The 1004755-nt window shown below is 38.8% G+C and overlaps 8 protein-coding genes and 2 long non-coding RNA genes across 70 annotated transcripts in view; 5 read left to right on the top strand and 5 right to left on the bottom strand.

The window, feature by feature from the left end:
- LOC308185124 (potassium voltage-gated channel subfamily KQT member 1-like) overlaps nucleotides 1-192492 on the bottom strand; it is a 524663-nt gene extending 332171 nt beyond the window's left edge. The window contains exons 1-12 of the mRNA XM_080572865.1: nucleotides 192368-192492; nucleotides 190159-190728; nucleotides 154290-154380; nucleotides 136031-136157; nucleotides 130028-130106; nucleotides 127034-127130; nucleotides 124387-124527; nucleotides 114729-114839; nucleotides 113662-113757; nucleotides 112674-112802; nucleotides 110772-110934; nucleotides 83492-83606 (exon numbers count right to left, since the gene is read on the bottom strand). Of these exons, the coding sequence (XP_080428991.1) occupies nucleotides 83492-83606; nucleotides 110772-110934; nucleotides 112674-112802; nucleotides 113662-113757; nucleotides 114729-114839; nucleotides 124387-124527; nucleotides 127034-127130; nucleotides 130028-130106; nucleotides 136031-136157; nucleotides 154290-154380; nucleotides 190159-190541 (1532 nt within the window). The 5' untranslated portion in view covers nucleotides 190542-190728; nucleotides 192368-192492. The remainder of the gene's footprint in view (nucleotides 1-83491; nucleotides 83607-110771; nucleotides 110935-112673; nucleotides 112803-113661; nucleotides 113758-114728; nucleotides 114840-124386; nucleotides 124528-127033; nucleotides 127131-130027; nucleotides 130107-136030; nucleotides 136158-154289; nucleotides 154381-190158; nucleotides 190729-192367) is intronic.
- Nucleotides 192493-200226: 7734 nt separating this feature from the next.
- MRPS35 (mitochondrial ribosomal protein S35) lies at nucleotides 200227-232575 on the top strand. 3 transcript variants are annotated; one of them, XR_013943075.1, is made up of 10 exons: nucleotides 200227-200449; nucleotides 202370-202413; nucleotides 203047-203214; nucleotides 203602-203662; nucleotides 206028-206167; nucleotides 208702-208811; nucleotides 211634-211703; nucleotides 227759-227878; nucleotides 228905-229079; nucleotides 229510-232575. XR_013943075.1 is itself a non-coding variant. In XM_080572607.1 (9 exons), the coding sequence occupies exons 1-9, from the start codon at nucleotides 200323-200325 to the stop codon at nucleotides 228923-228925; spliced, it is 861 nt and encodes a 286-aa protein (XP_080428733.1). In that variant the 5' UTR covers nucleotides 200227-200322; the 3' UTR covers nucleotides 228926-232575. The 3 variants fall into 3 exon arrangements, 2 of the variants coding, with proteins under 2 accessions (XP_080428733.1, XP_080428732.1); XM_080572607.1 differs by having other exon boundaries at nucleotides 228905-232575; XM_080572606.1 differs by lacking the exons at nucleotides 228905-229079; nucleotides 229510-232575 and having other exon boundaries at nucleotides 200228-200449; nucleotides 227759-228274.
- On the bottom strand, nucleotides 213322-227751 carry LOC308185103. The gene is made up of 2 exons (XR_013943110.1): nucleotides 221172-227751; nucleotides 213322-215032 (listed from the first exon to the last, which is right to left on the bottom strand). It is a non-coding gene; the product is annotated as an uncharacterized lncRNA (long non-coding RNA).
- Nucleotides 232576-233473: 898 nt separating the features above from the next.
- On the bottom strand, nucleotides 233474-254745 carry MANSC4 (MANSC domain containing 4). 12 transcript variants are annotated; one of them, XM_080572638.1, is made up of 6 exons: nucleotides 253185-254745; nucleotides 249177-249282; nucleotides 245302-245529; nucleotides 242170-243188; nucleotides 237471-237605; nucleotides 233474-236650 (listed from the first exon to the last, which is right to left on the bottom strand). In XM_080572638.1, exons 4-6 carry the CDS (start codon nucleotides 242396-242398, stop codon nucleotides 236022-236024), a joined length of 993 nt encoding a protein of 330 aa, XP_080428764.1. In that variant the 5' UTR covers nucleotides 242399-243188; nucleotides 245302-245529; nucleotides 249177-249282; nucleotides 253185-254745; the 3' UTR covers nucleotides 233474-236021. The 12 variants fall into 12 exon arrangements, with proteins under 12 accessions (XP_080428764.1, XP_080428768.1, XP_080428766.1 ...); XM_080572642.1 differs by having other exon boundaries at nucleotides 253305-253326; XM_080572640.1 differs by lacking the exon at nucleotides 253185-254745 and adding an exon at nucleotides 252814-252909.
- Nucleotides 254746-255758: 1013 nt separating this feature from the next.
- Nucleotides 255759-347405, top strand: KLHL42 (kelch like family member 42). 9 transcript variants are annotated; one of them, XM_080572425.1, is made up of 9 exons: nucleotides 255777-258194; nucleotides 265022-265215; nucleotides 268918-271647; nucleotides 273441-288796; nucleotides 291275-291377; nucleotides 295493-295559; nucleotides 316139-319255; nucleotides 327889-327969; nucleotides 344227-347405. In XM_080572425.1, the coding sequence occupies exons 1-3, from the start codon at nucleotides 256981-256983 to the stop codon at nucleotides 269367-269369; spliced, it is 1860 nt and encodes a 619-aa protein (XP_080428551.1). In that variant the 5' UTR covers nucleotides 255777-256980; the 3' UTR covers nucleotides 269370-271647; nucleotides 273441-288796; nucleotides 291275-291377; nucleotides 295493-295559; nucleotides 316139-319255; nucleotides 327889-327969; nucleotides 344227-347405. The 9 variants fall into 9 exon arrangements, with proteins under 9 accessions (XP_080428555.1, XP_080428556.1, XP_080428554.1 ...); XM_080572429.1 differs by lacking the exons at nucleotides 268918-271647; nucleotides 291275-291377; nucleotides 316139-319255; nucleotides 327889-327969; nucleotides 344227-347405 and adding an exon at nucleotides 307901-313263 and having other exon boundaries at nucleotides 255759-258194; nucleotides 273441-273598; XM_080572430.1 differs by lacking the exons at nucleotides 268918-271647; nucleotides 295493-295559; nucleotides 316139-319255; nucleotides 327889-327969; nucleotides 344227-347405 and having other exon boundaries at nucleotides 255759-258194; nucleotides 273441-273511; nucleotides 288644-288796.
- PTHLH (parathyroid hormone like hormone) lies at nucleotides 337355-365378 on the bottom strand (the record flags this gene model as incomplete). 9 transcript variants are annotated; one of them, XM_080572744.1, is made up of 4 exons in its annotated part: nucleotides 349117-349499; nucleotides 347883-348005; nucleotides 341891-342313; nucleotides 337355-337839 (listed from the first exon to the last, which is right to left on the bottom strand). In XM_080572744.1, exons 2-4 carry the CDS (start codon nucleotides 347981-347983, stop codon nucleotides 337830-337832), a joined length of 534 nt encoding a protein of 177 aa, XP_080428870.1. In that variant the 5' UTR covers nucleotides 347984-348005; nucleotides 349117-349499. The 9 variants fall into 9 exon arrangements, with proteins under 9 accessions (XP_080428870.1, XP_080428868.1, XP_080428871.1 ...); XM_080572742.1 differs by lacking the exon at nucleotides 349117-349499 and adding an exon at nucleotides 348511-349108; XM_080572745.1 differs by lacking the exon at nucleotides 349117-349499 and adding an exon at nucleotides 348919-349108.
- CCDC91 (coiled-coil domain containing 91) lies at nucleotides 351588-687502 on the top strand. 21 transcript variants are annotated; one of them, XM_080572471.1, is made up of 16 exons: nucleotides 351588-351606; nucleotides 442413-442530; nucleotides 445699-445802; nucleotides 472694-472756; nucleotides 480106-480148; nucleotides 480785-480863; nucleotides 500860-501026; nucleotides 505718-505906; nucleotides 507363-507467; nucleotides 541466-541543; nucleotides 560564-560671; nucleotides 579651-579743; nucleotides 579917-579985; nucleotides 581616-581792; nucleotides 594264-594377; nucleotides 668919-678362. In XM_080572471.1, exons 5-16 carry the CDS (start codon nucleotides 480119-480121, stop codon nucleotides 669198-669200), a joined length of 1491 nt encoding a protein of 496 aa, XP_080428597.1. In that variant the 5' UTR covers nucleotides 351588-351606; nucleotides 442413-442530; nucleotides 445699-445802; nucleotides 472694-472756; nucleotides 480106-480118; the 3' UTR covers nucleotides 669201-678362. The 21 variants fall into 21 exon arrangements, with proteins under 21 accessions (XP_080428597.1, XP_080428590.1, XP_080428584.1 ...); XM_080572465.1 differs by lacking the exons at nucleotides 351588-351606; nucleotides 442413-442530; nucleotides 445699-445802 and adding exons at nucleotides 453334-453375; nucleotides 455120-455233; nucleotides 460331-460378; XM_080572468.1 differs by lacking the exons at nucleotides 351588-351606; nucleotides 442413-442530; nucleotides 445699-445802 and adding exons at nucleotides 453858-455233; nucleotides 460331-460378; nucleotides 468001-468062.
- On the top strand, nucleotides 661719-667551 carry LOC308185100. The gene is made up of 2 exons (XR_013943106.1): nucleotides 661719-664761; nucleotides 667473-667551. It is a non-coding gene; the product is annotated as an uncharacterized lncRNA (long non-coding RNA).
- Nucleotides 687503-736735: 49233 nt separating the features above from the next.
- On the bottom strand, nucleotides 736736-785165 carry LOC308185096 (uncharacterized protein). 2 transcript variants are annotated; one of them, XM_080572833.1, is made up of 4 exons: nucleotides 776865-785165; nucleotides 774801-775039; nucleotides 741327-741639; nucleotides 736736-736927 (listed from the first exon to the last, which is right to left on the bottom strand). In XM_080572833.1, exons 2-4 carry the CDS (start codon nucleotides 774902-774904, stop codon nucleotides 736871-736873), a joined length of 474 nt encoding a protein of 157 aa, XP_080428959.1. In that variant the 5' UTR covers nucleotides 774905-775039; nucleotides 776865-785165; the 3' UTR covers nucleotides 736736-736870. The 2 variants fall into 2 exon arrangements, 1 of the variants encoding a protein (XP_080428959.1); XR_013943104.1 differs by lacking the exons at nucleotides 741327-741639; nucleotides 774801-775039; nucleotides 776865-785165 and adding an exon at nucleotides 739309-741248.
- Nucleotides 785166-825611: 40446 nt separating this feature from the next.
- Nucleotides 825612-982425, top strand: FAR2 (fatty acyl-CoA reductase 2). Of its 11 annotated transcripts, XM_080599320.1 has the most exons (15): nucleotides 825612-825738; nucleotides 825854-826204; nucleotides 863403-863461; nucleotides 868177-868294; nucleotides 891167-891406; nucleotides 942583-942758; nucleotides 945969-946148; nucleotides 951737-951914; nucleotides 953280-953324; nucleotides 957254-957372; nucleotides 959229-959296; nucleotides 966611-966782; nucleotides 970678-970807; nucleotides 974418-974545; nucleotides 976973-982425. In XM_080599320.1, the coding sequence occupies exons 5-15, from the start codon at nucleotides 891218-891220 to the stop codon at nucleotides 977133-977135; spliced, it is 1548 nt and encodes a 515-aa protein (XP_080455446.1). In that variant the 5' UTR covers nucleotides 825612-825738; nucleotides 825854-826204; nucleotides 863403-863461; nucleotides 868177-868294; nucleotides 891167-891217; the 3' UTR covers nucleotides 977136-982425. The 11 variants fall into 11 exon arrangements, with proteins under 11 accessions (XP_080455446.1, XP_080455445.1, XP_080455450.1 ...); XM_080599319.1 differs by lacking the exon at nucleotides 868177-868294; XM_080599324.1 differs by lacking the exons at nucleotides 863403-863461; nucleotides 868177-868294 and adding an exon at nucleotides 845543-845614.
- Nucleotides 982426-1004755: the final 22330 nt, after the last annotated feature.

Below are 1004755 nucleotides of genomic sequence, written 5' to 3'. Positions count from 1 at the left end.
AACAAATTAAAAAGAATGAAAAATCTTTGAGTAGTCTTATACTGACATAGAATAAGTGCTCTGCATTCCTTTGTGCATTTTCAACAGTCAGAAGCTTTTAGAATTAAAAATTTGTGAAAGTAAAAGTCTGTATTTTAAAAGCCAGATGTTCTAGTGTAGAGAAATTGCAACTCTTGGAATATATTTCTGCACTCCATACTTAAATAAAACATTCTCTACCCAGGAAACATTACCACTTCCCTAATTGAATAAAGGAGCATGGATATGAAAGGTAAACCCATCATTCACTATGGCCATGTAATCATGCTTGGAAAAAAAACCTTCACTGTATCATGAAAACTGTAATAAAATGATCACCTTTGATGATAAAACTTGAATTCTAGCAGCCAGTTTCATTTCTGAAGACAGAAATCCACATCTCCATACATAATATGAGTAATCTCTGGACAGTGATCCTAACTAGTATTTGACGATAAAGCTTCAGTTTCAAAACAATTTTCCCCTTTGCTACCTCTCCAGGTTTATTCCATGTTATTGATATAGTTGTCACTTGTGTATAACTGGTCACAAAGACCTTTCATTTTGGTGAAAGTGAGAAAGAAATCATAGCATATTTTTGTTAGGAAAGACATACTTTTGTTTTGAGGAACCTGATATTTTTGCAAGGCAGCAAACTACAGCGTACCACAGCCAAATTGAAGAAAACTCATTGCTAATGCATGTCCAGGAGCTAGACAAAAGATACAAGTAACAGAAAGAAACTAAGCAAGCTGAAGAAAAAGATGGGTTAATGTTTCTCAGCATTCCTCCCATAAGAAAAAAAATAATTGTATTAATCAGCATTTTGTACATCAAAAGTACAAAGAAAAATAGATATTAAAACTGAAAGTATCAGTATTGAAAATAATTTAAATTTCAAATCACGATCACATGATTAGGAAAATTTATATTGCATAGTATATTGTTTTAAAAAATGAATTAAATTAAATTAAAGAAACAAAACTTAAATACAAATACAAAAGCCAAAATGGACTCAACAAGTGGGGCACAAGGGTATTGGGGAGCAAGCTCTCTGAACTTATTACCTGGGCTTTAAACTAGGTTTGATGGGGGAGGGGAGTTAGAAGTGACAGAGAAGGGCTGGGGGATGTTGTCACTGCTGACACTGATGAAGATAGTAAGGAAAAACCTCTGAGTTGTCCCATAGGATTGTCTGAGTGCTCCTCAGAGAAGGTAATGATCCTGACACCAGGTCTGGAATCTTCAGTTACCCCTAGAGAGTCTTCATCCCTCTAGTGGTAACTACGCCTGCTGCTTCCCTAAAATGCCTGTATACCAATGCGCAAAGCATGGGAAAGAAACAGGATGAGCTCGAGATTCATATACGGTCACGGTGCCACAATCTCATTACAATCACAGAGATGTGGTGGGACAGCTCCCATGACTGGAATGCTATCATAGAGAGCTATGTCCTCTTTAGGAAAGACAGGCTGGGAAGGTGAGGGGGAGGAGTTGCCCTTTATGAGGGGAGCAATTACAGTGTACCCAGCTCCACCTGGGGGAGGGTGAAGGATGGCTGGAGAGCTTGTGGGTGAGAATTAAGGGGTGGGCTGGTATGGGGGACACTGTTGTGGTGGTGTACTACAGGTCACCAGATCAGGAGGAGGAGGAGGTCGATGAGGCCTTCTACAAGCAGCTGGAAGTAGCCTTGCGATCCCAGGTGCTGGTTCTCACAGGGGACTGCAATTATCCAGACATCTGTTGGGGTAAGCAACTCGGCCAGGCACGTGCAGTCCAAACAGTTTCTACAGTGCGTTGAAGACAATTTTCTGATGCAGATGGTGGAGGAGGTGATGAGGCGAGGGGTGCTTCTGGACCTTGTCCTTACCAACAGGGATGGGCTTGTTAGGGATGTGAAGGTTGGGGGCAGCTTGGGATGCAGCGACCATGAGATGGTAGAGTTCAAGATGGAACTTGGTGGAAGAAATAAGGCAAAAAGTACGATTGTTATCCTGGACTTCTGGAGAGCCAACTTTGACCTCTTCCGGGACCTGCTTGGGGGTATCTCATGGGCTAGACTGCTAGAAGGCAAGGGTACTTGTGAGAGCTGGGCAACATTTAAACAGCACTTCTTCCAAGCTTAGGATCGGTGCATCTCTAAGAGTAGGAAATCGGGGAAGGGGGGCAGGAAACCTGCGTGGATGAGCGAGGAGCTCATCGACAAGATCAAAAGGAAGAGGAAGGTCTATAAAATGTGGGAAAAGGGCTTGTCCTCTTGGGAGGAGTATAGGAGTGTTGTCAGGGCCTGCAGGGACACAACGAGGAAGGCTAAAGCCCATCTGGAAATTAAGTTTTCAAAAGAGATAAAGAATAATATGAAGGGTTTTTTTAAGTATGTAAACAGTAAAAGGAAGACTAGGGATAATGTAGGTCCCTTGCTGAATGAAGGAGGTATCCTCTTAATGGGGGACACTGAGAAGATGGAGATACTGAGTGCCTTCTTTGCTTTGGTCTTTGCTCCAGAGACTCTCCCTTGGGACTCCTGGACCCTGGAGGGAGGAGAAAGAGTCTGGGAAGTGGAGATCTCCCCCCTGGTTGATGAGGGAGTGGTTCGGGAGAATCTGAGTGGGCTCAGTGCACACAAATCCTTGGGCCCCGATGGGATGCATCCACGTGTGCTGAGGGAGCTAGCAGAGGTGATCACCAAACTGCTCTCTATCATCTTTGAAAGGTTCTGGAGAACAGGAGAGGTGCCTGAAGACTGGAGGATAGCCAATGTCACTCCGGTCTTCAAGAAGGGCAAGAAGGAGGATCTGGGAAACTACAGGCCAGTCAGTCTCACCTCTGTCCCTGGAAAGGTGTTGGAATAGCTTGTTCTGCATTCCATCTCCAAGCAATTGGAAGAGAAGAAGGTTATGAGGAGTAGTCAGCATGGATTCACCAAGGGGAAATCGTGTTCAACCAACCTTGTTGCCTTTTATGATGGCATCACCAGCTGGGTAGATGAGGGGAGAGCAGTGGATATCATCTGCCTTGACTTTAGCAAGGCTTTTGATACTGATACGGGGCTTGGAGCGTATTTCCTATGAGGAAAGGCTGAGACACCTGGGTCTGTTCAACCTTGAGAAAAGAAGACTGAGAGGGGATCTTATTAATGTTTACAAATATCTTAAGTGTGGGAGATGGAGGGATTTGGCCAACCTCTTTTCAGTGGTTTGTGGGGACAGAACAAGTGGGCAATGACCGCAAAATGGATCACAGGAAGTTCCGCACCAACATGCGAAAGAACTTCACACTGAGGGTGATGGAGCACTGGAACAGGCTGCCCAGAGAGGTTGTGGAGTTTCCTTCTGTGGAGATATCCAAGGCACGTCTGGACACCTACTTGGGCAACCTGCTCTAGGAATCCTACTTTGGCAGGGGGGTTGGACCCGATGATCTCTTGAGGTCCCTTCCAACCCCTGCAATTCTGTGATTCTGTGAAAATAAAAACATTTATGCTGTTATTTGCAAGCTTAAATACCAAGTTATAGATCTTCCAAGTGCATCAACTTAGTGTACCAATTGGTAAAAACTTAGACATCTGTTTGAATCATCTTTAAATGCAAAGGAAGCTTCAATTTGTCCTTTTCAAAAAAAAAAAAAAGGTATCTGCAAAATTTAAACAGAAATAGAAGTAAAATTAAACCACTGCTTTCCTCTTAACACATAGGTCCCTCTTTCATCCAGTTAGGATGCCAACTACATATCATATGTTGATATCTGACTTAACTGCACCACATAATAATTGGACACCAAACTGCTACAGCTGAATTCACAACTAGATTCCACACAAATGCAATTTTAAAAACTCAATTCAACACTTTCTCGACTGTGAATTTAATTCTCTGTCCTATTTTCACTTGAACAGAAGACGTTTGAAATTAACAAACTAGTATAAAAATAGGCTTAACTGAAGGAGCAGTACATGGCCTCAATCTTTAGGAATTAATTTCATTTGCATACTCAATTTTCAAACTTCCAAATGGCAACAGCACTTTGAAGGTATAGGTCAGATTCCTTCTTCAGATTCTTACTCATTCCTCCTTTTTGTAAACATTTAATTCTACTACAGAATTATGCACTAAAAACTCAGAAAACTTCACATTTCAATTCATCATCTTATCCTAACTCTTTCTCTTTGTGTATATGGAGTATGAGGCAGTCTTAATTTCACCATCATACCTCTCAAATGCAATATGTAGGATTTATTTTTTGTAACCATAATTGCATAGCTGGAGAATCTTGAATGACTGTTTTTCCTTTTCCTTTCTTGACTTTCGTGTTTTTTTTTTTTGTTTGTTTTGTTTGTTTGTTTAGTGTTTTTTTTTTTTTCTCCTAAAGGATTTAGGACTGCTAACTATGATAGATGCTAAATTATAAACTTAAGCCAAGCAGAAGATGGATGGAGCATGAAATAAAGATAAGAAAAAAAAAAAGTGCATTACATGACTGATGGTGTTATACTGATACTGGACAGTGGTGAAAGGAAGCAATGTGCTTGCGTGTTATGGGGAACAAGTAAGTTGTTGTGTGCGTATACAGCAACTTTAAGAACATCTGATAGCCAAATTCTAGTACAACGAAGTTTCTTGTAGTTAACAGAACAAGTTATCTGAACTAATCTTCAGATATACAAATATCCACAAGGAATTTAATGCTGAAAATAAATGTATAATCAACTTGGAGCATATTCACCTCAGGAAATGTACAATACAGTTATAATATATAAATATTATATATTTATACAGTTATAATATATAAATATACAGTTATATTGCTCTCTTTCCACGTAGCGGTAAAGATCAGCTTTCTGTGCATTTTGAGATTCTTTCCCAATTTACATATTCGACTTGTCAGACCCACACATAAAATTTAGTAATAATTAGTCAGAATTTGTATGGAAGGGACTGTAATATTTGGCTTGGGCAGAATATCTATCTATCTATCTTGTCTTGTATGCCATGTGTTTAATTTAGCTCAAAGAAGGCTTACAGGACTACCAACTTGTAACAAAGAACACAGTTTACTTGCCTAAATTCCTGCAATACCAAACCTGGGGGCAGCCCAGAGAAACAGGCAGAAAATTATTTTCAAAGAAATTTAAAAAATCATCCTTACAAGAGGAAGATGAACTTCTGAAACTTGTTACAATTTGAGGCTCTGGAGGCATAAATTATTAGCAGGATTAAGTATACCAAGTATCCTATTCAGCAATTCAAAAGCATTTATTTGTGAACAGATGATCTCTTTTCTGCCATGCACACATTCACTCACTGTTCTCTGACTCTAGTAGGTCATTATTTACTCCTGGAGTTCAGGCAAACATTTTTCTGCTTTGAGCTGGATATGGGAATAGGGTATGGCTAAACAATAAAAAATGTCTGCAGAAGAAGCCAAGAAAATAGCAACTCTCTAACTACTGTAAGAATGTGCAATCTTATTTGCAATAAAATGAAGAAAGAATAATGGGAGGGAACTGTACTGTATGATTACCAGCTGGGAGAGTCAACCTAGACGGTCTGTTGGAAAGCAGCATCCAACAAAAGTGCTGCATTGAATTTAAAGATATGTATTCAAGGCCCACTTAACGCTAGGAAATTATTGTAGTAACATCAATGAAGGTCTCCTTTGGGAAAATCCTTACAGTACCAAATACATTAAATCAGATCACAAACTTTTATAAGAAGTGACACAAATAAGTAATTGAAGAAAGTTTCAAATATTGTTTTTGGAATGACCTGTATAAATTGAATGCAATTTCACTCTTGTTTTGCAATATGCTCACAGCCCTCATTAGTGCTTTCTGAGTGACCTGACATGCTTCAGCATTCATGCAACTTCTAGTATAATGAGTCGCTTCTGAATGCTTCTGCCTTAGTTTTACTGTGCATTTAGCTCAAAAATACATCTGTCATTTGTGAGCAAATCCTACAATAATTTGCTCTCCCCATACATAGATTATGAAACTTCTCAAAAAGAAAAAGCCTCCTCTCCTGACTCCTCACTATTCTTTTTTCTTATGATGGATTTTAAGTATTTATTAATTTATTTATTTTTTAGGGTGCCCTCCCAGCAGGTGGAAATTCTGGCTTTCAACCTCACGTGTCTGATAAAGGAATTGAAACCAGGCCTCCCACTTCAGGAATGTTTTAATCAGCAGTCTGTCATAGAAAAGGTGGGCACTGTTTTTTCTCTTCCAGTAGAAAAATGTGTAAGCTGGCTATCCTTCTGAAAACTCATCTTTTAGCACTTGATTATAAAAGATGATTCCAGACTGTGTCTGAAAATAAATGTATTCTTGTATTTCAGCATTAGGTCCAACATGGCTTGGGGACACAACCTTGCTTAGTTGCATGTTCATTGAAGTTATTTATGTTATAAGTCTTATCCTGAGGCACTTGTTCTTCCTGCGCTTTAGGAAGGGAGATCAGGCACCTAATACACAGTTCCCCTGTGGTGGTGGAGGTGGCCATTAGACCAAGAGCACCAGCTCTTCTAGTAGCCTAAGCTTGGATAGTTTGCCATATGGGACTTCTGTGGCAGAGGCTCATGCCCACACCACCACCACTGTTTTCCCTCCCAACCGTTTCAAAGGAGAATTCATTCAAAACCCACTTATGTATTCAAAGTAAAAAGAGATTTCTCCTTTGCATTGTTCAAAACCAAGCACCAGTTTTCAAAACACCAGTTTTCTCCACAAGGAAAAAACGGCACTTCTTTCACAAACAACGCAATGATATTGTCCTCCATTCTCTATTTGCAATATAGTCTGTTCTCCATTGTTTTAAAAGTAACGTTTACTTGGTTCACTGGAAACTGTCTTTCTGCATTATATAATGTCATTACTTCTACATTTTTCACTTACATTAGACAAATTTTGCATTTAATTTTCCTGTATCTAAAGGTATTTAAAATTCTCATCTTGCAAAATACAAAAAAGGAATGTATATAGTTGATGGAAGACATGATATTCCACATATGAGAGCCCCCATTAATTATTCAGTAGATAAAAGAGAAGAAAGGAGAACCTGGAAAAGGATAGTGAAAAATATTATTTCTGCACTGCTTTGTAAAATTAACTATTTCAAGCTGCTTAACCTTAGCTGGGAACACTCCATGTTGGACTGGAGCTCTTAAGAAAAGGAATCTGTTGCAAATTAAAATCTTGTCTGCTGCTTTTGAAAAGGAAAAAATTAACAATACTTATGAAGTGGAGCCACCTTCTTTCTCCTTTTATTGATTTGAAAATAGTCACATTTCAAATGTGTCATCCAGAGAGGACCACCCAATGTCATTACATTTTAAGCAAACTTTAGGTTCTTCAAACCTTCAGTAGTCCTCTGCACTCATACCCTCCTGACCTATTCTATTTGTTTCTCAAACACAAGTATTAAACCAGACAAAGAGCAACATGCCCTGGCTTCTTTAAAAACACAGAAGGAGAGGGAAAAAAAGCACTTACAATCTCAAGGTGCATTTATTCAAAAAGATTGGGAAAAAAAGATATTTCCTCCTTTTGGTTAAAAAATAAATTAAAAATCCATAATCCATCATCATAAACGCTGCTACAATTACAGAGGCCATAGGCTTCAGCTTTAACTAATCTCAACAGGAGGTATAACTGCTGCAGTAACATATTCAAATAACAGCAATCATCAGGTGATGTGGGAATAAAATCTTAATGTTTATGAACTTACAAAGTACGGTTAGGTCTAATTCCTGGATCATTACTGATTTGGAAATCTACACATGACAACCAGGTTGTCAGAAACAGTTAGAATTTGGAACATACAAGAAAAACTAACAAGTTACATTCCACTATATTGTGTGTTTGTTTCCTATAAATGCCTGCATTTTATTCCAAAACCTGCTCAGACCAAGTGAAAGGTTTACTTATCAGCAAATTTTGTCCTGCTTTCCTCTAGGACATACATGGAACTGCCACTAAATTCATCAAAAGCCACTTCCTCTTTTTGTTGAGTTTTCTTCTCGTTTGACTCAGGTTCTCCCATTTGCTTGCATTAGGGATAGCAATTTAAAATAGATTCTGTACTTGAGAACTGTGGCACAAGGGAAACCTCTCAACACACAGAAGGAATTACTGGTTAATAACTCCTGAAGTGGAAGCAAGTTGATTTGTTTAAGAATACTCCTCTTTCATCTAATACATGTTTCATGTTTCACTGGCTTTTCAGTTCTAAATGCTGCTTGTTATAAGAAAAGAAACAAAGCTGTGTCCAATTTATTCATTTAGAATCAAAGAATTCAGCAGATGTAAATTATAATCTTTTTTTGATCTGGTACATTCTGTGTTCCCAAAGTGAAATTGCTAAGATTGCTTTCTCTGTACTTCCTTCACATGATGTAGCAAAAATCAAAAAGAACCTCTATATCAGAAAAACAAATGTTAGAAATCAAAAAGTGCTTCTGTGAAATTCAGGCCACAACACTGAAAATGAAGCATTGCTCAGGATTGAGAACAAGTACGCTTGTTATACAGATCCCCTTAGAAAATCACAAAGTTTAGATGGGCTCTCATCATCCGAGGTCTTTTGTTTCAAGATAAGAGAAACATTTACAAAATGAAATTCAAACATAAAGCAATTTTCCACTCACTTGGCAGAAATCAATTATTTTAATGCTAATATTCACTCCAAGATCATGTATTGCTCTTTAAATCTTCTCACAACAATGTATTTTGACATATACATACATAATATACATATATTTCGTCATGGATTGACATAAAATACCGTATATGACACATAAGAAAGAAGCGTGTCCCCCCCTCACTGAATTCACCTGACAGCTCCTTGCTTCACTCACAGAAATCTGATTTGAATTATCTCTGTTACAAAGCACAAATAATGATGGCAACAAGCACTATAATTTTTCAGTGAGAGAATTTTCAACACTTAATGGGAATATGATGCAGGAGTGCACACCACGTCTCACTTTCAACTGATTGTGCATCACACAAAAACCTACGCTTTGTACATACAAAGAGAGAAGGATCATTGAATGCTGTAGTGGAAGCATAGTCATCTACCTGGATTTTTATTTCATAGAATCATAGAACCATTTAGGTTGGAAATGACCTCTAAGATCATCAAGTCCAACTGTTAATCTAGCACTCCCAAATCCACCACTAAACTATGTCCCTAAACACCACATCTACACTTCTTTTGAATAGCTCCACGGATGGTGACTCAACTACTTCCATAGGCAGCCTATTCCAATGCCTCACAACCCTTTCAGTGAAGAAATTTTTCCTAATATCCAACATAAACCTCCCCTGGCACACTTTGTGGATATTTGCTCTTGTCCTATCATTTGTTGCTTGGGAGAAAAGATCAATCCCCACCCTGCTGTAGCCTCCTTTGAAGTAGTTGGAGGGAGCAATAAGGTCTCCCCTGAGCCTCCTTTTCTCCAGGCTAAATAACCCCAGCTCCCTCAGCTGGTGCTCATAAGACTTGTTCACCAGATCCTTTACCAGCTTTGTAGCCCTTCTCTGGACATGCTCCAGCACCTCCATGTCTTTCCTGTCCTTCAGGGGCACACAACTGAACACAGTATTTAGGTGTGCTCTCACCAGAGCCAAGTACATGGGGATAATCTCTTCCCTAGTCTTGCTGGCCATGCTGTTTCTGATAGAAGCCAGGATGCTGCTGGCCTCCTTGGAATTCCTCTTTCTCCAGAGGAATGTGGGAAACAGCGTCAAAAGCTTTACTAAAGTCTAGGTAGACCACATCCACAGCCTTTCCCTCATCCACTAAGTGCATCACCTTGTCATAGAAGAGTAGGTTTTTCAAGCAGAAACAACTTCTCATAAAATCCTATTATAAAGTTATAAGGGATTCACAAGGATCATCTAGTCTACTTCCTGGCTCCACACAAGTCTACTCAAAAATTCAGACAATGCGACTGAGAGCACAGTGCAAACACTTCTTAAACTCTGACAGGGCTGGTGCCGTGACTTCGTCCCCGGGGAGCCTGTTCCAGTATGTGACTATCCTCTTGGTGAAGAACCTCTTCCTGATATCCAGCGTAAACCTCCACTGTCGCAGCTTGACTCCATTCCCTCGGGTCCTATTGCTGGTCACCAGACAGAACAGATTGGCGCCTGTCCCTCTGCTCCCCCTTGTGAGAAAGCTGTTGACCACGATGAGGTCTCCCCTCAGCCTCCTCTTTTCCAGGCTGAACAGGCCAAGTTACCTCAGCCGCTCATCAAACGTCTTCCCCTCTAGGCCCTTCACCATCTTTGTAGCCCTAAACACATGCTGACTGGGCCTGATCACTTGGTTGTCCTGTACACGCTGCATGATGGTGCTCAAGATGATCTGCTCTATAACCTTCCCTGGCACCGAGGTCAGACTGACAGGCTGTAGTTCCCTAGATCCCCCTTCCATTCCTTCTTGTAGATGGGTGTCACATTTGCTAGCTGCCAGTCAACTGGGACGTACCCTGATAGCCAGGGCTGCTGATAAATAATATAATGATGGAAAGCAGCTTGTTGAGCACTTCTGACAGAGCCTTCATTTCTTAATTAAAAATACAGGAAGTACAGATGCTAAAGGAAATAAGCACTGATTATCTCAAGATAATATTTCAACAACTGACCTTGTGATCATGTCTTTCTTATTGTTCATAGACCACCAATGTAATGGAAGATTTTGTCTTTCTTCTTTGATATAACTAGCATAGCTTAGTGTTATTTTGGAGGTGTCCATATGGCCTTCCCTTGTTGCTAGTAGACTGTCAAAGGCAAATGTATAAACTGTAGCTTCAAGGGGATGGGTTGCAATGAATGGTAGAGAGAGGCCTAATCTGCCAGAGACTGACAACTGTAAAATATCACACCAGGATGAATGAGGAGCCATCCAACTGGATGATTTATATGATGCCTAGATCAGAGACCACCAATATAAGCACATGCAGTAGCAGGGCAGGGTTGAGGAAGCTCCTTCAAAAACTGTGATGGGAGATCCCTCAGCAGACCTGAACATCAAAGGAAGAGAAAGAGAGATCCCGGCCTTGTTGCAAGTCAGGTGAGTTATCTGGTCCAGATTGGTAAAAGGTTCCGCCCCCAAGACAGAGACCCCTGCCCAAACCCATCACCATGACTTCCTGCCTCAGTTACAAGTGAGGTTGTGTCTGGGAACACAGCTGCCCTGATGTGGCCATACTGATGGCTGGAAAAGGTGATTCTGTAGAAACAGCTCTGTCAGTGTGTGAATGAGGCAGTATAGTTTGCATTCATGTGACTGTGTATGGTGTCATTGTGTTAGGCTAGATATTGAGGATAATCAAAGCAATAGCAGTAAGATTAGCCATTAAAGCAGTTGAAACGTGGTTTTATGTAATGAAGGACTGTATAACTCAACATATGCTGCGTTAAACTTCATCCAGTTCAACCATAAGTCTCTCTGTGCAAACTGATCTTTACTCAGAACTTAGTGGTCTGCAACAATTATAGTCAAAATTTCAAAATGCTTATGTACTGAAAAGCCCTTCAGTTTGCCAAGACACAAGCAGTTGACTGAATTGTTTTTCTGTCTCCAACTGATTGTTCAATACAAACAGCCACCTCAGAGAAAGTTTTGAACAAAGGAAAAGAATTAAGGGAAACGAAATTACATATTTTCTCACTAGCTGAACAGAATTATTTGAACAGAGAAATTAAAGGATTTTTTTTTTTAATTCGCAAAGTACATAACTAAATGTAACTGTTGTAGACCCTTATTGAACAGAGAAATGAAAGTATTTTTTTTAAATTCATAAAGTATATAGCTAAATGTAACTGTTGTAGACCCTTATTCTCTGCATGAAAAAAAAATCTCATTAATATTTATAGCAGAAAATATATTCAACAGTTAATATTCTGTTTGTATTTATTAAATTGACATTTATTTGTAAATAACATCAGAATGATGTTAAAACTAGAAAAATAATTGTCACAAGACGATGGATAACAGGTAAAGGAAATTGTTTATAAAAAGAAAAAACAAACAAACAAAACAAACAAACAAACAAACAAAAAAGAACAAACAAACAAAAAAATACAGACCAGAAAACCCTGAACTCCCTTATTGGGGAAAAAATAAAAAAATAAAAAGAATAAAAGATTCTGAGTGGGATATAATAAGTATATATAAAATCTCAACAGGACTGCGGAAGTCATTGCCATGAATGCTTTGGAGGAGGCTAAAATAGAAATGGGATGAAAAAGATGAACTCAAGAAAACAGCTCCATTATTAACATCAAACATTATAACCCAGATACAAACTCTGACTCAGGCAGTGATCCATAAATTGCTGATGTGAGAGGGAGTACGGTGAAAGGAGTGAAAGGATAAGTTATACTCTCCCTGTTTCTTTTGTGTTTTTTAAGGGTCTATTCCTGGTCATATCTGGAGATTGGCCTACTAGGGCCTTTGGTCCAATCCATCAGTTTCTTATTAAGTTTAAGCTGCCAACAAAAGGCTATTTTGAAACTCAAGGAAGAGGAATATCCTTTAACATTTCATATATCAGCCACTGGCAAATCACATGTACACCCTTAATAGAGAGAACCCACGCTATGAGTGACACAGATGAGCCTTCACAATGTGGTCTTCCTGTAAAATGGTAGTCTTTTGAACATGTCACTAGCAGAAACAGCAATTTAGCTTAAGCATGTGGAGCAAAGATCAATGTAACTTTCATTGTAAATTTCAATCAACTGACAACCTACTGAAACATGTTAATAGTTCATTAGACATATTTGGAAGGCTTGACCCTCTAATGAATTATTTAATCTACCCCCACATAACACATTTAACCCAGACTAATGCTACTGTATTCTTATAAACCATTCTTCCCTAGTATGTTTCATTTGTTGTTTCACACACACACACCTTCACTGTTGATGGTTCCTCCCGTGGGCACAGCTGATGTACCTGTTGCCTAAGTGTTTTTAGAACTATTTTTAGTTTTTCTCAATCTAATCTAAAATATGCCTGGTACTATGGGGGGGGAGGGGGGGGGGGAGGGAGAGATACTTTCTCTATCTACATTTGTTATAACATTTAATTTATGAGTTTCACAGAATCATTGAACAGCTTGGGTTTGAAGGGACCTTAAAGATCATCTGGTTCCAAACCCCCTGCCATGGGCAGGGACACCGCCCACCAGATCAGGCTGCTCAGAGCCCCATCCAACCTGGCCTTCAACACCTCCAGGGATGGGGCATCCGCAGCTTCTCTGGGCAACCTGTGCCAGTGCCTCACCACCCCCTGAGTAAAGAATTTCTTCATAATACTAATCTAAATCTTCCCTCTCTTAGTTTAAAGCTATTACTCCTTGTCCTATTACAACTCCTTGACAAAAAGTGCCTCCCTATAAGGTCTCCCGGAGCCTTCTCTTCTCTAGGTTGAACCACCCCAACTCTCTCAGCCTGTCTTCCCAGTAGAGGTGCTGCAGTCCCCCAATCATCTCTGTGGCCCTCTCTGAAGTCATAATACTTCTGTGCCCTTCTTGTCCTGGGGGCTCCAGAGCTGAAAGCAGGGCTCCAGGAGGGGTCTCAAGAGACCAGAGTAGAGGGGGAGAAATCACTTCCCTCGACCTTCTGGCCACACTCCTTTTGATGCAGCCCAGGATATGGTTGGCTTTCTGGGCTACAAGCACACTTTGCCGACTCATGTTGAGCTTCTCATCAACCAGCACCACCAGATCCTTCTCATCAGGACTGCTCTCAATCTGTTTTCCTCCCAGACTTCATTTGTGCTTGGGATTGCCCTGGCCCAGATGCAGGACCTTGCACTTCGCCTTGTTGAACTCCATGAGGTTTGCACAGACCCACCTCTCAAGCTTATCAAGGTACCTTTGGATGGCATCCCTTCCCTCCAGCATGTCAACTGCACCACACAGCTTGGTGTCATTGGAAAACTTGCTAAGGGTGCACTCAATTTCACTGTCCATGTCACCAACAAAGACGTTAAATAGTGCCAGTCTGAATGCTAACCTGGACATTGAGCCATTGACTGCAACTCTTTGAGTGTGACTATCTAGCCAGTAGGAGATCACTTTCCTAAGAGATCGCTTGAAAAACATGAGAATCAACTTCACAGTCTATTATCACCATTAAAAATCATAATATTAAAGAAGCACTTATTACATTGTACTTCAAGTATAAAGAAAATCAGGTACATTTCAATCATTGCTTACAAATACTATCATTACTCATATAGATAGGATCCCTGGAAAACAGCTTGGTAGTTATCCCAATGAAAATTCAATGCAAAAAATACTAAATCTAAATTTTACTTTCTAGATATTGCTATTTTGTGCTCTTGAAAATAAAATCGGATTCATATAATTACACTTCTGTGCTTGTCCCCACTGGCAAATATCAGAATACCAATAAATATAGTAAATTCTTCAAGTTACATTATTTAGCATGTCATTTAAAACAATCTGAGATACAGCTTTGAAAAATTACTGTGAACAAGTTTCTTAGATGGATATGCTTTCAGAGAGAACACTTATCCACTTCAAGCTTTTCTTCCCAACTCCCTAGTGTAGGCTTGAAGAAAGTTTCTCTCATTTGCCCTCCTACTCTGTATGACAATCTTTCTGTGTCATGGCAACAGTTCTGCATTTATGGGGCTGTCTGCAGCTCTGCCTGCAGGAGCAGTGCCCTTTGACCCTATGGAACAGAGGCAGATTTGTAGGTCTTGGTCTTCATGGGCTTGAAACTCATTTCTACAGCTGCTTTACTGTAGGGCTAGATTTACTTGAAAAAAAATAAAGATAAAAAAAAATTCTCTGAAGTCCTCTGCATGATTAATGGCTCTTAGCTTCAGCTCCTTGCCCCATACTCTCCTCCCCTCCACCATACGACACATTATATGTTGTAGTTTAATTTTAAAATATTCCAGGAGCTCTGTTTTTCCTGTACAACACAACACACTCAACAGCAAACTTTAATGCCCTCGGTTAAAGTGATAGGAGAAGACGCTCATCAAAACATGCTTATCAATTTTTTTTTTTTTTAACTTAAGCATTCTGCATTCAGCTTCAAAGCATGAGAAGAATAGCTTTGTCTGACTAGTGATTCACATTCAAATAGAATGACAAAGTGTGAGGTACATTTCGCACTTTCCAAAAACATTTTATAACTCTGTCTTTTTAAAAATACATCAGAAATGTCAAGGATTTACCAAACAATGTAACGCCAAGAATACCATATCAAATTTGTGGTCTCACAAACTTAATATAAGCTCTTTTTTAAATGGGCAGCACTATACATTGATGAAGTCATAAAATCTACTCAAAATACAAAGTACTGAAAATCCACTAGACAGCATTTTCCACACTTGTTTATCCTGAATCACTTCTATTGTTTTCTGAGGAGGTCACACATAACCATGACCTCAGACTTCAGTGTAAAACTGACATTTTAATATAGACTGAATGGGGTAAATTAACTATACAAGAAATGTAAGGGCCTAAAAGCACTCCAGAAAGGACAATGATTGAATTGTTTAACAACTTAGCTGTCTATATTTTAACCTTTTATTAAGGTTACCATAGACAAATGCCTTGTCAACAGATACTATATTTTCTAACAGGCAGCATTTTCCTCTTACTGTTACGATAAGAAGTTTATTAAAATAAAATATGTTTGGCAACTAATTTCTAGATGCTAAATTTAGACTAAATCAAAGAAGTAACAAATTTCTTAGAGAAATTGAAACCTGACATTAAGTTTTTAAAATATTATCATTAAAATAAAAGTGAAAGTAATACAAAACCAAGACATTTCATTTCAAGTTGATGTTAATATTTTTTTAATATATATATATATTTTTGAGACTGCTAGATGAATCTTTGCTTTGGCAAATCTGCCAGTGATAGGAATAGAGAATTTATTGGCACTACTATAAAGTTTAAGTATCCTACCAAAAAGCAACTGGAAGCAGGGCTTGCAAGGAAATGTATTCTTATACATGCATGAAAGTTCAAAACTCTAACATTTCTATTTAGAAAGCATATCTGTCATAGTGAAACACGCAGATTTCAAGATTGAACATATTTAATGTGGAAGTTCAAGCAAATATTCAACTCACAGGATTGGTTGAAAATGGTGATAATGTTTTGTTGACACATTTATACCTTGAATGTTTGTGTGTTTTGCTGTTTTCCTTGTTCTTTTCCTTGTTCTTTCCTTGTTCCTTTCCTTGTTCTTTCCTTGTTCTTTTCCTTGTTCTTTCCTTTCCTTTCCTTTCCTTTCCTTTCCTTTCCTCTTCTCTTTCCTCTTTTCTCTTCTCTTCTCTTCTCTTTTCTTTTTTCTTTTCTTTTCTCTTCTTTTCTTTTTTCTCTTTTTTCTCTTTTTTCTCTTTTTTCTCTTTTTTCTCTTTTTTCTCTTTTCTTTTCTTTTCTTTTCTTTTTCTTTTTCTTTTTCTTTTAAATTGCTGCATTTTTATGAGAAGGTAAAAGTACAAACCCCTTGTAAAATTACCAAGCTTTGGTTATACAAAAAGACAACAGAAAAACACTCAGTAGAAATTAAGGAAGAGCTGCACACCAAAAGAGAAGTTGCTTATGCCTATTTTTTCATCTCTAACTTACTAATATGTCAGTCATAAAATAACATTTACGGTTTGTTGGGTTTTTTTTTGCTGAGTCACTGAATATTATTTTTTATCTATTTAATAGTGTGCAAAAAATTGTAATTATAGTAATACAAGAAATAACAATGAAAAGATCCATCCATATGTTACTGGAGTGTAACATTAAAAAAAATAATAAATTGATTTTTCTGTTTTTTGAAAGAGTTGTAACATATGGAAAGCCTAACTCTAGGAAGCAGCTTGAAGGGTTGCAGGAGTAATCTTTAAAATAAGCTATCAAAACTGAGAAATTTTAGTACACGCATGAACTGAAGTTGTGATCTGACACAGCAGCATAGTGGAAGTCCAGGAAGGATAGCAAGAACAGTCTATAACAACATTTTATAATACTGCATGTGTGTGTATTCACATGTACTTCTATGTATCTGAAAATTACCACTTATGTAAAAACAAAATGTTCACAACACTTCTCAGGAATTGAAGAGGAATTAACACAACTAATCTAGCAGAAGAACAGGCAAATTTTGATGAAATGCATAAGTGGAAATTTGGAAGTTTTTGAAAAAATTAAAAAATTCTAAAGCAGACCTAGTTTAAGATGGGGGAAAAAAAAGGTGGGGAGAGGGCAGTCTATAACTCCACCACCAATCTCAACCTAAAAGAGAGACTGCTTTAGACTCAACAATTCAAAGCATGAGGTGCATTGTAAACACAGATGATGGGTTGAACGGTTCAAAATACATTCTTTCTCAAAACTGTATGCTCTGTAGCATACTAATGACAACTTTTACAATAGCATGTGATCATTCTGGATTTTCATGTCATTTCTGGCATATTAATTTGGAAAAAAACTTGTAATTGTCAAAGCATGGACACCCCCAACTTTCCAAAAGCAAGGTTCCTCTAGCAGGCACTTCAATTTAAAATCCTGTAAGTAAAGCAATCAAAACAATATTTTTTTCTGTCTTGGCTAAAACACACAGATATTTTAATTACTCTAAATTTTTGACACTTCATTTGAATAAAACAAAACAGTGTAGAGTTCAACACTTCAACCACACAGAGTGCACCAAAACCAATAATACAGGACATTTAAATTAAACCAGATATCACATCTTGCTATTATTGTAAACTCTCAATAAACTATTTCAAGCTTGTCTTGTTGGTTTCTGAAATGTTTTCTGCAACAATTGCTCTGTTGCTACTTCAAAAAATCTATTACTTGAAATTAGATGAGGAAGAAGAAGGAGGAAACAGATCACCTCTGAAGGAAAAATTCCAGAGTTTCCTAGCATTTCCAAATTCCTTCTCACCTAGCTGTTTCAAAAAATTGGAAGAGGTTTTTGCTATGTAAAACCCTAAGTGTGTGACCTTCAGTAAGAAGAATATGTTAGATCACGTGTACATTAGTGGGTCATTCATGAAAATAATTTGACCATTTGAGAAAACTCAACTCAGGAAAACATCTTTCCTTACTATAACTCAAACAGAGGCTAACATTTAAATGCATAAATCCAACTTAATTGGGTCCTAATCAGGATAAAGATCTAAACTGTATTCTCTAAACAAATTCTTAAGAATAACCATATTAAAACTTAAGCAAAAATGAGTTTCTGGTGTAATGGAGAGCAGATTCTATGAGATTAAAAAAAAAAAAAAAGATTCTGCGCAACCACTTCTCTAGTAAAACACACTGAAGTTATCTGTTTCTGTTGGCTTTAGTTTATTTACCTTTGCTTCAGGAAAAGTAAACACATTTTACTTCGAGAATCTTATATCTTAATCGTTGTACAACTACTATGAAAATGGATTCAAAAACTGATTTCTTTATAATATACTTACTCTTAATAATATTAATATGTTTTTTTTTCTGGATCTTTTCCTGTAAGTTCCAAAAAAATGTTCTGTTGATATCTAAAAGTCTGTGAGTCACACATGGAAACACTTCCACAGTTCATGTTGCAAAATGATTTTCACGTTAAACAAGTACATTAAAAATCTAGTTCAGTCTTTCACATTGTGGAACTGTAGGATATTGTCTGAGTGAGAAGTGAAATATCAAATCATTACATACATTATGGAATGCTACATTTAGCACAGAGGAATCTGCACTTCAATTTTGCACTTCAATACATTTCTAATTTTATAGTAAAATGGCCAAAACTTTCTGAATTTATTCACAGAAGAGAAGCAGTAGTAAGTTGAAAATAAGAGTCTCTGCAAAGAATCTGTTTTGCACTTCAGTATATTTTTAATTTATAGAAAGATGGCCAAGACTTCCTGAATTCACTCAAAGAAGAAAAACAGTAGTAAGCTGAAAATAAGAGTGCCTGCAAAGGGATCTATTCAGGAATAGTTTACTGAAAAGAATTCCATGCACAGGTAGGAATCCCCAGTATAATTCATGTAGGTTGTCCTGCTATTATATGAAATACAAAGAGCTATGGAATTTGACTGAAGTTTCTTTTGGAAAATGCTGAGAATTGAACTCTATCCTGAGGTGGCAATCAAAAGACATTGAAAATTGATGTCAAGCATGAGTATGATTCTGTAGGCATTATTTGAGTCTCAGAGTATGAAAAAAAATGAGAATGTTCAGAAATGATTCTGTGTTTCAAGGAGAACGTCAGTATTATCATTAGTTAACATCAATACAATTAACTTCGCATGCAGGCATGATCCAGGACAGATGCTTGAGGAGTTAGGAGCAAGGAAGAAATGTACCAATGCAGTTGTGACCAATTTTGGTTGAGACAGCTGACCAATATTGCAGAATAAACTACATTGACAGTGGCTATGCGTAAAATTCTGTGCAATCTACATTATAAAATATGAACAGTGGTTTTAAGGGTTATCTTTTACACTAAATTAAACATTGTGTCAGTCTTTCCAGCTTTTAGTACTCAACCTTTGGAAACGTAAAATGGAAGAACTGAATATTTGTTATCTGAAAGAAAAATCCCACTTTAACATGAACACTGATTTCTACAATCCCTTATCTTCTCTTCATATACTCCTTATACCACACCAGCTACTGGAAAGAACAACCATACAAAGTTCAATTAACTTTCACAAATCCACTCAAAATTTTCATAAAGGTTTCAGTATATGTTCTAACACGTATTTTAGGCTTTCATAATCACAAGTATGACAGCCTGATTGCTAATACATGTGGATGATACCCTAGAGACACATGCTTTTGTCAAACACTGCAATCCAACCCTGCCAACACACATACACTTTCTATCTAGTTTCATATACATTAGACAACTGCACAGTAAACTACGAAATTTTCTTCCAATTCGCTATATACATCCCCAAATCACCAGTCAGCCTCCGTGAATACAATATGAAAATTCTTTTCTTCTCAAACTTTCTTTCTTTTCCTCAGGAAGTACAACTAAATATCCTATCAGAGGATTACTGTATATCCACTTCAAACAATAGTGATCCGTAGAGATTGATTCATAGCTTAAAGACAGTTCTAGCTCCTTTTACTCACAACTGCCACACCCAGAGGAGAACAAAATCTAATGCTATAAACATTCCTACTTGTGGGCCAGTATATATAGAGAGGGCAGAAAACAAAATCTTCATAAAGAATGTATTAAGATCAGAGTAAAAAAAAATCTCATTAATTCAAAAATGCAACTATATAAGATAATTAACAGTGGAAAAAAAAAAAAAGAGAAAATGCAGGAGCATAACAGAGGTAAGAATAAAAATTCCTCAGAAAAAAATCTTCAGTAAAGTCATGGCTTTTCTTCCTCACCATCTTCCTATCTTCCTTTCCAACAGGGAAGTATCTATGCAGCCAGTCCTAGAATCATACAGAATAAAAGGCGCTTTTTTTTTTTTTTTTTTTTTTTTTGGCAACAGCACTTCTGCAGCTTCAGAACACAGCTAGGGTTTGGGTATAATACTGATATAAGAGGCAGCTTGGAGAGGGATAAGTCCTCATCAATCTGCTCTGTTTTAAGCATCCATACATTAGATCTCATGATGAAGGCCTGTTCCCAAGATGGGGACATGACAGCATAACTCATCATTTACATGCAGCCTGATTGCATCTCTTCTCTGCAGCCCTTCCCTGCTTTGGAAAGAGCCAGAAAGAAACTGTAGAGCTCTGCAGCAGCTGGGAGGCTGAATTCTGCCAGTACCTCAGGAAATGAGGCCTAAAAAACCCTCTCTCTGTCCATCCTGTGTTAGAATAATCTGAATTTAGACAGAATGGCAAATGGGGGACATCTGCTTTGATGTAGTTTCAGCAACCCAGACCAAAGGGAAATAACTATTTATGTTGGTGAGCTCTGTTATTGATAGGAAAGTTATCAAGTTTAGAAACTAAAAATATGCCTTAGGGGAAATAAAAAAAGGTTTGTAGTGCAATATAGGGGAACATGTAAGATTCATTTTGAAATACATACACACACACTCATATAAGTAAGCATCATATATTAAATACAACATAGGAATCACATGTCATAACAATATTCTGTTACATTTTTCTTAGTTACCAAACTAGCACAAGGAGGAAGAGTTTCAGACAGCTATTTTTTGCTGCATTTCAGAATTAGTGTTAATACCCACTGGAAATCTAATACCTACTAAGAGGTCTAGTTGCAGTAGTGATGGAATGTACTATAAACCACAAGACATCATTAAACTTGGAGACAATTGGGTGTACTGAATCAAAACAGAATTTCCATCCATGCAACAACACTGATCATTAGACTGTCATCAACCATGTAAAAACAGTGACCATTCAGGATGCAAAGTATATAGATTAGCATACACAGACCTTTCCCAAGCTTAATTAACCCCTGCTAAAATAATATAGTAGGCATTGAATAACATTTCTGAGGGAATATAAACTTTTACCTTAATGCTCTGCATCTGGCACAGTGTCCCATTTTGTGTTCCAAGCAGCATTAATGTCCTGAGAAATGCTGAGGTAAACATTTCTATAGGCTTTATAATGCCTTCAGCATTATAAATGTTCAGCTAAGATTTTGCCCACAAATGATTGAAACAGAAACCTGAATCGCTTTGTCTGATGAATACTTAAGGAAAAGTATTCTACCCTGCTACACTTGGCTATAGTTACATTAGCAAGTAGGGCACCAAATAGGATTAGATCTGTAAAGAGATTTTCTTCTAGGGAACTGAAATCTGTACTACATCCATGTCAGATTTTTACCTCTGTCTAAATGTAGTCTAGACTTCTGGACTAAAGGTCTATTCATGGCTAGGATGCACCTTCTTGTTTAGCTTCATGAGAATGAATCCACTTGCTTGCTTGGACGCTACTAGATGCGTACTAAAATGCAGTACATGTGTACAGTTCATATATACACTCCTAAACTGAACTGAAATGATAATGCAGAAACACCTTCTCTTACAAGCAGAGGATCCCACACCTGCAAGATATGGGACTAGTTAAATCTGCAATATTATTGACTGCACTCCCTGGGTTAGCATGTTTATTCGGCCTCCAAAAAATGAAGTGATTTTCTAAGAATTATCATTCTCAAGCACTTGCTGACTAGTAGCTAATTCATGAATCTCATTCTGTAGATCACTTCAGTGTACACTAACTGGATTGTTCTCATAAGATGAACAGGAAATAGCAGCTAAGCCATATGCCAACGAGCTTTAGATTCACTTACTCCATGTGATAGACAAGGAAAGTTGCAAAATGGCAAAGAAGTACCAGACATGAAGTAGTGTTCTTTCTCCTAGACTTTCATGTCTCCTTGAAATGAAAGGGTAATGTACCATGGACATTCCCAAAAGAGCCTAATAGTTTTTCTGATGGTGGATGGTAATTTCAGTAACTGAGCAGCCAGCTAAGGAGCCAGTCCACTTAGCTATGAAGACAGAGACTACAATACTTGTGATTATGCAATGGGAAACAAATGATTAAATTTAACCTGTCATATTATAATGTACCTATGAGCAAGTAGAAACTCTGAAGGGAAGAGTATAAACTTCTGGGAAACAACTGCATGCAAAAAATGTCAGGGAATTGCCCCACAGTAAAAAGTAGCGATTATTCAGTTAGTCCAAAGTTTTGAATTGTTTGAAGAACTGAGAACAAAATCTGTGATTGTCAAAAAATGAGTACATCCCACCTACTGATGCTGGAGAAATAGTTAACATGCGAACAGGTGAGAAAAAGGCAGTATCACCTTGAAATATCGAGACAAACATGCCAGCTGTTGTTTATTTATCTTATGAACTGACAAGGGCAGAGAGAAGAAAAGAAGGCCTCATTGTCATAATCCTGTCTTTATTGAAACAGCCAGTCACAGCATGCCATTATCCCCCAGTCTCATGATACTCATTTTCAACAAAAAGACCATGAAATTACAGAAAGAAGTTTGCAGCTCTTTGGGGCTAGTAGCAGAAAAGATAAACCTACAAGCCTTTCATCTGCAGAAGATTCTATTTTAATCTGGTTCAGGTCATGAAAGATATGAGATTAGTGGTTTCAATCCAATGCTCTTATGAATGAGGTACCACACAGCTCAACATAAGAGGCACAGACCAGGAAAGAAAACACTGAAGTTCTCAAGAAAATAACCAAAATGTGTTTATCAAGCTACCTGGTAAACTCGTGTAGTGCTTTTGCATTCTACTCTACGCTTTTGACAGTACTTTCAGATCCAGGCATACCACTGATGCCTGCTGACTTAATGTCCAACACGTGCTCAGCCATGCAAGTCACATTGTATCTCCATGGGAAGTAACCAATAATATTAATTTGGAAGTTTATCAGAAAAAAAGTCAGAATTCTGATTCTACAAATGCCACCCTACAAGACAACATAATCATGGAACCTCTGTAATTTTAATCATTTTTTGCAGGTTCAGGATTTTATCCATCTGATCACAAATGAACTGCACAGGGAATTTTCTAAATTTGGAAGAGGTTTTCCCAAAGTTGTTTTGTTGTGTTTTGTTTTTTTTTTCCTTCCCCTTCCTTCCCCCACCCCACCCCTTTTTTTTTTTTTTTTTTTTTTTTTTGAAGTCTACATATACTTCTTTGGAGTATTTTTCTTGCTTGCTCAATTTAGTGAAAATTGCTTATAGAAGTAAGAATCTCTCTGAACAGCTTTTCAGAATTTTATTTCATGGTGGAAAGGATGATACTAAAAGACACTTTGTAATTTTGAAAAATTATGTCAATAGAAAATTAATGTATATTCACCTGAATTAACAAATAGAGTCAAACAGAAAAAGCAGCTCTGTTTTTTTTTGTGTTTTTCATTTTTTTCCCTATATTCTAACTCTAAATAAACACAAATGTTGATGTAATAATGCTACATCAAACACTGTGATGAATTTACACTGGCAAAAGTCTGCTTGTACGATGACAGCACTCCCCCAGTGAATAAGTGCACAGTGCATTGTCCCTTCTAGAGCTCAACTTCAAAGCCCTTTAAAATCTCCTTTGAGTTTTGAACCTTCCAGATCAAAGCTTTGGAGTTCATTTATACTTTTAGGATCAGATGAAGGCAGTCAGTAAGACAGCTGTGATTTAAAGGATAAATCACTTCAGAACAATGTCTATGAACATTCTCTATAGCATTACACCTGAAATTAGGTTTAAAAATCAATACTGCACATGCTCATATTCTGTTTCAGGTAATCTGAGGCAAAATAACATTTTATTTTTAACTGTCCCAATGAAACTTACCGTTCTATTTTGCACCTTTATTTACAAAATAATTCCCCACATAGGCTAAGCCCAATTTCTTGATTGTTCATACCTATCCCAATCTATACGTAGGCTAGGATATAATGTATTTTTGTTCACTGCTTAGGACAAAAATAAAGATTCCGGTGTTTCAAAAATAATGTACACAGAAATCTAAAAGAGTAAACCTTCCCCCATCAAACAAACAAACAAAAACCCTCTGGACCAAGACTGTGGTTTGATGTGAATGCAAACTAAATCAAAAGATCAAAGCATGCTTTGTCCATTCCTGCCACATGCATGTTTGAAAAGGACAAAAATAAGCCCCACAGTAATTCTGTTCACACTAAACAATGAAATCATAACATGACATGAGATACATTACACATATTAATTTCAATATTTATAGACTCTTCTGGTGTGTTTAAACATAGGAAAGCAATAATCAACTCAGTGTCCTATCCAGACTCAGAAGCACTTACATGGTTGATAAAAAGGAGTGGTCTAAGGCCTTGATTTCTTCTCCTGATTGACTACCTAAAGCATTCAAGCCTATGGCAGCTGATGAACTGTGGCCTTGAAGAGATATACTCTATAGTCCCAGCACAGTTCTAAGTGACCTGGTATTACGAAGCTGAGAATGCAGCCGCAGCACCAATCACAACACTGTCCTTTTTTCTTCTCTAATACACGTGCACATTTACAATCTTGTGCAAAAATAGACCACTTCCGCCTTTCTGTTCCTGCAATGTATTAGCTTTCTGGCCCCAGAATGCAGATTACGCAGTGGTTTGGCTAATCCTTGACACATCATTTCTCTTTCACAACTAGCAATATTTTTCCTTTTCTGAGTGCACCGAGCAATGTAGCCTAATGGACACTGATTTGCAAGGAATAGCAACTGCCCAGTAAGAAAACTGTACTGAGACTTGACTATGTAGAATTCATATTATGGTAATTTTATAGGACTACTAGATCAAAGCACTTAATATTTCCAACTGTATACACAATTACAAAAGGAATGGAAAAGAATTTGAAAACTGCATTATTTTGGAGACTTTCCTAGTCTCCCCAGGACATTTTGTGAACCATCTGCAGATGGCTGTTTGCGAAAAATTTCACAGGGCAACTTTTTAAAATCTAAAAAAAAAAACCATCAACAGGGCTTTCTGAATTTGGATAAGAGTTTGATCTTGAGCCATTTACAAAAGTTTGCGTGAAAAAGATTTGGTCAGGGTGGGGTTGGGCAACAACTATATGAGAGTGGGCGCGGATCTGGAAGGATTTCTGAAGAGATGGTTTTAACCATTAATGGTTTTAACCGATTAATCTTCTAGACTAAAAAAATAATTAACAATGTCAAACCATTACATTCAACTAATTAACAATGTCCAAGCATTACATTCAACTAAGACTTTTTTCTTTCTTCTGTTGCTCAGGCCAAATACAACCAACTGATGCACACTTCCCTCCTGGTATTAAGAATAAAATGCTTTTAATGTGCCCCATGAAAAATAAGTCAGTTTGCTCAGACAAGTTTTAATTAACTGTTCAATACAGAGGAGAACTGCTGTACTCAAAAAAAATATTGTTTCTGACTTGCTTCCTGCTGAGTAAAAACAAAACTTGAAAGAAGCCCAGGAGCAGCTGAATAGAGAAATTTAATTTTCCTTACTACTCACCTATTCAGTATTGCAAGCTGTTGGATGAAATAGTACCTACAATTTGCTTCCATAAAAAAAAAAAAAAAAAAAAAAAAGATTAACAGAGATTCTACCTTTTGATTTGACCAATGAAAATACTGGAAACAGATGATGCTGTTGCACTAGTTTTGAGGGCTTTTTATTTTATTTATTTATTTTATTTTTTTCTAGAATCTGCAAGGATTCTATAAGGAAGCAGAACACTTTATAAAACAAAAACAGAACAGAAAACAAGGTACTCACAAGCCAGCAGATAGGTTGTATGGCTAAGAGAAAATAATTTTTACACATTCCTTGCGATTCCTAATGATGACCTTGAGAACTGTTCACTCTCCAAAGTCTCCCATTTCCAGAACACACTGTAGTTATCTAGGCCAGAAGATTACAAACACACAGCTAACAAGCTGCAGTTGTGACACAACATTTTAACTTTCAGCTAGTCACTAAGATTAAATAAATGAAAACTGGAAGTCAGTAATGTAGATACGAGGAGTACAAGACATAGCACAGACCAAGCAACATCTAAAATCAAATATTTTCCTAACAAAGTAGATGCAAATCTCAAATTTCATAACGTCTTCTTTTCCTACCCCTATCATTCCTGCACAGAGCAACAATCTCTGTTGCATAGTACTGAAGCAAAAACTGAATCATCTAGCCACAATTCTGGTTTTGTTCAAACTTCCATAATTGCACAATCTAGAAGTTAAAACCACTTTGGAGAATCCCACTTCTCAACAACATTAAATGAGGAGAAAGGAAAGAAGAGGAACAGGCAAGGGGAAGAGCCATCTCTACTGTCGCCTACTTGGATTTCTTTGCATGGAAGCTACATATTCATTCCTGTGGAAAAAAACTGAAATATTTTCCTACCACATATTTAGATCTTAACTAATTGTTTTCAATTAAAATTGTGTTTTAGTTACATAACTATATTTTTTTGGAAGTCATCTAAATGTATAATAAAATCCATATAAAATTTATTGGGTCGGAATTTCATAGACATAGCAAACAAAAAGAAGAACTAATGACTATTTGATTACTAAATATTGTGGTATGCTCAGGGAAACTGTTCTAAAATGTAATGGGAAAAAATACACACTGACCTTTTGTTGATAATTATTTAACAGGGAAATCTAAAGTAACCAAATAAATTGTATGCTGGATCTGGCAACAAGCCATAAAAGGAGCTTTCTTTTTCTTCTACACTTGCCCCCCAAAAACCTTTTCTCTTCTCTGTTGTACAGTTATGCACATACCTATACTTTCTGTTGCCCTTTGCCCACCCCCATGATAGGTCTGAGAGTTAGAAATCCTTTGAGATGAGTGCCAGTATTTAAAAATAATACAATACTATGTATCAGGAAAACGTATACCAATAATTTGAGATGAATGCAAAAACAACAACAACAACAACACTCTACTTTATGAAAGGCCTTATATTTTATTGGAAGAATTAAGGAAAATATGGGAACTTTACTTAGATGATGGAAAATGTCAATATAAGCCCTGAACCTACAGCAGCAAATACTAATTAGAAGCAAATGCTGGATTATAAAAGAGCAAAGTTTGAAAGCATCGTATTTTTTCATATTTTTCAAAGCATCAAGAAGAAGATCAACAATTCAAAGCCAGGAACTCTGAAGGAAAAAATATTCTCAAGAGAATATGGTTCTAGTAGAAAAAAGACTACTACTTGACTCTGAAAACACAGCCTTTGCATTAACCTGTAGTTGATTCAGAATGAAGAGGAAATAAGGTTTAGTGTAACTGTACCTATGCAGAGGCCTTTATTACTCAGAATGTCAAGAGAGAGCAGAAGAGGCTACTACTTCAGTACAAATTATAGTCCAAGAGTAATTTTAAACTTTGATAATAATAAGCAGTTTTTCAAAAGATTCATAGAAACTTCAGTATGTTTTGTCTGTGTTGTGTAAAAAAACAAGGATTTAATCACATGTTAAAACAAGATTGTATTTGTTGATCGTTTGCTATCTACTTGAATTTGTGAAGGCTAACTAGTTGAAAATAGATAGAGACCTCCTGTGTTTTTCCTTCTCATATGTCAACAAGGATGGAGAAAAAGGGACACATTATGTAGAATATTTTAAGGAGAAAACATCTGAAGCAGGCAAAACTCTATCTGCTAATAGGTAACATAAAAACAGTACCTAAATTAACAAGTATGGAATCCCCATCCCATGTATTTTCTTCTGCAGAAACCTGTACGTGGTTCATGATCCCTGTTTTATTGTGTTTTGTTTTGTTTTTAATTTCCCTCTGGGCACAAAAAATATCATGTATGAGCTTCATGGATTATCCATCTTCCTCTTTACAGGCATTGACTTTGGCAATTTTATTTTTCTTTTAATTCTTATTTAACGACCTGCAGTGTGGCTGCAAAATATCGGTTTTATTGAACCATAACACGATGTCAAACCTACTTAGATGGGTTCCTACCCATTCTGTATGTTTTCTCTGCTGTTGAATGTATTTCAAAGTATGGTAACTAATTAGATGAACTACCCTGTTTAGTAACTCAGTTTCAGACCAGCACGCACAGACATCTGTAACTAATGGCCAAGAAGACAGGGGTGTGTAACTAGCTAGCTTAGAGCAACTTGTCCCTGCAGAGAATACAAAAGTCTGTAGCCAGTAATGAAGTTTTCCATGCCTTGACCTCAGCACTGCATGCTACTGCTGCTGCAGTAATGACTTCAAAGGGGCCATGACTTTTTAAATAAATCCAACATAATGCTTGCGAGCTTCCAAAGGTCTGCCGCCTGCTCCAATCTGATTAGTCACCTCCCAAAGTCCAGTGGTTTAAAAAAATAAAAAGTTTAAAGATCAAGGAACAACATAACAGACCTCACAGAAACCTTGGCCAGTAAGATGAAGGTGATGAAGAACTGGTGTAAAACTGTCATGTCTCAAATATCAGACAGGAAACTTAGAGATGCTACTATTCCTTGCCTTCAAATTCGAAGAGTAGCCCTGAGAGGAATACAAACATGCAAACTCAACTCATCATTTATCCAACAGGTTAATAATTATGATTCACAGATTTCAAGAAAATCTTTGGGTATAACCTCTGCAATAAATACATCGTGTGTAGTAACACACCAAGGAATGTATTCTGACATACCCAAGAATCAGAGATTTTGAGGTACCATTTTCTGTCATTGCTTGGGCAAAAAATGGTTACTGGATGCAGAAAAAAAAAAAAAAAAAGATTGTAAATAAAGCCTGTTGCAATCTTTTTACAGCTTTTTAAGGAGAATTTGCCTTTCACCAAAAAGTATTGGGTGTAATGTTGACAAATTAGACTAGTTCTATGGCTGATGGTAAACAGTGAAATACTGTTCCAAAAGTTTTTAAGAAATTATTCTGAATTCTTTCTACATCCATATTCAAAAGGTGAAACCAGAAATGTGAATAATATTTTGTTATCATCCTGACAGATTCACTAGTAAATCCAGGGTGCCTATATATTTGATTGCAAAGTAGATAACAGGGTGAGTAAATTGAATAGTGATTTAAAAAATGACTGCATGACTTCAAGGTGACTAGACATCTCTGGAGGATTCAGAATCCTAGTGAGGACATTTAATTACAAAGTAGTGTACACTTATCCCATTTTTCTTACGATCCTCTCTAAGCATCTGCTGCTGACCACAGTTGGAGACAGAATCTGGACAAGCCTCTGGTATTGCCAATGTTATATCTACAAGGATGTTGCCCTATGTTATTTTGCTATGTATGAACCCACACACCTCCCTGGGAGCCCAGAGTTGTATACACTTATATACTGTGTTTTCCTCTTTCCTTTGCCCATGTCTCCTGTTTAACAAGATTTTGCAATACTTGAATGCTTCGCAATTTTTGCAAAGACTATTTAAAGATATTGATTTGTTGTGTGATACACAACAAATGAACACTGTTTCTATTTGGATTAACATTGGTCTGAGAAAATCTGCAAATTAGCATTACTGTACATACAATTCCACTTTATGAATATTTTCCAGCTTGCAAAGTCAGTTAAGTGCGGTGTTCACTGTTTATATGAAAGCACTAGTGCCACTTGAGACACTATATGGCATCTGAAATGTTTGCAAAGGGCTTACAAGAAAGAGAAAAGATCTATGAGGGACTTGTACCCTTCAGAAACCTTGGCTGGGAGTCAGGTGAGATACCTTAGTGTCTCAAATGACAGCAGATACTTACATGTGGGTTAACTAAATCCCACCTTGAATGGGAGAACTACTGAAGAACAACATGAAAAGAGCTTTCTTGCACTTCTACTCCATACACATTAGTGAAACTGTAAACAGACAATTAAAGAAAGCATAATTGCCACCAATTAGAAATAAGCAGCTCACTGAAAAAATGATGTTGCTTCAGTCTTGTGAAGGTATCACTTTGACAGTAAAACAGATGTATTTTTTTTTAATTTATGCTAAGATATATTTCATCAAATATGTCAGTAATGAATTCTAAAATATTTAAAGAATTCTGAAGCATAAACAAAACATCTATTATGGAATTATCATCCAGCTGTGATCATTATGTTTACGTGTGAAGTGACTGAATTAATATCACAAAGACAATTATAAGTCTGACATGCTTTACTTCCAAACACTTGCCTCTTCAAGTACATGACTTTAATGTGGTCCTTGTAATGAATATCACTTATCTTTATAGCATCAATTGTGTACTATGTACTTTATGGACAAGTTAAGCCATGACCCCTGCCTGTTCCAGACTGTCAGTGGGAAAAAGACCTGAAATATTAAATATCAAAAAGTACAGCTCTGTGCATAAAAATCCTCCCTTAACTCTGAGATAAACAGCAGACTGCATAGTTGCTGCTATTAGCTGCTAGTGACTCATGCCCACATACTCAGGCCTTTTTATTACATTTCTATGAAGTAGAGACAACATGAGAAAGAGAAAACTTTAACACTGGATAGTGACAATCTGAATATAGAGTATGTTGTTTTTTTCCATCAAAATAAAAGATCTAACATAAATATATACACATACATGTATGTGTATATATATATAGTTGTTGCTATAGTTTACCCTGCTTGGGAAGAGAATCCTATATATAAGCTTTTGGAATTTATGTAAATGTGTGCATTTCTTTTTCTCCTCTTTCAAGTCCATCACTTCTCCTGCATTGTTTTATGTATCACAATCCCTACTATTTCTGAATATCTAGCAGCCCATGTTGCAGGATATCCAAAAACACTTGGCAAACAGCTACTGTGTATTTTCAGAGTGACTCTGCCATGCAGTGATGGCTTTTGAGCCACTTTGGATGCATCAGCAGAAAAACAGTCCTCCCTCGGTCAGGTCCTGTGCTTGCCATCACAGAATCACCCAGAGTATTATCAGTGATTTACATAGGAGAAGAGCCAAGTTTTTCTCCCATCTGAGAGAACAGATGAAAATGTACCGTACTAGTAACATATTACAGCCAATGCTGATGGGTTTGGATTGCAGGAGCATTCAGTACAACAGTTACTTTCCCAAGGAGTAAGAGTCATTCATTGTGAAACTGTTTCACCTTTTCAACAGATCCTACTATACAGTTTTGTTAACACTTTCTACTTTTCACATTAATACACCTTACTTTTTGTTTATAAGTAAAAACAGAAGGAAAAAAAGACAGACAAGAGCTGCTGTCTCAATGCTCAGGCTAGAAGTCTGACGAAGTGTGTGTGTATATCCACCAGTTGTCTGGATGTCACATAACAGTAAGTGTGTAAATAAGTAAAGAAAATAAATTAAGGTCTGACTGCAAAATGTTCACATAAATTTCCCACACACTAGCCCTTCTGTGATCAATCCTGATGCTAAGTAGAATGTATAGCACTCTAAAACAAAATATACCTGCAAACAGTAAAGCCTGTGAAACAATGTCTTTGTTTAGAGCTGCTTCTGGGTAGATCATTTGCTATCTAGCAAGGATTACATTTACACTTAAGCATTTTCATCCTTGGAGGGCAAATCCTTGAGTTTCTCTCCATTACCTTACCATCAGTATTCACAAAGTCTCTAGGAACTTAATATATTTCAGACTTCTCCTGAAGCAAATATGATTGAACTTGGCCAGTAGCCTCAAATATTATTGGTGAGGATTGAGGGAGACAGAGGGAGAGGGAGGGAAGAGGAGACTGACAAAAACAGAGACTCAGAGGGGATGATCTCATAAACCTCGTCTCCTTGGGAAACCATGAAAGTATGATCAGTATAGTTCAACCGTGATAAATAAAAGCTGGATTAGAGGATTTTGTCATTTTTTCACATGCCACAAATATGGAATACTCATTTAAACAAAATCCTTATTATAGCTTCTGGAAAAGCTATGAATTAAATGTTAATAATGAGAATACATACATATGGGCTGCAGACCACAATAAGCAGTCCACTCTCACCTTGCAGACCATATCCGTCAGCTCAACCAACACAACTGAAAATCAACCCAGCTTACTTATACTTGTAAGCACAGGATCAATGGAATGGTGAGTGATCTTTGGAAAAGCAAAGATCAAAGAGGGGAAAAGTACAAGACAGGCTGGTGTGCACGCACAAACTGTTTTCATCAAACCCCTATAACATAGCCATATCAAAACAGATTTTCTGAAGATGTATGACTTGGGATGATGACCCTTCCAAAGTATAAGAATTCTGTGGAGTGAATTCTGTGGGGTGAAAGATATTCATAATAAATAAAAAGCCAGCAAATGAACATATGTAATATATGTATATTTTTACGTATGTTTAATACAGCAAAGTACTTCTCTCAGACAAATTTAAAGAGGATTAAGTTTTGGGAAAATGCTTCTTCCACATAGCAGTAGAAGGGGTAGCTTCAGCCAAAATGAAAACATTTAGCAAAGCTATAAACATCAAAAAAAAAAAAAAAAAAAAAGAATATGAGAACAAGAAGTGAATTCATCTTCACTCTAGGTGTTGCTCCTTATATCAACTGTAACTTATATCTACTCTAATTATGTGGGCATATCCAAAGCCAGATTTTCAAAAAAAGACAACAAACAACAGCAAGAAACACAGCACAGGTAACTAGAATCAGAAAAAATTCAAATCTTACACTTCAGTGTCTACTGAACAGATTTCTCAGTGTTGGATGCTGATCACATCTGAAAATCTGGCTTAAATAAATATATGAGAGAGATAAGTAAGAAAGCCAAGATACTTCTATTTTGATCAAGCCAGGTTTTGAAGCCTAAATTTAAGAAAAGAAAGAAAAAAGACAGCTTTGATTATTACATGGGGATGTTGAGGTACTGCAGACAGTTGTCAGGAAATCTTAGGCCAAGTATTAATACTGGAGCCCCAGTTTCAGCTGTATGTATCTAAAAGAACAAACTTGTTTCTACTTTTAAATATTTTATCAAAGGAACAACTTACTATTTTAAGCATAAGTGTCATAATTTTAGATACATTAGACCTGGAATGGAATATTTTAGATATGGTGTGTTAGATTTCATTCTTAAAATACCTTTCAACTATTATTGCCATTTCTAGAGCTCCAGAAAGTAAATTAACTTACATATTCCATTGAGTAGTTTTCATTCCAGTAAAGAAACAACAAATAAAAAGTTACCTTTCCCTTAAAATGCAATCAAGCCCTAGGAAAACAGTTTGCATCCTGTCTTGAGTTTAATAAACTTAGAAAAAAAGGATTTTCACTTGATCAGATATACACCTTCACCTGAAAGTGTAATTACTTGTTTAGTAATTTTAAGTACAAAATGCAAGACAGTTTACAGATTGCCATGGACAGAAATTAATTAAGAGTAGTTCAATGCAGAATAGATTCTATTGGTGTCTTAGCGCCCTCTGCATCCATTGAATTGCACTTTGGTATAAATTTCCACTTTAAACATACTTCAAACTATTTTTTTCTTCTTTTCAACTCCTCCCAGACATAATTACTCTTTTTCTCTGTGTTTTGAAGAGTAGCAGAAAGCAGGAAATTCATCTGTTTGCTTTACCAGGGAACGAAAGAGGTCAGTTGTTGCATGGAGCAGGATGATGGAAGGGTGAGTTTTTTTTCTCTTCTCCTTAGCTATTCTACACAGAGTGACATCTGTAAAGTGACCTAGTGACAGTTTGTGACACCATTACACAGGAATGACCTTCACAGTTTGTTGCTGATCTTAACACACAAGCTCATTATTGAACGGCCAAGCCCAGCACTGGGCAGGACAGAGGTACAGGACAGCCAGAGCTTTCACGTCAGCACACTAACAGAAGCTGCCTGTGCAGTCAAGTTCCAGCTGTTTATATCTCCTGGAGTCTGTTTCAAATGAAACTGTGCCAGAGAGCAACTATTTGCTGTTATTAGCTGAATGGTTTGGCTTTTTTTTTTTCTTTTTTCTTTTTTTCTGGAAGATAACTATCTACACTGAGTAATTATCTGCACTAGAAATAGCTAGAAGAGAAGTACCTGTCATATCATATACACTACTTGAAAAATATTTCAGCAGTCAATGAACTGTTTACCCTATGAATTGTTTTTGTGTGTGTGCTTTTTTTGTGTTTTTTTTTTTTCCTTGTGTTGTCTGAATAGCTCTAATCCAGGTCTGCTTTTACTAAACAGTATTTAAACAGTATTGCAGCACATGCAGCTTCAGCAGCACTAACACACAGACAAAGATAAATGATCATCTGGCAGAAAGGGCACAGTAAATCCAATATGAAAAGGCTCAACTTTTCTTAAAGGGTTCTTAGCTAGCTATAAAGTGCCACTGACAGTAAGAGTCTTTGAGCACGCAGAGTTTCACCAAAGTTCAGTGTGTAAGGAATATAATGAGGGTGTTGGGATCATAGAACAGTGTTGCTTGCTGTAAACAAGAAAGTAAAATGGACAGCTGGGATGATTTTAATCTATGTGCCAGTGTTTTTTACTTTACACCAATTTCTTGAGGATAATACACAAATTCTTTCTATTGAGATGCATCTGTAGTATGTATATACTTATCTATCTGTCATAACCATTATCTCTGGAGTAGTTTCAAAAGATACATTTTATGAGAAATCACCATGGATGAAACCAAAAATCTTGAAAAGAGTTTGTTCACAGCAGTTGTGATATGATAAGTTTCTCAGCCTCAGGAAAAAAATGTCTGACAAGAAGGAGAACGTGTTCACTTTAATACCTTACCCATTGTGTTATTTACTGAGTATGTAATACAAGACCAGGTTCAGCTGCACCTACTGTGGTGGACAAATTGGAACTTCAGTTTCCCCCAGTCACAAAGAATGATATTTCTTTTCCAGAAAAAATAAATATATAAATAAATAAATAAATAAATAAATCACAGATCAACATCACTCTAACCAACAATCCTCCTGCACCTTATTTAGTCATCCAAAGTTCTCTTTGCTTTTGAGTCAGTTTGCTTTCTGTATTCATCAATCTTAAAAGCTAGATATGCTGAAGATTCATTCTTTGCTGCAGCATATCTTGTCATCCATTTGGCCTATCTATGCTGCAAATCATAGTTCAGTTATTGCACGGAAATCCTAGCACCATCTTTAACTGAAGAACAGTGTTATTTTTTGTTTCATTAACTACTTGGAAAATGAGGATCTTTTGGGTACACCTTGCCATGCAGTGTAATATTTATGTGTAATATTTATGCAAAATGTGTAATATTTATGTGTATTATGTGTAATATTTATGCAAAAATTAAAAGGTAACTAGAGAAATGTAGATGAAAAACGCACAGGGGAGTTTATTATATATTTTTTAACTTATTTGCAGTATGAAATATAATTACACCAGCAGATCAGGTGCACTACAGAAATCTTATCCAGCTGCTTGTACTTCCAGATTAGAGCCTTCCTTCACCAGCAAAATCTGGTGCTCTGCAGCTGTTTAGCTGCTAATGTATCTGGGTCATGGTTCTGCTAAGGAAAACAGAGCAGGTTTTGGATTCAGATCAAGTTCTGTTGTGAACTTGGGGGCACACACAAGAAAATGGGGACTGGCTGGAGCAACTACAATTAAAACTTAAACTGAGCTACTTGAAACAGTTAGGCACTAGAGGCATGATTCGGCTATGTCCCAATGGACAAAAGCACCACAGTTCCTTCTGTCTTCCTTCCCTCCTATATTATATCTCTCTTTTGATGTGGTGTGCCTCATTTTGAACCTCATTATTAGCTCTTTGAAGCAAGAACCATGTTTTCCTGTAAGTTCATAAAGCACACAGTACAGCTGAACTTGCAGGGATGTTTCCAATAAGAGTTCAGTCATTTAGATAATTTTCTTCCAAAATGACTGAGAGTGATGCCAGCCATGTGTTGAGCAATGCTCTCTTTACCAGTAAATAAGGAACCCAGAGGTTGCATGAAGTCAACTTCCCAGAAAGCCCACAACAATCAAACTTGGTTTGTTGACTTCAAGGAGGCAAAGGTCTGACATCTGCACTATTAATACTGGAAAAAGCCTCCTCCTGTTTTATCTTGGAGTGCCTGTGGTCCACTTATGTTGCCACATATCAAAAGGGCAATAAACAGCAAAGCTTAGTGATTTTACTACCACAGTATGTTATGGTGGGAGTTAACAAATAGGTAATAAGATAGGTTCCTAGTTGTAGTTTTTAGGTTACTGTTTCACACAACTCAGAGCAATGGTGAACCAAGAAACATTACTAAACACATTTGCACTTTTTATTATTGTGCTTACGTGGAGATTTATGTACGATTTTTACAAACCTAAAATGGCTGTGATAATTTATGACCACAAGATATTGCTTATAGAACAATTTTGAAACTTCTAGGTACAGACTGCCAAAAACTATAAAATCTAGTTCTGAAACCTTGAAGAAAAGAGCAAAAGGCTATTCAGTTCATGTGTTAAACCACATCTGTGTGCAACATACAGTAGAGTACTTTAATGCTAAATGATTCCAAGATGAACAACCTGTACCAAAAAAAAAAAAATCCCTTTCCAAACTTCTGCATCTCATGCTTTATACCACATTACAAGGAGCTTGTTCCAGACATATTAAGTTATTGTTTTAATAAATCCAAGAACATTTCTCTCAAGAAAACCTCCTTATTGGACACCCACAACCAAAGTTCAAAATCCCTTACTGTCAGTAAGCATTATGACAAGTCTGTAGCCTTTCTATATTTTAAGGCAACAACTCTGTTTCTGTCATAAGCCATACTTTCCATTAAAATACAGTGGCACATGAAAACCAGTCTCATAAAGGGCAGCTGAGGCCTGGGAACCAAGACACAACATTTTACTGAACCATAAACAGGTTAAACTTGACAGGACTTTCCTATGACAACATTAATAAAAACATTAAAATTGTATGTAAAAACTGCATTCTAATTCTGATCCTCCTAAACCACAGCAACAATAGGCCACTAAAGATTTCAGGCTTCAAAACAAAATAAAGTGGATGTATGTCATCTTGTCCTGCCACTTGCAGAGACAGGGAAGGGGTTCAATAGGAAAATATTTCTTAAGTATTTTAAAAAATAATAAAAAAAATCACAGTTAATCAGATGAACTATTTATAAATTCTAACATATAATAAAGGATGGCAGACATTACAGTGAAAAAAAATATCTCTATTTTTACTCTTGTGGTCAGCAGAGCAGGGACAGTGGAAAATAGTGTGCAGCAAAGTGTAGCATTCCAACCTCATTCCTACCTTAACAGGCTTGTTGGGGGCCCTGTTTGCAACTGGCAAAACTCCAGAAATTACCCCACAATATATGTCTTATCAGGCTCAGCAGGAGATCTTGTAAACAGCCTTCACCCACTCAAAGCCTTAATTTCAGCAATCCCTGCCAGACCAAAGGCAGCTACTAGAACCGTGATAGTTTCAGCATATGATCCAGGGACACATCAGACAAGCAACTAGCAGGTCTGTAGAGAAGATATGATTTTGAATAACCTATTCCACTTTACTGATTCCATCACACAAAGGCATTGTTAACCCTCAGAAGAGGGCAGAATCTTTGTTGGTTTTTTTGGGGGTGGTGGGGGTGGGGAGTGTATGTGTGCACACAGTGTTTGTTCATGTATCTTTCTTCAAAAAGCCTTAGTAGTAGTAAAAAAAAGTTACTAAAAACCTCCTCAACAAACTTTCTCTTTTTCTTTATAAATTTCCAAAAATAATCTTTATGAGAATTAAGCAAAATTTTTAAAAAGAACAAAAAAAACATAATTATAAATAAATGTAGCAATCATCACTTTTCCCTAGGTTGTCAAATATTATGAACACTTAGCTTGATAAGATGGTAGTATGACATCACTTATTTGTGAATCAACAAAATTACAGAAAGAATAATATAGTGATCAGTTCTAGATCACAGTTATAACTTCAGAAGTTAAAGTTTTGAGGTTATATAGGGTTGATTACCTGCTATAAAAATGGTTATTCGTTCTTTTACACAGATTTTAGCCATCATAAAACCTATCATAACCTTCATCGCTCACAATTCTTCGTATGGCAGATTGGTTATTCTAAAAATAGGTAGCAAGAGATTATAAATCAAAATGAAGAATATGACTTTTCAAAGCAGAAGAGATATGAAGAATCTCACTGTCTACTAGACTTCACAGTCTTTCAGCAAAATGTCACAACACTAGCATTAAAAACTTATTATCAATCAAAAGCTGTAAGTTCACTCCTAGAAATCACAATTTCCTGGAGAGTAACAGAATAGAGAAGATAAAAGTAATGTGAGCACTCCATACAGCCTCTTGATGTCACTAACATGTAAGAGGAGAAACAAACAAACAAAAAACAAACAAACAAACACAAAAACACCTCTGATCATGATCTTTACTTGATATTCATTATCACTTTATTCAGCTAAGTCGCTGCAGGGTCTATATAACTGAAGTTCACAAGAACAAGAAAAATGTTAAATGTGCTCATGAGCTGAAGTATGTAATTATTTCCTGGTAAGTTAAATTAGAAGCCAGATTTAAACCTGTACAGAACTAGGGCTTTTATATATTGAACAATTCTGTAAATTGCAACCAATTTAATTTCAAACTTTTGGGTTTACTGAGACTGCACTTTGTAGCCCTGAGGAAATTAAACGCAGAGAGTACATTTGTACCTATGTCTTTGCTGATCAACAAGGAAATACTGGAGAACACTGGGATCCTTGTTCAACGTCCATCTGAGGAAGCAGCTGAAGCATTACATATCGGTTTGCCTCCTACACGTGAACACGTTGAATCAGTCCATGCTCCATGTAGGAGTGTAAGCAGTAATGAAAATGTTGGTTCACTCCATAAAATGCATACATCAACACAATCTATTAACAAAGTATTATTTCATCTGTTGAATTGAATTGGCATAAAGATTCCTCCTTCTGTGAAGAAAACAGAAACAAGTTTGGCATGTAGTCGACTTCACCCAATCCAATAGAAGTTATTCCAAAGTCGCAACATTAAGCCAAGCCAGTCTAATGCTCCCTAACAGCAGTGATGTGCCTACTACATAGGACCTGTTCGCTCAACCCCAGTTCACACAACAGCTTTGACCAGCTTTTCTCTCATTAATTATGTTTATCAATGTGTTCCTCCCCTTCTTGTCCTACTTGAAACCAGAGACAATTGTTCTGTAATCACTCAAAAGACATTACTTTGCATAGCAAAACCAACAGCTTGTAAAAGAACAGAAAAAATATATAATAAAGGAGAGTTGCACTTTTAATATAGGCTTGGACGTCAGTAACACATGGATGAAATTCCATTTCTCCCTTACACACCAGTAGCGTCCTCCAAAGTCACAACCAGTCTTGCAGAGCACTAACCTTAGCTAGCAGATACTATCATTTATATTGCAGTAAGGGGTGTGGACACACTCCAAATGGAAGAGATGACAGTTTCTGGCCTGCAGATCTTACAACTAGAATGACAAAAGAAGGAGAACAAAACTTAGGCAGACCTAAGTGTTACAATGTGGGATGAGCACTGCCAGGGCAATGGTTAGCACATGCTCAGTTACAACCTTTCGTTAAGCTCAGACAGAATCAGTTCTCAGTTCTCAGATGTCTTCCTATTTTACCAGGCAACATAGCCAGAATAAAAAGCAGTTGTCTCAGGATGCAGGTCAGATGCACCGGCAGAAATAAAAAGACCTAATTTGCTTTCCTGGACCACCACTGGTTCCAACACTTTACCAGGATGATGCTTGTCTTCTGAATTCTGTGAGACTCATCACTGACCCCTTAAGTTCAAACAGAATGGAAAACTTCCTTCCCTGTTCTCCAATCTACAGAAAGAAATATACATACTTCCTTTCAGTTTCATCACTATGGTCTGTGGTTTTATCGTCACTGTTCAGACTCCAATAATGTTCTGCCTAAAATAAGGCTTTTTTGCTGTTGTCAGTGACAGGCACCTAGCAGTGCGAGTCTCTCCCACTTCAGGTGATATTAAACAAGCTCCTCAGTTGCTGAATACAGAAGCCTGAAACAGACATGGCTGCTGTACCTCCATGCCTGCAGATTCAACATGTAGGGAGGCTGAATGTGTACATCCAGTATGCATGCACACACATATGTACAACACACACATACATAAGTATACACATGGCCAGCACCACAGATCAACACAGACAGAAAACATTCAGCACTTGCACAAACAGCACTAGCAGGTTCATCTTGTTCCCCTCTGTAGCTGATCAGGATGGAGATCCATTACTAGGACATATATACGTATGTCTACACCATGAATCCCTTCAGTAGCTGGACTGGACACACAAGTCCTTGAGGCCCACAGCCCAGTCCACTTCTGGTAGAAGACTCCCTTGCCCACAGCAACACATGCAGCAACAAACACACCATGAATTCCTCTTGTAAGTTTTGTTAGACACAGTCTACTCACTAGTTGGTCCTTGGATCTTCTTATCTCTGTTTGTCTCACTCACAGAGAGATATACACACATTCCCTTGATCCCCAGCAGTTATAGTCTCCCTCAGAAATAGCTCAGTCCATTCATTTGCCAACCTTACAGACCCTCTGGTATCTACCTGGCTTCACAAGACTACTCGCTGGCTACTATGCCTTCTTATGCACTGGGGACCACACACTGACCTGTAAACCCTCGCTCACCCTGGTTGTGGGCTCCACAGATACACAGCCCCTGTGACTTGTGGTCTGACTCCAGTTGCTGGCATCTGAACCTCCACACGCATGCTTTAACATAGAATACAGAGTTCCTCACACAGGAAATAGCTAGAAATTGAGTTTAACAAGACAGGATAGACAGAGGGCATCGCTTAGACAAGTACATACAAGCTATCGTTTACACATGACCACCCCCTTTTATCTCCTTTTCCCTCAATTTTCCACACTTCCTCTCCAAACCTCCTTGATCTCTCCCTTTCTCTGCATTTGTTTGCTATGTTAAACATCCCATTGTAAATTTTGTACTATCCTAAGATGCTCTTCCCCTGCAACCCATAACATGTCCCATACCCTCCAGGCAGTGACACCCATCAGTCTGTGAGGTGACCCAAAAAGATGTTCCCATTGACTCATTTTGGTAGGTGTCAGTTCTGATGCTCCCCTATGACAGCCCTTGGAAGGGTCCACAGTGGTGGAACCTTCTCCTGACTGGGTTATTGGGGTGACCCTGCCTGGCACTGTGTTCCTCTCTATCTGTGGAGATAAGCCTTTTATTTCATAACCTAACAGGTATACATGGTTATTGCCATCATCAGCCAAATGGCTACAAAACTCCCTTCAAAATGATAACAGGCAAATGCCTTAATTTTTAAAAGAATGTGGAAATTGCAGAAGGAAGAAAAAATGTCATGGGCAGAAAGTTTCTTTCCCTTTCCCCTTTCCTTTCCAAAGAGCCCCAGAAAATACATAATCCCCTCTCAAGTCCCCCAAAATGGCTTCTGTCCCCTTGCCTACAGAGACAAAGCTAATGAGCACATTTAAAGGGAAGACTTGAGTTTTCCCTAATCCTCGTGCTTGGAACTGTAGAATATGTAATACATCCCCAACAAACCCAGGTTCCAGTGCTGAGCAGACTCAGTGTCCTAACCCCATGGAATTCAAAAGAAAATTATTTTGTTTACATAAATTGGCTTTCAGAGTTGTTCCACCAACAATCTGGACAAATTTAAATCAGCAGAACATACAGGCAAAATCAGGGATTACAGCGCACAGGAAGCCTAAGGTACAGCATCTCGTGACACACCGCAGATCTTCCTTAAACTGCAAACAAAGGCTAGGGGCTGTTTTGTAAAAAGAAAAATCACTGTAATCAGTCATGATTTTCTGGATAATGGGAGTCTCAACAGAATATGCAGCCACAGCTGCCTTGTCTGCCTTTAAGTGATGTTGGAGATATCACCAGACACTGTACAAAAACAGGAGGAATGACTGAGAAATGAAGTTGCTGGTCTGTAGCTGAGCAGCAGAGAGACTAAGTGCAGCCAGGACACTTAAATTCAGGCAAATAACTTCCAAATCCATAAGTAATAATGTATCACAGTGTTCTATGCAGTTTGGTAGACCAGAAATGAAAGAATCTACCATTTTCTTGCACCCCAACATCATATGGAAACAGAGAGAATGACAGCTTTTACTATTCCTGACCTCCAAGTAAGCCAGATCCATACGCCCTAGATCCATGTCTTTATCAGCAAGATGCTTCTATAAATATGGTTGCCTTCCTTCCCTCCTCTCCCATCCCAGCTTTCCATCTTCCACTAGCCAAAAAACATCCAGCAACAGGATAAGGGCAAAATGGGGCAAACAAACAAACAAACAAACAAAAAGAGTTACAATGAAAACAAACAACAAAAAAAAAACACCCCTCTGGACTACATTCTGTAATCAAATAGCCTCCAGGTTCTGCTCCAGCCTAGCCTTTTTTCTTTTTTTTTTTTTTCCCTCTGGCTGTCGGTTATTCTGCCCTGCAGAAAAGGGCTGTTATTGTGCTCTGCACAGGTGCATAGAAAGGCTCCTAAAGAGAACTCCCAACGAACACAAGGCATAAACAAACTCAAGTGTGGTCTTCTCTTCAAGAAAATAATTCAGCCAATGTGAAACTCCCTCCTTGTAATAAATTAGCTCCTAAGAGTATTCAAAAGCTAACCTTTGACCTCCTCCTGCATTATTCTCATGACCACCAGTGGGAGAGGAGGTCAAGTTGGTCAGTTCTTCTCACCAGTCACTGATGCCTCTTTAGCAAAAGAGGGCTGGGGGAGGAGAGAGAAGAGAAAGAAAAAGGGAGGCAGGGGGGAGAAAAATCAAATTTGCTTCTCCATTGAAACATAGGCTTAGTAAGTAAACCAAGGAGGGCCAAGCCTCCCCCGGCAGGCGTCCAATTTTACAACACATTTGTAAGCGTGCTGCTGTCTAAATATACTCAACGCAGAGAAATTCCACACCATGGCTACAGTGATCGGGCCAGCCCTCCACAGCCAGCTGCTGCAGGATTTTTCGACATTAGGTCTGCAAGCTAAAACTGTGGAAAGCTAACGGAAAGGCCACAACTGGCAGCTTGTTTTGGCCGCCTCGCATGCATAAGACTCGTCTCCTGATTGAAAGCATATGAAGAAGGTTAGGATGCTAAAAATAGAATAATTTGTTAAGTGGCACATTCCACCCACCCGTGGCTGGCAAATGCTAAGTTCATTCATACTCACAATATGTTCCTTGCCAATCTGTTTTGACATTTTTCACTTAGTGAGTAGTAATTTTTAGAATAACAATAACATGATGATACATGGTAGATAATCTTTGTTAATAAAATCACGTTAACCTGCTTGTCATGTCACACATTTTCATAGGAAACCCTTCTTTTGATAGTTACAAAACTCCTGCCTGGTATATAGAGTTCTCTGGAAAGTATTCCAACTATCTGTAGCTGGCCAGCACTTAATTTATTTTGCCAGCATACACATCAGGCTGGACTGTGAGAAGAACCCACTTTTATTTTTATTTGGACTACAAAAGCTGTCCTGTAGTTTCAGAACCTCCCATTGCCTGGATACTTTTCTGTCACCTCTGCAACTTTGCATTGCTGAGGGAAAAGATTGGGAATTTCAGCAGAGAAATACATTGAATATTTGACTTGTGAGAACAATATTCAACTGGAAGCTCACTTAATTAACTTGCAACAAAGATGAATGTTTTAATCTCTGCATTCAACAGTATATAAATATATCTACTTGGCAAATCATCACCACTGTAGCCTAGCTTCTCCTTGTAACTCCATGACAAAGTTCTCTGAGAAACTGTATCACAAAATAGTCCATAACACTATAGAGAAGCAAACACTTGTCCAGCAAATAAACATAAATTATATAATTGTTAAAATTAAAAGGACAGTACAGTTAATTGGAGGTGATATCTGCTCATATAGAAGAAAGTAGAATAAGAAATGCAAGAAATCTTAATGAAGATAGAATGAATATAAATGTGCTTTTTTCAATATTGTTAAAGCTGCCATATCTTATAAGGAAAATCACATTCCGGGAACAGAAAAAAACAGGATGCCATCTTTTATTCCAGTTTTTAAGTTGCACAAATCATGTAATGAGTTCACATTAAATTTAAACATTTTTATACCAACTCTTGTTTTATATTCCACAGTTCTCAGTTTGGGTATAATGCAAGAACTGTTTAATAATATAAATATAATTAAATTATGAGTCAGTGATACTGTTGACTCAGGCATGTGACTTGTCTACAGCCAAACTCTGATGTCTTTTCCAAGACAACAAAGAAAAACGGACAGTACTGTCACATAACCAGCTACCTGACTTGTTTGAGGAGTAATGGTAGTCAATTAACTTAAAAAAAAATAAAACACAAGTCACAATACAAAGAGTACAAAAGCTCAGACTTTCCTACATCACTAAGGTGGCAAGTGGTAGATGTAAGTTGCCAGCTTGATTTTCAGAATCTGAATATTTTGGAGTAAATATGCAGCTGTGCTAATTGAAATATGAAACTATTCCAGTGCAAAGCTACTGCTGATCTCATAGTTGCTCAATGATCTGTGTAAAACAAGCAGCATGATCCTATACCAGTTCTCACTAGATAATTCACAATAAAGCACCCCTATATGGGGCCGTGCTTGTATCATGCTGTCTAACAATACAGGTTCTAAAGTTTCATGAAGTATAAAATATCCAGGTTAGTCACTTGCTTAATAATTTTAGTCAGGTTTCCTACAGCTTTTCCCCAGGAGCACAACTATCAGTTTTCAGTAGCCATTCATTAGCAGGATAACTTCTGATCCAATCTAAGAGAATGAAGAATAAGAGAACTGATGGAGTTGTAAGCAGTACCTTAACAGGCAAGATGGGCGAAGACAAGCATTTGTGCTTTCCCACTTATTCTCTTTGCAAATACAGCTTGGTACCTGCCTGCGCTAAGGAACATGGCAAATAGCATGCACAGACATCCCTTGGGAGATACACAGGCAGATTTCAAAACAGTTCTTGCTGTTTTAGAGTGTGGCTGTGCATAGTCTCAGATAAAGCTGTTCATGCAAGGCTTGGCCCCACAAGGAAAAGGAATGGGTATGAGAGAAGGCAATGCATGGAGCTCAGAATAGGCTGTGGAGTAACACATTTCTCCTACACTTTTAACTCCAAATGGTGGATGCCTGAAATACTGAAAGCCTTCAGGACAATGCTTTTCACCAGCTGAATAAACAGTTTGTGGCTCAGCCCAATGATCAAATTGCACCACACAAAGGAGAATTTGACATTATACACAGACCTATCTGGGCTGTAGACGGAATGTAAAAGTCCCACTGGGTTCACCCCCAGCAAACTTGGAGGTGCTGAGTTTAATAAAGCTTGTGCCAGGAGTCCTCTGTGTCTCCTGCCTCCTTTTTAAACTATATTATTCATGAGACCTGTATGGCCACTGATAACCTTGCCCATTTAATGGCATTGTGAGTGCCCAAATAGGATTTTTCTCTCTTTCAGTCTATGGTCTTCTGTGAGAACATTGTGATTCTAAGAGCCAGTATGGATTTGAGATGTGATCCTATTAGCTATCCCTGTTCTCTCTCACTCAACTCGAACCTTGCTTATAAACATTGCTTAAGAAAAAGCAATTGTAAAAATAAATGCATTTTCACCCATTAAATTACAAGAGAAAATTCCTACCCATTCTCCCACAAAGATGCAGTCATTCGTAGAAGGGCCATGTATGAGAAAAGGAGTCAAATCTAAAGAAAATGGAAATTAAGATCTCTGATAAATTCAGAGAAAGATCAGGGCAGGAAAAGCCTAAGTGATCTGATATTTAGAAGATTTTTTTGCAATACAAGTGAAACAAAACTTGCTTACATTGACACAATGAACTTTCTGAACAGTGACATGCCTGAAGGCAGATTTCCCAGCAGCCTCTCCTGTAGCCCTGCAGTTCATTTTTGGGTTCAGACCCTTTGCTCTCTGTGCTGCTCCAGCACCAGCAATCTGCTGCTTTGAGGGAGTTGTTGGTTTTACTAAGTGCCTTAAAAAAAAATAATAATTGAATCTAGTATGAAAAAGCATCAGATACATTCCTTTGATGTTTTGAAAGCATTAAAAAGCAGTCCTGAATTCAGCCTCAAGTTATTCTTGGCTGACAGTACAGAATTTGAGGAGAAAAAATAAAAAACACAACACAATAAAAAGAGGTGTGCAGTTGAACTAGCTGACATTCAGGCAAAATGAAACCTAGCTCTGCGAAGAGGGCCACCAATCTAAGCCTCACTCATGACTTAAAAACAAAACTGGAGCATCACATAGGGATTTTACCCAACCTATAGTCAATTTACTTCACCTATATAAATTCTATTAATATTTTGGGGGTTTGGCACATGCCAAACATACAGGTGCAATTCTTCAATATTCTGTATGCCCCATGATGTCTCACAGAAAGCCAACAATTAACATATAGAAAACTGCTCAGATTTTTTCCAGAGATGTGAGGGACAAAAGTATAAACACAAAACACAATCTACATAAAGCTGAGAGTCATTTACAGCTCTATAGCACAGAAACAGATACATCTTTTAAGAGAACAAAATTCCTTTTGAATCCTTACATAGATCTTTCACTTTTTTTTTTTTTAGTAGCTTTAATGCAATTTAATACACATCTAAATATTTTATAACCTCAATCTTCACATGTTTTAGAGACTGGTTAAAATCTTTGAATTGATTTGTCTTGGAAAAGTAAGCCTAAAAATTAAAAATAAAATAAAATAAAATACTTAAAAATCAATTTGGATGTGATGATTGATTCATAGTTATTGGAACTTTGTTTTAAAATGAGGATTAAAAGCATTTTATTTTAATCTATATAGAATAGTAATTTCAGCAAATTGTTATTTTATGAAGTATAGCTCTGTATTATTAGTGAGTGTATTTAAACTGAATCACTGAAAGCTTCTCTATGCTGGTAAAATTACACAGAATCTTATAAAATTGCACAATGACTTTCAAAACTTGTTAGATCTGCAGCACAGAACTCATATGGTTTTAGTGAACATGACCTGCTTTTATGTCTGGAGTTAGACCAATTCAGTAAAAAGAAAAAAGACTACCTGAAACTCACTTAACACTATGCTTTGTATATGCTTTTGGTACACTATAGTATAAAAAAAAAAAAAAAAAAAAAAGGATCAATCCCAATCTAAATCTTGCACCATTTTCAGATTAACCATTTCTGCAGTATTTTTAAAATGAAGAAGTGAATATTACAAACTGTAAACAATACCATGGAATGAATCCTCAGCTTTGACAAACTACTTGCCAAATCTAGACATGTGTTTGGTTGCACCGAGGAGGTACGGATTTTTTTATTTTTATTTTTTTTTCAATTTTCTGACAAAGCAGTCCCTATTACTAAGGTTGAACAGCACATATTTTTCCAAACTGTGAAAGCTTTCTTTTTTTTTTTTAATTATCAAAAATTGAAATAAACTCCAAAAACATTGTGAACTCTTAAATGAAAAAAAAAAAAACAGAACATTTTGTTTAGATGTTGACTGTTTCATTTTTTTAGAATGTTTAATTTAAATAAGATGTTAGTTAACATCTAAATTAAGAAATATCAATTAACATCATAAATTAAAAGATATCAATTAAAAGCTAGAATTCAGTCCTTGAATGAAATCAAACCATTTAACAGAGACAAAAAGTGCTCAATAATTTCTTTTAAGTATTAACAGATTTAACAATCTGTGAAGAAAAAAAAAAAAGATATGTGAGTTGTACAATCTACATTTAAAGACTCATAACTGTTTTAAAGAAAAAAGGAGTAGATCTGCTTGATTTAAAACTTCTGTAAGTCACAATTGGATCATGCCATATTTACTAAAAATCATTATGGATAAAATTCTACCACAAAACTAATACTCTTCCTTCACTCACTGAGTACAGATATTCAGATGAAGGGCTGATCTTCTAATTAAAACCATTTTGACCAGTCCAGCTTTGTCACTCAAGGACAGATATATTACTAGCCAATTGAAGGAGTTGCACATTCTCACTCCTATGTTGTGTAGCTCAGAGGCCCATGGCCAGCTGGTCTAATTCAAAAGCTTAAATTCTTCCATTCTGGATAAGTTTAAAACTGTTGCCACATAACTGTTTCAAAATCTCAGGCAAGCTCCTTAATATCTTTACATCTCAGACTTTAAACTGTATCTGTCTGGCTTTTAAAAGAGATAGTACTTCCTTTCTCCAATCTTTTATGACTACCTAGTCCTTTCAGATAATCTAAATTTTGAGGTAAAAGCTCATTCCTCTCTCCCAGCCTGAGCACTAGAACGAACAGCAAGTAATGCCATTTCATGAGACTGCAAAAATAGAATAAATAAAATAAAATAAGCAACTTCTCAAAACTCCACAGCAATCTGTTCAGAAAAATTGATTAGTTATTTCTGAAATTTACATCAATACTTAGCTTTGCCAACGTGCAGTAATAAAAAAGAATATTGCCTGGATTTATATGTAGTTTGTCAACAGCCTCTGCAACAGGGAAACCAGGGCAAATATTTTCTGCTTTGAAGTATCAGCAAAGCCATGCAGTGTCCCTGTTTATGAATGAATTTAGAACCCAAAGAACTAGAAAACAACTGTGCTGTAACAATCTGAACTAGAAAGAAGACAAATATGCTCTATTCTGGGTGACTAAAGACTATATATAATGTTATGCAGTGTTTAACTCCAAATATCTCTGTTACAATTAAGTACAAAGGCTGTTTTATTTTCTGAACTTCATAGGATTTTTATACATCCCTTTTTTTTTTTTTTTTTTTTCCTTCCCACTGCAGAGTTGTTCTTTTTAGGAGTGTTTGTAGGCAATTGGCTTTAAAGGGGCTCCAGGGGCCTTTTCCCTACCGTGTTAAGCTGTTTTGATATTCTTTTACAAGCACAGTCTTAAAGTTTTTCTCCCAGATGCATTGTCTTACTAATCAGCTTTATGAGGTTCAAGGTTGCCATTCAACATTAATTATTCATCGTACAGTTCACAGCTGGTGACACTGCTTCAAATGGTAAATAATAAGCATGTTCAAAAATACTCTGATAAAGCACCGTCTCTATAAAGCTTCAGATCAGAAGAAATAAGAAATCAGAAGGAAAAAAAAGAGAAAAGATTAGCACTGTGGAAAGCATGTACTGACATTACCCCCAGAAACACCTGTAGCTTTCCTATCTTTATACATAAATTTGCAGCTATCTCAAAGGTAACTAAACTGGAAAAAAAAAAGGCAGGTTGTGGCCGCTGATAATAAAATAGTCCAGTGCCTAAGCTACAGCAGCCATAACAAAATCACAGAGAACAATCTGGATGTTTTAAAATGTATTGCTCAAAGACTTACAAAGTCAAAATGGTCGAGAAAAAAGGCTATTGCTGAAAATTCATAGCATGGAAGCAGGGTATAAATATCTTACATTTATAGTAGCCCTTGTATGTGTTTTAAATCTGTGCAGTGTCGATTTTAGAAAGTTTTATTTTTCTTCTTCTTTAGGCAAGCCAAGACTTGTCACACTTTGACAGTGGCAGGAATGATGTCATCAGCAAAAAATAAGTCTTTTTTAAAGGGCTATTTAGATTTTGGCAAACTGGCGTGGGCAAGCTGCTACAACAGATTCTGCCTGCTCTCTCCTATGCTGTACTCATTCCTTAACTTATTAAGAATTCAAGAACAGTTGAAGCTTTGAAACAGAGCAGAATCAGAGCCAAAAACTCCTATTATAAGTCTAATTATATTCAGTTCCTTCCATACACATTCTAACAAACATAGCACTTCTCTGTGTACAATATACTTGCTTAACTGAAGCTTTTTTTAATGATAGTGCCATATTAAAGACCTTCTGTTTTCTTTTCTTATGTCCTGTTTTACAGTTAAAATACAAAATACTTGCTGCCTCCACTCAATCACACTTCTGCAATTACTCTGTGTCTCTTGATAGTACTTCACAAATTATTTTTATCTGCAGCTGGAATGCTTTTCTTTCCACTGCATGTTAATTTCTTGGTTTGTTTGGACAAAATATGTTAAGCTGATTTCAAAAATATGGTTTACAAAGTACAGGTCACTACCAGATGTTATCTGATACTTTCAGGTTGACACACTGTGTCCAGGAAAGTGGGTTCTATGATGATTCTCTTGTTAATATCTGCCGAGCTGACATTTAACAAATGGATCTGATTCAACACAAATATTGAAACTGATATCTTAACTCTGGCACAAATGTATTGTTTAGATTCATTTCAAAAGCAAGAGACAGCTTGGTTAAGTTTTTACATACTAGCAAATTCTAAATGCTTGCACACATGTGCGTGTTAATAAGCATATGCGTATACAAAAACTTTATTCAGTTATCAAGTATATTTATTTCTCTTCATTAATGATTATGATAGCTTAGCTTTAACTATACACCTTTTATTGGCCGCATTCTATGGTGTTGTTTTTTTTAACAGCTGAATGCTTACAGCACAACTTTTCATTTCATTGTCAGCAAAATAGGCAGTGAAATCAAACATATAAATACATTTCTGAAAGAAACCAACTTTTTTTTTTTTCCAAGTCTATTTTATGCAGGAATGAAGCTCAAGAAAACATTTTCTCTGAGTGTACAGATAGCAATTGTTAAATTATTAAGAACATGAAATGCCATATATTTTAAATCCATTGTAAAGTACTTTCATTTTAAGTAAAGAGTATGGATGAATAATGGCTGCATCAGCATATATTTTGAATGCAAACAATACTGATGACACTGAAGTGGAGGAGAATGACAATGACTTGGTTTCAGGAGACCACATCCCTACCTTCCACTGCTTTTCACTTAACAGATTTAAGGAAATCTGTGTCTCCCCTACTCACAGAGTCATACATAAGCCTGTGAATAGTTTTTGACCCTTGATCACTAGGGATCAGTTTCTCTGACATTAAATCAGAAATGAAAAAGGAAGCATTATGTTGTAGCCTGCTTTTGCTAAGACTCTGCTTAAGCAGTCACTCAGCAAATCTGTACTTCATAAAAATAAAAAAATTGAAACGGTGCTGTATTTTTTGTATATTTGACACATATACTGGACTATGCCATGACCAATGTGCAATTTAACCTTTCTAGTTCAGTTTTTCAGCTTTCCCTTTGATAGCTGCTGACATAAAAGGCATTAAGTGTCTTACTACAAAGAACAGCCAGTGTGGATATTTGTTGTTCAGCATGGTGGTCTTCGCTCAAATGCCTGCTGCTTTTGTGTTGCATTTTTTTTTCCCCCTTCACTTGACTCACTGTATAAACATTATGATCTTGGCCTTTCTGTCTCACTAGTCACCATTACAAAAATGATATGACCTTGTAAAACATATTCTGATACATAATTGTAATATTTTTCTAGAAAGTTCGCAAAACTAACTGTACTTATATCAAACTTCATTATAAAAAAAAACTTAAAAATCATTATGACATTATAGTTGTACTAGCAATTACACTCTAAAACTTGCATGGAAGTGGAAAACAAAAAAGTTAATCTCCTTTCCAAATTTTACACCATTTCTTCAGAAATTAAAAGAAACTCAGCTATTCTGTGATCATTTTTAACCATATTTTCTTTAGTATTTATTATCCTCAAATTAATTACATCTAGGATATGCATGCCTAAAATACGTTTCCTTGAGCAAAACAAAGAGGAAAAAAAAGCAGAAGAAACTTGTCTGTAAAGCCTGAGGTACAAAGCAGCAGAAACCACTGCTACTGCTGACAGAGTGCTATGGACAAACTGCCACTCATTCACATGCTGGACCAGCTGGTGTAAATTAATGCAGAGCTCCCAAAGTTAATAGAGATGTATTAATTTACACCAGTTGTGAATCTAAGACAGATTTTTGGACCAGTGAACACACAACAGCAAGTAATTCCTCTGCAATAATTACTGATGAAATACACTGGCTTGTGTTCAGACTGAGAGCATCTCATGTATTATAAATAAGATTGCTCATGGCTCCCTTCCACAAAATCACACCCATGGCACAACCACCTGCATCGAGCTAGCTGGGTCATGATTTAGGAGTGACACTGTGGTGCTGCACCACAGCTAGAGTGTGAACCATTTATCAGAGCTCTGTCTCAAAGATCACTTCTTAGGAGGCAATCTACATGCTGCAATACAAAGACTTCTCTCCTGTTGCATGACTCAATAGGATGCACTGCTGACACTATTGGTGCCTGTTCTTTCACCACATGTACAGAGAGAGCCCCATGTGTCGGCAAGTCAGCAGCATTGTGTAGTCAATGCTGATAGTTTGAGTGAATGATTTCTGATTGTGAACTTCTGGAGAAGCTTACAATTAGGGATATGGAATTTTTCACAATTTCAAAAATAAATAATTAAAAAGCACTACAATATCACCAGGTGCCATAGGTCTTCCTACACTTTTGCAAAAGGAGCATGTAGGACTTATAAAAAATTGAGGATGAGGCAAATGATCTTTCCTTTTTCCACTTAAATCCACCCATCAACACACTTTCTGGTGCTGAGGAACCAGAACAGATCCCAGAAGGCATTATTGTTTGGAGATTGCTGTAGTCCAAGAAGGCATTTGGTTTCATACCATTTCCTCTTCTCTATAATAACCAGTGCCATTATCCCAGCACAGCCTCTTCCCAGATGTGACAGATTTTTGCTGGGCTTGTATCTGCAACTGCACACTTCATCCCTGAAGCTGAAGTGGAGAGGCTAGGTAAACAACAGGAAAAACAGGTAGGCCTGCAGTGCCAGATCTTTGGAAGAAGGCTAGCACCATCATACCATAACACCAGAGCAGTATTCTCCATGAAGAGAATTTGGAAGTAGCGTTTGGTGCTGCTTACATTTATGGGAGTATTGGCAGATTTTATCACTGGAAAAAAAAAACAAACAAACAAACAAAAAAAAAAAACACAACGAAACACTGTGGACAGAGGGCAAGCATTCTACTTCACTGCAGCATCTTCAGGGAATCTGGTCCATTGGTTTTATAAATGAAACTTCAATTTCCACTTGAATCTCAAATAAGTTTCATAAGAGGAAACATTAACTCTTTCTTATTTAAGTTTCTAGTCAGCTAAGAATAGAAAAAATAACCTTCTTAAAACTGATTATTCTGAATTATTGTTAGGGTGGGAACAAGTATACAAATTAGGCTACTTTGAATATCTTGCAATGTGGTCCTCATACGCTGATGGAAAATAAAACTTCATGTAATTAGCACATGCAATTATGAGCTGTGCCTTTTTTTTTTCCTCTGGGAAAAGAAACAGGGGATAGGACTACAGAAGTGTCATACACTGAATATTAATCTCCAAAACCTGGCAAAGAAACTCGTGATGTTCAGTATCTTACTCCCACAGGATTACATAAGGAGTCAGAAAGGCTTTCTGAAAAGAAAATAATTGTTCTTCATGATCTGGTATGATCCATTCTGTCAAGAAGGACAAGATAATACATACATGACATTGTATGAGGCTAAGTAATTTTATTGCCAGCAGATTTAGATTGATTTACAAGAAAAAAGAAAATATACAGACCTATTTTTGAAAATTAGAAAGGATGGAAACTCTTTTATAGTTTTTTTCAACTGCTGCTTCCTTGGAGATGGGAGAAAAAGGGGAGAAAAACAAAGAATGAATGTAGGAGAAACTGTGCATGGTGAGTAAATGTGTCCCTGTATCATGATATTTGTGAGCTGGGAATGCAAGAAGGACTGCATTCCCTTTCCAGTCCTTCTCCTGGGTGACTTGTATAGGATATCACCGCTGTGAACACCAGTTTCATAGAACCATAGAATGGTTTGTATCGGGAGGGCCCTTGAAGTTCATCTAATTCCAACCCCCCTGCCATGAGCCGGGTGCCACCTACTAGATCAGGTTGCTCAAAGCCCCATCCAGCCTGGCCTTGAACACTTCCAGCAAATCAGAAACAACATCAAAAGTCTCTTCTGTAAAGTGTTTTGAGATAAATTGGTGGGAAAAAAAATAAAAATAGTTCCTTTGAGTTTATGAGAACAATGCTTGTAAATTTTGTGACAGCGTCATACTGAGCACTATTTGTACTTGTTATGGTAATATTTCTCCTGGTCAGGTTGAACAGTATTAACTAGTTTGTTACTTTTTTGTTTGTTTGTTTTCACCAACAGATCTCAAAACACTTTACAGAATAGACTTTTGATCTTATTTCCATTATCAACTCTTTAATACTGCTCTCACCCTTTTGTTAACAGAAAGATCAGGCTAAGCAATGCCCCTAGGTCCAGACAGATCAGTGTCGGTCAGGAACAGAATCCAGGAACTTACTGGCCAGTTTTGTGCTCTAACCAGAAGAGAAAGTATTTCTCAAATTAAAAATTTGCATGACTTTTCCACTACACCCCTTTACAAATCAAGGCAATAAAATAGGCTTATGTTTGTCCCAAGGAACTTTTTCCTGCTCCAAATCAGTTTTACACCACAATTTTGCAGTAGTTCTATAAAAGGACAATATTCAACACCACTTCCTATAGGGCTTTTTTTGTTTGTTGACTTTTAAATGTTACATCTGTATCCACAATAGTATAATAAGGAAGAAAATGGAAAAATAAATGGACAGTGAAAAGAGCTCTTGCCCACTACCTATATAGGGTAGGGCACATTAAGATTAAACTGAAGGTGAAACCCAAGTTAACTCTCCAGTGAAGAAGACATTCCCTAAAGATGACATATGATGCTCTGTACAGAGCATTTGAGTGATCTGTCACGTGAATCAGTATAGAAGTTTTATAAGTGTGTGGAGGTAAACTTATCAAGCATCAAAGGCTTACTACAACACACACTCCGAACATGTACATTTTGATCTATATGGCCTATTGAAACAAGAAAAGAAAAAGAAAAGAAAAAGGGGGGTCTTGTTTTTCTTGCTTACTTCTCTGCTGCTGTCATTTCACTAACATGATAAATAAAAATCCAAAAAAAATCCAAAAAGTGTAAAAACTAGGATGAAAATCTCCACACATTTTTTAGCCACTCTTTATCTGCTTGCACCCACAAGTTGCAGCCCACAAAATGAATTGGCTTATTGAGTAATATTACAACTGTTCTAATTACTGAAGGAAGTGAAAAGCCATCAAAACAAACATATTCAGTCTGCTAATTTTACTCCCTGTTTCTGAAGTGACATAATGCAGCTTCTTTTTAAAGCTTTCTTGAAAAAACGTCAATTTCCTGTGTTTATTTGTTTCAGAAAAGTCTTTATGATTCGTGGCAGCAGATGTGATCTACATGGTAGAAAGATTTCACCAACAAGAGTTTTTAGATGGTATGATGACTGGAGAAATAAAACCCTTTGAATATGACTGGTTTCATACATTTTAAAACAAGTATTACCACAGGCATTTCAAATGATTGTCATTTATGATTTAAAAAATAATAATCTCAATACTTAATTACTAGGACCATTATATAACAACTTGTGATCTACTTTATGCATTAAAGTTATACCTTAGACTGGATCCATTTTATTCAGCTTAGCAGAATGGAAACTCATATGGTATTTGTTATCTTCCAAGAACTGTGACAATCTGTAGCAGGTTTTTTATGTTTTTAAATTACAATAGCAGTGAGAGTAGAACTTTTACGTGCTCATCTTATTGAAAAATGATTTCATGGACAGCATAGGAGCCAAGTGGACTAGATTGTAAAACAGATTTCAATGTGTTTTTTACTCTTCTGAGTTTAAGACAGAATATGCATATTTATAAATTAAACAGCTATTTCTTTTAAGCAGGCTGTCTGACAGGAGGTATTGTCACTCAATGCAAAAAGATATTTCAGTGACAAATTTAAAATAAACTGCAGCAGTCAAGTAACAAGAAATGGGGAGAACAGGCAGAAGAATTAAGATGATAAAAAAATAAGTTGCATGAATTGACAGAAAGCACAATATTGTGATGACATGATTTTCCCTATAAGCATTAAAATTGGAAATAAAATTATATATTCAGAGTAGAGGGAACTATAGGTGGGGGGAGGAAAACTTTCCAGAAGTCAATTAAAAATACCCAAACTGAAAATGTCAGAATTTCTCCTAAGGAAAGACATGCTTGCAGTACATCAGAAATGAGTAAGTGTTCATGTAAGAGGTAAGCGATAGCTGATGCAAACAAGTGATTTAGTCACACATGTATCATAGGGAGTCTGAAAATCTTCTGACATGGGTTTCTTGCAGTGTATACATACTTTTCTCAGTCTTCTGCAAAGGCTAGAATAGGATTTGTTACAAGTCCTCAACAGAAAATTTCTTTTCCTAACAAAACAGATACGGAGATTACTGTGTAGAGGTTGACTATACACAAAAGGGCATCTGAGTATGACACAACACATTTTATGGTCTACTTTTAATAGATTACTTAAAAATATGCTAGTACATGCTTACTAAAAATCCGGTATAAGACAAGAAATAATCTGCTCTTACTATCTCATTGGTGATACACAGAACCCATTTTAAAGCAGTTATATACCAGACTAAGTTTGTGCTTAAAAATAGCAATAGTAATAATAATAAGATCCAATAAATCTTTAGAAGGTACTTGCCAAGAGGGAGAGAGGAAGAAATGGTCTCAGTATAAAACTGCCCTCCCATAAGAATGGTCCCAGGAAGACCATATCCCCCACTCACACTAGTAAGCATGAAATCTTATCTGTATCAAGTATCAGTTGTCATACCCTACAACTCCAGCTAGCTGAAGAGAGACCCATCAAATTTCAATGAAGACATGAAGCCATAGATAAGAAAAAGACAAAATAGTTTGCAAGAAATCAAGAATCACTTATAAAAATAACTTATGCATTTGAAAGCATAACAACAGTCAATTTACTGCAGGAACTGAGCTTTGACATTTTTCCTTCAGTTTGTAAAATTTTATTCCATCTTTTCCTATTCTATGGCATGTAAAACCTACCAATATTCAGAGAGGACAAAAGATCGGTAGATTGCCTGTATTTAATACAATAATTTTTATGACATAAGACTACTTACGGCTCTGGCTAAGACAGACACATCATCCTGGTTAGCTTTCCTTCCCCTCCCTACACACCCAGTGAGCACAAAGCTTTCTTGTGAAAATTCTCACCTTTCTGAACCATGGTATTTTTTTCCTAAATTCACATGAGGGAAAACCTTGCAAATAGAGAATTTCAAGAGGTAAAGTGAATGCATAAAAGAAACTTCCCTGTTCTTGTTTGCCACTAGCAAGAAGTCAAAAATAGAGGCTCTACACACAACTGTCCTGTAATATTCTGATTCCCCCAAGAAACTCAGCATTTTGTTCCCTTTTTTATTTATAAAGTCAGTTAACTCGAGTATCACCTACACCAGGGAAAACAAGCTGTTCATTTACTACAAGGATCAAGCAACATAAATCTGCAGATGCTGCACTTACCACCCACAGACTCCTGAAGGATGTACACAGGTAAGCGGTCATTAAACCAGTCCCTAATGTTTAGGGAGCACAACAACACAGAGAGCTTTACAGTACATGAAAAGGACCACAGTCACTACATAAAGTCTGTCATGAAAACATGTTCAAATCCCAACAATGTAGGCTTTAGGGACAAAGATTCTCTTTTGATACAAACACTGTATTCCAAAGCCTTCAAATGCCTATAGCTTTCATGATTGCTACACACACAGAGTAATTTACTTCACTTATTGTTTGGCTCCCTACTTTTTGAATAGACTGGTAACCAGTTACTACTTTTGCTAGGAAGTTCACTTTACTCTTTTTGCATAAAATGCAAAGAAGTCATACTTAGAATTGTTACCATTGTGGGTCTACAGTGTCAAATTGCCTTTCTCCACACACACGCTGAGTACCTTCTTGCTTTGTCTGCAGAAATCTCTCCTGAACCCTCAGTTCATAAAGCATTGCAACCTCTTCCCCAGAGAAGTACTCAGTATGGTTTCCTGCAAAACTCCTGCCCACACAGAACTAGGTTTATCAAACAAGGCACCAGCACCAATCTTACAGTACTACTTTCAACACACTGGATCAGATTTAATTGTTTTGTTTTTTTTTTTTAATAAATAAATAAATAGATAGATCATTTAAAAAAGAGGAAAAATAAGGAAGAACAAGAAAGAGACGTTGTCTCATTGCCACATGAAACTGCAAAATGGACAACTTCTGCAAAACCTGACATGGGAAACTTGTATAGGAATACTATGCATTCACACAAAGGTAGCAGATCCAGAATCAACTTAAATACAATTTTGCCATGAAAGCTCTAAAAATCTTCAGATTCTAATATTTTGCAAAGTTGCATGCAAACAACCTAATGTGCTTAAGTTCACTTAATATTCATCATACCCTAGCATGAGAAGAATCTTGTACATAGGAAAAAAAATAAAAAAGGAAAGACACACACTTGAACATTAAAACAAAGAAACAATCTGAGTTTACACACAGACACACAGCTACAGTAAACAGAAATGAGTATTGATGGTGGTTGCATGGATGGTGAAATACAGGAGCTGGAGGGATTTGTACTTTAAAGAGAAGTTAACACTGTACAGTATTGTCTAATAGCTTCTAGTTCAAGACTGACGCAGTATCTCTGTTTTTAATACCAACCATCTGTACTGAACTCTTCCTGTATCAGAGCTGCATAGCTTTAAGATTAAAAAAAAAAAAAAAAAAAAAAAAAAAGGTCACCAGACCAATCTACTTTCTGCATTAGAATAAAGGCAAGTTTCTGTTATGGAAAATAAGACCAAAGTGTAACATTTGCTGATGCAAAGATGGAAACAACTGTCCACAGTCACATTACAAAATATTAAACCATTGACAGCTACCTTTGAAAACCTGCTATGTTTTAATTTACATTTGCAAGGACTAATAGAAAGAAATAGTAGGGGTGAAATAGTAAGGGTTCTGGTACATTTCAGACATGTACTAGCATAAACATACAGCTTGCTCCTGCTTCTTGCTTATTAGTCTAAAAGTTTTTCAATTTTCAGGGCAGAGATGGAAGAAAGGAATCCTACCTCTGCAAAACCTATGGACTCAAACTAAAAATAAACCCATTTCTCCCTTTTCCCTGAAACTCCTTTCTGCTTTTGTTTGTTTGTTCTGGATTTTATCAGTCTCTTTTTCATGCTGATGAATCATGTCCCTGTCACAGCCGACTCCATTTATCTATCCTACAAGTAAACAAAAGCTAAAAATACCCTTTTGGGGTTTCTACTGAGTTTTTGCATGAGAAGGGACTAAGCATGTTCATTTCAAGCTTGTGTGTCAATGTTTTGCTTTATCTTTGCCAGGGTTGATTTAACTAGTACCATGTTAGAATAAGAAAAAAAAAAAAAGAAAGAAAAAAGAAGTTTTTTGCTGTCCATAAAATTCAAAGTTGGCTAAAATTTAACATCATCTGTGGCAAATGAAAAAATAAAACATTCTTAACAGACAAGTTAGTACTACAGTATTTTATTTGCAAGTGGGAGCTTTTTTCCCCAAAGTGTTTTGCCATTTCTCGTAATGACCAATAATGAAATACATAGGTCCTATCAGGCTGTGATATTTATTTAAAATATTTTTTTTTTCACTTCAAAAATAGTTCCTAAATTTAGAATATCATTGCAACCAATAATCAGCCTCATACAATGGAAGGCATTTTGTCTGGGCTGGGCTGGGCAACTTTCAGGAACATTTGTTTCTATGATTCCCAGTGTTTCTTTCTCCCACATGTGTTAGACATACCTGACTAGCTCACTATAAACACAGCCCCACGAGAAGCATTTTGATGTCTGTGGCTTATTGTATGAAGTGCAGTGGGTATATCTATTTCTGGACAATGGGAAATTTTGTGGCTAAGTCTAGTAGGCATACAGAGGGAAAGTTCAAGTTACTATTCCATTTGATTATTTTCATCCATACAATTCTAACCATAAAAATAAGACATGGGTTTTTGGGTTAGCTGCTTTTGCAGCAACTGAGTTAAAAACGGTGTTTTGGAAGAACTCACAGTACTTATAACCAAAACTCAGATGTCCAGAAACCTCACAGCATCTGGCACAGTTAGTGATTAGTACTCCAGGCTGTTCTCTACTATGCAGAGATGCCCTGAAAAGTTAGGTTGTTGAAAATCAAGCTCATAGTCTTTAGCCTGAATAAGTGTATGTTCAAAATGAAATGCACATCATATGTACCAGGAAATGTTGTATTCTTCGCTCAGGAAAATTAAAACACTTGGGCAGGTAGCTATGCTAACATTTATGGTACCACCAAGGCATTGCTGGCAGCCCACAGACTTCTGGCTTCAAGTTACCTCACAATGTGATCCAAACTACAATTGTTGGCTGTCTTTCTGTAAAAGATGAATAAAGCATCAGCACGACTGAGAGTTTTTTTTTTTCTTTTTTTTTTTCTGTAGATATTTAAAAATTTGGGGAATACAGTAGAAAGGTGTACCGGGAAAAAAAAAAAAAAAAGTGCTACATTTAGAATTAGTCTAATTTTCTCTGAAAGTTTAGCAAGATTGGTGACTGAATTACACAGTCACTTGACACCAGAAAAGATACAAGATTGTAAGAACCAGCAAGCAACACATAATGCCTAGCACCAAAACAGTCCATAGATGAGATATGTATTTAGGGATCATAAAAAAAGGTACTGAAGATTTTGACTTCAGTTATGATACTTCTGACTGTTGTCTGATTTGTTTTTCTTTTTTTTCCTGTTTCCAGATGTTTCAAAAAATTCAGACTGAAAGTCATAGTATGCTTGATTTGCTGTGGTCCATTGCCTACCTTGGACCTTAGAAAGGAATATTTGGGTGGTAGCATTTGCACATTCTATAAATGAAATCTTGAGCATTCTTCTGTGCTGAATACATCCAAAGATGATGTCGTGAAGTATGAAAGGATTTCTGAAAACAATATTCATCAACAACAGAAAGTTACTTCTGTAAGTCACTTGGCAAAACAACCCATGATATCACCGCATTCCAAGCTTCTTACACTGAGTGAGCTGGAAGCATTTAAGTTCATGAACTCCAGACTCTCACAGCCTCTCATAGCCACTCCTAGTACAGTTATTCTAACTGGGGCCACAATGTGCTTTTCAAAATGTTCCAAACCTAACCTTGAAGAGAATGTGTTTCTCCTTGAGAAGAAAAAGCTTATCCTACCTGCCATCTCCCAGTACCATTATTCTTCTGTTCTGTATTACATACTACAATATACAGAGCAGCAACTTTATCACATGTTTCATTGAACATGAATACAGTGGGGGTGCGGTGACTACAGTTTCACTGAGTTGTGGTTGTTGTGGTTGTTCAGCTGCAAGTCATCTTGTATTTCAAGATCAAAATGAATAGCAGAGGAAAAGGAAGAACAAAGTGTTGCCCTGTAGAGACAGCAGTAGCAAAATACTGAAGAAATATGTAATTTTATCACCATATCCAAGGCAATAGCATTTGCAATTCAAGCACACTTATGTATTTAAAATGTACACCTATAAAAACACAACAGTATGTAATTTCCAATAATGGTATGTAATTTCAAACATACTTTTAGGCACAGAAAGGATTTGCTGTTGCATCACTGAACATAAAGCAAAATACAATCCTACTGATTTTTCCCTTGTGAATCATTTACAAGAATGATCTACAAAGTTACTCTGCAAAATTTGTAAATTCCTACTGAAACCAGGGATCAACCGTTTTTACTTCCAAATGTCGAGATAGAAAGGTGTTGCATGGAAGTTTTCTTTGAAAACACTCATACCTGATCTGCAAGCTCTTTGAACTTAAAATATTTGACACTTTTCCTGTCATTTTTTAACATACACATGGAGACTTTAACAGTAGTTGTATGGAGGGGTATAACTATCCATTCACTCTGTAGGATTTGGAACAGGAAGTATACCACAATCATAACATAGGAACCAACTCTCCAATTCTGGCATTGTATTCAGTTTTCAAAATGAAAAATGTCTATGCACATACAAGAAAATTACAATTAGAAGAAAAAATAACAAATCCTGACACCATTCAGCGACACACTTCCAAGCCAACAACTATCTACAAATATGGGAACTGCACAATACAATCAGTAAACATGCCTGACTTTCATCTGTTAACATGTAAGTAATATGTAAAGTGAAAGAAGAGGGACAAGTCTTACAAGTTGAAGTTAAGAGTAGTAGCTCCATAAAACTTGCAAGAACACATGGTAAAAATTCACAGAATCACAGAATTATCTAGGTTGGAAGAGACCTCCAAGATCACCGAGTCCAACCTCTGACCTAACACTAACAAGTCCTAACACTAACAAGTCCTCCACTAAACCATATCACTAAGCTCTAAATCTAAACGTCTTTTAACTGTCATCGTTATATTCAAAGGGACCATCCGATACTAATGAAAGATTTATTTTCTCCTTTTATATTCTCAGTGTTTTCTACTGGGTCTTTTGCAGTTATTTAGCCATATAAACAACCTGTACAATTTCTAGTGCTGAGACAAGAGAAGCAGTGGAGGCTTAGACAGAAGAGCCAGACAAACCTTTTTTGAGGCAGGGCAGTCTTAGATCCTTTTAAACTGGCTGGGAAACAAGCACATAAAAATGAGAAACTTAGTCAGAATTTCTGTAACATATTGATGTTTCTGTAACGTATGTTACAGAATTTCTGTAACATACTGTATGAAGATTTGGAATCGAGCTAGTGAAAGAATATGAAGTACATTGCGAGAAACAGAGGGATCTATGCACATCTTTGTGAAAGGTGAAGCCTTGATGCTACGTTCTTGGTTTAATTTTTTTGTTGTTGTTGTTGTTTTGTTTTATTTTGTTTTAATAACTACACCAAAGTTCCCAGAAATGTGCTGCCCCAGGTTATTCAAGTGCTTTTGGAGACTCCCCAACAGTACAGCTTTTTTACCCAGAGTAACTTGTTTTTCAGCCACACCTTCCACAAATGTAGACCTGAAGAAAACTTCATGGCCCACTTTTTCTTCTAAATGTAACAAAAATAAAAACTGCTTCTGATTCTCTGATTCTTCATTCTTATGTGAGTTATGTAGGAAATCTGTGAGTTCAAAAATCAAATAACAGCGCACCTGTGGCTTTTTATATTTCTTTATCCATAACCTTTCATTTATTTGTACTACAATTCACCTGCAACTGTACTCCCTGCTCCTTTTATTTATTAAGACTCAACAGAAGCTTCACCAAAACCTTTTTTTTTTCTTACTAGCTCCTAAACAGCTGATTTTTAAAAGATCATTTTACTCCCTTTCTCATTTTAAGGACTTTTCTACCATATTTTGTAATTCAGTTCTAAAAAGAAAGTAGCAATATTAAGTGTTTGGAAGCTACACTGGCCTATGTTTTATTTCAAGAGTTATCATTGTTAATTAAGAAATTCCAGAGGAAGAGTAAGCTTCTGCTATAAAGGATAGAGCAGCTTGTGCTATCAATCTTCCTTTGCAACGGAAAGAATTCATGTTCACACAGATAAATGGCCATTTGTATATGACCACTTTAAAAAAAAAAAAAAGTGCTTGTTCGCATTTTCTTGGGAATATTAACTAGTGAATTATTTGTTTTAAAGCATCATTTTTCATTTGAAAATCTTAGAGTATGTTGAAGGAATCAGGGAGCTTGCAGCACCTCACTGCAGTTCCATGAGGTACTTGTTCTGTGTACTTTTATGAATGGGTAAAACGAAGCAGAGACCAACTTCCAAGCTACAGAATATTCAAACCCAGCAGTGTATAAGATGAAGAGCAGAACGTATGCTACTCTTCTACAAGTGCTACAGCAATCGATGCACTTTGAAAAGTATTTGACATGATAATATGATAGCACTTGTCTAAATGAGCGCAGTAAGGTTAGCTGTACTTAAATAGAGGAAATATTAACCATTGTGACAGATTGTAGCAATTGACATTCTTCCTTTGGCATCACTAAGATAAATACATTGTATAGTTGAGAATGTAACTAATAACATAATTATAGAAAAATAATATTAATCATTTTTCTATTAACTTACAGCACTAAGCAAAGAATGGAATGCCTACAATGCATTTCTTGATATAGGATAAGGAAAAAAAAAAAAAAAGACTGACATTTTCAGTCAGGTGGCCATATTTTCCTTTAGTACACAAAGTTCAGATCTCATTTTCATTGGCAAATCAACAACAAACTTTTACCCTCCTACCATCATTCACTTGTGTGTTTTTTTTTTTTTGCCCATTCATTAAAGCATTTTTTCCTCAGAAGAAAACACATCAGCAGCATCATTTACTACTCCCCCTAAAAATACTTACAGTGCAACATTACACACATACTTTAGATTATCATGCTTTCAGAAAACATCATTCCCTGCAGCACTGAGACAACAGAAGCTTTTAAATATATGTTACTAAGAACAGGCAGACATAAATGAGAACCTTCCATAAAATAATGCCAATTTCTTGTCTTTATGATCATAAAACATTTTACTGTACACAAATCTGGTTCATAATTATCTACTTTAACTCCCAGCCCCCCAAAACTTCTTAATACATTACTGTTTGGATGGTCTCTAGACTTTGACCCATAAACAGAAAAGTAGAAAAGCTATTTTTACAAGATCTTATGCCAGAGTTTTCTGCTTCTGTTCTCTCAAATTAATGATTATTTTAGCCAAAATTTATCTTATGTCAAATACTTTTTGTAGATGATTGCCATCAAGGAACATAAGACAATTTAGGCAATTAAAGTTAAAAAATAAAGTGACAAGGGTTGTATGGCAGTCGTTGACACCATAGCAATTTTTACCATCCTTTGTTATTAAAGACAAACTCCCTTTGACTTTGCTTTATAGATTCTATGCAAAATGTCATACAGAAATTGGAAAAAAAATGGGATCTGCCAAAAATGCGATCTAACAAACATTACAACAAACATGATAAGTATTGCTTAAACCAGTAATGTCAAAATCGAATCTACAGGACCTCAAACCCATTTCCGATCTCTGATTTGGACTTTGTGGGTTGTATTTCTACAAAAGGTGTCTTTCTGTAAGTTACTGAGCAGTAGACCCAACCCCTTTGCACTGTGTCTTCTTTGAAGTCATGTCTTTGTAGCAAATACAGGCAAACACAGACCCCTCAAAGCCGCCTACATAACTGCAACCAGATAGCTAGTGGACTGTAGCTCACAGTTGCTCAGCACAAGCTCATGTGTAAACATCATAGTTTACAATCCATTTAATAATTTGGGTCCAGAGTCTGCATGGAGAAGTCATTCCGTTGCACTCTGAGAAGGAGCTTCAGGGCCAATCTAACATCCTGTATTAAGGAGTTCCTCAGATTTCTTCCTGACTCCAAAGGCTGGAACATGACTACAGATTTCACTTTCTTGGGCACAGCTGGTTGCTAGTCCAAGACAGGCCAGCTCTGTTTAAATAAAAGCACTGGAATCAGAACTAACAGTGTAAACCAAAAGACCTTGAACTTAATCTGTTTCCTTCATTGCTTTCTCCCCCTCCCTCCTTCCTGAATAAAACGAGGTATTTTAAAACAGGCAGACAAGGAGGCTGTGGTTACCATTATTAGGGATATTTGTGAAATATAGATGAATAAGGTAAGCAATCTGAATTGTCAGACAATTCTCTGCTATTTCTTTGTTACCAAACAAGAAAGAGAATACTGAAACTACTGAACAAGAAAAAATCCCTCACCCTAGGAAAAGCAGAAAACCCTTGCCCAGGGAAAGGTGTAACTGTTTGTCAAGCTTTGATAATTATATTAACTTTGTTCGGCCAGTGCTAGAAGAAAAGCCATCTCAGAAGTAGCACTGAGAGGAATGGTGATGTCTTGAATACCAAATTCTATAATGAGCTCATGCCTCTTCTATTTGTGAAAGAGATAAGAACTTACTGAACAAGGAAAAGCCAAAGAGAAGATTAAACAACCTTGGTCACAACTTCAGTTCTTCATTAGCTCATGCATTAAACCATCACAATTCCTCTGCTGAAATCAGAGATCTGAGAAATGTGCATTACTGCTACTCAAACAGATGCAGTTCAAGGAGAGGACAACAAAGAGTAACTATTCTTAAGCAATCTATAAGGACTTATTTTTTTCCAAATAGTTATCATTTTATTGTGGAATACTTGTTGTATAGACTAAATGTGTAAAGTAAGAGCTTATATTTTGGTTTTGTTATTTCCAATTTAGTTACAGAGGTTTGAGATATATATTGTGGCAAAATCTTTAATCCAGACTTAAGTTCTGAACACTGAAGAACTCTGAAAACTTTACAATATTGCCTATGAAAATACAAATATGTATATATATATATGTATATATACATAATATATATATATACACACATTCAGCTGTTGGAATATTTGTTTCTGATGTCAAATAAACCAACTGGTAAAATCTGCTAAACCATAGCTCGGTGTTTATCTATTGAAGGTGAAGAAAGCTGCCCTTGCGAACAAGCACTTAAATTTTATTTTGCCCTAGGCCACCCACAGTCTGTTTACTCATCACACACACAGACTTGCTGTAAAGTAAGCAGGAGGGTAATTTGGATTTAATTTTCAGGTTTGACTACTATGTGTGAGTGATAAAATTAAATTTAAACCCCAAGTAAATACACAGGGGTTCAAGCACACAGGTTGGTTAAGAGCTTTCACGAGTAGGCAAACAAACAAAGAAATCCATAAAGGTGTAACAATATCATGGAAAAGAAAGACCTCTGTAAGCCAGTCATAGACTCTTTCACAAAAATCCAATAGCTGCACACGTTATTATGATTCTAAACCTATGCTTAATCAACTGTATGGAAGGCTGACTGCTCATTGTAGCAACTGAGCAAATTTGAAAGGAATGGAGATAACCTGGTCATCATCCTGGTGTACTGATTACGTCTGTTCAACAGGAACATGCTGCAATGTTGCTGAAGAGACGCACTAATATAGATAGAGATTTTTGGTTTTCTCCCAGTTTTTCAAATATAAGGCATTCTTCCTGGCAGAAGTTTAAAGCTCTCTGAGGATGTATAAACTCAGATGCTTGACCATCTAGAGACCAGTGAAACTCAGATGCTTGATCAGTAAAATAGACAACAGATCTCAATCAAGACTTCTAGAAAATCATTTTTTCCTGTCCAGGGCTTTTACCCCAGATGAATGAAGAAACACTACTTCAACCCCACAAAGAAAAGAAGAAGCTGGAGGGATTAATGAGAGGTTTAGGTGGTTATGGATGGGGAACAGAGATGAGAGGAGCCAGACCAGGTTCTGAAGTGGTCAGCAAGATGTGCAAAAGAGCTCTAGGTAGGAGGGAGGGTGACTTTAACCTTCATCAGGACTGATATTTTCCCTGCAACTCTTCTCAGGCACAAGCTCCCATCTCATTTCCTCCTCTCCACCACAACCCTCAGATCCTGCTCTCACCACCTCACATCACACCTCACCAATCCTCCAACCTGGGGAACAGCCATCACTCCTGTGCCTCCAGTGTTGCTGGGAGAAAAAGGGGAAACAAGAAGAGACAGAAGTTTGGCCCATTCCTGCTGCTGAGACAAAGTTCATGTCACAAAACAGTTCTCTCTGGCCAGCAGCAGTGTGATATGCAAGCAGAAGGGATAACTAGCATAATAAATTATACCTTATTTTATTTAGATCTGACACGTTTTCCATGCAAGAGGGACCAGAAGAAGGGGTTGCAGTCAAAACCCTCAAGGTACCATAGCAGTTCTTTGCGTAGCAAGTTACCCTTCCCCAGTACTTGTTTAACTTCACACTAACAGGTTCATTTTCTGAATTAAAATTTAAACAGAGCTTGGCAGGTGTACCGAAAGGCCAATGAGATTAGTGGAAGCCTTCTACTCAAAGTTCGTTATAAAAGATTATATATATTAATCAAATTGAAATTGTTTTTACATTTAAAAAAATCTTACTCCTTTGTCAAAATGAGAAAGTCTGTCAAGTAATGAAGTTCTGGGATTAAGATGATGCCTAATTTACTGCAGCCACAGGCTAGAAAGAATAAGAAAATAATTAAATATGGAAAAATTACACATTTTGCTGATCTGAAATGTCTGGGCAATGCTGCAAGTTCCATGCATTTTGGTATAGAAGCATTTTTTTTATTTTTTTTTAATAACGTAAAATAGCTAAGTAAGCACAGGAACATGTAGAAACCTCGAAGTTGTTTCCAAGAAAACATAGCAATTACATTGTATTATTCAATTTGCATTACTAGAGGGAGAAGTCACAGAACTCATTGGAGAGGACCCTTCAGTAGCAACTGCTGTAAGAGAAATCAGTGTAAAAGCAGCTTCATTAGCTTTCTGAGCTTTGTTTCTGAACATATTTTAATACTAATGACATACACCAAGTATATTGCAGACAGCTGACTAAATAAAAAAGGCCATCAAGATTATCTATTCTTGCTAGACTTTGGGTGTAGGCACTAACTAATGAAAACCAGAGGAGATAAGTATCAGTAACTTATGAAAAATGCCATTACAGCATGCTAGAAGCAAAACAGTCATGTGAAATGAGAGGAACAGAACTCAATATAGCGTGCAATGACTGTAAGCTTCAGTGCCCACATACTAAGCTTTTTGTACTGTAATGGTCTGATACATTCATTTTGACCCAGAGACCAGAGATAAATTGTCCTAGCAATACAAACAAACAGCTACACAATTAGGACAAAGTTTTTGGAGAACATAGTGATAACATCTAAAAGCATTGTTGGGTGATGGGGAAAAAAAGCCATGGAGATAGGGGGTTTAATCTGAATAAGCGAGAGTATAATTGCTTCTCCAAATTACAGCGCACTAAAAGAAAAAAAAAACAGACAAGCAACTGGCACTGGTATTTGTTTGGCATCTATTTAAGTGTATCCAACCTGAAAAGTTACTTTAATTGTCCCATTTAGAGTTAATCGAGTTTTGCCTATATAAAGGAAAGATTTTACATGTGCAGCTGTGAAAGTGTCAGAGCTGAGAAATTCCTGAGAAACCATGGGGTTCCAAAGAATTTCTATCACTTACATTTTCTTAAAATAACTTATTAAAATAAAGTTTCCAAGCAGTGAGGTTAACACAGAAGTCAAATGACTGACGTAGTAATTTTATCTATTAGCTTTTACAAACCAGCCCTATTTAAAGGGTCAAACACAGGTGTACACTAGTTGCAATGCAGAACTTCATCTACAACTATGTGTATTACTTCCCAGGCACGGAAATAGAGGTAAGAAGTATTTAACCTAAATCCAGTGTTGATTTGGCAACAAGAATTCAGTTATTGCTTTAAACTTTCCCAAAAACATTATCACTGTAAAAAACAAAGTATGACATAGTTTTAGAAATAAGTGAAACATCAGGCCTAGAATACATTCCTTCAATTTGGGAAGAGTTTCCCCCCCAAAAAAATTAAAATAGCCATAGCTGATGGAAGAAAATCTCCCAAACTGATACTTCGTTTTTGTGAACTCTTTTATACATAAGATAGTTTTATTATAAGATGTCTGCTCATTGTAAAATATATAAATTTGAATTTAGTTGAAAATGCAATGAGGGAGATAAATATTTATTGTACTTTTACTGCAGCTGAATGACCAGTAGTCTTGCAGTGTTCACTTAAGGAATGAAACTGGTATTGTTTTTAAATGAATAATGAAATGAAGATGTATACATCACCAATTTATTTATTTATTTATTTTTGAAGAACTTAATTTTCCTTGTAACATTTTTCTTTGAAATCTAGGAAAATACAGAAGAGATTTTGAAAGATATATAATTCAAACATTTAAAAGAAATGTGTCTTTGAACCTTTCACAAATGATCTGCATATATAATTCCATCTCATGTAAGAAGTTTCAATAACTCAATAGTATCATCTGAACTCCAATTTAACACATTGAAAGTAGGCATCCATCTTGCTCTGTTGTATATTATGTTGTAGTACAAAAGGTAGTGTACGAAAAACATTTGAATTTAATGAAAAATTGTTCATATTTCAACAAGGAAAGGGCTTTTCTAGTAATTCCAGAATAAGATTGTCTGGAGGTTAGCAAATAAGATTACAGCTCTGCGTGGTAAATATCAAATTAACACTTAAAAACACGGCAAAAATCTTCATTCATTTATCTTCAGGTAATTGGACAGTCTACCTGTTTTCTAGATAGAAATAAATCAAACTCTGAACTTTCTTGGCTTCAAATCCACTATGAAACACCATAGCCAAATTATGCAATTTAAATTTATTATTGCTATTCTATTTTAGAGTTTATTTTGAAAGTTTTAAAATGTTATTTTCATAAATAATCAATTCTGAAATACAGAAAAATAGCGTTCCCTCACTATACAACTGTTCTCCACATCTGTAATAAAGTTGTCTCTCCTATCTCTACTCTGCGCTGGTGCAGCCTCACCTCAAGTACTGTGTGTAGTTCTGGGCACCACAGTACAAAAAGGACATTAAACTGTTGGAGAGTGTCCAGAGGAGGGCTACGAAGATGGTGAAGGGCCTAGAGGGGAAGACATATGAGGAGTGGCTGAGGTCACTTGGCCTGTTCAGCCTGGAGAAGAGGAGGCTGAGGGGGGACCTCATCACAGTCTACAACTTCCTCGCAAGGGGGAGTGGAGAGGCAGGTGACCTATTCTCCATTATCACCAGGGATAGGACCCCCGGGAACGGTGTTAAGCTGAGGCAGGGGAAGTTTAGGCTGGACATCAGGAAGAGGTTCTTCACCGAAAGGGTGGTTACACACTGGAACAGGCTCCCCAGTGAAGTAGTCACTGCACCAAGCCTGTCTGAATTTAAGAAGAGATTGGACTGTGCACTGAGTCACATGGTCTAAACTTTTGGGCAGACCTGTGCGGTGCCAGGAGATGGACTTGATGATCCTTATGGGTCCCTTCCAACTTGGGATATTTTATGATCTCTCTTCTTCCTCTAATCCACTTATCACAACCTATTAATTAACAACACTGAGCTCCCTTAACCTTTGCTTCCAATTTCTGCATTTTTGTCTGGTTGATACTGCTCCAGAAATAATTTCTGTAGGAGCAACGTATTGTTAAACAGTCAACATCACTTCTTAAGAAAGTAGGCTATGGGGATGAAATATTACTCTTCCAAATGGAAGTCACTATTCTGGCTTGCAAGGGTGTGCTGTCAACACAATGCTCAGAAGGACAGCAGTATAACACTCAGATATCAGTAAGGTAAAATTTATACACTCTGCCTTAGTTAGAATGACAGTTTTTCACTCCAGCCCTCCCCTCCATGGCCACAACCTGAACTCCTATGAAAACAAACAGTGTTCTCATTCCTTCAAGTTCTTCTGCACTCTTTCCCTCTAATTGCTTATAGACCCACCAGAATGGTTGAGCTTTTGATTTTATAGCTGCTGATAGCCATGCTTTCTATCACAGGCATAGCTCAGGGAAGCCACTGCAGAAGGAAAAAGGAAGGATGACGAGCGTGTACAATGTCTAAAACATTTTTCTGTTGAATGCTGCCAATAGAAAACATATGGTGCAACGTGGCTTGTGGATGGTGCTAGACCACATCAGGAATGACCTATGCAGTTTAGCTGCAGACATCCTGAAGTACCGTCACTGTGCTTTTCCTTTCCCTCAATGTACTTTACATAAAAGGACACAATGAATGCAACAGATACGTGCCTGTTACTAGAACATGTTTACGCATATACTTCATATATGTAAAACTTGGTCTCATAAAAACCATTAAAGTTGAAACTGTTACAAAACCATAAATGCAAAGTCAAAAGAAAATATATTCTCATTAATTTCTTACTATACCATGGTAAACAACAGAGCCACACTTCTCTGTGCATTGCAAACATCATGTTTTTTCCATCTTTTGTTGCAGGGGTGGGGGGAGGATGGGACTGAGGGGAAGATGCGGGGAAAGAGAAAGCAGTATGTGTTGTTTGGCACTATTTCATTTTCTCTAACAATAAGAACCTGAAGTGATCTGGTAAGAAGGGTTGTACAGGGTCATCCTCATAAGAGGACATACTCAATGTTACACTCTTCAAACTTTTACCACAGATGCATGTAAATGCAGTTACCTACTGTCAAGTGTCATGCAGCTCTAAGAGCATAACAACGTGCAGTGTAATATGAATCTTTAACTGAAAACCTCAACATATTTTGAAACCTAAACAAAACCTTTAGAAAATGATTCCTCCCTTCACTAACTTTATCCTCATACATACAGACAAAACATGACAACAAAGACTGTGAGTCCAGCCATTTCTCTTCACATCCTTTTCAAAAACATTAGACAAATTAATCAGTTGCATTATTTCCATTCTCTACCCTGCTACTGAGATTCACATTAATAATTTGAGTATATCAAACGTGAGTCTTTTACTCAAAAAAGATACATCCTTTGCAACTTGTTTTTTACACAAGACAGAAATTCTCAACCATGTATCTCAGGATCATATGATGAAAAATTCTATCCCTACTGTAAAATCCTGTGATATGATTAGAAAACTTATGAAGAATTTAATGATATGCAACATCTTTTTTGTCAGAGCTTCTGTTACCAAAACAACTTTTTCACTTCAGACTTTTCCATCAGATTGAAACCATTGGTTGCAGAGGCTTACATGATACATGCACTTAGTTATATTTTGACAACCTTCAGTGGGCTGTTACACTACAGTCTGTTTTCCAGAAAGGAAAGTATAAACACAATAACAAGTTCAGTCATTGGAGGTTGGTTAAGTTTCTCATTAAACTGATGTTCAAGTACATCTAGCATTTTTCCTTAGCATGGCAAATTGCCAGCTAAACACTGGAGAAATTCAGACACTTATAAATTAAGTTCATAAGTAAGTTTGTTGAAGTGACAAATCATATTTCAGAAAGAAACGGGAGTTTCTGTCTCTCATTGTGTTATAGTATAGTGCCCTCCACTGGCCAAATGTCTTCACTTAAAAATAAAAGTAGTAAGTCTGAAAAGTTACCCTTCAGGCTTAAAAAAAAAAGCCAAAACAACAACAAAAAGAAAAGCAAGGTCAATTCCTGAGAAAACTACATAATGGAATAAATTTATACTAATGCCAGCCTTGCTTTCATATTACTTGCTAATAAAGTGCTTTGAGGTTGAAATAGATCCTCAAATAGCCCTTTTAGAGAGTTCAAAATTAAAAAAGATGATACAAAAATAGGAAGTACTAAAGAGTATAACTTAACATCAAGTTTTATAATGGTAAGAAGCATACAACCATATCAGTAATTACTACTGTCAGCTGAATTTTCATTATTCTACCTTTTCCGGTTCAGAAATGTCAGACCACCACCCAAATTTCTCTTTGAAGTAATTAATAATGCAGTGGACAGAACTAGTTGCATCATTACTACCTATATTGTATGTACCTGAGAAGGAGGATTGATAAGTGTCAACAGCGCAATGAGGGAGCTGGAAACAAGATATAAATGTCCTATCTTCATTGTTACTGTGGATTGCCCACCTACAAATTTTTCATCTCTCCCCTTCACTTCATCTCTGTTTCAAAAACATGGATGAAATGTAAATGTGGTGAAGGTAGGCAAACTATAACAAATCCAGGAATATTCTGCACTCTGATTGAGCTTGCTGCTGACATTTAGCCAGCTCCTTTTGGGTGATTTTAGCCCTTATAAAACCATTCCCTTTAGCAGCTAGTTGATAGCCACTATTGCTTCACAACTTTCTCAGTAACAATACAGGCAATATTTATATGATATTAAAAGTGCCCAATCACACTTTCAAAAATGAAGCAATATTTTAAGATAATCAATGAACATTTACAAAAGGACAACAAGTGGCACAATGGATCCAGTTGATGATTAAGTACCCTAGCTGTTCCATTCTATCTCAGTAATAACAGCTTTATAACTAATACCTTTTAGTAGATTTAATTATCCTACACAATATTACTATCATTACTAGATTTGATAGTATTCAGTGTGATAGATTTGTTGCTGATAACATGAACTGCTTCTGTAGTTACACTGAAAGTGACAACTATATAAGGAAGTTGTGATAAAAACACAAAGCTAAATGGTATTTGCACAAATAAACTAAGAACTCGGTAAGACTTGAAATGTGCTTTGTGTCAAGTTATACACGGTGGGATTTTCAAACAGAGCCAAAGAAGAATAACAAGAAAATATTCTTAGTCCCTGATAAAAACCTTCACTGCCATCTACAGATGGAGAGAACTACTAGAAGACTGAAATAAAGCTGAAAGATGGACAAAACACCTTTCTTTTCAAGCACTGATCAATAACTTATAAAGTTATGTATAGCACCTTTTTATTTGAGCACTTCTAATGTAAGCTTTAAAACCTATCATAAGTTTTATAGCTTGTTCCATTCACTTTGTATAAAATTTCTGTTAGTGGGCAATGGAGAAAGCCACTCATTTTTCCTATCTGTCAATCCTATGATAAATCGATCACTTCCAATAGAATAAACAAACCACTGTTCCTGAATCTGTTAAATGCCAAGACTAAGTATGGAGCACCTTCCTTTGACTATAGCTCTGTGGATTACAAACAGAGGTGGTATTTTCCACTTCACTGAAAAAAAGTTTGAAGTGCCCCCTCATCCCTGTAGATCCCATTTCTGGTGAAGTGGGGAGCAGCTTCATGCTCTGTTCTTCCAGGTAACCCAGAACAAACACAAACAGAGATGGAAGAGTACCTTTACCCTCAGTTAAGCCTCAGTCCTCACAGAAGGTTCTGTTCCTCAGTGAAGATTCATTTGCCTATTTTGCCTCCTTTTGTATCAGGATTCAGCAATCCTGAAACAAAGTCATTCTCCTCCTTGGAGTCTCAGTTTTCCCTACTTGAATGGAGTGCTACACTGCAGGCCTTGAGGCTTTGCAACTATTGCCTTATCTAAGACCTATCTTTTCCACTCCTCTTCAGGGTTCTTCTATAGTTTTTGGCGATCAGCCCTTTCCTCTTTCTTTTTTTTTAAAAAAAAAAAAAAAAAAAAGATATTCCCACTTCTTCTGATTGTGGAACAACCACATTCTGAAGTTGGTTTGTTCTGCTAATCATTTTGCAGATAAAATCTCTCGCATACAATCTAAAAGCTGTTTTTCATGCTACGACCTTAAAAGTAAAAAAAAAAAGGGGGGGGGGGAGTGGGGAACAATGGATATCTGATCACTTCAACATTCAGATCTCTATTTATGCTTCTATCACATCATTTCAAGACTTCAAACTGAAACAGTGAACCATGTTCACAGCCAGATTACGTACAGATTAATTTATAGGAACATAGCAGAAGTACATAAACACTTTTTAAGCTTTTGCATAGAATTATTTTGGCTAGTATTGTATTAAACCCACCGTTCCCTAATGTGATTTGACTCTGTTATTTACAGGGCCTCAGAAAGAATAGCAACTGTTGGTCTCACTCTCAATCCATGAAAAGTAATTAAGACCCCACTTTCCCGTTGGGAACAGGTGTAACTATCACTTCCCTGGCAGCCTGTTCCAGCTGAAGAGTTATTACTACAGCTGTTCAGCTGACGGCAATTACCACTGACGATGGTCATTGTATGAGGATCTCACCTTCTAAAGGTTTCCTCCCAAGAGAGCTGACGTGATGACTGCTGAACTGCAGCATTACGCTGCTTTCTGCTAAAAGAGACCAACTGACATTTACCTTTACGTGACCTTAGTGAGCTACAAAACGCATACTCAACCACAGTTGCTTACCCATGCTGACATACAGAATTTTTAACTTTTGCTTTTCCTTACAGCATTAAGAGCTTTAAACACCACAGTTTTAAACCACAGAACTCTGAAAAACAAAAACAGGATGTCTGCTGTTAAAACTGGTGCTGTGTATATTCTTCTTGAGACTGTGCTATCTGGGACCAGCTTGGTGTAATCTTTCAATGCAGTCTATTGGCCAAATTCCCTTTCCTGCTGGAAGGGTAACTCTGGTGTGCATCACAGAAAATATTTTCATGATCAAGGGTTGTTGTCATCACAATCAGCATAACATGAAGACCAGCTGGAGGCATAAAAAGTTCAACACTGAGAAAGTTATAATCACTGGTCTCCTTCACTCTTGCAAAGTTCCAGTACAGTGAAGGAGAGTCCAGAAAGAGACAAATATCATTTGCAAAACTTCATCTTAGTAACAACAATAACAAAAAAAAGAATGAATCACATATAGTGGATGCTCTCCCAGACTCAAAAGAAGGTACCCACCGCTCCTTAGTAAAGCATACCACGTCTCTGATGATGGCAGAACCTTTGCTCCTTCTGTTCCAGAATCTCTTTTCAGTCTTGAATAATCAACAGACACTGGATTTACTGCATGTGACAACTCCAGTTAGTAGTGGAATGCACAAATTAATAGCCCCTGCCTCTAGTTTATTATATTTTGAAACACAGAATCAAGAGCCAACAGAATTTGTTCCTTCGTATAGACAAACACGTAGCAAGGAAAACAAAAGGAACAAGCAGAAGACTCAAAAACATATGAAAGAGGATGCCTCAACAACTTCCACATTAAGGCTTCATATCCTAAGTCACCCTACAGGCTTTATGTTGGAAGCAGTGGTGTTTTGTGTCACAGTTCAGTTCTGTCCTGGGGAGGGTTCCTTCCCAGCCAAATGAACTCTGAATTGCCACAGGCTACACCCTCATAGCTGCATGCCCCTTAATCAGAGGTAACTTACAGTCGTAGGCTGTGCTCTCCCTTCCAAGATCTACTTACATGCTACCCTGTATTCTGTTTATACAAATGTCTGTTGCAACTTTCACAGGATCTCAGCAACCTGCTCACTTGGACCCATTATTTTAGCCTCTACTACTCCTACTTCTTCCTCAAGGAGTTCTGATTCTGCAAAAGTACCTGTTAGTACAGATCTACAGGACTTGTAGTTGATGATCTCGTCTATCAAGCAACATATCCATCCCCAAAGACTGTGTCACTTAACACAGGTAAAACACATCTCTGCAATTTAATTTCTGGTTTGAACTGGGGTTGGTTTAAATGACAGCTTAAGTGGCTGCCCTTAAATGTTCAAACTAGGAAGAACTAGAAATCCACTAGGGTTTGTCTCTGCTCTCCTTCTGATGCATTTTTCTCCTCCTTTCTTACCTTTGTCACATACCAAACTCACATGTATAATAGGTTTTATTTGCATTTTTGATGCTTGTAGATATAGATTAAAAATTAGCAATCTTACAGTTTACTCACTTTACAGAGCTCAGTATTATCAGCTCTTTCCTCAGAGACCTTGTGATACACAAGATGGGCTGCATCAGACAGGTAAAAGAGGTAAAAGTCCTGCCAAAAATGGATAAGAAACTTAAACAGAAATCACAGTTTGCCACTTGTTTAGTGCCATTTGGAACTCTCTCTTGCCTTCTTCATTAGTAAGTAACCCGTTACAATGATATAGGAATTTGCCATGTATACCATTTTTACAAACAGGCCTAATTCTATACTAGGCCCTCTGTCTTTGTCACATGCATGTACATACAATAGGAAATTAGGAAGAAATAGAGGCCTCAAGATATAATGTCACAGAGAAAGAAGCAGCACCATAAATTATGTTTAGTCAAGCTGGAAGAAGGATTCTTTTTTGAATTGATTTTACAACTTCTGCCAAAATAATCAGGTGATGTAAAGAAAGTGCCAAGGTTAGCAAGAAAAAGCAGTGATAAAAATTAACTTTTCAGCTCCATAAATAACATTCACAAGATTTAGACCTCAAAACCTTTTCTGAAGTAGAATTTAATCTAGAAACATAAAGACCAAACAAGTATGCTGTAATAAGTCAAATATAATCTTTTTTTTTTCTCCTACATTTAGAGCACAGACAGAACATCATTTTGTAGTGTCTCTGTGCAGTGATGGAGTCATCTTCTAACTGCTCAACAGAGAATGAAAAATTGAGTGGCTAAGTATATTATAGGCAATAAGGTAGCTTAAGCACTTGTTAAAAACAGAAGAGTCTACTACTCATCAACAAATTAAAATTAAACAAATCTGACAGCATTTATGATTAAATGAATATGTTCATATCTAGCAACATCATTTTGATTTCCACTTTGTACAACACAGATGCAGCCAGTATAAATCAATATAGCTCTGCTGAGGTCAACAATTACATGAGGATTTTATCCAAGAGCCTGGGCCAGAAATCTTCAGCAAAAACTTCAGACAACCACAGAATTATATATTAAATATGATGGTTTCATTCCCTGGCTCAGGGAATTTTGTGTTTTTCCACGTTTTTGCCCAGATCACTGGAAACTGAAACATCATGTGAACCACTCAAAGCAAATGGATTTCTACAAAAAGACAGCTCTTACTTGAGCTCTGTTTTTAAGTTTGCTATTTTATTTTTATTGACACTTCCCACCTTCTAGCAGGACAGCATACCTTGTCTAAGCTTGCACAGATCACTAACACGAGAATTCCAATACTGGATGTATTAACTGCTTAAACCTGGGCAGTACTGCAACCAACTGAACTGCTTTGCTTTCACTTAAGATGCATTCTCAAATGGCAGTATCACCACTTTCCAACCAGCCTGAAAACCAAATTAGTGTGAGACTAATGCACACGCATTAAAAAATACATTTGTAGACTTGATATTTCATGTTTAATAATCAAAATATCAGCTTAGAAAATTAAAAAAAAGTTACAGGTTTTGGAATAAACGTATACAGTGAGATTTATTTTGTAACTTATACGCTTGTTTGAAGGCAAGGAGAACTTCACCATTTGGCAGCTTGACCTCACAAAGAAGCATCTCATGTGAAATCGTCATCATTGCAGCATACTGTCAGTAACTGTTGTATGAAAGCCATGTTTTCACATACTTTGCAAACTGAGAAGGTTCACTGCATATACACCTTTGGCTGAATTCTACTGTCGGAAGAATTTTTGCCTAGTTCACTGACTGCATTGTGACTCTAGGATCAGAATTTGTCTTGCTGACGATCAAATGCATGTTATTCTTGAATGAAATCAAACCACTTTTATCACATAAACCATTCCAAAGGAGGGAAAAGAAAAAAAAAAAAATGCATTCCATCATTCCAGAGCATGAAACGATGTCTACATGAGAAAACAAAATAACTGTTTTATCCTACTTGTTTACATGGTTAGAATAAAGCGGAGCTTTTAATAGGAAAAAATATGTATTCCTCCATTATGAATTCCAAGGCATGTTAGTTTAGGTATAATATAACTAAGTGCAAAGCAAAAGCCATGCTGATTTAGAAAGCTTGCACACATTTTTATGATGTTCACATGAAGAGGAATTAATGAATTGACAGTATATTACTTTAAACTCTGAAACACATTACTTGAAAATACTCCATGTATTTAAATCTTTTCTTTCATATATTTGGTTAGCTTTCTACTATTCCTTTCCTTATTTTACACAAAATAAACAAAAAAGAGAAATACATTCTAACTCTAACATGAGCTAGAAATGCAAGCAGTTTGCAAGACGCACTGTACAGAATAACACAAAATACCACCAATTTTTCTTGTACTAAATAGAAAAAATGATTGTTTCTTTCCAAATTTAAAATTCTTTGCTTGCAGTGAGCTGACTTTAAAATGCACAATTTGAATGCAACAATTCATAATTCTCTGATTTAGACCAAAATACCATGTTGTGAAATTACAAGCACCAGGATATCATGCATAAAAGCACAGTATAATTACCATAGATTTAATAGACATATAATCTCTATGAGTTACCTGCACAGAAAGTAATCATATGAAGAAAAAAAAAAATAAATGCAAAAAGCAATCACACTACAGATTGGAGCAACATCACTTTTAAATTTGTCTTGAATACTGCTGTCAATAATTATCGTTGTCTGAAGACAAGCAACAATCTTTGTTCCCTAAAATATCCTCCAGCATAGCTGGGATATTACCAGGACCCCTGAGAAGAGTTGTCACAAATCCTGGTAATCAGTTCATGACATTTCTACCCCTCATCCTCAGTGCTTTCCTACTAGACTTCAAACACACTTTTGTGTCTCAGAAAATTATTATATTAATTCGCAGCCAACAATGACAAAACACACTCATTAAGAGCAAGACTTATAAACAGCATACCCCATTTCATTTGCCCTCTTTTCTGTCCTGTGTACCTAAGACTGTCTCTCACATATAGGCAAATGCAGTTGGTTTAATCCACTGCATTTGCACAGGAGGTCAGAGAACATAAGACAGGAGTCCTGACATTGTACCATAACTAGCAAGCACAGTCCTGTGTTCCAGTCAGGATCAATAGGAGCATTACAGGTGTCAACCAAATTTAAGGAACCCTCTGTCATCAGGTCACCTCCCATACCTGACATCTTAGTTGCTGGGAGTGAAGAAACTTAAGAAGATATCATTAAAATAATAACAAAATAAAAGCACAAAAATTTTAACAGTTTTATAACCTTTCTTCTGTTCTCCAGGAAATACAAATTTCAATGCTTCCTTTACATCTAGATGTATCTTCTTAGATAAAAACAGGCTACATTCTATTTTGCCTCTCATGTGAAGTTGTATGGTGACCAGCTTACATAGGCTGTATGTAGGCCACCAGGATAATTTGTCTGCATACAGCTTACTCTTAACTGCTCCGTTCCTCTAAGTTCCCCTGGAAGCATGCTGCATTAATTGTTCTGGCATCCTGCTCCTAAACACCTTCTCTCTGGGGGACAAGCCCTTCAGCCTTTCTCAGACTGGAAATAAATCTACTGAATTTTAACCTGATGACAAGCATGCCATAAAGCAAACTTTGGTCACTTCTTGTGGTGAAGAAAGCTTTCACCATATGTCCATCCTGTGGAACTAATATGGAATAGCTTAAAAAATAGATAAATCATATAATCTAGTCCTCAGTGGATAGTTTCAGTAGGAAATTCAAATGTATAAAAACTGAAAAAAAAAAAATAAATAGAATTAATAGTGTGTGAAACTTTTCTCTCTTAAATCTGTAGACTACCCTTTTCTGAATACCAGAGCTACCGCTGCAAATTAAGACTAAACAGTACACAGCAATAGAATGTAATGCCATTTCCATGCAAAACAGTTTCCTCTGTCATTGCTGATGTTCTTGATCCTGTCTTGCTGGCATGAGAACATAAAAATATGCTTTAAAATTTTGTTTTCCAAATATTTTTTTTTCAAGCTTTTTTTTTGATTCATAAAGCCTTAAAAATTTTCCTTTGGATATGAAATCACCCAACTGACATAACTGTTTTTTTACAATATCCTCAAGAATCTTCCACCAACTCTATGGCTAAACCCTGCTGACCTCTGTTTTCAAAAACAAATCCAGCACCTTTAACTTAGTGGTCTGAAGCCAAAATAACAGTTCACAACATGTACTGGTTCTCCTATAAAGTGCTTGCAAATGTCTTTAATCGCTCTGTCTTGCCCCACACACTGCTCTGAATTCCAACTCCATTCTTCTTATAAATGTTTCATTTTCCTATCATACAGTAAGAATCAAATGAAACAGGTCGGCAAGTTTAGTGCATTACATTTTTGTCCTGCATTTTTTAACTAATTTTAATATGCTATTTTTTTTTGTTAGATTGACAAATATATTGTACATTTATTTCTTATTTTTCTTTTGGGCAACTTTGAACTAAAATAACATTAACATTTTCCAGCAGCAGAGTATCCTTCAACTTGTTAGCCCAGTAATAGCTGGAACATATGCATGAATCTGACACAAGATTTTACCTCCCACTGGAGGGACAGATGTGCAAGATCTTTTCCAACATTCTATCTGAAAGAACTCAATAAAAGCTTATCTTAATATTTAAAAAGTAATATTATATTCAAGCATTTACTGGAAGGTTTTCCCAATGACATTTCCATGCTCTTTTGCAAGTGTAAACTCTGGCAAGTTTTTTAATCAACATTAATATAACATCTGAACAATAACTAGACCTTCACAAAGTTGTGTCAGCTTTACTGTGTCTTTAGGGCATACATTATGGCTAACACAAGTTCTATTCACCAGCATTGTTTGCATCAGTTTCTGCATATAAGATAAAGCCTGAAAATGATATCTGGATGCACTGGTCCATCCAGGCCTTGCTGTACTGCTCCACTTCACGTTTGAAATACTCCAGATTCTCTGTCCCCTAGTAGCTCTATCCTCTGTATATTGCACAGAAAAAAAACATCAAGGTTACTCAAGATCCCATCAAAACACAAACAGAGGAGTTCTGCATGCAGATACTAACATACTTATTTCAAGAAACAGTGCCATAAGCATTTCCCAAATCTGAGACGAGCAACCTTGAAGTTCACTCAACAGTTACAGCAAACTCACTGGTAATGGGGACATTTTGTTCTGGTCAATCCAGACACGATCAGTATCCTTAATAATTCAACTTTCGTATTTTTCCAACATAATTTCCTTACAATATTACACATAATGTAGCCTTTACATTTTCAGGTTATATTTATGCATAAATATTTAATTTATGTTTCCAATAAATTTATAGATTAAACATACTAGGAGCACTTCAGAATTCTACAAAGCATAAGCCTCTCTGTGAAACACAGCATGAGAAAATGTTTTCTGCCTTAAAAAAAAAAAAAAAAAAAAGACACCAAGACTGTAAGCCACCCATTGTATGGCAATTCTTCTCTTTCCAAACATCTGACTACTTCCAATAAGCTTAAAGCTAAGCATATTATAGGAAACATTCACATACAGTTACTTAACTCATAATCACTTAGTGCAGTCAAAGTCCAGTCAAAGAACACTACTTTTATTCAGTGACAAATACAATGCGAATACAAATGCACTTTATTATCAATTAAAAAGCTACTGTTCCACTTACTGTGCCACATCAGATACAGCTGGCAGTGGTGACTCTTCTGTTATAAGGTCAATGTCAACAGTGAAGCTGTTGGCTTGTGACATTTCTTGGGTGTTCCCTTCTAAACGTCTTTTCACTGCACAAATAATTCAAAGAGATCATAATACATTAGGTTGTCACTATATATAAACTATTTCCCTTATGACATTGTACAGTAAATTAGAGAAATGGTTCTAATATGTCACATGGCTTTTTTTGGTCACAATCACTGAAATCAATGCCTAACATATGCCATACAAAAATACATCAGTGCACATATACAGTTCAAATACACAGAAACCTCTTACAAAACAAGCTTTTCTTCTTGAGAGCTACCTACTTGTAAGCAGAATTTCACCTTATCTTTAACTTCAATTTGGACATGCCAATAGATGGAAATATTCAGACTTTCTGCAGTTAATACCACCTGATATGTATGCTTAAATTTCTCTAAAATCCTTCTTTAAACTTACTGTTTTCATCATTTAACTGCATTTTGTATTGAGTACTTTATTTGATCACTGTATTCATCCCTGTTCAAAAATTCTTACAGGCTAAAGCCTCAGGTGTTTGAACTCAGGAAACTCAACAGGGTAACTACAATGGATTACAAAGATGGTACTGCCCCTTTGAACATACTGCTTATGTTCAAAGCAGAGGAAAGCTACAAATTTCACTACAGACTAAGAATATATACAATGACCAGCAAATGAAGGAATTCACTCAGACTGTAAAAGTGCAAATAGCCTTGTAAGTCATGAAAAATAATTGTTTTAAAAAGTTTGAGCAAATACTCATCTCCATGAAGTACAGGTCCGAGTTCACAAAATGGCCAAGGTTGGAAGGGACATCTGAAGATCATCTAGTCCAACCCTCTGCTGAGCAGGATCACCTGCACATCACATTGTGCAGGATGGCATCCAGGTGGGTTTTGAATATCTCCAGAGAAGGAGATTCCACAACCTCTCTGGGCAACCTCTCCCAGTGCTCTGTCACCCTCACAATAAAGAAGTGCCCTCTCACATTCAGACGGAACCTTCTGTGCTTCAGTTTGCACCCACTGCCTCTCGTCCTTTCACTGGATACCACTTAAAAGAGTCTGGTTCCATCCTCTTGACACCTTCCCTTTAGATATCTATATACATTGATGAGGTCTCCCTTCAGTCTTCTCTTTTCCAGGCTAAACAGGCCCAGTTCTCCCAGCTTGTCCTTGTATCACAGGTGCTCCAGTCCTCTAATCATCTTAGTAGCCCTCCTCTGAACTCGCTCTAGTACCTCCATGTCCCTCTTGTACCGGGGAGCCCAGAGCTGGACACAATACTCCAGGTGAGGCCTCACCAGGGCTGAGCAGAGGGGCAGGATCACTCCCTTGACCTGCTGGCAACAATCTTCTTAATGCACCCCAGGATACCATTGGCCTTCTTGGCCACAAGGGCACATTGCTGGCCCATGGTCAGCTTGCTGTCCACCAGGACTCCCAGGCCCCTCTCTGCAGACCTGCTCTCCAGCAGATCAGCCCCCAGCCTGCACTGGTGCTTGGGGTCATTCCTCCCTAGGTGCAGGACCCTTCATTTGCCCTTGTTGAACTTCACGAGGTTCTTCTCAGCCCATCCCACCAGCCTGGCGAGGTGCCTTCGAATGGCAGCACAGCCCTCTGGGATATCAGCCACTCCTCCCAGCTTTGTGTCCTCAAACTTGCTGAGGGTGCACTCTGTTCCAGGTCACTGATGATTAAGTTGAACAAGACTGGACCCAGTACTGACCCCTGGGGGACACCGCTAGCTACAGGCCCCCAACTAGACTGCACCACCAAGCTCAACACTCTGAGCTCTGCCATCCAGCCAGTTCTCAATCCACCTTACCATCCACTCATCTAGGGCACACTTCCTGAGCTTGTCTATGAGGATGTTATGGGAGACAGCGTCCAAAACCTTGCTGAAGTCAAGGTAGACCACAGACACCACTCTCCCCTCATCTACCCAGCTAGTCATCTCATCATAGAAGGCTATCAGATTGGTTAAGCATGATTTCCCCTTGGTGAATTCATGCTGAGTACTCCTGATCACCTTCTTCTCCTCCACATGCTTGGCAACAACCTCTAGGATGAGCTGCTCCATCACCTTTCCAGGGATGGAGGTGAGGCTGACTGTAGTTGTCTGGGTCCTCCTTCTTGCCCTTTTGAAGACTAACACGACATTGGCTTTCTACCAGGCCTCAGGCACCTCTCCGATTCTCCACAACCTTTCAAAGATGATGGAGAGTGGCCTAGCAATAACATTAGCCAGCTCCCTTAGCACCCATGGATGTATTCCATTGGGACCCATGGATTTGTGGATATCAAGTTTGCTTAGCTGATCTCTGACCTGATCCTCTTCGACCGAGAGCATGTCCTCCTTTCTCCAGACTTCCTCTCTTTGTCTCCAAGGTCTGAAATTTTCATATTTTTTTTTTCCTTTATCCCCGCTCTTCCTTTTTCTACTGATGTATTTGAAGAAGCTCTTCTTATTGTCCTTGAAATCCCTTGCCAGATTTAATTCCAAATGGGCCTTGGCCTTCCTCGTTGGGACACACTTTCTTGGCCTTCCCTGCATACTCTGACAGTGTCCCTATATTCTTCCCAAGTGACCTATCCCTTTTTCCACATGCTGTAAACTTCCTTCTTCTATCTGAGCTTTTCCACGAGATCCCTGCCCATCCATGCAGGTCTCCTGCCCCCTTTGCTTGCCTTTTTACCATATGGGATGCACCGATCTTGAGCTTGGAGGAAGTGATGCTTGAATATTGACCAGCTGTCTTGGGCCCCCCTTCCTTCTAGGGCCTTAACCCATGGAATTCTTCCAAGTAGATCCCTGAAGAGGCCAAAGTTTGCTCTCATGAAGCCCAGGGTCGCAATCCACCATTTATTCCACTCTAAGTTGGAAGTGTCCATGTCTGAACACACTGCTGTCTGCAATGTGCATCCACAGTTCTTAAAGAAAACTGATTATTCAACTGTTTACATTTGCTTGCTAATTCCTTCTATGAGAAGCATTCAGTACTACATTGGCTTTTTGCCCCATAACTTGATATTTATAGGAAAAGAGATACAACAGTAGCAGGCCAGTACTGAATCCCACACTTTCTCCTCATTCTGTACTGAGCACTACAGAGCAGCTCTGCTCTTACTCCACAGCTCACCTGAAGCCCCTTCTTCTCTGACCATATAGCTGCAGTCACGTGGCAAATATAATCCTGTGCTTAATGGTCTCAGGTGGTCCTTGGTAATCTTCACAAGCACAGCAGGCTTTTGTTCCCTCTTTACATGGGGGACATAAACAGGCAAATTTTCAGTTTGGTGAAGACTTTACTATGATCATCTATGACAGTCTCACCCCACAGGTATTGCACATATGTTTCATTCCTACAATCATTTTGAAAAAGACAATGCTTTGGGCTGTGATTATATACTTCATACAAACAGGAGCTCTGTAGTGTATACTCCATACCTCGTTTCATTAGTTGAATGGAAGACGTCCACTTTGCTCCATAAAACTAAGTATTTGTGTCATGTCACAGACATTCTCTCTCTGCTTACGCACCCCCCCCCCCCCCCCCCCCCCAATGCTCCCAGCACAGATCTGTGGGCATAATAATTTTTGCCTGTTTGGTTACAAAATAGATTTATCTCAAAAACCTGCCCTTAGCATCCACAAATACTAACAGAAGGAAGAGCTTTTCATAGAAGTGCTGTTCCTGAACAGCAAGTTCAAGCAGAAATCACAGCTCTGATGCTATTAACATTTGTATTGTGATATTAGAAGATTCCCCACTACTCTCAGAAACACTTGACTCGGGTTGGAGTCTGTTCAGGTTCATGTTTTGTTAGTATTAAGCCACTATAAGACAATACAGGTTTTATCTTTGTAATCCTAATAATAAGATCTACTTAATACTAAATCCTTTTATGCTTTTACCACCCCTTAATTATGCGTTCCTGCTTAAAATATTAACCTGTTAATAATGTTTTCTGATCCACACATCCAAACATCAGAATCAATTGTAAATGCAAGTATCATATCCCTTGTTCTAAATATTTTTCTGTCTTTAAGGTGACTGGCAGAGTCATGAGCAGTTACCTTATTTGAAACATTATTTCTGGAACCAACTCGTTTTCTGAAGTAATTGTCACTTTCCCTGAGTGAACTTCCAAAAGTCATTTAAACAGCAATGTTCAATCATAAATCAAAATTCCCTGAATCGCACGAAAAGGAATGAAAACATTTTTTGAATGTGAAGAAGCCATGAGCTTCTGGGCAATGAAGTAATTCATAATAATCATTCATGATAATGTTTTCATTTTGAGGAAACATGGAGCATTAAAATACATTCAACACATGGCAGTGACGCTTTCCAGAAATAAAATCCAAAGTTATAAGGTCCAGCTACTACATATGGTAAGTCTGTAACAGCTGCAAACCAAGCCAGAACAACTACATCTTCCCTCTCCACATTTACTTTAATAAGCTTTCCTTTTCCAGACTGACTTTATGGGTAATTAATCTTTTTTTTTTTTTTTTTTTTTTGAGAAAAGCAGGGAAGTGAAGCAAAAAAATATGGAGGAAAGAAGAGAAGCCATCTTTCCTTCTTGCATCCTATTCATGACATGAAAAAGCTGTATCTACTCAGTTATAAGATTTATAATATTTTCTGAGCATGAACAGTTGTAAACAGTGAGTTGAAAATATAAAATAGAATATCTACAACCATACAAGAAACATCGATAAATGCCACAGACATAGGAATCCGTAAAACAAAACAACTCAAATGGAACAGCAAAAAACCTAAGCCTCATACACTTGTCTATTTTTATTTAATGCTAATTCCTAAAATGGTGAGAACATAATAAACACACTCAAATGTAACCCAGAGATTTTTGCAATGTCACTTAGCTTTATTTAACCTAACATCCTTGTCTATCAAATCATCATTTTTTTTTTCTGATACCTCAACCACTCTGTAGGCTTTAATAAAACTTTTCATTAGTAACAATTTCAAAAGAAATATTAAAATAAAGAAACAATTTCATCTGTAAATCGTTACATATTTAACAATAGAAAACAAAGCTTATCAGCTTCTTTACAGTGAGATCAAATGTCTAGATTTTTTTTTCAAGTGCCTAAAACCAATTTTCTGTTTTTAAATTTTCTGATTTTAAATTTTTTAAATTGCATATGCACTTGCAAAAAAAATCTGTTCTGCACACTTAATCAACAGGCCATTTAATTGTTTGCTTAAATTATTTCCACAGTAGTTATCAGTTTAAAAGAAAATGTGCATAGTATACACTGTGGGTGACATAGCTCTAAGAAAAAAAAAAAAAAGGAAAACTTCTTAATTTTTGCTCACTCAGTGTCAGGCCTAAATCAGAAAGCTCTAATTTCTTAACAGTCAATGGAGAAAGAGAAAAGGAGGCCTCTCTGAAAAATGACTGTCAGTCCAGTCTCTGACATCTGCATTAAACTTATAATGCATGTATCTTAATTCTACATGCATGCTATGTGGGATCAACCCAGACTAAAAGTTGACCCTGCTAGTCAATTATTTAACAACTTTTAGATCTGAAGTTGTACTGTTAAAACATTCTCTCTCCTAACACCAGGCTCTGCTACTCTATATAATGAATGTCTGAGACATGAACGTGATCTATTTAATTTTATATGTAAGGCTGTACATTGACAGAAAATACATGGGGTTACTGTACTTCCTCCATCCACAGGGACAAATTACCTGTGATATTGCAGCATCGTTCCTTGTCTTCTTTCCTGTAGCAAGAACTATCACCTCACTGCCTGAAAATTGCCATTTTTAAAGCTGTGTAGAGAGCAAACTAGTTTGGGACCTAGACCAAAACATTTCCAGATTTTTACTTTCCTCATAAAACAGGAAACTGAATGGTTTATGAAAGACAAGGGGTCTATAAATGTCTGGCACCTGACTACCAGCCTACCTTTACAAAAAAGATTTCTATCTGCTATTATTATTCAGTTCAGCAGTCAAATGGTGTCCAGGTTTATCTGAGCAGTCACTTTGGAAGAATACAGCAAAATGTATCATTAGCATAGATGGAATCAGTTCATTATGAAAATTATATTGTGAGACCTTTTCTTCATTATTACTGTGAAACTAAAGTGTCAGAAGTGTACTCAGTACTAGCCTAAATAAGAAAGGGCTATTTTTATTTTAGTTTTTCATACGAAATATTCAAAATCTTGGCATTGAATGTGGGATTTTAAATCCTAAGTACTCAAACGTAAGTCATCTGAAAATATCAAGTACTAAGATTGCCCCCTACACAGCTCAGATAGCTACAAGTACTCAGTACAATTAAAAAAAAGACACATTATGTTCCCAATTTTAGACATCTAAATTTATTTTCAGTAGAGACAATGTTCTCCCTGAATTTGATTTTGCTCACTGAAAGCCTGTAGAATCAGGCCACAATGTATAAAACATCTGTTACGAAGTGGAAGAGAAATAAAAGGACTAACTTATAAAGTGAACTAATGAATAAGAATAGATTCATATTTGCTACAAATTGCTAAGCATATGCAAAAAGTGCCATGCATTATTGCTCCTGTACTTAGTTACATGTTTGGCTGCAAGTGTTTTAGATAAATGCCAACATCTGGTTTCCTGTGTATCTGATTTAAAACAATCAGCACTCAAAATACACTAATGCTGACTATATTTGTTGTACATTCTTCTGTTCGGATAAACCTGTAGGCCAAATTGCATACTGAGTTACACTCCAGGGAACCATGATCACTCATTACATGTCTAATGGGACAACACAGAGATGCAAATGAGTGCCAACACAATTCAAAATCACAAATGCATGTAGTACCGGAAAACATGCAGACAGAAAACAATGAAACATGTTTGAATGCATATGAAGATGCTGTTACATATCTGACTGCCTGAACATACTTGTAAGACCTAGCAAACAAGAAGGATGCAACATATTCACACAAACACAAGCAAAATCATTTTCTATAGTACCATAAATATTAGACTACTTTAGAAAAAGTACATTCAGCACAAAATCACTTTTTTTTTTTTTTTAATTGAACATATTAGTCTGGAACATTTAGCTAGGTATTTTTATATGAAAAAAAACTTGCAGAACACGCGAATGTCCATACCACTGAAACTGTGTAATGTTTGGCATTAACTGACAAGCAGGTTTGTTGATAGATTCAGAAAAGTGGTCAGGGACCAATTGCACAAAGAGTTGTAAGTACCTCCTCATACTCAGATATGACCTGTCAGAAGAGAATCAGAGATTAATGGAGCATAGAAGCATGCAGTACTGGTGCCACTCTATCTGTTCAGATATCGAGCTGTGTTTTCCATTGCACTCAGTTCAGTCCCCTTCAAAGCAGTAATTTAACAAAGGATTTTCCCTGGCCAATTTAATCTGAGCAAACTAATAGATTTATTTATTTTTTTTTTAAATGTCTAACAATTGTGTTGCTAAGGAAGAGCTACTAATCCAGCAACTTTGAATTCTACCTTTCTGGTTGTGTCATGCCTAGGACTGTTTTTTCGTTCTCTTCACAGGAATGACCTGCAAAAGAAACCTAAAGGAAGCTGTTTTTAATATCTTCTCAGAAAGTTGTTCCAAAAAAAAAAGTGTCAGATGTTCTTTTTTGAAACGGCACTAAATGCAACTATCTGTGATCGAGCAGAAGTCATTCCACTGTCATCATTTAGTCACACTGCATGTTAGCCAATAATATACTTACTATATGACTAGACATGTGGTCCAACTGCCTGGATGTTTCCCTTCAGCCTCCTGCCTTTCTCAGGAGAAAGCACATGGCATTTCAGCAGTAAATACAAGTCTGCCAGCCAGACACCTTTTCCCATAATTATGCATAACTTGCTCTTATGGCCTCCAATTGCTACATCAAAATTCACCTGTAAGGACTTTTGTCCTCCAACTTACTGAGCTGACTGGACTAAAAGGGCCCAACAACAAAGCTGTCAGAGAACAGTAGGTCTATGCTGAACTCCAAAAGGACTTTCCCATTACCAAGAGACAAAATATTTCTGTGGATGATTCAGATTAAGATACAGAGACTACATCCATTGCAGGTAGCTAGCTCTTTCTAGGTTGCTATGAGGATATAAAAATAAATGCTGCCTTTTTTTCTTTTTTTTTTTTTTTTGCTTCAACATCCCTTCTCTCTTGGGCTCTGTTCCTGAAAAGAGTAAGTAATGCTTTTTTTTTTTTTTTTTTTTTTTTTAGTGAAAACTCTTTCTCCTAAAGAGAAAAAAACAGACTTCCTAACTCAAATGAAATGTGGTTCATATGGATGGTAATAATTGGTAAGACTGAGCAAAGAGGATGGTAAACAGAGTTTCCAGGTTAGAAGGTGGGCTGAGGGAGGAGAAGCATTCAGAGACACACGATGAATTGCACAGAGGATACAGCTTAGCTATTAATTTTGCCACATAGCAGTTTGGCCCCTCTGCATAAAATCAACTTTATGAACAAGAAATCCCGACATCAATCTTCAAAGAGAGTAGAATTCCTTGTTTCCTATAAGGGCTCTCAAAAGTGTTTGCACAAAGTTCTTCTGTCTCTCCCTCTTTGCAAGCCTACTAGCTTAATACTATATAGTCTTGCATTAAACATCTCAAAAACTTAGGCGAATACATGGAACAGCTCCAATTCTGTCACAGTGGTTTACGTTTGCTGTTAACACTTGGTGGCTGAAACACCACAGACTTAGTTGCTGACATATGTCAGCAGCAAGCTACTTCTCCTGCATATATAAAACCCAAAAGTTACCACAAGTGGTCCAAGAGGAATATGGACTGGGTATTTTTAGGAAACCATCTAACGAGGCAAATTGTATTTAAATGTCCAGAAAACAACATTTCTCGATATTCTACAGCAGAGTGCTTTGACTCATTTCAACTTTGAGAAGTATTACTTCTCCTAGCTGAAACATCAGTCACATTTTTTGGTGTTGTTTTATTATTATTATTACTATTATTATTATTATTATTATTATTGTTTTATGTTTTAAAACAAACACACACACACTTATCTGGGACAATCATTGTGTCCACAGAGATTTGAACACATTTTCAGGGCTGGAAATGACATATATGTTCAGAGATCAGCAATCATGATTAAATTCAAATCACCTATGCTAACGCGTCTGACTTACTAAGGCTACTAATATTACTGAACTGTTAGTTCAGTTATTCTGGAGAACAAAATAAAGTAAGAGCAGTCTGTGAAAATAAGACAAAAATTGCTTTGAAAGTGAGCCTTCTCCAATGACTTATTATTATTTTTTTTTTTAAGATTAAAAGACAAGAAGAATTGACTGTAAAATGCAACAATTAATAGCCAGTGAAATGTAGTTTGGCAGCGTGTTAACTCTGCAGGGAGAGCTCTTAACACATACAAACTCTTAGAATTACACATAGGGAACATATCATAAAATATAAATAGAGTTACTTTCCATTATGGGATTCAGAACTGCCATTATAGTAAAAATGTTTATTTTAAAAAGGAAGTACAGTTTTAGTGTAGCTATTAAAGAAAATAAACCAGTCTGAAAACGTTTTTATTTTTCATGTTAATGGTCAAAGCACACAAATTGCAGCGACGGTAATGTTGGAAACATCTTCAAATTTTTGTAAATGTTTTGACTCACAAGAAAACAAAACCCAGTTATTGTAATTGCAGTGAAATATACCAACCATTTCCTGGTCTAATGCAGTTCTTTGCAACACACAATTAAAACTTCCCATTAACTAGCAGTTAGTCATGAATTCAAGAAACGCAACATTTTTACCAATCTGCGTATTCTGTACTGACTAGAAAAATGGTGTTAAAGTAAGTCTTAATACTAGAGAGAATATTCGTGATAGCTTAAAGCAAGCTCAACAAAAAAGATTCTTAGATATTGACTGCAGTAGATTTGAATAGTTTTGAATTAAATCTCCAGTTGTGCTTGTACTGTACATTGCAAATGAAAAGAAGAAACAGTATTTTATGAATGCTCCCTTTCTATCTCAAAATACATTTGTTCTGAATACATAACTGCTAAATGTTGCATATGAAGACATATTAGGGTAGTAAATTGTTGTTAGTAAAATTCTAAATTGGAAATATAAAAAAGACATTTTAAATGGACATTATTATGCGTACCCAATGGTATAGAAGTTTTGAAAGACATTTCGAGATCATAGAATTTGTATGGTAACAGCTTATAAGCACAAACAAAACTCTCAAAATATATTATCTTTATAAAAACGTTGTAAACCAACCTAACACATTTACTTTAATATTAAATTCATGCCATGTATTTCAGCTCAGTCACTATGCACATTCACTATTAATACATACCGTATTCCTACTTTTTCCACATTGCTTATGAGCAATTGTTATTAGGAGTTATTTAGAATGTTCTAAGTTCTACTTAAATTTATTTTAATTACAAATAAGCTACCAAGCTTTTCCTGCCACCAAAAAAAAAAAAAAAAAAGACTTGAACCTATTTTTGAGACTCAAATGATTAGCTTTAGAGGACCCAGCATAGTTAGTTAGCATAGTATTCTACACTTTTTTAATAGCAACCAAAAATTGACAAGGGAATAATTATCTTTATATGTAAGGTATACATCTCTACAGTTGACACATGCTCCCAGTCAGAGGCATAAAGTCTTTTTGTACTGATGACATTGTGGAAAAATTTGAATTTGCATCCTGTAGCTCTCAAGGCTTAGGGTCTCCTCTGGCAACAGGCCATCATTTTTGCCTGAAAATCGCAGTGACAATGTGAACCACAGTGAACCACACTGAAAGAAGTAATGAGATACACAGGCCTATTGCACTCACCTTCCTCTCCTCCAGAGGACTTGCAGGCAAAAGAATGAAAAACCTCACTCTATGAAATACACCTTGCACTTTCCAGTTTGACTGACCCACTCTCCTCATGGAGAAAAGAATATCCACCTTGAAGAAGTGTGCAATGAAGCCCTGAAAAGCAGAGAACTGAGATATAGATGCCTATGCTGACACTGTAGGACATGAGGGTGTCAGTACATTAAGAACCAGATGCAGATTCTACCAGTACCAAATAGAAATCCAGATGAAAGTTGAATTTGAGGAGTGACTCGAATTGTTCATTTGATTTATTTTTTTTAATAAACTAGCAATTAGGTTTTTAGGTAAAATATGAAAAGACTGCAAACGACTGAAGTTTATAAAATAATTTCTGGAAAATGTTTTCATTAGAAATGTTCTATTTTACATAATATCTTCGAAAACTAACTTTCATCCTGAAAGAAGATCAAATACTTGACAGTTTCACTACCTTGATGGGTTCTTCCCAAAGCACTTTGGCTTGGCTTTCTACACAGTAGATTGCACAAACTTTTGCTGTTGCCTAAGCATTCAGAAGGATCTTTCTTCGAGATAAGCATTATAGTTTGCTTGTGTCCAGTGGATAGAGCAAAACTGACTTGGGTATGTAACCTGAGCATGCTTGCTAATTCCTCACCATAGGGAGGCTTTTGAAGACAAAATCTTGTTCTATTTTGTTCCAAAAAAAAAAAAAAAAATTCTACTGTCTTGGAATAGAACAGATAATACTGCCTCGACCTTTGCATTGGTCAAACACTAGAAATACAGGCTACAACAAGAATATTTACAAGAATTTGAGTGTTCATTCATCAATGACTTGAGATGTAGCCCATTTTGCTCCATCTGTTAAATCTAGGCTTAGTAGATTACTTGCATATATCCTTATGTTAAAAAAAATAATAAATAAAAATTAAAAAAAAAAAAGATAAGCATAGGAGTTGAAGGACCTTATGGTCATTCAAATGCAAAGGTACATGTGCCATCTTGGAATGGTTTGCACTTTCGGATAACTACTGCAATTGACAAAACAGCTGTTTTTTCCTAACATCAAAAAAACAGATCACAAAAAAACTGTATTATGCAGCACCTTGCTTATTAAGTTTACATGGTAAGGATATGGTAGTGGGAGTTCTGCAGGGCTGGCATCTGTGAGAAGAGCCCAGAAGTTGCCCCATGTCAGATCAAAGCCAGATTCAGCCAGCTCCAAAAGGGACCCACTGCTAGCCAGAGCTGAGCCAATAAGCTATGTTGGTTGCACCTCTCTGGGAGTAGATTTAAGAAAGGGAAAAAGAAAAACAAACAAACAAACAAAAAAAAACAAACAACAGCTGGGAGAGCGAGGAGTGAGCAACAGCCTTGCAGATACCAAGGTCAGCGCAGAAGGAAGGCAGGAGGTGCTCCAGGCACTGGAGCAGAAGTTCCCCTGTGGCCTGTGGAGAGGCCCCTGGTGGAGCAGGCTGTCCCCCTGCAGCCCATGGGTCCCACATGGGGCAGATCTCCATGCTGCAGCTCGTGGAGGAGCCCCCGGTGGAGCAGGTGGATGTGGCCTGGAGGAGACTACGGCCCATGGAGAGCCCCCACAAAAGCAGAGTGTTCCAGAGCTGTAGCCTGTGGACAGTAGCCCATGCAGGAGCAGATGATCTTTCAGGATGCTGCCCATGGGGACCCATGTTGGAGCAGTTTGCTCCTAAGGGATGCACCTCATGGTACGAACCCATACTGGAGCAGTTCTTGAAGAGCTGCTTGGGGGAAGGACGTAGAAGACGGTAGATGGGTGGGGAGGTTGTTTTACTTTGTCTTTAATTTCTCACTGCATTAGCTTGTTAGAAATAGGTAATCAGTTACATTAATCTCCCTATGCTGAGCCTGTTTTGCCTGTGACGATAATTATTGAGTGATCTCCCTGTCCTTATCTCAGCCCTTGAACCCTTTTCGTTGTATTTTCTCCCCTTTTCCCTTTGAGGAAGGGGAGCAAAAGGGCTGTTGTGGCTGAGCTCAGCTGCCCAGCTGAGTAAAACCACCACACCTTGTCTCCAACAGAAGTGAAGAGTGGATGCACAAAGACAAGCTAAGTATATAGAGTTAGCTTCACAGAAACATCTGGTGGTCTACAGCTGTGGGCCTTTCCAAGCCTGAGGTGCTATACAAGAATATTTGCTGGGTTTTCTTCAGTAAACTTGTCCACATTGAGTTGAGAATATGTTAAAAGAGATCTGTCTACACTAATCTTACTGTAGATATGAAATCATACTTGCCTAGTGATTGGGAAATTGGTGCACTAACCTCAAACACTGTTGATGTTGCTACAGGGAAAAATGCCATACTAGTGAATCCATATGTCAAAATCCTACAAAAGGATGTTATAAGTAAAAGGAATTTTATCCCAATAAACCTTCTGAAAAAGGTATTGCAGAGTCTGGGAACAATAGTGAAGGCATAGCCCAAGAGACAAATCCTTTCTTTCAGGAGGATGAAGTGAAGACTCTTGGATTATGACTGTAGCACATTAAGACCTAAGATTTTCAATGCAGTCTTGGCATCATGAAGGCTCCTCTGGGACACAAGGCTTTCAGAATTTTGCTTTCAGACCAGTAGGGAGAAGTTAACATCTTGCTCCTCAACTCTGCCTTCTTTTTCATTAGTGTTTCTTGTACTGTTACTTATACTTTGTACCGTCTATGCTTTTCTGTTTAGAAACCCCCACTCCAAACCTCAGCAAAACTCATAACTTATGAATTGTCTTTCAAACTATAAGTCCTTTAGGGTTTTCATATCCAGATTTTGATATGATCCTTCTTCCATTTGAAGAATAGATTTAACATAGAATCATTAAGGTTGGAAAAGACCTCCAAGATCAACTAGTCCAACCATACCCCTACCACCAATGTCACCCACTATCCATATTCCTAAGCACCACATCCAACCTTTAAATTAGGTTGAAGTCATAAAGAAAAGATCTGGCTGCTTTGTTCACAGTGCTGACTGTTTCCTGCTTTGCAAAGATTATAGTATTAGGTTTGCTAGAAGCACCTCCTGATGCACCTCTTTCTGAAGCACCTGCTTCTTTTATACCCAGATCTGTCCACCACTCTCATCTAATATTGCAAGGTATTCACAAAAATCTTAACCCTTTCCTGGTTCTTAGAGATTGACATCAGCCAAGAACAACACGCATAATTGCTTGCAGTCTAAGGTTAAATGAGAGCTGGCAGCATGGAGGCAAAATTCAGCAACTTTATTTACCCTCGAGTAGTTGTTCAGCTGCAAAGGCAACTGCTTAAATGAGATAATTGAAATCAAAGACAGCCTTTCTGTGACAATTCATTCTTTTTTCATGGCTAAGAACCTGATTCCCTTGGAAAGAGTTTCATGAAAAAAGCCACATTTCAGCAATTGAAATGGGACACATCTGCATCCATGGAGGAAGATGCACAAAGCTAAGAAGTCTTGTCTCCCTGCAGAATAGTTTATTCAGATGGCTGGCAAAGAAAGTAAGATAAACACTGGAAAATCCCTCAGACAATTCCGTCACTCTCTCATGTGGGCAAAAGTCACACGACCTGGCTGCAGCAGAGACAAAATGAGGGGGAGGAGACAGAAGACTATAGAGTTGTGTGACTGCATCTTATAAAATAGTAAGACATGAAGGTCTATTCAGTGGATGATATGGAGACTGAAGGAAGCAGAAAGGAGAGCATTAGAGGTCTCCTTATTATTAAGGAGATTATAAATTAAGTGCTTTAATATCAAGCAACAAACTTGCTCAAATTCTTCTTTTTCAGAAAGTACTACTGACACACAGATTTTATAGAGCCCAACCTAAATTGCCCTGCTGTCTGAAAGGTTCAAGTATTTTCCCCCTCTGGCTGTTTTCACTCCAGCCAACCCATGTCTGAGTTTGACATCTACTAATGGATTTATTTATTTATTTAGCAAAGAAAATCATTATTCCTTTAAGAAGACTTAAGTAGAAGATAACTAAGAGAAATAGAGAATCTTTACCAGCCAGAATGATCCCCTTGTAAAAACCATCACTACTTCACCAAAGTTGATATTAAGTTTAGCTGATAGAGATCTTTCATATAACATAGGCATAGGCCTACTGTTTTATGAATGCAATTTTACCTTACTGGAAACAGCGCAACCTTAGAACATCCAGAGATACCATTTCTCCAGCAAGGGAAGAGTCCTTTTTAACACTGACTGACGTTTTATTATGCTAAGACAAGTTTGCATGTACTTTTGCAGACACTTTCTAAAGTATAGGGCTGTCTAAATTAATCTCTGTAAATCTGTTGGGCCCCTGTGTACACCAAAATATAGTGCTTGCTCCCTCTCTCAAACAAGGTTATAGGAACAGCAACCACTCTGAGCTCTTCATATAAACAGCAACAGAAACTTGTAGACTTCTATGTAGGGCTGCTACACGCTTGCTTCATGATGGCTCGCTCAGCACAAATTAATCTAGGATAGATTCAGGTCAACCTGACCTGAAATGGATCTTAATTGAGTTAGTACAACCAGGTCTAGAGTATCCCATTGCCATGGTCTGATTCACTCCATTAAAAAGAACGAAGAAAAGCCACTGGCAACAAATACTGGCATTATACAGCTTAGGATTTTTTTTTGGAAACTGGAGTCAAGTTTTGAGGAGTCAGCATAATATAATACTTAAAGGAACACAAACGGATCCAAAAGGTCAGAACAGGGTCGTAGTTTATGTACCCATGAGGCTGATTCAGAACCACGTTATATGCAAGCCAGAAGTCCTGGAATTAGTTATCAGAATTATATTATAGATGCCCTCCCCATAATTCACATTATTCAGAAATGGAAAATTATTATTCTTTAATTTATTTTTTTTTAAGTTCATGCCAACTCCATACAATTCTCCTGCTGGTGAGACCACACAGTGCAGACCATAGCAAGAATGAAATAGATGAAACCCAGAAATGTTTTCTCTTTGATGATGGATTGCCACTGCTGGAAGATGATTAATGCTGATTACAAAGATTACAATTCAAAAAGCCATCACTGATACCCATGCTTTTGCATTTCCAAGCTTGGTACTTTGCTGCTGTATTGGGTAGCACTGATCACATCTGTATAGTTTCATAATACAAGACAGGATGGTGTCATGTAGGAGTTTTATCAATGTCAGCATGGAAGGAAAAGCAAGATAACTCACTAACAGATGTGGCAAAGCAAAGTGGAATTGCCCACCCTTGCTTCCCCCATCTTGGGTCTATACTCCAGCGAAATTCACAGAAATCTTTGCCATTCAGTTGGGGTATTCACTGCAAATTTCTCTGCAGAAGACTACAGAGGAAGAGCTTTTCTCACTGACAGAAATTTACTTACTTCTCAATTCCAAAAAGCTTCTGAATACATATTTAAATATAAGTGTTTCCCTCCAAGTGAACATGATTTAAATAAAAGTAATCATACATTCCATTTTTGTCAACTTCCCTTGTACGGAAGGAAATGTATCATCCACAGAAAACATCACTTAAATGCATCATTTATTCTTCTGTATATCTACCCCTAGTAGCTTTTTAACAATGCTTAGCATCTTCTGCAGTATTACTGTCCAATTCAGTGATTTTAGTTTCATTTAACAGAAAAACCATCTGGAAAGCAGGTATCAATCATTTACTACAGAAGCCCAGCACCTAACTCTGCAAGAAAGCTTTTAAATACTTTAACTAAATCCACTCATAGATCACAGGCAGAGCTTTTTATGACCTCAGTTTGCTTACATGTCAAATTCTATCAAAAAAAGTAACAAGGTCAGATTGTTTCATCAGTTGTATTCAGGTAATACTAAAGGGTTCAGAATTTGGCCCAAATTTAATCAATATATATAATAAGCAGTCTTAGCCACTTAGAAATTTATTAACTCTGATCAATGGATTTCATACAACAGCTGCACGAAAATCAATGAACAACGCAACCTATAGAGAATATTGCAAATGTTTGCTCATTAGGAAATTTCTGCTCCCTCTTTTCTTTCCAAAGGTAACCATTTTGCAAAAGATTGTTTAGCCAAGTATTCCAATGCTAAAGGTGCTCTGGCTGTATGTACACAGCACATTACTGGACACTCCAAATGGAAGGACAATCAGTTCCAGATGTTTTTCACTGATTAAATTTATCCCAAGCAAGGTTAAGTAAATGACAAGCAGCTGCCTTTTTTTCATTACTCATGAAAAATGCTTCTTAGAGTTCTGTGTTTAACAGGCAGATGCATGGTGCAGTACATATATTCCTAGGATTTCACGATTAACAGAGAATGTGGACAATCTTCAGAGAAACAACTATTATTTTTATTTTTTTATTTTTTTTTATCTCCAGTATGTCAGAGTTTATGCAGATCACATTTAACAGGAAGAAGCTTAAGAATTAAACAAAAAACATGTATCTTTGGAATGCCCCAGGTATGTACTCCCCTAAGACACAGCTACTCAACTCAGAAACTACTTTCTACCGGAGTAAGTAGAAATAAACCAGAAAAATGTTGAAGTGCCACCAACTAGATCATGGCTCAGTGCAATAATGGCATCATTCCAGTGACCCATCAATTCAAACAGGACAGCAAAGTGCAGTGGTTTCAGGTTATCACACATGACACAAGAACAGTGGAAACAAACACAAACAACAATGAATGCAGGAGGTATAAATTCAAAATTATTCAAGTGTGAAGACTTACAACTTAATAACAAGCAAGACCACTATAATCTGGGGATTGCCTACTGTCTGGCCACCTCCCTTTTTGTTCTTGAATCTTTACGTCCAAAAACAAAGATAACTGACTGAAATATGTCAGTGCAATATGCTTACAGGTTGAAACAAAGCTTTATTTCTTAGACTTCTGTCCTTCCATTTATATTCAGACATGCAATGCTTTTACACCTGAGAGGATTAAACTGACAGCAAGGTATAAAAATCCCTTGCACATATCTTTAGGCAAGTTGACAGGTCAGATTTTCTATCACAACACTTATGCCTGTAGGTATGAATCACAGAATCACTGAATGGTTTGGGTTAGAAGGGACCTTAAAGACCATCCAGTTCCAAACCCCCTGCCATGGGCAGGGACACCTCCCACCAGACCAGGCTGCCCCATCCAATTTGGCCTTCAACACTTCCAGGGATGGGGCATCCACAGCTTCCCTGGGCAACCTGTGCCAGCGCCTCACCACCCTCATAGTAAAGAATTTCTTCCTAATATCTAATCTAAACTTTTTCTTTTGTTTAAAAAAAAAAAGGCTTAAAACCTTTGTCCTAGGCCTCCCTGCTTTTCTGTAGGCCCCCTATAGGTACTGGAAGGCTGCTATATGGTCTCCCCAGAGCCTTCTCTTCTCCAAGCTGAACAACCCCAATTCTCTCAGCCTGTTGCACAGGCCCACCTCTCAAGCCTGTCCAGGTCCCTCTCTCTGGATGGCATACCACCCCTCCAGCATGTCAACTGCACCACACAGCTTGGTGTCATCAGCAGACTCGTTGAGGGTGCATTCCATCCCACTGTCCATGTCGCAGACAAAGATGTTAAACAGCACCAGTCCCAACATTGACCCCTGAGGAACCCTACTCATTTCTGATCTCCATTCAGACATTGAGACATTGACCTCAGCTCTCTGAGTGTGACCAGCCAGCCAATTACTTACCCACCCAGTGGTCCATCTATTAAATCCATGTCTCTCCAATTTAGAGACAAGGATATCATGGGGGACAGTGTCAAATGCTTTGCACAAGTCCAGGTAGATGACACAAGTTGCTATTCCCTTATCTATAAAAGCACATAAAAGCATTTCCAAAGCACAGAAGTAAAAGCAAAGAAACTAATTGATTTCTGATAGAGAAAATCTGCAAAGAACACTATGCATCCCTGTATATTAAAGTTATTTTTCAAACGCCTGCTATGAGACTGCTACATGAAGACACATATCAAAAAAATTGTTTAGAAAGCAGCCAACATCTGGGTATCTAAACAAGGAACAGAACCAAAACAAAAGTAATAATCCTGAACAAATTTTCTTCTCTCAATTTTAAAGCAATGGTCAAGGTTGCATACATATATATACAAGTATGATATATAACAAATACACAAACTACATAGAACCAAAGTTTATTTTACTTCTAATTCTGGAATCTTTTCAGCTTTTCTAGATGATGCACAACGTAAAATACAACCTTTTCAAACCATATTAAGTCCATCTATCAAGATGAGAATTATACCTACTGGCACCTACTCCTGCATTTAAGTAGAACCAGTTTTTAAAAAATAATAATTAAAAAAATAACATGGTGTCCCGGCCTCTCACAATAACATTTTGTCATTCCTATCAGAAAGAACAAATTTCTGTTGCTAAAAAGTAGCTTCACATTCTAGATTAAAATAACAGCTTATTTTCCCCCACAGAGCATTTACTGTATTTTCTGCAAGAATCAGCTTCTCTTTTTACAAAATCTGACATTCCTGATTACTACTCCTCCTTGCTTATGCTAACAATAAATAAACGAATAGGCCTATGTTTAGTACTGCATTGACTAATAGCATTCTTTACTTCTGTAATGCTGTGTCAGTCTAAAAACACTTCATAAAAAATTAAGACTCATGATATCTCAGACAGACGAGACATATTCATTTAACAGATGACGCAGCTGAAGCACAGTGAGTTAATTGTTTGCCCAAGGTTACATAGCAAATCAGTAACAGAGCTAGGAACAGAATCCAGGAACACTGACTCATGCAGCACTTCTTCCTCAACTCCAGACAAGCCTTTTGCATACTGCCTCAACACCAAAACTGTGTTTTCCCTTGCAGTCTAACCAGCCAGCTATTATGCACTGAATTTTTGTTAAAATGAGATGGAGGATGATGACAGTCTCTTTAACTGCCTCTATATCTTTTATGGAAAAGAAACTTTAAGGCAAAACCCCACAGTCCTTGATGGTGTTTTGCTCTTTGTTTTGGTAGTTTTGTTGTTTTCTAAGATAACAAAATTAGTACACACAAGAAAAATGGAGGAAGTTCAAAAAGCTATTCTTAAACAATTTACAAGATGAAGCGCCTGCTTCTCATGTTCACTGGAAAGGCTCACAGATGGTTCAAAAGGTCTGCGTTTCCATACAGTCATTAATGAACTACAGTGGAAATCCTTAGAGTCTATAGTACTACAATTGTTCTGTGTCACTACCAACTTAAGTGTGACTATCAGTTTTAACAGTTTGACCACTTCAGAATTCTCATGGGCTTTAACCAACTGGCCCATAATTCTGTGAGTCCTCCTTCCCTCTTTCAAAGCACACTTTGTATTTCCTTTTGTAGACCTCTGCAATCTCACTAGCCTCCTATGAGTCCTGTTCATAGCTCTCAGGTTGTTTCTGACCTCACCCAAACTACTCAGCTATGTACTTTGCAAGCCCATATAACTAAAAACCACATGACTTCAGTGCATCTTTCCTAATCCTTTCTCTTCTAACTTGAATTGCTCCTCACTGAATTATTATCTAAATAGTATTAAGTAGCACAACTTGTAGCATTGCCTCCAATTAATGTGTTGACTTTCTGTGAAAAATAAAACACAATAAACTATTTCCTGACATCAATATTTCTACCCTTTATGTTTAAAAAAGGAGACAATTTTCCTTTCTCCATAGGTTTTCATCTCAATTTTAGGTTATTCACAATTTACCCAGATTGTTCCATCTTTCCTACATTTTGGAAAATTGACAGTTTGGCATATTCTTGTAAATTCACTAAGAAGTTTCTACATCTCCCAGATTCTCCTGTTTTGCCCTGTATTTCCATTGCTAATAAGAAGGCCTAGGCTTTGTACCAAATTTGTGAAACTTCATCCCTGAAGTGTATCAGTTCTCCTCCGTCCAGACTTTTTTTGATTTGCCTTTAAGTGGTTTGGCTATGAAAGCAATTTCTCTAATTGACCAGGTATCTCTATCTAACTAGTTTTACTTTTGTTTATATTTGTGTACTACAACCATAATTTCATATCTACAGCTGTAACAAGCAGTAATTCTAGTAGACTAAGATATTTACAGTGAACATAATGGCATATCATAGAGAAATACAGGCTGGACAGACTATCAGAGACCTCAAGAAGTAGAGATACAGGATGCAGTATATAGGAGTACAACCTAAGATAGTAGAAAGGGCACAGTCTTGTCACCGGGGTCTCCACAGCTATAAGCAGTTCACTAGTGGTCAGTTAAATTAAAATGCAGACAAGGAGCTGAGAAAAATTGTTTTTTAAAGGTAACAGAGAACAAAGAAACAGTGTCTCACATTCATAAATGGGATTATAATATAGTAAATCCAGATGAAACATGGAGCTACAAACCAATGAAGAAAAGTGTAAAATTGTTAGCAAAAATTTATATATGATTTCAAGTGGGTCCTAAGAGAGAAGAAATCATCACTACAAACATAGTATTCCTCCGGAATATGATATTTTATATACCTATAGTTATAACATAACTATATACGTTATATTTGTTATTATACGGAATTTATATACTGTTGTGAAGAACTCCAGATTGCACCAGCTTATTTTAACACTTGGGCTTCTCCTGCCCCAACAGATGAAATTCTTAGGATCTAGAGCAGCAGAGGAAGGAAGAGCACAGACATGAGGAAAAGAGGTAAAAACTAAGAAGTCTATATTACAGTTTTAATTGCATTATTACTATTAATGCAACTTTTGGAATATGAAAATAAAAAGCAAAAAATATAATAATAATGAACTTCTTTTTTGTAACTTGGATCTGGATTAATAAACGGTTAGATCAAGACTTCACATATACTAGCACTGAATTCTCAATTTTACTTTTATAAGATTTGCTTATAAAAGCACTATACTTTTCTCACTCTTGCTTCCTACAACACTTTATCTATTAATACTGAGCTTCCATTCTTGAAGCCTGTTATGTCTGTTCCACTTTTCTCTCTTCTTCCCAAAGTTGGCTCTCCACCTTTTTCATAAGCCCCCTTTAAGTGTTGAGTAGCTGCAATAAGGTCACCCCAAAGCCTTCTCTTGTTCAGGCTGAACAGCCAGCTCTCTCAGCCTTTCTTCATAGTGTTATTCAGTTTTATTTCACAACTAAAATTAGTTGGAACATTTTCAACTAAATTTGTTTTCATCTAAATGAAATGTCTTTGACAAAGCAAACATTTTCTGGAGGAAAAAAAGAAGTCTAAAAATCAGTTTTACTAATATTATGAAGCAGAAAATATTTAGGGAGCTGCAAATGCCTTCTCTCATTAAGGACTCCCATCTAAAACAAAGTATTTGCTCAGTCCAATTCAGAGTGATTGGTGATCTAAACTCTGGTCCTAAATCAGGCAGAACAGAGTTGAATAAATGCAGAGGGGAAAAAAAATTAAACCTCAAAAGCTGCCAGATTTAATCAGAAGTAAAAATGTGTTTGGCAGAGGCAGCTGATCTCTTCCTCTCAGCCTTCGTCTCCCCTTACACCAGCTCCCTCTCCTAGATCTACTATCCCACTTTGGTCATGCAAGGTAAACCACAGAATACACTGAAAGTACTTGCTCAGGGCAGCCAGGGCTGAAACAGCAGGGACTTAAAACTCCAGTAGAAGCATTTGGTTGTGTTTCCACAATTCTTATTCACAGTCAAGTACCATTAGTAACTATGGGTCCTGAACTGACAAATTTAGATATTAAACAGCCCTATACTGCATATAGGTTCTTATCGTAAAGCCACCAGCATCTGCTACTCACCTTCTTAAGAGCATGATATTTTTCAGAAGCAAGGTATCTGGATACTTTCCCTTGCTCATTTGGAGCATATCTTTATATTTACTTTTTTTTTTCTTTTTTTTTTTTTTTCCCCCTGACTTACTGACAGTTAGGCAGACTGTCAAATGCTTTGGTGTTTGCTTTATTCTGTTAATTTCAGCCATATGTTTTTTCTCACCTTTCACTCAACTTGTCAGCACTGGAATCTATGAATCCACTTAATTTAAAATGTTTGCTTCTTTATATGTACTGCAGATTGTAATCTATCTACACCACTGAGGGAAAGCAGCCCTTTTCCCAATGGAAATGCAACCAATTTCCAGGAACAACCAACCTAGTGCTAGATAGGTGAATTCTGGAATGTCAGCATCCAAACTAATATTATAGAAAGAATTAATCAGCATTAACACTATTATGCACTTATATAAAAGTGTTTGAAAAGGTATTCTGGGGAGCACTGAAAATTAAATCTCTACCTCTCCTATTGAGAAGTTACTCTTGTACAGTTTTGGTTTGAATAGGAGGATGAAAAAATATCAGCATGCAAGAAAACCCCAAAAGCAAACAGAAAAGCATAGTGATAAATAGGGAATTTTGTTTTTATCCCAGCAGAGATTTATCAGTGTGAGAGTTTTGTGACTTTGACAAATTTTACAATAACAAGTTGTGTATACAATCTACAGTAACTGACAGAGAATAATATATTCCATCTGCTGGAGAAGTCCCAAGAGGCTGACCTGTAAGGTCCAAAAGTTTTCACATTTTTATAATTTTTTTTCCTAATAAAGTGTTATGAAACAGCTATTCAGTTCATTTTGAGAAGCATACATTACAGTGTATAGCTGTTATTTGAATATGAAACTCAAATGCACATAAGAGAATGTCAGTTGCATTCTAGTGTTATTTGTCATTCTTCTATTTGGATTTGTCTTTATGACCTATCACTCACTCTTGATACAATAAGTAACTATCGTCTTGATAGTTAAGTGCCTTGTTTAAATCTTAAAGGCACATTAAAGATGCCAGAGAGTTGACATGTGTGATGTCATCTTAAATAACAGACCCTGCTGCAAGCAACTATGTGCTGTACACTCTGGTTGACAGAAGTACAGGTAAAGTTCAATTCCTAGACTATAGAAAAAAATTATGGCTATAATCTCAGGTGAGGTGAAGTCACTGAGGAGCTTCAAATCATTGCAGAAAAAAATTAAACTGTGCATCCTGGTACAAAAGAGTTCTCAGCTGGAGACAATGGAAATGCACAGAAACAATACACTGCACTAGAGTATCTTCAGTATCACAGTTATTTCTGAGAATTGTTTTTTCAGCAAATCCATGTCTGCTCTAGCTGTTCCTTTTAATTTCTTTCTAAATATTTTTATCTTTTCAAGAAATTTGACTTCAAGGAAAATATTACTGTGGAAGGACTTAGCCTTTCCATTCCTGCAAGGATGGTCAAGTTCTTAGTGGTATAGAGCACGCTACACTAGTCATGCCACAAATCCCAAGATGCATAACTAAGTCAAGAGCAGTTTATCTTTTGATTTATCAGGCGTTTCTTGCAAGATCCAGCCAGTTATGGTACATAAAGATCTAGTTCCTACATTATGCACTACCCTTTTTTTTTTTTTTATTACACATACAATTACAAAAATACTTTTTTTTTTTTATTACACATACGAGTATTTCAAGTGTTAAATTAATGTTGATCGTATCTATAGGCATTATAAGGCTCCCCTTTCTCAAACCTTCAATTTAGAGGTAAAGAGGAAAGCATTTTTATCTAGCCTTGAAAGATATGCCTCCACACAATTTTTGATTAAGCCAAGATGAAGCTGGGTGGACGTGGATACGCAAACAGGATATCCAAAGAAAAACCTCAGTTCTCATGAAAAAGAGGTACACTCACATTATGTACTTCCTGAATCAAGGTAAATCTCTCCATCAAGGAAATTTTAACTGAATGTCAGTTTATTTTCTGCCCAGAACAAGGCATTTTCTTAGTGGGACTGTTATTCCTTTGACTGCAGTTGCCAGGCATTTGTTTCAGGTTTCCTTGCAGTCTCTCACATCTGACTGAAGCAGCAGACAAGAAGAGCTGTTTCAAAGCAACAGCTCTGCTCCTCCTAGGTCAGGCCTATAAAAGTGATCTAATTCAACCTCAAAGTCTGCCATCATCTGTAAAACATCCAGCCGCAACAACCAATGAATAAAATATTCCACTATAACAACAGTGAAATAGAAGCTGGCATACTTCTTTTCAATTACATTTTTTTTTTTCCTTTTCTAAGAGAGACTTTAAGGGAGGAAAAAAAAACACCCACACTTACAGGCTTGCAACCTAGTACTTCTACTTCTCAAGAATAGAAGCCTATTAACTCTGGCAAGGAGATCTTTGCTGAGAGAAATCAGGTTTAAATTTTTGAGAGGTGTCAAGAATGTTCAGTCAACTGAGCAATCAAGTTAGCCTGGAATCCTGGAAGCTTTGTACCAGAAGGAATAAATCAGAAAACCAAATGAAGTGTGACTTACCCCAGACATGAGCAAAGGCAAAAAAATAAAAAAGATTGGTAACGGAATAATATGCATGGTTGAGTCTCAGAATGAGAATAAATTAGACCAACTATAGTAAGAATTGAACAAGAAAGCAATTTCAGAAAAAGGGCAAAAATGCTTTCATTTCGCTCTGCTACCCAGCTGTAATGCAAAATAAATAAATAAATAAATAAATATTTTACAGTCTAGTCCTTTCAATCTTTCTTCTGAGGGACAGTGCTTTGCTCAGACTAACATTGAAGGAATACAGCTGAAGTGAAGATACAAGCACTGGCTGAGGCATGATTACAGGCAACTTAGTCCTCAATTCTTTATTAAAGTTAGAAGTTACACCATTGCACAAGCCTTTCTTTTTTTTTTTTTTTTTTTGCTTCTGTCCAGCACTGAGTGATGCCACAATACCAAGATACACTCAGCTAAATCTGCACTGATCAGCAAGGGAAGCTGCACATTTCTAATAAACAAGGGTGTTGAGAATTGTTGTATTCTGTAAAGAGGAAAATTTTTAAACCAGCAACTTCATAAACCACACCATTCACCCCTTTCCCAGAAACCTACAAAAACACAGGAATTGCCAAGCAACAACACTGTCAAAAATACTGTCATTGCTGAAAAGCACTCTTGACCTCAACACAACATGACAGAAGGAAAATCAAAATATAAACCAGAACAAGAATGAAAACCTACACCAGGAGAAGAAAAACGTTTCCTCCCAGAACAGCAGGTTCATGGCTATCAATTGCATAAAGTAGAGTCTTGAAGATCTTTCTAAAACGCTAGGAGCAAGATGCTCCTACCCCTTGCAGATGTGTTTCAGTATGCCACAGTTCCCAGTCAGATGTGGAATAGCAAGCAGCTAATTGCTCTCACTTGAATATAACAGGTTAACAACACTCTCTGGCAAATCTAAAGTCAGAACAGCCCAGTAAAACTACTGCATTTGATTTCATTCAGAAGACATTACACATTCACTCTGGGAGTAAAAATATTTAATATACATGGATATATATTTAATTAAAGAGATCATCGTGTCAAGACTACAGACATACTCTCTCCAGGCTGAAATTGTATCAGCCTCAATGCCACATAAGAGCTATTTCATACAGAGTTGACACTCAGGTTTAGCAAGGACAGATGAAAACTTATGTGAAAGCAGCAAATGAGACCATAATTCAGCGCTACTGCCTTTGACTAGGACCAACATCTTTGGACACCTCAGTTAACTTGTCCAAGTTTTGCATGCCTCTATGTACAGAACATAACTCCTTGAACTATGAGGAAACAGTTTCTCTTTAAGCTAAAGACTTTAGCAAATCCAGAACTTGCATGTTTCCCTTCCCATCACATGAGACAAAGGAAGTCAGCACAACGATGGAAAAACTAACTTTCAAAAAAATCCTCACTTCATAATAAACAATGTTATTTTATACCCACCATCTTTAAATGAAGTTCATGGTGGAAAAGAATTTTTACAAACGCAGCAATATCTTAGCTCAGCAAAGAAATTCAACCACTTTCCATATTGAAATACAACCACTCATAGCAACACAATATTTTAGTGAAGTAATAAACAAAACACTTATCAAAACCTCCTGGTTAACAAAGGAATGGGTAAATATTTTATGCCTATCACAATTTATTTGCACAGTGTTTAAGAAGGTGCTGTAAAAAAGTAAAGATATTTTTCCTATTTTATTTTCCTTTCTTCAGGCTCTATGTGAGGTAAAGTTTAATAGTGGCATAGATCTGAGGAAGCTTTCCATCCAGCTGAAATAATTCCAAAATGTAGAATTTGAAACAAAAAAGGTTTTTGTTTTTTATGTTCACACCACACATCTAAAAATTTCCTTTTGCATTTCTGTTACTTTGAGTCTCCCTGTAATTTTTGACACATTTTGCGTTACTGATTACTTTTATATTATTTTTCACAGAAATTTTCATCAGTTTAGTTACTGTTAACATTCTCTCTTAAAAATGCTAGCCTAAATGTAAATTACCTCCTGGTTCATCGATGTAGAAAGACACATCTTTTTTGTCTTCTTGTTCATCAACATGATCATAAGTGATCTGTGGAATAGATAAGGCATTCTCTCCTGGGTTTATCACAGGTGCAGAACCATTACCACAGCCTGGTTTCCCTTTTCTTTTGGATCTTCTAGCCTGTGGTAGTAGAAAGAGGATGATATCAAAACATACTATGAAAACCAGAAAAGAACCTCCCTGTACAATAAATTCATCTCAGCAGGATTATTTATTTCAGTGCAATTGTAATTCAGTAAAAGTGTTACATTCTTGGTTAATGCTTACAGAATGGCTCATTTTAGATTATTATTTTAAATTTGGTAAGGGTTACTCTTAAGGGAAGATGCTTAGCACATTCTGAAAATCAGTTATCAGTTAGAATTTTATCAGTTACAATTTCTCAAGCCATATCTGAAATTCAAGGCACCCAAAATATTAATCATTTGAGTATATAATAGCTTGGGTGTAGCTTTTCTTTATTGCTAATTAAACAGATGACTAATTAATTGCAGGCTTTGAAATATGAGCAAAGCACTAGGTGATTTTCTCAATTAAAGAAAGTTTCTGTTCAGATCCACAAGCACTGAAACAAAAGCATGTTTGAAATTAATCAAACAGGACAAGAAAAATAGTAGAAATGGATGTTTATTTTAGATTGTGGATGCACTACCATGCATCCACATGCATGGGTTTTTATAACAGGAAAAGGAACTCTAAATTCTTTAAAGAACAAAATTCAACCATACGCACAAGATCAGTATACATTTAAGTCTTTAAAATGAGGGGCTATGTAGAGAAAAGAGAAATGAAAGAACCATTAAAGTTAATGAATTGGGGTTAGCAATTCATAATGAAGTTCAAGTTTAATAATATATTAGGGAACTCATCTCATAGAGAAAAAGAGGGAAAATACTAAGGACAAACAATACTTTTTCCAATTCTCCCAACAGGTATTGCATGCTGTTCAGCAACACATAGTACTCTGCCTTACTTCTGCTTTACCCCTTTCCTCCTGGCTGTTGTGCCTCAAGTTAAGGAGTAACTAGTCTCACAACAGTTACACTCTGCTCAGCACTGAGCAAACTGCACCACTCTAAAGCCAAAACATACACATGCACACAGATCATATTGATAAAGGTACCTGCACATGCTGTGGAGTAATCATATTGCAATTCTCCATTGAGTGACAGGCATCAGTGGGACCTCATTGCCTAAAAGCAGGCCTCTACCATCCACCACTTTAGAAACCCCATGTACCTGAGCTAGTCCTGTTGCAGACCTCTGCCTTTCCAGAATGCATACGAAAATCTAGGCAAGGTTGCCAGTGAAACTACATACCTATGTTTAGGCAATTCCACCTACGCAGACAAAAATTGTTCCAATTTATTGCAGCCAATGCTCAGGAATTTCCTCAAACTTCCATGTACCCCCAAAGATAAAGTACCACAGAAAGATGTACATGAGCAAGACAAATGCAGCTACTCTCAGTCAAATGAGTGTGAATGTAAATTTTTTAACTAGCATTCTTCTTTCTTCCGGTATGAATTACTGTGCAAAATGAATACAAAATGGAGAATGGTATCAACGACTTATACAATCTTTGAGAAGGTAGAATAGACTTCAAAGGGAGTAAAATAATGGAGAATAAGCATCTGTCAGATCAGCAAGGCAAATCTAATAGTAGAAGGCATTAGTCCTTCAGGAATATTGTAAGGAAAACTAAATTGATCCCGCTGTGGCAAAAGGAAAACAAAAGTCCCATTGAAAATCTCTCTCAGCTCTCCAAATTTTTTGGACTCTTTATAATGTTTTTGTCAAGTTATCCAACCAAATTAAACCCAAGGACAGAATAGATAGCTCTGTCGAGTCTATGTTACCTGTTTTCCCATACTAGGGCTAGATGGCGCTGGTGGTTTTTTGGGGTTTTGTGCAGGTGATGTAACATAGATTTTCCATGTTGTTGTAGAACTGTAAGATTTCTCTGCCGCATAGCACCGCCACAGTGTCTATAATAAAATCCCAAAACAATATTCTCAGTGTATAAGCAGGAACTGTTTTGCAGGATGTATAAGTCAGAATTTGCTGCAAACCAAACTGAGAGCAGCATCTTCAATCAATTTAAACATGATTCAAAGGTTTCTGACTGCACTTGCTGTGCTATACCAAACCACATGCCTAATAAAATTCACTCTTCCCCTATATACAGCTTCAGTGAGGCACCAGGAAATGTAGTCAGCACTGTGATTTTAAGTATACTCTCTGTAGTATTCTCCTAGGAGCTGGGGTCTAACCACTGCTCACAGCAAGGAAAACCATCCTCCATAACAATGAATCCCCACAAGTATATAATGCTGCTGCTTCCCCTCTTCTGCAGCATGCCACATTTTAGCATTTGCACACCATGTTAGTGCATTCTTTATATAATATGAAAAGCTATGCTGAGACATTTTTCTAAACTGAGGTGTGTATACAAATATACATATACACATTCTTCACCTCTGAATTTGGCAAACACATAGGAGCTAAGGGAATAAAAAAAAAGAAGTTAACAATTAAAGATTATGACAAGGATTTTAATTTATTTTTTTTTACCAACTTAAGTTTACTTTAGCTGCATCCAAATACTGTTATGATGCCTGTGAATGTCTGGTTAGTGAAGCCTCCTGCTCATAAGAATGGATGTGGGACAGGCAGTTATCTAATTCTTTCTAGGGACTGAAGTGTACCAAAGAACCTCTGTGGTTAAACACAACTTATAGATTTATAATAAAGCCCAGAAACTGTGATTCTCAGATAGTACATGAACTGCTAGGCCCTACTGCCTCTCCATCACTCTCCTGTATATTTTACTGCTAGGGGTCTGACCTGAATTAGAGAAGCTGCTGCTGGGATTTGTCTGTTGAAATGCTTCTGACGTTGCTTCTGCTGTACTTTCAGGGCAAAACCAGACCCTAGAATACCCTAAATATAAATAAAATTACTGGTGAGACTGCAACATGATTTTATGCACCTAAGCCAAACACTTAATGCATTAAATAAATGGCCATTTAAAAAAAGACAAGCTTTCAAATATCCACAGTAATAAAAAGCTATTTACCTAACAAAATTGAAATTGAGCATGTTGATGTTGGCATCATGTAACTGCAACAAACAGCATGCTTATTGCAGTCTATAGGCAACATTAGCCACAGGGGCATTCACAAAGTGGCAGTCACATTTCAAAGACAACCCTACACAATGGTGGGGGAAGCAAATGCCAATGTCATAAGACCGATCTATAGCTGTTCTTTGCACTTGTTTTTAATGTCTCAAAAAAAAAAAAAAAAAAGGCACACGACCCACGCAAAGCCACAACTCAGTTTGATTTTCCAGGCAAAACAAGTAACAAAGTCAGATATGCTTTATGATTTAAGCATTTTTATTAAAACTGATAGTAACTGAAGAAATACTTTATCTATTCTATTTTTTTATATTCTTGTCTATACATTCCCTAATCAGTTAACTGAAAATTCAGAAAGGCCAGCAATGATACTTTACAGTACTATGTAGGAAAGTAAATGCAATTTCCTAAATTTCTGTTTTGTGGCAGAGCTTCTCTTCTCAATACCCCAGGTAGTTTCTACGTTATCATAAAATAACAGAAACAAAGGATGTTTCACCTCTGACACTGACATGAAATAAATCTCTCCCTTTCTCCAGAGTAGTGAAAACATCTCCTTCTTAAAATGCTTATCTCTAAAGAAAATGACTACAGTAGAAAGACAGCAGTTTTATTCATTTTTGCATGTGCACAAATACACAAACATATTTATAGATGTGCATGTAAGCAAACATTCTGAAGCAACACCCAGCCCATTATTTCCTATTAAAGGTACTGATTTAACCTGTGCAGTCCAAGTCAGACACTTAAAAAACATCCAAGTTCTACTTACCGCTGGTAGAGCAAAGAAAGATATAGCAAATACCGAGAAACAGGAAGCAACAGTCTTCCCAATCCATGTCTGGGGAACTTTGTCTCCATAACCAATTGTTGTGACTGTCACCTAGGCCAGAAACATACATCTTATTCACTGCAATACCATACATGTTTTTCCCCAAGAGCAGAGGGAACTAAAAAAGGGGAAAAAAAAAAAAAAAGAGTAAAAGGAGTAGGAGATACAAGTATCAGGAGATACAAGTGGATCAACGGTGTTTGGATTTGTGTGTAAGGAAACCATAGGAGTACATTGAACATCACTGTAGGCTTATTCTGTTTTTATATTCTTCAACAGGTATTCACAAATGGCCACTGCTGGAGAAGTGACACTAGGCTTGACCCAGGAAGACTGTTCTCACAGTTCATAGCTGGCTGTTTACATCCTCCTGAACTGGAAGGATGCCCCTATAGGCTTGAAATCATGGGCTTGCAGTATTTTTGTTTTTAATTTTTATTTTTAATATATATTGCTTGATAGCTGAATATGAGCCAGCATGGTGCTCAGGTGGCCAAGAAGGCCAACAGCATCCTGGCTTGTATAAGAAACAGTGTGGCCAGCAGGACCAGGGAAGTGATTGTCCCCCTGTACTCGGCTCTGGTGAGGCCGCACCTCGAGTACTGTGTTCAGTTTTAGGACCCTCGCTACAAGAAGGACATGGAGGTGCTTGAGAGAGTCCAGAGAAGGGCAATGAAGCTGGTGAGGGGTCTGGAGAACACATCTTCCGAGGAGCAGCTGAGGGAGCTGGGATTGTTCAGCCTGGAGAAGAGGAGGTTCAGGGGTGACCTTATTGCACTCTACAAGTACCTTAAAGGAGGCTGTAGAGAGGTGGGGGTTGGTCTATTCTCCCATGTGCCTGGTGACAGGATGAGGGGGAATGGGCTAAAGTTGCGCCAGGGGAGGTTTAGCTTGGACATTAGGAAGAACTTCTTTACTGAAAGGGTTGTTAGGCATTGGAATAGGCTACCCGGGGAAGTGGTTAAGTCACCATCCCTGGAGGTCTTTAAAAGACGTTTAGATGTAGCCCTTAGTGATACGGTTTAGAGGAGGACTTGTTAGTGTTAGGGCAGAGGTTGGACTCGGTGATCTTGGAGGTCTCTTCCAACCTAGATGATTCTGTGATAGTCCTACAGTGTTGAGATGTAAGCCTTAAAATCACTGAGTCACACACAACTGATGCACAAACATTTGCCAAATTTGCAGTCAGGCAGAAACACTAGCTGTGTCAGGGTAAGCTACTCACTGTACTGGCAAGAAAGATAAGGGACAGAACTAACACTACCACAGCAGAACCCTCATACCAGGATGAGAAACATCCAAATACTCCAGAACACTAACTCCCAAAGAAAACAAGAAAACATTTCAGTAAACCAAGAACTAAATACAGCTGAGCCCCATGTTCTTAGTTTTTTTGTTTTGTTTTGTTTTGTTTTTTTTCCCTCACAACTACAGTTCCCTGGGATTTAAAATTGCATTTGAGCCATGGGATGTACTTTACTAGATCTGCTCATAGCCTGTCAGGGTACAGCTGAATGTTTCTTAAGGGTTAGTGATCACAGAGCCAAGTGGGATAACAGTCCCACAGTACCCAAGCAGGAAAGATGTGGAAACAGTGGCCAGGTCCAACCAACAGTCTAGATCATAATGATGGTCTACAACATCACAACATGAGGCAGAACCAAGATCAAGCCAGAAAGTCACCCTACATATTCAGGTCAGAAGCAGGGAACTCTACAACCAAACATAGCTTTGTTCCAGGTGAAAATCACCTAAGCTCCAGAACAATTTAGGCATGAAATGAGGGCACAGAGCTAGGCTCAGAGCCCCTGGGTAGAGGGGGGGTAGATGCTACAGGTGGTGCTTATTAGGGCCGTTAAAGCCAGTTATCCATTTAGGGCCATGAGAACAGCCCTCTCTTCTAGCAACATCCTCACATTTCTCAGAGGTCTGGGATCAGGAGGAACTTGCCATAGAGAGACATCACCACTATGGGATATCAGTGGACTTTTCCAGGGTACAGAACTGGAATAGGGACAGGAAACTGGAAAGGGACGTGACATGAGTGACTTCATGCTTGGTAGAGGAGAGGCCACCTGTGAAAAGCCACAGAAGCCAGAAGGCCTGAGAAGGACAGAAGAGTTAGGCTACCCCTAGTGAGTCCTGGCAGGCTGGAGAAGAATTTGTGTGGAGCCCAGTGGTCAGTAAGGGTTTGGCACTGTAGGGAGATCAGAAGACAAAGGAAAGCTGGTCTCTCAGGAGGGTTTATAGTGAAGCAAGGGACAGCTGCTCCCACAGAGAAGGTGAGCCAGAAGCCAAGGGGATCCCAAAATGGCCAGATGGGGCCTCCCTACCCCATACCTAACCTCACAGATGGCAGCCATATCCAAAAGAGAGTTCAAATCAGAAGGCAATGAAGGAAGCCTGAAGTCAAGAGTAGAAGTCAACCCACAGGCTGAGGTCTAGAGCACAAGAACATGACCAAGCTAGAGGCCAGCTCCCATTCAGCAAAGCTCAGGCAGAGAGGAAGTGCCCAGTGCTGAGCTTAAACAGAGCCTCTGGAATGTGGGTGTTATGGGATGGTCCAGGTGTGACTGGTCAGGCTCATTAGTGTATGCACAGCCCTGACACAACAGTACACATGATGGCAGTATGGCAAAGTAGCAAAGATGACCTCTACCCATGAGAGGTGGAAAGCTTCTGGTGAGGAAATGTAGACTTCTGTCACCAATGCCAACCACTTGAGAGAGCTTCAAATAGAAAAAAAAAAAAAAGTACTTCTATTTGAGAGCTCCAGCTCTAAACCTGGTTCCCTTCACCTTGCCCTGAGTGGTAGCAGAAATACAGCCAAAACAGACATAAAACAATATATAAATCTACACTGATTATGAAAGCGGGTGTGGAAATACTGCCTTTTATGGGAAAAGTCACTGACATATACTTAGATATTCTGCAATATAGGCTTTTGAGGAAATTTAAAAAAAAAAAACTATCAACAATCAAGCCATGGGAAAAATACATTTCCTCCTGCTCTGAGAGCAGTTCTGCAGAATGCTGGAAGGAAAATTTGAAGGGAAAAATAACCAATTACTATCAAATTGAATTTTTCCAAGTTAAAAAAAATCAGACTTGTGTTTATTCATCATGAATTTCTCATTTGATCAAGTCAACTTTGTAGTATCTGTATCCTCTAATGAATATTACTACCTTGAACTGCAGGCTGCCCTCAGCAGGAACCCTGTCTTGTCAGGTGTTTGTCCAGACATGGTGTGACTTGCCCATGAAATGACTCAGCCACTGCATACTACCAGCAGTACAATCAGATGAGTTTGCCAGCCCCCAGAACTAAACCAAACCCCCCAAAACTTCGAAACACAGTGTGTGTTAGCAGAGAGTGGAGGATTTTAAAACTGTGTTTCTTTAATGGCTCTTCAGCTCCTCAGTACACCTGGATGACCCCTTAAAGTCTAGGACTTTTCCTTCCTTTTCCTCCTCTTTCTTATGAAAGTCTTCTTGTTGTTTTGTTTGTTTGTTTGTTTGTTTGTTTTTGTTTTGGTTTGGTTTGGTTTGTGTCTGTTTCTGTGTCTCTGTGTGTTTGAGTTTTCCAGCACTGAGGACATAAAAACAAACTGCAGTAATGTTGAACTGTCTTAGTGTTACTATGGAAGATAGCATGAAAGCCATAACCAGAGAAAATACTATTTTTCATCCCTACAGCAGGCATTTATTTGGCTTGCAGATTCCTGCAGGTGCCAGCAGGCATTTATTTGGCTTGCAGATTCCTGCAGGTGCCTGAACATGTCTCAGAAAGTTTTTCCCTTGCTACCTTAAGAGGGTTCCTTCTTGGTAATCTAATTAGTGCATTGAAGTATGTGGAAAGGATTATAGATAATGTAATTCTCTGGCTTTCTTAATCACAATCAGATTTCTTTTTGCTTGTACATACAGAAGTTATTAGTAATCTGCCCACAGAATGTTTAATAAGTAGACTTTGGAAAATGACACCTGCTTCTTAACAAAGATTTACTATGGCACATTCCAGCTGGTACACACATGCTCTAATGCAGCCTCTGAAAACATACATTTACACTTCAAAAAAGCAAGAACTCTAATTTAGTAGAAGACAACACAGCTTCTCACATGCTTTAAGACAGGCAGGTGTCCTGAAGCTTGAAGAGCCAGAACTGCACACATTTAAAAAAAAAAAAAAAAAGTATTAAAAATAAAGGGGTTCAGACCACCACCTCTGGTATAGAAATTTACTACTGGAAATTCTGAGCAATTGTTCCCAAGGACCTCTGCCAGTTAACAATGATTTACTGGAGACACTATTTAACTCAAGTTCAATGGTATAGAATAGTCACATTTGTAGCAAAAGCAGTAAGTTTTACCAACATTAAGAGGCAAGAATGGAGGGACCAACATGTCCTTATTTCCTCAAGAAAAATACTCTGATAGGACGGAAAAACTGCTGTGATATGGGTTACAACTCTGGCAGGCTGACAGTTCTGTTAGAAATGCTTCTGCATGTGCTCTAACATGCTATAACTTCTGAAAATAGCTTCATATAAATACCACAAGCCTTTGATATGTCTTTGCAGTTTAATCTGCACGTCTGCCAAATCTAGGTGAAACCACCTTGCATTTAACTGGAGCGGGTGAACCTTGTTAGCATTTAATTCCAACTCTCTTTGGTTCTTTATTTTTCCCTTTTCTTCATATTTAAACCTTTCAGGTCATTTGTATCAAGTTCAGCAAGCTTGCACTTTCTACTCAAAGCAAAATGTTACCCATAATACACTCTGCGGTTTTTGACACATAAGACTTTCAAATACTTGCTAGCAAGATTTTTTTTTTTCCCATGGTTAAGTTTTGAAAGGCAAAAGTGAAATCAAATTTCACCCCCTAGTAACTCCACATCTGTGTTTCTATGTTACAGAAGATTTGAAAAGAAAAAGAAACTGATTCACTTTGTCCTTTGTCACTGTTTCCAGCTGTGAACTGCACCTGCACCCTGACTCACTAGTGCTGAGGAGGCTTAGATGTCCGGAAAGCTTAAACAACAATTCAAACAGTGTTCTTCATGTGCCTCACATAGTTACAGAGAGACAAAGTTGATTTTATTTTGCTGTTACACAAAACAAGTCAAGTTTTGGAAAACAACAACAAAACCCAATGAACACTTTGCAAGGCATAAAAGTACACTTTCAAATAGAGATTCCAAGTCACCTACCTCAGCAAGGTAAAGTAATGCATGTTTTATACTTTGTTGATGATCACAATTGAACTCTCTTGTAAATTCCTTAAGTCCAAAATGTTAATAAAATGTCTGTATAAACACATCCATACTTTTTTTTTTCCTCCTTAATTTTGTACTCTTTACTCGAATCTAGGCTATAGCTTCTAGTTTTCATAAAATGCTTTTAGTCCATATCTAAACATTCAATAGAACTCATAAAGTAGGTGCAGGACACCGAGAGTTAAATAAATAAATAAATAAAATGATGAAAGGGTGAAAAAAAAGCGCATTTGCTTCACATGGAAGTTTTGTTACATGAAGGAATAATCCATGCATGAGTATACTTTGACTTAACTAGATGTTAAAAAACATAGTTAGTTCACAAAGTGATTGCTGAAAATCCTTTTTGTTTGTTTTTTACTTTACCTAGCTCCCCTTAGTTTGACAAGCGGTTTCTCTTTCAACCCACTTTAGACTTGGGTCTAAATTTGGTCATTTCTGGCCTTTTGTAGCTACAGGCCTAGAAATTACATACTGCAGAGCAAACATGAATCACCATACTTTAATGATCACACATTAAATTAAGACTTTTTTTGTTAATAAACTATATGCAATCCATTTCTTTCATTGCTGTCATGCTAATTCACATGGTGCTGCAAAGCTCTTTGTAACTTTACTATGAAAGAAAAACTCATGAGATATTTCACACAGATTTAGCTGAACAGGCGCAGACTTTCATGGGAGCCCTAATGCTGCTGAAGTTCCCACAAGCAGCTCCACTTTTAATTAGAGGTACTTTGCAGACGGTTCAGCTAGATCATTGGTAAAAACAGGAAGAGTAGCTGCATTCCACTGCATTCAGTCATGAGCGTCTTTACAGGTTTGTTTTCTTAAAGTAGACATGGGATGTCTTTCATAACATCAATTATACTCTAATGGTTTACTTTTGCTTCTAAAATATAACAATCTGTGCTTCTGGGGTATAGATTTCTTTCTTCCATTAGTTAGAGGTTATCACATCTATAAGCATGGGGCTTTATGTTTTACTGAAAATTTTATCATATGTCTGTAGAGGAGTTTAACAAGTGATTCTTCTATGAGTTATTCCATGGTTTTGTTCTTTTCCCACCAGGTCAGATAATTAGGTCCATCTGGCCATTTAATGGATTTTTCTTTTTTAATAGAACATTTTTAGTGTGTACTCTTTTGCACAGGCATAGGTGGTACTCTACAAATGAAATGAGTATCTGATAACATAACGTCAGGAATTTAAAGCTTAAAAGATTTTTATACTGAACCACTTATAAAGTGGTAATTCAGGGTACATGTAATATAATCTATATTTCTGTATACTTCACTGAAATAGAGGCTTACACAGCATCCAAGTTAAGGATTAGAAACATACATCTATTAGGAACATTTTGTCTGTCTTCCCAGACTTACTCATCAGTTTATTTGGATTCAGATAAACAATTGGTTTATTGCCTAATAAGTATATTGTTATTTTTCAAGTCTGATATCTAAGAACAAATCCAGTTTATTACATTTCAAATCAATCTTCACAGAATCACAGAATTGTCTAGGTTGGAAGAGACCTCCAAGATCATCTAGTCCAACCTCTGTCCTAACACTAACAAATCCTACACTAAACCATATCACTAAGGGCTACATCTAAACGTCTTTTAAAGACCTCCAGGGATGGCGACTCAACCACCTCCCTGGGCAGTCCATTCCAATGCCTAACAACCCTTTCAGTAAAGAAGTTCTTCCTAATGTCCAAGCTAAACCTCCCCTGGCGCAACTTTAGCCCATTCCCCCTCGTCCTGTCACTGAGCATGTGGGAGAATAGACCAATCCCCACCTCTCTACAGCCTCCTTTAAGGTACCTATAGAGAGCAATGAGGTCTCCCCTGAGCCTCCTCTTCTCCATGCTAAACAACCCCAGCTCCCTCAGACACTCCTCGTAAGACTTGTTCTCCAGACCCCTCACCAGCTTCATTGCCCTTCTCTGGACTCTCTCAAGCACCTCCATGTCCTTCTTGTAGCGAGGGTCCTAAAACTGAACACAGTACTCGAGGTGCGGCCTCACCAGAGCCGAGTACAGGGGGACAATCACCTCCCTAGACCTGCTGGCCACACTGCTTCTTTTACAAGCCAGGATGCTGTTGGCCTTCTTGGCCACCTGAGCACACTGCTGGCTCATATTCAGCCGACTATCAACCAGTACTCCCAGGTCCTTCTCGGCCAGGCAGCTTTCCAACCACTCATCTCCCAGCCCGTAGCACTGCTTGGGGTTGTTACGCCCCAGATGCAGGACCCGGCACTTGGCCTTGTTGAACTTCATACAGTTGACCTCAGCCCATCGGTCCAGCCTATCCAGATCCTCTTGCAGAGCCGTCCTTCCCTCGAGCAGATCGACACACGCACCTAACTTGGTGTCATCTGCAAACTTACTGAGGGTGCACTCGATCCCCTCATCCAGGTCATCGATAAAGATATTAAAGAGGACCGGCCCCATCACTGAGCCCTGGGGGACTCCACTAGTAACCGGCCTCCAACTGGATTTAACTCCATTCACCACTACTCTTTGGGCCCGGCCATCCAGCCAGTTTTTAACCCAACAAAGCGTACGCCAGTCCAAGCCACAAGCAGCCAGTTTCTTGAGGAGAATGTTGTGGGAAACGGTGTCAAAAGCCTTACTGAAGTCAAGGTAGATCACATCCACAGCCTTCCCCTCATCCACCAAGCGCGTCACTTGGTCATAGAAGGAGATCAGGTTCGTCAAGCAGGACCTACCTTTCATAAACCCATGCTGACTGGGCCTGATCGCCCGGTTGCCCTGCAAGTGCCGCGTGATGACATTCAAGATAATCTGTTCCATAAGCTTCCCTGGCACTGAGGTCAAGCTAACAGGCCTATAGTTTCCCAGGTCTACCCTCCGACCCTTCTTGTAGATGGGCGTCACGTTTGCCAGCCGCCAGTCGACTGGGACCTCCCCTGATAGCCAGGACTGCCGATAAATGATGGAAAGCGGCTTGGCCAGCTCCTCCGCCAGTTCTCTCAGTACCCTCGGGTGGATCCCATCTGGCCCCAAGACTTCCGTACATCCAAATGTTGTAGCAGGTCGCCAACCATTTCCTCATGGATAGTGATGGCCACATCCTGCTCCCCATCCCCTTCCACCAGCTCAGGGTACCCGGTATCCAGAGAACAACCGGTCTTGCCGCTAAAGACTGAGGCAAAGAAAGCATTGAGCACCTCAGCCTTTTCCTCATCTTTTGTAACTAAGTTTCCCCCCGCATCCAGTAAAGGATGGAGATTCTCCTTAGTCCTCCTTTTTGTGTTGATGTATTTGTAAAAACATTTTTTTGTTATCTTTAACGATACTCTTGAAACTCTCTCTCTCTGGAAGATGGTGGCTCTGCATCTGTTCTAGTCTTCTCATTTTTCTTTGTCACTAGCACTGTGATGAATCTCTTTGGGTTTGTTATAATGAGATGGCCACCTCATAAAATATATAAGGTTCTCTAGTGGTAAAAGGGACCACAAGAGCAGAGATGGTTTGTGCAACAGCTAAGAGATGGTTTGTGCAACAGCTAATAAGGAGGAAAAGCATGACACATACTAAGAAATATGATGAGAAGAGCCATATGAAGGGAGTATTTCTTATTCTGTTCATAGCTATCTATTCCCTTTTCATCTGATTCTGGGCATACATACCAATAATTACCACATTGCTCTCATAATTCCAGTTAATCCTTCATATGATTCTTTATTATTATTATTTAACCAAAAATTAACACTCACCATGACTGCTGTCCAAAGAAGCTGATAAATTTGAGATTTGTCTGCTGCTTTTGATGGAGTTATTTATCGTAACTGTCAATCATGGAATCATTCAAAACACAGTAACTTCTAACCTGCATCAAGGTCTGTGTTATTACTAAGACAAGGAACTTTAAACAAAGAGATCCAAAAATTAAAAGTTAGAGTCAAGCTTCCACAAACAGAATATTCTTTTAAAAGTTACAGACCTTTTGCAGAACATTAAGTGGAGTTTAAAAGTGGTATAGGATTCAAGGGGTACTTACACTCTTTTTGCAATGTGGATTTAAATTTATATATATATATATTATTTTTTTTTCCCATTTGTATGTTTTCAAGGCTAGTTAGCTAAAGACTTGCTATCAAACACCAAAATAATTTAATTTCATTTATTACATTCTTTTCCTGGTATCCTTTTTGAAAAGTTGCCAAGCTTCCCTACACAAATGTGTTCCTTACACAAATGTAATTTTTGAAAAAGAGAAAATGATCACAACTTCAGCAGAAAATCTTGCACATTTAGTTTGAGTACACATTTTTCTGATAAAGACTTACCACACCCCACCAAAGGGCATCAGCATAGCTGGAGAAACCTGTCTTTCCATCCTCATCAACTGCATCCTTCTCAGCAAGATAAACAAAATAGGATGAAAAGATTAATCCCAAGAATCCAATGTACAACGTAGTTATAAGTTCCTATTAAAATAGAAAATAAATGAGTACATAATGTTTAAATCATATATTATCTATTAAAAAACATTATAAATACCTGTTTGGTTTTTTTTGTTGTTGTTTGTTTTTTGTTTTGTTTTGCTTTGGTTTGTTTGCATCATGATAGAAAAATTAATAAGTTTCATTTCAGGTATGAAATCTGCTTCCAGTAAAACATGTAAGCAAATGTTTTGTTTTCTATTTATGTTAGATTGAAAAAGCAAGCAGAAGCCACCATTTACACAGTCATTTGTACTGCTAGATGTAGGGCAGGACATCTGTCCTGTTTCATGTCCTTTAAATAGGGTTGAATGGGAATTGTTCCATTTAATTGTCCACTCAGAATACCAAATGTTAATACATTTTAAAAATAGTAAAGCACTGCTTTAGAAATGCACTTTATGAACAGTATGATAAAATAACTGTTATGAATCGAAGGCCGTGTTCTTCTGATTGTGACCACATCTAAGAAAGCAACTTGTACATCCTATACTTTGATTGCTTAAGACTGACCATAAGACTGATTTGTTGCATTTATCAGTGTTAGCCTAAGAAACAATACAGTAAGTTAGGTAGACATTCCCCCTACTTCAGAAATGAAAAAAAATAAAAAAGTATCTTCCAGAGCATGTATTGATCACTATATTTTTTCCATACTTTTTTCTAGTGATAATGGCATGCTGTGTACTTGCAGATAACACCCCATTGCTGTGAAAAGCTCCTTCTTTTTACTTTTAATAGTTGAAAGTATTTAGCTTTCTCTGATTTTTCACAACTCTTTTATTTGACTACACAATGTTTTTCCAATGCAAGAGGAAACTGTTTAACACCTGAGACTGTATGTTCAGTGATCCATAGAAAACTACAATGGAAATGGAGACTAGTTCTTGTTCCTTGCCTACAAAGAAAACACCCCACTTTCATTCTACCATTTCTTCAGTGTGTTAGTGGGTGATCTGCTTTGACACGTTCTACAGATCTGTAGAGTTTTATATATCATCACAGACACTTTGGATTCACAGAACTTCAGGTACATTTATTTATAATTCACTTCAAGTTTTTGTGTTTTCATTTAGGTTTTTTGTTGTTGTTGTTGTGGTTTTTTTGCTTGTTTGTTTTTTGTTTTTTGTTTTTTTTTTCTCTTCAAACCGTTGAACTTGTATTTGTGACATTTAAGACTTAGGTTATATTTTGGAGACGGTATTTCAAGATTCTTGACTAAAAATTTGAATACCCATGGAAGAAGGGTATTCTCAAACACCTCTGTCAGTAAAATTAGGAAAAGTTGAGAACATATATTTGGATTCCAGTTCTGCCCTAGTTAGATATCTAGGCAATGTGACCACAGTAAATGAAGACTACACAGTCTTAGAGCATTAAAATTCATCCTGTTGTACAAGACAAAAGTAGACTTTATGCTAAAGCATTTTTAAAAGATTATTTTAAATCAAGACCTCAATGTGCATCAATGGCTTCATAAGGGCATAAAATTTCCTACACTACTGGGGAAAAAATAAAAGGAATTAAAGTAACATAACATGATTCTTTTGGATTAAGTACTTCACATTCTCTGCCCCAGAACACTTAAAAAAAAAAAAAAAAGCAATTGTCTACCTACAGAATGAAGCAAATGAAAGAATGTCCGTGGAAATCTATAATTATTTATCAATATCTGAAGAACAAATCTACACTCATAAAGAGCAGGTTAAAGAACCACCCTTAGAAGTCTGATGTAAAAATTTATAGCACAGTAGTAGCCCTCCAAGGTATGGTATTTATGCAATTTAAAGGCTATTGATAAAACTTTATTATCATGTTCATATAGATGTCAGCTCCATAAAACATCAAAAAGAATTATTCAGCCAGTCATTTTAAAAGTCTGAACTAAAACATTTAAGCTTTTCAACTTCAGTGAATGTTCATACAGAATAACTGTTTCCAAACTTTGGCAGACAAAGAACTATTTACAGCCATGTTTACCTCTGTGTTTAACTGCCTATCTGCTTAAAACATTGCTTTCCTGTTATATTATCACAACATAGTATGATTATTTATAGAATGAATTAGAAAACTCCTTATTCAGACAGAAAAGAACAATTTAAATAACTTTGTTCAATCAAAGCATTTCCACTTGTACTTTTTTTTTTTTTTTTTTCCACAGAACAACCAATCTAGGATGTGAAGACAGTGGACAGTGTTTGCAATATGAAAGACAGCCCACATAACTGAATATAATAAGTTATACTGAAGAACAAGATCAAAGAGTATAGCAATTAATTTCAAAAAAAATGCTGATGCCGATGCACTGCTAACCACTGACCTGAAGTAAAGAATAGTGTTCTCATTTTAAAAGTAGAAACGCATGATGGTCTTTTAAAGTATTTTTCCTCTTGCAAGAACTTGCAAGAATTTAAACCAGACTATGATTTTAAGTCCATAAAAAGATATACTGGAGTAAACAAAAGGCAGGGGATCTTTAAAGATCTAGTACCTGACGATGTATGAAAACAACTGATCCTAGTAGTCTCCAGGTGCCTCCCTGCCGATCTACATGAAGCATGCGAAGTATCTGGAGAAACCGGATTCCCCTGTAAGAAAAACAGGACATTAAATTGAAACAGTGATTGAGGTCAATACTTTTGTGCCTATACAGAATTGACTATGTTCACTAACATACAGCCAAATTAAGACAAAGGCATTGACCCCAGTAAGATTGCATCTTAGACTTGAGGAAGTCTCAGTAGACAATATGTTGAGATCTCATTACATTGTGTGCAAATATATTCAGAAATATAGACTTGTACAACAATTAAAAAAAAAAAAAAGAGGCAAGAAATTTCTAAAATATATACTTTCAAACTTGAAGGAAACTTAACATTGTTTACCTGAATATGATTCTCAAATGTTTCTTTCCAAGCAAAACCAGTGCTTCAAACTTTACTAATATAAATATGAGAAAACATTTTCCTCTAGTTGCCAAAAGCAGAATGTGAACTAAACATGTTCTACTACTGAAGTCCTTCGTGTTAAGTAATAGAAACCATCTAACTGGAAATAGATAGGTGATTTTAGGACAATAACTGAAGCATAAACTTTGAACATTTTCAGCTAAAGAAAAATAATTATCAGTATGGGTCTTCAATAAATCTATTCAATGAAAATATTTCCTTCTACTGACCCTTTTTGCAATGAACTTCATTTTCCTGCCCTTGTTTTACTATCTTATCATTGAAACAAAACAGTGAATAGTAGAAAAGGATGTTGAATTCACCTATCTGAAAATTTTTCACTATAGTATTTTACCTCTGCTATCCCCATTTATTATTACTGTTTTTTAGTTCAGTCATCTTATTTCAATCCCACTTTAGCTGCATTCTTCCAGGCTACATCAACTGGCAAGATCCTCAGCATGATGCTTTCCTTCAGTCAGTGGTGTTATTCAGACAGAGAAGGCATACTGTATTCTGAATGATCCAACATTTCCTTTAGTCACAAAGCAAGTTTTTCTGAGCTTTCACAGTTGCCAATCAGATGATCAAATGCTTGTCTTTTATGTTGGAAGAAGACAATAATACTGACTACCAAATGACGTATAAATGATTGAGTACACTTTGTTTTATTTCTTTGATATGCCATTAGAATTATAGTTTTAATTATCTCAGAAACTTTAAAATAACCACTTAAAACCTGATAATTAAAACATGAGTCAACGAAGAATTACAAGACTACCAAATGTATGTACCAGTGGACTTATGTCATTGATTGCTGATGTTGGAACAGGTGAGTCACACACAGCTCTCCTGTATAATTGTTAGACACTCTTTTGATGCTTGACCCAATGGCAGTTCTCGATTTTCCTGTCTCTGTTGTATCTAAGATGTTAAGGTCTATTATGTTACTATAAGCCAAGTTCTGACATGCGTGTTACAGGCACGGAAAGTTTCACAAGTATAGATTTAAAAAAGTAAAATAGTGAAGGCAAAACTCTAGTTACACAGCCTCTGAATATGCACACCCCATTTCCTTTCCTCTGAAAAGAAAAAAGAAATTGAGGAGCGGCTGAGGGAACTGGGGTTGTTCAGTCTGGAGAAGAGGAGGTTCAGGGGAGACCTGATTGCTCTCTACAGCTACCTGAAAAGAGGTTGTGGGGAGCTGGGGGTCGGTCTCTTCTCACAGATAACTAGCGATAGGACAAGAGGGAATGGCCTCAAGTTGCTCCAGGGGAGGTTCAGGTTGGAAATGAGGAGACATTTCTTCTCAGAAAGAGTAGTCAGGCATTGGAATGGGTTGCCCAGGGAGGTGGTGGAGTCACCTTCACTGGGGGTGTTTAAGGAAAGGTTGGACGTGGTGCTTAGGGACATGGTTTAGTGGGTGACATTGGTGGTTGGGGGATGGTTGGGCTAGAAGGTATTTGGAGGTCTCTTCTAACCTTAATGATTCTGTGATTCTATGTTTCCTTCTTAATTCCAAAACAGCTACTTGCATCACAGAATGCATTGTCAGAAAACCTATCAGACTGAGACTTGCCTGTCCCAGATAGTTTTTCAATGGGGCAATAACATCACTGCAGAGATATCTCTGGTAGAAAGCATCCTGAGTTGTAGGACAGTGACTGTATAATTTAACACCAGGAAAGGACATACATACTGAACCCAAAGCCAACTGGGTTCGTAAATAAATACACAGAAGGCGTTTTCATTAAAGCCCTTCCTACACAGTTTGTTAAATACAACAAAATCCTTAAAATTTTCACATTTACCCTCCTCTTCTCCTGTGTGGATTTTATTGTCACGTAAAGATTAATGTTCTATGGTAACAGAATACTTTAAAAAACACCTTATACATATAGTTCCCTTTACTGTTTTTCTACACAGCTAGATTAGTGTAGATAAATACCAGTGATCAGACTGCAGGGAAAATCAGAGGTTTGTAACAGAAAATGCAGTACATCTTGCAAGTTAAGTTAGAAAGAGTGGGAAGTATACCTACTCCACTTATCATTCCCTTTCTTCTATTTACTCAGTTTACTTCCCTGAACAAGCCTGCAGTACTTGATGCAAGCTGAACAAACACACTAGACATCAAATGTTTCTGGTTCATGTATGGTATGAGTTACTTGCGCCAAACAAATCCACCAAAGCATAATTAGAGTTTAAACAAAGTAATTACTCATATTTATAAAGTACTGAGTTAAGTGCTATCTGGATTACTTCTTAAATAAACTGATGTTCATTAATGCTCTTTTGTCTAACATAGAGAAATGTTTGATGTTTTACATAGAATGTAATGTTTCTTTAGTTGTTTCCTCTTGGCTTTGGCATTCACACCATTCTTCATATGCCTTGTTTCTGCACTCCTGTTACCCAAGCAATGAGCAAACAATAATGCATCTTCCACTGCCCAGTGTTTCATTATAACAACTTTTCCTAAACTAGATTTATATCTGTGTGGCTGTGAAGAGCTGCAAGTCACTAGAAGAACATACCTTATTGCTGAGGTGGCAAACACCTGCCCATTAGATCCTATGCTCAGAACAATAATCGAGGCTATTACCACAATTAGATCTGTTAAAAAAAAATTAAAAAAATGAAAGAGTGTATTAAATGTTAGCTCTCAGCACTGAAACACACAATGAATAAATGAATATAGTCTGAGGAAAGAACTTCAAAAAAGAAATGAAGTTAGCTGAAATTTGGTGGGCAGTAAGTTAATGTAATAATTTCAAACACACTCTCCCCCGCCCCCCCCCCCCAAAAAAAAAAGAGAGAGAGAGAAGAAAAAGAGCAAAAGAGCAAAAGAAAGAGCGAAAGAAAGAACAGCTACAGGTTCTTCCATAATTAATTTAATAACAGAAGTTTTAATGATCCTGACAGAACAAATCAGGCAGCTTTACATGAAAACAATAAAGGAAAAGTCATATTTACACCATAGAAATGAATCCATGTTTTGGCTCAGGGCTCTTGACTTAAGAGGGAAAGCAAGGATTTGTTTCCACCATTTATGAAAAGCATGCAGACAGGTGTCACAAGCAGATACACAAACTTGTAGTTTAAAAATTATATTAAAGCTGTAAAGCCAATATTTCAAAGTTTACAGAACTGTCAGAACAAAGGTTGAACAAAAAGAGTCGGAGCTGTTGTTGGTTTACTTTGTGATACAGTCTTTAATGTATGAAAAAAATGATAATTGTTCCCACAGTTCTCATTTTTTCCCACAACTCCACAGTTTACACACTTCCAGCATCATACAATGCAAATGACGGATTGTGTTCACAGCATCAACAACCTTTAAACATTTTCTGTTTTCCTAATTCAGTGAACAGGTTTATTGAATCCTACTCTGTCATTATTCTGAAAGGACATTTTTCTAATTTCCTCATGAGCATTTCTGTGGTACTCCCCTTCAGAGAATCTAAGTGCTTCCCTTTCTAATTCTGACTAGAAAATAAAGGATAGTATTATAAATGGGAAGCAAATGTGCATAGAATAAGGAAAAATTTGGGCAAATTTTCCTTGCCAAGTTGAAACAAGCAGTACCTTATTCTTCAGAGCACTTACCATTATATAGCACTTCAAAAATAACAGTGCCTACTGACTTCACTTGCAGCTGTGAGAACTCAGAACCTCTGTAACCTGACTTCAAAGCTTTCATTTGGACATCCAGAAAATGAGGTACACTTGTGAAAACTGATTTAAATGACTGCCACAGAGTTTCCATGTGATGCCTAGGCAAGTTGTAGGATAGAATCCAACATCAGAGGCAACAACACTTTTTTCGCTCTTCCTTAAATATTCTCTTGCCTCGTTCACAACCATATAGCTGCTGCAACACATATTGCAGCAGTTCTACAACCAACGGTATCTTTCATTCTGACTCAGATTATTTTCAGAATCAGTCTGATTTACTGTAAATCCAGATTCCTACCTAAGAAATCAGGTAATTAAAGACTCTACTACAATAATTGTACATTTATGAATAAGTACAGGGAGGAGTAAATTAAAGTTACAGAAAGAGCTTCCATTCTGAGATAATCTAAATTTTGATTACCTGACCTTCCATTTTCTGTATTGTTCCTTTATCATGTATGCGTGTGAACACGTATTTGTAAACACATGGATTTTAGGGAGGGCCTTTTTTTTTTTCCCCATATTACATTGCACTTTAATGCAGAACTTTTCTCTAGAATAAATGTTTCACCAGATGTCTTTACTAAAATATCAAACATATAGATACTTATCTGATGACCAGCAATTAAGGAAGAAAAGACTGACACTTTCAAAATATTTTTCAATCAAGTAGTGACAGCAATACAGATTTTTCATTTTTTCTTTCAATTTTTAATAAGTGTCTCCTACATGGTACAGACGTTCCAATTATTTCCTCCAAACCTGTTTTACTATCTCTACTTCTCTGTTTCTCATACTAATCCCACTTCACTGGTTCAAACAGCCCTGTTTTACACTCCAGGTCTACAGCATATCCTTCTGCCCTTACACTGCCACCTTTAAATCTCATGTATTTTCAGACCCAACGTCCTTTCCCCAAACATTCTGCTGGCTTGTGAGTCTTTTTATACTTCCTTCCCAGATCTTGACATCAGTATCCATCCTCCTGTCCTTTCCTCCTGTGTGTTCCAGTCCATTCCTCCTACCCAGCCACTACACTTTGGTATTTGAGCCCAGTATTATCCTTTTCCATGTGCCTTCAAAAGTTTCAGGAAGACCACTCTTAAACCAAAATCAATTTATTTTCTACTCCTAGCCCCAGCTCTGCTGCTCAGAGAAACCTGAAATTTGAATTGTGCAGGTGAACCTTTGAAGAATATAAGATCATTCCCTAGCAGGGTATTTTAAGCATTAAGAAGCCACATTTTTTTTTTCAAAGGCTTATTAGTTAGCATAGAGTTGAATTTCAGGGATAATCAAAAACCTATTTTCTCATTGTCAAGTATCTGCTTCAAAGTTTGGAAGTAGTAGAACTTCTGTATGAGAAGTAACCAGAATTACTTTTTTTTTTTTTTAGAAACAACTTCAATATTTTGCATTAAATGCCTCCACAAAACTCAGACTGAAGCACTTACTTGGCATAGAAAATGTCTGGATAAAAGACCATCGTTTATTTAAATAACTTCAACTATAACAATCATTAGTAGTTGGATTAACATTACATGAATATTTATATTAGTTTCCAAATGAAGAAATGTCAGGAAACCTTTGTAATTTCTAAAAATTGAATTCCAGTAATTTAGGAACAACAGTATAACCTTCTCAAACATTCTACCTACCTACGTTTGCAAACATGGCTGCATGAGGTACATGCATGGTACATGAGGTGGAGAGAGACAAAAACGACACAGCAACTTCTGCATAGCCTGTGCACTACATATGTAGATAACAGACCTACATAAATCACATAAATCCCTGCAATTTATCATATGTAGTACACAACTTTGAAATTCTAGTTCACAGGTAAGCCTACTGTACCTATGACTAACTCTCATGCTCTAAATCCTTTAGCAAATCCAACCAGCTGCCATTTTTTTTCTAAAATTCAGCTTGCCAGTGAACTATTACTTATTTATACACACAATTCAGGACAGCACATAGCAATACCTATAACACAGCTTACCTGAGTGTTGCTTTTTTTCAAGCAAATTGCTGACCTGTCCTCACAAGTTTACTTACTAGTATAAAATTCTCAGCTTTTAGACTAAAAGCAAATAATCATTTTAAAGTAAAAACAGTAAAACCATTTTATTTTAGGAATTTTTATTTGTATTTTCATTTTTAGTTGCCGTAGTATTTTACAGAATGCAAATATTCCTCAGCCTGGAGATGTGTTATTAGTAGTCTGGAGAGAATATGATGTTCATAAGGACTTATTAAACAGATTATATGCAGATACTTGAATTTGATTTACATGATATTCTTTTTCACTGAATTTTAGTTTTCTGTGGGCATCACACACGTTAGATGAATACACTGTAGCTAGAACATACCAAGTGCTTATGCTTTTTCAGAGCTCTATCATAACCAATTAAAGGTGCTCATAAATACAGTCCTTTGCTTAAGGACAATAAGAGATGGACTCACATATGTGTGCTCAAGTCTTTAATCCAGTAATTTATGTACCTAAATATCTCTTTTCAAACTGCATGGTGTCACAACAAGTACAAGCAGAAGTTAATTCATAAGTTGTTTTTTGTGACATTTTCCACAACAACAACAGAAGGATAAAATAGGTAAAAGGATGTTCTCTTGGTTTTGCATGTGCTTGGTAGCTGTGTTTCATAAAAGCCTGATTAGGCTAGGAGATTCAGAAGCACTTAGCTGCTAACTTAACCCTAAGTAATAGAAAGTAATTTAAGTGTTAAATCAACATTTAGGAAAGATATCAGTATTACTGCTTCTATGATAATACACGAGCACTAGAACTCTTTAAACGTGCTAATTCTGTGAACTAGGGAATGAAGAAGCATGGAGAGACAAAGTGATTTCTCCAGGGATGCTGGGAATTAATTTGATTTGTGTGTCCCAACATTCTTTAATTACAGAATTGTCTTTTCTCAATTACATGTACTCTGTCTTCAAAAAGGAGAAAAATTTGGTTAGCTTTAGAAAACCTACCTAAGAAATACAAAATTCTGATTTAAATGGTAAAGAAGTTACATCAGTTTCCCCTTTAGATTAAATTTTAAAAGAAGACACAAGAAATAATGTGACCTCCTATCTTCATGTTTTATTTCCTGTTATAGAAGTTGCATGCTAACATACTATTTTATCCAGCATGGACTTCAGTAATATTAAGCAAATTTACAAAATAAAATAATTGCTAGCCTTGACTACAGGATCTCTTTCTGGTTATATGCACCATAGAAATTTTTATTAATTCACTGTTGGGGAGAAGGTGGGGAGGGGGAAAACATTACCCAAAATGAACTTTTCAAGAACAAATTCCAGTTTTTGTGTGTACAAAAATACAATAAATTTCTCTGATATCAAAGCAATGTTTATATTTGCTGATGTTAAAATAAATGCTTTCATACTGATTTAAATATAAATTGAATACCTTCACTTTTACATTTTGCTCTTATACTTTCATTTATTTTTCTTGTGTTTGTGTTTTATTCTTATTGTTCTGAAAATGATAGGATGAGTCAGTATGATTCTATCATTCAAGACAAATGTATTTCCCAAATTTATCCACTTGGATTAATATAGACACAGTTCCATCTGTATTTGATATATGAAAGCAAATCTTAGCTTTAAATGTATTTTATTCTTAGGGGAATTTTAAATGTAAAAGTATTACTGTTTGCTTTGAATGCAAAACCAGCTGTAGTCATTCCCAGCATTTATTAACAAAGACACTGTATCTTCTCCAAGGGCTACACAAACCTTAATGTTTACTACAGTAAATGCACAATACTATTATACAGAAATGGTATCAAGTTGAAATCACAGTTGAATGGGACTGACACATTTTCTGCTGCACTTGTGTACTCCAATATACTTACTAAGAACATTTCTTGATTGAAAGAGAAGTCAAGAAGAGGACTAGAAGAAAAAAAATTACCTATAGGGCTCATGTTAGATCACGAAACTAGAACAGCTCTAGAAGCAGCAGCAGAATTTATTTATATGTAATGAAACACTTCTTTCTCAATAACCAAAAATTAAGTACAATATCTCATCACGTTATTCACTACCAACATCCAGATGTACAATAGAACATGTTGTTTTCTAATCTTTTGCATCGAGTTTCATAAAGTTGCAGATGGTTAAGGAACCATCAGCCCATTCTCTCCCCTTTTCACTTCTCCCACTTTAGTCTATTTAAAATCCAATGATGTTGATGTTGAGTTATATAATTCATAGCTCTGCTGGAGTTTATATAAAATCCCAGATACAAAACAAAAAAGCTTATTTTATGATCTAGTGCAATTTTGCCCACATATCACCTTTTATTAATCTATCATTGTTCCACACGTTCTGTTAGCTACCTCTTCCCCTAAACTCTCTCTTACTCTAGAGATGGTAACCACCATTGTCCCTCAAACTGCTTAACTTTAGTATTAGCCAGGGCAATTTTTCCCAAGTTTCCCTTTGCACATTTTCATTTTTTCTCCGATTTGTACTTACCTTTCTGTCTGCTTTCTACATCAGACCTCAGGACAAAAACTTTTTCAATTTTTTTCCCAGTTACACATGTAGATTTAATAAGGATTTCTTCCCTTTATGAATTTTGCCTTTCTTAAGCTGATGGCCTGCCTGTGTCTCACAGACATATGTTAAGTGTTCAGTTTTATCAATCCAAAGTAAAAAAATTGCATAGGCTCACAAATCAGACATATGCTTGAAACATAGCTCAGATCTGCAATATAATCTCTACAGTAGGTGACATCTCTACTTAAAACTGGATGATAATAAGATAAAAATAAAAGATTAAATAAAAGTTAAAATTAAAAAAATAAATAAATAAATCTTACCGATAATCGATATTGGCTTTCTGGCAAAACGTATTCTTCCCTGGAAGCCAACATATTTACTCCTACAGCCTGCAGACCACAATCGGACCACATATTCAGCACCAAAAAACACAACCAGAACTATTTCCTATATAAGAATTAAAAGAACAAAATATCAGATTTTTTGCGTTTCTTTTGTGTGTGTGTGTGTGTTTGTTTTGTTTTTAGTTTGCACATATAATTTATTCCTACAACTAATAAAAATAAGCTTGTGGAGATGAAAGAAACACTGCATTAAAAAAGGAATGTGCTTTATGTATTCATATTTTGTATGCATATGCTGGCCAGTATGTTAAAGGGAGATGTAAACTGTTTCTGAATGTGATTTCACATGAATAAAATAACCGCTTAAGTTTCATCACATCATTATATTACAGGGAAAAACACAATACTCTTATTTCTTTATTGATCTTTAAAATAAAAAAAAAAAAGGAATGGAGACTCCAAGGATATCATTCCTAAAAATACCAAGTATATGAAACATTGCCACACCCTGAAAAAAAAATATATATATAAATATAAAAACAGAAAGTGTAATGTCAACTTTTGAATATTAAAAAATAGACAACTTATAAAACAAATCAATGATCTATATGTTAATATTTCTTCTCTCTTCAGCACGTAATATTGCTTCCGTTTATTACAAAGCAGTTATGCATAGCCATGAGTCAGTATACTTCAAAATACTTCTAAAGAAAACAGTAGAGGATCACAACATGGATGGATTTGTTGAGATCTTTGTTCCTTCCTTCCTTATTTTCCTCCACCATTGCCATATGTTACCACAACCAAAACACAGCTTCTAGGATTTGTTCCAACCCAAACTTTATCCAGTAACTCAGAGTCACGAAACACCTACTATATAAATTAAAGCTTTGGAAAATATTTTTGTTTTAACTTAAATATGTTTGCAATCTACACCTGGGGAAATCTAAAGCACCCCTAGAGTGAACACACTTAAATCACAAATGCCACTGAATAACAATGCTGACATATCTTTAGAACTGATGCTCTGAATGGCTGAAAAGACACCAAAATATTTCAAAGCTAGTAAACAGGTAAGAAAAAACTCTACACTAATATACAAACCCTAACTCCAGTTCTGTTTTTTGACAAAGTTAAGGTTAGCATTTCTGTATTCACTTCTACCTCCTTGTTTTGCCTGGAATGAGAAGCAAGAAAATCTGTACAATCTTTCCTCTGTTCGCATGGTACTTTCAGCTTGACTAAAACCAAGGATTAGTAAAAAGCTAAGAAAGTTTACAGCACAGTTTCAAGTCAGAAGCACAAAAAAAAAAAAAAATACACAGCAAATTGGCTCCCAGTTTACTGAAACTTAAGATTTTCCAGAAGTTTTTTTTAGTAATATATTACCTAGAGTTTCTACAAGTGATACTTCTAAGATTGTGTTGTGTCTGAAATCTAAATGCAAAAACTTATTTGATCATAACAGTCAAAGCACATTTTAAGAATAATATTCAAAGGAAAATAATTCTTGCATTTCAGGGATCTTGCAAACAGCTTTCTCATTGATTAAATTGCTTACATTTTTAGCAGGTTCCTGATATCATCACTCAGTAGCATTTGGTTTCAAGTCTCTGATAAAGGATCTCTTATTTGCAGCAAAGGAAGCAAAACATTGTCTATATGGATTTACTGGACAAATGGCACTGAATGGCAGCAGACTGTGAAATCATGAGCTCTTCTTTTTGTATTTAGGCAGAAAGCTAGTACCAAAGCTTGATCTAAGGAGCATTTCTGAAACAAATAGTTCCATATCCTCAACTACAGAACAAAACAGCTGAGCTCCACTGACCTCCCCCTCCGAAATACAAATGCTTGGAGACTTAGAGGAAGAAACAAAAAGCATAGCATATGTGCTTTGGCTGACAGTACTGATATCTTGCCATTTGACAAGGGAAGATTTCCATAGCATTCAAATGAAAACAAAGGTACCATCCAACTGCATCAAAAGCATGCTTCTGCCACTCAGTGGCAGTTTATTACATGTCCCTCCTAACAGATAATACTAACAGCAGTGGAAGAATTATTTCTACAGAAATAGCACATTGGAATTTTTGTGTCAGTCAGGTAAAAAAAATGTGTGGAAAAGAAATAAGCAGATAGTTCCTGAAGCAGCAAAAACTTCCTGGAGTTAGGATATTCCTTGATGATCCTCTAAGGGCACTTTTAAAAGCTGGAACTTACACTGTGTCTGGCCTGAATGTATTTTATTCTCAACACAAACTCCAGAATCTGTGATTTTATTTCAGCTACCAACAAGAAATCATCTCAGTTACATCTGGGAAGCCCTGCTGAAGTCAATAAGGTTGCATCGTACTGTCAATGCAAAGGAAAAATAAATTGTTGTCAGGAAGAAGGATGGAAGAAGAACTTACAGCTTCCATAAATTTGAAATTAATTACTGATGTGAGTTCATTTTGTCCTGGACAGATGTCCACATTACCAAAACCACAGCAATTAACACATTCATTGGCAACCACAGACAGGCCAAAGACCAAAAGAGCACAGAAACTGGATAAACATCACGGCTCTATAGGTGGTCCCTCCAAAAAGAAGGAGGAAGGTTATGAAATTTATTGCTGTTTTGTATACTTCTACTAAAAGATAGAAGACATCCATTTCCAAGACTGTCACGACTGATCAAAGCTCACCTCAAAAAATTCACCTTTACAAAAACCCTAACCTGCCTCCTTTTCCTCCTATACCTGTAAACATTTTTCAACACCTCAAATTTACTGCATTTTGTTTACCTTCTGCTAGAGAAAACAAACAACAGCAATTCTCTAGAAAGTTAGAAAAACTACATGTTCCTACTGAAGTTGCACCAAGAGCTACTGAGAAGTTGTTGTGGACAAAATATGAACCAGAAAAAATAATCTGTAAATTAAATGTACCAACTATGTTCCTGACTGACAACTGCATGTCAGTTTGAGATTTTTCTCCAACTTTTTGAAATTTTCCACTCTTCTTGCTTTCAAGTGATATTATACACACAAGAACCCTGCAAAACTTTATTTAGGATTCCAGCAGTATTTTTGTCCTTCCCTTGCAAATAGTTGTGGAAGAAATACACGACAGGATTCTCACAAGATTTCATCAAGCTTGAAAGCCATTTGTCATCAACAGAAATCCAGGGATGAATTCTCTAAATCAAAACCAAAAAGAATGAGTAGGAACAAACAGTTACCTCCAAAAATAAGAGCCACATCAGTCTTGATCAAAATATACCTAAGAAATACCCTTGGCTACTTTACTCTGCTTTAAGCGTCAACCTTCCATTTTTTTCAGCAAACCTTCACTGAACTCCTGTGAGGAAAGAAAAGGAAAGCAAAATTGCATGTACTTTGAACCACACCTGTCATAAACTGTCAGGATATTCACCTCAACCCACTGAAGGATCATGAGACACGTACAGAAAAAAACATCATCCTTTGTATGGGGCAGTGAATTTGCTCCAGTCACCACCAGAGGCACAATTTACTGAGAAATGTAACAGTGGAGAAGGTCTTTAGACAGTGCCGTTGTTTGGGTTATCTTCTGGGAAGACCACAGAGTAAGGAAAAAACAGCATGAAATAGATTCTTCTCACTCATTAGTTGCTTCCTGCTTCCTCAAATGGCAAAGGTAATACTAGGGAAAGCATTTGACATGTGGTAATTGCGTATACACTGTTAAGAACTGAAATATAATATAATCACAGATTTTACATTGTGTTTGTACTATCTGAAATCTCTACTGAAATCAGTAGCAGCAATTTCATTATTCTGTACTTTTTCCTGTAGTGTGGAAAAAGCAAAACCATACATTCGTAATATTATTTGCTCAGTTACATGGAATACCTTAAGCTCATCTTTGTTTTGTTTATTATTATTATTAATAATAATAATAATAATAATAATTCAAGACACTGCATAAGTCTTTTTTGTTTTGTTTTGTTTTGTTTTTTTCCCATACATGAAATAAATCGAAATTATACAGAATTATGTTTATGTGATTCTGGGCATAAAGAATTTTCATAACTATCATTAAATTATTACTAAAAAAAAAAACCAACAGAATAATAAGTTTAAAGGTAAATATGTATGCAAATGACTTCCATCCCTATCTAATTCTAACAGTAAATGTAATTCAAACTCTTGTGGAAAAGCCGTCAACTTTTACCCAAGAATGTCACTGATAATCAAATATAAAAATGCTCACATTAACATAGAAAATCAACATTTTATACATGAATGTGTGTAAATGAAATACACAGCCTGGAATTTACAATACGTTCCAGTACAGCTACGGATAACTGCAAGGGGGGAGCAGGAGAAGGGAAGGAGTTCGGCTGGGGTGATTAAAGTGCACACATGAAAAAGACGAGTATTTTTTCAGCTGCAGCTGTGTTTTATGTGGAGAGCACACACAAGGCTCTCTTCACTTTTTTTTATTGGAATATTTAGGTGCTCGGGTAAAAGGAGGAAGTCGGATGGCTAAATGAATAGTGTGTGCTCACAAAGATTCAATCAAGGAATGTCGGATCAAAATAATAAAGCCTCAGAAGCAGGCATAAAGGTTTAATAGTCCAAACGTTTGCACACGTGTACTTATGCCCAAAATTTAATCTGATAACCTGTCTTGAAGGTTTTCCAATCCTTAGAGCTGAAAATGTCATTTTAGTGGCCCAATTAGCTTAATAGTTGCTCAGGTGCTATAAAAACCTACTGATACTGAAAATACTTATTTGCTACCACAATGCTAAATTTTATAAAGATGACAAATATTATATGTGAAAATATAATATCCAATATATGCAAGAAAAGATCCAAAATTCTGGTAAGTGTCCTGAAGTGTCGTTAGCTCATTCTGATGCTTCTCATATATGAAACCAATTCACTTAATGTTAAAAAGTTTGTTGTTTGTATACAAATGGATTTGTTCAACATTTCTTACAAACATTTTTGTATGCCCACCTGGTACATATGCTGAGTCTGCTGACTTCATACCAGGAGTATATTTGCCTTTTAGTTTATTGACATTTGCTATTTCCTGTATAGAATGAAATGGTATGCTAATGAGGGAAGAAGATGTTGCTCTAGTCACTTTATCTGTAGTAACTAACATTCAAGTGAGTTGGGTAAGTCACAGAGGAAGATTCAATTTTTAAACGCATTCAGGCAGGTAATAATTTTTCTTAAAAAATGAAAAAACTGAATCATTTCTGAGCAGGACTTTTTTCTAGAATTGCTTAATTCAGAAAGATAACAGTAACGCAAACACAATTAAATAGTGAATCAAGAAGACTCAATAAGTCAGTGTTTGAAGATCTTCATTCCTCTATAGATCCACCAGTACTCCACAAGATTCTTCAACCTCCCTATCAGCACGTCTTTAAGCCTCAATCTCTGGTAAGAGGTGAAGGGTTTAGCTTTCTTTCTGGAATGGGACCTATTCAAATTCATTTTGGAATTGTAAATAATCATATTCACGTCTCAAACTTTTGATTTAGGAGGGCCTCAGAATTTCTGGATAGTGGGGGGACGGGGAGGATTTGGAAAAATCCTGATGTACCTCTCCACCTTTCTCTTACTCCCAAGTAAGAAATACTTTTCTTCTAAGAATCTTCTACCCCATGCACAGAAAACTCCGTAGAGCTAGAGTAAGAAGTGAGTAAATTTGACCGAGCACATTAAAAGTTGGCTGTTTGTTAATTCATCTCAGCCATACTTACTGCACAATAATCAAATTTTAGAGGGCTGAAAAACACACGACATCCAACACAACATGTTCGGTACTGCATTAGGGAAATCTACAAGATAAGTCACAAGAATAACTGTATTATAATTCACATGGAGGAGCTTGATATTTACATTCAATTCCAGAAGACTATGGCAACTCAGCAGATCAGTTCACACAGAACTTAAGCTTACATGTTGTGTTGAAAGGCTTCTTACCCCATTTTTTTCCTAATGTGTTTAATATATGAAACAATATTCCATATATATTTTAATAATTATTTATATTTTCATAATATAATATCCCTGGTCTGTTTTCTCATCTTCCTAGAGACCAACAAGAAGCTAAGAAACAAACAGGGCTTCTTTTTATTTTCTCTCTCCCAGGTTTATAAGGAATGGAAAAAAAAAAAAAAAACCACTTTTGAGACATATGGTTATTTTTATTCAGATTAATTCAGACCACTAACATGGTCTGACTGTTCCAAAGTATAAAAGAAATGGTGTGTTTTTTTACTGAACCTAGTTTACCTGTCAGTTCCTTAAGGGATTGGACACCTCATTAACACCTAGTGTTACACAGGCCAATATACACTACACAAATACCACTAAATACTGCAGGACCTACTCTGCCTACTGTACTCTAAGAGATCTGTTATCATCTGTAAGAAATGATCTGCCCTGGTAAAGAACAGGAGTACCTGTGAACTTCATCTGTTAGATTGTTAATGTATCACTGTATTAAACAGACCTGGAGTAGGTCCTAAGCACTAATGCAGTGTGGCAAAGCACAAATTTATAAAATGTCACAAAAGTAGAACATTGGCAAAAATAAAATAAAATAAAATAAAATAAAATAAAATAAAATAAAATAAAATAAAATAAATAAAATAAAATAAAATAAAAATCCACCATTATTACTTTCTAAAACTAATTCCTTTGATAGGGTAGGAAAAATGCCCTCAAGTCTATAAGAATACATACACTTTGCCATTAATTACAAAGAGAAAATTAAGTTGAATTAAGTCCATGAAGCCTTTTTTCCACTCCACTAACAGACTAAAAATGACACAGCATTTTATGACATGACTACACAATTTAAATGGGAGAAGGGACAAAAGCAGAGACAAAAATAAAGCAACAGGAGAGTTCTTCCACTATAGATGGAAAGGGTGAGTCCTTTTTAAAAAACACAGGCCTTGAAAAACAGTGTCATCAACTACTTTTGAAAAAGAAAAGCCATCCGGAAATTCAGTTCAGAAACAGAGCAGTTGGATACACATAGCGTAGCTGTCTCAAGAAAGCCCAGTACCACTTGGTACTCCAAATTGTGGTTTTTTTTGGTTTTTTTTTCCTTTCTTGGTTGGTTGGTTTGGGGTTTTGTTTGTTTGGTTGGTTGTTTTTTGTGTGTGTTTTGTTGTTGTTTGTTTGAGAAGTCTGGGCTATCTATACAGCAGGAAGAGGTTTTGTGGCATATGAGGCAGAAGAAATCATTATAGAGAGACAAAACAAAGCAGTGACCAGGAAAGAAATAGAACAATGTGACCCACCTGCAGCCAAGAACTCTTTCCTGAGGTCCTGCTGTTAAGCCCTGATTCCTAAAAACAGCTATAGCAAGAAGGGTTTCTCCTGAAAAGCTTAAGCAGCAGCTGATGTAGGAGCTCCTAGTCTTACATTTGAGATTTTTCTCCAACAGGATTTGCAAACAGAGAAATATTAATAAAACTTACTTGCTACATGTAGTCACTACATGAGGATTGCTAGCAACCAAGCACTCAATGTGAGAGGGCAGCTTACAACAGGGGCAACAAATGATGACCCTGAAAACAGAGTCTGTAAGTATACTGTGCGCTCTCTAGTAGTGCACCAGTATGAACTACAGGTGTTAAGGTGTTTGGAAGATATGCTGTTGCTTTTTCCAGCAAAGAAATACGTCAGAGGAAAGTGGATGCATAAAGTCTGTCTCCAAAAGGAAGAGCTGCCACAGGAGCTGAGCTCATCTGGAAAAAAACACTGGAATGCAGGATCCGGTTCTACTGGAACAGGGAGGGTCAAGCCACTAAGCCTTCTACCTGGTGCTTCTGCTGCAGAAAGCTTCTAGGACAGCACATACCACTTAGTCTTACCCCATAAGCCAGAAGGAACTACAGTAGGAAAGCACCCATCAGGTGCTAAAGACTAGAATTTAGTGACCCCTGGTGAAAGCAAAGGAAAACAAAACTCAAGGCCCTCTACCAATTTTAACACATAATAATTTTATAAGAAAATCTTCCTATTTTGTATTGAATACAAACCACTGAGATACAATCTGAGATTCAATACTGAACTAGCTGGGCTTTTGGTCCAATCTAGTACATCCATTCCTGCACAATTTTGTTATTACTGCTTAGACTGAAAATGCTAAGTGATTTCAAATTTAGATTATGTGCTCTAAAATTGAAAGCACATTAAGATAAACAATATTTCCTATCCCTCCACCATTCCAATTGCAATGACCGTAATATTAAATACATCATGGCATGCAAGTAGAAATTAAATTAACAAAGTTGAATCAATATATTTTGCAACAAAAACATTATATTTTGTCAGAGTCAAGAACACACTTTGTATTCTCAAATTAAAAAAAAAAAAAAGTAACTAACATCGAGATATGGAAACACTACAAAATTTGCCTTTCACCTATAACACTGTCATTATACAAATTGATTATTTCTTCTGTCCTATTTATGTTGTGTAAAAATATCATGTATGATAAAAATATTTTTTTTTTGTTTTCTAAAACTGCACAATATGTGAAATTACTCCCACGAGGTAAGAAACTTTTTTGCAATCTTTTTACAATAAAAACAAAAATCTGTCTTTTGTAAACTACTATGGTGACCTCTCCTGGTAGAAAAATATATGACCACCGACCATGAACACACTCATTAATCCTCAAAGGAGGAATTACACCTGACCCATTTTATAGTTTATTTTTTAATGCCATATCCTCAAAAATCTTGATGTCATTTACAAATCAAAACTGACACATGAACTACTAGAACATTAAGAAAACATTGCAGTCTCCTGCAGTATAGGCAAAAGCCTATGCAAGAGGTTTTTCCAACTTCTTCAAAATAAATTTTTCAATAGAATCACCTTAGAGGGGAAAAATAAAATAACTTCTTCTATTGGGGAATTCAGATTTGGGACAAATTAAAAGGATAAAATGAAGGAAGCCTGAAAAAGAAAATGGATAAGCATAAACATATCCAGGATTTGCACATAGTATTTCTTCCTTTTCTGGCTTTTTTTTCCTTTTTTTTTTTTTTTTTTTTTTTTTTAATAAGAGAAACAGTAACACCTATGGGAACTTTAGTGAAAAATACTACTAAATACTTTTTTTTTTTTTTTTTAAATCTCAGTCAGTTAGCTACTATGATCTTAGAATAAGACAATTTTAAGGTTAGTGGTCATGCCAAAAGTTCGTGATAACACACCAGGCAACTCAAAGAACAGCTGTAGATATTCCATGCTTTTGAATGACCACTCAACAATACTAACTGCTGAAAATATTTAAATTTCTTGTATAATATGTACACATATATGAAAAAGAGCCATAAGCTGCTTATATATGAGGAAGCAGACATGCATATAAGTTTGATTGCCTCCAAGAAAAGAATGTGGCTGAAGATGCATGACTTCAAACGCTACACTAAATAAAATTCTAGAGGATCACTTACAGAATGAGGAGTATAAAAGGAAGACATACATAGAAGTTACAAATATTAAAAGTCAAAAAGAACAGTTAAGTAAACAGTTTTTTTGTAATGAAAGGCAACATGAACAATCAGAACTGATTTGATTGATCTATTTGAACTCAAAGTGAATATTTCAATGAGCGAAAGGATGAAGAAGTAAAATGCTTAGAACTCTGGGAAATATGGTGAATGGAAATAGAGTTAAGGAGCACATATGAAAAACATTGGGAAAGTAGCAGATAAGCACAAGTACTAATTAGGAGTCAATTCTGTCACAGACAGTGAACAATGTTGACTATAGATTAAGTATTGACTGTAGAAAATTCCATAATCACTGTTCTTGACTTGTGTATGGGAAAAGGTATGAGAAAGGCAAGCAAACCCTGAGAATTATCTCCATTAGTGCTAAAAGTGTCCAGAGAGTCATTATGGAGGAAAAAAAAATCATTAGTATTTGGCAGTGTTTTTTTTTTCTTTCCTGTTTTTACCAGAAGTATTAAATGCACTTTTTAAAATTAATTTTAAGTGATACCTGAAATTCTGATGCTCTCATGCATCTTGGGTACAGGCTTTACCATGTGGTGTGCCAAATTTATAAGGCAAGAAAGCCACATTCCATCCCCTACCCCAAATCTTTACTCTTAGTGCATACCATACACTCTGGTTATCCACCTTCTGGTACTCAGGCATGACATGGTAATTTTTTGAGGCAATATCACAAGATCAAATGAGTCCAACAACCTCATCATCTTGATGTTCCTATGCTGAACTTGCTCCAGTTTTTCGAAGACTTTCTTGCAGTGGTGAGCCAAAACTAGGTGCACTGTCCTCGATGTAGTCAAATTAGCCCTAAGTAAAGGGGAATAGTCACTTCCCTTGTTCTACTGTTCCTAGAATTCATTGCTTCGCTGCATTTAGAGATTGACTTTAAAGGCCTGCTAGCTGTCCTGAGCTTGTTGACCTTTCAGAGTTGCTATTACTGAAGTCTAAGTTTGTACTCCTTCCAGGATCTTAAATGGCATAATATCCTGATTGCTACAGACAATGCATTGTCTTTGATTATTATATCCCCAAATAATTTTCCTTGTAGATCTGAATAGTAGATACAACTGTTTCATTCCCAGTTGTTCCACTCAGTACCCATACCTAGATGTTAACCCTGAAACACTAAAATCTCTCAGATCACAGATCACTTGCATCTTACTGTGTTGCTTTTTTTAATGGGTGTTAGCTGGATGAAAGTCCTCCATAAGAAAAAGGGTACATGCCCCAAAATTTTCAGTTTTTTAAAGATGACTTTGCCTGCTTTTTTTTTTTTTTTTTTTTTTTTTTTTTATCCTGATCAAGCAGTCCATAACAAACTTCCACCAAGATTTGGCTTCCACCTATAGTGGCCTGTTGTAAAATCCTGATTTGGTGCACCAAGTGTTGGAGAATTAATTTAATACCTAACTACTGGAAGAACAGTCCATCACAACTCAATTTTAAGTCCCGTTTCTATACATTTTTCCCAATACTTCATGCTTTAAATATCAGAGCAGGTAATAAGAAAGCAGACGTAAGACTTGGAAGAAATCCTCCATTTTGATCACACCACAACAAATTGGCAAAACCAAGCAGCAAATTGATCCAAAAAAGCAGTATGTGAGGGATGGCTACAAGCAGTTTTGTAACTGTGACTACTGAAAAGGTAACTTAAACTGCTGTATACTGAAAATAAATTTTTGAAATAATCCTGCCCAGGATGGTGTTTATGAACTTGTGATATGGCCTCACAAATTACTATGTCATGCCTGAGTACTAGAAGGTAGATAACCAGAGTGCATGGTATGTGCTAGGAGTAAAGATGTGGTGGTGGGGGATGGAACATGCTTCTTTGTGCTTGTTTCTCCAGACTTTGTACAAGAACTTTCTCATGAAGCAAGTCCTAAATACAGACAGACAAGCTCCCAGTGGTACAGAACGAGGACCAAGGAAAACATAGGAAACTAGAGACTCTATCATACCACAGCACATACAGCAATCTGAACTATACGTATATAGATAATATATGTATATATATATATTTAAAACATTCATTGTGTACATTTCATGCACCTTGAAAGGATAATGAATACAGATCTTTATGGAGTTAGTTTTGTTTAATTGAACTGAATAATCATTACTAAACTGACTGATTTGGTGGATAGATGCACATTTTAATAGCAACTTTTTGTGCTCATGAGTTTGGAAAGAGTTTATGTTGTACATAATGATTTATGTAAGGGCTTGTTATTCTGACACTTTAATAAATATTTTCTACACAACTTTGGTCTTTTATTCCTTTGAACTAAAGGTACATGTTTGTAATGCAAAATGTAGAACTTGAGCAAGCTTGTTTCTAGAAGGTGGAAGAAAAGAACAAAGCAGTCAATCCACCTCTGTATTAAAGCAGACAGTAAGGCTCTATGAAAAGGAAGATGCTCCTCATATATCAGTGTAGACAAATGCACTTACATTAGCATAGGTTAGTTAGCAATAGGGCAATCTTCTGCTGCATGACTAATTTGCAAGCCTTACTACCAGAGTGGGAAAAGTTTCAGAAAGATGATAAGTCATACAAGTAAGACTTGCGTGAGGAATAGTCATGAACAGACACACACACACACACACACACACACACACACAGACATACCCCTTAAACACGCATGCAGGCATACCACAGCCTCTGTTCCAGAAATGGCCCTGCAGACAAGAGGAAGAATCCTAATGTACAAAATGTAATTGTTACATAGTGGGATGCAACAACGTGTTTCCTAAAAACCTATAAAGGCTCAAGTAGATTTTGGTCAGCTGCTATTTTTGTTAGCAGCCTAACGCTCCAGCAATATCTTCCCCAGAAAGGGAACAATAGAAACAAAACTGGGAATTTAACAAATGCACTGAGCAGGTCAAGTGCAAAGTCCATTTATATATTAATAATGTGCATAAAGCAAACTAATCCATGAGCATAGATGTATACATCTTGATCATCCACTGGGCCCAGAAAGTCATGCTCTCTAAAAAGTCTTGAGAGATGTCTTGTAATTGCAAAGTGAGATGGTTTTACCCTGCTGGGCAGCTGAACTCCACCACAATCACTTCTCACTCCCCTTCCTCAACAGAAAAGGGGAAAAAATATGATGGAAAGGCCTTAAGGGTTGAGATAAGGACAGGGACATCACTCAACAGTTACTGTCATGTGTAAACCAGACTCAGCATAGCTCCCTATCATATATATATATATAATATGTATAATATAATATAATGTAATGTAATGTAATGTAATATAATATAATATAATATAATATAATATAATATAATATAATAAATATAATATAATATAATATAATATAATATAATATAATATAATATAATATAATATAATATAATATAATATAATATAATATAATATAATATAAATTTATTGTTTATCACTAGCAGAGAAGAGCAGTGAGAAACAAAAAGCAAACTAAAAAGACCTTACCCCCATCCACCCTCTTCTCCATCCTCCCCCTGAGCAGTGCAGGGGAACAGGGAATGGGGGCTGTGGTCAGTCACTCCTTCACAGTCACTCCCTGTCCATGCTCTACGTGGGGTCCCTCCCACAGAATGCCATCCTTCCCGAACTGCTCCTCTGTGGGCTTCCCACAGGCAGCAGCTCTTGAATAACTGCTCCCACACGGCTCCGTACCACGGGGTCCATCCGTTAGGAGCAAACTGCTCCAGCAGGGGTCCCCCATGGGCGGCAGCTCCCTTCAGACCCCCTGCTCCTGCGTGGGCTCCTCTCCATGGGCTGCAGCTCCGGCGTGGGGCCTGCTCCTGCAGGGGCTCTCCATGGGCCGCAGCCTCCTCCAGTCTGACCCTTATCTATATTTTCCCATTAGGTAGGGAAAGATAGCAGTAAGACACTCTCACATTAGCCTTCTTAAGAGTGAGCAAACAGCCTAAGTCATCATGGAATAAGATCTAATAGTTGCAATTATAGCTGAATTGTGATTGCATGCTGAAATGGAATCAGAGACGACTACTCATTTTCTTTCAGCTAAAATTGTGGTGTTTGGCATAAACTGTACAGACAGTCCTCCAAACACATGTATGCTTCTCTTACAACCTAGTTATGCTGCACAGTTTTGACATGAAAGAGCTGATAGGAATTATGGTGGATTACCATGGGTTTCTGGGAGAAATGTAAGGGTTAACTACGGAACAAGGGAATACAAAATGCCATCTGGATCATGATGGGTACGAGCAAAACAAGATAGTTTACCAGAATAGTTGAAGACACAGGAAAAAGGCACCGTAGAAATACCAGTATTCATTTTAGTCCCATAATTCAATGCTGCAGTGTAAAACAGTCCTGCAGAGGCAGAAGTAGAAGCTAAGCTAAAGGTTCATATCCCAAGCCAACTCTTTTATGGACATTTGTGCCTCACATTAACACCTATTCTGACTGCTCTCTTCCCTCTTAGAGGTGTAGCCTTTTTACTACAACTCTTGATAGAACCCGTTTAATATACAGGTCTTCAAATCTCACTTTAACATCAGGGTGTTGATAATAACCTATGCCAAAATGGATAAGCATGCTAAATCTGAACAGAATTGTAAGGTCAGGATGTTCTTTTTATAGTCGGTGAACACAGAAGCTTTTAAACACCAAAAACAATCTAAAAAATGCTTGTGAGATGGTATAATCAGGATATGCAAGTTTGAAAACCATGATTGCTGATTCATTCAGTCAGCACATCTCTATCTTTACTTTCTTAAGAATAATATTCATTTTTAAGAGGATTTTGGATCTATCAAAAATAGATCCAAGTTTTCAATGAAGAAAACGGAAGAATGAAAGTGTCCCAATTTTGAGGACAGCGTGGCACATTAATAAATCTCATGCAAGAAGTGTGTTTACAAATGGGTATGTAAACCAATGGAGAATGAACATAGAGACAAGCTTATTTTAACCATGGGAATGTCAACACAAGAGCTGGAAAAAGAGACAGAATATTGCTAGAAAAGTTGGGAGGTCATGAAAGCAGTACAGAGGGCTTTGACTGAGATGTTATATTTGATTCTATAGGTTATAGGTGAGAAATCACATACTTCATAATAGTCCATCATCAATAAACCCTGTCTGCCCTGGCTACTTGGACATGACTTCTTTAAGTTGGTTCAAGTCAGGTGTCTCGAATTTACCTCTACCCCATAATTCCAACAGTATTAGAGAAGCTGCAACAGCAAAGTTACACAGTCATGTAGACAGTTTGGTAGGCTAAGTGGCAAAACTCAAGGATGTGGAACAGAAGCCATATAGCTGAGATATAGAATTGCACTGCAAAGGAGGGCTAGTCCTTTGAATTATACTAGTGCTGGTGTATCATTGTTACATAACGTCCTCAGAAGCATAGAACACCTCCCTTTTTTAAATCAAGATCAGTCATTTCCCTATAATGCATTATCCAGTTGAAACAATTTTTAATCAGAGAAGTTAATTGTACAACCTAAGTCATAGAAGGTGTCAAATGAACAAGCAGTCCCTTTTGCTTCTTAATGTCCCCAAACTTTTGCTTAATTTTGTTTTGTTTTCATTTTTTCCATTTACAAATTTATACTTCTAAGAAACTGCACATTCCTGATTTTTGTAGTAAGAGTAAAATAAACCTCCTAAGTCATCTGTATATACACACTTCAACTTCACAGTCCCTCTACCAAAAGGGAGAAAGAACTTAGAAATAACTTTAGGCTTAGCCCAAAATAAACACTAAGGAAAAACAAAACAAAACAAAATAAAACAAAAAAAAAAAACACATAGAAACAGTCTGTTCTTCCAGGGCTTTCAATCTTGTTTTTAGACTGAAAGGGTACAGATAATTTGGACAGGTATCTGCTATAGATGGACACCAATAAATCAACAAATAAATGAAAATAAATAAAACCTAAACCTTTAAGCTTCCTGAAAATCACTACTCTTCACTCTCTGTTCTGTCAGTGTTTATTAGCATGATCCATTGTGCCAATGTTACTGTCACTTTTTTCATTTACCATTTTGATAAATAGCCAGAGGACAAAAAGGAAAAAAAAATAGTCACGGGAATTAACAAAGATAATACAATGTTTTTACATGGAACAATTAAATTTCTCTTACAGCTGGAAAAAAAAAATGAACCTTCCTAGAGCAGTGACATGAATATGGAAAATATTTAGTACTACGAGAATAAAAACCTCTTTCAAATGGTAGCATTTGAAAACTCAAGACAAGTTTTACTATTCCTTCTACCACAGAAGTGAACTTATTTTACCACATGTAAACAACATTTTACAGCATGTCTTTTCTACATATGTGTAAAAAACAGTATTTCCCTTTAAGCCCAAGCAAGGACCTTAAATAGAGCAAATTTCCCACATTTGGGGAAGCATAGCAATAAACCTTCATCAGAAACTGTGGCTAAGCAACACGTTCAAAGCCTCAAAAATTATAGATTGGCCTTAACATGCAAATGCAGAACTAAAGAGTCTTTTTTTCTTTTTTCTCTAGAAATCACTTCAATTGTCAGAGACTTGAAAACATATGTTGGTTTATGCGAGAGGGGGCTGGATAAAGGTTTGGGTCTTTTTTAGGTTTCACACCTAATGTTGTTATCTTACACCACCCAGATACAACATGAATATCAGAAAATTAAGTATTTGATAGAAGGTTTCAGTGGCTTAGGACACACCTGCAGTTACATCTGTTACTAATGTGCAATATTTTCTCCAGTGACACATATTATCCAAAATTGTATTTGGCATGACATCTCACCCTCTATAAGAAAATACAAACACATTTAAGCATCTACAAGTGTCAAATGATATCCTTCTTGTCAGGTTTTATCAACTTTCAACATTATAATTTTTAAGTCAATCCTTCTCAACTGTTCATCTACCACAATATACCTTCACAACTACGAAAACAACACCAGCATGACATACTAGTATTTATCAGCTACTGACTCAGTAATAGGGCTATGCAAAGAATTGCATGTTTCTTGAATGAGAAGAGAAATAAATCAATTTCATTCTGAATTTGATCCAATAGATGATTTGGTCCAGTCTTGTATCTTACCATGCTGGCACTCTCCACTGTTCTCAAGCAGCTCAACATTAAATCTTTACTAGTATTACTGTTTCTGGTGGTGGTTATACTGAACTATAATTGCTCTGCATCCTTCAGTGAGTATGAGAAGATTACATATGAATGGCAGAAGACTGCACTTTGTTTGACACTGAATATGGCTTAAAGGTTAATCAACATTTGTTACAGAATTAACATTAGTCAAATCCAAAAACAACTCAGGGATCCTAAACATGGCTTAGTCAACTGCACATGAAAGCCACGTGTACTAATGTAGTCTAAGCCACAGTAAAACAAATAATAACTTATTTTTGTTTTCAAACCAGCTGGAAAACCAAAATGCATCACATTAGAAATCTTAGAAGCACTTAACAAAAAGAAATTATAATAAAACTTCTGAGACTATCACACTTTGAGATAGAGGACCTGAGTAGCTAAAATCCAGATGTTTTCAGCAACTGTTTAAAAATGATTTACTCCATTTTTAACAAAGGATGCTTTATCATTCTTAACTTTCTAAAGGAGGCCATGGGCGAGCAGAGGAGGAAAAGTCTCTGAGGTCCTTACAGAAATGATTTGTACTTTAATTCCCACCTGCTTCAAATTAATACTTCAGTATATATGTATTTTGTAACAGTTCATGAATTGTCACTAGATGGAAACTCACATTTTTAAAACACTTAATATCGCAGGACTAGTAACACAGTTCAAGTACATTTCACCTCTGAACTAGCCGCTGATAGTTCAGATAAAAAGTAGTAGTGATGAAAAGAATTGTTACCTAGCCACTGTGAAATCAATAAGTAGCCTCTGTCTACCTCCAAGTGAGCTGCTTTTCTTATTGCAGCATCTTTTTTTTTTTTTAATGACTACTTAAGATTTTAATAGCAAGAAAAAGGGTCTTAGATAAGGATGTTACATAAGCAGCACAGTGACTTTATGCTTCTGCAAAATACCACGTATAAAACTGATACATGGATGGATTACTAACAGCCCCATGAACTGAAAACTACCAACTTCATAGTCAAATGCACAAAACTGTGATAAAAGCTGTTCCTTCCTGTTAGATATACTGACAAACTAGTCTAACAGAAATCACTTAGAATTATATAATGGAACATAGAAAGAGTTAGGTGGAAAGGGACCTTAAAGATCATCTAGTTCCAATTCCCCTGCCACGGACAGGGATACCTTCACTAGATCGGGTTACGACAGTCCTGAAATTCGGGTACTTCAGAAAAGCGTGGTTCTTGCACAGTTTTCACTAGAAGACTTAGAAAAGTTTTGTTTTAAAAATACATTCCTGGCTATGGAATATTCTGTTTCATACTGCATAAGACAGCAATCACCCATTGTGAAAACTACAGTGTACAATTTCATAACTTATGTAAAGCAAGTATATAAAAACAATCAATTGAGCAAGTACTCTCTTAGTTTAGTAATCATTCCTTTTAAATTATGACCTTCCTTAAAGTAAAGGCAGGTAATATTTTAAATTAAGTATCATGTTTTGTATGAGGATTTTTAAAATTATCTCCTTTGTTCACCTAAAGCAATTCACAGTTAGTCAAAACTTTCCCAAAAAAGTGTCTTTCCCCCAAAAGTTCGCTTACCATCCAGAAAAGGGTTCCAGTGGCAAATTCAGAATAATGTTCTACAGTAGACAGTACACTGAATATTAAACAAATCAACACCAAGAGAAATCTGTAAAAAGAAAACAGTGGTTAGTGACTTGTTAAGTTGAACTGTAAATTTAAGTCTAGTTTTAGTTCTTTCATTCATGTAACATTTTTAATCACAAGTACTTTGAATTTAATTCATTCATTCTTCCTAGTCAAATAAAGATTATGCTCTGAATGTCTTTGTTTTGCATTCCATAACTTAAGAAACATGGAATGAAAGAACTGAAAGGATGGTTGGAAATAAGGAGAAAATTCTTCTCAGAAAGAGTGGCTAGACGTTGGAATGGGTTGCCCAGGGAGGTGTTGGAGTCACTGTCCTTGGAGGTGTTTAAGAAAAGGTTGGATGTGGTACTTAGGGGACGTGGTTTAGTGGGTAATATTGGTGTTAAGGGTATGGCTGGACCAGATGATCTTGGGAGGTCTTTTTCAATCTTCCTTAATGATTCTCTGATGTTAAATCAACAGATCAAACTCAAATTACCATGTAGAATTTTCCAGAGAAGCTAGTAGTAATGAATGTTTCATGTAAAGACACTGATTGATGTATAACTTATACACTTTGGTAGAAAGCTATAATAATTGATAATACATTAATTAAAGAAGAATTAGACATATGACTAGAGTGAGGATTCGTAACTTTAATGAAAACTGTTCCATTAACTGCATTCCATGAACTTGCAACTTACATAAATACAGTATAAACAGCTACTAACATAGTATTTCCAGTATCATTATTCAGAACAAGAAAAAAAAAAAAAATCTCAAAATACATATTCCTATTTCCCAAAATTGTTTAAAATGAATCAAAATTGAAGTTATGAGAAGCAGAAAATAAAATGTGAAATTGAATCCTAGTTGACTAAATGCTTAAGGATTGGCAGAATATACATCATCATGATGCACAAAATGTCTCAGCCATCTTCCCACCATTGGCAAAATGTTAAACATTTAAGTAAACGGTTAAAATAAAAGCTTTATGCAAACTTTGTTTGCACTACATTTTTCATCATCTCTTAAGTTCATTCAGAAAACAAGAGAAAAATAAGAAAATGAGATTTCTTCCACTAACAGCCATAAACAGTAACATTCCCTGTTGTGTACCAGCTCTTTCATCTGTCATTTCCTCTGTTTCCACGTCAAGGGTGTATATCCTAAACTCCCAAACGAGCAATAAAACCTTAACAGTCAGTCCTGCATGAGACATTTTTTCAGGAAAAAAAAAAAAAAAAAAAACTTCTGAAGAAGATAAACATTCTTGACAAGGCTTGTTCTAGAACTTCAAAACAAATGAACAAATGACAGACTAACAGTGCTGGTGACTGCACTACTAAACTTGCATGATTTCAGTAAACTTAAACACACTAAAATTTAGTGTGCTTTTGGTGGCTTTTACATTAAAAACAAATAGGAGGAAGAACTTGTCAGGAAGGGCAAAAACTCACATTCAACCTAGAGACTTGATACATAAGAACTCCTTAGGCACTTGTACTGGTCAATATTTTCATTAGTGTTCCAGAAGAAGACATGAAATGTGCTTCATCAGGTCCACACATGACACCAAACCTGGGTTGCAGTCAACAAACCTGAGAGCAGAGCCACTGCTCAAAGGTGCCTAGACAGGCTACAGGAACAGGCCTACAGGAATCTCATAAAAACTAAACATGAATAAATAACAAGTCCTGAGTAGTGTGAGGGCACAAACCCAGATCAGATGAAGGCTGTCAGTATCCAGACTGCATCCCTGGTAGCCTGGCCAGAAGGTAAAGGGCAATGATGGTTCCCTTTTGCTGGACTACACCTGGGGTGGTGCACACAGCTGTGGCCCCGTGGCACTGCACAGGGGTGACACTGCAGAGGGAGCTTGGCAGAGGGCAGTAGCAGCATGAGAACCCTGACCCAGCATGAGCAGGGACTGGTGTCACCAAGCTCATTCAGTGGGGGTAAGCCCTGCTCCTACTGTCTACCATATGTCCCACTTGCCCAAAAGTCCTCCTCATCTTCCAGTCACCTGAAAGCTCCTGCCTATGATACACACAAAACCCAACATTTTTGAAAATGACATAACCCACATGTTTTCATACTTCATGATTAGATCACAGAATCACAGAATCACAAAATCACAGAATCGAAGGGGGTGGAAGGGACCTCGAAAGATCACTGGGTCCAACCCCCCTGCCAAAGCAGGCTCCTTAGAGCAGGCTGCCCAGGTAGGCGTCCAGATGGGCCTTGAATATCTCCAGAGAGGGAGACTCCACAACCTCCCTAAGCAGCCTGTTCCAGTGCTCTGTTACCCTCACCGTGAAGTTCTTTCGCATGCTGGTGCGGAACTTCCTGTGCTCTATCTTGTGGCCATTGCCCCTTGTCCTATCCCCACAAACCACTGAAAAGAGGTTGGCCAAATCCCTCTGTCTCCCACACCTCAGGTATTTATACACATTGATAAGATCCCCTCTCAGTCTTCTCTTCTCCAGGCTGAACAGACCCAGGTCTCGCAGCCTTTCCTCATAGGGAAGATGCTCCAGGCCCCGTATCATCTTTGTGGCCCTCCGCTGGACTCTTTCCGGGAGTTCCCTGTCCAGCACCTTGTCCAGGTGCTTCTAGAACACCGCAAGGGATGATGACTCCACCATGTCCCTGGGCAGGCCGTTCCAGCACCTGATCACTCTTTGAGAGAAAAAGTTTTTCCTGATATCTAATCTAAATCTCCCCAGGTGCAACTTGTGGTCATTTCCTTGAGTCCTATCATTAGTTATCTGAGAGAAGAGTACAACCTCCCTTCAGGAAGTTGTAGAGTGCAATGAGGTCTCCCCTGAGCCTCCTCTTCTCCAGACTAAACAATCCAGCTCCCTTAGCCGCTCCTCATAAGACTTGTGTTCCAGACCCCTCATCAGTTTTGTTGCCCTTCTCTGGACACGCTCCAGGCCCTCAATGTCCTTCATGTAGTGAGGGGCCCAAAACTGAACACAGTACTCGAGGCACGGCCTCACCAAAGGTGAGTACGGGAGATGATCACCTCCCTACTCCTGCGGGCTACACTATTTCTAATACAGGCCAGGATGCTGTTGGCCTTCTTGGCCACCTGGGCACACTGCCAGCTCATGTTCAGCCAAGCATCAATCAACACTCCCAGGTCCCTTTCCTCTTCACAGTCTTCTAGCCACTCTGCCCCAAGCTTATATCGTTGCATGGGGTTATTGTGGCCAAAGTGCGGGACCCGGCACTTGGCCTTATTGAACTTCATCTCATTTGCCTCAGCCCAGCAGTCCAGCCTATCCAGATCCCTCTGAAGGGCCACCCTACTTTCAGGCAGATCTACACTACCTCCCAACTTGGTGTCGTCTGCAAACTTACAGAGGGTACACTCAATCCCCTCATCCAGGTCATTGTAATGTCCATTGTAACGAGACAAGAGCTGAACTTAACTCCATTAAGCACTACCCGGTGGGCGTGGCCCTCCAGCCAGTTCTTCACTCAGAGAAGAGTATACCCGTCTAGGCCACGGGCAGCCAGTTTCCTCAGGAGAATACTGTTGGAGACCATGTCCAAGGCTTTGCTGAAGTCTAAGTCGACTACATCAACAGCCCTTCCCTCATCTACCAGTCTGGTCAAAAGATCACAGAAGGAGATAAGGTTGGACAAGCACGACCTGCCGTTTGTGAACCCATGCTGGCTGGGCCTGAACCCCTGGCATGCAAGTGCCATGTGATCTCACACAAGATGATTTGCTCCATAACTTTTCCTGGAACTGAGCTCAGGCTGACAGGCCTGTAGTTCCCCGAGTCCTCTTTATGGCCCCTCTTGTAGATGGGAGTCACATCGGCAAGTCTCCAATCCTCTGGGACCTCTCCAGATAACCAGGAATGCTGATAGACGGTAGAAAGCGGCTTGGCAATCACCTCTGCCAGCTCCCTCAGCATCCTAGGGTGGAGCTCGTCTGGTCTCATGGACTTGTGACATTCCAGATGGAGGAGCAGGTCTCTAACCGTCTCTTCCTGGATCACGGTGGGGATTCGCTACCTGAATGATAGGGGACATCCAGGTCAGGGAGTAAAGTACCCTGAGGATAACTGATCCAACTACTAAAGACAGATGTAAAGAAGGCATTGAGAACCTCAGCCTTATTCTTATCCTCAGTGATCACAGTTCCTGCTGCATCAAGGAAAGGATGGAAATTTTCCTTGACTCTTCTCTTGGTGTTCATATATTTGTAAAAGGATTTCTTGTTCTCTTTTACTGCAGTGGCCAATCTGAGTTCAAGATGGGTTTTTGCCTTTCTAACTTCCTGTCTGCATATCTTAGCAACTTCCTTGTAGTTGCCCCAAGTAGCCTATCCTTTCTTCCAGCGGATGTAGACTCTCTTTTTCTCCCAGAGTCTCAGTTAAAGTTCCCTGTTCATCCATGCTGGTCTTCTTCCCCTCTGGCTCGCCTTATGGGACACAGGAACAGCCTGCTCCTGTGCCTTTAAAATTTCCTTCTTGAGGAGTGTCCAGGCTTCCTGGACCCCTTTGCCCTTCAGGAGTGACTCCTGAGGGACCAGGGGTCGAGTAAACTGCCCCATGGTCAAAGAACCCAAAGTTCCTGTCACGACACCAGCCTCTCAGCCAATTATTCATTACCTGTGTTTTCCTAGCCCTCTCCATGTCCTTCACCTCCCCAGAAGGAATGGCACAAAACATGACTTGCGATCCCGCTCCTTGAACTATTTGCCCTAAACCCCTGAAATCTCTCTTCATAGTTGGCAGGCTTTTCTGAGAGATTTCATCAATGCCCGCTTGAACTATGAGTAATGGGTAATAATCAGTGGGGTGAACCAGCTCCGGCAGTTTTCTAGTTATATCCCTGACCCGGGCCCCAGGTAGGCAGCACACTTCCCCACGGCTCGGGTCTGGTCTGCAAATGGGGTCCTCTGTTCCTCTGAGAAGAGAGTCGCCTACCACAACCACCTTTCTTTCCTTCTTTCCTGGTTGAGGCAGTCTGAATGCCTGGAGTCAACTGCCTCGTCTTTGGTAACCTCTTTAGGGAACCTTCCTGCGCCTCCCCACTTACCTCCCCTGCCACGTCCAATGCTACAAACCTATTGTTTAGCAGGACCTGGGGATGCAAGGGAAACAGGTGGGGGTCACCCATGATGCCAAGCAGGAACCCTCTCCCAACCCTCCCCATCCCTCAGGTCCCCCTCCTCTGCCTCACAGGGCAGGGCAGGGGGTTCACCATCAGTTGCGTGGTATCTCCGTGGCGCCATTCCCTCTGGCACTCCAGGGAGCTACTCCACCAGTCGATCTCCTGCTCATGGTCCTTGATGGCCCTCAGTCTCTCAACCTGCTCTTTCAGCTCTGCCACCACGCTGACCAGATCTTCCACCTGCTCGCACCTCACACAGGTGGAATGCCTGCCGCCCACCACCCCCCCCCCGGCCCTGGCAGCAGCAGGCTCTGGCACTCCCTGCTGCCAGAGACCTGTACAGCCATGGTTCTGGACAGGCCCTCTGTTTGGGTCACCACAGTTTTTCTGGGGCAAGTTCTCTGCCTGGTAGAGACCATCACAAAAACTGTGGTCACAGATACTGCCAGTAGCTAGGATGGACTCGAAAGGGAGGAGGGAGAGAATCCCTGTGCCCTGCTGCATGAGCTGCCACACTCACACTGCAGCACACTGTGGGTGGCTCCCACCAGCTGGCACACGGTGGCTATTCCTAGGCAGAGGTCGTGGGCGCAGCTGCCGGTGTCCTGGGATGCCCGCTCCCTGTCAGCCTCTGTCACGAGAGCTGTCAGGTGTGGCCTGGTCCTGCCACTGTCCCGGGCTGCCTCTGGCGAAGCAAGGGCTGGAGAACCCCCCCATGCAACTCGTGGTCAGGCGCTGCAGCTGTGCTGGCTCCGAGGCAGCCGACCTTGACTCAGATATATGTATATATTTATATGTACATAGGTTTCTACATAGAGAAATAGATATACATAAATAATATATAGCCCACAGACTATAGAATTGTGGTGGCTTGGTGTTAGCCAGTTGCCAGCTGCCCCCCAGCTGTTCTCTCACTCTCGTTCCTCAATAGAATGTGGAGAAAAAGTGTGACAAAAAAACTCATGGGTTTAGATAAACACAGAGAGATCACTTTCCAGGTGAGACAAATACAGAGAGAACACTTATCAGTTACCATCATGGGCAAAACAGACCTTACTGGGGGAAAATGATTTTATTGCCAGTTAAAATAAGTTCAGATACTGAGAAATGAAGACAAACTGAAATATCTCCCCCACCCCTTTCTCATGCTCAATTTTTCATTTCCAGGTCCTCTACCTCCTTCCCTCACACACACCCTGAGTGGCACAAAGGGATGGGGATTATGGGGTCCAGCCATAACAGTTCCTCTCTGCTGCTTCTTCCTCCTCACACTTTCTCCTGCTCCAGCATGGTTTCTTCCACAGGCTGCAGCCCTTCAGGACAAACCTGCTCCCGCGTGGTTTCCTCCACAGGCCACAGAGAAACTTCTGCTCCAGCACCTAGAGCACCTCCTCCCCTCCTTCTTCTCAGTCCTAGGTGTCTGGAGGGCTGCTCCTCACACTGTATCCCTTCTCTACCTGTTCAGTGGGTTTGCCCATCCTTAAATACTTTTTCCAGAGGCACCACCATCTTGGCTGACCAGCCTAGCCATGTCCTGCAGTGGATCCATCAGAGCTGGGCAGAACCAGCTAGAAAAAGCTGTGCTCGGCACAGGGCAGCCCCTGCTGCACCCCACCCCCACCCCCTCCAAGTGCCAACACCTTGACACCTACACCCAATATAAAAATTTGGAATATAGAATACAAAATACAGAAAATGAATGTAGCTACAGATATAAAGGAGTATACAAATACCCATAATATGTGATTTATTTACTCATAGATGTACTTTTTACTTGTATGGGATGGGGGAAGCTCACAAGCGCGTGGCACGCCAACATGCTGGTGGGACAGGAGGAAATTGAAACATGCTTGAAGACAGCAGACCTCTCCCAGGAGGCCACTGAGGGCTCCCTGCACAGCCTTCTCCAAGCAGACAGCAGAGACCCATCCTACAAACTGCACTGAGAGGCCCCAGACTGCCAGGATGGCCATGACCACCCAGTGCCAATTGGTTTCTGTTCAGGCCACCAGTTTGCCTTGCAGCAGATCCCAGATAGGCATGTGAAGACATGAGCTCCTCTGCCAGTCAGCCAGGGTCTTTGGAAGTGTTTCGAGGTCATCAGTGCAAGGATGAGGGGAGCCTTCCATACAGCACCAGCCTATGCCCTGTAACAGGCTTACAGGGAGATAGAAGCTCCCCAACAGCTGTTGTCAATGGAAGCTGCATCTCACCTGCCCTCTCTGCATGAAACTATCCTCAAACTATAATTTCCAATTCACAGGCCCATCAGCTGGCTTTTCTGGCTCTCACAGTGGTCTTTGGGCATCCCTTTGGAGCTTTTCCTTATTGTGCCCATGTTCACATCCCCAAAGCTGACATTTAGTTGGAGTTCTCCATCTTTGCAGATAGCATCACCTGTGCCATGCAGCACCATGCTGAACCTGGCAGTTGCCCCAGATACACAGGGTGGCCACAGCCATCCTGGCAGTGTGGGACCAGATGCAGGGGTGCCTGTCTGCACCACCTTTGTGTTTCTCTCAGGGCATAAAGAGCATGAACTGAAGAGAAGCTGTGGGAACTGGACTTAGTCAAGCTGGAAAATAAAGGACTTATTTTTTCCTGTGTACTAGAGGCAAGACTACCCCACAGCTCAGTCATTTGGAAAGGCAATCTGGAGAACATATATGCAGGAGGAAAGTTAGAGAATGGTATTGCCTAGAATCCACAGAGTGAGAATTATCAATTAAGAGGAAGACGAGCCTACCACTTCTAAACTCCATGCAACAGCCACAGATTCCAGCACCCCATATGCTCTTCCTAATTGTTAGTGTAGTTAATCATAGTGTTCCTTGACTACTCATACTCATTCCATGAGTATGTCACAACGACCCTCAAAATCTGTTAAAAATGATTCCCTAGCCCAATGATGCAATGCAGATCTTGCAAAGAACTTCCAGTGTTGATGGTATATGTCGGATGAACTTTGATTTTTCCCATCCTTGATTATGGGATTCTCTTCAGTTATTATTGTATCAAGTCCACTGTAAACATTTTTGTTGCAATAAATAAAAAGAGAGAGAAAGACAGACTTATGATAGCGTGGTGGCTCATGTAGAGGAGTTTTGCTACATTAATTGTACAGAGCATCACAACAATAGATGCTAATGGCTAAGACTTTTGTCAGTAGGAATAAGAGACGAATTAGTTCTTCACATCCGATTCCCAAATACAAGAACAATAAAGCAAGAACAGGTACAATAGATGAAAGAAGCGAAGTATGCTCTGAAGGCCAAATTCCCTAATAGATGCCAGTATAATCATATTGATTAATTATTTATATACAAAATCCATTAAGAATAAATATTCAGTAGCCTAAATAAAATTGTGCTCTTTTTGAATTCAATATGGGATGCACTTTTTACCAATAAAGTTACAGGAGTCATTAATGTAACCTGTATCATATACATCCTAACAAAGTAATTAGTTGTCAGGGAGCACTGAGAGTGGGGCTGCTCCTCATAATTCAGATGCAAAGGGTGACTACAACACAGGCAAATCTGTTCCCTAATTCACCGGGATTCAGGTCTACAATAGCTGAGGAGGGCCAGGGTGATGAGAGCAACCAGATCCATCAGCCATTCAATGATCTGTCACGTGAGTTGTGGTAGTAAGACAAGTCCAGGGTCCATTCAAGAAGCCCAGGCAGGAGCACGAAGAGACAGGATGATAACACAGATCCAAGGTCAGTCCAAGAGACAGAGACTGCTGCAAGACTGGAGACAAAACTACCTACAACATAGGTTCAAGTTTAGCACACACTTGTGTACAAAAGCATCCAGAATGCATGTTTGTCTCAGATGGAGGGTAGGCTGAGCCAATGTCCTTTATGCATCATGTTAGACCATAACTAGAAACGGGAAAGTGAAGAATACTAGCATCTATGGGCACACAAGAGCCCTTCAGCTTTCCTTTTCTTCTTATAGGAATGTTTCAGATTTTTAGACCCTGTCTCAGGGTTCCCAGGAGCACTGAGCAAAGAATAATGAATACTGAATACAACTTTCATTCACAGAAGCCTGTATGCTTGACACAGTCATTCACACACTGCAAGTCAACTGCATCTAAGTGCTAACATAGTCAAAGAAAGGCAGTTATTCCCCAGCTGCCACACAAACAGCTGACTTTGTTCAAGCCTAAAACAGGATTTGAAGATATATTAAAAAAAAATATTGCTTCTATTTGCATGGCTCTGGAAGGGCTCTGTCACTGTTATCACAAATAGAGATTTGTGATATTTGTTATTACAGATTTGTCACAAATAGAGATTTGAGAAGATTTGGGCTACCATTAATAACTGAATTTCTTGAGTAATTAGAACTTGACACACACAACTGTCTCCAAATCAACTCTGCATTTTTTTGAGTATTTACCTACTCTGATCCATGCTATTAGGATTGACCTTTAACATGGATTATCCAAGTTCCTAAGCACTGGCTGTTTTCTTTAGCAATATCCATGGACAGTGGGGTATTTCTAGTTCCTTTTGAACTGAAGGCAGGGAGAAAGTATTTGATAGCTGATTATATAAGTGTTCCATACGACATTTGCTATAGTGCATTCTTCCATTTAAATCATATAAACTGATGAATATGAAAGTATTTGAAAAAGATTTTGAAAAAAAATTATTTCCTTGTGCACTTCAAGAGGCTCTAAGCAGTTTATTTGTAATACAATTTTAATTCATGCCTGAGTGTAATTGTAATTCGTATTAAACTGCAGAAGAAATATACAATCCAAATGCAGAATTTCTAAATTATTAAAAGAACACAAGTGTACTACCATCAATTTTTTGTAACTGTAAAGTTGGAGGAATATTAACTACAACCTAGGATTTATTTATCTGAACCCACAAAAAAAAACACAATGCAAATTTGAAATAATGCTGTAAAGTTATGCTGGTGGAAATCACTGAACTTACCCATACAACCCAGTGGAGATTACTAATGGAATTTTCAAGACAATGCCAATAAATGAGCATGCGCTCACCCATGTTTAGGTTGTTCATATAGCATAAATGAAATATAATTATGTTAATACAGGTGAATATAGGAAATAATTATTAGCTTTTGGGGAAGGCTTTATGATTTGACCTAGCAAAAATCTGTGCTAACACAACTGTACTAGTTTTAGATCCAAGCTTGTCCCTGAATACAATATCTAACCCTGCGTATTTACACTAGCTCAGCTGTCATTAACTCAGAAGTTTTGGTGCTGCACTCTACTGCATGATGTCCTTCTTTCATCTCAGTGAAACTGAAAAATCCTAGCAGAGGATTTCGGCAGAACATATTAGGAAAGCCACACAAATAACATTGTATAGTTTGTAAACTCAGTAGAAAAAGGAAGTTGAAAATGATAAGAGCAAAAGCTTTAAAATCCTAAGTCAAAGAGAAAGCATGGTGCACGAGAAAGTGAAGTAACCAAATTTCTTACCAGAAAGGTTAGATTTAAAAAAAAAAAAAAAAGTGAATAAATAGATAAAATCCCCATGTTTGTAATGTGGTTGTTGCTTGAAACCAGTGGAGTCCTAATACAGCATGCTACCTGTTTCAATAACAGTTGAGAATAAGTCGTTCCATGAAGCAAAACTACACACTTCTGCAGGCTTAAGAATAGGAATAAGCCATTTCTTTAGTTCAGTGATGCCAAGCAGCTAAATTAGCAAATTTATATTTAATATTTCAACATTTCCCAGGCATTTCAGTACAGCCATCAGGTCAAAGGAAGCAAGCCCTCCCCTCTGCTCAGTACAAATGAGACTGCTAGGAACGCTGGGCTCCATTTTGGGATCCCCAGAGCCTATGGGCAAGGTCACCAGGAAGAGACCCTGGAGCCCCATGATGGGGCCAGGCCTGCAGCACACAACCTGCATGGGAAGGCCAATAGCGATACCCGTGATGCCCAGCCTTTCTCTCTGGCAAGTGAAATGTCCCATGGGAACAGTCTCAAGGAGAGCAGTCCTCACCCCTCAGTTTTGTCGATCCTCTTGGGGTGGGGACCAAGCTGTGCATGACATCATAGTGGCCTCCTGATATCACCAGTGACCTCACTGAAGCCATTTCCAAGGCTGTTACAAGGCCTCCAGCAGCTGGGGAACAGGGCTAGGGTGATCTTCATGTTCCCTCCTGCCCAGCAAGAGTTTCTAGCAGCTATGAGTCAGATGGAGCAATCGTGGGAGAGAAGAAAGGATTGCATGGTCACTGAAGACATAGTTAAGGCACACACACATTATAGTTACCTTTTTCTATAAAGCTGCACAGGATGAATATGTGTGATGCTCATCTCAAGATTTTTGTATTTTTATTTTTATTTTTTGTGATTAGATTCTGTTCTTAGGCTGTTTTTAACAATTTCTGTCTGTTGTGGATGTGAAAGTTAGTTCTTTGAACTCTTAGTCTCCCTTCAAATCTTATTTAAGCAATGGGAAGCAAATATTTTATCTCTAATTTGCTGAAACAGTTGCTACCTGGATAAGACAGTTTACATTTCCACTGGAAGTACAGGCACTTCATGTATAAGCTTGGTTACCACAAAAACAGTTTCTGCTGTGTTTTTTTTGTAAAGCAGCACTGTGGAATGGAAGGGAAAAAAAGATCATATAGATCAATCTATTTTTTAATTCTTTTGGTGATGAGTTGCAAAGATAGTGACCCTGTTTAACCTGATTGAACCATGAGCTCTGTTGGGATAAGAACAGATAACCACCAATATGTATTTTGTTTAAGATATTACTGTAAAATATATTTCCAGATACTTTCAGGTAATTATGGTATCAGATAAGGTGATAACTAAAGAAAATATAAAAGTGCTAATGCTTATCATTATGAGTTTGGGGTTTCTACAAAAGTAAAGGACTAGCCAGTCTAAATTATTCCAGTGGCAAAATTTAGCGATTCAGAAACTGAACTCTGGAAAATCAGACATGGAATTCCATTATTCATGCCACAGGAAACAGGAAGCAATAATAAATGCCATTTTTTCTAGCTTTGTAAATTATAACTCACAAAGGATTAGACAGAATACTAATATTTATTTTAATACTTAAAGGTGTTTTTTGTTGTTGTTTGTTGTTTTGTTGTTGTTGTTTCACCTTAACAAACATTTAAAATTGTTTTCATGTCTGTCTAGCTGGTTTATTTCAGTACTTGCTAAACTAGTCAACAAAATCAAATTTTTATTTAGAATACTGTTAGCTGCAGCAGGGGAATGATTTTAGGTACTTAGCTTTACAGAGGTGGCTTAGGTGTTGAACTATTCTTTCCTGGGCATACAGTTCAGGGCTATTGTTTCTATTTCAAGGGTCAGACATCTCAATCTATTGGTAGAATTAATTAAAAACAAAAAAAAACAAACAAACAACAACAACAACAAACTACTGCATTGATTTCCAAAGGGGAATTAGAAATGTTTCAGTATGTTTTGTTTGTTTGTTTGTTTTCTGAAAACTGATCAAAGGTGACCAAAGTACCTAAATCCAAGAAGCAACTTTCTGAGGTTCCATCTGGAAGCCTTCAGTAAACCTCTCCTGATACCTACCTGGTATCTGGTTCTCTTGAATTCTATTCCTCAATATGCCCTGCATTTGCTATGTCTTAGCTGAGAGACACCTGGTAAAGACATAAGATTCATCAGCACGGTGTAGGAGCACAAGCCAGACCTGTGCAACCAGGAGTAAAGAAGAGACAGGGCCAATGAGGAGACGTGTTTATCACGCTTCCTGAAAATTTAAATCTGATTTCGCAGTCTCATAAGCAGTTTCACCACCTCTGATGGTGTTAACAAAGAAAAATGTGTTCATGGAGAGCATCTTAATGATGTCTAGTTCTTCATTAATGGCAAATACCTGGAATTATAATGTCTTTAGAAAAAAACAGGGGTAAAGTGGTAAAGAGATCTAGATAACACACCATAGTCAGGGAGTTGTTAGCAACACTTCAGCAGGGGACAGCTTTTAGCCATATTCTCATGATTTACTAACTACACAGCCCAGCACTCCCAACCTGCTAGCTATTTCATTTCAAGGTACCCAAGTTGCTGAGCATACTATTCAGCAGTTTTGCTACAACCAGAAATTTTCATCTCTTTGAAAATGGTGGTATGGTACAAGGGGTAGAGAGTTCTCTTCAAGTCGTAATAAAACTGTTATATCACTTTAAATGAGCCGCTACACTGACCAAATAAATGAAATTGCTCGTGTGTCCAGGTCCTGATGAGCCAGCCAGCAGAGGGGGCAAAAGTCACACTTTCTTTCCTAGGCACTATTTATTACTGGAAAAGGATATTAAAAAAAAAAAAAAAAAAAAAAAAAAAAAAAAAAAAAAAACAGAGCAAAGCATTGAGAACAGACCAAAAGACGCTGAAACACTTTGTCAAATGGAAAAGAGCAAGTCAATAAGGAGTTTACAGCACAAGCAACCAACACTTGAAGAGTCTATACATGAGTATACACAAGTCTTTAGCCTTTCCTTAACACACTTGAAGAAGATGCAGATACAGAAATAAGGTAACCACAGTCATAAGATTCTCCTTCTGACATTTAATACAAAAGGATTACATTACTACTTAGAAGCCCTCACAACCACTGGGTACCAAGCTCTGTTAGAAGCTGTGCTTCATCAGATAGTTCCTTTACTCAGAGAGCTTATATGTCGAATTAGCAATTCCAGTGATGGGTAAATGGAGAAAGACATAAAGAGGTGAACATACTTGTCCATACAACGTAACAGTGTCAGAGACATACAGGACTTGCATCTCTTGAAACACAGACCCTCACCCAGTCAATAGCTGTAGGAACACAGGGACATGGCTGATTCATGAAAGAGCAGATAACCAGATCAGACAACTCAACCATACATTTACCAAGCATTTCTTGGAACCAACCCATGTGTTTGTTCTCATCTTTCTTATAATACTGCTTTTCCACTCCTACCATTGTTACAGATCTTATTTCTAGGCAGAATGCATGTATAACATATGGAAAACTTACTCTAAGTACCGTTCAGCTAATTTCTTCCAGATCCCTGTCATCTCAGTTACTCCCTTTTAAAATCTCTTTGTCTTATTTTACTGCCCTCACTAATAACAAAAAAAAGCCATGGGTAATTCACTTGAATTCTCTTGGGCTTTTTAAGTTGTCAGTATGGATGTTATATAGAGTAGACATTCCATGTTACATACTGCAAACAATACAAACCATGACCTTATTGCAGCTTTTCAGTACCTAAAGGGGGCGTATAAAAAAGATGGAGAGAAACTTTTTGCTCAGTCAGATAATGACAGGATAAGAGGGAATGGCTTTAAACTAAAAGAGGAGAGATTTAGGTTAGAGGTTAGGAGGAAATTCTTCACTCAGACGATGCTGAGGCACTGGAACAGGTTGCCCTGAGATGTTGTGGATTCCCCATCCCTGGAGGTGTTCAATGCCAGGTTGGATGGAGCTGTGGACAACCTGATCTACTGGGTGTCGTCCCTGCCCATGGCAGGGGTTTGGAACTGGATGATCTTTAAGGGCCCTTCCCCAAGCCATTCTATGATTCTGTGAAACCAGATTCATTATATTAAGATCTGTTAATATACAAATTATATAGCAACTGCAGTTGTTTATTATCATAGTGCTTTATAGAGATTTTAAATACACACTGCTTGGGTAAGCATTTCCTACTTTTACCACTATGTAGTGCAAAAAACATTTACCCTTCACAGACTGACAGCTGAAGTCAGATACTCAGATGTGAAACAGCAGAGATGGTTTAGTAGGGCAGGGAGGAAAACTCCCATCATAAGGATAGAACAGAGGAGAAAAGGTACTTCCCTAGAAAAACATGAGTACAATCTCTCAATCCCCTTTCCATGGATGGAAGAAATAAAGGTCTTTCATTTTTCTCCTGTGACTGCACAGGAAGGTCCATGTTGTGCAATGAATATAGCAGTCAAAAGATTCAGCTGCTGCTGATTTCACAAGAGCTGGTTATGATATAACTTAGGTCAAATGCTACTGGTAGCATTGCTGTGGAGCTCGGCCTTCTCAAAGATTTAAGGAGGATTTCGGTAGGGTCTTTGCTCACTGTGAACTCTGTGTTGTGCTTACATTGTTTTCAGTATCTCACATGGCTGATTTAAGACTGGCTATGGCTAAAGACAGTCAAGTGCCTGACAGAAGATCATAAGTATTGTAAGAGAGGATTTAGAGATTTTTTTAATTATCTTTTTTTTTAAATCAGAAATCCAATAGTGCATGATTTTGCAGTGGTAGTGAATATTCTTTGCTACCTGTGGAATTAGAGCGAAAATTACTTTTCTGCTATGTTAGATCCCTTTAAGAAGTCAACAGTCTGAAACAGGTGAGGGAAGTGTGATTTCTTTTCACAGCAGGTCAGCTTCAGGAAAATGCAAATTGCTTAGCTATAGACATACAAGAACTGAAGATTATTTTATTATTATTTTATTGCTTCATATTTAAAGCATGTCTTTTTGAAGCTGATCAAGGATCTCCTGAAGTAAATCAATTAAATCATCATTTGCTTATATGTATTGATTTTACATACCTATCATGTAAATACAATGAGAGGAAACAGGAATGTGATAATTTCAACATTATCAATAATAATTAGAAGAAAAAAAAAAGATTAAGAAAAAAAAAAAAAAGGTTATTCTTGCATAGCCAGTAGCCAACAGACATTACCACTACAACTTCAACAACATCTCATATTAGGCTTTGGAAAAAGTAACCGGATTTGTAAACCTTAAAGAAGAGACAAATTGAGAAGACAGAGATGCAGGTTTCAAAGGTTATATGTGCATGAGGATGTAAAAGAGAGGACAATAGGTGGCATTTATTTCCTAGGGGATCTAGAACTGTCCGTAGGCTGCTAAGACTTTTGTAACTTCCTTCTAATTCTTGTTTTCCTCCTGTATTTATTTGCCGAAACTCTATCTTTTTTCATTTCCAAAACTCAAATTAAAACCACTCAAAGGACCCTTTGAATTCACTTGATTTGTGGCACTATATATTTTGGCCAGTGAGTGTCACTCCTTTCCAGTGAATGACAAAGATGTAACTTTTCTAACACAGGATAGACTGGACCTTCTTCAGATACAGTATCATGTCCTCTTATAGAATACATTTATTTGAAATGTAGAATCACTGCTGATCACTTTTGGCCATAAAAGAACAAGTCTTTCTTTTTGCAAGAGAGGAAGGGCTAGCTTCAGAGTACTGAGATATATTCCAGTAATTTCCTTCCCCTAATTCAAATCCTGATGTAAAAACCCTCCTGGTAATGTCAAGTGGAAAGTTTTTCCATTTGTATTCTACATTTTTAAGAACTTGCAGCCCACATAGCAACCATACTTGTCATTTTTGTCAACTGAATGACACAACAGAATGATACCTGCAAAGCAACTGAAAGTGAAAGCTATCGGTGAAGACAATTTTGAGACTAGCATTCAGAGCAATGCAGGCTAAGACATTACCGACAGGAAGCAGTGTTACACCATCACAGAGTGTCATTTCATGACAGCTCAGAATAAGGACAGATGGGCTGGAGACTCCTGACTTTGATTCCAAAAATGAGAAATTATTACAGCCTGCTTATTGGAACCTGGAAGAGTAACAAGCCTGGCACAGAAACAGTAAGGGACTGTCAGAAAACCCAATATTCAGCCTGGATGCCAGGAAGCACAGACGTGAGCAACTAATGTAGTGATGGGGAACTCAGCAGCATCTTTGTCCAAGCGATAACAAGCCAGGCTAAGCAAGAGAAAAAGCAACTGAATTATAAACATGAGGGCAGCTGATATAGGATGGGTACAGGCTAAGTTGCAGTGAGGACAAAGTCAAAGGTAATCAGACACTAATAAGTGAACAAGGAAACCAAGTTCCCTACAATTGTCAGTAGCAAGAATAGCAACAATGAACAAAAGAGAGAGAGAGAGAGTGGAAAGAGAAAGAGAGAGAGAAGGAAGCTCGGTTCAAAGGTGTTTCACCCAGACACCTAGAATGCAGTGAACTAGTAGTAAAGATATTGTTCCAGTAATCTCTAATCACAGCAAAACTGTGGCACAGATACAATAGTTTTGGAAAAGAAGACTCTGCAATAATTTGTATGCAGTTTGAGATGCTCTGTAAGAGGGGATAGCAAGTATTGGTCTGTTGCACAGCTCAGCAGCTGTGCTCATTTTTCCTTAGCAGAAAGCCATAATTTATATATATAAAAAAGAAAAAGTAGTTCTCTTCTTATTTCTTGACTGAAAGTTACAACCAGCAAGTGTCCTCTGTTGTAAATCCTAAAACTGTATCTCAGTGATTTTTCCATTTTATGTGATGGGAAGCCCATATTTATTTTCCAGCTATGTAATTCAAGTGAGGGAAAAAAAAAAAAAAAAAAAAAGCATTTAATAGACATTAAATCTGCTAACAATTACCCAGACAATTGTCAGGGCCCTGTGGGCACCAGCCTCGTCCTGTGCCCATCCCCAGGGAGGTGCCCAATGCCCAGGGCTGGGGCTGCTCTGCCCTTCTATTCGGCTGGGGTGGTAGGATGGGACCCAGCTGTAAGGTCCTGCCCTGCCAGACACTGTGAGCCCCTGACAGTCCCAGTCTCCAGCCCCTGGGGAGCCACCGACACCCTTAGTGCCCTGACAGCATCCAGTCCTCCTTCACAAGGCAAGGAAGGAGCAACTGGTCCTTCTGACCCCCTCTCTGCACTGCATTGTTGTGTCATTGCTTCCATGTCAAGCTTTCAAATTACACCGAAACAGCCACTCTTGTAGAATACCTTTTAAATCCACTGTCCTATACTGAAGCCAGCAGGATATTAAATTGCGCTTGCTGTATGCTCACCTACTGTCTTAGGTTGGTATCTGCTGCAGCTGCTATTACACCAAAGATGAGTTGAGTGCAACTGCTACTATGTGTAGGATTTTCACTAACGAGGATGTGCACTCCTCCATCTTTTGCTAAATGAGTAACAGAATGCTACAGAAATCAAGGCATAATCTGAGGCTGATGGTGTCCTCACAGTGCCAAAATATCTTACAGACTAATGAGGAGTTTATTCCTAGGTAGAACATGTACTGTTAGATGCCAGAACCCAGAAATCATTTTTCACAGCTCTAATTTTACCATAATGTAGGTTAGTTTGGGGTTTTCCTTGCTGACCAGCTGTTGTAATTGTTGGCTATACAAGCTGTGCTGGAAACCTAATGACTCAGCGCCTAAAAAATCATCTAAAGACTATATGCAACCCTTTCTAATGCAAAATAAAATAAAATAAAATAAAATAAAATAGAAACTGCTGTGCACACAGTAGAGAGAGAAAATAAATAAATAAATAAATAGGTTAATAAAATACCTAGCAACCTTATGGAAACCTTTATAAAAATAATCTTTAGTTAGCTATCACTGGATTAAGACATTTCTGAAATAGATTGTATTCCACAGCAGAGATGTGCATATGCAAAATTGGAGTGACTGCAGCACATTTACTTCTCAAGCTGAATTAGGGGGCATATTACCAGCGGATCACCCAGACTGCTAAAGATCATTTTGCTTCCTGATGTATTAGTGAGAGAAAGTACAAATCCCATGATCTGAGCCAGTTTTGCTTGTACTGACTGCTAACATGTGATTCTTCATTCAAAATGAGAATATTTTGTGGGGTGTGAGACAGCCAGACTAATACATCATAAATCAAGCCTGGCTATAAGATTCTTGAGAGTGGGGATTGGATCGAAGAAAGCAGCTGGAATTGTTCAAAACACAGTTGGTTCATTATTTTGTGGGAAAAAAAAAAAAAAGACAAAAAGGAAAAGAAGACATATGCTAGTTTTAGTCTTTGTAACCTGTTTAAGATGGGTTGTTTGTATATGTCTAAAGAGTTCCCACTGCTGTGAATTTCCATTCAGAACTATTATTTGATGTTTTTTCCAGCATCTGAGTCATATACATTTGCTTAAAGAGACTGGAGCGCTACATTTTCCTCTGCAGGAAGGAAAACGAATTCTACAAACTCTGGCAAAGAGCTACGATGAAGGATTACATAGGGAAACAAATGTGTAAAATGGTCATGGGAAAATAAAATCTCTCACTGAACTGTTTGAAGCTGTCGGTTCAGATTTTGCTACCTGATAATTTATTGTACTTCAGTTATCTTATTTTGATGATAAAAATCTTGTTATCTCATCTTATTTCCTTCCACATCTTTTACAGATAAAATGGCTATTCTCTACAAAGATAATAAAATCTGCACACCATTTTAGATGTCAATTAGGAGAGAACAGAACTTGTTTTGCAACTAATACTTGCGGCTGAATTTAATTTCTGTTATAACCATGAATGGTCATTACTCCTAAAAATTAAGATTACAGGGTATGTTATTAAACTTAATGCTACTACTGCTAGCATACTTCGATAGCTTTTTTTTTTTTTTTTTTTTTAATGTTGGGACAGCAAATCATAAATATTTAATGAAATTTATCTACCATACTATTTTTGAGTTTTTAGAGTTAAAACAGTGTAACTTAAAAATATATACAATTAAATTAAAATAGACGTCCTGTTAATATAATTTTGATTCTAGGAATCACTGCGTTAAATAAACATAAAACAGATTCCGGTTTTTAGCTTGTCTCTCAAGATATAATAAGGAATCCCCAAAAAGGATAATTGAAAGTGTTGTTAATTTTAAACAACTTGGACGATGAACACAGACACACTCAAATATAAAATAAAGTTAAGCGTCTTACTGGCAAAGGCAAAAGCATTTTGAGAAGCAGATGGTGTTTGCTTTCTGTTACAGGGTCAGTTTTCATGCTTATGAGAGCTCATATTCAAATTAAATGCTGTGTACCTTTATACACCATAAAGGAGGACAGTAAGAATTACCTGTTGACTTCCTAAGGTCTTTTAGCTGTACATTGCAGTGACTATTTTGGAAACTATAAAACATGCTGATTCCATGACAGCATAATTTTTTCCTGATTTCAGCTCCTCTCCACAATGTCATGCCTGAAAAGACAATCTCAGAAACAATACACTACATGTTGCCATTCTCCATGTGAATCTACAGAGAATCTGAGACAATGAAAAGGATGCCTCAAAGCTCTGAGTGCACCATCCATGAGTGATCTGAGTGATCCATGAAGATCTACCCAGTTCTTTAGGTCTTCCCTTTAATGCTTCATCCCCCACTTTCCACTAGCAATCCCGTCCCCTCCTGCACTCATGGTACAAGGTCAGGCAGAATATCATGAAGCAAATTTTCCTTTCTAAACTACTTTGTGGAAAGCTTCAGTACCTCATCAACTGGCAGGGCTATGGACCAGATTAACATTCTTGGAAACTGATGGATATCATGACTGAAACTAAAACAAGGGCTTTTTACAAGTACCCTCCCAAAATCAGACCTTCGCAAGGTTACAGATATACACTGTAATATGAAGTGGGTTGCTTTCAGGGCCCTGAGTTCATTAATAGGCTGTATTTACTCTGGTCAGACTTTTGGTACCCTGCTTTCTGCTCTTCAGTTTCCCTTGACACCTATAATTGCCCTTCACACCTTCCGGTGCTGCCTGCTTGCTGCTGCATCCTGCACTGTATCTTCTCTACCACCACCTGACCAGCATGTTTATTGTACTCTATATTCCCTGTGGTATTCCACAGAACCATACAGAGGAGCCAGAGCTACATACCAGGCTGCAGGGAAAGCTGGCAGAATGGAGCAACAGTGAGGGGTAAGGGAGCCCACGTGACTACATATTGATGTGGAGCACAAGCTTCTTCCCTTGTATGTGCAGAGCAAAGTGAGATTCTGAGCCAGCACTCAGACAACAGCAGGAGTACCAGCTCAGTGGTACTAGTTTGAGAAAAGGAGAAAAACAGGATGCAGTCCTGAGGAATAATCTCTAATTGTATGGCGATGAATAATTTCAGCAACACTGTCATTTCTGCAGCTGTGTTGCCATCTTTTGGATGTGTGCACATATGTGTGCAGGTGTGAAAAGTCTGAAACTATTAAGTCACGGTAAATTAATATTGCCATGGAATCCAGGGGTCTTGTCCAAATACGAAGTTATCTAAAACAGCGAGGTGAGAGTCACATTTTGGCTATGCATACACACACACACACCAATCAGAATGTAAAGGCACTTCAGTAGTTCAGTAGTTCAGTAGTTCAGTAGTTCAGTAGACAAAGGGCATTAGAGGGAAATAGCTTCAAAAGCCACTCTTCATTGATAAAAAAAAAAAAAAAGTGTTTTACAGTCTATTACATTTCAGGTATCACTGGGAAATACTGTACAAGATTATGTTTCATTCCATGTATAAATGACTGAAAAAAAATTGTTCAGCATGCATACACAGTACTCACTGTTACATGGAAGATCCAAAATACAGAAAAAAATATAGTACAGGCAATCTAAATAAAACAGTCTGTCTTGCTAGTACTATCAACTGAAAGTAGTGAACAAACCAAAGGTCAGTTCTACTGCTGAAGCATATACTTGACATGTGATAATGTTTTTGTTTTGTTGTTGGCGTTGGTGTTGTTTTCTTCCTCCAGGCTCTTATACTGTCCAGTTTTGAGTTCCTCCTAGTGTAATAGGAACTCAAATCAAGGCTTTCCCAGTACAAAGAGCTCCTTTTCGATCACAGCTCCCCCAAATGCTGGAAATCTCCCTCACTTGTGTCCGGGGGAGGTGGGCAAGACAGGGCTGGAGCTGAGTCCCCTGAGGTGCCATTCAGGATTCAGGGTTTACACAGCAGCCCCAGGGACAGCCTGTAGCCATTGCTGGAGATATCCCTGCCACAGCAATGGAGCTGTGTCCCAGCACGCACTACAGGCACCTGGAAAGAAGCCATGGAGTTGAGCTGGGTGAGCCAGCAGTATCTGTGTTATGACAGAAGTGCTGGAGACAAGCAGTGGAAACCAAGGTCAAATCCTCCCTGCTCCCCACGTAGATCCGTGCTCACAGAAGAAACAGTCCTTTCGCACCTTTTCTTCTAATACAGTGGAACTTGCATTTCCTTCTCCCTCTGATATCTTCAACAGTCAGCACACACTGCTTTCATGTCTTTTTTAAGGTTATTATCCCTGTCATTAAGCCATGCACCAGAATACAGGTTAGTTTCGAGAAGTCTAACCCTTAAATATAAAAGGCTTAATTAGCTGCCAACTGATCTGCTGAATTCAAGAAGCTTCAGCTTTATTGCCTCTTAAGACAGTCAGGAAACCCACAGCTTCTCTGGGCAACCTGTTCTAGCACCTCACCACCCCCATAGTGAAGAATCTCTTCCTTATATCTAATCTAAATCTACCCTCTTTTAGTAGTATTATCTCTCAAAATACCTGTATTTCTTTCCCTTGCAATTTTTCACTTTTCTGATGAGAGAGAATCTTGTGTTCTCTTATCACCTGTTTGCAGACTTTCCCTTCCCTCTCTCAAATCAGAAAGGCAATAATCTGAGAATTCTTCATTTGACTTTGGAATATCACTGAGCACAGTTCACACTAACAAAAAATTGGGTTGCCATGCTTTTGCAAAACAGGTTTTGCTAAATACACTATATTTTAATATTTCTTCATTTCTATTCAATTCCTTAATCCTTATGCATACAAGAAAAATAAATCTTCCATGTTTTTAAACCACTATCCTTAAATCTCTTTCATGTGTTAACAAACTTAAATTAGCAGTACTAGTGCCTTGGACAGTTGATCAGCCAGTGTTAAAGGTTACAAGTAAGTGCCTCTCAGTGTCCTGAGAGCACTCTCCATTTTGGAGAGTAGACAGTGCAACTGTAAACATGTTTCTGTTGTTCCTGTAGCCAGGGACAAATTCTGTGTATGAGATTAATTGGCTAGGAGTATGTTCCACTGAAGCATACACACACTTAGAAGTAGTAGGTTAACTACAACACTGACAGCAAAATGATGTCATGTACTTTATCAAAGGTGAACTCTTTCAAGGTCATGCTGTAGCTCATTTCCATGGAAGACAAGCCTAATGAAAGCTTTTAAAGGAGAAGTATTAACTATTTCTCCTTTTGAGTCTTGCATCAAATAATACCATTTCTAGCAAAGACTATTTGTGCATGTGTTTTCCTTTTTTTTTTTAATCTACTGCAGATAAGTGTACTTGAAGTGATGATATATGAAATGCTTGTGGGAATGTTATCTCTTGAACAACAAAAAAGGACGGGGGAGGAGGGAACAAACTTATAAACTAGAAGATTGAGATATACTCCTTAGCAACCAAATACAAAATAATTTCTTCGTGGCCTTTGGGGCTTGCCAAACTTAATTGACTCTGCAAAAGTGTGTTTTGAAAGAGGAAAACATTACTAGAAAATGTGAGCTCTGTACTGTAAGAAAAATCAACACAAATTATTATATGAAAGCTACTGAAGTCAGTAGGGTTTAGATGCCTTGATTGTGAGTCAATGATGTTTTTAATACAACCAGACACATCTTTCCCGGGATGCCCTCCCTCCTCAAAACTGAGCTACTGTGACTTACTTTGCTATATAAAAGCCCTTCAGCTAGATAATTGCAAATCACAGAATCACACAGAAGGGTTGAGGTGGGAAGGGCCTTCTGGAGGCTGTCTGGCCCAACCCCTGCTCCAGCAGGGCCACCCAGAGCATGCTGACCAGGACCACGTCCTGGTGGTTTTTGAAGATCTGCAAGGAGGAGACTCCACAACCTCTCTGGGCTGCCTGTGCCAGTGCTCCATCACCTGCTCAGTACAGAAGGGTTCCTGATGTTCAGAGGGAACCTCCTGTCTGCCAGTTTGTGCCCACTGCCTCTTGTCCCCTGGCACTGGGCACTGATGAAAAGAGCCTGGCTCTGTCCTCTTTGCACCCTCCCTTCAGGTATTTATACACAAATGGCTTAGTTGTGCCTCCAGTTTAAATCAAAAAAAAAAAAAAAAAGTTTTGTTTTGTTTTTTCCCTCCCTTAGATGAATTCTCTTTATCCTATCTACTTGTTCCAGCAAGCTGTGAAGGCAAAATGAACTACTAACACAGTGGGGCACAAGAAATCCAATTGCTTCAGCTGGAGATAAATTACAAGAAAAAGAGATTGGACTGAGGGTAGTATGTTCAAGTAAATCTATGTGCAATTACATCCATCTGAGCTTCAGCTTCCTTCTTGCTGGTAGTCAACCAATTTGTCCAGTCCAGAATAATAGCTTTAAGACAGTCTGTTGTTAGGGAGAACAAATGACTTTAGCCACCAGAAAATAATATGAAGGGTTCCAAAGGTGTAGGTTGCTTTTTATTTTAGGTGGCTATTTTGAGACAGGCATATTAAGATGGGCATTCCATTTTTTCATGTTATGGAAGTGCAAGGTATTCTCATTCCTGAGTGCATGAATCAATCCAATTTCTTCTAAATGCAATTCAACTGTTTTATGTTCAAAAGCCACATGTTTCTATGAAACATTCCTGCTAGTTTGAGTAAAGTCTCATTCCTATTGCTTATGTATTTTTGTTACCCAAAGACTTTTCTGACTAAGTCAAAAAGAGAAGAATAATTTGCCTGTGTGCCTTTGTAGGCAGGTTTCAATGTCTATCAGTCCTCTCACAGATTTATTTCTGGTCTCCTGGGCTTGATGTTTTGTTGAAAGATTTTGTGCTTGTATATAAGTGATCATACACAAATTAGAGTTGGTCAGAAAATTTGGTAAAGGAACAATTTTCTGCTGAAAATACCAATATGAGAATACCAATTAGAAAGTAGTCTGGGAATGTGTTGGTTTCAGCAGAACTGGAAGAGACCAGACAGGTTTAACAGAAGCTTGCTTAGCTTTGGACTCTGCTAACTGGCAGTCTGCCTGGCAGGGAATTGGGCATATCTGACTTTCTGTTTTGCCTCAGAATAAAATATTTTCAGTGATTTGAAGCCTTCAACCAAAGGAAAATTCTAGCTATAATATGGGTATACTGAGGATATCTATTTTCAGTTATGTAGGTTGCAGCCAAAAAAGCCTGATAGCCCAATTGCATGTAACATGAAGGTGTCCATCTGGCTCTAATCAGAAGACAACTGAAAAGGACACAGTGTGTGTCTGTTCAGGTTAAAATCTTATGAGTCTTGATTTCTGGTGGGAAGGAAAGATACTTGTTTGTTTTCTGTGGACATGATAGATGATGTTTTTGAATGCTTCTAACCTGCAATACTGCTTTCTGTTCTTGCATAAACTCTTCCACAAACTTTTCTTTCTGTCTTGGATCTATAGCTGTCTGCATTGCACTGCTTCATTTTTTTCTGAGAGCTAAGTTAGCTTCAGCTTTGGTCATACTGCATATTCCTGACCTCACCTCAGAGCATGCCAGCATTCAGATCATGGAATATCTACAGGGAGTATACCTTAGGTCTACGTCAGTAGAATATTACAGGAGCATTAACCAGAGAAATACAGATACTGAAAGATATCATTTGGTGTCCTGATGTTAAGATGACAAACATGAAAAGAGAAAGAAAGCTGTAATCTAGACAAGCAATTTCAGTTCTGTTCACCCTTAAATACCTGGAATAAGCACCTGATAAAAGTAATAGAAAGTGGACAGAGAGAGAAGGAAGCCTGGCTGTAGCAGTTGGGGAAGGTAAAGGAGACCAAGAAGAAAATAAACATGCCCTACTGGATATGACCAGTGGTCCATCTAGCCCAGCACTCTGAATGACAATTGGCAAGAGAAAATACTGTTTAGGAGGAGCACATGAATCTGGCCATCTTTGCAGTCCATGACTTGTCCATTTCACCATTCCCTTTCAGAACTGTGAATATTTTCTATATACACAACCAACAATAGTAGCAAGATCCAATAGTTCACTATCCACCAGAGAAGGAAAGACTTCTTTTTATCTGTATTAAACTCATTTCCTACTTTTGTTGTTTGCCCCTCGTTGCCGTAGTCTGGGATTTGGTGAACAACACTTCATGATTCAGTTTACCCATCTCTTCGGAGTGTACATGTCAGAAAATGTGAAAGGGAGTAGCAAAAGGAAGAGAAATTATGGAAAGAGTATAAAGAAATAACAAAAATGGAAAGCAAGGGAATCACAGAGAGAAATGTATAAAGATAAAAGAAGAGCATTCAGATCAGCAAATGGAAGACAGAAAAAGAGATTTGGACATTAAGATAAACTGCAAGGCAGAAACGGGATGTGCATTCACCAGTGCTTCACAAGTTTAAAAGCAGCATGTCAGTACCTTTACAGTGAAAGGATAAGATTGCTTTACACAGCAAAAGCTTACATCAAGTTTGTTGCATTTTGCTGGTGCAGTAACCAGAGGCCAAGATATCTTTTTAATTTGCAGTAGCTCCTGGCTTTTTTTTTTTTTTTTCAGGTTTGTGAAAAAACAGATTTTCTTGTTTCAAAACAAATTAAGAAGTTGATCATGAAGACTTAGGAGATCAGCTGTTAGCTTAGTCATTAAAATACTACCCTATTAAATACATTTTGAGGATCAAACTTCTGTAACTTTCTTTAATACTGCCAGAAATATCAACTTGGCAAAGAGATGGCTGTCCACATAAAGTCTAGACATATCAATTCTGTATTTTTCTTTCTCTGCCATAAACCTCTTGAATGTAATAACCACATCTCATGATCTAAAACACACAACTACTGTGGAACTTTCTAATTTTATGTCACTCTTTGAAACTTTCACTTATTGGTTTTACTGCTGCTTTGAAAAACAAAACTAAATAATTCTCAAAGTTTTGTTAGATTTTTAATATGCATCATGATGAATCAGACATAATCAGCAGTAAATTTACCTTTAAAAAAAAGTTTTCTAATGGTACTTTTGCTTTTTCCAAAATTACTGGAATTCTTGCAAATATTATGTAAAAATTGACTTGTTATTATAATTTATAATTATAGTAAATAATAAGGTCTTGGCTGTGAATCAGTAAGTCTTGGCATAAAAAATGGGGTTTTTCAGCTTTTTTATTTTTAAAGTACACAAATTGATACAATACAAATTATCTTCAATAAATGACTGAAACCAAAAAAAAAAAAAAAACCACATTATTTGTCATGTTCTACTCAGGAATACTATCCAGAAACTAAGTTGACCAAGCTATTTGTTTTGAGGCATCTCAGTTAATTACTGCCAGTACTTCAGTCTCTTTCAGATGGGGATAATCTTGTCCTATGTGTTTTAGAAGCAATTAGTATTTCTAAAACACCTAGAAAAGCAATAGAGGGATTTACACACATACGTTGCTATTCTGTATGCTTCTTGGGACCTTTGATCTGCATGTGTATGAATTACCACAAACCAGCTTGAATCAATAGTTTATACTAATGCTGTTCAATTCACAGCATGAGCAACACATCATAGCAAAAGATCTCTTACTTCAAATTATGAAACCATGAACCTGAATCAACTGACCAAAGATCTGTTATTCTTAACGCATCCATGCCTCATATTAGTAATAAGCACTTTACATTTTTAAAGTATTTAACGTATCTGCTGCTCTTTAGAAAACACTAAGATTTGGATTTTGCCTTTTCTTTGAGTTTAGCTTGCACTAGGCCAAAACTGGCAGAATACATTCATGCATTACAATTGTCAGAAGCACTGATTTTAGAGAAACCTTTTCTTCAGTGTCCTGCCATTCCTAGGGTTTAAGCTTCCTGATTCAATTGAGTGCCTGTATCTTCCATTAATGTCTGTGGTGTTTTTTGTCTTTTTTGCTTATATCTCTGTATGTCCTGTTATCAGAACAGCTAGATGTCCTTTCCTTCCCTGGGCATAGGAATCAAGCTTCCATTCTGATTATGTATCAAGCTTCGCACACTAAGTCTTTATAGAAGAGACCTAATCCACTTCTTCACAGAAATTCACAGAAATAGTTCATCATATGACAACATGACTTTATGATCAGTTTTTATGATTGATATATTTACCATTGAATTTGGCTGTGAATCAGAAAAATCAGGAAGTTTTGACATGCATCTTCATGCCGCATCGTCTTTTGATACTAATTCATAGGGACAGAAAATTATGACCACCATTCACAGAGTAACACTGACCTCTTTGCAGTACTTAATGTTCCTGAACCTCTGTATTAAAAAGGTGAGAGAACAAATACATGTAATGATGCTGTGCAAATATATCCAGCATTAAGTTATTGCCAGCTTGTTGATTATCCTAAAGATATCTGAAGCACTCTTCTTGAACTTGATGTGAAGCAGAGTCCACAGTTTAACAAGCAATTGTAACATTAGCATCAAGAAATGTCTTTTTACTTTGTTGCATTCTGTAAGAGCAGAAGGTTTTTCCACAAAAGTGTAACCAATTTCCATCAACAGCACTGTATCAATGCCACACTACAGTATTTGTTTTCACTATAGAAACAAATGGCTTCTCTATAGAAACAACATTAGCCTGTGGGGACGTTAATGCATATTCTTTGCATGGTCTGTTACAAAATGGAGCTTCTAGAATAAGATGGATTGAATTTCTTACATAAATGATGGAAAAAGTCATCAATAATTTCACAAAATTAAAATAAAACTTACTTGGCCTCTGGCTTTGTGCTCTGTGGTTAGGTTATTCTGTGCCTAAAAAGAAGTAAGATCAGATCAAAGTTCTTCCTTAGGAACTTTCGTAACATCTCTCTCTTGAAAAGGCTCTTTGGTGCCAAATAATCTAATTGAGCTCCAAGTGAAGTGTTTTCATCTTTGGGCTTATTAATTTTTCTTTCCTCTATCCAACTGCTTATTTTAACAAAACTTGAAGAAACTTAATATCTCTGACACGTCTCATCCTCTGTCAATATTTGCTGAAACTCGCCAACTGGCTCAAAAGTTTCTGGTAAGTAACTTTCAGACAGACGCACTCAGACAGTGTGGTTGCATAAACCTCATTTCCTTAGGAAAAGAGGCTAAAAATTAATGACTGTTCCCATATATTTTTAGAACAGCCCAATCCTGGAACTTTACAGAATCCTAAAGATAATTCTGTTTAACATTAGTGTGCCTCCATTAGCAACTTAATCCATTCCATTTCATAATCCAGTTGAACAGGCAACCCTAAGCAGTAAAAGGAACCTGTCACTTTAATAAAATTAATAGCTCTTCAATTTCTTCCCTTTAATTCTGTGCAACTTTTGGTACCCGATGTTTGTCCTCATAGACAAGATATCAGCTTAATGCTGCAAGGCAGATGGTGCATAGATGAAAAGCAGTAGCTGGAGGAGTTCTAAACTGGAAAACTTGTCAGTTCAATTTCTTTGTAAAATATCCAGATAAGTAACAGTTATGCTGGCAAAAAACACCCTGAATCCAATAATAATAAAGAGCCCTAACTTACCCTTATGAAAGCACATCATGTCCAGACCTAAGCTTTGACATCAAGGTCAAAAACAAAATCTCGAAAGCAGTCATATGCTTATAATTACTCCGAACTTTAGCTGTTGCTAGTGTCGGTCATATTACAATCACATCGTTGGAAAAAGCAAAATATCTGCTTGCATTCTAGAGATAATTGTGGGAAGGACAGAGATGGGAATTTGACAGTCCCTTTAAGATAAACAGATATAAATAGTGGGCTACAGGTTCCATTTACTGATAAAGACAGAACACCAGGCTAACTTACTTGTTAAATATATTCAGTTTCACTGGGCGTTGTTACACCCGAAGAACCAAAAAACATGTGCACCAGCAGCCCAGAGATATTAAAAGGAACTAGACTCATATTTTTGCCTTTTAATGCTCTTTACATCAGCAGCTGTAGGACAAACAAAAACAGAATATCAACCAGAACGGTGGCTCTTTGCATCAATGGTAGTTCCTTTGCATTAACAGAACATGACTGCAGTGTTTCTTACATGAAGATGAGAAAAAATAAATAAAAAATAAAAATAAAAAAAGAAGAAAAACAATAAGAGAAAATTTCATTTTTTATTTCGCCCCAGTGATCTCAATTCTTTTGAATTCTCAATTCTTTGTATTATGCATGCTGACACACTTCCTTACATAGTACCCCTTCCACAGGAAAACACCCTTAGCAAGCCAGCCAAATTTTTTGAAACATGTTCTTGTTCTTCTGTTCCATCCTTCCAAAGTTATAAATTATACAACATTTTCATATATTTGGAAGTCTCATTCATTTTTAAGTTACTCAACAGTCATTCCTTACTTGAGTTCTTCTCACCAAACTGCCAGGAACGTGCATGTGTGTACGTATATGTGCCTCTCAATGAAGAAGCTATGGGAGCCAGTATGAAGGAGGGGTGTAACAAAGCAAACTTAGGGCTTGTTTTCATATGCAACTGAGCTAACAACATAGTTCTCTGGTAATAAAAAGGACAGCTCTCATTCATCCCATTGCAGTTTTGGCCAACTGGTTAGGACCAGCTCCAGCACTAGTTAGACCTTTTGTTGAGATGCTCTAACTCCTTAAGGTATCAAAAGCTACCCATTCTTTTGCTGAATTAGTGAGTTCACTTAGTGAACTAATTCATGATTTCACTTACAGAAATTACTGAATTTCAGTGATTTCAGTGAGTTGACTTAGCTTAGGACGGCTAGAATGAGTGCCAGAAACAGCATGCATTATGGCAGAAGCGTGTGGCTAGGAGAGAAGGGGAAGTGAGAGAGGAAACCTTCCCCTGGTGGTAGTGGTAAACTATTATACCAATTGTGAAACCATACCCTAGGGAGGACATTTTTCTTATCTTTCCCATGCAATAAATAGAGTGAAAGATAGCATCCCCGAGGAGTGATTCAAAACAATAGCTATTATCCTCTCTGAGTCACCATTTGGAGTCTTCCCCCCATAAATCTTAAGAGAGCCTGGAGTACAGGGTTTGTTGCTAAGCAAAGTCTGCATTTGTGAAGTGTTTTGCAGTCAAACCAGGTGGTCTGCAGTACTTGCCAGGCAACTTTCAGTGTGTTACTTTGCAATTATTTTGTACAGTTTTATTTAACAGATGACTATGACCCTCTAGGATCACTAAGAGAACAAGAGTGGACAGTACTTAGAGATGCTGAATGTTTATAACTAACCTGAGAGAAGGCCATCCTCTTTTTGCTACTGGACTAGGTTTCTTCTGGCATAAAGAGCTGAACTGTCTCAGTGCTCCAAGGATAACCAAGGACAGATAAATTTGAATGGCAAGGAGCAAGCTGAATGGCTAAGGCAGATGAGGAAAGCAGAACCAGAGGTGGTTGGTTAGCAATGGCCTGTTAGATCAGCTCACCCCATCCCACAGGAAGCTATGGGATATAAAGATTGGTCTAGCTTTTAAATGAGAACAAGGTCTAACACTCATTTAACAAGTGGAGAAACCAGCACAAAGTAACCTTGAACAGCTGCAAGTTCTCAAACTTTTGCGGTGTTACACGACAAGAAAGTGGCAGGCCTGAGAACACATTTTAAGAGTCCCTCTCATGGGCCTCCCTCTTGCCTTAGACTTGCCTGCCTTTTCAACCAGCCTGTGGTTTCTCTACTGACTGCCAGCAAGCCTTCCAGCTGTGCTAACTCCAGCAGTGATGCTGACATCCGTTTGCTAAGAACTGGAAAAAGACCAACAGCTCCTTTCATATCTCCCTGCAGTCATTACTTCTTCTTCACTATTGACTTGGATGAGATTCAAACCAGTTGCCTATGGGTGAAAGGTTCCTTCTCCTGTCTTGAATTCCACGCTCCCTCTTTCCCCTAGCTTCCGGCTGTCGTCTTCTACCCATTCTTCCTCCCAGTGCCTCTCTGTGAGTTTCAGCTGTCCCACAATCCCAGCACATTGTGCCCGTCCAGCCTCCTGATCTCCAAAAACTACTAGACCTTGTTTGTCCTTCCCACCTAAGTATGCTTCTCTTTGTTCTTGAGCTAGCCTGCTCTTTACCCCTTTTCCTCCAGATTCAGCATCACTAGCAACAGTCTCAGTTTCCAAGACAATCAAACTTAGGCTTCTGTCCCTGTCTCAGGTTCTCATCTATCCCTATTTCATCAGACTCAGTGTAGCAATTTGTTCTGTTTCTTTGCTTCTCAAAGTGCTACCCACCCAGGTTCCCTCTAAGCTTCTGGCTTTTATCTAGAAAGTTTGGTTAACCAGGCAACAGCAGCTGAAAATCAGAAGCCTCAGGATGTTCTAGAGAAATGGAAAAGATAGTGCAAGGGGGTTGAACTGCAGTGAGTGAAAAGAAAAGGGCAGATCTGAAGGGAAAAGGTACTGTGGACCCACCTTGCTTGCTGAAATATAGGGGCAGTTAGCCTCAGTACAAATTTGTGCAAGCTTGGTTATTTTCTTCCTGGGGCCGGAGTAGGTGCAGCGGTGCAGCACAGGGCTGCACCCTGATGCAGACATAGCCTTAGGCTGATACAAGGTGTTCTCTGTCACTCACATTCAGAACAAATTAACATATGAAAGGAAACCTTTACTTTTTCTCCCTGAAACCATACTGTTCTCTTCCCTTCAGTCATCACTTATGTGTATGAGTGCATGTGGCTGCACATATAGTACACCTTTTACTTCAAAAGGCCTGAGTTGCACCTCCTACTACTTGTTCTGTGCCTCTATAAACATGGCAGAGGAGCCAGACCATCTCCACCCCTTGTCTATGGCCAAGGTGGCCTCCAAAGGCTTGGAAACATTCCCCAATCACAATTATGCACTAGCACTTTAATCATATACATTGGATTCTGCTTTTGGTTTATGATCATTGCTATCTGTTATCTAAACCACGGTCAATAATCTTATTAAACAGGAAAACTGTCTGGTCTAATCCCTTTACACTCTTCACATTTATGTGAACAAAATTCAAAAAAAAAAAAAAAAGAATGCCATATTCTAAAATATCATTGAACCATTTGCCATTCCATTTGTAATTATATATAACTATATATGTTTCAGAAAAGTAAATGCATCACATGAATAAGGCTCCACTTACAATTAAATGATTTAAATGTGTGGATTTGCCAAGTAATTTCATTACCATGCATAACTTATCACCAATACATAAGAACAAGAAAATTACATATTGCACTTTTCTTTCAAAAGATAAAATATGATGGTTCTACTCTGATATCTTCACATGAGGCTGTGATTTATACAAGTGATAGTTGAGCTTAGAAATCAAATGCAAGCCAGGTATGCGCTTCTTTTTCTGGAATGAGGACCATATGGCAAACAGCTGGTCTCTAACATATATTGATACCTAATACCTTAAGGGTCTTACGTGGCAGCAAGAACTGGTTGGTTAGGATCAATGTATTGCTTTTGCATGTCACAGCTGTTTTTGAAGCCCTCACCTCTTTCTAACTTGTCATTGTGATCTTCTACCTTGTTCTTGATGCTTTCAGGAACTCAGTATTTCACAGCATTTCCTGTGAAGCTCAAAATTACCTAAGTGGAAGATTTGCAGGGTTGGAAGGGGGAATTCTCAAGAAAACCCACTCAATCTATAATCATTTTGTTTTGAAACAATGATTTTAGCCTGGAATAACTCCACTGAAATAACACTAATTCCAGATTTAATTAGGCAAAAATACTTTCTTTTTCTAACAAGCATTATCTTGAGAAAGACAAAAAATTATCTTGGTAATTTCAGAATGCAAAAGGAGCATCACTTCCTAGAGTACTTGCTGTTCCCTCTCTTTGCCTGTTTTCATAAAAGTTAGGTTCTTTGTAGCAGAACTGACTCCTGATCAGAACAGACTCCAGCCCTGCCTGGACACAAACTTCCCATAGGTTTGTACTTGAGTTATTGAGTCCTTGTGGCATGTGAAGGACAAAAGGACAATTAAGGGACACTGTTGCTCCCCCAGGCTACACACATTTCAACTACATAGTTGGAAGATTGGATTTGTTATAAAATAGTCATTGTCATCATAAGAGTGAATCTACATAAATTGCAACAAAACCACAGATATAACAGAGGAAACGTTTTAAAAAATATGTTACATCTTTTTCTCATTATAAAGTTAATTGTACTTTAGATCAGCACTGTAAATATCATTAAACATTTTTAAATCAATAATGTTATATTTGTTCTTTCCAAAACAGAAACTTGTTATATAAATGAACACACCACGTAGTTATTGGGATAATTATTAGGACAAAGATACTTAAGACAAAATGTTGGTTAAAATTTTTCCTTTTAAGCAATCCTAAAGGAAAAACTTTTTAGAATAGAGTCATTTTACATATTCTTTCATTTAAGTTAGAATCTCTTATACTCTTTAAAATATAAAACTAAAAATCTGCTAAAAATACCAATATTTTCTCCAGTCTTCCAGTATGGATTGATGAGATGTTGGTGTTTCTGTGTGTGTGTGTGTCTGTGTGTGAGTGTGTGTGGTTTTCTGTTTGTTTTGAGTTTAAATGTCCTTTGCAGAATATAAGTACCTATTAAAGGTCAACTTTAGTCTGAGATAAAAGTAACACAGATGATAAAACAATTGCATTTTAATAAGGTTAATAAACCCTAACCTGAAATAGGCTTAAGTCATGACATATTCAAATCTACAGAAACTGCACCTGTTTAAGCCCTAGGTTATAATCGCATACTATAAGCAATAACATATATAACATATATGTTATATATATTAAATGTTAGAATAACATTTAATGAATCAAAACACCATTTTAAAAAATCCAAAGATGATCCTAAGGTATGAAAGTAAACAAATATTGGTATGACCATCCATTTTACACCAAATAGAAGCATTAAAAGTCACTTTTAAAATTACTGTATCTTTCTCTGAGCAGTTTCTGATTGCAGTAACTGATGATGTTTTTTTCCAAAATGCAGTCAGGCCATAGAAAAGTATATCTGGGATGAACAGAATAATTGCAACACTCTGCATTTCTTCAGGACATATAATAGCTTATTAATAAAAGCAAGGACTTTTGACACATTTTGCACTCACTGTAGCCAGTGAAACTTCCGCTTGACTCAGTGAGAGCATGACTGGACCCTTTCTACAGCAAAGATGATAAATTATCATTACTGTTTAGTAACATTCAAAATAGTACTTGAGGTCTTGCTAAACAGGCACCATAAGCAGCTTAGAGAAAAAGGTAGCAGCTGTAATAATTTGTTAACCACTGTTTCACAATGGTTAATAGGAACCTTAATGTTCTCCTTGCATGTACTATGTACTTGGTATAATGAAAAACTTTTTGCTAAATTTCTACTCAATGTGTGTTCACACCTGTAAATCAATTTAAATTAGTAATGTTGTGATTAGATGTTTGACCAAAAAATTATGTGTTTTGGCACTTCAGCATGAGCAAAATGCACATAAAAATGTGATAGGCCTGATCACATCATCACATGCTAAAAACTGCAGTATCTGAAGCTAGAACAATGTAAAGTAGCTAAGGCAGCAGTAAGTGCTGCCATGAGCATATCAGACTTCATCTCTGAATTATCACAGATACAGTGTACATCTTTGAAGACAGATATCAAGAATAGACACTGCTCCTTTGGAAATGTTAGTGGATATAGTGGCTGTTCCTTTGTGAAACTGACCTTTCCTTTCCCACTTTCAATGTGCTTATTCATAGAACTACAGTTTTCAGCCTTGGAGCTAATGTACTGTGACTTCTAGCTAATCAAGGGGACAGTTTCAAATTTTTCTTAAACCAAAGATTATGTAAAAATCTAGGTACTTACACAGTAAAATGATAGATAAAACACTTCCATCCACTGGGCCTCTCCAGGAAGTTGTAGACATTTCCCTGTGTACTAGTTTTAGTTAAATAACGGCTATGGAAACACTTTGCTGTACAGGCCCTGTGGACTTCACTTGCTGCCACGGCTGAAGCCTTCGTGCCTTCCTTGGGGTTACAGGGAATTCCAGATCCATTATTCACTGGGGCACCTGGACCCAGCGCCACTGAAGAGTACTGCACGTTGCTTGAGCTCCCCCTGACTTTCAGCAAGGTTGCAGATTTCCTATTTCCATTCAGACTACTAAACTGGGAAGTGGAGCCTTGGACCTGTCCACAGAGGTTATACATTGAGTGCTCAGTGGTTTCTCTGTTATCACAGGACATTCTGTAGCAACGTGCAGGTATTACTAACCCTGATCAATATTTAAAATCATAGAAAATGGTATTGTATGTCCTCCCTGCCCAGGGTGTTCTCCAGCAGCTGATAAGGTGACTTTCTGCTTTTATCATGGATCTTCTCTGTGACACGAGTGTGAGCTGTCAGCCTGTCACCTGCTGTCACTCAGAACCTCTGAAATTAAATAAGGACAACTTATTAGACAAACTACACGTGCTAGGCACCAGATGTAATGGTCTAGAAAAGGAGAGAGATTAAGATTTATGGAAAGAGAAAGAAAATTAAGAATCAAAGTTACATTTTTTAAGAAGGAAGCTTAAAACTATCCAAATACTGCAACATCACAAACTGCAGCAGAGTTGTCTTGAGAGCTGATCCCATGACATTATTTTAAGCTGAGCAGATCCTGAATTGTCCTGTTTAGAGGTGGAACTGTGATAGCTTCCCAGCTTTTATAACGTTACTGTTGCCTGAAGCACACTAGATGGAGGTTTTGAACTTCAACACCTACATAGCAAGATATCTTACCTAGAAAGCCAATGTTACAGAAAGATTTTAAGAATAAAATAAATTATTTCAATCCCTTCATGAGAACTGATCTTGCAACCCACTGTACTCAGATACAATTTTTCCTCACATGTAAAAAGGAATATGCCATTAATGCTAAATATCATTGGGAGGTTAATATTGTTACAAGGGAAAAGATCAAAGACGTCTGGCCCAGTTCTTGATTTTCTTCAAGCCATTTAAAGTTTGCTGCTAACCTTGCTATTCTCTAGGTACTTTCTTGAAACAATAGAACAGAAAATAAGTCTCTTATAGTTCAGTATATATTGGTCATGGGGCAGACCTAGTATGTTGCTAATATACAGATATGAGCAGCAATATTAATCTTTTTGACAGACTGAGAGCAGCTGTCTCTCTGAAGTGTCAGCATTTGTATTGCCTCATTTCTTACACACAACCATGAAAAGTTTCCTTATTTAAAATGCTTCAGTAAAATGAAAATGTTATGAAAGTTTTAAAAATATTAGAGGTATGATGAAAGATACATTTAACTTCAAAGCACCAGGTACTGCTGATGTTAATGTCAAAATTATGTTTGTAATGTAATATTGTAATGTACCGTGTCATCCACAATCCAAAGCCCCTGTACCTAGGGGTTGCATTTGACTGTTCCTCCATCAGAAGAGACTCACACCCATACTTTGAGTTATTTAGCCTCATCAGAACTGAGAGAGAGAGAAAAAAAAAAGTTTCCTTTGTCCCCTCTTTTTAAATTAGGGTTATTTTCTGTTGCTTAAACATCCTCTTGCATAACGGATAAACTTCCATTGTAGTACATCTAAACAAGTCCTCTTAAATTACTCTACAAAATTTTTACATGGAGTACTGGGGTTGTTACAATGTGCTCATTTCTTAACACTGGTAGTGGTAACATGGACTGATGTACTTCTACATTAATTCTATAGCAGATAGAGAAATACTTCCTTTCCCTCATCTGTTCTCTTAACAATGAAAAGCTGTAGGAAATAAACAATAAAGCGAAAACCCAAAGCCCCCCAGCCAAGCTGACCTAAAGCAAGAAAATAACATCTGTCAGAAGTTCACTCCCTCTGTATAATTTGTTTTATGGTGCTGAGGCTACCTCTACAAGTTACCAGCACTTGTCAATGTAGCCTCAGCAGGGATTGGCTACCCAGCAGTTCCAAACAAAATTACCTGAAACACATTTGCTAGCCTGCTTAATCAAAACAGGGGATCCCACAAAATCAGAAATAAAGCACAGAAAAAAAATAATTGCAAACAGTACCTACTCTCCTGTTGTGTGTTCCTCTATTCCTTTTCTTTGCTGCTCCCTCAGCTCCATATGGCAGATTCTCTGGATAGGTGCAGGCAAAGCTGCTGCCTGGCTCTGCACCCTGGCTTATCAAGTTCCACCCTGACTAATGCAGGGTCCCTCCCTTTTATCTGCCGTATATGGCTGCTCTTGTAAAAGGCAGAGAAAGAACTGTATGACACTTCTGACAATTTATTTGTGCTTCTTCCTGTTGTCAAAACCAGCAATCACAAGCAACAACTTAATTTTACTGAGGATCATGCCCACTCCTTTTCTTATCTGCATACACTTAATTGCAACAGGTTAATATGAGCATTTCTTTACTTCACACCTTTTACAATTTGAATTTGGTGTTGGTTCAAGCTAGCTGGAGGCTCTGCAGCACCAGAATATAGTATTCCAGATAGTACCACTGAGTCATTGAAAAGGACTGATACCCAATTGGAGCCCAAGAAATCCTTCACTAGGTTTTTGCTCGTGCTTCCTCTTTGAAATGCCTTCCACATCAATTAATAACTTCTCTGCTGTATTAACTTTTCCAGATGTTAATTTCCTAAATGCAAAAACTGTTACCTTCTCTAACCTCTGACCTCTCCCGAATATAACTGTTCAAGCTGTAAATAATTAATCAAAGTGTGCAGGGGAAAAAAATATCTGAAAACAAACAAACAAAACAACAAAACCAATACATATCTTGGATATTTTATGGTTTAAAATCTGTTTATTCTGAGGGAAAAGTAGAATACATTTACAGCTTTAATGTAAATGTGGAAACTCAACATATTAGCAGCTGGTCTGAAATCACTGAAAAAACAGAAAACGGGACATCTGACTCTTATTTTTTGACCAGGCAAAAGATAATGATTTAGTGTTTAGGTTTTATTAGACTGAACTGTGGAAGACGTGAACTTGTTCCTTCACCCCCATAAATGTATATTGCATCTTTGGGTCAAACTCTGAAAAGGCAATTAGTCACCTAACTAACCTATGACTTAGGTGAAACAGAAATGCATGATTATGGGAATGTCTAACTGCTGAAGTTGTCACCAGTTAACTTGTATAAGCGTATAAGGCTCTGCAATTGCATGTGCACAGAAGTGCAGCTTTAATGGCTGGCCTCACTTCTCAACTCATGTTTAACCCTGACGCAGCCCACATGGTCAGAGCATATCTATTCCACATGGGTAGCATTGTATTTAGCACACGGCAGAGCCAGCACGATAACTGGTATTCAAAAGGCCATGATGGGGAAGCACATGTCTGGTTTTGAGATGCAGATGCAAACCTCTTCTGGCTGACAAGGAGATGACAAGGATGAGACTTGAGAAACATTCCTGTGCTCCTTTGTTCATTCCAAATACCATTCTCAGGACCTAAGCTTTCTGCAAACAGTGCCCTTCAACATCTGCTTTGGGATTGTGAATTCCACTTCCTGAACTGAAGTTAGACATTGCTGGATGTCAAGTAACTTTCTGGTTTAGCAATAGTATCCTTTTTATTATTATTATTATTATTATTATTATTATTATTATTATTATTTATTTGGGAATAATTTTGTTGGTAAACAAATTCACCATGTTGTGTGACTTGAAGAGGTTGTGCATAGACTGCCTGTAAGATGCAAAATGCCAATCCCTGCTTTCTTTTGAGCTTCCCAGGCTTGTGAGCCAATGGTCTTACAATGGATTGTAAACCAAAGTTTACTGTGGGTAATTAGGGATCTTGGAATGGGGTATTTGCTTAAGCCCCAAGTTCATATAACATTTCTCTCTGCACTTTTCCTTTCTGAACTCCAGATAAACACCTTTCTAGCAAATACGTTAAGAAGATCAATCATCCATAGAACATTTTGCAATCCACATAATGTGCACTATGAATACCAATATTTTTCATTGCAAGGACATGCTGAATATAAATTATCAAGGCTTGTGTACTATGATATCAGAAGCATGGCCAAAGGTGACACTGGGCTTCCATTCACTCCTAAACACTTGACAATTAAAATATATTGTAGCATTTTATGATATAAGGGATGAACTGAGGGGCTAAATTGCCTTTTATGCATGTTGACAATAATTATTATTTTAGCATTAATATAGATATTCTACAAGGCTAACTGCTTGTCCCAGAGTAGTATCTAACAGTTCTGTAAATGCCTCATTTCCATGATGGAATTGCTGTAAGAAATTAAGATTGACTCCTTCAGTTATGTAGATATTTTCTCTCTGTTTGAAATGAAAATATTTTATTGGAAAAACAAAACAGAAAATACAGGTTCTTCAAGAAATGCTTAAAATCAACTGGCAGCTAGCAAATGTGATGCCCATCTAAAAGAAGGGCCAAAAGAAGGATCGGGGAAACTACAGGCCTGTCAGTCTGACCTCAGTTCTGGGGAAGCTCATGGAGCAGATTATCTTGAGTGCCATCATGCAGCACTCACAGGACAACCAGGTGATCAGGCCCAGATAGTATGGGTTTATCAAAGACAGGTTGTGCTTGATGAACCCAATCTCCTTCTAGGGCAAGGTGACGCGCAGTGGATGAGGGAAAGGCTGTGGATGTGGTCTACCTAGACTTCAGTAAGGCTTTTGACAATGTTTCCCACAGCATTCTCCTGAAGAAGCTGGCTGCTCAAGGCTTGGATAGGTGTACGCTATGTTGGGTTAAAAACTGGCTGAGTGGCTGGGCCCAAAGAGGAATGAATGCAAAAGCTGCCCAGCGGAAAGGGACCAGGGGATATTGGTCAACAGCATCTGAAAAGAGACAGCAGTGTGGTCAGGTAGCCAAGAAGGCCAGCAGCATCCTGGCTTCTATCAGAAATATTGTTCTCAGCAAGACTAGTGAAGAGATTGTCCCCTTGTACTTGGCCCTGGTGAGGGCAAGCCTCGAATACTGTGTTCAGTTTTGGGCCCCTCACTACAAGAATGGCATGCTGGAGGATGTCCAGAGAAGGGCAACAAAGCTGGTGAAGGGTCTAGAAAACAAGTTTTATGTGGTGCAGCTGAGGGAGCTGGGGTTATTCTGCTTGGAGAAAAGAAGGCTCAGGGAAGACCTTATTGTACTTTACAATTACCTTAGAGGAGGTTGTAAGGAGGTGGGGATCGGACTTTTCTCCTAAGCACCAAGTAATAAGACAAGGGGAGATGGCCTCAAGTTGCACCAGTGGAGGTTTATGTTGCATATTAGGAGAAACTTCTTTACTGGAAGAGTCGTGTGGCATTGGAATAGGCTGCCCAGGGGAGTAGTTAAGTCATCATCCCTGGAAATCTTCAAGAAATGTATAGATGTAGAGCTTAGGAGCATGGTTCAGTGGTGGACTTTTCAGTACTGGATTAAAGGTTGGAATTGATGATCTTAGAGGTCTTTTCCAAACTTTCCACAAAGAATACATAATGTGTACTTCATGTAACTTGTTGGTACTTTATGCTGTCTCCCAGTACAATGAGGGGGGAGATAAAAGCTGAAGGATAGTGGTAAACAGTTGGCAAAGGAGTGTGATTTCCTTTGTAGGAAGGAACTGCGAAAAGCATTCAGTTCCAGGCCTTCTGCTCCATAGTTCAGCCATGTTTCAAATGTATTAATTTCTGTCAATGCCATCACAGGCTGTATGTGCCATGGGAAGTATACATCACACGTGTTTTCACAGAGCAGTGATCTGTAAGGTTTAATAGCTATATGGTAAAGACAATGTTGGCCTCAGTAAAAAACAGTTCTGATATTCAAGAGTTCAGGAGATCCATATCAGAAAGAAGATAATCCTGGGATGTCATGGCTTCAGGCATCACCATTCTTGATCTCATTGGGCACAGCAATAACCATGCATTGTGATGAAACAAATGTGACAAAGCATGCAACCTTGCTAATTATTCTGCCATTTCAGTAGTCTTTTGGAAAGAAGGGAATTGTTAAACCAAAATCTTGAAAATAAGAAGTTTAAATCATGAGTGCATTTTTTACTTGGCATTATATGGTAAGTAAGAATATTTTGTTTATTGAAAGCCAGCAACACAGAGTCCTGATCCTGTTTTCCATCTTAGGCACTATCATAAATCAAGCAATAATAATAATGCATTACATGAGAATTTTTTTTTGTAATGCTGGAGCAAAATTCTGCTGATCTCATGTTATTCTACCTGGACCATAGAGAACAGCCTGGTGTGCAGTTCTTTGAGGTTAGTGCTGTTTACTAGGTCAGAATTCTTAAACTAATTACGTTATAGTATATCTTCACAGAAACCCATATTATTTTTAATACCTGAATAAATGAGAATAAAAACATTAAATAAATTTTATGAACTAAGGGCAAAGTATTTGATAATATGTTTATGTTGCATAAAATGAAGACAAAATTACTGCTTGAAAAGTTGTACCTATTCTAATTGATGAAGAGGTATCAGATAGCAGTCATGGAGAGCTTTCAAATAATAAGAGACAATATAAATTATTTTACAGTGAATTTCAACTGTTACTTGACTCCAATTTTCAATTATATTAAGTGTCCTAGCATTGTGTTATTGGGTTTGTTTAAAACATTACTGATGCATTGGAGGAGAAGGATACTGTTGTCAGTATTACTGTAGTAACAGAATACCATTAAAAGTGGATGTTTATTATAAGTATTTGAAAAGATGGATAAAAATATAGTTATTGATTCAGGATAGACTTTTTTTTCATAGGAACTGTGTGTTGTAACAGAAGAATGCGAAAGATAACGATGCTCTCTTAAGGGTAAGTACAGTTGTGCACCATACATTTATATATGTCAGCTTAAAGTGTTAAGATATTCTAGTAATTTTAGTTAAAGATTTCTGTAAAGCTGTTTTCTGTAAGCTGTAGGCTCTACTACACAACATGCAATTGATTACCCAGGCCCCAGAAATCTTTCTTAAGGGAAATGCAATGTAAATAAGCAATTCCCCCCCACCACCACCCCAATAATAGTACTGGCAGGTGTTTTTTTCTGCTTTTCTTAAATAAGAAAACAGCTCTGATTGGGTGGGCTATTTTTTTGTTTCACTCCAGTGGATTTTGTAGCCTATTCATATAACCCTGCATTACTTTTTGCATCATTAAAACACCCTTTTAAAGTATACTGGATGTTCACTTTCTTGAAGAAAACCTAACATGAACAGCAATGTGTTGAACGTAGATCATTCCACTGAAAGCTGATGTTTAAACAATAACTGTGACTAACTGAATTCATTTTAGGACAAGCATGAAAAATTTGAAGAGGTTTTTAAAATAAATCAGTAACTTTTCATACTGCAGTCCAACACGTGCAAGTGACCAATGCTGAAGTCATGAAATAAGAACTCCTAGTTAACATATAACACCTGCAGCTGGATCTGGTTCTGTTCCTGGCACTGTATGGTTTCAACAACAAAAGATCTCTCCTTATGTTACACTAATGTGGAAAGTAAAATAAGCTAAAATTAAATGTGTGTTCCAGCAAGAACAAGAACATTCGTGTAAGAATATACAGCAGGACTTCAGTAAAGTTGCCTAAATCATTGCGTAGTATTCATGAAGTTCACTAAATATATTGTTATTATAGCCAAAGATTTATCAAACTTTATATACAAACTTTATTCTCCATTTCATCTTCTTATACATAAGCTGACTTGCAAGGTTTCTGTCATGAGGAAACAGGTAGGAGCGTAGGTGTGTGTGAACACAGAAAGTGTTTCTCCAAACCTTGATAATGACACATCATTGTGAAGGCAATAGGGTGTGCATAACAAATACTCTGAGACTGAAAATGCAGTAACGCTTTCTTTTAAATTGGAGAAGCAGGTAGTATCTATAAGGGATATTTCTGAACCTATTATATACTATTCAGTGCAAGATGCAGTGCTATATTCAGTGCTATGCAGCCCATGTAATTAGCATGAAGAATATATATTCTGTGTTTCCGGAGGTATGTATGTGATTCTTACTAAATATTCAATTTTGTAACTCAGGATAGATTCAACCTCTTGGAGCACTCGAGCCCCAGTCCTCTCTCCGATGCCTAGCTCTCATTGATCCTTGATCATCTTAGCATTAGAATTACCTTTCTGAGAATTTGAAGATTTACAAACTTCAATTAATTAATCTTAGTTTATAGCAATTACTAGACGCTTATTAATAATTTCAGCATGTCTTGTCTTTTTACCAGATGCTGTTAGCAATAGGATGGATATTCCAGAATTGAAATTTTGTAAAATTAATAGGAACCTTGCAGAAAGTCTATTATTGAAAAGTTTGTATTGCAATTAATTTCAGCTATTAACAATTATCCATTATTGAGTGCATTCTGAACAATGATTATGTTACTGTTGATGAAGTAACTGTGAAGTCACTGTGAAATGCTATATTAATAATCAGAAAGGTAAACTAAATTATGGGTACGTGGTAATTTGAAGCAAATAAAGCCAGAAACCTTGACTGTGACCAGGGATACAAGTATATTGCTACACAAAAGAAACCAGAAAAAAAAAAAAAACAGCAAAAAACCTGCTGTAATGCACCTGCACCCAGCAGGTTCTGAGAAACAGAAAAACACCTGAAAATTAAGTAATCTAGCAATTTATAGGTTGATTTACAGATATGACATTATGATCATTTGGTTTCCAGTTTGAACTACCACAGGGTAGAACCTGATCACATTTTGCTGAAGGAGCAACTGATTTCTGAAGAACTGCTGTGAAACAATAGTTTATCATGGCTGGGCACGTGGCCTTTACAGTCCCAAACACTCGGAAGTTGTGCATGGTGCTTTCTGATCGCACCATTGGGAAGAAACTCATCCTCTCCAAAAGCAAATGATTTCAAATGCTGCTCCAACACAGTAATAAAGTGAGTTTCAATTACAGGAGTAGCTGAAGGAGTCCGTCCTCACAGAGAGCTGACGCTGTTAGTTGCCTCCATCCTGCTTACAGGTTTGTGGTGCTGGTGGTAGCTGCATTTCCATCTGACCTATCTCATCCCACATTGCTGACCTCTGCTCTTTAATTCCACTTTCACGTATCTCCTCAGCTGCTTGTGCCTGTGTCACCTCCTTTCTTGGGTGAAGGGCCTGGAACATAAGTCCTATGAGAAGCGGCTGAGGGAACTGGGGGTTGTTCAGTCTGGAGACGAGGAGGCTCAGGGGAGACCTTATTGCCCTCTCCAACGACCTGAAAGGAAGGTGTGGGGAGCTGGGGGTTGGTCTCTTCTCACAGGTAACTAGCGATAGGAATAGAGGGAATGGCCTGAAGTTGCACCAGGGGAGGTTCACGTTGGAAATGAGAAGACATTTCTTCTCAAAGAGTAGTCAGGCATTGGAATGGGTTGCCCACGGAGGTGGTGGAGTCACCTTCACTGGGGGTGTTTAAGGAAAGGTTGGACCTGGTGCTTAGGGCCATGGTTTAGTGGGTGACATTGATAGTAGGGGGATGGTTGGACCAGATGATCTTGAAGGTCTTTTCCAGCCCTACTGACTCTAGAATTCTACGATTCCCCTGCTTTGGACACAGACACACACAAGGACACAAAGAAAGTCGTATGAAGGCGCTGAGAAGTTACACATAGCTGCTTATGAGCCGGAGAAACTGCCTTCGGCAAGAAACACGAGCTGAAACGCAGCACAGCACCCCTGGCCCAGAGACTGGCTGGTGCTAGGACAGAGGTGGCGATAAGACGGCAGAGGCAAAGCCGAGATGATTACTGAGCATGATCCCACTTCGCTTTCCTTACCCTTTGCCCCTTCCTCTTCCCCCTCTTCCAGAAGGGATAAAACTTCTTTTCAGCATTTTATTTAGCCTTTCCTCTCTGCTCCTTCCTCCCCTTCCGTTTATGGGCAGGAAACCCCACCCAGAGCGCTTCGCCTTTCCAACTATCTTGGCCCGCAGCAGCTTCCGTGCCGCTGGGAGGAATGGGGGCGTTCTGCGGGCGTAGAGCTCCCTAAGATGGCGGTGGCGGCGCTGGCAGGGCCGGGCCTGTGGGCCGTGCTCGCCCGCTGCTGCCGGGCGGCTGGGCTGGCGGCTTACTCCTCCGTGCCAGCCGGCAGCACTGTGGAAGGCCAGCAACGGGAAGGTGAGGGTGGGGGGCGGCTCTCGGGCCGCTCCTGGCTCACATTTGCAAGCGAGGTGTTGTGTTCCTGTTACAGCGGAGCCGCAGTGCGTTGTCTGAGTTTGAGTGTTCTGAATGGGGGTGTCATGGTTTGCCGAGGAACGTGTGCTGTATGTTTGCCCAAGCTGGGCAGTTCTGCCAGTTCTGAGCCCAGATGGGTCCAAACGTGCGGAACCCTGTTGGGCAGGGTTGTACCAGCAAGGTACAGCTTTCCTAGGCTGTGTGGACGTCTGTTGTGTGGAGGCTCAGGAGGCCAGGCTACTGGAAAGGGCCCTTGGGTGCTGTCAGATAGTGAGGCTCAGGGCACTGCAGGAGTAAAAGGTGTCCTAATTGGAAATCTTTGTAACAGAATAAGATTGGTATGAGTGAAGTGTGTCTGTGCGCGACTGCACCACAAAAAATAAGAAGGGATAATAAGAGGTAAAGGAACTCTGTCTTAACTGTTGCAGAGATCCATGTGTGTTTTTTTTGTTTTAGATTTCTGTATAGCAGGAAGAGGAAGAATAGAATCAGTCTTAAAATATACAGATAAGGAAGACAAAAGAACTGTGAAATTCACGAGTTTTTCTGAGACTTACAAGGGTTAGGGGTGTAAAACAAATTAACAAGGCAATGAGAACAAAAGCATCCACTTGTAAAGTCCATTCAGTGTTTTTTGCTAAACATGTACTGCATGGTAATGTGGTAATCCTCAAAAAGCAAAACAGCGACAATATACTAAAATTAAGCCCTTCCCCCCCCCCCCCCCCCCCCCCCCCGCCCAAACATGATAGCTGAAAGCAAATTTCACTTGTTTGGCTACTGTAGAATCTTTTTTTTTTTTTTAAAGTATTTCAAAAAAGTACTGCAAATTATTATTTTGTGTGTGTGTTTGAAGGCAAGAAAGTGAAGATTTCTGTTTATACCAAAAATCCAGTGGGATTTGGTGGCTTTTGTATTTCTGTGAGTCCCTTCCCAGAGGTCCAACTGATGGCAGTTGATTTAAAAGAAAAAAAAAAAGAGCCTAATGGTTCAGGCTTGCTAAAAAAGAGTAAACTTTGTGTTACTTTATGCTGCTTCTTCTCTGTGTCTGCTCAATATGCACAATGAACAATGTAAAATGGCAGAAAACAAACTCATCAGTATGTTCCCCATGTAAAATTCAAAAAGAAAAACAGTACAATGTGGTAGCTTGAAACTTACACAGAGGCAAGATAGATGAGCCTGAGACTAGAACAAAAAAAGAGTGTCGAAGAAAGAGATGGAGCCATGGAAATCTTTTGTTGGCAGTGAACTGTTGAGTTGGTTTAGCTGTCGTGTATGCTAATGGGGAATGTTTTGTGACCAAGCAGCTGTGTGGGAAAGAACAACAGAAGCATAGTTACTAAGGCAAAAGTGTATTTTCACTCACTTCATTTTTCTTTCTTCTTGGGTCAAACTGGAATAAATTATGCTAGTGAAATATTTTTTATCCTATAACCACTAAATTTTTGTTGATATGTTTCTAGGATAATCTCAATCTGACTAAATGGCTTCCAAGCCTTTATTATCTCAAGTTCCAAAAAAAGTGAACAATCTTGAGTATGTGATCTTCCCCTTTGCCTATAAAGGCAAAGAAACATAATCTTTGAAAAGCCTCTTATTTCCACAGAAAGATTATTCTGCACTCTTAAGGGCATCTGGCTTCTTTCTCATGTCTTGATTTGAAGAATGGTTATCAGGAGGTGATGGTGGTGTTTTTTTTTTTTTGTCTGTAGCAATATAGAGACTTGGAATTACTTAATAGTATTAATATATATTGTTTTGATAAAAGAAAAAAAAAGCATGCAGATTACGTTGTATTTTTTTCCGCAAAACCGTATAATAGTTTGTAATGAAAAATGTTCCTTTTTATTTTTCTTCCAGCTTCAATAAGGAGAAGAGGCAGGACTTCACAGTTCGTAAGATCGGTAAGAACTGGTACTTTTTGCAGCTAACTCAGTGGTGTCTCAGAAACTAGTCTAAACTGTAAACCTTAATAGTTTCTACAGAAACACCTTCAAAACAAGGTGAAATGATCCAATGTGATGAAATTCCGGAACGCACACCTAACTTCTTTAATCTCCTAGCTGTTTTCAGTCTGTTTTCTAAAAAAAACCAAAACCATTAACATGTATCAAGACCATGTGCTACAGGTCTTCTCTCTCTCTCTCTCTCTCTCTCTTTCTCTCTCTCTCTCTCTCTCTCTCTACTGAGTGCTTCAGGTACTTCAGGATATTGAGTTCACTATTAAATACTGGTTTGATTCCACTCTCCTTTGATTTGACACAGGACAAGATAATGGCCACATCTTCTTCTTAAGCATTTCTGAAATAAATGCAGTTTTATTATTTATATTGAGAGAGGCCTGCCACCGAAATCTTGAGAGGCTGTCCTTTAAAAATTCCATTGGAAACGAACACTAATGTTTGATGTTAATGTGTGTTTTGAAATTTTTAGTGATAGGAATTCCTGAAAATATTATTTTAATAATTTTGTGTGTGTTCCTGCTTTGTCTCACAAAACAGCATCTCTATCAACTTTCATAATTTTCTGTTTGTTAGCATGCACCTCCCAGAACCGAGAGGATGGCTTTCAACCAGGACTGGAGCAGCGTTTATCCAACAGCAGCTGCATTTAAAGCTGCATCTGTGCCTCTCCCGATTCGAATGGGTTACCCAGTGAAGAGAGGAGTACCTCCACCAAAAGAAGGCAACTTAGAGCTTATAAAGGTAAGGTACCACATTGAACTGGTACGTGTTAACTTTGAAAATTGTTATTCATTAAGACTGCACTGCTTTGATTAGAATGTTTTTATTGGATAATGTTTTCTATAAAAAATAGAATATTATTCTACTTCTAATTAGATAGTAGCAAACCTAAGAAAGAAATACAAGTGAGCCAAATCAGCAGATTTGGCTGAGGTTATCATGCCAGTGACTTTTATAATTGGGCTTAAGTCTTATGCTAAATGAGACTTGAGGAGAGCCTTCTTACCTTAATCTTATATTTAATGATTACATTAACAAATGTTGAAAGTGTAATCAGATTTCAGTAATGCCCCTTTATTTATGAACAAAATGCTATTATTTTGGTAACTCTTAGTATGTCTATTCTAGATTCCCAATTTTTTGCATCTTACTCCTCCTGCAATTAAGAAACACTGTGCAGCTCTCAAAGGTGAGGATTTGGTTTTGAGTTGTTTTAGCTGTTGTTTTCTTTGGCTTTATATTTTTTTTGGGGGGGGAGGGGACGGCACATTGTTTAAAACAATTTCTGGTATTTTTAAGACAATTCAGAGCGTAACTGTGATGGAGTAGGAAGTGAGATATGATCCACCTCTGAAGCTGGCTATTCATCAGGCTTTGGCTAGTATTGTACTCTTTGATTTTGCTTCATTAAGTCATACAGGTGATAGGCAGGTAAGTCTTGTCAGGTTTCCAGTATACCAGTGAGACTATTAGGTAAAGTGCTTGTAGTGAAGAATTCATAGTTTATAGTCTTAAAGAAAATGAATGATGGATATGACTCAGTTCTAAGAAGATTAAAGCCTGGTTTAATCACGGCTAATGTGCAGTCATTCTGGTATGCATTTAAAAACTAGCATTAATAAAAGAAAGGCTGTGTGACAGCAAGGTATGCAGGGGAGATTCAGTGAAGAACAAGAGCACCTCTGCCAGCTAGCCATTTAAGAGAACTTGATGTGGAAGCTAGTGTATGGAGGAGGTGATAAAGAGACCTGTCTTTAATTGCCAATATACAAGTGTACACAGCATAGGAACCAGACGGAATTAGAAATCTGAGGAGTCAGAAATGCAGAGGGAAAGCTTGCTTGATTGAGATGCAGTGTGAAGAATGAGCTGACCTGTTCCAAAAAGTACAGCTTGGATGCAGAACTTTGCTCTGAAGATGTGTGGCAAGCTGGCTGAGAGTTTGAGAGTCAGGATCAGAGAGGAAGCCAAGAAGGATGTATTGGTGGGCATCTGCCAAACTGGCTAATTATGAGGAGGAAGTGGATGAACCTTTCTTGAAACAGATTTAAAAAAAACCCTCACAGTTACAAGCTTTGATTTTCATGGGGAACTGCAGCCATCTAAACATGTCCTGGAAGTGTAATAGAATGGGACAGAAACAACCTAGGAGACTTCTGGAGTGCATTATAGATAATATTTTGATGCAAATCCTGGTCAAACTGACTATGGGAAGGTTCTGTTGCATGTGATGGACACAGATAAGGAAAGGAAGAGCTGGTTGGGGATGTGAAAGCTGCTGGCAGTCCTTGGTTGTGAAAAAAGATGAGGTTCAAGATCCTGAGAGAAGTGAGGAAGGCAAGTAGCATATTGGCATCAATTTATTGATGCAAATTATCTGCCAGTTGATGAGGAGAGATGATCTGAATTCATCGTTCACAGACAAGGAAGAACGGTCACATATATGACAGCCTTGGTAATAGTGGTCATGAAACTGAAGTTTAAAATCCTGAGAGACGTGTGCAAGACAGACATTGTAATTATGGCCAAGACTTCAGGAGAATGGTTTTGGCTGTTCAGTAGTCTTGGCAGATCTCATGGGAGACTGTCCTGGGGGGCAAAGTGGACAAGGAGGGCTGGTGGATGTTCAAGGACAGCCTCGTTAAAGCACAAGAACAGTCCATTCCAGTCAGCAGGAATTTGAGCAAGTATGTTAGAAGGACATTATGGGTGAGCAGGGAACTCCTGAGTGACCCAAGATGCAAAAATGAAATACAGAGAAAGTGAAAGCAAGTACAGATAGCCAAGGAGGAACAGGATATTTTTCTTTGAAAATCTTGAAGAAGGACAAGAGGGAAGATGCAGGCAACTAACTGCAGGTCAGTCAGCCTTACCACAGTCTTTGGAAGGTTATGAAGCAAACTCTCCTGTAAGCTACATGCTTCCAAGTATGTGGAAAATGTGCGTTATAAAAAGCTGGATGATGACAGAGAGCACTACTTCAGCAAGTTTTCAGATAATTACAAACGCGGGGGGGGGGGGGCAATGGGCAAAACAGGTGACACAGCTGCTGTTCAGAGAGATGTCAACAAGCAGAAAAAAATCTGCTGTTGAGACCCTCATGAAGTTAAACAAAGACAACTACAAAGTCCTGGGTCTGGGATGGAATAACTCATGCAGATGTACAGGCTACAGGGGAGCATATGGCTAGAAAGCAGCTTTGCAGAATAGGACATGTTGGGCCCAGCAAGCCTTTGGAAGTTGAATATGAAATGTTGAAGGAATGAATGCTAACTGCATGCTGGGTTGTACTAACAAGAGAATAGCCAGCACATTTAGAATTTTTGTTCCCCCCACTTTATCTGGAACTTGAGACTACAGTTAGAGTACTGTGTCCAGTTCTGAGAAACTCAGTATAGAATAGACTTTGAGATACTGGATCAAGTCTAGCAGAGACCCTGCCATTATCTGAATGAATATGGTTTCATTAAAAACTGCTTCTAAAACATTTATTACAATAAATTTGAGGGGAAAAAAATATACATTACTTGGATTGTTTTCCTTTTATTATACAGATTTCTGCACTCAATGGCCAAGTGCTTTGAACAGTGATGAGAAATGTGAACAGCATTTTCCTGTTGAAATTGAGACAGTGGATTATGTTTCTGCAGGGACGTCTATTCGTAATCCCAAAGCAAGAGTGGTAACTCTAAGAGTAAGTAGTACTGTGGTAAACACCAACCTTTGTTTTAAAAAGCCAAATGCTTGGCTTTCTTTTCAAAACAAGTATGATACTTTGTAAGGGAGTATGGGAAATAGTTCATTGAATGTCCAGAAAAAGCAGTGGTGAATTTCATTAAGTATATTGCAGCACATTAAAATTGAGGTTTTAATGATATGGATATATATTTATAAATGAAGACTGAGCTCTGATATAGGCAAAATAGCATACATTCTGAAAAATCAGCTTTTCCACAAGTAGACGCTTCTGAGTTATCACTTAGTGTGGGGCTGCATGCTTTACTGAAAATATCACCAACCTTTTCCGAAGAGATTTTTTTTCTTTTGTTGAGAAATCTCAGTGAAATTATACCTGAGATCTGAGGACCTTGTTTTTGGCTTTGACTTTTCATCATTGTCCATGGCTGTTACACTGCCGATATAACAGTTCTCTGATTATATGAAGTTGTTTCATGTAGTTCACTGGTGCTGTAGTCATGGGGATCTCAACTAACTATTGTCCAAATAAGTATTTAGTCTTTCATAATACTGTTGATTCAGTCTTCTGTGACTTACAATGCTTAATATTAATTTGCTAGAATATGATGGAGACAAATCTGGAATCAGTAGTTTGTCCAAAACCATACTAAATATTTAATTCCTAACTTGAAAAGGCAAAATGCGGGAGAAGAGACAGTAGTGTTAGGAACAAAAGGCTAAGAGCCAAAGGGGGAAAGGAGAGTCTGTTTTCTAAGTCCGCTTTATACTTGCCCTGCAGAACTGGAAAATCTTTTCAGCTACCTGTTTATCTAGTTGTTTTTTCATTCCAATGAGCTCTCATTAATATATTTACTGAGTGAAGGCATTACACATTTCTGTCAGGATTTACTTTAATTAACTTGGTGGGGTCATATGGATATATTTAAACCAAGATCACCTCTTTCTGCCTATTACTAGTTTACTGGTTGTAAGTGGTGTGTTTACTTGTTCTAACCTTCATATTTGTAGATGCATATCTGTATTAATGAATAGTGTTCTTTTTTACATTTTGGTACAGATAAACACATGATAACAATTCATGATAACATGATTCAGGGAAGAAAAACTTTAAAAATCTGGGAAGCAGTGTTGTAAAAAAAGATTGTGAACTCAGAAATTGTGAGCTGTGTGTACATATATTGTGGATTTTTTCTTATTTTAAGCATTTTTGATGAGGGATGGCCCTAACTCTATACTTTAGTCATGTTTAGTACTAACCCAGGTAAAGGAAACTAGTATTCCTTGTTTCAGCATCAGCTGGAATTGACTTGTAAAAATTGATTATTTGCAGTTTTTCCTAAGCTGCTGCTGCTGATACGAGGAAGAAGAGCCCGAATAGGCTTCTTTACATTGCTTTTTTTTTAAACACCAGTAATTATTTCAAATGTAGTCTAAATTGAATTTTCTCTTTTGTGCTGAGTTATGACATAATTGGAGCATCTCTAGATTTCTTTGTTTTTAAATATGAATTAGAAATATGTCACCCTAAGCCTGTTTATGGCTTTTTTTTTTTTTGATTTGGTGAATGAAATTGTTTTGTGTCAGATAAAGCAAACTAATGCTGGACATCTGGGCTGGTGGTTTTCAGTGTGCTGAAACATGCTATTAATTTCAGAAGTCATGGTCACAAAGTTGTATGTTTGCCACAGAGCTGCGTCTGAAAGACATTGGAGCGTTATTTCTTTACGTGAATATTAGAGAAAGACAATGTTAAGAAAGTATTTCTCAAAAACTCAGCAATTTGTGTGAGCATTGCCAGACAGCAGTGAGGGCAGGCTGTTCTGAAAGCGAAGGCAATGCAGAAGCAGCAAAGCAGGCAGGGAAGTGAACTCCCCAAAAGGGTGCAGTTACTACCTGGGCAAGGTAGTAGAACTGGCCTGGTAGTAGTCACCTTGTCCATCTGATGCTCAAGTAATCACCTGACAAGTCTGTAGTGATCAGGCAAGCTTGAGGTCAAATAGGGAAGTCAGTGGACCAGGATTAGGTGTGGTGACAATAGCCTGAGTCAGCCAACAGTTTGGTGATTGTCAAGTAAATCCATAGAGATGCAGTACGTGTGAGGTCAGGCCAGTGAGTTAAAGATGTTCGTCAGGATCTGGATCAGTGAAGGCCATGGCCAGGCACAGGCATAGCTGCATTGTGGCTTAGGCAAAGACTGAGTCTGAGTGTCTCAGCTTAAACGCAGCTTCTATGTGAAGCTACAAATGAAACTGACAGCTTTTTTCTTATGAAAGAAGTTTAAGTAGAAATATTCTATCTCAGCTTCTCTGAGAAGAAATGTATTAATTGAATATTCAGATTTATACATGCCTTGTGTTAAAAAGCTTTTGACTAGTGATATAATTGTAATAAATTCTACAAGTGCATACTTAATAGCTATACTTTTAATTCCTGATAAAAGATATGTCTAACCATATCTCAAAATATTTTTCAGGGTGAAGATATTGAATTTCTCCAAATAATTAAAAGTATTTTCTTTTGTATTCCAAGGTTAAACTTTCTAACCTGAATTTGGATGACCATGCAAAGAAGAAGCTTATTAAACTTGTAGGAGAGCGGTACTGCAAGGATACAGATATACTCACTATTACAACAGACAGGTATGGTGGGTGCAGGAAGGAAAAAATGCCGTTAGCAGTGGCTGCAGTGCAGAAAACATAGTATCTCTTCTGGGTATATACCCAGTTAATGTTAATGTCTTTGCAACTTGCGTCTTTGTTTTTTTTCTTTCTCCAGGCTAAAATGTGTATTTAGATGTACCAATACTGCTATTCATATGTGTTAAAATTTTAATGGACAGATCACATAATGTGAAACCTAATATATGTTTAATATTATCAGATATTGAAGCCCAGTGTTTAGAAGTATTTTATTATTATAGTTTCAGTATTTCACAAATAGCTTCTGTTAGTTTTAACAATGATCTGAAGAGGTTCAGGCAAGAAAAATGAGGACGTCAGTGCCCTGACAGTTTTCAGTCTTTTCATGTTCTAGATTTAAACAAATCACTCTAGTTATTCAGAGTTATGATCAGAAAGCTGCAATGGAGAAATTTGTTTTGTTTGATTTCTGAAGAGTTTATATATGCATACCTAAATTCATAATACACTTTAATTCACAGGTGCATTCACTGTTAGGAAAAAAAAAAAATTGGTCATCTTTTCTGTTTGCTTTTTCTTACCATTAGTATTTGTTTTCCCATTCTTATTTTCTACTGAAGGACAGAGAATTACTGCTTTATTTTTATGTGAATTAAATATTAAATAGATGAAATTGCGTAACTCTTTTAAACAGACTAGACTCAGAAGTCTGTGTAGTTTCCTGGCACCACTTGGTTTACAAACAGTTTAATTTCCGTGGCAAAACTTACTTGGTGGTTAAAACATCAGGATAGCTGAAAGGAGCTTAACCTCTAGGGCTTTTGTGAATGGTCTTATGCAGCATTTCTGGAGGATTTTTTAATGTGCTTATTGATGTCTCACTTTTTCTAGTAAACTTTAAGGCCCAAGCTCTGAGCAGTATCCATTTCTTTAATAAAGGATTTTCCATACTGATCTTCAGATTACTTTTAAACTGAAGTTCTTCAGTAAACAGAAGAATAAGGACGAAGACTGAGTCCTTTTAAAAGTTTATTTGATAGAATATTCATAATCCTTAACCATTCAGATGAGTGTTTTTAGAGTGTCTCAGAGGTAGTCTCATGATTCAATCTGTTTTGTATTCATTTCTAAGATACATCTTGGATCAAAAAATATGTAGTGTCTGTTTACTAGATTTATTTCTGATGACTAGTTTTGTAACAGGCAACCTATATCCGAAGTTTCAGAAACTAACTTCAGGGAAATTCACATTATTACTCATTTTTAACTTAAAAAATAGCAGGCAATTGTATCTGGAAGTGATACAGCTTTTTAAATTGCGAAGTAATATCATGAGTATTTTTATAAAAGTTTATCAATGAAGGTTGGAAGTAGAAATATAAAATAGTTCTTTTTCAGAAATGTGAAACAAACATGATTAATTCAGAGTTAACTAGGGTCACCTACTAATTCCAGCTGGAAAACTGTTTGAACATCCATTTTTATATCTTGATTTGAGCATAAATCCACATGCTCATGATAATCAGAAAATGGAAATAAGTGTTTTTCATATGTTGTGACTACACTAATTCTTAGTATGTATGATTCTCATTGATTCTTAAGAAAACTTCGGAAGTTCACTTTTTTTTGTACCTTATATCATTGAAGTATATAGTACCATAGACAGTCTAATCTGCTGTAAGTCAGTACTACTGCTGAAAGGATTTCTCCCTAAACTATAAAGATGGAAAAACAAAAGTACTGTTTGTTTATCAGTTTCTGTCCTTGACCTAGTTCACTGCAGAGCTTCTGGAACTGACCAGAGAGAAAGCAGGGAGGAAAAAGGGAAGTAGGAATGCTTCTCTGAGTGGCAATGCCAATAATGGTCCTCTGAGTAGCAGTGCCAATTTTTGTCTAATTAAACTCATTATGCAGCTATAAAATCATTTGGGATTACTTGTGTAGGTCTCTTCTGTTTAGAATTGAACTGGATTCTGTTGACTTTGCTTGCTGTTTGGTTCCTTGGTGAGCTAGTAAGCAATACCTGGGAAATTATGTTGTGTTCAGGACAAATAGTCTCCTAGGTCTGAGCGTAAGGGTTGTTCCTTCTGTGCCTGCTATCAGTCACTCTAGAAAAGAGAGAGAGGAGCTCTTGCTTATCAAAAAGATGTGAAACATAACAGCCTGCTGGAAGAAGTGTGTGTGAGAAAAAAGACAGTAGGTTACTGGAGATCAACGTAAGGAAGAGATTAATGTCATCAAAGTCTCAGCAGTTAGTTTTGATGGCTAATTTTAAGAAATACGCTGTTTTTGTAGCGCTGTGCCTAATCCCAACAAATTGTGATTCTGTTTTGACATACAGCTACGTGGACTTAAACTTTTCTTCTTAAATTATTGACTAGGTTTTCTGTTCTGAACCGTATCTAATGGATTTTTTCACTGTCTTCCTCCTCCCTTTGGGTCTGGCAGAAGAATTGAGACTTTTAGGCTGTCCAGACTGATGTATGTAGTGTTCAACTTTGGCTATCTCTGGTAGAAGGCAAAGTGGAATCCAAGATATGTTAGTCTGGCTTTTAATGGTTCCTGAAGATCTGTAAGTTCTTTTTGTACGTTTTCCTTCAGACTTGCAGATGCTCATCCTTCCATGTTCTTAATAGTCATGCTTCTATTGTGATGTTATTCTTGAGTACGTATAATTCAGAAATGTATGTGAATCAAACACACATTCCTGTAACATTTCTTAGGTTACAGATCAGAAAATTTGGTAAATCTAGTATTTTGTTCAAAAGTGTATTATGGTGACTTGGTTTCAGAAACACTAGCTTTGTTTGTGTTTTTTTCAGGTGCCCACTAAGAAGACAGAACTATGATTATGGGATACACCTCCTCACAGTTTTGTACCATGAATCTTGGGTAAGCAGTTCGGAAAAATCTCCCATGTGCTCACTCTCTGTCCCGTCATCCCCTTCTCCTACCTTCCTCTCATCTTCATAAACTAAACATTAATTGAAACTTGTGAAAAGTTCTGTGACTGTGCACAACTTAGGGCAAATTATGTCAGACTCTTCCTCTTCCTTACCACCTTTCTTCAAATTCAGTGGAGATGTTTGTTTGAATCTTCAACAGTCATCTTAGACTTCATTTCTTTAACTTTACAAATGCTATGCTGTTTTTTGTATATGTTGTATCTATACATAGAACGTTACATTAGAAAGTTTAAATTTTTTGGAAGTAAACTTTCCTTGAAAGGCATAAACTTTTGAACTTATCTGAATTGACAAAGTAAGCTGATTCAAATTAAGTTTCAGAAGCAACCAGATATCACACTTGTCATAATGCTGTTTGTTTGTCGGAATAGATTCACTAGAAGAGCTTTGATGTATGTGAAAGTAAGTATGTAAATCAGGCTGAAAAAGAAACTGGTGTAGAGAGGCATGGTAGTTAGAGGAAGGATTCATAAACACGTTTATATAGTTTTTATTGGACTCAACAAAAAAAGAAAAAGACCTTGAAGCAAAAGCATATGAGGAAGCATCTTGAAGTATCTAGGAATTACTGGATGTGTTCTAGCTTTAGTAACTAGAAAAATGTTACTATTGAGGAAGAAAACAAAGCAGACACATGAACAAAATACAGTATCTAATCTCTTGCCTGTATGTTAAAATCATTATGGTCTAGAAGATGTTGATTCCCAGTAGCAAAGCAGATCGAAATTGTTTTTGTTTTTTTTTTTTTAGTGTCTTACCTGGGCAGTGAAATAATACCCTGGAGAAAATTGTGACCTAGTTCTTTATAGTTTGCTTCTTTTCTGAAGTTAGTTAATTTCTGACCTCAGTACTTGGTTTCCAACAGTAAGCCTAAAACTGACCCAAAGTGTAGCAGAAAACACCCTCATTCTTAGGATTCTTTTAGTTTGGCAGCATGCTGGGCTACCTACGTACAGTATTCAAATAGAAATTAAGAGATTCCAGAGAAATGGTGTTCTCCATGATTGTCACTTCTTGCCTACGCATTTGTTAAAATGACCAGCTTTAAAGATAAAAACAAGTCTATTTGAAAAAGCAAAAGGGCATATTTTCAACATGAATGTTGTAAAAACTGAAATACAGTGTAGTGTCTAGATCTTGTCCAATTCCAAACTCTTTCTATTTATTATATGGAATCTATCTTTTCTTGGAATTTTCCTGGTCTGTAGTAAACTGTAGCTGCAATATAGAAGTATTCTGCTTTTTAAATACTCTCTCATAAATTTTACCTCAAGCTGGAAGGAGTGAGGACTGAGACTCCTTTTCTGAGCTCCCTTTTGCTCAGAAAAGGGACACCATCCCCACCTTCTGTTAGTTTTAGGGTTTCATTGTGTCACAGTTAGTGTTTCTGAATATAAATAGTTATTGCGTCTCTTTACCAAAATATTTCTTCCAAAATGAATGCATTGTGAACTTTTCTGTAATCACTCAATATAGGATGTATTTGGAATTTTTCCAAGTAGTTCATTTTGTTAAATTGTTATATAACTGAAATAACCAACGTATATTAAAGACACTATTCCAATTTATTGATATTTCATTACATTTCTTAGGTAGTCCTTTCAAAATAGTAAGACGTCTTCAGGCCTTAGCTCTTTTACAGTGATTTCTTTGGATTTCTCTGTTATGATGCAGTCTTTAAATTGTAGCTGGTTAGCTAAGAAAATTCAAACTAACTGTTTTCAGTTGTTAGTATTTAAATTAAATTTAGATATTTAATGTTTTCAGGAATTATTGTTCTTGATTTTGATCATTGCAGTGATGACTGGAAATAAGGAGGTTGAGCTGTATCTTCTCTTCATTAGAAGTTTCCTTGAACATGTTTGGAATGGTAGAGTACATCAAATGTAACTCAACTTATGCTATCATCTTAAAATATTTATTTCCCTTATTTCCCTTTGCCTTAAGGCAAATATTGCCTTATTTGTACGCATGGATGTCTCTCTTCTGAACAGCATTACATTGCATTACAAATCTTAAATTAGAGATGGATCAGTTTCCAGTATTAAGCAATGACAAGAGAGCTAGACACCGCTCTCTTTATTAATTCCAGGCAAACATCACATCTGTCTTTTGCTCTAGCATTGCTTAGTGATAGAAGACAGGGCTATATGATATCGCTATGGTAGTGTTCAGTATATATTGAATACGCTCAAGTCTCTTGCCCTTTTATTACCTTTCAGCTTCCATGTTAATATTTGATGAGTTCCTCAATCAGTTGTAATTGTCTTTGATTTCCATGAAAAATTGATGATCTGCTGTGACATGTTTTGTTGTTTTGTTTTTTTTTCCATGATCACTGGTAATCCCTTTTAATAATTTGCTGAAAGATAGTTTGGATACATTTTGTAAACCATATGCAAACAATCTGTGGTCTGTTTTAATCTGTGTGAACTTTAAATTTTTTGGGCTGGGGGGAATTAGCTTTCCATGTAGACAGTAACATCAATCCCGTTTACAGAACTAATTGCAAGACTCTGTGACTTTCCCAGCAGAGTGCCACACTGTGGTTTTAATGCCTGTGCTTTATGGAATTCCATAAAAAGATGAAAGGAGTGTTCCATTCTTGCTGAGTGAAAGCAATGCTGATGGCATGTAAATTGTGCTGTTAATCCTGAAAATTTTGCCTGCTATCTCTAAAACGTGGCATAACTCTCTAATTTATAGTGGTTACTGGATTCTGTGAACCAGCAATCATGTAAATATATTAAAAACAAAAATTGTCTGATGATACACATCAGGAAGTGTAATTACCTTTGAATTGGCAGTGATGCATAATTATTTTATTATGGCTATAAAATAGAGCACCAAAACCAGAGCACCAGTTTAGGAATCTGAAACCTATTTTTAAAATCATGTCTGTTCTTTGTGGTTTTGTTGGGTATGTAGTGAACTACATGCTATATACCACTCTATTTTGTAAAGAGATGCATTTCCGGCAGGAAGTTGCTCTTAAAGTAATGAGTATGAAGAGTTTAGCTCTGGCTTGTCTGTCTTTGCATATACATGCTTAGAAGGCAAAATTCATCATTGTGTCTCAACAGTATCCTCTGTAGTACAGCTTTTCTAGAATGGTCTTCCAGTCTTAGCTTCAATGAAAACCAAGGGCATCCACATCTCAGCAATTCTGTTCGTAGAGCACGTAGAGAGTTTGGATGGAATTAGTTTGCAAGAATCCCAGTCGTAATGTGTTTACAGCTGAAATACGCAGCAAGTCTGTGACAGACAAAAAGGAAAGAGGGAAAATTATCAACAATGTGTACCGCTCACCCTCACAGCATGGTTAAGAATATGGTTAAAAATAGTTTTCTTTCTTGCTTTGGGACGTGGTGAAGGGAGCTTGTTTGCATTTAAAGAAATGAATAAAAGGTTATCCAAAACAAATTTGGCTAGCTGGTTTCTGAGAGGTACCACAGCCAAAGTGAAGGAAGCATGAGGACAGGTTAGTGCTCTAAAATAAGCATTTTTCTCCTCTAACTTGCTAGCAGTTAATGGATGATGCAAGAAAACAGTAGCCAAATGGTGAAAGGCTCTGAAGATACCACAGAATTGTAGAACATCCTGAGTTTTAAGGGGCTTATGTGCATCATCAAATCCAACTCCTGGCTTTACACAGGACCACCCAAAAAATCAGACAGTGTGTCTGAGAGCACTGTCCAAATGTTTCTTGAACTCCAGCACTGTTACCACTGTAACAGTTACAGTTAGATGCTGTTACCACTCCTCTGGGGAGCCTGTTCCAGTGCCTGACCACCCCCTTGATGAAGAACCTTTTCCATCCAACCTGAACCTCTGACACAGCTCCATGCTGTTCCCTTGGGTCCTGTTGCTGGTCACCAGAGAGAAGAGATCAGTGCCTACCCCTCCACTCCCCCCAAGACATGAGGAACAGCTGCAGTCACCTGGATTGTTCAGGCCAGAGAAGGAAAGCCTCATCACAGCCTACAGCTTCCTCATGTCTTGCCCTCTACACCCTTCACCATCTTTGTAGCCCTTCTCTAGACATGGTCTAATAGTGTCTTTCTTATATTGTGGTGCCCAAAACTACACATTGTACTCAAAGTGAGGCTGCACCAGCGCAGAGTGGAGAGGGATGTTCACTTCCCTCAACTGGCAAGCAATGTTGAGCTTGATGCAGCCCAGGATATGGTTGCCCCTCTTGGCTGCCAGGGCGCGCTGGCTCATGTTCAATTTGCCGTCAATCAAAACCTCCAGATCGCTTTCCACAAGGCTGCTTTCCAGACTCTCATCTCCCAGTCAGTACGTATAGCCATGGTTCCCCTGTCCCAAGTGCAGAATCCAGCACTTGCTCTTGTTAAACTTCATACTGTTTGATTGCCCAGCTCTCTGATTTGTCAAGGTGTCTCTGCAAGACCTCTCCACCCTTGATGGAGTCAACAGCCCTTTCCAATTATTTTACTGTCATCTGCAAGCTTACTTAGAATACTATACCTTCAAGTCCTGCAACCAAATCTTTTATGAAAACATAAAAGAGAGTTGCCCATAAAATGGAGCTCTGGGAAACCCGTGTAGTGAATTGCCATCAGCCTGGTTGTAACCCCATGTACTGTAACCCTTTGAGCCTGACACATCAGCCGACTGTTCACCCATTGTATTATGTTTTTATCTAGCTGTATGCTGGACATTTTGTCCGGAAGAATATTGTGAGAAGCAGTGTCGAAGGCTTTACAGAAATTCAAAAAGATTAAATCAGCTGGTTTCCCTTGGTCAACTATGTGGGTGACCATGTCGTAAAAGGAAATTAACATCACCATCATTGGTGTTAAAGACAGAGGCGAAGAGAGTTTTAAGTATCTCTTTTTGTCTGTGTTCCTGTTTGTGACGTGACAGTCCTCATGAAGTAATGGACCAATATTTTTTTCTGGTCCTCCTTCTGCTGTTAACATACCTTTAAAAAAAACACAACTTTGTATTGCTCCCCACAGTACTGGGGAGCTTCAACTGTAATTGAGCTGTGCTGCATGAATTTTCTCCCTGCAATGGTGAGCAGCATTTCTGTAGTCCTCCCATGTTGCCCAACCTTGTTTCCAGTGGCTGTGTACTTTCTTTTTTTTCAATTTAAGCTCTAGAATAAGATCCCTGCTCAGCCAAGCCAACCTCCCGCTGACTTGCCTGACTTCTGACATTTTGGAATTGCCTATTCTGTGCTCTGGAGAGGTGATGCTTAAAAATTGTCCTGCATTGATAGACCCCAGTGTCTTCCAAAGCAGTTTCTAAGGGGACCTTACTAACTAGTTCCCTAAGCAGCCTGAAGTCTGTTCTCCCCAAATCCAGAGCTGAAGTTCTGGTAGCAGTTTTCCTCCTATAACCGAAGGTTTTAAATTCAACTACTTCATGGTTGCTATGGCCAAGATGGCCACCAGTCACCACTTCACCTGTGAGACCTCTGTTCACAAGCAACAGATGTAAGAGTGTACATTTCCTAGTTGTCTCTCTTAGTTCGTGTACCAAGAAATTATCTCTGTGACTGAACCAAGGTTTTTAGCTCCTCTTGCTTGTTCCTCGTGCCGTGTGCATTGGTGTAGAAATATTTCAAAGGTGCTTCATTGTACCCAGCACCTTCAGAAGCAGACTGAAGGATCTCATTAGTACACAGTTGCTCAAGTTTTGGCTTGATGTCCCGTATCTTGGCAACAGTGGGCCTGGTTTTATTCCTTTCCTCCTTCAAAATATAAAGTTCTGTTGATAAGCCCTTCTAACCCCTGTGCAAAAATCCTTTTCCCCTTCTGAAAAAGGTGCAACCTGTCAGGCTTCAGCAGGCCTGGTGTTGTGTAGGCCATCCCATATGCTGGAGGATATCATCAGGTGGAGAGAATCTTGCAGGAAAGTTCAGGCATATTCTGTAAGTTTGAGAGCTCCCTTTTTTGAAGACATAGAGAAGGAACTAAAAGGAAGGAAAACTTTACTGGATTTTGTGTGGAGGTGAGTTTTAGAGGAAAAAGCAGAGATTGAACACTGAGAGGGAGGAGAGGGGAAACGAGTAGAAAGACTGCTGGTAAGTGTTAAGATGAAGAAGCTGACAAAGGTGGCAGGAGTGCAAAAAAAGTCCATTTATGGCCTGGGAATAGAGAGGGTAGCTAAGGCTGTATGATTACTTTTAGGGAAAGTGGGATACTGCTGGGTAGCCTTTGGGCTATAAACCCCAGGGATTAGTAGTTAAAAAGAGTATTGCATTTGAAACTGTCCTCTCTTTCCTGTCTCTTGTTTTCGCACGTAAGCATAAGCAATGGACAGCAAAATCCTGCTAAAGCTGAGGGCATTCAGGACTTTCCAGGGTTGTGTTATGACTTTATGAAAACATAATGCGGTGTTATCAATTGGCATTTAATCTGTATTTAAACAAATAGAAACCCTTTATTTGGAAGCGGGAAAGGTGATGATTTTTTCATTATTTAGTAGGCATTCCTGTAATTAATAGTGTTGCCCTTACTATTGGCAAGGGGTCTCTTGCTTTTTTCCGGCAGTCCTTGTTACTTTCTGGCAGACAGGATTGCTTGCTTGCTTCTTTAATAGAGGAGGTGAAGGACGAGAGGAGGAAAAAAGTGATTTAGTTGTCTGGTCCATGATGTATGTTTGTTATCATGGTTTCAAATGAAATGCATGGTAATGCAGAAAAGCTATGGGAAGTTGTTCAAAATACTGGCAGCACATCGGTGGATTGATAGTTGTTGCTTGGTAACTATTATGGGTTTATGTGGCAAGTTTTTGGTAGCAGGAGGGCTGCAGGGGAGGCCTTTGTGAGGAGTCCAGAAGCTGCTTCAAGTTAGATAATAGCCAGTTCCACTGGAGCCCAGTGGAACCCAGCCAAGCCAATAAGCGATGTCGGTTGCACCTCTGTGAGAGCAGATTTAAGAAAGGGGAAGAAACTGCTGCAAAAGAGTAGCTGGGAGAGAGGAGCGAGAACCAGCCCTGTAGCTCCCAAGGTCAGTGCAGGAGGGCAGGACGTGCTCCAGGCACTAGAGCAGAAGTTCCCGTGTGGCCTGTGGAGAGGCCCCTGGTGCAGCAGGCTGTCCCCCTGCAGCCCATGGGTCCCACATGGAGCAGATCTCCATGCTGCAGCCTGTGGAGGAGCCCCCAGTGGAGCAGGTGGATGTGGCCTGGAGGAGGCTGCGGCCCGTGGAGAGCCCCTGCAGGAGGTGGGGGTCTGAGGGGAGCTGCCGCCCATGGGGGACCCATGCTGGAGCAGTTTGCTCCTGATGGATGGACCCCATGGTACTGGCCCATGTTGGAGCAGTTCTTGTACCCTCAGTTCCACCCAAGGGTACTGAGCGAACTGGCGGAGGAGCTGGCCAAGCCGCTTTCCATTATTTATCGGCAGTCCTGGCTATCAGGGGAGGTCCCAGTCGACTGGCGGCTGGCAAATGTGACGCCCATCTACAAGAAGGGCCGAAGGGTAGACCCGGGGAACTATAGGCCTGTTAGCTTGACCTCAGTGCCAGGGAAGCTCATGGAGCAGATTATCTTGAATGTCATCACGTGGCACTTGCAGGGCAACCAGGCGATCAGGCCCAGTCAGCATGGGTTTATGAAAGGTAGGTCCTGCTTGACGAACCTGATCTCCTTCTGTGACCAAGTGGCGCGCTTGGTGGATGAGGGGAAGGCTGTGGATGTGGTCTACCTTGACCTCAGTAAGGCTTTTGACACCGTTTCCCACAGTATTCTCCTCATGAAACTGGCTGCTTGTGGCTTGGACTGGCGTACGCTTTGTTGGGTTAAAAACTGGCTGGATGGCCGGGCCCAGAGAGTTGTGGTGAATGGAGCCAAATCCAGTTGGAGGCCGGTTACTAGTGGAGTCCCCCAGGGCTCAGTGATGGGGCCGGTCCTCTTTAATATCTTTATCGATGACCTGGATGAGGGGATCGAGTGCACCCTCAGTAAGTTTGCAGATGACACCAAGTTAGGTGCATGTGTCGATGTGCTCGAAGGTAGGAAGGCTCTGCAGGAGGATCTGGATAGGCTGGACCGATGGGCTGAGGTCAACTGTATGAAGTTCAACAAGGCCAAGTGCCGGGTCCTGCATCTGGGGCGTAACAACCCCAAGCAGTGCTGCAGGCTGGGAGATGAGTGGTTGGAAAGCTGCCTGGCAGAGAAGGACCTGGGAGTACTGGTTGATAGTCAGCTGAATATGAGCCAGCAGTGTGCTCAGGTGGCCAAGAAGGCCAACAGTATCCTGGCTTGCATAAGAAGCAGTGTGGCCAGCAGGTCTAGGGAAGTGATTGTGCCCCTGTACTCGGCTCTGGTGAGGCCGCACCTCGAGTACTGTGTTCAGTTTTGGGCCCCTTGCTACAAGAAGGACATGGAGGTGCTTGAGAGAGTCCAGAGGAGGGCAACGAAGCCAATGAGGGGTCTGGAGAACAAGTCTTATGAGGAGCGGCTGAGGGAGCTGGGATTGTTCAGCCTGGAGAAGAGGAGGCTCAGGGGAGACCTCATCGCGCTCTATAGGTACCTTAAAGGAGGCTGTAGAGAGGTGGGGATTGGTCTGTTCTCCCACATGCTCAGTGACAGGACGAGGGGGAATGGGCTAAAGTTGCGCCAGGGGAGGTTTAGGTTGGATGTTAGGAAGAACTTCTTTACTGAAAGGGTTGTTAGGCATTGGAGTGGACTGCCCAGGGAAGTGGTTGAGTCGCCATCCCTGGAGGTCTTTAAAAGACGTTTAGATGTAGCCCTTAGTGATATGGTTTAGTGTAGGACTTGTTAGTGTTAGGACAGAGGTTGGACTAGATGATCTTGGAGGTCTCTTCCAACCTAAACGATTCTGTGATTGAAGAGCTGCTGCCTGTGGGAAGCCCCTGCAGGATCAGTTCAGGAAGGACGATATCCTGTGGGAAGGAGCGATTGAGCTACAGTGTTAGGGACTGACTGCAGCCCCCATTCCCCTGCGCTGCTCAGGGGGAGGACGTAGAAGAGGGTGGATATTTTTAGAGAGGGAAGGTGTTTTTAGTTTGTTTTTAGTTTCTCATTGTTCTAGCCTGTTAGCGATAGGCAATAAATTATATTAATCTCCCTATGCTGAGTCTGTTTTGCCTGTGACAATAATTATTGAATGATGTCCCAGTCCTAATCTCACCCCTTGAGCCTTTTCCTTCATATTTTCTCCCCCTTTTCCTTTGAGGAAGGGGAGTGAGAGAGCAGTTGTGGTGGAGTTCAGCTGCCCATCAGGGTAAAACCACCACAGTAAGACAGTGTGCTGATTTTTGAGAGGGATCTGAACAGGGGGAGCAGTACTTGCATCTGCAAGTCCTACTGCATTCTTGATTCAACCATTCAAACTACAGGTTGGCTAATGAGGTTGTCTAAATCTAATAAAGAGCTCAATATATTTGGAATCTGTTACCTAAAAAGGTGCTGAGTAGCAAGAAGTGTGTCATCAGATTCCGGGCTGATGCATTTGGCAGCTTGATTTTGGTAAATGCAGATAGATGTCAGGCACGTGAGTCCAGTTATCTTTAAAATATTCAGATTTGAAAAGAAAATTCATTATTTTAAAAATACTTTTAACCTAAAAATGTTTTAATGCTTTGAGATCTTCATGTTTAATGGCTTTCAGGCTGTTAATCAAATGTTTGTGTTTTTAGTAGCTTTCAGAACTTATTCAGTAGATATCTGACTTGCACCATCTGGCAAAAAATAAAACTTGTTTTGGACTTTCCTTTTTAAATTTTAAATTCCTTTAAAAAAAACTCCATAGGATTCTTTAAAATTCCTTTAAAATTCTTCTGGATTTTCCTTTTTAAATTTAAATTCCTTTAAAATCACTCCCTAGGATTATGCCTGGAGTGAATTCTCCAAATGAAAGGTTGAGATACATTAGGTAGATTGTTAAACAGCAGCTCAAACAGTTGTATTTCTGCTGCTTTACATGATGGTAATTCTTGAATACTGTAACAGTAGCTCTAAAAACTGAATGTATTTTAATGGTATTCAGTTGTTTTTAAAGAGTAGTAGTTTGCTGCCCTCAAGTGGTTGAAAAGAGCATAAACTGTTTTCTTTGCACTCATCTGAGATTAATATTTTATTACTAAAAAGTAAGGTTCTGTTATGAGTTTAAAGTGGGAGGGAAAGCCAAGTGAGCAGACAGTTAAATTTCCAATAAGGAAAAACATTTATAGTAGTTATAAAGGGAAGGGATCTGAAAAATATAGAGTGAAAAGGAAATAACTCAGAGTTGGTTTAAACCAGTCAAGACTACAAAAAGTTGCAGCAATATTACGAGGTCCTGATCCACATGATTTTCAACATATACAAATACAAGTTGATGCAGCGTGGAGGATATCATCCTGCGTTACACAGATGAGAGACCTAGAAAGATAATTAGTGAAAAGTTGCCCTTTCATTTTCTATTCTCCTGTGTATCTCTTAAGTAAAATGTGTAGTGTGACACGCTAAAAGTAATAATAATGTTGTGCACACTTCTGATCTCTCTTGCTTTTTCTAAAAGTGTAAACATGGAAGTCTAATTAAAAAAAGATTCAAGACTTAAACAGTGAAGGAGTATAGGAGCAGAGGTAATTGGAAAGTAGCTGCTGATAAGAATACATACAATAATAGCCGAAGGATCTTCTGGGTGCTTCTCTGTGCCTTGTGCTTGCATTGCTGTTAATGATACTTGATGAACTGAAAGGACAGAAAAGTTGAAGCTGGAAGGTGGGAGAAGGAGAAAACTGTGGAGTGGACCGGCAGTGTGACAGTGGAGGCTTAACTAAAACTTATCCATGAACTCACAAAATCGTGTATTTTGAATGAATTTGAGGAAGATACCCACCTTGCTTTCATGCTCCTTTTGCAGTAGAGTGTTTAACTGCAAGATGCTGGAGGGGGTGAGGAGTGTGTGTATATATGCAGCTAAATGAGTACTTTTACATAATCATTAGTGATAATCCTCCAATGAATTGTATAGATACTCTCTAGACTTGAATCAGCACTTAACTTGTGTTACCTTTTTTCATCTACAGTCATTTTAAGCCATTACAGGTAAGTATACGTAGGACACTCTTATGTCTTACTGAAACTCTCCTCTGGGTAGGAAAAAAGTCGAGATTCTTTGAAAAGAAAAGGAGGGCTGTAACCCAATGATTACAGCATGTACCTGAGAGAGGATACAGAGCTCTGGGCACTGTTTAGTATCACTGAAGACTTCTTAGTGTAAATTTCCTGTCTCTGAGATCTTAGAATAACAAAGCGTGATATAATTATGCCCTTCCTACAATAGTGTTCCTTCAATACCATACCTTATATATAATATAAATAACACAACCTGATGCTGAGGTAAGGGTGATCTCTAATGTTGTGATACTTAAAAAGATGCTTACAGAGTAAGGTACTTACTTTGTTTTGAAATGTGTATTGCATTTTATTGTACACTCACCAATGATCAAAATCTAATAACTTGCAAAGAATCTTTATCATTAATGTCAGTCAGAAAAGATAAAGCTAGGTGGCATAATAGATTTTCAATTTAATAAACTTTCTTTGAATATCTGAACTAAAATATTTAAAATCAAAAGAAATAAATATACTGTCAGGAAATATGCATTGCAGTGGAAAAAGTTAAACTACTTTGCTTGGAACCACAGAGGATGAACATTGAAGCAAATATTTATCACGAAGCCAAAGTTGAGACAAAGCTGTAGCTTGCATTGGTTGAATTAAAAAATGTCTATGTAGTATTTCTGACTTTATAGAAGTCTGTTGCATTACTTTCAGTCTAGGAAAGTTGTTACTGATTTTTGAAGAGGTAGTCTAGATTATGGTGACTACTGGAGACTCAAAGTTAATGGCAGAACCAGAGATGAAGTCTATTGAATTTCATTAAGTATGAAACCATCTCTTACATCCACTATTATTTTTTTGAGGCAAAGTTCTGTTGTTCTACTCTTTCCTCTCTGCTTATTCTCCTTTTTTTTTTTTTTTTATTTTACACTTGTCCCTTACTGGAATCTTTAGTCCTCACAGTCTTCCTCCTAATTTTCCTTGATGCTCTAGAGGTCCTTTCTGCCTTGTGCCATTGCTGCATCATAGAGGAGAACATTTTGAGAGTTCAGACCAAAGTATTTTAACCTGTTCTGTGTCACCAAGCAATTAAAAAAAAAAAAATTGTACCCAATCTCTTCACATACAAACATGCCTTGCCCTATTTACAGATTTATAGTGATATTTATTCTTAAGTTGCCAACTTAATACTGCAGTTCAGTGCTGTAATATCTCCAAAAATATAACTATTTTGGCAACTCCTCTTTGGCTAAGAGGTACCCAATAATTTGGAGCGTCCTAGCATTTCTTACCTGAAAATCTGAAATCTGTGATTATTGTACGACAGAGGTTTTTGGTTTTTGTTTCTTATATCCATGCAGTACTAAGAACAAAGTATATTTAATCCAGCCTATATAGAGTTTGAAATGTCACTTGCAACTTAGGAAATCTCCTCCCTTTAAATAAAATTCCACTGCAATACTTGTTCTTTGCTAAACAGCATTAATTTTTAAACTGTCCAAAATGTCAACTGTCGATTGACTAACATGTGTCATGTTTATTTTTTAATTTTAATTTTTGATATCTGTGTGCCAAATACAATTTTAGTTAAAATGTCTTCCCCAAAAGAAACACTAGAGAAGTCACAATACTAAACCCCCATGTGGCTGTGACAGAAAGTTTAAGAAGGATAAGCTGGCAGAAAAACCACGACACAGTGAAAAGCCTACTTAAGCAATAAAAAATGATTTCCTATTTTTTTTAATAGTTAAAGTTTCAGTATGTATTGATGCTTTTTAGGTAATTACTTTTATGTAAAAAGCGATTTCATTGGCTGGAGTACGACTTCAGTATATGTGCTGTGTCAGCACGTCAGATTAAGCCTTTATTTTGGGAGGTTTACAAACCTTTAGAGTGCTTAAACTCTAGCACAGCAGATTTCCTTAGATATAAATAGAAATAAATTATTACTGTTTATGACATCTATATTTATGTATTTGCATTAGGGAGTATCTCTTGTTTAGTAGTAGGTTTAAGTCCTTTGATTTTTAGATGAAAAGGTGTTTGTGTTTTGTTGTGGCCCCCTTCCCTCCCCCCAAGTTCTAATTGGAAGTTATAATGAGAGAAAGTTGAAATTATCAGCTGAGTGCATTATCAGCCAGGCTGGTTAATACTTACTGAGATACTATCTTCTGTGTGATAGAATGAAGCAATTGCTTTTAGTTGATTCAATAAAGAAATACGCATTCATGAACTTTAACCTAGTTCCTAAAGTGTGGATTCTAGAAAGATGTTACACACCTCCACACTTATATTCCACTTTTCCTTGTTTTATTCTTGTTTACTACATTCTTTACTAACATTTTAAATTTGCAGGAAACATAAATACCTGATTAACAAAAGTCAGAGTGGAGACCTCCTTTTTAAAGGTTCTTTCTTTGTTTCATTTGTCTTCATAACACTTTAGACTGAGAGTACAACATTTGCAATATTTCCACTACTCAGAGTTTGTGGGTACTTGTCTACCTCGTGCTTTTTCAAATGAAAATATAGTTCACTTTTTTCTCTTGCAATAAATCTGGTTGAAAAGGTATTTAAGTTTCACTCAATGCAGTCAGCTTGCAAAAATCTGGTTTCTGTTCAGTTTCCTGTTTGTGATGTATTTCTGGACCTGTGTACAGCAGGATAACTTCATTTTGAGGCATGGCCACCAACATTGCAGTAGTGGATACAAGCTGCTTGTAGTAGGGCTGGGGAACAGATTTTGAAATCTCCCCCTACCATCAGATCACTTCCTGGCTCCCTTATCACCCCAGAAGTCAGATTTTGTTTTAAAATCCATTTTGACACACCTTTCTGCTGGGAAAGATTCCAAGGAAGAAATACTTAGTTGTGTGGGTTTTGGTTTTTTTTTTTTTTTGTTCTGTAGCTCAAAAGAGTCAGGGAAACTCTTAACCTGTTTATCAGCATGCATATCTGAAATCCCATAAGTAATTTGTGCAGAGATAGAGATAAATGTAATAACTGTGATTAGTACTTGTTGTCTCCACTATAACCTGAAGGCGTTTAAAAGCCTCACAGTGATCTTTTGTTTGAACTTCAAACTTGACTCTGGCAAATGGTCCAGAGACTGACCAGGGGTGATACACATATTCCTTTACTCTTGAGAAACCCAATCCCTGTGAGAGAAGTTTTGCTTTAAAAAATGTCTTGGATAGCTGTTGTGCAAATAAATGAGGGATATATAAAACAGAATATCATTCTTAACTTTAAAAATGTGTCAGTCTCCATTTTGATTCCTGTTATTTTTCAAACACACAAGGAATAACTTACTAACTTGCTCTACTACTGTTTTAGCAATAAACAGTAGACCAGACTAGAGTATGTCCTTTATTTCCCTCTAGAAAGTGAATGAAGTTCTTTTACTTCTGTGTTGTGTTGTGTCCAGGTTTTAATGTCAGTCATATGAGCCTTTTAGTAATGTTAATTACTGTTTCTGACTAAACATTTGGACTCTCTTTTAAAAGACAAGAGATTCTATTCACCAGATGCAGCATTTATTGAAGTATTTTTAAATTCAGATAGACAGACCCAAGCACGCAGGGTTATAGGTAGAAAACAATTCTCAGGTATTAATTATACTTTGTTAAATGTTATGATTCAACTGCAAAAGCCTTGTTGACTAGTAGACAGTATAGTTTATTAAATAAAGAAAATCTCCTGTGATTGTCAAGTTTATTTGAATTCTGCAGTCATGTGTCAGTAATGGGAGTTAGTTGTTACTAGCATAGCAGAGCTAAAAATTTACTGAAGAGCCCTTTCTGGCAAGGGGTTCAAAAAAACACACAAAAAAATAATAACACCACAAAAAAAAAAAACAAGAACAGACCAAACACAAAATGCTATGAAGGCTTTAGTAGAATAGTTCTTTAAGCTTACTTACAGAGAAATAAGCTTTTGATTTATACCACAACTATGTAAGAAAAACATGGCCACCAAAAAAGAAGTACTTCAATTTGTGATTCTTACATAGTTGGAAAAATAGTATAATGTCAGCATTATTTACATTAATAATACATAATACTTATTTGTATATTTTTAAAATATGTAAGTATACCAATTATCTACATATACATATTTGCAAATGTGCAATAAAAATGAAAACATTAAAATGGCACATTATGACATTTGAAATATCCCTTAAATAGCAGGAGGTCCCACTAAACCAGAGAAATGTTTAGATACAACATTTACTCTAAGGATCAACTGCCTAAGCCAAGTATTTACAGGCACTAGGATGATGTCTTCTGTACTCAACTTCTGAACCTGTCTAATCCTGCAACACCAATTAGGTTTAAAAAAAAAATGCACCTTGTGAATAGAAATTCTTTGGAGGAACGGTGTTTTGCAGGAAGAGGAAATGGATTAATTGCTGGTGTTTTTCCTTATAAGTCACAACTTAAACATTTCCCAAATGCTGAAGGATTGCTCTCTCTCATCATAGGTTACTTGGTATGAACTGTTTCAATTGGCATATTATAGCCAATGTAAACATACCAAAATCATATGCTAGGGACAATAATAGTTAGGTGACTATTTCCAAAGCTTGAGAATTAAGATTGACTTAAACTTACTACTTCTAGAACCTTTTTTATTATTAATTTTGTATATATAGTCCATAAGCTATTCTTCTCATTCGGACTGGTCTCGTTATATCTGTCAGGTATATAAAGAACTTGGTAAGTGGGAGGGAAGAAACTCACTGTGCACAGAAAATGAATGGTATATGGGCATCTCTTTGAACTCTGTTTGAGGCAATGCCTTCCAGAATAGAAGGTTGTGTGTTTTTTTTTTTTTTTAAGTGAATTGGAATGAGGGAAATGTTTCTACAAATTACTGTAGCTTTGTTTCAGTTTTCAGTAGTCTTTTAAAATAAGGTGTATTTTCTTTCAGAAAACAGAGATATGGGAGAGTGAGAAGACAGAAGAAGACGTGGAGGAGTATATCTGGGAAAACAGCTGCTCTCAGAAAAATGCCGTGGATACACTACTTCGGATAAAATCCACAGAGAATGTTAGTAATGTAACTAAGGAGGAGCTTCTTGCATCTGAAGTAGTTAAGAATTACAGAAACTCTGTAACTGCACTTAAAAATGAAGGTGAAACAGAAAGTAACATGTCTCAGTATAAGGAATCTGTGAAGAAATTATTAAATATACAAGCATTACCATGAAAGATTCTGCAAGTACATCTGATTATTATAGAAATATTAAATTATAGTTAATAGTTATGTATGATATGGATATATAATTATTTGGAACCTTAACCAAAACTGAGACTTGATGATGAATTAATTTTAAAAGTAGTCAGATATTTCTTCATTGTTGGATTTTCTTGTAAACATAATTTTTCTGTTCATGAATCCTGTTCTTTGAATAAAGTATATTTTGAGTCATATTGGGAACTTAAACATTCAATTCTGTGCTTTCTTAGCATGGGAGATCCAGGCACAGTTCTGTGTTTAATCACATTCTGACTTCTCACACAACTTCTTGGCATATAATTAAACAGTTTTCAAAAGCAATAAAATGACTTAGGCTCCAAGTTCCATTAACCTCGAGGCTCTTAGTTAAGAGATCTAAAGTTTCTAAATGTTTTCCAAATGTCACTCAGTATTTTTTCTACCTCTGTGCCCCATCTGTTAAGTAAAGGTAGTGTTCCATGAGTTTTAACTGTTGGAGAGGTGTTGAAGTATGCTGAATGGTGAGTACTACACTTGAGTTGGTGAGTACTGAGGTGAGTACATTGCCTAAATAGGAATGGACTGAGTCTTTGTACATTGAGGCCTGCTTAGTATCTTCTTGAACATACACAGGTTTGGCAAGGAAAAAATGTAGCTTCCCACTCTGCTATGAAGCACAGAGGAGGAAATAAAATGGATGTTTATATTTGGTAATTTATATTTGAAAGAAATTGATTTGAAAGATTAGAATCACAAGAAACTTCTATTGCCTTCTCACAATTAAATAAAAATTCCTTAAAAGTACCAGCGTGAAAGGACATAAATAATTCTGTTGTTGCTTTTATTGTATCTCCTCAGCTTACTAAGATTTCAGCTTAGAGAGAATGCCTTCATTTTCTGGAAGGGGTAGAAGGAGATTTTGTTCATCAGACTAATGGATTCTGCATGCCTTTAAAAGACCCTAGCATGTGGCATTCCCAGCAACTGTTTGAGAGGAAACAGCCTAAGAATAAGAACATTAAAGATGGAAGAGGTGAACTGATTTTTGCAGAGTTCTGTGTGTCTTGACTTATTTGCTGCTAAGGCTTCTCATTGTTTTTTGCCTACATACAGCCAAAGAGTGTATTTATTCCCATTTCTAAAATAATGAAAGTTTGGTAAGCCTTCTTTTGGAAGGAGACTGAGTTTAATGCATTTTTTTCCTTCCTATGAAAATTTACCTGACCTGGAGCTGCATTTGAAAAAGCTTGTGTCTTGTGATGCATTCATAATTCTGCATTCACCAACTTGATTATTTAGTGGTCCTTCCTTTTAAATTTGTATTAATGTGCATTTTTATCAGAAGCTGGGAGAAGTTCGTACTTTTATCGAGTTGTTCCTTAATTCAAGAATAATGGGTAAAGTGTTTAAAATTCTCATTTGAAATAGTAAATCTGTGTAATTTCTAATCTTTCTTTGAACAGCCATGTCACCAAAATCATTGAGGAAGTAACTGCAATTTGACTCAAAGAATGGTATGGATGGTGGAGAAGTACCTGGCTTTAGTCCAGAGGAGATTTTGTTCTAGTATATACACAAGAGAAAATGGTTTCCTTAATTAGTTTTGTCAGTGCTTGCATAAAGACTAGTGTACTAGCAAGCATATGCAATGAACTTCTGTTTGCAGTGACATGTTTTGTACCAGATGCTTGTGAGTGCCCTTTTGAGATTTTAAGTCTATTACCCACAAGCTTGCTTTTCTCCATTAAAAACTGTCCTTATGTACTACGAACGTATGGGTACCTGATAGTGTTTCTTGCTTCAGAGGGCAATTCATTTTTTCCTGTGTTCTTCATAGACTTTAAATTGACTTAGGAAGATGCCTGTGAAAGTTGTAGTTAAAATAAGTTTGACTTAATGGTAGAAAGAGCAGAACAGCAAGGCAAGTTGATTTTTCGTTTGATTGCATTAGTATTTTATTAACGTGGCAGCTAATTAATGAAAAATCTAAAATAACCAGGAACTCTAGAAAGTACCCTCCAAAGTGTTAAAGCAGAACTTATTTATGTTCTATAAGTGTTTCATGAAATACATACAGGATAGAAGGTGTCTGTCTCTGAAGTGCCAGGACACCGAAGTGTCTACCAGCAATAGATTTTTTTTTCCTCATTCTAAGTATTTGCTAAGTAAGAACAATATTGAGATTAATTCACTTTGTTCCATAACCCTATCCAACACTTGCCATTAAATCAGTCATAGATACCAGTTTTCCAGTCATATCTGGCTTAATGACTATGGCTATAGAATGCTTGGCCAGCTGGCCTCAGAAATCTATAAGGTTGACCTCCAAACTCCAATGTCTTTATCGCTTCCTCTCCTTGCTAAGAAACATACAAGCAAGACTAAAACCTTTATAACCCTGTAAGTGCCCAATCAAGCTGCTAGAATCAAAGGAATATCAAATTCAGTAAAATTTGTGGTGTTAACTAATGGTTTATGTTACAGTGCAGAATTTGTAATGCAGTGTAGAATCACAGGTAGGCTGGATGATATTTTGAGCTCTTTGTCATCTTAGATATTTCTGATTTTCTGCTTCTCCCTCTGAATTGTTTAGGTGTTTAAGGGTGTCAGTAATCTGCTGTGATTTTGCAGAACACCTAAAGCACTGGGATCTTAAATCCAGTGCAAGTCCTCCCAACCTTGATGATGATACAGTGCATGTTTTTATGAGATAAATTACACATCTTTAATTTTCCTGTATAACACTTGCAGACCACCTCATTGGAAACTTCCATTGTAGTGTAAATGCTGTGAAGAGTTAAGAGTAATAGATTACAGTAGTAAATACATCATTATCAGTGGTCTTTTATTAATGTATCTTATGCATTTACATTATAACATGACTCTGAGGTGTGTATCCCTCTATACATGTATGTATGCATATGTGTACATTCATCTGTTGCAGGGAAGTAGTTGGGGTTCATATTATTTTTAGGTAGAAATGTCGATAGCTAACATGTAAATCAGGAAGCAGGCTAGGCCCCCCAGAACATAAATTGGGAAGCAATGAGAAACAGAAAACCACACACAATATCTTAGAGGCATTGGCTCTCTCCATAAGCAATTATTTTGCTGATGTTTACTGGCCAAGAGGAACATGGAGTTAGTTCATGACAGCTCTGACCTCAGGCAACCCTGTCCATCATAGATTGAAATCTGAGCTGGAAGGCTACTATATGTGCTTCTCTGTGGTCATTGTTTTAACCTCCAAGTAGCAGATGTCTCATTTCAAATTCAAACGCTTGCCCCTGCAAACTGGAAAAGTAAGTTCCTTACGGCAAGGAAAACATAAGCTGTCTCCAATGGAAAAAAAAAAAATCACACAAATTAAGCTCTTGGCCATCTGGAAGAGTTGTGATGCATAGTTTTACTGGTGCTGTTGAGGAGACTAACCTTTCTTTTATCTTCCATATAAACATTCCAAAGAAAGGCTGAGATCTAGTGCTTGGTCAAACTGGAAAAGAACTTGCTTTGTCAGTATTCTGGCTAATTTTTTGCATCTAGAAACTACTGTAATCACTGACATGTCTTTAGTAAACAGTGTGTTAAGAGTTGTGAAGTAAAACGTTCAGAGCCATTAGTTTCTTGGGGTTTGTCTACATTCTAGCATACTTTTGCCCTTTAAAAGGGGGTTTTAGAACACTAAGCATAATCTGTTGTTTAGATTAGACAAAAAGGTCTATACAGAGATATGATTATAATTTAGCCAGGAGGGTAGATGTTAGAACTACTTGGAATTTCACGAAGTGCTAAGATCTGAATGTGACTTGCTGTACATGAAAAGTCTGTGACTTCCACAGATGATCTTACTGTCTTTAGAGAAGTAATTTATACTCCTGCCTGGAGTTAACACTTGCTGGTTTTTTGTGCATAGCATTGCTACAAACAGAGCTAAGGGATAAAAGGACAGTAGCCTAAAAAGGTGTGTGCTATCTGAACAAAACATTCTTTTACCCATTCTCTCATACCTTATATTTATGTATTCACTTTCATGTTATTTTCCCAGTTTGTAGTAAAGTGGTCCTGCTGCTAATGTGTTTTAGATAACCTTTTTCCTGCCTATTTATCTGAGAACAGTAATATCTTAATTGCACAGAAAGAAGGGAGAGGGGATGTGTCATGTTCACATTTACTTCCGGTATTTCCTGTCTTGAATGTAACCCATATTGATGCTGCAAGAACTATGTTGTGTTAGACATGCAACAATCTTGCTCATGTAAGCAATATATTTTAAATGTGTAGTATGGATTTCAGAGTCTTCTGTCTTACATGATTAAATAATGTGTTGCATCAGAAATACATTCTTTTCAGTATGATAAATTAATGAATAAAGGACATTGTATTGTAATACAATCTCAAACTGTTAAACAGTTCTGCAGATCTTATTTCTTATGTGGAGCAGATGGAAAGAAGTGTTGTGTACTTTCTTTGAAACCTGGAAAAGGGAAAAAATTGGCATTCAAATAAAAAGTATGAAACAAAACAACAAAGCGTGTATCCCTCTTTAATTGAAGATAACTGCAAAAGAATTATTATAACTACTAAGCAAAACTCTAAACTAAGAAAAGGCTTTATCCCACTGAAGCTGTGGAGGAATTTTTAGGTAAACAATGCAATTTCTCTATTTCAGTTGGACTAAGCTGCTTGCATGTGAACTCTATTCTAAAAAATGACATGAAATTATGTAGTAACAATAATTTTAGCATGTTCACTGATTTTTCAGGATAAATTATGTCTGGAATTCAGTGCTGCAAGGTCTTGGAAATAAAGTTTGGACAGTTAGAAATGTCCTAGTTTCTGAAGTAACGTCTTCTCTTTGGCTGAGAACTATAGAACCTCTAGTGTGAACAGAAGCAGAATTTTAATAGCTCCATTCAGCCTGAAGAAAGGCATCACACAGTGCAGATCTAGTTCACTTACAAAGTATTTTTTTCAAGTTTAGGTTTAGACATTTTATCTCGTAATCCTATAAAAACATGATGTGCTTTGAAGTGTGTTTATTGCTGAGCCATCCTTTGGCAGCAAACATACACTTCACTGTTGTGATTTTTTTTGACCTTTTTAAACAAAAAGTTTCCTAGAAAAAATATGTATTACTGTGTTATGGTGCATATTAATTCATCTGGTAGTGAATAGACGAGCAGAAAGCTAACTACCTGTAACTCTGCCCTTGATGTATCTGTACATCTGAGATGCAATTTTAGATGCAAATTGGTTTTAAAATGTTTTTTCCTTGGTTACATGACTTCAAAAATTATGAGGAGAAACCTATTTTAAAAGCATTTTCAGTGAAAATTGGTTTGACAGTGCTGGGTGAGGTGTTTTGTGAGAGAATCCTATGGTAAATTGTGCTTTTCGTTAGTACTGAGTGAGATGAGAGTTGAAGCATGTAGTTAATCAGTTTATTTAATGTATTTGTTCAAATTGCCATGATGTACAAAACACCTGAATGTTAAATGTGGTAGAAATCGAAATACAAATTTAGAGAACTTTTCATCTTCTCATTAAGGCTCTGTAAATGTTAATTGGTTATGTCTGCTTGTTTCTCTAACACAAAGGTGCTTCACTGAGCCATGAACTTTTCCTTCAGAAATTGACTTGAGCAGAGGGTGGCTGGTAAAGCACTATACAATGAGAATCCTGAAGCACATGGTCTGCAGTTTCTAGTCTAAAAAAGATCATACTGGTAGTCTTGGTGTACATCACCATTTCTGGTGTAAGTTGTGGTGAAAAGATAGAACACACATTCCAGTAATCAACAGGCTGAGGAACTGAGTTCCTCCACTGACATGCATGTCCCTTTGCTCCTTAATGAAATGAATCAAACCTGAAAGTTTTCCATTGCAGGGTCAGAGTCATTAAAATTATTTTAAGATGAAGAACATGTGAGAAATACATACGTCATTCACAGTGTCACCACATTCGTTGATACATTATAGAGTATCTTAGCTCTTCTAGTTTCTTTTTGGTGTTAAAAGCCTGGAAAAGAATATGTCAGCTTCCTCTGACTTCCTCTGAAGCTGACACTGAAGCTTCCTCTGAAGCTTCCACTGAAGAGCTCTTGAGGTCTTACCATTCTTATTTGAATGTTTCATTACAAATACCTTTAGCGATAGCTTAACTATGTGCTAGATTCAGCCACATGATGAATCAGAAAACTGCAATTTGAAGACAAAAGTAAATTTAATCAAAGCTGAAGTACATCTCGCAGAGCCTGTATAAAATAACCATAGAACTGCCCTTAAAAACAAATGATATCTAATTCTAATTTTTCTAGATAAAATGGAAAAAAAAATGCTTTTGTATTTTATCAGATTATACAAAACAAAACAAACAGTCCTTTAAGGTGTTTTTCTGGCTGTCAGTCTCTCTCCTATTACATAGAAATTAGCATACAAGATTAATCAAGAAATAAACAAGTTTTTTTTTTTAATCTTCAGTTTTTAAACTACAGTGCTAATCAGTGTGCACTAAAATATAATTTTAGGCCTTTTCCTCTGAAACCAACCTGCTCAACTGTAATTAGGTAGTCATGTGGCTTTCTACCCTCTACCTACTATAGTCATTAAACTTTATATAAGTCTTACTAGTTTTAAAATAATTTTCTACATAGACATATGGCAATCAGTTTTATTTTGGATTGTTTCCTTTTATAACATTTCAACTCATCTGGGAAATAGGAACTTTTTACAGCAAGTGAAGAAAGTGAGAAACTCTGAGACATCAACAAATTTAAAAGAGGAAGAGCAATCCCGGTTACTGTTGAAAATGTTTGCTATGCTAAGCAAACTTCCTGAGCAAGGTAAGCTGAGGAAATACCTTCCTACCTTGTTGATCTAATTACTTGATTTATATTCAGAAGGAGCACTTTTATGAAGCATGTATACAGGATAAAGAAACAAATGTGGCTTTTTTAAAAAAAAAATAAAAAAATAAAAAATAATGATAACTTCTAGACCTTTCAAAACCTTTTGTATATTTCTATGCAACATACATTAAATGTCCCTATTAAAAAAAAAACAAATGTAGTAAATGGTAAATGTGATTAGGCACAAAAAAGTAAGTCAGTGTGGGCAACACAAATGGACTGTAATGCACGAACTATTCTTAGCTGTATTTGTGCCTGCGTTAACCAATAGTAGAATGGATCTGCAATGTACTGCACAGCAAGTAAGTTTAAGAAACAGGAAAAGTCTAAAGGTACTTACTTCTAGGAGGACTTGAAAAACATTGAAATGATGGTTATCAGAAGATTGGGGTTAAAGCATAAATAATTGAATAATCAGATGTTTTGGTGAGTTAATGGAATTCGGTAGTTTGAGGGATTAGTTTTTTTTATAGGTGTTTTTCTTTGAAGAAGTAAATAGTTCTGGTGAAATTGTTTTGTTCCACTATTAGGGATAAATAGCGAAAAACAATCTAGAATATAACAGGAGAAAATGAATACATAGTTTTTACAGAAACAACTAGATCTTAGGCAATTAAAGGATTATTACAATTAAATGATTTTATGATAGTGTAAAACTTCAGTCAGTTTTACTGATTGCATTTTTACTTAATTTTCTAAGTTTGGTCAAAGTCAAGGGAGAGGATATGTAAAGCTGCAGTGAATCTGCCCTCTTAAGTTAGGGAAAGTTTATAGTTTGTGTCAGGTATTAGTCTGGGTCAGATTATAAACCAAAATATGCTCAAGCAGCTTTGAATGTGCAGAGTGTGTACTTCTTACCCAAAAGAGAAATTGTTTCATCTGGCGAGTATGAAAATACAACGGAATGATTCTGAAACTTACTCTTTGTTCTGTAAAAGAATTAGGCCAGCACATGCAATTCATTTTTTAAAAGGCTATTTGTTCCAAAACAAGAATGGTGACTGCATTTTACAAACTACCTTTGACACTAGTGTATTTTATGACTCGTCTAGACATTGGTCTTCCTCTCTATATGGGATTGTACTGACCTTTCCTATTTCTGCAACGCCCTGCTGCAAGAGCTACAGTACAACAGCAAAGGAAGATGAGAGAAGAGCAAAGGACAACTGGAATCAACCAGACACCCAGAGGTGCAGCATCCCAAGCAGGTACCTCATTGTCTGAAGTATAATTCCTACCACTGTAGCCTTTGGTTTCATTTAAGTGTTGCTTACTGCTGTTCAGATGAGGAGGAGTGGGCATGTGGGATAACACCTCTGCAGATTTAGATATCAAAGTTGAGTGTACAGTTCTTTTGTCTGAGCTGGTGGTTGACCTAGTGCTTACTGAAGTTGTACGAGTCCTCTTAGCCAAATGGTCATCCAGAGGAGAAGTTTCTTCCCTGGAATATGTGATAACTTTTTTTTTTTCAACCATCAGGTTTGTGCTGAAGGTGTAAGTGTTTGCTGTTAAGCCGTGGCCAGTGGTAGAAGATGGAGCTAGGAGCAGAAGAGAACTTGACGTGACATTACCATGCTGGCATCTTTCCCACTCGGTGGTCTTTGTGCTGTTTTGTCTTTCATATTTATTAGGTGAGGAGTGCATATTTAGCTCTTTGGATATTGCTTTTTCAAAAATAAGAAGATCTGGATCAATCCCTGTTAAATCATAAACATTATTAGTTTATGTGATAAAAGTTCATCTGCATACGAGAGAAAAAGAGTCAGTCAGCCTGTACCAGCAACTGGAGGGTGGTTGCGCCCCTGGGGGGTTGGGTGTCCAGGTGCCAGCATGGGGTAGACTGGGATCCAGTGGCAGCTACTGGTCAAAATGAGTGTCTGAGCCCAGCTGCTGGAGGGATTCACCTTGCCTATGTGCATTATATATATATATATATATACACACACACACACACACACACTCATACATTATATGTATATACATTTATAAATATGTAGGATAAATATATCTTCTAACTAGCAGATCTCCATCCTGTGCAGCCACAAAGAGGATGAGGTTCTTGGTGCTGCCTTTGTGTCTGATTTGTGTGTCTCTCTGTGCTACCTGTGTGTCTGGCTGAGTATATGTGTATGCATGTGGTATATATGTGTGGTTTGTATGGGTATGCCTAATGGGAACACGTTTTCAGCCTTGCTAGCGTTTGGAGCAGCAACAGCCTCGCCTCTCTGCCTGTCTGATCTTGCATGGTATTTTCCCTTAATAAAGTATTCATTAGATACTCAGACCGTGAATCTTGAACACAGGGTGTATCTTAAAGGTCCTTTCTCAAACACTGAATGGAAGAAAGTGGAGGAGTATTCCCAGAAGTAGATACATTGTGAAAAAGGAAAAGGTGTCTTACAAATTTTTATCATTGTGTGTTACTGCAGATCTTTCAGCAGAGCAAATGACCTAGTATAATTTTAACATTTCTTATAGTTGGTTTGTTTTTAGGCTATATATGTAAAGCTTGATTACCTGTTTTGATGTTGTACAAAACAACGTTGATTCTAGCCTTTATTATACAACTTTCCAATGATGGACAAGACATGTGCAAGCAATTCATATTCTCATGAGTAGCTCCGTGATAGAACACTGCTAGGTTGCAGGAAACTATAACACAAAAAGAATAAAGCTAAATTTGTCAGCATAGTGACCATTGTATTTTGCATGTTACTGCATTATTTAACATTAAAAGAGCATTAATACTGAGCAGCTGATCAGTATTTTTTAGTACTGTAAATCTGTGGTTCTCTCATTATCATGCAAACTACTTAAACACCCAGTCAGAAAAGCATAACTACTTGTAACTATATTCTTATTTTATATCTGGAGAAGACAAATAGAATAGCCTCCTGAATTTTAAATGAACCTCTGATTAAAGAAAATCATATGCTGTAGCTTGTAGTCCTCTTACTTGTGTATGCCTTCCTTTACATCCCTGTTGCAGTGAGTGGACCATTTCTAAAAGTAAAACTATCAAGGAAGGCAACTTTGAAGTGCTTGCTCTTGTGTAATGGATACCTGTCTACTTAAAACTGGACAGCAACCATCCTTTCACCCAGACAACCAATGGCCAATCCTGATCTACAATAAGTGGCATCTAAGCTTGCTCCTAGTTTCCAGTCCTTTCCATTTTGCCTTTGGGCTATTGTATTTCTGTGAATATACTAGTTTAGACAATTCTTCATTTATATTTGGAGGTTCACTTCTGTCTTCCCACCTGAGGAATCAAGGCTAAAGCAATAATGACAAAATGCCTGAACAAATTGTCACCGAAGACTAATTTTCAAAAGTATATAGATGTTTGAATCCCAGTGGTTTAAGATATCTGAAAGCAAGAAAATAGGGCTTTAGAAGTCAGATTCATTAAATACTTTTGAAAATTTTATGTCACATGCTCATCCATATGATTAAATACTTATGGTTAGTGTCACGGTCAAATTCAAAATATCAAGTCAAAAGTTGATTTTATTTTATATCAATGTGCTTAAAGTAGGATCAATGTAAGGTTTTGGTTTAGTTGTATGAAGTTTTGTGGGCTTGTTTTGCTTGGCTTGAATGTAGCCCTCCCACCTGAACTTTATATATGGCTACTTGCAATTAGGAAAAGTATTAATGGGACAGGAGACACATTCAACAGCAGAAAATACTGTCGATTATTTACAAAGCTACGGCGAATTTTCTGATACCTGCCTCTCCAGGCTTTGCACTTCAGAAAATTGTAGTATTCCTTTTGCCTGAATAAGACAATTTGTATATGAAATCTCTTAAGATGCTTATCTGTATTAGATAGTGTGACTGTTTAGAAAATGTGAATTAATAGGGCTGAAGTTTTGCTTCAAGTAAACAATTCTTTTTTATATATATATATATATATATATATTTGAAAAATATTCTAGTTGCAGGATATTCATTTAACAGTAATTAAAAAGCTCTATTTTACATAAACTGCTAGGAAGCTACCTAGCTTTAAAAATGTTTTTTTCCATTTACTTAGGTATTTATTCCAAACATGCCTCATATTTGAAAGTAAAGAAAGTAATCTGTAATTCTTATGCAACAAATAACGAAAAAAATAATGCAGCTCTTCCCATTTTATGTGTAACTAAAGGAAGTAACCCTAACTTATCAACAAATAAGAAAAAGGAAGAATATGCAGTATGTCCACCCTTACTATCTTTTCTGTATTCATTGTAGTTTTTCACTTAATATTCTAAATACTGCATCATAGAATAATATTGCAAACATACAACTAGAAAATGTTTTTCCTTCATAATGAACATGTCTGACCTAAGAGAAAAGCATTGTTTTCAAAATACGTATATCATGCAATTTAAAATGTGCAATGAAAATGTAATCTGTCTGAACAATACAAATTCAGTAACTTTATGGAATGAAAAAGGCATCCTAGAAGTGCTGTTACCAAATTTATATTGCATTGTGTTTTTAGCTACTCGCATAGAAAGATCAAAGTTATCCGTGTAGCTGAAACAAAAATAGTGATACTCACAAGTAAAACTGGGATTGTAAACTATAATGAATAGCAAGTAAGGATATGATTTGGCATCAAATCTAAAAGGATTTAATCAGCATTTTTTCTTTAACTGATACCACTTTCTATCTTTACTTAAGTTTAATCAGTTTCCAGTTATGAAAATTCTAGTTGAGCTTAGAGTAGACTTTTATAAAAGTAAAACTGGAACAAAGAAGTCTATGATTATTAAAACAATAGAAGAACATAACGTATCAGAGAAACAATGATAATCTTACAGGGACTATATAAAACTCTGTTGTATACCAATTGGTTTACATCTTTCTTTAAAAGATTACAAGCATTTTGTAGTGTTCAGGAAGCATCTTTAGCCAGTAAATTTTGATACATTTCCTTAGAACTTTGGGCATTTCTGAAGGTCATACATAAAAATCATTGGCCTCTATGAATAAGAGAACTTAAAATTCAGTAACTGTTTTTAAGGAAAAAAAAATATAAAAATAGTTCTAGGCATGAATAAAAATTTTGCATCAATTTTAGCATAACAGTTTAAAAGACAAAGGCCTTCAAATATTTCTATGAAATATCTAAGTAGTAGTTGCTTTTCTGTGGTATTTTTTGCTGAAATATTTTTAAAGACTTGGAAAACACTAATAATGTCATATGAGTATTGCCATTGTTTTTAAATCAACATTTTCTCATGTGTGCTCACAGTGATGATTTTTCTTCCAAGAGAAAACTGTTCTTCACTTTTGTCATGTGTTGTATCAGCATGTACCGTTGCCTTCAAACTCGGTTACACAATGTCCTAGATTTTGTTAAAGAATAGAGGTATTGTGCTAATTGTATATTTTATGTTTGTCTCTCAGTATGATACATGAACACTATTCAGTTTTGTTGATACAGAGCAAGGATAAATTCTTATTTAAGAATGTAGAAAATACCTGAAAATACGTGGATTTGTTTGAAGGGAGGAGTGGAATGTTCAAAAATCTTCCTGTCTTCCAAGTTTGTGTAAAGTTCTATTGTAACTAAAATTTTCTATTTTCAGCACAATTCTAAATATTTTTCATCTCAATGGTTACTTTGCAAGCTTTAAGAAAATGCCATTAAATAGTAGAAAAAAAATCTCAGAAGAAATTGGCTTCTGTGCATATATTCTTTTGGGGATGTGTGATGGATTTTATTGCATAAAAACAGGTAAGAAAAGTCACAAACCTATGTTTTGGTAGGGAAGGATAGCTCTCTGGTCAGGAAAAATACTTTAAAAGCATGCTGTAAGTTATTTTGAGGAGATAAGCAATTAAATAGGTTGCTTCTGATTTTAAATTATTTCAGAATTTCTTTTTATCTTTTAAGATCAGCTTTCAGTAACTGTACTATTACTAAGAATCCAGAAAAGATGATTTTCTTACCAAACTTTCTTGAAATCTTAATTAGGACATTTATTAGTAATAGTGTCTGTGGTAGACTACATTTATTTCTTCAGGACTGTGTGGAAACCACAATCTAACAGCTTATCTTTGAAATGCCATCTAACATCTCTCTATTTTAGTTAAGATTGTAACAAATCTGCACTTGACTGTGTAACACTATAAAAACAAAGTTCCAAATTACCATTACTTATCTTCATTAGCTGTGTAGTCCTACATTTTATGACCAAAAATTTATTGTCCAAATAGGTAAAACATTACTAAAATGCCTATAATTGCTCTGTACTCACAATATTTAAAACAGAAGTTGACACTTCACAGGAATGCTGATGGCAGTTATGTTAGTTATCTTGGTGTCGGGTTTTCAGGGTTGTAACTGTGTGTGTAATTCAAAATTTCATCAAAATTTATATTTTTTTTTTATTTAATAGCTGGTAGTTCACTTCTATCATCTCTATCCAAAAACCTTTTGAGTCTTGTGAGTTTTTTGATTAAGTTAGACACCACAGGCACATGCATCACATACACTCCTAAAATACACTGCTAGAGTGTACCAGAGCAGTGTGATACAGTAAAAGTATAGTCTTGGATTTAAGATAAGGAATGAAATTTTCTCATTTTTATTCTGAGTCTTTGTAAGACTAGGAAAGTGAGGTTGCTAGCTGAATAAATACTGTGTCTCAGCTTTATTGCTCATATTAACACTATATGTGGGTTGGACCACAAATATGGTATAAACACAGAACAAGAGAGTGCTCTCTCAAAGAAAATGAATATTCTTGTATTTTGGAGAAGGCCAAATTGTGCCTTCCCTCTTCTTTTCTCATCTGATGAAGAAGAGTCCTGTTGTAATCAGTGTCACTTTGTAGCACTGCATAGAATTTTCTATACAGGAATAGATGGTGATAGATATTAAAGAGTTGTTGTTTTAATGTTAGCATTACTCACAAGTTTGGTAACAGAGGTCTAAAATTTCAAAGCAGACCCTAAGATTTTCATGTGTTTCTAGTGTGGTCTTCCAAAAATATCAGATTATCAAATTCCTTTCTATGGGATTGAAGATGGGAGGACAGTTAAGATGTGCCTCTGTTATCCTGTCTCAAAAACTACATATATCTTTTTTTTTTTTTTGGCATTATTTCATCTTCAAACAAAGAGATGTTTGTATAAAAATTACCCAAAATGTTTTTCCTCTTGTGTCATGACACAGATTTTAATGTATGCTGCAATCTTGATAATAAACACTCACCATTCTTCTGAAGACAGCAGTTTCTGCTGCACTGTTGGGACGAGACTTCTGCATAAATCTTCAGCACCTGGGCTCCCCTCTTCTGCGATTCCTGCAGGTCAATCAGAAGACCTGGGAAGCGTCGGATCCAGCAGTTCTTGTAAAACGTAGTGGGTGTGCAGAGAGAGTCTGATTCCACCACCAAACCCAGAACCAACAGCACTTCTGATATTGCCACCAGAAGGACCATCTCCTCAATGTAATTGGCTTAGTGAGCACACTTTCTCCTCCGCGGATGCACTAAAGTTTGGACCAGCATTTTAAGAGACAGCCTCTTGAGTGGTGAGGATACTGCCAATTTTGCCAGGGAAATGAGCCAAGGGATGTGTTTTCCAAACAATTCTCATGATGTTGTTTGTGCAACTGCTAGAAGGAAGCAGCCATTTTACGAGCTACTTATGATTAAAACAGTTATTATTTTGTTCTCTACATTATTTGGAAGCAGTTTTTGAGAGACAACAGGTACATGCTGCTTTTAGTCATTCAGAGAGCTTGCTTGCATGATCTCTTGCTTGCATGTGTCTTTTATCCTTCTAAGACCAGACCATTCACCGCATTAGTATGTGGTGAATAATGATAAGCACAGCGTATTGTTTCACTTCAGCTCGGAAAGTATGTAGTCCAGTCACTTGAGAGCAGGTGGGTCTGCCACTTTGTTCAAGCTCAGTACTACACTCAATACAGAAGAAGCATCTTGATTTAATTTCTTAATACTTTTTGAATTATCTAGTGATTGCAAATATAGTTTCCTTCTTGATTAACAAACTGAAGTATCTAATTTTATCAGCCAGCCAGAGGCAGAAATTTGTTCCCCTTCCCCACTGTGCTAGTAATAGATGAATATGACTGGAGAAAGCTACAACCTACAGTTGTCTTCAGACTAGATAGCTAATCAAAGGCCTGCTCTTAATCTTCCGTAAGTTCAAGAATATTGAACAGTCTGTATGGATTTTTCTGCTTATACTGAAGTTGGAAGAAGCCTGTGCAAGAAAGAAAGTACTGTTGGCATATAGGAAGGCAAATTTTCAAGCACCTGGTCTGAAACCTGAAACTCCCAAGTGTTTTGTTTCTTAAAAGGATGCATCTGATCTCTGATTCCCACACCTGTATGCAAGATAGCATGCAGAAAGGATCTAAAATATTACAATACACGAGCTCATATACACTCAATGGACTGTGCAGAGAGGCTGAGGGAATTAAGCAGAAAAAAAGTCTGCAATAAAGATTGTGCATGGAATATATAACAATGTTTTAGACAGGAAATTTTTTTCTTCAAGGTTAGTAATTTCTCCAATTCCATATAAAGTGTAGATTTGTGACTTTGATGGGGGCTGTAAAGATATTTCAATTCTTTAAGCAGTATAGCTAGTTTTTGTTTTGCAAAACAAGGCCCCATTTTGAAAATGAGCCAACATGTACACAATTTTATTCCTAAAAGAGCTCCTTAGAAGGTGATGGAGCTCAGCACAGGTTAATTTTTGTTGGTATAATAGCAAGATCAAGGCATTTTTTTATTCAGTGAAACTACTGGCTATGATTATAATATATATAGTAATGTCTGTTTTTATCCAGACTGCATGTCTGTTGTGAGAGGTGAATTAAACTGTAATAAAGAGCCTGTGTGGGCAATTCTTTAAGCCTCTGTCTTGAAAACTAACTCCTGATGTTTGTGTGTTACCCTTTTGTTTCTTTTTTTATAGTCTGATGTGCTTTATTTTTGTTTTCATCTCTACCTGAATGTTGCTATTTAAAACTTTAAATATGTTTCAATATACTGCACAGAGATGTTTCTAGGCATTTATCTGCCATTGACATGAGCTGTCTTTAGTTTTACTGACTGTACTTTTCTGAAATATTTTTTGTTTCAGTTTTCCAAATATTACAAGATACCATTTGATACGGACCACGCAGTTTTGAAAGACATGCTTTGCATTGTGGCTTCACCTCTAGCATTTAATATGAATTCTGTATCTACTTTGTTCTGTAAGACTGGCGTACAGAAATGTTGATTCCTGATTGCTTTCCTCACTCCAACTCTTCACATTTCTCCAACATAAGAAATCTAGAAGATTCTGAGTAATTTGGGGAAACATGGAACAAGATGATTAAACTCATACAAAACAAGCATTTTTAATAGGTAAAACTGAACATGTCTTTAGCCCCCTGAAATAAATTAGATTACTTGCATGAACAAAAAATTAGATGTAATAGGTAGCTTTAACAATAATGGCTTGTGTTTGTGGTTACTTAAAGATTACGCTATCTCAATTCATCTGTTTCTATATGTTTGGTGCCTTGAAAATTTGTATATAACAAATATGTTCATTTCTTCCTTTCTAGGAAGAAAAAAATAAAGTCAAGGACAAGCCCTGTGGCTTACTTCAATTAGATAGACCTGAAACACCAGAGGATTTCTTCAGTTCCAGTGGGGCTTTATTAAGATAAAGTGCAATACTGGATGTGAACATGCTTGAGTATCTAAGCGTCTTTCAGACTGTTCAGTAAGTCTTTCACTGACATCACGTTTTGAATAAAGTAACAAATTCTCAAATACCTATTGCTGCCATTGAGGCAATTGCCAAACATAGTAAGTGAGGTTACTCCTCGTGTTTAAGTATGTTTTTACAAGACTGAGCTTTGGTAACCAGTCATGTTCTTTACAGATCGATGTGTTTACAATGTATATTTTAAATCTGTTTTTAGTTTGCCTGTACTTGCCAATAGGCATGCTGCTGATCTTTCCCAGTACCTTTGCATTTTTATTCTGTTTTTCCGCTGTCTGCTTCAACCAAGCAGCCTTTTTTCTTTTTTGTTATTTGTAATTATTTCTCTCTGTTTCTGAATAAATTATGAGACCAGGAACAGCTGCAGGGAAACTTTTTGTTTAAAGAAATATAAAGAGATTGAAATAAGTAAACAACTGCTTTAGGCAGTTTCCTTTAAAAATGAAAAGTTTTGGCTTAAATTTCAGGGTCTTCTGCCAGCTTGCTCATAACCTCACTTTGACTCTTGTATGGCTAATACATATTTATAATTTAATGCTGAAGTTTTAAATGATAAAAATTTTGCAATAAGGAAATATCTAGATCTTACCTGCAATCCAGTGACCGACTGTTCCATGTGCTCCACAAGGAGGGATCAAGAGACTTTTGCTGTTAATACGGAATCTCTGGCCAGTACCAAACCAGCACTTCATGTTATTTGCAATTCTTTTCATGGTCTTCTCAAATTTTTTCCAGGAAAACAAACTGGCAGTTGCCTGTTTTCTGTAAGAACATGGATGTCTTTGCAGGTCTTTCAGTAAAAGAGATGTAAACGTACCTGACACAAAGGAAGAGAATGATCTTTTTAACAGTTCTTGTTATGAACTGAAACAGTACCTGAAGTTTTCCACCTGGGCTGGCAGCGATAGTAGCACAATCCAAGAGCTTCCTAGTACAAAGTATTCATCAGGCATTAACTCTTTTTTTGCCAAATATAAACAAAAGCAGACAATTTTTCCACTTATAGTTCCAAATATATATGTTGTTTTATTTAGTTTATATGGAACATATGGTTCTAGTACTTGAAATATATAAAGACCACAAAGATGATCTATATGGTACAGGAAAGTATTCCTGAAAAGGACTAAAAGTGTAAAGGGTTTGATCCTGTAGACAGGTCAGCCTGTCTAAAACTACACTGTACAAATAATTTGGTTTTGTTTATCTGTTGTCTGCACTGCTATTGTCCCATGCTTCTCTCTGAATGTCAGCAGGTGAGAGGACAGTCGAAGGCTATATGACTTTAGGTCTTTATGCTGTTTCAAGTGCTATGAAATACAGTGCTGTTATTTGCTCTTTCACAGCCAACACTAGTGCCTGTCTTTGAAAGTTTCTCTATCTCCCGCTCTGTCAACGGTAGTTAAGCCAGTATGATCAGAGATGTATACGTCCCTCATATGAATACAGACTAGACAAGAGAGGACAGTTGGACATCATGTCTGGGTCTTCCATTTCCCAAGCAGATTACAGGAGATAAGTGAGACATACTCCTGCAGCCCAGATGTGGCAAAGCAATTATTGATGCTGCTATGATGATGTAGAAGTATACAGAAAATGATTGCTGCTAACACAGACCCAGCCTGTCTCAGGAAGGGGAAGAGACGACAGCTGTATAAAGCACTTCTCTGCTACAGTTAAAGTCCAACAGGTTAGCTTAAACCATCTGTTTTAGGCTGTCCATCAGAGCAACTGAAAGTTGGCAACTGCCAGCTGAGAAGCAAGTCCAAAGCCTGCAGATTCCCAGGTGAGTTATGAACCTGTCTGTCCTCATACAACCATCAATAAGCTTATTTAACCAAGTATGTGCAGCATAATCCCATGTAACATCAACACTAGTAGTTTCTGCTGAAGTCAGTGTACCTCAGTGCCTCTGTTGCACTTCATGTGAATAAATTGCATGTCTTTGCTGAAATCTTCGTCTCATTTGTCTTAGATATGTACAGGTGTTTTTATGTTACTACAGCAGTGATAATGTCAAAATTTTACCTAATCCTAAATGTTTTGATAATGCCAGAATATATCACTGTGACTCTATTACAGTATAACAGTTGTAAAATTCTAAAATAGTAACACATAATCATCTAGCTTGGAAGAGACCTCCAAGATCACCTAGTCCAACCTCTGACCTAACACTAACAAGTCCTCTGCTAAACCATATCACTAAGTTCAACATCTAAACGTCTCTTAAAGACCTCCAGGGATGGTGACTCAACCACTTCCCTGGGCAGAATCATGAAATAGATCATCATCAGTAGATCATGAAATAATGAAATATAAGTACTTTGACACATATCAAAGCAAATCTTACTATTATTGAAATACAGTGTTCACTTTCTCCTTTAATATTTCCTTGAAATCAAAACATTCTTGTGGTGTTTTAATTTTTTTTTTTTTGAGAGAGAGAACAGTTTTCTTAAATACATCTATTAGTGGTCAGATTTTGGTTTGGAACAATAAATTGAGTTTTTAATAAATCTGAATTTCTCCATGTCTTGGGACAGTTGGATCAAAAATTCTTGTTCCAGACCCATGGACCCATTGCTACATGGTGAAAAGAGGTAAAACTTTACAGTTTCTGTTCCTGAGACGTTGTGAAAAAACATTTTCAAACCATTGTTTCAAAGATGCTAGCAGGCCCTAAGATTCTCTCAGAGTTTGGCCTCAAACTAATTCTGGTAAAACTCATATATGAAAGCTGGAGTCTTTGTATTCAAGCAAAGAGTAACAGAAGGCTTAGACAGATTAGATTATACAAATATAAATCTACTACATATAAATTTGAGATGAGGTTTATGACAACAGAGCACAATGTTTAGGAAACACTTCAATGTATGAATGTTGATTTATGACAGAACTTAAGACTAGGCAAAAGAGATAGAGTTTCAATATTGTGATGAATTTTATACAGCTGGATACTCAGTGAAAAACTTCCATGTGGGATACCATTTATCTTACCTAGTTATTTCGTATTAATATTCAGTCCTGTCTGCACAAGGATTTAAAAATATACCCTGTTTTAAAAGCTCCCAGTTTACTCTCCTCTAGACAAAGCTACAAAGGAAAATTCTGGCCTGGGCATGCACAATGCTTTTGTGCAGAACAAGCATCCTGAACAGGAGATTCAGCAGCAGGCAGGATGCTCCAGCAGCCAGACCCCCATTGAGGTTTTATCAGGGAACACTTACTTCACCTGGAAGTTTTCAAGGAAATTCCTCATGTAAAAAACAGATTAGATTGAATGTCATTGTAACTACACACTCATGCCTCCATTCTGCTGTCTGGTGACTGAACTTTCTTGTGATCCACAGGGAACGCCCACTAACACGTAGACAGTTGTAACAGCCTCTTTGCTGCCTGAAGAGAGCTTGGTGAAACACACTTGAGTATTAATCACTCATTAAATTTGACTAAATCAGGGATAAGTTAAGTATTTGTTAATAAATTCCAAAAATACCACTTCAAGTATTTTTTCAGTAGTATTACGAAATACTTGTGTTGCAAGCAGTAAATATTATATTGTGCATCCAGAGCAGAAAAATTAATCAGAAAATAATAGGGAATAAAGTCAGAATAAGTGCTATTAAAAATAGGAGTGGTTTACTTATTTATTTATTTTTAAATAGCATTGTTAATGATATTGTGTAAGAAGTGCTTTGGCTATGAATCTTAAAAAAAAAAAAAATTACCTTTGTTTAGCAGCTCATCCTTCACAAATGATAGAGATTTCAGTTAAAATAAAATTATGCTCAAGTCAGTTGCTCTTAGAAATGCCAAGATCCTTTAGAACACTGGCATTTTTAATGCTGGAATGCTGCAGAGTATTTCTTATGTTCCACAGATGCTTACTTTGTATCCTGTGACAAGGAAAATACTAAACAATGGCAGCAGCTAGTGAATCATTTCCAAAAGACTAATTCCTCTCTTGAGTAATTCCACTATTACCCAATACACAGTCCCCTGGCAGAACAGTACAATTCCCTGGCATCTCAGAGGGAAGAACGTGGCACTTTATGTTAAGTAGTATGTGTATTTTAAATATCTCAATTCCATTTCAGTTCACAGTTCAGTCTAATACAACTGGAAGGAATTCAAAATTTCCTTTGTTTTTTTTGCCCTCTATGTGGTCCAGTCCTTATAACAGTCAAATTGATGTTTCTTACTGATGCCCATGTATTATTGAGTGTCTCTGTGTTGAATCAAGAGAAGGTTTGCCTAAAACAAATCCAAAACCACTGCAGTGTTCCCTTAGGCACTCTACTGGTGCTTAAGGGTTTGGTTCTCTGCTGCTGCATATTTTTTTGTGTGATCTTGGGTTAGACCCACAAAGAAATTCAGGCTGTATTTCATGTGTATGTAAACGAGGTTTCCTGCCAAGAAAAGCATTTGTAATTCTGATTCCCAGTCACTGGTACTTCTGTTACTCACTTTGCTGTCTTGTGACTGTGCAGGGAATCAAACTGGAGACACAGCCAGCTTGCCACACTAAGGCCATCGTGTTGTTCACTGAGGAAAAACAAGTGGCCATGGTTTCCTAAGTAAGTTAAAACAGTGTTATATAATTAAGGTGATTCACAGTATCACAGATTTCTAGGTTGGAAGAGACCTCAAGATCATCTAGTCCAACCTCCGACCTAACACTAAGTACTCCACTAAACCATATCGCTAAGCTCTACATCTAAATGTCTTTTAAAGACCTCCAGGGATGGTGACTCCACCACCTCCCTGGGCAGCCCATTCCAATGCCTAACAACCCTTTCAGTAAAGAAGTACTTCCTAACATCCAACCTAAAACTCCCCTGTCACAACTTTCGCCCATTCCCCCTCGTCCTGTCACCAGGCACATGGGAGAATAGACCAATCCCCACCTCTTTACAGCCTCCTTTAAGGCAACTGTAGAGAGCGATAAGGTCGCCCCTGAGCCTCCTCTTCTCCAGGCTGAACAAGCCCAGCTCCCTCAGCCGTTCCTCGTAAGACTTGTTCTCCAGACCCCTCACCAGCTTGGTCGCCCTTCTCTGGACTCGCTCGAGCACCTCCATGTCCTTCCTGTAGCGAGGGGCCCAAAACTGAACACAGTACTCGAGGTGCGGCCTCACTAGAGCCGAGTACAGGGGCACAATCACTTCCTTAGACCTGCTGGCCACACTGCTTCTTATACAGGCCAGGATGCTGTTGGCCTTCTTGGCCACCTGGGCACACTGCTGGCTCATATTCAGCCAACTATCAACCAATACTCCCAGGTCCTTCTCTGCCAGGCAGCTTTCCAGCCACTCATCTCCCAGCCTGTAGCTCTGCTTGGGGTTGTTATGCCCCAGGTGCAGGACCCGGCACTTGGCCTTGTTGAACTTCATACAGTTGACCTCAGCCCATCGCTCCAGCCTATCCAGATCCTCCTGCAGAGCCTTCCTGCCCTCGAGCAGATCGACACATGCACTTAGCTTGGTGTCATCTGCAAACTTACTGAGGGTGCACTGGACGCCCTCATCCAGATCATCGATAAAGATATTAAAGAGGACCGGCCCCAGTACCGAGCCCTGGGGGACACCACTAGTGACCAGCCTCCAACCAGATTTGACTCCATTCACCACAACTCTCTGGGCCCGGCTATCCAGCCAGTTTCTAACCCAGCGAAGCGTACGCCAGTCCAAGCCCCGAGCAGCCAGTTTCTTGAGGAGAATGTTGTGGGGAACTGTGTCAAAAGCCTTACTGAGGTCAAGGTAAACCACATCCACAGCCTTCCCCTCATCCACCAAGCGCGTCACTTGGTCATAGAAGGAGATCAGGTTCGTCAAGCAGGACCTGCCTTTCATAAACCCATGCTGACTGGGCCTGATCGCCTGCTTGCCCTGCAAGTGCCGCGTGATGACCCTCAAGATAATCTGCTCCATGAGCTTTCCTGGCACTGAGGTCAAACTGACAGGCCTATAGTTCCCCGGGTCTGCCCTGCGGCCCTTCTTATAGATGGGCGTCACATTGGCTAGCCGCCAGTCAACTGGGACCTCCCCCGATAGCCAGGACTTCCGATAAATGATGGTAAGCGGCTCGGCCAGCTCCTCCGCCAGTTCTTTCAGTACCCTCGGGTGCATCCCATCCGGCCCCATCGACTTGCGCACATCCAAGCTCCGTAGCAGGTCACCAACCATTTCCTCATGGATAGTGAGGACCACATCCTGCTCCCCATCCCCTTCCACCAGCTCAGGGCACTGGGTATCCAGAGAACAACCAGTATTGCCGCTAAAGACTGAGGCAAAGGCGGCATTAAGCACCTCAGCCTTTTCCTCATCCTTAGTAACTAGGTTTCCCCTCGCATCCAGTAAAGGATGGAGATTCATCTTAGTCCTCCGTTTCGCGTTGATATATTTGTAAAAGGATTTTTTGTTGTCTTTAACGGCAGTAGCCAGGTTGAGCTCCAGATGAGCTTTGGCCTTTCTAATTTTGTCCCTGCACAGCCTCGCTACATCCTTGTAGTCCTCCTCCGTGGCCCGCCCTTTTTTCCAAAGATTATAAACCCTCTTTTTTCTGGTAAGCACAAGCCGCAACTCTCTGTTGAGCCAGGCCGGTCTTCTTCCACACCGGCTCGTCTTTGGGCACGTGGGGACGGACCGCTCCTGTGCCATCATGATTTCCTTCTTGAGGAGCACCCAGCCTTCCTGGACTCCCCTGCCCTTCAGAACTGCCTCCCAAGGGACTCGGCCAACCAGCGTCCTGAGCAGCTCAAAGTCAGCCCTCCAGAAGTCCAATACAGCAGTTTTACTGGTCCCCTTCCTGGCCTCACCAAGAATAGAGAACTCTACCATTTCGTGGTCACTCTGCCCAAGACAGTTTCCGACCACCACATCTCCCACCAGTCCTTCTCTGTTTGTGAAGAGAAGGTTTAGTGGGGCACCACCCCTGGTAGGTTCACTGACCAGCTGCGTCAGGAAGCTATCTCCCACGCTCTCCAGAAACCTCCTAGACTGCTTTCTCTGTGCCGTGTTGTGTTTCCAGGATATGTCCGGGAAGTTGAAGTCCCCCACGAGGACAAGCGCCGACGATTTTGCAACTTCTGTCAGTTGCCTATAAAACTCCTCATCCGTCTCCTCATCCTGGTTCAGCGGTCTATAACAGACCCCGACCAGGATGCTAGCCTTGCCGGCCTTCCCGCGGATCCTAACCCACAGGGATTCAACCTTATCATTCCCAGCCTGGAGTTCCACAACATCAAAAGATTCTCTAATGTAGAGAGCCACGCCACCCCCCCCTCTGTGCTGCCTGTCCCTCCTGAAGAGCCGATAGCCAGGCATTGCAGCACTCCAGTCGTGGGAGCGGTCCCACCACGTCTCTGTGATGGCAACCAAGTCGTAGCCTTCCTGCTGCACGATGGCTTCCAGCTCCTCCTGTTTGTTACCCATGCTGCGTGCATTAGGGTAGATGCACTTCAGCTGGGCCATCGCCTTCTTCCCCAGCCTAGCCATTGTTTCCCCCGGCACAGCTCCAACAAGCCTTGTTTGAGCCCCGTCCCCCTTCTTACCTAGTTTAAAGCACTCTCTATGAGCCCCGCCAGCTCCTGGCCTAGGATCCATTTTCCCCTTGGAGATAGGGACCCGTCTGGGGCCATCAGGCCGGGTGCCGAGTAAAGCTCCCCATGGTGAAAAAACCCAAAATTTCTGTGCTGGCACCAGCCTCTGAGCCACCTATTAACCACGTGAGCTTTCCGTGTTCTCTCCATGCCTCTCCCTTCCCCCATAGGGATAGACAAAAACACCACCTGCACTCCCGCTCCCTCCACCAATCGTCCCAGCCCCCTATAGTCCTGTTTGATAGCCTTGAGGCTTCTCTTTTCAACATCGTCACTGCCAGCCTGGACTATCAAAAGCGGGTAATAGTCAGAGGGGCGAACCAGGTTTGGAAGCTTCCTGGTAACGTCTCTGACCCTGGCCCCAGGGAGGCAGCAGACTTCCCTATGTGTGGGGTCAGGCCGACAAATAGGGCCCTCCGTTCCCCTGAGGAGGGAGTCGCCCACAACAATCACCCTTCTTTCTTTCTTGGTGGAGGCAGTCCTGAGGCGTGGAGTCAACTTCCTCACCTCAGGCATCCTCCTGGGTAGGCTTCCTACCTCATCCTCACCCACCGGTCTCTCAAGCTCCAGGGCCTCAAACCTATTGCTCAAGGGCACCTGGGAAGGCGGCGCCGGCAGGGGAGGGCATCTCCTGCGAGGTCGAGCAGGGACCTGCCTCCATTCCTCCTCAACTCGCAGGTCCCCTCCCTCTGCCCGATGGCGACAGGGCAGGGGTCCACCCCCCTTGGGGCGTCTCACCCTGGTCCCTCTCCCTCCGGTCCTGCAGGGAGTCACTCCACCAGTCTATCTCCCGCTCGCACTCCCTGATATCCCTCAACCTCTGCACCTCGTCCTTGAGTTCCGCCACCATGCGGACCAGGTCGTCCACCTGCTCGCACCTCACGCGAGCAGTCTCTCTGCCTCCCGCCGATGGCAGCAAGAGGCTCAGACACTCCCCGCATCCGGAGACCTGAACTGCCGCACGTTCGGACGGGCAGTCGGTCTGGGTGTGTACTGACTTCCTAGAGAAGGCACCGTGCCTGGTGGAGACCATCGCAGCCCAGCTGACGGGAGAGTGCCGTTGGCGGAGTTGTCCCTATGGGCGGGTGTGAGCGCTCCGCCCTTCCTGCCCGCGCTAACTGCCGCGTCACTCCCTGTTTGCTGGCCCTGGTCGCCGCGCTCCTGGTCGCTCGCGCTCCCTAAGGGCCGCCTTTGAACGGCCGGGGGGAGGAGCTGTCGCTGACGCTGCTGGCTCCGCCTACGCCTCGTCAGCCTCCCTCACGAGGGCTGCCGGTGCCTGGCGGCTCCCTCACGTAGGCCCGATGCCCGAAAAATAGCCCTGCCTGTCCCGATCCCGCGCTCCGCTGCAGCACGCGTCTGCCCCGGAGCCGGTCGCCTCTGCAAGTGATTGTAAAGTTTAAGCAGGCTTCAGCCTTAGCACACAAAGCAGCCTTGAATCAGTCTTTTAGCTGTTCCTTGCCTACATGTTCTGTGCAATGCCAGTCAGGAAGCATAACCAGGGTGCCCAAGAGAAAGAGTACTCCTCCCCTCCCCTCCCCTCTTCTCCCCTCCTCTCCTCTCCTCTTTTTTCCCCTCCTCTGTCCTCTCCAGCAGTACCTCCTCCTGACTCTCTCTCTGTTTCCTTACTTTTGCTATGCTAGAAAAGTCAGAGGGCTACAGAAATGTATACCCAGGCAGAGAAAGGGGCAGAAGCTTAGGTTTTCTTTATCATGGTTGAATGGTCTATTACAATGTGGCTGCTGTATAAAAAAGCTTCCATTTCCAAGTTTTCTAAAAGAAAAGAGTGATCATTTTTCAGCCTTGGAAATAATTTAGGCATTAAATACGAGAGAACAGTTTAGATACTAAACACAAGAAAAAGTGTCTAGCCTGTGAAGAAGGCTAACCCAAGCAGAAATGACCACCTCAACTCCAGAGCGAGAGCGCCCTTACTGACATTTTCTGGTGCTGCCGTGTTCCATTTGCTGGCACATGAGAATCATTTCACTGTAGAGAGAGACCTGAAATATATCTAAAACAGTCTTGAAGATTTCACTCCAGAAGCCAAATCCAGAAGCTCGGCACTGAAAATCTGAGAGCATTACCTTTGTCTTCCTCTCTGTGTAAATGTCTTGTTCTTCAGGGTATGTTCTCTTAACACACACTTGTGTTAATACCTGCCATGATGCAAACTTGTTTTTGTGTTCTTCCGTTCTTCAGCATGTCCTTAATGAGTTACAGATGTTTCTTTATATTTGTTTCAAAGATCGTGCAAGTTTTTTTATGGCTCTTGCCTACAGATTTTGACAATGTAGCTCTAGCGCTAGATATTTCCATTTTCAACTGTGGAAAGTATGTTGCTTACTCTTGTAAGATCAACTAAGATGTCTGCTGGTGAAACCGCAAGACCTTTTCTTTGATTCCAGTATAATAATGTATATGTATCTTAGCATATACCACAGTATAACTGTGGACTGGGAGACCGATGAAATTATCTGTGCAAATATGGAACAAAAAGGTAGTCCTTGCCATGGTGTTTTTGCAGTGTAAGTACAATGTAAGCACAGCATACAGACTGATTAGCATAGTAAAAGAACAATGGATCTGCCCTGTCAGCATGCGCTGACTTAACACAGTTGTCCAGTCCTAAGCCTGGATAAAATACGGATAGCTGACAATCAGTCTAGTAAAAACATTTGGATGAAGAAACAGGTTTAGGCTTTCTGCAAAAGTGGCCATCCAACAAAGAGTACTGCTGACCCCTTGTGCTTATGACAGCTCCTGATGAGAGCTATACAAGTCAGTACTCTCAAAAGTTTGCTGTTGGGAAAAACGTTTTTTAGTAGTCTATTAAAAACCTCATGAAATGTGAGGAAGGTGGATTTGAAATCCTTGGTGGTGTGGCAGGTGCAGGCACATAGGCCACAGGAAGGCACTAAGGCAGCAGCAGAAATATTCTAACTATCCAGGCTGTGGTGTCAACAATTTGAGGGAACAGAACTTATCATAACTGACTACACGGAAAAAATCACTCACCAATTAGGAGCTAACTTACCGGTACATCAAACATGAGCTTCCAAACCAGATGTCTAAAGATGGCAATCATACCACTGTGTTGGCAATCATACTGTATTCCAGCAGGGGAGCTTAATGGCGACAACAAGTATGAACTCTCTGTTTACTTCTGGAGTATAAATTATTACAGTTACTTGAAATGTCTGGCTGTGGGAATTAAAGTGTAAACAGGACATATGGGTTAGAGTCCTACAGAAGTGGTAGGACCTTTGCTTGTTGTGTGTGACATCTTTTCAGGCTGAACCTGAGGCAGATAAAAAACGGCCAGTGCTCATACTCAGGTTTCAGCTATGTGTAAGAAGCTTGGAGAGCCAAGTAATGCAGTGCTTCACCAAGACCAGAATACAGGAAAGTGTAATATGAAAATAAATGAAATATTGAGTGGGAATGAAAGAGGAACACAAAACAAGCAGACAGTGAAACTCATTAGTAGGAAAGAAAAAATGAGAGATGATAGTGACCTAGCTAGGGACTGAAGCTGCTGAAGAGAGCTCTTTGTAAATGGTTGAAATCCTATTTGAAAGGATTTCAAAACAGAAAATAGGATTCAAAAGCAAGATGCTCTGAAGAGAGGTGAAAAACAGAAATGCAGAGAGATCTATCCCACCTCAACAAACATTTTTTTATAGAAGCTGGCAGAAAAGAACAACTTTTCTGAGTGTGACTGTTCAACTCTGAGGTTGACATTGATGTCATTTGTATAGAGAAGAATTAAGAAGCTGAAGTTCAACAAAACTGACGGAGGATCATTTCACAGAGGAAATGCTAAAAAGCAAACAACACCTTTTACTAAAACAAGTGAAAACAAAAACAAAACAAAAAAACCACCCCTTGTTACCAGAACAAACAGCTACTCTGAAGAGTTTTGTTAATCAGGGGAAACGATCCCTTCTGAGCAGAGGAAGCAGGGAGTTGTCTGAAAGCTAAGCTATCTGCAATAGCCGGAGATGAGTCACATTACTGTTAAAGGGAAAGATTTTCTATAATCTAGCAAAGCATGGGGTGATGTAAGTCTTTATAAAAGTAAAAAAAAAAAAAAATAGATTGCTAAAGTCTTTTTATTGTACTGTCTTTTATGTTAAGCATCATCATATAAGAATACATATGATGGCAGACTCCCTCAGCTGTTTCATCAGTTCAAAAAAAAAAATTGCTTTCATTATGTGAAATGAGTTATTATTCTTCATAAAAGTAATGGGGCAAACAGCAGAACAGCCACATTATGCAGGCAGCTAGATGCTCAGTTACTAATTTATTTTTTCCTTGCTCATGTCAAATAAAACAGAGCCCTGCTACGTGACTTGTAAATAGCATTTATTTCCTTCTCCGGGACCTTAGTTTAAATAGAAAGGACAGAGTAGCAGAAAAGGCTATATGGTATCTCTACAAGCCGAATGAAGAGCTGAGACACTGAGTGCTTGTGCAGGAGAAGTCGGGAAGGTCCCAGCAGAATTATGGGTCCTAATTGTCCCCACAACCTAGCGCTGTGCCAGCCGTGCGGGACGCTCCTTGCCGTTGTGTCCTTGACGAGGAACGCCCCGGGTTCGGTCGGAGCTGTGCCGCAGACCACACACTGCCCTGGAGGGGAGCCGAGCCCGTGGGGGCAGCCCCGCCGCGTTTATGGCACCGCCGAAGCCCCAGCGCTGCCGGCCCAATTCGGGCACTGCGAGAGGGGAGGCGGGGGCATGGCCGCTCCGACATCGCCTTTTTAGGGCCTTTTTTTATCCCTCTCCGTTTTTTTTTTTTTTTTTTCTCTTTCCTTTCCTTTCCTTTCCATTCTCTCCTTGCGGAGTCGGAGCTGCGCCTCGTCCCTCCCTCTGCCGGCCCGGCCCGGCTCCTCCCAGCCGGCACGGGGCGGAGGAGGAGGAAGAGAAGGAGGAGGAGGAGGAAGAGGAGGAGGAGGAGGAGCCCACACCGGCAGCGGCAGGGCCGGAGCTTGGTCAGGGGAGGGGGAGCGCGATGTCCCTGGCGGAGCGGCAGGAGGAAGAGGAGGGGGAAGGGGATGGCGTGGGGGAGGAGGTGGTGCAGATCCGGCTGGGGGACAAATGCTACCCGGTGTGCAAGAGGAAACTGATCGAGCAGAGTGACTATTTCCGAGCCCTCTACCGTTCGGGCATGAGGGAGGCAGGGCAGGGCCAGGAGGAGCAGCTGCTGCGCGGGGGGCTGAGCGCCCTGGGGCTGGAGCTGGTGCTGGACTTCATCAACACCTCCTGCCTGGCCAGGCTGGAGCAGGAGGAGGGGGGCGATGACGAGCCCCCCTTGCTGGAGGAGCTGGTGGAGGCTGCTTCCTACCTGCAGGTCACCCCCTTGCTCCGCCTGCTCCTCTCCCAGGTGAGGGTGGGCAACTGCCTGGAGCTGCATCGCCTGGCTCAGGTCTACGGCCTTCAGGACTTGCATGATGCCTGTCTAGACTTCATGGCCACCCATTACCATCAGGTTCTGCGGAGGCCTGATGCCCGGCCACACCTCCACCTGCCCCATGCTCTCCAGCACCACCTGAAGGAGAGGAGGATGAGGGGCACTGCCACCCTCGTGGCCATTGGGGACTTCATGGGTGCCTCCTCTCTGGGCCTGCCTCCAGGCTGTCACCCTCAGGCAGAAGCCCCCTGGTCTATGCTGAGGTATGACGAGGAGGCACAGAGGTGGCTGCCCCTGGCCAACAACCTGCCTCCAGATCTGGTGAACGTCCGAGGCTATGGGTCGGCTGTGCTGGACAACTACCTCTTCATCGTTGGGGGCTACAGGATCACCACCAGCCAGGAGATTTCAGCTGCCCACTGTTACAACCCTTGCCTAAATGAATGGAGTCAGCTGGCCTCAATGAACCAGAAGAGGTAACCCCTGCTCCCTGATATGCACGTGTGTCCATGTCTGTTGTCAAAGTAGAGCCTGTTGAGTAACATGGTGTTGACTGGACTTGAGTTGCAAGAAGTGATTCAGACCTGTCTTTGTGCCGTGAATCACCCCTCTCTCCTGCATTGTGTGATGGGAAGGACCAAAGGGCTTGGCGATAGCTTGGCAGCGGGCCACCAAAAGGCTTGGCAAACCTTGTCTGTACTGGTAGCGTATCCCAGACACGGAAAAACCCTGCAGCCGCTCCCCTGCCTGGTGGCCCATGTGCATTGCACAGGGAGCTGCTGTAGCAAGGGATGGATGAGGAGGATGGGACTATGTTGAGTAAATGCTGGTGATAAAGGCCTCAGCTGCAGGAGAACGTGAAATAGGCATCAGCAGAGGACTATGTTGCGACCTGCCACCGTGTGTGATCATTCATCTCGTGTAAAATGGTGGTGGGCTCCCACTTTTCCTTTAAATTGTAGTATTCTAGGAGGGCTGTGAAGCCATTCTCTTCAAACAGCTGACTTTGCTGGAAGTAGAAATTCTCCTTAAATTGACTAAGAGGAAAAAAAAAGTCACTTTGAGATACATTTTAGCTCCAGTACTCTATGTTATGAGAAGTATTACTGCTCCTTGTGGGGTGTACAGTCTATCAGAGATAGAGATGGATGAAATGTTCAAGTTGGAGCAGTTTTTCATTGGTTTTTACTTTTATAAATATCCAAATATTAGGTAGGTCTGCCTTTCAGTGAAATATGTATCAGAAAAATGGCAGGAAGATTTTCAGAAACTTCTCACTTTATGAGAAAATTTTAATCCAGTGAACATTCAGCATTTTGACCATTTTGCTTTTTCTTCTATTTTTTGAATTGTTTGACGTTTGTGTATAAGTTAGTATTCAGAAACATTTGTGTGTTTGAAAGGATAACAGTGGGCTTAGCTTTGAGGGGTACTCAAGAAGAGTCCATCTCCCTGGCCGTGGTTATGGCTGCTCTACCTTAATCATGTTGCAGAGTTATCAAAATAAAACCTTTTACTTCACTGAAACAAAATATTTCTGTTTATCCAAGATATTTTCTTTTCATTGTTTCCATTTTAGAAAAAATGTTTAAATTTTTGTCTTCTCTGTCTGTATCAAAGCTAAAACAAGTAGGGAGGCCAGAGCTTGCTGTAGAATAGAAATGCTCTTCTCCATCCAGCAAATTCAAGTAGCATCCAGAGACCCCAGCCATTGGCATAAATGCTTTGTATTGGTGTAGTAAATCTGTAGCCTGTATTCCACTTGAGCTTACATGCTGAAATACCTCAAAACAGGGATTTGACCTAAAATGACTAATTTCCTACTTCACCCTTTTTTTTACTTCCTGTATCATTGTGAGAATTTCACTGAAGTTTTGGCCTCCATAATCAGTCATTGGAGTTGACTGGAAACATAGGGCATTTCTGGCTTGTTGGAAAGACATTGTAAAAATTACCTGCTGTAATATGAATGTTCAGCTTTTAAACATCATAAATGCCTCTTTTTACGTGCATATTTCTTGAGCCTGACCCTATCAGCAGTCTTTACTGAGGCACCTTTGAGAATTGAGCTGTTTTGGTAGACCTGCCTTCTGTGGTCTTGTCTGCGTGAGTATGGTTGAGGGCACAGTGGCCTCAGTCGAAAAGGATGGTGGGGTCAGCCCACACAGTGTTTCCCGTAGAAGTGTGCTTAAACATAGAAGTCCCTCATTGATCAAATTAAAAGATTTTGGTATTGGTTTGTGTGATGTCTATAGCAAGGTAGATGTTGCTATGTGCAATGATTCTTCAGTGTGGCGAATGAGGGGGGGGGGAAGTTTTTTAAAAAAATGCTTTTTCATAGCCCTTTTTTTTTTTTTTTTTACCTTACAACCTTGCTGTTCAATCTCAAAACTGCCCCTTTTCCCCCCTCACTTTACTTTTTTTTTTTTCTAGGTTATCTGAAATAAACAAGTTGATATTTTCTCCTTATATTATTTTCATCTCTGTTGCCATACCAACTTAATCTTTAAGTCCATCACAGATGACAACACGGTATTACATAGTGTGGGATTTCACATCGGCAAGTAATGGCAGAAAAGTGGTATGCAAATGGGTATTTTTGGAATAGTCTCTAGTCGTATATTTCACCATAGTGACTGCAGGTTAAAAAGGACCAGAATTATGTTTGCCTCTAGACTAGAAGGTAGCAGCAAGTGAATATGAGGCTCTTTGAAAAACAAAATGGGAATTTTTTCTCATAGAAACTCTGTTGACACCTTCACAAAACACTTTGTTTGCTTTAACATCTTCATGGAGTCTCAACTCTTAAGGTTTGATTGATTGGTTTATTTATTTATTTTATATCTGACATAACATTTCATCTGTCTGATGCTGGATTGACCAGTTTAACATTTTGTGGCCAGAGCACAGAAGGGATGGCCTGTGCCGTAGGAGCTAAGAGCAGGGGAATTCTTAGACTGAGAGTCCATATTTGGCTGCAACAGTACTGATGCCTTTCTGTTGTGTGGATGAAACATACTTCAATTTGCTTGGCATTGTGTTTTTAGTTTGTTGTGCTGTAGTAAAATAAGCAGGGCAGTTGCCCAGAGGGCTGCTTAGGGAATAGGGTCATGTGACTGCTGAATGAGTCGATGTCAGCTGATATAATTACATCCCATGAATGCATTTTTTATATACCTTGAGGGACGGTTCTAGTTCCCACTGAAGTTGTTTTGACTTCAGACAACACTAGAGGTAGATAAAATAATTTGCTCAGGCTCGTGTAGGAAGCCTGTGTCTGTGCCTGGAATTTCTCATTGTCTGAAGCTAAATCTGGAACCAGTCACAAGTAGTCCATAACAGATCACAGTTTCTAGACTTCTCTATTTTTTTTTTCATTCTAGAGGTGTTGCTGTACTTGGAATAGTGTCTTCAGACAACTACCTGGACTTCTTTGATGAAGGAACTTCATGTAAAGGTTGCCTAAGACCACTTGTGGTCTTTGGGGATAGGAAGGCACCAAGGAGATCTGAGGACTGTACAAGTCATGTATTTGAATACCTTTCCATACTTTTATTTAAATCGATGCTGACAGTTGAAATTTACCATTTAAAAATAATATACTCATAGGATTTCTACTGCATGTGCCAGTTACTGCTGTATATTCCATTTTTATTTTCCTTCAGCACAGTCATGGCAGGTAAATCTTCCAGGCTTGGAAGACCGTTGTAAGCCCCTGGCTGAGATTATACATATGCATGTGGAACAACATTTTTGTGAGCAATCTGTGCCTGAACTGCTGCCACTCTGAGGATTCTTACAAAAATACAAGAGGAGATGTTCTTGGGGAATGGTAGTGGTTTAGAAGACCTTCTCTTTCCTTGTTTTTTTTTTTTTAATCATTTTTTCCCACTCAAAATTCCTCTGTGTTGGGGAAAAACAGACTTTTTGAAGATTTTTAAGTTAGAAACACCCATGTCACATTTATCACAAATGTATCACCCATGCTTCCAAAGCTAATGGTTGGATGCAGTGTGCTCTGCAGACTCATGTAAGGGATGGAAAAATAGTGGTTCATGCAAGAAATGTAAAATGCTTTGGAAATGCTTTTGTAAATGTACTTTTATGATTCTTGATCTTTGTTGCAAATGCTTTAACTCTAGAGTTAAGAAGTCATCTGATCTGTGAAAGCTTTTAAGGATAAAGTTGATTCATTTGTCAGGAAGAAAACACAGGCTAGTTAGTCCAACCCTCCTGTTCTATAGAGGACCAAGCTTACCTTGCAAATACATGTTTGACTTGTTCTTTAAGCCCTCCAGCAATGCAAATTTCAACCTTCTTCCTCCCAGGTAACTTGTTTCCGTGCTTACCTACTTCCCTGATCAGAAAGTCCTCTCTAATATCTAAACTAATTTGGTTTTGTATACTAAATAAGCAGAGTCGGTGAACAAGGAAATGCTTGCTGTCCTCTTCATAGCCAGTTTAATAGTGGTCTCTTATTGATATGTTATATGGCTGTTAATGCAATCTAGAACTAGCTACGCTTTTCAGAAGTTCTTGCATGTTGTCTTGTATTCAGAAAGTTATGCACTCTGACCCTTAGTTCCTTTGCATTTTGTACATCCTTCCTTCCTTCCTTCCTTCACATAGTGCTTTACACTTGCCTTTGTTGAATGAAAAATGTTGTAAATTGAACTATTGTAAAACTGCACAGCTTGCTCTTGCTTGTGTTCCTGGGGTTCCTTTCAGAGGAAATGAAGGACTTCAGAAGACATAGCCCATACGTGGTCTTGTCCCACCAAGAAGGGTTCACACCAATCTGGGATTTGGAGAGTATTTCAGATCCCCAAGTTCAGATAACTCACATCAAGTGAGTGGAGTTATATCATAGTTGAATTTAGCAGACTGTTAAGCTCAGTTGTTTCCAAGCTGTAGTCCATGGAACAGTTAGTTGTGGAGAGCTGGCTAGTTGCTCCGTGTTTGCTTTTCTTGTTTCCAGCTGCTCCAACACATTAGAAGAGTGTAAAAATACACTAAATATTTCCTAATGTTCACTCTCCATAAAAACACCTGCTGTTACTGGCATGAAAAGGTGAATGGCAGAAGTTGTTATTCATAACATACTGAGCCGTTGTCCAAATGTTCAAATAAACTGTGCTAATGGCCGCTTGTGGCTACTTTTAAGTAAAATGAATCATGTAGTTAGTGTTCCATAAATCTGAGATGCTTGCACCAAACATCATTCCTTATAATAGGTGTTGGAAGTGGTTAAATGATTTGACCAACTGACACACAAGTACGTGACCTTCTGGAATAATTGAAGTTGAAATCTGTGCTGTGTGTCTTTCACCAGGTAGTTTTCCCACTTCTGCCAGAAGCAATTCAGAGATGCAAAGGCAATCAGGCAAAACCTGTATAAATGAACTCAATTCAGATAAATAGTAGTTACAATTGGATAACTAGACAAGCAAGCGTGAATTAGGAAACCTGAATTCTTTTATGTTCTGACACAACATGTTTGTGTAATTTATATGGCTAGGAGATCTTAAAATAATGAAAGATTTATGCACGTGCATATGAGCTCGTTTTGTAAGCCAAAACCCCTGTACTGTCTCCATCATAGACACAGAGTTACAGACTTTCTAGCATAGTTTTTATTTTAAAAGATTGTTTGGAAAATGAATTTACACTTTTTTTTTGTCTCTCTGCTAATTTGTGTCCTTTTTTTTCCTCCACCATCACTTTTAGAACAGGTACATTGCTTTGAAAATTATAATGTTTTGTGAGTAATTATCCTCGTTTCATACCCGCTACTGATTGTCATGTTATTCTGGATTCTCTAAGATGGAAAACATAACTGCTGTACAGAGGAGATGAACAGTGACCTAATTGTAGATGTCGGCAAAAAAAAAAAAAAAGAATAAAAAGCAATTAATTCCTTCAAAGGAGCATTTTAGTTTCCAAAGCTATATCAGGATGACAAGAACAAAATGATTCCATCTGGAAACATATTCTTTTTCCAAGCATATTTAATAAAAAGAAATTGCAGGGCAGACTGCTGCTAGGCAAGGTTCATTTTGTCCAGACAGAACCCTGCAAAACTACTTAGCGGTAAGTTTTGTATCTTGGATTCATGCAAAGTGAAATTCACTTTACTGCTCAGCAGGCCAATGCAAGGCTAAAGCACCACTTCAGTTTTACTGACACAGTGCAGTTCTCTGTTTGGTTTTACTCTGATCTAGTGCACACCAATGATCTTCATACATTTAATTAATCAGGATACTGCGTGGTAAAATTTCATGGATTTAGCTCAAAATGAGCAGTACAGAAGTAATAACCTTGCTAGGCAAAGACATTGACTCGTAAGTAGGACTGTTTCCTAAGCAGAGGAAAAGCTGATCTCTTATTAGACCATCTTTCATAGCTAAAAGGAATAGATGAGCATGCAAGCCCTTCAACTTCAAGCCTTTCTAGTTCCTCCTAAACGCTCGCACCTCTAGTACCCATAGATCATTTGTTTCTGAATTGCCTCTGCCTGTATTATCTTAAAAGTTTAAGATGCGAGGCTTCTTGCACTTCAGTAATTGGAAAGTTACCCTTTGTGAAATACAACATAATGAATAGAATAATAAATAAAAGAACAGATCATTGCCTATAGAGTGCAGTGTATTTTGTGCAACTGAGGATGGAACGTTAATTTACATATACATCTTGCTTCAGAGGGATAGAGGGTATATTTAGTGGTTTAAACTAGTGCTGAGTAAGGTACAGGATTCTTTTTCCTCTTTTTGCAAAATGCGATTCAATGCATATCACTTTAAATTTCTGTTTATTAGGATTATTAAAGAAACTGTATAACAGACTAAGATGAGCATGCATCTCTAGTCATTCATCAAGTCTTGTTTGAAATTCCTGTAATTTTAACTTAGATAATATCTTTGACTGAGTGTATATATAATATGTTTTCCTCCACTAAAGGTAGTTTATTAAAACCTAGTAAAAACAAGGCATCTACTGAACACGTTAGTTAACTAAACATTTACTACTCAAACTGTGATACACTGAAATCCAAAATAAAATATTCATCAGTCTTAACATCAACATCATTAACATTTAGAATGTCACTGGTTACTGTCCTGAGTAATTAAAGTGTAATTACAAAGTTTTGGACACGCACAGAAGAGTTCAGATTCTGTGATACATGAATTGATGGTACAAGTTGAAAGTAATGATGGGTGTGTTGGAGCCTTGATAGGAAGAACTTTCCTGTATTTTTCTGTACATTTAGTTAACCTATTTCAGTGCTGCATTCTTTGTCTTTCAGGTCCAATTTTAAGCTTTTGGCTGTAAATGGAAAGCTCTATGCCATCGGTGGTCAGTCCCTTTCCAATGTGGAGTGTTATAACCCAGAAAATGACTGGTGGAACTTTGTAGCATCCATGCCAAACCCTCTTGCAGAATTCTCAGCTTGTGAGTGCAAGGGCAAGATCTACGTTATCGGAGGATACACTACACGAGGTAGAAAGTTTGTTTTTTCTTTTTTTTTTTTTCCTAACCTGATTGCTCCTCAGGCGTAGATCATTTTCTTTTTCAGTTTTTTTTTTTTGAACTGATGTATCAAAACATACTGATGAAATGAAACAAAAAAGTATCTCTGTCATACTGGTATGGGATTGTGTTTTTTTTTTCAGTGCCCACGTCTAGGATTTGTAATTATGCTTGCCAAACATATGGACTTTAAAACTAGATAGCTGTCTGTTATTTCCCATCCAACAAACTGGTAGGGGGATCTGGGCCTCTGTTCCTCTGATGAAATGGACTGGTGGGTACTAGTATCCAGCATAGCCCTTCTCCTCTTAGATTTTGGTCATACAGTAGAAAGAAAGATCTCAACAGGTACACTTTTGATTACTTTTTAGGTACACACATCAGAATGTCAGAAGGAAAAATATTAAGAAAAGCTTTGCCTACATTAGTATTTTTCATGTATGTCACAGTTGTTACACTGTAGCATTTCACAGACAAACACAAGCTATAGGTAAGCTTTTCACTGCTGAAATTATTGTATAAATAATCAAAATAATTGTATAATTAATGAAAAGCTTAAGCAGGAATTTACTTTCTTTCTGTACTTGTTTTCTGAGGGGACAATAGAGAGGGAAGGATACACAGCTGTGTTCTCTCCTGACAATTACTATTTTTTTTATCCAGTGGAAAAGTAATCCCCACAAAAAGAGCTTCCTTTTGTTTATTCCTTAAGCACATAGTGCCATTCTTTTGGTGGAATACTGTTTTTTCAGAGTTCCAGAAGTCTTAGATTTTTTTTTTTCTTGAATGTCAAATGTTTAATATTGATCACAACTTCCTAAATTAAAGTTCCGATCTCTAGGCCTTTGCCTGCTTCATTTAACCACACTAGGTTGAAATTATTTTCCAAGTGGAGAATAAAATTAGAAAAGAGATCATTCATGGCTCAGCTTTTACAGAGTGTACTGCAAACAAAGATAAACTGACATCAGAACAAGCTGTCTCTACTAGTGTCTGAGTTTAGCTCTGAAACATTTTAAAGTTTGTAAAAGACGCATTTCCACTTCTCATGGTCCTTATGGTAATGATAACCTTCAAAGCCATTTTGTCCAGTCCATTCTGACTCAGGACCAATGTAAACAAAAGATATCGAAGTGCCTGTGTCTATATGGAGGCCATGCTGTGATGTGCTCTGCAGTCCTGGTCCCTTGGTCTTCCTCACTAATGGACCTGCTGAGGTGCTTTGTGGTCCCTGATGCCCAGCACGTTCAGATAGACTAGGACGGAAGGGTGTCAGGCACGCAAAACTTAGTGCTCTGGGAAGTCAGACCTAAGAAGAAACAACCTTTGGGACAAGACAAGAGAGCAGAGAAAAAGAGGCTGAAACAGAGTAATGAGAGAGGCTTGAAGCTACCATTATTTTATTTTATTTGTTATTTTTATCAAGAGAGAGAGGAGAGGTAAAAAGAAAAATCTCTGGTTTGGTTAATAGCGCTACAAGATTAAAGGAGTGCCAGCTTTTTACCTTAATTCCCCTGAGTTTTGCAAATTCCTTCTCTGTTGCTTATGCTGTTCTTCTCTTTAGGCTGCTTGCTCTTGGTGTCATGGGTAGGAAGATTGGCACGTTGCTGATGCAGTTCCCGCTCCCTTAAAATTCATTAATGAAAGTGTATGTCGTCAGGATCAGCACCCTAAATTGAGGCTTATGTTTAAATCCAAGAATGTTCAGGACAACAAATGCCTGTGCTTGTTATAAATAAAGATCCTTACCAGAACAAGGACCTAGAATCAGTTTGTCTGTGACACCTTGGCTTAGGGCAGCCGTCAGACTTAGAAACCAGAATTCCTGAAATTACACTGGTGATTCACCTTCCAAGTTATGCAGATGTTGGAGGGTGATAAGGCACCATGATCTGAGAGAGACAGAGTTTCATTTGCTCTTTTACTACATTTGGTAAATAAAATCATGCAGCAATTAATGCTTTTTTTTTTTAATTTTTAATATTTTTCCTATTTCTGTGTACACCTCAGTAAGACTGTTGTTTTGGTAGTTTTTGTGGGTTATTTTCTTTTCTCTGTATAGAGCTCTCTCCTGAGACTGCACTTTCCAAAAGATGGTAGGATCTGAAATTTTGCATTGTGAAATATAATGAACCTTGATGATTAAAGAGCCTCCTTTCAGTTCTCACTTGTAAATCTAATCCTAATAGCAACTCCATGTCAGGTACTAGATTTGTTTTGTATTTTTTTTCGTTTTGTTTCTGTGGATAGAAAAGACCCCGGCTCCATACTATGTAAATGAGGGCTACATCCCAATAGACTTTCATGTGCTCCCCCTCAAACCATAGCATTCGATGTTTTCCTTAGAAGATTACTGCTATGGAAAGACACAGAAACTTAATTGCTAGAAATGTTGTGGGGAGTTTTTATTTTTTTCTCCCCCAAGTGAGTCAGGGAATGATTCATTGTTTGTAGACAAAGTTGATCAGCAATTTTATAGAGCATTGCCATGATATTTTTCCTCTTTTTTTTTTTCTCTTAATTTAATGTGGATTAGATGTTTAAGAAGGTAATAGAAAGTAATAAGCAATAATGGAAAGTCATCACAGTGAAAGCAAATGCTATAGCAGCACCTCCTGAGCCATGCTGCTCATGCGCTTCATTCATGACAATCAAGTTATATTTATGGCTATTTATATCTGTGTGCTCTTACATAACTTGTTAGTATGTCACCATCTGCTGTTACGCTTGAGAGCTCATCTGGAGATCATCATGCAGAATAGACTTGTAATATGGAGCAGATTTTATCAAAAGACCAAGCTGGAGACTGTGAGCCTGTTACCACTTGTCACTTGAGTTTGGATTTAAGCTCAGGTCTCCAGAGGTTGAAACTTAATTTATTAGCTAATGACTCGTGCATTCTTTGTTAATTCAGTGAATCCTTGGTATGGGACACAGCCAGGGTCTCCACTGCACTGTAAAACAGGGAGATAGTGTAACAATTTCATAGAATAACAGTATTGCAAACACATGCATCCACTGAGTCCTAACTGAAGTATAGATAGGTCTTCAGCTTTTTTTTCTCAATGCTTCTGTCTAATGCAGGAGCATGTCATTCCTGGTTTTTAAATGAGTTTGACTGTGTATTTCTCTCTCTATGGTGTACTGAACGTGTGCTCTTAGGTCATCCATGCCACTTGATGAAATATAACTAGCTTTATGAATTTTATTTCATAAAACTTAGATTTGTGGAGTGAAATGGATGATAAATTATCACTTGACAGCCATTAATGAAGCATACTATGTTCATGCTAATTTAATTCATCTGTGATCACCAGTGGAAAGCAGATTATTGCTCCATTTCCCTTTTCAGAAAAAAATGTTTCATGTCAATCAGAGGCAAAATTAAAAGCATAAGGAAACAGTTAGGGATTATGCTGGTTAAATCTGCATTCCCAGACCGTTTGCATTGTTTAATGTGCCAGAAGCAGCTTAAATTTTCCCTCTGCAATAGAAGAGAATGTTCAAACTTTATCGCTGTGGCAAAGACTCAGAGTTCTCAGTAATCAATATTTCTTCCCTGGTCTGCTACACTTTTTCACTGTGTAATAATGGCTGATGCAGATTGTGGAGATCCTCCTCCATGAGTATCTTCTTATTTATTTATTTGTAAATCTCTCTCCTCTGTTTCAGATAGGAATATGAACATTTTGCAGTACTGTCCAACTTCTGATTCCTGGACCAACTTTGAACTTTGTGATGTCCATGTTCGCAAACAACAGATGCTCTCTGTTGAAGAAACAATATATCTGGTAGGGGGTTGTATTCATGAACTTGGGCCAAACCAAAAATCCAGCCAAAGTGAGGACGTGTTAACTGTGCAGTCTTACAACATTGCTACCAAAGAATGGCTCTACCTCAAAGAGAACACATCAAAATCAGGTCTTAACTTGACTTGCACTCTCCACAATGATGGAGTTTATATATTGAGCAGGGATATTACCTTATCTACAAGCTTGGAGCACCGTGTTTTTCTGAAGTATAACATATTTACGGACAGTTGGGAATCACTAAGACGCTTTCCAGCCTTTGGACAAAACATGCTGATTTGTTCTATGTATTTGCCTGATGTGCGAGAAGTGTAACAGCATCAGGTTTTTCTTTTCAGCTCGTTAATCACTCTTGGAAGAATTATTGCTCCCTCTAAGTAATTCCAGTTTCAGAATGTAATGTGGTTGCATAACATAGACATAAATACTGATGCCATTATTAAAAAAAATAAAAAATTAAAATTAAAAATCCAGTATTAAGAGGATGCTTCCAGAAACAATTTTAATATTTCAGTTTTAAAAAAAAATATTATTTTGAATTTAATTTCACCAAATATTTTTTGCAACTTTAATATAAAATTATTGTGTTGGTAACCAATGAAGGCATTGAAGGAACTCCAAAGAACAAAACTGATCAGTCTAGTTTTATTCTCCATCTTTATAGACAACATAGAAGATAAAGAATATACATGATAAAAGTGGATATAATTCAGTAAAGTAAATAAGAAGCTTAAGAAAAATAACAAAGGGTACAATTTCTTTTAAAATACTATTTTTGCTCAAATTATGTTCTGTCAAATGCACAATGTTTAAAATTGCTAACACTCTTGTTATGTCTTCTGCAGTCACAAGTGAAATTATCAAGGATGCAATTGTAAGCAATTGAGTATCACCAAGATACACATATTCCCCTGAGTTATTTGTAATAAAATGCTTTGTGAGGGACTGGGAGGAATTGCCCGAAGGCTGAAGGTTTCTGGTTGGATACTAGATGCTCCTATAGTGGCAGTTGGCAGTATTTATTACAGCTATTATAATAGAGGTAAAAAGGCTACAAATTCATATTGAGAAGTTTGCTCATTTTCCAAAAGGTTTTAAGTTGTATTCTGCATTACTGGGTTTTAAAGGTCAAATTATAGAAACAAAGAGAGAGATGTTGGCAACAAGTTACGGAAAATGTACGTGAGCACATACTGTTGTGATACTGCACCAGGCCCACTCTGCTTAGTAACAGTCATCCAGGACAAAAGGGGAGACTGAATCACTTAGTATGGAAGGGTTCATTTGTGTAAACGACTTCCTATCAACACCAGCTCTAACAGGTGCGCGTGAATGTTGGCTCTTTCTTGAGGTACCAGGAACCTGATAGAGATTACCTTGTTTGCCACACAAAGTTGTTAGTTTCTCTAAAGAATGTAATGAGATAGTCACCATGAATACTCCTTTGCGTTCCCTAGTTTCTGCATATTGCCTGAGATACTATAATCATGGTGGGCCCCTTTTTGTAGTTGGCAGGGGTCTTCTGAAGGCACCTGCCCAAGTGTGGAATGTGTGCTCTCACTACAGGAAAAGGAGAAGGTCTTGGTCATCATGGAAAGGTTTCACAGCTGCTGCCTCTAGGAAATAGATAACCAAGTTCGGTATGTGTTGAGCATATTGCAGGGATGTTGGTTGGTTCTGCATCAGCTATTTCTTGAAATGAGAAGACGAGATGTAATTCACCTGAACACATTCCTGATATTTGGAGATGTCTTTTTTTTTGAATTCAGGAATCTGAATCATCTTTTGAAGATAAGTGCCTTTTTGTAGAGAGTAGGCAAAGGCTGCAATGGTTACCTAAAGGCTCTTTTAACCCCTTTCTTCTCCATGGTCTTGAATGAAATTGGTACTAAAAGAGCTAACAGACTTGAAGTGCCTTGCCAAATACCTCTCTGACATTCAGTGCTTAGGTGCATACTTTCAGTGCTTCTGATCATGGATAGCAAACCAAAGAGAAAATCCCAGGAAACTTTGGTCTAGAATGAGAGTGTTTGGGTTTGAACCTTTTTGCGATATAGGTAGACATTAAATAAGGTACTTTGAATATCCAGGATTAACCTCTTGGGTAGGAATTTTGCAGCCTGGCTGAGTATGTTACACTTAAGCCCAAACTAGTGTCTGTCATTCAGCTGTACGCATGAATTTCATGAATGAAATTGTCTATGTGTTCATTCCTTTGAAAACCTGATGCACTGAGCAGGTGATATGTAATGACAATGGTATCAGACCAAACAATGGTTATTCTGTAATGAAGAAATGCGATGACTTTCATAAGATTCTTAAGTGATGTTTCTTTAACCTTAAATTTCAAAAGTGTTTTAGAATAAATATAGACAGTATTTCATTGTCTGGTGAAAACCAGAACAAAAGTTACCTCAACCACATTAATTTACTTGCTTTCCTTCATTTCTTTTCAGTTCGACATTCACTACTCTACAATCATCCTTCAGTCAACTTAGATTACTAGTGGTGGAACAAATCACATTTGAGTTGCAGCATTCTCCTCCCTGGCAAAGTAATTTTGAAGAACTGACATTCCCAGATTTGCAGAGTGGTATATCTAATGAAGTCCTTTCAAACACATCCATTTTGTAGTGCAGGCATCATTCCAAAAGCAGTGATACAGTGTTTTTGATATGATTATTCTTTTTCATGAGAGGCCCTTCCATGCTGGATAAGTACATGCTGGTTTCAGCTTCCGGTTATCAAGTGACCACAGTGTTAAGTCTGGAGAACCTGCTCAAACAGAAAAGAGAAAACGGCTCAGATTTTAAATGTTATCAGACCCTTGTGTGAATCTGTGGTGCAAATTCATTGATGCTGACATCTAAGAGTACTACAGTCACAAATCAAAACTGGTGTTGAATTTAGTGGTACCAGACTAATTGGACTGTATGACTACAAACTGAAATATAGATTTTTTTAAAACAAAATTCATTACAGAGAGGTATGCAATGTGGGTGTTCCTATAAATTACAAGGGGAAAAAAAAACGCATCACAAAACTGTCAAACCATCCCTTGCCTTTCTCATTTTCTTTCCATCACTTTAATATTACACATAAGGCACTGTTGAGCAGCTTCTGTCCTTCAGGCCAAGGAAAACTTGTTGAGAGTCACTAACAGTTAGTAATTAAAAAGCTGCTTTTTAGCCAGTGGAAATGTTGTTCAGTGATTAACTTTACTGTGGTTACTTTCGTGGTGGGGAAAAGGGTCCTAACTTTAGGGCAAATAAGCTTTCTTTGAGCAACAATGATACAAGTTTAGAGCAAGGGGCCTTATGATCTGATCACCTGGAAATTCATCAGTGTTATCCTGATGTTGCTTCTAACTTACCATGCGGCCTTGGAGAGATCACCTTCTTGCATCTTTGCTCCTCAATATAACACATGAGTACGAATGTTGGTTGTGGAGAAACAAATGGTTTCTTTGGCGTAGTAGTGTTTGTGAGATCTCTTGAATGTGTGAAGAAGTACATATATTCTCCTTGTAATTGGAGACTTGATTATTAAAACTGCTTGATGGAAGGTGACAGGATAGCAACTAGTAATCTCGTTTTGGTCTCTGCTAACTACCTTCATTTTGAACTGATGGCTATTTCCAGTGTGTTTCTTTCGTTTTTGTCACCTACTAGCTTATAGTTTGTCTAAGTTTCCTAGTCTTGGTGTTGTCAAGTCTGTATCCAAATCCAGAACTGCTGCTTTCCTGCCATGTCTGGGTTATCCAGTGCTTACGTATCCACTTCTACATCTTCATAGTCTCATGGACTGAGTCCACTTGATACTAACCAGTAAAAGCTGACTATGGTAGAGGATGATCCCACATTGAAAGGAATATCACCAGCCTGTAAAGTCCCGGGGGAGGAGTAAATCGAAAACTCTGGGAACTTCAGTTCCTTCTCATAAAATAGAGAAGTGTTTTAAAATGTTGCTCACATCAAGCCTAAGAGAGAGCATAACAGTTTTTTCCTTTCCAGGAATGGTTTATGGTTTTCAATGTGAAATAAGAGTTGTGTGGGGCTTAAGTTTAATCTCTCTGGCCAGTTTCCATAGATTCCTCTTTCTGCCCTGTCAGCTGACCTTTCTTTGCCTTAATATGTTTTCCATTCTTTGAGGGTTTTGTCCTTCCACATCAGTGTCCAGACTGTTTTGATGAAATCGTATAGTAGCAGTTTGTTGGCCTTTTTTATTTGTTAGCTTGTTTTTCACACTGGTCTGTATCTATCAGTTACCATGATGAAAGTGTAATTTGTAATTTGGGGAGAACCTTTTCATATATTCAGTTCTGGGCTCTTGGAAGAGAACTTTTCCAAGCTACAAATATTTTGTTTCCTTTAATCCTTATTTTAGTGAGAAATGATGCTACAGATTCAGCGTTTGTGGAAATTGACCCGCATCAGTTACGTGAGAGAGAATGGAAGGTACTGAGTGCAATGACAACATTTAGCACATAACATGCTTAAAGATCTGCATGAGTAGAAATTAATCATCCTTATCATCCCTGTAAGGTAAGGTATATACTGTAAATGACGTTAAACCAGAGACGATCCCTGGGGTATCTTTCAGTGTTGCCAGTGAACTTAAATGCAGTTACCTAAAGTCCTCAGAGGGCAGAAACTCTTAGCATCCATGGTACGTTGTATTGATTTTGCATTTATAATAGTGACCAAAGGGTGGCTCCCCATACCCACAGTAAGTCTTAGGAACCTGAACAAAAGCTGTAAGATTGAAAAAGTTTAAACATCTTCCTCTACAATTATGAACACTGCCATTCTCAGAGTATGTTTTCTATTTAATCAACTTAGAGTCTGTTTTAGTGTAATCTGTTTTTTTTTTTTTCCCTCCACCAAAAGGAGGGTGGAATTCGGAAAAGGAGTCTGGATTTTGTGAACTAATGGGGAACAGGCATTCACACCTTTAAAATTGCTGTCCCGATTATATATGGTACATGGATTTTTGTTTTTTTCTAAAGAGTATTCACATCGCCAATAACATATATTATTATGTCCTACAAATATCAATGTTTTCTAAAGGTCATTTCAGTTCCTTTATTGTAATTAGAAGGGTGAGACATGTTTAGCTTCTGAAATACAGGCTGTTTATCTTTTATGAAAGAAAAAGAACCACTACAATTACTGTATTTTTCTAGTGGAAGGCAGATTAGACGCTGTCCAGTTTTAGAGTATCCAGTTATACAATGTGTTGCACATCATCTAATCATATATGCTTTAGTAGGAGAGAAAGATCCTGATCAGCACCTGAGCACAGATATTTTCTATGTGATGGTACTTGTACCGTTATTTAAGATTCAACAATGAATGCAAGCTCTCCAAATCCTCCTTCACTCACTCCATTTTTTGGTTGGAATTTATGATTGTTTGATCTGTTGTTGATTTTCCACTGTCTGATATTTTCCAGATGTTTCTAAGGGTGTGCCTTACGATAAGACACCCTTTATAAATAATTTTCAGAAATACAAATAGTTTACTCTGCCTTACCAGTTTTTGCCTATGAAGATTTTACCCTGGTGCCTGGGTAAATCCTTTTCCAGGGCAAACGATAAATCTGATGCTTCTATATAGTAATACTCAACTTTGAGACAAGATGCTGTCAGTCCACAAATCACTGCTGACATAAAATTTCTGATGCAACCATCAACCTCCTGTATGCTGTCTGTCTCTTTTGGAGTTATTTCCACCCCTTCTTGTTCAAGATTTCTGTACACGAGTACAAGTGATAAAAACACCACTACTGTCAGGAGTTCATGGGAATCTTACACATAACTGCTATGTAGGTTTTGATCAAACCTAAAATCCTCTTTCCAAGAATCTTCCTAACTTTAAGTTCTCACGTATTCAAAATGACTTAACGTATAAACTTTCTGGTTAGCTTTTATTGCTCATGCTGTGAAACACGGTTCTATAGTGCATTACTTGGCAAGTACTCATAGTATAAGGCATTTAAGTGGTGTAAGGGTAGTAGAATCTTATCTTTTTTGCTTCAAGAAGACTTCAGCTATGCAAGGTTTAAAACATAAAAAGTGATTTTATCTATTCTCCTATGGAACTTAGACTAGGTCAAAGATTTGCATTATTCACTTACGTTAAAAAAAAATGTTACTGAACAACCATTTGGGAGGTGATGTTAGAAAGACTCTGTTTTCCTCTTTGGATATTTTTATTACAGTTTTCTTTTTCTACTGGATATACTACATATGTCTGGTATCACATTGTATTGCCTTTTTAGTTGGTTGTAAGGGAAATTTTACCCTTTTACTGGTAGGGCCTTGAATTACTGTGAAGACCAGAGCTATGTCATCTGAAACGTGTATTTTGCAGTTGTAAATTAGCAATTCATAACTGCTCTGAACCCCATAAAAACATGATTTTGGGTGGTGGGGGTGGAGATGAAGTCAGAAAACAGATGCTTAGGAATAGCCATTCTCTAACCTCCAGGCATAAGCAATTTTCAAATGTAGAAGCAGGCAGAAGAAATTTTAAATGGTTTTAAAATAACAACTCCCTCTTCCCCTCTCTCCCCTGCAACTCAAACCCTTTCAACCACAATAATTTGTGGCAAGGCATCTGTGTATTTGGAAAAAAATGTTAGTGGTGAGATAGGAATGCACAGTTCTTGGGCAGGTGATCTCTTATCAGAACTGCTACTTGACAGGCCAAAAAAAAACCTACCTTTGGCTTCAGTATGACTTTCTCACTGACATTTATGACTCTTTAATGACATGTTATCTCCTAACATGTATAATGATAGGTGCGTCAAGGAGAGGAATCACAGAAGACCTATTGTATACCTAATAACAAATGCACAATAGTCTTGTGGAGAGCCTTTTTTTTTTTCTATTAGGGCCTGATCCAAAGCCTTTTGATGTTAATAAAAAAGAACCAGCTTTGAATTAGGCACATATTTCAGTGCCTCTTTCTTTAATTCTGAAGGAATCTGAAGAGATGTGAACTGTACAACTGGCTGATGAAAGAAGAGGCATAGACTGAAGACTTGGAGAATTTTCTTAAAGTATGATCTGTGTTATGCCCCATCTGTATGCTTTTGTGTTACATTTCATTCTCTGCTGAGTGTTGTCTGTCTCTGTTAACACAAATCTTTCAAGTATACTGACTCTAAGTAGTCAGGAGAATGATGTTTTCCTGAACGTATTTGGGGAGAAGGCAAACATCTCTGGAATGATGCTGTTGGGGAGTTACTGAGAAAGCATTTCTGATACTTCATGACTCTGAACAGCAAAGCACTGTTGTGTGCCCTGGTCTACATTTTCTTGTACCAAGAAGCTTAGTATGGGGGATTAAAATTTTTATTTTAGATTGTGGTGCTATGAGATTGTTTGTTTCTTTTTACAATGTCTCTTAAAAAATCTTGTTTATAGGCATGTGGATCCTTCTATCACATGCTACAATAATGCTATACACAACAAAATGCAGACTATGGTCATGTGGAACAGAGAGCTATCATTCCCGTTTCACATTGTCAACATACAAATACAAAAGATCTATTTGCACAAGGATTAGAACTTTGACAGATATTCATGAAAGGTGAAACGGCTCCAGGAACAGTTTGAGAGCAACCCACCTCAGGGCTATACTTGTATAGAAAAGATAAGGGTGTATCCCAGGGAGTGAGTTCAGATCCTTGAGGAAGAGGATGGACTTGAATCCAAATCTTGTGTTGGCAAATTTCCCAGAAAACATAGTCCCTTCTCTCTTCAGTTTGTTTGTGTAACTTCTTATTTGCTTAAGCCAAAATAAAATAAATTGGCAGGCTTTATTTGGGATAACCAAACTCTGTTTTTCAGAAAATATTTACCCCAATCTATTTACATGTAATACCTGCCTAATTAGGATGTTTAAGTTTGCATTTCCTATGTATTAGTTCCTTGTTTTTTTGTTTTTGTTTGCCTTTTTTCAGTAAATCTGTTTCAACTACAGAGCTCTTTCAATTAATATTGTTAATGCTGTGTCCTCTGAGTATTTGCAAAACATCTCATGAAGCAAGAGTAGCTCTCTGTCCTACAAGCTGCTCTACTTGTATCTATCTGTGAGGAATGGGGCATGGGCTTTACTGTCACTGTAGTTCAACAGTGACAGACTGAACTGTTGAACTTGCTGTTCAAGATTAGTTGTAGATACTGTCTGCAATATTGAGGAGTGTTTGTTGTTGACCAATGTGGCCATAATGCCCCTAGAACATCCCCTGTAGGAGTAGCAAATGCTGTAGGAACCCTGACACTGTTTCCCTGTGGATCTTCATCTGATCCATATACCCTCCAACACCTTCAAGTCAGAGTGATCATCTTCTGCCAGCTGCTTTGCATGAAAAGTTCCACTCTCTATATGGCCCCTGGAGTCCAAAATAAACATACAGGAACATAAACTCCTTTACCCCTTCTGGGCCTAGCACTCTGCCGACTCCTCACCCCTCCAATGGTAAATAGAAGTCAAAAAAAAAAAAGCAAATACTTCCATTCCACCTGAGATCAGGGACCCCTAAGTCACTGGCAGCCAGAAAAATCACTCATTTTCTGCCAGACTTCCTTCGGCAAAGGGAGATTTTAATAGGGAACAGTCTCTGTTGGCTTCAGGCCTCTCAGTTTGTCACCATTAAGGTGATACTCACCCTGTCAAGATCTCTGCCAGTCTAACACCTACTTCCTTCAGGTGCCATAGGGTGGGACGTATTAGGAACTCAGCAGCCCATTAATTCTTTCCTGATTTCTGTGGGAGGTCTTAAAAGAGGTTGTAAGATTTTCTTCAGAGGCAGCAAGTTTGGGATTTGAGTTCCTCTATAGCAAGCATGGGTGGTGCATAGTAATAGTCAGACTTAACTGTCTTTTTATTAAAATCAAAGTGGACTTGTGCTTTAAAAACAAATGAAGGCAAAGGTCCAGGAAATATTTTGGTGCAAAGAAAATGTGAATTTGGGTACAGACTATGCCATTAATTGTAATGTTCGCATGCATGTACAGCAATGACAACTCAATAGATGCAGATGTAGATTTGGTAAGAAACGGGCAGAGGTTTTTCAGCATGATCTACAATGCTTTAACACTGAGGCATTACATTTCAGACACCTGAGCACAGACTGATGTTTCATAAGTTTGGCACTTAGTGCTTTCTGGAAGTGTTTCTAATTAAGCATCTAGAAGTTATAGTCAATGACTCTGAGCCATTTCTGTAAATTTTACAGAAAAAAATGGTATCTTCTTGGTATCTTCCTCTTATGAATGCTTTGCAACTTTGAAAATACTAGTGGTAAAACATCTATCTGCTCAATGCAGCATATTAAATTGGGTAGTCTCCCCTCAAGCCATGTTATCTGGACAGAAATAGTGAGGCACTTAGCTCACTTCCAGTGTGGAAGTACAATTCTTCCAGTTCGAATCTCCACAGTTTTTGTACAGTGCATTCTAGATAAGAGATTGGTAAATATATTGTATGCATGCTGTCCATTAAGAGCTATTGAAAAGTGATCAGTAAACAAGGACAGTATGACGCAGGGAAACCACTCAGCATTGATTTAGTTAAGCATTAAGTTAAGCAACAAAGAGGGAGTACATACGCAAAGGGAGAGAGAGACAGAGAAACAGAAGTAGCTGGAAATTATCTCTACAGCAAAGTGATAAATACACTTTTGGTTTTGGATGCACACCATTTTTGTCCAGGTTTTCTCTAATCTTTTTCAGCTACTAAAGTATTCAAATGCTTTTTTGTTAATTCCATGTTCTCTGAGTGTGGTCATCTGTTGACCTGCTTTTCTACTTCCTCTCAGCCACAGTTTGTTTTATAAATTCTGAAAGATGTCTCTTCCTTCTTCACCCTTCCTTTTCCTCTTCCATCTTTTGTGTATTCTGTGGCAGGTAAATTTATTGTATGTTGTAGATGATTTTGGGAAGAGAGGGTAAGCCTTGCACTTCTGTCTCTCTGTTATTTTTTGACAGCAGCAACTATTGGAGAATCTTTAGGACCCAAGATCTTTACTGCACTTCCAAGCATCAGTCATTTTATGAATGCACATCTATTGGAAGAAATAGTCTATTCATTTGTGATTCAGATCTGTACTGCAAATATCAGTTTTGATGTCATGTGCTATGTTGCTGATGAAATCCTAGACTTGCCAACAGGTTTGAAAATTATTAGCTGATGGTTTGCTACTAAGAGTTGACAGGGTGGCAGAATAGTGTAGGGTATTTTTTCAGTGATCGTGGAAAAGCCATTTCAAGGCTTTGCCATTGCAGGTCTCCGTGTTTTGCAAATATACAAACAAGGAGACAGGGGTGCCCACAGCAGAAGTCTCAGGGTGAATCATTGATTTATGCCATAGAGTGTTTTTAAAGCAGTAAGATGTGGCTGGGTGTGGGAGGCAAAGATGTGTTTCCTTTCCTATAACCCCGTAAGTGTGACACAGTGGACATGTTCATTTTTTGGGGGGATAGGAATTAAGCTGCCTCAGTGGAAGCAGTGCAGTGGAGCTAGGAGTAAAATTTTCCTTTTCTGCATGAATTTCAGCCAGCTCTGCTTGGCCATGGTGCCAGGGTATATTTTGTGTCAGAATCTGAGATCTTCAAGCTGTCCAGTTGATAATAGTCTGTAGAAAGGTGTAGTTTCATTGCTGGTTAATTTGGTCTGTGTATATGTATACAAATTATTTCCTATACACATTCAGGGCAGACCCTTACTCCAAAAGTTGTTCGTTCTTACTCTCTTATCTCTGCACAGCTTTTCCTTTAAATTTAAGGAAAGTTGATCCTAAGAGAGATCTGGAACCCTTTTCCAAATAGCCACTCTGATTCAAGCTGACTTTGAATGCCTAATTACAAACTTAACAGAGCACATAAAAATACAAAGAAGTTAAAATACTCTTATCATTTGAAAAATAAGAAGATAAATCTCAAAATTTATATGGTTATACACCCCAGGTAAGATGGATTTAATAACCTCTTAGTGATGGGTACTCTGTCCCACAGGAGCTTTCAATTCCAAATGTGGTTTTGACACAAACTTCTGTTTGTCAAATGTTTTAAAAAGTCATACTTCGTGTTAAGAATATTTCAAAAAATAAAACTCATGCACCTAGGATAAACTGTATTCCCATATTCCACATTTTTAGTGTACTGCTTTTGAAAAGCATACCATGCATTCTATAAACATTTATCATATAATACATTTCCTTTAGTAAATATTTAAATAGCTATCTAACTATCCAACACAGATGTAGACTTCCCCAGAGGTGGGGGGAGAAGTTGATGCTAGGTGTTACTACATGTACTGCACAACCTGCTTTTGCAATAGTGGTGCATCATAGATGAAATAACCTATTATCTAGAACAAATACGTAGGTTTTATTCAGTTAAAAGGTTATTTCTCTGAAACAAAAAGCTCCAGTGAGTGGAAGCTTATTTTAGTTGTATATCTGTGCTGTTCTTGGTCATGATGGAGATGTCTTTTCTTAGGCTTTTCAGTAACAGTAATTTCCCTGTTTAAGGAAAGAGACAAACTGCATTAAAACACACAAGTAGAGTTGCAAGGTGCAGATTTGCTAAACAGGATATGACCTGGCTTCTCAAATCTCGTTTTCTCAAGGCATTAAATTGTTGGCAGTTTGGCAATTGTGTTAGTTATGTTGTGGCTGTATCCTGGGCTTAACTGTATGTCTGTACTCCCTGCCTTAGTCTTCCAGTTCACCTCTTACAGTGAGGACTCTGATTTTCCTCAGCTAAAGATACATGTATTGCACAAAACATGTTTATTGCTGGACTGTAGACTCTTCGAAGGAAATTCAGAGAAGGTCAGTTCTTGATAGCTGTGGAAGATGGGCGATCTACTTTGCTTTTTCCCTCCAGTCAAAATATTCCAGAGACTGGAGATCACTGGCAAAAATATGAAGTGTTTGCCTGTGGCTTTATCATGATGTCATTATAGGCTTGTGATAACAGTGCTCCCATAAGACACAATAGTAATACACATAAGCATGGTTGTGCTCTGCTTAACTTTTAAGTTTATTCTCATTTCTGCTTTTGCCTCCAGCGCTACTTCCCTCTGATGCTCTGTGATTTGAAAGCATTCCCAGTGGACCAGGAGCAAAGCCCTGGGCTTGTGGCATCCTTGTCGCTCTCTGTTCTCTTACTGGCTTGCTGTTCTGTTAATGTAAAGTTAATTGCATGCTTTTGAACTGTTTGTGACAACAAATTATATGTGCAATAATAAACATTGGTAGCTCTTTTTGATAATAAAGGTATCCCAGAGCTGTTGCTGGGCTCTATCAGTTTGCTGAAGAAAGGACTTTCATCTGTAACCTTTTAAACAATTTGTCTGTGACCGAGCATGTTAAGAAATACTCCTTGCATATTCCAGGGCTTGCAGCTCTTTTATGTGTTGAAGGGCCTAAGGAGCTTTGTTTTGTTATTATTATTAATAATTTTTTAATTTGAAAAATACCATAGAGAGAAAGATAAAAGTAACACCATTTTGACAAGTTATGAACTATTTTGTTTACTGGGGCTATGCAGAAGCAGCATCTTCACTTTCTTGCTTTAATTTGAGATCATTTTTTCCATCTCCTTCCCTGATTGTTACTACTCTAAACTCACCCACTGAAAAAAAAAACTCAGATACAGTATGAAGAGCACTGTAAATGCCTAACAAATACAAAACAGGTAAGAATGATGTAATTTTTTAAAGTAGAAATTTGGGCCCTTAAACAGCTCAAAGGGCTTGTCTATCCTAGAACACTGTGGAGATTAAACAGCTGCAGAATATGGTTAATTCTAGGCTATGTCTTCCTTTTGTCTCCTAACTCGTGTTTTCACCATTTTCTCATGAAGATAATTAAAGTAAGTTTCTGTGATCTCCTGCCATCACTATATTATACTGAAGCTGTGATATTTGGCAGAATTTATCTTCCAGTGTGAAAGCAAACATTTTAAAGCAGGCAAATAATGTCTCACTGGAAGATGTGAGTTAGCTGAAGATTATGTTAAATATCAATTTAGAAACATGCCCAAAATTCTGATCTCTTTACTGCTCAGGTGTTTTGTTTGTTTGTTTGTTTTTGTTTGTTTGCTTGTTTTTTTACTCACTAACATTCATAGCACATTTCAAATTATTCCCAAATCCAGATAAGAGCATTTATGATAGTGGTACAACAATACACCCTACAATAACCTATTTAAGAATTTGACCTTGAGGTAGAAAGTGTTTTAGAGAGATTCTGTTAAGGTATGGAAGTATGGGATCCTCTTTGTTTTGCTACTTCTGTGTCATTGGGACAATAATATATACAAAACAGGATTGGTGCATGGATGAAAATAATGAGGAATAAGGCAGACAAAACTAAAGGTTTGACAAGCATCATCATGATAGTAGATTCTCAAGTTAATACAAAGCTCTAGAATAAACAGTGGAAGCCAGCACCCTGAGAAGGTAGCAGTAGCACAAAACATCATCTCTTCATGTGTTTCTGTAACTCTGCAAGGACACTGTGGGACTTCTGTGCAGAAAAAGAACTAGCCAGATATAGCTGAATGTAATCACCATGATTGAGATCAAATAGTATAGAAGAAACTGAGTAAGAAGAATCAGATGATGTTGCTGGATAAGAAGGAGCTGGCTGACAAAGTGTTTGTGGTATTTGCTCTGATTGTGGCATGGATTCACAATGATAAGTTGATGACCAAGGTTAATGCCCAAGCCAGAGTCAGCACCAAGACAGCAGTAGCACTTTTGGGAGCTCTAAGATTTTGGAATGATTCTGGTTCTTGTGACGGAGATGAAACACAGAGTAAATGCTAGCAGCAGGAAGAAAACCAGACTAAGCTGCAAAATCTTGCAAAGTATGTCTCCCAGAAGCCAAGTCAGTTGGGCAGGAGAAGCAAGATTGAAGAGCATGAGGATAAGAGTAAGCAGGTCTGTCACAAACACGCTGGGAAGTGTATCCAGATGATTTTTCTGTAAGGAAATGTACATAGCCAAGAATGAGGCAACCAAAGCATTAGTAGAAAATCAAACAGTCAGGATAAGTCTAAATTCACAGGAATATATCTGAGCAGAATTTGCGTACATTGCACACAGTCTTTTGAGATAGCTGATTTTAAGTCTGCAATCTCTTGATATATTCAGAAAGGGAAGATCATTAATACTTCAGTATTTCTTTTAATCTGTTTTTGACAATGCCTTTGCTCTCTGTCATCAACAGGTAGTTGGACTTCCATAGAGATCTTTAAAAAATCAAGTTCTTCTCAAATCAAGGTTGACAGTTGTTTGTCCGCTTGACAAACAAAACTTGAGAATTTATTTCTTCTGAGACTGGAGAACCAGCATTATAGTTGCTTCTACCACAGTGTACAATGTTAAGTCCTGCTTGAGGCAAATCAAAACAATCTTCTCCCAGAATCCTGCTCTTTGAATAAAGAGAGATATTATTGGCCCTAACTCCAGGTTTTGGAAACAGGGAGGTGTGCTGAACTGTGGACTATGAGTAATCATTATGCAACTCGTGCATGAATGCCTCCCTCAATTCAGCAGGCTTTTGAAGTGAATCCTTTCCAGAAGAGTACCCTTGGGCCAGATTGCTATGCCAATAATTAAGAGCGCTAACTGTTATGGTCTGAAAAGTCTGAAGGTAGAAGGGTGAATAACACACTAATGTCAAAGCTAAGAATGGAAGAGGAAAGTCAAAATGACAGTGCTCCCTGAGGATGCGATAGAATTTATCTAAATTCAGGAAAGGTTATGGAGAAAAATGAAAGGGTTCGATTTCACAGAGCTGGGAGAAAAGACCCTGCAAAAATGATGGAAGCAAATTTCGTAGGTAGGGATATCTTTTATTAGGTCAGTTGATGAAGCTGCAAGAAGTAGGCAAGCTTCTGGGCTTTGAGTCCCATCCTCAGGTCTGAGGAGAAGCAGTAAAATCCATGTCAAAGAGCAATTAGACAATTTTCCACAGATTGGGATTTCCTGATTGTTTGCTGTAGTCTCTGAGAAGTGTTCATTCACTCACCAGTATGTATTTAAGCTTGTTCAGGTGTGAATATTGCAATCACAATGACATCTGAATTGCATGCTTCCAAATTAGCAAAAAATCATGACAGCAAATTCTTCCAAAGTACCCTGGGGTGAGTCCACTGTTATCCAAAGATGCACTGTGTTCAGCACAGGGATGTATTGCATTGCATCACATTGCTTGTGAGACCTGGGCATTGAGACAAAAGCCTTGCTGCAGGGTGGGGGTATTCCTGCTTGTGGAATACATCTGTGGATTGGTTTTAGTTTGGTTTGGTTTATTTTTAGCTCAGTTACCACTGTTTTTTTTTTTTTTTTTTGTTAGCCAACATTGTCGTAAACAGGTCAGACATTTGTATCTGAACACTGCCAATGCAGCATGCCCACTTTCTCTGCACAGATGAAAGATTAGCAGCACCACTGTTTCTCCTTGTCCAGTCATAGTTGCATAGATGATGTTTTAACTTTATTAAGGCTTGCTTTATGACGGAGCGAGCTTTCTTGTTCAGCATTTGTCATATTTAGCAACAGGAATAACACAAAGAGACAGTTATCAATTCTTGGGTTGCTAAAGATTTGCAGTGGTAACAGGGTATGCAAGAAAAGAGATGACTTGTGATATATGATCCTGGTATAGGTCAGGATGAACAGTGAAGGAGAAAAGAAGGATGTAAAAGGAGGTTCATGGAGATAGGTGCTGAACTTACTCTTTGTGTTGTGGAAAAGGGTAGCTATAAATGTGCTACTAAGGTAAGGAATGAATGGTTGCTTTGAAGTCAAGCCTGGCTGCCACCATTCTCATGTTGTCATGAGTCAGTTCAGACTCAGAAAGTGCCAGGCTTCCAGCACAAGAAAGGGTGTGATGCTGGGGCATTGCTGTGTACTCGAAAGTGTGGTCTGCAGAAGCCAGGGTTGCTGCCAAAATTATGTGTGGAACCACAGCCTGTGGTCTGACGGTATCAAGACTTCGGTGGCAGTCCTGGCTTATGACTTCCCAGCTCCCTCCCTTCTTCTTCACCACACATTCCTGCCTCTGTGGTACAGCACACTGCCCACTCAGTTGTGCTGATAAATCACTTGCATAGCAATGCTATAGAGCAGGTCAGAAAATCTTTAAAAAAAATAAATCTGAAGGGCCCGAGGGTTTGGGAGATGGCTAGCCAATTTAATCTGAGGCTGCAACTCTCTGAGATAAAGTATGGCAGCATACTGGCTTGAAGTTTTTCACCTCCACTTTTCCCACCCTATGACTCTTCTGCACTAATTCTGTCCCCTCAGTTGTACCACACAGCTGTCCATGCAGTGTACACGGTGTACCCTGGACTTGCACAGCTAGAGCAGGGGCATTTATTTGTCACTTGTTCTGCTTTGCTGCCATTGCCTTGAGTGGGGCAGCTCCTATGAGCTGTGCTGGTGCAGGTGGGGGCCTCACCCCTTGTGCCACCCACTGCTTGATTCAATTGCCCAGTTCACAGTGTCTTGTTTTTCTCACTCCAGCTTTCCGCCTTCAGCTTTATGCTTTCTCTTAAGGCAGGGCCGCAGTCTGCCCCACACATTTCCAGGTTTATTCCTGGTTGCAGTTGGTCTCACCAAGTAGGAAAGTATGAATTTGCAACCTTGTGGTTATTTTTATATAAGAATGTCTTAATACATGGTGGATGTTTGAGTCTAGCTTTCGATGTTTTTCAAACGGTGTCTGTATTTTGATTTTTAATTTGCCTCTGAGCAAGACTGTCTACAAACATTGGCCAAATATGCCTATCTGGGACCTGGAAGGGGTCCCTGGAGAAAGCATTTCAAGTCATTTATTCAGTACTGGCTGCTTTTACATTTGGCTTGAAGTCTGACAACTTTCCACCAGACCTGCAGCATAGTAAAGCACATCCTCTCTATGACAGCAGGAGAGCCAAAGAGCTAGCAGGTTGCAGGAGTGAATGCTATAAAACAGATGTTATTAGTGGGCTTCACCAAGGGTGGGAGGCTGAGTACAGTAGCCCTATTACAACCTCCAAGGTGGGCCACAAGATTGCTGTCTTATGAGCAAGCTGTGCCTGCAGTATTTGGCTCAGCATCGCATCCTGAAAATTCCAGTGCTGAGAAGCACTTTTGCGCTATGAGTAAACTGTAAGCTAGATTTGAAAGGAAAGATTTTGATTAAAATCAGCATTTCAGAGCCTTCAGCTGGCAGCTGGTGTGGTGTTAAGGATGGACATCGTTGGAGACTCCTGCGGTAAAGAGGCCCCATGTCTGAGTGTTTAAACCAGGTTCCATCCAGTTGTGATGGTGGTTTTTAACAGTCAGAGGAAAAAAAATATTGCTGTATATTTACACATAGGGACAGATTTTGCTCCCATTAAAACCAATGGCAATGTTCCCGCTGATTTCCATGGGTGCCTGCCTCAAACTGTTTGAACAGTAAATATATTCTTCTGGGTGGGAAACCAGGATAGAAATCCCTCTCACAGCCTGCTCCTAGCACTGCAAATGTCAGGGTTTTTCAGCGCTAGGCTCAGAAACGCTACTTCTAATTTTAAAATCCTTTTAAACTTCAACCACTATATGTGGCCTTACTTTGCAGCTGTCAATCATAATCAACAGCCAGTATTATATTAGCTTGTATTTACCTCTATTTTTCCCTGTATGTGGAATTATTTCATTTTTATAAATATCAGATATATCACAGTAATTGAGAAATATAGTATCAGATACAAGCATTTGCTCCCCAAGTGCTTTTAATCAAATAATAAGTCTTGATATGTTTCATTGACACTAGATGAGCTGATCTGGTAAGGATTTTTTAGTGCCATGGCTCATGCTCTGTATGCATTTCCCAAAGTTTTTCTGCAGCTGTGGGATATGTATTTTGTGTCTCTCTTCCCCATCTCTGTCTTGACTGAAAGCTTTAGAAATTCATGGTCATTTGGGACTTTTGGGGATACAACATATGAAGTTTATAGAAAACATATAAAAAAAAAATGTATCCCTAGCTTCTCCCTAGAAATTCGAGACAAGAGACTTTCTCTAACAAATGTCTCTGAAAGCTTCTTAATGCAGAGCATTCCCTCATAAACTGTTGGCTTTGTTGGAAACCTGTAATGTATATATAGGTTTCTGTTTCCAATAGTTTTCAGACCTGTGTACAGTCAACCAAATTATACAGAGCCAAAACTTCTAGCAAACTACTGTCAACCTGTATCAACATTTACATCAATAACATTTGGTATTGCTTGATGGATTGTCTACATCCAAGATTTGGAAATGGGTATGGCGTCTGTGTGTTCAACATGCTGTCTACTGAAGGCTGTTCCTCATTGGCAGTCAGTGCTTCCTAAGCATATGATTGCCTGATGAACAACCTGCATATCCCAAACTTCTTGGTCCAAATAAACTATGGATTTCTTCTTCGTGTTCTGAAATATGCAGGAAGAGGACACAAAAAATGTCTAGCAAGGAGGGAGTTAAAGATCAGCTGTGTTCTTTGATTGCCACGAGAAGCAGAGGGGGAAAAAGAAAACAAAGAAAGAGAAAAAGAAAGGGAAGATTTAAAAAAAAAAAGGGGGGGGGAAGAGAGAAAGAAACAGAAAAATAAAAAGGAGGTACAAAAACTAAGTAACTAGTTCAGTTGATGTACCAGTGCTTCTAATACCCAACAGATATCAACTTGTGCTTAAGCTGCATGCAGCTGATAGCAAATTGCACCCCTGTTAACCTTGGAAACAGTTTTGAAAATGCTCCTCACTCTTTTCTCATGCTAACGGAACATTAAACAAAGTTTTGAGCCTGTGCAGGCGTTCTTTAGCCCCTGCCCATTACCCATGGAGTAAAATCAGTCAAACACCTACATAACACCAACAGTTTGCAAGCCTGTTCTGGTTCACTGCAATGAATTTGGCTAGCAGATGTCATTTATGACAGAGCCACTCTTTTAAAATAACAGGATTGTTGAGGATATAGCTACATTTGTATACTATTCTGCTCTTCTGAATGAGGAGTGTCACTTTTGTAGAAAAGTAATAGATCTTATGGAAATCTCCCAAGAGGAAAGAATGAGGAATAAAATGAATGATGGCAAAGGAACATAAGCTTTCATTTCCTACTGCTCCTGCTAGGTCAACTATCACCCATGTTGGGGTAGCTGCATTGTTTTCAAGGATGAAAGCAGCAAGCCCAGAGACAGAGAAACCCCTGATTCTCCAGGCTTTGGGTGCTCTAAGAGGGAGAGGACAGAGATCACCCTTGTATGTACTCACAGACGCCTGCCCTGGTTATTCACCGGAGGCCCAGTGAGGTTAGCCCTGCTTGCTTTCTCCATATGAAGGAAGAAAATGTGAAGGAAAACTTGTCATATGATTTTTCTCTGTGACGCTAATGCTTTTACAATGAAATTGTGAAGCAAAGAAAGAACTCAGTTTACAATGCATAAACAATGATCTACTAAATATACGCTTTGTGTTAGAGATGGCTCCTTTTACAGTTCAGCTTGTAAGAACTGCGTCTTCAAATTTTTTTCTGTTTTGTTTTGTTTTTCAGAGTCATATTCAAATTTTCTTCTGTCAGTGACTGCACATGTTGTCAGTAAAAGTAACGAGATAACCTAGAAGGAAGAAAAGCTCACATTTATTTCCTTACTTTGGCACAAATTACTCACTAGTCAGAATTTTTGAATCTCTTCACCTTTCTGAGGTAAATAAATTGAGTGCCATGCGTCTTAATATGTATGGGTCTTTCATATAAGATGTTAAAAACTGCATTGTGTAGATAATAGGTCCATTGATGAGGGACCAGACTGGGAACTGGCTGAGCTGGGTTCTCATGTAGCTTCTCTCTCTGAGCAGCTGTGTGGGGTTAATAAAATTGCTGAGCCTTGGAGCCCCCCTTTGCAAAAGCTTCTCTCCCAGTAAAGCACTTCAGAGTGTAGAGGTAAAAATGTCCAAGTATGGAGGGAGTCGATGACTGAGTGACCTCTCCTCCTACGTCACAACACAGGACTCATTCTGTTTTTGTTTGTTTGTATGTTTGTTTTTTTCCCTGCCCCCCTTTTCCTTAGTTGTGCAGCTTCTGCTGCTGTTAAATGTAGAATATTTTTAAATGGTGCCTTATCAGTGTATTGGTTTAAAAGTACTAATTTCCTAGCGGCCTTATGACTGTGGGTGGTGGCAACCTAGTGTGAGATCCACTGAGATGACAATCAGTATATATAAGCATGAAGCATTCTGTTGCTGTTTTATTACGGTTGACATTTGGGTAGCTAAAAAAAAAAAAAGTGTTAACAAGCTATATAAATAATGTATTTTTTGGTTTGTTGTGATGCTGAAAATATAATCTGTTTTTAGATCTGCCTGAAATGTTTAACTTTTAATTTCTCTATCAAATTTTGCCTTTTTTAAGTGAAAAGGATTATTCTGAAATAAAAGTTTGAAATGTTGCATTTAGTGTCAGTGCAAACCATTTCAGCTTTCCAAGATTTTTATCTTTTCTAGTCAAAAGTATTTGTGAAATTCAGCACAACTTCATGAATTGGTTTTAGCCTTCCCAGAACTACATAGTTCTGTGAATAGGCTATTTGCCAAAAAGCAAAGAAATGAATCTGCTCCGTTCTATTTATAAGCAAAATCTGTAAGAATTCATCAGTGTTTTGCAGAGCTGATTTTGCAGACCTGTCTCTGAATAAATTGGATTAGTTTTCAGTCTTGTAGTGTGTCTATTCAAAATAACAAAAACAAAAGTCCTGAATGTTTCCCATAGTTTTGAATTTATTTTCAGCTGTGGTAATGACATGTCATGCTATTTGCTGTCCATGTTGATGCAGACATTTTCTATGCTTCTGTATGGTCCTTCGTAAGTGAGAGGGCTTTAGACTAACATCGCACAGATTCAGGTTTTTGCTTCCCTGTTTTCTCTCTCTCAAACATTTAACTTTCCTGACTGTGCCCACAAAATGGCGACAATGCTGCAAGGTCATCAGGGAACAGTAAAAAATCTCCTAGGGAAAGGCAGTTGGATTAACACTATAGATTAGAAGATATTTGTACTTGACTGATTTTCCAATATCTTCATTAACACTGGTGTTGATAACATGGCTTTTAATAACTCTCATAACCACAAATGCAGCATGGAATGAAGCAAATAGGTCATTAATCCCTTAAAAGTACAATTTAATGCAATGCTTCATGACAGGAAGTGAACAGGATAATAAAACCTTTACTGTTTTAAGCCACACTTAATATTTTTACTGCACAGTTGGCTTGACAAAATAACTCTTTGTGAGTCATCACTTCAAAGTAAGGTCCTGGGGACCAATTAAAGTTGTGTCTGCAATCCTAATGCATAACTGCATGTAAGCGTGAGGTATTTCAAAATATCTCTTTCAAGTAATAAGAGTTGTACCCAGATGAAGTAAAAGGGACCTTTTGCTTCAAGCCTTTTAATTTAATATGCTCATGTGTGGAGACACCCTTGGGGAATGAGAAATTGATTTTCATTCTTTGCATAGATCCTGTGGTAATTTTCACTGTCGAAGTAGTCCATGGAATTTTTCTTCCAAAAATAATATCCTTGACAGATAAACAATAGCAAGAGAGATTGTAGTTGATTTCATGCTTTATCTTGAAAGAAGCCAAAATGTCCCTATTATGGCTGATTAAAAAGCAAAAAATGTGAAAATAACTGCCTTGCATCCAGTCTGCAATTTCTGGACCAACAGGACTGAATGGATTTAGAACAATATGAGGATTGCAGAACTTCCTTTTCTAATTTAAGCTATACAGACAACATTGTTGCTTGAACAGGCAAGATGTTTAATCTCTCTTTGGTTGATTTGCACCTTGAATGAATTCACAAAGTGTCTGTGTTGTTCTGGTGTTGCTGATATTATCATATACCTAATGTAGATGTTCTTATCTAAATAGCATAGTGAGCATTTTTGTGTGAATTTTGTAGGTTTTTGGAGAATCAGCTTGGGTAGTAAGTCCTTATAAGGAACATGATGGTTTTTGTTCTAGAACAAGTTGTATCCATATTTTTTTTATTGCTAATAATTTTTATTAGCAATATTTATCAATTTTTGTTGCAACTAAATGTTGAATTATTTCAAGATTCAGCCACTTCTCCCCACTAGAAAATAATTTCATAAACACTCACTTATCTTCCCTTTTCTTTCAGAATTTCCATGGATTTTAATTGTGCAGTTTCTTTATGAGCTGGGTTGGTGAATGAGGACTGGAAAATTGCCTTGCTGCTCTAATACATCACAGGATTGTTATGTGTTAGTATCTAGACAAGTTCATAAGAAATGTGCTGTGTAGAGGGAATGGAAGTGCAAAGAAAAGGTGCAAGTATAAGTGGTAGAAATTTAAGATGCAAATGTAAATAACAGACTTTGCACAAGAATATTTAGATTTTTGTCGTCTATCTAGGAAGCATTTTTTTTCAGGTCTGTTCCTATGAACAACCAACTTTTTTTTCTCACCTTTCTCCTCCCCACACTTCCTGATTATCTGTCTTTTCCATTTCTCTATACTGTATCTCCATGTAAAGTCCAAGAAACTTCTTGGGATCCTGAAAGTAGACAGCTTTGGTAAATGATTAGTAATGCTTCATGTACAGATTTTTGAATCCAAGTAGGTTCAGCCCGTGGGAAAGTTTTAAGTCCCATCTTAGGACTCAGCTCCAAGTATTGTTAAATGGCTGAGGTTAGAAGTAGTGGGGAAAGGGTAAATAGATGCAGAGCTGTAAGTCAAATCTTTACATCCTTTCTTTTCCCTCTCCCCACAGCTTTGCTTCATGCACTGTTGTTATATGAGTCAGTCTGTTTCTCCCCATGCAACCCCCTCTAAGTGGGAAAGTGGATCTATAAAAACTAATAGAAATGAGAGGGAAAAAAAACCAAACCAAAACAAAAAAAAACCTCTTGATCTTCAGACTCAGAGACTTTGACCAAGAGCCAAATATTTCAAACAGCAGCCCTTTCATAACTGGGAGAGCTAGTGCTAGATCTGTTGGGTATGCAGTGTGACCACATAACACTCAGCACATGTCAACATAACTGATAACCAAATTGTACCTCTCAACCTCCCATACAGCATAACTTTGGCAGGCTGCCAGTCTCTCAGTCCTAATTAACACACTGCCATGCTATGACTGGAAGGTTAAAGCCACAGCTTTATTTACTGCACAATTAATGGGTAAACATGACTTAATCATAACTTAAACATTCAGCATTTACGAGAAAATTTCAAAATCCTTTTAGGAGCCCTTTTGACCTCAAGTCTCCAAGCAGACCTCTTGTAATGTGGAGTTAACCACTTGTTCCATCGAGGGACATTAGGACTCTTCATGACACTATAGATTTCCATTCCTGCACAAATTAAAAACAACATCAACTTAAAATAGGCATTATTGTGTGGGGGTCTGAGTAGTCATAGTCTCATCCCAGTGGCAGGGCTCTTCTGGGCAAAATCTACATGTGATGGCAAGGAGCAATGACTTCAGTGAGGATCCCCAAGTAGCAGGATATGTCTTTATTGTTCTTGGACCTCAGACAGTAACACTCTGCTGTGGCCTGCACTGACCCTTCAGCTTTGATCAAAATGCAGCAGCTTAGTTCTGGTCCTGCAAAGACCTAAGTTTGTGCTTAGCTTTACATCTTGTGAACAAGCATGTTAACTTTAATAAACTAACCACTCATAACATCTGGCATCCACGTACTATTTGTTTATTATGTTTAGAGCTTTAGATGATATCTGACTTACTCAGTTTCAGTTTTTAAGCACTGTAGAAACCCACCAATGTAAAGCTCTTCAGATAACAACAAATTTATTTTTGCTCATGAGAACTTGTATCTCAGTGCCTAACTTATGATTTGCCTCGCACCCAGGCAGACGTGTAATCATTTAAAGTAGCCTAGATGTCAGACCAGGAGTGGGGAGAAATCCCAATCCTTGTGGAACCACAGCAGGAGTTGTGTTGTAGCATGGTGGCCCACCAGCTGCACCTGCTTCATGCTGGACCATTCACATGCTCAGAGTTAAGCAGCCATTCCTATCTCTAGAATGAAGTAATTTATGTATTGCTAGATGTACAAGCACCATGTTTTGATAACAGCCTACTACTGCTATCACTAGATGTACAGCCATCTCACTAGAATATGCATAGAACTATACACCTAAAAAGGACTGGAGGGAGAAAGAAGTTACTTTTTCTGAAATAGAATGACTTGTAGTAATTATGAACTAACTACTAAAGTTTATTACTATTCAATATGCCAATATTTTTTAATATCATGCAGAGGAACTCAAAACAATTACCCACAATTAAAGAGTACCAGACCTCTTCTGCCAGAACTCCTGGTCTTCTAGATCAGAAACAACTGTCTGTTTATACTTTGCTCTCTGCCTTTGTTCCTATATCATCTTTGTTACCAGCACACTGTTTTTGCTAACACATTGCAGTAAATGCTGAGCTGGCAATATAACCTCTCCTACCCCTGATTCAGGTCGTAGTGAAGAGAATCTTTGGGAAGAAAGGAAGTGAAGAAAAGAACCACAGTGGGCCACTGAAGAATTTTAAACTTCCCTTTAGATATATTACTGTATTTTACAACTCATAAGTTGTGATATGAAATTAAATTGGTCAAGAATTAAAATTGTTCATATTTTGGTTTTTTGGAAGATGCTATATACTAACAGTGTTAGCACAGTTGCTAATACCTGATTTTTTCATTGCTGTACGTCATTCTCCTGTGTACCAAAAATGCCGTGCCTTCCTACATGCAAGACTCATGTAAGGGCTTGTGAGAAGAAAAGTGGATGTATAGAAGCTGGTGCTTCCCTTGGAGTGTGTGGGGATAGAGGAGAGTGCAGTTTATTGTGGACTGTCCAGAAGGCCCCCAGCAGTGCTATTCAGATGGACAGAGCTGATCAATTTTGCCCCTGTACATGGGGTGCAGTCTTTCCCAATCCTCCTCCCTGCTCCTTTGAGCTTCCTTCAACCCTTTAAGTCGTGTTTCCTCTTAGAATTCAGCCCATGCTAGAGGTTGATATAGACTGGGAGAAACTGCAAAGAAAAGGAAGCTTTGTGGTTCAGGGATTGGCCAATCCATTGGCAAAATTCCTCTGCCCTCCTACACTAGTCTTGCCACTGCCCATGGTGTATTTACCACCTGTTTGGGTACACCTTGTGCCTGCCAAGTAGGTAACCATTGTGCATTACACTATTTCAGACCTGCACTTAGGTAGTCATGTGAGACCATCTTCTAGGTGTGAGATTGAATGAAGAATAAAGAGTCTAATATATATATATATTTTTTTTTTCCAACCGTGCCATTGGCTTGCTTGCACTAAGAGGGAAACTGGTTACTGTGACTTCCATGCTCCTTAGCTTTCCCATCTGTCCAGTGGAGCTAGTGGTGTTTATCAAGAAAACATGAATAACTTGAAGTCTTCATTGTGTTTGGAGAAAGCTTTGGTTTCTTGGATTTGAGATCCCATTGGAAGTGTCGAATAGTATTAATGTAAAGAGAACATGGTGGGTTTTTTTTCTTCCTCTTCATGTGTTATTGACTTCTTGGCTTCAGGAATAATGTTGCACATCCTCATCTGTTTCTGTGCCAATGCTTAATATTGTGTGTGCCAAGATACGTTACAGTGTCTGTATTTACTATGTACAGCCTACATACTGCCTTTCTGAGTAAGTATGGCAGCAATGTAGGAGGGGAAGGGGGGAGTATCTGTGTGTCTGTATATAAGATCATATATTTGTACAAAGTGTGTGTCTGTGGGCTTCGGAGACTGAGGGGAGTCTGTGGTTCAGACTGTCTGCCTGTGTTTTTTTCTTTATTTTCTCTGAAGGCAGCAAAATACGTTGATATGGATTTGTTTTACAGGAGCTTTTTGTATTTTAAGTTCGTACATTTCCCTCACATCAGATCTTGCCAATCATCCTTTACTTACCAGTACTGTGAAAGCAGGTTACCCAAAGGTAGCAAGCACCATTCCCCTGCAGTTTTCTCTCCTGAACTGCTCAGAGACATACTGTAATAAGACTCCTAGTTAAAAACAACAGAATATCAGCATGAGTAGAAGGGGTGAGCAAAAATGCCTGTGCTTATGCTACATGTGTGCTTAAGCATTTAGCTGAACTAGTGCCAAGGTTGTGATTTTATACAACAGAAATACTGCCACTGATTTGCTCTGTGTAACTGTGGCCTAGTAACTTTGTGAATTGTGTCCAGTGTGATGTTTTTGTTCAGTATTCCCACTGGTAAAATGAGGCTTTAATTCTGGTGCAAATGAATAAAAGAGAGAAGCTTCATGTAGACTAGTCTACAATGAAGAACAGTTTTTTCATTCATGAAAATATACTTCTGATTTTTCCCCCCAGAAATGAAATGCTTGCAGTAAGAAAGTACAATACAAAGGAAGTGAACTCTTCCTGACTGCTGGAGGTTGTAAGTAATGACCTCTTTTTTTTCTCTCTCTTCCCCCCCCCCCCCCCCCTTTGTTTTTCCCAACTAGCAAGATTTCTCAGTGGAAATAAGCTATTCAGTCTATGTATGGATTGTTCATCAGAGGGATTGAAATACATTCTTCACAAGCATACTGAACATGCCCAGCCATTAACAACAAAATCATTGGTGGTGAATAAAACAAAGGATATTACACATTTCCAGTGGGGAAATTGATTTATCTTGCTTTGCTTGTTTGTCTACATTAAGAAATGTCACACATATTCGAAGTGCTTTGCATAGCTAGTGTCTTGGGTTTGCCATACAAAAATCGCTGCTAGACTATATTTTGGCATCTTTTTCTTGGCCTCATTTCAGTGAGGAAAAACTGCTTCCAATGAAGTATTTTTAGACAATTTACTTCTATATTAATTATATATATGTGTGTGTGTGTGTGTAGTTATGCATATGTTCAGATATTTTGATGAATAGGACCTAAAAACTTATTTGCTTCTCCAAAAAGGACCACACTGAACAGTGTATACATTGAATTTGCATACAATCTTAAAGGAGAAATTATTGACACAAGGGAAGATTCGCTGCTTCTGTGAGTAGGGCTATGGAGAATTACATTATTGGACCTTATCTTTTCCCATTGAAATCAGTGGCTTTAAGATCATTAAAATTAGATTCATGGACTTGCAAGATGGCTTGCAGACTGGTGCAGCCAAAACACAGCCCCCACAAGTGGAAATCTATTTGTTTAGGTCAACAAGGCTAGGTGGCACACTCTCATAAAAGTTAAGCAAACTGCTTGAAAAAAAATAGACAGTTTGTGACACAGTCATAGAGGCAGGATATAAAGCATGTTATAATAATAGACACTATTAAAACTGCTTTTTAGAGCTCTGTGAACATATCCAATGAACATCATTAGGCCAGTGGTAATGATTCCACTCTAAATATTTAGAAATTTTGAAAGCACATCTTCAAAGACTTACAGTATTTAAGTTGCATCCTAAAGATGAAATTTCAAAACTTATAATGCTAAATTTTTTAATGTCCAGATTTGGCTTGAGGTATTTAATTTGTTTTGTTTGTTTTTCTAAACTAATTGAGATCAATGATACATACAAACAAAATCTGGAAATTTCTCACTGTGACTGATTTTGAGTTCATTGAGCAGAAAATGTCTGATCAGAACATACACGGAAAATTTTTTATGTGGCTTTTTTTTTTGTTTTCAGTGCTAATATAAATAAACTGCTTAACTGATTTTGTATAAACTTTCCAAAAAAAATCTCAAGCATGGAAAATTTCAGCACAAAATGGAGTTTATTTGAGAAAATTACAAGCAACAGAAAAAGAGGGTTAGAATGGAAATCTGAACTCTTCATTAACTAGAGTTAAGCGCCAACTTCAATGCCAGGTTTTTTTCTGTTAATATTTGGTTTAAAGTTACATACAGGTTTGGAAGAGCTTAGCTTTTTTTAACTCCCCCCCCCTTTTTTTTTTTTTTACTGTCACTGACTTAGTTGTGTTTCAAAGTGATGGCATGGTTTCAGGACTCAATAGCTATTTTCACCACAGAAGGAGACTTACTTTTTCACTTTTTCTCTCAGATCATTGCTTGAGACCATGTTCACACAGCCTTAAATTCCATCTAAATCCCTCTACCTAGTATTTACTATTGGTTAGCTCTAAATTAAATTTACTGACACAAGCCAATAGGGATCGTTGGGCTAAGGCAGGCCTTAGGTTGTCAGACCATGGCTTCTGGTTTCCATTACATATCTGTGGCAGTGCAAAGAGAAGACAGGAGTTCTACCTAATACAGTGAAAGTTTGCAAGAAGTTATGTATAAAACTCAGTAAAATACAATGTAGTAGAAACAATGGAGTACTGTGCTTTTAAGCTTTAGCTGGGGCAGAAACCTGCACAATTTCATGTCTGAAAATGATGGCAAGTAATGTTTTGAGCACATCATACTTTTCATCTGGAAATCTCAGAGCATTCAGTAAAGTTAGAAGATGGATGTTATTTGACTGCTTTTACTCTTGATCTAACTAAATATGGAGATTGCTGTGGTCTAATGGATAGGACCTGCATCTAACTCCTTAGCAAGCAAGATTCTGTTCCTGGCTCTGTTGCAAATTCGCTATGTAACCTCTGGCAAACTTTCTCTTCCTATGCTCCTGCCTTTGGAAAATTCCTCTGGATTCAGGGGGGCATTTTGCTGGAGAATGCAGGATGAGGAGTCACTTTACCAGATTTGGAGTCTCTTTTGCATCTTGAAGACTAGCCAACTCAGTTCTGAGACCAACAATGAATATCTCCTCTGCAATTCTTAAGACAATTATCTCATTTTCTAGTGATGTAAATTTTGTTTACGTTTTATGCTTTCTGCTTTTAAAGACCTTGATTTATCTTTGTTCCTAATCTTTTTGTCTGAAAGATCTTTATGAAATAAATAGAAAAACGGTTCCAAATAGATATCGAAAGCAATTATAAGAAATCTGAATTTAAAATGTATCAATTGCGTATGTCCATAAAAAATACAGAAGGGTGGTGAGACTGCACTGTGTGAGTGCACACTGATGTTTAAATTAAGAAAATGGTTATCTTTTTAGTAACTGTGACAAAGCAACTGACAACCCAGACACCTGAAAGACTGGGGCTGCAACTTTGGTGCAGCATCTTTGAAATAAAGCCCCCTGCCACTTGAAATGAAAGACTTCTGTCAAGCACTGGCATGTATAGAAACTATATGGCAATATGCTTACACACACACTCATGCCATTATCAGGTGACCTTAATCCTATAAGTGCCTGTGCCTAGCATTTCTGATTGGTTTCCAACAAAACCATCCTCAGCTTACTTCAGTCCTCTCAACCATACTTCAATGGCCTTCAGAGATGCTTGACTCTCTGTGTCAAGTAAGCATTAGAACTTGTTATAGACTGTCAAATATGGTCCTTGGGTACCAGTCGTGTCTTCACTAAATGATATTAAAGCGTTAAATAAAATTTTCCACTGCCATCACCGAAAGCTGAAATGAATTCTGATCTGTCCATAGCAATGGTAATTATAAGGGAAAATTTACAAAATTGTAATCTATTGATTGGTATTTCAGATGAATTCAGATTCTTTAGGCAGATAACGCCATAGAAATTTTTTAAACATGTTTCTAGATTTCTGAAAATGCTCAGAAAATTTCAGCCATTTCTTCGATACCTCTTCTTCATACTTCTCTTCAAGCAGGTCACATTACACAGAGAGCTTGAAAGTCTTATAACAAGCTGTATTTTGCTGTTTCAAATTTTCAATAACAGGGACAAAAATACAGTCTAATGAGCAAAACATTTATTTTGATCCAGGACTCTTCCTGCTTTTTAATGCTCTTTCCCTCTGCTTTTTCTAGAGTACATGATTTTTCATGTTGGCAGGATGTGTGTGGACATAGGCTGAATATATATTTAATCTTAAATTTGAAAGCAAGCAGTAAGATATTCAACTACAATGCCTGCATTAAGACAATTATGTCAACCCAAAGGGAGTTGTGATAAGACAATTACTGAGTTTCTTGAATAGGCTGGGGCTTGTTTTCAGATCAAGAGTCCAGCATTTTCTGAGTTAGCAGTAGTTTTGTTATGAACACTTAGTTTCTATAGAATTACAAATAAAATACAGCCATTCTTGTGAAGCAGAAGCAAACAAGAAGCACTTCAGCCTCATGCAGCTGGTGAATTCTTGTGTCACAGTGAGTGAAAGGTAGAAAAGGAAGAGGCGACTTTGCAGGAGTTGAAGAAAGAGGTGGGATCTGGCAATGAAACTCTTTGGATGGATTCAAGTTTTGAAGCTGGGGCTGGGCACCAATACAGATGGTTTGCAGAGAAGAAATACAATCAAACAAAGCAAACTGCCATGAATTTGAAAAAGAATATTCACAAAAAGTAACCCAATTCTTACTCTTATCTAATTGTACCTTCCATTTTTTTTAAAGGGGCTAGATTTTTAGAGGCTTTTAGAAGATTTAAAATCTAGCCATTTGAAAATCCTAATAGATGCCTACCTGCTTATTCAGGTGCTTAATTACTCTTACAAATCTGTTCATCAGACCTTTCTTTCCATACAGATTTTGAGGTGATTTTTCCTGTGTTCGAACGGTCACCAGCCATTGCTACTCTGTACCTGTAACAGAAGGACATGTCAGCTGCTCAGAATTGCCAGATAACCTTTCAGAAAGTATAAGGAAAGATGAAGAAAAATAATGATATATGTTTAAAATATAGCCACAATATTGCTGTTAATGTGGGTGACCAAATGCCTGAAACCAAAATGTATGATGCCTTTTCTTCCTAGTGAGGATCTAAAGCTGATATTCCATCGGTGTAGGAATGAAGCCAAGTAATATGACAAGTGAAATGTTGTGGTTCTGGGAATTTTTAGCAGGCTTATGGCCCACATGTGTATTTCATGTGAAAGCATGTCATGTGCCTGTCCTGGCTGATCTTGTGTACAGCTGCTGAACAAAAGTATGTAGAAGAAAGGTTGCATGCAAATTTCTCTTCTATGTGTGCCAAATTGGGGTGCTTTCAGTCCAGGAGATGTTAATTACTGGGGCTGGGCAAGGAAGTACGTTCAGCAAAGAACTTTTGCTCTGAGGAATGGCAGATTTTCCCACTTAGAAAAATTACTTTTTAATATGTCTTTGATTCTAGAGTTTTTAGAGCAATTTGTAGTGTATATTATTACAAACTTTTATTGAGCTGCTATCGGAAAACTAGATGTGAGCAAAGAAAACTGCATCCTTTCCTAAAAGAAAGAGAGGCTAAATGTTCTGTAAAGTGTACTGATATTTTGCTTGCATACGTCTACTATGTAGGGAAGTAAGAAATAAAACCAGGATCATCACCAGAAGAAAAACTATTCCGCTGTTATTTGATGTGTGCTATTTTTAATTGTTGCAATACCCTTTCAATATCTGGAAATAACTTTAGCATGCCAGTCAGGATAATTGATATTCTTCCCTCTACCTGTAAACTTGTTCTTTTCTCCATCATCAACATTTCTCAGAAGTGAGTCATTGAAATCTGCAAGGATGCATTGAGACACTGCAATTTATTGCTTATTTTGCTTATCAGGAATCTCTGATGCTTGATGTGGTATAGATTATATAGAGAGTTGCAAATGTATTATTCAAGTGACTGCCAGAGTTTCTGTGTCTGTGCAGATTCAGGCCATCAGTGTGGCCTGAACCCTTGAACTTTTAATAATGAAAGCATGAATTCTGTCTGATGGAAATTATGAGCTAGACTTGTAACAAGTTAGTATATGGTTCAAGTTTTTTTGCTGATCATGCAAAAATGGTCAGACAAAGTTGGCAATAAAACTCTTTTTATAATGGGAATTATGCTTTTTCTTTGAGATTCTGCAGAAGTCACGAAGTACATGGAAACTTGAACTAATTCTATGACTGGTTGGTTTAGGAAGAGCAGGTGATGTTTTGAAATCCCTTCAAAAGTATCTGTGCTTATGCTGGCTTCAAATGGTTGCACAAGTTTTGAGGAGCTGTTGTTATGAGTAGTTTGAGGAGGGAAGTTATAAATAATGGATAGAGAAGAATGTACCAGTGGGCTTGATGCTTTGGTGATCATCCTTAAATAATAAATAGTACAGCATAATAATTTTGAGCTTTTATCTTAGTCAAAAACCCCAAAGATTCTTTCTTGATTGGCTGAACATTGAGGAGCTTTGGTTTCTTATGTTGAATACTTCCATGATTTATCACCTGTAGTCTTCCTGTTTCTGAAGTCAAGAGCTCAACATCAGTCAAGAGTAACTTGCATGTTCTGATTAGGCAGGTGGATTAGATGATGTTTCTCTCAGCCCCCTAGAAATGTGACAGTCTGCATTTGTATGGAGTTAATCTTAGGAAGTCTTACTTAAGAAAACAGAAAGAAGAACTGGTGAAAATTTTAGTCCATGACATTTCCTTCCTTCTCCCCCTAAATTTATGTTAATATAAATACTCCCTGAAACTATTGCTTGAAGTGACCTTGAATGGGTTCTCAGTCTTTGATGAATTACTTTTAATTTGCACAATTAAAAAAAAAAAGATATTCCCAGGGGATTCCCTGGGAAGACCTGTCCATCTTGTTATGGGTTGCATTTCTTGTACTGTCACAGAATGAAATGAGGGGCACTCCTGACAAATATAAAAGTTGTGTGACAACCCATCTATTTTTAGATGATTTAAATCAGTGAAGAGGGAAAAAACATTTGTTTCCAAGACTGTAATTTTCCAGATGACACCATTTTATTGCACAGTGCCATACCATGAGAAAGAGCATTCTTGTGGCTTTTGAACTGGAAATCCTGTAGGAATGCTATTTCTGGCATTTATTTGCTGTGAAGCCAGGCACACATGGAGAGCAGACAGACTGACCAAATACAGTTTGTGGTATTAAGGCATTCAGAAAAGTCCCTGCTGCACAGCCCTTTTCCAGTATATGAGGTGTTGAGTGAAGTTGAAAAATTATCAATGAAAATCAAATCTGAAAACCATGATCTGATCAGACAGCCAGACTTTCATGCTATTACTGTATTCCTTCCTCTTGCAAAAACACTGCTTTGAAAATTCATCTTTCTGTCTTCATATATTGATGCTTATAAAATAGTTCTTAGTAATGAACAAGATTTTGACACAAAGTGGGAATGAAGGTTGAGCACACACTTTAATGAGAAACTGAATGCACTCACTCCAGTTCAACTGGGAAGATTTCTTTTTTATTTACCTGAGTACTACAAGTGATCATAAGAAAAACAGTTGACTGAAGAATGAACAAGAGGAGACAGCTTGGGCCCATTCTTTGGGAGCCTCTTGAAGGAGGCTGTCATTCTGAATTCAGTATGGCTACCCATGTAAGAAGAGATTTTGCATGGATAACTGCTTATGGGAGGTAGTCCTCAGCAGCATGAGAATCTGTATCTTCAGGTATATTCTGTGTTCATGTCAGTAGAGTAGGGTCGATTTTTCCTTTTTCAAAAAAAAAAAAAAAGAATCTGTATGCTCTGCTATTTTTCTTGACTATAGTTGTGTCTCTCCACAGCCTCTCTCACAGGAACAGCTCTAAAATGATAGTCTGCCTGAACAGAGAAAAAAACCCTAATAAATATGGTGCATTCCTCTTTAAAAAGTATATTTATTTAGTAAGTTTAGAAACCACTCTGAGGTTAGGTTACAGCTATTGGGATTAGAGGGCGTCTCGTGGGCAGTTCAGACATCAAGCTATAGGTCCGTGGAGTGAAGCTGAGCTGTTTCTAGCCTGATGTCTGAATTATGAATTAGGTTCATTCTAATTCCAATGGGGTAAACCTCAGAGCAGTTTATATACTTATGGCTAAGTGCTCCTAAAATACAGGCTATTTATTTAAAACATACATGTAAAATTTAATATCTAAAAAAGATGTCTGGCCTAGCAAAGCTGGGGCACAGTAACCCAGCCAAATAAAATCTGAATGGCAACTTCGGAGCCCTACAGAAGGGTATGGCACAGCTGGCTTTATGCCATACGCTGATACTCCCATCTACACCAGATCTGCCTCTTGGCAAAGCATGAACTGGAACAGCCACAAGACTAAATTAATTTGCCTCAGACCAAGGTACTTGCCTCTTTCTCAGCCATGCCTGGCATGCCAAGGCTAGGAAAGCCTTGGGTCACGGTGCCTTTCCTTGGCTGCTCAGGAAGGTTCCTTAGGCTAAGAATACTCTGCAGGGTTGAGTCCTCTCACTTTCTATTGCTGGCATTGTGCAAAGAAGCCCAAATCTGCTTTCTAGTCTGGTTTGTTATTTGGATAGTAGCATGGAGCTTGAGAGAGGGTTGGACAGAAAGCACACAATTTATTAATAGCATCAGCAACTACTTCCATCTGGAGCCACCCTGCTCTGAGCTCATTCTAACAGCAGTGCCAGCTGGTGAACCTCTCACCTTATTCATATGTCATTGACCCCTACTGCTCACAGTCAGGTAGCTCTGCCAAGCTGCAATCTGCAGCTGGCTTTTCACAGGATGCTTGCAACTGGCTGCCGTCTGAGGAAGAGGAGTCAGTGAGGGTTTCTGCAGAAGGCTATGCCATCCCTTCCTCTATTCATTTTGCTCAGGCTACCCAAGAATGTGAGGGAGAGACAGTATCTGATGTTTTTTTTTCCTGGGACGGGAGTGGAACAGGAACTACCTGACATTTTAGGACAGCTGAGCTGGCTCCATTACCACACACACACATGCATGTGCACACAAACACACACACGAAAAGAAAAAAAAAGTCAGTCTACACTCCGGTTCTCTCTTCTCTCTTCAGCATCCTCATTTAATTTCCATTCCAGGACAGTAGGACAGAATACTTCTCAAGTTATTACTTCTGCCTTGGCATTGAGTAAGGTGTAGAGAACTGTTCTGGAAACTACCGTTCCTAGGTTTGGGCAGAAGGTGAAGATCTGAAGCGAATGTGTAGTGCAGGCAAAGGACAGAATTCTTTGGGCGTGGCAGACTTATCATAGGGCTGAAGGAGAGTGCAATTAATTCCTGTGGGGATCCTGGGGCCAGAGATCACTTACTATGAATTTGCAGGAGTTGGCAAAACTAAATGTCACAAGTGAGCTAGTGGGAGTTAAAAACTGAACATGCACAAAACCCGCTGTTATTGTTTTCTGTTTCAAAGAAACTAAATCTTGCCATTTTGTGTGGCAGCAGGGTGCTTACTCATAGTTCTTGGATGCCTGAGGCTGACCATGAGGCACTAAGTATGCATGAGTGCAATAAGAATATTGGAATAATCACTCTCCCTCAGCTGCCTTACTCCATTCAGAGCTGTCTGGGAGACAATTCTTCATCTGGCATAACTGAATTTTGGGCTGAATGAGATATGCTCCACTCAGTATAGGAAAAATGAGCGAAGTGCTTTCAGTGGATTTCTGGGATATCAGCAAACTTCCCATGCCACTGAAAAGTATGAAGATATCCATAATGAAGGGTTTTGGAGAGTGAGATAAAAGCAATGAAAGATCTGAATAGTGGATATGCATCTAGTTGCGCTTCTGTCCTTTGATCTATGATTCCAAGTACTAGCTTCCTCTGCGTGTTTTCATATGTGTCTTTATTATCAACAACATTTAGCTGGTCCATAGCACTCAATTAGTTAGGCAGTAACAGCAAGTCCATACTAAAGCCTTCTGTTCAGATGCACTCTGAGTGCAAGAGAGAGATCAGGTCTAAAATTACTTGACTTTTGGTATGATTTCTCTTCTAGGAATATTTAAGCAGTCTGATTTGGTCAGGTGAATGTGTCTTTTCATTTTGCTTAGTTTTAACAGGCTACGCATCTTTCCTCAGAGCTATCTGGGTTAGCATCTGTGTTGCTTCAGAGGAGGCAGAGCAGGTCCTCAGGGTATGATGGCACTATAGAACAGACACTAGGGCTCAGTAAGGGCTCATATGTTGTGCCTGCAATGTGTTGTAACCAGCTGCATTCCTGGAATGTTATTTTCTTAGCTGAAGAGCAGTATATAAAGCTGGAGGAAAATTCTTCAGGAAAGTGTCATAGGAGAATATGCATCAGTCAGTAAAAGCAGAATTACAGAAAAGTAAAAGATCCTGTTGTAACAGATTAAGTACTTATCAAGTGACAACAGCAGTTTACTTTCCTCGAGCAAAATTAGTGGATATACTTAGACATAATCCTACCCTCAAGTGTTTTAATTCTGATGGTATTTCTTATTAAGGAGAGTTGGCAAAATGGAAAAGTACACACTCTAATGGAAACAATATCATAAATTTGACAGCATTTCTACAAGGTAGGTTGACACCTGAATTAACTAAGAAGGTTTGAAGCAAGACAGAAAAAAATAAAATGAAAAGGAAAGAAAACAATTTGCTATGAGACAGTGTTTTTATTGTTTGATAAGTGGTTTGCAGTCTGTTTTCACAGCCAAATGAGATACAAAGGGTAAGAGAATTTGATCTTGTTTGTTTTCTTCTACTTTCCTAGTCTTTTGACTGACTAATTAAGAAAGCTCCAGGCCCAGTTGAGAACTAATACCCACTTCTGATTTCTTTTTGCCTCCCTGTTTTACCTGAAAATGTACTCTGTTAAACTCACAGCTCACCCTATAAACTTGAAACAAAACAAAACAAAACAAACAAATAAACAACAACAACAAAATAAATGCAATTGGTTCAAGCTTCCACGCATTCTGGCCTCTTGGTCTTTTTATTGTAAGTACTGCTTATCTGTACAGGATGGAGAATATGATGCTGCACTTATTACTTATTCCTTGCAGCTGACCAAAATGGTATCTGTCTTCTTATATGAAATGCCACTATGACCATACTTGTTTGTGTATCTTAATTTCATTTTTAAGGTGATAATTTTCTTCCTAATCTATTATTTTCAGATTATTATAATCATTCAGGAGGCTAATGAAGCCTACAATGTGTTTCTATGGGATTTCCTGTGTATTTTCTCAATCTAAGCAAAACCAAAGTCGTGTAACTCCAGAAGCACCTAAGGGAAAAAGGCATGCTTTGAAGAAGCACAGTTCTTTTTGTGCTTGGTCTTCTTGTGTCATTCTCCTGGTGGAGAATGTGTTAATTTTGTACTAGTCCACACTACTAGCATGTTACTCTGCACCCCTCTATGCAGAATCTTTCATACTGTAAAGAAAGCTGCTTATGTGCAGACTGAATTTTTGGTTCATCATCAGTCAATTAGGCAATGTTATATTTCAAGCCTATGAATTTAATAAAACGAGAGACTTCCAGGCTGGAGGTCATTCTGGAGAGCTCCACTTAAGCTTCTGAAATGTCATTTTCCTTCTCTAGGACCTTGAGACCTTCTTTTCATGTACTGTAGTGTGCAAGAAGGTCCTCTGTCTTCAAGGAAGGGTAAGCCATATGGAAGAACTAGAGAAGGACATACATTCACAAAAAGAAAAAAAAAAAAAGGCATAACCGTGGTGGTTGGAATGAAGTTCTTTCAGGTTCGCTCTTGATATTCAGACTTCTTCTTTCAAAAACTACATGACAGGTAGACCAAGATGGTATAGCTTTGGGGTGATGAATATACAGTTCAAACCGTCTACATAAGAAATAACAGAAAACATCTCTGGTATCTCTGTCAGCATGTCTAATGGTTTGAGACAGTCCGGAAGACATTTCATAAAACAAACTTCCATGGCTCATTGCTTTAGGTTGATTACTCATATTTTCCCTTTGTAGTAATGTTTTTCTAAATGCGTTTCATTCAACACAGTATTTCTCTGGCAGCAAATGGCAGCTCATTGTTGAATAGCTAACATTGTTTTGATGATTTTATTACTTCAGTGCCCATTTACATAGCAGAATCCTCTACAGGACTAAGACAGGCCATTCCATATGTCAACATTTTCAGAAGGCAGAGCTTTAAAAGTGCACAGCTTTCAACATCAGAAAGATAAGTGCTTCATCCTATGAAAGTGTTTGAGGTTCAGGCAAGATTCTTGTACAGTGACTAGGCCAAGGAAAACTAAAAGACCATGTAAAACATTTTCACACTCACGTGCAAAGACACCTTGAGACAGCTAGGAACTGTCCACTTAGGGCACTTGTCTGTGTTGGTACAGAATGATTTAACAGAAGTTTAAATCTTTTTCTTTTTTTTTTTTAAATGTCCCAGCTGACAGTCCCAACCTATAGGCTATCATCAATACTGAAGTTATTTGGTCAGCCTCTTGTGTGCCTCTCTGGTGTCTCATTTCAATGTGATCATTTGTTTATTCATTTCCAGGCCCTCTAATCTCTGACAAACAGAAAAAGTAAAAACAAAACGAAAAAAAAAATCTATGTTGACTTTTTTTTTTCTTTTCAAATAAAACAAGTTTTACCAAGCTTTAAAACAGAGTAGTTTTAACCTGTTTTGGGCTACCGCCAGCCTCTAAACTTTACATAAATTCCATTCAAAATTTAGGAGTGGTTTCCTGATACAAGGTTATTTTAAAATAACATGTTCCAATTAAGAACTCTTTTCATGGAACTCATATTTTTAACGTTAAAATGCATGGCACAAAGAATACTGCTGAATGTTTGTGTTTTTCTACAGACATCTAAGAGGTTGTCATCCTAACCTGAGTAAAGAATAAGCAGGAGATGTAATGAAGGACTTGACATGCATGATTCTAAATTTTTAAACTACCATTGCAATGCTCCTGCTTAACAGAACAGGTCCAGCTATACTGATTATTGTGAATGCTGATTTGCCTGTGAAAGAAAAATATATTTATGATAATATTCTTTTTTTGGTTTTGATAGAGAGAGAAAACTTCTGGATTTCAGCTGTTGTTTAAAGTGGTGAGTCCTCCAAAATAGCACTGTGGTCCTACTAACCTTCCCTCCCCAGGAATAAGGAGTAGGCCACTTCAGAAACCTGGCCTCACATACCTTATTCTTTCTCGCATCCATCTAAGATGGTGGAACCTCAGGCCTAATCTCCATAGTCTGAAATCTAGCATCATAAACCAAAGAACATCCTTGTGATTAGGTGTTCTTTGTTACTAGGCCAGCTCTCATTCCACAGGATGAGAGCTGACTAGGTTACAATTAACTGGGCACTTCTGTTTATCTTAACATGCTGGTTCAACATGGTAAAATGTAGACTGCCTTTAGGGCACTTGAAAGGCAATATACTTTAAAGCAGCATCTAATCAACCAGTGGAATTTGTTGCTGTGGGACATGGAGGCAAACAGTTTGAGAGTCTGGGTAGGATTAAGTGCTTTAGTGGGAATAATACCTGCAGTTAACTTGTGAGGTTAAAGTATTATGAGGTTTATCAGTTCTTTTGCTTCTGGGCATAAACTGCCATCTCAGGCTTGTGAAAGAACTAGTTTCTGCTCCTGCTTATTGCTCCAAGCCATTTGTGGGATGCTTTCAAAAGGTGTGAGGCACCCGAGCAAGCTGGTGCCAGAGGGGAGGACAGCAAACAAGAATGGCCAACAGCTCTGTTGTTGGACAGGCATTGCCGTGCTCATTTTGATCCTCATGGCTCTAAAGGATTCCTTAGTCCATGTGGGAGGCAAACAGCACAACCAGTGGGCTGCTTTATAATAAATCTTGTTGGCAGAAAATTGTCAAGGCTGCAAGTGATTTATTGTCCTGTCGTTGCATGGCCATTTTTCCATACAAAATAGAACCTCTTGATTATGTATGCATCTTCTCCCACATGAGTATGTAAAAATAAATGAAATCCTGTCACCATTTGCTCTGAGGTCATGCTTATCTGCACATTCTCTTTTTGTCTTTTTGGTAAAGAAAAGCTAGAAGAAGGTGGTTTAAACATTCTTCCTTTTTTTTTTTTTATTTTTTTTTAACTTCTTCCATAATGTTTCTTCACAGACAGAGATTATACATATGCATGTTATGGCTAGAAGTAAATGCACAGGCATTAACTACAGCAGCAGGTGTTTGGGGGATTGTTCACCTCTAGAATATTTGCACAACACCATTTAAACAATTAGCTGTTTGCCCTCAAGGACTGGGATTTATAAAATAGAACACATTGCAGCAAGAGTGGTTCTGACTCAAAATGGCACTGGTTACACGAGTTGTTTTTTTTGTTTGTTTGTTTTCAGACTTGAAGTTTAAGATTAAAACTTTAAATGTCTCGTTGTACCAAAGCAGAACTTTGTATTTAGATTGCAAAGCTATGTTTAGGCTGCGGCAGAGCAGAGAGACAATACTACTGTTAAAGATGTTAAAAAAACAGGGCTATGAGTGTCTCTCCAGGCAGAGACACAGTGCCTTCAGACAGGCATGCAGGAGCATCTGATGGTGCTATATCATGGATTATTTTTTTTAAAAAGGAGAACATTCTGACTGCTTTGAATGATTAATATAGCCACGAGTATTACAAAGAGCTCTAGCTGAACCCAAACAAAAGCAACCGATGCTTTTTTCCCAGTGGCTTCAAGGAACCAGTCAATGTGTTAGATATGCTGATCTCAAAGCCCAGGATAAAGGGTCAGGGAACCTAATTTAAAGGCTTTAATTTCCAAGCTTCTGCAAATGTCCATATTCCATTTGCAGCTTTATTCTTAAAAGAGGCAAGGTGTTGGAGATGCCATGATATATGATTTATCTATCCTATTGATCTGTGTGTCTGTGTAAAGATAGTAGGTTTTGACATGCATACTTGTGGATTAGTGAGTGGAGGTAGCTGAACAGGCATTAACTATCTGCATGGCAACTGCTGTCTGGAAATTTAATATACGGATCTACATACAGACCTTATCAATCCCTTGAGTGGCCATCCCTTTAAGACTGTGTGCTGAGATGTGTTGAGCAACTGGGCAGACTACTACTAGGTTACTAAAGGGTAGTAATTCCCTCACATTACAAGCTCTGTTACAGGGGTCAGTGCCTTAAGTGCACCAAAAACCCTTAGTTGCCCTGACCAGCCTTACCCACTGCCTCCACCCATGCAACCTCAGCCTACTGGCCCACAAGTTCCATTAAGCTCAGTCCTTGGCCTCCAGATTGCCTGACTGATGTTATAGATGGACCTATCTCTTGCTGTCCTGAGCTGCTGACTGAATTTCCAGGATGGACACCAGGTCTGTGTTGTAGTCCTGTTTCCAGTCCTGTCTCCAATCTGAGCTATGTTATTGGTAGTCTCATCTCTGGCTCTGGCTCCAGCTCTGTTTCCACAGACTGTGTTATGCAGTAAACATGGAATAATCCAAAGTACATTTGGCATTTTTCTATTGCTTTTGGGATATTACCTGGCATAGTCAAAGTCAGAGAGGAAGGGAGAGAGAATTGCAGCTGTGATGATGTGCTGCTTAATGTAGTGTAGACTAATTTACTCATTGTGAAGCACCCAATAACATCTAACTTCATTGTGCCTATTCCTCTAGTCCAGACTTGAAGCTAAACAATGTCCTGACTCCAGCTCTGTGCCAGAAGGGCAGTTTATAAACCCTTCTCAGACAATGTAAAAACTCCTTCTTCCTTCCTGTGAAACCTCCTGGGGCTTAGCATGTGTCAGGGTGGTGGAGAATAGGAGGGAGTAGAGGAGGAAGGGTGAGATGAGCAAACATCCATTGCCAGCCATACCCGATGGAGAAAAAGACTGTGATGGCAAATGAAGCGTTTTATGGTAGAAAGGAAATGCCTTCATCTCATGAGCTGTGGCTGCTTACATGCGCCCTGGCCAGGGTTCTGGCTACCTGAGGAGGAAAGAGTAGGTCCCTGACTGTATTCGACCAGATGAGAAGTCTGCAAGCTGGGAGGGGTAGTCCCTGGTGGATGTAAAGTACTTACAGGTGCTTCCTGCTGCCTGGCTCGAGCTCTAAGTTAGGAGGCAGGAGAACTGTGAGCAGATGATGTAGTTGTGTCTGGAAGTTTTCAGGTGGCAGATCACCCCTTAGAGACTGTCACAGTGAGAACTCTGGAAGATAGGGAAGTGGGTGGCTGTAACAGGCTGTATTTTTCTAATTTTTTTTTTTTTTAAAAAAAAAGGACATAGGCAAGGATTTTTTGCTGTTTCTGTTGGTGGAATTTCTGATCATTGTCTTTGCATGTTGTCTGAAACACACTGTGAGTATTATCTTGAAATTAAACTATTTCTGCATTCATTTGGAGGCATGCCCAGAGGGGTTGACTAAAAATTCTACAGGAAAGATCTGTGTCATGATAACTCTTATGAAGTCCAAAGAAAAAGAGGCTTATACCACATGTAGAAATATTTATAAGCAGAAGTCTAACCCTTTTGCAAGGAAGAACATTTTCTCTCAGCCATCAGGTTTTTTTCTCAGTTTTATTCTTCATTCTATTTATAGCCTTCTCTAGTTTAATTTTTCTTGGCCATCAGACAAGTAAGCAAGCCTTTTCTCTGCTGATCTTAAGGTGGAGTTTGTTTATACATATACAAGATCTGTAATTACATAGCAGTGTGATTCCCCACAAAACACCCCGTAGTCTCCACTCCTCAGACTCATGTAGGACTGCTTTTCTGCAAGGCCAAGCACTCTTTTGGAGTTTCTAGACAAAGTTATTTTGTGTATATATGATTTTCCCTCCTGTCTCTTACCATTGAGGGAAGAGTTCCCTAAAGAAGAGAAGAGAAGAGAAGAGAAGAGAAGAGAAGAGAAGAGAAGAGAAGAGAAGAGAAGAGAGAAGAAGAGAGAAGAAGAGAGAAGAAGAGAGAAGAAGAGAGAAGAAGAGAGAAGAAAAGAAAAAAGAAAGGAAAAGAAGAGAAGAGAGAAAAGAAAAGAAAAGAAAAGAAAAGAAAAGAAAAGAAAAGAAAAGAAAAGAAAAGAAAAGAAAAGAAAAGAAAAGAAAAGAAAAGAAAAAAAAGAAAAGAAAAGAAAAGAAAAGAAAAGAAAAGAAAAGAAAAGAAAAGAAAAGAAAAGAAAAGAAAGAAGAGAAGAAAAGAGAAGAAAAGAGAAGAAAAGAGAAGAAAAGAGAAGAAAAGAGAAGAGAAAAGAGAAGAGAAAAGGAAGAGAAGTAGAAAAAAAGAAGACAGGGCAGCTGGGAAATCTTAGACTAAAGGATAGATCACATTTCAAAACATTATAATCTAAAAATAACAACTCTGATTTCCCCTACCCTCTCTCTCTCCCCCACGCCACTTCTTACTAATGTAATTCATTTTCTCTAAAGAAAATTTTCATCCTGGGAATATATGAATTATGTAATACTTCAGTGAGATTAATTTTATTTGCAAGACATAGTTATGATTTAGAAAAGTGGGAGCAGGGATAAGAGCAAGCCTGAGAGTCTTGTGACTTGTGCAACATAATGTAATACTGTACGTACACACACACGTGTGTGGTAACAGGAGTAATAAGGCTAAACCTCATGTCCATTTCAGTTTGTGTCAGGACTCAAATATTTTTAAGGACTGTCACATTAATTATGAAATAATTTGGCTTTGTGGACTTTATTTAGCTCTAAAAGGACAGTTCCCACTGAATTTTGTGTGTCTACTCTCCTTGTGTGTAGATCAGAGTTTTTCAGTTGTGTGATTTTTTTTTTTTTTAACTTTCATTGGTGTTTTCAAAAGCAAAAAAGAATTTTGCACCTTTTTGAGTGCCACTCTCCTGCAGGTAAAGAATGTAACAGCTTGTGAGAGTGTAGCTAGAGCCAATAATAATTTGACTGACATGTCTTGGCACTGAAATGCCTATTAAAACTCAGGCTGTCCTTTCAAGATGGAGATTTTAATGCTGGGCATTTGTTTGAGCAGAAAATTCACTCCCCTTATAAATCCAAAGGGCCTACATCAATGCTTATTTCAGGGTTTAGGTTGAAGGTAGATTCTTAGAAGGATGTAATATTTCTATTGATTATAGAACAAATCCTTCATTGTCATGAAGTTTCCAAGCTATGGAAGTTTCTAAGCCCAGTATATGCTGCAAACATGTTTCCGTATGTAACACACTGTACTTTTCCATACAGGATCCCAAAGATTCCTTGGAAAAACACAGAGGACAGTAAACTATGATAACCTGGTAACAGTTTTAGGAAAAAATATGTTTACTCCTGAGAATTTATAGGAAATATAGTAATTCTTAATAGGGGTTAACTGTGAATTCTAGGAATAACAAAGTTCAGCACAGGAAAAAATGTCTTCAGATATTTGATGGGCATGATTTCAATGAAAAATAAGCCAGGTCTATTCAGAAGATTTTGACAATATTTGTAATCTTATTTCACAGAAAGGCAACTTCGTTGATTTTGTGTAAGATATGCGCGCTTTTAAAGCCAGTTCCAGAGTAAAATCAGTGATATTCTTTCCATGGACTTGAGAGAGTTCCAGTAGGTGCGAGGTTAGCTCTCCTACCTACACTGCCAGTAACCAGAAGAGGTTTTTTTAAAGAGCTGTTTATTACATGGTATAGTAGAACAAAATTTTTCAATACAACCCCCTGTCTCCTGTAGCTTGTAGTGCTAACACAGGTTTGAGGTGCCTGCTGGAATCTGCCTAGATTTTAAGGAAGAATTTTAGATACACTGTATATTTTTTTTGTTTGTTTCTCTCTTTACACACAATGCAATAAAAGCGTACGTTAACATTTAGAAAAGTCTGCATGTGTGACATTTGTTTGACATAGACTCCCGTGTTGATTTTCCACAGAATTAAAGACACTTTGTCACAGAAGATGCTGTACATGTGTGTAGGTGAACATATGTATGTAGGTACAGCTGTTGTAAAGAGACTGATATCCCAAGTACTCTATCTTAATATCTTATCTTGGGCAATGAGATGCTGGAGAGCAGCCCTGCAGAGAGGGATCTGGGGGTTGTGGTTGATAGCAAGCTGAATATGAGCCAACAGTGTGCCCTGGCAGCCAGGAGGGCCAACTGTATCCTGGGGTGCATCAAGCATGGCATTGCTAGTCGGTCGAGGGAAGTGATTGTCCCGCTGTACTCTGCGCTGGTGCGGCCTCACCTCAAGTACTGTGTGCAGTTCTGGGCGCCACAGTACAAAAAGGATGTAAAACTGTTGGAGAGTGTCCAGAGGAGGGCTACAAAGATGGTGAAGGGCCTAGAGGGGAAGATGTACGAGGAGTGGCTGAGGTCACTTGGCCTGTTCAGCCTGGAAAAGAGGAAGCTGAGGGGGAGACCTCATCGCGGTCTACAGCTTCCTCATGAGGGGCAGTGAAGGGGCAGGCACCAATCTATTCTCTTTAGTGACCAGTGATGGGCCCATGGGAATGGTGTTAAGCTGTGTCAGGGGAGGTTCAGGCTGGACATCAGGAAGAGGTTCTTCACTGAGAGGGCTGTTGCACACTGGAACAGGCTCCCCAGGGAAGTAGTCACTGCACCAAACCTGTCGGCTTTTAAGAAGCATTTGGACTGTGCACTTAGTCACATGGTCTGAATTCTTGGGTAGACCTCTGTGGTGCCAGGAGTTGGACTCAATGATACTTATAGGTCCCTTCCAACTCAGGATATTCTATGATTCTATGATTAATGATCTCATTATCTGCCCTGTGGTGATAGCTTTTTACATGTAAGTGAACATCATCATCTTAATGGTAAATCTTGAAGTTTCTGCAAGTGCTTTCAAATCCAATATCATTGAGGATGAATAAATCTCTTCCTGACATCTATACCACCACTGTGCTTTTTTCAAAACCCAGACGTGTAGAAATTTGGGGTGAGAGTTTGGTTTACTGGAGCACTTTATTACAAACCTCTTGAAACAGATGAAATGTCACTATGGAGAACAGTCAGGTCATTCTATATGTCAAAAAAATTGGTACCACCCTCACAGCTGTGCAAAGGCTTTTATTTATCTCTTTGCTGAGAAGTCAAATGCAGACATTATTTAGGAGAATCCGCTTTTTGGAACTGAGCTGAGCTGGATAAGTTTGCTGCATCCCTGGGCTTCTTGAATAGACAACTGGGTTATAGGATTCTCAAGAGTCTGATACAGAGAAGGAAGCGAGGCAACTAACTGCTTCTAGCAGCATCTGCAGAAGGACCCCAGGGAGCCTGAGTACATGGAACGGGGTGTAAAATGGCTGCTACTGGTATCTAAGTCTTATGACATGGGGACTTCTCATAGATCCTCCTTGGAGCCTACTAAGGACTTTGCTTGTCACAAAGGGAGATATTATTGGGGTGGTTATAATGCTGAAATATAAATGGTCAGGCATGAAAGAAAGCACAGACAAAACTCTTTGAACAACAAACCTAGTTTTTCAACAGTCTCCCAGTTTGTCAAAACCCACGTTTATGGAGCAGACAAGAGCAATTGTTCCCCCATGGCAGCCTACAGGAGCAGCAGTAGCCACATGCAAGCTACCTCACTGCTCTGCAATTTGCAGTGCTGTAGAACAGCTACATAAAGCACAGTGAAACAGTCTGTGTGATTTCCATGAATTTGATTAATCTTTCATGTAATTTTAGCTCTAGTTGCACTTGGACATTTCTGCATATTTGTGCCACAAGCAAAAATCAATTTCTCCTAAAGCAATATTAACTCTTGAAATTCATTGCATCTCAGCAAGCCTACCTAGAGGAAAATATTATCTTACTTTTCCTTTCCACCACACAATCTAACAAAGATTTACCATCAGGTATGTATACTGTACACTGTGCAGATTTATTTAGATTAGAAGTCTTGTGTTAGAGACTATGCTGTAGACATGTAGTTTTGAAAGTACTTCTTTGAATTAATAAAAAGTGCATTTATACAAGGAAAGGAGGAAAATTTAATATAATGAAATTTAAGGTGAATTCAGGTAAAAAAGGTATGCCAAAGATGATGTGAATCTTATTTCTTCTAATGAAGTCAGCCTATATTGCTTCTAAAACAACCTCAACTTCAGGCTGTTTTGTCCTCGTGGAAGTCAGTGGGTTCTCAAGCTCATTCACCCCGTACTGTAGATATAGTAGTCCTTCTGATACTCCTTTAACAGTTTCACAGGGTAGGTGAGAATATATTCTGAGGTATGTTTTCAGGAAAGGTGCTAGAAAGCCATTTGCATAATGTCCTACTGCATTTGTGGTAAGAGCACTTTTTTTTCCATTCATTCCAGTGTTCTGCTATTCCACAGATGTGTTGGGAACCATCTCTGAGGTTTCATCAGTGTGAATGAGGACAAAACTTGGGCTTCATCATCCTTGAAACTCTGGGTACCTCTAATTTAACTTTACAACAGAATAGAAGTTGCGTGATTCTGCAGCCAGCAATGCTGTTAGAACTATACCTCGTTTGCTTCAGGTACGAAAGGGTGAGGACATCCACATGTGGCTGGCTGCAGTATCGAAGACCATAACTGAACGGGTCAGACTGGGCTGCGTTTACAGTCAGGGTCAAGTCAGTATGGTTAGTGGTGTCTAGGGCATCATCTACCCCATCTGAAGGTAGACAACTAAAATGTGTCTCTAAACTTCCCACTTTCTAACTATCAAGGGAGCACAGGGTGACTCTTTGGGCTATGGAAAGAAATCCACTGTGCAAAGATTGAAAGAGAGGGTGGATAAGCCCCACCCAAACTCTGCTGCTTTAGTAAGCACAATGAATGTGAATTGCAAAATTCAACTTCTATGTCTGTCCCTAATATAGAACATATACTGGCAAAAATAGAGTTGATAGCATTTATTGTGACAGCTGATGCTGATGATTTGACTTCTTCTATTAAACAGATGACTCATCTACAATTTGTTTTTAGATTGTCTAGATTATGTGTATTTAAAGCCCTTTGGAGATTTTAATTTTGCATTCCATCTGTGACAGCAAAAATGGTAGGCATGTTGAGCATATGAAGAAGAAAAAAGGAAAACAGAAGGTTTCCCAGATTCTGTGAAACAGAGCCACATGCCCTAAGAAGCCTGGCAACACAGATATATAAACTCTTCTTCAGCTTCTTTTCTAAAGCAGCAGTAGGAACTTGCAGGTGGTTTTTCTGGTACTGCTACTGAGATAGAAGCAGCTACACAGTGAGAATGTTGGGGTTACTCTAACTTTCTGAAAAAAAGAGTGAGGAAAAAGACTATAGTTTCTATTAGGATTGGGTGGTGGAGGAAGATTTCCTCTAAGCACCCTAATTTTAGGATTAGAAAACAATAGTGAAACTCACCAAATGACAGCCAGCATTCAAACCTTTATCTTTGCTTAAACACCTGTTGGTTATTCAGGCACGAACTATATCCTGGGTGCAGAGTTCTCCTCTGCATTATTTCTGTGGTTTCAAACATTTCACCTTTCCCACAGCAGCGTATGCTAGTGACTGGAGCACATCTCTCCACTGTCTCTTCAGAGATGTAACTCTCTTTAGGAAAGAAGAAGGAAAAAAAAAAAAAAAACAACACTGAACCTTCTTTCTTCCACACTAAAAGACCTTTGTCCCAAACCACACATGTAGATTTTAAACAGAAAATAATATGAAAGCACAGTGCTTCCTTTATAGCAGACCTTATGTGCCTTATGCAGCTTTCTGAGTTCCTGTGTCCATGGATTTATGATGTGCTCTACACTTTCCACATTCTCAGTGTTGTTTTCCCACATTTGAAGGAGAAATGATCAAGAGATTTGTGCTGGAGTGAAATTTATTCTGTCTTAAGCTGTGTAAAGGTTCCAAATTCACCACAGCATGGAAAATAGAAATGCTGTAAGCATCTTGGGCCTTTCCCAGGCATGCAGACACCGTACCTTCTGTAGAAATGAATATTACATTCTTGTAATTACTGTTCTTGTCAGAAATGCTTTTGCCTTTAATAGATCAGGTAAATATGAACTGAGCATATGCCCAGGGGGTCATTTCTGCACGAGAAGATAGCCCCCAACCCAATGAGATGTTACACTTCTCTGAAAAGTGGGGAGCTTGAGTGAGCTTTCTGGACACTCTGGGTTAATTGCAGAGGTGGACCGTCAGGGCTCCGAGGGGATCCCTTGTCTGGGAGAAGAGAGCTGTGATTTAATATTTAAAAAAATGTTTTGAAAAAATGTTTTAGGATTGTGGTAAATGGGGTCACACTGGCCAGTTTCCTCTGTGTGTGCTAGAAATCTATGAGTGACCATCAGGGCTCAGGCACTGAAGACACTGTCCCACTCTGCAGATAACCGTGGTAAGGCCCCCTTTTTCTACAGCACTCACTAATAGCAGCACTGCCAGACTCACCTCTATACTGCTTAGCAGGGAACCATCTCACTGCCTCCTCAGTAACTTTGAGTATTTCTTGAAAATGTTGGTCATTGCAGGCACAGTCCAGTACCCCACGTTGAGGAATACTCTAATTCTGCTAACATTTCTCAGTGGTTTGCCAACTGCCTTTTCCATGGAACAAACAAAATAAAACAAAAACAACTTAAGTGCAAGTAAGGAATTAATTCCCTCTTACTCAACTAACAAAACAGAAATACAGAAATAAAATAAAACCACACTTAAAATTGTTTCTGTAGGTTACCTACTAACCAGCAAAAAAGCTCTCAAGATACTGGTGTAGCTCGGATCAATCCTTACTCTAGATTCCTGGGCATTACTTATATAGAAAGGAATTGAGATTCAATAAAGAACTTCTCCTTATATCTCTGTTTGCTCCTTAAGCAAGTAGTTCCAGCTTCAAAGAGCTTTTGTAATTCATAACTTAATTAGGATGCCAATTTTTAACAGTGCTATTAAAGGATTACTGACCTCCCTGCCTAATTTTAGAAATATTGATGTCTTTTTGGCATGGGTAGGTAGATCTGTTTTCTGATCAGAGAATAAACATAACATGTTAATGACTGTGCTAATGCTTAACAGGCTACAGATCTATTTATAGTTATGAAGGAAATCTTCCTGCCTGGAATTGTCAAGCGTACACCAGTGTTAAAATATTTGTGTGTGCACAACAGCCTGTAATTTAAAGAAACAAATACATTGATAAACAGGGTTCATTCTCTTTTCTCGGTTTGTGTAATATGCACAATTATTTATTAACCCTCTAATATGATTAATAATCAATCAAATCTGAGGTGATAAGTGGTCTAGGGAATAAATATACCTTATTTTGGCTTGGAGGGATACTGTGTTTTGCAGCCTAATGTGTTCCCCATTCTATTCCTTTTCCTTTTTGTTATTCTACAGAGGTTTTTAGACTACAGCCACTGACAGCTGCAGTAAAAAGCATTCTGCTCAATACAATCCAGCTAGATAGTGGGCAAGTGTTAGGTAAGTGCCTCTCTAGCTACAAACTGCATGGTCAAAGGTGAAGCTTCCTTGATATACCTATCAGCAGAACTATGTAGGACAGAATAATTTCCTGAGTATATGGAGCCTGAAGATATCAGCAATTAATTTTTTGAAATTTTGTTCTAACATATTAAAACTGTTTAGATACTGAAAAACAAACAAACAAACAAAAAAAAACCACTTTATTTCAAATATTGATTTACATTAAGTCAGATGGTGATCGTGTTAACTGATAAACATTTCTTACCATGTCTCCCTGAATCTTAATGTTTCCCTAAAACAAAAACAAAAGCTGAAAATCTGACCATGATAGAGTATTAATTCAAGGCCTCTACAGTCCACTTGTATCCCACTGAAGCACTGGGCTTCCAGATCTTATCTTAATGAAACAGCTCATAGTGTCAAAGAAAAAAAGCCACAATGTTGTGAACCTTGGTTGCTTTGATCCATTCTAAGTATTGAGCTGTACCATGCCATCCTAGAATTGTCAGTCAATGCAGGCTCCGCTCTAGCACTTTCAAAGTGAGTAGCAGTATATTTCTCTTTCCCGATCTCTTGCTTCCAAAGCCAGCAGAAGCTGCAGAGACAGCATATTTGGCTCCCTCAGGAAGGATGTTAGTGCTTTGGTTTGAATCTCTCACCTCACCCTCTAGCCAATGAACAATCATCATGGGCAGACTCTAAAGGGAATTTTCTCGAGGTCTCCTTGAAGGAAAGATGATGCCAGTGAACTGGCAGTGGGGATAGTCATGCCTCAGAAACCAATATGGCTGTACCGCACCTACCCACAAAAAAAATAATAATATGAATGGTAAAATTAGGGTTGAAAACAAATAGTGCAATGCTATGACCACAAGTACAGCACAAAAGAAAGCCAGAGAAACTGGCATGGTAACAAAATATGCTGGAATCTGAGCAGAAGAGAGACCTTGAAACAACTTAGGAAGGTAAGATCAACTGGAAAAATAGTGGTGCCTTATCAGTTATTCTAGTACCTTGCAGTAGATGGCACTGTGGAATTCCCATGGGCCAGTAGTTTAAGAGACTGAAGCAGAAGTAATTTAAAAATCTTTCTTTCCCTCTTCAAGGGATGGGATCAAGAACATTAAAAGTAAAAAATAACCTAATACAATAGAATCTGCCCAAATGGATAAATAGAAATATGTACCTTAACTAAAAGAAATAAAAATAATAAAAACAAAGGGGAGTAGTTTCTGACCTAAAAGCAGAAACTGCATAGGAAACAGGGTTTTTTGTCTATCAGATAGGCACTAAAGACACCACATAAGTCTCAGTGATTTGCACATGGAATAGAAAACAAATGTATTGTAATGTATTGTATTGACCAAAAGATAAATAATACATTCAGAATGCAGCATAAGAAAAGAAGAACTTTCCTTTGTTTTGACTAATGATTCTTGAATGGCAGAGGCAGGCATTCCATAGCCTACTCCATGACCAGTTTCCAGCTCCACCACAGTGCTACAGTCCTGGGCCATTGTGACTTTTGATCCCAAGGAAACACTACCTGCAAAGAAGTAGGTTTTTCTAAAGCATGTGTCCAATGTAGGTATCTAAGACAGAGCTGGTAGCACTACCAGTTGAAGTAAGACCTCACTTTTAGTGAAATTTGACTTCATAGAATTGCAATAATTTGAACTGATATCTTCTACACCAAAGGTCTGGCTCAATGCACATGATTATTTCTGAGTTTTATTGTATCTACAGTGACTAGTAGATACATAGAATAAAGATGCTGTATTAGGCTGACTTTTTCATAATACCCGATGCCCTACCAAATATCTTATTTTGGTATGTCATTGTAATTATTCCTCTTACAAATGTTCCTTTGTATGCATGAATGCTATACTTGTTTATGCAAATCAAGGACACGTAATTGCCCTGGCATTTCTGAAAACAGAATGCAGAATTGCAAAGAAGAATTTCAATTTACTCTGTGTAATCAACCTGGCTTTCGAGGCCTATACCACAGACTATCTACAATGTCCATAGAATCTTTTTTGCAGCTTGATATTTTGATTGACGTGATTTTTCCCAACTTGTGTTTATGAAAATAAAATGTGCCAGTAAAAAATAAAATCAGAATAAAAAATCTCACTGTGTTTCTAGCTGGTCTGAGATCAGAGATGATACATTCAATAGTGAAGAACATAATCTCTACCCCAAGGAACTTGGCATGTTACAGCAGACACAACTCTTATATGTACTAATGCATATTAGGATTCCACCTCTGACAAAATAGGAGAGCTCTGTGAGGAAGATTTAAGGCCTTTTTTTATCATTCTTATGATTAATTAATTAATTATTGTCGAAAGACTTTTCAGAGTATGAGTTTTTAAAAGAATTTAGTTGGTCAAGCTTACTCCAGCTATCCAGCTCCTGTAATTGTTCGTCTAACACAGAATGTAAAGAAGAAACAATAGATCTTAAGACTGATTAGCAAAACAAAACAAAACAAACAAACAATAAGAAAAAAAACAGTATCCCTTTGCAAAACTCATCTTCCACTTGAACAAGTGCAGTCGGAAAAGGATGGATAGACTGCTCATTGCTTTTTAAGGAAACCATCATCTGTCTGTCTGAAATCTCTCTCCATGCTGTAATAGCTATTAACAGCATCTCTTACTGTAAACACTATTTTTCCGTCTTTATTTCTCATTTATATATTTTGTATATATAGAAGATATATTGTATAATTAGCTCTAGTGTATCCTGAGATACTCAACCACTTTTCTGTACTGGTTATGTGACAAGGCAACTGACGGAGGGATAGAAAGATTTCTTTCTCCTTATTCCTTTTTATTTATTTTTAAAGGAATGTTACACCACACGACCAAGGGCAACTCCTTTGGCAAGTTTGGTTATGCTTTCTGAATATTTATTTAGTATCATTGTTTAGTACTGAATTCTTTGATTAAATTTCAGTGACAGTAACTTCAAGAAAAAATTACACAGCTTCAAAAAGTGTGTGGGCAAATTCATGGCAGAAAAATCTAAGCTAAATAAGGCTATTAAATACAAAACCAGAAAGTCCCCAAACTGCAAATTGCTGGAGGTTGGAAGAGTGTTCCAAGGAAGTATCACTGCATCTTTTGCTTATAAATTTCTCTGGGCATCTGCTTTTGGCCAGTGTTGGAGACAGGGTACTGAGCCAGACAGATCTTTGGTCTGACTCAGTACTGTTAAAATTTTATGGAAGTGTCATGAGAGAGACATGACAAATGCTGGGATGCAGGTGAAGAAGTGCTTTTCTGTTATAAATAATTCACTCTTCTTTTCTTTTTTCTTCTTCTTTCTTTTTCCTCTTTCCTCTTTCCTCTTTCCTCTTTCCTCTTTCCTTTTCTTTCCTTTTCTTTCCTTTTCTTTCCTTTTCTTTCCTTTTCTTTCCTTTTCTTTCCTTTTCTTTCCTTTTCTCTTCTCTTCTCTTCTCTTCTCTTCTCTTCTCTTCTCTTCTCTTCTCTTCTCTTCTCTTCTCTTCTCTTCTCTTCTCTTCTCTTCTCTTCTCTTCTCTTCTCTTCTCTTCTCTTCTCTTCTCTTCTCTTCTCTTCTCTTCTCTTCTCTTCTCTTTTTTCTTTTCTTTTCTTTTCTTCTTTTCAGAAAAGAAAAAAAGATAAGAAAAGAAAAAAAGATAAGATAAGAAAAGAAAATTAATAAATATGCTGTATTTTGCCGTGAGAAGCCATTTAGCTTCAGTCATTGTTTTGCCAGAGCTGGCCTTTGCAAATTCAGCCTAACTGCAAAAGTTGTGGAGAATGAGAAATCTTTCTATCCCTGGAGGAATTAAAGCTCTCAGTGAGAATTCTGGTCTGATCCTTTGTGTAACCACAGTGTTGCTGCTGAGCTCCTGCTCTCTATTAGCCTCCCGTGCAGTCTAGGGTTTAACTTGGCAGAACTCAAGGTTTTCAGAGAAATTGGTTCAGCTCTTTAACCATCACGTTTATCAGCCCACATGCAAAATCCCTTAATATCAAAAGTCACGGATACTTTGAAAGCACATGAAAATCTATGACTCACATGACAGCTGTGACAAAAATGCAGTCTTTCATATTGTCCTTTTGTTTATGGTCTTTTAGCCAATTTCTGGTATGACAGTATAGAAGTTCAAGGTGATTTTCAAGGAAATCAGTAAGGCTCTAGAACAATATGTTGAATTCTTTGCTAAAACTCAGATAAATTTTTCACTGTGTCCACATGTGTAGCTCTTTTTAAATATGGAATAATAATAATTAAAAAATGCCTGCAAATGTTTGTATTAATATTTATTGCATTTATTTGTATCTTTAAATTCTTTTTGCATGTATGTTGGTATTTAGAACCTTTTTTTTTTTTCTTTTAATGACATTAGTATGAATGCCAACCACTGTTAAAAGGGAGAGGACTTTGATCAATTGTGTGGTGGTGAATTAAAAGAAAACTGCAAAAGCTGTTAACATTTGTCAAAAGTTTGAAAATATTTCACTTCAGGACAGATTCTGCAATCATAGATTTTGACATCCTACCAGTTATTATCCAGTTATTGAATGATTACTTTAGTTTGACACAAGTCTATGTGGTCAAAAGGGGTATCTCTGCCTTTCTCCCCTCCATTGCACCCTTGGCCACCCCCTTTTTTTTTATGCTGCCTCTCCTGTATTTGCAGGACCACTGCTCTTCAGCCTGACCTTTCTATCACATGGCCACATAACCTCTAGCAGTGGAATGATAGTGGCAAGAAGAAGCAGCTGAACGTGTTCAGGAGCATTCCTCTTGTGCAGAACAGACCAGTCTAATTAAAGTCAGCATGTCACCATGGCCTGAGTCCTTGGCTCTCCCGTCAAGGATTGTGAGCTGAATGGTTTATCTGGGTTGTTTCTATTTCAGCGGACTGTGGCTGAGCAAGTTTATACAGGGCAAGAGGCAGTCTTTGAAATTCACATGGGAATGACCCTTATAGGACCTGTGTTAAACTGAGATTGAAGCTGAAATCTCCAATTTCCCCCACAGACAGAAGGCAGCTGTGGAATATATGGAGCACAACCATGCTGTGCTTCTGCAATGTTACCACCATCCAAGGAAGCAATTCACTGATATCTGCAGTCAATTAAACACTTAAATAGATGCCAAGGGGAGACCCAAAGCATTGTTTGAACAATAATCCAAGCCTGAAAAGGCCAGTTGCAGCTGTAATCTGGAAAGGGCCTGAAGGCAGACAGTGAAGGCCTCTCATGCAAACTTCTGTGGGCACACACTGTACTAAGAGGCCACAGCTGTGGGCCATCACCTTCTCTCTTCTATTCTCCCCCACTTCTGCTCACAGTTAATGCTCACCAGGGAATCAAAAGGGGCAAAGGCCTCTCAGCAGGTTTATCAGCTGCAGCAAATCCAAGATCATTTCTCACACAGCAGTCTGTGAGGAAGAAGAGGCCTGTCGTACTTCAGGACCCAGCAGGAGAAGAACAGGACAGCTGTTGCTGTCATCTCCTTTAACTAAATAGTGCAGTCTTTTGCAAAAGACAATGGAGCATGGCTTCTGAAGGTAATTTTCAATCTTTCCACCTGTGTCATTTCTAGCTTGGTCTAATGCCTTTTATTTTGAACTCTTCATCTGAAAGCACTGCCATGACTAGATTTTACCCAGAAAAAAAAAAAAATAAGGCAGATGTAGTGGGCATGCAAGTGCAGCCTAAAGCACAGTAGAATCTTCCCTAAACTGTTATTCTCACACAAACACATATATTAAAAAAAATAAATTAATTAAAAATTACAAGATGGGTGGTCAAATGAAAGACTACAGGCTCCTGTGAAATAGGTCTGCTGGGGGGGGGGGGGGGGGGGGGGTAATCACCCAAGTCCAAGGAGGATCAAATGACTCTGTTGAGCTCAGTCTTAACAATAATAGCAATAGTCATGATCACCCCTTGCCCCTGGACACACACCAGTTAGTAATATCTCATGGATAAAGTTATAAAAGACAATCATGACTGTTGAGGTGTGAACATGGTCTACAAGAATCTTTCAGCAAGGCACGTGACAGAATCCATCCAGATGAACTGATTGACTAAAATGCACAAGCTCTAGAAAGTACAAAATCTGCTTTCCCTTTAAGGGATAGGCTTGAAATCAGAAGATACATAGGAACAAATTAGGATCCGTACTTCTTATTCCTGAATCTAAATCCAGCCTCTAAATGATGAGGATCCTTTTCTGAGCATTTGTAGTTTTGTTCTAATTATGGACTGAAATTATATTTCCTGAGTATTAATTGCCAACATTCTTCCTTCTTTCCTCATTGTTTAAATAACACTATTGAATTGACACTTTTTTTTTTTTCCTGTTAAATCTCCTAATTACCTCAAAGTGCAAGTATTAACAATTCAGTCTATTCACTAGCTAACTTGCTTCTACAACTAATAATGACTGCTATCTGGCGCCTTCGAGGAACAGGTGATAAGTATATTTCTTGGTGATTTCTGTATTTATATTTGCTTTTTGCCATGCTTTGCAACTTTACTGTTTACTTGTCCTTCTACTTCTTATTAAAGAGAGGTTTGAAAAGTCATTTCAGGGTCATTTCACTTCCAATAGCAAAACTTCTTGTTTTTAAATTTACACACTTCCTTTTTAGGATTGCTGTAGTTTTCTTTCTCTTATGACTTTTTTTTAACTTTTTTTTTATGCCTTTATGGAATGTTGTTATCTGTGAGTGAAATGAAGGCAGAATGCAATATTCCTGTTTCAATTACAGTGTACTTGAGAATCACATCTTTGAGCAATCCCTCTTAAAGACCTATTGGCAGGTTTCATGGTTTGACTTCTTTTTTTGGAGGAATTGTAACCTGTTGGGCCTTAATTATAATGACTCTGAGATTCTCCAGCTGCCTTGGATTTTACTATTTCTTCTTGCTGTATTTCTTCCACTGCTCCACCTCTTCTTTGCCTCCAATTCTTCTGCTCTTCTTCTGATGAACTGAATTAAAACTTTCACTAGCAAAAATTATGGTGTGCAGCTGTGCACACCATTTGCTGATTCCAGGTTCTTTTCCTCTGTTTATGCTTTCCACACAGATTGTTGCTGCCACATAAAACAAATTAAATAAAACTGGCACTCGGCTTCCTGGTGAGACTAGCAGTAAACAAGCTAGGGAATCTTAGAGCTGTGTGAAAGCCTTAAGAAAATGAAATTAAATAAAAAGTCCAGCTGCAGCAAACCATTTAACACAAATACCTAGAAAGTATCATGAAGGTGAGGCATCCCAAAGGGTGATGACTGTGCATTGATTTTTATTGAGCTTAATAAACTTTCATGTCTTTTTCCAGGTTAGGGAGCTATCAGGTTGACATGGAGACCCTGAGAAGAATAACTTGCTATGTCTAAAAAGACTAGGATTTATTTCTCCTCTCCTATTCTCAGCAAGATATTTTGCTTGTTTATTAGTTAATGAGTATGATTTATTATTTATTAGTTAATGAGAATAAGGGGAAACATTCCCTACTCAGTGTTCAGGTATAGATATGGGTCTGCTAAGATCTTTCAAGTCTGGAACCTAACTGGCAAAATATTGGGTATCTTCCAAAGTGTGTCGCCAGCTGCATGTGAATATGCATCCCTGAAATGCTAGCATTTGGCAGTCGTCAAGATCTGGAAATATTAAAGTATTCATTCTTGGATCTACCTATATGTTTATAACTTGCCTCCCCCAACTCTGTGTGAGAGTCCAAAACCAAAGAATCCCCAAATACCCTTTATATGCTCTCTGGCTCTCACTCCCACACACACTTGTACGTGCATGTGCATGTATGCATAGTTATTAGTCAAAAATACATACAGCCATACAAAAAACAGGGCAGAAAGGAAAGCTGTTTTGAATAAGTATCATTTGCAAGATGTAACATTTAGAGCTTCATTTTTGTTCTTTTATTTGACTGTAGATATTTTGCTTTTCTTCTGCTTTTATAAGGTATTCTGTACTGAACTTGAAGTTATCAGAAACTTGTGGAGGGCAACAGGGTAGATTAAGGGCATAGTGGAAATTCATCTCAGAGAGGAAGAGATTATGGAGTGGAAAGGAAAGGAAGCTGAAGGCAAAAGAGGGGGCCTCTGAAGGACAAGAAAAGAAGAAAATAAAAGACTTGTATAGCTTTTTGGATTCTTATTCCAAATGAACTTGCAAACCTCCTCTCCTGGGGGTCCAGCCAAGTGATTTCAGCCATCACAAGTAGTGATTGCTACGCATACCTCTGTCGCAGAGGCAGGAGGCATTTCAGGAGAAATGTGGGATTTAACAGCCGTTGGGGGGAAGGGTAGAAAAAACAGAATGACCCCCTACATTTGAAAGGCGTGATGTTTCTTGCCTTGTCCCCCTCACCCTCACCATGCTTCCTTCCCTCCCTCCTACACATGTATTACTAAAGTGAACAAGGATTTCAAGCTATGCAATTCTTGGAAATTGGTTGAAGAGCCGGCGGTGCTGGTAACCAATTTGTGATTCTCCTTTTAGGAACAAATCCCATGTGCTGCGTACAGCAGCCTTTGGTTAACAACCCCCTGAATGTCTGAAAGCAAAATGGTATTATGTATGTAAGATATAATACAACGTTGTTTTTTACAAAAGTGTCCATTCAGCACAGCATGGATCTGGGAGGTTGTGAGCAAGCCAGGACACTTCACCGTTAGATTGAAGGCTGTAAATGCTGTAAGTATATACAGTAGATAAAAGTTTGAGATTCTTTGGAGGGAAAACTGGTCAGAGTTCAAGCTTTTGATGTGGACATGAGCCCCGTCTCAGGCCTTGCTTCTGCAGCCAGTGCCATCCAGTTCCAGTAAAGGCAGGCTGGAGATGCAGTCTTTTCTCACCCTTTCAGCCGCCACCACCACCACCTCAGATGGGTGGCTGGTGCATTGGAGGTCTTGCTTTCATCTGACTCATTCTCCTTTTCTGTCACAGTGACCTCCAGTGGTTCTCTTCATCATGTCCTGTAAACTGTCCTAAATACATGGGACTATTTTTTTTTTTTAATTTTTATTTTTTAGGCAACCATAGAACAAAACCTTTTGAAGGGAAGAAATGAGAATGCATCATTTTTTTCATTAATTTTTTGTTTCTGTTGTGGGCACCAGATTCCTCCTCGATGGACATGCAGGAAAGGCATGCATCTGTGAGACTGGTGAAATAATTATCTGGTGAAAGAGAACCATTATTTGTGACTATTAAATGAATGAGCAAAACTGCTCTGAGATTTGCCAAAATGTTCACATAGAAAAATCAGACTTCTCAAGGGGAGGGAGGGGGTGAGAGGCTTGGAAAAACTGATTTGCTCAAGTTTGTAGCAGGTCAGGGAGGACCGGGGCGGGGGGGGGGGGGGGGTGTGTGGAAGGGACTAACTTCATCTCTGAGGTGGTCCCACTTTCAAGAACTTTGTGAGCCCTCTCTCTGGAAGTGGTTCTCTTTATACATTCAGACTTGGCTGGCAGCGGTCACCTCGCTTGGCCTTCCCTGATTTAAAGAAACATCTGCATATGTCAGTGTTTCTGTTGCTTTTACTTTGTACCCTGTGCCAGAAGCTATGAAGCTATAAGCCTGCTCACCTTATATGTACAGCGTATAAATCTGTCCTCAAAAGAGGGCCCATGGGACGGTCCTGGAGGACAGGAATGAAGGGGAGGGGGGTCAGAGGCTAGAACTGGGACACCTCTGTATGCAAAAAAGAGACAGATCATTATAGACAAGAAGAGAAATTGTGTTGAAAACAAATCACAATTGCTGACAAACTTTGAGGGCCCCTTGGGAATATTTTTTTAAGCAGGCAAAACAACTACTGAACTCAATGGAAGGTTTGCCTGATTAAGGGCAGTTTAATATAGCCCTAGATCATCCTGCCTGCCAAAGGCCAGCAAAAGCCATGAATTACCATATCATCTAGCCCTTGCAACTGATACATACAGTCTGTTGACAGCTTTGCCTCTTGTGGTACCTCATTTCATCAAGTCCAACAGAAGCATAAGTCTGGATGTTAAAGAAAATGACCATAAATGAATTCCTAGTCTGTTCTTGGAAACAATATCATGAAAAATTTGCACATAAATTTTGTTGGTAGGAAGTGCCTGTGTTCTTTACTTCTGTTCTGACATAGCTATGTATCTCATCTGCTGAGGCATCCTTCCTCATTCTTCCTAGCCCTGTCTAGTGACAGAAGGGAAAATATTGGTGAAAAGCAGGATGACTCCCAAGAATCTAGAGTGAGATCAACCTCTAGTTTGTGTGCTAGCTACTGATATTTTTTTTCCAGTTGCATGAAGCGCCTGCCCTCAGACAAGCTGAGTATGCCTGTGTTGAGCTCAGGGGAGCGGGTGAGTGCAGCCTGTAGCAGGTCTGATGCATGGGCGCTGGTCCTGGGGATAGCTCCCGCTAACATCAACAAAAGCTCTGCAGGGTGTTTATAGTGCACCCAGACAAGCATTCCTTTCACAATACCTAACAGACATTGTATATACCACTGTAGATTGTTTCATATAATCCTACCTAGACTCTGACAAATGGGATCACATCATGGACTGCTCTTTTCCAGCTTCAGGCAACTTGCCAGTGAGCTCTTTTTTCTCTAAATGCATTAAAAATCACCTAGGATGAGCTGCGTATTTTCCAGAGGTCTTGTTTTCCAGAGACTTTTAATTAGATTCTTGTAGTTGTTTTTCATTATGCATGCATAAGTTCGTATTATAATGCTGTTTGAGTAATAACATGCACAGAAAATTGTTCATGTAAGTGTGTTCTAAATTTACTGGTGATTTTGGACTGTGAGACTAACTCTTGTTATGTCTGTCTCTGTTGATCTCTGGCTGCTGTCTTTTTTTATAACTATTAATGGTCCCAGTTGGTTGATCTTTGTCTGATAAAAACATCTCTTAAATGGATTAACTATAAATGATGGATCATCTGTCGTTAGAGCTGCTCTTAACTCTTAGTATTTACCCCATGTCATCTTATCATTATCTGAATAACTTGAACACAGTCTTAGTGATTGTGCTATATTTATTTAAAGTTTTCGTTCTCTTCTTTTGCCAATAATGAGTCTCAGAAAACGAGCTAAGCTGAGAACTCTGGATCTGCTTATCCCTACATAGCCCTGATGTAAGAGTAAGTGCAATGTAAAAAAAAAAAAAGGCAGCTGATGTCATCTGAATTTCATTAACGTAGATAACATTTTCTGTATCTTATTGCATGATGTGGTGTTTCAAATATAAGCAATTATATCCTGTCCTGTAAGGAACTTCCTTTATCCATTGCACAACAGACAAGCTACTGGAGAAGAGGCCTTTTAAGGAACAGCCTCTATGTATCTCTCACACTTAAAAACCTCCTAAGTTTTGTGAGTTTTTATACTGGTGCTAGTTCCTTAGAACTTAACATTTGCAACTGTCATCCAAGTGATTGTCAGCACTGCTATCCTGTGCTACCCAGGCATACTGGGAGACCAGCCTTCTGGTTGTCCCAGCCACTGCTGGTACCTCTGCCTCTGTACTTCCCAGGAGTACCTCCTCAGTTTTACAGACACTGTGCATTGCCACAATTTTGTTGTGTGTGACTGAGAGACTCTATATCCAGCAAACATGTGGGACCTCTCTGTGATGCATGCTTGCAATACCAGGAACTCATGTATGGTATCAGACCCTCCCTGGTCAAGGAGGCCTTATGATCCTTCCATACTGATTGATTCTAAGTAATCTTGTGGGACTCGTATTGGTGTATTAGACTCAAATTGCTTGAGGCTGTAAAACAAGCCTGCCAACACAAGGTACAGTTAAGTTAACTTCTCAGTATAGTTAATGAGTTACAAGGAGACTTCATCTTCAAGGAGACTTCATCTCTTGTGACTTCATATGTGTGAGTAGACTGTCCTTGCTGCTCAATGAGAAGACACGTTATTATCCCCAAAAGCATGATAAGCCCATTTTGTCTTATGAAAACTTTATTAGGATTATGTGTTTTCCTGGTAAATCTCTCTTGGTTATTATTGGAACAGGATCTGGAGAAATGTGAAAGGAAAAGAATCTATTTACATACACTTTTTACCTGCTGGCACTGAAAATAGCAGACATTTTAAGTGGGTACAGCGAGGCACTATGTCTTCTCTGTTTGATCTCAGAATTGCAAAAGCAGACTGACCTAAGAGCCTCACTGAGGAATCAGTTGCTAATATCCCCAGATCTCATAATGTTGGGTCACCACCCCATGAGTGCCAGTCTGGATGAGAGGAGCTTTGGGGCAGTTTGCGTTTGACACTGAGGGTTTATCTGGTCACAGGACTGAACTGTTGACAAAGTGGTATACAGCCACTTTTTCTTATTGTTGGGAAAATAATAGTTTTTATTTAGATCAAGGTTTAGCTGCACTCAGTGATTTACTTGGATGTGTGTTTGTTTCCATGTCCTCTCAGCTACAAGAGGGCAATGCTTAGCAGAACATGTTTCTGAACACAGGTAAAGTGATCAACAGTGTGAAAATTTGAAATATATCAGAATAAGTCTTCTGTACTCCTCCCATGTAGTGACAAAATGGAATATTTGAATAAATAATGGAAAATTCAGGTTACAAGGTGGGATATTTTTTTTCTTTACATTTTGCGCTAATTTTCTATTTCTAGATCTTCTTAAATATAATTCTAATGGCACTAATCTACACAAAGTTCTCCCACCTCCAACATACTTGTACATACGCACTCACGGTAAGAAAGGCCTCTCCAATAGCTTGCTGTTCATGAATGATTTTCAGTAGTACATACATAGACCTTACCCTGTAGTTCCGCTGGGAAAAAAAATAATAATAAATCTCTTTTCTGAAAATTTCCTGACGTTTTGCCAAAGGGAAGCTTATCTACAATATATATAGTGGTATTAAAAGTATCCTATAAAGTCCAAACTTAGCATTGCACCCAGTAAGGTGTAGAGAATGCTCACTTGCATTGTCAGAGAACAGCACCAGTCCTTGAAAATAGACAGTTCATGGCATATGCATTGGAAAGCACTCTGTTGGATCACTAACTCATTTGGAAGGAGGGGCATGGAGAGGGTTAGATCATAGATATTTTCCACAGCAAATTAGTTGACATCAACTATAGGAAAAAATTATTTTAGTTGTGAGAAGAGTCCAGGAAACTGATTAAAAGAGAGGACTCTAGGGGGTATATTTTCAAAGAATTGTGTGGGAAGTTCTGTGCATAACTTCGACTGAAGTCAATGTTTAGAGAAGCATCGTAGTGTATGGTTAATGAGAAACTGTCTTTAAGCGTGGTCACCTTTTCCTGGTGAAGTCTGAAGCCAATGGCTTACTGTCTGATGACTGTATTCAGAGCCTAAGTGAAAGAACTGGGATAACCAACCATGGAAAAAAAAAGGCTCTGTGTGTGTGTGTGTTGCTTTCCAATAATGTTTTGCACTTCTACAACAGGCTTTCAGTAGATCTCAGAACATTTTAGGAAAGTGGAAAAGTGTTTCAAATCAGAACTCTGATAAAGAAGTAAAATTATTTGTCCAAGGTGTTCCAGTGTTGCTGGTGTTAAAACTGGGAGAAAACAGTTCTTTACCTACTTTTTCCTGAGGCCCTATGTAGACACCGTTGATGTTCTCAGTAGAGCACAAACTGAGTACTTTAATGATTTAATTGCTCACGTGACATGACTCATGCTGATGGTTTACATTTTATAACAGAAACCATCATGGTGTGGTACTTCAAAGGTAGTTCGTGCTTCCTGTATTTGCATTGTACTATTCTGCAACTAAAGACCTTCAGCCTCCAGAGATACTATTACAGCATCTTTTCTCTGCAATAAATTATAAATAAATAATAGAATGTTTTAAACTCTCGAAGACTGTGACTAAATACAGGCAGCATTCCCCTACTTTCTGGATTACTGCAAGACAGCCAAATTCTCTGTGGTGGCTTAGGAGGTCAAGGGCACTTACTCATAAGTGAACAGGCATTGCTTATTGCACTGTAGGTGGATTGTACTGGGAATAGTGCTGTCCACATGTTGAGGCCATGAATACATAAAACTAAGCCAAATAATTCCTGTGCTTGACATCCCTTCCTTGAGAGCATGGAGTCATTTCATAGTGTAGACGTAAACGGTATCATTTTTTTTTTTGAGTGTCTTGAATACCAAATGAATGTCTGTATTTAAAAGGGATCATGAAACAAACACTGCAAGAGGAACTCTACTGTTAATGCACTTCTACTGCCAAGTGCACAGAGCCTAAAAAGGATCTGTTATTGAGGTCCAGCAACAGCATAGCTGCTGTGAAGAACTGTCATCATCTGATGTCTCTTAACAGCTTTTAAGTTTTGTAGTAAGTGTGGTAATTACTTTAGACCAGTGCAGCAATGATGTGCCAAATGTAGGTTACCCTTTGAGGTCCTGGCTTATCTAGAAATGGGCAGTGACAAGACTTTTGAATGCGTTAGCTGGATCTGAGAGGCAGGACAGCTGTTCAGCACATTTCTGGGGCTGTCTCCCACCTCCTGCTATGATGCTCTGGTTTCATTTTGTTGTAATTCTGTTTTTTTTTGTTTTTTTTTTTGAAATCTCAGCCAAAACAGTCTTACCATTCTTAAATGCAAAACAAGGAAAAAAAAGTTGTATTACCCATGTTAAAGAATACACTGGAAACTCTTCTGATAAGCCCTAGAGCCTCTGTGGCTCAGGGAAGAAAATGGAAATTTGGAAAGGCTTCTTCTGCATTAGGAATTCTATTTTATCACCCTGAAGATCATCTGACCATGTTGTAAACCTCTGAAAAAGCACTCATTGAACGAAGGCTTCTTTATTACTTTATCATCAACAACCTTCATCACAGAGCATGATCAAACCCCTGTGCGTGACTGGACTTTGAGCACACATCCCTTTCCAAACCACCAAAGGTACCCCACCACTCTCCAGCTCCCTTGTTCCACCAAGCTAAGGGCAGACCCTGCCTTCTGAGCAGGTTCATGTTCAGAAACTACAAGGACAAAAGCAAGCTTTCCATGTAGTGCCTGCTTAGCCAGGAGTTTGGAAAAAGATGTTGGGATGGAGCTGCATAAATCAGTTATGAACAGGAAGCTTCCCTGCTCTGCCTAGGTTGTTTTTTCTGCTAACAGGTGGGTAGAGAGCAGGAGGAAGCTGGTACAGCTGCTGAGGGGAGAGAATAACCCAGCAGGAGAAAACCTGGGACATAGACCTTAGAGAAGAACAACATCAGTGGATGTGAGCCAGAATATGGAGGAAGGACTTGCTGAGCCAGGAAACTGATGAAGGAAGCTGAAGTGTGTGAGGTGAGGGTTGGATTTAGCTGGCCAAAGAGAAGGGAAGATGGAGAGTGGATTGGAACCAGTGGAAAAACAGTTGAAAAGACCTTAGATGTGATGAAGAAAGGAGGGGTGAGGAGAGGGATAGTGACAGGTGGGAGCAGAGACGGTAATCTAAGGAAAGTGCAGGAGCAGGTGATACAGGATTAAAAGAGAAAAAGTGGATTTTGGTTTTGCCAGAGGAAAAGGACAGAGGCATGGATGCAGAGGTGGAGAGAAAGCAGAGGAGGTGGAGAAGGAAGAGAAAATAGGTGGCAGAAGAACTGTAACATCTGGTAATGTGATCCCAGCCCTGACAGTAGTGTGTCAGCAGAGAGGCCAAATGAAAGCTGTGTGAGCAACCTTCCCTCTGGTACTTTCAAACTCTTGGAGTGCCTCACTGTCCATTATGCCGTCTATTTTAGGCATGTTAACTGTGCAAATGTGCCATGTAGAAAATCAAGTGGGCAGGCATACAGTAACGTAAGAGGGTAATCTTTCAGGAGGTCAGATAATGCAAAGGTTGAAGCTCTAGCACCACTATTTTTCGCCTCTGAAATAAACATACCTTAAATTTGACATCCTTTATACAGGAAAATATCAGGATAAGTCCTTGACTATTGCAGGGTTTCTGAGGCAAGTTGAATCACTGGAGTTGACCTGTCTGAACAACTGAAGTCTCTTGAAGATTTTAGTCATTGCCCACCCCCCCACCCCCCCCCCGCCCCCCAATTAGCAAGACAAAATTTCTATAGCTTCTCTCTGAAATAGGGATCTTCAGGATTTATTTTCCTGCAGAATGTAGAGCTCAAAAAGATTTGCATTCAACTTTGCAAGGCTAAATCCAGTGGTCTGCAGCAGTGATTTTCAAACCATAGTCTGAGAACCACAGGACCCATAGATGGAAGTCCTGTGTAATGATCTATAAGAAAAAACAAGACTGTTGTTAAATTTGCTGCAATTGCAAATTTGATAGGAGCTAGTAAATTGGAAATCCTTGATGGATGTTGTAAAGATATATGGGAGACTGGAGGTGTTACAAAATCAGGCCTTCTTTTATGAAGTGTCAAGGTTTACAGAGCCAAGGTTTAACATTTAGGTTTTCTGCTTTTGTTTTATGCTCTTCAGGTACTCTCTTTGCCAAGGATCATCCTTTCCGACAAAGATAAATTGCTTCTGCTCACTGTAGTTTTAGATTTCAGTTCCAGCTGAGATACACTGGTAATCCTGATGCAAAATCATCTTCTAAATGTATTGCAGTTAACTTCAGTTGTATAAATCCAAGCATTAGCTGGATACTATAAATAGGCAGGATGTGCAAGGAGGCCAAGTTGAAAATGTGCAAGAACCATGCCTTTTTTCTTTAATGCAACCCTGAAATTGTACTACATTTCACCATGTGTAACATTTTTCATCTGAAAAGGAAACAATAGTCATGTGCTTGGTGGGTGTAGTAATTAACTGGACTTAATGAAGCATAGAATTTCACACTTCATAGAAGTGGATGGGGGAGGATGAGTATGTTTTTCTCACTTTTTTTTGCTGTTAGTGTTTCCACGGAGGTAGTTTTCTGCAAGATTGGGTAGAGAGCAGAAAGACATCTGTTTTAAATTATATGATGGCTGTACTTTGGCAATGGAAAAAGATGGCACTTAAAAAAAAGGGAAGAAGAATAAAAAATAAAAGCTTGGCAACTACAGAATGGAGCAGCAATTACAAGAAATATCTTTAAATTCCCAGGATTTGTAATTTATTTTTCCACGCATGCATTTTTCTGATGTTGCTGATGTTAAGGGAGTGAAACAGAGGAAATTCAGTAGGATTTTACAAAGTACAGCTATCTGTGTGAAACAATTTCCTTTATTCAAGTTGCCCCCACAGCAGCTGTTGTGATTAATATGTGGGTGGTAGCAAAAGGGATAGGAAGCAAGACTCATATGTTCATTTATAAGAAATGATAGGAGATCATATTTTTTTTCTGATGTTTTCTTCAGCCAGTGGCCATCAAGAGAAGACGGTCTCCCTCTTAACTGCAATTATCTATGGGAGTAAGACAGAAGTAAAATTAAGGTAGATGTTTTTCAGAAACAGAGCCATGTGAGGCATCTTAGTGGTGGGAGAAGAGAAAGTAATTCAAGCAGTGTAACAGTACCTATTGATGTGTCACCTACTGCAGTTTCCAATATTTTATTTTTCTCTTTATAAATTCACCCAGAAAGCACTTTTTTTTTTCACCCTCCTTCTTGAAACATTAAGACTGTGTGGCTCCGAAGTGCAGAGATGAGACTCCACTCCTGTGGTAGACATTTTCATATTTGGGTAAAGTTGGTGGGAGCTGAGGATATTGCTGTCTGTCTCATTCTGAACAAGATGACAAGGTGTGATGTATGAGTACCTTCCAAGAGTGCAGTAAGTTGTGCATCCCATGGGGTTGCTTTTCACATCCTCTCAATTGGAGAGTGGAATGATTTAGCATTTATAGGGCTTGTGGCTGGAAAGGTTGGGAATTGTGCTTTCCCTGTAGTGGGGTCCGAGCTATATGGTGGTGCCCCCAGGTTGTTCAGCGACTCAGTGCACTTGAAATAGAGCACTGGAACAAAATATGTTCTGAGTGATTTTTAAGTAAAAGCTAATGTGAAAATGTGGGAGCTTGAATCAATGTAAACACATTAAATTTAAAATAATTTTCAAATATAATAAAGAAAAAAATGATGTTCCTGCTCTTGAAATTCCTCAAGGACACATTTCTCCTTTTGAGTCATGTTTTAATTAGATTATATTTTATTAGACATTCTTTACAAATTTTAAAATACTGCTATTATACATGCACAGAGGAAAATCAGTTTGAACAATTGTGTATAGGCATTCATTGAAGTCAACCACAAAACACGAACATTTTATGTCAGTTATCAATGTACTCGATATGTATATCTAAAGTGCATTATGTTACAAAAAAATATAGAAAGTCAGCAGCACCAAGATACGTTCACAAAATAAATACACCGGTCAACAAAATAAATTACGGTAAATGTGACAATAATAATTGTCTTAGCATTAGCCAAAAAAAAAAAAATCACAATAACCAAATGTGCAGTTTCAGAGAGCAATGGGGGAAAAAAGTTTTATTCTGAGCATTTACAATATTTACAGGTAATAAATATTTTAATACTTCCCATATGTTCACTATTACAGAATACTGCAATACGTCTTCCAAAGATGTCTTGCTGAAAATATCAGCGCCTCCTGCGGAGCAGAAAAAATAGAAAACATTAACTTTCACTTCAAATACATAGACTCAAAATTAACAGCAAGAGTTCCACAGACTATAATGGATGTGCCTTGCTAGTAAATATTTGCACTAATAAGACCTGTTTAACAGTATTACAGTATTAGACATCATTTCAAAATCTCTATTTCCTTCAGTGTAATGCAGCTGGCAGTATGAAGATCTGCAGTTTATCATGAAAATGAGACCATCTGTTCCGCTTTGTTGTACATTCAGACAAATAGGGAGGAGCTTTAGTTTTCTTAGGGCCTTACACAAGAAGATTCCTGACAGCTATGGGTAGAAAAAAAATTATCAACCTGTAATAAATATGCCAAGCACTGAAAGGAAAAAAAACGACCAAACAAAAAACAAAACAACAACAACAACAAAAAAACATAGTTGGAGAAATGAGAAATCTGATTTGAAGATAAAAAAAAAAAGCAAGTCCTTTTTGAACACTCTAGCAATCATGTCCTTATTGTGTTAACTGTTTGGGTGCAATGCCTAGCTTCTTATTAAAACTGTCCCATGGGATTATTTAGGCTATCTTGACCAAATCTGTCTTGGTCCACTGATAGGCCACCTGTAGGCAAGGGGCCTCTTTATCTTAAAGGTGTGAATTTCTATACTGTCACGTCCATGAGTTTTACTTCATTAAAGTCTGCTCGGGTCTTGAAGTGAACAGATCCTTGATGGCATGTCTCTTTAAGTATATGAATAAATGCAGAGAATATATTCCTGAAACTCTCCCTTTGTAAGCCAAATGGCTCGGACCAAAAAGAAAATGAGCATCTCGTGTTAAGCTCTGATTCCTGTTGCATTCAGTCAGAGCTGAAACATTCAGAGTTTGGTTGTACACAGCCCTAAGATTTGAGAACTTTCTAAGGGACACTGGTGTGCTTATATGATTTCTGTAATCCTCCCTTTGTGAACGTGGGAGAACAAAAGCAGAGCCAGCTTCTATCCAGCCTGTGTAGTACTTGCACTACAATATTATTTTAAGTTATTTCTTAGCAGTGCTGCAGGAAATGCTGAAGGGTTGGGCTTTTTTCCCTTCTGCTGCTGTGAACAGCACATTTCTGTAATGCACTTCAGTTCTCTGGGAAACAGCTATAGGGCGAAATGCAAAGCTATAGCATAGAGTGTGATTCTCTCCGCTGCTGGATGGATCACCAAAGCTGTGGGTAGTGTTCCACATGGCAGACGTGTGTGGGCGTGAGACACACACAAAAAAACAAATCCTTGAGAGTCTGAGTATTTTTTTTTTGTATGTGCACATTGAAAGTTAGACTACATTTAGCATTAGGGAGTTTACTCATTTGAAATGTTTCTTAGGAAATTAGGTAATAACAGTTTAATTGAATTGGAATGGGTATATAGCTGGAATGTCAAGGAGAAAGAATTTTTAAGTGCCTGGAATGGAAATGTTAGTATGAAGCTCCATAATAATTAACTAGGGTAATATTAGGGTGTATTCAGGCTACAGTATAATAATGACACACAATTCATAGAGTATGACTGTATATGTGTGTCTGCACTATGTAGGCCTGTTTTTAAGAGGATGACATTTTCACTCTGGCTTGGATTTTACTCTTTGTTGTAGAGTTTAAGCTAAGCCACATCTTGACAATGGTCTCCATACTAATGACTACTTGCAAGATGCTTTCTGTGATTTGGTCTCTGATTTTGCAAGATTGGCTACTTTATGAGATACTTCTTGTAATAAGTCAAAAGATCTAGAGTGCAGGTCATTTCTTGTCTTTTTTTTTTTTTTCAGATCTAAACCCAAAATTTTGGGATTGAGATTGGCCAGAGGGAATGCCAGAGAGGGCATGGGGATTTTAGTTCAGCCTATTGAGCAGAAAGAAAGCACAGAGATACAGTGAAAAGCAGGCTGCTGCATTATGCACATCTATTTCTTCACTACGAAGTAGTGATGCTTCTCCTAAGTGTCAGATAGCCTTAGAGATGCTACAAAAGCAGCTTCTAGTGATGTAGCATATGGATATCCTGTCTGCATGTGCCTTCCTTGTCTCCCACCAACAGATAAAGTCCCTGATTTAGCTTGGTGCAGGTGAGGAATCAACCTCACCAAGATGCAGTCGTCCCTCCATCTAAAATGTGCTTGCCCACTATGTGCCAATAACCGCATAGGAAACTACTTTGAACCTGACTTCTGCTATCTAAAGTACGTGGCATGGAGTTGGTCTTGCTTTGAAGTTTAGAAATAATATCTTTTGTCAGCCTACTGGGATAATTTCAACTTTATGCAATAACAGAGTGGAACTATCATATTATGTTCTGTCCTTTTAAGGGAGGAATTTTGTTTTCTTGTTTCAGGGCTTCTCTTTGCTTTATTTTCTTCAGCCAAATCTGCACAATATAGGGCCTCTTTAGGAATCTATGCTGTGTTTCTGTCCCTGGTGTAATACTGCATCTTGGGGAATAATATCAGGAAGGTAAAACTAATTCAGGACTCCAAGGTGAAGCTGACTACCTTCAGCAATCCAACCATGCTTGAAACAGAAAGACTAAATTCAGACAATCAACAGGACTGTATCTGTCATTCTTTTACAGCTCCCTTTGGATAGACAACCAAAGAAACAGTGAAAATGCCCTTGGTGTTTTTTTTCCTACATTCAAGATTTCTATGTGCTGAAGACACTGCTGCCACTGCAGTTCCTTAAGAGCTGTTACAACTTCAGACATCTCATGAGAGGACTACCAGAGTGTGCCTTTCCTAGGTCACTGGGACAAAACCATCCTCTCTTACCCCACTACTGACTGTTATAGACATGCTAAATGCTATATGGTCAGGGATGCTGAATGCGTAGCTCTGGACACCAGTAACTTGTGTAGATGCCAGCAGAAGTTGAGGCAATGGAGTACACTGCACACTGTGCCCTGTAAAGCTTAACAAAAGACTGAATTTTAGTAAGTCCCACAGCTGGCATTCCTTTCTAAGGGACATACTGTGAGCAAGTGGCACTTCTATTTTGTCTTATGCTGCCAAAGCAGATGGGGAGGAGGAGAGAAAAGCATTTTTTTTTATTTTTTTTTTTTACTGTTGAAAATACAAACATTTGAGGAGAACTGGGGAGAGGACTGCTTAGATTTGCCTGCAAGTATGCTGACCTCCATTCAAACCAAGATGACTGCAAGTGGATGAGTCGCTTGGGGCACCTCCACTTAAGTCTTCAGGTCGCCTCTTCCCTGAAAACCCTTCACTGTCATATGTGAGAAAAGCACATCTCTCTCCAAAAGCAATGCTCAACATTTTTGAGCAGCAACGTAATTGTTTCACAAGTTGGCAAAAGGATAGAGCTGAATTAAAAAGTCCTAATGGCAGGGAAAATTTTATGGCAAAAGGCTGGTCTGCATTGTTTGCAGATATTACTAAGAGAGAAATTTTCCATGTTCTCCCCTAAGGTTAAACAGTAAAATGAAAAACTGTAAAGTAAGGGTAAGAAAGTTGCCAAAAAGGGGAAGCGTTGAGAGGGAGGAAAGAAAACTTCACCATTTTATAGATGCAGAGCCTTAAATAAAACTCAAAGCTTTCAATCAGCTGAAGCCCAAGTGTGGGACCAAGATCTGAAGAGACAGACACTACAGTTAAAGTAGAATAGGGAATTTTAATGGCTATGATGTGCTTTCTTTTATCAGAAAAACTTATCTTGCTACACAGTTTTGGGAAGCTCGTTTTGGCAATAAGCAAGCAGTTTACTAGAATTGTTTGTCATAGCAAGGGAAGACTCTTTGGTGTATATCCTCTAGTAATAGTGGCTTTCTGGCCAGAAGTAAAACGCTTGCTTTCCTGGGTGCAGATTTGCCAGTGCAAAGTGGACAGGGTACTTACTGCCAGAAAGCACCCTGAGACAGTGCACTGCTGGAAATGCTACTACCCAGCTATAGCCATAAAGGTGTGCTACTATTCCAGACTTAAACAATGCCTTGACCTCATGCACAGAAAGATAACAATTTCAGTAAATATATGTTATGCCTGTGGAAAGGATGTAGTAGAATTACCTTAAAATATGATTATGTGTAGTAACAGAGTTGTCCAAGAGTGGGCTCTCAGTCATGCTGCTTCCATACATGTCAGAATTTAGCCAAGCAGAGCGGGCTCGCCTCTTTTTCTTCTCTTGTTCCTTACGTTTTCCAGGCTTTGCTTTCTTTTTCTTGCCCGATACCTTCAGGGGTTGTTCCTTGTAGGTCTGTGATTTGTTTGTCTCCTGAGTTAGGTATCTGCCCTCATCTTCACTGCCAAATCGGACAGGATAGTTCTTTGTGTTTGTAGCAGGCTTAGGGTTAGGTGAAACCTCTGATGTTGCACGGATTTCTGCAGTGTTGACACCTTCAATTAAATTTTGAAGGAATATTCTTCTTCGTAGATCTTGGATTGACTTGCCCTTGTCATGCAGTAGCTGGTGCTCTGATACAGCCCGTTTGCTAAAGAAAGAGAAGAGCAGAGGGGAAAGAGACAATTAGGATTTATTGCCCATTTATTGCCCATTGCTTGGCAAAGCTCCTCTCTCCTCTGACAGTGACTGCCTGTGTCAGCTCTCAGGCTTGGAGACACCCAGTTAAGTCAGATCATGGGAGCAAGTCCTGCTTCTGAGTAACTGCTCTCTACAGAGAAGAAGGAAAAGACCTAAGCTGGTAGTAATTCTCATCTGACCGATCACAGACCAGTGGGCCTGAAGTTGGATTAGTCACTACTCTGTTCTAGAGGAGCATTAAAACTCTTAATACATCACACTTCAGGCAGTAAAACCAGGAAGACAGTTGTGAGATATATGAAAACCAAGGGGTCAGGTAATGGAGCACTGCAGTTGGGCAAGAGAAGGAATAACAAGTACTGAAGCCGGAAGCAGTGTTTATACAGCATCATTCTAATAATTTTCTTCTGCTCATTCATGTACTTTGAAAATATAAATAAATGCATAAAAGTGCATTTCAGTTCTAAATTTAAGTATGTGCAATTGCAGAAGTTTAATGGAAAAATGGTCAGATTTGGGTGCCTAAAGCATAGGCACTTCAATCCTTAATGAGCTATCCGGAGAGGCAGCTTGTGCAACAGCAGCATGAGCATCAGCTGCTCCTGTTGACTTTACTGCTTGGCCACTTGTGTCTAATTATGGCTTTAGATGCCTTCCTGGTGTTCCTTTCAAGTGTGAACTTCTGGGGCCAGTATGAACTTCTTGGCTTCTGTGCTCTCTGAGTTTTACACTAGCCCTCTTCACTGGATCATCTTCCACATCTTCCACACATCTGCTTTGTTCGTGTGGGTCTCTGGTACTCTTTTAAAGTTCATGGTATTACGGTTCACTAACCTCTTTCTAGTTTTTGAGGAATTAGGAGATAGTTAGATATCTGTCTTTTAGAGATGTACTGGCAAAAAAAGTATGAAATGTCTGAGGAAAGAAGATACAAGTGGCACCTGGATAATAAAGAACTGTGAGAAAATGCATGCTTTTTCCTTGGTGTGGGATAGACGCACAGCTGCACTGTGAACAACAGAAAGAGCACAGGCTGGGATTTTAGTTATGTTCCCATGCATGCTATAATAGAGTTTATCCTTCCGATTGCCCTACTTCAGTGTGCTGAGATTGGCGATGTATCCTCTCATCTTGCATTAGGGTACTGCATGTGACTGCGTTCTTACTGGCCAAAGAAAATGAATTCACTGCCTTGCCTGTCGTATAATCATTTGGTCAGCTAGTGGATACACAGTTGTTTCTCAATGTGGGTGAAATGGGAGAAGACATAACTGTGAGTGACTATTCCTTCCTTCCATCCCTTCCCTAATTATCCTGCAAGGTTTCTAAATGTGGTGGACAAAGACAGTGTGTTAAATTATTGGAAGTGTTCTGTAATTTATCTTTCTCAGTCCCTTCAGCCAAACACTTGAGATTTGTGATTTGATCAACAATAAAGTTATTTGAGGTTGGCAACTTTATGTAGCATTGGTTTAAGACCCCTTCACTATTTGTCTTTGCAAATCTGCAATTTGTATTGGGTCCAACTGGTTAGTTCAAGTGATACTACATCTCAATTGCTCAGTGTAAAATTCAAACACCAGCTTTCTCCCATCCCCCTGTAAGACTAACATATGACTGTTGTTTTAGCATGAAGTGATGAAGCAGGTATGCTCGCCTAAAACCAGGCCTAGGTATACTCAGGTTTGTGAGCACACGTTTGGCCAAACATTGTCTATGATGTTTTAAGTGTCCCATAATCAGATGAGTTTTAGATGAGTTCAGGCCTTAGGACATGTATTTTATGCTCTTCAACTCATGTCTCTAAGTAAACATGCAATATGATAATACTGAACTCAACCTATATTGTTTCATTCCCTTCAGCGCAGCTGTGACCATTAACGCAAGCTCAAGATCTCCCCCAGGAGAATTATTTTGACCAGTGCAGCTCTCCAATAGCCATCTCGAACAACCTTCTCATTAAGGTCAATCTGATTTGCAAGTGTGCTAATAAAACTAGCACCTTGGACTCCTCTGAATGGCAAAATCCTGTGCTGTTTGTCAAGCTGTCCATTGTGGTTCACATTACTTTCCTAGCTTCAGTAAATTATTTTCCCATTTTTTTTTTCATGTGAAATGCAGTTTTCCTTTCATTCCTCTAGTCTGAAAAAAGTATACAAAATCTTAGTGCTTTACTGAGTCTAAAATAGTATGTCTCATGTGATGAGCAAAGCTTTCCTACTGCCTGTTGTAAAGTAAAGAATAATTCCTTTTATCACAGACAACCTAAAACTGCCTTAATCCTGTAATGTGTATTTGGTCAATTTACCCACTGTGACAAAATCTTGAATCTCCAAAGCCTGTTATTAAAGTACTCTTGATTGAAAACCTATTCCATTTTACAGAGCTGAAGATCTGGTTCCAGTACACACAAGACAGTCAAACAGCATTACGAGATCTACATCTTATGAGAGTATGCATTTCCAAAATAATGCAGGGATAAACATGTGATAGGTCAGTGTGCCAAAGAGAGGGTGGGTTTCTGTTTAAATGTCTGTATGATATTTAGCATCAAGTCTGGCCCCAAATAACATTCTGCTATTCCAGATGATTGTATAACGTTACATAGTGTTACATTTCACATGACTTCTATTACTCAGCCAGACTGAAGGATTACATTTTGCCTACCAATTTCCTTTGTATGCTCTAGATCAAAAATCTCCCTAAAATGAAGAAGCTGTGGTAGATATATATCTCTTTGACCTTCTGCCTCCTTCCATTATGTTACTCAAACAACTACTATGTTTGTAGATCAGGGGAAAATACTTGCCCAAGAAGGCTGATGTAAGAAGTGCTTCATACTGCAGATATCAACAATGTCTCACCCACACACACAGAGTAGGAAGGCAATGGAAACAGAAATGATTGTGTTCACATATTGGGAATGATATGTAAAAATAAAATAAAATAAAATTAGGCTGTTAGCATTAAGATGACCCACTAGAGGTCCCTTCCATCCTTCTATAAATGCACCTCATTCAAGGAAAGAGTCTGACCCCAAACCTAATGCAGAAAATGCTAAGCTAACTTGTGGTAGGCACTTTTGAGAGAAGGTTGGTGATGGTATGTATTTGACCAGAGTGCCCAAACTAATTGCTGTATCCAAGTACACTATGTGCATATGAGACTTAATGTCTGATTATTGGGAGAACAGTAGAAACCTATTCAGATATTAAGCATGTACTTCCAGATAAGCTGTTCTTTTCAGGCAAATTCTTCTTTTTTTTTCACTAGATAACTAGCGTCATTGAGAAGCAACCTTCTTCAAGCAACAACTTTCTGTCTCAGAGTTGCTCTTATTTAATTGTTATTATCCTTGACTGTTCATGTTGGGTCTGTTCAGCAGAATAGGAGAAAGGACTCAGTCAGCTCTCTGTCTGGGTTTTGCAAGACTGAGTGCCCTTGCCACTGGCTCCAAAGGGAGTAAAAGCTGCTCAACCTATCTCGGAGTTAGGAAAAATATGTTCTACAGATCTGGGGACACAGTGCTGCAGTGTCTGGTCACGCTGATAAAAATATTTAATTTCACTTTGAGGCATTACGGGGTTTCTCAGAAGTTCTCTAGTCAGTAAAACATTTGTATAACAAATAATATGTCTGGCAATCTTTTCCTGGGACAATTTGCTATTGCTTTCCTTGGGAGATTTGCCTTAGTAAAGTCTGTAGAACTAGGCCTATGTCATTTTGATTATTTTTGCATGGCTATAATAATGTACTTTAGTATTTTCATCCGTTACTGGTTTAAGCCTATGAGTGAAAAAAATATCTCTAGGCTTAAGTGAGTTATTAACCATTAACTCTAGGAATGGTTTGTGGTGGTATTAAAACAGGACACATGTTTGAGTGTGGTGTCTGTGTTTGTGTTGTACCCACAAACAAAACTACGTGCATGCCACTAACTGACAGCTAACTGGTTTCTTGTGTGTGTTTTACATGCCATAGCAAAGAGGGAGCTGAGAAATACATTTCAGCTGTTTAGCTTCCACTTTTTTTCACCCAGCCAGGATGGAATGGGGATGTTGGGAAGAACTCTAATTCTGACCTTTAAAAACAAGTGTTAGAACAATGCTAACTTCAAAAAGAAAAACATTATTTCTAAGCATTTCTTTTTTAACAAATTTGGCTTGGATCCAGTTCAGAGTTTCTTAGCCAAGGAAGTACAGCATTTGACTGTACTTCAATTATTTTAATTTTTTGTTTATGAAACTGAATTTTGGATCCTCTGGATAGCCAAAGAAAATGGTCTCAAATGTAGGAAATATCTCAACAGTAGTTTTCAGGCATACAAAAAAGCTAAGCACTAATAGGCTTGGAAGAACACACTGTAACATTATCAGTAATACGATGTTCTACGCAATTTGCTGTAGGAGATTTGTAGCAGCTGTCTGCTTGGTGCCAAAGTTTAGGTGTGTCTGAAGTCACTTCACCTAGGGGATTTTTTTGTTGTTTAAATGGCAGAGGAAGTGGTATTTGGAAATCTTGTCCTTATGCATGTAACAGAACAGTTACATGGAAATCCATTTGATACTAAGTTTGCTCTGTCATGTTTCTCTGTATGTTGCGATTGGATTTTCTAACCCTTTTTCTGCAACCTGACTTCCTTCTGAACTTAGTAAAAAGACATCCATCCACAGTATGACCAAAGAGTTTCTTCCTTAGAAAATCTGATGCAAGTCCAGTAAGAGCCAGTGAGCTAGCTACGTGTGTTAGACAACTGCTCCTGCATCAGCCCAGTGGTTTCGCTACTGCACTTTGCCTAGGGGACACTAGTATGAGCTATGGTGATTATTTTGGAAGAAGCAAAAGGGTCATTTCCTGGATAGAATCTCTTAAGTTACATTAGCATTTGTCAAAAATATGCTTCTGCCTCTAAGTCAGATACTGATCTCCTTTTAGAAAAATAAATAAAATAAAATAAAATAAAATAAAATAAAATAAAATAAAATAAAATAAAATAAAATAAAATAAAATAAAATAAAATGCTGAAGTGACAGAAATCCAAAGCAATTGTTCATTGCCTCAGTTTCGTGATGGCCCCAACTGCTGTGTGTTTTCCCCTCCCTTATCAATACTGGCTGTACGCCGGTGCCAGAGAAGCACGCAGTACTTGGTGTAACCCCCAGGAGCTTGGTGGAACGGGTTGCTCCCCGGCCGGACCCTTCTGGGGTGCAGAAAGGTGCATGGGCAACAGCGCACACTAAAACTGCAGCTGCACGGCTGCTCCCCATGGAAGAAGAGCCTCTCAGCTCCAACACTGCCTTCCTAAGTGTTTTGTAAGGGCAGAAGCTTTCACTTTCCCTGCCCGAACGCCTTCTGACCGTGGCTCAGACCAAACCCGTGGGGGAGCACCTGGGGCAGGTAACGCGGAGCCGCCCGCTGCAGCGCTGCTGGGGGCTGCTGCACCCCGGCCCCGGGGGTCCCCCGGCCCCCTGCCCACCCGCACCGTGACCGAAGCGAGACAAAACCCCAGATAAACTCACAGTCGGCGGCTGATCCCCTCCACTGATCTCCCGCAGGAGGGCACGGAGTAACTCAGCAGGAACACTGCGAAACTCCACCGCTGGAAGAGTTTAGTGAACATTGTATCTTCCGGGTCCTAAAACCTGCAAGGAAAGGAGCGTCAGTCGCGAGAGACACATACGCCAGCTCCGTCCCGCAACGGCCCCTTGCTGTCGGCTCTCCCAGCTCCCAGGCTGCGAAGGAAAAACAAACTTTCTCAACTCTCGACAGCGGCTCACTTCTTCCAAACTTTGCTTCGTCTCTCCCTCCCTTCCTTGCTGTCTGCTTCTCGCTCTCTTCCTCCCTCCCTCTCTCTGTCTCTCGCTGCCCGGAGGCAAGATCACTCTTAATATTTGTTGAGGAAAAAAAATAATCTAGCTCATATTTGAATCGGGCTGAGGAGCGCGTCTGTTTGTCTCCCTGAGCCGTGTTCAGTTCTGGACTGGAAAGCGGCAGTCCCAGGGCTTTCTGCTCCAAGAGCAGCCCTCCTTTCAGATAAGGAAAGATTCCCTACAGCAGCTCAACTAACCTCCGTGTAAATACACGCGCGCGCTCACACGCGGATTCGGGCGGGCGGAAAGGCATCTATCCATCCCTCTCTAAGTATACCTCTGCAAAAGTTAGGTTCACGTCCTTTCCTCCCGGAAAGCTGGGGCCGCGCTGAGCCAGGGCAAGTGACCTCGAGCAAAAAGCGCTGCCCGGCTGCGGAGCCGAGAGCTCCTCTACCAGGAGCGGTGGCCCGGGGACGCGCGGGGGCTGGGACGCATGCTGGGCTCCGCAGGTTGGATCGCGCTGCAGCCTGCGATGTTCACACGCCCCGGAGCAGCCTCTGGGAGACCTGCGGGAGGACGGAGGCTTTTTGCAAAGAGATGGCGCCCTAGGAACATGTGCGGAGAGAGCGAGAGCCCTGGCGGGATACCCGCAGCCAAAAAGACTAGAAATCAAGCGGTTCTCGGGACCGGAATCAAAAAGGAGCGAAGAAAGGGAAACACCCGACAGCACATGCACGCAGCAGACCCTGCGGACTCCGTCCAAGCTCTCCGCATCTTCTGCAGCCGGGCTCGTCGCTCTCCCTCTCCGCCTTTACCCCTAGGTCAGCGCCTCCCCTGCCGTGGCAGAAGGGAGAGGGCGATCCCCCATCATCGGGGCAGTTTTCAGATCAAGCCCCAAAACCCCAGTTTGGGATCCCCGCCGCCTTTCCTTTCACACACCTACCGTTTTTCGTCGCAGTTCACCTATTAGCTGGAGGGATGATGCCTAATGATGTTAATTGTACGCTAGTAAAGGGAAGGGGGGGCGAAGGGGGAGGGCTGGGGGAAGGACTCGCCGTCTATGAACACAAGCGCTCCTGGCCAAAAAAGTAAATTAGTGGAAAGTTTTCTCCTCCTCTCCCTCTGTCGCCTTCAGCCTCTCCCTCCGTGGAAGTCAGTCTGGCCAGGGCGCTGCAAATGCCTGTGGCAGGTTGCGCTGCTGTGCGGGTGCCGGAGCGGGAGAGGGACCATCCCGGTACGCCCCGCCGGGATCTGCCCCCCTACCCATTTTCCATCCCAGGGAGACACTTGTGTAAAACCAAAGGTGACACCACCCGCCCCATGACAGAGCCTACCGGCGCAAGAAACTGCCCCCGGCTCTTCTGAAGGGAAAAAAGCCGGGGGTGGTCTGTGCACCCCCCCGCTCCATCCCCCGACTGCTCCTCCAAAGGGAGACCGCTTGCGAGCCCGTCTGAAAAACTTTTTGACGGCAGGGGCCGGGCTCTCCACTCGGTGTGGCCCTGCTCAGGCGGGCAGCACCAACCCAAGCACCTGGAGCCGCCGGCTCCGTAGCATCCCGCCTGGCCCCCTTGCCCCTCCGCGGCGGCGCACACCCCGCGGGGCTCCGCTGCGCGCACCGCCGTCGGCAGGCGCGGAGGGGTGGCTTGTTTCTGCCCCCCGCCAGCCTGATTTACAGCAAAACTCCCCCAGCTCCCTCCCAGGCTTCAACAGGACGCTGAGGCGTGCCGGGTGGTGGCTCCTTCTCAGCCTCTCCGCGTATTGTGGAAGGTTTTCTGGAGAAGGCTTGGGCGCGTCAATCCGTTTTTGTACCTGTAAGTTATCTGGCGTTAAACGGCTCTTGCTGCCACAGTAAAAAAAAAGTCCAGCTCAGCCAAATTTCATACCACACAGGCAAATAAAACCGAAAACGTACGAGCTGAAATAGAAATCATGCTGAAAACCTTAAGTCGTTTATGCTGTAAATAAATTCCCTGAACACCTGGTAGGCTATAAATTAAAATGTATAGCTAATAGGCTTCTTTGATTTATGCTACCCTTTCGACTAATTAAAAATAATTGTGACATCCCCTGAAAACAGCCTCCCCCCACACTTATAGGTCTATTGCTGGTGTTAATGGTAAAACGTCCATCAAATATTTTTAGAATTTCCTTTCCTCCAGAAATAAAAAAAAAAAAACCCTTACAGACTCAGGAAAAATAAATAGCCTTTATAAACTTGGAATATTGAAGTTTCTTCACAATTTATTACTTCACCTTTTCCTTGAGTTACAGCCCTCTGTGCCTCTCAGAGATCACCCTGGCCAACAGTGGTTGATCTTCTCAGCAATCGCTTCCAGAACTATGTGCTATCCTTAAGAAAATAAAAAAAAAAAAAAGGAATAAAGAAGTGAAGTCAATAAAAATAAAAAATAAAAAGAGAGAGAAAGAAAAAGAAAAAAAAAAGAAAAGAAATACCTTTTCAAAGAAATCCAGCCCTGCAGAATTTTTATTCTGCCTGCAACAGGTTAGTGCTAAATAAAGCGTTTTAAAGCAGGTGCTTTTCTCCCTTGCTGCTCTTTTTATTATGAGGAACAGAAGCTTCTCCTAATATATATAGTGAGGGAGACCCTTCTCTATTGCTTTTATTGAAAAGACCGAACTTGTGACATCACTAACCACCTTCCTATGGCTGAGTTTGCCTCATCTCTGCCTCAGTGGGCTTGGAAAAAAAAAATCTATGGCTTCGCTAATATGGCAGGAACTGAGCAGTGCCAAACCCTTTCAGAAGGCTTACTATCATACCATGATACCGTGCCCTTTCCCCCCCCCCCCAGCCCCCCCCCCCCCCCAGAGCCCGTTTGTCATCTGCACAAGCGGCGCTGCGCTTTTCTCCTGCCACCTACACAAATGCCTAACCCGTGAGCAAACTCTTCCTGCTACCTAGCCTCACCACAAGCCTGAGCCCTCCTCCGTGGCGGGACGGGGCGAAATTCCCCTCCACGGGGGGTCTAAGCCCCTGTCCCCCCACCGGCTGGAGAACCTGGGCTCGGCGGGGGCGCGCCCAGCGGGGACGCGGCTCCCGGGCGAGACCCTGCGGCACCTGCCGCCCCAAAACCCGGCCGCTGCTGCCTGCTAGCCCCGGATCTCCCCTTGCCCCGCGGGGACAGGGGACGAGGCCAGAGGAGAGGGAAGGCTGGCAGAGCGCTGCTTTGGCACGGCTTTGGGACCGGGAATCGCGCCCACACCTGTGCCAAGGCAGCGCCGGGCACTCACGAGAGCGGCCAGCCCCGTGCGCAGGAGCAGGGCAAGGCACGGATTTCTTTGGGTTTCACCTGCTGGGGCCTCGGTTTGCAGCAGCGCTCCCCGCCAGGCGAGGCGCTTGCGGTGGCTGGGTGTTTTCCCAGCGCGGAGGGACCGGTCGTTTTGTCGGATCTGGAAGAGGCTTCAGGCGGAGGTGAGGCAAAACCCCGTGTTTGCCTTTCTGGTCCAACCCTCCCTGCCATGACAAGGCAAACCTTATCATTTCAGTTTTTCTGCCGTCCTTCTTTCCCCCCTTCCCAGCTCAAAGACAATGAGAATTTGGAGGGATGCCGCGCTTGGCTTCTGACTCCTTTTTCCATACATATAGACAGGCATAAATCAGCTTTCCTACGAGGAAGTTGACCTGGGAGGTTGGCTAGGAAGATAAGTCCCTGTTCCAGGTTTGGCATGGGATTCCCGAGCGGGGAGTAGGGCCAGGGGCTGCGGGGGGGGGGGGGGGAGACCGGGCTCCCCAAACGCCCCTGAGGAGCGAAACCTTCCTGTGAAACAAAAGCAGCCAAGTGGGACAGGTTCGGCTAACCGGGGAGGAGCTGCAATCACAGCCTTAGAGAGACAGATAATGACAGAATAATGACTTCCCAAACGCCCGGTGCTCAGAGGCAGGCTAAGCAAACTTGCAATCCTTCACCTTTGTGAAGTTCCACCTCTCCCTCTTCCCTCTTGTTTTATTCACAATAAAACATTTTCGTCATTTCCCCTCCCGGATTTCTATAACCTCAGTTGCACTCGGCCAGGGCTTCGGTTCAGACAGGGAGTTTAACCTCTCCAGTCTTCCCAGGGTGGAAAAAATGGTGTTCAGCAAAAACGCAGTCTCGCTGACTGCTCGAGAGTCTGGAGGGGAAGGGAGGGTCAGAACAGCGACTGTTGGCCCCGTCCTGCGAGGACCAGAAATCGCCTGAGACTTGCACAACCCCTGCTCTAGCAAGGTTCAAAGGCAATGAGTGCAGCTCTCTGGAAGAGAGGTGCAAAGCCCCGGTGCTATTTTTTTCAAAGCTCGCAGTGTGGTCTTGAGAGCAAGTCTGTTCTGCAGCTAGTAGCAAACACAATTGGTTGCAGATTTAGGCAAACTTTCTAGCACATGCTCTTGCCTGCAGCCTATCCCTGTAGCTCTCTGCTATCCCCCACTCTCGGAAAGGTTGTCCTCCTCCCCTGGCTGTCAGGTGGGACAAAATCCTTAGTCCACATTTGAGGAGGTGCAACCGCCTGCCTGGGTGAAAAGATTCCTTCGGAGAGGGAGAAAACCCTTTTTTCCCCCGCATCAGCAAGACCTAGGCGTGTCGTGGCACTCCATCTGTGCACACTAATCTCCTTTATTAAACAATGACAGAGTAGCTGAGCAGAGCTGCCGCTCCCACCCCAGAGGCGGCCGGAGGTCCGCAGCTCAGCTATTGACACAATGCGTGGTTTATTTAGACAATATGCATTTAATTTAATGCGTTCGAAAAAAAAAAAAAAAAAAAAAAAAAAAAAGGTCGTGTGTGGAACTGCGAGCAGTTTTGCCAAATCTTCTGTCTGGTTCCTAGAATCCAGTAGACACCGAAAGGAATAATTTTCAAATTTGAGGGCGAAGACTCAGTTATTAATCCGCAAAGCCTGCTCTCTGCTATATATAGCCCGGCGGTGCTCTCGGCTGGCATCCCGCGGCCGAGCCTTGGGAGGCTCCGGGGGCCCGGGCGGCGGAGGCCGGCCGGAGGGAGGCAGCGGGCGGAGGGAGGCTGCGGCCGGGCCGGCCCCAGTGAGCTGTCCATGGTGGTGCCGGCCCCGGGCTCCGCTTCGCGCCAGCTGCCCGCCCCGGGAGCCCCCCGGAGACCCCCCAGGTCCCGCGACCGCCGGGTCAGGGGCTGGCGGAGGTGGGGGCAAAGCGTCCCCGTCTGCACCCCGCGCCCGGCGGTGCCCGCAGGTAAGGCACCCGGGGGAGGCAGGCAGGTTATTTTCCGCCCCACCCCGTGTCCAGGGAGGCTTGCAACCTCGCCAAATTTTGCAGCCCACGCCAAATTGTTGGTGCTTGAGACGCTAGCAGCAACCCGGCTTTGAGGGATGCGCCGATTTTCGCTTAGGGTTAGGAAAGCTGGAGCCGTCAAGATGCTACTCTCTAGGTCCAGTCTTGACTTCAGCCCTAAACATCTCTTAAGGTAGATCGAGATGCTTTATTTGTTCCATTTTCTGACTGAATATCTATTAAATACCAACAGGAACAAACGTGTCTGGTCTATTTAACTTACACAAAACTATTACCAAGCTGGGCTGGCTGAAGAACAAGAATTCAATTTAAAGGGGGTTGGGGGGTGTAAGGAGAGAAGCTTTGCAATTTGTTTTTGCTCTATGTTGGAACAAAATCCAGCCCTTTAGACATTTTTCTGAGAGGATACAGACTCACCTCCTGCCTTGGAATAGCTTAGTGGTTAGTGTACTCATCTGGGATGTGGGACACCAGAGTTCAAGTCCTTCCCTTCTCTGATTCAGAGCCCTAATCCCTGGCCTGTTGGCTTCTCTTAGTTCCACCCCAGACCTAAAAACCTTTCCGATTACATACATGATGAATTGATATTTTCCAATGCGTGAAAAACGAATGTTTAGTTAAAGAAAAATTCCCATCTAAGAGTTATGCTGAGAAACCTGGGATTTTTGGTTAACAAGGAGAACTCAGGACTGCCATCACACAATAATGAAAAGGGACTGCAAGTTGTGAAAAGAAGTGGTGTACTAGGAAAAAGAAAGGACTCTGTCCTTCCCTGGTGGCCTAGTGTGCTGAAGGCACACTTTCTGTGGCTTTAAGTTTGTAGTTTACTTGGAAAAAAAGAAGGGCTCTGTCCTTCCCCATGGGCACAGGGAGCTAGCATGGTTAAGGCGTGCTTTCCTTAGGTACAGGTTTTATTGCCATTTCTTTGGCAAATGAAACATAAGAGAAAGCTGTGCCTAGGGTCACATCTAGCCTCATTTGACATCCCAGCTCAGAAGACCAGCTGCCTTTCTCAAGCTGGGCTAATGAAAATAACTTGCTTGTTTGAAGCTCAAAGTCACACATCTTAACAGCAAGGTACCATAATATGCTTTACCATGAGCATAGCCTTTATTGGCTTGGATTTCTTAAACACATATCTTTGTTTTGTGTGTTTTTGTAGTTGCTTGTTTCTTTCTTTTTCAGTTAATCTAACTAGTTTTAGTCATCTGCAATCTGCCTTCCAGGAGTTGTTGCCTTCTCCTTCTCCTTCTCCTTCTCCTTCTCCTTCTCCTTCTCCTTCTCCTTCTCCTTCTCCTTCTCCTTCTCCTTCTCCTTCTCCTTCTCCTTCTCCTTCTCCTTCTCCTTCTCCTTCTCCTTCTCCTTCTCCTTCTCCTTCTCCTTCTCCTTCTCCTTCTCCTTCTCCTTCTCCTTCTCCTTCTCCTTCTCCTTCTCCTTCTCCTTCTCCTTCTCCTTCTCCTTCTCCTTCTCCTTCTCCTTCTCCTTCTCCTTCTCCTTCTCCTCCTTCTCCTTCTCCTTCTTCTCCTTCTTCTCCTTCTTCTCCTTCTTCTTCTTCTCCTTCTTCTTCTTCTTCTTCTTCTTCTTCTTCTTCTTCTTCTTCTTCTTCTTCTTCTTCTTCTTCTTCTTCTTCTTCTTCTTTTCTTCTTCTTCTTCTTCTTCTTCTTCTTCTTCTTCTTCTTCTTCTTCTTCTTCTTCTTCTTCTTCTTCTTCTTCTTCTTCTTCTTCTTCTTCTTCTTCTTCTTCTTCTTCTTCTTCTTCTTCTTCTTCTTCTTTTCTTCTTCTTTTCTTCTTCTTTTCTTCTTCTTTGTTCATTTTAAAACATACAAATGACCGGCACTGTTATGTTCATCCTCTGTTTTGGCTTAAGCTTGTTTTGCTCCTCCCTTTGCTCCCATACAAGTAAAATGGTGCTTACTATTTTTTCCCACATCAGTTATTCACTTTCATATCACTAATTTGCAGTGGAAAAAACTGCATCTTTAAACTTTTCCCAGCAGTCATGGGATCCATGCTCTCACTGAAGGCAAACTGATTCTCTTCATTCACTTTATTTGGATAGTGGTACTTGGCCAGCCGTTCTCCAAAATTTGAGTGTTCTTTGATCTCACAGTATGGTTATTTTTCTCAGACTTGATGTCCTGTAGGGTGTGAAGCCTAAGCTGTAATAAACAAAGTGGAATGACCACCTGACTTACTTTGAAAGGTCACACATAGTGGAATGGAGCCTGTAGAGCTGCCCATGACACATTACACAATCAGTTTGGACAGCAGGAGATGTGAGAGAGCACATTTTTAGTGGAGCTTTAATTAACCCTTACAGGTTAGGGTTCTAAATTTACTATCTTATCAAATATGAAATTTAATTAACCTGAAGAAATAAATAAGATCAACTATAAAAGTTATATGTTAGCTGTTATTAGTTTACTGTAAGGTAATTAAACTGCTTCTTATATCATTCTAACATCTTGTCGTACACTGAGCCTAATTTCTCCGTCCATGTCCAGGTTTCATCTCATTTAAAAACAGAAAGAATACTATGTGTATTTGGTCTGAGTTATAGCTAGTGCTCTCAAATACGTTTTTGTTGTTGTTGTTGTTGTTGTTGTTTCTTAGAAATATTGACTACCTTATTTCTGCCAAATGCTTGAAGCATTTTCAGTGGCTGTGCAGAGGTGCCAAAAAGATGGTAAAGCAATACTCGGCTTTAGCAAGCTGAGGTGCCAAAGTTTAATTTTTTGCTAAAAATAAAGAAGAAGTTAGAAATTTGCCTCTGAGCAGGACATTGACAGTTGGACTTCCTGGGTTCTGCTGAAAATCACTTATATTTCTTATTGAAATCACTCCATCTTATGAGCCCTTGAGATGACTTCAGCCTTATACAGGTTCTTGAGCTGGCAGATGAGGGAATGACACAAGGTAGAGTTTTCTGAGAGCAGCCTGCATGATTCAGGGGTGGCCTCTGTAGTCATAACACATGTAACAACAAAGAAAGCTATACTTAGTGCAGGTTGAGGACATCTCTAGGAAGGTTCTGTAGGTTGCTATGCTGGCAGGACTGAGATCCAAGGTTGTAATACACGGCCCTGACAAAAGGAGGCTGTAATCATCACTTCAACTTGTAGGTCAGAATAGTAGGAATGGGTTGACATCTATTTTATTGGAAATATTTCACTTTCTCAACTGCTTTGCAGACTGCCAGGTTAGAAACAAAATCTTGAAGTGGTGTGGATCTCATTTTCTTGCCTTTGTCCTGTCACAGTCTTGCACTTACTGTCCAGCTAATTGTACCCTCTCAAATAAGACTTTCCCCTGTAGTACAGCGAGCATGTCTGAAGTAACTAAAAGGTGCCTTGAGCTTGCTTTCTGGAAAGGGCCAGCAGCTGAGCATGTAAGTGTGACAATCTTCCCACTTTCGGCCCTGAGTGATGAATCCATTTTGAAATTGTGCATTCACACAGGCAGAAAATGCCCCTGGGCTTTCCACAGTTAAGTCATTCAGGACATCTGGCCACTCCAGCCTTTGCCAACAAGACCCTCTCAGACTTTAGCCACTGCAGGAACTCCTCACGTGTACCAAGAGCAGACAGAGATCTTCCTCTCTTTACCATCTTTGAAACACAGCATTGAAACTCCTACAAGAAACGTGCACTGGGACCAGTAGAACAGACAAGCTGAGGGATTAAATTGAAGGATCCCACTTGCATGGAGAGAAGGAGCTTGCAAGATCCAAGGGAGAATGTTAGACCTGATTAAATCTGTATGGCTTTTCCTTAACAAGCTATAGAGTCACAGGCATGAATAAGGGAAAATTGTGCAACAGGGGACGAGGCTTATCAGATGTTGTTTATCACTAATTACCTCGTGAGATTCCTTTATCCTCTTTTCACCAAATATCAGTATTTTTGCAATATCATGCCGAAAGGTAATCAGTGATAACAGCAGCTGTCCTGTCACAAAGGCAGAGTTTGTTAGACTCATAATTTATATGGTTACAGTCACTGTCAGATTGTGTCAGACTCTCCCTCAACCATCTCTTTGAAGATATACTCATAAACCCCTTGCATGAAATCATCCATTCTGCAGCCAGCATAAAAGGCTGGGTCAGCGTTGGGGAGGAAAGGAAACAAACTTCAGTGACTACAGATATCAGAAATATCAACAATCCATGCAGGGAAGGCCATCTGCATACTCTGCAATCTGTCCTCCAAACAGACTCTGAGCAGGTGTTTTTTAATCAAGGTTTCCAGGTGGTTGTTTGTGAAATATTTTGTTTTCAAGGGACACATGCGCAGTCTGAGGAGGAGTATGATGTCTGTGCAGTCCTCTGGGATCCTGTACTCATTAGTAAGTAGTGATGATGTTCTTGTCAACACCTATAGGAAAGCCAATTTGTACTAAATTATTTAAACTCTACTCAAACAATGATGATCTTATTTAAGTTGCAGGTGCTCAGATTCAGGCCCAGGCTTGTGTAAGCTGTTTACTTGTTATGTCTGAAAGTGCATTTACTGAAAAAAAGAAAAAAATGTGTATGCAAGACTACACAAAACACTGTCTTTTTTAAATTTTAGGATCTGTTTTCCATAAACACACAAAATCTGACCTGAGATTGTCTCACTAAGTTTTGCTCTGCTAAGCATTTGGGTCTCTGGGACCCTGTATATATTCTACAGATCTTTTGCACTACAGATAGTAGATACAGGCTGCAAATGAGTTTAGTTATTATAGCATTTCATTTAGCTTTGTATCAGTCCTGTCCACAGCCTACAAGGTAGTAACTACTGGACAAGAAGACAAGAAGCTTTGTGTGGAATTTAAAGGTGTGTACAGAAGTGGCTTAATGGCATAAGGGATGAAAGGAGAGAAAACACAGAGGGATGCAAGGTGAATATGGATGAACAGGCAGGGAAATCTGGCAGGTAGCGCTGGTAGAGTGAGGATGATGCTACAGCAAGAAATGAATGGCCAGGCAAGGCCAGGCTGTGAAAGGACTTACAGGTCAGGATAAAAGGTGTTTTCTTCCTTTTCCTTTTTTTGTTTTGTTTTGTTTCATTTTGTTTGTTTGTCTTCAGGGAAGAAGCAGGGGAGCCAGCAGAAGGTCACATATGGTATAAATTATATGACTGAAATAAATAACAAAGAGGATGACTTGGGTAGTTCTTTGGGAAGAACAGGCGGTGAACAGCTTGCAATGACTAAGGTTTAAGATACAGTCATGAAGCATGCAGGTGAAAGCTTTTGTATTCAGGATATATCTTGCAGCTGTTAAAAGAGGAAAATATTTGAGTATAAGCTAAATGTTGGCAACACCAAAATGCCTCAAAAAAATATATCAAAACCCTTTACCTTGGACCTAAAGGACTGTTTGGTAAGACTGTTATCAGTGGGGAGAAAGAATTAAAATAAAACCTGTGGGCACGGAGAAGAGCAGAGTGGAGATGTAAACTGTGTTTATCTTTAACACAAGCTTATCCAAATGACAGATGGTATATAAGATGGAATTAGATGGACAGAATTTCACGTGTCATCATCCTATAGATAGTTAGAGTGTGAATATAGGTTCTATATTTAGGAGGCCTCATACTGTGGGTCCTGGTTCATCGTTCAGACTCTTACATGTTACATTAATGAGAACACACAGTAATCATAACATAAAGCTTCAATGAAAGAGCTCAACATAAAGCCCAAAGAAAGGGAAGGGGCGAAAAGAGGAAAGATCATCTGGATAAGGCTCTAAATGGCTAAGTAAAGAAATATAATGCCCAGCGCAACATGGAATTTAAGCAGAGTGTTGCTGAATACAAGAGCTGGGCAGTATATGGGGATATGGATAGAGAAGCAGTTTTGGAACTTAGCCAAGAGAAAGAGGTTGGAAACTTATCTGAGAGCTGTCAAAAGAAGAGGCTAGAAGTCAAACTAGAGGCAGCTGTAGATAGCATTAGTTAGAAGGATTCTGGGTGTTGTGTTTTTTTGTTGTTGTTGTTGCTTTGTTTTTGTTAGTTGTTGCAAAGGGCATTTCTCCTCATTTAAAGGGAGAAAGAGAAGGGGAATGTTGTCAGGTATGGGTTGTTTAAAGACAAGAAAAACTACAGCATACTTAAAACAATGATGTGGCTTTTTTTTTTTTTCTTCTTTCATCTCATTAATGTAGGACAGGGATATTTTGCCAAGTGCAAAGTTCACAGGTATGTAATTTTGCTTGAATAATATGATCTTATAGGGAACTTCAATCAACTTCAGTTGTGTTACAACATAGTGTGCTTCAGTCTTCCTGTTCCTGAACTTTTATCTTAGTACAAAAAAAAAAATTTCTTTCTCTCTCTCTCTCTCTCTATTTATTTATTTTATATTTCCTAAAGTCCGTCATTGTCTTTTGTGGATGTCTTCTTTGAGTAAGACAAGTAAATGAGTAATGAGTTTATCCCCTAACGTCATTTTATACTCTGATCCCCAAGCTTTTTGACCCCAGCTTATTAATATTTGTGTACAGCTTGGTTATAACTCTTTGCTGTCATATCTATTTTAGAAACATTTTAAGTCATATATTACCTCCTTTGTAATTCACAGGGAAGATACTGAGTCTTTAAAGTTGCTCAAAAGAACCAATCCAGCCAGTTCATTGACCTGCAAGCACTCTCTCAGGTATCAGCTAAAGTCAATGGTTTACCCTAAATCTGTCCTGGAAGGTTCCATAAGAATATTGGCCAAAGGACATATCCAAAGTTTTTCTATGCTTCTGTCATTATTTTTAGTGTCCTTCTGGAAGCACTTTATAAGTTATACAATCACATTTCTGAACCCCAAAATTGCATCTGTAGAATACCATAAAAACACTACTATGTGAAGAAATCATTTTTTTTCCCCAATCTTTTTTGCAGAAGTTTTATTCTGTTTACAGTGCTCAACCCTAAACAAAATTACAAAATCTGCTACAAAATGTCTTATTTTTGTATTTATTTCCTTTTTCTTGTTTATTTTGCCTTATTTGCCTGCCATGTTTTTTTATTCCTTTTATGCCATCAGAGAAAAAATGACCTCTCTCAGTGACATAGAAAAGACAACAAGTGGCTATATACTGGAAAAAAATAGGTGGGGATGGCTTTGTTGGAATAAAGGATTAGATTATGTGTTTTATATGAAAGATTAATAAAAACAGGCTGAATGTAAATCCTTCCTTTACTTCACATTTTCTCTGTCTCCTCAAGTGTACTGTATACACAGAGAGCATTTTTTTAGCTTCATAGTTAGAACCACTTTTCCCCAAGACTATTTTTGATTTTAAGGACTGAAATCTTTTTTATTTGTCATGCATAAAAACTCATTTTGGTAATAGAATTTGTTTTAAAAGATGAAGCTATGACTGTTTAAATCAAGAAAGATACATAATTATTATTTACAGTACTATCAACAGGTTGATGACTTAACTGAAATAAATTATTTAGTAATTATAGGAAACAGATCAAGGGTCACATACTGTAAATGCTTAGCTAGAAAAACAGAAGGCTATTGAAAATTTTTCCTTGCTAATCAGAAACATGGCAAAATTTCAGGCTCAGGAAGTTCATTTAGTTTGTAAAAAGGCGACAGTATATAGATGTATTGTTCAGTTTACTTTTTTTCCCCATGAGCAGTGACAGACTCCTCACTCACAGTATGGCAGAATAAGAGGATGAGAAAAAATGGCTGTTCAAACTCCTGCAACTAAAAGTCTATTTATGATTAGAATTTATGAATTTAGAATTTAAGAATATTTTTTTCTAAGACCTCTATGTGACTACCTATTTGCAAAGTAATGTAAAGTGTTTGGAGATGTATCATTTGAGTTGCTGACATAATTAATGATTTCATCAAGAGCATGAAAGGAGGCACTTGTACTTCTCTAGCATTGGCAAGCCAAGTTCATGTTCGAACTCTAATAACCAAAGTTACTTTTGCTGATCTAGACTGTTGGTCCTCTTGTTGCAAAACAAAAATTCGAAAGCCAAATATTATACTGGGCTGTGATACTTCCCAGCATGTCAGGAGTGTGACATGTTTTTAATACAGGCAGCTACTACTGCTTTGCAAACTGGCAAACTGGCAAAAAACTTACTAAACATTTCAAGTAACAATACAAGGGGGAAGAATGTAAATAGAAGAATGTGTTTTTAGAAGTTCAAAGGGAACCAATTTAAAAATTACCACTTTTTCCTCCCAGTTTTCGTATAAGATCCTTGCTTAGGTAGTCTACAATCCAGAAGTAATGTTGATTCTTGAAAATTTATGGCATTCCTAAGAAAACTGCAGTAGAATTAGTTAGGAATAAATTATGAATTTGGGACACTGTTCTTTTAGTTATACTCTGATTGACTTTTCATCTCATGAGACTTGGGCTAACATCCTGAATAAGTTGACATGAGCTTGGTTTCTTCATCTTAATAACTAATGAATAATAAAGATACAGCTGCTACAAAATCCATATTTTGGAGTAGTCCAGAGAAGCGGAACAGAAAGTGCAGTGAAAGCCAGATTTGTGCACTAGGTCTGTGAGAAAATAAAGCACGTAGGAAGTACAAATAGTCAAACCGACTTCACAGAGACTTACCCAAGTGCTTAAACTAAGGAAAGGCTGCTGAACTTTTCTGATTCAGAACCAAACACAACAGCAACTAAAATACAAACAGTACTGACACCTTTGTCAGGATTAAGAGGCATTGTGTGACTATGTGGAAAAACTTCTAGTGCATGCTTGACCTTAGGCAGTATGAACCTCTTCAGTGAACGCTAAGGTCATGCTATGTCCTGCCTCAATCTTTACAAAACATTAATTATTTTTTTTTAAAGTCACCTCTTTGATGACGTTACAGTTATGAAGCCAATAATACAAACCAGCCTAAGTGTATGCTCAGCATTAAGACCCAAATGAGTCCTTATTAAAGCAGAATTCATGCATTAAAACATGCACGCATCAAAAGGAAACTCTGAAACTATATGGGGATTCAAGGGAAAAATGACCCCAAATTCTAAGTTAAGAATATTTTTTTTTCTGATTCATGTTAATAGGTAACGTAGCTACATCTCTTTATCAATTTGAGAATATTACACAGCAATGAAAATAAAAGAAAAATGGCACAGTTTTCTGTTCATGTGTATTGTTACATAGTACCTACATTTCTACAGCCCCTGATATCTAAAGGCTTAGGAAAGGATAAAGAATCAAAGTGCAGCTAGCCCATTGGATTGCCTGTGGCAGGGAGCAGTAGCAGACACAGAAACCAATATAAAGTGAATTATCTCCAGATAGATTCTCCCATCTCTTGGTAATCACTGATTTAGAGGGTAACTAGAGGATGCATTTGTATCATCATTTTGAACAGCCACCAATGAATTTATTCTTCATGAATTTTACTAAAACCTTTTCTGACCTCAGTTACAGTGTTGGTCTCCACAACATCCTGTGGCAGAGTTCCACACTTTAATTATTATGTTGTGCAAAAGAAAATACTTCCTCTTATTTGTTTTTAATGTTGAGAGAACTGAGTCCTCCCTAATTTTTTATGTTATGAGAAATAGTGAGTAGTCATTTTCTGCTCATCTTCTCTTGGCCATTCATAATTTTGCAGGTCCTATTATATTTCTCCTCTGTCATCTCTTTTTTTCCAGAAGGGAAGTTGTAGGTTATTTTGTTTCTCTTTGTGTGCCTTTCCTTAATTCAACTTGTTTTTCTCTAAATAGTCATGCTCTGTATGTTTACTTCTACTTCTACTTCTTTAATTTTCAACAAAGGACAATCAGAATTGTGAGGTCAGTCAAAAGAGTGCAAGCACATAGTATAAGACTATGCAGAACTCAGGTTGCTTTCCCTTCACACACTTATAGTATTTCATATCCATGGTAGTTTCCAGTTACTCACTGTTGTTCTGCAGCTAATGTATGCAGCTTTAGTGTTTCTTGTTTGGAATGGTTTCTGTGTAATCTGTCCTACTGGAGTATTTATAAAGAAAATACCTAGTCACTTTTCTCCTACAAACAACTTGAAGAGATTACAAATATGGATGTTTTCTTCATTTGTCTTTGGGCTCAAACAAGAGAAAGAAAAAAAATAAAAAGTATAACGCAAGTCTAGAAACTCTTTTCTAATTACCTATCTAGTTTACAAAGCTCTTGAAGAACCATCAGTGGACATCACCCTTAAAAAAGAATTTAGATTCCAAGCTACCTTTAGCTACCTTTTCTTGGAAGTCCTGTTCCTAAAAGTCTGCGTCTTAGCTTTTGCTTGGCAGTTTGGTTGCATGAGTATGTGTGCTAGTGTGTGTGTGCATATGGTAGTGTGTGTGTGAGCTCATTTACTTTGTATTCAGATTAATAAGATATGAGGTCATTCTTTCTTGAGAAAGAGTTTTGTGGTCTGGCTAAAGAAAAAAGCCATATTCAGCATTTTAAGCTGACTCTTGCTGGGGAAAACTCAACTTTCTTGACGAGTCCACTTATCACAGAGAGTTCTAGACATATAGTGAATGGCTATCCTCCAGGTTTCTCAGTCCTAATCCTCTAGAGTTATGAGACAAATGTATATAGAAAAAAAAAAGAATGTGTTTATTCACATAGGTATATGCAGGTATCTAGATAGGTCACATTTCATATATAATAGAAAAAAGTGCTTAATATGTATTTCATATGTATATAAAACACATACAGAATACCCTCTGAGATAAACAACTGAGGAATAGTGTTTGTGTTCATTTAAAACTTTACTTTTGACAATCTGAGATAAATTCAAATATTGCTCAACAGATAGATTTGTGGTTTGTTGCTGAGTACATTACAGTCCTGGAGTTCTCTTTTTTTCTATTTTTTTTCTCTCCTACTAATTTAGGACATTCTTTTATTCCTAGCTGACTGTGGTTATGGTGGCTTGTTATGGTGGATATCAGTTACATCATTTACTTGAATTTTCACGTGAAATTTGGTAGTATTATTTGGTAGCATTATTCACATCAGAAGGTACAGCAACCTTTACGTGTGTCTTCATGCAAAAGTTACAACTTTGGTTGTGATCTTTAGCTATGTGACTGTAACACTTTACTTGGAACATATGGGAAGCATGTGAGTTCAGAGTGCAGATATGCATACACAAGGTTTGCTCAAACTGAAAATAAGTTAAAAAAAAAGATTATCTTCTAGTAAAAAGTATGTACAGAGTGGTTCATCCCAAAGTGAACAGATTTGGGAAACTTATAAGCAACTAACAATTCAAGATTAAAAATGTGTACGGAAGGAGAGGACTTGGGACTGATCTGGTTAGGGAGAAAGGGCTGGCAAGGGGTTGTGAAACCTCATGTCTGGGACTGCATCTTGTGGTAGGGAAGCATTTACCACACCAACCAATGTGTAATGGAGGGAGCTGAAAGCCCTCTCCCCTTCCCTCCTTTCTCTCAGTAAATCCACTTTCAATGATCTTTAACTTTTACTATGCTTAATGCTAAACTGCACATCTGTAAACTGTATGTATGCACCTAGAAAGCATCCCTTGAGAGGTTTTTCTGGTTTCTCCCAGGACAAAACACACCTAGCAATATACATTACTAGTGAAAAAGAAAATTATCAGTAGTGTCTATTATGAGTGATTAAACATAAAAATCTTAATAGGAAACTGTCATTTAATGGATAGATAGACTGACACAGAAAAAATGAGATATTTACCATCATCATCTGGTTCTGATTATGTGCCTCTTTCCATTTACTTTAACTTCAGCATTGAACTGCAGTTACAGTAGGGTCCATTTTCAGATGACACATCTAAAGAGGAACACCTTATACTACCACTCATTGAGTCAGTCCTAATGTTTAATGGGAAAATAGTAGCTGCTGCTGCCCTGTAGGTATTAAAACAATAGTTGAAGTGTTAATCAAAGTTTAATATGGAGATGAACAAGCATTTTTTTCTAAAGTTACATGTATTTATTGGAGCATTATTTCCATGTCATAACTGATTCACGTCTCCTCCAGCTCTCTATATGCTAAGTGGAAACAATTCATTTCAAATTATAAAAATGACTATTATGTTACATCCTCTTATGAAAATGTGATTCATGTTTTTTTTTTAGCATACTGTTTCTTTTGACTTTTTTTTTTTTAAACATAATTCTATAAGAATTATTTTGTATATTCTATTTTTGAAGAATATTTTATTCTGTAGGAACAGCTCTACCTTACAATGATTTTCTCACCTTCTTCCAGAAACTTTCAAAATACTGTGTAGACTTAAAATGTAACTTTTAAGTTTTAGTGTGAGCTTGATTTAAAGCCCAAATAACAACTTCTACTAGCTTTGATGGCTCTATCTGATACTGTAACTTGACCCATTGCTAAAAGAGGATAAGATAGAAATTCATTTCAACACTGAACTCGGCAATATTTTAAGAAAATATACGCCAAAAAAGACTATAACACCCATCCAAAACTGCAGTGCAATTAAAATGCAGTGCCTCAGGAGAAATTTGAGTGGGACAAGAGTTTTATCTTCTCCCAGTCCACTTACAAATGCCATGGAATTTTATATAGCACAAGAGTTTACCTGTACATTGCCAAATCTTTGTGCAGCCTTTGTTTGGCGTATACTGACTTCAGGAGTAGTTCAGCAAAGTTATATTAACATGGGCTCTTGGGGAAAAAAATTTGCAACACTGCCTTGAAACAGTTAATATGTAAGCACAGCTGGGAAATGAGTAAACAGTAATCCCAGAGGTTATCCTAATACTCTCAGCTGGAATTGGAGTGTTGAGTTTCCCCACTCTTATTTGCAGTATTCTTCCCTTTTGTTAGATGGGCTGGTGAAGTTCAGAAGGCCTTGTAAGATTAGTTTGGATCTGTGCTTACACAGCATGCTGAGTTTGAGATTTTCATAAAAATGGGTCTAGAGATGACATAGAAACCATAGGAACTCCCTCCCCTGCCAAAATAGGCCACTGTTACTTCTGCATTGCTGTAAAGCTTTGTGTTCAACTCCTGCTGAACAACTACAAAATCTTACTGCAGGCTGTCATATCTAGAAATCTCAGCTAAGCCATATGTAGCACTCAATTACTATAACTTCTGTTATAACAACTCCATAACTGACTCCACAGTTGGAAATGTACAACGAAGTCTTGGAGCTCCTGAATTATGAAGACAGTAGCAGATCTGTGGTGTGTGCCAGACTGCGGGGCCTGGGAGCACTCAAAGCACAGCCGTAGTGCTTGTTTGGATGTTAGGAAGACAAAGGCTAGAAAACTGTGTGTAGGCTGAAGCTGGATATGAGTCCCCAGGGCTGTGCTAGGATGCTCAGCTGCGTGGCTAATTGCAGTTAAAGGCAGCAGTTCTGCATAGTTCAGGGCAGACCAGACTTCAATCCTGCTTTCCATTTTCTTAGGTAGTGTAGGTGTTGTGCATAGTTCATGATGCCCTGAGGGTTTGCCACAGCCTCCACATTCCTTCAGTGATGTGACTGCCTCACTGTTCCCTGCTTTCTAGCAACCTTTTGCTGCTCTTTTTCTCCCCTTCACTGTGGGTTCCTGCTGTGGGTTCTACCTTTAAGCACAAAAATGTAAACCAATAAAAGGAACTACAACAAAACGCACAAGTTAAGGATATATAGTGTATTTTTTCTTTAACCCCCCCCTTTTTTTTTTTTTTGTTCATCAACATTTGGTGTATTAGATCCAACAAAAGTTGCTACCTCCTCAGGGTGACTAGGAGCTGTGTAACTTGTTTTCCAGATTGACACAGGCTTCCTGTGAGAAAATACAAACACATTTCTGTCTGCATTACATGCACAGATCACCAAGCTGAGGCTACACGAGTCAGTTGTAAATTTGTCATTTCTCTACTTTTGGAAGCCTTTAGATGGCAACTAACTTCTCCTAGTGACTTGTTCTTCCTTTCTTGTTTCCTGCTGTAGCTGCTGCCATACCATGTTCCTACACTGGCCTTTGTAATTTTGTGCCTATTATACTGGGTTCCTTTAGAGGACTGGCAGAGTGATTTTGTCTGTATCAGCCCATGACATAGCCATTGATGGAGATGTTCTACGTGCAGCACGGAGGTAGACACATTGAATCTCTAGGGGTTTTAGCTAGTTGCCAAGATAACTTTTGGCACTGGAAAATACAATTAAAAATGGTGAGTTTCAACATCTCTGTTGCTGGTCCAAATCTGAACTTATTAACAGTACCAATGAAAGGCATGATATTGGCCCTCAGGCAATCCCCCCTTCTGCCAGATTTCAAAGGCAAACAATAGAGGTGTTAATGTTATTCAAAAATCGATTGCAATAATCTTGGAATGGAAAGCATTAAGCAACTTGCATACAGGAGCTGGTGCCAGCTCTCACTACAGCAGCAGTCTACTCTGTCTCACCATGCCCGCGTATTATAGATCAGATTCAGGGCAGTGTCAATCGACATTTGATTTTTATTTCTCTTTGAGTTTTTCTCACACTCTCATTTTGATTAACCAAGTGGTCTTATCTTGGGGGAGAAAAGTGGGGAGACAGCAACATGGGGGACACCTACAAGTCAGAACCTCAGAAAGACAAGTGATAGCCGGGAATGTGGAATAGCATACCTTTGCAGAGAAAACAGCTTTGAAGACTATGTAGGCTGCTTGGTGTATCTCTTTGTTAGTGTTTTCTCCTTTCTGGCCTCATTTGTATAGGATGAATATTGTGCTTCATGGAAATGTCATTACTTTCTCTTGCTTTTACTGTGTGGCTGAATTCCTTTCTAATTTATTTCAAAACCTAGCTGCATTATTTCCTATAAGTGAGGGATGGGTAAGACTGGGATGCCAGTCTGGGATGAATGGGGTTAAGAAAAGAGGTTAGGAAAAGCAATCCCACTATACTTGAACATCTCCACAACAGATGAGTACATATGATCACTGACCAGCATTTTTTTTTTAATTTTAATTTTATTTTTTTTGTCAGGGATGAGTTTCATTGGAGAGCAGAATTTGGCTGTATGTCTGCCCTTCAGTATTTACTTATTAATAATATCTAATCTAATGACAGGAAATGAGTAATTAATTTCAGCAATGACAGGCTGTTATTTAGGCCAAGTAAATTACATTTGAACAGGAAGGGGGCAATCCCTAAACAGATAGAAAAATAGAAATATTAATGACAACTTAAGAGCATTATTGGGAGGAAATAGTAGAAAGATTTAGCTCCTTTGAGTCTACCGTAGTGTGTTCTGACAGCCGTGTTAACTGCCTCTAGTGGCAATGGGATGCTGCACAGAAGTTGGCTAGTGAAAACTTGTGGCAAGATGGGCAAAGCTGAGTTAGCAACGCTTCTCATAAACTCCAAGTAAAACACACACGCCTGCTGGGATAATGTCTAAAACGGTGATTTTAAGTTTTTTTCCATACTCCTTCATCTGTTGTATGTCATTTCCAAGCTATAATGGGGGGTGGAGTGGGGGTGGGAGAAGGAAGAGAAGAAGCCAGATGAAGTGAGATTTTTTTTAAATTTAAATGTGAAGGTATTGCCTGGAGGTATTTTCAGCTACAACCCGAGGTTTTGGAATAGAAGTTTAATTGATGTGATGTCATAAAATAAATAAAATAAATTTATGAATTGATGGTCTCTCAGTCTGGATCTCAGTGGGTGGCAGGTATCTACATTACGAAGACCATCAAGACTGGCACCTTTCTTGGCAGCGTCAGCTAGGAACCTAAGCATTAATTTGACAGGGGGATTACACTGTTCTTCAAGGTGGTCTCTCCAGGCGATGGTTTCAGCTCCATGTTGTATTCATGAGGGAAGGTTTGGGAGTGGCATAGGACTGTCATTGCCTAACCAGAACACTTATGTACATCACTGTAAACTCTTGTCTCCAGTAGAGTCACTCTAACATCTGTCACCATCACTAAATGAGCTATTAACATTTCAAGGAAGATATTTGTTTCTTTTTCTTTAATATTAGGGCGTTTTTCAAGTGCTAAAGGGACCCTTTTTAAGAAAGTGATGGTGACATCACAAGGGTTCATTCTGCCACATTAAACATGGTCTCCAGACTTGAGGACTGGTCAGAATAAGTGGAATGAGTTAGTATTGGAGGGATGGAAGCCACAGGGGAAGGAAGCAAAGCAAAATGGCAAAAGGGACTTTGAGACACAAAGAAGGAATGATACCAGGGAAATGAGCTGGGCTGAGAAGAAGGTTGACTGTCTAAGAAGAGAGCTGGCAGGCAAGTTGGTGAAGTTATGGTTAAGGCTTGGAGGGGACAGGGCTATCTGGAAATGTAAGCTGTGCAGATCTCTATAGACACAATTATACAGGTAATAGGGCTTATCCCTATTTTTGTAAGATGAAACTGTCTCTGTGTGGGTGGGGTCAGATGTTGTGAAAGCTAAAGTGCTGTAACCAAATCTCTTTGTAAGCATTTATCTTTATGGTATTACATTATTACTCTAAATTAGGGTCTGCAATTCCAGCTATTGTGAATGTAATAGCAGGCTACTGGTGCTCTGTATCCTTATGAAGTATTTGCTAATATCCTCAATCCAGATGAGCAGGGTGAGGTCTGAAGCTGCTTTTTGTTTGTTTGTCTGGTTTGTTTTGTCATTTTATTTGGCAATTTGGTGAAATTTGCACCTTTAACAGGAGGGGAATTTTCCAGCAGTACTCGTCAGTCAGCTGAGCTTTAGATTGTAAAAAGCTGTGATACCAGATGGGAAGGGGAGGGAAACCATTTCCAACTAACACTTAGTGAAGTGTTGTTTGAAAGTTGACTAGTGAAGGTATGTTTGAAAATACTTATCTATGCATGCCATCTTTTCTATGCTGAAAAAAATGGACTTTCAACTAACATGTAGCACAAGAATTTTGTGTAACTATATTACATTCAGGTTCTTTGCCCAGACAAGCATGATTGTAGGGGAAAACTTTGGCCAAGTTCATTTGTGGATACCTGTGACTATATACATCATTATTGCTAAATATAAACTGTGTCCTAACAGAAATCTTGATCTAAAGAGGTGATGGAAACAAAGGATTTGAATGGTCTGGGACATTACTCACTCTTCAGAGAGAGAAAAAAAAAAAAAAGCCTTATGAAAGGCCTCAGAATTAACACTTGGCTGAAGAAACACAATTGTCATAATTATGCTAGGTCTGCACTATGGTTTTATGTCTTCTCAATATAATGGGTTGTCATAGGATTTCACTGAAGACTGCCATGACTATTTCAACATAGAAATCCATGCCAGCATTTAGCTTAATGTATTTTTGCTATGATGACACTTCTTTACACTTTGAACAAAAGAAACTTAGTAGAAGCAGGAGACAACAAATCCTAGCTCTAAATTGTACAGTTCTTATTCCTCTACCTCTTTCCCATCCTCCCATTTCTTTTGGTGGTTAATTTTTGAAGAAGCCTCCTGATATGATCCTTTCTTTTAACATTCACACAATTTATATGAAACCTATCAAACTTTATTAAATAGAAAAACAAGCAGTACGTGAAAGTCTTGTTCCATGCTATTGCTTAAGTTTTCATGGCCAGGTCAATATATACATGCTGAGTTTTGATTTCTGTTAAGATATTACTTGCTTTCAGGAGACTTTGTTTCATTTTGTTTTGTTTTCTTTTATTATTATTAATTTTAATTTTAATTTTGGAGGAGGTGGAAATAAGGTGCTTCTGGCCATGGCCTGCCCACATGAATGTCTGGGAGAATTATTTTATTTATTCCTTTTTGCCACACCTCTGAATTTTGCTTTTGTCTTCTCAAGTTTTAATCTTTGCATCAACTAATTGCTGTTAAAATTGCTTTTAACTAATTGCTTTTGTTGCCACACTCAAGAATTAATCAATGCATATTTACTTTAATGTTAGGCATTTGCTAACATTATAAATGGTGTGCATTTGCATGTGTATATGAAAAAAATTTTAAAACCTAGTTTATTTATAATGTCATATATTTAAATTGCAGTAGATAGAACTACTAGCACTGAGGAAGGAATTCATGTCTATGCTGAAAGTCAGAATGAGGGTCAGGCAACACCTGAGCTAAAAACAGATTTAAGGTAGAATTTAAGTGAGTTTAACAATGTAAATATATAATAAATATACACTAATATTTTTTTCCTTGTACTTAGTACTACTGGGCTAATCAGAACTCATTTTAAATTTCCTGGCAGGCTATATTCTAAGCCAACACTGTTTGCAGAAAAGTATGACAAAAGAAATGATTTCTTCTACAACACCATGTGAGGGCAAATGAGGACTCCTCCCCATGACCAGCCTTCATCTGTAAATCCATAAGTGATACTTAAATGACTGAGAAAAAATGAAGAAAGTGCCTGTATACTATTTGCATTCTAGGCAGAAGCTCTGCTATCAAAATGAGTCTGATTTTCACAGCAGGAAGAATCCCCTTTCTTTGGTGACTGATAAGGGCTTTGTGTTTCCTTTTTACTCTCCAACCATGCAGTGCCTTAGAACGTGCACTGATTTTAAAAGGATAAGCAAGTGGTGAGCTAGAGAAAAGAGCAGCCAGGATCTACAAATAGACATAAATATTAGAACAAGTGAGACCTGAAACTGTGTAGATTTACGTCACCTGTCTGCTGAACTGAAGCTATGCATTTACTTCCCCAATCTTTCTTCCTTACTCCCTTTTCCTTCTTTTCCCTCCTTTCCCCTTCTTTCCCTCTCCCATTTTTCTTCCTTTGTCCCATTCCTGTTTCCCCTTCCCCCTTTTCTTTGGACCCTTTTCCTCACTTTTTCTCACCTTTCATTCCTTATGCCATCTTATTATCCCTTTCTTTCACTCTCTGCTCCTTTTTCTCCATTTCTCATTTAGTTTTGTTATTTCATTCTCTTTTTTTCTTTCCATTATCAGTGTGCTTGTTTTTTGTTTGTTTGTTTTGTTTTGTTTTAAATCCAGAATGACCTCAAACCAGTTCACAATTCTTAAGGATTCCCTCGGGAAACAGTACCCAGTTCTCACTTCCACTAATAAATATTTACTTCTGTAAGAGAGCAAAAAATATGAGAATTCAAAGGAAAAGGGACAATGGATATTTCCCTCAAAGTAAAGGCATCCACTCTGATTTACATGGACACATTAACAAACTTGACAAAGAAAAGGATTTATTTCCTTGGCCCAGGAGAAGGGTGGAGCTGTAGTGTTTCACTTAGGTCAAAGGATGATCAAACATAAGATTTAGGATAACAGGAAAGTGGCCTGCTCAGCTTTCTTGGTTCCTAGAAAATGTCTACCACTGCTGAGCTTAAGCCTTCTTGGTGAGCATGAAGCAGTACTGAAAGGCATGGAAACAAAACTACTGGCAGGTATCTTCTGTGAAAAAGCTGTTGCTCGTTTTAAAAACCTAGAAGATAAACCAAAGAATTATTATTATTATTATTAGTTTTTAAGCACAGACTTTCACTGCTGTTCATGTGTAGTGGTGAAAATGTACCTAAGTGTTTGACTCTAGTATGAGAATGTGTGAGTCCAAAACATACTAGAAAGTAAAGGAACTAGAAATGAAGTATATTCAATACCCCATACAGTTTTGGATAACTAGGAGCATATTTCTATAGGGTGCTAGTGGGGCTGTCCACTACACTTTAATGTGCTGCATAAGATGTCCATTGTAAGCTATTCAATGTAATGAAGAAGTTAATCATGGTGTTTTATCAGACCAAGTTTACATCCATTTTGACAAATGTTTACTTTTATTACTAAAGACTTAGGAGGAATATGCACATGGGGGTATGCATGTGTGTGTGGGGAAAGTGCTGAAGGTCTATAGATGCCTTTCTGTTTTTTTCATTGGAATTCATTTAGATAATGAAATCTCATCCTTGCTAGCCATGTTAAAAGTGTTCTACAAAAATAAGGGAAAGGGAACACCTAAGCAAAATTTGTGGCTTATTGTCCAAGTCAAGTTTGTTTCCTTCAGTGGTTTGCCTTAACAGCAATTCTTGTTTAAATTCCTACACAGAGGGTATATTAAATAAAGGTGTCATTTTTGTTCATCTGGGATTTGAATACTGAATGGAACTTAACTGGATTGCGCCAGCTGATCGCTTTGGAATGCATTTCACCCAGATATTTGTTGCTAACATTTTCTGTTGAAACAAAATATAATTTGAAAGACATTTGCAAGCTTTCTAGACTGGTGGGTATAATTGTGGCTCTGTGAGATAAACTAGAAAATGATTATCACTCTGTTACAGATAAACCGTCATATTTGGCTCTCAGACACAGAAAAGCTAATTCAAAATAACTTTAAAAAACATGGTTATTCCTTCCTGTACCTGAGAAGAGACTTTGTTACTGTATAGCATTACAAAGTGCTCAGTAGTCATGGCAGAGACATGAGTGCAGTCATTTTAAACTCCAGAAGCTGGGTCCAAAACAAGTCTCATTGTACTAAAAGGGAATTGAGTCAGTATTACTTCCATGTGAAGGTTCCAGTCATTGCAGTTTCTGTAGCTGAGATGTACCTTCAGCTATAATAGACACTTTCCCAGGGATTAAATATGTTTACTTTTGTGGTTACTTTGAAAGCACTATGAAGCCTTCTTATTTAATTAAATTAACATTTATTCTCTTTAGTGAAACATAATGTGCATTCTCCCTTTATATTCATTCTTTACCGTAGGCAATTTGGATAACATTGTTAGGTTGTTAGGAAAGATCAGCTTCACCTAGGATTGTGCTAGCTTTGCGAAATGTTTTCTTTCACATCTTTTCAACTCTTGAGTATGTTTGGTAGAAAATGAATAAAACATATCATCCTGTAGGCTAGAATACATCTAATTGCCATCTATCATATTTCAAGGGAACTCAATCAAATGAGTTATTTCCTTATACATTAAATATGTTACTTTTAATTCATCAAATCAAAACAAAGTATGCTAATTGTACTGTATGGTAGAAGTAAACAAAGTAGAAAAATTGTTTTTGTTTCATGGTCCCTATCTTTTTATTTTTCTTCCATGAGAATGTGTTGATAAAATAACAATAAATGTTCAGACTTCACTGATCAGACGGTAAACTCGAAATACTGGAAGGAGGGAAAAAAGGTTTAATAAATGTTTTTATTATGCAGGGTTTAGAACTGTCATGATTTATTCCAGTTATCCTTTCTTATTTATTGCTATCCTTTGCTTATTTTACATTTTCTATATCTCACCATATGCAAATAGGTTAGCACTATGGGTTTTCTGTCACTATTTTACTTTATCTCAGTCAGAGCAAATGGAGATGTCCATTTCCTTGAATGAATAAAATGGCATTTCTATGAAGCAATCCATGCTTCACACTAAGCTTCATTAAGCATATGCCTGTGTTGTATCCAGGAAGAAACCAACTGTGGGAATTAAAACTTAGAGTCCTTTTTTCTTGCATTTAACAAATTTAGTAACAGAGATACTGAATTAAGTAACAATGTGTATGAGCTTTTCCTAGGGCTTGGTAACTGGGAAAACACAGCTAGTACTGTGTTCAGGCATTAGAGCACCCTTTAAAATAAAGGTCTGAAAACACTTTTTATTCTCCAGCTTTTTCAGTGCTCAAGTGGCTGTACTGCAACACAGATTGAAGGGTTAACATGTTTTGAAATAATACAGTTCCCCTTTAAATTTACCACTTTAAAAGAAGGTTTCAAAAATCTCTTGCCAGTTTTTAAACACTGTGGTGGCTATTTCTTAAGACATGGTTAAGTCATTGCTATTCTGAATGACTACAAGATAGTGGTATGGGAAATATCATAACTGTTGCAACTTCACTCGGGTATGTGTAATAAATGGGATTTCTAGATAATACATTTCCTGTACTATTAGGTAAGTCATACCCAGAACTGGATGAATACACTCCCAAGGATTTGGTGTCCTTCCCAGATCTCCTACTTCTCTTCCTTCTTAGACACTGCCACTCCCCCATGCCAACTAATCCATCAATAAAAAAACATCTCTTCACCTCTCTTCACCTGTGTGTTCACCATTTGTTGCTACCTCATAGCATTTGTAGGCAGAACAAAAGGAGGGATGTTTCCTGGGGGCAGCGTTCAAGCTTAAGGATGAAGAATGTATTCTGGGGCTTGACCTTCCGGCTAATGAAGACACTGCTAACTCTGAGCTGTAGCCAAATTATTCCTGAGAAGTGTGTATTTTGCTGCAGACTTCCTTTTCTCTTAGTTGCAAGGGCCAAACTCTGCTCTCATACTCCAACTAAGTCTATGCAATGAACACAGAGCTTCTCTCCAAGGTGTCACACAGGAAATGTCTTTTATCCAAGCTATTGAAGAATTATCTAACAGTACTTATTTTGTTGTTTAAGGAAAATACTGATCTGGTGAAATTAATCTGTCCATGAAACAACATCAGCTGTGAGGAAAACTGTGTCAGGAAAAAAATATCAGAAATTGAAAGAGTAGAAGAAAAAGAGATTGAAAGGAAGGGAAACTTAGGGCCATGTGGCTCCTGTGTGAGACAGAGATGATCTAGGCTCAAAAGCTTGATCTGGATCAGGCAAAGTATGGACCCGCTCCTGGATCTTGAAGTTTCCATGTAAACTTAATTATTACTGAGCAAAGGAATTTGTTATCAAAATTTATTTGAGTTCTCACCTCTATTCGTATTTAGAATGTTTAGTAGTCCTATTAAAAACTAGAAGAAGTAAGGAAGAAAAGGAGAGAGAAAGGGAAGAAAGGAAGGGAGAGGCAAGACTGATTGATGTGTAGTGCAGATTAGATATTTCCTTCTTTACTCTCTCTATATTCATGTATCTCTCCATGAGGCTCTGCTTGGCAACATAATGTGTGTGACAGGTTACTGTCCAAGAAAATTTTCTTGAATATCACTCTTCTCACTTTCCAAATCATCTTCTGATGTCATGTCTTTTTTCAATGAATGAATGAAGCTACAGCTCATATATGAAATATATCAGCAATATATTTCAGGACAACAAAACTAAGGTAGTACATTTTTGTTCTGCATTTCTGTTCAATCTGAAAGGTTTCTGGAGACATTTGTGCACCTTTTTTTAAACTTAATCTATTGTAATCAACTTTTGCTTGTACTGGAGGAGGTGCAAACCATTATGGAACTCATTGAAGAGCACAGTACTAAAACACTTTTTTAGACACAACAGATGATTTATATCATTGGTATTTGTCAATGTTCTGATAAATTGTCCTCATAATTTTTATTTTTTTTCTTCTAGTTTTCAGCTTTCTCTGAATTTTATTATTTCAAGTAATCTCAAAACAAAAGAACCATGCTGACAGTTTCTCCAATCTCTGAAAAAATGTAGTGAGCAAAGTCTCTAATAACTTCAGTACTGTTCCTCAGACACAGGAAATGGAGATGTCAGGGTTTAGAGAATACTTGTTAAACTCCTGTTTTATTTTATTTGTCACTAAAAGTTACAAGCAATTCAGTACATTTTCCTTATGCTAAATTCTGATTTTAGTCTCATTTCTTCTGCTTTCCTCTCACATCCTTTCCCACTCATGTGTAAGCCAATAAATAAATAAATAAATGAGATTAGCTAGTTGACTAAGATGAATTATGAACATATGTCCATGAACATATCCTACAGGATTGTGAAATATGCTCAGTTACATATTGAAATCTCTAGACATTAACTAGATGCAAAGTGAAATTAGTCATATTGCATAGATACTTTGATACAGCCTCTACTTCCAAAACCTGGAGATGCATTGCTCTAAAATAAATCCTTAGATGTTTAAAGAACCTTTTCTTTAGCATAATTTAATAACTCATGCTAATACAGTGCAGCTGGAAATACTTAGTTCTTCTGTATGTATTGCTAAAATTACCGTACAGGGAAAGAGAAGCAAAAGAAAAAACAGAGGAAAAGAGCAGATCAGTACTAAGTTGGAATGTTACTATTAGTTATTTTTGTATCTGAAAGAAGAAGTGTTCATGCAAAAGTGGCATAGGCGATACTGAACTGTAGACTTAAAAGTGGCCACTGTGAAGATGGCTTATCAGAGAAATGGAAAACATTTTATACCTAGTCTGGCAAGAGACCTTAAAATTCATCTACATATAATTTTACCATTTCCAGAAGAATCAGTCCCCACAGACATGCTACTTGAGTTTGCACATGTAGAAACTTCTTGGATTATGCTTTCAAAATACTGAAAGTTTCGTGTTTCAGCACTTCGGAAAATTTCACCCATGGCATACCAGTTTCCTATAAATTAAGGGTATATATGAATGTATATGCACAGTATTTGTAGATATGCTATGGTCAAGTACAGGGTTAAGTCTAAGACTGGATCATGGAGAATAAGCAATAGTTAGTTTGTAGCTGATGCCAGCTGAATAATTATTAAAACGTACAAATATTTGCACAAATTATGAAAATTATTTTTAAAGGGCTTTTAAATATTTATCTTTTTTCTTTTGTTCTGAGCAAATATACCCTAGCTGTTGTAATACAAGTAAAACTGAGGAGCAGAATAAGATAACACAGGTCTTTCAGGCTAGTCTATTTCTGGTTATTTTAGAGAATTTTTTCTTACATTGTTTTCAGTCTTTAATTAGTTTTATTTTGGGTCCTTACATAGCTAGAAGCAACAGTTGTGTGTTTCATTGGGATGCTGGGAAATTCCCTCTTCCAAAAGATATAAAGCTCACTTATCTAACCCTGCAGGGCTTTAATTTATCAAACTTTATGATAATGAATATGTATATATAAACATTTCATTGTATGTACAGAAGCTGTGGCCTGCAACAGAACCTTGCCCAAGCTGCGCCTTCTGCAATAATATCAGAATTTTTTGAGGTTTCTATCTCCTATATTATCCTCTAAGAAGATGAATTAATGTGTTTGGAGGAAAGTATGTTACTGAAATTAAATTGGTATATCTATTGTTACACCTTTTAGAATACATGATAAAGTTCTTCAGAGTGTTTTCTGCAGAATTAAGTAAAGTCAATATTTGAAAGGATCATAAAGGGGCTGTAGAGTCAAAAGGCAAAGGTCCTACTAGGTTGTGTAAACCAGTGTATTAAATCTCCTGCTCTCTGGCTCTGCACAGGCAGAGAAAGTCAACAAAACAGCAACAACAATTGGAGGTTTAGAAAAAATGTAAAGAAAAATTGAACTAATTGTTGCCAAACAGTTTACAGAGAAAAACTTAGGCAGCTCATCTAGATGTGTATATTAAAAAGCTGCCGTAAAGACAAAGGGAATAGTTTGTTCTCTTGTGTCTGTGATAGACAGGACTAAAAGTAACAGGCCAAATGGTAAGGAGGAGAGTTTAAACTGGATACTAAAAAAAATCTTACCAATATTAAAAGCAGTTTGCTTGTGATGTTTACAGGCTACAAGAAGAGAATGGAGACAGCTCAATCAGGGATAATTTGATCAGTCTTGTCTTGGGCTACAGGATAGATTATATATCCCCCCTGAAGCCTCTTACAGGATTATTTTAAATTGATTTTGTGAACGTTTTGGTGTGCAACCCCCTGCCAATTTCTCTATAATAAGCCTTATGTTTAGTTGGTCCCAGGGTAGTGAAAGTGACCTATGGGAAGGGGTTCACCTCTTATGACCTATTTTTAGTATGCCAGAGCTATGCAGGCATTCATGCACAGGTATATTACATTTTCTTTACAGAAGGTTCAGTATACTTTAAGATGGTACAGAATGGGATTAATAAACGTGCTTATTCAACACAAAAACAGGACGTGAAGCCTGCTAAGATGTTTTCTTAACAATATATATGTATATTATTTTTTGTTAAATTGTAGTCGGGTATTTTATAGCTACAACACAGTGTTTCGGTGCATCTAACCATATACAAGTTGTTCCATTGACTTCACTGGCAGTCCTCTAAACTTCAGCTGATTTAAGCTTTGTGATACAACTGTCTGTAAATACAACTCCATGATTTTTTTTTTTGTGCGTTTGTTTTGCTAATGCTCAGTAATTTGATAGTAACATGCACTTTTTTAGATGTCTATGAATACTGACATGAATACTGTCCCTGCAGTACGAGACATTGTTGTACTGGCCCAAGTGAGACTCACAGTTACGAGTTTCCTTGATCTGGGATGACATAAAAGCATAAAAGAGAAACATTACCTTTTCATTTTACTGAATGGAAAATATCCAATGGAGTTCCTTCAGGAAACATAATTGAAATAGCTAGTTTTGTTGATTAGCATCTAGAATTGAAAAATAAGGGTATTTGACTTCAACTAAGGTAAAAAAAAAAAAAAAAAGTTATTTGGCTTGTATTATGAGAACAAGAATAAATCCTAAGACCTCTATCTTTCCTGACCTTTTTTTTTTTTTTTTTTTTTTTTGGTGAGAATTTCTTTCTGGTAGCATGTCTTAACAGAGCCCCACATTATTTTCAGATCAGAAGTTATGAGTGTAGATAGCCTGCATAACTGCAGTCCAGACTACAAAGAGGTTCTTGATTCACTGGTTCACTGGGAGTGTCCAGATCTGCATGTTAGCGTGTTTTACATGCAATCAATAATAGGAAATGCATTACTTCTGGATCAAGACGAGGCACTGTTCAGATAGCTAGAATGACTCTGTTTGCATCACACTTGCTAAATTCTGTGGAGTTACAGGCAAGATGTAAAGGCCCTGTTCTGTCTATAAGCACACAACTTTTTTGCCTTCTTTGAAAGCTGCACTGGGTTTATCTATGTGGTATTTTCCAGCCTGGCAGGAGACTGCTTGGGCACTTCTGTGAGCCACCATGTAGCTTCCATGAGCTCAGCTGGGAGACAAGTGATATTAGCTTTGGCACAGCAAAGTTAGCTCCAGCTCAACATTGACCACATTCTGGTCACTGACTGCTTCTGGTCTGGGCAGCTCACAGAGCAAGCAGACCGAGCCTGCAGTTGGTCAAGGCACATGAAATCCTGGCTCTTTTCATCATGCTAAATGTCATGCCAGCATTCCCACCATATTAAGTTAGGGCACCAGAAATAGAAAAAAAAATTTCTCAGATGCTTAAAAATGTGGCTAACTAGATCTGATGGCTGCTATGAGAAGACATAGAAAATGAATGGATGGTTTCATAGTCTGAATAATAGTTTACTGAGGTATAACTAAAAGATAGGGTAGATTTGTGTACAAGCTTACCCTTTAGATCTCTTCTTCCTTCACCTGAGAAGATTTCCTCAAAGGGGAAAAGATTTAAGTTCTGTAAGAAAATAGTTGTTCATTGTGTGGTTTCTTTATTGTCTGTTGGCATGAATCAGAGCCAAGTTTCCTTAGGTTTGCTGGGCAGCCAACGACTATGCTGTTGTGCTTTCACCAGTCAAGGAGGATTTTCATAACCCTTGGTGTGCTAGATATCTATGTGTGAAATCCACTTTTAATCTGACTCTATAAACATGCTAATATATCTCTAGATAGTCCTTAGGGAATTAATGCCTGAGGTAACGTCTGGATTTGATGCTCCTCCCCTTCATTTCTGCCTGCTTCCTCTTTCACACAAAAGCTTGGCTCAGCAGTAAGTCTAGTCCCTCATCCTCGTGAGATTTTTTATTATTATTATTATTCTCAAGCAAATTGCTATTTCTTTTTGCTTGTGCACAATGAACACCACCACCACCAGCACCTGCAGAAGGGTCTGATGTAAATTTTTCTAACGTGACCTTGTGGCCCGATGGCACTTCTACCAGAGACGAAAAAGCCTTTGGGGTACCTCATAAAATTCTACTGTGATAAGTACTAGCACTGTGCATAGCATGCCTGATGTCTCAGCTGATTTTAAAGCACGTTTCATATCCATAAAAGGGTTAATCTGCTCTCTGACAACAGCAAAAATATGTTGATTAACATTAATGTGTGAAATGTTTAGCAATGGTAATCACAGTGAGAAAATGGAGCAAAATTTACCATCTTAGTCTAAGGTACCTCCAAAGTAGCACTTGTTGGTAAATACTGCTTTATGAAAAATCAGCTCTGAGGACAGTAGTACAGTTGGTCTGATGCTACCAACTCTGTGTTGAATACTGTGACAAAAAAGGAAAACCAAATTTCTGTATCTCATCCACATATCTTACTCCAGCTGAAATACATTTCAGTTCCTTTTTCTCTCTTTTTTTTTTTTGAACTCAAAGGCAAGCATATGGACAGCTGAATGTTACTTTTTACTTCCAGATGATAAAAAAGAAAGAAAAGAAAGGATTTCTAAGTAATTATGGTTATTTTGTACCACATACTTCCTTTTTTTTGGTGGTGATACCAACAAAGTGGTATCACTTTGTTACATCACTGATCTTGCAAGCTTGGCTCTTTAATTACTGCTGTACCTGCACAAGCATCAAGCACTGTAAATCTATAAGGTGGTGACTGGTATTTGGGCACATTGTTCTAATTAAGTGTTTGCTCTTCGAGTAGGGAGAGGTTAAATCGTTTCTAATGAATCTAGTCAGTCCTTCTGTCGTAACAAACAGTGCCCAGTCTTGCACACTTATGTTGTAATACCTTATCATCACCCTCTCATTAATGTATGAAAATCGCAGAACGTAGAAAGCTTTATCAGGCTTCTGTTATGTAACTCAACACTGAGGAGCAGAAGAAGTGCGTTTCATCACCATTCCTTAGGGAGGGCAGCAGAGAGGAGCTGCTATTGAGATAGCTGAATATGGGCCATCTCTCCAGACATAAAGTCTCCTCTATTGTACATCAGGTAGACTATAGAAGTTTAACCCTTTTGATGAATAAGTGAATGTTAGAATTGTAAGCAACAAAGTACAGTGTGTAGGAACCAACAGTTATCTGTTTCTGCTGTTCACAATAAAATGCGTCAAGACTGAAATATGAGCCACAGAGAGGCTGAAATTTACGTTAGCAATAAAAATACAACAAAGATGCTTACCAGACATCTTCAAGTCCTCTGAAGTAGTCTTTCCTGCTTTACAAAGGTTAGGAAAGCTGCAAGTTTGCTAAAGTGTACATCTGAAAGGGATGATACTTCAAGAGTTACCATGCACAAAGAAATAGCATTCGCAGCTGATGAAGGATCTATCTTTTTCTCCTTGAAGTCTGTAGAATTCCCCATTGATTTGAGTGGAACCAGAATTTGGCCCTAACTACTAAAGCAATATAGAGACATTTAGGAACCACAAAATCACTTGGTGTAAGACACTCTTTATTATAATAATTATTGTATTGCTTAATGGCCACTGAATAATATTGTCTCTTACAAAATGTGTTTTTCTTTGGAAACGTTTATATTGTTATCCAGAAAGAGGACTGAAACAAAGATATGTCCCACATTGGTAGAGATTCTTAGACTTAGAAGTACTTTATTGTGCAACATCAGCGTATAAAACTGAGCATAACTGCATGCATTACAAAAAACAACATGCACATTGACTGTAAATTTAATTATATATTAGTGAAATATATTTAATATAGCCACTTCAATCACACATTGTTTCAAATAAGAAATAAAATAAAATAACATTAATTTCAACTATAAGCACACAGGATGTTTCTTTAAAGTTAAACAAATATCTTCAGGATGGAAATTGGTGGACTTGAACTCCCTAGTTGCAGACCTACAATGGCTGCGTAAATAGAATCCTTGACACTTCCATATTGGGTGGTGACCTACAACGCAAAGAGAGATTTTACATAGTCAACATAGTATGAGACTGGCCTAAAACCAAAGTATTAATCTGTTCCACTTTTCAAGAAATTGACAGTAACTAAAAAAGTTTTCATAGAAGGGACTTTCATGGAACATCTGAATTTGCCTTGGTGGCAGTTTCTTCAGTTCAGATGAAGTTAATTTATTTGAGGAATTACTTAATGTAATTCATTTAAGAATTTAGCAACTGCTGAGTGAGATAAATCTGTTAATCCCTGGGGCTGCAGGTGTTATATAGGGAAGGTTGTTAAAATATGTCTTGACTGAATTTACAGATACATGGTGGGCTTTCTTAAAAACTCCAGTGAGATGTCTTTATAACAAGAATTGTAATCTGAATTGCTGAGTACACAGCAGTCCCTTTCACTATATGCTATATTCTAACTCAACTGAAAATTAAAATATTCAGTAAATTTTAAGAAATTTCCTTTGTCTGTATAATTTAAGCAGTGGGCATTCCCATTGGTAAGTATGAAGTCTGCTGCAGTCTCACCCCTAACCTGTGATGTTAGAGCTGAGGGGTGTGTGTGTGTGTGTGTGTGGAGGGGGAGGAGCTCCCTTACTGTTTAAATTTGACAGGCACATGAAAACTAGGATCTTTGGAGTACAGAAGCTCCTAGAGTGCAGAGTGCTCCAGGTCTTTTGAAGTTCACTGGAGGAATGGCAGAAGTAGATGTGCCTGCCATTAGTGGTTGCTCACTTTGAAAAGAAGCACGTGCTAGGCTTGGAGTATTTCTAGAGACCATCTACGCTCAGGGGAAATAAACTGATTTTGAGAAAACACAGTATTCATTACATATATAAATAAATAAAAAGTAAACAAAATTGGGGATCTAATTGCACAATAAAAAATACATGTAAAGTATTCATGTTTACCACTTTACCCTCAAATAAGAAGTGAAGTTAATTAATATTTATGTTCTTTATGACTGAGAAGCAAGAAGCATCCTCTGGGTTGATTATTATTATCTAGCAAATACATAAGATGCTACCCACCTTGTGGTATGTTGAATGCCTAACAGAAACATATCTCTCCTGTTATACATAGTTAGAGCTTGCAAAAAGGCATATCCAAAAGAATCACACTGCCAATATAGCCAAATATTGTATGTTAATGTGTAGTGTTGTCAGGCGTGTTTTCTGAGGGGGCAATGGCAATGAGAAGCAAATCTTTTTCTCCAGTTTTATTAAAGTAATAAAAAAGTCCATGAAGGGGCAAACATTTTTTCAAAACAAGAGGAATTCTGATGGAGGAAGCATGAAACTATGGCATGAATAGTGTAACTAACCTGCTTCCCAATCTAATGACAGTAGTATGAGGAAGGCTTAGGGAAACTTGGTGGAGGGAGGGAGGAGAAGGAGAGAAGAGTAAAGTCTCTAGAGATTAGGCAGGATCAAGTTATCAGGACATGACAGAAAGGCAGAGGCAAACCCACCAGTACATACAGAACATGGTGCAAACCCCTTTCTTGAGCAGAACCACATCCATTAAGGCACATAGAGATTCTGCCAGTAGGATAGAGGAGATCTAAAGCACTCAGACTTCCAGTATTTGCTTGGATTTGACAGGTTTACTGCTATCCTCATGCAGATTATAGAGAGATGATGAACAGGTCACTGTGATCCTACTGGTGCTTTCCATGCTGATGTCCAGTGGATTGATGTCCAGCTAGCCTTGAAAACTCCACAGGTCTACTCAGATGTCAATAGACAGAAGTTGAGGACCAAGCTACACTACATTTTAATGTCAGGGTTGTCACAGTAAGCTCACAACCCCAAAACAACTGTGTATTGGCAGACATCCAGGTACCTCTGACCACAGAATTAAAAACTTGATATTGACTGTGGGGGCTGGATTTTCTTGTAAAATAGACAGTGGATTTTTGAGGGGAAAAAATGCCACGTACAAGGTGAATCAACATGCTGCAGTTGAGAAGCACAGACTGTTGAGATGCAGAGACTGTGACTATGATGCAATATGGCATCATTAGAATATAGACAGAATAATTTGGGGAGCCTTCTGACATACACCAAATAGGAAGTTTTTAAGGCTGCAGCAGGGATGAGTGTACTGTACCATGCAGTCTTGCCCGAGGCTCACTGGAGGACAGAGGCCACCAGAGCCAAGCTGCAAACATTTATGAAGGCAATTCTAGCAGATTAGGTCAGACACTGCCACTGTATTCAGGTCAGAAATCAAAAATCATGTTGATAATTCAGATGGTTCACAGAGTAGCCAAGAGAATGATGAACAGTAAATAGAAAAGAGCTCACATTGATCAGTGTAACAAACAGAATGATAAAGAGAGACTTGTTAGCAGGTTACACATATCTGTATGAAGAGAAGAAATATGTTAATAGAGAGAACTTGCTCCTTAAGATAGCATTTTAAATTGATGAAGATGAATATGAATTAATACTAGAATTTGAGCCTGAATTTTAGAAACAGTATATCAGAGATTTATGGGATGGAGTGGTATAAATCATCTGATAACAATTAGTCAGATCTCCTTACCTTAAAAAGAGAGAGAGTGACGAATATTGCTACCTCACTCCTCATTTCACTTGAATATTTGAAATAAAAAGATGACAAGATTTCTGTTCTTATCTGCCTCTGAACTTCAATATGAAGAAGTGCAATCTGCTTGCTAAACTTGTCTGAAGATTTACATTCTTATTAACTTCGCATAAGCATTGCCACTAACAGGAAGAGAATGCCTTTTCCAGATACGTTTCCTTCAGTACATCCTTTGTAGGAAGTTTAAGACTCTACTCCAATAAATGTAAAATTTATAGAAGAGGCTGATTGTTTTACAGTATGAAATTTAAAGCTACATTTCAGTAAAGCAAGTCATTTGTTCTGGGAATGGGACTGTTGCAGTTATGTATCTTGAAAAGCTCTAGTAGCATTAGTCTGCTCTAACAACTATTAGGTTTTACGGTGTTTATGGGTATTATTTGCCAGTAATTAAAAGAGAGACATAAAATGCCACCATTTCTGCTAATCTGATTGTTAACTTGAAATTTTTGATTAGTCAGAATTATTTCAAAAGGTTTACATTCTGTAACAGTGAAGGATTAAGCACCTAGATGACACATGATACTTTATTCTATCAGAGTAATGTTTATTAATCTTAAGAAGTGCCCAAACAGAATGAGGATATATTTTCTTACCATATCTTCTTCATAGAACAATGATATGTGACATGAAACATTTTGAAATATTGTCTATATGGTCTTACTCTTTTGAACAAGATTTAACCATATAATTGTATTCTTTATTTATTATATATATTTTTTTTGGTCTTGTTTGGAAGGCCCTAATAGCTGCCATCCCTCCACCTCTTCTGTAGTGGCGTACCAAGAGCACTTGACTGTCTGCATAGATCTGATTGCAGGACTGGGATCTTGATTCAGCTACTTGTATTCACATTTTTAATAAAATGAAAATTTGTTATATCACATTCCATAGTTTTCAAATTCCCCTCAAGTGTAAGACCAGTTAACAGGTATTTCATCTTATTGTCAGTTCAGACAAGTTAATTACGATGTTTTCCACAGAACAAATTTTTATAGGCAGAAGCAAAGAAATATTTTTTTACCATTTCTTTAAAACTTCAGAGGAATTATCATCTGGGACATAATAACAAACAAATACTACTTTTCCTCCTGAGAATCTAAACTGGTTATGCTGGCACACTAAATCAAGTCTTATGACTGTTACTGCTTATATTGTAGCATACGGAGAAGATTATATATAGTATAGTATACAGGACTCTATTGTATGTTACAATTGTCCTCCATGCGCTTAAAGCAGAAGAAAGAACAACAAGTTCAACAACAAGCCTTTGCAAGAAGTTAACCTGTGCCAGTCTATCCATTGATCTTTCAACCCATGTATCTCTTGTTCCATTACAATAAGTATAATTACTGGACTGAATTGTAGCTGGTACAGATGACAGTTATTACAGACTGAGTTTAATATAAAGAAAAAACACACAGATGAAAAGAAATGACAAAGTAATTAAACCAAAGAAGTACGCAAAAAAAATACTACAGTCTTTTCTCTTTGACCTGATTCTGATTCAGATTGCCTCCCTAAGAGAGACTATACTTATCCCAAATAAACAAAATTCATGCAATAAACATGTAGAAGAAAAATCTACCTCAACTGAAGAAAACTGACTATATGTTGAAAGCTATTTCACTGAGTAAATAATGTCTCAATTATACTTATTAGCATAAAAGGAGAAAGCAAATTGATAGACAGTTTTAGAAATAGTCTTTGCACCTTAAATTATTTTGTTATTATTTTAGCAGGAAAAATAAGCAGTACCTTCACAAAAGTGGAACTAGCTTTGAGGTTTTGTGTACAGCTAAATACAGTTAAACAATTAAAGTTGTCTTATAAGACTTCTGATAGTGCATTGTAAAATCTTGGGTGGCAATGTAATTTGGGTCAATATCTATTGTTTTATAAGTAGAAACAAAACCTAGTGGTTCTTCATCCATTGAGGGTCCTCTTTGGCTTTATTGCAATAAGAGTAATAAGTTCTTTATAGGTACAGATACATTCCCTGAAAACCAGTAGCTTTGTTATGTATTTCTAGTATGTTAAGCAAGGGTATTTTGGATCTCTGTTTCTACAAAATACAGTTTAGTAAGCAACATTGCAGAATTATGAATTTAGCTGCCTTGACCTCTCTGTTTTGTCCATCTTCGTACTATTTTTCTATCTTCCTGTCCTCCCTTTATTCTTCACAACGGCTGAATACATTCAGGCAATCTGAAAGAGCCTTATTTACCCCATAGATGTGGAACAAAGAGACTTGAAAATGGCCATGTGGTCAGGATTTCTAGCCAGAAGTGTCTGACATGCCAGGCGAACAAAAGCAATATCCAGTGTCAGAGCTGATGTTGCATCACAAGTCATTGGAGAATATATGTAGTGTGTTTTGTCATTGTATTTTTTATTGGAAGAGTGGAATTTACTGTCGTATCTTCACGCATGCAAACACACACAAAAATATGTTTTATTTTATTATCCTAATATTTCTATCTTTCACAGTGTGATTGAAAATTTCCTGGAAGGATAAATCTGGACTTAGGGAGGTGCCTTTTGTGGGTTCCAAAAATGTCAGTTTACATTTGGTTGATTTATAATTGTGGAACAGGCATTTTTCAGTCCACAGTTTGAATAGTATAGGAGGTTTGGTTTCTTTCTTCATGAGGGGATTGGAAACATGTCAAAACCCTTCTGTGCTACATTCAGTAGCACTGAGCATACCCTATTGTGGTGTTTCAGATCACCATGTTAGCAGAGTCCAGACTCTGTGGCTACAGGAAAAATGGCCCTTCCATTTCCTTCTGTGCATATCCACTTCAGAGTGCTGAGAAGTACGCAGAAGTAGAGATGACACTGAGTTTCCATCTCAGTGTGTGAGCATAAGAGTGATGAGAGAAGTAGGCTGTGTTGGCACTTAGGTTCAGAAACCTCTTAAGACATTAGTGGTGCTGCCTGCCTATCTCACCTCAATGAGTTGAAGGCAAGAATGAGAATTTCACAGATGTATCTTCAGAGAAAACAAAACAAAACAACACAACAAAGAAAAACAAACAAACGAAAAATTTTTGCTGTGGTACCTTGCCCAGAGAGAAAAGAACAGCTGTTTGAAGGTACTGAGAAGTATGGAATGGTAGAAATAGTCCCAGAAGAGACAGCTTAGTAGGGAAGGTGTTCAGAAGCACATAATAAATTGTGAAGCCATGTAATAAATATTATTTAGTGCATGGTTCAGCATTTTATCTTATTATTCTAAGCTTATTGTGAGGATAAGACCATCCATATATTTATGCATATGCTATATATAATATTTACATAGACATAAAATATTTAAAATATTTCTGTAAATAGGACTGTATTTATACATAAATATCCTGCTGTGTTTTGAAATAATCTTGATTTCTTTTTCTTTTCTTTTTTTTTTTTTTTTTTTTCCTTTTTGGTATTATTAGTATAAAGATAACAGTGGAATAAATAAATGTTCCTCAGCACTGGAATAACTTTGTCTTTGGCTGTTTACAACTTTTGCACACTTGTATAAACCAGCTGGTATCAAGTTTAAAAGGAAATCATATCAATGACTGGGAAAATCAAAACAGATGCTCATTACATTTGTCTAAGATAAAATTAACTGAACCTGTCATATTTTTAGGCAATTCTTCTAACATCTGCAGAACAAAGCAAATACACTTAATTTACCACAGACTTTAGTTTATAGGTCAGATACAACCTCTCAGAGCCATTCTGTTTGTGTTTAAAAAGCTTAAAGTAAGTTTAAAAACAAAAAAGCTGGAAATGTTTATTTTTGTGGTCTGAGATAATCATCCTTCCTGAGTTTCGGTTATTCTAATTCAAGGTTTACACTTGGATGGAATAACCAGGCTCGGCACAAATAATTTATATGCAGCTGGATGGGGGAAAGGGAACTCATGCAGGGAGTTAATGAATTTAACTCTTACCTTCCGAGACTGAAGAGGAGCCTCTGTCTTAAACAGATCTGTCTCACAAGAAGGACATGCCTATGTGTCTTCAGCTCACAGAAAGCATCTGTCGTCATCACTGCACAGTTTGGTTTGATTGGAGGAATCAATTTTTCTGCCGTGCAAAAGAAAGATATGCTGGAAGGTCTAACAATGACTGCTGTTAGTTATTTTTCATGTCTCAGTTTCCTAAGCAATAGAATAGCTCAAGTGTTTCTTATTAGATGTTAATCTAATGTTAATGTTTATATTAAATGTTTCTCTCTTATCTCTAACCACTCCCTCCCATCCCTTTACCAGATTTGGGGTGGTATATTGGTGTGGTTGAGTTCACACAGAGGACTAAAAAACATTGAGATGAAACAACAAAAGGTGAAACCTTGACTTCAAAGAGGCTTTCAATACATCCACAGAGGCTTTGTTACTAAACTGCAGCAGAACGGGCTGGATATATGGACTGCAAGGCAGGTAAAAATCTACCTGGACTGTTATGTGTGCAGGTCAGTGGTGAGAGATTTCAAGATCAAGGAGTAACTGGCTACTGGGGCTGATGCTGTTTCACATCTTCATCAGCAACCAGGTTAACAGCATGGATTGTGTCCTCAGAAAGTCCACTGGTGGCACCAAACTGGAGCAGTGGGTAACATGTTGGAGGGGAGGGCTGCCACTCGGCACCGTGTTGACAGGCTGGAGCAGCCAGTGTGTGGGAATCTGATGAAGCCCCAAAAAGGCAAATGCAGAAACTTACACATGGGGCAGGATAACTCCATGTCTCAGTACAGGCTAGGGATTCACTGACTAGGAAACTACTTGGCAGAAAAGGCCTGCGGATGTCCCAGTGGTGAGTAAGTTGAACCACAGTCAGCACCGTGTCCTTGTGATGATGAAGGCCAAAGAAATACAGACCTGTATTGGCAAGAGTGTGTTGGCCAGTGAATCAATAGAAGTGATTCCTCCCATCTACCTTGCACTTATGATGTTGCTGTGTCCTGTTATGTGCCTCCCATGCAAGAAAGATGTTGGCATACTGGATTGAGTCTATGCAGCACGTTATGTGTAAGAGACATCATGCAAGCTGAATATGTTCACCTTCTAGAAGAAGAAAAGTGGGAGGATCTTGTTGCCTTTAACTACCCAAAAGGAAAATAGAGAAAAATTGAACTTGACTCTTCTCAAATTTGCACGGTGAAATGAACATAGGCAACAAATACAAATTACAGCAAAGGCGGTTCTGGTTAGACATAAGTTAAATGACTTCATCTGAGTGTGGGGCAGTACTGGAAAAGGTAACCAGAGAGACTGTTGGATCTCCTTAGAATTTCAGAACTTAATTGGATGCCTTGAGCAACTGGATCTAGCTTCAAAGCAGGCCCTGCTTTGAGCACAAGGTTAGACTAGAGACTTCCAAAGGTTCCTTCCAACATCAAATGTCCTATGACTCTATGGAACTGACTCTGGATTACTGTTGCATAGTTTTTCAGAAACTTTACCACCTCCATCTCCTTATCTTCCCAGCTCCCAAATTTGGAATCTTTCTTATCCCTCCCACAGTTTAAACAACATCACATTTGGACAGGGCAAATAAATGTAATGAGATTAGAGGTCGTGCATAATCATGTCCTATAAATGGGAGTTATGACTTCTTTATTTACAGGTATCTAACTATTCACAGACTGTTACTACGTCCATGCTTTAGTCAGTCTTATAGTCTGTATAGCTTTTGAAATCTTCCATAAAGTAATGCCTTCAAATCTGTAGTCACATGGACCAGATTATGTTTAGCCATTTTGAGGGGAAGGAATGAGTTTGCTCTAAAGGATCTAATCAATATAAAACTGTTTTGTGAGGATTTCATTTCCTTTGGAGAAAGAAAGAGAAAGGGCCAGAAGAGAGGTGGCTCTAATCAGGCTCATCCTTTGAGTCAGATTGCAGAACTAGTCCCATTATAGTTTGACAAATAACATGCTCACCCAAAACAGGCAGAGTAGTGAATCTGTAATTCTTGTTTGTGCCTGGAAACTTGGGAATGAATCCTCTGGTCAGCATCTAATGGAATTATGGGAAGGCCACAAAGGTGATCAAAGGGCTGGAGTACCTCTCCTGTGAAGAAAGGCTGAGAGAGCTGGGCCTGTTCAGCCTAAAGAAGAGGATGTTCTGGGGTGACCTTCTTGCAACATTTTAATACCTAAAGAGGGCCTATAAAAAAGATGGAGTGCAACTTTTTGCTCAGTCAGATAATGACAGGATAAGGGGGAATGGTTTTAAACTAAAAGATGGGAGGTTTAGATTAGAGGTTAGGAGGAAATTCTTCACTCAGAGGGTGCTGAGGCACAGACAATAGGTTGTCCAGAGAGGCTGTGGATGCCCCTGGAGGTGTTCAAGGCAAGGTTGGGTTGGATGAGGCCTTGGGCAACATGATCTAGTGGGTGGCATCCCTGCCCATGGAAGGGGGGATGGAGTTAGATGATCTTTAAGATCCCTTCCAACCCAAGCCATTCTATGATTCTATGATTCTGTGATCTGAATAACTTTTGTTATTGCTGTCCACAGTTCCTTTTGCTGTGTCATCATTTATAGGAATTTCAAGGAATGATGCATATGCTTACAATATGAAAGTTAGTGATTTAACTGTGCTACTAAATCTGCTTGGCTAAATTCTTTGACCTCACTGAAACTCTGTGATTGAGTAGTACCACCCCGAGGCAGAGATTTTCAGGAGCGAGATGTAGTCATCAACCTTTTTACAAATGAAACTGAATAGACACTTAAGGATTTTTATTTTGAAAGAAATAACAAGGAATTAAAAATATATATATTATTTTGCATTAAGTAGATTCCTAATAGGAAATAAATGTTAATAAAAATAATTCTTTAAGTACATTCTATGCAAGTTATAGAGCATTTTTCCATTTTTATTGTACTTTTAATTTTGAAACAGAATGGTAAGGGATTATTAAATGCATAGGCCTTTAGGGCTCTTTTCTGGTAATTAGACACACATGTTAAATCCATAAAAGGGCTTTCTTGGAACCACTGTTGCTAAATGGGTGACACAATTTACTTTTGTGGTTGGCATGAGTCCTTGAAGAAATATATACTATTTTATTTCAGGATGTATAAACTACAAGTAATTGTCAACAGTACAAACAATTATAACCAGACTTGCACATTCATGTTATCCCATAATATCTTTACAGAATGATTTGACATTAAAGCTAAAAATACTAATATATATATTTTATTTTATACTGAATCCATTATAAATACTTCCATAAAATTAACTGCAGAGAGTCAATAGAAAGACTTAATAGTAAACGGCAATTTTATTGTGCAACTAGAAATGTTGGGATTACTATATACTACAGTTTGAGAAGGAATGGAAGAATATCTTATTTATTTATTTTATGAAAGAAGAAAGAACACCTTCTGTTGTCAAAGTTGTAGTTAGCTCTACCAGTTGAAAAGTAGGACTTTTGCCACAACTTCTGGAGGCGATATATCTCAACCCTGGCTCCCCCTTGTTGGAATGAACATGAGCAAAATTTTTCAGGCATGAATGTGTCTCACTTCTCTGTAAGTCTATGTGGTTAGAAGATCACATTTCAATATATGGAAAGGAGAATTTTCCAGTGTTACTCTTTTGAACCAGCATTTTTATAAACTCTGAAATGTGCCTTGTAAATGCCAATGCTCAAGTTCACAACACATCCGAGTGCAGACAGACCTTGTCTTTTACCAAGTTGTTGCAGACCAATTAGATAACCATGTGACTGTTACCTACTTATTTTGAACAATTTGACTCTTCTTTCCTAAGGCAAGTAGATAAAGGCGGGCATCTGATTCAAACCGATTTTCTAGAAGCTCATGAAAATATTGCAAAGATACTGAGTACTGCCTACTTAAAAAAAAAAAAAAAAAAAAAGAGGTCTGAAGTATTTTAGATTTGGACAGTCCAATTTAGAATAACAATCTAATTTAGAAAACAACAGCAGGATAACTGGATCCCACTAAAGATGGGAATGGAGTAAATGAATCTAAAAACAACATTGAAAGGAACCTGTTAGAAAAAGATGAAATATTACAACTGTCTGAACACCAGAGAGCTCTCACCTCTGCTTTGAATATTTCCTTTCTCATATGAAGCACTGCTTCACAACTATTTGTGAGCCTGCAAGAAATTATTCAAGTTCTAGTTCAAGGCTGTCTGTATCATGAATAAAATGATCCCTCTAGAAATCAACTAGTTTCTCTACAGGCAGCCTCAAAGAAAAAAATGATTTAAAGAGCTAAGGGAATAAACGAGTCCTTTACTCTTCGGGTGTGGTCTATAACAGCAAATTTTAGGTGCACTGTCAAAGTAATGGTGTATGCTGCTGCTTTGCATGCCACAGCTCCTGTTAACAAATAGCTTATCTGGATAGGCTGGACCAGTGGGCTGAGGTCAACTGCATGAAGTTCAACAAGGCCAAGTGCCGGGTCCTGCATCTGGGGCGTAACAACCCCAAGCAGCGCTACGGGCTGGGAGAAGAGTGGTTGGAAAGCTGCCTGGCGGAGAAGGACCTGGGAGTACTGGTTGATAGGCAGCTGAATATGAGCCAGCAGTGTGCTCAGGTGGCCAAGAAGGCCAACAGCATCCTGGCTTGCATAAGAAGCAGTGTGGCCAGCAGGTCTAAGGAGGTGATTGTCCCCCTGTACTCGGCTCTGCTGAGGCCGCACCTCGAGTACTGTGTTCAGTTTTGGGCCCCTCGCTACAAGAAGGACATGGAGGTGCTTGAGAGAGTCCAGAGGAGGGCAACGAAGCTGGTGAGGGGTCTGGAGAACAAGTCTTCCGAGGAGCGGCTGAGGGAGCTGGGGTTGTTTAGCCTCGAGAAGAGGAGGCTCAGGGGAGACCTCATCGCTCTCTATAGGTACCTTAAAGGAGGCTGTAGAGAGGTGGGGATTGGTCTATTCTCCCACGTGCCTGGTGACAGGACGAGGGGGAATGGGCTAAAGTTGCGCCAGGGGAGGTTTAGGTTGGATGTTAGGAAGAACTTCTTTACTGAAAGGGTCGTTAGGCATTGGAATGGACTGCCCAGGGAGGTGGTTGAGTCGCCATCCCTGGAGGTATTTAAAAGACGTTTAGATGTAGCCCTTAGTGATATGGTTTAGTGTAGGACTTGTTAGTGTTAGGGCAGAGGTTGGACTAGATGATCTTGGAGGTCTCTTCCAACCTAGACGATTCTGTGATTCTGTGATTCTGTGATTATATTCACTGGTGGGAATTCTGAGATTGTCATATTTCCCTGGAACTCAGCTTCATTTTTGTTTAGAGGAAATGCTGGAAATCCCAATGCTTGATTTGCTACTCTCTCCTCCATACAGAGGATAACACTGCTGAAAGATTCTCCCTAAGGCACTCTGAGACACAGTTCCATTGTTTCTCTGCTCAGGGAGTATGTGTCACACAATAAAAACTTTGCCTAAGCCCTTAGCCACTGCTGTGCCAGAATGCTTCAACCCATTTTCAATGAAACTTCTATCTCTGCAAGTTCAGTGCTTTCCCAAAGCTCCTGTTAAACTTAGAGGGACTAATTTGAACTATTAAAATACTTGCATACAGGTGTCGCCAAAAAAAAAAAAAAAACACAAACAAAAAAAAAGGCAGCAGAAATAAGTCATGAAAGGAAGAAGAACTCACTAATTCAAAATATGTAGGGTCAGAGTCAAGGCAGAAACAGGAAATGTAACAAACAGAGCAGCAATCAGAAAGCACATGAGTTTGGTGTCAAACAACAAAGTCTGAAAGTAAGGGGAGGAGCCAAAAGCTCCAGATACAGGTTCAAAGCATCAGCTAGCTAGAGAACAATGTGGTCTGTTCTAAAGGTTACCTGTGGTTAGGCTGTGGTTACCAAAGCTCAAGCTAAAAAGAACACTTCTTTGATCCTAATGAGCCCCATCTAGTGAGAACTGAGGTCAAACTCAGATGTCTGAAAACAACCCACTGTAGAGCAGGCTCCTAGTTTAAGAGCATTGATTAACCCAGCATTTGATGTAAACTGCAGAATCTGAGAGGCTGGATCAATGGCTAGAAAGTTGTAGAACGCTTTGGCACAGTATTCTGCACAGGTATTTTGCTATTCTGTTTCTCTGAAAAGAAATAGATATTGAAGAGAATGTGAATACCAGTTCAATAGTTGCCATCCAGGAAGTCATGGAAAGGATTTTGTTCCTTTCCATGGATTTTGAGGCTGTTAGGTGCTCACTTCCTTGGGTGAACCTAAATTCTAGGTCATGATGTGTGCTAATATTAGTAAAAAGAAAAGTGGAGTCATAAAACATCTCACTGATCTAGGAGGACTAATTTTATTCCTTATCCTACAGGTACCTCCTCTACTTTGGCAGACTAACCCCTGTTGTTTTCCAAAAATCTTGAGAAACTGAATGAAAGGAAGTAATTATTAGACAGGGTAATTTTCCAGTGATAAATTAGGGTTGGGCCTTCAGTTTTTTCTTTGAGACATCAATCTTTGATTTGGTTTTATATCTTAGCTGTCCTTGAAGGGAAACAAACAGAGAAACTGAGCCTTTGCCAGGCAGTCACAAGTGGGATAATATCAGTGTGCCTTAAGTTGCTTACTTATTAATGATCTGTCTTCCTCAGGCTCTTCAAAACTTCTATACCGTGCCATGAGGGGGAAGAAAAGGGAGTAAGCATAGTATAGATCAGCACTTAATCTATTTTATAAGCCATGTAGTGATTTGGATGGTTGCATTTACAGTTAAGTTCTACCAGATGACAGAATGAATCATGCATGCTTGAGTCTGCACACCCTTCCGACTGCAGTGAGCTCAGGGCAAAAAGGTGCAAAGGGATCAAGTGCTCTGTAGTCTCCTTCACCAGGAAGTCAAATCAAAGACCTGCTTGCTACTTTTTATCTCTCAGTTTTCTGCCACAGCTTGCTCCAGTCCAAAAGCTCAGTGTTGTTTTACACATATTTACCTATAACTGTATGATATATACTTATATAATTATACACACACACTACATGTTCATACATAGACTTACATATACAATGGATACACACTAACTTCCCCAGTTTCCACATTGTTTGCATATGTCAGATGCCTGACTAGTGTTTTAAGTAACATTGCCATATAACTGCAAAAGAGTGAGTTGCTATTGCTGTAAGTAAGCTGCAGGTGAATACTACCCTTCCATCCTCAAAAGCTTGTATCACAAAATCATGGCAAGGAAGACAAAGCTCAGTAGACTTTTATGAAAAGACATTGTTGACCTTTTGTTGATTTCTTTGCTATACTTGAATGACTGGCAGCACTGAGCCTTTAAGAAACAGGGTATACACATTGAATCCAAAAATATTGCATAAACACCTGTCTATCAGGACTTCTTAGGAGGAGAACTTTTGCCTTTCCTTCTGGCATCTTGAAACAACGCTGCACACCATTTGCTTCTCTGACCTTATCAGCAGGGTCTAGCTGCATGTAGAACTTAGCAAAACCAAAACACAGTTCAGTCTAGTGCTTTTTCCGTTTTCTTTATTATTATTATTATTTTTATTTATTTTTTTTCTTGTTGTGAATTGTTACTGACAAGTTCTTCCATGAGTAAACTTTTTTAGCTTTCCTACCATCTCATTCAGCTTTTTCCTATAGGTCTTGTTGAGCAGGAGGGTGAAGATAAACACATTTCTTATGGGTGAATGAGTGTCTCACAAATTTGTAGTAGGATGTAAGAGACATCTTTTATCTTCTTTCGTGTTTTCACTACTAGCTAGACTTCTGATGCATTTAGAGCAGTTGTCTTCTGCCTAAGGAGAGGACATTAGTGATCAAGAGTGATTTTTTTTTTATTAGCCCACAGATCACATGTCAAATATTCTTTTGAAAACAAAAACTTCAGTCTTTGAGTTCACACCAGACTTAAATGAGAGCCTGGGAACAACGAGACTTACTCTCTTTAGCTAAAAAAAAAAATTAAAAAAAAAAAAAAAGCACTGGGGTGAAAAGACAAAGTCGTGACTTTAGAAAAAGTACGTCATAGAATCATAGAATATCCCGAGTTGGAAGGGACCCATAAGGATCATCAAGTCCAACTCCTGGCACTGCACTGGTTTAGACCATGTGACTAAGTGCACAGTCCAATGTCTTCTTAAATTCAGACAGGCTTGGTGCAGTGACTACTTCACTGGGGAGCCTGTTCCAGTGTGCAACCACCCTTTCGGTGAAGAACCTCTTCCTGATGTTCAGCCTAAACTTCCCCTGCCTCAGCTTAACACCGTTCCCATGGGTCCTGTCACTGGTGATAATGGAGAATAGGTCACCTGCCTCTCCACTCCCCCTTGTGAGGAAGTTGTAGACTGCGATGAGGTCCCCCCTCAGCCTCCTCTTCTCTAAGCTGAACAGGCCAAGTGACCTCAGCCACTCCTCATATGTCTTCCCCTCTAGGCCCTTCGCCATCTTCATAGCCCTCCTCTGGACACTCTCCAACAGTTTAATGTCCTTTTTGTACTGTGGTGCCCAGAACTGCACACAGTACTTGAGGTGAGGCCGCACCAGCGTAGAGTGGGACAATCACTTCCCTTGACCGACTAGCAATGCCGTGCTTGATGCATCCCAGGATACGGTTGGCCCTCCTGGCTGCCAGGGCACACTGCTGGCTCATATTCAACTTGCTGTCAACCACAACCCCCAGATCCCTCTCTGCAGGGCTGCTCTCCAGCATCTCATCGCCCAGTCTGTACGTATAGCCAGGGCTGCCCCGTCCCAGGTGCAGGACCCGGCACTTGCTTTTGTTAAATTTCATGTGGTTGGTGATCGCCCAGCTCTCCAATCTGTCCAGATCTCTCTGTAAGGCCTTTCCACCCTCATCTGAGTCCACAAGTCCTCCAAGTTTGGTGTCGTCGGCAAATTTGCTCAAAACACCTTCTAGTCCTACATCCAAATCATTTATAAAAACATTGAAGAAGATTGGCCCTAAAATGGAACCTTGAGGGACCCCACTAGTGACCATCCGCCAGCCAGATGTGGCCCCATTTACCACAATCCTTTGAGCCCTGCCCGTCACTCAATTGCTCACCCATCGTATGATGTTTTTGTTTAGCTGTATGCTGGACATTTTGTCCAGTAGGATCCTATGAGAAACCGTGTCAAAAGTTTTGCTGAAGTCTAAAAAGATCACATCAGCTGGTTTCCCTTGATCGACTAGATGGGTGATCTTATCACAAAAAGAAATCAAATTTGTTAGGCAGGACCTACCCTTCGTGAACCTATGTTGGCTGGGACCAATGACTGCATTTTCCCCCAGGTACGCTTCAGTTATTTCAAGGATCATCCTCTCCATAATTTTTACCCTTCTTGAAAATTGGCACAACATTTGCCAGCTTCCAGTCCAATGGGACCTCTCCAGATTCCCAAGATCATTGAAAAATAATTGAGAGAGGTCCCGCGATGACGTCAGCCAGCTCTTTAAGCACCCTGGGATGAATCCCATCTGTACCCATGGACTTGTATGGATCCAGGTGGAGCAGCGAATCCCGCACATGTTCAGGGTCAGTTGGGAGTTTGTCATTCCCACCGTCATGGTCCTCCAGCTCAGGGTACCCTCGGTCCCGAAGCCCATCGTCAGTGTTGACAGAGGTGAAGAAGGCATTAAAAGTCTCTGCTTTGCCTATGTCACTGTCTGTGAGGAGACCCTCCCCATCAAGTAGCAGACCTATGTTTTCTTTGGTTCTCCTTTTTCTGTTCACATACCTAAAAAAAACTTTTTTATTGTCTCCCACAGACATGGCCAGCTTCAACTCTAGTTGGGCTTTGGCCACACGAATTTTCTCCCTACAAACATGAACAGCATCCCTGTATTCCTTCCTCTTCGCCTGACCCTCCTTCCAGCAGCCATACACTTTCTTTTTTCGCCTAAGCTCCAGTAGAAGTTCCCTGGTCAGCCAGGCTGGCCTTCTGCCCTGCTTGCCTGACTTCCAATATTTTGGAATCGCCTGATCTTGTGCTTTTAGGAGGCAGTGCTTAAAAATTGACCAGCACTGATGGACACCAATGCATTCAAGAGCAGTTTCCCAGGGGACCTTGCTGACTAGTTCCCTGAGGAGCCTGAAGTCTGCTTTCCCCATATCCAGGTCTGAAGTTTTGGTGACAGTTTTCCTTCTGTCACCATAAATTCTAAACTCAACCACTTCATGGTCACTATGACCGAGACAGCTGCCAATTGCCACGTCTCCCACAAGACCCTTTCTGTTCTCCAGCAACAGATCTAGGAGGGCACCTTTCCTTGTTGGCTCTCTTAGCACCTGTACCAAGAAGTTATCATCTAGGTGCTTTATGAACCTCCTGGACTTGTTTGTGTCAGCCGTGTGGTGATCCCAGTTGACGTCTGGCAAGTTGAAATCCCCCATTAGGACAAGGAGAGTTGATCTTGAGGCATCTCGTAGTTCTGCAAAGAATAATTCATAGGCGTTGTTGTCCTGGTCAGGTGGTCTGTAATAGACTCCCACAACGACATCCCCTTTATTTGTTCGTCCCTTAATCCTTACCCAGAGGCTCTCAACTTTGCCATTGCCAGCTTGAAGTTCCACACAGTCCAGCCCCACCTCGCCTACCCTGCCTGTCCCTCTTGAAGAGCCTGTAACCATCTATTGCAACACACCAGCCACAGGACTCATCCCACTGGGTTTCGCTTATGCCGATGATGTCGTAGCTGTGGGACTGGGCCAAGACTTCTAGCTCATCCATTTTATTCCTCATACTGTGTACGTTTGTGTAGAAGCACTTCAAATGTGCCTCCCTACACACAGCACCTTGTGTAGCCGACAGAAGGGCCTCACTAGCACACAGTCCCTCTGATTCTAGCACACCATCCCTTAGCTCATCACCAGCGTGCCTGGTTTTATCCCCTTCCCCCTTTGACTCTAGTTTAAAGCCCTATCTATCAGCCCTGCCAACTCCTGAGCAAAAATCCTCACCCTTCTCTGAGAGAGGCACATCCCATCTGGTCCCAGGAGGCCCGGTGTTGCGTAGACCTTCCCGTGATCGAAAAACCCGAAATTCTGCCAGTTGCACCAGCCCTGAAGCCATGTGTTAATGTGTGTCTGTTTGTCAGCATTGATCCCCCCTATCAGGAGGACAGAGGCAAACACAACCTGTGCCCCTGATCCTTTCAGTAGTCGCCCCAAAGCCCTAAAGTCCCTTTTGATCGCTCTTGGACTTCTCATTGCTACCTCGTCATTACCAGCCCGAAAGACCAGTAGCAGGTAGTAGTTGGTGGGCCGTACCAGGCGCTTGACTTTCTTAGCAAAGTCTCTCACCCGAGCCCCAGGGAGGCAACAGACTTCCCTGTGGGTTGGGTCCGGTCGGCATATTGGGCCCTCTGTCCCTTTCAAAAGGGAGTCCCCCATGACAATAACTGTTCTTTCTTTTTTGACAGTTGATGTAGCAATGCGGGGGATAGGTTGCCTTGCCTTAGGCATCCTCTCCAACTGGGATGGGCTTTCCTCTACTTCGTTGTTCTGACTGTCATGTGTACATCAAAAATACATCCTCTGAAGGGATTTGCCTCATCTTCCCTACTACCTCAAGTTGCCATAGGATGGTGATTGCAATGGGCAGACACAGCTTCTCATGGATAAGGAAAGGATATTTCAGAGAAATCAAAGAACTCAGTTCATACTGTGATATACTCCCAGTAAGGTCTGCCTAGGGCCGTTTTGCAAGGGCTTAGTCTAGCCCAGTGACAGCTATTTCTTTCATCATCTGTTTTTTATATGTTACATTTCTATTTAACATTGCTGTCTGTCAGGTCTAATCATTCTTTTCTTTTGAGGGATTTCTTTCTTAAGGGGGCTAAAGTATTTATTCTCCAGGCTAAAAAATACCCCTGTATTGAATAAGAGATAGGGAGAAGTATGGTACCCTGAAAGGAAATTTTGTTTTGGCTTTAATGCCTGGAACTAGGGTAGCAGAAATGGAGGTAAATAGCATATTGGAATTATTCATTAGCCTCTCTACTTCCCCTCTTACAAGAAGGCAGAAAGCTTGAGGCAAGTCCCTGGCAGCAGTTGCAAAGCTGGGTGGGGATTCCCTTGCACAGCAGAAAGAGCAATTATTAACTATCATTACCTGATCTTTTTTAGTTAGCCTTTAGACATTTATTTTTGAATTCCATTTCTCTCCAAAGCAATGATCATATTAGTGCCATTGTTCTTCTCTCATTTCTATTCCTCTGAAAGCCCATTGACTCCCACACAGAGGATCATCAGCTATTAAGAATGGAATAATTCTCAAGAAAAATGTTAACCCTAATGACAAGCGGGTCAAATTCTAAGATAAAAAAATGATGCTGAAATTCCAAGTCAGTACCTGAGTGGATTAGATTCAGATGCAAGGCTTTCTAGCAGGTCAATAATATTCAGTTTTGTGCCAACAGAAAAACAGGAAAGTAGAGGAGAAAAACAAGAGGCCAAGAAATCTTCCAAGGATAGAAGTCAGTAGGGGTGGAGGTAGAAAACAAGAAGATAAGAATATAGAGCAAGGTTTTGCTAAGGTTTGATATATTGGTTTTATTTGTAAAGGCAGGATAATTTTGTGTCAGAATGACCCAGAATTACAGAGGCTTTTCCATCTATGCACTAAGGGGTTATATTTCATGTAATTTTTATGTGTTAGAGTTCTTGTATCCCATTTCACTACCTCCTCCTGCATGAAATTAGCTTTATGCAAATAAACATCAGAGATTTCTGGATTTCTCTGTATTTTCAAGGGTCTGACAATGAACTAATCATTAAAAGGAGGTAATGACCTTTCACAGCATTTTTTTCTACATCTTTCAGAAAAAGTTCCAGTTAATTTCACATATCTGACCAAATTAAAACCAACATCAAACACATTCCTTTTCAGTTTTGATTCAAAGAACAAATCAGATTCTGATTTCCAAATATGAATTAGAAGCTGATTCCATAATCGTAGGGCATAAATATGAAAGGCTCCAGCTTCCAAATGTTTTCAATTTATATTTAAGACAAGCTTATAAATCAGACTCTGACCTCAGAGTATAACTGGAAACATAAAATGAAAGTCATTTTTAAGGATATTCCAGAGTAATGTGAAGAACCAGATAGGTAAATAAAAATACTTAAAAAGCAATCAGTATAAAATATTACCACTAACCAGTGAACAGTTTTCAGCTCCAGGGTATTTTATTCCAAGACTTTTCCAGACTTTTTTTTTTTTCTTTTCTTCTTACAATAAAACAGCTGTACTTATTTATGCAATCTAACAGACTACAGTATTGTATCAGTAAAGGAGCTGAAACCTCACAGGTTACCAGTTATGAGACTTTCCTTAAAGCAGCACACAAAGATTTGAGCTTGGGTTCTAAATGCTACTGATCATATCTGTGCCAGGTGCTCACAAAGTACAACCAGACACCCATCTCATCAGTACAAAAATTGCAGGGTGATCCTTTATGTATGGCATCTTCTGTGATGTCTCTACACCCTGTGGCAGAAATAGTTCTTTAATATATTACTTAAGAATTAATTTCCATTCTTAGTTGAGGAAAGCAGTGTCTTCATATGTCTCACAAACGGCAAATCTCTTATCTTAGATGTAGTATTCACCCTTGTTTTTCCATTGTTCACTATTGATGAAAAAAATTGCTGCTCTAACTTACTGAATTTTTGCTTTACAGTTCTCTAAAGAGAAGAAAGAGTTGCTTGCCAAATATTGCTGTCAGTCTGACATGACTGTGGGCTTGATCACATGAAAATTGAAAGTGTTTCTCTTTTAAATTGATTAAATGATTGAGTACAGATTTCTTTAATAGAGCAGTCAGCATAACTCATCCATAAACTCAGCATGGAGCATTGTGTTCACCATGCTCTAAACTGCTGAAAAACAGCTTATGGTTTGTCACATTTGGCAATCTATGTACAGAAAAAGGCCAGTCAAGCTAAAATAAATATAGGTGCCTTAACCAGAACTTGGAAACAACTGGTAGAAGAGAGGTTATGCAAATATATACTAAAAACTTTTGGCATTTAATTTCTGTCTTTACAAGCTTTAATTGTATACACTATCATAACAGTCCCTTCTAGTAAAACTACCTCCTGTAAGCAGCGTCTGTTAAGATTTTGTACTTTTAATTAAACAATGTTTCTAAAATATTCACTTAATGTTGAACATTAGTCATTTAGAATGGTAGCTAAAGGAACAAGGAAAGAGTTGAACTTGGAACAGTTTGACTTTATTATCTTCCTCTTATAAATATGTGTCTCTGTCACTTTGGTGGCACAGACAATAGAGTATTTCTTTCCACATCCTGGCAATCTTTTCAAAGTTGAAAATTAGGGAATTTTTCAGGTAAGGTTTTGTTTTGACTCTTTGTAAACATCTGGTATATAGATAAAAAAAAATGTAAATAAAATTCAAAAATGACCAATAATCTTAACTATTTGGGTAGTGTGGTACCGTTTCCATAACTCTTGGGTTTTTGCACTGCTGCAATTTCCAGAGAGGTCACATAGGACAAGGGTGTCAGATTCCTATGACAAACTTTTATGAAAAGGTACATCTTTGGGAAAATTTCTTATGCAGTGTTCAGCCCATCTCCCCTAAGACGATCCAGAAATACAGTCTTCATAGCAACTCAAAGCTCTGCTAAGATTAGTCAAGCCACAGTTGGACACATGGAACCATTCATTCAACATAGTTCACAGACTCACAACCCAAACGATAGGATGCAGCAAAAAAGAAAAGTGCAGAAAATAGTTGTAACATGGGTGTCAGATGTGTTTGGTTTGTGCATAATTTTGCATTATAATGCAAGAAAGAACCATCTGAGAAGATACAGGTGGTATTTGACTCTTCAGTGGCAGCTAATGTATGTCAGTTAAAAGTATGATGGTCTAGCAAAGCCACTGGAGGACTGAGTTTTAGAATAAAAGGAGTGCTGCAGATCAGAATTCAGCAACTTCTTTCTACACTAGACATAGCTTAAAAAGTCAAAATATTCTTGACCTGATTAAACCTGATCTCTAAAAAGCACTGACAGCCTGCATGACATAAAATTGCCCCAAGAATAATGTTTCTGGAAAGTCTCGTCTCTACTTGAGTAGAATATAGACTTAGGGCAGGATTACTGATTTTAGTTTTCATAGTTTATTTAAAGAAATTACTGGAGTGGTTATTATAAACAGTGCCTTTCAGTTTCTGTGACCATATGACCAGGATTAAGAAGTATTATCTACCCTAGTACATAGACTGACATTGTAGTGTATCTGGTCATTAACTGATATAAAGAACTCAAAGACTGGACAATGTACTTCTCTAGCTCACAGACATTAAAACTGCATTGAGTACGGACGTTTCAGCTGAGGAAGTCAGGAGCCAAGAGAGGATGAGAAGTCGTCTCCGGTATTTCTGCTAGCTTCTTTACTACCTTTAAATCCAAATAAACTCTTTTACGGGTACCACTGCCCTTTCAGCATGTAGATGCATACCAGAAAGCTGTGGATTTCAAAGGATAAAGGGTCTATAAATGTCATTTTTTTCTACCTTTTGTTTTACCTTTGACCTACCAGTAGCTCTAGAATTGAAGTTCTCTTCCTGCACTGGGAATATACAACATAACAGGTAAAAGGAGGTAATATTTCAACAATCTGAATAGTACAGTGATATTTGCAAAATGATTTCTCTTTCAGAATATCATAATCTCCTGAAATGTGCTATAGTGCCAAATCATAAATGGTAATTAGCCTAATTTTACTGCCCTTCTTCATACCAAGCTGGACTTTATTTATTCTGTTTAGTACAATTCGGCCACCCAGTCAGAAGGAGACTGCTTTCTATGCTGTAATCCCTAATTCCATAATAGTATGATGTTTTTGCTTTTTAAAACTTTTACTTCCATCTACCCCTCACATACATTAACAAAAATCTTATTGACATAGAAATACATTTCTTAATAACCATAACTGACCATTTTCCTTACCTCATGTATTTTTAAACCATTTTATAGAAGCTAATAGGGTGTTATGGGTGTCATCCAAATTTTAGTGACATAAGTGAAAAAACTCCCATCTTTTTGGTGACTTCAGTGAGTTTTGGATGTTACATGAGTAACAGTCATTGCATAAATCTGGACAGCTTTCATTCAGAGTGTTTTGAGATTTCAAACTTTACTTTTTCCAATATTTTTTGGTAGTTGTTTCTGTTTCATATAGATTTTTCAAGTTTAGTTTCTGATTCAAATCATAATAAAGTCAAACAGCTTTGATAATTACATAGCACTGATAATTTTGTGGATATCTGAATCTTGGACTACCTTAATTTCTGGATATGCTCTACACATAAAACACTGGAAGAATAAAAATCATTGCTCCATAGTTTCCCTACTTTGTGTAAAGTGTATTTCACACAGAGATGAAAGTCAGACTTTTTTATTGTGTATTTATGTATATTGTGTGTGTATGTATACATTTTTTCTATAGAAACATGTATATATATATATCTATATGAATGATTACATAAAAAAGAGTTAAGTAAACTGGGAATCACTGCAGACCTTGATTATTAAGGCAGTCTATGAGTAGCCCACAGCGAGCTGGAACTCAGACTTCTGTCTCTCCCTGAAGCTCTCTTTTCCCCCTCTGTGAAGGAGCTACTCAGTCAAACTGTCAGTAATTAAAACAGGTTTCAAATAGAACATTAAATTAAAAATGTATCCGTTCCATGACATCTTTTGATTTTGAGACACGGGCATTTTGTGAGTAGGAGAATGTTTTGTTCACTTTCAGGTTTACTTGTATAGAAGAACATGTACAAAAGGAGTTTGTATCTTGAAGTGTATCATTATGCCCACAATGATCCAGCAGAGAATATAAGCACATGATCACATGACTTATTCATATTCATGTATATTTGCTCAATTTTCAATAATCTATTATTATAGCAGGGATAATAAAGTTCAAATAATAATAATAATAATAATAATAATAATAATAAAAGACACGCAAATGAGGTAAGACTCCAGATTGATTTTGGAGCTAAATAATTTTGTATAATTGAAATAGCTGCTTGCTAAAGAGTTTTTGGATTATTTTAATTGTAAAAGTTACAACAAACATCGTGTCTTTTGTAGATTCATTCTAACTCATTAAATTTTTTAAGTGAACTTTTTAATAAGTAGCATGAAAAAATATTATTTTAGAATATGCTTGCATTAGAACAGTTTCTAGACAATGAATTTAAAGATTTCAGAAAAATTTTAATACATTTGAGAAGAGCCTTCTAGGAAAAAAAGAGCATTCCACTAATCAGATTTTCAGCCATAAGTCTTTATGCAGTTTAAGCAAGTTAGTAGAGAACAGTATCACTCAGAAATTGAAATGATTTTCATAAATAGAGGTCTATCTGGCTTTTATTCTCTCATTTTTGTGATTCAGTATTCTGTAATCATTACCTAAAATATTAGCAGAGACCCTACACCACCAAATTACTTACAACAGCTTTGTCATTCAACTGAGAATAATCCAAAATAGAAATAAAAATATACTTCTGATATCCTTTTGTGTCAGCCAATGACAAATGCATTTTTGTTTTGTTTTGTTTTGGTTGGTTGGTTTGTTTCTTTTAATGTTAACCATTCAGTCACTCTATAACTTGACAAAGATGCCTATTTCAGGTTAGTCCAAGGAGAAAAAAAAAAGTGCTGTAGGCATATCATACATTGAAATGAAACCCCGAAAGAACATGGATTAGAATCAAAATATCTATGACAAATGAGAATGGTCTGAAGCTGCTACCGTGTTGACATTAGAGTCAGCCTCTAAATGCCTTCAGTGGACTGGGCCTCTGAGAAGAGCTTCAGTGCCATGGAGAAATCCAGCAACCATGGTGTTTAAAATGAATGAATTTTGTGATTTCTGTGGATACTTTCTCAGCACTACTGATGTTTTCAAGAGAAGGCTGGTCATAGGCAGACTTCAGCATTGGCAGCCAAGGTAGATCTTTAAAAGGATCCAGTTTCATGCTTCTGAATTCCATATAAAGTTTTCCATTCTTTGTTTTTTAATTATGAGCCAAAACTCTCTTCAAATTTGGCATTGCTGCTTCTAGGTATAATGTAGATGGCAGAATAACACATGAAAGCTGAGAGCATTGAGATATCTGTTTATTTTACTATGCAGTGAAGCACACACAAGTAACAAGTAATTAGCATTTTAGAGTAACTATTTAGTTATGGATCATCTGGAAACTAGTTCTTCCCTTTTATCCAGCAACTGAAAAACATGAATAACAAAGAGGGAAAAACTGTATTTGGTGTTTGCCGTTTTTCTGCTTTATATTCTTACTTTGATAGCATTCTTATTCTTCAAATTATCTACTGGCTTTAACATGCTTGGGCTTTTAGATACTTGGTTCTGCTAGCCTGCTGTTTAGAGCAGATTCATTGTGGGTGACATCACAAGGTACATTTCTTTATTTAAGTATTAAAGTATTGTATGTATATATATATATATATATAATAAAGACTTAAGTATTCCCAGAGAGGCAGGAACTTAAATGAAATGAGATGAAAAAGGGACTGGCAAAATAAAAATGTGTATTATTGAGGTGGGCTGACCTTAGCTGGCTGCCATATTGTCACCCAGATGCTCTATCACTGCCTATCCTCAAAGGAAGAGGGGAAGAAAATAAGATGAAATGGGTCAGGATAAATACAGGGAGATCATTTCTTGGTTATCATCAGTAGGAAAAATATGTCCGAGGGGAAAAATAATTTAAGACATTGCAAATAAAAATTGAGTTGGGTGGTGAGAAACAAACAGAAAAATTAAAACATCTTCTTCCCCACTTGCTCCCCCCGCCCTAATTTTTATCCCAGGCTCAATTTCACTCCTTCATTCTGAAATACTCCTCTGCTTCCTTCTCCTACCCTTTAAGTGGCTCAGAGGTATGGGAATGGGTGTTATGGGTTCAGTCCATAAAAACTCTTCTCTGCTGCTCCTTCCTCCTCAAACATTCCTCCTGCTGTCCATGAGCTGCAGTCCTTCAGTATAAACCTGCTCTGTTTTGGGGTCCTCAACAGGCTGCAGTGTAGATATCTGCTTTGGTGTGGTCCTCTCCATGGACTGCAGGAGAATATCTTCTCCACTGTGGTATCTTCCACAGACTGCAGGGGAATCTATGGTCCTGGAGCAGCTTATCCTCCTCCTCCTTCTCACACTTTGGTGTTCACAGGGTTGTTTTAGTTTTTCTTCCTTGCAAGTTACGAATAGGAAGTTTCTTTCCAAGTCAGAGGTGACAAGTTGCCCTCAAAATTTCCTTCCCTGTTTCTCTGGATCACCCATGTATTGCTCTGCAAATGAAGAACCAGGAGAGGGGCAGCAAGGCGTAAGCCAACAGAAACCCTTGGGAGAGTGGAAGGAGCACTACATATTGTCACAGCCCAAGAACTTCCGGCCAGAACAGCTATATGAAACACCTGTTTGCTGTTCATTAATATTCAGGAAAGTGAGAAAATCCAGTTGAAAATTCTATGACAGTCAAACAACCGAGGAAGAGGGAAAGCACTAGCTCATTCTCTTCTCACCTGACTGTCCTCGTATATATCCAAATTAAAAATGGAACCATGTGAGAAGACACTGGATGTCTCTGAGAACTCCTCAAAGTCACTTAGGCAGAAAAAGAAATCACACACTATGCGTAAAAAGGGTGCAACATACAGAACTGCTTTCTAAAAACTGACCTCAATCTTTTGTAGCCATTTAAAGCATCAAGGTTAGAATAGTGGAGGTACCTATGCTTTTTATAACTACTGTCATCTTGCTTCTCTGAATGAAATAAAATATATTATGTAATAGCTGTGAAAATATGTTCTTTTTTCATCTTCTTACCTCATTTAAAATTCGTGTTCAGGTACTTGTTTTCCACTATCATTTCTCTTCTTGTTTCATGTTCTCTTAGCTCTGGCTTCTTCTGGAGGCTCTCCTCATCTCTTCACTATACTGTTTTGCACAGATGTTTCTTGGGTTCTTTTCTTGGTGTTGCCCTTGTTATGTGTTCTAGCTCCTTCACAGGTGTTATTCTTGTCTTCCTCATGCTCTTATTTGATTACTCTCTGGCAAGTGTTTTCTCCTTTTCAGTCCTTATCACCGTACCTTCCAGCCTTCACTATCTGCTTGGCGTTTGGCAGTGGCAGTGGCAGTGGCAGCAGCAGAGGAAAAACAGGCAACAGGTATACTTACCCCTATATGGTATCCCTTGTGTGATGGTCTTGATGTTTATCCCACTCTTTCTGCGTACTTGACAATGTATGTGTTTACCCTGGCCAGTTGGTCTAAAAAGAAAACAAGAACAAAACTGTAAATCAAATTAATGCAATAGGAGTGTTTCTGACCTTGTTTATATAAATTGTGCAAAACCAATGTAAATATGGTCACTCATAGTTTGCCTCGTTGGGAAATTTGAGCCATGAAAGTGAACTGGGATTTAATTTCCCACTTCAATATTACACCAGTAAAATGCCTCTGGAATCAGTGGCATTGCTGTAGCATAAAGCTGTAATAAGCTGTGGGGAATTAAATCCTGTTTTGTTGCCTCTGAGAATTTTCTGAGTCTCCCTGATATTGCATGAGTCAAAAATATTTTGTTATTCACTGCTTTTTCTAATTATCAGATTTGTCTCCAGTCCATTTTGTGGGGTTGGCCAGGCACTTGATCTGAGTCAAATTTTCCATACAATCCACACTGCTTTTTTTTTTTTTTTTTTTTCCCCTGCCTAAAACTAGAACAGAAGAGCTGGCCAAGCATGTAGAAACCTGCCTGATGAAAAGACTTGTTTTCCTTTTTCCCTCACCCCTTCTTTTCCATTTAATGTTAGTACAAAGATGAAACAGTTTAAATAATGTAGAATATAGAAGTATGAATTGAGGAAAGAGTTTAGTAGATGAACAATCTGTTCTTTTTCCAGAGGACCACTTCAACCATGCAAGTCATCTTAATTAAAGAAGTCAGTCTCTTGGAGATAGCATTAGTTTTTATAATAAGGAACTCATCTAATAGTGTTTTTAGAACACTTGTTTCTGTTGAGGTTAGCCTACAGAGAATTATTTAGGATTTAAAACCATCTCTTGTTGCATAAAAACATGTAAGAAGCATAAGCAAGTGGAATGAATAAGTAACAAAGCCTCCTACTCCTCATGACTAAGTGGTCTCAGCACTTGGCCTGAGATCTTACTTACATTCTTCCCTTTATGTACTTGATGCTGGCATTGCTTTCCTTGAACATCTCTGTGCTGTGAGGAAGCGTGTTCACTGTTGATGTTTAGGTGACATTTTATATGCAAGATGCTGATTATCAATTTTATGTACTACAATCTGTATCCATGACAGAATATTTGTTAGAAGAAGGGAATTACCTGGCCTGGGTAATGTGATAGTTTCACTGAATTTTCAGAGCACAGTGTAGACTTAAGATTCATCATTACAAGTATTGATTGAGACCAAATTATTTCACACTGAAGAGCCCAGCCATAGTTATGTAGCTCCTAGGCTTGCTATGTTGTCTTGCTTGGTGAAAGTACACATAAAAATTTACTTTGGTTTACAAGGCATGGTTAAAGAAGTTCCACTGTTCAAACTGACTGATCAGGATGAGGAAGCTGATGAGGCTTCTACAGGCAGCTGATAGCAGCCTTGCAATTACAGGCCCTGGTTATCGTGGGGGATTTTAACTACCCAGATATTTGCTGGAAGGCCTACTCAGATAGCCATCCACAGTCCAGGAGGTCCCTTCAGTGCAATGATGATAACTTCCTGATGCAAATAGTGGATATGCCAACTGGAAGAGGCACACTGCTGGATCTTATTCTCACTAACAAGGAGGGTCTGGTTGAAGAGGTGAAGGTTGAGGGCAGCCTTGGCTGCAGCGACCATGAGATGGTTGAGTTCAGGATCTCATGTGGCAGGAACAGAATACCAAGCTGAATTGCAACCCTGGACTTCAGTAGGGCCAACTTTGGCCTTTTCAAGCAATTGCTAGGGGAAATCCCATGGGACAGGGTACTTGAATGTAAAGGGGCCCAAGACAGTTGGTTAGCATTCAAGGACTGCTTCTTCCAAGCTCAAGATCAGAACATCCCAACAGGTAGGAAGTCAGGAAAGGGAGCCAGGAGACCTGCATGGTTAAACAGGGAACTGCTGGGCAAACTCAGGTGGAAGAGAAGAGTCTACAGATCACAGAAGGAGGGGCTGGACACTTGGGAGGAATATAAGACTGTTGTCAGAAGATATAGGGAGGCAACTAGGAAAGCTAAGGCCTCCTTAGAATTAAACCTGGAAAGAGGGGTTAAGTAAAACAGAAAGGGCTTCTTCAATACATTGCAGGTAAAAATAACTCTAGAGGCAATGTAGGCCCACTGATGAATGAAGTGGGTACCCTGGTGACAGAAGATACAGAGAAGGCAAAGTTACTGAATCCCTTCTTTGTCTCTGCCTATACTGCTGGAGCTGTCCTGAGGAGCCCCATACCCCTGAGGCCCCAGAGGAAGTCAGGATAAAGGAGGAGTTTGTCTTGGTTGATGAGGACTGGGTTAAGGACCAATTAAACAATGTAGATATCCATAAATACATGGGTCCTGATGGGATGCACTCGCGGGTGCTGAGGGAGCTGGTGGAAGTCATTGCTAGGCCACTCTCCATCATCTTTCATAAGTCATGGGGAATGGGAGAGGTGCCTGAGGACTGGAGGAAAGCAAATGCCACTCCAGTCTTCAAAAAGGGCAAGAAGGAGGACCCGGGTAACTATAGACCAGTCAGTCTCACCTCCATCCCTGGAAAGGTGATGGAACAACTTATCCTTGGCATCGTCTCTAGGCATATCAAGGATAAAAGGGTCATTAAGGGCAGTCAGCATGGCTTCACCAAGGGAAAGTCGTGCTTGACCAATCTGATGGTCTTTTATGAAGACATAACCAGGTGGATAGATGATAGTAAAGCAGTGGACATGATCTCTGACGTGGACGTGGTTACGGATTTCAATAAAGCATTTGACACTCTCCCACAGCACCCTCGCAGCTAATCTGAGGAAGTGTGGTCTGGATGATCGGGAGGAACTGGCTGAAGAAAAGAAGTCAGAGAGTTGTGATCAATAGGACAGAGTCTAGTTGGAGTCCTGTGTCTAGTGGAGTGCCTCAAGGGTCGGACCAGTGTTGTTCACTATATTCATCAACAACTTGGATGAGGGAATAGAGTGCACTGTCAGCAAGTTTGCTGATGACACAAAACTGGGAGGAGTGGCTGACGTCAGAAGGCTGTGCTGCCATCCAGTGAGACCTAGACAGGCTGGAGATTTGGCCAGGGAGAAATTTAATGAAATATAACAAGGGCAAGTGTAGAGTTTTGCATCTGGGCAAGATCAACTCCAGGTACCAGTATAAGTTGGGGACTGCCCTGCTGGAGAACAGCATAGGGGAAAGGGACCTGGGGGTCCTCATGGACAGCAGGATGACCGTGAGCCAGCACTATGCCCTTGTGGCCAAGAAGGCCAATGGCATCCTGGGCTGTATCAGAAGGAGTGTGCTTAGTAGGTTGAGAGAGGTTCTCCTCCCCCTCTACTCTGCCCTGGTGAGACTGCATCTGGAATATTATGTCTAGTTCTGGGCCCCTCAGTTCAAGAAGGACAGGAAACTGCTTGAGAGAGTCCAGCTCAGAGCCACAAAGATGATTAAGGGAGTGGAGCGTCTCCCTCATTAGGAAAGGCTGAAGGATCTGGGTCTCTTTAGGTTGGAGAAGAGGAGACTGAGGGGTGATGTCATTAATTTTTATAAATGTGTAAAGGGTGAGTGTCTGGAGGATGGAGCCAGGCTCCCCTCAGTAACATCTAATGATAGGACAAGGGCAATGGGTGCAAGCTGGAACATAGGAGGTTCCACTTAAATATGAGAAGAAACTGCTTCACAATGAGGTTGACAGAACACTGGAACAGGCTGTCCAGAGAGGTTGTGGAGTCTGCTTCTCTGAAGACATTCAAAACACGTCTGGATGTGTTGCTGTGTCTGACCTGATCTAGGTGTTCCTGATCCGGCAGGGGGATTGAACTAGATGATCTTTCAAGGTTCCTTCCAATCCCTAACATTCTGTGATTATGTGAAACTGTAGCTTTTGGATAAAAAAAGAAAAGGTCCATTCCCTACACTAAAAAAAATCAGTATTGTTGGCTTTGCTGGACAATTCCCAGTGGTGTTGGATTTGGACATCAGAAATTTAACTTAAAATCCACTTTTCAAAAATGTCTTTTCCTGAAATTTCAAACTCACCATGAATAAAAGAACCAAGTAGTTGCTGATGTTCATCAGTTCCTTTTATTTTTTTGCCTGTGTCTTGAGTTGTGTGCCTTCCTTTTCTTACCATGGTCAAAGACATCAAAACAAACTCAATGTTTCTGATGTTGAAAAAACATTAAGCTTATGATCCAGGTGGAACCTCATTTTTTTTAAGACACCAAATAGATCTGAGTGTTATATCCGGCCTTAAATGCTCTGTTTTAACTTTACACTTTTGAACTGAAATCTTTTTCTTACCCTGACTGATGTCAGCTGAAAGAAAGTTCCAAGTAAAACGCCCTTTACAGTGCTGTTTTAGGGCTGAGGCCATTCTTTCTCTTTCCTCTTCATCTTTTCATTTTCCAGATGCAATCCTCTGTCTGGCCTTGGGCTCACCCCACAGACATTAAAAAAATAATAATAAAAAAAAAATTAAAAAAAAAAACAAAACAGAAGGACCCTTCAAACCTCAAAATTTTGCTTACAGAATAGGCTCAGAATTTAGTGATTAGCTTCCTCTGAAATAACTTTTCTGATTCCCAAACTTAGAAAAATTGGAATCATCTAAAGGTCTGGTGGCAGATATATATCTTTCTTTTTCATTGAGCCTATAACTCAGTCTGGCAATGAAGAAGTCTACAAAAGAAACATTGCACAGAGAGGAAGTAGCTCAGTAAGTCTTGGCAAACACCTTCAAAGAATAACTGCTCTTCCAAGTTTGATCACTACAGACACAAGCAAACACTTATTAGTGTATTGCTTTACCTAGGGTTTCTCTGATGAACATAGCATTTGGGGGGTTCTATCCTACCAAAATGACTCAGTTTTTTGCAGCATCTAATCTTCAATACTTGGTTATGTACTACATTACCGTTGGCCTGACCAAAATGCCAGAAGTTCAAATTACTTGTCTAAGGTCACCAAATGACTCAGTAGATTAAGTGAAAACTGAACTCGGAGGACCACCCTGTTTTCTATTGTTCTAGGGATTCCACCTACACAGTTTCTCTGCTGTTTTACACATTCAGTTAACCTCACTATCATCCATATATATCTTTGATATTGCAGAAAGATTCAACACATGTAAATGTATATGTAAATGTGCACAATGATATATAACTTTAAGCTGATGGAAAATACATTGAAAAAATGATTTAGTTCTTTTATATTAAAAATTCCCTTTCAGCCCATAGCTCAGAAATCAGAAAATATGAAAATACTATTTGTGATTTTTTTTTTAAATAAGATGAATAAGTTTAATCTTTCATCTTGTTTCATTTATTTTAAATCCCATGTTTTTATGTCCAACTCCTCAACTTCTTACTCCTACCTGAAAATTAAATTACTAGCTTGATTTTTATGACTGTTCTCCTGTTGATATTGTCTGGATGTAAAGTAGATAAATTCCAAATTTCATAATCAGGTATTTATTTACTTTTTTTTTCTATTTGTGAAGACGGAGACCTAGAGATATGATGAAGTTCTCTGTCTGTCATAGAACAAGCAAGACAAACTTTCATCTACAATTTCATTCAAACTTGTTCTCTAGCCAGTTGTGAAAGTCTTGTAAAAGTGAGAAGTTGCCTCATTCTAAAGAACACAATATGCTAAAGAAATAGGGTTTGGAAATGGAAGAGTTAAGAAGCAGTTATTTTTTATTACGTTTCATTAATGAGCAACAGTAGTCTGACACCTGTAAAACTGTGCAACAAAATAAAGCCCTATGCTGCTGTAGCAAGGCCTGCAAGGACATTGCAAAACATTTTGAGGTGGTTAACTAGCAAGATAAAGATCAAGGATCACTGCAAATTAGTACTATAATTTCCTTTCTTGTAATGATATCCTTTGAATTCTCCTCAATATAAGCTCTAAGCATCTTCCTGACCTTCCAGTGTGCATAAACTATCATAATAGTCTTGTGTGTTGAAGAACTACGTCTCCTGTCTGAGGTTTTGTACCATAGAATGTCTTGGGTTGGAAGAGACCTTAAAAATCACCTAGTTCCAACCCCCCTGACACGGACAGGAGCACTTTCCACTAGATCAGGTTGCCCAAAGCCCCATCCAACCCAGCCTTGAACACTTCCAGGGATGGGACATCCACAGCTTCTCTGCTCAACCTGTTAGTTTCACTTCACACACCTCTCTGCAAAACCAAGTCCAGCCTCATTGTTAAGCCTCCTTCTTGTGGACAACTCAATGAGAATCTCCTAAAATTGGGCTTTCTAATACCATTTCTAGTATTTTGAGCTTTTTTGCTCTAGGTCCTGTGTAAGTTACTGGAAAAAGTATGGGTCAGTTCAGATATTTTCTGAGCCATTTTGCTGCTTCATTTCCTTCCATAAGAAATACTCTTATTAGCCAGTGGTGGTAATCACTTTCTGGAGACCTATTCAGAGTTTTTGTTTTCTTAGGCTCTCCTTGTCACATGGTGAGAGGGTAAGGAAAACAGTACAAAAAGCCTTTCAAACATTTTGAAGGGAAGGAAGGTGGTTACCTGTTAACCAGAAAAGGGAGTTGCTGTGTGTTGCATGAGTACTCTACTCCTGTACAAATGGAATAGATAAGTTGTCAGTAGAATTGATAGCAGAGTTTCCAAACTTTATAGTACCATTGAAATGTGTGCAAATTGTTTCCTTCAATTTATGTCAGCTGTTAGCATATAACATGCCCTCTTGGCAGCACCCCTGCTTCCCACATCTCCATGCAGAAATGCATCCTCTCCACAGCATATACCGCTCTGGCTTCATCTGTAAATCAGATGTGCCTAGAGGGCCATAGGCAAAGCTCCAGGGAGGACAAGACTTGATATTTCTGCTGTAAGTTATGTGTTCCACCTTCCTTATGGATGAAAATATGTGTGCAGAAGTGTTGCATGAATACAGAGTGCAATCAAAGTCCCACTGTCAAAAAAAAAAAAAAAAAAAAAAAGAGATCCTGCGTGCCTCTGCCTGGTAACCTTGTACCTGTTGATGGCTTTTTGCAAGAGTCATAGAGCACAGCCTATTTTATGATGTCAGTCCATTAAAGAGAAGAAAAATGAGGGTAGTTGCTGTCACAGAGCCTTGGCTAGGAAATGTGGGGACAGATGCTCAATCTTCAGTACTGTGGGTCTCTCTATATTTTTTATTTTTTTCCCAGCTGTGTGGATTGGTGGAGACTTGCAAGATTTCTTGCTTAGTACAAACTTTTCTTTTTAAATGGAGCCCGTGACAAGATCAAAAGGTGCCTTATACTGATTTTCTTGAGCACATGAAAGTGAAAATAACTTCTGTTTAGTGATGGTCTTTCCAGGACAGTTAAGTAAGAGGTTGTTGGAAATAGGGTAGCTGAAAAATAGCCATTATAGAAGAGGTGGGCTCCTGCTTGTGGAGGTTTCCAGGTTTACTGTGAGGCAATATTCAGCCATTTATGGCTTTATATGTCTAGTTTAGGTTTTGTTTCTTAGTAGTTCTGGAAAATGTTTTAGTAGCCAAAAAATCTGTACTTAATTAACCACACAAAAACAACAGACAGGACTATTTCCTCATAGAGATACTGTGGTTTATATATTCTGCCCTAATAAGACCAAGTCTACTATTACTTTCTGATGTACCTCATGTTTAAGATGCTCTGAATACCATGAAAACTTTTTTTTTTTTTTTTTACGTTACTCAAGAAAGACATGTCAATACACAGACATGCTAGACATTTCAGTATTGGATGGTTATTAGTTCTATTTGAAAAAAGTTTCTGTCTGATTTTATTTTATGTAAGATTATCTCATTTAAAAATATCTAAATATAACTATGGATATGTGTGAAGACTTGGGGGCAAAATCTGATAATGACTCTATAGAAGTGCTCCCACCTTGAATTTAATCAGTGTTCTAAGTAATGGTTTTATTTCCTTGTTACTTGGGGTTGGTCCAAATGTCCAATGGTTTAGGACAAGGGTTCTGTGTTCATGAAGTACCTCATGAAAAGAGCCATCAGAGGCCTGCTGTAATAGAATAACTAATGAATAATAGTGGTTTATTATTCTTTCACATACTACCTAAGCTCTCAAAAGCCAACTTTGAGATACCTGTAACAAAAAAGAATGAGGTCTGGAAAGGTATGTTGATCTCACTGATTCAGAAGTTGTGCAAGAACAGTAAAATTTGTACCAAAAAAAAAAAAAAAAGGACTTTAGGTTACCTTAATTACCTTACTCTAAGCAAATGCCAGAAAAACTAAATTTTATAAAGGACTTCAGTATTGCTTTTGATTCCATTCAGAAAGTATTCAGAACCAACGTGATAGGTGACCATACAACACCCACCTCTTCCAAAACAAAGGAGGAAAATTATGTGGGTTAGAAACTAGCACTACTTACTAAAAGCTAGACGTTAATTAAGGTATGCAGCATGACTTACATAGCTTGACATCTATAAATTAAGTTTGTGTTATTGTCCTTGCTCCCCCCAGTTTGTTTTTTTTTTTTTTTTTTTTCAGTTAGACTTGTTTTCCTTAGGCTGATTATTAGAATATATTTTGTTACATCTTTGAATATTCCAAACCAGTTTAAATTCCTTTCTTGTTATTCCAAATAATTCTGATAATTCTGTGCTCTTCTGTGAAGGTTTCTTGTATCCAGAATTCCAGCATTTTTCTCTTCAATCTAAGAATTACCTCTCTGTTACTACATCCCTTCAGTCTTTGCTGTGCTGATTTCACTCATCCTCCCACAAAACTGAGATAGAGCAAGTAACATATTCCATGATCATCATGAAGGGAATCATATCTAAAAAAAACCAAACAACAACAACAACAAACAAACAAACAACAAACAAACAAACAAACAAAACCCAAACAAGACTTGAAGATGAGGCCTGTGCTGATGGTGTTGGAACAGGAACTCTTGAAAAATGTCAGACGTGGAGAGAAAGATGAGTCTCTTACCCTGATACCATCCTAATCCACCACTATTATAAACATATCTGAACTAGATCTGGATGGCAAAACACAAAAAGCTCTGAAATCACTGTACCACACTGCTTTCACTTTGTATTAAGAATAATCTCTGGGTCTTTCTTAAACTAAAATCACTGATGCAGTATTTTCGACTTGAAGTCATAGTCTCAGGGACATCCAAAATAAGTCTTCTGGAATATGTAGGATCTGTCTATTCATTACATGTCCAAATACATCAATATGTTAATTTGCCAACAGGCATGGGCTGTTGTGTTGAGTATATGTGGCAAGGGCTTGGTAGCTGGGGGGCTGCAGAGGTGGCCTCAGTGAGAAGAGTCCAGAAGCTGCTTCAAGTCAGAAAAGAACCATTTCCAGATGGCTCCAAAATGTATCTGCTGCTGGCCAGAGCTGAGCCAATAAGCGATGTTGGTTGAGCCTCTGTGGGAGCAGATTTAAGAAAGGGAAAAAACTGCTGTGCAATAGCAGCTGTGAGAGTGAGGGATAAGAACCAGCCCTGCAGCCTCCAAGGTCAGTGCAGAAGGAGGGCAGGAGGTGCTCCAGGCATACAACAGAAGTTCCCCTGCAGCCTGTGCAGAGGCCCCTGGTGGAGCAGGCTGTCCCTCTGCAGCCCATGGGTCCCACATGGAGCAGATCTCCAGGCTGCAGCCCATGGAGGGGTCCCCAGTGGAGCAGGTGGATGTGGCCTGGAGGAGGCTGCGGCCCGTGGAGAGCCCGACAGGAGCAGGCCCTGGGCTGGAGCTGCAGCCCGTGGAGAGGAGCTCAAGCAGGAGGTCTGAGGGGAGATGCTGCCCGTGGGGGACCCGCCGCCCGTGGGGGACCCGTGCTGGAGCCGTTTGCTCCTGGGGGATGGACCCCGTGGTATGGACCCATGTTGGAGCAGTTCTTGAAGAGCTGCTGCCTGTGGGAAGCCCACGCAGGACCTGTTCGGGAAGGACAGCATCCCATGGGAGGGACCCCAGGTGGAGCAGGGGCAGAGTGACCATGAAGGAGCGGCAGAGAGGAAGCGTTGGGGACTGACCGCAGACCTCATTTCCCCATTCCACTGCACTGCTGGGGGGAGGACGTAGGAGAGGGTGTGTGTGGGGGGGAGGTGTTTTTAGTTTGCTTTTAGTTTCTCACTGCTCTAGTCTGCTAGTGATAGGCAATAAATTTTATTAATCTCCCTATGCTGAGTCTGTTTCGCCCATGATGATAATTGTTGAGTGATGTCCCCATCCTAATCTCTACCCTCGAGCCCTTTCCTTCATATTTTCTCCCCCTTTTCCTTTGAGGAGGGGAATGAGTGAATGGTTGTGATGGAGCTCAGCTGCCCAGCTGGATAAAACCACCACAGCTGTCTGTGATGTAGCCATGTAGCTGGAAAACAGACGGGGCCTAGGGGAGGCATGGGTTTTTGGCTGTTCCACAAGCCATCTTTTCATAGGGGTAGCCAATAGGAGTATACAATCACAAATAATTAATAAAGGAGATGCACGCTTGTTTCGTCTTTCATCTTATGTCTGCCTGATGTGGCCAAGGGGAGATCTCTATCAGATATGGAATGGAAAGAGATATAACGGATATGCACATGGATGAGTTCTGGTCTCCCTTGATTTATCAGTAAGGGATATTTTCTTTGGATTTATTTAAAGTAGATGCCATAAATTTTCAGAGAGATTTATTCTCCTAAATAGGTATTTCTTTAGTAGGAAAAGATAGTTAAAACCATTTGCTAAGTTATATTTATGTATAATGGCAACTGGTAACTTCAGAAGAAAGTTAAGCTCTCACTGGTAGAGGTAGCTCCCTGCACAGCAGCAGACAGTTTGGCAATGTTTGGTCTGAGTAATGCTCTTTCTTCATGTGCTTTTTTTTTTTTTTTGGCCTCCAGTATGGGGTATATCTGAGGAGACTTTCAATGCTAAAAAAATATTTGTTTTCTTAACTTTTCCAATTTTCAATTTTTTTTTTTTTTTTTTTAAGAAAAAGAGCTAGAGCTTATTGATGGTATATAAAAATATACAGCCCTGACCATCCTAGATCCCCCACTGCTCTTTCATCATGGAAAAGGAAAAATAGGAGAAAAGAGGAACTTTTAACCACGTTCTTTTGGACAGAGGAAAAAGTATAACTATCAAAATACTAGTGGGCTCTGAAGTCCTTGATAATGACAACAGAGAGGAATGATTATTTTTGCCAAAAATAGGTGTGATCTGAAATAATCATTCAAGATTATTTTGTGACTTAGTTTATTGCACGCTGCTCTGAGAGACCTACCTCTGTGGTATGTCTAAATTCTAGTATGTTCTTTGCTACAGGGAAGATAAACAACATGAAAAAAACAGACCCATTGGTAACATTATTGGAAAGCAGATTCTTGTTGAAACAAGCTAGAGATTAATAAGATAGATTTCTAGCGACTAGACTCATCACTGGATTTTGTCTTCCTTCGGTGTAAAATAGAACACAGATAATTTGATAGAAGAAAGTCTGGCAAAGGTAAATGGTAACGATGGAGAAATGGAGTCATAACATTCTCCTGATGAAGCCCGGATGCCTGAGTAGTGAAGTACAGAAGAGCGTTGATTAAGGTGACTGTCAAGCTTCCCACAGGCTTCCAGCAGTAGCTAGAGTATCCTCCCAAAAGCATAGGATGAAGTCAGTACAGATCTTTCTCTTCTCTACATAAACTTTAAAATGGAATTATAAAACTTTGAATGGAATTATAAATGTTAAAATGGAGTTATTATATCCTCTCTGTTAGAGGGATATTCCATTTTAATTCCTCTTTGCTAGGTTGAGTGAATGTCATCTGCTTTGCCATGTATTGCAAAGCAAGAAAGAGACTTAAGTTACTGGTTGTGTGTATTTCTTAAGGTTTTTTTTTTTTTTTTTTTTTTTTTTTTTTTTTGTTTAACTTGCAATTTCCACAATTTACAATCCTGGGAAACTTAAAACTTTCTTTTAATGAAAGTACAATTCTGTCTTAACAAACAATTTACAAAAATAACTACAACCTCTCTGAGTATATGCTTCAATAGAATCTGACAATGTCTGTTATGTCTTTTTTTTTAATAAGCCGTAGATTGCCTCTTTCCAATTAAATATAATATACAGTAATTGCAGGAATGTAGACTGCACAACTGTCTTTCCTAAGGATATTTTCAGGTACCAAGGTAAAGTACTAAAAGATTCAAGGCATTAGTTTACTGTTTTTCAAAGCCAAATTGTTGTGCAATTTTTACAGCTATAAGGAAAAGAGATTTAAAATTTATGAATGTATTTTATGGAGAAAATAAAATACATAAGATATATAAGATATAGGTATATAACATAGTGTGCCAAAACAGTGTAGGGAAAGATAATGATTGAGTAACTCGGAATCCATTTTCAGTGGAAAAAAAATACAGTTGGAACACCTTGATTTGATTTTCAAATGACATACTAGGTAACAATTTTTTTTTCTTGTTGATAGAAATTTGTAATGTGAGGGGGAGGATATTTCTCTAGCCAAGTCACTTTTATGAGCATAAGAGACATCTCGTGCTGTAGATTGAACTGACTCAGCACTAATATGGATTAAAAAAGACATTTCTTTCTTGCTCCGTAGTTGCTATTTTTATCCTAAAGCTGGCAATCATATTATGATGTGGTAAAAACTTCAATATATTAAATTATCAAAAGAGACAAATATGGAGAATATTCCTAGCAAATTTATATGGAGACTATGACTAGCAAGCAGGGTATTCCTTGTCAAGAGACTTGTTAAACATGAAATCTAGTACAACTAAGTGCTTAACATTAATCAGAAGCACCGAACAATAGGAGTTGAAGTTTTCTATGTAGAACACTTGAATTCAAATTTTGACCCTGTTCGTAAGAGCTATACTAAATGATACTTCTTTTGTGTTTGAAGATTACACCACATTTTAAGAAGGATGCACATTAATCTATATGATCCTCCCTCCCCTCCCAGCTCCTTCAATATCATCTGATGTTGACAAAATATATCTACTGACCTGCAAATATTTGTATCTTTGCATAAGTCTTAGAGTTGCTAGAGCTGGGTGCAGGTACCATAAATGAATCGATTTATATGCTTAAAGCTGAGCACATGCAAAAACATTTACCACCCTAAAGTCTAAGATAGTGTTAGTTTTCTTTCAAGTGGAAGATTCATAGGCAGATTCATAATCATAATACCCAAAAGTTCACAGAGACATGTTGGGGAGTACACAAGGTACCAAGATACCTAACTTCCACCGAATCAAAGACCTGGAATGCCTTTTAATATGTAGTGGTAAAGAGAAACTTCCTGATGCCCTTTTATTCACACTGAGCTATACCTTATTTTGCAATACTTCCCCTGACTTCTTAGCATAAGTTTTATAGAACATAGCCTAGAGAGGTCACGTGGCTTTCAGCACATCAGAAAAGGAAGAATCAGGAACCAGGAATGAGATCTTCCTTCTCGAAGACCTATATATTAACCTCCGCAAGAATATCATCTTTACTGGATGAGTTCTCATATATTATTAAAATTGGCGAGTTTTAGTCAGTTTGGTAGTTTAAGTTCAGGGATGTACTTAAGAAAGTATACATTTCTCAAATTTCTTGTGCATGCAGTTGTGAAATTTTAGCGGAAAAAAATTCTTCTATTAGTATTTCTGAACAAATTTGTATGACTGTCTTTGAGATGTTTCAGTATTTCTGTTTCTAATACTAGGTGCAACCAGGAAGCATGGATATAGAGATTAATAAAACAAATATGAAAATGAACTGCTCAGAGCTCATAGGAAAGCTGAGGTTATGCTCAAGCCTCATGACGATTGGTTGATATTCCAAATACAAGTCATGTGTAACACACATGTGACTCTTGGGATTTTTTTCCAGTAGAGTAAAAATAGTAGCATGTTCAGAGGACAGTTGTACATTTTTATGCCATATTAAGAGAAAGCTTTTGACTTCAACAAAAATTGAGCAACTTTGTATATAGGTACGTGTTAAAATTGCACCAATTTTGCAACTTGCAGCCCCAGAATGGCTTTACTTTCAGACATGCATCCAGTAGCTTACAAGTCCTGTAAGGTAAGCACAAGCTCATCTGTTCATAAAATGCAATGAAAATGTTATCTGAAACAAATTTAAGTATATGCAAGTTTCAACAGACTCCCTTAGGCAGATATAACTTACAACAAAAGATGACTGTGTCACTTACAACAAAAGGTAACTTAAAATGATGTTCAATTTGCCAGTTTATTGCAAGGATGTTAATTTGACTAGTATTAAACAGTCTTGACTGATGACCTCTCTAATTCGTTTGGTGCAAACATTTTCTTTCAACATCAGACATGTAATTTTTTAACCATCCACTTGAGAGACAAATTTATTGTTGCCTGTGAAGACAATCCTGCTTTGTAATTTTAAGGCTTTTCTGCATCTGCAAGACAATGCATGAGAGCATTTGATGATGAGAGCATTGATTAACCTTGAAGCATATAATGTGGTTCCCAGGCTTGGTTCTAAAGGGTTTTTGGCTCTCCTTTCAAACCTAATTTGCCAAAAAGCAATTACTAGGGAGCTGAAAAAAACAAAACAAAACAAAAAACTCACCTTCTGGATTTAAAATTTTCTTTCTTCTTTAATATATTAGGAATCTGAGCATGCTGCCTCCTGCTTCTTATCAGTTAAATATATGCAGTGATACTAGAAAAAGAGGCCATGAATGCTGCAATTCTAGTTCATTAGAAGTTGTCATATATGGAACATCTATAAAAGCAAATGGTGCCAAGGCTGCTCATCTACTCTGGATTTAATAATTACCTTATTTATATCCCCCACACTAGGAAAAGTATTGTAATTGGGATGGATTATGTAGAACATGAGGAATGGAATAGTTAAGAAAAACAGTCTGTTTTACTTGTAAGTTATTCATTTGAGTCTGCTTGAATCAGTGGTAACTATTAGTGAGTGTCCTATTCCCTTTACATTTCTATGTGACATTAGCATGTAGACCTTTGTACCTTTGTAGAGAGAACATTTAATGGAGGACAATACTAACAGAGATTTCCTTCCGTCTTGCTTGTTTTCAACAAGGAGCCCACAAATCTTGCTCACAACTTTTATTACCAAGGGCCTGTCTTAGTGGCTGACTTGTAGCAGTGCAACCCAGAACATGAACACTATCATTCACACTGTGCACCTACACGTTAAAACTGTCTCAGAGTGTCTGTGCAGTTAAGCAGAACAGGAGGGTGATGTCCTGACTTCCACAGTTCATCCTGTCTGGGTTTTGCAGGTTAAGGGAATTTTTGTGTCCCTGACTGTCAGTGAGCCATCTTTTGTCAGCACTCATCAGACATGGAAACAATGGAAAGTATACAGTATGTTAAGACTTGCACAGGGATCTGATGCAATCTAAATATGAGACAGTCCTGTTGCATTACCTAATGTGTCTAAATGAATGTCCCATAGCCTGTGTTTTTATGCTGGGGAACTACCAAGGCACAGTGGCTGTGCGTTACATACACCCATTTGTTTCCAGGTGATACTCCAGCAAATGAAGGGCTTTTTAAATGGACTTATTTAATATACAATATCCTTCTTACTTAAGGACACCAAAGTTATTATCTTGCATGTTGAGTGGTGTTCCAGCAAAGGGGAACTTGCTATGAAGTTCAAAGATTGACCTTCAGCAGAGTGGGAATGAACCTTACACTGTTATGATCCTTTTCATTGTAAGAGTTCTCCTAAAGGTTTTCGCATAGATAAGAACCTAATCTTTATTTTGAGTATTGGCTGAGAAGATATCAAGATATCTGACAACCTAGAAAAAAAAAAGTTACATGTTTTGATTATAATTTCCCTTGGTAATTTTATTTTATTTTAAATAGGAGTCTGGATAAAACTTTTCAAAAGGAAGAGAGAGAGAGAGAGAGAGAGAGAAAGAGAGAGAGATGGCTGTGCAAATGAAATGCTTAAACATTTTCTGATCATTTATTAATGTGCTTATTAAACACCTACATTTTGTAGCATTTCTAACTGGTATCAGCACTCTACTTTCTATTACAGGCAGAGTACATTAAAAAAAAAAACACACACAAAACCTAACAAATTAGGTATTTGATCAGGGAGACAAAAGAGCAGGGAAAGTAGAGTGTGTGCACATTACAATTATATTTTCAAGGCTTTCTGTAATGCTATTATAGGCTGTTCCAAGTTACCATGTATAAAAACAAACGATGCTGATTCCAAGCCCCAAAATGAGAGAAGTTAGGGAAATATAATCAGCACAGCTGTAGCAACAACACTATTGTTAAAGTACAGGGAAATTTCATAAACAGTGAGTAAGAAGTCGAGAAGGAAATAGTTGTAGACAAAATCATTGCTAGAAAACATGAAAGCAACTATTTTTTTCCCATCCCATCCCATCCCCTCTCCACCCTGTGAAAAGATTATCCATGGAAGGGGAAAAAAGGGTGAGGTTGTGGGTGGTGTCCTACATAAGGCCATAACACACAAAAAGTATGTGTGTTTTTTTCTTTTGGAAGAAGATGAGGAAAAAAAGTGAGACTAGAATTTCTTTTGGAACAGATACTGTACTTTCAGGTGCCGTCTGTGGGCCATGCGTTGTATGAAATAAGTCTGTGTTAAAACAAGAGTAAAAGAAATAAAGGAGAGTCATCAATCCACTGTAGCCATTGCTTGAAGCATGACATAGATGTTCCCAAGCTGATTTTAAACTGTCTAGCTATAAGAGATTGTGGCACTGTAGTTTCTGGACCAGTTATGTGTAACATAAGGCAACAAAGATTTCAACAATAGCTAATTTATCCTGCTTCCCATTGACAAAGCCTTAGTCAAAAAATGAAGTGCTACTGAGTCAACAGCTACGCTTTGCAGTAGTTTTAATTCGTTTTGCTTTGCAATTATGTTAAGAACTTCAGTGGGATTGCTCCTGCTTGATATCACTGCAAAAGATCAGACTCAAAGTCTTATCCCGTGATAAATACAATTTCAAAAGAAATTGATAGTGCAACTTCCCTCAGCATAACAGAGGCCAGGCTTTAATTCACAGGTATAGAGCTGTTTCCATGAAACGTGATAGATGAAACCAAAAGAGGTGAAGCTTGACTAGTATATCATCCAAATTTATATTAAATAAAAGATTATTTTCCCTCTTCAGAGAGATTTACTTTATATGAACTGTGAACACATGAAATTTGAGAGGCAGGTGTTTCCTAATATGAACAAAACTGCAGTTATATGAGAAGAGGTTCCAAGTATAGCCAGTTTTCACCTTACTTTTTTTTTTATCACATACTTTGGTTTAAAATATTTCTAGATAGTAGCTTAGGAATATGGCACCATTGCTGTTCTTTGCCAAGACAGGAAAGAGATTTTTCACCATCTCCTCTGAAGTTTAAACTTTATTCAGCAGCACTATACCATTCACATTCTGGGAAAAAGTGATCTTGTGATCTGGCAGGAAGTATAATATGACTTGCTGATAATTATTTCCATGACATTAAGTTATTCTGTTTTGGGATTGACTTAGAATGTATGTATTTGGTGCAAATGTACATACTGATGAGTGACAATGAAATTTTAAAAGAAAGAAACATGACGTCAGACTACTTCAATACAGTGGTAGTATTTCAGGCCAGATTCTTGAGTTGAGATGTGCAATGTCAATTGGAAGCTGAAAGTCTGAAAAGATCTTCATGTAGAAAGTAAGTTGTATTCTCCATAAAGATTACAATGCCTCTTAGCAGTAAAGATTATCCTTATGATGCCTAAACTATCATCCTTATCTAGCATCTTTTGGAAGATCGGGTTACTTCCTCCTCTCGCCCCCCCCCCCCCCCCCCCGCGCCCCGGTCACAGTTAATTTACAAACTCCAGTCAAACTCCAATAAAATAATCAGCCCTTTGTGATTATCATGCCTTTTCTCTCTACTACCTTCATCGTGTTCTCTGTCTTCTCCGTGCCAAAAATATTTCCTGTCCCCAAGACATACAAAACTGTCAGCAAAGAGGTTAGGTCAGCTGTGAGAGGATTTCCATGGAATCAATTAAAACTTTCTGGCAGCAGGTAGGCAGACACTGTGGGATGTGATGGGACTCACTTCACACAGAGTTCTGACCTCATCCAGTTGCTAAAGAGCTCTTTGACCTCCAGCCCAGCATCTCCATTGCTCCTACCACCCAGAACTTTTGAACACGGAGTTCCCAGACAGGCCAGGTGTGCGGTGAAGGCCTTTAGCCTTCCTTCGGTCCCGGAAACTGTCAGGGTTCAGTGGAATCCCAAAGCAACAATTAACATTACTAATTTTTTCTGACATTAATATAAATGGCTTAAGGACAGACGTAGCATCAATACAGTTATTGCCAACTACCAAAATCAAATAAATCAAATGCAATTTACTAGCATTCTGTACTTTTTTTTTTTTTTTCTGTACATTTTGAGAGTTTTGAGAGAACATTTGTGAGAATTCAGATGGATCACGATCAAGGCTTGTTTAGTTGGCATAACTTATTTGGACTTTAAAAAGTGCTATTGAGTGTATACCTCACAAGATGCTAGGAAGGAAACTAATAAACTGTAAATTGGCAGGTGTAGTTGTGTTATGGATCACAAAATGGCTACAAGAAAAAGAACAGAATAAAATGGTCAATTTTCAATATGTCAGTGGCTAGTAGAAGAACATTGTAAAGCTAAAATAACTTTATTGTATTCATTACTGTTCTGGAAAAGGGCTTAATCAGCAAGGTGACAAGATTTGCTATGGAACTATTTTTTTAACGAGGAGCTATTATTTAACTAAGCAATTATTTAAGTTAGTCAGGACAAACCTAGACAATTAGACAGCACAATGGCAGAGGAAGTTCATGATGGAAAGTTCAAAATAAGGTGTGTTTGAAGGATATTACTAATTCACATTGTTGGATTTTGAATTAGCAGTAACCACCCAAGAAAATGACCTGTGTGTCACTGTGGAGAGCTTAATAAAAACATCTGCTTAATGTGGAAAGGCAATCAAAAATGAACAAATGCTACAATGAATAAAGAAAGGGGTGCGGTCCCCCTGAACCTGCTCTGGCTAAACCTGACCAGGATGTACAGTAAATCAGTACACTTTCTCACTCTGTTGCGCCATTCCTAGGATGAGTTGGCCTGAACCCTTGGAGGAAGTGAAAGGGTTGAGTATCCTTGACATCGCTTTCTGTTCTCTGCCCCCAGCTTTCTCCAAAAGGCCTGTTGCTGAGAACCAGCTGCTCAAAAGCTTCTGCTGTTCAAAAGAAACTGAGTACATAAAGCAAGCCCACTGAAATGTAGCAGTTTAACAATATATGGCATTTCAAAACTGAAGAATAACAATCCACTCAATTAAATAACAAGGGGAATTCAAGTAAGGAGAGTTATTCAGTTCAATTGTGTTGAAAGCTGGTCTAAATACAATGGCTAATGCTCCTAATTGCAGAGTCCAGCATTTATTTACAGAGTCCAGAATTTATTTTGTTTTAATTCTTGAATGAAACTATAATTAAGCACTATTTAGGCTCAAGAGCTAGGAATACTTACTATTTTGTGATGAAGAAAGATTATTTACCACAGGGCAGCAGGGTTTCCTAGTGTCTACATTAAAAAAAAATAAATAAAAATCAAGCACCCACAATACTAAATTAATCACCAGGTTTTGTGGGAAGGAGTTCTTTGCACCTCTCTATAAACATAATAGTATAACAGCAAAACATACCATTACCTCATATTTAAGACACTATTCAGCATGCAAAATCTTATTCTCTTTGCAGTAAAGTGATACGAGGTAGGAACTTGAAGAACTAATACAACCAGCCTTGCTCAAACTTAGAGCATGAGGCAGATATCAAACTTTGATTATATCTAATTGAGAATGCATTTTTTTCCATTATATAATCTGCTTCACAGCATAGTAAGTGTTCTGTAAATATTAGAAAACAGATGAATCAAAACAGTGATGAACGGTACTTAAACCAGAAAGCAGATGACAAAAGGAATAATAATAAAAACAACAGCAACAACAACAACTAAGATGATCTATTTACAGATCTTACGGGAAATAAATGCACTGGAAAGAAAACCAGCTGTCAGATTCTTTGATGTGCCAGGATTGCTAGTTATACAGGTCAGGCTCAGGTATCTAAAAAGAGAGCAAGAGACTCTAAAATATTTTCCCCCTTTAACAAAGAAAAGAAAGGAGAAGACAGGAGGATGTTTCAACACACTGGGAGGAGAAGAACAAGGATTAAATTGTGAGAGCTTGGAGCAGGGAGTAGAGTTGTGCTGGCCTTTGACAGAAAGGAAAGAGAGACTGGGAGATACTAGTGGATTCTGGGCATAGGAGAAGAAATTGATAAGCAGCCATTCCTATCTACTTGGAACTGGAACTGCTTGAAGCTGCAATCAAAGTGCTTAGCAGGGAAGGCTGTGGTTAGATGTACATGCAGACTGTTGCATGTAGACAAGCAAGAGTGAAGGGAGAAAGAAGAACAGGTCAACTGCCCAGTGAATATCAGCTGTCTTTCAGTAGCCATAAAAGGAAACTAAGTTTGGAATAATAATTCCAGAAAGCAAAGAGACTGGGACTAAAAAGGGGAAACTGCAGACAGCAGTTCTGAGTGGAACCAAAATTATCAGGCATCAGGTTGTTCATTTGCTAGAAAAATGTATTATTTCTGGTTGTGCTGGTTAACCTAGACAATGGTTAGTCGTCCTGTAATCAATTACTCTGTCAGCTTATGTAGGACAAAGAGGCACAGTGGACCTAGATTCCAACCCTGCTGACATTTCATATGCTGCCAGAATACAGTACTTTTTTTCCAATTCATTTCTTAAGACATTAAGAAGAAACAAACACGTTACATGAGAAATAGGTATTATGGTCATAAAGTCAAATGTTAACAGCTATGAAAAGCCAAAACTAGAATTATTTATGCAACCTTCATTTGGCCTCCAGACATATAGGCATAATATCATCTTTTAACTACATGGTCACAGAGTAATTTATAAACAAGATCCTAATTTTTTCAGTACAATAAAGGAAACTTTAGCTATAGCAGAACTCCAAGGCAAAGGGAGCCATAAGGCTGTGAACACAATGTAAGAGGAAGAATGCCTGCATGGTTAACAGATACTGACCTGAAGGATTCTGTTCTGGACTACACTACTTCTCATGTAATAACAGACAGCTGACTAAAATCATGAAATGATTTAATGAAATAAAAAATGAAATGCCTATTCATTAACTGAAGACTGTCCATACTGTTTACTCAATGAGGTGAAGATTTCCTGGAAGAAGGAAAAAAATATAAATATATATATATGTGTGTGTGTGTGTGTGTGTGTATATATGGTCTTTAATCACATCACTTGGTCTCAAAAGATTTACAAAAGGTGATCCAAAATTGTGACAGTCCCTGAATTTGAATACTGGATGATTTTGCAATCCTACATGATCTTTTAAGCCTTTTAACCCAATTTGATGTGTGTGAGATATATGTAATAACTGATTTTGTAGCAAAGAACAATGGACATTTGATGCTAACTGATTTGTCTATAAACTTACTGTTTGTGTTCTGTTTTTCATTACAATCACAGAAGCACTTGTGATAAAGAAAGTTCCTGAAGATCTAGTTACCTCAGAGTTCCTTGATCCTTCTCAGTCCCTTTATTTGTATGGGTATGGGACTGAAACTGCACTGGTTCCATTGATTTGAGAACACATCATGACCATATGTCTGTGGTAATACTGCTAGACTTCTAAGCTTTCGTATCACATAACAGTAGTGAATACTAATTTTGAATTTCTGTTTTCTCTCCTAATTTGCTTTTCCAGAATATCTTGTGTGAAATTTACTTTATTCCCCTTAAGGCAGTATGATGGGGGATGACACTGGAGATCTATCTTGTTGTCTTTCCCTTTCAATGTGTATTTGAGACTGTTGGGTGAGTAGGAGTAGTATGACCCAGGTACTGTTTCCAGGATATTATCATAATTTTATCACTCTTCTAACAACCAGTGCAGTAGTGTCTTGCCAAAAGTCTGGGAAAACCAGAGAAGGATGAAATCTTGCTGATTCATCCAGTGTAACTGGGATTAAAGTGATGTCATGGTTGGGGATAGCAACTGAATTGTAAAACCACTAAATGCTTCATTGTTCCACTATTACCTGTGTTTACAAATCTGCATTTATCTTGGATACCAGCTGCTCTCTTATCACGTAGCAGGAGCTACCAAATATGCTGTATGGTCTGTCCTTGAAACATTAGCTTTGACTTTGTAATTTGATGTTAAGATCCTTGCTTTTCATGCTTGAAGATTGAATTACTTCAAAGCGAACTATACAGGGTGCAATCCAAAATCCTACAAAATACTAAAAGAGTAGTGTCTCTTGTTAGCAGCAATATATGCTCTTGGTGTTCCTTGCTGTGAAATGCTTCCTAATTGGGATATAATAAATTGGGTTTTGCACTAAGGTACTGGTAATGAGTCCTGAATAGCTAGTTTCTTGTGGTCTGTCAAAACAAAGTCTGTCTTTGTGCCAAGTCGCCAAAGATAGTGTCAGTGGAAATATTCAAATTATGTCCTTCTTGCAAGACAGAAAACTAACCACTGAGTATCCCCTATTAGCATGTTTCAGCTTTGGAATGACCTGTTTTCCTCTTCTACTGACCTACGTTATATGGAAGAAGTAGTGTGCAGCTGGCTGCCTCAGGAGTGGAATTTTGAGGGAGATCTGGGACTTGACTTTTATTTGTATAATATATGGCAGGAATATCCAGAGACTTTAAAGTTTTTTTCTTCTGCTTTCCTATAAGTTGTATTAAAAACAAATGTTAAAGATACATGTGAAACAAAAGACTTCTGGGCTGTGCCACTATATTATGCATCCTCAGGCAATAGAAGGTGCAAAAACAGTTTCATGTTGCAACTCCATGGAGGAAAAAAATAAAAATGTGAAAGAAATCCTTTAACAGGGAGAAAATACCACTGTAGAGATTTTATTTTTCTGTCATTGCTTCCTTTGGATCAATAAAACCCTGTACAGGTATGAGAACCTGCAGTTGTTATTTCATCACTTATGAGCAATTCCAAACTCATGTCTATAAAACCTTTACATCCCTTCAACATCTGTTTCCAATATATATGAGAACTAGATTTATTTATTTATTTATTTATTTATTTATTTTGGTCCAGTGCAGTCTGGCAGTTTTACTCAGGACTAAAATCTCTGTTGAATACAGTTTTGATGATGTGCTCTGACATTTTGGACCAATACAATGAGGGTTACCTGGGAATAGTACAACCTTGGTTTATAGCTAAAGAAAATGCACATCTTTTTGGATTTAGCAAAGTTCATTACACTGATTGACTAGAATATTTAATTATCGTTTTTTCTATCCCTTTTTCATTTAGTGTTCTCTTTCAGTTTGATAGGGTCAGAATCTACTTCAAGGTGCCTGAGTAAGCTGTCCTAACTATGTTTCCTATAATACTATCAAGCATCTATTTTAAACCTAAGTTAACCAGGTACAAAGATGTATGTGCAGATTTATTACTTCCTGTAGAGTTATTGCAAGGTAAATGATATGTTGTAGAAATTAATGTAGACCGGATGATCTGAGGTAAATCAAACAGGTCTGATCATTTGTGGTTTTATGTAACCAGGAGTTAAAAAAAAAAATAAAATGCAATTTTATCTTCAAATACTGACACTATTTCCAAAAATCTTCAAAAATTGCATTAATATTAAGAACTAGATTTTTCTCTACATAAGTAAAGCATTTTAATAACATATTAATGAGCTTATATTATTCTTCCTTTCCTATCCCATTCTATATATTTTTTTTCTTTCTTACTAGCCATGCTGTTGCTGTGTGTCTGTCAGATTGGCTAGACTTATGATCTCCATGGAATAAATGTGCAGAAAGGAAAGAGTGTCTGCTTCAACATGACTTGTGCCTGCCAGCACAAATATAGGGCTGAGACTGAAAAGGCAAGTTATGTCATTTTTAAAAATCAGTCAAGAACAGACAACATATTAATTGATGAATGTTGCATAAGAAGCTCCAAAAAGTAGACAATTAGAGACAAAAGGAGTGAGACTGAATTTGATTTAACATACTGTAACACACTAACATAATTTCTTTTGTAATCACCTGGAAAATGTTCTGACAGCTTTTCTCCGTTTTTATTCACTCCTTGCTCAGGCAAAACTCCCACTAACTTCTATCCCACGGTATTTTCTCTGACTAATGTTTAATTGTATTATCTTGATGTCACCTTGTATGGATCACACAGAACATATTCTTACTCATTTAGCTTCAGGAGACAGTGTATTTCATCCTCAGAGCCAGACAGAACTGTTACAGCTTAAACATAAAAAGGGATTAGAAACTTTATTACACTCATTACTACTTCAATGTGCAACTTTATACTTCCTTACATAATGTTTCTTTTAAAATGGAGCACATTATACCATTCTGACAAATAAGTATGTAACCATATGATGGCAGCAATATGCTTAAATATGTGGATTCCAATATGCAGTATGTTGTAACTTGTCTAAAAATGAAATATATGACTCTAACCAGTATTCTGAAAACATGCAGCAAACTATCGTGTTCAAACTGAGGCTTTCACATTTTTGACTGCAAAACAAGGACTGGATATGACTTCAGTTGCTGAGTACAATTCTAATAACTCTGGTCATTTATCTGAAGGCTATTTTTATCTCTTTAAATGTACAGAGAAGTATTTAACATCATATTTTGCTTTACATATATACAATACTCAGAGATCTACAGGAGAGTCATGCGTATGCAGGGAAGCACTTATCATTTTATTTCTTTAATATTACATGCACATTGTTACCACAGGACATGTGCTAGATGCCATGGAATTACCTACACACTTCCCCTTCCATACTAATTAAAGGACAATTATAATGTGCAACAGTATCAAACTGAGATGCTCTAGTGTGAGAATATGATAGAAATTACAGCATTGCTATAGAATGACTTCCTTTATCATTACCTGAAACAACAGGGGTTTCTTAGCTTGTGAAGTATTGGTTCCTTCAGTATCTGGATTGTGACTATCCAGCATGGACATAAGAGAGATTCTAAGACTGAAATACAAAAATGATGGATAAGGGGGGACTGGAAATCTGTTTTCTTACCCCTCTGACAATAATTTACTAAGATTGTTCCCAGAGACAGTTTTGCTTAAAATATAGTGAGCATATATTTCCATACAGTGAATCTGGGCTCCTAGGGCTTCGTGGAGGAAAAATGTTGCAAGGAAAGGAAGTGGCATGCCCATAACTTCTCACAGACAAGGAGATATTCCTTAGAAAAAACTCCATAATGTTAATCAAGGGAATATCTCAACAAAACCTAAGCTTCCTCTAGGCCTTAGTTTAAACTAACAGTTAGTGTAAACCGGAAGGTGAGTGGTCAGTCCTCTCTTGTGCCTACTCTATAACTCCAAATAAGATTAATAATGTTTAAACTTGTTTCATAAAGTTTAAACAGCTTTAAAGAAATAGAGTTATACAACTTTACAGCTCTTACTTTTTTGTTTGCTTTAACTTAGCTCAACCAGCCTTTTTTTTTTTTTGACTAATCACTTTTTAATATTAGTTAACAAGCAAGAATATTACCCAAAACAAACAAACAATCAAAATTTTTACAGATTTGTTTTCTAGATAGTGGAAAGAAGTATTTTTTTTAATCATTAGATTAAACAGATTACAATAGATATAAATAGACGGAAAATGTTAGTAAACAATTTCTCATCCAGGGATCAGCTCAGTATCATGTATAGTTTCATCTATTTGTGGTATGAGATGCTATACAGAAAAGATCAAAGGTGTTTCAAAAAAGGATAAATATTCATTTGGTCTGTATGGGTTTGTGAATTAAGAAAACCAGACTTCCCTCCCTCCCTCCCTCCCTCCCTCCTTCCTTCCTTCCTTCCTTCCTTCCTTCCTTCCTTCCTTCCTTCCTTCCTTCCTTCCTTCCTTCCTTCCTTCCTTCCTCCCTCCCTCCCTCCCTCCCTCCCTCCCTCCCTTCCTTCCTTCCTTCCTTCCTTCCTTCCTTCCTTCCTTCCTTCCTTCCTTCCTTCCTCCCTCCCTCCCTCCCTCCCTCCCTCCCTCCCTTCCTTCCTTCCTTCCTTCCTTCCTTCCTTCCTTCCTTCCTTCCTTCCTTCCTTCCGTCCCTCCGTCCTACCATCCTATTTTCTTCCATAGATCTTTAATGACCTTACAGATCATTTCAAAGGTGTGTGTGCATTGTCTACTTTAATGGCAATGAAAAAAAAAAAAAGTAATTCATGAAGAAATTGGGAAGAGCAAAACCTCATGATTTACTAGATAGAATCAAAGTGTAAAACAGTTCTAAAGACCATGTTGTGTCTTGGTCTTGACAAACACACCATTATATATTTAACAGTGAGTAGACACTGAGTGTATATTTAATGGTAAAGATGTTTAGCCATTGCTCAATAGGTGTTCATGTATAGACTTTGTCCAGATCTATTCACATTAATGCATTGATATTTTTAGGAAAACACACATAATAATTTGATTCTGCAAGTTGCAGGTCAAAGGAATAGAGCTCAAAGTTTTGCTAAATGAGCCGTACTTGCATAGAATAAATACGCTGAAGGAAATGTGGGTTTATAGATTCATTCCCCAGTTATGCATAAACCTAACCCATCAGCATCCTAATATACATATATATATATACACATATATTTGATGAGTCTTAACTCTTTATTCAAAAAAATACTGACTGCTTTTTCCTAACTTACAAGATGTTCTGAGAACAGGTCTTTACAATGATCAGATCCTGTGGTGATGGGCTTTATATATATATATATAAATCTGCAATCTGTACCTAAGCAATTTCCTGTTATTAACATAGTCCTATTTTATTCATATGTCTAAACTACCAGCAGTAGTCTCTGAACAACAAGTAATTTATCAGAGAATACCATGTGTCAAATAAAACTGGAAGACTCAGGAATAGAGAAACTACATAAAGCCAGAAATGATTTACTTTTTTTTTTTTTCATGAGGTCTTTAGTCATTTATTCTTGACCATCACCTACTACTCCCAGCTTCTTCACCTTTTTGCATTTAGAAATCACAAAACTGATAACTAGACCTTTGACATTGATGGTCTTTGGACTAGGTCTCACTTATAAAGGAATTATGTTTAAACAGATGCCAGTAGTATTAACAGAACTTAATAGTGCCCAGACTATATGTCCTAGCAGTTTCACTGACATGTTACCACACATTGACTTCCATACTTGAAGTCTTAACCTAATGGGTGCTTCCACTATGTTCAATTCTTTTTTTTTATGTCAACTTTTTCTCCTTAGAATATTACTTCTAATTTTCAGTCATTTACCATATGAGATAAAATCCACATAGAGTTCATACAAGTCTCAGAGTTCCTGCTGCTTCTGTTTTCATTTTATTTAGGTTTATTTTTCTAAACCACATGTTACTATATACCTTGCCAATGTAACTCATTTGGAAATAATGTATTAATTCAAACAATGTTTGTTTGGAGGAACTCTGATAGCTTTCAGCTGGCTAAACACACTTAGATAGCATCCTGTTGGTTTCTAAAACAGAACTGCAATGCTGATATGCTTTCCAAATGACAGCTTTGATGCAATATCCGTACAACATACGAATATTTACAGTCCAGTATTACTTAATGATAGCTTTTTCTCAGAAGTTGTCAAGTGCCAAAGTTCATGCAGTTCATGTATATAGTTAAATTAAAACCTCAACTAAAATATTTGCAGACAAATCCTGCATTCCCGAGCTCTACAGAAACCATTCAAACATATCTACATGATAACAGGATGGGCTAACTAGATAATTCTATGGCAAACTAGCTCTACTGCTGTTTATTTTTGTATAAAGTAGTTGCTAAAACTGTTTTCACACATCCAAAATCACATGCAACTTGATAAACTTGATAAAACAAATATAAAGAATGGTTCAGGAAAGGAAAATGGAACTCAGATTTGTTTTTATGGCATTTAATAAACTGCCTGATCATTTTGTTTTCCAAGGGAAACAAATAGCTAAATGCACCATATGCAAAGCCCAATGAAATTAAATTCAAGTGAATTTGAAATCCTAGCAGTTAAATATGGTGATTCATAACTATAAGTATGCTTTCATAATTTTTGTTTTTAATTTATTTATTTATTTATTTATTTATTTATTTATTTATTTATTTACTGTTCCCTGAAAGGCTTAGGGAAGCATTTATACAAAAATATATACAAATATACAAATAAATGTTATGTGCATTATGAGTATACTTCTATAGTACAATACCCTTTCATCTCCATTTGAAAAAATGAAACTATTTTACTAGTGCAGCAGCAAAATATTTTATCTATTTTAATTAAACTCAAAAACCCTAGAAAACTAAGTAACAGGTAGATAATTGCCTATTTATATAGAATATCTTTACTGTGGCCATACACACGCATATATCAAATGTTTGCTTTTCTAGGTGTCTCTGACAATAGCATTCCTTCATAGTAATTTGTATGGGAAACATGTGTAACTGTAAATAAACTTTTTAAAGTGTAGGTATAATATAATCACTATTACAATACTGTGCTATTTGCTGTTAAAACACTAATAGTTCAGGTTGATCAGGGCTGCACAATCAGCTTATCTCTAATTAATCATAACTAATGTTATCTAGGCTCCATGCTGTTAAGACAAACTAGTTATAGACAAACAGCAGTTCTAGGATCATTAGCCAATGTTTTTCTGGCTTACAAATTGCCTACACTATTTGTAAGTATTACATAGAAGAAAAGCATCTTTTGAAGGACTGTGGGCAGGGTATTTGATTCCCGTATAGGGAAAAGCCTCATTCAACTACCCAGCTCTGTAAACTTTCCAAAATAAATTGTTAAATTTAAGATAATTTGTGCAAACAATGAAGAAGAGTAATTTGAAGAAATCAGAGTTTCAGTAGAGTAAGATTATTACTCATTTCTGGAAACTGTATTCCATTTCTCACTAAAAAACAAAGAAACAAAGAAACAAAAAAACTGCCTTATGCCTTTGAAAGTTATCTGGGAATTTGGGAATGTCCACTGGATGACTGTCATAACTTGATAATTTCCTTCTTTCCAAAGTCCTGATAAGAAGCCACGATTGCCACTGATGGTCTTTCACAACTAGACAGTATCTATGCTTAAACTTGATTCATGAGGGTTTTCTTCTCTCTCGTTTCGTCTTTTGGTTCACCAACGACTGGCAATGTTGTTGTAGTCTCATAATTTCTTTCAAAAGAATGTGCTTAATGAATGCTTTTTAAAAAAAAGTAAATTTCGAGTGAAGAGAAACTTCAGTCAATCTTCAGGATGTTCACTGGAGAAAAGCCAAAATCAACCCATCCTAAACAAAATGGAATCCCTGAGAAAGAATCGCATCTACAAAATCAAAAACAGGTTGGTTCCTGTGTTCCTGGATGGATTGCATCAATGCCATATAATTACTCTTATGGCTTCTTACAATACCAGCTATAACAAAGCAATAGACATAAAATGTGTCAGTGTACTTCAGAATGACAGCCATCTTCTAAATAAAGCATGTTTTCTGTCTGTAGCCTCTGTTCTGCAGCATAAGGTGTACAGGTTCCTCAGGATACATCTGCAATGTCATGTTTGCACAATCTCAAGCTTAAAATTTATTTCCTATAACATCTTTACTATCTACATGATTCTGCATGTTCAGACTCAACTTTGGCATATGCCAGTTTGTTCACTGGCAGAGAAACTATGTGTTGGAGAAGGAAGAAAAAGAAAGGATGGAGATCTGCTCTGTTTCAGCTCTGTTGTTAAAGAAAGTAATTGGCATGGCTGAGTTGGGCCTGAATTAAGTTGTTCTGGCTCCAGTCCCCCCAGATTATATTAATTTGCCTATGCCATTCTAACATGACTCAATCACATAATCTCAGTGTTCTACTAAAACTCTGTTAGATATGAAAGAGACTTTTGCTTTCTGGGGTAGTCTTTATATAGTTATGTTGTTATTACATTAAATGGTTTTAGTAAATAACAATATGGAGGGGATATATATGGGCTAAGGTTAAAAGGAAGGCCACAGAGAGAACATGATTCTGACATGGATGAGACAGAATACAGCTAAAAGTTTAAAAACTGAAGAATTTGTATGAAAAAAAGCAGAACCTCAGCTAGCCCTGCAGGGGGACACTTGCCTATTTCATGAAGAGCAGACTGGATGTAATCTATGTGATGTAATTCTTAAGCACCTGTGATTCACTTACATGACTGTAAGTGAAACAGGCAGGTTAGGCCACAGCCCCCATGGTGCATTCAAATGTGTGAGGGCATTGGGCATGGGCCCCCTGCCTGACAGCCAGAATATTGATTTTGGAAATGCCCTTGCCACAGATGTGTATTTTGTATATACTCTATTTGCAGGCATATTTGCATACAACATCTACAACAGAAGATATTGTAGACCACTTCTATGAAATCTAGCTGAGTACACAGGCATAATGTTGACAAGTTTGCAGTGATGAGGACAGATGGAGGGTCTATCATGAAAGGGTGCAGCATATAACTGGCAAGCACAAGCTCTTACTGTGAAAATTCCCTAAATGCTTGACCTTAGGATGAGTGTAAAGATAAAGTATTGAGGCAGTCTGTGCACAACTTCAGCGGCTGTACCTGTCCAGATCTTTCAGATGTCTGAGATACACTCAGAAGTATACATATATTAGAAGGGCAAAGCACAAGAGAAAGGGTGCCATGCTATAGGCAATAGGTGTATAAACAACCTTCTGATGAAAATTCCTATCTCACATACCTTTGTTATGTCCTGGATGTGTACCTGAAAATTACAATAAATTGAAATGAATACAGAATGAAGAGCTGATAGAAATTGAAGTCAAAGTTTGTTTTATAAATAGGAGGCTAAACAATGTAGAACACTTACAATGTTAACAATTTTTATTATTATTATTATTATTATTATTATTAAATTTAAAGGCATTCTTGTTAGTGTGAAATAGATTTATCCACTCCACACCTATGGAATGCGAAAAGTTAGGTGGTGGCAAGTCTTACAGCCTGTGGGGTCAATCTTGCCCCTAGACATGTATATATGTCATTTATCTGCTACAATGCTAGCTAACACTTGCTGATTTTAGAAAATATGTGCATACAACTGTGGGCAAGACTGAACAGTGACTTTTCAATTTGAAGATTCTTCATACAAATGCAAATACTTTTTGCAATCTGATTCTAATTAACAATAGAGTCATTCATTCATTCTCTCTTTAACAAATGAGCAGAAATCCCCTTTCTTTAGCAGTACACAGATATTTGATAGTAACTAAATATTTGTGGTGATTATGTGTTACAAGATCTGATTCTGTTGTACTTAAGATTCAAGTCCTGTTTCCATCTCAGCTGTAGGCTACAAAACCACTATGCTACAGCATACTTGCTCAAGGGCACTGGAAGAAAAATCCTTCCATCCACAGCTGCAAAGAAAGAAGTGGATCCATTTTGTGACAACAAAGAAAGCTTCATGGTTGGCCTAACACTTAGCTCATTTTCTACATAATAGAAAAGTAGCTACTGAATGTCAGCAGTGGCAGATAGCTTGGTCTTTTAGTTGTTTGAGTTCACTGTTGTATGAAACTTCCTAATGATTCAGTTAATCCAAATAAAATCAAAGTTGTGTAACATTGCCCTTCAATCTGCTGGCTAAACTATTGCTAATGCAGCCCAGTATGTGGTTAGCCTTCTATTCCACAAGAACCTATTGTTGACTTATATTTAACTTGTCCACCAGAACCCCCAAGTCCTTTTAAGCTAAACTGCTTCTATGAGACTCTTGTTTAAGATTAGAGGCAAGAAGTGCAAAAACAGTGTTGGTTTTTTTTTTTTTTTTTTTTAATTCAGGTGACTACATCAGAGTACTTACATTTCCTAGCAAAGATTAGACATCTCTTGCAGAGATTAGAAGATCTTGAAAAGATTTACAATTGTCAGTTATAGACTCTACTATAATCTTTAAATTACTTCCTGTAAATTCTCAGCAAGTGTTGCAATGATACCTTTTCAAGCTAAGTACCTATACCCAATGTCTACAGTAGTGTGGTGTGACAGAACCAGATCTGTTAGTGCTGATATTTCATGGATTTTACATTGGACTAGCTCTATCTGGTCTTATAGACTGAACACCTCTTAACAGCTGGGGTATATTAGGTGCACTCCCAGCAGTCATCTTCCAGTTTAGTTTCATTCAAAAGGAATTTAGCTCATGTATTCCAAGACTATTCTATGATCTCACTTGAGATGCTGTAAGTGGGGACAATTGAGAGATTCACTTCAAAAGACATTCCTATCTAAACTAAATACTAATATGGACACATCTGTGGGTTCCTTCTTAGATCCTTGGGGACATGGAAATCATACCATCATGACCAAGTGCTGGAAGTAAACCCTGTAGCTGGAACCTTACTCCATGAGACTCAATAAGGCCTGAAAAATATGAGTAGTATCTCAGAGGTTTGTATGGAAGACTTCAATGATGTATGTCCCTAGCAAAGTATCTACCTCTGTGTTGACACAAGAACTCTACAATTCCATCAGAGACAGAGAGGTGGCAAGAAAGAAGTTTTGGATCTCAGCCATCTAGATGGGAATATAGTGACTCTGAAGGTGTTTAAAGATAAAGTAACATGACTAAAGGTCTATCGCACAAGATGCCAGAAGCATCAGTACTTCAGTCACTTAATATATATTCTACAAATGTTGAAAGACCCATTGTCAACAGAAGGATTATTAGTATTCTTGGATTTTGTATTGCACAGACTAGCACAAAGTAAGCAACATTGATTCCCCTGAAGCAATCTGACTAAAACTGGGCAGTCTTAGATATGATTTTGTACAAGATACAGAAGCACTTTGATCTGTAGATAAGTATCCTTCTGATGTTCTTAGCCCACCATTTCACTCTTGCATTCTAGAGGTCTTGTGGGTGTCACCTTACTGCTATTACCTGTGCTTTATATACTTATATATTTTATAAATATAGTTAATCTGCCAATACTGAAGCATATTTTTCTGAAAGTATCTGGCTATGGAGATCAAAATGTTTAATTAGGAGTAATATCAAACAATATAAAAGAGCAAGGATCTTGAGAGAACCCTAAAAGCATTTAAGGGAATCATAAAACCCAAAGGAAATTTGAAGAGTTGCTGTTGTATCTGTGTATGAGTTGTAGTGGGGAAAAAGCACAACAAACAAATTTGTCCTCTGATTAACACTGTTGCATTGATTTGACATGAGATATACCAGATAGAACTCAGGGGCAGGCAACTCAGGAGGACTACAAATATGTAGTGAGGTTATACAGGGAGGAAATTAGAAGGGTCAAAGCCCAGCTAGTAACTGTAACTTAGCCACTACAGTAAAAGACAATTAAAAATGTTTTTATAATTGCATAAACAAGAAAAGGAGGACTATGGATAATCTCCATCCTTTATTGGGTGCTAGGGGAAACCCAGTTACAAGAGATGAGGAAAAGGCTGAGGTACTTAATGCCTTCTCTACCTCAGTCTTTATTAGCGAGACTAATTCTTCACAGGGTATCCAGCCCACTGAGCTAGAAGACAGAGGCAGGGAGCATAATGAAGCCCTTATGATCAAAGAGGAAATGGTTAGTGACCTACTACACCACTTGGACACTCACAGATCTATGGGCCTGGATGGGATCCACCCAAGGGCTCTGAAGGAACTGGTGGAAGTGCTTGCCTCGACGCTTTCAATACTTTTCCAGAAGTCCAGGCTAACCATGGAGGTCCCAGTTGATTGGAGGTTGGCAAATGTGACACCCATTTACAAGGGTAGGAAGGAGGATCCAGGGAATTACAGGCCTGCTAGTCTGACCTCAATGCCAGGGCAGGTCATGGAGAAGATCGTTTGAGTGCCATCAAATGGTATGTACAGGATAACCAGGTGATCAGACCCGGTCAGCATGGGTTTCTGAAAGGCAGGTCCTGCTTAACTAACCTGATCTTCTTCTATGACAGAGTGAATGGAGCTAAATGCGGTCAGTAGTGGTGTTCTCCAGGGCTCAGTACTGGGGTCAGTTCTCTTTAATATCTTTATTAACAATATTGATGAGGGGATGGCAGAGCACCCTCAGTAAATTTGCAGACAACACCAAATTGGGTGGGAATGTTGATCTGCTGGATTGTAAGATGGATCTGCAGAGGGATCTGGATAGGTTGGATTGATGGGCTACATCCAATCACATGACATTCAACAAGGCTAAATGCTGGGAGCTGCATTTGGGGCACAACATCCCCATGCAGTGGGATAGGCTTGGGGAAGAGTGTCTGGAAAGTTGTTCAGCAGGAAAGGACCTGGGGGTGCTGGTTGGCAGCCAGCTGAACATGAGCCAGCAGTGTGCCCAGGTGGCCAAGAAGGCCAACAGCATCTTGGCTTGTACCAGAAACAGTGTGGTCAGAAGGACTAGGGAAGTGATTATCCCCCTGTACTTAGCACTGGTGAGACTGCACCTCAAGTTCCGTGTTCAGTTTAGGGCCCCTCACTATAAAAAGGATAAAAGGATACTGAGTTGCTTGAGTGTGTGCAGAGAAGAGCAACAAAGCTGGTAAAGGGACTAGAAAACAAGACATATGAGAAGGGGCCGAAGGAACTGGGGCTGTTTAATATTTGCTATGTGCATGTCATTATTTTACTCTATCAGACAGTATTATAAGGAATAATCATCTTTTCAGGTGTTTGTTCCATGCTAATTTTTTCCTTCTATAAAGGAAACACAACTACATGGATTGCACAAGTTCTTGACTAAACCACTTCAGTTAACAGCATTAAAGACTCTTTAACTTATAACGTAAAGATCAATTTATCTAGATCTGTAAGAGAAATGCAGTTGTCCATTACTACATTTCATCTACCTGCATTTTTAAAGAAATGATCTTGAACTGTAATATGAATGAATCCCTATCGTAGTTATTTTGCAAATGGTCAGCCAGCAAAAATGATCCATTGCTTCCAATTCCAGAGACATATCATTCTCCTACTACTTCTGTGTGCAAAGATGGAAAAAAAAATGTCTTCATTCAGGAAACAGGAGTGGAACAGAAATCCATGTTTCTTTTAGTACAGCAATTTCAAATGTAATATTTGAGCTATAGCTAGACAGGAATACATGAAAACAGACTGAAATTCGTTCAGGGCTCTCATTTGATGCAATCCTCTAACATGGCTGGATTACTGCTGAAGAAAGAAATGGTCACTCTCCTCTGACTGCTGGTAGAAAGAATGCCATTCCCTATATAATAGCTGTCCTACAAGAGTGGGTACACTATCACTGACAAAGTCTAGGACTCAGAGAAGGATACACATATTTTACAAAGAGAATTATAATTGAGGAATTTTTGTTCCAGCACATTTCTGGCTGTTTTCCTGCATCTGTCTCAAACAACGAAGACACAATCAGTTATAAAATCTCAAGGATTGTGAAGAGGCTAGTATGAAGATTTTGATGTGAGATAGTTAGGAACTTTCTTGGAATAATTTTGGGATTTATCTGCAATAAAAATAGGTCTTACTGCAGGCTATTTTCGAGAATGTATATTAAATTACTCATAAGGAATGATAGGCTATTATGCTGACTAATCTGATGCATTATTTGGTTCCAGAAAATCCAGCCAGAGAGGACTCGAGGACTGACCAATGTGGTATTGCATCTGGTTCTACTATTATGCTAAAGTCATGCCTTGCACTAAAGGACGTGTAATTCCAAGTAGGTGTTCCCAAAACATCAGTATGTGTCCTTCTTTGGTGCTATGATAATGACCTTGTTTGCAGAATCCTATCTTTGCTTGCTTGTAGCTTTCCATCTCAGTCTCTGACTCAGTATTTGGGATGGTTCAAGTTCAAGTTCTCTGAAGAATTCTGTGTCTTGTTTGAACATCCACCTGAGATTTCTGAAACTATGTCAATTAACATTTTGTAAAACATTTTTACAGCTGAGGGCAGAGGACAGTGAAATGTGAAATCTGTCTGAAGAGTCTAAGGTCAATAATGATTGTATACTATATACATACATGACAATATGCATCATTTAAGAATGCGCTCAATATTTTAAAGTAACATTTGTACCACATTATATGAATGACTCTGAAGGTTGTATTTCTTCATATTCTTCAGTCCTCAGGTCAGAATTTAAACCTGTGGTAAAATTCCAAATGAAATTAAGTCGCCCAGCACCCTCATAATAAACACCTGCAAGCACTGTCAGCCATGGATTTTCATAGTTCAGAGGGAACTGTGTCAGCTCCTGCTCAAGGGAAGCTCAGGATGGACTGAACTGACTTCCTAGATTACTTAATGTCTGTAGCAAGTCATTGCTATAAATACAGCAAATTTATAATCACAAACTTCTCATCTATCTATAAATAAACAAATATAAACTTTATGATAAAGCCCTACCCTTCAAATATTGGTGGTCTGAGTAGAGGTACTAAAAGTAAATTAAGCAGCATGATTTAACTGCTCTCCAGTTCCTTGAGGTAGTAGATACCTTGATCATGTTGATAAGATAAATCCAATAGTGCTTGAGAAGCTGTCCTTTTTTTTTGTTTATTTATTAGATATTAAAATAAACAGATAAAACCGACAACACAGCAAAACATTAGGAAGAGGACCAAAACTCTTAGGAAGACTTTTGCCTCATTGAATTTAATTCTAGAAAGCTCACTGGTGTTCTAGCCAGAAATTAGGATTTTCTGCTTAAGTTTATGTTTTGGTAATGTTGTCAAGATGGTACTGATTATGTTAAAAATAAAATTATGTTTCAGAATGATCCAATGAAGTCTCGAATACTGATGTTCTAAGAAACTATTCCTCAGAAAGAAAACTATTCCTACGAAACTGTTCCTCAGAAACTATTTGTTTTGGGCACAGTTCAAAGTTCTTGAACTCACTGTGGAGAGAATTTATAGATCTTGTTTGTCCGCGCTTTCAAATCCCCAGAAAATGTGTGCACATTAGCTACCAGCTGAAGAACACAGCCCTAGTTCTTGTTGACAAGATTTGACCGATTTAAAGTGCTGCAAGTATGCTTGCAATGGCTTTAAAAAGGGCTACTTGGACATTTCCCTCACAGCTTAACCAAACTCCCAGCAATTGTGCAGTTTTCTGTGATTAACTAGGTGACTTCTCTGTGCAATATTGTTTTCTCTAGAATGTCTATGAACTCAAATATTTATTTATTTTAACATTAAACAAGGGAAACTAAAATACTGTAGGAAAATGCCACTTCAACTAAGAGCACTGTTCATAAATTGCTCTTGCAGATGTACACAAGAACTGATTTAAGAAGAGCTGTTCTTGTGAATCAATAATCTTTCTTAAACCTTTTAACATGATTTCACAAAGAAGTCTCCAGTGTAGCACTGCTGCTTATATTGATGCACTTCACATAAAGTTCAATTAAAACTGGAAAAAGATAGTTGAAAATAGATCACTGTGTTCAAATTCGTAAATACTGCCATAGGATTTACAAAGCAGTAGGATCAAATATTTACACACACACACACACCCTGAAAACAAAACAAAACAAAACAAAACAACAACTAACCAACCAAACAAAACCATCTAGCACTTAGCACTTTCTTTTTAAATGCATAAAAGCCGTGGCAATTGGAGGAAGTTAGTAAAGCGGGTGCTGCTAACTCACTGCATGCAAATGATTGCATGACTCTTGAGATGGCAGGTACAGCAGAATGTCTACTTGATGAACCTGGAGAAAACTTTACATTTCTCCCTATAACTGCCTAAAGATAGACAGATTCTATAAATGAAAAAAGAAAAAAAAAAAAAGGAAACATATTAGAACTTGGCTTCTGGGTTTTGCAACTGTCATACAAAAGGCGAAATATATTACAAAAGATCGGGAAAAAATGGTACCCTATAGCAGACATTCTGTTTAACAGCAGTGTCTACTTTTTATTAATTTTTATTGAAAGGTAATTCTAACAATTTTAATGCCATGATTTTCCTTATAAAAACATAAAAGACAAACAAGTATACCATGTTTTGACTGTGGTTTTTTGTTTGTTTGTTTGTTTTTTACTGTGTAGAAAAGAGTGGCAAAATATTTCTAAGCAGGAGGATTGTGGTTTAGCAACAAATATACTTCTTGCTTTATTGATAATTCTGGTATCACCAATGAGGACTGTACTAGGTTTTGATGGGACAAGTGAACTTGATAAGGGAGAAATCAGAAATTTAAGTTGATGAAACAGGTTAATTTACTATATATGATGGTTAGTTTCAGAGCTGACACAGTATTTTATTCTCCCGACCACTTAAACTGTAATTGTTTGGTTCTTGTTCCTAGTATTAAGAACAAGAGTGAGACAGTATGTCAGTTCTTATCATGTAAATAATAGTTTGCTAATAAGCTGAACTTGGTCTACCTTTCCTTTCACCACATAACAGATGTGAAAGATCTTAGCTGCTAAAACCCTTGACTATTTAGAATTACTGAATAGCAGAGTATTAAAATAGTGGTAATATAAAGGACCTTGCTTTCCTTTGTCCCGTTGTCTTAATAATCTTCAGAATAAGAAAAGTGAATACTTCATGGTCACGTCATTGTTATATCACCAATTTGCTTCATTAAGGAAGTTAACTTTTTAGGTTAATGATGAAATTTAATAATGGTGAATTAATCTATTATCAACTTCATAAATAATGCTTGTTCAACAGAGTTTTCCTTATTTCTCTATCAAGAAGATTAAAAAAATCATGCTGTCCGATAACATTACAAACATTGTTTGATTTAGAAGACCCAGAAATATGGCTTCATACCACACAAACTGCTGTACAGAAGGGTGATATTACCCACTTATTCATAATCACTTAATGTTACCATGTATGGTTGAATCAATTCAAAAAAAGTTGCAGAACTGACAAGAATCTCTACAAACTTTGCTCTCTAGGAGACATAACAATAACACTCAGCCCAAATTAAGAAGCTTCTGCTCTTAGAATGGTTCAAAATATTTTTAGTGCAATTATGCTGGACTTTCTGTTTTTCAGTGACCTAAGTATTATAAAATATTTTTTTTTTCATATTTCATAAAACTCTAGGTAGAAATGTAGTTTGAAGCCAAATACAGATATCAAATAATAATAATAATAAAATAATAATTTTTTTTTTGCTAATTGCTATATTAAATCTTAATTCAAAATATAAAGCTCCTATACACCTCCTATTTCCTGATTCCTTTAAAAAGGTGTATATAGCTTGCAATGTGTTTACTTGTCTTGCTTTTCCTTTAGTTGATGAATTTAGATTTATTATATCATTCACTTCAGGCTTGGTGAATAAGTCTGAGAGTGAGACAAATTGATTTTCTTGTTTCATGTTGTTTCTTTGCCATTGAGTTTCCCAAAGTATGGTAGATGTCAAGAATCAGCACAACTTTGGAAGAATGACAAAAATTTATGCTGATGGCCTGTCTGAATCACAATATTTAACAAAATGTACTAAGACACTTTCTTAGACACTAAGAAAAAAATTATTCTATTCCCTTGGTGCACATTACAATAGGAAATACTCTTAAAGAATAAGGGGCATCCAGGGTGATTTTCAAAATTAACTGAGGAGTACCTTGGGACAGGTCAGCTAAAGTAAAAGCTGCAACAGATTCACCAACAGCAGTACATTTCCAGGGCTAGAGTGTGGCAACTCAGCAGGGAAGATGAATATCAAAACCAAACCACATCAGACCCCAAGGAAACCATAAAATACAGGCATTTTGGAAAATTATAGACTTAGGGGATTTTTCCCACTTCGGTTAATTTGGGGGGGGGGGGGGGGGGGATGACAAAAACAAACAAACAGAGATATATTGTTAGAAAAAAATAAATTGTGCAGAACTGATGTTAAAACTTATTTTTGTGCAAGCTAAATAACATTATACATGAAAATGAACTTTAATATTTTTTTCTTTGTGGAGCTGTTTTAGTGTAGTAGGGACTCTTTCCTCTTCTGTGATGTTCACACATGGATTAAGGATAGAAGACTCTTTTACATACTGTTTCAAGAAATTTTTGAGGACTTGAAATTAAAGAAATAAATTTAATAGTTTTTTCTAAACTAATATTAGTTTCCTATGTATATAAATAGAAGTTGCATAAACATTTTAATAGGTGCTAAAACAGTCTTAGAATATTAGTGACTATTGGGATTGGAAGCTTTGAGGAACTCTAACATACTGTAATTTGACTGCATATCTATCTAATGAAATCACAGTATTATTTTAACAATTCTTCTTCCATTGCTTAGAAAATGGCATTAATGGTCTTACTCTCTTAGCACAGAAAAAATCAAGTAGCTATACGTCAGCTTTAATTGATATGTTTTATGCCATTAAAATATTACTGAAAAGTATTGAAGTATAACATTAATGTAATTGCTTTGGCCCTATTAGTAATGGAAAATCAAAACAAGGTGATTTCATTTTTTTCTCATCTATCAAATTCTGACAAAGAAAATATAAGAGAAATTCTGATTATATTTTGTAAACTCTGGAAAAATTATAATAACCGATGTATTTACCTTTATGGATTTTCAAAATGAAGAAAATGAGCTAGTTAGACAGATCTGCATTTTGAAGGGACATTTTCACTTACATAAGAAAAAAGGTATAAAGTTAAGCATATTATATACTAATTCTTATAACCCAAAGGATACAGCTGTGCTTTAAAAAACGAAGTGAAAATGTAATTACCTAATTTAGCTTGGTAAGAGCTACTTTTTCTTGGCTTTTTGCCCAGAATATGCTTATTACTTCTTCAAAAACAGCATGGCAAACTCTGAAAACATAAAGGAACGTGTTGCAGAGAGGCAAGAGAATACATTAATTATAAACATAATATTTAAGGTTTACTGCCTACACAGCAGTAATAGCATTTGCATTAATTTCTACAGAGAAAATAATACCTTGACAATCAAAAAAGTGAAATCTTCTGTTTATTGACAAAACAGGAGCAGCTAGTCCTTACCTAAGAGCATGTTTTAACATCATTCTGGGAAGGATCTCCTGAAATCCTAAGAATCTGAATTTTCACTTTTTGTATCGTATAAATCATAGAGATAACCACTCAAGAATTTCTTGAATGCCCAAATACAAATACTAGTATAGACTACTCAAAAGGTTCTCTTAAGATTTTTCCTGTTGTACACCCAAGAACAAACTCTACAATTTGACTGACGTATATATCAGTCTTTAGGAGGGATAATACTGCAGTGGAAGATTAACTAATACAGAAAACAAGAGCCCTTAGAATGCCTCTTTTAGTTTGCTGAGAATTAGTATTTCAAGTGTCCTTCAAACTTTCAACTTTTATAGCAATTTAGGCACGTGCATTAGTCTTTTTTTCCTTTTTTTCTTTTTTTTTTCCCTAATGCATGAAATAACTTGTAAAAAGACTGATTAAGGTTTATATGTTATTTACAAAAACTCCATGTTCTACCAAGGTTCGTCACCTTTGTGCACACTGCAGTCATGTGCAAAAGGACATATCAAGGCTACGGAGATGATTATAGGACAGAAGCACCTGTTGTATGAGGACACGCTGGGAGAACTGGTGCTTAGCCTAGGAAAGAAAAGACTGAGGGGAGACCTCATCAATGTGTATAAATATCTGAGGGTAGTGTGTCAAGAGGATGGAGCCAGACTCTTTTCAGTTGTGTCCAGCGAGAGGACGAGAGGTAACGGGAACAAACTGAAGCACAGGAAGTACCAGCTGAATATGAGAGGGCATTTCTTTATTGTGAGAGTGACAGAGCACTGGAAAAGGTTTCCCAGAGAGGTTGTGGAGTCTCCTTCTCTGGAGATATTCAAATCTTGCCTGGGTGCCATCCAATGTGCTCTAGATGATCCTGCTCGGCAGGTGGGGTTGGACTAGATGATCTTCAGAGGTCCCTTCCAACCTTGGTCATTCTGTGATTCTGTGACATAGCCTAGATATGTCATATTTTCTGTTTTTCTTCATGCAGTACAGAACATGAAAACTACTGCTGTGTACTGTTTCCATGCTGTGATGATAAATCATTTTCATTACATCTTTTAATGCACTGTTCATTAAGTATGTATCAATTCAGAGTCACATGGAAGGGCTGAGGTAGGAAGGGGCTTCTAGAGGCCGTCTGGCCCAACCCCTGCTCTAGCAGGGCCACCTAGAGCAGGCTGACCAAGACCACGTCCTGGCAGCTTTCGAATATCTGCAAGGAAGAGATTCCACAACCTCTCTGGGCTGCCTGTGCCACTGCTCCATCACCCTCACAGCACAGATGGGTTCCTAATGTTCAGAGGGAACCTCCTGTCTGCCAGTCTGTATCCACTGCCTCTTGTCCCCTGGCACTGGGCACTGCTGGAAAGAGCCTGGCTCTGTCCCTTCAGGTATTTGTAAACATTGATGAGATCTCTCTGAGCCTCCTCTTCTCCAGGCTGAACAGTCCCTGCCCTCTCAGCTTCTCCTCATAGGAGAGGTGCTCCAGGCCCTGTCATCTTAGTGGCTCTCTGCTGGACTCTTTCTAGTATGTCCATGTGTGTCTTGTACTGGGCAGCTCAGGACTGGACACAGTACTCCAGGTGCAGCCAATACTGAGTGGAAGGGTCACCTCTTGCTTTGATGGTGATACTTTGGTTCAAAGTATATGTATGGCAGCCAAGAATACCATTAGCCTTCCTAGCAGCGAGGGCACATTGCTGTCTCAGATACTATTAGAGACTGTCTAGTCCGCAGAACAGGTAGGGTCGTGCGAACAACCAGTTATGCGTCACCACGTGACTGTGGTCTATCATCCACGACACAGGTGTTGCACCTTACTTTGTGCCACCATGGCATGTCGTGAGGCGGCCATCTGATGGCTGTGCCGCCTCAACATCTTACAACAGCTGTACGAGAGGACTACCCAGAGGCTCATCTCCCCTTTCTGACCAGGAGGTTTGACCCTGGTCAGTCTGTGATTTATTTTTTGTAACAATGCAGAAGGGTGGTGGCCGATCCTAAGCAACCCATTTGAGGACAGAGCTTGAGGCGAAGAGGCCAGCACGCAGGCAGGACGACCAGCCGCTTTCCGAGTAAAACACCAACCAAACAATAACTGCAAGCCGACAGACGAGGGGCTGAGGCAAGGCACACGCCCCCCCACGCCAGCTTCCCCCCGCCCCCCGGAGGCCATCACCCGCCCCTCGGCGGGGCCGCGCCACCGCCCAATCGGCGCCCGGCGGGAGCCACGTGACCGGCGGGGAGGCGGGGCGAGGGCTCGGGGGTGTGGCCGAGTGCCGAGGCGGGTGAGGCCGCGCTGCCCGGGGCAGTTTGCCTGGGCCGGTGGGGGGGAGGGGGGGAGCAGCCGAGGCGCGTGCACGCGGCTGTGGCCATGCGCTGCTGGCGGGGGGGGCGTTGGGCGACGTCAACGGCCGCTGAGTGGCAGCCCTGAGGGATTGGGGCTGCGGAGCGGGGGTGAAGGGGGTCGGGGGAGTCCCGGGAACGGGAAGTGGAGCCCCAGGGGCAGCTCTGATGCCACGGGGATTGGGTTCAAGGCTGCAAGCGCTCCTCTGAGCCTGCTCGGGACGCTGGGGTAGCGGGGAGGCAGTTGGTGGGGTCTGCAGTGGCGGCGTTGGGGCATTTCTGAAAGCCTCTCTGGATCTGCGTGTGCCTAAGAGCTCCATAAATCCTGCCCTTGTAGGTCTCTCAGAGGTGTAACAGGGTTGACTCTCCTCGTCATACCTGAGCCTAACCTTCTGATCCGGGCTGCTCCCTTTGTGAGGTCTGGCTGCAGCTTTGGCTCGTCCCGGCAGGCTGCGCTTTGCTTCAGGAGCAGTTACCCCTCCTGTCAGAGCAATGCTTTTGGCCTGTCAGCTGCACATTACGAATGCAATTCTTGCCATTTTGCTGCAGCGTTTTAATGGAGCTTTCGGTGGTTTCGGTCACAGTGCTTGAGCACTTGTTTCTGTCAAGTTGTTTAACTGTTTTTGTTCACAGCTTTGTCCGTTTTATTTTCTCTTGCTCTTTGTGTCTCGTTCTGCATATGCTTCTTCACCTTGCGGTTTGGTTCAGAGTGTCTCCATATGCATGGTCTAAGTAGCTATTGGTGCCAGTGTGCTGGTATTTTGTTGTTTTCTCTTGGGTGGTGGTGGTGTCAGTTTCTCACCCACTAATACAGGAGGTAGATTGTTGATCAATTTCAAAGAGCCTTTGCAGGGTAGATGCTTGTTGACAAGTGCAATAGTGAACTCCATGCTGGTAGGACTTGAAAGCAGAAAAAACAGTTACAATCGTGTTCAAACAAGTGATGCCTGAATTCTCAATAAATAGTAAATAGAATCATATAGCAGAACCTTTTTCAGAGTCTCTTAAGGAGATTCTGAAAATGTGGTGCCAATTTATTTTACACTAGGATACCTAGGATAATGTAATCTCTGAATTCTTTTTACGTTAAAGCTGAGATGATATTTTATTGTAGCACATCTGAGGAAGTGTGTGTGTTTTGTCCACATTGGATTTGTAAAATGGACATTAAAATAGACTCTGCCACCTTTGGACATTTTTAGCAGAATCTTTATTCCGACCATTGCTATAGTTAAGTTGAAGGACTCCTTATGGTTTGTTTCTGCCTGGATATAGCATCAACTGAAAGCTGAATATAACTGGTGACACGTTCATATCTGTGATGCTCACTCTGATTTTGAGACGCATGCCTGGGTGGAAGTCTGAGTGCAGTTTAAGTACTTTTACATTTCATTACATGCTCCTTGAGTGTTGTCTGCTTCTCTTTGAACACCGTGGGCTTTTAGACCAGTTCCTTTATATTTCTTTCCAAGTGACAAAACCACTGCCAGAGGTTGGTGATGAATATATCTTGTCTAGACAATGTTAGCTGTTTATGTGGTGTCAGGCTGATGTTCAGGATGATGATATCTACATAGACTTGTAAGTGCCAAAATACAATTACGCTGTAATGTGTATTTCTGGTCCGGAGGAACAATTGAATAGCAGTCTTAATGGCAATAACTGGCATTCTCCAAATGTTTACAGAACTGCTAAGACATCTAAGTACCGTGCGTATCTGAGCAGTTGGCTTGATTCCTCCTGGCTTCCTGAAAACCAACTTCCAGGAAGGCTTGCAACACCAAATGGAAAACGTTTGTGGTATGATGGAAACAAGATTTCTGTGAATCTTTAAATTTAAAAGTTCACAATACCTTCGTGCCCGTGTTACTTGAGTCCATTCACTGAGATGGTTGTTGATGATCTGTGCAACTTTTGATTATTTTAAATGTCCGTATAAGAAAATTTTTTCTACTTTTGTAAAACTAATTTGATCATAGTAACGGAGGAAAAAGATTTTGTTGAACCAATATTGATATTTTTTCCGTTATATTTTTTCTTTTATATGTATTTTTTTTCCGTAGTGTGGGGGTTTCAGGTTGCAGACAGATAAATTTTGAGTCATGTAGGCTAAGCCTACCTTAAAGTGCATTATAAGTGGTGGACTATCTAGCAAGTTGCTTTTCAGACATTTTATTTTAACATCTGTTACATTTCACCACTTCGTTGCCTGTAAATTTATAATAATAAAGTACATCGGAATTTAGGGCAAGGGTTGTTTTCCTGTTTTGGTTACCTCACGCTTCTAAAGATTTAAGGTGGCTGTGCAAATAGCCATTGCTTGTGTTATTAAAAATGAATACTGTTAGTTTTAGAGTTGGCTTTAGCTTTCCTGATAATGCCTATTACAACCTCAGTCTCCTTCCTTTATTCCTGGCATACCCCTTAAGCAACAGTACCTGCTTTTTAGGCTTTAGTCTCTAGAAGTGGTACAATTTTTACAGAAATGAATTAAGTGATTTGTAGTTTTCTTAATGTAGAATAATGGAGAATTTCATAAAATACAATAGGAATTGTATTCTTTCTTTCTAAAGAGTTAGATGGACCACTGAAGTATTTTGCTTTTATGAGCTAGCAGGCTTCTCCCCTTTACATTGTTCAGTTGACAGGCTTGTTTTTGGAATGACTGAAATTAATGTTATGGTTTCTGCTCTGTTTCAATGAAGCCAAGGCTTAATAAGGTGAATTTGATTGCAGGGTATGTTTGGAGAAGGAGAATTGGGTATCCATAAAATTATTATTAAGCAATCATAGAGGACTATCTGAAGTTAAAAAAAAATGAATTCACTTTATTGATTTGTACTTACTTGTTTGTTAAAGTGGTGTTAGATATTCCTAAAAGGATTTTAGGGATAGCATTTTTTTATGGAACTCTCCTGCAGTTTTTCATAAGCTGGCGGTAGGTTCTGTCAGCCTTGGCTTGTTTACATATATAAGGCTAATATTTCATGTTGATCATATCGTTACAGATATTGTCTAGTAAACTTTACAGGCCTTTGAACAGGAATGGACATAATATTTATAGATTCCCAGAAACAAAAACATATTTCTAATGCTTGTATTATTTTGAGCAGATTTTATACCCTCACTAGAACACCATATGCTGAACAGCTTCAAGAAAAAAAAGCAATTTTTATTAGTTGTCCTTAAAGTGATCACAATTCAGTGTTTGTATGTATTTCAGCTAACAATCCGAAAATGACTTAAGTTTAAATGGCTAACTTCAGTTACTATAAAATAAAACTTTTGTTATGTTTGCATGAAGTTCTAAGCCTCTAGGAAAATGAAGCATGCCCAAATTATTGTGCTAATTTAGTAATAAAAAAAAAAAATCTAACATCTCAGGTAGTTTATGGAACACTGGATTTAAAAACTTCCACCTACTGAAAATGAGAGAGCCGCAAAAATAACAGAATTTAATCCTAACGCTAGCAACTCTGATAAGTTTTAAAATGTAGTTTTCATCTATTTGGTAGTTTCTTGATAAAAGACCCAAATCTGAATCTTCTAGCTAATTTCTGTGAATCTCCTTATCTGATAACATATGGCATGTTAATACTCTGATACCAAGTTTTCAGGTGCAGTGAAATTCAGGTGCAGAAAGTTGGGTCTTGTCCAATTCTTTTACCTTTAAACTCCCAGGAATAGTACCTCTTACCTTAGTGCAATCCTTCCAGAAAAGATGGCAGTTCTTTGTGCACTTATGTAAACTACTCTTAGGTGATTATGCTATAATGTGTTTTTGTTGTTTTATGTTTTTCTTTAGAAAAAGGTAATTAAAATTATTATGCTGGTGGCAAGGGTGGTTCTGAATTTTGACTCTTGCTTCTGTTCTTCCCTTTGTATTATAAAGGAGGACAACTTTTACTGGAGAGTAGATTGCTTGTAGTTCATGGAATACAACTGGAAACTGGCACGAAGGGCTGATAAAAAAGTTTTTAATATTTATTAGTATTTGGAAACAAAGGAAATAGAGCGCAAGCATATATTAAGGCACAAAACATCCAAAAAGCAAATTCTTCCAGTGAGGGAAAACTACAAATTTCAAGGCTATGACCTCAAATGTTTTACTCAACTGTTGCTTTTGTTTCAGCAAATGACTTACAGAGGGACTTGATGTGAAGCATCATTTCTATAAAAGCAGTTCGCAGTGGCATTACCAATATTGAAAATACCAATGTTTGAGTATTGGTTGTTTTTTGATTTTTGTACTTAATGAAGAATCGTAATTATGAAGTACTGCATTCTTAAGAGTATTTAGCCTTTCAGCCATTTTATGCACTAAAATAGCACATGGACATGGCAGTATAGTCTCTTTGAATAGAAGCAGAAAAATGTAGTTTGACATCATCTGTTTCAGCCAGATAAATGTGTACAAATTATAATAAAGAATTTAGGGGATGCATATATTCTATTTTGCTTTTAGGCTCATCTGAAAACAAAGTGAACATGAATGCATTTTACATATGCATGAATTTAGTAGTAACTAACTAGTTAGGACTTTTGGTCTTCATTTTAATGGGGTGTTAAATTCATTCCTCTTCTTGCACATGTTCTGCTTCCTGAAAGCAATGCAGGGATGGATACATCTAAACACGGGTAATAATGTTACTGGCTGTGGGGTGCCAGAATTTCAGAAGAACAACGCGATGTAAAATTTCTGATATGGATTTCATACTTAACTTCAATATGAATATTATGAACACTTGATGGAAGAGGTGCAACTCTTAGTGAGCAGAAGGGGATGACAAATAATTGCTCTGAGCCATGGACATTCCAGAGAAATAACTGTTGTAGGTGCTTACTATTGTATGTGTTCTCTTGGGCACACTCAATAAGGGTAGTAGTAGTCTGTAAGAAGGTGAGCAGGTTTAGAGATGCTTCATCTATAGTTATGTACCCAGAATAGGGACCTGCTTTCCAGGAGGGTCTGATCACTAATCCTTTTTGAGTGAGGTTGGGATCCACATTTCCCTAATATTATTTGGGCCTTTCCATAGCTTACAAAGGTGTGTCTGTCAAGAACTACCTGCTGAGCCGGGGTACAGAGGTATAGGGTATGATTATTGTTACATCCTGTAAAGGAGTTTTATATATATATGTATTTTAAAGTAGTAATTGCTCTGAGATTGCCCTGCGCCTTCATTAAGTGTAGTATATGCTTACAGATTATGGCATGTAGATGCCTGCTACGCAGGAAGAATTGAGCTCCTGAATTCACTGGAAACTTTAACAGATAAATGGGGTTGCTTCTGGCTTTAGGTCAGCATCTAAGGGGAGCAGTAACATCAGGGCAACATGATTCTGAAGTACTTGTGATTGTATAAGCTTCTCCCAGTTTGGTTCATTGCTATATGGTAAAGCATTAGGGAAACTATAAAGGAGAAAAATGTATTAAATATTTCTGTGTATTACACCTGCCTCCCACCCCAATTCAGGTGAGCTGACTAATTTTCAAAATGGGTTATGGAGCTAACATAACAGCTACAGAATTAGTAGCTTTTCCATAAGTGAGAGTGGAGTTCAATTTTCAGTTTGTTGTGGCAGAATCTGTGCTTTTTGTCACTGTTTCCGGTAGGCTTTGCTAACGTTTTTTCCATTAATGCTGTTAATGATGATTTCATGAAATGTAAAATAAATAAATAAGGTAGATAAAAATAGATTTATTTGTTAAGCCAGTGAGGTTACAAATGGCTAATCATTGACATTCTCATTAAAGCTTATGGGATCACTCATCTGAGTCCATATCCTGCAAAAACTTTTCTATAATTTACCTTTTACAGTCTGTAGAGGTATGAGAAAGCATCAAGTCCTTGTGCTTGTCCAGATCCTGTTCTGAAAAATAGTTAAGGGATTCAGAGTTTTCTGAGTTGATTTTTTATTTCTGAGGCTCATTAACTTTTTCTAATATAGTGATGAAAATGTTCTCAATTATTTAAAACCAGATAAATACTACTGCAAACATATATGAAAAACTTGGTCAAGTTTAAAAGTAAAATTTTGATATTTTTGACAATGATTGTAGATGTTTTGAAATTTAAGTAGCTAGAGAATGTTAATATCATGGGCATTTTAAAAAAGTAGTTCTAGGAATGTTTTGTTATCAGGATCAGAAGATATTTTCCACCGTCATTAAATAACACATAAAACCAAACAGTTATGTTAGTTTACAAAGGTAATCATGATTATTGTCTATAGTATTAACCTATATCTAATTTTAAACTATAATCTTTTTTAAACTATAGCAGTTTAAATATTTCTTGAATCAGTGCTCCCATGGTCTTGAATTATTTTTAACAAGCTTATTTATTTAAATCTCTTTTCTCCAAATCTGTATCAAACAGAAATTTTGTTTATGGAATATAACAAATTATTTGATATTGCTATTTTGTAAATATATTACCTTCATAAAGTCGTAACAGTATAATATGATTTTATAATTAGATTTCCAAATTGGGTTTTTGAGATAGGTCTTTATCTTCTTGTAGGCATGCTTTTTGCCGTGTTTGGTACAGCACCTTTTTTTTTTTATTATTATTATTTATTTTTCACTGTAAAATTTTATTTTTTAATAATAAAAATATCTGCCTGGATTTCAGAAAGGCATTATTTTTACCTGATGTCTTTGAAAGTCATTTTGTATTCTCAGTCCACATTAGATTTGTGATTACTGTATCAGAAGTCATAAGAAACTGGAAAGAAAGAGTTTGATCTGTGATGTGGCCAGTGACAGTCTTGTTTTGTTGAAGAACTCCAGGTACACCTGATGTAGAATTTAGGAGTTTGAGTTGCTTTTATGTTCTAACAACAACAAAAAAGGAGGATGGCATTTTTTAAGACTTTTTTTTTTTTTTTTAGTAAAGGAAAAAAAGGTAAGGATCCTCGGTTCTCAGACAGAAGTATGAGGTAAGGGAAAAATACATTGCATGGTCTTTGGTGGTTAAAAGGACAGTTAGTGTCCCTTTGAAATTTGCTTTATGTCTTTCTGCTCTTTAGAAGCCTTTGGTTTAGGTCTTCTATTTCAGTAAATGGTGGCTACTCTTAACTCAAATGCAGAAAGTGAATTCAGTCCCCTGCTCCATTTAAATGCAGAGCAAAACAGGTTGTTTAACCTGCTCTGAAAGTAATCTTTTTTTTTTTTTAATAAAAAAAAAATCCATCTTCATTTGAGAAGCAGAACGTAGCAACCCATTGTGGCAACTTCATAAACAATTTGAACTCAGTATACAAGATTACGAAGGGACCTCCTGTAACAACCTTACATGCTTTAAAATCAGAATGTTGTAAGCAATTTTTTCGCCTCCTTTCCTAGGGATTATGTTCAAGTGGAATCATTCAAGACAAAACAGATCTTTGTTCCACTGATACATTGTTGAAGTTTGCATCATACCGTGCGCAAAGTTGCGGGAGAAACAGGTGTTAAAAAACTAGCCTAATGTTATGCTTGTTGTTTTCTCAGTAAGAATAAAGCCTAGGAATCTAAATGCATTGAATGATAATATAGACCTGCTGGGAAACAAAACAAAACTGCTTCCAGCAGAAACAGGTAACTAATGACCAAGGTCAGTAGCAAAGGGGGGAATGAAGTCAAAAACTTTGAGTGGTACACCTGACAACTCTGTTTGCATGTTATATTTCTCTAATTGAGAAGTTTCCCAACGGTTTGTGCAAGGGCCTGTCAGTGTCTTTAGCAATGTGTGTCTCTGCTAAGTCTGGCAGCAGATTCTTTGTTGTGGTGTTAGGCTGCTGTTCAGCCTGGACAGAAGGACAGTGGTCAACAGGTAGTGTCACTGCTTCTGTTGTGGCTTTTTCTCACGCTTTCTCTCTCTCGGGGGTTTGCCCAAGGGGTGAGCACCACGTCCAGTTTCAGTTCTACATAGGCTGAATATGTGGGCATTATTTTTCCGACTGTCCCCTGCAGTAGAAGAAGGGACTAGAAGGTGCCTGATTTAATATGCATGCTTGCGTGTGTTGGGCAGCCATAGGCTGGCGTGTAGTGGCCTGCTTCTGCTAGTCAGATGTGTTATCTGCAGGATATGGCCATTGATAACCTGTGAAAAGCAGGGTAACTAATTTAAGTTACTGTGTTATCATGCTTCATCAGCTGCTTCCTGTAGGTGTTTGATCACAGGCCATTGAAAGTCACATGAAGGCTGTGCTACAACAGGTGTAGCTCATTTTTAAAAAACACTTATACTGAGTGATATATAAAGTTTTTAGGTATTAAGAGGAACGCTTATGATGAGATATTTGTTAGAAGACATGATCTGCTATAATAGTTGGTGAGGTTTATATTCAGAGCTCCACCTAGATCAGAAAAGTGAATTTGGATGTTAGTGTTATCTTTGTGAATTACTGTGTGAGAGAGTAGGTAGTAGCAGTGCTAGATGAGGTTGATTAATTAAGCTAGGCTTCTTATGAGGCATGAAAATGAAATTTGAAGATTTGAAATAGAAAAATACCAAAGGCTTGGACGTGGCTTGTGATTCTAGGCTGTTGCAGATAATTGAGGGACCAAACTAATCTTAACTTCAAATAGGAGACATGAAAATAGTAGTGGTTCATTGCTAGTTAATTCTTTTCTGTGCCATCAAAAAATAGTTTTTTTCACAAGGACAAATAGTAGTGGCTGTGCTTTTCTGTTAATATTTCTGAAAAATTTCTGAGGTGGTTTGTACCACCTAGACATTATTTAGTGATTATTCTAGAGGTTATTTAGTGATGTGACAATGAGTCCTTAGCTACGTCAGATTGAGGAACTGATTGTTTGGCAAATAAGGTGTTGAACCATGCTGCTGATGCAAGAGCATACTTTTAATTTAATCATAAGAATTATTTGGCTCTCAGTTAGATTTGAGCACAATAAATTGTAGGGAGAAGAATAAGAGCAAATCTGCTTTCACTATTTTAATTACAGCTGAAGTCTGCATAGAATGGGGAGATACCAATAAGTACATATCAATTTAGTAAAATGTTGATTGTAGTTTGGTTTATTTGAAATGTGTTATATAGTACTGTGAAAAGGTTTCTGTTAGCTTGCAAATAAATACAGTATCGACTGTTTTGAAGTAATTTTGTGTCTCTTTAAGGTATTTGAATACTGTGAGTGTAGGTAGAAGATACTCAAAATTCTGTGTACTGTTGCCAAAACTTGGTCTCATAGTTCTTTCCAGTTGAATTTTTCCTCATGAAATGTTTGTCAAAATGCGCTGCTAGAATTGATTTCATTTATCTTGAGGTGGAGTTCGAGGGAAGGCTGGAGTTGTGTTACTTTAAATTTTAATATACTTTTATGTTAAATATGCCTTATGTTCTCTTATGCATTTTATTTATTGCCGAGCATAGGACAGTATTTATTTATTTTTTTAAGTTTCTGAGGAACAGAGACCTACAGTCAACTTCTTTGCACTAGGCTTACCCTTTTTTTCAAAACTTTAACAACACTTTCCTGTGTTACAGTATTTGAGTTCAGTGTGTGTGTATAGAGAGAAATAAACTGGAAATCCTGTCTCTGAGGATTGGAATCCAGTGTAGTTTTAGATGGAAAATGAAATATTTTAGTATACACTTGCCAGTTAAGCTTTTAACAGGACTTTCCATGGGTGCAACTTCTGAAATGGAAATAATGTAGAGTTTCTAAAGACTTTTCCATGTGATATACATGCCATAGTTGACTTGCATGTGGTTGCTGAAGTGAAAATCGATATCTGGGCATGACTGACTATAGATTGAAGGGGAAATCGCACATAGTTTGAAGTGCTGGTTATCAGTGAAGACTTCTGCCCTGTGATGTGTGCTGCTGATGGGTGTTTAAGTTTTTGTCCTGTTTCTGTCTGTTACATGGGAAACTTTAAATAGTTTGATTTATGCCTTTTTTTTTTCTTTTTTTCTTCTGGACATTTTCTTCCAGACTTGGCTAGAACTAATTTAGTAATGTAAAATGACTGCAGAAAGGGTCTCAGAAAACAAATGTAGAAATACTTTTGTTTGAAAGTTACAGCCCATTCAAAAATGATCCATACAGAAATGTAATATGAATATGGTGAATGGCAAGATGAGATACTGAAACTCCATGATCAGATTCATTTTATTATTAGAAGATTAAAAAAAATTAGGATTTTTCTGAATACTTTTTCATTATTAATTATGTAATTTAGCTGTCTAACTATCCTGATATCGAAGGTATATGAGATTTGATGAGGTACATGGGTGATAAATACATGCATGAACTGCTTGTAATGCCTATCAAAACGCCTGGATTGTCCTTTGTTGGGGTGAAAAAGGCAAGTACTGGTTCAAGAAACATGTTTCCTTTAAAATGAGAAGAGACAGGAATTAACATGCTTGAAAATCTGAGAGGCTAATCAGATTTATTTTTGAAAACTATTACATTTAAATTGTCTGTGTGCCCTGAATACAACCTCTGCCCGCCTCCTCACTCCCCTCTAAACACGCACATATATTGCCCCAGTGGTACATGCACAGTTGAACAGACAAAATGTCTTTTAATTATCATTGCAAGAATAAATATATAAAGGCTCTATATTTTCAGCACACAGTTTTACGTCAGTCACATTTGAAAGGGGCCAAGATAAAACTGCTAGAAAATTAACTTACAGTAAAAGTCTTTAAAAAAAAGTATTCAAAAAGTGTAGAGATACTGATCCGTCAGTTTATTTTAATGTATCAGTTTCTTTAAGATGGATTAAAGAAGTTAATTTATCCAGTTAGACAACCAAGCAATTTTTCTTTATTAAAAAAAAAAGGAAAAATAACATCAACATGTTTTTATTTTGAAGGATCTTCAGCAAGTATGAGCTATGCTTAAATGGTTTATACATACATTTTCTTAAAGTTTAAAATAGATTGATTACAGTGTCTAGAAATCTATATAACAAATGACAGTTTTTATTAAAAATAAGTGTTTAACATTTTACTCATTATCAGTGAAAGAAAGTAGTTTTGATTTTTGTTAACTTTTTTGAGCAATCAGATATTTTAGAAAATTCATTTTCTTTACATAAAGTTGTTGCAAAAACCTCTGCAGAAAATTATAGTAACTACCTGAAACTTTTAATTTTCAAATACATTTATTATTATTGAGTGTAAGTATAGGATATTAATGATTATTGTTCAAATATTCAAGTTGACTTTAGCGAAGCAAAAATTTTCTCTGGAAACTTTGACTAAAGATAATATAATTGCCCAGTAATTAATGCATTTAAAACATATCACTACATACAGTTTACTCTTTGGAACCTGAATTTCTATGTCTATTTCTATGTCAGTGTTGCTAGAAGGGATGGCTTCTGCTTAGCAATTTTTGGATAAGTTTCAGTAGTTTTCTTTAAGTAGTGCCCATTTCAAAAGCTATTAAGCTGAATGTATATGTATAGAATGAACTTGCATATAATTTACTTGTGAATATGTAAGATACTTGTTAACTTTAAATACTTCATGGAAATAAATGACCACTGGAGCTCCTTGTCTTTTTCTTGTATGTTGTGTGCATGGCAGCTTAGTATCTTAGAACAAATATCCGAGGTAAAGCCTTTATTTCCAAGAGCATGCATTCATTTCCAGTTTAACAAAGGTTTTGAAGGATACTCAAAATTGTGACCTAAAATGAATGCATAGGAGAAAGAACAGTTATTCTTCCTTAGGCTGGGAAGATGTGGAACATTCTGAATTAATCCCACTGTTATGAATGGAGGTTTGGCTCATTATAAACTTTATGCATCCAATTTATTCTGCACTTTAGCTCTGAGGCAATATATGTTTTATGAATTATCCGTGTTTCATGTGTGTGCATGCTAGTGTAATATACGGATGGAGATCCTGACTCCTCTAATAGCATGATGCCACCATTGCTGCTAAGAGAAGTGCTGTAGAAGTTAGTTGCACGCCAATGCAACAAGGTGGTGGTGGTATAGTGGTGAGCATAGCTGCCTTCCAAGCAGTTGACCTGGGTTTGATTCCTGGCCAACGCACATCATTTTTTTTCTCGCTCTACTCTGTGCTGGTGCAGCTTCGCCTCGAGTACTGTGTGCAGTTCTGGGCAGCACAGTACAAAAAGGATGTAAAACTGTTTGAGAGTGTCCAGAGGAGGGCTATGAAGATGGTGAAGGGACTAGAGGGGAAGATGTATGAGAAGCAGCTGAGGTCACTTGGCCTGTTCAGCCTAGAAAAAGGGAAGCTGAGGGGGGACCTCATTGCGGTCTACAGCTTCCTCACGAGGGGGAGTGGAGGGGCAGGCGCCAACCTATTCTCCTTAATAGGAGAATAGGTGATAGGATAGGAACCAGTGATAGGACCCATGGGAAGGTTGTCAAGCTGAGGCAGGGGAAGTTTAGGCTGGACATCAGGAAGAGGTTCTTCACCAAAAGGGTGGTTGCACACTGGAACAGGCTCCCCAGTGAAGCAGTCACTGCACCAAGCTTTTCGGAATTTAAGAAGCGTTTGGACTGTGCACTGAGTCACATGGTCTGGATTTTTGGGTAGACCTGTGTGGAGCCAGGAGTTGGACTTGATGATAATTACGGGTCCCTTCCAACTTGGGCTATTCTATAATTCTATGATTTTGAAAGGTGATTAATGTCTATTTAGTGATATGTTTTTTTTGCTATGATGATATTATGGAAGGATCTGCTTGTTAACACGTGTTGTATGATGACATTTTCCCTGCGCAATAAGAACTTTTCTGTTAACAGAATTGAGGAGGAGTTGTGTGGATCTTGGAAAAGAAATCTGTTGGGTTGCACTTCTAGGGCATGCCTAGCATGCTGCCTGTCTAGCTTTGTAGGCTAGGAGCCAAAAGTGAATGGGTTGTAGGATGGTGGAGAATCTGGCTGGTATTCTTGTCTGTCTGTTTTAGGAAATTATTTGTTTAATTGGTAACTGATGAGTTGTATTCTTGATATCAACGTCCTCATCACATACTCGATACTTAAATTACTTAAATAGTCTGGTGACTTGCTGAGTATGGGACCTTTCAAAAAAAATGTGTTTCTTGTTCTGAAATGGGCACAGTAGTGCCTTTATCAAAAACTTTGGGAGTTGGAAAGGATGCATTCTAGAAATGCTTACTAGGTATAAAGTATCAACTTAGAAAATATTTTAAAGTACCGTGCTCTGACAGAAAAAGAAAAGAACTTAAGCATTGAGCCCTAATCCTATTTCCATTCTGGCTTGATTTGTGATCTCTGCTCTCAGCTTCCACATCGTATTGCAAAGGGTGTAATGCTACTACTATGTTTTTAAATGATTTTATGGGGCCTAATCAAATAAGTAGTAATCAACCTGTTCCATGAGGTAAATATACTTTTATTGACTGTAACAGAGAACATATGATAATATTAATTTGGTGAAAGGTCTTGTGACAAAAGTACTACGTAACATGCTTAGGAGTATGCCAAGAAAAGAAGGAATATCAAGGAGAGATCATGTGCATGTTATCTGGAAGCGATGTTTTCTGTTGGAAAGCAAATCAGCATTTTTGTTGTTAAGGAATTGAGAGCTGGGCAGTGTGAAACCTTTCCAGTTTGCCTCATGAGAGTCATATGAAAATGAATTCACATCTTCGCTTGCTTGTATGTGAATTGAACCCTCTCTTTAGGAGATTGTGAAAAGCCATATTCATCTGTTTGATGTGTGAACAAAAAGTCAACAAGTCATCTTTTCAAGTGTTAGTAAAGGGGGAAGGGTACAATGATGATGCAGTTTTCTTTTCATGTGGGAGGGAGTAATGCCTGTTCTTTTCTGCTTTTAACAGTATATCCAGAACTTGCAAAACAAAGGATGAAAAGTTTGCAAAATGACTGGACATCTTTTCTTTCAGTGTTTGGGTTACCTCAATTTATGTTGTTATAGAATCTGAATTTCCAGTAGGTAGTTGGAAGGAAAAAAAAAAGAATATTAAGGTATTTTTTTTTTAAAGTGTTCTGTTTCAAGACTAGCAACTGAGGCATGTGAAATTGGTAAAACTTTAAAATCTGAAACATAATCTGTAGTCTTTTTGATAATTTGATCATCTAGTGGTGGAGAAGTAGGTTAATATCTTCTCAAATTGGTAAGTACCGTCTCCCTGTGAGAAGGACTGTACTTCCAGGGTTTGGAGAAAGATGAGGGGAGGAATTTAATTGGAAAAGTGAGTGTGCATTAAGAGGCGTGCACTAATAAAGAATTGCTATTTATTTTTTAGTATAATTTGTATTGAATCCTGTTTTGCATGATAGAGTTAGTGTATATTAGTGGCTTTCTTTCATATGTTCATGGTCATCTATTGGCTTTTCTAACATATATGGAATAACATTTTCTAAACTTCGACACTTTGTTGTCACGAACTCTACAGAAGTTAAAGAAAAACAATATTCCTTTCATAATATTTAATTATTGTGTTTACTAAATATCCTTTATTTGACCTTTTTTATTTTGAATGAAGAGAAAAGCTGTTTTTAACTACATATCAAGGTGACCTACTGAACTTTTAAGCTCATGTTTTTTAAGTTTGGTTTTTTTTTTTTTTTCAGTGGAAGTAACGCTGAGTTAAAAACAGGAAGGGGTGGGGGGAATCCAACCACATTTGAGCCAGGCAAGACAATTCTCTATTCCAACTTATTTTTCTAATTATTTCAAGCATATATTCTGTTTTAATATTTAAGAGTTAGAGATTAATTCTTTTTTAGTTACCATTAATGATAGTCATTTGTACGTGTTACCATACATCCTTATGACCATATATTATATATTCATAGACTTATGGTTTTGTTTGACGTCATATTAAATTGTTGCTGTGATGCTGAGTTACTAAGATTGTATTGGAACTTCTATTCTCATATACTGAATTCAGAGTAGGTTTTACTACGCTGAATTGAATTTCGCTTTGTTCTCTAGTTTTTACTCTTGGAAAGCTTCTCCCTTCCTCATACAGACACCTCTCTCTAGGTTCTTGTAAAAATACATTACAGTGATTTGCTAGTAAAAAGGTTTGATATTCAGGAATGTTGGATGTTAAAAGAACAGAGGCACAAATATTTCAGTTATTAATCTAAGTTGTTGAGATTTAAAAATTTTTAAGTGGAAATGCATTTGAAATATGACCATATGCATATGACCATTCTATTTTACTCTTAAACCTCAATTTCTTAAATTTATCCTACATAGGCTATAAAAGAAAGACTACTGTATGTCTTAGCATTCCAAAACTCTCAACAGTGGATATTTTTGTACCATTTATTTCTTTCCTTTCAAGTAAAAAATACTGCATTACATGAATAAGCAATTTACAAAAAAGTAAACATATAGTTGGAGTGTCCCATTCCATAAACTATTTCCTGTCTGGAACTGATACCTCTATATTCTTTTGAGAGAGAAGCATGAAATAACAAAGCACTGTATCCATCAAGACCAAGACGAAGATAAAGATAGAGATTCCTAAATCTTAAACTGACTCAAAAAGCCATTCGTTATGAAATGTTAACTTTCTCTTTTTGGAGAAAAAAAAAAAAAAGGTATTGCAATTTCTAAATGTCTTACCATATTCACAGTTGAATCATGCAATTTAATGATTTTTGGAAGGATTTTGAGCAAATTAATCGATAACTGTTTCATATTACTGCCAGAGAATAAATTCTTCTTGTAAACTTCTTTTCATGTTAACATCACCTCAGCCTTCTTCAAGATACATCTCTGAGTAAAGAAATTCAGTTGAGACTTTTTTTGAATTCATGATGAAAGTATTTCACTAGGATTTTGGTACTTTTGCTCCCCCTACGGTAGTGAAGACTTCTAGAGATACTTTCTGTTTCCTGCTTCTCTCTGGAAGTTGGTTTGTTAGCAAACTGAATCCTAAAATGATCTTAAACAGAAGTTGGTAGTTATATTGGTAGTATAATTTAACTGGAGAATGGTCTCAAGGGTGGATTCACTTTTTTGGTCTCTACTTCTATGATTCTAGAGGTTGTAACTATTATTGTTGTTATTTTACTATATTATTCTGAATAAAATTTAAAGCATTGAATCATGGACCTTGGGTGGAAGGGAAGTCTGGAGATTTTCTACTCCAGAACTCTGCTTAAAGAAGGATAAATTAGAGTAGGTTGCTAAGAGGCTTGTGTAGTTCAAGTCTGAGTATTTTCAGGGATGAGGTGTCTACAATTTCTGTGGGCAACCCTTTCCAATATCTGGTCAAAACTCACTATTCTGACTTTCTCCTATGCATCTTGTCCTGTCCCTGTGTGAGTCTGAGAACAGTCTGGCTTTTAAGAGGATTGTCTCCAACTTTATGATCCCTAGTGCAATAAGAATACTTTAAACGTGAGAGTTAGTTATTAAAGCCTACTGTGGTCACTTTGCTCCAGCATTTTCAGGGCAATTACTCACTGATCTTCGTTAACTAGTTAGTGGATGACAAGTCATACTTCTCTTAGCTATTTGTTGAATACAAATATATTTCCAGGGCTCCTGAGTAGCAGCAATCTGAATCAGGATCACATAGATTGTTGATCTGGACTTGATGTTAATTAATTATAGGTATGCGCCTGGCTGTGCGTAACAAATGTTTAATTCAAACTGCTATTTAATTCTAACTATTTTTGAGATTTTGGGGGTGGCTTTTCTAGACAGCACAACAGATTTTCATTATATCAGCTTTATCAAAATTGTCATAGGAGTTTGTATACATTTTGTGAATGCTTTGGCCTTTTAAATGAAAAGATATTTGTGATGGAGAAAGTTTTTAGAGGGATATTAAAGAAAATTTAAAATTAGTAAACTGTGCGATTCTTTTTTTTTATATAATGAAACAAAACCTATATTTTTTCTGTGCTCTTGTCACAAGAAATCAATTATGGTGAAGACTGGAAACCTTGGAAGGACTTTCTATAAAATCTTAAGTTGTTAGAATTCAGTCTTCTGAAAAAGTATCCGTTGATTCTGGAGCTGTATTTTAGTATGATACTTTTGCTGGAGTTAAAATGGTCTTATTTTGAACTCATCTTTGGATACCTAGAATAAAAAAGTCGGTATTATTTTAAGGAGTACCTTCTAAAAGTTGGGAGAAACTGATAAAGATTCATGGTCAGGTAAAATCCTCTGTGAAAAAGTAAATGTTACTAAAACTGCTTATGTCAAGAGGTAACCCTCTGGAATTAAGTCCGTCTTTGTCTTGATAGAGAGTTTTTTTTGTTTGTTTTTTGTTCTTTCATGACCATAGATCTCAGTGACCAGAACACTTGGAAAACAGACTATACAGATCTTCTCTGTTCAGCCTTCTAATTTGAAATATGTGCTAAAAGTGCCACTGTGGTACTTGCAGTCTTTTCTGGATGATGCTGTCCTGAGTACTTATGGTTACACATGGAATGCCCCTGTGGTCCATGGGCTGTGGTCTGGTATAGAGACAAAAATGGTCCATGCATGTGGTAGATTTCTACCTCAGGAAATACTCTGAAGTAAAACTCAACAATTATTTCAGAATCACAAGCAGAGTAGTATTTTAGACATTGGCCTGGGGTTGACACCTTTTTATTGATCTAGGTGAAAACACTTCTGATTTTTATTAATTCTTTCCTATGCATAAATGCACACCAATTAGTGGTAGTTTTACATATGTATACATGAGTTGAGGAGCAACAAATGAAAACTGTGCAGTTTCTATCTAATATTGCACTTTTTTCCCTCCCTGCTACTAATTTTTTTCTTTCCAGTCTGTTTTAGAATTTAGAAACTAGAACAGTTCAGATGGAAGGGATCTTCAAAGATCAAGTCCAACTACATGACCGCTTCAGGGCAAAAAAAAAAAAAAAAAAAAGCATGTTACTAAGAGCATTATCCTAATGCCTCTTGAACACTGACAGGCATGGGTCATTGACAGTCTCTCTAGGAAGCCTGTTCCAGTGTTTAATCACCTGACAGAGAAATTTTTTCTTAATGTCCGGTCTGAAAACGTTCCCTGTCACAGCTTTGTGTCGTTCCCTCGCATCCTGTCACTGGTGACCAGGGAGCAGAGACAGGCATCTCCCTCTGCACTCCCCTCCTCAGAGAGCTGCAGAGAGCAGTGAGGTCACCTCTTGTCTGGAGAAAAGGAGCCAAGGAAACCCAAGTGTCCTCAGCCTCTCCTCGCAGGACATGCCTGCCAGCCCTCATACCAGCTTTGTTGCCTTCCTCTAGACACTTTCAAGGACCTTAACATCCGTTTTATATCGTGAAGTCCAGAACTACACACAATATTCAAGATGAAGCTGCACCAATGCTAAGTATAGTGGGAGAATCACCTCTTTTGGCTGGCCATGCTGTGTTTAATACCCCCCAAAATGCAGTGTGCCCTCTTGGCTTGGGCACACTGCTGCCTTGTGCTGAGCCTGCTGTCAGCTGGCACCCCCAGGTTGATATGATATGAATATGATTTTACTAGTTTTCTGATGTTAGTTTCTTCTAGGTTATGTTTGAGCAATTGCCAGTTCTTGAGTAGATTTTCCATACAAGACTGTCATGTTTTTCTTCCTGTCTTAGGTGAATTTGAAAAACTCCCTACCTTCTCTGTAGGGAGCTATCAGGGCTTCTTTTGTGTGAAAATGGAGCTATTACCTTCTTTTTTGTGAATCCATATCAATCTAGGGTAATTAAATGGACTTGGAATTTAAACTTTGTAGCTTTTTTTCTTGCTTTAAGCATTGTTTAAAACAAAGCAAGCTGTATGCTGAAGATGAGGACCCACAAGTTCTTTAAAAAAAAAAAAAGTTACATCGATTCTGCAGATTATCTTAAATTCCATAAATAATAGGTATTAGAGAGTTTTTGTTCATATTGTTCAGTACCTTTCAGGTGAGAGTATGGTTTGTGAATAACATCTTTATTTTAATTTCCTTATTAAGGACTATAGGCAAGGAAAGAAGAACTTTTGTTTATGATTGTATATAATCTTTGAAAAAATTTTGAAGATTTATTATACTTATAAAAGGTGTATGTATTGGTGTTTAATCTTATACTGTGGTTTATTTTCTTCTAAAAGTGTTTCTTAAGATTGGGAAAGGCAGTTATAGAAGTCTTGTAGATGGCATAAGTTGTTCTTATTACAGTAAACTGATATAATTGCTGCAGCTTTTGCATCCACTGTTTTATTACATACAGCACTGTATTACATGGAAATACTATTATTTCAAAAATAGTTAGGAAGTTAGATATGAAATATATATGACGTAGAATCTTATTTGCTTCTTACAGGATCTGGACATTTCAGACGAGAGCTGACTCCCGAGAAAAGAACTAAGGGGTGAAGTTTTTTTTGTAAGTTTTTATGAATCTTAAATTCACTCTGGGAATGGATTGAAAAAATTGAGCTATTTACTTTTATTTTACATGTCTTATTTTGTGCAAATCAGTGTTTGACTTTTGTAACATTTCCTAATGTGCTGTTCTCAGTTCTAAGTCTTGAAACCTTCTAGAGACACTTTGGGATAAATGAATAGATGAACAGATGAATAGGAAAAGAAAATTCTGTTTGTTTCATCTACTGCTTGACTATCATCACCTTGTTTGACTAGACTCCTTGCAGATATTCTAAACTTGACTGTATATATGGCCTTAAAGAACATGATGTAGTGCTTAATGTAGATGTGCTTTTGGGTGTGGTTGTGTCCTCCTGAGGACTCCCAAACTAAATTTTTCCATGATTCCTTAAATATATTCAACTGTACTTCATTTGGGCTGTGGAAAAGAATCTTACACAGGCTGTCATATTTTCTTAACAGCCACATAGATTTCAATTGAATCAGTTGTAATATAAACAACTACTACTGTAAAATAGGTAGCTTTGCATCTGATTTCTTACTTCATTATCTTTTTATTAAAAAAAAAAAAAAGTTTTAAGCCAGTGCTGGGATTGAAACGAACCTCTATTACTGGGAGTAAGTTCCTGTGACGTGTTCTGTGTTGTGTTCTTCCCCTGAGCCCCCTTGAATGTAGCAGGGATCAGTTAAAGGACCGGATACACTGTATAATCAAATCCAGGCACCAACTGCTGTATTATTGTGCCTTTCATTGATGAAGTGCAAACTGATTCATGGTGGTGGATATTTCTCACATCCCGTTATATGACTAAATTCACATTGGCATTTTGTTTATACCTATTTTTCATGATCTCATGATGAAGGTAGTACATACAGCCCTTGAACATCTTTGTATGGAATGCTATTGTCCATCTGATTGAAGGATAAAAAGGCAATTCTTTTGATTAAAGGAGCAAAATACTCTTGTTTCAGCCTCAGCCTACCATCTTTGGTGTAACACATTCAGTCAACAACAGTCCCTTCCAAACATTCTTTGAGAACTGGCATGTACAGATACACATCTGTACGCCTACAGAGATTTAGATGCTCAACCATAAGGAAAAGAAAGTAGACTTTCTTTTTCTCATGTAGCATTAAATTAAGCCTTGCATCTTTGATCTCCCGTTGTGTTGTACTTATATAGGATGCACGTTTTTCTATTAATTTGCTTTTGGCAGCAGCTCATTAATTTGAATAATATTAAATTATACTTTCCAAAGTCCTTAGCTTTCTTTTTCTGGAAATTTTAAAGCTGTTTGCCTTTTATTGTGATTAAAAGTGCTACCAGACTTGGGAGGGGAAAAAAAAAAATTGAACTGAGAAGCATAAACCCCCCTACCTTTCCAAAAGTAGAAAATTTAATTGAATTTCCATTTTGGGGGGGGGGGGCATTTCATTATCTGAAGAGACAAAAAGCTTGTATTTCTTCTTAAAATATCATCCTAATGTTTACCTTTGATTCCAGCCAGAAGATTTAGATACCTCATTAAATACTTGTAGCTTATTCAAAGTAATGAGTACTCAACTTGAAATAGCATATTTCATAATAGTAGAAGAATTTTGAGTATCTCTGAAACAATTACTAATTTATTAGTCATGCTTTAGGCATAAACATTGAATTTCTCATGGAAGTCTTGTGTAATTTTTTTTTAATTCCAACATCTTTTATCTTAAAAGATCACATTTATGGCAACTACTAATACAGTCAAAGTTTTCAAATTGAAAAATGGTCATAAATATTACTCTGGTCTTAGGTCCTCATGGTGTTGTTGATGTTTGTCTCTGGTTAAGTGTATACTTTGCTTTTTAGAAACAGATGATAAATACTGAAAATTTAATGCAGAATGTAGGAGCTGTAATGTGCTCTCCTGTTTAAAAAAAACAATACTGAATTATTTTTCTGTAATATTACTGTGAACTCTTCATTGAATAAAAAACAACTAAGTGAATGTTAACCACATGGATCATGCTATCTTTGTAGGAATTTTTTCCATTCAATTTTACTGTATAGCCAGCTATACAGTAAATCTGCAGAAGCTTTTCATTACAAACAACATACTGCTATGAGGCAAATTACAGAATTGGAAATTACAAAAATAAAACACTAAAAGGATTGAACTCTTCAGCGATTTAAAGAATTGAGCATTATTACATCATGTAGTTTCATTCTTTTTGAAGAAAAAAGCAAAAAATCACCTATATTTCAGTACCTAGTTAAACCTGTGATTTGTAGGAATTGATTCCTGACAGAGATGCCAGAGGAATTTGGCCTTAAAACAAGGAATGAGCAAACCCCTCAGAACAACCCCCCAACCGCCAATTCTGCTAGTAGCACTTGTTTAGTTTGTTTTGACAGTGGTCTTTGGTAATGTTTATATTGTTCTTCATACTGAGTTCCTGTCCATAGTAAATGAAATACATTGCTGTGATTATGATCTGAGTGTTATTAAACAAATTGCTTTCAGCGCTGAGATCTCAAGCAGGAGTGAAGTAAGGAATTAAAATTTTCTTAAAACAAACAAAAGCCTTTCCAGATAGTCTAAAGTTACTTTAATTTCCAATTTCCAAACATTCATATTCTGGTCTTTTTGGAGATGTGTGTCCTTTGGGGATATGTATATTCTTTAATCAGAAATTTCTAACACATGACTTAGTAGCTACTCTAAGTTGTTAAGATGCCATATGCTTATTGTGGAGTTCTAATGGGTATAGATCAGGAGAAGAGCAGAAAAAGAGGTTGTTCTCATTTTAAAATTGCCCATGGATGTTTGGAGTCCTTGCAGAAGAGCTGTGAGGAGAAGTTAACGTGAGCTGGTTTGAAGTTTTTCAATAAGAAGTTTATCATCTGTTCTGCTCTTTGTCACAGCATCTGTGATGCTTTCTATATGTATGCTTTATAAATGTATATATGTAGTATATATGCTTTCTAAATGACTATTTTCTTTGCTTCTCGTACATATCTTGGATAGGCTTTTTTGGAGCCTGCAGTTTCGGCCAAAGATTTGTTCTTCAAATAATGCGGTCTATGTTATGTCCGGTGAAGAAACAGCTAATAAGCCTGTCCTAGATCGAGCACATGGAATGAGTCATTTAGTAAGCAAAAACAGGCAAGTAAAACTGATATGTTGTCATAGGTAGGGGTTAACCACCAGCTGTATTTGCCAGAAGTAAAAATGCTGCAGCCCCACCCTCAGCCAGCTCCACACATACTGTTCTGACAAAACAAACAGCAATATGCTCTGTAAGTTTTTTCTTTAAAATGTACAAAATTCTGCAAGTAAGATAGCTACTTACTCAAAATTACTGACTAGATAGCTGTGTCCAGTTGAAGGTACCTGGCAAAATTAGCGGTGTCTGTTACTGAAGCAAACATATTTGATTTATCAGGTAATAGATCAGGACTTGATTAATTTGAATTCTTACTGATCGAAGGTAAACTTTTAAGTGAATGAAGAATCTTTTTTGTTCAATGTTTGGTGTCTCTACCACTTCTGGATATGAAGAAGACTGAGATTTCTGGTGGGATTACAACAGTCCTTCTCCTAACAGCAGGAGAGGGGAAGATGGTCTTTTTTCTGTTATTCTTTGTGAAAGACCACTCATCTTCCTGTGTATAAAAACATGAGTTTGGTCTGTGTGTTGGGTAAGTGCATTTAACAAAGTTCTTGTGACATATGTTAAGCTGATGGTCAAGGTTGGGTGGCTGCATTTTGTATAGGAAAGCTTGCAAGCATCTCAGATATACATATCTGTATTTGAATACATTAATCATGCTTTGTTATCTGTCAGTTGTAGAGAATGAAGCCCTGAGCAACCTGATCAGTGTTGGCTCTACTTTGAGCAGGAGCTTGGATGAGATAACTTGCTGAGGTCCCTTCTGGTCTAGTTTTGTATATTTTGAATATTGTATGATTTGGTGATTACAAACCTGGTCATAAAGTCTAGTCTTTACTAAAAATGAAGTGGCTTACATTTTCGTAATCCGTGGGAAGTTTTTTCTTTTCACAGGAGTGTGACTCTGGGGAGCTTCTCAAGCTTTGTAGGACATGACTGGAAAACTGAAATGTTTTGGAAATGGCCTGGGCTATGTTACCTACTGTGCTTTTTCCAACCGTAATTTCTATGAATCTGTAATTTTGAGGTTGATTTCTTGTTGCCCAATTTCACAGTTACTTAATTCCAGTATCAGACATACTTTAAGAGACCACATTTAGTCATGGTAAGAGTGTGTGGGTTGTTTTTTTTAAGTCCTTCTTTAGATTGTCAGTGCTTAATGTATTCTTTCCTATTTTGATGCTGCAAATAATGTTCGTAGTCTGTGAGAAAGGAAAAGTTTGATATCCCATCTTAAAATAGCCTGATTTAAAAAATGCTTCTACTAAAGCTGTTGCAGTTCACTGTCAAACCTTAGGCTAGTTATGCAGCTTATTAATACCAGCATTGTGTTTCCGTCACAAGAATAGGGAGTAGCATTGAGAAATCGTATATTTGGGGATACTTTGAGCATTGTTATCAGCTAAGCTTGCAATGAATTATTCAAATATTTTTAGAGCTAAATGAACATGTACTTTCAAGGTTGAAAGACTCCTAAAAGTTGGCTTGATTAATTTTTTTCAGTGTGGTTCTCAAAGTATTAGAATGGTCCTGTTTCCTACTTCTTGCAGAAAGCACACTTTTATGCAAGAGGTAGCATTTTTGGAAAGACAGTATCTCCCAGTGATAGCTCTGGAAAAATCAGAGAATCAGAATATCCTAAGTGGGAAGGGACCCAAAAGGATCATTGAGTCCAACTCCTGGCTCCACACAGAACCACCCAAATATCAGACCATATGTCTGATATTATCATATGGAGCATTGTCCAAATGCTTCTCAAACTCTTGACAGGTTTGATGTCACTTCCCTGGGGAGCCTGTTCCAGTGCCTGACCATCCTCTCAGTTAAGAATCTTTTCTTAATATCCAACCTGAACCTCTTTGACGTAGATTCATGCCGTTCCCTCACGTCCTGTCACTGGTCACTAGAGAGAAGAGATCTGTGCCTGCCCTTCTGCTTCCCCTCGTGAGCTGTGGGCCGACATGAGGTCTCCCCTCAGTCTCCTCCAGGCTGAACAAAGTGACTTGCCCTCTAGACCCTTCATCATCTTTGTAGCCCTCCTCTGGGCACCCTCTAATAGTTGTATCTCCATATATTGTGGTGCCCAAGACTGCACATGGTGCTCAAGGTGAGGCCACACCAGCGCAGAGCAGAGTGGGACAGTCGCTTCCCTCGATGGGTTAGCAATGCTGTGCTTGATGCACCCCAGGATATGGTTGTCTCTTTTAGCTGACAGGGCACAATCACTCATATTCAACTTTCCATTGACCAAAACCCCCAGGTCCCTTTCTGCTGAGCTGCTCTCCAGTCTCTCATCCCACAGTTTGTACATACAATCCAGGGTTGCCCCATCCCAGGTGCAGGATCCAGCACTGGCTCTTGTTAAACTTCATATCTTTGGTGATTGCCTAGCTACCCAACCACCTTCTCCCTCAAAGCCAAACAAAGACCTTTGCAGTCCTTAAAAAGACTAGTATTTCTTATAACCAGAAATGAATATTGGACCACATTCTATTTTAATTTAACCAGATCTATCCACATTTTAAGTGTTGATTTAATAAATTCATCAATAAGAACTTGAAAATAAATTTGTTAAAATTTGAAAGATGTGTGTTTGAATTGATATTTTTCTAGTAGTGTTTCTCAACAGTGGATATAAACTGTAAGTGTCCACTTTTGACACTAATTTGGAGATGTCCTTCAAACCTTTTGAATTCTTCTGTTTGAGCATGTTTTCACAGTGTTAAGTTTCTCCAGATCATAATCTATTTTAACTGAAATAAATTAAATTTGTATGTTTTGACACTTTATAAAAATTTTCTTCAGATTGTCCTTCATTCATATATTATGAGTTTTTATTAAGAGCTTATACTTATACATGGCTTTTCATGGAAGTTTATAATATCTTGAGTTACTTTCATTAGCTGAGTTACTCTGCATTTTTGCAAAAGGAATGGCAGTTTAACTATAAATATATCAAAATGCCACAGAATTCAGGGCTAAAACTCAAAAATGCCGATCAGTTTGTAAAATCTAAATCAGCCCCTCCATGAAACATAGGGAAGGACCTCTGTGGTAACAGAAAAATTTCCAGAAATTCACCACAGGCTTTTTCTAAACTGCAGCTTGTGTTGATGCTGCCAGACAGCTAAGAAAAAAAATGGGAAAAGCAGGAAACATTTTTGAATTTAATCACAGTACTGATTTGGTAAAGCAGCTTAGAATTAAAAAAAAAAAAAAAAAAAAAACCTCGTTAATATGAGTACAGAACTACAAAATACAATGTAGATTTTGATTCCATTAAATTGGATCACGTTCATTACTAGTGAAGAAAATTCTTCATTTGGAATCTGATGGTCAGAAATCCTGCTTTTTTTTTATTATTATTATTATCCAGATGAATTAGATTATCTGTTGGTTTCAGTACCATTTGTTGAGCTACTGAGGTCTTGACTGCAAAGCTTGAGAGCAGTAGACATAACTTTTAAAGTAACTCTTCCTATTTTTCTATCTTGAAAAGCATTTGCTACATTCTTATCTTGAAAGATCTTCAACAATATTGGTTGGCAGTGCTTATCTTTTCCCTTGAAGATTTTCAAATTCCATCTCAAAAATACAAAGTTTTGTTACTTACCTTGATCAATAAAAACATGCTTCTTAAAAGGGATCTTGAAGTTCTAGCCCTTGTATTCTGAGTGAAAATATTCTGCTTTAGGTCATTTGATCTTTTGTTGAACTTGTGAATTTGAAAGATTTCAGGCAACTTGTTATAATTACTTATCTCCATGATGGAATTAATGAAAGATGGAATCTTTGTTCTAAATGAGAAGGTGGTGATTTTAGGAAGAGTACATAGATGAGCTAGGAAGCAATTGTATCTAAGTGAAGGTCTTTACTCATCTGTCATTTAATTGAGGTACAATATACGAGTCATTCATTTCTTTAGATTCCTAGTTGATATGAAATCAACATGTTTCTCTTATGAAACTGATCAATGCAATATACCCAATTTCCTGCAGTGCAGAATGCTGTATTACTTCGTGCGGATGGTTTTTAGGATTTGACTGCTATAACTTATTCTACCTGACTCTGTGCTTTAAAATTAATACTGTAACTTTCGTTTTACAATATTTTTATTATTTTATAAGTAAACAGGATATAACTGTTTAGTGGTTTTGTTTTTGTTTTTAAATCAGTTTTTTTGCTGTATTCTAGTACCATTTGAAAGATGGATGATGATGATTTTGGAGGATTTGAGGTATGTTATTTTGATGACAATTTTGATATTGAACTATTTACACAAACAGCTTTGGCAGTATTCTTTTTAAGAAAAGTGTTACGCCTGTGCTTCTGTTGATTATAACTTAATGAAAATGTCAAATTGAATTAAATAGTTGCGTACTTCAGTAATATTTTATTCTTGTGTAGAACGGAAATAGGGGATGATAAATTCATTAAAAAACTTTAATTGTAAACGTTATATTCTCAAGTATAAATCTTTTTAAACTAGATTTCAGTTCTTAAATGTAACTGATATTTATTCAGTAATAAACATGTCTTTCTATGCACATCAAATATCTGGTATATTGTGCTTCTACATTTGTTTCATTTCTCTGATATTCAATTATCTAGTTGACAGTTTTTCTCCCTTTCTAACTGAGACCTTTCTTGTATGTGCTTTATAGATGGTTTATATTTGACTCAATTCTCTGTAGTATTCTGACAAGTAATAAGATGCATGCTCAGTGTAGTCAAATAGCTTAGAAACTTAAGTTCTTGTTCTTCCTTACACTAGGAAAATATGCCTGAAAACTTTAGTAGATAAATGTGTTTTTTTTTTAAATAAGAGTATATAGTGTTTTGTAAGAAAATAACACTTTTTCCCTGTTTGTAGGCAGCAGAGAGCTATGAGTGTGGAAATGGTGAAAAGCAGACTACATCTCCTGCTATTTCTTGGGCAGCATTTCCTACAGGTATTGATTTAAAAGAAAAAAAAAATCACTAACGAAATTCTTAGTAAGGTATTACTGTCCTGTATTCATTGTAAATACTAGTACCCAGAAGGGGATATAAACACGATAAAATTGTGGACAGCAGTGAAAGCTAGGCGTAAGATTGTTCCAGAGTAATCATTTTGGGAAGCTGTACTTCTCAAAATTGCACTTTAAGAAATATAAGTGAGAAAGATAAGTACAGTTTATCCAGTTCAAAGGCTGATAGGCCCTTAAGACAATTAGGGAAGAAGAAGAAGAAATGGAACTGCTCAAAGGATGTTCTGAATTTTGAGCATGGAAAGTCTGTTGGAAGGTTTTTTAATATAAAGAGACATAGAATGTTATAAACTAAACTACTTTACAGTTGTAAAACCTAACTTGGTTTCTCTAAAAGAAAAACCCTGTTTGTACCAACGTACAGGTGAATTATTAGATGATGTTCTAATTAAAAATTGTTTAGTCTTAATCTGCAAAGCATACTGTATTCTGAAGTGTCTGATATGGTTGAAATTTTTATTCCTTGTTTGTTAACACTAATATGTGAACCAAAGCTTCTTTAAAACTCAAAGTTCTACTGTGTGAAGTTCTGAGGGAAGGGAAAACAAATATGTATGAAACTTTTTTTTTTTTCTGTAGATCACACTGAAGTCTAAAGGCATTCCAAATTTAGGAAAGAATGCTATTCCTCTATTTGAAAAACATAGGGAATCTTTCCTTTGCAAAGACACAATATAATACTTTGTCTAGTAGTTAGAAGTTAAAATATTTTTTCTGTTCCAACTTGAGTCTTCTATGATTTCGTGAAATGTATTCATTTTAAATCTCAAAATTTTCACTAGTGAGATATCTTCAGGGTGGAAGAAAAAAAGGTAGGAAATTAACTTGCTTTAATATTAGTTTACACTAATAATTTCCACAAAGTTTTAAATAAAGAAAAACTATAGAATAAGTCAGATATGTATATTTAAACTATCATCAGTTATTAACTAGATTCATAATGATATAATTTAATACTGCTTTGCACTTGGTATGTACTCATTAGTGGTATGATGGGTTGCTAAAGGTAAATGGGAGTAAAAGATAGCTTGAATCATGCAAACTTACTTCTGAGCTTACTCATCATAGAGGCTGGACATCTAAGCAATCCTTGGGGAAAACAGTGAGAGTACTGGTGTAGCAGGAAAAGGTAAATAAAGACCTTCAGGAAAAAAAAAATCCATCATAAATATCATAATATAATCATATATATCAATGCCATGCAATATGTAAATATGTATTGTATCTTATGATATGTATGATGTAATATTAGAACAATATATCATACATTCATATATTATATAACGATATATAAACTATATATATTATACTATAATAATTTCTAATTGTTATTCTGTTATAATTCTCTTACGTAGAATTGTAAATGTATATGGCTGAGTCCCTGGAACAACAGTGAAATAATAAATATTTTAATGTTGAAACACTCTCATACTTTTGCCTCTCTTCCATAGTTGATGTGCTTCCTTCAGTTTACCAGAGTATAATTTTCTTCTGGTAGCTACATGGGATGATTAGATGAAGCTGTTCCTGACTTGTTTCTTAGTTTCCCTAGCCACAGATTTAAAAAGAGAGACTGGCCTATCTCTGATATTTCAAATCATGTTTAGTCATATGAGAAGAACGAAATTGTAAGACATTTTCAATGGAACACTCACTCACTTAATTCCAGTTACTAAATGTAAATGGAAATTAAGTGCCTATAGTTCTTAGCTAGTTCCTAAAAACCTTTCTACGCATCTTCTGTAGGTTATTCTGCAGTTCTCCAATCTGTGTAACTTTACAGGATCAACTGCAGGAGGTTGTAGTTTTTTGTGAAAACCATTGAGTAAATGGAAGACTTATATCTCTATCATAAGTGCACTTGACTATTTTGTGTTAGAGATATTCATCCTAGAATAAACATTCTTATGCTACCAGAAACACCTTAAAATAGCATGGCTTTTTATTACCATTTTTAATTTTGGTTTATGTATTTCAGTATACCAAATCATTTGTGCTAAAACTTCGTATTTTAACAACAGAATAGGTGTTGTGGTTTAACCCGGCCGGCAGCTAAACACCACACAGCCGTTCGCTCACCCTCCCCCCTCCGTCTCTGGGATGGGGGGGAGAAACGGGAAAATGAAGCCTGTGAGTTGAGATAAAGACAGTTTATTAAGACAGGAAAATAATAATGATAATAATGATAATAGTATTAATAATAATAATGTGTATGAAACAAGTGATGCACAATGCAATTGCTCACCACCTGCTGACCGATGCCCAGCCTATCCCTGAGCAGCTGGCCCCCCCACCCCGGCCAGCCACCCCTATATGTTGTTTAGCATGACGTCAGATGGTATGGAATACCCCTTTGGCCAGTTTGGGTCAGCTGTCCTGGGTCTGTCCCCTCCCAGCTCCTGCTGCACCCCTAGCCTGCTCGCTGGCAGGACAGAGTGAGAAGCTGAAAAGTCTTTGGCCTGGTGTAAGCACTGCTCTGCAACAATTAAAACATCAGCATGTTATCAGCCCTCTTCTCATCCTAATCCAAAACATAGCACCCTACCAGCTGCTAGGAGGAAAATTAACTCTGTCCTAACTGGAACCAGGACAGATATCCACCCCTTATTCCATACCATTTATGTCATGCTCAGGTTACACTCTTTCCAATACCTTGTAATTAATCACCATTTTCATCTATGATATATAGCAATCATGGTAATGATGACATACAGTATTATATAATAATTAACATACTGCTATTCAACTCATGGGCTATTCTCACCCAGTATTAAATCCCCTTGAGGTACACACCGGACCTCCCCATTCTTTTGCATTACCCACCAAGTGCATCCAGGTCCCTGGGCAAAAGCAATTCCACGAATGGGTTTGCCTTTTCCTGAGGCAGGAGTAGCCCAGACTGTTTTACCCAGCATGTTTCTTACGTGCACTACAGGAACTTTATCCCCTTCTACAGTGCGTAACAGGTTTGATTGGGCAGGTCCAGCTCGGTTGGCAGATCCCCTAGTATTGACTAACCAGGTGGCCTTTGCCAAATGTGCATCCCAATTTTTGAATGTCCCAGCACCCATTGCTTTCGGTGTAGTCTTTAACAGTCCATTGTATCGTTCAACTTTCCCAGAGGCTGGTGCCTGATAGGAGATGTGATACACCCACTCAATACCATGTTCTTTGGCCCAAGTGTCTATAAGGCTGTTTCGGAAACGAGTCCCATTGTCTGACTCAGTTCTCTCTGGGGTGCCATGTCGCCATAGGACTTGCTTTTCAAGGCCCAGGATAGTGTTCCGGGCGGTGGCATGGGGCACAGGATATTTTTCCAGCCATCCGGTGGTTGCTTCCACCATTGTAAGTACATGGCGCTTGCCGTTGCGGGTTTGAGGGAGGGTGATGTAATCAATCTGCCAGGCCTCTCCATATTTATATTTCAGCCATCGTCCTCCATACCAAAGAGGCTTTGACCGTTTGGCTTGCTTGATTGCAGCACATGTTTCACAATCATGAATAACCTGTGCTATAGTGTGCATGGTCAGGTCCACCCCTCGATCACGAGCCCATCTGTATGTTGCATCTCTACCTTGATGGCCTGAGGTGTCATGGGCCCATCGGGCTATAGATAATTCACCTTTATGTTGCCAGTCCAGGTCCACCTGAGCCACTTCAATCTTAGCAGCCTGATCCACCTGCTGGTTGTTTTGATGTTCTTCAGTAGCCCGATTCTTGGGCACATGAGCATCTACATGGCGTACCTTTACAACCAAGTTCTCTACCCGGGCAGCAATATCTTGCCACAATGCAGCGGCCCAGATGGGTTTGCCCCTGCGCTCGCAGTTGTTCTGCTTCCATTGCTGTAACCACCCCCACAGGGCATTTGTTACCATCCATGAATCAGTGTAGAGATAGAGAACTGGCCACTTTTCTCGTTCAGCAATATCTAAAGCCAGCTGAATGGCTTTCACTTCTGCAAACTGACTCGATTCACCTTCTCCCTCAGCAGCTTCTGCAACTCGTCGTGTAGGACTCCATACAGCAGCTTTCCATCTCTGATGCTTTCCCACAATACGACAGGACCCATCAGTGAACAGGGCATATTTCTTCTCATTTTCCGGTAGCTTGTTGTACAGTGGGGCTTCTTCAGCACGGACCACCTCCTCCTCTGATGATATCCCAAAGTATTTGCCTTCTGGCCAGTCCATAATCACCTCCAAGATTTCTGGATGACTGGGGTTTCCTATTCGAGCCCGCTGAGTAATCAGTGCAACCCACTTGCTCCATGTAGCATCAGTTGCATGATGTGTAGAGGGGACCCTTCCTTTGAACATCCAGCCTAGTACCGGCAGTCGGGGTGCCAGGAGGAGCTGCGCTTCAGTACCGACCACTTCCGAAGCAGATCGAACTCCTTCATATGCTGCCAATATCTCCTTTTCGGTTGGAGTATAGCGGGCCTCAGATCCTCTGTATCCCTGACTCCAAAACCCCAGGGGTTGACCTCGAGTTTCCCCAGGTTCTTTCTGCCAGAGGCTCCAGGTGGGACCATTCTCCCCGGCTGCGGTGTAGAGCACATTAATTACATCTGGTCCTGTTCGGACTGGCCCGAGGGCTACTGCATGAACTATTTCCTGCTTAACTTGTTCAAAGGCTTGTCATTGCTCAGGGCCCCATTCAAAAGCATTCTTCTTACGGGTTACTTGGTAGAGCGGGTTTACAATCAGACTGTAATTTGGAACATGCATTCTCCAAAACCCCACGACACCTAGGGAAGTTTGTGTTTCTTTTTTGCTAGTTGGTGGAGACATAGCTGTTATTTTGTTGATCACATCCATTGGGATTTGACGACGTCCATCTTGCCATTTTATTCCTAAAAACTGGATCTGTCATACAGGTCCTTTAACTTTATTTTGTTTTATGGCAAAACCGGCCTTCAGAAGGATTTGGACTATTTTCTTCCCTTCTCGAAAACTTCCTCTGCAGTGTCACCCCACACAATGATATTCATCGATGTACTGCAGGTGTTCAGGAGCTTCCCCCTGCTCCAGAGCAGACTGGATCAGTCCATGGCAAATGGTAGGGCTATGTTTCCACCCCTGGGGCAGCCGATTCCAAGTATATTGGACGAATAAGTGAAAGCAAAGTGAAAGCAAACTGTGGCCTGCACTCTTCTGCTAGAGGGATGGAGAAAAATGCATTAGCGATATCAATTGTGGCATACCACTTGGCTGCCTTTGATTCCAGTTCGTACTGGAGTTCTAGCATGTCCGGCACTGCAGCACTCAGTGGTGGCGTGACTTCGTTCAGGCCACGATAGTCCACTGTTAGTCTCCACTCACCATTAGACTTTCGCACTGGCCATATGGGACTATTAAAAGGTGAATGAGTCTTGCTGATCACTCCTTGGCTCTCCAGTTGACGAATTAGCTTATGGATGGGAATCAGGGAGTCTCAGTTGGTGCAATATTGCCGCCGGTGCACAGTTGTGGTAGCAATTGGCACTTGCTGTTCTTCAGCCCTCAGCAACCCCACAACAGAAGGGTCCTCTGAGAGACCGGGCAAGGTAGATAGCTGTTTAATGTCCTCTGTCTCTAAGGCAGCTATGCCAAAAGCCCACCGGAACCCTTTTGGGTCCTTGAAATATCCTCTTCTAAGATAGTCTATGCCAAGGATGCAGGGGGCATCCGGGCCAGTCAAAATACGGTGCTTTTGCCACTCATTTCCGGTTAGACTCACTTCAGCCTCCAATACAGTTAACTTCTGGGATCCCCCCGTCATGCCATAAATACAGATGGGCTCTGGCCCTTTATAGCTTGATGGCATTAGGGTACATTGTGCACCAGTGTCTAATAAAGCCTTCTACTTCTGTGCGTCTGACGTGCCAGGCCATCGAATCCACACAGTCCAATAAACTCGATTGTCCCTTTCCTCCCCCTGGCTGGAGGCAGGGCCCCTCTAGTCCTGGTCAGAATCTTCGTTTCTGTGTTTAAAGGACTGCCTGCTGGAAGTTGGAGCAGCAAACTTTTCAGAGAACCCCTTTTTCCCAATTGTTTTCTTTTGCAACTCACGTACCCGTGCCTCTAGGGTCGCAGTAGATTTTCCATCCCATTTTCTCATGTCCTCTCCATGGTCACGTAGGTAAAACCACAGGGTGGCGCGGTGTGTGTGCCCACCGTATTGTCTTCCTTGCACAGATGAACGTTTACCCCTAATAGCTGAGACACTGGTTTGTACAGGTGGGGAGGAAAATAAACTTTCTTTAAGTTGGGGGACCTCTTCAGAAAGTTTCTCCAAGGTATTCTCTTTTAGTTGGTGGACACTGGTTCGTTCCGGTGGAGGGGAAGATAAATTCTCTTTAAGTTGGTGGAACTCCTCAGAGAGTTTCTCCACAGCCGAGACGCAGGCCTGTAGGGAAGAGGAGAGACTTTCTTCGTACTGCCGGAGTTGTTTAGCCAATTCATCCACTGTGGGTCCCTCATCCTCTCTCCAGGCTATTATTGCCAATGAGCTGGCATATGATGATGGTGCACTCCGTACAAACTTCCGCCACATGGGTCGTGTACACTGGACTTCATCTGGATCTGTGGATATTTGTGCGTCGTCTAGGTCCTTATAAATTACTTCCCGTACGGCTAATTCCCTCAGGTACTGATTTCCCTTCTCCATGGTGGTCCACTTGCCTGGTAGACATACAAGTTCTTCCTTGAAGGGATACCTTTCCTTCACAGCTGACAGGAGACGCCTCCAGAGGCTGTGAGATCGTGCTGCATCTCCAATTGCTTTGTCAATGCCTGCGTCTCTAGCAAGGGATCCCAGCCACCTGGCTTCCCTGCCCTCTAATTCCACACAATTGGCTCTGGTGTCCCAGCACCGGAGCAGCCAGGTGACAAGCTGCTCACCTATACAGCGACCAAAATCTTTTTGCACATCTCGTAGCTCACGCTGGTATAGGGTTCAGGTAGTTACTGTTGATTTTTCAACATCCTCATCCTCATCTTCATCCTCCTGCACCTCTGATGGCCCAGCCTCGTCTTCTCTATACCCAGACCTAGCAGAAGACTGTCTGCATTCTAAATGACCTCAATCTCTATACCATTTTTTCACCTTGTCTACAGGGGCAACTTGCACTGCTACAGCTCGTTTCTCTGACCCAGCCACAGGGTCTGCCACAGGGGTTGGAATACCCTCTGCGGGGTCAACTTGCACTGCTACAGCTCGTTTCTCTGACCCAGCCACAGGGTCTGCCACAGGGGTTGGAATACCCTCTGCGGGGTCAACTTGCACTGCTACAGCTCGTTTCTCTGACCCAGACACAGGGTCTGCCACAGGGGTTGGAATACCCTCTGCGGGGTCAACTTGCACTGCTACAGCTCGTTTCTCTGACCCAGACGCAGGAGTGGGAGCAGCTGCAGGAGCTGGAGCTGCTGCAGGGGCTGGAACTGGAACAGCTGCAGGAGCTGGAACTGGAACAGCTGCAGGAGCTGGAACTGGAGCGGCTGCAGGAGCTGGAGTGGCTGCAGGAGCTGGAGTGGCTGCAGGGTCTGTCGCTAGGTTGATAGTAGCATCAGTTGCAGCTCGATAGGCACAAGCCAGACCCCAGCACGCTACAGTGATTTGTGTCACTTTGGAACTGCCAGAGTCATGACAACTTTTTTTCAAGCATTCTGCCAGCTTTTTGGGATTTTGCAGTTGTTCAGGGGTGAATGTCCAAAACACTGGAGGTGACCACTGCTCTAGAAACCTGCCCATATCCTCCCACACTCCCTGCCACTCGCAACTATCCCGCCTCAAGACAGATCTCCGGATGAGATTCCTAAGTAGTTGTTTAACCTTAAACAAAACCTGAAGCGTATTCAGGAAACATAACAACAAGAACTTGCTGGTCTGAGTATCCCAAGGATATTCAACATCTTGGAGAACCACCGTAACTAGCTCGGGGGATAAGAGAGTGGTGAAGGAGAAAGGGAGTGTGAACAGGTAGGAAAAAATATCTTCCCCTGTCCCCTCCACAGATTGGCTCCCTGATGAAAAAAGGCAATAGGTGTAATTGCTAATAGTTTCCGAGACATGGTTTCCAAAGTATAGAGTCGATGACAGTGCTGAGTACAAATACCAGGTTAGAGTCATGACCAGAAATCTCATCATTTCATAAGCCATTGTTACACCGCACAGTACCATAACAATCTTAAACCAGGGCCCAGAAAGGATAAACAGTGCAACAGGGAGCACATACAGAAAGTAACGTGCTGTAAAACTCAATTTGGAAAACAGGCACAGCAGACTTGAGATTAAGGCAATCAACATCGTGACTAGCAACTATTAAGCAGGTCCAACACTTATACCAATTTTAGTTTAACACACTCTGGTCAAATCTATCGTTATCTCAACCCTTTGGGCCCCACGTTGGGTGCCAAAAGGACTGTTGTGGTTTAACCCGGCCGGCAGCTAAACACCACACAGCCGTTCGCTCACCCTCCCCCCTCCTTCTCTGGGATGGGGGAGAGAAACGGGAAAGTAAAGCCTGTGAGCTGAGATAAAGACAGTTTATTAAGACAGGAAAATAATAATAATAATAATGATAATAGTATTAATAATAATAATGTGTACGAAACAAGTGATGCACAATGCAATTGCTCACCACCCGCTGACCGATGCCCAGCCTATCCCCGAGCAGCCGGCCCCCCCACCCCGGCCAGCCACCCCTATATATTGTTTAGCATGACGTCAGATGGTATGGAATACCCCTTTGGCCAGTTTGGGTCAGCTGTCCTGGGTCTGTCCCCTCCCAGCTCCTGCTGCACCCCCAGCCTGCTCGCTGGCAGGACAGAGCGAGAAGCCGAAAAGTCCTTGGCCTGGTGTAAACACTGCTCTGCAACAATTAAAACATCAGCATGTTATCAGCCCTCTTCTCATCCTAATCCAAAACATAGCACCCTACCAGCTGCTAGGAGGAAAATTAACTCTGTCCTAACTGGAACCAGGACAGATATCCACCCCTTATTCCATACCATTTATGTCATGCTCAGGTTACACTCTTTCCAATACCTTGTAATTAATCACCATTTTCATCTATGATATTTAGCAATCATGGTAATGATGACATACAGTATTATATAATAATTAACATACTGCTATTCAACTCATGGGCTATTCTCACCCAGTATTAAATCCCCTTGAGGTACACACCGGACCTCCCCATTCTTTTGCATTACCCACCAAGTGCATCCAGGTCCCTGGGCAAAAGCAATTCCACGAATGGGTTTGCCTTTTCCTGAGGCAGGAGTAGCCCAGACTGTTTTACCCAGCATGTTTCTTACGTGCACTACAGGAACTTTATCCCCTTCTACAGTGCGTAACAGGTTTGATTGGGCAGGTCCAGCTCGGTTGGCAGATCCCCTAGTATTGACTAACCAGGTGGCCTTTGCCAAATGTGCATCCCAATTTTTGAATGTCCCAGCACCCATTGCTTTCGGTGTAGTCTTTAACAGTCCATTGTATCGTTCAACTTTCCCAGAGGCTGGTGCCTGATAGGAGATGTGATACACCCACTCAATACCATGTTCTTTGGCCCAAGTGTCTATAAGGCTGTTTCGGAAACGAGTCCCATTGTCTGACTCAGTTCTCTCTGGGGTGCCATGTCGCCATAGGACTTGCTTTTCAAGGCCCAGGATAGTGTTCCGGGCGGTGGCATGGGGCACAGGATATTTTTCCAGCCATCCGGTGGTTGCTTCCACCATTGTAAGTACATGGCGCTTGCCGTTGCGGGTTTGAGGGAGGGTGATGTAATCAATCTGCCAGGCCTCTCCATATTTATATTTCAGCCATCGTCCTCCATACCAAAGAGGCTTTGACCGTTTGGCTTGCTTGATTGCAGCACGTTTCACAATCATGAATAACCTGTGCTATAGTGTGCATGGTCAGGTCCACCCCTCGATCACGAGCCCATCTGTATGTTGCATCTCTACCTTGATGGCCTGAGGTGTCATGGGCCCATCGGGCTATAGATAATTCACCTTTATGTTGCCAGTCCAGGTCCACCTGAGCCACTTCAATCTTAGCAGCCTGATCCACCTGCTGGTTGTTTTGATGTTCTTCAGTAGCCCGATTCTTGGGCACATGAGCATCTACATGGCGTACCTTTACAACCAAGTTCTCTACCCGGGCAGCAATATCTTGCCACAATGCAGCGGCCCAGATGGGTTTGCCCCTGCGCTCGCAGTTGTTCTGCTTCCATTGCTGTAACCACCCCCACAGGGCATTTGTTACCATCCATGAATCAGTGTAGAGATAGAGAACTGGCCACTTTTCTCATTCAGCAATATCTAAAGCCAGCTGAATGGCTTTCACTTCTGCAAACTGACTCGATTCACCTTCTCCCTCAGCAGCTTCTGCAACTCGTCGTGTAGGACTCCATACAGCAGCTTTCCATCTCTGATGCTTTCCCACAATACGACAGGACCCATCAGTGAACAGGGCATATTTCTTCTCATTTTCCGGTAGCTTGTTGTACAGTGGGGCTTCTTCAGCACGGACCACCTCCTCCTCTGATGATATCCCAAAGTATTTGCCTTCTGGCCAGTCCATAATCACCTCCAAGATTTCTGGATGACTGGGGTTTCCTATTCGAGCCCGCTGAGTAATCAGTGCAACCCACTTGCTCCATGTAGCATCAGTTGCATGATGTGTAGAGGGGACCCTTCCTTTGAACATCCAGCCTAGTACCGGCAGTCGGGGTGCCAGGAGGAGCTGCGCTTCAGTACCGACCACTTCCGAAGCAGATCGAACTCCTTCATATGCTGCTAATATCTCCTTTTCGGTTGGAGTATAGCGGGCCTCAGATCCTCTGTATCCCTGACTCCAAAACCCCAGGGGTTGACCTCGAGTTTCCCCAGGTTCTTTCTGCCAGAGGCTCCAGGTGGGACCATTCTCCCCGGCTGCGGTGTAGAGCACATTAATTACATCTGGTCCTGTTCGGACTGGCCCGAGGGCTACTGCATGAACTATTTCCTGCTTAACTTGTTCAAAGGCTTGTCATTGCTCAGGGCCCCATTCAAAAGCATTCTTCTTACGGGTTACTTGGTAGAGCGGGTTTACAATCAGACTGTAATTTGGAACATGCATTCTCCAAAACCCCACGACACCTAGGGAAGTTTGTGTTTCTTTTTTGCTAGTTGGTGGAGACATAGCTGTTATTTTGTTGATCACATCCATTGGGATTTGACGACGTCCATCTTGCCATTTTATTCCTAAAAACTGGATCTGTCATACAGGTCCTTTAACTTTATTTTGTTTTATGGCAAAACCGGCCTTCAGAAGGATTTGGACTATTTTCTTCCCTTCTCGAAAACTTCCTCTGCAGTGTCACCCCACACAATGATATTCATCGATGTACTGCAGGTGTTCAGGAGCTTCCCCCTGCTCCAGAGCAGACTGGATCAGTCCATGGCAAATGGTAGGGCTATGTTTCCACCCCTGGGGCAGCCGATTCCAAGTATATTGGACGAATAAGTGAAAGCAAAGTGAAAGCAAACTGTGGCCTGCACTCTTCTGCTAGAGGGATGGAGAAAAATGCATTAGCGATATCAATTGTGGCATACCACTTGGCTGCCTTTGATTCCAGTTCGTACTGGAGTTCTAGCATGTCCGGCACTGCAGCACTCAGTGGTGGCGTGACTTCGTTCAGGCCACGATAGTCCACTGTTAGTCTCCACTCACCATTAGACTTTCGCACTGGCCATATGGGACTATTAAAAGGTGAATGAGTCTTGCTGATCACTCCTTGGCTCTCCAGTTGACGAATTAGCTTATGGATGGGAATCAGGGAGTCTCAGTTGGTGCAATATTGCCGCCGGTGCACAGTTGTGGTAGCAATTGGCACTTGCTGTTCTTCAGCCCTCAGCAACCCCACAACAGAAGGGTCCTCTGAGAGACCGGGCAAGGTAGATAGCTGTTTAATGTCCTCTGTCTCTAAGGCAGCTATGCCAAAAGCCCACCGGAACCCTTTTGGGTCCTTGAAATATCCTCTTCTAAGATAGTCTATGCCAAGGATGCAGGGGGCATCCGGGCCAGTCAAAATACGGTGCTTTTGCCACTCATTTCCGGTTAGACTCACTTCAGCCTCCAATACAGTTAACTTCTGGGATCCCCCCGTCATGCCATAAATACAGATGGGCTCTGGCCCTTTATAGCTTGATGGCATTAGGGTACATTGTGCACCAGTGTCTAATAAAGCCTTCTACTTCTGTGCGTCTGACGTGCCAGGCCATCGAATCCACACAGTCCAATAAACTCGATTGTCCCTTTCCTCCCCCTGGCTGGAGGCAGGGCCCCTCTAGTCCTGGTCAGAATCTTCGTTTCTGTGTTTAAAGGACTGCCTGCTGGAAGTTGGAGCAGCAAACTTTTCAGAGAACCCCTTTTTCCCAATTGTTTTCTTTTGCAACTCACGTACCCGTGCCTCTAGGGTCGCAGTAGATTTTCCATCCCATTTTCTCATGTCCTCTCCATGGTCACGTAGGTAAAACCACAGGGTGGCGCGGTGTGTGTGCCCACCGTATTGTCTTCCTTGCACAGATGAACGTTTACCCCTAATAGCTGAGACACTGGTTTGTACAGGTGGGGAGGAAAATAAACTTTCTTTAAGTTGGGGGACCTCTTCAGAAAGTTTCTCCAAGGTATTCTCTTTTAGTTGGTGGACACTGGTTCGTTCCGGTGGAGGGGAAGATAAATTCTCTTTAAGTTGGTGGAACTCCTCAGAGAGTTTCTCCACAGCCGAGACGCAGGCCTGTAGGGAAGAGGAGAGACTTTCTTCGTACTGCCGGAGTTGTTTAGCCAATTCATCCACTGTGGGTCCCTCATCCTCTCTCCAGGCTATTATTGCCAATGAGCTGGCATATGATGATGGTGCACTCCGTACAAACTTCCGCCACATGGGTCGTGTACACTGGACTTCATCTGGATCTGTGGATATTTGTGCGTCGTCTAGGTCCTTATAAATTACTTCCCGTACGGCTAATTCCCTCAGGTACTGATTTCCCTTCTCCATGGTGGTCCACTTGCCTGGTAGACATACAAGTTCTTCCTTGAAGGGATACCTTTCCTTCACAGCTGACAGGAGACGCCTCCAGAGGCTGTGAGATCGTGCTGCATCTCCAATTGCTTTGTCAATGCCTGCGTCTCTAGCAAGGGATCCCAGCCACCTGGCTTCCCTGCCCTCTAATTCCACACAATTGGCTCTGGTGTCCCAGCACCGGAGCAGCCAGGTGACAAGCTGCTCACCTATACAGCGACCAAAATCTTTTTGCACATCTCGTAGCTCACGCTGGTATAGGGTTCAGGTAGTTACTGTTGATTTTTCAACATCCTCATCCTCATCTTCATCCTCCTGCACCTCTGATGGCCCAGCCTCGTCTTCTCTATACCCAGACCTAGCAGAAGACTGTCTGCATTCTAAATGACCTCAATCTCTATACCATTTTTTCACCTTGTCTACAGGGGCAACTTGCACTGCTACAGCTCGTTTCTCTGACCCAGCCACAGGGTCTGCCACAGGGGTTGGAATACCCTCTGCGGGGTCAACTTGCACTGCTACAGCTCGTTTCTCTGACCCAGACACAGGGTCTGCCACAGGGGTTGGAATACCCTCTGCGGGGTCAACTTGCACTGCTACAGCTCGTTTCTCTGACCCAGACACAGGGTCTGCCACAGGGGTTGGAATACCCTCTGCGGGGTCAACTTGCACTGCTACAGCTCGTTTCTCTGACCCAGACGCAGGAGTGGGAGCAGCTGCAGGAGCTGGAGCTGCTGCAGGGGCTGGAACTGGAACAGCTGCAGGAGCTGGAACTGGAACAGCTGCAGGAGCTGGAACTGGAGCGGCTGCAGGAGCTGGAGTGGCTGCAGGAGCTGGAGTGGCTGCAGGGTCTGTCGCTAGGTTGATAGTAGCATCAGTTGCAGCTCGATAGGCACAAGCCAGACCCCAGCACGCTACAGTGATTTGTGTCACTTTGGAACTGCCAGAGTCATGACAACTTTTTTTCAAGCATTCTGCCAGCTTTTTGGGATTTTGCAGTTGTTCAGGGGTGAATGTCCAAAACACTGGAGGTGACCACTGCTCTAGAAACCTGCCCATATCCTCCCACACTCCCTGCCACTCGCAACTATCCCGCCTCAAGACAGATCTCCGGATGAGATTCCTAAGTAGTTGTTTAACCTTAAACAAAACCTGAAGCGTATTCAGGAAACATAACAACAAGAACTTGCTGGTCTGAGTATCCCAAGGATATTCAACATCTTGGAGAACCACCGTAACTAGCTCGGGGGATAAGAGAGTGGTGAAGGAGAAAGGGAGTGTGAACAGGTAGGAAAAAATATCTTCCCCTGTCCCCTCCACAGATTGGCTCCCTGATGAAAAAAGGCAATAGGTGTAATTGCTAATAGTTTCCGAGACATGGTTTCCAAAGTATAGAGTCGATGACAGTGCTGAGTACAAATACCAGGTTAGAGTCATGACCAGAAATCTCATCATTTCATAAGCCATTGTTACACCGCACAGTACCATAACAATCTTAAACCAGGGCCCAGAAAGGATAAACAGTGCAACAGGGAGCACATACAGAAAGTAACGTGCTGTAAAACTCAATTTGGAAAACAGGCACAGCAGACTTGAGATTAAGGCAATCAACATCGTGACTAGCAACTATTAAGCAGGTCCAACACTTATACCAATTTTAGTTTAACACACTCTGGTCAAATCTATCGTTATCTCAACCCTTTGGGCCCCACGTTGGGTGCCAAAAGGACTGTTGTGGTTTAACCCGGCCGGCAGCTAAACACCACACAGCCGTTCGCTCACCCTCCCCCCTCCTTCTCTGGGATGGGGGAGAGAAACGGGAAAGTAAAGCCTGTGAGCTGAGATAAAGACAGTTTATTAAGACAGGAAAATAATAATAATAATAATGATAATAGTATTAATAATAATAATGTGTACGAAACAAGTGATGCACAATGCAATTGCTCACCACCCGCTGACCGATGCCCAGCCTATCCCCGAGCAGCCGGCCCCCCCACCCCGGCCAGCCACCCCTATATATTGTTTAGCATGACGTCAGATGGTATGGAATACCCCTTTGGCCAGTTTGGGTCAGCTGTCCTGGGTCTGTCCCCTCCCAGCTCCTGCTGCACCCCCAGCCTGCTCGCTGGCAGGACAGAGCGAGAAGCCGAAAAGTCCTTGGCCTGGTGTAAACACTGCTCTGCAACAATTAAAACATCAGCATGTTATCAGCGCTCTTCTCATCCTAATCCAAAACATAGCACCCTACCAGCTACTAGGAGGAAAATTAACTCTGTCCCAACTGGAACCAGGACAATAGGGTTTTCCCAGCACACAGTGGGTACCAAGACAGTTTTAAATCATTTATCTGAAAGTGGTATTGGTTTAAAAATAAGCCATTCCAAGTTGGTCAGAAAATTATTGCTTCAGATTGGGTAATTTATCTTTATTCAGTATTTTTAATTTGAATACGTATTCATACACAGAAACAGTTCATTCTGTTGCCGTTTGTTTCAGTTACACATCAGTGATGACAATGTTTCTTTTGTAACAACAGCAATTAAGAATTGCTTAAGATTAACTTTATAACAGAGGGAATTATAGAAAGGACTCTGTCACTTCCATTCTGTTTACAGTCAATGACTGTAGGTTAACAACTGGTTGTGCAGCCAGTGCTGGCCAACATAGTTTTGCTTTCTATGACTATGGGGCCATTTCTGAGGATTGATGATGTCTTGGAAGAGACAGAATCTACCCAAGTAATGCAAAGTGCATCTCTCAACATACTGCCACCTTTTTTTTTTTTTTAAACAAAAAAAAACTTTAAACTAGGAAATAAGGAGGGAGAGACTGACTGAGTGACCAAGAGAGAAAATGGTGGATAGATTTGGCAAGCAAAGGTTCTGGCTTGACGGGAATAGAAGAGAAACTGTACTCAACAAAACAAGGCTGAAAGAGGATCACCCCAAGTGTACTCACAAATAAGAACATAAGACAACATAAGACATGGGACAGCATTATGGGGAAAGATCTCATGTTTCTGGGAAACAAGCACAACTGGACACCTCTCTGAAGTGACCTGTACATCAAAACACACTGCATGGGGAACAAACGGGGAATTAGAAGTCTGTGCATTGGGATCATAAAAACATGATGAGGATATGCCACATGACTGAAATGCTGCAATGGATACACGTATGCCTCTTAAGAAGCAAAGGCCAGGAGAAGGAGTTGCCCTTGATGTAAGAGAGCAGCTGGAAGGCACAGAGCTCTGTTTTGAGGGAGGTGATCAGTCAAGAACTGTCAGGGTCAGGATTAGTGGGCAGGCCAACATAGCTGACATGGCTGCATCTGCCTGCTCTAGATGAGGCCTTCTTCAGATATCTCGAAGAAGCCTCACATTTACAGGCCCTGGTCCTCATGGGGAGTGTTAAGCATCCCAGGATCTGCTGGAAGGACAATACAGCAGGGCACAAGCAATCCAGGAGACCTTTAGTGTAAGAAAAGTATAATATTAGGTTCGATACGTGAGTATTTTTTTTAAATTATACCTTAACAGGATCTCTGACAATATTATTTCATACAAGCTATATCTCTATCAGCATTCCTTTGCAATTTGTTTTAGAATTAGGCTTCTGACAAGGCCTATGTATACTTTTTCATATTTTTTAAAATATGTTGGGAATGATTTCTCAGTTTCTGTACGTTTTGTAGTCATTTGAATACTGAAAGACTTTCTTTTAATGCTCAACTAAATGGCTAAAGAATTTGGTGGCTGTTATAAAGTTTACATAAGAATTTAGGAAATTAATATTTCCCTATGTCCTTAGACTTCAGATATTGGAATAGTGTATCTACTTATTTTCTAGAACAGATTCCCTTTGGCAGAATAAAATTTGGAGAAGAGCTTTTTGCAACAAACTGTAAGATAGCATCTTGAAAGATTTTAAGATTTTTTTCTTTATATTTTGATCTACTGCTGTAAACTGGTACATGTAGAGAAGCAACCTTAAACTTCATCACTGAAGATAAATAATTTTTCTTGTGCGGGCAAGGATTGCAGACTGTTACTGATCTGTGCTTCTATTAATAAACTGCATGACTTTGTCAGTTCTTACATACAAACGTATTGTAGAATATTTTTAATGTGAAGTCAAAGGTCCACAAATTATCAGTTCAGCTCTGGCAGCCATTTATATCTGCATCTTATATCAGCCTTCTTGGGTATATGACTTTTGACATACCTGTAACTGAATATGTGCTCCTTTCCTTTATAATACTGTAGCTTTAATCAATGAACAACATATATATTCTTCGGAAATTCATCAGGACTGCAGAACTACTGCATAGCTTACTTGAAGCTAAAGGATGTGTCTAGAATCAGGGCACAATACTGTGGAAGGATAAATTTTTTGTTAATATCAGAGTGGCTGTCTATCATAGCAGGTGGTGTAGAAATTGATGATGACAGGATCTGTAAAGTGGCTTTGAGTTCATATCCATACTAATGAGCTTCAGGACTTTTACTGCAGACTAATTGCAGCTTGGTCCTGTGCACTTGAAGGTCCATTAGCTACTGGAATGCAGTCTAGCAGTTTTATCAGAGGGAAGTCTTTGTTTCGGGGGTTCTGAAACTGTTCCATTATGATAACAGTGGTATGGTGAGCAGGAAAGAGGGAAAGGTCATCTCCAAAAGCACATTTTGAGCTGAGCTAAAATACTAATACAATTCCATCAAGTGTATATGCAAGTAGAATGAATTAAGAGAGCTTGAATTAGACAGCAAATGTAATTCTAGTTTAACATGTAAGTTCTTAATATTGCTTTTTATTTATTTATTTATTTAAAAAAAAAAAAAAGGAAAGAAAGGCTGAGTGATACTTTGGAGACTTGCCTTAATTTCTTGTCTTCTGCAAGGTCATGTCTTTAGTTGAACGAGTTTAAACCAGAGGTGGTCACTCATTGTTGCTTCTCACTTCTCAGTCTTTCTTTTGACAAGTTAGGAGTTTTTCTTCCCCCTCAAAATGCTGAGCAATCATTATTGTGACTGAAATCACTGAAAACTCAGTTTGATTAAAAATCGTATTATTTTATAACAATATAATATATATATAATATAATATATATAATATATATTGTTATATTATTGTTAAAATCATATTATCTGAAAAAATAAGTGTTATGTCTAGTATTGGAAACCCAAAATATTTGAGTACATTAAGCATTAATCTCTGAGTCCCCATTTCTTGTTCATAACAGTTTCTTTTTTTTTTTTTTTAACTTCTGTGATAAATTATCTGTGTGAGCAATGTCTACACCATAATGATCATGACCAAAGGATAAATGAGGATCAGAGTTATGTTAGGTTTTCCTTTTTGAGTTAATACTTTTCGTAAGCAGCTCGTCTGCTCAGTCAGAATTATCTGGTGCATTGCTTTAGTTGATGTTCCATCTGTTAGAAACAGATTTCAAACTGGAGTTCAGGTTATTAAGTGATAACGTAAAACCGAGACCCTGTTGATTTTTTTTTTAAACATTTTTTTAGGAGCTAAAAAGGTAGTCTTCTGTTATCTCCTCTGTCACTTGAACTAACAGAGTAGGTAATTGCTTTAGGAAGCTGCATTTTCTTTGTCAACAGGCATTCACTTTTGGAAGGGGAGGGAAAAGATGAATAGAATACTTCAGTGGATTTCACAGGTACCTTGAGGTACATAAAGGAAGCCTAAAAAGTCACATTTAAGATTCTGAAGAAGAGTTAAAGATGTTGTTCTGTCCCAGTCCTGTTTTGTTTTGTCCTGGTTACCTAAACTGGATCCTTTTCTTTTTGCTGAATTATTCCTCTCTAGGCTTTTTATTCAGTTTCTATTTTATGTTTTTCTCCTCTCCAACCCACTGTTGCTGCAATTAGGATCCTGATATTTTTCTGTCTGGTGGTCTGTTTTCTTTCTTCTTTTTGGTAGATAAAGGTTTGCATGTTCCTCTATCTTTACCTGAATCCCACAGCTGGGGAGGTAAAGGAGATGGGACACAGCATATCTGGTTTCAAGGAATAGATTGTCATTTTGAATGCCACTAGTTGAATGTATGTATATGCTTGTTTGCTTTGTGTATGTGTACTTCATTAAACAGTGATACTGAGGGGCCTTGCTCAGCGGTAGTGGAATCTACAGTTCACCAGATGTATTAATGATAATGAGTGGCTTCTTCTAAAGCAACTGCATATACATTTTGTTTGCACAGAAGTACTTATCTATAGCAGAAAAGTCTCTTGTCAGAAATTTCAGGTTTGCATTATCAACTTGTTGTCACTACGTGATTTCAGAGAAAATGTCAGACTTAATAGTTCTTTTGTTTCATAAAATATTTAACAGACATGGCTGCTCAGGCTGAAACAAATATTTGATGTGAAGAACTGGACAAATGCAGTGTTGTCAATTTCATCTCTGTATAGCCTGATGAGTCACTAGCTGTATTAGGAAGTTTTGTTAAGTAACATTTTAACCTTTTTCAGATTCTTAATGTAAACATTTTTTCCTCTTCTATAAAGGCATACCTGTAGCTGGCCATATAAAAGATTGTGGGATTTTGTTATTACATTAAAAATGTATGCAAAGCTTTCTCTTCTCCTTTTTCTTAGTTTGTATCTGAGTCTGTCATAAAAATGCTCCAGTTTCTGTAGTGATGGGTTGATAATGATCCTCTGTACAGTTTTTTTATGGCATAACTGGAAATTTCTATGAAAGAACTTACACTCCAGTATTAATTACATTTAAGCTTTATTTTACTTGTTGCTACTGTGATGTGTTTTGCTAGGTTTAAATTTCAGAAACAGAGTTAATTTTTGAATGCGTCTTCATGTTTGTTTTTTGTTTTTATTTCTTGCTTTAGTATCTGAAGTCCATATATCTCGGAATGTTTCTCCTGATGTTCTTCTGGAGCACACTGTGCCTTCATCCTGCCTGGTTCCTCCTGACTCATTCACTTTATCAAATGATAATGTGGCAACAGCTATTCAAACAGCCAACGTTATAAACCCAGCTGTACTTAAAGAACAGGTAAAGCAGCAATTTTTGTTTCAATATGGAAACTTTATGTATTAAATATCTTGGCATTGTATCTTTTTTTTGTGCAAAATTAGATTAATTATGTTTTAAGAACAAAAGCTGTCCTTTGGATGATTTCTGTGAGTTAGACTCTGAAGTAAAATAATTTTCGTTTCTTTAGGAGTGTGGAGTGTAAGCAAATGGTGTTTAAATCCTCTGACTGGGAGACACTGTACTACTTTGGTGTGGACTGCAAGAGAGAAGTGTGTTTAAGAGCTATTAAAATGTTAAAGACATGCTGATAGTGTCAGGGATGAATGTCGGAAACAATAGAAGAAAGGTTATTTTATTGCTGCTAAACCTGTAAAGATTACAGAATTGTCATAATTTTATGTTTTTTTCAAGTGGTTTTAGTATTAGAGAATTATCACTTTTTTTTTTTCCTTAATTGGAATTAATTTTATTTTTATTCTTTTATATTCAGAGAATCAGAATACTGGGATGCTTTCCACTAGATCAGGTTGTCCAAAGCCCCACCCATCCAGGCCTTGAACCCTTTCAGGAGTGGGACGTTGACAGCTTCTCTGAGCAACCTGTTCCAGTGCCTCACTACACTCATAGCAAATAATTTCTTCTGAATATCTAATCTAAATCTACCCTCTTTTAGTCTAAAACAATTACCCCTTGTCCTATTGCTACGCTCACTGATAAAGAGCCTCTCCTCATCTTTCTTCTAGGCCCTCTTTAGGTACTGGATGGCTGCTATAAGGCCTCTTGGGAGCCTTCTCTTCTCCAAGTTGAACAACTCCAGCTCTCTCAGCCTGTCTTCATTAGCAGAGGTACTCCAACCCTCTGATCATCTTTGTGGCTCTCCTCTGGACTTGCTTCAATATGTCCATGTCCTTCTTATCTTTGGGGACCCAGAGCTGAACGCAATACTTAGGTGGGGTCTCATAAGAGCAGAGTAGAGAAGGACAATCACCTCCCTTGACCTGATGGCCACGCTTCTTCTTTTCATGCAGCCTAGGATATGGTTGGTCTTCAGGTGCAGGACCTTGCACTTGGCCTTGTTGAACTTCATGAGGTTTGCATGGACCCACCTCTCAAGCCTGCCAAGGTCCCCATGGATGGCATCCCTTCCCTACAGTGTGTTAACTGCACTGCTCAGCCTGGTGTCATCTGCAAAATTCCTGAGGGTGCACTTAATCCCACTGTCCATGTCACTGACAAAGACATTAAATAATCACAGCTACAATACAGAACACTGAGGATCACCACTCATTACTGGTCTCCACCTGGATGTTGAGCTGTTGACTGTAACTCTTTGAATGTGACCAGCCAGCCAATTTCTTATTCACTGAGTGGTCCATCTGTCAAGTCCATGTCCCTCTAATTTAGAAGCAAGGATGTTGTGCAGGACAGTGTCAAATACTTTGCACAGGTCCAGGTAGATGATGTCAGTTGCTCTTCCCTTTTTGACCTGTGCTGTAACCCCACTGTAGAAGGCCACCAGATTTGTCAGGCATAATTTGCCCGTAGTGAAGCTTTGTTGGCTGTCACTAATCACTTCTTTGTTTTCCAAGTGCCGTAGTATAATTTCCAGGAGAATCTGCCACCATGGTTTTGAGAAATATTGTATATAGTGTTATTTTTTTCAGTTCTGTTTTTTTCCTGCATGAGTTTAAAGATTGTGGCAGATCACAAAACTAAAAAAAAAAAAGAAAAAGTCTTAATTGTCATCTTGATCTCCATTTGTAGCTGAAATTCTGCTGAGAATTGATGCAGCTTTCTTTTTTTTTTTTTTTTTTTTCCTGATGCCAGATAGGGTAATTTTCTGCCTTAAGCTCTTCATCTACCTCCCTGGCAGTGTTTTGATCAGCCAATTACTATTGCAAGCAGGATGATGAAAATATGCTTTTTTTCAGCCACAACAGATCCAACTTTTGGTTTCAGCTAACAGTGAAATATGAATGATCTGTATCCTTTCTGTCTGATCTAGGCCAAAATCTTTAGCTTTTACCTCTATTCTCTGGAAAGAGCACTTTAGATATTCCAGCATACTAAGGCTTAGGTGCATTTTTTTAAGCTAAGAAATATCTGATAGGGTAGTGTGAATGAAAATATATAATATGCTTTGCTACTTCTGAATAATCATTCTGAAATTCTGTTTTCAGGCTTTTTTTAGTTTTTATTTGTTCTGGACAGACCCATGCTTCCAAAAAACAATTTGCTGTCTTTTTAATGTAGGAAATAATACAAACTAAAGAATACAACATTATGAAGCATTTCTAAGGAGAGAAGAAAAGTTGATAAGTCTCTTAACATTATCTTGAAATGGAGGTCAGACTTTGCCCGTCTGAATAAGACTAAAGGAGGGTGGTGGGCATAAAACTATAATAAAGTATTCTTTTGCCTGTTGGAGGATGTTAAGAGAACTGTATTTTTCTATAACTCTGTCTTCAACACCTCTTGAAATTTTATATTAAACTTCACCTTTGCAAGGTCCAATGTCACCATTTTTGCAAGCGCCAGTCTTAAGACTGATGTATTACTCAGAAGTAGGATTAGCACACTGAGCTTCTCTTTGTTTCTGATAGAAGTGAAATTGAGAGCACAAACTGCAGTTTTCTTTGTCTGCTTTATCTACTGGATCTTGTGCATCTATGTACAGTCAAGATCTCTGTTCACAGAATCACAGAATCATCTAGGTTGGAAGAGACCTCCAAGATCACCTAGTCCAACCTCTGACCTAACACTAACAAGTCTTCCACTAAACCACATCACTAAGCTCTAAATCTAAACGTCTTTTAAAGACCTCCAGGGATGGTGACTCAACCACTTCCCTGGGCAGCCCATTCCAATGCCTAACAACCCTTTCAGTAAAGAAGTTCTTCCTAATATCCAACCTAAACCTCCCCTGGCACAACCATAGCCCATTCCCCCTCGTCCTGTCACTGAGCACGTGGGAGAATAGACTAATCTCCACCTTGCTACAGCCTCCTTTAAGGTACCTATAGAGTGCAATAAGGTCTCCCCTGAGCCTCGTCTTCTCCAGGCTGAACAATCCCAGCTCCCTCAGCTGCTCCTCGTAAGATGTGTTCTCCAGACCGCTCACCAGCTTCATTGCCCTTTTCTGGACTCTCTCGAGCACCTCCATGTCCTTCTTGTAGCGAGGGGCCCAAAACTGAACACAGTACTTGAGGTGCGGCCTCACCAGAGCCGAGTACAGGGGGACAATCACCTCCCTAGACCTGCTGGCCACACTGCTTCTTTTACAAGCCAGGATGCTGTTGGCCTTCTTGCCTACCTGGGCACACTGCTGGCTCATATTCAGTAGACTATCAACCAGTACTCCCAGGTCCTTCTCTGCCAGGCAGCTTTCTAACCACTCATCTCCGAGCCTGTAGTGCTGCTTGGGGTTGTTGTGCCCCAGGTGCAGGACCCGGCACTTGGCCTTGTTGAACTTCGTACGGTTGGCCTCAGCCCATTGGTCCATCCAGATCCTATCCTCCTATCCTTCTGCAGAGCCTTCCTACCCTCGAGCAGATCGACACATCCACCTAACTTGGTGTCGTCTGCAAACTTACTGAGGGTGCACTCGATCCCCTCATCCAGATCATCAATAAAGATATTAAAGAGAACTGGCCCCAGTACTGAGCCCTGTAATTTTGTTTGTTTTCTTTTGAATCTAGATATGCTTATTCAGTAACCAAAAAGTCAATTATTTGAAGGTCTGTTTTGAATAAAAGGTGTTAGGGGAATGAATTAAGTCATATCAGTCAATTGTGTCTTAAAAAAACATACTGAGATGTTTTATTTTACCATCCCTCCCCGAATCTCAAGTGCTGTTGGCTTTCAAAAAGCTAGAATAAAAATGGCAGTTGAAGTTAATTTACCATCTCTTTTCTTTGAAGTTTCTTTGTTGCTATATAAACAAGTAATGTTTATTTAATTTGGGGGGGGGGCAACTTGAATTTCTGTTAATCATAATACAAAATACTTTAAATTTCACCTGATTTATTTTTGTACTTTGCTTAAAATACAGTCTTGTTTATGTTCCATCTGTTTTCCGTTGTATATTCAAGAAGCCTGTTTCAATTTCTGTACTTGTACAATTTACTGAAATAGTATTAACTGTTGTAGACATGTCCTGATTACTCTTATTCTCTTAGTCAAGCCCCAGTATATTCATTTCAGAAAAAAATAAATCTGTTTTATGAATCTGTTTTTTAATTGGAATCCTTTTTAATCACTTCCCTTACCATGGCTGCTGTTTGTAGTCTGCATTGGGCAAAAATGTAAGCGTGACTAATCCAAGGAGAGTTTATTTCGCTGTAAGTCTGAGTCTTTGAGACCAGTGATTTGTTTCATTTTTGTCCCTTTCTCACCTCTCTTTAGTATTTTGACCTCATTCAGATCTGAGATATCTAATATCCTCCTTCTTAAGCCTTCTCCAAATTATTTCTTGAAAAGCTGTGGAGAAAATTGGAAGGATTGATCCGAATGCTGGTAGAATTACTAGCTACTGTTCTGTTGTTGGACCTTTCTTCTTGGCCAGCACATAGAACACGTGTTCATGGCTAACTTCAGCGAATTGTGGTTACAAATAAATAACCTTAGTGTTTATAGTTTTTAAATCTACAATTTCATTTGGAAATAAAATTTGACTTGAATGTTAAATTCCCTTTTACCATCTCCTTTAGAATCAAGTAGGTATTCAAGTTGCCTCTTTGAATTTAAATGAAGACTTATCCTTAGTCACATCAGCCATTGGTACAGACGATGATGAGACAAGGAGAAAAAATGAATTGAAGAGCTGTCTTCAACAAACTGTAGCAAACCTAGAAACCAAGCTTTGCACTGCTGAAGAAGAAAAAATAAAAACAAAAAAGGTATGACTGTTTTTTCATATAAATATTTGACATTTATATGGAATTTAAGTATAGTTTGAGCTGTCAGATTTATAGATTTGTTTTGGGAGAAATTAGGCAAATTTAAAAGAAATTATCCAAATTCAGCAAAAATACTTTTTCTTCATGTCAGATCTTTTGCAGTGAGCCTTAAGTTTTAGGAAAAAAATGATTCCCCCCCCATTTTTTCTTTTAAGATATAGAGAAAGATAAGATATCTCAGCATAAAGCTATGTAGTTAGTATTTATAGTGGCTCGCCCGTGTTTTGGGAGTGAGCATGCGGTCACTGAAGTTGAAAGTTGATAGCCTTTGGCTATCTATATGAACATAATATGTAATACTTCCTCCCCTCCCTCCTCCAGGAGTGCTGGTAACTAAATTCTTCATATTGCTTCCACAACGAATATGGTATAGTCCTACACCAAGTAGGACTACGCGTGTAGTTATGCATCTAAGCTAGTCAGAGGTCAATGAGACGCTGGAAAGTAAGAAGGTTTAATTTCTTGTATTCTTAATGCTGTTCATTGATAGCTATCAAGATGTGCTAGGGATGAAGGAAATGGATTGTTGGAAATGAAAATGAGTATGGGGATGAGCCAAGAATGGGAAGGCCTGGAGTGGATTGATATTTCTAGGAGTTAAGTATGGAAGAAGGTTGGTAAGGTATAAGTCTATAAGCATAGACTTTAAGAATAGATACTGAGAGCTGGGCTGTAAATGAAGAAGAGTTGAAAAATCTGTTTCTGTCCCTACAGTTGAATCAGACTTTGAATATCAAGAACTGTTCTTATTTCATCCAAAAGCAGGACTGAACTAAACATACCTGCTCCTTTTGTCCTCCTTCTGACCCTTTCCGTTTTGCTTTTTGTTTGAATAGCTGTACAGTGATCTGGCAGGTTTCTGAAATGGCTTCTTGCAGGGCTCCAAAAATAGTTGCTTTTGAGCAACTGAAAAGGTGCTAGCAGCTTGCCTGTAGGAATTGGTTTGGTAGGAGCAACATCTGCATGTAAAACTCTTTAGCCCTTTCTACAGCAAATAATTTTGGAGTTTAGTCAGTAGGGTCATTCTCCTTCCTCTCTCTTGGCTCTTGCAGGGGGGATACTAGCACAGGATGTTAAAATTCTAGTAATTCTGGAGCTGTAGGTAGAGATCATTAGGGCTGTATGGAACAGGATTTCTGCCTTTGGAGAGAAAATATTTTCTAAAAGTGTGTTTAATAGGCTTTTCAAATGCATAAAGCCGGCAGCCATTAAAAATATGAAAATATTTGACTTCAAATACCTTATGCTTCTCAAAATTGCAGTTTTTGTTATGAAGTTATGATAGGAAATGGCGTATCTTCAGAAATGAAACTAGTTGGAATGATGACCTGAATCTGTATTTTCACAATTCAAAAATGTTCGTAATTTTCCATATTTTATTTTCTAACCTTTGTAGGAATTAGAATATTTACTGGAAAAAAATAGTATTCTAGAAATGAATTTCTTGAAGGAAAAAAAAGAAAAGCTACTTAAATATCAAGATCATTACAAGATGATCCAGGTAATTTCATTTCATTTCTTGTAGTATCTTGCTGTGTTCAGGGATATTTTGTGTGAAGTATGTTTCTGTTCAACAATTCCTCTGGTAAGTATCTTCAGGCCTGCTCCAGAGCTTTTTGAATTTGAAGAATTTTAAGGGTCTTCAAATCAGCCTGATTTTGACATTAGCAGGAATATAGATTTAATAGTCTGCATCACTGTCTCTCAAATCGCATAACTGTAGTATGATCAATTTCATAGAACACATTAAAATAAAACCACCAATTTGCCAAATAGATGCATATTTAACACTGTCTTATGCTCTAGAGTAGTTATGGCCCCTTACTTGGAAAATATTAGCTGACTTCAATATTAGTGGAGTAGTTTGTGTTACATAACAACAAAACTGGAAAATATAATTAGATGCTAGAAAATGGAATTAAAATTGCTTCCATCACAAACATCGAGATCATTAAATACACGCTTGATGTCTCACATATACAAAATTTTTCCGTTTTATTTCCTAGAATTTACGGTAACCTATTTTTTTTTGTGTGTATGTGTGTAACATCCTACTCAAATGTTTGCTAGCTATGTTATAAAACATGTTGCCTAAAAACCTTCTGATTTATGGAGTATCAGATTGGCTAAAGGAAATCATAAACTCTTGACATTTTAATTAGTGGATCTTATTTTTTTAATTTTTTTTTAATTACTTTAAAGTATTTTAACAGTACTCTTCATGCAGAAATATTTAAGTAGTGGAAATGTTACTTAGAATCATAGAATCATTAAGGTTGGAAGAGACCTCCAAGATCATCTGTTCCAACCAACCCCCCTACCACCAATATCATCCACTGTCCAACCTTTCCTTAAACACCCCCCTTAGGTTTGCAAATGTCCACCTGTCACTTATACCTCTTTGTTAGACTCTACAGTTTTCAAGAATGCTAGACGAAAGGGTCATAACCTTTAACTTTGTAGAAAATATCATGCGTTTCCTCTTGTTTTCTGGATATAGTCAAAATCAAATCAGAGAAAAAATGTCATGCTTCTAAGAGCTAAGAGTTAAAATTATTTTCATGAAATCAATATTGTGTGCCTTCTTTTAATACAGCTTTTAATGCCAATTACTTTTGCCTTTCTCCCTTAGCTTCTACAATACCAGGGCCAACACCTGTGGCCACACACTGAGTAAACTTGGCAGATACAGAATACAGATGTCCATCTCACTGGCATTTCTTTTTCAAGTAGAAACAGCTGACTATTAGCTCTTACTTGAAAAGCTTAAAAGCAGACTTTTGACTCTGGTATAGTTTTGGAAACTTTCAGGATAAGACTTTTAACGTAAATAATTCTGATGCCCTATAGTATAGATGTGCATTGACTTCATTCCTTTTATATGAAGTTTTTGTTCTAATGTTTGGCTGTGACAATTGTCGTATAAGATGGGTCTAATATGTACTATAAGTGAACATGCATTATTTCATGGTACTTTATATTCAATAATTGACTGTTAATCACAAGTGCCGGAAGTCAGTTAATTAGTAAATCTATTCTCAAAAGCTGATTTGGAGGTAACACAGCCAAAAAGTCAGTGAGATCTTTAAACCAGTGTTGTGGTTTAACCCGGCCGGCAGCTAAACACCACACAGCCATTCGCTCACCCTCCCCCCTCCCTCTCTGGGATGGGGGAGAGAAATGGGAAAGTGAAGCCTGTGAGCTGAGATAAAGACAGTTTATTAAGGCAGGAAAATAATAATAATAATAATGATAATAGTATTAATAATAATAATGTGTACGAAACAAGTGATGCACAATGCAATTGCTCACCACCCGCTGACCGATGCCCAGCCTATCCCCGAGCAGCCGGCCCCCCCACCCCGGCCAGCCACCCCTATATATTGTTTAGCATGACGTCAGATGGTATGGAATACCCCTTTGGCCAGTTTGGGTCAGCTGTCCTGGGTCTGTCCCCTCCCAGCTCCTGCTGCACCCCTAGCCTGCTCGCTGGCAGGACAGAGTGAGAAGCCGAAAAGTCCTTGGCTTGGTGTAAGCACTGCTCTGCAACAATTAAAACATCAGCATGTTATCAGCCCTCTTCTCATCCTAATCCAAAACATAGCACCCTACCAGCTGCTAGGAGGAAAATTAACTCTGTCCTAACTGAAACCAGGACAACCAGGTAATATTTAGATTAAACTTTCCTCTTTTGTGAGTTTATTGTTTTAAGTTCTGAGAAGATTTTATTAATCTGACTTTGTCAATTAAGTCAGTTATTCTTATTTTATAAGCTTTATGGATTCTGAGGTCTGGCCTGGAATGACTTGGATTGATAAGAGATATTTCACATTGTTAGTCCCAGCTTAAGTATTCCCTGCTGATCCAGATAATGCTTTTTTATTTTGTCACAAAATTGTCTAAATAAAATATGCTTTTAGGCTTTTTGATGATATTAATACAAACATTTTGAAAGATGAGATAAAGAGCATAAAGCATATACATATGTTTTCTCTGAGTTGGGTTAGCATGCTAATAAAGTGAATTGTGCTTTGCAATAGTCATAAAATTCTTCATCATAACTCTGAAAAAAACCTTACAGTTGCTCTGGCAATGCTGAAAATGGAAGAATTGAAGGGGAATGATAATTGCTGCTCCTAATCATGGGGACCGGCATTCAGAGTCCTTGGTATAGTGCTAGTGCTTCACCAGTTGATGATGATAATGGAGTGTTTCCGCATTTTTGCGTGTGAAAGACAAGTAATAAGTTCTGTTTCATCTAAATAAAGTCAATATTAAAAAAATCAAGATTGAACAGAGCACGTAATATTTTTCCATTTTAATGTTGTTTCCGTATGTTACTACAACAACCAGAGACAGTAAAGGGGCGGTTGTGGGTTCATAAATAGAATAAGCAAATTGGTATTAACTAGTATTATAGACTCATTTTAATATTTAATGTAATGGTCTCTTTGAGATATTGAACTCATACAAGTTGGTAAAATTAGAATTATGATTCCCACACTCCTTGTAATTTCTTACTTATATAGACAGGAACAAAACAGGCACAAATGTATGTCTGACTTTTTTTCGTTTTTGATCACATGGTCATAAGTATATTCATTTTATTTTTTTATCACCTCTGCTCCTCACTAAATAGGAGGTGCTGCATATTTTCAAGACATTCAGTGATAGGAGGCAATATGTTTTTTGACCATAATGCCAAATTAAGCCACTCTAATCCTGCAAATCTAAAATTTTGTGGCAGACTCATTGCAATATGTTGCAGAAATGAATAAATGCTACATTTTAAAACTACAAAAGAAATTTATAATATAGTGGGAGAAAAATGTTAAAGTAAATGCTTGTGTTAGTAGATGACATTCTCTAATTTGCAGATCAGAAGGGGAACATTCAGTTTGAGAAGAGAAAATAGTGCCTGGGTTCTAGCGTTCTGAGTGGGACCTTGATTCTTTGGATAGATTGTTTAGTTGATAAGACTTACAATGTTTGGTCTATCTGCAGACAGCAGTTGTTGATGATTCACTGAGAACTGGATCATATTTTTTCCCTGCTATTTCTCTGATTTACCACATGGTTTTATTTGAAGTAATACTGCATTGCTGTTGGAAAATTTTAGTTGCGTTGTAGTTATATACATTTTTTCCCATCATCAACCCTTTCTGGAAGTTAAGCAGGCTTTTTTTTTTTTTTTTCACAGCACAACGTAGTTGATGTGGTGTGATTTTCTTTTTGAAACAGACACTTTTTCTTTTGGCTACTGACATCTATTCTTCTAACTTAACAAATCCGTAGTTCTTCTGAAAGTAGTGAAGATGTTTTTGTGTGGAATCCTTTGTTTCTTTTTTCCCTTTTTGTTTAGGAAACATATTTGCAATTTTTAATTAAAAAAAAAAAGTGTCTTTTTGCTTATTTTATTTAACAATATTCTTATTGTTGCAGAAGGTTATGATTTAAAAATTAATTAGTTTAGTACTATGATTTTGTTTTGACTTGATGTTCTTGTGTCTAAAGAAGTAATTCAGATGGATTCCTTAAATGATGTTTTAGAAAGGTAAGAGAGGAAGATTATACTGAAGAAAACTGTAACATCAGTACATAATGATCCAAAGGTCGTGAACTAACTCATAGCTAGAATTAAATTGCATGGTAATATAAAGTGTAATCATTGCTGTTATTAGATGTTTCATCTATTTATTTCTGTAGCTTTTTTATGTTTGGGTGGCTCTTTCCATTAAGTTCCCACTAAATGTAATATTTAAATTATAAAGCTTCAAATTATTAGTAAAAGACTTTAAGTGTAATTAAGTAAAGACAATAAATGATAAATTTGAGATTTTGGGCTAGTTTCTTCCCTCATAATTCTGAAAGACGAGTTTGTTTTTATTCTGATTAATTTTGTTTTCCTTATATATTGGACCCATATAGCATGCTCCCTCATGTAGAATAAAATGCTTAATTGTCTCTTTCCTTGCTTTTGGAGATGATGCTTCAAAACCTTAAAATGTTTCATTTATATGTACCTTAGAAATATTATGTTCATGCCAGATTCATCATAGATTGATGCCTTTAGATTAAGTAAAATTTTATAAACAGTGATTTTGATCTATACAAATCTCAAAACTCGCACCCAATACATGTAAAAATTTGTATTCGTAAGATATTGAAAAAGGAATGTTAAGTAATGTGGCTTATTGTGATGCTGCCTAATTTTGTGTGTATGGATACTTCTGCTTTTCCTCTTTCTGTTAGTATTTAAAATGATTTGCCTTACCTTAACCCCCTTAAAATCTTTGTGTTTAGATGCAAGCGATATCATAGTAATCTATTAATTAAATAAAAGACTGAATAAGTAAATACTAGCCTTGGTGGTTACATGCTAAACTTTCTATCGTAATAATATTAAAACTATGAAGTTATATTATGTTAGCTGTATTAGAAAGTATCGCTTGGAGGAGTGTTTCCGAGAACAAAAGAATAATTTCATTTTCACAATTGACAATGGCAGAATTGTTTTGCAATGATGACAGAAGGTTTTTCAGAGATAAGTTAGGATGTCAGTAGCTGACAAGGGTAAAGCAAGACCACAGCATTCTGTGTGTCTTGTAGTCTGAATGTTCATTGGTGTCCTGCAGAGGGGAGGAGGACAGCAGTTAAATGAGAATACAAGGTATTAATAGGGATTGAGGAGTGGGAAATTAATCATAGATAACACTTCTCTTCACTGCTCCTAATGTGAAGCGAGGGGGTGGGGTTGCCCTTTATGTGAGGGAGCAATTAGAGTGTACCCAGCTCCACCTGGGAGAGGGTGAAGGACAAGTGGAGAGCCTGTGGGTGAGAATTAAGGGGTGGGCTGGTATGGGAGACACTTGTGGGGGTGTACTACAGGTCACCAGATCAGGAGGACATGGTCAATGAGGCCTTCTACAAACAGCTGGTAGTAGCCTCAAGATCACGGGCGCTGGTTCTCATTGGGGACTTCAATTATCCAGACATCTGTTGGGTAAGCAACTCGGCCAGGCACGAGCAGTCCAAACAGTTCCTTCAATGCATTGAAGACAATTTTCTGATGCAGGTGGTGGAGGAGCTGACGAGGCGGGGGGTGCTTCTGGACCTTGTCCTTACCAACAGGGATGGGCTTGTTAGGGATGTGGAGGTTGGGGGCAGCTTGGGATGCAGCGACCATGAGATGGTGGAGTTCAAGATGGAACTTGGTGGAAGAAGTAAGGCTAAAAGCAGGATTGCTACCCTGGACTTCCGAAGAGCCAACTTTGACCTCTTCCAGGACCTGCTTGGGAGTATCTCATGGGCTAGGTTGGTAGAAGGCAAGGGTGCTTGTGAGAGCTGGGCTACATTTAAACAGCACTTCTTTCAAGCTCAGGATCGGTGCATCCCTAAGAGTAGGAAATCGGGGAAGGGGGGCAGGAAACCTGCGTGGATGAGCAAGGAGCTAATCGATAAGATCAAAAGGAAGAGGAAGGTCTATGAAATGTGGAAAAGGGGCCTGTCCTCTTGGGAGGAGTATAGAAGTGTTGTCAGGGCCTGCAGGGACGTGACGAGGAAGGCTAAAGCCCACCTAGAGATGAGGCTTGCAAAAGAGATAAAAGATAATAAGAAGGGTTTTTTAAGTATGTAAACAGTAAAAGGAAGACTAGGGATAATGTAGGTCCCTTGCTGAATGAGGGGGGTGTCCTGGTAACGGGAGACGCCGAGAAAGCGGAGATACTGAATACTTTCTTTGCTTCGGTCTTTGCTTCAAGGACTCCTCCCCGGGACTCCTCGACCCTGGCAGGAGGAGAAAGGGGCTGGGAAATGGAGGGCTGCCCCGTGGTTGACCCAAGGGTAGTTGGGGAGCGCCTGAGTGGGCTCAGCGCACACAAATCCATGGACCCCGATGGGATGCATCCACGTGTGCCAAGGGAGTTGGCAGAGGCGATCGCCGAACTGCTCTCTATCATCTTTGAAAGGTCCTGGAGAACAGGAGAGGTGCTGAAGACTGGAGGATAGCCAATGTCACTCCGGTCTTCAAGAAGGGCAAGAAGGAGGATCTGGGAAACTACAGGCCAGTCAGTCTCACCTCTGTCCCTGGAAAGGTGTTGGAACAGCTTGTTCTGGATGTCATCTCCAAGCAATTGGAAGAGAAGAATGTTATGAGGAGTAGTCAGCATGGATTCACCAAGGGCAAGTCATGCTTGACCAACCTCGTTGCCTTCTATGATGGCATCACCAGCTGGGTAGATGGGGGCAGATCAGTGGATGTCATCTACCTTGACTTTAGCAAGGCTTTTGATACTGTCTCCCATGACATCCTGATAGCAAAGCTGAAAAAGTGTGGGGTAGAGGAGTGGACAGTAAGGTGGGTTGAGAACTGGCTGACTGGCTGAGCTGAGAGGGTGGTGATCGGGGACACAGAGTCCGGCTGGAGACCTGTGACTAGCGGTGTTCCCCAGGGGTTGGTGCTGGGTCCAGTTTTGTTCAACATCTTCATCGATGACCTTGATGAGGGAATAGTGCCTGCCCTCAGCAAGTATGCCGATGACACGAAGCTGGGAGGAGTGGCTGACATGCCAGAAGGTTGTGCCACCATTCAGCGAGACCTGGACCAGCTGGAGAGATGGGTAGGAACAAACCAAATGAGGTTTAATAAGAGCAAGTGTAGAGTCCTGCACCTGGGAAGGAACAACTGGATGTATCAGTACAGGCTGGGGAACAACCTGCTGGAGAGGAGCTCTGAGGAGAAGGACCTGGGGGTCCTGGTGGACGACAGGTTGACCATGAGCCAGCAGTATGCCCTCGTGGCCGAGAGGGCCAATGGGATCCTGGCGTGCATTAAAAGGAGTGTGGCCAGCAGGTCAAGGGAGGTGATCCTCCCCCTCTACTCTGCCCTAGTCAGGCCCCACCTGGAGTACTGTGTCCAGTTCTGGGCTCCCCGGTACAAAAAAGACAGGGATCTCCTGGAAAGAGTCCAGCAGAGGGCCACAAAGATGATATGGGGCCTGGAGCATCTTCCCTATGAGGAAAGGCCGCGAGACCTGGGTCTGTTCAGCCTGGAGAAGAGAAGACTGAGAGGGGATCTCATCAATGTGTATAAATACCTTAGGTGTGGGAGACAGAGGGATTTGGCCAACCTCTTTTCAGTGGTTTGTGGGGATAGGACAAGGGGCAATGGCCACAAGATGGAGCACAGGAAGTTCCGCACCAGCATGCGAAAGAACTTCACGGTGAGGGTGACAGAGCACTGGAACAGGCTGCTTAGGGAGGTTGTGGAGTCTCCTTCCCTGGAGATATTCAAGGCCCATCTGGACGCCTACCTGGGCAGCCTGCTCTAAGGAGCCTGCTTTGGCAGGGGGGTTGGACCCAATGATCTTTCAAGGTCCTTTCCACCCCCTTCGATTCTGTGATTCTGTGATCTTGTCCAAGGGATGGTTCCTTTTCTAAGGGATCTCATCCTATAGTTGTGATGCATGTGTCTCTGATGTGGCCTCAGAATGACTGGTGTGCATAGGGTACAGATGACTGAAGGGTAACCTTTCTGGTCTGCTCCTTTCCTAAGTCACCTTCTCCTTCCAACCACCCTGCATCGTTAGATTTTTTGCCTGTTCCTTCTTGTCTGTTTTTGTTCCTACTTGTATTTCTATGCTTGCTTCTGACGTTGCTAATGGATAAAGTCAGCTGTCCTTCTTTCCGCCTTCATGTCTTCCTTTCTCATCCAGTACTGACAACTAGGGAGTAGAATTCTGCTTCTAGCATGGGTCCTTCCAGCATTTGAGAGAAGAACAAATTGGGCTTTCTAAATTGTTCAGCCAGTTTTCTTGTTGGTGCAGGCATTCTGTCTGTTTTCAGCCAGCTCAAGAACTGTGATATGTGGTCCATCACCTGTCCAGATTGTGAGTAGTCTCAGTGGCTGAAACATGTCACATTAGATTTGAAATGGACATCTTTATTGAGAAATAGTCCTGTTCACATTGACAACAGGAAGGTTTCAAAGTCTGTGTATTTGGGATAAACAAAGATGATCCCAAAGAGAAAGCTTCCTATTCTGGAACACCCCAGAACTGTACTTATAATGTGCATAAGCAACAAACATTCATTTACTAAAGTAATTTGATGAAACAATTCTGAAGTAACAGGGTGAAATGGTCATGTTTACTAATGCTAGTTGGTCATATGATTAATAAATTTTGTAATCTGTGTTGGAAGATATAACTTTCTTTGGAGGCAAGTATTCCGTGTGTATTAATTCTCTGGTAAATGTAGTGTACCCCTATGCAACTAGACACGTTTTTAAGTTCTGATAAAGAGAACAGTTTTTCTGTTTTGGAGGGAAGCACTTTGGGGGGGCTGGAGGGGAAATCAAGTGAGAGAAGATAACATCCAAGAATTTGTCTGTTGCCATTTTAAAGAACCTGAAATGATGTACAGCATGAGTCATTTTTTTCTCCAAACTGAAGTTCACCTTTGAAATTCATTTTGTGATTATTCATGCTGCAAAGGTTATCTACTTTCCAGAGAACCTGATGAAGCAGTAGCTGACAGATTTGCTTCTGATTGCAAGCTGAGTATACCTTGATAAAATGCTTTACAACAATCTGTAAACACGGTAATTGAAGAGAAGAAATTACTTGTGCTCCCTGCCCCCAACATCTCTATCTGAATTCAAAGGGAAAAGTTACTGTTTTCCTGAAACATCTGAAACATGACAGTGTATAAGAGTGCTGGGGGGGGCGGGGGGGGCGGGACCGGACCTCAACTATAGCCTGTTTTATGCTAAAGTTTCAGTTAGATTTTAATTAATTCTACCTTAACTTGAGTTCTGATAGGAAGAGGATGATGGAAAACTACAGACTCAAATGCGTTCTCAGTATGGATTGGCCATAATTAAGCTGGTCAGCTGAAATCTGAAGATATACATTCTTCTGTTACTGGGAAGTTAGGTTATGAAACAGTTCCTTTTCTTGAGCTGACTCTGAAGATTTAGGGATGACTGACATACCTACACCATGTAAACAGGGAAAATACCTTACCGTTTTGCTGTCATTCCTGTTTCTGTACTGTTGAAGTAGGTTAAACATAAATGCTTCTGTGCTTGCACATTTGCTGTGCTGAACCAGTTTAACAACTCTGATTTCAGTTTGTCCACACATAGACACTAGAAATGTCATCAATTTTAATATAATCTTCCTTGGATTTTAAATGGAAATTGAGTGTCTAATTTACATGACATACTTCACAAATCTCTTAAATTTAAAAATGTTAATGCTGTCTTGTATTTCTTAATGGAAACTGGAAACTTGCAGATAATTCAGAATCTTGGCCAGGAGTAAATAATATCCAGTGTGACTGATGCTACTTATGATTGATGTTAGTGGTAAAGCACATATGAAAGCTACTTTAATAATAAATATCAGTCTAAAAGTTAGTTGCTCACAGAAAACATTTGATGGTATTTGACAGTTAAGTTAGTTACATTTTTTGCTATCATACTTTATAGGAAGCTCTTTGCTTCCCCTGTATATTAATTACCAGTTTGAAAACTACTGTTCTAAAAATAATTGTGATAAAGTAGAAATAATCCATCTAAAAGACTTTATTTCATTCAAATCATTGCACCTGAAGAGACCTCTTGAGTCATCTAGTTGAACCTCAGATTGCTCAGCACAGTGTCCAGTTGTGTTTTGAATATCTGCACAGATGGAGTCTCCACAGTCTCAATGGGCAACCTGGTGACCACTCTCACAGTAGAAAGATTTTCTTATGTTCAAGCAGAATTTCCTGTATTTCAGGTTGTGCCCAGTGCTTATAGCTTGTCACAAGGCACTATTGAGAAGAGTCTGGCTCCTTCTTCTTCGTTCCCTCCCATCAGGTATTTATACACATTAAGATCCACCTTGACTTCTTCTCCAGGCTGAATACTGCCAAGCTCTCTAAGCCTCTCATTGTATGAAAGATGCTCCAATCCCTTAATCATCTTTGCAGTTCTTTGCTGAGCTCATTCCAGTATGGTCATGTCTTGTACTGGGGTGCCTGGAACTGTGCATAGTCCTCCAGATGTGACCTCGGCAGTGTTGAGCTGAGAGGAAGTACCATCTCCCTCAGCCTGCTGGCAACACTTCTAATGCAACCCAGGATACCATTGGTCATTCTTGCTGACAGCCATGTATTGCTGAGTTGTGGTCAGCGTGTCGACCATGTCCCACAAGTTTCTTTCTCTGCAAAGCTGTTTTCCAGCCCTTTGGTCCTTGGTGTGTACTGGTTAATGCCCAGGTGCAGGACTTAGCGTTTCCTTTTGTTGAACTCCACAGAGTCCTCAAAAGGCTGAATGGCAGAATGATCAGAATGATACTCTTTCTGGTTTTGTGTCATCTACAGACTTGCTGATGGTGCACTCTACCTCATCATCTAGATCATTAAAGAAGAGTTTAGACAGTATTGGTCCCCCAGTATTGGGGTATACTAGTGCCTTGTCTGCAGGTAGACTTTGTGCCACTGATCATAACCCTCTGAGCTCAAGCATTCAGCCAGTTTGTCCACCTCACTTTCCATTTATCTAACCTGTACTTTTTGAGCTTATCTAGGAGACTGACTAAAGCCTTGCTTCAAGTTGAGATAAATAACTCAAGACAAACACCACTAACTCCTCATCCACCAAGATAGCTGTTGGTTAAGCATATTTTTTTCCTTTTTAAGTTCATACCAACTACTACCAATCACCTTCTTCTATTTCATGTGTCTGGAAATGGTTTCCAGAATCAATTACTCCATCACCTTCCTAGGGAATGAAGTGAGGCTGACAGGCCTCTTTCTAGCCCTTCCTGAAGACAGGCATGACATTTGCTTTCCTCTGGTCCTTAGAAACCTCTCGTCATTGCCATGATCTTTGAAAAATAATTAAGTAGCCTCAAAATGACATCAGTCAGCTCCCTCAGCACTTGTGGCTGCACCCAGTCACGCACCACGGACTTGATAATGTTTGTTTTGTTTTAGTGTTCCATAGTCTGATCTGCTTCCATTGAGGGTTTAAGCCCTCCTTGCTGCAGACTTTCCCTAGAGTCTTAGGGACCAGTCTTAAGACATTGAGACAAGGCATTTTTTGTGTCCTTTGCTACCAGGTCCCCCTTCCCAACTCAGCAACAGGTTTGTGTTTTTCCTAGCCTTCCTCTTGATATTAATATATTTCTGGAGTAAATTTTTTTGTTGTTGTTGTTGCCCTTCACATCTCTTGCCAGGTTCAACTCTAAGTGGGCTTTGGCTTTCCTAACCCTATATCCCTATGTGCTTGGGACAGCATCTCTGTATTCCTTCTGGATCACCTGTCCCTGCTTCCACATCCTGAACACTTCCCGTGATTTTAGTGAGGAGCTCCTTGTTTATTCATGCAGGCTTCTTGCTGCCTTTGATTTCCTGCTTGTTGGGGTGGACCATTCTTGAGCTTGGAGGAGGTGATCCTTTAATAGGAATGAGCTCTCTCGGAGCCCACCTGTTTCTCATGGGATTCTTCTTAGCAGACCCCCATAAGAGACCAAAGTCTACTCGTAAAGTCCAGTGTTGTGAACCTGCTTTTTGCCCTGTTCCCTCTTCTCAAGATCCTGTACTCCACCATCTCGCGGTCATTGCAGCCAATGCTGCTGTGCATTTTTACATCCCCAAACAGAATTTCTATGTTTGTATCAGGCCCAGAGGAGCACCCAAGAGACTGACACAGTCAGCTGTGTTAGAAAGTTGTCAGCATGCTCCAAAATTCTTTGGGATTGCTTGTGCCCAGCTGTGTTGTCCTTCCAGTAGATCCTGGGATGCTTAACATTCCCCATGAGGACCAGGGCCTGCAAATGTGAGGCTTCTTCAAGATATCTGAAGAAGGCCTTATCTAGAGCAGGCAGATGCAGCCATGTCAGCTATGTTGGCCTGCCCACTAATCCTGACCCTGACAGTTCTTGACTGATCACCTCCCTCAAAACAGAGCTCTGTGCCTTCCAGCTGCTCTCTTACATCAAGGGCAACTCCTTCTTCTTGCCTTCCTGGCCTTTCCTTCCAAAAGACTGCATTTATGATTCTGAAAAATTAATTGCATTTATGATTCTGAAAACGGTGTTACACAGGAGATGGGAAACAGGTCTCAGAGGTAGGTGCTTTATGTGGCTGGAGTACTCAAAAATGTGTTTTCTTACAAAACTAATATATGACTTACATCCTGTTAAATACCATCTTCTAAGAAAATATTTAGGTTGGTTTTAGGTGCAGACATGGAGGAGACAGAATACTAATAATGAAAAATAGGTGTGAAAAAATTTATCTACTGTACCTGAAACTAAGCTTATAAATGAGATTCCTGGAAATTTTACAGGCCACAGCAAGGTTTAAAATGGAACACTGAAAAATAGAGATTTCAGAAAAGGCACTTTTACAGATAGCAATGCATCATTTTGCTGATCTGTTAAAGGTATTTATGGATGTGGCAACAATACTATGCCCACTTCTTTTTCAAGCGTGTGCCAGATACCTCACATATATTTCTCCACCTTTAAAAAAAAAAAAAAATTACTCTTGTTACTTTTCCTTCAGACAATCATTTTTATCCGGTCTCTGTTAATCACTTGAATTATTTATCTTTTGGCCTGTATTTTTTTCGAGTTTTAGTGTCTTCATTACTCAAAATTATTTTTGCAGACTATGAATAAAAGGACTCTTTATTCCTTTTAGGAAAAGATTCTTCTCCCTTGCCTTGTGTTTTCTTTTTTCTTTTCTTTTCTTTTTTTTTTTTTCCTTCAGACTTAAATTCCTCTTTTTTGTTCAAACAAATTCTTTTTTTTTTTTTTCTGAATTATTTTATTATCTTGTGGCTAGCTGGAAGAGTGGAAATTAAGACTTAGCATGGTGGATTTCTTTTAGAAATATTCTGTCTCTTATGATATTGCACTGTTAGTTAACAGCTTTGAATACCCAACTTGCCTTGCACTGTATTCAGTTAGTCATATAGCTGCCTAGCGTTTTTTCACAATCAGGTACCTCCTTTGACTGTTTGGTTTTAAAGATATACCAGGGATTGTGCTTAGACAACTTCAATTTTTCAAGGATGTAAGTAAGTAAAAACAACAACAACAACAAAATCACATTATATATATTGTTTTGAGACCAAGGTTCCTGTCTTACCATTTTAAAACTGGCCTGGCCTGTTTTATGGTGCATCATAAATTTATTTGAATGAATTGACTAATATGTTGTGTTTCTCAAGTCCATCACAGATAGTACACAAATCCATTCACAGTGAGTGTGCTCAAGATGATTCATTTTTTATCTGTTTAACCTGGGAATTCTAACTGAGACTGTTGTGAATGTCCAAAATATATTTAATTCACTGACAAATTGGAGTTCATTAACACCAATCTTATCAAGATTTTCACTAGATCTAGTGTTTGTAGAAATTGTATTTTGTTGGAAAAACATAGTGAGAATGTGCGAAATGTACTTAGAATTAAGACCTATGTAGAGTAGACCTACTGTGGTTGTTCTGTAAAAGCAATGCTTCTAGGTAGATTATCTGTTAATTGGCATGCACTTGGGAATTATTTGGTACTTGATACGCACATGTGGGGAACAATACGAAAGCAACTCCACATCTCTGGATCAACTTGAGTCCTGTTTGTATTCAGTGTAAGTTATCTGATACTATTAGTGAAATTATCGTGAGTACTTGAACATTGCTTACAATCAAAATACAAAATCTTACTAAATGTCAGTCAAAATTGTTAGATACTTTTACCAGCATTTTTGTTTTTCATGCTAATATAATTGGGAGAGATCAAGATACATAACAAACTTTAGGATATTTTTGGAACAATTTTAAAACATTGTCCTTTCCTTTATCTTTAACTGCTAAATCGTATTTGTTTCAGTGTTAATAAGTTTTGAAGGGTCACAGAATACACCTTATAATATTGGTAGAAATTTTGTTGCCTATTTTACCTATTAGACACCTTTTAATTTACTTCAAACTGTATTAAGTTTTATGTATATTGCACATTTGATTCTGAATTACTTTAGCTGAAATAATTTGTCAAGTATTAAGTGACTGTATTTGTATAAATATATATTCTAACCTAAAATTCATATGTTGGAGGTTGATTACTATTTAACTAAGAAAAACTCACGTGACTTGCATGTCAAAATTAATTATACTAATGCATCTTTTATCCCCGTGAAACTTCCTTATTAATTATGCCTTTAAAATTTAGGCTCTTTTTGCTTAGAGTAATGCAATTGCTGTGATTTTAATATGTAGACAAAATATATGGCATCTTAATTTTAACAGAACTGTAAACTACTGCCAAGGTAGGTAAGAGGTCATTTCTGTCTAGTTCTTGATACTGAGAGAATAGTTACAGTGGTAAAATATTACTTATTGCAGTTATCACGATAGAACATAAATACAGCAATTTCATATCATCGTTTTAAAACTGCTGACTGATTATGAGAAACTTAATAAAAGAAGGTTAGGGAGATGATGAAGAAAAGACATGGTAAAAGTCATCTCTATACACCAACATAACTAGATTACACATCCAACTTTATTTTGTCTTTAAATAAAAATATGTTTATACAAAGTAGTTTTTTAACACACGTTCTTACACAGAATACTTTTGATTTTGCTTAAATATAATCATAGTGACACTAATTACTTAGTTACTTCACTGCTACTGTTCTTAAAAAAATCAAAATAAAACTTTGCTTCTGAGACTTGTATATTTTTTCCTCATTAAAAGCTTAAAAGGACTAGAACAATGTGTGACATTTAAAGTAATCATGTACTTAAACTACTGAGATTTTTTTTACTTTTTTTGGCAGAAGTTTTATCTTTTAAAGAAAACTGATACTAGTGGAAACTAGAAAATCTGTTCTTAAGCCTGAAGGATGTTGAGATAAATTAATTGTCTAAACCAGACTTTCCTTGTTCTATAGAATTCCTTAAATATACCTGTTACTTAGACTCAATGGACACTATTTTAGTTTTGTATTTGCATTATAAATTTAAGCATCCTCAAGAAAGTAATTGTTTAGGATGATCAGCATTCGTTTCCAGAAATAAATACCATAATGAAATTTCACTTAAAAATCTGTAAGTGCAAGTCTGATTAGTGATTAAAAAATAATCCAAGATACTGAGGATAAAGGACTGAGAACAATTTTGAATTCCATCATGCATCATAATATTTTTCTGTATAGTAAATGCAGAATTACTGGCTGAAGTAAATTTAATTAATTTTTATGTTGGGAGAACAGTCCACGTTTCTGTGCTAGGTTTTCAAAGAGCTTAGTCTTAAGTCTGAGTTTGAAATAAGTATATAGAAAGAAGTGAATGTGTCATTGCAAAACAAATTTCCATTCACCTGCTATATAGTATCTGAAATAGGTCTCAGTAACTCAGGGGAAAGTTAAAAAGGGAAAATATAGTTTGAGCTCATAAGCAAGAAGGAATGAAAAATATTCTGGACCTCCCTTATATTCAGGCTGTGTAACCAGAAAAGTGTTTTTTTGTTGTTTTTTTTCTTCTTTTTTTTTTTGTTTGTTTGTTTGGTTGGTTGGTTGGTTTTTTTTTAATAATTGAAGAGTCTCCTTGTTAGTGCTGAAGAAGAAAAGGAAATAGCTATTTCCATCTTCATGACCTAAACCGTAATTTCAGGGAGTGTTTCACTCTGTTGGCTATTTCTGTGGCATTGTTTTTGCAAAATATTAATAATAATACATCATCCTTTGGACTATTTAATGTTTGCTATTTAAAACTACTATGGAGCTATTCGTATTGAAGTTCTATGATAATGTAATTTTTTTCAAGCATGATGGTATGTATCATTTGTTTCCATTGAGGAAAATTTCATGTCAAGTTCATACCATACTTTTTTTTTGTAGCAGTTAAAATTTTGATTTAAACTATCATGATGTTTTTTGCAGTGAGTTGTGCTAAACACTTCAGATTGAAGATGCAAGAAATACTGTACTAGGTTATAATGAAAATCAACTGCTTCTAGGAAGATCTTGCTTTTCTTCCTTCCTTCTTTGTTTTCCAGCCTTTGTCTGGTGTTCTTCAGAACTGTTATTACTTACACTTGTTACAGTGACTGTATTAAATGAGGAAAATTATTTAAGTCTTAATGAGATTTGGCCAAAAATGCAGAGAACATCTCATATGCTTGGAGAAAGGATATGTTAGCTAACCAGTAACAAAGAACACAGGAGTAGTCTGAAGATATCATATCTCATGAAAATATGCAAAAGCTCTCAAGCGTCTTGTGGCATTTGCCTCCCTTCTTACATCAAGGTACTCTCTTGGATATTCTTTTGAGAACAGAATACTTATTAAATAAAAACAGCAACTCTTATACATATATATATAACAATTTCTATAAGAAATTAATTTCATAAATTTTCAACACATTCCTATTGTCACCACCAATTACATCATCTTTTCAGACACCAGTCACTGCGATAACTGACTAATTTTCCATTGCATGGTGGAAACCCAATAGTATTTTTTAAGGAAGAAGTAATTTTTTAATTTGATTTTTGATATTTTGTATTTTTAATCTGTGCACTTTAGGTTTTTAAGTGTGGCCTCCTGGCTTTTAAATACCTTTACATATGCTTAATAAATCTGCATGCATCCAGTTGAGGAAGGCTGCATTTCAGAAGAATTTCCTTTTGCTTTTCAAGAACACTTTTAGCCAAAAGCCTTACTATAGGCAATGTTTGGGCCCCTCTGAAGAGGGGAGCTGCTCAGAACAAGAACGTGTCTTAATCATGATTTTTCTCATCTGGATTAGCCAATTTGTGGGAGGTCTGACGTAGTCTAAAATACCAAGAAATTTCAAACAAAGTTATAATACAGCTAAAGCATTCAGTCCCAGTGCTACAGCCTTTAAAAATCCATGTTTTGATTTGTCTTATACAACAAAAAGTGTGAGCTTGTTTCTGCATCCCTGCCAGCTGGCTTGTAGAAAGGAGCTGAGGGACTCTTGTGAAGGGGGGCATACGTATGGTCTTAGTTTGTAGAGTTAGAGGAAGTGATATTTGTGTCCAAAATAGAATTCCTTTGCCTCTCCCTGTCACTTTTTCAGCAACAGGAGGGTTCTTGCTGATATTGTTTTATCCTACTCCTGATTTTGTTGGGGAAAAGTATGATCTCTGCTTTGTGGTTTTTGAAACTACACATTGAATAGATTAAGTGGAGCTGTGGGGAGAGTTCCTATTGTACCAAAGAAAGAATTTCGGGGCTGAGAAGAAGGAAAAGAGGGAGTGAGAGAGGAGAGCATAATATAGAGATAATATAATGGCAAAGTGACAATGATCTGTAGAGGGTGTCTTAGATACAGGAATGGAAAAGTCAGCTACTTCTTCAGTTATGTGTGCAAGTCTTGGAGGGAAGTGCAGTTCTCTATCCATGACGATGGGGGAAAGCAAGACTGTATTAGAAGACAGAAATTAGATATTAATCATGTTAATTTTGTTTGTCGCTTTATCTGTTCGTTGTTGGTGCAGGAGGAAAACTTCTAGGCAGTTTTCTTTCAGTTCTTTCCTTAAGAAAGATTTTCTGTAATGGGAAAGTTCTTTGGGTATCCTCTTACAGCTTCAACTGAAGTAAATAAAAGTCTCAACTGAAGGCTAAATTTGACTTTTTTTTTTTTTCTAACGTTGTCCCTAACTTTGTGTTTCATCCTTCAATTAATAGTCTGCTCTTAGGATTCAGTCTTTCAGAAAGCCTATTACACAAAAGATTTGATACCATTTCTCAAAGAATCTTTGACAGTTTTGGTTTTGTCTTGATGTCATCTATTGTGAAGGATGTTGAATTTTATTTCTTGTATCTTTTGAAAAGCACATGTATATGTGCCTTTGTTTTCACTATAATTTTTAGAATTTTGAATATTTTCCTGAATCCATTTGCCTTTTTGACAATTTCTATAATAGTATCACTTTTTTTTTTTTAAGATGCATTAGGTGATGATACAGTTTCACGATCTGTAGTTGTTAAAATGTAGCGGGTCTGTGTGAGTAAAAAAACAAAACAAAACAAAAAAAACCACAAAACTATCATTGTAATAGCTTTTAGTTACCTCTAAGTAACATAATACAGTATCAATCATTGGCTTTTTCAGAATATGTTACAACTGATGTGTTCTGGTTTAATAAAAATATTTTTTGGTGATTTAAAGACTTTGCTTAGAGGAAGAGAGTAGATGTGTTGGGGTACTTTGTGTGCCTGAATCTCTGGTATGGATGATGGATATTCTTTCATTGGGAAGGCAGGGCAGAAGAGGAGGTGAGGCTGTCATTTTTAAGAATAAACAGCATCATACCATGGAGAATTGGAGAGGATGGATCACAGAGTTTAGGAGAGCTGAGTTTTAGTCAGATGATGAGAGATCTGGCTGATGTCACTCGGAGATCACTATCATTTCAGATACTGAGGAAAGCCTGATTATAGGAGAAAGGTAAGGATAATTTGCAGATCTACAGGCTTGCCAGTCTGTTAGTCCTTGGAAAAAGTATGCAGCAACTGCCATTGGCAACCATTTTGGGGTAGATGAAGAAAGTTGGAATAACGAAGGATTTACCAAAAAAATACTGTGCATAATGAACCTTGATTGACTTCCGTGTCAAACCAATGAGACTGTGAATGAGGAGAATACAGTGAACACTGTATATTGACCTGAGCATGGAGAAGAGAAGGCTTAAGGGAAGCCTACAAGCAGATGTCCAATATCTACAAAGTTGTCAGAAAGATGGAGCCAGGCAGGTTCTTCTGAGGTGCATTGCAGGAGAACAAATGGTAATGGTCATAAATTGAAACATGGGAAGTTAGAACTTCATGTAAGGAAAAAAAAGTACGATGAAGGTAAACATTAGGATGTTTTAGCCAATGAGGTTACGTTGTGTTCTAACCCCAGCAGGCAGCTAAGTTCCACACAGCTGCTTGGTTACTCTCCTCAAATGGGAAGGGGGGGGGGGGGGGGGGGGGGGAGAGAACTGGAAAGGTAAAAGTGCAAGAACTCATGGTTTGAAATAAAGAGAGTATACTAGGTAAAGCAAAAGCAGTGTTTGCAATCAAAGCATTCATTTGCTACTCCCAATTGGAAAGCAGGTGTTCAGCCACTTCCAGGAAACCAGGGCTTATCACACATAATGGTTTCTTGGGAAGATAAATGCCATCACTCCAGATGTCCCCCTGCTTTCTCCTTCTTTACCCAGGCTATTATTGCTGACCATGATGTTATTTGGACTGGAATACCTTTTTGATCAGTTTGGGTCAGCTTTCCTGGCTGCATCCCCTTCCAGCTTCTTGTGTGTCCCCAGCCTCCTCTCTAGAAGGGCAGCATGAGAAGCAGGAAAGTCCTTGGATCTGTGTAAGCACTGCTCTGTTAGCAGCTAAAAAAGTTGGTGTGTTATCACCGCTGTTTTCTTCAAAAATCCAAAACACAGCATTGTGTGAACCTCTATGAAGAAAATTTACTCTATCCCAGCCAAAACCATGACAGGTTATAGAATCTCAATCCTTAGAGTTTTTCAAGATCCAACTAAACAAACTGGTCTGAATTCAGTGTTGATCTTGCTTTGAGTAGGAGGCTCAACTTGATGACCTCAGGAGGTCCCTTTCAACCTGAATGATTGTGTGATTTTGTGATTTAATTTTGTGGTTATAAATTGAGAAAAATAAATATCCCACTCCTAATCAGTAAAGGCAGATTGAGAATAACTCAAATCCAGAGGATACTCCCCAGGCTAAATCATTTGGAATATTTTACTCCAATTTAGCCTATCTCATTGCCAGAAAACAGACCTTAGTAAATAAGGGCAGGGCCAGAGATGTCTGAACCAAAAGTCTAATTAATGTAGTATTTGAAGTTTTATACTGATCAGAATATCAGTTACTGTGAACTTAAATCACAGTTGCATGGAATATAATATTTTTGTGTTTGAAAATGCATTTGCTTTTATGCTATACAATGTATTACGTTTAATGTGAGGTTTTATAGTAAATGAAATATAGTCATTCAGAATCTAGAACTGCATGAGTGTAAGTTCTGTAAGATACACAACAAAAACCAAGAAGGACTTGCTGTAAGATCTGTGTATTTGTGACTTGTGTATCTTTTTCTGGACTGTGGGAGATGCTTCCTTCCAGCTGGGATTTTTTTCTGAGGTTAGGCAACAAACCCTTTTCTTCAGAAACCAAAGCAGTACTGTTCTTGTATTTTAAAATGTGGGAAAATAAATTAGTTCTGTATCAAGTTCCTTGATTTACTACTTGTTTTTAATGAAGGTGTAACTTGTGTATCTCTTGTGTTTTGTTTTGTTTTGTTTTTTCTACATGCTTAAATTATTTAGGAATTTCTGAGGCATGTATAACAAATAAACCTAGGTGTCGATAATTTGATAGCAGTTCTCTGGATGCAAGGGAAGTGTTGAAGTTGCAGATGCAGTTTGTGTTCTGGCTTGGGCAATCTGACTGAAGTGTCAAGTGTTCTATTTCATTTCATAAACCTTTTTTCTTTTGAACAACGTAGTCAAGAGGTATTTATCTTGCAGATTGTCATCTGAAGGCCTTGCTGTTGTCTTTCTTGGCACTATCCCAAACTCCTTGATTTGATGCTTAGTTTCCCAGGCTGTTCTTCATTCTGTCTTCTGATCTAAATTCTTGTCACCTTTCTGATGGAACAACTAGTACAGCTTGAGGGAGGCGATGTTTTTTTATGTCTCTGGTTCTCCTGCAAGATATGTTACTTTGTTCAACCTACACATCATACCTTTCATCAGTTGTCTTCAGATTTTCAAACATCGGTTCTGTTTTTAAGGATGCAAGGGGATTTGTGTACTTCAGTATCAAATTCAAATTCCTAATGCAGTTACTTTTTCACAAAAAGAAGAGATGATATAGTTTGCATTTTCTTTCTTTCTTCTTTTTTTTTTTTTTTTTAAGATTAAGATCATTCCAAGTTGGACAAGTAGTTAAGACTGGAAGAAGAGGTACGTATTGTCACCATTGTTCTTTCCTGAACTTTGTATCAAGGTGATTGTGACATCTGCCAGCTCCCTCAGCACTCATGGGTGCATCTAGTCAGGGCACATGGACTTAGGTATATCCAGTTTGCTTAAGGGTTCCCTGACCTGACCTTCCAATGCTAAGGGTGAGTCCTCTGTTCTTCAGTCCAGCCTTTCCTCATCTCTGGGACCTGGGATTCCTGAAGCTCGTCTTGCCAGTAAAGTAAAGGCACTCAGTGCATCAGCCTTTTCCATAACCCGTGTGACAAGATCCACCATCTCCTTCAGCAGTGGGCCCACATTTTCTCTGGTCTTCCTTTTGTCATCTTTGTACTTAGAAAAGCCATTCTTGTTGCCTTTAATATCCCTTGCCAAATTCATTTCCAGTTTGGTTTTTCTGAATTTCATCCCTGGATGTTCAGACAATGTCTCCCTACTCCTCCCACGTTACCTGTCCTTGCTTCCAACCTCTGTATGCTTCCTTTTTGTTTTTGAGTAAGGCTGGCCTTACTATTGCAGACTGACACAAAGGCAACATTGACTACCTCAGTCTTTTGTGTCCCATGTAACCAGCTTTTTCTTTTGTCAGTTTCCCTGGGTTTGTTCTCCTGTTTTCTCTTTCTTCTTTGCTTTCTCTGAATATTATGTCCCATAATCTAGATAAGGTGGGGAAGCAGCAAAGCATCAGTGGCATAAGATACCCTGGCACAGCTGTAGCTCTATTACCAAGAATCTGCATCTTATCTATATAATATATAGATTATACATTAGATCTGTATGTAATATTTTAGAAACCTGATGGCAGTTAGAGAATACTTCCTGAAGCAAATCATTTACCATATCATACAGTTTTTCTAGCAAAATGTTCATTAATGCTAAGAACACTTAGTTATCAAATTAATGAATGAGTTCTGATTGCTACTTAGCTCTCTTCTCACTTTTCTTGGTTACTGTCTGCAGTGGAGAATCTCTATATGCTATGGAATAAATGAGCAGTTATACACTGTAGTTGTTTTTTTGCGCAATGTTAATGTATTAAATGTAGCAGAGTAAAGATCCATGGTATATACTGCAGATGCTTGAAGAGTTGTTACAGATGCTGTGGGGACTATAATTATGTCTTAGTTGTGGGTATGCTCAAGCTCTACTGTACTATTTCCTTTACATAGTTTTTCACATACAGTCGTTCATAATGTCTCCCAGCAGACTGGTCCATTCACACTCACTCAGCTCCAGCTTGGCTTATTTCAAATGAAGCAGGAAGCGTCCTCACGACATGAAAGTTTGTTTGTTACCTCACTGCATTATTCACTTCAAACTCTTCTGTCATTGTATACTCCAGGTAGCAATAATATTTGCTTGTATAAAATAAATGATAGTACCTCCTTGGTTCCTGAACTTAAAGTTGCACATACTGCATGTTCTGTTGGTAATATCTGAAAATCTGAAATCTTTCCTTCCATACTATAAAAATATTTGCTTTTATATTGTTAAGTTTTCAGCTGTGTCTTTCACCAGGAAACTGACAATATGACCAGAGTGAAGATATTTGCTTTACTGAAGACCTGAAGGCAATCCTGTATCTTAGTTCTGGAGAACTCACATTATTTCAGACAAATAGAAGTAGTGACCAATCTGTATCTTATATCCAATAACACACTGTAGTGTGTATGTTAATGAGACATTGTGGATTGATTCTCATCATGTTTAACTCATTTATTCAGTGATTTAGTTCTGTTGTACTCAAAATAATTTTTTTTTTGGCCTATACTTGGGTTGTTGAGAAGTTACCAGTTTATTAACAGAATCATTATGACACTAAATGTTGTTTGTTAGCTTTAAAAATGATGATTTGGATTAAGACAGTTGATAACTTGTGTGGAGAGGGAAAAGATGTAATGGAGGAATTGAGTCTAATATGAAGATTCTTAATGATTTAATAGTATACAGAAAAACTGTGAAAGACAGATTTGGAATTTGCTTTCTAATTTATTTGCATGTAAGGAATTATGGTTTGCCTTTTTTAGTTCATACAGAAATTAGGAGGGAAGAGAGAGTATCACTTTCAAAGATGTTGGCTTGAACTTGCAGGTAACTCTGGAGATAAAAATCCTTGCAGAAGCTGGGCAGTTGGCATGAACTCAGATAACTGGCTTGCACATTATACACAGTAATGTAAGAGTGTTAACAGGTGTTACAGAAATATCTGCGGAGTTAAAATGGGTACTTTTTGTTAACTTACCATTTTACTGGCCTGTTTTTACTGATGGGTTTTTCTTTAAACAGGATTTATGACTAAGTAATGTAAAACGCGAGAAGCACATAATATTGGTTGATCCCAAAACACAGGATTTTATTTCTATGGATTATATTTGGTTAGTGAAAATGAGCAAAAAACTGAGGTATTTACCTGAATTGATTTTATTTTGTCCATCATTTTCCCCCTCTATAAATGTGATCTCATGGTACTGCTGTATGATACTGGCTCTGTATTACTGCTGTGTTTTGTGTTACAAATTATTACTGATAACCTACTAAAAAGATGGAGAATTAATTTGCTCTGATCACAAGACAAAAATCCATGGAGAAAAAAATACCAGTGAAGAAAATGTCACAAATTTTATAGACATGATAAAAATTAATTTCTTCAGTTATTTTAAAAGCTTGGTGGTGTGTTTGTGTGTTGGTTATGCCCACTATAGGACTGAAATCGTGAAATTATTTTGGTGCTTACTCTTGTGGGCCAATACTATGATACAAAGTATTGATTTTGAATTGTGTGAATTTGATGTGCAACCATTTGCTGCGTTTTCAGGTGGCATTAATTTGCAGTAGCAAGTCCTTCTGGTGCTATTTTTGATATGTCAGGAGCATTAGCACAGTATTTTTCTAAGCATCCACTTTTGGTAATGGGAAGAGTTATGATTGTTTTGAGTTAAATAAGAAGAAAGTGTGACTATTTCTTCTTCCCTTCTCCAATACAGTTCTACTTATTGCTATTAAAGCCTGTGGAAAATGTGCTGGCATGCCACTATGAAAAGTTAGAAGGGAATTTGTGCAGAGTTGGTGGGTTGCATGCCCTTACCCCAACAATTCAAGACAGTCTGCCTCTTAAAAGGGTAGCAGAAAATACATCAATTTCAGTGTAATTAGAATTAAATTAAATCAGTTTGAGGTTTCCTTTTTGTACCCTCTTTGCAACGGATCTCACACATCATCTTCCTGTGGATCTTACGTAGTACCCTTTTGGGAGGTGTTATCCTCACCCTTCTCAGTATTTGCAAACATGTCCAACATTTTGACAGAAAAGCAGGGTATGTTAAGGACACTCTTTAAACTACTTATGCCAACGATGATTCAATTACATGGAAATGATTTAGGAAATACTTCAGCTAAAAAGATCTAAAAGAAGTGCTAATGCAATTGTCAGTCAGCAACAAGCAGCTGGAAGTTGGGTGGCCAAAAACCATCCTTGCTGTCACAGTAATTTCAGGATGTCTCTCTGCCCTTTAACATTTCTGGGGACCACACCTCTCAGAAGCTCACTAGGCATTCTGATCAGTCTGCTCTACAGTGATTTGATTCACAAGGGCCTAGTGAAAGAAAATGAGCCTGGAGTCACTTGGCTTTAGTTTATAAGAAAACATCCCAAGTTCAATCCCATTTTCTTATTGTCATCATTAAAGCTTTATTTGGTCTATTCCTGAAGGCATGTGCAATTTTAACACTAAAGCATGTGTTGTCTTACGCATAAATTCTTTATAGTGATGTTTCATCATGTAATAATCACAAAACTGAAAAGACTGAAACACTGCTGAATAATAAATTGCCTGTTATTTTCGTATTGTGTCCACAATGCGTGCCTCCTTATCAGTATTATCTGGAAAGATCATCAAGGCTTTGATCACAAAATAAAGTAAAAATGTGCCAAGTATCTGTTTGTGTCAGCATTCTGATGTGAGATTTGTTCCATCACAGGGCAAGGAGGTGAAAGTCCTCTGAAGGTCACTTTACTGAAATTTCAAACTTCTAAATTAATTTGATTCCTGTCTATATGTGTATATATATATATATATATATTTAAAAAAAAAAAAAAAGGAAGAACAAAAATAAAACAACCAAAAAACTCTGAAATCATGCATGCCATACACAGGAATTCTACACAATTCGGCTGCAGTGACCATAATATGCTGGAGTTCAGGATCTTGCGAGGAGGAAGCAGGGAAAGAAGTAGGATTGCAACCCTGGACTTCAGGAGAACAAACTTTGGCCACTTCAGGGATCTACTTGGAAGAATCTACTTGGTTAGGGCCCTAGAAGAAAGGGGGGTTCAAGACAGCTGGTCAATATTCAAGCATCACTTCCTCCAAGCTCAAGATCCAGTGCATCCCTATGAGTAAGAAGGCAAGCAAAGGGGGCAGGAGACCTGCATGGATGGGAAGGGAGCTCCTGGCAATGCTCAGGTAGAAGAAGGAAGTTTACAGCATGTAGAAAAAGGGACAGACCACTTGGGAGGAATATAGGGACACTGTTAGAGTATGCAGGGATGCAATGAGGAAGGCCAAGGCCCATTTAGAATTAAATCTGGCAAGGGATGTCAAAGACAATAAGAAGGGCTTCTTCAAATACATCAGTAGAAAAAGGAAGACCGGAGAAAATGTAGGCCCACTGCTGAAGGAGGCAGGTGCCCTGGTGACAAAGGTTACAGAGAAGGCAGAGTTGCTGAATGCCTTTTTTGCTTCAGTCTTTACCGCTAAGATCAGCCCTCAGGAATCTCAGACCCTGCAGACAAAAGAGAAAGTATGGAGAAAGGAGGACATGGCCTTGGTCGAAGAGGATTGGGTCAGAGATCATTTAAGCAAGCTTGATATCCACAAATCCATGGGTCCTGATGGAATGCACCCACAGGTGCTGAGGGAGCTGGCCAGTGTTATTGCTAGGCCACTCTCCATCATCTTTGAAAGATCGTGGAGAACAGGAGAGGTGCCTGAGGACTGGAAGAAAGCCAGTGTCATGCTAGTCTTCAAAAAAGGGCAAGAAGGAAGACCCGGACAACTACAGGCCCGTCAGCCTCACCTCCATCCCTGGAAAGGTGATGGAACAGCTCATTCTGGAGGTCATCTCCAAGTATGTGGAGGATAAGAAGGTGATCAGCAAGTTAGCATGGATTCACCAAGGGGAAATCATGCTTAACCAATCTGATGGCCTTCAATGATGAGATGACTAGCTGGGTAGATGAGGGGAGAGTGGTGTCTGTGGTATTGTAGTGGGTTTACGTGGCAAGGTTTTGGTAGCAGGGGGCCATAGGAGTGGCTTCTGTGAGAAGAATCTAGAAGCTGCCCTATGTTAGGTAAGGGCCCCACTGTTGACCAGAGACGAGACAATAAGTGATGTTGTTTGCACCTCTGTGAGAGCATATTTAAGACGGGGAAAAAAACGCTGCACCACACAGCAGCTGGGAGAGTGAGAGGAGTGAGGAACAGCCTTGCAGGCACCAAGGTCAGTGAAGAAGGAGGGGGAGAGGTGCTCCAGGCACCAGAGCAGAAGTCTGCTGCGGCCTGTGGGGAGGACCATGGTGGAGCTGGTTGTCCCCATGCAGCCCATGGGTCCCACAGTGGAGCAGGGTTCCACGGTGCAGCCCGTGGAGGAGACCACGGTGGAGCAGGTGGATGTGTACTGACAGAGACCGCGGCCTGTGGAAGACCCCTGCTGGAGCAGATTCCAGGCCAGAGCTGTAGCCCGTGGAGATGAGACCACGCAGTAACAGGTGACCTGGCAGGAACTGCTGCTCATGGGGGACCCAGGTTGGAGCAGTTTGCTCCTGAGGGATGGACCCTGTGGTACAGACCCATATCTGGAGCAGTTCTTGAAGAGCTGCTGCCTGTGGGAAGCCCATGCTGGATCAGTTCGGGGAGGACTGCATCCCGTGGGAGGGACCCCACAGCACAGGGGACGAGAGTGACCGAGAAGGAGTGGCGGAGAAGAAGCGCTACAGACTGACCATAACCCCCATTCCCCCGTTCCCCTGCGCCGCTTGGGGGGAGGAGGTGGGAGAGGGTTGGGGGGGGGGGGGTAGGTGCTTTTGGTTTCTTTCCTTTGTTTCTCACTTCTCTAGCTTGTTAGTAATAAGCAATAAATCTATCTCCCTATGCTGAGTCTGTTTTGCCCGTTACGATAATTACTGTGCGATCTCCCTGTCCTTATCTCAACCCCTGAGCCCTTTTCATCGTATTTTCTCCCCGTTCCTCTTTGAGGAGGGGGAGTGAGAGAGCAGTCGTGGTGGAGCTAGGCTGTCCACCTGAGTAAAACCACCAGAGGTCTACCTTGACTTCAGCAAGGCTTTTGACACTGTCTCCCGTAACATCCTCATAGACAAGCTCAGGAAGTGTGGCCTAGATGAGGTGGATTGAGAACTGGCTGGATGGCAGAGCTCAGAGTGTTGAGCTTGGTGGTGCAGAGTCTAGCTGGGGGCATGTAACTAGCGGTGTCCCCCAGGGGTCCATACTGGGTCCAGTCTTGTTCAACTTAATCATCAACGACCTGGAACAGAGTGCACCCTCAGCAAGTTTACTGAGGACACAAAGCTGGGAGGAGTGGTTGTTACCCCAGAGGGCTGCGCTGCCGTTCAGAGATACCTCACCAGGCTGGTGGGATGGGCTGAGAGGAACCTCATGAAGTTCAACAAGGGTAAGTGCAGGATCCTGCACCTAGGGAGGAATAACCCCAAGCACCAGTGCAGGCTGGGGGCTGACCTGCTGGAGAGCAGCTCTGCAGAGAGGGGCCTGGGAGTCCTGGTGGACAGCAAGCTGACCATGGGCCAGCAATGTGCCCTTGTGGCCAAGAAGGCCAACGGTATCCTGGGGCGCATTTGGAAGAGTGTTGCCAGCAGGTCAAGGGAGGTGATCCTCCTCGTCTGCTCAGCCCTGGTGAGGCCTCACCTGGAGTATTGTGTCCAGCTCTGGGCTCCCCGGTACAAGAGGGACATGGAGCTACTGGAGTGAGTTCAGAGGAGTTCTAAGATGATTACAGGACTGGAGCACCTGTCATACGAGGACAGGCTGAGAGAACTGAGCCTGTTCAGCCTGGAAAAGAGAAGACTGAAGGGAGACCTCAGCAATGTATATAGATATCTAAAGGGAAGGTGTCAAGAGGATGGAACCAGACTCTTTTCAGTGGTGCCCAGTGACAGGACAAGAGGCAGAAGGCACAAACTGAAGCACAGGAAGTTCCATCTGAATATGAGGGGCACTTCTTTACTGTCAGGGTGACAGAGCACTGGGACAGGTTGCCCAGAGAGGCTGTGGAGTCTCCTCTGGAGATATTCAAAGCCTGCCTGGATGCCATCCTGCGCAGTGTTCTCTAGGTGATCCTGTTCAGCAGGGGGGATTGGACTGGGTGATCTTCAGAGGTCCCTTCTAACCTCGGCCATTCTGTGAAAATTCTGTCCAATATGAAATCTGAATATTACATCTTAATTTCAGATCTACACTATTTAGAATTTTCAGAGCTTCCTTTTTCTTTCTTACGTCTAGAGCATTAATTTTTTAACTCAGCCTCACCTCGAGTACTGTGTGCAGTTGTGGGCACCACAGTACAAAAAGGACGTGAAACTATTGGAGCGTGTCCAGAGATGGGCTACAAAGATGGTGAAAGGCGTAGAGGGGAAGATGTACGAGGAGCGGCTGAGGTCACTTGGCCTGTTCAGCCTGGAAAAGAGGAAGCTGAGGGGAGACCGCATCGCAGTCTACAGCTTCCTCACGAGGGGGAGTGGAGAGGCAGTCACCGATCTTTTCTCTTTAGTAGCAAGCGATAGGAACTGTGGGAATGGGGTCAAGCTGCAACAGGGGATGTTCAGGCTGGATATCAGGAAGAGGTTTTTCACCAAGAGGGTTGTCGTGCACTGGAACAGGCTCCCCAGGGACATAGTCACAGCACCAAGCTTGTCAGAGTTTAAGAAGTGTTTGGACTGTGCTCTTAGTCATATGGTATGAGTTTCTGAGTGGACCTGTGTGGAGCCAGGAGTTGGACTCGATGATCCTTATGGGTCCCTTCCAACTTGGGATATTCTGTGATTCTATGAATTTTAAGAGTAGTTACATACACTCATTAAACTCATGTTCCTGTGGAAAATATGTATTTATACAGAGGATTTGTAAAGAATTGCCATTATCATTGCTTGTCACATTAATATGCTGTTCTTCTCTGAATGTTTCTCTGGTGTTCAGAGCCAAAGCTTGAAACTCAGGAACTTTGGTGCATCTCCATTGTTAGATGGTAAATCAATTAATATACTTCCAGAATGAATTTTTTAAAGTGATCTTTCGTGGCCTTATTAGATAGTACAAGGAACAAGTGCACATCCCATTGACTGATACATCAAAAAGATTTTGAAATGGTATTTTACAGACTTGCAGAAGAAAATGCCAGAGATCCTTAGAAAGAATTGAAAGTCACTCTTGCAAATGGGCACGTAAAGCAGGCACTGTTGCGTAGCATTTACATCAAACTTCATCAGATTGGATGAAGCCCTTACTTGGAAGGAATGTGGCCATAGGAACTTAAACTTTTGTATAGGTACTCACGATAATGCACTTTCATTCTCTCTTCTAACACTTTCACAGGCATAGTTTTGTTTGTGTCAGTTCTAGCACTCTGATTCCTTACTATTCTTTACTAATGATTCATTTCCTTTACTTTGGGGAATATTTAAAGTAGATACTCTAGCATTGGATGGGATCTTCATGTTCATGGTTATACCTCTGTGTTCGTAGTTGTACCCATTTGTCTTGTGACTTTGGACAAATTACTAATTCTGAAAAACTTGAGAAATTTATTGTAAGAAGACCGACTAAATTTTTTGCTTTGCACCTGGATTTGCCCAACAATGCCAGTGAGGGGTACTGTACTGACAGGAGCAGCCATAAATATGACCTGGCCCTAATGGGAACAATACTGACAGAAAATGTCTGCTAAAACACTCACAGAAGAAAATGCCTTCCAACCTGAAAACTGCTTACCCATGAACCAGGAGTATATTTGGAAGGTACCACTGGCCTCCTGAGGTGCAGCTGAGTACCTAAGAAATGGGGACATCCTGAGGATACCATCCATAAAGGTAAAAATAAGGAACTGGAACAGCAACGTACCATCTGAAAAGCAGAAAATAGTCTGGGAAAAGTAAAAACGTTTTGTGTGAGAGAATAGGAAACCTCATCTATTGGTTCTTTCGGGTGAAACAAATTAGCAGCATCTGTTGGCTGCTCTAAGAGGTGGTATCCTATGCCCTCTTATGTCTCAGAGATATAAAAATTGCTGTTTTTCTGTCCAGAATGGAACCTTTCTCTCTGAAAAATGCCCTGTGCTTTCCTATAGGACATCCTAAACAAATTTTACCTTTGCTGTGGAGGCCTGTCTGTCTCCAAACTCTGTAATGCAGATTATATTTGAAGTAAAACTTTGTTATTTGTTTGGTCCTGCTCCTGAGCCTATTTCTGATTATCTGTCTTTCCTGAGTTTTTTGGTTTGTTTGTTTGTTTGTAATTAGACCATTTTGAGGTCAGTATTTTGTAATTAGATCCCTCTGAGGTTGATTTGGCATTGTCCTTCTCTCCCACCTCCACTTCTGAGATCGGTTTGATGCGATATCAGTAGTTTTATTAAAGTTGTATTTATGTACATAATCTGCCATAAGTAGTCGATATTTATAACCTGTCATAAGTGTAGTTGTTTTAATATTGATAACTTCACAATCCATAAGTATATTCAGTACAATAGTGTTGATAACTTGTTGAACCTATGCTAATCTGTAGCTAATCTGTATTTGCTACTATATTACTATTTTTTACTGCATCTAATTGCCTTCATACCTCTAATTGCTGCTACTGTTAATCTGTACTATTCCCCAGATATCTACTACATATAAAAATTTGTTTCCTGGTAATATTGCAATAGCTTTTTATCTATATACAATGCTTGCCTTTTTAATCATAGTGTATTTGCTAGTGGTAATTTGTGGTAATGTAGCTGTGAATATGTAGCCCGTGGAGAGGAGACCACGCAGGAGCAGGTGACCTGGCAGGAGCTGCTGCCCGTGGGGGACCCAGGTTGGAGCAGTTTGCTCCTGAGGGATGGACCCCCTGAGGGATGGACCCCATGGTACGGACCCATATCTGGAGCAGTTCTTGAAGAGCTGCTGCCTGTGGGAGGCCCACGCCAGATCAGTTTGGGAAGGACGGCATCCCGTGGGAGGGACCCCACAGCACAGGGGACAAGGGTGACTGAGAAGGAGTGGTATAGAAGAAGCGCTATAGACTGACCATAGCCCCCATTCCCCTGCGCCACTTGGGGGAGGAGGTGGAAGAGGGCGGATGGGGGATAGGTGCTTTTGGTTTCTTTCCTTTGTTTCTCATTTCTCTGGCTTGTTATTAATAGGCAATAAATCTTACTGTCTCCCTATGCTGAGTCTGTTTTGCATGTCATGATAATTGCTGAGTGATCTCCCCATCCTTATCTCAACCCTTGAGCCCTTTTCATCATATTTTCTCCCCATTCCTCTTTGAGGAGGGAAAGTGAGAGAGTGGTTGTGGTGGAGCTCGGCCGCCCACCTGAGTAAAACCACCACACACTGTTGCATTTAAAGTAGTTCTGATGGATCTTTAACGGAAATCTTATTGTTATATCTTTTCTCATTTAAAGGCTTTTCTCAGCATGGGATGCTTTCTCTTCAGTATTTTTTCTGTTAGAATACATAGTGAAAATGAATATCCTCATTCTATAGAATTCCTTTTATCATACTTTTGAATCCTTGTTATGCTTTTTTAGTACTTACTGCTTTCTCTCTCTCTTTTCTTTTTCTGTTTTTTTTGTTTGTTTGTTTTTCTGTTCACTTTTCACAGTGAGCTTATTTCACTGTGACATGGAGCTTTGGAGTTAAACACTAGATCATATTTTTCTCTTCAACCAATTCTGTAGAATTATTCTGTAAAAAATATGACCATCTCAGCATTTTTTAATGCAAAACATCTGAATTTACTTACTTATGGTGTCAGTGATATCTATGTATCTCAACGCAATTAAACTGATGTACACAGGTGTTGTGTATTGTTATTCAAAGTAATACTTTGTTTATTTACACTTCAAAATATTTCCATCTTTTGTTTTTCTGTTTCATTTCAGTTGCTCTTGCAGGGCTTCACAAACAAATAAAACAGTTTTATTCAAGAAAATCTGAATGTTTCATTTTATTGTGCCAATAATAAGTATATATAATTTCATATAATAATTTCAGACTTTTTGCAAAGATGGCCCTTTCAGTAGAAAGGAAGTGAATAACTGAGCAGAAGTTTCTAATCAAATTTAGTGGAGTTACAGACTGATGAATTTGTTCTTAATGGTGTTACATGGCCTTTCATAATGAAATTGAACAGTTTTTGTTTGATACTCATTGGTTTTTTTGTTTTACTTTGAACATGAAACTTTTAGAAAACAAAGAATTTTATTCATTTCTACTTGAATTCCATTCAAACAATAGATCTGTGGTGCAGGTTCTGTATGGTGTTGCTCTGTAATAGCTGCAAGATAAGGTTCATGATGTCTTTGTTTTAAATCACATTGGAAAACTGGTGCAGAAAACACATCATCTACAGTACAGTCTGATTTAAGAAAAGATCATTCACGTGAAGAATGAGGGAGCAGGGAAAGTTTTTCATAGTTTTACTCATTGATGATTTGAAAAAGCAGAGCTGCTCGTTGATAGGAGTTAAATGCTGAGAATTTAATGAAGTGTTCATATTGCAGACATTGTAAACCATAGGAGAAACATTTTTATATAAAGGCAAAAAAAATAGAATCTTACTGTCCACAGATATTATTACATACTACTGTGGCTAAAATAGTTTTATTTGAAAAACATATTCAGAATGCCTTATGCAAGAAGACTTCCTGAGAACCTTAAGAATTAAAAAAGATGAAAAGATAGAAAAAGATGTGCTGAGCAGGATAAGGGTTTGATGTTCTGAGAAAGCTGAATCTAATAATCAAAACATTGAAATGTATTAGTAACCTAGTCAGTAGGTAACATTACAGCAACATTTTAAAGTTACAATTTTGTTTTTATCTTTGCTAAGAGAGTGCTTCAGAAGTCCTACCGTCCACAGATGTATCAAAAAAAAAAAAAACACACAAAAAAAAAACACAGAGAAATCAGAGAAACAAAATGGGAAAAAAAAAAGAAAAAGAAAAGAAAACAGAACCATTTAGAATGATCTGGGAAGTACTAAAGTAAAATTAAGAAATAAAAAAGTTTAATATTCAGAACAAGTTGAATTGAGCATATATACAATATCCAAAAATACTAGAGGTGTACATTTCTTCATGAAAGATAGCAAAAATGAGGAGAATACTTGGTCTTTACTTTCTTAATATTATGTCATGTGTATATGTTGTATATAATCTTTTCATATTTTTGTACAGGAAAAGCATAAGCAGGAGTTAGAAGATATGAGACAAGCTGGACATGAAGCTTTGAGTATTATTGTTGAAGAATTCAAGGTAAACAAGTTGTCAAGTTAGCACAATTTCCAGTGTAACATCATATAATAAGTATGCACTACCGGCAGTCTTCTTTAGTATTAGCTAGTTTGGTTGCTCGGCCTCTTTCATTATAAAACTGTATTTTCAGTTGTTTCCAATTTATTCTGTTTGACCTGAAATTTTACATGACATGTTTTTTCACTCTGCACGTTGGGAAACTTCAGATAAAGCATGTTAGCCAAGTGACGAAACTTGAAACTGGAATAAAACAAAAATTCTCAATCAGTTGTGGTAAACTTCAGTTTTGATTGTTTATCACATTAACTACATTTTGGACCTCTCCAGTCTCAACAATCTGTACTTGAAGGAAAACAGCCTTACAGAGCAATTGAGCAGTTTTGTTTGTTTATTTTGTTTTATCTATACAGCACTAAGATAAGAAGATCAGTATAAATTAAGGCAGAATCTTTAAACCTCTCATGCTGTTCCTATTTGTGCTGAGCCAGTAAGATACAAGAACTGGACGTTATTGTGGAGGATAAATGTGTCTTTTGTACTGTTACTAAAACTTGCTAATAAGAAATGCACAAAACTGATTCAAAAACAGAGATTATTATTATTTCAGATAAAAACTGAATCATCTTAGGTGAATCATCAGGTGTAGGAATGGCAAAGGATTCTAATTAGACTTAATAGAGGTAAAGAAGATCCGACTGGACAAAGAAACTGATAATAGGAAATGGAAGATAAGGCTCTTGCTGAGAATGTTAAGGGAGACATGAAACCTGGTATGCAATTGGAAGCTGGGAACACTAAACTGACAATGTTGTTAGTCAGGTTTGGAATGGAACTGGCAAACTAAAAAGGATTGGATTGAGGCTGTGTCATCTGATTCAAGCAATAAACTGAAAGCTTGAGTCTAGAAGCTTATTAAGAAGCCTGCAATACTCTGCTGGGGAGGGTAGGCTTCTTTATTTTCAGGAAATATCCAAAACTTACTCACAATGTATTTTTCTTTCTGGAGTTGTCGGGATCTGCAGCTCCAGGAGAGCCATCTGTGCCAGATTGCAAGTCTGCCACAAAATTTGAAATCTAAGTGCTATTCAAAAAGGTGGTTTGTTTGTTTGTTTGTTTTTTTGTTTGTTTTGTTTGGCCTCTGCTCCTTATGTGTAAGGTAGGCCTACCAAGTTCCAAATCTCAGAAAGTTACACTATGTAGAGGACCTGCTGATGCTTTGTGGACCACCGACTTGAAGACAGTCTATGTAGTAGGCTTCAGAAAAGTATAAAACATGAAACAGATTTGCAACAACTTGTAACTAGAATACCATTTAATAATTTTGCTAATAATTGTTAGCAGTGTTCTAGTCAATATTGAAATTGGACTACCTGTAGAAAAATGTCTTTCTTCATCAATATAACTTATGTTAATTTCATCAAAAAGGAACCTATTCAGAAAGAAGTTTCAAAAGTTTTCATTCCTGAGAGAAGTTAAGCATGTTCATTTGTGATGTCCCTTTTCTCCAGACCTTCCTCATTTTGCTTCAGGAGAATTGTTGCATTTCTTTTCCCTTCTTCTTACTCCTTTGGGATTTTTTTTTTTTTTTTACAATGGAAGTTCTCAAATGACAGAATCACAGAATGGTTTAGGTTGGAAGGGATCTCTGCAGGTCAACTGTTACAGCCCCTCTGCTCAAGCAGGGCCACCTAGAGCAGGTCGCCCAGAACCATGTCCAGACTACTTTTGAATATCTCTGAGGAGGGAGACTTCACAACCTCTCTAGGCAACCTGTTCGAGTGCTCTGTCAACTGCACAGAACACAAGTGCTTCCTGATGTTCAGAGGGAACCTCCCGTGTTCCAGTTTGTGCCCATTGCCTCTTGTCCTGTCACTGGGTACCACTGAAAAGAGCCTAGCTATGCGCTGTGTTTGCACCCTTCCTTCAGGTATATGTTGATGAGATTCCCCCCACCCACCCCAAGTCTTCTCTTCTCCAGGCTGAACAGTCACAGCTCTCTCAGCCTTTCCTCATAGGAGAGAGAAATGAGTGTGTCCTTCAGAATGTCCACTTTGGATGGCCCTCCAAACACATAGTGTATATCATCCTTTTTCACTTCCATTTCATACTGGCTGGGTATAAAATATCTGTCTGTTTCCATGTGACCTTATTTTGAAAAAAACAGTGAGCCATTTGTAACTGTGGCTTTTATGTTTCCTCCTTTTTATTTCTGAAATATAAGCAAATTGTGAAATGCAAAAATTCTATAGTAGTGAATGAATAGATAGTCTTCACCATTTCAATGCCTTTGTGTGAGCTAAAGGAGAGTTTTGCATGAATAACATTGTCCTTTTTAAGGAATAACCTCTTCATGTATAGCTGGGTAAAGGGATATACTTATGTGCTATATTGTTTTTTTAAAAAATATTTTACAAGTCAACATCAGCTCTGAAGATCTGATTTACCATCTGGAAAAGAGGATTTACATTTTTCAGTTTCTATGATTTGGTACAAAAGATTAGGCTTTTAATTGAATACTGTGATTCTAAGAAATATTTATATTTAGCATATTATTTCTCATAGACTGTTTATATTCAAGTTACATAAAGACATTCTTTAATACCAGGGAACCGTGGCATGAATATACTTCATACAAGTCTTCCTGTTGCCTCATTGGTTAGTTGCCATATTTTTGTCAATGAGATCACAGTACTCCGAGGAGAAATAACATCAGATATGCCAGCCTCTGTGTAAAATACGGCTACCAACCTTTTCTGCAAACATGCAATGGGTTAGCAGGAAAATCAAAAAAGTATGCTAGCTTAAATATATATATTTCTCTTACAGCTTAAATACCTTTTTAGTAAGCCTTTACCATGTGGGGGAAAAGATGTGGAATTACAGTGAAGTGAATCATTAGAGAATTTAGTGAAGGCAAACCTGTTCTATGGTTTTGAGAAAAATCTCATGGATTCTTTTAAACTCTTCATTCATGGTTAATATTTCAATATGGAGCAAGGGTTAAGATTTTTTTTTCTCCTGAAGTGAATGAGTCATAGAATCATAGAATATCCGAGTTGGAAGGGACCCACAAGGATCATCAAGTCCAACTCCTGGGTCTCCAAAGGACCACCCAAAAAAACAGGCTCTATGTCTGACAGTGTTGTCCAAACGATTCTTGAACTCTGGCAGGCTCGGTACTGTGACCACTGCCCTGTCCCAGTGTCTGACCACCCCCTGGGTGCAGAACCTTTCCCTAACACCCAGCCTGACCCTCCCCTGTCCCAGCTCCATGCCGTTCCCTCGGGTCCTGTCGCTGTCCCCAGAGAGCAGAGCTCAGCGCCTGCCCCTCCGCTCCCCTCGTGAGGGAGCTACAGGCCACCATGAGGCCTCCCCTCAGCCTGTTCTGCTCTAAGCTGAGCAAACCAAGGGACCTCAGCCACTCCTCACCTCCTCACGTCTTCCCCTCTAGGCCCTTCACCATATTTGTTTCCTTTGGACACTCCTTTTTTCTCCTTTTTTTTTTTTTTCTTCTTTGGACACTCTAACATTTTTAACATTGCTGATTCATGCTCATGAGTGAGGAGCCTTACGTACAGCATTTGTTTAGTTTAGGAGTGTAAAATAAATCTGATTAATCCTTCTAGTGAAATATAAATTGTGGAAGTTACAGACTTTCTTATTTTGCTTATGATTAGCCATGCTTCATTTAGTGTTGAAATATGTGTTTTTTAGGGCTTAAGACTCTGCTACACTAGTACAAATAATTTATATGAAGAAGTGGTTTCCATTTTTAGTAATTCTAAAGTATCAACTAATTAATCCACCATTTCCTTGAGTGTGGAATGTCATCTTACATTGTCTAGTGATTTGTTTAAAAAGCATAGCAAAGAAAATCTTACTTACAATTACCATAGTCCTATTTTGCATTTCTTGGGTTTTAATAAAACAAACTGATGTGGATAGTTCCAGTAAAATGCTTGTTCATGGCCCAAATTAGGTTCTGTTGCAGTCATGACTATTGGAATTATGACACATCCTCTCAGATACTAGCCAATTATCACTTTCCAGTACCATCTCAAGCAAAGTTCTTCTACTATGTGTGAATGTAATGCCAGAACCATTCATCATTAGCTCTATAAAATAATCCCAGAATCCTCTTAATTAGGTGTTGAAACTCTGTGTAGAACAGTGAACTACTTGCTTATTCTGTATTCCTGGTGTAAAAACGTCTTCCTGTTGATAAACATGTGAGAGTGTGTTTCTTTTGGTGCACAAAGCAAAAGAGTTTTTTTGTTTTTTTTTGTTTTGTTTTGTTTTGTTTTGTTTTGTTTTTAACTACAAGGTTTGATTTGATTAGTAATCAAAAGGTCATATTATTGTTAAATTTAGAGCAGATTATTACTCTTTGCAGATTTATTGTGGTGGCCTTTTTGTTCTGTTGTATCTTTCATTATGTGAAAATGAGTTACATTTTCTGATTGATCACTCCCCCATATTTTGAGGAATGTTTTCTTCTAAAACGGACAATATTTCACAGAATCACAGAATCACAGAATCATCTAGGTTGGAAGAGACATCCAAGATCACCTAGTCCAACCTCTGACCTAACACTAACAAGTCATCCGCTAAACCATATCACTAAGTTCAACATCTAAACGTCTCTTAAAGACCTCCAGGGATGGTGACTCAACCACTTCCCTGGGCAGCCCATTCCAATGCCTAACGACCCTTTCAGTAAAGAAGTTCTTCCTAATATCCAACCTAAACCTCCCCTGGCACAACCATAGCCCATTCCCCCTCATCTTGTCACTGGGCATGTGGGAGAATAGACCAACCCCCACCTCTCTACAGCCTCCTTTAAGGTACCTATAGAGTGCAATAAGGTCGCCCCTGAGCCTCCTCTTCTCCAGGCTGAACAATCCCAGCTCCCTCAGCTGCTCCTCGGAAGACTTGTTCTCCGGATTGCTCACCAGCTTCGTCGCCCTTTTCTGGACTCGCTCAAGCACCTCCATGTCCTTCTTGTAGTGAGGGGCCCAAAACTGAACACAGTACTCGAGGTGTGGCTTCAGCAGAGCCGAGTACAGGGGGACAATCACTTCCCTAGACCTGCTGGCCACACTGCTTCTTTTACAAGCCAGGATGCTGTTGGCCTTCTTGGCCACCTGAGCACACTGCTGGCTCATATTCAGTAGACTATCAACCAGTACTCCCAGGTCCTTCTCTGCCAGGCAGCTTTCCAACCGCTGATCTCCGAGCCTGTAGTGCTGCTTGGGGTTGTTGTGCCCCAGGTGCAGGACCTGGCACTTGGCCTTGTTGAACTTCATGCAGTTGGCCTCAGCCTATTGGTTCATCCTATCCGGATCCTCCTGCAGATAATTCCTACCCTCGAGCAGATCGACACACGCACCTAACTTGTTGTCGTCTGCAAACTTACTGAGGGTGCACTCAATCCCCTCATCCAGATCATCGATAAGGATATTAAAGAGAACTGGCCCCAGTACTGAGCCCTGGGGGACTCCACTAGTAACCGGCCTCCAACTGGATGTGACTCCATTCACCACGACTCTTTGGGCCCGGATATCCAGCCAGTTTTTAACCCAACGAAGCGTACACCAGTTCAAGCCATGAGCAGCTAGTTTCTTGAGGAGAATGTTGTGGGAAACGGTATCAAAAGCCTTACTGAAGTCAAGATAGACCACATCCACAAACTTTCCCTCATCCACTAGGTGTGTCACTTTGTCATAGAAGGAGATCAGGTTCGTCAAGCAGGACCTGCCTTTCATAAACCCATGCTGACTAGGCCTGATCGCCTGGTTGCCCTGTAAGTGCTGCGTGACGACACTCAAGATAATCTGCTCCATGAGCTTCCATGGCACTAAGGTCAAACTAATGGGCCTATAGTTCCCCGGTCTACCCTCCAGCCCTTCTTGTAGATGCGCGTCACATTTGCTAGCCACCAGTCGACTGGGACCTCCCCTGATAGCCAGGACTGGCGATAAATGATGGAAAGCAGCTTGGCCAGCCCCTCCGCCAGTTCTCTCAGTACCCTCGGGTGGATCCCATCTGGCCCCATTGACTTGTGTACATCTAAGTGCTGTAGCAGGTCACCAACCATTTCCTCATGGATAGTGAGGACCACATCCTGCTCCCCATCCCCTTCCACCAGCTCAGGGTAGTGGGTATCCAGAGAACAACTGGTTTTGCCGCTAAAGACTGAGGCAAAGAAGGCATTAAGCACCTCAGCCTTTTCCTCATCTTTTGTAACTAAGTTTCCCCCCACATCCAGTAAAGGATGGAGATTCTCCTTAGTCCTCCTTTTTGTGTTGATGTATTTGTAAAAACATTTTTTGTTATCTTTAATGGCAGTAGCCAGATTGAGCTCCAGATGAGCTTTGGCCTTTCTAATTTTGTCCCTGCATAGCCTCGCAACATCCTTATAGTGCTCCTGAGTGGCCTGCCCTCTTTTCCAAATATTATAAACACTCTTTTTTCTCCTAAGCCCGAGCCACAACTCTCTGTTCAGCCAGGCCGGTGTTCTTCTGCGCCAGCTCGTCTTTGGGCACGTGGGGACAGACCACTCCTTAGCCATTAAGATTTTCTTCTTGAAGAGTGCCCAGCCTTCCTGGACTCCTCTGCCCTTCAGAACCACCTCCCAAGGGACTCTGCCAACCAGTGTCCTGAACAGCTCCAAGTCAGCCCTCTGGAGGTCCAAGACAGCGGTTTTACTGGTCCCCTTCCTGACTTCGCCAAGAACAGAGAACTCTACCATTTCGTGGTCACTCTGCCCAAGACAGCTCCTGACCACCACATCTCCCACCAGTCCATCGCTGTTTGTGAACAGAAGATCTAGCGGGGCACCTCCCCTGGTAGGCTCTCTAACCAGCTGCGTCAGGAAGCTATCTTCCATGCTCTCCAGAAACCTCCTAGACTGGTTTCTCTGGGCTGTGTTATGCTTCCAGGATATGTCTGGGAAGTTGAAGTCCCCCACAAGAACAAGCGCTTACGATTTTGCAACTTCTGCCAGCTGCCTGTAGAACTCCTCATCCGTCTCCTCATCCTGGTTCGGCGGTCTGTAACAGACCCCCACCAGGATGCTTGCCTTGTTGGCCTTCCCGCTGATCCTAACCCATAGGGACTCAACCTTATCATTCCCAGCCTCAAGTTCCACAACATCAAAACACTCTCTAATATAGAAAGCCACACCACCACCCCTTCTGTGCTGCCTGTCCCTTCTGAAGAGCCTATAGCCAGACATTGCAGCACTTCAGTCATGAGAGTGGTCCAATTGGACCAGTGGTCCGAGTGGACCATTTCAGCATGTTGGTCTTCCATTGCTATCTTAGCCCTAGGCAGACATGACGTTCAAGCTTAAGACCAAACCCTCTCAATTCCTTTCCTCATTTTAAGATGGCAACTGTGTAGAGAATGGAGCTTACACAAGTGGAAATACGGAATGATCTAATTCCAAGACCCTGAAGGTACCAATGCCCTTAGAATCACTGCCATTACCTTTGAAATGTTAGTTCACCAAATATTCTGGGAAATCCATTAACAGAGACCATTAGATACTTGTATCCTCAAAAACCATAAACTTTGTTAGGCACCTACTATTCTTATAGATGGTTTATTTGTTAAAAGGAACATAACGCATAGTCATGAAATTTGTATTAAAAAACAGGAAAACAAAAAATGAACTTACCGTTCTGTGTAGGCAAAATTTCCCCTTTTCACATTTACTTAATTTTGTTTAACTTCTGTCTTTCGTGTCATTATTTTTTTAAACTTTTATTCCTTAGTAATTCCGTAGTAATTCCTTTAATTCCGTAGTAATTAACTACAGTAAAAAAAAAAAAAAAAAAGTAGATGTAGATCTTGGAAATGACGCTTGTGGGATCATGTCACATATTAAAGTATTTACCACAAACGATAAAGATTTTTCCTTTGCTTGTTTAATTAAGCTTTTGTTCTGAAATTGTCATAGTTATGTAAATAGACAAATTAAGATTTTTAATCTGTTTTGTTTGTACTTCTCACCATATCATATATATCATATCATTTTGTTTAAGCTTTGAAGTATATGACCTGGGAGTATTGGTTGATAGTCGGCTGAATATGAGCCAGCAGTGTGCTCAGGTGGCCAAGAAGGCCAACAGCATCCTGGCTTGTAAAAGAAGCAGTGTGGCCAGCAGGTCTAGGGAAGTGATTGTCCCCCTGTACTCGGCTCTGCTGAGGCCGCACCTCGAGTACTGTGTTCAGTTTTGGGCCCCCCGCTACAAGAAGGACATGGAGGTGCTTGAGTGAGTCCAACGAAGCTGGTGAGCAATCCGGAGAACAAGTCTTCCGAGGAGCAGCTGAGGGAGCTGGGATTGTTCAGCCTGGAGAAGAGGAGGCTCAGGGGCGACCTTATCACACTCTATAGGTACCTTAAAGGAGGCTGTAGCGAGGTGGGGGTTGGTCTGTTCTCCCACATGCCCAGTGACAGGACGAGGGGGAATGGGCTAAAGTTGCACCAGGGGAGGTTTAGGTTGGATATTAGGAAGAACTTCTTTACTGAAAGGGTTTTTAGGCATAGGAATGGGCTGCCCAGGGAAGTGGTTGAGTCACCATCCCTGGAAGTCTTTAAGAGACGTTTAGATGTAGCCCTTAGTGATATGGTTCAGCGGAGGACTTGTTAGTGTTAGGTCAGAGGTTGGACTAGGTGATTTTGGAGGTCTCTTCCAACCTAGATGATTCTGTGATTCTGTGATTCTGTGATTTTGTGTGACATTACAGGCAGGTGTATTTATTTAATAGTATTTATTTACTTGGATTATTTTAAACAATTATTAGCCTGAAAGATAGCTTGCATGAATCTGATGTGGGTTTCCTTTTATGGAAATGGCTCTAAGATGGAAAGTCCTTTCAATCCCCTCCTACAGTAAGAGTTTTGTCTATCAGTTTTCATTTTCGGATTTTTTTTTAGTTCTTTCCAGAATGTATGAACAGACCCAACTTCATAATATGAGATGAGGGGATGACTTCAGATTGTCTTTCTGAAATCTTTGTGTTGATAATAGTCCTCTGAACTTAACAGTTACCCTCTAACTAAAAAAGGCCTTACACTTAAAGAAAAGAGAATTTTAAGAGTTGTTACAAGGGCTTGCATTTCATTTCCAATGTCTATACTCGTCCGTGTAAGTTGCACAGAATTCATAAGTGGGCCTTCAATATAATACAGAACTGTTTCGTGTCATGACGAACTGATGGCTAGGAAAAGATATTCCTTATTTTTATAATGTAGGAGTACTCATACCACAGTGATGATAATATTTTAAAAGTAATTGTAAAAATGACGAAATATCACTCCTTTTTTAGTAAGGATGATATTACATGTAGTTGTGACCCTAGAACAATGAGTAAGATTCTAAGAAGTTATAATACTGCAAAGGTTTGATTGAGTGAGTTTGAAGTTCGTTTCTAACAGGAGCCTGAGGAAAAGAGTGTTTTGTGGAAAATAAATCCTTAAACTCACATGCCAGTAAAGATAAATACCTAGATAAACTCAGTATAGTATTCAAACTGTAGTTGTTAGTCATTATTGCTATACCAAAACCAACTGCAAATGAAACTGAAGTTATATTATACCACTTCACAGAAACATGTTACCCTGTCCTTATAAGTGATTCAGATATCTTGTACATTACGTCTTTGAAACACCAGCCTAAAATCCAGTGCACCCTGTAGGCAGGAGAGTGGTTAGTGAAACCATGAAACTTTTTCATACTGTGATGCATATCAAAATGTCTTGACTTCGTGTAACGTCTGAGAAGAATTTTACATGAGAGATACTGTTTGACTTGATATATAAAATTTTATAGCAGGAGCAATGTTAAAGCTTTAGTAACACATTCTAACACAACTATGAGTAGAAACAATTCAGCCCATTCATCACAACTTTTATCTCATTAGGGCCCACGTCATTGTAAATTCCAAGTGGACTCTGACCTAAGCAGGAGTATAATTGCTTTCATTTTGGTTAATATTCATTTGTACAACATATATATATATATATATATATCTTTATTCTGTAGCACATAAAATGATCGTATTTTATTTAACTTAAAGGAATGCTCACCTGAAAATAGCCTGATCATAAAATATGCAGTGCCTTAAGTGGGTAATTTGTATTCTGTTGAAAAAGACATTTTGGAAAAGAGTTTTGTTTATATAGTATGTGCATTAGATAAGAACTGGTTTACAACATGGAAAATCAAATATAACATTTTATTTAGTGTATCATCTCCCAGGATCACGGAAGAATTTTGATTGCGTCCTATCTGTTTTATCATTCAGCAATCGGTTAATTGTATTTTGCCCTCAAATAAATTAGTAGGAATTGGTTAGTGGTGGAGAAAAGATACTGAATGAGATGGTCATTTTCTAATGCTATGAAGCATAACAGTTCTTATATACTATTGCTGAAATTAACACTAGCATTTAATATAGTTCGTGTTTGAAGTAGTATGGTAACTTTACTTTCAACTAGGTAACTTTATTTATATGTTTTTAAATTGCTTGTTTTAGGCATTTGGACTTTTCAGTTTTGAACTAAAGACGGTATTTGATATACTGGCTTATACTTAGTTACTGAAGCAAATGAATGATGTTTGAGCAGGAGAAAGAAATTGGAGAGAATATTTATTTGGATTCGCTAAGGATTTTCATGATTACTTTTAACTAACTCATAGAACATAATGCAGCAGCCTGTACATCATGATGAGCACTTCATCCTGATGTTTCATTTGAATTAGTTTAATGTTTTCAAATAATGCTATACCTGAGAAGTCTATTTTTTCTGCAGGTATTATAAAGACTTTTATACTGTTTTTCAAAAGGAATGAAAGAGGACAATAAACTCTATTCTGTTCTCCCGCTTGCTTTTTTTTTTCTCCTGACAAATTTTTACTCCTATAAAAAAGAAGAGATTGTGAGAGAGAGATTTGCCAATTTGTTACTGTTTGGAATTTATTTGGGGGCAGTAGTTATATTTTGGCTATATGTTTCAAAAAGGTTTCTCCTAAACTCTAGCTTTTGGCCTACAACAAATCCTGGTCTAGGCAAGCAGCTGTGGTTTCTACTGTCAGTAGAATTAAAACAGAATGGACTGGTGTTGGGTAAATGGATATATATTAAAAATTGTATATATTTAAAAAAAAATGGGTATTTATACTAAAAATAGGCCCAAGTGTATGTGCTTTGGTTTTTGGTAAAATTCTAATTATCACACTTTTGCCTCGATTTGAGGATGAATTTGTGGATAAATTTTAGAATACTGTCTACCTAAAACAACTTGCAGAAGCGCAGGATAAATTTTTTGAACATCTGTATCTTTAGTCCAATTGCAATTATATTTTCTGATATTTAAACTTTTCAGGTTGAACAGTACAGTTTTTCAGTCTCTAGTCTGTATTCAGTGATGCTGTTCTCTAGAGTTCCCACAGTACATGTAGAATGTTATTAATTATGTTCCAGGACTACCTAATTATACAAAGGAACAAGACTTTTAGCATTGTGGGAATTTTTCTGAACTTGTTATACAAACCAAATCTGACCATTGTTAAAGCATATAGTAGAGTAAATAAGATGTGTATTCCCCTGAGGATACTCAAGAAGTTCTTATTATGATGTTTGAATGTAGTTTCAGTTTAGTGTCTTCCAAAATTATTCTAACGTAGGAAACTGAAAATTCAAGTGTTCTCTTCATCCAAGCTCAAACAAGGGTTTGGACTAATTCACTTAGGTTTATTTTGTTTTGATGAAATTCCAGTTTATAAAATGAAGATGGACTAACTTTTAATCTTTCTGGCAGACCAATTTAAAAATATTTTGTACTGTCATTTAAATGTGTGAGGGTTTTGATGATATTTTGGAGAAAGAATGGTTTGTGTGATGTTTATAACCAGTCATACATAAAGCTAAAACGGATATGAAGACACTTTGGAGAACATGTTCTTAAGGGGTTTCATTCTTTTTATGTCAGAAGTCACCAGACATTTTTGGTTAGTGAAGAAAAAGCAGGATCAATTATCTGGTAGCTTTTTTGGGGGTTAGGAGAGTGATAAGAAAGAAGGGAAGACACAAGATTGTTGGAATGGTTTAGAAAGTTTCTGATAGCTTAAGCTTCAGAAGAATACTTGCTTTGCTGTCATTGTCATCATACAAATCTTGTAATTTGTAATATTCATATGTTGCTTACACAGCCATACTGTGCCTAGTTAGTTATATGCGGGAATTGTCCATTAACAATGTGATTATTTTTTTTGTTTAAAAACACACTTAAAGTTGTTCATGTACTTATGGCCAGAGCAAATGAATGGGAAATATAAAACATTTTGGTGATGGAATATGATCTGCATCAGTCATGTGATTTATTTATGTGTCAAAGTAACAAGTAGAAGATATCAATTGTCTGAAATGAATAATGAATGCTAACATTTAAACTATCTTATCATACACTTAAACCATATAGTTTACAGACACCAGAACCTCTCCTCCACTCTGCAAATAAGAATCCCCAATGTTCTAGCACATTCTACTATGACTTTTTTTTATCCCTCATACATACTTTACTGCCAAGAATTCAGAAATATGGGTGTTAGAATAAGAACTACCATCATTAACAAGTTCTTGAAATTTTAGAACTTAAAAAAAAAGACTTAATCTGTAGTGGTTCAAGAGCAGCTACCCTATTCTTCAGGAAAGGAAAATCAGGACTGAGGCACAATACAGACTCCTAATTTTCCTTTTTGGTTGAAATTCACTGTTTACTCCTGATGATATGAAAGAGCATGTAATGATTTCTTTCATTTGTTTCTGGAAGGATGAATATAAAACATCAGACTATAATCCACCTGATACCCAATAGATTTTGGAAAAAGACCTAAAGGTTTGCTATTTCAAAGGTTTGCTACTTTCCACTCCAGGGTTTGGTTTGCTTTTAGAACCTTTGTGGATGGAATATACGCTGGGGGATAGAATAAGCAATGCTGTAACAGCTGTGCTGTCAGCTTATTATATATATTTTTCATCCATGTAACTTTAATTCATAGGACTTGTATACTCTAAATCCAGAGGAATGTATGCATCAACAGTCAGTTTTCATAATCATGCATCTAACGATGAACTGAAGCATATATTAAAAATATAATCTGGTTCTTCTAATGAAGTACTGTAGAGAGTTTGAAAGGATGACATTTGCAGTCATGGGAAGTGTTTAAAATATTAACATGTTGCTCACCTTTTGGTGACTTTCTCATGGAAAACATCTGGTTGATTTTCTGAAAAAGAATGTGTTAGTGTTTTTTGTTTGTTTTTGCCTTTATCGGTCAATGAGGTGATCTCTTTTCATCTGTCATGAAACAACATAATTTGTAAAGATACTAGAATTCTCAGCTCACTCAATGTCGTTCTATTCTTAAAAGGGACTTTTACATGTGACATTTTGATTTGGCTTATTCAAAGGCCTTGTTATGTCTAACTTGACGTATTTATGAGGATGGATGTGATGGTACTCATAAGAGCCAAGTTCACAGGCAGTCAGAGTAAAAAAATAAACCTCTGTAACTGAAGGAGACAAATGGCTAAGTCTCATTCTCCAGTGGACTCCATGTTGTCAGTAATTAACTTTTTCAGTCCAGAGGGATTCAGATATCCAGTAGCTGAAAACTCTGGAACAGTCGTGACTTATTTGGCAGCAGCCATCTTGGCAAAGTACCAACCTTTCTATTGCCTTCCAGAGTGTCACTGTAGATCATGCATACTCAAAGTTGTATGTTGTATTGGTTACAGACTACTCTTCCTGTTGGACCTTTTGACATGTTTGGGTTTGGGTGATCATTTTGGTTTGGTTTTGTTTGTTTTGTTTTGGTGTGGTTTGTTTCTTTGTTGTTTTGGCATGGTGGTCTTCATCCTGATTGTGTTGTTTAATTGCTATGCTAATACTTATCACAGGAGTTTCAAACCCTTTTCATCACCTGTAATACTGAAGAACCTTGAGAATTTTTCTCCCTTCCCAGACTATCATCTTATTATCATCAGATGAGACCCTGCATCAACTACAGCAAATGTGAATTTGAAAAGTATGGAAAATAATGTATTAAAATCTAGAAAAATTGCAGTTTAACAAAGCTAATCACCATCATATATTGTAATAATTCTCCATGCATAAATATTCCTTGGACTGAGGTCTACTGCTCAAATTTCTCTCCAGGTGCAGTATTGGTATATAAATAGTTCAGAATACCCAAATTCACATATTTGAAACAGCTTATGTCATCTGTACTGGCCAAAAACCTTAAAATGCTTGGGTAACAGGCAGAGGGAGGGAGAAGGCGGCAAAACTCTTTAGAAGCGGCACCTGTGGAGGACATTGCCTGTTGAGAAAAAAATTTCCTGTAGTATTTGGAAGCCAAGGCAGTAAGATTAATATAGAAGTAGTCATTTATAATGTTAAAACTTCACTAGGAAGATCACAAAAAAATCACAAAATATTCTTGTTTTTTTTTTTATGTGAGTTCTTTCTGTCTCTTTCCATTTTTCTTACATTAAAAAAAAAATAGTAAAATTTAGAGGCTAAAAACTGAGGAGAAGCAAAACAAATGTCACATTTTTTTTTCTAAATTTGGCAAATTCTATTTTGACAGTAATTTTTCCATCAAAATTACAAGAATTTACAACAAAATTTGCATATATAATACCCTGGGTTTGGTATTCAACATGTACCCTTTTGTATTGTGTATTCCTGGTGTACTTTCTATTGATTTTAAAATTATAACTTTGTGTTGTTTTTCAATCTGTAGATAAAAATCTCTCTTTTTTTTCTTACCCCCCAAGTTAGTTCAAGGAAAGATAGTGGATACAAGTACCCACTTAAATACATTTTATATTTCATTGAATAAACTGGAATGTTAATCAGAGTTCTCTTTAAGGAGAAAAACAAACAAACAAACAAACAAACAAACAAAAACCCTTACCACAAATCAAACCATTGTTTGCTTTTTCAGATCTACAAGCCTAAGCAGCTATAGACTGAAGTCTGAGACTGAAAACTTGATTCAATTACAGCTTTGACTAGGTTAGAAGTTCATGCCAAATTGCAAATGAATTATAGCTGAACCAAAACTATTAAAACAATATCAGTGTAGACACTAATTCTTGGTTTTCTTGGTTAATGTTTTTTGCCCAGTTTAGTCATGGTAAAAAATGTAATATGATACTGGGAAGAAGAAAATATTAAAAAGCCAAGAGTATGTTTGCCTGATTACTTGGTGCTGTGGTGTTGTTGTTGTTGTTTTTTTTTTTTTTTTTCTTTCCAGAAGTCTGAGGAAAGATGCTACTTTTTACATTTTAAGACAGCTACATATAAGTTGATTATTTGTTATATAAGACTTGTAAATTCTGCCTTTGATTACTGGAAAGGCATCAGTTTAAATGATGATGATGTACTTATGGTCACAACTGTTTCTGTTGTGGATGTAGTTCATTCTTAAGTTAATGCATGACTTTCTGTTTGAATTTTAAGCAAACTGCTGTAAGTAGTTGTTTATCTAAGGTAAGACAATCCTTGATAATCCTTTTATCCCTGATAAAATATCTTATGTGGTGGGAGGTGGAAGATTTTTGAAAGCCAAGGAAATTCCAAATAGGAAAAGACGATCCATTTAACTCCTCCAAAAAGATGACTGTTTATACTAAAGACCTAAAGGACAACCTCAATTTTGGCTAAAGGTAGATGTATTTAGGGCTTCTGAATTGTTTTGTATTGAGGAAGGAGGAAAAAAAAAAAAAAAAGGAAGCAACTAGTTAGAGACTAGTTGATAGATGCAAAGAGATTCTGAAAATCTCAAGTGACCACTTTCTCTAGAACTGTACAAAGTGTAGACTGAGGTAACAAATGTGGTAAGAATGTAGAAATAGATCCACATCAAGTCTGATGCCATCTGCAGTTACAGTTCTGAAACTGGCTGTTGGAACAGAATGACCCTTTCCACCCTGTGTCAAGTTCATTGCACAATATATAGGAGGAGAAATGAGTTACCAAGACCATCCATGTTGAAATCCTACCCTTTACCTTATGCTACAGATACCCTAGGCTAGTTTCTGCTGTAATCTTATTTGAACTGATTCATTGAGCTATTGAAAGAAGGAATATTGCTTCAAGAATTGCTTGATACTAAGTCAGTGGCCACAGCTCTATGGAGCATCAACAGCTCTATGGAGCAGAATAACAGTGTAATCAATTAAGAATGAAAATGGCGTTTCAGCAGTGGTAAATAGTTGCCCAGAGTAGCAATTTGTCAAACTTTTAGTGTTGTTCTGAAGGAAGGAAGGAACTATAAGAATTAGACACTTATCAACAAACAGCCAAATGTATGTGCTAATTTAGTATATTAGTTATTTAGTAAAATAGTATTTTTAATTAGTGATTTAAGTAGTTGATTATCTATAAATTTGCATAAGCTTTGCATGGATATCATTCATCTCTGCTTTATTTACCAATCAAGACATCCTAAATGGTTGTTGTGAGCAAACAGTTTTTTAACTGCAGATTTATTTTCGTCTTTTTTTTTTTTTTTTTACAATCATGTGCGGAGACATTGTTTTTTGACATCTTTATGCTCACCTCTATGTTTATGGTCATCTGCAGCCAGGCAAACGTAGCATATCAGCAAAGAACATAATACTGTCATGGGCAACAGGTACATGTTAAATGAGAATTAAAGAAAATTATCTCAAGTTCATCTTTTAATTTATTTTGAAAATTGTCTTCTCTCTGGTAATTTTTTAATACAGAACATGAATTTTATGTGGCACACCCCATTTTCTTTTAAATGACTTGAAAAATTGGGTTTGAATTAAAATATTTTATTTTGATTTTAAAGGCCTGTTTGGCTGGGTCCATCTCTCATAGAAAAAAGATTTTTTGTATGGACAGTTCTTATGACACAATATGGAAGCTGTCTCTGAAGCAGTGTTTCACAGATCTGTGTGTCTCCTAACTTAGCCAACTAGTGGAACAGTCGAATACAGGATCATCTCTGTGGTACTATTTAAAATGTATAAATGTGTTAGAAGTGTAAACAATAGAAGAGGAAGGCTTTAGTTTCTGAATGTGGAATTTTCTGCATTTTATACAGAAAAGAATAATTATAAAATTCAGAAAATCTTAATCTCTTTATTCCATCTAATGGACAATAATTTTTTCCCTCAAAAAAAAAAAATTCTCTCTACCATTTAATAGGAATTTAACAGTCACCAGTTAAGTTTGCATAGTAAGGTGTATAAAGTGGCTCAGTCTCTGGCCTAAGAAGAAACTGAGAAATGACATTACATTGTAACGACTATTCTGCTACTGTTTTCCATACAATCAGAATTTTTTTTTTATTTTTTTTTTCTTTTATGCCAGTTATACAAAACAATTCTTGTCACAATGGTTTAGGAGGAAAAAAAAAAAAAAAAACAAAAAAGTACAGACTTAATTTTTGCAAGTGATATGTGGCAATTTCAGTTTATACACAGTAGGATTTAGCATATAAAGTTTCATATACAAAAGTTATACTTCTTTGAGAGCTACATTTTTTGTGATTGCCTGAATTTATACCAATACAAGAACTGAATGTAGCTGGAAAGAAATTTGCTTTTATGAAAGTAAACTTATGACTAGCCTGACTAGCTAAATCCCATGCAAATACCAGTAACTGTAGTCTTACACTTTAATCAAAGTATATGTCAAGTGCCATCTACCATTTGTTACCTCTTAAACTTTTCTGAACCTTTGCTAAAGGTACTACTATACTATAGAATTACTGATATCCTGAAGAACAATTTTGGCATAAAGAGGCTAATTAGTGAAAAACATAGTTTAAAAAAATTGCTATGTCTTTATAACATGTTTTTTATTGGTTTGGGTTTTTTTGAAAAGGCTTTCAATACCATATTGAACGTGTGTTTTATGTTCCATAAAGTAAATACATCTCTAAAACAAAAGTCGTTTGAAAGATGGTACTTTTTTTCCTTTGTCTGCATTTGGGCCAAATGTCTGTTTTCTATAGAACTTACATCTGTTTTAACTTACACAGTAATTTCAACTAGTTTACTATATTGATTACTAGTTAAAAATAGTTTCATCTAATGTGCATAAATAGCCCAATGAATATTTGGAAAGTGACATAAATATTTTATAATATTAGGGAAAAAGACTTTCATAGCACACGAATTAAGTAAATCCTGAGTAAAAATACTAGCCTTGTTTAAGGAAGTTTCAGTATAATTCCTTCAAAATTCACTTTTTCATACATCTGGTTTTTTTTTTTCTTTTTCTTTTTCTTTCTGCATTCAGGTGTTGGAAATTCTTCAGAGTTCAGTCAAGTGCATGTGAATACATGTGTGCATGCATGCAGAGTTCCTAATTTTATTATCTTTTTGTTACTGTCTTCGTACTTTGGCTTTCCACACTTTGACTTCCACTGCTTCACATTTGAGTGTGAACTTCCTGGGGGGGCGTTCTTTTATGTTTTAAATTACTCAGAATTTCCATCTGCTTTTACTTGACTTGTGGTTGTGAAGATCATGCTTGGCCCATGGGATCTTACACTGTGCCGAGAGGATGTGGAGTTTTGTCAGCCAGTGAAATATGTCTGGCTTTTTTTCCTTTTTTTTTTTTTTTTTTTTTTCTTCAGCAGCTTTCATATGCTTCTCTTCATGTGTGGTCCCACTCTACCGGCTGTATTTAACAGAAATACTCTCTCTATATATCTTCTGTGTGCTGCTCTCTTTTAAGCAGCCTGTGTATAAGAAACCTGAGATCCAAAAAATTTTAGTCTTGACTAAAAAGAAGGTAGTGTTACATAAAAGTACTTTAGTAGTTGCACATTCCAAAATTTATAACAGCATTCTGTGTTCTGGTTATGCAAAAGTATTAGTTGATTTGCAGTTACCAATAAACATCCCTGTTATAACTTTGTTGAATATTCTCTGCTTTTTTTTTTTTTTTTTTTTCAGGCACTGCTACAATCTACAATTCAACGGCAAGAAGCAGCTATTGAAAAACAGTACATACTGGCAATTGAAAAACAGTCCCACAAATGTGAAGAACTTCTTAATGCTCAGGTATGGGTGTGGACATACTGAAACCTTCATGATTATCTTTTAGCTTCGGCTCTTCTGTGTTTGAAAAAATATGTTTTTTGGATATCACCAATGAAAATAATCACTCTTTCATTTTGTATCCCCAGCGTAATAGTAAACAGAGTTACTTAAAAATGCAAAGTAAATAATGACTCTCCATCTGTTGGTATCAAAGGTATTTCATAGCATTTAAATCTGCTTAGAACAAATTCAGGAGTATAGCACTGAGAAGTAGTCTCAGTGCAACTTAGTATTTAATCCTTTAAGAACTGTCATTTTCTGTAGTCTTGGAGACAAGCATACAGCTACTTTTAATTTACATAGTTAAATACAGGATTTGATTGCAAGGGATTTGCACAAATTTTTGGTACTTTTTTTTTTTTTGGTTTTGCCTAGACAGTAAGCACAAATATCTGTTGTCCAAACCTCTCTTTATTTCATAGAAATCTTATATAAACATTAAAAAGTAAGTATGAGGAGTTACATAAATAATATATAGAGACTTATTTAAATAAATGAATATATATATATATATAAATTTAACATGACTTGATTAAAGGTACACTGCATAGCAAGTGTGCCTTTAATGTGTAGAATCACGTCAATTACTGATGAGCTTCTGAACATTGTAAACCTGGCTTGTTATTGAAAATGTTATGGTTTGTCCTCTTGAATCAAAACAATAACAAACATTAGTTTATATTAAAAAACAAAAACAAAAACAAAAAACTGTTTTGCTAATAGCATCCTATAGTTGTTTACATTACAATTAACAGTTAACTTTTTAAGTAGTTAGCAACAATTCTACCAAAAATGCAAAGCATAATGGTTTATTAATATAAACTTCTTGGGGTAAATTAGACCTAAATTCATCAAAAGGCCATTTGAAGTATTCCACCATTTTCAACATTATTTTATGGCAACTTGTATGTTCTGACTTTATCAATTAACGCTTACTGAAAATATATTAAACGTGTAAGCATCTGTATAAACAGGGTAAAGGAAGGAGACATAACAGTGGAGAAATGGATTCCATCTTGACTAAGGTGTATATTGCACAGAACTATAGTTACTTATCATATGCTTACCATATAGCTCTGTATAATAAAAGAAGTAAAAATGAATTCTAATAAAATGCTTTGTCTTTCTGAAATGAAAATATCGTGCATGACAGTATAATTTTCTGAATGTTAAAAAGGAATGTATCTCTTGAAATCTGGAAGAATTATATGAAGATTATTGGAGGGTGTACTTACAGATTGAGCAACAGTATTGCTCCCATGATATGTTACATTTGCATCTCAAGCCAAATGGTGGGGACAGAAATTTAAAAATATCTTCAAGAAGTTCAAATTTATCTGGAGATCTATGTAAGAAAGCTTTTTGTTGGTGGTGCTTTTATTTGTTTTCTCAAGTAGAACCTGACAACATAAGGGTCATAGAGTTACATAACACAGTGCCCATTTCAAATTATACCTCCATTTAATGCAACTTAAGACCACTTTTGGATCCCGGAAAAGGTGCCATCTTTAGATATAAGACTGGAATTTTGAAGACTAGTCAAACAGGCAAAAGTTGTGAGTTCTGTGTGGTAGAGCTACCAGGTTTAATAAAATAAAATTTATTCTTGCAAGTTTTGTTCACTCATCAATCTGTTGGAAGATGTCTCAGAAATGTATACCATATTTTTATTTTTTAATATATCTGTTCTTAAATATATGCTTCAGTGTTTGTTTTAGTATTTGTTTTTGTTCAATTCATTTTGTTCTGTGCTAACAACATTGCTGAAATTATAAGTTGATTAAAATGATGTGTTATGGCATTGTGCGTGTATATTCACCTTTACAAGTAGAGTTATGAGTATCTGTTACTTGAAAGAATTATTTATTTTTGTCATGGCAGTAAACATATAGTGCAAGCATGTTCTATACACAAGCATAGCTTCTGTTTCTGTTTTCCTTCTAAAATTCTTGTCTTACAAGTAGTAATTTGTTTTCAAATTTTCACCCCACTTAAAACTTTGTCAACGCACTCAATTTTTGTCCTCATTTCCTCCAAATTTTCTGATCTTTTATTTCCAGTTCCACAAAATCAAGGTAATGTATTGACTCCTTCCTCATACTTTCTCCTAATTGTATTCACCCCCTTAACTCTCCTAGTCTTCCCTCCCAAAAATGTCCCTTTGGGAAGAAGAAAAGGCTGTTTTTCTCTGCTTGGCTTTAACCTGAGATAAGAATTTATTGCAGTTTCAGATTTTGAACCTGTCTATTACCAGGGTGATGTGCCTGTGATGGAGATGCATGTTAAAAATCTGCCTGGAGAGGTACCATACTGCTAATACAGTCCATGTAAAATGCTGTATCTTTAAGACTAGGGAAGGTGTGAAAGGCCTAGTTCTATCTCAGTTTCCTGCTAGACAAATTTATGTAATTCATCTTTGATTATGACATGCAAGGTTTTGCAGCATACCGGCTACCTATATGTAGCATCATCATCGCCTTCTCTGGAAAAGAACCATCATCCCATCAACACAAATTGTCCTTGATTCTGTATCTTGTTTCAGGTCTGTCAGACCTTTTCACTGCACTTTTCTCCTAGTTCTGTTTCTAGAGGTCTTCAATTTAAAATTGCAAAAACTTCTTAAAAGTAAAATAGTTAGCCATTTTCTATCGTGGCCCTTCTGATAGATACCTTTCCCACAGAAGCTAAAGTCAGAAAGTTCTGGTCTGTTTTATAGTTTAGTTTTGTTTGCTTGAAGTTTCTGCTTGTGCAGTATATAATACTTTTTCTTCTGTTAAGTGGAAGAAGCCTCAGATTTTCAATTTTAAGGCTTTCAAAACCTGGGATTATTTTGCACTGTTAAAAGATCTGCTTGAGTTGTTTTGATGAATGTACTCTGAATACTGAACTGCCTCTCAGTGAAGCATTCCTCTGTATTGATTGTTATGACTATATATTGCCTTTGAGACAACTACTTGAGTTATGAACTGGTGACATCAGTTACTATCCAGTTATGGTCCACAGATGCTGGGTAATTCTACATCTACCCTTTTCTTAGAATATTCAGGACAAGTGACTGATATTAATGGACAATCTCACATATTCCCTAGGTATGGAGGTCCCCTTTTTGGGTCCCCTTATGGGTCCCCTTTTAAGTCCTATTCTGGAATGTGTTCAAAGAAGTAGCTCCCTCAAACTCATTGATGACCACTGTAATGGAAGCTTCCTGGGGAAAAGTCTAGTGTTGCTGGTGATTTTTTGTTTGTTTGTTTGTTTTTCCAAGGGAATATTCTCTCAGATCTACATTTCAAAAAGCAAACCAGGCATTTTTTGTGGCATATTCAGGGGCACCAGGTTTGTGATGTCCTTTGTCAGTGAACAGGAAAATAGGAACTTCTTTACTACTGTATTCCAAGATGCAGTTGGGTTAGATAGATAGTATTTAGGGAAGCAATGCATGTCAGTTGTACATGTCTACCATTTGAGGATAACAGAGGAAATGATACTGGCAAACAAGTCCGTTTTTTATAAGTGGGGGAGATTATAAATTTTATCTTTACCTTTTTCTGATGCACACATTTGATGTTGCATCCTGAAAATGAACACCAACTTTGATCTTGTGTTTGAAGTCATGTGTTATATGAAGATATGTACTGAAAAACTTGTTCCTGAAAAACTTTATAAACAAAATAGGCTGCTTTTGGACAAACAGCAGAAGTCACTGACAACAGAACCATCTGTGGTGGTTTTACTGGGGTGGGCAGCTGAGCTCCACCACAACCGCTCTCTCACTCCCCCCTCTCCTCAAAGGGGAAAGGGGAGAAAATACAACACAAAGAGTTTGAGGTTTGAGATGAGAATGATTTAATTAAAGGGAAAGGGAATGGGGAGAAAAAGAAACAAACAATAAGGCCGCGTGGAAGCACAGAGAGAAAGAAAAAAAAAATTATTCTCTACTTCCCATCAACGAGCGATGTTCAGCCATGTCCTGGGAAGCAGGGCCTCAAAACGCGTAGCAGTTGTTCAGGAGGACAGCCCCCTCCCCCACGAGAGCCCCCCTTTTTATTGCTGAGTGTGACATCAGGTGTTATGGAATATCCCTTTGGTTGGTTTAGGTCAGCTGCCTGGCGATGTCCCATCCCCATTACTTGCCCACCCCCAGCCTGCTGGCTCTTGGGGGCTTGAAGGGAGTCCTGATGCTGTGCCAGCACTATGCAGCAATAGACACAACACTGGAGTGATACCAGTGCTGTTCCAGCTACGAGTGCAGAGCACAGCACTGTGTGGGCTGCTGCAGGGAAAGGTGACTCCATCCTAGACAGACCCAACACACACCATGCAAAAAGTTCTGTGTGGGGAATGGAGAGTTTCATCAGTTCTGATTTCACTGGATTCTGAGTTCACTGTTGATATCTCTGAAAAATAACTGATTAAGATAATTATTTTGATCCCACTTTGAAAAAAATGAAATAAAAGCAAACCAAAACAACAACAAAACGTTTCAAATAGAATTTTCAGTACTCAGAAAAAATTAAGATGTATATAAAAGTAAGTTGATAGAAGTGCTTCAGTATAGGTCAGCACTAGAATAGAGATGCCACATAGGGTAGAACAATAGTATGATCTCATAAAGAGTGTGTGTGTATATAAATAAATTAGACATAGTAAGTTTATCTCTCTTACTGACAAATTTGAATTATAGTACTACCTTTTTTAGTAAGTGCTAGCAATCTTTTATGGAAAAATAAGTCATGGAAAAGATCTACACTATGGGCTAAGAACACTTTGGTTTTTAGTCAGTGGGGGGAAATGACATTTTTTATATATATAATTTAAACTAAATATATCTAATACAACGAAATGTGGTCTCATCACTGAGACTTTATAGCTTGGCAATTGTTTGGGCTGGATGCTGGAACTGCAGTTCACAGAGCCAAGTATCACTGGCAATACTCTGCCAGGTAAAATTATCTGTTAAATACCTGTAACAAATCACTTGTCATGTGTGAGAGTCATTTTCTCTCTATTTATCTTGCACTTTTCTTTCCTTACCTTGATGGTCTCCTTCCTTACCGTCTTCTAAACAGTGTGAAGTGAAGCAGGCTTTCATGGAGGAAGAGGGATTAAAGTGTATATTAAGTTACGTTCAGATCACGCATTCCTATTTCGAAGTTATGATTTAACAATATTCCCCTTTTTCTCTATGTCTTCCTGAGGAAGCAGTATAAGCTAGAGATACAACTGGATTATGAAGTGCTTTCATGTTTGGATGTTGTTGAAGTGGATATATTTTACTGTGGTCCTTAATTATGTTAATTGGGATATTTTCCATTTTGATTCATGTAGAAGAAGAATAAAGAAACAAGGAATATAAGTCTTTAATTTTGTACCTCAGTTGCATGTATATTCCTTTACTGTACTGGGCTACTTTTCTCCTACACTGTTAAAGATCCTGCAGTTTTCCTTTATGCAGAGTATATGATGCTGATTTTTTTGTTTGTTTGTTTTCCATACTAGCCAAAGGAGCTACTAGTGTAATTACTGAGACAAAGCAGTACAATAAGGGTCAAATATAATGGAAAGACCTCAGTTAAATATTTCTGCTGCTGGTTTCATCTGCAACTATGAAACAAATCTTAGATTTGTAGATGCAACAACACTTAAGAAGAATTAGCTCCATGTTCTTAATTCTTGTTTTCAGTCCACTGTATCAGGATGTTGGCTGTCAGTTGCATTCATGTTTGTAGCTTGATAAATAGTAGTTCAAAATCTGTTTGCTGCATAAAATATTTTGGTGGAGGATGGGGTGGCTGGGGCATGCTCAGGAAAATACTGGTTTAGCTTCAGCTTGAAAAGAAATGCTGAAAGTTCTGTCAGAATAGAAGTTCCATTTCTAGAACTCCGTTTTTTAGAGAATGAGAGTGGTCCCAAGAACAGCTTGTGGACAGGCAGAAAAATGGTGTATCAGTGGTAATGAGCTGCTAGATCGTAATAGATTCCTTACCTTCTCTAGGATGATGCATTTTGATGTGCTTTGCATAACTGTCTAGGAAGATTACCAGTAACCCCCAACTCAACAAGTTCTAAAATGTCAAGTGTAAGAACTACATGTGTTGTATAGAAAATGAACATTTGTATGCCAGAGAAAATGTTTATTTGGTTCAGCAATATAGTTCCACAATCAGAAAGTATCATTTCAAATTATTTCAAATCTTATTTTTATATCTACTAACAATATGTAGCATGTTTTTATAATAATGGATATCAATAGACTTTGTGAACAAAAGAGGTTTTGTGCTTCTTTCCAATCAAGTGGCAGTAATTTTCAAATTTACTTCACACCTGATTTTGAAAGGCATATATGCAAATTGGTATTCAGAGAATTTTGAATGTTTTAATTTTAAAGGGGCCAGTAGTCATTTTTTGCAGTGAGAACAGTAGGTACTTGAATAATGCAGAAAACATGCAGACTGAAAAAATAAAGTGTGCAGTAGGCAACATCTAACTTGTTCATAAATTCCAATTATGATAGGTTTGGAAATTCTTGAGAGTGTTTTTCACATCCCCATCATTGGACATTTCTTTCAGTTCTCAGAAAGTTTACGATTTGCTGGTGTTGGAACAATCTGGAAAAGTATCAGTCATTTCCATTATGTTTTCCTCTAATTCACTTTACTCGTAACGTCTCATCCTTAAACACAGATCATCTAGGTGTATCTTTTTAGGTCTGTTTTCCCCTCATCAAGCGGGAATTTAGACTTTCTCAGAACTTTGTTTGCTGGTAATTCTTGACTATTTAAATAACAAGAGATATTTGTTAGAATCGTATTGTCAACTTGAGGTATTTACTCCTCCTGGATTATTATAATACCTTCATGATTTCTGCTTATATATATTAAAAAAAAAAAAGTGGAAAGAGTGAAAAGATCAAGAGTTTACTATTTTTGTGCTTATGTAGAGAGAATTAGATGAAAAGATCAGTAATCTGCTATTCACCGCGATGGGAAGAATTATTATTATTTTTTTTAATTTCTGAAAAAGTTTAATTTATCCTTTTTCTGTATTTTATTTTTCTAAGGCTATTGCTTAGTGTCTACCTCTGCAAAGAAAAATTATTGCTAAGATGCAAAAAAGCATATTTACTTTTTTCAAAAATTAAAATCTTTACTAGTTCTAAACTAACTTCCTTTGAATCTACCCGCTGTCACAATTTAGTTAAAAGATGATTTTTCAGTCCCTTTGTACTGTTAATTCATCCAAGATACTGTTAGTCTCATCCAGAAATCTTATACGGACATTATATTCGCTAATCCAAGTTTTCAAAGCTTCCTTGGATTCATCAAATTTCAGTTGAAAGCAGCTTTTTAGGGTAATTTTTACTGTCTGCCTTTTGCTTATATGACAATTTACCTTAAAATCTCCTCTGCTTTTTATGAATTTATCATCTACTTTTGTCAATACTGAAAAAATAGGTATTATAGTATGATTTTTCTCCTCTGTCAGCTGTAGTTTAATTTTTTTCCCCTCCCTTGCTATCTTCCATTTTTGAACATTAGTTTGATTTTTTTCCCTCCCTTGCTATCTTCCATTTTCGAACATTTTGCTGTTTATAGTGTTTGTATTTGCTGTTTGTATATTTGCTGTGTGTAGTGTTTGTATTTTGTCCTCTTTTTTTTTTTTTTTTTTTATTTCCTGGTAGAGTAATTCTGCAATAACATGTACAGGCTGCAAAATGAATTGGATCACAAAAACAGAAGGGTTAGCCCTTCTAAACACTTCTCTTTCATATTTTTACAGAAGTCTCTTATCTTTGTATTCCTAGGATCCCAAGGTTTCAGGGCTTTTTAAATAGTCTATTGCTGTGCATGCTTTTTGAGAACAGTGTTTTCGGTATTAGATGAGTCTGGATAGCTTCTTTATTTATAAACAGTAAAACAGAGATGCAGCAAAAGGTTTTAAACCTGACAGTGTTGTCTTGCAGTAATTTCAGCCTCTGACGTGCGTTGCTATTCAGCAAAGTGCAGAAAAATCTTAATGGAACCCTAAGTAGGAATATTAAGCTTGGTTATTTTATTATCACTGTTATAATTTTTCTTTATAATGTCATTGTTTTAACTTTTAGTAATGTTTTGCTGGTTCCTGAGCTTCCTCTTAGAAAAGTTTTGCTGCTTTGCTAGCCACTTGGACCTCAAACTGGCAAAAAGATACAGTTCAACCATCCAGTAATAAGTTATAATTTGAGGAAGTGGAAATATGTAACAGATGTTGGAATTCTTCAGACAGATTTTCCACCTTGTGCTGCCAAACACTTGGATGCCACAGATAGCGAGGACAGTGTAAGAAACCAGTTATGATTACCAGATCTTGTCATTTGATTTGGGTTTAGCTTAGCAGCAGTGAAGAAAAGGTACAATATAAAAGAATATGCTGGTAAATATGGCTGGTCTTTCTAAAAGAGCAGCAAGCTACTATTCCTGTTTTGATACAGTTGCCTTTTTCTTCAGGATAGTATTTTGAATAGGGGGTAGCAATGGATGTATTTTGATAACATTATAAAATCATGATGCTACAGCTCTGTATTTTTATGTCATCTCCCTCAAGTAGAGATAAAGGCATTTTCCCACAACCTGTGTTATTTTTTTCCTACTGCTAGATTCCTTCATGAGACTGAAATAAAATAATTTTGTGGGTTATGATGGTTTCTTGTTAAAACAGATTAACAAATCTGAATTGCTGAATTCTTAAAAAGCCCAGTCCAGTGGTTTATTATTCCCGAGGATGAATAAAGTATTGGAATGTTTGCTGTTTCTGTAGATTTTTCCCAGATCTTGAGGAACAGGAATTGTTCTATGTCCATATGTAATGAAGGTGGAAAAAAATATTAACTGTATTGGAGATGAGAGATTAAATCTTACTATGCTTGTGCTTCTTCTGTTAAACTATGACTAGAACGCACTTTCATTCAATTAAAAATTTTGGTAGTTTTTTTTTTTTTTAAACAAGAAAAATCAATCATTCACTGTAGTGTGAATTAGTAATATGTAATTTAATAACTTAATATACTGTTTTTCAAAGTGATGTTATTACAGGAAGATTCCAAGTGTCATTTCATTACTATGTGATTTTTTTTCATCAGATCAAAGATTTGTGAATCATAGAAGGTATAAAATATCATTGTTTTCTGCAGTGATACTGCAAACAACATAAACTTATTTATTCTCTTTCTATTCTCTTGTAATTCTATTTAGCATTTGAGTATTCACATGAACTTAAGTTGTTCTATGATTTGTTTGCAGTTTTGTTTTTGAATGGTTCCTTTCCAGAACTGGGAAAGTCATTGTACACAGATCGCCAAGTTCAGTATGGATAAATTCACTTTGTTAGCCACTATTCGTAGTTTATGTAAAAGTAGTCAGTTGAATAATCAATCTGCAGGAACATAAACTGGATGCCTACCAGTTATAGCTAAAGTATTGTGTCCTCATTGGATGAATTCCTGTGCTCCTTTCCTTTTCGATGAAAGTGTACAGAACCCAGAAAGTAACTATCCATATTTTTAGAAAACATTTCAATTAATACAAGGCACCCTATTTTCTATTTTTTCTATAATGTTGCAGTTTAGGTTTAATGGGACTATGCAGGGATCATAACTGTACCAAATTAGAATTATTTATTAATAGCATTAATGCAGAATTTTAAGTGTAAAACAACTAAAATCCTGCATTATTTCACTCACTATACACATTTATCATAATATTTACTATGTATATATTATATACCATAACACATTAGATATGTACCTGAAAGGAGAACTTCATGATTCCTGAGAAATAAATTTAGTATATAAAAATAACAAAAAAAAACCCTGACTACTTGCTATTGTGGTTAAATCTGTTTACAATGTCTTGTGACTCACATTCCAGGAAAAAAAAAAAAATTGATTTCTTTTTTACAGGAATCAAGAAAAACCACAGGACCTCTGTATATTTGAATCTACATCAAACAATTTTCATTTGGAAGTATTGCCCAGAGAACTTATTTCAGGGAGGAAAAACATAACCTATTTTTGAATGCCTTTTGTCTCAAGTTGATTTTCAAAGACTTTTCTTGACCTCTCCCTACTTTCTAGAGAGTAGGGTAGAAATGGTAGTATTTCTCTCCACTTTGGAATACCACTTTTCTAAAAGTGGTATTTTTTATTTTTATTTTTTTTTTAATTGGAAAACACTATTATATGTTGGGCCATCACATCCCACTAAAATTCTAGTCTTAAGAATTTTTGCACATCAGAATTTTACACTCTGAACCCTGTAACTCCCAGCTAAGGAATAAAAGGATGCAAATGATAGCTTTGTCAGAAAAGGGACTAGATAAGGTGACTGGGCTTTTCAGGCAAAGTGGTGCATTAATCGGCTATACTATTTGAGGTACCTAGGCTTAAGGTTTTTAGAGTTGGCTCAGTGTCTCTGCATAGCATACTGTATAGCTTACACGCACAATGTGAACATGCAACCTAGCAAACTTAGACTGTCTGAAAACTTTCATTCCATTAAAGGGGAGTTTGCATTGACATTTCTTTTGGCCTCAGTAATTCATCCACTATATTCCGAGTTCAGGACACACTCACACCCTTTTTTCCCCTCCTTTCTTCTCTATATAATATGTAGCCATAACTTTTCTTCAATTTCTATTTCTGCAGTTTTCTCAGAGAATCAATAAGATATATTTCTTTAATAACAGATGGTTAATTGGATTGAAAACGCAAACATATGTAGTATTTTCTTACCTATTTTCTGGTCCATGGATTGTTGATAAACAAAGGAAAAACCTCACTTTGACTTCCGTTTAAAAACTCTAGACAGTCTCACAGTCTAGACAGATTAGGTAGTGTGTTTTTTTGTTTTGTTTTGTTTTGTTTCCCCAAAGGTAAGGCTCCATAAGTGCATATCCGTCATAACTTTACCAGGAAATCTGGAATAGAACAGATTGTTTTTCATAGGAATGTTAGTTCTGATGTGCTCATTAGCCTACTTACAGGAGACTGATCACTGTTTCTCAAATGGTTTTATTAGTTTTGTTTATTACCATTTATTACAAGTACCAGTAGACTTCCTCTTAACAGGTATGATTGCTAGGAGATCTCCAACTTAACATACAGGTAAGCCTAAGAGAAAGTGTCCTTTACAATGCCTGGAAATCCATATTCAATTAATAGCTCGGATTCGTGTCTTAGGTCTCAGTGATCTTCCTTTATTCATCTAATGTTGTCTAACAGAGAGGGGAACATGCCCGTAATTCTTAGCTGTGGAAACAAGGAAATGTTGAATGAGATTCATTCAACTTGCATCCTTCTATAGCTTTTATTCCTTATGAGAAGAGAAGGGAGTTATGAGACAAATTTGCTTAGCTACAGGCATTTATTTCAGTAATCTTTAATGCACCAATGGTCTTTATTGTTAACAGGCCTTTACTGTATTTGAACAAAAATCTACAAGCCAACTGAATGAATCTTGAACATTGTTATTTCCTGTTAGCTAAAAATACAAGAGTGTGTACAAGCTCTCAGCTGTGTATGTGCTGAAATGAAACTCACAGTTTGTGTTTTTTAACCTTCAACTCCCTTTAATAATTTCATTTGAAAGAAGATCAAGTTAGGAAGCACTGACTGTATAAAACGTTCAGTGTGGCCTTTTAGTACCAGAGTCCAAAGTCATTCTGCACACATCTAGAAAATTAATGTAATTAATGCTTCTATATAATAAGTTCTGCTTGGAAAGTATATGGATTATTTTAAAATCTTAGGTAGGAAACTAGTTGTCCGAATTTAGTGACAAGTAGTAGAGAGTTACTTATGGTAGCTTTCTCATAGCTCAGACATATTTAAAATATCAGCTTGGAATTCTATTCATACATTCATTAATCATTTACCTTGTATTACTGCTTTTTTCAAAGTCTGAAAGAATAGTGTCGTGATTCAGAGATAATTAAAATTTCCTTGATCACTGTCAGAAAAAGGAATGCATAGAAAACTTTGTTAACGATAACTTCACACACTTTCTGCTTGAGGGTCATGCATAATATAAGGAATTGTTTAAATTATTGAAAAATACCTACATACCCAAATGTGCTTCAGTAAAAAGGATTTTAGGGTGGTGCATTCTTTTATATATAATGGGTTAATAGTATCACTGAGGTCATTTTACCTCATTTTAATAGGCACAGCTTTCAAGGAGATTCCATGGCTCTGTGTAAGGGTTAATACTACTGTGGGGCACAGCACTGGGAAAAAGTTCTTGATAAGTAATTAAATTACTTAGTAAATGCAAAATGGCAACTTTAATTTTGTTGTGCCTGTGCTAACTATGCTATATGGATTTTCTGGACTCTAGGCCTGTTTCAGGGAAAAGAGGTTCAAACTATTTTATTCTATGTTGTCTATTTCCAGTTACCTATTTCTTTTCATATAATTTATGTAATGTAATAGCTGAAAGTATGTTTCTCTCTGAAAAATAAAACTGGTAGGCCAAATACAAATTTTGAGGCCAAGTAACCATTTCTTCAAGATATTTCTTCAGCTCTAGTACAACAGAATTTGCTTTACTGGGTTGTATGGACAGCTGTTGCAACATTTATAATGATACATGAACTTCTGGAAGTTAAGATATGAAGGTAACCATTTATGGAGGGATTATTCCACATGAATAAACATTTACCTTATAATAGGAAAGGACATGCCAAGCTATTCACAACAGGCTTGCAATCTTGATCAAATTATAATCTACATTTCCATGAGATATAGGGAAGCTAAGTAATGTAAAAGAAGTTGCACTGAAATATGCCAGAAGTCATTATCTTATAGCATTATAAACGTACTTATAAATTGTAATACTTACCTGTAACATCTTGAAACATGAACATGAGCCGGCAGTCTGAGTATGAGCCAGCAGTGTACCCAGGTGGCCAAGAAGGCCAACGGCATCCTGGCTTGTATCAGGAATAGTGTAGCCAGCAGGATCAGGGAGGTGATCGTCCTCCTGTACTCAGCTTTGGTGAGGCCACACCTCGAGTACTGTGTTCAGTTTTGGGCCTCTCTGTACAAGAAGGGCAGTGAGGCCCTGGAACATGTCCAGAGAAGGGCTACGAAGCTGGTGAAGGGCCTGGAACACAAGTCCTGTGAGGAGCGGCTGAGGGAACTGGGGTTGTTTAGTCTGGAGAAGAGGAGGCTCAGGGGAGATCTCATTGCTCTCTATGGGTACCTGAAAGGAAGGTGTGGGGGGCTGGGGCCTCTTCTCACAGATAACTAGCAACAGGACAAGAGGGAATGAACTCAAGTTGCACCAGGGGAGTTTTAGGTTGGAATTTTGAAGACATTTATTCTCAGAAAGAGTAGTCAGGCATTGAAACGGGTTGCCCAGGGGTGGAGTCACTGTCCCTGGGGGTGTCTAATGAAAGAATGGACCTGGTCCTTAGGGACATGATTTAGTGGGTGACATTGGTGGCAGGGAGATGATTGGACCAGATGATCATGGAGGTCTTTTCCAACATTAATGATTCTATTATTCTATGAAAAAACATGTCTATTTTTATACACAGATACCATTCTTAAAAAATTTCTGTGAATTCCATAAAGCTCAAAATACAATGCATGTAGATTTTCTAATCTACTAAGGAAATAGGAGATCCTAAACTAAAAGTGATTATACTGTAAATGGCAGTTACAGCAGCTTTGTTATTTATTTTATCCTTACTCATTAGGCAACCTTTTTTTTTTGTAGATGTTGGTGAGGAAAAGTGGTATATTGTATTTCCCTTTCTACTTCCAAAAGAAGCATAATGATTTACATTATACTGCTGTCAACCTCTCCTTTTGCTTGGTGCACTGTTTCTCCACGGAACTGATCGAATTTGACAGATACATCCATGTAGTGTTCAACTCCTCCTTGCTATAGCAGCTGGCTGGTGTAACATTTTGCTGTTTTGTACAGATAATCTCTGGATATAGTTGTTCAACCTTCTTTGCAGCAAAGCAGATAAATTATTCCTTCAGAGATGTATTAAATATCATAACATTTGAAATTTCCATATAATAAAAGCGTTGATCCCAAATTCTGTATTTTTCAGGATTGTGGTCTACCATAGGGTTATGAAAAGTAAACTTGTGTGTAGTTAGGTTAGAGTCACACAGAAGACTGTTATAGTGAAGGTCTCTACTCCATCTGCAAGGAGAATAGACGTTAGTTGTCTCCACTCTCTGTGTAGACATCACAGAATCACAGAATCATCTAGGTTGGAAGAGACCTCCAAGATCATCTAGTCCAACCTCTGACCTAACACTAACAAGTCCTCTACTAAACCATATCACTTATCTCTAAATCTAAGTGTCTTTTAAAGACCTCCAGGGATGGTGACTCAACCACTTCCCTGGGCAGCCCATTCCAATGCCTAACAACCCTTTCAGTAAAGAAGTTCTTGCTAATATCCAACCTAAAATGTTCTATATAGTATCAGTGCAAATCTCTGCATGTCGATCTGCTAGAGGGTAGGAAGGCTCTGCAGGAGGATCTGGATAGGCTAGACCAATGGGCTGAGGACAACAGTATGAAGTTCAAGGCCAAGTGCCGGGTCCTGCACCTGGGGCACAACAACCCCAAGCAGCACTACAGGCTGGGAGATGAGTGATTAGAAAGCTGCCTGGCAGAGAAGGACCTGGGAGTATTGGTTGGTAGTCGGCTGAACATGAGCCAGCAGTGTGCTTAGGTGGCCAAGAAGGCCAACAGCATCCTGGCTTGTAAAAGAAGCAGTGTGGCCAGCAGGTCTAGGGAAGTGATTGTCCCCCTGTACTCGGCTCTGCTGAGGCCGCACCTCAAGTACTGTGTTCAGTTTTGGGCCCCTCGCTACAAGAAGGACATGGAGGTGCTTGAGCGAGTCCAGAAAAGGGCAACGAAGCTGGTGAGCAATCCGGAGAACAAGTCTTCCGAGGAGCAGCTGAGGGAGCTGGGATTGTTCAGCCTGGAGAAGAGGAGGCTCAGGGGCGACCTTATTGCACTCTATAGGTACCTTAAAGGAGGCTGTAGCGAGGTGGGGGTTGGTGTATTCTCCCACATGCCCAGTGACAGGACGAGGGGGAATGGGCTAAAGTTGCACCAGGGGAGGTTTAGGTTGGATATTAGGAAGAACTTCTTTACTGAAAGGGTCGTTAGGCATTGGAATGGGCTGCCCAGGGAAGTGGTTGAGTCACCATCCCTGGAGGTCTTTAAAAGACGTTTAGATTTAGAGCTTAGTGATGTGGTTTAGTGGAAGACTTGTTAGTGTTAGGTCAGAGGTTGGACTAGGTGATCTTGGAGGTCTCTTCCAACCTAGATGATTCTGTGATTCTGTGATTGTCTCAGAACTTCCAGGTTGTATGTTTTCTTATACATACGTAAATAAAATTTCTAAAACTGCACTGAAGTTTAAAGGCTGAAAATTGTGTTCCCATGGAGAATGTTGTAAAATACACACGGAAGTTGGTCCATTATGGCAAATTGAAATAGTCTTCATATGTAACTTCAAACTCTGATGATCAATTAAGTTGAAATTAATCACTAACATGTGTTGCATTAGGAATTCTAATCTTGCTGAAAGTGTTGACTGCTGTTCTCTTTTAGGAATTTTTAAAATAGGTGTGATTTTCTCTAGCAAGCACTCCTTAAAGAATCTTTCTATGATTCTTAACTGAAACCAATAAAATTTAACTCTTTTAATTAACACCAGCGAACTTCGATTTGTGGCAAGTATCTGATTCAATATTTGCATGTGTTTGTCTTCTGTTATGTCATTCTTTTAAATTAATGTGAAGTAACAGATCTGTCATCTGCACAGTCAAGTGAAGAACAACAGAGATCATCTAGCTAATAAAATTAATCATTTATTTTTTCACCTTTGAGTTACTGGAAAAAAAAGTTTGTGTAAGTGCTCTGATAATTAAATATAATGTCTGAAGTCCACAAGAAAAGTTAGTTACACGTTATTTAGTATAACCAGTGAATTTCACTGCTTCTTAGACAGATGTTTTCCATTAGAATGTGTCTGCTCCATTCAGACCAATTTTAAGTAAATTCATAAGGAAATGCCTCTTTACATGTTTATCCTGGAAAGGCAGATAGGTGTTTTATTTTATAAAGCAGTCTAAAAGTTTTATATTCTATTCTTCAAATGTAAAAATATTTTCCAGAACATATTATTGCAGTTCAGTAATGTATTTCTAAGTGCCCTTAGAGACACTTAAAATTAGAAAGGAATAAAATTAATGAAACTGAAATGGCAGGTTTTTAGTAATGCTGGTGAAAGGGGTATTTGCCTTCAAAAGTGTTTATGTAGAAGTGTTATGTTCTATGCATACAATTTTATTCATATAAATAAATGTTACACTTTATTTTTCGTGATCTTGTAAAATATTGTTTTATTGATGCTATACTTTCATTTTAAAGTTATAATCATCTCTTAAATAACATGTAATAAAATACACTGATTTGCTGTTAATTATCTTTTGAGAAATACATAACATCAATAATTTCCAGTAATACTTTTTAGCTCTGGAAAACAGCTTAGTTCTTATAGACGAAATGCATGTATTTCAGTTGCTTTACTTGGTTTACTGAAAAGCAGATAAATGGATTGTGTTTAGAAACAGTGACAGACTATACAGCTACATATAGACTACTGAATCACTTTATTTCAGTACTCATTCTCTCCCTGAAACCTGTTTCAGATTACAGGAAAACTAGAAGCAGCATTCACATGTGCTGTCATCCCCTGGCTTTTAAAGTACATGGTATCATGAATGGCTAAAAATATATATATATTTGATTTCTGCTATATTTATATATGAGAGGTGTAGTACAAACATAATTTAAGTTCTGCAGCTGTTTAAATGAACTGTTTCAATCGTAGGATCATAGAATGGCTTGGGTTGGAAGAGACCTCAAAGACCATCCAGTTTCAACCCCACTGCCATAGGCAGGGATGTCACCCACTAGATCAGGTTGCTCAGGGCCTCATTCAGCCTGGTCTTGAACACCTCCAGGGATGGGGCATCCACAACTTCTCTGGGCAACCTGTTCCAGTGTCTCACCACCCTCTGAGTAAAGAACTTCTTCCTAACATCCAATCTAAATCTTTCAGTTTAAAACCATTCCCCCTTGTCCTATCATTATCTACACAAGTAGAGAGTCCTTCTCCATCCTTTTTATAAGAACCCTTTAAGTATTGAAAGGCTGCAATGAGGTCTCCCCGGAGCCTTCTCTTCTCCACACTGAACATCCCCAGGTCTTACAGCCTTTCTTCATAGGAGAGGTGCTCCACTTCTCTGATCATCTTTGTAGCCCTTCTCTGGACTCGCTCTAACATGTGCACTTCTTCTTGTACTGGGGGCCCCAGAGCTAGATGCAGTACTCTAAGTGGGGCCTCATAAGGGCAGAGTAGAGGGGGACAATCACCTCCCTTGACCTGCTGGCCACCCCTCTGTTGATGCAGCCCAGAATGCAGTTGGCCTTCTGGGCTGCAAGTGCACACTGCTGGCTCTTGTTGAGCTTCTCATCTACCGGAACCCCCAGATCCCTCTCCGCAGGGCTGCTCTCAGTAGGTTCTTCTCCCAGTCTATACTCATGCCTGGGATTGCCCCATCCCAGGTGCAGCACCCTGCACTTAGACTTGTTGAATCTCATTCAGTTCATGTGGGCCCACTTCTCCAGCTTGTCCAGGTCCCTTTGGATGGCATCCCTTCCTTCTGTTGTATTATCTGCCCCACTCAGCTTGGTGTCACCTGCAGACTTGCTGAGGGTGCACTCAATCCCATCATCTATGTCATTGATGAAGATATTGAAAAGCACTGGTCCCAAGACAGACCCCTGAGGAACACTGCTTGTCACCAGCCTTCACCTGGACATAGAGCCATTGACCACTACTCTCTGGGTGCGACCTTCAACCTTATCCACCGAATGGTCCACCCTTCAAATCCATATCTCTCCAATTTAGAAATCAGGATGTCATGTGGGACTGTGTCAAAAGCCTTACAGAAGTCCAGATAGATGACATTGGTCAGTCTTCACTAGTCAACTTATCCAGTCACTCAATCATAGAAGGCCACCAGATTGGTCAGGCATCATTTACCCTTGTTGAAGCGATACTGGCTGTCTCAGATCACCTCCTGGTCTTGCATGTGCCTTAACATTGCTTCCAGGAGGATCTGTTCCATGATCTTGCCAGGAACAGAGGTGAGGCTCACCGGTCTGTAGTTCTCCAGGTCTTCCTTTCCACCCTTTTTAAAAATGGGAGTGATGTTTCCATTTTTCAGTCACTGGGGACTTCATCTGACTGCCATGACTTTTCAAATATGATGGAGAGTGGTTTGGCAGCTACATCAACCAATTCCCTCAGAACCCTGGGATGAATGTCATCTGGCCCCATAGACTTGTAGCTGTTCAGTTGCATCAGGAGGTCCTGAATCTGCTCTTTGCTTACAGCCCCCGCCTAGAAGTTCGGGTACTCGAGGGATGTGGGAAGCCTGACTGCCAGTGAAGTCTGAGGCAAAGAAGTTGTTAAGTACCACATCTTTCTCCATTTCTGTTTTTACCAGTCCTCCATCTACATTTTTCAGAGGTGGTACACTCTCCATTTTTAAATTTAAAATGTGTGATTGTTTAGACCATCCTTATAAATTTTGTAAGAAGTGTGGCTTTATGTAGCGGTTTTTTTTCAACTTCATTTCTAAGGAAATACTAGATAATCAGGAAACTAATTATCATGAGTTTCTGTTGTCATCAGATCAATTAAACTAGCACTGTATATTTCATTTAATTGAATCTAAATTTTGATATTTTTTTATAAGCAACCAGTAAACCTATGTCTCTTGGATTAATTCTTCTCATCTGTTTTTCTAGCAGACTATTGTTAAAATAATATGGATGTTTTCTCCCAGTAGCATCAGAGACTTCTTGACATTTTGGAAGCAGAGAAGGAAGTCTTATCAGAAAAGATAGAAGAAGCTTTGATGCAACAGTCGGAAAAACATAAGGTACTGCTTTTATTTACAAAAAAAGGAATCTGGTCTGCTCTGTAGAATTTGTGGGGAATGATCCTGTCACAGTTATTGACAGGAAAAGGAAGCTTTCTCAAGCAATAGACTGAAATGATTTTTAGCCACTCCTCTATTATGCATTGCAGTTTAATTTTTCATAATATTCACAGGAAGTGCTGGACAAATGTTTGGATGAAGAAAGAGAAAGAAGTAAGGAAGCTGTGGCAGCTGCTATGAAGGTATCTCTTGTTAAGTAGTAAATGTTCATTTCATTGAAGATCACATATGTGTCATAAATGCCAAGTTCAGCAAGTCATTTCATAACCAGATTTGTCAAATGTTATGTTCTCATCTGTGTTTAAATGAAAGTGTAGATCTAGAAAGGATTAATACATCTGCTGTATATTATGCTTTCATAGAAATAGTCTATGTAACCTACTTTCTTCTATTTAAGTTAGCCTCTGAATTTATTTATTACAAGTCAGAATGTTGCAGTTCAGTTGTTGGTGTTACCTAAATATCTGTTTTCATGGTCTTTCAATTAACAACATCAATATCTCTTCATTTGAAGAACTAGGTGGAAGAGTCAATTGATGATCTTAAGACAGTTAGCATTGTGCCTTATTTAACTTCTGTTAAATATGGTGATTTTCAATGAGGATAGATATTTAAAATCACCTGGAAATATGAACATTTCAACAAACTATGTTTAATTTCTAATACTGGTATAGAATCCAGTATAAAATTTCGGTTGTTTGTAATGATCTGGGAAAATGAGCAATGTATGTTAGCTAGCACAGTTGGTTAGGCTATAGTAAAATGTCATGTGTATCTTCATATGTGGTATACACACGCTGTCTGAGCACCTCTCTGAATAACATTCAGTAACACAAAAACCATATATTAGGTGATTGATATCTAGGGGAAAAATGTGTGTATAATAAAATATCTTAATAGGGCCTTTTTATTTTTGCTTACATTTTTATTATATTTTATAAATGTCAAATAAAAAAAAAAAACAGGTTCCAATGAACTACAAGAAACCATTTTATTAGTAAGTGTAGGTATTTGAGGAACCCAATATTTATTGCCATTTATAACTTTACTTGAGTAGTTCCAAGATCACCACCAAAGGACATTGCACTGACCTATAAGCTCATTAAAATGTGGAAGGGGGTTTCCAGCCAATGTTTGTTTTGACCTTCAGCCTGACATTATTTATTTGTAGATGTTATGCAATGACATATTGTCTTTCTGATAAATATATTTGCGAATGGTTCAGCACATATAGAGCTGTGCATTGTCCTTGTTACTTCAGATTCAATATGCTTCTTCTGAAGATTTCATGTAATGTTTGAATATAAACATTGGAAAAAAAAAAAAAGATGAACAGTGTTTCTTTTAGCTTGTGTAGCTAAGGAGCTTTGGGATGGAAGACATATTTAAGTATGTTTTGGATACTTTGACAAAGACAGTGTTCAGGCTGCGTTTGGACTTCGTTAAATACTTGGAGATAAGAGCCTCCTGTAGGAGGTCCATGACGTGCGATTAAATATCACCTACACTAACATGGTTTCTGCTCCATGATTTTTGTGTTCACATTAATCAAGCTAATTATGATACAGTGTATTCACTAGGTGGGGATTTAAGATCTGTGCTTGCAACTCTTTAATTCCGTAACTGCCAAGTCATTGTCCAGTGGTAATACCTGCTTAGTAGCACTGTAAGATAGACATAAGTTCATAGTTTAGAAGTATAAATATTTGTCTCATGTCTTGCCAACTCATTAATCTCACTAAAAGAAGTCATACATATGAGTTTTGCACCCATGTTGGCTATTTTCATCATTTATTTCTGCTTCTTTTGAAGGCTGAAAAAAAAATAGTGCAGGAGGCTGTTCTGAAAGCAGTAGAGGAGGAAAGGAGAAATATGGAGAAGATTCATGAAGAAGAAAGAAAAATGTGGGAAACAGAACGTGACAGACATAAAGAGAAAATTGCCCAGGCTGTTCGAGAAGCAATGCAAGAGCAAAGAAAACATAATCAAGTTAGTACATTTTGGGCCTGTTCAGTGTGCTTAATGTCTTTGTAATGTTGTGGTAGTATTTCTTGATAAGTTATTTATCACTGCACCTTTGTGATATTTGAAATGCACTGCAATCTTCTTGGTTTACCTTCATCTAGACTGTGTATGGAGAGAATTTGGCACATTCAGAAAATTAACTACTGTGACCTTTTCAGGCGTGTATTGAAATGAGATTAATTGTGCACTGTAAATGCCTGTTCTTCTCCACTGACTTCAAAAAGAGCTCAAGACAACTAGCTCAGATACTGGCACCTACATTGTAGATGGTTTATGTGACTTTTGTATATATATGGAAAAGAAGTTACGTCTATTCCTTATTATCATGGAATTCCATTGTCTCAGAAAAAGAAGTTTTTCTAAGACAAAAAAATTGAGCAGGTACAAAATAAAGAGGGTTATCAAAATTGGAAACCTAAAACATTAACGAGCCAGAAGTGTTTCTAGAGTTATTTCTTAGAGAGGTGCTACTATAGGGACAATTGTATATCACAACACAAATTAAGAAAGACATTCCCTCTCAATTGCCAGTATTGTATTTAACTGGACATCAGGAATTACAAATTAAGTATATTACAATAGCAGCTAAATTACTCTTCCAAAAGTTAATTTTGTAGTCTCTGCTGTTGGAAATATTTGGGGGAACAGTCTGTTTTGTTGGTGGCCTACTTGTTGAAAATTCTTCAGACATACTGAAGATATTGAAACATATTAAAGATATGTTTCATCCAGATGTTAGAATTATATGTTGCTGTATTTTTTAATTAACAAGGTCTCCTGAATAACAACAACAACAACTAGTTTTGAATTTGAAGTAAATAGAAGTAAAATAGCATATCATACTCTTTGGAAACAGATTCCTTTCCAGTATTTAACAGAACTTTACATTTCCCTTTCAAGTATTTAACAGAAATATTCATCTCATACCTAACTAAATTCAGCAAGTTATCCTTTGGTGCAAAGCTGTTATTATACTCTGCATCTGTGTTGCTTACATTTCTAGTGTAAATAAAATTACTTTGTATGTAGCCGGTTTAGTTTTTTGCATGTAAAGTTATCAACAGATAAGATGTCAGTTTTCAAGGTAGTAATTTAGCTATAATGATAATCCTTCAAGCACTCAAGCTCTTTACAACAAAAAGATAAGCAGGTGACTTCAAAGCTAAATTTAAACTAAGAAACATTGCTCATGGTTTTGTTACAATAGGAATCCTTTAGACTACCCAGAATAAGAATCGTTAACAGTAGTGTAGAGGAGCTGTTAACAGAAAGTCTCCCTTATGAGCAATAAAGTAGTTGTGTACTACAGTAAAGAAAAAGACTGCAGTTTTATAGCATGTGGAACTTGAAGAGATTAATTAAGAATGTGCTATTAATTTCATGTGCTGTTTAGTGATGTCCCTAAGGCAGATAATTCTGTGTCCTGTAATTTACTGTGGAAATCTGTGTGTCTTGAACAAAACCCACTGTCTATAGAATAAGAAGTTTAAGGAGAGTTCTGAGGTATCCTGAACATTTTTGGGTGAATGGGTCCCATGGCTGGTTGTGTGAGGTCAGCCAAGGATCTATTTTTATGGATTTGGGGAGCATGTAAAATGTCTTGAGGATGGGAGAGTGGAGGAATAAGTTAATGTAGTGACTCAGGCTAGGTTTATATTCCCTGTGGAATGTTCTGCTGGACTTTCTTCTTGTTTTTGATATGCCTTTAAAGTTATCACAGGGCAGGATAATGTTAGTAATTTAGTATGGATTAATGCATTCTTTCAGATAAAATCTTAAGTATACTGTGATAACACTGCTTTTCTGAGGAAGAAATTCAGGCCCTCAAAAGGGCAGTTTTTTTCAGATTAGGATGCTAGCTGATCAAATGATTGATGGTATTGGAGTATTGGAGTATAATGTTCTTATTATGATGCTGAGTTATTGGAGAATGTTGTGATTAATTCTCCCTTACTAAATATCTTGCTCTTGATGTAGCATTAGTTAATTCAATTTTTTAATACTGAGTAGCTCTGACAACTTTGACAGTAACAGGAATGATTTCTCTTAGTTACAATATATGATTATTTCTCCTTTGAACTAGGTTCATTTTTCAAATACCTGATCTGAATACATTAACTTAAGTAAAATGCAGATTTTTCTTGAGATTTCCAAAGTTCTCTCATATAAAAATACAGTGTGTTTGAAGGTAAGCTCTTTAATCTCTGATTAATGAGTGCAAGTTCTTTAGGGAGGATGGTCTTTCACATAGAATGTTGTTTTTTACAAAAATTTTCTTGTTACCTCTACCAAGAAATGGCTTGCCTTCTTCTGTCATTACTCTTATAAACATACTACAGCTACTAGAGATCTGTAAATCTGACAACAAATGTCCTACAAAGCTAATGTGAAAAATCCTAAGGTGTCAGATGTGACTTTGGTTTAGTGCTGAAAAACACTTGGAACTACAGACAAGCAGTTTGTCTGCTGACATTTTCTTTTTAAGCCTTGTACTCAACATATTTACACTTTTTCCTTAAGATTTTTCTTTCAAGAGGTATAACTGAGCTATTCACTTTCTTGCAATTATTGTTTAAAAAACATAATCTGTCAAGTCAGCTCTGTAATTGCCAGGAGTAAAACATAGTCTAACATTTTGGACAATGAAATGTAAAATTGTGGTAATATAACACTTGCCTCATTTGATTCTTCATGCTCTGTTGTATAATTCTTTGTGCTTCCTGCTTCAGATTTGTCACCAGATACTATTATTATGTTTAGTACCAAGTAATGAAACAATTGAGTTTAGATGAATGCAAGTGAACATGCAAAACAATCTCTCCTTTTGGTATTAAGCATGTAAAAATAGCTTTAGGAACATTACTGTTATTTCAAGAAAGAAAATGTTTTCTCACCAATGCATGAGTTTGGAACTCTGGAGAAATCGAGCAAGAAAAGAGAAGTCTGACTTGTTTTTAAGAAAACCATCTCCTCTTAGTTTATCTTTTTTCAAATTATCACCAAAGGGAAGAATCTATATGTGAGAAAGAAAAGATATATTTATATTTACAAGTCTGTCTTTTTCTTTTTTTTTTTTTTTTTTTTGGTTTTATATCACATTAATACTTTTGTCACAGAAACCTAGATTAAAATTGAATTTTATTCTGTTGCAAGTTGGCTTTACTGATTTGAACAGCAACAACAAAAATATTAATCAAGCATAGTATTAAAGAAGAGGAATTTTCCTTTGCTAATGCTGTATGTCTGCAAAATTGAAAGAGAAAGACCAGAAAGGGTCATGCAGGCTTCTGCAAATAAGTGAGACAGAATAGCTTCCAGTCATGACAGACACAAGTAACTCTAGGAATGCATAATGAAAAAAATCGAGGGCATGCAAAATTTGATAGTTATCTTCGAAAATAAAACCCATGTTAGAATCTGTGTGGTCAAATTATATCAATATTAAGTGTTTTGTTACCAAATATGCAAAGTAAAGGTAAAATTACAGTGAAAATAGCAACTAAGACATTCTTAGTTAACATTTCAGATTGATAGAACAACTTTGGCATAATGTCTTCTCCTTTTTAAAAGAAATTAGAGGATTAAAATTTCATGAATATATTAGTTTTTATGAAAGCTTTGACTGTTTCAGTGGCTTGAGGTCTTTATTTGGAGATCTGGTGTTTTTATAATAAATTGAAGATACTATTCCTTGAAGCCTTGTAACTCTGAAGGGATAAATGAGAATATTACATCACCAAGGAAATGGACAAATTTTTTCTAGAATACTGTCTCCAGAGGCTGTAAGGAAAGTCCGTAAACCTGTTTCCTTTTGGTTGAGATTGGCAGCACCTGCAGGTTTTATACATGTGTTATCCAGGTGCTTAGTGCTTTTAGAAAAGATATCTTGTTTTTATTCAGAAGATGGTTCTCAGGTTTGAGGAGGGTGGGATTACATTTTAAATTGGGGAGAATAAGCTTTCATTGTTGAGAGAAGCAAGTAGTCTTTTAATTAAAGATAACATGCATTTGCACAGTTACTTCATGATCCTTTTACAGCACATTAGAAATCATTACAGGTGAGAAGTACATATGTTTAGCAGACTAAATGTAGGCTGGAATGTCTTCAGTATTTTTATTCTATTTTTGATACGTTGTACATTTGGTTTTTTTTTTTTTGGTTGGTTGGTTGGTTGGTTTGGGGGTTTTTGTTTTGTTTTGTTTTTCCAATGGTAACTTCCCTGCAGGGAGGGTTTAATCTATCTAGTTGTTCTCTGTGTCAAGAGGAATGCTTGAAATAGAAAATTCTCCCACTAGAATATATTATCTAGAATACTTTTTTGAATAAAGCAGTGGTTGCCCTGTAGATATAGAGAATCTATAAATTTGATTGAAGCTGAAGCTTTTCCTATAGAATTTAAAATTGCAATGAAGCTCCAAGTGAAAGAGACAATGATCAAAGATTATTTTCCTCCTACTTAGTTTTACTCTTTGGAAAAAAAAAAATTAAAAAAAGCCCAAAAATCTTTGGGGATGTAATATGAGAAGATCAATACAAATTTCAATGAAGTAGGAAGGCCATGTTCAATTTATAATTAGAGGTTAATGCAGAGTAGCTATAACAGTAGCTACAGTAGCCATAACACTACCTTGCAGAGAGCTGTCTGTAGCTTTCTGTATAGTAGTGCTAAAATTTCACAGAGCTAAGTACTTAATCACATAAATGGGGTGAAATCTGGAAGAAAAAAAGTTAAGATGCTAAAGACAATTGATGCATCACAATTTTGGTCTTTAAAAAATTCATTAAAAGTGAAATGAAAGCTAGCAGCTGAGGGGTGAGCCTTGGATTTTCAAGTCCATGACATAGCTTGAAATTAATAACTCTCCAAAAAGCACTCAAAACAAAGAATCACCTTAGTCATTTCCTGAAGGCTTATATTTAAGATGTTATTTATAATCTACTGCAGTTTACACTGATCCTCAAGGGAAAACGAGCCTGAATTCATCGTTTCCATAATCCATGCAGGAGATATGCAATAGACTAAAGTGTTTTGAAGACTGTAAATAATTAGAAAGGAGGAAAAAAAAAAACTTTATTAAAGGAAGTAACATAAAATCTGCTTCCTCTTGGACATGAGCAAAAGCACTAAGGCAAAATGATCTTACCAGTGGGAAAGTATTTCAGGAAAACTTAGGCTGTAGTTTCATTCAGCCAAGCCACAACTGAGATATACCGATATATGAAGAAAAAATATTTTTGCATGAAATGTTAACTAAAAAGCTTGAGAAAAAAAAAAAAAAAGAAAAAGCTCCCAGTAGTCTTTGATGAGCAAATCTGCAAACATTCAAGACATTCACACTCCTGAGGGTTTCTGTGTTGTTGTTCTGTGCAAAACTATAATTTCTATTTTATTATCATGGAATGTCTAATATAATTTTACTGGCAAACATCCAAATAACTGAAAAAACTTGATTAGTTAAAAATTATTTTGTACTGTATGGACTTTAAAGTATGTTTAATGTTTTTCCATGGGGTTATGAGTACTAGTATAATGTCATTTCTCAGAAGGTAAAAACAGAAAATCTAGAACACACAAATTATGAAAAATTAGTGGCTGCTTACCTGCTACGTTATTAAAACTTTTTTTGGTATTCATGCTCATGTGCTTAAGGTAGTGCTTCTGTTAATAGTTTTGACAAGTCTGAATCAATTTTGTATTGAATGTCTTAGGGATTTCCACACACAGTCATATGTAAGTGAAAACATGAAAGTGCTGGCTCTATGATTAAAGAACAGGCTTTCTTTTCTATAATTGCTTAACTTAAATTATAAATAGTTGAAAATTATTGTCTGTCTAAATACTTTTCTTCTCATATACTCTGCATTTGAGAAGTTTGGAAAAAAAGTAATAAACTATTTTGTCTATAAAAGTTATTTCCCACTTTAGCGTATTTTTTTATATGTGTGTGGGGGAGTTGATTAGCTGTAGAATGGCCTTTCCTTAGCTGTATAATCTTAAAAACAAACCAAACCACAAATATGTTGGTGTGTGAAATCAGGACATGCATAATAAATATTTTGGAAGATAATATGAGGAAAGAAGAAAATATGTGGGGATTATGCATTCATTTTATTCTCTTTATTGTCAAGACATACTACTTTTTTGCATATAGATTCCTCAACATATTTTTTTAGGTGTCAAAACTATGGGAGTTTGCTCATTGGCACCACAGTTTCCTTATAATTTTATTTATTTATTTATTTATTTATTCATTTTTAAAGAAGGTTTTAAGATATTGTGTATTGTGATTGTGGTGGTTTCATCCTGATGGGTAGCTAAACTTCGTCACACCACTCTCTCACTCCTCCTCCTCAAAGGAAGAGGGGGAGAAAATATCATGGACAAGGGCTTACAGGTTGAGATAAGAACAGGGAAGTCATTCACCAATTACCATCAATATACTGGTAAAGTCTGGAAAAGTCTTCTGCATGCTGACTTTAACCATGTCTGACTTAAGAAGTACTTTCTAATAGTTATAACCACAGACATTATAATTTGAGGGTAACTATTTTCTGAAAAACCACTAACGTTGCAGTCTGTGGTTGCATTTCCTAGATAAAATTTAGTACTGCCACCTGATCCTTGTGTGGAAACAAAAGAATTTTCCTATAAAATTGCAAACCATTATGTGTTTTCCGTTGTTTTTTTGTAATACTGATTGAGTGCTGGTATATAAAGTACACTGTTTCTTTCTGTCTTCCTGCAGATATATGTATAGATTCTAGTTATGTGGTTGTGATTCCTAACATACGTTTGAATATGATTTGTCAACTGAGTATTTTTAAAATTTTTATTAGTTACTCTAATCTTCTAACTGATGTCAAGCATGTGTATATGAAAAGTCTTGTAAAGAAGCTACTTTTAGCTATAATTAATAATGTGGCCTTTGATCAGATATTAAAAAAAAATATTAAAAAAAATGAAGTGCAGTTTGTGGAGTGTTCACCCTCAGCTTCTCCTGAGAAACTGGGCTTTTTCTTTTTCTTGAATAAATTAAAATAATATTAAAAACCTCAAATAGTGCTATACCCTTTTTAGCTGAAGATGAAATAGGGGCAAATTTTTACCATTGCAACAAAAATCTAATTTAGGAAAAAGTTTAAATGTGGATATAGCATAACAGGGAAGAGCAAAAAAATAAAAATAAAGGAAAATTAAGCACATACACTGAGAGGATGTACATGCAGTTAAGACTTTGTTGAATAGTAGCGATAGGTAATACCAGAATTTAAATCATTGTCTTATCGGTTGATAATTTAGTGTAATGAATAACAGAAAAAGAGCAAAGAAAGATGGTGGCTTTGAATGCTTAGAGGGTTTTGTTTGTTTGTTTGTGAAAGGTAGTATAGAAGAAGGAAAAACGATCACTGATTAACTCAAAGGGTAGGGCAAAAATATGTGTGTTGGCTAGGTGACTGCATGAATTATTTATCTTACAGCAACTCATGTCTACTTCAGTTCTCCTTCTCCAAGTGTCCTGAATGACAAATACAATATATATGCTGTGTTCAGCTGAGATAGAGGTGTACTGCATAATCACCTACTTTGGTGCCCACTGCCACCTTACAAAAATGACAGGATTGGTATTGCACAAACTGCTAATGACAACGTATATCCTGCCACTTTGAGTGTCTCAAGAAACAATATGTGTTGAATGTTTGCTGAATACTTGTGTGCTTATTTTCCTGATTTACAATCTCTCTCATTAACAAATAAACTTCCTTATTGAAGCCTACATTTTGCCTTAGATGAAGTCTTGGAGATCTGTTGCTCTTTAAACCTTTCTGAAAATTAAATGGAAAAGGTAAAAGAATTTACTTTCCAGTTTGTCAATACCACAGCAAAGCTGTCTTTTGATATTCTTGAGCCTTCTGGCGTTTTCACAGAGGCCTATGTTTGCTGCTTGTGAGCTGCAAGTAAAAGAAAGTACAAACTGAATCATCTAGTTCGGTATTGTTGTTAGTGGTTGTAGTGGCTGGTTTTTAAGACAAAAGCCTAGGAAGAAAACTGTGTTTTCTTGTATTGCTTGAATATCCTTGCCACTAAATTCAGGAGAGATGGGTAAACTCCATCGAGAAACAGACATTCAAATCATAGAGAAACAAAACCCTGTAATTCATGCTAGAGTATGGTCGGCAAAGCTTAAACTCCCAAAATGAAAAGTGTTTTGGAATATAGTCCGGTAAATGCAATTCTTGGTATGAAACCCACTTACCCACTTAGGTAGGAGTCTTTGTCAACAACCATGTGAGGCTATCTAGTCTGATGGCTGCATGATCTGCCCATTGAGTTACCATTGCCATGACTGACTGTTGAGATAATTTTCAGGTGATAAATATACTGAATATGTATTTGAAATAATAAGGTGTCAGTTTCAGCTTCATTATGTGCCCTATATTAATTTCTATTATGAAGTAATAGATGTTGCTATAGCTGGAAGGTAGATCTACTCCTGTTGGTCAACTAGAATGTGAGAGATGAAGCAGTGTTTACTACGTGCACTTAAAATTAAATATAGTCTGTGGTATGGTAATTGATGTTACTCAAATTTTGAGGCATCCATTGTGCAATTAGGAAACCTATATAAGACTTAAGAAAGCACAGAGATTGAAGAGCTGGTAATAGCTGTTTAAGGTATTGGTTATTCCCAGAACCTGTTGGAATATGAATTCGCTTTTTGAAATATTGGGATTTGGGGATATCTTCTGGTTCAGGATTATTCAAAACTTTCTGAACTTCCGGATGCTGGGAATGATGGACTAAAGACTATGATGGACTAAAGAACAATGATGGACTTGTCTGAATTCTTGTCTTTCACTTTTTGGAATTTATAGGGAAGCAAAGAGGATCCTTTATATCAACACCAAGTTGGTCATGAGTGTTGATCTGCTTGAGGTAGGAAGGATTTGCAGAGGGATTTGGACAGACTGGACTGATGGGCCAAGGGCAAAAATATGAGGTTCAACAAAGCTAAGTGCTGGGTCCTGCACTTGGCGCACAACAACCCTGTGCAACAAAACAGGCCGGGGGAAGAGTGATTGAAAGCTGTATGGCAGACAGGGACCTCGGGGTATTTGTCAATAGCTGGCTGAACATGAGCCAGCAGCATGCCCAGATGGCCAGGAAGGCCAGCCATCCCAGCTTGTATCAGAAATAGCATGGCCAGCAGGACTAGAGAATGATTGTCCCCCTGTACTTGGCTCTCGTGAGGCTGCAACTCAAATACTGTGTTCAGTTTGGAACCCCTCACTGCAAGAGGTGCTGGAGCATGACCAAAGAAGGGCAATGAAGCTGGTGAATGGTCTAGGAAACATGTCTTACGAGGAGTGGCCGATGGAGGTGGGGTTGTTTATCATAGAGAAAAGGAGTCTCGCGGGAGACCTTATCACCCTCTACAATTACCTTAAAGGGGCCTATAGCGAGGTGGGGGTTAGTCTTTTCTCCCAAGCACCAAGTGATAAGATGAGGAAACAACCTTAAGTTACTCCAGGAGAGGTTTAGGTTGGATATTAGGAAAAAATTGTTCACTGAAAGGGTTGTGAAGTATTGGAACAGGCTGCCCAGAGAAGTGTTTGAGTCACCATCCCTGGAGGTCTTCAAAGATGTGTGGATGTAGAGCTTAGGTTTAATGGTTTTGGTTTAATGGTGGACTTGACAGTGCTAGGTTAAAGGTTGGACTAGGTAAGTGTCTGTGATGTTAAAAAATAGTATTTTGTATCACCTTTTTTCTCTTGAATTAAGTCTTGATAATGAGTAAAAACTAGCATAATTATGGTATGCTTTGTTTATTGCCTCAACAGGACTTTATACAACTTTGCTTTCACTTTTATACATAACTTCATAGACATCAGAGGCTGTTCTTAATTTTTGGAAATTGTCACTGTAAATGGAAAACAATTATTTACATTTTTTTTTAATCTTTTAATATTGCTGTAATAGAATAATATTTCATAAATGTATCTATAGTGGTTTCTTTTTTCTTGAGATTTCTTCTTTTAACAGACCTTAAGAATTTCATTGTATTTTTTATTTGGACCTTCATTCAAATATTGTTTTTTTTTTAAGTTTCAAGTAGCCTGATATTAAGGAAAGTTAACATACATTCATTGTTTGTAAGTATTTTATTAATGTAGGACTTTCTGCATAATAATATATAACACCTTATCAGGTCTCTAATTTGTCTTTGAGTTTAATGGAGTAAATGACTGCATTAGTTTCCATTATAATATGAAACAGAGTCTTTGGGACCTTTTGACAAATTAAGCTGGCATGAGAATATAAGAACAGAATGTTTCTATAATGTGTAACGTTCTGCTACTTTTTTCTGTTAGTCATGCCAGAGTTCTTTAGTGAAAGAGACCCTTGTCTCAGGATTTTTCTTTGTAAAGTGTATTAAAATATATAAATAAAAAGATAATAATCTTAGTAATCTTTCACAACTATGATTTTCAATATTTGTTGTGTTTCTGAACAGTGAGGGGTATATAGCTGCACAGTTCAAATTTGGGATTTTAGACTCTTATATGCAGCAAAAATATAGTTCTGCAGATACTATTCAGTTTTGGTTTAAAAGGAGTAAAAGGATAAATATCTTATACCTCTAAAGCCTTAGCATTCCACCTGTTCTTCCAAGTGAATCCTTTCAATACCATTGAGTTCCTGCAAAAATATTTTCTGCGAAGAATTGTAAAACACCAAGAATGCGTAAGTTAGCATTCTGAGATTCTGTATTTAAAGGTGTCACTGCAGTTTGACAAATGTTTCTTAAACCAATAAAGTAAACAAAGCAATAAAATGCTTGTCATGTAAGCTCTCAAACATTTATCGTTATGTATTTCTCCTTATTTTAGCCATTATCCCTGTATAAATAAGTATCATGTTTTAACTGAATACTTTAAATCAAATACTGTAAGTTTTGCAGCAAAGTATTTTTTTTTTCTTCTGAACCAGACAATGTATGTACAAGGTAGACTCAGTCATTCTGACAAGAGCTTGAAGCCTGTTAATAATTAAATTAAAAAATAAATTAATCCATCATTGATTTTTATGTTTTTATTGAAGTGATAAAAAATGTGGGGGTTGTGTTTTTTGTTTGTTTTTAACAGTTTTTAGCTTTGCTTTCTGTGTACAAACTGTGTTGCTTAGTAAGCATTATTCTGGTAGAAGATTTAGTTGATAATGGATCATATCTGATATGAATTGAGGATATGAATTGTGGTTTGTAGAAGAAAAAAATGTGATAACCTTATAATTTCTATGAGTATTTGAAACAGCTTTCAATTTTTTTTCACCTCTGTATTTTTAAGGACTAGAACTTCATGCAAAAAAAAATGCAACTAAAGTAATATTTCTGAATAGTTATATTGTTATATGTTATGTTTCTGTTCTATAAAAACAAAAAATAAATTCCATCCTATTAAATTTTGATTGCAGCTTACTATTTATTCACTAACAGTGAATGCAGTAAGCAAGCTTAAGTCTGTTGATACTGATTAGTGGAAGTACATCACATCCCTGCTTCATTCTGCAGGTGCGCTGATAGTATTTCTGCTACATCCACTTTTGAATGTCTAGCGTAAAAGCATAGGAATTACAAATGCCATTATTTGACTTCTGAGAAATGAAAATTGCTTCAAACAATCAAACACCGGAATTCTACTTTAATTAACTACCTGTTCCCAAGGCCCTATGTCAGACATGAAATTTCAATTGAGGTCCACTATTTATTCAATCTATTATTCTGTATCCACTTTCAAAGATAATGTATGGTGAATCCTGTGACTTTTCTGATTAGTCTTAAAAATAAATAAATAAATAATCCTCTCTTTCTTTTCCCTTTTTCCTTTCCCCTCTCTCTTTCCTCATCCAAATAATTTAACACATACTGTGCCATTATTTTTACTGGATGTTGTGTAATTTTCTTATAATATTAATTTTTTTTATGTTTCAGGAATTTTGGTTGTCATCTCATGTTCCTGAATTTTGAAAACAGAACTCTTGGCTAAATATTGTTGTTACTTATTTCATGAGTGACTTTGAGACGCTGGGACTTAAAGTTTAGGACAGTGAGTTTAGTCCAGGAAGATTCTTCCTTAGTTGATAACTTATGCAAATAAGTTGTACTGGAGGTGATTTAAGTTTTTTTATGTTTTTTTTTTTTTAATTTTTTGTGTTTTAAGTTGTTCCCAGCTTTCTCTATTATATTGTACTTCTAGTACTCAATCAGAATTGATTTAGGGTCATGCTAATTTGGGGCAGGGAAGTAACTATTATAGTTAAAAAAAAAAAAAAAAAAAGTCCTGATAAACTTCTACTAGGAAAGAAAAGGATGAGCTGAATTACATTTGTGAAATATTTGTAATATTTACACTTAACATGTTTTCCTTTTACAAAGGAAATTGTCAAGGAAGCATTAATGGAGGAGCAAAAACGAAGTGAAAAGGCAATCGAAGAAGCTGTGAAAAGGATGAGGGAGGACCTGGTGGAATATATTAAAGAACAGAAAAGGGTAAGTTACCAGTGGCTAAAGGGTTTTATTTCCTGGAGTGAGAAATTGATGAAGTTTATTAATCCTGAAGCCTGTCTTGAAATACACAGAAAAAACATCCTGGGGATGTTCAAGCAAAGGTTGGACCTGGTGTTTAGGGACATGGTTTAGTGGGTGACATTGGTGGTTGGGGGATGGTTGGACCAGATGATCGTGGAGGTCTTTTCCAACCTTAATGATTCTATGTTTCTCTTCACTGTTGATATATAGATCACACAATTTTGAATAGACAGTGAGATTGTCTAGATTTCCCAAATCAGATTATTTCAGCTGTATCTGGGAGAAAAATAAATAGGATTTTGGTTACAATAAACCTATATTTTCTTTGAAATGACAGAAGAAAAAGTCTTCAGTTGCCTGCTACAGAGTTTCTGTAAATTTTCCTTTGTATATAAATGGACTTGCACATCATTTATTACTCCTTCGCGGGTACACCATACTTTATAATCTTGTTTATATTAAAAGTATGTGAGGTCAAAGCCTGGAAAAAAACAAACAAACAAACAAAAAAACTCCCCTTTTGCAGCTTCTGCCATTTCCTCGGGTCCTGTCACTGTCCCCAGAGAGCAGAGCTCAGCGCCTGCCCCTCTGCTCCCCTCGTGAAGGAGCTGCAGGCCGCCATGAGGCCTCCCCTCAGCCTCCTCTGTTCTGGGCTGAACAAACCGAATGATTTCAGCCGCTACTCATACTTCCTGCTCTCTAGACCCTTCACCATCTTTGTAGCCCTCCTTTGGACACTCTCTAATAGTTTTATTTCATTTTTATACTGTTGTGCCTAAAATCACACACAGTACTCAAGTTGAGGCTGCACCAGTGCAGTGTAGAGCAGACAATCACTTCCCTTGACTGGCTGGCAATACTGTGTCTGATGCACCCCAGGATGCAGTTGATCCTCTTGGCTGCCAGAGCACACTGTTGGCTCGTATTCCACTTGCTGTTGACCAAAAGCCCCAGATCCCTTTCTGCAGGGCTGCTGTCCAGCATCGTCCCCCGGTCTGTACGTATAGCCAGGGTTGTCCCTTCCCAAGTGCAGAATCCGACACTTGCTCTTGTTAAACCTCATATTGTTGGTGATTGCCCAGCTTTCTGATTTGTCAAGATCTCTCTGCAAGACCTCTCCACCTTTGATGGAGTCAACAGCTCCTCCCACTTTTTCATCTGCAAACAAAAACACCTAGTCCTACATCCAAGTCATTTTTCTAGTTGTATGCTGGACATTTTGTCCAGAAGGATATTGTGAGAAACAATATCGAAGGCTTTACAGAAATCCAAAATGATAACATCAACTGGCTTCCCTTGGTCAGCTAGATGGAAAGGAAATTAGGTTTGTTAAGTAGCACCTTTGCCTCATGAACCCATGTTGGCTGTGACCAATGACCTCATTGTCCTTCAGGTGTTTTTCAGTAACTCCCACAATAATTTTCTCCATAATTTTACCAGGCACTGAAGTGAGTCTGACAGGCCTGTAATTACCAGGGTCTTCTTTCTTTCCCTTCTTGAAAATTGGAATAATTTTTGCCAGCTTCCAGTCAGCTAGGACATCCCCAGATTCCAAAGACATTTGAAAAATAATTGAGAGAGGTTTTGCAATTACATCAGCCAGCTCCCTGAGTATCCTGGGATGAATCCCTTCAGGCCCCATAGACTTATATGCATCCAGGTGGTGACGAGTTTGGGATTGGCTGGGCTGGGAGTTTATCATTCATACAGTCACAGTTCTCCAAAAAGAGTAAAAAGTAAGAGACAGAGTAAATGGACCTTGATCAAAGCCCATGTACCTATCAGAGTATAAAATATACCTTATGAACTATATTAAAAAGCAGCAGCCTTTGGAAGGAATTTCTAGAAAGAACTCAGGGAACACACCTTTCTTCCTTGGCTGAGATTTAATGATTTTTTTTATTATTATTATTTTATTTTTTTTACTGAATGATGGGGAGAGTTCCAGTTATGCTCTTGCAAAAGTAGCATACACATTGTACATTTCATCATTGTTTTGAAAACAAGTTTTCAGAATCCTTCAAACATGGCTACAATGATATTAGAACCTGCTTAGCAGTGGTTAAGTGTTTTAAGAAAAGACTTATGAACAAATTCATATTCAAAAACTTTTACCTCATGGTAAATGTATTAAATATCAGTTTCCAAAGTAGCTTTTAACTCATTTAGTCATTTATTGTATTAGATTTTCTTTTACTAAATGTTTAGCAGTTGTGATATCAGTTTTAGGAAATCAGTTACATGCTTGGCTAGTTATATATCTGTTACAAATATTTTCAAGTAATAATGAGCTTTTACTATGCTTGGTTTCTTAGAAGAATTTCTATAGCAATTTATAAAAGTCAGATCTGTCAATCCCACAAGTTTTGCAGTACATTATACATGTAGTCCAACATTATACTACACTATGTGTAACAGTAAATATTTACTTAGTTTGAATCTTTGTGTTAGAAGGAATTGACTGTGAATGAATCTTTTTAAAAATAGATTGATAATTATTTGTAGAGATCATTCATGTCAACATAACATATATACAAGGAAAACAAACTAAAAATCTCCTGATGCAGTTCCAGAACTGACCTCAGTTGTAGTCCAGCTATGCTACTTCTATAATAGTGGTTACTTTTGAAGGCCAAGGCACCATATGATTTACAAGTTCGGAGATTTCACAAATCCAGCTTCTCAGCATCCAATGTACACTTTAACAGTCACTTAATATATAGTATGTATGTGTGGGATTCTTTGAAGTAGTAGTAAGTTACTTTAAAAAAAAATAAAAAAATGATCTTCCTTTATTCTTACACAGTACTTTTCAACCCTTTCTTTCCTGATCAGTATGCTTTTAACAGAAGTTCTTTGAGGAAACTAAATGTCCTAGGTTTCATAAAATTTCTGAGTAATTTAATGTCATATACATAAAATTTATTCGTACCTATAGTGGATCTATAAAGACCCTATTTCAAAACCTTTCATAGATAAATAATTCAGTTAATCTAATTAGTTTTACATTATTTAATTAGTTTTTATATATTTAATTAGTTTTACACATAATATGTTTGACACCGTTGCCCACAAATGAGTCACATCAGTGAAAACAAAAGTGACTTGTCTCTTTGACTGTATTTTCTCATGGGCAAATGAACAAGCGACAAGTGTGTGTGTGGGGGGGGGGAGGGTTATACGAAAAATGAGAGATTGGGAGCATAAAAGTTAGTTAGGAGAGGGAAATGGAAGATAAAGCGACAATATCATCATGCTAAAATGCCTAAGATAATAAAAAATGTTATTTACTCTGAATTCAAGACAGAGTGTCTATATCAAGCGGAGAATGTCAGTAATTCTTCATCTCTCATTAAAGGACACTGCAAACTAAAAACAAAAAAAGAAAGGAAATTCTGAAGGCAACATATAGTTTGAGACAATAAATGAAAGATGAACAATACATTGTCATTGTGCTTTTTTATATTTAAAATAAAATCCCAAGTTTTTAAAGATATATGGAACTATATTGACAATGGTTCGATTTATATACTTCAGTCTTAGTTTTAGTTTCTTTATGGCATTTTCAATGAAGAATATTATACTAGAAAAATGTTTTCTATGTTGCCACAAGTAACATCTTAAGAATCTGGATATCTTAGATGTGAAGGAATTTTCACAGGAATTTGTCCCTTTATTTTGCAATTACTTCATAACCACAATTGTTCTCAAGTGTGCTTCACACCTGAAAAAAAAGTAAGACTGACATATCTGTTGAAAGACATCTTTGAAAGGTATCAGACTTGTAGAGGTTTATATAAACCTTAACACCTTGAAGAACTCTTCTAAGTCAAATTTGAATACACTTGCTACTGCTAATAGCCAGGCATGCTTTTTTCAGCAAAAGCACACACGCATTATGTCCAGAAAATTATCTTTGTTAATTTCCTGAAAGTTTATTTGACCCTTTAGTACATAGGTCCTTTTTTGAACATAAATATCAGGAAGGCAAAACAACGTTTCACCTTCCTGATGATGTAAGGGAAAATGGGGTGGCGGTGGTGAACACGGATACACACATATAAAAAAGAAGACAGGCACTGAAGTAGGATTAAATAGCAATCCACTATGTTCACTTTTAATTATCATAAAAATAAATGTTATTCTTAGATTATATCCAGTGCATAGTTACAGCATGCTATTGGGTGCCACCTATATCCATGGATGACTTAGATGTAGGGGGAAGCAATATCTTGCAGTTTGGTTAGAGAGTGAAGTAACAGTAGGCAAGCACTCGTCCATGAGTATCAACATTCTGTCCCATTTGACATAAGCCCAAGATTTGCTAACTCATTTGCCAGTGTTGTCTTTTGTGGCTTGATGTTCATAAACCTACCACCTCTGGGCTTGCATTGTGGTCCTTGCTCATCTGACTGCTTTGAAAATAGCCAGTACAGTGACAGGCACCCACATCTTAAGTGCCCCAAGATATAATAAATCACATAGGCCAGCCATTCAGACTCATTGTGCCTGTGTTATTGATTGGAGTGAGAAGCCTTTTACATTTTTGCATTGTCTTTAAAAATTCTAGTGTTTGTTTTCATACTGAATATATCTGAAGGGGTTTCAGGGTGTAATAGCTATTTGTTTTTTCCTCAGTGATGCTGATGTGATATTATACATTTGCATGTCTGTATGTAGGCACTCACATGTGTGTGTATGTAGACATACATATTTATTTACTCTTTGGAGAACATGACAAGAAGTAAAGCCCTAGTGGCAAGAAATCGAGTTTAATGGTAGAGTTTAACTACAGCCTAATATTGCAGTTCCAAAAATGTTATCCATGGACTAAGTCACAAAGGCATGGCAGGTGACCTGACGCTGACCTGTAGAACTGTATTACTTTAATATTTTTGATTAAAGATTTGATTAGTGAGTACATGGTGCTCTTTTAGGAACATATGTTAAAAAAAAAAAAAAAAAGGCTTCTTGTATGAACTTCATGTGGGGCTTTGGCCCATTACATGAACACTCTGGTTCAGTTTGATAGCCATGAAGTATGTGAACAAAAACATATCTTTGTCCCACAGTGCAAGTTTTATAAGGAATTCCAAGGAACATTCACATTTGTTTGCTCCTGTGTGCAGTGTAATTATGTGACAGACTTTATGGAGGTATGTTGAAAGCATTCTAATTTTGTGGCTAGAAGAATAAGACAAGTATGTTAGGATTGTGTGTAAAGTAATGTTTGGAAAACACCTTTGTCATAGTCTTTTGCTTGCACTGTCTCCTTTCACTGATCCAAGTTGTGAAAAAAACACACTAGGTGTAACCTACACCAGATACAACAACCTATGAAACTGTAGAGTAGCAGACAGGCATTGTTGTAAGGCAGACAAGTGAATTATCAGATTCCACCGGTCTGAGAGAAGTCAAGTCAGCTGATTAACAGGAGTAAGAGTTAATTTCTGAACAGGGAAAAAGCTTGAAAACAAGTTGTAAAACAGCAAGAAAGCAGTATCTGAATAAATAAATAAATAAAAATCAATGTTGAAGTATATTAAGGTCCTATGCATCTTAGTCTTATTTTGAAGCAATGAAACCATTCCTAAAGAAATTCGCAGTATGGAACTACACATTTTTCTTTTTATGTAGAGAGTTTAGTGCCTGCTGTTCCACAAAGACAGTTCCTGAAAGAGTTGCCTTATATGACTAGCTGAGATGATTTTTTATTAAATTGCAGACAAAAAGCAAGAAAAACAGCTTAATAAAAACAATATTGCAATATTAAAATACTCCAAAAAGCCTTCAAAATTGACATAAGGGAATTTTCTATCCAGTGTTTAGTGAAATAGTTGAGATTTTCAATATCAAAACTAGTAAGTTAGTTCAGGGATATTTTGAGAAGTAATGTAGCTAGGTAGTCACACAGCATATTCTGTTTCTAACCGGTGAAATGGTGCAGGGATCCAGATGCATTCTAGCAGTAAAACATACTGGCAAGTAAATATTTTTATATAAATTATACATTCCTTTAATAATTTCTGTGAGACTTTATATACTTAAACTGCATGTAGAATGAAGAAAACGATAGGAATTGAGTTTATTGTTAACATATATGCTTAATTAGCTTCTATGATTTTTTGGGTTTTCTTTCCTGTCGATTGCAAATGCTAGCATCACTAAACTTCTCATGCACAAAAAGACTGCTCTACAGTAGTCAGCAAAAAAAATCGTATGCTGTAGTCACCTGCAATAAATTTGAAGGGAAAAGTAACTCACCTGTGACCTTTTGGGCTAGATGTCCAAGTGGTTTATCCAGCAGAAAATATCCTGATAGTCCTGATCCTGAAAAAAAATATGCTTACATGCTTTATTTTATGCTCTGATCTTGTTTACATTAGGTATCATGATCTGTAAAATGTTGGCAGAAAAGTGAATTTGGTGTCAGGCAAAGAACATGAAGAACATAGAAGTGCTATTACACTCAGTTCACTGCTGTATTTTCAATGTTCAGAATGCCATTATGAGCCTCAAACTGTGGATGTGAACTTGCTGAGATCGTTTATATTTCTGTATACGTGTAGGTTCTAATTATTTTAAATGTATTAATTTCAAAGAGGGTGTATCACATTTTAATATTAAACAACTGAAATGCAAGTGGATTTCACTTTTCTGGAGGTATTTTATACTTAAAAAATAAAAAATCAATTGTTTCCCAACATCAGGAAGCACCAAATTAGTACAGTGAAAAGTTTGAGGTAATACTATTGTCAGTATAAGCCTACTGATTTCTTCCATTTTTCTTCTTTTCTTTATATTATGATCATTCCTGATGGAGATTTTTAAAAGTAAGTTCTTGTAGGGAAGTGGAAGAACAGTAGGAAATGTAACATTTGATTTTAAATTGATTTTAAACGTGTTTTTAAGGTCAAATTCAAACCTTCTTTGTTCTGACAGGTATAAATTACATGTCCTGAAACAGTCTAACCTGCTGCATCTCAGGATTCAAAAGTGAACTTAAGGTTTCTATCACAGTCTCCCATTAGTCTTTCACCAGTGAAAATTGAAGCAAGAATGCATAGCTTAGCCATATACCACAAAAATTGCCTTAACAGTGTAGTAATTGCTAACTAAAATATGATATTTCACAAGTCCAGGGATTGTTTAAAATCATGAAGCAATGGCTTTGTGGGTTCTCTTCATTCTGGGTCAGATACTCTGATTTTGCATTCAGATTGGCTCCTGAGTGCACTTCTATTTATAACCAAATTTTCTATTTAAAAGATTGGAATGGACTTCATGGGTTTTCAAACCAATATTTTGCCATTATATATAATTCCTTTCCAAAGTAGTCACAGAAGTGTTATCTTGAAACACTTACCGTAATCTTTTTCCAATTCATAGCAAGAGCAGCAGTAGGAAATTGTCATTTTATGAATTCATCATTCAAATAAGGATGTTTTAGGGGTCAGGCTTGTACTTGGTTGAGTGCACTTTGCTTTTGCCTAATGTGTTTTATAGCCTAATCCTCTGATCACAAATTCAAGCAATCACTTCCCACCTCTGCTTCTTTACTGTTTGCTTTAGTAAAGGGTCATCAAGTCCTGCAGTGCTGTTATTACTTTGCCAATAGTTGTTAATTCTGTACATTTTATATATCTGTAAAAGTACCAGGAGACAAAATAATACTGTAATAATTTTTTGTTAGTTTGTGTGCATCTGTACAGAACCATTAAAAATGTGGTCATGAAGTAGAGAGCTTTTTGGCTTTCTACATGTTGTGCTCTTATGTAATGGGGTGTTAGTGTAATAGTTTATAATTGCGTAAGAGTTTGGTGGGGGTTTTTTGTTTGTTTGTTTGTTTTTGAAACTTTGTTTAATCATCACTGAAGCATTTTATGATTCTTTTTGCATAAGGGACTTTTTTGAGTATCCCTATTTAAATAAATGCTAAAGGTCCAGTTTGATTTTAGTATGAATACAAAGGCTTCAAAAATGTCAGCTTTATCCTGAAGCATAGAAAATTAATTGGATTTTCCTAGTTTTTACACAGGAATTCATACTCTTAGAATTATCCATCTTGAGGATTTGACTGTTGGGATATTTGACATTTTAAAAAATTGAATTACTTGGATTATTTTTTTTTTGTCTTTGCGATTACTTGTTTATACAAGATTTTGTGAGACATTTATGCACTGTTTTCCCTTTGTCCTTAATTTCTTTTTCCATTCCTGTGGTTGAGTTTTTAATGTCTACAGTACTTGTATGGTGTGTTCTAAAATAATTATTTCCAGTACTATCAAATAAATAATTGAACTGAGTTCTGAAAGGGTGACTTCACATTAATATGGAATAAATTAGATCCAGTGTTTCAGTGATATGAAATAAGATTTTGGTGCAGAAACCTTTATTACCTATATTTTTCAGATTTCTTTATTGGCACCTTTTCTACCAATGTTTTATGCTTGCCTGAATCATTTTGAACTAAGCCCCCAGGAAGAGGAGAGTGTAGCTTACATTCTGCCTACATTCAAATAGAAGAAAACTAGTGAAAAAATATATTTAGCCTAGGAATTTCTGTTCTAATATGTGAATTCTAAGGTCAAGTTTTGCTTGAGAGAATTTTGACTAATTTGAATAGTTATATAGATTTACTGTCTTAAAAATTAAAGGCCTAAATAAGTAGATGCAGAAGCATAAAGAGCATTTATGTCCATTGAGCATTTGTCAATCACATACTTAGTTTCACCTTAGTTCTGCTGAGGTGAGAGCACATCTTGCTTGATTTTTTTCTAATGTTGAAGATAAATTAAAAATTGTTTTCCACCTGTCATCTGAGATGCCCAGCAATTTTTGGTATTTCTATCTGTACATCATTATTCTGTCTTAATTCTTTTATGTTTAAAAAAACACCTTTCAACAGGAACCAGGTAGTCCTCTGTAGGTAACTTTGGATCACAACTTCTTTTACAATGCCATTTTAACCTTTGGTTGGTATGTAGTTGTTCACAGTTAAGATTTGAAATACAAATGGTTAAGCTTTAACCAGAACCATAAAGCGCTAGTTTTATAAACACTGAACCATGCACTAGGGCAAAAGTGCTAAATATTTAATGTTACTGAAGCCAATATAAAAAATATTAACAAATGCTCTTCTTCAATGCATTTTATTCCCCAACAGTTGTTTAGTTCCAAATATTGTTTAGTCCCTCAGTTTTACCCCCCAACTTAATGGATAAAGCTACTTTCTGAGAATATTCAAGTAGAAAACTCATGAAATTACATTTTGGGAATAAGTTAACCATGAATGATTTTTAATCTTTTTCAGTGCCTTCAGCATACCAACCATGTATAAAGGAACCTAAATAGTACTATGTACAAAATTGCAACATATCTTTGTTTTGGACACTTTACCATATTTCCTCTTTTTATAGAAAACTTGATTTTGTTCTATTTAATATTTGGCATACTGTAATTTCTCATTCACTTTCTTTTGGTACCAGTTGGATCATTTAAATCAACATGGCTTCTGCAAAGAAGAATAAACACAAGCATGAGGGATTCAGTACAAAAAGAAAAAAAAACTACTCAGGCTAGAATACGATTATGTTTAAGACAGGCTGAAAGGTAATTTCTATCCTTTCTGTTTCTTAAAGTATGGAAATACTAGATGTGTCAGGAATACATTCTTAAATGAAACATACATCTTGTTAGGCAATGTAAACGAGATTTCCTTTGAAAGAGGTGATAACATGTCTGGCCATCTTTATGAACCAGTGTTCAGGAGAATTACCACAAGTGTTCCTATGAATTCGATAATTTTACTCCATATGTACTCTGTGTATTTTCCGTGGAAGATAGAGAGCTGTAGAAAGATTAGATGAACAAATGGAGTTGGTATTATTTCAAGCTGTCAGCCTCACCATGCATCTTGCATGTCTTCTTTTTATGGTCAGGGACTGCAGCAGCAAGTAGAGCTTTGCTGTAGTTATCCCAGTTTGGTTCTCTATCCATCCTCTACCATGCTGTGGATCCCACAAGCTACGCAGCTGTAATCTGTTTACACCAGTTTTATTAGTGGAAAATAGTGAGGATTTTTTCAGAGAAAAAAAACCCTCCCAGGAGCCACTTCCAAAATTATTTTCATTAGAAGATTAGTGCTACAACCAACAAAATACTTCCTTTCTGAGATTCATATGTTGCACAAAAGACAACCTTACTTTGACGAAAGCATAAAGTGCTGCCTTGATCTTTCTTTAAAAAGAACAACAGCAGCAACAACAAAGCATTCAATTATTTTATTGAGACAGCAGGAGACAGACTTGAGAGACTACTGGAATATTTAGGATATCTTCCTAGTGGTATTCCTTGCACTCACTCATTCAAAGAACCTGTTCTTCTAGGCTCCTAACTCACGACATCAGATCACTTCAATTGCTTTGTAATACCAATTTAAACAAGTATGTCTATTTGTCAGATGAGACATCTATACAGACTAGAATGGCACCCAGAGAGTTCAGACCAAGTTTTAATTTTTCCTGGTATCTACAACTCTCCGTTGTAAGGAAGAGTTCAAGAAAGTCCCCATCACATTTGCTTCCTACTTGTTTTGTGTTTGCTGGCCTCTCTGCCAGTGGCTACCTCAGAGTGAGTAAGGTCTCATAACTTCTAAAATATTTGTCTTATCAAATATGTAGAGCTGGGAAAGGCAGAATTTAACTCATTTATTGTGCAACAGTTAGCCCATGTTCTGACTCATGCTGAACAGAGGAAACAGACATCTTCATCTTTCATCATTCCTTCACCCATGTTTGGTAAGTTAAAAGTAGGCAAAATAAGAGAAATAGCACAGTGCTTTGTGTTGTTTTCACAATACTCTTTATTTTCAGTCATCTTAGGGGTTACTTACAAGTAGCTATGAAGTTTTCAGATGGCAGTGTGATTTTCCATGTTGATGGTGTCCTTGTAAATTACCCAGAAACTGAGTCAGGCTGAATTCAATAAAAAACAAAATATTTCCAAATGTCTTATAAAAACTTCAGTCATCAAAGCAGATAATTGGTCACTACTGTGCTTCAAACTAAGATCTGCTTCCAACTATTTGTTGCTAGAAAGGTCAGGAAATTCCTTGCTCTGCTTCATATTTATTTATTTATTTATTTTAATACATGGACAGTGTTACAGATTGTGTAGAAGAAACCTGAAATGTTATTTGCCTTTTGTTCAAAACCAGGCATTTTCAACTCTTAAAATCACACAAATGTTAGGAAGTTTTATGGAATGGAGAGCTACAAAATTATTCTGTTTTTCTGCTCCACTACTTTTATTGTCAGTGCTACTGATTTAAAGTTGTGTATAAATCTCATAGTTCAGTAATTTACTGCCTATTCATTGCTACTGAGTGCTTTATAAAAAACTCATTCAATGTTATAGTTTGCATGTTTATAGCAGACCAAAATGCAATGGTCAAATATCGTGCATTTTGTTTATGTATGTCTTAATTTTTGTGACCATTAGCTATGCATACAGAAAGAATGAATTCTTGTAGTTGGCATACACAGGAGAAAGTAAGAAAGAGTTTTTACCAAATGAATTTTCTTCTAATGAATAGGTTATTTAAAGAAGTGTTCTAAATGACAAAGGTTTACTTCATGAGAGAAATACTTAGGGTAAGCATTTCCTATAGTTGTAGATCCTAAACTACACCAACATAGCCAGTCAGCAAGCAAATTTTATTTTTTCCTATTTGAATGACGTTCATCTTCCTTCAGGAAAGTTTACTGTTTTCTGATAACAAATTATATTAAGCAGTCAAATTGTCTCTGTTATGTGTATGCAGCTTTCATTAACTTCAGAGGGCATATTTGGCTTACAGGGGAAAGAAATAAGTTTACATGTTATGACTTGAGTAATCATTTGAATGACAGACTTATCTTTCTTCAGTTCACAAACTCTTGTCACATGCACTCCCATCTCAATTTAAGTGACAGAAACTGGGAGCAAAGATATAGCCATTGTAAGAGAAATTCACTGTAGTGCTGTGTGTTCCCATATGATTTGTGCAGCTGTGCCTCATAACCTTTAGAAGCAGCATAACTAAACATTGCATTTCTCTGACTAATATTTACCAAAATATAAGTGCACACTTAAGAATTGCAGATATCCAAGTTAGATATTTGAGGGTGTAGTATTTTATAGATCATTTTTTCCAATATTATAGAAACTAAGGACCTATTTCAGCAACAGTATTTTATTTGTATTTAAAAATCACTGGCAACCTGGTATAAACTACATCTGTCTTATTGCAAAGTGAAGAAAAATCCGGAAAATTTCTCTCCTGGCTTTGTATGAAGAAATAATTAGTTTGGTAATGCTACGGTTACTTCTGGAAACTAGAGTCCCACTTCCTCTTTCCCTGAGCAGGTGCTTTCTGTGCAGTTCTGTCCAGCCAGAAGGGTGCGTGGGAGCTTACCTCTGTGGGGACTTGGTATGTGCTAGGACAGTCAGCTTAGGTATTTACCGTGTAACTAGAGGAACTAGAAATATTTTTTCTCGTCTGTGCAAAAGACTTGGAATGTTTGGAAAATACTACAGTTTACCTTAATGCACATTTACAGATGTTCCCTAAAGTGCAAGTAGTCATAAGGTCCTCAGTGCCATAAGGTTCATTATTCACGGAAAGCTGCCTGGTGGAAAAGAACCTGGGGGTGTTGGTTGATAGCTGGCTGAATATGAGCCAGCAGTGTGCTCAGGTGGCCAAGAAGGCCAACAGCATCCTGGCTTGTATCAGAAATAGTGTGGGCAGCAGGACTAGGGGAGTGATTCTCCCCCTGTACTTGGCTCTGGTGAGGCCTCATCTCAAACACTATGTTCAGTATTGGGCCCCTCAGTACAAGAAGGACATTGAGGCCCTGGAGCATGTCCAAAGAAGGGCAGTGAACCTGGTGAAGTGTCTAGAGAGCAGGTCTTATGAGGAGCTGTAGTGGGTTTACGTGGTAAGGTTTTGGTAGCAGGGGGCCATAGGGGTGCCTTCTGTTAGAAGAATCTAGAAGCTGCCCCATGTTAGATAAGGGCCCCGCTGCTGACCAGAGCTGAGCTAATAAGCGATGTTGTTTGCACCTTTGTGAGAGCATATTTAAGAAAGGGGAAAAAAAAAACACCACCAACAACAACAACAAAAAAGCTGGCCACACAGCAACTAGGAGAGAGAGAGGAGTGAGAAACAGCCTTGCAGGTGCCATGTCAGTGAAGAAGGAGGGGGAGAGGTGCTCCAGGTGCCAGAGCAGAAGTCCCCTGTGGCCTGTGGTGAGGACCATGGTGGAGCTTGTTGTCCCCCTGCAGGCCATGGGTCCCACAGTGGAGCAGGGTTCCACGCTACAGCCCATGGAGGAGACCACGGTGGAGCAGGTGGACCTGCACGGACAGAGGCTGCGGCCTGTGGAAGACTCCCACTGGAGCAGATTCAGGGCCGGAGCTGTAGCCCATGGAGAGGAGACCACGCAGGAGCAAGTGACCTGGCAGGAACTGCTGCTCGTGGGGGACCCAGACTGGAGCAGTTCGCTCCTGAGGGACGGACCCTGTGGTACAGACCCACATCTGGAGCAGTTCTTGAAGAGCTGCTGCCTGTGGGAAGCCCACGCAGGATCAGTTTGGGAAGGGTGGCATCCAGTGGGAGGGACCCCACAGCACAGGGGAAGAGAGTGACCAATAAGGAGCGGTGGAGATGAAGCACTATAGACTGACCACAGCCCCCATTCCCCCGTTCCCTTGCGCCACTTGGGGGGAGGAGGTGGAAGAGTGCGGATGGCGGGAAGGCGTTTTTATTTTCTTTCTTTTGTTCCTCACTTCTCTAGCTTGTTAGTAACAGGCAATAAATCTTACTGTCTCCCTATGCTGAGTCTGTTTTGCCTGTCACAATAATTATTTAACAATTTCTCCGTCCTTATCTCAACCTTTGAGTACTTTGCATCCTATTTTCTCCCCCTTTCCCTTTGAGGAGGGGGAGTGAGAGAGCGGCTGAGGTGGAGCTTGGCTGCCCACCCAGCTGAAACCACCACAGGAGCAGGACTACAAACTGAAGTTACATAGCCTAGAGAAAAGGAGTCTCAGAGGAGACCTTATCTGTCTCTACAACTGCCTTAAAGGAGGTTGTAGTGACATTGAGGTTGGTCTCTTCTCCCAAGCACCAAGTGATAAGAAGAAATGGCCTCAAGTTGCATCAGGGGAGGTTTAGATTGGATATTAGGAAAAAATTGTTCACTGAAAGGGTTGTGAAGTATTGGAACAGGCTGCCCTGGGAAACAGTTGAGTGACCATCCTTGGAAGTATTCAAAAGATGTATGGATGTGGTGATTAGGGACATGGTTTAGAGATAGACTTGGCAGTGCTAGGTTAACAGTTACACTTGATGATATTGGAGGTCTTTTCCAACCTGAGTGATTCTATGATTCTTTAGCATTTTAGGAGGAGATTTTTTGATAGAAAATGGTATCTTGCATTTAGAATTATTCAAGGTAAAGATTGCAAGAGAATGCTTGAAGTTCAGTGTAAAAGTTTACTTTAATTAGATTTATCCACCCTGTTGAGGAGAGGCAGCAAATTCCTTCTGCTTGTTGAAATTCTGAAGAACTGCCTTTAATTCACCTTTTCATTTGGCCAGCCTTCAGGAGAGTCTGTACCTGTACAAAATTGCTCTGCTTGTTATTCATAAATCAAAATCATCATGGACAATGGTCAGTAACATAATTCTTAAATGAGGGTAAAAGTTTCCCCTTTACATATTTTAGTATTGCAATTAAAATAGTATTTTAGTTCTTTACATTATTGGCAAAAATAAGAAAAATGTCTTAGTATGCAATAGGTCATATATTCTTCATAAGGACCATATAGTTCATAACACTTTTTACATTGAGAGTTGGATCAAAGTAATGGGGAAAATCAGCAGAATAGAAGAGAAATAAGGTGTCTGGTAGCTGAAACTGTCTGTAATTGCATATAGTTATCTGCAAACAAAATTAATATCAGTAAACATATTCAAACATCCCATTAAGAGAAAATAAAAATGTCTTACTGAAGCCAATTTTTAGACATACAAATGTCTGTGAAAGATTTTTAACTTCCTGCTTTGGAAGATTACATTATCTCTATAGAAAATTCTATGTGTAGTTGTTGTTTCTTCCACTGTGGAAATGTCACAAGTTTTGGAACCATTTTCATCTTATCCATACATTAGTCTTTAAGCTTATTGTCATATTTGTGGCACAATGTAATTCAAGCGATTATTATAGTATATTGGTTTTCTGTCTAACTAAAAGTTGACACAGAGTTCAGCCAGAACTTAATGTGCATTTGTCTTTTCTGAAATTACTTGGTTGCTTTCTAGACATTTATTGTGTAGTTAACTTCTCCCAGCTAAATTTGGCTGAGAATTCCTTGATCTTCTTTCACTGACTGCATCTTTGCTTTGTCCTCTGTGCTTCTGTACATGATGTATCCTTTTTTTTTTTTTTTTTGATGCATCTATTGGAGTAACCATTGAAATTCAGTAAAATCTCCTCTTGAATCTTGAATCCTAATATAACTTTAAATCCATGATAATTACAATATAACAGCATGGATTATTGGAGTGATGATCATGTTTAGATTATGATTTTTTTTTTTTTACTTTATTTATATTGTCTAAACTTTTCAGCTCTGCCCATCCAGTCCCAGTCTTTTTTCTACTCTTAAGTAAATTTGCAAAATTTTTTACCATCTCTTGTAAAATATATATTTATAAAACTGTCATGACAATGAAAAAGAAGAAACACTAGAGGACACTAGAAACACTAGAGAAAAAGAAGAAAAACTGTCTTTCAGAAATGTACTGCATGTGAGTGATAAATTATGTGCCTCTAAAGTCTTCTAAAATACATTAATGTCTTAGACTGAAAATATCTGTTGCAATAAACTACTACAGTAACTTTAGTAGCTAGACTGTACACATATAATTGGCAGTTTCTAAAATAGTCAACTTTATGGTTCCAAGAAGACTGCTGATGTGGTTCATTGTGCTTGCATTGTTAAAAATTATTTGCTCCCAACCCTTTTCAGCTATAGTTTAGAACAGTATTAAGGATCCAGTACTCTGCCTTCTTCTCAGTTATTTGCATGGTGCACGGCAAACACACAGCATCTGTTTATCCAGTGCATTCAGACTGAAATACATGTAGTCTGCAAATAAAAGTGAAGTGTTTCTGCACAGTGATGCAGGCTAGGCTGTGAATTGTACACCTGTTTGGTAGTAGTTTGTCATCCATATTGCAAATTGATTGCTCTTAAAAAAAATTAAAAAAAAAGGAGGGGAAAGCTTGTCATTCACTTGGTATATTGGATAGAAGTCTACAGCATATCATAAAGTCATATTCTTCAGCTGACTGCTGTGCGTTAGCAGTAGAATGTTTCCTAATACTTTCTGTTAGAAGTCCTGCCTCACTATCGTCTGTCTTGTTGGTAAACTGATTACTTCACATTTTTCAGGTTTTCATTTTCTCCAGTGTCAGGTTAAGGGATCTCTAATCAGTGCTTTGAGTCAGTTAGAGTCAAGAGTTGAGTCAACTCTTACAGTCAGATTACCTTGCAACCCAGATTTCCATCCCTGAAAAGAATATTAGGGCAGTGGTTACATAAGATACTCTATATCTCCCATGTAGATAAAGACTGTAATTTTTATAGAGGACATTGTCTGTGTACCATATGGCATTACAGAAGCTGGAGGTAGGACAGGCAGGAGTGATTATTCCCTTATTGGGTCTGAGATAACAGTTCCTTAGTTGGAAGAAAGAACATATCATGCATTTTATCTGATACTTTCAATCCACCTCCATTGTGAGATTACAGAAGGCTACTGCTATAGCCCCAGAAGAGAGAGAAAAAAGATAATAGCTGCAGCAGCGCACTATCACCTTGTAGGCAAGGTATTTAAGAAAAGAAGGTTTTAAAATCCAGGTTTAAAATGTTTCTGTAAGAGTTATGATATTAGTACATCCCATCCCTGGGAACATGAAGGACCTTATTGAAGAACTTGTGTTACAGACTGGTGGCTTTCATTTACTGATCCTTTTGTATTGTCAACTGCAAAATCATGCATCAAAATCAGACAACTTATTTTTGAATTTCTGTAGGTAAAACTCATACTCTTCAGTGATAGTTGCTGATTATCAGTATTTTGATAAGTGTTTTCTGTTTGACTTCAAGAATCAAGCATGGCTTTCTTCTGAAGATGTATTATTTGAAGGCAAGTGCAAGTGGGAGAGGTTATGAAAATCAGTTTCTCCTATGTTATTAGTCTCAAATGAGTGATTTTTTTATTTTTTATTTTTTTAATACTTTCTGTATTTTAATATGACTTAGAACAAAATAGGGTGTCATTACTATTCTTGTTCCTGAATGTTTGGTTTGGCATTTGACGCAAGGCCTCAATTGCAGGCTGAAGTGCCAGCAGCCAAAGCTGAAAACAAGACTGCGGTGGGCAAACTCAAGGTTTAATTTCAGAAAGAGTGTTTATATTTTCCCTGGGGCCACATTAATGGGAGTCCAAACCCTAAATGTTACCACCAACACATTTTAACAGACCAGTTTCCCAGTTTTTAAAGTGTGGTGTCACCTTGAATATTTTTATTTTAACTTTTCCCCATCCTCCAACTCTAAAAGAAAAGCAATAAAGTTATATCATTTTTGGTGGAATTCAATGTCATGTTTGGGGAACACAAAATTCTGTGTAATGCAACAAAGATGCTTTTAAAACTATTTATTCACATCATCTATTTTTGTATCAACTATTAATAATTCAGCTATAAGTTACCAGTCCAAAGCTTTATATTACTACAAAACATGCCACCATCTGGTATGTACGTATGTATTATAAGGGCCCACATACTGATGTTCTGAATCAGCCTGATGTCAGAACATCTGTGCCATGCCCAGGATGAACTTGTGACCAACAGGTCAGTGCCAAGAGAGACAGTAGTATGATGGGGTCACTGAGAGTTCCTTAGCTCAGTTTCCTGCTCATTCAGCGGGGCCTATTTTGTGGCTTTAATAGGATTAACGAAACATTTACATTGAGGCTTTAGGAGCATTTTCACACCGCTCCTTTACCAAACTCAAAGAGCAGTATATATCCAAAGGATTAAGTAAGGGATTTATGTAAAGTTGTAGTGTAAGATGAGTTGGTGCACCTGGCTGTCCATTTTTTTCCTTTGTGAATAAGGCATCTTGAAGCAGCGTACTGCATGTGGTACAGAAATGAGCTTTATATTTTGTTTCCTGAATTCTTAAGTCTTTATATCATTTGAAAATATCGTTTCTAAATATTAAAATGAAATGGTGGTTTCCGATCAAGGAATACAGTATTTTGTTCAATAGGTCCTATTAGACAATTTTCATCAGAGGATCTTAGGACATTTTTCTGCCACTTGTCAATACTGAAGCATCATGCATTTAGGAAAAATTTTAATTTCCTGTAAATTATACTACTCTGTCTTTAAAAATGCAAAGAAAAACAAAATAAAACAAAACAAGAAAAAGTTCTTTGCCACTTACTTAGGTTCATTAAAATCCAAAGGAAATTATTAAATAAAATTATAATTTTGAAACTCCTTGAGTAATCATTTATACTGATGAAAGTGATTTAGTTGAAACTACATACATAACCTATTGTATGTATCTTGCAATTGCTGTGGAGTAAAATTGCAAGTGTTTGAAATTCTTTACTTAGAACTGTTTCATATATCCTTTTGTGCCTCACTGTGTAAGTCTTCAAAGACTGAAATTATGCCTGTGCTCTTTACTCAGGCAAAATTCCAGCTGAAATCAAATTCAAGTGGTAATACGGCTGAGAAAAGACTGTGATATCAAAGCCAAATGGGAAAAAAATGACAGGATGAATTATAATGTCCAACAGCGAGATGACTGGTTATTACACTATTTCAAAATATGCTTGTGATTTAGACATGCTGTTTTTAATCCAGCATACACTGATATAATTACTGTAAGAGATATATCAACTTTGGATTTGGTTTGCAATCACGTAATCAGTAAAATTTCTCTATGGGGTAGACTGTTCACATTAATAAAGGTTTGCAGTACTAATATCACCCAGATGTATCCATCAGTGGGTAGTGGTTAATCATTATTAGGTGATTAAGCAAAACCTGAGGTCCAGGGAAATATAACATCTGACATTCAAGGTCCCTCTATTATGCAAATATTTGATGAGGAAGTGGAAGAGACTTCCATATTTCTTTCTGTTGTCCATCAGGAAAGCTGTGTGTGATGGTAGGAAGTAAGGCATCCTTACACACCTCCTGTCCTCTGTAAGTGAGGCTCTCCAGTATTATTCCAGATTCATCCTTCTTCTGTTATAATTGAACAGTACTTTAAATTGTGTTTCTGGAAATCAGAAAGTTATAACCAGATCGTTGGTTTTGAGAGTGGTTCTTTTGTGTTCTGCACATATTCCTTGAAATCTGTTTTGAAATTAAGTAGAGTAAAAATTCAAAGTTCTTAATTAGATTTGTGGAATTATGCATTTTAAATGCAACTTGTGGCTCTTGTCCTTAGTCATTCAGAAGAGAACTTTAGATTGACTAAAAGCTGCTAATAACAAATAAAATAAAAAGTAAACAAACAAAACCACAACACAAAGACTGTGGATCTTTGTGTGTGAATGAACATAAATACCCATATTTTACCATCCTAATGAGAAATTTAGAAAGTAAAATTGAATTTTGAAGGTTATCCATTTAATATTATATTAGAATAAGTAAATGGATATTTTGAGGCGAAGGACTTTCATATTCCTAGTAAAATAAAATCATTATTAATTTGTTGTCTTTTTCTTTCAAACTCATATACATGCTTGTAACCAAATTTCTATTCTAATGATTTGTATTCCACTGATATTTCTTAATTCAGAATTTTTGCATATATGTATTAAGGTATACTGGTAGCACAGCACCAGTTAGAAATTTTATTACTGTAAGTGTAATCCACATTACTTTATACTAGACATGACATTTAATCAGTTCAATATGATCAACTTGGATTAATTAAAGTTAAAATTAAATCATCTGCTATTTTGTTTTTGTTGTCATAAGCCAACTTGTTGGCTTTTTTTTTAGTCCTGGTTGTATCATTTTGTTGGCACCAAGGGGATCCTAATGAGTCTTGGAGCAATAATGATGAACATGCTTAGCAAAGGCATTTTGGCAGGTACCTGCAAGACTGCCAAATTGCAGAAGTTCCACACTGATTGACCTTGTTGTAAATTCTCAATGCAAAGATCAGAAGGTCTCTTCCATCCTTGCAATTTCTGTGATATCATTTTAATTAAATTAAAATTTGGCCCCAAAGAGGCAAGAACAGAGTACAGAAGGCCTTTTTATCTATTGTGTTTCCATGTCATGCAAGGTCACAATTGTGGTCTCTTGTTTCATGATGCAAAACTCCAGAACTCACACACATCTTAATTAAAAAAAAAAAAAATGTCTTCTGCAGAATTTCTCTCTTCATGCACAAGCATAGGATAGGGCTACAGTAAGTGTGGGCCTACCACAAAGGCCCATTACTTAACAGATTCTCTTGGCCATACAGTTTTGAAAGAGAATTAATTTCTTCTTTTGTTCATTTCACAAATAAAATGGGTAGATAACTTTGTGCATAAGGATAGTTTATTCTGATGCTAAATGCCTTCCACATGAGCTGAGGAATATTCTGAACTCTGTGTGTTTGCTTGTGTTGTTGTTGTTGTTATTGTTGTTGTTGTTTTCATTTGTTTGTTTTAACTGATTCTCATTTACAGCCAAGGCCTTTTGTATGGAGATTCTTGAACCTCAGTATTTTTAACTGCTTCTTTTTTTTTGGGGGGGGGTGGGGGGGGTTAGCTGAGGAATTGTTAGAAGCTTTTCAGAACTGGTTATATGCAGAAATTTTCAAGCTATTTTTATCCCAAATCTTGCAGCTTCATTGCTCTAATCTAATCTTTCTTATTTTCTTTCTTTTTTTTGTTGTTTTGTTTTACTTTTCTACTGAATTTTTATTTGAAAAAAATGATTGAGAAATTGGCCTTACCATGTGTCTTCTGATTAATCTTTCCTGATTATTTCCTGCAGTTGTATTCCTGCAACAAATCCAGAGGGATCAAAATCTGAGATTTTAGTTGTCTATTAAACTATAGAGAGATGTAAAAAAGTAAGTGTTCTTATCTACAGCAGTAATAAGATAGATGAAGAAGCACTATGTGGTTTCCCGTATACTTTTTGTATTGAAGTCAGCTTTAATAACAACACAAAACAACAAACAAACAAACAAAACACTAGGATGTGTTTTCTAATTTGTTAGAATTTTAGCAAGACGTTTCAGTGTCTTAACTGTGGATATTGTTAACATATGCATATGCGTATGTATGCTGTTTTTCTGCCTTGGCTGCAAACTATTGACTCATTTTGTGGTCAAGGTTGCTTTTCCCTTTCTTCCCCACCCCCTGCAGCTTACAAGGTATTTCTATTTTGCCTATTTTTATGTAAAATAAGGAATACCAAGGTTAAAAACAAACAAAAACAAAACAGAAACAACAACAAAGAAGCCTGTCAAGCTATTTGAAGTTGTATGTACCTGATGTTGTTTTTTCAGTATAAAGCCTTAATCCGTAAATCTGCATCTGGAAAAGAAGCAAAGCAGCTTGTCTAGTAAACAAGGAAAGCTGCTTTGGGGAATATGCTTTACTTGTGTTGTTGAGAAGTTTCTGCTGGCTAGCAGTTGCAAAAGTAATTCGTGGTTTGATAGAGCATAGAGCCTGCAGATATTTATCTTTCGCTGTTGTTTCTTTCCTTCTTCTTTAGAATCTTCTCCTTGTGGTGTTTAAGTGATGACCTGCTGAGAGCTGTGGGTACTCAATCTGTGTATGTTTTGAAATAAGGAGGTCTTTTCTTTGATGATGCTGTTGCAGCTGCAACTTTATGAAGTGCTTCTCCAGCAGCTGCCCTGAATTTTGCTGCAGTATTTTGGCTTCAAATTTCAAACTGAGATTTCCAGTAAAATGGGTCTGACAGTAAAAAGCATTAGCAAAAGCTGCAGTCCTATCAATACTGAAGAAGTCCTTTACGTGTGGTCTCAGAAATGCCTGTCTGGATTGTAGAAAATTAATTTTCTGTTTCCCAAACCTTAAAGCTTGATTACTTATTTTAATACATATATGATTACCACTGACTTAAAGCTGAATTTACCACAGATCTACTGCAGGATAATTTTGCTTATTGAATTTCTTCATGTGAATCCATCAACTTTAATCTACAATGGTAACATAATTTTAGAAAGATATAGGTATTTCATATGATATCATCTTTGCTTCTGCTTTCAAGTATATGCTGTTTCATCCTATCACATCTTATAATCAAAGTCTCATTAAAATGAAAACTGTAAACCTAACAGTTAAATTAAGCAGTCATCAAGATTAAGAGGTAGGACTATTTATTTCCTACTACTTTAGTATGCACTAAACTCCAGAGTGTTGTTGGGGATCACTTTGCTTTACAAGTAGCTATGTTTTAGTGGCATATAGTATCACAATTTCACAGGAAACTTCAGATAATCATGATATAGTCTTCTTGATCCCTAAGTAGAATCTAAATAAATCCCTAAGTAGAATAACTACATTCTGCCTTGTGATGTTATCTGTAGTTTCAGCATTGTATATAGCATCATTTTTCACATCCCAGTCTAAAACGGTGATTTTCTTTTGCTGTCTGTTGTTAACCACCTGTTACATTCCTTCTTGGAAACAAAGGAATTGTGGTCCTGGTGAATGCCTTATTAATGAAGAATCACATTTGATACAGTATTTAGAAAGCCCTCATGGCAGTGGAATAGCAGTGGGGAGATTTACCCTCTGGTTGCCCAGTCATGCACCTTATTAGGGTAGGTTTTTCAGTTTGAATCTGCTACAAACACTAATGATGCAATGATTATTTCTATTTTGCTTATATATGCCCTGATAGTGTAAAATTCATTCTCTCAGTAATAAAAAATATTGTACTTATTATTATTTTTTCTGTCTCTTTTCAGATAGGCAGGATGATTCCAGTTCTGTAGATACCATCTTAATACTGCAAGGCAATTCTCTTTGTGACTTACCATGAGCCTTTCGGATAACATGTTTTTCATTTGATTTGATAACAGTAGCAATTTATATATGTAGGAAAATTGTTGTTGCTTTTAACTGAACATGCTTACCCTAGGTTAATTTGGAATGTTTGTGCATATTGACAGATGAAGCAGATCTTTGGTACCAGATCTAGAGCTCAACCCTGTACTGCACTCATTGCTTTACAGTAAGGATAGTCTGATAGTCTTCAGGCACTTTCCTGGAGAGATGGAAATCTGTGGTTATAATGCTTCATAGAAGCCATCTGTAATCTCTGCCAAGTCATTTGTAGCCTTATTAAAACAGGATGTGATGGTGTTTAAGACTGATTTGGGTACTTAAAATGGCTCAAGATTGAAAACTGTTAAGGACTTCTACCATCCATAAGGACCCAGGATCTGACAAGCCTGGATAGAAAGCAGTATGAATTATTTACATATCCTTAATTTAAGTTCTGTTATATATCTTTAGTTCCTTCTTCCATATCAGAGAAGGTGATCTGATGAATCTGCCCCTTAGTTACTTTGTTATTAGTCTTCTGCTTTGTGCCTATCTTGCAGGGACTGTAATCTAGTATATACTAAGATCTATACAGACAGCTCCCAAACATATTTCTTTCAGAGGTTTTGCAGACTTTGTTGAATTCTATGCTGTGTATAATCATATGTAGTTTAGGAACATATATAGCATAAGTTCACTTTCATGGCTTCCCTTGTGAAACAGTCGTAACGATGTACCCAGAGCTATCATACAAGTTTAGCTGCATAGTATCAATGAGGATAACGTAAAAGTATTTAGAGGATGATCGGTATCTATGTGATTTGTATCCATCACAGATAATTTCTTGCCTTACAAGTAGAAGAAAATATAGTGCTCAGAAGAAAACACGAATCTGTCTTATGTGGCATAACATATGGGAAGTAGGGTTTATTTGAAACCAGCCCAGTCTAAGCCAGTGTTACTCAGCCTGTACACTATAAAACATCAGAAGCAGTCTGCAAAATAATTCCCCATTCTACTGTTTTATTAATTCAAATATATGCATTTTTCACATAGTATAGAGGTGCCAAACTTAATTGTTTTGCTATTTAATTAGTAGAACTGATCTATGCTTTCCTAATTTTAAGTAGTCTGTTTGACACCCTGCAGTAACTCAAGCAGAGAAAAACAGCAGATGATGATATAGGGATATTTTTCTTTAGAAATAGAAGCAGGAGATATTGACACTGAAGATCATTGTGTGCGTTTTAGTACAGGGCACTAGAAATGGCAGAGCACACTTTGTTTTCAATGTCTATAAATAGAAGGGAATTGTAAGAACTTTCCTAGTAGCTATTATGTCAGCATTACAAAATCCTGTGTTCTTGGAAAGATTGTATAAGCAGTCAAAGACTATACATATTGATAGATTCACAATGGAATGTCACTCCTCAACAATGAAGAGAGAACAGAAAGATCATTATTTAAAAAATAATAATCTGACTTCCTTCATATAATCAGCATTTTCATGCATCAGATAGTAAGCTGTAAGGAACATGCTTGCTTTCTACATGTTCAACAAGTTTCTCTAAAAGCTTTTGTTTTGGAAACCTTTAAAAACCAATGAGGTGCATATCCACATAATATACATGAGTGAATATACAGGAGAGTCCCTACTGTGGTCAAAATTTTACAAGCACATGGAAGTTTGCAGCTTCAGGGCCTAAATTTGTAAGATTATACAAGTGCATTTCATTGTATAAGATATCCAGATACTTAAGTACTGTTTGAATACATTTCTGTATGTTTGTATTAGGTATGTTGAATCTGATTGCTATTCCCATCAGCAATTATAGTAGCAATTTTGGTAGCTCTCTATATTTAGCGTATGGCAATAGTCTTTAAATAGCTCAGTAAAGAAATCCTATGCTCCTAATCTATTAAGTAGGTAGGTCAAACCAGAGGTTTATCATGCATTTCTACACATTAATATTTCTATTATTGTCTTTTTAGATAATGCCTATTTTTCACCTTTTACAGTAGTCCAAGCAGGTGCTGCAACCATTTTAGTTCCTTTATGCACTGAGTCTAGCTTCCTTAATTGAAAGCAAATTTCTTTCTCTGATTTATATGAAAGAAAGTTGGTATTTTCTTACATTCTTGTGTCCAGCTGGGAGACAGTGGAGAGAGCCTGAGAGGGTTGACAGGGTGTTTTCTCACCACCTTCAGCAGACTAGGCAAATCTGTTTTAAAGATGTCTCCAACATATGGTATTATTTTAATGGTTTCACTGATCAAGTTTAGAGTATAAAATCCTTAAGGTTTAGAAGTTCCAGCATTATTTATTTAAGGAAGAAGAAACATTCTCACATGGCAATGTAATTTGTTAAACATCACTCTTTCTAGAGGTTCTGTCTGGAACACTGATAGCATTCTAATGTGTAGCAGATACTGTATAAATTACAGCCATGAAGCACCTTGTTTTTATATACTTAGTATATGTTATCAATAGTAGAAATTCACAGGTGGACAGACAAAAAATGTCCTGTTCTGGGATTAACTCTAAAATAAGCTCTGCTGCACATATGTACCATATGGATCTGTTTTCCTTCTCATCCAGTAAAGGAATTAGAGGAAGTAGTTCATTGTTTCCTCATCCAACTCACAGATTTGCAGGTTCCTCAAGGTAATAAATTTTTATATGGTATTTTTAATGTGCTAGGGAAATTTTTAAAGCCTTCTGTTGAACCTATGGGGAGAAGTTCATGTTAGTGCACTGGGAAAGCTTTCTGAGCCCATAGTTTTACTAGAAAATATAATCACATAGCTGAACTTCTGTAACCATGGAATTTTTCAGAATCATGTCAGGCTAATTCACTAGTGCGGGCTAGTTGTGGAAAAAAAATCATAAAAATTGCACCAAACAAACTTTTCATTTTTCTTCAAGGAGAAATGTCGGCAGATACAATTGTGAGAAGACATTTATGAGCCTGTAATTACAGTGTAATATTCTGCTGAACTCTAGGTTTGTTAGTCAACATACAGTACCGCATATGCAAAGAATCTTTGCACTAAGTTTAAGTAGTCCATTTCAATGTTGTTTTTTTTGTTTGTTTGTTTGTTTGTTTTTCTCACTGTGAATGGGGGCAGGATGAAACTGTAAAACCTAAGGTTTTAATTATACAAGAAAACCCATAATGTTTCAGAAATTATTTGTTCTCATTCATAAAAAGTAGCTACAGTTAAAATGGATTTAAAATACAGGTCTTCATCCACTTCTCACTGAAGTTTGGACCATTCTTTAGAAAGTCCATTACCCGTATTTCATAATGCAGATTATTGTTAAAATGCTTTAATGAAGACATTACATATTATTACAGATGTACATATAATTAGGCATAAGAAAAATACCTAAATTTTAATTTGATCACAACACCAACAGTTGATTACAACCAAGAATTTGCGTTACATCTGGAATAACTGCTCCATGTACAACCCAGCCAATATTACATTAAAAATGCATTGTATAGAATGGGTCACTAAATTATATTCCTGATTCTTATGGGACTAGATTTTTTTTCCTTTGGACCTTAATTGTTAAGTACATAAATATTTAGAAGAAATGTTCTTTCATCATGAGCACATTTCACTAATATTGTATTGTTCATGGAGATATCCCTCGAAGTGTTGAGTAAACAATATTATGGTAAAACTACAGAATTAAAAAAAAAAAAATCCAATCTTTTAATGAAAAATATTAGTTCAATTTATTGTTAGTTTAGGCTTGTATTAGCTTTCTGCAAAGAAAAGGACATTTAATGAAATTATCAAAAAATTGTAATCAGAAATAAGTTAATCCTCATTAATTGTTTTATAGTTATTGCTTTTTTAAGTTCTTTATTTAGTAAATACATATAATACAAAACCATATACAAAACAGGAAATAGAAGTTATAGTTCACAATCAGTGAATAGACAAAGCTTTTTTATATTATCAATAACGAAAATATGTAGAGAAATCAGGACTAAATAAAAGCAGATAAACTTGAAGAAATACTACACCAAGATCTTGATTGCTTTTACCTACAATGTGGAAATGTCCTCTTTCTACTGAATATTACTTAGAAAGAGGAAAGGAAGATGCTGAAATATGTAGTTCATATTACTAGTCACTTTTAAAAAAATGTGTGTAATGATGCCACGATGGTGTCTATAAATAATTACTTGTGGCTAATCAGTTGCAAAGAATCACCTTGGCAATGAATTCTATTCAACAACTAATAAGCAGCTACTAGTAAAACTAAATAAACTGAAAGCCTTTATGTCACCCCCATTAATCTAGACCTGCCAAGCTTGATCTTCAGAACGCATTCTCTTACACATCAATCTTAGTGTTTTCAGTTCCCCAAAACATTAATTTAACATTTGAAATTTGCATGGACATAATTTTCTTTGGGTGACAAGAGTACTTTTCAGGATTTTAAGTGTGTTTTTTTTTTTCTCCTCTATGGATTAATAACAACGTGTATATCACCGTACTAAAATGATTTCTTTATGTTTGCAATACTTTGTATGACTTGTATCATATTATTAATGAGTTTCTTAAAAAATTATCAGGACTAAAAAGCTGATTTCTGATTTTATGATGTTTAAGAGAAGCTGCTATGCTTCATTGAAATTGTAACATAATGATTATTCTTTATATTTAATGATTATTCTTTATATTTATAATGTACGTGTGATCAACTATAAAAAATACCAGTTATAAATAAGAAATTAACAACTTTGTACTCAATAATCTTCATTCTTTTTAAATCTCTGGTCATGGTACATGTTGAATCTTATGATAAAAAGAAGATTGCAACTTCAGGGAGTTTGTTAGTATTACAAAGCCAGAATAATGAGTGGAATTGCATTTGGCTATCATTTGAGTACAGATAAATTATTCAATACACTTTTTTTTTTTTTTTAGAAAGGTGTCTACCATTTTCTACAGATACAAAGCTATTTGGTGTTGGAAAAAGATAAAGCTTGAGAAATAGTTTTGAAAAATATTCTTGTAAACATCTTAATATTTATACCAAAGGGAAAAGTGAAGGATCTATTTGTAAAAAATTTGCTTTCTTCACTTTTCTGGGTGAACTTAGAGCTACTGTGAGAATAATAATAAAATATGTCTTTACTATGATGAAATTAGAATTTTATCCTTAAATCTTCATCTTGCACTTTCCAGAAAATATTTTATTATTTACTAGTAATGATAATATAATTCTGATATATAGTAATTATTTATAGAGTTCTGACTGTGTTTCTCTTCTAGCAATTCGAAATGTTTAAATGGTTGGAGAATAGTTGATAGAGGAAGCTAAAAACTTATGCCATAAAAGTCTCTTTCTTTGTGGGTTATTATATTAGGGAAATTAAGTGAATGCTCTTTTTTTGTTTGTTTGTTTGTTTTTGTTTTTTTGCTTTTTGTGTGTGTGTGTGTGTAAGAAACAGTATTTTTTACTTAAGGCATCAGACACACAGATTTTCTTTCAGAAAATTTGAACTTCATGACAAAGGCTAAGAAAATGTGGAGCCAAGAATAATTCTTAACTTTGGTTTGAGCTATGTATTTATGAAGTGATTCAGGGCAAGGTGGATTGACTTATAAAATAGAGCAGTCCAGAATGAAAGCAGTCACCTGGTGGCAGTATTCTTCACATCTGCATATGAGCCTTTAGTTTAATTTCCCAAATTCTCGCTTCCATTGATATATGAGTACTGTTGAGGCCTATGCCTCCCTTCAGGGCATGCCTTGTGTGGCTCAAGGCACATCATTCTGGGTGGTCTAAGGATATGACTGAGGTGGAACCCCACATGGAGTCTCACAGTCTCATCCAGTCACCTTTTGGCCAGAAAGATGGTGGAATAACACCAAAGACCTCGAAAGTGGACTAAAGGTGTTTTATTCTAGGCAAATGAATGTGTCTTAATGATTGTGGGATTTTCGGGAGTGGTATAGACTCTGTGGAGTTGAGGAACTCCTTTTCCAAACTATATATAGCCAATTTGTCAGTAGGTTCCATATGAGTACATAGCCAGGCAAATTCTGGTTCTTTTTTTCTCCTTTCTCTTTCTTTCTCTTTCTTTCTCTTTCTTTCTCTTTCTTTCTCTTTCTTTCTCTTTCTTTCTCTTTCTTTCTCTTTCTTTCTCTTTCTTTCTCTTTCTTTCTCTTTCTCTTTCTTTCTCTTTCTTTCTCTTTCTTTCTCTTTCTTTCTCTTTCTTTCTTTCTTTCTTTCTCTTTCTTTCTCTTTCTTTCTCTTTTTCTCTTTCTTTCTTTCTTTCTTTTTTTCTTTCTTTTTTTCTTTCTTTTTCTTTCTTCCTTTCTTCCTTTCTTCCTTTCTTCCTTTCTTCCTTTCTTCCTTTCTTCCTTTCTTCCTTTCTTCCTTTCTTCCTTTCTTCCTTTCTGAATAATAATAATAATAATAATAAAACTGTAAAAAGATAAGAATATAGTATTGAGTATCTTAAACTAAAGAAGTTCAGATAGACCTTTAATGCCAGGGGCATTAAAACTTTTTTAATAAAGTTATGCCAATGGGACAAAACATACAGAATTGGGAACTTTGAACTGGATAGATTTCATATGATGGAAGAAAAACATTTATTAATACTTAAAACAGCGATGGTGTGATGTAGAAAATCTCTTGTGTGGTGGATCTGGACCAACAGTAAATTTTTAAGTGTCTACAGAATTAAAACATTTGAGTTGGTTTGGTTGTGTGAATGCTCCATCCCTAATACGTTATTCACACTGATTACATTTGCATATGAGTCACATTTAGTTTGAATTTGCCAGATGTCCATTTATGTTTATTTAAATAGAGATCATTCTATGAAGTGAACAGGACCTAAAAATATAGAGGGAAGACTGTTTAGAAAAACAAAAATGTCTTACATACTTCCACATCTAATGGTATGTTATGCAAGCAGCAACACATTAGTGTTAAGGCACTGTTCAAAAAAATTGTCTGTTCCAAACACTTCATTAAACAATATATTATATAATGAAGCTTCACTGGATTTTTTCAGTTTCTCAGTCAATTTCTCCATGAATGGGAATGTTCTCCTTCTGAACACATTTAAATGTACTATTTTCAAAGCCAGCATCATTTCACTGTTTTTTGTTGTTGTTGTTGTGTCATGTGAAGATCCTGTCTTTTAGAGTGTTTTGTCATTTCCATTTTGTCATGGAAGAGTTTTAAAATGTACTGTCAAGGTAAAGCTTAAGGGGTGACTGAGTTCTGAACTTTTATGTTATTGAATTTACATAGACTTCTAACAAGCCATAAACTTTTCTAATGGACAAAGGGAGACTACCAACTAACCACTTGAGCTCAACAAAGACTACCCAAACGTGTTCTTAATTCATATGAGACTTTTAAAATCTCTCTCTAGCTTCATGAAATTGTTTTGTTCATATTGTAGCCAATTGCTATTCACATTAAAAGTACATTAGTATTTGGTGAAATAAATGTAACAGCATACAGTTGGAGATTGATGCCTTGGTAAAGTTATAAACGCCATATCAGAACACACATCAGGTGAGCTACTTTGATCTCTTTAAAGCAGAATCTGCAGGGAAAGGCTACACGAAAAGAAAATGGACGGCTTAGACAAAACTCTTGGTCAAAGCTTAATAAAGAACTCTTATCTAAGGATACAGATGATTAAATATGCCATAAAAGGAAGACCTTTGAAAGTCACTTTCATGCTAAGCTTGTCCAACTGATATATCTACAAAAAGTAATAGAGTTTGATGACATAATATGTTTAGAGAAGTAGGTTTCCCATGTTCTTTCTTAAGACATAACATGCTTTTATGTGAATTGGACTATATCTACCCATTCCCAAAGAAATATAGGTCATAAGCACAAAAACATCTACAAGCTTCTCTATGCAAAATGCTCTTTATATTTTGGACCAGAGAGGAGGAAAGTGGTAAGATACCTTTCAAAACAGAAGAGATGCACCGTCACAACAGTGTGTTAATATTGTTCTTTGTTCCTGACTGTCTTTTCTAGATACATCTTTTTTAGAGTTTGTTGTTTCCAAATCTGTCATGTTCTTTTCAATAGCAACTATTACTTAAGTATATCAAGAGTAGACTTTCTGAAATTTATTTGAACTAGATCCACTTTAAAATCTGCTGTAAATCAGTGGGCTAGGTTCACATCAGACTAAGAGATGCAAAAATTTGAACAACAGCTGGAAATTTGTAGGACAATAAATAGAATATATATACAAGCAGATGTATATTACTAAACAAGAGTTTTATGGTTGTGTGGCTTCTAGAAAATAGGTGTGCATTGTGCTTGTGAGTGTAATTGACACATCCATCATCATTGAAAGAAAACGCCAAAATATTCAAACTACTTGAGCCTGGTTTTGCATTTCAGGGTAGCATAAAGAGCAGCGAAGCACAGGCTCATAACAATGTTTCCCTTTGTATATTCAGTCACACTGCTGCAGCTATGTCATAAAGACATCTTCAAAATGAAGCAGGAAGATATCGCTAACTTTGCCTTATAGTCTTATTAATTTTAAAAAGTGGATTTCTGTTCCAAAACAAAATGTCCATTCATACAACTAACTGAACTGCCAAGTAATGAGCTGCCTGCATACATATGCAGAGAGATACCATAGAATCTGAGTTTTTATTGAAAGCTATAATTAAAAATGTGAGTACAAAGCTTTATACCACTACCTTTTAGTTTCACCCTGTGTCAGTACTGTATAAGTATTTAGTTAAATTTGTAGCCAATTAAAGTGAGGTCATGTGGAAAACATTGCGCAGTTGCAATATTATTCATTTGATATTTGAACTGCTGTGCATTTTATTTACTATTGTTACACTATTTAGCAAATTCAAATACCTTTTGGTAAACCATATTTCTATCTAATTTGCATGTAACCCAGCAAATCTTGTCATTGTGTTCTTATCTTTTTTGGAGGGAAAGAAAGGAACATTTTCTGTACTGAAAGTAAGTATATAGTTTGTGTTTGTCTGACAGTATAGGATTCCAAAAAAAAAAAAAAAAAAGTTGGAATAAACAAAGTAGGCAGAAAATATTACTTTTCCTCTGGTAACTATTTAAAAATGTTGCTATTTTAATTAAAAGTAGACTTTGAATTTTTGAAATATGCAGCCATATGTAGCATTTATTTTACAATAGAAGCAGTATCTTTTAACAGCAGCAATTTTAAAAGATGCTATGGGGATTTGTCTACTGTGGCAATTAGGCTGTTAAGGTTTCTCAAACTTCTTACCATTTAGGATTTGATAGCTGTTGGCAAGTTACTTTTAGACTTAATGTACATTTTATTTTGGAGAGGCACAAATACCTTGTGAAAAAGTTGTTACTAAATAGCATGCACAAAAGACTGCTTTGTTTTGTAGTGGTTGTTGAATTTGGTTGTTGAATTTTATTAATGAATACGGTTGAATTTTTGCTGATTAAACCCTAAATTTATTTCTAGGTTCTCTTATTCTTTCTTTCTTTTCTTATTTCAACAGCTTGATCAAGTTGTTCGTCAGAGGAATCTGTCTAGTTTGGAACTTTTCCTCTCATGTGCACAGAAACAGTTAAGCATTTTATTAAATGAAGATCCCACAGCTACAGAGGAAAAGAGAGACTGACAGTTGCTGTGCCACTGGTACAGTGTGATTTGTGAAGCTGCAAATCTTGGTCAGGCAAATAACAAACGTCTCCTAATCATTTGAATTTGTATCATTGGTTCAAGACTGATCTGAAACTATACTTGATAGAAGTATCTGTGTTTTTTTTTGTTTGTTTGTTTGTTTTTTGACTACTATTATCAGAGTGAAAAAAATAGGAAGAAAAAAATCACATGAAAAATATTTTTTATTTGTGATTTTATTTTCATTGTGGTTTCTATTAGCCCATGACTGAAGTTCTAGGTAATGGCAGCAATGATGAAAAAGATTCCCTGTTATGCCTGGTTTAAAGGTGGTATCACGTCTTGATGTGATTGATTATTATTTTCATACTTAAAGAAATGGAGAAAAACAGTTAAATATAGGTACAAGTCCATCTCTGTTTCTCAAGGATATGCCCAAGTGCATTGCCTTGAGTGAGCCTGAGAAGCTTATCACTTCTCATTACTTTAGATGTGTAATAGAAGAATCAGTACTGAAACATAAGTTTTGACAGTCATTTCTTCAGGCATTTATAAACAACTCCAGCTCTAGTAATAGAAAAGTTTAAAAACTAAACAGTGCAATTTGTTAGTGTAGAGCATTGCTGTAACCAATGTATAGTATGTATTTTTATTTCTGTTCTACAAAGCTAGTCTGATTCCAAAATTCATTTTCTCATGAAAGTATGATTAAAGTGACTGACCTCAGTTTCAGGAAGAAGATGTATGTAATTATGTGGAGACTGATATTGCACTGCCTCAGTGGAATTTCTGACAATATAAGGAGTGCAGCATGCTGACCTCAGATGCCCTTTTCAAACCCATTGAAGGAAGTAGAAATACTGCCCACTGACATCTGTTTAGTGGGCTTTGGATCAAGTCACAGGTCTGTGACTGGGAAATTCTGTGCCTACACTCTTTTGATTGTAGATTTGGATCCTTAATTAAAAGAGTTCTGAATGAAATAAAGGAAAATAAAAATACTTTTATAATACTGAATATAAGTAAACAGAGAATGATACTTCTAATGCTGAGTTTGTGATTCAGTGAGGACTCATGGACATTGTTTAGTGTAGTTCTATTCTGTGGTGGTTGTGATTTTTTTTGTTTGGTTGTTTTTTTCCACTGGCAGTCACTTTTCATAAATCACTTTCTTATAGCAATAAAGAAACTCCAAATAGTTGCCTAAGTATTTGGCAGTATGAAATATGTATTGCAGAGTGTTTCCTTTCATTTATTTTTTTTCTATGCTCAATTTTTGTAATTAAACCATAGTTTTTGTCTTCTGTATGACTGCAGAGATTTACTGAAAAAGTAAATAATGCACTTTTTACTAGGTGATGATCTCTTCCTCCAAATGTATGAAAATCCAGGCATCTTGTTGATATTTCTTGACTGACCAGTTTCCTATTCATTTGGCAGACCAAAAGCTACTTTAGTGTTACTTAGTCCAATCTTTTTTACCTAGGTGAAATAAACAAATTATATGGTAATGAGAATTTTGTTTTGCTTTGTTTTGACCATCTGTCCTTGTCGTCAGTTTCGCTATGAAAGAGATTTGTTGCATTTCCACAGTGTGTGATTATGGAGAAGAAGAAATTTATGACTGGAGTCAGTAAGATTTCACTGGCAGCTATGGTGTGTCTTCCCCAGTGTAACATCATGTGTTAATCTCAGCTCTTGAATATTGTGATTACCACAGGGAACTGTAGGGTGGTGGTTTTTTTCTTCTTCTTACTTTTGACAGTTTTAGTCCACTAGGTTTTCTCTCTACCCTGCTACCCTGCTCTACCTCTCTATCTGTGAACAAAAGTGCAGAATTAGACCACAGACATATGAAATCATACTGGGAGCTTGGATTACATTCAAAACTAAAAGTCTCAGAGCAGAAGTTCAGATATCCAGCAGCAGAAGAGATATATAGTTTGCAAGCTTTGCAATATGCAATAAACTCCATCTTCTCCACATCACATCCAAAGCTTTAGAGATTATTTTTAGTTTTCATTATTTCTGCCTAATCATGTCTGCCTGTCATCAATAGTTTGTGGAAATTTGGGAAGAGGGAAGGCAGGGAGAAGTTTACAAAAGCCAGTCTAGCTCATGGCAGGTGACATCACAATTTTTTTTATTTTATTATATAAATAAATTTATTTATGATGAACTAAATAATGGAATTTAAGAGAAAATAATAAGTTTGAAAGCCTACAGGGTAGAACTTTGCCACTGAAGCATGGCATTTAATGTAATTTTTCACTTCTATAATGAAGTATCGGTATTCTTTATATTCATGATAACATAAAATAATTTTGGCAAGACTGATATGTAATGGGAGAAACAAGAAGCCCTAGAACTAATCCTTAGACACAACAAACACAAAACTAAAATGTTCAAACTCATGAGTCTGCAGTCTAGAACATGAAAAGCTCATATAACATACATTATATATGATTATATGCTTTATATTAGAAATGAGCTATAAATCTTGTTACATAAACATATGACTTAATCAGTTGTGTATATTAAAAGCTACCTGAAAGGTGATAATAGATCCAGTGTACATAATTATATCTTTCATTAGCATCAGTAAGGCTCGCTCTATTTCACCACTTGATGACCTGATGATCTAAAGCAGAAAAGATCAGAACAGTGGGGTGTCTAAGCAATAATTTAATGTTAGTAATGGGTATTGTGGTATCATACTGTCCTACACGTTCTTGTTGTATTTCTCTATGTTTCTTTTGGCTCCCTGTCTGCTTCCATTACAGAATTCTAGATCAGCTCTGAGACTATGTATGTACAAGTCATTAGCAAAGAAGAAATCAATTTCCACGCATCTTTGTATACTATCAATAACTGAGATGAAAAAGTATTTCAAGTTTTGCCTTGCTCTAGGAAAGTCTTTGTTAAATAAAAATGTTATTTGTCTAAGCATTACATTCCTTCACTATATAGTACTATAACTATATAGTAGTTATTTCAGAGGCTGAGATTGCATTAGTGTTTTAAGATTTTTGTGCATCTTTACATTGGCTTTTGGTCAAAAGTTGCCTCATGTCCTGCCAGCTCAGTAAATGGCAGTTAATTCCTGACTGTCTGAAATTATCCACATAGACATGACCTTAAAGGGCCTAATTCCTATTCACACTGAAGCTCCCTTATAGTACACCAGACCCTCCTCTTCCACCGCGGATTTATGTGCACATATTTGGGATTGCAAAACTTTCCCCTCCCCTTGGATGGAGAGATTTCATCTTGTTTCCTAACGGGTAATAGCCACTGATTAGAAATTGTTCAAGTGAACACATATAATTTATACTCACTTTCAGATCACGTATAGTGTCAATGCAGTAACAAATGGACTTAGTGCAAATGTAAAATAAGCTTTGAAAGTCCATAGTGCAAGTATACCCAATCTAGCTTCCAGCCAGTTAGCCGTCTTGATGCCAGATGGGTAGGTGTTAAAACATGGTCTAATAGTCATTTACATCTTTCTGTCCCTAGCTGTATTGCAGCCAACGCTGATCTACCTGAAATACATAATTTGCTTTAACTAGTTTAGGTACTGTAAGTTTTGATGCAGGAGTGACTAACTTGTGGAAAACATTGTTTTGAAAAATGTTTCATGGCCATTCTGAATACTGTCTAGAAAGAGTTTATAACATCTGTTATTCCTTTATCAAAGAATTTTAAAAGTGACAAAGAAACATTGGTCTGGAAAACAGTTTTTACATGGGTATAATTTGGGCCATAAATATTTATATGCCTTCAGAAACAGTCTAAATGAATGTTTTCCTTTTCTTTGATCTGTCAAAAAATATTGTTCTAAGGATTCAAGAATTAGTCACCTATCTGCTAGTATAGCTTAACCACAGTTTAATTATTTTAAACCCCACATAAAATTAATAACAATGCTGCTAAATCAGGGTCATACTTGGACAATTCGCTATCCATGAGGAAATGGTTGGCGACCTGCTACGGAGCTTGGATGTGCGCAAGTCGATGGGGCCGGATGGGATGCACCTGAGGGTACTGAAAGAACTGGCGGAGGAGCTGGCCGAGCCGCTTTCCATCATTTATCGGCAGTCCTGGCTATCGGGGGAGGTCCCAGTTGACTGGCAGCTAGCCAATGTGACGCCCATCTATAAGAAGGGCCGGAGGGCAGACCCGGGGAACTATAGGCCTGTCAGTTTGACCTCAGTGCCAGGAAAGCTCATGGAGCAGATTATCTTGAGGGTCATCACACGGCACTTGCAGGGCAAGCAGGCGATCAGGCCCAGTCAGCATGGGTTTATGAAAGGCAGGTCCTGCTTGACGAACCTGATCTCCTTCTATGACAAAGTGACGCACTTGGTGGATGAGGGAAAGGCTGTGGATGTGGTTTACCTTGACCTCAGTAAGGCTTTTGACACCGTTCCCCACAACATTCTCCTCAAGAAGCTGGCTGCTCGTGGCTTGGACTGGCGTACGCTTCGCTGGGTTAGAAACTGGCTGGATAGCCGGGCCCAGAGAGTTGTGGTGAATGGAGTCAAATCTGGTTGGAGGCTGGTCACTAGTGGTGTCCCCCAGGGCTCGGTACTGGGGCTGGTCCTCTTTAATATCTTTATCGATGATCTGGATGAGGGCGTCCAGTGCACCCTCAGTAGGTTTGCAGATGACACCAAGCTAAGTGCGTGTGTCGATCTGCTCGAGGGCAGGAAGGCTCTGCAGGAGGATCTGGATAGGCTGGAGCGATGGGCTGAGGTCAACTGTATGAAGTTCATCAAGGCCAAGTGCCGGGTCCTGCACCTGGGGCGCAACAACCCCAAGCAGAGCTACAGGCTGGGAGATGAGTGGCTGGAAAGCTGCCTGGCAGAGAAGGACCTGGGAGTATTGGTTGATAGTCGGCTGAATATGAGCCAGCAGTGTGCCCAGGTGGCCAAGAAAGCCAACAGCATCCTGGCCTGTATAAGAAGCAGTGTGGCGAGCAGGTCTAGGGAAGTGATTGTGCCCCTGTACTCGGCTCTGGTGAGGCCGCACCTTGAGTACTGTGTTCAGTTTTGGGCCCCTCGCTACAGGAAGGACATGGACGTGCTCGAGCGAGTCCAGAGAAGGGCGACCAAGCTGGTGAGGGGTCTGGAGAACAAGTCTTACGAGGAACGGCTGAGGGAGCTGGGCTTGTTCAGCCTGGAGAAGAGGAGGCTCAGGGGTGACCTTATCGCTCTCTACAGTTACCTTAAAGGAGGCTGTAGAGAGGTGGGGATTGTTCTGTTCTCCCACGTGCCTGGTGACAGGACGAGGGGGAATGGGCTAAAGTTGCGACAGGGGAGTTTTAGGTTGGATGTTAGGAAGTACTTCTTTACCGAAAGGGTTATTAAGCATTGGAACGGGCTGCCCAGGGAGGTGGTGGAGTCACCATCCCTGGAGGTCTTTAAAAGACATTTAGATGTAGAGCTTAGCGATATGGTTTAGTGGAGTACTTAGTGTTAGGTCGGAGGTTGGACTCGATGATCTTGAGGTCTCTTCCAACCTAGAAATCTGTGATACTGTGATACTGTGTAATTGAACTTGATGGAGAAACTGACAGAGTTGCTGAACTGCTCAGGGTTTGTGTTTGCATTTGAAAGTATTTGCCTTGTTAGCTGAAGGACAGGACTGAAATGTGTAGACTTCTCATTGTAGACATTACCTAAGCAGTTCACTTGCCATGGTGATGGAGTAGGTAAAAATGCCCTCATCAGGCTCTGTTGTATGAGGAGCATAAGGTCAATCTTACTTTATACCATTTACAACAGACACTCATGGTAGGTTATGATGATTACATATCTATGGGAGGCATTACTAGCATTATATTTATTATAAAGACTTACAGTAATCTTCTGGAAGTGCTAAGAGTTAACACTAGGTGCTGGTGGCAGCACAGTATTTAGTAACACAAAATAAATGTGATTTTTTTTTTCTTCTGATCTCATTTTTTTGTACAGTGTGTGTTTTACATTTTTTCTATCACCTTTTAGGACAATCATTTCCTGTAATAGATGTGATATCGGGATTTTATCCATGTCCTTCACACTGTGTAATTTCAACTATTTTAATATGCGTCAGAGATTCACATTCATTTATGTTGACTTTAATTCCTTGCATTTCAGAGTTACAAAACCAGCATTTTTCAGATGCTTCCCATTGTCCAGTATGGGTAGACAAAAGATGGATAGACAAAGAAGGTATTATTGAATAAACACTCAGGGCCTTCTACTTTTTTCCAGTGGTATTTCTAAGCAGTTTGACAGGAAATGCTGGGGAAAAATAAACTTAAAAAAAAAAAGGTTGATTAATACACATTATCATAAAAATACAATTATCAAAAAAAAAGTTATAAATTTATCTTTTTTTTTTTTTTTCCACATTTGGTAATAAATCTGTATCAGTGGATAAACATCACCATCAGATGGCAAGTCATGGATATTCATTCTCTTTCTTTAAATTAAAATATTTTCTCTTCTCACAAGAGTCATAGGGATTTGCACCTCTCTGGATTTAAAAATAAGCTTCATGGATCGCCTCTACATTACAATGGTAGGAGGCCCTTTAGCCAAAGGAGAAACAGAATTGTTTTTGCTGAGTGAACTTTGAAGGATGTTTCTGTTCCTGTACTACTACCATATTAGGGCAGCACTTGAGACTTCACATCAATCTTTCTACATAAATTTTCTGAAAAATAACTGGTCACCATGGTACACGGCCAGTCTCTATTTCTGTGGCAATAATTTTAAAAATTCAATTATTTAAACATCCCACTTTTTTATTTTGAACATAGATTACATGCTTAGAGAGTGATAGTGAAGTTTTGGCTCCCAGGAATTCAGCAAGAATTCTGCTGTTTGCTATTTCCAGCTTGGAATGTCATCCTTCTTCATATTTTTTTGCATCTGCAATGAACATTATGCAAAGAGCTTTAGGGTCTGGAATGGGTCTGTATGGGTCTGGAAACATACTGAGAAGTTGTTTCAAGAGCACATTTCATGACTGATTCTTTGAGGAAAATGTCAGTATTTGTTCTGCTCATAGTGAGGAAGAGGAGCTGCCGGCTGAGACTTTGGTGAGCGGGTGCATCTTATTTTTACTACTAAGAAGAATATATCTCCATATTCTTATTGAAATAGTTTGTTTCTCCCTTGGTACTTCAGAACTAATAGCATACTAGCTAGAATACTCTCGTATTCCCTACTAAAAAGCCTACCAAAAAAACCCCGCGTTGAGGTATATCAACAAAGTCCCTATCACAAAGGCATAAATCAAGGTATTGTAGCATGAGGCTTGACAGTAGTAGAAAACATGAAGGTAAATGTAAGGTGCTGCTATTTGTTATATATCCCTATTATTACTACTTTTACTTGGAAGAGAAAATGGGGACATTCTGAAATGCTATATCACCTGCAAATATAACAAGCCTATGATGTATACAGCTAGATGGGTTTTTTGATAAAAATCTCAGTTGAACCAGGATGAGTCTTAATAACTTTGTCAGGGTCAAAAAGTCATATAAATGACAACATCTTGCTTTAATTTATGGATTATTGCTAGAATAGGTCCAAATCTGTCCTGGAGTGTCAGTGGCCAAGGATTTCAGCAGGTGCTGTGCCTGAAGACAATAAAACTACAAAACTGCATTTGGTCTGTTTGAAACAATAACATTAACATTGGAAAGCATAATTATTTCAGAAACCTGCCTGTATGCAATTTTCCAACTTGTGTCTTTAAGGTTCTTTTTTGTGTTTTTGTTTGTTTGTTTGTTTGTTTGTTTTTGTGTATATGTCAAATGTTCCATGCAAACAGGGCAAAAGAAGCAGTGTTTTCATAAATGTTTATGAACATGATGATGGAACAAAATGAGAAGCTGTAAGCTAGGTGGAATGTATTTTCTGCATACTCTTTTGATACTGAGGAAAACTCAGATGTATTCAAGAAAATGAAGAAAAAAGGTGAAGATTCATGAGTTTCCTGTGCAGTTTGCAGAATGAATCGTAGAATCATATGTTCGTAGAATCATAGGTTCATAGAATCATAGAATATCCTGAGTTGGAAGGGACCCATAAGAATCATCGAGTCCAGCTCCTGGCTCCACAAAAATTCAGACCCAAAAAATCAGACCATATGACTAAGTGCAGAGTCCAAATGCTTCTTAAACTCTGACAGGCTTGATGCCATGACTATGTCCCTGGGGAGCTTGTTCCAGCGTGTGACCACCCTCTCAGTGAAGAACCTATGTGGTTCCCAAGCCACCTGAGCAGTTTCTGTCAGGACTTGCCATTTTAACCAGGAGATCTCATCTCTTAAAAAATGGTACTAGATGAGAACCTGTACTTCAAAACAACATTAAAAAACAAAACAAAACAAAGCAAAAAAAAAAAAAAAACTTTGCAAAACTTAAAAGCATTTCAATGCTAACACGTAGAGATTCAAATATGTTAGTCATATGTTAGTCTGAGAAATGTCAAGAGGGATTCCTAAACAGAATGTTTTGGAGGAATGATGCTTGCTGGGCGTACAACTGTATCAGGATGATGAAGATACTCTTGTTTAGTTTTTATGCTAATATTAAAAACCAAATTATATAAACAACAGAGATGTCTTTAAATGTCTGCTAGATAAAATGGAAAGAAATCCAGACATTGTGTTACAAGTTTATATATCATCTATTCATCTTTTTGGGAATGTGTTTAGGTCTCTCTCAGGTGAAATACTTTTTGATTTGAACATGTTACAGATATTGGAATAAAAAAAGCATGTTAGCTCAAGACAACAATGAATAATGTCTGCAAAAGACTAGTAGCTACACAGTTCATGAATGACAAGACTACTCTGAAGAATACAAATAACTGATTGTGGGATCAGAATTAAATTGCACTTAATTTGATTTCATCAATATATAATACAAATATCATGGTTACAGTGTGTCTACCTAGTTTTCAAGACGTTTTTTTCTTCAGCACATTCTCAGGCATTTTTAAAGAACAAATGAGTTCAAGGAGGTGATGACAAGTCCTTGAGTGTTTTTAAGAAGGACCCAAGTGTTTGATTGGTTTATTAGATTTTTTGAGCCAATTGTTAATACCTATTCTAATGCATAAGCATCCAGAAGTGCGTGTTGGTTTTCACAAAGCAATCATATATCACAGTAGTCTAGACCAATGAGGTATCTTAATTATATTTTTCCTGTTGGTTACACTTCAAGAAGTCAAGCTGGAAGGTGGATTAAAGTTATTTATGTGCTGTATATACTATTAGTGTCATGAATGATTTCACTGCTGCTGCCTCCAGAACAAAGCTCAGAAATTAACAAGCTTAAAATAGATTTTGTACGTTATAGTAAGAATTGATTCGCACTTTCTAGACTTTTTGTTGTTGAGCTCAGTGAGATGGATACTGTTTTCCTTTAAAACAGACAAAATTGGGGTGGCACATTCGCTTTTTTTTTTTTTTTTAATTAAGAGAGGCTGTTTGTCAGTAATGGTTTCTATAGTGATCAGCAAAATATATACAATTAAAGTTTCCAGAAATCAGCAAAACCAGATATATTCTTTGGTGACTTGCAAATCAAGTAAGTTTTTTATTGGATTTCACTCTTAATTTAATCCTTTAGAGACAGAAGAGTTTAGGTAGAGTGAGCTATATTTTATTTTGTCTCCCCATCAGTGATATTAGTGAAGTGAGTAACACCATCTCATGCAGCAACCTTAGGGCAGAAACTAAAAGGGAAATTATCTGTGCACCATTCTGTTGTTATCAACATATTGAGAATTTGGATGATGAACATATTGAGGATTTGGATGAAATTTTTTTCTTCTTGAATTAAAAGAGAATGTTCAGTGAAGCCAGAATTTTAGTCTCTATTTCTTACATATATCTTGCCTTCTTGGCAATGAAGCTTTGAGGGAACATCAGCAATGCCACAGTCAGAAAGGACTCTCTGACAAGGAAAGAGACCCTGAAAAGCATTCCAGGCTGGAGTCCAGCTGGGAATATAGTGCATCCATCTCCAAAGACCTCTTCCTGCCGATTTCTCTCACCTAATCTGTCAGCCTGCTCAACGTTTTGGGGGAGACCTCTTCTACTTGTAACAACGACAATGTGTTCTGAGTCTTGGAGGAAAACGTTACCACACTTTCATAGTGACAGAACATCTTGTGCCCAGAATGGTTTCCTGAGATGCTAGTGCATTGGCAAATTAGTCTCAAACTATATGTAGCTGCCTGTTATGGATTATATCACAGACACTTACAATACTGTACTGAAAAGAAAATGACTATGTTACAAGATCTTGAATATTATTTTCTGTTGCATCAGTGAAAACTATTGATATGTCTCTGCATAAAAAAAGGAGATGGCTAGCACAAGAAGATTTTCAGTATTGTTTTAATGAAAGGTATTCTTTTTATCTAACTGTGGCTTTAATCAAGAGTCCAGTGACCTTAACACTTAAGATTGGCTGATGAGACAGAATTACTCGGAAGAATGGTTTTCATCATCCTCTTTAAGATAGGTGTTTGTTTCATTTCAAATCAAGCTTGATTACCTCCAAAGCATGTGAAACAACTACCTGTTAAAAACAGCAAAAAGGATTCTCCATCCACAACCACTTCAATGTTCACACAGAGGAGATAATGAAGTAAACTCATTCTGTTCTTTATGGAAGTCCTATGGATCTGTTTCCACCTAATCCATGAGTGTAAGAAAAACAAAGGCCTTTGCTTGCCTTTGCATAGGCAGATACAATGCCTATATAATCCAGTTCTCCTCCTTTCATACTTTCCTATGCCATATTGTCCTATGTTGCTACAAAGTGGGAGCAGATTGTTAACAAGGTATAAACATGTATCAGCAAATGAGCTAAATGCTAGTTGCCATCATTGCTGCCAAGCTTTGGTCACAGCCGACATCAACATATCCTACAGAAATAGTATTGTATCATTTTGTTTTAGGCTCTGGTTTGGTACAGAGCTGATGAATACAGCTCTCTTTACATGTTTTAGGAATTGACTACTTTCTAATGTTTCTCATTAGAGAGCCAATATACTCATGCCTATATATGTAATTGCTTGACATTGCTATAAAATTCTAAATATTCAGACATTATGGTCAAGTATTCCAAGATCTTCAGATGTTTTTGATAGTCATAAAGTGTTTGTCTTCAATCGTCTTTTAATACTAAATTATTAATCTTTTTAATGTGCCTTATAGTTTTGAACCCTTAACATTCTTAACATACTTATTTCTAAGCTCTCCACTGTAAATGCAGGTGCTAGGAAGTCTTCACACACACACACCCTTTATGAGATGTACGTGATCCTAGGAGATGAAGTGTTAAGGAAAACATCCATTATTATATAACCTCTGATCAAATCACCAGAGGAGCAGCCCTACCTAGGATGGATCAGTGGTTCACATGAAGTTATGTTACCCTTCTGCCCTGCTTCTCCCATCTTGCTGTTAACCTCAGTTACATAGTCATAACTTCACTTGCACCCCAGGGTGAAGGTTTGTGTTTAGATTTCAGGTTGACTTTACACTAATGTTGGTTTCATTTGTAATCCTGCGGTCTTCTGCTACAAATGAGAAAAAGCATCATGCTGTTCTGTCAAGTTTTCCTACGTTATATAAACTCTAACCTCTTGATAAACATTTTTCATTAAGATTATTCAGGAACAAAAGGATCTATCTCCTTCCTTGAACAAATGTCACCACTGTGGGACGTGCTAGAAAACAGAGGGACTTAATCTTGTGTTTGGGACTGTAAATCCCAATGCATCTGAATTGGTAGACTGCTTCTGATGCCTCTGTGTTACTTGCTCACCCACTGGAGCAGTAGCCTCTGTGTTTAAAGAGAGTATATAGTTCTCACTAGTTCCCGTTGACAGTCTGCCACAGTGCATAAAGTCATGCAGACCCCAGAATAATCACTCCCACATTATTTGGCTTATTACATACCAAACTGACAGGCTGCTAGGCAGCTTGGACACAGATAAGGCAAAAATATGGAAACCAACAACTGTGCTCAATGTGTCCGAATTATGTCGATCATCCTATTTAAAGGAAAAAATTCTTCACATTATAAAGGCTAAGTTTTACATCATTTTAATACAAAATTAACATAGTAACAATGTGCAGATACAATCAAAACATATTTGCAGCACCTGTGATTCGAATCTTGGCAATTATATTTTAAATATGATTGGAAACAACTAGAGAAGAACTTGATAACAATGAGGAAAGAAAGTAATTATATCCCCTGTTGACCATCCTGTGGATACATCTAAATTAAATTAAAAATAAAGAACATAAATAAAAATGGTGAATCAGAGGTTCACAGCAAGATTAAAATATTACAAGTGCATTATTATGGATCTTGTAAATGTTAAATAAAGCAAAGACAATACAATGCACTTTGACCTACCCAAACAGTATTTAAAAGCATAGCGTATACAATGTCTTTTACTTAACTGGAAACAAGTAAAAAATTAATGGTTCTTATCATTCCCCTTTGTGAGATCTTAGATCATGGAAGAGTAATGATCCAATGACATTATAAGAAGTCCCCATTTAGTGTAGCAAATAAATAATGGTTTAATACTGAAATAAGACTAAGTTGTTTATTAAGTATGGAGGCTCTTTTTTCCAACCTTAAAATATTTGACACATAAGACATTGCAAATTAGTAAATCACTGTACCATACCTTGTCACTTTTATTGCAATGTCAAAAAGCTTTGCTGCTGTGGGTTTCCCAAAAGAAGAAGCATAGCAGATATCAGGAAGCAGATGGAGAAAATGGCCCAGCATCGTTAGTGATCTTACAGGGAAATAAAATATACTAGATATATTTGTTTAGAACAATTAGGTTTTTAGTTTCCCTTGGAAAAGTTGTGTCTTCACAATTTCCAGATAAGACTCTGGACTGGCATAATAATTCTAATCCATGTGAATTTTGCACACATGTGTGGTCCAATCATAGAACGGAATAGAACAATAGAACAGAACAGAACAGAATAGTTCAGTTGGAAGGCACCTACAATGATCATCAAGTCCAACTTCCTGACCACTTCAGGGCTAGCCAAAAGTTAAAGCATGTTACTGAGGTCATTATCCAAATGCTTTTTGAACACTGACAGGCATGGGAGCATCAACCACCTCACCTGGAAGCCTGTCCCAGTGTTTGACCACCCTCACGGTAAATAATTTTTTTCTAATGTCCAGTCTGATCCTCCCCTGGCACAGCTTTGTGCTGTTCCTTCACATCCTGTCATCGGTTACCAGGAGCAGAGACCAGCACCTCCCTCTGCACTCCCCTCCTCTGGGAGCTGCAGGGAGCAGGGAGGTCGCCTCTCAGCTCCTTTTCTCCAGACAAGAAAACCCAAGTGTCCTCAGCCTCTCCTGATAGGACATGTCTGCCAGCCCTCATACCAGCTTTGTTGCCCTCCCCTGGGTGCTATCAAGTAACTTAGCGCCCTTTTTGTATAGTGGAGACCAGAACTGCACACAATAATTGAGGTGACACTGCACCAATGCTAAATTTAGTGGGAGAATCCTTTTTACTGGATGGCTATGCTGAGTTTAATGCACCCCAAAACGTAGTTTGCCCTCTCTGTTACCAAGGTACGCTGGTGCCTCATATTGAGCCTACAAACAGAACAGGATAATACTGTTTGCAATGAACATATGTTATACAACTGTAGCCAAAATAAGAAATATGCTTCTAGGCTTCCCAAATAAATAAATAAATAAAATAAAGCCCTTGATATTTTGCAAGCTTATTATTTATTCTTTTGATCTCATCCAGAGAAATAGATCAGTGCATCCACCTGTAGAAGATATAGCTAACTGTAGTGATTCAGGAAAAAAAAATGCACTTCAAGATGCTGGAGTTAGGGCTAGTAATGGTAGTAAGTGCATGCTCTACTAGATGTAGGAGTCAAGGTGTTGGCAGTGGGGTGGCTGCAGGGGTTGCCTCTGTGAGAAGAGGCCAGGATCTGCTTTGTGCTTATGCTGAACACAGCTGATTCCAGTGGAGCCATTGCAGGACACAGCTGAAGCCATCAGCCAAGCTGGTGGCACGCTGGGAAAACATCTCTCTTCAACACTAGTGATGGGCCCTGAGGCCCCAGCTGCCCTGAGTTGGAGGACCATGACTGAAGGAATGATAAACTCCCAGTTAACCCCAGACTTGTGCAGGATTTGCTGCTCCACCTGGACTCATGTAAGTCCATTGGTCCTGATGGGATTCATCCCAGAGTACTCAGAGAGCTGTCTGATGTCATCATGGGACTCCTCTCAATTATTTTTCAATGGTCTTGGGAATCCAGAGAGGTCCCAGTTGAGTGGAAGCTGGAAAATTTGGTCCCAATTTTCAAGAAGTGCAAGAAGAAGATCCTGGCAATTACAGGCCTGTCAGTCTCACTTCAGTGCCTGATAAAATTATGGAGAAGATTATTCTGGGAGTTATTGAAAAACACCTGAATGCAGTCATTGGTCAGAGCCAACATGGGTTCACTAAAGGAAGGTTATGTCTAAAAAACTTAATTTCCTTTTATGACAAGATCACCCAGCTAGTTGACCAAAGGAAGCCAGTTGATGTAATCTTTCTGGATTTCAGTAAAGCTTTCAATACTGTCTCTCACAGTATCCTTCTGGACAAAATGACAAGAATACAGTTGGATAAATAAGATGGCTGAACAGCTGGTTGACAGGTCGGGCCCAGAGGGTTCTTGTAACTGGGGTAATATCAGGCTGGTGAACTCTCACTAGTGGGGTTCCCTGGGGCTCCATTTTAAGGCCAGTCCTCTTCAATGTTTTCATAAACAATTTGGATGAAGGAACTTGAAAGGTTTTTGAGCAAGTTTGCAGACGATGCCAAATCGGGTGGAGCTGTTGACTCTGTCAAGGGTGGTTAAGCCTTGCAGAGAGATCTTGACCAATTAGAGAGCTGAGTAGTCATCAACAATATGAAGTTTAACAAGAGCAAGTGTCAGATTCTGCACCTGGGAAGGGACAACCCTGGCTATACATACAGACCAGGGGATGAGATGCTGGAGAGCAGCCCCACAGAAAGGGGTCTGGGGGGTTTGGTCAACAACAAGTTGAATGTGAGCCAGCAGTGTGCCTTGGCAGCCAAAAGGGCCAAGAGTATCCTGGGTTGCATCAAGTACGGCATTGCTAGTTGGTCGAGGGAAGGGATTGTCCCGCTCTACTCTCTGCTGGCATGGCCTCACCTTCAGTACTGTGTGTGGTTTTGGCACCACAATATAAGAAAGATATAAAGCTGTTAGAGAGTATCCAAAGGAGGGTAACAAAGATGGTAAAGGGTTTAGAGGGGAAGACATGAGGAGTGGCTGATGTCCCTTGGTTTGTTCAGCCCTGAGCAGAACAGGCTGAGGGGAGGCCTCGTGGCAGCCTGCAGCTCCCTCACGAGGGGAGTGGAGGGGCAGGTGCTGAGCTCTGCTCTCTGGGGACAGCGACAGGACCCGAGGGAATGGCATGGATCTGGGACAGGGGAGGGTCAGGCTGGGTGTTAGGGAAAGGTTCTGTACCCAGAGGGTGGTCGGGCACTGGGGTAGGCTCCCCAAGGCAGTGGTCACAGCACTAAGACTGCCAGAGTTCAAGAAGCATTGGTACAACGCTCTCAGACACATGATCTGTTTTTTTTTGGGTGGTCCTTTGGAGACCCAGGAGTTGGATTCAGTGATCCATGTGGGTCCCTTCCAACTCGGATATTCTACAATTCAATGATAAGGAGTAGGACAGTATGTTCCAGGTGCCAGAGAAGATATTTCTCCATAGAGAGGATAATGTTGGAGTATACAGCCACACTGAAGCCTGTGGAGTATCCCCATGCCAGAGGTATTTGCTATATGGGTATTTGCTGAAGGAATTGTCATCCATGAACCCGCAGTGGAGCAGGTTTGTCTTGAAGGACTGCAGACCATAGAAGGACCCACACTGCAGCAGAGGAAAGTCTAAAGAGGGAGAGGCAGAAAGGAGCTATTAGAGAATCAAGGCACAACACCTAAACCCATACCCCTGCTCTCTTTAGTGGAGGAGGAAATGAAAGAGTGAAACAGCTTGGGAAGGAGGTGGTGGTGTGGAAGATGTTTTATTTTTTGTCTCTGTTTCTCAACATCGAAAGCAATTTTAATTTGCAATAATTTATTTCCCAGGTCAAGTCTGGCTTGCTCATGACAGTACCTGTCTTTATCTTGGCACACAGATTTTTTCATTTTTTTTTTCTACCTCCATTCTGTTCAGGAGAGGGAGTGAGAGAGTAACTTGGTGGTCATCTGGCAGCTAGCCGGGATCAACCCATCAGAGAGAAAATCTGTAGAGAGAGTTCAGCACTGAATTTGGAGCCTCTTTGACAGAACTTGTTTAAGTGGATGCCCACTCCAGTCATGTCAGTGGAGCTGGAAAATCAATGCAGGTCTCCCACGCACTTTCCTCATCTCAAAACTTTGTTATTGTCAGCAAGACCGAGAAGCATAAGAATGGAAGGAAGGGGGAGATGAGAGAAAGACCATAGTCTAGAGGAAGAGGTTGGTGTGTAGTTGCAGTGGTGAGGAAAGACTGCTCTCAGGATGCACATACTTTGCTTATGAGAGTTCCGGCAGTGTGAGAGAATGGCAAACTTACAGAAAATGGAGTGAACTCAACTAGCTTTCAGATACTGCAATGTTAGAAGACTGCATGAGAGAGCACAGAAAAAGGGGGTAGCAAAGCAGCTGCTAAGAGAGGAATGAGTAACATTGGGAGCTGGTACCACAGAAATCAGAAAAGTAGGGACTGAACTAAACACAGGAGTGCAAGGGTGTGATAATGAAGATCAGAAACAGAGATATAGGAATAAGGAACACTGAAAAGAACAAAAATGATGGCTAGTGAAATAAAATCTTGAGAAGACTTATCAGAAAGAAAACACAAGTAGGGACCATTCGTGTGTAGAGCTAGGGCTCAGGAGGGGAGGACAAACTTCCATGTAACATTTGTTTCAACACACACTCTATTAAAGTTGGAGAGTGGTGCTGAAAGAGATTTAAATAGAGTTGATTTCCTGAGCTTGTAATGAGCCCATGCACTTTGGGTTTGGCTGATTTTTTTTTTATTTTTTTATTTTTTAAGTTTAGTTTAGTTTAGTTTTGTTTTGTTTTTCCACAGGAAGAAGTAATAACATTTTTCAAACCAACTGTAGTTCTAGTCCAAATCAGTTTTAAGATTCTAGTTTGGAAATTACAGGATCAAATTCTCACAAGCCTTCTCAAGAGATTATGGCCCAGCAAAGATTAAGGTATTTCTGCTGTCTTGATCTGGATCCAGAAATTCCTTCCACTTTTTAGTCTTCTTTCCAACCAGTGCTGTTAAGGTGCATTTGAATCAGAAGATTAGACTCGCAGCAGTTGTTTTTCTCTCTCCTTTGTCCTCTTCTCTCCTCCCATGTCTTAACCCCCACAACTTGCCAAGGTTTCACTCCGTCCAGTCTATAACTCACTGCCAAAAAAAAAAAAAAAAAAGAGAGAGAGAGAGAAAAGAAACAGTTCACCCTTCTGGTTTTTAATAAGATCAGATTTTGAGGCTTTAGTTTTGACTCAAGTATATTTGAGGTAAAAACCACTCCACTTTTTTTTTTCTTTTTTTTCTTCCTCAGTCTTAAAAAAATGATGTTGCTTTGGTTTTGTGGTAAAAAGGAGATTAATGTCCTTGTGTATTCTCAATAACAAACATTTTCTTTTCTTTTTCTGTTGCATTCAGTTTTTGCATTGATTCTGGCCACTGTTAGACTAAATCTACCGGGCTAGATTGATAGCTGGTCTTAAGCCAGCATGTTTTTTTCCTATGTTTTGAAGTGTTCCTGCTGACTTCTGTTTTGTGACATGTTTTTGGATTGCTATGGTACAATGCTGTCAAGCAAAAATATAATTGTTTGATTTTATTTCCATATACTGTCAAAAAACTTCACAAGGTGGCCCTGAGCTTTAAACACAGGAAGCACAAATATATACACACACGCAGAGATACACATTCATCTGTCATAGTTGTTGTCACATTGAGCTAATCATGCAGTCCATTCAGAAAGCCGTAGTTGAAGACAGAGGAGGAGTTTTGCAAATCAAAGCTTCTCTGTAGACTCACTTGAGCAGTGACTCAGTGGGTAGTCATTGTAAACAGACTAATTTGTGCCTCAGTTTACTCTGCTGTAAAAGTAGAAGTTCATTCAAGTGTTTAGAAGCTGAAACGGTATTCTGAGAACATAATGAGGTGCTTTCTAATTTAGGTGACTATTGATAATCATCATTTTGACTGTCTCCCCTGAGAAATAAACTAATTCATGTTTGGGAAGCTGCCACTCCCACCAACAGTACCCTTCTTCTCCACCATCTTAGGTTGTTTTTAAGGGACTTTCTTGTTTTGTTTAAACTGTAAAATATGAAGTACAAAACACCATTGAAGCAAGATAATTTGTTAGTGAGTGTTAAGAAAGGTAAAACTGTCCAAGTCTTCTTTGGGAAACATTTTCTCCATCAAAAATTTTGCGTCGTCTTTTTACTGGGGAAGGTAAAAAGCAAGGGATTTAAGGGGTAGGTTGTATGTGGATGTAATTATTAAACTTTAGTTTCATGTCTATTTTTGACCTGCTCAGAGCTACTCTGTGGTGATACATAAACAAGAAGTGACCAATTATTCATGTGAAAAGAGGTTTCATGAATCACAGGAAAACTGTAAATTATGTGGAAAAAAACATTTTGCACTCTTTTAAGGATATAATTATGACAGCATGGAATGGTTGTAAGAACGTTGGAGATTCTTTTTGATAAGATTTGGAGTGGAGTGGGAGAAAGGGTTCTGATAGTCCTGAAACTTCTGTCTAGATGTAGACTTCTGTTTTTAAGGAGAAAAAAAAAAAAAAAAGCACAGAAAACAAACAAACAAACAAACAAATTTAGCTGCCTGCTCCGGTATGGCTCATTGAAGTATGTGCCAAGTATGTAAATGAAACCCTGGCAGAACTGGCAAGCCTGCAGAAGGTCAAACCCTGAAATGTATGTTGTTTGTTAGCAGTGTCTCTAGCAGAACACCAGGAGAATGGTGTGTGCAGTGCCATCAGTTGTTACGAGATGAAATAACTTTAAGCAGTACCACATCTCTGTCCCCAGGAACATATTTTTGCTTCTTTGGTGGTACGTTGTAGAGGAGGATGGTTTTTTTCAAGTACAGAGGAGGAAGCTATTCGTAAAAGACAACCTGCATTGTTTGGATTGTTCCTTGCTTGATGGACTTAAGTTCCACCCTCCTGCACTGAAGCCAATTGGCATAAGCATCCTTCCCCTCTTTTGGCCGGACCTTGCAATTGCCTCTGCCCAAGGATAGATTTGTACTGAAGCAGGGTGCCATTGACTTCACTCAACGTCCAAGATGGCACATATATATCCACTAGCCCTAGAAAAGACAGTAGGGCTGGGAAATTAATGCTGGCAAATAGCTTTTAGGTAAAAAGTGACTGTTTTTTCCCTTCTGCTTTTAATGAAATCACGTCAACAAAAGTCAGCACTTGCCTTCATTGCCTAGATCTCGTTGGCTTCATGATCTGCCACAGAAATCCATCATCTGTTTTATTCCCTGTATTCATCTAGAGAATAATATCATGTAGCCCCACCGAACTACGCAACAGAAGGAAGAACACAGCATCTCTAACACTGTCAAAGCTGTTTGGTTCTCAGACACTTTGCTGGTTCGTACTGTTGTGTTAGCCACCGAGACTGTGGTGCCTGCCTGAAATGCTGTTACAGAATGCACTATCCAAGGAACAGCCTCTATCTGCTGCTTAGAAAGCTGAGTGGCAAATCTGACACAGCAGTGTGTGATTCTGGAAATGTCACTCTATTGACTTTATGAGAAAAAACAGACACCCTGTAGAAAGAGCTTTCATAATAGCCTTCCTCAGGCACCTAGAATCCACAAGGATGAGGTCAGAATGGACAGGGAATATGTAAGACTTGAATCCCACCACTTGGCATGAAGTGGTGAAGAGAGAAGGAATGACTTTAGTCTTAAACTGGGACTTGGTAACACCCAATTTCTGGATTTGAAAGAAAAATTCTTGTGCAGAAAGCAAGGCGTGAAGAACTACACCTAAACAGGACAGTCAAAAAGTTGCCAAAGTTCATGTGGTCTGCTGCTTTACGCCTGTCTTCAGAAGCTGCACTTTTTTCTTCTCATTGCTTTGTGCATTGGATGGCTCACCATAATTTTGAACAGAGGGTGTAAAGTTCCTCCTATCAAAGTAAATTAAATATTTCATTGATTTTGTTTTATAGCCTGAGGTGGGATGACTGCACAGGGTGCTGGTGGCTAGACAAGCAGACCCATTCTGTGAACTCCTTTTTGCAGAGAGTGGTGACGGGGAATGAGAGGAGGGGCTGGCTCATGCTGGATGGGTGGAGTCCTGCTGCTAAAAATTACCCCTTACATAAGTGGTACCAGCCTTTATGTCATGTCACAAGTAGGGTGCAAAAGAGCCAAGATGCGCACCAGTCCCCGCTTTACTTTTTGTTCATTATCATCATTCATCAGGTGCCGTGTCACACTTAATATTTTCCATCTGCTTTTGGCCATATGGTCTGGTACTGCTCAACAGCAGAAACCTGTTGATTCGGGACTGTTAACTACTACTGGCTGGCACACCAAACTAGAGGGTGACTTAACTGTGGTAGAAGACAGACAGAATTGTTTCCAATGTACACCTAAGGAGGCCCTCAGTAAAACAAACATTGATTTTGGAGTGTTTTTTTGTTTGTTTGTGTTTTTTTTTTTTCTTTTTTTTTCTTACCTGCCTGCTGCCAATAGGCTGTAAATAGGATCCTTATATTTTTCCTTGTTGATACTAACACATTTTGGAGCTCATTGGCAACCTTTAAGCCAACAGAAGTTGCTGAGTATTGCTAGAAACCACACAATCTTAAGAACAAATGAGGTCCATACCAGTTGTTGCAGACTGGTTAGTATGAATAAAGGTACTACAGGCAATGCTGACATCCATGGGTGGCCTGTAACTTCTAATCTACCAGGTTCATCTTGCCTTCATGGATTAAATCCCAATATTATAAATCATATAGGTATGACTTGCTTCCTGGAGCAACTTGTTTGCTTTATTTATTTGGAAAATATCAGTAACAGCACTCACTCACCACAGTTTCTTTTTCTGCCGCTGAATTTGCCATAGCTGAGGCTCACTCAAGAATGTTTAGTCTTAACAGGATGTGATTTCCCCTTGTGATTTGTGAACCACATTCTGAATAGATGTGCTGCTACTAAAGCGTGGTAAATACATTTCCAGATAAAATGTTGGTATCTCAGAAATGACCTACTTCTCTACAGACTGAATGCCACAGGTTTGAGGCAGTCAATCTGAAAGAGTCTGGATATCCTGTCCCCTCCTCACCTCCCCCCAGTTTTAAGATCAGCAAAACATTTAGAACAGAAAACACCCTATTTTTAGAACAATAACACAGTCTGGGTATTATTTATATTTAAATTAAAACCAGCTTTTAGGCCTTCAACTAAACCAGAACATTACTGTTATTTAAGGAGGAAAAAAATAGAAAAAGGTTTAAAATATCTTAATTAATTTGAACCTGACATGGCATGCTCAGAGGAAAAACATCAGCACCCTGAAATGGCTACTCACTGTAGGAAGCTGGAGAAAAAAATGGTGAGGTGCACTATGCATTTATTCAAAAGTAGCTGCCAGGGCAAGGTTTACAGAAGTCACGTGTACTCTTCGTGGCAAGGCAATAGTTAAACATTGCTTGGGCTGAGTCAAATGCCCAGTGGTGCCTGTTTGGAAGATTTTCCTTTGAGTCACTTTGTTTGAAATGTAATAAATGGCTGGTCAGTCTGTTGTTAGAGCCTCTGTAGTTGCTGCCTGGAATACTAGTCCAAAATGTTTACTCCACAGAGGTGTCTCATAAGTGGTATCTCTTACTCATATCTGTCATTTTTTTAAGAGGGGTAATTTGAACTTTCTCTGTTGTTTTGCTCACATTTAGCAGATGTTCAGACAAGCAGGGGTGTTTCCTTCATTCCCCCTGCATATTCTTCCAAGGTGAACTTGGGGCCAGATTCAATGGCAACTGAAGTGAATGTAAAGACAAATTCAAGACAGGAATATTCAGAACAAGAGGACATTTCCAGTACATCCAAAGGCCCTATGAAAAAGTGAACAGATCAATGTTTCTGCTGACTGGTCACAGGAAAGGGTCAGTGAGAGGTCCAGATCTATTTTAGGAGATGCTGTCAAGGAAGTCAGTAAGTAAAAGGCATGACATAACAATCCCTGATATTTTCAAAATCCCAGATTCATGAGGTGTAAATATACTTTAGTGGAGTTTTTGAAAAGCCTGGGACATACTGGAGGCAGAGGAGGCTCAATACGATTTATCATTTGCTAGATCCTTAAACAGCCATCCAGCTGTGGTCCTTCAACAGCCAAAACTCCTGCCAAAATACTCCTGCCAAAAACTCTGTGCAGTCCGAAAATGAAGGAGGGTTGGAAGAAACATGGGGCTGGTGTGTCTGACCTAAAACTCCATAGTATCCAAACTGCCAGATCCTTTTGGTTAACAAATCCTGGAGTGATGGTGAACTGGGGTTTGTGCTGGTCCATGGTGCCTATTTGAACGGAGGAAGAGGAGAGCTCCAACAGCACGGGAGGCATCAAGGCCTGGGATGCTCTTTAGCATGCACAGAAATAGGTATCACCTTGAGTCAGCTTCTTAGACTCAGACCCCTCCTACATCTAACTACATGCCTGACTGCCTGCTGGACAGGCTTTAGGACTAAACAGCAGACTATTGTAGTCCTACTAGGCCTCTGCTACCTCTGCTTCCAGATAGGAAATCTTCTGACTCCACAATAGCATCACACAACATCTAATCTAGTTGGATTGATTTAGATCAGGTGGTCCTCAAATTAGTTTATGTTATTTCTATTTACCTGCTGGCTTAAACAGTTTTCACTGAGAGGTTATTTCAGGTTATCGTTCATATTGAGTTGCTCTTATAGGCATTGTTTTCAGAGAAGCTTCGATTTGTACATTATTCCAGGAAGTGTATTTTGATTAACTGTCCTTTTCAGGTGATAAAGTACTGGGGAAAGAACCACTCCATTTTCCAGTGAAAATAGTGCATATTTTTCGAAAGGATTAATTTTTCTTTTGTCTTTTAAAAATGCTATTTCTTCTTTATGCTGTTGACTAGGACTAATCTTTATGGTTTTGATTACTTAAAACATTGTGACAAACTTTGCAGGTGTAGCAGATGCCAGTATTGCACTTAACCTGGTCTGGCAGTTACAGCATAGGCTTGACATTAGATATCAGCTGGTTCAGATGGCAAATGCTCTCCTAATGCTCATTCCAAGACCTGTTAGAGTTATGACCTGCCAGGGTTACAAGAGATCATGAGTTAGTGTTGGTTTACATAAGGACTCCAGAGAGTAAACAGAAAGTCTTCATGTGAAAAGATCTTGGAAAGTATCGGTGGGAAAACGCTGGGGTCTCTCCTGCTGTCCGCTCTGAGAATAATGGGGTGCTGCAGTCTTGCTGAGAGGGAGATTGGAGACCCCTGGCAGTATCCCAGGGTCATACCCTGAGGGCATACTAGCACCACAAGATTACAATTTTTCTCTAGTACTTTGTCCCTGGAATAAAGCTGGAATTATATCCTGTTAAATACTGGGCAAAGAACTTGTGTGAAACCTGTACTGTGGGGTAAGGGCTGTCATTGGTGATAAAGCACCCTGACATCCTGAAAAACCCTCATTTGACATAAAATGGTAGTTTGTTTGGGAGGATGGAGTGACTGAAAATATCTTCTGTTGGAAGGTTTGCTTAGAGGATGCAAATTTCTCTGTCGTCTCATGATCATGCCCCAATAGCTTCTCCTCTTCCCCACACACTTCTTTTTAAATCAACCAACCAACCAAATGACAGAAAATACGTATCCTGTCAATTCTGCATTTTAGTAAAACTTCTATCAATTAACAGGATGCAGTTGTGACTTCATCTGGCAAAGTATAAAAGACGATTCAAAAAATGATATTTAAAACAGTGACATTTAATTGGTAGCTGCCAGAGGAGAACACACACAAACTTTGTTTAAATATGATCTGATTTCCAGCATGAAGGAATCTAGAGATGTTTTGACATATTTACATTATGTAATGGAAGTGAAATAATAGGAAGTGAAAGTCATTTAAAAAACAAAACAAAACAAAACACCCATTTTTGTTTATACTAACCAGACAAAATTTAACACTGCATTAATGCTATATTCCTCTTTTCATTTCCATAGTTCTGTCCTATGCTTCTGTGTTTACATTCCAGTTAATTTGGGTTAGCTTGTGGTGAAAGTCAATTGCCTCATTGTCCTTTTAGTCTAAAAACAGCAGTATAATTATAAAATACTGATTTATTAATGAAACATCTTAAACTTCCAAGAGTCATTACCAGGCATCCTACGCATGCTGCAGGATTGCTTACCATCTTGTGTATACATAGAGAAAAACATCAGAAAATATGGTTGCATAAATCTGACATTCTGGAAGAATATGCAATGGGGATAACAGCTCTAGGGTTGGCTGAGCTATACTTAAGGACAAACTTGAGATACTAGAGTGGGAAGAAGGAGGCTCTCCATCTTCATGTACCCCCAGCTTTAAGTGATACTTATGTGGGGGTAGGAATGAGTTTGTATGACATTTAGAGCAGCTTAAAAGTTTTGTTGAATTATTTTGGTGCAAATGCCCTTTTTGGTGTCTGCTGAGGATAGTCAGAAGGCAATGTGCTTTAATGCCCTTCTATTTCTAGTCTCATCCACTGCTGTATCCACATGACTCCACCTAGCTGGCAAGTCTGATAGGTTCTCCATTAATGACTTTGTTTGTGGGAAGGCCTTAGCTTTCCTTAGAGCAACTACTGTCCATCTTGTTCCACGAAGGGCAACATTGAAAAGGGGACTGTTCTAGCATGTTGGTCGGGGTCTGATATGTTAAGTTTGAAACCAGCAAGGGTAGAGAGCAATAATGAAAGCTTACTTACGTTTCATAGTCAGCCATACTTCACTAATACCTCAATAACATATAATATTTGTATTGTTAACACTGGGAATCTAAAGAATGATCTCATGCCCAGAGAGGAATTCAGATCTCTCTGACCAATGGTTTACAAATATTTGTCAAGTGTTGATTCAAAGGACCATAGAAAGTGCATGAAACGATCATTGCCTTTATGCTGCAGGAAATAGGGTAACAAAGGAAGGGTTGGTTGAGGCAGTTTCATGGTCAAACCCCCTGTTGGAAGCAGAGAAAAAATGCTTAGCATGCAAGGTAGTGAGGTAAGGGAAAAAAAAAAAGGGAATGAAAAGGGAATGGTGGAACTCCCATCACTTCTTGGGAATTGGTTTTAATCTCTGACCTTCTAAGAATTTGAAGTAATCCCCCAAAATTTAAATTAGAGAAGATATACTCCTACTTATGGGGAACATTTGATTACAAAGTTTGATTCTAATGACTTCTGCTGTGGTCCATAGATTTTTGCTCACTTTCAATGTTGAACATGATTATAAGTTTATAAAACAGTTTCTAAAGGCACTCCCTATTTCACTGAATCTCTGTTTCTTGGTTTCGTTCTAATTTTTCACTTTTGAACGTTGTCTTTGGTTACAATTTCTAAAATCCAGTAGATATTTGTCAGGAATTGCCATGGAGAGGTATTCTGGTGTTTTTGGTTTGTTTGTGTGTTTGTCGTTGTTGTTGTTTGTTTTTGAAAGAAGGGGTGGGTGTTGAGGAAGAGTCATAAATTTACCCTTAACATTGGTGAAGGAAGTATCAAGTGTGCAAATCTCTCTCTCTCCCTCTCCTTTTGTGGTGGTTTTACTCGGGTGGGCGGCTGAGCTCCACCACAACCGCTCTCTCACTCCCCCTCCTCAAAGAGGAACGGGGAGAAAATACGATGAAAAGGGCTGAAGGGTTGAGATAAGGATGAGGAGATCGCACAGTAATTATCGTGATGGGCAAAACAGACTCAGCATAGGGAGATAGTAAGATTTATTGCCTATTACTAACAAGCTAGAGAAATGAGAAACAAAGGAAAGAAACCAAAAGCACCTTCCCCCCCATCTGCCCTCTTCCGCCTCCTCCCCCCAAGTGGCGCAGGGGAACGGGGGAATGGGGGTTATGGTCAGTCTATAGCGCTTCTTCGCCGCTGCTCCTTCTTGATCACTCTCGTCCCCTGTGCTGTGGGGTCCCTCCCACGGGATGCAGTCCTTGCCAAACTGATCCGGCATGGGCTTCCCACAGGCAGCAGCTCTTCAAGAACTGCTCTAGATATGGGTCCGTACTACAGGGTCCATCCCTCAGCAGCGAATTGCTCCAACCTGGGTCCCCCACGGGCCGCAGCTCCTGCCAGGTCACCTGCTCCTGCGTGGTCTCCTCTCCATGGGCTACAGCTCTAGCCTGGAATCTGCTCCAGCAGGGGTCCTCCACAGGCCGCAGTCTCCTTCAGTGCAGGTCCACCTGCTCCACCGTGGTCTCCTCCACGGGCTGCAGTGTGGAACCCTGCTCCACTGTGGTACTCCATGGCCTGCAGGGGGAGAACCTGCTTCACCATGGTCCTCCCCACAGGCCGCAGGGAACTTCTGCTCTGGCACATGGAGCACCTCTCCCCCTCCTTCTTCACTGACCTTGGTGCCTGCAAGGTTGTTCCTCACTCCTCTTACTCTCCCAGCTGCTGTGTGTCACAGCAGTTTGGTTTTTTTTTGTTTGTTTGTTTGTCTGTTTTTCCCTGTATTAAATGTGCTCTCACAGAGGCGCAAAACAACATCATTTATTGGCTCAGCTCTGGTCAACAGTGGGGCCTTTACCAAGCATGGGGCAGCTTCTAGATTCTTCTCACAGAAGCCACCCCTATGGCGCCCTGCTACCAAAACCTTGCCATGTAAACCCATTACACCTTTTTTTTTTTTTTTTTTTTCTTTTCTCTCTCCAGAAGACTAGAGTCTTTGAAAGGAATGAGAATCTCCTAATAATATCAGCAGAGTATAAATGTCCAGTACCGGCATTACACACACTCAGAAATGAATGCTGTCCTCTATGACCCACAGTTTATTTTCTGCAGAGCTGTTTCATAATAGTCAGTCCATATCATTGCATGAGGTTGTTCTGTCCCAGGTGCAATATTTTGTGCTTGTTCTTGCTGAACCTTGTGAGTATTTCATCAACCCAATTCATCAGCCTGTCCCTGCTGTTTAATCACAGATGCCCTTTGAGTAGCATCTCTGCCCTCAGTACATATAGTGTCTGATACAAACTACTCCTCTCGGTCTGGCCACTAGCTGGACTTTGCAACATTATCACAACTCCTTGAGCCTGACAAGCCAGACAATTTTTCACCGCACTCAACCAATGCATATCTCACCAATGTGATGATTAGGAGATTGTCTAAAAGATCTTACAGAAATGAAGGTATTTAACATTCACCACCCTCTCCTTGCCCCCAGTTTCAAGCACATCATCATAGAAAGCAATGAAGTTGGTCAGGTGTGATTTTTCCCTTGATAAATCCATCCTGGTTCCCACTAATCACCTTCTTAACCTTCATGTGTTTAGAAGAGTGGAGTCTGAGAAGATCTGTAACCTTCTCAAGGAGTGAGAAGGACTGAGGTTATGCTGCCTATGGCAGGGGGGTTGGAACTAGATAATCTAATATGCTGTCACTTCCAACCCAAGCCATTCTATGATTCTACGACCAGCTTGTTCCCTGGATCCTTCTTACACTTGGAGATAGGTGCAACAACTGTTTTTTTAACTGTTTTTTTTTTGTTTGTTTTGGTTTGGTTTGGTTTGTTTTTTTCAGGCATTAGGAACCTTCCCTAATTGCCATAACATTTCAAAGGTAACAGAATTCAGCCTTGCAATGACATCAGTTAGCTCCTTTAGTATCCTTGGATGTCCTATCTAATCTGATGAATTTGTGCATGTCCAAGTGGGTTAAGTGATCCCTAACCCTTTTTCCTCTGCTGTGGGTACTTCTTCATGACAACAGACTGTATTAGGATGCTCTTATATTGTACCTGGGAGGCCTAAGAACAAGTCCTCAATGTGAAACCTAAGCCACAACATGCACTGAATGCCTCATCTTTTTGCCTACAGCTTATCAGTGAGTCCCTTGATCCACTGAGCAATGGACCCACACTGTTTTTGGCCTTTATTCCACCAACACACAGATAGGAATAGCTGTCTTTTATCTTCCTTGTTGGTTGCAACTTCAGGTAGGCTTTGCCTGTGGCAAGACTCCATTCCTATTCGTAAAGCTGATGCACACAGTGCATGTGTAATCGTACCTTTTTGCCATCTACCATTTACATTTTTTTTTGCTGTTTATGTTATCAAACCACACTGAGTCTCCAGAAAAAGAAGACAAAATAAAAAAAAGAAGGTTTGTTGTGATTCAGTTAGTTCATTGATGGTTAAATGGCAGACCAGACTATAAACTATTTTTATCAGCTTTAGTGTCACTTCCTCCACCTCCAGGAATTCAATATATTCACCAGTTGAGCCACAGAGAGTTTTTTTTCTCTGTGTGACTGGTGACAGCCAGTAACACACAGACTCTAGCTGATGCTGTCAAAATGTTTTAATTTGCATGAGATGCTATGAGACTGTGGCTGTACTGATTAGGTCCCTGAACCAGCTGGGTAAAGCCTGAAGTGGTTCTGAGCATACAGAAGCTGACCACCTTTAGCAAAATCCACCCTCTGGCCTTCAGTCCATAATCCAGTGTCCTTTGCAGTCCAGTTCTGACTCTGTCCAAAAAAGAAGTTTTCCCTGGTGTAATGCAAGTCCTTTGAAACAGCTCAGTAAAATCTTAGAAAGGAAGAGGAATCATCATGGTCTCTCTTAGAGGGAGTGAACTGCTTGACAAAACAAGGAACTGTCTTGAAATAGCAGATTAAAGGATATTATGATGTGTCAGTAAGGCAAAGGAGACCCCAGGCAGCTCTGATTTAGGCTCAGCTGTTAATCAAAAATTCTGGGAGGAATCCAAGCCTCCAGAGCTTGAACAGAAATAGAAAAGGCTGTTTTATATTATACAAGCACATAAAGTTGTGCTAAAGGGGAAATCCAACCAGAAAAGGGCTTTTCTCCCTAACCAGTTTGTACCTTGTGCTGGACCAGTAAGAGGCAGAGTGCTGGGCACTTTTCTGGAGTAGATGACGTATTAACCTGCAGTATGTGTAGAGATACAGACATATTCCATGAATATTCTATTGAAAATCCTTTTATATGATAGTCAGTTTCTAATGACTTTCTCTGTCTTACACAGGCTAATTGTCACTTAGGACCTCTCTGTATCTATAGGTCTCATCCAAAACCCATCAAAGCCAATGTAAAGATTCTCTTTGACTTTACTGGACTTTGAATCAAGCCTATAAAACAACCTGACATCTGCAGTACATACTTAGGCCTTCATGAACCTTTTTTCCTTTTTTCCCTGAGGCTCCAGAACACCATTCTAACATCTGGAAACCTTCTCTTTCTTGGTGTTTCCCATTTGATATATGTTTTTTAACAGATTAAAAAGCATAAGCCTCAGGCCAATTGGGTCCTCTCTTGCTGTGTTAGTTCAGGTTCTGCTGCAAATCAGAACAGCAAATAACTCTTTTCAGACCTTACTCTAGTGCTGAGAAACTGGGACAGACTGCGTAGCAAAGGATAAGTTAGGTCTTTAGAGTCTAAGGAAGCAATATTGGATAGTCCAGAGAACAGAGGAAGAAAGAAATATATCATTGTCATCTCTCAAAGGATAGTTAAAGCTAATCTTTTCGAGCAAGTAAGAAAAAAGGTCTGTTGCTGAGTCAATGCACCTGACTCCAACAAAAGAATTGAGATGGTTTGCCTAGCATAAACATTGCTTGTCATTTTGGGCTTTCATCCTTTTTACTCTTCACTCCAACAGCTCTGAGAATAGGAAACCACCACTTCTGTCCACAAAAGCCTGACCACACATGTTCACAGCAGGAATTTTACAGGGTTTGTTTTTCAGGAAAGCAGCAAATGCTGCCTCCTTACATAACAGCAGTGGTGAAAGGGAAAAGGAAAGACTCTAAACCACTTGGACAAGACTGGGCTGAATTTCACATATTGAAAGTGGCCGTTGAAACATAAAATTTCCATTTGGAGAAGAAGATGGGAGCCTGATGATGTTGTCAGTAGGAGCAGGGAGGGGGCAGAGGGAGGGAGATGCAGAGTGATTGATACACAGAATTTCCCCACCCCCAAAAATAGAGTGGTTAAGGATGAGGAGAACTGAAAAAAAAAATTGCAGGGAAAGCTTAAAGCTTAGGGAGAGGATAATACTTCTATAGTCCTTTCCTTTACTACTACTGTGGTCTTCATGCTATATATCTTTTGGTGAAGTGTGACTGGCTTGTCCTGAAGGCATGGTTTTGATCTAATGGCACTCACAAGTCTTGAGAGGGAAATAACTTACAGGTTGGAAAATGGGATCACTATCATGAAATAACAACCAGCCCCAAAATGATTGGTCCTTAAGTTTCCATTCATGGTCTCTAAGACAGCGCTCAGGCCACAGCAAAAAAGATCTGAGGCATGGCTTGCCACAAACACTCATTGAAATCCCAGCTAGCAGTCTGGCACTTTCTCTAGCTCACTTCTCCTGTCTCCAAGCCACTCAGCTATCTGCTGATCATGTTAGGCATGAGCAGCATCCTGAACTCTCTCCATCTGGATTCTTGCATATGATTTTTAGAAAGACTCCAACACAGACTCTGTTCCTTTTCTTTGTTTTTGTTTCTGCTTTGTTATTTTTTCCATATCCAAATTCAGGGCTTAGATGTCACTGTGGTTGCCTTTCTCACAATGACACTCTCATAATTAATCCCTACACTTTAGAAGCATCAGTGCCTGGTTTAGGATACATCAAGATCTTAGAATATTTATGAGCAAAACTGTGCCTGCAGTTAAGGAGGCAGCATAGAAATCCTTGCCCTAAACTTCTCTTTATGCAGGGATTTGCAGAGAGGACCAAGCCAGAGTCAAATGAGTATTTCTACGACTTAGATTTTCCCATGTTTTCTGTAACTGAAAGGTCATGCTGTTTTTTAAAGGTCTCTGCTGTTCCTGAGCTAGTCTCTTCTTCTCCAGCAACCTGTAGGGAAGTCATAATGTGTTTATGATGACATCCTTTTTGTGCTGTGGAAAGAATTTGAATGTCATGATTTCCACCTTATGACTGAAAAGATGGGCTTGGACTGGATTCTCACAATAACACAACCCTAAACTAGGTGGAATTTGAATCCCCAGATGAACTTACATATTGGGAGCCAAAGCTCTGTTTTCATCTTATATCTTAAAGTTTTTGAAAAAGTTCGGATCTAGGATTCTTTGGCTAAAATTCATGTCTAATGGTGGCTTCAATGACAGAAAGATGAGGTAGGAGATAAATAGAAACCCTAATTGGAACAAGTGGTAAGAAAACCTGCTAAATAACTATCTGCAATGAAGGAGCTAGCTTTTTGTCTGTCCAATCTGTCCAAACAACTCCCTCTGCAAAATTCACTAGCAAATAATTTATTTTCTATGTAGACTGTCGTTTTGCCTACCTACACAGGTCATTCAAGTGGCACAGCTTTTAACATCTCACCCTGTCATTTTTTAGGCTCAGAAAAAGCCCTCTGAATGAAAGAAGGACTTTAACTATTCCCTTTACAAATGGGAAAACCATTGTGGAGAAATTAAACAACAGACCTAAGTCACACTAGAAGACTGTGGCAGAATAGGAATTCACTATCCCTGTCCCTCTATACAAATGTCTGAGTGATGGTGTCAATCTGAGTGATGGTGCAAATGTTTCTGATGTTGTATGCCCAATGCTCATCTCAAGAGGGACATATGACCTGGTTGTAGCTTTTTCATTTTAGGGTCCACTTGACAGTGTTCAGCTTGCCTAGTAATGTTCATCATCCAAGATCTGTTTATATTAGAAGTTGGTACTTACCAAGATCCAACAGATTACATGTTTAGTCACACTCTTCTGGGTACAGTTCTCTACATCCCTTCTTTTACAGTCTTTCACTAAAGTTCATGGTCAAGTTCTTTACTTATTCAGTTCTTCAGAAAATCAAGCACTGGAATGATTTATATTAGATTTTGACGTTGTTAAAGAAGATAGATGCCCTGCTACCCATAGGGAGAGTAGATTTTGCTTTTCACTATTAGTAGTGCCAGGTAATCCTGAGAGCAAGTCAAGACATCTCATAATGGAGAATTATGGTGTACCACACTCAGAGAGAAAATATTTTTCCTGGCTTTAGGCAGCTAAAGGTCAACCTTTACACCTGGAATACAGAGAATCCATAGTCTTAATACCTTTTTCTCTTTATTTTTAGCTTTTCAGTAACTGCTTATCCTCAATAATACACTGTGGTTCTGAGCTCCCCAAGGTAGTGCGTTGTGTGTAGCAACAAAAGGTTTCATTTCATATCCAATAGATGGATTCCCATATTCTGAGGAAAGATCAGCGTTATTCTTGCCCATTCAATTTATGACTGCATCCATGTGTGCCCACCCTGTCTTTACAGACCTTTTGTCTAGACTTGCAACACCCACAGTCCACCTAGCAGCTGGTCCTGTCCCTGGCAACCCTCTTCCTGGCTGCCTTCTGCACAGAGACATGCGTGCACACGGGTGGGATTTTCTGACAGACAACTGTTCCAGGTGCCTCTTCCTATCACCTCAGAGAAACATGCACACACACCGCTGGCTCCCAGGCCACTTCACCCACTCTCTGGTTAATCTAACTTGTATTATTCACTAGTGATCACACACTACCACATGAACCCTGACTTGCTTTAGTTGCCAGCACCACTGACACACAGACCTTCTGACATGTTGTCCCCTCCCCAGTGGCTGGCATGCGGACCTCCATACACAAACATGCACGCAAAATACAAAGTGTGTCACCCCTAAGTGGAGTTATGAAGAAGGTAAGACAGACTGTACTGATTAGGTACAGGGAATGGCTGGACAAGTGTACTGACATGCAATTGTTACACGATGAGTCGCTTTTATCTCCTTTTTCCTCTATTTTCCATACTACTCCCCCCCCAAGCCACCTTGACCTCTCCCTTTCTCAGCCTTTGTTTCCTCCATTAAACGTTCTATGGTAAATTTGTGCAATCCAAAGAAACTCTTCCCCTGCTTCTGTAATACGCGCTGTACTTCCAGTCTGTGAGGTGATCCAGAAAGACGTTTCCATTGACACACATTAATGAGTATCAGTGCTGGACCGTATGGCTGATGCTTTCCTGTGACAGCCCCGGGATGAGGGCTTCTTTTTCTGATTGTTCTTTTTGGGGTGTCTCCACCTGCCACTGTGCCTCTCTGCTCCTTCATGCATGTGGGCATGAGCCCCTGATGGGCTGATGACTCCAGATATGGGCCTGGGAGCAGCCATGTCAGTGTGTTAGTTGGGTTTCCCCACAGTTCTTTGCCTCTTTGTGCATCTTCATGTCTGTGGAGAAGAGCTTTTATCACATAACCTGACAACAGGAATAAAACATTTTTAGTGCTACTACTTGTTTTAAAGGAGCTAACAGATGTAACATATGAAATAATGCTCTGTCTTGAGATCCTGTTCTCTCTTCCAAGGCACTTTGTTTCTTTGCCCAGTGTTATGGAGGCCTTCATACTGTACATAGATAAACTATTGATTACTTGTGCCAAAAGAAGACCATTACAGAGAGGCATTGCGCTGCCTCTCTTATGTTTCTCTGCTGAAACCAAATGATGTCTCTCCAGCCCAGACATTATTAGTAGTGTTATGTCATATCTCTGAATTAGTTAATTACAGCTTGGCCATACAGCTGGGACAAGGTGAAGGGTGTGCAGTGTTTGCACCTCACATGGCTCCTTGGGGTACGTGTTGCTTCAAGGTCAAAGATATTAGTCTAGATTCTTATTCTAACAACATAGTACATCATTCTCACAATGAAAATATGTTTTAGTATACATATTGTTTTTATCCCAAGTCTTTTATGTTGCAGGAAAAGGAACCTGGGACCCTATTCTTTATCTAAAGTTTCACTCTTTGAATGACTCTGCACTGTAGTGTACTTTTATAATTCCTAGATACTAAAGATAGTTAAAACAGGGGTCAATTTTCAACTTTCCTGTTTGAATTTTCCCTTCCCTATTTTTTTTCTAAAAGATGTAATTTGTATAGGACACAAGTGATCTTATTTATTTATTTATTTTTATTGGGATACTTTTTTTCTGTAAAATATCACACACATTTCTGGCTTATTCAACTTTCTATAAGAAAAATATGTAATATATTCTGGTGTCCCTGACATGTTATGTAAGTTTAAGATCTGAGCACAAAGACTCCATTTTGCAAAAATAAATGCATTCTCTTTCAACTCACGTCTGTAGGATATCCCAAATGTACAGTACTGTCTTTACTGTGCACTAATATGCAGCTGTGCAAGCCATGAACATATTAAGAAAACATTAATGCTCAACACACATCGTTGATGCATCAATTAACTTCTTTAGAGTTGGCCCCTCAAATGATTGTGAGTGCTTCCTTGTACAGAATGTTCCTTGCTTGCGTTTGGTGAGGGAGGCCAGCCAGAGGAACTTGCTGTTTATTTTTGAACCAATATAAAAGTAGACCAAGAGCAGACACCTCCTGCTGCAGGCTAGACCTTACAAAGAGGTCATCTTTGTTGCACATGGCTAAGGAATCATATCCTCTGCTGAAGATCAGGGCTATTTTTAGAAATAAGCTAGAACTCTTCATTCTTGAAATCGTTTTAATTTCCATCTGAAGAGTCAGACTGCATGGTTAGGGAAAAGAAGAAAGTCTAGCAGGCTGCAAAGCCACTGTGAGCTGTGTAAAAGGAAACCTGATGAAATTGCTTCTTGTGGTGCTGACAGAATTTTGTCCTGGCAGCACCAATGTGCTAATCACTATAGGCTGACAAAGAGCCATTGCCCAAGAGCAGCTCATAATAATCATGTAAATTTTACTTAAGTACATATGATTACAAGAAATTGCCCAGAATTTTAACAGACATTATGCTGCCCTGTTTATAGAACAGTATAGGTTTACTGGCTCCATTTCTCTACTGTAAATGAAAGCCTGAGGTCTAGTGAGTTGGGAGGGGGAGGAAAGGAAATGTTTTGGCTTCACAGTATATAACTGCCTATGGAATAATTTTAATGTACATTAAAACCTCATTCAGGTCTGCCACAGATGTAGTGAGTATAAACAATCCAGTGGAGCACCCTTCTCATCTAACTATTTCACATCTCTTAGTCTGCAGATTGCACTTCAGTGGATGGCCATCAATCTGGAGACACAAGAACTCTGATCTTGTTTTCTATGAGTAAAGTCAGTTTTTCACAGATTTCTAAAAACACTTGGGACAATTAATCTGACTCTTACATAATGCAGGCTATAGCATCTCACCCAGAAATTTCTGCTTCAAGCTTGGAGCTCTAGCTGACTGATGCCATGTGTCCAGATCTGGGTTGGATTTCAAGTTCTAGCTGAGAAAGAAAGCACCTTAATCCCAATGGATGATTTAATTCCCTGTTCAAAAGACTCACAGCCTGCACTATGTCTAAATGCAGCTTCTGGTCACTGAATCTTATTTCTGTCTTATTCTGTTAGATTAGAAAGCTATCTCTGATCTGAAATTTAGTCTGTGATATTTCCAAACTAGTCTCAGACTGTGAGACATGTACTAGTAATATCAGGTCATTCTCTCGTCTCTTTCTAAACAGCTTCTAATCCTTCTATATTCTTTTGTCATTAATTTGGATAGAAGATTCCAAGAAAACTCTCCTTGGTGTGAGATAGAAAAGTAATATTCCTTTTCTTTTTTTTTCTACTCAATAGTCTCCTCCTTTTTTAACCAAAAATTATACCTACCTTGACAATCACATCTCACCAGAATTTACAAATGATCATTTGCTTCAATCATCATGTTTTTCAGAGCTACTACTTTGCGGTACTTGTTTGCTCATTTTAAAGTCATGATCTCCATTCTTTGTTCACAGGTTTTAAAATTCATATGTCTTAAGTGAGCCCACTTTATCTTTTGATCTCTGCTATTTTTTCTTTGGGTTAATATGATCTTCCTCTGACGTTGTTTGTAGTTCTAATAACTTTATATATATATAATAACATTATTTATCATTGTTTTATATATATTATATATATGTATATAATATTCTTTGAGATCAGTAATAAAGATATTAACATTCATCCAGAAAAAAGAGACCACAGAACAGTGGTAGAAACAACACTTGGTGATGATCTCCTTTTTTACAATTAAATATTCTAATCTGTTAACCTTTGATATGTTTAACATGAAGTACACAGATACTTTTACTACCATTATTTACTCATTTTTTAGCTGACAATGTAGTAGCTCAAGGCTCTACCAAATGCTTTAGACAGTACTAAAATATTATGTCTTCCCAATATTTTTAACCGTCACATCTGTAGTCTTTAATAGAAAGGAAATCATCAGAAAACAAACCTAAGCCTTTTACAGAATGATAGAATAATAGAATTATTTGGGTTGGAAAAGACCTCTAAGATCATCTGGTCCTTTAACCTAGCGCTGCTAAGTCCACCATTAAACCATGTCCCTAAACTCTAAATCTATGTGTTTTTTGAAGACCTCCAGGGATGGTGACTCAACTTCTTCCCTGGGCAGCCTGTTGCTTTCTTAATGAATAAAAGACAGATACATTGTATGCATTATACACATCTGCTTTTTCTTCACCGGGCTTGATAATTTACCAGCCCCTTTCAACATTATAATGTTTCAGTTTAATCTCTGAAAGATCTAATTTGCTGCAGAGCAAATAACTGAGTGTTATTTCTTCCAAATGACCCCACAATGGAATAAGTGCCTTCATATAGTTCTATGAGTGCTATACTGAATTAGCAGGGAGTAGATGGGACTTGGGAGACAGCCAGGACAGGAACAGCAGACAGACAGTATGAGCTGGGGCTGAGGTATGTTGCAAAGACTATAGCAGACATGGTAAAAGTAAAACACAGGGAGGCATTAGAGAATGAATGGAAGGTCAGAGTCTGAAGTAGCTCCATACTGGGTTACCCTGGCACTGTCCAGGGGAAGTTAATGATCACCAGCAAGCTCTAATCACTTTATGACTTTAATTGGACACCTAAGCCATCACTGTTACTGGCACAAGTTTGACCTAGTTAAAAATAAAACCCCAGACAATCTATATGTCATCATCTACTATTTTAAGCAAGAATCCTGCTTTGGTCTTTGCCCAATGACATGAGTTCAGCTCTTGTACTGCCAGAAGGGAATCCTGAGGCTGGAGAATGTTTGGGGGTCGGCACTTTGACTGGTGAGTTCATCAGAGGCAGCATGGATGTCCGGATGGCTTCTAGTGCTGCTGATAGAGCAGTTAAGATAGGAAGTTTGAAAACTATAAGCAATATTAAATAATAAATAAATAAAAGTAGAAAGAGCTCTTTAGGAGCACAGAAAAGGGTTGCTGCAAAATAAACAACTAGTAGCAAAGAATATGATTATTATACAGCTACACAATTCTGTGAAAATTCAGTTGTTTTTTTGTTTTTCAGTTCTCTCCAGAATTTAAACTGGAGGAATCCTATTCTTCTTCAGTATCTTTCTGCAGGAATATTTTGAAAGGTTACTTTAATTTTGAATCCCTAAAAAAAACATTCAAACTTTCAAACAGGGGCTAGATCTGTAGTGCCACAAGATACAAATTAGCTTTTGATGTTGCAAAAGTTAGGTTCTTGTCTTGCAGGTACAGTTATCAGTTAGGCTTGTTACTTGCTTTATGTCTAGAGACTCTATTCTTTTTCTACATGTGCACATGCATGTATGTGTATGAACTGTGTATACTCAAACTCACAGCCTTGTTTTCTTGGATCATACATGCACTCATGTAATGATAATCATTTGATTGGAAAGATTTCTATTCTAGGCAGGAACTTTAACTCAGAGAGAGAAGCAGATTTTTATTTTCCTATTGTTATTTTACTAAATTATGTGAATGTAGCACTCAGAAATAGCCAGACACTGTCGTGTTAGATGTTAGAGAGTGTTAGAAAGTGTTAGAATGAAAAAAAGATAGAAAAAAGAAGGTTCTGACATTAAAAACCTCTTAATTGGACAACTTATAAAACATGTTTTTGGGAGAAAGATGACCTGAGGATAAAAGAAAGGAAAGAGGAAGGAAATTAAATGCCACTACTCCTTTCATTTTCAGATCATGTTAAAACAACTCTTTTACCTTAGGCAGCAGAAGCAGCTGGACACTGGTCAGAGGATGCAATAACTGATCTGTTATTCTTTTGTTGTTCTTTCTCCGTGTTGACAAGTGACAAGCAGGGATTTCTGGAGAAGAAAAAATATTTTATGCACTGTCTTTTCAAGGAAGGTTTGTGTTTGACTTCATGTTTATAATTTTCCTTCATTATTTGACTGATAGTGTTCTCGGGACCAGCCTGAAGAAGAAATACAAATAAATGATTCAAAAGATTTCATTTTTATCAGGAATTTTAGCTGTACATAGATTCAAGAAGTTATCTTTAAGTATAGGAAAATGTTTGCTTCCTGCTTGCTTTAGAGTGTATGGAAGCTCCCTTGTGATCTTGTTTTGCAGTATCTTAAGCAATATATGGAGATGGATATGTGATTGGAGCAAATAAATAAGGAGATGCCTTAGCTGCTCTACCTACATGTCTTAAGAATAGCTTTGCAACTTACATATACATAAGAGATGTAATGTTTAAGTTTCCTCTCAAATAACTTCATTCATCAGTCTTGTATCTACTATAAGCGCCTCAAAAGTCAGTGGAGGGAAACAGGAGATGCTAGAAAATGACTCATCACACTGGTTTTAGAAACCTCTCTCAGGAGGACTGAATCAGCATCTGGAAGGGCCTACTTCTCCCCTTTGTTCATAGAGAGCATAGAGGAAAAAAAATTTATTCATTAATATATATCCAATTGATGATTTCTTGCCAAAACTGAGTTATTTGCACTATTTGCTTCGTTTTTCTGACTTTCCTTTTCATTAATTTGATATCAACTCCTCCTTCCTTGTATTGGCCAAGATAATTCACAGGCACACAAGACACTAACTGTTGCAGTTGGCTTCTTGTGTGTTGTTTTGGAAGGTGCAACAATTATATTCTGAAAATAAAGAAGACAGGCTTTATAAACCAGAACACACAAGGAAAAACCACTTTTCTTGAAAGGCTTGGCCACTGTCTATGTTGCCTCTTGACATAGTTACATAAAAGACATACTTTATTTTTCCACTTTCCGAGTCAGAAGAGCTTTGGAGAAATTCTGCAGTGGGCCTACTAAATGTATGGAGCTGGATTTCCAGTGAGACTTGAAATGCACCCAGAAATTTAAATTCTAACCTAAGATTTGTTTTGCAGAAAAGAAGTGGCTAAGATGGTAGCCAAGGAATCAGAAGACCTGGGTTCATTTCTTTGCTCTGTCACAGACTTCTATATGATTTTGCAAAAATTATTTGATCTCTGCATATCAGTTTCCTGTAGTAAAACCTTCTGGTTGCTTGTGAAGATAATCAGATCAAGAGGGATGCTCTGAAGCCAGAGCCCCTATGTCTGCTCAAGAAAAGTAGTTAGTTTTTAATCAAATGCTCTTTACATACACTGAAATTTGATCTTTGACAGCTTGGCTTGAAAGGATATCTCTCCTAAACTGCCAATGCCATTGTAAAGATTGAAATCTCAGTTGAGATTTCTTCTTGCACACTGACAGTTCCAGCTGCCACAGATCACTAGAACCATTTAGTAAACCTTCACTCTTTCTCACCTTCTCCCCAACTGAGAAAACCTAATTATCTCACTTGTATCCTGTGACCAATATCCTGTCACCCTGAAAATCTTTCTTAAAGGATGGTCATTGCAATAAGTCCAGTAGGCAGACATACAAATTGCTATGATACTTTCACAGTTTTTGTTAGATGAAGTTTCAATCAAACTTGAAGGTTGAGCTGCCTCTGTGTCTCTCCTCCTATCATGAGACTGTTTTTTCTTTCCTCAGTAAAAGGCAGAGGTGGGAGATTATAAAGGGAAAACCCAGAACAATCCGGACCCTGATGGAAAAGCTATTCTGTGACAAATTTTGAATATATGAAGAAGATCAACACTAAAGAAGAGAATCTTCTCTCAAGAAAATGTATAGAATTGAAGGGTGCAATATCAAGGGAAAATCAACAGGTTAGAGTATGGCAGGAGTGAGAGAAGTTTGATTAAAAATCAGGGGCTGTGTATCTATACACAGAAGGGTCAGGGAGAGGGGAACTGACTGCTTCACTTCCAACAGAGCATGGATAAACTTGGAGTTAAAAAAAAACTGTCCAAAAACTGGGTCTGTTATATGCTTTGGCTCAGACTCTGTGTATAGTTTATAGAATGTCATATTTTCATTTTATGCTATTTTTGTAAATGGGGGTTAGTTATGTTTTGCTACTTTAGAGAGATGGAATAGGCTATATCCACTGAAGATCGGAAGGGGTTCAGAGGAGTAACTAGATTAAACAATAATCAGACTTACATGAAGGGGGTGAAATGAACTAATATTGCTATATACCAGGAAAAAAAATCAAGGCAATATGAACTATTAGTTATGGCAAGGTTCCCAAGAGAAGCAATTAGGATTCTATTAACTGGTAAATTAACTTTTTGTTCCACCTGGTTTGGAGGCTACAGAATGTGAGAAAAGCACTTAACTGGCAAATAGAAAAGCCTGAGATATTTTAGTGTCTCTTTAGATGTCTAACTTTGTTGACTAATCCTGTAATTTATGGTGCATGGAAGAATGGATCTGGATACAATAAGGACTGACCTTCCCATAACTTCTGGTGAATCCAAACCCTTTTCACAGAATTTTGGTTAACTGTTTCTACTCTTATTTTAATTTCCCACGCCTCTTGACTTCCAGGCTATGCTTGTGACCGGAAGCCAAAATGCCATGAGAAAAAGCTCTTCCTGTGGTAATTTTAACACTGCCAAGCATAAGGCCTACAAACCACACAGGAAAGCTTTTTCACATTACGATTCACTGCCCAAAAATATCCAAAAAGTTTGGGATAAGAATCCAACCTTTAAACATTAATACAAACCAAACTTCTCAAATATTTCAGAGTCAGCCCTTTTAGTAGTTTTTATCCAGAAGTAAAAAGCACTTCCATTAACCATTTTAAATGTTTACTGGGGATGCCAAAGCCATGATTCAAATAATCTATTAAATATATTCATCTGCTTAGTGTAGTTCAGAACATTAAGTGTTTTAAGCAGTATATTTTTACCTATTTTACACAAGACTGTGGTAAACTACTGAAGCTCCTTCATGTCATTGAGATCCTGAAGATTTACACCTGGTGAGGATTGTTTCTGCATGAACTACACTCAGTCTCAAGTCAAACCCTGCTTCCCTAAGCACTGTCTGTACAGTAATCTTTTTTTTTTTTTTCTTTTTTTCCCCCAGATAATTCAAGTTGCTTTTCAAGTTTGTCTAACAACGTCAGAATGTCATCTGAGACAGTCTAACAAAGACCCAGTCTCCAGTATGGCCATAAGCAGAAACCAAACTGTAGCCAAGCCAAGACTGAATTGTGCTATACTTTCTCCAAATCCTCTCCCAGTTTCTGACTATTTTCAGCTTAAGATAGATCCTGACCCTTATGTGTTTTTTCCATTTAGTAAAGGAGTTCTCCTCTGTACACTTTATCAGGTTTCCTTTGAACCCATGAACTTTGAGTTCATTTGAACTCTGCATGAGCAACCCTGTCTGACAAGGATTTCTACATATCTGCTATACACTGTAAGGACTAGCAGAGAGAAAGATGCTGAGTCTTCACAGGAACTGGCTACACTGAGTTCCTCCAAACTGTTGCCTGCTCTTTATTCTTCCTGTGCATTTCTAGCCATTTTCAAAGTCTTGAGCATCTGAGGGAAGAGCTAAACAACGTTCACTTCAAATAATGTACTTACTGTAGGTGTACTTTAATTACATTAAAGTCAGCATGTATGCTGTTACCAGGGCATGAGCAAGAGCAAGGATTTTAGCAAAGGCTGGGAAAAATAACAAACAAACAAACCCCAACGTGTTTAAGCAACCTGCTGATAATTTATCTGGAGATCTGGGGTGCCAAACCTGTATGAATAGCTCTTCTCAAGCAAACTAGTTAAAGCTAGGTTGCATGTATATCAGAAACCATTCTGCTCTGAAACAGCAGAACTAGCTTGGTTTAAGCAAGACATAGAGCTTTCTTGGAACCTACCCCAAGACAGTGAGTTAAACATCAGAAGGACTGAAGAACATTAACTTATCATCAACATAATTATATTCTGCTTCAAGTGCAAAGTCCATTGCTTTCACCTTCCTTCTCTAACATCTCTGTATTGAAAACAAAGGCATAGAAAGTCCATGAATTACTTCAGCATTGCTCCTTGCTGGAGGAGCACTGAGTAATGCTCTTCAAGGGATTCAGTAGAACTTCCCCATTACTTTGCATAGGAAGATGTTAGACCCTATCAGATCTTTTTTAGAATCCTATGAAATCAGTCTCAGGTATCTTTATTCCCTAACTTGGTTAGGAAATCCCCGTGTACCTAACTAGGTTGCATAAACAGAAGTTTCTCTTTCACACACATTTACTTGGATTTCTGTGAAGGTGATGTGCTTTGACTTCTGTTTGCATTGGTTCACTGTTCTAAGCAGTGTGTTGCTATTCCAACGTGATGACTAGTTTGGGAAAGCTACTAATGGCATTGCTGAGATACTCCCCTTCTTCTGCTGTGGATTTCCTTCCTTTTTTTCTCTTCCCACTCCGTCACTTCCCTATTTCCTCCACATTCTTTTACCAAAGTGATTCCACCTTTAGTATCATGGAGAATTTATACCAATTGTGACTGTGTGGATTTAGCTTTTTATTTCCTAGTTCTCTGTAAACATGGTTTTCATTCTTCCCCAAAGCCACTTCCTGGGAATGTCCAGAATGTTAACTCCCACTCCATTCCTTAATCAATATATTTTTTCTGGTTCAACCTCTTCCAGTTTTTACCATACTTTAAAAGGCATTTAACATTTTCATTATTCATATTGTTGTACTCTTAATTTTCAGCCTTTCACAGGAAGCCTTCTGCAGGGAAAACAAATAACTTATTTGGTATCTACAGTACTTCTAAATACTTTCACCCTTCTCGTTCCCTTCTCTCCACTACCACCTTGTGTCAGGTTTTGGTGAGTATGTGTGTGGCAGTCATGAGGGATGGCGACTATAGGAAGAACAAGAAAGTACATTTTTAAAAAAAAACTGATTCACTTTGTTACTGAAATCAGTGGATTTTGAAGAAGAGTCTATTGAACTGCAGTGATCATGAATGCAACATCTGGAAGCATACAGCAAAGAACAGCTTATACAGTTAACAGCATGCTATGACACAACCAAGAAGTCAGGGCAAATAAACCTACCTGTGACCTTTAACAATTAGGAGCCACAAACTAGGACATGTGTCTGTAGAGAGAGTAATCTACCTTTTGCCAAAGACAACAACGATAACAAATTTGCTTTTCCAAATAGTGAGGTCTCTAGGTTTCATATTCACAGTTTACAAAGGAAAGAAACAACATCAACAATAAAAATGACATAAAGGAAAAAGTAAAGTCTGGATTGGCTTTTATCATGCCAACTGTTAATGGGAAAGGAAGACATGTTCCTGGGAGACAGTGACCACGAAGAAGCCTGTTTAGTCAAGCTTTCAGTGTTCTTTAATGATAGGAGTTACCTAATCACTTATTATGACTTTATCAGCAAGTAAGATTAGAAAGGGAAGCAGATCCCGACATCATTATTCATGATCTCTGTGTGCTTTTAAAACATCTAACACCATGTCTTGTAGACTGACAACACCACACCTACAAGGCTGTTGAGGACCAAAAAAAAGAGGGAAAGGGTGCCACCTGCTGAATGGTTAACCTTATTCCTTTCCTCATCTTACCACATCTGTTTTATGAAGGTCAAGTATCAACCAAATGGAACTATGTTGTACATCTCTGAAAAAGATCCCTGAAGCTGAATGTGTGAAACAAGAGAAATCCTGTAATTTCTAACAGCTTCATTTCATAGACAGCAGGGAAGGGAGACAGGTCAATAGCAGATCCCAGACACATCTGTTCCAATGGAGCATTTGAAGATTCTTATTTGTCTCTGGTCTTTCTGTAGGTGCGGTTTGTATAGTCTGGGAGTTCTGGACAATCTGTGATGCATTTCTGGTTGTATCAACCTTTGTAGTAAAGGATAGTTGTGTTTTTGTTTGAGAAATGGAATATGAGGCTCTCAAGACCTGGACTGAAGGGCAAGCTACTGCCTTGGTCTTCTAACACCTCCATGACAACTGTCTTCAGGGAAGAGTCCTGCTCAGTAAGCAACGACTATGCCAAAAATTAAACCTAAGCCTGCCTGATCCTGCTCCACATTACTATTTTTTTATTATTTATTTTTAAATTCTTGGACTCATAGTAAATGTGGACTTAGGACTGAGGGATAAGGGTTAATTGCTACAGCAATGACAGGTCCTTCCTGCCTTTTTTTTTTTTTTTTTTGGACACTGCTCGGGACTTTCTTTTTTACTCTACTTTCTAGAATGTCTAGTGCTGAGAGATGTATTTATCCATAATGACGAACACATGGTGTATGCTGCCTAGGTATTATATATCTGTACATTTCACAGGGACATATTGTTTTAAGTAAGTAAGTGATGCAGCTTTTTTAAAAACTTTGAGGGAGTTTCCTGAATCAAAAACCCATATCCCCAAGGGTTTCTGCTCATAGCTACATGCATTAAATGAAGGCCACATATCTGAAAGGATTCCTGGCTATATGCCCTCTAACTGTATCTTTGTAAGAGCTCCATTTGGAGTTACATTTTTTTTTAATTTTTAATCGTAGTGTGCCACCCTTTGTGACTCAACCTTCATTTTAAACATGTTCCAGGTTTTTCCTGTTCTGCCCTTGGACCACTTCTCAGCCTTGCAAAAAGAGTCAACCAGCATCACACCTAAATTTTCTGGTAGAATATTCTGGATTGGTGCAAGAAAAAATATTCTCAAAATGATCTGTAACCTGGAAAGACGGGTGATTCAAACTATTTGGGTGATTTCATATTGTCATTATTTGATGTACTGCAAACATAAGAATGGTACAAGGAAGCCCTTGAAAGCAAGAATTTTGGTTGATCAATTCAGTAACTTGTATATTTTTTGCAGAACCTATTAAGTATTTTCATAGGCCACTATCTGAATGTAATTGTATCTTTCAAAACACTCCACATTCTGTTAAAGTCTCATCAGCAAAAGTGTGGATTTGGTGGTGACAAGTGAAGGAAAACTAGCAATTTGTAAATGGCAAAATGAGCATTCCAACTCAGAGTACCATGAAGTCCCTTCATCCAACTAAGAGGAAAAAAGCCCATGCTTCAATGAAATAAATATCCTTGGTAAATTCAGCAAGCACAGAATAATTATAAGTGAGGGAAAGCTTTACTCTTCTGGGTTGTCAGGTCTGTTTTGAGAAGGTGTTAAGAAGGTATCGGTCTAAATTACTTGGCAGCTGTCAAAAGTATTCTTGAATAATTTGGACTGGCATTTAAAAGGGAGTGTTTCATTCTGTGTAGGTAAGCGTGGAAAAATAAATGAAAAGCTTAACAGTGATACCGCAGAGTATATCTCCAAGCCCACATCAGAGGAGAGAAAGAACTGCTAAGGTGGGAAAAAATCCACTATGGATATTGCTGACTGTGATTTTTGTCATGTATTTGAATGGCTTAGAGCTGTAGAACAAGGCTGCAGTTGTCAGGGTATGAGGTCCTGCTGCTTCAGAGGTGTCAAATTATTACTCCTCAGCTGGAAGAAACAGAGCCGCAGTGCCAGAAGCCTGTAGACTTTGGCTGGTGTCTTATCCACTGCTGGCATGTGTTCTTTGTTGTTCTAAAAAATATATTAATAATAAAGGTTTTAATTCTGCTTTAAGGAGGGGAATACGTTGTTGATGTTGCTAATATCAAAGGGGCAAAAAACAAAAGTCATCAGAGGAGCCATGACGTAAGGAACTTGTTACTGCCTGGTTTAAATGTGGTTCAGGAGAGAGCAACTGAAAGGTGCTTCCATCTGATGGATGGGGTTGGCCTACCATCTTTGAAACTTCACCATTCAGGTCATCAGTAAAAAAAAAACAAAAAAAACTAGAGATGATTTGCACAAGTGTTGTCCCAGATTTGTCAGTTCTATAGGTAAGAAGAGGACCTGGCTATCCTGTTCAGCAAGGTGTACATTCATGTTGAAAGACTCAGCTCAGTACTGGAATTGTCACTGTTTTAAACCCTAGATGAAAGGAAGATTTCTGCACTGAATGTTGTCATTCCTGAGCCAGCCCCAGAGGTCATCTAGCTGTCTAGCAATAGTAATAACAATGACATCTACTGAAATTATTCCTAATCATCCTTAAAATTGCACAGGCAAGTGAACCTCTGCTGAAATGAGTTCAGGTACTGTTAAAACACTACTCACCTTGTGATCTGTGCAATTTGGCTTACTGCCTAACCTAACCTTAAATCAATAAGAGGCCAGATAAACATTGTTTTGCACACCCAAATCATTTAGTACTGTTAAAAGAAGCTTTTATGAATTTTCAGCTTTGTAATGGGTTGACCCTGTCTGGCAGGTAAACACCCACCCAACTGCTCACTCACTTCCCCACAGTAGGATGAGGGAACTGCAAGGGAAAAAGCAAGAAAAAGAACCCACGTACTGAGATGAAGAGTTTAATAAGTGAAGGGGAAAAAATGGAAGAAGAAACAAGTAGTGCAAAAGCAATCACACACCAGCAACAGCCTATTGCCCAGTCAATCTCCAAGCAACAGCTACTTTGGAGAAACTGCCGCCCCCCAAGTTCTATTGTTCATGACATAATACCCCTGTTGGTTTTGCACCCTTACGGGGCTTGCCTGCAACCAGGCTACTCACTAGGGGACAAAGAGAGAACCAGAAGGCCTTGATGTTGGGCAAGTGCTGTTCAGGAACAGCTAAAACACCAGTATTATCAACATTGTTTTGGTCATCAAGCTAAAACAGAGCACTATATGAACTGTTATGAAAAAAATTAACTCCATCCCAACCAGACCCAGTACACATTTCTAAAAACAGAGATCACCTGAGAGCACCCTAATTGTCTGGCAAATTTACATTGGCTGTCCTGGTTCCTGCTGGGATAGAGTTAATTTTCTTCCTAGTAGCTGGAATGTTGCTGTGTTTTGCTGCTCTTTTGGATTTAGGATGAAAATAATCTTGATAACACACTGGTGTTCTAGTTGTTGTTGAGCAGTGCTTACACCAAGTCAAGGATTTTTCAGCTTCTCATGCTGCCCTGCTAGCAAGGAAGCTGGGGGTGCACAAGAAGCTGGAAGGGGACGGAACCAGGACAGCTGACCCAAACCAACCAAAAGGATATTCCATACCATATGACATCATGCTGAACAACACAGCTCTGGGGAACAGTTTGGGCCTGCCATTGCTTGGGGACTGGCTGGTCATCGGTCAGCTGGTAGTGAGCAATTACATTGTGCATCACTTGTTTTGTTTATTGTGTTGTGTTTTGGTTTTTTTCTGTATCTTTTTTTTTTTTTTCCCCCTTATTAAGTTGTCCTTTTCTCAGCCTGTGAGTTCTTGCATTTTTCTTTTTGATTGTATCCCCCATCCCACTGAGTGGAAGTGGGGAGTAGGTAAATGGTTGTGTGTTGTTTAGCTGCCTGCTGGGTTATACCACAACAATGGTTTACTCTCACTGAGCTTTCAACATAAAGAGCTTTCCAAAGAAGGGATTTGTCTGAGAGGTTTTCACTTTAGCTTCTTACTTCAGCCAGGAAGTTCAGAGATACCACAGTAATATGGATTCTGAATTTTAAGCTGAGATTCAGGCCTATACTTTTCTTAATCAGACTACCTTACTCACTCCCAGCTACCCTGAATAAAACAAGGCAGCTTTCTTTTATCCAAATGCAAGGGCCAAAAAGCAGCACTCTCTCTCTGAAATCTTTGCCATTTAGGCCTTTATGGCACATACCCCCTCTTAAAAAGTTGTTTTGTCACAGCAGCTGCAGAAAAAGCAGGGAATTCTCCACTTGAAAGCATTGATTTTACTGAAAGGAATACAAATTAAATTAAGCTTCCTTTGAGGTAAGTCTGCTAGAGTCATGAAGATAATATTCTTTTAATATAGTGCGTTTTTTGAGACTTTTGCCTAAATTTAACTCAGCATGCCCTGTTCCAGTTCTTACTGCTCTAAACTTGTCCAAGAGGACCTATATTCCAGGAGTGAAGGTAAGGAGAACTGCAGCATTTGATTTGACTTCATCTGAGCCGAAGTTTTACTTAGAGAGCTTTGCCTTCCTACGCTTGTCTTTGAAAGTGTTGCAATGAATAAGATTTTCTCTGACTCTTGCATCTCTTCCCCCTAGCTTCCATTCTTAATGAGATTTGGGCTTAAAAGCAGGTGTTTAGGTCATACTTCTATTTTCCAAAGTTAAGCTCCCTGTTTCTGACAGCTATGAATTCATTCCTCCTCACTCAGAAGATTCTTTGCTGCTTCCATTCATCCATTTCATTCTGGAAAACAGCCAGAGGGACCCTAATTGTTCTCATTGTTGGCATTCCACTGCTAGAAGACAGACAAGTACATTTGTAATGAAAAAGAGATTTTTCACATCTTGAACTTCACTTACAGGTTTCCTGTGCCAGCATTATTTTATGCTCAAAATAAGCCATATATCCAGAGGAAAGCCTTTTCCAGATGATAACCAACTGTGTTTTGCATTTACTTGGAAATATTTTACTATTTTGGAAATTGGAGTGTAAGAAATGCAGATAGTAGAGTCAGTGTTTCACTTAAAGTTACACAGAGCACAGCTTCTACAGCTCCAAGTGATAGACTTATAGCTACTGAAGTGACATTAATAAATAAAAAACACAGACAAGGTAAAGCTTATTAAAAATTACATCTTCCACTGTCTAAACATGAGTTTAATATGAATCAATGATGTTTTCACAGCTTGCTTCATAGCTTAACCATGGTGGTAGTACATTAAGGAAAGATATAAATAATTAACATGTCCCTCTAGGTTGCAAAAAGAAGGTCTGCTTTGTGTCATTCTATGGTTCTGTGGCCAAGGAAAGAAACCAACTGAGTGTGCTCTATAAGCAGGAATATCTAGCTATGCAGCCCTATATGTCTGCAGGCCCAACTCTTTTGTCTATAAAAAATCATTAGTTTAGGAAAACTTTAAAGAAATTCTTCATTAGGTTCACAGCCAAGATAGACAAGATTTTATCTATTTTTATATTTTTATTTTTAATATACACAACCAAAAATGCAGCTCCGAAAGAAAATATTTCTGAATTCATTATTCACATTTGGACTACTCTTATATGAAGTATGTTTCTTGCTGCCAGACTGAATTGGATAGCAATTGAGCAAAGGATTGTGAGATTTTAAAAATTATTTTATTTCTTAAAGCAATTATACTGAAAGTGGGAGCAGGGGAGGTTGAGAAGGATTGTTTCAGGAATAATCCACATATCTCCAACTGTATAAGTAAAATTGTGAGTCTGCATGCTGATGGCTGTAGAATGAGAGTCGGTTTCCTAGGATACCGTGTTAGATATCCCTAACAGCTCACTTAAATGGTTGGCTTCAGCTCTCTAAGCATCCACTTCAAAATAAAAAGTTGCTTGGAAGAAATAGGTGCCAATCCCACCAGGGTTGTTTCAGCCTTTCATCTTTAACAGTGAGAGAGAATGTGAGAGAAAAAGAAGTAATCCATCCACTTGGCCACACAGTCTGAATTTATTTTTTAATGAAGTACAGAGAGCAATAGGAATCCAATAAGAATCTATACAAGGATTTAAAGTCTTTGCATACCAACAGCTTCATTACGGTGTCTGTATCAAAAATCTTAACAACTAATACAGGTAATTCATCAACTTGTTGTTTTTTTCTTTGTTGCTTTCCCATCCCAGAAGCTGTTGCATTTCAACAGACAATATTATTGTATAAGTACTATCTGGAATAAGGAAACTTTTTTCCCTGGAGACCTTATAACCCCCGTGATAAGGACATCATTCCTACATACAAGTACCCAAGCAATCTCATGCAAATGTGACATGAGATACATAGTACTTGATGCCTGCTGGGAGTGAGGCAGAATGCTCTATATTGCCCCATAGCTATGTAAACTCAATGTACTCGACTACTTGAGGCATGGCACAGGTTGTCTGCACAATACATATGTGTTGTAGCATTCTTTGGCTGAAAGAGTATTATTTTACATGAAGAAACATTGGTGGAGTACTAGCACAGAAATATGTAGGCTGATTTTGATAATGAACTATCCATAACTGACTGTTTAATTATTACAGCTGATAACCTATACTTATGCCATTCTTATTATGGCCTATTTGGTAATAAGATACAATATAACTTGCCCCTAAACTATTGGGAGAAATGAGTGGTAGTTCTACATTAAATATATCACTCCTTTACAATAAATAGTGATTTTCTTCTTGGAGATGTGAAAAGTGATCATACTTGATCCAAGATAGCCCATCTTGTCTTTGGTGCACAAATAAGGTGCACATCTACTTGGTGTCAGGCTAAGTAGAAAGATAATTCATTTAACACAGATCTGTGCAAATGCTCAGTGTTAATTTCATTTTTATTATAAAAATTGGGATTTAGACCTTGTTTATGATGTGAATGAGTGAGAAGTTATTATCAGTGTGAGTCAGAGGCATTGGTTTTATGTTGAACAGAACACAGATGAAACAGGATCCATGTGTGGCTGTGATTTGACCCATGCCTTCTTACATGTTCATAGCCGTACAGGAAAAAAAAAAAAAAAAAGGCACAGATCTGTGTTTATCACTGCGAAGTCCTAGCCATGCTGCTGCTCACTCTTTTTTATTGTTTGTTTATTTATTTTTAAATATTTTTTCTTCCTTTTTATGTCTGCATAGATTTGAGTGAGAAAAAAATCAACCCAATTTGTAGTAGCTTGAGGCTATTTCACTTTGATTCCTCAGTGCTTCAAGTTCTGGATTTCAGATTTCAGGAGGCAATGCTTGGAGGCAATTTTTTTAATGATTATTGGAGTAAAATCAAAATCATGTAAATACTCCATTAGCTTGTGGGTAAAAAATCTTTAAAAAAACTTAGACTTTTGTCATGTTTAAGGCCAACAGTCTCTAGTTCTGATTGTTCACTGTGCAGTCATATGTCAGTCCACAGTGAAACCTGAAGGAATTGACATTGAATTGTTTCAAATGAAACCGTCTGTTTACCAGCTGGATTGACAGTCCTTGATGTGTTATCACTTCCCTTCCCCAAAAAAGGCATTGAGGGATCTGAAATTGTAAATGTAACATTAAATAATGTAAGACAAATCATATTATGATGAGGTAATAAATATTCCTTAATTAGACACATGAACACAGGAAATTCAAGCTGCACATTAACCTTGAAAGGTAGCCAAACAGATTATATTACAGAAATGCCAGGAATAGCCTCCAAACAGCTCTGTGCTGGGATTAGAGCACTCAATGATGATATTAGGATTATAACACTGGAATGATTGTTTTCAAGATTTATTTAAACTGGTACTCTCTCAGTATCTCAGACTCTCATTTTTGCTTTTCCTTGCCCCACTTCACTATGTCTATACAGAAAGCAGTTGAACTTTGAGTGTCCCAGTGCATTTCCATATTTTAATGCATTTCAATATCTAAGTCTGTACAGTACTTAAGAACTGGCCCTTAAATAATTAAGAAAGAAAAACTGAAGAAACGCAAACAATTTATTGGTGACTATGTAAACTATTCTCAGCAGATCTTTAAGGTTTGAATCCAAACCATTCTTTAATTCTATGATTCTATGTTTTTATCATTTTTTTTTCTTAGACTTTTAGTATTGTTACCTTCAAATAATGGAGTAGGAGAGCAGGAGTGTGTGTAATGTTCACAAAAAATCTGTCATACCTCCAGGAGCTAAGGCACATCATAAAATCAGGTACCATTTTACATTCCTCAGCTTCAGCCACAATTAAAAACAATAGGAACACTAAGCACCTATTTATCCATGCCTATATGATGACACTAATGCATTGTGTAAGACCTAGCAACACAATCATTTAATTTCTGTTTTTAAAATCTATTTTAGTGCTTTTCCAATATATTTTGATGAGAAAAGATGTAGAACATGGACTCCCGTCATTCCGTGGGCTCAGGATTATACTGCTCTGGAAATTCTTGTTTTAGTTTGAAGAACTGGCACAGATTATCAACCATATACAATCAGCAACACTTTTTTTCAGAAGAAAACAAGACACAAATATTTTTTCTTGAATAGTATAAGTAGAATATGCCGATATGTTACTGTTTACCTCCCTGTTTGTACAGCTCCTCACACAATGGCACTCCCATACCAATTAAATCCTTTTTATACTACATAATCCAAATCTGATCACTGCTCATTCAATTATTTCCACCAGTAATCAGAGAAGTATTATATTGTGGACTCTTATTATATTGTAAGCTCTTCAATTCCAACCATTTTAATATTAATGTCTGGCTTATTTTAGATTGTAACTTTTTTTGTTGTTGTTTGTATAATGAAATTGAAATTTTGGCAAATAGTTTGTTGGACTCCAGTGTTAACCAGTAAATTTTCAGCTAATTTAGTCTTTCAATCCTTTCTGATTTATTTCTCTATCCTGTCAAATGGGGGCATTGGAGAAGAGATGGAAACCACAAATTGGATCCATGAGCTTCCAAGTAAATAACAGCAGTGCTCCAACCTCTTAGGCCTCGTGCTCAGTGGCAGACCTCTTAGACACTTATCGTATCTGCTGAACAGAGCTGTGAATTTTACAATGAAGTGTATGAAATGTGCTTTCTGTTTTGGAGTTTGCTTCTTCCTTTGCAAATCGCTCCTTTGTGAAAATCACTAAACACCAAAGCAAACAAACAGCTGTAGTGTTTGAATCCACCTTGTATCTATTGCTGCATTTACCACTAGCTCCTTCTTTTAAGAATAAGTCAGGTACTTCCTAACTTTTCTCATATTTTATTCCTTCTTTCCAAGATAGCTGAATAATGTGTAGTTACAAGATACAGGAAAAACAACAAAAAAAGAAGGGAATGACGGACGGACGGACGGAAGGAAGGAAGGAAGGAAGGAAGGAAGGTGTGCAGCAAATCTCATAATGCTGTTGACAATCAGGAATTTTATGTATTTAAATCAGGACCATCACTAAAAAGTGGACTAACTTTGAAATGATTCTTAAATTATTTTAAATTCTTAAATTTTAAATTCTTAAATTATTTTAAAATATAAATATTATAAAGAAAACATCTCTGTTTCCCTGAGGTTTCTCAGTAGGTTAGACTTGCTATTAAGTTTAAATAACCAGCAAACATTTTAATGCATAGGACATATACTCAACCAACTGAATAGTGATTTATAACATCTGGTAAGAATATTAAGCAACTTTAAAAGCAATGGGTTTTAAACCATAAGAATCAAGAGACTAGGATAGAAATAAGAATTATCCCTAAATATATTATTAGGTTTTATATTTTGGAAATGAGAGCAAAAGAGGATAAATTCATTGCATCATACTTCTTTACTGTACCTGTTATGTATATGAGACATAAATTTCAAATATAAGATTGAAATATTTGGGATCAAAAACCTGCAGTCAACTAAGAAAAAAAAAAAAAACACAACAACATGTACCAATAAAATATGAACTAATATAGAAACTAAGAGTCGATTTGAGGCTTGTTTTTCTAATCCACATTCACAGTAAATTCATGTTTACCATCACTTTGTTAGGAAGACTCATCAAAGCTGTGTTGAGATCATGTATGTAGACTTTTTTGACATAGGAAATTAAACTGTAATGCAATTAAAATATTTCTTTGACCTTGCTAAGTTTTTACATTTAAAATCATATTATGGATGGTGTACAAGTTTCAGTGTACTATAGAATTCTAAATAAATTATCTACCTTTCTGAAAATTCCAAGCAAAATTAAGATGTTTTGGAAAGTGAGAGGATACTGTAAATATGCAGGGGAATTACCTGAACATTGAATAAGCTTATTGTACAGATCAGGGTATTATGTTTCTGTCTTGCTCACTGTTTCCAAAAGCATAATTTCTTTTTTCAGTATTCTGATATTTTTCACCATGTTTGATATTCTATAGTCAAGAATAAAAAACCTTTAGCAAGCTCCTTCCCCCCAGAAGAAGTCTGAACTGAAAGGAAGCTTACCTATATAGTTTATACTCTGACATTTCTTGTTTATTTTTTAGCATATTCCATGTTCCAGTCAAATTAATATATCTCCACAAGGATCTTGTTTTTAAAGTGTAATAAAGTACACATTAATGTGCCTGCCTCATTAACATGTAGTTAGACAAAGTGTAATCAATGATGCAGATAATACTTTCTTGTGAAGACGGATATTAAATACAGACCATTGACTTCTGGTCATTCAACACTGACTTCTCTGTAGCAATAATCTCTTTATTTATTTCATATGAATACTGGACCAGTTTGCATGGATGGTGGAAAGTATGTAAAGGACCTGGAATCCCTGAGTGCCTAGAAGTGAGGAAAATTCTTTACATGTTATGATATTTGAGATATCAGTCATTCTTCCAAAGAAGCAGGGCTAGAAATCCCATATAAATGGAGTCTAACAATATTTGCCAAAGCTGAGCAAAGTATTTTGGTTACAAACAGGCTGAATATTTCAAGATAGGAAAGTGTTAATGGGATTTAATAAATCTTAGAATTAACCAGTACACATATTTTTGTCTATTTTTATTCAGTTTTGTAAACATGAGCATACTCAGATTTAACTTAAAATCGTGTTAACTGAGTTTAAAACGGAGGTGAAAATATCTTTTCCTAATGCAATTGTATTACACCCACTGATATCATGGGCTCTCAACATATTTGTAAATAAATTAGCTTCTGTCTTTTCCACTTTTGACCAGAGCCCCTGTGTGAGACAATGCTCTCTTGGCACTGCAGTATTCCAGTTATTACTGTAAAATGACTGTAAAAGTTCATTTATGTGAAAAGAGAAAAAAAAGAGATAATTGGTTCAACTTTCTGCTGCAAATTGGTAAGGGCTTGGGGAGGGCAGCAGAGGTTTCTCTGTGAACTGGAAGAGACATCCTGAAAACCTGTCAAAATAAACTGAATAGTTTGCAGTTCATAGAGCACTATTAGCATTCCTCTGAAGGGAGGTGACCTCCATTCATTACAGTAGAGTTAACGAAAACCTGGTTTACTTCACAAGAAACTGAATAAACTACAGTGAAACCTTTCTATTCCTAAACACAGAATATGGCTCCAAAGAGCAGTTCTAATGTGGATTTCTGATTATACTTACTTTTCTGACTGATAGGAGTACTTTTGCTGTTGTCCCATTACCTGCTCCAAAAAGCATCTCCCAATATATTCTGTGTTTGCCAATGACAGGGAGACAAAGCAATAGGTTGCAAAAAGCTAGCGATTTGTTTTTCCTTAGCCCAGCAAACAGGGCTGCAGAAAAACAAAAGAGACCTTGCTTCCATCTGAGTTGAACTTTCCTCTTCCCTCGGGACTACCTGTCCTATGATACATAATCTTCAGTATCTTCATGTAAAGCTTTTGCTCCATTTCCAACCAGGTATTCTTAATTTTTGTGTAAATACGATACAGCCCAGTTCCAGTATCACTGTGCTCTTTAAAAGTAAATATGAGCACAAATTTAAAGCTTAAATAAATACAATTTTTCATGAAGGACAAGAGTCCCATTGTCTGGGTTGGCAAATTTACATGAAGCTGGTTTTTTTTTTGTTTGTTTGTTTTGTTTTTGTTTTTTTTTGTTGTTGTTTGTTTGTTTTTTGTTTTTTTTTGATCCTTAATTGAAAAACTGAGCCTCTAGTGGCCAAAACATACACTGAAATGCTAAAGACATTGAGGCATTGGCATCTTCAGGAACCTGGCAATTGTTACTCCAGCCATGACTTTCTTTGCTGAAAGTCTGCTTTTGATTTATTTCCATAATAAAGAGCAAAGAGCTGTAGCATCATAATGATTTGAGATATGTTTCTAGCTAACAGGCCTCTGGTGGCCTTATAAATGTTATGGAAGCACATATTAAAGAAAATGGAACCTGACATTTGAAAAGACAGGATACCCCAGCATGACTCTGGTAGGTGTTATAAAGCATACTTCTAACCACCTTCAAGAGCAAAACTGCTCTACCATACCTCTCCCACTCCTGAGACATCATGCCTGCTCTTCTCTATGTTTTTACATAAAAATATGTGAATTCCATGACTTTTCCTCTGGTAACACCCAAGCAGAGCATCCTGACTGGCTGGAGACAGCTCTACAGGAGGCTAAGAGGAAGAGAGGGAACATGGAAGTGAGGGAGGGATTAACTGTCCTCCCAAGAAGTAACAAACCTAATGAATAACTATGAAAGACTCTGCTGCCTGGAGCATAAATGCTTAGAAATACCTAACAGAAAATCAACAGTGTCTCACTCCCAAGTAGTAATATCTCATTCCCAGACTTGTGGTCATACCAGCTCAGAGTTCAGATCCATAAATTTACCTAAAGTACGTTTGTTTGTTTGTTTTTGGATGTATTTTATTGTTATTGTTGTTTTTTACACCTTAGTTCATCTCCTTCTTATTCCTTTAGAATGAATTGTACTTCTCAAAAAGTATGGAAGGTTCATGTATTACTGTGTGTCAGCACAAATAAGATCTGTGTCAAGCAAATGCAAGGCATCTGAAGTCTGCCTTGACCCGAGGTATCCCTGGGAGGGATATCACTTAAACCAGGTCTCTCCTATGCTTTGCGCTATTCATTGGTGCACTGGAGTCCAGCTTCGAAAGGATAGATTTGTTTACCCCCGTTACATTCCCAGTGCTCTTTTAATTTAGTTAAGAAGTCTTCTTACGAAGTCAGAGCAGACACAGACTAGCAGTAGATGCATTGTGAGCTCCTCCCTTTTCAAACACCAAGGAGTTCAACCATGAGACACAAGGCTGCAGGAAACTGGGCTTTCCTTGTTTCTCTCCACACAAATCTACATTTTTCTCAACCTCCAATTCTATTTATCTGAAACAACATCTTGCTGTAAACCGGTTTATTATTCTTATGTAAAAAATCTCTAATGGACTAATTTTGTCTCTCTTAATGTTTATGGCTCATCCATGGGAAACTTTGAATGTTCTTCATTTAATTTGATGTTTAGTAAATTTATAAAGCTACATCTATAAATGGATCTTGTTAAAACTAGAAATTTGATCTGTGTTGTTCAGTTTTATCTGGGTGCATGAGTCACATGGCATTATATGGCCTGGAGTAGATCTGTACTGAGTGAGAATCCTGAATTCATTCTAAATTCATTCAGCAGTTTGCTTCTTACAAATATGGTCTTAGAGTTCCCTAAAATGTATTGAGAACATTCCTGGCAGAAAATTATGTTCATATGGACATTCATGTGAAAGAAAAAAATGAGCAGCACCACACCCAACACAAATAATTTTATATGCATAAATATTACTTTTTTCAGATTTTGATTACCACTCTTTTATTCTGATCCAAATGCCTGTATTCCCCACTACTATACGATGTTAAACAATGAAAAGATTATTGCTGCCAAGATGTTTCACTGCAGAGATATTCATCAATCTGTTTTATTTATTTTAAACCATTGAGTCTCTACAGCTACACTGTTATAGCAGAACCAGGAATCAGGCCAAGAAAGTCTGAGATAAAGATCTTTGACTATATTGCATACTACAGACATTATTCTTATTTATGGAAGTGCTTATCTTCACAGGACATTGGCTGAAATAGCAAAAACAGAAAAACTGTTTCTTCAATGACCATTTCTAAACCATTCTGGCTAAGAGGTCTTTCTTTCAAATAATTATTCTATTTTAGAAGCACATCAATTCTTAAGGGATATAGTGTCTTTTGTTTCAGAATGACATCTACTTTAAAATATTATGGTATCACAGAGTCATTTATGTCAAAGTAACTGCTAATTTTCCTCTGTAAACATGACTGCTTTGTTTGTGTCAAAAATCATGCACAAGACTTTAAACTATATAATTTTTCCTCTTCCTGTAAATAAAGAGCTGTGTTGTGGATTAAAGAATTGAGAATATGGGGAATAAGTTGGTAGAAGACCCAAATAAGGGTTAGATTCTGCAGCCAGTTATTCGTACTCTAACCCTGGTTGTTTCTGAGGAAGAAGTATTAGAGTAATGGATTAAGACTGGGTTCTAATGACCTTGTGACCTTTCCTCATATAAAATATTTGATGTGACCACAGAAGTGATAGACTACAATACTGTGTGATTTTTTTTTCCCCAAGAAAGTAGCAAAGATCAAAATCAAAATGTCATGAGTACAGCTTTACCGTTAGATTCTTGAATGGATTTCAGGGTCTTTCACCATTATTTACTATCTTTCTCAATTTTGTCTGTCTTTGGCAAGTTACATCAAAACCAATGCTGAAGATAATTTCACTGCAAGTATAGACAAAGGCAAGCCATATTCAATGTTTAACTCAGAGTACAATAATAAATATTCTTTATTCTCATCAACACTTTCACCTGGATAGCAACTAACCATCAGTTATGTTCATTTTGAAGTAAAAAAAAGAAAAAGAAAAGAAAAAAAAGAAAAGAAAAGAGATCTTCAGAGTTGATTTAGGAAAGCTGTTGGCCTTAGCTGGGAACTTGGTGGCCTTTGTGTTAGTTCTTGTTTTTCTTGTTTGTTTGTTTGTTTGTTTTTGTGTCACTGTCCTACTATTATTTAAATGTAAAATAGATTTTTTTATTATTTTTTTTTTTCATATTAAAGAAATAAGGGTTTTGATTGTCAGGCTTTTCATGTTGGTGTTTGGAACATGAAACAATTATTTTTCTCCTCTTTCTGCCAGCCTAGTATAGAAAAAGAACTAGGCTATGAGTACAGTATAACTGTTGGCAAAATACGTCAATAATATTAAATTAAGCTATCATTTCTTTTCTTAGTATTTTGCCTCAGCCCATAGAGTTCTATTTGTCCAGATGCAGGATATTAGAGAGTGGACTCTTAGACCAAGCATGGCTGCTAAAATGCTATCATGCTACACAATAAAATTCTGTGTCAACTCTACCAGTGAAATGCATTTTGCTATCAAACCACACAGCCCAAATGAGCATAATTGTCAATCTTACACACTGAAAGCATCATAGGTAACCAAATATTTTCAGTAACAGCACATCAGGGTAATTAAGGTTAATTATCTGCGACTACAAAGATCTACTATTGGCACAACAATCTGCTTCCATGACAACCTGAAATTTGTTTGATCTTTCTATGTTTTGAAAGCATGAGTAATTTAGCTTTTCTCAATCCCAGACCTAGTGAAGTAAAAGATTGCGTGGTTTTCAATTAAATAAAAATTGTGAATACCTGGTGGGTTTGCATCAGAAGTCTTGCATTTGGACTGCCATAGCTCAAAAAGCTTCCTCAGATGGTAAAATTATTATTATTTCTCATTGTAAGAATTTTTGTGTGTTTCCTATTGTTCTGCAGAATAGCAATTAGCTCTATTCCACTCAGGGGAGGGATAACAGGGGGTCTTTGGGCTCCAGGCCAGGCATTCAATAGAATTACAGTCTTCAGTGAGACACAGCAACTGGCAACAAAGGAGGCAAATCAGTCTTGGTCATCATATCTGGCAAGGTCATATCAATGTTTTAAGCAAAACATTCCAGGTTCAAATCAAGGTAGGGAAATAAAACTGAGAGGGGTAAATGTAGTGCAGAATAGAAAGTGGTATTCCTGACCTGGAAATATGCTTGAGATTTCCACAGTATTCCTGAGAGGGACAAAATCTTTTTCTATTTTTTACTTTCTTTAGATGTGAGAGCACAAAATCATAGTAATCAAGGGGATAAAGGAATCAACCAGGAGGTAAATTTCAGATAAAATGTCAATTCCACTCTAAAAACTTCTGCATGATAGATGTCTTGATCATCATAGAGGATGAACAGTTATTTATTCACTGGAGCACAAGTCTGGAACCAGCCTGCCCATACAGAAACTGATTTAATGAAGAGGTACTGTGCTATTGGATACTTGTGCATTTGGTTAGTCCTATCCGGAAAATTTACCCTTAATCTGAGAAATCTCCTCTTCCTAAACTTTGCATGAAAACGTTTGTTTTTGACGAGTCAACATCTTACAGAACACTTCAAAATAAAATGCTTATTAATTGGGTTGTGTGTGGGTGGTGGTGAGAACTAAATCCATAATGAAAAATGTTTCTTTGATTTCAGAAAATAGTGTACTTAAACAACAGAAAAAAATGTAATTTCTTCATCCTAATCCTGAGTATTGTCTCTCCTCCCCTCCTCTCCTCACTCAGTTTAGAAAGACAGAGCAAGAAAATTACTTTAGCACACCTCTTTCACATCGTATTCTTATTGGGTTTGTCTATATGACAGGGTGGCTCTGGTAGACAAGAGACCTCAGCTAGGCTTCAGCTGAATTTGTAGGTTTTCTAGCGTGTCTTCAGACAATTAGATCCTGAAATGCCAATAAACTGCTGTACAGAGATGAATACAAAAGGCAAGCATCTGGCCCACATAAAAGAGGGCCAGACGAAGAGTCCTGATCCCAAGATATATCTCTTGGCTATAAGGAGAGCAAATACACTTTTTCGTTTTCTTTGTTTTGTTGTTGTCTTGTTTAGTTTTGTTTTCTTTCTCTCCATATTCTACTTCCTTGATAAGTTCATTTTTAACTGGTATCTCCCACACCTTTTCTCCCTTCATCTCTTCTTTGTATTTCTCTTCCTTGGCCTACATTGTCCATGAATCACATTTTCCTTTGATTTTCTCTTTATAAACTCATTTAATCCCTCATCATTTCTCTCAAAATCTGGTTTATCTGTTTCTTCTCCCATTGCAACTTTACAATATTTGAAGTAATTGTGCTTTGATCATATCACAGGGACGACTATGTCCATCTACAAGTACAAAGTTATATAAATGCCTGTTAGGTAAGATCACTTTGGAAATGGAAAAATCTATCAGCATTTTATCCACAGTCAGCTCCTTTTCATAAATTGGAAAAAATGTCTAAGCTGGAGCAGTAGCTAAAGCAGGGTTCAGGAACTGGAGTTTCAGCTTAAACCCATCTTAAAACCACAGGAAAGGGATCAGCTCTGCTCCCTGCCAGCAAGGTCATCTGGGACCTGCTCCCATGTGTCACCCAGAGAAGACATTTAGCTGCATTGCCACCAGGTTGACCCTGAGCCCAAACAGCCCACCTTCTGGCAGGGGAGATGCTTTCTGGACCTCTGTCTTTCTGGTTTGACCACAAGCAGGAGACTTTCTCTTTTAATAGGAGTGGTGGATAAACAACCACTAATTGGAAGATTAGTAGGCCTTTTAGCATTTATTTTAGATTAATGTCAGAAGAGATTGAGAATCTTTTATTATTTATTTCATTTCATTTCATTTCATTTCATTTCATTTCATTTCATTTCATTTCATTTCATTTCATTTCATTTCATTTCATTTCATTATTTTGTTATATCATTTCATTCCATTTCTTTTTTTATTACTTACTGATACCTAAATAAATATATAAATTACAATATCTGAAAGGAAGAGGGTAGCCTGCTGAAGAGAATGATTTCATACCAGTAACAGGAAAGACCTTTAGATTCCCATTTCCCCTTTAATATGGGGGATCTTGTTTGACATTGGAAGGATGGCATTCTGACTTTGCCTGAAGATAAAACCGAAATTTGGACTTTTGTCTCTTAAGTACTGGCTACTATCATGAAATAGCATTCAAGTTTTATTTCATAATAAGTTAATTTATCACACATTTAAAAATAGTGTAATTAATTTACAGACCAATATTCTCATCTGAAGATATTGCCTATTCTTAAAATACCTATTCATAACTATGAGAAAATCTTCATTTTAAGATCTAAAGAATAGAAGTGGATGTCAAATTTCAACAAATTACTATCTCATTAGACTCTACTTGATTTTAATTAGATAAAAGAAAAAAGTGTCAAATCCTGGAAGCTCAGTGTAAATGCATAGACTGTCTGCTGCTCCATGCCGTTTATGTGCTGATTGACTAAGGTATGTGTTTCATGGCCTAAAACTAACATGGTTTTAGCTGTGGCTAAAATTTTCAAATGAATTACATTTTGTGTAACGCATTTCTAAACTCTGAAACTTACTTCATATATAGGAGCAGAACAGAGAATCATAGAATCATAGAATGGTTTTGTGTTTTTATAACTTTAATGTTTTTTCCTTAAGGAAGGGACCTTAAAAATCATCTTATTCCAGCCTCCCTGACATGGGCAGGGACACCTTCCAGACCAGGTTGCTCAAAGCCCCATCCAACCTGGCCTTGAACACCTCAAGGGATGGGGCAGCCTCAACTTCTCTGGGCAACCTATGCAAGTGCCTCACCACCCTCTGAGTGAAGAATTTCTTCCTAATATCTAATCTAAATCTACCCTCTTTTAGTTTAAAACCATTTCTCCTTGTCATATCACTTCACTCAATGGTGAAGAGTCCCTTCCCAGCTTTCCTGTAGGCACCCTTTAGGTACTGGAAGGCCACTATAAGGTCTCCTTGGAGCCTTCTCTTTTCCAGGCTGAACAACCCCAACTCCCTCAGCCTGTCTTCATAGCAAAGGGGCTCCAGCCCTCTGATCATCTTTGTGGCCCTGCTCTAAATGTGCTCCAGCAGCTCCGTGTCCTTCTTGTGCCCAGAGCTGAATACAGTACTCCAGGTGGGGTACTCATAAGAGCAGAGTAGAAGGGGAGAACCACCTCCATCGACCTGCTGGCCACACTTCTTTTCATGCTGCCCAGGATATGGTTGTCTTTCTGGGCTGCAAGTTCACATTGCCAGCTCATGTTGAGCTTCTCACCAACCAACATCCCCAGGTCCTTCTCACCAGTGCTGCTCTCAAACCATTCTCTTCCCAGCCCATATTTGTGTTTGGGATTGTCCTGACGCAGGTGCAGGACCTTGCACTTGATGTTGTTAAACTTCATGAGGTTCACACAGGCACACCTCTCAAATCTGTCCAGGTGCCTAAAGATGCCACCCCTCCAGTGTGTTGACTGCACCGCACACTGTGGTATCGTTGGCAAACTTGCTGAGGGTACACTCCATCCCACTGTGCATGTCACTGACAAAGATATTAAACAGCGCCAGTCCCAGTACTGACCCCTGAGGAACACCACTCATCACTGATCTCCACCTGGACATTGAGCCATTGACTGCAACACTTTGAGTGTGACCATCCTGCCAATTCCTAACCCACTGGGTGGTCCATCTGTCAAATCCATGTCTCTCCAAGTTAGAGACAAGGATGTTATGTGGGACAGTGCCAAAGCTTTGAACAAGTCCAGGTAGATGATGTCAGCTGCTCTTTCCCTATCCACCAGTGCTGCAATCCTGCCGTAGAAGACCACCAGACTTGCTGGGCACAATCTGCCCTTAGTGAAGCCATGTTGGCTGTCAGCAAGCACCTCATTATTTTCCATATGCATTAACATAGTTTCCAGAAGGGTCTGCTCCATGATCTTGCCAAGCACAGAGGTGAGAATGACTGTCTTGTAGTTCCCCAGGGCTTCCTTTCTTCCCTTTGTAGAAATGGGGGTTATGTTTCCGGAACCTCTTCCAAGCAGTGGGAACCTTACCAGACTGCCACGACTTCTCCAGTATGATCGACAGTAGCTTAAAACTTCATCTGCAAGTTCACTCAGGACCCACAGATGTATTTCATCAGGTCCCATGGACTTGTGCACCTTAAAATTCCTTAGAAGTTCCCAAGCCTTATCTTCTCCTACAGTGTGCAAAAGTTACACTTTAATCTTTCTGGAGAAAGACATTTTCAGAATCATATTTTTGCTGGCTTGCTTTATGTTTGTGTCGAGTTTCAAATGAAGATTTCTTTACTGTTGTAAACTCAGTGTCTGTGCCTTGAGGGAACAAGTACACCTTAACCACCACGAACCATCTCATCAGCCCCCCACCTCCCCCATTCCACCTTCCTGCTGCCCATTACCCCAGGAGGTCCATTTAAATTAATTGTCCTTTGTGTCCTGTCCTGTCTGTGCTTGTTTACTCATGGGACTTTCTTGAAGGACTCTAGATGAAAGTTGTAGGTAGCTTCATTTTCACTCCTGTCTCTGGCCCTGTCATGCTATTTTTGACTGGAGTTCCTAGGTGGAACCTCATCTCCTGACCTTGCCTCAGGATGTCAGTGGACCCTGCTATCAGCATCCTGCTCCGCCTACCCTGTTCAGACACTCTGGGACTGTGCCTTGGTCAGTGAGGACACCATCACTGGAGTCTTCTATGACTCTGGTTTTGTCCTCTCCTGCAGAGCTGCCTCAATCTTGCTGGCCTCTGACACTAATGGTTCTGCCTCTGTTGGTGATGTTTGATGGTACAGGAAGAAGAGCATACAGATGGCCCGTGGAAGTCTGTCCATCTTATTTATATGTATTTGCTAGCTGTTCACTAAACAGAGAGTTCCATTATTCATTGTAATGTGGTGTAACATGTCAGCTTGACCTTCTAGATCTTTTACTTTCTGCAACTGTGCCAACATATGTTCTCATGTTGTTAGTGGGTGTTCTTTAATGTAATTCAAAACTTACTGGACTGCACACCTGGTGTAAATCGGGTAGCTCCATCTGAATTACTGGGGCTGTGCCAGTCTGTGCCACTTAAGTGTATGACCCAATGAAAGAACAAATTATTTTTTTTCTTGTTCTTGTTCTTGTTCTTGTTCTTGTTCTTGTTCTTGTTCTTGTTCTTGTTCTTGTTCTTGTTCTTGTTCTTGTTCTTGTTCTTGTTCTTGTTCTTGTTCTTGTTCTTGTTCTTGTTCTTGTTCTTGTTCTTGTTCTTGTTCCTTTTCTTGTTCCTTTTCTTGTTCTTGTTCTTGTTCTTGTTCTTGTTCTTGTTCTTGTTCTTGTTCTTGTTCTTGTTCTTGTTCTTGTTCTTGTTCTTGTTCCTTTTCTTGTTCCTTTTCTTGTTCTTGTTCTTGTTCCTTTTCCTTTTCCTTTTCCTTTTCCTTTTCCTTTTCCTTTTCCTTTTCCTTTTCCTTTTCCTTTTCCTTTTCCTTTTCCTTTTCCTTTTCCTTTTCCTTTTTTTCTTTCTTTTTCTTCTTCTTCTTTTTCTTCTTTTTCTTTTTCTTTTTCTTTTTCTTTTTCTTTTTCTTTTTCTTTTTCTTTTTCTTTTTCTTTTTCTTTTTCTTTTTCTTTTTCTTTTTCTTTTTCTTTTTCTTTTTCTTTTTCTTTTTCTTTTTCTTTTTCTTTTTCTTTTTCTTTTTCTTTTTCTTTTTCTTTTTCTTTTTCTTTTTCTTTTTCTGTTCCTGTTCCTGTTCCTGTTCCTGTTCCTGTTCCTGTTCCTGTTCCTGTTCCTGTTCCTTGTTCTTGTTCTTGTTCTTGTTCTTGTTCTTGTTCTTGTTCTTTTCTTTTTCTTTTTTCTTGTCCTTTTCCTTTTCCTTTTCCTTTCCCTTTCCCTTTCCCTTTCCCTTTCCCTTTCCCTTTCCCTTTCCCTTTCCCTTTCCCTTTCCCTTTCCCTTTCCCTTTCCCTTTTCCTTTTCATTTTTATTTTTATTTTTATTTTTATTTTTATTTTATTTTTATTTTTATTTTTATTTTTATTTTTATTTTTATTTATTTTTATTTTTATTTTTATTTTTATTTTTATTTTTATTTTTATTTTTATTTTTATTATTTTTATTTTTATTATTTTTATTTTTATTTTTATTTTTATTTTTATTTTATTTTTATTTTTATTTTTATTTTTATTTTTATTTTTATTTTTATTTTTATTTTTATTTTTATTTTTATTTTTATTTTTATTTTTATTTTTATTTTTATTTTTATTCTTTTTAGGTTACTAGATTGTGAGTTGACACTTTTGGACTCTGAGTATCCCTGTCCTGTAGTTCTTGTAATCATTTATACTCTATGCAGGACATGTATAAAATGGTATAAAAAGGAGAATGTATGTGTTTGAAGTTCCCTTTCCAGAAATATAAAATATTGTCTAAGAAAAAGAGCAATCAGGCTAATAAAATCAATGCTGGCATGATGAAGAATGTTAGAGGAGACAACAAACAAGAAGACTCATCTTCTGTAAGTGACTCATCTATTTTTGTTAAACATGAGTGACACAGGTCAGGAAAGCACTTGTAAACAGCTAAAACTACCACCCTGCTCTGAGTACACTCAGTGTGTTGCAGGTTGAAACATACCTCCTCACTGCCTTCTGGCTTTTCAATAGCTGCATTGTGGAGAGAACCTAACTATTCTCAAGCTTAACTGTTCTTGGATCTTTCTCTGGGGGAATCCTCTGTTGCATCTGCAAGTTTCTTCTGCTCCAACAACACACTCCAAATCCTCTTATATCATGCTTGGAATCAATACGGTCTGTCTGCCAGCATGACTCAGCTGTAAACACTATCCCTGTGCAATTTTGTGAGCCTCTGAGGAGAGGGTGGCATTCCATAAACCCTCTCTATCTGTGGTAGGGTCCCAGAAACTTGGAGGTTCTTGGAGGTTCAGTTAATTCTCGACAATATCTGGAACTTGTTATTGCTGTTTTTCATTTGCTTTGTACTTCTGGGTTGAGAAACTGCCAAAATACCATGAGTGGCAATCCTTGTAGTTCTTTTCTCATGAGATTTCCTTTTTTTTCTTCCCTGATCTCATGTAATTCTCCACCTAGTTTTTCAATGCCCAAAGGATCCAGATAATTTGGACAAGAACTGACAGTTCTGAGTGCTTATCCAGAATCACAAGGCAGTAATTTTCTTATTCATCCATTATTATAATATATGTTTACAGACCTACGTGAATAAAGCAAACAATTATCTTCCATGTAGCTATTCATTTAACTTCAAAAGTGTGTTTCATTTCACTCATTTTAGACTTTTAATGAATTGAGTTGTCTGAGCTTCTTAGAAGAGTTCTTGTGGAAAATGCATTAATTTTGTTTTAGTTTGAATTTTGAACTACCTTCCCAAAGCTTCAGATGAATTGTCAAAAGCAATGTGACTTTTCAATTTTACATTCAAATGTGCAGTTTGTACTGTGCACTGATGCTAATTAGGTATGTAACTGTACATGAAGGTGATGTATATTGCATACAGTACTTCACTGCAGTAATAGTCTATCAAAGACATTCACAAATGTTTTGAATTAAAGCAGAGATGAAGATTTTGTAAACTGTCCTCAGGCATGTTGAAAAATGGCAATAGGTAAATTGATTGTTTAATGGGTTTATTGCAATTTGCATAGGAAGCTCAAATATATATCTTTACTTCGGGGGGAGAGGGGGGGTGGTAATACATTTCAGACCCTATTAAGAAAATGAGGATCCATAGCTTTCTGTTGTCAAAACCAGTGCCTGAATTTGCAAGGCATGAAGAAGTAAATGATGTTTAGGTTGTGTCACAATTCCACAGGCATTTTTCTTAGTGACAAAATCAATTTAAGATGTCCCTTGCCCTTCCTTACACCACCAGCTGCTAATTTCTACTCCCTGACTGCCCTTTCAACTGTTCTGACACAACTAGTGATGCAGTTTCTTGATTAATCCTTTTCAGTCAACTCTTTTTATCCTGATGGAATATTTTTGATCTGCATCTTTTTCCTGATTTGATTCCTCTCTGTCTTTATGACCCTCCAGCAGTGGGAATTCTGTAGAAGCAGAGCTGAACAGGATCCTGGCTCTGCTGCAGAGAAGTTTGATTTGAACATGCCTTAAGGCACTAGAACTAGGCTTTGGTCATCCCTAGACCCTAAATTGGCAAAGGGAAATAAGGAGGTGCAATTTTGATATTCTTCTCTTTAAAATCAGTGCTGAACTTGTATTTCAGATTTGGATACCGTGGCTCATCATAAACAGGACAGTGAAAAACTATGCTACATTGAGTGGCCTTTTTGTAGAACATAATCTTAAATATGAGTGCTTTGGATCTAACTCAGACATGGTCTGCTTCTGACACATAGCAAGTCTAATTCATGCCTGCTGCAAATGGCTTGTGGTACTCAATCCTGCACCTAGTGTTAAGATGTTAGATGACTGCTCTGGAATACTGGCAAGAATGAATTAGGAATTGCTGACAAGAACATACTGCTACACTCAACAGTTCTTAGTCAAGTCTAGGGCAAAATTCCTTTGGGCTTTTATATTAATGGAATGAAATCAGTATTGTTTTCTGTTGGTGTGTTTTTTGTGGTTTTCTTAATAGATTTTATTTCCTTCACTGACCTTGAGTGACAGCTCTTCCAGTATTTCCTCATCTGACCCAGCTTTCAGAGTCTTAAATTTCCTGCCCAGCACAACAGAATCTCTTTCAGGAATCTGAAGGACAAGTGTAATATTTCATGTGTACCTTGTGGAGGAATGGGGCAGGTGGGAGTAATTCATTTGAGGTGAAGATCAGAAGAAATGGCAGTAGATAAAAACCTAATACATTTTTCTGGTAGATTGCCGGTATGTGTATGTTTACTACTGAAACTTCTGTAACATTCAATTATTAAAGGTCACAGAATCCCACACACTTTCATAGCAGTTTTTTATAACCATGGTGACCAAAGCACAAAATGATGCAAAGCTTTAGGGAGCAGCAAGAACAGCCTCCTCTGTGAAGGGAAGGGGAGCCAAGGTGAGCCAAGAGTCAAGAGTCAAAGCAAGGCAGACAGGAACACTGATCTCACTGACCAGCAAGCTGCCCCACTGTTCCCAAGCAAGCCCAGCATTGGTAACCACAGGCAGACAACAGTCCTGATCAACAAGTCCATAGTGATGAGGAAGGTCTGAGATCAAATCAGAAAGTCAAGTCAGTGGGTTGAGATCACGGCCAGAATCAGTGAGTGGTAGACTGGACACAGGTGTACCAAAAACATAGCTCAGGTGAGCAGCAAGGGAAATGGCCTGATCCTAGAAGCAGCCCCCAAGCAAAGGAGAGGCAAGCCCTAATAAGGCTCCACAAGGCTAGACAGCTCCTTCTCTAAAGCTGTTCTTTCACAAGCCTGAACAAGTAGATTACATGGTTCTAATATATATCATGCATATATCTGACCTGCCTGTCAACCCAAGCAGTGAAACTCTTTGGGATGGGGAGATGTACTCAGGGTCCTGACACAAGGCTTTTAAGGAGCCACAGCCTTCATTTATCAAATCAAATCACATGATGATACAAACAGAAAAAAATGTACAAGCTTTCAGGTTCATCAACATTTCTGTCCACACACTGCATCTCACCTCACCTTGTCTCACTTCTTCCTACTCCTGTGATTAAGAATGGCAAAGTGAAATGCTGCTTCCCACAGTCAAAGAAGTGAGGGCTAGCAGATGTTGAACTTAAAAAAAAATAGGATCGTTGTTATGTTGCTTGTTGAATTCACTGAAACATTTCAGTTCCTTGGTGGTACTGAGGTTAAGATTATTATGATATAAGATTATTATGAATAGTGAGTGAAAATAATATTAAGATATTATAAGGTTTCACAACATTTTGTTTTGGAGTCTGTGTTTAGATCAAGAACCAAGGGATTCCTAATTCTCTAGAGGCTTTTTCATCTGAAAAGAATAAAGAAAATCATTCATCTCTCTCTTTTTCAATAAAAGGATGTAATCAATGGAGAACCTGCCAGTTGCCTGGTTGAAAGATATAACATTCTTGTTTATGATGGCAGGAGAGACATAAAATCTTCACAGTCCTTGGCATACCTTCCTTGTGGGTCTTGGCACCTGTGGCGATGTCATTTCACCCAGAAAACTGCCGTCTGCTTCAGTGTGGCAACCATGCACACTAGCCAGGGATAATTTTGAATTTGAAAAGGGATAATCTTTACTTTTTTTCTCTTAGGGAAAAAAAAAAAAAAAAGCCTTTAAAAAGAGAGATAGATTTTTGTTTTAGTAAAATTAAAAAATGAAGGAGATGTACATATAGTGTAAATTCTTTGAGAAGCACAGAGTTCTAATTGTTGGAATGGAAAAATCAACTATTTAAGAAATGTAAAAACCCACTTTTTTATTTCAAGTTTGAAACATAGCGGCTCTCTGAGCCAGGACACACAAATTTTAGCTTTACCTTCTAGGGTTTGGCATCTCATGTATCCTGGCAATTAGTTTGGTCTGAACAGTAAAATTGTGGGCCTGAGCTTGATTAAGAGAACATTTATGAATAACATCCTCAGAAAAATTAAGGCCGTGGCCAGGACCAGGCCACAGTCACAGTGAAGTAGGTATGTTCTATGGCTAAACTGTTCCATAAAACAGAAGAACCAGGCAGCTCATAACTCTTTACATCGATAGCAGTCATCACTCTTCTTTCACAACTTGCTAAGCCCAATTGGAAATTCCTGAAATTTTCATTTCACTTCGTTCTAAGCACATTTGCCAATTTCAGTGGAAAACACCAGGCATGGTGGTATATTTATGAATATGATGCTATTGACATGATGGATGAATCATGGTTTTGCATGGGGAGGAAAAGACCAAACTATTTAGTCCTCTTTTAAAAAATGGAAATTAAAAAGGCTGTTACCTATGTAAGGCCAGATCCTGCAGCCCCTAGTCCCCCTGATATAACTGAGGAAAAAAGAGACCACCCACCTTGTAAGTATTTGGATCTTTTCAAATTTTGACAGCCCTTTATTGTAGATGTTTTTTTCAGTTACCAGTGCTCTTAATCATTTCACAGGTATGTGCTGGGATCAGTCTGGCTACTGAGCTGATTCTTTGACAGCAAGCAGGTTGAACTGGCCTTGAGGAGCTGGCTTACCAGAAAAGTCTTCAGGGTGAGGTCTTCCCAGTGGGGCACTCCTTGCACCTTGTACCAGTCTTTGAATAGATCCAACCATAGGGGGCATAGTAAGGGTGTTGATGCTCACCAAATGCACATGCTTACAAAGTCATGTCACCTTAAATTAGGGGCACTGTCAAAAACCTTTCAGAGAGGCAGTACTAAGTTTGCTATTTCCATCCATTAGTTTCTTCCTCCCATTGGAAGGACCTTTGCTGAATGAGAGGTGAAGGAGTACTTCTCAGGCACTACAGAATAATTAATTTTGATGATTGTTCTCACTCTGGGCCCTGTATAGCTGGTCCTTCTACCCTCTAGTCAGAGGTTCTCTGTCAAGAGGCAGAACAGATCTTGATAATGCCCTTCTAGCAAAAAAAATACACCCAGAGAGAAATTATGGTTGTGCAAAAAAAAAAAAAAATGCCACAGCCTCTTCCACTAGAAGATGAAATATATTGGTATAAGTAATGTGGAAACACACTTCAAGTCAAAGACATGGTTCATGTGGCCTAAACTTTGCCATTTTTATGTTAGGAATCTTTTCTAGATAAGTTGCCTGGAGTCTTTCTATGCTCAGTGAGGAGAAATTGTTATTCTCAGGAAGTACTTCTTCATGTCTTAGAATACTTCACTCAGCTAAAAGGGCTCTGGGACGTATAGGTCTGTTCTTTGACACAAAGTCATTGTGTTCCAGTGAGGCACCTTGCTTTTGAAGCCTGGTAAAAAGAATCCCACCCCTAGTATGAAAGATGGGATACAGTCAGAGGTATCAGAAAATAATCCTGCAATAAACTGTAGGGACTAGGTTTTTAAAAGGTGGGATTTATTGATTGATTGATTGATTGATTGATTGTCTATTGTTCCAGTGTCCCACCGAAAGGAAGGGTGACATCTCAGTATGCTATTATGCAGGAGGTCACAGATGTCACTGAGGATCCTCTGCCTTCCAACATGTCAAAGGTTCATTTTCATAACCAAAGGTTCAAAAGTATCTCAGGTCCATTCATGAGGTTTTACAAACTTACTCATACCAGAACCTTGTATGCCAGAACTGCTTCCCAGGTGTTCCCTTGTAGACTAAAAAGGATAGTTCCCACAATATTAATGTCAAGACATTAGTTACATCTATCTTTGTTCTGCAAACAAATTCAGGAAGAGCAAGAAGTTATTTTGCTCCAAGGGGCATATATCTCTGTCCTTGTCAGTAAGCCAAAACTTTCTAGAAACAGATGGAGTTCATAGCTTTCCACTAAGCGCTTCTAAGAAGTAGCTCAGTCTTGGTCTTGTGACTTTATTTAACTTTCTAATGACCACCAAATGAAAGCCAGTAAAAGAACTTTTCTGCACCAGATGGAAGAGTTGACAAAGCTAGGGCAGGCAGTATAGGCAGAGTATATCCAGAGTATATCCAGAAACAAGAGACATTTTCAAGATGTCTGAAAGACACATTTGCTAAGGGGCCCTATCCAAAGGTTACTACTAGGCTGTCCAACAGAATTTCAAGGGAACAACACAACCCTTGTACACCACAAAAAAAGTAATGCAGAGTCTCAGAGAAGGATCATTCCAGAGTGTCATGAAATCATAATGCACATCAAGGGGAAAATGGGGAAGCCTTGACACAAATCTTTTATTGCATACAATGAGGTAACAATACTTCTTCCCACACCATAGCAAGACTCTGGTCATCACAGAAAGAATGTTGCAGACACAGAGAAAATGGTTCAAATTTGAAAATCAAGTCTGCGTGGCTGAAACTGACACTTTTTTCACTCTGATATGTGAAAAATATTTGGCTCCTGCCTAACCATCATACTGCTACCTGTAAAGACATGCTAGAAGAAAACTGTTCTAGGCAGTGTAGTTAAAAGCATGCCATTTGCTTCAAAAGATGTGCATGCTGCATGAGCCATTGAGTCAACCTGGGGATTAACTGGTTCCATTATTTTCTCTTTCCTGTTTGTAAGAGTTTTGTACAAGTGTTCTAGCAAATATTTTCATGTATTTACTTGCATTTTATATGAGATTTTCTAATGAAGTAAATATTATTTTAATTATGTGGCACTTTTCAGTAATTACTTCTATAATCTGTTTCTTTTTATAATCCCAGACTCTAAGACTATAGCTGTCTACACTGGTATAACTTGCAATATTCCATACCAAACAATAAAAACTGTGCCTTCAGGTCTTGAGTTAAAAGTCTGAATGCATTTTTCAAATACACTTGGGGTATTTAGATGCCTGGCTTCATAAAAATGAGTGTAAACTGTATGACAGCTTTCTGTGCAGCTTGCAAAACACTGTGTTTAAGTACACATACTTAATCTAGGAAAGATTTTTCAGAAAGTTTTTCCCTTATAAAACATTTCCACCTTCTTCAAAGAAGAAGTGTGAGATCAAAAATAGATGGTGCATCAGTTGTTGCCATCTATACGAAGGCTTGTTTGAATATAATTCTGGTGTAAAAATATTTGAAATGAAATATTTGATCTTCTAACTCTTAAGACCAATAAAAGAAGTTGTTTCACACAAAAGGTGTGTTTACCAAGATTTCTTTTGAACTTGCACTGATTATAACTCTTCAGCAACATATAAGTTGCTGATAAACTGAGTGTTCAAATCACAACAAAAATCTTCTATAGAAAGATCATAGAACTGCATATACTTTACCAGCTTTCAAGGAAGACTGATAATTTTATTTTTTATTTTGAAAAATTTAATTGAAAACTGTTTTAAATCTTAGATATCATTTTCAATGGAAAAAGTGTTTTGAAGTTCTACAAAATTGTTTTCAAATGGGTGGATCTTGACAAATAAGGTATCTGACTTGTTTATTTAATGTAATACTTGACAGATATGAAGGACTTTGCTCAGTGAAGACAGTGTAGTGTCTTTCTGAGTGTCAGACAATTGTAGTTCTTGTTTTAGCAGAATTAGTTAAGAATACTCCTTCCAGCATCATCTGTTGGTTTTTTTTTCATATGAGTATATAAATAAGTACATATTTAATTTTCATCATCCAAAAATAGCTTGAAAAAAATATTTCAGAAAGATCAAACAGAAAAAGAAATATCCTTAATCCCCAAGCATAATACTTAAAAACTCTTGAAAGTGAACTGTTCCACAGACAGACTTTGGGATTTAGAAGTTTAGTGCATGATTATCAACCTTTGATATCAGAAATAGTGGTACGACACCTCCCAACATATTTCATATTTATTTGTTTACAAACCACTCCCTAACCTTGTTTGTGGTCTGAAGGTTGATAATAATTAGAAAACTCTAATGTTACCAAAACTCTGTTGTGCAATAAGGAAAAAGTAATAAAAAATAACTCACTATTATCTAAACTTTAAGAGCAACATATGGAATAAAATTTGTTTTGGTTAAAGCAACATCATCAAAGTGAAATATGTCACTTGTATGCTTGGAGGAAAAACCAGTTCCATAAAAGTGCCATTTTTGTCGGTTAGTGCAGGTCTATTTGCCTTCCTGGAATAAAGGCATACAAATACTCAGTAAATCAGATACAGTCCAACTCAGATATCTCCTGATAGTAAACATTGTGTCTTTTTTTGTCATAACTATGCTTTCCCTTCTGAGAGGTATGTACTCTGGATATGCCTACATGGGCACAGCTTTTGGTAAATTTGACCTGCATTTTAGCACTGGAGTAAGTGACACAAATTTGTAATATTTCTTATGAAAGACATTCAGATTGCAGACCATGCTCTAGTATTAACAATCCAGTTCCCCTCATGGCAATCTCCACAGAAAACTCTTCTTGAGTGTCATTTTTGTTGTTGCACCTTTTTTTTTTTTTTTTAAGTAGAAGAGGGATAAAGGATATAAGAGTGCCTTACAAAGGGCTTAGAATAATTGGCTCAAAAAACCTTCAGCTCTTTTGTAGAACACGAATTTTATTCGTATGACACCATGACACTGAAAGCATTTTGCTCTGTCCCTGTAAGAGGCAGCTGGACCTTTTTCCAGGTTCTGAAGGACGATCACATTTAAACACTTGCTCACCACTTGCCCAGGGAAGAAAGGAGATGGATGGGAAGTAATGTTGGTAGAGGGGGTGGGTTGCTGTTTTCAAGAATTTGAATTTCCCACCTTTACAAAACCCGGGTGGGAGGGAGGGATGGGAATCTACTGTGTTCATGTACTTTAATTTCCATAGAATGTGAAATAACACAACCACAGAATAAGAAAAAAAAAGTGTTGTTTTCCCTTTTTTTCCCAGCCTCAGACTATATTTTTCATTTTCCTTCCTTTCTGTAAATTGAAAGATTTTGAGATTTGCTTCTCTGGCTACAGCTATGCTTCCAGAAATCATACCATTTCACCTTCTACTCTGGGATAGGTCCTCTCCTTCAGAAATCAAGAAGAACCAGGACAGGTTTGGAAGGCTGGAAATTCAAATGAAAGTCTGAGTCAAGAATTCTGACAAAGTATGCTGGAAAATTGTTTGAATATCTTCTTTTACCGAAGTTGGTTCCCATTGCCATCCTCGTCATGAACACAGACTGATTAGATGTTTAGATGTTTTCTGCTTAGAGCTCATGATTTTGCCTATTCCATTTGTGTATTGCAGTCATAAACCCACAATCATTTAGAATGAAAAGAGAGTCATCTAATCCAACTTTCTTCAAGCAAAATCAACTCTGAATTCTAATGAGGTTGCTAAAGATTTTGTCTAGTTGGGTCCTGAAACCCTCCAAGGTCAGATATTCCACAACCTTGCTGGGCAGCTGTTCCAGTGATTGATTAATTGTCCTTACCATTAATATATACTTTTTTCTCATTACATCCATCTGAAACCTCATTTCCAATTTATGATCATAGTTTCTCATTTTTGAGCTATGCACCTCCATAAAGGCTTGGCTCTACTTTCCTAATAACTTGTAGTTATGGCGGTATTACGTCTTCCCCTCCCTGAACCAAGATTCTCTTCAGACTAAATAAGTCATGTTCTCTCATCCTCTCCTCATGGGTTCATGGGTCTCAGCTCTGTGATTATCTTGGTGGCCTTCTGGACTTACTCAAGTTTAGAATTATCTTTCTTGTTTGGGAGTCTATGAGTGGGGTAGGGAGATATGGGGAAAAACCCAGGTGCAGTATTTCAAATGTGGCCAAGGAAGTGCTGAGTACAGGGGAATAATTACTTCCCTTCATCAACTGGCTACACTCATGTTGGTATCAGTCATGATAGTGTTAGCCTTCTTTGTTGCCAGGGTGTAATTCTGTTTCCTTCTTCTTTCCTGACCTTCAGTTCACCAGGACCACATGACTTCCAGGCCATTTTCAGCAGAGCTTCTACCCATGTAGTCCTTAGGCTTTATAAATGCATGGGGTTAGTCCATCCAAGTACAGGATTTTGCAATTGCCCTTCTTGAATTTCAGAAGGTTCCCATCAGCATTGCATAAGGACTGTATAATTTCATCAGCTTTGTGAGGCTGCATTTCCTCTTCTCCTCTAGGTCACTGATAAATGGTGAAATTAAGGGATTCTAGTACCTACTATTTTATGGAAAAATGAGAATTTGTACAGTGGACTGAACTTTTATGGGAATTAGAAACCTTTACATGTGCATGCATACCAGTTGTAGAGGACAAATTGAGGTATACGTATAGACATTACCATTATGAAACCAAAGGTCCTTCACACAAAATTATTTGCCCTGATGACATTCTTTTTAAGAATCTTGGGGACTGAGTGTCATTGGAAGAATTATTTACAATGAGGTCTTGTTATTGTTATCCCTAAATGTCTGCATATAATAAGTTGTCCTGGTTCCAGTTAGGACAGAGTTAATTTTCCTCCTAGTAGCTGGTAGGGTGCTATGTTTTGGATTAGGATGAGAAGAGCGCTGATAACATGCTGATGTTTTAATTATTGCAGAGCAGTGTTTACACCAGGCCAAGGACTTTTCAGTTTCTCGCTCTGTCCTGCCAGCGAGCAGGCTAGGGGTGCAGCAGGAGCTGGGAGGGAACAGACCCAGGACAGCTGACCCAAACTGGCCAAAGGGTTATTCCATACCATCTGACATCATGCTAATCAATATATAGGGGTGGCTGGCCAGGGTGGGGGGGCCGGCTGCTCGGGGATAGGCTGGGCATCAGTCAGCGGGTGGTGAGCAATTGCATTGTGCATCACTTGTTTCATACACATTATTATTATTAATATTATTATTATTATTATTGTTATTGTTATTGTTATTATTATTTTCCTGTCTTAATAAACTGTCTTTATCTCGACTCACAGGCTTCACTTTCCCGTTTCTCTCCCCCATCCCAGAGAGGGAGGGGGGAAGGTGAGCTAACGGCTGTGTGGTGTTTAGCTGCCGGCCGGGTTAAACCACAACAGTCCTTTTGGTGCCCAATGTGGGGCCCGAAGGGTTGAGATAACGACAGATCTGACCAGAGTGTGTTAAACTAAAATTGGTATAAGTGTTGGACCTGCTTAATAGTTGCTAGTCACGATGTTGATTGCCTTAATCTCCAGTCTGTTGTGCCTGTTTTCCAAATTGAGTTTTATAGCACGTTACTTTCTGTATGTGCTCCCTGTTGCACTGTTTATCCTTTCCGGGCCCTGGTTTAAGATTGTTATGGTACTGTGCGGTGTAACAATGGCTTATGAAATGATGAGATTTCTGGTCATGACTCTAACCTGGTATTTGTACTCAGCACTGTCGTCGACTCTATGCTTTAGAAACCATGTCTCGGAAACTATTAGCAATTACACCTATTGCCTGTTTTCGTTAGGGAGCCAATCTGTGGAGGGGACAGGGGAAGACATTTTTCCCTACCTGTTCACTCTCCCTTTCTCCTTCACCACCCTCTTATCCCCCGAGCTAGTTACGGTGGTTCTCCAAGATGTTGAATATCCTTGGGATACTCAGACCAGCATGTTCTTGTTGTTACGTCTCCTGAATACGCTTCAGGTTTTGTTTAAGATTAAACAACTACTTAGGAATCTCATCCAGAGATCTGTCTTGAGGCGGGATAATTGTGAGTGGCAGGGAGTGTGGGAGGATATGGGCAGGTTTCTAGAGCAGTGGTCACCTCCAGTGTTTTGGACATTCACCCCTGAACCTAAAAAGCTGGCAAAATCCTAAAAAGCTGGCAGAATGCTTGAAAAAAAGGTGTCATGACTCTGGCAGTTCCAAAGTGACACAAATCCCTGTAGCGTGCTGGGGTCTGGCTTGTGCCTATCGAGCTGCAACTGATGCTACTATCAACCTAGCGACAGACCCTGCAGCCGCTCCAGCTCCTGCAGCCACTCCAGCTCCTGCAGCTGCTCCAGTTCCAGCTCCTGCAGCTGCTCCAGTTCCAGCTCCTGCAGCCGCTCCAGTTCCAGCTCCTGCAGCCGCTCCAGTTCCAGCTCCTGCAGCCGTCCCAGTTCCAGCTCCTGCAGCTGTTCCAGTTCCACCTCCTGCAGCCGCTCCAGCTCCTGCAGCCGCTCCAGCTCCTGCAGCCGCTCCAGTTCCAGCTCCTGCAGCTGTTCCAGTTCCAGCTCCTGCAGCCGCTCCAGTTCCAGCTCCTGCAGCCGCTCCAGTTCCAGATCCTGCAGCCGCTCCAGCTCCTGCAGCCACTCCAGCTCCTGCAGCCGCTCCAGTTCCAGCTCCTGCAGCTGTTCCAGTTCCAGCCCCTGCAGCAGCTCCAGCTCCTGCAGCTGCTCCCACTCCTGTGGCTGGGTCAGAGAAACGAGCTGTAGCAGTGCAAGTTGACCCCGCAGAGGGTATTCCAACCCCTGTGGCAGACCCTGTGTCTGGGTCAGAGAAACGAGCTGTAGCAGTGCAAGTTGCCCCTGTAGACAAGGTGAAAAAATGGTATAGAGATTGAGGTCATTTAGAATGCAGACAGTCTTCTGCTAGGTCTGGGTATAGAGAAGACGAGGCTGGGCCATCAGAGGTGCAGGAGGATGAAGATGAGGATGATGATGTCGAAAAATCAACAGTAACTACCCGAACCCTATACCAGCGTGAGCTACAAGATGTGCGAAACGATTTTGGTCGCTGTATAGGTGAGCAGCTTGTCACCTGGGTGCTCCGGTGCTGGGACACCAGAGCCAATTGTGTGGAATTAGAGGGCAGGGAAGCCAGGTGGCTGGGATCCCTTGCTAGGGATGCAGACATTGACAAAGCAATTGGAGATGGAGCACGATCTCACAGCCTCTGGAGGTGTCTCCAGTCAGCTCTGAAGTAAGGGTATCCCTTCAAGCGATCAGGCCCAGTCAGCATGGGTTTATGAAAGGTAGGTCCTGCTTGACGAACCTGATCTCCTTCTATGACCAAGTGACGCGCTTGGTGGATGAGGGGAAGGCTGTGGATGTGATCTACCTTGACTTCAGTAAGGCTTTTGACACTGTTTCCCACAACATTCTCCTCAAGAAGCTGGCTGCTCGTGGCTTGGAATGGCGTATGCTTTGTTGGGTTAAAAACTGGCTGGATGGCCGGGCCCAAAGAGTTGTGGTGAATGGAGCCATATCCAGTTGGAGGCCGGTTACTAGTGGAGTCCCCCAGGGCTCAGTGCTGGGGCCGGTCCTCTTTAATATCTTTATCGATGACCTGGATGAGGGGATCAAGTACACCCTCAGTAAGTTTGTAGATGATACCAAGTTAGGTGCGTGTGTCGATCTGCTCGAGGGTAGGAAGGCTCTGCAGGAGGATTTGGATAGGCTGGACCGATGGGCCGAGGTCAACTGTATGAAGTTCAACAAGGACAAGTGCCGGGTCCTGCATCTGGGGCACAACAACCCCAAGCAGCACTACAGGCTCAGAGATGAGTGGTTGGAAAGCTGCCTGGCAGAGAAGGACCTGGGAGTACTGGTTGATAGTCAGCTGAATATGAGCCAGCAGTGTGCTCAGGTGGCCAAGAAGGCCAACAGCATCCTGGCTTGCATAAGAAGCAGTGTGGCCAGCAGGTCTAAGGAGGTGATTGTCCTCCTGTACTCGGCTCTGGTGAGGCCGCACCTCGAGTACTGTGTTCAGTTTTGGGCCCCTCGCTACAAGAAGGACATGGAGGTGCTTGAGCGAGTCCAGAGAAGGGCAACGAAGCTGGTGAAGGGTATGGAGAACAAGTCTTATGAGGAGTGGCTGAGGGAGCTGGGGTTGTTTAGCCTCGAGAAGAGGAGGCTCAGGGGAGACCTCATTGCTCTCTATAGGTACCTTAAAGGAGGCTGTAGAGAGGTGGGGATTGGTCTATTCTACCACGTGCCTGGTGACAGGACGAGGGGGAATGGGCTAAAGTTGCGCCAGGGGAGGTTTAGTTTGGATGTTAGGAAGAACTTCTTTACTGAAAGGGTTGTTAGGCATTGGAATGGGCTGCCCAGGGAAGTGGTTGAGTCACCATCCCTGGAGGTCTTTAAAAGACATTTAGATGTTGAGCTTAGTGATATGGTTTAGTGTAGGACTTGTTAGTGTTAGGGCTGAGGTTGGACTAGATGATCTTGCAGGTCTCTTCCAACCTAGATGATTCTGTGATTCTGTGATTCTGTGATTCAAGGAAGACCTTGTATGTCTACCAGGCAAGTGGACCACCATGGAGAAGGGAATTCAGTACCTGAGGGAATTAGCTGTACGGGAAGTAATTTATAAGGACCTAGACGACGCACAAACATCCACAGATCCAGATGAAGTCCAGTGTACACGACCCATGTGGCGGAAGTTTGTACGGAGTGCAGCATCATCATATGCCAGCTCATTGGCAATAATAACCTGGAAAGAGAATGAGGGACCCACAGTGGATGAATTGGTTAAACAACTCCAGCAGTACGAAGAAAGTCTCTCCTCTTCCCTACAGGCCTGCGTCTCGGCTGTGGAGAAACTCTCTGAGGAGTTCCACCAACTTAAAGAGAATTTATCTTCCCCTCCACCGGAACGAACCAGTGTCCACCAACTAAAAGAGAATACCTTGGAGAAACTTTCTGAAGAGGTCCCCCAACTTAAAGAAAGTTTATTTTCCTCCCCACCTGTACAAACCAGTGTCTCAGCTATTAGGGGTAAACGTTCATCTGTGCAAGGAAGACAATACGGTGGGCACACACCCCGCGCCACCCTGTGGTTTTACCTACGTGACCATGGAGAGGACATGAGAAAATGGGATGGAAAATCTACTGCGACCCTAGAGGCACGGGTATGTGAATTGCAAAAGAAAACAATTGGGAAAAAGGGGTTCTCTGAAAAGTTTGCTGCTCCAACTTCCAGCAGGCAGTCCTTTAAACACAGAAACGAAGATTCTGACCAGGACTAGAGGGGCCCTGCCTCCAGCCAGGGGGAGGAAAGGGACAATCGAGTTTATTGGACTGTGTGGATTCGATGGCCTGGCACGTCAGACGCACAGAAGTAGAAGGCTTTATTAGACACTGGTGCACAATGTACCCTAATGCCATCAAGCTATAAAGGGCCAGAGCCCATCTGTATTTATGGCATGATGGGGGGATCCCAGAAGTTAACTGTATTGGAGGCTGAAGTGAGTCTAACCGGAAATGAGTGGCAAAAGCACTGTATTTTGACTGGCCCGGATGCCCCGTGCATCCTTGGCATAGACTATCTTAGAAGAGGATATTTCAAGGACCCAAAAGGGTTCCGGTGGGCTTTTGGCATAGCTGCCTTAGAGACAGAGGACATTAAACAGCTATCTACCTTGCCCGGTCTCTCAGAGGACCCTTCTGTTTTGGGGTTGCTGAGGGCTGAAGAACAGCAAGTGCCAATTGCTACCACAACTGTGCACCGGCGGCAATATTGCACCAACCGAGACTCCCTGATTCCCATCCATAAGCTAATTCGTCAACTGGAGAGCCAAGGAGTGATCAGCAAGACTCATTCACCTTTTAATAGTCCCATATGGCCAGTGCGAAAGTCTAATGGTGAGTGGAGACTAACAGTGGACTATCGTGGCCTGAACGAAGTCACGCCACCACTGAGTGCTGCAGTGCCGGACATGCTAGAACTCCAGTACGAACTGGAATCAAAGGCAGCCAAGTGGTATGCCACAATTGATATCGCTAATGCATTTTTCTCCATCCCTCTAGCAGAAGAGTGCAGGCCACAGTTTGCTTTCACTTGGAGGGGAGTCCAATATACTTGGAATCAGCTGCCCCAGGGGTGGAAACACAGCCCTACCATTTGCCATGGACTGATCCAGTCTGCTCTGGAGCAGGGGGAAGCTCCTGAACACCTGCAGTACATCGATGAATATCATTGTGTGGGGTGACACTGCAGAGGAAGTTTTCGAGAAAGGGAAGAAGATAGTCCAAATCCTTCTGAAGGCCGGTTTTGCCATAAAACAAAATAAAGTTAAAGGACCTGTATGACAGATCCAGTTTTTAGAAATAAAATGGCAAGATGGACGTCGTCAAATCCCCATGGATGTGATCAACAAAATAACAGCTATGTCTCCACCAACTAGCAAAAAAGAAACACAAACTTCCCTAGGTGTCGTGGGGTTTTGGAGAATGCATGTTCCAAATTACAGTCTGATTGTAAACCCACTCTACCAAGTAACCCGTAAGAAGAATGCTTTTGAATGGGGCCCTGAGCAACGACAAGCCTTTGAACAAGTTAAGCAGGAAATAGTTCATGCAGTAGCCCTCGCGCCAGTCTGAACAGGACCAGATGTAAAGAATGTGCTCTACACCGCAGCCGGGGAGAATGGTCCCACCTGGAGCCTCTGACAGAAAGAACCTGGGGAAACTCGAGGTCGACCCCTGGGGTTTTGGAGTCAGGGATACAGAGGATCTGAGGCCCGCTATACTCCAACCGAAAAGGAGATATTAGCAGCATATGAAGGAGTTCGATCTGCTTCGGAAGTGGTCGGTACTGAAGCGCAGCTCCTCCTGGCACCCCGACTGCCGGTACTAGGCTGGATGTTCAAAGGAAGGGTCCCCTCTACACATCATGCAACTGATGCTACATGGAGCAAGTGGGTTGCACTGATTACTCAGCGAGCTCGAATAGGAAACCCCAGTCGCCCAGGAATCTTGGAGGTGATTATGGACTGGCCAGAAGGCAAATACTTTGGGATATCATCAGAGGAGGAGGTGGTCCGTGCTGAAGAAGCCCCACTGTACAACAAGCTACCAGAAAATGAGAAGAAATATGCCCTGTTCACTGATGGGTCCTGTCGTATTGTGGGAAAGCATCAGAGATGGAAAGCTGCTGTATGGAGTCCTACATGACGAGTTGCAGAAGCTGCTGAGGGAGAAGGTGAATCGAGTCAGTTTGCAGAAGTGAAAGCCATTCAGCTGGCTTTAGATATTGCTGAATGAGAAAAGTGGCCAGTTCTCTATCTCTACACTGATTCATGGATGGTAGCAAATGCCCTGTGGGGGTGGTTACAGCAATGGAAGCAGAACAACTGCGAGCGCAGGGGCAAACCCATCTGGGCCGCTGCATTGTGGCAAGATATTGCTGCCCGGGTAGAGAACTTGGTTGTAAAGGTACGCCATGTAGATGCTCATGTGCCCAAGAATCGGGCTACTGAAGAACATCAAAACAACCAGCAGGTGGATCAGGCTGCTAAGATTGAAGTGGCTCAGGTGGACCTGGACTGGCAACATAAAGGTGAATTATCTATAGCCCGATGGGCCCATGACACCTCAGGCCATCAAGGTAGAGATGCAACATACAGATGGGCTCGTGATCGAGGGGTGGACCTGACCATGCACACTATAGCACAGGTTATTCATGATTGTGAAACATGTGCTGCAATCAAGCAAGCCAAACGGTCAAAGCCTCTTTGGTATGGAGGACGATGGCTGAAATATAAATATGGAGAGGCCTGGCAGATTGATTACATCACCCTCCCTCAAATCCGCAACGGCAAGCGCCATGTACTTACAATGGTGGAAGCAACCACCGGATGGCTGGAAAAATATCCGGTGCCCCATGCCACCGCCCGGAACCCTATCCTGGGCCTTGAAAAGCAAGTCCTATGGTGACATGGCACCCCAGAGAGAACTGAGACAGACAATGGGACACGTTTCCGAAACAGCCTTATAGACACTTGGGCCAAAGAACATGGTATTGAGTGGGTGTATCACATCTCCTATCATGCACCAGCCTCTGGGAAAGTTGAACGATACAATGGACTGTTAAAGACTACACTGAAAGCAATGGGTGCTGGGACATTCAAAAATTGGGATGCACATTTGGCAAAGGCCACCTGGTTAGTCAATACTAGGGGATCTGCCAACCGAGCTGGACCTGCCCAATCAAACCTGTTACGCACTGTAGAAGGGGATAAAGTTCCTGTAGTGCACGTAAGAAACATGCTGGGTAAAACAGTCTGGGCTACTCCTGCCTCAGGAAAAGGCAAACCCATTCGTGGAATTGCTTTTGCCCAGGGACCTGGATGCACTTGGTGGGTAATGCAAAAGAATGGGGAGGTCCGGTGTGTACCTCAAGGGGATTTAATACTGGGTGAGAATAGCCCATGAGTTGAATAGTAGTATGTTAATTATTATATAATACTGTATGTCATCACTACCATGATTGCTATATATCATAGGCGAAAATGGTGATTAATTAGAATGTATTGGAAAGAGTGTAACCTGAGCATGACATAAATGGTATGGAATAAGGGGTGGATATCTGTCCTGGTTCCAGAAAGGGGTGGGAAAGGTATTGTTTCTGGGTTAGATCCTCAACTCCCACATATCTGTGCAAACCCAAGGGAGCAGCTAGAGCTGTACTCACCCACTTGGGAGGCTAAATGCTTCATGGGTAGATCCTGCTTCCAAGAATATTTGCACCACCAGGCCTATGAGTGGTGTACTAACTGCACTGTAATGATCTCATTTGTGTCAAATGTGAGCGTATGCTCAATTGCATTGTCAAGCCACAGCAGAGTGCTAACGCCAGAGAGGAGTGAGCCCCAGAGAGGAGCTGATTGATGTTTGTCCTGGTTCCAGTTAGGACAGAGTTAATTTTCCTCCTAGTAGCTGGTAGGGTGTTATGTTTTGGATTAGGATGAGAAGAGCGCTGATAACATGCTGATGTTTTAATTGTTAAAGAGCAGTGTTTACACCAGGCCAAGGACTTTTCAGTTTCTCGCTCTGTCCTGCCAGCGAGCAGGCTAGGGGTGCAGCAGGAGCTGGGAGGGGACAGACCCAGGACAGCTGACCCAAACTGACCAAAGGGGTATTCCATACCATCTGACGCCATGCTAAACAATATATAGGGGTGGCTAGCCGGGGTGGGGGGGCCGGCTGCTCGGGGATAGGCTGGGCATCGGTCAGCGCGTGGTGAGCAATTGCATTGTGCATCACTTGTTTCGTACACATTATTATTATTAATACTATTATCATTATTATTATTATTATTATTGTTATTATTATTTTCCTGTCTTAATAAACTGTCTTTATCTTGACTCGCAGGCTTCACTTTCCCGTTTCTCTCCCCCACCCCAGAGAGGGAGGGGGGAAGGTGAGCGAACGGCTGTGTGGTGTTTAGCTGCCAGCCGGGTTAAACCACAACATAAGTCAAGTCTCTTTGAAGCATTGGGATTTTCTTCAAGTTTTCGTCATTCAGTCTTGTAGAGGCCTTGGTGAGAGAATCATCTGTATTTCCCTTCAGAAGTCAAGCTGCTATAACTTATATACATTATTAAGTCTTTATTTGATCTAGGTCTTGCATACTTGCTTGATTGTAAGAATATGCCTGATTTATATACAATAGAAGTTTTACAGGTATTGTAATAAATCAATGCATGGAGGCACATCACCTTTTCCTTGACTGTTAGGCAGAAGTTTGCCCTGGAACAGTAAATGAACATAGGCATGCAAATCAGTGTTTGCACTGGTATGCTGTAACGTAAAAACATTCACAATTAGGAGAGCTTGTTTTTGAGTCCTCACTAAGCCACTTTTGCACCAGTACAGTAGCAGAAAAGACAAGGATTTAACTGACTTAAAGAGAATGATCAATGTGGTGGTTTCACACTGTTGGCTTGCTAAACTCCAGTACTCTGCTCTCTCACTTCTCACTTCCCCTCCTCAAAGAACAGGGGCACAAAATATGATTAAAAAAAAAAAAAAAAAAAAAGCTAATGGGTTGAGATAAGGATAGTTTAACTAAAGGAAAAGGGAAAAACAAGCAAAGGCCACACAGAAGCAAAGAGAGAGAAAACAATTATTCTGTATTTCTTATCACCAAGTGATATTCAGCCATGTCTTGGGAATCAAGGCCTAAATACATATAGTGGTTGCTCAGAAGGATAAACGTTTTCATAACAAGAGCTCCCCCTTCCCCTTCCCCTTCCCCTTCCTCTGCCTTTATTGCTGAGTGTAACATTATGTGGTATGTAAATATCCCTTTGGTTTGTTTAGGTCAGCTCCCCTGGCAATGTCTCCCCCCAGCACACCTCTTGCTCACTCACAGACTACTGGCTTTGGGGTTCAAGGGTTTGGAGGGAGTCTTGATGCTGTGCCAGCATTGCTCAGCAACAGACAAAACATTGGTGTGATACCAGGGCTGCTCTAGATAGAAGTGCAGAGCACAAAACTGTATGGACTGCTGGGGGAAGTTAACTCCATTTCAACCAGATCCACAGAATCACAGTCATCTAGGTTGGAAGAGACCTGCAAGATCACCGAGTCCAACCTCTGACCTAACACTAACAAGTCCTACACTAAACCACATCACTGTTTAGCTGCCAGCCGGGTTAAACCACAACAATGTTGTTCACGGAGTGAGGTAAACAGCTGGTATTAAGTGATGGATATTCAAAAATATCCTGGCCTAGCTGCCCTGCAGAGCCTGGATGCAGAGGCTGCCACTGCAGGCTTCTGCATGAACAAAGGGCGCAGAAGGGGCTTGGCAGTGGATCCAAATATTTTCATGTGCTTTAAACCAGGGCTCCCATTGCTTCTCTCCAACAATGTGACATGCATCACTACATCTGACTGAGAATCAGTTATTCCTTCACACAATAGCATTTTTCCCTGCCCTCCCTACGGCTACAAAAGAGACCAAGGGGGTGAATCTTACACACTGTCTAATGGACTTCCTTGCATTTAGAAGGCAAAACAAGGGGGGCTATATAATCAGGCTGACATGCAAACCAATAGAAATTACAATGGTACATCAGGGTACATTTCTTAAGTATTCAAACCACAGTGAAAAAAAATACCCTCCACTAAACTACAAGGGTCTGACTGAAACCCACAAAAGCTGGGAAACACGGTAAGGTCTGACTGAAAGCCTGTCCTTATTTCACCCCTGAGGAAAAGGAGAGAGTATAGATAGCACTGGCTGCTTTTTGGTGGGCCCCAAATATGCAGTAGAACTATTAAGCCTCACAAACCAAACACAAGGCTTGCAGCTGTATCCCCTTTCCCATTCCCAGACAGCTAGTGTCCATCTCACACACTTTCAGGGCAGCACTACAGCTGCCTTCCTTCTGCATGGGACCTTCACTCACACAGAAACCAATCATGGAGCTGCTTCTCTGCTTTATAAGGTTCAAGTTATCAGCTGCCATACTTCTCACTCTCACAACAAGTGGTTTCTGCAGCACCAAAAATCCCAGAACAATAGAAAAAAAAAAGTGAGCAGAACAGCTCTGGATGCCTGGTTTCCTACGGATTTATGCCCTGTTCTATATTCCCCATTTCCCCCTTCTTTATTAGATCCACAGCACCTCCCTTCCTTCCCCTCTCCACAGTGGCCTGGCATATGCCTTAGTGGTATGCACATGCTGCCTGGTCAGTTGGTTGCTACCTTTTCAGGTGGATAAGGAACTAAGTTATTATTATTATTATTTTTCCACAGTGAAAGAGCTAATCTGAGTCTTCTTCCTCTACCCAGCTACCCCTTTTTACGAAAATTCATAGTCACTTGTCTTCAATTTTTTTCTGTGTTGTCAAATTGAGCTGGAATGGACCAATTCCAAGCTCTTTACCATCTTTCCTGTGTTTTCTACTCTGTAAAGTAGGAAAGAAATTTTATTTCTGTTTCTGAGATGAAGAACTAAGACTTGCAAGTATCAGAACACTAGTAAAGTATTTGTCATTTTACAGAATATTTAATTCTTAAGTATATCTGACAAATGGGGAGCATAGTCCTTAACCAAGAACTTAACAGATGTTATGGAAATGAAAGGAGTTGAATTTAGTCCTAAATCCCAGACTATCACTTTAGTTCCATCCTCCTCCATCCATCCCTTAATGACCTATATTGTAAATAGCTGAGGATAAAAATAAATAAATTACAAATATATGGGGAAAGAGATAAAAGAAAGATTTCAATTTGATTTTTACATTTTTCTGTTCCTGAATTCCATATAGTCTTAACTCACACATACACTTTAAATCACCTTGGAAAATTAGAGCTCTTGAGGAAGGCAAAATCTATCTCAAGCCCTGTATAAACTGATTTTGATGACTCCCCACACCCTCCTTAGCCACTGCTATTTGAAGGATACATTTCTTTACTGAGAGGCAGATTTTAATTCTAAAAAAAAAAAAAATTTAAAAAATTAACTCTATTAGAGTATACTTTTTTCTATCTCTCTCTTCTGGATGGGAAGCAGCTTGCAGTAAGGATGAGGGAAGCTTCAAACTGCTTGAAGTCGGGGAATAAAGCAGAAAAGAAAAGAAAAGAAAAGAAAAAGAAAGAAAAGAAAAGAAAAGAAAAGAAAAGAAAAGAAAAGAAAGAAAAGAAAAGAAAAGAAAAGAAAAGAAAAGAAAAGAAAAGAAAAGAAAAGAAAAGAAAAGAAAAGAAAAGAAAAGAAAAGAAAGAAAAGAAAAGAAAAGAAAAGAAAAGAAAAGAAAAGAAAAGAAAAAGAAAAGAAAAGAAAAGAAAAGAAAAGAAAAGAAAAAAGAGAAAAGAGAAAAGAGAAAAGAGAAGAGAAGAGAAGAGAAGAGAAGAGAAGAGAAGAGAAGAGAAGAGAAGAGAAGAGAAGAGAAGAGAAGAGAAGAGAAGAGAAGAGAAGAGAAGAGAAGAGAAGAGAAGAGAAAAGAAAAGAAAAGAAAAGAAAAGAAAAGAAAAGAAAAGAAAAGAAAAGAAAAGAAAAGAAAAGAAAAGAAAAGAAAAGAAAAAAAGAAAAGAAAAGAAAAGAAAAGAAAAGAAAAGAAAAGAAAAGAAAAGAAAAGAAAAGAAAGAAAAGAAAAGAAAAAGAAAAGAAAAGAAAAGAAAAGAAAAGAAAAGAAAAGAAAAGAAAAGAAAAGAAAAAGAAAAGAAAAGAAAAGAAAAGAAAAGAAAAGAAAAGAAAAGAAAAGAAAAGAAAAGAAAAGAAAAGAAAAGAAAAGAAAAGAAAAGAAAAGAAAAGAAACATAAATCAAATTTGAAAAGCAATGCCTCACATTCTTTATGGGTTAGCATGAGCCTGCAGGCTGATGGTTTGGGACACTAAGGCAGTGGGTGCACCCCATGAAAGACAAACCAAAAGTTCTGACACTGAAGCATAATGGTTAGGGCTATTAGGGCTATTCAAATAGTCCATCTGCTTTTGCTATTTTTTTTATTTTAATTTTTTTTAATGAGTAAATATGAAATACTTTGGGGTTTCTGTTTTGTGTATTTTTTCCCCTCAAAGCAAGAGAGGGTATTGTTTAGCTGTTAGACAACAGAGCTGGGCAGTCCTAGGACACATGTAATAAATAACGCAGAAAATGGTATAAAGGACACATATCATGTGTGGTCTCATCTACAATAATTTCTGCCTCATCAGAGATATAAGCTAGCTTTTAGGTTTGGAAAATCTGCGAAAAAGAAAGGATTTTTTTCAATTTACAGAAGAAATAAGTAACAAGGGGTGAAATAAATGCCAAAGGATGAGAGAAGAATAATAATATCACAGATGTTCTAAAAAGGGAGAACTGTCATATTTAGGAAGTTAAGAGGTGAGTTACTTATATATGATGAAAGCAAACACTTTTTAACAAAACACATAATTGGCTGGTGCTAAATGCTGTGCTTAAAACAAAGAATTAACAAGATTTAAACAAGTATTATTTATATATATGAATAGCATCACTATTATTATCATAGAATCATAGAATGATTTGGTTTGGAAGAGACCTTAAAGATCATCTAATTCCAGCCCCCCTGACATGGGCAGGGACACCTTCCAGACCAGGTTGCTCAAAGCCCCATCCAACCTGGCCTTGAACACCTCAAGGGATGGGGCAGCCTCAACTTCTCTGGGCAACCTATGCAAGTGCCTCACCACCCTCTGAGTGAAGAATTTCTTCCTAATATCTAATCTAAATCTACCCTCTTTTAGTTTAAAACCATTTCTCCTTGTCATATCACTTCACTCAATGGTGAAGAGTCCCTTCCCAGCTTTCCTGTAGGCACCCTTTAGGTACTGGAAGGCCACTATAAGGTCTCCTTGGAGCCTTCTCTTTTCCAGGCTGAACAACCCCAACTCCCTCAGCCTGTCTTCATAGCAAAGGGGCTCCAGCCCTCTGATCATCTTTGTGGCCCTGCTCTAAATGTGCTCCAGCAGCTCCGTGTCCTTCTTGTGCCCAGAGCTGAATGCAGTACTCCAGGTGGGGGTACTCATAAGAGCAGAGTAGAAGGGGAGAACCACCTCCATCGACCTGCTGGCCACACTTCTTTTCATGCTGCCCAGGATATGGTTGTCTTTCTGGGCTGCAAGTTGCCAGCTCATGTTGAGCTTCTCACCAACCAACATCCCCAGGTCCTTCTCACCAGTGCTGCTCTCAAACCATTCTCTTCCCAGCCCATATTTGTGATCAGGATTTTTTGTTGCTGTTGTTTATTCATACAAGAGCTACATATTGATACAAGAGTTATTATTTATATTTTTACTGATACAAGACATTATTAATATTATAATTATAATTAAATAAATTACGAGATATTATTAAGATTTAAAAAATATTGTTAATATATTCTTTATTGATACAAAAGCTTATGATAATATTTTGAGGTAGGAGAGCTGGATAAACCTGATTAGTTTTTCACATATTTAGAAAATTCAAAAGCCAGAAAAGAACATTAAATCATCTCTCATATGATTCACTATGTACGTCACTCCAAAGTGACGAGCTTGGTGGATGAGGGAGAGGCTGTGGATGTGATCTACCTTGACTTCAGTAAGGCTTTTGACACTGTTTCCCACAACATTCTCCTCAAGAAGCTGGCTGCTCGTGGCTTGGAATGACGTACACTTCGTTTGGTTAAAAACTGGCTGGGTGGCTGGGCCCAAAGAGTCGTGGTGAATGGAGTCAAATCCAGTTGGAGACTGGTCACTAGTGGAACCCCCCCCAGGGCTCAGTACTGGGGCCTGTTCTCTTTAATATCTTTATCGATGACCTGGATGAGGGGATCAAGTACACCCTCAGTAAGTTTGTAGATGACACCAAGTTAGGTGCATGAGTCGATCTGCTCGAGGGTAGGAAGGCTCTGCAGGAGGATCTGGATAGGATGAACCAATAGGCTGAGGCCAACTGTATGAAGTTCAACGAGGCCAAGTGCCGGGTCCTGCACCTGGGGCACAACAACCCCAAGCAGCACTACAGGCTCAGAGATGAGTGGTTGGAAAGCTGCCTGGCAGAGAAGGACCTGGGAGTATTGGTTGGTAGTCAGCTGAATATGAGCCAGCAGTGTGCTCAGGTGGCCAAGACGGCCAACAGCATCCTGGCTTGTATAAGAAGCAGTGTGGCCAGCAGGACTAGGGAGGTGATTGTCCCCTGTACTCGGCTCTGGTGAGGCCGCACCTCGAGTACTGTTTTGGGCCCCTCGCTACAAGAAGGACATGGAGGTGCTCGAGTGTGTCCAGAGAAGGGCAACGAAGCTGGTGAAGGGTATGGAGAACAAGTCTTATGAGGAGCGGCTGAGGGAGCTGGGGTTGTTTAGCCTCGAGAAGAGGAGGCTCAGGGGAGACCTCATTGCTCTCTATAGGTACCTTAAAGGAGGCTGTAGAGAGGTGGGGGTTGGTCTATTCTCCCACGTGCCTGGTGACAGGACGAGGGGGAATGGGCTGAAGTTGTGCCAGGGGAGGTTTAGGTTGGATGTTAGGAAGAACTTCTTTACTGAAAGGGTTGTTAGGTATTGGAATAGGCTGCCCAGGGAAGTGGTTGAGTCACCATCCCTGGAGGTCTTTAAAAGACATTTAGATGTTGAGCTTAGTGATATGGTTTAGTGTAGGACTTGTTAGTGTTAGGTCAGAGGTTGGACTCGGTGATCTTGCAGGTCTCTTCCAACCTAGATGACTGTGATTCTGTGGATCTGGTTGAAATGGAGTTAACTTCCCCCAGCAGTCCATACAGTTTTGTGCTCTGCACTTCTATCTAGAGCAGCCCTGGTATCACACCAATGTTTTGTCTGTTGCTGAGCAATGCTGGCACAGCATCAAGACTCCCTCCAAACCCTTGAACCCCAAAGCCAGTAGTCTGTGAGTGAGCAAGAGGTGTGCTGGGGGGAGACATTGCCAGGGGAGCTGACCTAAACAAACCAAAGGGATATTTACATACCACATAATGTTACACTCAGCAATAAAGGCAGAGGAAGGGGAAGGGGAAGGGGAAGGGGGAGCTCTTGTTATGAAAACGTTTATCCTTCTGAGCAACCACTATATGTATTTAGGCCTTGATTCCCAAGACATGGCTGAATATCACTTGGTGATAAGAAATACAGAATAATTGTTTTCTCTCTCTTTGCTTCTGTGTGGCCTTTGCTTGTTTTTCCCTTTTCCTTTAGTTAAACTATCCTTATCTCAACCCATTAGCTTTTTTTTTTTTTTTTTTTTTAATCATATTTTGTGCCCCTGTTCTTTGAGGAGGGGAAGTGAGAAGTGAGAGAGCAGAGTACTGGAGTTTAGCAAGCCAACAGTGTGAAACCACCACATTGATCATTCTCTTTAAGTCAGTTAAATCCTTGTCTTTTCTGCTACTGTACTGGTGCAAAAGTGGCTTAGTGAGGACTCAAAAACAAGCTCTCCTAATTGTGAATGTTTTTACGTTACAGCATACCAGTGCAAACACTGATTTGCATGCCTATGTTCATTTACTGTTCCAGGGCAAACTTCTGCCTAACAGTCAAGGAAAAGGTGATGTGCCTCCATGCATTGATTTATTACAATACCTGTAAAACTTCTATTGTATATAAATCAGGCATATTCTTACAATCAAGCAAGTATGCAAGACCTAGATCAAATAAAGACTTAATAATGTATATAAGTTATAGCAGCTTGACTTCTGAAGGGAAATACAGATGATTCTCTCACCAAGGCCTCTACAAGACTGAATGACGAAAACTTGAAGAAAATCCCAATGCTTCAAAGAGACTTGACTTATGTTGTGGTTTAACCCGGCTGGCAGCTAAACACCACACAGCCGTTCGCTCACCTTCCCCCCTCCCTCTCTGGGGTGGGGGAGAGAAACGGGAAAGTGAAGCCTGCGAGTCAAGATAAAGACAGTTTATTAAGACAGGAAAATAATAATAACAATAATAATAATAATAATAATGATAATAGTATTAATAATAATAATGTGTACGAAACAAGTGATGCACAATGCAATTGCTCACCACGCGCTGACCGATGCCCAGCCTATCCCCGAGCAGCCGGCCCCCCCACCCCGGCTAGCCACCCCTATATATTGTTTAGCATGGCGTCAGATGGTATGGAATACCCCTTTGGTCAGTTTGGGTCAGCTGTCCTGGGTCTGTCCCCTCCCAGCTCCTGCTGCACCCCTAGCCTGCTCGCTGGCAGGACAGAGCGAGAAACTGAAAAGTCCTTGGCCTGGTGTAAACACTGCTCTTTAACAATTAAAACATCAGCATGTTATCAGCGCTCTTCTCATCCTAATCCAAAACATAACACCCTACCAGCTACTAGGAGGAAAATTAACTCTGTCCTAACTGGAACCAGGACAAACATCAATCAGCTCCTCTCTGGGGCTCACTCCTCTCTGGCGTTAGCACTCTGCTGTGGCTTGACAATGCAATTGAGCATACGCTCACATTTGACACAAATGAGATCATTACAGTGCAGTTAGTACACCACTCATAGGCCTGGTGGTGCAAATATTCTTGGAAGCAGGATCTACCCATGAAGCATTTAGCCTCCCAAGTGGGTGAGTACAGCTCTAGCTGCTCCCTTGGGTTTGCACAGATATGTGGGAGTTGAGGATCTAACCCAGAAACAATACCTTTCCCACCCCTTTCTTCCATTGCTGTGGAGACACACATTTTTTTCAATTTTTATGAAGACACACTTATCAGGATTCCCTTTCTTTACAAAATGAAACAATTGCTTTTCCATTATAGTGACATTTTTCTCTGTGGGAACTGCAAGGGAAAGAACTCTGCCAAATATATCCTGCTTTTACTTCTGTTTTAACATATGTTCTCTTGAAATAGAGAGAGGTCTCCTATGCCCAAACATGATTAAATACCATATAAGTTAAGTCTTTTTGAGCTGAGTGCATATTATAAAAGCTGCTGTGATTCAATGGCAATTTTAAAATCTTAGTTTTGTGTGGTCCTTGTTTGGAAAATATTAGGCATAAAGTTGTCATACTGAAGCTCTAATGGGTGCACTCAGTAGGTGTGATTTATGGGACTTGTTGCCTTCTGAGAATGAAGTCATGTAGTGTATCCGGGTTGCCCTGAAAACGAAGCAATTAAATTTAGTCATTTTTCTTCCAAAGGTGACCTGAGTGGGGATGAGTGAAAGTGAGGGAGAACGTAGAGTGGGGGGTGGGAGAGAGAGGTGATTAGATTTCATGTGTTGATGAATGTTTATAAGGCTTTTTCTTAAGTCTTTAATTGAATTTCATTTGCTGAAGCCTAGTGCTACGTCTGGAGGCAAACAGCACATCTTTTACTTGCCAGTTCTATTTATATATCTGTGAAGTAGATCATTGTAATGTATACAGATGGGCAATAACTACAAAGTTATTGCATAATTTTTCAAAATTTTATGATTGCCTTTCCTACTTCCTCTTAGAATAATGGTTCCACTGTACAGCCTGCAGACCATTCGCTATATCTTTCATACATTTTACCACTTCAGCAGATTTTAATTTATTGGAGACACACTAGAAGTGGTAGGTAAACAATCTACAGAACGAATCCAATTTATAAGACAAGGAAGACTTGAACCAGTATTAAGTTGCTTTGGAGATCACTTGGTGAATGTGAGCATATATGATTTTTTGTCTCTCTGACTTGGCAGCAAAGGGCTGTGAGTGTGTGTGGGGAGGAAATCAGCTGAAAACCACCCACCACCAGCTTTACAGAATATAGAACAGGTTTGTGATAGGATGTCTGTTGGGATGGAAAGTGTTTTTGGACATTTTGTAGGTTTAAACCTGCCTCAGGGAAAGTTTCAGACCTTCTGTGAGAAATCCAATCCACTTTCAAAGGGGTGAAGCAGGCTTGATGTTGCCACCCTGGAGCTAGCTGAAGTAGTTCTGACCTGGGACTGTCATTTGTTTCCAGACCACTGCAACCCAACCTCTGCTCCCCCTGCCCCCAGGTCCAATCTGTTCTACATCCATTTCTGAAATAATGAATTGCAACATTTTTTCCTGAGTTGTGATTATGAGTAAACCAATTTGTCACAACACATACATTTAAGTCAATGGAAGTCTTTGAGTTGATAAAATGAGTATTGAATGTGTCCCTAAAACAACTGGGTTTAAATCCTAGCCACACTGAAGCTGATCGCAAAGAAAAGTTTGAAATTCACCCTGGTGTCTATGCATCACCTGGTATATTGGCAAAGATTATCTGCTTCCCCTGAAGGCAAAGCTAAGTGCTTTTGAACCGCATGCTGTTTTCTTAGTCTGACTTTTGAAACCTGCTCCAACTCAAGTCTGCAATCCCTAGAACCACTGATAACGAACAGTAGGAATGCCATTTGAGCTGGTCTTTGAACCCCTTTCTGGGACTGGTTTATGATTACATAATTTACTCTCAAAATCAAAGACCTTTGACCTAAATATTCAGAAATATATTTGATTTTGTGAGCCCAGTTAGAAATCTCTCAGAGACACCTGATTTTCAAAAGGTTCCCAGCAGCTAATGTTCTTGCCTTCTAAAACTGCTTAATGTTGTATAATCAAAAAATTGGATACCGCAGTCCCATTAGGTAAAACATCCATTCATTTATGAAATTTTTTACAGCATACAACACCTATGAAAGCTTATACTGTAGAAGTATGCTTTGGGGTTGTATTCCCATTCATCTTTGATTGATCTTTCTAAATAAAATTACTAGGACTATTAACTGATTATGGTGACAAAAGTGGCATTGTAATCTGGTTTTGCTAGCACAGAGATTGTATATCCTCATCCCGCAACAGTGGATTTTTATTGATATTGTCTGATTTTCATTCAAACCTGGGATAAAAAAGACCATTTCTCATTGTTTGTTCCATATTTTTGTGATAATTTATGTCTTATCTAGTAGTATAACAAATCTGACCCATTACCCACTTTGAATAAAGGACTTCTGCTGTGTTTTGTTCGCCTTTCCCTGAAGCATAAGAACTGGCTTTGCTAAATGAATTCTCTCAAAAAAGTGCAAGTACATACTTAGTATTGCCCCTTAGTATTTTAATTTATTTTAAAATTACTTTGTAATACTATTGTGAACAGAACTGTAGAAAATGTTTTAAAGGAATTTTTGTTGTTGTTTTTTGTTGTTGTTTTTTCATTCTAGTTAGCAGTTTAAAATTAGAAGAAAAAATACAATTGGCAGTTTCACAGTCTTCCAGGAGCCTGCAGTCTCCTGACTGAAATCTCAGCCTTCAGCATGAATCTTGTGTAGAGCAGAGGAAGGTAAATCTGTCTAACCTTCACCCTTGCTGCAAACACCAAAACTTATATCATCAGCATTACAAGTCATAAGTTTCCGTTTCACATGCAGATGACTGTTGCTTCATATGAGGTCAAAAGCATTTCAAACTCCCAGTCTCTTCAAAAGATTTTACTTTTGTTTTTTCCTTTTTTTTTTAATTTATTTTTATTATTTTTTTTAATACTTTGGCATAGTCAGTTCTTTCACCGTATGGAATCACTTCCACCTCCTTATCCCCTGTACACACTTTCCCACTCAACATGATGACATGTGACCACTCAACTCATAAACAGGAGTTAGGGAAACAGAGGTTAAACCACGGGCACCAAAAGTGGTTTTGAGAATGCAAATGTGGAAAAAGTGGTATAATCCACAAGCATGTGGTTTGTTACCATCTGCCTTATGCTCTGAATGTATAAGCACATTCACCCAGAGTTTACAATTGAAGAGATACCATGTGTTTTTTTTCCTGGTAAAATATTGTGCATTTTGGCTTGAAATCATGCTTGCTTCCCTTCCAGTGGTGAGATTACAGGTGCTGCATGCTACTATTATGGTTGATCTTTTTCAATAAAGATTCCACACAGGCCAGGATACTAAACACACAACTCAGCTTGATCATGATGAATTGCTTATAATCCATCCCACATTTATCTTTTTCCTCCTGCAGCCCCATCTAGCGGTTCACTGCTTCTGTTCATCAGCCATATCTCCTACCTACATAAGTATGTGAATGAAAAATGAGTAAGTAGATGTATACATAGATGTAGAAATACATATAAGGAAATGCATAGCTTCACACACATGTATACATTATGGATCATATTTCAAAAGACAGTTGACATCATTTGGGCATTGTTTAGGTGCCTGAGAACGGCCATGCTCAGGTAGGACAAACTTACTCTATGGTGGCAGTGAGCTGAGGTAGCCCAGCCTCTGAGACACAGGGAAAAGGCCATCCCCTGGGTATTTGGGCACAGATCCTGTCACTAACTCGGCCTGCCTCAGGCTGTCTGCACCAATGCAATGTTTCATTAATTTAGAATTTTCATTGACAATAAGCTTAAGGTGATTAAACAAAGGAAGAAGATCAGACAAGAGGGTGGGAGAATGTAGGAACTGGCAGGATACCTGATGGACAGTATGTCTCAGGCAGGACTCAAGAGTGGATATCGATACAGGAGTCTTATGAGGGGCTGGCAAAACATCCCCACTATCCATGCCCTGCTTTTGGGAAACAACACTCTGTGCCTCTTTCCAAAGAGTCAGTCTTCAGCCTCAGATGTGTCCTCCACCAGCTGTGACTCTCTGGCCAACATACATGGTCTAGGAGGCTCAGCTCCTAGTGCTCTGTGAACATTTCAGCCAAGACACTTTTACACTACTGCTTACTGGGAAGGAAAGGTTAAGTGTATGCAGGAGGGCAAGGTGGTGTGGGGTAAGTGAATCAGGTAGAGCCATTTCAGAGAAACAGTACACCAAAAAATTGCCAAAAGTGCAGAGCAAACTTAAATGCCAGACTTGTTCATGAAATCTGTCACCAGAGTTATTAGCAATAGATCAGAACCACAGCTGTAATTAGTTAAGCCTGTCTAATTAAGCCTTCTATCAGTCAAGAGGTGCTCCAAGGACTGGGGGACACAAGGCCATGTTTATGGCACAGCCCCAGAAATCACTCCTCCTACCAGTCACCCTTTTGTCATGAGGGTGACCCACTACACGCTTTCTGGACCTGCAGTTCAAATTCTGACCTGCAGTCATCATACTCCCCAAGGTAACCATATCTTTTCACAATACAAAGGTCTAATGAACAGGGAGCTGCTGAGCTGAAATTTGGAGGTTTGGCTCTCAGGTCTGCTGCTGACAGACTTCATCCAGGTCATTTCACCCTCTGCGTCATAGTCTCCCACCTGCAGAAAACAGAGTTAATAATATTTAACTACCTCATGGTACTGAATTGCAGCTTAATTAATGGTTTGCAAAGCACTTTGAAATGTTCACTTGAAATAGGCAAAGGATAATTAACATCACATATTTATTTAGTGAGTTTTCCTTGCCAGGCACAATCTTCCTAAAATTCCCCTTGCAATAACTGTTTGTACTGCTCTAGGAAAAACAAAGCAGTTCAGCTAGTATGTTTTCTGTGGGGAGAATTTTTGCTGCATGAATCAGATGGTTGAAACTTGAATACAGTAGCTGCCAAGATGAGGGGCAAACATGCTCCTGAATGGGGTGGAGGGGTGGGTGAACACATGCACAAGTGTTACTGCTCCCACAGAAGCATGTGCATTATACCAGGCAGACCTAGCAACAACTAGCCCCCATTCTTCTGTGGGACTGCTACTTACACATATGTATGAATGGGGACAACACCAAGATCTTTGTCCAGGAAAAGTCACAGATCAAGTTAACTGATACAGCAAGTTGCACTCTACTTATGCAATGGTTGCAGCACAAGTGATGCAAGGTGAGATGTAGCCTCCAACAGCAAATAAGGCAGCACTCAAGAAAATAACCTACCTGGGAGTCTTTGCAGGATCTTGATTTCTAGCTGTACCTGCAGAGCTGGAGAGGAGGCTAAGCATTAATTTTGTCTTGAATGATGAACACATAATTTCCAATAAAAAGCTATGTATCCTGGGATAGGACTGCACAAAATAATTTAAGGTCTAAATTTTGAGTTCTCTAAGGAAAGGCCATCGTCACTCACTCCAGAAAGACTGAAATTTTTATGATGCCCTGCTGATTTTCTGTCTTTTTTCACTTCCTTGCCCCTAAAGTGAGATTGAAAGAAAACTTTCTAATAGGTTCTACAACCTTTTCTTAGTGTTATGAGTGAGAAGGGGGAGTTTCAAAGCAAACAGTGGAACTTGATGCCTAAACCAAGCAGGCTTTGTCTGGATGGTCTCTATAATAGCAAACATTGAAGATTGCTCTTGAGGCGTATTGTGAAATCCTACCTCATAATGGGGAGAGAGGCTTAGGATAAATCGCAATCACATTTCAGCGATAGTCTGGGTTCAGAAGATCAATTCACAGATCAGTTCATAGGCTAGGCCTTGAAGAACAATAAACAGGAAAATAAGCCCAATGAGCTCTCTCTGCATGTGCTGATAATGTTGTGTGGCTTTTGAAGAGATCACGTCATTGAAGAAAAACACATATTGAAACGGCTGCTTAGAGGATTTTGGATAAAGTAGAGCTATTTAATGACATTGATGATTTTTGTTTGCTTATGTCAGCACTGCTAACGTGAAACTTTCCTAAAATGTGAGTCAGCACCCTTAAAATAAGGAAACTAGTTCAAAAATTATGACATTTATAAAATAAATAAATAAACAAATAAAACTTGAGATTTTACTTTACCTACCAATGACCTTCTGATATTTAAGTTTTTAGAATCTCCTTTTCAGAGCTTTTGTCTATAATCACACAGGTTGGAAAGCTGCTTGTTTTTCTTTCAATGAAAGCAGAGATTATAAACTAATTATGTGCCTTTTTCAACCAAAGCTGCAAGAGCATCACATGCAGAAAGACTCACAAACAAACAAACAAAAAAAAAAAAACAGTAAAGCTGTCAAAACTGTAATGCCTGTTGTATCCTCCAATATAGCTCTCACAGCTGCCTCTGATTCAGCAACCCTAGCCCCAGGTGGGGGCTCACAGGGGCAGGGTCTCTTGGATGCAGGAACATGGGAATGTGGGGCAGGAGGGAAGCCCACATCTCAGCCTCACCGCCCTGGCCACTCACCTCTTCATAAAGAACGAGTCCCCAGCTTCCCTCACAGCAGGTCCAGCAGCAGCTTTAATGAGATCAAAGAGGTTGTCTGCAGAATAAATTCTTAATCTGGGTGAGGCTGAAACAGATTTCAGGTTGCTTCTGAATTCAAGAAAAATTCAGCTGGTAAGGTCAGGCTTCTGCCTTTCTTTGGCTTAAGCCGACCACAATGCAGAAGTGCCCTCTAATGTTGTTCATGAAATAGAAGGCCTGCATGCTCAAGCGAGGCTCCTGATAGCTGCAGGTGTATTTTTCTTGGGAAGTTAAATTGCTAGAGAAACAAAAGTCTTGGTTGGTTAGTTTAATTTGGCAAGACAAAAATGCCGTCCTAGGGCAAGACTTTATTTAGAAACTGTATTTTTCCCCTGTTAACTTAGATATTTTGTTGAAAAAAAAAAAAAAGTTTAAAGGTTCAAAAGTTCATAGGACACCTTATTTTGTTGTATTAAAAAAAAAAAAAAAAGAATCCACAGCTGGACAGGACACTACATAGATTAACTTGATGTGACAGAACTTGGTCCTGAAAATTACAATTCATTAGCTGTGGTGCTATAGTTTTAAAATCATTTTCTGTAATATTCATTTGCCTAATATTGGAGTATATAGGTCCAGTGTAAAAGAAAAAGATTGCTGCTAGCTGTTAACAGAAAACCTGGGTCTGCTGTCATGAGCTATGCAACATGTAATTCTACAAATAATTATTTTTCCTTAGTGAAATGAGGTCTAACGATTTTGATTGCTAATATTTCCTTACTCTAATGAAGACATACTCTTCACCACTGGGAGTCTGATCATGATTCTTCTTCAGACAAAGCCAGGAATGTTCAGCAAGCCACAAGGTCAGCTACTAGGTGACAGTTGGCACTTGAAACTAGGAGACAAAAATAGTATACAGTCTTCATGCATACCCAGTGGGCTATTAATCTGGATGTTTTGGTGGGGGAGACACAGAGGTCACTGTGGAGTTAAATATTAATCTTTTTCCTACACAGCCTGAGTTCACAAAATAAAACAATTGCTGTGTGCGGCACTTTTTAGTATCTAAAAATAGGATTACTATACCATACATAATATATCTTATTCTGGTTACTTCAGCTTTAGAAATACAACAAAAGCTCTGATAATTGAGAGAAGGTAGAAAAGGAAGGGCGGGTGGGGGGGAAGGTTCACTAAAGTCTTAGAAAAAGAAAGAAATCATAAAAAAGCCATCTCCTAACCACATGGGACTGACGTAACAAGAAGAAAGAGAGCTTGGAAGAAAGAGACGAGAACATAACACAGGAAAATTGACAAAGAACTCCAAACAAGGCCCACTGTTGGGATGGAATCAGTATATATTGCACTGTGTGTTGCATGTGCCTTCTGGGATAAATGAAAACATCATAGAGGGTTCCTCTACCATATTTGAGCTTGCTTCTTCGGGCCCCAAAATGATCAGATCCATGATCCGGTTCACAGCACAGAGAATGGAAAGTAAATTCATCAGAGTATCCAAAAATAAATATGTGTGTAACAAGGACTTCAAAGGGCAGTTATGGGAATTACGGTATAAAGACTTCTTGCATGAAGGACAAAACAACTCCATGCCTCCTTCTCTGATCAAACAAGGCAAATGTTAGTGGAAGGGGTGAATGACATCAGTAAGGTGCATGTGTGCAAGTGAAGTTGCTTGCTTGTGACTTGATTGGGTCCTAGAGCCTAGAGCTTTCTCAGAGAGCCTTGACCTTCAGAGGGCAGCTGGGAGGTGTTATTGTGGGTGGTTTCTTAGTTTATGTTTCCTCAGAAGATCCTCAGACACTTCAAGCAGCTACAATCAGATTAGATAACCAGACAGTCCTTGCAATTCCCACTTTATAGCAGGTGAAACAATAAAAAAAGTATTGAGTAAGGAACATGAATCTGCATTCAGAGCTTTTTAATAAATTACAAATAAATATATCTGCTTCAATCCTTTGAATTCTACCCACTTGTGTTTAGCTATGTGTTTTTAGTGGCAACACAACCTCTGTGAGCTGTAGGCCCAACGAAATCATGAGCTATTTAAAAATAAAAATAAAAATAATCTGAGCTGGGATTTAAAGTAGGGTGTGGTGGAACTGTGAGGGTGAAAAGTCTGACTGCGTATCAATAGGTAGTTGGGAGCTCCTGGCAATTCTTTCACTTCCCCTTCAGTGAGCACAAAATTTTGATAGAGGAGAGGATGCCACATTTTTGCAGCTTCCTGTTTCAGACCTAGTTTATGCATTCCCCAGCAAGAAATCAAAAACTATCACATGCTGCCTCTCATCCTCTGAACAAACTTTCTCTTTCAGGCTCTTTGGTTAAACCAGACAGAATGCCACAAAATTTTACATTTAAAATTGAAGTGCTCCCTGAATATTAGGTTTAACTCCTTGTGGGAGGAGGTCTGGAAGGGTGTTTCCAAAGTACACTCTGGCCTGCCCAAAGCAGAAGCTGGAAGAAATGTGTACCCTCAGGAAGTCAGGGAGGGGGAACAGGCATGGGAGAGAGAAAATGAAGTTGTAATAGAAATGGGAAAAAAAAGAAGAAAAAAAAAGTGAAAGCTTTGGACATGGGGGAGATAGGAGAGGGCAGGGAATAGAGGATAGAGGATCTAGGCAAACTGTCCAGACAGAATGAGAATCAGAAAATGAAGACTAAACGAAAAAGCAATCTCAAAGCATAGATAGTCACCTTCATCCCCTGTTTTCATTGAACTTTGTCTGGATAAGGGGAAGAAAGAATGATGTAAGAGCTGTACTGAAAAAAACAGGTTTAGCAAGCTGGACTGCTTTGTCCATGGTGATTTATGAACAGGTTTAATGACCAAGACACCTGCAATATCTCTTTAAATATTGGTGTGAAAAACTTTCTGCAAATAATCAAGTTCAGTAAAAATGTAGATCTCTCCTCTTCCTTACCCCTTGTTACTTCCAGCTTTCCCTTCATCCATATTTGTGGAGGCAAGGACTCATACCTATGCATGGTAAAGTACTAAACAGCATCAGGAAGAGTGATTGGTAGAAAGATGACATTTCATGAATGAGAAAGTTAGACTTAAATGTTCATTTTCATGTCATTGTTGTGTGGGAGTATCTTACTTTTAATTATGAAACATTCCTAATAAGTACAGTGTTTTTTTGTGTTGGCTGGTGTACATCAATGAAATCCAATGCTATTGATTAAAATACTTTGGTTATTTTTTTTTGGTGAATTGGTCATCATTACAGCTTTAGAAAAAAAGTGATGGTTCCAGAGAGCTATTTTTCCTGAAATCCCTGTAGCAGATTCTTTTTCTCTAGGCAGGAAACTTTAACAACACTATGTGAATGGGCCAAAGAAAAGCAGTGGTTTTGTACACTTCCCTAACATTCATGTGGCTTGGGCCGGTCTAGAAGTTTGGATGTCTTGCTTGGGGACTGTGAAACTTGCAGTTTCAGAGTACTCAACAGACATTTTGGATACATGATAATGACCTCTTTTCCCTAAAGTCCTTCATTCAAACTTTTCCATTAATATTTACTTTTTCCAGTCACCACATCTCACAGAAGGGTTGGGGATTTTCATTCACTACTAAAACTATCAATCAAAAAAAATTTTTTTGTTTGTTTCCTTAGATTGATTCTGAAGTCCATCCTTTCATCTCCATATACATAATTAAAATCGGTGACAAAGGTCATGTCCTTCAAAGAGTGTCCTTCTGCACAGTCTCTCTGATATTAACATCTCACCCCTCCCCTAACAGTAGTCAAGTCTTTTTTATCTCTCCTTCAGCTTTCTTCATGTTTTTTGTCTTCCATGCCTAATCGAGATCCTTGTCTCCTTTTTCATACTTCTATGACATAGAAGTGCTAACATACTTTTGTGTCTGTGGTGAAACAGCAAGCAAAAACTGCCAGTTGACACCTCAGAAGGGAAGGTCCAGGACTAGTAAGGCAGATCAGAACAAACAGGAAGTCTTCGATACTTTATTTAATACAACTGAACGTAGTTCCAACTAATAACGTCAAATATATACATTTTTAATGTAGAGTAATACATTTTTCCTAGGTTCTATCCTCACTCCTCCTGTCCTGCAAGCAACATTTCTTTCTTATGAAACTGCTGATTTATAGAAAAATATATTTAGGAATTATTTTTTTAAGGTTTCCATCCAATTAAGGATGCCTTTAGGCTTTCTCTAGTTCTCTTGTTTGGTTGGTTGTTTTGGTTTGAGTTTGGTTTTGTTTTTTATGTAGCCATGATGGTCTGAAGAGAATTGCTCTCAGTTTAATTTAAGATTATCTTGAGAACACAGAAAGCTGAAGATTGAGCCTTTAAATAAATCTTCTATGATCTTGGCATTGCAGAAGAGCTACAGAGCTTGCCCATGGTTTCTCCTTCACTTTTATTAACCTGGCTATTCACTAGGGCATTACATTTTTCAGGTAACTATATCCTCTACCATCTCTATCAAACATATCCCCCATTGTGCATTCTTGAAAGGTGTTTTTGAAATCAGAACTTTCTTCTTTTCATAACAAAAATTAAAATAAAATAAAAATAAAAAATAAAAATAAAGTGTCAATGCACTGAAAATGTTAGTCTAGTTCTGTTTTGCTTCACATTGCTTCACTCAGCTGTACCTACAGATGTTAGCTGGCACTGTATAACCTGTGTGAACCATGATTAGCAACCACTTGGGCACAAGTCTGTCTAGTAGATGCACCCACCTTTGCTTAATACGTTAATCCCTGAAAAGCCTGATGATCACATAAAATAAAGGAAAATCAAGGATCATCTTAAGATCAGTTCACAGAAGTTATATTTATATTGTACAGGGAAGGACTTATCTTCTCTATGAAAATTATTCTAATGCAGTTGTGTGGGAATACTTAAGCCACATGCGACATCTGGTGAAAATAAAGATTTATTTTGGCTGAACTGACCATATTAACAGATAGAGATCCGTCTTTGAACTAGATCTTAGTTCATAGCCTGCTGCTGCCTTGGGATTAATTTCAGAATTTCTGTTTGTTTTTAATATGAAGAAATTACTTGCAGCTGATTTTTGAAGGTCTTTGTATCCTTTAAACAGGAAAACTACTGCAAAGAGATGGGAAAGTCAAAAAGAACTGTAAGGACTGTAATTTTAGATGACATTGACTACAACCTTTTCCTTTCAGTTTAGAAGAAGGGTTATCCAAATCCTGCAGAAGTTAATGGCAGTCTTACCAAGAAATGGAATTTCCTGCATTTCTTCTTGCCATGCTGTTTCTTTGATAGAGAATGCTCTCTTGCTTTGTGGACATTTGAGCTGTACCACTGCCTTCTGCTCAGAAGCGCTGTTGTGCCAATGCACAGACACACTGTCAGTCTGCGTCCTGCTGTCTCTTAATGTGGCTCTTCTTTCATAGAATATTCTTTGGGCTGTTGGGCCATCCTTCACGTGGCTTTGTCCAGGAGGCAAAGTGAATGCTTGTAGACACAGAGAGACAGAGAGGTATCTAGTGTAGCTGTTGATTCCTACTGTTATGTTCTGTTTTGAGGGTGTCTGCTTCCGAAGGTAAATTGTGTGTGTGGCAGTGGAGGCTAGCAGGGGAAATTAGTACAGCAAAAGAGGTGAGCAGTGCAGAGGTCTTTCATTGGTAGAATTCAGAATGGCCAGGTTTCAATGACAGGGAATGAGACTTGAACAAGAGCTTCCATCCTTTTACCCTCATGCAACTGGGCCTGTACTCCCCTGATTACCTCTGCCATCTCTCTCACTCTGTGGTGTAGCTGTTTGCTTTATCTGTGATTTTCCTACATCTTGCACACAAGGCTGCAAAGTAAGAAAGAGGCCACAAAGGGAGCTGCCAGTTGGGCATGTCAATTGAAAGAAGCATGACTAAAATGCACAATGTCCAAATGCAGCCTATCAGTATATCCTGCTCCCACATGAAGTCTCTATGTTCCCTTTCCATCATTCCAAATAACACAATGCACACCAGTGGGGAAAAAAAATAAAAAATTAGACACTTGAAAGCTCAGAGAATGTCAGTGTTTATTGGGAACATGCATTGTCATGGATAGTCTGTTTCTGTCTCTCAAAGCTACTGTACTCCCATCACATCTACTGTCATGACCTAGCATATAAAAAATATTTGCTCCCCTACCCCCACTGGAAGGAGGCGATTGTTGGTGGTCAGATGGAGTGGTCAATGAAAGATGTTTCTATGTGCTTCCTGCATGTATAATACTCAACCTTCAAGTTGTTTTTCTTCCGTGATTCAAGTCAAAGTTTTCAAAGTAGTTTGTTATACATCCCTCTTTACTACGGGATCTCTTCAGATCTTACAAATCAACTAAATACAGGTCATCATTTGGCCTTCTAGACAAACTCCAGCATGCTGTAAAGAATTTTGGGTGGGTGTTAACATTAATGTCCAGGGGTGTTATTAAGAGAAAGAGTAAATCTGCTTGGGTGTTCATTCTTTTGATTAAAATTTATATTTCAAGTACTGAGCATAACTTATAGTATCTCTAAATCAAAGAGATCAGGGTGTTGTCATTGTAGCTGTAATTTCTCTCCCTAGATTTCACTCAGATTTTTAAATTAAGTGTGTTTGATTTTGAGTGTTGTTTTTTTTTTTGTTGTTGTTGTTGTTGTTTTTGTTTTGTTTTGTTTTTCCAGAATTTTCTGAACTAGTGTTTTGTAGTACAGGTAGTTCCACTGAGCTCAGTTCTCTGCTTCAAAAACAATCAACTAAATAAACAAATAAATAGAAAGAAGCCTTTGAAAACTTGATGGTTTTCTCTGCATTTATGTCGTCATGTATGATAGCAAAATTTGACCTATACAGAAACAGCTTGCTGCTGTAGTCCGTCACCTAGACTGGACCAAGTGACTTCATTAGAAAATACACAGCATAGAGCACTAGGGGATCCCTCAAAAGGCAAGGTGACGTATGAAAGACAATGCAATGTAGAATAGTTGTGTCTATTTATTCATTTATTTATTTATTTTGCTTACTCCTTCAAATTCCCTATCCAAAGATAAGTTAGCCCATAGAGCTAACTGAGTCAACTGAGTATTTCAGGGAGTAAGTGTACTAATACCTTTTGAAAAAAATACACCCATCATCTGTTAGACCTGTAGACATCTCTAAGCAGAATCTTGTCTCTTGTATCTTTCTGGTTCCTGAGAATTTGTGAACCAGTATTAGCTCCAAATAATTGAGATAAATCAGTTTCTTCCCCCAGCTGAACTCCTATCACTGTGACTTCACCAGTCCACATAATCCCAGATATCTTATACAACAACTGGACTAGTCAGGGAAACAAGACTTTCATATTGAGTAGAAGACATTTCAGCTTTAAACCTTAACTGAACTCTTGCTTAGACAGGTCAAAAGCTACTGACAGTCTGAAGACTCATCTGTCTGTGTGAAATTTGTGTGAACCTCAAACTAGTTCCATCTGAACAGACACAGTTTCCTTTCAGCCACTCTCATGGATGGCTTTGATTGGAGAAATCAGGGGAATGATCACAATTCTTTTTCAAAGAAGAGGTGGTTGTATGTATAAAATCACCTTCTGGGATGCATGTGGCAAGGTCATGATCTGAGGATTAGGCTCAGCTGTGACAAAGTTGTCTGTGCCTTTACAAGGCACATTTGCAGAATGGAGTTTCCTGTCCACACATTAGGGACACAAAGGATAAAAGGATTTATGTAGAGGAGGATGAGAGGAAGGGGATATACTCAGGATATCATTTCAGATGATCTCCTTGAAATACAAAGAATAGACTTGGGCTTGCTAGAGAACTGGCCTGCTTCGCATGTCTGCTCTGTAGACTGATGGAGGCATCCATCACTCCTAACTTGACGTTTTTCAACAATAACATATTAATAGCATATTAAATTTAAAAAGACATCAAAGGAAACTGTACACTAATGAAAAGCAAGGCTTTCTGTTATCCTCTGTAGAGACAGGCAAGGTGAAGAATTTTGGGAAAGGTCAGGTTTTAGAAGATGTGGGAAGGATGGATTATATCTTGCTGCTTTAGATTCTTGGCTGCTCTACTACCCATGAATTACTTCTAGATGGAGAATGTCAAGGAGTCTGGAATGGCAGAGAGGTGTCTTACTTTACTTTGTATTTAAATCTAAATATGTAAAATAAGACGTTTGCCATGGTCTTTTTCCCACTGAAAGAACATTCAATGGCAATTACTCAAAGTGATCAAAGACAAAATAGTCTCATCTCAGACTGAAAGTTACAGTAGTTCATAATTTTTAAAACCAAACACAAAACAGCTAAGGGACTTAAAATTTACATTTTTATTCTCACTTCTAAAAGGCTGAACCAGTTTCAATCACAGCTGGGGACAAGGATAGCCAACAACAACACATCACTCCTAGTATGAGACCTTTCTATGTCCTCTTTTGGGATGCATCAAATGTTGATGACCAAGTTATGACCCTTTCCACCTCCCTTCTGGAGAGTATAACATTTTTGCTAATGGCTATCAGTCAAGGTTTTCAAAAATGTGAAGCATACAATTTTTTCTTAAATATTAAAAAACTTTCCACTGTATTTGTTTGATTATTAAGCAGCTGCTGGTGACCTTGGCGTATTAAAGAACATACGGCATGCAGTCAGGCATTTGGTACATGCTGAACACCTCATTGCCAGGTTTCTTTTCTTCAGAAACATCAAACTGGTGGCCTTACCTTTTTTAAATAAAAATGTAGTGCCTTTTCCTTTTCTTTTCTTTTCTTTTCTTTTTTTTTTAAGCAATTACTCAATGTTCTCAGTAGTAGTAAGTCTGTAGTACAGGAGGTGCAGAGTCAAACTTTAATGTTCTTATGATAATGAGAAAATGTGAAGCTCTCTTGTTTACTTTCCAAAGTCATGGTGTACCCATAGCTTAGCCAATGACACATCCAATATGTCCTGAAGGAAAATGAGACAGAACATGTCACTTAGGATCAGATACTTTTGACTGAGCCACTGGGATCTGTTCCATTCTTCTCATACATGGGCAAGTAGAGACTATGACCAACCTGACAAAGATTTAAAGATATAGCTTAAAGAATCACTGAAATACTTGTTTCAACAGCTTTAGAGTTTATTCAAGGCTTTCATGCTTTCTGGTTCTGCAGAACTAGGTGGGAGGATTTATTACAATAAATTTTCTCAAAAAAGCAGGGTCAAATTCTGATATAGCTACTCTGCAAAATCTTCCAACTGTCCTATTCAAAATAGGTTGGACTGAAGAACAAGGCAGTGGTAGAAGATATAACTTAAATCTTCCTGAAAATGAAGGCATATTGAGTTTCTTCACTGTTCTTCATTCTCCATGTTGGAAGAGATGGAGTTAGTTGTGAGTGTCTGTCTACAAAATTCCAGAAATTCAGTTTAAATTTACTTCTTATTAGATGGATGCACACACCCACAAAAGACACTTTTGAGGAAAAGGTACATGTTCTGTGAAAAATTTTTGAATTGTCAATAAACATTTTTTCCATCTCTGTACAGGAAACCTGATAAAAGTAAATACTATGGAATCTGCTTACTTTGATACTGCACAACCTTCTTCAAGTTTATCTGTATTTACCAACGTAACACACAAACACATAAAGTGGGCTGGTGAAAATATGTATCTACAATGATTTTCATGTGAAGTTATTTAATAGCAAAACCAGCTCCTGACAGACCTACTGGTTGAAAAAAATATCCTTATTTCTGACCCTTATTAGAAGACAGAAAAAGCACCAAGTAACTCTGTACTGAAAGACTAAACAAGCAGCTGCTTTTCCATTTCTGTATTCCAGAGCCATCACTAAATATGAAGAAATGTTAGTGATATTTTGGCTACAAAACTTTTACTCATTAATGATGTATGGAATCATTCAAAAGATTTTTGATTTATTCTTGATGATATAGTTAATGATTATTTTTGCTCTCAGCAGTTCTATAACAGCCTTTGGGAATCCTGAACTAAGTGTATGTGTTAAATTGTTTTTATTTCAATGGGGCACACATGCTAGTCAGTCCTTGAAGTGTTCGTCTGGAAATAGTGAGTCCTTCCCAGCTGACAAGGGCTGTTGTAACATTGTTCATGGATGCAAGAGTGTGAAGATCAATTTGCTTTAGGGACTGGTAGCACATGTTGAGATACATGACACATTGGCTGGCACTGGTTTTGATTTAAAAATCATAACAGAGAAACCACTAATAACCTTTAAGCAATTTCTCAACAATTAGAGTACATAATAAGAAATTACAGAAGATTTGTAAACTACACAAAACACCACTAGAATGTAAAAATTTATTACAGCTGTGGGACTAGGAGTTAACTAGTCGAACTGAAGGAACTTAAAATACAACATTTTAATTAAGTTCAGATAAACTAATGAACAAAAATCTGCAATTTATGATGGTTGTACAGTAAGCTACCTTAAATATATGTTGGCACAATTGTTTTAAAGACAGGCTTCTTCCTTGGTATTAATATCATTAGTATAACAGTTTGCACTGGTGTAAGAAATCTGAAGAGGAAGCAAAAGAGCAAATAGACAACACCTTAGCTACAGTCTCAGAGGAAGTCTCTCTACTCACAGAAGGGGTATATTGGCCAGTAGCATCCCCCATGATACAGTTGAAAATATAATTCCTGAGATACCTTACTCTCAATCAGAAGTCCACCTTCAGGACACCAACCCATTTTCTTTATCTAGCACTAAAACATTTTCTTGAAAGAGATTTATTTAAGATAATTTTACACCTTTCATGCTTATCATGTGTTTTTCTTTTGAATGTGTAGTGGTCAGTGCTTTGCATGACCAGACACACTTGCTTCTTCAGTACATTCCGAGCTCGTAGTGTCATTGATTTTGTGTTCCTTCAGTACAGTGACAAGGATTAAAAAGAGCAGCAAAAATTGAGAGAGTTGCCATCTTCAGTTCAAATGCAGAACAACATAATATCAAGTCCATCTATGAGCATACATCAGATCCAAGAAACTAAATATGTAGGCTATGTCCTTAAAGTAGCATAAACTATTGTAGCCAGAGGAGAAACACAGAACAGGGCAATGGATCAATCCTGTGTTTGGAGCATTTTATGGAAAACTATGGTACATTCCATTCCTTTCTGTAGGAGCTCACACAGACAGGAGAAATGAATGTCTTCAGGGAAACTTTTGGACAGCTAGTTATTTGACTCATTAAATAAAAATTTCTCCTTATCCCCCTCGGCCTCCTCCTCTCTTCTACTTCACTCCCCCATTTTCAAAATGGCATGCTAAACCACCTTCTAAAACAAAAGCCTACCTCTGACTGAAATGAAGCAAACAAGGGCAAGATCCCTGCAGAATCAGAAGTCCTGTAAAGTATTCCAGGCAGCTATTTCCCAGTTCCATTTGTTTGCTTAGAAGGTGGTGCAAACACTTGTAAGCTTTTCCTCAGGTGCAAACAGAAGGAAAATAACTATTCACACAAAATCTGATTAAGGATATAAAGTCATCTAGTCATCCCACGCTAGGCTGACTCAGCCTGGTGTACCAAATCCATGTATGAGCTTAAGGAAGCCGCAGACTTACTAACACCCTGGTCTAAGAGCCTTATCTATAGTGAAGGTTGTTTTGTTATTTCAAAATGGTTTCATCTTTTTTCCTATTCCCTATGAAGTATGAATTTCAGAGGAGAAGAAGACATTTCAGGGTAAATCTTTGATCTAAAGACCAAATCTAAAAGACATTTAGTCCCTTAACATGCATTTAAATACTTTTCTTCCACAGGGAAGAACAGTAGTTGCTATTCTGTGTTATGAATGACATACCAGTAAGAGTACTAGATGGGGATTTTAAGCTTTACATGCAGAATGAGAAACTTATTTTGTTTTTTGTCTTTTCTTTTTCTAAGCCAGACTTCAGTAGTCAGCTTCCTTTTCTCCTAATATGCAGCTGCTTCATTGAATATCCATCATCTTTATTATAGTGTCATTCCTATACGTCATTCTTTTACACTAATCAGAAGCAGACCAAGTGGAAAAGAAATTGCTCCACAGGGATGAGGTCTGTTGCCGCAAATGATATGTTGAATAAGAGTGGAATTCAAAGCAAGATACACTGTGCTTGTTTACACATGTTGAACTAGTGTCTTTTATCTGTAGGATACATTGCAGCTCTTTGTTGCGGTCATTTATGGCCATAATCCAACGATATTCTGCAGGAAGTGGTTAAGCAGTAAAGCAGTCCCACTGATTCCACCATTGCCACTAAGTTGCATAAAGCCAAGCACCCACCATAGTGCAGTGATGACCTGGGGTGCAGCAGCTTGAACATGTTGATCCATAAGCAGTAATACTGATGATGCCTAATAACTTATAAACGCATATTCTGCATGCTTTACACCCTCACATTACAACAACCTCAGCCTCTTCCACTATCCTGAATTATTGGCCCAAATTTGACAGTAATTCCTTCCACCTTTTCTCCCCCACCCTGGAAATCCTCAGCCCTTTTCAACCTCTATTTATCTTTGGTAGCTTTGCTAGCTCAGCAGAAGACAGGTGATACTGTCAGTTTCAAAGTACGGCTTTCCTGACTGCTTGACTGACTGCTCATTCTAACTTGTTACATACAGCAAAGTCAGCAAGTAAAGGATGATCCCTTTTTTCAGTAAGGCTCTATCAGGGTGTCAGAGGAGGCTCTATCAGCTCTATCAGGAGGCTCTATCAGCCTCCTCCCACCCTTCAGTATATGAATTTTCACAAATAGTGACTTGTTGTCTTTAATACCACTATTCCTCTGTCAGGTTTTGTTGATGGATTCAGACTGTAGGTTCAAAAGTTATTAGAAAGATGTAGATGGACGAACAGGCAACATGAACAAAGTCACATTTCTTTAGAAAACCAAGAGAGTTTGTATTTTCATCTAAAGTAACATTCACTGTAGTTGTTCCATCACTTAAGCTTTCAGAGAAAATTTTGCCATCTTATCAAATACATATTCCACAAGACAAGTATTATTAATGGAACTGCTTGAAATATGTAGTCACAGTGAACAGCAGTACCTGAAATCAAGAGGATTTGGGGGACACCATTTCTTCATTTTCAAGTGATGGTGTGGGTAAACACAAATATCAGCATGACAGAATGGACATTACTGGGGAACTCAGTAAAGGAAAATCAATAAAGATAAGGAATTTAAATAAAAATAAGTTAAACAAACAACAACAAAAATAATTAAAAAAAAAACACAGCCACAAATCATAAACAGAAATACAACCTTGTTAAAATAAAAGGACTCTTCAGATTATTGTTTACCCTTAGGACTACTATTGGTCACCTGGTGCTTTGAGGGGTGGGTGTCAAGAAGATGGAGCCAGTCTCTTTTCAGTTGTGCCCAGTGACAAGATGAGAGGCAACTGGGAACCAACTGAAGCACAGGAAATTCCAGATGAATATAAGGGGACACTTCTTTACTGTGCGGGTGACAGGTCACTGGAACAGGTTGCCCAGAGAGGTGGAGTCTCCTTCTCTGGAGATATTCAAAATCCTCCTGGATGCCATTCTGCACAATGCGCTCTAGATGATCCTGCTCAGAGGGTTGGACTAAATGATCTTCAGAGGTCCCTTCCAACCCTGGCCATTCTGGGATTCTGTAACAGGTTTTAGATATTAATGATAATATTATTAAGATATAGGATCTTAATATATATAAAAAACCCAAATGTATGTTTTATTCCTAGTTTTTATTCAACAGTCCATTGCAACTAAATACAATAGTTATGTTTTCAGTGAGTATTTCTGGTGTCTAAATCAATGATATTTTGTGTAATCTTCCAGATGGTATTTGAGCATGTTTATCAAACTGGGTGACTTCAAGAATATAGTAGTGCCTATAGGAAACTCCCAGTCACATTTGTAAACAGAAGTATGCAATTATATATAATTATATATTCCTAATTTATATAGTTATAAACACATATATAAGCACAGATAAAATACATAATAAAATGCATTCAATTCTGCTAAAAGGCATGCTGTGATCTATGAATTAATTATGTGTGTTTTGCCACTCACTACTGATATCAACCCTTTGAAGCCTTCTCAAACACTAAGGTTTTAATTTTTCAGTAACTACCCAGCTGTTAAGTGCTGATCTTGCATTTGGTTAAGTCCACCAGAAACTTGGATTGTTGATCCTGTTCAGCACTTTAGTCCTTAAAAGCTGTATGCATCAATGGTGATATCACTAAGGTGTTTTCACTTATTTGACAGGCCATGTCAAATAAGTCAATTGCCTGGGATAACTGCAGGTAAAAGGCAAGACACAGGAAGGGGAACAAAATGAAGCAATAAAAATATACTACTTCTTTGGTCATCTGAAGTCATACATTTTTCTTTGAATGGAAAGGTTAAACTCATCTAAGGTCATGTTGGGCACTTTCTTGAAAGCTGTAAGGAAAGACATAGCTTTCCATTCACTTCCAGGAGCAAAAGTGAGGAAAGAGGGCGTGAGTGAAGAAAGACTGATACCACACCTGCCAAGGGAAAGAGGTTCTTCCTTAAACCTGAGAAATACCATGCCCTGAAGCTTGGGAGGTTTGACATTAGGCTTTCTCACGGTGAAGAGAAAAAGAAATTACATATGTGAAGCACAGTAAAGCAAATAAAAAGTCCTCTCATTCAGATGATTGTGCTGTGTTTTTTTCTGTTTGTTTTGTCTAAAAAAAAAAATAAAAAGAAAGTTATATTTCTAGACATTTCCAAAGGCATGTTATTCCTAACAAATTCTATCTTTCAAACAAAGCTATCCGAGAACAAAATTTCTACAGTTAATACTAATAGACGCTGTTCTTTTGAACAATCTAACATGTATTGAAGAAGCTTAACTTTTGGAAGGAAGCTCACCAAAATTCCTAAGATGCTGGGCGCCCTATTTCTATAGCTTTGTTGGAGGCTTTTCTTTCTAGTACAATAGCTCTTATTCCGAATTTCATGTATCGTTGACATACTCTTCTGCCAACTCAGCATGGCCTATTCTCCTGGCAGATGCCAGACTGTCATCAGTGGAGGATGCGTCTCTTATGAATAGTATAAATATCACCTGACCAGCAGCAAGAGAAACTTGCCCCCTTCTCCCCATTCCTGTCCCCTAATTCTCACCAAGTGACTCTCCTGAATTGGTGAGACTACACATCAGCCTTTGTGCTGTGGCTGCCAAGAAGCCTGCAAATGGTGCTTGTGGTTTCTGTAATGCGGACACCTGCCCCATAAGGTCTGGCTTGAGACCACCAGCTAATTCTGTTCTGGCCACCTGACAGTACCGCTCAACCAATCGGTTTCCTTTAAAAGTGTGTGTGTACATGTGTGTGTGCATGTGAAAGACTTCTTCCCTTTTATTGTTTTTTTTTTTTTTTTTTCACCTGCTGCCAGATAAACAGCATGGGATAAGAGTTTGCTTTGTGCCAGACATAATTTTGAGTTTATTAACTTGCCATTCTTTGTACTCTTGATAGAATTTGACAGGCAAGCAGACAAGCACCTACATTAACGTAGCTCCTAAGCGGCACTTAGACAGGCCAAGAATAACACAGAGATAAATTGGAGGGGTAGAGGATGGCGATGGAGTCGAAAAGCGGGAGGGGGAGGGGGGGGAAGAGCATGAGAGAAGGGAAAAAAGTGAACTTTGGACTGGAGAAGTTTAAAAAAAATAATTATTCAAAGCATAAAAACATGACAGAAAGCTGCCAGAAAAACCTCATCTGTGTGAGGAGGGCAACACATACGCAGTGGGAAAAACTCAGACGCACATTTGCCTCTGGGACAACATGGATTTAAATGTAAGACAACTTCGTAAATGGAAATGAATGCAATGACCTCAGCTCAGGTCACAAGAGAGTAGAAGCCCACCAGGTTATGAAACTACTGCTGAATTAGCCATGTTTGGCAGCATGAGCACTTGGGAGAGGTCCAAGGATGAGCAAGTTCTGAGGATTTGATTTCATTTCAAAGGAGGGTGGTCTTTCCATTTCAGGGTCAGCAGCAGGACAGCATAGTGGGTGTAGAGGTGGAAAGGGAAGCACACAATTTGGCTGACTCTCATGACCTCTGGATAATTGGAGATTTAACTTTCCATGTCTCAACGCTCCCTAAATCTTCCCACACAAGCCAAGTCACCAAAAAAATAGATGGAGGAAAATCTTCCTAGGTGGAGGAAGGTGCATAATAGATATGTTATGACATTCTTCCTCATCAGCTGTTGTTTTTTGTTTGTTTGTTTGTTTGTTTGTTTGTTTTGTTTTGTTTTTGTCATTTGCAACTGAAGTTGTAATAGATAACACATCAGACTGGAAGTTCTTGGAATGTGTGGGAAGAGAGCGCATTGAGTACTGGTTAGACTTGTAAAGAACAGTGAGTTATGTCTGGAGCAAAGGGGTGTGTGCAAATGTACTCAGGGCTACAAATTTTTCTTCAGATGCATCACATCTTGTTTTAAGTGGTCTTTATGACTTCATCCCATGATCCTTCACGATAAGGCAAGGTAAAATTGGTGGTGTGAAACAAAATCAGTTGAACAGAAATAGCTATAAGTGTACACATCTACATCTAAAACGTAGAGAAAGAAAAACATGTCATGTAGATCAGGAGCAAAAGTCTCCAAAGCTCACAGAGGTTTGACAAACAAGTTCAAGCCTGGGATGAAAAGAGGGCTTCAGAACTGTTCTGCTATGATGATGATGATGATGATGATAACAATAATAACAACAACAACAACAATAATAATAATAATAATAATTAATAATAATAATAATAATAAATTTGGTAAGGTAGCTAGTGAAAAGCAATAAACTTAATATGTGTGTGTATGTGAAATGAGAGGTGAAACTTGGCTTTTATGAAAGAAAAATGGAGAAAAATGTCCCAGCCAAACTTGTGAGTTTGCATTTGCAGGAATCGTGTAAAGTACTGCCACTTTAAATGTTTTCTCAGGAGAAGTAAATATTTAATGTTATACTTAAATATCCTAAGTAATTACCCATGTTCCTCTAAAAAAGTGCCCCACAGGGTGTCTCAAGACTGTCTTTTTCTGATAGACAGTAGCTCTGCAGAGAGGCACCTCATACTGACATACTGTTTCTGAATCTGCCAGTGAGCTAGGGGTGGAGCATGATTGCTACAGCAACAGCACGTCCAGCTGCAAATGTACGTGCTACCATGAGTTTAAGCAGAGGACACATAGGTAGGCAAAAATACCTGTGGTGATAAATTACGCATGAAAAAATAAGTGGCCTCCTTCCTGCGGATGCTATCAAACCTGCTTCATCTGTGCCAGTGGCATATCGGGCATTTTAACATGCACAGAAGCAAAGAGTTTACCAGAGGGATGCATGGTACTTGGCCTTCATTACATGGTTAACTGTGGAAACAGTCTTAAAAGACTTCATTGTGCTGTATCAGTATATCATGGCCCTCGAACTGTAAAAAGTGGCATTAGCTTAAAGATAGAATTTGTAATAAATAAGGCATTTTGCTAAAGAATTTTATTCTGCATAAACAGGAGTTGTACTCGATGATTCTTGTAGGTCCCTTCCAACTCAGGATACTCTATAATTCTATGATTCTATGTTAAACTGCATTTTTTCTGGCTATTTCCTGCTCCTATTCTCCTTCCTTCTTTCCTTACCAAAGAAATTAAAAAAAGAAAAATCAATGACTAGCTCTACAAAGCTCTTTGCAAATTGATTAAGTGTACTGAGGCTCCAGAGAGCCATCAATGTTACATGACACCACAGCTGGTAGAAGGTAATCCATATTAGAGTATTTGCTTGTTTATCTTCTGTCTCCCCATTCCTGCAACATGGCCATGCCTCAGAAATATGTTTCCAACAGGTATTACATGGTGATTTCCTATTCTAAGCATAAAGTTCACAATATATCTCTTTCTAATTCCTGAATGTGACTTTGAAAAAGACAAACGATTACCCCTCAAGAGAATTCCTCCCATTTTCTGCTAATTAAGTTCAAAGCATGTTTGGGCAGGACTCTGAGAGTTTAATCAGTGTAGTGTAATAAATGATGCAGTGCAGATAGGATCATTTAGTGATTATAATGAAATACCCACTATTGAATATCTGAGTTTTGATTTAAAGAGCTCTAGGATGTTTAAATACAGAAGGATCTGTGGTATTTCCAATACCACTGAATGAGAGCTTTTGGTAATGCAGGAGATTTGGGGGACTTTTCTTTGCTTTTTAATAGCAAAAGAGTTTATTCATTCACATGGGGTATGGGGGAGGCACCAATAAATTACCTGCACTTCAGTAGGTTAGCTGGTATATATACTAGACAAGAAACAATAACCAACAATAATTTTCCTATTACATGGAAGACTTCAATAACGTTGCCTCTTTCTTTTCCATATCTGGCCAAACCTTTTTATGACACAAAACAACACTGCATAGCAGTGATATGCCCAACTCCTAAAACGAAAGGGCTGAATAGATAGTAAACACAGATTTAAGTCATAAATAACTTCTGGTCAAGAAAACAGATGAGAAAATCTCACTGATTCATTGTGATATTTCCTAATTTCTTAACTTTTATTTCTGAGAAAGATTTAAAGTAAACAACTCCTTTTCAGTGGGTACTGCTTAGTGGGACTGATACAGCCATTGTGTCATGACATATATGTTCATGCATTGCAAGACAGTGAAAAGATATTTATGGTGATGATTGACTGGTACTACGCTTTACTTGCCTAAGAGCTGTGGGGGCTGCCAACCAACCAGCTGCTCACAGAGAGTTTGGCCATTCAGCCAATCTAATCCTAAGGTGTTTTAACAAGGTAAGCTATGACATATAGAACAGCAGAATGGTTTGTGTATATTCAGGTTCCTACAACTGCTTCTTGGGAAAGCTAAGATCCTGCTGGGTATTATTTTACTTATTGAACAGTAGGAGTCAAAGTGTTCTTGGCACAGTAGGAATAGAAAGACATTCCCCTTGCCCTCTTTAAACCTACCATCTGGATATATTTATGCTCAGTGGAAAGTTCCTAGGAAATGATTCAGTATGGCTGGAGGTTGAATATGCCCTCCCAGAGAAGCTAATGTAGACAGAAACAAGTGATAAAAAGTTTGTTTGTTCTTTTTTCTTATTTCAACAATTGATATATTAAGGTGTTTCGAGTAAAGTAGGGGGTTGAGTTAAATTCTGTGTGAAACCTGACTCAGCATCCTAGATTTAAGTGCTACCTTTTCTGCTGCCCACCCTGCCAAAACATTTGCACCAGGCTTGACAGCCGCCTCAGCCAGTACCTGAAAACTATTCACCCTCAATCAGCACAGAGCACCATCTATCTCAGTCTTGGTTTCATCTCAAGTATTCTCAGCTTCAGGTTGCCACAGTCTGCTTTTAAAGGGAATTACCTCCTGATCAAGCATCTGCAGGAGAATATCTAGTTCTCTTCCTCGCTGATACTCACCTGTCACTTCACAAGCTGTCAAATGCTTACAAAACCAATTGTAATAAAAAAAAAAAAATTTAAAAAGCATTTGTAAAAAATAAAGTCTCCATGCAATTTTAATTTAAGTGGTTACAAATATCTGACAACTAGCAATAACCTTCCTATCCAAGGCTACAGAATAGGCAAGGAGACTTCACATTTTACTGAAACTCTTACACAGTAGTTAAAACATTTGCTAGTTTCTCTTCTGATTTTTGTAGCCACAGCTAGCTGAACTTCTGAGCTTAGGACACAGTCAACTAACATAACAGACAGATGGTTCACATAGATCTATGTTAGAAGTATACTAGCAACATTTATCAAGTACGTGTGGTTATTTCCATGAATTTTCTAGAGCTTTGCTCCAGACATTGATTTTTTTTCTGTTAGAATATAGACATGTAACAAATGCAACTTGGGAAACAAAAGGCTTTTGTCACATAAATGGTGAGTCAGAGCTAAAGTTTTGCCCTGGATCATTCAAGAAGACTAGATCTGAAAACACCTAGATTTGAAATTTTGTATACTGTTGTGTTTTGTTTTTTTTTTTTTTTATAAGAAGGCAAGTATTTGTAGTTAGAGAAGACTTGAATCTATGCAATATTCCACTTTTTAATTCCACAGGGTGACCTTACTTTTGCATTTGGACAAGGCACATTGTATAGGTTGCAAAAGATTTGGTAAAAATTTCTTACTGTTCTGTAACATTGCAAAATTGAGGGGAAAACATGATGCATATAAAGAACTGTTTAGGCAGGAAGAATGAAGCATAATTCTTGTATGATTAAAATATATGAGGACACTTGCTATTATGTGTAAAGGTACAGAAAAAAAATCTAACAAAATCCAAAAAAGTTACTGAAAGAATCAATTTATTGCATGCATGGATATGCTTTTTTTTTTTTTTTAATCTAGTGGTGAAAATAAAGAATGCAAACAGTCTGAACCATTTCACACGTCTTTTCCCTTCATTTACCTCCCAAATTTTGTATTATTTTGTTTGTTATAAGGAAAGACATGTTTTTTCTCTTCCTCCCTTCCATTAGAGTGCCTGAGGAATTGTGATGGAACACTGTCACTTGTATTGGCTGTCTCTCCAAGACATGCTTTGAGATCCTTCATTCCCCACTGCCTTTGACCCAATAAAACTCTGTGCCACAAATCATGGAAACTAGGAGAGTGTTCTGGGAACTTGTCACTGTACTTTTGCTCCACTCTTCCTTTGGCATTGGACTATACCCCTTCTTAGATATCCAGTTTGACTACTGGAGGAGACAAGGTATTGGGCTAGACAGGCTGAGTCTTTTGTTCTTTCAGAGATTTTTCAACTTTCCCAGATACTTTCAGTTCATTTTGATATTGCATACAGTAATGAACAAAGGGGTAGAAACTCCAGACCATAAAGATATCCTTCAGGATATGTTCATAAATTAGAAAGCACATGTTTTCTGCTTGTCCCCTGAGACCCTGACTGGGTTCTGCTGGAATAGCTAAAAAAGGGACAAGAGCAGCCTAAGAGCACAGGTGCCGAGCTGAAAAGAAGCTGTGACAGAGATAGAGGGATTACAAGAGCCTTGTGCAAGTAGAAGGGCAAAAATGCAGGGTACTTACTCCATGTCTCATGCATGTTTGAAAACAACTAGACCACAGAGCCTTTTTTGTGCAAGGTAAGAGATGAATGTTAACCAGTGTTTTTCCATAACATGGATTGACAGGCAAATATGCGATGGGTAAAGACTGGATGATGAAGCAAACTTGGATGCAATTACACAACTGCAGGACAGTAGTTTGACTGTGAGAAAGAAAGAGGCCTTCAGTTTCAACATAGCTCTCTGTAATTATAATAAAGGCTGCATAAGGAATCAGGCTATCTATTTAAACTGGCTTCATACTGTACATTTCCCAACACTTTTGTCCAGAGCAGTTTATAAATGTCATTTTAGTGACAGGAATACTTTCCTAATTTTTCATTAATTTTTCCCATCTGAATTGAATCCCATTGCTCCATAGTGTAAGCTCTCTAAATAATTTCTTTCCCTTCTAGTGTTTTATATTTTTCAAGCTTCTGTAGAATCTTACCTTTCCCCCTCTTCACTGCCCTCCTCCACCCCCCCCACCCCTCCCCCCTGCCCCCAGCCTCCTCCTTCTTCTGTCTTAATTATTACTAAGCCGGGTTGTAGACAAATGGTTGGTTGAATCCCTGAAGCAAGTTATGACAGACATGCATAAAACAAATAAGTGTATACACACCCTTAACCGCCCAGAGCATAGACAGGATGCAGTCAAAGCTCAGCAATTATTGCTCCTTGCTGTTTCAGACTTTGACACATAATAACACCCTCTGACCTAGCTGGGAGTGTCTTGCTAATCCTAGAAATTTTTGTCTTTAAATGACACAAATGCAAGAAGCTGACACATCTCCAAACTGTATTAAAATCTGGTGAAAAAAAAAAAAAAAAAAGAAAGAAAGAAAAAAAAGCTTCAAAACCATAAGAAAACTTTTTTTTTTTTTTTTTGAAGTTCATTGGGCCTGAATAATTCTTTGTGCAGCATCTGTCAGATCCATAAAGTAGAGCAGTGATGTATTTGTGTCATTAATTTCTGAACAAGATTTTATAAATCCAGCTTGCAGACATAGGCAGATATAGGTAGATAGATATATGCAAAAGTTTTAAAATTCTCTGCTTTTCTGTTGGATATAGTGTCAGGAGAGAAGAATTGCCCAGTTGGTTACAGGCATGAAAGACTCTGTGTTCTTTGCCTTGTCCTGCTAAAGCTTTTCTGTCCAATTGTAGTCATTTCATTTCAAGCCAAGTTTTTAATAATATCCAGTCACATAAAACCCTAGAAACATTTTCTAAAGTGCTCATCTATTTATCTTTCAAAGCTGGGAATTTCTGAAAGATCCTATCCAAAATTTGGTCCAGATCTCTTCTGGGGGGTTTCTCCTTTCTTCCAGCTAGAAAATATGTATCATAAATTTTGTCTTCAGAAAGAATGTGGGGAAGATGATGCAGAAAAATGTGGCAAAGCCTTAAGACACTGCACAAATGGGAGTCATACAAATGCCTAAGAGTAGAGAAAGTTCACTAAGGCTTGAATCAAAAGAGAGCAGCTCTAATAGTGGGTTAGGATGGAGAGATATTTTAGCAAGAGTGTTCTCTGATATGTTAAGATCATCATAAAGCACTTTTATTCTATCTTAGTTCATCTCCATACAATAATGTCATTGTGTTCAGTTCTTTAACATAAAGTTTCTCACTTCTTCAGCTGTGGAAATAATTCTTAGTATGGTGAAGCCAACAATGGAAGTTAACAGTGTTGAATTTGAACTAATGCTTTGCTAATTAAGAGTAAGAATTACATGGACAATTGCTTCTGGAGATGTTCTTGTGGTACCAGGTAGCAGTTCTCACCTGGCCCTCTTTCTTTTTTGATTTGGAAATCTTTATCCATTCCTTGCTCGATCTCTTGTCTATTTCTGAGATCATCCTTTCTCTTTTCTGAATCCCATGTGCTTAGAGATGGGAAGTTATCTATCCCTGTTTAAATACAAAACCAGGTTCAACGCAGACCATCCATGCCCACTGACAAATAGTCCTTGAATGAATTATAGCATGTTAAAATTACAGGATTGCTAAATTGCTTTGTTTGGGCCTGCCTTTCTGACTACAGTCCTTGGAACTGCTAATAGTATTAACAAACCAATGGGGAGAAGGTCTTTGAGCTTTCTCAGCAGGAAATCTGTTTAATAAATAGTATTCAGCTAAAATGTCCAAAGCAGATTCTAGACTTCAAGCAAATTCATATATCAAACACATACAAAACATGGAAGCAACCAAAATAAAAGTTACCATTGAATTAATCCTCACCAGAAAGACTAAAAAAAAACCTTTATGGAAGAGCTGTCTGCAAAGAAGCCTTCAGACAGGTTTCACTTACTTGCAAATGCATAGAGATGCCTTTGCCATTGCTGACTGTCTGTCTGATTTTCCTTTCATTGCACAACTGTTTCACAACATTTGTACACATTTTTCTCAACAATGCAAGTAGGACATTCCCAAAAAAGAAAGAAGAAATCAGAGTCAATACACTCCAAGGACCAGTGGAAATCTACTTTAGAAAGAAATGCCTACCTGCTGTAATCACAGGCTTAATAGGTACACTGGAGAAAGTTTCTAAGGTGAACGCTGTATTGTGTTTTATCAGAAAAAGTGTCACCAAACACTGCAGTGTGCAAAATAGCGCTGATGTGAATTTATTGTCAGAGACTGTAGGAACATTAATTCTTGCTCTGCAGCACTACCAATGCTCTGTGCATTCTTGTGGTCCTCTGATATGAATGTGTGTATTGCCCAAAGCTATATCTGCCTGTGCCTGCCCAAATTTACGTGTTGGGGATGTACATCACTGTAGATGCATGAATACCCAGAAAGCTTCTTACTAGAGATGACTTGTTTCTTGTGAAAAGTGCAGATAAAAGAGGTATTCTTTTTGTTTTCTCTGAAGAATTTAAGACTTTTTCAGTTATTATCCCAGAAGCTTTCACTTATTGAAGTATTACTTCAAAAACTCAATATTAAAAAAAAAAAGAGTTTTTCTGATAAACATTTTCCTTGACATAAAGTTTTTGCTAAAAGCCCAAACTGAATTTCTTGTGTTGAAAGTATATGACTTGTTCCAGTCACTGAAGATAAAACTTTGTGAAAATATTGACTGATCACCAGCTCTCCCAGAAAAAAATTCTATGATTGGATTTTTTTTTCTCCCTCTATGTCCTCTTGCCTGTTCCCTCCATAAAATTTGGAAAACAGTTAATAAAAATATAAGTTTTAGTTAGGTTTTATAGCAAGTAGACCTTTTGTAAGATAAATAAATAATGATGACAAAGATGTATCCTTGTTTCTTGCAATCTTAATTTGTTTTACCAAATATCTACCTCTGTCTGCATTCATCTCTACAACAACTAAATGTGTTAAAACATTAGAAAACTATGACTGCTGTATGGGTAAGAAATTGGCTTGCACATCACGTGCAACAGACTTTCAAAATAACTAGACCAAACTAGGGAAAAAGCCATGCTGAGAATCTGAGACCTGAGCAGAACTGTAGACTAGAAAGAGTGAAGTCATAGTAACATGACAGTTAATGAGAATTTTGCCACTGATTTCTCAGGTAGCAAGCTTAAAGTTTTCTACCCAGCAGCATTATATTTATTTGTTTCTGAAGTATCCTGAACTACACGGTTTTTGATTCAAACCTGCAACATTGCTGTTCTGTACTTCCCTTTTTCTCTTACATCCTACTTCTGTAATGACAAAGAATAATCTCTAAATAGAATAAAGTAAATCTTATCACCTTAAGTATAACAGGTATTATAAGTATAACTTAATTAGTTAAGTTCACCAAACTGCATTCTAATATTATTTTTCAGATGCTCATAAATTTCCTCTGATACTGAAATTTTCTAAACTCATACTCATGCCAGAAATAAATCTGTTTCCATGATCTTGTTCTTAAATTCTAATGTAAAACAACAACAACAGAAAACAAAACAAACAAACAAACAAAACAACAACAACAACAGAAAACAAAACAAACAAACAAACAAAACAACAACAACAACAGAAACAACAAAACATAGGGAAGGGACCATACTATCTCTGTGAAGAAGTTTAAAATTTTTTGAAAAAAGTATTTCAAAGTCCTGTTGCTTCCTAAAGTCCAATTTTTGAAATAATGCCTGATTTGAGGAAAATAGTTTCATTATTATCATATTGAGTTAAAGATATTTATTTGAAGGCACACATTAAGGCATTTCTAATCTTTATCCTCGATGCACTTTCTAAATATATTAATTAAGGGATATAAGTGTTAAAGATTTTTTGACATTTTTTCCTAAATAATTGTGTAGCAATTGAGATTACTCTTTCCAGACAATCAGATTTCAGAATCTCGCTAGGTATATAAATTTTTCAGACCAGATAGGTTGTTCAGTTCAGTTGTTTTTGAGCTTACTTGTCTAAATAAGATAATGACAACTACAGCTGAGAAAACCACCATAACATGCAGAATAAGCACAGGCTCAGAGTCTCACTCAATATCTGACCTGTAATTGTTCTTGTGTGCTAGAAGCCTCACTTATCTGATTTCATGACTTTAACACCAAATGCCTTGTAAAGCTGCAATGTACTCCCATATTTATTTTTGAGCCAAATGTGACAAAAACAGAAGTGAACAATAAAAAATATCATTATGACTTTCCAGATATTTATATCCAGTCAAGTAAGTAGCCATTCAGCATTGTCTAGTAGTTTTGCTGCAGTACCTTGCATTGTTCTGTATGCCTGCAGGTCCACCTGAAAACATCTGTATCATCTTAGTCCAACAGAAACAATTAATAAATCTACTAATTCTATTTGTGCTGTTCAAATCTGGAAACATTCACAAGCAGTTCTACTTTTGTATTTTACTACCACAATAGCTCAGTAGAGCTGTCCAAAGTGGAACTTAATGCACACCTATGTGGATGCTCTGTTTTCCATATATCAGTAGTCAGCATAAAAATGCACAGAAAACAGAAAAATATTAGACATCAGACTTGTCTCCAAAGACATATCTCCATATAGAAATCTGTATTCTTGGATTATTTTTATATCTGTATGCAAATAAAAGCTTCTGTCTTTTTCTATCAGGTTAGGTTTCAATTCTGTAAATTCTTCCACTAGTTCTCTGACTTGCAGAAAAATGATCTTATCTAAAACAGTACCTTTATTATATCTCCCTTATAGTCACAAAGGGTATGTGGGACACCTGTCTTCTTGTCTATACTCTTCAAAGAGCTTTTCTATTCCCAGAAGATGAAAATCTACCCTGTCCTGTTTCCATAAGTTCACCCCCCTTATATGAAAAGCCTTGTCACTTCTTTTTCCATAACTCATTTTTTTCTCCCAAACTGTATTAGAAATAGTGTTTGCTTTTTTATCCTCTAAGCTATTTACTTTTAGTGGATACTATTAATCAGTGTGGTTTAGCCTGTAATTTCACCTATTTAACATCCATTACCTTGTATCTTCACTGCAAAGATAGAATGTCTTTCTGTCTGGACCATTAAGAAATTAATTCCATTATCAGGCTCCTGGTTCATTCCTGCTACGAAAAATTTGTCTGATCAATGTGAATCTTTTAGAGTCAAATCTCATACAGTCCATTTGTCTTTTCCAAAATACCAGTTGTCTTGGACTATGATCTTTGTCACAGCTCTATTTACTGTTTGTTGTTGTTGTTTGTTTGTTTATTTGTGGCATTTTTGTTTGGTTTTGGTGCTTTTTGTTGTTGTTGTTGTCTTGTGAGTTCTAACAATTTCTGCAAGGCATTCTGCCATCAGTCTCTAGCTTGAACACTCCCCCAAGCCCCTTTTTTTACAGCCTTGGAGCTTTTCTTAGAGGAGTCAAGCAACATGTTTATAGCTTAGTTTTTAAATCATACTGTTTGTGTTTCCTTTTCTCAAGTCAATACTGTTTTCTTGGGAATTAGCCAAAAACTACTGAAAACATTAAGTATGTTAAGAGTAATTATTCCCAGAATCAGGTTATCATCTGAGGGTCTCTCTACTGTTGGTATCTTTTGTTTACAGTAATAGACAAATGTGCTGTTTGATATATTATCAGTTATTCTGCAGATATCTTAGAGAATTTGACTTGAGCAAAATTGCTCCATTCTTCTATTGCTCACTAATTTTACTGATACTATATATTATTCAGTATTTGAAACTGCTTCATTCAGCCTTCAAATGCTATCTGACTGGCACTGCAAATCATAACTTATGCGTAATATAACCATCAAATTTAGATCAGAGTCCCTGAAACTTAAAGTCCTTGTGGCTGGTTGGTTAAAGGCTTAATGTTAAAGGCTATAGCAGGAATGTCTATGAGCAGTAAGATCTGAATTGTGAAAACTTCGTAAAACTGTATTTTGTAAATTCAGTTTTGTAAAACTGAATTGCAGGAGCAACGGTGTCTGAAATGCCTGTAGCATAGTCAAAACTGGGTAGTTTTTCAAAAGACACAGACTTGACACAACTCAAGTAGATGAGCAGGAGATTTTAATCATTGCACCCTCTATTCTACATCATCTTCCCTGTCCTGGTTTCAGTTAGGACAGAGTTAATTTTCCTCCTAGCAGCTGGTAGGGTGCTATGTTTTGGATTAGGATGAGAAGAGCGCTGATAACATGCTGATGTTTTAATTGTTGCAGAGCAGTGCTTACACCAAGCCAAGGACTTTTCAGTTTCTCGCTCTGTCCTGCCAGCGAGCAGGCTAGGGGTGCAGCAGGAGCTGGGAGGGGACAGACCCAGGACAGCTGACCCAAACTGGCCAAAGGGGTATTCCATACCATCTGACGTCATGCTAAACAATATATAGGGGTGGCTAGCCGGGATGGGGGCCGGCTGCTCGGGGATATGCTGGGCATCAGTCAGCGGGTGGTGAGCAATTGCATTGTGCATCACTTGTTTCGTACACATTATTATTAGTAATACTATTATTAGTAGTAATACTATTATTATTAGTAATACTATATTGTTGTTGTTTTGTTGTTGTTGTTGTTGTTGTTGTTGTTGTTATTATTATTATTATTATTATTATTATCCTGTCTTAATAAACTGTCTTTATCTCAACTCACAGGCTTCACTTTCCCGTTTCTCTCCCCCATCCCAGAGAGGGAGGGGGGAGGGTGAGCGAACGGCTGTATGGTGTTTAGCTGCCGGCCGGGTTAAACTACAACACTCCCCCACTTCAGCTTCCAGGAAATGGGATGACAAGAGATAAGTGCACTGTCATTCTCTAGTAGAGCATTTACTGTATCAAGACTGGCAATCAAGAGATTCATTTGCAGACCAAAGTAGTTGGCAGATTTCCACCTAATGTCAGGCCTGTACGCTCCTCTCACTTCAGAAATATCATTGTTGAATCACTAAATGACAATGGTGTCATCTCTACCATGCTGGATTTGGAGGAGAGTTTTGTTATGCATTTACAGAAGCTTGAAGTAGTTTATTAAAAAGTTTGGTAATAAGATTTAACCATCTCAAGTGTTTATACTAGGGTATGAGAAGTTCATGTATGCCATAAAGAAAAAGAAAGAGAAAAGAATAAAACAAGCCCTAATCTCACTGGCTTTCTCTGTGTAAGAGAGAATGTAAGACTTCTTTCTTGGAAGCTTTTAAAATACTTTAGGAATAACTTTTGGACAGTTTGGGGGGTTAAGAAGGTGAAGAAAGAACAACTTAAATATATAATTTAAATAGCTTCCAAGAAGAAATGGAGCCTTTCAGTGATGTTTGAGATGGCAACTGTCTTTGTAATGCCATACTGGCATAACAGTAATGGAAAATATGTCTTGGTGGAAAAAAAAAAAAAAAGGAATCAGAAGAAAAAAAAAAAAAAGAAGTAGGTTTCATCATCAAAGGTGTGGCAAAAGGTTTTGTAAATTAAATCATAAATCAGTCAACTTTTACTTCAATTAGCCTAGCCAAAAATACTCCTATTAAAAAAAAAAAAAAAGAAAAGAAAAAAACTCACTTCAGAGTTTAAGGAAAGCCATAAATCATCGCCTAATCACAGATTTTTGTACCTTAGAATAAAGTACCCTCCCAGTACTGCCCACCATGCTGGCATATGAGTGAAGTTAATAGGGAGCTTGCCAAAAATTTTTGAAGCAAAAACCATAGGGATATTACTCTTTCATTCAAAAAATACATTAGAGACTTTGGCCATAAACCTTAGCGTGGTCTGTGGCACTGCTTAATCAATTTATTTCATGTTCTCAAGGGAGATAGGGTATGTGTTAGCCTGTGGTCCCTTTCTGAATATACATAGTAGAGCCTATCACCTCCCTGACAAATATAACTGCTAATTATTGAATAAATTCACTCTAGTGTTTTAATTAAAACAACATTTCTTGTTATAATTTGTGACACTGTGTCAGGTTACTCAGGGTTCTCAGTGTAGAGAATGTGTGGAACAAGTCAAGATTTTACAACAGTCAGAAAGCTCTGAGAAGTAAAAGCTCATTTCCTTTCCAATTGCACAATTGTGTAATATGGACACCAGCCTTGTTCATTTGATTCAGTACAAAGCTTACATCCCACTTTTCAGAGCAAATCATCTATACCTGAGATAGTCTTTTGGAACTGGAAAATGGATGGATGTCAGAAAACATAAAACATTCTGTTTCTGAATTCGGCTGGTTCAGAGAGTGGAAAGTCATAGAAATACTGCAGAAAAAAAAAAAAAAAAAGTGAATCCATGGTGTACCTTTTATTAGTGACAGAGATGAGAGCATTCGGAATTCTTACTAATAGTGAATGCCAGCACATCATTCAAGGAAGGGAGTCTGCCACAATTATGCCTGCTCCTCATCCTCCAGAGCACTCAAGATTTAACTGTTGCTCATTACCACCTAGTATACAGCCTGCTGCTCTGCAAATCCTTGCACAGCTTAACCATGGCCATCTCCATCCAGTACTAAGTATTGCCAGCACCCTAAAGCCCATGCCTCTGTCAGGACAAGGAAAGGGTGAGAATGGGAGGAGTTGTGGCTCAAAGATACATCATGATATCTATACTGCTAAGACTTTTCTCACCATTTCATAAAGGACTTCTGCTGACCTTTCTCAGGAAAACAGTTTTTGATTATGCTGAGGAGGCTGGTTATTTTTCTGTTTTTGCATAGACTTACGTTGAGTAAACTCTCTCCCAGGACCTTGGAAGCTGAGAACAAGTAAATCAATCCATCAATTTGTTCTACAATAATAAGAGATCCCCCATTGTTACATGAAAGAGGAATGCAAAGATCCTCTATTCCTTAGTTCCACTTTCACAGCAGACATGAATAGCATTCAGCTAAGCTCATCGGTTAGTGAGGTGAATCTGTCTGGGGGAAAAGAAGCCCTTCAAAGAACTATCTTGCAATATAATGTCATCTTCAACAAAGTAAATCTGGTCTCAAAATGTCATGATGGTCTGCAAGTTTGATTTTCTTCTGAGCGCCAAATATTTCTGACCACACACACACCAAAAAAAAAAAAAAATCCTTTCCATTCGCAGTCAGGAAAACAAGATTAAGGCCAGCCTAGTGGATACAGGATTAGTCATTATGATTCACTTCATAAATAACAGTCCTGGTTATTGTAAATTTCCTATATCTAGCTATCCAGTTTCCTTTGAGAAACTTACAGTTAGTTGAAAACAGAACAAAACTAAGACCTCAGTCTTTATACTTTACGCTTGATATTGAGTGACATTTTTTGGCCTGTTATTGGCTGAGGATCCATAACTTATCTTCTGTGGAAAGTCCAAGTCCCTTCTGACTTTAACAACTATTAATCTTCAGAGCCCTCCATCGTTCTAACACACTCAGCATTCTCACCAGGAACAGAGCACTATGGTTAGGACAAGCTCTGTGCTTGTAGAGAAGTCTGCAAAGTTATTGTTTGGTTTTGTTTTAATTCCTCTTTTGACATGTACAGTTTTCAGCATGCAACCTCCTTTTGTTTCAGCTCTAGGGTTGGATTTTCTTTTAGTCATTAATTACTTGATTTAGTTTTCTCAAATTTTCTTTATGCTTTTTCCTCTTTATTCCCTCCTTCAAAGGGAATTGGATTTCTTTCATGGTATGCTTCTAAATCTGGCTTTCTTTCACAGTATATTTTAAAATGTTTATCAGCTTTAACTTTTACTCTTTATAGTGGTTTGAAAAATGTATTTGCTGCTAATGAAAGGTACCAGACCGCGACAGCGCTGGAGACAGAAATCTTCCCTTTTGTCTACTCTCAGAGTACCTATTCTAATTGTACAGGATAAGGCACTTCTGTAACGTTTTTCATCTTCACAACTATTTCAAATACTTTGTAATCCTCTCTGTGCTAAGAAAAGGATAATGTCTTCTACATTCATAGAAGGAGTATGTGAAGGGCTTAACTGATTACAAGGAGTCATCCAAAATCCATGCATGATCTTTAGAGTTTTGATGATACCCTCTCAGGGGAGTCAATGAAGCAGAGAAGAAGGAATTTAAATAGGGAAACAGAGGCAACATCCAAGTAATTTTTCCAAGGCAGCAAAGGGGAAAAGAGTGCCATAGACACAAAATGCAATCCAAAAGGATCTGTCTTGACTTTCGTGTAGGGTGTAGTGGTTTTACTCGGGTGGGCAGACAAGTTCCACCACGGCCACTTTCTCACTCCCCCTCCTCAAAGTGAAAGGGGAGAGAATACGATGCAAAGGGCTCAAGGTTTGAGAGGACAGGGAGATCGCTCAACAACTATTGTGACAGGCAGAACAGACTCAAAGTAGGGAGCTGGTAAGATTTATTGCCTATTAATAACAAGGTAGAGAAGCGAGGAACAAAGGAAAGAAACCAAAAACTCCTTCCCCCCATCCGCCCTCTTCCACCTCCTCCCCCTGAGCGGTGCAGGGGAACAGGGAATGGGGGCTGTGGTCAGTTTATAACACTTCTCCTCCGCTCTTTCTCAGTCACTCTCGTCCCCTGTGTTGTCGGGTCCCTCCCACGGGATGCTGTCCTTGCTGAACTGATCCAGCATGGGCTTCCCACAGGCAGCAGCTCTTCAAGAACTGCTCCAAATACGGGTTCGTACCATGGGGTCCATCCCTCAGGAGCAAACTGCTCCAACCTGGGTGCCCCGGGGCAGCAGCTCCTGCCAGGTCACCTGCTCCTTCGTGGTCTCCTCTCCATAGGCTGCAGCTCCAGCCCAGAATCTGTTCTGGCGGGGGTCCTCCACAGGCCGCAGCTTCCATCAGTGTAGGTCCACCTGCTCCACTGGGGGCTCCTCCATGGGCTGCAGCATGGAGATCTGCTCCACTGTGGGACCCACGGGCTGCAGGGGGACAGCCTGCTCCACCATGGTCCTCACAACAGACCACAGGGGAACTTCTGCTGTGGTGCCTGGAGCACCTCCTGCCCTCCTTCTGCACTGACCTTGGCACTTGCAAGGCTGTTTCTCACTCCTCTCTCTCTCCCAGTTGCTGTTCCACAGCAGGCTTTTTTTCCCTTTCTTAAATATGTTCTCGCAGAGGCGCAAACAACACCTCTTATTGGCACAGCTCTGGCCAGCAGCAGGGCCCTTGTCTAACGTGGGGCAACTTCTAGGTTCTTCTCACAGGAGCCACACCTATGGCCCCCTGCTACCAAAACCTTGCCACCTAAACCCACTACATTGGGTTGTAGACATACTAAGTAGGAATATAGGGTTTAATTCCTCCTGGTTGACTATACAGAACTTTTTACCTGTTCTCAACAGAAATGCAGCTGACATATCAAGTAAAATGGGAAAACTGCCTCTCCTCTGGTGGCAGTGTCAGCATGTAAGGAGAACAGCCTAAGAAATAACAAGAGGAAACACAAAACAATGTTACTGTTCCACCTTAACATCACATTTCTTTCACAGAATTAAGGCTGCTTCTTCCCTTCTGACTCTGCAGTAGTCTTTACACTCCTCTCCTCTCCTCTCCTCTCCTCTCCTCTCCTCTCCTCTCCTCTCCTCTCCTCTCCTCTCCTCTCCTCTCCTCTCCTCTCCTCTCCTCTCCTCTCCTCTCCTCTCCTCTCCTCTCCTCTCCTCTCCTCTCCTCTCCTCTCCTCTCCTCTCCTCTCCTCTCCTCTCCTCTCCTCTCCTCTCCTCTCCTCTCCTCTCCTCTCCTCTCCTCTCCTCTCCTCTCCTCTCCTCTCCTCTCCTCTCCTCTCCTCTCCTCTCCTCTCCTCTCCTCTCCTCTCCTCTCCTCTCCTCTCCTCTCCTCTCCTCTCCTCTCCTCTCCTCTCCTCTCCTCTCCTCTCCTCTCCTCTCCTCTCCTCTCCTCTCCTCTCCTCTCCTCTCCTCTCCTCTCCTCTCCTCTCCTCTCCTCTCCTCTCCTCTCCTCTCCTCTCCTCTCCTCTCCTCTCCTCTCCTCTCCTCTCCTCTCCTCTCCTCTCCTCTCCTCTCCTCTCCTCTCCTCTCCTCTCCTCTCCTCTCCTCTCCTCTCCTCTCCTCTCCTCTCCTCTCCTCTCCTCTCCTCTCCTCTCCTCTCCTCTCCTCTCCTCTCCTCTCCTCTCCTCTCCTCTCCTCTCCTCTCCTCTCCCTCTCCTCTCCTCTCCTCTCCTCTCCTCTCCTCTCTTTTCTAAATCTCTAAATTTGTATTGTATTGTATTTTAGACAGCATACTTCAATAGGAGAAATAGACAAACTTTATCTTTGGGAATACCCAAGTTTGCTCCTTCTGCAGAAGAGGCATAAAACTTCACTAATTCAGACAGAGGGCAGCATTTAATGTCCTTTACCTAGTAAATAGCTTGTTCCATTACTCTTTGTGTATCATGGAAGAAAGCCTATATTTTTTTTGTTCCATTAAGTCCTTAAAGCCTTAATTATATAGCTCTGAGAATAGGCTGAAAGAACTCAAGGAGAAAAAGGAACAGAGAGCCATGATCAATGTAACACAGTGTACTTGTGTTTGGAGACCTTATATTATTATATTGGCTAACATCCATTACATTTACCTCGTGTGTCACTTCTCAGTAGAAAGACTCTACCTTTCAGGGGTCTGAGACCACCCAAGTCAATGGGAAAGTACCTTGGGATATATGGTCACTTCAGGTCGGCTTGCTGAACAGGATTTTCCCCACTGCTGCTGACAATTAGATTCATAGTTATAAAAGGGTCTCAAAACAGCAGATCTGGACACCCAAGCGGGAGAGACACCTTTTCCAGGAGATTTTTAGGACTTTGTTTTATAATTCAAGTTTCTGCTTACATATCACCGGTGAGAGTAAAGAGCAGCTGTTGAACTCTTTTCCCTTGTGTATGAGTAATAAAAACTCCTGGTTTACCTTGAAGCCCCTCTAATTAACTCCCTAATACTGCCAGTGAATCCCATATAATCCTGCACTCTGCCTACTTGAAAGTCAGCAGTGGATTCAAGCACTGCAGGGTTTTCCAAGTCTGTGTGGTCACCCCATTCATTACTCATGAAAGAGACAGTGAGAGACCCAAATCTCAGAGGATCCTCTCATCTTTATTTTACTGTTTGTTTGTTTATTTTGCCACAACACAAGAATTAGGCCAGCCAGTCTCAGAGGAGACCACTGCTCTTACAACCAGGTTTTCTAGAAAGAGCATTCAACTTCTGGGTTGCCATGAGCCTTGTTTTTGAAATAGTTAAGCCAAGATTTCTCTCTCCTCCACTACACCGCCTTTCTTAACATGAAATCTAGTAGAAGCAAAGTAAAAGTATCTCTGTTTATTTGTTTAATACATAATAATAACAATAACACTCTACATAAATAAAAAAGGAAAGGTACTTCCTGTAAATTTCTGAAAGCTTCTCAAAATAGTCTCAGGACTCAGCCAAAATTAATAATGTTATGTAGCCAAAGTTTCCATGAAAGCATCTGTACCTGGGTGTCTGTACAAGTAAAATTGTGCAAATAATTACCTCTTTTCTGGCCAAAATTCTGCTACATATCAACAAATGAAGTCCTTTTTTTTTATTTTTTATTTTTTATTTTTTATATTTTTTATTTTTTATTTTATTTTATTTTATTTTATTTTTTCTTACTGGAAAGATGGCAGCAGCTTTTTTTTTTTTTCCAAAAAACAGTTTTTAGAGACAGTTCTGATTGCAGAAAAGTAGGTTGTTTCATTAAAGTTTTTATTACTGTCATATTCTATTCAGTGCAGTAGCCAGCTGCCACCACTTGGTTTTTCAAGGGACAGACTTACATGCACTGATGCCTTCTGCATGCCACAGCTATCTAGCAGAGTTTACTGCCAAGTAGAGAGAGTGGTGGGATAGGACATTTTGTCCATGGCTCAGACTATTCATTTTAAAGTCCAAAAAACTGGTGCAAACTTTCCTTCTTCTGTAGTATAATAAATTGCTAACGAAGATGACGTGAGATAATATCTTGTAGCCCATTCTTTTACCTCTACCATAGGGTGGGATGTTGGGATGGGTCATCCATGGGAGAAGTAACATCTCAAATTGCTAGGGTTTACTCTCAGAGGGCTTTCCTGTCAGTGTCCAAAGACAGATGGGATGTTAAAACATTGCAGCATTCAGTGAACTGCCCAAAATCAGAGTCTGTGACACACAGAATATTGAGAAAGATGACTTGGTGCAGCACTACACTGCAGCTGGTGATGTGCTGCCCTAGCAAGAGCTTTGTACTGAGAGTAGAGGTGCCAGAAATGTTCTTTGCGACCACTGTCCCTGGACCTCCCCTCTATCTTCTCAACCACCAGAGTCCATCCCCACAAAATGACTTGAGATCAGGTACAATCTGTGACATACAGCTTTTTGTTGTGCTTTCCACTGCTCTTCATTGCTTGGATATGTGGTGTGTGTTCCTGCTACCAGTCTTCTCCAGTATCCTGTTGTTGAGCATCCTGGAAACCTAGCAAAGCTTAGGTTGTGTCTCGGGGGGGTTGGGGGAGCTCAGGGGAGGAAGGGAATAAAAGAAAGAGAAAGTGCAATTTGTAAAGGTAAATCCCTAGAAATGAACAGTGGTGAGTCATGAATGGCTGTGAGTTCTTAGTGGTGTCACTGTCATTAATTTTGTTACACACTGCTCTTTGAAAAACTTCTATTTTGATAATTCTATTACCAGTGATATTTTTCACATCATTTGTACTTATTTTTTATAAATATGAGCAAATAAATAAATAAGAGAATTCCCTGGTTAAATAGAAGCTCTTCCTCTCAACTGCTTTCATAAAAAGTTAAGTAAACAGATGGGCTTCCTGGCATGTCTGAAGTGGATGCGTATATCATATTGCAGGCAATTGCTCTCTATATCATCCAGTAAGCATTCACATCTTTGATGTACGGAAGACAGCACTTACAGTAAATCTCTAGGTAGCCCTGAAATCACACACAGTTGGCTCAGAAATAGAGACTGGGCTAACTACTTCCTCTCATGCTGTACTGGGTGGTTTACATTCAGGAGCCCCTCCTCAGTTTCTCTATATATTGTCCAGGTCAAGCACATCTGGCAATATTCACTCTCCAGGAGTAAGGACCCCAAACCATGGTGATCAAAGACAATTACTGTTCTTTCCCAGCTGAGAGATCAACAGCTTCTTGTGCAATAATATCTTTCTCTTTACCACACAAGAAGGAAAAAAAAGAAAAAAGAAAAAAGAAAAAAAAAAAAGGTCAAATAACAATATATTTTAAAATCTTTCCTGAAGATCAGACCTCTTGTGTTTCACATTTGAAAGAGTATGAGGCCAGCTTCAGGGCTTACTTGCAGGAAGGCAGCATGCCATGACATGTCATTGCAGGTTTGCATCTGACGTTGGAAGATTGGGCATGGACACTGGTACAGTTTTCTCACTTGAAGAATTTCCCAGTATATATAAAACACCAGGCAGTTATCTTGCAAAGATCTGAATAACTGGAATATGATACATTGGTTAGAAAAGCCCACCAAAGTGGGCTTTATATAAAGAATGCTATTAAAAAAGAATAAAAAAGGACATTTTTTCTCTATCCTGTGATAGATGGTTTTTGTTTTATTTATTTATTTATTTATTGACAACATTATTTCTGAGTACAGGATAGTCTTCCTTGGTGTACACCTATGAGATGGAGTGATAGGGAAATATAAAGCAGAATTGCCTCTTTCTCTTGTCCTGGCTGCTAGACTATAGAGAAAAGGAGAAGACTGCTCCTCCCCTGAGAGTATCTGAAAAGATACAACAATGAGGGAAGGTGAGGGGAGGGTGGTAGTGGTTGGAGGTAGTGGGAGGCAGAGAAGACTGCAAACAACAACCCTACAGTGGGGAAGAAAATAGTAGACTGCTGAGAAGAGTGTGGAGCAGAAACAGATTCAAGCCTCCTAGGCAATGGATAGAGATGGACTGTTCACAGGGACTCAGAGAAATCTGTGTAGAGTTGTTGCATTCCAGGAAGCAAATGCTGGCACATCAAAATGATGCTGTGCTGTGAATATGGGAAATGGTCACCTTGCACAACCAAGAGCGAGAATTCCTTTCAAATTCCTCTATTTCTGTCCATTTTAACCTGAAGATCTTATTCCTCTACATTGTAAAAAGATCCCCAGTTTAACTGAAGTTCTCAGAAATCTCATCTCCAGAGTTTTGAAATTCTTTCCAATGTTTTGGGGGGATTCTTGCTTTGAAGAAAACATACAGGCAAGTCTCCCTCAATTTTCCGGCTGATTCAGGGTCCTGTCATAAGCAGTTTAATCCCAGCTTTGGCTGCTATAAGTCTAAAGTAAAAGAATGGTATTTTTTACTAAAAGATTGGTAAGAAATCACTGTCTTCCAAAAAAAGTGTTGCTGGGGTAAATACACAGATTTGTATATGACTCTATCTCAGTTTTCTTTCCTCCTGCTTTTATCAAGGTTGTGCCAATCTGACCTAAAAATTTACTTCTCTGTTTAAATTGTTCAAAAAACAGTGTCCAGTGCCTTTCTTGGTGGTGGTAAAAAGTTCTCTGTAAAGACATAATAGAAGCTGAGAAGCTTTTTTTTTTTTTTTCCCCAAAATAGCTATTTTTAAAGCTATTTTTTTTTCAAATTTGCAAAATTTGAAAATGGTGTAAATGAAATATATGCTTAATAACTCAAAAAAAAAAAAAAAAGACTACTGACAAAAGTATGTTGCTGCTGGCTGAGGAAAAAAAAAAATCGTGAAACTCCACACAGCTTTTTAGCTTTAACAATAAGAAAATCAGACTGACTAAAGGAGTCCCTCAGACCCAGTATCTTGTCTCTGTCAGCGGACAATAATATCTGCTTACAAAAAGGGTATAAGAAGCAGGTGCATATTTCTTCCAAGTATAATCAATCTTTCCCTTGGTATGCTATCCCTTGCTCTGGCAATTTCATAAGAGGATGAACTCATACTAAACACCAGATTCATACCAGGGCTTTCTTCCATAGCCTTTCTTCCCTGTCTACCCTACATAGACCATGATCCCATAATATTTTAAAAAATACTACCAGCCACTGCTGCCTGTTCAGCCATTCAGATATTGAACACATTTAGCTGGAAATGACGGTACCAGAAACATGGTGTGAGAAAGGTGTCGTGCAAGTTGCACCTTCAGAAATGCCCTTACCTTAGAGGTATTACTGTAACCTCAGTTCCTAATGTTTTGGTTATAGTTTTAATCTCAAATTGCTTGGAGAACCAATTAAAGATAATTGTCTACTGCAGAGAAATACTTATCTGGCAGGTAAGCCTGTGACAACTGGAAAAGATTTCTGGAGTATAATAGATTGAAATTTTGTTCACCAAATTCCTTTGGAAGTGGGAAATATGCTTTGAACAGAGGAAATGCAGCTATTGGGCAAGAATCATTCATTTAACAGCGATAAGTGGTTGTGCTTCAGAAAATATGGCATTCTCCTGTAATGAAACTGAGCAAATCCTTTCTGTGGGGTGGGAAAGAAGAGAAAAAGGCCAATTTCTTATTTAGTTTCCTCCCATTACTACACATGGCCTGAGTTTGCTCTGAGGGGGAAAATGGGACCTTCTGGATACTTAACTTAAAAAAAAAAATAAAGTCATCTCTTCTTGTGTTTGATTTAAGAATTATTAAACACATAATTAAACTGACAATTCCTTTGCTATTGAACCAGACTATCATCAATTATATAGGAATATAATAAAAAAGGATACTGAAATATATTGTAGCTTTCAAACCCTTTCTGCGTCTGATGCTAAAAATGGAGGTATAGGTTTTTCTTAAAAATGTTTCTTAATTGCCTTCCTGATGTTATACTCGAGACTAGGAGGAAGATGAGAAATTGACTGATGTGCCAGATGGACTTAAGCAGAAAAATACTGATTGAAGAGGTGGACACCCACATTTACAAGCAGAAAAGAGATCACCTTTTTCTGTTTCTCTGAATGTTAGTACGGGTGTGAGGTCCTGGATTGACAAGCTCAGAGACTTGGGTCTCCTGTTTAGCCACAGAAACATTATACTGTGGCTTAGCTTTCTGTTTTTCCAATAAAACAGCCACAACACTGGAAATGATGTTGTACTTCAACAAGGATGGAGAGAAGAGAGGAGAAAGTTGTACCAAAAAGATTAACTAGAGGGTGCAAAACAGCAGGAGGCGAAGGGGGGCAATGGCAACCCCATAACGCTTTCCCACTAGCCAGCTGAGCAATAGGGGTGGCCGGAGAGTGCACATGAAGCCTTTGTGCAGATAGGAGGGCAACCCAGGAGACCATGCCCAGGCTGAGGCAGACGAAAGGAGGGTGGTGTGCAGTGCTGGCAGGGCTGCCCACAGGGTTAGCAACTTGTTCTGGTGCTGCCCAAAGCAGCACAGGGGAAGGCAAGTCGGGAGGCTTTGCAAGTCAGCGTGGTTTTACCTGGGGTTACAGGGGAGAGACAGAGATGGAGAAAGACGGGTTTCACCCTGTCCCTAGTGCTTGGCATTACATTTTCTCAGCCTTTTTGACAGAAAGGAGCCTTTACATAGAAGACAGGCCGGTCCTTGGAGCAGAGCTACAAATGATTAATTGTATCAAGAAAAAGAAACAGTGTCTCCTTGCTGAGCTTTGTAATGGGCTTTATATAAATTTGCGTGAAATATTATGTGGGATTACTGCAGCCAGCCAGGAGTTTGTCTGCAGGAGCCAAGAAGAGGATGGGAGCACGGCCAACAGGAGAAGCAGGAGATGAAGTGGATTGTGTTTGCCAAGGCCAGGACATGAGCCAAACCATAGCTACAGTAGCATAGTAATGAGGAATGGCAATTGCATTCAACATTGGTTCTTCTTCTTATCGTGATCATTACTACTCTGAATCTAATTGTCTGTCCTACCTGCCTCCCTGTCCCTGCCTCAGGCCTCAGCACAATGCTGGATAACAGCAGAAGGCAAAGAAAGCAGAGTGCAGAAGTTTAAATGTAATCCTAGTGGAGCCCACAGTGGGTGCTGCGTGAAACCACCCACCGGTACAGCTGAAATTGCCACAACGGGTGCTCCCTTCTTACACAGGAGCGCGGAGGAAGAGGGGTGACACCAGATGTCATTTTCCAGGAATTTTACTCACAGCCACACATGAGGGTTAACCAGGGAGAAATGGGATTTTAGAATATTATTTGTTGGACCCTCCTGCTTTCTCTTCTCCTGCACTGTTGGTGTTCACTTTGGTTCTCATTGAGTTTTTGCTCTAGGAGGGGAATATCCATCTCCAAAGCACGTCATGCCATTCAAAGCTAGAGGGGCTGTGTAAGCAGCTGGACCACTGTCTCATGTCCTGTCCCAGCACCTGGGGAGTCCCTGGTTGTTTTAATAGAGAGGCCTGATCTGGAGCTCCACATTTATGAATGCATCAGGTGTAATAAAACTTGAACTGCCTATCTCACTCTTGTTTCCTTCATGGAATAGACTGCAATCCCAGACCTTCCCAGAAAGTTGGGTCTGGATCCAGACTTGGCATCCTCACTCAGTAATGGCCTGAATTCAGCCTCTTCCTCCCGAGACAGACCAGATCTTGAACTACTTTGTGCTTCAGGACTCTTTCTAGTATTTCTGATTCTGTGCAGAGCTTCATGTAACCAATACCAGTGATGGAGGACCTGACTTTCTGAAGACGCATATTATCACAGCTGAACTACACACTGAAGATGCTCTGCAGGCAACTGGCCCTCTTGGCAAGTCAAAGGGGAACCTTATCATTAGCCATGCTTAACAGGGCAACACTAAGCCTGCCTCAGCCCAACACCACCCTCTGCCTTCCTCCAGGGTGTTTTCACCACAGAAAATACTGCTTTCCCCAGGGGCTGAGGATTTCTGAGCAGGGTGGGAAGCGGGGTGCACACAAACCATCGTGAAATAACCCACAGTGTCAGGTGTGGGGCCTAGCCTGTGTACACAGACAACCTCCCGCCTGGCTAAGAAGAGGGTATGTTTTTTCTCTCTCTTTTCCCTCCAGCTGGAATGAAATGTGAAATCTCATAAATGCAAACTGAGAGATTCTTGTTTTTTCAAAGGACACAGGGCAAAGACCTTAATTTCTTCTCCCAGCCAACACTGGGGGAGTTCCCCTCCTGGAGGGACCATGCTTGGCAGCCTCACAGGGCATCAGAAAAGGGCAGCACCAACCAAGGGCTCTGTGGGCTGAGAATTTGTCTGTTTTCTCCCCTGTGACACCTCCACAGTGTCACCCATGACTTCTGTCACATCATCTGTTCGGAGTAGTTTCTCTCTTGTCCTTGCCTTGCTCATGAAGAAAGGCAAATCTTTTCCACTGTACTGCATCCAAGTTAGTGCGAGTTCTGTGCTTTGAGATACCCACTGCCCAGAGAAGCTTTAGAAGTGATCATATGCAGCTTTCAGTAAAAGTTACAAAAACTGTTATGTTTGCATATCTGTAGAAATATGTACTAAAACTTTGGCCTATATCACACATGTAGTCTCAATGGTAACATAAATTAAACTCTTCATGTTTAGAGGAAAATATCCATTACTAAGGTAGCTCCTCTTCAAAATGGAAGATTTGAAAATCCACTATTTTTAACCTAATGAAATGGTTTCTCTGTAGATAAAGTAGACATTCGGAAGTAGACATTCTGGAAGAATAGGACAGATAGAGACAGGATATCTCTCTTGTTTTGTTTTCATTTCCTTTTGCAGACTTTTTGTAATTTAACAATTAATTTGGGCATGGCAAGCCAATGTTAGCTGCATATTCACACTCACTACACTGCCTGAGACTCTTTCCTTGCAGAGGACAGATCAATAACAAACTCTGAGTAGAACCACTTGGACTCTGATAGTGGGCTTTTCACTTTCTTTTGTTCATCACATCTTGAACTTCTCATAGGAAAGGGTTTCTTAACTTGGTCTGAATGGAGACAGATTGAAAAGTAAATTACTTGCTCTATCCCTTGAGGCTGAGCCCAGAGTTTTGTTTTCCTGAAGTGTTTGAATGAGCTTTGACTTTTATGATTTGGCCAAATACCATGATCTGTATTTCTCTGTTTTAATAAAAGCAAATTTTATTCCACGCCCTATACCTCTCACCCCTGCTCAAGATAAACAGATGTGATTCTGTCTATCAGTTAACAAATGCTAAACTTTGCTTCCAACTTCCTAAGCTCTTTCTAAGCAGCCAGTTAGCCTTCCTCTCCCTTTCTTCTTTGTATTTGGCAACCACATATTTTGGGCTGCAGGCAGACACTCCTCAGAAACCAGTACCTCTAGTCTACTCAGGTTCTTTAGTGTATATTGCACTGCAATACAATTAGAAAAGATGACTTCCCTCTGCATCGTAGCTCCTCACCCTTCCATCTTTTCCAAAGGAACAAATTTCCTCCCCCTCACCTTTGCAGTTACCTTAAAAAAAAAAAAAAAAAAAAAAAGCTTTGATGACTTAGTCTTGTATAGTTGTTTTTGCTGCCTTTCTTCACTTTGTGTAGAGAAACTTACACAAGTGCACAAACCGTACACCCAAGTAGACAGAAGTGTCTGTGTCTTTTCCCCTTGCTGGCAACAGCCTGATACAAGGGCAGATTTTGCAGCAGTAGGAACTGTAGCAGAGCTGTGATCTGACCTTTGGAGCATTGGAGTTGAAAGCTGAGTAATGAGCGAGTTTATCTGGGCTCCTCCATAAAAGAGCTGCTGCTGTGACACATATGCAGCCTAATGGCACTTGAAGGGGTTAATACACCTGGAAAGTGAGTTTTCAGATGAATTCCTTTTCCTCTTGGCCTCAACATAAGGCAGTGCTCTATTAGACTTGACCTTTCTTAATGTGAATTAGCAGCTCAGTGGAACAGGATCCAGAACTGAGTCCCTTCCCTCTTCACATCCATGCATTAATGTAACAAAAGCAAAAAGGTGTCAGCAAGGCTAAGAATAACTGAACAGATCTTATGCCAATTTGGAATAAAGTAAAGGACCCTCCAGAAGTGGAAGTAACTTGGTTACTTCTGAACTCTAGGTAAGGCAGGCATTTTAACTCACCCCTCCAAACCGCAAAAAAAAAAAAAAAAAAAAAAAAAAAAAGAGAAACATGGACAAATTCAGGTACTGAATTTAAAATAAATAAAATGAAATGAAATGAGTCAGTTCATCATTTTAGTGGGACAAACAAGATGGAATGCCAAATTGTCTCTCTAGAATATAAATTACCTTTTCCCTCTTGCTACAGATTTGCTCAGTGATTTAAAATATAAAAGTGCCCCCTTGCCCCATTTCCACTGTTGTCCTGGGAGGGTTTCCTTACCCATTGCCCTACTCAAAATGTTCCATCAATCTTGTCACCTCAGTCCTACCCTGTCTCATGAGGTAATGGATGGAGCCCAGCTAGACATGAAGATGTGCCATCCAGGAAACCAGACCAAAAATGGTATGTTTAAAAACGTGTTTGAGAAGAGCACAGGATGACAGGGAGGAGGAAAAGGAGGCAGGGGATGTTTTTCAGCCAATGCTCTCCTTCCCCCCCTTCTTCTCACAGGCGCTTGCTGTCGTCCAGCAGCCCAGAGAAAGATATATGTATTTTATATATATATATACTTTTTCTTTTTTTCTTCTTTTTTTTTTTTTGACGGGGGAATGGGAAGGAGGAATGATAACTAGATCCTCATGGCACATCTGTCTTTGGATCCTCATGGGAGCCACAGCCATACAAAGAGGGGAGGGCAAGGGGAAAAGGGGAGGGGGGGGGAGGGGTCCAACTTCAACTTTCTAGAAATTGAGTTATTTTAAGCAATATCTTTGAAACAAAAAAACATGTGTTCTCTGTTCTGCAACGCGTTGGGCAAGGCTCAAACACCGGGCTGGGTTGCCCGGGGTCGCAGGCCCCGCCAAAGAAAACAGGGAGCTCTGAGGTGGGTCTGAGGCGAGCTGGTCACCAGCGAGGAGCGGCGAAGGGGCCAAGTCTGAAGGAGCGCGCCCCGGTTGGCAAACAGGGAGTGCAGTGTTGACTGCCCCTCAGGTATTTCCCTTCAAGTTCGCTTCTTTCTCGGAGCATGCCACTACGAGCAAATGTTCCATGATGCGTGGATGAAGGATGGGGGCTCACATACTGGGCATGAGCTTTGTGTGCATTTCAGGCTGGAATTTACTTTTATTTGTTTTTCAGGTTTTGATCTTCCTGGGCTTGGCTGGACACTTTGCTGGTGAGGGGAGTGGTGACACATCGCACCCCGCTGTGTTGTCGCTCTGGCTTGCGCGCCCGCTAGCCTCTGTGTGGCCAAGTCCAGTCATACACTGCTTCCCTGGTTAGCAGTTCACACCATTGCACCTTGGTACCTCTTCTGCACCTATAAAAACCTACTTCCACAGGCCCTCAAAGGAAGCATTTAACTATGGTTATGCACTGAGGGCAGGTCTGGATGCTAACTTCCTCAAAGTCTAAGTGTTTTCAGACAGGGAAACGTTGGTTCAATCACATCCCCAAAACCCAGGCGTTATTGTTAATTGAGTTTAGAAAGCTGTCTCAGCCCAGAGAGGAATTAAGCTCCATTTTCAAGTAGAAACAAACCAGCTGCTTTTCCAAGAAAGGGCCAAACACCTCCACCATTCAAAGCTGTCAGAGTGCTTTTGACCAGCTGGAAAATAATGGCACTGGGTTCTGCCTAGCACCCAGCACCTTTTGGAGGAAAGCTGGTGCAGGAAAACAGGATGCCTGTCTGCCAGTGGCTTTTGGAGTGTGCTCAGGTGCTGCTGCAGTTCTTGGGACTCAGGGATGCATATGAGAGGGATGTGGAGGCCCTAAACCATTCCAGAGACTCAGAAAGTTAGCGGAAAAATCCTCACCTGTTTTTCCTTTTTGGCTGTCTTCTTGGGAGGTACACAAGAACATTTTCATGGTTTGGGAGGAACAATCAGATAGAAAGAAAATAAGTAGTGCCTGTCAGTTGTCATTTTCAGCTACAAACCTACAAGTTACAAACCTCTCATGTAGAGGGTACAGATGTCAGGCTTGGTGGAACTTCTTATCATAGACATGTTTGCTTTCATAAAAATATGCAGACTGAGGGATCAGGCTTCATTCAAATGCCTTTTGTTCATCAAATGATTATTTTACAGCTGAATTTGCTGAGTGCCCACAAATCAAAGTCAGTGGGGAGCAGAGGATACTCAGCATTCCTGAGAATTAGCCCCAGGATGTATAAGTATTACATTAAGTCTCCTTAACATTTTACAGATTTGGCTGATTTTCAAGATCTTTAAAGCATGACACTGTACATTTGTCGTATTCTTTCCTTTGGTGTGGGTGTGTGCCCATGGTGGAAGTGCTGGTATAAGAACTTACCTCAAAAGCAAACTTAAATCCCATCTCTTGTTTTCCCAGGGGTATTTGTTTACACAGAAGACTTTGTTATGGCAGTAATCACTAATGTTTTTGAAAATCTGTCACACAGTAATTAATTTATCCTCGTTGCACCAAGCTGTTAGATAGGTTAACATTATCCCCGTATTATAGGAAGAGAAGTGAGGAACAGAGATTAACCCATGAGGGGCCTATGGAGGCTGTATGAGAGCCAGAAAAGGAACACAAATCTCCAGAATTAATAAGCTAATGCCTTAACCACATGAGTATCCTTTCTAAGGTAGTATTTGTTGCCATATCCTTTTTCTGTTTCATCACTTAGGACAAAATGGCCTGTCCCTAGATAACATTTTATATGTTGGAACTAAAAATAGGAATTATCTTCTCCTGCACTTAAAGTATTGTAAGCATACAGCATGGGAACGTGCGCAAAAAAATATGCTAAGGATCAAGAGGAAAAACAGATAAAGGCTAACTGTGGGAGAAGAAGATTGCTATAGGAGGGAAAGAACTTCTGAAAATATCTGCAGGGGATCCAGTTCCAAATGCCTCTCACAATTCAAGATTTTTCTTGCTGTTTTCCTTCATACCTTTTTGAGAAATAAATATGGGATTAAAGAGCATTTGGTTTAATCGTCACACATGGTCCATGTACATGCAAAGATTTACCATGTTATTGCTTTAACAAGAATCCAGCCACCAAATAGGAGAGGCACTGACCAAAAGCTAAGGGAGAGCAATCAGATCTTCCTATTCACTTTATTACATTATTGTCTTTACCTCTAAATACAGCTTATCTATAGTTTTCAAGTAAACATAAACCCAACACAGATTGGGGCCAGTGGTTTCTCAGTTGTCTTAGCAAGCACAAAGAATACAAGATCCTTCATACACCCCACTGTCCCCTAAGGCCAGTTTTGCAACAGTTTTGTAGTGCTTATCCCTGACCTGCCAAGCCTCACAGTTTCTGGTTGAAGATTCACTTACCTGGCTCCTGTCTCACTGTCCATCATCTCAGGGCTGGCAATGCAGTTAGCAGTGCACCACAGCTTCTCTCTGTCTCTGGGACCATCTACACCAGATGGAGCCATCTGGTCTTCCAACCGTCAGGTTCCAGGAAGCTCATGTAAAGCCTACTAGCAGGAGCAGACTCTGTTCAAAGGATCGTCCATGGAATGGATGATGCCTCTGGCTGCAATTTTATGCAATACCTGTACATGACCAGTCTGGAAGAAAGGGGACATTACTATTGTCTGACAAAAATAATTGCTTAATACATAGGCCCTAGGCCTTGCAATACATGGAGACTCACATACTGAGACTAAAGTTATTTGAGAGGCTACTGTTGCATAGTTTCTGGAAGTGCAAGTGTTTTGTGGAATGATATCTGTTGGAATAACACCACCAAGACCATTAACGAGGTCCAGTTTGGCACCTAGGATTTCAAATAAGAGATAATTCATCTACCAAGACTGTGTCCCTCTGACCTTATCCCTCTGACTATGTCCCTTTACCACCCTTGTCTCTTCCAAATAATCATAGAATCATAGAATGGCTTGGGTTGGAAGGAACCTTAAAGATCATCTAGTTCCAACAACCCAGCCTATGTCAGGGACACCACCCACTAGATCAGGTTGCCTAGGGCCTCATCTAACCTGGTCTTGAACACCGCCAGGGATGAGGCATCCACAACCTCTCAGGGCAACCTGTTCCAGTGTCTCACCACCCTCTAAGTGAAGAATTTCCTCCTAATGTCTAGTCTAAATCTATCTTCCTCTAGTTTAAGACCATTGCCCTTTGTCACATCATTATCTACCTGAGTAAAGAGTCCTTCTCCATCTCTATTATAAGACCCCTTTAAGTATTGAAAGGTTGCGGTGAGGTCTCCCCCGAGCCTTCTCTTTAGGCTGAACATCCCTACCTCTCTGCGTACAGGAGGCCACCTTCAGTTCAGGATGCCTTTAGTCACAGTAAGAAAAGCCTGCCTTAGCCCTCTATTTTTATACTAAAATGTGCTTTCAATCTGTGGGAACCTGTGCTTCATGTAGGTGTTTTGTTAAACATCACTGCCAGTGCCTGGTATTGTGAAACTGGGGGGTTACAGAACAGTGTATGCAAGCTGAAGTCACCTTCCTTAGAAAACATGGGGGCCCCAAATTACCTTTCAGTCTTCAGGGAGAACCTGCAATTCTCTTTAGACTGAGCGTTCCTGAAAATACTTGGTTCTGGTACCATAACAGGCAGTGTTTTTTACTTATATGCCTGAGCAGGACGAGACATTTGGCTGCTCACAGGATAAGGAGATACATTGACTTCAGGAAACCAGCCTCAGAAAACATTCATTGCCATACACCACACACTTCCTCCTCTCCTATTAGTGCAGTAAACCACATAGCAGCCACAGAACAATGCATAGCAGCTGCATAGCAGCCACAGAACAATGGTGGCATTTTGCAATTGTGTAATTTGGATGGGATTGTCATACTAGTCATCTAACCAAAAAAAAAGCCAGGTGGCAGCCACACTCTGTGTACATAGAGACATTGCATACACACTCTGTTGGGTAATCTGATGGGTTTGCTGTCTTCAGAACACAAGGATCCTGGTTTCAGACTTTACATAACTGTCAGGGAGCCAGCACAGTGTCTGTGCAATGCATCCTGCTAATTCACTACCAAAGCTTATCTTAGTATCTGACCTCTGGATACAATACTTGTCTTTGCTTAGGAAAAAGGACTAAGTGTGGTGATTAAAGGTTATTGCTGTGCTAGCAGCTGTGAAGTCATGGCTAAGGGCAGCTACAACACTTGTCTTCTTTGAGCCAAAGTGCTAATACAAGTATATGTAGAAATTAAATACGTCTACTTACAGGGTTCAGCTAAGATTTGTAATACTAATGTCTACACTCATCATTAAATCCCAGATAGACCTATAACATATAGAATGCAAATTTGCAAAAAGAATGTCAAAGCACAGTGCAGAAGAAATTAGGTACTCTTAAAGGGTCAACACCAAGCTTGTTATACACAGAAACGGCAGAAAGTGTCTCACCGAGAAACAAGTCATTTGACTGTTGGGTGTGAATGTCCCAAGAAGTGGAAGAGATGATCAGGCCTTGGACTCATGCTTGTAGCTGAGCTCTTCAAAGAGGAACCACGAACCTACACAGTTAGGTTATTTGGTAGAAGTGCAGTCAAAGAACCTTGCATTTCACTAAAAACAAAACCCTTTGAGATGCTGTGATAGGCAAGTAATCTGAAGGAAGCAGGTAATACTGTCCTTCAGCAAGAACAGTTCACGCATAGTTAGCAGGATTGGAAAAATAGAGCATAATGAGTTTTTTGTGTCTGGGTGGATAATGAATGCTTTTTTAATGTCTACAGGGCTTTCACAGGTAAAATTTGAGCTAGCAAATTGGCATTATGCCGAGACCAGCTCAGCTCCCCCCTCAAATTGACTGCAAGGCACAATCATATTCTCTGTTCCTTCTCTCCCCTTTATCTCTTAAAAGGATAATTCCTGAAAATTTACATTTAGAGGCAGACGTGGGGATGGGAAAGGGATAGGGGAGCTTGCTTGCTTATTTTCTGTTAAGTCATTAACTTGAGCTTCTGTGTCTCCTCTCAGGAGCCATTTAGATGTCATTTACTTGCACAAAGGGAGGTGGGAAACCAAACTGCCTATTATTGCCTACTATTTAATCTTTCAAAACAGGCAGAGGTGCAGAGCACTTCCCTCCCTCCTCAGTCTCTCTTCCGAGAGGCAGAACAAAACCAGAGCTCTCCTGACTGGCTTTGAGCAGATGATACCAGGATCAGAGCCAGGTGTAAAAGTGATAAGGTGGAGAGATAGGGATATTATATTCTATTCAAGTTTTATAGTTTGCAGCCAGTTAGTGATATTGTTGGTGCTCCCTGGCAAGGTCAAACCATGTTGTTCACTACTTTCAATGGATGTGTAGCCCAGAAACAGTTTCGTCCTGGGACGGGTTCTCAAAAGTGGCTGCAGGTACACTATCTCGGTGGGAGGACTGCACTTCCGAGCACAGATGTATCTTGCAATCTTGCAAGCTAGGATGTATGTGGTGTTTAAGGAAGAGATTTTGGTGCTTCCTGGGACTTGCAGGCCCTTTAAAGGGCTGACCTGGCAAACGTATGTTTGGAGAAGGCACTGCTCTGTTCTTTGTTCCTCTGGTAGGCATGTGTGGCGGTGTGAAGGAGATATTTTCTTTTTGCCAGTGAGCAGAGAAGCCTCCTAGAAAACCATCCACTGCCAGTTTTTTGCAGTGAGTGTTACCCACATTATCCCTGGCACAGAAGCATAGCCAGCTTGGAAACAGACACTATGAAAGAAAAATAATGGCTCAGCATTTCAGCCTCAGAGGTACAATGGGTTTATTTTCACTGCGCCATGGAACAAGCAGGAGAGGTAGGGCTGCTGAGCTGTACTTCTGGACCTGGTCTAGTATCACAGAAAGGCTTTGTGCCATGCGGATGTGCCAGCTTGACAGGAGCAGCTTGGCGCTTTCTGCTGTGTGCTCCCTTGTCTGTTGCAGATGTCCACATTCACAGTTTTGGCCAGCCTTTTCAAAAACTCTGTTCTTTCACTGCTTCATCAGTGCTAGCCTCTCCCCATAAATGAGGAGATAAGAAAGAGATGCATTCATCTGGTTTCTTTCTTTTATACCTGCAGTACTGACATGTGGAAACCTCTGTCCCAATATTCAATCTTGGTTTATCCTTCTCTGTTTCACCAAAGGGTTTAATTACCTGAAAGTTGTGTTTTATGAGATGGGTGGGCTTTTGTGCTTTTTTTTTTTTTCTTTGAACATCACTATAAACATGACACAGAAGATGGCTGCATGGAGACTGATTCAATGCTAGAAACTTAAGCTGAATTTCTACCTCAGGTCAAAAGGTGAAAATAACTCAAGTTACTTTCTCCTTAGATCCTAGTGGGTTTGTGTTCATCAGAGAAATGAAACCAATTGGTAATCTCTGTGTAGGAAAGCATCAGGCTTCAAACACCACAAGAAAGCTTCTCATGTGTTGGCAAGGTCGTGTGTATCTCTGTACACAGACTGTCCCAGGGCTTTGACTAACTCTAACTCCAACTGTTAATCCTTCACTTTCCTGCCCTACCTAATAAAAATCATGCAATCCTCTTGCATGTCCAGCTAGAGGCAGGATGCTGTCTTTAAGGTCTGAAAGCCAATTTGCTGTCTTGATATGGTAGGCATTTTATATGTTTGAAAACCTCTGTTTCTGACCCTTATGACTTGTTCAGGAAGAAGTAATAATTTTTCAACCATAACCCCCAGGCAACCTGAAGAGCAGCTCAGAAGACATTATCTTCTGAAATGTTTTATAAGAAATTTTTATTTAACCTAATTTGGCTTTGATCTCTCTGTATTTCCCTATTTGCATCATATGATTTGAAGTTTTCTTTTCTTCCCAGAGTAAACGAGATACAGAGCAAATAAAGGAACTAACAGACAAACAGAAGTATTTGCTAGCTTATTGACTCACCATTTCTTGAAAGCAATGGGGAATTTAGAATCTAGAGATGGTTTCCATCTCCATTGCTTTTTTTCCAAAAAAGCAATTTTGTCTATCCCCCCGCCAAAGCAGGTTTAAGTACTGGATGTTATTAGCCAAGCTGCTTTGCAGCTTCCAGCTCTGTCTTTTAAGTGAGCAGATTGTATCTATGCTGGATAGTGCTAGAGAGGAATAGTGTTATGATCTAAAAACTAAAGCATTTGCTTGGTTCTCCAGGGCTTTGTTTGCTTAGTTCAGCTGATGAGATGGCTGTGGATGAGGAGCACTGCCCTTGTAAATAGGTGTTGCCCTAATCAGAGATAGTTATTAATGGTGAGTTGTACAGATAACTGGCTGAATGTGAAAGGTAAAAGCATAAACAAAAACAAAATAATGAAGTCAGAAATGGTTTAAGAGGAGTAGCTGATAAGACAAACAGAATTTAATGGCAGAGCAGAAGCCAAATATGATGCTATGAGGATTTGTTTATTTCACACCAATTAACCTTTGGGTTAAACCAATTAGCAATTGCATTTTTGGAAGCTTTACTGTAATGCACATTACACAAGGAAAACCATTCTGGCTCCAAGGCATTGGGGTGTTCAGCTCAGTAGTTTTGTCCACATTGTTCTCATTGTTTTTGTCCCATTCCTGGCATTTGCCAACAAGATCCAGGCTTTTCTGTTCAATGTCTTTTTATTTCACATGAATTTAAAGCTGTTGAAAGGAGCTGGATTTTCTGTCTTATATCATGGATTCTCTGTATACCTACGAGCTAGCTGTAGCTAAGCAAGCTTCTCTAGACATCCTGTCGGGATGTCCTAGTCCAAAGGACAGAACTCATTCCCCATCTCAATTGTTCTTACGCTGTTGAATCAAAGCAATCATTTCACAGATCCTTAGGTTTTAATGCCCTAAAATGGTCACTCTGAACATTTATTCTAGTCTGTAATGTGTGAAAGTATAAATCAGATATGACAAGCAACAACTTCTACACAGGTAAGTAGGCAAGATTTTTACAACACCTTTCTCTACTCCCCAACCCAGGCAGAAATAATAATATTTATAATATAAGGTAACAAATATAAACGCTCCTGGGAAACATAATATAAACATCTACAGAAGGAACTGCTGCTTGTGTTAGCCATTAAAGTAGGTCAATCCAATCTAATTTCAGTGATTTGTAGTTTATGAGCTATACTTCAGGTGATCGTGAGATGCTTGGATACACAGATCCTGGAGACCTGGCTAGATTTTAATTTACATAATACTTCCAAAAGGAAGAAAGCGTGTGAGCCTAATGATTTATTTCAGTAGCAAAAACATAGAGAATGTCAGAGAAGCCTGTTCAGGAGCTGGTGTCTTCACAGCTCAGAGGCATCTCAGGAACTCATCTCTGTTGACACTTCAAAGGAGGATGGACAGCCTCTGAAGGAAACCTTGAAGGGTTATATGATTCCGTCGAGTCATAATAGGGTAAAATGGGTGAAATATGGGAACCCTTGAGAGTCAGAAATAATTCATAAACAGAAATAATTTATAAACAAATTCATAAACCTGCTTAGGCCTTCTAATCACCCATGGAAGTAGAAATCCATCTGTAGAAAGTTCTGGATGGTCTTTTAAGCTCATGCATAGAAGGCAGTAGGCATAAAAAAGGTCCTTTAGTAATAAATAAATAAAAAAAAATAAACAATAAAAAAAATTACACACATCAGAGCACCAGAACTCCAGAATGTCTGGTGTATAATTAGTTGCTTACCTGCCTATGTAAAGGTGCTTGAAAAGCTCATTTGTGAAACTTCTGTGTTTCTTTCAAGACCTTACACTAAGTGATTTACCGTCCTAGCTTTTCATGCCAATTATACATCAGTATAACTCTCCTAACTTCAAAAAAAATAATATCCCAAGACCTTCCAATTCAAAGATGAGAGAAGCCTATGTTAGGATTAAGCTTAGTTTTGATGGACATATAGATTATGCTTAGACCTATCCTGAAATAAAGAAAACTGGTCTTGGTTTTAAGGGGAAAGGGAGAAACAAAACAACATGAATCAACTCTTTTATTCCCAAAGATTCGTTTTCTTGTTTGCAGCAAGCAAAACTTTTATCACCTACATTTGCTATCCGAGTTTTCTTCTCACAACTAGCCATATACTGCTTAAATTCTTTCTTTTCCTCATTCTCTCATTTAGTTTTGTCTTTTAGCTCAAAATAGTTACCTCCTGAAAATGTAGCTCTGCTTAAAATATAGATACATTTAAAGGTGCAGCCTATTTGAATGCACAAACATGTTATGAACTCAAGTATATTGTCATCATTAACTATCTTTATAACAAGAATAAGAAGGTACCTTGGAGGTAACTGTCTATCATGTGTAATTACTATTCATGCACTGAAATGAGGCACTATTGTCACTTACTGGCTTCTGAGCCTAGTGCTGGAAGACACATACTGTATGGCATGGGCTTTTGTGTGATATGCTGCGCACTGTTTGATGCTAGGAAATTACAGAGAATGTCACACACCTGATATAATCAGATATATTAAGTCTTCATAAAGTATCTCATAGGGAGCAAAGCATCTTCAGGGTAGAGTTACAGCCTGATATGCCACTGAGTGGATTTTATTATTAAAAATACATGGTAAGTTATAGACCCCATATGCTCCTGATTTCACTGATTTTAAAAATAGAAAGTGAAAGCTCCCAGCTGGGGGCACAGCTGCTGCTAAATGCTAGTAGAAATCATAGCCAGGAGTGTCAGTTGTAAATGCAGCAGTCTGCAACTGAAGTAGTGGGAGAGTTTTGTTTCTTCTTTGTCTGCAGCTGGATTGGGGGGAGAGCCTTCCCTGCTGCCTGAAGGGTCAACTATCTCTCCTCAGAGGCAGATGCAGGCATGTTTAGCTGTAAGATTCTCAAATATTGACAGTATTCAGACAACACTGTAATTCCAGGAACCTTTGTTATTGTTGTTATCTTCTTTTAAAATCTTTCAAGTCTGAGTACTTAAAAAATGCATCCATGTGGACTGTCAGGATGGTGCTGGGCCACAGACTTAGTGACACTATGCACCAGGGTGAGGAGGAAGGCCAGCTATGGAGGGCAACTTTCATGACCTTCAGAAATAATGAAGAGAAGAATGAAAGTGAAGACAGGCATGGAAATGAGTTGCCACAGGAAAAGAGTACCCAGCAGTGGTGTTGTGCCTGTTAGGCAAGCACCAGCATCTTCCCAAGTAATGTCCTGTTTTCTTCTAGCTGGAAGGTTCTGTGGAAAGGAAGCTACTGGGAGAGACAGCTGCAGAGGTCAAGCATCTCCTCTTCCTGCAGATAATAGCTTGCACTGAGTCATTGTTGCCAATATAACAGTAGAAAAACCCTGTGCTTGTTTGTGCTTTATTTTGGGTTGTTTAAAATGCACCTACTTGTAAAGTTTTATAAATATCAGATCCAGTTTATCTTTCCAATCTTCTGTCCAAAGTGGAATGCATTTGTATAAATGGACTTTAAAATGCAAATGTAAACAGTCATTTTACCTCTATCCTTCTAAGAGGGAGAAAAACCAAAACTGTGAAAAATGGTTTTAATCTATTAGTGAGGCTCTGTGCAGGGTCTATGTAATGAGAGCCTCCAAGGAGAACAGTTTCTACACAGCTGCTGCCTCTTGATCTTTAATGTCTTCAGTGCTCCTGACTTGTACAGCAAGGAAAATAAGAAATGCTATCTTGTTTAATCATGCCATCTCCTACCTTGCTAAGAATTTAGCAACTGGACTGGACCACCTAACTTGAAGACCTGCATTAAAGGGAACTCTTTGATGGCAGAAACTCTTGGTTGGGGGATTTCTGAAACAAGAGCACCCTCTAATGGAAGTGACAAAGTAAGAACGACCACAGGCGGCTGCAGCTGGGAACATACATATTCTCTTCCCTATTTTTTTTAATCACTATGCAAGAATCAATTCTCCTCCTATTCTCCCAGGAAGGGCAAGACATTCGGCCCCTTTAAGTGTAAAACAAAGAAGAAATCTTTTTCACTGCTGATCAAAGCTTACAGAAAACATTCACCTTCTACTCAGAATCCAATCAACACTTCACCAACCTGAAAGGCTAAATAGCATCTTGGCATCCTCTGGTCCCAGCTGTAACCTAGGACCTGTAGCCACTGAAGAGGCACAGACAGATGCACAAGCCTATCTTTAGGCTGATTCTGTCTAGGTAATTTGCTTTTCCTGATGCAAACTGTACCAGCAACAAGTCGGTTTCTCCTGAATTGCTGCTGGTGCTCTAAGAGAGCAAAAATTGTCACACAGGATAGGAGGACACAGTAATTGCTTCACTGTGGGCACTTATTCTTGCACAATTAGACTAAAGAGTTATTTCCTGTGAAACAATGGCATTGCTCAGTGTGCACTGTGATAGAATTTTCTAAGGCTGTGTTGACGAGCCCAGTCTTACATGTCAGCATAGGTGTTTCGCAGATGGTGAAAAGCAAAACAGAAAGGATGATTTGCATAATGTCACATAACTAGGACGTCTTCCAGTAATGTTGCTGGCTGCTTCTACAAGTTAGATCTTTCCTAATTCTCGTACAGAGAATGAACAATAGTGTTCCTGCAGAGAAATAAATTCCACATGTGTTTATGAAGTTTCTTGCCTTGGGCTTGCCCTTTCTCATTCTATGTGTCATCATGTGGCTACAGGGGGCTAAGAACTGTGAGAAATTAGTCACTGGTGCCCTGATTTGTGTGTTACTACAGTATCAGAACATTTGAATTGTGCCACAGCATATGCTTACCATCTAGTCATCAGCCAATTCCATTTTGCCCTGAGCACACACAGGACTATGTGATACAAAGGATGTGCAAGCCCCATGAAGCCACATCAAACAGAAGAGGTGTGTTATGTCCAGGCATGCCGGCTGCGCCTACTGAATGAAACACGCTCAAGCATTTCCTGAGAATGTCTGATGAGTAACTAAGTCAAATCAGGCCAGTAGCATGTCCCAGCTGTGTGCATCTTCTGTTTTTCTTGCATTACTGGTCAATAAAATAACTGATTGCCTCATCTTCAAAGATTGCATTTGTAAATCAATGTTATGTCTGTATTGTAACATTGCCATGGAAGCTGACGTAGTATTGTAGTTAAAGTTGCAAAACAGCTTCTGCTCCAGGTTTAGTGTTTTCTCTTGCTCCTGTGTTTCTGAAAGGTTCTACTTTCTAGGCTGAAATTTTCCATAACTGAGGTCAGCCAGTGTCTTCTGAAGAGAAAGTTTGAGGAAAATCCATTCAACCATTCTGTGAAAGTGGAAAACAAAACAAAACTTCTCTGGAAAATTATTTAGAAATACATTTTTCCTCACATCCAGTGTTGAAAATAAGAGTAGAAAACACCACTGTGATTTGATTAGGAAGCTGACTAGTGTTTTTTAAGGACATGATTCCTGTTTCAATCTCACTGATTAATACTGATGTAGCTCTCTTGATTTCACTCTTCCCTGGCACTGATTTAAGTGACACCAGAGCTAGATAGAATTTTGCCATGACATTAGGGTTATCTTTTCGTGTGCACTGTGAAAGTGGATGTGTTGTCACTTAGAGCAATGTGAATATTGTCACTATGTAATTTCCTTTTGGTCTGTGCTGTGAGGCTTAGGAGCTGCCTTTCTTCGTGATCTGCCCCACCACATCTGCCACGTGAGAGGTCCTGTTTCAAGTGTTACTCAAAGCCTGGAACTCCAGAGAAGGCTCCAGAGAAGGCAGGTTATTATATATATATATATATACTTTTTGGATGAGTTATATCTAACACAGAGCTCTATCACATGATTATAAAAAGTAACTATTATTCTGTACGTACTCATTGTGTTGACTTTTTGTGCATATGCTTATGCTATTACTAAGTAACAAGGGACATGAGGCAAATAGATACTGCTACAGAATAATACTGTTTTGTTTCTACAGCTCTCAGTAACAGGCATACACCTTCACTTCCTTTTATCCATACCTAACTGGAAGCAAAAACGTAATATTCAGAGTATCCTGAATACCCTGTGGGTTTCCCACACTTTTGTTTTGGTCATGGTGTCTCTCAAGTTACCAACAGAACTAGGCCAGCAAGTGGCCATGGAGTACCCATTTGCTGTGGTGGACGCCGTGGATTGGGTCTTTGGTGAAACTTGACAGGGTAATGCTGATGAATTGCATCAGCTGGAAGTCTGGCTCGCTGTTGTATTTGGGAACTGTGGTGACAGAGGTGACTAATGTGTTACAGCGTTTCTCAAGCTTTGAGGCTGAACATCCTGAGGAAACTCTGATCTCACAGCAAACCTGAAGGAAGTGCCTTGTGTGTACGTTGTGGGAGAGGAAGGCTAGGAGGATGGATGAGAAAGGAAGGATTTTTAGGGGATTTTTAATGCTCAACACTTGGCAAAACCAGATCTTGGGACAAGCTCATATTAATAAACAGAGCTTGTTTTGCTGAGTCTAGAGAAAAGCTGACTTAGTGAGAAAGAAATGAAAAAGCTCCTGTGTTAAAAGTTTTAAGATGTGCTAGAAGTTTTTATAAAGAAAGAAAAAAGTTCACATTTCCACATCTATTTTCTGATTTTTTTGTCTTCTAGTCTTGAAACAAATGGTTCTTTTCCAAAGAAGGTATTTAGTGTTTATGTCTTTGGACCAGACACTGTTTTGAGAAATCACTCCATGGAGCTAAGCTTTACCATGGGGGTCCTGGCCCAGAGCCTTCAACATGGCTCAGCTCTCCTATCCTATGGACAAACTGAACAGAAGCGTGAGCTGTGGCAATTCTGGATCTCCTTCCTGCTTCATTCAGCTGCTTCCAAGTGATCAGCATGCTTAGAAATATACGATGGGGAGATTGGGGGAATAAGGCAAATAGCATTTATTTTGCCCAGGGCAGAAAAATTGCTTGGGCCAGTGAAAATGAATTAGGTAAATTCATTTTGTAGGACTCCATCAAATACTTCTTTAAGAACATCATTCAACTTACCTTCCAAGGAGTTCAAGCCAGGAAAAAATGGGGAATGCTATAGGTCAGGAGAAGGATGATATGACAGGAAAGACAGGGAGAACAAGCTTCAGAGGGATCTAGCAAAATAACTGCTCATAGTAGCCACTATGAGTAGCTCGAAATACAGCTGTTTACCCCTGGATTTGTCTGAGCAAGATGTCACTAAAGCTAAAAGGAAGAGGGAGGGAAATAAAGCCCATTGCACGTATTTCTAATCCACACACGCATTCGTATGTGGAAAGTTTAAGCGCGGGAGCCCTCCTGTGGTAGTTCTTTAGAAGTGTATTTTTCACCAGGATTAAAGTAACCAGAATCGTGTTGAAATCCGGGTAGAATGCAATGTAGTCATAAAAGGAACCAGTATCTGCGTGGTATGTGTACGAGTGTGTATGTGTACGCAGTTACTAAATGTTAGAGGTCAAGCCAACAACATGTTGCCTGTGCTGGAAAAAACTTAAAAAAAAAAAAAAAAAAAAAACAACTTAGCAAATTAAGCTGAGAAACTTCATGTCCACTGCTGAAGCTGTTTGCAACTGTGGTGGTCAGACATACTGACAGCAAGCACAGGGCTGATGCTTCTGTAAATCTGAAGGTTTGAGGGTAAGTTATATTCTTGGTATACTTGGTATATCAAGGTGAACAAGGCAGCAGAGGAAAGCTGCATGCTGCAAGTTACCCCTATGCAGAATTCTGGCCCAAAGCTGATGCGTGACTTAAAGGATTTGTTTGAGGCCTCTGAAACAGCCAGGTGGTCTGAATGTGGCTGAAGCTATCTCACACTGCTGGTGGTGAATTTGCAGGTCAGGCTGAGAGGTTCACAAGGGAGCACACTGGGCAAATGTCACCAGCAGTGGTCATTCAATCTGGCGTGTCCTTCTCGCTCAGTGTCAATGTGGGCACTGCAAAGGGCTGCAGATGCAGCCAAAGCAAAATTCTCTTTGGGATTCAGGGATTGCCACCCATGCACACACACAGTTCACTCGGCCCACACCAGATTTTCTACCGAGATAATTATCCACCAAACTGAGCAGGGGGATCAGATGGGAGACTATTCTATGCTTCCTTCTGTGCCAAATTGACAGTGGCTGTGGGTTTGTCACAGCTGTCCCCTGTGCCTCTGGGGTTTGCACTGCAGATTTACAGCTCTGGAAAAAAATAAAAATAAAATAAAAATCCCACAAGAGAGGCTGTTTTATTGATGTTTATGAGTGGAGGGAGGGCAGGACTTGCCCTTTTGCGAGCTGAACAAATGTAGATCTACGTAAGCTGGTCCAAGGGTGGTAGCGTCATGCCTACAATGGTATCCACAAACTGCTGTAATGGCTGCATCCTATTAGAGGTGGTGTGTTTCAGCTGAAGCAGTCATTTGTTAGTTATTAATATTTCACAGGAGAACTTCAAAAGCATTTCTGTAAAGTCAGAAAATACATGAATTTTGGAATATTGGTGTCTAAAGATATAAAATTCTCAAATTTTAATAAACAAACCAAAAGCCTTTTGAACAGAAATAACACATACCACATAGAGCAACCGTCCACCTCAGTTAACCAGCACCCACTTTTATGCAGGTTCCAGACCATGTCCTGAAACTCACTTGGTGAAGCAAGAGCTTAAATAAACTTGAGTTTGCTTATTGAAGCTAGCAGCATCCAAAGGACTGAACCTCAGTGTAATTATTGCATAAAAGGCTGTGTCCAGGAATTTTAATGTGAAGGACCTGCTTTTATCTTATGTTTTATATGCTTGAAATGAGCTTCCAATGCCCAGTGATGAAGCTGTATAGTATCATAACTGGAACTAAAAGTATTGTTCACTGTTTTTGTTGTTGTCGTCGTTGTTGAGAAACTAATGCCTTTGGTGTTGTTGTTGTTTGTCTAATTTGGCTTTTTTTTTTTCCCACTACATTCACAATATTTCAATACACTTTTCAATACGTTTCACAGCATAGGCTGGCACCCTCTGGTTTCTCTTGTGTCTTCTTGATAATGAGGTTCAATATGACCTATTTATGTCTAGTAGCTTTTATTAATATAAGTTGCTATATTCTACTATTTGCTACATTTGTTAAAAGAAATATTTTACAGATAAAAGCCAGTATTTTATGAGTACTTAGGAAGACTGGAAAGAAAACCTCTGGACACTTGTACTAACGCCAAGAAAAGAATTTGTAGAAAACTCTCTCTCTCTAAAGTGCTGAAACAACGGGAATTCATGCTGTTTCCCCTCCTTAAATCAAGGCCATCTCTGAAGACACAGATATAAAGAAGTTTCCAGGTCATATAAAATATTTTTTATGCTTGGATAAAAAGTCAAAATTCTAATTCTTTTTGAAATGATGAAAATTCTTGAACATTTTCTTTGGCATGCCTAAGCATCCCTGCTGGGGCTAACAGGCTTTCTGACTGCTTGACTGACTTGGGCCAACTTGGTTAGCAAGTCAGAAAGCAAGCAGACCAGCTGGTTTTAGTTAAATCAGTATATTCCCAGTCAAGTCCCTATTATACAGCAATATGCTAGCATCTGGTGATCAGATCTACGTTGGGACTAATTGTCTAAGGAGGCTGTGGCAAACCATTTAAAAATCTGTCTAATTCTGTCCATGTGCAAAGTGTATTGCCTGATGGGAATAAAAATAAAAAAAAAATAAATAAAACTTAAAGTGAGGACTTAAAAGTTTTGACTGACAGAGGGTCAAATGATCCCAAATTGTAACACTTTATTTAATATGATAATGTAAGTTCTTCTTACATTGCTAAACCATAGACCCCTACCGTGATAAATTGAGATTTTGTCCATACCTTTGTGGTTTTGTGAGACAAAATGATTTGCAAGTTGCAGTGGTAGAAATTCGACGTAGTCTAGCATAGTTTGTCTTTGTCTTCTTCCCTTTCTCATGCCTTGGACAACTGACCCCCTCTGAGAAATCGATAGAAACCATATTTTTGGTGTGCAGCATAAAATAATGACAATTTATTAGAACATTTTCTCTAATCCTAGTTGCTGTGTTAAAGGATATAAATTTTAATTCAGCCATAAAGAAATAGAACATACAACAGTTCACTTGAAAGGCACCTACAGAGATCACCAGGTCCAACCTCCTGTTCTGTTGACTATGCCGGATAACATCTTTGTTCTTTAACTACTTTTCAATATCACCCAGTATAATCTTATCCATAACATTTTGTGTGTCTAAGGTTAGACTAAAGGGTCTGTAGTTTCCTGGGTTTACTCTAGTGCCCTTTCTGTAGATGGGTATAACATTGCCTAGCCTCCAGTCAGGAGGGACCTTCCATGACCCTTGGTATATTGTTGAGAGGGGCCCAGATATAACATCCACTAACTCCCACTGTAGGGTGAATCTCATCAGGCCCATGGACTTGTGAATATCCAGCTGATACAAATGTTCCCTTACAGTTTCAGTGACCACAGATGGAAAGTCACTGCTCTCCTTGTCATGGTCCTCCAACTCTGAGGATGAAGCAGCCCAAGACCTGTCATTACTATTAAAAACCGGGGTGGGGGGGGGGGGGGGGGGAAGTGTTAAATGCCTCCAACTTTTCTCATCCTTACCTGGTGCAGGATCACTCCAATGTTTTCCTTTGACTTCCACTTGCTTTTGACGTACTTGAAAAAGCCTTTTTTGTTGTCTGACACCACACTGGACAGTGTCATCTCTAGTTGAGCCTTGTTTTTTGTTTTTGTTTTCTCCTTGCAGATGTAAACTGCAGCTCTGTATTCTCCCTATGAAGCCACAGGTCATCATTGCTTGTTCAGTCAGGCAAGTCCTCTGCCCCATTAGTTTGACTTGCAGCACAATGGCATTGCCTGCTTCCAGGCTTTTAAAAGGTTGTTCTTGAGAAGAAACTGCCTCTCATGGACCCCTAAACTCGTTAAAGCAGATTCACAGGGGATATTGCTGACTAGCTCCCTTAGTATCTTAAAGTTTGCTCCCTTAAAGTCCAGTGTGGTAACTCTGCAGAGATTTTTTCTTGTTGTACCAAAAGTTTTGAACTCCACTATTTCATTATCACCATGGCCAAGGCAGCCACTTACCATCACCTCTCCCACAAGATCTTCCTTATTCTCAAACAACAGAACAGGGAGGGCACCCTTCATAGTTGGCTCTCTCAGTATTTGTGACAGGAAAATTTGGTAGGTGTTTTATTCCCTCTGGGTGAATTAATTTGTATCTTCAGTAAAGCTAATTGTGAAAATCAGTGAATATTTTGTCTGTCATTGCAGATGAACATATACATATATATTTATATACTATATGTAAGTAGAAATCTCTTTTAATTCATTTTGGAAGGTTTTAGAAATGGGAAGAAATAAGGTTTTTCCTATATGCATTTTTCTATAATTATATTTTGATTTTCCTTTTCTCATGTCTTTAAGAAGATCACATGGAAAGAGTTTAGGGATCACTGATGCTTCATTGTCAAAGGCCTCTGTGAAATTTAACTAATGTTTAAACGCCCACTGTTGAGGATTGAACATGACCCATAGTGAACTAATATGGTAAATCTTGGTATTTAGGCTGGCAAACGGCTGGCAAGTTAACAGTCACCTACTGTGCAAAGCCAGGACATTTTTTCCCAAGCAAAGTTTCTCAGGGCTTTCTATTCTGAATTCACACATGCTAATAACGCAATTACACACCTTGTTTGTTGCCACTGCCTAATTATAAAATATAATTTTCCTCTCCTAACAGAGAAGAAGTATAAATATTTTTATAAATATTAATCTTGATTATGCAGATAGATATTTACAAAATTAGAGCTGGTGATGCTGTTTGCAAGGACAATTTCCCATCACTAAAAAAAAAAAAAAACACACAAAAAAAAACCAGTAAACTAAACTGGAAGGTTGGGATGTGCTGTAACATTATGAAAATAAAGGAAATAAAGGAAATCCTTTGAGAAGACTAATCATTCTGAAGAGTTCTGGCATAAGTCTCACCAGGACTGGTCCTGATTCCCCTATCCAGGCAAAATTCTTTCTGAAAAGGATTTTTAGCTTGTATGCTGCTTTTAAAGGTCTTCTGAAACCTTATTTTTTGTGCCAAGTTTTTATTATTTCAAAACAAGAGTGAAATAAGAATCAAAAATGAATATGACAAGGCCAAGTCTTAATAGAAAAAAAAAAAAAAAAGCATAAGACAATTTTCCCTTCCATGTGATATGTTGTAATGACTGACATTTAACAAAAGCTCTTGCTGATTTATACTGCATCAACCCCTTCCCACCTTTCATGGATGACTGTAAAATGAAAACTTGCCTTTGAATTTTATCAGAGAATAATTACTCCATTGGTAAAACTGTGATCAGACAGAGGTTGTTCATGTCCTTGTTAGCTGCAGAAGAAAAACAGAAAAAGGTATTTGGCTTCCAAGAGAAGTTCTGTTGCTACTGCAAGTATCTTTAATGATATTTACTGAGAAATGTACATACTGGCAAAGAAAAATGTAAAATGTTTTCATTTCTGCTTGTTTGTCCCAGCATGAAAGTCCCTCTTTAATTACTTGCTACAGCCATCTCTCTGCCAAAAATGAGGAGGAGGGCAAGGGAGCAGGCACATGGGAAAGAGCTATTTTAAGAAATAAGAAAAATGTTTTCAGGCTCTTTTCCTATTGTTGTTTTACCATACTTTTTCTCCTTGAGAAATTCCCAAGTACAAGTGGCTTTTTGCCATTCTTTATGAGTTAAATATAAAGCATGTAAATATCATGTAGATGTCTTGTCTCGGCTATAGTCTTGCTCTGTTTTGTCCTTTGCCATTGTGTGTTCCTAGAGACTTCTGAAAGCTGAATGCTTTTTCTCCTACAGACTGTGCTAAATGACCAAGGTTGAGTAGATGCTGCAAAGCCCCTCAGTGCTGCCAGAACCACAAGATCAGGGAGTTCCTTGGATCTTTTTGAGTTTCAGAAACAGCCTGTTCCTTTAACGTGGTTTTGACAGCCTGCATATTGCTTCTCTTTGTACAACCTGTACTTTTAGAAGTAGTAAGGTATTTGTGGGTGTCTGGCTAAGAGATCTCAAAATCCCAGCCAGAATGTAAACAAAATACAGTTCTTCAATAAAAATCAATAAATATTGGCCAATATAAACCTGTGAACATCAGACTGTGCCATGCAACATTAAACCTTGTGAACTGCTGAAATCACACACCTCAAGTCTTTATAAAAGCGCCAGAAAAAAAAAAAATACAGTCTAATGTACACAAATACACAGAGACTGTGTTAGGATAGTATGCAGAAGCCAGTTAGTGTACTTGCTCCGTATTTCAGGGAACAACTTCTGAATCTGGATATGCATTTAGAAGATCCAGTGTCTAAACTCCAGTTCTATTGTCAACAGTATTTTCTTTGGAAAATAAACTGCCTTGGCTGAAGTTGGAACTGCTCCCACATTCAACTTGGTGCTCACTTCCTGATAAATGGTAGTAGAAAATTTAGACCAGCTAAGATAAACATTAGCATCTGTGTCCATAGAGAGAAAAATACATATAATAATACTGGGTGGACATCACTCAAAGAATTGTGTAGGCAACTTGAATACAAGAATCCATGGTGCTTTATTTATACAGAACTGACAGATAGTTCATCTGAAAAACCGAGTCAGGCTGTAGGGTAGCATTATTCAAATGGCAGTTGTCTAGGTCCAGACCACAAGTAAATGTGGTAAAGTAAAGACCCTATGAAGGATTTATAAATCAGGTATATCCCTAATACTTGTGGGAGATCTTGTACTTCTGATGATATTCCTTTTTTAATTAAGGAGAAAATATGGTACACAGGTAGAGTCCACTGCTGACGAGATGTGTTCAGATCCCAGCAGAAGAGGAGGTTGCTCTGTTTCTTGCTGAGAAAAACTTCAACAGCAACTATTGATCTTCATAAGATTAACCATTAGACTGCGCTAAGATTTAAGTAACTTTGAATCACAAACAGAACTGTGGCTGGACCAAAGCTCCTGAAACACTGCTCTCACAGCCATGAAGGAGCAATTTCTGTATACAGGGACACAGTAAACTAGAGGGATTAAAATAAAAATAATAATATATAGCATATATTTTTCTTCAGCTGTCAGAGAAGAAAGAGAACTTCCTCCTTAAAGAAGCATTTGTATGCCCTTAACAGCTGCATCTTCACAATATACACAATTTTTATCCCTACTGTCTTGCAGTGCAGCCATTCCAGGCACTCTTGCTTGCTTTCTGCTGTGTTTCATTGCTAGGCATTTATCCCTGTTACAGGTCTTCAGGGCAAATGCATACCTTTTAATGGTGTACAGTAGAGAGTTATGTTGCCCATCATGGCCTAAGAGCTGTCCTGTCCAAGCACCAGTTGGTTCTCAAACTGACGAACTTATTCATAGCTAAATCTTGTCTTTTTGCAGCAAAGAAACACAAAGGTGTAGGGCAAAGGTTATCACTAGGAATCTTAGTAATAATAATGGCTACATTCCTGTTCAGTACACACTCTCATGCTTTCCAGCACGGCCTTATTTCTTCTTCATCTCAGTTAAGTCATCGGGACTATTCTGTCCACATCTCTCAGTCCACACGCATGATACCACCATCTGGGAGGCACAGGATATGTGGCTTGTGGCAGAGGAGCAGGATGTGGCAATGTAGTGGAAAGAGATGGGCATAAGCTCATGGTTGTATGGAGGGAAGACAGAGTAAGCTGCTAGGAGAGTTTGGCCCGTGACAGAAAAGATACCCCAAAACCTGGATCTGATTCCATTTGGACTCTCGTGTATCTTTTCTCTTTTAGCCATTCTGCACACCTATTTATGAATGCTTGCAGTGGCTGAGTTTTAATGGAAAAGCTGCACAAGGAACACTTTTGATACCTCGCCATCATATACTTCCAGTTGCCATGAGAGATCGACCTAGAACACAGGCCAGATGTATAAAAACTATACATGCTAGGATTTTTCATTCTGGAATGGCAATGAGAGGAAAGGAAGTAAAGGTACTACAGGACAAATACCTGTCTAATGGTGACAGAGAAGGGGATAATTCAGAAATAATTGTTTGCTACTTCTCAGAATACAAGAAGGGAACACCCCAGGAAATTAGCAGGTGCATGGGCCAAAGTAAACAGAAGGAAATGCTCCTTTACAAAGAGCATAAAATGTGGAACTTATTGACACAGGACATTGTGAAGACCAAAATTATACTTCAGTTAAAAAGGAAACTAGATAAGTTCATGAAGAATAGACCCCAAAAGAGTAATTAAATTAGTATGCTCCAGTTTTAACCTTCTACTGAGGAAGCCCTTAAAATACCTCCTGTTGTAGGCTGCAAAAATGTGGTAGAGTGTTATCTCCATCCTTGCTTTGGTCTATGCTTTGGAGCACTGTTAGAAACAGAAGAGTGGACTGGCTGGACCTTTGGTTTTAGTGTCCTTGAAGGCACAGTAAGTTGTGGCTGGAGACGAGAGCTAGAGGTATTTATATAGGATTGGCCATATGGTTATTCATTAGAGAGAACCCTGGGTCTACATTTTCAGGTCAGAACACTCTCTGTGAAGCATTTCTAGCATCACTGCTGGTCTGGTGCTGTGGAGTCTGCTAGAGTGAAAGGCTGGCAGTGGCGTGGCAGGAAAACCAGAGCTTGGATCCAGCTCCCCAAGTATAAAAGATACACCTAATTTACAGTGACTTTAAAATGAAATAATTAATTGACTAAATAGTATAGAACCATATTTGGGTTCTGATGTTTATTTGAATTTTTTTAGCCATCTTTAATATTTTTATACAGTTGTATAGTAAGGGAAAGAAAAATAAAAGGATTCTCTCTCTTTTTTTTTTTTTTTTAGTTTTCCATTTATAACCAAGCAGACATTTTCTCCATTTTTTAAAAGAAGGATCCAAACATAAAGATGCCTCAGGCAGATGTTCTTCCACACTTAACTGTAGCCAGATTTTTTTTCCCTTATTCACAAATTTCTCATTCATTTAATGCAGCAGGAATTCCACAACGGAGGACTTTGATAAGCAAAAGTGAAAATAAGATATAATGATGTTTCTGATCAATATTTTCACTCATCTATTTTTTGTTCTGATGTGCAAAACAAAGACAAGATTTATGCAATTTAAACGTGCACATGCACTTAAACCAATAACTTTGACCTGAAAGAGCTGAATAACTCCATTTGCTGCCTGCTATGCAGGAAGAAGCTACAAGACAATTTATATAATAGCAGTCCCTCTGCGTCTCTATCATGCTTTTCCCCTAGGAGCCTAATATCTTGTGTTACAACAGATGTTTCTGTGATTCTTGCAGAGAAAATATGTTCAGCAGTTTAATTCATGTTATGCTTTGGATTTTCTACATGACATTGGCAAAACGGCACTTAACTTCTAATGTTTGCAATAGGGACAATACTATTTCCTTCACCTCAGATAGATAGATAGATAAATAGATAGATAAAATCCTCCCGAAGCTCACTGAGTTTATTGTAAACTAGTATTTAGTAAGTGTTAATTATGATGAGATGACTTGGGCCAGTATTTTCTCTCAGTATTTTCACTCTGGAGCATACCTCCTAGCTGATGGAATTTATGATGCAAAATGTGGCCCAGAAGGACATGAGGGAGCTCAGAAAACTCCAGGAGAGGAAGAATGCTGCTGGCATCTCATAGAACAGAGCAAGCAAGATCAACAGGCAGGCCTAAAATATCTGTCTGACTTTCTTTATTTTATGATACATCAGAGGTATTAATGAGGTCATAAAGCTCAGATAGCTATATAGTTACAGTCTTAAGGCAGCCAGGCCTAAAGGTACCTTTGGTGAATGGTTACACTCATCTGTTGTAATGACAGCAGCAAGAACATTGACACGAGAAAAGATGTAAATTTGTTTAACCTTCTTGGGAGCAATAAGGACTGTGAGTGATCTAGTATGTGATGGTTCTCCTAATGAAAAGCAGAAAGCCACAAAAGTCTGTAAGGAGGAAGAGCAGATAATTCTCCTTTCAGGAGGAAGCTGAAGTTCGGAGTTTTGCAATCCAGGAGGAGCAGTAGTTTGCAAAGTTCTTCCCTGAGCAGACACCTTTCGGTAGATAATAGAACTTCAGAAATTGACACCAATAATTTTGAAGAAGATAATTATTATCACAGAAGATGGTGGACAGATGCCAACATAATTTCTCCACCAAGAAATCAGAGAGAAAGAGACTTTAAAATGATATTTTTTAAATTGGGGGGGGGGGGGGGGGGGAAGGGTGTGTGGAGTGGTGGCACGGGGAGCAGCTGGAGCAGGTTGACCAGGAACACATCCAGTCATGTTTTGAATGCCCCCAAGGAAGGAGACTCCACAACCCCTCTGGGAAACCTGAGCTGGTGTTCAACAACACTCACAATAAAAATGTTTTGCCTTACTTTTAATCATGTCTCCTTTTTATTTCAGTTTGTGCCCATTGCCACTTGTCCCATCACTGGATACCCCCGAGAAAAGCGTGGCTTCATCTTCTTTGCTCTCTCCATCAGGTATTTTTACACAGTGGTAAGATCTTCCCTGAGTCTTCTCTTGCATAGGCTAAACAGTCCTAGCTATCTCAGTCTCCACCTGTATGGCAGATGCTCTTGTCTCTAGATCATTTTGTGGCCCTCCACAAGACTTGCTCCATTACACCCATGTCTCTCTTACACTGAGGAGCACAGAACTGGACACTACTCCAGGTGTGGCCTCACCAGCACTGAACAATACTTTGCCTAATGCGAGATACCATTGACCTTCTTTGCAGCTAGGGCACAATGCTGGCTCACATTCAATTTGTTGTCCACCAGGACCTCAGATCCTGTTCTGCAAAGCTGCTTTCCAGCTGGGTGTCCCCCAGGTGTTTACTGGTGTATGGTGTCATTCTTCCTCATAGGCAGGTCTTTGCATATCCTTTTGTTGAGCTTCATCAGACTATTTTCAGCCCATTTCCCTAGCCTGTCAAGGCCCCTCTGGATGGAGGCACAATCGTCCGGTGTATCAGTCACTCCTACCAGTTTTGCATCATTTGCAGGCTTGCTGAACTGCTCCATTGTCTAGGCCATTAATGGCGATGTTGAACAATATCAGACCCACTATCAACTCCCGGGGTATGCCAGCAGTCACCGGCCTCCGTCTGGACATTGTGCCACTTACCGCAACCCTCTGAACCCAATATCTCATCTAGTTTTTAATTCACTTCACTTCTAGTGTGTACTTCATCAGTTGTTTTATGAGGATATTATGGGAGATAGTGGTGAAAGACTTGCTAAAGTCAAGATAAATAGCAACGGCTGAGCTCCCTTGGTCCACCAAACTAGTCATTTCATCATGGAAGGCTACCAATTTGGCCAGGCATGATTCTCTATTTATTTATTTATTTTTGTAAATCTGTTGTATTGATTGCATCACTCAGCTTGGTGTCATCTGCAAACTTGCTGAGGGTGCACTCAATCACAATGTCCATATCATTTATAAAGATATTAAAGAGCACTGGTCCAAAGATGGATCCCTGACAGACACCACTCATCACTGGCCTCCAGCTGGACATAGAGACATTGACTGCAACTCTCTGGCTGTGGCCATCCAGCCAATTCCTTATCCACTGAATAATCCCCCCTTCAAATCCAACTCTCTCCAATTTAGAGATAAGGTTGTCATGTGGGACCATGCCAAAGGCCTTACAGAAGTCCAAGTAGATGACATCAGTTGGTCTTCCCTTGTCAACTGATGCAGTCACTCCATCATGTAAGGTCACTGTATTGGTCAAGCACAATTTGGCTTTGGTGAAGCAGTGATGTCTGGCTCATATCACCTCCTTGTCTTGCATGTGACTTGACATTGCTTCCAGGAGGATCTGTTCCAAGATCTTCCCAGGCACAGAGGTGAGGTTTACCAGTCTGAAGTTTCCCAAGTCTTCCTTCCTACCCTTTTTAAAATTAGGAGTGATGTTTGTTTCCCTTTTTCCATTCACAAGGGACTTCAACTGACTGCCAGGACTTTTCAAATATGATGGAGAGAGGCTTGGCAACTCTATCAGCGAGTTCCCTCTGGACCCTGGGATGCGTATCATCGGGCCCCATACACTTGTATCTGTTTGGTTTCATAGATGGTCTTGAATCTGCTCTTCACTTACAGTGGGAGGGACTTTGCTCCCCCAGCCCCTTCCTAGAGGCTCAGGGTCTTGAGAGAGGTGGGAAACCTGACTGCCAGTGAAGACTGAGGCAAAGTACTTGTTGAGTATCTGAGCCTTCTCCACATCTGTCATTACCAGCTCTCCCTTCTCATTTATCAGAAGGGTACATTCTCCTTGCCCCTTATTTTCTGACAAATGTACCTACAGAATCCCTTCTTGCTATTCTTTGCATCCTTTGGAAAGCTCAGTTCCATCTGTGCCTTTGCTTTCCTGATCCCATGACTATATATCTGGACAGCATACCTGTATCCTTCCTAGGCCATGTGTCCCGGCTTCCACTGCCTGTGCATTTCCCTCTTACACTTGTTTAAACAGCAGGTCCTTGCTCAGCCTTGCCAGTTACCTGCCTTCACTGTTTGGTTTCTTATACATGGGGATGGAGAGCTGTTGCACTCTAAGATAAGTGTCTTAAAGAGTTGCCAGCTCTGATCAGTTACTCTGTCCTTAAGGACAGTTTCCCAAGGGATCTCATCCACTAATTCTTTAAACAGCTGGAATTTTACTCTTCTAAAGTTCAGGGTCCTTACTTTGCTCTTTGCCAGGCCCATATTTGTTGAGATCACTTCTTGTAAAGGCTGTGGGAAAGATCAGCTGACTGGTGTGCATTTATGACCAAAAAAAATCTAGGGTCAGGTGTTATTGGCAAATTGGATGCTTCTTGTAAGTGCTAGAAGTCAGAGTTGAGTTTCTGTTCATGCTGTCCAAGGAGCATGTCTTCACTGAGTTGTATGTAAGCCTCTACCCTGCTGCCTCTCAAAGTGAAAAGAGAGCTGCAGAACAAAATGACATCTGAGGAGCAGACACATGCAAAATAAATACAGACACAGGAACCTATTCTCTTTAATGAATTTCTTCTTGTGTGTGTTGCTGAGAGTACTGCTATTGTGTTGGATTACACTATACAGTGTTTGTGATGTGAAAAAAACTATAAAAATCTTTAGCTGAATATATGGCTTTTAATGTTTGCATTTTTTGTTTGTTTGGTTGGTTGGTTGATTGGTTTGATTTGTTTTTTGTGACATCTTGCTCTCTTTATTCTTGTTTCAATATTATTTTTTTTTCATTTATTTTCCAGACAGTATTGCTGGGCCATTAATTAATCATGGATATATTCCTTTATGCAGATTCCAATTATTATTTAACATTTACTATTTCTGCAGTTCCCCGAGGCCTCTATAAGACACAGGACTCTTCTTCCACTTATAAATACATTTAAAGACTGGTATCTCACTCAGTGATTATGTTTTAAGCAATTCTAAAAAGAAAAACTTCATACTTAAATTAAAATTTCCATGATTTTTTTTTTTTTCTGGAAATGGCAGTGTGTTGTTTAATACTTCATATGTTTCAGGATGAAGCACTCCAGGTATTTATAATCTTAAGGGATGCAATGTTCCATTTCCATTTATAGGATTAATATTTGAATAAGCTGACTCTGATTGCCAGTGGCTGAGAAACACTGAGATGATTTTAGAGACAAGTACAACTCAAATAGAAAAGCGGCTTTACATCATGTTATGTTTACTTGGAGGAATTTTGTTCCCCTCACCTCCTCATTCATTTCCTTCCCTGCTTGTCTGACTGGGACTCCTTTGTGCTTGGTGTAATTATGTTGGTTTCACTTTCAGGGTGCTTTACAAATGGTTAGTGAAAGGTACAGCGCCTGCTATTAATCTTGTTCATCCCTTGTTATCTGTGGGTTGTTTCTGTTTGTTTGTTAAAAAAAAAAAAAAAGATGTATGTCTCTGAAGCTTCATTATTTATCCAGTTTCTTTTGACAGATGCTTACTAAGACTTGGCTTTTCTCTTATAACAAATGGTATAAAAAATGTCTTTGCTTAATATACATGTTTTTGCTGTGCACAAACCCCAGAGTCAAGTGTTTATCTCTGCTGTATGAATTGACGTTGTATTTTTAATATACCAAAATACCCAGATAAAGTATAATACCTTAAAATTATGTAATTAATTTGTTCAAAACTCAACTTTATCCTAAAATATGATATACAATGAAATATTATTTATCATATATAATATAATATATATTATTTATATATTAATTATTACTTTTTATTTTACAATATTATTCAGTTGCATAAGACTTTTTTTTTTTTTCCATATATCTATGAGCTTAGCAAGAGAAGCTAGTATAGTAAATGAAGCTATGAATTTCTTTAAAAAAAGCATATCTTGGCTTTATCATGTCTCCAAAGGAGATCTTAGCAGTTTCTCTAAGAGCAAGGTTCCATATGTACCCACACAGATATAGAAGTCATGTGCTAGAAACCTTAATGCTAGTGCCAACTGAGCAGACGTGGTATCCATCAGCCTTGCAGGTGAGAACATTGCTGAAAGTATAGTTCTGTTTCACCCATTGCACTGAGGCTGTGCAGAGGAATTGTATATTCATCTGCAATGCAAGCTGGCTTTCTTCAAGACTTGGTTGTTTCTCTTGGTCCACCTAGCTTTGAAGGCCCTGAGCACTAAGATCCCCTCGGCAGGAGCCCATGCCTTTCTGCTTCCCCCACCCCATATTTGTACCTCTGCAAAGGCTTCTTTCTGACTTTGGGCTGTTCTTGATATGTGGCATCCTGAACAGGGAGAGGTTCCATGGTGCTTTTTCTTCTGTTAATGCCTCACTGGAAGAAAATCTCTTTGGACAGCAGCATACTGGTACAGTTTCTTCAGCCTCCTGTGGCCTTGGATTTCTTCAAAAAGAAATGGCTCTCCATACATACACAGATGTTCTCCTGCATTTGCAAAACTGCTGGGTTGCTTCTTGCACGTGCAAAGAAACATGGACTGTGTATCAGAAATAAATAAATATTTAAATATAAATAAAAATGCATGAAGCAATTTAAATTATCATAGGTTGCAAAGGAGGTGTGCCTAGCTTTGAAACTCAAACACTGCTTTTTATGAGCTACAGAGAGCAGTATTGTTACCTCAGTTTTGTGCTGAGTGAATTTAATTATAACTAAAAGGGATTCAATAAAGGCAAAAGAAAAGATGAAAACATTATGTACCATCACTTTGCACCTTCTCCAGTTGGAGGTTAGATGCTACCATTCTGTTTTGGCAGGATTTTGCGTTGCTGTAATTGTCTCTGCCAAGTAGATGACAGCAAAGAATCTTTTTAAGAGGAGAAAATAAAAGAGTCTAACAAAGCATGTCAGGGGAATAAGCTGAAAATGGTAAAAAATAAAAATAATAAAAAAGGAATACAACATTGGTAACTGGGAGCATCCTAGAACTGCTTATATAAGTGCACCAGACCATGTCGTGCAATGATGCAGAATGATCTAAATTTTCACCTAACAGAGTTAATCCAGTAGATTAAACTTGATACATTTGCACAGCCTGAAAATGGAAAATAGTTCTTAGGGCTTTCTCACAGTAGCTAACTTTAGATCTGCAAGGACAATCCTGTTAGATTCCATCTAGTGCAGTGACTTTAAATTTCTTTTAGTTGCAGACCTTAACAAATTTTTACTGCAGGTAAACTGAATTCAAGCATATTACGTAAATGTTTGCTGCTTTTAGTTACACTTTGCATCACCCTTGGAATTATCCGTGGATCACAGGATGAGATTATTGCTTTATGGTTGAGGAAACAGAGGGAAGTTTATTTAGTATGTAAATTGGGACTGAACTGATCCACTGAGTATCAGCCCCTGGAGTAACTCCTTTCATTAGCTGTAGAAAGACTGTGAACACAGGTCTGTTTTCTCTGAAGTTCCCTTTTTGGAAAAAAATAAAAAATGAATAAATGAATCATTTGCTATCCAAATAATTCACTGCACTTCAGAGAAATTTCACACACACACACACACATACCCTTTCCTGAAGAGGAACAACTTCACAGATTATCTAAATGCAAACTTTTATTTACTTAATGAATAACCATTGAAGGGAAACCCTGTTACTGTTGCACTTTGTTTTCCTCATTTGTTTGTTTTCTGTTTGTTTTGGCCTTATGCAAATCACACAAAAGACATTGTTGTAAGATATGTTCGGTCAAGAGAACATCTTATCCAAGTGATTACAAACATTAAGCATATATGAACTCTTTCTGAACTACATATAGTTAAAGTTGACTTTGTTATTTTCTTAGTGCTCTGTAATGTAGTAGTTTTACTTACATACAAAGTTACTGTGGTAAGAGATATAAAGAGAGGCTGAATGGAGAGTCAGAGGTGAGATTAGGTGGCTGCAGACAGGCTTGGATATCATTGTGAGTTACTGTTTTCCTACCTGAAAAACTGTATTTGACAATTACCTGTGAGAATCTGGGTGAGAATGCCATGCTCCCCAGCTGACGAAAGACTTTTTGAGCAAGGAATGGAATGGAAGAACAAATGGAGTTATTCAAGAGTACTGAGGAAAAAAGATAAAGAGGAAATTTCAACAGAATTGTCTAATGCATATCTTATTCACTTCAGAAATAGCTTTGTTGTTCATGGATGTGGCTTTATTTTTACATGATTACTATCTTAATAATGTATCGAGTCACTTGAATATCTTTTGTAATACTTTTCACAAAAAGTCCTTTTCGCAAAATACTTAAACACTGTAGCTAATTGATACTAACTTAAGATTGGTGTGTGTGTGTGTGTGTGTGTGTCTGTTTGTTTGGGTTTTAGTTCTTTTTTTTTTTTTTCCACTCAAGCACTTGCACCTTCCCATTGTATTAATACTAGTAACAACAAGGCTAACAAAACGTTTTTTGATTCAGGGAAGAAGATTTCTCCACCACTTTTAAGGGACAACAATACCCAAATCTTAAAAACAAAGAACAGTAACAACAACAAAAAAAAAAAAATTCTATTTTAAGTCTTATTGTTAGGTCATCAATAATGTTATTAGTCTAGTCATAGAATCATAGAATCATAGAATGGCTTGGGTTGGAAGGAACCTTAAAGATCATCTAGTTCCAACAACCCAGCCTATGTCAGGGATGCCACCCACTAGATCAGGTTGCCTAGGGCCTCATCTAACCTGGTCTTGAACACCGCCAGGGATGAGGCATCCACAACCTCTCAGGGCAACCTGTTCCAGTGTCTCACCACCCTCTAAGTGAAGAATTTCCTCCTAATGTCTAGTCTAAATCTCCCCTCTTTTAGTTTAAAACCATCCCCCCTTCTCTCATCATTTTCTGATTGAGCAAAGAGTCACTCTCCGTCATTTTTATAAGTTCCCTTTAAGTACTGAAAAGCCACAATGAGGTCACCCTGGAGCCTTCTCTTCTCCAGGATAAACATCCCCAGCTCTCTCAGCCTTTCTTCATAGGAGAGGTGCTCCAGCCCTCTGATCAACTTTGTGGCCCTCCTCTGGACCCATTCTAACAGGTCCACATCCTTCTGGTTTTGGGGGCTCCAGACCTGGACACAGGACTCCAAGTGGGACCTCACAAGGGCAGAGTAGAGGGGGACAATCATCTCCCTCAACCTGCTGCTGGCCACCTGTGTCGTTATGACCACACGGACACCAAGGTTCTTTTAAGGATCGTAACTTCATCTTCTTTATTGAGGACATAACTTCAACTCATTATTGATAACATGACTTCAAGTAACTTTACTGAGGACAGCCTCCCTTCTTATACCATTAACTCTACAGCAGTACTTTTCCACTAGCTATTCATTGGTCAACAACTTTGCCTGGAAACAGCAAACACCGAGCAACTTCCATGTCTTAACGGCTGGAGTACAAGTAGTTTGAGACAGCAAGGTACCTCCTGAATCACCCTTCTTTGTTCCTTCTAAACTCTTTACATTCCTCATGGCCTCATCATTAAGAGTCCAATGTTATCACCAACCATGGGGCTTGTCGACCCCCATGGCGATACTCCCACAGGCACCCCTCTGTTGATGCAGCCCAGGGTGCACTTGGCCTTCTGGGCTACAAGCGCGTACTGCAGGCTCATGTCAAGCTTTTCATCCACCAGAACCCCCAAGTCTTCTCTGCAGGGCTGCTGTCAGTGAATTCTTCACCCAGTTTGTCATGCTTGGGATTGCCCCAGACCAGGTGCAGCACCTTGCACTTGGCCTTGTTGAACCTCGTTAGGTTCACGTGGGCCCAATTCTTAAGCTTGTCCAGGTCCCTTTGGATGGCATCCCTTCCTTCTCTTGTATCGACTGCACCCCTCAGCCTGGTGTCACCTGCAAACTTGCTGAGGGTGCACCCGATCCCAGTGTCTGTGTCACCGATAAAGATATTCAGCAGAACCAGTTCAAGGACAGATCCTTGTGGTACATCACCCATCACTGGCCTCCACTTGGATATAGAGCCACTGACCACCACTCTCTGGGTGTGATCTTCAAGCCAACTCCTTGTCCACTGAATGGTCCACCCTTCGATTCCATATCTCTCCAATTTGGAAACCAGGATGTCCTGTGGGACCATGTCAAAGGCCTTACAGAAGTCCAGGTAGATGACATTGGTCAGTCTTCTCTTGTGAACTATTGTCGCAATTGTCACTAATGAAAAATATGAAATAATAATTAAAAGAAGATTATAGTCTGGTTGACAAGTCATATTTCAAATTGCATTTTTAAAAATAGCAGATCGCATACAGCAATTTTCTTTAATGATATTATCTCTGCAGAAATAAAACAAAGGAAAACCAGTTCCACAAATTGTTTCTCATTCCCAATTTGAAAAAAGAGAAATTTAAAATTTAATCATAAACTAGAAATACAAAATTCAATGAGCTCTACATGATCTTTAATGTCCCTTCCAACCCAAGCCATTCTATGATTCTATGAATCTCTGCAGAGCTCTCCATTGTAGAGCTAGCTTATGGGATCCCTTTTGACTTATCTCACAGAGGAGTTGAAGTAAACTTACAACTTGTAAAATGTTCTGTGATGTTCTGAGATAAATTGGAATATGATATGATAAGATATAAAACAGAAGCTGACCTTTGGGAGTTTAATAACAACCACAGGCTTGGTAAAAATTGCTTTAAATATTTGAAAGTATTATCACCCCTTCCCTTCTCTGCTGAGGAAAATGAAACAGCAGAAATTGCTGGGATGATGGCAGAGCTGGGAACAGAAAGCAGCATCATGATTTCTAGGTCTTTGTGTTTATTGGTCTAGTGGTTACAGTACAGCTAAGTAGTGAGACTATATGTACTAAGAGAGAGTTTTTATTCAAACACAACAGCTCAAGAAATTAATAGGAAATGTATTCCAAATTAGGACAGGTGCTTTAAAGTTAAATATATTCAGGAGTGATGCACAAGAAATCTTTTCTCTTTCAAAAAGTTTGTATTCATGGTATTGATCTTTTAAAACTCCCATCACGGTACTAATAACCTACACTGGGATGCATGCCTTCAGTGGTAAAAAAAAAAAAAAGAAACAAATAAGCCAACAAACTGTGTTCAACATAATGCTATGAAATTATTTAATAGATAGACAAATAAAAAGAACTAGATCAAGCACATATTAATCTGGTATTTCAAGAAGTTCAAATAAAGCAATATATTTTATTTATGCCTTTTATTCATGATACTACCTCCCCCCCACCTCTACTTAAAATATACAAATGAGTGAGTCACAAAAGCTTTGCTTTGAGGTAATCTAACTTTGAGACAGAACAATTTAAAGACCAACCAAACTGATCTAGAGAACCAAAGTATCTTCCCTACAGATTCCAGAAAAATTGGGCTCAGAAGGCAGAAGAAATGGCTCCAGACCAAGATACTAAATTTGACTCTGAGAATGTGATGCAGCTTGTGGTAATGGAGGTCACCAAAACATATGATTAAACAACTTTGTTGACAGTGGAATATTTAACTCACTTTGTTTCTGTTCCCTTAAACTTGCAGCAAGACTTGAAACAACATCTTTATTTCGTATTTCCTTTTAGGGCCTCCTGGCATGTCATTTGGGCATCTTGCACCAGTGAAGATCTCTTGCTTATACCATGCCTTTTTGTCTGTCTATATCCACTCTCCTTTTGTGTTCTTCTAGCCAGGCAATAGTCTCCCCATGCTCTGCTCTTGCTAGCTGATTTCTGATGGGTGAAGTCTTGGTAACCAGGAGGTGGCTCTCTGCAGCAGCACAGTTCAGCTCTTGAGTTGACAGAAAGGGTAGCCCAGCAACACCTCAATGCTGTCAGAAGGTGCAAAGGAAGAGGGAACAACTCTTACTGCGGAGGCACAGGTCAGTGTTTGGCAGTGCCTGAGAAGTTGCAGCATGCCAAGATCTTTAAATGCTCCTCATCTCATGCAACACCAGATGCTGAATGCCACATAACTCCAGCTTTGCTGGAAATACCTACGTTAATGTCAGTTGTGTACGTCTTCACCCATGCAGGTCTACCAAGATACTAGTACAGCTCAGTGAACAGCATTTTAACATAACCATCATGTCACCTAACTCTGTACACAGCAGTAGTAGCTAGATAGTAGCAGTAGTTAGATTGGCTGGTCATTAGATTTCCATGCTGGGTTTTCTAATTTACTCCAACACCTGCTTGAAACAAGGTCTTCTCTATAGGCTAGCTGTAGAATCCAAAACCTGCTTAGTGGAGACAGGGTGAGGACTACATGAACTCTAGAATATTACCGGTCTAGAAAGGCTGCCTTGGAGAAGGAACAACACAATTTCATTGAAGCTACTGATCTTTTCTTCAACGGATAAAATTTTGGGAGGCTATGGCCATTTTCTCTGGGGAGTAAATAAAAAAATAAATAGATGAATGCAAAGCCTAGAAACAAACACGCAAAAAGCTGTGCTTTAATGTTCTAACTGGTGTGTTTTTACTGTCAAATAACACAGCTTTCTGGTTTGCTTCCTAATACCATGTCCTGGTTCTCCATATTGCTTCTGCATACATATACAAAGCACAAAGCACAAAGACAGGATAATTCCAATTTCTGCATAAGAGTTCTGTCTAATTTCTGCAAGTCACTTAAATATTTTATTAGATATTGTGCAAAAAGTGTCTTTAGCAAACCACATTTTTCCTTGATGTAAATATTTTATTCATTTGTTTATTTATTTTGTCTTAATCCACTAAATAAGATGTGCGGGGCAATATTTTTCTTTTTTCAGTTCTGTGTTGAAAATCTTCCATTTTCAAGCTGCCAAAGCTACCAAGATTTTAAAGTACCAATTCTAGAAAAAGCGTTCAAGTTTTACCTTCTGTTAATATTTCTACTGAAGTCATAAGATCAATTTTACCTAGCTTTCTTTAGAGCCCAGCTGTGACATGCATGTCCATATGTATACTGTATTTTATACGTAAACTATATTTTATGTGGAAATTCCTCTGAGTTTTAGAAAGAATAAGGGAAATAAGATTTTTTCATACTTTTTTGCAAAACGTTGAAAATCTATGTGTTTGTGTCTAAACATAGATCTTATTCTTGGAAAACAGAGATAATCTTTTCTATTTATAGCAAATTTATTTTAAAAAACAACTCAGATCTTCATCCAACAGACCTCTGAATCTACATGAAGTTAGAGGTAACTGTACAGCTAATATTCTTGTAAAGGCTCACGGTTTCTGTTTGCCAGGAAGAATATATGTTAGAAAACATCTGAAAGTCTTCATGTATATTTTTATGTCATTCCCAAAGTGTTCTGGTTTTAGTAAATACAGCTAAGAAAATAAACTTGGAGGGGCTGTGTTTATGCATTGAGAATATTTTTAGTGTTTTCGTCTGCTTAAATTATCTGCAGCTTAAAATAAAATAAAATAAAATGTTTCTTAAAAGCAGGAGCAATGCAGTTGAAAACGGTTGACAGATGAATGGCTGAAGAAGAAAAATATTTATGGAAGCAAAAAAATTCAAGAATTCTTACTCTGTCATGTTCCAGTTGAGGATATTTGCAAAGGCAGATTGATTAATCTTCCTGTCACATTTATGAGACTGATACATTTTAAAATATCATTTTTCCAGAGGGATAAACTGATGTTTAAATGAAACAAAGGTATGAGACCATAATAAATGGTTTTAGGGCTACAAAGATGGTGAAGGGCCTAGAGGGGAAGACGTACGAGGAACGGCTGAGGTCACTTGGCCTGTTCAGCCTGGAAAAGAGGAGGCTGAGGGAAGACCTCACTGAGGTCTACAACTTCCTCACGAGGGGGAGTAGAGGGGCAAGTGCCAATCTCTTCTCTCTGGTAACCAGCGGCAGAACCCGAAGGAAAGGAGTTAAGCAGGGGACATTCAGGTTGGATATCAGGAAAGGTTTCTTCACCGAGAGGGTGGTCATGCACTGGAACAGGCTCCCCAGGGATATAGTCAAGGCACCAAGCCTGTTGGAGTTTAAGAAGTGTTTGGACTGTGCTCTCAGTCATATGGTCTGAATTTTTGGGTAGACTTGTGTGGAGCCAGGAGCTGGACTCAATAATCCTTGTGGTTCCCTTCCAACTCAGGATATTCTATGATTCTGTTCTATGACTCTAAATGTGTAACAGTCAAAAAGAACAAGATACTTTGCATGCACACTCATCATATTAAAGGTTCTTTCTCTTTGCTCAAGAGGGATCAAAGGTCTGCCTAATTGGCAGACAACGCACATTAGAAGCAATTCTTATGTAAGCATGTGAACCCCAAGGGCATATTTTCACCACACCACCAAGATAATATTACTTTTGAACCTTAAATACTGACAACACTCCCCCAGAGAAATGAAAGAAATGCTGATTTGGAAACAGTAGAAGGGTTGCCAAGTTCATCTCCCCTAGTGAACTGACACCAGCAGAATCCTTGCTACACATATTTAATATTGCATCACCTGATGTGTACTTACAGACAATCATTTTGTATATGTATTTTTATTATTCTGCATTATGATGTAAAATACTTATTTTTTTTCTTTGAAGATGACATGCAAAAGATTTTAGGTTTCTTTTTAATGTAGGTTTGAAATCCTTTCGTGGTGAATAGACAGGGCATGTATTTTCACTGTACTTTAAAGTCATGGTAGGAATGCTCTTTTTTCTTCCCTCAAAAGTATCAGGATCATTACGTTATATTTTCTTTTTTTTTTCTTCCTTGGACTGCAACATCACAGATGTGCTCTGAACCCTCACATTTTTATTGAAGTAGTAGTGATACGTGTTAAGCGGTGGTATCATTTCATGCACGTGGACTCTTTAAAATAGTATGAGTGAAGAGAGTTTAATGTTAAACATTTCAACAAACCTTCTCACCGTTACTCATCTTTCTTGCACTGTCAACATAACCATACTCTCTACTCCATATTAATATTTCAAATTTAAAATGCTAGATTAATGTTTCAGTATGCTATTTTTAACTAGATAAAGCTAGAATCTTTTCTATAAAATCTAGATATTTTCCTTGTTTTGGTTTGGTTTGGTTTGGTTTAGTTTTGGGGTACCATATTACCTTAAATAATGGATGTTCATGTACTTTAAATGAAGCAGTAGCGCAAGTTGCAAATTAAACTTGACTATCAAAACAGAAACCTTTGTCCCAGTGCTAACACCCCTGCCTCATGCCAGGATGTGCATGTTCTGCTGTGCCTCTGTGCTGTTCTGCTGGACCACTTTCTATGTCTCTCTTCAGAACAACACAAAGAGAGAGGGTTGTCCTAATTTGGCCATCTTTTGTGGGAAGGGCTCTCCAGCAAAACAGGGTAAACTAGTGTCTTCTCCTCTCTCTGAACAGCAGCAGGTGGGGTTGTTCAACAGGATCTGTTGGTTTAGACGTGGTAAGATTTATAGAAGTCTTCTGCTTGGGTCTAAAACACACCAAGAAGGGACATGTATCTGACATGGTCTCAAATGGGGGAGCACTGTGAAGAGTATCATTTAACATGCCTTCTGGAAAACGTCCCAAAGAGGTGCATTCTTATAGACTTGCTACAGATGAGACTTGCTACAGATGAGGGTAGAATGCAGACCATACTCTCACATGAAGCGAAGTGTGATCACAGATGGAAATGAAGTTGATTCAACAGAAACTTAGACTTTCTTACTACCACCCCCAGTGGAGGATGTGCAGACTAAAGCATGGGCCATGTGGGTTTAGCTAGAGCCTGGTAAAAGAAAGAATGTACCCCCTTGTGGAGAAGAGCAAGGTCTAAGCTCAGAGTGGATTTGTAAGAGTAGACAGGCTGAGAAATAAGCACAGCTGTAATGAAGACTCCTTCATCTTGTGCCCACTTATGTGTCAGGGTCTGCTGGAGTTGGCTGGAACCAACTGTGTCCAGCATGGGGCAGACCCTGGTCTCTTCTCCCAGAGGCCATCCCTGAAAGTCATTTCTCTTTGCCTTTTATAAGATGTTAAGTGAATTTACTATCCTCTCTCTCAAGCTTTCCTTCTCTTAAAATGTGCAAGCAAGTTATTTTTACGTGAGAAAGATAATGGTGGGCATTCTCAGTAACCAATTATGAAATTACATGTGCAGCTTGGGGTTCTTTCATTTTGTTTTGCTTTGCCTTTTTTACATTTCTATGTATTATGAATCAATATAGATTTACGTACTCAGAAAAATCCTATGGCCATGCCCATACAGTTTAAACAATAGAGCCTGAAGAGCACCACTACTTATCAGTAAATGAGTTTCCACATCTACGTGCATTTTGCAAGAGCCCTGGATCTTAGTAGCCCAAGAAGTACTCAGTGAGAAAGTATTCATGTATAGAGATATCTAATATGTTTCTCTCCCCTTACTACATGAGAATGGCTACTTAATACCTTGCTAGGCTGCTCACTAACAACTGACTTGTGTTATCTTAGCCAAGTTTTGACTCATTGTGACTTGATGTGCCATCCAATCTACTTCAGTGTTAGAGCAGAACGCTGTAACAACAATGTAGTTAAAATGGGAGCTTGAGTAACAAAGCTTATCACAAATCTGACCAGCATTAAACAGGAAGTTGAAGAGATGGTAGAATTTAGTAGGCAAATGAAATGCTGAAAGTCCTCAGCACACATGCACACATCCAGTTCTGTGTTGTTTTGGGCTCAGTGCTCCATTACTTCATGTGCACATGGTGGCCTGAGATGGAAATGAATAACATCACCTTGTTTTGCTTGTTTATATCTCAAAGTAAGTTTTGAAGCCACTGATTGTCATACCTCAGTAACAGTTACTCTTTATTATTAATAGTTTTGACTGTTCCAGGATCAGGATCTCCCTGCTGTAACCTTTACTGCCAGGTCACTTTTACTTGGACATCTTTTAGTACATTCAGAGTCCCCACAAGTAGTCTTATACTTTCAGGTGAAGAGCAATCATTTATGAGTTAATTCTTATAGTAGATAGCTAGAACAAACGTGATAAAAGCCTGAGCACTAGTATGCCTATCACTCCCATGAAGGCATTTCTTGACTCTGCCGGCTGGGCGGTTGATATGCAGGTGGGAAAATGCTGGCCTGGGCTATTGAAAGAGGATTATCCTAAGTCTTGTTCAGTTTCCTTCTGTCTTTATGATGTTTTAGCTTGAGGTTTGACATTTTTCCATGATGTTATTTTCTTTTAAGTCACTATTGTTGTCTCACTTTCACTTACATTTTTATTTTCACTTTTCTAATCTTGCATAGCATGTTATTCTACAGGTCAACAAATTAATTATTATTATTACTATTTTTTATTTTTTTTTCAGTGAAGCTAACCAAGGTGGTACAGCCTGTGCTTCTCAGAAGAGAGCTAATGATCAGGGTTAGGTGAGCCCCTATGCTGTAGATCACTCAACAGTTTTCTGATCTGGAAATTTATAGATGTTTTGGAGATCAGTAAGTAAATCATAACTGGGTTTTAACCCTACTTCTAATGGCTTAATAAGTTTGTCACATTCTGAAGTGTTTTGCTGAAATGCTGAAACTCCCTACTCATGCCAAGTCAGCAAGGTTCTATCAGGAAGAAATGTCAATAAGGTACAAAATAATGTTTGAAGGAATAATCTGTTCCATCAAACTGCACAAAGACACAACATATGCACATGTAAGAAATAAATGCTACCAAAAGAAATACAAAAACAAAAACAAAGAAATCAAATTAATGAACACGTTTAATACTTTTTCTTTTGTATATTTAAATTGTAGTATAGCTCCACATTTCTGATATGGATCTGGATTTTTTAATACTAATTCGAACCTATGCTAGTGGAAGTACCTCAAACGTGCAAAAGCAATTAGTCCTTGAATCATGTTCTTACTGAATGTAAGTTTCTGGTAGTTTTTCCAGGCTTGTTCTTCTGCCAAGCTCCAAGCAAGATGTCTGTTATATGTTCTATTTTTGAAGTTGAATTCAACTGTCTTTTGTGCTAATATTTACTCCTGTTCATCCTGCCTTTTACAATTGTGTTACAAATACTACAAATAACTGAGAAGGTGCATACAAACTATTTTGCATGGCCTCCCAGACTTCATGGATTTGATACCAGCATGCTTATTGTACTATGATACACTTGTGTTGTTCTATCTTGCCATTGGCTTCCTTTGTTTGATTCTCTGACTTGATCATATATCTACCTTCTCTAGATTCTGCTGTGCTGAAACAGTTGATGGCTCCATCTCTGCCAAAGACCTCCTTGCCTAACTATGCACAGTTGTCTTTAGTTTCATCACTGTTTCTCTTCCAAATCTGCAACTATGAAGTGTACACAGTAGCTCACCACAGGTTATATGGTCTTGCCTTTGCTCCTGTGGCTTTGCAGCTGTGGCTTTTTCACAGCTGGGCTCATTCTTGCTCACCAGTGCATAGTGGCTTTGCATACTGAGCCCTTTTGTGATGGAATAATGCTTTATCTCTAGAGGTGTTTCATCCAGCCCAGAGGAAAGTATGGTACAATATTTTCTACTAATTGTATAAATTAGTTGTGTTTGTGCTTTCTTTGGATTATTATCCAGGGTATCTGACACTTTCTGTAGTATTACCAAGGAATATCTGGCATCCCCTACTGTAGCCTACATAGGAATACGAAATAGTGTGAGCTCACATATAAAGAAGAGTGCCTAACATGTTCAGAAAAGGTTGTGCATCTCTGTGACCTTCTATAAAATACCACTAGGTGTCCTCTTGTAGTAACTTTACTTCTGTAACATGTCTAGAACTGTATTCAGGGACGCGAAAATTAAAAAAAAAAAAAAAAAATAGCCTTGTAGATGCATACCCCAGAACTGATTTTTGGATTGACTTCTGTAGGGCCTCTGAAGCTTGGTTTCTTTTCTGAAACACAGGAAATATTGGGATGTTTTCAGCTCATATTTCCGTGAAATATTAATAATATTAATATGATTTCCAGATCATATTGGTTTTGTTTGTTTGTTTGTTTTGTAAAGACAAAAGTAATATGTGTATATAATCAAAAATATATTAAAGCAGAAAATTGTCCACATGCATCTGTCACATGGAAGTTGTATTTACAGATCAACCAATCACGAAATAACCCCTCCACCTTTGGACCCCTAAGAGAAAGATATTAGTCAAAAGATTACAAACATTGTAAGGTCTATGGTTTAAAAAGCAGAATTAAGACTCATGTGACAAGGAGCCTATTTCTGGCTGGAATCAATCACATTATACGAAGTAGGTTGACATTTTGTGATGTAAGTCACTTCAGGCATTCATAGTAGCATTATTTGCTTAGTCATAATTTGCTTAGTCGTAATTTGACCTGAAAATATGAGGTATTTCATTAAGTCCTTGCAGCGCTGTGATGTTTCACTGCAGGTTATTCAGTATAGTTACTCAGTGCTGACACTGAGCTGGTGAAAAATAGCAGCTAATTTCAAGTGCACCACAGTATGTTAATCTGACCTTCTCAGATGTCTGCTTTTCTTGAAATCATTTGACCATTATACTTCTGTGCACTGCAGTTCTTGTGCTAGCAGGGTTCTTTTCAAAAAAAATTTTTTTTTTAATTATTATTATTAGCACTCACAGCTTTCCATCTTCTCTATCTCTCCATGTATTATAACCACATGAGGAAGCTGAAAGTGGGATAGATTACTGTTAAGAAATAAACCTGTCCAGAGTCTCTTGGTAACATTATACTGCTATGATTCTCTCATCAGGAGGTTCAAAATAAATTCAGTCAGACTGACGGATGATAAGATCTCTTATTATCTTCCTCTTACTTTTAAACATTTAATTGTAAACTTAGTTTTTTAAATTTCTTCTCAGAGTCTCTAATCTTCAACTATATCTTGAGAGAAGAATAATAAATTAGTAGGGGAAAAAGAGTGAGAAACTACAAAATGTGGATTTTTGCATTAAAAAGAAAAAAAAGGCAACATTACCTAAATTCCTTAATTCCCTCCCTTCTGCCACACACAAAATAAACAAATAAAAAATCTCAATGCATATTGGTAGCAGAATGATGTTTTAAATCTTATTTTTTAATACATACCAATAAATCTTCTGTTCAAAGTTTGACTATTTACTTTTCAAGTGTCCCTTACTCCATTAATTGGAATTTTAGTGTTTCTCTAAAAGATGATTGAAAAATACCAGATCTTCTATGTCCTTTCAGTTTGTTTCATTCACCTGGTATATATTAGATGGAATATAGAAGTGATAGAAGTGGGTATATGAACTTTGAGGATTAGCTGATATACCCTGGCTTAACATTGATAGGAAAAAGGGGCTCTGCATCTGTGTGACTGCTATAAAATCAGCAGAGCTGGAGCATAGTCACAACCTAGAGAGTTTTTGTATGAGGGAAGGCTGACTGAAGTCCCCATAGTCTTGAAATAAATCCATGCTAGAACTGATTTGGCCTGGCGCAGGAAACTCTGTAATGTGCTTTCGGTCTAGAGCACTTTGAACAGAAATTCAGGTGAACACAGAAGATCCTAAGACCAATTTTATTTTCTTAATTTTGCTTCATTTGTGCTATCATTCGACAATGCTGATCATGACTCTAGCCTTTAGAAACTACAACAACAACCAACAAAAAGGTATTAAGAGCATTGTAAAAACTGATTGAATGGTATTTTCTGTAATGTGTGCACACTGGCAATGTTGTAACCTGAGCCTTATAAAAGCAGCAGAAAATGTGCCTTTTCAAAATCCAGCTGTATGCAAGAAAAGATCAGAGAGTAAGCTGACTTGCTAAATTGGTTAGTTAGCTGTTTATGAAGCTCCATGGCTGTCAGTTGATATGAAATAACAAGGGTATGTGGACTAATCTGGATCATATTCTGTAATCAACCTTTCACTAATATCAGAATTACATGTTGTAAACCATAAAGAAAACAGGCTCTCATTTAACATTTGGCTGCTAAATAACCATTATGTAAAAGAAATTTCAATCCAGTTCCAAAGCTGGGAAGCTGTAAGTAGGAGTCAGTGGCTGGTTAAAATTACTAAAGACATGATTTTCTGCCATCATCAGTGAGGGTTTACAATAAACTTAATAGTTATAGGATTTGATTAATTTTTTTACATGTTTGTTTATTCCCGTAAACCTCCACCCACAGCTGGGCTTTTCATGAAAGCTAAAGTATCTCTATGTTACTCTGCAGACTGTTTTATACTTGTGCTCTTGGAGTTGGTGATCCTGCTAGCTATGTTTCACAATCTCCATCTAAATAAGCAGTATGATATTAAATGCAAGTGAAAGATAAGTTTAGTGTTATATATTACCTAAAAACTGCTGTTCTTAGAAGTTCCCTTTCTGTATTGCAGTGGTAACAGGGCAACTCTAATCTCACAGCGATATGAATATCATAGGTCAAGCTGCAACTTTTTAAAACCACAGGTAGAAATTTCTGAGGAAGAAACAAAGTTAATTAATTCTGTATGCTTTCTTTCATAACATATTTCTTTTCCCCTCTGTATGGTTAATGGAAAACAATTGCTTTTCTCAGAGTACCTCACAAAGTTTTAATTGCTCTCATTGGCAAAAATTCAGAGAAATACTGATGTCTGGAAAGAAGCCAAAGAAAGCTTGTCTTTTAATAAAATGAAACCAAAAACCAAACCCCAGAACCAAACCAAACAAAACAAAACAACAACAACAGCAAAAACCACACTGATATCTGAGTGGGTTTTGAGAACCCGTAGGAGGAGTTTCACAGTGTTTTAAAGTATTTGCAGACCTCTTTAGAGGAAACTGCAGATGTTGGAGTCCATATTGTTCTCAGTCTTTTCATCCTTGTCCATCTTAACCTAAAAAAGCATATAATACTTATTTTCTATACACTTCCACAAGACTTCATATGGATTATTTCTCAAGCCAATTAGCATCTGGAAAGTACACATGGAATAGCCATATCTGAGACCTTGGTATACTCTCCTGGGGACTTTTACTTGAGCCAGAACTATAATCTCAAAGTAAAACACTGCTATTATAGATGTTGTAGTTTTCTAAGCAAGCAATATATTTTACAATTGATATAAACCAGGACTATGAAAATTCAGTTGAAATAAATCCTTGATGATTTTTCTGTGAAATTGAATGAATATTTTATTTGACACTTGCAGTAAGATGTACTAAATGCTGTTTCTTTAGAGTAAATGTGTACCTCCTTTTCTGAAATCTCTTCCATTTTAGGTTTGTCTTCTTTCCCTGGCTTCCAAAATCCATTTTCTCTTGCAAGCAATGGATTACAGAACTACTTAAAAGAACTTCTGGAATAAAATGAGCAGATTCATTATGAACTATTAATGCCGTGCCAGTGATTTTTTCCTCAGGCTTTTTGAAAATCATCTTATTGGAGAGTATTGTGGTTTTAACCATGTTACAATAGCCCTATTCTCACTGCTCTTCAGCTCATGCATAGCTTGGCTACCTCTTGTGTAATATGGTTTAAATATGGTTAAGTTGGTAATGTAATGCTAATTTAGTAGTATAATATGGTAAATGTAACTTTATGGTTTAAATACTAAAAAGTGGTGTTGCCCCATTAAAATTAAAAAAGTGATCTATGACAAGCAGTTTCTGTGAGTTCAAGCAAAGCATTAATGGATATAACTGTTTGTAATTTTGTTTTATAAATAAAGATAGGGATTGCATATGCAGGCTTTAAGAAATCAAATTGATTCATCTAGAAATGTATTTATGAATGTAAATGAAATGTTTATGAATGTAGATTAGTATAGTACAATATTGTGGGTTTGATGGATTTTTAAAATATTCAAGAGACGATCTTGAAATTACCAAAGGATTTGGTGGTTGAGGTTGAACAACCCATATTTTGCAAATATATATATTTTTAAAATTGTATCAAATTTATGGTTGGACCAATTCAAATATTTCCTGAATATATAAATTATGAACATCTTTCTGATTGACACTGACCTTCATACTCTTGAGTTGTTTCATATTTAAGCAGGAATTCAGTTTATTTTTCCAGTTCCTACAGAAAAAAAAAAAAAAAAAAAAAGTTTATGCAATCACTTGGTCATTTCTTTTTCTTGCAAACCACTGACCAAGTTTTCTTAAGTGTAATAGAGATTGCAAAGTTCTGAAGTTCCTACAAGTTAAAAAAATAAATAAATAAATACAACAACAACAAACAACAGCAAAGTAAAGGTGAGAATCCCAAATTTGGACCTCTACTTAGTCCCTTATCTATTTGGAGAGGTATCAGCCAGCTGGCTACTCAGCATGTGCAAAACTCTAAAACAGCTGAATCTGTTGCCAAATAACTATGTGATCTGAGAAGGTCACACTGACAAAAGAGAGAAACATTTATCTGACACCTTTGAGAGAGTTTTGGTTTGTTTGTTTATTTTGAGAATTTACAAGTGAATCTAACTCTTTTCCAGCTAGCACCAGCTACTCTGTGCTGGTGCGGCCTCACCTCGAGTACTGTGTGCAGTTCTGGGCACCACAGTACAAAAAGGACATTAAACTGTTGGACAGTGTCCAGAGGAGGGCTACGAAGATGGTGAAAGGCCTGGAGGGGAAGACGTATGAGGAGCGGCTGAGGTCACTGGGCCTGTTCAGCCTGGAAAAGAGGAGGCTGAGGGGGGACCTCATTGCAGTCTACAACTTCCTCGCGAGGGGGAGTGGAGAGGCAGGTGACCTATTCTCCGTTATCACCAGTGACAGGACCCATGGGAACGGTGTGAAGCTGAGGCAGGGGAGGTTTAGGCTGGACATCAGGAAGAGGTTCTTCACCGAAAGGGTGGTTGCACACTGGAACAGGCTCCCCAGTGAAGTAGTAACTGCACCAAGCCTGTCTGAATTTAAGAAGACATTGGACTGTGCACTTAGTCACACGGTCTAAACTTTTGGGCAGACCTGTGCGATGCCAGGAGTTGGACTTGATGATCCTTATGGGTCCCTTCCAACTGGGGATATTCTATGATTCTATGATTCTAGCAACAAAAGCTTCATGAAAATGTCTAATTTTCAGCTTCCTCACCTATCTTTTCTATTGTCATCTAACAATTTCTTAAGATTCCCAGACAGCTGTTGCTCATCAAAATCTTCTGTCTTCAGGTCAGCTAAATGCTAATTTTTCAAGCACATTTGTGTGTGGTTCTTTCATCGTTGCTGTTGTTAGGTTATTCTTAGGGGAAAAAAATGCACTAAGTTGGCATTATTAATGAGACATATCAGGAAAGAAAGAGCAGAAAATTGATAGTCCATCATAGTTATTGCCAAACCACATGACACAAGATGAGGCAATTGAACAGTGAGATTATATTTTAATGAAAACTAGACAAAACTAAATAATGTGAACACTAAGAAATAATATGTTCAGGCAGAGCTGTTTAAGCATTTGGTTAAAAAAGACTTTCTGCACCAGCTGGGAAAGCTCAGTGGTAATCCTAACAAGCCCATAATGAATGCTGTGCACGAGGGTCTCCACAGCACAGGCACTGCATGTGTGCATTGTGCTCAGTATCTCCTGTATGTTTCTAAATAAGATGGTCTTGCTTCACTAACTGTCACTGCGATGGCAACACCAGTCCCCGTAACTTGCGTTTTTATGCTGCAGTCATCTTGCTGGCTGCCTGTCTTCCTTCTTTTTATATGACAGTAGTAAAAGTTAACAGACAGAACTATATTGATTAGTCTCAGGTAAGGTTTTGCCCTTAAAAGTAATTTTTTCCTTAAAAGGAAAAAGATGTCTTTCCAGACCCCCTGCCACAGGTGGAGAAACTTCTGTTGCAAGCTCTGAGTCTTCCTCCATGTTGTGTTTTACTCGAAACTTTGAGGAGAATCATTTTGATGAGAGGAAGGTGGCATTAAAACTTTTCTTGATGGAAGCACGAGGTGAAAACTGACCCACAGAATTCTCTTAAAGGGTGTTTTCAAAATGGTACCTACAATATATATTTGATAGTATTAAATGAGTCTTTTTAACTAAAAGAGGGACCACAAAATTAAGCATCAGATGTCCTTAGGAAGAAAATCTCTTATCAGTTTTATCAGTCATTCCTACTGAATTTCAGTGGATTCATTACTCTGATAAACCTTGCTTTCTCAAGCAAATATTAAAATAAATAAATAAATAAATAAATCACTTTTTTTTTTTCCCCTCATTGGCTTAGAGTAAGGGGGAAGGCTGTTTTGCACGGACTCTGAAATCTGAGAGTTGTGTGGGTCTCTCTCTTGCCTAGAGGGTTGTGCCATGAAAACCATGAGGAGCTGGAATGGTATGAGCTGTGCATATTCAATAAACAGGAGGAGTTTTACGGTATGGCCTAATCCTGCCTGTCTCACACTGTCTCACATGCTGCTTGAGATGTTCTTTAGCTATCTCCTGGTCCTGGATGGGAGAGCCTTTTCTGATAGTGTGTCCCATGAGAATGGAAAGTTTTTTGGGCTGCTGGAGATGATGTGAACCCAAGATTTCCCCATATACTAATTAGTAGTCAGTGAACCTCTCTCTGGGATAGTTCCTTAATCTGCAAGTGTGCAACATGTTAAGCTGAATGCTTTTTCTTGGTGTGAGTAGTATATGCTTAGAGAGGTAACAACAGAATCTAATGCAAGACAGCATCTACCTGTAAACTTGCTCTTGAGTGGGGGTTTGCCCAGATAAAGCAAATCATTGTTTTGTTTTTAGGTCAAAAGCCCGAGTGGTTACCCTTGTGCCTATGGTAATGCAGGTCATCATGGTCAGCACTGCAGCTTAAGCCACAAATTGGAGAAGGCTTTGTCTGAACTGACCTGCCTTCATACTCTCATGTAGCTGAACTTGAAAGAAAGGGAAGTAGTTTACATTTCTTTCATTGATTATGTTCCTGTTACAGTTGAGATCCCTTCTGTTTTGGTCTTGTCTCAGTTAGGGTAAACAGGAAGAATTCAGATGTAACAAATAGTATTCACACAGATATTAATGAGTGGAAATGCAAATGTTAATACATTTTGATGGTGTGAAGGGCATCAGATCGTCCTGACAAACTAAGAGGTGAAGATCTCAAATTCTGCTGTTTTGTTATTGTTGTTTGTTTTGTTGTTGTTGTTGTTGTTGTTTTGTTTTGTTTTTGAGATCCATGTTGCTGTGTGGAACATTTTATTAAGCCTGTGAAGTAAAAGAGCTTTTCAGAATAACCCAGTTAGATTTTCTCAAGCCATCAGTAAAATAAAAGTATTACTCTCTGTTGAAGTAAGACATGAAAATGACAAGCTTAAGACAGAATTTTTTTAAGAAGGGTTGAATGCAACTAAAAATCGGGGATAGAATAATTTTCAGCAGCCAGACAACTTCAGCAGCAGTTCTATTAGAAAAATAAACATTAATATTAAAATGTCTGTCTAACTTTTTCCTTTGGATTTGCTTGATGTATTTTGATATTTCATTGCAATAATTTCTGATATGAAGAATCTGGACTTTTTTTCCTGTTTATAGATCTTTTGTGATCTTGTGCTTTTTCTTCAGATTAAGCTACTTTGATTGAATTTAAAACAAACAAACAAAAATATCAACTAAAAAAATGACCTATCTGTGCTCATTATTTTCAACATTGTTGAAAAGATTTTTGTGAATAGTAATTCCACGTTCAGTGTAATAGCTAACATCAAAATAAGCAATAATATTTTTCAAGAGCTGATCACTAGTGTTCTACCTCATCTTTTAAGACTCGGGATGAATACTAAATTGGTTTTAGATGTTCAGCCAAGTGTGGACACCATAGAGTTACTGTCATTGATGTTTATTTTAACAGTAGTGAGGTTCTTTAGTGCTTCACCTATTAAGAGGTATCAGAGTATATGATGTGTCATAGCATGGCTTTTATACTGATTAGTTTTTGTGGGACTTTGTATAGGAAGACTAAGGTATACCACAGATAAAATGCAATTATGCCAGATACTTGACTATAAACTAATGTAATTTTTAAGAAATTGTGTTCAACTCTTATTTGTTTAAATGAGCATATTAACCACTTCACTTACATTGAGACAAAACTACATCCTAGCTAAGTGAGGATTCTTTCACTTGGGGGTCGTAATGACATGAGGTTTGTTGTCAGGTATTTGAGTTGTTACTGTATTTAAGAGCTTCCTTGTTTTCATGCTCCTAAGGCTTTTTTGAGTCTCCAAATTTTTAACGATGTAAAGGTGTATAAATGAAGCTTAAGGAAAAAATAGTCTTTTTTTTTTTTTTTTCAAGGAGATAGTTTGTACTGTTAAGTCTGAAAAAGGGATACACTTTATTTTGAATTTTAGGCTATTCTAGACAAAATTTTTCATGACTAAATCATACACCTGAATTCAGCATAGGAAGGGGTGTAAAAAAAATAAAATCAAAAGTCCTCAACATGTGATGTTTATGCTGTGTTAAAAGAAGACACTGGGTAAGACTACACCCATAGGTTACAGTAAGCCATCATTGAGTCTGGCAAAGGTCTGTCTGCAATTGTAATGAAAAGAGTACTAACAGACCTTGTAGGAATTAAGCTGCTCAAACTTCTCTAATTTCTGTGAGCATTTGTAAAATTCCTTAATTCATCATCCATTAAAAGATGGGAGGGTTTATACTGAGGCCCAGCAGTCCCGACAATCCTCAATTTCAGATGGTGTAGTGGATTTACGTGGCAAGGTTTTGGTAGCAGGGGGCCATAGGGATGGCTTCTGTGAGAAGAATCTAGAAGTTACCCCATGTTAGGTAAGGGCCCCGCTGCTGACCAGAGCCGAGCCAATAAGCGATGTTGTTTGCACTTCCGTGAGGGCATATTTAAGACAGGGAAAAAAAAAATGCTGTGCCACACAGCAACTGTGAGAGAGAGAGGAGTGAGAAACAGCCTTGCAGGCGCCAAGGTCAGTGAAGAAGGAGGGGAAGAGGTGCTCCAGGTGCCAGAGCAGAAGTCCCCTGCGGCCTGTGGTGAGGACCATGGTGGAGCAGGGTTCCACACTGCAGCCCATGGAGACCACGGTGGAGCAGGTGGACCTGCACCGACGGAGGCTGCGGCCTGTGGAGGACCCCTGCCGGAGCAGATTCCAGGCCAGACCTGTAGCCCGTGGAGAGGAGACCACGCAGTAACAGGTGACCTGGCAGCAGCTGCTGCCCATGGGGGACCCAGGTTGGAGCAGTTTGCTCCTGAGAGATGGACCCCATGGTACGGACCCATATCTGGAGCAGTTCTTGAAGAGCTGCTGCCTGTGGGCAGCCCACGCCGGATCAGTTCGGGAAGGACTGCATCCCGTGGGAGGGACCCCACAGCACAGGGGACGAGAGTGACTGAGAAGGAGCAGCGGAGAAGAAGCGCTATAGACTGACCATAACCCCCATTCCCCCATGCGGCCTGGGGGGAGAAGATGGAAGATGGTGGATCGGGGGGAAGGTGCTTTTGGTTTCTTTCCTTTGTTTCTCGCTTCTCTAGCTTGTTATTAATAGGCAATAAATCTTACTGTCTCCCTATGCTGAGTCTGTTTTGCCCATCACAATAATTACTGCGCGATCTCCCTGTCCTTATCTCAACCCTTTAGCCCTTTTCATCGTATTTTCTCCCCATTCCTCTTTGAGGAGGTGGAGTGAGAGGGCGGTTGTGGTGGAGCTCGGCCACCCACCCGAGTAAAACCACCACAGATGGTCAACTCTTTCACACCGCTTTCCTGCCTCTAAGTCATCCATTACAGTTAAGGCACACTGCTAAAGGAAGTGAGGGAAGTGCTGTTCTGATTCTTCTGGTGCTAGCTTTGTGGACCCTTGTCAGGCAACTCTCCTTAAGCAGTTTTGTATTACATATGTTCATGATATTTTGATGTAAAAATTCATCTTTCCTACTTTTATGTCTCCCTTATACAGCTTAAGATAGAAGTTCAGGTTTGTGCAACCTTTTGCAAGCTCAGTTTCAAATTCAGGCTTAGGAGAATATTTGTCACATGCAAACAAGACCATATAATCAGCAATTCAAGAACAACTAGGGAAAACAAAGTGGGAGAGGAGGAGAGCAGAGTGTGAGAGCAGTTATGGACTCAGGAGTTCTGGAAAATATTTACTCTTCTGTTCATGTCTCCTCCTTGCGGTATGCACTGAAGACCCAGGCTTGCAAAAGCTTTCTCCAGCTCAGTCACTTTAATTAATGATGGAATTAAGAAGGTTACTCAAGAAAGAACAATGCAGGCTAAACTCTCCCATTTGTCCCTGAGGGCAATGTACCCCGTAGAGTTTACATTTTTTACTGCTTTTAAGCATTTGTGATGTACTACTTCAACTAGCCTTTTAGGGCATTTTTTTTCAGCCAAGCCTCTAGTGTTCCCCAACCCCTTTACAAACTTGAGAGCTGCATTGCAACCTTCAGTTCACTGGTTCAAAGGGTGGCTGTTTCAGGTTGGCACTGCATTAATGATTCTTTATTGTTTCTTCATCTCCTCAGTTACATTACCCCCTCATTTTTATTTTATTTTTCCTAGAGAATTCTTGGAATCTGTCATGAACTGTCCCTAACATGGTACCTGTTCAATATTGTCACTGGCTTTTAGTTGGGAACTGTTCATCAGGCCTGCTCATTTTTTTCCCAATTCACAAAGGAATTTTTAAAAGTTTGTAGATTCAAAAGTACTTTGTCTCCCATGTAATGCCTCTTGATACAGTTTCTGCAAAAATTGATGCTTATTAAGCTCTCTGTTCAATAGTCTGAAAGACAACACAAGTGATAGTTGTCTCTAATTCTGTGCTTCTCAGCAACTTTCCTTATGGTTATTTTTCCAGACTCCAAGATAACTCTTTCAACAAAGCCACTCCTGATTGCCTACTTATTAATTCACATTTGCCTACCTGTTCCCCATTTTGGTACCCCATTTTTCAATTAGACAGAGGTCTGTCCAGTCTGTTGAGGCAGATGTTTATGTTAAAGAATATTCCAGAGATATATGTAGGCAACGGAAACTCTATTTACCCAGAATTATCTGAGATACCATCAGTCACTTTCTGCAAACAGCTGCGACTTCCTTGGATAAGAACCACTTCCTCTAGTTTATTTCCTTGGAAGTTCCCTCCCACTACATTTCTGATGAATGAATCCCAGAATTCTTTCATATAAGTTGTAGGTTCTTTTTCCTCTTAAGGAGAAAAAAAAAATAAAAATGAAATGAAAACCAGAGCTTCCATTCTCCTGTGGAAGCTACTGAGATAGCATCTAGTTATTTATGAAAGCAGCAGTCTATCTTCCATCTATATAAGGGATGCTGTCAATGTACCCTGCATCATGTGCTTTTTCATAAAATGAATTCCCTGAACAGCTCTATCTGACCCCACACAGATGACCCTGCAGCAGCTCTGCAAGTGCAGTGTGGAGAGCTGTTGATGCAGATCTTTTGTCCTGGGTAACCAGGACTTTTAGCCCTGTGCACAGGTTACAGCACAATATTGCATTTGGAGTAGAGGGATGTGCATTGTAAGAACAGTGAGGAGAATAAGGTGAAAACATGAAGGCCTACCTACTTTGGCGCTAGTCTTAGGGCTTAATTACTAGTGCCAAGGTACACAAACACATGCTTGGGAAGCTCTCATGGAAATGTCAGGTACCTGCAGCCTTTAAACATCTAAAGGATGTAGCTTGGTACCAACGAACTGCAGCTGAGGGCGTAGCACCTAATCCCTTTGTGTTTGGAAGTCTGCTGTGATCTCTGTGGCTTTTTTCACTGCTAATAAAATGAAGATAGTAATTAGATGAACCCAATCTTGTGAAATTAATTAATGCTTTTACATACTGTGTGATAAGTGATATAAAAGCATCACATCTCGCTAGTTCAATCCTTGTGTCGAAAAGATCTTTCTGGAGATGTATCTTCAGTAGCTGAAGTGAGAACAGGATTCATGGTTGAGTAGGTATGTTGTGTTTTGTTTTTTTTTTTTTAAACTTAAAACACGAATTGTGTAGTAAATATGCTGATTTTATAGCTATCCCTCTACGCAACATTCTTCCTCATCATTTTAAAAACAGAGCCGAACGTACTGGTTTTAAATCGCCGAGGGAAGGAGGTGCAATACCCTCGGAGGGCAGCCTGGGGACCACTTGCCCTACCCCTTCACCATGGATTTGTGAAGCCTTCAGTTTCCTCCCCCTCCCCTCCCGTGTGGGGGCCGCAGCCCAGCCCAGCCCAGCCCTGCCTCCCGCAAATTCCGGCCGCCCGCTCACGCCCCGCTCCGTGCTGGTGCCAGACGGGGAGGGAGGACGACGAGGGCACGGCAGGGACTTGGGGAGGCGCTGAGGAGCCGCCGCAGGTCGCTCGCCCCGCAGCGTCCTGGGGTTGCGCGGAGGCGGCGGTGCTGGCAGCGGAGCCCTGGGATCCCGGTAAGGAGGGGGGGGCTGCGGGTGGGAGCCTTTTCTCGCCTGCCCTTTGACGGCTGCTGCGGTTTGCTCGGGTGCCCTGCGGCACTGCGAAACGTGGCTCCGGCTGCTGCTTCCTCCTAGCGGCTCCCGCTGCAGTGGGGCCCCGGTGGGCTGACCCGCTCCGCATCCCCGGCGGGCTCCGGAGGGGAAGGCAGAGCAGAGGCGCTGCTCCTCCCTCCCCTGGCCGGATATACAGTATCAAACCCAAAGGGGGAGGAGAGGTTGAGGTTTGTAATTTTTTTTTTTTCCGTCCCCCCCCCTTCCTTCGCCGGGAGTTGCTTGTGTGCTAAGGGAGGTGGGGGCAGCGGACTGGAGACGCGAATTGGTCGGAAGGGCGGTAATTGAAGGTAACGACCCGCCGCGGGGCATGGCGAGGAAGCAAAAATAATAATGAAAAAAAAAGAAAAAGAAATGAGGTGGGGGAGAGGACGAGGAGGCCACGCTGCGGGAGGGATGGTGTCGCTCAGGAAGCAGGGAGGGCAGTGGGGCCAGGCCGGGCTGGGAGCGTGGGGCGATGCCCGGGGGGAAGCGGCGGCGCTGGCCCGTCCCTGCCCAGCCGATGCCCCCGCTTCTCCCTTGGAAAGTTAAAGGCGGAGTGCAGCCCTATGAATGAGGAGCGTGGCGAGAGATCCCTGCGCTGCTTTGCCCTGGGTAGGGGGTAACCCGAAGTGCGATGTTACAGCCTCCCCTCCCCCCATGCACACCGCCCCAAGAAAGGGGAAAATCTAATGCGATTTGAGGGGAGGGTTGTCTTGTTTTCCCTGTTATTAGGCCCTAGATTGAAAAAAAAAAAAAAAAAATACAAATGGGCGTAGTATTAGACAGCAGTTGTATGAAGAGGTCTGGTTATTCCAAGCCTTGGTGCTGTTTCCTATCTCTTGATTGGGAAATTACTGGATAGATCATGGCACCACAAAGATTTAACCCAATTTTTGTTGCAGGATCCTGTGAGGATATCCTCAGTTTTCTAGAAACTAGACATGTAAAGGACTGTATGAGACAAGGTCACAATAATGTTGTTACTCAGAACAATTTTGCTGTATATGTTTGCCTCGGAGCCTTTTAAGGGCATTACTAGAGACACAAATAACTAATGACAGACCATTATCTTGCAGTGGGAAGCAAGGAAACTAAATGGGAGTTGATTCACCCAGAAATACTATGCCATAGGTTCAGTCAAATGATTAGTGGTTTTTTTTTTTTGGCCTTATTTTTGATGCCAGTAAAGGTTATTATTAGGTTGGTGAAATCTAGTCCAAAATCCATATCTTCTATAAGTCTGATTTGTTTGAATTTGTATTGAAGTAAGAATAAAATTCAAATAGGATCTGATCCCAAAGGCATAACAAACAAAATGCATAGCCTTTCAGAAGTTTTTGATCCAAAATCCCACATCTCTTTACAGAACAACTTTGTGTGAGCTGGTATTCTGGAAACCTTCACCTCTGTTTGATAAGAAGCTGATGGCAGTTCAGAGAGATGCTACTGGAGTTTTTCTCTTGCATCTACTGTATCAAAACATTCATAATTTTCTGCTTACCTGTAGTGTTCTTAAATAGATAAGTGCAAGTTTTGTTCTTGACTGTATAATGTACTCATCTTCTCTTTAAAGCTATTACGTACTTGAAAAGTTACAGATAGTTGCTTTATAGGAATTGTAGAATCCCTGTTATGATTTAGTACTTTAATCTCCATTTCTTTAATCTTTCACTTGATAAACTACAGTTCTGTAGAAACAACATTTTAAAAACTTCCTTTGCATTTTGGGGTGTTTTTCTAGATTAAATTCTTCAGAATTATGTAGGTGGTGAGAATAGAAGATTTGGGTGAGGGAAGGATGGGGAGAACTGCGCTCATTCAGAGGTATCTGAATTAAACATGAAGCAATAGCAGATTTAGGCTAACCTTTCACTATGTTTAGAGGATGTTGATGGATGCATCTGATACTGTAACAAAGCTGCAGATTTTTCATTTCTGCCAATTTGGATTTCAGTTCTAATCCCTATTAATGTTTGTTTAGATTAGTGGTGAGGAAATAGAGTTCTAAGAGTGCTTAATGTCTTGAAGATCGTGTAAGAAAAGCCTGAGTAAATAAAACTTGTAACATGTCATCTTGACAAAAAAAAGACTGTCATAAAGGTGGTAGGGAATGGCTTGTAACAGAGGCACAAAATTAGCAGCTCTGAGGCGGCTTAGATAAACTTCCCATGTTTTACTCAGAGTCAGTTCAGATCTGGATCATTGGCAGGGCGGAGTGGGTGGCTAGTGAGCTGTGGGCTTGCTGGTATGAATGTAAGTGATGGCAGGGTGGAAGGAATGTGGTAGGGAATATAGATAATATCACCAAAAGCAGAGAGACTGGCATTTGGTCTGTATGGTACAGTGGGGGAAAGATAATGAGCAGCTGATTTCTTCAGTAATCTCTCTGCTGCAAATCTCTCTGCTGCTGCTGATTTCAGTTCCTGTAGCAGAGTGTAGATCCATTCTCCAGTTGGGCAGTCTGCAATGTTAGACTGTCATTGTAATAAACTTTTCATTTTTCTTTTACATTCCACATAGGAAGTTGCAAATCCTTATCGCTTAGTAGTTTGTTTCATTTTCCCCAATGGCAGATAATTTTGCTATTTCCAGGGGATGGATCATGTAAATGACGGTATACTGAAGAAGGAAAAAATACCCGTTTTGAAACGGGAAAGGGAGGAAAGACCCAGGTTTCTTGGTGTTACCACAGATGTGAATGGTTTAAAGAAGCTTAGTAGTTTATAGAAGCTGAAGGGTGGTGGAAAGTAACACTGTTCGGGGGGAAACCCTGCTGATGAGTGATTATCTAACCTGGGGATTATTGCTTATTGTATTGTTTGGTTTTGTTGTGTTTGTAGGGAGATGTTTGGGATAATCATAGTGTTGCTCTATAACTGCGCTATTATCCCATTATTACTATTAAAAACTATAGTGTTCTTATTTCCTAAGGCTCCTGGGTCCACAAAGGAGGCTTAAGAAACAAATTTGAATGTAACAAAGCTGTCCAATAAAATCAACACTAAGTTATTAGCAGTAGATCATGGAAAGAGTCAGGCACCTACAGACGTACCTAGAAGTAACTGTTGATAGAAGCATGTTAACTTCCCTGCCACACAATGTTATTATGCAAAGGCAGTTCTTGCCTGGGAGCAGTTCACCTGCATTAATGTGAGACTGTTGCTGGAGGTCACCAATACTTGTCTCTCAACAAGGCGAAGGGTGAGGTTCAGTGGTCATTTTAAATTACCACAAACATGGACTACTGCCAGAGGGTCATCTGGCCTGCCTCACCTCTGGCTACACATTCCTGATCTCTCACTTGTGCTGATACTATAATTTGTGGCCAAATGCAAATCCGTTCTTGTTGCTGTTGGCTTGGTTTTCAGTTGGATGAGTTCCTGGGTCTGACTCAATGTGTAACTGAAATGCACCAAGGAGTCAGCAGAGACATGCAGTTGGGGGAAGAGCAGGCTGATCCTCATGGTACTCAGTAGGAATCCCATTAGTGCCAGGCTAAAAAGATGATGGCACTGCAGTATAATGAGCTTACCCAGTGCCATGTTAACACTGCTGCATGCCTTCCAGATTAGATTTGGTTTTTATCTGGCCAATTAGGAGAGTGAGAAGTACCTGTCTGCCTCTGGTCACCTGCACAGACATACTCTGGGAGAGACTGTTGAAACTAGAAGAGGAAATCTGAAAGACAAAAGGTTATTTTAAATACCTGCACCTTTTGAAGAAGGTGAGGCCTTACTCTGGCTTGCTAAATAAACATTGCCTCCCTCTGCAAAGTCTCTGGATTTCAGTTTTGTGTCAGTGTTCTGCCACTGTTGCTTCCAAATCTGCCTATGTTAAATTTAAATCGCAAACTACTTTAGTGACAGTCTGGTTTTCATGTTCTGCGTTTGTATACGGCCTGTACTAACAAGGTTCATGTTTGAGGTCTACGATGGTCATTTATCAATGATGATCACAGCCATAGAAGCAGTCACAGGGAAGCATGACCCTCATTTGCTCTCTCCTGTGAGGTATCCTGGACTTCTGCAAATCAGTTCCCATGGACAGTTGTGTACTGCCACCATAGGTCACCTTGCACCCATCAGCATCACAGCCCTCCTTGATACACAGCTATAGCTGGCAAAAGTTCATTTTCATCTGCTTTCACAGTGAAGTTTATATTACAGTGAAGCCAATAACTCATGTTTTTAACACCTTCTGATGTAGCCTATTTATTTTTAAACTCTTATCCAAAGAGTGCTTTCAGGCTTCCTTTAGAAAATATAATTGTTTTTGGGTGATGTACTTACACAGATCAGTGTCAAAATTACAGCTAATTAGGTCTTTGCACAGTGAAATAGTCAATAGTAGGATCTTGTGTGTAGGCATATAATTAATGCTCTATTGCTAATTATTGGAGGCTGGAAATCCCCTCTCCCTCAAATCTTTGGATACATTGGTTTTTGTTAAAGTGTGATGCATATTAAAGGTTTGGCAAAAATACCTGTAACTTTACTGTAATTGCATTCAGTTCTAAGCTTATATTAGCTGCCTTTTGCAGGAGTTGCTTGTACATGTGTTTTTCTTTGCGTGTACCTATGCTTAGACAGTTACTAGAGACTGGAAATTACATAGGGTTCTGCTTTTATATCAATGCTAACAGGAAAAGATACCTTGTGCCACAGAAATTAGCTATTGTGTATAACTCCATCTTCTGCTTACTGACAGTAACTGTGGAGCAGCTGTACCCATAAGAGATGGATATTATAGGTTTTCCTAATACTTAATTTTGTTTTTAATCCATTATGCCAGTATCTGCCACCTATATATGCTTCTTTCAGAAGCAGTGAGTTGTTCTATAGGGGTTAGCAGAACAAACACAAAGCCTAATGTCTGGTTGTTAATGCATGTAAGAGGGACAGGACTGGTCACAAACCTGAATGCTTACCATCTAACGCTTAATTTCTAATGCTGCCTTCAAGCCTTGCCTTATCCAAGCCCAGAAACACAGTTTATTGTGCACAAAGGTGAGTGGCAATTTTACTGGTGTGTACTTCAAAATACATATGTTTATGACTTCAGGTTTGAAATGTTTGTGTCTACCTTTATAGGAAACTCTTTTTTCACAACTGTTTCTATTATGCAGTATAAAGTTGGGAAGAAATAGGAAGGTAAAAAAAAAAAATGGGGGGGAGGTTGGGGTTGACCTTAAAGTAACTAAAAAACATGTTGACTGCAGGAAAGAAAGGTTCTCCAGTTTCATTGTTTATCCCGTAAAGAATGTAGGGTTATTTTGCAGTAGATGGTTCAGGAGGGCTTTTTCTTATATAGGGGACACTGAACATAAATACTCTTTAGTGTCACTACTGTCTCTAGAATATTCCCTCAGAAACTATCTTGATACTGTGAATGAAATTATGGAAGTGTAAATTGATTGAAACTTTGTAAACAATGCTATAGATAGAAAATAAGGGAAAGATTCTCATCAAGGTATACAATTATACTGTTTAAAGAAATAGAAAACAAAAATAAGAGCTGTGCTGAAATTATACCAACAGATCTGGTTCTGATGAAAATCTGAAGAGCAGAGACACTATGTAGAAAATGTGCCATCCCTTTAAAAGACCATAATTCCTACAATACACCTTAGTAAATCCTGAAAGAGATTCTTAATTTATTCATAAAATGTGTGGATATTAACAAAGCACAGAAGTTTTCTAAAAGGTTCTTTGAGATGAGTGTACTGGGGAGTTAACAATAGGCTATACAAATTGGTTTGATAGTAGCCAAACCTGGTACAATTTAATGGTTCATCAGTTGTATATGAATTTGCCTGAGTCATCTTTATAGGTAACTGTGATGCCTCAAATGAGAGGCATCTCATTACAACTGACTTAACTGTTGGTGTGCTACAACTGATATGATGTGCAGAAAATGACAGCCTCAAGCCAGCACTGTTTACTCACTGGTAGCAAGTCTCCCAAATCTCAAGTAATGGAGAAGTTGTAGCTGCACTTGTTGGCAGTTTTGGTCAATTACCCAACACTGATTTGGAAACTTCCTTTTCTTTTACTGTTCCTATTGCCATGTGAATGAATTTTTACCATATCTCTGTTTTGAGATTTGATGTAATTATGCATCTGAGTTTTCTTCTCAACTGCAGTATCACTCTAAGTAATGACACAAAGTTATTCACCTCTTGTGGAAAATTTGTTAGGTTGTGCAGGATTTTGTTCTTCATTCCTCAGAAACACTGAGGTAAGGTGGTCTCACCTGTTGCCAAGGCATTCAGAAGCAAGAGCAGATGGTTTTCAGCAGATGTCTAAAGGAATTCAGGTGTTTGTGTCTGGGTTCAGCGCTGGAGTGTTAATGGATGATCATTCTTAGATGTCTTCCTTCAGCATGGTCAGAAGTGACACATATTCCAGAAACAAAGTGGTCATGATCTGCAGTGAATATCCACAGTGCTGTACTGGCTAAACCAGCAGATATGCCCACTCTGTGCCTGGTCCAGCAAACACTGGGGTTTTGTGGCTCCTGTCAGATCATCACTCAGCTGGTCTGCTTGCATTAGTGGTTTGCAATAGGGAGGGCTTCTGTAGTGAGGCAGAGGTTTGGAGGTGGGATGAAGGATGTGAACAAGTACACTTTGCTGGTCCTATCCTGGCTCTGTGGCAGCTGGTGAGGTCAGCTGCTGCTGGTTTTCTTGAGTGAGGCAGGGAGAGAAGAGGTGGGGAATTGCTTTCTCTGCCAGCATCCTGCTGAGATAGTAGAACAGCAGAGCCAGGGGCTGCTGCAAATCTTTTCAAAACCATCTGCTTTTACCACCTGTCATTGCTTATTCACAAACACGTGATACTATTTGGAATTAGTATTAAAAATCTTTAAGTATAAAACTAAGTACATTTCTTCTGAAATTCCTTCATGATATGTCCATAGCTCTAGTAGGGGGCTTTAGAAGTGTGCTCTCTTGAGGTAGTGGGAGGGAGGAAAGGGAAAGGAGAGAGAGAGAGAGAACTTGTGTGCTCAACTTAAAACTCCTTCTGATGTTCATGCTCACAGTACCATGAATGGGACTTATTTGTGTTATCAGCTGTTCTGAAATGGATGTATGATTTTATTTAAAGATAATTTAAAGGATAGTTTCCAGGGTGAAAGAAATTGTGTTACAGAAACAGTCCTTGGCAAGATCTCCATTGAATGCACTGACATCTGCTGCTTTGCTGCTTCTAGCTTTACGGTGGGGGAGCATGATAGTTCAGGGAGTGCTTCTAATTTGTCTCTGGCTACTGAATTGAATGTCATTGCTGTAAAGCATCCAAGTCCTTTGTTGGACAAAATTATGAAAAGACTGAGTCCATTGGTCCCCAGACCATAAATAAGCCACCCAAACTCTAATGTATTTACATTTCTAAATTGAATGTGACAGAATTATATCCTTAGACATTCCTTGCTTCATACAACTGCATCCTCTGCTTTACTTCTGATCCTGCAGAAAGCAAAGAAAGATTTTTTGCTTTTCTGATAAAAGATCTGTTTCTGTAAACCCAGAGCTTTGATAACCATGTAGTCTAACATTGCATGTAGTAAATTCCACTTCTGTGACTATATCTAGGTATTAATTTAGTTCTTTACGTGCCCTATGATTCTTTCTCCAGTAATGTATGTTATTGCTTTGTGGTTCTGTTTGTATTTTCCTATGGAGTCCTTCAGTTTGTCATTTGCAGGAAGAAGTGAAATCTCAGATCAAGATGTTACAGACATTGAATGACCCTGTCTTATACCAGTAACCTTTTTAAAGAGACTATTTCTTCTATATCTAAATACTCCAGAGCAAACTGACTAAGTTTATACACTCCTAGTATAGCATAAAATATCAGTAATCCTCTCTGCCTTTGTTTTCATTTGAAATAATCTTGATGAGACAATTTCAGAAAAGCAGAGTACTGGGGTGTTTGTGTCATGCTCTGTTGTACATTTCAAAACAATCATTAAATCTTTTACATAGATAAAGTAGTTAAGTTTTCCACTGAGTTCACAAGTTTCGGGTTCTTCTGATAACCAGTGACTTTGGCCATAAACCATGTAGTTTTGATTTTTCTTTGTTCTTACATTTCTGTTTAGTGGTTGTTGCCTTGCCCCACATCTTATCAAAGCAGCCGATGTACTGCTACATGCTTGAATTCAGGACATGCTGAATCTTCTAAATATATTGATTTGATGGGAGACATTGGATCTTGATGTCTTTTTTCCCTCATTTCCCGTATTTCCTAATAACTGTATTATCTCCCAGTCACTTTTCGTTCCTTTACCTAGTTCTGCCATCAATAAGCTGACAGAGGAGATCAGAAGGCTAATTGTTCTTAAAGACTGATTTTTGTCAGATGTATGGCTTTGCCTTCATTTTGGCCTATTGCTGACCCATCATTGCTATGTGATATCTGGCAAACCGCTAGCTATATATTAATCCCCGTCACTCAGAAAAGAATTTAACCCATCTCCACCATGTTCTGAAGTATCTTGTGCTAAACCAATGCTAAAACCAATGCTTTACAGGCACCTGGCTCAAATCCTGTGCATTGCTCTTTGCTACAGGGTCCAAGTTAGTTGATATGAGGAGAAGAAATGTTCAGTTCCTGCTTTCTCAGTGCCCAATATATAGCACAGTGTTTTGGTCCAGCATTTTCTGGTGAATTACTTGTAGTGGGTCAAATACAACTGACATGCAAACATTTCTTTATTTGTGAAGGGTAACACTGAATCCTCTACCACTGCTTTTGCTAGCTCAAGGGTTTTCAAGAACTGATTAGACATTGTTTACAGCTGATGAACTCTCCACACAATTTTCAGCAGGCAACTTCAGGGATCAGATGAAACTATATGCTTTCAAGATGAGATAAGATGACATTTAAATATGAGGTTTCTGAGCTCTACCAACACAGTGATACTGGTAAACCAATGACACACGCAAAACTAGACTCTGATCTGGTAGCAAGGCAGTAATGTTATATAGCTGCATTAGCTGCTCATACTACCACACCCAGGCATGGGGGGAAGGTCTTACTTCTCAGGTTCCTCTCAGAAAACCTATGACTGTTATTGTTATATTTACTGTAGCTTTAGTTTTCAAGTAATACATGACTGTATATTTCAACAATCATCTCTTTGCTGGTCAATCATACACAGGCTGATACTTAATTCTGAATACATTTCTGTCATCTGTTCTAAAAGGCTAGGTTTTCTTCAGACCTGAGGTGTAGGAGGATAGATTGTTTTGTGACTGCCTCTGCCTTGCTTCTGAAGTTAAATACAACTTTAACTTCTCAGTTTTTATGGTAATAGGCTGGCATGTATAACTCTGTTTATGTTGAAAATTGGATAGTCATGTTGAAAAGTAATATGCAATGCCGGAGTTTCCATCACTAGATTGAGTCCTTGAAGACGGGCAAGTTCTTGCTTTCTGAAACAACATAATCTGCATTTATCAAACCATGTACTCTAATTCTCACTGTTTAATTTCCATGGCAACCAATGTAGCTCTTCCTCTGGAAGATGAAGTGAGGTGATCAGGAGCCCTTTTGTAGGAACTTGTCTCTGATCCAAGGTTCATGTGTTCAAAATGTGACAATACAGTCACAATACTGTAAAAGTAAAGCTATCTTTTGTTAAATGACAGGGTGCCTTCAAAGAGAGTAGTTCTCATTTTCCATCTACACCTAATGTGACTAATGTGATTGTGACTGAGCCCTTATACTGCTATATGGACAAAAGTAGAATTATAGAAGCTGGTCTCATGTAACTCCTAGATTTATAGCAGCAAACTTGTGGGTGAGAAGAGTAAGCTAAATTTATTATGTCTGGACGGATATGATGAAGATAATAGGATTTTTTTCACAGTATGCATGTGAGTCCTTGTGTCTGCTCTAAACATACATTCAGTGCATCCTCTACATTGTCACCCCCTAGAGTTACATCAGCACCATAAGATGCTTTTCTCTTTAGAAATTTGTACAAATATTACTCCATACTTCTGGTTCATTTATAAGTCTAAATGGCACCTCCTTGCATTCCTTTTCTTTTTGTCTTTGAATTTCTTATCTGCTATGTGCAACCTTGTGTACTGTCCATGTAAAATATAGTGCCTAGAAATTTTGGTTTGAGAAAATTTCTATCTAAAGTGCTCCTAATTGCTGGAAGTACTTTTCTTTAAATTTATTATGTAAAAGGCTTGAATGTTCACTGACACATCCCATAGGTAGCTGTTCTGTATTGTGTACAGTGTGGTGCCAAAATCTTATCAAATCAGAACTTCCTATTTATATCAACCACATGTATTTATATCAGTTGCATGTATTTCCCACTTGTTTTGAAGTGAGAAGGTTCAGGAAGATTAGGAAGATGAAAGTACATTAAGAATAACTATAAGTGTGATGTAAAGGTCATTCTTCATTGCCTTATTTTTTGAAGTGCCATATTTTCCATACTTCATTTTTGCAGCCCTTTCACTAAGTTATGTCTCCAGTCAAGCTCATTACTATGTCCAGTTCAAAAAACTTCCATCCTTTCTTTAAAAAGCGACTTCTGAAAGAATCTGACTTAAAAAAAAAAAAAAGCTAAAATATATAAGCTTTCTGCTTCCTTTGTCCTCTGATGCATGAGTTGTAAACCGACAACTATAAAACCCACTTCTGTGTTGAGCATTTCTTCCTTGTTTAAATCAGCTCTTCAATATATTGCAAAAAAATACCTTGATATAGTGTTAACAGGGGTACAAGTGCTGGTGTCCTGGTGTAATTTTAATGTTTAGCCTAATGTCTCCACCAGAATTTTGTGATATGAGAACAAAATATACTGGGCCACAGCTGAACTGTCTGTATCATCTTGAGACTGTTTCCTGCAAGAACACATAGGTTTTATTGACTTCTAAGTTTACTTCATCTGTGCTTTGTGTTTGCTCATATGCTTATTGGAAATGTGCTTTTCCAATCTAGTGGGGTGGTATTAGTACTTGAAAGCAAAGGGAACGTAGTAAAGAACCCAAGTAATAATCTCCAGTGCAAAGAGAAAGTGGAAATCAGGCAATATGATAGGCTTCAAGTCACAGATATAGAGGTCTGCCAGCGCACCACATGCTGAATGAAGAAGAGAAAGGTAGTGCTTTGCACCTGTGTATCCCACTTTACTGTGAGCAATAAGTGTGACCTTTAACAAAGTATAAATGCATTGTCTTAACATGTGGTAGAAAGGGCTTGTCTTCTCTTGTTCTCACTTAGCACTGATTGTTAGGACAGCACAGCTGGGATTTGTTGGAAGATGTCTGTCTGGAAGGCAGTGTCATAGTGAATATTTGGATCCTCTTGAATCAGAAGCAAGCACGGAAGAGGCTGCAGCAGCAGGTCATAGGTCCCTGGTGATTTAGGTTTGTAAGGATACGTAGAAGCCTTGTACTGAACATTCAAGAAGTTTATCTTACAAGTTTATCAAGACAACAGTGCAATCTCTAATGTCAGTGAAAGCAACTTAGTCAGGAACTTAATCAGTTTCCCTTCTTCCTTGAAGAGAACATCCTAGGAGAATCCCAATGAAACCTGGTAATTTTAGTCCTGTTAAGCAAGTATGAGCTCGTGTCAGAACTGTGAGCTATTCTTCTTCATTCCTCCAGTTACTTTAGAGATACTGTTAAGGGTATGATCGGAAGTTTTCTTTGTACAGTGGTGTTTCATAGCTTTGTTCTCCCTTAATCAGTATTTGGAGCTCTAGTGGTCGGGAGATTTGGGTTCTCTCCTTTCCAATATCACTGTCTGCTTGTGAGAAGTACTTACTGCTAGATGGTTGCTCATTAGGACTAGGGACGAGCACTTTCATATTTTAAAAGGATGAGATGAGGATAAATACCATGTTCTCAGCACCCAAGTGATGTGGAATTGGGTGTATAGGCAAGAGATTGCTAGAAAGGTAATGTGGCCCACCGAGTGAAACGCGTGATAAATTTCTATTCCAAATATGGTTTTGTAGAAAAACTGTATTTGCCTAAAAGAACATAATCTAGCACTGCCACTCAAGAAGTGAAAATACATTTTTCTTCAGAACTACTTAGAAAAACTGACTGTATTCAAATCCATCAGGATGGATCGGATTTAAGCTAGTGTGCTGAAAGACATGGGTGATGTAATTGCAATGCAGTATTTCATGAAAAAAAAATGGAATGGCAGAGAGGTCTCTGAAGATTAGAAATAGGCTATCATTTCACTCATATTTAAGAAGAGTAAGAAGAAGAATCCAGGTAGCTATAGGACAGTCAGCCTTACCACAATCCTTGGAAATATAATGAATTGTATTTGTAGGGAATTTCCTTTCAAACATTTGAAGGATGAGAACATACACCTGGGTTAGCTGTTCCCGGTCACCAAGGGCAAGTCATGTTTGACCAACCTGAGTGCCTTTTGCAATGAAATGAGGGTATGTCAGTGGATATAGCATTTCCTGACTGACTTAAGCAAGGTGTTTATTATCATTCCCTCTTGATAGGACAAGAAGGAACGTCCTCAAGTTGCTCCAGGGGAGGTTCAGGTTGGAAAATATGAGAAATTTCTCCTCAGAAAGAGGAGTTAGGCATCTGAATGAGTTACCCAGGGAGATGGTGGAGTCACTGTCCCTGGGGGTGTTTAAGGAAAGGTTGGACAGGGTGCTTAGAGATGTGGTTTAGTGGGCGATATTGGTGGTAGGGTGATGGTTGGACCAGATGATCTTGGAGGTCTTTTCCAACCTTAATGATTCTATGATCTCTCACTGAGGAATTCTTGGAAGTATGGGTTGGAGGGTGTAGATTGTTAAATGTATTGAAAAATGACTGGATATCTGCATTTCAAGGGTAGCCATCACTAGCTCAGTGTCTCATTAGAGATCAATAACAAGTGGCCTGCGAGGGATTGGACCAGTAGTGTTATCTCTAGCAATTACCTAGATGGTGAGATAGAATATACCCTGAGAAAATTTTTAGATCCAGTTACACTGGCAGGAGAGAGAGTTTTATACACCAAGTGGTAGAAATTCAATTCAGCTAGACTGTGAAAGACCTGAGCTAACTAAAATCCTGTGAAGGGCAAGTGTCGGGAGGATGGAGCCAGGCTCTTCTTGGTGACATCCAATGATAGGACAAGGGGCAATGGGTGCAAGCTGGAACATAGGAGGTTCTGCATAAATATGAAGGAAAACCCTTTTTACAGTAAGGGTGACAGAACACTGGAACAGGCTGCCCAGGGGGGCTGTGGAGTCTCCTCAGGAGACTTTCAAAACCCTCCTGAACATGTTCCTGTGTGATGTGATTTAGGTGTTCTTGCTCTGGCAGTGGGATTGGACTAGATGATCTTTCAAGGTCCCTTCTAATCCTGAACATTCTGTGATTCTGTGAAAAGTAAATATGATTCTGTGCTTTTGCAGATTAACCCATGAAACAGTACTGACTGGGGAATAACTGTCTAAATAGAACATCTGTTGGGAAAGTAACAGGATATTATGGCAGCTACCAAGATGAAAATGAGCTGATGTGCTTTCATTGCAAATAAGGCAAACAGCATAGTAGTCTACATTGGAAGTATGATCAACAGATCAAGGGAAGTTACCACCCCCCTCAGCATTGCTGCTTACTATGATTCTGCAGTCAGTTTTCAGGCTTCTCAAATGAGAAGGGGGATGGCTAAAAAGTGGGGAGAGGGTACAACAAAGGACTACTGAGGTGATTGGAGACATTGGACCCATATGAACAAGCTGCAATGTCTTTGGAGCCAAACTCAGTAGTGGCAAATGGTAATAATAAGGGGGAAACAGCCACAAGTTACAGCTGAGAAGTTCAGGCTGGCAGCTGGGTAAAAGTTTCTCACCAGGGAGTAGTGTAGGAGTTTTAACATATCTCCTAGGAAGGTTGTGGAATCTCTTCTTGGGGGTTTTCAAGACTTGGCTGGGCCAAGCTGTGGATGACCTGATCTAGCACTGGGGACAGTCTCTCTTCAAGAAGAAAGTTGGGCTAGGTGATCTCCAGAGGTCCCTTCCAGCTAGCTTTTACGTGTTTCTAACTACAAAGAGATCTGTTCAAGTTAGTCTGTCCAGAGCAGCAGGGCTGTGCAATGTGGAAGAGGAATTATGTAAGTTTGTGACATTTACCTGTCTGCAGTGGTAGGCATGGAATGATGAGCAATGGAAGCTCCTCTTTTAGAAAGACTTCCTCCCTATTATTAGCTTGAATTTCATCTGTGCTCAAGACTTTCTTAACTCCATATAATGTGTTATTTTCCTTTTAGCCTTTTTTGAATTTTCTGCTCTTTTGACTTGGCTTTGGGAAAAAACAGAATGACTATAGGAATCTAAGAAACTTTTATTTCAGTTAAGGTTACTTATTGAGAATTATATCTACTTTTACTATTTCTTCTCTATTCCTAAGTGTGCTAGGAGCTGTAGAAATGTATAGAAATTTGTCTGAACTTGTCAAAAATAAGATGCAGATAGAGACACAAGATAAGATCAGCTCTTGGGAATGTAGAAGACCTGTTCTCAAAAAAGTGTTCATGATATCTGGTTTGTTTTCAATTGAATTGATTCATTTCAAATCTGATTGTGAGAGCTGTAACATTTAACTGAAGGACCCAACTTGAGGAAAGGGAAAAAGGAAAAAATAAACAACTAAAAGCTAGGATAAATGGGAGTATGATACCAGTAATCTGAGGAAGGAGTGGAGACAGAATGGGGTCAATCCTTGCACATGAAAGAAAGGAACACCCAAAGTTTCAGTTCCCCAAACCCACAGCTGAAGTCCCAGTTCAAGAACGCTGTAGGTGGCAATGTCACAGAGTGCACCCTGGGTACCAGCCCTCCCATGGGACTGTTTGGGTAAGATTTTGCACTCATATGTTGGTTGTCCTTTGTGGATCCTTTTCTGGGTTCTAGATTAACCCAGTTGCATTATCAATGCCAGATGCATCAGCGTTATGCAAATGTGGCTATATTACTTCAGGCCTGATTCTAGTCCCAGACCAGTTTTATTTCTTTCACTTAATGCCTGAACCAAGAAATCCCGCAGCCCTGAAATTGCTAGGAGTTAAACCAGTGTGAGATCTTGCTTAAGTTGTTCTGATTGTATAGAGAAAGATTAAAGGAAATAAATACACTGAATCCAGGAGGAGACAGTTTAGGAAAGCGTGGATTTGACCTCTTGACTTCAGCTGATATAAGTGGATCCAGGGAACAATGCTGAAGTAACTAATGCAAACAAAACCTTACTAAATATGTGGTCATGGTCTTTCATTTCCTTGTTCAGTGTGTTTCTGTGAAATACTTTTTTCCAAGCTGTGCCTGTTTGATTAAAATAGGTATTGCTATTGATTTAGTACACTCTTTTCTGCTAGAGTGCTATGCCATGAAGAGAGATGATATGTAGAAATAACACACAGAGTAGATGTGGATTTCCTTCCTATGGTTGGTATTGCTATAGCAACACTTCCCTCCAAACCATAACTGTAATTACAAAAGTTGCCACTGATGTTTTATGTGGTAAATTTTATCTGTATTTCTCAAGAAATAGAATGCCCTAATGTCAAATGAAATAAATAGTGAATTGTATATTAATTCCCCAGACAAACCTCAAAATCGTTTGTTTCAGCAAAACCATTTTACTTTTAGGAAATTTCTTTTATCAATTTGGTGAAGTTGTTGCTAGGTGTGACCAGAATTTTTTCACTGTCAGGATTTAATATGCTTATAGTATTTTAGCTTAAGCATCATGACTTGCTTGCAGCTGTTTTGCTAATTCTTGGTAAGATTCTTGGTAGCAGTGTCCATGCCTCTGCTGGATAATTTTTCAAAAGAGGATACTTAGTCTGGATCTCTGAGGAGACAAATTTGAAAAAAAGGAAATAATTTACATATTGGATATCATGAAAATGTATTCTCCATTAAACATGTTCCTGAAAAATATTTATGTAAACTTGCATCTCATTATTCAGATAACAGGGGTTGTGTGTATGTTCATATTTGTTTTCAATCCAGAAATAGAAGAAGCAACTGCAGAGTGCAGAGTAAGTGTATGTACTAGACTTGTGTAAATAGGGAGCGTGGGAAGCAAATCAGCACTGAGAGATTGGACTTTTTTTCTTGTGGTCTTCACCGGGGTTCTGAGATACATTTTTGAGGCCCAGACAGTGATCTCTTTGCTGAGAAATGCCTCTTTTCTTGTGTGCTTCAATATTGTTGTGTTAATATAAATAGCACAACAAAGAATGTCTTACCTGACTTTCAGTTTCAGATTAACTGTGCCACAGAAGCTTGCTGGTCTCTGTGCACACTAGCTCTGTGCAGTGCCATGCTGATGTATCTGTTCAACCTTCATGGCTAGCTCTAGCCCAAAAGCAGTTTTGCAGGTTTCCCCTGAAGTCTGAGCCAGGAGCTTTCTACCAGCCGGAGAGTCTCCACACTATGAGGCGTGGGAAGGTGAAGTACAGATATCTAGTTTTGTATAGATCCAGGCAAACCAATGCAGTCAGCCTTCAGTGGGACTAGCAAATTCGATCTGCAAAATTCAGGCTCTTCTACAGTGTGCTGCGGCTTCTGGGGACAATGTTATCTTGGCCATGATGTGGCTTGGGGGGCTGTATCTGGTAAGTGTCTTTTAGCAGGCCAGAGTTTTGAGCAGCTGTCACCTCAGCAAGCACCAGCCTATGTTTGGCTGGGTTGGCTAGCTCATCAAGTGCTGTTTGGGTGACTGGACTGTTGCCTACAGCATGCCTGTTATGTATTAGCTTGGATATGCTGCTTTAAATTTACCTATATTTCACTAGAGCCAGAGCATCAGAATCTGGTGGTTAGTTTACCCATAAACACCCGAGCTCCTAGAAAGAATATATAAACCTGATTCTGATTACAACCCAGTACGTTATGCGAGAGCATTTATGAAACAATTTTAAATTATGGAGGGATGAAATCTAAGGTAGGAGTATAACAACATGAAATCATGATTTGGCCCAGAAGATGGGTTTTTATTGTGAAAATAGATGCAGAAACCTGTTATGGGCTTGGTAGTTCTCTTGTGAATTCCTTGGATGTGATCGGTCTCGTCACACCTTGAAGTGGTCTGGCCTGCAAACCCCAGCAGGGTTTGTGGTAACAAATGATGGGCGTGTAGCTTCAATGTGAACTGTAATGTTGTCTGGATTTATTGCTCCTGTTTGTCTTGTAATACATGGCCTGTTGATTTGGATTGTTTTAAATTCCACTTTGGATTTAGACTTTGGACTGATTTTTTTATTGGAAAGATAAAAGGTTTCCAAGACGTAACATGGATACAGTTTCCTGAAGGACCTTTCACTATGTAGCATAGTGAAGTAGTAGTGCTTCTGGGTCCCTTGTATCAAAGTGACTCTGATATGATCCCACTCCTCCTTTCTTTTTTTGAAGCGCTGTTGACAACAGTCATGCAAGCCTCCCAGCCTCCCTTGCTCCCTTTCTGAAATTGCCTGTGCAGAATAGCTCCAGTGATACCTCTCTCTCTGTCTGGCATCCTGGACTATAAGACATGAGACTACATTGTTATGTCAAAAACATGTAGAGAAGTAAAACTGCTTGCATCTCTGGAGAGAAGGGGAATGTGTGCAACATATGACAGATGCTTTATCAAAGAGCATCACATTGCACAGATGTTCTTGAAACCTGAACTTGTTTAAAACAAAGCTGACTGCTGTGTGAGTAGTGGCAGCTCTGTGAGGGTATCTGAGGACATCAGAAACACAAGTAACTCTAAATCCTGTAGTTAAGCTAGTTGCAAGTTTATCACAGGATTCAGCATGGACTTTGCACGTATGCATAATAGTCAACTCCATATGTAGAACACGGATCATAATAGTGTTATAAAAACACTAACATGGGATTACAAGGTATAACCCAGTATTTGCAGGCAAAAACTTATGTGCAAAACACCTAAAAGTGGTCTCCAACCATCTAGACCAGCAATCTGTATTTCCTTAACATCCTATGAAGAAATGGAATCACTCTTCATGCTGCTTGTGTAACAGTCTGCAAAAGTGCAGTTGGGCAGTTTGAAGGCGAAACTTTCCTTGTATTTCTTAGTCTGCAGTCATCTTAAATTTGATAATTGAGGAGGAATCTGGCTTGTTTTGTACATCTGAATAATTTAAACAGTTCAGAAAAGTGTGTGTACTGTCCTGCCTGTTAGTTAAATAGATTCAATGTGTCAAAACCACCTTGTACTTCCTTCAAATACTAGCAGGTAATAGCTCCAGTATTTTGCAAACTAGAAGGAAGATATACTTTGTTGCTGGATGAGATTAAGTGACTCAAGCAATGGTTTTCATTAAGGTATTAAACATGTCACTTGTAGCTGATAAGGGTTTCTTAACATTGTTGAAAATGCTTTATTTCCTAGATCAAAGAAATGTTTCAAATGCCACGTAAGTAGAACTGGGCAATAAACAGTCTATTTCTTTTTAAAGTTGTGTACTGTAAGTTTTGTTTTGTTTCATGAAGCATATAAACTGAGTAGATGAGTTGAGAGCACGTATCCTTGGAACCTTTCCTCTCTGCCTTGACTCACAGATACTTTGATTTAGCTTCAAGGGTGATTGTCCTTGGATCCTGTTATCCCCAAGTGGTACCAGTTTCGTCAAGCTCAGCTATTCAGGAAACATTAATCATGTCCACACAATATATATATGTATATATATAAAAATATATAAAACTATTGAATAAACAAACAGTAGGACAAACATTCACATATTTGTATTTGTTATACTTAGTCATCTCTCTGCAGTAATCAAGGCTGCAGAAGTAGAAACTCACGTGTAATCAGCGAGTCCAGTAACTGGCTACTCAGCAAAAACACTACTGCAAGGATTGTTGTAGTATTGCAATGGACAGGAATGTTACAATATGGGCATAGACTGTTTTGTGGCTACAGCTAAGTGTCTGTTACAATGAATGTTGTCTTGGAAAATGTCTTTTGGGTTGTTATTGTGCACCTTTCTTCATGCATGAGCTCTCAATTCATTTTGCTAATAGGAAAAATATTTTTTAGAAAGCAGTCCCTGAAATCTCAAATACATGTATTGCAAAAATTGTGGTGATGTGGATACAAAACATGCCTGAAAACATAGCTTACTTTATTTCCTGGGTAACTGCTTGGTGCAAAAATACTGACCCAAGGAAATCATGACATGGGACAGTTGAACTATTTATCTGCATAATTTTCATTTTGTTCTTTCTGGTTTCTTTTTGGTTTAGGGAAATGTAAACATTGTGTTTCTTCTGAGCACAGTATAAGCATTTCTTCGCATCATCAATGAAAGCTTAAAGGTAATACTATAAATAAGACTTTCTTTTGCCCTTCAAATTTTATGTATTTGGTGTTATGCAGTCAACTGCTCTTCTGCACCATAGACTTTGATTCATTTTATGTCAGCAGTAGAAGAAAGGAGATAACGCAGTTGTTGCCAACTAGTTTATATAGGACCACCAAGAACCTTATTTTATCAATCTTCTTGCAATTCTTTGTTTTCCTCAGCTTTCATTTTGAGCTTGTCTTCTGAACCTTGACTAGGATGGAAAGGGAAATTTAACAAACTAAACTCAGCTTCATGTGACAATCATTTCTAAACTTCGGAGTTAAAGTGTAGGTCTGAGCACCTTTTAGCAAATTTGGTCTGGGTAGTTAACAGTTCAAAGCAGATTAACTTGATTTGGCCTCAGGTATGAAGGTGTAGTAATTGTGTAAATTTATTTCCTAATAAACACCAGTTAACTGCTGCTGATTACATCTTAATCTTATAGTGCCTTGAATCATAAGTGTCAACCTAGGCATGGTGAATTTTAAAGTTTAAAATCTGGCAGTCTTATGTACAAGTACCTCCTGAGGGGATTTTTTTCTCTGAGAAAGGAACGATTCTTCTCTGTTACAAGTACTAACACATCTACCATAGTGTTTTGATTTACAAAATAATTCATTTACATTTTGTTTCATTTTAAAAAAAAATCATTAGGTGTGTAATTTTTTTAGCTGTGAATTTGTATTCTCAAGTAGAGATGTAATCTTCTGTTTTGACTATTTGCCACAGCCCCAGTGAAATGAAATGTTTTGGAACATGATGAGCATGCCTGCTCTCTCTTTGAACCTTGGTAACCGAAGAGCAGGCATGCATTCCGCAGCAGAAAAAGAAAGGTTTAACTGGTCACTGTTGTGCGCTCTCCACTTTAGAATGTCAGTGTTCTCTTTATGCAGACTTGTGCAAATACTTGTGGTATTCTAACTGCTAAGTACAAAGATGCTGATGTTCATTCATATTTACAAATAATTCTTAAAATGTGAATTTTCACGAGAGCTGATGACAGCATGACATTTTATTTATAAATATTTATGTAAGCATTTTGGGCTCTTGAATGTCTTCTGTCTACACCTGTGATCTATACTCCTATTCAAGTCCTAATGTCTAAACAGGTACATCTAATTCTAAATCTCTTTGAAATGGTAACTTTGTTAAAACTTTATAATTTGCTTTTGTTAGAAGCATGTGCTTCAGATACTGTCCTGAATAGAAACATTTTACAAAATCATGGATATAATGAGGTCATCCTGACTTATTACTTGCTATGTTATGGCTTCTGTTATGTCCTTGTAATCACCTTACCAACTCATTCATTCTGAAAGTCTAGAAATGACTTTTCAGATACAAAGCTAATAAAGTTAAGCTAATGTGTAGTTTGAGGGATGGTCAAGTAAAGAGAAAGTATGTGTCAAAAAGATGTTATGAAATCTCTCAATCATTGCTTTGAAGAGGTTTCCTAATAAGAGTCCTTTCTGTAAGGAATTCTTAAACTCCTTAACTCCTTTAAACTCCTTGCTCATAAAAAGCTCAAAAAAAATCTCCTTTAATGTGGACTGCAGATGTAAATAATAATAAATCCAGGTGCATTATTTCCTTTAAAAGAAATCAGTGAAGAAAATAAAGTGGAAAGCCATTCTAACAGTTAGCATTCTAACAGTTAGTTAGTTATGGAGCATTTACAGCAGCTGTGTATAGTGCCATCTGTCTTAAACATGATGAACAGTCTCCCTGGATATAATTAAAGGATATCTGTTTCTAGGAGAAATCTACCTTTAGCCAGGTTGGTAAAACCTATGATTTTGGTGCAGTAACTGAACCTCTGAGTACTTTGGCAGTACTACTACCAATGATATCCACTGGTACCCATTTTGACAGACCAGCAGTTTTATTCCCATATGAATTGTGGCCTAGTTTTTTTCATGCTTTGCTTTTGTGAGCTTTAGACTTATTAATGCTAAGCTTAAATGTTCAAGATGCACTTGGAAACAGCCTTCTGCTTTATGCCACAAGGTTTTCACCAAACTTCCTGAGGTAAACCTGTTGCTGTTCAACTTTTTGCTCACTTCTGTGGTGGAACCAGTTACCTTGATGGTGAAGTTTTTGCTTTGTGTGGTTGTTGTTTTGTTTTTTCCTCTAACTGGCAGGCTGTGGAATATAATCTATTGCATGCTTGGATTGATTACTTTACTTGATTTGTTAATCTGGCAGTTGCAAAGCTTGGGAAATGTCTCAAATATTTTAGGAGAAACGTACATAATGTGTGTAATTTCTTGTCCTTTGAACATGGTCAACAATGTACCTAAATTAAAGCGCAAAATAGTCTGCATTTCACTGCAGGAAAACTGCTGCACACTATCTTAAAATTCATTATGTAAATAAAGAAATGTTATGTATCTTGGGTGAATATACTATTGACTCACCTACGTTGAATTGTGGCAGCACTAATTACCACTGAACTGTCCTTCTGCAGATAAGCCTGGTTCTTTATGTAGTTTGCTTTTTCTTTTGTTTTGCTTTAATACTTGGCAAGGGGAAAAATGACTTATTCCAATCTCTTACACTTACATGTAAAACCTACTTTAGTGTGATCAGAGAGAAACAAATGCTTGGTAACAAAGTTTTTGCACTGTGCTTGTTACATTAGTAAACTACATGTGTCACAGGCATTGCTGTGGAATGCAAAAAGATCTGAAAACAGAGGGACTGTGGATACCACTTCAACAAACTTATCAGTCTCTATCTTTTAGAATTTTTAGAATTAAAACTTCACTAGACTGTAAAAGGACCCACAAGACTTGGCAAATGCTCACTTTCAAATCTGTAAGGGCAGTACCCTCTACATAATTCCCAATTGTGTTTGGAGCCAAGCACTATTGTATTTGTGTTTAATGAGAACAGATAAAACCTAATAATTTTAGGGAACATTGTCATATCTCTGAGATCTCCTTTCAGACAACTGAACACTTTTTTACATCTACTTTTAAAAAATATTTTACATAGGCTCCAAATGCTTTATTTTTTCTTTCAAAATGGGAAACTTAGGACTTTATATTTTACTAATTGTAAGTAGAGATGAGAGGGAAACTGTCAATTTCTTAGACAAGGTTTTGTTCGGGGGGGATAGGGGAGTAACCTGGTTTGTCAAGCTTTCTAATTTTTAAGCCTAAACTATTTCTGCATTCATAAACAGACTGCTTGTCATACACTTAATTCAACCAAGAGCTGTTATCTACTGTTACCTCATAAATATGAAGAAAATATCTCTGCCCCAGGTTGGGTGCCAAAAAGGACTGTGGTGTGGTTTTACTCAAGTGGCCAGCTGAGCTCCACCACAACTGCGCTCTCATCCCCCCGTCCTCAAAGAGGAAGGGGGATAAAATACAACACAGAGCTCGAGGTTTGAGATGAGAATGATTTAATTAAAGGGAGAGGGAAGGGGGAGAAAAACAAACAAAAAAAGGCTGTGCGGAAGCACAGAGAGAAAGGAAAAAGTTATTCTCTACTTCCATCAACGAGTGATATTCAGCCATGTCCTGGGAAGCAGGGCCTCAAAACGCGTAGCGGTTGTTCAGGAGGACAGCCCCCTCCCCCACGAGAGCACCCCTTTTTATTGCTGAGTGTGACATCAGGTGTTATGGAATATCCCTTTGGTTGGTTTAGGTCAGCTGCCTGGCGATGTCCCATCCCCATTACTTGCCCACCCCCAGCCTGCTGGCTCTTGGGGGCTTGAAGGGAGTCCTGATGCTGTGCCAGCACTATGCAGCAATAGACACAACACTGGAGTGATACCAGTGCTGTTCCAGCTACGAGTGCAGAGCACAGCACTGTGTGGGCTGCTGCAGGGAAAGGTGACTCCATCTCAGACAGACCCAACACACCTGGTGAGTACCAGTGAGAACTAAAGCAACTAGTTGAGATTCAAAGTCACTATTATTCAAAATGGTGCCTTCCAGATCTAAGCCCTTTAAATGGTTTTGACATTTAGCCATATACCTAGGCACTTTGTTTAGGCCTAACCTAATGCATTTAATTATATGACAAAGGGAGATCTGATGATCAGATCTGGTTGGAAAAAATATAATTAAAAAAAGTATTACAAATTGTTTCTGTTGGCTTCTGCAGCAGCTGCAGCTACTGAACATTGTTGCTATGTCAGCACTGATGGAACTTGCACCCAGAGATGCTAGGCTTCTTGTCATAGAAAGGGATGAAATCTGGGAGCCACAGCTCGTGATGGGGCTCTGGCCTCAGTCTTCAAGTCTGCAAACATCCTCCAACCTTCAGTGATGGAGCAGAGAGCTTTGAGGGTCCTTGTTGAAGACCTTTGACTTATGTATGGTGGTGTTTGTAGGTTTTTCTTGGTAGGAGTACACTGAGTCAGAAACTGAATTTGCAGGTAATCCCAATGTTTGGCGTAATTTTAAATGGCTTTTATTGGTGACTTTTTTTTTCTTAATGTGTTGTGGTGGCTGCATTGCTTTGTGGAAAAGTTGTAGTAAATGTACAGAGTGCTATTTGTCCTAAAGTGATTATCTGGGACAGGAATTCTGACTTTTTTTAAATTTTTAGTCACAACTACTGATAAGAATACTGATAAGTTTGCAAGACAAATGCAACAGTGCTAGTGAAGTCATGATCCCACACTCCAGTCTCCAGATATACCACTGTTTGCTCTCTGCTATTACCTGCATCGTGTGTTAGTTTCCCTGGAAGGACACTGTTTTAGAGCTGCTGGGTTCACTAGATCCTACTGTGAATAGATCTTACTGTGAATATACAGTAGTATTAAGGAACAGAGCTTAGCACTTCTTTAAAAAAGAATACTACAACAATTTGTAATTACAAATAATTTTAAAAGAAGTCTTTGCTTATGAATTACAACTATCTATCCAGCTACAGGAGCACAGTAATACCGTAATCCAGCTCTGAGCAGAGCAGACAATGTATACACATGCCAGAGAATAAAGGCTTAAATGTTTTTTGTTTTAATTTTTTTTAGTACAGCTTTGCTTACTGTTGTAACCCCTGTTTTTTTAAGTATAAGGGTTTTGGGGTCAGCTGAATAGTTGTTAGTGTTAATGGTCATTGGAAATAAGAAGAAATGTACTTCTTAGCACAAGCATGACTATATTCAGGCTTTTGTACTACTTCTGTCTATTCTTTAGTAATGATTGTGCAATAAGGGGTATGCTCTTTTTCTTAATCCTCATAAAACTTTAATTGCCCCATTATCCTCCCACGTGGTTCACTCTAGCAGGTCTCAGGGGTGGAAATGTACTTGCTATGGAAGTCAAAAGTGATGAATAGACTAGGCAAGGTGTATGTAATTTATTTTTCATTTGAGAATGCTGTCATATGACATTTTGTCTTAAAGACTGTTTTTGTACTGATAAGCGTAAGAGATGATCAACAATAATTTTTGCCCTATTTAACTAGTGTTTTAGAATTTTCACCATAGAAAGAAGAAAGAAAGAAGGAATATTTTACTTTTTTGTTGTTGTTCTAAGCATTATGCAGTAAACATTTTAATCGCTGCCAAAAACAGTAATGTACAAAAATGGTAATTTACCTTTCTGGTGAAAAGCAGCAGTTCTTAATATGTATGCAGTATCTAAGCATTAAAGACTCAACCGAAGCAAACTGCATGTGACAACAGAAACACCTTCGGAATTTCATTAGTGGTGATAATATACTAAAGTTGTTGTGAGATCCCTGCTAGAGAGTCTGAAAAGATGACTGTTTATATTTAATGGTAGCAGGGTTGGTTTGTTGGTTTCTGATGTTTTTTGCATGTTGGATTCCAATTTAATCTTATGTTTCTCATGTATGGTATGTATGTACCAAAATAGGAAGAAAAATATTTTCATTGGTGTTTGTTAATAAATCCTGGTATGAAAATTTCAGGAGGGTCATGTTTAAATGGAGTATGTAGGAGTGACAAATACACAAGAAATATTATGGCTAGCATTAAATACTTTAAGAAAAAAAAGGAAATCAATAGGTATAGTTATTCACAGTTAAGATGAAGAAGAAAAGATGAGATGGTCACAGCTTCTTAACACATTCATGTACAAATTCCAGTACACTTATCTGGGTTACTTTTGTTTATTAGTATGTCTAATCTCAATAGGAATAAAACCTTTTGGTTAAAGAAACTTAAAGGTTTCAAATTCAGATCCTCAGCACTGAAAAACAAATGTATTGCTTTCCTTAAATTTCATCTTCAGTTTTTCAGAATTTTATGTGAGGATTTTAGTTGGACTCTTCTTGTTCAGATTTTTTTCTTCATGATACAGTTACATAATCTGATCTTCACAGAAGGCTGTAAAATACCTGGTTATTTTCTGCAGAGTCATGATCAAGAATTTCTATGATCACTAAAGGGCTTCCCTTCACATCTCAAAGTATTATTACACTTTATGCTGTGAGCCTAGATATAGCTCTATAGCTCCACAGCGCTCAGCACTTGTTCAGATGTGCACAGAATGAAAGGTTCCATATTATAGGGCTTGTAAGACTGCTTTTTTATGGTAACAGAAGGAGAAAGTTCCTGTTAGCAAGTATTAAACCATCAGAAACACTCCAGTTCTCTATACTCAGTAAGAATTTCATGTTTTCAATATGGTTTTCTGTACTACTGAATAAATTATATAGAAAGTATTATATAGAAGGTACCCAGATACTGTGAGAAAATAAATACTGGCACGACCTTAATGATGCATGTCTAGTTCTATCCTCATTGCTTTTTTACTCCTGAGAATTAGAACAACTTTGCAGCTATTCAGTATATCATAATACAGTTAATTGGTGGAATGATGTCTTGGTTAGAACACTTTTACTGAGACGTGCTGCTTTCCTGTCCATTCTGAGCCTTGGGAGTGATTTAAAGTGGAAAAGGTGCCCTTGGACTGTGAAAGAGACGGGTTGTTGTAGTGACTGAGGCTGAGTTACTGCCACTTTCATTTTCTGAAGCTATTCCTGGAGTCTGGAAAGTTCTTGCTGCTTTTCCTGTTGAAAAGCAAAGAATGGATACAGCACATAGGCATGTGCTTAAGGATATTGGGGAGCTGCACCACCACAGATTCAAAGTAATTTTTCTGTCTTTGAATACACCCTGTTCCATGTACTGAGCTTCCAATCTTACAACCATGGCTGTTCTTGCCAGTGTCTTTCATCAACACACAAATATTGGACAGACTGGAGAAAGACAAAATGACCCTTCCACCTTTTCAGGCTGTGGAGTGTAACATCTGAGTTACTTTCTAGAAAGAAAGAAGGCTGTGTCTGTCACTTCTGTCCTGTCTGAAGCAATGGAGAAACTGGGAGGGCATCCCCACACTCTTTGGAATTTTGGTGGTTTTAACCTTCTATGGTCTCCATAATTCTTGGTTTGGTTTCCCTCTTAGACATGAGGGCTTATGTTTGTGCTGGTGATCAGAGACTGGGAGTTCAGAGAGAAAGCAGTAGGTAATAGTAACTGTTCCCACTGTGCTTTCATTCTGTACTTCACTTCTGTATCCTGACTGGTTCAGGACACTCAGAAAACTGTAAACAAATATGAAATAAACAAATATGAAAGTAACCTTGAATTGTAACATCAAACTTTTCTTTACCTTTAAGACATGGGAAGTCCAAATAAGAACAAGGATTTTTTTCTTTAAAGAACTTGTTGGCTATTTTGTGTTTCCTGTCACCCCCAAGCTAGAATGATATGGAAAAGAGCAGAAGGCACCTGTACGTGTAATGTCTTCATATTGGTCCTTGATCCTATGCTTCCTGCCTTGCAGTCTTGACACTTTGTATGGCATGGAGTATGAGCTCACTCTTTTGTCAGGCAGATAGCTGATCAAATTAGCGTAAGCAGTGTTTCTCAATCTTATTTTAATATGTGAAAATTAAAATATATGCACTTCTGTATATTATTTCTAAAGGGTAAAGGCCCCTAGGTTCATTGAGTTTTGTCATTAATGTTCAGGATGTTCATGCAACAAATCTGTGTGCTGTAGATGGTAAGAAGGAAACAGTTTGGAACCTATCACATCTGCCCAGCAGCTGACAGTGAAAATAAGAGATTACTTTCTTAGCCTTGAGAGCTAAACTTACAGAAGTTCCATGGTAGATAGACTAAATCTGTGAAAGATGAAACCAAAATAGCAGCCAGACAGGGACAGCTGGAGGTATTTGTTGGATGTTCTTTTAAGATTTTTTTGATAACAATAGAGTAGAAGTGTGGGGTGCTTAATTAGAAGTGGTTAACAAGGCATAAATCTGTCTTCAAAATTACTGTTAATGTGACTCCTAACTATGTCTGTCCAGGTGTAAGGGGTAGAGGCATTTCATACTATCTGAGAAATTGAAAGAATCCTGCTGTGACTTTTTTCTTTAGGTAATGCCATATTTTGTATAAAAGTGATTTTCAGAAAGCTTTTCCTTTGCTTTCCCCCCCTCAACATCCTAAGTGGAAGCCTATGTCTTGTAGATTACTAGCTTGTGGCTCTTTATATTGCGTAGCATATATTAAATACATCTTTTATTTCTATGCATTTTCCTGTTAGCAAGAGAAGATTACAAATACATAGTACTTACAAATATGATTTTTTTCCATGTAACTATTGTAAAAGTGCATTTGATGCTGTGTCACACTGTGTGTCAAAAAACATCCAAAAACTAATAGGCCAGAATTGTTCTTGCTGTAAGGTGTTAAAGCTAATTAGGACAGATTTCCTACCAGATATGTATACTTTTGTAGTCAAAGTAGTCAAAGCATCATTCTGGCTACTGTTTTAAACAGTCAGGTTCTTCTTGTCAAGAACTGTTGTCATGTTTTTGGTTGATACGAACTTAAGTGGTGGGGTTCTGGGTGCATGGTTGCAACTTTGCAATGTGAGTTGGGAAACAGGAGTTTTTCATTAGTTTTCTGCACCAAGTGCATAAAATTTGCAAAAAAAAGTTTCTCTGAAGAAGCACAGCTCTTAATTTTCTGTCTGCCATAATGCCGCCATCTTGGTTTTTTTTTGTTTGTGTGTATACTTAGATGGAGTCAGTGCCTTTCCCCACTGGAAGGGATACTTTCAATCCTGTAAGTGTACCTATAAGAAATCAGTCCTAAATCACACGACACTTCTGGGTTCGTAGTTATCTCCCTACATTAGGTACTGATGTGCACAAAATACCAAACTATTAAAAGGGATGATCCTTAAATCACTGGGGGGGGGGGAAACACAGAAGTTGGAGTTAAATGTGTTTCTCCTTCCTTCAAGTAAAGACTACACACTAAAGGTCTTCCTTGGAGGGAGGATGGGAGGGGAGAGCATATTTATGCTTACTGAACACTGTGCTGAGTTGTCATATCTTTCTGCTGTTTTCTTTGTCTTTTTTTCTTAAGATATTGGTAGATATGTTTCTATACAAACTTTGTGTGTGAACGATTTTTCTTTCCCACCTGACAAATCTACTAGTAAATAAGAATGAAAGTTGCAGGGTCTGTAAAGTGGGAGAGGCTATGCATGTCAGGTATATATAATATATTCTTCCACCTTCTTCCTCCTGATGTCAGATAACAGTAACAACAAAGCGATAAACGCTTCATCTTGTCATCCTCCGCCCATCCATATGCACCACCATTTGTTACACACAGACTTACTACTTTTATCCTTTTCAGCCTTTATCATCACATCCCTTTATAAGCCTCAAAATGTTAATTTGCAGCTTAGTTATCATTCTGGTTGCTTACATCTTTCAGGCTAATCATGCTACACATGGCATAGTGCTTTCCTTGTCAAGTGTATGACATGGGGTCATGCTACAGTACTGAGACATGCAAACTCGGATGAAGGTAATCGCTGTGCCTTGAGGTAACAGCCTCAAGGTAGCTCTTGTAACAGCAACTACCACCTGCATGGGATGCAGTGGTTTGTTATCCTCTTCCTCTATGAGGGGAGAAAATGATCTAGTTAGATCTGTGAGGAAGCAGCTGCTTATCATTGCAGCCTGGCAAGACAAGGCTATTGTCACTGCAATGTGTGCTGTAAACATTAGTGACATTGATATATGGATTCAGTCCACTGATCTTGGGATCTCTGGAAAAAAAAAATATATTTCTGTCCATCCACTTCCTGTGGGTGCAGCAATACACACCCATAAGGCCCAGTTCCTAATGTAATTTGGGGCACTTGTGAAATGCTTGAGGATGTAACAAATACTGTAAGATACATGCAGACCAAACAAGTAACGTATACAGCATATGAACTCTGGAGCAGTGTCTGTGCCTTACTGGTACCTTTCAGGGCAGTTCCACAATCACTTTCTTGCTCCATATTTCCACATGCCCTGCGAACGATTCAACCTGGTCTGGTATTTGTTCACGAGCCATGTTTCAGCATCATGACATAGTGCAGCAATAAATCTAAGGAATCTGCTTCCAGCATTTTCTTTTTCCAGCAGCCACCTGTGGCAATGTCCCTCTTGTTACAGTGTCCAGCTTGTGGACACCTGTGCCAAGTGAGGAAAAATTGCTAGGAGACCTATATTCTGATGGTCTGTAGCCAGCTGGACACTTTGCTCAGCAGATGTTTCCCAGGTATTGGATATAATAGTTGTGAGCAGGTACTTTTATCTTGCAATAATCTTGTCAGTGGAATCTATGCTGAAAAAGAGTTTCTCTTGTGGTGTGTTAAGCCATCAGAATCAACATATAAGCCAAAACAAGTGCCTGTGTGTGGGTATCTATGACGCTTTATGTTGCTCCAGTGGAGAGATGACTCCTATTCTTCTATTATCAGATTATTACTTTATTACTTGGGAAAACTGATTATGTTTTTGCATTTAATTACTTAGGTTTCTGTCCCTCTGTGTTGTTTTTTGTCTCCTCTTCCCTGTATCCTTTTACCATCTACCTGGTGTGATTGCCATCACTGCTATTTCTTTGTTGAAGGCTTTGAGACTACTGCCTTGTTTAGTAAAGCCTGACAAAAATGGCCAAGACCAGCTGGAGCCTCTCACATGGTTATGTACTGGGTTTCCCTGCATCGCTGCAGTGCACTCCTGAAAACAGGTTTGCACAAGGTCTGCAGAGGTTCACTTGGCTGGGAGTCTGCATACTGGGAGCATCCTCATGAGGCTCTCTTGACTAATGGAGACCATGTAGTCTGAGCGACAGTTCTCATACAAAGTCAGACAGTTCTCATACAACGTCTAATCTCTCATGGCATGTTTTTGGAGAGGTAGGTTGTTGGGTGGGGGTGTAACAACGATGCTAGCAAAGTGAGGTGCTATGATGGCAATTCAGTCACTATGTAAATACTAGAAAGCGATTGGAGAACCCTAAAATGGTATGTGTGTGTGGTCAGTGCTCCCTTTATATGTCAGTCATTTCGCAGATTATCAGTACAGTAAGAAATGTTAAGAAGGAAAGATTTTGTCTTCTGGATGGTGAGTACAGACATAATAGGCAAGGAGGGTTCAGGTGAGTTGTGCCATCATGGCTTTCACATCAGACTGACAAAAGCATGCAGCCAGATGTACAGGAGCTGAAAAGTAGCCACAGCCACCTGTGCAACAAGAGAGAGCACTGATGCAATGTTAATAATATTTAAGAATAACATTCTAGAAGTCATGATTAACAGAGCTTTACTCTTTTAAATTTTTATTGTTATTAAAATAAAATTGGTGGGTCTTTGGAGTGTCTACAGCCTTACACTAGAGTAGAAGGTACATATATGCCTATTATTCCAAGAAGGTAAAATAACATAAGAAATAGCATACAGTTTGTAAATTTCATATTAGCCAAATGAAAGTCCTGTTAGTACAGGAGATACAGCAAGGGAAAAGTCTCTTCTCATAACAGCATTTTTTAAAGATTGCAGTTTATTATAGCTTGTCTGTTAGATGTCCTTGACCTTGCTCCACTAAGATACTTTCACTAACAGATAACATAAGCCTGGAGATAAATGAAGAGTCTGTGTTCCTATGCAGATGAACTGGGAGAAGCTATAGCCCAAGCAGTTCTCCCATGTTTTGATTTTCATACCTATGTGGAAAGGAGGAGAGAACATATTGTAATATGTAACTTGATTTCATGTTTAGCATGATATAACCTATGCGACAGAGCACAAGTTTCTGCAGGCAAGGAAGAAAAATAAGCAGTGTGGATCTGAAACCAGTAGGGCTGAGCACCATGTTGTGTCCATGCTTCTCATGTTGATGGCTGTGGCACAGGTTGGATATGTTTCCACTCTAGCACCCCCACTTCTGCTCCTGCCAGTGTTTGTGGGAGTGGGACAAAGTGAAAAGGAGCTGCTCCTTCAAGCCCTCTTGTTCTTTTTTTTTCCTAAGCAACTGTTAAGCAGGGTGTTCACTACCTTTTTTTTTAATGTGAAAGAAAATGGCTGATCTCTGGGCTGGTAATTTACACAGGTGAAGGTGCAGTCATTGAATAAGGATTGTTTGGTGTTTACTATCTGAAGAAATCAGACTAGTCTCTGGATAAGAAATCAGGCTAGTCTCTGGATCAGTGCTAGCTCTGAAAAATCTGGGGAAAAAAACACTAGAATGTGAATATAAGGAATAAAACTTTTCTGGATAAAATAAACAGTTTAGGTTGTGTATGTTGTCATCCTCCTAGTAACTTAATGAAACTAACACTGAAATTGCCACTCCAAAAATGTTGACATTGCCAAAACTTCATTTTTCATTGAGAAACTTTCAGCCAAATGTTTTTGGTTGCCTCTAATAACACTTCCCTGTAACTTTAATAAGAAAAGATGGATAGAAATAATTGGGTGTATCTGTCTACACCTACATTTAAGATGCCTGAGCTCAGGTCAAATGATGCTATTTCAAAGTGTGTATATATTTTGTTCTCTGCAACACATCTGACACTTAGTGTTGTGTGTTTATGGTATGTTAACTGCATGAGCAGCCTGTTTCCCACAATTAAGTGTATTTTGAGCACATGAGGAGGCTAAATTGGGGTAAAGAGTCTGAAGGCTGTGAATGTAGCTCCATGTTGCAGACCGTCATCCACCATATCAATTTGTCTATAGTAGTCCAACAGGGACCTCTTCCAATGCAGTATTCTGGGATCGTGTGCTTAGTAAAATCTTCCTTCTTCCTAGCCTTGGAGTCTTTTCATCACTCCAGAGTATTTAATCTATGGTATGTAATTAAGACTTTGTGGACTCTTTCTTTTACAGTGACTGCTGCATGGGTTTGTGAAAGGCAGGTCCTGCTTGAGTAACCTGATCTCTCTCTGACTCATTTAGTGGATGAGGGAACGGCTGTGGATATCTACCTAGACTTTAGTGAGGCTTTTGACACTGTTTCCTACAGCATTCCCTTGGAGAAAAAAAGGCTGCTCATGGCATGGACAGGTGTATACTTTGGGGGGAAAAACTAGCTTGGTGGCTGGGCCCAAACACTTGCGTTGAATATGGTGTCCCCCAGGACTCAGTACTGGGTCTGGTTCTTTAATATCTTTATCAATGATCTGGATGAAGGGATCGAGTGAACCCTCAAAGTTTGCAGATGACACCAATTTAGGTGGGAGTGTTGATCTGCTTGAGGGTAAGAAGTCTGTACAAAGGGATCTGGATAGACTGGACTGATGGGCCGAGGGCAACTGTATGAAGTTCAACAAGGCTAAGTGCTGGGTCCTGCACCTGGGGCACAACAACCCCAAGCAGTGCTACAGGCTGGGAGATGAGTGGTTGGAAAGCTGCCCATCAGAAAGTGGCCTGGGGGTATTGGTCAATAGCTGGCTGAATAAGAGCCAGCAGTGTGCTCGGGTGGCCAAGAAGGCCAACAGCATCCTGGCTTGTATCAGAAAAAGCATGGTCAGGAGGACTACGGAAGTGATTGTCCCTCCATACTTGGCTCTGATGAGGCTGCAACTCAAATACTTTGCTCAGTTTGGGGCCCCTCACTACAAGAAGGACATTGAGGTGCTGGAGTATGTCCAGAGAATGGCAATGAAGCTGGTGAAGGGTCTAGAGAACAAGTCTTATGAGGAGGGACTGACAGAGCTGGGGTTATTTATCTTGGATAAAAGGAGGCTCAGGGGAGACTTTGTCGCTCTCTCCAACTACATCAAAGGAGGTTGTAGCAGGGTGGGGGTTGGTCTCTTTTTCCAAGCAACAAGTGATAGGACAAGAGGAAATAGCCTCAAGTTGTGCCAGTGGAGGTTGATTTTGAATATTAGGAAAAATTTATTTGCTGAAAGTGTTGTGAAGCATTGGGACAGGCTGTCTGGGGAAGTGGTTGAGTCACCATTGATGAAGATATGTAAAAGACATAGTTTAGTGGTGGACTTTTGGAAGCGCTATGTTGATGAACTTGGAGGTCTTCTCCAACCTAAATGATTCTATGAATCTAACACCTTAGATCCTTGTTTTAATTGGCTTTGCAAGCAAAACTATAACTCTCTGAAATCTGTTCTATATTCTGATTTGCTTCTTAACTCCTGCTTGACAGGCGGATCTGTGGGAGCATCACAAGTTGGTCTGTGTTCCTTCCACACTATGTCAGTGCCATAGCTGCTCTAGTAAATGCATCATGAAGGTCTTGCATTACATCAGGCTTGGAGACTGGATTCAGCCCAGCAGATAATAAGCAGCCCCAATTTTATCCTTCAATCTATTTCTTGGGGCCCTTGGGTCAGCCCAGGGGAAATTCTCCTCAGCTTGGGAAAACTTCCTGTATAGCTAGCTAGCTGCTTTTGAAACACAGCCTTAACCTCAGGGCTGGAAACCTGTTTGTCTGCAAATAGAGTATTGGACCATATGGCTCGCTCCCTGAACGATTTATTATGGTGTGCTTCATAGTCATCTTCCTGCTCCTAGACCCTTTTTCTTGCCAAACTTCATTATATCTTCATCTTTCACACCCTTTTGCTTTGGAATTGCTACTGCTGTATTTTTCAGAAGGGCACTGGTTCCTGAGAGCAAATTTAGGGTTTAGGGAAAACTTATAGTTCAGTTTTGTTAAGTATTAATGTGCAGTGGTTGAAAAACTGATTTCTATAATCAGAATCAACTTCATATCCATTTAGGTTTCTCACCAGCAGGTATACTTGTCTGCAAATGAATAAAGTTAGGGAGAGCCCTCACTAAGACAGCTGACCTGTAGTGATGAGCTGTCACTGACCTCAATATCATTGCAAATATACGTTATCTTAGTCTTAATACAATGACACCATTCCCACTGCTGCTAAGAAGAGTGCAGCCTTTCAGATGGGAAAGCTCTCCTTAGATATATATATTCCATAAATGAAACAATTTCTACCTTTCATTTGGTTATGAGAAAATCACCAAAATTCCAATAATTTTATTTTAAAAATAAATGTGAAAATGGCAATGGGTAGGTTTTCCAGCATCCTCTAAACAAAAACAATGTAGGAGCATTGGCTAGGTTGTTTGAAATCCCTTCTAATATTAATGTTCTTTTATTTGAATCCGTTCTCCCAACTACTCTCTTCTTGGCTGATCTACATTTGTTTTCCTTTTGAGTGTCTTTAGTTCCTGTGCCATTGCTACTGCAAACACCAGTAACCATATGGAAAGACTTCTTTCTTAGCGGGCAGAATTTACCCGTGTAATTACATACTTTAACTCATCAGAACACTTCCCAGATTTAAATAAAACTAAAGCTAAACTAAATGAAGCTTCATTATTTGAACTCTTTGAATTGATGGCAAAATATCTCCCAACAATGAGAAGAGGGAGGAAGAAACACCCTACTTACTAATTTACATAGCAGACTTTTAGTAGAATCTGAATCTTTGTGTATGCACTTTTTTAAACTATCTTTATGAAACTTTGATATGGCTGCTGAACAGGGCATGCTGATATTCGACAAGTAGTCCCTGCAGATGGCAGAGCCATGGAGTCAGTATTAATACCTTCACAGGGTAGTATAGTTTTGTGTATGGCTTTAATAAAATAAAAATGAAAAATAAAGGGTCTGCAGAGCTTTCCTTGTCAGTATGAGAAATTCTCTGTTGCAAAGAACCATTTCCCTGAATGTAAAATAGTCAGAATAGTCAGGTGCTGACATCAGCTCAGTCTTTTGCAGCCCCTAAAGATGCACGTATTCACACTTGTTCTCTCAAATGGCATCTGCTTGTCTTCCTTCCATGGTATTTTTCGCACATCCAAAATGATGGTGCATGCTTCCAAATCCACTGGAATCTTCCCTGCTGTGCTTGACTTCAGGCAAAGCAGAAGATTGATTTTTTTTTTGTCTTGTTATTGTGGTGGCACTTGCTGCCTGAGATGTATTCTGTCCCTCATGTGGAGATGACTGCAAGATCAAGAGGAAAAAACAAAGCAGCTAGAAGTACATTTCTGCTGCATGATGGAAGGCAGTGCAAAGAGCAGTCATTGGGCTGGTACTTGTGTCTGGATTGGTCGGTAGTGCTGTGGGATGTTATGAGCTTACATTGTCAAAATTACATTCAGATTGTCAGCTGGCAGCACTACACATGGGTTACAGGAGAAAATTAATGAGGTGAGATGCAGAGCTGCCTGGAGCTGGTTTTATCACTCCCAGTTCTGGAGGCAGCTGAGTCACAGCTAGATTGGGCATCACCACAGTCCTCAGCTGCAAGGTGCAGGTGTGCTCTGTGCCTATTACAGCAGGATATAGCCTTTTTCCTTATCTTGGCTGCTGGTTCTGGTGTTGTTATATGGTTTGGTAAACACAGCTCTAAAAAAAGCCAGCTGTTTAGCTTCAGTGAGTACTGATGTTATAGGACAAGAAAATGGATAGCCTTTGGAGACTATCTTTTGGGGCGGGGGGGGAGATTGTTTTGGTGGGGTGGTTTGTTTTCTTGCACTGGTATTTTGTTTTTGATTAAAAAGAACAGCAAATGATTTGTTTGTTTTTGTGCATAACAGAAGAGCATTGTGTGCAGGAATGCTGTCAAGGATGGCGGATATGGAATGATACGTGCTGGTTGTATTCTACTGTTTAGAAAACAAACATGTCCCTCTTCCCTGTCTATCTGCTGATTCAGTTGAAAAGGCAAGGTCAGCTTTCATCAGTCTTCTCCATTCCTCTGTCTATATTCTAGAAATACTTTAGAATATTCCTTGTTTGGTGCTGGATTTCATGCCCTCCTTGCTGCCTGGTGGGCTGGGCTCTGCAATCACTCAGGGTTCCTGAGTGCTTCCTGCTACTTCTGCTTCACACCCTGCTGCGTTTTGAGCTGTGGCAGACAAAGTGTAATAGCTGGGAAAGTAGGAGGAAGATTTTAAGTATGATATAGGAGGAAGCAGAGTTGCCAGCAGAAAGGGGACAGATGAAAAGATGAAATGGTCACATTTCTATTTATATGAATAATTTAAAAACTCGCCAGTGTTGTTTAAATCAGGATGCTCACAGACAGTTCCACAGGACTTTTTCTATCTCTCACAATGTGAGGGACAGTAGCTGGTTCACTGTGGAGAACTGTAGCAATTCGGCCTGTTTGGGTGACAGCAAATTTCTGAAGAGTGCAGCTGATGCTTAGCAAAATGAATGTGTTCTGTGTGAGATGAGGCAAAGAAACAGTGTGACAGAAAATGACTTCAGCTAGAAAGGGCTTCTGCTGAAAGTGCAGTTAATTCCCCTTCACAGTGGATTAAGGAGGGCCTTAGCAAAGAGAAGGAAGTAATACCTTCAAATGCCCCGTGAAATGTCTTGGGCAACAAAGATTTTGAATTGCCTCCCAGTTAGGTGACTGTTACAACTGAAAGCACAGAAATCCACACCTTTTGTTTTTCTAGGCACTTCCAAAAGACTGGAGAGGAGTTCACGGTGGTGAAAAACGTCACATTGCTGTGAGGTACGGTGCAAATTCTGCTGGATTCTGGTCTTCTGTTGAAAGTAGTAGTCCATTCACTATTGACTCTGGAGCTACAATGTTTGTATCACTGCCACTCTGTTAGCCTCAGAAAGGGGCTGGGAGAAAGTATTACTAATATTTGCAGTTACAGTTGACTATTGTCCATGTGCACCCTCAAGGCAGGACTATTTTTTTCTCATTAACTTCCTGGTCATATGCAGCTTTGGCAGGTGGGGGATGAAAATGTAAATGTTAGGGTAGCCAGACAAACACATCTGGAAAGCTGCCTTGCATGAAGAGATGTTCCTTTGCACAAATTCAGAAGGCCTCTTTGAATAGATAATGACTGGATCACCCTACTTAATGACTTTAACTTTCATGTCAGAGGAATCAATGGTTTTGAGGATAGGAACTAAAGTTCCATTACTGTTGTTCTAATTTAATCAACATGGAAATATAGTAAGCGCCTAATTATGAAATAAGTAAGAATGGCAGGCCTCTCATGATCTTATCCTATTTTTGTCCCTTTCTAGACCACCAAGAGCATTGTATTGGTGAGGTAATGAGTATTTGATTTTGCAGCAAAAGTGTCATAAATATACTTCATTCAGATAGCTGGATCAGAGGAATTTAAGGAGAGGTTGAGAATACATATTCAGATGAAGTGGTAAATATTATACCATTAAGAAGTAAATCATTTTCTTAAGAGATCACTTTCTTAAGCTTTTCAGTATTTAAAGTGTTTCTTCAAAAGCAGTCATATGCTATCTATCTCTGAGAGTACTGGTCCTTTCCTTCACTGTAGTAAAATGATACCTGGCTGGCTTAAATGTGTTGACATAGAACGAACATTTGTCATGAATTCCAGCTATCATATCTCACCTCCTGCGTCCTACTGACATCCGTGAGTGAGACTAACCTTTTCTGGTGTGCATGGAAAGTCCAGAACACAAAATCTGTTGCATGTATTGCTGTGTGTCAAAAGTGTTTGCTAAATACCTGTCCTGTGTAGGAGTTTCTTAGATATCTTAAGAAATGGAATAAAACATTATAGCTCTTCTGTTTCTGCAAGCTTATAGGGTAGTTGCTAAGCTTGAGAATAGTGGAACAAGGTCCAAATAATTTTGCTTAAAAACTTAGTATTTACATTGTATCAGATTTTTCAAGGAGCTCCCTAACTAATCCTTCCTATATAAAGCCTTAAATGAATCTGGTCATTAAGAACTGTTCTCTTAATACTACCAAAAATTTAAAACCAACATTTTTAATAATATATGAGGTAACAAAAAAAGCCTTATGTCTCCAGTCCTACCTTCAGTGCACATGTGAAGGTAGTTTGAAGCTATTCCCCGGATCTATCAGATGGTTGTCCAACACATTCTTAATCTTAAATATAAGAACTTCTGAATGGTTGGGGGCATTCCTAGGCCTGCCCAGGTCTCAGTTCTGGATGGAGGATATACCATGTGGGAGAGTTTGGGATCAGCTCCTCCATGCAGTGACACCAGGCTTTTGAGCCTTCCCGTGTTTCCAGGAAAATGCAGCTGAACCACTTGTATTTTCTGTCATGCATTTCTCCACCGTGCAGAATGCATTCGTTATCCTCTGCTCTCTTCCCCTTCCTAGCCTTAATGTAGTATCAATGTTTAATGTTGTGTGGTGGAGTGGGCTCCTCTTCTGGATGCTCAGCTAAGTTTTTGTTCCCCACTGAAGAAGTGGGTCTGCCTGCAGCCAAACATGTCTGATGCCACAAGTGGTCTGAAAGAAATATCTCTGTTACTGCTCCTTAGTGTTGTTTTTTTAAATATCTACATCTTTTTCTGCCATAGCTAAGATTGAAATCTGTATACCAAATATCTGGGAGTACCAACAGCCTGCTGGAGGAGAAAGAGCTGCAGATGCAATGTTATTTTAGATGCCTGTGTTTAAGTGTGTGTAATGCTTGCCAACTGTGGCATCTTAGTCAGAAGGACAGATGAGGAAATTGTCTTGGGTTGTAATTACTCAGTGTAGGTTGAAACTGAATGCCAATCTCTGTTATCTTTCTAAACTAAGTGTGGCTTTAGGAAAAGAACAAAGAAACAAGTACATAGCCTGTCCAGCTGTACTGGTAATTTGGGCTATTTCAGCTTCAGAGTTAGAAGTAGGGCACACAAGTTTCAGCCTCTACAGCTACAGAGTTGTTGTAACTAATATTGGAATATCATGAGCCACAGTATCATCCTGCTTCTATTTTCTACCCTCCAAAGAGATCCAAAATGATAAGAGCCTACAAGCTTAATGATGCATATTAACTTTGTAGGGTAGGCTCTTTAACTGGTCGTTGAAAAACTGGTCTAATTAGAAAAAATCAGCATTTCAAGTGCATAGAAAAATGCTACTTTTCTAAAGACTCCTCAGAGGCCAGTGACTTGGCTTTACTCTCCCTTAGTTGCAGAGCTTTATTTAGCCCCCAGAAACCTCTTGCTGCACTCACATTCACCCTCTTTTTCTCTTCTCTCACCTTGCAGCTTTCTATTCTCTCTATTCACAGCTTCCCAAAGTACACAGCCGGTATGTTAAACTGTGCCGTTTTAACTCTTCCTTGTCTTCTGTTTCTCACTCAGATATGTTCCTTCTCCAGGTTACGCTGGAATTCCTCTTTAAAAATGTATTTCTTGAACTCCAGCCCCTTTTTTGTTCAAAGGATCCCTCTTTTGTACCACATCCTCCCCATAGGTTGTTAATGTCAGTGTCTCTCCAGAAATCTTTGTTTTCTGCAGTATCATTCACTACTGCTGTACATTCGCAGATCCTCTCTCTGTCTACTGACTGGACTGTGAATGGGTAACAGGAAGCCTGGATTCACAGTAACTGGAAAACATAAGTTAAAATTATTCTTAATAGGGCAAGTTCCTTCCTCTTATAGAAGCTTTAAGGAAATCAAAACCCATATGGCTCAAGATGGCCTCCTTCAATCATATAAAATGGAAAATTAAAAAACATAATTCTAATTAAATTTTAGGCATTGGAATGGGCTGCCCAGGGAAGTGGTTGAGTCACCACCCCTGGAGGTCTTTAAACAATGTTTAGATGTAGAGCTTAGTGATATGGTTTAGTGGAGGACTTGTTAGTGTTAGGACAGAGGCTGGAATAGGTGATCTTGGAGGTCTCTTCCAAGCTAGATGATTCTGTAATTCTGTGGGGGGGCAGGGGGGAGGGAAACAAACACTGGGCATTTGGGAGAGCTACGGGAAGAAACAATGAGCTCCTTCCTTTATTAATATCACTAATAAAAACTAAAAACACTTCTTAAATTCTGAGATGTGATGGGTTGCTATTTCTGAATTAGCATGGAGCTGATTCTACAGCCAGTTTAGAGAAATTTTTATCTTTTTTGATTTCAGATATCTTCTGTGGACCCATTTTTAGCTGAAATTTGGGAATAGAGACACAACCATATTTTGAGTTCTTCGTGCACTTCATTCCCCAGCTTTTTTCTGTTGCGTGCAGAATACAGCCTGATCTTAACTGCTGTCAGGATGTTACCCAACAATCCCTCAGTCTTTGGCCACTCCAGCAGCTGTTTTCAGTTTCTCTGTTTTCTCTGAGCAGCTAAGAAAGAGGATTTACTTGTAGCTGGGACAACAACCAAGAATTTTTTGCATGCATTTTGCAGATTTTTCTTGCTTTACAGTGTTCCTAACATATCAAAGGGAATACATCCCAAAACAGATACATCCTCATTCCAACCTGAATTACTGGGCACTGAATGGATCCTATGGAAGAATAAAACTAACAGCAGCAGATTTTCCCCACTCCATATTCTCCCACTTGATTTCCAGCCATCTCCTGAAATACATCTCTGCATCTTTGACCAGATCTCTTAATTTCCCAGTGCCTAAATCAAAATTAAATACACAAATACTTCTCTAGTTTACAGTAATGTTGCATGCTGCAAACTGGTTTGTATTTTCTTGGGTTAGGAAAGAATAAAGTAGAGGAAAACTTGGTAAAAATCACAAGGGTTTGTGTATTAGGTTTTGCGTAAAGTTGTCTAGAAAGCATGCAATGAATAGTGTTAAAGTCCAGTCATTGTAGGGTCTAGTCTACTGGAAACCTTTCTTGTACTTGATGTACTTGAAGTAATACTTGAAGTAAAAGCCTGTATCATGAGGTTGAATTTATTGTTACAGTATGTGCTGTGATAAATACAGTCAACTTTCTTGCACCTTTGGCAGTTCTGAAAGTAGATAGACATATCTTCCTTAACTATGAAATTCCCAAGAATATGTGGGAAAGTCAGATGCTGAAAACTTGAAGCTATGAAATACCTGGAAATAATTTTTATGTAAGTCTCATTCTAGCATGTATTATTGCACTTAAAAACAAAGTTGCATTTTCTGTAGTTTAATTCCATTAAGGTCTATCAAAACTATTCAGCCTATCAAGAAATTCACCTTTTATAACTTAAAGTGGTACCATTTCTTGACAGTCATCTTTCACTGAGAATTGAAGAGTTCTCACTTTCAACCATACAGGTTTCCCACTTTGCAGGTCTTTTAAACGTTGCATCTTTTCTGGCTTTCTTTTCTTTTTCTTCTTTTTAAGGAAATGAAAAAAAAAAAAGTCCACTAGTCAGGCTGATGATCCAGGAAGCAGCATTTCATTGAAACTGTTATACAGCTGCCACTGATAATGCTCAAAGAAAGCAGTAGTTTCTCTGTTTATTTTAGATGTGGAATCTTACAGAGCTAAGGGGGAGAGCACACTGGGGGGAGAGATCTGTGGAAAAGAAGAGAAGCCCAGAGCACCGGAAGTATAACAGCTGGTGGAAAATGACCAGGAAAACCAGTAAAAGTTTTACAAGCCAAACAGAAAATACACTTTTACTTATGTTTTACTATTCAGGAAAATATTTTCCCATTCAAAAAAATAAATAAATAAAATCTCAGGACTACTCAGGAAAATACCTGCTGAACAATTCCTTCTTTGCTGTTGTATTTTCTTTTTTTTGATGAAAGAATATCTTCAGTTAAACCTCTTATCATCTATCTGAAACTTTCCACAGGAAAATTAATTTCTCATCATCTCTCTTCTTTGGGTGAGGTGAAAATTAATTTCTTCCGTCTGTTACATTTAGGGGCTAGACTTTCTCAGCAATTTTGTTGATAGTATTACCATTATAGAAAAGACCTCCTTATTGCTAAATCCTATTTGTTCTTTTTCCCGTTTCAGTAAAAATCTTTCCTTTTGAATGTGTGTTGAATGAGGAACAACTGTAGTCCTTCTTTCCCATCTCTCAGTGAGAAGCTCAGGCAGAACAGGGGAGACTATTGCAAATGTCCTGAGGCTGAAACTGTCTTTCACAGCTGAACCCTGGGATTTTTTGCCCAGAGGTCCTTTGTTTTGTATTCTTCCATTCTCACTTCTTGGCTCTTCTGGGACAAGTGTCAGTAAAGTAGTAAAATATAGTCATTCTACCCATGCATCTTAAAAGTTAAGGGCCAATAGTTCTAGTTCCCTATATATTCAATTAGGGGAGAGAGGAATATCCAACAAGGAGATGCAAAGTTGTTTATCCATCAGTTATTGTTGCCTTTGTTCTGGGGACTGTCCTGTCACTGACTTTGAGGGAGCAAGCAGAGCCATAGACAGGTGGCCAAGATAAGGAAGAGCATTGGTTGTATATGCAAAGGAGCCAGTGCTCTTCCCCAGCTTCCCATGCAAACTTTTATAAAAATGTGGCTGGAGTAGTCAGTACATTTTGGGTTATCATTCTGATAAAATGGCATTTCAGAAGGGTGTAAATAGTTACCCAGGGTGAAAGAGACAGAAAAAGACAAGTCACAGGTTATGTCTTTTGGAGAGTGAAAGCAAAGGCTTTTTCTTTCTGAATCAGTCTTCATGCTCGAATGCTTCCTGATCTTAGTCATTCAGTAGTTATTTGGAAGCTTTCCCGATGCTGGAAAGATAAGAATATTTCGTCTGGGTTTTCATAAGCCTGTCATTAAGCAGTCAGTGCTCCCTTGATGAGAGAGTTGGTACTGGGGAGCAGGCTGAGGCAGGAGACTGAGACATCTCAGGAAAGCCTCTCTGGCCAAAATAGTTATTAGGCTCTATACAATTCTATTGTCCAAAATCAGGATTTGTTGTACTAAGAAACTTAGTTTGGTTACTGTGCTAAGAAAAAAATATAGAGAGAAGTTGCATAACTCCATAAAACTCCATTATTTTAAATGAATTTTTACTTCTTTCTGTAAAGAATTCTTTATATAGCTTGGAAAAATTACTACATTTACATCTGTCTATAATATCTGATATTTTTGCCTGAACTGCAAGATAATTTATACTGAGTTATGTTATTTCTTTCCACAAGTAATGAAGACTCTTTCCAAGGCCAGCAGTTGTGGGAATACTTATTGGTGAAGGCTAGCATACCATTTATAGCAGGTAAAACAATACCAGTACAGCAAAGACAGGGTAATCTTCAGGTCCCCTCCCCCTTTTGATATGTTTGATCTCTTCTTCCTTGTCTTCTTTGAAGGAAAATTGATATGAAATGTAGTTATAACCATAGTAATCAATTATAGAAACATTGAATAACTTAGGTAACAGAGACTAGGCCTCTTTTGGCCTGTAGTCTGCCTATCCCTACTATATATCTCTTCATTTATCTACAGCGATAAGGGAAACTGTTGAAAGCCTTGCTACAGTCAAAGCAGAAGACACCTGTTGCTCTGCCTTCGTTCATGGAGCTAGCTATCTAAGTATGGAAAGTGGTCAGGTTGATCAGCCATGATTTGTTCATAGCTGGCTTTTCCAAGTCATGTTCCTGCATTTCACGTGCCAGCAAACAGCTTCCGAAAGTGTTCTGGGCCATTGAGGTAAAACTGACTGGACTGAGCTTCTCTGGGATTCTTCTTATTGCCCTTCCTGAAGATGCTCTTGACATTTGCCTTTTTACTGCCTATGACTACACTGTCAATACCTATGACATTCCAAAAATAATGGGTTGTCAATGTCCATGACCTTGCCAAAATATATTTTTTCCCTGATAGCATCACTGAGCTTGTTCAGCCCCCTTGGAGGTAACCCATCCAGTCCCACGGAGTTGTGTAGATCTGCTATGCCTGGATCCATTGCGTCATCTTCCTCTAGCAAGGATGTTACTCTTCTCCCTCAGATTCTATCATGAAACACAGACACCTGTGAGGTCTGAGAGCAGAATTTGCAAGTAAAGACTGTAAATTTATTTTCTACATGGTCTAACTTTGAATATTTCCTCTACTGAAGTTACTGTCTGCTATCCAAATATCTATGTACCCTCATCAGGACTTCAGTAATTAATCAAGAAACAAAATAATAAATTGATGGAACTTCCATTTCTCAGCTCCCATTCATTAGGGTTTGACATTTCTTGCAAATAACTTCAGTTATTCTCCTGAAACTGAACAAGATTTTGTTACCTCATCAGTTTTTTTAAAGGTTGCCATTATACTAGAATGCAATGTGTAAGTTGTCACAGTGCATAAGCAAAAAGCAGGACAACAATGGGAAACAGAGAAACAAGAAAGAGGTAATTAGAAAAGAAGACTTTGATAAATTGTATATAGTGCATTTTTATACAATGTATTTTAAATATAGACACTTCTGTAGGTATGAAGTTCTTCTAAAGAAGCTTGCAAAACGGTGAGTTTTATTTGACCTTAAGTTGCAGGAAACCTGCCTTGATTTTTAAAATCCTTCTGAAGATTTTATTATTTCTAAAGCGATTATTTTCTTAATCTCCTTTTGCAGTTCTGGATTTTACCTTTGTGATTGCACTGTATCAGGAGAATGTGGTGCTCAGCATACCTCCTGTTCTAGGATTCTCCAGTCCCTGCAACATTACCTGCCACAAGAGTGGAGGCAGTTCTTCAGGAGAAAGAACAATATGTTTTATGAGCAACCTAAAACAGTTTTATTTCCTATGTAGGCACTCCAAGTTAACGGTTGAGGGTGGATAATAAAGGAAGTTCAGATCTATGATAAAGGTACTCAATAACCACTGAGCAGAAGTGACTAAGCAACTGACAACAAGAAGCAAAATGAACACAAGGCAATTTTATATATTTTGGCAAAGATGTTATGCTTTCCCATGAGGGAGAGTAATGATGCTCTATCTCATCTCTCTCTGGTAACAGGGAGTTTTTAAAGAACAGCTTAAGTAAAAGATTTGGCTGGGAAAGACATAAAGGGAAAATTTAATAGTGGAACACCTCAAGTGCTGATATGAGATGAAAGGAGGAGGAGTAACTAGAGCTGATTTAAAACTCAGTGTTCCCTTCCCTTGGGGAATTCTGTTAGCTTCAACATTTATCTTTATAGAGGATAAGAATTTTAAAAATCTCAATTTTGTTGCAGAACGGAGGGTTATGAAAAATGTTGACTTTCAAAATGGTGGCAAGGGTTTGGGTTTTTTTTAAAGACAACTTTCACATTGTTATAACTTCCTCCACTGTTTTTGGTGAGTCCTAGAGAGGACAATTCAGAGGTGTCGTCACTATGAGCTGGGGTCACTGGCTTATCACTCCTGACCTAGTGAATCACGTTAATGTCTCTTGCTCTGCATCCAGGGAAATCTAGCAGAGTGGAGGTCCCAGCATATGCCAGGATTAGCATATGTGGGTCTCTTGGGAGATATGGTGTATCAAGAGAACCTCTCCTGACAGTGGTAATGAAAGTGTGAACTACTTAAGCTATACTTATCCTTTGGTATAATAGTAATAAAGATGGATGCAGAACAATGTCAAAATGATACAAGACTTGAACAAGTGACTTATTTTCAGTTGATTCTGAATGACCTTGACTCCAAGAAAAACATTTTGTTTCAATATTTTTGTTGGGGGGGGGGGGGGAATTAAATACATCAATAAAAGTGACAGAAACATGCTGGTAAAATAAAGGAAAAATGAGAGAAAATTACCCATAAGTTGCCGAACACGATTTCCGATGTACATGTAGCTTCAGAAAAGTCACTGTTTCAACTGTATTATGACATGGCAGAATATTTGCTTTTGGGGTATAAAAAGTCTAGGAAGCTCTGTTCTCAAAGGAAAACCTCATCACAAGAGGTTGTCTAGGTAGAAAAACAAAACTAATATGGCTTACTGAAGCTTAATGAGATGAAAAGTATAAAGAGAGAAGCAGGGCCTGTATGCAACACTTTATAAAGTCCAGGTTTAATTCAGCTCAGTCATGAAGATCTCCAAATCAGCATGGCTGTTACCCTGCAATGAATGCGTCTGTGAAAGGGATATTTATTCATGTGGGATGGTATTTAATCAGGATGATATTTATATGATTTTGATGGAAAAAAGGCTTCCAAAGTAGCTTGTGTGATTTTTTTCTCTTCATTTGCTGTCTCTAAAACACCTGCTCTGTGAGTCACAATAACAGAAAACAATTAGCTTACCCCAGGTGTCATATTGTAAAGATATCAAATTAGCATTTGATTATTTTTTAGCCTCTGGGCTAAACTGATTCCTAACATGAGAAACATGAGAATTTGATGTTATAATGGATGCAAAACAACGAACTGGTTAAAATTGGTCCCTCAACATACAGTAGGCTAGTGTTCAGCCAGGTATAGGGAGTCCCATAGGAAACAAGGCCCCTTTCTGGGGCCTCTGTGCAAGGAAGCTCTGCTTCACACCACTGAGCAGCACAAGCAGGAGATCCACAGCAGAGAACACTGACAGTTTTCCTTTTTTGAGGTTGTTCATGCACTTTCCCCATATTCTGAGGTGTGTTTTTTTTTTTTGCTAGACCCATCAGTTTGTCATTAGGATATGACATGAGAAGGTACTACAGCCTGTAATCCCTTCCCTTTGATATGGAAATTCTTCATGAAGAAGAATATGAAAGCATCATATTAAGTTATTTCAGTGAAAATGAATGTATAATGAACTCTGGAATAAAGGGGCACTTTTTTTCCTGGGTGTTAGGAAAGGAGAACTAAATTGTCTTTATAGATTGTCATGTGCATAGCAGTTCTGCTCCTATGGACTGAAATTTAAAATATGCTGCTGTTTTCTGATAAGTGACTCATCTTTCCATTCAACTGCAAATTAACCAAAACGTTGCATCTGTTGTGCAAAGAACAGGCTATACCTTCCAGAAAGGACTGTCAAATGAAAAAAAAAAACAGCTGTTGCCTCATCTTAGCTATTGTGTCAACTTGTCTGTAACTGTTCCAGCTCTCCCATTTTATATGCTGTCATGATTGCGTGTGTCCAATGTACCTTGGAGCATTTTTATTTCATAGTAAGTAATCGCTTTTCTGCTTCCTGCTATCCTTATGGCAAATAGAAAGGAAAGATTGTCTGGTCTCAGCCTTATTTGCTGAAGTTTCCTGTGTTGCTAGAGTTTGACTATCCTGACTACACTAACTGCATGTAGATAAATTTTTGTAAGAGTGTTAATTTTCCTTCTATTGGAAGAACTGAGCTACATACACAGGCATGATTTTTTTTTCTCTTCTGCTTGCTTAGGGCTATACCTTCTCCAGGAAATCTCTACCGTTTGGTTCTTAAGATGCATGTTTCTTCAGTGTGTGTTCGATATAAGATCAAAGGGGGGTGGATGTGGTGGCAAAATAATTACATCTCCTAAAACCTGCAAAAATTATGTATTGGTTTCCAGTACAAACTAAGGCAGCCTCAGTTCATTTTTTTTCTGTGACTTCAAGTACCCTTCTGATGAACTGAGGATTCACAGGTCACAAATCTCTTACTGCCACTTTTTTTCACCCTAGTCATCCTATTGTAAAGGGGTCAGGAACAGGAATTGGCAAAAATTATAATGGAGACCCTCTTAGACTGTGAGTACTCAGCCAGAAAAAAAAATCACAGGAAGCCAAATACGCTGAGTTTTGGGCTGTTTTGACCAGGGAAAAAGTTGTTCCTATAATAAGATTCTATGCTACAGAGATTTTAAGAAATAAACTATCAGAGTGAAACACCTCTCCTGTTCTGTTTTGCCTCACTTTCACAGCCAAGAGTGGTACCGCATTTAAGCTATTAAACTGGAAAGGAAAAAAACTGAAGGAATCTTTTAATCTTATTCCTAAGATGTGTAATTGAGCTGGAGCCTTACTCTGTGTGATTGTTTTGGTAACTATCTCTGTATTGCAGGAAGTGTCCTACTTACTTTTTGGCAGGTCAGTGTGTGTGTCTTGGCTGTTAATTAAGACAACTTTCTTTCTTGTAGCAAGACCAGTGTGAATACATGCAACATATTATTCCCTGCTCGATTAAGGTGTATATTTTGGCTTAAAATTTTCAGCCTGGCAATCTACAAATCTGCTCACTTCAGCCTTTTTTAATAGGACTCTTATCTAGACCAAAGTTAGGCAGTAAAAATTCAAGACTGGGGCGTTTCCAGCAAATATGGCAATACTTTTAGATTAAGTAATAATTTGATTTTCTATACATCTCCAAGCCATTCTTTGTATGAATAACTAGGAAATTTGAATTGCAGAATGGTTGAGGTTGGAAGGGACCTCTGGAGGTTGTACAGACCAGCTTGCGTCTGAAGAATTGGGACAATTATGTAATTTGTGATACATTTAAGTTCTAATTTAGAGTAGAAGAGACTTATAATAGTTTATTTATTGAGAGGTAGCCTGCTTTGCACATGTTGTTACACAGTCACTTAATGTTTTCACAGCATCTACGGAGTTTGGGCTGAGGACAGAAACCACATGGGACTGACTTTCAGTGCATTGTGAAGATCTGGGACCTAATAGATTTGACTTGAGATGTAAATCTTTTGTGTTCTGATTGGCACAAATTAATTAACAGAGGGCTGTTGAGCTTATTCTGAATGTCAAAATTAAAGTACACAAACTAGAGACATGTGAGGTAGGGCGAGCCTGTTCTGGATGTTCCAGTGCAACTAAACTAAAAGCTAAGCAATACATTGATAGTTTCAGAAGTAGTAACATTTACTTGATATTTATAATCTGCCAGCTTTGTCTCCAAGATCGTGAGGTCATATAAAAGTCAAAAAGTGCATAATTTCCTGGAAAATATGATAAGAAATTATAAATAAGAAGTGAGTCATAAGTTATTTTTTCTTAAATGGTGTGGATAAATTCGTCCATTTAGGAAGGTCCTCAGTGGCCCTTTATTTCTATTGAGATATTTGATCAAATGCTAATGCTTATGTAGTCACAATAGAGCTAATTTACCTTGGAGCATAACAATTTCTAATTGCTACAAGAGGCAAAAAGGCTTCTAAAAATAAGACATTAAAAAGGTTATAGTTTAGAGTCACAATCACTCTGTACTTGTACCAAAGCTTGAGACCACGGGTGCACAGAACATAAGGAGTTTGTGAATTCCAACTATTTTGAGATATTGCATCTCTGGTATGTTTTGTTACTAACTTCCTGAAACATCAGTAGCCACATACATTTATGTTAACAGAAGAGTACTGAGAGAAAGCTGCTCATTTTGAACAGACAGTTAACTGTAAGGCTTAGTATGTGTGTGGATCAGACACTGCAGTAGAAAAATCTGGGAGCATACCTGGCATCCATCATCTGAAACATGTCATATGCCTTTGTACATGTATTCCTGTAGCTCTCTTTTGCCACAGCAAGTTTTGATAGTATAACCTTCACAGCTTTGGACAGTCTTTTGCATTTTGAGGATGGATGGATGTTAATCAACCCAGAATGTCTGCCAGTAGGCAGGCTGTATACTGTTACACTTTCTTGCTCGAGGGGCAAGGATCCTCCTGGTGGCAGGAGGCTGGCTGGGTGCTGCTCCACAGGGATATTAATCTCATGAGCTATGGAAAGTCAGCACATGCATCTAGTTTTTAGGACATTATCAGACAAATAACATTTTAACTACTGATCATTGGAAGTAAAAAAATAAAATAAAATGCATTTTATTCAGAGCAGGAGCATGTAAGTTTTGAATGGAGAGCTTAAGGAGCAGAAGGTATTCTGTGATACAGAAAAACATGCATTAATTTGAATTTGGTACTGATTTCAACAGGATTATTCAAGTGCTTTAAGCTCAATTTTCTTGAACATTTAGAAGATCTGGAACTGTATTTTCATGGAATTAGTTCTTTCCCATTCCTACCTTCTTTCTGTTTCAAGGCACAGAGGTTGTACTAGATAACATTAGTACAGTCTGACCATCCTTTTTTGTTGCTGCACTTATGTTACACGCAGTATTGGATTTTTAAACTTTTATAAATGTTCCTTGTCATCTTTAATCATCTAAATACAGGAGAAGGGGGGGAAATCAGTCTCTGTATGTGAAAATGGAGAAATTTTGTTCTCTGTGCCAGTATGTGTCAGTCAAGAGGCGTTTGCTGTTTACATTTTATTGTTGTATTCCTAGAGAAGTGTGTTTGAAAGACTCCCAGTGCTGCAGAGCTGCCTGATTATTCAGAGCTGCTGATGTGCTGAGCAGAGTTCCTTGAACACAGCTTTCAGTAACTCCAGGGAATTTTCTTTAGTTTCCTCTTCCTGCTCTTTTCCCTTTATCTGAAGAGTAAATGTTTGTGTTTCTTCGAGAACTGGGGGGAGAGAAATCTACAGGCTGTACTGCCTATCTTCTACAGAAAACAAGTGATGAGATTTAAGGAGCTCATTTGACTTGCAGTTTATGAGAAGATCTGACTTGTAAAGTATTGTTTTGATCTTCTAGTTTGGCTTCTTCTACATATCGCTGTTAATGCCCTCCTGGAATCCACAGTCTGGACTGCACTCCAGAGGAGTAGCTGCATGACAAAAAAAAAAAGTACCCGAAGAAAAGTGCAAGTAGGCTTTGGATAGAAATTGGTCACTTAATCTTTTATTTTTTTAAGACTTTCTTATTTACATATGGCCGATACTGATGAAGTTGTAGTACAGAAGCAACTATTTTGATGAAAGCAATATATTTTACAATATCCATGTGTTTTTCTTCTTGCTGTTGTGTTGTTTGGTTTGTGAAACAGAAGTTTTCTCCTCCCTTTTAAAATATGACCTAAACAATCTCATAGAACTGAATACAACTCACAAAAAGAGAAAAAAAAAGTGGATGCTTGGCAATGCATCATTAACTCAAATTCATTAACAGCCACTGTGAATCCCCTCGCTTCTAATCATTACGATAATAGAATACACATCTACTTAGCTTCTCTAGGGTATTTCAGAGATCATTACTTAATATGTATAAAACAGTGTATGAGTGAACGCATTAATAACAAAAGAAGGAATTTTTAAGAACATAAGCAATGGATTAATGTGGCTATGCTGTGTTTGCTATGACTGTTGTATTACTGATTTACATATGCAAATCTAGAAAAAGATTTCCGTTCCAGTAACTTCTAGGTGACAGCTGTGATCAGAGACCTATTCTGACTGGTACCATTATGCTTTCATAGTTCCCTTGCCATAGAGCTTGGGATGCATCAAATCTTTAGTCTCTGCTGGGGGTATATTTCTGTTTCAGAATATCAGATCTCTATTTTTAAAAAGTGTACTCAAGCTCACTTAACATTTTCTTTTTCTAGTTTTGTTTCTGTTGTTAGTTTTCTTTGTGGTAGAAGAGGGAGAGATCTAATAATTAGAGTCAGAAATCCTTAAAATCTTCTAAAAACCCTCTAACGATCAAGAGGTAGCAAAACATAAAGGATCCAGATAATTCCACAAAGTGATGCTCTGTGCTGAGGGAATGTGGCCAGAAAAATATTCTGCTAACTAATCTTACTTTTCTTAATAAAGCACTGAAAATACCGTCTCTGCATAAAGCAATGAATAATATTCGTATCTCTCAATTTCCCTGCAAAGGAGTTGTCAATTTGTTAGCTGAGATTAGTATCAAACTAAACAAGATTTCAAAATGGCAATACAAGCTTTCCTCCTTCCCCACCCGGGACAGAATTATTTGCATTATATTTCACCTTTCACTTCAGTCTCTTCAGCATTGCTGAAGGATAGCGTCCAACAGCTAAGGAGTAACTAAACTTTCAGGAAAGTAAGTTTTATTTAGCATAAGGAGTGCAGCCCATTGAATTATGGAAGATTTTGTGAAAATGTTCTCACTGAGACGCTGTCTTTTAGTAGAATTAGTTCTGCTTGCTCATAGCTGGGTTTCAAGTAAGGGAAGAGTGGTGGATGGGGGGAATACATTTTTATATATTTCTAAGAGTAAATATGACTGTGTGTGTTGTTGACACCTTACGAACTGCACTGTATGTACTTTTATATTTATATCTTAAACTATTTCATTGGCTTGCTATGTACAAAGATCTATGGACTGGCAGTGGCTAAGTTGTCAGATGTCAAGAAATGAGGGGGTCTCAATCCAATTCCTTTCTTGAACTAGCACCCACTCGACAAAAGTCTACCGTCTCTGTGATCTGTACTCATGTCCCATGTTAAGTAGACTCTGTTACCAGCAAGCCAATTGGTGAACACTGCAAGAAGCAATTTTCAAAGGCACATTAGGAGACCCTTGTAAGTTGTTCTACATTTCTTTCAGCTATTGGTCCGTTGGTCATAAGGAAACTTACTTTTTTTTAAGAAGAGTTCAGTTTCTACTCCATCAGTGTTGAAGATGGGTAGGATATCACCCAAGAGAATTTTGGCTCAGTGCATTTAGAGATCACAGAATTACAGTAATTGTAAGCTGCTGTGAGTATTTTGGGATATAGCACACCAAGGAGGTCTCCTGGATTTGCACACTTCCTTCGTTGTGAGATGAAGGCCTGCTGGTAGGAGCTGAATGGGAAATTCTACATAAAGAGAGTGACTCTGAGATAATAGTCATGGAGACACTTACAAACTTCTTTGCTGCTGGCTTGATTTGAAGCCATTTTCATATTTTCTGGAAAGAAGGTATGTTTTGCAGTGTCTTCTTCCTGTTTCTATTGGTAGCAGCTAGCATGCAAGATATATGCACCCAAGTTAGTAGAGCTATCTATTTATATACACTGCTTGTTTTCACATGGTTAGTGAAGCTTCTGAGTTTAGGCTAGCTGGGCTTTTCTACATTCCCTGTATTGAGAAAACAAGACCTTCTAGCTCATGCTGCCTTCAAGCTGCATTTGTTGATCCCAGGAAAAACAAGAAACAAACAAACTTCCCATCTCTTGGGTTGATGTTTGCTGTCAGATGGAGCAGAGGCAAGCCTACTAGTCCCACTGTGCACTTGCAGCCTCCAAGGATTTCAGCACCTGGCCCTAAGCCATCCTATAGCCTTGGGGGCAGTAGAGGCAATCAGCTATGCATCATCACTTCATGCTTCCCTTGTCTTGCTAGAAGCAATAGCTCCCCAGATTAATGAGGTCAGGAGTGCGCTTGCATTGCCACAGGGGCAGTCAGATAAAGCAGGGGAAGAGTACCAGAATGGTAGGATGGGAGGCAAAAACATCACTGAGTCTCTTTGAAATGCCTTCTGTCTCTGTGTTCTGTCATAAGAAATAAGATGCTTTATATTTGTATGTGTTTTGCATTCTATATTTTTTTGCTGTCTTTTTTCCTCACCCTCTCTCCAGAAGTAGGCAAGGCCCATACTGGTGTCTCCTCTGCCCTTCTCAACACTGCACACATGGGTCCTGGTAGGAGGCTTGCTAGTTTTTCCTTGCTTTGGTTTCTATGCATTTCCATTGGTAGAATGAGATATTCATTTGTGGCATTTGTTCCATGAGAGTAACATGGCAGTGTCCTGCCATGCTGTGACACAGCCGTGACTCAGCTGCTGTAGCTGCCTTAGTATAGGTGTGTATGTTGCAAGATTTTAGTGTTCAGGACTGTGGCAGCAAATGTGTCAATGCACCATAGTTGAAATATGGATATGAAATATGGTGGAATTGTCTTCAACAAAACAGGGGGCACAGCCAACTGTTGCAGAGCTTGTTGCTGAACCCCAGTTTTCTGTCTTGCTGCAGAGTAAGATGGCTTAACAGTGTGCACTGAAGAGTGTAAACAAACATCCACATGGGCTCCTTTGGTTGCATTTCTTGCCTGTTCCTGAAGGGCTTTATCCTGCTCTGTCTACTGAGAACTTTCACTTCACAGAAGAGTGATAAATAGCACAAACCTAGATACTTTCTGTCCTGTTTCGGTAGCTGGATGGAACAAATGAGACCAATACTGTTGTCTGTGGTATGGCCAGGTGCCATCAAATGCCCTAAGTGTGAACAATAGAGAAAGGTAGGAGAAAGGAGGAAAAACTACTCGTTTCTGTTTAGCCTATATGAATTTTGATGAACAAATGAGGTAAAAGACATACAGATTAAAAGATAAATACCACGGTTTTGGTTTAATTTTGAAAAGATGATTTGAAGATAGCATCTTATATATTTGGTTTTGAAAATGTGTGTATGTACTGTGTCACGAAATTGATAATGTAGGCTCTCATGTTCCTCTGATCATCCTTTTAAGAAAACTTCTTTTGTGTGGGAAATATTCCAAGCATTTTCATCATTCAGTCTCCACGGAGGCAGGAGGTAGGGTTCTAGCTGTCCTTTTCAATAAAAGCTGAAAATAAAAATGCTCAGAATGCTATGCTTAGCTTTCAGAAAGAAATATATATATATATTTAATTAACCTAAGTCTGAGGCCAAACACAGCAGGTAATTTTTACACTCTGATAGATCTGAGATCTAAAGTGTGAAATTTCATTTTAGCTTGCTGTCACAGGACTGCTAGACTTCCTTGTATGTTCACCATGTTTTTCTGTTAAGCAGTATATGCTATGCTACTATAATATCTAAGCTCATCAAGAGGTTCTGCTGACAACATATCAAGAGCTTCTCAGTTGATGAGTAGTTTACTATGTCTTCTAAGGGAGTAGTTGGTGAGTTTGGACATTATGGTGGGGGTGGAGTAAAAGGAGTATTCTGTTATAGTTTGAAAATTTACAGTAATTGGTATTGTAGATCTACTAGCATGTAAAAGATAGTTGTGGTTTTGATAACCCCCAAATGGCTGTGACTAATGGAGAAATATAGTTAACAGATTGTTGTGTCTACAACCTAAAAGTGGTTTTCTGTGCATGTGTGCATATGTAAACACAAGTATGTGTTTACATTGTATGCACATTTACAAGCACATTACTAAAGGAGACACTAGAGAAGATTTTTCTTTAGTATTTAGCATAAAAGCCTTTAAAAAGGCTTTGGAAATCCAAACAGATTGAATAGGGGATTCTAAGGTCATCAGACACTAAAGAGGGTAAACCTGTGTGTTTGAATTCGTACAGGCTTTTTTGTTTGGTTGTTGTGCAGCTAGTGTCATTCAGTCATTTCACTGTTTTGCATTGTTTTGAAGCTTAACATTAACAGGAATATATTATGATAAGTCTGCATAGGAGTACAAAGCTACTCATCTTTTCTATTTACAGTTACTACTGGATGTAGCTGTAAAAAAAAAAAAGAACATAGTATGGCTTAGATGAGTGTTCATTTTTGTAAAAACAAAACAAAAACAAACAAAAAAAACATTGACACTAAGGGGTTGTCCTTTTGATGATGATCGTTTTGCTCCTAGGAAGTTGTATTCAGTTTTCACCAATTTTAGAGAGGGTGTTACAATGCTGAGAGAGATGAATAGGTTTCTCTGAAAAGTCAGGAGGTGGTTCCTGGGCTTTTTCACATCAGTGGTCCTTGTGTTTCATTTGTTCTGCTCTAGTTCCTAACAGCAGTCAAAAAGAGTTAGGACTCCTTGGGAGAGTCAGATAATCTGTGAAACTGTGCAGGTAGTGCTTAAGCAAGGACAAAATCTGGAAGTTCAAGCTTTTGTCCTATATCTGGGTATTACTACAGATTTCTAGCCCACAAGTCCCAACTCAGTGCTTTCAAAGGGATTAAAAGTGTGTCTGTGTGCCATGTCGCATTCAGGAGTTTGCAGGATCCAGCTGTGTGTGTTACCTGTTGTATGCAGCTCTTAACTATGCTGTCTCTTTAGATTTAACTGTTATAAATTGAAATGGATTGCAAACCTGGTGTCAGTTTTCAGGTTGGGAAGGGTTTTCAGGAGCAATGGGAGCTTCTCCCTGTTTGTTGCTATGTGGATACAGTGTTATGGAATTGAGTCAGTACTACTGGCAAACAAAAAATGATTTGAAATATATTAGCTGGAGAAAAGTGATTTAACTTTCAGGCTGCTAGCAACAACACTTTATATTTTGTGTAAATTGCTTGAAGCAAAATCTCTTTTGTAAAGATGATTATCATCAGGAGTTCAGTCTGGCTGTGAAGGTGTCCATCTTTGAATCATAGGGTTTTATTTCTTTGAGCTCTGTTAGCATCATTAGTACCTATATAAAAGATGGATTATGCCCTTCCTTTTAATTCTGTAGCTGTATGAGAGAAGGTTTATCTTTGCCTGTTCATTTATTGTTTCTTGGTTAATAGTGCTATTAAATAACTATGGAGGTTCAGCAAACCATAAGTATCCTTTAACTTGTTCCTACACCATTTTAACATCATCTTTGCCTCATTTTCTAAAATCTCCTCTACCTCTTAGCAGACATCAAGTGTCACAAACTTTTATGTATCTGAAAACCTTCAACAATATATTACATAACTTCAGTGCATCATTGTTGTTACTATCTGTTTGTTCATGTTGACAAAAATGGAGTGCAACATTGAACTAACATCCTATCATATTCTGAGATGCTGTTATTTGTGTATGTAATGTAAAAGCAAGTCATTACTTCAGATGTTGCTAGCGTGCATGGTATGGGACCATGCTCTGTGACTCTAAGACCATAGCATGCTCTATTATTTCCAGATGTCTTGGAGCTAAAAATAATCTGTGAAATCTCTGAAGCAGAGCCTGGTGCTCAGAAAACCTTGACATTCATATAAAACATATCAAATGACAGAGCATGCACAACAGAGGCTCTTGCATATGCTCAAGATTTCACTGTGAATTAACAGCCATTGTTATATCCTATGGTTTCCAGAGCAAGTGTGTAAATGAAATATGTAGATGCTTATTACATTTTTTCTTTGTCTTTTTAATGTTTCTTCTTTAAGCACAGAACAGAGCATTCTGTTGCTGAACGAATAAATCGGTTAGAAAGTTGCTTTCTTTCAGTCTTTTGCTCCATAGGACTTGATGTGCAGGTGTCTAACTTTTAGCTATTTCTGCTTCTTCATCCATATACGTGTTCTCCTTAGATTATCCTGATTTGCTTCAGACCGTGCAATTTCTGTTTATGTATTAATGTTGGAGGAAAACTGCTTGATGTTCAAGTATGGCACCTACTGACCACCAAAGTGAAAAGGTCAAACTGTTCCTAACAGCTCGAGTCATAATCATGGGATTGTTTATTTGCTGGTGATTAACTAGCAAGAAATTATACACAGATGTTTTCAGGCACATTAGAAGACATGCACATTAGAAAGAATTGGTTTTATGTATTGTAATTACGTGTAGAGTTTGTGGAGTCTCTGTCACACATTGCGGGGCTGGGGGAGACAATTGTATGAAGATACATTATTCAGGCATCCCCAGTATTAGGTCCATTTTAAGCTCATAAAACAGTTAATAGACTGAGGAAGCAAACTGATGAGATTGAAATAGTCTGTGACCACTTTGTATTGCTGCTTTTGACCTCAGCTGTATAAGTTCTCTGAAGCAATACTGGAATTTTACTTTCTCTGCATGTCCCAGGTTAATTATAAAACCTTCAGAATCCTGATTAAAGAAAACTGTCTTATGTATGATGGGATATTTGCATCCAAGATAAAAAAATATATTCAGAAAGTGGCCAAAAATATTTTGTCTTAAAAGATTCATGCTGTCTGTATTTTTGTTTTAAAAATGCTTCTTATTGCATTTTTAAAGATGGTTCATCACACTTTATGTGTCTAAAAAAGTAATATTGATATTCTGACTCTCCTGTTTATAGAAATTACATCCCTAGGTAAAGTTGTGAAAGTGCATCAGACATGAGAAAACTCATCTAAATCAGACTAAATAGAAAGAGATGCAGAGAGACCACTTGTGGGTCTAGACATATATTGATTTACATACTGTCTTTGCTTTTGCTCTGAGCTCTCTCCTTTTTCTTTTTTGATTTTCATTGTGTTGCTGAGTTGAAAAGGCAAATATCTTAACAGATTAGCTTTTGCAATAGCCCCTGTCCTAGTCGAGTAGGGCATGGAAATCTTAGTGGTGAAAACCATAGTGAAATACATTAGCCTGCCCTGGTGTACCTAGCTCTTGCTGTTTGTGCTCCATCTTGCCATTTCTTCTTAATATTCTGCAGCCATGGACCTGCTCTGGGCAGCAGCAGTAGCAACAGTGAATGAGATTGATACACATTTCCCTTCCCATTGTTGTTGCTTTGATAATAGTCTAACCTCTGGCATTACACCACTGTAAGATTTGGCATCATTAAAGTACACGAAGCATGGGATATAAGCTGTTTTAAGTATCAGCTCAAATGTATCTGCTCTTGGGGGGGCGGGGGGAAGGAAGCTTTACTTTATGCTTCTGTTGAGGTTGTGTGGGTTTTCTTTTGCAGGAGCAAAGTATTAGGTCAGTAGGATTCCCATCTTTTCTGTTGCTTGTCTCGTCCTTTGGCATACACCCTTGGCATAAGACTGCTTTGTAATGCAGTGCTGCAGATCAACCTTTATGTCTGATGTACAGGAGACTGTTACAGGCATCAGTAACAGAGCTTTACCTTTAAAGCAGCTTTTGTACTTGTGTCTATAGGAGATCTTGTGTGGTTCCTGGCTGGGTGTCTAAAAGCTGTTTCTTTCACATTATAATTTGAGATGAGTCAGCATCTGTGAGATGTGTACTGCAGCAAAGATGCTGCGTTCAGTAATTTAGATGGCACCAGTGATTACTTTCCTACTCTGCGTAGTGTCTAAACTGTAAGACTTCCCTGCAATTAATTATCTGAATTGGACTTCAGAAAGTCTGTGTGTGGGCTTTTTGCCACAATTTAGTGGTTTCTCAATGCCAGTCAGTTTTGGAAGCAACAGGAACCCCAGGCTCTCCTTCAGCTCCACGGGGGTCAGCTTACTAGAACTCCTGACTATGGTTCAGACTTCAAATAGTTTAGTTTTCTCTTATCACATGTTTAATTGGTTGGGAAATAGTTAATGCACAGTGTTGATTGTTTATTCCTTAAAATTAAGAAGAAAGTATAAGTTTCTGCAGGAAACATATATATATATATATATATAAAATTATTACATTCAAATAAATAGAAAAATACAAAAGGAATGTAAGCGGTTCTTTGTACTTTGAAATAGACATTCAAAGGTTCAGTAGGCAGTGCTTGAATAACGCCTTTTGATGCTAGAAATACCCTGGTTTCTTAAAATTTCTGAAACTTTTTTAGCATTTTAAAGGACAGACAATATCCATTAAATCAGAGAAGAATACATATTGCTATGAAATCACTCTTAAAAATACATTAAAAATAAAACCCCGAAAAAATAAAATAAATCAATATTCCCTGACATTGAAAGGAAAATAACTTCATTTCTTTAAGAGTATATTCGGAATATAAACTGGAATCTGCATTTGAATTTCGAACCTAATAAAAGCCTCTTTTAAAAAGCCTCTTTAAATTTGTTAGAACTGTGGAGATTCAGGGATACGTCTGAATGCAGTGGATTGCAGAATTGTAGTTTTTGTGTCGTGATCTCAAAACATCAATTTGTTAAAGCAGATTAGGCAAATACAAGATTCTCTTTGATTACTGTGGCATCAGCTGGGTGCAAGATAATTGTACTTTTTTTTCTAAAGCTAACTTAGGAAGGGGAAAAAGTAGTAGAGGAGACATAAATCTGATCCTGTAATAAGCAAATATGATTGCATTCCTCATGGATTTTTATTGTGGATGACGACCTGAGCACCCTGATCCAGCTCTGAAGCTGGCCCTGGTAACTACATGCTGCCTGACTTGGACTGCTTTATTATAGAAAACAAAGTATATTTTTTCTTACCTTTTCTTCTAACCCTACAAGGTTAAGCCAATGACTAAGAACAATCTGCTCTAGAAATTCACTTTTAGGTTTGTTTGCTGTTTCCATTGCCATAATATCAAAATTGTTTTAAAGATGCACACGCTCGTGTGTGTGTTCCTACTTTTTTGAATTTTTTGGAGACAGACATTTTAGATAGTCTTATACTGTATGGGAATACCTGTCAGATGTGCCTTTCCAGAAATACTTTAAGAATTCTGGCTGCAGGAGCTAATTTTAAGTAATGCTTTATAGTAGTATGACTTTTTTCTTCTTTCGTTATTCTTCTAGAAGGCAGCAAACATCTGGCCAAAACAAATAAAGCCAATCTGGATAACTCAAATAGAGAACCCACATGAAACAACATAATAAATTTATGTCCACAGTTGGAAATTTCAACAGCTATTTTTGCAGTAGTCTGTAAATGTAATACAAAGAATTAACGCGTAATGATGCATTTTGGAAATGTTCTATGCTACTGAAGTGTGGGAAAGAGAGCAATTATTGTTATATATTGTAGTAATCTCCAAGTCTGTTATGGAAATTACTTCAAAAATGTGCCTTCTTTTCTAGCAGAATATTAGGTTGAGGTTAGGTTAGATCTTATCTTCAGAAAGTGAGTTCAAAGCAAATATCCTCTGACTGACAATGGTCTTACGTTTCCTCTTTTTGCTTCCTTATACTCAGTAGAATTTTTATGGCCTGTAGTGACTAAGGACTTTTCTCCTTAATTTGTTTACTTTGCAGGACGTGTCATACTCTTAAGTGTTTTGTCACCTCCATCTTCATCTGCCTGAACTAGCACGTACTTTTGGATTTGCATACCCTTCCACATGTGTTCAGGTTTTTTAAATTTGTCTTCCGATATCACTCAGTCTTTCCCAACCTGAATGAGATGACTTTTTATTATAAATAAATTAATTATCTAATAGTTTTGAGAGAGGGAGTTAGGAGAATCTTATCAAGTAGAGAGAGAGCGCTGACGGCATTAAACTAGGATGCTACTTAGTGTCTTTGCTAACTATGGTGCATTGTGCAAATTAACTAAAGCAAGAAGCCTCGGGCCCCTTACCAAGGTCAGTCTCCTAATAAGAGAGTGAGCCTATCTTAAGAAACTGGTAGAAACTGGTCCTGCAGATGGACAAGAGCCAAGGAGCAACTGAGTCTGTGCAAAGACAAGAGGTCAACTAGCGGTGACAAGGAAGAGTCATCAATCTTCATCCCCATGACCCCTGACGACCACCACCAGAATACAATGCGCAAGTGCAGATGGGAGGAGTTTATGGAAATGACTCCTTGGAACTAATTTTAATACGAAGCGGGGACAGGTTATGAATATGTATAGGCGTATTGTGAAACTTCATGCATATGTAACTCTTTACTGCATATAACCAAGGCAAGTTGCCGCGTCAGGTGCGCACGACTTTGGTGGGACTACCCCCCGTGCTGCCCAGCGCTGAATAAACATACCTACTTTACAATCTTACTGATTGTGGAGTCCGTTTTCCGCAAGTCAGTTTAACCTGTTTATCCTTCTTCCCAACTTCCCAAGTGGCCAGGTCTTTGATAGGAACAGGTTTTTAATAGGCCTCTACAAGCCTGTTACATTCATTTAAGCTGTGATCTAGGCCATATCTGAAAGTAGGCTAATATCTGAATTCACTGAGCCAGAATACCCACAGCTAATAATATGTAAAATACTGTCCTTCAGAAGTTTTTCTTCTTGACCCACTTTCTAAATTGGAGGGTACGCCTGATGATTTGTTACAGATTTCTTTCAATAGAAATTTTGGTGTTTTCGTTAGATGCTAGGTCTCTACTATAGCCTATTAGAAATATGTTTTTAGTGTTTACATGTAGCAATACAGTTACTGTGAAAACTGGCAGAATGAGAAGTCAGATATGGGTAGACGCACCAAGTGTAGATGTGGATAATGACAGCACACTAACACAGACTGTGGATTGTTTTTTGTTTTTGAGAGTGCTTATGTCATTGGGAAAACAATCCAGCTAAAGGCGTTCCTGAGTTGTTGCAGTGAACAATGTACACCTTGTAAGGATGATCTGTGGTGTCTTTCTTGATTTACATAAATGGTGGTGAATTTTCTGGGGTGAGATACCTCACTCTTTCCTTAGAAAGATGTCAGAAGGTGTGGGCCAGTGGACAAAACATATTTCTCTCACAATCCCATGTGATGAAGGGAATTTAACCTACCGTCACATTGTCAAAGTTCTTAGAGTGCTTTAAACTCTTTGCTCTTGTTCAACTGTGTTGGTCCATACATCATGTAAGGTGTTTCTGCGTGAAGACTTGCAGTTTGTGCTCTAAGTTCAGTTACTTAACTGTATCTGAATGGCTTACTAGGTCTCAGAAATGCAGAACAGTGGGTAAGAAAAGGGAATCTTGGCAGACTGCAAAAGTGCAACAAATGCTGCATTGCAGATTCTATGTATTTGTGCTTTTGGAGCTGAGGAATTAGTGTACAGTTGACTCATGTTGAGAAACTTGAAATAGACAATGCTGTCTCTGAAGCTTCTGCAGAAGGGGAGACCTGGAAATCGTCACAGGGTGGTTGAGGTTGAAATGGACCTTTCTAGTCATTCCACATCTCTCTTGTACTGGCAAGCCCAGAACTGTATATAGTACTCCAGATGGGGTCTGAGGAGGGCTGAGAAAAGGGAGAAGATCACCTCCCTCAAACTGCTGGCAACACTCTTCCCAATGCAACCCAGAATACCATTGGCCTTCTTGACCACAAGGGCATATTGCTGGCTGTCATGCTTCTTGAGCACTCGAGTGACTGCTCTTCTTGTTTCTGTTTTGAATTTAGTAGGTTTGTTTCAAAGCATTTTTCTATTTTGTGTGACCCTTTCCCTTGCAATGGAAGTGTTTTGAGCATGCTGTGAATTCTGCAGCACTTCAAAGATAGGTGGGGCTTTCATGAGTTAGCCTATTAAAGAGAGTGGCTATTCTAGCAGGATTCATTTCAGATTTCAGCCTTCTCTGAATAGGGATAGCTGGGGACATGCAGGCCTGAGACCATTGTATCTAACTAAAAAATACTTAACTGGGACACTTCATGTGGGAGCCTAGTCATGTCAGCCCCCTTGTATAGTCAGTGGAAGGGGTCAAGGATCTCCAGCAAGCATTTCAAACAACCTAAACTGTTCATGGATTGTTGAGAAAACATGATATCTATGTTCCTTAGAGTTTAGTGGAATGAGTTTTGGTCTTAACACACAATAAAGCAGGTGATGACCTACGTCCAAGACTGCAATACTGCAGTCTTGCAGAGCAATGTCATTGTACTGTATCTTCCATGGAAAAAGAGTGTTCTCCATGAATTCATTCCAAGCAATGTCAATAGGAAAAGACTGAGCACATTGCGAAGTGATAACTGACAAGAAATGAGACTGCTTGGCTGTGGTGATTTTACTCAGCTGGGCAGCTTAACTCCTCCACAACCACTCTCACTCCCTCTCCTCTAAAGGCAAATGGAGAAAATACAATGAAAAGGACAAAGAGATCACTCAACAATTGTCATCACGGGCAAAACAGACACAGCATAGGGAGACTGATGTAATTTGTTACCTATTATTAACAAATAGTATTTATTACCTATTAATAACAAGTATGTCCTTCCCCGCCCCCCTCTCCCCCAACTGGTGCAGGAGAATGGGGAGTGGGGGCTGCGGTCAGTCCCTAAAACTTCGTCTCTGCCGCTCCTTCACAGTCACTCTCTTCCCCTGCTCCATGTGGGGTCCCTCCCATGGGATGTCATCCTTCCCGAACTGGTCCTGTGTGGGCTTCCCACAGGCAGCAGCTCTTCAAGAACTGCTCCAGATGTGGGTCCGTACCACTGGGTCCATCCCCCGGGAGCAAATGGCTCCAGCATGGGTCCCCCATGGGCGGCAGCTCCCCCCGGACCCCCTGCTCCTGCATGGGCTCCTCTCCACGGGCTGCAGCTCCGGCCTGGGGCCTGCTCCTGTCGGGGCTCTCCATGGGCCGCAGCCTCCTCCAGGCCACATCCACCTGCTCCACCAGGGGCTCCTCCATGGGCTGCAGCATGGAGATCTGCTCCGTGTGGGACCCATGGGCTGCAGGGGGACAGCCTGCTCCACCAGGGGCCTCTCCACAGGCCGCAGGGGAGCTGCTGTGTGCCTGGAGCGCCTCCTGCCTTCCTTCTGCACTGACCTTGGGGTCCACAGGGCTGGTTCTCACTCCTCACTCTTCCAGCTACTGTTGCCTAGCAGTGTTTTTTTTGTTTGTTTGTTTGTTTTCCCCTTCTTAAATCTCCTATCACAGAGTCTCAACCAGTGTCACTTATTGGCTCAGCTCTGGCCAGCAGTTGGGTCCCTTTGGAGCTGTGTGGAACTGGCTCTGATCTAACTTGAAGCAGCTTCTAGACTCTTCTCACAGAGGCCACCCCTGCAGCCCCCATGCTACCAAAACCTTGCCATGTAAACTCAGTACATTGGCACAGTGGAATTCCACTGGAAAATGCAGCATTTGAGCCTGCAGTGTTTGTGAGGAGATTCCTACTTTGTCTCATAGGGATAATTGCATATCTTCATGGCCACCACTTAACATTGAATGAGATAAATGTGTTTCTCTTCATAACAACGGCTCGGAAAAAACTCTGGGAAAGACTGGGAAAACTTATCTCTGACTACAGTTCCCTAATAACTGATCTGTCTTATCTCAAAAGCCTGCTTTTTGTATCTTCTCAGGTACCTCCTGCAGGCAGTTAAAGGAAGGACAAAAAAAAAAAAAAAAGCACCATGTCTTCGGTCTCCGCTTATTACACTGGAAAGACCGTACTTATCACAGGAGCTACAGGTTTCATGGGCAAAGTGCTGGTGGAAAAGCTTCTGCGCTCCAGCCCTGAAGTGAAAGCGGTTTATATTCTTGTAAGGCCAAAAGCTGGACAATCAATGCAAGAGAGAGTGGCCAACATGTTGAAATGCAAGGTAAGTTTCTATATTTTATTCTAGAATCTAGTCTGAAATCCATTTAATCTTGGTAAAGCATAGGACTTCTGTTTTACTCAATTCATAAGAACAAAATACCATCTTCTACTGTAATCTTTGTATACTTTTTGTTTTATCTATAAAAAGAAAAGTATGCATGAATGAACCTGAATCTGTCTCATTTAGATGGGTGATGCAGGATTTTACATTGTAGTGATATAACTTTTTCTTCCTTTTTCTGCATTGCTGTCTGAGAATTTTTTTTTCCAAAAACGTGCCATGTTAGGAAGTGTCCTTTTTGGCAAGAAAAGTGGCATTTTGCTTTCATGAACTAGCTCTTTTCCTTCCTCACTTTCAAAACTTATGTTTGAATGATAATATTCAAATATTGAAACAGAGTGAGCCTATTACACCCTTCTCCTTGCACTTAGGGTGTTAAACTTGCTTCAGAAGATGAGACCTAGGAGCAACATATAATGTCTGTGCTTTGCTGTAGTACAGCTCACTTTGGAAATGACAAAATACTGTCACATTTGGGGGAGTAGGGGGGAGTTTTTCAAACTTTTCGTCTTCTGCTGCAGAAAGCATAAGTTAAGTCTGCCTTGTGAACTGAAGAACAGACCTTTATGACTTCCACCCCAGTGAGAACCACATCTCTAGTGTTAGAAGGATGTCAAAAGCCTCTGTTGTGTTGGATGTAGAGATGTGTAAGGAGACATTGGTAGACTAGTTATCTAGAGGGGACTCCAGGTCCTCAGGAGCTTAAGCCAGTGGTAAGGTCATGAGCTTGCTCAGACTCCTCCAGCTGTGATAAGTGGCAGAGTTCAAGCTAATGCTTCCTGCTAGTGTGAATTTGTACCCAGACAATGTGGAATGAGAGGATGGGACAGATCTGACCCTAAGAGGCAAGAAATCACTTGAAATTAGTCCAAGACATGTCAACATATCTTTAGAGCATTGGTTTAAAATTCTGAGTAGGGCTTGACTGGATAAACACTCCTACTTCTACTGGAGTTGGAGGCAAAACAGGTGGTATAGATTAAAAAAAAAAAAAAAGTAGAGCTGGGAGAAGGCTTTTTTTCTCTATTATGTTTAGGCATCCAAACAACGAACTAGAAAAATCTTTAATATGTCCAACAACAATTTGATTTTTTTTGTGTTTTTGGCAGAGGATAGATTATTTTCCTGTTTAAGAGAACTTTCATGAGTACTATAAAAGGAAACCATCATGCTGGTTGCTTTTTTGCAAGTCTGTCAAGTGCACAGTTTTTCATTACTTTTTCTTTCAATGAACGTTTTCAGCTTTCATCACTGACAACTGTGGGTAACGGTTTTCATCATCAAAGTCCCAAATATGTCATGCTTGCATGGCTTTTTGCATTTTGATTTTTTTTCTGTTTTGTTGTGGTGGTGGTTTTCTTTCTTTTAAATAACTATTACTGTTTTTTTCTTCAGTTTGTCAGTACATCTTAGTGTTGTTGTTAGCTCTAGGTGAGGTTCCCTAGTAGCTGTTTTATTGATGCAGCTGTACTAGATGTACCCTTTTTTTCCTAGCATATGTCAGCAGTTTTAGGCATGCCAACAGCAAACAGGACTTGATAACCTCTCCTTGAACCTTTGTCAGGCTGCTTCAGTGATTTTCAAACAAGTAAAAGGAAGAGGAAAGTGTCTAAGCCTTCAAAAGAAAAAAAAACAAAACTCAGTGGGTATGATCACAACTCATCCAGGACCCCTGAGGAGGAGGATGTATCTTTGATGCTATTCTTTCAAAAATAAAGCAATAAGATAACAACTGGCTCTTGTGACAACACAACTGTCTTCCATTCAAGAAAGACTGAGAGGGCCAAAGTGTTGAGGTTTCACATTTCTTCTACATTTCTTCTACGTACCTAGATATTATGTCTTTTCTAGATATAGCATGTTACATGAGGGCTTTGTCCAAAACCAAGAAAGATTGTTGATAAGGATTAGGTCCTGAATAGTTTCTAAAAGAAGAGAGCATCTTTACTTTGATTAGTATAATTGCATTTTCTGTTACTGATATAGAAGTGAGCTCCCCAGTGCTGAGGGCACTGTTATACATAGTTAATGTATAAGTAGACCTCAGCTAATCAGCAGGGTGTGAATATGATATTGTAAGTTCAAGGAACAGCAAATTCTGTTTAGCAGACTGGTTCAGTTTACAGGGTCTATATCTACATCAGGCATATCTCACACAACAAAAAATTTGAAAACTCCTGTTGTGAATCGGTCAGGTGTGCTATGCTGTGGTCCAAGGAACAGTGGTGAGGCTCAGAACACTATGGAATAACCTCAAGAATAGCTTTCCTTCACCCATGGGAAAGGAAAGTACAACAGTCCTCCTTGGGGAAAGTATGCAGAAATGTATACATGTACACACGGATGGCATTTACCAAAATGACAGGCTAAGAAAAGAAATAGGCTCAGACACTTTAAAATGCTCATTTAAAACTAATAATAATAACAAAGTTTAGGTCCATTTTGAACTGAACAACTAAACCATCTCAACAGTCTCTTGCAGTAAGGGTCACAGTGCTTCTAAGGACCCCATTTAGTCAGGCCTGAGGTGAAGTTTACTGCACGTTTGTGCAGTATATTTTCCCTCAGTGGTCTTGTCCAGAAGGGACCAATCAGGAAATGGTTCCAGAAAGATCCATCGTGACAGGAGGAAGGCTGCAAAGCACTATGGCTGGCCTCCCAGTTCTGCAAGTCCCCTTGACTCCACCTGTAAGAACTGCTTTTGGTGCTGATCCCAGCTACAGGCTTTGTAGAAAACAGGATTTACAGGAAGAATGCTTCTCCAAGGCAGAAACCTGCCTTGTCAAAGACAATTACCATATGAAAATGTTGACAGCCTTTGTTTTTTTCTTTTCTAGAGATTATATTGTTAATTCCAGAAATTCATTCTTGGTAGGTGAAGAGTGCAAGAAGCATTATCTTAACATTTTTGCAGTTTGTTTCCAGTTAAGTCAGCTGTATGTCTTTAAACCGCACAATGAGTTATTCACAGTCTAGAGAGTACACTTGCCATTTACAGTTTTGGTTTGCATTCTCCAGTTTGGCGAGCCTCTGAGCTACTTATCAAATAAAAATGCAAGAAAGCTTATTCCAAGTCTGTATGCAACATTTGTATTTGACGTTCTTGATCATAATCACTGATAAAGAATGCATGTGTTTGAGTATGCACAGAAAATTTAGAATTAAGATCGCTCCCTTCCTTATTAGAAATTATACACACACACATCTCTACTGCATCATTATTCTTTTGCCCCACATTATGTTGGATTTAATGTAATGCATTACTTGTATATGTTCTTAGGAGAAAATACTTTTTCTACTTTTATGTGTAATCTTCTTTACTGACCACTCACATTCACTTTAAAAATTAACACTCCTTCTACGTTATGCCTTGACCCAGTATTATCCTCTGGAATTTCTCATTTTTACATCCAGAAAATAAGTTTTTCAGGAAAGAAAAACTGGAGAAAAACAGGTTGCCAGCTTCCAAATATTCTGGACAAGCAGATAAAAATATTATTTAGGATGAAATAAGATGAAAGTAGAGAATTAGATTGTTACAAATTAGTTGTACTGCCTAATGCCAAGGTTCTTCAGGTAATGTCCTCTGGGGACTCCTGATTTCTGGTAGTACTTAACAGAATTTTTGAAAGAAATTGCCTATCATTTTTTATTTCTCTTCATATATCTCTTAGCACAATCTGTGGAAAAAAAAAATGTATTATGTCTATAGGGGTTTAAACTTTGAGGCATTACACTTGTGAAACTGTCTTTTTCATAGTATGTGCATATGGTGGAAGATAACTCCTGCTGAATAAAAAAAACAATCGTAAGTAATGAAAGTGTGATGCAATGTGAAGGAACCAAATACCTTAGTGTGTTCTTTTAAAATGTTTCTTGTCTGGAATTGTTCAAATTCTAAATCAGACATGAAGAGTAAAATTATATATTAAAATGATTAGAAATCAGATTTTTTTTGCAATGTATTCTGGAGTAGATGAACAGATGGCATCAAAATGTAACATAATACCATTTTTCTCAGATCTTGTAAAATTAGGTCTACATGAAGTTGTGTTATTGCATTAATATGAAATGTATAATGAGCAGATCCTTAGTTATCTCAGCATTAATTCCAAAATGAATGTGTGCGTTGAGGAGTGTGTGGTGCATGGTGACCTTGCCTGTTTATGAATGGAGATGTTCTGTTTTCCAGCAGTAAGTCTCCAAGGGAATCAGGCTATTACCCTGTGCTTAATGAAATGCTGTGTCTTCGTGGCACAGGCAGCAGCTATTAAACACACACACAAAAAAAATACTATATTTTGCTACTGGCTTCTCCTTGATTGTGTCCATAGATGAGGATCACAAGACAAAGCTTGACAGATGTCTTATTCATTAGCTGTTGGGAGGTGTATATTTATCAGAGGTAGGGCAATGTTTGAGTGTTCTTTGTCTCTGATTCCTCCTCACGCTGAAGTAGGCAGGAATGCATGGAAGTGGCATGTCTCAAATTCCCTGGAGAGCAATTACTGAGCTAATGCTGAGTCACTTGTAGCTTTCAGCAAGGGAGGGCAGAGCATGCCCTGCATGCATCAGACTTATGTCACTTGCAGTTGCTGGGGTGTTTCTCAGGTCTTTTCATCCAGAGCTCCTAATTGGAAAAGTCAGTTAAAGCAGGGAGTGGAAAAGACTCTTGCTAACATCCCTGATAGCTCAAAGGGAAGAAGGAGAGGCTCGGAAGCTGTTGAAAATGGGAAGCAGATATTGCAGGATATATCCGGAAATACTATAAAATGCTACTGCTTTTTAATACTGTCTAACTACAGTTTACCCTCGCACTGCCAACAGTTGCAGTGGATATTACAGAGAGTTTCTCTCCTGTGCCTCTTTCTTACAAAGATTTGTTTGGAAGCCCATGTTATGATAAGATCCAAGTCTGAAAACTGAACACAAGTCCAGTATTATCAGACAGCTTTTCATTCTTCCTGATCAAGTATGTTATATTTATCAGCAAATACACAGTAGAACTCTGGTCTTATAAATTAAGCCAAATCATGCCAGATGTCTCTTCTTCCACTTCCCTTGAGTGTCCCTACTTTCACTCCCGGGCTCATGCATCTTGAGCATCACCATAAGCTGTTGAGGTTCTCCGTGTCAAACCGGTGCAGTGGCACTCCCTCTGGAATAGTGTCCCCTAGATCTGCTGTGGCCACTGCAATGGGGTATGCATCAGTACCTGGAAGAGAGTAATGAGATTTTTGGTTGATGGAGCAGGATTCCACTCACTCAGTAAGAAGTATGGAAACTGCTAATGTGTGCAACAGAGGTGAAGATGTTTTCTGTTTTATTATTTAGCTTTGCTTCATTTTGGTCAGTAGATTATCAGACATAATTTTGATATTTGTATACTAAGGGGACTTTAACAAAAAATTGTTTTTATTTGTTTATGTTGCTGACTCCATGACTTGTAAAACGTATGGTAGAGAGGAGCTAAATCTTAGGGATGCTAACATAACAGACATGAATGCAGGCCAGGATCTTGAATCATTCTGTGCCTCTTTCCTAAGCTAACACCATCTGCTGCCTTGTTCTATTTCATTTCTTTTTCTCATTTTCTCTTTTCTCATTTTTCCAGTTTGTGTTTGAAGAAGGTTTGTGAGGTTTTTCATTGTATATAATCAGCTCTTTGCATGTAATCAGGTAATAGCCTGCTTCATGCAGCACAAGAAAAGGATAACAAGACAGCTGGTGCTTCCAGCAAGATAACCTTTCACACTCAACAACAACAACAAAAAATGCAGCTCACTGGCATGACCGCAGTGTCACTTTCTGCTGTTGGATATTTGCAGCCCTGCTGCTTCTGCTGCTTCTTGGCTCCAGGCTCTGCATGACCCTGGGCATCTGGAACGAGCCAGGTGCAGTAGCATTGACTTTTCTGGTTACTGTGATAAAGTGAGTGCCAAGCTGCAGCCTTGTATGGTGACAGTTCCTCCTCACCTGATGCACATTCAACCCACATTGTGACTCAGGATGTGGAATCTCACCCATCAGCTTTCAGCTAAGTTGGGAGATCTGGCAATCCTACCTGCTGTTTCATCTGTTCTGTGTTGCAAAGCCATGTGTACCAGGAGGGTAACTGAGAAGCATAAAGGCCCATCTTACTACCAATTAGCTTCAGCAGATCTTGGCTTCCTACAGCTCCTTTCTCTGTTGCATTTGCAAGGCTTTCAGCACCGTTTGTGTTCTGTGGAAGTGCTGGAAGAGCAGCTAGGTGGAAATGAAAAGATATTGTTATTGTTAATGCATGCTCAGACATCAGAGGTGAAACCATGAAAAGAGAAAAAGGGAAAGAAATATGATGTTTGAAATTGTCGTCCATTGCATCAGTCAGGTAAATTCAAGCGGTGATCAGCTGAGGAAGAATGAATGTGTGTGTGAGACTGAGGAAATTCCCAGAGAAAATAGGTTTATCTTACACTTCCATAGTCACAGTGCAGTTTGCTACTTCCTAGTAGCAAGTAAAGTTCCTATACTTTCCTGGTATACGTGGATGCTGCACAATAATTTACAATTTCTCCATCAATGTAAGTTGATCAGATGCATTCAAAGTTACAGATTTAGAACAAAACTCTGCGAGTTTTGAGACAGTATTGTAACTAATAACTATAATTTTCTGTATATAATGTATTTCTTTGCTAAAAACTTTGAATGTTTCTGGTGAGTCTGACTCATCTTGGTGCCCTTTTGTAGACTGATTCCCTTTAGGATACTTTAACTTAAAAATCTTGAAAATTGAGTCCCTCAGTATCAACAATCACTCTGAAAACACTGGTCAGCTTACATATTTGAAAGCGTTTTGTCATGTCCATTCTCTTTTTTTTAACATACAAAAACAGGTATAGAAAAAAAAATCTGGTGAGGTATCTATACCTTTTTTTTTTTTTTAAATAAAGCTGGAGAGAAAATACAGGTGACAGGATTGTGATGCAAATTAAATGTTCAGGGACAGAGAGAGGAAGCAGTTAATGAATTGGTGCTATTGCTAAAGAAAGGACTTACATTTTGGTTATGAGAAGTTACAGTGAACGTCAAGACATCCAGACGAAGAGATGCAAGCTAAGTTCAAAGACAGGAGAGAGAGAGAGAAATGGGTCATGATCAAAAGAGCGAAGAGAAGTTTATGACATAATGGTGACAGCAGTGGAAATATTAAGAGTGAGGAGAACGCAGTACAGATGCAAAATTTAAAAGGCTGCAATAGAATTGAAACCTTTGAGATGCTGAAGAAACAACAGGAACTGGAAAAAAGAGAAGAGAGCAGGTCTGCAGAGGCTATCAGAAAATAATACTTGGGGAAAAAATTGTAAAAAGCATTAGAAAAATTGTGAAGAGTGGGGCTTTACTGTTAGTGAAAGCATAAGGTTCTGGGAAGAGAATGGGGTTGAGGAGCTAGAAGTGGGGGAAAAAAAGTAACAGAAAAGGAAAAAAGAACAGGAAAAGATGTTGATAGGGATGAGGGAGAAGAGGAATCATTGTCCTTTTCCAAAATCAATGTAATATGTTTTATTTACCTTATTTTGACATTCAAGATCTATAGGTATGCAAACACAGGTCTTTGCACTAAAAATCTTTGGTGAAAAGTCTGGTCATAAGTAGAAAGGAGAGCAGTAGTTTAGGGTGATGGGAGAAGTAGCTTAAGATAATCAGAGAGCCCGTCGGAGTGAATCAATATCACAATTTCTGGATTACAAAAAGGATTATACCTGATTTAAAACTGGAACCATTATGCCTGTCATATAGCTCTGTTGAATTCATCAGTTCTCTTATCTCAAGAACACCAGACAATGTTTTCATGCTTATTTCAGTTTAAGCCATATACATTCATCTTCACTGAGCTTTTAGGAGTATGAGAGAGGAGTTTTCAAGAAGCTTGAAGAACTTCTTTTCAAGAAGTATTCCAGAAAGAAGGCTTTTGTCTTCCACTTAAATGTTACTTTTAAATTTTTGTGGTCATTTATTGAAGAAGCAAATTAAGTTGTTGATGAATATCTACTAAACTAAACAGAAGTTATTCTTTACCCTTCGGTCTTAATTGTGTTGCTGAACAGAAGAGATTACATATGAATACCACCCATCTAGTTCACTTCTCTACAGTAGTTCTCTTCTCTGCAGTTCTTGAAAGTTATTCAGATATAATGTTATTTTGCAGAATGAGCTCTAAGCTATTACCTTTTCCTTTAGCCAGTTAACTTTTCCATTCCCTTTGCTCTCCACCTGTAATGACATCATGAAGACGTTCATGTGGTCTGAGTAATTCTCTTTTCCTCCCAGTCACTAATATAGAGTTTGAAAGAGGTACTGTTCTCCAATTTGAGAGGAAAATCAAGTCTCTTTTTTGTCTTCTAATTAAGATCAGTCTCTGATACAGTCACAATATAGTAGCCATTCCCAGAAAACCTCATTTCCTATTTTAATTAGTAGGGAATCTGACAAAGAACACTACAGAGATATTATTTTAAAAATAAGTCTATTCGCTGCAGTTTCAGCTAGTTTTTTATGAACATGAAAATGCAAAACTTTTTCCTTCCTAACTTGTTTTCACACTCCTTTCAGATTCTGTGAAAAGGTGCATAGAAAATCACCAAGGTTGCCAGGGACCTCTGGAAACTGTCCAGTCCAACCCCCCTGCTCTCAGAACAGATCAGATAGAGCCACTTTGCGAGGACCATGTCCAGTTGAATTTTGATTATTTCCAAGGTTGGATTGTCCCACCCCCCTCTCTGGGTGAGCTGTGCCAGTGTTCAGTCACCAGCACAGTTTAAAAAAAAAATAATAAAAAAAAATCTGATGTTCAGGCAGAATTTCATGTATTTCATTCTTTGTTTGTTGTCTCTTATCCTGTCACTTGGTATCCCAGGGAAGAATTTGGCTCCACCTTCTTCTTTACTCTCATCATCAGGTATTTATGCACATTAGTATGGTCCCCCTGAGTCTGAGTCTTTTGTTTTCCAGGCCAAAGAGTCACAGCACTCTCTTCGTCGTCAAATCTCATCAAAGATTTAGCAAACTAGGATTTCAGTTGAATTACAACTTTAAAGGATCTTCATAACGTTGCTTGAGTTTACATTTATGCCTACATGCTTTTTGGTTTGCATCCAAGGCCTAGCTCCTGAAATTAGTGGAACGTCCAAATCTAAATGAAAAAATACCAAGGATTAAGTGTCTTGTGGAGGGTGGATTTCAGAGGAAACCTTGGAGAGAAGACGGGCCCACATAAGTAATTTACAGTTGTCTTTTAAATCGTGTAGTGGTGATGGATTTTCTTTTTGTTCTGGAAGTTTTTTTCTTTCTGAAAAAAAAAAAAAAAGTATTTGATTTTACTGCCAGTATTGCAACTTCAGTTGAGTTTGATTTAAACATAACAAGAAGTGTTTGATACAGGAATGCAAATGCATTTAGTCATTCTCCTATACCTGGGAAAACAACATTGCCTGACTCCAGCCCAAAAACTTTGGAACATTTGGAGCATTAGCAACATGGGCAGTGTCCGAGTTGGGAAGGAACCAAAAGCAAGATGCAACACTTTTATTGGTAATCTCATCCACTTCTTTTGCCCTCACAGTTGTGTCTGAACATGACCCAGGGCATTTGCAAATATTTCTAACTCTGTTTTTCTTTAGTGTGTGTACCAGGGCCTGGGATGAAGGGTCTCTTTTCTCAGGGTGTCCCGATAAACGCATACAGGCACAAAATTGGCTTCCCTTCAGTGTAATTTTTCTGGAAGGGAACAAAGTGGTGAAAATGGAAATCCTATCCCAATGTTTAACTTATTTCAGGTGAGTAAAGGGAAGATTTAGATTCTGTAATCCAAGAAATTCCCTCCTCTGCTAGTCAGAGATTTCTTCATCCAGAAATTCATCCATTTTTGGATGTCGCTTTCCTTGACAGTAGAAAGCTTTCAATATCACCAGCACTGTTGGCTGCATGTCCTAAGCAGTGAAAGTGGAGGAAGTGGGAGAGTGTGCGTGAGAGATATGGAAGAGAAGGGGCACAGGTGAAGGTGATTTTAAAGTGTTCAGTGTGAAGTTTTCAAGAGGACAGGAAAAGCACAAAAAGCGTTGAAGAGAAAAGCTCCACTTTATAGGCTTGAGCGATTATGTCAGTAACAGAAAAAGGACTATTATCCCAGTAACTTGTGCTGGCATCAAGGCCATGGAGCAACATCGCTAGAGAAGTCCTGTCAGGCATCCTTTGTTACCTTCAAATTTCTCCTGTGTTCGTGTTTTGCTCAGGCACATAGGAAAGCTGAGCTGTTAGGCAGCTGCACACCATGTTTTGTGTTCAGAATTTTGCCAAGTGACCCGTTCACCAATTAGGCCTTCAGCTAACATGTTTTTAAACAATGTTTGTCATTTTGCTGGAGCCTGTGACTTGGCTCTCAACATGTGCGAAAAGGCACAATTCCCTTTTGGGCTGTTGCAGTTCAGAACTGTTCTGGACACCAGTGGAGCTGCTCGCGTACTGAAGCTCATATTCAGGCTTGGGTGTTCTGCATTGAACTGGGGCTGAATAAGGACACCCGACCTGGGGCAACCTCTGTTGGGAACATCTTGTCCTGCAAATCATAGTTAACAATAAAGGCTTATGTTTTTTCTTAAATGGGTCAGTAATGAACCTATCAGTCAGCACCCAAGGAGCAAAATTTGCTATTCGGTCATTCAACAAAATGTAGAATTGTCATGTTTCATCCTTCATGTCCAATTTATTATATTCTGACCCAGGCTGCTCCTTCCAGATTTTCTCAAAGAAAGCTTTTCCGTTTTCTTAAATTTAACCCTAGGTTTCCATACCTATTTTTTATCTGCCAGCCCACTGAATTATGGACACTAAAATCAATTCTATTCCAGAATGCCTTAAAAAGAAATAAAGCTTAATGTGAATAAAACTTTACAGTTTAAGAAGAAACCCTAGATATAGTGGCACAGAGTCTTGTGTTCTATTTTGCCTTTCCAGTCAAAGCTCTCTGATATGGTCACTGGATAATACTTTCTACAAATAAGGTTGTTAAAACACTGGGGAGATAGGAGTCCTTAAAGTTGAGAATATTCACCCTAAGTAAGGTTTAGAAAGAGCTCCTGCTTGCGACACTGATACATCTTGAAATGCGCAGTCCAGAGTATTTGGTCTTCCAGGCTTCCTGCCTGCAAAGTGGCTGGCTCATGCAGAGCCACCATACTTACATGTTCATCACCCTTCTCCCGGTCCCTGGCACTATGACTGAAAGAGTGAAAGCAGTCATAGGGTAACCCTGTACAGCAGAATCCTGTGGCTGCTAAGAAGGTGATCATAAGGTGCAGGTACTGACGGCTGAAAGAAGTACCAAAAGGCTGACCCAGAATTGATCCCCTACAAGACCAGAGACCTTAAAAGTTGACTGAAGGTCACCTTCCACTGCAGTTTAGACTAGAAAATCTAGCCTATTCATTTCATTTACCAGACCCATTAGGACTGCCAAATGTATTAGGGAGAATTGTTTATTTAAAAAATGTGAAGTTCTGACTCACATAATTGCAGATGCAAATCAAAATGTCTGAGTTGTGCCAGGGAGCCCAAGTGGGAAAATCATTTCTTGGTAATTTTCTGGGGCTTGCATTACACTTTTTAATTTCTAATAAGGGAAGTGGAAGGAGAGAGGGAAGGGTATTATTAGTGTTAGCTTGTTGTAAATTAATTTGGCTTCTTGAAAGAAAAACTGCTGCAGCAAAGCAGCTCTTCCGTTCGTACTTAAATGTGAATGATGGCATGATTACAAACAGCAAGTGATTGGTGGCAGCCAAAATTCAGAGTAAGCTGGTCTGATTTTGTGGAAGGGAACCTTGCTAACTCTGTGAAAATGTTTTACTCCCACATTCTGGATTGTGGAGGTAGCTGTCCAGAGCCTATCATTTGTGACCAGACTTGTGTTTGATCTGGAGTTGGTAAAGGGAAAGGATTGCTCTTGGTGGTGAGTTTTTGATTGTTTTTTAAAGTCTACATGTGCCTCATGCACTCTGTTAAAAAATTATCAGACTGATTTTGATCCTAACAGCAGACACGTTTGTTTAGTTAATATAGACTTCCACTTTTAAAATCCTAATGGTAAGACACCTGCTTCCAAGTGTTACTTTTGGGTTTGAATGTTTTCCTACATCACGGCCTCTAGCACCACCATGCCATATCAGGTAGCGCTTTGATTAATGCGGCAGGGTTTCATGTTCTTTGTCCCTACTTGGCTGTCACTGCTTGTGTCTGTATTTCTCTTGAGATGGAATTATGTGATTTCCATTCTTTTCTTGTGTCCTGTGAGTTTATTCCACCTAACCAGCAAAAAGCTAAAATAGCAGCAAATCTGCTGGGAATCTGCAGCAAACAATGTGGTAGTAGCTTCTAAGAAAGTCTGATTTGATCTAGGGCTTTGTGGTGGTGGAGGCTGTGATACTCAGGTACCTGAATAAGAGTCTGGGTATCGTGATAAGAAGTATTTTATGAGCCTTGCAGTATTTGTTTTCTTGGGAGGGATTTGGTGTGTCTCTCACTGGCATGTCATTCTTGTTCTGTAGTTTGGGTTAATTTTATCCTAAATTCAGGAAGGTCATGTTGAACTGGATGTTGCTGAAGCATTAACATAATCTTGTTCTGTGTAGATATGGACTGAATTGGGTGAGTTTTGCCAAATATGTGGCTCGTTACTTAACGATAGGATTTATGAAATATAAATGATTTATTCCTAAAATATCCCCCAGCTGGCAGTTGGTGGGCAGTGGTGATGGAAGAGTTCAGATTTGTCAGAAGATAAACTGGTAGGGTCAAAAGATTGAGGCTAGAGAATCAGTAACTTGTTTAGTATTAGAGGTAGTAAGAAAAAGTCGGAGTTGGGAAACCTACTGATGCCAGTGCTAATCTGCTCCCACAGTGATAACAGTTTCAAATGCTTAAGGGAGCACAGAATTACAAAAATATAGAACAGGACAAGAGCACAGGGGCAGAGGATGCACCAAGATGAATTAATAAAGGATGAAGACACCAGACTGAGACACCAGACTGAGACAAAGGTAGAGGTTTGAACCTGCCTGAGCAGGGGAGTTGGCCTAGATGATCTGTGCAGGTCCCTTCCAACTTCAACCATTCTGTGATTCAGTATGCCTGCAATGCATAGCATGTTGTATCTGTGATAACAGCAAGATACAGAGTCAGTCGCTAGAACAGCAAAATTTACCAAACAGTTGTGGTCATCATTTTTCTACCGTAGCTTGTTGGAGGTGTGCATTTGAGAGCAGAAATTACTGATTCCAGTAACTTTCATTTGTCTGTGTATGATTGTACCACAATGTAAGGTTTAAAGGCAGGGACTGAGCATGGTGTACTGATTTCTAGATGGGACAGTGCTGAAATATAAATAACAAATAATAACATCTACATATTGTTTTTTTTAAAAAAAAAACACTTTTGATGCTAGCTAGCTGCGTGTGTACATTCAGTCTGCATTTTCATGTACTTAGTCACATCTCTCGTCTACTCTGCTAGTTGCCTTCTTTTGTTGCCATCATATTTTTAAAAAGTGGTTTCAGAGGTTAGTTTAGGGCATAGTCCCTTATTTTGTTTTCCTATCTGCAAAACCCTATATTCTGTTTTCATGCCTTCATGCTACAAAAGAGCTCAACAAAACAAGAGCCTGAGCTCTCCAAGCAGAGCTTTACTGGGCATTACAATTGTTTATAATACTGGGAGTTATATGTATTTCATATATATAATCTAGTGTTTATGATAAACAATCAGTGTCTTCCAAGTAGGGAAGAAAAAAAAATAGTAAGGAAATAGGCTGTAAGAAAATACAGCAGGGGTGCAGCATGGTAATAAAAGGTTTTCTCATACCGATTTCTGTGGTGACCACCTCTGCACCTAGTGGTAAGGTCACATTTCACAATACCAGGAGAATGCAACTGTATGACTACTGCATTTGCTCTGGTATTGCATGTGAACCCACACCCAAGTAACAAGCCACCTGAATTATCCATCTGTAAATAATTCAAGAGCTGATCAGAAAGGACATTTTAATACAAGGTGTGAGAATTTTCAACAGAGGAGCAGGAAAAACATTTTCATGTGGATTTCTGTTTGGAGAGGCTGTTTGCATAAAGGAATTAACCTTTTAAAAATCTAAACTTTTAGTATGTTGTATCCGTGCTTTAAGGCACACTGTCTCCTTAATGTTTGATTCCCAATTGTATGTGGACTGTTTGCAAGCTAGTGTCCTTACTGTGACCTCTGGGAAGCTGGCTTTTAATAATGCATTTTCAGTTGTTTTTTTTTTTTAGGTATATTTTTATAGCAAATATATTTTCTACAGGGGCAAAGAGTATGAAAATCTATGTATTTCAGTTATGTGAGAAGCCTCTAGACATTCTAGATTCTAGAGGACACTTGTGGGTGGAGAAGGGACAGTGTTGCACCCATCAACAGGAGGGTCAGGAAAGACAATTCAGGAAGCTGTAAACCAGGCAGTTTCATTTCTGTCCCTGGAAAAAAAAAATCACAGCGTGAGTTTTCTTGGAACCCATTTCTGACTATGTGAAGGAGAAAGTGACAGTTGGGAATGGTGACCAACCTCATTGTGTAATGTAATAAAACGACTGAATTTGAAGACGAAGGGAGAGTAACCTTGACATTAGCAAAGTTTTCAACATAGTCCCCAACAGTATGCCAATATCTAGATTGGGATGTTACAGTCAAGATGTGGGGGAATAATTCTGGCTGGCCAGTCAGACTGCAAAAGTGGTGATTAATCATCATGGAATCCTGGAATCCAGTTATAAGTAGAATTGCCTTGGGGTTTGTCTTGGGACCTGCCCTGTTTAATACTTAAAAAAAAAAAAAAAAAAAAAAAAGTCTCCAGGCTATACTGCATTCTCTCTGCTAGACTACTGACAACCGTCAGTGCCTTTATAAATAACATCTGACTTAAGAAGCTGAAGAGGAGAAATGGAGAAATAACACTATTCTGCTTGTCTGCCCTCCTGAGGGCTGGTAGCTTCCCCATGTCTTTTCATACATCTCTTTGCTTTTTCTCTCTTGCAGTTCACATGCAGTGTAAGTTTCTGTGTGCAAGAGGCTACTCCCTAAACAAGCTGTAGTTGGACAGGCACTCCTGAGGGCATCAGGCATATCCTTTCAGTGTGTTCTAAGTCAAAGCAAGTACTGCAATTGGTGATACTGAAGCAAGTGGACAGAAAAAGGATTAAAATAGATGCAGTGCAGTTAAAAATACTAACATACAGCTTCCAACCGAAGGTGTCAAAGACATGCTTGGAAGTCTGGTGTAACTGAAGGTCTAATTCAGTGAAAGGTTATGTACCTGCTTTAATTTATAAATGTGAAAGCTACATAGCAGAACTTTGTACTCTTAGGACTTTAGGACATCTACTGAAGTAACTGGCTGAGTCATAATTTCATTCTCCCACTTCTTTGTCAGATAAATGCATATTATTCTCCTTGTTTTGATGAGGGAGAAGATAGGTGTGTAGCTTACAGACCCTATGTGTCAAAAGCAGACCTAATACAAAACTTGATGCGAGTTTCCATTATAATGAATTAGTTTTAAATAAAATACCTGCTTAGGTCTTTTACTGAAGCAAGTGCCAAGTACCAGAGCCCATCAGTGGCAAAGCAAGTACTGGAACTCCTGTCTCATGAGGTCTGATCTATGGCTTTAACCCAACGACCTTTAATAGCAAGGTTAATCTTCCCTAGCTTTAGCTTCTAAAAGAGGCATTTACTTAAAGGGCCCAGTTTTGTGGTTGACCTGAGCCAAACAACATTTCTGGTGGCTCCAACAAAAAGCATGGGTTTCACCATGTGCCATATAATCTGTGTACTTTCCATATGCTGCTGTTAGCCCTTATATGTGAGTATATTATAACAAATCAGGTAAGTAGTTGGTCTGGTTGAAAATCCACAGGCAACCATCTCTAACCACCAGCGGGGAGGATGGCAAAGAACCCCCAAACCTGACAACAATAGCAAGAAAACCCTTTTTGGCTAAAAATCTAACTCCTCCTTGTACTGGTCCAGCTCCTGATGTGGCTTTCAAAGCCTGGTGCCAGCAGACAGGAAACTGCTGTGGGAGAGGGGCTGGACTTTCAGTGGTAATTTGGACTGTGATTCAGGCTCTCACAGGAAATTAAAGTAGCTTAAGTACACATGCACTTAGTCCAAAGTGTTTAGCCCAATCTGGGAAGCATCTTAGACTGAATGCTGAGCCTTTAGACACCTGAAGTTAGAAAAGATGTTGTAAGTGTGTGAGCCTTGGAGAAGAGTACACCCATGAAGAGAATACTGTTGTGATGTCTTTTCATATGCTAGGGGTAGAAGTTTTTACCCCACCAGATTTCCACATTGCACAGTCCCAGGACAACCAGAATGTGGCTTTAGAGCTCATTTGTGTGACTGCTTATTCAAATATTCTCTTGCTAGCTGATTTCTCTCTAATACTTCATACACAAGGTGCAGCTCAGCTTTTTAGGTACTCTATTCAAAGGATATAAACCAAATTTCTAAGAACATGGAGGTGGGACTACTAACTTCTTGTAAAATATTATCACCATTTTTACCTGACTACCTACCATGTTACACAGTCGCTGTATGCATGATCCTAGGAGAGCAGAACATCAATATGGGGATTTGTATTTTGCCAGGAAAAGAGAGAAGGATTAAGAATTTCCAGGCTTGCATCTTTACAATATGTAAAAAGTATCTCATCCTTTTTCATTTTGACTTCTAGGAAGGCTGGGATGATCTATCCTTCAAAGCCATATGGTGTTAAGGAAATTGTACAGAGACAATAATGACACATGAGATTTTAACCTAAGCAACTACATACAGTTTAGTCAGAATGGCTTAGATTTAGTTTATGATTAGGTTTAGATTTAGTTTTCTTAGATTTAGATCCACACCATATCTTCTTTGAGATATGCAAATATTCCTCTGTGAAAACTGTGTTTACTTTTGTATTATTTTCAAGATAGTAGAAAAACTGGGGGTGTTTTCTTGTTTTGGGGGGTTTTGTTTTTGTGTTGTTTTTGTTTGTTTTGTTTTGTGGTGGCAAAAAGGGCACAGAACCTTACGTGTGTTCTGTGTCACAAAAAGTGGGAAAACAGAGAAATTGCCGGCAGAGATAATCTGTACTGTAGATAAGAATTTTGACAGGGATGTTGAACATGTCTAGGCATATCCAGAAAGAGGTGTAGAACAAATACAGACTTGCTGAAAGGACTGAGAGACAAGACTGTTGTCTTCCTGTCCATCCTTTTGTTTCATTCATCTGCTCCATTTTGTCATCATATAAGATCTTCAGGGAAGGGATTGTCCCTATTGTCCCTGTGCAGGGCTTAAGCTCTTATTTATTAAAGAAAGTACAGCCAGGTTTTGATTTCCGATTTTTACGCTGATTTAAAGTGTTAGTCCTTAGCATTCCATAGGAAATATCAAAATGATTTTTTTTTTTAATTTCTGGGGCATTAATATAATGTTTTAATCACTTCATAAATGTATGGCAAAATATTGATTTAGCATCTCTTTCAAGCATCAAATAATAGTTATTTAATCATAAAGAACATTTGACAGATTTACACTAAGAAAGGATGTGCAAGAGGTCAAAGTATGGAAGTTCAGAGGAAAAATAAATCTTTTTTTAAAATACACATACCAAAAATACTGTGGCATGTTCTCGCATTCTTATATTTTAACCCAATGTATCTGATCCTTTAAAAGCTTGATTTCTGCTAGAAATTCTGAATACTGATTCTGCTTGTCTCTGTTCTAGCATGAGCAGAAATACAAACTGTGGTCAAAGTCAATGTTTTGGTAGTGATGTCCAAAAGGGCATCAGGACACTCTAACTGTAGCCTGAATACCAAAGAAATAAAGAATAAATGAAGTTTACTGCAGTTCAGAATTTTTAACGTAACAGCTTTATGATTTTGAAGGAGTTTTATCAATGGAAATTCTCTGAGCCTTAGGGCAAGGTAATTAGATTCTTCTCTGTCATTTTTTTCCATGTGCACCGTACATTGAGTGAGAGGACTGTAACCATTCTTAACAGTGCAGAGGCCTTGAACTTCAAGGTGCATGGAAACGCTAAATCATTTTGTCAGCCTTCCAAAATTTTTCCTTTCAGCCTTTCATTTTGAAGCTTGGAAGAGTATGCATCCTTCCCGTATTACTTCTTCCATTTCTTTCTGACAAGCAGGGTTTGCTGCTTTCGGGTCCAGAAACATATTTTCCTAGAACTTTCCCCTAGCCCCAGAAATTTGCGGGGAAAGTTTTGGTTACATCACTCTAACATTCTGGCTGCACCATTACATTTCCAAGTCAACACTGACCCGAAGTTGGTGCCCAGTTCTACTTCTGTTTTTCATGTAATGATATGTAGAGCATTACAGCCATCATCTGCTCGGTTCCTTTTTCACGTCTCCTTCAGCTACCAGTGTTGCCAGGTCACCCATTCCTCCCACATACCCCAGCAACTGCAGTCAACAGTAAGTAAATTCTTTGCCATTTCAGTGCATCATTGCAGACGGGGGAAAAAAATAAAGGCGAATTTGCTGAAGTTTGGGGCCTGCTATCTCTGTTTCTGTTCACATTGAGCCATCAACACATTTGGGTGATAGCCAACAGTGCTTCTTGTTTCCCTTTCCTCACCAGCCTGTGCTTTTGCAGCTTGTTTGTCTCACTAACAACACAGGTGCTTTTGGAGGTCTCAGTTTAAACGGGGAGGCGGGGGGGGGAAGGGAGGGGGGAGCTGCTGTTTCCTACCAGCAGCCTGTGGTTTTACATACAGTCTGTGAAACTCAGAAGAAATGAGTATACATCTTGTATCTTGGGTTTAGACTAGAAAATGCTGTTCATCACATGCAGGTGATGGTTTGCACCTGCTTGTTCACTTACTTCCCGTTCTCTAGACCGTGTAAGTAAAGCAGCTTGCGTTAGGTGCTTATGGCTAGGGAGCTTTCACAGCTTTTACTGATTAGTTTAGGGATAGCCAGTCTGAGTGCATCTGCCCCAGAGTGTTTCCCAAAGAGTTATCCTGACTATTCAGTGTGTTTGGAGCTACTGGACAAGGATGTTCACATGCAGAGCGCTCAATTATATCTTGGCAGTTGTCTAAGCTGATGTGCTGTGCATGTATGGCTGGACATATGTCATGTCTGAAATGAGGCAACAGAGCGATGGCACTAAATGTGCTGCTGAGCAGTGTGCTGTTCCCTGGTCTGTACACATTGCACTGTCCACCTTGCTAAGACACTGATCTTCTGTTTCCTTCGGCTACGCTCCTGTGCCCTGGCAAGTGTTGAATAATGTTTTAAATAGCCTAGCTTGCAAAGTAAGAGGCAGCCATTACCTTCACTGGTATCTTTTGAGGTTTGAATAAAGCAATATATTCAGTGGGGGGAGTGGGTGTGGAATACCTCAATTGTTCACCAACAGTCTCCTGTTAAAGAAAAAAGTCTAAAATTTGTATTTTTAGTACTATGTCAGGTATGTTCTTTCTGTAGGGCAGTGCTAACTCATCTCATGCTTACTCTCATAGATATCAATCAAATTAATACCCAAAGAATGCATGTCCAGGGACAGAGCATGATCTTATAAGGTCCCTCCCTCCTACTCTGATTTTCTTTATTTCTATATGTGAATGATAAAGAATTTTTTCTCCCCCCCCCCCCCCCCCCCCAAAGGACCTGTACACTGGGGCTACTGTCTACCCCATTTAATTTACTTTAGCACTTAATCTGAATGCAATAGTAGTAGTCTGAGAGTCCTTTGCAGTTGGGGGGGGAGGAGGGGGTGACTAGCACTTGTAAAATTTACTGCCACATAGAAAAGAAAGTAGCAAAACAGTAGGTTAAATACACAACTCAGGTGCACTGCAGGTAGAGCAGCTATGCAATCCATGGTGACTAACAGGAATAATTCTATGTGTTTTGAGTTTCATCCAATTGAGAAGACTTTCCAGTAGGACTACATCAATAACTTGATATGCTGAGCTCACTCTACTTCAGGGCCTAGGACAACTTTTCTTTTGTTTGTCAGGGAGTGGCTTAGGTGTTATATATATCTGCAATGAGAAGTTATAGTAATAAAGATATAGATCAGTTGTTAAACTGCCTGATGTAGACAGTTTTCAGTTTTTACATCAGACAGCTGACAAATTTCAAAGGTTATCATTTCCTTAGGAGCCTTGAAAGAGAAGGTGTTGCCTTCAGGTCGGTATCTTATCAGACAGGAGTGTATTTAATATTAATTTGCTGTAAAATATTAACCATAAGTAAACTACAAAGGAATTTGTTGATGGACATGTTCCCATCTTCTGATGTACACTGTAAATGCACTCACATTTGTAAGTAAAAGGTACATCACACTGAGAACCAAAATGCGTGAAACAAATGAGCCTTTGTAATATTCGCTTCACTATCAACCATGCAAATTTTGCACGGTTTAAGCAAAATGAGAGCTTCTTATTTCTATAGCATTTCCAATATTGACTAGTATTAATTGATTATATTATTCCTATCCTATCACTACTTTTTCCATAACATTGAAATATCTGCATCAAGTTTAGTTGATTTTTAGTTTAGGTGAACCCTCATGATGTTCTAACATTAATGTTTGTATGACACGACTGGAAAAGTTCACTGTTATTCCAGGTGATCTAAATTGGATCATTCTAAATGGATTCATACTGTGATAAAATTAGAGCAATGTTAAACGTTAAAATTTATCAGGATCTCTATTTTTAATTATGTTACCATGCCACTGTATCAAAATTTGATAGATTAGTCCCCAGACCCATGTAGATTGTTTAAAATGGATTGTATGACCAGGGACAAATCAAGCTTTAGGTGCTGCTAGTGATAACATAAGGATGCCAGTTAAAAGAGAAAAGGTTTCTAAGTAAAATCTCAGTGGGAACAAAAGAAAGAAAAAGAAACCCTGACAATATGACATTACTAACGTGGCAGTATCTGTTTTTACCTGTACAGTCGCTGTGCCTGTATCAACCAGTGCGCTGTTAACTCTTCCATCATGTTCTTGGTGGTGAAGGGAAGGCTCTCAGTCTTTTCTCATGGGCTGACTGGGGAAAAACTTTATATTTCAGCTTCTTCTGAAGCTCTTGTTCTGTTCAGAAAGGAAAACTCCAGAGGCCTACATAAAGTTTGAGATTTTTCTATTTTCTAAAAGAGACTTCAGCTGGGTTAAAGGTGAGGGTTAGGTGGTATAAAGGGGGGAGTAAGCCAACCTGTCTGTAAGGTATTTCCCTCTGCCTTTAAACCACAGGAGCAACGCCTGACTTCACATTGTTCTTGTCCAGCCCTCCTGCATCTGTGCCTTTTACAGCACCATTACACACCTGCTGTAAAGGAAATGAGTAATAAAACAGCATTTACTACCGCCAAAACAAAGAAGTATCAAGGACAGTAAGGGAGGAGCATCCTGGAATAGAAAAAATGTAACAGTTGCCTGTAAGTGAGGGTGCTAGGAGCAGACCTCAGGATGCTGGGCTTTAGGATTTGTGGGATAGTGTGACCTGATAGGCAGCACTGGGGGCGTGCAGGGGTTACTGGTAAGATCCCAGTCTCCCTGGCCCATGGAGCTGTCTAGTCAGGACAAGAAAAGTTGAGAACAGCAGTGCCATGAAATTATCTGCATTCAGGTCACAAGCAGCCTTCCTTAAGTGCTGCCTCCAGATGTGGTCTCTCTGCCGTCTACACTATAGTGATATGCTAATTCTGTCGTCATCCTGTGACAACATCAGATACCCCCTCAGCTCCACCAGCCTGCATTCATTCTCAGCCATCCTTCTGAGAGCACAGAACATTTCTGTTTGTATTTCATTTGGTATCTAGAACCATGCTTCAAAGGAAGACTTTTTAATCAGCTTTCTGGAGAAATAAAATAAATATTACCCTTTCTGCCTTTCTATTCTTTTCTTCATTTCAGTAAAGACCTCAGAAATTAAATCTGTTTACATATCATATGAGGAAAGGGGTAGAAAAGGGCATTAGCTGAGAATATCAGCAATAAAAAATGAGCACAAGTTTGAGGGGAACGGCCACAGCAGCCTTTCTTTTTTGAATTATGAATGTCTAAAGGCAAAATTCAGAGTGTATATGGTGCTCTGTAGGAATTAAGTCAGTCATTTCACAAAGTTCAATTTCAGGTTCATTTCAGGTTCATTTCATAGTAGCGTTGCTGTCTGTGCTTTTACACAGCCAAGGGTTGTCTCTCTCCAATTCTGAAACTATTAGGTACAGTTTGTCACTGAATCAATTAGGCACAGTTTGTCACTGAATCATTACAGGATGAGTGAACTGAAGGTATCCTGGAGAGTGCGATGGAAGGACAGGATGGAACATTTATAGGTACCTCACCCTCCCACCCCATCCAGGAACTGCTCAGACAGTCGTAGGGCAGCCTCTGTGACATTAAAGTAACTGACACATTCCGTATAGCCCAGGAAGAGAAATCTTGAGGTTTTTAATCAAATGTATGCAAAAGGCATCTCTACACAGCAGATGAAAGTGTTTACTGGTATTCAACTTAGATGGGAGTAGTTTAGATTTTGTAGAAAGAATGAGCTGGGGCAATTGCAGTGCAAGGCACTTATGAAGAGAGCATATTGCAGCCCAGGGGAAGATGAACTGTAATTAATAAAAAGCAGCTCCTGTATGTTCTTATTTTATGACTGACATCATTTAAGAGGGAGGCTGTGTGTTACTTAGGCAAAGAGGGAATAGCTCCTAGAAATCCTCTCTAGTGTCCGAAGGACATTATTAATAGTGTCTTTTAAAAGAGCTATAGCCAGCCTTCTGCCACTACAGAGGTTTTGGAAAAGGTAAAAGAGGAACAAAAATACAGTGGCCTGGGCTCATGTGAGTGTCCTGGGAAGAAGAAGAGATCCAACCCCCTTCTCCCTGGGAAGAGGAGGGGAACCACCATGATTCCCCATATTTTGCTTGCAAAGGCAACAAGAAAGAGTAAAGACAAAAGTAGAAACAGCAGCGATATGCTTTTGAGTCTGCTTAGTTTCATTAAACAACGCAACGAAGGCTTCCTTTCTATGTGCATGCAAATATATAGCTGTCCTCTCTCTCTCTTTACCAACCACGTTTTTTTAGTAAGAAACAAAATCACAAAGGGACCAGGCCTCCAGCCTGGATCAGGCCCTGCCTGTGGAGCTGGGACATGCTTCCTGTCCTATATATGCTCTCCAGTGTGTTTTGCCCCTTGTCTTCAGAAAGCAGTGGCACTGGTTCTTGCTCTTTTGCAGTCCTTGTCATCCCATAATGCTGTAATTGTAGAAAATGCAGCTATCTGAATGGGTTGTAAAATGTCATCTTAGTGACAGTGTGTTCGGTTAAAAACCTGCACATGTATTCTTGATCTCTTCCTCGTTTCATTTTGGTTTTGAAATGTGTTTCTGCTCCTGAAAATGGCAATGTGTGAGCCCATCTGCTTGTTAGGGATAAATAGTAAAATTGTAGATTATTTCCAGTGGATATTTATCAACACTGTGCAGACTTGTACATATACAAATCTGGATATCATATTTGAAAATAATTTGAATATGTTAATTTCATTTATTCTCCTTTAATCTACACCTCTTTGAGTGCCCTTCATTTAGGGAGGTTGTTTGGAGAAAAAAAATATATATTATTTTGAATGTATGAAGAAATCCTTCCCTCTGTATTAGCATGTATTTCAGTAGGGAAGACTGGATGATAAAAGAAATCGAACCGGGGGACCAGAAACAAAGGAAATCACGGGCTTGACATTCATCCTTTAACCACCAACAACAGTAGCTGGAAATGTTGCCTTGGAAACCAAGCTGAAATCCAAAATCTATCATATTTAATTTTAAATTTAACAGAAAAGTCAATTGTGCATGTGTTGTGGTTTAACCCGGCTGGCAGCTAAACACCACACAGCCGTTCGCTCACCCTCCCCCCTCCCTCTCTGGGATGGGGGAGAGAAACGGGAAAGTGAAGCCGGTGAGATGAGATAAAGACAGTTTATTAAGACAGGAATATAATAATATAAGGAATATAAGGAATATAATAATAACAATAATAATAATAATAGTGATAATGATAATAGTATTAACAATAATAATGTGTAAGAAAACAAGTGATGCACAATGCAATTGCTCACCACCCGCTGACCAATGCCCAGCCTATTCCCGAGCAGCCGGCCCCCCCACCCCGGCCAGCCACCCCTATATATTGTTTAGCATGACGTCAGATGGTATGGAATACCCCTTTGGCCAGTTTGGGTCAGCTGTCCTGGGTCTGTCCCCTCCCAGCTCCTGCTGCACCCCCAGCCTGCTCGCTGGCAGGACAGAGCAAGAAGCCGAAAAGTCCTTGGCCTGGTGTAAACACTGCTCTGCAACAATTAAAACATCAGCATGTTATCAGCGCTCTTCTCATCCTAATCCAAAACATAGCACCCTACCAGCTACTATGAGCTACTTAACTCTGTCCTAACTGGAACCAGGACAGATATCCACCCCTTATTCCATACCATTTATGTCATGCTCAGGTTACACTCTGTCCAATACATTCTAATTAATCACCATTTTCATCTATGATATATAGCAATCATGGTAGTGATGACATACATTATTATATAATAATTAACATACTACTATTCAACTCATGGGCTATTCTCACCCAGTATTAAATCCCCTTGAGGTACACACCGGACCTCCCCATTCTTTTGCATTACCCACCAAGTGCATCCAGGTCCCTGGGCAAAAGCAATTCCACGAATGGGTTTACCTTTTCCTGAGGCAGGAGTAGCCCAGACTGTTTTACCCAGCATGTTTCTTACGTGCACTACAGGAACTTTATCCCCTTCTACAGTGCGTAACAGGTTTGATTGGGCAGGTCCAGCTCGGTTGGCAGATCCCCTAGTATTGACTAACCAGGTGGCCTTTGCCAAATGTGTATCCCAATTTTTGAATGTCCCAGCACCCATTGCTTTCAGTGTAGTCTTCAACAGTCCATTGTATCGTTCAACTTTTCCAGAGGCTGGTGCATGATAGGGGATGTGATACACCCACTCAATACCATGTTCTTTGGCCCAAGTGTCTATAAGGTTGTTTCGGAAATGAGTCCCGTTGTCTGACTCAATTCTCTCTGGGGTGCCATGTCGCCATAAGACTTGCTTTTCAAGGTCCAGGATAGTGTTCCGGGCGGTAGCATGGGGCACAGGATATGTTTCCAGCCATCCGGTGGTTGCTTCCACCATTGTAAGTACGTGGCGCTTGCCGTTGCGGGTTTGAGGGAGTGTGATGTAATCAATCTGCCAGGCCTCTCCATATTTATATTTCAGCCATCGTCCTCCATACCAAAGAGGTTTTGACCGTTTGGCTTGCTTGATTGCAGCACATGTATCACAGTCATGAATAACCTGTGCTATAGTGTCCATGGTCAGGTCCACCCCTCGATCACGAGCCCATCTGTAGGTTGCATCTCTACCTTGATGGCCTGAGGTGTCATGGGCCCATCGGGCTATAAATAATTCACCTTTATGTTGCCAGTCCAGGTCCACCTGAGCCACTTCAATCTTAGCAGCCTGATCCACCTGCTGGTTGTTTTGATGTTCTTCAGTAGCCCGATTCTTGGGCACATGAGCATCCACATGGCGTACCTTTACAACCAGGTTCTCTACCCGGGCAGCAATATCTTGCCACAATGCCGCAGCCCAGATGGGCTTGCCCCTGCGCTGCCAGTTGTTCTGCTTCCATTGCTGTAACCACCCCCACAGGGCATTTGCTACCATCCATGAATCAGTATAGAGATAGAGAACTGGCCACTTTTCTCGTTCAGCAATATCTAAAGCCAGCTGAATGGCTTTCACTTCTGCAAACTGACTCGATTCACCTTCTCCCTCAGCAGCTTCTGCAACTCGTCATGTAGGACTCCATACAGCAGCTTTCCATCTCCGATGCTTTCCCACAATACGACAGGACCCGTCAGTGAACAAGGCATATTTCTTCTCATTTTCCGGTAGCTTGTTGTACAGTGGGGCTTCTTCAGCACGAACCACCTCCTCCTCTGATGATATCCCAAAGTATTTGCCTTCTGGCCAGTCCATAATCACCTCCAAGATTCCTGGGCGACTGGGGTTTCCTATTCGAGCTCGCTGAGTAATCAGTGCAACCCACTTGCTCCATGTAGCATCAGTTGCATGATGCGTAGAGGGGACCCTTCCTTTGAACATCCAGCCTAGTACCGGCAGTCGGGATGCCAGGAGGAGCTGCGCTTCAGTACCGACCACTTCCGAAGCAGATCGAACTCCTTCATATGCTGCCAATATCTCCTTTTCAGTTGGAGTATAGCGGGCTTCAGATCCTCTGTATCCCCGACTCCAAAACCCCAGGGGTCGACCTCGAGTTTCCCCAGGTTCTTTCTGCCACAGGCTCCAAGTGGGACCATTCTCCCCGGCTGCGGTGTAGAGCACATTCTTTACATCTGGTCCTGTTCGGACTGGCCCGAGGGCTACTGCATGAACTATTTCCTGCTTAATTTGTTCAAAGGCTTGTCGTTGCTCAGGGCCCCATTCAAAAGCATTCTTCTTACAGGTTACTTGGTAGAGCGGGTTTACAATCAGACTGTAATTTGGAATATGCATTCTCCAAAACCCCACAACACCTAGGAAAGTTTGTGTTTCTTTTTTGCTAGTTGGTGGAGACATAGCTGTTATCTTGTTGATCACATCCATTGGGATTTGACGGCGTCCATCTTGCCATTTTATTCCTAAAAACTGGATCTCTCGTGCAGGTCGTTTAACTTTATTCTGTTTTATGGCAAAACCGGCCTTCAGAAGGATTTGGACTATTTTCTTCCCTTTCTCGAAAACTTCTTCTGCAGTGTCACCCCACACAATGATGTCATCGATGTACTGCAGGTGTTCAGGAGCTTCCCCCTGCTCCAGCGCAGACTGGATCAGTCCATGGCAAATGGTAGGGCTGTGTTTCCACCCCTGGGGCAGCCGATTCCAAGTATATTGGACTCCCCTCCAAGTGAAAGCAAACTGTGGCCTGCACTCTTCTGCTAGAGGGATGGAGAAAAATGCATTAGCGATATCAATTGTGGCATACCACTTGGCTGCCTTTGATTCCAGTTCGTACTGGAGTTCTAGCATGTCCGGCACTGCAGCACTCAGTGGTGGCGTGACTTCGTTCAGGCCACGATAGTCCACTGTTAGTCTCCACTCACCATTAGACTTTCGCACTGGCCATATGGGACTATTAAAAGGTGAATGAGTCTTGCTGATCACTCCTTGGCTCTCCAGTTGACGAATTAGCTTATGGATGGGACTCAGGGAGTCTCGGTTGGTGCGATATTGCCGCCGGTGCACAGTTGTGGTAGCGATCGGCACTTGCTGTTCTTCAACCCTCAGCAACCCCACAACAGAAGGGTCCTCTGAGAGACCAGGCAAGGTAGACAACTGTTTAGTGTCCTCTGTCTCCAAGGCAGCTATGCCAAAAGCCCAGCGGAACCCTTTTGGGTCCTTGAAATATCCTCTTCTAAGATAGTCTATGCCAAGGATGCACGGAGCATCTGGGCCAGTCACAATACGGTGCTTTTGCCACTCATTACCGGTTAGACTCACTTCAGCCTCCAATACAGTTAACTGCTGGGATCCCCCCGTCACACCATAAATACAGATGGGCTCTGGCCCTTTATAGCTTGATGGCATTAGAGTACATTGTGCACCGGTGTCTAACCAAAGCCTTATACTTCTGTGCGTCTGACGTGCCAGGCCATCGAATCCACACAGTCCAATAAACTCGATTGTCCCTTTCCTCCCCCTGGCTGGAGGCAGGGCCCCTCTAGTCCTGGTCAGAATCTTCGTTTCTGTGTTTAAAGGACTGCCTGCTGGAAGTTGGAGCAGCAAACTTTTCAGAGAACTCCTTTTTCCCAATTGTTTTCCTTTGCAATTCACGTACCCGTGCCTCTAGGGTCGCAGTAGATTTTCCATCCCATTTTCTCATGTCCTCTCCATGGTCACGTAGGTAAAACCACAGGGTGGCGCGGTGTGTGTGCCCACCATATTGTCTTCCTTGCACAGATGAACGTTTACCCCTAATAGCTGAGACACTGGTTTGTACAGGTGGGGAGGAAAATAATCTCTCTTCAAGTTGGTGGATCTTTTCAGAAAGTTTCTCCAAGGTATTCTCTTTTAGCTGGTGGACACTGTTTCGTTCAGGTGGAGGGGAAGATAATCTTTCTTCAAGTTGGTGGATCTTTTCAGAAAGTTTCTCCAAAGCATTCTCTTTTAGCTGGTGGACACGGGTTCGTTCAGGTGGAGGGGAAGATAATCTTTCTTCAAGTTGGTGGATCTTTTCAGAAAGTTTCTCCAAAGCATTCTCTTTTAGCTGGTGGACACTGGTTCGTTCAGGTGGAGGGGAAGATAAATTCTCTTTAAGTTGGTGGACCTCTTCAGAGAGTTTCTCCACAGCCGAGACACAGGCCTGTAGGGAAGAGGAGAGATTTCCTTCGTACTGCTGGAGTAATTTAGCCACTTCATTCACTGGGGGATTCTCCTCCGCTTTCCAGGCTATTATTGCCAATGAGCTGGCATATGATGATGGTGCACTCCGTACAAACTTCCGCCACATAGGTGGTGTACACCGGACTGCATCTGGATCTGCGGATGTTTGTGCGTCGTCTAGGTCCTTATAAATTACTTCCCGTACGGCTAATTCCCTCAGGTACTGAATTCCCTTCTCCATGGTGGTCCATTTGCCTGGTAGACATACAAGTTCTTCCTTGAAGGGATACCTTTCCTGCACAGCTGACAGGAGACGCCTCCAGAGACTGCGAGATCGTGCTCCATCTCCAATTGCTTTGTCAATGCATGCGTCCCTAGCAAGGGATCCCAGCCGCCTGGCTTCCTTGCCCTCTAATTCCACATAATTGGCTCCAGCGTCCCAGCACCGGAGCAGCCAGGTGACAAGCTGCTCGCCTATACAGCGACCAAAATCTTTTCGCACATCTCGTAGCTCACGCTGGTATAGAGTCCGGGTAGTTACTGTTGATTTTTCGACACCCTCATCCTCATCTTCAGTCTCCTGCACCTTTGATGGCTGGTGTAGAGTCCGGGTAGTTACTGTTGATTTTTCGACATCCTCATCTTCAGTCTCCTGCACCTTTGATGGCCCAGCCTCGTCTTCACTATGCCCAGACTTAGCAGAAGACTTTTTGCGTTGTAAACGACCTGAGCCTCTATACCATTTCTTCACCTTGTCTACAGGGGCAACTTGCACTGCTACAGCTCGTTTCTCTGACCCAGCCACAGGGTCTGCCACAGGGGTTGGAATACCCTCTGCGGGGTCAACTTGCACTGCTACAGCTCGTTTCTCTGACCCAGCCACAGGAGTGGGAGCAGCTGCAGGAGCTGGAGCTGCTGCAGGGGCTGGAGTGGCTGCGGGAGCTGGAGCTGGAGCGGCTGCAGGGGCTGGAGCTGGAGCGGCTGCAGGGGCTGGAGCGGCTGCAGGAGCTGGAGCTGGAGCGGCTGCAGGAGCTGGAGCTGGAGCGGCTGCAGGAGCTGGAGCTGGAGCGGCTGCAGGAGCTGCAGCTGGAGCGGCTGCAGGAGCAGGAGCGGCTGCAGGAGCTGGAGCTGGAGCGGCTGCAGGAGCTGTCGCTAGGTTGCTAGTAGCATCAATTGCAGCTCGATAGGCACAAGCCAGACCCCAGCACGCTACAGTGATTTGTGTCACTTTGGAACTGCCAGAGTCATGACACCTTTTTTTCAAGCATTCTGCCAGCTTTTTAGGATTTCAGGATTTCAGGGGTGAATGTCCAAAACACTGGAGGTGACCACTGCTCTAGAAACCTGCCCATATCCTCCCACACTCCCTGCCACTCGCAACTATCCCGCCTCAAGGCAGATCTCCGGATGAGATTCCTAAGTAGTTGTTTAACCCTCCACAAAATATGAAGCGCATTCAGGAGACATAACAACAAGAGCAGGCTGGTCTGAGTATCCCAAGGATATTCAACATCTCGGAAAACCACCGTAACTAGCTCGGGGGATAAGAGGGTGGTGGTGAAGGAGAAAGGGAGAGTGAACAGGTAGGGAAACATGTCTTCCCCTGTCCCCTTCACAGATTGGCTCCCTAACGAAAACAGGCAATAGGTGTAATTGCTAATAGTTTCCGAGATATGGGTTCCAAAGTATAGAGTCGACGTCAGTGCTGAGTACAAATACCAGGTTAAAGTCGTGACCAGATATTTCATCATTTCATAAGCCATTGCTACACCGCACAGTACCATAACAATCTTAAACCAGGGCCCGGAAAGGATAAACAGTGCAACAGGGAGCACATACAGAAAGTAACGCACCATAAAACTCAATTTGGAAAACAGGTACAGCAGACTGGAGATTAAGGCAATCAACATCGTGACTAGCAACTATTAAGCAGGTCCAATACTTATACCAATTTTAGTTTAACACACTGGTCAGATTTGTCGATATCTCAACCCTTCGGGCCCCACGTTGGGCGCCAAAAGGACTGTTGTGGTTTAACCCGGCTGGCAGCTAAACACCACACAGCCGTTCGCTCACCCTCCCCCCTTCCTCTCTGGGATGGGGGAGAGAAACGGGAAAGTGAAGCCGGTGAGTTGAGATAAAGACAGTTTATTAAGACAGGAATATAATAATATAAGGAATATAAGGAATATAATAATAACAATAATAATAATAATAGTGATAATGATAATAGTATTAACAATAATAATGTGTAAGAAAACAAGTGATGCACAATGCAATTGCTCACCACCCGCTGACCGATGCCCAGCCTATTCCCAAGCAGCCGGCCCCCCCACCCCGGCCAGCCACCCCTATATATTGTTTAGCATGACGTCAGATGGTATGGAATACCCCTTTGGCCAGTTTGGGTCAGCTGTCCTGGGTCTGTCCCCTCCCAGCTCCTGCTGCACCCCCAGCCTGCTCGCTGGCAGGACAGAGCAAGAAGCCGAAAAGTCCTTGGCCTGGTGTAAACACTGCTCTGCAACAATTAAAACATCAGCATGTTATCAGCGCTCTTCTCATCCTAATCCAAAACATAGCACCCTACCAGCTACTATGAGCTACTTAACTCTGTCCTAACTGGAACCAGGACAGCATGATATTACTTCTCCATGTGTGCCATTTTGTATTTTAAATAGCAATAAGTAACCTGAAGTAGGTGCACATAAATGTGGTTATGTTTCTTTTTGTTGAGCCTGTACATTGTTTATCTTTGATTCAAAGGTGAACATTTCCCAGGTGACAATAGGAGAAAGCAAATAATTTAAGTAGAATTCGTAGCTTTTACATGGAAATACATGCAGTTAAATGACTCTTTGTGCTGGATGGAATCAGTTGCAAAAGATATGCATTCATAAGTAAGTTTTCAAAATAAAATTTATGGCAAGTTTCCTGGGAAGGTTCCAAAAAGATCTTTGAGAGAACATACCTGATTTGTTATTTGGCATGAGAGTGTGGAGGCTGAGCAACTATTGCAAAAGCAAGCAAACATTTTTGATGCTAGAGGCCCAAAGTTGTGGCTAAACTGAAGCTTTACTTATGTCTGTAATAAAATGCAAAGATTAACCTCCCGCTGAAGGAGACATGAAAGAACAAGCTCTATGAGTCCTAAGACGTTGGTTCCCTGCTGCTGTTTATAGCAGTGACACGCATTTAGCCTAATCCAATTGCATGCTACCAGCTCATTTAGACAAAATCGGCTGTATGAAATGTTCTTGAAGGGGTGCTTTCGAAATCTGAGATTGTTTTTCATGTACCATCACACTTCAGTGCTGATTTGGGATCCATACTGTATCAAATAAGAGTTGACATAGCAGCCTCAGTGTTGATATGTGAATTACAGGGAAGATTCTTCTGATTTTGTGCCTAAGTTGGTATACATATATTTATTTAATTTGCTAGTGTCTGCCTCAGCCACACATTGGTCTCTCCTCAGTCTCTGTCCCATGTCATCCTTTGACAACAGTTTTCACCATTCTTGCCTGTTTTTAAATTAAACCGCTGGATCACCTAGTGTCAATTTCCACATTTTCTAACTATGTTACCTCTGCAGAACACATTAGGATTTCTGCCTTTAGGCAATTTTCCTCCAAATAAATGTTAGCTCCTTATTAGAATAGGTTGAAACTCGTTTATGGGGTTAAAAAAAGCCTAAAGAGCAAAGTATAAAAGTAGTAGAGCTTATATGCATCTTCCGTGAACTGTATTTGCAAACTTTTGACTTTCTTTCTGCCTAGAGCTTAATTGGCAGATAGGAAAGTTGCACATTAAACTTGTTTGTACCTTCCTGTTTCTCTTTACATACTTGTCAGTACACTCAACAACATGCAGCAGGTTCTTTGTAGCTCATTCCATCCCTTTCCCCCACTTCTTCCTGTAATCCAATAGGGCAGTGATTTGTATCTTCTTTCTTTATAAACTTGGATTGGGGATGAGCTATCTTCCTAGCCTGTTTAGAGGCCTGTGGAGGCATTCTCCAGCTAACACCACCTTTAACTGTTCCCTAAAGTGCTAGTACTCTCTCAGGCTTGCATTGCTCTGCTTCACCCATTTGCTTTCCTCTTTCTTCTCCCTGGAGGCATGTGGTCTCCTCACAATCTGCAGCATAACAATGCACATCTAAAGTAGAGAGCTTGTCACATTTATGAAAAGAATAGGTTCTTTCACAGGTCTGTCATCTGAGTTTGTTACTATTCACTCCAATGTATCCTGCCTTTATTAAACATAGTTTCTTATGCTCCAGTTACAAATAAATAATCTTCCTAATCCTAAAATGTGTGCAGTGTGTTTTGTTTTTTTTTTCCCGTGAACATGGGTTTGATTTTGAGTCTGTGCCATAATTTTAATGTTAACATAGCTCTCAAATGGTAGTTCTTATGAAGGAAACAGTTAAGGAAGGAGTGGGACATCCAGAAGGGTTTTAGAATAGCTGGGTTCTCTTCCCAGTTCTTCTGCTTCTTAATGATGTGACCTTGGGTAAGTCATGTCAAAGTTAGGTGTCTGTTTTCTTCTCTGAAAAATTATATGGGTCTTCTTTATAAAAAACTTACTGAAAAAGAAGGCTACATAATACTTACGTATTAATGGAATACTTAACCAAAACCTATTTGCAGTCCAAAAGACATATCTGGAGACCTTTAGTTATCCTTCTGTCACTTCCGTGTCAAATGCAGTCTGGAAGGTTCAGGAACATCAAGCAATATTATTCCCTGGCCACTCATATTATAACTTTGAAAGCATCCTCTTCAAAAAATAAAAATAAAAAAAAAATTGTCTTTTCATGGGCCACGGGCCTATTGAAACATTGGGTTCCTTGGAATGTTGATGCTCTCTAGGAAAGCAATCAGCTTTGTATACTTGACAGATTGCTCATGCACTAATAGATGTTCAAATCCCTGGTATCAGGAGAATCATCAGAAAATGAAACCAGAGTGGCCAGAGACATCTATGCTAAAAATAAATAAAACCAAAATAAGATAAAGTCAGTGCCCAGATAAGGGGATATTCAGTGAAAGTAAAAGTAGATATAACACTGAAAAAGGAGAGTACGTTACCGAAGAACAATTGGATTTTGAAATTAATTGTATACATTGTTATTGAGACAATGAAATGAGGTTTCAAGCTGTACTAAGCATTCCAATGAATAAAAAATATAGTATGAGTAAAATATGTATAGAGTGTTGGGGTTGTATCACGGATTTAAACACTTAAAGCAGTCCCTTCCTCCTAAGGAAACAGGATGAGGTCTAACTGTTAAGACATGATTCCCCAGCTGCCCAGTGCCAACTTTATCTTGCTTTGAAACATCCCTTGCACCTGTGTCAGGTGGGGGCTAAAAACAAATGCACCTTACATCTGTTGCTACATAGTAGTTCCTGCATTCCTGTATAATTTCTCTAGCTACACCTTGTTTGGTGTCCCTATCCTTCAGCAGGCACTACATTTAATTTCCCCAGAACACCTTTTCTTTATATTAGTTTTCATTCTAGCAGCAATGCTAGATCAATTTCAGCTCCAAAAGCATAGCTGAGCCTCATACACTGGTGAGATACTAGGGCTCCTAAGCTGTAATATCAAAAAAAAGTAACAATAAATGCCATTTCTCTTCTGAAAACCTTAATAATTTATTAAAGGAGATTAGATTTTCTCTAAGGCCAGCAGCACAGTTCCAGGGGGCTGGTTCAACAGGTCATTTAGGGACCGAGTGGAAATACTTCATAGTACAGTGCAAGAGAAACGTTTCTTCTATAGGATCCCTTTTGATCTGAAAACTGCTATTGGTTTTCTCATTCTTCCATGGGTTGTTTTCAGCTGAAGGCATGTCATGCACTTTTACACTCACTTTTCCCCTGCAATTTGTTTTCTTTGTTGAGTAACATAAATAAAGGTGACAGCTACCAGTGGTGCACATGGACTGGCAATTGGTGAAGCATAAAGACATAGCACAGGCTGCATCCTAGCTTCCACTCCGTCATCTACATCCTGTGCTTTGGTTGAGGCCCCCTACTTCAATATTATTTGGCAGCTGTAAAGGATTTGATGGAAGATGATACGTTCGTAGCAGATCTATTAGCTCTTTCAGCCTAATCCGATTAAGCTCTCCCAGACGCTTACTTAGTTAAGGTAGACGGGATGAGTCTGAGTTGGAAAGATTAAGTGACTTCTACAAGATCACAAAAAGGCAGAGGAAGGAATCTGAGGAGGATCACCTCTAACTAGCACCTAGTAACAGTCAATGAAATTGTGGTGGGGGTTGTTGGGGAAGGAGGAGTAGCACAACGCCATCCATGCCTTCCCTATTCCCAGTTCTTGCACGTGTCTGGAGCTTTCAGTAGTGTAGCGAGGAAGTGAGGAGTGAGCAGACCGTAGGAGTAGGGAGCTGAAGCTGGGAAATCCATGTCCAAATCCCAGGTCAGTGGATTAAACTCTGGGCTTGCTGCCCTCTCTGTATTGACGTCTGGTTATTGTACAGTAGGGATCCTTCAATATAAACTTTATCATATAAAGACATAAGGAGCTATGTCCTCAGATGAAATGCATGGCATCAGCAGAGCTATTCCCATTTGCACTGACTGAACATTGACACAGACTGTGTGATCATACTGTCTCCATGATACAGGAAAGGAAAGACAATCAAAAAGTGGTGTTTCCTCTCTAAAATATTTCTCAGGTGACTGGCAAACAGAAGTTGGACAGATTTCCTCATCCATTGTTTGTGATTATACCACCATGATGTAAAGCATTGTTAAATTACGGTTAGGATTAAATTATGACTCCAGGAGAGTAAGGCCAACAGGTTCACTTACCCTCCAGAGCTGGTCCTTGAGAAGTGGGTATTGCAGGCTTTAAAATAATTATGAGCAAAGACGTGAGTACTGGTGTTGTCTCCCTAGGGACTCAAGTCACCTAGCTTATATAGTCATTTCTTTTCTGATAGAAGAAACTCGTTGTAGGCGTAATTCTACTGTGGTGTGTAGGAGGGAAATCTTGGGGAACAGATGGTTCTTGGTGAACAGACTCTGGTGACTAAGACCAACTCTCAAAAAGGAATGAATGTATCAAGCTGATTTACTGAAGAATAGAAATATGAAAGATAACCATAATATAAACACGAAAGTGAAGTATGAAGTAATCCTGTCTATTAAATACTTAATAGTGATATTTCTCTCTGGTAAAGAAAGTCTCTTTAATAGCTGTCTTATGAAGAGGATTCTCGGGGATGTTTCTTTTGAAAATACTGATATATTTATCATTGAGCACAGCAGGGCAGAAAATTGGACAACAAACAAAACCTTGAAACATGAAATGAAAATGAAGTACCATGCCCAAACAGAAAAATTTCCTCTACAGATTTGCTTCTATCTGTCTCGAAGTGGTATAGGAAACCAGAGAGGATTTCTGATGGAGGTCAATGTAAAAATGCTTTCTACTTATGATTTCCAGACATCTCGAGAGAAAAAAAAAAAAGTGAAAAAATCATATCTAGGATGACCAGTAGGTACTTTTGAGCCACTGGTAAGGATTCGGATGTGATTGTCTTGCCTGCACTGCTTTCTACCACCAGCAGCACTGGTCTGTTCAGTAGACGACTGCCCTGTTATGTGGATCCCCAGATGTGTGTGGAATTGAGACAACTGGAGACTGTGCTGCATGTCTGTCCCAGATGCATCCTGCTATGGAGTGGTGGAAACCATAAACGAGAGAGAGACATTTACTGCCTAAATGAGCCTAAAGGAGCCAGGCCTAAGATTGCCCCTCTCTGTAGCTCCCCAGGATGGAGCATCCCATCGTTTGCATAAAGAAAGATTTCAGAATACATCCTGTAGCCCCACCAATATTCACAGTAAAAATGAGAAAATTCTTAAGTTCATTTCAGTTCTCTAGTGTTATCAAAAATGTATTTACTCTGTGAAGGATATAGTTTCATTACCAGTGCTGGTAATGACTTCCATGACCAACACAGAACAATTTCTGTCACCAGGTGTCTGAATGGGTGAATTAAAGTCTTTCCCCATGAAAGAGATTTTCCTCTACAAAAGAAGTACCCAATACCGTGGGCTATTTGCTTAGTCACAGTAACAGTACAAATGTCAATTTTTTGAATAAATGACTGTATGTTCCCTGAACCATTCTTAGCTACAATGACAGATATTTAACTGCAGAGCAAAAGGCTACTCATACAAAACAGCCTGAACTAATGCTTCAGAATTGGCATCTGGCTTTGTAAAATCATACCCTAAACTGGTAAGGACTTTTGAGCAACGTGCAAGAAAATGCATATATCCATGAAAAGCTGCAACCCCAAACTTAGATTAACATCCCTTTAAAAGTGGACTCTAATCTTAGAAATGATCTCATATGTTTCTTTTTCTGTAATGGCACTGAGCTGTTCTCCATACCCCATAGGGCAGAGGTGCATTCAACATTGTTCGTGTTTTTATTCATGAGCTGTTATTTTTCTTAGTTCAGAGACTAATGATCAAATGCTATTATGCAATTTGAGCCTTTTCAGGAGATGCTTTTTGGTATGTGGGAAGGAAGGAAACATGGTGCTTTGGAGAGCTGCCTCTTCCAGTGTAAAAAGGAAGATATTCTCGATTTGGTACATTTTTACTCTTTCTGAATTAGACAAAATTGCAATGCTCTGAGTGATGAACTGAGTAAATGAAGGGGAGATGATAGCTGTACTATTATGCCTGGAGAGAAGATGCCAAAACTGAATGTTTTTCACTTGGAATGCATGAGCTACAATAAAATGTTCAATGTAATGAAAATTGTATTAACTAGGATATTCCTCCCACTACTTCTTTCCTCAGAACCCCACTAACCTCATGATTTAAAAACACTTTTTCTGAAAAAATGTGTCAAAAAACATACTTCTGAAGATAGAGGGATACACATGTGAGATAATTGGTCCTAACATCACATGCTATTGGAGAATCCAAGACACAAATTTGCCATTAAGGCATGTGCCACCTCAAAGACCATTTTTCACAGCTCTAGCACAGCAATGATTCTACTTTCCTGCTTTGGCATCCAGTGTAATTGATCAGTGGATCACAAATCTGCCAGCCAGCTGCATGTGATACGTGGGTCCCAAAGAGGTGGAAAGGAAGTGATGTTGCAGCACCAGAAAAAGATTCTGCAAAAGGAAAGTATGGGGGAAAGCAGGGAACCAAGGGAACATGAGATTACCTCCATCACAGTTATGCATTCAGGGGAGAAGATCTATTCATGCTGTCATGGTTTCCTCAGGTTCACAGGGATGACACCATGAAGCCATTTGCTAAACTCACAATCACTTGCTAAAGATCACAATCACCAATAGGTCTGCCACTTTCCTGTACAAAAGCAAGAAAATTAAGTGTCCTGAGCTGAGCACAGCAAGCCGGAGAACAGAAAGATCAATGTCTTCTTATTCCTTTAAAATTACTTTGGATCTTTTGGGTTACAGGTGCCATTCAGTGGGAGGATGGAGGCAGAGAAATTGGATGGGAGGCTGAGTATCCATCTAGAGATGGGGCGAAGGCTCCCCCTGTTGATTAATGGATAGAGCTGTTTTTTCAGGCTGGTGAGCCAGAGCTGGTAGCTGTATGTTTCTGATAGTGTCTGATTCTCTCCTTCAGGTTGCAGGCTTGAGACATAACTGAATTAAGAGAGTATGTTTTTTAATTAAGCTGTACACTACTTAGAGACTAATAGAGCAATTAAATGATAATTAATCTAAATGAACACACAACTGTAAAGCCACTAATCATCACTTTTAAGTCTTATGAATCACACCCAATTATTACTGAATTACCACACTATCTCCTTTTCCTTCCCATTATTTAGTACTAAGATGCAAGTCCATGTGTCCTTTTTCCACTCTTGCACACCAAGTTCAAGTCTTTCAGACAAAGGCCTGAGGGAGTCTCCAGTGGGTAATTGGGGTCCCTCTGGCATTCTTGTGGACTTGGATGCAAAGCTCAGCTTCATCACCTTCTGTAGGTGTCCACGCTCCTATTGTCAAAAAAGCCTGCCCTTTATTCTGTACCTTATCTCCCATTTTTCTATTTCTAAACCCACCTTTTCACCACTCTTGTTTCTCTCTTTTTCCATCCAAACTGCCCTCAAATAAACATGGGCCCACATTACTTTTTTTCCTAGTTGTTCCTGCTTCTGCTGCATCCGTGCCCAAGTTTGGTGTTTCCAGTGGTGTTATTGGGACAACCTTGACTTTGTACAGTGTTACTTATATGGTTGCCTGGGTACTGGTGACTTTGCAAGACTTTGTACCCCAACACACCTCTGCAATTATCCAGTTCATACTGGCATCCTGCTGTTTACCATATACACTCATTAAGACAAAAAACTTTATTTTATCCTTGACTCTTCCACCTAGTATCAGTTAAGCGCAAGCAGTTTTTTATCTTCTGCACAGTGTGCATACCAGAGCAACATGGGTTTGGCACTCCAGTTTTGTGCTTATGCAGTGTTGTTGTCTTTGTGTTGTCTTCATCACTTTCCTGGTTCCCAGCAGAGACTTTAGCTCATTATGAGGCCTGGTGTTCCAGCAGGATCTCCTGCTCACACCTTATCACTCTGTAGTAGCATCTACAGATAGCTGTATGCCCCAAAGTTGCTAATTGCACAGACCTTACAGTTTGGGTCTGATCTTTAAGCACTGGGGTAATTTTTGTTTGTTTGTTTGTTTGTTTGTTTGTTTCACCAAGGGAATCTGGGAAAATGATGGGTTACCTCTACAGAAAATGGTAGAGCACTTGGCAACTTAATGTAGGGATGAGCTCTTCTTCCCTCAGTTAAATATATAGTTTGGATATATAGCCTCATGCAAGTAGTCTTTTGCATGAAGCTATATATACAAATTATAAGTCCTTTTCTTATTTGTGAAACCATTATGTGGGATGAGAGATGCATTTCATTACAAGTAGCTGGTTATGGTATGTTCTGATTTTTTCCTCTCCACTTGTTAAGTCAGAGTTTTCCACCAGTAGATTAAAGCATTAAAGTAATGTAGAACTTCAGGCCTAAAGGGCCAAGGACACAGGCTCATTAATGGTAATCCCTCCTTAGACACAAAGGGAGACTTTTGTGTACAAACAACTTCTCGTTAACCACTAGTTGAAAATGTTGCTTGTTCTGGTGACGCATGGGCAAGTGTGAACACCAGAAGCATAATTGGTCCAAAGTGCTCACTTTCCTGCCTTGTGTGAGCATAAAATTAGTTGGTGAAATCTAGCTCTAGAAGTTAAGGGCAATGAATGCAGAAAAAACCAATGACATTTCAGCTCACATGAATTATCCTCTTTGGTCTCCATTGCAAGGAGTAAGAGCTGAAAATACACTTGCAGAGAAAACTAACTTTTCTATTTATAGATGTATTGTATTTTGTGAGTGAGATGAATATTGCATGTCAATATGGAGATGTCTTGAGTCACAGATCAGAAATTTTTAACAGTACGGTTTTAGCTTGAACAACTAATAAAAGTGCAAGAGATGGTAAGTGAGGGTCATAATGGTTGATTACCCTCCAACAGCCTCTGAGAGACACCAGAGTGGGCTAGAACCCGAGCATGGCTTAAGAAAACTTGATAAGGCTTTCCTGATCCTCTTCAAATGCATGTGTATTTTCTTCTTTACTGAAATACCTGGATTTTTCTACCAAAGAAGAGAGAGAAAGAGAGAATCCTATTGTTCCCATCTGACTGCAAATACAATTCTCATCTTTTGCTTAGACATGAAAAGTCTTGCAGATCATGTGAAACATCAGCTGGCTTGTCTCTTGCCATCAGTGCTGTCAAAGCATTCTAGTCAGGTACAACTGTGATGGCAGGGCAGGGAGAAAACTTTCACATCATGTAACTGTGGCAACACTCTGATCTTTGTAGTGGGAAGTGAGTGACATCTGCTCCTCAGAAAAGTCTTACTATCACATACTGACAGTAACTGGCCCTCCTAGCAACAGGTACCTTTATTGTGAAATAAGACTACACCTCCTGCATTATCAGACCAAGCTACTGGAAAAGGGAGTACGCATACCAGAATTCTAGCATGGACTTCATGGCCCAGATTTGCCTTTTCTTTACATCAGGATAATTTGATAGAATTCAGTGGGACTAATTATGTTTTATTTCTACCCCTGCCAGGAAGAGGTAAATTTTAAGAGCATTTACTATGGGCAGAACCAATCTAAACACTGTCAGAAGAGGTCTCAAATACTCTCTCAAGTAGAGCAGTCTCAAATACTCTGCTCAAATAGAGCAGTCCATATTTTGTATAACATGCAAAGAGGTTGGATTCAGAACAAAGGTCTGAGCTGTGAATCCAGCTGTTGGACTTGCATGTGTGATTCTGCAGCCATTTCTGAAGTGTCTCCATGGATTCTTCTAAGAACTAGCCATAATCAGAGGCATTAATTACACCGGGTCTTTGCTAAAATTGGTACTTGCAGAGCCAGTTGGTGTTGTAAGTAGCCAGACACTATTTTGACAGATGGTTCTATCTTCTTAAGGAAGTTTTTAATTCCCTAAGCTGAAGGCTCCTTGGATGGAAATCAAGGATTACTTGTAACTATATACTTCCTTGCTTACTTGGAATAATGATACTACAGAAAATCAATTTGTAATAGTTAGGTCATCTTTTCTTAGATGTTTCTTAGAATAACAACGGTTTTCTTCTTCACTAGACTCAGTCTCTTCTCAGTCTTTTTTTCACAAGTGCATTCATTTCCTGTAGTGTTCCTGCTATCCTCTCAGTCTCATAAATTGTATTGCCTTCTGATCAACTCCCAGAAATGTTCCAGGTTATTTACTTACTGTATGTGCTGCACATAACCTTACTATGTGAATATGAAATATCATTACAGTTAAGTGACAGCAAGGAAAGAAAGAAGACATTTGATGGGCCTGAGGTACCTGGACTTAGTGCTTTTAAGCTTTTTCAAAAAATTGGATTGGTTGAAATTATTGCCATGATAAACATAATGAAAATGTATGTCAAATAGCATAAGAAGGCTAAACTGTTTGTATTTTTGGCTGGTGGGAATAGACACCAGCACACACTAGACACCAAAGAAAAATGATGAAATGGTGCATTGATAAATGCAAAAGTTCCATGTTTAAATGATCATACTGTTTGGCAAGGTCCATAAATTATAATCACAGAAACACAGAATCATAGAATAACCTGAGTTAGAAGGGATCCACAAGGATCATTGAGTCCAGCTCCTGGATCTGCATGGGACCACACCAAAATCAAACCATATGTCTGACCATATGTCTGTCCAAACATTTCTTGAACTCCAGCAGGCTTGGTGCTGTGACCACCTCCTTGGGGAGACTGTCCCAGTGCCCGACCACCCTCTGGGTGCAGACCCTTTTCCTAACACCCAGCCTGATCCTCCCCTGTCCCAGCTCCATGCCATTCCCTCGGGTCCTGTCGCTGTCCCCAGACAGCAGAGCTCAGCACCTGCCCCTCCGCTCCCCTCATGAGGAAGCTGTAGGCCATGATAAGGTCTCCCCTCAGTCTCCTCTTCTCCAGGCTGAACAGACCAAATGACTTCCGCTGCTCCTCATACTTCCTGCCCTCTAGACTCTTCACCATCTTCATAGCCTCCTTTGGACACTCTCTAATAGTTTTATGTTCTTTTTATACTGTAGTGCCCAAAACTGCACACAGTACTCAAGGTGAGGCAGCACCAGCGCAGAGCAGAGCAGGACAATCACTGCCCTCAACCAGCTAGCAATGCCGTGCTTGATGCACACCAGGATATGGTTGGCCCTTTTGGCTGCCAGGACACACTGTTGACTCATATTCAGCTTGCTGTCAACCAAAACCCCCAGATCACTTACTGCGGGGCTGCTGTCCAGCCTCTTGTCCCCCAGTCTATGAATATATTTAGGGTTGCTCTGTCCCAGGTGAAAATCAAATGTTCTTGGGATGAATTTCAGGGACTGAGACCAGCTGACATGAAATAGCTTGTGCTCATTTCATTAAACTTTCTTACCATCTAAAACATCATGGTCACACATGTGCTATCATGGGAAAACCCTGTGGCCCAGCCTAACTCCTTAACTGTGCTAACTCCTCAACCCAAGGAATAACCTGGCAGTTTCTTTTACAGGTGTAGGTATTTCCACAGAAATCATTGGCTCTCTTGGATATCGGTAGTTCAGCACAAGACTCTTACCATTTGCTGACTGCCCATTCCTTGTGTCCTAGAAAGCATGCTTCATGGTTAACATACACATTTCCCAGATTTTCATCTCTCTAGGTTTGAGAGCCATCTCTGGTAGGGCCCAGATGCATCCATAGAGTTGTCCTTGCAACAAGATTCTGAATTGCATGCCAACATTGTGTGTTAGTATAGGTTATGCACTAGCTACCCGAGCTATATCTGTGTGACAACTAATGTGACTGGTTGTCCTTTTAGGAGCAGTGTTGGATGATGGAGAAGTACCCTAAGGCTCTGTCTGAAATAAGGTTGCCTGAATGTGGGGATCCCGCGGTGACTTTTTTGGCAGAGGTCTGTTTTCACTGAAAAGTGACAGTATGAGTTATTGTGTCTGGTCTAACACACAGAAATACCAGAAGGCAGACCCTAAGACTTCAGTGGGACTCAGCCAGTTTCAGTTGATAGGGTCATTTGTATAAACAAGGTCTGCTGTGCAGAGCATACCCTGGCAGCTGATTGCATTGTGCTGGTTCATCTCTTCCACAGCTGGCTGAGGATGCCATCATGATACATTTGGTCTGTGATGGACACCTCTGTTTCACATCATTCAGTTCTCTGAAGCGTCACAACTGAGAGTGACTTCTCTGCATCCAGGACTGCATCTCACTCGTTTGCAGGGCTGCACTACATCTTATTTCATTCTCTGTGATCTAATGAGCCAGGCATACCTGCTCAACCAGATGTGTGTTTGTGGGTAGCTTGCCTCTCCCCACTAATGCTCCACGTGAAAGGGAGTCATACCTGAAAGTACACTTTGCAGTTGCTGGCTACATCTGATCTCCCAATTCTCCAAAACCCTACTCTATGCCAATTGCATGACTATATGCATGAATCTTATATTTTCAGAGGGGAGGAACCTCAGAGTTCTATACCTCTAATATATAACAAGTTCTAATGTAATTATAAATGAGACTGTACTAGAGATCACTCTGTCTAGCTCGTAGGTACTCCAATCTCTATAAATTCCTAAAAATCGACCTGATCTTAGGTACTTTAAAATGGGAAGACACTTGGTCATCTCTTTAAATGGCTCCAAGAAGTAGGCATCTGTGTTTAGCGTAGCCTTTAGTCCTGGCTGGTTAGCCTTTGGGGACTTAACAAACACTCCTAAAGTTCCCTAGTACCCAAGCAAATCTGACACTGAAACTTCAAAGATCTGTAGGTATGAAAAAGCAGGTTCAAATCCTATGTCTTGGTAACTCTGTACTTTTTAACACTTCCAAGTACATACCACTTAAATAACTGATAGTGAATTCTACATGGCAGAAATTGAGAAAGGGGAGATGGATGGGTCTCTGGCTGGTCATTCTTTGGTAACTGACTCCCCTTGCACCTTTCTCCTGCCACACTTGAGCATAGCTATAGTGGAGGGATGAGAAGGTAGACTGTTCTGGAAAATGCATGTAAAGAACTATGTTAATTATTTCCTGTAGGAAAAGCTTGAAGTGTTACCATTCTCCTTCCCTGTGCTTAAATTCTACCCTTATGTAAAATGTCAAACATGCCGTCAAATTCTGATAGTGTTACCTGTCTAAATACAACAGAGGCAAAAGAAATACCTGTGATGAATGTAAAAAATATTTTCCATATTTTCTGTGACTTGTCCACCCACCTATAGGATGGTACTATAGACCACATAAATGTCTGTCAAGTCCTTAATAGTCCTATCTACAATGCCCGTCTTCGAAAGAGCTCCTTTTACCGTTCCAGATTAACTGACATGTAACTTGAGTATTCTTGCTAGAAAACAGAAGGCTTTGTCAGCAGCCAATTTTCAAGGAAATTGGCCATTTAAAACCACATCCTAAGTAGCTGGCTATACACATTAGCCTTAGCTGACCTATATTGAAATTTACTGTCATCTCTTTGTTTCTGTTGTTTTTATCTTTAAATAATCAGCTGTTTTGTGTACTAGATGTTGGTCATGGGTACTGTATTTCCACTACATTAGCTCTACTCAGGGGAAAGTAATAACTCTATATTGAAGCATAAGCCATTTGTTTTCCATTAATGAGGAACACTCTGCTGTATGCTTTCTAACTGATTATGTGAATTATGCTTTATTTGCCTTGAGAAGAACCATACTTAAATGCAACTTTCTGAAGAGGAACAGAGACAGAGAGTACACGAGGGAAAAAAGGGACTATCCTGATTACTGCTGCTTGAGGTTCATATTCACACATTTCTTGACTAAATTCTGCTTTCTGCTGGAATGTTCCAGGATACAAATTAATTGCTGGCTAATTACTTTATGTCAGGAAGCTGCCTGGTTATTTCTCAGATTTACTACAATGGCAATTCTGAAAGCGGTCACATACCTTTCTTTCTTCAAGCTTGTAGTGGAGGGTTTTTATCAGTGGCAAACATGACCAGAATGTATTTGATAAGTTCTTTTGTCAGATGAAAACTGCAGAGATCAGGAGGTTTTTGCAGAGCTGTTTTCATTTCTCTGGTACCTTCAGGAGTTTGCTTTCTTGCTAGTTATTTGTGTCCACTTATGACACTGCCATTGAAATCACAGAGGAATGTATGCACCAGGGCGTTAATCTATGTATCTGTATATAGAGAACGTTCCCTAGCATTTATAAACTGATGCGCTCTTCTGAAGAGGGTACTTCAATTGCTTCCTTTTGAAAATTGCTCCATGCACTGATGGACACCTTGTTCTTCAAAGGAATTGTTACCACAGCTTTTTACCACTTGGCCTATGTTTTTCCTGGAATAAATTATTTATATTTCTTTTACAGAAGTAATTCATGGTTATATTCTCCTGAATTATGCAAAAGCAACCCTTTCCATTTCTTTGTCTGAAAAGATGGAAGTTTTTGTTTGTTTGTTTGTTTTGCTCTGTTTTCATTATTCTTTTTTTTTTTTTTTTAATTGAACTCTCTCCACTTTAATCCTCCCAGTAACCCCTCATATATGAGACACAGTTTGTAGGAATTCTCTGATTTTCATTTCAAGTGTTCTCTTAAAGTAATAACTTAAAATGTGCATATTATAACATAAGTTACCATCTTATGCTAATCCTCTTAGAGAAGCCTAATATTCCAGCACCTATTAAACACACCTGATTCCACTGTGCACCATTTTGCATTGGTCTTGTCCAAAAAATAAAGAATAATTTAAAAAAAATAAAAATAAAAAAGCTGGGGTAACAACTGGTTAAATAGTTAAAATAGTGTAATTTGCATGCCTCAACTAATCATTATTTTTGTACCACAGGAGAAAATAAAAAGTTACCTTTCTAGACCATACTTAAAACTTTATGCTTTCTGGGCCAGTCACCAAACTGGCCCTGATCCAGCAAAGGGAGCAAGCACAAACTTGATTTTAAATATGCTCCCTGAAAGAGCTGTTAATGTCAACAGGAGTGTTCAGGGTAAGCAGTCTCTTCCAGAGGAAAAGCTGTGCCTGCTATTACAGCAGCTGGATGTAGAGTAGTAGCTGACCTTCACCACAGTTTGCATTGCTGGGGCACAGCATGTTTATACAGCACTTTGGAAGATGCATCCTTCACATCAGGGGAGAGGTCAAGAAATAGTTAGATAGCATGACCAAGCAAATAGGAGTACTGCTTTCTCTCCATGTTACTCAACAAAGTGCCATCCTGCATAGTGCCTGCTACAGTAAGTTGGTCTTTCAGTGCTGAAGACTGGTATGCCCCAAAAAGGAAGGACTATGCAGGCTTCTTTAAAAAGCAGTAATAATACACTGGCTTTACCAAACTCATGCAAGTTATTTTTTGAAGTAGATCGTGGTTTAGGCACTCTACTTTTCATTATTTTGTCTTTCATTATTTTGTCTTTGCTTCACTGAAAATGTCTCCTGAGCAAGAAGTGAAGCCTTTGGCATTTTACATTGTTCAGTGATTCCTTTATCTTTCAGCCGCGCCATTCCATAGATGTGCAGTTTGCTCTTTCTTGGAGGTTTTTACATCTTTGAGATATTAAAAAAAAACATCTGATTGAAAGATTGATGGAAAGAAATCTCTCTGAACTATTACATGGTTTAAGGCAAAAACAGAGAACAGAGAGAGTTACAGATGTGAAACCTTAAGTGGGAAAGAACAAAAAAGAGATGCCCCTCAAACATGTTGAAATATAATATTGGGATAAATTCTAGAAGTCCTGTTTCCATAATAAGGGGTTGACAATGTAAATTGAAGTCACAGATTACTTTTATAAGTGGGAATTACCTAATTATAAAGTAGGAAGAAATCAGCAAATTTCAGAGTGAAATTTTCATCTCTGTTGAGGGCAGCACAAGTTCTGTGCAGAAGCTGAGTTCTTCTATAAGGATTAAAGTGAGAATAGAATCTGTTAGGTTCATTTATTTACATTTAGCCAATGCAACAGTGTTGCCACTGGAATGCATTAGGATACTCAGAAAGACACTGAAAACAGGATACATTATTATTGATTTACCTCTATTTACTTAACACTGGACATGGTTGATCAACTTAAACATCTTTTCCTTTCTCCTCAATATAATTATGTGATAATTAATGTATCACTTCTTCAGTATTGCTGACTGGGTCAGTGTTTTCATGCAGTTCCAACAATACAGCATACCAGCCCACTTCTATCCATTGAATCTATTTTGTATGGGCAGACAGCTTCTAAAACGAAAAGACGGAGCAATCCTAAGGACTCATGCAGTTGTTGGGGATTTAAGTTATTGGGGATTTATCATAGATGATGTCCATGAGTTAATTAGAATTTAGAGTTGCCGTTATTGTGTTATTGTAGACTCAGAATCATCTTTATGTTAGGCATTCATTCAGGTACAGGAAGCAGCATAGAATAAGCTGTATTTATTTTGTCTTTAAATCTTCTTGCACCTACCCATAAAGCACTGACAAAACTTTTATCTTCAGATTCCATAAAAGAGGCAGCAGACTTGATTTAACAGCTGCTCCTGTTATCTGATTTAATAGTGATGATGAACTGAATGTTCTAGTGATCCAGAAGGTTTCCAAAGCAGCATGTTGCTTTGTGAGCTTGCATTTTAAAATTGTCCAACTCCGTCAGAGGAATACAGTGAATCATTGGAGGGAGTGAGAAACTACAGCTGTTGAGGGGTGCGTAGTAGTAAGCAATACTTAGCAGTAGGCACAGAAACTAGAGGGAATATTATCTGCAGTGGGAAATTCAGGAGGAGATGGGGTGTAGGCAGAATATATGTCTGAATTCAAGGCAGGTTGGCACTGCAGAAATACTACTCTTCTATTCATATATAGCGTGGCTGAAATGGAGAAAGAGCGGATTCATTTTTTCTCCGCCTTTGCATTATTTATGCCAAAGTAAAAAAAAAAAAAAAAAAAGGATAATCTAACTCTTACTGGATGCAGTTTTATACTCTCTTTCAGTAGAACAAACAAATGAGAAATTGTTCTTAAAATTCTTAAATTATTACTTCAGTCTTAGATTGTCCTCTGAGAACCCTTTCCATTTTGTGTCAGAGTTTGCTCATGTGTAACCTCTCAAACAATGACTCATATTTGGACAGCCACTCTAGCATCCTTCTGTTAGAAGACAAACTTTTTAAGGACATAAATATTTCTAGGACCTGGTTCTGAACATAAGTCATTGGAAACTGAGTTTCTACAGTCTATGTGGCTCATACCAACATCTTTGTCCATGAATGTCATCCTCTGTCTAGAAATCTGTAGTCTGGCCTAGACTACATTTCTGGAGTATGTATTTAGTTGGATGCAACTCAGGGAAATGAAATGATATTATCATTGATGATTTCATATCCATGAAATGACATTGCCCAACCTTCCATTAACTTGCTAAGGTTTCAGGTTAATGAAGGACATTCATCTGTGTGTTAAAGAAAAATATGTGGCAAAGTGCACAGTAAATGCTGCATAGTGGGGAAGACTGATGTTTTTCTTTATCACTAAGAACATTGAGGTTTATCTAAATTTGGTTCTCAGCTAAGCAGAAAGGTCATATTCCTGTAGTCACACAAGAAAATGTTGCTATTAGTAAAAATTTAATCTTTTATATATTTTTTCTTTTAATACGTTTAATCTGTGACACTCAATTTCCCACTTTTACATAAACACTAGGCAAATCAAAGATAGAACAATCTCCAGGAAAACATGATCGTGATAGTAAAGAGATGTACAGGCACAACATTACTGGTGAGTAGGCTACAAAGCAGAGGAAACAACCAAAAAATTAAGACTACTGAGGTCATGTGGTCAGTCCTTCTGCCCTCAGGCAGGCTTAGCTATTCCCTGCTTTTCCTGGCAATGCTCATCTAGACAGTTCTTAAATGCATCCAAAGGCAGTGCCCCATGGTTTCTTCCAGTGATCTGTCTCAGTACTTAGTCATTCCCATCAGTGGGCTAGTTAACTTTGAAATGTGATTATCCTTTGAAATATAGTTTATACCTCTTCAGATCCCACTGACTCTCTATTCTAATTATTCTTTCTACCCTTGCTGTTGTCACTCTGCCCTCAAAATGAAGGACCTAACTGTTAATATTATTTCAGTTGAAGTTGCCCAGATACAATGATATTGGCTGGCAATACAAAACCCTTAGAGTAGACATTTCTAGTTTTGCCCAATTCAAAACCCAATATAATTTTCTCATATCCTACTGCAACAAATTCACACCTGGACTACTGTGTCCAGTTCTGGGCTCCCCAGTACAAGAGGGACATAGAAGTACTGGAGCAAGTCCAAAGGAGGGCTACGAAGATGTTTAGAGGACTGAAGCACCTGTCATATGAGGATAGGCTGAGAGAACTGGGCCTGTTTAGCCTAGAAAAGAGAAGACTGATGGGAGAGCTCATCAGTGTATATAGATATCTGAAGGGAAAGTGTCAAGAGGATGGAGCCAGTCTCTTTTCAGTTGTGCCCAGTGACAAGATGAGAGGCAATGGGTGCAAACTGAAGCACAGGAAGTTCCACCTGAATATGAGGGGGCACTTCTTTACTGTGAGGGTGACAGAGCACTGGAATAGGTTCCCCAGAGAAGTCGTGGAGTCTCCTTCTCTGGAGATATTCAAAACCCGCCTGGATGCCATCCTGCACCACGTGCTCTGGGTGATCCTGCTCGGCAGGGGGTTCGAACTAGATGATCTTCAGAGGTCCCTTCCAACCTTGGATTCTGTGATTCAGTGATAGTGTTTTGAAATTCAGGCTTCCACACCTTTGTGTAATTTACCAAATAAAAAGTCTCCAGCTGGAACATATGCAGTAACTGCCTTTTTTCAGGTCACAAGCACAACTGCACCCAGACCTGATATATTGTTATCATTGACTATGAGGTAATGAGTAAAATGTAATTACTTTACAGATTAAGAATGGGACCTGAGGAAAGTGTTGTTTTTATATAGAAATTTTTCAGATTATGACAATTTTGATTTTCTTTTCCTTTCAGAAGGGTTGCACATAGCTGTCTTGCTGTTCAGGGTACCTGCTCTCTTGGATCTTAGGCAAAGCAGGATGTCAAATGTTGTTTTTGAACAAGTCATCCAACAGACAGTATATGGAAGTGTAGGGATCCTTGTAGTCACTAGATGCACACTCTTGTCATTCTGCAGAAGACTGGGAAGAAAACATGCATTTGAAAGGGCTACAAAGCATAGTCATAGACAAAAAAGACTGCAAGATAGCTTAAGAGGTCAACCAGCTGCATGTTTGTCCAATCATGTTACTTCAGCAGTATACATTCTTGAAGTTCCTCATCTTTCCATTCAGAAGGCAGTTTCCCATAAGACATATCTTACATGAATGAAGAATGAAGGGCAGAAAGTGGCAGTAAAGAAAGAGGAGGAGCCAAAATGAATGTTAACTCCGGTCTTCTCTCCTCAAGTCCTTTGTAGAACAATCAAGAAAATTACTAGAGCTAATGGTTCATGGACTTTCCCAATCTGTACTCTGCTTTCCTCCTCTTTAGTTTCCTTTATGGTCCTGTAAGCAGCCCCTGAGGTCAAATAAAAACTGGTTGCAGGAGATGTGGAGATACAGCAATTTAAGTGGATGCCCTAGGAAATGAGCGGTCTAGAGAAGATTCATTCATCTCTTTGGGGCAATACATTACCTCCTGTATTTTTGTTCTGTTTCCCCTGAAAGTTTTCTCCTTGGAAGGAAACAAGTGAAATCTCACCTGTATGTCATCTCTGAAAGAAACGAGGATTCTCTTTTGTGCTAATTTCATAGATTGATGTAATCAGACCGGCTACTAATCAAAGTGATTTCAGTAGCCTAATTCTGTTTTTTTATCTCTGTTTCTTTGTGCTTCAAGGTCTTTGACAGGGTTCGAGAAGATTGCCCTAATTTCCACGAGAAGATTAAGCCTATTAATGCTGAACTCACTCAGCCCAAGCTGGCCATCAGTGCTGAAGATGAGGAGGAGCTTCTGACTCGAGTCAATATCGTCTTCCACTGTGCAGCAACAGTACGCTTTGATGAACCCTTGAAGTATGTTCTGCTTTCTGTATTTGCTAAGCATGATCCAGAATGCATAATGGTCCATATTACAGTATTCAGTGCATCTCTTGTGTACCTGCAGTAATAATTCTCCATTTACATTTTCATGAAACGGGGTTCTTCACTGAATGTGCAACGTAAATGCTTTGAAAATGTCATGTGTGTATGCATATCAAAAGTGAACTTGGCAGATTTCCATGGAAACATAAGGAAGTACTGCATGCTTGGGTCGTAAAATAGTAAGAGAGAAAAGTATGACTCAGAATTGGGATAGTGTTTTATATCAAGTGGGACATGTTTTGGCAGAACTATCTGGGGACAGCTTGAAATGAGATTATGTTAAGTCTATCTCTAAAGTTAGTGTTAATGGCCTTTCTTTGTCAATGAGCAACTGAAGAGGGAAATGAGATGTTGTTTAACAAAATAGCCTTTCACAAGCTTTAAGATATCCAATATTCAGTGTAATTAACTGTTTAAAATAAATGCTTCAATTTCTGAAGGAACTCCCTTGGGAGACCCTGTCCAGGCAGGCTTTCCATTAAAACAGAATAACAGAAGTAAGCAACTAAATCAAGATGAGATGTGTGTGCTTCTGTGCAAACGATAAAGGTCAACAAGCTGAGGTGGATGATCTGAATTACCGAATCTTCCCAGTTTTATGAAAGACACTAGAGCTGTGAGAATAGAAAGCACAGTTATTGATGTTTGCTCTTCATTGGCTCCTTTGCAGGCTAAATAGATATCCACTGTGTCCATCATAAATAATTACTTTTTACAATAAGTTACTAGAGAACCCACCAGAAAGTAAGCAGCTCCATGAATAGAACCTGGCTCAATTTATAACTATCAAAGCACTGCACTGCATTAATATCCATAAATGTTCTTAAATTGACACAGTAATGAATGTGCTATAAAAATACACGACAGTGACATATAACATCAAAGGGTAAGTACATTTTTAATAAGGGAGATAGCTAGAAGGAAATTAAAAGAAAAAGTTTAAATGGTCCTCTGCTTGCAGGCAGTGTAGAAGCTGTCTAAATGCTGATTGCATATGATCTGTCAAAATCTCTATGAGAACAAGGAAAATCCACTATGATTAAATGACAAAATATGTGAACTTGTTAGAATCAAATGATTGTTGTCTGAATGAGAAAATATATTTCTAGAAAGTTAAATGTGAGAGCATATTACTGCAGCTCAAAAAAGTTTTGAGCAGCAACTTTCTAACAACACAAAAAATCTATATATTTTTTAAACACATGAGAAATCAAAGTCTACCACAGAATACATAGAGCTGATAGGTAAGTGAGTACAAAAGCAGTTCTATGAGGATACTAAAAAAGCAGTAGCAAAGAAACTAAATGAATTGTTGGCATCAACATGCAATACATTAAGGGAATTCTTCAGATGAAATTCTTGAGGGCAGAAATCTGAGAAACAGTGTTATAGTGAAATATTAGTAGATGCAGCTTCAATATAAATAGAAAAAGCGAAGAGCAACAAATCATCAGAGTTAGATAATATTCCCCTAGAAGGCTAAAGGAACTCTGAATGCCTCAGCAGAAATTCATGCTGAGCCTGTATACTGAATGCAATTCTGTTCACCCCATCTCAGACAGGATACAATGCAATAAAGATGTACTGCAGAGAAAGAAAAGTAACTTTCATATGAGAGGAAGCTAAAGTAGAAATCTATAGAAAATGCTATTTTTTAATAGCAGTATGTTAAAGAAAAAAAAAGTATTTCTGGCTTAAGATATTGTGATTCAAACATTAGTCATACTCTTAGCTTCTGCTTTCATTCATCTGGACTATTTACAATTTCTCTTCAATGCTGGTGTAATTCATTTCTTTAGTGTACACTATACTGGATAGCATTATTCATAGTCTTGTATGTGTTGTTGAAAGTTTCTTCTTCTGGGCTGAACAGATTGCATATTCTTTAGCTTTTTCCCTTCTCCACGGGAAAGTGTCTTTATTCCAGTACAAAGTGTGTGGCAAAGTTGAGCATCTGTTCACTGAGATCCACTGCAGATAATCTCTAGGATAACTTGTAGCTATGCGGGTGCTTCATGATCAACCTTGCTAACCAGGAGTCTTTTTCTCCTCTTCTTATCAATCCTCTTTTTTGTTCCTTGGTAATTTAAGTTATTATCTCTTGTTGTGGCTTCTTTCAGTATTAATCTGCTTTTCTGGGCCCAAAGACCCTTTACTGAAACCTTGTGTTTATCTGGTTTAGCAGTGGTCCCATAAGGAAAAAGTTGAATGGGGCCTACAGGAGCCATAATGCCTAAGTGGCCATGTGTGTTGGAATTGTTTGTTCCAGGAGAGGATGGCAAAGTATGTCAGATTTAGAGATTTTAGTGAAATGTTACTGTCCTGGTTTCAGCTAGGATAAAGTTGTTTTTCCTCCTAGTAGCTGGTAGGGTATTATGTTTTGGATTTAGGATGAGAGTAATGTTGATAACACACTGGTGTTTTAATTGTTGCAGAGCAGTGCTTACACTAATCCAAGGACTTTTTAGCTTCTCACTCTGTCCTGCCAGCGGGCAGGCTGGGGGTGCAGCAGGAGCTGGGAGGGGACAGACCCAGGACAGCTGACCCAAACTGGCCAAAGAGATATTCCATACCATCTGACGTCATGCTAAACAATATATAGGGGTGGCTGGCCGGGGTGTTGGGACAGGCTGCTCGGGGATTGGCTGGGCATCGGTCAGCGGGTGGTGAGCAATTGCATTGTGCATCACTTGTTTTGTACACATTATTAGTAGTATTACTATTATCATTATTATTTTTTTTTCTTTTCTGTTCTGTCCTAATAAACTGTCTCTATCTCAACCCACAGGCATCATTTTCCTGTTTCTCTCCCCAGTCCCAGAGAGGGAGGGGGGAGGGTGAGCGAATGGCTGTGTGGTGCTTAGCTGCTGGCAGGGTAAACCACAACAGTTACCTCTGATCCTTTGAACTGGAAAAGCATTTGAGTTGCATTCTGTGGATAGAACAGTGGATCCAATAGCACTGCACTGAAAGTTGACTTAACCATTGCATTTCTCTGAAGCTTTCTGCTCTGCTGTGACCCCTTCCTTTCCTTTACTTGCCTTTTCCTTATTTGCCAGGAAAAAGGTTTTGGGTACTGCTTAGCTTTGATATATTCTTTCCAATGAAATGCGTTTTATTTCTTTCCCCTGCTCTCTTTAGACATGCCCTGCAACTGAATGCAATGGGCACTCAGAGACTTCTAGAGCTGGCCCGGCAGATGCAGAAGCTGGAGGCTTTCATCCACATCTCCACTGCCTATGCAAACTGTGTCCGGAAATGCATAGATGAAATCATCTACCCACCCCCAGCTGAACCCAAGAAGCTCTTCGATTTAGTGGAGTAAGTAGGAACAGCATCACCTCTTCTGGTATTGGTTTTATTTCACTCCGCAGAAGACTTCTGAATTGTTCACATAACCAATACTGTAGATTTTCTGTTCATCATTGCTGTTATTGTATTGCCTTGTCTGCACACACTCATGCCAGCAAGAAATGCTGTCCATAACAAGAGGGAGACCAAAGGAAGAGAAAGCTTTTATTCCATGTTGTTTTGAGATGTGCCTTCCACAGAATTTAATCTAGTAACTCTGTGTTTTCTGGATTTTCTCTTGAAACTAGGTTTACTGAAGTTTTCTGAAAATAGAAGTAATAGAGATTCTGGGTTGAAGTACTTTTATCCAGAGAGTTGTTACACTTGCTAATCATTTAATTGAGCTTAACAGTTCCAAATACAAAAGAATTACAAAATAACATAAGCCATACTTGATAACTGTGATTTCAATTACTCCTACACATTTTTCCACATACCATTTTAAAAAAGACTTTGTGATTTCATGAGAGTCCAACACTAAGCTATGCACAGTGCATTTGCTACCAGGAATGGAGTTGTGCTTCTTCTTTCTAAAGTTGTCAGTTCTGTTGTTACCTTAGTAAGATCTGAGATTTCTTATACCTTATATTCACTTCTTTCTCTCTCCAGCTTCTCAACATCAATTCTACTTATTTCAGGAATTCTGTAATGCTAAGCTGGAATTATGTGTTGATGAGTAAGAAACAGGCTGTTTTAGAAGCAGTTTGAAAATGTTGCCATGAGATGCCAACACTCCAAGGTCTGCAGCTAAGACTGCTGAGTTCACCACCTAATGACTGCTTTCCACAGGATAACTGTTTTCACATGGCTTACTTGTTCATCCACAGAAATTCTCATTCTGTGGTTCTCTGTTGAAAACCACAGCTCAGTGTGAAAATTTAGGATTACATTCCTAAATTTAATCAGAACAACAAAAAGGCATGTTTAATTGACTTTACCAAAATGAAGAATAATCAGAATAACAAAATAATAAACATCCCAGGAAGCCTTCCCCTTAGAATTTTCCCACAGCCATAACTTTGTTTGCTTTGTCTTCTAGTGCTATTCCACTTGTGTGATATAAGCAACTAACCTGTGAACTAGTAACCCAAAGAGCTGGTACTAATTCTTTCTTCTCCTTGATTCTTGCCAAAAGAAATTACTTAACGAAGTACTACTCCAGAAAATGTAGTATGAATCTGTTTTCTTTTAAAATTTTTCCTGTAGCCTATAGTCTTGAATATTTTTGCTTCCAGCTACAGTCATCTATCATTTGTCATTTATTCAGCAAGTGAAGCATGATAAAAACGTAAGAAATGCCCTATTTCATTAGAGTGATGGACTGCCTGGCCCAGTATATTGCCCTCCACAGTGGCAATGGGAGATGCTCTGCAAGGTAACTGCACGAGCCTGGATATTCTTTGTGATCCTTTCCCCCTGTAGCCTCCCAGAAACCAGAACCATTGTATGAGGGTTTTTACATCCTATTCCTTTTATATCCATTTTTGAAGCCCTGAATTTGTTTAATCCCATTTTGAAATTTTTGGTACCTTGCCTCTGCAACTTACCTGTGACAGCAAGTTCTAGAAGTGTACTAACTGTTGTGAGAAGATGAGCTTTGTTTTGTGTTTCAGACTGTCATAGTAATGGTTTCATTGCTTGTCCTGTAGTTGTAGCGTTGCAGTATCTGCAGCATTTGCCCTATTCAATCCCTCTGCAGTTTGGTAAAACTGTATTGCATTCACTCTGTATCCTCTCTTTCACAGACTGAAGAGTTCCAGTGTTTTTGCTGTCTCCTCATACGCCAGCTGATCTGTCTCCTTGATTTTACCTTCCCCTTTCTCTTTACCTTTTTTAACTCCTCTCCCTCCATGAAGGTGAGGGCCATAGAGAAGTGCGTGCAGTACTGAAGGTGTGGGCACCCAAGGTTTTATTTAAATAGCTTCAAAATGACACCCTTTGTCTTGTTCTCTGTGTGATAATGTCCAGTACTTCCGTGAATTTTTTTGTTGGCTACTACTCATTGACATGGAGATTTCATAGAGATGTCAGCTGTGCTCCCAATGGCTCTTGCTGAGCTTTAACTGCCAGTCCTGGGTACAGCAACCTCTAACACCTGTTTAGCCTGCTCTTCCCTAAACATACTACCTCCCATTTATCTACAGTGAAACTCAACTGCCAAATTTTTGCCCTTTGACTCAGTTTTACAAGGTCTTTTGGAGTTCATCACCATCAATATTACCTTTCATTGCCCCAAAAAGCTTATCACCACTTGCAACTTTGGAAACAATTAGTATTGATGGCTCAGATAAAATTATGCTATTCAGAAACATACAGAAGTTCCTTGCTGCTCCAGAGGTTGCTACTTCATCTGCTTGACATAAGACAGTAAAAATTCATTTATCTTAGTTTGCATATACAGCAGAGAGAATGATGTCTAGAAGACAGGCTGAGTTACAGAGAATGCACTTTCAAAAGTGTCCTTCAACGTGTTTCTCTTGGCAGTACATTTGGTTATTGTTTCTTACTCACATAATTAGAGATGCTTTTTTCTTGCCTTTTTTTGCTTAGCTTTTGTACTTTGTTTTACAGTTTTTCTTGTGTCTTTACTTCAGAAGTTCACCACCTTCTGGTACTTCTACTGAGATAGAAGTCACAGCATCCCCTCAACTAGGATGACATCTGTTCATTTACAGTGTTTGGAGGTAGAGGTATAATTACTCACAGCAAAGACAACCACTGCCTTCAAAGGCATTAAAATCAGGTGGTCCCCATTGAAAATCACTGTCTTCGGGGCCATTGGTTCAGAAAGTGTTCTGCAAATCAAATCAATATATTAGGGAGACGTATGGAGGAGCAGGAAGTAGGCGGCTTCTGGGATGTTAGGGAAGTAAGGTAATGAGGAGACATGCAGAATGGAACAGGTGCTGTGCAGTGTGAATTTTTTAGGGGTTAATTGCATCATGAAACTACAAGTAGAAAAGAACTGCAAAAGCATCAAAAGCTGTGACCCCACAACTGGACTAAATAAGAGATCTGTTCAATGATGCTTTGGCCATGCAATTGGTATGTGCTTATGATTCTGTATTCAGGTGAAATACCATACACAGTTCCCAGCTGTTTCTTTTTCTCTTCTTTTTCTCCTACTATATCCTTGCTTTCCAGTATTTTCATACTTTTTCTGCATTGAAAACCTTAGGTTTTATCTGTGTAAACCAGAAGTCATTCTTCTAAGTGCTGCCAGGTCAATAGGGGAAGCATATAATCTGCCACATCAAGAAAGGTTTGCCTTAATCTGAAGCTGAGGGAAATCAGCTTTGAAGGGTATGCTGAGGTAAGAAACACAACACACAGTGAAGTGTGGGCTGAAGCAAAACTGTTTTTACTGTTATTGCAGAAAATGTAGATCTGTCATCACTTACAAGAAAGAGAGAGTCTTTGCAAAACGATTAACACAGTAAGATATGTTTTCCTATGGTAATTTAGTGCTTGTATGTGGTGGAAGAAGGGGCTACTTATTGTTTGATTTGCATCTCTTGCTTCTATGGAGCAGTTTTAGCTGTGAGTGAAAGCAGTAGCTTTATGATTTAGCATTTCAGACTCTTCAAAGTAGGTCACCAAAGACAGAGAGGAGTAGGAACAGTTTACCTTTCTGAACAATCAGCACAGCACTTCTGTGATGGTAATGCTGGTAGATTGAATCACCTGGAAAGATGGTACCCTTGAGACAAGCAGGAGTGTGGTCCTACTGATGACCACTTAAAGTAATGTGGAGGTTTGTCTGGAAGGATGAGGGAAAGGGGAAATTGCTTCTGTTTGTAGTTCTACACCTGTCTGCTTTGTGACATCTTCTAACCTGTAAGTCTTTATTTAAATAAATAAATTAATCAACTTAAATTTAAATTGGAAGAGGGGCAGAAAAAATATTTCTATGCAGCTCAATCTGAGCTCATGAATCAACCTAGACTTCCTCCAGGATCAGCAGAAATAGATGTCTCCTTTTGGTAGACTGTTAATTAATTACTTGAAAGATTCAGACAATGACAATTTAGCCGCAACCCTGAAGAGGCCAAGTTCCATGACTGTCTAAACAGGCTTTGTAAATTAAGTCAATATTGTGTGCTACTTATAGCCTCTGCTTAGTTCAATTTTTTTTTATGCTTAAACAATTTTTCTGCCTTATTTCTGGAACATGAGACTAAGGTTGCAAAGGAAAATATTTGTGCCTACATATGGCTTTGATTTTTCTTTAAAAGATTTAATTTCTATATACTAAAAAATGTCAGATTCTTTTTAGCTAGTTCTGAAACTGAGAGATTCACTGAAGTCCGCTCTTCTCTGCAAACTGTCAGTTTCAACAAGTCATTGTTTTCTAATACAAGTTTTACTGTAATATATTTGGCTCTGGTAGGACTCCAGTCAGAGTCATCTGAAAAGCACTGTGCCACCAGAGCCATTAGGTGTTTGCACATTTAAGTTGATGCAATCAAGTAATTCTCCAGGCATGACAGTCTCCACCTTATTCCTCTCCCCATGACCTCCACCTGTTTCTGAAATTCAAGATAAGGAGGGGTAAACTGAGGATCTGCGGGAAATAGTATCCTTGCAATGCCCCTGGGAAGAGTACAACCAGTCAGTCTGAGCTGTAAGTCCATTGACTTAATTACAAATTGGATTATAGGAGTTAATCTTTGATTCTGTGGTGCAGCATCAGCCTACAGAAAGCCTGTCCTGGATTGGCAGCAGTGTGTGAGAGCTGTGGAAGTACAGCCAGTTCCTGTCCTTCAGACCTAAATGCTGGCAGAACTGGTAAAGTATTGCTGGTGTGCTGTGGAAGAGCCCTAGGTTCTCACCACAGCACTGTGGTAGTAAGGACTACATTTTTAAAGGTATATATGTAACTGTTTCTGATGGACTAAATAATTGAATATTTTAATAAGGTGATCTGGTTGATTTTTTTTTCTTTTTAAAGAAGCTAACACTGACAATTTTGAAATTTTCTGTGTGAACAAGCTAGTGGAAACCTAGGAGAAAGGAGCATCTAACTTTTTTAAATAGTGCAAGTGGAATATTGTTGCTGTAGTACCTAGTTTTAGCTTTTGTAACCTTTGCAATGACACTCAACTCAGTAACTCAAGGTTACCAAGAATCCCCTGAAATGTACTTGGAGGCATATAGGGACTGTATTGGCTAAAGAAGAGTGCTACCTAGCTAGAGTACGAGGTTGGAACACTCCATCAAACGAACTGTGGGCCACAGGTACACAGGTACAAAACAGACTGTACTGAAACATAAAACACATGAGATTGCTTTACAATGAGATAGTGTAGAGGTGTGTAGTTCAGCTGGACATCACAACATGAAGCTGAAGCTCAGAGTTATCTTGTACTTCCAAGACAAAAGTAACCTTTATCCCACAGAGCTATTAAGCAAAATCCAAATCCAGTCACTCCTTACTTTGTCTTATGTGTCTTTGATTTTGTTTCAGGTGAGGATTCTTGTCTTAATTGGTCTTTTTTGCCTCTGTATACTCTCTGTGTGACAGATGACAATGACGTTATCCTTCTTGTTTTCTATAGGTGGTTGGATGAATCTATCATTCAAGACATCACACCCAAGCTGCTTGGGGACTGGCCCAACACTTACACCTACACCAAAGCCTTGTCAGAATACCTGATTCAGCAAGAGAAAGGAAATCTGAACATTGCTATCATCAGGCCATCCATTGTGGGAGCTAGCTGGCATGAGCCTTTCCCAGTAAGCATTAATCCATAGCAATTCCCTGCTGAGAGTCCTTTGATGCAGCTGCAGTAATGCCCGGAAACTGTTCCTACTTCTGGTATTGTCCACTTGAGAAACAGGTTCACAGGAAAGCATATGGGGGAAGTGGAGGATCCATGCTGAAGTAGAACAGTAATTCTTCAACATCTTGACGGATTTTTGTCTGTGCATGGAAAGAACGCATTTAAGCAATACTAAGAAGAATAGAATAGTATTTGTGTGAGATGCTGGACTTGCAATTGACAGTCATACGCAGAAGATTATGCCCAGGCAGACACACGGGAGAGTTTCTGTACTGGTTTGGGGAAACACTTAAAAAATCTGAAAGTTAGTCACAGTCATGCTGCATTATGGTTCAAGTTTTTCCATGTTCCATACAGCCTGTTAATGAGGCCCTGATGAGCACCCTAGCCCTTGAAAACATTTGATAATGGCACATGTCATGTGCCATTACTAATATCTTTGTCTTACTTCGGTAGTTGTTGAATTCAGTGGATTCACTCTTGTATGGGCCTGTTGCAGATACAAATGTGTCAGCCACAGTAATTAAATGCAGCTGTACTTCTGGACTGAAACAATTCACTAGGCTAAATATACCAGTAGGAATAATGTGCCCTAATACTGCAGCCAAATTGGAAAGGCAACATAAAGTCACCTATGCCTATCATAAACCTTGAACTGTGCCAAAGATGTCTGAGATACAGTCAAGGCCCTGGGCAAAATTCCTCATCTCATAAAGACAGACTGAATTCTAGTAGTTGTCATAAACCACTTCAGGTCATACAGCTCATCACTGCTCTAACTCCAGCTCCCCCAAGGGGCTGGAATAGAATGGGATTCAAAATGTTTTGTTTTGTTTTGTTTTTTGGTTGCTTTTGTTTTGTTTTGTTTTTCTTCCTTGCCTTAGAAATTAGTTGAAGTAATCAAATCAGTCTTAATGGCATCTGAATGTTTTATGTTGGTGGATATATAACATGCTGACAGTTTTCAGCAAGTCTGACAGCACCAAGACACTGTAGTGTTTTAAAGCCAGTTTATTCATGTAGCCAAGTTGCTATAGGAAAGAAGTGGTTTCTAAAAAACAAAGTTTGATTGTGTTGTTGATAGGTATATTGCAGGCAGTGTGAGGTATCATGCAAAGCATCCTGTATTTAAAATCAGTTAGATACTTTCATTCTAGTTAGCTTTCTGGCAACTGTCCTAGATGGGCTGGTATCTGTCTTAGAGAAGCAATGAGACAACAGTTATCTACACCACAGCATTATAACCCTTTGGCCATTTTGAAGACTGTGTAAGCAACCTATCATAGCAATAAAGAGTAATCATTCTTCTTTTTTGCAGGGTTGGATTGACAGCTTCAATGGGACAAGTGGAATATTTGTTGCGGTATGTCTAGTGCTATTTGAAGTTCCCTTAAAGTGGGATTAGTTACTAAAATAACAACTCTAAAGAATACTCTAAAGTCCTGCTTAGAAACTGTGTGCAAAAAAAGTGTCATAGCAACTTCCTGAATCTTGTAGAAAGATGTCACATGCCTGCCGTGCACCTATGTGCTTATGGCACACAGCGTACTATTTATGCTGCTCTTGAAAAAGGCCATTGAAAGAATATGCATGTTGCATGTTGTTCACTAAACATGAATTTCAGTTTTCAGGGATTTGGACAAATCTGGCCAAATTTTCAAAGAAATGGCATAGAATGCATCCCCGAAACTAGGTGTAATTCACAGGTGTCAGAGATTGAATTTTATAACAGCATTTAACTTTCTGACTGGAATACCATGTCACAAATATGAGGCAGCATTACTTATACTTTGATTTATCTTCATATATATTGTTGCTAAGTCCACTGCTACAGTTTGTGACAGCTCTACAGTAACAAAGATTCTGTGTCTCGCTTGCCATTACTTTGTGCAGGAGTTCTCATTCTGCAGAGCACATCTAGATGATGTACACAACAATCAATTCAGACTTCACCAGTCACATAGATGATTCACTACATTCTGGTTAACCCTGGTGTAAATAGTCACTGGTGCATAATGGTGATGAGCAAACCTATAAGATAAATAATGAATAACTTGAGAAAAATACTCCCTCAATATGAGAACTATAATTACAGTTTATCTCATGATAACAGTAATGTTGCATGTCTTTTCTCCTGGCTTAGATATATATATATATTTTTTTCTGAATTAAAATCACTGCCTTAACTCTCTCAACAATGCATTATGTTGTGTAGCTATGGACAGATATTTTTGTTCAAATATGTTTCGTCCAACTTGATTACTCTGTAAAACTATGTTTTAATCAGCCCTCTGCAGTGTATAAAAGGATGAGTAGTCTACAGTCATAGGAGAGTACTTTTCTATCAGTCTTCTATTTACTGCTGACTGCTCAAAAGCTTGTACTGCCGTTCTTTGCTTTACTCCTAGCATCTTGTGCTGTTTTCAGTGTTCCCATGTCTTCACCACAATAAAGAAAAGTTATGCAGTTCCTTAGTTTTGCAGATCCACTACTTTTTGTGTGACAAGTTCTAACTTTTGTAACAATATCTGTGAGCCTTGATTTTTTATGATTAATTTTGAGCATTAAAAATCTGTCACAAGAATTTGTCTATAATTACAGCTTACAAAGAAGATGTTATACAAAAAAAAAAAAAAAGCATTACTTTTTATCCTCACAAGTGGGTTACCTAAGTGACAAATTACAGCAGCTAGTTGTCATACATGTATCATATGCCAATACATTATGAAACACAGGCTAAAGTTCATAAGCTTTCAGTCAAATAAAAACATGACAATCAAATCTTTTGTTATGTAAAAAAATAAAATAAAAATAAACTTTTTTTCCCTGCTTTTTATTCTTTTAATCAATAAGTAAATAATGCCTAATGGTTAAGTATTTGGAAATTTTGACCATACATCACTGTAGGTTTGTGTCTTGTTTTGTTTTAATAATGGCTACTTTTTGAACATAAGCCAAAGCTTGCATATATTTTATATGTTTATCCTTTACCACTCATACAAGTAGTGATTATTTTCTGTTCTTCAAAGTTGAAGATTTGAAATATAGTTATATCAAGATTAGCCAAGAAATAAACAAAAAGCAAAGGCAGTACATCCTAGGTGTAGTGACGGGGGTGTCTGGTGGCTTTCTGGCCCCACAAGCAACAGTGTTAGCTGGAAAGAATTGGGGCAAAGATTCTGTAATGTAAAGAAGGGAGAGGGGATTGCCAGTGCTGACAGACAGTGTTTGTCGTGCACTATCTCCATGTGCTACTGATTTTAGTTGAACTGGCACTACTTTTCTGGAAGTGAAAGGCATTTATTATTACTGAATCCAGGAGACTTTTTGTCTGCTGTGGTGAGGGAACATTCGTGTTTGAATTAATGTGCTTGGATATGGTGTATTTAATTCCTGTGTGGTAGTTCAAAAAAATAGCCCATGAATATCTGTGTTATGCATTAGTTTAATTATCTGAGAAAAGTTTGATTAAAAACAACTCTCTGGGCTGACTGTATTTCACAGTGTATTTATTAGTCAAGTACCTTTATTGGTGATAATTAAGGATAGAAAAAGCAGAGGGGATGTGCTCTGGTGTTCGACTTTTTTTTTTTTTAATGTCCGCCCTATATGAAATTATTCACTTCCAAATTCTAACCCAAGCTCATCCTATAGGGAGGTAAAAACAACAGGTTTAGATTTTGCTCAGATGATCTTTAGGTTCACTTGGGTATTATCTCAACTTCAAACTTTGGAATAATTTTTCTTCTGTCACTATGATATCTGAGTCTGACTTATTCATCATTTCATTCCACAAATAAAGTATTTCTTTTAAATATTAATGAAATATGGGATTTCAAGTTGTCTGTGATAGTGCAATTAGTTTCATGTACAGTTTGTTTAGCTGCTGTAGAGAGAAGCTTTGTTTGCTGATGGAAAAACAAAATTAAGTTAATTACATTTCTGCTGGACTATAATTAAGGCATTTTGTCTCACTGTTCCACATTACGCATAAAGACTTTCTTCCCCTGCAAGGCAACGAAGCTGTAGGGCAGAACCATGGCTTAAATCATGTTCTGAATAGCAATTGGCCCCAAAGCACAACAGCTGGGAGGCTGTCAAGAAATGTCAGACTCAAGTTGGCAAATGGTTCCAAAGGCTTCAGCTGAAGTAGTTTCTATTTCACTAAAGAGAAAAAAAGTAACCACAAATAGAAATCAAGTCACAACCAATAGCCATTTCAAATATTAGAAGTAATTTACAACATTTAAACCTGCAGTTTGTACTAAATATAGAATATACTAAATGTCCAATTCATTCTTGTGTATATAACCATCACATGCTGCTCTGAGTACAGATGTTTGCAGCACATCCATCAAAATTCCTGGTTTAGAAACCTGACCCCAAAAAAGTCAAACCTTTTGTCTACCTATTAAAATGGGATAGTTGATCACACAGTGGTCTCTAGTGGGCATGCATTCACAGCAGCTGAAAATTTTCAGCTGAGTTTTGTTGTCTACATTGGGTCTTTTTAATTGCTTTTTTTCCCTTGAAGATAGCAGTAAGAACAATAACAACTACAAAAACAGCAAGTAGTCATGTTGCAAGTAAAGGTTTTCATGTCTAGACGTAACTGTGGTTGGTTCAGGTTAAGACAGCAGAAGTTAACTGCATGCCATGGGTTTGAGGAGGATGTTTGGAGTCAGGTGGAGAAGCTTACATGGTTGCTTGTATCTGAGTCTTTCTGTCTATGATCCCTCTACCAGCTGCTCCAAGGATAAGATGTAACAGTTCAGAAGCCTTAGCTCATGAAAATTAAATCAGTGTTGTAAGTGGTATTCCCTTAAGTAGCAAGTGCAACTTTGTAAAAGAAGAAAGTGTGAGTACATCCAAAGGAAAGGAAGAAAACTTTCCAAAGAGCCTATCAGGCTTTTCCAAAGCAACTGCTATCTTTGAGGGATACTCAGACCTTCATCTGCCTGGGTCATTTAGGAAAATGGAACTTCACTGGGAATTTTATTGCAGTAAATTCAAATATATTTCTTTCTTAAGGTATTTCTTTTATATTGAGTTAACTAAAAGTCACTGATTTTCTTGTTATATGCAGCACATGTCATCATGCTTTAGACTTCCTCTGAAAACGCAGAACAGCAGGACCACATGAGATCCGTGTTTGTTTTCACAGAAACCAAGCAATCTTCTGCATCAGGTGCCAGGCTTGAAAAGTGCTAAAGTGAAGGTCTGCCCATGCTCTAAGCTAATGAAATGTTAGTGTGGTGGTACTGTCAGTGACTGTTTTCCTTTGTCCCACAGGCAGGTAAAGGGATTCTGCGGACTGTCATTGCCAACAATGAAGCAGTAGCCGATATGATTCCAGTAGATGTTGTCATCAACCTCACCCTTGCAGCTGGGTGGTACACTGCTGTGCACAGGTGGGAAGGCACTCCTGTTTCTGCTAGGCTTGAGCATTTACTGATTGAACCTGGACTTTGGGGAGAACCTAGAAAAAAGCTACATGAAACCTTGTTGATTCATTTTCTGGTTCACATTTTCTCCCCCAGGTTTGTCAAGGATTAAGAGCGTACAGAAATGATGAAGGTAGACTTTAGAGTTAGGAAATCTCTAAAGCTACAGGGAATACCTGTTTCTCAGTAAAACGTAAGCTCACTTGACAAGTCTCTCTCATAAGTTACTTTTCTGAAGTTTTTTTGTTGTTGTTGTTTTTTTAAATGCCTCCATTCTCATGCAGCTACATTGAGTTGCTTTTCGACTGGCTTCTAGAGTTTTCTTGGTGAAAATACTCTGAATGTTTTCCTTGGAAAATAGTGCAAAATATATATATTATAGACTCGTATGATAGGAGAGATTAACTAAAACTCCCTATTTTTTGCTTCGTTGAGAAGGGTATGTATAAGTGACATTAAGGTTTTAAGTTCTTTTCTTGTGAGCCTCCATCTCTGACCTTCAATCATTATGTAGGAAGTGCTACAGAGTAAAGTACATGAATTATTCTAGACGTTTATGTAACTCTGAGAAATACTAGGCAAATAAGTGCAGAAGTGTTTTACTTCGAAGAACAGAGCTCTCCACTGAGCTGAGAGTGGAGAAAATTTTCATATATTAACCTCAATACAGAGATCCTAAAAGGATCTTAAAAGGCAGCTCACCAGCTTTTCAGATTTATTTCTCTCATAGTTTCTTCCTTTTTTATCTGCAACAGGCAAGGTATCACAGTTAGGGGAAAATATATCTTCCTACACACAAACCCTTTAGAGCTTCCAGATTAAGAGGGCTACAGCCTGTCCAAGAAGCTGGGAAAGAAAAAGAACATGTGCTAATGAAAAGTATATCAGCACCATATCTAGAAGTCCTGTCTTCAGCCATAGTAGAAGTGACATTATTTCTGGCTGTTCGTTGGCAAAAGATGCATGTTTTTAATTTTGATCCCACACAAATAATTGTTAGGCTAAAGGAGCAAGTGCAGAACTTGATTTAAAGCTTTGTCTAGCTGAGCAAGACCCCAAGGTTAATAAATCGTGTACAAAAAAAAAAAATAGAGCCTGAGCCTTCTGTAAATTTGATTTATCTGAGTGAGTTTCGTGTTTAGGTGCTGTCTCAAAGGATAGCATGTATTTTTTTTTTTTTTTAATTATCTAGTTAGAAAGTCAGTATCCTTCAGGGCAAGTGATATTACTGGGGGGAATTAGATTCTAAAACTTAGAGAACTGCAGTCTGCACTACATACTGTAGAACCTCTACACTCTACCAAGACCACTGACTCAGCTGGAGGGTGGAGAATAGAAAAAAATTTTTTTTGAATTTTTTGAGAATTTTGTTGAAATTGATTGATTTATAATCACCACCTTGACAAATGGAATTCAAAAGTATTACAGATCATAATCATTAAGTAAATGATTGTAAAATGCACAGTATGTCCCTGAGGTTGGTTTGGGCAAATGATTTACAGTACACTAAGAGAAACTATTAAGAACAATCACAAACTTGTCAGCATGCATGCTTTTTATAATTTTAGATAAGTGATATATGGATAATTTATCTTAAGCCCCATCTGTCTTTATTAACTAAATATGCTCTTCAGAATCTGAGTGAATCTAATTAAAACTTCATGTTTTATACTGTTTTCATAGTTATGAAAAATGACCTCCTTTGCAATTTTTTTAATGAGCTGTTGTTATTGTTACTTGGGCTGTTAGCTTTTATGCTCCATTAATAAATCTTTGGGTGCTTTTCTTCACACATTAAAATAATACTTCTTTCTCTTTTCCAGGCCAAAAAATATGTTGGTGTACAACTGTACAACGGGTGGAATCAACCCTTTCTTTTGGGGAGAAATGGGTAAGGTATAATTTAAAACTAGAACACGTCAACCATCAGTAGCATTCCTTGGCCAGGCTTTGAAAAGGTGGTTTCCTGTAGTTAGGTGACATTCTGCATCTGTCATTCAAACCATGTGTGGGAGGCCCAATTGCAGTTAGTGAGGTCCTGTGAGCAAAACCTCCTGGTGCTGGGCATTCAGCTCAGGAAAGCATTTATTCAGTTTTTGTTGTAAGCATGGTCATGTAACAGCCCAGCAAAGTACATGCTTTGCTAAACTAAGATATTAATGTGGTGGAAAAGGGAATAGAGAACCAGTCTCTAAATTCTAGAAGAAGGTGTTCGACATAGCTATAACTGGATATTTTCCTTTCCTGGTTGTTGGATTTTGTGTTTCTTTATTTTGTTTTGGTTTGGTTTGTTCTTTGTGCTCTGAAATCTCTTGGAGAACCTCAATAGTGAATCTTGCATCCTTATAAAGAAAGCTCTAACTTTCAGAAAAATAGTATATTAAGGCAGTAGGATAGCCTTTCTTCCTCCTTCTGTGCAAAACATTTTAAACAGAAATAGTTTGTGTAGACCAGAGAAGGGAAAGTTAAAATGACAGATATGCTTCAAGAACAGTTTGACTTTTGATTGTGAATCAAATGATTAATTGGTGGATAAGGAATTTGCTTGAAGGTTGCACCCACGGAGTGGTGGACAATGGCTGTATGTCCATGTGGAGGCTGGTGACAAGTGGTGTCTCTCAGGCATCTGTCTTGGGATTGGTATTTTTCAATATCTTTATCAATGACACAGACACTGGGATTGGGTGCACCCTCAGCAAGTTTGCAGGTGACACCAAGCTGAGGGGTGAGGTCGATACAAGAGAAGGAAGGGATGCCATTCAAAGGGATCTGGACAAGCTTGAGAAGTGGGCCCACAGGAAGCTAAGGAGGTTCAGCAAGGCCAAGTACAAGGTGCTACACCTGGGCCAGGGCAGTCCCAGGCATGAGGACAGACTGGGAGAAGACCCTATTGAGAGCAGCCCTGCGAAGAAGGACTTGGGGGTTCTGGTGGACTAAAAGCTCATCATGAGCCAGCAGTGCCCAGAAGGCCAACTGCATCTTGGGCTGCATCAACAGAGGGGTGGCCAGCAGCAGGTCAAGGGAGGGGATTGTCCCCCTCTGCTCTGCCTTGTGAGGCCCCACTTGGAGTCCTGCATCCATGCCTGAAGCCCCCAGCATGAGAAGGATGTGGACCTGTTAGAATGGGTCTAGAGGAAGGCCACAAAGTTAATCAGAGGGCTGGAGCACCTCTCATGCGAAGAAAGGCTGAGATAGCTGGGGATGTTCAGCCTGGAGAAGAGAAGGCTCTGGGGTGACCTCATTGCAGCTCTTCAGTACTTAAAGGGGACTTATAAAAACTATAGAGAGTGACTCTTTGCTCAGTCAGATAATGACAGGACAAGGGGGAATGGTTTTAAACTAAAAGAGGGGAGATTTTTATTAGAAATTAGGAGGAAATTCTTCGCTTGGTGAATGGTGAGGCACTGGAACAGGTTGCCCTGAGAGGTTGTGGATGCCCCATCCCTGGAGGTGTTCAAGGCCAGGTTGGACAAGGCCCTGAGCAGCCTGCTGTAGTGGGTGGCATCCTTGCCTATGGCAGGGGCATTGGAACTAGGTGATCTTTAAGGTCCCTTCCAACCCGAGCCATTCTATGATGAATGTTGTCAGTGGAGGTATTCAAGTGATTAGCATGGCTGTCTTTTTCAAGTGACTCTGCTTCTGAGGCAGGGGTGAAACAAAGGGAGACAAATCCTGACACCATTTCAGTGGAAAACTGCCACTGAGGCTAAGTAGCAGAATTTGCCCAGCTGCATACTGTGAAATACCATGTAGACTCAGTACATTCACGGACAGATGTATGTGGCCTGATCTGCTTTCTGTTATACAATCATTCACATCTTTGCACTTAAAATGCAGGATGCTGGCAAATCACTACAGTGCTATTTCACCGTTCAACCTTTGCTTTGCATTATTTAACTGGCAAACTGTAAGTCAGCAGAGAATCAGACTATAACTGCATTTTCAGAACAAGACTTGTCTGAAGAAAACTACTAATGTCCTACCATGCAATTTGATCTAGCAGGGAAGAGGCTTCAGCAATTGCCAGAGCTGTGAAAAAATCAAACCAGGTTCCTGACCTTTTTTTAATACGAGATCTAATGTTGTGGTTTGACATAGTCTGAGAAGAGAGGTGAAGCATCATAGATTAATTTTTTGAAAATGCAGCTTCGTAACTTGTAAATTTAGATCTTCTGTGGCTTTTTCACAAGAGTAAATGAAAAGCTGCTTACAGGCTGTTACTTTAGGCAACAGCCACCATAACATTGCCACCTGAGGTTTGCATTTCTAATCTATTTTCAGTATAATTTTGCTGATGAAAACGGTGATGTATTAATGCATTGTGATTGATCTTATTTGGTTACTTTGCTTATAACTATGAATTTAACAATTAAATCATCTGAGCACAGCAGAGGCTTGCATAAGCAGTTCAGCTTTGTGATTGGACTGAAGGCAATCTTTTCTCCTTGTGTGACACTGTGGCATTCTATCTAAACCCTTCTTGTATCCACAGTTTTCCTGAGATCAGCAGGCTGCAGAGGGGTATGAGGGGTATATTTCTCTATATACTCACTGTTTGGCTTCTGGGCACCCACTCTTTTGGCATGAACTCACATCTGGCTTTTCAGACCTATGCTCTCTCTGAACTATGAGCTTCCACCATGTAGTCCAGCCGCTGCAGAGACCAACCAAACTTCACCCGCCAGTTCCGTCCTTTGCACACAGGGCAGCATCTGCTACTGAAGTTGTTGCCCTCTCCCCTTCTGAAAGCACATTTCCAACTGTGTTTAGCTCTGCTAATGCTTCACTTTGCAGGTTGAAATTGTTATAGCTGGGTGTCTAGCTCCAGATCAGGTCATGGAGGTAGGCAACTGATCATGGAGATGGAAGATTGTGAGAGTGAACTTGGAAGAAACAAGACTGGGGAATGGGGATCATCTGGCGTGGGACCGAGCATTTTAGTGCAAGTCTAAATTGGAGTTTGCAGAGGGGAGGACCTGGAGTGCCTGGTTACTGAGACATACACCAGGACAAACTGCAGGAATTACAGAAAACACCACACAGTTGGGATTCTTTGATGAGGAGGAAAGGAGAGAAAGACAAAACAGAGAAATTGAGACTGAAGTGGGTTGAGGATGCCCTGGGTAGGGAACAGGAAAGACTGACATGAGAACATGAGTACAAAGGTGATGCACTTGGAAAGAAGGGAGAGAAAGATCTAAAAGAAAATTATTTGAAAAACATATAAGTCTAAGTAAGAGCTTAGGCTGAAACATACATTGCAAAACAGCTTATTCAGTAGATCTCCAGATAAAACCAAACCTCTGTTGCTAAAAGGAACTTTAACTGGTTTATTTGTTTTACAAAGAATGCTATGCCTTGGGATTTTTTCTGTCTTCTGTTACAGCAGTTATTCTCCCCACTATTAAAAAAATGTGGTCAGACAACTGAGTATTAACCTGAACAAGTGTATTCTGCTTTGTTGCAGTGGAAGTCTTACTAGTCTGACTGTGTAAAGTACATTTTTTATTTCTGCTCAAGACAAATTCTTAAAGTATACTTTAAAATAGTGTTCAGTGTGTGAAAAAAATAATTTCAATTTATCCTTGATGGTCTGTCTAGGAGAGAACCAAGTCTGATTCTCCCCCTGCTAAATATGTCCTTGAGTTGTAGAATTTTCTGCTGCGTTTTCATACAGTGGTAGGAGGGGAAAGACCACCCACTGTCATTTCAGTATCTCCTAGAGGTGATGTGTTTCTGGATCAGGACTCTTTACCTGCCTGGTCTGTCTGTTGGACTCTCTCTTCAAAAATAAACTGTCGTAGCATAAAAGGCTATTATTAGTCTTGTGAAGTTTGAATCTTTTCCAAAAAATAGGAGATAGTGCAATTGTGCTGAGTTGGTGCAAGCCAGTATAGGGGAGATTTGTACAGAAAACATTTGTAGGATTAACTGTTCCAAGTTATGCAAAAGTAGCATTTTCTTAACTCTTTCAGAAAGTCTTTCAGACTGGTCTCACTTCCCTCTTATTCGCTTTCTAAAACAACATTGCTTTCATTCCTGACTTCCAGAATTTTTCTTGAGTTTTCAGCAGCGTCTCATCTGTTCTTGATATAGCTTCTTCTCACACCAAGAGAAGAGCATAATATTGTTGCTGCTTTACTACAGCTGCATTTCTCAGTACAAGCCTTAAGTAACTGAAATGAGAAAGGTGTTGCTGATCTGAGTGAATTCTGTGCACGGCTGATGGTCTGACATGACAAGGGATGTACTTTCTGCTTTTTCTGCCAAAAATGCAAAGAGAAAAGAAAGGCAGCAATATCTTTAACGTCTTACAAAAGGTCACCTCCACAACCAGTTTACGGTTGAAAACTAGATTTGTGGTATAGTAACATCAGGATTTAAATTGAGACTGAGCCATGCAGACAATATCAAAACTATCACAATTCCAAAATATCAGCAGTTCCCAGTAAAACTGCTATGTTTCTATTAGGAAATGAAGTGACCGAAGAAAACAAAATGAACTTAAATATTGATAAACAGGTGAGAGTTTATACATGAACTGGGATTTATTGTCTCTTGGAGAAACTTCCTTAAGGGGAAAAGAAGCAGAGTTCATGGGGCTACTCTCCTGATTCATGGGCTCCTTGACTGGGCACAGACATACAGAGCTCTTCACACTCAGAGCAGATCTCTTTACCTACTTAATCTGCCACTGGGAAGAGTCACTCCTCTTTGGCTGGCAAAGCTGTTGACACATTTATCAGCAGCCTGTGCCATCTCTTTTTCCCAGTGCTGGCAGTGCAGCTACTTGCATTTCACCTCTGCAGATGTCCTCGTGCAGGCTCATGGTCTCTGTGCGTTTGTTTTCACCGAGCTCTTTGCAGGTGCTCACAGCATGCTGGGAGGCTTCTCTGGCTGGGCCAGCATTTTTTTTCAGAGGCAGCATCTTCCCTGCCTACCCATTTCTCTCTTCATTAGATTATGTATGTCTTGAGTGCAGCTACCACAACAGTAAGTAAACTCATTTCTTAAAAAAAATAATCCTTGCTTCCCCACCTGCTGCTGCAGAGTTGCAGTTGCCCAGGCTTAGGGCAGAAACCCGTGGGGTTTAGAGACAAGCACTACCTGCCAGAGTGTGTTCAGCATACTGCTGTAACCTAGAAGTATGCTTGGAAAGACAGAAGGCAACGTAGAAATTTTTTTTTAGAAAATTTCATTTTTCTCTGATAGGGCAACAGTTTCAACACTTCCACCTTTCATTTATGTCAACGAGAGAACATGCTGCAAAGGATAAGATTTCCATACCACAGTCCACAAGATGACCACAGGATAACCACATCATTGCAGTGTGGCTACATAAAACAGAAGGAATGTCACTCAGTTCTAGCTATGCAGATGGCAGATGAGTTTCATAAGACCTGCTCTTCACCATTAAACTTGCAGCATACTGGACACAAAAATTAACAATGAATTTGCAGTCAGATTAGATTGCCCTAATTTAAGTTTTTGCTGTCTGAACTTAACAGCTAAGTGCCTAACAAGTTTCCTCTAGTTGCTGTTACTTAGAACAAGTAAAGTAAAAATCACTATTTGAAGTGCATTAATGAGCTGACTGCAGATGCATGTGAAGACTGCCTGAATATTACAACTGGAATCTGCTTATCTAAGGATGATCTGGATGTTTATTGTGACTTGCAAATTCTCATCCGATTTTCTATTTGTAACGTAAGCTTATGATATGAGCACAGATTGGTGTTGTAACTCTTAAACTCATTTGAGGGCTAATGGCTCAATTTTTTAAAATATGGAAAAAAATTACATTCTTTTTTACTTAGCTCACTGGTGCTCAGGAATAGGAGCTCCATCTGTTTGTCAATCATTAAGACGGCAGTCTTACATTCAACTACTGCCATTCCATTAAGCTTCTCCAACATGCAAATACCCCAGATACTTGCCGTTTCTGTGGCAATGTGCCACTGCAGGAGCGCAGAATCAGGCCCCAAATGTTCTGTGTCCTAACATACAAAGTGAATGAAACTCACCACCCTATTGGGAGTTTTCAAGTTAAGGATGCAATGGAATTTGCTTCTTCTTTGCATGCAGAGCTCGTGTGAAAGCAGGCTGCAGTATTTGATGTTGTAAGTCAGGTGTGGTTTGAAAGAACTTAATGATGCCTTTTGAGAAGCACAGTATGTGAGTATGCAGACTGTTCCTGACTCCAAGTAATATTGACACTAGCCCTTTTGAAAGTTTTATTAGAAATAAAAAGTCAATAAAAGGTTTCATGCTAATAGGTCAAAGTTTGCTTTCAGTGATCTGAGCATAATCTAAAGAACACTTACCAGTTTCTTCTACGTCTACTGGAAGTGAAAGCAGAAATGCAGTTCCTTGGTTTGAAGTGTTTCAGGCTACAACTGTCTGCTTTTCCTCCATTAAATTAGTAGTGTTTTGTTAGGAAAGTTTATGCCTGCTGGTATTATATGTTTCATATAAGTAATGAAGAGTCATCTCTATTCTGCACTGGTGCAGCCTCACCTCAAGTAATGTGTATGGTTTTGGGTACCACAATGTAAGAGAGATGTAAAACTATTAGTGTCCAAAGGATAGCTATGAAGATGGTGAAAGATCTAGAGGGCAGGAAGCATGAGGAGCAGCGGAAGTCACTTGGTTCAGCCTTGAGCAGAACAGGCCGAGGGGAGGCCTCATGGCGGCCTGCAGCTCCCTCACGAGGGGAGCGGAGGGGCAGGCGCTGAGCTCTGCTCTCTGGGGACAGCGACAGGACCTGAGGGAACGGCATGGATCTGGGACAGGGGAGGGTCAGGCTGGGTGTTAGGGAAAGGTTCTGCACCCAGAGGGTGGTCGGGCACTGGGACAGGCTCCCCAGGGCAGCGGTCACAGCACTGAGCCTGCAAGAGTTCAAGAAGCGTTTGGACAACACTGTCAGACATAGCGTCTTTTTTTGGGTGGCCCTGTGCAGATCCAGGAGTTGGACTCAGTGATCCTTGTGGGTCCCTTCCAGTTTGGGATGTTCTATGATTCTATCAGTTTTAAATCCATAAGGGACCATGGGATCATTTTGTCCAAACCCCAGTTACATGGTCTGGAGAATGATAGGTTAAACATTGCAAGCATCATAATTTGGGTTTTATCATACCGTGTTGGTATGGCTGTGCCCAACTCAGCTGAGTGCTTGATTTTAAGTAAAATTCCTGCTCTCTTACAGAACAGTATGTCATGTCCACATTCAAAAGAAACCCACTGGAGCAGGCCTTCCGAACACCTAATGCTCACTTGACATCGAACTACTTGATAAACCAGTACTGGATAACTGTCAGTCACAAGGCTCCAGCCATACTCTATGACTTGTACATGAGGCTGACAGGAAGAAAGCCCAGGTAAGAAACTGCATGCCCTCAACTATCTGCACATCTGCTACTGTTATAGAGAGCCTATCTCTAGCAACTCCTGAGAACTGGCTGCCCCAGCATGGAGTCCCTGCTCTTCCTCCCATCTCCAGGCCTTGTCTTGAGATTACTCAAAAAGAAAAGGAACCGAATGGCCATAGTTAAGGATAGCCTAGCATTCCCAACATTTCCAGTGCTCAGGGCACGGCACAGGTTTTAAACTCAGCTTTACACACTTCAGAGGTTCCCAAGCCAGCAGAAGAAAGACTGTTCTATCCTTTGTGTAGCAAGATTTTAATTGTTGCAGCTTTGTGGTGTGATTGCTGCTATCAGTCATGAGTAAGGAATCAATCTTGTGTAAGGACATTAGACTGGCAAGCTTTAGAACAGTTCTAGGTAACATTTTTTTTTCTCATGAATCAGATGCATAATTAGCAGTTGACAGCACTGGCCAAACAACTTGAAATCTAGGATGCATAACAATTGTTTCTGAGTATGAATAAATTCCAAATTGTATTTACAAGTACAGGTTACCATTGCAATCGGTATTTGAACCTTGGCAGTGTCACGGCTAGGAGGAACATAGCTATCTGTGTCCCGTGTGGAAGGAATCCTAATGTAAATAACACAACTCAGCCAACTTCCTTCTTTACTCCTTGCCATTATGGAGGACAATTTATTGTGAAAGAGCAGAGCAGTGTGCCAGTGCTCTGCTCCATGTCAGCCTCTCTACACTTCTCTGCTAGTTAGAAAGCTGGCTTTGGCTGTTTGCAGGGAAATCCCTGGCTGATGCACTGCTCTGATTTCTCTCTGATCGTCTGCTACAGAAGGAAACTGGTCTGTAAAATGACTTCCACTTATTTAGTAGGCAAGAATTTCCATAGAAATAGAGGTAAACTGAGGATGAGGAAGAATAGGCTGGAATCTCAGTACTCTGTTAAAACAGGCAGCAGTAAGATCTTGCTATTGATATTACAACTGACATTTTTGATAAAGTTGATTGCAGGTAGCCAGTGGTTATCGGCCATAAAACCATACTTGAATTTAAGTAGAGTTCAGCATGAACTCATGCTGAGAAGGATCTTTTCTTGTGCACTTTCAGATCTGTGACCTGAGCAAACATGGCTCAGCAATGAACTTATTTCACCAAGTCTTTTTTTTTCTTTTTTTTTTTTATAATTCACCTTTTCTTTTTACAGGGCTACTTAAGCTCATCCAGGTACTGCAATAATGTGAGATAGAGAGAGCATGGTAACAGCTCATTCCTTCTTTTTTTCACCTACCTAAATAGTAGGTCTTTATGCCTTAAGAGCAGTAAACCATATTCAAATATTATTAAAAAAATAAAAATATAATGTGTCAAAGAACCTGCTTTAATGTTTCCCATCTTATTTTTTCCTCTGCTTTGAGAAAGCTCCTGGACTTAACTTTCTTCCGACTTGTCACTCTCACCTATCAAAGAACAAGCCATCTTCATGGCTGCCACAAAAGCCTTCTCCGTCAGCTTTAGACTTTTATATACTGCCACTCCTGAGAATCTTACTTTCAATGTTAGTTCACTTCACATAAATTGCTAGGTGTCTAGCAAAACTGCCCTAAGTGGATTATCTTTATTGCTATACATCCATCCATGTCTTAGAGAAATAATGTGGTTTATATCATTACTAGTCTCTTGAGGCAATCTGTTGCACCTGAGAATCTGCTTATGCTAGGCTCAGTATGGAAGAAAATAAAGAAATCATTTCTGTAAACAGCTTTCTAGAAGACAAGATGCCTTTCTGAAGTGTGACTAATAAGGCTATTGGTGACAGGTAATCCTGGCCTCTCAATTCATCCACAGTGGAGAGAAGAGATATTCTAAAAGAAGTCTTTCATATAGCTGTTCAAAGTCTGCAGAAATGCATGTATCTCCTTGGTTGATCTTTTTTAACATGCTATTCCTTAATCTAAATTAGTAAATATTTTAAATGTGGTAACAACATTTGAGCTGAACCCGTTACAGTGAAAAATGCAGTTCTTGTGCATTTCTGTTTAGATGCCTTCATTTATCTCCTTGATGAATACTTTCAGCTACTCAGATAAGTTGCTTTGGGTAGATCTACAGGCAGAGCTCATTCCGCCCACGTTGACAGGAGGCCGTGTCAATAGGATATTTGTTTTCAAGTGTGACAGACAAAACAAAAGCAGGGACACACTGTTAATTCTTTTATGTTTTTTCTTTCTTTTTTTTTTCTTTCTTTCTTTCTTTCTTTCTTTTTTTTTTCTGATAGATTCCATTAACCCTAAGCACTTTAAAGGTACTGATGGCTTTTTAAGAGCCGGTTTAAGAGGCAACTCCAGATCTTTGCAATGCAATCTTATATGTTGTTTTCTGAGTTCCTAAAAGGTATTAAAATATTCACAAAGTTCTTCCTGTTGTACTTGCCTACACATGCACAATCAGGAAGATTAATTTGAAGCAATTTTAGAGTAGTTTAGATAAACTGCATTTAATCAATGTGCACATAGCTATTCAGAATGAAAGTTCCCTTAATCTGATGTATTGCTTCTAAAATGAAAGCCACTTTAATTCTGAGTAGGAGTGTCTATGTAAGGTTTCAGTGTGCTTTAAAATCACTTTTAGTAAGCTGCACAGCTCTCCTCTGAATTGATGTACTCATTGTGTCTTTTTCTGCAGTGCTTGGTTCTTATTGAAGTGGCAGTCACATCTGCACAGAGAGAGGCCAGCCTGGCACCATTCTTCCACAGACTGCCGCCTTTTATTTGTCACACTGACTTTGTTACCTCTAGGCAGCTCAAAATTCCTAGTGAAAACAGCCCTGTTTTCCACAGAAATCAGCCTTTTAATGCTTTCCCTTGTCCTTATCCAGTCTGAGAGAACATGGACTGAGCACTGCACGTCACACTTTAAAACAACTGCCTCCCACAGGCCTTTCATACTCATGACCATTGGGATACCTGTAAAATAATCCTGAGGCACTACTGTCATCCCCTTTTATGTAAACATGAGTCATAAAGAAAGGCCAAGACACATGAAAGACCTAAATCCACATTTCCAAAGTTCCTGTTTAGCAGCCCCGAACCAGCTTTCATCTTTATGAGGATGCTTCAGGAAGATATTCAGATAGTTTCACTGTGCCCTCCCATTCCTCCCCCACCAAAATAATGCGTACGATGATTTCCAAGGTCACCCACCAGGACTGCAATGCTATTAGGATCTTCCTGTGTAAGGAAGGACACAAAAATCACTCCAAACTGCCACTGTATTACACAGGGAGAAGGGTGGCCTTTAAGTCAAATGGAGAGATCAGAGAGACCTCAAGACATGAAAAAGATGCTGTTATCTGAAAAGTGAAGTTGAGCAATAGACTTCAGATCTTGTCCATGCTGCAGACGCAGTCACCTCTGAATTAGAGCTGGCTCAGTATGAGCTAACTCCAAAATCAGAGCCAGCCTCAATTCAGGAGTCAACTCCAGCTTGAGAACAGACAAACATTTGTGGTAGAAAGAGAATTATCTGCCTTGTGAGGCAAACAACATACCTTTGTGGTTGTGCAATCTGCTGTGCATACTTGGTACTGGTTAAGATGGGCTTTTCACCTCACACTGCAATGTGGTGCAGATATGGCCTCTTACCCTTTTTCAGTTCAGGCCAGTAAGTTAAGCCTCAGTCCTGCCCTGGAGAATGCTTGTTTGCACTCATGTTCAGAACAAAAATAAAGGCTGAGCAGCTGTAGGCTCAGGGCCTCAGCTGGAGCAGTTGTTAGACTCTTGCCGAGCTAGTTTTCAGTGGAGGGCTCATCAGGCTTTGGAAGTCCTATTCACCTGTGAAAACATCTACACGTCAAAAATCAAGTTCATCTCTGACTCTCCTCCTCTATTTTAGAATGATGAAGGTTATCAATCGACTGCACAAATCTATGATGCTCCTGCAGTATTTCTCCACCCAGTCCTGGGATTGGTCTTCAGATAATATGAATATGTTAATGGGTCAGCTTAACACAGAGGACAGAAAGGTAAGTATGCCCTGCATGTGGATTGCTGAACTCCACCTCTGTTCATCTGCAGCAATTATTTTTGGTGCATTGTTCAGCTTTCAAATGGCATCTGCCTAGATGACTGATACTGACTTTGATCTGAAAAAATATATTCCTCCTTGTTTTATTAAAGAATTTATCAGGAACCTTCCATTTGGAAGATTTTGGAGGATGCTTTCTCCTGATGTATTACTCTTTCTTCTCTTAGAGTTCAGTCAGTGAAGTCTTTCCAGTTAACAAGGCAGCTCTCTGCCTTTTGTTTTCAAGTTTCTGTTTGGCACGTAAATAACCTAGATTTGCTTTCACAGACAAAATGGCCTGCACAAAGGGAGCTATAGTGGTTTTACCCTGCTGGACAACTCTACTACAACCACTTTCTCACTCCCCCTCCTCAAAGGAAAAGGGGGAGAAAATACAATGAAAAATACTCAGGGGCTGAGATAAGAACAGGGAGATCACTCACTGTCACAGGCAAAACAGACTCAGCATAGGGAGTTTAATATAATTTATTTCCTATCACTAGCAGACAAGAGAAACTAAAACAAAACAAAACAAAACAAAACAAAAAAAAAAAACAACAACTAAAGACACCTTCCCTACAGCCACCCTCTTCTACCTCCTCCCCCCAGGTGGTGCAGACGAATGGGGAATGGGGACTGTGGTCCGTCCCTAATGCTTCATCCCTGCTGCTCCTTCACGGTCACTCTCTGCCCCTGCTCCACGTGAGGTCGTTCCCGCAGGATGCCGTCCTTCCTGAACTGATTCTGAGGGGGCTGCCCACAGGCAGTAGCTCTTTGAGAACTGCTCCCACACGGCTCCGTACCATGGGGTCCATCCCCCAGGAGCAAACTGCTCCAGCATGGGTCCCCCCCCACGGGTGGCAGCTCCCCCCAGACCCCCTGCTTCTGCGTGGGCTCCTCTCCATGGGCTGCAGCTCCGGCCCGGGGCCTGCTCCTGCAGGGGCTCTCCACGGGTCACAGCCTCCTCCAGGCCACATCCACCTGCTCCACCGGGGGCTCCTCCACGGGCTGCAGCATGGAGATCTGCTCCGTGTGGGACCCGTGGGCTGCAGGGGGACAGTCTGCTCCACCAGGGGCCTCTCCACAGTCCGCAGGGGAACTGCTGCTGCTGTGTGCCTGGAGCGCCTCCTGCCCTCCTTCTGCACTGATGTTGGGGTCCACAGGGCTGTTTCTCACTCCTCTCTCCCAGCTGCTGTTGCCCAGCAGTTTTTTTTGTTGTTGTTTGTTTTTTTGTTGTTGTTGTTGTTGTTGTTTTCCTTTCTTAAATCTCTCACAGAGGCACAACCAACATCGCTCACTGGCTCTGCTCTGGTCAGCAGTGGATTCCTTTTGGAGCTGTGTGGAACTGGCTCTGATCTAACTTGAAGCAGCTTCTAGACCCACCTCACAGAGGCCACTCCTGCAACCCCCCCTGCTACCAAACCCTTGCCACAACAACCCAATATAGGAAATTTATATCCTCAATGAACCAGCTGTACTCAGCCCTTTGAGTTGAAGAAGTTAATGGCATCATATGTAATGGTGGCAACTTTATTACTTCCCGTATGGTTGTCTACATAGACTGGAATACCCAGTGGAGTAGGAAGGATAACGGCACTCCTTTTTGTACAGACACGTTATATTTCTAGAAGAAATGGTCAGTTCCAGTTTTCATATTACAGCTCTGATCCCCAAGAATTTCAGGCATCACCTGTCATGGGGACATATGCCCATGTAAACTAATTGTGCTGTACAGGTACCTCTGAAAGACAATATCAATGGTAACATGAAGTTATGTGCTCAGGTTAGTTTCATTGCAACTAACTAATCACTGGATAACTGCGTAGCATTCTCAATAGCTTCTCATCCTAGTTTTCTTAGTGTCTCACTTTTAGAAAGCTAGAAGACTCCTTTATGTCACCTTTTCCTTCATCTCCTCTTGCAGTATGAAATTTGCTGGGTGATCTGGAAGGAAACCACTTGAATGATTTTGGCATTTTCATTAAAACATTAAAAACATTAAAACATTAAAACATAAAACATTAAAACATTAGTTTTAATGGGCACTGCATGGGCAAGTTTAGTTAACACATGGTGTCTTAGCTTGAACAATATGATAAAAGTTTCTGTTTGATTTAAGTTCCCAGGCAGCAATTTCTTTGCACGATGTCAAGTTCTGTTGTAGTCCTTATAGGGTTGAAATACAACTCCTTAAGAATGGGGTTGTAACTGAAAGACTGAAGGAGTACAGGCAGAAGGTCTGAAAAGCTTGAATGCACTTTTGGTCACTATCTCCTTGCAAAGAGATACTTAGACGTTCACATCAAATTGGTCTCACATCATGAAATTCTCACACAGATTCCCAGCACAAAAGTCTAGAGGTTTCTTTCCTAGTCCGTACTGGTATTGTTTGCAACAAATTCGAATGGTTAAGGGCACTGGTACTGCTGTGACTATAGCAGATGTAGAGGGAACATAAGTGGTAATATAGTAGCTTGTACTGATGCAGATAAACAAAAAGTCACAGCAGCAAGGACTTCAGTGCAAGTTAGACAGTGATTCAGGCTTACCAAGCTGCTTACGAAAACTATTGTTATGCACTGCATCCTATGTTGCCACAGGTACATTACAAGTAAGTAGACAAGCTAGGTATGGTATGGGCAGCACAGTTCTCTAAATATACTTAATGCCCATGGTGATCTGCACGGTAGCTAACCTTTTGCATTTGACATAGTTAGATAACCCCTCTTCGCTCAAGTTGTTGCTGTCCTGATACCAAAGTTCTTGTACCAAACCAACCAGCGTGGCTTGTCATGAGAGTGAAAAGAAGGTATTTTTCTGAGTATCTGTCATTTTAGGACCTTGTAAGTAAGAAGCACCATTCACTTCACTGCTTCATTAAAAAAAAAAAAAAAAAAAAAAAAACACTACAAAAAAAAACACTTCCTTACAAATCATTTCTTTGCTCTAGTAGACAGACAACAACCTGAGGGCTTGCTAACAATTTTTCCAATGTCATCTTTTGAAATTAATTGGCGTAATTAGCTCTGCAATGAGATTTCTTGATGCCAAACAACGGAGTAACCCATTCCTTGGATTTCTGTCAATCTAGATGATGAAAGAGAATGGAGCACATCACAGAGTAGTAACCACTGCAGACGTACCTGTTGATTCAATGTCCAGTTCATTTACTTACACCTAATTCTAGTGACATGCAAAAAACCTGCAGGGAGGCTTTCAATTCTATGTTTGCTTGAGTGGAATGTCATTTTTCTTCCATGATTGTGTGTGTGTACATGTACAATACATGTGTTTATGTACAAGTGGCAACCTGAAAGACAAACTTATCTTTATTTTCTGCCAGCTAGCATTAAATTTCTACTTTCTTTGCCCAAATTCTCAGCTGTTTAGGTCACTGATTGACAGCTGTGAAGTACAGTTTTTAAGTGTCCATGTCTTCTTTGAAACTTAGTGGCTTTAAGAACTTAATAGAGGGCCTTGTCAGGAGCAGGTCAGTGAAGAATGATGCTTAAAGTGAACTTGTTTTGAACTCTGGCATATAACTTCTGCTCTTTGTCTTTATCTCCCAGTTATACAACTTTGATGTTCGTCAGCTGCACTGGTCAGAATACATTGAAAGCTACTGCCTAGGTGCTAAGAAGTATTTGCTAAATGAGGACATGTCTGGCATCCCAGCAGCAAAGCAGCACTTACGAAAGTAAGTCACACCCAGTGACAAGGACCAGAGCTCCTGGCTATCTTGAATGTATTGTGAGGAAAATTATCTTATTTGCATTGAAATATGTTATTGTCGAATAATATGGAGATAAATATAGCATAGCTTTTTTTTTTTTTTTTTTTTTTTTATGACAGAGCATTGTTGGTACTTCGTTTTTTCATCCTGTGAGAAAAAGAGGACCCTTGATGACACTAACAGTCAGGGGCTAAACATTATGCCTTCCCAGAAGATGACCAAATAATGAAGTTGCAATACATAAGAGGAATTTATGAATGTAGAAGTTTCTGATCATTCACAATTATAATAGAAAACTAACGGTCAAATTTAGATTTTATGAAGCTCCTAGATTTTTATTTTTTTTTCAACTGAGGGGGATTGCATAAAAACTTTAAGCACTAGTGCAATTTTGAATTTAATTTAAAGTTGAAGTTTCTAATTGCTTAGGAGGAGAGAAAGATGCAAAATGGAAAAAACTCCAAAACTTATGCAGAACTCATGTATTTCAAGCCCTGGTGAAAGTTTTATGAGCTTCTAAATGAGCAATATGAGATTGCCCTCCTCCTTTTCAATTAAAGCTCCTCCTGTCTTCTCCAGTCCATTTACTGAGGAATGCAGGCAAAATTAGAAAGCACAGGTCTCTTGGAGTTCTGTTGTTTCCTTTAAGAAAACCATTCTCATGGCAACATCTTGTTGCCAGAGCAAGGAATCATAGAATCATAGAATGGTTTGGGTTGGAAGGGACCTTAAAGATCACCTATTTCCATCCCCCCCTGCCATGGACAGGGACACCTCCCACTAGACCAGGTTGCTCAAAGCCCCATCCAACCTGGCATTGAATACTTCCAGTGATGGGTCATCCACAGCTTCTCTGGGCAACCTTTTTCAGCGCTTCACCACCCTCATAGTAAAAATTTCCTCCTAACATCTAATCAAAATATCTCTTCTTTGGTTTAAAATTTCCCCTTTGTCCTATCACTACCCCTGATAAACAGTCCCTCTCCAGCTTTCTTGTAGGCCCCTTTCGTGTACTGGAAGGCCACTATATGGTCTCCCTGGAGCCTTTTCTTCTCCAGGCTAAACAAACCCAACTCTCTCACCCTGACTTCATAAGATACAGCAGAGTAGGAGGGGAGAATCACCTCCCTTGACCTGCTAGCTACACTTGTTTTGATGCAGCCCAGGATATGGTTGGCTTTCTGGGCTGCAAGCATACATTTCCAACTCATGTTGAGTTTTTCATCAACAAATATCCCCAAGTCCTTCACCTCAGGGCTCCATTCACCACCCAGCCTGCATTTGTGTTTGGAATTACCCTGACCCAGGTGCAGGACCTTGCACTTGGCCTTGTTGAAATTCATGATGTTCACATAGGCCTACCTCTCACAAGTCTGTCTAGGTCCCTTTGGATGGCATCCCTTCCTCCCTCCAGCGTGTCAACCACACCACACAGCTTGGTGTTGTCCACAGACTTGCTGAGGGTGCAGTGAGTTCCACTGTCCATGTCACTGAAATGGAATGCTAAACAAATTCTTAGTTCATTGGTCATTTTTAAAGAATCTCTAAGAATCACTGTAACAAGCTAGTAACTGCCTCATAGTCCAAACAAGTAGTATGGTATAGATTAGTGACAGAGTTTACAAACAAAACAGTTAACTCTTACAAAACTTAAACCAGTCTTGAGTAGGTTAGATATAAAGCTTTCTTCCCTCAGTCAGACACTGGAAAGTCAGAATTTCTGAGAGCACTGCAGAAACTTTTGCTTGACACAGAGGACAATATAACTAGCATCTTAAAGAGATAGTAATTCAGTTTAAATATATGGTGTAAAAAAAAAAACACATGAAAACAAACAAACAAACAAAAATACAACTAATCAACAGTGCTGCAGTACTGCAAAACTGAAGACCTTTATGATTATTGAATAATTTCCCAGCATTAAATGCAAGGTTTTATCCAAATAGGAGAATCTCATTCATCAGCTCCTGTAAAATGCCTCCAGTCTGTCACCAATCCTACATAGTCAAAAATAACTGATATACCAAATCAAAGCAGAAGGTATTGGACTACACTATCATGAAAAAATAAAAATAAAAAAACAAAAACCTCTCAGCATGACTTCAGTATCTATTCTGGCCTGAAAGTAGAGTGCATGGAGCAAGAGAGACTTACAATACAGTTATTCCACCTATTATATTAACTATTCACTACATCGTAACTTCAAGACAGTCTTGGTGGGTGGTAGAGACATCTTAGGCACAGTATTTTTACTCAAATAGGAGAGGCAAAAAGCCCAAGGGCCACTTACAAACAAGATTTCTTATAAAATTATCTGTAGCAAATGAAGTAAGCTGGTAAGGTTTTTGTTGCTTTTGTCTTCCTTCATAATATGTCTCTTTCTTTTCTCAGACTGAGGAATATCCGATATGCATTCAACACCACCCTCCTTGTGATCATCTGGCGCATTTTCATTGCAAGGTCACAGATGGCTCGAAACATCTGGTACTTTGTGGTGAGCCTCTGCTACAAGTTCCTTTCCTACTTCAGGGCATCCAGCACCCTCAGGCACTGAAGCCATCCATCAGCAACCAGCCTCTTCCAGAAGGACCTCCATCACTTCTAATCAGCGACTATGGGCATCGGGGTCTGAAAGTAGCAGAAAAATCCACTCCCTCTAATTGCAGCCTGCATTTATTGTGCACAGTTATGTGTTCACCTCTTTAATTTTAACTAATGCTTTAATACATGGTGGTCTTTCTTCCATAGGAGCTGACCAATTTTTAAAGCCATAAAGCTTTAGGAACAGATCAAGCTGGAACCTTTCATCCAGAGTCCAATGTGCAAGAGTAAGGATTAACCAAAGTCACAGTCTTCCCATGTACTATCTTGGCTATCTTAATTCAATCTTCCTTCTTAAAGGAAGCAAATTTAAAGCATAGAACCTTGGAAGAAAGGGATGCCATCAGAGAAGAACCAGTCAAGGAAATTAACCTGTGAGAGGTCTTCATAAAGAGGCTATTTATTTCTTCATTCTCATTCAGTGAAATTGTATTTTATTGAAAATCATGATTTTACAGTTTCAATTTTTCAAAACATGGTGGGGGGGGGGGGGGGGGGGGGGAATCAGTTACACTAGGCCAGTGAACACAATGAGCAGCTTTCAGATCTTGACTCATATTGCTACTGAGGACTGATACTTTCAAGCCATAACTGAAGACACACATAGAATTCATATACCTGTGTTAACTGTTCTCGCTCACAAACTGTTTTCTTATGGAAAGGCATTTTTTTCTCTCTTTGGTTAAGATTGCAGTTCATCCTCTACCAAACAGCCCTGTTCTTGCATTTATCATTTTTGCTTGGAACATTTCTTTGTCGTGTGAAATGCTCTATTTATTCAAAGGATGAAGAGAAGACTTCCTAAAAGATTGAAGAAAAAAATCATAAACTTGTTACTATTTTTGAGAAAGTCCTTTTCCCCCTTCCATTTGTCTGCTTGTAGTTCAAAAACAGCCTGATACTGTCCTTCAAGATTTCATTACAGCAAAATCACTTTGCAGTTGAGCACTTGCAGTGGCAAAAAAAAGTATACAGGTATGTATTGAGGGAATCCTATCAGGCCAATTCTGCTACCACTCGTCATGAGGAATTAGAGTCTAAAACTTGTGGTTTTTTTTCTTTTTGAAGTTAAGAGAGGTTTTATTGACTTTTGAATAAAAACAGTTATGCGATATGAAGTTAATGTTTTGTCCTACTTTACATTTTAGAAAGGAATCCAGGGATCTTCCTAAAGCTCAAGGCTATTGGAGATATTTGTTTTAACTAGTAAAATATGGATTCCTCTGGAGGAGGAGGGAGAAAGAGAAAGAACTTTCTTCAAAGTAGCTGGTGCAATGACACTTAGTGCAACAAAAATTTTCATGCTGTCAGATTTTCAAAGTAAAAGGTAATACTGGAATATATTTTATTCAGATTACTCTGAATAAGCACTTTAAGATTATGAGACTTTAAAACAGCTAGTTTTTGAAACAATTGCAGCATCCAGTTTGTCTACTCTTGTGTCATACTAGCTGTCTGAACAACTAATGCTACATCACAAAAAAAAAAAAAAAAAGACTGACTCTTGAGAACTGAGAATACTGAGAATTCTCAAAAATTACAAAACTACAAAATTACAAAGCTGGCATTCTTTAAAAGTTATACTTGGTTTTGGCAGTGAAGGCAAGAGCAAATTGTGATGACAGTGTATATATTTACTTGTGCATCCAAGCTGATTCAGAAGTCTTTCTAAAGGTTCAAGGAATTAATCTTCCCTTGTATGCCCCAGAGATCTAGTTTTAAGCAATTACTAAATGATGCCTGTAGCAGACCTTGACCAGAAGCACGGTGTCCAAAATGGCAGGATTCCTGCATTCCCTAGCAAAGGCCCCTATGTCACACATTACTTCTGATCTGTGTTCAATTAAGTCAAGCACCCATTTTATAAAGAAGCAATTTTTATAAGCCCTTGACTTGAAAACGTATTTTCAAAATTAAACTGTACTGGTTGTTAGCTACTTGCTTTCCAATGCCAGAAAGTAGGCAGTGCATGCTGTGCATTGCAGTAATGCAAGGTGTCACTGCCTGGGAAACTAGGAGGTACAGGTTTCAGTGCTGGTGCTCAGATATTTCATGTACACTGACTGTAGCAGTGTATATGGTGAAGGTCAGCTGCATTATCCTTGACTAACTGGGCTATGCAGAGACTGTGGCTACCTTAGCAGCACAAGGCAGGTCGCCATAGGGATGCCTCTAGAAAGACTGCATTCCCTCAAGTAAATAAGCAGGTCATCAGCCAGCTTCCAGACTCATGTGACAGGCTTAAAAACAAAACAAAGGTGCAGACTATTTTGAAAAAGCTTCATTTAAAAAAAATAAGGTAAGAATTCTAGCTCATATCCAAGAAGTCTTTTAAGTGCCTGACTTACGTACAAAGAGAAACAACAGCTAAGGGGATCATATGTCTTAAGCTGTCTACATGATAAGACAAAACCCCTCAGTGTCACAGAAAAGTCAAATACTGCAGACCTGCTACACCTACCCACAACACCTGACTGATGTAGACCAGACCTACTATTGTTGGGCTATGAGTGAATTTTTCTGCCTTCCCTTCACCAATGCTAGTCACTCCATGCACCCCTCAAATATGCTTGCAGGCATTCACAGTTATTTGCACGAGCTGTATTGTCCCAGCAAGTCTGAAATAATGTATCTTTGCTTATTGTGAGCATATCCAGACCTGTTTTCTATGTGTGCAGAAAGACACTTCAGGCTTCACTCAGACAGTGGTGGTATCACGTTCTAAAGCAGTTCAGCATTTTGCTGAAGGTAACAGCCACAGCAAAGCTACTACTCATCCCTGAAAAACAGCAGGCGCTGCTTGGAATGTTGCAGAAACACAGATATTGCAGATGGTGTATGCTGTTCTGGAGATCTTTTGTAGCCCACACACCATTGCCAGCAGCAGGCTCCAGAGCTCTGGCCTTGCCTATGGGGGAGATTAAGCTTTTAGCTTGTTTCAACACAGACATAACATGTGGTGAAGATTGAGTCTTTTTTCTTGTGGCTTGACATATTTTCAGGTGATTGTCTGAAGCAAAACAGACACAAAAACCATAGGAAAAAAGACAATGCAGAGACTGACACATGGCAATGGCATTTGGCTGCCAGTTCTGACAGTAATAATGGAAAGTTGGACCTGACATAAGAACTCGTTCTCACCTCAAGCTGTAACTTACCTTTGATATTTCTAATTTCTGTTTCTCAATGTATTTGTATGTGCTCTGAAGAAATCCAAATCTTGGGGAAGATATCTAAAAGAAAATGCCAAGTAGCAGACTTTTTTTTTCCATCTCTCTCTCTCTCATGTATACTTACAACCTTTTTGCAATAGACAAGTAAAATAGATTTGTTGTTAGATCAGAGGTACTGACAAATTAACAAGAACAATTCAGGAGTGGATACTATTCATGGCTGAAGGCTAGAGATATTACTACCTGTATGAATGAAGCAGGACCCAGGCTTTCTTTTGTTTGTTTTTCTCCTCTAAAGAGGTAGCTTGGTCAGTGCTATGGTGAGAACTAGAAGGAGCAGCCTCTGCTAAGAGCAGAAAGATTGTTAAGTGCAGAGCATCCAGATCAATGAGGAAAGGGAGACTCAAGAGATCAGAGAAGCATGAGTTGCCAAACCCACGGTTGCCTCTCAAGGGGCAGGGGAAGAGCTCCATCAGCATTTTGTTATCAGTTTGGTTTCTTCTATGAATTAAAAGGCTCCCCTGCCCTTCCCCCCCAACAACCAATGTGCAGCATAAAGAACAGTATTGACAGTCATTCTGCAGAGCCATAAAAGAAAATATCTGCCACAAGACAGTATAATGAGATTATCGTCTATAGTTTTTGTACCCCATGAACTTGCATTGTAGTTACGTGCTCACAGTGTTGGAAGCGTGCAGTGCTGCTACAAAAATAACAAAGACCACTGCTGAATCCAGTGTATTAATGTTTTGTTAATACCATGCACACACACGCTAGTCTGTAGACTATAGCTATGAACTGCTGTGTGAAAGCAATGAAACACTGAATAGCATTTCATTGTCAAAGAGCAATGAGCATAAGCTTGCAATTAAGAAGTGTTGTTTTTTTTTATTAAATTGTTGTAACAAGAACAACAAAAAAAAAATCCCTAAGATTAATCAGAGTTTAAACAGCTATTTGACTGACAACCAAGCCTGTTTATCTCCAGCATGTCTGTTATAAAAAATAAAACTTCTCACCCCCTCCCCTCCTGACACCTCAGTAACTTTGTTAAGAAAACACAATTCTTTCTTCGTAGAAAGAATTCTTGAGTAACAGACATACCAGTATTCTACTGGTTGTTGGCACATTACACACCTCCTCAAGAGATTTCTTATTTTACATTTTCCAAGAAAACATAGTTGTCTGTGGGTGTATTTACATGTTCCTGCACCAGTCTTTTCATTCAACATACAGAGAGCGTAAAATAGTGGAGCTCACATTGAAATGCCAGGCTGTGCTTGTTTGGTATGCACTGTTCTAATTCAGTTTAAGATGAAGCGGTAAAACCTATCCTAGTTTCCAATGTAAAGGAAACCAAACCTGTAGTACTATTAAATAACCAAATCATTATCATGAATAAGCAACTGGGTAAAGAGGGAGGGGGCAATCTTTTGTTTGTAAATAAGCTACAGCTTCATGGTTGAAAGCATGCTGTTGCTCTTCCAGCATTGACGGTCTACTGCAGAAAGCAAGGGTGAATTTTTGTTACAATTAGACCCTTTATTCTAGTTCAGAGTAAGTAATATTCTGTACATTCCCCGTAAGTTAAAATGGTGAATATCCCATTATATGGTGCTAACTATTGGTATGAAGGTGATACAGACCTACTTGAGTCAACTTAAAAATAAAAAGAAGTGTATTTGGGGAATAATTAAGTGCTATCTGGCTCTTCTCAATTGCTAAAAAGTCAACTGTGAATTCAGTTTTGTTCAGATTAACATGAAACTGCTTATAAAAGGTTTATTGTTCTTATATAATCTTGGCAGACCCCACTTTATAGTAAAATATTCTCCCACTGTCCAAAGTTTATATGGTTCTATCTGATATTTCTATTCTCTTGTTAGCTCTGAGGCAACTTACTGTTATAAATCTTACTTACAAAGTTTCTAATGTAAAGGTGTAATCTTTTGAGCTCTCAAATCAGATGAAATGTTAAATTCAAAAATTGTGAGAACCTCAGCCATAAAATTGTTACTATGATGTTTATGTTATTTTAAACATTTAATAAAGCAAAATATTTTAAAATTATGGTTATTTTGCATCAGTTTATGTTAGTTGCTAAAGGAGCTGGTTACTTGCTGGCCATCGCAGTTAAGCACAGGCTGCTTCTGAGCCAGACCTGCACCAGATTTGTACCATGCTGCGGCCTGGGTCCCATCCTCTGTGGAATCACATCCCCACCTACACCTATGAGAAGCTGCCAGCCTGAGAACCTCCTGCACAGGCCAGGATAGGAAATAAGCAAGGGAAAAATCCCAATTTTTAAAAGTAATGATGGCGAGACTTTAATTCAGACAGCCATAACCAGGGCAGGAGCATCTCAGCTACGTGCCCTACAAAAGGTGATAGGGACAGGTCTTCAGCGAGGACAAGCTGGTAACAAACTAACCAACATCCTGAACGATTTGCTATTTCCATCTGAGAATATTCCCCAAATTCCTAGCTTTATAAGGTAAGGGCTTTATTTTACTTTCGGTGTTAACATCGTTTGTAAGGTTTTAAAGTCTATAGAAATACAGTATGCTTTTACTTCAATATTACTTTATAGGCATTTCCAAGAAGTGTACACAATACTACTTCAGGCTGTTGGGCAAACTCTTAATCTAGCAGTTCTCAGGATTGCCAAAACCAGTCATACACTATGACAAATACTTGAGTGTACTTCAAAATGTCTTCAAGGCTATTTTAGAAGCAATGGCACAGTAAGATAGATAAGGAAATCACCTTGACAAGGTGATTTCTAGCAGGAGTAGCTAGAAAGTTGTTTTGTTTATTTAGAGCTGTTTAGAGCTATTTAGCTGTATGTTTAGAACTGTTTGAAAAAAGTTCTTACTCTTTCCTGTACTGGGAAAAAAAAAAAAAGTCTGTCTTTCTGAAAAAAATCTTCATGGTTGGCAACTTCAACAGTCAAAATTCTCCAGCTACCAAAGAAAATGGTAGTTTATGGAGTTAAATCCAGCTGGCCACTGGTCACAAGTGGCATTTCCTCAGGGGTTGTTGCTGGAGTCCATTCTCTTTAATATCTTTACTGATGATTTGGATGATGACACCAAGTTGAGTGATGTGTCGATCTGCCAGAGGGTAGGAAGGCCATGCAGAGGGACCTGGACAGAATGGGTCAAAGGGCAGAGGCCAATAGGATGAGGTTAAACATAGCTAAAAGTGCCAGGTCCTGCACAACAACCCCATGCAGCGCTACACGCTTGGGGGATAGTGGCTGGAAAGCTGTGCAGAGGAAAAGGATCTGGGGGTGTTGGTCAATGCTCACCTGAACGTGATCCAGCAGTGTGGATTTCCCTGTGGCTGAGGGAACTAGGGTTGTTTAGTCTGGAGAAGAGGAGGCTCGGGGGAGACCCCACCTGAAAGGGAATTGTGGTGAGCTGGAGATCTGCCTCTTCTCACAGATAACCAGCGATAGGACTAGAGGGAATGGCCTTAAGTCGAGCCAGGGGAGGTTTAGGTTGGAAATTAGGAGACATTTCTTCTCAGAGGGAGTAGTCAGGCATTGAAAAGGGTTGCCCAGGGAGGTGGTGGAGTTGCCGTCCATGGGGGTGTTTAAGGAAAGGTTGCACATGGTGCTTAGGGACATGGTTTAGTCGGTGATATTGATAGTAGGGGGATGGTTGGACCAGATGATCTTGGAGGTCATTTCCAACCTTTATGATTCTATGATTCTATATCCTGTCTCAAGGTCTGAGGTCAGGAACTCTGTCAGTATGTTTATAGATAAAGAGAATGCCATATCCCTCAGAGCTCTCTGCTATGAAACCTTCATAAAAGAAAAACAAACAAACAAACCAAAAAAAAAATCTGTGCTTAAAGTTTTAGTCTATTAAATGTTTCCATCTATGTGCTTTGGAAGAGCCTGAAATCAATACATTTCCATTCCCTTAGCTGCTGTGGCAATTGTGTTTTTAAATGTATATGCACAGCACAACCTAACACCAGTTCCACACACATCTCCTTTAGCTGTCCCACTGCATCATGATCTGTTTCTGAACACTTCAGGAAGATTCATGATAGGAAAACTATCTGACCTTCTTCCAGGGCTCAGCGGAAGCACAGCAGGATCAGTAAACCTCAGCACTGAGCCCAAAATTTTATTTTTCTGTGGTTCACCACTCCCATGTTAATCAGTGACTGCACTTCCTTGCAATAATCTCATTTTTAAGAACCTTTTATAGATATATACGTGTATATACTCTTACGTACATATGTGTAAAATAATACATCTATTATACCTGTGTCTTAAGGCAGGACTGGTCAAAATATTTGACATTTATGTATTCATGGAGGAACATAAGAATGCATTTAGACACACACACACCAAGTGTTGAAAGTCAGGGAAAGAGGGCTGATTTCCTTGTAGTTGCTAGTTGTTTTTAATTTTTTTCTGGAAAAGAAGAACAGTGGTGTTTTAATATTGACTGCCATTACAAGTAAGTATAACAGGAGGATAGCAAGGTGCAAGCATACTGTAAATAGTGACATGCTACGCAATACCAATGAATGTAATGCAAAACTAATTTACAGAAAAAGTAGCCAGAGCTGCCTTAATTTCACTTCAAATGTAAACCATTTCTTTTTAAAATCACATTTACATAGTGATCAAAACTTTAGCATCTATTTCAGATGTTATTTTGAAAGCTAGAAGTTAAAATGCCTTTCAACAATTTCTGTTATTAAATTCCAAGAGGGTTATGGTGTCCCAGACTTGGAGGTGGTAGAGGTGGATGGACTAGTGGACTATTTTTCATTTTCCAACACTAGTCAGGAAAAGAACTTTTAATTTTCATAAAAATAAAAAAGTACAAATTGTTTAGTTTTCAAAAGCACTATTTACCAAAAAGCACACTATAAAATAGTTTCTCCAAGTATTATTGATAAAAATATTTTTTCAAGAATCAGAAATAATTTCACTATCTCCTTTCCAACAACTGTATTTATTAAAGGAAGTTGTCATGTTAGTCTCATTTCACGAAACCACAAATACATTTTCCTTCAGATTTCCCCATAAGACTAGTTTTGTTGTGTTTTTAATTTTTTTTTTCTTTAATAATTATGAATACCTAGATAAAATCAAACCAAGAAAGAACTGGACTGACTCTTAAAAAAAAAAAAAAAAGAAAGCTGAGGTGGTATTTGGCACATATGACTAATTCTATGACTAATTCTAAATGAGAAGAATTTCTTCCCACCATATAAACAGGCAATCATGCAAGCAGTCTGTTGATCATCATCAATTGGTCTATTTCTTTTAAACACCATGGTAGAAGTTGTCTTGTGGAACATCTAACTCATAGCGTGCTGGCAAATACAGATATCAGCGTCTTCTCAACAACAGTCTGAATAAATATAAAAACATCTGTGTGTGTGTGTGTGTGTACTTGCACATGGATATACATCAATCCATACACACATATTTGTGCATGTACATGTATATGTATATGTATACGTATACGTATATGTATACGTATATAAACTGTGGGTTCTGCAAATTCTTCAGGTCTAATCAAATGCTGCAGTCAAGGGTACTTGACTCACCATGACACTAGGACCAAATCAATGCTGTTACATTTCTGGAAAGCACGTCTTTGCCAAGACAATAACTTGGTTGTTTTTCTGTTTTCCCCAACCTCAACAATACTTCTGCTATCCCAGCTTCACATTGTTCACATTCTTCGGAAGGTCGTGCAGCTGCTGAGTTTACTCTCTCGTCATAATCTGTTTACACACATCTCTAAACATTTTGATATAATTCCTTCATTACAAGAACATCTGTATCAGAAAGGAGGAAGAAAGAGAAGAGGATTGGTCCAGCGAGGCCCTGTGGTTCAAGATTATAAGAAAACTGGCACTTCCAAGCTTCACTATTAAGGGATTGTGAGAGAAGAAAGAGGGCTGAGCTTGACGTTTTTCAGCCCCTAGAATATCCAGTTGATGATACATAGCTATTTGATGTAGATTAAAACAAAAGCAGGGGCAAGGAGAGAAAGAAGACGGGAGCCAACCCTGTTTGCACAGAACTCCAGATAAAAAGAGTGGCTTTGCATCAGCTTCCTGATGCTGCTATGGCCACCATAACCTTATTCCAATCTTGTCCACCAGAATTTAGTATGAAAAACAAAATCTGATCTGTGCTATTCAAATTAGACAGAAACAATTTGTCATTGTTCTTCTTAAGTTAAGGACACTTTTAGTGGCTTTGATTTGTAGTGGTATTGACTTTGTAATGACATTCTTTCAAGAGAACAGTATATTTCTAGTGTTGCTCTAGGTTTTGAAATATTTATATTGTGTGTTCTAGTCCAATGGAAAAAAAAAAAAAAAAAGATGTTGAGGGTTAATTTGGTTGGTTGGTTGTTGTTTGGGTTTGTGTTACATTGGTGGAGAGGTTTTTTTTTTATTATTATTATTTGCTTTTAGAACACAAATAGAAGATAAGTCTTTCAGCCCTGGTAATTTTGAAAATCAAGCACAGAGGAGTGCACTTCATGATGTTGGTCTTCTGTAAAGCAAGAAGAGATATGGTCTAGGAACAATTTCCTACTTCCTTGCAATATAGCATAGATTTTAATGTGAGAAAGTCATAGCATTATCTTGTGCCTTTCATTAATGAAAATGATTTCAAATTGTGAAATACAGGGCATATATCCAAGACATCATTTTCATTTTGTTAGCAAATCTTTCCTTAAAATATCATTTTCCTTTTATTTTTTTTTTATGTAAATGTGATCTTTATGGAGAAAAAAAAAATCAATTTTCCATTAAGATACATCAGTGACTTAAGGTCATCAGCAAGAAAGTTCAAATTCATAAAGAATATAGACTTAAAGGTCAAAATGCAGATTTCAATATTTAAAGCTTTTCTTCTGACATTCTGATGACATAGTATTATCAAGCCAAATAATCAATTAAATAAACTAGGGAAATTGTATTACTATTTATTTTCTAAAAGAGGTAGAACAGAAAGGGGGAGAGGACGTTATATAGGAGAACAAATCTTTAGCTATGCAGTTTAGCTTATATGACAAAATATTTCCAGATCTCAAATGAAGGGATCCCAGCCAATCATTCCCATCTCCCTCAACTAAGGACAATCAGAAGTTACTGCTACTCATTAAGAATGGACTCCACAGGTCCCACTTCATAACAACTGCCTAAATCAGGACTGTTAGACTCTGGAAAGTTGTATGGCACACTGATAAAGCAGGATTCTGGACTCCAGCATTCACACTACCTAATGGGATACCAAAACAAAGGAAACAATGAAGTAACCCATGTCCATTCACAGCCACGAGAAGGGCACATGCTGATCTAGTTCTCTTGCCAGGATTGACTTGATGGTGTGAATTCTTGTAGCTTCCTTCAAGAGCTGACTTGCTCCATCCAGGGTAACAGCACAAAATACATTGCTAATCACATGAGCTTCACCCAGACCCAGATGCCAAATATAAACACCAGAGAAATGTATCTTCTATGAAAATAACCCAGAATGAAGATTATCTAAGACAGTGTCAAAGTAAAAACTTTGAAGATGTCTTTGAAAAGCCACCTAGTAGTGATTTCTCTAGCTTGCCTAAACATAAACAGAGCAGGGAAAAAAACAAACAAACAAACAAAAAAAACTTTTGTGCTATTATTCTGCATCTCTACCTACTGGCCTTGTCTGTGTGTGTGAGGTAAATTTGCTGATGACACTAAATTAGGAGGAGCTGTTGACTCCCCTGAGGGTGGAGAGGCCTTGCAGAGAGATCTTGACAAATTAGAGGACTGGGCAATCACCAACCATGTGAATTTTAACAAGAGCAAGTGCCGGATTCTGCACCTGGGAAGGGGCAACCCTATTTACATGCACCAACTTGGGGATGAGAGGTTGGAGAGCAGCCTCGTGGAAAGGGATCTGGGGGTTGTGGTTGATAGCAAGCTGAATATGAGTCAACAGTGTGCCCTGGCAGCCAAAAGGGCCAAGAGTATTCTGGAGTGCCTCAGGCACAGCATTGCTAGCTGGTTGAGGGAAGTGATTGTTCCGCTCTGCTCTGCAATGCTGCCGCCTCACCTTGGGTACTGCGTGCAGTTTGGGGCACCACATTATAAGAAGGACATAAAACTGTTAGAGAGTATCCAAAGGAGGGCTGCAAAGGTGGTGAAGGGTCTAGGAGGGAAGATGTATGAGGAGCAGCGGAAGTCCTTTGGTTTGTTCAGCCCAGAGCAGAGCAAGCTGAGGGGAGGCCTCATGGCGGTCTGCAGCTCCCTCACGAGGGGAGCAGAGGGGCAGGCGCTGAGCTCTGCTCTGGGGACAGTGACAGGACCTGAGGGAACAGCATGGATCTGGTACAGGGAAGGGTCAGGCTGGGTGTTAGGAAAAGGGTCTGCACCCAGAGGGTGGTCTGGCACTGGGACAGGCTCCCCAGGGCAGTGGTCACCACACTGAGCCTGCCAGAATTCAAGAAGCTTAGACAACACTGCTAAATGCTTGATTTTTAAGTAGTCCTACATGGATTCGGGAGTTTGACTCAATGATCTTTGTGGGTCCCTTCCAACGCAGGATATTCTGTGATTTTATATGTATTCAGGTCCCAGTGAGGTAGAGGAGGGAGCAAAAAAAAAGAAAATTATAGTTGAATGTCCACTGACTGGGATTTCAGGCACACAGACACGAGCGAGAGTCAATGTACACAGAGATTAGTTTGCATAAAACTCCACACTGGGTCAGGTCAGAAAGTAATATTTAAAAACACCACTAAACAAAATCCACCCTTCCGCAATTTTCCCTAAACAGGGGATGCAGAGCACTTTTTGGAGGGCTTTTGTCAGAATTTCCCACCTCAGCTTGTGACCTGCTGCTGTTTCTAATTGACTTGTCACTGCAATCTCCTCCTCTCTAAATGAGCTGCTAGACTCATAACCACTCTGGGAGAGCATAACCCCTTGAGAATTACCGGCTGGTGCCAAAGTGCAATATATTTATTTGGATTTAATGTATAAAAACTGGTTAGAGAACTGAAGGCTGGTAGAAATGTCAGTAAAAGGAGCAAAAAAAGGTTTGTAGGAAGAGGTTTTGTCTATTTTTAGACCAGTAAATGTCATCAGAGAACAGACAAGAAATTTAAGGCATGCAAGACAAATGTTTTGCTAGTTACAATGCTTGTCCTTTGCACTGTCATTTGTCATTGTTTCTGATGGTATTTGCTGTATCAGACACTGAAAGCTCCTGAAAGAAGGGGCAAATACCCCAGTGCCTCTGCCAGTTAAATCTTGACAAATAAGAGAAAGCTGCTGTGTGGAAAAATCTTGCAGAGGTGGATTTAAATGTCTCTGTCTTACTCTCATTGTCTCAGGCCTTCAAAAATTAAGAGATTTTGTAACAAAGAACTAATGAAAAAATATAACTAAAAATAGTAAAAAATAGAGTTTGCAATTGTAGAGTAATAAAGAAAAGTTTGGCTACTTGGAAGTATAAATGGAAGTAACTTATTCAACAATGACTACGTTTATGGAACACTAAATTTATGGGAAATATTTCTGTGAGTTAATCTTGTGCCACCACCATCTGTGATTACTGATCATTTAGGACATTTGGTTGTTCCCCTCATGCCTCCCCTTACAGCAGGGGTTGATGTGACAATTGGTCTGAGAAAAGAGAAGTTTCAGCTGGAGGTCTCTGGAAACTTTGCTAGCAATTAACACATCTGGGTAAACTTTGCTGACAAATAAAAGGCTGCCAGACAAGATTTGCCAAGAAAAACATTAAGTCAGCAAAAACAAATTCAGCAGTGAACAGACTAATAAGGTAAACTAAATTGAAAAGGCAAGTGAGGCTGAAGTGGCAGTAAGTCAGGGATCTGATACACTGCAGGTCAGGAGAACAATTGTGCTGAAGCAGGGCCAAACAAGATAAGTCAAAAAGTAAGAGAGAGAAATAAACAAATTTTTCATCTTGCTCTAGTGAAAGTAAGCAGATATACACAGCCATATTACTTATGACTTACAGTTCCATTTATTATTAAACTAAAGTAACACAGATTGACTTCACATGCCAATTTATAGCCCTAGCTGTTCAGCAAACCTTTTATTAGTTGTGTCATTTGTAAACAGAGTGACAGAAACGAAACCTTTAAAGTGCTGGGTTTTGTAAAGCTAAGTAGTGACTAATTTGGGCTGCCACCCATATAGCACCTCTATACATACAGTTTATCTGCCTGACAGTCACATTGCCCATGCTTCAGATGAGCCACCCTCAGTCCAGGAGCCAGGCAAGCACAGTTTTGCTACCACGCACAGGTTAATCAAGCAAGCACAGTCCCAATGGGGGACAAAGCCACCCCACTGAATGACTATGCCACCTAGCGCTGAAAGAGCCCTTAGCCCAACCGGCGGTAACTCCTAGCCTTGACCTATCAGAGTACTAACCTACGTGTAATGCTTCCAGATCAAAACAAAGTCATCTATCTGCAGGACAGAACAATTCATATTTTTGTGCATCATCATCTGTCAAAAACAACTGAACAACTCCTCCCAGAACTACTGAGGCACTTGGACATGTTCTTCCATCCACGCTAAGGGGAGCTAGAGAACAGATTTCTACTTCGTGACCAGATACCTTCACATCTTGTAGTGCCACTGTTGAGAGTGACAAGAAGAGACAGCCTCCAAACCCCTTGCTCTGCTCCCGGAGCTGATCCCTTTACCCTCTTAGATTTCTTAGTGTCTTAGAAAAGCAGCTTCCTGCCTCAGCAGCCAGCAGTGAGGAACCTCAAGGTAATCAAGTAGCACATGCTGTATTCCCCAGATACCTCAGTACCCTGGTACAAAAGCACTCAAAGTTGCACAGCACATTGCAAGAACAACTTTACACAGTTATGAATGCATCCGCTGGTGGGACGGTCCTTAGACAAAATTCACAAACTGATTTTGGAACCTAGCAGACATTCATATGCATAACTAACTAGCTAGGCAGCAGCTCTAAAGAAAATTATATCTATTTATATCCAGTCAGACAAGTTGGCCAAATAGTTGCTTCTGGGCAGTGAGTGCCACGCATTCCCTGCATGCTATCTTGAAAAACATGTTGTAATCTCTCACTGTTTTTGCATTTGTTGAGCTTTCAATTCAAATTTTTAATTATATTACTATGGAAAAAGTTATTGTAGGCTTAAAGTTTCTCTTTTGCTGTGAGGGAAAAAAAGAATAAAAACGCTTGATTTTTACAAACCCAGTCAGATTTTTATAATGTGAGAATTAACAAGTCGCAGTAAAACTGAGTTCTGCGATACAACCTTATCAACCCCACTTACCTTCCTAAGGTTCATGGGGTGAAATAATGCTAAATAAAGGACAAGATCTAACCACAGCAGCAAACTTCAGTCCAGTACAGGTTATCCTGACTCACCAAACACTGTAATCAATTTTTCACTTTTTTTTTTTCCTCCTCTCCTTCCACCACACTCATTTTCCAGCTTTTTCATGTACTCTTTCTCCTCCATGAGCCACTGCAAGGCCTCCTTACCTCGTCTCCCCTCCTGGAGCTGTACAGCTCCTTATTTCCACCTCAGCACTGAGCCAGAACATCTCTGTATTGAATCATCTCCAAGGTCTTCAGGGCATTCTTCCCAATTCATCAAGGTCATTTCAAATTCTAATCATATCCTCTGATGTTTCTGCTCTTGCTGCCAGCCCGATGTCATCTACAAAGTTGAAAAGCACACATCGTACTCCACACATTTAGATCATAAATTATACTACTAGGCAGTGCCAAACCCTCTCATTTCCATACATCACTGCTTTTCTCCCTCTCCCCCTTTCACCCTCACCTCCTTCAAGGGGAAATTTGTGCTCAGCTGTTACTGATGACCAACACTGTGGGCCAAGCACTAACTTTTGCTCCCTTCCATGTGCCATGGATGACAGCTCCCCGCAGAGCCATCCGTGTGTGCAAGCAGCCACCCCCAGGAATGAACACCGGCTGCTGCCCCGCCACCACTGCAGCTGCTGCCCTCCACCAGCCGGCAGAGTTACACATGCACCATCCCAGCCCACCTCCTCCTTTGACCTCCTGCAACCCTTTACCCTAAAGGCATTAGGCTGCGTCCCAGAGTAACGCTGCCTGCACTCACCAGTGTGGGGTTCTGCCAGCCTTGGGCAGTGTTAGTTTAAACCTCAACACTGCTTTGTGGACTTCTGATGTGTCTCTGAGCAGCTGTCCTCTCCCAGCAGATGAAAGTCTCTCAAAAGGCAGGCAGACAGGTGGCATTCGCCTATCAAAAACAGGGGAAGCCAAGCAGGGTTGGAATATGGCTACTCCTCTATAAATAAATACATACAAAAGGGAGGGAATCTGTCCCAGTTTTTAACTAACGAAGGAGAAGGGAAAGGGGGACAAAACATGGGAGCGAAGTAACAGTATAGTAAGTTGGGACTCTGTTTTTACCCCAAAAGAGATCATCTTTCTTGGGAAATAAAGTGGGGTTGCAGCAGAGAATTGTGAGAGTGGCAAGAGTCACAGACATGAGATATGGACCATACTGACGCCAGAAGATGTAACGTGCAGCTTTGCCCCCTACACCATGGGGCTGTCCAAGGCTATGATCAGCTGCTAGAGGGAATGGAGATGAGCAGCAGCAGTGGTGGTAGTGGACATGGTTGGGAGTAGCTGAGGGGGTGGAGGTAGCTTGTTTTTCTTGAGGAAGAGGCATGTCAAGGAAGCACTACCAGTCCTATCTTAAACCACAAGCTGTAGTGGGTTTACCTGGCAAGGTTTTGGTAGCAGGGGGCCATAAGGGTGGATTCTGTGAGAAGAATCTAGAAGTTACCCCATGTTAGGTAAGGGCTCCGCTGCTGACCAGAGTCAAGCCAATAAGCGATGTTGTTTGCACTTCTGTGAGGGCATATTTAAGACAGGGGAAAAAAAATGCTGTGCCATACAGCAACTGGGAGAGTGAGAGGAGTGAGAAACAGCCTTGCAGGCGCCAAGGTCAGTGAAGAAGGAGGGGGAGAGGTGCTCCAGGTGCCAGAGCAGAAGTGTGAGGTGGTGAGGACCATGGTGAAGCAGGTTGTCCCCCTGCAGCCCATGGAGTACCACAGTGGAGCAGGGTTCCACACTGCAGCCTGTGGAGGAGACCACGGTGGAGCAGGTGGACCTGCACTGAAGGAGACTGAGGCCTGTGGAGGACCCCTGCCGGAGCAGATTCCAGGCTGGAGCTGTAGCCCGTGGAGAGGAGACCACGCAGGAGCAGGTGACCTGGCAGGAGCTGCTGCCCCGGGGCACCCAGGTTGGAGAAGTTTGCTCCTGAGGGAGGGACCCCGTGGTACAGACCCATATCTGGAGCAGTTCTTGAAGAGCCTGTGGGAAGCCCATGCCGGATCAGTTCAGCAAGGATGGAATCCCGTGGGAGGGACCCCACAGCACAGGGGACGAGGGTGACTGAGGAGCGGCAGAGAAGAAGCGCTATAGACTGACCATAACCCCCATTCCCCCGTTCCCCTGCGCCACTCGGGGGGAGGAGGTGGAAGAGGGTGGATGGGGGAGAAGGTGCTTTTGGTTTCTTTCCTTTGTTTCTCACTTCTCTAGCTTGTTATTAATAGGCAATAAATCTTACTGTCTCCCTATGCTGAGCCTGTTTTGCCCATCACAATAATTACTGCACGATCTCCCTGTCCTTATCTCAACCCTTGAGCCCTTTTCATCGTATTTTCTCCCCATTCCTCTTTGAAGAGGGGGGGTGAGAGAGCGGTTGTGGTGGAGCTTGGTCGCCCACCCGAGTAAAGCCACCACACAAGCATGAAGGGACTTGCAGATAGACATATCCCGACTGCCACATTCAAGTAAGTGCATCGGTTAAACAGAAAATACGTCTTGAAAAATAGTGAGTTGGGCATTTCGCCTTGTTAAAAATATGGTTTCTTTGTGCCATTCTCTGGCTTACAGGTATATTTGAGGCGAAGAGAAAGATATCCTTTTCATACTTCCCCATGTCAGGAAGCACAATATATATATATAAACAAAAAAAGGAAGGAAGGAAGGAAGGAAGGAAGGAAGGAAGGAAGGAAGGAAGGAAGGAAGGAAGGAAGGAAGGAAACCACAAAGCCAAGCTTGCTGGACGGTAATGGTAGCATCTGAAAAAACACATTTGTCTCAGATGCAGTCACATATCTGTGACTGCCTTGAAGGTAAAAAGCCCCATTTTTTCAAGTTAGAGGGGGAAAACAATCAAACATCTTTTGCAGCAAGGGAGGGTAACCACATGTGCACAGAGCAAAGCCTTGCAAGCAGAAGGACCTGGTCAACCAGAGAGCAAAGAAATTGTTTGGCAGGCTGGATGAGTCAGTGCATTAGAGGGAGAAGCCAGCAGAGAAGAGAAACAGGAAAGCAGAGAAAATTAAGCTTACCCCAGTGCTGTACTAAAACAGCTACACAGCCTCAGAGGATTTATCCCAAAAAGAGACCTAACCTCAGGAAAGATTTCATGCCAGGCAGCTGCTGCCCATACCAGGTCAAGTCTGCCCAGACCTCTGCTCTGCTCTCTCTGCTCCAGCTCCAGATTCATGGGGTGCCCTCCTGACCTGCAGATTGGGAGCCCTGTGACACATCTGTTCCAATCTCCTGGGGACCATGGGGAACACAGCACTTGCCTGGCCAGGGGACATCCTTACAGGAGGATGCCTTTTATCCCCACCGTGCATGGGACCTCAGCTTGTAGATTGCTGCATGATCACTTAGAGTAGTCCAGAGAAAAAGGTTCAGGTTTCTCTGTGTCCATGGAATGTGAATATCCAATCGTATACCCAACTGGCATTGGAAATAAAGTTAAAATCTTTCCCCAAGTCTGTGTTTTTAGTCACCTGTAAAATGTACTCTTTTTTTTTTTTTTTTCCCTTTACCTTGCTGAAATATATGTGAATTTGAGTTAAGGAGTTGATACAAACTGTAGTAGAACAGAAACTGAAACATTTAGAGTTTTTTTTTTTTTTTCCCCAGGAATTGACATAATTTCTCAGAAGTTTTTAACTTCATGTTTTGGAGGTAAAATAGTTTTATGAAAAATTCTTTACAATCTTCAGATTTTAATACAAGCTTGCTTATTTTCTAAAATATTCTTAAAATGCATAACATAATTAACCCCACCCATAAATCAAAATACTGCACTTCCAACTATGTACATTTATACTGTAAACATTTTTGGTACTGTTTATAATATTTAGGTAAATAAAACTGGCAAAAACATTTTAGACATAGTCTTTTTAATCCATCATCTTATTCTGTGTTATTACCTATCTTTTTGTGATCCAGTGTACGGTGTTGATGTAAAGCAGTGTATCATTACAATGTTTGAGGGATAAAAATGCTTTCTCATCAGAGAGTCTGAAAATCAATATATCACACCGTGCTTAATTTCTTAGTGGATGCAGCCTGCTTGTCGAAAGTTCTGAAAACTTGACTGATGCTAAACTGTCTGCAGTCTTATGTGTTCTGAAATACTGTTTGGAGAGATAGAGATGGACCAAGTAAAACTGAGCTCTCATCTAGGACTTCTTGACTATGATAATAGCTATCAAATGCTAAAGGCTGTAGGAGAATGTTTATCAATAATGCAGTGAATTGCCAGTCTGGATTTCGTTTAAATCTATTTGGTGCAAGTTGATTTTTGCAGCTTTTGCACTGATTGAAGAGGGATAAAAACAAACAAACAAAAAGCAACAAATATGAAACAATAAATAGCCATTTTCTAAGGACTAGTGAAAGTTCAGATACACCAGGTAAATGAAAAGATGTGTGGAATTATCAGCTTAACATTTAGCAGAACATTCCCATTAGGTAAAGCAAGTGTTTTATTAGAAATAATTCCAGTTGTTTTGTCCAAACTTAGTATAGCTTGTCATTTTTTTTTTAATTTATTCCAATCACAACTTCAGCAAAAGCAAAATCCTAGTTATTTCCTGTTGTTACTGTAGTATATTCCATTACCAGGTTTTAGTTATGAATATTTTCCAACCTAAATGATTCTATTACTTCAAGGGTCAGTGATAGCCCAAAATATACCGTTAGGTTGAAAGGCAATCAGATAGTCTGTGCATCATTGGGCAAACATGGATGGAAAGATGTTAATGATTATGATGGAAAGAGCTGATTCTTAAAAAAACAAACCATAAGAAAGGAAATTCTAAAAGCTTTCTAAGTTAAGATTTATTTAGAAAACAGTGAAAGTGAGGGTTAAAAAGATGAAACTGATTCATATGCAAGCAATCTCTCCATCATCAAGATTCTGAAAATGTTTAACAAACTTAGTAATAGCCAAAGGAAAGAGAAAGCTGAGAGAGAATGTGAGTTTGGATGTCTGATAGAAAGACACTCCCAGTGGTAGGCCATCCACAAACTAATGCCACCAGATAATAGAAGCAATAGCTACATTATTATTATTTTAGTGTTTGGTATTAAGGTGAGTCTAATATTTGCATAAAGAAAAAAAATAATTCCCAAGGCTTCATTGATTACTGACTAAAAATAAAGGACATGAAAGAAAGCAAAAGAATTAACTTGATTTAATATCTATTATATTAAAACTAGCTTCCATTATTATTCATTCTAATTAGGATACACTTTAGCCTTAGAAAGCAGTATAAAATTAGCCATTGTGCAATGTAAAATAGCAAGTATGTTTTGGTATGCAAAGCAAGAATTTTCTGCTGATCAAGTAGTGTTTTATTATGGTAATTGGCATTTTATTTTGAAGTGCTATGTTCTATAACAAATAAAGAGCTGAAATGTTCGAAAGTTTTACTAAACTAGACACATATATCATTTTCACTCACTTCTTAGCAACAAAAAGGGGCATGAACCTTTTGACTCCATTCTCACTGGCAGTCTTCCATGATCACATAAAAAAACAAGACAGTTCAAAAAACTGCATGAACATAAGTTAAAGGTTAACCTCACTACCTGCACCTTTTTACACCAGTTACAGTTAAATTAGCAGAGCAAAGATTTAAATGTCATGGTAAATTTGGAGAGACAGAAAGAGCATTCTTATGGGAAGAAAGATCAGATCTTCCTAACTGGTCTGAGACATACAAATATTGCAAGATCCAGTCGTCACTGTCAGTAGCAAACAGATGAGTGAACAATAGTCTTTTCAGCACATTAGGAGTGTATATACAAGTATTCTTACTAGACGGAATTTGCAAAGTAATGTGGCTTTGCAAGCTAATATGTCTCAAGAAATCTCCAAGCCAGAGACAGTATGGAACTACACACTCAAGACTGATGAAGAAAGCTAAAACCCAGTGATTACTTTCCTGTAAGACTAGCCCTGACTTGATGCACTAAACTTGCACTGGCTGAATGGCATGGCTCTGGGGACCCAGATATTAAATCCCATGTTGTACATACAGTTTGTCATAGTTAGAATCACACCATTTAGCTGTGCAACTAAGCTACATTAGTACTTTAGGGCTACTAAGATGATTAGAGGACTGGAGCACCTGTCATACGAGGATAGGCTGAGAGAACTGGGCCTGTTCAGCCTGGAAAAGAGAAGACAGAGGGGAGACCTCATCAATGTATATAGATATCTAAAGGGATAGTGTCAAGAGGATGGAGCCGATCTCTTTTCAGTGGTGCCCAGCGACAGGACAAGAGGCAGAGGGCACAACCTGAAGCACAGGAAGTTCCAGCTGAATATGACGGGCACTTCTTTACTGTGAGGTGACAGAGCACTGGGACAGGTTGCCCAGAGAGGTTGTGGAGCCTCCTCCTCTGGAGATATTCAAACCCTATCTGGATGCCATCCTGCGCCACATGCTCCAGGTGATCCTGTTCAGCAGGGAGTTTGGACTGGGTGACCTTCAGAGGTCCCTTCCAACCTCAGCCATTCTGTGCTTCTGTGATACATATTTTCATGGATGTTCACATATTTATCATTGTAAAATGAAACAATTAAAAAATACATTCTTAGATAAGAGTGGAATTACCTTCAGCACATTGATTTTAGTAACCTAAACCTTTGGGTCTTTATAAGGCGCAACTGCAAGAATTTTTATGTTAATTGTGTTATATAGCATCTTTTAGCCTACAGGATATATTATCATTCTATGATTCCAAATTAAAAATGAAATATTTGTAGCAGGAACTACTCATTCTGACCCCACATTTCTCTGGTAAAACTTCTACAAACTGTAAGATTAACTAGTCTTAGTTCAGACGTCACTACATCAGATTATCACATTCCCCTCTTTTTCTACCCATAGTTGTGCTGTTATTTTTTCATAAATTCAGTAGTGTAAAAATTACATTTAATCTATCACATATATATAAGAACCATTTACCTTGCAGAGAACAAAATTTCGTTTTATTACTACACAGTAATATTACAACACATTCCTCCTAGCAAAGCGAGTTACATAATTTATCCATGAAGTCCACATTTTCTTATTCAGCTAAACAAGTGGGAACAATCTTTACATCCCCGGCCTAGCAAAGATGGAAGGACAGGTTCCTCACCTGGGCACTAATTCTACTAATACGCCAACATGAATTCAGAACCAAAGTTGCTTAAGGAACAAGTTTTAGAAAAAGGACAAAACCAACAAAAATTATTTCAAAGAACTAAAATTTGAATATTACTTACAAACATTAATTACTGAATAATGTAATAAAATACTGGATAAAATTATAGAAGTAGTTGAGTATTATAAAGATAGCAGGAAAAAAATCAGTCTGAACATGGAAATTATTTTAAAATGGTAATAAACAGTGGCAGATGGCTCATCGGGTGGGATTAAACCTTGCCTATATATCATATGTGAAGATGCAAGGCAAACAACCTTTTGTTACCTGTAGGTGGAAACCTCAGTAAGATGTCTTTACATCCCTCCCAGGCTACCTGTCCTTGCTTCCACTGTCTGTAGGCCTCCTTTTTCTGCTTGAATTTGACCAGGAGCTCCTTGTTCTTCCATGCAGGCCTCCTGGTGTTTTTGCCAGATTTCCTCTTTGTTGGGCTGCATTGCTTCTGAGCTTGGAGGAGGTGATCCCTGAAAATTAACAAGCTTTCCTGGGCCCCTCTTCCTTCCAGGGCGTTGCCCCATGGTATTCCACCAAGAAGATCCCTGAAGAGGCCAAAGTCTGGTCTCCCAAACTGCAGGGTAGCGAACTTGCTGTGTGCCTTCCTTGCTGCCCTTAGCATCCAAAATGCCACGATTTTGGCTGCCCTTGACCTTTACATTCCCCACCAACTCCTCTTCAACAAGGAGAATGAGGTCAAACATAGCACCTCTCCTCATCGGATCCTCTATCACGTGGAGAAAGAAGTTATCATCAGTGTATTCCAGGAACCTCCTGGATTGCCTATGCCCTGCTGTGCTGTCCCTCCAACAGATACCAGGGTGATTCAAGGCCCCCATGAGAACCAGGGCTTGTGAACATGAGGCTGTTTCTATCTGTCTACAGAGGGTCTCAGCTGCTTGTTCTTCCTGGTCGGGTGGCCTGTAGCAGACCCCCACTGTAATGTCACCTGTCCCTGCCTTCCCTTTAATCCTTGCCCACAAGCTCTCTGTCAGCTCCTCACCCATCCCCAACCAGAGCTCCATGCACTCCAGCTGCTCACTGACACAGAGGGTGATGCCCCCTCCTCATCTGCCCTGCCTGTCCTTCCTGAAGAGCCTGCATCCTTCCATTCCAACACTCCAGTCATGGGAGCCCTCCCACCATGTCTCTGTAATGTCAATGGGGCCACAGCCCGGTAATGTGGGTACATCTCTAATTCCTCTTGTTTATTGCTCATGCTACGTGCATTAGTGTAGAGATAATTGAGTTGGGCCCCTGATGAAGCTGACTTACTGGCTGGAGAGGCTGGAATTCCTTAGTGCTGCTCTTCAGTGTCTCTCCTGCTGACCTGTGACCCTTCTCCAGGCTCTGGGCACCTGTCACTGACACTGACATCAAAGCGAGAGGAGTGGGATGGATTGAGGTTCCCCTCCCCTGGCAACTCTAGTTTTAAAGCCCTCTTCACCAGCTTGGCAAGCCTATGACTGAGGATGCTCTTCCCCTTGTCTGACAGGTGGATCCCATCAGCCTCCATCAGACCCTGTTTCTCAGAGTGATTCCCATGGTATAAGTAGCCAAACCCCTTTCTTTGACACCAGTCCTGTAACCATCTGTTGATATGCCAAATTCTAATGGCTCTTTCAATCCCCTTCCATTTGACCAGGAGGACTGATGAAAAAACTACCTGCACTCCTGAGTCCCTTACTGCTGCTCCCATTCCTCTGTAATCCCTCTTGATACTCCACAGACTGCTCCTGCCTGGATCACTGGTGTTCACGTGAAACAACAGCAGTGGTTAATATTCATTAGGCTGTACCATGCTTGATATTGTGTTGGTGACAGCTCTGATACGAGCCCTGGTAAGCAGCAGACTTCTCAAGAGTGGGTCAGGTATTTATTATTCATTTTAAAGACTGAATTCATCCTTAAGAAAGATGCTGAAATAATGTTTCTAGAGTAAACTCACTATATATGACCTCCTAATGATGTATGTCAATGAGGCACTGAATGGGACAGGATTTCTCTCCTAAGTGAAGGAGATGTGTCATTATGCAACCAATGAGGCTTCACAGGAAAAGGAAAGTAGGAAAAATGGAAGTATTGTTCATAATGTGGTGGTTCAATGGTTTAGATACTCAGCCCAGAGTGGGGATACTGTGCTGTTAGTGATTAATTATTTTCAGTAGCTTCTTAATGCACTTCCTATAGAGTTCAAGGCATTTTTTCAGAGGCATTTCCTGAGCAGGGAGTTGAGTATCTAAATTTCAGCCATCACCCACTTCAAGACCTTTAAAGACCTGCCAGAGCATCACACTCAAATGGAGACAGAAGAACTGCAATGCATTAATTTCTTGCTCCAGGTCCCCTGTTCAAGCATAGTGCTTATCTCAAGCTGCAGCCTGCTTATCTCCCATTTGTGACAACAACAATCTCTTCTAGCTGTCCTGACATACATGACAATTTAGCTGCTGCTGTCTTCTGCTGTCAGTGTTTTAGCACAGGGTCTTGCTTTTCTGTGTGGAGGTCTCAGCAACTTTTGTCTTGAAGATGATCTTGGTAACTGACTCCTTTCACTGGACAGTACATGTTGGTCAGCCCAAGGCTCTTAGCTGTCCTGCCCTCTGCCATTGCTGTGTGTTGCAGAGAGAGGACACCTACATCTTTTTAAGACCTTCTCCATCCATGCTTATCATGATGAATAGAGGTGAGGGAGGAAAGTGGAAGCCATGCTCTGTTCCATTCAGGTCATCTTTATGACATTCAATTTGGTGGTGCCAGTGGAAAGGAGTCTAGTTTATAACTGGCAAACACTTCAGTATGGGAAAAAGCCTTGGAAGAAAAAGACCAGATCATGAACACAGAGCTCCACTGAGAATGTTGACTGCAGAGGCCACAGTCGAGGATGCTGTGTGCCCTGGTTTGGTTGGAATAGTTATTTTTCTGCATAGCAGCTGGTACAGTGCTATGTTTTGGATTTAGGATGAGAATAGTCTTGATAACACACCCATGTTTTAATTGTTGATGAACAGTGCTTACACAGACTCAGAGACTTATACTTCTCATGCTGCCTGCCTGCGAGGTGGCTAGGGGTGCACAAGAAGCTGAGAGCAGACACAGCCAGGACAACTGACCCAAACTGGCCCTAGGAATATCCCATACCAAATAATGTTGTGCCCCAAAATAAAACTATGAGAAGATAACTGCCCTTGTTCAGGGGCTAGGCATCGGTCAGTGGGCAGTGAGCAATTTCATTGTGCATTATTTTTTTTTCCTTTGGTTTTAGGTGGATATTTTTCTTTCTTCTCTTCGTTTTAGTTTCACATTTTTTATTAATCTGTCTTTATCTCTTCCCAAAAGTTAAAAAGTTTTTTTAACTTTTATCCTTCCTATTTTCTCTCCCAAATCCAGCTGGGGGGGGGGGGGGGGTGTGTGGCAGACATTGTGCTGTGTGGTGGGTGCTTAGCTGCCTATCAGGGTTAAACCACAACACTGCGCCTAGACTGCACAGCCTAGTTGTCCAGTAAAAATCAACTATAGTATTATCATTCCCTTTAGTAGAAAATTTAAGTCTCAGCACTGACAGGACTCCAGAGGATACATGCCAACACTGCCAACATCTCATGGAAAGAAAGAAAGATGTATGGTAACAAGCCATGATTCTGCTTCTAAGGGAAAAAAAAATCCACAAACAAACAACAAAGCACATTTGAAAAATAGGATGCATTTATTTAAACTTGGGTCATTTTTTACTTCCTTAAAACTCCTCCTCTTTTACTCTTTTATTTTTTTTTGTTTGTTTTGGTAAGGAGCGCCATCTGTGTGCTTTCATGCAAATGACACCACAAAGAAGAGGGATACATTTACATAAAGATATGGTAATAAGAAGATGAAGATCAGGACTGGATCAATAAAACAACTACATAAGGAAATAGGAGAACTGTGAAATTCAGAAATTTTGCCGGTGACTTACAAAGAGGGAGAAAAAATAATGAGACAAAAGATCCCTGGCAGCATCTGATCCTAGAGGACACAAAAGGCAAGTCAAAAGTCCACTCCTCGCTTCTGTTCAAGAACACAAGAGACACGTTTGTGGCCATACACATGTACTTTGGTGTGAGTATGTGTGTGTGTATAAATTAAATCTATACAAGAATAAAATGTAAGTAGGTAAAATCAAACTCATTGAGTTCATAAAAACAACAAAAGCCACCAGCTTCCCCTTCCATAAGTTCTCACATTGAGTTTGACATTTCTTACATTAGTTCTGAGGTATATAGCAAATGGACGTGGCTGATTCAGTGCCAAGGAAAGCCACGGAAAAGGAAGATGCTATGCTGTCCTTTCTTGTGATAAAGTACAAAAGGAGCAGCAGCTGACAGAGAGATAAGAATGCTTGGTGAGTATTAGCGATACAGAGACAACTACTCCAGGATAAGGAAGAGAGGACATCATTCTTATAAAATAAGTTAAGCAATAGTCTTCCATTAATACCAGTAATATTCTGAGACATTCTCTTGCTCATCAGAAAAGTGGATTACTATACAATCAAACTTACAAAATGATCTTTCAAAGTTTATAATGAAAGGACATTTAAAGAGCTCAAACAGGTAAAGGTACTCAGATATTTTTTTTTAGCTATTTTTTTTTCTTAAGATTGAAGCTAAGTAATCTGAAGTTAGTTGCCACTCATTCACTGGGGGATTCTCCTCCGCTTTCCAGGCTATTATTGCCAATGAGCTGGCATATGACGATGGTGCACTCCGTACAAACTTCCGCCACATAGGTGGTGTACACTGGACTGCATCTGGATCTGCGGATGTTTGTGCGTCGTCTAGGTCCTTATAAATTACTTCCCGTACGGCCAATTCCCTCAGGTACTGAATTCCCTTCTCCATGGTGGTCCATTTGCCTGGTAGACATACAAGTTCTTCCTTGAAGGGATACCTTTCCTGCACAGCTGACAGGAGACGCCTCCAGAGACTGCGAGATCGTGCTCCATCTCCAATTGCTTTGTCAATGCATGCGTCCCTAGCAAGGGATCCCAGCCGCCTGGCTTCCTTGCCCTCTAATACATTTAATGCAGTTCCACTTTAATGGCAGAATTCCCACTGACTTAACAGAGTAAATTATGTTTCTGCACTATATAAATTGCATATTCACCAGAGCAAAGACTGCTCACCACCCTTCTCTTACTGCAAAGGAGAAATTTGTGAATTGAATCAAGTACTCAATACAACAGTCCTTTATGCCTTCCAGAATCTTAAAATTTGGCATGACTTTCTTAGAATAGAACAGTTCATAGAATCATAGAATCATTAAGGTTGGAAGAGACTTTCAGGAACATCTGGTCCAACCATCCCTTTACCACCAATGTCACCCAGTAAACCATGTCCCTAAGCGCCAGATCCAATCTTTCCTTGAACGCCTCCAGAGAGGTTGATGCCACCACCTCCCTGAGGCAACCTGTTCCAGTGCCTGACTGCTCTTTCTGAAAAAGTACTTTCTGGAGAATGCAGGCATCCATCCTGCTACCTGTCGCATGTTAAGCAAGCGCTCTACCATTTGAGCTAATTCCCCAGTTGTTAGGGTCTTTTAAGGGTTGTCTAGCCCAACTGCCTGACCACTTCAGGGCAACCAGAATTTAAAGCATATTACTGAGGGCATTGTCCAAATGTCTCTTGAGCACTGACAGGCATCAACCACCTCCTTAGGAAGCCTGTTCCAGGATTTGACCACTCTCACATTAAAGAATTTTTTCCTAATGTCCAGTCTGACCCTCTCCTGGCACAGCTTTATGCTGTTCCCTTGCATCCTGTCAGC

The sequence above is a fragment of the Anser brachyrhynchus genome (genome assembly GCF_964034855.1).
Source record: "Anser brachyrhynchus genome assembly, chromosome: 1".
NCBI classification, from domain to species: domain Eukaryota; kingdom Metazoa; phylum Chordata; class Aves; order Anseriformes; family Anatidae; genus Anser; species Anser brachyrhynchus.
The sequence above is the reverse complement of the archived record's forward strand: the minus strand, read 5'-3'. Positions and strand labels throughout refer to the sequence as shown.

Excerpts from the sequence above, each read along its gene's own strand:
- MRPS35 (XM_080572606.1), top strand. The coding sequence starts at position 200,323 with ATGGCGGTGGCGGCGCTGGCAGGGCCGGGCCTGTGGGCCGTGCTCGCC. Across the intron at positions 206,168-208,701 it reads CAAGAGTGGTAACTCTAAGA|GTTAAACTTTCTAACCTGAA; the intron begins GTAAGTAGTACT and ends TTGTATTCCAAG. Across the intron at positions 208,812-211,633 it reads CTCACTATTACAACAGACAG|GTGCCCACTAAGAAGACAGA; the intron begins GTATGGTGGGTG and ends TGTTTTTTTCAG.
- MANSC4 (XM_080572638.1), bottom strand. The coding sequence starts at position 242,398 with ATGGTCCTTCTGGTGGCAATATCAGAAGTGCTGTTGGTTCTGGGTTTG. Across the intron at positions 237,606-242,169 it reads CTGCTGTCTTCAGAAGAATG|TTTCCTGCAACCTAGCAGTG; the intron begins GTGAGTGTTTAT and ends TTTGTGTTATAG. Across the intron at positions 236,651-237,470 it reads TTTGTACAACATCAAAACAG|GGATTGATCCAGATCTTCTT; the intron begins GTAATCAAGCTT and ends ATGATTTAACAG.
- KLHL42 (XM_080572425.1), top strand. The coding sequence starts at position 256,981 with ATGGCACCGCCGAAGCCCCAGCGCTGCCGGCCCAATTCGGGCACTGCG. Across the intron at positions 258,195-265,021 it reads GCCTCAATGAACCAGAAGAG|GTCCAATTTTAAGCTTTTGG; the intron begins GTAACCCCTGCT and ends TTTGTCTTTCAG. Across the intron at positions 265,216-268,917 it reads CGGAGGATACACTACACGAG|ATAGGAATATGAACATTTTG; the intron begins GTAGAAAGTTTG and ends CCTCTGTTTCAG.
- CCDC91 (XM_080572471.1), top strand. The coding sequence starts at position 480,119 with ATGGATGATGATGATTTTGGAGGATTTGAG. Across the intron at positions 480,149-480,784 it reads ATGATTTTGGAGGATTTGAG|GCAGCAGAGAGCTATGAGTG; the intron begins GTATGTTATTTT and ends CCCTGTTTGTAG. Across the intron at positions 480,864-500,859 it reads TTGGGCAGCATTTCCTACAG|TATCTGAAGTCCATATATCT; the intron begins GTATTGATTTAA and ends TTCTTGCTTTAG.
- LOC308185096 (XM_080572833.1), bottom strand. The coding sequence starts at position 774,904 with ATGGCTCCATCTGGTGTAGATGGTCCCAGAGACAGAGAGAAGCTGTGG. Across the intron at positions 741,640-774,800 it reads GACAGTGAGACAGGAGCCAG|AATCCCAGAATGGCCAGGGT; the intron begins GTAAGTGAATCT and ends AACCTGTTACAG. Across the intron at positions 736,928-741,326 it reads CCCACCCCTCAAAGCACCAG|GACATATTGGATGTGTCATT; the intron begins GTGACCAATAGT and ends ATTTTCCTTCAG.
- FAR2 (XM_080599316.1), top strand. The coding sequence starts at position 891,218 with ATGTCTTCGGTCTCCGCTTATTACACTGGAAAGACCGTACTTATCACA. Across the intron at positions 891,407-942,582 it reads CCAACATGTTGAAATGCAAG|GTCTTTGACAGGGTTCGAGA; the intron begins GTAAGTTTCTAT and ends TTGTGCTTCAAG. Across the intron at positions 966,783-970,677 it reads CTGACAGGAAGAAAGCCCAG|AATGATGAAGGTTATCAATC; the intron begins GTAAGAAACTGC and ends CCTCTATTTTAG.